Here is a 1,070,000-nt window from a genome sequence, read left to right on the forward strand (position 1 = left end):
AGCAGGAGTCACAGGCAGGAGTCAGTGATAGAGGCAGGAGTCACAGGCAGGAGTCACAGCAGGAGTCACAGGCAGGAGTCAGTGATAGGAAGCAGGAGTCACAGGCAGGAGTCAGTGATACGAAGCAGGAGTAAGTGATAGGAAGCAGGAGTCACAGGCAGGAGTCAGTGATAGGAAGCAGGAGTCACAGGCAGGAGTCAGTGATAGGAAGCAGGAGTCACAGGCAGGAGTCAGTGATAGGAAGCAGGAGTCACAGGCAGGAGTCAGTGATAGGAGCAGGAGTCACAGGCAGGAGTCAGTGATGGGAAGCAGGAGTCACAGGCAGGAGTCAGTGATAGGAAGCAGGAGTCACAGGCAGGACTCAGGAGTCAGTGATAGGAAGCAGGAGTCACAGGCAGGAGTTACAGGCAGGAGTCAGTGATAGGAGGCAGGAGTCACAGGCAGGAGTCAGTGATTGGAAGCAGGAGTCACAGGCAGGAGTCAGTGATAGGAAGCAGGAGTCACAGGCAGGAGTACAGGCAGGAGTCAGTGATAGGAGGCAGGAGTCACAGGCAGGAGTCAGTGATAGGAAGCAGGAGTCACAGGCAGGAGTCAGTGATAGGAAGCAGGAGTCACAGGCAGGACGCAGGAGTCAGTGATAGGAAGCAGGAGTCACAGGCAGGAGTTACAGGCAGGAGTCAGTGATAGGAAGCAGGAGTCACAGGCAGGAGTCAGTGATAGGAAGCAGGAGTCAGTGATAGGAAGCAGGAGTCACAAGCAGGAGTCAGTGATAGGAAGCAGGAGTCACAGGCAGGACGCAGGAGTCAGTGATAGGAAGTAGGAGTCACAGGCAGGAGTCAGTGATAGGAAGCAGGAGTCACAGGCAGGACTCAGGAGTCAGTGATAGGAAGCAGGAGTCACAGGCAGGAGTCAGTGATAGGAAGCAGGAGTCACAGGCAGGAGTCAGTGATAGGAAGCAGGAGTCACAGGCAGGAGTCAGTGATAGGAAGCAGGAGTCACAGGCAGGAGTCAGTGATGGGAAGCAGGAGTCACAGGCAGGAGTCAGTGATAGGAGGCAGGAGTCACAGGCAGGAGTCACAGGCAGGAGTCAGTGATAGGAGGCAGGAGTCACAGGCAGGAGTCAGTGATGGGAAGCAGAAGTCACAGGCAGGACTCAGGAGTCAGTGATAGGAAGCAGGAGTCACAGGCAGGACGCAGGAGTCAGTGATAGGAAGCAGGAGTCACAGGCAGGAGTCAGTGATGGGAAGCAGGAGTCAGGCAGGAGTCAGTGATAGGAGGCAGGAGTCACAGGCAGGAGTCACAGGCAGGAGTCAGTGATAGGAGGCAGGAGTCACAGGCAGGAGTCAGTGATAGGAAGCAGAAGTCACAGGCAGGACTCAGGAGTCAGTGATAGGAAGCAGGAGTCACAGGCAGGAGTCAGTGATGGGAAGCAGGAGTCACAGGCAGGAGTCAGTGATGGGAAGCAGGAGTCACAGGCAGGAGTCAGTGATAGGAGGCAGGAGTCACAGGCAGGAGTCACAGGCAGGAGTCAGTGATAGGAGGCAGGAGTCACAGGCAGGAGTCAGTGATGGGAAGCAGGAGTCACAGGCAGGAGTCAGTGATAGGAAGCAGAAGTCACAGGCAGGACTCAGGAGTCAGTGATAGGAAGCAGGAGTCACAGGCAGGACGCAGGAGTCAGTGATGGGAAGCAGGAGTCACAGGCAGGACACAGGAGTCAGTGACAGGAAGTAGGAGTCACAAGCAGGACGCAGGAGTCAGTGATAGGAATCAGGAGTCACAGGCAGGAGTAAGTGATAGGAAGCAGGAGTCACAGGCAGGAGTCACAGGCAGGAGTCACAGGCAGGAGTCAGTGATAGGAAGCAGGAGTCACAGGCAGGAGTCAGTGATAGGAAGCAGGAGTCACAGGCAGGAGTAAGTGATAGGAAGCAGGAGTCACAGGCAGGAGTAAGTGATAGGAAGCAGGAGTCACAGGCAGGAGTAAGTGATAGGAAGCAGGAGTCACAGGCAGGAGTCAGTGATGGGAAGCAGGAGTCACAAGCAGGAGTTACAGGCAGGAGTCAGTGATAGGAAGCAGGAGTCACAGGCAGGAGTCAGTGATAGGAAGCAGGAGTCACAGGCAGGAGTTACAGGCAGGAGTCAGTGATAGGAAGCAGGAGTCACAGGCAGGAGTCAGTGATAGGAAGCAGGAGTCACAGGCAGGAGTCAGTGATAGGAAGCAGGAGTCACAGGCAGGACGCAGGAGTCAGTGATAGGAAGTAGGAGTCACAGGCAGGAGTCAGTGATAGGAAGCAGGAGTCACAGGCAGGAGTCAGTGATGGGAAGCAGGAGTCACAGGCAGGAGTCAGTGATAGGAGGTAGGAGTCACAGGCAGGAGTCACAGGCAGGAGTCAGTGATAGGAAGCAGGAGTCACAGGCAGGAGTCAGTGATGGGAAGCAGGAGTCACAGGCAGGAGTCAGTGATAGGAGGCAGGAGTCACAGGCAGGAGTCAGTGATAGGAAGCAGGAGTCACAGGCAGGAGTCAGTGATACGAAGCAGGAGTAAGTGATAGGAAGCAGGAGTCACAGGCAGGAGTCAGTGATGGGAAGCAGGAGTCACAGGCAGGAGTCAGTGATAGGAGGCAGGAGTCACAGGCAGGAGTCACAGGCAGGAGTCACAGGCAGGAGTCAGTGATAGGAAGCAGGAGTCACAGGCAGGAGTCAGTGATACGAAGCAGGAGTAAGTGATAGGAAGCAGGAGTCACAGGCAGGAGTCAGTGATAGGAAGCAGGAGTCACAGGCAGGAGTCAGTGATAGGAAGCAGGAGTCACAGGCAGGAGTCAGTGATAGGAAGCAGGAGTCACAGGCAGGAGTTCAGTGATAGGAAGCAGGAGTCACAGGCAGGAGTCAGTGATAGGAAGCAGGAGTCACAGGCAGGAGTCAGTGATGGGAAGCAGGAGTCACAGGCAGGAGTCAGTGATAGGAAGCAGGAGTCACAGGCAGGACTCAGGAGTCAGTGATAGGAAGCAGGAGTCACAGGCAGGAGTTACAGGCAGGAGTCAGTGATAGGAGGCAGGAGTCACAGGCAGGAGTCAGTGATTGGAAGCAGGAGTCACAGGCAGGAGTCAGTGATAGGAAGCAGGAGTCACAGGCAGGAGTTACAGGCAGGAGTCAGTGATAGGAGGCAGGAGTCACAGGCAGGAGTCAGTGATAGGAAGCAGGAGTCACAGGCAGGAGTCAGTGATAGGAAGCAGGAGTCACAGGCAGGACGCAGGAGTCAGTGATAGGAGGCAGGAGTCACAGGCAGGAGTCAGTGATAGGAAGCAGGAGTCACAGGCAGGAGTCAGTGATAGGAGGCAGGAGTCACAGGCAGGACGCAGGAGTCAGTGATAGGAGGCAGGAGTCACAGGCAGGACGCAGGAGTCAGTGATAGGAGGCAGGAGTCACAGGCAGGACGCAGGAGTCAGTGATAGGAGGCAGGAGTCACAGGCAGGACGCAGGAGTCAGTGATAGGAGGCAGGAGTCACAGGCAGGACGCAGGAGTCAGTGATAGGAGGCAGGAGTCACAGGCAGGACGCAGGAGTCAGTGATAGGAGGCAGGAGTCACAGGCAGGACGCAGGAGTCAGTGATAGGAGGCAGGAGTCACAGGCAGGACGCAGGAGTCAGTGATAGGAGGCAGGAGTCACAGGCAGGAGTCAGTGATAGGAAGCAGGAGTCACAGGCAGGAGTAAGTGATAGGAAGCAGGAGTCACAGGCAGGAGTCAGTGATGGGAAGCAGGAGTCACAGGCAGGAGTTACAGGCAGGAGTCAGTGATAGGAAGCAGGAGTCACAGGCAGGAGTCAGTGATAGGAAGCAGGAGTCACAGGCAGGACGCAGGAGTCAGTGATAGGAAGCAGGAGTCACAGGCAGGAGTTACAGGCAGGAGTCAGTGATAGGAAGCAGGAGTCACAGGCAGGAGTCAGTGATAGGAAGCAGGAGTCACAGGCAGGACGCAGGAGTCAGTGATAGGAAGTAGGAGTCACAGGCAGGAGTCAGTGATAGGAAGCAGGAGTCACAGGCAGGAGTCAGTGATGGGAAGCAGGAGTCACAGGCAGGAGTCAGTGATAGGAAGGCAGGAGTCACAGGCAGGAGTCACAGGCAGGAGTCAGTGATAGGAAGCAGGAGTCACAGGCAGGAGTCAGTGATGGGAAGCAGGAGTCACAGGCAGGAGTCAGTGATGGGAAGCAGGAGTCACAGGCAGGAGTCAGTGATAGGAGGCAGGAGTCACAGGCAGGAGTCACAGGCAGGAGTCACAGGCAGGAGTCACAGGCAGGAGTCAGTGATAGGAAGCAGGAGTCACAGGCAGGAGTCAGTGATACGAAGCAGGAGTAAGTGATAGGAAGCAGGAGTCACAGGCAGGAGTCAGTGATAGGAAGCAGGAGTCACAGGCAGGAGTCAGTGATAGGAAGCAGGAGTCACAGGCAGGAGTCAGTGATAGGAAGCAGGAGTCACAGGCAGGAGTCAGTGATAGGAAGCAGGAGTCACAGGCAGGAGTCAGTGATGGGAAGCAGGAGTCACAGGCAGGAGTCAGTGATAGGAAGCAGGAGTCACAGGCAGGACTCAGGAGTCAGTGATAGGAAGCAGGAGTCACAGGCAGGAGTTACAGGCAGGAGTCAGTGATAGGAGCAGGAGTCACAGGCAGGAGTCAGTGATTGGAAGCAGGAGTCACAGGCAGGAGTCAGTGATAGGAAGCAGGAGTCACAGGCAGGAGTTACAGGCAGGAGTCAGTGATAGGAGGCAGGAGTCACAGGCAGGAGTCAGTGATAGGAAGCAGGAGTCACAGGCAGGAGTCAGTGATAGGAAGCAGGAGTCACAGGCAGGACGCAGGAGTCAGTGATAGGAGGCAGGAGTCACAGGCAGGAGTCAGTGATAGGAAGCAGGAGTCACAGGCAGGAGTCAGTGATAGGAGGCAGGAGTCACAGGCAGGACGCAGGAGTCAGTGATAGGAGGCAGGAGTCACAGGCAGGACGCAGGAGTCAGTGATAGGAGGCAGGAGTCACAGGCAGGACGCAGGAGTCAGTGATAGGAGGCAGGAGTCACAGGCAGGACACAGGAGTCAGTGATAGGAGGCAGGAGTCACAGGCAGGACGCAGGAGTCAGTGATAGGAGGCAGGAGTCACAGGCAGGACGCAGGAGTCAGTGATAGGAGGCAGGAGTCACAGGCAGGACGCAGGAGTCAGTGATAGGAGGCAGGAGTCACAGGCAGGACGCAGGAGTCAGTGATAGGAGGCAGGAGTCACAGGCAGGAGTCAGTGATAGGAAGCAGGAGTCACAGGCAGGAGTAAGTGATAGGAAGCAGGAGTCACAGGCAGGAGTCAGTGATGGGAAGCAGGAGTCACAGGCAGGAGTTACAGGCAGGAGTCAGTGATAGGAAGCAGGAGTCACAGGCAGGAGTCAGTGATAGGAAGCAGGAGTCACAGGCAGGACGCAGGAGTCAGTGATAGGAAGCAGGAGTCACAGGCAGGAGTTACAGGCAGGAGTCAGTGATAGGAAGCAGGAGTCACAGGCAGGAGTCAGTGATAGGAAGCAGGAGTCACAGGCAGGACGCAGGAGTCAGTGATAGGAAGTAGGAGTCACAGGCAGGAGTCAGTGATAGGAAGCAGGAGTCACAGGCAGGAGTCAGTGATGGGAAGCAGGAGTCACAGGCAGGAGTCAGTGATAGGAGGCAGGAGTCACAGGCAGGAGTCACAGGCAGGAGTCACAGGCAGGAGTCAGTGATAGGAAGCAGGAGTCACAGGCAGGAGTCAGTGATGGGAAGCAGGAGTCACAGGCAGGAGTCAGTGATGGGAAGCAGGAGTCACAGGCAGGAGTCAGTGATAGGAGGCAGGAGTCACAGGCAGGAGTCACAGGCAGGAGTCACAGGCAGGAGTCAGTGATAGGAAGCAGGAGTCACAGGCAGGAGTCAGTGATACGAAGCAGGAGTAAGTGATAGGAAGCAGGAGTCACAGGCAGGAGTCAGTGATAGGAAGCAGGAGTCACAGGCAGGAGTCAGTGATAGGAAGCAGGAGTCACAGGCAGGAGTCAGTGATAGGAAGCAGGAGTCACAGGCAGGAGTCAGTGATAGGAAGCAGGAGTCACAGGCAGGAGTCAGTGATGGGAAGCAGGAGTCACAGGCAGGAGTCAGTGATAGGAAGCAGGAGTCACAGGCAGGACTCAGGAGTCAGTGATAGGAAGCAGGAGTCACAGGCAGGAGTTACAGGCAGGAGTCAGTGATAGGAGGCAGGAGTCACAGGCAGGAGTCAGTGATTGGAAGCAGGAGTCACAGGCAGGAGTCAGTGATAGGAAGCAGGAGTCACAGGCAGGAGTTACAGGCAGGAGTCAGTGATAGGAGGCAGGAGTCACAGGCAGGAGTCAGTGATAGGAAGCAGGAGTCACAGGCAGGAGTCAGTGATAGGAAGCAGGAGTCACAGGCAGGACGCAGGAGTCAGTGATAGGAAGCAGGAGTCACAGGCAGGAGTTACAGGCAGGAGTCAGTGATAGGAAGCAGGAGTCACAGGCAGGAGTCAGTGATAGGAAGCAGGAGTCAGTGATAGGAAGCAGGAGTCACAAGCAGGAGTCAGTGATAGGAAGCAGGAGTCACAGGCAGGACGCAGGAGTCAGTGATAGGAAGTAGGAGTCACAGGCAGGAGTCAGTGATAGGAAGCAGGAGTCACAGGCAGGACTCAGGAGTCAGTGATAGGAAGCAGGAGTCACAGGCAGGAGTCAGTGATAGGAAGCAGGAGTCACAGGCAGGAGTCAGTGATAGGAAGCAGGAGTCACAGGCAGTAGTCAGTGATAGGAAGCAGGAGTCACAGGCAGGAGTCAGTGATGGGAAGCAGGAGTCACAGGCAGGAGTCAGTGATAGGAGGCAGGAGTCACAGGCAGGAGTCACAGGCAGGAGTCAGTGATAGGAGGCAGGAGTCACAGGCAGGAGTCAGTGATGGGAAGCAGAAGTCACAGGCAGGACTCAGGAGTCAGTGATAGGAAGCAGGAGTCACAGGCAGGACGCAGGAGTCAGTGATAGGAAGCAGGAGTCACAGGCAGGAGTCAGTGATGGGAAGCAGGAGTCAGGCAGGAGTCAGTGATAGGAGGCAGGAGTCACAGGCAGGAGTCACAGGCAGGAGTCAGTGATAGGAGGCAGGAGTCACAGGCAGGAGTCAGTGATAGGAAGCAGAAGTCACAGGCAGGACTCAGGAGTCAGTGATAGGAAGCAGGAGTCACAGGCAGGAGTCAGTGATGGGAAGCAGGAGTCACAGGCAGGAGTCAGTGATGGGAAGCAGGAGTCACAGGCAGGAGTCAGTGATAGGAGGCAGGAGTCACAGGCAGGAGTCACAGGCAGGAGTCAGTGATAGGAGGCAGGAGTCACAGGCAGGAGTCAGTGATGGGAAGCAGGAGTCACAGGCAGGAGTCAGTGATAGGAAGCAGAAGTCACAGGCAGGACTCAGGAGTCAGTGATAGGAAGCAGGAGTCACAGGCAGGACGCAGGAGTCAGTGATGGGAAGCAGGAGTCACAGGCAGGACACAGGAGTCAGTGACAGGAAGTAGGAGTCACAAGCAGGACGCAGGAGTCAGTGATAGGAATCAGGAGTCACAGGCAGGAGTAAGTGATAGGAAGCAGGAGTCACAGGCAGGAGTCACAGGCAGGAGTCACAGGCAGGAGTCAGTGATAGGAAGCAGGAGTCACAGGCAGGAGTCAGTGATAGGAAGCAGGAGTCACAGGCAGGAGTAAGTGATAGGAAGCAGGAGTCACAGGCAGGAGTAAGTGATAGGAAGCAGGAGTCACAGGCAGGAGTAAGTGATAGGAAGCAGGAGTCACAGGCAGGAGTCAGTGATGGGAAGCAGGAGTCACAAGCAGGAGTTACAGGCAGGAGTCAGTGATAGGAAGCAGGAGTCACAGGCAGGAGTCAGTGATAGGAAGCAGGAGTCACAGGCAGGAGTTACAGGCAGGAGTCAGTGATAGGAAGCAGGAGTCACAGGCAGGAGTCAGTGATAGGAAGCAGGAGTCACAGGCAGGAGTCAGTGATAGGAAGCAGGAGTCACAGGCAGGACGCAGGAGTCAGTGATAGGAAGTAGGAGTCACAGGCAGGAGTCAGTGATAGGAAGCAGGAGTCACAGGCAGGAGTCAGTGATGGGAAGCAGGAGTCACAGGCAGGAGTCAGTGATAGGAGGTAGGAGTCACAGGCAGGAGTCACAGGCAGGAGTCAGTGATAGGAAGCAGGAGTCACAGGCAGGAGTCAGTGATGGGAAGCAGGAGTCACAGGCAGGAGTCAGTGATAGGAGGCAGGAGTCACAGGCAGGAGTCAGTGATAGGAAGCAGGAGTCACAGGCAGGAGTCAGTGATACGAAGCAGGAGTAAGTGATAGGAAGCAGGAGTCACAGGCAGGAGTCAGTGATAGGAAGCTGGAGTCACAGGCAGGAGTCAGTGATAGGAAGCAGGAGTCACAGGCAGGAGTCAGTGATAGGAAGCAGGAGTCACAGGCAGGAGTCAGTGATAGGAGGCAGGAGTCACAGGCAGGAGTCACAGGCAGGAGTCAGTGATGGGAAGCAGTAGTCACAGGCAGGAGTCAGTGATAGGAAGCAGAAGTCACAGGCAGGACGCAGGAGTCAGTGATAGGAAGCAGGAGTCACAGGCAGGACGCAGGAGTCAGTGATAGGAGGCAGGAGTCACAGGCAGGACGCAGGAGTCAGTGATAGGAGGCAGGAGTCACAGGCAGGACGCAGGAGTCAGTGATAGGAGGCAGGAGTCACAGGCAGGACGCAGGAGTCAGTGATAGGAGGCAGGAGTCACAGGCAGGACGCAGGAGTCAGTGATAGGAGGCAGGAGTCACAGGCAGGACGCAGAAGTCAGTGATAGGAGGCAGGAGTCACAGGCAGGACGCAGGAGTCAGTGATAGGAGGCAGGAGTCACAGGCAGGACGCAGGAGTCAGTGATAGGAGGCAGGAGTCACAGGCAGGAGTCAGTGATAGGAAGCAGGGAGTCACAGGCAGGAGTAAGTGATAGGAAGCAGGAGTCACAGGCAGGAGTCAGTGATGGGAAGCAGGAGTCACAGGCAGGAGTTACAGGCAGGAGTCAGTGATAGGAAGCAGGAGTCACAGGCAGGAGTCAGTGATAGGAAGCAGGAGTCACAGGCAGGACGCAGGAGTCAGTGATAGGAAGCAGGAGTCACAGGCAGGAGTTACAGGCAGGAGTCAGTGATAGGAAGCAGGAGTCACAGGCAGGAGTCAGTGATAGGAAGCAGGAGTCACAGGCAGGACGCAGGAGTCAGTGATAGGAAGTAGGAGTCACAGGCAGGAGTCAGTGATAGGAAGCAGGAGTCACAGGCAGGAGTCAGTGATGGGAAGCAGGAGTCACAGGCAGGAGTCAGTGATAGGAGGCAGGAGTCACAGGCAGGAGTCACAGGCAGGAGTCAGTGATAGGAAGCAGGAGTCACAGGCAGGAGTCAGTGATGGGAAGCAGGAGTCACAGGCAGGAGTCAGTGATGGGAAGCAGGAGTCACAGGCAGGAGTCAGTGATAGGAGGCAGGAGTCACAGGCAGGAGTCACAGGCAGGAGTCACAGGCAGGAGTCAGTGATAGGAAGCAGGAGTCACAGGCAGGAGTCAGTGATACGAAGCAGGAGTAAGTGATAGGAAGCAGGAGTCACAGGCAGGAGTCAGTGATAGGAAGCAGGAGTCACAGGCAGGAGTCAGTGATAGGAAGCAGGAGTCACAGGCAGGAGTCAGTGATAGGAAGCAGGAGTCACAGGCAGGAGTCAGTGATGGGAAGCAGGAGTCACAGGCAGGAGTCAGTGATAGGAAGCAGGAGTCACAGGCAGGACTCAGGAGTCAGTGATAGGAAGCAGGAGTCACAGGCAGGAGTTACAGGCAGGAGTCAGTGATAGGAGGCAGGAGTCACAGGCAGGAGTCAGTGATTGGAAGCAGGAGTCACAGGCAGGAGTCAGTGATAGGAAGCAGGAGTCACAGGCAGGAGTTACAGGCAGGAGTCAGTGATAGGAGGCAGGAGTCACAGGCAGGAGTCAGTGATAGGAAGCAGGAGTCACAGGCAGGAGTCAGTGATAGGAAGCAGGAGTCACAGGCAGGACGCAGGAGTCAGTGATAGGAAGCAGGAGTCACAGGCAGGAGTTACAGGCAGGAGTCAGTGATAGGAAGCAGGAGTCACAGGCAGGAGTCAGTGATAGGAAGCAGGAGTCAGTGATAGGAAGCAGGAGTCACAAGCAGGAGTCAGTGATAGGAAGCAGGAGTCACAGGCAGGACGCAGGAGTCAGTGATAGGAAGTAGGAGTCACAGGCAGGAGTCAGTGATAGGAAGCAGGAGTCACAGGCAGGACTCAGGAGTCAGTGATAGGAAGCAGGAGTCACAGGCAGGAGTCAGTGATAGGAAGCAGGAGTCACAGGCAGGAGTCAGTGATAGGAAGCAGGAGTCACAGGCAGTAGTCAGTGATAGGAAGCAGGAGTCACAGGCAGGAGTCAGTGATGGGAAGCAGGAGTCACAGGCAGGAGTCAGTGATAGGAGGCAGGAGTCACAGGCAGGAGTCACAGGCAGGAGTCAGTGATAGGAGGCAGGAGTCACAGGCAGGAGTCAGTGATGGGAAGCAGAAGTCACAGGCAGGACTCAGGAGTCAGTGATAGGAAGCAGGAGTCACAGGCAGGACGCAGGAGTCAGTGATAGGAAGCAGGAGTCACAGGCAGGAGTCAGTGATGGGAAGCAGGAGTCAGGCAGGAGTCAGTGATAGGAGGCAGGAGTCACAGGCAGGAGTCACAGGCAGGAGTCAGTGATAGGAGGCAGGAGTCACAGGCAGGAGTCAGTGATAGGAAGCAGAAGTCACAGGCAGGACTCAGGAGTCAGTGATAGGAAGCAGGAGTCACAGGCAGGAGTCAGTGATGGGAAGCAGGAGTCACAGGCAGGAGTCAGTGATGGGAAGCAGGAGTCACAGGCAGGAGTCAGTGATAGGAGGCAGGAGTCACAGGCAGGAGTCACAGGCAGGAGTCAGTGATAGGAGGCAGGAGTCACAGGCAGGAGTCAGTGATGGGAAGCAGGAGTCACAGGCAGGAGTCAGTGATAGGAAGCAGAAGTCACAGGCAGGACTCAGGAGTCAGTGATAGGAAGCAGGAGTCACAGGCAGGACGCAGGAGTCAGTGATGGGAAGCAGGAGTCACAGGCAGGACACAGGAGTCAGTGACAGGAAGTAGGAGTCACAAGCAGGACGCAGGAGTCAGTGATAGGAATCAGGAGTCACAGGCAGGAGTAAGTGATAGGAAGCAGGAGTCACAGGCAGGAGTCACAGGCAGGAGTCACAGGCAGGAGTCAGTGATAGGAAGCAGGAGTCACAGGCAGGAGTCAGTGATAGGAAGCAGGAGTCACAGGCAGGAGTAAGTGATAGGAAGCAGGAGTCACAGGCAGGAGTAAGTGATAGGAAGCAGGAGTCACAGGCAGGAGTAAGTGATAGGAAGCAGGAGTCACAGGCAGGAGTCAGTGATGGGAAGCAGGAGTCACAAGCAGGAGTTACAGGCAGGAGTCAGTGATAGGAAGCAGGAGTCACAGGCAGGAGTCAGTGATAGGAAGCAGGAGTCACAGGCAGGAGTTACAGGCAGGAGTCAGTGATAGGAAGCAGGAGTCACAGGCAGGAGTCAGTGATAGGAAGCAGGAGTCACAGGCAGGAGTCAGTGATAGGAAGCAGGAGTCACAGGCAGGACGCAGGAGTCAGTGATAGGAAGTAGGAGTCACAGGCAGGAGTCAGTGATAGGAAGCAGGAGTCACAGGCAGGAGTCAGTGATGGGAAGCAGGAGTCACAGGCAGGAGTCAGTGATAGGAGGTAGGAGTCACAGGCAGGAGTCACAGGCAGGAGTCAGTGATAGGAAGCAGGAGTCACAGGCAGGAGTCAGTGATGGGAAGCAGGAGTCACAGGCAGGAGTCAGTGATAGGAGGCAGGAGTCACAGGCAGGAGTCAGTGATAGGAAGCAGGAGTCACAGGCAGGAGTCAGTGATACGAAGCAGGAGTAAGTGATAGGAAGCAGGAGTCACAGGCAGGAGTCAGTGATAGGAAGCTGGAGTCACAGGCAGGAGTCAGTGATAGGAAGCAGGAGTCACAGGCAGGAGTCAGTGATAGGAAGCAGGAGTCACAGGCAGGAGTCAGTGATAGGAGGCAGGAGTCACAGGCAGGAGTCACAGGCAGGAGTCAGTGATGGGAAGCAGTAGTCACAGGCAGGAGTCAGTGATAGGAAGCAGAAGTCACAGGCAGGACGCAGGAGTCAGTGATAGGAAGCAGGAGTCACAGGCAGGACGCAGGAGTCAGTGATAGGAGGCAGGAGTCACAGGCAGGACGCAGGAGTCAGTGATAGGAGGCAGGAGTCACAGGCAGGACGCAGGAGTCAGTGATAGGAGGCAGGAGTCACAGGCAGGACGCAGGAGTCAGTGATAGGAGGCAGGAGTCACAGGCAGGACGCAGGAGTCAGTGATAGGAGGCAGGAGTCACAGGCAGGACGCAGAAGTCAGTGATAGGAGGCAGGAGTCACAGGCAGGACGCAGGAGTCAGTGATAGGAGGCAGGAGTCACAGGCAGGACGCAGGAGTCAGTGATAGGAGGCAGGAGTCACAGGCAGGAGTCAGTGATAGGAAGCAGGAGTCACAGGCAGGAGTAAGTGATAGGAAGCAGGAGTCACAGGCAGGAGTCAGTGATGGGAAGCAGGAGTCACAGGCAGGAGTTACAGGCAGGAGTCAGTGATAGGAAGCAGGAGTCACAGGCAGGAGTCAGTGATAGGAAGCAGGAGTCACAGGCAGGACGCAGGAGTCAGTGATAGGAAGCAGGAGTCACAGGCAGGAGTTACAGGCAGGAGTCAGTGATAGGAAGCAGGAGTCACAGGCAGGAGTCAGTGATAGGAAGCAGGAGTCACAGGCAGGACGCAGGAGTCAGTGATAGGAAGTAGGAGTCACAGGCAGGAGTCAGTGATAGGAAGCAGGAGTCACAGGCAGGAGTCAGTGATGGGAAGCAGGAGTCACAGGCAGGAGTCAGTGATAGGAGGCAGGAGTCACAGGCAGGAGTCACAGGCAGGAGTCAGTGATAGGAAGCAGGAGTCACAGGCAGGAGTCAGTGATGGGAAGCAGGAGTCACAGGCAGGAGTCAGTGATGGGAAGCAGGAGTCACAGGCAGGAGTCAGTGATAGGAGGCAGGAGTCACAGGCAGGAGTCACAGGCAGGAGTCACAGGCAGGAGTCAGTGATAGGAAGCAGGAGTCACAGGCAGGAGTCAGTGATACGAAGCAGGAGTAAGTGATAGGAAGCAGGAGTCACAGGCAGGAGTCAGTGATAGGAAGCAGGAGTCACAGGCAGGAGTCAGTGATAGGAAGCAGGAGTCACAGGCAGGAGTCAGTGATAGGAAGCAGGAGTCACAGGCAGGAGTCAGTGATGGGAAGCAGGAGTCACAGGCAGGAGTCAGTGATAGGAAGCAGGAGTCACAGGCAGGACTCAGGAGTCAGTGATAGGAAGCAGGAGTCACAGGCAGGAGTTACAGGCAGGAGTCAGTGATAGGAGGCAGGAGTCACAGGCAGGAGTCAGTGATTGGAAGCAGGAGTCACAGGCAGGAGTCAGTGATAGGAAGCAGGAGTCACAGGCAGGAGTTACAGGCAGGAGTCAGTGATAGGAGGCAGGAGTCACAGGCAGGAGTCAGTGATAGGAAGCAGGAGTCACAGGCAGGAGTCAGTGATAGGAAGCAGGAGTCACAGGCAGGACGCAGGAGTCAGTGATAGGAGGCAGGAGTCACAGGCAGGAGTCAGTGATAGGAAGCAGGAGTCACAGGCAGGAGTCAGTGATAGGAGGCAGGAGTCACAGGCAGGACGCAGGAGTCAGTGATAGGAGGCAGGAGTCACAGGCAGGACGCAGGAGTCAGTGATAGGAGGCAGGAGTCACAGGCAGGACACAGGAGTCAGTGATAGGAGGCAGGAGTCACAGGCAGGACGCAGGAGTCAGTGATAGGAGGCAGGAGTCACAGGCAGGACGCAGGAGTCAGTGATAGGAGGCAGGAGTCACAGGCAGGACGCAGGAGTCAGTGATAGGAGGCAGGAGTCACAGGCAGGACGCAGGAGTCAGTGATAGGAGGCAGGAGTCACAGGCAGGAGTCAGTGATAGGAAGCAGGAGTCACAGGCAGGAGTAAGTGATAGGAAGCAGGAGTCACAGGCAGGAGTCAGTGATGGGAAGCAGGAGTCACAGGCAGGAGTTACAGGCAGGAGTCAGTGATACGAAGCAGGAGTCACAGGCAGGAGTCAGTGATAGGAAGCAGAAGTCACAGGCAGGACGCAGGAGTCAGTGATAGGAAGCAGGAGTCACAGGCAGGACTCAGGAGTCAGTGATAGGAAGCAGGAGTCACAGGCAGGAGTTACAGGCAGGAGTCAGTGATAGGAGGCAGGAGTCACAGGCAGGAGTCAGTGATTGGAAGCAGGAGTCACAGGCAGGAGTCAGTGATAGGAAGCAGGAGTCACAGGCAGGAGTTACAGGCAGGAGTCAGTGATAGGAAGCAGGAGTCACAGGCAGGAGTCAGTGATAGGAAGCAGGAGTCACAGGCAGGACGCAGGAGTCAGTGATAGGAAGTAGGAGTCACAGGCAGGAGTCAGTGATAGGAAGCAGGAGTCACAGGCAGGAGTCAGTGATGGGAAGCAGGAGTCACAGGCAGGAGTCAGTGATAGGAGGCAGGAGTCACAGGCAGGAGTCACAGGCAGGAGTCAGTGATAGGAAGCAGGAGTCACAGGCAGGAGTCAGTGATGGGAAGCAGGAGTCACAGGCAGGAGTCAGTGATGGGAAGCAGGAGTCACAGGCAGGAGTCAGTGATAGGAGGCAGGAGTCACAGGCAGGAGTCACAGGCAGGAGTCACAGGCAGGAGTCAGTGATAGGAAGCAGGAGTCACAGGCAGGAGTCAGTGATACGAAGCAGGAGTAAGTGATAGGAAGCAGGAGTCACAGGCAGGAGTCAGTGATAGGAAGCAGGAGTCACAGGCAGGAGTCAGTGATAGGAAGCAGGAGTCACAGGCAGGAGTCAGTGATAGGAAGCAGGAGTCACAGGCAGGAGTCAGTGATAGGAAGCAGGAGTCACAGGCAGGAGTCAGTGATGGGAAGCAGGAGTCACAGGCAGGAGTCAGTGATAGGAAGCAGGAGTCACAGGCAGGAGTTACAGGCAGGAGTCAGTGATAGGAGGCAGGAGTCACAGGCAGGAGTCAGTGATTGGAAGCAGGAGTCACAGGCAGGAGTCAGTGATAGGAAGCAGGAGTCACAGGCAGGAGTTACAGGCAGGAGTCAGTGATAGGAGGCAGGAGTCACAGGCAGGAGTCAGTGATAGGAAGCAGGAGTCACAGGCAGGAGTCAGTGATAGGAAGCAGGAGTCACAGGCAGGACGCAGGAGTCAGTGATAGGAAGCAGGAGTCACAGGCAGGAGTTACAGGCAGGAGTCAGTGATAGGAAGCAGGAGTCACAGGCAGGAGTCAGTGATAGGAAGCAGGAGTCAGTGATAGGAAGCAGGAGTCACAAGCAGGAGTCAGTGATAGGAAGCAGGAGTCACAGGCAGGACGCAGGAGTCAGTGATAGGAAGTAGGAGTCACAGGCAGGAGTCAGTGATAGGAAGCAGGAGTCACAGGCAGGACTCAGGAGTCAGTGATAGGAAGCAGGAGTCACAGGCAGGAGTCAGTGATAGGAAGCAGGAGTCACAGGCAGGAGTCAGTGATAGGAAGCAGGAGTCACAGGCAGGAGTCAGTGATAGGAAGCAGGAGTCACAGGCAGGAGTCAGTGATGGGAAGCAGGAGTCACAGGCAGGAGTCAGTGATAGGAGGCAGGAGTCACAGGCAGGAGTCACAGGCAGGAGTCAGTGATAGGAGGCAGGAGTCACAGGCAGGAGTCAGTGATGGGAAGCAGAAGTCACAGGCAGGACTCAGGAGTCAGTGATAGGAAGCAGGAGTCACAGGCAGGACGCAGGAGTCAGTGATAGGAAGCAGGAGTCACAGGCAGGAGTCAGTGATGGGAAGCAGGAGTCAGGCAGGAGTCAGTGATAGGAGGCAGGAGTCACAGGCAGGAGTCACAGGCAGGAGTCAGTGATAGGAGGCAGGAGTCACAGGCAGGAGTCAGTGATAGGAAGCAGAAGTCACAGGCAGGACTCAGGAGTCAGTGATAGGAAGCAGGAGTCACAGGCAGGAGTCAGTGATGGGAAGCAGGAGTCACAGGCAGGAGTCAGTGATGGGAAGCAGGAGTCACAGGCAGGAGTCAGTGATAGGAGGCAGGAGTCACAGGCAGGAGTCACAGGCAGGAGTCAGTGATAGGAGGCAGGAGTCACAGGCAGGAGTCAGTGATGGGAAGCAGGAGTCACAGGCAGGAGTCAGTGATAGGAAGCAGAAGTCACAGGCAGGACTCAGGAGTCAGTGATAGGAAGCAGGAGTCACAGGCAGGACGCAGGAGTCAGTGATGGGAAGCAGGAGTCACAGGCAGGACACAGGAGTCAGTGACAGGAAGTAGGAGTCACAGGCAGGACGCAGGAGTCAGTGATAGGAATCAGGAGTCACAGGCAGGAGTAAGTGATAGGAAGCAGGAGTCACAGGCAGGAGTCACAGGCAGGAGTCACAGGCAGGAGTCAGTGATAGGAAGCAGGAGTCACAGGCAGGAGTCAGTGATAGGAAGCAGGAGTCACAGGCAGGAGTAAGTGATAGGAAGCAGGAGTCACAGGCAGGAGTAAGTGATAGGAAGCAGGAGTCACAGGCAGGAGTAAGTGATAGGAAGCAGGAGTCACAGGCAGGAGTCAGTGATGGGAAGCAGGAGTCACAGGCAGGAGTTACAGGCAGGAGTCAGTGATAGGAAGCAGGAGTCACAGGCAGGAGTCAGTGATAGGAAGCAGGAGTCACAGGCAGGAGTTACAGGCAGGAGTCAGTGATAGGAAGCAGGAGTCACAGGCAGGAGTCAGTGATAGGAAGCAGGAGTCACAGGCAGGACGCAGGAGTCAGTGATAGGAAGTAGGAGTCACAGGCAGGAGTCAGTGATAGGAAGCAGGAGTCACAGGCAGGAGTCAGTGATGGGAAGCAGGAGTCACAGGCAGGAGTCAGTGATAGGAGGTAGGAGTCACAGGCAGGAGTCACAGGCAGGAGTCAGTGATAGGAAGCAGGAGTCACAGGCAGGAGTCAGTGATGGGAAGCAGGAGTCACAGGCAGGAGTCAGTGATGGGAAGCAGGAGTCACAGGCAGGAGTCAGTGATAGGAGGCAGGAGTCACAGGCAGGAGTCAGTGATAGGAAGCAGGAGTCACAGGCAGGAGTCAGTGATACGAAGCAGGAGTAAGTGATAGGAAGCAGGAGTCACAGGCAGGAGTCAGTGATAGGAAGCTGGAGTCACAGGCAGGAGTCAGTGATAGGAAGCAGGAGTCACAGGCAGGAGTCAGTGATAGGAAGCAGGAGTCACAGGCAGGAGTCAGTGATAGGAGGCAGGAGTCACAGGCAGGAGTCACAGGCAGGAGTCAGTGATGGGAAGCAGTAGTCACAGGCAGGAGTCAGTGATAGGAAGCAGAAGTCACAGGCAGGACGCAGGAGTCAGTGATAGGAAGCAGGAGTCACAGGCAGGACGCAGGAGTCAGTGATAGGAGGCAGGAGTCACAGGCAGGACGCAGGAGTCAGTGATAGGAGGCAGGAGTCACAGGCAGGACGCAGGAGTCAGTGATAGGAGGCAGGAGTCACAGGCAGGACGCAGGAGTCAGTGATAGGAGGCAGGAGTCACAGGCAGGACGCAGGAGTCAGTGATAGGAGGCAGGAGTCACAGGCAGGACGCAGGAGTCAGTGATAGGAGGCAGGAGTCACAGGCAGGACGCAGGAGTCAGTGATAGGAGGCAGGAGTCACAGGCAGGACGCAGGAGTCAGTGATAGGAGGCAGGAGTCACAGGCAGGAGTCAGTGATAGGAAGCAGGAGTCACAGGCAGGAGTAAGTGATAGGAAGCAGGAGTCACAGGCAGGAGTCAGTGATGGGAAGCAGGAGTCACAGGCAGGAGTTACAGGCAGGAGTCAGTGATAGGAAGCAGGAGTCACAGGCAGGAGTCAGTGATAGGAAGCAGGAGTCACAGGCAGGACGCAGGAGTCAGTGATAGGAAGCAGGAGTCACAGGCAGGAGTTACAGGCAGGAGTCAGTGATAGGAAGCAGGAGTCACAGGCAGGAGTCAGTGATAGGAAGCAGGAGTCACAGGCAGGACGCAGGAGTCAGTGATAGGAAGTAGGAGTCACAGGCAGGAGTCAGTGATAGGAAGCAGGAGTCACAGGCAGGAGTCAGTGATGGGAAGCAGGAGTCACAGGCAGGAGTCAGTGATAGGAGGCAGGAGTCACAGGCAGGAGTCACAGGCAGGAGTCAGTGATAGGAAGCAGGAGTCACAGGCAGGAGTCAGTGATGGGAAGCAGGAGTCACAGGCAGGAGTCAGTGATGGGAAGCAGGAGTCACAGGCAGGAGTCAGTGATAGGAGGCAGGAGTCACAGGCAGGAGTCACAGGCAGGAGTCACAGGCAGGAGTCAGTGATAGGAAGCAGGAGTCACAGGCAGGAGTCAGTGATACGAAGCAGGAGTAAGTGATAGGAAGCAGGAGTCACAGGCAGGAGTCAGTGATAGGAAGCAGGAGTCACAGGCAGGAGTCAGTGATAGGAAGCAGGAGTCACAGGCAGGAGTCAGTGATAGGAAGCAGGAGTCACAGGCAGGAGTCAGTGATAGGAAGCAGGAGTCACAGGCAGGAGTCAGTGATGGGAAGCAGGAGTCACAGGCAGGAGTCAGTGATAGGAAGCAGGAGTCACAGGCAGGACTCAGGAGTCAGTGATAGGAAGCAGGAGTCACAGGCAGGAGTTACAGGCAGGAGTCAGTGATAGGAGGCAGGAGTCACAGGCAGGAGTCAGTGATTGGAAGCAGGAGTCACAGGCAGGAGTCAGTGATAGGAAGCAGGAGTCACAGGCAGGAGTTACAGGCAGGAGTCAGTGATAGGAGGCAGGAGTCACAGGCAGGAGTCAGTGATAGGAAGCAGGAGTCACAGGCAGGAGTCAGTGATAGGAAGCAGGAGTCACAGGCAGGACGCAGGAGTCAGTGATAGGAGGCAGGAGTCACAGGCAGGAGTCAGTGATAGGAAGCAGGAGTTACAGGCAGGAGTCAGTGATAGGAGGCAGGAGTCACAGGCAGGACGCAGGAGTCAGTGATAGGAGGCAGGAGTCACAGGCAGGACGCAGGAGTCAGTGATAGGAGGCAGGAGTCACAGGCAGGACACAGGAGTCAGTGATAGGAGGCAGGAGTCACAGGCAGGACGCAGGAGTCAGTGATAGGAGGCAGGAGTCACAGGCAGGACGCAGGAGTCAGTGATAGGAGGCAGGAGTCACAGGCAGGACGCAGGAGTCAGTGATAGGAGGCAGGAGTCACAGGCAGGACGCAGGAGTCAGTGATAGGAGGCAGGAGTCACAGGCAGGAGTCAGTGATAGGAAGCAGGAGTCACAGGCAGGAGTAAGTGATAGGAAGCAGGAGTCACAGGCAGGAGTCAGTGATGGGAAGCAGGAGTCACAGGCAGGAGTTACAGGCAGGAGTCAGTGATAGGAAGCAGGAGTCACAGGCAGGAGTCAGTGATAGGAAGCAGGAGTCACAGGCAGGACGCAGGAGTCAGTGATAGGAAGCAGGAGTCACAGGCAGGAGTTACAGGCAGGAGTCAGTGATAGGAAGCAGGAGTCACAGGCAGGAGTCAGTGATAGGAAGCAGGAGTCACAGGCAGGACGCAGGAGTCAGTGATAGGAAGTAGGAGTCACAGGCAGGAGTCAGTGATAGGAAGCAGGAGTCACAGGCAGGAGTCAGTGATGGGAAGCAGGAGTCACAGGCAGGAGTCAGTGATAGGAGGCAGGAGTCACAGGCAGGAGTCACAGGCAGGAGTCAGTGATAGGAAGCAGGAGTCACAGGCAGGAGTCAGTGATGGGAAGCAGGAGTCACAGGCAGGAGTCAGTGATGGGAAGCAGGAGTCACAGGCAGGAGTCAGTGATAGGAGGCAGGAGTCACAGGCAGGAGTCACAGGCAGGAGTCACAGGCAGGAGTCAGTGATAGGAAGCAGGAGTCACAGGCAGGAGTCAGTGATACGAAGCAGGAGTAAGTGATAGGAAGCAGGAGTCACAGGCAGGAGTCAGTGATAGGAAGCAGGAGTCACAGGCAGGAGTCAGTGATAGGAAGCAGGAGTCACAGGCAGGAGTCAGTGATAGGAAGCAGGAGTCACAGGCAGGAGTCAGTGATAGGAAGCAGGAGTCACAGGCAGGAGTCAGTGATGGGAAGCAGGAGTCACAGGCAGGAGTCAGTGATAGGAAGCAGGAGTCACAGGCAGGACTCAGGAGTCAGTGATAGGAAGCAGGAGTCACAGGCAGGAGTTACAGGCAGGAGTCAGTGATAGGAGGCAGGAGTCACAGGCAGGAGTCAGTGATTGGAAGCAGGAGTCACAGGCAGGAGTCAGTGATAGGAAGCAGGAGTCACAGGCAGGAGTTACAGGCAGGAGTCAGTGATAGGAGGCAGGAGTCACAGGCAGGAGTCAGTGATAGGAAGCAGGAGTCACAGGCAGGAGTCAGTGATAGGAAGCAGGAGTCACAGGCAGGACGCAGGAGTCAGTGATAGGAAGCAGGAGTCACAGGCAGGAGTTACAGGCAGGAGTCAGTGATAGGAAGCAGGAGTCACAGGCAGGAGTCAGTGATAGGAAGCAGGAGTCAGTGATAGGAAGCAGGAGTCACAAGCAGGAGTCAGTGATAGGAAGCAGGAGTCACAGGCAGGACGCAGGAGTCAGTGATAGGAAGTAGGAGTCACAGGCAGGAGTCAGTGATAGGAAGCAGGAGTCACAGGCAGGACTCAGGAGTCAGTGATAGGAAGCAGGAGTCACAGGCAGGAGTCAGTGATAGGAAGCAGGAGTCACAGGCAGGAGTCAGTGATAGGAAGCAGGAGTCACAGGCAGGAGTCAGTGATAGGAAGCAGGAGTCACAGGCAGGAGTCAGTGATGGGAAGCAGGAGTCACAGGCAGGAGTCAGTGATAGGAGGCAGGAGTCACAGGCAGGAGTCACAGGCAGGAGTCAGTGATAGGAGGCAGGAGTCACAGGCAGGAGTCAGTGATGGGAAGCAGAAGTCACAGGCAGGACGCAGGAGTCAGTGATAGGAAGCAGGAGTCACAGGCAGGAGTCAGTGATGGGAAGCAGGAGTCAGGCAGGAGTCAGTGATAGGAGGCAGGAGTCACAGGCAGGAGTCACAGGCAGGAGTCAGTGATAGGAGGCAGGAGTCACAGGCAGGAGTCAGTGATAGGAAGCAGAAGTCACAGGCAGGACTCAGGAGTCAGTGATAGGAAGCAGGAGTCACAGGCAGGAGTCAGTGATGGGAAGCAGGAGTCACAGGCAGGAGTCAGTGATGGGAAGCAGGAGTCACAGGCAGGAGTCAGTGATAGGAGGCAGGAGTCACAGGCAGGAGTCAGTGATGGGAAGCAGGAGTCACAGGCAGGAGTCAGTGATAGGAAGCAGAAGTCACAGGCAGGACTCAGGAGTCAGTGATAGGAAGCAGGAGTCACAGGCAGGACGCAGGAGTCAGTGATGGGAAGCAGGAGTCACAGGCAGGACACAGGAGTCAGTGACAGGAAGTAGGAGTCACAGGCAGGACGCAGGAGTCAGTGATAGGAATCAGGAGTCACAGGCAGGAGTAAGTGATAGGAAGCAGGAGTCACAGGCAGGAGTCACAGGCAGGAGTCAGTGATAGGAAGCAGGAGTCACAGGCAGGAGTCAGTGATAGGAAGCAGGAGTCACAGGCAGGAGTAAGTGATAGGAAGCAGGAGTCACAGGCAGGAGTAAGTGATAGGAAGCAGGAGTCACAGGCAGGAGTAAGTGATAGGAAGCAGGAGTCACAGGCAGGAGTCAGTGATGGGAAGCAGGAGTCACAGGCAGGAGTTACAGGCAGGAGTCAGTGATAGGAAGCAGGAGTCACAGGCAGGAGTCAGTGATAGGAAGCAGGAGTCACAGGCAGGAGTTACAGGCAGGAGTCAGTGATAGGAAGCAGGAGTCACAGGCAGGAGTCAGTGATAGGAAGCAGGAGTCACAGGCAGGACGCAGGAGTCAGTGATAGGAAGTAGGAGTCACAGGCAGGAGTCAGTGATAGGAAGCAGGAGTCACAGGCAGGAGTCAGTGATGGGAAGCAGGAGTCACAGGCAGGAGTCAGTGATAGGAGGTAGGAGTCACAGGCAGGAGTCACAGGCAGGAGTCAGTGATAGGAAGCAGGAGTCACAGGCAGGAGTCAGTGATGGGAAGCAGGAGTCACAGGCAGGAGTCAGTGATGGGAAGCAGGAGTCACAGGCAGGAGTCAGTGATAGGAGGCAGGAGTCACAGGCAGGAGTCAGTGATAGGAAGCAGGAGTCACAGGCAGGAGTCAGTGATACGAAGCAGGAGTAAGTGATAGGAAGCAGGAGTCACAGGCAGGAGTCAGTGATAGGAAGCTGGAGTCACAGGCAGGAGTCAGTGATAGGAAGCAGGAGTCACAGGCAGGAGTCAGTGATAGGAAGCAGGAGTCACAGGCAAGAGTCAGTGATAGGAGGCAGGAGTCACAGGCAGGAGTCACAGGCAGGAGTCAGTGATGGGAAGCAGTAGTCACAGGCAGGAGTCAGTGATAGGAAGCAGAAGTCACAGGCAGGACGCAGGAGTCAGTGATAGGAAGCAGGAGTCACAGGCAGGACGCAGGAGTCAGTGATGGGAAGCAGGAGTCACAGGCAGGACACAGGAGTCAGTGATAGGAAGTAGGAGTCACAGGCAGGACGCAGGAGTCAGTGATAGGAAGCAGGAGTCACAGGCAGGAGTCAGTGATGGGAAGCAGGAGTCACAGGCAGGAGTCAGTGATGGGAAGCAGGAGTCACAGGCAGGAGTCAGTGATAAGAGGCAGGAGTCACAGGCAGGAGTCACAGGCAGGAGTTAGTGATAGGAAGCAGGAGTCACAGGCAGGAGTCAGTGATGGGAAGCAGGAGTCACAGGCAGGAGTCAGTGATGGGAAGCAGGAGTCACAGGCAGGAGTCAGTGATAGGAGGCAGGAGTCACAGGCAGGAGTCAGTGATGGGAAGCAGGAGTCACAGGCAGGAGTCAGTGATGGGAAGCAGGAGTCACAGGCAGGAGTCAGTGATAGGAGGCAGGAGTCACAGGCAGGAGTCACAGGCAGGAGTCAGTGATAGGAAGCAGGAGTCACAGGCAGGAGTCAGTGATAGGAAGCAGGAGTCACAGGCAGGAGTCAGTGATAGGAAGCAGGAGTCACAGGCAGGACTCAGGAGTCAGTGATAGGAAGTAGGAGTCACAGGCAGGACGCAGGAGTCAGTGATAGGAAGCAGGAGTCACAGGCAGGACGCAGGAGTCAGTGATAGGAAGAAGGAGTCACAGGCAGGACTCAGGAGTCAGTGATAGGAAGCAGGAGTCACAGGCAGGACTCAGGAGTCAGTGCTAGGAGGCAGTAGTCACAGGCAGGACTCAGGAGTCAGTGATGGGAAGCAGGAGTCACAGGCAGGAGTAAGTGATAGGAAGCAGGAGTCACAGGCAGGACGCAGGAGTCAGTGATGGGAAGCAGGAGTCACAGGCAGGACACAGGAGTCAGTGACAGGAAGTAGGAGTCACAGGCAGGACGCAGGAGTCAGTGATAGGAATCAGGAGTCACAGGCAGGAGTAAGTGATAGGAAGCAGGAGTCACAGGCAGGAGTCACAGGCAGGAGTCAGTGATAGGAAGCAGGAGTCACAGGCAGGAGTAAGTGATAGGAAGCAGGAGTCACAGGCAGGAGTAAGTGATAGGAAGCAGGAGTCACAGGCAGGAGTCAGTGATGGGAAGCAGGAGTCACAGGCAGGAGTTACAGGCAGGAGTCAGTGATAGGAAGCAGGAGTCACAGGCAGGAGTCAGTGATAGGAAGCAGGAGTCACAGGCAGGACGCAGGAGTCAGTGATAGGAAGTAGGAGTCACAGGCAGGAGTCAGTGATAGGAAGCAGGAGTCACAGGCAGGAGTCAGTGATGGGAAGCAGGAGTCACAGGCAGGAGTCAGTGATGGGAAGCAGGAGTCACAGGCAGGAGTCAGTGATAGGAGGCAGGAGTCACAGGCAGGAGTCACAGGCAGGAGTTAGTGATAGGAAGCAGGAGTCACAGGCAGGAGTCAGTGATGGGAAGCAGGAGTCACAGGCAGGAGTCAGTGATGGGAAGCAGGAGTCACAGGCAGGAGTCAGTGATAGGAGGCAGGAGTCACAGGCAGGAGTCACAGGCAGGAGTTAGTGATAGGAAGCAGGAGTCACAGGCAGGAGTCAGTGATGGGAAGCAGGAGTCACAGGCAGGAGTCAGTGATGGGAAGCAGGAGTCACAGGCAGGAGTCAGTGATAGGAGGCAGGAGTCACAGGCAGGAGTCAGTGATGGGAAGCAGAAGTCACAGGCAGGAGTCAGTGATAAGAGGCAGGAGTCACAGGCAGGAGTCACAGGCAGGAGTCAGTGATAGGAAGCAGGAGTCACAGGCAGGAGTCAGTGATAGGAAGCAGGAGTCACAGGCAGGAGTCAGTGATAGGAAGCAGGTGTCACAGGCAGGAGTCAGTGATAGGAAGCAGGAGTCACAGGCAGGAGTCAGTGATAGGAAGCAGGAGTCACAGGCAGGAGTCAGTGATAGGAAGCAGGAGTCACAGGCAGGAGTCAGTGATAGGAAGCAGGAGTCACAGGCAGGAGTCAGTGATAGGAAGCAGGAGTCACAGGCAGGAGTTAGTGATAGGAGGCAGGAGTCACAGGCAGGAGTCACAGGCAGGAGTCAGTGATGGGAAGCAGGAGTCACAGGCAGGAGTCAGTGATAGGAAGCAGAAGTCACAGGCAGGACACAGGAGTCAGTGATAGGAAGCAGGAGTCACAGGCAGGACGCAGGAGTCAGTGATGGGAAGCAGGAGTCACAGGCAGGACACAGGAGTCAGTGATAGGAAGTAGGAGTCACAGGCAGGACGCAGGAGTCAGTGATAGGAAGCAGGAGTCACAGGCAGGAGTCAGTGATAGGAGGCAGGAGTCACAGGCAGGAGTCACAGGCAGGAGTCAGTGATAGGAAGCAGGAGTCACAGGCAGGAGTCAGTGATAGGAAGCAGGAGTCACAGGCAGGAGTCAGTGATAGGAAGCAGGAGTCACAGGCAGGAGTCAGTGATAGGAAGCAGGAGTCACAGGCAGGAGTCAGTGATAGGAAGCAGGAGTCACAGGCAGGAGTCAGTGATAGGAAGCAGGAGTCACAGGCAGGAGTTAGTGATAGGAGGCAGGAGTCACAGGCAGGAGTCACAGGCAGGAGTCAGTGATGGGAAGCAGGAGTCACAGGCAGGAGTCAGTGATAGGAAGCAGAAGTCACAGGCAGGACACAGGAGTCAGTGATAGGAAGCAGGAGTCACAGGCAGGACGCAGGAGTCAGTGATGGGAAGCAGGAGTCACAGGCAGGACACAGGAGTCAGTGATAGGAAGTAGGAGTCACAGGCAGGACGCAGGAGTCAGTGATAGGAAGCAGGAGTCACAGGCAGGAGTCAGTGATGGGAAGCAGGAGTTACAGGTAGGAGTCAGTGATGGGAAGCAGGAGTCACAGGCAGGAGTCAGTGATAGGAGGCAGGAGTCACAGGCAGGAGTCAGTGATAGGAAGCAGGAGTCACAGGCAGGAGTCAATGATAGGAAGCAGGAGTCACAGGCAGGAGTCAGTGATGGGAAGCAGGAGTCACAGGCAGGAGTCAGTGATGGGAAGCAGGAGTCACAGGCAGGAGTCACAGGCAGGAGTCAGTGATAGGAAGCAGGAGTCACAGGCAGGAGTAAGTGATAGGAAGCAGGAGTCACAGGCAGGAGTAAGTGATAGGAAGCAGGAGTCACAGGCAGGAGTCAGTGATAGGAAGCAGGAGTCACAGGCAGGAGTCAGTGATGGGAAGCAGGAGTCACAGGCAGGAGTCAGTGATAGGAAGCAGGAGTCACAGGCAGGAGTCAGTGATAGGAGGCAGGAGTCACAGGCAGGACTCAGGAGTCAGTGATAGGAGGCAGGAGTCCGTGAAGGGAGGCAGGAGTCACAGGCAGGAGTCAGTGATGGGAGGCAGTAGTCACAGGCAGGAGTCAGTGATAGGAAGCAGAAGTCACAGGCAGGACGCAGGAGTCAGTGATAGGAAGCAGGAGTCACAGGCAGGACGCAGGAGTCAGTGATGGGAAGCAGGAGTCACAGGCAGGACACAGGAGTCAGTGATGGGAAGCAGGAGTCACAGGCAGGACACAGGAGTCAGTGATAGGAAGTAGGAGTCACAGGCAGGACGCAGGAGTCAGTGATAGGAAGCAGGAGTCACAGGCAGGAGTCAGTGATGGGAAGCAGGAGTCACAGGCAGGAGTCAGTGATAGGAGGCAGGAGTCACAGGCAGGAGTCCCAGGCAGGAGTCAGTGACAGGACGCAGGAGTCACAGGCAGGAGTCAGTGATGGGAAGCAGGAGTCACAGGCAGGAGTCAGTGATGGGAAGCAGGAGTCACAGGCAGGAGTCAGTGATAGGAGGCAGGAGTCACAGGCAGGAGTCACAGGCAGGTGTCAGTGATAGGAAGCAGGAGTCACAGGCAGGAGTCAGTGATGGGAAGCAGGAGTCACAGGCAGGAGTCAGTGATGGGAAGCAGGAGTCACAGGCAGGAGTCAGTGATAGGAGGCAGGAGTCACAGGCAGGAGTCACAGGCAGGAGTCAGTGATAGGAAGCAGGAGTCACAGGCAGGAGTCAGTGATAGGAAGCAGGAGTCACAGGCAGGACTCAGGAGTCAGTGATAGGAAGTAGGAGTCACAGGCAGGACGCAGGGTCAGTGATAGGAAGTAGGAGTCACAGGCAGGAGGCAGGAGTCAGTGATAGGAAGCAGGAGTCGCAGGACTCAGGAGTCAGTGATAGGAAGCAGGAGTCACAGGCAGGACTCAGGAGTCAGTGATAGGAAGCAGGAGTCACAGGCAGGACACAGGAGTCAGTGATAGGAAGCAGGAGTCACAGGCAGGAGTAAGTGATAGGAAGCAGGAGTCACAGGCAGGAGTCACAGGCAGGAGTCAGTGATAGGAAGCAGGAGTCACAGGCAGGAGTCAGTGATAGGAAGCAGGAGTAAGTGATAGGAAGCAGGAGTCACAGGCAGGAGTCAGTGATAGAAAGCAGGAGTCACAGGCAGGAGTCAGTGATGGGAAGCAGGAGTCACAGGCAGGAGTCAGTGATGGGAAGCAGGAGTCACAGGCAGGAGTCAGTGATAGGAGGCAGGAGTCACAGGCAGGAGTCACAGGCAGGAGTCAGTGATGGGAAGCAGGAGTCACAGGCAGGAGTCAGTGATGGGAAGCAGGAGTCACAGGCAGGAGTCAGTGATAGGAGGCAGGAGTCACAGCAGGAGAAAGTGATAGGAAGCAGGAGTCACAGGCAGGAGTCAGTGATAGGAAGCAGGAGTCACAGGCAGGAGTAAGTGATAGGAAGCAGGAGTCACAGGCAGGAGTCACAGGCAGGAGTCACAGCAGGAGTCAGTGATAGGAAGCAGGAGTAAGTGATAGGAAGCAGGAGTCACAGGCAGGAGTCAGTGATAGGAAGCAGGAGTCACAGGCAGGAGTCAGTGATGGGAAGCAGGAGTCACAGGCAGGAGTCAGTGATAGGAGGCAGGAGTCACAGGCAGGAGTCACAGGCAGGACACAGGAGTCAGTGATAGGAAGTAGGAGTCACAGTCAGGACGCAGGAGTCAGTGATAGGAAGCAGGAGTCACAGGCAGGAGTCAGTGATAGGAAGCAGAAGTCACAGGCAGGACGCAGGAGTCAGTGATAGGAAGCAGGAGTCACAGGCAGGAGTTACAGGCAGGAGTCAGTGATAGGAAGCAGGAGTCACAGGCAGGAGTCAGTGATAGGAAGCAGGAGTCAGTGATAGGAAGCAGGAGTCACAGGCAGGAGTCAGTGATAGGAAGCAGGAGTCACAGGCAGGACGCAGGAGTCAGTGATAGGAAGCAGAGTCACAGGCAGGAGTCAGTGATAGGAAGCAGGAGTCACAGGCAGGAGTCAGTGATAGGAAGCAGGAGTCACAGGCAGGAGTCAGTGATAGGAAGCAGGAGTCACAGGCAGGAGTCAGTGATAGGAAGCAGGAGTCACAGGCAGGAGTCAGTGATGGGAAGCAGGAGTCACAGGCAGGAGTCAGGAGTCAGTGATAGGAAGCAGGAGTCACAGGCAGGACTCAGGAGTCAGTGATAGGAAGCAGGAGTCACAGGCAGGAGTTACAGGCAGGAGTCAGTGATAGGAGGCAGGAGTCACAGGCAGGAGTCAGTGATTGGAAGCAGGAGTCACAGGCAGGAGTCAGTGATTGGAAGCAGGAGTCACAGGCAGGAGTCAGTGATAGGAAGCAGGAGTCACAGGCAGGAGTTACAGGCAGGAGTCAGTGATAGGAGGCAGGAGTCACAGGCAGGAGTCAGTGATAGGAAGCAGGAGTCACAGGCAGGAGTCAGTGATAGGAAGCAGGAGTCACAGGCAGACGCAGGAGTCAGTGATAGGAAGCAGGAGTCACAGGCAGGAGTTACAGGCAGGAGTCAGTGATAGGAAGCAGGAGTCACAGGCAGGAGTCAGTGATAGGAAGCAGGAGTCAGTGATAGGAAGCAGGAGTCACAAGCAGGAGTCAGTGATAGGAAGCAGGAGTCACAGGCAGGACGCAGGAGTCAGTGATAGGAAGTAGGAGTCACAGGCAGGAGTCAGTGATAGGAAGCAGGAGTCACAGGCAGGACTCAGGAGTCAGTGATAGGAAGCAGGAGTCACAGGCAGGAGTCAGTGATAGGAAGCAGGAGTCACAGGCAGGAGTCAGTGATAGGAAGCAGGAGTCACAGGCAGGAGTCAGTGATAGGAAGCAGGAGTCACAGGCAGGAGTCAGTGATAGGAAGCAGGAGTCACAGGCAGGAGTCAGTGATGGGAAGCAGGAGTCACAGGCAGGAGTCAGTGATAGGAGGCAGGAGTCACAGGCAGGAGTCACAGGCAGGAGTCAGTGATAGGAGGCAGGAGTCACAGGCAGGAGTCAGTGATGGGAAGCAGAAGTCACAGGCAGGATTCAGGAGTCAGTGATAGGAAGCAGGAGTCACAGGCAGGACGCAGGAGTCAGTGATAGAAAGCAGGAGTCACAGGCAGGAGTCAGTGATGGGAAGCAGGAGTCAGGCAGGAGTCAGTGATAGGAGGCAGGAGTCACAGGCAGGAGTCACAGGCAGGAGTCAGTGATAGGAGGCAGGAGTCACAGGCAGGAGTCAGTGATAAGAAGCAGAAGTCACAGGCAGGACTCAGGAGTCAGTGATAGGAAGCAGGAGTCACAGGCAGGAGTCAGTGATGGGAAGCAGGAGTCACAGGCAGGAGTCAGTGATGGGAAGCAGGAGTCACAGGCAGGAGTCAGTGATAGGAGGCAGGAGTCACAGGCAGGAGTCACAGGCAGGAGTCAGTGATAGGAGGCAGGAGTCACAGGCAGGAGTCAGTGATGGGAAGCAGGAGTCACAGGCAGGAGTCAGTGATAGGAAGCAGAAGTCACAGGCAGGACTCAGGAGTCAGTGATAGGAAGCAGGAGTCACAGGCAGGACGCAGGAGTCAGTGATGGGAAGCAGGAGTCACAGGCAGGACACAGGAGTCAGTGACAGGAAGTAGGAGTCACAGGCAGGACGCAGGAGTCAGTGATAGGAATCAGGAGTCACAGGCAGGAGTAAGTGATAGGAAGCAGGAGTCACAGGCAGGAGTCACAGGCAGGAGTCAGTGATAGGAAGCAGGAGTCACAGGCAGGAGTCAGTGATAGGAAGCAGGAGTCACAGGCAGGAGTAAGTGATAGGAAGCAGGAGTCACAGGCAGGAGTAAGTGATAGGAAGCAGGAGTCACAGGCAGGAGTCAGTGATGGGAAGCAGGAGTCACAGGCAGGAGTTACAGGCAGGAGTCAGTGATAGGAAGCAGGAGTCACAGGCAGGAGTCAGTGATAGGAAGCAGGAGTCACAGGCAGGACGCAGGAGTCAGTGATAGGAAGCAGGAGTCACAGGCAGGAGTTACAGGCAGGAGTCAGTGATAGGAAGCAGGAGTCACAGGCAGGAGTCAGTGATAGGAAGCAGGAGTCACAGGCAGGACGCAGGAGTCAGTGATAGGAAGTAGGAGTCACAGGCAGGAGTCAGTGATAGGAAGCAGGAGTCACAGGCAGGAGTCAGTGATGGGAAGCAGGAGTCACAGGCAGGAGTCAGTGATAGGAGGCAGGAGTCACAGGCAGGAGTCAGTGATAGGAAGCAGGAGTCACAGGCAGGAGTCAGTGATGGGAAGCAGGAGTCACAGGCAGGAGTCAGTGATGGGAAGCAGGAGTCACAGGCAGGAGTCAGTGATAGGAGGCAGGAGTCACAGGCAGGAGTCACAGGCAGGAGTCAGTGATAGGAAGCAGGAGTCACAGGCAGGAGTCAGTGATACAAAGCAGGAGTAAGTGATAGGAAGCAGGAGTCACAGGCAGGAGTCAGTGATAGGAAGCTGGAGTCACAGGCAGGAGTCAGTGATAGGAAGCAGGAGTCACAGGCAGGAGTCAGTGATAGGAAGCAGGAGTCACAGGCAGGAGTCAGTGATAGGAGGCAGGAGTCACAGGCAGGAGTCACAGGCAGGAGTCAGTGATGGGAAGCAGTAGTCACAGGCAGGAGTCAGTGATAGGAAGCAGAAGTCACAGGCAGGACGCAGGAGTCAGTGATAGGAAGCAGGAGTCACAGGCAGGACGCAGGAGTCAGTGATGGGAAGCAGGAGTCACAGGCAGGACACAGGAGTCAGTGATAGGAAGTAGGAGTCACAGGCAGGACGCAGGAGTCAGTGATAGGAAGCAGGAGTCACAGGCAGGAGTCAGTGATGGGAAGCAGGAGTCACAGGCAGGAGTCAGTGATGGGAAGCAGGAGTCACAGGCAGGAGTCAGTGATAGGAGGCAGGAGTCACAGGCAGGAGTCACAGGCAGGAGTCAGTGATGGAAAGCAGGAGTCACAGGCAGGAGTCAGTGATGGAAAGCAGGAGTCACAGGCAGGAGTCAGTGATGGGAAGCAGGAGTCACAGGCAGGAGTCAGTGATAGGAGGCAGGAGTCACAGGCAGGAGTCACAGGCAGGAGTCAGTGATAGGAAGCAGGAGTCACAGGCAGGAGTCAGTGATAGGAAGCAGGAGTCACAGGCAGGAGTCAGTGATAGGAAGCAGGAGTCACAGGCAGGAGTCAGTGATAGGAAGCAGGAGTCACAGGCAGGACTCAGGAGTCAGTGATAGGAAGTAGGAGTCACAGGCAGGACGCAGGAGTCAGTGATAGGAAGCAGGAGTCACAGGCAGGACTCAGGAGTCAGTGATAGGAAGAAGGAGTCACAGGCAGGACTCAGGAGTCAGTGATAGGAAGCAGGAGTCACAGGCAGGACTCAGGAGTCAGTGATAGGAGGCAGTAGTCACAGGCAGGACTCAGGAGTCAGTGATGGGAAGCAGGAGTCACAGGCAGGAGTAAGTGATAGGAAGCAGGAGTCACAGGCAGGACGCAGGAGTCAGTGATGGGAAGCAGGAGTCACAGGCAGGACACAGGAGTCAGTGACAGGAAGTAGGAGTCACAGGCAGGACGCAGGAGTCAGTGATAGGAATCAGGAGTCACAGGCAGGAGTAAGTGATAGGAAGCAGGAGTCACAGGCAGGAGTCACAGGCAGGAGTCAGTGATAGGAAGCAGGAGTCACAGGCAGGAGTCAGTGATAGGAAGCAGGAGTCACAGGCAGGAGTAAGTGATAGGAAGCAGGAGTCACAGGCAGGAGTAAGTGATAGGAAGCAGGAGTCACAGGCAGGAGTAAGTGATAGGAAGCAGGAGTCACAGGCAGGAGTCAGTGATGGGAAGCAGGAGTCACAGGCAGGAGTTACAGGCAGGAGTCAGTGATAGGAAGCAGGAGTCACAGGCAGGAGTCAGTGATAGGAAGCAGGAGTCACAGGCAGGACGCAGGAGTCAGTGATAGGAAGCAGGAGTCACAGGCAGGAGTTACAGGCAGGAGTCAGTGATAGGAAGCAGGAGTCACAGGCAGGAGTCAGTGATAGGAAGCAGGAGTCACAGGCAGGACGCAGGAGTCAGTGATAGGAAGCAGGAGTCACAGGCAGGAGTCAGTGATGGGAAGCAGGAGTCACAGGCAGGAGTCAGTGATGGGAAGCAGGAGTCACAGGCAGGAGTCAGTGATGGGAAGCAGGAGTCACAGGCAGGAGTCAGTAATAGGAGGCAGGAGTCACAGGCAGGAGTCACAGGCAGGAGTTAGTGATAGGAAGCAGGAGTCACAGGCAGGAGTCATTGATGGAAAGCAGGAGTCACAGGCAGGAGTCAGTGATGGGAAGCAGGAGTCACAGGCAGGAGTCAGTGATAGGAGGCAGGAGTCACAGGCAGGAGTCAGTGATGGGAAGCAGAAGTCACAGGCAGGAGTCAGTGATGGGAAGCAGGAGTCACAGGCAGGAGTCAGTGATAGGAGGCAGGAGTCACAGGAAGGAGTCACAGGCAGGAGTCAGTGATAGGAAGCAGGAGTCACAGGCAGGAGTCAGTGATAGGAAGCAGGAGTCACAGGCAGGAGTCAGTGATAGGAAGCAGGAGTCACAGGCAGGAGTCAGTGATAGGAAGCAGGAGTCACAGGCAGGAGTCAGTGATAGGAAGCAGGAGTCACAGGCAGGAGTCAGTGATAGGAAGCAGGAGTCACAGGCAGGAGTCAGTGATAGGAAGCAGGAGTCACAGGCAGGAGTCAGTGATAGGAAGCAGGAGTCACAGGCAGGAGTCAGTGATAGGAAGCAGGAGTCACAGGCAGGAGTCAGTGATAGGAAGCAGGAGTCACAGGCAGGAGTCAGTGATAGGAGGCAGGAGTCACAGGCAGGAGTCACAGGCAGGAGTCAGTGATGGGAAGCAGGAGTCACAGGCAGGAGTCAGTGATAGGAAGCAGAAGTCACAGGCAGGACACAGGAGTCAGTGATAGGAAGCAGGAGTCACAGGCAGGACGCAGGAGTCAGTGATGGGAAGCAGGAGTCACAGGCAGGACACAGGAGTCAGTGATAGGAAGTTGGAGTCACAGGCAGGACGCAGGAGTCAGTGATAGGAAGCAGGAGTCACAGGCAGGAGTCAGTGATGGGAAGCAGGAGTCACAGGTAGGAGTCAGTGATGGGAAGCAGGAGTCACAGGCAGGAGTCAGTGATAGGAGGCAGGAGTCACAGGCAGGAGTCAGTGATAGGAAGCAGGAGTCACAGGCAGGAGTCAATGATAGGAAGCAGGAGTCACAGGCAGGAGTCAGTGATGGGAAGCAGGAGTCACAGGCAGGAGTCAGTGATGGGAAGCAGGAGTCACAGGCAGGAGTCACAGGCAGGAGTCAGTGATAGGAAGCAGGAGTCACAGGCAGGAGTCAGTGATAGGAAGCAGGAGTCACAGGCAGGAGTAAGTGATAGGAAGCAGGAGTCACAGGCAGGAGTCAGTGATAGGAAGCAGGAGTCACAGGCAGGAGTCAGTGATGGGAAGCAGGAGTCACAGGCAGGAGTCAGTGATAGGAAGCAGGAGTCACAGGCAGGAGTCAGTGATAGGAGGCAGGAGTCACAGGCAGGACTCAGGAGTCAGTGATAGGAGGCAGGAGTCCGTGAAGGGAGGCAGGAGTCACAGGCAGGAGTCAGTGATGGGAGGCAGTAGTCACAGGCAGGAGTCAGTGATAGGAAGCAGAAGTCACAGGCAGGACGCAGGAGTCAGTGATAGGAAGCAGGAGTCACAGGCAGGACGCAGGAGTCAGTGATGGGAAGCAGGAGTCACAGGCAGGACACAGGAGTCAGTGATGGGAAGCAGGAGTCACAGGCAGGACACAGGAGTCAGTGATAGGAAGTAGGAGTCACAGGCAGGACGCAGGAGTCAGTGATAGGAAGCAGGAGTCACAGGCAGGAGTCAGTGATGGGAAGCAGGAGTCACAGGCAGGAGTCAGTGATAGGAGGCAGGAGTCACAGGCAGGAGTCCCAGGCAGGAGTCAGTGACAGGACGCAGGAGTCACAGGCAGGAGTCAGTGATGGGAAGCAGGAGTCACAGGCAGGAGTCAGTGATGGGAAGCAGGAGTCACAGGCAGGAGTCAGTGATAGGAGGCAGGAGTCACAGGCAGGAGTCACAGGCAGGTGTCAGTGATAGGAAGCAGGAGTCACAGGCAGGAGTCAGTGATGGGAAGCAGGAGTCACAGGCAGGAGTCAGTGATGGGAAGCAGGAGTCACAGGCAGGAGTCAGTGATAGGAGGCAGGAGTCACAGGCAGGAGTCACAGGCAGGAGTCAGTGATAGGAAGCAGGAGTCACAGGCAGGAGTCAGTGATAGGAAGCAGGAGTCACAGGCAGGACTCAGGAGTCAGTGATAGGAAGTAGGAGTCACAGGCAGGACGCAGGGTCAGTGATAGGAAGTAGGAGTCACAGGCAGGAGGCAGGAGTCAGTGATAGGAAGCAGGAGTCACAAGCAGGACTCAGGAGTCAGTGATAGGAAGCAGGAGTCACAGGCAGGACTCAGGAGTCAGTGATAGGAAGCAGGAGTCACAGGCAGGAGTAAGTGATAGGAGGCAGTAGTCACAGGCAGGACTCAGGAGTCAGTGATAGGAAGCAGGAGTCACAGGCAGGACACAGGAGTCAGTGATAGGAAGCAGGAGTCACAGGCAGGAGTAAGTGATAGGAAGCAGGAGTCACAGGCAGGAGTCACAGGCAGGAGTCAGTGATAGGAAGCAGGAGTCACAGGCAGGAGTCAGTGATAGGAAGCAGGAGTAAGTGATAGGAAGCAGGAGTCACAGGCAGGAGTCAGTGATAGGAAGCAGGAGTCACAGGCAGGAGTCAGTGATGGGAAGCAGGAGTCACAGGCAGGAGTCAGTGATGGGAAGCAGGAGTCACAGGCAGGAGTCAGTGATAGGAGGCAGGAGTCACAGGCAGGAGTCACAGGGAGGAGTCAGTGATGGGAAGCAGGAGTCACAGGCAGGAGTCAGTGATGGGAAGCAGGAGTCACAGGCAGGAGTCAGTGATAGGAGGCAGGAGTCACAGGCAGGAGTCAGTGATAGGAAGCAGGAGTCACAGGCAGGAGTCAGTGATAGGAAGCAGGAGTCACAGGCAGGAGTAAGTGATAGGAAGCAGGAGTCACAGGCAGGAGTCACAGGCAGGAGTCAGTGATAGGAAGCAGGAGTAAGTGATAGGAAGCAGGAGTCACAGGCAGGAGTCAGTGATAGGAAGCAGGAGTCACAGGCAGGAGTCAGTGATGGGAAGCAGGAGTCACAGGCAGGAGTCAGTGATGGGAAGCAGGAGTCACAGGCAGGAGTCAGTGATAGGAGGCAGGAGTCACAGGCAGGAGTCACAGGCAGGACACAGGAGTCAGTGATAGGAAGTAGGAGTCACAGTCAGGACGCAGGAGTCAGTGATAGGAAGCAGGAGTCACAGGCAGGAGTCAGTGATGGGAAGCAGGAGTCACAGGCAGGAGTCAGTGATGGGAAGCAGGAGTCACAGGCAGGAGTCAGTGATAGGAGGCAGGAGTCACAGGCAGGAGTCAGTGATAGGAAGCAGGAGTCACAGGCAGGAGTCAGTGATAGGAAGCAGGAGTCACAGGCAGGAGTAAGTGATAGGAAGCAGGAGTCACAGGCAGGAGTCAGTGATAGGAAGCTGGAGTCACAGGCAGGAGTTAGTGATAGGAAGCAGGAGTGACAGGCAGGAGTTAGTGATAGGAAGCAGGAGTCACTGGCAGGAGTCAGTGATAGGAGGCAGGAGTCACAGGCAGGAGTCACAGGCAGGAGTCACAGGCAGGAGTCACAGGCAGGAGTCACAGGCAGGAGTCAGTGATGGGAAGCAGGAGTCACAGGCAGGAGTCAGTGATAGGAAGCAGAAGTCACAGGCAGGACACAGGAGTCAGTGATAGGAAGCAGGAGTCACAGGCAGGACGCAGGAGTCAGTGATGGGAAGCAGGAGTCACAGGCAGGACACAGGAGTCAGTGATAGGAAGTAGGAGTCACAGGCAGGAGTCAATGATAGGAAGCAGGAGTCACAGGCAGGAGTCAGTGATGGGAAGCAGGAGTCACAGGCAGGAGTCAGTGATGGGAAGCAGGAGTCACAGGCAGGAGTCAGTGATAGGAGGCAGGAGTCACAGGCAGGAGTCACAGGCAGGAGTCAGTGATAGGAAGCAGGAGTCACAGGCAGGAGTCAGTGATAGGAAGCAGGAGTCACAGGCAGGAGTAAGTGATAGTAATCAGGAGTCACAGGCAGGAGTCAGTGATAGGAAGCAGGAGTCAAAGGCAGGAGTCAGTGATGGGAAGCAGGAGTCACAGGCAGGAGTCAGTGATAGGAAGCAGGAGTCACAGGCAGGAGTCAGTGATAGGAAGCAGGAGTCACAGGCAGGAGTCAGTGATAGGAAGCAGGAGTCACAGGCAGGAGTCAGTGATGGGAAGCAGGAGTCACAGGCAGGAGTCAGTGATAGGAAGCAGGAGTCACAGGCAGGAGTCAGTGATAGGAGGCAGGAGTCCGTGAAGGGAGGCAGGAGTCACAGGCAGGAGTCAGTGATGGGAAGCATTAGTCACAGGCAGGAGTCAGTGATAGGAAGCAGATGTCACAGGCAGGACGCAGGAGTCAGTGATAGGAAGCAGGAGTCACAGGCAGGACGCAGGAGTCAGTGATGGGAAGCAGGAGTCACAGGCAGGACACAGGAGTCAGTGATCGGAAGTAGGAGTCACAGTCAGGACGCAGGAGTCAGTGATAGGAAGCAGGAGTCACAGGCAGGAGTCAGTGATGGGAAGCAGGAGTCACAGGCAGGAGTCAGTGATGGGAAGCAGGAGTCACAGGCAGGAGTCAGTGATAGGAGGCAGGAGTCACAGGCAGGAGTCAGTGATAGGAAGCAGGAGTCACAGGCAGGAGTCAGTGATGGGAAGCAGGAGTCACAGGCAGGAGTCAGTGATGGGAAGCAGGAGTCACAGGCAGGAGTCAGTGATAGGAGGCAGGAGTCACAGGCAGGAGTCACAGGCAGGTGTCAGTGATAGGAAGCAGGAGTCACAGGCAGGAGTCAGTGATGGGAAGCAGGAGTCACAGGCAGGAGTCAGTGATGGGAAGCAGGAGTCACAGGCAGGAGTCAGTGATGGGAAGCAGGAGTCACAGGCAGGAGTCAGTGATGGGAAGCAGGAGTCACAGGCAGGAGTCAGTGATAGGAGGCAGGAGTCACAGGCAGGAGTCACAGGCAGGAGTCAGTGATAGGAAGCAGGAGTCACAGGCAGGAGTCAGTGATGGGAAGCAGGAGTCACAGGCAGGAGTCAGTGATGGGAAGCAGGAGTCACAGGCAGGAGTCAGTGATAGGAGGCAGGAGTCACAGGCAGGAGTCACAGGCAGGAGTCAGTGATAGGAAGCAGGAGTCACAGGCAGGAGTCAGTGATAGGAAGCAGGAGTCACAGGCAGGACTCAGGAGTCAGTGATAGGAAGTAGGAGTCACAGGCAGGACGCAGGGTCAGTGATAGGAAGTAGGAGTCACAGGCAGGAGGCAGGAGTCAGTGATAGGAAGCAGGAGTCACAGGCAGGACTCAGGAGTCAGTGATAGGAAGCAGGAGTCACAGGCAGGACTCAGGAGTCAGTGATAGGAAGCAGGAGTCACAGGCAGGACTCAGGAGTCAGTGATAGGAGGCAGTAGTCACAGGCAGGACTCAGGAGTCAGTGATGGGAAGCAGGAGTCACAGGCAGGAGTAAGTGATAGGAAGCAGGAGTCACAGGCAGGACACAGGAGTCAGTGATAGGAAGCAGGAGTCACAGGCAGGAGTAAGTGATAGGAAGCAGGAGTCACAGGCAGGAGTCACAGGCAGGAGTCAGTGATAGGAAGCAGGAGTCACAGGCAGGAGTCAGTGTTAGGAAGCAGGAGTAAGTGATAGGAAGCAGGAGTCACAGGCAGGAGTAAGTGATAGGAAGCAGGAGTCACAGGCAGGAGTCAGTGATAGGAAGCAGGAGTCACAGGCAGGAGTCAGTGATGGGAAGCAGGAGTCACAGGCAGGAGTCAGTGATGGGAAGCAGGAGTCACAGGCAGGAGTCAGTGATGGGAAGCAGGAGTCACAGGCAGGAGTCAGTGATAGGAGGCAGGAGTCACAGGCAGGAGTCACAGGCAGGAGTCAGTGATGGGAAGCAGGAGTCACAGGCAGGAGTCAGTGATGGGAAGCAGGAGTCACATGCAGGAGTCAGTGATAGGAGGCAGGAGTCACAGGCAGGAGTCAGTGATAGGAAGCAGGAGTCACAGGCAGGAGTAAGTGATAGGAAGCAGGAGTCACAGGCAGGAGTCAGTGATAGGAAGCAGGAGTCACAGGCAGGAGTCAGTGATGGGAAGCAGGAGTCACAGGCAGGAGTCAGTGATAGGAGGCAGGAGTCACAGGCAGGACTCAGGAGTCAGTGATAGGAGGCAGGAGTCCGTGAAGGGAGGCAGGAGTCCGTGAAGGGAGGCAGGAGTCCGTGAAGGGAGGCAGGAGTCCGTGAAGGGAGGCAGGAGTCCGTGATGGGAGGCAGGAGTCCGTGAAGGGAGGCAGGAGTCCGTGAAGGGAGGCAGGAGTCCGTGAAGGGAGGCAGGAGTCCGTGAAGGGAGGCAGGAGTCCGTGAAGGGAGGCAGGAGTCCGTGAAGGGAGGCAGGAGTCCGTGAAGGGAGGCAGGAGTCCGTGAAGGGAGGCAGGAGTCCGTGAAGGGAGGCAGGAGTCCGTGATGGGAGGCAGGAGTCCGTGATGGGAGGCAGGAGTCCGTGATGGGAGGCAGGAGTCCGTGATGGGAGGCAGGAGTCACAGGCAGGACTCAGGAGTCAGTGATAGGAGGCAGTAGTCACAGGCAGGACTCAGGAGTCAGTGATGGGAAGCAGGAGTCACAGGCAGGAGTAAGTGATAGGAAGCAGGAGTCACAGGCAGGACTCAGGAGTCAGTGATAGGAAGCAGGAGTCACAGGCAGGACACAGGAGTCAGTGATAGGAAGCAGGAGTCACAGGCAGGAGTAAGTGATAGGAAGCAGGAGTCACAGGCAGGTGTCACAGGCAGGAGTCAGTGATAGGAAGCAGGAGTCACAGGCAGGAGTCAGTGATAGGAAGCAGGAGTAAGTGATAGGAAGCAGGAGTCACAGGCAGGAGTCAGTGATAGGAAGCAGGAGTCACAGGCAGGAGTCAGTGATGGGAAGCAGGAGTCACAGGCAGGAGTCAGTGATGGGAAGCAGGAGTCACAGGCAGGAGTCAGTGATGGGAAGCAGGAGTCACAGGCAGGAGTCAGTGATGGGAAGCAGGAGTCACAGGCAGGAGTCCGTGATAGGAGGCAGGAGTCACAGGCAGGAGTCACAGGCAGGAGTCAGTGATGGGAAGCAGGAGTCACAGGCAGGAGTCAGTGATGGGAAGCAGGAGTCACAGGCAGGAGTCAGTGATAGGAGGCAGGAGTCACAGGCAGGAGTCAGTGATAGGAAGCAGGAGTCACAGGCAGGAGTCAGTGATAGGAAGCAGGAGTCACAGGCAGGAGTAAGTGATAGGAAGCTGGAGTCACAGGCAGGAGTAAGTGATAGGAAGCTGGAGTCACAGGCAGGAGTCAGTGATAGGAAGCAGGAGTCACAGGCAGGAGTCAGTGATAGGAGGCAGGAGTCACAGGCAGGAGTCACAGGCAGGAGTCAGTGATGGGAAGCAGGAGTCACAGGCAGGAGTCAGTGATAGGAGGCAGGAGTCACAGGCAGGAGTCACAGGCAGGTGTCAGTGATAGGAAGCAGGAGTCACAGGCAGGAGTCAGTGATGGGAAGCAGGAGTCACAGGCAGGAGTCAGTGATGGGAAGCAGGAGTCACAGGCAGGAGTCAGTGATGGGAAGCAGGAGTCACAGGCAGGAGTCAGTGATGGGAAGCAGGAGTCACAGGCAGGAGTCAGTGATAGGAGGCAGGAGTCACAGGCAGGAGTCACAGGCAGGAGTCAGTGATAGGAAGCAGGAGTCACAGGCAGGAGTCAGTGATGGGAAGCAGGAGTCACAGGCAGGAGTCAGTGATGGGAAGCAGGAGTCACAGGCAGGAGTCAGTGATAGGAGGCAGGAGTCACAGGCAGGAGTCACAGGCAGGAGTCAGTGATAGGAAGCAGGAGTCACAGGCAGGAGTCAGTGATAGGAAGCAGGAGTCACAGGCAGGACTCAGGAGTCAGTGATAGGAAGTAGGAGTCACAGGCAGGACGCAGGGTCAGTGATAGGAAGTAGGAGTCACAGGCAGGACTCAGGAGTCAGTGATAGGAAGCAGGAGTCACTGGCAGGACTCAGGAGTCAGTGATAGGAAGCAGGAGTCACAGGCAGGAGTAAGTGATAGGAAGCAGGAGTCACAGGCAGGACACAGGAGTCAGTGATAGGAAGCAGGAGTCACAGGCAGGAGTAAGTGATAGGAAGCAGGAGTCACAGGCAGGAGTCACAGGCAGGAGTCAGTGATAGGAAGCAGGAGTCACAGGCAGGAGTAAGTGATAGGAAGCAGGAGTCACAGGCAGGAGTCAGTGATGGGAAGCAGGAGTCACAGGCAGGAGTCAGTGATGGGAAGCAGGAGTCACAGGCAGGAGTCAGTGATGGGAAGCAGGAGTCACAGGCAGGAGTCAGTGATAGGAGGCAGGAGTCACAGGCAGGAGTCACAGGCAGGAGTCAGTGATAGGAAGCAGGAGTCACAGGCAGGAGTCAGTGATGGGAAGCAGGAGTCACAGGCAGGAGTCAGTGATGGGAAGCAGGAGTCACAGGCAGGAGTCAGTGATAGGAGGCAGGAGTCACAGGCAGGAGTCAGTGATAGGAAGCAGGAGTCACAGGCAGGAGTCAGTGATAGGAAGCAGGAGTCACAGGCAGGACTCAGGAGTCAGTGATAGGAAGTAGGAGTCACAGGCAGGACGCAGGGTCAGTGATAGGAAGTAGGAGTCACAGGCAGGACTCAGGAGTCAGTGATAGGAAGCAGGAGTCACTGGCAGGACTCAGGAGTCAGTGATAGGAAGCAGGAGTCACAGGCAGGAGTAAGTGATAGGAAGCAGGAGTCACAGGCAGGACACAGGAGTCAGTGATAGGAAGCAGGAGTCACAGGCAGGAGTAAGTGATAGGAAGCAGGAGTCACAGGCAGGAGTCAGTGATGGGAAGCAGGAGTCACAGGCAGGAGTCAGTGATGGGAAGCAGGAGTCACAGGCAGGAGTCACAGGCAGGAGTCAGTGATAGGAAGCAGGAGTCACAGGCAGGAGTCAGTGATGGGAAGCAGGAGTCACAGGCAGGAGTCATTAAGGAATAACGTTTGGAACTCCATTCTATGTCTGAACTGGGTGCAAAAAACCTAAAAAACATCACTATGGGGAGATAAGGTATGCACACCAGTGACTATGGAAGGGGAATACATGGAATAGCAGAAACTGCTGTGTGAATACTGACATGAAAAATTCAATAGCTATTTGTAAGAATGAAATGTGAAAAATGGAACCTGCATTACTGCCATGAATATATGAATAAAGAGAAATTTAGCTACTGAATTGATCAATGCAGAAGAGCCCCAACACTACGCCAAAGTATTTCTCTACGTTGGGGTCCCTAGCTTGTGTGTGTCCTCTCATGCAGTTAAAATACTTACCGTGTATGGGACGCTGAGACCCAGGCTATATATGCGTATAATGTGGATTGGCAATAGGTGTGTATGGGGAGGGTTCACAAACGAAAAACTACTAACATTAAGGAATAACGTTTGGAACTCCATTCTATGTCTGAACTGGGTGCAAAAAACCTAAAAAACATCACTGGCAGGAGTCAGTGATAGGAAGCAGGAGTCACAGGCAGGAGTCAGTGATAGGAGGCAGGAGTCACAGGCAGGACTCAGGAGTCAGTGATAGGAGGCAGGAGTCCGTGAAGGGAGGCAGGAGTCCGTGAAGGGAGGCAGGAGTCCGTGAAGGGAGGCAGGAGTCCGTGAAGGGAGGCAGGAGTCCGTGATGGGAGGCAGGAGTCCGTGATGGGAGGCAGGAGTCCGTGATGGGAGGCAGGAGTCACAGGCAGGACTCAGGAGTCAGTGATAGGAGGCAGTAGTCACAGGCAGGACTCAGGAGTCAGTGATGGGAAGCAGGAGTCACAGGCAGGAGTAAGTGATAGGAAGCAGGAGTCACAGGCAGGACTCAGGAGTCAGTGATAGGAAGCAGGAGTCACAGGCAGGACACAGGAGTCAGTGATAGGAAGCAGGAGTCACAGGCAGGAGTAAGTGATAGGAAGCAGGAGTCACAGGCAGGAGTCACAGGCAGGAGTCAGTGATAGGAAGCAGGAGTCACAGGCAGGAGTCAGTGATAGGAAGCAGGAGTAGGTGATAGGAAGCAGGAGTCACAGGCAGGAGTCAGTGATAGGAAGCAGGAGTCACAGGCAGGAGTCAGTGATGGGAAGCAGGAGTCACAGGCAGGAGTCAGTGATGGGAAGCAGGAGTCACAGGCAGGAGTCAGTGATGGGAAGCAGGAGTCACAGGCAGGAGTCCGTGATAGGAGGCAGGAGTCACAGGCAGGAGTCACAGGCAGGAGTCAGTGATGGGAAGCAGGAGTCACAGGCAGGAGTCAGTGATGGGAAGCAGGAGTCACAGGCAGGAGTCAGTGATGGGAAGCAGGAGTCACAGGCAGGAGTCCGTGATAGGAGGCAGGAGTCACAGGCAGGAGTCACAGGCAGGAGTCAGTGATGGGAAGCAGGAGTCACAGGCAGGAGTCAGTGATGGGAAGCAGGAGTCACAGGCAGGAGTCAGTGATAGGAGGCAGGAGTCACAGGCAGGAGTCAGTGATAGGAAGCAGGAGTCACAGGCAGGAGTCAGTGATAGGAAGCAGGAGTCACAGGCAGGAGTCAGTGATAGGAAGCAGGAGTCACAGGCAGGACGCAGGAGTCAGTGATGGGAAGCAGGAGTCACAGGCAGGACACAGGAGTCAGTGATAGGAAGTAGGAGTCACAGGCAGGACGCAGGAGTCAGTGATAGGAAGCAGGAGTCACAGGCAGGAGTCAGTGATGGGAAGCAGGAGTCACAGGCAGGAGTCAGTGATGGGAAGCAGGAGTCACAGGCAGGAGTCAGTGATAGGAGGCAGGAGTCACAGGCAGGAGTCACAGGCAGGAGTCAGTGATGGGAAGCAGGAGTCACAGGCAGGAGTCAGTGATGGGAAGCAGGAGTCACAGGCAGGAGTCAGTGATGGGAAGCAGGAGTCACAGGCAGGAGTCAGTGATAGGAGGCAGCAGTCACAGGCAGGAGTCACAGGCAGGAGTCAGTGATAGGAAGCAGGAGTCACAGGCAGGAGTCAGTGATAGGAAGCAGGAGTCACAGGCAGGAGTAAGTGATAGGAAGCAGGAGTCACAGGCAGGAGTCAGTGATAGGAAGCAGGAGTCACAGGCAGGAGTCAGTGATGGGAAGCAGGAGTCACAGGCAGGAGTCAGTGATAGGAAGCAGGAGTCACAGGCAGGAGTCAGTGATAGGAGGCAGGAGTCACAGGCAGGACTCAGGAGTCAGTGATAGGAGGCAGGAGTCAGTGATAGGAGGCAGGAGTCCGTGAAGGGAGGCAGGAGTCCGTGAAGGGAGGCAGGAGTCCGTGAAGGGAGGCAGGAGTCCGTGAAGGGAGGCAGGAGTCCGTGATGGGAGGCAGGAGTCCGTGAAGGGAGGCAGGAGTCCGTGAAGGGAGGCAGGAGTCCGTGATGGGAGGCAGGAGTCCGTGAAGGGAGGCAGGAGTCCGTGACGGGAGGCAGGAGTCCGTGACGGGAGGCAGGAGTCCGTGACGGGAGGCAGGAGTCCGTGACGGGAGGCAGGAGTCCGTGACGGGAGGGAGGAGTCAGTGACGGGAGGCAGGAGTCAGTGACGGGAGGCAGGAGTCAGTGACGGGAGGCAGGAGTCAGTGACGGGAGGCAGGAGTCAGTGACGGGAGGCAGGAGTCTGTGACGGGAGGCAGGAGTCAGTGACGGGAGGCAGGAGTCTGTGACGGGAGGCAGGAGTCAGTGACGGGAGGCAGGAGTCAGTGACGGGAGGCAGGAGTCAGTGACGGGAGGCAGGAGTCAGTGACGGGAGGCAGGAGTCCGTGACGGGAGGCAGGAGAACATACAACTTAGCCTGGGTTCACATGTCCTGTAGTCATCCTTTATCATGGATCCATTAGAGATCAGTTTGCAAGAAAGTTGTGCAAACAACTTTATTTATCCGTTGTTAAATAACGGATGTCAGCCATATCCATTTTTAACATGTGGAATATATGGACAACAGATCCGTTAACAGATTGCTATTTATCATCCATTTGTAATGGATCCATTAAGAAAACAAAATGCAAGTACAACAGATGGCTATATAGCATCCGTTAATGTATCTGTTGTCCATAGACTCCCATGTTAAAAAAACGGATCCGGCAGAAATCAATTTCCCAACGGATCTGTTCTATCAGATGACTACAGGACATGTGAACATAGCCTAAAGGCCCCGTTACACGCTGCGATTTATCTGATGATATGTCGTCGGGGTCACAGATTCCGTGACGCACATCCAGCATCGTTAGCGACGTTGTTGCGTGTGACACCTACGTGCGACTCCGAACGATCGCAAACATAGCGAAAATCGTTGATCGTTGACACGTCATTCAGTTTCAAAATATTGTTCGTCGTTTGGAACGCAGCAGACATATTGGTACGTTTGACACCCTGCAATCGACGAACAACATCCACACGACCGCCTTGGTCAAGCAATATATCGCTGAACGATTTTGCGTCACTTTTGAGATTGTTACGTGTGACCGCTAATAAACGACTTATGTGTGATCTCGGCAAATCGTAACAACGATCTGGGCATGTCACATCGCTAATGAGATCGCCAGATAAATCGTAGCATGTAAAGCAGCCTTAGGCTGTGTTCACACACTGCGTTTTTTACCTGCGTTTTTGGTCCGTTTATGCTGCAGAAATTTCTTGAGAAATTTTTGTAACCTTTCTGCAGACATTCCCCAGCCAAACCTATGGCAAAAAAAATTAGCTGTGCACACACTGCGTTTTTTTCTTAAGAAAATTCTTTCAGTAGATTTTCTTAAGAAAAATAATGAGCATGTCACTTCTTTTCTGCAGCTAACTGCGTTAGTTACCATAGATAATGGTACAATAACGCAGGGAGCAACCAGCGGTAAAAACGCACCGAAAATGCATCAAAAACGCACCAAATCGCGGTAAAAACGCAGGTGCGTTTTTGATGCGTTTAACGTAGGTGCGCTATTCCTTCACTCTCAAGAAATTTCTTAAGAAAAATCCTTTTTCTAGTGTGCACATAGCCTTAGGCTATGTGCGCACTAGACCGTTTTTCCCGCGGATTTACCCGCGGATTTGCCCCGGAAATTTCTTGAGAAATGTCTGCAATCTTTGTGCAGACATTTCCCATGAAATTCAATGAGAAAAAAAAATAGCTGTGCGCACTGTGCGGATTTTTCTCAAGAAAATTTCTTGAGAAAATTTTCTCGAGAAACTTTCTTGAGAAAATGTGCATGTCCATTAATTTCCGCAGGTACCTGCGGTATTCCGGGGGTATTCCGCAGGTAGCAATGATGTGCGGTATACCACCGGAATAGCCGCGATTTACCTGCGGTAATGCCCATCGCTGCCTGTGGTTTTGCAGGAAGCGATGTCATTATGCCAGGAAGAGGAGCAGAGGAAACACACGTCACACTCCCTGGACGCCGCACAGAAGCACTTCCGTGCGACCTCCAGGTGCCCGTGCAGTGTGTGTCCTGCTCCGGCCTCGCGGCTCCCAGCACTGCAGGGTGTCAGTGTCTGCCCGCAGTGTCAGCAGCCTGTCACGCTGCAGCGCAGGCAGACACGGACATCCTGCAGTGCTGGGAGCCGCGGGGATGATGATCGCTGCTGTCAGGAGGTGAGATCATTACCTGCTGTGACGATCTCCTGCCTCCTGACGTCAGCGCTGTCACTGCTGTCTAGGGCCGACTCGCGAGCGGCCCGAGACTGTCACTAGCGGTGACGTCACGGGCTCTCGCGATAAGTCAGTGACAGCGCTGACGTCAGCAGTACAGGAGATGATCACAGAAGGTAATGATCTCATCTATGCTCCTGATGGCAGCGCTCGTCATCCCCTGCAGTGACCTGAGCTGACCTATTGATGTTAGCTCAGGTCACTGCATTGCTCTCCCAGCCAATGGGGAACATTCTGTTCTTCATTGACTGGGACAGCGACTATGGTATGGATCGCCGTGCCCCCCCCCTTATTGGATTACGCCGGACGTGGAATTGATTGTGCTCTTTTCAATAAATTGGTTAAAGAGGGAATGTTTTGGGGAGTGTTTTTTCAAATAAAACTTTTTTTGTTGTCTATTTTTTAATTATTACTGACTGGGTTGGTGATGTCGGGTATCTGATAGACGCCTGACCTCACCAACCCCAGGGCTTGATGCCAGGTGACATTACACATCTGGCATCAACCCCATATATTACCCCGTTTGCCAACGCACCAGGGCGCGGGATGAGCTGGGGCAAAGCGCCAGGATTGGCATGTCTAATGGATGCGCCACTTCTGGGGCGGCTGCGGCCTGCTATTTTTAGGCTGGGGAGTGTCCAATAACAGTGGACCTCCCTAGTCTGAGAATATCAGACCCCAGCTGTCCGCTTTACCTTGGCTGGTGATCCAATATGGGGGGGACCGCACGTTTTTTGTTTTAAATTATTTATATAATTTAAAATAACAGCGTGGGGTGCCCACTGTTTTGGATTATCAGCCAAGGTGAAGCTGCCAGCGGTGGTCTGCAGGCTGCAGCCGTCTGCTTTACCCTAGCTGGCTACAAAAAATGGGGGGACCTCACGTCATTTTTTTTTAATTATTTATTTATTTTATGGCTAAATACAAGGCTAAGCACCCTTTAGGCTACTTTCACACATCCGGCTTGAGCTCTGCGGCTCAATCCGGCTGTGCAAGCTATGCAACGGATGCGGTGAAAACACCGCATCCTTTGCATAGGTTTTTCCTTTGCGGCCAGTCCGGTTTTTGCCGCTTGCGGCATGCTACTGAGCATGCGCAGTGGCAAAAACCGCATGCGGCGGCCGGATGCGGTTATTGCCGCATCGCGCCGCATCCGGCCGCCATAGGCATGTATTGAAAAATGTGCCGCATCGGCCGAATGCGGCGCGATGCGGTTTTTTTTTGCCGCACGAAAAAACGTGCCAGGCAACGTTCCATCCGGCCGCCGCATCGGCTACATCTGCCGCATGCGGCAAAAAACGGACGGAACGCAAGGCCATGCGGCACAATGCGGCACTAATTAAAGTCTATGCAGGAAAATCGCAACCGGCAGCAAAAAAAAATGGTTGCGATTTTCATGCAAAGTGCCGGATTGTGCCGCATAGCAAAAACCGGAGGTGTGAAAGTAGCCTAAGTGCCACATGAAAGTCACTAAAGGGTGCCAGCTTAGAAAATGCAGGGAGGTGGAACATATAGGTTTTTCTCATCTATCTATCTATCTATCTATCTATCTATCTATCTATCCCTCTATCTATCTATCTATCTATCTATCTATCTATCTATCTATCTATCCCTCTATCTATCTATTCATCTATCTATCTATCCCTCTATCTATCTATCTATTCATCTATCCATCTTTCCCTCTATCCATTATCTGTCTATCGATTATCTTTATTATTAAGGCTATGTGCGCACTTACCGGATTTTGCCGCGGATTTTCCGCGGATTTGCTGCTTGTTTCGCTGCAGAAAATGTTCATAACATCTCTCCAGTGAATCACCAGCAAATCCTATGGAGAAAAAAAATCCTGTGCGCACTAGGCAGAATTTGATAGCTGCATGTTTTGCTGCGGAAATCCCGCAGCAAAAACAAGTGCATGTCACTTCTTTTCCGCAGGTAGCTGCGGGTTTTCCCTAATCTAATGTAAAAATCACGCAGGGAACAGCTTGCGGAAAAACCGCACCAAATCCGCACCAATTCCGCACCAAATCCGCAACAAAACGCGACAATCCGCAGGTGATAACATCTTTGAGAGCCTGCGGAATTTACGCAAGGAAATTTCATTTCCCAGTGCGCACATAGCCTTATTGCAGGGACAAACCTGCGGTAAATCCGCGGTAAATCCGCGGCAAATTCGCGGCAAATTCGCGGCAAATACGCATGCGGATTTGGTGCGGATTTTTTCCGCAGGTCCGGAAATCTTTCACTGGCAGAAGTTTCTCAAGAAATTTTCTTGAGAAACTTCACATTTCTAGTGCGCACATAGCCTTAGTGTTAACTCGCTCCTACTTCCTCCTCCCCCTGTGCCTGGCCACCGAGCGCTTCTTATCCAAAGTTTCACTTGTAGTTAAAGATGACCAACCACCAGGATTTTGCAATATGAGCTAAAGGCAGTGCCATACAAGCAGTAAGATGCTGAATCCAGGCATACTTTTTGTAGAAATACGTGATGCTTGGTTGCAGATATATCATTAATCAAAGTTGAAGAAATGCAGAGCACTTTAACAGGTGCAACGAGGGTGTGCCTAAGGCTATGTCCGCACGTTGCGTCGGAGTACCTGCAGTTTATTCTGCACGTTTTCCTTCCCTTGGTTTTTGACCAAATGGCTTTTGACTATTTTTTAGCGCTAAAAACGCATGAGTTTTTACCGTGTTTTTAGTGCGTTTTTAGCGCTTTTTACCTGCGTTTTCACCTGCGTTTTTGCAGATGCTTTTTTGCGATCAAGACACTGAGAAATAAAGTTGAATTAGTCAAAAAGAATGAAAAAAGAGAAAAAAAGTATAAAATTAACTTTTATTAAAATTATATGGGAAATTATCATTTTTAATGTAATAATAGTGGTTATGCACATTTTAACAGAAAAATAGCTAAATTTTATTAAATTTTTACATTTAAATTTTCGGTTATTGTGTGTGTGTAAAGGAACATTAGAACCCATTAATTTTTGCCCAGAAAAGCATGCGTTTTTGGAGCCAAAAACGCAGTTGAAAAGCAGGTAAAAAGCATGAAAAACGCAGGAATTGTGATTTTGGTTGCTTTTTGCCATTTCTCATTGACTCCAATGTTAAGGAAACGCTGCAGAAATGGCAAAAACAGCTGACATGCTGCTTCTTTTTCACCATGGTTTTTGACCACAAATATGCAAATTAAACGCTGCAGAAAAAAAAGCAAAGTGCAGACAGGATTTCTGCTTTTCCCATAGACTTTGCTGGAAATCAAAAACGCATGCGTTTTTGCCCAAAAACGCTGCTGCCAAAAATGCTGCAGAAACGCGGTAAAAAACGCAACGTGCGAACATAGCCTAAAGCGGGCTTTACACGCTACGACATCGCTAATGCGGAGTCGTTGGGGTCACGGAATTCGTGACGCACATCCGGCCGCATTAGCGATGCCGTTGCGTGTGACACCGATAAGCGATTTTGCATCGTTGCAAAAACGTGCAAAATCGCTAATCGGCGACATGGGGGTCCATTCTCAAATCTCGTTACTGCAGCAGTAACGAGGTTGTTCCTCGTTCCTGCGGCAGCACACATCGCTGCGTGTGACGCCGCAGGAACGAGGAAGCTCCCCTTACCTGCCTCCCGGCCGCTATGCGGAAGGAAGGAGGTGGGCGGGATGTTACGTCCCGCTCAGCTCCGCCCCTCCGCTGCTATTGGGCGGCGGTTCAGTGACGTCGCTGTGACGCCGCACGGACCGCCCCCTTAGAAAGGAGGCGGTTCGCCCGTCACAGCGACGTCGCCGGACAGGTATGTATGTGTGACGGCTCTGGGCGATGTTGTGCGGCACGGGCAGCGATTTGCCCGTGTCGCGCAACAGATGGGGGCGGGTACCCACACTAGCGATATCGGGACCGATATCGCAGTGTGTAAAGTAGCCTTAAGGCTAAAGTTGGTAGGTCATGTGCATTGACACAGTAATTCTGTCTTCATTAAAATGGCGCCGGAGTAAGTGTATACGTGAACCCCGATCTTCGGCACCATTTTATTGAAGTCACTGCGGTGAAGACTATTAGAGGCATCAGCACATGCGCAGATGGAAAAAAAATCTGCACATGCGCTGATGCTTCTCATAGTCTGCATCACAATGTGCAGTAAAATGGTACCAGAGATCACTGTTTGAGCATGCGTGACTCAGGTGCGATATTCAAATAGAGAAAAGGGAGCACGTCATAGAGGACGATGGAGGAAGCCTGTACAGTGAGGACCCGACCACAAAGGCACACCCATGTTGCACCCGTGAATCAAAGTGCTGTGCATTTCTGCAACTTTGAATAAAGATATTTCTGCAACCAAGCATCCGATCTTTGTACAACAGGTATGCTGTATCATGTTTGGGTTACAGTCCAGTCCCGAACTGGCCTTTTTTGTTACGTCCTGCTGAACATCTGCAGGTTCACTCATCTCTATTTGTTATTGCTATTCCCTGCAATTTGTGTGAATCCCTTCTCACTTATTTCCTACTAGCTGTAGTACACGGGTGTTGCCCGGGATAGTAACTATCTCTCTGTCTCTCTCCCAGTCTCTGTCTGTGTGTCGCTGTCTGCCTGTCTCTCTGTCTGTCTCTTTCCTTGTCTGTCTGTTTCTATCTCTCTGTATTTGAATCAGTCTTTCTCAATCTCTGTATCTGTCTGTCTCTCTCTCTGTCTCTTTGCCTGTCTGTATCTTTGTGGGGCTGTCTCTTTCCCCGTCTGTCTCTTTCCCCGTCTGTCTCTTTCCCCGTCTGTCTCTTTCCCCGTCTGTCTGTCTCTTTCCAGGTCTGTCTCTTTCCAGGTCTGTCTCTTTCCAGGTCTGTCTCTTTCCAGGTCTGTCTCTGTCTGTCTTTTTTGTCTCTTTTTATTCGTCTCACCACCGACATCTTTTTACCTCACACATAAGATTCTTATACTAACAGTTTATCTTGTTCCAATAGCAACCACTGACAGTTGTTATTTATAGCCTGCAGCTCCCACCTCCATTCAGTTTAATAGCTGCAGGATTTTTGTAGAGTAACTCGAAAGCGCAGGGTTAAATTTTCCCGCCCAAACATAGTCTATGACATTCCCTGAGTCACATGAAGTGTCTGTGCAAAATTTCGTGATTGTAAATGCGACAGTGCGGATTCCTTTAGCGGACATACACACACACACACATACATACACACACACACACACACACACACACACACACACACACACACACACACACTGAGCTTTATACAGTCATGGCCAAAAGTTTTGAGAATGACACCAAAATTATATTTTCACGTGATCTGTTGCCCTCTGGTTTTTAATTGTGTTTGATGTTTACATCACATACAGAAATATAATTGCAATCATATTATGAGTACCAAAAGGTTATATTGACAGTTAGAATGAGTTAATGCAGCAAGTCAATATTTGCAGTGTTGACCTTCTTCTTCAGGACCTCTGCAATTCTCCCTGGCATGCTCTCAATCAACTTCTGGACCAAATCCTGACTGATAGCTGTCCCTTCTTGCATAAGCAATGCTTGCATTTTGACAGTTTTTTTTGATTTGTGTTTGTACACCCGTCTCTTGATGATTGCCCACAAGTTCTCAATGGGATTAAGATCTGGGGAGTTTCCAGGCCATGGACCCAAAATCTCTATGTTTTGTTCCATGAGCCATTTAGTGATCACCTTTGCTTTATGGCAAGGTGCTCCATCATGCTGGAAAAGGCATTGTTGGGCGCCAAACTGCTCTTGGACAGTTGGGAGAAGTTGCTCTTGGAGGACATTCTGGTACCATTCTTTATTCATGGCTGTGTTTTTAGGCAAGACTGTGAGTGAGCCGATTTCATTGGCTGAGAAGCAACCCCACACATGAATCGTTTCAGGATGCTTAACAGTTGGCATGAGACAAGACTGGTGGTAGCGTTCACCTGTTCTTCTAATAAGCTGTTTTCCAGATGTCCCAAACAATCGAAAAGGGGATTCATCTGAGAAAATGACTTTACCCCACTCCTCAGCAGTCCACTCCCTGTACCTTTCGCAGAATATCAGTCGGTCCCTGATGTTTTTTCTGGAGAGAAGTGGCTTCTTTGCTGCCCTCCTTGAAACCAGGCCTTGCTCAAGCAGTCTCCGCCTTACAGTGCGTGCAGAAGCACTCACACCAGCCTGCTGCCATTGCTGAGTTAGCTCGGCACTGCTGGTAGTCCGATCCCGCAGCTGAAACAGTTTTAAGATACGGTCCTGGCGTTTGCTGGTCCTTCTTGGGCGCCCTGGAGCCTTTTTGGCAACAATGGAAGCTCTCTCCTTGAAGTTCTTGATGATGCGATAGATTGTTGACTGAGGTGCAATCTTTGTAGCTGCGATACTCTTCCCTGTTAGGCCATTTATGTGCAGAGCAATGATGGCTGCACGTGTTTCTTTAGAGATAACCATGGTTAACTGAAGAGAAACAATGATACCAAGCACCAGCCTCCTTTTAAAGTGTCCAGTGGTGTCATTCTTACTTAATCATGACTGATTGATCGCCAGCCCTGTCCTCATCAACACCCACACCTGTGTTAATGGAACAATCACTAAAACAATGTTAGCTGCTCCTTTTAAGGCAGGAATGCAATGATGTTGAAATGTGCTTTGGGGGTTAAAGTTCATTTTCTTAGCCAATATTGACTGTTAAGCTGATCACTCTTTATGACATTCGGGAGTATATGCAAATTGCCATTAGAAAAACTTAAGCCGTAGACTTTGTAAAAATTAATATTTGTAGCATTCTCAAAACTTTTGGCCATGACTGTATATTAGATTTTGTTTCACTTAGGTTTTGGTGGGGTTTCCATGTATTCTGTTTGGTTTCTTGCATTCCATCATTCCTGTCTGACTGTGTTTGCATGTTGCTAGCCCTGTGTCTCACCCTCTGCCTGTGTGCACTTCATTTATGTTTATTGTTTTTGTGTTACACTTGGTTTATGGCCTCTTTCACATGTCCTTGTCGCCGGTACGTGTTTGGTCATATTCCTCACGTACCGGAGACACGGGCACACGTAGACCCATTAAAATCAATGGGTCTGCGCTCACGTGCGTGTTCTGCCATGAACCGTGTGTACATGTAGAGCATACGTGTGTCCGTGTGCTCCACACGTCAACATGTCCGCTTTTTCTCTGGCTTCACGGGTGTCACACGGAACGCAAACGGACCACACGAAGGTGTTCCGTCATGACACTCACTGGAGAAAACACACGTGTTTGAGAAAAAAAAAAATTTACTCACCTTCTCCAGCCCTCCTGTCTCTCCGCTGCTGTCACTTGCTTCCGACCGCCGCTCATTGAATATTCACTTCACTGCGTCCGGAAGCTGCAGCAGCGAGGAGTCAGCAGGACCGGAGACCGAAGATCAGCACCACGGACAGCGACGCCAGGGACAGGTGAGCAGAAAGTTCCCGTTCTCCGTGTGTTATCGTGGATAACACACGGAGAGCACATGTAGGCCATAAACACGGCTCACGGAGGGCAAAATTTACCTCTAACACGTCTGTGAAAAATGTGCGTGTGAAAGAGGCCTATAGCACTGTTCACCAACTCCAGTCCTCAGGAGCCACCAACAGTACGTGTTTTCAGGATTTCCTTAGTATTGCACAGGTGTTGGAATTATCACCAGAAGGTGACTAAATTATCATCTGTGCAATACCAAGGAAATCCTGAAAACATGCACTGTTGATGTCTCTTGAGGACTAGAGTTGGGGAATACTGGTTTATAGCTAAGGGTGCAGTTAAGACCACTCATGGTCAGCCGTTGACAAATGGGGGCGCCATTACGTGTTCTTAGGGTGCCAACCTCCGCTGTCAGGCAGGGATAAATCAGGGTGAGGTCTTGGTCAAATACTAGTCTATTTTGGGACCTGTGGATTTCTAGTTTTACATCTTCCCTGATATGTCCACCCGTGAGAGTGTTAGAATTCACTTTGATTTCTGTTTTAGGTTGAGAATACAAATGTTTCAAATTTATCTAGAGTTTGTAGTTTACATTTTTTTTATTTTTTTACTTTATACGGTGACTCATTAGGACCCATTTTTACCAGTCAGTGATTCCCGATCATCAGCCCATCTAAGCAGGCTTGCAAATGCGGGTTTACAAGGTAAGTTTACTGCTTTTATACGCTGGCTGATTGGTGACATGCAAGCTAAGTGGTGGTCGTTTAAATAGTACCTGGCACCAGGGCAAAACCACTTTTTGCGCTTTTTTTTAAATTTTTGCTGCTACACCAAGTATTCCATTTGTTTTGCTTTTCTTTTAATCCGCTTAAAAAAAACCAGAAATACGGTTCTAATTTTTAGAGAGCCCAATCTACTAAATAAAAAGGCCCAGATCTGTGAAAACATATGGCGGCTTTAGGGTCTGTCCGCACATTGCTTTTTTTTCTTGCTTTCTCATCGCGTTTTAACGCTTTAAACTGCACATTGTCAATGACAAAATGCATGCGTTGTGCTTCCCCAGCAAAGTCTATCAGAAATCAGAATTTCCATCTGCACGTCGCCTTGTTTTTTTTTTTTTAGGCAACGTTTTGTTTGACAAATATTTTGTCAAAATCATTGCCAAAAAAAGAAACAAATCACTTCTTCATTGCGTTTTGTAAACATTTTCCACCCATTGACTTCTCAGTCTCAAAAAGCAATGTCCAAAACCCATCCAAAACGCAGTGAGAATGCGGTTTTTTTTGTCAAACTGTTTGGTTTTTAAACCAGAACGCAGTAGGCGGACATATCCTAAAAAGGAAAAAAAAAAACAATTCAGTACTCAGGGCAGCAGCTTGAGCAAATACTGGCCACTTTTGAGATGTCCTCTTTGGCTATGGCTAGACAGGCCGGCCACAGAGAGAACAATAGTTCTGTGTGCATTAAATATTATTTTATTGACAGCTCATCTTCTGTTTACAAAAGGCAAAATGCTGCCGATAATAATGATTTTTAAAGGGAAGGTGTCGTCCAAAAAAAAAAATCAATAACTGAAAAAACTGAAAAATGTAAAGTATTAATGTTTTGTTTAAATATTATTTGTTTTTAATTGAGCAAAAGATAAAAAAAAAAAAAAAAAAGTTTGATATTTTCCACTGTTAAACACTAGGGAGAGCAGCTGCTGAAATCCTACAGAAATCCCACTGTAGGAATAGCCTGGATTACAGCTGCAGTAAAGTGGGCAGAATCTCCTCCCCTGTGTGTGATGTCACCTCCCCTCCCAACCTGGGTGTTTCCAAAAGGATAAGGGAATATGTATTTTAGGATCACAGTGTGGAGCCATTTTGTTAGTGACCAATGTCTAAAGTGTCACTAAGGACAACTGCATAGTGCTTCCCACATAGCGCTCTGCACCCTGCCCGCCCGCAATGCTGTGCATGCACGCACGCCCGCATGCAATGTTCTGCATGCATGCACGCAATGCTCTACATGCACGCATGCATGCCCACACGCAGTGCTCTTCACGCCTGCATGCAATGCTCTGCATGCCCACTCACAATGCTCTGCATGCACGCCCGGACGCAATGCTCTGCATGCATGCATAACCGCACCCAATGCTCCGCACGCCTGCACGTCCATATGCAATGCTCTGCATGCACGCACGCAATGCTCTGCATGCACGCCCGCAGCCAGTGGTGTAACTAGAATTTGATGGGTTCCGGTGCAAAGTTCAGACCTGGGCCCCTCTCCACATACACCGATACTTGGGGTATGGGATTATGACACTGACACTCGGGGTACGGGATAATGACACTGACACTCGGGCTATGGGATAAGGATGCTGACACTTGGCTGTTACCCTCAGCACCCAGATTTCCCATGATCTAAAATCCCTCTATCAGAACATCTATCAGCTTTTGCATGATCTGATATCCATCTTGTCCAAGGTACCCAGCTTCCCCATGTTCTGCTATACATCTTTCCCTCAGCACTCAGCTTTCCCATATCAGAGCATGGGAAAGCTGGGTGCTGAGAGAAGATGTATAGCAGAGCATTGGAAAGCTGGGTGCTGAGAGAGCCTTTTTCCCTCAGCACAAAACATTCCCATCCCTTGCTTGTATCTTTGTCCCTCCTTGTATATAGTTCGCCAAATACTATAATGGCCCCCACATAGCCTTACATATAGTATAAAGGGTCCCACATAACCCTTCATATATAAGAATGCACCTCTATAGTCCTCCATGTATTATAATGCATTTCCCATAGTTCTCCATGTATTATAATTCACCCCATAGTTCTCCATATATTATACTGCACCACATAGTCCTCCATGTTTTATAATGCACCCCCATAGTCTATGTAGAAGGTAGGCTCCATAGTTATCCATATATTATAACGTAGCCCCTATAGTCCTATGTATTATAACCCCATAAAACCTCATATTGTATGAAGTATAATAATGCAGCCAGCCTCCCCAGGCCTCCATGTATAATAATGCAGCCAGCCTCCCCAGGCCTCCATGTATAATAATGCAGCCAGCCTCCCCAGGCCTCCATGTATAATAATGCAGCCAGTGTCCCCAGGCCTCCATGTATAATAATGCAGCCAGCCTCCCCAGGCCTCCATGTATAATAATGCAGCCAGCCTCCACAGGCCTCCATGTATAATAATGCAGCCAGTGTCCCCAGGCCTCCATGTATAATAATGCAGCCAGTGTCCCCAGGCCTCCATGTATAATAATGCAGCCAGCCTCCCCAGGCCTCCATGTATAATAATGCAGCCAGCCTCCCCAGGCCTCCATGTATAATAATGCAGCCAGCCTCCCCAGGCCTCCATGTATAATAATGCAGCCAGCCTCCCCAGGCCTCCATGTATAATAATGCAGCCAGTGTCCCCAGGCCTCCATGTATAATAATGCAGCCAGCCTCCCCAGGCCTCCATGTATAATAATGCAGCCAGTGTCCCCAGGCCTCCATGTATAATAATGCAGCCAGTGTCCCCAGGCCTCCATGTATAATAATGCAGCCAGCCTCCCCAGGCCTCCATGTATAATAATGCAGCCAGCCTCCCCAGGCCTCCATGTATAATAATGCAGCCAGCCTCCCCAGGCCTCCATGTATAATAATGCAGCCAGCCTCCCCAGGCCTCCATGTATAATAATGCAGCCAGCCTCCCCAGGCCTCCATGTATAATAATGCAGCCAGCCTCCCCAGGCCTCCATGTATAATAATGCAGCCAGCCTCCCCAGGCCTCCATGTATAATAATGCAGCCAGCCTCCCCAGGCCTCTATGCATAATAAAGCAGCCAGTCTCCCCAGGCCTCCATGGCGACCTCTGCGACTGACCGTGGTAGTTACGCCCCTGCCCACAGCGGCTATGGCAAGGAGAGTAGAGGGGAGGGTAGCGGCAGCGCAGGGGGGGGTCATTGGAGATGGTAGCAGCGGCGGCGGGGGGAGGAGCGCTGGTACTTACACAGGCCGAACGGGTGACAGGGGGAAAGTCCAGCACACAGCATACGCTGTGAGCTGCACAAAGATGGCGCCAATCTCCTCCCTCTACTGTGATCTGGACAGCCTAGGGGGCGCACTTCAGTAAAACTAGAATTCACATAAAGCTAAATAAACTGAGTTTAATTTTGTATTAAAAATACTTGATTTCATAATCACTATTATTAATACAAAAATTAATAACACGACACCTTCCCTTTAAGTGGGCCTCAAAGTCATTACACCTGAAGGGTGAATGTTTTGCTTATTTGATGGATTTTTGCTGAGCTGTTTAGATGTGCTGATAACTGGGAACAAGCATTGATATCAATGCTCAGTCCCTGATCATCGCACATACAAACGCTCAGTCCCCAATCATCTGTCATGGCTTAAGATCTCTGGACTCGATCCAGTGACCTTTTGCTGCTTGGTCAGTTTCTGTCGCGGGCAGGAAGGGACGCCGCTGCGCTGCGCTCGCTAATGCTCGGGTCCGGCGCTGCTGCGATGGCTGCTCGGTGGCTCGAGCGGTGGGCCGGATCCGAGGAATCTGAGTGTGCTGGATTCACTTCGCTCCCCGGTTCGGTACCGGCGGGCAACCGCCCGTCCCCGGTACTACGGTTCCGCGTTGATCTGCCTCTCCTGCAGACGGCCACCACCGTCTGCCAACCTTGCTCTTAGTGCCCGGGCCACACACCCGGACACGGTCAGTTTGCTCCTCTACTTCTACTTCACTCCCCTCCTTCCCTGACTGATCTGACTTCCTTTCCTGCCTCCAGGACTGTGAACTCCTCAGTGGGTGGGGCCAACCACCTGGCTCCACCCCACCTGGTGTGGACATCAGCCCCTGGAGGGAGGCAACAAGGATTTTGTGTCTGGCTGATGTGCCTGTCTCAGGGTGGGGGTGTGTGTTGTAGTACCTGTGACGACCTGGCTAGTCCAGGGCGCCACATTCCCCCTTGGTTAAATGCAGACCGTCCGTGGGCTGCCCATCCATCACCAGTTTTATTTTGCAAACTGTAAAAGATAAATAACATTTAAAACTTTTCAACATATGCATTTTTAAATCTTCCCTTACGGGAGGCAGGTCACTTGAACGTTGCAAAAACAATCATATTACACTTTTAATAATAACGGACGGCTTCCGCTCTCCCACCCAAGCAACCTAGCCCTGATGCTGCCCCTAAGAAGTAGGCAGCACCCCTTGACCCCAGTCCAGATCCAGGCTGCCCGAGCGGGAACGGGTACGGTGTCTCGCACCTGATTGTCACTTCAGGGGACCCCACGTCCATGGGGGACCCCTGACCCACGGAGGATCGCCACCGGTTGCGGTAGTGGTGGGCCTGGGTCATCTCTTTCCTCCAGGCCCATTCTCCAAATCAGCGTCTCCGGAGGCGGCAACGGAAAACATGCCCCAACATATTTACAATCCCACAAGTTCGGGGGTGCCCTGCGAGTTCTCAGTCATGTCCATGAAGAGTTCCTCATGCAACGGTACAAAAGGGTCCCTACGGGGACTACTTGCCGGCAACGGCCGGATCAATCACGATGTCAATCAGGTGAAACTTCGGTTGGATTATTTTTCATTCACTTGTAACGGTACTGATGATCCCAACGGGGACAACGGGGGACCGCTGCCGCATCCTTTTTCTCCAAGCAGCAGTCTTAGGGCACAGCTGCCATGGCCGCCGCTCCTGGTCAGCAGGTGTGGGGGGAACGGGCCCAGCCGGTGTCCCTCCGTGCCGGCTACGACCGGCACCTCCAGTAGTGAGGGGCCCCGCTGTGACATGGCCTGCTATGCCGCATGGCAGCTACGTCCCCGCGGTGCCTCATCCGAGGCCGGGTGTCTGGAAGTGGTCAGCGTGGCTTGCGGTGCTGGCGTCGGGTCGAGGATCGCCTCTGTTGCGGCCGGGCGGACTGCCGGAGCCGTCGTCATCTCCGTCGCGGCCAGGATGGAAGCCGGGACGGCTGCCAGGGCGGTGGTAAAGGTAAGGCCTGGGGACCGCAGGTCTGGGCCCTCTCCCACAGACGCTACGGGCTCCGCTACCGGTGACAGTGATAACGGGTCGGTCGGGGCGGTGGCCGCGAGCATGGGCAGTAAGGGAGGTGGCGTAGTGGATGGCAGCAGGCCGGGCCCCTCAGACGCAGCGGCCGTTCCCTCAGGGACATAGGGGCGTGGGTCGCTTACCGGCTCCTCGGAAACCACCTCCACTTTGCATGCCCACACGGTTGCAGCCAGGCCCTTCTTCTCCTACGTCCACTCCGCCATCATGGAGTGGACCGTGGCCTGGAGCTCCTGGCACGTCTTGCTGCTAGGTCCAGGAATGTGTTCCGGCAGAGTCCTGGCGTCCCTGCACTTCTGCGGCGCTAATTACATGTGGCCGCTAAGCACTGCCGCTCCTGCGGCCAGCGCTCCTCCGCCAGACACGGACATCTTCTCTCCGTCAGGCGCAGACATCTTGTTTCTGCCCCCCTTTGGTCTTCTCTTGGCACCTCCTCTTCAGGGGCGGGGCTTCGGCTTTCGCGCCTCCACTGCTCGAGAAGACGCTCGAGTGGGAAAATCTTCGCACCCAAGATGGCGGATTCTGAAATTTTTCGTCCGGACACCGCCGGCGGGGCACAAGGCGCACTTCTACCAGCCAGCAGAACGGTAAGATCCCGTTCGTGATGCCAAGTTGTCGCGGGCGGGAAGGGACGCCGCTGCGCTGAGCTCGCTAACGCTCGGGTCCGGCGCTGCTGCGATGGTGGCTCGAGCGGTGGGCCGGATCCGAGGACTCGAGCGGCGCTCCTCGCCCGTGAGTGAAAGGGGGTAGTTTGGTTTGGGAATTTGGTCCATGATGCCACCGACGGGTTGTGGTGAGGTTGGGCACCACCACTGCTGGTGACAGGGATCCCGGGAGCAATGGCAGGGAGCAGCTGGGATGTTGTTTTCCCCCTCTGTGGGTAGGGGTTGGTGGTCCTGGGGCCCGGTGAGATGACGGGGAGGCAGGGTTGGATGGGTGCAGGGTCGCTTGGACTGCGCAGCGCGGTGCCGGACGGCACGGTAGTACTCACTCAGCCACAATTGCACGCAAAGTCTCTGGTAAACCAAACGGCTGGATGGACGGGTCCCGCAGCCGGCTGCTGTGGCTTCTCCTGGACGGTTAGTGGTGGCTGCCTTTCCCTGCACCTCTGTGTATGTTCGGTCCCAATGGATTCCCACCGGTAACCCGCTCCCTAGCGTATATATGTGCCGGAGGAGCCCTTTTGCCCGCAGGCTCTGGCCCTTGGAACTCTAGCTGTGGCGGTAGCTGTATTTCCTTTTGCTGGTAGGACTGTTGCCTTCAATCGGGTCTTGGCTGTTAGGAAACCCCTGGAGTTCCGGTCACTGACGGATTTGACCTCTAATGGCGACTCCAAGCCTGGTTGGGGTCCACAGGCTCTGCCTGAGTGTGCTGGCTTCACTTCGCTCCCCGGTTCGGTACCGGCGGGCCACCGCCCATCCCCGGTCCTACGGTTCCGCGTTGATCTGCCTCTCCTGCAGACGGCCACCACCGTCTGCCAACCTTGCTCTTAGTGCCCGGGCCACACACCCGGACACAGTCAGTTTGCTCCTCTACTTCTACTTCACTCCCCTCCTTCCCTGACTGATCTGACTTCCTTTCCTGCCTCCAGGACTGTGAACTCCTCAGTGGGTGGGGCCAACCACCTGGCTCCACCCCACCTGGTGTGGACATCAGCCCCTGGAGGGAGGCAACAAGGATTTTGTGTCTGGCTGATGTGCCTGTCTCAGGGTGGGGGTGTGTGTTGTAGTACCTGTGATGACCTGGCTAGTCCAGGGCGCCACAAGTTTCCTCCCCTGCTGAGCCACTGCCTGGTCAGTTTTTCTTCCACTGCTAATAGTTCTTTTATGCTTGCGTCACATTTGGTTTGCGGTTAGTAAAGTGTTCTCACTTTTCTATATTGTCTCTGTCCTATGATGTACAATACAAAATTATTTTGTGGTACCGTGTTCGCTAGTTAATTCAGCAAATGTACCAAAGTATGGGTCACACAAATCATACAGGATTATTAGAAAAAAGCAAATGATTAAGAAATAACCTTTAATAGCTATGCATTAAAAGCCCTTTGTGGTCTCATAGGACACCCAAACAACTGAAAAGCTCCTGGGTTGGTACGTGATACTGTGGCGGCCCTGGGGCCTCAGGCGCCACAGGGTATTGCACCTCTTTTAGGAGGCAATATCCATCCTGGGTTAGGAGGGGGTTAACTGCTGGTGCCTTCACAAAACACACACATACAACAATAAGGTGCCTTCCCACAGGGGGGTAGACTAGGGCAGACAGGGTGGTTAGCCATCACGAAGCATGGGACTTCCCCTGTCGCTAAGACAACCACTGGGGGTGGGCACCACTTGGGGTAAAAAGTAGGTGCAACCATCACACTGGAGGGGACTTTCCTGGGCACAGCTTGGGACAACATCTGACACAGACAACGGGAGTTGAGCGTTCGTCTTTCTTCGTGGGCTCTTGGCTTGGAGCTGGAGGCTCGGCCCGTGTTCCGGATAGCAACCGGGGAACACTTCACTAGAAAGACTTTCACGGGCACTGGCGGTGACCGCCGACTATCTGGGATCGGCTGGAGCCCATCGTGGCAGAGACCGGTACTCTGTGGGCAGCACCTGAACTACTAGTTAGTAAAAGACCTGGAACCGCAGCCCCTGCCTCTGCGTCTCATTTGCCGGCGCCGTTGCCCAGCGCTGTGGCACCAACGGGGAATACCACCACCCCATCCGTCCTCCATCATCCTCCCTGGGGTAAGACTGCTCCGCCTGTGAGGAGAGACACCATCCCGGTTGCGACCTTCACCATCAGCCCCGGAGAGCAGCACCCGCAGCGGCGGCCCATCCCTGGCCGCATACCACAGGTGGCGTCACGATCATAAAGAGACTTTCCTCAACGCCAACCCCCCATTATCCACCACCTCCATCCTTCCTACCACCCTCCACCCTCCTTTCTGTAGGCCTCTGGGTCATGAAACCAGGCTAGGCCACCCCGTGACAACGCAGAGTATCTGCACCCCCGGCCCGGCAACGGGACAGGTTAACCCCCTTGACCCCAGGGTGTTACAATACCAAGGAGATGGAATAGGACAATGGTCAATAATATCACAAAGGATCATACATAATGACCATCCCAGGATGCTACTACTGTTTTTACTCCAAAAAGAACACACAAAAAACAAACAAAACATATACAACAAAAAAATAAGTGTTTTTCTTTTTTTTTTGGAAGAGAGAAAAGACAGTGGTCCTTCCACCATAAGAACCACAAAAGAAAAACACAAAATACTCAAACCCAAATTTTTTCAGAATGACAATGGTCAGCATACAATATACAAATTGGGTAGATATATAATGCAATGGTCTCACCAACTCTAAGAAGAGCCCGGGTCCAGAGTGTTTCCACCAGGAAAGGGTCCACAGCTACCATTGGTCCGACTGGCCCTAAAAATTCCTTGGGAAACTAACAGCTGTCCTGCCATCCAAAGACTCCAGTCCTAACAAGGACGGTCCACAGCTAGTATGCTAGACTGAACCCTTAACATGACCCTTCAGACGACGCATTTCGTCATATTGACTCTTCAGGGGACACACTCTAATCTATGAAAAAGGTCCACCAACCCAGCTAACACAAAGTCATACTGCTAAAGATCACGTACCATCTCAGGAGCTTTTAGTTGTTTGGTTGTCCTATGAGACCGCAATAGGCTTTTAATGCATATCTATTAAAGGTTATTTCTTAATCATTTGCTTTTTTCTACAGTGTTACCTAGAAACAAAAATTGATGTCAATACTTTTATGCCTTGGGCTATTTATACTCCCCTTTCACCAGCCTTCTCTGCTGACTATATTCCAACTTTGATGGATGGTTGTCTACAGTCCTAGCTTCTCAGTTAAGGATTCTTACTGAGTTATTGCTATTGCTTTTTGTTCGTTTGTTAATGAATTTCTCTTCCCAGCATTCTTCCCATTCGGTTACTTTTTGCATTTGGAGAATTTTCATGTATTCTGTAAGTCTTGTCAGTTTCTTACATTTTCCCCCATTTTCCCTATATGACTGTGTGAACACGTTCTTAGCACTGTGTCTCACCCTCTGCTTGTTTGCACTTCTTTTATGGTCATTGTTTTGTGTTACACTTTGTGTACTGTTGAGAGTGAAAGTTAAGGATTTTTAGGGGTACTTTGCACGTTGTGACATCGCTACTGCGATATCGTCGGGGTCAAATCGAAATTGATGCACATCCGGCGCCGGTAACGACGTTGCAACGTGTAAAGCCTAGATGCGCCGATAAACGATCGCAAAAGCGTCGTAAATTGGTGAGCTGTGTAGTGTTGGTCATTTTCATAATGTTGCACCAATAGGAGATACGATGTTGTTCCTCGTTCCTGCGGCAGCACACATCGCTTCCACCAGCTATGCGGAAGGAAGGAGGTGGGCGGGATGTTTACGTCCCGCTCCTCTCCGCCCCTCCGCTTCTATTGGCCGCCTGCCGTGTGACGTCGCTGTGGCGCCGCACTACCCGCCCCCTTAGGAAGGAGGCAGGTCGCCGGCCGGAGCGACGTCGCAGGGCAGGTAAGTGCGTGTGAAGCTGCTGTAGCGATAATGTTCACTACGATGTAGCGCCCTGGACTAGCCAGGTCGTCACAGGTACTGCAACACACCCCCCCACCCCGAGACAGGCACATCAGCCAGACACAAAATCCTTGTTGCCTCCCTCCAGGGGCTGATGTCCACACCAGGTGGGGTGGAGCCAGGCAGTTGGCCCCACCCACTGAGGAGTTAACAGTCCTGGAGGCGGGAAAAGGAAGTCAGTTCAGGGGAGTGGAGTTAGGAAAGTGGAGGAGTGAAGCGGTAGTGGAGGAGCAAACTGACCGTGTCCGGGTGTGTGGCCCGGGCACTAAGAGCAAGGTTGGCAGACGGTGGTGGCCGTCTGCAGGAGAGGCGAATCAACGCAGAACCGTAGGACCGGGGACGGGCGGTGGCCCACCGGTACCGAACCGGGGAGCGAAGTGAAGCCAGCACACACAGGCTTGGAGTCGCCATTAGAGGTCAAATCCGTCAGTGACTGGAACCCCAGGGGTTTCCTAACAGTCAAGACCTGATTGAAGGCAACCGTCCGACCAGTAGAAGGAAATACAGCTACCGCCACAGCTAGAGTTCCAAGGGCCAGAGCCTGTGGGCAAAAGGGCTTCTCCTTGGAGCGGGTTACCGGTGGGAATCCATCGGGACCGAACATACACAGAGGTGCAGGGAAAGGCAGCCACCACCAACCGTCCGGGAGAAGAGACAGCAGCCGGCTGCGGGACCTGTCCATCCAGCCGTTTGGTTTACCAGATACTTTGCGTACATTTGTGGCTGAGTGAGTACAACCGTGCCATCCGGCACCGCACTGCGCAGTCCAGGCGACCCTGCACCCTGCCTTCCCATCACCTCACTGGGCCCCGGGACCACCAACCCCTACCCACGGAGGGGGAGAACAACATCCCAGCTGCTCCCTGCCATCGCTCCCGGGATCCCCGTCATCAGCAGCGGTGGTGCCCAACCTCACCACAACCCGTGAGTGGCGTCACGGACCAAATCCCCAAACCAAACAACCCCCCTTTCACTCACGGGCGAGGAGCGCCGCTCGAGCCCCCGGATCTGGCCCACCGCTCAAGCCACCAAGCAGCCATCGCAGCAGCGCCGGACCCGAGCGTTAGTGAACACAGCGGCGGCGTCCTCGCCCGCGACAACTTGGCGTCACGAACAGGATCTTACCACTCTGCCGGCTGGTAGAGGTGCGCCTTGTGTTCTCCCGCCGGCGGTGTCCAGCCGACACACTTCAGAATCCGCCTTCTTGGGTGCGAAGATTTCCCCGCTCGAGCGTCTTCTCGAGCAGTGGAGGCGCGAAAGCCGAAGCCCCGCCTCTGAAGAGGAGGTGCCGAGAAAAGACCAAGGGGGGACGGATGGCGTCCGGCCGCATGTAAACCGAGGCCATAAAAGCAGGGACACCAGGACTCTGCCGCCATTTGGTTCCTGGAAGATACCGCTGCCAGCATGCACCATCCGTCCAGTAGCCCCGCAGTCCCCGAGCCCGCGCTCGGCACCGCAGCGTGGGTAGAAATCCGGACCGTCTGACTGAGCAGCCGTCTGCAGGTGAAAGTGCAGCTCCTCCTGGAGGAGTGGGAGGCCGACATGGCGGATGTGGTGGCGGCTATACGGAGACGCGAGGTGGAGGAAGACTTGGAGGAGTGGGTAAGTGACCCACGCCCCTGTGTCCCTACAGGATCGGTCGCTGCGGCTGAGGGTCTCGGTCTGCGCCTGCTCACCCTGCTGCCTCCCCCGCTACCCGTGTTGGCTGCTGCCGCCCCGCCACTAGGCCCGCTACCCCTACAACCGGTAGCGGAACCCTGCCTGTCCGCCCGAGCGGACCAGCCTGCAGACGAAGTCCGCAGATGACCCGCACCGCTTCCGTGGAAGCTATCGAGGGCAGCGTCAGTCTGCGAAGACACACCGGTGGCATCGAAAGTGATCGCACCCAGTACTGTTCCGGCTCCGGTGATCCGTTCCGTCCAGGAGGAGGCAGAGGCTCAGCAGGTGAGGACCCCTGTACTCCTACCCCATGCCTCGGCTGAGGCTGTGCCGGGTCGCCGCTGTGAGGCAGCACCCCAGGCCATGACACCGCGAGACCTTCCACAGCGGATGCCAGTAGTGGGCAGTGTGGAGGAAGTCCTGCGGGGCCCGACCCGCGCGCAGGGGCAGGCAAATGCCCCTTACTGGGACAGGGAGCCGAGCCAGCTGGGCCGGGAAATTGCAGAAAGGGAGAAGCGGAAGGCTGAGCTGATAGCCCGCACGATCCAGGGGAAAGAAAACCTCCGCAGAAACACCTTCCGGGTACGGGGCCCAATATACGAGGGTCAGGTGCGAAGATTCGACCCCCACCGGGGGTATGGATTTATTTTTGAGCCGGGCCTGGAAGCCGAGGTGTTTGTGGCCCGTCGGGATGTCAATGCCCACCTACCAGAGGGCCACCCGGGCCGTAACTTGCTCCCAGGCGATCTGGTGACATACACGCAGCACTGTGGAGAGAGGGGCTGGTTTGCCCTTGATACCAAGCTGAGAGGAGGCCAGGAGGCCCAAGAACCGGCCCAGTCCCCTCCTCCGGCCTGCGGTGTGGACTTGAAGTAAGGCAGCGGTCCCTCTGTTGCACCGTTGTCCCTGTTGGGACCATCAGTACCGTTACCCTGTTAAGGAAAATGAATGAATCAAACCAACCAAATAACCTGATTGACCCGGCCGTTGCCGGCAAGTTGTCCCCGTAGGGACCCTTTGTTACCGTTGGCATGAGGAACTCTTCATGGACATGCCTGAGAACTTGCAGGGCACCCACGAACTGGTGGGATTGTAAATAAGTTGGGGGCATGTTTTCGTTGCCGCCTCCGGAGAGGCTGATTTGGAGGATGGGCCTGGAGGAAAGTGATGGCCCAGGCCCGTCACTACCGAAACCGGTGGCGATCCTCCGGGGGTCAGGGGTCCCCCATTGACGTGGGGTCCCCTGAAGTGACAGCCGGGTGCGAGGCACCGTACCTGTTCCCGCTTGGGCAGCCTGGATCTGGACTGGGGTCAAGGGGTGCTGCCCACTTCTTAGGGGCAGTATCAGGGCTAGGTTGCTTGGGTGGGAGAGTGGAAGCCGTCCGTCTGTTATTATTAAAAATGTGTATATATATGTGGTTTCCAACGTTTAAGTGACCTGCCTCCCGTAAGGGAAGATTTAAAATGCATAAACTGTTGATGTTTTTATATTTTTGCAGTTAAAAAGCAAAATAAAACCGGTGATGGACGGGCAGCCTGCGGACGGTCTGCATTTAACCAAGGGGGAATGTGGCGCCCTGGACTAGCCAGGTAGTCACAGGTACTGCAACACACACCCCACCCTGAGACAGGCACATCAACCAGACACAAAATCCTTGTTGCCTCCCTCCAGGGGCTGATGTCCACACCAGGTGGGGTGGAGCCAGGCGGTTGGCCCCACCCACTGAGAAGTTCACAGTCCTGGAGGCAGGAAAGAAAGTCAGATCAGGGGAGTGGAGTTAGGAAAGTGGAGGAGTGAAGCGGTAGTGGAGGAGCAAACTGACCGTGTCCGGGTGTGTGGCCCGGGGACTAAGAGCAAGGTTGGCAGACGGTGGTGGCCGTCTGCAGGAGAGGCAGATCAACGCGGAACCGTAGGACCGGGGACGGGCGGTGGCCAGCCGGTACCGAACCGGGGAGCGAAGTAAAGCCAGCACACACAGGCAGGGCCTGCGGACCCCGACCAGGCTTGGAGTCGCCATTAGAGGTCAAATCCGTCAGTGACCGGAACCCCAGGGGTTTCGTAACAGCCAAGACCCGATTGAAGGCAACTGTCCGACCAGTAGAAGGAAATACAGCTACCGCCACAGCTAGAGTTCCAAGGGCCAGAGCCTGCGGGCAAAAGGGCTCCTCCGGCACATATACACGCTGGGGAGCGGGTTACCGGTGGGAATCCATCGGGACCGAACATACACAGAGGTGCAGGGAAAGGCAGCCACCACTAACCGTCTGGGAGAAGACACAGCAGCCAGCTGCGGGACCCGTCCATCCAGCCGTTTGGTTTACCAGAGACTTTGCGTACATTTGTGGCTGAGTAAAACCGTGCCATCCGGCACTGCACTGCGCAGTCCAGGCGACCCTGCCAACCCTACCTCCCCGTCACCTCACCAGGCCCCGGGACCACCAACCCCTACCCACGGAGGGGGAGAACAACAGCCCAGCTGCTCCCTGCCATCGCTCCCGGGATCCCAGTCATCAGCAGCGGTGGTGCCCAACCTCACCACAACCTGTGGGTGGTGTCACGGACCAAATCCCCAAACCAAACTACCCCCCTTTCACTCACGGGCGAGGAGCGACGCTCGAGCCCCCGGATCCGGCCCACCGCTCGAGCAGCCATCGCAGCAGCGCCGGACCTGAGCGTTAGCGAGCGCAGCGGCGTCCTCCCTGCCTGCGACAACGGCAGCTATCACAAGATATCGCATGTGCGACGGGGGCGGGTACTATCACGCTCGGCATAGCTAGCTGATGCTAGCGATGTCGCAGCGTGCAAAGTACCCCTTAGAGTCAGCTGACATTGAGTGGGGGCACCATTGTGTAATCTTAGGGTGCCAACCTCCGCGGTTAGACAGGGACAAATCAGAGTTAAATTTAGGGCTACTCCTAATCCGAATTGTGATCTGTGTATTGCAGTGATAGAGCTCAGTCACAATATTATCATTCACACAAACGCTGAGCCCCTGATCATAGGTCATACAAATACTCATTCCATGATCATTTTTCATACAAAAGCTCAGTCACTGATTATCGTTCATACAGACGCTCAATCCCTGATTATTGTTCATATAGACGCTCAGTCCCTGATCATCATTCGTTCAAATGCTCAGTCCCTGATCATTGGCACATCTATACAGACCCTTTACACAGTGAGCAGAGAAATCAGATTGCTTTGTTTTGTTAGTTATTTGAAGATATATTGCTGCCTAGACAATGATAAGGAGGAAAACAACTCAAGGGAAAAGCTTGCTCAGCAGGTCTCCCACTAGTCACCAGACAGGTTTGTGAAAGGTAACTCTATCTGGCCTGGTGAATATATTTACAAGGTTACAAATCTTTATTATTATGGAACCAGCAGTGGACATATCATTAGTACAACCTGTGCAGCTGCACAGGGCCCAATAATTAAGGGGGCCCACTTCCACTCCTAATGCTGCAAGAAGTTTCTGTCAAAGACAAATTTTTCGACTGCAAAGGGCCAGCTAAAGCCCCCGTCACACACAGCGAGATCAGCGACCTCGCCAGCGATATCGCTGTGTGTGACAAGCAGCAGCAAGCGTGCCCCTGCTGTGAGGTCGCTGATCGTTACAAAGCGATCAGAACCATTTTTTGCACGTTGGTCTCCCGCTGTGCAGCATGCATCAGCATGTTTGATGGCAGGAGACCAACGATCTGAATATGCAGGGAGGCGGCGTCTAGCAGCCTGTAAGTGATGGTACGCTGGTAACCATGGTACACATCGGGTAACTATGCAAAGCCCTTTGCTTAGTTACCCGATGTGTGCCATGGTTACCAGCGTACGCCGGTTACAGGCTGCCAGATTTCATGAAAAAATGAAACCTGTTAAAAACACTGACCATCAAGTTTGTCTTGGAAAAAGATGCTTTGCTGCCTCGAGATACAGTAGATTATGATCTGTAATGACAGTGATAAGTGACATTGTGAATGGCCCCCTCAAAAAAGTGTCACTATTCCTCAAATGCCAAATTGATGGCAAGTAATTCCCGATTACCAATGTCATAATTACGTTCATCCGGCAATAACTTTTAGAAAAGAATGCACATGGGAGAAGTTTACTAACTGACGGACCCTGAGACAAAATGGCTCAATTATAAGAAATACAATTAACAATAATATAAAATAATAATTATGTTTATTTTAATATTGAGTATAATGAAGTTATTTTATTGAGCTTTCCCCAACAGTCATTGTCTCTCATGTGGCCCCTAGGGAAAATTAATTCCCACCCCTGCTCTATTATGTATGTTATGCGTAGCGCTGCACATATGGGGAAAACATTTGCGCATATAGGAGGCTATGTGAGCGCTCATTCTCTATATAGGAGGCTATGAGGGAGGCATACTGTATATAGAAGGCTATATAGGGATTCATGCTGTATATTGGAGGCTTTGAGGGAGCTCATACTGTTATAAATCTCTTTGGGGCAGTCCTACTCTAAAATATTATATATTTAAAATGTGCCATACAGCCTCACATATGAAAAAGTAGAACTGTTATAAAGGAGGCTATGTGGAGGTTCATACTGTATATAGGAGCTATGTAGGGGCTTATGCTGTATATAGGAGGCTATGTTTGGGCTCATCCTGTATAAAGGAGGCTATGTGGAAGCTCATGCTGTATATAGGGAATATATAGAAGCTCATGTATATATGGGCTATGTGGGGGTTTATGCTGTTTATAGGAGGCTATGTCCCCTTTCCTGGTAAATGTACCCCATCCTGATAAATGTTCCCCATCCTGGCATTTTTCCTCATCCTGGCATGTTCATGTACCCCCATTCTTTCATGTTTCCCCCCATCCTTTCATGTTCCCCCCCCATTCTGGTAAATGTATCCCCCCATGCTGGTAAATGTATCCCCCATACTGGTAAATGTACCCCTTCCTGGCAGGTTTCCCTTCCTGCTAAATGTACCCCATCCTGGCATGTTTTCCCCCATCCTTGCATGTTTTCCCCATCCTTGCAGTCATGTTTCCACCCATGCTTACAGTCATGTTTACCCCCATCCTTGCAGTCATGTTTCCCCATCCTTGCATGTTTCCCCCATCCTTGCAGCCATGTTTCCCCCATCTTTGCATGTTTCTCTCCCTCTTTGCACGTTTCTCGCCATCTTTGCACGTTTCCCCCATCCTTGCAGCCATGTTTGCCCCATGCTCTCCATGTTTTCCCCGTGCTCTGTATGCCCCGTGCTCTGTATGCCCCGTGCTCTGTATGCCCCGTGCTCTATATGCCCCGTGCTTTGTATGCCCCGTGCTCTGTATGCCCCGTGCTCTCCATGTATGCCCTGTGCTCTCCATGTATGCCCCGTGCTCTCCATGTTTGCCCCGTGCTCTCCATGTTTGCCCCGTGCTCTCCATGTTTGCCCCGTGCTCTCCATGTTTGCCCCGTGCTCTCCATGTTTGCCCCGTGCTCTCCATGTTTGCCCCGTGCTCTCCATGTTTGCCCCGTGCTCTCCATGTTTGCCCCGTGCTCTCCATGTTTGCCCCGTGCTCCCATGTTTGCCCCGTGCTCTGTATGCCCCGTGCTCTGTATGCCCCGTGCTCCCATGTTTGCCCCGTGCTCTGTTTGTGTTTTCCCCGTGCTCTGTATGCCCCGTGCTCTCCATGTTTACCCCGTGCTCCGTTTACCCCGTACTTTGTTTTCTCCGTACTCCCATGTTTGCCCCGTGCTGGCTCTGTCCCCCCACACCTTGGCACAGCCGCACAGAGCTTAAAAATAAAAAAACCCCTCATCTTCTAGCCCCCACTCCTCCGCTGCTGCGTCCTCAGTCACTTCAGTTCCCGCGCGGCCACAAGACGCCGGCGCCGCCTACTGATGCTTCTCTGTCTCCTAAGCAACAGGCCTGCAGCCCAGGAGAGGAGGTGTGTCAGAGCGAGGAAAAATGTCTCCTCTGCTAAACACCACTTTGAACTGCTGGGGTGATCACACCGGCAGTTCAAAGTGGCGCAGTGTGGCGACAGCACGCATGCCAGCAAAAAGGGCTCTGCGTGCCCTGTCTGGCACGTGTGCCATAGGTTCGCCATCACTGTTCTAGGTTCTTCAAAGTAGCCACCTTTTGCTTTGATTACTACTTTGCACACTCTTGGCATTCTCTTGATGAGCTTCAAGAGGTAGTTACCAGAAATGGTCTTCAAACAGTCTTGAAGGCATTCCCAGAGATGCTTAGTACTTGTTGGCCCTTTTGCCTTCACTCTGCAGTCCAGCTCACCCCAAACCATCTCGACTGGGTTCAGGTCTGGTGACTGTGGAGGCCAGGTCATCTGGCGTAGCACCCCATCACTCTCCTTCTAAGTCAAATAGCCCTTACACAGCCTGGAGGTGTGTTTAGGGTCAATGTCCTGTTGAAAAATAAATAATGGTACAACTAAACGCAAACCGGATGGAATAGCATGCCGCTGCAAGATGCTGTGGTAGGCATGCTGGTTCTGTATGCCTTCCATTTTGAATAAATCCCCAACAGTGTCACCAGCAAAGCACCCCCACACCATCACACCTCCTCCTCTATGCTTCACGGTGGGAACCAGCCATGTAGAGTCCATCCGTTCCCCTTTTCTACAAAGACACGGTGGTTGGATCCACAGATCTCAAATTTGGACTCATCAGACCAAAGCACAGATTTCCACTGGTCTAATGTCCATTCCTTGTGTTCTTTAGCCCAAACAAGTCTCTTCTGCTTGTTGCCTGTCCTTAGCAGTGGTTTCCTAGCAGCTATTTTACCATGAAGGCCTGCTGCACAAAGTCTCCTAACAGTTGTTCTAGAGATGAAAAGGTGTGTCCAAACTTTTTGTCTGTACTGTATGTAACTCACCCACCCCAGGGCTCTGGGACACCCGGTGCCGGGCCGCACTAGTCCGGGGGTAGTCAGCGGTGGCAGGGCCCGGCTCCGTGACCCTGGCGGGGTCAACTAATATGACGACTGCTGGGGATGGTGATTATAATTAAGTTTATGGAAGATTCGTGACGCCACCTGTGGATTGCGGCTATGGAGCCGCCGCTGCTGGATAGGGCCTCCGGGGCTGATGTAATGGCAGCTGGGATGGTTCTGCTCCCCACAGGTGGAGCGGTACCCCGGGGCAACCGTTGGTGCTCATGAAAGTCTGTACAATGGTGGGGGGGGGCTGTGCAGGGCCAATCAGGTAGTATATAGAACCGACACAAATAACAGTTTCTTTACCTTCTTTCCTTTTACTTGGCAACAGTTTAGTTCTGGGAGACCGTCACAGGTGGTAAAGGTGATCCGGTCGGCCTGGAAGTACCTGGGGTGATCTCCTTGGCCAGTCGAGTATTGAGGCTTACTCCCTGCTCTTTCTCTGCTTCTACAGGACCGTGCAATCTTGGTTTAGCAGTGGCCCTCTTGCTGCTGGAACTTGTGGTACATCCCTCTCCCCGTGTGGGACCTGCAGCCCTCCTGCCCGTCGGATTCGGCTACCAGGGAAGGGTTTTACACCCTGGCAACCACAGACTCCGACGTCTGATGTTTTGTTGTGTGCTCTTCTGAGGCGAACAGGTTCCGACCCGTCCTCCTCTAGCGTCTTCTCTACGTGCCTCGCTACGGCTCCTGCTTTCCTGGGTTGAGCTAACCTAGCTCCACACCCCAGCTCACAAGACCGTACTACTCAGCTCCTCTTTCCTTGAACTTCCCTCACAGACTACCTAACTCCTCCCTCAGGTCAGAGCTTAAGGGAGTGCTCCATGGAACTCCAGGTTTAGAGCTCCCTCTGCTGGCCTGAGGGAGAAACGGTGTTGAATGTTGGTACTTACTGGCCAATAGACTTCCCCAATTACCTCCAGGCTCAGTATTAACCCCTTGGAGGGGCAACACTGTTGTGGCAACCAGATGCTGGGGCGCCACATATGTATAACATGTTATGCATAGCACTCTATATAAGGGGAAAAAAATTGCACGCCACTCTTTCTCATTGTTTGTCTGCAGATGTGCAGCTGTGCGTTAATCACGTGATCTATCAAAGGTTGTGACATGTCATACAAAACTACCCATAGCCCTGTTTACTCTTTCTCCGCCCCTGATCACAATGATTCAGCAGACAATTTACTATAATTCATTTTGGGTGACAAACTAACAAAGGTGTGTTTAAATTTTGGGTTGACATTGTTCTTTATATTGCCGCTGCCATATTTTCTGTTAGATTAATAGCAGGTGGTTAAGATTTGTCAATATGTAGCTGACTCTCCTAAACAATACATTATTTGCAAATCCCTCACAATGCTATCCTCTGACCTATCTTATAATTATCTTGTTGGATGCTGGAAAAGTCCATATCTATTGTACCTGAGCCATTTATAGTGCTTATCACTATTTAATCTCGATTTTAAAGCTAACAAGCTACAGATCATTTTGCCCGCAATTTAGCTGATCAGTCTATGATTATGTAAAAATCTGTTGCTTTGCTCTAAAACATTTATCACCTTAATATCGCCTAGGGACAACTACTACAAGTTGGTCAGAGAATCAGTGGGTGAAATACTGTAAGTATTGGACACGTCACCAATTTTCAAAGTAAATATATTTCTAAAGGTGATATCAACATGTATTTCTCACCAGATGTTGGTAACAACCCATCTAATCCACACAAGCTAAAAGAATTAAACACAGAAAGAGGTGCAAAAAGTCATGACACCAGCTTAAATCTTTCAGTAATTAGAAAGCCATCCTGGCACTTAGTGAAAAAGAATATCAGCTGTTTCAATTGACGGCCTAAAAAGGTGTCTAATTACCAAAGTGCCACACAAGAAATATCTCACTATGGGTAAAGCCAGTGAGCTGTCTTAAGATCTTCGCAAGTTTATTGTTACAAAACATATTGATGGCATTGGTTAGAGAGGCATTTTAAACTACAGAAGGTGCCCGTGAGCATTGCCAGAAGTAAAAAGAACTAAATTTCACCATAAATTGGCCAAGAACAGTTCCCTGCAAGATTTCAGACAGAGGAGTGAAAAGAATTATCAGAATAGTTGTCCAAGAGCCAAGAACCACCTGTGGAGAGCTACAGAAGGACCTAGAATCAGTAGGCACAATTTGTTTCAAAGAAAACAGTAAGTAATGCTTTCAACCTCCATGGCTTGTAATAGTGCTCACCATGCAAGACTCCATTGTTGAACATAAAGCACGTTCAAACACCTTTAACCTTTTCACAACCTATGACATACCCATACGACATTGATCAGGAACCCCTTCCCAACCATGACATATGGGTATCTCATGGCGAACGTGCAGGCCACAAGAGGTCTGCTCACGCAATAACCACCAGGAGCCAAGAGCCGTCTCCCACAGCCAGAAGTGGTGGCTGGGTTATTTAATCCTCTACATGCCATGATCAATATTGATCACAATATTTAAAAAGCTGGGAAAGGGAGCTCCTTCTGCTGTCCGATCGGTACCCCGCAATGCCATCGCAAGGGCCCAATGGTTGCCACGGTAACTCAAGGTCATCATGTCAACCTCCAGGTCAGCCAGCTATGGGAAGCCTGTCACAACTTACCAGGAACACGGTCTAACAAGCTTCTGTCAGTGCCTCACTGACAGGTATAATGTATTGCAATACATTATACCAGCAATAAGACTAGTAAAAGTTAATGTCACATATAAGGACTAAGTAAAAAATGTAAAAAAATTGTAAAAATATATTTTTTTTAAAAAAATCAGAAATTATTCAACCCCATTCCTGGATTTCTGATTCCTTTCTTCGTTTGCTCGTCGGCAGTGCTGAATGCATTAGTGATGGGGCTGGTCTGTTCTTCTTTACTGACTGCTCTATTGATCATTGTGTCCTCTCTTTTTGGTGTTTTGACAGTTGGCAAGGAAAGATACTTGTGAGCATGTAATGGTTGTCTATTCCAACACATATTCAATATGTTTTTTCTCATTGCCAATGCTCTGACAGTGTGATCGGGTCTGAAATCTCTTTGAAGGCCAACAGAAAGAGAGAACACACTGAGTATGCGCTTAAAAAATGACACATGCTCGGTATTTTCTCTTTTCTTGAATACTAACATAACATCGGCAAGGAGGGAGGACGCAAAGAAGACATGAGACTATGAGTAGTAGAGCAGTCAGGAGAGCAGAGAAGATCAGCCCTATCACTAATAACATTCTGTTTCAAGGAAGAAATAGCTTGTAATAAGCGGAAAATGGGGGGGGGGTCAACATAAAACAGGAAAAGCCCATGTGAAGAACACAAAAAATAAAAATTCCTGAAGTGAGGCCAGCAAGGGAATGATAGGGAATTTTATACAAGGGTCAATTAGAAAAATGTTTAGTTTTTAAACATATTTAATTAGAGATACAGTTTAAGATATCAGACAGCCCCATTAAGTAGGCCCTTGGAGGTAGAGTACCTGATTTGGCTTCATTTCTTGTTTGTCTACGAAGTGCGAAGGTTTCAGTTTGAATAGGCAGCATACGTAAGGTATAGCTATAGGTATAGATGACCACAGCACTCCATAAAGAAAATCCACAACAAATGCAACGTTTCTACCCCAAATGGGTCTCTGCCTGAATAAACATCCACAATCGATTTTCATTATGGAGGGCTGTGGTCATCTCTTGTATTCGTTTGGAAGTGCCAGTGAGTCATGGATTTTGAACTGGGGTTACCTACAAGTTTTCATTGTAAGTAAAGTCAATATTTTAGCCCACTAACTTACTCTATATGGGAAACTCTCATGAGACCTAAAGGGGTACTATTACAAAACCACATTTGGAGTTGTCGACATGGTTATTAATTATATGTGTTACTTGCTATGGTTAAATTGTTGTTTGTTTTTTTTTAAGGTTTACCTTTTTGTAAGTTTTTATATATGAATGGTATTAAAAAAATCCAAATACATCTTAATGTTAAGATTGTGAGCAAAGTGGTGAATTTCCATCTGGAATGATTCGATATTTGGTAAGATACTCTGCTAGCTGGAGATGATTGGTATGCTAGGTGTGTATGACTGTGCTAAAGGACATGATGTGTGGGGAATTTTAGGCATTTCTGTCAGGCCAGTTTTTTAAGCTTTCTCAATTATTGTCTATTTATGGCCTGTTTGCAGCAGATTCCAAGTTCAGTATATCTGTACATTACACACCAGTGTCAGTGGTTAGCATGTGGTCCTGCTATAACATGTAGTTTTACTGAATTTATAATAGGGGCAGTGGCTGGAAAGGGTTAACTATGATTGAAGCCATTTTCGTTTTACATATATGTATACCGCTATGTACGCATGCCTGTATGAGTCCAAGCTGCCATCCCTTGTATACTTTAACCCTAAGGATATCATGCAATGTTTCACTGCACAGTCCAATGCCTTGTCTATGAGCATCTTGCACCATTATCTTACACCGTGTGCAGAATTATTAGGCAAGTTGTATTTTAGAGGATTTTATTTTATTATTGATCAACAACTATGTTCTCAATCAACCTAAAAGACTCCTAAATATCAAAGCTTAATATTTTTGGAAGTTGGAGTGGTTTTTTTTTAGATTTAGTTATCTTAGGAGGATATCTGTTTGTGCAGGTAACTATTACTGTGCAGAATTATTAGGCAACTTAATAAAAACCAAATATATTCCCATCTCACTTGTTTATTTTCACCAGGTTAACCAACATAACTGCACAAAATTTGGAAATAAACATTTCTGACATGCAAAAACAAAACCCCCAAAAAATTACTGACCTATATAGCCACCTTTCTTTCTGATGACACTCAACAGCCTACCATCCATAGATTGTCAGTTGCTGGATCTGTTTACAGATCAACATTGCATGCAGCAGCCACCACAGCCTCCCAGACACTGTTCCGAGAGGTTTACTGTTTTCCCTCCCTGTAGATCTCACATTTTAGAAGGGACCACAGGTTCTCTATGGGGTTCAGATCAGGTGAACAAGCGGGCCATGTTATTATTTTTTCATCTTTTAGACCTTTACTGGCTAACCACGCTGTGGAGTAGTTGGATGCATGTGATGGAGCATTGTCCTGCATGAAAATCATGTTTTTCTTGAATGATACCGACTTCTTCCTGTACCACTGCTTGAAGAAGTTGTCTTCCAGAAACTGGCAGTAGGTCTGGGAGTTGAGCTTCACTCCATCGTCAGCCCGAAAAAGGTCCCACAAGTTCATATTTGATGATACCAGCCCATACCAGTACCCCACCTTCACCTTGCTGGTGTCTGAGTCGGAGTGGAGCTCTCTGCCCTTTATGATCCAGCCTCTGGTCCATCAAGAGTCACTCTCATTTCATCAGTCCATAAAAATCAGTCTTAAGATATTTCTTGTCTCAGTCTTGATGTTTTATCTTATGTTTCTTGTTCAAAGGTGGTCGTTTTTCAGCCTTCCTTACCTTGTCCATGTCCCTGAGTATGGCACATCTTGTGCTTTTTGATACTCCAGTAACGGTGCAGGTCTGAAATATGGCCAAACTGGCAAATGGCATCTTGGCAGCTTCATGCTTGATTTTCCTCAATTCATGAGCAGTTATGTTGTGCCTTTTTTGCCCAACACGCTTCTTACGACCCTGTTGGCTATTTGTCATGAAACGCTTGATTGTTCGGTGATCGCGCTTCAAAAGTTTGGCGATTTCAAGACTGCTGCATCCCTCTGCAAGACATCTCACAATTTTGGACTTTTCAGAGCCCGTGAAATCACTCTTCTGACCCATTTTGCCAAAGGAAAGGAAGTTGCCTAATAAATAAACACACCTTATATAGGGTGTTGATGTCATTATACCACACCCCTCCTCATTGCAGAGATGCACATTACCTGATTTACTTAATTGGTAGTTGGCTCTCAAGCCTATTCAGCTTGGAGTAGGACAACATGTATAAAAAGTATCATGTGATCAAAATACTCATTTGCCTAATAATTCTGCACACAGTGTACATGAAATCTGACAGGTGTACGTTTTCTCGCACAGTGTGCATAACACTACTTGTCAATGTATATGATGAAAATGTCAAGGACGTAAACATATATCAGTTTTTCGTAGATTACCTTAGGCATCACACAGACTGTACAATACTTAGGACTTGTACCACTCTAGGCCAAAGTTAATCATGAACAAGGCCGGTGAAAGGTCGCTTTGGCTACAGGTCAGGAATACATGTTGTTAACCTGCATAATAAAGATTTGTTTTTACCATGCTGCTAGGTTAGCTTGAAGAGATTCCATTACAAAATATATAAGTACTTTTGTACCAACTGAAACTTCTGTCAACATCTAGTATCCTAACCCGCACTTTCCAGACCACTTCCTTATTTCTCTCCATTAGTTGCTTGGCCAAGGAAATTGTGGTATTTAAAGGGAAGGATCCACTAAACAGAAGTATTGAGTAGTAAAGCAGTAACAGGTAGTCAGCACTAGAAGAGCCATGAGTCAAAGTCCTATCAGGGCATAAGAATTCTAGTTCTGGCCGGCACTTGTAGCTTGCAGATAGTGGTACTCAGTGGTAAGGGTCTTCCCTTCAAACAACAGTACAAGAACCATTGCACTCAGTTGGATGTGTGGTTAAAGGTGATGTCCAATCTAAAATGACAAGTCTGCAGTCACTCTATGTGTTGCTGTATGTGACTGCAGACTTGTGAATACGCACATCATACACACTGTACACTGTGAGGATTCTCCTGTGTCCGATTCTAGATAACTGGTCACGTGGCCTCGAGTATGCGATATATGTAGCCTGCAAGCCAAAATCCGACTACATGGGCATGGCCTCGCTCAGTACTCTTCCACTGAGTGAGGCGCACCTATCTGGTGGGATTCTGGCAGGGATATTTGACTGTCATAGCAACCCACCAGCACGTTGTGGGGCAGCCGATAGTCGCAACGCCTGATGTGCCCCCATGCCGGCTCACTGTTAAATATCGCTCTCAATCTCTGACAGTAGTATTAACAGTTTAACAGTTGTGGGTGAAGCACCGCTCTAACCGTGGCTGTTAGAGGCAGATCCTGGCTGTGTGTCACAGACATTATCTGCCAGGTATGTGGCAGGCTCACCATACACTCGTTCCCAACTTATACAGCGGATGTTGGTAAGGGGTTAACCATAGCTACGTATATACATATGTACTTGTACACATATGAGGCGCTGTCATTTCCTAGGAAGAACTTTTTTTATTCTCAGTTCATCCATGTGACTCCCATGCTTAAATATTACATTAGACAAGCATATAGTTCATAATCTTAAGCCAGCACTCAAAACCACATTAATGTGAGAAAGTAGACAGCCATCAAGTTATTGGCCTAAAGGTGCGCTAGAGTCACAAATATTGGGACACCTACATATTACTAAATAAATGCTAAGCCACAAAAAAGAGGAATTCAATCCCCCAAAAATTCTAGAATTAAATCGAATGCACTAATTAGCAAATCCCCTTAATAAAGATGGATACATCTTTCTTTATACAGGATGCAGCCAAGCCCATTAATTTAGGCCTTGTAAACTAGGGTCTCCATTCCTGTGTGGTGCACTTATATAGTGCTGGGCAACCTGCCTAGTTTAATAGTATGGGCGTCACTAATAGGCTGTAAACCAGACACTGTGCACCTACAAGTGTGAACGGTACCCTATACAAGCCTTTTTGTGTACAATTTTTATACTAAGCACTCACTTCCTCCATGAATTGGTAGGTTGTGAGTGGTTGCTCCATCAGTGTTTTGCACCTATGTTGCCTCTATCTTTGTTAAGGGGATTTGCTGCGTTAGATTCTGTGGCTGGGCAGGTAAACTCTGTTGCCCTTTTTATGCTGTGTTTAACACCTACATATTATACCTACAGTATATTTTATGATATCCCAATCTACATCCACAGTCATTAACATACAATTGATCCCTGCAGCTAAAATATTTTCTTCGCTTCTGGGCATTTTACAAGATTTTGGAGGGTGTCTGTAGGAATTTTTACCAATTTATCCAAAAGAGTATTTGAGCGGTCAGATACTCATGTTGAACGAGAGAGTCTGGCATACAATCTCCATCATCCTAGTTCATCCAGAAGGTGTTTGATGAGGAAGACATCAGGGGACTGTGTGACCACTCAAGTTCTTCCTCAACAAATTCACCAACCACGTCTTTATTGACCTTTCTTTGTGCAGCAGGGACAGTCATGAAATATTTAGGTAGGTAGACATTTCACAAACTGACTTGGCATCTTATTACAGTACCACCTTTAAATATGAGCTCTGTAAGGCCTTGTGTGCACACTGCGTTTTTACCCGTGGTTTTAGGCCTTGTGTGCACACTGCGTTTTTACTCGTGGTTTTAGGCCTTGTGCGCACACTTCGTTTTTACCTGCGGTTTTGCTGCAGAATTTTCTTGATAAATGTTTGTAACCTTTTTGCAGACATTTCCCAGCAATACCTGTGCGCACACTGCGTTTTTTTTCTCAAGAACATTCTTTCTGCAGAATTTCTTGAGAAAATTTCTTGAGAAAATGTGCATGTCACTTCTTTTTCGCAGATACCTGCGGTTTTTGCCATAGATATCATGGTAGAAACCGCGGGGACCAACTTGTGGAAAATCCGCTGTAAATCCGCGGCAAAACCGCGACAAATCGGGGCAAAAACGCGGGTGCGGTTTTACCACGGTTTTTACTGTGGGTGCAGGATTCTTTCAGAGGGTCCGTTTTTTTCTTAAGAAAATGGCACTTTCTAGGGCGCACAGAGCCTTAACCCCTTAACGACCGCGGGCCGTAAAATTACGTCCTAGCGGTCATAACGTTACTGGCCGCGGTCTGCCAGCAGCATCATGCTGCGATCGGCACACATCTCAGCTGATTTTCACAGCTGAGATGTGTGCCTGCTAGGCACGAGCAGAATCGTTATCTGCTCATGCCGTTTAACCCCTTATATGGCGCTGTTGTGGCGCCCCTGAGGCTTCCGTCGCCACAGGTCATTGCACCCCATCCAGCGGTGTGATGCCCCATTCTGAGAGAGGAAGAGAGTGAACTCCGGTCCCCTGGTAAATCCACACTACACCCATTGCTAGGAACACACTGGGACCAGGGAAAGTGGCAGACAACCCTCCCATGCTGCATGCTGGGAGGACCCATCCCTGCTCCTATAGGGTAGAACAGGGCAACTGGGGAGGTGGGAGGAGCCATCTGAGAGCAGACACAGAGCGGAAGGTCAAGTTTAGTTAGTCTACCTCAGAGAGTGAGAGAGTGAGCATGTAGTTGAAGAAGAAGAACGAGAGAAAGGAGGGAGGAGGAGGCCTGCTGGAGGCAGGCAAGGAGGAGAAAAGAAAGAAAGAAAGAAGGAAAGAAAGCTCCAAGTCAGACAGGAGCAGAGAAACAGAAGGAGACGCTTCCTGGTGAAGATCCTGGGACCCAGAGGTCCAGGTGACACCACGCAGAGACAGAAGGAGTCGCAGGGCCACGGGTAGTCCTAGAGGTACCACGGGCAGTCCTAGAGGTACCACGGAGAGGTCCTAGAGGCGCCACGGGTAGTTGTAGGCTACGGTGGCCTGTTCCACAAGAACATCGGTGGAGGGATCAAGCTGCGACAGGGGACGGTCCCTAGAGACTGGAGGAGTGCAAAATCATCTCCAAACAGTAAAAACCGAGGCCCAGGGAAGGTTGTAGACTCCCAGGGCCAGAACCCATAGCAGACTTCCAGAAAAGGGCTAATCAGCCGACAGGTGACCCCCCAGCCTGGAGGCTGTAGTGGAGGCCAAGCCAGGTTCATCCTAACAAAGGCAAGGCTAAGGAAGACAGCAGAAGAAAGAGACACTAAGAGAAGGGTACCGGCTTTTACTCTCTGAATCACCCAGAAACGGCGGAGGTCCCTGACAGTGGTCCCAGCAGTCCAAGGGTTCCTGCCGGCCTTGACAAGAACTGTGAGTAAAGAACTTGAACTGCACCCTTGAAGTGGTCTCTGTTATTTCAGCTGCATAGACATTCACAAGCACCAACTGTGCCCCGGGCATTGCTCCACCTGTGGGGAGCAGTTGCACCATTGCTGCCATAACACCATCCCGGAGGCCTCACATAGCAGCGGCGGCTTAATAGCCGCATACCACAGGTGGCGTCACGAACACAAACTTTATTCATCAAGCCACATACTCTACTGACACCCACCAGGGCCACGGAGCCGGGCCCAGCCACCACTGACTACCACCGGACTAGTCCGGCCCGGCACCGGGTGTCCCATAGCCCTGGGGTGGGCGAGTCACTGTCAATATGTGACAGCGCATTTAAGCGCGATCTCGGTAAACGTTTACTTACCGCCCGATACCGGAAGTCACGTGTTGCGATCACATGACTTCCGATAGTTGTCATGGTAGCACAGGGTCATGTGATGACTCCTGTACTACACCTGACTTGCTTTCACTTTCGCTGTGCCAGCAAAAGAGAGAGAGAGCGTATCTGCTGTTTACAGGCTTGTAGCTGTGATCAGCAGATACTGCAGAGCGATCGGATTGCTGATCGCAACAGCCCCCTAGCGGGACTAGTAAAATAAAAAAAAAGTTTTAAAAAATTAAAAAAAACAAAAAAACCTAAAAGTTCAAATCACCCCCCATTCGCCCCATTGAAAATTAAAGGGTTAAAAAATAAAAAATATACACACATTTGGTATCGCCGCGTTCAGAAACGCCCGCTCTATCAAAATATAAAATCAATTAATCTGATCAGTAAATGGCGTAGCGGCAAAAAAATTCCAAACGCCAAAACGACTTTTTTTGTCGTTACAACTTTTGTGCAAAATGCAATAAGAGGCGATCAAAACGTAGCATCTGCGCAAACATGGGACAGTTAAAAACGTCAGCTCGAGACGCAAAAAATAAGCCGTCACTGAGCCATAGATCCCAAAAAACGAGAACGCTACGGGTCACGGAATATGGTGTAAAACGTGCGCCACTTTTTTCGGACAAACTTCCGATTTTTTTTTAACCCCTTATATAAAATTAAACCTATACATGTTTGGTGTCTACAAACTCGCACTGACCTGAGGCATCACACCCACACATCAGTTTTACCATATAGTGAACACAGTGAATAAAATATCTCAAAAACCATAGTGCTATCGCACTTTTTTTGCAATTTTTCTGCATTTGGAATTTTTTTGCCGTTTTCCAGTACACTATATGGTAAAACTGATGGTTTCATTTAAAAGTACAGCTCGTTCCGCAAAAAATGAGCCCTCACATGACCATATTGACTGAAAAATAAAAAAGTTACGTTTTCAGAAAAAGAATGGCGAAAAAAAAAAACGGAAAGCGAAAAATCGGCTGGTTGTGAAGGGGTTAAACAATCAATTCTTCCACAAATGTTTGTAAAGGCAGACTGCTTGACTAAGTTTCTGGTGGTAATGGGACTTAATGAAATAACTGAATTCACTTATTAAGTGGTGTATCCCTTTATATAGCCCATTCAGTGCTTATTATACTGACCCTAGTGACCTGTCATCAGTAATCATTAAAAGGAAGACAAAATGACCCAGTTTGTCCAAAAAACTAGAGAATATTATTTACATAACTCAGCATTGGAACTGCAATATCAACACAGAAATTCGTGAGAATATGAAAATCCCAAGGTCAATAGACATATTAATGATCTGCAAATGGTGTAAAAATAGAAACATTTTCAAAACATCCCGATTTATGCAGTATGAGCACGTACATAGAATTACGCACTTGCACACCTTAGCATGCTATTGGTCATTATTGGTTGTTTGAGGTATGTTCTTCCATGCTGAATGCACTGTGACACACAAACCATCAAGAGCTGCTGCTGGCAGCTTCCTTTCGAATACAAACCAATGGCATCCCAGATTTTCATGTTTTCATGGGAGACAAATCTAGAGACATTTTATACCATGGTAGCACATTTAGGCCACAAGCTACTCACAACATTATAGCATTGAAAAAATGGCTTCTAGCATTTTTTCCAGTAGCTTATTGCTTTGGAGACCGACCACAGCTGCTAGATAGCAGAACATGCACAGAGCTTACAAGCTTTTTTTGATTGAGCTTGTAAGCACTGTTTTGTAGCTGGCCAGGATTACTGAAGTGCGCTGTTACCTTCTGTTTACAAGTTATACAGCAACAGCTAACTGTCTCCGAGGCAACTGGAAATAAAAAAAGAAGTGTTACTATCTCAAAAATGGCTGTAAATTTTAATAACTAAATTGCAAAAGTTCTTATATTCACAAATAGTATCCAACATATCCATATATGAAGATAAGATTAACTCTTTAATGGAATCTTTACTGAACATATTGCAAAGTCCCATCCAGGTTACAACAAATCCACCCAGAGTTCTCGCTTATCTGCTTTAGAGGACATCAGGCAGGACGTGCTCTTCATATTTGGAGGAGATCCCATAGATAAGATGTTTCTTGGACTCGGTCAGTAAACCGTTAAACCCAATATTGAATTGAGACATACCCATACTGAAAACCATTCTCCTAATAGGAGACAAACCATCACATTTTATATATGTCTCCAAAAGCGCTGCTATATATCCTTTTCACTTGGGGTGATCAGTTGAGTCAATAACAAAATATTCTTGTTATTCTTGTTTTCAAAAGATCATGGATGTCTGATCCTTCATTACAAATTATCACTTACATCCTGGAATTACGGGGTTAAGGCTACATTTTGCTTCATCCTTCAAATAGCTTACCCTTTCTTATTTAGCATATATAATCAAATTTTTATCATGTAAATTGATTTCTCTTGAGTTCATTTATTGTGCAACCAACTGATTATGTTCTAAAGAAGATATTTACCAGTATACGATTGTACTGATAGCCATTCTTTGCTAAACTCTTTTATATTTAGCGCCATCTTGTGGTCCAGTAGACATTGTATCATGTTGAAATATTAATCTTTCAATCACATTTAGATTTATAGTTAAAGAAGGTCTTTAAATTACAAAGAAAAACAACTTTTTAATGAATTAGATGAAAAGATTAGGCCAAAAAACACACAGTGAATAAAAATACTGAGGAGGGTTCATTGATATGTCAGGAGGCTTGAAAAATGGCATACAAATAATCACACATATGGAGACAGCCATATAATAAGTATATGAATATACAAATGACAGGCCGTTAGTGATATAACATGCCAATAATAGCCGGTTCTCATAGATGCATGTAGACACCAAACAATAATTAAAACACCAGTATGTAGATGGTAGGTACTTGATATACTAACAACATGTAAAAGATAAACAACTCAGTGCCGTGGATATACTAACGGCATGCAGTTATTAGACAATTTATATATTAATAACCTCCACAACTGGCCCTAATGAGCCCTGAATGTCCCTACCTAGCAATGGAGGGTATGACGCCTTAACTGTTTTTGGCGCCCCCATTCACCGTCGGGAAGCCCTAGAGCAACCCTATAATGATCCTGCTCATACTATAGCACCTATCGCCAGAATAAAATAAAATTCCGGGTACTTATCTTAAAGGTCATGTTCATTGGCATCCTATTACAGGTACAGGTATTACAGGTGATAGGTAGGGACACGCAGGGCTCATTAGGGCCAATTATGGAGACTATTAATATATGAATTGTCTAGTAACTGCATACCGTTAGTATATCTACTGCACTGAGTTGTTTATCTTTTACATGCTGTTAGTATATCAGGTACCTACCATCTACATACTGGTGTTTTAGTGTCTACATGCATCTATAAGAACCGGCTTCTATAAGAACCGGCTTTTATTGGCATGTTATATCACTAACGGCTTGTCATTTGTATATTGATATACTTATTACTAGAAGGTGGCCCGATTCTAACGTATCGGGTAGTCTAGAATGTGTATGTAGGTTAGCAGATTGAATAATAAGGTAATGAATGGACTGGGTGGGTTAGGTTTAATTTAGTATTCTTATAAATTGTTTATTGGTTTTAAAATGACAAACAACAGAAGGAACAGTTTTAATAGATGAGTCTAATGTTTAATGATGTCCATGGCTTGTAATGAAAGAAGGCCATGAACAGTGTAAAGTTAAGTAAAAATATGCTGATGCTGTGATGTGGCCCAATGCTGGTATGATCCCCCATCGTGGTGCAGCCACCATCCTGACATGTGCCCCCATCCTGCGGGGCAATGTGTGAGGGGGGGTGGAGTGCGGGGGGTGGTGGAGCTGAGCGGGGCCATGGTGCTGAGGACGTCAGTGCCGGGGACTGTATGGCTGGGGACAGGTGACTATCCAGGTGTGTGTGTGTGTGTGTGTGTTCAGTGTATACATGCGGAGGGCGGAGTGCGGGTGGGGACAGAGCCGAGCAGGGTTATGTGTGCGGGGGGCGGAGTGCGAGGGGGTGGAGCCGAGCAGGGCCATGGCGCTGAGGACGTCAGTGCTGGGGACTACATGGCTGGGGACAGGTGACTATTCGTGTGTGTGTGCTCAGTGTATATATGCGGAGAGCGGAGTGCGGGGGGGGGGGGTGTGTGGAGCCGAGTGGGGTAATGTGTGCGGGGAGGCGGAGGCAAGCAGTGGGTATGTGTCGGCTGGGTTGCTGGTGTGGGCTCCCGGGGGTGTAGCACTCACCGTGGAGTCGGGGCTCCATGTGGGTGTGGGGGAAAAGTGTCGGGCATCGTCCTGTCGGCCCATAGTTTGGGCTGTTCAGTTAGCTGAGCCGTTGGTCGCAGGCTCTTTAGCGCGCGGTGTGGCGACAGTTGTCACTGTAATGACGTCATTTTGGAGCATGACAGACAGACAGACATACAGAATAAGGCAATTTTATATATATACCGTGTATATATATATATATATATAGATAGATAGATATGGCCATCTCTATGTGAGTGATTATTTGTATGCCATTTTTGCAGCCTCCTAATCTATTAATGAGCCCTGCTCAGTATTTTTATTCACTTTGTGTGTGTTTTGGGGCCTAATCTTTTAATCTAATTCATTAAAAGTTATTTTATAACAGGGTGTTTGTTCTTTTTGGTTTAAATTGTATACAGTATATACCCTGCCCTATTTTGCTGTGGTTTTGGTTTTTAGTAAAGAAGATCTTTAACCAATTTTTGCCTTTTTGCCTTATAAATAGTGATGGGCGAACCCGACTGTAAAATTCGGGTTCCGTGCCAGAAACGTAGTATCCGTGCACCAACCCTGGACACGGAGGGGAACTCCCTGTATATATACAGATTCGGCAATCCAGGTAATTAAAAAAAAAAAAAAATAATAATAAAGGAAAAAGAAAATAGGGAATAAAGCAGCAGTGTTATACTTAGAGTCTGCGGCATGGCCATAACACTACTTCTGGGGCTGCTACATCTTTACCCCATACATATTCACTGCTTCCCCCGCCCACTGGCAGTCCCAGCATCTCTGATTGGTTGCAGTCAGACCGCACCCCCACCCTGTGTGACAGCGTGTCTGACTGCTTGGAATCATACATGCTGTCTGCGTGTCTTTAGTGGTGTAAAAATTTAATAAATAAATAAATGGCGTTGGGTCCCCCATGTTATGATACCCTTCACAGATAAACCATTCGGCTACAGGCTGCAGCTCCCAGCCATGTGCTTATCTTGGTTGTGTATCAAAATAAGAGGGACCACATGCAGCTTTTTACAAAATTATTTAAATAAATAATTTAAAGTGGTGTGCGGTCCCCCACATGAGGTCAACTCAGTTCACTGCCCGTTGAAGTTTGGTGCTGAAATGTTTGCACCAGATTACTGCACCAAATTTGCATCTCCTTGCAGAAAACTGCACCCAAACAGCGTCAAAATTGTTTTTGTGTAATTTTTTGCCAAGAGATGATGATTTGGTGCTGAAATTTATACACCATATTCCTGCAATAAAGCCGCATCTACTGGCACAAACAATCGCATCATTGCCACATCAAAACCACATTGTGTTTTGATGTGTCTTTTTGCCAGAAAATGCAGATGTGGCGCTGGAATATGGTGTATATATTTCAGCACCAAATCTGCATCTATTGGCAAAAAAAAAGCAGTTTTCTGCCAGGACATGTAGGTCTGTGAAATCAGTCTACTAGAGGTAAGGTCACTGAGTTCAATTTGGTCACTTGAGGTCATTTAACCTGTGGTCACAGGTGGGGTACCGTGGGAACCTCCAGCTGTGACCGCAGATAACTTAAGTGATGTCATCACTCACAGCTGTGGCTTAGTCAATCTCTGCCTTAAGCCACAGCGTGCGAACATGTTCTGTGCCCGTGCACTGTGACTTCAGTATGTAGCAGAGTCAGAATCGTCCTGTGACCTTGTGTGGATCACGTCGGAATTGGGTGTTTGGGGTTAATAAATTGGAGAAACGGTGTTTTTTAATATTATTTCAAATAAAGGAATTTTTCATTGTGCTTATTTCTTTTCACATAGGGGGTCTCATAGACCCATTACTAATCTAGGGTTTAATGGCAGTTGTGAGCTGTCATTAACCCCATATTTTACCCCAATTGCCATCACACCAGGGCGATCTGGATGAGTCGGGTAAAGTAACGGGATTGTCGCATTTATTGGATCTGGGTGGATGCAGGATGCTATTTTTAGGCTGAGGGTGGGGGCCCAAAAACTATGGGCCTCCCCAGCCTGAGAATACCAGGCTGGCTTTCTCATGGCTGGGTATCAAAATTGGTGGAGCACCAGATGTTGTTTTTTAAAAATGTATTTATTTAAATCATTTTTAAAAAAAAAAAAAAAAAAGCCTCATGCAGTTCAACTTCTTTTGCTACACAGCCAAGATAAGTGATAAGTGAATATCTATGAGGCTAATGAGCGGCCCGGAAGTAGAATGAGCGGCTACCGCTGCTCTGGAGACTCATTAAGTATAACACGCTTGCTTAGATTCCCCTATCTCTTCTACCACCATTTTGAAGTGCCAGATTCTGGTCCCCAAAAAACTTATATGGGGACCGGCGTCCAGCCAGATACCCAGATCAATTGCGGGCAAGAACCGTTTTTCTTTTTTAAACCTGGTTAGACCCACCGACCCCAGGTATCTGTGAGTCCGCCCATCACTATTTACTAAAAAAACGCATTGGAGAAAAACGATCAAAAAAGAAGTGAAAAATGCACGACGACGCACATAAAATGTATGCTTTTTTATGCGTTTTCTGGCATAAGGTACATTTTTATGCCAAAGGGTGCGTCTTTCAGTGAAGGCACAAAACTACAGTGTGCACACATACCCTAATAGAGATCCCCATCTAGGCAAGTGAGTGTGTGGGGGCAGAATTTGTGTAATTCGTATTTGATTGCATGGAATAAAGATAATTGAGGGTTTTTTTTTTTAAATTAAAAATATTGTCTTGCGTCCCATTAAAAGCAATCTAAATTTTCTGGAGGGAAATTTAAATTTCACATTTTTATTCTGCTTTTTCTATTCTGTATATTTGATATACACCTGGAGAAATCTACAAAGGAACGTAATTAATATTCAAGTCATAGCAGGTGAGCCAGGGCTGAATTTCAATTGGAGTCCGGCCCTGGCAACTTTTATGCTGGGAGTACCAATGAGTACTGCTTGTGTTCAGAATTTAGGTCTATGTGTATATTTATCTTTGTCTGGCTGTGCTGCTGTTCAAGACTTCGGGTGCTTACATAGCACTGTTCCCCACATTCAGTGGTCCCATACCTCCCAACTTTTCAAGAAAGGAAAGAGGGACAAAGTATGCGGCGCGGCAAATTTTGACCACGCCCCTAGCCACACCCCTAGCCACACCCATTTGGCAGTAAGGGTCATTCAGCAGATGCCCCGGACTGTTCATTCATATTTATAGCAGTCAGAATTTTTTTATATTTCTGTGTCACTATATGACATGTTGCTTATTTGTGCCTATCAATCCGTGTTCACACGCTGCATAAATTCTGTTTCTTTTGTTTCTGTCTGCACCAAACTACACAATAACAATCTTCTCTGTTTTTTCCATTTTTGCTGCATTTTTTCTGCCTTTTCTCCATTATTTAATGCGTTTTTGGTTCAGATGTGAATCTGCATATTTAAGTGTTTTTATTGTACAGAGAAGCTTTTTTCCTGCATTTTTTAAGCGCCACATAGAAACCTCCAGAGAACCCCCCCCCCCCCCCGAAAACCGCAGAATTCAGCGGCGTATTTTCATGGAATCACATCCACTTTACTTGGACAATTAAACACAGCAGAATAAATGTGCAAAGAAACAGCAGAAAAAAATGCAGCATTTACACTACATGTGAACACGGACTAATTGTCCAAGCAAAGTGGATGAGACGTCCTGAAATCTCCGCTCCTGGTGCGTGGAAAGACGCTGCTGAACTGTGCGGATTTGGTGTTTCTTTCTTTATAAGCTTCAGGATTCACATCAGCAACAAACATGTATCAAATAAGGGGGACAATGTATAAAAAATACCGCAAACACGCAATAATCATAGAACATTGTTATTGCACTCGTGGTGCAGACACCTGCAGAAAAAATGCAGCTTTTACGCTATGTGTGAACACGGCCTTAGTGATCCATTTTTATTACATTTTTTATGGGTTTTAATAAAGAAAAATAATAAATTGCGCCTTTTTTTCCCGCCATTTACCGATCCCCATAAATAATCTGATCGCTGTGTTGTTCAGGTCATTACGATTACAGGGACACCAAATATGTCCATGTTATTTGCTGATTTGTGATGTTTATTATTTTATAAAAAAAGTGCAATAAAATTACATTATTCTATTTTTTTTATTATTTTTAGTAACTTTATTAGAAGAAAAAAAATCCTCTTTTCCTCTCCCTCTAGAATACAGGACATAGAGATGCTGCTCTGTACAATGTAGCTGTGTCCTGTGTAATCTGCTGTGTAAGAGGCTGCATTGTAGGTTCATTTATGTGAAATCCTCCCTCTGACATCATCAATCCTAGTGGCTCAACAGCTAGAGCAGCTAGGAAAGCCAGGAGGTTGCTGGACACAAGTTTTGAACGTTGCTGGTTTGAATCCAAGGTGGTGAAGATAAAAAAAAAATTGTATTTGTATTTTTTTCCTCATTTCTTTATAGTAGTTTTATGGGAACAAATGAATCTGACTCTTTCACCAACATTGAGATACAGTATTTATCTATCCCTCTATCTATCTATCTATCTATCTATCTATCTCTATCCCTATATCTATCTATCTATGATTCTATCTCTCTATCTATCTATCTATGATTCTATCTATCTATGATTCTATCTAACTATGATTCTATCTCTCTATCTATGATTCTATCTATCCATCTATCTATGATTCTATCTATGATTCTTTATATGATTCTATCTATCTATGATTCTATCCCTCTATCTATCTATGATTCTATCTCTATCTATCTATTATCTGTCGTGTATCTATATATCCCTCTATCATCCATCCATCCCTCTATCATCCATCCATCCCACTATCATCCATCCATCCCTCCCTCTATCCCTCCCTCTATCTCTCCATTCATCCCTCCATTCATCCCTCCATTCGACCCTCCATTCATCCATTCATCCCTCTATCATCCATGAATCCATCCCTCCCTCTATCCCTCCATTCATCCCTCTATCTCTCCATTCATCCCTCCATTCATCCCTCTATCCCTCCATTCATCCCTCTATCCCTCCATTCATCCCTCTATCCCTCCATTTATCCCTCTATCCCTCCATTTATCCCTCCATTCATCCCTCTATCATCCATCCATCCCTGCCTCTATCCCTCCATTCATCCCTCTATCCCTCCATTCATTAATCCCTCTATCCCTCCAGTCATCCCTCCCTCTATCCCTCCATTCATCCCTCTATTCATCCCTCTATCATCCATCCATCCCTCCCTCTATCCCTCCATTCATCCCTCTATCATCCATGAATCCATCCCTCCCTCTATCCATCCCTCCATTCATCCCTCTATCATCCATCCCTCCCTCTATCCCTCCATTCATCCCTCTATCTCTCCATTCATCCCTCCATTCATCCCTCTATCCCTCCATTCATCCCTCTATCCCTCCATTTATCCCTCTATCCCTCCATTTATCCCTCCATTCATCCCTCTATCATCCATCCCTCCCTCTATCCCTCCATTCATCCCTCCATTCATGCTTCTATCATCCATCCCTCCCTCTATCCCTCCCTCTATCCCTCCATTCATCTCTCCATTCATTCCTCTATCATCCATCCATCCCTCCCTCTATCCCTCCATTCATCCCTCTATCCCTCCATTGATCCCTCCTTCTATCCCTCCATTCTTCCCTCTATCATCCATCCATCCCTCCCTCTATCCCTCCATTCATCCCTCTATTATCCATCCATCCATCCCTGCCTCTATCCCTCCATTCATCCCTCTATCCCTCCATTCATCCCTCCCTCTATCCCTCCATTCATCCCTCCATTCATCCCTCTATCCCTCCATTCATCCCTCCATTCATCCCTCTATCCCTCCATTCATCCCTCCATTCATTCCTCTACCCCTCCATTCATCCCTCCCTCTATCCCTCCATCCATCCCTTCATTCATCCATCTATCATCCATCCATCCCTCCCTCTATCCCTCCTTTCATCCCTCTATCCCTCCATTCATCCCTCCTTCTATCCCTCCATTCATCCCTCCATTCATCCCTCTATCATCCATCCATCCCTCCCTCTATCCCTCCTTTCATCCCTCTATCCCTCCATTCATCCCTCTATTCATCCCTCTATCATCCATCCATCCATCCCTCCCTCTATCCCTTCATTCATCCCTCAATTCATCCCTCTATCATCCATCCATCCCTGCCTCTATCCCTCCATTCATCCCTCCCTCTATCCCTCCATTCATCCCTCAATTCATCCCTCTATCATCCATCCATCCCTGCCTCTATCCCTCCATTCATCCCTCTATCCCTCCATTCATTCATCCCTCTATCCCTCCAGTCATCCCTCCCTCTATCCCTCCATTCATCCCTCTATTCATCCCTCTATCATCCATCCATCCCTCCCTCTATCCCTCCATTCATCCCTCCATTCATCCCTCTATCATCCATCCCTCCATCTATCCCTCCATTCATCCCTCCATTCATCCCTCTATCTCTCCATCCATCCCTCCCTCTATCCCTCCCTCTATCTCTCCATTCATCCCTCCATTCATCCCTCCATTCATCCCTCCATTCATCCCTCTATCATCCATGCATCCATCCCTCCCTCTATCCATCCCTCCATTCATCCCTCTATCATCCATCCCTCCCTCTATCCCTCCATTCATCCCTCTATCTCTCCATTCATCCCTCCATTCATCCCTCTATCCCTCCATTCATCCCTCTATCCCTCCATTTATCCCTCCATTCATCCCTCTATCATCCATCCATCCCTGCCTCTATCCCTCCATTCATCCCTCTATCCCTCCATTCATTAATCCCTCTATCCCTCCAGTCATCCCTCCCTCTATCCCTCCATTCATCCCTCTATTCATCCCTCTATCATCCATCCATCCCTCCCTCTATCCCTCCATTCATCCCTCTATCATCCATGCATCCATCCCTCCCTCTATCCCTCCATTCATCCCTCCATTCATCCCTCTATCATCCATCCCTCCATCTATCCCTCCATTCATCCCTCCATTCATGCCTCTATCATCCATCCATCCCTCCCTCTATCCCTCCATTCATCCCTCCATTCATCCCTCTATCCCTCCATTGATCCCTCCTTCTATCCCTCCATTCTTCCCTCTATCATCCATCCCTCCCTCTATCCCTCCATTCATCCCTCTATTATCCATCCATCCCTGCCTCTATCCCTCCATTCATCCCTCTATCCCTCCATTCATCCCTCCCTCTATCCCTCCATTCATCCCTCCATTCATCCCTCTATCATCCATCCCTCCATTCATCCCTCCATTCATCCCTCTATCCCTCCATTCATCCCTCCATTCATTCCTCTACCCCTCCATTCATCCCTCCCTCTATCCCTCCATCCATCCCTTCATTCATCCATCTATCATCCATCCATCCCTCCCTCTATCCCTCCATTCATCCCTCTATCCCTCCATTGATCCCTCCTTCTATCCCTCCATTCTTCCCTCTATCATCCATCCATCCCTCCCTCTATCCCTCCATTCATCCCTCTATTATCCATCCATCCATCCCTGCCTCTATCCCTCCATTCATCCCTCTATCCCTCCATTCATCCCTCCCTCTATCCCTCCATTCATCCCTCCATTCATCCCTCTATCATCCATCCCTCCATTCATCCCTCCATTCATCACTCTATCCCTCCATTCATCCCTCCATTCATTCCTCTACCCCTCCATTCATCCCTCCCTCTATCCCTCCATCCATCCCTTCATTCATCCATCTATCATCCATCCATCCCTCCCTCTATCCCTCCTTTCATCCCTCTATCCCTCCATTCATCCCTCCTTCTATCCCTCCATTCATCCCTCTATCATCCCTCCATTCATCCATCCATCCCTCCCTCTATCCCTCCATTCATCCCTCCATTCATCCCTCTATTATCCATCCATCCCTGCCTCTATCCCTCCATTCATCCCTCTATCCCTCCATTCATCCCTCCTTCTATCCCTCCATCCATCCCTCCATTCATCCCTCTATCATCCATCCATCCCTCCCTCTATCCCTCCTTTCATCCCTCTATCCCTCCATTCATCCCTCCATTCATCCCTCTATCATCCATCCATCCCTCCCTCTATCCCTCCATTCATCCCTCAATTCCTCCCTCTATCATCCATGCATCCCTGCCTCTATCCCTCCATTCATCCCTCTATCCCTCCATTCATCCCTCCCTCTATCCCTCCATTCATCCCTCTATTCATCCCTCTATTATCAATCCATTCATCCCTCTATCATCCATGCATCCATCCCTCCCTCTATCCCTCCATTCATCCCTCTATCATCCATCCCTCCATCTATCCCTCCATTCATCCCTCCATTCATCCCTCTATCATCCATCCATCCCTCCCTCTATCTCTCCATTCATCCCTCCATTCATCCCTCCATTCATACCTCCATTCATCCTTCTATCCCTCCATTCATCCCTCTATCATCCATCCATCCATCCCGCTATCCCTCCCTCTATCCCTCCATTCACCCCTCCATTCATCCCACTATCATCCGTCCATCCCTCCCTCTATCCCTCCATTCATCCCTCTATCCCTCCATTCATCCCTCCCTCTATCCCTCCATTCATCCCTCCCTCCATCCATCTTTGCAGCTGAATAATCTGCTTCTGGTGTCTCACCTGCAGTATAGAGGTCAAGATAACAAAATCTTCCTATTGCTTTCAATACAGGCAGTAGCTCAGTGGTAAAGCTGCTGCCTTTGAAACAATGAACTCACAGCTCCTCGAGTTCGAGTCCCGGCCGCCCCGAAAATCCAGAGCCGATGATAATTTAATTTATTCACTCCACTGAGGGGAGGAGCCGGGACATCAGCTGTGAGCCGCGGGAGTGCGGGACAGCCCTGATAAATCGTGCAAGTCCCGCAGAATCCGGGACGGTTGGGAGGTATGGTGGTCCTGTCGGGGCTTATGTCCGAGCCCCCCCACAAAACTAGATTCAGACACATGCACCGATGGGGCCATTGACTATAATAGTGCTGACGGAGTTGACTAATAAATATTGTTTGATTTGATCTGAGTGATTTAGTCAAGCTAGGGCTGTAGATGTGACACGCCTGTTTTGAGAAGGTGGAAATTTTCACTATTGCCCCTTAGGGTGTGTGTTGGCTGATGCACAGAACTCTCTGCAGGAGAGTGGAGTTTTTTAGCATTTTTTAATAAAGGTTAAGTTTTAAACCTACTCTGTCATGCACCAATTACTGGAGTCGGACACAACAGATGTAGTCCACTACATCCAGGGGCGTAACTAGAGTTTGATGGGCCCCGGTGCAAAGTTCAGACCTGGGCCCCCCCTCCACGTACATCGACATTTAGGGTACAGGATAATGACACTGACACTCGGGGTACAGGATAATGATGCTGACACTTGTCTCTTACCTCGCACCCAGATTTCCCATGATCTGAAATCCCTCTATCAGCACCCAGCTTTCCTATTTTCTGATATCCATCTTGTCCTCGGCACACTGCTTCCCCATGCTCTGCTATACATCTTTCCCTCAGCACCCAGCTTTCCCATATCAGAGCATGGGAAAGCTGGGTGCTGAGACATGATGTATAGCAGAGCATGGGAAAGCTGGGTGCTGAGAGATGTATAGCAGAGCATGGGAAAGCTGGGTGCTGAGGGAAAAGAGCCTTTTTCCCTCAGCACAAAACGTTCCCATCCCCTGCTTGTATCTTTGTCCCCCCCTTGTATATAGTTCTCCAAATACAATAATGGCACCCACATAGCCTTCCAAATAGTATAAAGGGTCCCACATAACCCTTCATATATTAGAATACACTTCCATAGTCCTCCATGTATTATAATGCATTTCCCATAGTTCTCCATGCATTATAATTCACCCCATAGTACTCAATATATAATACTGCACCACATAGTCCTCCATAAATTATAATGCACCCCCATAATCCTCCATGTATAAAGTAGCCCTTCAATTATTATCTTGAATTTCTCATAGTTCTCTATGTATTATATTTCACCCCATAGTTCTCCATGTATTATACTGCACCACATAGGCCTCCATATATTATAATGCAGCCCTATAGTCCTCCTTGTATAAAGTAGCCCTCCAATTATTATAATGAATTTCTCATAGTTCTCCATATATTATAATTCACCCCATAGTTCTCCATATATTATACTGCACCACATAGTCCCCAATGTTTTATAATGCACCCCCATAGTCCATGTATAAGGTAGCCTCCATAGTCCTCCATATATTATAATGTAGCCCCCATAGTCCTATATGTATTATAACGCAACCCCATAAAACTTCATATTGCATTATGCAGCCCCATACTCCTCCATGCATAAGACACCCCTATATTCCATGTATAAGGTGTCCTTCATTTTGTATTATGCAGCCCCCCCAGACCTCCATATATAATAATGCAGCCAGCCTCTCCAGGCCTCCATGTATAATAATGCAGCCAGCCTCCTCAGGCCTCCATGTATAATGTAGCAGCCAGCTTCTCCAGGCCTCCATGTATAACAATGCACCCAGCCTCCTCAGGCCTCCATGTATAATATAGCACCCAGTCTCTCCAGACCACCTCCATGTATAACAATGCACCCAGCCTCCTCAGGCCTCCATGTATAATATAGCAGCCAGCCTCTCCAGGCCTCCATGTATAACAATGCACCCAGCCTCCTCAGGCCTCCATGTATAATGCAGTATCTCTAGGCCTCCATGTATAAAGCAGCCTCTCCAGGCCTCCATATATAATGCAGCCTCCTCAGATCTCCATGTATAAAGCAGCCTCTCCAGGCCTCCATATATAATGCAGCCTCCTCAGACCTCCATGTATAAAGCAGCCTCTCCAGGCCTCCATGTATAATAATGCAGCTACCCCAGACCTCTACATATAATGCAGCCTCCTCAGACCTCCATGTATAAAGCAGCCTCTCCAGGCTTCCATATACAATAATGCAGCTTCCCCAGAACTGCCTTCCCAAGCCTCTGGCCACCGTTTACTTACTTATATTAAAAAAAACCCCAAGTACTCACCTTCTCTCTTCCTTCCACCGCTGCTGTCTTCCCCGCTGCTCGTTCTCCCGGTGCTGCGGTCGGCGTCCTCCTGTCCTGCACTCTGTGCACTCAGCACAGCAGTCGCTCGGGAGTGACGTCATCGCACAGGGGGAGAATGGTGATGCATAGCGCGGCACCGGCCGCGCTATGCTTCATCATTACTGTGCGCGGTGACGGGGGAGACGCTGCAGCCGCTGACACCAGGCAGGGGGGCCCGGTGCCGCCGCTGACATCAGGCAGGGGGTCCCGGTGTCGGCGGTGGCAGCGGGTCAAATAGCGGCCGCGAGGTCTGTGACAGATCAGCACAGCTCCTCTCACACTGACAGGAGCTGGCTGCTGATCTGCCTGGCGGCCGCCGAGCCCCTAACCTCCCGGGCCCGGTCGCGATCGCGACCGCTGCGACCGCGGTAGTTACGCCACTGAACATCTGAGTGTACGCCTCCAATAGGTGTATATGCTCGAAAATGGTGCACGATAGAGCACACCTTTACTCGGTCAGCACCATTATAGTCAATGGAGCCATTGACGCATATGTCCAAACCCCATTTTATGGTGACAGAATGGTGGTGTTTGTATATAAGCCCCGATGGGATCATCGAACGCTGGGTACAACACTATGTGAAAGCACCCGTAGGCGCCTAGACATATGTATTATACAAGGGCACTTTGCTATCGGTGTGCGTCCTTGGTTAGAGGCCTATGACTGTGCAAATACATAATTGATCTAAATAGAGAATCGCAAGAAATTCTGGTTTATAAGAAAGCATCAAGGAAAGTGTTACATGTAATATGACTCTGGTATTACGGTACAGAGTCTGTGGTATGATTACAGCTATGGCAGATTGTGATTGTGAGGATTAATTCCCAACATTCATCTCATAAACACACTTATTTATGACTTCCAACAACAATGTCCCTAAAGTTTCTACAGTGCCTACAAGTAGTATTCAACCCCCTGCAGATTTAGCAGGTTTACACATTCGGAATTAACTTGGCATTGTGACATTTGGACTTTAGATCAGCCTGGAAGTGTGAAATGCACTGCAGCAAAAAAGAATGTTATTTCTTTTTTTTTTTTTTTTTTTAAATTGTGAAAAGTTTACTCTATTCAGAGGGTCATTTATTATTCAACCCCTCAATCCACCAGAATTGTGTTTGGTTCCCCTAAAGTATTAAGAAGTATTTCAGGCACAAAGAACAATGAGATTCACATGTTTGGATTAATTATCTCTTTTTCCAGCCTTTTCTGACTAATTAAGACCCTCCCCAAACTTGTGAACAGCACTCATACTTGGTCAACATGGGAAAGACAAAGGAACATTCCAAGGCCATCAGGGACAAGATCGTGGAGGGTCACAAGGCTGGCAAGGGGTACAAAACCCTTTCCAAGGAGTTGGGCCTACCTATCTCCACTGTTGGGAGCATCATCCGGAAGTGGAAGGCTTATGGAACTACTGTTAGCCTTCCACGGCCTGGACAGCCTTTGAAAGTTTCCACCCGTGCCGAGGCCAGGCTTGTCCGAAGAGTCAAGGCTAACCCAAGGACAACAAGGAAGGAGCTCCGGGAAGATCTCATGGCAGTGGGGACATTGGTTTCAGTCAATACCATAAGTAACGTACTCCACCGCAATGGTCTCCGTTCCAGACGAGCCCGTAAGGTACCTTTACTTTCAAAGCGTCATGTCAAGGCTCGTCTACAGTTTGCTCATGATCACTTGGAGGACTCTTAGACAGACTGGTTCAAGGTTCTCTGGTCTGATGAGACCAAGATCGAGATCTTTGGTGCCAACCACACACGTGACGTTTGGAGATTGGATGGCACTGCATACGACCCCAAGAATACCATCCCTACAGTCAAGCATGGTGGTGGCAGCATCATGCTGTGGGGCTGTTTCTCAGCCAAGGGGCCTGGCCATCTGGTCCGCATCCATGGGAAGATGGATAGCACGGCCTACCTGGAGATTTTGGCCAAGAACCTCCGCTCCTCCATCAAGGATCTTAAGATGGGTTGTCATTTCATCTTCCAACAAGACAACGACCCAAAGCACACAGCCAAGAAAACCAAGGCCTGGTTCAAGAGGGAAAAAAATCAAGGTGTTGCAGTGGCCTAGTCAGTCTCCTGACCTTAATCCAATTGAAAACTTGTGGAAGGAGCTCAAGATTAAAGTCCACATGAGACACCCAAAGAACCTAGATAACTTGGAGAAGATCTGCATGGAGGAGTGGGCCAAGATAACTCCAGAGACCTGTGCTGGCCTGATCAGGTCTTATAAAAGACGATTATTAGCTGTAATTGCAAACAAGGGTTATTCCACAAAATATGAAACCTAGGGGTTGAATAATAATTGACCCACACTTTTATGTTGAAAATTTATAAAAATTTAACTGAGCAACATAAGTTGTTGGTTTGTAAGATTTATGCCTCTGTTAATAAATCCTGCTCTTGTTTGAAGTTTGCAGGCTCTAACTTATTTGCATCTTATCAAACCTGCTAAATCTGCAGGGGGTTGAATACTACTTGTAGGCACTGTATATTCCTCACTCCTAATGATAGCAATCTGAAAAGAAATACTTCTTGCATCTCCTTCATCCACTCATTGTCTGCATCTCTTCTTTCTAAACTGATAACCTCTTGCTCTCTTTGTGTTCCCATACCGTCTCTACAGTTCTGAAGTCTGATTCTCAGATATTTCTCTGTGTTGAGAATTTCAAAAGATCTTTTAAGGTAGCTATAACTGCAACCATGTACCCATGGGGTTCTTTCTTATCTGATCCTAAAGCTGAAGTTTTGAGTACACCTATCAAAAGGTTATGACTTACAGTTACTGTAGGTCCAGAAATATTTGGACAGTGACTGAATCTTCGTGATTTGGCCTGTGCATGGCGGCATTTTTGGTTTAAAATGAAACAACTGAGATGCAATTGAAGTGTAGATTTTTAGGTTTAATTAAAGGGGTTGAACAAATATATTCTGTGAAAGGTTTAGGAAATCGTTTTTCAAGTAATTGGACAAATTTACGTTACCTTATGTAAAATGTATATTTTTAATTCTTTGTAGAGTATCTTTCGCAGGCAATGACTGCCTGAAAACTGGAATCCATCGACATCACCAAATACTGGGTTTCCTCCTTTGTGATGCTTTGTCGGACCTTTACTGGAGCGGACTTCAGTTGTTGCTTGTTTAATTGGCATTGTTACCACCTAGGAGAAATTATATCTACAGGGCACTAATCATGTTCTAGGGTGGTTGTGGTTGGCACCTGGTGTGCCTATACATTGCTATATAGTGTGTGGTTATTTTATAGATGGGCACTGACACATCCATTGATGTCTAAGGAACCCACAGCTATCTAGAAATGATTGGTAGAAACACACTATATACATTGGTAAAAACACACTATATTCATTACTATAACCCTGGAGTGATTGATTTAATTGAACAAGCATAGTGCCTAAATGTGTATATTCTATCTAGATCTCATCATTCTCTTGCTCTTTGTTGTTTTCTGAGTGGACAGACAATCCGCTCTCTATTTGAAATTGGTAGTGCCGTGTTGATTAATGAATAAAGTGGATGGCCGAACCAATTTCAGGTTTTTGAAAGGGTGTTTGATCACTGTTTGTATTTCTATTTTAGAAGAACCGCAATTAAATGTTACGTTTTAAATAAATCACATGTTGCTTTTTCGGAGCAATAAACAACCACAGAAGAATTAAAAATCCACACAACAGGTTTTCCCAGACAAGTCCAACAAATGGATTCACACCATGCAGTCATTGTCCATACTGTAGAGATTCTTCTTTCCGTAAACTACTCAAACCACTTTCACTACTATCGATGACAGGAGATCATTCTCCATCATTCACCTGATCTACAGCAGGGGTCATCTATATTATTTTATGCCCCTGTAACAAAATGTACTTTGGAAGAACTAAATGCCCGCTTTCCACCTGGATTAAAGAACATTACAGCAACATTAAAAAGGGCTACCAGGGATATCCTCTATCTCAACACTTTTTTGAAAAATCATAATTCATCCTGCAAATATACTCGATTTGTTAGCATCAAAATTAGTTCAAAAATACTGGAGGGGAAGTGATTTTTTTTGAAACCTGTCAAGAATTGAATCCAAATTTTCACACTTAATACCTTGAACTCAAAAGGCCTAAGTCATGAGATGGAATTATATGTGTTTTAACTAGTGATGGGTGAACTCGTTGATATGGCCGGTTTCACACATCCGGCTTTTCGCCGGTTTGTCGGATGCGACGCACGCCAGTACAGTGTATACAGTACAATGGCAGCGCGACAAGCGCCGGTCACATGCTGTCATGTGACCGGAGCATATGACCTGGAAGTTGTGGCGCTGCCATTGTACTGTAACATACTTTACTGGCGTGCTCCGAATCCGTCAAACCGGCGAAAAGCCGGATGTGTGAAACCGGCCTATCCGAGATCAGCAGGACTAACTGGGCTTTAAAAATAAATAAATAAAAAAAAAATTTGGTTCCAGCATGGAATTGATCCAGGATACCTGGCTTGGATGCTGGTCCCCATATAAGTCTATGGGAACCAGAAATCCGCACTTAGAAATGGTGGTAGAAGGGATAGGGGGTTTTAGAGCAAGCACGCTATACTTACTGAGTCTCCGGCATGGCTGTAACTGCTTTTGGGCTGCTCACTCTTCTTCCAGGGCTGATCATTTACCTTCATGCATATTCACTGCTTTCCTTGCCCACCGGCATTCCTGGCATCTGTGATTTGTTGTAGTCAGATGCACCCCCAGCCTGTGTGACAGCATCTGACTGATTGCAATCACAGACCCTGTCTGTGGCTCTATATCGTGGTATAAAAAAAATAAAACATTTGCATAGGGTCCTCACATATTATGATACTCAACACATATAAAGCATACAGCTACAGGCTGCAGGCTCCAGCCACATGCAGTTTTGTTTTTTAGTCATTATTATTTAAATAAATTATTTTAAAAAATGTCGTGTGGTCCCCCTCAATTATGATACCCAGCAACAATAAAGCCCACAGCTGGGGGTGGTTTGCCCAGGATTGTCGCATCCATTAGATGTGATAATCCCGGCACTTTACCCGACTCATCCCGATTGCCCTGGCGCAGTGGCAATCGGGGTAATAAGGGGTTAATATAAGCACTCATCTGCACTAAGCCCTAGATTAGTAATGGGAGGTGTCTATGAGACCCCCCATTACTAATCTGTAAGTGAAAAGAAATAAACACAAACCGAAAAAATATTTAATTTCAAATATTATACAAAAACCCACCCTCTTTCACTAATTTATTAACCCTAAAAACACGTAAGTCCCACGTAATCCACACGAGGTCCCACGACAATTCCAGCTCCCCTACATCTGAAGGCACAGCGCACGGCCATACAATGTGATTGCCTGCTCTGAGCTTCAAGCAGACTGAGTCACGCGATGAGGGTTAACATCACTTAGGTTGTTTGCGGTCACAGCTGGAGGTTCCCATGGCCCCTCACCTGTTATTGCAGGTAAAATGACCTTAGGTGACCTCACCTCAGGTGAGGTCCCTGAGTTCACAGACTTGCATCTCCTGGCAGAAAACCGCTCTTTTTTGCCAAAAGATGCAGATTTGTTGCTCAAATTTTTGTACGATATTCCTGCACCCATTGTACACCTCCTTCCAAGAAGTCGCCAGCTGTCAGGCTTTATTGCTGCTATTGTTAGGCTGGGGGGCCCAATAAGCAAGGATCTCCCCAGCCTGAGAATACTTGCCCCCAGCTGTTGGGCTTTATCATGGCTGGGCATCAAAACTGGAGAGACCGCATGCAGGTTTTTAAATTTATTTGTTTATTTTTTTTTTTTAAAAAAAAGCTGCATGCAGTTCCTCTTATTTTGATACTTAGCTAAGATAAGCGCACAGCTGGGGGCTGCAGCCTGTAGCCGTATATTTTATCTTTGCTGAGTCTCATAATACGGGGGGAACCTACACCAATTTGTTTAGTTATTTTTATAAAACGATAGTGACCCAGAGACAGGGTCTGTGATTTCAAGCAGTCAGACACTGTCACATAGGCTGGGGCACTGTTTGACTGTAACCAGTCACAGACACCAGGACTGCCGGTGGGCGGGGGAAGCAGTGAATATGAGGCTAATAAGCGGCCTCTCAGTGAGCGGCCTAGAAGCAGTTACAGACGTGCCAAAAAATCGGTAAGTTATAGCGGGCTTTATTTTTATTTTTCCTTTATTTTTTTATTTCCCGAATTACCGGACCACGATCTTTAGCCAGAGTTCCTGGAAAACTATATCACCTCTTTATTACTTAACATTAGATTGAAGCATTTATCTACACATTAGCTCTGTGTGTGCTTGTAGTTACTGAATCTCTTAGTAGTGTCCATAACTACTACTCCCATCATCCTCCTCTCTACACTGGTTTTATATTACTACTATAAGGATATAGGGCAATCTCTCAGTTTGCATTTAGCCATTAATTCATTATATGAAGGAAGTGCGGTAGTTCCTTCTGTAGAGGTTATTATTCTCACTTTACCAGATGAAAATAAACAATTGAAATGGGAAAATTTACATTTTTCACTTAAGGTACCGTCACACTAAGCGACACTCCAGCGATCCCACCAGCAACCTGACCTGGCAGGGATCGCTGGAGCGTCGCTACACGGGTTGCTGGTGAGCTGTCACACAGGCAGATCTCACCAGCGACCAGTGACCAGTGACCAGCCCCCAGCCAGCAGCGACGCGTGGAAGCATGGTAACTAAGGTAAATATCGGGTAACCAACCTGATATTTACCTTGGTTACCAGCGCACACTGCTTAGCACTGGCTCCCTGCACACCTAGCCACAGTACACATCGAGTTAATTACCCGATATGTAGTCCGGCTACGTGTGCAGAGTGTAGGGAGCCGGCACTGACAGTGTGAGAGCAGCGGACGCTGGTAACTAAGGTAAATATCGGGTAACCAAGGAAAGGGCTTCTTGGTTACCCGATATTTACATTGGTTACCAGTGTCCGCAGAAGCCGGCTCCTGCTGCCTGCACATTTAGTTGTTGCTGTCTCGCTGTCACACACAGCGATCTGTGCTTCACAGCGGGACAGCAACAACTAAAAAATGGCCCAGGACATTCAGCAACAACCAGCGACCTCACAGCAGGGGCCAGGTTGTTGCTGGATGTCACACACAGCAACATCACTAGCAACATCGCTGCTACGTCACAAAAGTCATGCCTCAGCAGCGATGTTCCTAGCGATGTTGCTTAGCGTGATGTGGCCTTTAGTTCCATAATAATTCTGCACACTAATGGTTGGCCAATAATTATATAGACATAGATATTCTTCTAAGAAAGGCAAAACTTCACTTTTACTTTCTGAAATATTGAGGTTAATTACGTTTTTGGATTGAATGACAGCGCTGTAGTTGATCAATGAATTAATTACTAAAAATGCAAATTGCTCACAGGCCCAATTCATGATTGCCTTTGCACCATTTCTTTATTTAGTTCTGTGTGTTTTGAGACTTTCTTTTGTTTGCACTTAATTCAATATTCTATTTGTGCCTTTTCTGAAGTCTACTTTAGGGCTCATGCGCACGTACCTGCTGAATATTCTGCAGCGATCTGCCAGCACATGTGCGCGTCAAATCACTACAGAAACACTGCATAATGGATGCAGTTTTTCTGTACAAAAAAAGCCGATTTCATGCACTTGTGATGCTGCCCACACCATACACAGAGCGGGAGCTGCATCCAGAACGCACAAATAATTGACATGCTGCTTTTATGAACGCACGGATTTGGGTCAAACTTTTAGCACCCAAATCGCTGCGTTCATAAAAGCAACGTGCGCATATATCATGCACAATCTACATAGACAGATGCAAGTCAGATGTAAATGCAGGACGCATGCATTTACGCTGCAGTGCTATACGCACCGTGCGCATGAGCCCTAACATGTGCTTGCCTGTATTTTTTTTCTTGTTCTGGCTTGGAGGTGTAGTTTAGCTATTTCAGATGTTTTAGCCTCATAAATGAAGACTTTAAAAAAAAAACAAAAAATGCACAAGTTTGCGCAGCTGCACTCCTTTCCCCTGTACTCAATTTGGGTCTGCCAGAAAATTTGCACAAATTTTGCACCTTTTGGAGCCAATGTGCAACGTTTGATGTCAAGAATGGCAAAATCAAGGCAGTATAAAAGCCGTTTTTTTTTTGTTTTTTTTTCTAATCTAAGCCCGATTCATAAATCTCTTGTGCTATTTTGATGAATTTGATGAGAAAAATGGCAACTGATAACACACAAAAGGAAAGTGGTTTAAATCCCCCTCTTGCAAATGATGAATTGGAGCCGTACTGTATGCTATTCTGATGTACCCATGCTATTTAAAGAGTCAGCAGGATTTAGCACTATAAAGTAAAGCCATGGCCATAATAGCACTGTGATGCTGATGGACATAATGGATACCTGCAGTGAAGGAATCTGATCTTTGGTTGCTGAATAATGATGATGACGTCATCCATGTATTGGGGAGGTACTTGCTGATAGACTCTTCTTCTACTTCTCTGCACCTAGGTCTGCCTCCTCTGTTTCTTTTACAGGTCACTGATTATTCAGTGGCCTGCCTCCTTTTTGAAATTCTACATTGCCACCATCATTGTGGTGGGTTATCCATGCTCAGTGTGATTCTATAGCCATCTACAGGTCTTCAATAAAATGGTGCTGGAGGCGGCACATGCGCAGAACGAGATTTCACAAAACTGCACCAGGTTCTCCACAAAACTGCACCAGGTTCTCCACAAAACTGCACCCTGAGGCCACAAAAATGCAGCCAGTGGTCCTAAAACATATCCAAAAATACGTAAGTTTTCCATGCGCTTTTGATATTGATTATTTTTTTATAATTCAATGGGTGAAACTGAAAAAACGCAAAAAGAATTGACATATATATATATATATATATATATACATATATATGGCCTATGTCTATCTTAAAGGTGACCATCTGCAACTATAGTCATTTTGTCAATTTGCAGCCAGACTTACAACAGCAGTAGTTCTAGGTATATCCACAAGATGGCAGTACATGGTGTATTTTACTTTACTTACCTACTTCATAATTCAATACAAATACAAGTTGCTAACAGAATAATGCACCATCTCTCTCTCTCTCTGTCTCTCTCTCTCTCTCTCTCTCTCTGTATATATATATATATATATATATATATATATATATATATATATATAGAATGTGTGTGATCTGTGTGTCTATACAGTATATGCATGTGTGTGTATGTATATACTGTGTGTGTGTGTGTGTGTATATATATATATATATATATATATATATATATATATATATATATATATATATATATATATATATATATATATATATATATATATATATATATATATATATATATATATATATACACTTTATAAAGGTATTTGTGGGATCTACAGGGGCACCTTTATAGAGTGCAGCACAAGCTAATGTGCTAATTTTGATTTAGAACACAAAAATCTGGTGACAGGTTCCCTTTAATGTTACATTTCAAGTATCCCCCAGGTTTGTGATGAAAGTCTGCAGTCACTCTATTTGACTGCAGACTTCTGACTTCTCACTGTGCGAGTGCTACACGTTTTCAGTATTCTCCCGTGCATTTGGTAAAAGTGGACAGACATGTGAGTGCAAGTATGTGATTTGTATATGTTCCAACTAGACGTGTCCAGCCTAGTCCAATTCACTTGAGTGAGGCCATGCATGTCTAGTCGGCATGTGACCGCATGTATACAAATCAGATATGGTTTCATGACCTCCTATTCTCACCGCTGGCACCACCAGAGAATCCTAACATCATGTAATGAGAAATCAGAAGTCTGCAGTTCATAGAGTCAGTGCAGACTTTCATGACAAACTTTACATCTGTGTCCACTCTCACACAGATTCCATACAAAACAGGAGAGACACAACACCTGTGCCCGACAGGTCAATGTTCAGACTAGGATAGTCCCTAATCTGATCATGACTTGTCGTTGCCTGACCATAGCGGTTGGCACCCTAAGAATACGCAATGGCATCCTCACTCAACGTCAACTGACTTGTAATTAGCTATACCCTAGCTCTAATCAATGTGCAACACAAAAACAGGGATAACAGAAAAACAAAATAAAAATAACTAGAGGATAAGGCACAGGGCTAGGAACATTTCCTATAAAAAAACAGGACAGACAGAAGATAATAAGAAGAACCCAGAAACAAATGAAATGTGATAAATCACCCAGACACCCAAACCAAGAGAAGAGGAAGGGGTGCCATGAGGGGAATCACTCTAAAGCCTGCTTTACATGTTGCAATTTAGCATACGATATCGTATGTGATTTGCAACGCCCCCATCGTATGTGTGGCACGTTCAATTTATTGAACGTGCCACACAAACGATTAACCCCCGTCACACGTACTTACCCGTCCATACGACCTCGATGTGGGCGGCGAACGTCCACTTCCTGGAGTGGGAGGGACGTTCGGCGTCACATCGACGTCACGCGGCAGCCGGCCAATAGAAGCGGAGGGGCGGATCTGAGCGGAACGTAAACATCCCGCCCACCTTCTTCCTTCCGCATTGGGGCCGGGAGCCACAGGACGTAGGTAAGAACCTGTTCATCATTCCCGGGGTGTCACACACTGCGATGTGTGCTACCCCTGGGTACGATGAACAATCTGACATGCAATTCTAGCAAAAAGGTACGATGTGTATGCGATGAACGTTTTACCGTTCAATCGTAATCGCACGTACCTGTCACACACTGCAATGTACTTACAATGCCGGATGTGCGTCACTTACGACGTGACCCCGCCGACACATTGTAAGATACATTGCAGCGTGTAAAGCGGGCTTAAGATTCTGTCCATCCTGGATCTGATTCCCTCTCCCCCTCCCCTCATGGAGGCACAGGACAGGGATGTAATGAGAATCACAGATATAGATAGACAAGGGAAAACCAATACTCTGTCACACAGCGTTCATACAAATGGGTAAAGGTAATAAGAAAGATTCAGGAGGAAACACAAGAAATGGAAGGAAGCTACAAAACAACAGGGGTAAACTTACACAACCGCAACAAGCAAATAGCACAATTTTTACCAGCGAATCTGGGACACCACATACTAACATAGAAACTATAGCTGGCCATGAGTAAAAGAATTCATCTAGATTAAATAGAAGGGGAGCAGATGTGATAACTTCCTTTGATCACATGTGGTGGTGAAATGAAACAAGGAAAGTAGCAGAGATTAACTCTTGCTGGCATGCCAATGAATTAGCACACAGCAAATCGATGCCTGAGTCTGTTTGTGTTCATGCCAGACACCAGAGAAACCATTGGGTGGAGTGTCAGAATCTGCAATGTGAACAGAGCCTGACACCGCCATGACAGCCAACAAAGTTTGGGAAAAGCGCTGTGTTACAGATTCTCTGTAGGCACAACAGTGATTTAACATGCAGGATAAATCACTAGCTAAAGAGCTGGAACATCAACTACCTATCCACCTGGAAATATAGCCAGCAAGAAGGTCAAGGCAAGGTGTATAATAGCCCCTCCCAAGACAGAACCAAATAGGGAAGTGGATACAACTGAAATAGAAGCGTACTCAAGAAATGAAAGAAAAGATAAAAGAACCATCAGCCATTGAACAGAAACCAAAACAGACTGTGGCTCAACAGAAAAGGAAACCAAAAACGCAGCAAGAGGTCACCGGATCGATTCCTGAAACCGAGGCAAGACATAAACTTGTAAAACCCCTATAACACTCTAAACAGCACAGGTATACATCACTAGAACCAACCTCACTACACAAACACATCACCAGAACCACCAGCAGTACAGAAATACACTGACAAGCAAAAGAGTAACAATGTTTTATACTTTTGGCTTTCAGGCCCTATTTCTCACCATCGACTACAGATTCAAATGTGAAACTTCCATCATTTTATAGACAATCATCTTGGCTATCTCATGCATAAATTTGACTTGCAACTATGTATCATATGATTAGTTATACAGACTCTTGTCTTGTCATACTGCATTGTTACTTGTTTGGTCCTGGTGGTGGAAAAATCTTTTTCTTCCTGTATACTACAAATTATATTCCCTAATAGCTCAGTGTTGTTAGGTTGCTTCCAAAGTGAAATATCACTGCTTCAAATCGAGGAGCAGCCATGAACAAGATTTCCCAAGAAAAGTGAACTAGCACTATCCAGCTCATTGATAGCGGTCTCTCTGCCAAGAAAATCAACAAATTGCATTATGTGAGTGCCATGACAGTTAAGTCCATTCATCCATTCAAAAGCCAAGTAGTAGACATCCAGGCAAAATATTGGAGTCAACAAGTTGGCTCTTCATAAGGTCTATCATTTCTGGTACGGCACCGGAGGTGGCTTGTATGCTTTGTAATAGTGAGATTAGAAACGTCCATGCAAGTGTGACGCCCTGGCGCCGCCAGGTGGTAACACAGAATAGGCCCCAGCATAACACCTTCCCACACAGGGTTACACCAAGCCAACAAAACCCTAGTCACCCCCCAGGGTAGGAAAGGCACACCAGTGGGCGGGACCAGGCGGATGAAGAACACCCACCTAGGGGTCTGGGGAACCCGGGGTGAGAAAAGAATCAGTCTAAGGCGGGTTTTGCACGTTGCGACATCGCAAGCCGATGCTGCGATGTCGCACGCGATAGTCCCCCGCCCCCGTCGCAGAAGCGATATCCTTGTGATAGCTGCCGTAGCGAACATTATCACTACGGCAGCTTCACATGGACTCACCTGTCCTGCAACCGTCGCTCTGGCCGGTGACCCACCTCCTTATTAAGGGGGCGGGTCATGCGGCGTTACTGCGACGTCACACGGCAGGCGGACAATAGGAGCGGAGGGGCGGAGATGAGCGGGATGTAAACATCCCGCCCACCTCCTTCCTTCCGCATATCCTATGGAAGCCGCGGTGACGCCGGTAGGAGATGTTCCTCGCTCCTGCGACTTCACACACAGTGATGTGTGCTGCCGCAGGAGCGAGGAACAACATCGGACCGTGGCGTCAGCGTAATCATGGATTACGCCGACGCTGCACCGATGATACGATTACGACGCTTTTGCGCTCGTTAATCGTATCATCGAGCCTTTACACACTACGATGTCGCATGCGATGCCGGAAGTACGTCATTTTCAATTTGACCCCACCGACATCGCACCTGCGATGTCGTAGTGTGCAAAGCCCGCCTTAGTCTGTAGTTGAAAGTTGTAGTTCAGGTGAAAAGGTGTCAGACTAGTGGAGTGGATCAGTTGAGAGGAGAAAGTGAAGTGCTGAGTCAGAAAGGAAAGGCAATGGAGTTGGAGCCACGGCGTAATGGCTAGGTGTCTGTCAGGAGACGGGAAGACAGCTGCCGAAGACAGGGTAGGAGCTCGCCGGTACCGACACCGGAGAACCGACCCGGAAACCGTGCACAGAGGGGGTACTTGGACCCTGAAGCCAGGACCGGAACCAACGGCCTAGCTAATTAACCAATTGAGGGCAGGATTATAGGTCCTGTCCCAACCAAAGTCCCAAAAGCAGACAACCACCCACCACGGGGGATAGGGCATCCGCCAGGGCCTGGTAGATTCCAATGGTCAGCGTCAGCGGGCACGGCTCCCAACCAAATTACCGGGAGCGGACTCCCGTGTTTCACACCGGTAAGTCCATCACACCAAAAACACAGTGCAGAGGAAAGTAACACAAACCATCAGCCTGGGTGTGGGACCAGGATACACCCGGCCGCGGCGGCTGGCCACCAGCACATTGGTTTACCATTGCACTTGTGTGATTCATTCCATCGTGAGTAAACTAACATCCCCCGGTCTGACCGGGCATGCCGGCCCCTGCAATCACCACCCTCAGCGCAGAGACACTGGGCCCCGGGGCATCTATTCCTATTAACATCCAGCTGCCATCCCATCGGCCCCGGCTGCCGTATACAGTCTGTGACGCCACCCATGGTGTGTGGTGAAGTGTGGCACAACAGCAGCGGTGGTGCCACACTTCACCACACACTGTGGGTGGCGTCACAGACTGTTTACGGCAAATCCCATACAAATACGTCCCCTTTTATTTGAAGTGTCCGCGCGACCCCCGGGTCCGGTAGAATCCCTCGAGCCACACTGCGGATCCGGATCCAAGCAGCCCGGCTGCTGGCACGGGGGCGGCACACAAGCATCTTGCGATGTACATTACACAAGTCTGGAATGTTGGCCTAAAATGAAGAAGCTTCGACTTCAATATCGTCATAAGATGTGTCGGCTCAACTTTGCAAAAAAGTACAGAAAGGGGACAGTAGAATATTATAAACGGATGATTGGGAATGATGAGACGAAAGTCAATAGACTAGGCTCTGATGGGTACATATGGGTCTAAAAGAAATAAGGGACAAAGGGGCTAATTTATCAAGAGAGGAGCTGTCAAGTCTGGTGCAGAAAGGCTGATGATATGGGGTTGTTTCACAACCAAAGTGATGGATACTTGACTAGGTTCGATGGTAGTCTTAATACTGAACTACAGTATATGTGAGTATCCTACAAGATGAGTTACTTTGTACTCTCGCGTACTATAGCTATGAAAAGGACAATATAGTGTTTCAGCAGGACATTGACCCAAAGTATACGTTGAGATTGGCAAAGAAATGGTTAAATGAAAATAAAGTCCTCAGTCCCCCACTGTCCTCAATCTCAACCCAATCAAACACTTGTGGGTAGAGTTGAAGAAAACACTTTTATACATACACCAGTTAGTTGACCAGTATGCACTAACATTGAGAACGTGTAGAGGAGACCTGGGATCAGATTTTAGTCGACACATGCTTGAAACTGATGTAGAGCACATCTACTGTAGAAGGATTCAGGAAGTGTTGAAAGACAAAGGAGAATTTACAAAATGCTAAAAATTAAAATGTAGATTTCAAGGAGCAAAACACTAGCAATGCAGTGGCATGACAAATATTCTGCATAACTAATCATAAGCTAAATAGTTGCAAGTCAAATTTATGTACAGTATGAGATAGCCAAGATGATTGCCTATAAAATGGAGAAAAGGGGGCTTTACATGCTAATGCGAACTCGTTGGGGTCACGGAATTGGTGACGCACATCCGGCTGCATTAGCGATGCCGTTGTGTGTGACACCGATGAGCGATTTTGCATCGTTGCAAAAACGTGCAAAATCGCTCATTGGTGATTGGTGACATGGGGGTCCATTCTCAAAAATCGTTACTGCAGCAGTAACGAGGTTGTTCCTCGTTCCTGCGGCAGCACACATCGCTCCGTGTGACACCGCAGGAACGAGGAAACTCTCCTTACCTGCCTCCCGGCCGCTATGCGGAAGGAAGGAGGTGGGCGGGATGTTACGTCCCGCTCAGCTCCGCCCCTCCGCTGCTATTGGGCGGCCGCTCAGTGATGTCGCTGTGACGCCGCACGGACCGCCCCCTTAGAAAGGAGGCGGTTCGCCGGTCACAGCGACGTCGCCGGGCAGGTAAGTATGTCGCAGTGTGTAAAGCCCGCTGTAGTCTCACTTTTGAAACTGTAGTGGATGGTAAGATATAGAACCTCAAATTCAAAAATTCATAACATTGTTACCATTTTGCTCATCAGTGTAGACATTGGTTTGTTGATGTGAGCTTAGGTGACAACTTGTTATTTCATGCATTTCTTTTCCAAAATTCTTGTGTTACGGGAGGAACAGCAACAACTGATCTGGCAGGGACAGAGATGTGGTTCCACTGGACCACGGATCGTGGGCTTACCTTGGAGGTGCATGACTAAGCAGCTACCTCATCTTTTCTAGAGCCTGTGGTGGGGAGGTTAGGTTTATGCTGCAGGTAGCCGCAAGGTACCACTTCAAGGTAGTCCCCAGATCCACAGAAGTTGACACTAGCAGAGACAGGCAAGACAGAGCAAAGCCTCTACCAGGACAGGATCAGGATAAGCGGCAAAGTAGAAGCTGGTACAGGTATAGACGGGACTGGAAGCAAAACAGGCTCGTACCAGGACAAGGGCATGAATGCAGGATACAAAAACACAGGCTGGCACCAGGACACGGGCACGTATACAGGATACAGAAACACAGGCTGTCACAAGGACACAGGCTAGGAAACAGGATACAGGAACATAAGCTAGCACCAGGCCATGGGCACGGATCAGGAACCGGAACACAGGCTAGCACCAGGACATGAGCATGGATACAGGATACGGGAGCATAAGCTGCCACCAGAACACTAACATGGATTCAGGATACAGGAACACACAAGCTCAGGAACAGATCAGGAACTCAGGCATCAAGCTGCAACTGGGAATCAGGAAGGGATCAGGAATGGAATTAGTAACTGAGGCATAGGGCTGGAACCAGAAACAGAATCAGTAACTCAGGCATCAGGATGGAACTGGGAACTAGGAATGGAGGAGGAACTGAATCAGGAATTAAGGTATTGGGCTGGATGGAACCAGGAACGGGATCAGTAATGAAAATAAAATCTCAGGCTGGCTGGAACCAGGAATGGATCAGGAACAAAATCAGGAACCCAGGCATCCAGCTCGACCCAGGAACTGATCAGGAACTCGGCAATCAGACTAAAACCAGGAATCGGGCATATGGGCAAGTACCAAATTTGGAGCAGGACCCATGGACCTGGCTACAGGAAAGAATGTTGCACAGGCACCTTCAAATAGGTGAAGGTCTCCTCATTACTGAACCTGAGGTGCATCTCCAAACTCCTATGCCTTCTGAAGCCTAAGTCGGTGTTGTGCATAGGTGGAATGCTTCAGTCTGAACCAGAATGCCTGGTTCCTGATCCCGTAGGAGATACACAATCGGAGAAGATCTCCTTCCTTGGTTTGTATTGTCTGTCTGTCTTTTTTAGGTTTGCCTTGAATCCGTGTGATATTGTTTTTCCAACCTGTCCTGATTTCCGCCTGTCTGCCCGCTACCATTGACTTCAATGTTATTTTGTCCTGCCTGCCTGTCTGCCAGCTACCATTGACTTTGATGTAATTTTGTCTTGCTAGCCTGTCCCGATTTCCGCTTGTATGCCGGTTACCATCAACTTCGTAGAGAGAACCCTTCTTCAGCCCTAAGGAAGTGGGGGCAGGGGGGGGGGGGTACTGTAATGCTGCATCCCTGCCTCTCCCCTCTTGCAGGGACACACTCTGACTCACCGCCATGGCCGGCTCCCTCGCTGCCCAGCGTCCCTGCTCGCTCCTCTACATGGGTTCCTCTACCACTCGCCTCCCGGAGCCTGTGCGCGCGTCACAGGACCGCCAGGAGTGCTCCTAAGGAGTATCCGTGCTTCACTGCTCCTCTCTTAAAGGGCCAGCGTGCCACTCCTAGGAAGTACCTCCCAGCTTATCGCTGAGAGGCACTGGGTATTTAAAGCAATCTCCCACTAGGGGAGTTGCCTGTTCAACATCATAAGTTTAGTCAGTTGTGAGGTCACCCGTACTGTCGCGTTCCAGTCCTGTCCTGCCCGTACCTGGCTACCAGCCCATCCTGGCTGTTGGCACCTGGTTCCAGTCCTGTGCTTCCCGTACCTGGCTACCAGACCAATCTGCCTATTTGGCACCTGGTTCCAGTCCTGTCCAGCCCATACCTGGCTACCAGCCTGTCCTGCCTGTTGGCACCTGGTTCCAGTCCTGTACTGCCCGTACCTGCTACCTGTCCGTCCTGCCTTTTTGGTACTAGTGACTTTGCCTGTCTGTCCTGCCCTGCTGGTGCAAGAGAATCTGCCTGTCCATCCTGCCCTACCATCTGCCTTGCTAGTGATTTTGCCTTTCCGTCCTGCCTTGTTGGTGCTAGAGGCTGTGCCTGTCCATCCTGCCTGATCTACCTGACTTGAGCCACCTTGGTGGTCTCTGTCTGCACTTCAGGCTCTGTCCCGTCTGCTCCTGTGTCCATACCTGTCCTGGGGGTCAGCTGCCACAGTCCCGGTCCTCTAACCCACGTTTGAGTTAACGCGGGGTCTCCCTGTGGTCTAATGGGTCCACTTCAGCTAGCCGCAGTACCATCAACCTGGTGGCAAGCATGACACAATGTCAGGAACCTGTTTTTATAAGATGTTAAGGATAAAAGGGCAATACCAGATATTAGAGTCATTCAGGGACGTAACTACAATAAGTGCAGGGTTTGCAATTGTACCTGGGCACCTGAGCCTAGGGTCCCAAAAAGTTCATTTGACCTATATAAAAAGACCAATGTCTGACGGCACAATCGCCTTCCTAGCTGCTCAGGAGTGGGTGCTCCATACTCAGTCCCTGCCGCTGCCTCCTGGGGTTTGCGTACGCCACACAGGACTCCTGGAAGTGCTCTTAAAGGACCAGTATGCCCTAACCCGGAAGTGTCTCTCAGCCTATCACTTAGAGCAGGGGTGGGGAACCTTTTTTCTGTTGGGGGCCATTTGGAAATTTCTACCAACCTTCGGGGGCCGCACAAAATTATCAATGTTTAAATGACCCTGCTATATTGGGTGAAACAATTAATTAACTGGGGGCATGGGTCTGGGGGCATGCACATCACACGCGGGGCTGGGGGCACAGACACCACACGCGGGGCTGGGGGCACAGACACCACACGCGGGGCTGGGGGCACAGACACCACACGCGGGGCTGGGGGCACAGACACCACACGAAGATTGCACACAGGATTGGGGTGATTCGCTGCACACAGGATTGGGGTGATTCGCTGCACACAGGATTGGGGTGATTCGCTGCACACAGGATTGGGGTGATTCGCTGCACACAGGATCCTGTGTGGGGGTGCACACAGGATTGTGGGGGGCTGCACACAGGACATTGGGGGGCTGCACACAGGATTGTGTGGGGTGCACACAGGACATTGGGGGGCTGCACACAGGACTGGGTGATGGGCAGCACATAGGACTGGGGGAGGGGTGCACATAGGACTGGTTGATGGGCTGCACATAGGACTGGGGGGGCTGCACACAGGATTGTGTGGGGCTGCACACAGGACATTGGGGGGCTGCACACAGGACTAGGTGATGGGCAGCACATAGGACTGGGGGGGCTGCACACAGGATTGTGTGGGGGGTGCACACAGGACATTGGGGGGCTGCACACAGGACATTGGGGGAGGGGTGCACACAGGACATTGGGGGGCTGCACACAGGACACTGGGGGCACACTGCGCTGAGAGTTTCATGCAACTCTGGGGGAGAGGGTTTACAGAACTGGGGTTTAGGCACAAAGCATTGGGCAGGGCACATAGCAGCAGAGGGTCGGCGCTGGACTCACAGCAGCATTGCATTCACATCACCGGAGTGCAGGAGCCGGACACACTGCATCAGAAGGAGAAGGCGGGCACTGATCTCCGTAGGGCAGGGGGCGTGCACACAACGCTGGAAGCTGTGAGGCTGCTGTGGACCCGCCCACAAAGTAAGCACTGGCCGACTGGAGAAAACATTGCAGCACAAACAGCAATGTGTGGATTTAAAGGGCCGGCGGCAGCAAGACCGCGGTGACAGCACGAGCACTGCCTCCCCCGGGAATCTGCCCGGGGGCCACATAAAAGGTCATGGCGGGCCGCATGCGGCCCGCGGGCCAGAGGTTCCCCACCCCTGACTTAGAGCCATCAGTTATTTAAGGCACCTTCCCTTTAAAGGAGGTGCCTAGGTGACATGATCTATACATTGCTAGTTCAAAGGTCCCTAAGTGTTGCTGATGCTGCTGTTTAGTGCGGTTGTAGCACCCAGAGATATGGGGTACTCTGTTCTGGGCAATGTCTCTCTTGGGAATGTCACGATGGTGGCCGTTACCCGGTTCCGTGCCCTGGGCCCTTTTTATAATGGGGATATTTACATTGGATTGGTGAATAAAGTTTATTCGTAACGCCACTTGCGGTATTGCGGCTAAGTGTAGGGAGCCGCAGCTGCAGGTTGTCTCCACTGGGGCTGTTGGTATTAGCAGCTAGTATGGTAGTCCTTCCGCAAATAGGGAATTGCTCCAGCGGGTGTATGGTGCAGTGGGCGTCGGAAGAAGGGAGTCCAGACAGGTATTCAGTGCAACTGGTTTATTCACTTGAGATGTTAACTGGTTGCCCGAGGCTGACTGTTTTCGGCTCTAGGTCTCCCTACCTTCCTCCCCTGCACCTGTCTCTGGTAAGTGGGTCCCCGTGGTATAGAATACTTTCTTTCCCTTTTCTTTGCTGATACTATCACTTTATGCTCTTTATATTGTCCTCTCTGCTTTTACTATAGCTGCAGCGGTCATATACCCATAGCATATGACCCCTGATGTCTTAAACCAGAAGTTATTCTAACCTCCATATCATGATGTTTACATTATAAATACTCATTTGTGAGGTATGTCACATTTCTATTTCATCCTCCATCCCCTACATTATTCTAACTCTAATTCTCCCTCTCTAATATATCATTCTTGTCTCTGGTATCAGCCATGTGCCCCTTGGGGATCGACTCTAAGACTTCTTGAATATTCATGGTAACTATAACATTACACCATTTTACCTCATTTGGGACCTCTGGCACAGTGTGTCTCTCTCTATATATATGAAATAATTTCATTCTTTTACCTCATATAGGATATAACAAATCTTCTTATATAATCACCTACTACATTAATACGGACCCTCAGAGGTTCTTCCTTGCCATATTAGTAACAGTCCAGACCTTTTGGTCTCACCTCTTCTACTCATAAGGTATGCCCACATATGGAGTTCACATTTCATCGGTTTCATATTATTATCTTATGTACTCAGAATTGTATAATTTGGTCTTCTAGACGGACTAGCTCCTTCTCTCCACTTCATCTCATTAACATTTACTAGAGGCCCTGATATTTGGTACCCACCTCTGCAGGTATGCCCGCAATACCCCTCTATCCCCTCTCCCTAAGTAAACCTGATGACATGTACCGATAACATTCATTTACTTTATTTTTTCGCCTTTATAGCATTATTCTGGTATAAGAAATTTCGCATTTACCTGAGATGCCTGGGTGCTTTTTCTGAGAATTTATTCACAATTGACATAGGTATGTCACCCACTGCTGCTCCTTTCTCAAATATGATATAGTATATTGTTTCACCCCCAAGGGGGCTACTACTGTGACCATGGGAATCTTTCACATATATCCCTATGGAAAGCTTTTTTTGTTTTTTTATTTTTTATAACGTGTACATTTCCTTTTCTGTAAAATACACATGTATATTGCATTGTTTGTGACATTGTATATCTTTTCTTTTCCATATAAAAAATCAGTCCTTGAAGAAAACCTTCGGGTTGAAACGTTGGACAACTAAAGAATATAGACAAATAAATAAAAAAAATTTTTGAGCACCATATTGGACTCTTTTCATATTTTTCCTAGTGTGCCGGAGTATATATTTTGTTATATCTACCTTTTCTCCAGAGCACCTACTTGACATAATTGGTTGAGCCAGGTCTATTCTTCAACTATATTGACTATTTTTTGACCCGTGCTCCCTTTTTTTCCCACTTGACTTGATTTTTTTCATCCATGTCATTCACAACCTTTTGATATGGAGCAACTGAAGTGACTGACATCCTGTCTAAGGTCACTATCCCAGATTCATTTTTATCCACACCCTCTGAGGAAATTCGCACCCGCGATTACGAAAAAGAACTCCGGAAATGGACTGCCTTCGAATTACATTGTGCTACTTTGGCACAATATCACAAAGTGCAACGGATACCAAGGGGGTTAAGGGTGTCCCTCAGACCTACACTCTTTTCCAAAAATGTGGATTATTGCTCTAAGTTCGAGAGCATATTAAACAAATGCTCGATGGACATAATCATTTTGACTATAGAATTCCTGCACAAGGAGATTGAAGAACTCGGACCCAGGATTCGATCCATTGAGGACCAATTTGCCAATAGTCTACCCACTGCCGAATGGGATAGGATCCAGCTGAAGACTAAGGAACTCATTGCCGACTTTCAGAAAACCCTACAAGACAGGAAACGCCAAAAATGTATCCGCGACCAGGAGGACTACTCCAAAGACCGAGTTTACAGGTGGCGGTCATCAGACACTTATTCAAGACGACCACTTGGTCCCTCCCGGTATTCAGCCTCCTCGGGTTCAGACAGTGAACTATACTTTTCTCGACTGTCTAATTTTTTAGAACAAAGACAGGCATCAAGAGGGCGACCAGGCGGGGGAAGAGGAAAAACGTTCACACCACACCGAATACAAACCCGCTCACAGGAAAGACAAATCTGGTGTTTAATGTCTCCTCTTATAACCTTTCTTTCATTGAGACACAGGTACTACAGAAAGGCTTAACGTTTTGCCCAACTCCATCATTCGACACTTTCCAGCTAGACCAGGAACTCAGACGCTTCTATAGGACTTTACGACTTAAAGCACATTTTTCAAAAGCTGATACTGACACATTAACTCCTAGTGCCAATAACAACCCCGGCACCTTCTCTCTACATGGTCTCAATCTCAGACACCCCAGCAGGTTTAATCCCCCTAAACACTATCATCCTATAGAGACATACATTTCACTTGTCTCTAAGGATATAGATATGACACTTAGGTCAATTGAAAAAGGAGACTATAGAGTGAAAAGTAATATTACATCGGGGGAACAAAAGGCTATACGCACATTAAAAAATAACACCAAGATCGTCATAAAACCAGCCGATAAGGGGGGAACAATAGTGGTCATGGACAAGACATATTATGTCTCTGAAATCCTCACACAACTAGAGGACAAGACCACATATTTACCCATTTCCAGAGACCCTACCAGAGAGATTTAGGTCAAAATTAAAGACATAGTGGACTACCACTTACAACAAGGTTCCATAGATAAACAAATTAGCAGAGTTCCTGATCAAATCAGATCCAGTCACCCCGGTGTTCTACACCTTACCAAAAATTCACAAGAATCTTTGGGCACCCCCTGGCCGTCCAATTGTCGCATCCACTGAGTCTATATTGTCACCCCTAGCTATCACTATAGACAGGATTCTCACACCACTGATTTCCACCATACCGTCGTATCTTAGAGATACATCAGACTTTCTCGGATACTTGCGCCAACTACCTGCCATTCCAACCAACACTTTACTTGTCACACTCGACGTAAATAGCTTGTATACTAGCATCGAACACACTGACGGGATCCAAGCAGTTGACTGGTTCCTTGATTTCCAGGGTTCTTTCACCATCACCCAGCATTCATTTTGTATGGACCTCCTCCATACAGTATTGGACAATAACTTCTTCATGTTTGAAGATTCATTTTTTCTGCAGCGTAGGGGCACTGCCATGGGGCCCAACATGGCACCCCCGTACGCTAATATCTACATGGCGCACTTTGAGGCCCTTTATATGTATACGAATGCACTATGGAAACAACACTCTGTGTTATGGAAGAGATTCATAGACGATGTTTTTATGATCTGGCGTGGTGATTCTTCCTCTCTCAATATGTTCTTCCAGCAGATCAATACATACAGGATGGGTTTAACCTTTACCATACATCATGACCCACAGTCAATTAGTTTCCTGGACACTTTGGTACAACTCTCCCCAGTGGTTTGATCAGCACTGATCTCTATGTGAAATCAACCGATAGAAACAGTCTCCTCCACTTCACCAGCTGTCATCCCGCCCACACTAAAAAAGCTCTCCCCATATCACAACATAAAAGAGTGGAGAGGATTGTATCTGACCCCGATAAACGTGAATTGAGACTCCAAGAAATGGGTTCTAAATTCATATCGAGGGGCTATCCAGCCCACATAGCCAACAACCGTACATCCCGGTCCGATTCAACACAGACCAATACATCTCGTCTAGCTTGTGTCAACACCTATCACCCCTTTTCGCCATTGATCAAAGGCATCATTGCTAAACATTGGCCACTACTTCATACCTCGTATCCTACTGTGCCCGAGTTCTCTCAACCTCCCTTGTTCTGTTACAAGAGACCCAAGAACTTAAGAGATAATTTAGTCAGAGCCGATATTGGATCCTCCACCAGAATATCACGTCAAACTTTCTTGGGAACCCCTAAGGTTGGCAATTACCCCTGCCTGCATTGCCTACAATGCAATAATTTAACTCGTGGAGATACATTTACCCATCCACATACGGGCAAAATATTTCACATTCGTGACTACTTGACGTGTGACTCCTCATTTGTGATATACCTTATAAAATGTCCTTGCGGTCTCGGGTATGTTGGGGAAACGACCTAACATATCCGAGACCGTATCAATAAACACAAGTCTACCATTCGTTGCCAACAGGTTTTATTACCCATACCTCATCACTTTGTGACACACGGACACACTGTGGCCCAACTTAAGTATCAAATCATTGAACATATACCTATAAGGAGAGGTGGGAATAGAATTAGAATTCTTAAACAACGCGAAGCGTTCTGGATACATGTCACGCTCCCCGGGTCCTCTACTCCGCTCCCCGGGTCCTCTGCTCCGCTCCCCGGCTCACCTGCCACGCTCCCCGCTCTTCAGCCTCCAGTGCCCGCGCTTCCCAGGCCTCCTGGTCCCCGCTCCCGGCGCCCGTCGGCTTCCCAGTCCCTGGCCGGCTCTGCTGCGTCCTCCTTTCAGCTTCCTGCCCTGGCTTCTGGCACCCGGGCCGCGCGCATGCGCATTAGGGCGCGTGCGCGGTCACTGACCCTTTCTTAAAGGGCCAGTGTCCACTGACAGGAAATGATGCACACAGGTACAGGGTATAAAGGGGGTTAATGTCCAAGGGAGCGGGGCCTGTTCTTCGTGTTTTCCCAAGCTAGGAGTCAGGTCTCCTTGTGTTCTGTGAGATACTTACCTCTCTGTCTTCTAGAGCCGATCCTGCATCGCCATCCGGTCCTGCTGTATCTCGAACCCCGAACGCTGCCCATCTGCCATCCTGACAGTCCGTACCATCTCGGTTCCCTGCGGTGACCCGTCATCTCGCTCCAACGGTTCCGGACCCCGCCTGACATCATCACGGCTTCCGAACCTGAGCTCCGTCACCCGGACCACCATCAGTGACCTCGTGGTCCCAGGGACTTCTCCATTGTGTTCCAGTGCACGGACTGTCCTGCTACCTAAAGTGCTCCGGCTACCGGACTCCTTTCCCTCATCGGGGAGTTCGGCCCAGTGGATCCACCTCCCGGGTCTGCCCGTCCATCTGGCCCTAACAGTAAGAACAGGCCATGGATCCCGCCGAAGCACTAGCGGCCTTGCATGAGGAACTCCAACGCCAGCGTGAAGTCCAGACCCGCATGCTGAACTTTATGACTTCCGTGGACGCCCGCCTGACCACGCTACAAGCGGCAGTTACGTCTTCAACATCCCGGGCCTCCACTAGTCAATCCACGGCTCCCGCTCCCGTGGAAGCCTCCTCGGATGCTTCCAGACTGCGTTTGGCCTCACCACCCCGGTACGCCGGAGATCCCAAGACCTGCAGGGGGTTTATAAACCAATGCTCCCTCCATTTCACGCAGCTGCCACATTTGTTTGCCTCCGACCAAGCCAAGGTCGCCTTCATCATGTCTCACCTAGAGGGCGAGGCACTGGCGTGGATGAACCCCTTGTGGGAGAAGGAGGACCCTATGACCAAGAACCTCCAGGAGTTCCTGCAGGCCTTTCGCAGCACCTTTGACGAACCTGGACGCGCCTCCGCGTCTGCTTCATCTCTTCTCCGGTTACGTCAGGGAACTCTGACGGTGGGTCAATACGCCATCCGTTTCCGCACCTTGGCTTCAGAACTCGGGTGGAATAACGAGGCCCTAACCGCCGCCTTCTGGGAAGGACTCTCGGGTCGAATCAAAGATGAGCTGGCTGGACGTGACGTACCGTCCACCCTGGACGCCCTGATTACCCTAGCGACTCGAGTGGACATACGCTTTCAGGAGCGGTCCAAAGAGGTGTCCCGTGAGAGACGTCCGGTAAGGCATTCCTCTCCTCCACAGAAGCCCGCCGTACTTCAGTCAACGGCCTCTGGTGTCTCCGTCCATGAGCCCATGCAGATCGACCGTGTGCGACAGTCTGAACAACGTCGAGCAGAGCGGCTCGCCAAGGGTCTCTGCTTCTACTGCGGAGAGGGCACACACCTGCTACGCGCCTGTCCAGAGTGGCCGGGAAACTTCAAAGCCTAGGGTTGGTAGGAGAGGCCACCCTAGGTGCTGGGACTCTCTCAGACCCAGTTACATGGACTGTGCAAGTGACAACGGGAGAGACGCGGTTTACGGCTGAGGCGTACCTCGATTCAGGGGCAGCAGGCAATTTCATCCAGCAGGCCACGGTGGACAAGTACCAGGTGCCTGTTACTCCACTCGCCAAACCTCTTGTGATTGCCTCTGTGGATGGGAGACCCCTCTCTGACACCATCTCCTGGATCACCAAGCCGCTTGAACTGCGTATCGGTGCTCTGCACACCGAGAACATCGCTCTCTACGTCCTCCCACATATGTCACATCAAATCCTGCTGGGCCTTCCTTGGTTGCGGACACACGAGCCTTCAGTCAGCTGGGGCACTGGTGATATCACTCGATGGGGGTCTTCTTGCCATGAGAACTGTCTGAAGACCATACAACCTATCCGGCGACCTCCGATTCCCGAGTCCCTACCGGGACTGCCATCAGCCTATTGGTCCTTCGTGGACGTCTTTGATAAGAAGGAGTCCGAAGTACTTCCGCCACATCGTCCTTACGATTGTGCCATTGACCTGCTCCCGGGAACTACACCACCTCGAGGACGGATATATCCACTGTCTCCAGCCGAAACAAGGGCCATGTCTACGTACATCACAGAGAGCTTGGCTAAGGGATTCATTCGGAGATCCTCCTCTCCTGCTGGAGCAGGCTTCTTCTTCGTAAAGAAGAAAGAGGGCGACCTACGCCCATGTATAGACTACCGGGGATTGAACCTAATCACCGTAAAAAACAAGTACCCCCTGCCGCTCATCCCCGAATTGTTTGATCGGCTCAGAGGAGCTCGTGTGTTCACCAAGTTGGATCTTCGGGGTGCCTACAACCTGGTCCGTATCCGCTCAGGGGATGAATGGAAGACCGCGTTCAACACTCGCGATGGGCACTATGAATACTGCGTGATGCCCTTCGGCCTGTGTAACGCACCAGCAGTCTTCCAAGAATTAGTGAACGATGTGTTCCGGGACCTTCTCTACGTCTGTGTGGTGGTATATCTGGATGACATCCTTGTCTTCTCTCCGGACCTCCAGACCCACCGAGAGAACGTGCAACTGGTTCTACAAAGACTGAGAGAGAATCGTCTGTACGCCAAGTACGAGAAGTGCGTCTTCGTACAGTCTTCTCTCCCCTTCCTGGGATACCTCATCACCGATACCGGACTGCAGATGGATCCAAAGAAGGTCTCTTCCGTTGTCAACTGGCCTCCTCCTTCTGGACTGAAGGCAATCCAACGCTTTCTGGGATTCGCAAACTATTACCGCCAGTTTATTCCTCACTTCTCGGCCCTGACTGCTCCTCTTTCCGCCTTGACCAAGAAGGGGGCTAATCCAAAGGACTGGTCACCTGCGGCCGACGCCGCGTTTGGCTCTCTAAAGCGAGCCTTTGCCTCCTCTCCTGTACTCCACCGTCCAGAGTTAAACCGCCAGTTCACCTTGGAGGTGGATGCCTCCTCCTCGGGAGCCGGAGCAGTGCTCATGCAGAAGTCCTCCTCCGGGAAGATGGTGACATGCGGTTTCTTCTCCAAGAGCTTCTCAGTGCCTGAACGCAACTACACCATCGGTGACCGAGAGCTATTGGCAGTCAAACTGGCTCTGGAGGAATGGCGCTATCTTCTGGAAGGAGCTGTGTACCCAGTCATTATTTACACGGACCACAAAAACCTGGAATACCTGCGGACTGCTCAGCGACTGAACCCACGGCAAGCCAGGTGGTCCTTGTTCTTTGCCCGGTTCGACTTCCAGCTCCATTTCCGACCCGCGAACAAGAATGTACGCGCTGATGCCTTGTCTAGGTCTTTCATGCCCATGGAGCAGGAGGAAGAGACATCCCAACCCATCATCTGCCCTAGCAAGATCATTCCGGTGGCTCCTGTCACCCTGGCCCAGATACCGCCTGGGAAGACTTATGTCTCTGAGACTGACAGGCAAAAAGTGTTACACTGGGGCCATGCCTCGAAAACAGCCGGTCATGCAGGTCAGAAAAGAACATGGAGTGCGATTGCACGTCATTACTGGTGGCCATCTCTTCGCACGGACGTCGCCTCTTTTGTCTCTGCCTGCTCCTCCTGTGCCAGGAACAAGACTCCCAAACACCTGCCATATGGCCGTCTTCTGCCTCTGCCCATACCCTCAGTTCCCTGGCAACACATAGCGATGGACTTTATTACGGACTTGCCATTGTCCTCCGGACACACAGTCATATGGGTCGTGGTGGATCGGTTCTCTAAAATGGCCCATTTCGTTCCTATGGCTGGACTACCCTCTGCCCAGGAACTCGCGGACGCCTATATACATCACATCTTCCGCTTGCATGGCTTTCCATCACACATAGTGTCCGACAGAGGAACTCAGTTCACCTCCCGCTTCTGGAGGGCTCTCTGCAAACATCTGGGAGTGACTCTGGACTTTTCTTCGGCCTACCATCCTCAGTCGAACGGCCAAGTGGAACGGGTCAATCAGATATTGACCTCTTTCTTACGTCACTACGTCAACGCCCATCATGACGATTGGTCCACGCTTCTTCCTTGGGCTGAATTCTCCCATAATCACCACGTCAGTGAGTCCTCCTCCAGTTCTCCCTTCCATGTCGTCTACGGACTTCAGCCGTCTGTCCCATTGCCTGTATCCTCTTCCTCGGACATCCCTGCTGCTGATGCAGTACTCCGTGACTTTACAACCATTTTGACTCAGTTAAGGCCTCCCTTGCACGTGCATCCCTGCGGATGAAGAGACACGCGGACAAGAGACGTCTGGATCCTCCGTGTTTCTCTCCGGGAGATCTCGTCTGGCTTGCTTCCAAATACATCCGACTGAAGATACCATCCTACAAGCTGGGACCTCGCTACATCGGACCGTTTAAAGTCCTCGGCAAGATCAATGAGGTCTCCTACAAACTACAGCTCCCGGCCACGATGAGGATACCCAACTCCTTCCACGTCTCTCTGCTCAAGCCGGTTGTCCTTGGTCCCTTCTCCGCTGCCGCCAGTCCGGCTCCTCCTCCTATTGCTGAGGACGACATCTATGCGGTAAGGGATATCGTGGCCATGAAGACCGTACGAGGTCGACAGTTCTTCCTGGTGCAATGGGAAGGGTATGGTCCTGAGGATAGGTCCTGGGAGCCCAGGGAGAACGTGGGCACTCCTCTGATCCGTGCCTTCCTGTCCCAGTTGCGGGGAGGGGGGCGTGGGGGGGGTACTGTCACGCTCCCCGGGTCCTCTGCTCCGCTCCCCGGGTCCTCTGCTCCGCTCCCCGGCTCACCTGCCACGCTCCCCGCTCTTCAGCCTCCAGTGCCCGCGCTTCCCAGGCCTCCTGGTCCCCGCTCCCGGCGCCCGTCGGCTTCCCAGTCCCTGGCCGGCTCTGTTGCGTCCTCCTTTCAGCTTCCTGCCCTGGCTTCTGGCACCCGGGCCGCGCGCATGCGCATTAGGGCGCGCGCGCGGTCACTGACCCTTTCTTAAAGGGCCAGTGTCCACTGACAGGAAATGATGCACACAGGTACAGGGTATAAAGGGGGTTAATGTCCAAGGGAGCGGGGCCTGTTCTTCGTGTTTTCCCAAGCTAGGAGTCAGGTCTCCTTGTGTTCTGTGAGATACTTACCTCTCTGTCTTCTAGAGCCGATCCTGCATCGCCATCCGGTCCTGCTGTATCTCGAACCCCGAACGCTGCCCATCTGCCATCCTGACAGTCCGTACCATCTCGGTTCCCTGCGGTGACCCGTCATCTCGCTCCAACGGTTCCGGACCCCGCCTGACATCATCACGGCTTCCGAACCTGAGCTCCGTCACCCGGACCACCATCAGTGACCTCGTGGTCCCAGGGACTTCTCCATTGTGTTCCAGTGCACGGACTGTCCTGCTACCTAAAGTGCTCCGGCTACCGGACTCCTTTCCCTCATCGGGGAGTTCGGCCCAGTGGATCCACCTCCCGGGTCTGCCCGTCCATCTGGCCCTAACAATACATACTTTGAGGACTTTGGAACCCAATGGGTTAAATAGGGAATATGATGTAATTCATTAGGTCCCTGTTGTACATGAATGTTAATCTTCATGGTTGAATCATATTGTTGTAACTCCTATGACTGTCTCCACCGGTATATGAGATATATAGAGTGATGCTTTCTTTTTCTACCTAATATACTTTATTATTCCCCTAACTCTCTTTTTCTTTACTTAGGTCTCACATGCCACCTGATTGCACCTCTTTCCAGCACATCACCCCTTACAGCCTTCACCCTGTAGGTTTGTATAGTGGCACCGGTCCTCACAGCTCCAGTATGTCCACACACTGCGCGTGCGTCGGGTCCCCTGCCCTCCGTGCGCTCACGGGGTGCGGCATCACATAGTGGCGCCCCTCCCCGTTGGGCGCGCGCCGGTCATGTGCCCCGACGCGCGCGCACCTATGCCTCACTATATGCCGGCGTGAGTGCTCTGCCTTCCGCGCATGCGCGGGATCGGAGCGCCGAGCTCTCGGCGTCCTGTATCACCGCGCATGCGCGAGGCATTGCATCATCGCGTCGACGCTCACATGCGGTCCACAGGTGCGTTCCACTTCATTAGGAAGTGGACGCCCCCACTCACACCATATAAAAAGCTCCCTCACGGTTATAGACACACCACCGGACGCTCCATCTGAGGTTCCCCTACCACACAGGTATGTACCAGGTCCTACAGCCCCATTGTCCAGCTTATACAATCGTTAACCCTTTCTCCTTCCTTTTCCACCAGAGCCTTTGGCCAGCTCACATATAGTGCTCCTTGCACATATACCTGCTGGGGAGGTATGTCACACCTTACTTTCTTTCCCTTTTCTTTGCTGATACTATCACTTTATGCTCTTTATATTGTCCTCTCTGCTTTTACTATAGCTGCAGCGGTCATATACCCATAGCATATGACCCCTGATGTCTTAAACCAGAAGTTATTCTAACCTCCATCTCATGATGTTTACATTATAAATACTCATTTGTGAGGTATGTCACATTTCTATTTCATCCTCCATCCCCTACATTATTCTAACTCTAATTCTCCCTCTCTAATATATCATTCTTGTCTCTGGTATCAGCCATGTGCCCCTTGGGGATCGACTCTAAGACTTCTTGAATATTCATGGTAACTATAACATTACACCATTTTACCTCATTTGGGACCTCTGGCACAGTGTGTCTCTCTCTATATATATGAAATAATTTCATTCTTTTACCTCATATAGGATATAACAAATCTTCTTATATAATCACCTACTACCAGGGGCGTAACGACCGCGGTCGCAGAGGTCGCCACTGCGACCGGGCCCGCGGGGTTAAAGGGGCCCGGCAGCCGCTCTGCAGAGCCGGCTGCCGGGCCCCTATGTGTAGTGCCACTATGTAGTGGCCGACTGCGCGACTGTTAGGGGGCCGGCCTGTGAGTCAGGGGAGCCCAGTGTCTGCAGGGGGGCATAGGGGCCCCTGACCTGGAGAGGCCACCAGGCGTTCCTGACCTGCAGCAGAGCAGGACTGCTCCTGCACGGCAGACGGAATCCATCCTGCAGGACCTGCGATGATGTCATGTCCATGTGACTGTGGGAGGAGACACAGGATTGCCGGGGAGAAAGCAGGAGACGATACTTTGGACACATGACTGGTAATGAGAAAAGAGGAAACATGAGGGGGAGGGGGCTGCAGGGTGAGTGCAGACTGCGACAGAAGCATGTGAAGGGGTGCAGAGTGTTTGAGAGGGGTAATTTGGGGTACAGGCAGGGTGAGTTATGTGGGGCAGGGTGTGTGACATATGGGGGTGTAGTGTGTGTGTGAGTGATATGGAGGGATGCAGGCTGTATGGGGAGCAGGGTGTGTGACATATGGGGGCAGGGGCGTAACTACCGCGGTCGCAGGGGTCGGAAGGAGAAGAGAGGTATTGTACTTGTTTTTTGTTATTTTGCTGGCTCCATGACACGTAGAGGCCCCTGGGTAAGCTGGCTGCATGACACATAGAGGCCCTTGGAGGGGGGGGGGGGGGGCTGGGAGGGTGGTTGGCTGCATGACACCTGGTGGGGCTGGCTGCATGACACATAGAGGCCTGGGGGTCTGGCTGCATGACACCTGGTGGGGCTGGCTGCATGACACATAGAGGCCCTGGGGGGGCTGGCTGCATGACACCTGGTGGGGCTGGCTGCATGACACATAGAGGCCTGGGGGTCTGGCTGCATGACACCTGGTGGGGCTGGCTGCATGACACATAGAGGCCCTGGGGGGGCTGGCTGCATGACACCTGGTGGGGCTGGCTGCATGACACATAGAGGCCCTGGGGGGGCTGGCTGCATGACACATGGAGGCCTGGGGGGCTGGCTGCATGACACCTGGTGGGGCTGGCTGCATGACACATAGAGGCCTGTGGGGCTGGCTGCATGACACATGGAGGCCTGGGGGGCTGGCTGCATGACACATGGAGGCCTGGGGGGCTGGCTGCATGACACCTGGTGGGGCTGGCTGCATGACACATAGAGGCCTGTGGGGCTGGCTGCATGACACATGGAGGCCTGGGGGGCTGGCTGCATGACACATGGAGGCCTGGGGGGCTGGCTGCATGACACCTGGTGGGGCTGGCTGCATGACACATAGAGGCCTGGGGGTCTGGCTGCATGACACCTGGTGGGGCTGGCTGCATGACACATAGAGGCCCTGGGGGGGCTGGCTGCATGACACCTGGTGGGGCTGGCTGCATGACACATAGAGGCCCTGGGGGGGCTGGCTGCATGACACATGGAGGCCTGGGGGGCTGGCTGCATGACACATGGAGGCCTGGGGGGCTGGCTGCATGACACCTGGTGGGGCTGGCTGCATGACACATAGAGGCCTGTGGGGCTGGCTGCATGACACATGGAGGCCTGGGGGGCTGGCTGCATGACACATGGAGGCCTGGGGGGCTGGCTGCATGACACCTGGTGGGGCTGGCTGCATGACACATAGAGGCCTGGGGGTCTGGCTGCATGACACCTGGTGGGGCTGGCTGCATGACACATGGAGGCCTGGGGGGCTGGCTGCATGACACCTGGTGGGGCTGGCTGCATGACACATAGAGGCCTGTGGGGCTGGCTGCATGACACATGGAGGCCTGGGGGGCTGGCTGCATGACACATGGAGGCCTGGGGGGCTGGCTGCATGACACCTGGTGGGGCTGGCTGCATGACACATAGAGGCCTGTGGGGCTGGCTGCATGACACCTGGTGGGGCTGGCTGCATGACACCTGGTGGGGCTGGGTGCATGACACCTGGTGGGACTGGCTGCATGACACATGGAGGCCTGGGGGGGCTGGTTGCATGACACATGGAGGCCTGGGGGGCTGGCTGCATGACACCTGGTGGGGCTGGCTGCATGACACATAGAGGCCTGGGGGTCTGGCTGCATGACACCTGGTGGGGCTGGCTGCATGACACATAGAGGCCCTGGGGGGGCTGGCTGCATGACACCTGGTGGGGCTGGCTGCATGACACATAGAGGCCCTGGGGGGGCTGGCTGCATGACACATGGAGGCCTGGGGGGCTGGCTGCATGACACCTGGTGGGGCTGGCTGCATGACACATAGAGGCCTGTGGGGCTGGCTGCATGACACATGGAGGCCTGGGGGGCTGGCTGCATGACACATGGAGGCCTGGGGGGCTGGCTGCATGACACCTGGTGGGGCTGGCTGCATGACACCTGGTGGGGCTGGGGGGCTGGCAGCATGACACTTAGAGGCCCCGGGGCAAGCTGGCTGCATGACACATAGAGGCCCTGGGGGGGCTGGCTGCATGACACCTGGTGGGACTGGCTGCATGACACATAGAGGCCTGGGGGGCTGGCTGCATGACACCTGGTGGGGCTGGCTGCATGACACAGAGGCCTGGGGGTCTGGCTGCATGACACCTGGTGGGGCTGGCTGCATGACACATAGAGGCCTGTGGGGCTGGCTGCATGACACATGGAGGCCTGGGGGGCTGGCTGCATGACACCTGGTGGGGCTGGCTGCATGACACATGGAGGCCTGTTGGGGCTGGCTGCATGACACATAGAGGCCCTGGGGGGGCTGGCTGCATGACACCTGGTGGGGCTGGCTGCATGACACATAGAGGCCTGTGGGGCTGGCTGCATGACACCTGGTGGGGCTGGCTGCATGACACATGGAGGCCTGGGGGGCTGGCTGCATGACACATGGAGGCCTGTGGGGCTGGCTGCATGACACCTGGTGGGGCTGGGGGGCTGGGCTAGCAGCATGACACGTAGAGGCCCCGGGGCAAGCTGGCTGCATGACACGTGGAGGCCTGGGGGGCTGGCTGCATGATACATGGAGGCCTGGGGGTGCTGGCTGCATGATACATGGAGGTCTATGGGACTGCATAATAAACATGAAGGACACCTTATACATGGACTATAGGGGTGCATTATACATGGAGGAGTATGGGGCTGCATAATACAATATGATTCATGGGGCTGCATTATAATACATATAGGACTATGGGGGCTACATTATAATATATGGAGGACTATGGAGGCTAGTTTATACATGGTCTGTGGGGGTGCATTATAAAACAGGGAGGACTATGTTGTGCAGTATAAAATATGGAGAACTATGGAAAATGTATTATAATACATGGAGGACTATGGAAGTGCATTCTAATATATGAACGGTTATGTTGGACCCTTTATACTATATGGAAGGCTATGTGGGGGCCATTATAGTATTTGGAGAACTATGTACGAGGGGGGACAAAGATACAAGTATGGGATGGGAATGTTTTGTGCTGAGGTGTGAAGGCTCTTTCCCTCAGCACCCAGCTTTCCCATGCTCTGCTATACATCTCTCAGCACCCAGCTTTCCCATGCTCTGATATGGGAAAGCTGGGTGCTGAGGGAGAGATGTGTGACAGAGCATGGGAAAGCTGGGTGCTGAGGATAAGATGGATATCAGATCATGGGAAAGCAGAGTGCTGTGGGTAAAAGCCAAGTGTCAGCATCATTATCCCGTACCCTAAGTGTCGGTGTACATGGAGGGGGGCCCTGGTCCAAATTTTGCACCAGGGCCCATCAAACTCTAGTTACGCCACTGCCTACTACATTAATAATACGGACCCTCAGAGGTTCTTCCTTGCCATATTAGTAACAGTCCAGACCTTTTGGTCTCACCTCTTCTACTCATAAGGTATGCCTACATATGGAGTTCACATTTCATCGGTTTCATATTATTATCTTATGTACTCAGAATTGTATAATTTGGTCTTCTAGACGGACTAGCTCCTTCTCTCCACTTCATCTCATTAACATTTACTAGAGGCCCTGATATTTGGTACCCACCTCTGCAGGTATGCCCGCAATACCCCTCTATCCCCTCTCCCTAAGTAAACCTGATGACATGTACCGATAACATTCATTTACTTTATTTTTTCGCCTTTATAGCATTATTCTGGTATAAGAAATTTCGCATTTACCTGAGATGCCTGGGTGCTTTTTCTGAGAATTTATTCACAATTGACATAGGTATGTCACCCACTGCTGCTCCTTTCTCAAATATGATATAGTATATTGTTTCACCCCCTAGGGGGCTACTACTGTGACCATGGGAATCTTTCACATATATCCCTATGGAAAGCTTTTTTTGTTTTTTGTTTTTTATAACGTGTACATTTCCTTTCCTGTAAAATACACATGTATATTGTATTGTTTGTGACATTGTATATCTTTTCTTTTCTATATAAAAAATCAGTTCTTGAAGAAAACCTTCGGGTTGAAACGTTGGACAACTGAAGAATATAGACAAATAAGTGAAAAAAATTTTTGAGCACCATATTGGACTCTTTTCATATTTTCCCTAGTGTGCCGGAGTATATATTTTGTTATATCTACCTTTTCTCCAGAGCACCTACTTGACATAATTGGTTGAGCCAGGTCTATTCTTCAACTATACTCCCATGGTATAGAACACTGAGAGCCCCCGTACTGTGGTTTATTCACTCCAACCCCACAGGGTGCACGCTACCGTCAGGTGGATAGGAGTCTTTGGTCCTGTCCCCGATTCTCCCTTTGCTACTGAGTCTTCGGATTCTTTAGGGTCAGCAAGGTCCCTGATGGTCCCCTTTGCTCTGCAGGTGTTAACAGGTCGGCCTGAAGCTCTTTCCTGTCCTAGGATCCTGTACCCCATCGGTGCGTAGTTTTGGGAGTACTCCACCGTACTCCAACGGCAACCACTTCTCCTGGGTACCAGGTCACCATTAACCCAAGTCAGGATGTCACTTTGCTTCCACCTTCACTCCTCGCCTTGCAGACACTCAACTGACTACTCTCCACAGTCTGCCCCTCCCACCTGGTCAACTAGTGGACTGGAGTGGCTCCACCTCTAGGCGGCCATCCATTGGTCCCACCCTAGCTAAGTACCATTGTGTGGGGGATTTGTTGTGGAAAACTGGGATTACCTGGGTTTTTGGTGTTACCGGCACTGGGGTTCTGGGTCCCTAAGGGGGTAGGCCCTGAATCCTAATGGGGATGCAGAACCTTGTAGCACCCTGATGGCTTTAGGGGTGCTACATTCTCCCTTGGTTAATTCTAGCACGTCCTCGGGCTGCAAGGTTTTTTTTTTTATTTTACATGTAAAACAGACCTGGTCATCCCACGCAGGGGAGGTTCATCACTTTAAAATGTTTCAACCTGGGTATCCCTCCCTGCACCCATCACCCAAAGATCCTGGTCCCAGAACCCTTCTAAGGAGGCAGGTCACCTGTTTCACTAGTGACCAGGTCCAGACCATCTCTGTCCCGGACCTTTCCTGCACCCGACTTCTCCTGGTCGTGGTGCTCACAGCAAACTCCGCTGGATGGGTGCACCCTGGTGGGGCACAACGGGTGCAACTTTTTACTAGACACAAGTTTGTATTGCTGCAGCCAATCCTGCAGCCTGGGTCCATTATTATCAAAGCATTAACTGGTAACTTGGCAATCTGCAAAACAACAAACAATTTTCAGAAGGCAATTTAACTTAATGTTACATCTTTACATATTTACATTTACTTTTGTACAATTTTACTTTTTGTAGCAGAGGTTGGTCTAGGTTGGTACGTGTAGACCTACATAAAGCTGGTGTGTCAATTTGTGGTGCTCTGGTAGGTAGCGTTTGTGTCACGCTAGTGTTACCGAGTGTTTGTCTGTCACTTCTCAATCTTCTAGGTTGAGTGTCTTGAAGTGTACTTTCTGTAGACTCTTCTGGGGTTGCTACAGCGGTTCTTCTGGAGTTGGGATTACTTCTTCACGGATGACTTCTTGATGGATATCTTCCACTTGTTGCGGGAATATAATCATTGGTACAAGGATTGCTCCATTATGTTGAGGCCAGTTTTCAGGAAAATCTCCAAGTATTGTGTGTATCATCTTTTCTTTTGGTTCTTGCACTTCAGGGATACTGGGAAATACTTGTTGAGGTGTTAGTTGTTCTGGACATTTCTTTTAATGGTCCCTGGATACTGTAGATGTAGTTTTTCCTTGATCCTTGGTAATGACATAGGTTATCTTGTTATCTTTGTTAGAAGGTAAAACTGTGTAAGGTTCTGCTTCCCATTGATCATCTAGTTTGGGAACTCTTCTCTTTTTTTTCAGTACTGTTTCTCCTGGTACGAAGGGAGCAGCTTTTGCTTTCTTGTTAAAGTCCTTTTCCTGTTTTTCTTGACTCTGGTTCAAGCTGTTCTCAATGCATTCTTGGATCTTCTTGTACAGCGCTTGACGAATGGTATTCCAGCCATTCTCCAAAGATTCCAGTTCTGGCATGATGACTTCCACCTCTAGATCAACAGGTAGTCTTTCAGGTCTGCCTCTCATGAGGTAAGCTGGCGTACAGCGTGTCGAGCTTACTGGGATGTTATTGTAGATATCCATTAGGTCTGGTAGCTTCTCATTCCACAGGTTTCTTTCCTCTAGTGGGAGAGTTTTCAGTAACTCAATGACAATCTGGTTCATGCGTTCACACATTCCGTTGGTTTGTGAATGCTATGGAGTAGTGCGAATCTTCTTGCATCCGTACAAGTTGCAGAACTCCTGAAAGATCTCAGCTTCAAATGCAGGTCCTTGGTCTGTTAATACCTGTTCAGGGTATCCATGTGGTCTGCAGAAATGCGCTTGAAAGGCTTTTGCTGCTGTTTTTGCTGTTAAGTTTTTAACTGGGATGACCACTAAGGACCTGGAGTAATGATCTACTATTGTTAGGGCATAGGTGTAGCCTGATTTACTTGGTGTCAGCTTCACATGATCCAGGGCTACGAGTTCCAAAAGCTGTTTGGTAACAATTGGCTGCAGTGGTGCCTTTTGACTGTTGCGATCCTTTCTTCTCAGTGTACAGGGACCACAGTTTCTGCACCAGTTTTCTATGGAGTTCCTCATTCCAATCCAATAGTATCTGTCTCGCAGCAATGCTTCCAATTTCTTCTAGCCAAAGTGTCCTGCTTGATCATGGTAAGCTTACAACACCATCTGGATGTGCCTTCTGGGTATCACAACTTGGCACACTCTTTCATGAGTTTTAGGGTTGGTAACACTTCTGCATAGTTTACCTCTATGGATGCATAACCTGCTTCTTTCTTTCCACAATTGTTGGGCTTCAGGTGGAGCATCAGGTCCTAGGTATGCATCTGGTTGAGTGATCAGTTCCTTGACCAACTTCACAGCAGGGTCACCATCCTGAATCTCTTTCCAACCATGATGAGGTAATGGGTTCAATGCAGCCTCTTGATGCTCGTTAAAGACTTGTTGGTACTGGGAGGCAGTAGGACGATGGAAAGCTGGTAACTCGATTTCTTCTAACTCATTCACATCTTCTCCCTCTTCTGGCAGGTGAGGCATCCTGGATAATTCATCTGTGTTGGCATTCTTGCGACCAGCACGATATTTGATGGTGAAATCGTAATTTGCTAGTCGAGCCACCCACAGCTGCTCCAATGCACCCAATTTGCATTCAGGTGGGTCAGTAGGTTGTTATCCGTGAATACGGTAAACTTTAAGGCTGCCAGGTAATGTTTGAACCGCTCTGTGACAGCCCAGACCAACGCCAGGAACTCCAACTTGAAGGAACTGTAATTCTCAAGGTTCCTCTCCGTAGGGCGAAGCTTCCTGCTTGCATAGGCAATCACTGTCTCTTTACCGTTCTGTACCTGGGACAACACAGCTCCTACTCCCACATTGCTAGCATCTGTGTGTAGCACGAATGGTAGATTGTAGTCAGGATATGTCAGAATCTCGTCACCAGTCAGTGCTAACTTCATCTGTATGAAGGACTTTTCTTCTTCCTCACCCCATTCGAATGGAGGACCAGAAGTTTTCCCCTTTTTGGTTTGACCTACCAGGAGTTCCTATAAGGGCGCTGCCATCTTCGTGTAACCTTTGATGAATCTCCGGTAGTATCCCACCAGGCCCAGGAACTGACGGACTTCCTTCACAGCAGTTGGTCATGGCCAATTCTTGATGGCTGTCACTTTTTGTGGGTCTGGTGCCACTCCTTCTGCACTGACAATGTGTCCAAGGTATTGGACCCTGGGTTTCAAAAGGTAACACTTTGATGGTTTCAACTTCATTCCATACCTGGATAGTGCCTCGAATACCTCAGCCAGGTGTTCCAGATGATCTTTGTAGGTCTTCGAGTAGACTATCATGTCATCCAGGTAGAGCAGTACTGTCTCGAAGTTGCGGTGTCCCAGACAACATTCCATCAACCTTTGAAACGTTCCAGGTGCGTTGCAGAGTCCAAAGGGCATGCTGTTAAACTCGCTTAATCACATCGAGGTGGCAAATGCAGTCTTCTCCCGGTCCTCTTCTGTGACGGAGACTTGCCAATAGCCACTGGTGACATCTAAAGTGGAAAAGTAGTTAGCAGCCTTCAATGCAGGTAAGGATTCTTCTATACAGGGTAGTGGATAGGCGTCTTTGTGGGTTATCTGGTTGATCTGCCTATAATCCATGCACATTCTCATGGTGTCATCCTTCTTTTTCACCAGAACCAATGGAGCTGCCCAGGGGCTACAACTGTCTCTGAAAATCCAAGCCTCCTTCATGTTCCTTAGCATTTCTTTGGCACACTGGTAATGTTTAGGTGGTATAGGTCTGTACCTTTCTTTAATGGGAGGGTGATTCCCTGTGGGTATGTGATGGTGTACCCCTTTGAATCTCCCAAAGTCTAGTGGGTGTTTACTAAAGACTTGCTCGTCCTCTTGCACCACCCTGTAAATCCCATGTTTTTGTTGTGTAGGTGTGGAATCAGTTCTTACATGTAACTCTTGACACCAATCCTCTAACCGTTTTCGGGGGTTGTCAACCTCCACTGGCTCTGATGGTACCAGGGATTCCACTGTCTGGATGGAGTCATCTGTGACTGTGAACAATTTGGCATTGGTGGTGTAACTGGGCAATTTGGTTTCCTCCTCCCCAAAATTTAATACTCGCACGGGTACTCTTCCCCGGCGGACATCAACCACTCCCCTGGCTGTCAGAACCGGGGCCCAATTTTCTGAATAGATGAGCTCTACTACCGCCTGGTAGTCCTGCCCCTTTAAAACTAAGGCCGCTCGACACCAGATCATCATTTCACTTCGGGGTGGTATTACAACGGGACCAGGGTCTATTACTCATACATTACCAATTTCTCCACCAGACAGGGTTACCTATTGTCTTTGCAAGAAGGCTCGGATTTCTCTCTGCAGGACCCTCTGTTGCCCAGCACCTGCAGTTTCAGCAATCTGTTGGAGTAAAAAACAACACTTCTCCTAAACAGTTTTTAATCACATTGGTACCTAGAATCACCTGCGGATTCCTGTCATTTACATCAGTTTCCACTACAATTAAGCATTGGCCTTTTAACTCTACCCTCACCACTTTTATGGTGACTTCCTTAAATCCTATTTGAGTTACTGGTAGTCCATTTACAGCATAGATAGTGAGGCCCGAGTCTATGTCCGAGTCCGTGTCCGAGTCCGTGGTAAGTTCAGAGTCTGACCAAAACCTTTTGTACAGTACATATGGTATGGTGGTTATCTGGGAACCAGTATCCAGCAATGCAGAAGTTGGAATTCCCTCCAGGGTTATGGACAGAATCGGACGTCCTCCTACATACCGGTGTCGCCAGTCAGCTGGGCCTTGTCTTCTTAATCCTGGGGGTTGTCTCTTGGCCCCAGGGTTTGCCGGTTTAAAGGACACCTGCGTGCAAAATGTCCGGCTTTGTGGCAACGACGACAGATGGGCTGTCCTTATGAGTCATAGCGATCGCTGCTCCTCCCTCTGGACGATGGGATTCTCCTACCTCACATCCAGGGGACGTCCTCAGGGCAATCAGCTAACTGGCTCTTTTTCAACGGCTTGGATTCCAACTGGATCTGCATTACTTTCAGGATCCTAGCAACGTCTTTGCTCAGCTGCTGTACCTGGGAACACAAGTCAGTTGGAGCATCAGGGGGTGCAGCCTGCTTATTAGCTGCTGCCACAGTTGAGGAAGGGGGTTTCATCCGCATCGGCGAGGTACTGGTCTGCCAGGACTGGGAAACAGAGTGTGTGGTTGCAGGGGACTGCAGGGCTTTTATAGCTCGGTCTTTTAAAACATCAAAGTCCAAGTTTGGATGTTCTAGGGCCCACAGGCGCAGTTGTTTGCAGTCCTCCACGGACTGTAATCCCTACAGGAATTGTTCAACCATCCTTTTTTATCCCCTGCCTGGTTATCAATGGGATCTATGTGTTTCAGAGCCCGTAGTGTAGCTTTCAATTTTAACACATAGTCTCTCATGTTATCCTGGGGCCGCTGCCTGCAATTATAAAAGTCCATCCGCAGCTCTGCTTCTGTGTGTGTTTCAAAAGCAGCCTTTAATTTTTCAAAGATGGTGGGCACAGATTCCCGATCCACATCTGACCAGGTTTCCACCTCCAGTTCTGCTGCACCCGTTCCCAGCACAACAGATCCCCGCTGCGTACCGGTCATTGCATACATGTTCAACACGGTGCATATTTTCTTTTTAAACCAGGGTAAGACGTCTGGTTTGCCATCATATTGGGGCAGCCATGCCGCTCCTGGGACATACGGCAGGGTAATCGGCATGATCAGTACCACCGCTCTGGCTCCCGCTTGATCTACCATCTACTATCTGCTGCGTTCCCGCTATCAGGGGCCTACATCTTTCCATTCCCCCTTAGTGTTTCTCACCACTCTCTCGCGAGACTTGAGCACCTCTGGGAACTTCCGGGTCAGGTTACTGCCTTTTTCCGCCCGCGCTTATGTGACGCCCTGGCAAAACCAGGTAGTCACAGTTAGGCCCCTGCATAACACCTTCCCTCATTAGGAAACACACAGCCAACCAGAAAACCCTAGTCACCCCCCCTTAGGGAAAGATAGACACACCAGTGGGCGTGACCAGGTGGTTGGGACACGCCCACCAAGGGGTCTAGACGACCCAGGGCGGGAAAAACAGGAGATCAGTTAAGATCAGTCGGTAGTTCAGTTTGGAGAGGAGTGTGGGCTGGAGCTAGGGGTAGCTTAAGCAGAAAGTTCAAGTTGAACGGTACCAGGGTAGGAGCCCTGGTGCCACTAGCTAGGAGGGAGACGGTGGTCTCCGTCAGCAGAAGACTAGAAGACGGCTCGGCAGAACCGAGGTGGACCGGGACAGGGTTGTAGCCCGCCGGTACCGACACGGGAAACCGACCCGGAAACCGTAGCACAAAGAGGGGTACTCGGACCCTGAAGCCAGAAACCGGAAACAAGCGAACTGGTTAATTAACCGATTGAGGCCAGGACTAGAGGTCCTGTCCCACCCAAAGTCCCTCATAGAAGATAACAGCCCATCGATTAGGGATAAGAGGTCACCGCCAGGGCCCATAGATCCCACGGGCCAGCGTCTGTGGGCACGGCTCCTTGGGCCACATCCAGATGGGAGCGGACTCCTGTGTTTCACGCCAGGAAAGTCCACCTTACACAAAGAGGTGCATGAAAAGAGATAGAGACCACCAGCCGGGTGGAGCACCCTGAATGCAACCGGCCGCGGCACTGGTCACCACCACCTTGGTTTACCAGAGACAGTGAGTACACCAGCACCCCCTGCGGTCGCTATCCCCTGCACCGAGCCACTGGGTCTCGGGGCCACCATCCCTGGCCACGGAGGTGTTAACAACTTGCTGCACAACATCTCCTCCGGGTGCCCCATAACTGCAGCGGTGGTGTCCCACCTCACCACACACCGTGGGTGGCGTCACGAACTTACTACGGCCTAGTCCGTACATCTACGTCCCCCCATTTATTCAGCGTGTCCACTAGACCCCCGGGTCCGGAGACCCTCAAGCCACCTGCCCTGAAGGCCTGGACCCAAGCAGCGCCGGCTGCTGGCAAGGGGGCGGCACACTTACAGGAGTCGTGGGCGGGGTTTCTTTTCACCCTTTTGGTCTGCTGTGGCACAGTTATTTTTCACAGCAAAAAGGCGGTGGTTTTTCAAACAATAAAGTTCAGTCCATATAACACAGTCTTTAAGGCACATGTCACCCGGTTTAACCGGGTCCAGTTCAACCCTGTTTGTGACGCCAGGAAAAAGGGTTGTAGCACTCAGGGATATGGGGTACTCGGTTCTGGGCAGTGTCTCTCTTGGGAATGTCACGATGTTGGCCGTTACCCGGTTCCGTGCCCTGGGCCCTTTTTGTAATGGGGATATTTATAGTGCATTGGTGAATAAAGCTTATTAATGATGCCACTTGCGGTATTGCGGCTAAGTGTAGGGAGCCGCCGCTGCAGGTTGTCTCCACTGGGGCTGGTGGTATTAGCAGCTAGTATGGTAGTCCCTCCGGAAGTAGGGTATTGCCCCAGCGGGTATATGGTGCTGTGGGCGTCGGAAGAAGGGAGTCCAGAGAGGTATTCAGTTAAACTGGTTTACTCAAGATGTTAACTGGTTGCCCGAGGCCGGCTGGTTTCGCCTCCAGGTCCCCTTCGTCCCAGTGACAGTCTGGTTCTCTGGTACCTTCCCCCCCTGCACCTGTCTCTGGTAAGTGGGTCCCCGTGGTATAGAACACTGGGGGTCCCCAGTTTGTAGTTTGTCCACTTCTGTCCGCCTGATGGTAGCATGAACCCTGTGGGGTTGGAGTCTTTGGTCCTGTCCCTGGTTCTCCCTTTGCTACTGAGTCTTCGGATCCTTTAGGGTCAGCAAGGTCCTTGATGGTTCCCCTTTGCTTTGTAGGTGTTCTCAGATTGGCCTGAAGCTCTTTCCAGTCCTAGGGTCCTGTTCCCCGTCGGTGCGTAGTTCCAGGAGTACTCCACCGGTAACCACTTCTCCTGGGTACCAGGTCACCGTTAACCCAAGTTAGGATGTCACTTTGCTTCCACCTTCACTCCTCGCCTGTCAGACACTCAACTGACTAGTCTCCACAGTCTGCCCCTACCATCTGGTCAACTAGTGGACTGGAGTGACTCCACCTCTAGGCGGCCATCCATTGGTCCCACCCTAGATGAGTACCATTGTGTGGGGGATTTGTTGGGAAAAACTGTGATTACCTGGGTTTACGTGTTACCTGCCCTTGAGTTATGGGTCTCTAAGGGGGTAGGCCCTGCATCCTGATGGGGGTGCAGAACCTTGTAGCACCCTGATGGCTTCAGGGGCGCTACACTCTGTTCCACCTTGCTAAAACCATTCTGTATTCTAGTACCTGAGTTATCCGCTGCATTGTACCCTGTTGGCCAAGTATGCTATACTAGCCACTGCTGCATCGTACCGTATCGGTCAAGCCTACTGTACCAGATGCTGCTGAACTGTTCCATATTGGCTGAGCCTACCGCATCAGCCGTCTGCACCTTTTATATCAGTGACTATCTATACTCCTGGGGCCAGCTGTTGCAGCACCAGTCTACCTGAGTGGCATCTGGTTTCCACCTAACCTCACCTTTAGAGACTCTGGTGGAAACCTGGTGAGATTCCATAGTCAAGCCCCTTCAGGTTTTCAGTGTACTGTAGCCCAGTGGATTCTCACCCTGCTCGCAGTTGTGAGCATTTCACAATGCTACTAAAGACTTGCAATAATTGGGGGCCACTTTGGAGCTTTTGCATTGGGGCTCATGAGCCTCAAGTTACGCCACTGGAGTCAGGGATGTAGTCACTTTCTCCACAGGAAATTACCTGTGTATTTAGTCCTTTAAATTATCACAGTATCTCGAAATCAAGGATATTTTAAATTTCGAGTGGCAGGAATTCTGCCATAGTACTAATACTTGTCATGTAATTGAACTTATAGTCAAATTATACAGTAATCCTTTTACCATATGCGCTTTGAAAATGTTCTTACCGCACTTCTTCAGGTACATAATGTGTACAAAATACAATCCTTTGGCATTTAATTCAGTTATATAAAATCAATACAAGTTTTCCTATTTCAGATGGAAAATTTGTAAAATAGAAATGAAAAATGATAGCAAATGTAACAACGCATTCTGTTTAGTAAAAATCAGATTGTGGGTTTCTAGTACAATGCGTTGCCTACTGTTAGAGACACCGGCAGCACTATAAACACAAGCATTGGGCACAGTGAAAATACTGAGTGCTTTTCTGGCCCTTTGCCACCCTTTAATGACTTAGCAATGAAAACAACATGAACTCATTCATAGGTGAAACTATTTGTATTACATTAGCTTTTCATCTCCCTTTTCTTTTTGAAGGTATATGTTTTATGTGCATTCTATATGAATTAATAGAAGCAAAACTGGAAAAATGCAATAACTGCTCTGCCAACAATCTGCCCAATTCTATACGCTGACTCTACTTTCAAGGTAATAGTAACTCCAAAAGCAAACGATCAATTATTATTTATATGAATATGTACACCAAGTGTGGAAAGTATGAACAGGTGTATACATCCTTGTTTATAGGGGGTTACTTCTAATAACAGATTAAGTGCAATCTGATATTGCACTCATTCTGAAAGGATGTTATCTGGTGGAGACCTATTTTAATGACTTTGAGTTTACTTATTTATCAAGTGCCAGCAAACTATCCGTCAATGGATATCCAGTTGGAGATGAAAGCAAATATATAACAGTCTTAATATAGGTAAAGTATATGAACACAAAATGTAGTGATTTTGTTTATTAAAATGTACAATTTTAGTTGGCATGCTATCGTAGAAACCCATAGAAGCTGGTTATATAAAGCTCAGAATTCAGAGATCTGCTGAATCTTCAGCAGATACAACAGTGATATTATCAAAGCTGTAGCAAGCATCTGAGTCAGTAGCATAGCTACTGACAGGTCAGAGCGAGTGGAGACCTTGGGCCCCTTACTTGCGGAGTCCCAGCCAGAGCTAACACTACGCTTAACTGTATACCGTTCACGTCTGCAGGAGAGCAAGGAAAAATAGTCTCCCTGCACTACCATCTTCCGTTCTTTAGGTGCTGGATGCTTTAGGCCTGCTTCCTGCGCAACGGCAGGTCCTGGTTGAAGCTATGTGATGAAGTTATTGCATTAAGCAGGGGCGTAACTACCGCAGTCGCAGCGGTCGCGATTGCGACCGGGCCCAGGAGGTTAGGGGCCTGCGGCCGCCCGGCAGATCAGCAGCCAGCTCCTTTCTGTGAGAGGAGCTGCGCTGTTCTGCATCAGACCACTCAACGCGGCAGCCACTATATGACCCGGTCACCGCCGCTGACACCAGCCTCCCCTGCCTGGTGTCAGCGGTGGCGTCACCGCGCTCCCATATCTCACCGCGCTCCCGTCTCTCACCGCGCTCCCGTCTCTCACCGCGCTCTGCTTTGATATTGCATAGAGTGGCCGGCGCCGCTCTATGCATCATCAGTCTTCCCCTGTACCTGCGCGGTGACGTCACTCCTGCGCGACTGCTGTGTGTAGTGAGAGCACAGAGTGCAGGAGGACGCCGACCAGAGCCACGGGGAAACGAGGACAGAAGTGAGGACGGGCAGCGGTGAAACAAGTAGAGGTGAGGACAGAACTGCGGTGGAAGGAGAAGAGAGATGAGTACTTGTTTTTTTATTTTGTTTTATAAATCAGTGAGTACATGGGGAGGCTGGCTGCAGGACACATGGAGGCCCTTGGGGGGGCTGGCTGCAGGACACATGGAGTCCTTGGGGGGCCCTAGCTGCAGGACACATGGGGTCCTGGGGGGTCTGGTTGCAGGACACATGAAGTCCTTGGGGGGGCGGCCTGGTTGCCCCAAGTCTATGGGGCTGCATGATACATGGAGGTCTATGGGGCTGCATTATACATGGAGGTCTATGGGGCTGCATAATAAACATGAAGGACACCTTATACATGGACTATATGGGTGCATTATACATGGAGGAGTATGGGGGCTGCATAATACAATATGAAGGTTTATGGGGCTGCATTGTAATACATATAGGACTATGGGGGCTACATTATAATATATGGAGGACTATGGAGGCTACTTTATACATGGAGGACTATGAGGGGGCGTTATAAAACATGGAGGACTGTGGTGCAGTATAATATATAGAGAACTATGGGGTGAATTATAATACATGGAGGACTATAGGAAATGCATTATAATACATGGAGGACTATGGAGGTGCATTCTAATATATGAAGGGTTATGTGGGACCCTTTAAGCGGGCTTTACATGCTACGATATCGTTAACGTATTATCGTCGGGGGTCACAGTGTTTGTGACGCACATCCGGCGACGTTAACGACATCGCAGCATTTTACACGTACGAGCGACCTTAGTCGATCGCAAAAGTGGCCAAAATCGTTCGCCACGGAGAGGTCGTCCTGAATCAAAAAATCGTTAATTAGCGATGTTGTTCGTCGTTCCTGCGGCACCACACATCGCTATGGTCATTTTTTGTGGGGGCTACTAAGGGAGCCCTCATAAATAGTGGGGACTGCTAAGGGGGTCCCTAATACATAGTAGGGGCTATTATGGGGACCTTCATAAATAATGGGGCTACTAAGAGGAACCCTGATTAAATAGTGGGGTCTACTAAAGAGGCCCTTCATACATGAGAGCTACTAAGGGGGCCATGATATGAGGTTCTCCTAATAAGTCTTTAGTTTTGTGATCTGTTTTTGTTTCTATGGTAACAAATATTACATCACATGAAAGCCTTATGTGTCTAATATATGTTTTCAAAATGTTGTGTTTGTTGCTTGTGGCAACAGTGTTCTACACACACGGGAAAACAAAATGGCGGAGTCTAATGTGATATTCAAAGCAACTGAGAGCAGAGGAGTGATAACATTCTTGTTTCTGCAAGGAAAGTCGTTGATGCTCTGCACAACCTCATACTGTGAGAATCGAAGAATTTCAGTTAAAGCAATAGCTGACATCATGGGGATTTCCCATGAATGTGTTTATGTCATTATCCACGAACACTTGGACATGAGAAAGCTATCTGCAAAGTGGGTCAGAGAACCATGCAAATGAAAATTTCCCAGTCCATTTGTCAGCGTTTCTGGACTGATAAGAACTTGCTAGATTTCTAGATCAATTGTTCACTATGGATGAGACCTGGATTTATTTGTATGACCCTGAAAACAAGGAGCAGTCAAAAGAGTGGAGGCACAGTGGTTCTCCTCGTCCAAAGAAGTTCATGGTGCAAATTTCAACCACTAAGGTAGCATCTGTGTTCTGTGATAAGGAGGGCGTGCTGCTAGTGGACTACCTTTAAAAGAGTTCCACAATCAATGCAAGGTATTACATTGAACTTTTGGACCAATTGAAGGTAGCTCTGAAGGCCAAAAGGCGCAGCAAGCTGTCCAAAGGAATCTTGTTCCTGCAAGACAATGCCTCCGCTCATACTGCACAAGTGACCACTTCAAAATTGGCAAAGCTGATCTTCTAGCTGGTTGACCACCCACCTTATTCACCCGAGCTAGCTCCCTCTGACTTTTATCTGTTTCCAAACGTGAAAAAAAAAACAAGTGTACCAAATTTCACACCATTTCTGATGCCATGTCTGCTACGAATGCCTGGTTTGAGGCAAAACCGAAATTCTTCTTTTTGCTAGGCTTACAGAACTTGGAATACCGATGTAAGACGTGTGTATGAGTATGTGGAATAAATGTAAAGTTTCATCATCCTATCTCATTTCTTTCTGGGTAAAGCCAAAGACTTATCAGCAGCCCCTCGTAAAACCATAATAGAACATTATTATAAGTGATACATGTCTACAGCCCATAATTCGGATATAAAGGCATCAGCTGCGTTCATTGTGAACAGTGAAATTATAATTACAGTAAAAATAATTGGAATACGTTTCTTCAGATCCCAAAATAAATCACCAACACCTTAATTTTTTTTCCAAACACGACAAAAAAATGTCCTATTATTACGGACCGTCCTGGAATTTCTGGAATGTTGGCAACCCAACCTCTTTAGCAAGGAGTCAAATGCTCGCACTCTCACAAGTGAATGAAGCTGAAGCTGTGGGCAGCATGCCTCGGTGTAGAGACAAAGCCTCACGAGATTGTGACAGCACAGCGAGATTTCCTGTCTGAGAGCTGGGAGCACAGACAATACAGCAGCTGTGTGATCACTGGGTAAAGCTGTACTTAAGGAAAGGTATTGTTATGTGAGCACTGGGTCTCTGCTCATTAAGCCCAATATGCAGGAGGACCAGCCTCCTCACTTCCATCATCCCATGGTACCTAATCAGTCAGAGCCTGCTGATTAGCCCCATACAGGTATATGTCACTCCTCTAGCTGCTCTGTACGGTGACATACAAGATATTGTCTATGGCTTACATGAAGCAAAGTTTTATCCTTCTTTACAGATAGAAGTACATGAACAGCCGCCCTCATAGCTCAAGATCCAAGAGGAGCAAGGAACCTCACAAACTGGTTGTGGTGTATTCACAAGAGGCATATTTGTTTCAGAAATTTCAGCAACTGACATTTTCATCTGCTTGGGATAAGCACATGGATTTCTGCAAGCCTCATTAGGGTAAGGCTAACGACACACAGTGGCGGGACAGACGGAAAAGCAAGACATTCTTGAGGGGTTTTTTATTGTTTTATACAGGTTTTTAGAGCAAAAGCTCTCCAAGGCTATGTGAACTCAGCTTTTTAAGGAGGATTCCACATAGTATCCACCAGCAAAAGCCCACAAAATCGCCCCAGAAAATGAACCGATGGGGCCTACAAGATGTCATGTGCACACAGCCCTGCTCTCCAATCTACAGTGGTAATTTTTGGTGAGTTTCTGCTCCAGAATCTAAGCCAAAAATCCGAGTATGAGCACATTCTTTACAGAGTGTGCATACAGTTTAAGGCTATGTGCGCACTAGAAAAGTGATTTTTCTCAAGAAAATTTCTTGAGAAACTTCTGGGAGTTGAAGATTACTGCACCTGCGGTAAAAAAACGCAGGAAAAACGCATGCGATTTTTGCCGCGGTTTTGCCGCAGGTTGGTCCCTGCGTTTTTTTTTATGCTGAACTGCAATAAATAATATAGATAATAGATAATCGATAGACAGATAATGGATAGAGGAAAAGATGGATAGATGAATAGATGGATAGATAGATGAGAAAGACCTATATAATGTTCCACCCCCCCTGCATATTCTAAGCTGGCACCCTTTAGTGACTTTCATGTGGCACTAAAGGGTGCCTAGCCTTGTATTTAGCCAAAAAATAAATAAATAATTAAAAAAACAAAAATGACGTGAGGTCCCGCCATCTTTTGTAGCCAGCTAGGGTAAAGCAGACGGCTGCAGCCTGCAGACCACAGCTGGCAGCTTCACCTTGGCTGGTAATCCAAAACAGAGGGCACCCCACGCTGTTATTTTACATTAAATAAATAATTTAAAACAAAAAACATGGGGTCCCCCCAAATTGGATCACCAGCCAAGGTAAAGCGGACAACTGGGGTCTGATATTCTCAGAATAGGGAGGTCCACTGTTATTGGACACTCCCCAGCCTAAAAATAGCAGGCTGCAGCCGCCCCAGAAGTGGCGCATCCATTAGATGTGCCAATCCTGGCGCTTCGCCCCAACTCATCCCGTTGCCCTGGTGCGGTGGCAAACGGGGTAATATATGGGGTTGATGCCAGATGTGTAATGTCACCTGGCATCAGGCCCTGGGGTTAGTGATGTCACGAGTCTATCAGATACCTGACATCACCAACCCAGTCAGTAAGAAATAAAAAATAGACAACAAACAAAGTTTTATTTGAAAAAAACACTCCCCAAAACATTCCCTCTTTCACCAATTTGTTGACAAGAACAATCAAATCCGGGTCCGGCGTAATCCAATAAGGGTGGGGGTCCCACGACGATCCATACCATAGTCACTGTCCCAGTAAGTGAAGAACAGAATGTTCCCCATTGGCTGGGAGAGTAATGCAGTGACCTGAGCTAACATCAATAGGTCAGCCCAGGTCACTGCAGGGGATGACAAGCGCTGCTGTCAGGAGGTTAGATGAGATCATTACCTGCTGTGATGATCTCCTGCAGTCCTGCCATCAGCGCTGTCACTGCCTTCTATGCCCGCCACGTTCTCAGCAGTATCGCAAGAGCCCATGGCGTCACCGCTAGTGACAGTCTCGGGCCGCGGGCATAGATGGCAGTGACAGCGGTGATGTCAGGAGGCAGGAGATCGTCACAGCAGGTAATGATGTCATCTCACCTCCTGACAGCAGCGCCCGTCATCCTGCATGCTGCATGCACTGCTGTGTGTCAGTGTCTGCCTGCGCTGCAGGGTGACAAGCTGCTGATACTGCGGGCAGACACTGACACACTGCAGGGCAGGCAGCCGTGGGGCCGGAGCGGGACACAGACTGCACGGGCACTTGGAGGTCACACGGAAGTGCTTCTCTGCGGCGTCCAGCGAGTGTGACGTGTGTGTTTACTCTGCTCTGCTTCCACTTCCTGGCATAATGACATCACTTCCTGCAAAACCGCAGGCAGCGATGTACATTACCGCAGGTAAATCGCGGCTATACCGGGGGTATACCGCACATCATTTGCTACCTGCGGTATACCACCGGTATTTTGCGATTACATTACAGTGAATGGAGTGAAATACCGGGGGTATTCCACAGGTACCTGCGGAAAAGAAGTGACATGCACATTTTCTCAAGAAATTTTCTCAAGAAAATCTTCACAAAGAATTTTCTTGAGAAAAAACGCAATGTGCGCACAGCTATTTTTTTCCCATAGGTTTTGCTAGGAAATGTCTGCAGGAATATTACAAACATTTCTCAAGAAATTTCTGCAGCAAAACCGCGGGTAAATCTGCGGGTAAAACGGCCTAGTGTGCACATAGCCTAAAACTCCATCGAAGCCACTGCGCTTTACTTGGGTAAAGCCACTTTAGAAAAAAGATTGCAAGCTTTCAACTGAAGTGGCTTCGCCTAAGGCCTGCCTCCTTCCCATCTGTTTCTCCGGTATGTGTGATGTCCGTTTCCGCACGTTCCGGAGACATGGACACACATAAAGGTGTTAAAATCAATAGGTTTGTGCAGACGCCCATGTTTTCACTCAGACTGTGTGTCCGTATGGAGCACACGTGTGTCCATGTGCTCCACACTGTGACATGTCCGTCTTCTGTCACCTAAGCCTCTCAATGTCACTTCAAATGTGATCTGGTCCATAAAAAAATGGTTTTGTAAATTTTGTAGAAAAAATGAGAAATTCCTGATAAACTTTGAAACCTTCTAACTTCCTAACAAAAGAAAAATGATGTTTCAAAAATTGTGCTGATGTAAAGGAAATATTTGGTAAATTATTTATGAACTATTTTGTGTGACATAACTCTCTGGTTTAAGGGTATAAAAATTAAAAATTGCATAATTGCATCATTTTCAAAATTTCCACAAAATTTCTGATATTCTGCATTCTCCTGCGGAGGAGACTCGCAGCCCCGCAGGTCAGGACCCGCTGCGTCCAGGATGCAGTGAGTCCTTATCGTGGGCACATACCCTAACTGTTTAACTCCGTTAAACTTTAGGACCTTTCAGGTAATTCGATCAGTTACATGACTTGTAAGGTTCTAAAGGTAACCTTTGTAGGAGGTCCTTCAGCTGGGGCAGCCTCCATTCAGATCCCCATCAGGAACTTATATTGCATGATATTCAGAAGTTAGTCACTTCAAAGGTGGGCAACTAGATTATTGCAAGAAATGGAAGTGACGCACCCACGGTGTTTGAGGTTACCCATCACCGGGCCACGGTTCTTCTCCTGGGTCGCCGCAGTGGCCTTGCCCGGTTCTGTGACCCCCGGCGGTGTCAATAAAGATGGGAATGGGGATGGGGATGATGGGACTAGTTGTTCGTGATGCCACCTGTGATATGCAGCCAGTTGTTAGCCACCGCTGTGGGAGTCTCTCTTCTGCTGGGGCGGATGGTGATGTAGCTTGTTTGTTACAGCTCTCCACAGGTAGAGCTAGGCCCCAGGGAGGATGATGAAAGTGGTAGTCGCCTATGGCGAAGGGGCACAATGTCGGAAGTGCCGGCAGTAACGGGATGACACAGAGGGTACAGTTCAAGTTCTTTACTCACTGGAAGCACACTGCCGTTGGAGCACCGAGCTATGCTGTGATGGGCTTCAGCCGATTCCGGATACTTCAGAGGTCGAGGCCGGTGTTTCCTTCTGTGTCTCCTTTCGATGGTTTCCCTCCATCCTCAGCTCCTGGGCCATGGAACGGTTCACGGGTGCCTTCTGCGAACCCTGGGATTCCCCTTCTTTCCTAAGAACCTGGGTTGAGTTTCCAGCTCCAGATTACTGGCCCCGAACTGTCCGTGTCTCTGCTAATCTCCTCCTGAGTGCGACATGGCGCTTGCTGCGCCCGGTACAGACTGACTATTGTGTGAGATAGCTCCTAACTACCCCTGTTGATGCCCCACCTCCTGGGTTCCTGAACTAGTGGGCAAGAGGTCCCATAACATGTGATGGCCACCCCAACACCTACCCTAGCCCAGTCCCACTGGAAGAGCTCCCGTGTTTGTGTTGGTTGAGTGTGTTGTTGATTGCTTACCGTTACAAGCAAAGACGAGGAGGATGCACAGCCGCCATAGTAGTGACAATGGATATAAGGGTGCACAATTGTCAAGCAATGGCTTGACACTTACTCCTGATGAAGCCATGATAGGCGACACATGTTGGGTCATGTCTCCTTTGCACCTTATCTTGCTACTCAATGATATTTACATCTCTCATTCATGTACTAGATTTGGCTTATTATCATATGCTAATTTTGATACAAGCTAGGCTTTTTCTATACCCTATCTGGTTATAGTGGGAATTTATATCAGCTATATTATATGCTTGGTGTGCTTCACCTCTATATGTTTATATGGTTGTTTTGTAGACTTTGTCCAACCTTGCATTTTCTGATAGTATTGAGATATTTCCCTATATTTTCTTGTGCTTTATTAGGAGCTTTCTCTGCAATTTGTTTTTGGCAAGATTTATACTATTATATATTTAAGGAACTTAGGTGCATAAGGGACCCTTGGTTTATATGGTGGTGTCAATTTTCATGTATTGCTGTATGGTTTTAATTATGCACTAATAAAACTTTGAAATTTGTATTCATTGAGTGAGTGCCATATTTTGTCAAGCGCTTTTTCTCCCTTGTCTGTTGGTTGTTTACCGGTGACGACCTCCTCTGTATCCTAGATGAATACTGCACCATGGGTGAGATGCAGCATCTTGTGGCACCTGAAGCCGCAGGGGCGCCACAGAAGGCCTCCCATATGATGAGAGGTTGGGACAATTGGATTTGTTTAGCTTATAAAGTAGACATCTTAGAGGAGATCTCATTTATTTTGTATAAATACATGTGTGGTCAATATAAAGGACTGGCACATGACTGACTTGTTCCAAAGACAATACTAAGGACCAGGGGGCATTCACTGCGAGTGGAAAAAAGGAAATTTCAGCAGCATAATAGGAAAGGGTTCTTTACAGTTAGAGCAGTCAGACTGTGGAATGGCCTACCACAAGAGGTAGTAATGGCAGATACTATAACAGCTTTTAAAAAAGGGCTGGATGATTTCCTCAGTACACACAACATTGTTTGTTATAAATGATGTAGTAACAAAATGTATAATTGGTGGAGGAAGGTTGAACTAGAGGGCCTAAGTTTTTTTTTCAATTTATGTAACTACAAGATGTGGTAATGTTTGTTTGTGTGTATGTGTGTGTGTGTATGTATCTATGTATGTAAGTGTATCAGCAAAATATGGTAATGTAAAGTGTGTGTGCATATGTGTATGTAGCAGAGCTGTATTTGTGTCTATATGTGCATACAGCAGAGCTATGTGTGTCTATATGTACATGTATTAGAGCTGTATGTGTCTATATGTGCATGTAGCAGAGTTGTGTTTGTATACATGCATATAGTTTTTATGTTGCAGAGCTGTGTGTCTATATGTTCATGTAATTTGCATGTAGTAGAGCTGTATGTATGTCTATATGTGCATCCAGTTTTCATGTAGTTTATATGTAGGGGAGCTGTATATGTGTCTATATGTACATGTACTTTGCATGTAGCAGAGCTGTGTCTATATGTGCATGTTCAGTAATTTGCATGTAGCAGAGCTGTGTGTATATGTACATGTAGTTTGCATGTAGCTGAGCTGTGCATGTCTATATCTCCATGTAGTTTGCATGTAGCAGAGCTGTGTGCATATAATAAACACTGCAAAGAGACAGGAAAAAATAGATTTTTTTTAAAGTATTCTACGCGAGTACATTACAATTAGTCCTAATGAGTCCTCTATCTTACATCACTAGGGAACTTTTAATTAATAGGAAAAATGTTTTTCCCATTTTCTGCTGTCAACACCTAGAGTGCATCTTATGGTAATGAGCATTTTATAGTCTGAACATTACAGTAATTTTACTTTAAAATAGTCATGCAACTTGAATTCAAAGGAAAGGCGCTGATATGTCATAATTTGTGTTTAACCTTTTGAAGTAACTTTCAGGGTTGTGGAATTGGTAAGCCAAACCTCCGACTCCGACTCCTCAATTTCCCCAATTCGGACTCTGACTTCCTTGTACATGACTCATGTTTGTGATAAATTTACTCTAGTAAAATGGTAACATCACGCTTTTAATCATTATTATGATACAATAATTAAGCTGTTTAGATATAACATAAAATATATTTATTAGAATACAAGTTTAAAACACTAAAACTTTAATAAATTGTAAATATGCAATACACTATGCAGTAAGTGGGAAAACAGTTTTCAACAAAAATGTATGGAATAACATTTATGTACTCTTTGAATTTGTTCTGAGAAATAGTATTGCCTCCATCAGATCCTCCTTCATAGATTACGTCAAATCTGACTTAAGGTGGCTTTACATGCTACGATATAGGTACCGAAATCGCTAGCATGCGACCCGCCCCCATCGTTTGTGCGAAACGGGCATATCGCTGCCCGTCGCGCACAAAATCCGGAACCCCCGTCACACATACTTACCTGCATAGTGACGTTGCTGTGACCGGCGTACCGCTTCCTTGCTAAGGGGGCGGTCCGTTCGGCGTCACAGCGACGTCACTAAGTGGCCGCCCAATGAAAGCAGAGGGGTGGAGATGAGCGGGACGAACATCCCGCCCATTTCCTTCCGTCCGCATTATGGCCGGCGGCAGGTAAGGAGATGTTCCTGGTTCCTACGGGGGTCACACACAGCGATGTGCACTGCCACAGGAACGAGGAACAACTTCGGCGAAGCGATAGCATCGATACTTGGGAGCGGACCCCCATGTCAACGAGGAGCGATTTTGGACGTTTTTGTAACGATACAAAATAACTCCTAGTCGTCACACACAACACGATCGCTACAGCGACCGGATGTGCGTCACAAATTCCGTGACCCCAATGAGATCTCTGTAGCAAAATCGTAGTGCTTAAAGTCCGCTTTAACTATTTTAAGGCTACAGAATAACCTCTCTATACTAACTTAGGTTTGTGGCAAAACTGACTACATGAGCAACATCTCTATGAGTTTCAGGGTATAGAGGAATTTCCTCATGCTCAGACCGTTTTGATGAATGGTTGAACTCTTCTACTTCTTTGACAGCAAGTGAAAAATTTTGGTGAAATATAGTCAATCTGTTTGCTATGGGAGTGGAATCTGTTTCCCCGCAGCAATGCTTTACCTGCTCCATGTCATCCAAATACTTTTCCTGGCTTTATGAAAATGCCAGGAGTTAAATCCTCAGCTTGCAATTTTTTAGTTACTGCAAATGGGTGATGAAGCAATTCCTTCAATTCAGCCACCTGTGTCCATTGACCTTCAATTAGTGTTACCGGAGGGTTGGCCATTTCTACAAGAAAGGGTTTCACCTCAAGCAGTCACTCAATCATTAAATAACTGCTGCCCCACTGAGTGACTTCATTGACAGTTTCCCCTTTCCAGCAGGTCTCTTCAAGATGGAATCAGTTTTAGGGGTTCTGGCAGCAATAACCAATTTCCTCACTTTGCAAATCAGAGTTCCAGCATGTCCCTCTTGCAGACTATCTCTTATTGCCAGCTGAAGTGTGTGCACAACACAGCGCATGTGATAAATAGGAAAAAGATATGAAGCAGCTTTAACAAGATCATATAATTCTAAAGGATCATTTTGCTGTTTATTGAAAGTTTAGACTTGCTTTAAGAAGTACTTAACTTAATCTTACTTTCCTGTTCACGCTAGAGTCTCTAGCAGTTCTTAGATGACTGCAGGCATTCTTTGTGTCTTTGTTTTTACCCTTATTTGTAGAGGAGGAGCTTCTCTATTTATATCATGTATCTGAAGTGCAGCACACATCATCTCAACTAAAAGCCTAGATTCTGTGAACAGGAATAGAAAAGACATTTATAGGAAACTTTCCCAAATTCTTATGAAAAAAATATTCATCACATACTACATTGAACTGCTGTATCGGATTTATTATATATTTTAGGAGTTGGAGTTGGTCCATTTTATATCGACTCCAACTTCACAACCCTGGTAACTTTATTATGGCAAACGTGCAATCTTTTACCTGTAAGGCGGTGTGCACACAGTGCTTTTTTATCAATTTTTTTTATGCGTTTTTGAGTGCAGTCACAAAGCTGCATGCAAATCTTTATTCCAGAAAATGAGAATCTTGAAGTTTTGTGCACAGGTTGCTTTCTTTTCCCTTGCAGATTTGATCCAGAAATAAAATTGCAGCATGTCAATTCTTTCAACGTTTTTGCAGCGTTTTGCACCTCAGAATGCATAGAAAATGCATGGAAAAAACGTAGAGAAGGTAGAACATTTGTTTCTGTTTTCCATGTATGAAAAAAACTGTTCAAAATCGGACCAAACCCTCATGTAACTCAGATGACAGTGAGGAAACTCAGTCTGTTTTTCTCATAAATGAAAGAAGGTCTGAATTAGCGATGAGCAAACCTGAGGTTCAGTTTTCGATTTGAACACCATCTTAAAAAAACAGTGAAAAATTAGTGAAAGAACAGAAGTGATGAAAAAAATCGAGAGATTTTTTCATCACTTTTGTTCTTTCACTAATTTTTATCTTTTCTGAAAACCGCTTTGCATGCACCTACTAATGTGACCAACTATTGGGATGGACTTCCAAATGTTGACATGTGCATGTAATTAAGGTGGGTGTGTGTTACACCTTATAAGAAACCGACACTCTTTCCTTCTCAGAACATGATTAAGACTGTGTCGAAACGCATAGTTCTGTGGGCTCTGGCTTATGTCCTTTATACTTTCCCAGCTGACCGCTTTGTATATCACTCATTTTTAATGGATTTACTTAATAAATGTGACTATTTTTAAATTTCTACTCTGAGGACTGCGCTGGACTTTTTTCCTTTTCGAATGATCACATGTAGTGTGTAACAAAAAAAAAAAATTAAAAAAGCCCTCCCAGCCTCCCCTCGAAGTGATCTGCTTATAACTGGCTGTATGTGGCCGGAAACTCAAGCTGCCAAACAGAGATTCCGAACCTCCTCGAGCCAAGTTCGGACACATGGAGGTTTGGTTCGTTTGCTCCTAGCGAACTGAACCTCCAAAGGTTAACACATCTCTAGTATGAATGAGGCATTACACACATGCATACTTATTGTTCTATTGAATTTCTCCTAAAGTAGCAGGGATCTAAGGGGGAAGTTTTCTTCTTATGGAGACTGACACACCAGGTCTGACATGACAGTATGGGGAGAATTCAAAGTCTTGCATACTCCTCTGGGAAATGTGATATGCAGATTGCCTTTTCAGAGAGAAAGACTTGAACTCTGGTGCCACCTATTGGAAGTAGCAATCCTAAATAGCCACTGCTAGATGTAATTGACAGGTTTCTCCCACAGGGTGAGATCTGTTAACCTCCGAGAGCATCGCTGGCAGAGGCTGACTGCAGAGGGTGTCGGACTAGTCTAATCTCCAGCTGTGGTCCGATGCCGGATCTATAAAGTATATTTTCTGTGAATCACTGCAGTTTGGCCAGGATGAGTCGGATAACAGGTTTCCTTTATCCCCACTATGGGTTTCAAATAATTGTTAGCACAAATGATAGGAAGTAGATGGAGTAGTGTTATAAAACAGACCTCATGTTGTGGAAACTGCTTACACTGGTACTCAGAATTTGTACTCAGAATTTGCAATGATAATCACAGCGCCGCCCATAATCTCGTTGGGGGACGGCGTAAATCGGCAGGATGGACATAACGGACACCAGAGAGCCCGCCCCCATGGACGATTTAGAAAATTAGCATCCCAAAAGGTACACCTTTATAAAGTATTATATTTGGTCTAAAAGGGAGCAAAAAACCAACAGGAACCTTGCTAGAATGCAGCCCAGGAGCTGCAGAGGGGGAAACATTTAGGTTTAAAGCAAAATTTCTGATGACAGGTTCCCTTTTAAAGAAAACCTATAAGCAGTATGCAATCTAAGAGCAGCATAATGCAGGGACAAAGATCCTGATGCCAGCAACATGTCACTTTCTCAACTACGTTTTGCTGTTTCAATAAAATCAGTGTTTATCAGCAGGAGGTTTTCACTAAAGAACAAGTTGCCCTATGCCCCCTAGTCAAAGCAGACCCCCAGCAATGATTAGCAGCTTTCTTTATGTATACAATGTACACAAAAAACTGTCAATTAGTGCTTTGTGTGGGGTTACAGAAAGTTCAACATTTTATGCTCTGTTAAATCTGCATCAGATAAAGCTGTGATTCTATCACAAAAGCAGCACCCAGTAAACAAAGTGATAAACTGCTAAAATATGGGTCTCAGTCAATACGTTATGCTGTTGTCAGATTATATAGTAAAAACCTGCTGACAGATAATATTTAAGCATTAAGGCCACTTTACACACAGAGATAAATCTGCGGCAGATCTGTGGTTGCAGTGAAAGTGTGGACAATCATTGCCAGGTTTGTGGCTGTGTACAAATGGAACAATATGTCCATGATTTCACTGCAACCACAGATCTGCCAAAGATTTATCTCTGTATTGGGCCCTGTGCGCACTTGCCGGTTTTTGCCGTGGATTTGCTGCATGTTTCGCTGCATGTTATGTTCATAACATCTCTGCAGTGGTTCACCAGCAAAACCTATGGGAAAAAAAAATGCTGTGCACACTAGGCGGATTTTGAAAGCTGCATGTTTTGCTGCGGGATTCCCGCAGTAAAAACAATTGCATGTCACTTCTTTTCCGCACGTCGCTGCGGCATTTCACTCCATTGACTGCAATGTAATCGTGAAATCCCGCAGGGAATAACGCAGGTAGCAAATTCTGTGCGGTTCATTGCGTTTTCCTGCGTTATTCCCTCCGGTATTTTGCGGTTTTGGGACATAATGTTCATCACTGCCTGCGGTTTGTAGGGAAGTGATGTCATTATGACAGGAAGAGGAAGCGGAGAAGAGTAAACACACACATCACACTCACAGACATAGAACACACTCACACACAGACACAGACATATAGAATACACATAGAAATCAAACGGACATATATAAATAAAAAAACGTTGCCTCCGCTGTATTTTTACCATGCAGCCGGGTAAACACACAGTGGCGGCCCGGTCTTCTCAGGCTGGGGAGGGCGAGGGCAGGGTTAATGTCCCCCCCTCTCTCGCAGCCGAGAATATCAGCCCGCAGCTGCCTCGGGACTGTCACATCCATTATGCGGCAGTACTGGAGTGTACCCGTCTCTTCCTGTTGCCGTGATGTGGTGGCAATCAGGGTAATATCAGGAGTTAATGGCAGCGATCCGCTGCCATTAAGTCCAGGCTTGATTATGGCAGCGTCTATGAGACAGCTGACATGATTAACCCGTAAGTAAAGTGAAAAAAACACACACCGTAAAATCCTTTATTTTAAATACAACACAAAAAAGCCCCTGTTTCACCCCTTTATTAACCCCTCCCAAACACACAGCTCTGGCGTAGTCCACGTCCTGCGATGCTTGCATCCAGCCGCGACTGACACTGTACTGAATGCAGCCTCGCAACGAGACTGCCGAGGTAACCACAGGTCATTTCCCACGGCCGGTAATATGAACAACACATTACCACTCAGGAGAAATGCAGCGTGTGCTCACAGGGACTCTATCTATCTATTTATCTATCTATTTATCTATCTATCTATCTATCAATCTATCTATCACTCTATCTATCCCTCTATCTATTCTTCTATCTGCCTATTTATCTATCTACTATCTATCTCAGAAGGAAATTACTTTTTTTTTTTTTCTCAATGTGCTTTATTGCATTGAATGCATTAAAACACATGTACCAACCCGCACGCGGCAAAACCGCAACAATACCGCGGTAAAATCGCCGCAAACCGCTCAAACCACATGCGGTTTTCGGGTGCGGTTTGACGCGTTTTTTTACCGCGGGTGCGGTAATCTTTCAGACCCTGCGGAATTTTCTTAAGAAAATTCCATTTTCCAGTGCGCACAGGGCCTAAAGTGGCCTTTAGGCTATTTCCTGATTGCACGTTCCCATTAGGTTTACAAACACTGGTAGAGCCTTAAAGGATTATTCCTATCTCCAGGATCCTATCCCAATATGTAGTAGGTGTAATAATAATTATATTAGCAAATACCTTCTATTAGAAATGTAGTATCGTTCTCCTGAATATTTATATCACTTACCTCTTGTGAAGGGCATTGCAATAGATTAGATATCCATGGTGACGACCATTCGTACAGTGACAATTAGTTGCTTGTGATCATAACCATGGATTTATTTGGGCACTATGTATTGTCTATGGGATTGAGATCTCTGTTTATGTTGCACTTTTGTATTTGCATATTCCTCATTGTTTTTAATGGCAGTGATGTGGACTAGGTGCTCCCCTTTAAAAGGGTGTGCTTCCCGTCTCTCCATGTGGACCTGTCAAAGCGTGATTAGGCGCGAAACGGCTGTCATCCGTGAGGGGCCCTGCACCTAGCTCCTCTCCTGCTTTTTACCTTGCACTGATAATTTAATAGAGAAGATTTTTTGGCATACTCTGGAGAGTGCAGTTTCATCTCTTCTATGGACTATATATCATAACCATGGATACTTTAGCTACTTTAATGTCCTGCATATTAGGTAAGTGACATAGCATACTACATTTATAATTGCAGGTATTTGCTAATATTATTACTATTACACCTACTATAAGAAGAACTATCACAGCCGGTATAATGGATTAGTTCCCGCTAAAAAGCAGCACCATTTTAGAATTTTAAAGAGTACCAATTGAATGTCAGAGCATACATCTCATTCTAAACGTGAAAGCTCAACTCGTGGCTGTTAGAGGCAGATGATGGCTGAATAATTCAGTAGTTACCTGGACAGTGTCCTCATCACCATTTCCGTTATCTGCCATTAATGCTTGTTGTTCTCCTCATTTTCTGTCACATCTGCAAATATTTATCCCTGATTGTGTGTTTTAGTAGTGATGAGCGAGCACTACCATGTTCAGGTGATTGGTACTTGTAACGAGCAAATGGATGCTCGGATAGGCGCGACTCGAGTACCTGAGTATAATGGTAATCAATGGGGAAGTTGAGCATTTTTTGGGGAAATGATCTGGAAAAATGATTGAGTTCCCCATTGACTTCCATTTTACTATGGTTAGTCGAGTCACGCCCATCCAAGCATCCAATGGCTTGTTTCGAGTACCGAGCACCCAAGCATGGTAATGCTTGCTCATCACTACTGTTGAGGAAAAAGGTGTATGCTTGTAGCTGTTGGCTGGTTTTCCAACTAATTTCTCATCTGGTCAAGTTGTTCTTGGGACATTTGCTTCTGTACCACCTTCTGGAGTCGAATGCTTTTCCAGAAATTTTGGCATGCACTCAGGCTTGCCGAAAGATACCCAGCCACTGTTCTTTCTCACCATTATTTCTGCTGCTTTCAGATGCAGGAGAATGTAGGCCACTCCCTCAACTTTTCTTCCAACTCAAAAGTGCTCTGTGTTGTAGATGCCCAGTGCAGGACAATACAAGTTTCTTGGCCCTCTGGGTGATTTGTTTACAGTGATGTTCCACCTCTACTCAGAAAGGTACTAATGAAGCCTCCTTGACTGGGAGGTACATATGTTCCCACTGCCTCACGACAGTTTTGTTTCTTTTTACACCTCTGAAGCCTTCTCAACAGATATGACCCCCATCCCAAACAACCACATTGCACACACTGATGAAGCGACCGGTGGTAGGGCCGCGGGTGTGTGTGTATGCTCTATTCCAACAAAATCCCCATACTCAGATTTTACCGGTAGTAACATTTCTTTACTAGGAAACATATTTATAATACAATCAACCGAACTATCTGCGCACATGAGTATAGTGGAGTCCCTGGATTTTCACTCCTTCCGGGTACGCAGCAAGAAGAAAGGAAAAACAACAACAAAGAAATGGCGGCAACTTTCCCTAACTTTCCCTACAATCACGTACCAGTCTATCCCGGAAGAAGATGCCGCTCCCACGTCGCAGGCCTGGAGTCTCACGATGATGGGTCCCGGTGCAGCGCTGAAGGGATGCAGCTCCTCGGTCTTTTCCTTTGATCTTCCCCCGCTGGTAACGGATTCTAATCAGTCTTTTAGTCCCGGGGCACGCCGAGCAGAAGAAGGGAGGTCACAGCCCCTGCACTTACACTCTGGTTGCGATGCTCTGCAGTCCGGTTAGATCCTTGGTGAAAACAAAGTCCTGCAGACCGGGAATGGCAGAAACCACTTCCACAGGGTGATTTCTCCAAGACTCCGGTGGCAAAAGAGCCCTCTGTTCAGGGAGACCACACGCAGCTCTCCTCTGGCTGAGCTCTGGAGCTGAACAACCTTCCCGCACTTTTTTTTCTTCCTGGTTTTCACACAGAAGCTGCAGTAGGGGATTTCCCAGCTCTGTGTTTGTGATTGCACAGTCTGACACTGCCCCCTTGTGGGCAATTGCTGAAACAGTATTCAAATCCATTTCTACATTAATGATGCAGTCTGAATTGTTGATCCCATTACACTGATATCATTCTATTTGCTCACGCAAGGTAAAGAGCTGCTAGGCGATTTTACAGTTTGAAATAATGAGAGGCAAAAGCCATACTGCAGATGAGTTGCTGTTATACATCTAGTGACAACTTTCATGCTGGCTGACTCCCGGTAATCTGTAGCTGGGAACTGTCGTGAGCAATGTAACTCATGCTTCCTGCATGGCATTAATAACATATACTTATTTGAGGAAGGTGGTGGCTATGGCCAGGAAAATGTCAGTTCATTTCAACTATTCTTATGTGACAAAGCACACCCTCCTGGCTTGGGAAAAACAGAATAGTCTTTGTGACATCGCAACCTGAAGGAATGTAATACTGCATATGTTGGAGCATCTATACTAGCAGTGAAAAGTGATGATGCACTATCTCATGCAGCAGCCAAACTGAAGAGTGGGTTACTTTGAGATATTATTGGCAAATGAAGAGGGTTGTGTGTTGCTTTCTGAAGCCCTTTGTAAAGGTGACAAAATTTGTCACTAGGGACAACTGTGGCATCAACAACGTCAAATTTATCCTGATAAAAAGGTTCACCAGAATGGAAGAAGGGATGGAGGAAAAATAGCAAATTGCACATGTTCATCGCTGCCTGCATATTATGAGGACCCTCAAGATCCATATTACATGCTGCAAAAGTTAGAAGAGAAGGAGGAACAGCAAAAGGTGGATGTGGAGGGCTGCCACAGACTGAAAGTCAAATGGTGACAATGATACTGGCCAGAATAACCAACCATCGCAACAAACTAGCATGGCAAGCAGTAAGCTGGAATGCTTGTGGGATGACAGAAATATTTTTTCATTCTTATAGACCTTATGAAAGCAAAATGGAGGAATTATTTCCTGCTTACTAGAGTAACTCCAAATTGATTTATTATCAAGATAAGCTGTGTTACCTGCTATGCAGAGGTATCACCAAGCAGACTCCTGCTGACCATACTACTGTGATCCCTGCTCCTGCTCCCTAAAAAAGAGAATTTTTGGACAGTTTGATAAAAAGCCTTTAAAAATTTTTTTTTTATCATTTTGACTATAGCAAACCTGTGGCGGATGCCAAATGAGGGATAATAGTAGCCATTACTTCACTTCCAAAATGGCACACCCAATTTTGATTCCTAAATAAAGTATTAATATTTGGACATCTTCTAACAAGCTATCACTTCTCCATTTTGCATTAAAAAATAATCTTGATACTCCCCAAACAGACCCCATTTTTGCACTACCCCAAGTGAAAAAAGTGATGGTGTCTTTAGTTTACACTGCCTTCGTATAACCACCAAAAAGGATAATTTTTGGACCATTTTCACAATTTAAGTAGCCCAAAAATTCTGTTGCTATGTTGCTAAACAAGGTTTTGGTTACCACTAGTTACCATTCATTTTTCCTCAGCCAGATAGGTGGAGGTCACTTGGATATTAATAAGGCTGTTTGTTTCAAAGAGCTTAAAAGGGCCTCAATATACTTCTAGGAGACCCCAGAGTTGCATGCACATATTTTTTTCAGACAATTAGAGACTTTGAAGTATTGAGATTTTTTTGTCAAATTTATTCAATGTGAATACAATTTTGGAGTAATATTCAGTAATGCTAATTTGAAAGTTCACACAATCTGCTTACCTCTTAAGGCCACCTAATATTTATGTTCAATGGCAATATGATTCCTTTTAGTGCAGAATGTAGATATTCCCAAAGTGGAAAAAGGGGCTTTTATCATCACTGAAATGGAATGTGTCACCATGAAATTGCCATCTGATCTGCAGGCTTCATGTTCAAGAGTAGGGGGAGCCGAGTAGATTGAGAAATAGTTTTGTGAGTAAAGTTTAAGTAGAACCTGTATCATAATCATTTAAGCCTCTGCTTTTTATTAGATTTTCAGTCCAGTGGGCAGTCCTATCAGTGATTGACAGCCACCTCTGTATGCACCCTTACATAAAGTAAGCTGTGAGTCACTCAAAGGATGTCCCACTGACCTAACATACCAAAGAGAACAGAGGTTTAAATGATTATACAGAACCTTTTCTCACAAAACTATATATCATTCTGCTTAGCCCCCCTTACTCCATAACATATATATTTTTCATGGTGACATGGTCGCTTGAAAATTGGGCACCTACAGCTAACTTAGACCAATTGAAGGTATTCTTGATCTACGTCCTAGCTATGGCTTTTGATGCTTCATATCTTTCAAACATTTATTCTTCTTTACAAATGTTAGAAAAATATTCACATTTTTTCTTAACCCTTTTGTTCTTTCAATGAAAATTTGCAGACTTATGCAAAGATCTAATATTCACAGTTTCTTCACAAAGGAGTTTGGATTTGGGAATAGAGATGGAATCACGATGTCCTGATTGATGTTTGTGAATGAAGAGACCTTAGGAGTAAAATAAGTCATTATATTCAATTCTACCGTGTCCTGAGAAAAACTACCCTTGAGAGCTATAGAAGACTTTTAGCATAGCCTATTCAGCACAGCACAAAATCCCAGTGTGGAACTGGTTCCCTCTTGCAATCAGATTTCTTTCTATATGAAGTGATATCCAAATGTATAAAGATCAATAATGTGGTTGCGTAAACGTTTACAGTATTGGGAATTAAAGGCCTTATACCTGTCCTGAGCAAAATTCTAGAATGCCAGGCTGCTTTTTTGGTTTCCTTTTAGACTTGCACCAAGTTTGTAAAATTTTCTTAACTCAGCCTATGTTGTGTTGTCTGCTTTGCCTCTTTTACTACTAACTTTGACACACTAGTCTGTTTATTGATAAGAGTCCATCACCATTCAAACCATCATCTAAGGAGTAAGTGGTGGGTCACCAATTGATAAGTGGCTGGTACTTTCACTCAACAACAACACAGGTACCGGAACTCAATAGATGTATAAAACCTCCACAATTAGAATACCAACAAAAGCTAAGGTCCGAAATAGGACCATAGAAATGAGGTCAACCTCATAAACCTTTTTTTTTAAATAAATAATGTTATTAATAGTTCATCTTAAATATTTAGTATTTGACAAAACAGAGAAATACTCCTCCAATAGAACAAAAATGAGACTACGGACACTTAAAATTCAATACTTAAGTAGATACGAAAACATAAAATTGACAGAAAACAGGTATGTCAGCACATTTGCCTAAACTTTTACAGTATCTACATACATAATTTCCAGTTGCGGATGTAACCGTATTCCACAATGCACTGTGGCACTGTCAGTTGTGCAGCCACAGTTCGCGCCCACATCATAGCCATGGTAACCAGGGACAACAGTGCAGGCGGAACCCAAATTGTGGGCTGAGTAAGCACAATTCTATTCCCAGTCTAACATTGTGCTAGCCATACCACATCCAGGTATAATGAGGTGTTGGTGTTTTAAATTACACATTTGTGACAGAGTGGGTATGTCCGCCCTTGCCTGACATCGCCATGCCTTGAGTGATGTTGCGGTGAGTGATGAGACATGGCGGCACTGACGAGATATGATGAGACATGGCGGCACTGACGAGAGAGAGAGAGAAAAAAAAAAATACGTAGACATTATGTTTATGTACAATAAAAATACACACAGCCTTTAACACATTTAATTAGCCCCCAAAAAATATACATGGATAATCCAGAGCAGGCCATGATCTGTAAAAGAAAGAAGCTTTCCCATTATTTTTAACATGTTAATAAATTGTATCCTCTCACTTCCTTTGTGTTTTTTGGTCCACTTTGGGAACGGACAATCATACACACATCAAACTGCAGAAAATAATGTACCACCTCCAATTATAGTCACAACAGCTTACAAGAGACCATATAGTGTAAACACACAAACAGCACACAAGGGAGATACCACATACTAACACAGCTCAAGAAACACAACACCAGATACCAATATACAGCACACAACAAGGAAGAGACAGTGCACAGGGGTGAAAGACGTCAAATAACGCAACACATACAATACACACATGCGGAGGGATGACATACAACAGATATGTTAGAAATCGCAAACAGTGTGACACATGTCCACTGCTCCTGACAGCACCACTAAGCATAGACAGATGTTCATTTCACCGCACTCCCGATGCGATAGCATCAGGCCTATTTCTAGTTGGGAATAAAAGACCTGATCATACCTGTCTTGAGCAAAATTCTAGAATGTAAGGCTGCTCTTTTGGTCTTCCGTTTAGACTTGCACCAAGTTTGCAAAGTATTCTTTACTCTATAGATGCTGTGTTGGCTTCTTTTACTACTAAGTAAAGTGCCTCTTTTACTACTAGGTTTGACTGACTAGTCTGTTTACTGATAAGAGGCCATCACCATTCATGCCATCATCTGAGGAGTAAGTGGTGGGTCACCAATTGATAAATTACTGGTACTTTCACTTGTTTACACTAGCTCCTCAGTAAATCCCCCCCCCCCAAAAAAAAAACCCCCAAAACATGACATTGTGACAAAATTATCTCATGAAAATATATAATGTGTGGGGTAGTTATGGCTTGTTCAAAAATGAAGTGTAAAAGATAATGTAAAAGAGAAATTAATAGCTCCTTTCCATAAATATTTTGTCCATTAAGCCAACTTTTAAAATCTTCTGCCAAAATCATAAGTAAATATTTGACAAAAACAAAACAAAATAAAACAAATAAAAAGCCCAGCAAACAAATTGTATATTTGGGAAGCCAATTGAAAAAAAAATAACAAAATCACTTTACTGGCCTAACACCAGAGGACATTATCTATATATATAATTGCCTTATTCTGTCTGTCTGTCTGTCATGCTCCAAAATTGTGTCACCGTGACATGTCCTTACGGTGACACAAAGCTGATTGGCCGCTGGGCTCGCCATGGCCCCGCCCCCCCACACGGATTGGCCTCTCGCCCCGGCTCTCTGCAGGCCCCGCCCCCCTCACGCAATGCACGCTCGCTCTGGCCCAACTGACACGGAGCCCCGATTCCCAGGTGAGTACACACACACACATCAGATCACACTCACTCTCACACTCACTCTCACACACACCTCACACATCACAACATGCTGGGATATCGCTTGCTTCTACACCGGCTCCGTCAGGATCCCAGCAGCGCCAGACATAACCTTGCGATGCTGGGATCTTCACGGAGGCCGTGAAAGCTGGTAACCATTATACACATCGGGTAACTAAGGTCCCTTAGTTACCCGATGTGTATCATAGTTACCAGTGTACACCGGCTCCCACTCACTCTCATACACACACATCACATCGCATCCACACATCAAGGTCCTGCAGCTGCGGAACATACACACACATAACAGCACACACATACACACACACACAAATCAGATCACACTCACACACACCTCACACATCACATCGCATCCACACACTCACAGCATCCTGGGATATCGCTTGCTTCTCGGCGGCGATACTGTGCAGTTGTGAGCTTCCAGGACCTGCCGGGGGATCACATGGCCAGAAGCATGTGATATCCCCGGATGTTGTGAGTATCAGCGCGTATGTGCAATATCGTCAGTGTGTGTGTCTTTGTGTGTGAGTGTATGCGATCGGGTGTGTGTGAGTGTATGCGATCGGGTGTGTGTGAGTGGATGCGATCGGGTGTGTGTGAGTGGATGCGATCGGGTGTGTGTGAGTGGATGCGATCGGGTGTGTGAGTGTCGGCAGAGGAGCACGGTGTGCTGGAGGAGGCTGGGAGCAGAGAGGCTGATCATGGGGAAGGCTGGGAGGAGAGAGGCTGATGCTGGGGGAGGCTGGGAGGGGGAGGGGGAGGCTGGGACGAGGGAGGCTGATGCTGGTGGAGGCTGATGCTTGGGGAGGCTGATGCTGGGGGAGGCTGGAAGGAGAGAGGCTAATGCTGGTGGAGGCTGATGCTTGGGGAGGCTGATGCTGGGGGAGACTGGGAGGGGAAGGCTGATGCTGAGGGAGGCTGGGAGGAAGGAGGCTGGGAGGAGAGAGGCTGATCCTGGGGAAGGCTGGGAACGGGAGGCTGATGCTGAGGGAGGCTGGAAGGAGAGAGGCTGATGCTGGGGGAGGCTGGAAGGAGAGAGGCTGATGCTGGTGGAGGCTGATGCTTGGGGAGGCTGATGCTGGGGGAGACTGGGAGCGGAAGGCTGATGCTGAGGGAGGCTGGGAGGATGAGGCTGGGAAGAAGGAGGCTGGAAGGAGAGAGGCTAATGCTGGTGGAGGCTGATGCTTGGGGAGGCTGATGCTGGGGGAGACTGGGAGGGGAAGGCTGATGCTGAGGGAGGCTGGGAGGAAGGAGGCTGGGAGGAGAGAGGCTGATCCTGGGGAAGGCTGGGAACGGGAGGCTGATGCTGAGGGAGGCTGGAAGGAGAGAGGCTGATGCTGGGGGAGGCTGGAAGGAGAGAGGCTGATGCTGGTGGAGGCTGATGCTTGGGGAGGCTGATGCTGGGGGAGACTGGGAGCGGAAGGCTGATGCTGAGGGAGGCTGGGAGGATGAGGCTGGGAAGAAGGAGGCTGGGAGGAGAGAGGCTGATCCTGAGGAAGGCTGGTTAGAGGAGGCTGATGCTGAGGGAGGCTGGAAGGAGAGAGGCTGATGCTTAGAGAGGCTGGAAGGAGAGAGGCTGAGGCTGGGAGGAGAGAGGCTGATGCTGGGGAAGGCTGATGCTGAGGGAGGCTGGGAGGGGAAAGCTGATGCTGGGGAAGGCTGGGAGGATGGAGGCTGGGAGGAGAGACGCTGATCCTGGGGAAGGCTGGGAGAGGGAGGCTGATGCTGGAGGAGGCTAGAAGGAGAGAGGCTGATGCTGGCGGAGGCTGATGCTGGGGGAGGCTGGAAGGAGAGAGGCTGATGCTGGTGGAGGCTGATGCTTAGGGAGGCTGGGAGAGGGAAGCTGATGCTGAGGGAGGCTGGGAGGAGAGAGGCTGGGAGAGGTAGGCTGAGAGAAGAGAGCCTGATGCACACACACACACACGCGCGCGCACTGCACAACACACCACACACACACACACACACACTGGGAACCACAAACAACTGCCCTACACAGACACCCACACACACAGACAACGCTGCACACACACAACACCCAACACACAAACACCGCGGCACACACAAATATACGCACATACCGCACAACACACACATTGCACAAAACATACCTCCCCCCAAAACACACCACACACACACAAACCGCGCAACACACACACAACGCTACAGACACACAGCGCTCCACAAACAACGCAACACACGCAACACACATACAACACCGCTCTCACCCCCCGTCACACCCAGACAACACCCAGAACATGTACAGCGCCCTACACAAACACTTGGTAACTACACAAAACAACATCTATATATATATAACAAAAATCATACATGAACTACACAATACGTAAATTCTAGAATACCCGATGCGTAGAATCGGGCCACCTTCTAGTATCTGTTATAACTGTCTGTTCACTAACCCTGGAGTATGTTGGCATTACTGTATATTGTAGTTTTGCCAACCTTTATGCAGATTGACATGCATAAATTATGGAGATGTTACAGATTCTGGTGTCATCTTCAGGAGAGTCAGATATAATAGACAACTGACACTTGACTACAATGACCAGGATAGAAATGAACTCCAATCATCATCTGTTTAATCCCTTAGGTGCCACAGTCAGTAGTGACCTCCCTCTGTTATGATCTCTGGTTGCTGATAGGTTGTCTTGGCAACTGTGGCCTAACAAAGGCCCCATGTCTATCAATTTGTATTTGCCTATTTGGAATAGATGTTTTTCCACATTAATCTCTTTTAACAAATTAAAGAGGCTGTCCCCTACTCTTACATTGATGGCCTATCCTTAGCGGTTCTTGGTGCCTGTGGCAGTATCAGATAGCTGGAAATGCTCAGTTCTGGAGCTGCTTTATCGTCTGATAGTGGCTGCTGCCGGGTTCTGCACGTTCGCCTCCTATTCAGATCAATAGGAGGCGGATGTGCAGTACCCAGCCGCGGCCACTACCAGGAGACGGAGCAGCTCCGGAACTGAACATTAACAGCCGCTTACTGCCGCCGCCGGGATCATTAGCAACTTATCGGTGGAGGTGCGTAGTGCAAGAGAACATTACATTCTGCTGGTGAGAAAGGACAAGCGGGAACTAAAAAGTAGAATGTCTGTTTTTCCTCAAGGGAAGAGATTGAAGGAGATGCTGCTTCAGAGGCTGGTTGTGGAGCAGTTATTAATTATTAAAGACCAGGTTGGCAAAGAGGAGACAGAGTTGGCACCTGAACCTTTACCAGGACGGACATCTGAGTAGTGGAGGGAGCTTACAACCGAGGAAGACTGAAACCAATTCCAGTGCCAGACAAGGATGAGGACCAACCAGATCTGAGAGACGACCCGACCATAGCAGAGGACCGCGTTTCTGACTGTTGCTTACTGTCCAGGCATACAATACCAAGTGGGGACGGCAGGTATGCTTAAGTGCATGTAGGCAGATGGTATGCTAGGTAAAGGAAGTTACCCAATAAATTGGACATGTGGCCTAGTGGGTGGTGTTAAAACCTCCATTGATGCCTGTGTGTTTTGTTTTTTTTTTTAACATTTTTTAGATTGTTATAACACTTACGGAAAGAGAGGTGACACTGCCGCCTTCCCTGTGGAGAGATTAGAATTAAGATAACGTTGACAATACCTGTTTCTTAGGGTAGTTTCACATTTGCGTTGTTTTGACGGAAACGGGACCTGTCACAAATGCAGTACAGTTCATTTATTTACAGTGGAAGCGCGACATCATGTGGACACATGCGGGTACTGCATGAAACACAGAACCCGCATGGTGTTGCGCTTCAACTGTAAATAAATGAACTGTAATACATTAGTGACAGATTCCGTTTGCATCAAAACAACGCAAGTGTGAAACCGGCCTTAGTGATAGACGTGATATTGTGTAAATAATAGAGTGTATAGTATATAGCCTGTATATCTGCATCACTGAATTTCTTATTGTAATATAATATATTTTATTATCCTCACCTGTGCCATTCCATGATCTCTTACTCAAGGCACTAGCTTTCTGAGTAAAATAAATATCCTTTGTTTAAGTTAACAATGAGTCATCCTTTTGCTGTTGCAGCGACATAACCTGTTTACTCTTGGCATTGTCAGCAGGATGCAACATTCAAGCTCAGAAATAGCGGATTAGTCAGTGACCGAGTAAACCAGGGGTAGTCTTCCCCTTGGGGCTATGCTTAGCAGGCTACCAAAGTTTAAAGAAGATAATTAACTGTTGTGGGACTGGGTTCAAAGACTGAAAAGTATGTTATGTATGCAACCTATGTCACTGACCTTACAGGCTGAGAGAGTCCTGCTAGATGGGGAGGCCCAACAGACGTTCACGTTCAGACAATCATGAGACATTGATACAGTAGATAAGGTAATTAAGATCAAAGAGGACATGCATGGAGATACGACTGACTTGAGCAATTTACCTATTCGCTTATTTCATCAGGTTCAGAGAGAGAGAAAGATGGTGAAAGTATGTGAAAGTTTTGCAGGAGCTAACAGCTCACATGACTAATAAAACTGATGGTGAATGCAGGAGGCTAGGACCCTGGATGAGGTGATAAGAAATCATATGGTTGCTGACCTAGGAGATGCCTACTTGAAACAGGCTCTGAAAGAACATCTATGCTATAATCCCAGTATGAGCTTCCTCGAGGTCAGAGTGGAAACTAGATTTTGAGAGCAAGAGACCTCCAATATCGCAGGTATGGTTTGGAGCCATGAAGTAACCGTTTTGGGGTTGACCAATACGGAGCCAGACTGGGCTTGTAAAATACAGTTAGAAATACAAGAAATCATATGTAGTATAAAAAGTACCCCTGCAGCTACCTCAGAACAAAACTTTATACTCTGGTATAATCACCCATCGGATGAACACAGTCAAATGTTGGACCTGTGGAGGAGGGGGACATATATTAAGGCATTGCCCCACTTGAGCATACCAACAATCAGGGCGGTTGTCAAACTGACGCAACCCGCAATCATAGAACACAGTATGGAGCTTGGTTCCCCTAGAGAGGGGGATGAAGGCTCCGAAGACATCGGTTTTAAAAGTCCCTTGACTTGGGCCACAATGGATGGACAGAGGATTTGCAGCCTAAAAGACACATGGTCCCAGGAGACCACAATTCCAGAAGGATATTTCCGTCAGCACTTCCCAACTTCAGCTGATCTAGAGAGGGCACAACCATTTAACTGATGGCCGGCAACCAGTTACTCATCCAAGTAGTAAAAGGGGTACAGATGGAGATCTTAGTATAGAAAAAATCTGGGAAAGAAGAGGATTTGCGCTAGTGAAAGGCCCCATTGTGACCTTGAGGATGGACATCCTGACGGAAATAGGACAGTTTCTGGAAGACAGTTGGCATAGAAGTGACTGGATACGTGCGACTTGCCACCACTCTGGTAGAACAGTATTCCAACAACTGATCTGGGCTAGTCCAATACAGAGGTTGCCAGCTGCTTCCCAACCCCTTGGAAAAGTGGTGGCACCCCTTACTTCTGCCATGACTTTCCAACATGGTGAGACGGTGCTCACTATGTTGGTCTGGGACTGAATGTTCTTAGTTGTAGAGGTACAGGTTGAACCACAGGGGACATCAATGATGCAAGGACTGGCCTCATCTTAGCGACCATATGCTGAGGACGTGTGCTAGTCGGATGCATTAATGTTAGCGGCGAAAGCATTTGGTTGGCTCCCAGAAAGGAAGTGTCAGGTGTCTTCGTAATGCAGGAGAATGTTGTAAGATCAGATGAGGTTGACTCCTGTGTTTGCAGCCCTGTAGATATTATCAGTGTCCATCAAGCAGAAGAAGAACAAGAGACAGCTTTGATATGCTAGAATAGAGCAAATCTGGCCGAGTTCTCTCCCAGATAAGTGTGTGTCACGCTTGACAGACAGTCCTGTGGTGTCTGGCTGTAGAAGGTTGCAGCGTTTGGCTACACAAGCTGCTTCCTGACTTTTCCAAGCAAGGATGCTTGGGGTTCATCCCTTTCTCTGTAGAAGCCTGTGGATTTCCTCACCTTCCAGCTGTTAATCATCGGTACTTCCCTTGTGTCTTTAAATACTGTCATTCTCCCCCTGCTCTTTGCTCGTGATAGACTAAAGGGTGCTTTACACGCTGCTCGTGCACAATAGCACCTGTCCCCGTCATTCGTGCGACATTTGTTGATCGCTGCCGTAGCGAACATTATTGCAGCGGCAGGTCACACGCACATACCTTTTCAGCGACGTCGCTGTGATCGCCGAACAATCCATCCTTCAAGGGGGAGGTGCGTTCGGCGTCATAGCGACGTCACTGCGGCATCACTAAGCGGCCGCCCAATAACAGAGGAGGGGCGGAGATGAGCGGCCGTAACATGTCACCCACCTCCTTCCTTCCTCATTGCCGGTGGACGCAGGTAAGGAGATGTTCGTTGTTCCTGCGGCGTCACACATAGCGATGTGTGACGCCGCAGGAACGACGAACAACCAGCGGCATGCACCACCAACGATATTATGAAAAGGAGCGACGTATCAACGATTTGTGACGTTTTTGTGATTGTTGATCTTCGCTCCTTGGTGTCACACGCTGCGATGTCGCTAACGGCGCCGGATGTGCATCACTAACGACGTGACCCCGACGATATATCGTTAGCAATGTCGCAGCGTGTAAAGCACCCTTTAGGCTGGGGCCACACGGGGATTACTGTGATCCCGTCACATGACACTCAGCTCACGCTGGCAGTACAGCAGAGCCGAGTGCCATGCAAGTGTCCCTGCGACTGAGGTCCGACCGTGTGAGTGGACCTCAGCTACGGGGGGGCGGGCTGGCTCTGAGAAGGGGCAGGCCAGTCCTGAGGAGAGGAGGGCCGGCACTGAGGAGGGGAGTGAGGGATTTATCTCCTTCCCTCCTCCGTTGCCGGCTATTGCCATTCTTGCACTGCACTCACGGTACACCGGTGTACCGTGAGTGCAGTGCGATTTTTCTCTTGCCCCATACACTTGAATGGGTGCGAGAGAAAGAGTCTCGCATTACAATTGCAGCATGCTGCGATTGTTTTCTTGGTCCAGTTAGGGCTGAGAAAATAATCGCTCATGTGTGCTGACACACAGGCTAATATTGGTCCGAGTGGAATGCGATTTTTTTTTTTATCGCACTCCACTTGCACAGATTTTCATGCTGTGTGGCTTAGGCCTTAGACACCTACGCAGGCCTTGGATGCAAGCAGTCGGCTTGCATCCATTTGAAGAAACTTTGTGGTTCATTGCTGCATCTTTCCCTTAGTCTTCCTGGAGATAAGTTGTTTATGTGCTTTCCTCTGTGTGTGCTCTCTGTGTCTTCTTTAGAGCTTAGTGAGGTTTACTAAGCACTCATCCAATCCCTTCCTTACCTAGGGTCAGTAAGGGTCAGGTTTCCTGCTTTGCGCATAGGTACGGAACCTATCTAGGGTGGTCAGGGGAGCCATGTGCTAGTGGAAGGTTTGGTCAGGGGTCACCATCTTCCTCTTCCATAGACACAGGGTTTCCCTTCCCTGTTGCCATACACATGGTACTTCCTCATACCAAGCTTTACAATGGCACAGTTAAAATACCTGTTGGGGCAATATCAGGAACGGTTCACTCGACTTGACAATGACTTTGAGTGCACCAATGCCATCGAGTATGAGATTGCTATTGGAAAAACAGGCCTCATACAATACAAATACCATCAGATTCCACCACAGATGTATCAAGAAGTGAAAGATCTGTTGACACACATTCTACAACTTGGGTTGATATGAGGAAGTCCTAGCCCCTGGGCTGCACCCATTGTATTGGTCCAGAAAAAGGATGGGACTCTGAGATTCTGTGTGGACTATTGGCAGTTGAACGCTTGCGTGGTTCCAGATACATACCCTTTGCCACTGAAAAATAAATCCATGTTGGCATTAAGGAAGGTGAGATGCAGCAGGAAGTTCCAAGAGTTGGCCGATCCAGTGGGAGCCAAGACAAGAAGAAGCCTTCCAAGCACTGCAGCTCGCATGGACTAATGCTCATATCCTGACTTATGCTTACTTTTCTAAACCCTTTGTATTACACACAGATGGAAGTCTGCATGGTCTTGGAGCGGTGCTTGCTCAGGTCCATGAGGGATAGGAACGGGTGATCACCTACACCAGTCGGTCTCTACGAAACTCTGAGAGGAGCACCAAAAGTTACAGTTCATTCAAACTGGATTTGATGGCTCTGGTGTGGATCATGACTGAGAAATTTGCAGAGTACCTACCTGAGTCAGATGTCTGTGTGGACTGACAACAATCTGCTTGCGCACCTGGTGAATGGAAAGTTGGGAGCGTTGGCATATCAATGGTTCACAAGGATGTCCAAGTATCAGTATAAGATATACTACCTGTCTAAGGCTGAGTATACACATGTGGATGCACTATCCAGCGTGACCGACCCTAAATGTGGATGAAAAGTTGGAGGGGGATGGAACCCTGGACTTCCAGTGCTTTGCGATAGCTCATGTGGCCTCTCAAGAGTCAGGAGAAGATTAGCTGCCAAACCAAGTGCTGGGGCGCTCAAAAGATTAATGGGTACAATTACAACAAACTGACCCAGAGCTGGCAGAGCTGCAAAAGTGGGAAACCCAACAGAGGAGAAAGGTTATCCTTGTCAATCTGTGCCTTGTAGACACTAAGCCAATGGGAGCAGCTCTGTATGGGGAATGGTCTGTTATACAGGTGGATACAGTTGCCCAGAGAATTCAGGACTACATGGCAAGTAGTAATTCTAGAAGGGATGTCGAGCCTGGACATGGAGGCTCATGAGAGCGGTGCACATTTGTGGCAGAAAGGACCCTTCAGTAGTTGCAGAGGCTTGTGTATTGGCACAACGACATCAGCTGTTGGAGTAAATCTGTCAAAATTGCCAACAGTGTGAACTGACTAAGCCCCATAGCAGAGGGAGCTCACTCAAGTGATGAGGATTTCTTAAACACTGAAAATGCAAATGCTCAACTACCTCCATGATGGGCCCTTCTCATAACAGTTGTGAATATTGCCTGCTGGTGACAGACTACGTCACCAAGGTTAAAGTCATGACACCGACCTGGGATCACATGGCATGGCATGAGCCAGTGTCCAGAGCCATCTGCTGAGACTTAATCCTTGTATATGGATGCTCGAAGAGAACCCATTCTGATCAGGGAGGCATGCTTCCAGGGGAGAATCATGGAAGAGCTACATTGACTCCACAGCACAAGAAATCCCAAACACTGCCCTATCATCCTCGGGGGACTGGAGCCAGCGAACATTTCAATAGGACATTACTACAGATGCTAAGAACACTAGAACATGATTGGAAGATGTAGGGGCCTGAGTTTATTCCAGAATTGGTGTGAGTGAATAACAACCGAGTGCACACCATGACTGGGTATACGCCGTACACACTGCTGTTTGGCTGTAACAGCCGCAAAATGACCGAATTAGAATTCGGCCCAGAAGAAGAATGCACTTGAATATGTAAGATCATCTGGGTGTTAGAAAACCTGCATTAACTGCAGACACTGAGACGGCTTGTAGAGCAAAAATTCCAGGAGCTTAACTATCCGAACATGATCCCGGTGCAAGTGGTTCCCTTATAACCTGCAGATCAAGTGCTGATACGAGTGAAGTGCCCCAGAGGCAAGTCAGATTATAGATGGGATGCAACTCCACACTGACTAACAGAGAGTTCATCCTGAAAACCTGTTGTAGGAAGTCCAACCTGAAGGAGAAAATGCACCAGGAACATTGCTAAATCATAACATGCTCCACCCCTGTGTGTCTGAAGGGAAGCGAGTGGCTGAACCTCCGAAGGAGCAAAGGAAAGCTGCGTTGAGGAGGGCTGCTGACATTGAAATTGAGTGGTGAGCGGAACCTACAGAGCCCAGAGAAGCAGCTCCTCTGCCCCCTGACTAACTGGAAAATGGGGCAGAGTGTGAACCTACCAGTGACGCTCAAGAAGGTCCAAGTGTGCCAGAGGAGCCCCCATATAAGGGCCTCACAAAACTGAGCTCCCAATTCTGGTGTTCCCCCCTCAAGGTGTGCAGAAGCCAACTTTATTTGGCAGCGCATAATACAGAACACACAAGAATATGTTAGAATACTGAAGACATTGGGCACACCTCTGAAGAATATCAAAGTGCATAATGACTCTTCTTGCCCAAGGACTGGTGAGTTTAAAGAAAGGAATAATGTAAGGGAGTAGGTGAAATGGAGGATGCACTCAGTTAACATCTTACAGTGTCTACAAGAGAACATCACTATCTGCTGATCAGAAATGACAAGAAGGGACTAAAGAGTGAAGTGTTTGTTTCCTCGAAAGAAGAGATTGGATGAGACGCCATATCAGATGACAATTGTGGTGCAGTTATTAATTATAAAAACCCAAGATGGCAGAGAGGGGGAGGAGTGGACATCTGAACCTAAACCAGAACAGATTTGTGAGTGGTGGAGGGGCTTATAGTTGAGGAAGGCTTAAACCAATTCCAGAGGAAGACCAAAACTGATTTTCAAAGGGAGATCGTAACTGATTCCATATAGAGACGAAAACCAATTCCAGACGGAGACCAAAACCAATTCCAGAGGACCACCAAAACCATTTCCAGAGATAAACCGAAACCGATTCCAGAGGGAGACTGAAATCAATTCCAGAGATATGCCAAAACCCATTCCAGTGGTAGACCGAAACCGATTCCAGTGGTAGACTGAAACCGATTCCAATGGTAGACCAAAACAGATTCCAATGGTAGACGGAAACCGATTTCAATGGTAAACCAAAACTGATTCCAGAGGTATACCGAAACCGATTCTAGAGACATACCGAAACTGATTCTAGAGACATACCGAAACCGATTCCAGAGGTAGTCTGAAACCAATCCCAGAGGAAGACTGAAACCAGTGCCGGAGAAGGATTGGGACTAGATCTAAAGGGTGCTTTACACGCTGCGACATCGCTAGCGATAGCTAGCGATGTCGTGCGCGATAGCACCCGCCCCCGTCGTTGGTGCGACATTTGGTGATCGCTGCTGTAGCGAACATTATCGCTACGGCAGCGTTACACGCACATACATTGTCAGCGACGTCGCTGTGACCGCCGAACAATCCCTCCTTCAAGGGGGAGGTGCGTTCGACGTCATAGCGACGTCACTGCGGCATCACTAAGCGGCCGCCCAAAAGCAGAGGAGGGGCGGAGTTGAGCGGCTGGAACATGCTGCCCACCTCCTTCCTTCCTCATTGCCGTTGGACGCAGGTAAGGAGATGTTCGTCATTCCTGCAGCGTCACACATAGCGATGTATGATGCCGCTGGAGCGATGAATAATCAGCGGCATGCACCACCAACGATATTTGTAAAAAGAGCGACGTGTCACAGATCAACAATTTTTGCCGTTTTTGCGATCGTTGCATGTCGCTCCTTGGTGTCACACGCTGCAATTTCGCTAACGGCGCCGGATGTGCGTCACTAACGACGTGACCCCGACGATATATAGTTAGCGATATCGCAGCGTGTAAAGCACCCTTAAGAGACAATCCAGCCGTGGCGGAGGACCATGTTTGTGAGCCATTACTTCCTGTCCAGAAATACAGTATTAAGTGAGGACTGTGGTCAAGCTTCAGTGAACAAAGATGGCCAATGTGCTAAGTGAGGGAAGTTACCCACTAATTTGGACTAGCGGGTGGTGTAATAACCCTGTTGCGGCCTGTGTGCTGTTTTTTTTTTTTTTACATTATTTAGATAGTTATGACAGTGATAAGATTAAGATAACATTGAGCATACCTGTTGTTATTAATCATATAAGTGAAAAAGTGTAAATTATATTGTGTGTATACCCTCTATACCTGCATTGCTGAATTTCTTATTGCAATATGCTGTAATGTTTTATTATCATCAATTGTGCCATTCCCTGATCTCATACCCCAGGTACTACAGTATATCGCTGTTTGAGTGAAATAAATATCAATTTTTTAAATTACCATGGAGTCATCCTATTCTGCGCTGTTGCATTCACATAATCTGTTTACATGTACCAAATCCAAAATTAACCCTATCCACTACTGAAGGTGCAATGGCAGAAAAATGAAGATGATATATCTCTTTGAATGTGAAAAAAATTCTATGGAGAATGCCTAGATGTTGTAAAACCAGCAAAAAAAAAGTTATCCAAAATTATTTACAGTATATCCAGGTCTGTCTCTTTCCAGGTCTGTCTCTTTCCAGGTCTGTCTCTTTCCTCGTCTGTCTCTTTCCCCGGCTGTCTTTTTCCCCGGCTGTCTCTTTCCCCGGCTGTCTTTTTCCAGGGCTGTCTCTTTCCAGGGCTGTCTCTTTCCAGGGCTGTCTCTTTCCCCGTCTGTCTGTCTCTTTCCCTATCTGTCTCTGTCTGTATTTTTCTGTCTGTCTATCCATCTCTCCACCGACATCATATAACCGCACGCATAAGCTTGAACTAATAGTTTATTTTGTTCCTATAGCAACCACTGACAGTTGCTATTAATAACCTATAGCTCCCACCTCCATTCAGTTTAATGGCGGCAGGATTTTAGAGACTAAAGCGGGCTTTACACGCTACAATAAATCTAACAATGTGTCGGCGGGGTCACGTCGTAAGTGACGCACATCCGGCATCGTTAGTGTTGTTGTAGCATGTGACAGCTACGTGCGATTGCGATTGAACGTAAAACCGGTCATCATTAAAAGGCACTTTACACGCTACAATATATCTTACGATGTGTCGGCGGGGTCATGTCGTAAGTGACGCACATCCGGCATCGTAAGTTACATTGTAGCATGTAACAGCTATGTGCGATTGCGATTGAACGGTAAAACGTTCATCGCATGCACGTCGTTTAATTCCTAAAAATTGAACGTCAGGTTGTTCATCGTACCCGGGATAGCACACATCGCAGTGTGTGACACCCCGGGAACGATGAACAGATCTTACCTACATCCTGCGGCTCCCGCCGGCAATGCGGAAGGAAGAAGGTGGGCGGGATGTTTACGTCCCGCTCATCTCCGCCCCTCCGCTTCTATTGGCCGGCTGCCACGTGACGTCGATGTGATGCCGAACGTCCCTCCCACACCAGGAAGTGGATGTTCGCCACCCACATCGAGGTCATATGGACGGGTAAGTACGTGTGACAGGGGGTTATTCGTTTGTGCGACACGTTCAACAAATTGAACGTGCCGCACATACGATGGGGGCGGGTACGATCGCATACGATATCATATGCTGGATCGTATGGTGTAAAGCAGGCTTTACACGTCATTCAAAACCTAAAAATTGAACGTCGGATTGTTCAATGTTCCCGAGACAGCACACATCGCAGTGTGTGACACCCTGGGAATGATAAACAGATCTTACCTGCGTCCTGCGGCTCCCACCGGTAATGCGGAAGGAAGGAGGTGGGCGGGATGTTTACGTCCCGCTCATCTCCGCCCCTCCGCTTCTATTGGCCGGCTGCCGTGTGACGTCGCTGTGACGCCGAACGTGCCTCCCACTCCAGGAAGTGGATGTTCACCGCCCACATCGAGGTCGTATGGAAGGGGGTAAGTACGTGTGACAGCAATTAATCGTTTGTGCGACATGGTCAACAAATTGAACGTGTCGCACATATGATGGGGGCGGGTCACATCGCATACGATATCGTATGCAGAATTGAAAGGTGTAAAGCAGGCTTTACTGTAAAGCACGGGGTTACATTTTTCTGTCAAAACATAGTCTATGACGCTCCCTGGGTCACATGGGGCGTCTGTGCAAAATTTCGTGATTGTAAATGCGACGGTGCGGATTCCTTTAGCGGACATACACACACATACACACAGCTTTATATATTAGATGGATTAAACAGAATAACCTTTAGAATGAATTCAAATGTTATTTATATCTTTCAATGAATGGCTTAAGAAAACAAACAACAATTTCTGTTCCCCAAAAAATAGAAACTAAGAAAGGTTAAACAATGAGTTATGTGTACCCATAAAGTAGAACAGTTAAATTATAGCTTGCAAAAACAATTCCCCAAACAGATACACCATGTTATGGCTGGCTCTTCGAATGCGAACATAAGAAAGGCAAAACAAAAAGCTTAAAGGTCCAAAATAACCCAGTTTGAAGTGGTGATTGCCTAAATATAACTCCCAATGACATTAATAGAATAGCCAAAGTAGTATGTAATATGATGAATGGACACTAGATGGCAGGTAAATTGTACATAATGATTATACAAGTCATACAAAAATTCATTGTATATCTTCTGTTTATATAGGCAAATATGCTTGAATACTGCCTGCACTCATTTCTTACATTACCTTCTTTTTTAAATTAGATTTTTTGTGGCTTTATCAATATTTTTTAGAAATGTTTGCATATTTATTAAAAATAGTAAACTGACATATCAAATTTACATATCTTGGCACTTTTATTATATTCTAGATGTAGTACCCGGCATTTCCTGGTATAGTAACTCACTCTCTCTCCCACTCTCCCTCTCTCCCATTTTCCCACTCTGCCTCTCTCCCACTCTCCCTTTTTCCCACTCTCCCTCTCTCCCACTCTCCCTTTTTCCCACTCTCCCTCTCTCCCACTCTCCCTTTTTCCCACTCTCCCTCTCTCCCACTCTGCCTCTCGCCCACTCTCCCTTTTTCCCATTCTCCTTCTTTCCCTCACTCTCCCTCTAACCACCGAAATCATATTAACTGACACATAAGCTGTCTTATACTAAAGCGGGCTTTACACGCTACAATATCGTTAATGAATTATTGTCGGGGTCACGTTGTTTGTGACGCACATCCGGCGTCATTAACGATATCACAGTGTGTGACCCTTTTGAGCGACCTTAAACGATCGCAAAAGCAGTCAAAATCGTTTGCCATGGAGAGGTCGTCCTGAAATAAAAAATAGTTTTCTGCTTATTAGCGATGTTGTTCGTCGTTCCTGTGGCAGCACACATCGCTATGTGTGACACCGCAGGAGCGAGGAACATCTCCTTACCTGCCTCCACTGGCAATGCGGAAGGAAGGAGGTGGGCGGGATGTTATGTACCGCTCATCTCCGCCCCTCCGCTTCTATTGGACGCCTGCCGTGTGACGTCGCTGTGACGCTTCAGAACCCGTCCCCTTAGAAAGGAGGCGGTTCGCCGGCCAGAGCGACGTCGCAGGGCAGGTAAGTGCGTGTGATGGGTGTTAGCGAGGTTGTGCGGCACGGGCAGCGATTTGCCCGTGTTGCACAACCGACGGGGGCAGGTACGATTGCTTGCAAACTTGCTAGCGAGATCGCAGCGTGTAAAGCCCGCTTAAGAATGCTCCTATTAATGACCTGTATAATTTAAGCAAAGCTGGGATGGGTTGCTATAGGCCATCTGATAAATATCCAGGCTAACTGTCAAAACAGCCAATATATTACCTCACACATCAAAAAAGTAAGAAAGCTGTTTTTTTGACGAATAACTGTGAAATTAAAATTTCCACTCAAAACATAGTCTATGACGTTCCCTGAGTCAAATGAGATGGCTGTGTAAAATTTTGTCATTGTAAAATGCGACGGTGCGGATTCTGGGACGTACACACACACACACACACACACACACACACACACACACACACACTTTGCTAAATACATACCAGGCTTTATGAATATAGGCTCTGTTTAGAGCTAGGGTATCTACTCTCCAATTATATAGGTGCTTTGTCCTCCCCTGATGAGCTACTGAGGCAAAACGCGTATGGAGGCGCCTGGATGAAGTACAAGGGTCAGTCACAACAGGGCTAGTTGTGGACTGCCCTTGTAAGGGCGGGAGCTAAGGGGTTAAGAAAGGGTCAGTATTAGTCACATACAGGGATAGTGACTGGACTCCCATTACCGCCTCACATTGCCGGTATTAGGACTATAGACCATAGGAGAAGCCTAATCTGCCTTATGGGTTACAATGACTTTGGTGAGATCATTCCAATTTTGAGCAAATGTTATGTACATGTGACGCCCTGGCGCCGCCAGGTGGTCACACAGAATAGGCCCCCACATAACACCTTCCAACATAGGTTCACACCAGCCAACAAAACCCTAGTCACCCCCCCAGGGTAGGAAAGGCACACCAGTCTGTGGGACCAGGCGGATGGAGAACGCCCACCTAGGGGTCTGGAGAACCCGGGGTGGGAAAAAGCAGAGTTGTTCGTAGTGAGTTGGAAGTTGGAGTTCAAGTGGAAAGGAGTCAGACTAGTGGAGTGGAGGAGTTGAGAGGAGAAAGTGAAGTGCGGAGTCAGAAAGGAAAGGCGTCGGGGTTGGAGCCCCAGCGTACTGACTAGGTGGTAGACGATGGTCCGTGTCTGTCAGGAGACGGGAAGACGGCTGCCGGAGATCCGAGGTGGACCGGGGCAGGGTTGGAGCCCACCGGTACCGACACCAGAGAACCGACCTGGAAACCGTGCACAGGGGAGGTACTTGGACCCTGAAGCCAGGACCGGAACCAACGGCCTAGCTAATTAACCAATTGAGGGCAGGATTTTAGGTCCTGTCCCAACCAAAGTCCCAAAAGCAGACAACAGCCCACTGCGGGGAATAGGGCATCCGCCAGGGCCCGGTAGATCACAAGGGCCAGCGTCAGCGGGCACGGCTCCCAACCAAAATACCGGGAGCGGACTCCCGTGTTTCACACCGGGAAGTCCACCTCACCAAAAACACAGTGCAGAGGAAAGTGACACAGACCAGGTGTGGGACCAGAATACAACCGACGGTGGCCGCTGGCCACCAGCACCTTGGTTTACCATTGGACTTGTGTGATTCATTCAATCGTGAGTAAACTAACATTCCCTGGTCTGACCGGGCGCGACGACCCCTGCAATCACCACCCTCAGCAAAGAGACACTGGGCCCCGGGGCATCCATCCCTACCCACAGAGGGGTTAACATCCAGTTTCCATCCCATCGCCCCCGGGAGCCCCACAACAGCAGCGGTGGTGCCACACTTCACCACACACCGTGGGTGGCACCACAGACTGTTTACGGCAAATCCCGTACAAATACGTCCCCTTTTATTTGAAGTGTCCGCGTGACCCCCGGGTCCGGTAGCATCCCTCGAGCCACACTGCGGATCCGGATCCAAGCAGCCCGGCTGCTGGCACGGGGGCGGCACATACACACTTGTGACCGTCTGTTTATTCAATTCTGAATAATTCCTCTATTGTCAGTCATGGTTTAAGATCTGTCATCTAAGGGCGGCTTTGCACGTTGCGACATTGCACGTGCGATGTCGATGGGGTCAAATCGAAAGTGACGCACATCCGGCGTCGCAGTCGATATCGCAACGTGTAAATCCTTTTTGATACGATGAACGAGCGCAAAAGCGTCGTTATCGTATCATCGCTGCAGCCTCCGACATTTCCATAATGCCGGTGCAGCGACAGGTGCGATGTTGTTCCTCGCTCCTGCGGCAGCACACATCGCTGTGTATGAAGCCGCAGGAGTGAGGAACTTCACCTTACCTGCCGCCGGCTGCAATGAGAAGGACGGAGGTGGGCGGGATGTTTACATCCTGCTCATCTCCGCCCCTCCACTTCAATTGGCCGCCTGCCGTGTGACGTCGCTGTGACGCCACACGACCCGCCCTCTTAGGAAGGAGGCGGGTCGCCGGCCAGAGGGACGTCGCACGGCAGGTATGTGCGTGTAAAGCTGCCGTAGCGATAATAATCGCTACGGCAGCTTTCACTAGATATTGCACGTGCGAGTAAACAGTGTTTACTAAGTACCCTATGTTTATATGCACTATGCTTTTATTTAGTTACAGCAGGGTATGTTTTCACATTTTTTTTTTCCTTGGTTTCTCTTTGTCTCATGGCCAGTGTGAACATGGTCTCACAAGTTACATGTATACCATCTCATACTCCGGCTCACTTTTTTGTTTTTATGTAGTTTTTTTGTATTCAGTACAAACAGGGAGTGGCCCCCTTCTCAGCGAGCTGGACATTTCATTCTGTGAATCCCCCTGACTGTGTGTGTCCTGTTGGGACCCGGTCGCTCTCAGCCCTTAGCCACATTGAGGCCTATTTTAGACCCATGGTAAGGTTTTAATATTAGAGAGTGTAGGTACTATCCCAACTGGGTACACCTTGACGTTTGGTGGGATAGCTTTATGCTTTTTTTGATCAAAAACAGTGTTTACTAAGTACCCTATGTTTATATGCACTATGCTTTTATTTAGTTACAGCAGGGTATGTTTTCACATTTTTTTTTTTTCCTTGGTTTCTCTTTGTCTCATGGCCAGTGTGAACATGGTCTCACAAGTTCCATGTATACCATCTCATACTCCGGCTCACTTTTTTGTTTTTTTGTTTTTTGTTTTTAAAAAGCGTCGTTATCGTATCATCGCTGCAGCCTCCGACATTTCCATAATGCCGGTGCAGCGACAGGTGCGATGTTGTTCCTCGCTCCTGCGGCAGCACACATCGCTGTGTATGAAGCCGCAGGAGCGAGGAACTTCACCTTTCCTGCCGCCGGCTAAAATGAGAAGGACGGAGGTGGGCGGGATGTTTACATCCTGCTCATCTCCGCCCCTCCACTTCAATTGGCCGCCTGCCGTGTGACGTCGCTGTGACGTCACACGACCCGCCCCCTTAGGAAGGAGGCGGGTCGCCGCCCAGAGGGACGTCGCACGGCAGGTATGTGCGTGTAAAGCTGCCGTAGCGATAATAATCGCTACGGCAGCTTTCACTAGATATTGCATCTACGACGGGGGCGGGACTATCGCTGCAGCATCGGTAACACATTGTTACCGATGTCGCAGCGTGCAAAGCCCGCCTTAGAATCTTGATCCTTTTTTTGGATATAGCTATTTTGGCTATAATAATAACTATGTGGTTGGTTGAAATGACTTGGATCACTATCCTAAATGCACATTGATGCCTTATTCCTTGTACCACATATACATTGAATGCCATATATACCCTTAGGAGATTTGTTGACATGTTAATATGAATGTTTCTCTACTATGGGCAAGATGTGCTGTTCCAATTGACTGACATTATTTATTATTGTTTAATTCTGTGCATTGGGCATATACAGATGCACTTAAATTAATTGCTCTCCTACATAGTAATTTCCTTTGAGGGGAGTTGTCAGCTCCCCTGTTGATTTATTGGTTTTGGCCCCATCTAAATATATCTTTGGGTGGTCAAACCAATTTTTATATAGGTGAAGGATCACTTTTTGTGTATTATATCAATTTTAAGTGGGCTTTACACGCTACAATATATCTAACGAGGTGTCGGCAGGGTCACGTCGTAAGTGACACACATCCGGCATCGTTAGTGACGTAGTTGCGTGTGACACCTACGTGCGACCCTGATTTGTTCGCAAAAACGTTGATCGCATACATGTCGTTCATTTTCTAAATATTGTTCGTCTTGTTGAACAAAACCGGTATATTGTAACGTTTGACACCCTACCAACGACGAGCCTCATCGTTCTTATGTACGTCATATGCGACGTGCGTCACCAGTGTTTGCGCAACTCTGCCACAGATGAAGCCTTTTATAGTCAAGACGTCCAAACGCAAAGATCAGGTGAACAGAAATCTAGAAATTAAGGACGTATGTGCATGGGTAGGGCGAGACTTCACACACGCAAAGGTGTAAACTATGTGCGAAGCTACGCCTCTTTCATTCCCGGAAAAGTGGAGTAATATGCTGGTGTCATCGTAAACACGATCTCCTAGATCTAACAAGATATTGATCGATGTGGCATCGTGTAGAATATGCACGTGTGACGGCTCCTAGATGACCTATGTACGATCTGTGCAGATCTTATATACGACCTGGGCGTGTCACATCGCATACAAGATCGCATATGAAATTGTAGCGTGTAGAGCAGCCTTTAGAGTTTCCTCATTAAAGGTTATGTTTCAGTAACACATGATGCTTCTTTGGTTCTGATTTACATGCGAAATCATTGTTTGGATACCTATAGGTTATCAACACTTGCTTCATTTACGATTTCCCCATGGGTAAGTCAAAATCTGCACCAAAAATGCATGTAAATATTGAGTCAAAAGCACATGTATTTTTCACAGCGTTTTTACTGCCAAGAGATGCAGAAATTTCTGCACTAAATACATATCTTATGGCATAAAATGGAAACTTTTGTGCTCTGTGATCCAATTGTATGGTCTTCCAGACATATTTTAGTACTGTGTAGGTGTGGATTTGAATAGGGGTAAATTGTGAAAGGATCCATATTTGTTAGCGCCTCTTCCTAGATCTGAGAGTAATATTATATTGTATTTGATTGGAGAAGGGTCATAGCAGAACCTTATAGTCAGTCAGGACTTGGCAGTTTAATTTCCAGAGGAACTTGTTCTGCTTATATGACGTTATTGATAAATGAGCCCCATTATGTCCAACAGTTTATTTGCGAACTGAAGGATGACTAATGGGTCATCTTATGTACTTATAGCATATGCAAGCTTTTCCTGTGTCTTTCATTGTCTCCAAAAAGATGTCTCAAGTGCCCTTTACTTTTAGTTAGTGCGATAATGACTAACAACAATTTTAATGATATCTGATGCCATCAGAAAGAATCTGTAATCCCAGAGACTTAGGGTTTAATGCTATATTTCTTTACATGTTGCCATAAATTTCTCAGAAAGTGATGGCATATCAATTGGGGTTGCCCATTTGATGGGGGTCTGACCTCTTGAAGCCACATTTCTTTCGGAGAATGGGTCTGTGGGCAGCTGTTTGACCAGAGTGGTGAAGTTGGACCTTCACTGATTAGAAAGTGGTGCCATATCCTAATGATGACATGGATGGGAAAACCTATAAATGACCCTACAAAGCCAAATGGCAGGTTCTCAGTTTAAAAGGGGTATTTTTGAAGACACTACCTGAACCAACTAATTAGTTGTATGTGCTTTTATTGATTGCGTTTATTACACTGTTGTATTTTTTCATAAGGATGTCATACGTATATTCCAGTAGAATGTGATTTTTAAAGTTGCTTAAAAGATTAATCTTTTATTAGTGAATACCATCCTGGTGCTACACTGAGATACAGTTGAAACCAGAAGTTTACATACACTATCTAAAAAGACACATATGCATGGTTTTCTCACTATCTGACATGAAATCAGAATAAACCTTTCCTGTTTTAGGTCAATTTGGAACTAAAATTATTTATATTTACCAAATGCCAGATAATGAGAGAATGTTTTAAGGCATTTGTGTTAAGGCCACTTTACACACTGCGATATCGGTACCGATATCGCCAGCGTGCATACCCGCCCCCATCGGTTGTGCGACACGGGCAAATCTCTGCCCGTGTCGCACAACATCGCCCGGACCTGTCACACGGACTTACCTTCCCTGTGACGTCGCTGTGACCAGCGAACCGCCTCCTTTCTAAGGGGGCGGTTCATTCAGTGTCACAGCGACGTCACAGCAGCGTCACAGAACCACCGCCCAATAGAAGCGGAGGGGCGGAGATGAGTGGGACGTAACATCCCGCCCACCTCCTTCCTTCCGCATTGTGGCCAGGCCGCAGGTAAGGTGAGGTTCCTGCTGTGTCACACGTACCGATGTGTGCTGCCGCAGGAACGAGGAACAACTTCGTTACTGCTGCAGTAACGATATTTGAGAATGGACCCCCATGTCACCGATGAGCGATTTTGCACGTTTTTGTGTCGATGCAAAATCGCTCATAGGTGTCACACGCAACGGCATCGCTAAAGTGACCGGATGTGCGTCACAAATTCCGTGACCCCAACGAGTTCACTTGAGCGATGTCGTAGCGTGTAAAGCCCGCTTTACTCTCTGCAAAATCAAAAGTTTACCTACATTTCAGTAGTATTTGGTAGCATTGCCCTTACACTGTATGATTTGGGTCAAAGTTTTGGATATCCTTCCACAAGCTTCTCAAAATAGTTGGTAGGAATTTGGACCCATTCCTCCTGACAGAACTGATGTAACTGAGATATTTTGAAGGTTGCTATGCTCGCACCTGCCTTTTCAGCTTTGCCCATAAATTTTCAATAGGATTGAAATCAGGGTTGTGTGACAGCCACTCCAAAACATTGACTTTGTTATCCTTAAGCCACTATGTAACCAGTTTGGCAGTATGTTTCAGGTCATTGTCCATTTGGAAGACTCATTTCCGCCCAAGCGTTAAGTTCCTTGCTGATGTCTTGAGATGTTGTTTCAGTATTGCCACATAATCTTCTTTCCTCATGATGTCATCTATTTTGTCAAGTGCACCAGTCACACCTGCAGCAAAACAACCCTACAACATGATGCTGCCACCCGTGTGATTCACAGGTGGCATGGTGTTCTTAGTTTTCAAAGCTTCTCCCTTTTTCCTCCAAACGTAACGATGCTCATTATGGCCAAACAGTTCAATTTTAGTTTCATCAGACCACAGGACATGTCTCCTAAAATTAAGGTCTGTGTTCCAGTGTGCATTTGCAAACATTAATCTGGCTTTCTTATGTTTCTTTTGGAGTAATGACTTCTTCCTGGCACAGTGGCCTTTCATCCCATGTTGATACAGTGTTCACTGTGAATAATGACACAATCTTACCAGCTTCTGCCAGAATCTTCACAATGTCTTTTGCTTTTGTTCTTGGGTTGATATGCACATGTCTGACCAAAGCACATTCATCTCTGGTACACAGAGCCCGTCTCATTCCTGAACTGTATGATGGCTGGACATTACCATCTTGTTTGTACTTGCGTGTAATTGTTTGTAGAAATGAACAAAGCACCTTCAGGTATCTGGAAATTGCACCCAGGGATGACCAAGACATGTGCAAGTCTGCAATTTTCTTCCTGAGATCTTGGCTGATTTATATTGACTTTCCCATGATGCTGGACAAAGAAGCAGTGTATTTCAGGTGTTCATTAAAATACATCCACAGGTGTGTCTCTTACTCAGATGTTGCCAATAAACCTATCAGAAGCTTCTAAAGACATTACATCATCATATGGGCTGTCCCATATTGTTAAAAGGCATAGTACTCTTAAGGCCCCGTCACACACAGAGATAAATCTTTGGCAGATCTGTGGTTGCAGTGAAATCATGGACATATTGTTCCATTTGTACACAGCCACAAACCTGGCACTGATTTTCCACAATTTCACTGCAACCACAGATCTGCCACAGATTTATCTCTGTGTGTGACAGGGCCTTTAGTGTATGTAAACTTTTGACTTTGCAGAAAGTAATAAAAATGCCTTAAAACATTCTCTCTCTCTCATTATTCTGGCATTTGGCAAATAGAAATCATTTTGGTTCCAAATTGACCTAAAACGGGAAAGGTATATTCTGATTTCATGTCAGATAGTGAGAAAAACATGAATGTGTCTTTTAGATAGTATATGTAAACTTATGGTTTCAACTACTATATATGTTTCAGTCCCAGCTCTGGATAAATGTCATGTGTGGGATGCTACCTATGGGCTGTGACAAAAAAAGGAGTAACTAGTAACTTTATAGAATAATTTCTGAATGCCATAAAAGAACGTCTTTCAAATACTAGTTTAATAGAGCTTATAAATAAATCTTCTTAATGTTAATCCACACATTTTTCTAATCCACTATTTAAGGAACATCACAAATCAAGTTATGAGTATTTTCCCGGAGAGAAGACATGCGAGTGAGATAAATTAATAGTGTTGTTCCATCAGCCTGTACGTATGGTTGATGAGAGTCTGACTGCTGGATCCTCGACTGATCATGGGAACAGGGTCTTAAGCCAGAGGTCAAGCTAGGTTTACATGCGCCTAGGCAAATAATCAGTTTGGCGCTCCATACCACCAATACCAATAATACGAACACCAATGACTATACCAAATATACCAACAATAAAGATAATACATACAATACTACAAGAAGAAACAATGACAAAACACCAAATCTACCATATTTAAAAAAAAAAAAAAAAAATTCAGGAGATAAGAATACCCCTATTAAGACTCTTTTCCACCTGCAATTTGCACGTGCGAGTGCAATCCGATAAAAAAAATCGGATTGCACTCGCACCAGTGATAATCAATGAGCCAGATTCCTCTTTTCTGTTATTTCTCCACACGAATCGTGCTCTCGGTGCAATTGCAGCATGCTGTGTTTTGCAGAGAGTCTCGACTCACGAACCCCAACATCGCACATCACTCGCATGTTATGTGACTGCTGTGCGGTGCACGCAGAGACAGACAGCGGAGAAGATGGGGAGAAAGTGTTGCCTCCATCTTCTCCGCTCCTGTGATGCGATCGCAAGATCGCATCACAGTCGCATGACCCTTGGCTGACACGGCTGATCTCACTCGCCTCTCCGCTGCCATCACCACCTGACGCTAGATTTTTGCTCAGTGCGCATGACCCCGGAGTTTGAGTCATACTATGAAGCCGGGTGTACGCGTCCCGGCTTCAAACTGAAGTAGTGCGCATGACAGAAACTCTGGGGTCATGCGCACTGAGCCGAAATCCATCGTCGGACGTCATGGCAGCGGAGAGGTGAGTGAGATCATCCTCTGACACTGCACATTTATTAGCATGTCAGTACACCCACAGGGACGTACTAACATGCTAATGGGGGCGACTAGCAAGGGAAGCAACACCCAGGGGACTAGTGCCCTCGCTCATTAGCATACAATAAAAGATCTTTAGAAATACGTTTTCTAAAGATCTCTTTATCTATGCTAGTGTATACAGGGACGCTTAGGCAGGGATTAACAATATGCACCTAGAACTGCTCATGGTTCTGAGTGCATATTGGACCTGACAGGTTCCCTTTAAAATTATTGAAAGTGCTTGCTGCACATAAAATCACAGATTAGCGGGCAGATGATGTGGAAGGAGAGAGATGAGAGCACCCTCCCTGGCGCTTTGGGTAAGTGAATGCCATCAATAAAGTAAAGGAAACGTGTGCAGTATACTAATTAAAGGGTGTGTGTGCTGCTGCTCTGATCTCGGTTGTTTGGCTGCAGGTATATCACGTCGACATGTTGACAGTCACTGAGCTCAGTGGCTCTGACAATGTAGATAGCTGAATCCACTGAGCTCTGTAATTGTCTGCAGCACTATGGAGTAAAGGTTAGTTTGTTTGTTTTTTTAATAATAATTGAACCTGTGGGCTGACATTTTTTTTCAAAAGAGGGCAACCCCTTTAGAGGCCTTTTCCAGGTTGCCTCAAATATTCACCAAGAATTATAGCATGCTAAATCTAAAAGGGGGCAACCTTTTTAGAGTCTTTTTCCAGGCTGTTGTAACAGAGTGGCAGGGGTGTTGTAGTTGTGGTCTTTATCGTGTCTAAGTGCAGCCCCCTGGCCCTCCTACAGGCAGACTGTAGGGCCCGTGACCATCTGGGGTTTGTTCACTTACTTGCCTTAGGGGATTTTCTGGTTCCTTCTGCTCAGACAATCCGATCTCAAGAAAGGTGACGACACAATAGGGTTTCTTTAAACACAACTTTACTTTCTTCAACCAGGTTATACTGTCTTCAAATCCTTGCTTTTTCTCTCCCTTCCTGTGCACTCCTGCACTATACTAAAACTTCAATGACTTTTCTCTCATACGGGTCTCAATAAAAGCAAATGTTTCCTTCTCCACTTAAACGCTTTTTGTCTATTCTTCTTTCACTTCTACGGTATTGCCACTTCTTTACGAGCTGCACTTCCTATTCAGCAGACTAGCAAAATCCTGTCCGTTTCCTAGGGTCCCAGCTCTGCCTGTGCCTTTTTTCAGGGTCCGACATTCCCCTATATTCGCCCAGCAGCCCCCCGACAATGGGAACCTGCCAATAGGGGGACCGGTCCGACAGTGGCGCACTTCACTCCTTCTCTCTCAGGCTGCCATCTTCTTCTCCTCTGTCTCAGGGACTTATTCCCTTAAGCTCCGCCCAGGGGCTAATCCTTTCCTTAACCCCTGGAGCACTTGCTGTGGGATGCGGCTGAGATACCCAGCTCTTGCATCCTATTCAGCACTGTTTATCTAACCACATTTCTATCTCTGCTACATCTTCCCTACAAAGCTTTCTTACTATCTATCTTCCTGCTACACTGTAATACTTCACACCTTACATGGTTCAGGAGATACACAAATTTACATTACACATCATGTCCTACCAGGCCTTAGCACTAGGTGGTGCCAGATGCACACCACTTGGACTCTGCTACATTACAAACAGTAGCAACGTTGCTAAATACCCAACAATTAAATATCTTAAAACATTATGGTTGGTGTCTTCAGGGGGAAGTTTTTAGTACGCTGACCACCTTCTTACACTGCCACAAATATTCAACAAGAATTATAGCATGCTAAATCTAAGAGGAAGCAGGTTTTTGCTATGCAATCCGAAGACAGCAGGAGATAGAAGTTCAGTGTGGAGTCATTTATTACTCTGTGTTTATGTTGTTTACTTTATATTGAAGGTTTTATCATCTGGGATTGCTGGACTACACCTAGACTGACTGCACCCCCTAGCCCTCTAATAGCACTTCTATCTATTGACTTTGTACATAAGAGCTTGGTGTGGTACTTTGCTTAATCTAATTAATTAACTAATTACTTAACTAATTAACTGATTAAGTAATTGCTTAATCTACCTTGCTTAATCTAAAAGCTGATTGTGTGACAACTGATGTATCCAGTAAACTAAGGGTACCTTCACACGATGCGATGCAGCAGTGATCCGACCAGCAATCTGACCTGGTCAGGATCGCTGCTGCATCGCTACATGGTCGCTGGTGAGCTGTCAAACAGGCAGATCTCACCAGCGACCAGTGACCAGCCCCCAGCCAGCAGCGACGAGCAAGCAACGCTGCGCTTGCACGGAGCCGGCATCTGGAAGCTGCGGACACTGGTAACTAAGGTAAACATCGGGTATGGTCACCCGATGTTTACCTTAGTTACCAGCGCACACCGCTTAGCTTAGCGTGTGCAGGGAGCAGGAGCCGGCACTGGCAGCGTGAGAGCTGGGGAGGCTGGTAACGAAGGTAAATATCGGGTAACCACCTTGGTTACCCGATGTTTACCTTGGTTACAGCTTACCGCAGGCTGTCAGACGCCGGCTCCTGCTCCCTTCACATTCAGGATTGTTGCTCTCTCGCTGTCACACACGCGATGTGTGCTTATCAGCGGGAGAGCAACAATAAAAAAACGAACCAGGGCTGTTTGTAACGAGAGCGATATCACAGCAGGGGCCAGATCGCTGCTCAGTGTCACACACAGCGAGATCGCTAATGAGGTCACAAAAAACGTGACTCAGCAGCGATCTCAGTAGCGATCTCGCTGTGTGTGAAGTACCCCTAAGTGATACATCGTTGGATTCAGAGTCTCTTTGCCAATATCAAGCTACACATAGATGAGATAGCAAAAACAGTTGATAGGTTCCCTTTAATAGTGTGTAATATACAGACTATTAGGCCGGTGTCACACTTGTGAGTGCCTTGCGTGTGTCTCGTACGAGTCTCGCGGTGCATCACCTGTCCCGGACTCACACTCTCCTCACAGGAGCTGGTCAGTTGCATGCATCTCTATGCAGCTGAGATGCTCCTGTGAGGAGAGTGAGTCCGTGCCGGGTGATGCACCGCAAGACTCGTACAAGATACACGCAAGGCACTCGCAAGTGTGAAACCGGCCTTAGGGTATGTGCGCACGTGTGCGTATTACATGCAGTTACGCTGCGTTCTGCACCACAGCGTAACTGCATGCGTCCTGCGTCCCCTGCACAGTCTATGGAGATTGTGCAGGGGCCGTGCGCACGTGGCATATTAGAACGCAGCGATTCGGCTGCTTGCCGAATCGCTGCGTTCTAAGAAGTGACATGTCACTTCTTTCGTGCGTTCTGCATGCTGTCTATAAGGAGAGGTAGCATGCAGAGCGCACGAATCTGCCGGCACCATGCGCTTCAGAACGCAGCTTTTCAGCTGCGCTCTGAAGCACACATTTTCGGTGCGGTGCAGAGCGCACACGTGCGCACATAGCCTTACGATTTGGCTCTCCTCTCATAAAAGACTACGCTCCGCCATTTGATTGAGAGAAGCTGGAAGATAAACTAGTTGGCACGGGACCAGAAATATGAAAATTAAATATGAACAATCATGTAATGACCATTCTAGCTAAGGAGCTCCTTTTAACCCCTTCACCATCCAGCGATTTTCATTTTTTTCCTGTGCTTCTTAATAGAGCCATAACATTTTTATTTTGCTGTGAACTTAGGCGAAAGGGGGCTTGTTTTCAAAATTCGAGTTATACTTTTGAATGAAACTATTAATTTTACCAATTAGTGTACTAAAAAATTTAAAAAATTTCAAGTGCGGTCAAATTGCAAAAAAAAGTGCAATTTCATAATTGTTGTTTTTTTTTTTAAGTATTATTCTACAGGTCAGTAGGAGTATGTAGATACCAAACACGTAGTTTTTCTTTTATTTAATTGGTGAAAAAATAATCAGAAGTTTGTTAAAAAAAATATTTTTTTTTGCTTTCGACGCCATTTTCTTAGACCCGTAACGTGTTTTTTAATCTGGGGCTATGTGATGGCTTATTTTTTGCACCCTCGAGTTGACGTTTTTACTGATACCATTTCTGGGTAGATGCATTTTATTGTAATGTTTAGGCTGTCCAAAAAATGGGCGCTTTTATTTTTTTATTCCATCATGCCATTTTCCGATTGGATTAATTTATTTTATATTTTGATAGATAGGACATTTCTAAGCTCAGCGGTACTGAATATGTGTATTTTTTTATTGTTTTATTTTCAATGGGGCAAAAGGGGGGTGACTTGAACCTTTGTGATTTTTTTTTTTTTTTTTTAATATCTTTTCATACATCTTTTCAAGTCACCTTAGGGGACTTGAAGCTGCAATCATCCGATCGCTTGTGCTGTACAGGGCAGGGCATCAGCTCTGGTCTGTACAGCAGAAATCATCATCTCCTATGAACACCGGGGCTCAGCCGGCATTCACAGGAAGTTCGTCATGACAGACACAGGGGTCATAAGTTGACCTCCAGCTGTCATGACAACCCATCGACACCCCACGATCACATCACGGGAGCACCAATGGGAGTGGAGAATAACATGCTTCCCGCCTGTACGTGTTAAATCAGATACTGACAGTGGGATTTAACTGGTTAAGATCTCTGATCCACTTGCGGATGTTCTAAGCACTTGTCAGCTGATCAGATCAGCCAACATGTGCAGGGAAAGATGTGAACCCGCATCAAAGTCAGGGACACGACCTATGATGTAAATTGTGAAGGGGTTAATCTACGTGTCCTGGCAAAAATATCTTGAATAAAGGCCACATTTGAACAGAAGCTTACAAGGAATTTTCCAGGTTTTTTTTGTTTATTCTAAAGGTGTGCAAACAAATAAAATAATAATTTGAGCTTTAATCACGATCTTCAGGTCATGTGCTTGCTCTTCATTGCTGTGACAGTATTTGTTGCTGTCTACAGTGGTGACATCCTGACTCCAGCTTAAAACGGCCCTTCACCCGGTCACCAAGCTCTGCCATTTGGGGCTCAAAACCTTGGCAATAATACTGAGCTCAGTGATTGTTTGCAGCGATAACATGAGCTGTATTCGTGATTAGAGAAGAGCGAGTACCGTACTATTCGTAATTGCTATATTCGTAACGAGTACTTTGTAATACTCACTTATTCGCTCTGAGTACCCTCTCCTCTTGTTGAATCTCTTTCCTGGTACATAAATCTGCTTCCTGAAAGGCAATGTCTGCTACCCTCTCCTCAAGAGGCTACCCTCTCCTCCTGTTGAATCTCTTTTCTGGTACATAAGGCCGGTTTCATATTTGCGTCGTTTTGACGGAAACGGAATCCAGCACAGATGCCGTACAGTTCATTTATTTACAGTGGAAGCGCGACACCATGTGGACACATATCATTTGTGTATGAAGCACACGACCGCATGGTGTCGCGCTTCCACTGTAAATAAATGAACTGTACTGCATCCGATTCCGATTCTGTCAAAACAACGCAAATGTGAAACCGGCCTAACTCTGCTTGTTGTGACTTATGCTATGTCAACTTTACATTAGGCTTAATACTCACTGATGTATGACTGTATTTTCATCTTTGTAAATCTTATCTGATAGTGGAAGGTGGGATTTTGTGTAGCCTGGAGTCTAGGTGGGTGTCAAATGTGTCCTTTTTCCTTTGATTCATTAATCATTCCCTGGTGTGATCAGCATTTGTTAATTTCCCTTAACAATCTGAGCACCCACAATCCCCCTTACCTATTCCTCTAGTCTGCCCTATATATTTGTTTGCTTCTTAATGGGTGCACGCGTGTGGGGTGCCTGCATGAGTTCCATGTTATGCAAAGTGCCATCATTGCCAAGTGTTGGGCTGTTATTTCCATGGCAGTAAAGGTGGTGTTACACATAGCGACGACGACAACGACGTCGCTGCTAAGTCACCATTTTCTGTGACGTAGCAGCGACATTCTGTCGCTGTGTGTGACATCCAGCAACGACCTGGCCCCTGCTGTGAGGTCGCCGGTCGTTGCTGAATGTCCTGCTTCATTTTTTGGATGTTGCTCTCCCGCTGTGACGCACACATCGCTGTGTGTGAGAGCGAGAGAGCGACGAACTGAAGCGAGCAGGGAGCCGGCGTCTGGCAGCCTGTGGTAAGCTGTAACCACGGTAAACATCGGGTAACCAAGAAGCCCTTTCCTTGGTTACCCGATATTTACCTTAGTTATTAGCATCCGCCGCTCTCATGGTGCTAGTGCCGCTCCCTGCTCCCTGCATATGTAGCTGGAGTACACATCGGGTAATTAACCCGATGTGTACCCTGGCTAGGAGTGCAGGGAGCCAGCGCTAAGCGGTGTGCTCTCACGCTGCCAGTGCCGGCTCCCTGCTCCCTGCACACGTAGCTGGAGTACACATCGGGTAATTAACCCGATGTGTACTCTGGCTAGGAGTGCAGGGAACAGGGAGCCGGCACTGGCAGCGTGAGAGCGGCGGATGCTAGTAACTAAGGTAAATTTCGGGTAACCAAGTGCCTTCCTTGGTTACCTGATATTTACCTTAGTTACGCTTCCACGCGTCGCTGCTGGCTGGGGGCTGGTCACTGGCCGCTGGTGAGATCTGCCTGTTTGACAGCTCACCAGCGACCATGTAATGACGCAGCAGCGATCATGATAAGGTCAGATCGCTGGTCGTGATCGCTGCTGCGTCGCTATGTGTGACACCACCTTTAGTCTGAGCAGGAGGCAAGTAAACTAATCTTTGACACCTTCTGTTTCAACCATGACCATTATTTCTATCTCTATCATCCTATGTGCTTTTACTGTCCACTTTCACCGCCCTGTCCCCCCTCCATCACCACTCATCCACATCAATCCCTCTCTCCTCCCCTCTCTCCTCCCCTCTCCTATCTATAGCTCCCAGGCTATTTTCACCTATCTGAATAATCTCAGTCTATCATGCTCCAGGGTCTGGCAGAAAAAGCCATGCCATAATTCCAAAAAACATCTGCTCTTTCTCCTTTTACTGCTACTTCTCTCAGGCCATATCTCTTCTAATCCCTGCCCACCCCATGCCAACTTTACCTCCTCCTCCACCTCCCATAGAAACCCTGCTAACTTCATTAGCATTAGTTGTACACCCTCACTTCCCTCTTTTAATTGTCCTCTCTGGAATCCATGGTCTGTGTGTAACAAGCTTCCCTACATCCACAATCTCTTTCTTAATAACTCTCTTAATCTGCTAGCCCTCAATGAAACCTGGATTCAGGATTCTAACACTACTTCCCCTGCTGCTATTTCTCACAGTGGTTTACACTTTTCCCATTCACCAAGACCTGAAAACAGACATGTGGTGGAGTCGGCTTACTCCTGTCCCCACAATGCACTTTCCAGGTCATCCCCCCACCTCCATCACTCATTCCCATCTTTCGAGGTTCACACCATCAGGCTCTTCCATCCCCTCTCCCTCAGAGTAGCTGTCATATACCATCCACCAGGCTCACCCACCCAGTTCCTTGACCATTTTTCAGCCTGGCTGGCGCACTTCATGCCCTCAGAATTACGAACCCTCATTCTAGGAGACTTCAACATCCCCATGAACAACCCCTGCTCCCTATCTGCATCCCAGGTTCTATCTCTAACCACCTTCCTTGGCCTCTCACAGCTAGCATCCTCTGAGACACATGAAGATGGTAACACCCTTGACCTGGTCTTTATCCGCCTCTGCTCTCTCACTTTGACAATGCATCTCTGCCCCTCTCTTACCACAACATCCTCTCCTTCAAGCTCACAAACCCTCGTCCACCCCTGCACACTCCCACCTATCACACATTCAGAAACCTACACGCCATTGACTCTCAGACACTTACAGACTCTGTACACTCATCACTCTCCCCCATCTCCTCCCTTTCCTGTCCTGATTTGGCTGTAAATCACTACAATGACACACTCAGAAGAACCCTAGACCAAGTAGCACCCCTCACCCTCAGAACCTCCAAACACAGAGTAAAACAGCCTTGGCTCACACCCCAAACTCGATTTCTCCAGCGATGCTCTAGGAGTGCCGAATGCCTATGGAGGAAAACCTGCACACCAGAAAACTTCATCCACTACAAGACCTGCAACTCTTCCCTTCACCTTGCCAAACAGACCTACTTCACCACCCTGATCTCCTCACTATCCAACAATCCAAAAAAGCTCTTTAACACTTTTCACTCCGTCCTCAGTCCCAAAGTACAGACCCCTATTACAGACCTTCATGCTGATGACCTGGCCTCGTATTTCACAGAGACAATAGAAAACATCCGCCGAGAGATCAGCTCCCAGCCACCAAGCGTCGTGAATCCCATCCCTTCCCACATCCCATCTAACTCTCTTTCCACATTTGACCCAGTCACAGAGGAGGAAGCCTTCAGCCTCCTCTCTTCTTCTCGTGCTACCATTTGCCCTACTGATGCCTTCCCCTCACACCTACTCCAGTCCCTCTCTCCGGTTGTCACTATTTACCTAACTAAAATTTTCAATCTCTCTCTCTTCTGGTATCTTCCCCTCCTCCCTCAAACACACTATCATTACTCCATTATTAAAAAAAACCCTTCTCTTGATCCATCTTGCACAAGGAACTACAGACCAGTCTCCAATCTCCCCTTCATCTCCAAACTCTTGGAGCGCCTGGTCTATTCTCGCCTCACCCGCTACCTCTCCACTCACTCTCTTCTAAATCCTTTACAGTCTGGCTTCCGCCCTTTACACTCAACAGAAACTGCCCTTGACCAATGACCTATTGACAGCAAAACGTAACAGTGACCACTCTCTGCTTATTCTTCTTGACCTCTCTGCCGCCTTCATCACTGTTGACCACCATCTCCTTCTCTCTATGCTCCATTCTAATGGCCTAAAGGACACTGTGCTTTCCTGGTTCTCTTCCTATCTTTCTGGCCGCGCTTTCAGTGTATCAGTCACTGGCTCCACATCTTCTCCTCTTTCTCTCACTGTTGGGGTCCCTCAAGGTTCAGTCCTTGGCCCTCTTCTTTTCTCCCTCTACACTGCTCCAATTGGAATGACCATCAGCAGATTTGGCTTTCAGTATCATCTTTATGCTGATGACACACAACTATACACCTCATCCACTGAGCTCACCCCCGCTGTTCTATAGAACACCAGTGGCTGCCTGACTGCAGTTTGCAACATCATGTCTGCTCTCTGTCTGAAACTTAACCTTTCCAAAACTGAACTTCTTCTTTTCCCTCCGTCTTCCAACCTTCCTAAACCCAACATCTCCCTCTCTGTGTGTGGCACAACGATAAGTCCTAGGCAACAGGCCCGCTGTCTGGGTGTTATACTTGACAATGATCTCTCCTTCACCTCCCACATACAATCTCTTGACCGCTCCTGCTGCTTGCACCTCAAGAACATCTCTAGAATCCACTTCTTTTTTACAATTGAAATGACAAAAACCCTCACTGTGGCCCTGATCCGTGGCCTTGACTACTGTAACTCTCTATTAATTGGTCTCCCCCTAACTAGACTCTCTCCTCTACAGTCCATCCTTAATGCAGCAGCCAAGGTCACTTATCTGGCTACTTGCTACTCAGATGCCTCTGCTCTGTGGCAGTCATTGCGCTGGCTGCCCAAATATCACAGGATCCAATTCAAACTGCTTGTCCTCACCCATAAAGCTCTCCACAGTTCGGCACCCCCCTACATCTCCGTCCTCATCTCTGTCTATCACCCTACCCGTTCTCTATGCTCTGCAAATGACTTTTGACTAACATCCACACTAATTCGAACCTCCCAATTCCGGATACAAGACTTCTTCCGAGCTGCACCAATCCTCTGGAACGCTCTACCCAAAGAAGCTGGGACAAATCAAAACTTACTCAGCTTCAGACGCACCCTAAAAACGCATCTTTTTAGGGCGGCCTATCACACTCCCTAGCCAAACTAAATTCACATAGTCCCTCCACACCTTCTCAGAACATAATAATAATAATAATTTTATTCATTTATATAGCGCTATTAATTCCATAGCACTTTACATACATTGGCATAACCCCATGTCAAACTCCGTGGCACCAAAATGCATCTCAAGGTTCTGGCCAACTGGTCCAGGCAGCCATTATCTATTCCCCATTTTCTTGAGATGGCTGGATTGTCATTGTAAATAAGCACTTGTACCTTGTCCCACCCCACCATCTCATTGTAGATTGTAAGCTCTCATGAGCAGGGTTATCTTTTTTTCCCCTCACATTATTGTATTTTCTATAACTGTTACTTGTTTGCATATGATCCTCCTGAATTGTAAAGCGCTGCGGAATATGTTGGCACTATAGAAATAAAGATTATTATTATTTACTAGAAGGTGGCCCGATTCTACGCATCGGGTATTCTAGAATTTACGTATTGTGTAGTTAATGTATGATTTTTGTTATATATATATATATATATAGATGTTGTTGTGTGTAATTACCAAGTGTTTGTGTAGGGCGCTGTACATGTTCTGTGTGTTGTCTGGGTGTGGCGGGGGGTGAGAGTGGTGTTGTTTGTGTGTTGCGTGTGTTGCGTTATTTGTGGAGCGCTGTGTGTCTGTAGCGTTGTGTGTGTGTGTTGCGCGGTTTGTGTGGGGTGTGTGTGTGTGTGTTTTGGGGGGAGGTATGTTTTGTGCAATGTGTGTGTTGTGCGGTATGTGCGTATATTTGTGTGTGCGGCGTTGTCTGTGTGTTTGGGTGTCTGTGTAGGGCAGTGTTTGTGGTTCCCAGTGTGTGTGTGGTGTGTTGTGCAGTGCGTGTGTGGCGGTGTGTGTGTGTGTTTTGGGGGGAGGTGTGCACCCCACATCGTGCTCCATCCCCCATGCTGCGCACCCCCCATCGTGCTCCATCCCCCATGCTGCGCACCCCCATCGTGCTCCATCCCCCATGCTGCGCATTCCCCATCGTGCTTCATCCCCCATGCTGCGCACTCCCAAACGTGCTCCATCCCCCATGCTGCGCACTCCCCATCGTGCTCCATCCCCCATGCTGCGCACTCCACATCGTGCTCTATCCCCCATGCTGCGCATTCCCAAATGTGCTCCATCCCCCATGCTGCGCACTCCCCATCGTGCTCCATCCCCCATGCTGCTCACTCCCCATCGTGCTCCATCCCCCATGCTGCTCACTCCCCATCGTGCTCCATCCCCCATGTTGCGCATTCCCCATCGTGCTCCATCCCCCATGCTGCACACTCCCAAACGTGCTCCATCCCCCATGCTGCGCACTCCCAAACGTGCTCCATCCCCCATGCTGCGCACTCCCAAACGTGCTCCATCCCCCATGCTGCGCACTCCCCATCGTGCTCCATCCCCCATGCTGCGCACTCCCCATCGTGCTCCATCCCCCATGCTGCGCACTCCCAAACATGCTCCATCCCCCATGCTGCGCACCTCCCATCGTGCTCCATCCCCCATGCTGCGCACTCCCCATTGTGCTCCATCCCCTATGCTGCGCACTCCCCATCGTGCTCCATCCCCCATGCTGCGCATTCCCCATCGTGCTCCATCCCACATGCTGCGCACTCCCAAATGTGCTCCATCCCCCATGCTGCGCACCCCCCATCGTGCTCCATCCCCATGCTGCGCACCCCCCATCGTGCTCCATCCCCCATGCTGCGCACTCCCCATTGTGCTCCATCCCCCATGCTGCGCACTCCTCATCGTGCTCCATCCCCCATGCTGCGCATTCCCCATCGTGCTCCATCCCCCTATGCTGCGCACTCCCCATCGTGCTCCATCCCCCATGCTGCGCATTCCCCATCGTGCTCCATCCCACATGCTGCGCACTCCCAAATGTGCTCCATCCCCCATGCTGCACACCCCCCATCGTGCTCCATCCCCATGCTGCGCACCCCCCATCGTGCTCCATCCCCCATGTTGCGCACTCCCCATTGTGCTCCATCCCCCATGCTGCGCACTCCTCATCGTGCTCCATCCCCCATGCTGCGCATTCCCCATCGTGCTCCATCCCCCTATGCTGCGCACTCCCCATCGTGCTCCATCCCCCATGCTGCGCATTCCCCATCGTGCTCCATCCCACATGCTGCGCACTCCCAAATGTGCTCCATCCCCCATGCTGCGCACCCCCATCGTGCTCCATCCCCATGCTGCGCACCCCCCATCGTGCTCCATCCCCCATGCTGTGCACTCCCCATTGTGCTCCATCCCCCATGCTGCGCACTCTCCATCGTGCTCCATCCCCCATGCTGCGCATTCCCCATCGTGCTCTATCCCCCATGCTGCGCACTCCCAAACGTGCTCCATCCCCCATGCTGCGCACCCCCCATCGTGCTCCATCCCCATGCTGCGCACCCCCCATCGTGCTCCATCCCCCATGCTGCGCACTCCCCATTGTGCTCCATCCCCCATGCTGCGCACTCCTCATCGTGCTCCATCCCCCATGCTGCGCATTCCCCATCGTGCTCCATCCCCCTATGCTGCGCACTCCCCATCGTGCTCCATCCCCCATGCTGCGCATTCCCCATCGTGCTCCATCCCACATGCTGCGCACTCCCAAATGTGCTCCATCCCCCATGCTGCGCACCCCCCATCGTGCTCCATCCCCATGCTGCGCACCCCCCATCGTGCTCCATCCCCCATGCTGCGCACTCCCCATTGTGCTCCATCCCCCATGCTGCGCACTCTCCATCGTGCTCCATCCCCCATGCTGCGCATTCCCCATCGTGCTCTATCCCCCATGCTGCGCACTCCCAAACGTGCTCCATCCCCCATGCTGCGCACTCCCCATTGTACTCCATCCCCCATGCTGTGCACCCCCCATCGTGCTCCATCCCCCATGCTGCGCACTCCCCATCGTGCTCCATCCCCCATGCTGCGCACCCCCCATCTTGCTCCATCCCCCATGCTGCGCACTCCCCATCGTGCTCCATCCCCCATGCTGCGCACTCCCCATCGTGCTCCATCCCCCATGCTGTGCACCCCCCATCGTGCTCCACAGTCACACATCAGACAGTATACACGCACACATCTGATCGCATACACTCACATACACACCCCACTTCTCCCTGTGCCCACCGGTGGGCGGTCCCAGCAGCTGTGCTGCACGCCGTGCTCCTCTGCCGACACTCACAGATCCGATCGCATACACACACACACACTCACACATCAGAACACACTCACACACATCCGATCGCATACACTCACACACACACACTGACGATATCGCACATACGCGCTCACACAATCACAACATCCAGAGATACCACATGCTTCCGGCCATGTGATCCTTCGGCAGGCCCTGGAAGGCCACTGCACGCACAGTATCACCGCCGAGAAGCAAGCGATATCACGGGATGTTGTGAGTGTGTGGATGCGATCTGATGTGTGTGTGAGGTGTGTGTGTGTCTGTTCTTATGTGTGTGCGTGTGTGTGTGTTCCGCCGCTGCAGGACCTTGATGCGCTCACCTGGGAGTCGGTGTACGCTGGTAACCATGCTACACAATATTACTCGGTGTACCATGGTTATCAGCGTACCCCGCCCCCCTCTCGCACGGGAGCCCACACCAGCGTATGCCGGCAACCCAGACGACACATACCCTCGCATTGCTGGGGTTATGTGTCGGCTGGGTTGGCTGTGTACGCTGATGTGGGCTCCCAGGGGTACAGCACTGACCTTGGAGTCAGGGCTCCGTATCGGTTCGGGGAATGTGTGCGGGGGGCGGGGCCAGAGCGAGCGTGCAATGCGTGAGGGGGGCGGGGCGGGGCCGAGTTGCCAATGCGTGCAGGGGGCCGGGGCGAGAGGCCAATCCGTGTGGAGGGCGAAGCCTGGGCGAGCGGCCAATCCATGCGGGGGGCGGAGCCGAGGCGAGCGGCCAATCCGTGCGGGGGGGCGGAGCCGAGGCGACAGACAGAGACAGAATAAGGCAATTATATATATATAGATTATTATTAATGAGTACCGAGTACAATGCAAGTCAATGTGAAATTCGAGTATTTTTCTGCTGGACCCAACAAAAAAGTTTGGGAGCCTGAGGAAAACGCTGAAATGGATGGGACAGTGATAAAACTGAATGGGGAGAGCCTGGAGAATATGTCTGCATGCATTTCTGACTCACGTGGTTTCTGGGAATAAGGTTGTCACAGTATTATGCCACTTTTACATATGCAAAAAACACCTACCAAACCTAACCTAAATTGCATTTTACAGGGGAAAAAGGTTAAGAAAAAGTTTTTCCTGCATAATCACTTGTATATAAGGCTAAATAAACTGGAGAAAAAAATATCCGCTTTAGCGTTTGTTCACACGTAGTGTTTTGGCTTTTTTTACTTTTACAATTGGGAGGGCCCTGACTTATACATTTTGTAGTTCCCTCTGTCATACATAATTTCTAGTTAGCTATTCCCCAGCACTTCACAAGGGCAGCTAGAATGTGCCTGTTGGTATGTTGATCCTGGACCTGAGGGACCTCAAGTAGTTCTGTAACATACGTTTTGGAGGGACTGCTGTTACTTATACATTTGGACTGTCACTCCCTCAGTGAGACTTAAGCGGGCTTTACACGCTACGAGATCGCTACAGAGATCTTGTTGGGGTCACGGATTTTGTGACGCACATCCGGCCGCTGTAGTGATCTCGTTGTGTGTGACTCCTAGGAGCGATTTTGGATCATTGCAAAAACGTCCAAAATCACTCCTCGTTGACATGGGGGTCCATTCTCAAATATCGCTGCTGTCACGTGGGCGAAGTTTATCCTCGTCCCTGCGGCAGCACACATCGCTACATGTGACGCCGCAGGAACGAGGAACCTCTCCTTACCTGCTACACACCAGCAATGAGGAAGGAAGGAGGTGGGCGGGATGTTCGTCCCGCTCATCTCCGCCCCTCCGCTTTGATTGGCCGGCCGCTTAGTGACGTCGCTGTGATGCCGAACATCCCTCCCCCTTGAGGGAGGGATTGTTTGGCAATCACAGCGACGCCACCGACCAGGTAAGTGCGTGTGACGCTGCCGTAGCGATAATATTCGCTGCGGCAGCAATCACCAAATATCGGCATAACGATAGGGGCAGGTGCTATCACGCTCGCCATCGCTAGCATCGGCTAGCGATGTCGCAGCGTGTAACGCCCGCTTTAGATCATGGAATACGTATTCCATAGCAGTTTAAAATGTGCCCATTGTGGTGGTGGGCTTTACCCTCCTCCTCCTCCTGTGTCATTCTGTGGCCTTCAATTCAAGTTTTCAGAGGGCCTGCAGGTGTCAGGAAAACCTGAGTTTGGTGAGTTCGTGAGCGGTGATCAGGCTATTATCAGCTTAACCATCACGCTGCTGTGTGTGTTGAAACAATCACTGCATAATCTCAAAGATGAAGCTTTGAGTGCCAAAGCATGTGGCTATGGAGCCAGATTTCCCAATCGGGGATACTACCCAGCTCAGCCAATATTCTGAGGCAACATTGGGTGATGATGAGGAGGATGAGGAGGGAGAGGATTTGTTTTCCTGTGCTACCGAGGGGACTCTCAACCCCAGCTTCATGTCTGTCCAGCATGGGTGGGCTGGAGATGAGAAGGTAGACGAGGAGGAGGCGAGTCAGCGTGAGGAGAGGATGGGTATTGTTCCTCCTCATGGGGACGCAGAACCTTTGCCTGTTTGCAGCTTGGCCCACATGGTGCAGTTCATATGTGAGTGTCTGTGGTCACCTTTTTTGACCCACGGTACAAGGAGAAATTTCCTTCTCTCCTTTTGGAGTCACCAAAGGTTGCACAATGGAATCCTTCAATAGGGTCATTGTAGATCAGTTGCTGAAAACATCACCCTCCCTCAGACAACGCTGGTGGCAGAGTTACCGACTCTTTTCAACACCAAAGATTAATGGGGAGAGACACCAACACCAGCTGCAACAGAGGTGGGGGGAAAATGTACCCAAACTAGGCCATTTTCAATAAACCAGCACATCAGCAAGGGCTATCTGTGCCTCTACCAATGCCAAGAAGGGAGACGTTGCACAACATGGTCAAGGGGTACATAAGTGACCATATCTGCGTCCTTTCTGATGCTTCAGTTCCCTTCAATTAATGCGTGTCCAAGCTGAACACTTGGCCCGACCCCCTCCTTATGCATCTTGGAGGTGCTGGCCTACTCGGCTGCTAGTGTGATGTCAAAGTGTGTTTTCAGTTCTGCTGGGGCAATCATCATTGATAGGTGCACCTGCCTCTCCACAGAAAATCTAGAAAGAAATGGGCGCATTGTAAACTGCTATGAAATATGTATTCCACTAACTGAGTCTCAATGAGGGAGAGACCTCCCAAATGTATAAGTAAGAGCAGTCCCTCCCAAACGTATGTTGCTGGGGCCACCTCTGGCCTAGCTGAAAACATGCCCTGACATCACACTAGCGGCCAGACAGGCCAGCACCTCCAAGGCGTATAAGGAGAAGTGCGTTTAGTGTATCAGGCACCACAAAATGTATCTGCAAAGGCCATTAGTAATGTATTAATGTGGCTAATGTGGATGAAACAAGCTAGGCTGTGATCCCCTAAATATTGTAGAAACAGGTCCCAATTCCGTACCTAATCCACAATCTCTCCCTTCCTGCTGTAACCTTGTTCCGTGGTTTCAGCCTTTAAAAGAGCTATTGTATTCTAGACGGAACTATGGAGGTAGTGACATGCTCCTTTAAACTTTTTACTTTTTCCCTGCTCAAAAATCTGTCCCTCCCTACACTACACTGACCTATAAACTGCAGGTAGCCTTAAAAAGGGCTTTTCTGTTATTAAGAGGCCTAACACTCTCCCTAGCAGCTGCTCGCTCTGTCCCTATACTGACACAACGCTTGCTGCAGATGGAATCTGATCAAAATGGTGGCAGAAGGGCTTTTATAGACCTTATGAGACTGCGCGGCCAGCCAATCACAGTAATGTCACAACCAAGATGGCTGCGGTATTACTGTGATTAATTAAGAAGCCCAGCATATTTAGGCTGCTTTCACACATCCGGTTTTTGCAGTGCGCCTCAATCCAGCTCAAAAACCTATGCAACGGATGCGTCGAAAAAGACGGATCCGTTGCATAAGTTTTTCCATGCGGCCCGTCCGTTTTTTGATGTATGCAGCTTGATACTGAGCATGCGCAGTGCAAAAAAACGCATCCGGCCACCGTTGGCCAGGAGCTGGAACCCCGGTCGCAGGGGGTAGTGACAGGAAGTGCAGTACCGCTACTGAGAGCGGGCCGGCTGCCTTGTGCTACAACCGGGCAGGGGCTAGGGCACGACGGGGTATGCGGACCCTAGGTTGGGAAGTAGCTTGACGCAGCCCAGTAATTCACCCGACAGGAACGGAGTCTTCAGGAACCGTTCCCCACTCGCTCCAGAATCTGGGTACTAGTGCAACGAGGGGAATAGGACTTCCCAAAACCGTCCAGAAAATCCCAAGTGTGAACCCTGAGAGCAGGCTCACCTTGCTAGCCACGCAGGTGAGCGGGACCCGAGCAGTCTTAGACGAAAGGGATCCACCCAGTTACACACAGTGCCAAGGGACAAGGCTTCAGACCAACCAGCAACACCAAAGGGGCACGGACCCAGAAAAGCAAAACATCCAAGAGTTTGGTTTACCTGGTGTCAGCATCAGTGACTTTGGACTGTGTGAGTACCCAATACCCCTTCACCCCGACAGGTTCCCCAATCCATCTACCATCGGGCCCCAGGACACCAAGCCTCTAACCACGGAAGGGTTAAACATCCTGCTGCCTCAAGATCGTCACCGGGCTTCCCAACTGCAGCCATAGGTCTTTTAAATTACCTTTCTCTGTGGGTGGCGTCACGAACATTATCCCATTCACCACCCAAACCACCAAAACCCCCTTTTATTTCCGAGGTAGTCGCGCAACCCCGCCTCGGATCCGGAGACCCCTCGAGCCACTGCGGATCCGGGTCCGAGCAGCCCGTCTGCCTACGCGAGGCGGCACAGCACCACTAGCAGAGAGGCAGAAATGGATCTGTGGAAAGGAGAGAATAGCGGAAAACAAAATGCAAAATTCTTATAAGAAGCTGTGCAGACATATATTTACAGACACCCATATTTATGTTTTCATACACACATATACTAATAAATAGCACATGTCACACAGGAAAACCAATTTATACAAACAATGATATATGCACCAACACTATTATGAACCCAAACTGATACACAAACACTTCTGTATATACACACATACAGTGCTGGTGTGCTTGCGTCCTCCACGTCTTTGCCGTTTTTTTTATTTAATACCTTTCTTTGGTTTACTGTAATATAAGATATCACATGAAGAATCTGTATAATTAATATTACTGTCAGACGAATCCTGATCAGATGAGCTAAAACTGACATGACGTGCTGGAGATGATTGATGGCGTTATGACTTACGTTTGAGAATTGATCTGGGAGTCCTAGATGATTTAGTCCAATGACTCCACTCATAGACTTGTTTTGAGGCATAATCTATGGTATCTCACTGAAATATATTCCTTTTTCAATGAGTGATGATCTCCTCCAGTTTACAAACAGAGAGATTTATGCGACCAATTAATTCATCATATTTCTCATTGTTCTTGTATTGTTCCAAGTTTCGTTTATTCATTAAAATTTATTACCGGAAGCAGTAGTGTACTTTGTAGCAAAACCCAACTTGATTTTGCGATGCTTCTTTTTGGCCAAATGTAGAAATGAAACTTTTTCTGTGCTCTACGTCTATTTCCATGCGCATCCTTAATTACATTTACAATATTGAAGTAGACACTCTGTGACACTCAAGCTCAGTGGCCACCTCCGTCTGAGAACATCCTGCTTGAAGCTTCTCCCAGGCGAGGAACTGGTAAACAATTGTTAGGCTGCTTTCACACCTCCGGTTTTAGCAGAGCCGGCCAATGCGGCTCTAAAACCTATGCAACTGATGCGGCGACAATACCGCATCCTTTGCATACGTTTTTGACATGTGACCCGTCCGGTTTTTGCCGCTTGCGGCATGCTACTGAGCATGCGCAGTGGGAAAAAATGCATGCGGTGGCCGGATGCGGTGTTTGCCGCAGGACGCCGCATGCGGCGTCCATAGGCATGCATTGCAAATCGCGCCGCATCGGCCGGATGCGGCGCGATGCGTTTTTTTTTGCCGGACAAAAAAACGTGCCAGGCATTGTTCCATCCGGCCGCCGCATCGGCAAAAACCGGACCGAACGCAAGCGCATGCGGCACAATCCGTCACTAATGAAAGTCTATGCAAAAAAAACGCAACCGGCGGCAAAAAAAAACGGTTGCGGTTTTTCTGCAAAGCGCCGAATTGTGCCGCACAGGAAAAACCGGATGTGTGAAAGCAGCCTTAGGTGTCGTCTTTGTCTCATAATGTCAAAATGTGAACAGCATGATGTGGAGTACTGTAAATGCCAATTAGAATTGAACCCCGAAATTTATTGGGCGATTCATGGATGAAACACCTGTTGTGAATTTTTCCATTAAGCTCCTTGTTGGTGAACAGCAAGTTGTGCAAAAAGTGCTGAAACATTGAACAGTTGGACATGTGCAATCAGACGTTTAGAGAAGGTCACATGAAGGTTACCTGAGAAGGCTAGAGGGCACTTTGGGATCATCCTAAAATTTCATCCAAAAGCCAAATATCCCTAATGTTTTGTGAGTAGTGTATATGCAAAGTGACAGGTCTTTGTTAAAGAAATTCCGAATTCATGTAATTGCTGGTGCTCCTGGAATACCATGTCGGGAAATGATAATTTATAATATAAAGATAAATACGGTTGCAGTCTTATTTTTCAAAACAGTCACATTAATATTTATTTCTGTGCTAATAATAATATTAGCAGATTTTCCTAAATAAAAGATTTTATCTTGTTTGGTAGTTTGTATTACCACATTTTATTGTTTCTTTTTTTGTGTATTTCTTTTAATATTTACTTTTCTAAAGTCACAGTCTCTGTTTGCTATCAGAAGGTCGTTACCCAGAATGTTAATGGGTTTTTCTGCTATTAAGATGCAATGATATAACTTGAGTATTTAACAATAAACTTGAAAAATCTTATTGCGTAATCTCTGAGGAATACTTAGAATGCACTTCTAGTAAATTGGCTCATTTTCTCATAATTTATAAGAAGCACTGTTTTTAGAGCCATGATATTCTAGAACTATACAAAACTTTATTATCCTGAAGGCTATAAAGCAGCTTCAAAATGTGAATTTTTAAAATGAATAATACACTTTAAGTTACTGGAGAACACTTGACTTTATGAAGCAAATATTCATAATTTCAATATATTAGTGTGAAAAGCTCAAAAGAAATTAATAGAAACATGATAAACCAATCACCCATGTTTATACTGCACAATAATTGGATTGCTTTAGTTAGTAGGAGCAAAAATGAGAAAATGGTATTATTACAGGAAGTTGGCCGCTGTGCCTTCCTGTGGGCTGGTGCCCGTATATTTGTTTTACTGCTGCCATTCTCTCCATGGGCAAATCTAATAGTGACTCAGTGGGTGAATGCTCCTGTTCAAGAGTCACAGCTTTCTCAGGCTCACAGGGGTAGTTCCTATGTTATGGGCTCCACTGATGACGAGGTGAATTATTTTAGCAACAAATTTGGGTGAGCAGCATTGATCGAAAGTAATAGTGTAGTAGGGAAGGTCTTTATGAACAGTATGTGGATCAGTGAGGATCAGAACACCAGGGTATGCAGGACTGTAAACAAATAAGCACAGCAGGTAATGCAGAAAAAGCAGAGCCAAGTGTGCGGATACACACAGGAACAAGAACTGCATAGGAAACTGGTATATTCCAGCAGCAACAATGGTTAATCAAAGGAACAACAGAGAAGTTAATGCAGTCTGGTTATTTTCAGCAGGGAAGAGGTTAATAGCAGCAATGTACAGTATGTAAGCTGGGACTTGTAGAGAGAGAGTGGTAAACCGCAAGACAGCTGTGAAATGTAGGCAAACTGTAGACTTGTTGAATATATGCATTACCTTGATTGTAGAGACCAAGTATAATCAGCACTGAAAACAATAATGAAGAGTTGGTATCTTAAAAAAGGAAATAATCAGCTCACCTATGTTTTCAACTTTAGATTTTCGAGAACCTGGAACAGAAGACATTGCATGGTTTAGATCAATTGGAAACAGGAGGTGGGTTTGTCCAGCTTAATCCAAATACATAGAAGAGTGGTGAATGGATACTAATCAGCAATGTGTTTCCAGTGCTATACTCTTAATCATGATAAAATGAGAATGAAATACACTATGGCTATGTGGATGAAAGCTAAGTACTCCCAATAGAAAACTCCACCCCACACAGATGAAAACCCACACATAACCCACATGTTTTATTTCAGAAATATGTGCAAGTAAAGTTCCAGCAATGCACTGCTATTTGATTGACAGGTGCAACAGGGTGGGAATATGTGGGTCGGGTTTTTCTATTTATTCCCACCCCTGCCTGCTTGGCCTTTGTTACTTCTAGACTGTATGGGCTCCTTCCAGGTGTGATGTAATTTCTGTATGGAGAGAAGGTATGCACACCAGTGACTATGCAAGGGCAGAAACTGCTGTGTGAATACTGACATGAAAAATCCAATAGCTATATGTAAGAATGAAATGGGAAAAATGGAACCTGCATTACTGCCATGAACATATGAATAAAGAGAAATTTAGCTACTGAATTGATCAATGCAATAGAGCCCCAACACTACGCCAAAGTATTTCTCTACGTTGGGGTCCCTAGCTACATATAGCTATTGGATTTTTCATGTCAGTATTCACACAGCAGTTTCTGCTATTACATGTATTCCCCTTGCATAGTCACTGGTGTGCATACCTTATCTCCATATAGTGGTGTTTTTTTAGTTTTTTTGCACCCAGTTCAGACTTAGAATGGAGTTCCAAACGTTATTCCTTATTTGATGTAATTTCTGTGACGTGATAGGGGTGTGTACTAAATGCAGCCCATACAGTCTAGCTTCTACCAGGGCGGGAATGAATAGCAAAACCTCTATGTTCTATGCTGAGCATTTACATTGCAGTTTCCATGTAAATCTTTGAATGACGTGAGGTAGTAGAGTTACTCTGGACTCCACCTGGCCTCTGTTTAGCTGTATCCTTTTCAGAAGTACAAAAAAGTGGTTGACCGCGCTTTTATGCACCACTGAAAGATAAACACCTCCAGATCATAGGCAAGCACAGTCCAAAATGACTCCCTTTGCCTCATTATAGGGAATCTTCTGTCGGGTTTCATCTGCATAACGCATTTCAGAGATTCACACATAAACCCCCGTGTAAGTGCTCAGCATAGAGGGCAGGATAAATGTGAGTTGAGCCTTACGGTGATCTTCTGGAGGAAAAATTAATAAACCAACAGCAAGTCAGGACTTGGTTTTATTTATTTTTTACGCTGTTCACTGTTCTAAATAAGTGATTAGATGGCTTTTTTCAATGAGTTGATGTGATTACAGCGATACCCGATTTATATGGGGTTTGTTTTATATTTAGCTGCTATCACAAAAAAGTTTTGCATTACTCTTATTTTGAGAGCTATAATTTTTCTTCATTTCTGCCAACAAAGTCATGTGAAACCTTGTTTTTTGCTGGATGATGATGTTCTTAATGGTACCATTTTTGGGGACATAACATTTTTGAATCATTTTTTATTCCACTTTTTTATTCCACAGGAATTCAGGAATCATTACCTTTACTGTGTAAAAAAAAAGACAGCTTTATGCTTTATGTTAGTAGGATTTCAACGATACCACATTTATATAACTTTTTTATGTTTTGCTGGTTTTACACAATAAAAACAATTTTTAGAAAAAAAGAATTGTTTTTGCAGAGCCATATTCTTAGAGCTAAAGATTTTTTATTTTTCCACTCATGGAGCTGTAAGATGGCTTGTTTTTTTGCAGGACAACTTATTTATTGCATTTCATTCCACTTTTTTGTATCGACAATATGATGAAAAAATTTATATTTTTGCCACATATTTTTTTTTACCTTGTTAAAGAAGTTAAATAGTGTGACCATTTTATAGATTGTGTTGTTCCAGATGCACCAATACCAAATATCTATACTTTTTGTTTGTTTTTAAATAAACGTATTTATTGGTATATTTTTTTCATTTTTTTTTTGCTCTTTATGTTGTGATTTTTTTTAATATTTCTGCAAATTATTTTTAATTTGTTTTTATTTTTTTTCCGTAGTCCCTCTATGGGACTTTAACTTTTACTACACTGATCGCTGGTATAATGTATTGCAATGCACAAGCATTGCAATACATTACACCTGTCAGTTTTACACTGATGGATCGCATGTTAGACCCTTCTTCTGGCTGGGTATAACAGGCCACTATACATTTTAAACCCGGAGGTCATCATTTGACCTCTGGCTGCCATGACAACCCTCGGTTCTCCCATGATCACATCGCAGGGTGCCGGATGGGTGAGAGAAGGAGCACTCTCATTCTCACAAACTTTTATGTGCCATAATCGCTATCGACCATGGCATATGGAAGATAGATAAGGGTTAACCTCATTGGGACCTGATCCATTTAGGTCCCAATGATGTCGCTGGTCAGAACTAGTGTTCTACACTGGAATCCCAGTGCACGACCCTTGTCCATAGAGTAATGTCTGCGCTGCACAAAGCTCAGAAAGTGCTGACGCTTATCTACAGTGGGTGACATAGCCATATTAAGGTTGGTGGGGGTCCCTGGGCGAAAAATCTGGTGGGGGCCCAATAACATCAGAGCTTAGGCAGCCAGCCACATCACACTCACTAGTCATGCGCAGAACGAGGCTCTGAGAGTTGTATTGAGTTGTGACCTCTGGCGCATTCCATGAAACATTGGCACAGCTGGCAGGTCACAAATCACAGGAGACCAACAGGAGCGGCAGCGATAGAAGTCTCCTGAATGTGAGTATAATACAGGGGTCAGGGGACATCAATTTAAAGCATCCCTCCAGCATCATACACCCTCCATATTCCCCCAGCATCATACATCCCACAAATTAAACCACATGATAACCTTCAGCATTGTATGACTAAAACCCCCCCAGCGGGCACCACCTCCAGCATCGTACCCCTTAAATGCTACCCCCCAATATCGTACCCCCTTAAATCCCCACAGCATTTTACACCCCCCAAATCCCACCACATGCACCCCCCCAGCATCATACACCTCCCTAAATCCTCCCAGCTTCATACAGCTCTCAAATCCCATCACAGACAAACCCCCAGTATTGTACATCACTCCAAATCCCACTGCAAGCATCCCCCCCTCAAATGCCACAACAGGAATCCTCCCCAGCATCGTACATTCTGTAAAAATGCCACTACAGGCATCACGATCCACTGCATTGTACCCCCCTCAAATCCCTGCATCCACCAGCGGCACCCCCACAGCATCGTACACCCTCCCCCAAAATCCCACCACAGGCAAACCCACAGAGTCATACACCGCCCAAATAACACCACAGGCATTCCCCCAGCATTGTACACCACCCAAATCATGCCACAGGCATACCCCCAGCATCGTACACCGTCCAAATGCCGCCACAGTCATTCCTGCCAGCGTCATACACCGCCCAAATCCCGCCGCAGGTATCCCCCAGCATCGTACACTGCCCAAATCCCACCACAGGCATTCCCCCCAGCATCGTACACTGCCCAAATTCCGCCTCAAGCATTCCCCCAGCGTCGTACACCTCCCCAAATACTAGTGCAAGCATCCCATCAGCATTGTACACCCCCTGCAAATCTGATCACAGGCAAACCTCCAGCATTGTACACCACTCCAAATCCCACTACAAGCACCCAGCATTGTACACCCATCATATCCCACAAGCATTGTACACCCTCTGCAAATCCCACTAGAGAAACCCCCAGCGGCATCGCATCAGCACCCCACCAGAGTAGCCTCCAGCAGCATTGCATCAGCCCCTCACTCCACCAGAGGAGCCCCCAGCAGCATCGCATCAGCCCCCCACCCCACCAGAGGAGCCCTCAGTGGCATCAGATCAGCCCCCCACCAGAGGAGCCCCCAGCGGCATCAGATTAGCCCTCCACCCGAGGCGTCTTCAGCGTCATCGCATCAGCCCCCACCCAACCAGAGGAGCCCCCAGTGGCATCACATCAGCCCACCACCCCACCAGAGCAGCCCCCAGTGGCATCAGATCAGGCCCCCCCACCCCAGAGAGGAGCCCTCAGCGGCATCAGATCAGCTCCCCACACCCCAGAGAGGAGCCCCCAGTATTAACCCCCTCCCACAAACCGTCCCCCAGCCTAAAACCTCCTTATCCACTGAAAAAAATTAAGAACTCCCATTTTTCATGCTGAGCACGGTAACCACGCTCTGTGCAGGAGACGATGTCACTCATGGCCGCTTTCCTGGGAAATGAGAAAAGAGCGTCCACAAATGGAGAACTGCAGGTAATGGTTTCGCTTCATGCTCCGGTAAATCAGAACATGCTTCCAAAACGTGAGGGAAATTACGTCATGTTGGGAAGGAGCCTGTACATCCTAGCACAGGGGTCTTCAACGTATTTTACCTCAAGACCGCGTTCAACTTTAAAAGTTGGTCGAGAGCCACATTATAGGGCTGAAGACGTAGTCAAAGCCAATTTAGCACTAGAAAACAGGAAACAACAATTGGAAATAAAGAGTCTTCCCTATATTGATGTCAGAGAGAAAAAGTGACCTCCATACACAACAAAATCCACTATACCAAGAGTAATAATACCACATGCAAGGGAGAAATACCGCCACTCCATGACCAGACAACATATTACCACCACATAGTAACCAAATACAGGCACAGACAAGGGAGAAATACCGCCCCACTATGACCAGACAGCATACTGCTATACAAATACAGCTACATACAAGAGAGTAATACCACCACACCATAATTAGGCCACGTAGTAACCGAATATTACCACATACAAGGGAGAAATACCGCAACACTATGACCAAACCATATAATGACCAAATAATACCACACACAAGAGACAAATGCCACCACACTGTGACCAGACCACATGTTACTACCACAGAGGGACGTATAATACTACAATAATGATCATGAATAAAAAACACAATACTAAGAACACTAATATTATCATCAGTGCTATTTTACACAGGAGCTCTGTATATAGTGTACAGGTAATACAGTGATCACCAGTGACATTATACACAGGGGCTCTGTATATAGTGTATAGTGTGTGTGTGTGTACATAGAATACACTGACTTACCAGTGACGTCTCTAGATGAAATTATTCATCACTTTTCCTCTTTATCCGGCGCTGACTGCCATCACTTCTTCCTGCCATGACGCAACTCTGCAGAAAATAACACAGTCGCCTATAGCTGATCACTCACAGAGCACATTCCACATTTGTACCCCAATTTCTATACTACATCAGACTTTTGTTCCCCCATGGAAGACAGTATCCTCAAAATTAAATTATACTTCATCAGTAATAATCTCCCCTATTTTGTCCCTTCAGTAATTATGCTCCACTTGCCACCATAAACCAATTATTGTTGGCCCTCATTCTGGCCCTATATAGTAATTATGTCCCCCATCCTGGCCCCTCTTATTTAATAATGTCTGGGGAAACAAGTGGAATTAGAAGGGGTTGTTAATTGCTTCCTGCACAAAATATCCCCCCACACACTGCTCCTCTCCAAAATAGACCCACAAAGCGCCTCTTTCCATAATGTCCCCCCCAAAACTTGCCCTTTCTATATCATCTCCCCATACTACATCGCTGCATAAATTCCCCCCCCTCCTCATTATACTATGCCGACTTTCACAATCCCCTTCCTAATTGCCTCATAATGACCCTCATTACCCCATAATGTTCCCCATTGCTCCACAATGTCCCAATTTGCTTAATAATTTCCTCATTGCCCTATAATGTCCCAATCAATTTGCTCCATGTTACCATTGCCCCAAATTGACCCATAATGTTCTTATTTGCCTCATAATGTCCCCATTTCTCCAAAATGTCCCAATTTGCTCCATAATGTCCCTCATTGCCCTACAATGTCCCAATTTGCTTCCTAATGTCTCCCATTTTGCCAAAATGTCTTAATTTGCTCCATAATGTCCATCATTGCCCTAAAATGTCCCAATTTACACTGTTTCCCCACTGCTCTATAATGTTCCAATTTGCTTCCTAATGTTCCCCATTTCCCCAAAATGTCCCAATTTGCTCCCTATTGTCCCTCATTGCCCCACAATGTCACAATTTATTCTATAATGTCACCCATTTAACCATAATAGCTCAATACGCTTTAAAATGTCCCTCATTGTCCCATAATGTCACAGTTTTTCATAATGTCCCAATATGCTTCATAATATCTCCCGCTGACCCCCAATGTCCCTCATTGCCCCATAATGTGCCCCAGAAAAGTCCCCCACCGCCCCATAATGTACCTTGTAAAGTAAGACCGCTCCACCCCCACCACGGCCCCCTCATCTAAAATCATTATACATGTCATTTTCGGCTCCTAGTGGAGCGCTTACATGTACCTGCGCATCGTTGTCTCCTCTGTCCTCTGTCCTCCACTGGCCGCACTGTTCAAATGTATGCCCGCCTGAAAGACGCTCATACAATTGAATAGAGGCGGGGTCTCCAGGGTCTTGACACAGAGGCCTAGGCTCTCACAGTGCTGCTTTAGGAACTTTGGTGAGTCACATGACTGTGATATCATCAAAGGTCATCCTGCAACTGCAGAAGCTTCAGCGATAGTACAAATGGTGGTGGGGCACCCCTTAGAAGTTGTTGTGGTGGGGGCCCTGGGGCTGGAGCCCCACCAGCCCCGCCTATAATCCGACCCTGGAGAGTGGTTGTGAAGAGGTTAGTGCACCAAGGTCTTGACATCTAAGTTTCACAATACCATCTCTAGGCCATCAGTTGCTATTAGAGACTATTTTGGAGAGCTCTTTCAGAAAGTCCAAATTCATATGCTCATATGTGGTGTATTTGTAGCACTCTAAGCACACACTCATGTTTATGGCACACTCATATTGTATAATAAGCAATATAACTTAGAAAGGTTTTACAGTTTCTAGTCCTTCTTTTAACTCCTTAGAACCACAGCTGGTTGTAGCAAATATGATGATTTGGTGATTTTTTTTCAGCCACACCTTCCAGTAGCCATACATTTTTAAATTTCCCATCAACTGAGCTATTTGAAGACCAGTTTTTGTTAGTTGTATTCTTCAATGGCACCATTACGTTCCTGTTTCATATGTCAGTATTTTTGGTCACTCTTTCATCACTATCTGTAAGCTAAAACTAAGGGGTACTTTACACGCTGCAACATCGCGAGCGATTACTAGCGATGTCAAGCGCGATAGACCCGCCCCTGTTGCTCGTGCGACATTTGGTGATCACTGCCATAGCGAACATTATTGCTACGGCAGCGTCACACGCACATACCTGGTCAGCTGTGATCGCCGAACAATCCCTCCCTCAAGGGGGAGGTGTGTTCGGCATCATAGCGACGTCACTACGGCGTCATTAAGCGGCCGCCCAATAGAAGCGAAGGGGCGGAGATGAGCGGGACGTAACATCCCACCCACCTCCTTCCTTCCTCATTGCCGGTGGACGCAGGTAAGGAGATGTTCGTCGCTCCCGCGGTGTCACACATAGCGATGTGTGATGCCGCAGGAGCGACGAACAACATCGTACTGGTGGCAGCAGCAATATTAAGGAAATGAATGACGTGTCAACGATCACCGTTTTGAAACGATTTTGCGATCGTTGATCGACGCTCATTAGTGTTACACGCTGCAATGACGCTACCGGCGCCGGATGTGCGTCACCAACGACGTGACCCAGACGATATATCGGTAGCGATGTTGCAGCGTATAAAGTACGCCTAAGAGCTAAAACACAGAACTGAATCTTTCAATATTGAGTTTTTCTTTCTTTAGATTCCAGTCCTGATTTTAGCTTACTGCTAAAACAAAAATGTGTGAATAAGATATTAAGTGAAAATTTAACCTATTAATGCTAGTAATTCTTTCTCTGGGAGGTAGAAAAAATGATTGCAAAATTGATGTTTTATTATAGTTCACTCACTGTGCTGTATAAAGAGTATCACACTCTTATTTTGAGGGTCACTCAGATTACATTTATAAAAAAAAGTGTGTATATATTTATATTTTCTTAAGTTTTAATACTTTTACACAATAAAAACATATACTAATATATCATATCCCAAAAATATTTTCTCAAAAAGGTAAAATGTGTGAATGTGCAGATATCCCATGTATTTATATTTGGCTGACTAGATTCTGTTACATTTATTACAAACTCTGTGTTGACTAATTTAATAATAATGGGTCATTTTTAGGAATGAGTGAATGTATTGGGCGGCACGGTGGCTCAGTGGTTAGCACGGCAGTCTTGCAGCGCTGGGGTCCTGGGTTCAAATCCCACCAATCCCAGACACCATCTGCAAGGAGTTTGTATGTTCTCCCCGTGTTTGCGTGGGTTTCCTCCGGGTTCTCCGGTTTCCTCCCACACTCCAAAGACATACAGATAGGGACTCTAGATTGGGAGCCCCAATGGGGACAATGTTGCCAATGTATGTAAAGTGCTATGGAATTAATAGCGCTATATAAATGAATACAATTATTATTATTATTATGTATTCTCCACTATTCGGTATCTGACAGTTAATGGGGTATTCGAGGTATTCGCTATCCGATGGCTAATATGGTATTCGCTTCGATACTTTCATTTTCATTTCAGACTTCCTGGTGCCTTTTTTCCAGCCAATGAACACATCTGACGTTGCTTGCCCTCACAGTAACGCCACAGCCATCTTTGTTGTGGTGTTACTGTGATTGGCATGGCCGCATAGCGTCATAGAGGCTATATAAGGCTGTCGCCATTTTGTGCACGCATTCATTCCTGAGCTGGCGGTGTAGATACTGTACTGTGTGCAGGAGAGCGTTTATACAGAGAACTAATAATAGTCCTTGTAAGGGCTGAACACAGTGTCCAGTAGCTGCTAGCAGCTGTGTAAATCGTAAAACCAGGTATAGGGCAGTGCAGTGCATTCTATGAGATGGCGTTCCTGCTGGAAAATCCTAAATAGTCCTTGTAATGGCTGAAGATAGTGTGGATTATGTGCTAGCAGCTGATGAAATCGCAGAACCAGCTATAGGGTCAGTGTTAGTGCATTGCTTTGTTAGGTGAAAGCCGTTCTTGTTTTAAACCAGCAAAAAAAAAAAAAATCCTCTTATTAGTGCTGCATATGGTCTGTTACTGCAGTGTGTGATATAGGGAGAGCTTATTCACAGGCAGGGAGAGATTTAAAGCTGTCCTGACATCTGCTACTACTAATAATCAACAATCTCAGCACTGCTACATCCCTTGTGTGTTCTACTAGAAATAGGTATTACAACTTCCTAAAAAAGGACCCAAAATTGACAAAACAACAGGTTCAGGTGTAGTGTAGTGCCTGTCAGCCACCATCTCAATTCATACCAGCACAGTTGCGTCCTTGTGTTGGCTTCACAGCGTACATAAACTCCATAGTACCCTAATGCTAAAAAAAATAGTGTAAGTTTAAAAAAAAATAAATTTGCTGTCACAGCCTGTAGTTCTGCCTGAAACCAAATACCATAATATATAGCATCCTGGTGGTGGCTTCATATCTTACAGAACTTAGATCGTGGCCTGCTGCAACTAACACACAGTGTCAGTGTTCCAAAATTTGAATTAATACTCTCTGTCAGTGGCTCTAATTCTGCCTGAAGGCCAATGCATTACTAGCAGCAACCTAGCATACTTTGGGCGGCTTAATATCTTACAGAACCTACATTGTGTCTTACTCTTACTAAAACACAGTGTCAGTGTTACCAAATTTTAATTAATACTCGGTGTTAGTGGCTCTACTTCTGCCTCAAGGTTAATCAATTACTCATAATGTAGAAAAATAAGAAGGAAAAATGTAAAAAATTAAACGTGTGAACATATGCTAAAGTGTTTTTTGGAGGTCGTGGCTTGATTTGACGTTTTATTACAGTGATTAGGCACTAGAAACTGTTTCTTAGCAATTTGATTTGAGAGCTGTTCTGGCGACTACGTAAACGCCGCGTGCTGCTCTGACCACGTTATTCAAAGACACCAGAAATGCAGTCAGGCACCTTCTACAGGCTGTGCCCATACTGTTTCAGCCTTTTCCCATCGATTTCAGCCTTTTCCTCAGTCCCGACAGGTCACCGTTGGGTCCAACGTAAAATTATTCTGGTTTCCCACAGTTACATTGGGGGTCGAATATTGGCGAGGTATTCGCCGGATATTCGGAGAAGCGAATATTAGGGTATTTGATCATCCCTAGTCATTTTTACTCACTCCTCACAGCCGGTAAAATTATACCATTTTGGTTTCCTGCTGATGCCACTAGGGGAAGCTCAAATCATCTGCATATTTAAGAATAAACTGTCAGCTAGATTTTGCACTTTTAACCACCATCATATTACATTAGGTTTCCATATTCGTTCCTTCTTTTTCTGCTTCAGTTGTCACACCACTCCAACATCGTGAGCGCTGCTGCATTTCGGGTTATTCTGGGATACCAACTAGACTGGGAGCTTGAAGGTTGAATCCTAACTTGTTACCTATTTGCTGCTGTCTGTGACCATGGGCAGGGCTCACACTATTTAATCCCCTGACTTTCACCACTAGATGCCAGTTATATGCTTAGCTTCCTGGTTGTTTGCGTTACAAGCTCTACCCTGCTTATTTGAGTCTTGTGTTTTGACCTTGGCCCATATTTTGCCTGAAGTTTCAGCTCCTGTTTGTGACCTCCTGGTATAGACATGGCCTCCCCAACCATCCTATTTCTTCCTGTTCTGGGTCATAGAAGCCCTTTTTAGATCTGACGGCCTACCACACACATTGGCATTCTTTGAGTGCTGACATAGTTTAGAAAGTCAGAAATCAACAGAGTAGGTAAAGGGAACTGTGTGGCTATTTATATGCACAGTTCTGCTCAAAAGGATAATTCATGGTGAATATATACCATCCTGATTACATTTTTTTTTCAATAGCAAACATGAGTCAGCAGAACTAAAATCTTACTAGTAGAGCCCCATAACAAAAGGGTAGGTTTTAGGCCAATATCCAGCTGACAAGTTCCTATTAAATAAACTTTAAACAATGTAAAGAGATATGTCCTTCATAGTTAGGAGGCAAGAGAGTGCAGATGGGAACAACCCATGGACAGTCCTGGAACTTTATAATAACAATAGTGGGTGCAGTGGTTACAGTCACTCCCAGGCCTTGTTGCTAGGAGGGCCCAAAAGATTTTTTTGGACCATATGAGAAGACCAGTATAATTAAAGACTCTCATCCTCATAGCTGAAGGTGCTCTTGGAGAGTTGGGTTTGAGGCCCACAAACTTCAAGTTATGCAACTTTAAAATACACTATGTTCACACATTGTAGGATTTTACTAATTCTCATTAGTCTAATTTGATAACGAAGTATCACATGAAAAATTTACTAGACTAATAGTTTGAATAGTTTTATCGTTGGAAACCATGAAATTGAAGTGTACAATAATCTTTCCTAAAGTAATTCTGTAGTCTTAGCATTGTATTATTAAAGCATTCTGCAGCTATAAACACCATTTATATTAAGACATCCCATAACTGGCGTTTCTAATGGCGGGAAGAAGTGACACCAATGAAAAACTTTGAAATATATCCTCACCACCCCATACCTTGTACAGATACATTGTCCGTGGTGCTGCCAGGGATTGACTGGCCAAGTAAAGTGATGTGTTAGGTCATTAACTTGATATATGGAGGTATTTTCATGTTAATGTCACGTCCGCTAAAAATGAAAAAAAATTGAAAACATAGTAATAATGACTTCTAGATAAATTATATTGTTCTCTCCTATTTCTGGTGTTAGGAGATTGCAGCGCAGAGATACATACAGACTTGCTTAGCTAAATACTGCTGACTGTGCAGATTCTCCTTTATCTGGTGCTGCTAGGGTTAAGTAGTTTCTCTGGTCTACTTAACGCTGGATGAAAGCTATAACCAGCTGTTCTCTATTGTTAATTACCACTGCTATAAAGATGCCTCTCCCATCCCAGGTAATTGCTGTTTTGCTTGCCTCTTAAGAGAACCTGTGAGATGTGGACCAGGAAGTCATTCAGATATCCATTGCTGGAGTTTGTTGTGTGAAAGCTAAGTGATGTTTTTCCCTTCCTTATGCCTTTTTGGTTTTTCTCACTGTTCCATTCCTCATTACTTTCTCATGTTGTTTGGAGTGTGTTGTATGATTGCTGTTTATTTTACCCTTTTCTGTTTAATCCTCTTTGTCTCTTTAACCTAGAGTGGGGCTAGCGTTCCTGCTGTCCTGCTCACTAGACAGGGTTAAGTCAAGGGAAAGGCAGGGATAGGTATGTGATCAGCAACAAGGTGATGGGTTGTTACAATGTTAGGTAGTGCTGGGATCAGCCTCGGGTGAGTTTAGGAGATGATCCTGTTCCCCTTTGCCTGGCGCCAGGGCCCACCATTGTATCGTATTCCTGGTGTACCCTGTGTGTTGTGGCATTCGCCTGGGGTTTCCATGAACCGTGGTAGTCACTGTGTGACATTAACTCATTACAGTCAGCTGATACTTCCTTGCAAGATGCTGCAAAAGAAAGAATCTTATTACATGGCTGATAAAATAACAAGACTCCGTTTTAGGTAAACTTTATAGTTCTGCTGGCGGTGAGGCAAAATGTATGCCTGATTTTTGTTTCACTGATTTACCTTTTGGGAATTAATATGAAACATAGGTGAATTCATTCCCTCATGATATTGAATGGAGCACAAGTTGACAAAATGGTGAAACAGTCAAAGTTACCAGTTCTGAGCACAAGGCTTCTCTTTACCATTCAGATTGTAGAATCGGCTCCAATGCTCAAATTTAGTACAGCCCAGAGGAGAGAATCTCACCAAATTTTCAGCTCACTTTGTCAAAATGAAAGTACAACCTGCTGAAATACTGAGGGAAGTCTTTGGATTTGCTAAAAACGTATATTTGAAAAAAAAAAAAGTCATCATTTAATCTACTATTATTTTTGGTTTTCTTCCAAACAATAGGCCACTTTAAGTAAAGCCTTTCTATATGTGCAGTTAAAGCTACATTTTTTGTCAATGATCTCATCTGGGCTGCAAACTGTCCAGAATTTCCAGGACAGTCCCTAAAAATAGGACACTTTTTTGCCCTGTCCACCTGGAAAAAATTATGGCATCTGTGAATTTTTTGAGGCTGAAGTAACTTATACAGATTATTTTGACTGTAGTTATCATCATTTTACAGTTTTCAGTGAATGCAGCTGATGCTTTCATATCATAATTATGAGCTGGAGACATGTATCACTTAGAATCATAAAAATTTATTGTGGTTTTCAAATGTATCCGTAAAAAATATAGTCTGTCCGGCATTTTTTGATAAGCTGTTCAGAAACAGTAAAAAGTCCAGTTGGCAACCCTGGATCCCAATTTATGCTAGCTTCCTGCAGAGAAAAGCATGCTTACCTGCAATGTTCAAAGATGGTACTTACCTGTAAAATCATATGTGCGTGGTTTTGGAACACATCCAGCTGCCACAGCTTGGAAACTCTGGTGGTTACTTATGGAACTACCAGTAATTTCTCCTGTTTCTGCCATTAGTGATAGTTACATAGTTACATAGGTTGAAAAAAGACCTAGGTCCATCTAGTTCAACCTTCCTCCACCAATTATACATTTTGTCATTAAGTCATTTATAACCAACAATGTTGTGTGTACTGAGGACATTTTTAAAAGCTGTTATAATATCTGCCATTACTACCTCTTGTGGTAGGACATTCCACAGTCTGGCAGCTCTAACTGTAAAGAACCCTTTCCTGTTTAGTTGCCGGAATCTCTTTTCTTCCATTCGCAGGGAAAGCCCCTTCGTCCTTAGTATTAGCTTTGGAAGGAATAAGTCATGTGCACCAACCCTGTTAGAAGCGAGTCTAAGAAGATGAGATACAACGGTCTGTCAATTACTGAGCTCAATTCCCTCAGTATTCATGGATTAATGCCATCTGGCTTGGGGCATTTGTCAATGTTTAATTTATTCAGATGCAGGTGTACTTCTTCTTGTGTTAAATTAATTACATCAGGTGGTTAACTTTGATTTTTGACTTGTTGAATGATCCCTGGAACAGTCAGTTGCTTTGTGAATACAGATAAAAAATGCATGTTTAATTTCTCAGTCTTTTCTTTGTCCTCTATAACTAACTTGTTATTATATTTTAAGGGGCTGATACTATCCTTTGTTTTCCTTTTGACATTAATGTATTTATAAAAGATTTTGGGATTTATTTTAATGTCCTTGGTGATTTTTGTTTCAGTAGCTAATTTAGCTTGCTTGATTTCTTTTTTACCTTTCCTATTAATGATACTCTTAAAATTAAAAGACTAATCCCACCAACAGCCTTTCATTTGTACTGTTTGTTATATTTTACTGTATTTAATATGTTTTTTATTTTGTTTATGTTACAGAATCTGTCTGTTACTTTCCTGCTGAAACCTTGACTAATTTTTTGCGGCATAAGAATGGCCCAACAGACAGATGACTTACCACTGATGGCTAATACAAGCCACATTCTTGTAAAACATTATGCACTGGACCTTGATGTGTGCTTTGAAAGTCAGACCATATCAGGGAATATTGTATTATTCCTTCAACCCAATACCTGTCATGAAAGCGAAAAAGCTGGAAATCCTTGCCATTCTCAAGTTGGTATAGCCTGCGGTGACTCGGTGCAGGAGTCTGGTATACCACATTCAAGTAAATCCTTATTGCAAAGTAGCATAAAAGACTCTAATTCATGTCCTATAGGTGAAAGAGACACTTCGGAAAAGTATGGTTGCCATGGCAACAAGAAGCAGACTTCTGGGATTACTAGTTCAGAGAACGGCTGTGACAGAGGGAATCATGGGAGTGGGGATTTTGTTCTGGTGCTGGACTGCTGTGATTTATCTGTGTTAAAGGTTGAAGAAGTGGATGTCACCGGGGTCCCTGAAAAATGCATGACTTCTATGCTGCCAAGTTGTGAATCCGAGCAGCAGGTTACTCACAGCCATCAAATCCCACCTGAACTTGTGTCTTTACCTGCGAGCCGATGGAAAGAACAGCTATCTTATTACATGCAGTGCAGCCGAGCATCAGGATGTGGAGAACTCAATTTTTCTACTGACACTTGGAGCCTACAGATCAGCAAATGTGGAGTAAATACACCCTCCAACTTCCCTTCTGTTGTAAGAATATGGTATAAGACCACAGCAAATGGGAGGTCGGTAAAATGGACCAAAGACCAAAGTGGAAGGTCAGTATTCGTAAGATAAGGAATTAACAGCTACTGTCAACTTTCAAATATGACACGACTAGACTCCTCTGCCATTAAAGAACAGTAAATATGCTTGGCATGCCTTTTATGCCTTCCTTCTCATATGGATCGCTGCAGAGAAGGTCAGATTTATAACACGTTGGGCTCTAACAGGATTACACAGCTTAAGCTAGGATCAAAGGCGTCAACTTCCCTCCCTCTCCTTTCAGACATAGCACTTTAAGACAAGTATTGCAGGAGTTCAGCCCAATATACAGCTGTCTGCATGTAGTACTAGATTGGCAGATGACGAGTTGTCTGAAATACTTTCTCGTTTGTGTCTTTCTTTTATTGAACACCTGGGTTTTATATATGCCTGCTTTACAAATTAGAGCGTTGTTACCACAGAATTTCCACTCTTTAATACATAAATTATAATTTCAAAAGTTTAATGTATAAGGAAACAATATTTAGTTACCATAAGTCATTATTAGCCATTAAAATAAGGACAACTGTTCAGTTCATACCAACAGATGGCTCTTATTGTTTCTAGTGTATCAATCATGGTGTCCATCATTTTACAAGCATAAATACTTATATTATTTTTTTAAAGGTGTCTTCAATTCAGATGTGAATGGCGCCTTAGATTTTGTTCAGTTTCATTTTTTCCTTGCTTACTAAAAAGATTTTGATCAGGAAACTGCATCAAAATCAGTCAAGTCTTTGGACATTTGGTCTAGAAAGACATGGACATGTGAACATGGCATTAGACTAAATGATATATGTTCTAACCATGAAAATCACACATAGAAACGTGATTGTGTGCATTGGGCCCCAGACTGAATGCACATGTCTGTATTACGGCAGTGTATCAGTATGTCTTTTGATTTTTGACTTGCAAAGGTTTTAGAGAACAATGTGACAATGATTTTGTACCCAATAAAATTTGAGTCTTAAGTTGGCTATTCACAAAACAATTTTAAGTTGGCTGTTCCAATGAGACTTAAGTTTAAGTCCATGAGAGACTTAAAAATTAGGGACTTCTATTTGATTATTTTTATAGTCATGTACTAAACTATTGGCACCCTTGAAATTGTTCCAGAAAATGAAGTATTTCTCCCAGAAAATTATTGTAATTGCACATGTTTTGTAATACACATGTTTACTTCCTTTGTGTGTATTGGAACAACACAAAAAAGGCATATTAGACATGATTTCACACAAAACTCCAAAAATCTGACGGACAAAATTGTCATCACCCTTAACTCAATATTTGGTTGTACGCCCTTTGGAATAAATAACTGCAATCAATCCCTTCCTATAACCATCAACAAGCTTCTTACACCTCTCAACTGGAATTTTGGACCACTCTTCTTTAGCAAACTGCTCCAGGGCTCTCATATTTGAAGGGTGCCTTCTCCCAACAGCAGTTTTAAGATCTCTCCAAAGATGTTTAGTGGGATTTAGATCCAAACCCAGTACTTCTGAACTTTCCAGCACTTGTCTCCATCCATTTCTAGGTTCTTCTTGAAGTAGGTTTGGGGTCATTGTCCTGCCGGAAGCCCATGACCTAGGATGCAAATTCACCTTTCTGATACTGGGCACTACATTACAACCCAAAATCCTTTGTTAGGCCTTGTGCGCACTAGAAAATGGAATTTTCTTAAGATTTCCGCACCTGCAGAAAAAAAACGCACCAAATCCGCACCAAAATCCGCATTCAGTTTGTTGCGTTTTGGTTTTGATTTGGTGCGTTTTCTCCGCAGGTTGTTCCCTGCGGGATTTCACAATTACATTAGTGAAATCCTGCAGCTATCTGTGGAAAAGAAGTGACATGCAATTATTTTTGCTGCGGGAATCCCACAGCAAAACCTGCAGCTGTCAAAATCAGCCTAGTGCGCACAGCATTTTTTTTCCCATTGGATTTGCTGGTGAATCACTGCAGAAAGGTTAAGAACATTTTCTGCAGCGAAACATGTAGCAAATCCGCGAGAAAATCCGGCTAGTACGCACAGAGCCTTAAACTTCAGATTTCATGATGTCTTGCACACTATCAAGGCACCCAGTACCAGAGACAGCAGAACAACCCCAAAACATCTTTGAACCTCTACCATATATGACTGTAGATATTGTGTTGTTTTCTTTGTAGGTCTCATTCCATTTTCAATAAACAGTAGAATAATGTGCTTTATCTTAGTCTCATCTGTCCACAAGATGCTTTCCCAGAAGAATTTTGGCTTACTCCTGTACATTGTGGCAACTGCAGTTTAGCTTTTTATGACTCTATGTCAGAATTTGGGTCTTTCTGGGTCTCCTGCTATAGCGTTTCATTTCATTCAAATGTCAACGGCTAGCTCACAATGACACTGATGCACCTTGAGCCTGCAGGACAGCTTGAATTTCTTTGGAACATGATTGGAGCTGCTTATCCACCATCTGAACTATCCTGTGTTGCAACCTTTCACCATTTTTATTATTTTTTCTCTGCCGCCTACATCCAAGCAGATTAACTACAGTGCCATAGGTTGCACCTTCATCAATGCAACATTAAGATGGAAATGGGCTTATAACCCTGAAATTGTTGATATTTTTCAACAATTTTGGTTCTCCTCAGACAGTTTTCTTCTCCCCTTTCTGCTCTCCGTGCTTACTGTAGCACAGACAGACACACAATGTAAAAATTGAGTCAACTTCTCTGCTTTTTATCTGGTTTCGGGTGCGATTTTCATATTGTCCAGACCCGTAACTTGCCACATGTTTAACATAAAAATGTTTACTCACAATTTTGGAAAGTTTTCAACAACTTTGTCCTGCCCATTTTTGGGTTTTGTGTGAAATTTGCTCCAATTTGCCTTTTAGTCTCTAGTGTGTTGTTCCAATGCACTCAAAGGAAATAAAGTTGTATCGCAAGACACGTGTAATTTCAATAATCTTCTGGGAGAAATAATTAATTTTCTGGAACAATTCAGGGGTGCCAACACTTTTCACCATGACGGTATGTATGTGTTTATGTGCCGCCCCCGCAACAGCCGATGGGCTGCTCAGGCCCGGATCCGCAGTGGCTCGAGGGGTCTTCGGATCCGAGGCGGGGTCGCGCGGCTACCTCGGAATAAAAAGGGGGGGCATGTTTTGGGCGGTGAATGGGATAATGTTCGTGACGCCACCCACGGTGTGTGGTAATGTGAGGGACCACCACTGCTGTTTGGGGAGAGAGCCCGGGGACGATGGTGCAGCAGCTCGAGATGTTAACCCCTCCGTGGCCAGGGGGAGTGGTGTCCCAGGGCTCGGTGATGGATGGAGTGGGGAACCCATTGCGAGTGAAGGGATATCGGGTACTCACACAGTCCACAGTCACTGAGGCTGACACCAGGTAAACCAAACTCTTGAATGCTCTGTCTCTGTTGGTCGAGCACGCTGGGTCTGTGCCCCCTTGGTGTTGCCTTGTCCCTTGGCACTGTGTGTCACTCTTATGGATCCCTTTCACTTGAAATTACTCGGGTCCCGCTCACCTGCGTGGCTAGCAGGGTGAGCTTGCTCTCAGGGTTCACGCTTGGGATTTTCTGGACGGTTGTGGGAAGCCTTATCTCCTCGTTGCACTAGTACCCCGATTCTGGAGTGGGTGGAGAACAGTTCTTGAAGACTCCGTTCCTGTCGGGTGAATTACTGGACTGTGTGAAGCTTCTTCCCAGCCTAGGGTCCGCGTACCCCGTCGTCCCTCGCCCCTGCTCGGTTGTAGCACAAGGCAGCCGGCCTGCTCTCTGTAGCAGCACCGTACCCCCTGTCACTACACCCTGCGACCGGGGTTCCAGCTCCTTCTGGCCAGGCCAACGTCTGTCACCTAGGACAGGTACAGGAGCCCAGCTCCACAGCGTGACCTGTCCTGTCACCGCTGTCTGACTGATCAACTACTACTCTCTACTGACATCTCTGCCCTCCCTCTTCCATCCCTCCAACTGGGTGGCTCTATTCCCCTCAAGCTGCCCAATGGGTGTTTGGTGGGTGTGGTGCAGAGTGTTCCTCAGGATTTATGTATACCTGTTGGTAGCAACACCAAATTGACAGGATACTATGCAGAAGGGCAGATTGCACGGCACCCTTGTGATGACCTGATAGGCCAGGGCGTCACATTCCCCCTTGGTTAAACGTAGCTCATCCGCGAGCTACAGAACACCAAGCATTTAATTTTTTTTTTTTTTTTAAGAAAAAAGGGTTAACATAAATATTTATTTGAACAGGTTCATCCCACACAGGGGAGGCATTTTCTTAGACCGTTGCTAACTTTAGAGTTCATCTGTCACAGGGGACGCCACCGGTTTTAGTGGCAGTGGGGACCCAACCTTCCACGTTGCGGTCCCTCCCTGCGACAGTCCAGTCCCATCGTCCCGGATCCCAAAACCCTCACCCAAACAACCTGGTTCCCCTGGAAACCTAGATGGGTCCTTGGGCCGGGTTAAGGTCCCAGGGTGTATCAGATGACTCTGGAAGGCACAACAGGTGCAGTCGTTTTACAAGACACAAGTTTGTATTGGTCATGCCAGTCCTGTGACCGTGGTCCATTTATAATTAACTATAAAAACACGGAAGTCCTTGTTAAACATATCAAGAGTCCCTGTACCGAACTGTTGTCAATCTAGAAGAAAATCAGGTTACTTTCCCATGCAATTAGCTTTTCATTAATTCTCTCATTTTCTAACATTTTCTATATGGAGAATAACAGACTGTGAAAAATAACAAACGGAAACACAGATACCTAAAAGTTTTACGATATCACATTTTTGCTATGTTAACATTCTTTTACTGGTCCAGCTCCCTGGGGAACCAGTAGCCAACAGCAGCAGCTGGCAGAATTCGCTAATGCACTACAGTGAACCGTTTCACGTCGAGGGCATACCAGCCCCGCTCGCCCCAGTGCCAGGTGTAGCTGACCATCTTGCCAGGCTCAAGGTTGCGGCCAGAGTGATCTCTTGGGAGGTGCTCTTCCACATCTCTTCTGGTAACAAACACCTCGTCGGCCAAGCCAGCTTTTGACAAGAAACCCCACCCCTTTTAGGGATCATAACAGTGTACCATGCCCCTTCTTATCGGGCCTCGGGTACGGAATGTAGATTTCCTCAGAAAATCTTTCTCTCGCTGGGTGCGGGCAATTATCTCTTGCTGCCATTGCTCTGCCTGGGTCATTGTCTGTTTCAGTGGTTGTTGTTGTCGTTCCCAGCAGGAGGCGTTGGCGTCCGGCCTCGGCTCCCTAACTGGCTCTGGCTTCGAAGGTACTACTGCGACGCCAACAGCCGTCCGGATTCCGCGCGGTAATGGAACCAGAGAATTGGAAGGTTCCACTCCCGCTGCTGGAAGTAGTGGGCCCTACTGCTCCACAGCCGGGGTTGCAGGGTCCGGGTGCTCCGCCTCTAAGGATGGGCCTAGGTGATGCGGCCGGGTCTGGTCTGGCCGGTGTCCGGACGACCGCTGTCATGACCGGAATGATGATGCACCTTGGGGCTGCTGCTGGAGCTTCATAAAAACAGACTGCAGGTTCCACTGCCGGGATGGATAATGGCAGCTCGGCGTCCGCCGAGGACGGGGTAGGTGACAGTGGAGTGGTAGCTGCAAGCGGTGGCGGACCGGATCCCTCAGCCGCCATGGCCGGATTATGGTAATCGATAGGGACTGGGTAACTGCTTACCCTTTCTTCACGTGGGATTTCATTCTCACGGGCTTGCACCGCCACCGCCAGACTCCTCATCTCTTCCCTCCAGTAGTTTAGTATGAACAGGAACTGCATCCGCAGTCTCCTGCACAGCTGCTCGGTTTCTTCTTCAATCCAGGTCGCGGTCCTGGGAACAGCACGTTCCGGTGACCTGCTCCGCTCCGCCATCTTGCCTCTGCGTTGTCTAGGAACAGTAAGGCTGAGTCCTGGCGTCCCTGCTTCTTTTCCGCTTTTGCTACATTCGGGCACGCCCCCTCGGTTTTCTCCCAGCACTCTTTCGCTCACTGTGGCCCTCTGGAAACTACCGGTTCAGGCTGAAGACGAAGGGCGGGGCTGTGGCTTCATGCCCTTTTTCAAGAAGATGGCGTTTTTGGCGCAAAACAGCGGAAAAATGGCGGACGTCGCAGAAAATGGGATTTTGGATTGCGATTTTCACTTCTCAAGACGCACGTCACCCAGGTTAGTGGGTCCTGCTCACATCCTGTTCGTGACACCAAGTTTTCCTAAGGTGTGCCGCCCCCCCCGTGACAGCCAACGGGCTGCTCGGACCCGGATCCGCAGTGGCTTGAGGGGTCTCCGGATCCGAAGCGGGGTTGCGCGGCTACATCGGAATAAAAAGGGGGGAATGTTTGGGGTGGTGAATGGGATAATGTTCATGATGCCACCCTCGGTGTGTGGTAATGTGAGGGACCACCGCTACCGTTTGGCCACAGGGTATAGCATGGCATTGCAAAATGGAGTGATAGCCTTCCTTATTCAAAATCCCTTTTACCTTGTACAAATCTCCCACTTTACCAGCACCAAAGCAACCCCTGACCATCATTACTTCCACCATGCTTGACAGATGGCGTCAGGCACTTTTCCAGTATCTTTTCAATTGTTCTGCATCTCACAAATGTTCTTCTGTGTGATCCAAACACCTGAAACTTCGCTTCGTCTGTCCATAACACTTTTTCCCAATCTTCCTCTGTCCAATGTCTGTGTTATTTTGCCCATATTAATCTTTTACTTTTATTAGCCAGTCTCAGATATGGCTTTTTCTTTGCCACTCTGTCCTGAAGGCCAGCATCCCGGAGTCGCCTCTACACTGTAGACGTTGACACTGGCATTTTGCGGGTACTATTTAATGAAGCTGCCAGTTGAGGACCTGTGAGGCGTCGATTTCTCAAACAAGAAAATCTAATGTACTTGTCTTGTTGCTCAGTTGTGCAGCGGGGCCTCCCACTTCTCTTTCTACTCTGGTTAGAGCCTGTTTGTGCTCTCCTCGGAAGGGAGTAATACACACCATTGTAGGAAATCTTTAGTTTCTTGGCAATTTCTCGCATGGAATATCCTTCATTTCTAAGAACAAGAATAGACTGTTGAGTTTCACATGAAAGTTTTCTTTTTCTGGCCATTTTGAGAATTTAATGGAACCAACAAATGTAATGCTCTAGATTCTCAACTAGCTCAAGGGAGGTCAGTTTTATAGCTTCTCTAATCAGCAAAACTGTTTTCAGCTGTGCTAACATACTTGCACAAGGGTTTTCAAGGGATTTCTAAACATCCATTAGCCTTCTAACACAGTTAGCAAACACAATGTACCATTAGAACACTGGAGTGGTGGTTGTTGGAAATGGGCCTCTATACACCTATGTAGATATTGCATTAAAATCCAAACGTTTGCAGCTACAATAGTCATTTACCACATTAACCATGTATAGGGTGTATTTCTTTTTAATTTAATGTTAGCTTCATTGAAAAAAAATGTGCTTTTTTCAAAAATAAGGAAATATCTAAGTGACCCTAAACTTTTGAATTGTAGTGTATATGTCATGGGCGGAGGAGGGGACGCTGCGCTCTCCCACTGCTCGGGTCCGGCCGCTGGTGCTGCTGCTCGGTGGTAGCTCGAGCGGTGGGCCGGATCCCGAGGACTCGAGCGGCGCTCCTCGCCCGTGAGTGAAAAGGGGGGGATTGGATTGATTGTGGGGATTTATTGTCCGTGACGCCACCCACGGTGAGGTGATTTTGGTGACACCACCGCTGCTCTGGACGGGGATCCCAGGAGCGGTGACAGGGAGCAGCTTTGTTGTTATTTCTCCCCTCCGTGGGTAGGGGGTTGGTTGTCCCGAGGCCCGGTGATGGGGGTAGGGATGGATGACAGGCGGGTTACGGGGCCTGGCGAGGTGCAGGGTCGCAGGAGCAGCGCTGTGCCGCACGGCACGGTGGTACTCACTCAGCCCAAGGATGAAGACACAGTTCTCGGTAAAACACTCGGCTGGATGGACGGGTCCCACAGACGGCTGCGGTGTTGTTTCTCCTGGCAGGTTGATGGTGACTGCCTTTCCCTGCACCTAAGTACAGTTGATGGTTCCGATGGGTTCCCACCGGTAACCCACTCCCCAGCTTGGATATGGGCTGGAGGAGCCCCTCTTTGCCCGCAGGCGCTGGCCCTGAGAAACGGTTGCCTTGGCGGTGGCGGTGTCTCCCTCTGTTGGTTGGACTGTTGCCTTCTGTCGGGACTTGACTGTTTGGAAACCCAGGAGGTCCCCTTCACTGATGGATTCGGCAAATTCACGGCGACTCCTAGCCTTGCCGGGGTCCGAAAAGCCCCTGCCAGATGGTGCTGGCTTCTCTTTGTGTACCGGTCCGGTACCGCCGGGCCACCGCCCGTCCACGGTCCTTACGGTAACTCGGATAGGCCACTCCTGCAGACGGTCACCACCGTCTGCCAACCTTGCTGATCTGTCCGGGTCACACACCCAGACCAACTTCAGGCTGCTCTCTTACTACTTTCCTCCTTCCACTTCAAACTCCACAACTAATCTGCCTGGTTTTCCCGCCTCCAGGACTGTGAACTCCTCGGTGGGCGGGACCAACTGCCTGGCCCACCCCCTGGTGTGATCATCAGCCCCTGGAGGAAGGCAACAAGGGTTTTGTGTCTGACTTCGGTGTGCCTGCTGGGAGTGTGGAGTGTGTGGGTGTTGTGCTCTGTGGCCCCTGGCTTGTCCAGGGCGCCACATTCCCCCTTAGTTAAATGCAGACCGTCCGCGGGCTGCCCGTTCATCACCGGTTTTATTTTCACCAACTGAAAAAGATAGAAAAAACGGTAACACACATACAATTATAATAACTTCTTCCCACATCGGGAGGTACTCTTACTTAAACGTTACGGTTGCAAACGGTCACGGCTTCCGCTCTCTCCCACCCAAGCAACCTGGCCCTGATGCAGCCCCTACGAAAACAGGCAGCACCCCTTGACCCCAGTCCAGCACAAGTTGCCCGAGCGGGTTCTGTTCTTTTCAGGGGACCCACGTCCATGGGGAACCCCTGAAACCCCCAGAGGATTGCCACCGGTTCCGGTGGTGGCTGGGCCCCAACCTACTCCACTGCGGGCCCTTCCTCCAATCTGCCTCTCCGGAGGCGGAAACGGTAAAAGCCACGACAAACATTTTTATTTACATGCCACTAAGTTTGTGGTTGCCCTGCTAGTTCTCAGGCCTGTTCATAAGGAGTCCCTTATGCAACTTTTTGAACGGTCCCCACGGGGACAACGGTGCCGGCAACAACCAGTTTCAAGCAGGCTGACAATCAGGTGCAAATCAGGTGACTTTTCCACGGTAGATAATTCACTTATCATTCATTTTCAAAACTTTTCAAACGGTGAACAGCACTTTGGTGGTCCCAACGGGGACAACTTTTAGGCGGAGGACCGCTGACTTTTACTGTTCAACAGTCCATTCTCAATCGCGGGGCTCTAGTGCCACCTTCACATGGTGCACCGCTGTGGACCCCGATGGTAGCTCGCTGCGGGTGATCTTCCTCCATATTCATGCCGACATGTACATCCGCTCTACACCCCTCTCGGGCATCGATCTCCCTGCGCAGCTGCCGTTGCCGCCCCCCCCAGTATGGAGCACTTTCTGCTTGCTCCGGTTCAGCGTGTGTGGGGGACGGACCCAGCCAGAGTCCCTCCGTGTCGGCTACGACCGGCACCTTCAGTAATGAGGGACCCCACTGTGACATGGCCTGCTCTGCCTCCTGGCAGCTGCATCCCCGCCGTGCCTCCGGTGCATCTTTGCTGACGGCCTCAGCCTTCAGCTTCTTCCATGGAAGCGGATCAGGGCGGTCATGACTAATGAGCTTCTGCTGCAGGTCGGTCCGCCGGGGCGGATTGGCAGGGTACCGCTACCGGTGGTGGTGGTAGCGGGCCTAGTGGTGGGGCAGCAGCAGCCAACATGGGTAGCGGGGGAGGTAGCAGGACGAGCGGGTATGGACCGGGTCCATCAGCCGCGATGACCGACCCACTAGGGGTACAGGGGCGTGGGTCACTTACCCTCCCTTCCAAGACTCCCTCCACCTCGTGTCTCCGTATGGCTGCCACCACCTCCGCCATGTCGGCCTCCCACTCCTCCAGGAGGAGCTGCATGCGGACCTGCAGACGGCTGCTTAGCTGGACGGTCCGGACTTCCACCCATGCTGCAGTGCCAGGCGCGGGGACCACGGTGTTGTCGGTCGGACTCAGCATCCTTAGCAGCGGCCTCTTCCAGGAACCAGTAAATGGCCGCAGGGTCCTGGCGTCCCTGCTTCCATAGCCGCACTCACATGCGGCCAGCCGCCATTTTGTCCCCCTTAGTTTCTTTTCGGCTCCTCCTCTATTGGGGCGGGGTTTTGGCCTTCGCGCCTCTACTACTCGAGGAGACGCTCGAGCGGGAACTCTTCGCGCCCAAGATGGCAGCTTTGGCAAATTTTCAGCCGGACACCTCCGGCAATAACAAGGCGCACCTCTACTCAATGGCAGAGCGGTAAGATCCTGTTCGTGACGCCAAGTTGTCGCGGGCGGAGGAGGGCACGCTGCGCTCTCCCACTGCTCGGGTGGTGGCTCGAGCGGTGGGCCAGATCCCGGGGACTTGAGCGGCGTTCCTCGCCCGTGAGTGAAAAGGGGGGGGATTGGATTGATTCTGGGGATTTATTGTCCGTGACGCCACCCACGGTTGTGGTGATTTTGGTGACACCACCGCTGCTCTGGACGGGGATCCCGGGAGTGGTGACAGGGAGCAGCTTTGTTGTTATTTCTCCCCTCCATGGGTAGGGGGTTGGTTGTCCCTGGGCCCGGTGATGGGGTTAGGGATGGATGACAGGCGGGTTACGGGGCCTGGCGAGGTGCAGGGTCGCAGGGGCAGCGCTGTGCCGCACGGCACGGTGGTACTCACTCAGCCCAAGGATGAAGACACAGTTCTCGGTAAAACACTCGGCTGGATGGACGGGTCCCACAGACGGCTGTGGTGTTGTTTCTCCCGGCAGGTTGATGGTGACTGCCTTTCCCTGCACCTAAGTACAGTTGATGGTTCCGATGGGTTCCCACCGGTAACCCACTCCCCAGCTTGGATATGGGCTGGAGGAGCCCCTCTTTGCCCGCAGGCGCTGGCCCTGAGAAACGGTTGCCTTGGCGGTGGCGGTGTCTCCCTCTGTTGGTTGGACTGTTGCCTTCTGTCGGGACTTGACTGTTTGGAAACCCAGGAGGTCCCCTTCACTGACGGATTCGGCAAATTCACGGCGACTCCTAGCCTTGCCGGGGTCCGAAAAGCCCCTGCCAGATGGTGCTGGCTTCTCTTTGTGTATCGGTCCGGTACCGCCGGGCCACCGCCTGTCCACGGTCCTTACGGTAACTCGGATAGGCCACTCCTGCAGACGGTCACCACCGTCTGCCAACCTTGCTGATCTGTCCGGGTCACACACCCGGATCAACTTCAGGCTGCTCTCTTACTACTTTCCTCCTTCCACTTCAAACTCCACAACTAATCTGCCTGGTTTTCCCGCCTCCAGGACTGTGAACTCCTCGGTGGGCGGGACCAACCGCCTGGCCCACCCCCTGGTGAGATCATCAGCCCCTGGAGGAAGGCAACAAGGGTTTTGTGTCTGACTTCGGTGTGCCTGCTGGGAGTGTGGGGTGTGTGGGTGTTGTGCTTTGTGGCCCCTGGCTTGTCCAGGGCGCCACATATATATACACATTTATATTTATACATGAGTCGCCCGAGGACCAGAGGTACTCAGATCCGGGCCACGGGGTCACTTCTGTGGGTATCACGGTGGCGTGACCCGGTCTGTGATCCCAGGCTCCACAGTAAAAGGGGATTTGGTAAGGGAGGTTGTCCGTGACGCCACCCACGGTTGTGGTGAGGTTGTGACACCACCGCTGCTCTGGACGGGGATCCCGGGAGTGATGGTATGGAGCAGCTAGATGTTAGTTCTCCCCTCTGTGGGTAGGGGGTTGGTTGTCCCGGGGCCCGGTGAGGTAGGTGGATGGGTAGCAGGCGGGTTATGGGGCCTGGCGAGGTGCAGGGGCAGCGCTGTGCCGCACGGCACGGGGTACTCACTCAGCCAGTAATCACGACACAGTCCTTGGTAAAACACTCGGCTGGATGGACGGGTGCCCACAGACAGCTGCGGTTGTTGTTTCTCCCCTGACCCAGTTTGGTGGTGTAAGTCCTTTCTTCCACCTCCGTGCACGCTCCTCCTGCGCTCCGGCTTCCAGCTGGCTCCCCGGTTCGGTACCGGTGGGCCACCGCCCAGCCCCGGCTACCTACGGTTCCACCAACTGTCTCCCCGGCTCCCTGCAGACGGCCACTACCGTCTGCCTGACTCTCTGATGCACGAGGGCCCTAGGCTCCAATCCTAGGCCCCAGTCTGCGTCTGCAGACCTCCTTTCTCTTCCTCTCCTAGGACTTGTCTGGGCTTGTTTCCTGCCTCAGGCCAGCTAACTCCTGGATGGGCGTCTCCATCTCCTGACTCCGCCCACCTGGTGTGTCAGTCTGAGCCCGAGGAAAGGAATCAAGTTTCACTGGGGATGTCTGCTGTGAAACTGCTGGGGGTGGGGGTGTGTGTGTGTTGTTACCTTTGGCCCCTGGCTTGTCCAGGGCGCCACATACATATACTACTAACATAATTATAGATGGGATAATGATGACATCCTGGTATAGTGTAGCTTTAATAAAAATATTAATGTAAGCTACCTGGCTAATAAGTGAAGCCATTGCTGCTGGCATCTATCTTTTAATTTTCGTCTTCATGAATGCTTAGTTGGTATTGTTTATTTAATATAGAAACTTTAAAGTGGTTATTGGGCTCCTATGTAATAAAGTAATTTGTCCATTCCTGACTTATTATATAACTTAAAATGAACCTGAGGCATCTAGTACACAATGATGGCCACATGTGTACCTAGTCCACTTACAATGATGTGGTACATGTAGGTATACCTAATGCTGTAAGGGGCTCTAAGATTTTAAAACTTTGTCCCTACATCAACATTTCAGAAATCATTGGCCAAAGCTATAGCTAAATAAGGTGCCATATAATGCACTACTGGTATTATTAAGTGGACATATAATGTAAAGTAGTAAATTTAGTGCCCTCATCATACCCTGTTGGAGGTTATAATGGTCAGAGGAAGTGTCCATTTAGTAAACTCTGCCCATAAGGTAACAAACAAAGCCTTCACAGTGCCATAAACTGTTCATCATAAATGCCATGGCCAGATGTTATTTCTCGATTAGAGAAAAGGCAAATCAAGTTTTACTGTGCAAAGTTTTTTTCCTGGAATCCAGTCTTGCAGCATGAAAAAATTATATGCTTACAAACATTACAAAACTGCTTATAGTTTCCAAGAAAATTATCATATTTGAGAAAAGGCAAATTCAAATGACTAAGAAAGCTTCTACAGTGAATGGCTTATGCCAAATGTGGACCTGATCCTGCACTGATATCTAAGTATCCAACTCCTTCTGCTTGACTGACATCTTCTATATTATTTGACTTGACTTTAGGGAAAGGAGCCATCAATCAAGCTGTAGAAGGCAGCTCTGGATAGGGAATAGAGCTGGAGTGACAGAGGCTTCAGATCCTCCATAGCCATTTGCATATTGCCTTATTGGTGTGTGGGTTTTGTTTGTTTCCAGCAATTTTGGTATTGCTGGCCATGGGGCTGAAGCTTCACCAACTCATTTTGAGCCAATGCCAACATGATTTTGTTTCACAATCATACCATGAGGCTGCAGCATGAAGAATTGCAGCCATTGAAATATGCAATAAGGGCGCTTATTTTTATATAGTTTCATATTGGATCCCATTTTGGAACTTTTACATTGGATATACGTAAATGAAATAGGCAGAACAGATTTGATTATTAAAACTAGTAAATGAACATAAATGACCACTGACAATAATTTGTATTGTTAAGAAAATGTGTTAAACATGCGCTGTTGTGAAATGATGTGATGATATTGTTTTTTTGTCTAGGCCTTGTGTCTTTACCTTTGGATCACCTATTAACAACAGGGCCCTTTTTCCATGTCAAGAGCCACCAATGGCCATGTCAACCTGGGATGCAACTGTCCGGACTCACAGCAGTTCTATTGTATTAATGAGTGGAGAAAATTTTGCTGCTCCAAATTACTGCTCTCAAGGTGAGGAACCAAATCCAAATGTATCATGATCAAAGTATTTGGTAAAGCTCAGAGAAGAGGATGCTCTTTTTCACATTTCCCTCTAGGACCAAAATAATGAAATTATCTACAAGGGGGGCCATAAGTATGCATACACCCTGATAAAATAGAAGTGGTTGTTGATATCACCTTAGGCGGGCTTTGCACGTTGCGACATCGCAAGCCGATGCTGCGATATCGCACTCGATAGTCCCCGCCCCCGTCGCAGGTACGATATCGTGTGATAGCTGGCGTAGCGAAAATTATCGCTACGCCAGCTTCACACGCACTCACCCGCCCTGCGACCGTCGCTCTGGCCGTCGCCCCGCCTCCTTCCTAAGGGGGCAGGTCATGCGGCGTCATAGCGACGTCACACGGCAGGCGACCAATAGCGGCGGAGGGGCGGAGATGAGCAGGATGTAAACTTCCTGCCCACCTCCTTCCTTCCGCATATCCTACGGAAGCCGCGGTGACGCCGGTAGGAGATGTTCCTCGCTCCTGCGGCTTCACACACAGCGATGTGTGCTGCCGCAGGAACGAGGAACCACATCGGACCGTCGCGTCAGCGTAATTATGGATTACGCCGACGCTGCACCGATGATATGATTATGACGATTTTGCGCTTGTAAATCGTATCATCTAGGCTTTACACACTACAATGTCACATGCGATGCCGGATGTGCGTCACTTTCAATTTGACCCCACCGACATCACACCTGCGATGTCGTAGTGTGCAAAGCCGCCCTTACTGTTTGTGGCATATTAGTACATGGGAGGGGCAAAACATTTGAGGCTTGGTGACTCCCATGGCGGCCATCTGAAAAGCCGCCATTTTGAATTCAACTTTACTCTTTTTTATCAGGGTGTATGCATACTTATGGCCCACTCTGTATATTGGTTCTAATAAATCATTGAGGATTTACCTGCCACTTTCCAATGAAATTTCTAAAGTTCCAGTAGCCTAAGGGCTTTTTCACAAGTCCATGCAATTTGGTTGGATGTCTGATCGCAACGCAATGACTGGCTATAGCACTCTTGACCCGAGAATAACAGCTTCATATATTTATATGAAGTTGTCATGTTCGGGTCGAGAGACGCATAGCCAATGTCACGCTGGGTGCGGGGAATGACACCCAGCAAGTGGACTCCTGGGAATAAGGGAAGCTGAAACACAAAGAGGGGGGGTTAAACAGGGGGCCTTCTGCGTTGCCCTGAAACTGGGGGGGGTCCTGCGCTAGCCCTCAAAACACAAGTACATATAAGGGTTAGGAGGTGCGGCCCACCAACGTGCCCCTGTCTCCTAGCCAGACCCTAGGACTAAATCCCACCACCCACCAATCCACAGAGGAACAAACAAACACAAAAATAAACAGCAAAATGGGAAAAAGGAAAAACAACAACTTATCTTGAGAGGGAATCTTCAGAATATACAGCAACAGTAGTCTGAAGCCACATGTACTTCTGAGCAGCAACTTCTCCAAGTGAAGAGTATAACCCGCACTGAAGGAGTGAGAGGCCCCACGTTATAAAGGCCCTTAATTACCAGCTGGAGGAAAGGCTCCTCCAAACTGGCAATGAAACAGAAAAAAACCCTAAATCAAGCCCTTAAAGGGACAGCGTTCATTAACGTCTGGACGATCGCCGGGCCCTTCTGCACCTGGTCCCAGCAGCAGCACCTGAAGGTCCAGACACATCCGTGACAGCCAGTCAGTGCATTGTGATCAGACATCCAACTGAATTGCATAGACTTGGGAAAGAGCCCTTAGGAGGTAATTCATCAAGACCACAGTTGTATATACCAGTGTCAATTACAAGTCTGCTAGAGTAAGGTGCAGCAAATTCATTAAGACAGTCACACCTATTAATAATAAATTTGGCCACTCTTTTGGGCTGCCAGTCCACTAAAGACGGAAATGTATTTCATGGACTGCAGTACATTTCCTCTTTAAGTTATGCCAGATTCTAAGGTATGTTATAAGGAATTTGTTAGGCCGCACTGGAGCAGTTCCCTGATGCTAAGCTCTGCCCATCTTCGGTAAAGAGGCAAAGCCGTCATAAAAATGCTATAAGATGTAAAACAAATTGTGCAACCACGTATAGAGCCAAAACGTTTTAATTTTATAAGTCAAGTTTGTGCCTTAAAATGTTAACTGAATCCCCCTCCTTGTGTTTTATGCCAGTAAGCCCAAGACTTAAGGGGGCTTTACACGCTACAATATCGTTAATGTTTTATTGTCGGGGTCACGTTGTTAGTGACGCACATCCGGCGTCATTAACGATATCGCAGCGTGTGACACTTATCAGCGACCTTAAGCGACCTCAAAAATGGTGAAAATCGTTCACCATGGAGAGGTCGTCCCAAAAACAAAAATCGGTAATGGTTGATTATCGATGTTGTTCGTCGCTCCTGCGGCAGCACACATCGCTGTGTGTGACACCGCAGGAGAGCCGAACATCTCCTTACCTGACGCCGGCCGTAATGCGGAAGGAAGAAGGTGGGTGGGATGTTACGTCCTGCTCATCTCCGCCCCTCCGCTTTGATTGGCCGGCCGCTTAGTGACGTCGCGGTGACGTCGCTGTGATGCCGAACGTCCCTCCCCCTTGAGGGAGGGATTGTTCGGCAGTCACAGCGACACCGCCGACCAGGTAAGTGCGTGTGACGCTGCCGTAGCGATAATGTTCACTACGGCAGCGAACACACGATATCGCACACACGACGAGGGCGGGTGCTTACACGCTCGATATCGCTAGCAATTGCTAGCCCGCTTTACCCCAAGTCTTCATGTCAAGCCCCCCACTACCCATATATAGCAGTGCAGATAGTTTTTTTTTCTTTTCTGTTTTTGAGCATGCTCCAAATCCTTTACGGACCTGTAGAGAAGTGGATGAAGCTAGAAGACATGCAAGGAAGCTGCTACGTGGGTAAATCAGCTCACCGATGCCTTCTTTATTCCCATGGACTGCGAGACTGCTCTGTCCAGTGGTTATGGTCATATCAATGGGCAGGAGGAATTAAAATTAAGACCTTTAGTAAGTTTAGCGCATCCTAGAATGGGGTATATTGGACATTTAAATTAGATGTGGCCTCCTTTTAATAAATGAATAAATTAAATGCTTTTGTTTCTTTACAGTGTTCTGTACTGACTTATATATATATATATATATATATATATATATATATATACAGTATATATAAATGCTTTTCATGATTCGGGTTTTCAAATTCACTTGCTTTATTTTACCATTCGTATCAGAGGACTCCTTTTTTTCTGTGAGTAAAGCGGACATTAACGATTGTGAACAGCTTAAAAAAATCCCATATATCTAGGGTGTACAAATGTGGATCTTTGCCTTTCAAAATGAAGAAATGAAAAGATGATTTAATCCTCTGACAGGATGTCAAAGTGACAATGATATTCCAAGTTGTTGGCAGGACTGGTCCTAAACTTAGTCATTTGTGCCTAATGGCAGAGATGTTACTTTGAAGGGCAATGATTTTCTATTCATTATTTCTGAATGACTCATGTTAGACTTGAGTAATTATAAGGTAATTTTAGATTTTCCACAGCCCTTTTCCACCTCCAAGTGAGCATAAAAATGGAATGTATTTACTTAAAACAGATTAGCTCATTCAAACTTCAGTTCACATGGTCCCACCCATCCTGTGTACCGCTTTATTCCCTCTCCACAGACACCCGGTATGTGCATTTCTGTGCTCAAACAAATCAAGAGAATGGTGTATTTTTTTTGGTGTGCATGCAGGAGATCAGTCTCACAAACTGAACAAAGGCGACAACATAAGGAATAACACAACTTGTGGTCTCCATGCAAATGATCATATTTGTGAAATGCAAAGTGTAATGTGTAACAAAACTACAATGAATGATTCATGCAAAATGTCGTCCTAATGCTGTAATGATAATAACCTTTATTTTGGACAGTGATATTTGCAGTCAGTTTTCGATTAGGCTTCACTCACATATAGACATGAGGGAACCCAAGGTTCGGTGTTCAATGTTCGTACCAAACACAGACTTTAGAAAAAAAGCAAGTTCTGGTGCTTTACGTATGCTCACCACTCACACGAGTATCGCTGTGCCCGGGTACATTCGGTGCTTGGCTCAGTGTGAGCAGCTTGCAGTGTTTGATCAGCTCACACTGGGGGTAACAACAGCGTTATCGGATGTAGTGTGCCCCAAAAAATAAAATGGAAAACCCTGTCCACCTGCTCTTCTAAGTGTTCTGTTTATGGCTGGCTGCATGTGGGTGGAGGGGCGGTCACGCACGCTAGCGATATCAGTAACGATATTACAGCGTGTAAAGTGGCCTTTAGGCAAGTCAATGGGAAACTTAATTTTTTTTACAGTGGTCCCTCTCAGGATGCCTGGCGAGCTGTAATAATGCTGAAATTGATGAGAAAATGCTGAAACTGAATGGGAACAGCATGGCGAAGATGCCTGGATGCATGTCTAACTCACAGCTGTTTTTTGGGAATAATGTTGCCAGAGCATTATATCACTTTTACAGAGTGACAATAAAAGCTACAAAACCAAATCTAAATTGGATTTTACAGGAAAAAAATGTTAAACAGTCTTTCCTGTATAGTGAGTTGTACATAAGGTAAAATAAAAAAGGGGAAAAAAACTCTTCCCCTTTAACCTATGTTCACACGTAGAACTTTTGCTTTTGTTTTTCTCTTTGCTTTTAATCCTGAAATGTTCACTGGGAAATGTAATTGTAACATTTTACTACGTTATCTGGGTATGAGGTGTGTGTGAAATGGTCAGACACCTCCTGTTTAATTTAAGAAAGAGTTAAGCAGGGTTTACAAGCTGCAACATTGCTAGCAATGTTGAGCGCGATTGCACCCGCCCCGTCATACGTGCGATATTGTGTGATCGCTGCCGTAGCGAACATTATCACTACGGCAGCGTCACATGCACATACCTGCTCTGCAATGTCGCTCTGGCCGGCGAATCGCCTCCTTTCTAAGGGGGTGGTTCATGTGGCGTCACAGCGACGTCACACTGCAGGCGTCCAATAGAAGTGGAGGGGCGGAGATGAGCAGGACGTAACATCCCGCCCACCTCCTTCCTTCTGCATTGCCGGTGGAGACAGGTAAGGAGATGTTCGTTGCTCCTGCGGTGTCACACATAGTGATGTGTGGTGCCGCAGGAACGAGGAACAACATCGCTACAAAAAATAAAACAATATTTTGATTCAGGACGACCTCTCCGCGGCAAACGATTTTGACCGCTTTTGCGATCGCTCATAAGTGTCACACACAGCGATATCGTTAATGTCGCCGGATGTGCCTCACAATTCATTAATGATATCGTAGCGTGTAAACCCCGCTTAAGTCTTAAACTCACAAAGCTTACGCTGTCAATGCAAGGGCTGCCAAAAAATAGAAGGAGGTGCAATAGACCCTGGAAGACACATAGAGGAAATGCTCTGAATACATTTTTCAAATATTTTAATGAAATTTAACAGACAAATCTGTGACTTAATGCATGGAAAGATTTTATCATGTTGTGGATTGTGGAAGAGATGTATGTGACCAGAAAGACTATTCATTTCCATCAGATGATACTGACATTTGACAGCAAGAACTCCAATAAGATGGAACAAAACAAGAACTTGACTTGAATGAACAGAAAGCAGTTTATATGCCTAGTAAAGACTAAGGCGGGCTTTACACGTTGCGACATTGCTAGCAATTGGTAGCAATGTCCAGAGCGATAGCACTTGCCCCCGTCATACATGTGATATCTGATGCTTGCTGCCATAGCTTCACACGCACATACCTGGTCGGCGACAGCGCTGTGACTGCCGAAGAATCCATCCTTCAAGGGGGAGGTGCGTTCGGCACCACAGCGACATCACCGCAACGTCACTAAGCGGCCGGCCAATAGAAGCGGAGGGGCGGAGATGAGCGGGTCATAACATCCCGCCCACCTCCTTCCTTCCGCATTGCTGGTGGACGCAGGTAAGGAGATGTTTGTCGTTCCTGCGGTTTCACACACAGCGATGTATGATGCTGCAGGAACGACAAACCACATCATATCTGCAGCAGTAACGACATTATGGAAATGAACGACGTGACACAGATCAGCGATTTTGTACGCTTTCGCGCTTGTTCATCGTCGCACCTAGGATTTACACATTGCGATGTCGCTACCGGAGCCGGATGTGCGTCACTAACGACAATATATCGGTAGCGATGTTGCAACGTGTAAAGCCCGCCTAAGTGCATAGTAACAATTTTAGCAACACTGTTGTATTAAAATTGTATTCAATTTTTGTTTTTTTCTAAGATGTAATGGTAAGAAAGAGCCTTTATCATGGTAGTCATGCTGGTGTAAAACCAGTGTCAGGAAAATAGAGCTGAGCAGCCACAAAACCAATTTTAACGTTTTTAGGAATAAGTTACAGAACACAATTTTGTGGCAGTATATCGTGGTAGTTGTGTGGGAGTGAAACCTGTGTCATGAAGACAGAGATGACGAAAATATATATCCTTGTTTGGATGAGGAGGGATGTACATTAATACAAATTACAAAACTTAACATTTTGAGTGACATTAGGTTTGTTTTGTGTCATATGGTGAGGTGGCAAAGTCTAGCCCTTGTTCAATTTTACAAGAGTCAGCTTGTCTGTATTTTCCGGTGACAGGATGCGCCTATCTGTTATGGTGGTCTTGGTGGCACTAAAAACCCTCTCAGAAAAGATGCTAGTGGAAGGGCAGTCCAGCACCTCCAAGGTGTACAAGGAGAGTTTTTGTCAATCACATACAATGCTGGTACAGTTGCCTAGGTACTCCTTTACCATCTTCGTCAACTTCTCTCTCCTTGTAAGAGTACCCCGCACAGCCATCCCTTGGTGCTGGGACAGTTGATGAAACTGTCCAATGACTTGGACGTTGTGCTTCTGCCTGTGTTGCACCAGGTTGCATGTCCCTCCTCTCTAATCATTGTTTGTCCAAAGAAGAGGTACCTCTGCCCCCAGCGTTGTCGGATGAGTATTTTTTTAACAACTGTTCAACAATGGCCTTCTGGTATTGTTGCACTTTATTAGCACTTTCTGAAACTGGAAGGAGAAATGGAAATTTTTCCTTGTACCATGGGTCAAGAAAGGTGCATAACCAGAATTTGGTGATGGCCAAAATGTGTATCACGCGAGGGTTTGGGAATGCAGTAGGACATGAACTCTGCCATGTGTGCCAGACTACCAAGAGGCAACCTTTGTGTCCTCGCATCTGTTCTATTAGATGCATAACTCAAGTCACCACGCAATCTCGCTAGAAAAAGACTTTGCCTCACCATGGAATTTAAAGGCTTTACTTCATTGTAGCCAATCTAAGTTACCCTTTCAGGTAAAACTTTCCTCTCTATTTAAAGATACTATTGCGTCCTGGAGGATATAAAGGAAAAATATAAATTGTCTTTTAGAATTTCAAAGTATCTGCCTATATGGAACAACTCTGAATTTAGACAAGGTAATGAGATGAGAATAAACTATTCTGGGAATGAAGGACAAGAGGGATCCACAATGTTGGCCATCTCTTGCATAACTTAGCAACAAATGGTTGCAGGCTGACGTGCGCCCCCCAGCCTGTGACAGTCTATGCTGCAGTCATCGCTCATCACGGCTCAGTAATGGGCTACACTCAGAGCTGGCAATCTTCTCTATGGCTGCTAGCTGTGACATGTAGCAGAGTTCGATGTGTCGTCGTGGGACATCGTGTGGATTACACCGGAGCTGGAGGGCTGTATTGGGGATTAATAAAGTGGTGAAGGAGGGCGCGTTCTGTACTTTATTCCAAATAAAGGATTTTTCTCTGTGTCTTGTTGATTTACATTCATTTACAGGTTTGTCATGCAGGTATCTCATAGACGCCTGTGCCATCACAAACCTAGGGTTTAGTAGCAGCTGTGCACTGCTATTAACCCCTGCTATTACCCCGATTGGCACCGCACATGGGCAACGGGAAGGGTCGGTAATGTACCAGCATTGTCACATCTAATAGATGTGGCAATACCGGGCGGCTGCGGGATCAGAATATACCAGCCCCAAGCCGGCATTATCATGGCTGGGGATGAAAATTGGGGGGGGACCGCACGTCTTTTTTTTTTAATTATTTAACAAAAGAAAAGCCGCATGCATTTACTCTTCTTTTGATACACAGCCAAGATAAGCACAGGGCTGGGGCTGCAGCCTGCTAATCTGTGCTGGGTGTCAGAATACGATTTCAGACGATTTCAGCACCAAATGTGCACCTACTGGCAAAGAAATGTGGCACAAAATGCGTCAAAACACTGCGTTTTTTTTGCTAGGAGGTGTAGATTGGATGCAAGGATACGGTGTAAAAATGTCAGCACCAAATTTGCATCCCTTGGCCCAAAAAAAATCTACCGTCAGGTGGAAATTTGGTGTTGAAATCTGGTCCAGACAATTTCAGCACCAAATGTGCACCTCCTGGCACAAAAACGCGGCAAAAATCGCGGGAAAAAAAACGCGACAAAAAAGTGTCAAAACACCGCGGGGTTTTTTGCCAGAAGGTGTAGATTGGATGCAGGAATATGGTGAAAAAATTGCAACACCAAATTTGCTTCCCTTGGCCCAAAAATGAAGAAAAAAAAAAAAAAAAGAAAAAAAAAAACAGGTGGAAATTTGGTGCTGAAATCTGGTGCAGATGATTTCAGCATCAAATATGCACCTCCTGGCAAAAAAATGCAGCAAAAATCGCGGAAAAACAAAAACGCGGCAAAAAAATTGTGGCAAATAAATGCGTCAAAACACCGCGTTTTTTTGCCAGGAGGTGTAGATTGGATGCAGGAATATGGTGTAAAATTTTCAGCACCAAATTTGCATCTCTTGGCCAAAAAAACTGTGATTTTCTGCTAGGAGATGCAGGTCTGTGAACTCAGTGACCTCCACCTGAGGTCAGGTTACCTGCGATCACAGGTGAAGGACCATGGGAATGTTCAGCTGTGACCGCAAATGACCTGAGTGACATCACCGCTCATTGCGCAGCTCATTCATTCTCTGGAGCTCACAGAGAGTGGTCGTGCTCTATGGCCTCTCTCTGTGATATTCAGATGTGGCAGAGCTGAAGAGGCATGGGACCTCGTTTGGATTACGCCGGACCTGGAGGGCTGTGTTGGGGGTTAATAAAGTGATGAAGGAGGGGGTGTTTGTATTTTATTCCAAATAAAAGGATTTTTCTATGTGTTTATTTACATTAATTTACAGGTTTGTGATGCGGGTATCTGATAGACGCCTGTGCCATCACAATGTGAATGTATAGTGTCGTTTGCTCTACCAAAATCACAATAACAGCCAAGCAAAGGTATAAAAATTGTGGTAACAATTAAAATGTAACCTTTTAATATGTAATAATTAAAAAGCCATAAACCACACAACAATTACGGTTGTATAGCCAACCCAAAAAATGGAGCAGATGTCGGGCTTCTAATATTGCCAACTCAGGACAACCTTCACATGGAGGGGGAACTCCTTCCTCCGTAGTGATGGTAATGAAGACAACACTAAATGAGTTGTCAGATACAATGAACAGTATTGATCAGGGTCAATAAAGGTGGTGTCACACACAGCGATGACGACAACGACGTTGCTGCTACGTCACCATTTTCTGTGACGTTGCAGCGATGTCCCGTCGCTGTCGCTGTGTGTGACATCCAGCAATGAGCTGGCCCCTGCTGTGAGGTCATTGCTCGTTGCTGAATGTCCTGCTTCATTTTTTCGTCGTCGCTCTCCCGCTGTGAAGCACACATCGCTGTGTGTGACAGCGATAGAGCAACGAAATGAAGCGAGCAGGGAGCAGGAACCGGCGTCTGGCAGCTGCGGAAAGCTGTAACCACTGTAAACATCAGGTAACCAAGGGAAGACCTTTCCCTGGTTACCCGATATTTACCTTCGTTACCAGCCTCCGCCGCTCTTGCTGCTAGTGCCGGCTCCTGCTCCCTGTACATGTAGCTGCAGTACGCATCGGGTAATTAACCCTATGTGTACTGTAGCTAGGAGAGCAAGGAGCCAGCGCTAAGCAGTGTGCGCGGCTCCCTGCTCTCTGCACTGTGACATGTAGCTGCAGTACACATCGGGTTAATTAACCCGATGTGTACTGTAGCTAGGAGAGCAAGGAGCCAGCGCTAAGCAGTGTGCGCGGCTCCCTGCTCTCTGCACTGTGACATGTAGCTGCAGTACACATCGGGTTAATTAACCCGATGTGTACTGTAACTAGGAGAGCAAGGAGCCAGCGCTAAGCAGTGTGCGCGGCTCCCTGCTCTCTGCACATGTAGCGACGTTATGATCGCTGCTGCGTCGCTGTGTTTGACAGCTAAGCAGCGATCATAACAGCGACTTACAAGGTCACTGTTACGTCACAGAAAATGGTGACGTAACAGCGATGTCGTCGCTGTCGCTATGTGTGAACCCAGCTTTAGACAAAACTTACTATAATCTCAATCTCAAAAAGAGAAAAAAACACACAAAGTTGTCCAATATATAGAGGGGCGGCGATCGTTACAGCCTCACACTACCCCTCAATTGGCAACCATCTGACCTGATATGCTCCTAGACTTCCCGACGCGTTTTATATTTTGCTTACTCCTCAGAGGACTATGGTCATGAAAGAGCTGTAAAAATGAGCAATAAGTCAGAATAATACCTGAACCTAAACAAAGAATCTAGCGTATATTGCAAAAAACAGATGTTTTTACCTTCAGTAAAATGGACCTCCAGCATGTTGTGTCTGGGCCTGGCATAAAGCACAGGACTTTGAAAAGCCCACCTTTAAATATCCTGTGGGCGTGTGGGGCTAGCTCCACTTGAACCAATGAAGCCAGGTGTACGCCCTGATGTAGTCGTGCTGACGTATGCCGATAAACCGCCCATGTGGCCGAGTCATAGGGTGGTAGGTTAGAGACGTTACCGCCCACCGAGGTGACGTCAGTCCGGCCGCTTGTTGCTGGCGGTGCGCACGATAAACCGTGCATTTTCGGTCGCACGGTAATCATGCACAACGCCAATACAAACAGCCGATCGGACATATGGCTCACTTGTATCCGGTCACGTGGCAATCCGGAAAACCACGCGACCGTACAAGCATTCCAGGACACACGTGGAGCTCTGCCCACCTGCAACGTCACACGCTCAATCACATCCGGTGATACGGCCATCTGGGAGCGCGCACGTGACCCTACAGGAAGCACAGGACACACACGAAGCTCCACCCACCTGCAACGTCACGCGCTCAATCACAGCCAATTGCGCGGCCGTCCAGGAGCTCACACGTGGCCATCAAAGGAGGTGCCAGACGCTAGGGAGATTACACCCATTACAGCGTCACACGTCCAATCAAAATGGACCACCATCAACATATGTATGTCATGCCCATAATTGCGCAATACTTCCATTGCAATAATAAAAGCGCCCCCAGTTATGTAACTATCGTAAATGACACCTTCTGCACGGACTAAAGCTGGGTTTACACACTGCAACATCGCAAAGGACATCGCTGTAATGTCACCGGTTTGGTGACGCAATAGCGACCTCCCTAAGTCTCTGCTAAGTCTCTGGTGAGCGTTCAAACAGGCAAACCTGGTCAACAACTCAACAGTGATCCGGACCTGCAGAGCGACCTAGCTGGTTGTTGGGGACGTTGATAAGCAGCCTTTTGAAAGGGAAGTTGCTAACAAAGTCGCTGCAAAGTCTTCACACACTGAAACTTCATGCTGCACAGCGGGAAACAAAGGACCTAGGAATGGTCCTGAACGATTTGTAACGATTACAACTTCACAGCAGGGGCCGGGTCGCTGATAGGTTTCACACACTGCAACATCGCAAACAACATCGCTATTGCGTCACCAAACCGGTGACGTTACAGCGATGTCGTTTGAGATGTTGCAGTGTGTAAACCCAGCTTTAGTGAGAACATATGTTAAAAGGCAGGATATAGCAATAACTGATCTACATCCATGGTGTTAATTACATTAACAAAGGTGATGATATTTTACAGTAATGATTAATAAATGATCTAGTGAGGCATAATATACTGGGCTTAATTAATAAAGGCGGGGATAAGGTGATTCTTTTATGTGATAAGCTGAGAAAGATACTCAAAGGGATGAATTGCAATACACGCTAGACAAAACTTGTCCTATAATTTAATTCAAATAATGGACACTCATAATTGGAATTAAGGCAGGCATCCCCAAAGGTACCCCAAAGGAGCACAGGGGAAGAGGCAACTGTAAATCCACAATGAATTGAGAATAAGGTCAATACAAAGACAAGAAAAAAATGGAAAAAAGAAAGAAAAAAACGAAAAAGACACTAGATAGGCCAGAGTTCCTATAATGTCCCTATAAGGCCCTAGATTCTTTGTTTAGGTTCAGGTATTATTCTGACTTATTGCTCATTTTTACAGCTCTTTCATGACCATAGTCCCCTGAGGAGTAAGCGAATTATGAAACGCGTCGGGAGGTCTAGGAGCATATCAGGTCAGATGGTTGCCAATTGAGGGGTAGTGTGAGGCTGTAATGATCGCCCCCCCCCCTCTATATATTGGACAACTTTGTGTGTTTTTTTTCTCTTTTTGACATTGAGATTATAGTAAGTTTTGTCTAATTGACCCTGATCAATACTGTTCATTGTATCTGACAACTCATTTAGTGTTGTCTTCATTACCATCACTACGGAGGAAGGAGTTCCCCCTCCATGTGAAGGTTGTCCTGAGTTGGCAATATTAGGAGCCCGACATCTGCTCCATTTTTTGGGTTGGTTGTACAACCGTAATTGTTGTGTGGTTTATGACTTTTTAATTATTACATATTAAGGGTTACATTTTAATTGTTACCACAATTTTTATAGCTTTGCTTGGCTGATCTGTGCCATCACAAACCTAGGGTTTAGTAGCAGCTGTTCTGGATTGTCACATCTTATAGATGCGGCAATACCGGGCAACTGCAGGCTGGAATACCAGCCCCCAGTCGGCGTTATCTTGGCTGGGGATGAAAAGTGGGGGACACCGCACGTCGATTTTTTTTTTTGATTATTATTTATTTAAACAAAAAAAAGCGCATACGGTTTCTCTTAGACCGGAATCACACTTGCGAGGGACTCATGAGAGTCTGCCATGGCAAAGCCTCGCACGTGTGACTGGGGGCACTGGATACACAGCACAGATACAGCCTGACAGCTGGGGCTGCAGTCGTGGGCTATGTCTGTGCTGCCAATTGTTTTATTTGTTTATTTTTTACCACGATACTGACACGCAGCCAGTTCTACTGCTTTCCCCGCCCACTGGCCTTCCTGCCGCCTGTGATTTGTTGCAGTCAGGTGACACGCTGCCACTCAGGGTGGGGGCGTGTCTATCTGCAACCAATTACACGCGCCGTGGGCGGGCAAAGAAGTGAATATTGAATTGTCGGCTCCAGAAGGTAAAAGCGTGACACGGAAGGAGTGTGCCGCCATGACACAGCCTCGGTGAGTACACGGCGCGTGCTCCTGCCCCCCTATCCCCTCCACAGACATTTTTAATCTCAGGATTCTGGTGCCCATTGACGTATAAGGGCACCAGATTCTGGAGGAGATCGAACTTATTTTTAAATCTGTCAGTGATCCGCCGGTCCCGGTTTTTGGGGCGTTCGATCAGCTCTTCTCTTTTTTTTTGTTTTCTTATTGTTTTACTTTGAAAGGAACATAGTGGTTGGCATTAATATGTGGGGTAGTAAGAGGAGCAGTGTTTTTGTGCCACATAACAGGTCCAGTAACACGTACAGCAACAGCGTCTCAGCATTGTAGTATTAGCATAATGAGGCACTTGTGGTTGTTGGGAATAGAGATTAGTGAACCTGTTTGGTTTGCATTCACCAATTTCAGATTCAGTATGAGCCTTAGCCGGTTCATTCGGGTTCGGCTTACTGAACACTTTGCTCAAAAGTTGGCAATGTTCAGTAGTGTTCATATGCAGAAAACCCACTCCCGGCCCAACACAACCATGACAAGTATAGGCATGGCTGTGATTGACCAGGGAAATCACTGTAAAAAAAATAGGAAGTAAAAGTATTAAAGCATGACATACTTACCGAGTCTCCCACCGGCTGTAACAGCTCCCGCAGCTGTACTTCCAGGGCCACTGATTATCCCTCATCCATATTCCCTGCTTTCCCCACCTGCTGGTGTCTCTTACTTGCTGCAGTCAGAACTTGCCCCCAGACAGAATCTGTGATTGGTTGAAATTACAGACCCTGTCTGCGGGTCGATATCATGGTTTATCTTGGCTTTGTATCAAAATAGAAGGAACCACATGCATTTTTTTTTTATTATTATTATTATTTAAAAATACATAAGTAAAAAAAGATGTTCTGTCCCCCCAATTTTGATACCAAGCCAAGATAAAATCTGACAGGCTGGGGAGACCAATGGTTATTGGACCCCTCCAGTCTAAATATGGCAGCCTGAAACTGCTCAGAATTGTTGCATCCATTAGATGCGACAATCCCAACACTTTACCTGGTTCTTTCCAATTGCCCTGGTGCGGTAGTAATCAGGGTAATAATGGGCTAATGGCAGCTCACAGCTGCCACTAAGCCCTAGATTTGTAATAGGAGGTGTCTAATACTTTGAAATAAAATACATGAAATACCCTCTTTCACTACTTTATTAACCCCCAAAAGACCCGGGTCTGACGTAATCTATACAAGGTTTCACGATGATTCCAGCTCTGTTACATCTGAAGGCACAGCGCATGGCCATAGAACATGACCGCACGCTGTGACTTCAGGCAGAGACTGAGCCCCACCTGTGATTGCAAGTAACTTGACCTCTGGGGACCTCAATGAACTCTCACTGAGTTCACAGACCTGCATCTCCTGGCAGAAAACTGCATTTTTTTGCAAGAGATGCAGATTTGGTGCTACACTTTCTACACCATATTGCTGCACCCAATCAATGCCTGCTGACAAAAAAACGCATCACTACTACATGCGGTATGATGCAGTAGCAATGCAATTTGTTTTGCTTGGAGGTGTACATTTGGTGCTGGAATATGAGCCTATAAGAATCAGATTGACTACATATGTGTTCGACAAAGATGGAGGTCATCAATCATTACCATGAAAACAAGGACAGGAGCTGACTGGGGAACTGATCATGAACTTTTGACAGCAAAGATTATAGCCAAGCTGCTCAAAAAAACTAGAAACAGGTCATTTCTAATTTTGATTTCGCCAACATATCTGAAGTATTTGGACAGATTTCACAACCAATTTATATCTCTGGACACGGATGAAAGAAATCCTGGGGAATTATGGACACATATAAAGACTATTGTTACTGAAGCAGCCAGAAAGACAATAAAGAAGAGACAGAAGAGACACCCCACAGCCATGGTTAACAAAAGAGACCTTAAAGATTATCGGAGAAAGATGGATGGCAAAAGGTAACAGGCAGATCACAGACAACATCAGTAAAAGACTAAAGAGAGCCATTTGAGCAGAGAGAGCACTTTATTACCAAAATATATGTACAGAGATAGAAAATTAACATCTGAAGGGTAAGTCCAGGAAGTCATGCCAAAAGATAAAAGAGATATGATGAAAGTTTCAACTAAAAGTGAGAGTGTTGAAAAACGCCAATAGGAAGTAACTAATTGAGCCAGAACAGATCATGGAAAGCTGGAAAGAATTTCACGCAGCTCCTCTCCAAGAATTACACAGTGATACGGGAAGAAACAGAGATCGGAATTAGTAATAAGTAATGAGTTCACACTTCCATTATTTTGTCTCAGTCACAATCCGCCGCTCTGAGAAACAACGCAATCCTTTTGGCGGATTATGTTGTTTCACATAGATTTGTATGAGCGGCGGATTACGACGGATGACTTTGCGTTGCATCCGCCACGCGGGGCATCAGTCGTTTACTGACTGTCCGTCGGGCAGGAGGAACACAGAATGCAATTTTTTTTGTAGTGGCAAAAAAACGCACCCTGCAGGATTCAGTCAGAATGCGTTAGGAGGCATAATGTATGTCTATGGAGCAGGATTCCATCGTCATGCGTCACGCGACGGATTCCAGTGTCGGAGTCCATCCTGTTCTACTGAGCATGCCCAGTATGTCGAACCGTAGGTTTGAAGTTGTCTAACAATCATTCCAGGTCTCTCTCTCTCTCAAAATACTAGTGAAGATCCTACAAAGATGGCTATAGCCGTAGACAAAGTAGACAAAGAGGTGACAGAGGAACAAGCAAGATTCAGAAAAGTCAAAGGACAAAAATGTAATTCCTAACATTAGATGGAAAAGTATATACCAAGGAGCTCTATTTTTGCTTCATCGAATAGAGCAAAGCCTTTGACTGTATTGATCATCAGAAACTTTGGAATACATGAAGGATATGGGTGTGCCAAACCATCTAATCAACCACACCTTTGCATCGACCAAAAAGCAAACGTTTAAATGGAAAACTGTGACATGGCATGGTTCAAAGTAGAACAAGGCATCAGGCAACTATTCTCAATACAATGGATCTCAAAAAGAATAAACAAATCAATTTTGGAACAAATAAAGCCAGACATGTCACTCAATGATCATGTCAAAGCAAGGATCACCAAGGTACGACTTGCCTACTTTGGACACATCATATGAAAAGAACAATCACTGGAGAACGACATCATGGTCGGAAAAATAGAAGGAACATCGACAAAGAGGAACAGCAGCAGCCCGATAGCTTGATACTATCAACATAATAGTGGAGAAGACCCTGGTGGACCTATTCAGGCTTGCACAAGATCGATCTTTCTATAGAGCATTCATCCATCAAGTCATCATGAAGGCCATTAAAAGAAGAAGAATGTTCTACAGGACTGGTATCTACCACCATATGGTCACCATATGGCAGTAATAAAGATTATATTCAGCAACAGGGTGACTATAGAGGGGAGGTGTTGGTACATAATATGGAGATATATATATATATGTATATATATATATATATATATATATATATATATATATATATATATATATATATATATATATATATATACACACCCACACCCACAAGGACATACATAAATCTTTCTATATCCCTTCCACCCCCACCACAAGTGCCGAAGGGGAGGGGTGGACAAAGAGAAGCCAATTTTTACACTTTGTCCTCAGCTAGGATGGGAGGAGTCTTCTCCAACACCTGGCAATACACATACCCCCATTACATCAGTTTTCAACCAATGATAGAGGGGTAATGAATCTTAGCACAGGTGCCGTAAATAAGCCCAAACTTTCTGTGACTTGCTCTCTTTGCCTCTTGCCTCTTTCTTGTTGGACCAATATGAACCATGACCAACGCATGGCTAAGTATCAACCCCCCTGTACTTTACCTGTAACTATATAGGGATAGTGTTAGTGTTGGGTGGGCTGTAATGGTGTGAATGTTTTGGCCAACATGGGTGGTATATTATTTTGGTAATAGTGGTTTTAATGGGTTTAATGGTGTATTAGTGAAGGTACTATTTATTGTTCTTTTAATGTATTGTAATTGGATACAATTTAGTATATGCATTTCATTTTGATTCATATATGTATTGACATGTGCTAGTATTTTATTGTGTATTAAGCGTAGTCATGTTGGCGAATAAAATTGTTATAATTTATTATTATAGCAAAGTGTCCTGAGTCTGCATGTGTTTGGGATACACCAGATAAAGCAAGATAGTAGTAACAGAGAAAATATACTCTTGTGAAGAAATCCTTGCATAGGAAGGTGGCAATAATTATAGAATAAGTAATTTATTCCCCTTACACAGTGGTCATCTGCTGAGGGTCTCCTATAGCCACTGTGCCACCGTAGTTGTAATCAGGGTTTCTTGATTATGGGCCCACTCAGAAGTTTCGCCTCTCCCCTTCCCCCCAAATGAACCCCTAGCTACGCCTCTGTGCAGCGTAAGGGGGTCCTACAAATACTGGCCCTGTTCTGTTACTGACACGGGTTCCATAATCCTTGGGTTCATTGGGGTTTAAGTACTGGATACAAAGTTGTTCTTGGATTAGGAGATTTTAGTCTTCCTCAAATCCCATGAGAATAAATGGTTTAAATGTCTATGTCCTTAAAGACAATGGACATACTGACCTTTAGCAGATCCATTATCTAAAAAATAACCCAGCACCAAGTTGTTGAATACAGAATATTAAAGGGGTTTTCCCACTAAACAAGTTCATTTTAAAGTTAGATTTAATCAACAGTTCTTGGAATAATAATAATTTCCACAATTGAATGTTCTTGTGCTGAGATAATCTTATATATGTGTCCCTGCTATGCCCTGTGTAATGGCCTTGTCTGAGCATACAGGGACATGACTGATCATGCCATAGCTCCTGGATGTATTAAATATTCAAAAAAACCATACCGCTAATCCATATTGGTGATTATTGAGTTTATCAGTGTAGGTAATTATTTAGGAAAGGTTGCACTAGTGTACTTATATATTAATAAGTAATGTTATGTCACCTACACTGAGAGTCCATATATAAATCCCACCAACATATTGGCAAAAGTGAAAGAATATCCACTATTTTTTGTAAAATAAAGGTATATATACCTATGCATCGTTACTTGTGTTTGTTTTATGTATATCTAATATTTGTAGGCATCCTGGTTATAAACCATATATTGACTATTCTCACAGTGTTCCTCAGCTATTTTTTTCTCGGATCATTCCATATACAAATGTGATTGCATTAAAAGTATTTTCAATAAATGTGATTTTGTTTAATATACCTATGTGACTCATAGTTCTCCTTTCTGTTAATATGTGATGTATCATGGTCATCGCAATCCAAAGGAATTCGATGGTTGAGTCCTGAAATGCATCGAATAAGAAGACTTTCATAATCTAGTGTACATGCTGCAGTCAGTCCATAGTCTAAAGTAAACGCCAGCATCAGAGTGCATTCTTTACTTTATACGTAATTGTGCTGATATTTAGGGTTAGTGACCAACAATTAGAATCTGGCACCTTCACTTTTAGACTTGGCAGCCAAACACACCTAAATGATTTTGAAGCCTAGAGCCCTGGAATGGGACTTTCCTTTCACTTAATGTGTATACATTATTAGGTCAAGCTTTGGCTACAATAAGGTCATGTCTAAGCAGCGCTGTGATCATTTGTAGGTGTGAGTCTCAGACCTCATCATTGTAGACAGTAAATCCACTATGTAAAATCCAACAATTAAAAAGGCAGGACTTTGAAAATGTCAATGTAGTCGTTGTTGCTTGGACTAAAGTGTGGGAATTGGGCTAAATAACATCCTCACTTCACTGATTTTTTTGGAGTCTTGCCTTCTTCTGTTTTTTTGGATGATAGAAGATAAGTAAAAATATATCTCACATACCAGACTACACTGGATTAAAATAATTGTAAATTCTACATGTCCCATCTACTTAAGTTTAATTCCATACTCACAGTTTCGTATTGCTAATAGCAGCAGACCTCGCGACCGCTATAGAGTCTGTGAGTTGAGGAAGTGGTGTCAGTAGTGGTATTGCCATTCTCCCTTCCCCACTTGGCAACACAATGTCAATAGTAACTGTGTCCTGAATGCAGATACAGTTGTAAGTAATGATAGAACAGATACCTGACGGTTTCTGTTCCATCATTTACTTTGTCCCTCTTAGCTCTGAGTCCCAGCACAGCCGATGCGATGACATCCCTACATTACGTCTGCTGTATGAACCTTCATATCACATCTTGCAAAGACAAGAGCAGCAGGGTCAAAGGGCTAGATGAGAAGTTTTTTTTTATTGTTCACATTGAGTACTTGTATTGGGTTGTCATTCTGTGTCTGTGAATGTACTGCGTATTTGTGATGTACTGTGGGGCCATCATACTGTGTGCTAAGGATGTAGTGCCATCATAAAGTGTGGAAAGCTTTGGAGGCGTCACCTGTATCTAAACCGATTGTGGGAAGGAGTGTAACGATCACGGTCACAGAAGTGGCAAGTGAGCCTGGGGTTGGAGGGGGCCAGCCGACCCCAGCGCCTTCTTCAGTTGGATGTGTGTCTCTACACCACAATACATGCCGCTAGCCAATCAAAAGCCAACAGCTGATGGAGGTGCCAGACATTGGCATCGCATGGCAGTGAGAACATGCATCCACATAGCGGGCACAACAATGTCAGTTGCCGTACACTGCTCTGGCTACAGAGGTGAACACTGCTGGATGTGGGAAGGTTTTGTTTTTCTTCTGCATTAGAGGCAGAATGGGGAACATCTATATCAGGAAGGAACTCAAGATTTGGTCATACATACCAGAATGGAGGACATATTTATCAGGAAAGGGCCCAGGATGGGGATATATGTACTAGAATGGGTACATATTTACCAGCATGGGGCCCAGGATTTGGAACACATATGGGAGGGGCCCCCTACATAATGAAGTGGGAGGGAAGGACAGGACTTATGTTAGCACATCTGATCAACATTAGAGAACCACAGGTCTAAATTTGCAACGGGGACCCATTGGACTTCAGTTATGCACCTGACTGTGGGGGGTGATCACACTGTGTTGGAGGGGGGTGCTGTGGGAGCCATTATACTATATAGAAGGCTGTGTGGGAGCCATTTTACTGTATGGGGACAATTATACTGTGTAGGGGTTTGTAGCGAGCATTATATTGTGTGGAGAGCTGGGTGGTAGATTGTGGGGGGGGGGCAATTATACAGTGTAGATTGCTGTGTGAAGGTCAACATACTTTGTGGTCTGCTGCGTGTGGGCAATTACACTATGTATAGCGTAGAGTAGAGTGTAGAGCTGTGTAGGGGGCATTATACTGTGTTAGAAGACTGTGTGGGTCATTATACTGTGTTGTTGGACTGTGAGTGCTATTATAATTTGTTGTAGGACTGTAGGGGGCCATTATATTGTATTGTGGAACTGTGGGGGTCATCATACTGTGTAAGAGTAACTGTAAGCCTAATAATATATGTGCTGGAACTATGGGGACATCACTGTGTTGGGGGCAATATGGAGGCATTGTAATGTGTTGGGGGGCACTGTGTGGGCATCATACTGGGTGGGGACGTATACTATGGAGTCAACATATTGTGCCTGTGGAAGGTATTGTAGAGAAATTCACCATGGCTGTATCAACCTATGTTTGGTAGAAGGGACATTTTTATGGGGGTCATGAATGGGGCAGTGTAATAGGTGAGAACACTAAGGGGTTTCAACAGGGGCAAAAATACTTTGTTACTGCTACATACAATACATGTCCCTCTCTGTCTTTAAAAGTTGGGAGAAACACCCTTCTTTTACTATGCCTATGTGCCGTGACCTACTCTGCCTATCATTTTTTTGGGAGGGGGAGGGGACAGGCTCAATTAGAATGTCTACTGTGGGACCCCAAGGTTTCTATGTATGCCTCTGCAAACTCATGCTATAAAAGGTTATTATTATACATTTATAAAGCATACAATTACTTTTGGTAAACATAAATCTTATGTGCAGCTGTATTCTTTGAAGCTCTTGGAACAGTCTTGGTTATTGATTAATAAAAGTGTCTTTGTATACGCATCTCATGTACGTAACATTACACAGAACAAAACAATAAAGTGGCTGCTTGAAATTTATTACATGTACAGTTTACACTCCAGACATTTTCTTCTGCTCACAGAAGCACTACTTGTCTCCTTCTGTCTGAAGAGTGGCAATACATTGTTCCCATGACATTAAAAATAACATACTAAAATAATATACAAACCAACAGCTTTTGTCTGAGCATGTTCTAATTTTAAATTCAGACATTGTTTTCATTGTCTGATGAAAGATTTGACTTTATTTCTTAAGGCCATGTGACTCATGCTGAACTTTCCCTAAGTAATGAAATGGAAAATACGACTAACTAGTCTGCTAGTAACAAAGACTTTCTACTCAATACCGATGTATGGTAGGTGATCAAGCCGCATGAATAGGTCTTCGCAGTAGGGCAGCATACAAATGGCAGCATTAGCTTGTGCTTTTGTTTTGTTTTTAATATACAGTGCCTACAAGTAGTATTCAACCCCCTGCAGATTTAGCAGGTTTGATAAGATGCAAATAAGTTAGAGCCTGCAAACTTCAAACAAGAGCAGGATTTACTAACAGATGCATAAATCTTACAAACCAACAAGTTATGTTGCTCAGTTAAATTTTAATACATTTTAAACATAAAAGTGTGGGTCAATTATTATTCAACCCCTAGGTTTAATATTTTGTGGAATAACCCTTGTTTGCAATTACAGCTAATAATCGTCTTTTATAAGACCTGATCAGGCCGGCACAGGTCTCTGGAGTTATCTTGGCCCACTCCTCCATGCAGATCTTCTCCAAGTTATCTAGGTTCTTTGGGTGTCTCATGTGGACTTTAATCTTGAGCTCCTTCCACAAGTTTTCAATTGGGTTAAGGTCAGGAGACTGACTAGGCCACTGCAACACCTTGATTTTTTTTTCCCTCTTGAACCAGGCCTTGGTTTCCTTGGCTGTGTGTTTTGGGTCGTTGTCTTGTTGGAAGATGAAATGACGACCCATCTTAAGATCCTTGATGGAGGAGCAGAGGTTCTTGGCCAAAATCTCCAGGTAGGCCGAGCTATCCATCTTCCCATGGATGCGGACCAGATGGCCAGGCCCCTTGGCTGAGAAACAGCCCCACAGCATGATGCTGCCAACACCATGCTTGACTGTAGGGATGGTATTCTTGGGGTCGTATGCAGTGCCATCCAGTCTCCAAACATCACGTGTGTGGTTGGCACCAAAGATCTCGATCTTGGTCTCATCAGACCAGAGAACCTTGAACCAGTCTGTCTCAGAGTCCTCCAAGTGATCATGAGCAAACTGTAGACGAGCCTTGACATGACGCTTTGAAAGTAAAGGTACCTTACGGGCTCGTCTGGAACGGAGACCATTGCGGTGGAGTACGTTACTTATGGTATTGACTGAAACCAATGTCCCCACTGCCATGAGATCTTCCCGGAGCTCCTTCCTTGTTGTCCTTGGGTTAGCCTTGACTCTTCGGACAAGCCTGGCCTCGGCACGGGTGGAAACTTTCAAAGGCTGTCCAGGCCGTGGAAGGCTAACAGTAGTTCCATAAGCCTTCCACTTCCGGATGATGCTCCCAACAGTGGAGACAGGTAGGCCCAACTCCTTGGAAAGGGTTTTGTACCCCTTGCCAGCCTTGTGACCCTCCACAATCTTGTCTCTGATGGCCTTGGAATGCTCCTTTGTCTTTCCCATGTTGACCAAGTATGAGTGCTGTTCACAAGTTTGGGGAGGGTCTTAATTAGTCAGAAAATGCTGAAAAAAGAGATAATTAATCCAAACATGTGAAGCTCATTGTTCTTTGTGCCTGAAATACTTCTTAATACTTTAGGGGAACCAAACAGAATTCTTGTGGTTTGAGGGGTTGAATAATAAATGACCCTCTGAATAAACTTTTCACAATTTAAAAAAAAAATAAAAAAAGAAATAACATTCTTTTTTGCTGCAGTGCATTTCACACTTCCAGGCTGATCTACAGTCCAAATGTCACAATGCCAAGTTAATTCCGAATGTGTAAACCTGCTAAATCTGCAGGGGGTTGAATACTACTTGTTGGCACTGTACATATATCTACGTGTGTGTATGTGTATTTATATATATATATATATATATATATATATATATATATATATATATATACATATATATATATATATATATATATATATATATATTTATATATATATATACAGTACAGACCAAACGTTTGGACACACCTTCTCATCTCTAGAACAACTATAAAGAGGAGACTTTGTGCAGCAGGCCTTCATGGTAAAATAGCTGCTAGGAAACCACTGCTAAGGACAGGCAACAAGCAGAAGAGGCTTGATTGGGCTAAAGAACACAAGGAATGGACATTAGACCAGTGGAAATCTGTGCTTTGGTCTGATGAGTCCAAATTTGAAATCTTTGGATCCAACCACTGTGTCTTTGTAGAAAAGGTGAATGGATGGATTCTACATGGCTGGTTCCCACAGTGAAGTATGGAGGAGGAGGTGTGATGGGGTGGGGGTTCTTTGCTGGTGACACTATTGGGGATTTATTCAAAATTGAAGCCATACAGAACCAGCATGGCTACCACAGCATCTTGCAGCGGCGTGCTATTCCATCCGATTTGCGTTTTAATTGGACCATTATTTATTTTTCAACAAGACAATGACCCTAAACACACCTCCAGGCTGTGTAAGGGCTATTTGACTAAGAAGGAGAATGATGGGGTGCTACGCCAGATGACCTGGCCTCCACAGTCACCAGACCTGAACTCAATTGAGATGGTTTGGCGTGAGCTGGACCGCAGAGTGAAGGCAAAAGGGCCAACAAGTGCTAAGCATCTCTGGGAACTCCTTCAAGACTGTTGGAAAACTATTTCCGGTGACTACCTCTTGATGCTCATCAAGAGAATGCCAAGAGTGTGCAAAGTAGCAATGAAAGCAAAAGGTGGCTACTTTCAAGAACCTAGAATATAAGACATATTTTCAGTTGTTTCACACTTTTTTAAGCATTTCATTCCACAAGTGTTAATTCATAGTTTTGATTCCTTCAATGCAAATCTACAATTTTCAGAGTCCTGAAACTCTTTGAATGAGAAGATGTGTCCAAACTTTTAGTCTGTACTGTGTGTATATATATATATATATATATATATATATATATATATATATATATATATATATATATATTATTTTTAAAGGAGTTGTCCGACATAAACTCCAAAAAAAATTAAGTTAATCTGTGCTGCATTGTCATATAAAACACCCCCTACATTATTTTTTTGTTTTCTAACTTTTGTTTCTCTTGATTTTTCACTTTATTCTCTTCAGCTCTTTGTTTACATTCAGCACAACCTAACATGACATGTTTGACTGCCAAACCCACAGTCACAGCTGGCACCGCCTCCGGCCTTACTGTCCAGCCACACCCTCTGCCCGCCCCCTGCACACACATTCCCTCCTGTCAGTATTCTGCCCCAGCACCTGATAGATAAATGAGTACTATGTAATGAAAATTATATATAGCCCCTAATGTGAGTCTATAGGATACACACACACACACACACACACACACACACACTTATATAATATATTATACATAATCCCCCCTCATGCACTCTCTTCTCTCTCACTGCACTGTCTCCTCTGCCCCCCAGCACTCCCGTCTCTCACCCCCATGAGCTCTCGTCTCTGCCCCCCTGCTGTGTCACCCATGAGCTCTCTTCTCTGCCCCCACACTCTGTCAGCCGTGCACGCTCTTCTCTGCCCCCTCTCCCCCCCTGCTTGCTCTCCCTTCTCACCCATGCAGCATGCTGTCTCTTCTCCGTGCTGTGATGATTGCAGTGTCCTATACAGAGCTGAGTACTGTTGTTCGCTGGTGTCAGGTGACATCCCTGCTTCTGACTGTATTCAGAAGCGAGGAGCACGGGAGGCTGCATTCATCATAGAGACAGCGCACGGGGGAGGGGGGGTCACAGTTGCCCGGGCACTATACAACATAATGAGCTGAGGACACTGTTGGGCAAACAGCGCTCACAGTGTCCTAGACAGAGAGGGTAACCCTGTGTTTGTCCAGCACATACAAGGCACAGATAGCAGTGAACAGGGAGGGGGCGGGGCTCATCGCACTGTACCTGCCCAGCAGGGCGGCAACATGCAGTGGCAGATTTACATGTCAACATGGCCCTGCCCATGTTGGCATGAGATGACCTGAAGTAGCAAAATCACAGCAGGAGCGGTCACATGACCACTCTGAGCCGGGGGAGAGGGGCTGACAGCAGGGCAGGTAAGTGCTCACTATCTACTTACCTGCCCCAATGTAGCCCAATAGTGTAAATAATATAAAAAAGCAAAATAAGCCGGATAACCCCTTTAAGCGTATATGGTAATAAACTAAGAATTCACATCCAGGCCTGACATGCTCCAAGTATATGTGGTGGTAATTTGATGCAACTATTTGCGTAGCGTGGAAGCCTAAAATTATTTTCTTGAAAGTAACTGTTTTGTACAAATAGCACATTTGTGTTTGATATAGAGGTTTCATGACTACAGCCCATTAATTGACATCATTTAACATCATGCTCTTATGCTCAATTTTACATTCAGTGTAGATTTGTATTTGAGTCTGTTAATGAGGTTGTCCAGGCTTGGAGTTAAAGTCTGCAGTCACTATATGTTACGTCTGACCTGTGAGTCCTCAGAGTGCGCAGTGTGAGCTCTGTCAGGATTCTCTGGTGCCCACCCTGGGAATGAGGAGACATGTGACCTTAAGTATGCGATTTGTATACATGTGATCATGTGCCAACTAGACGTGCACAGCCTAGCTTAATACAAGTGAATTGAGTGAGGCCGTACATGTCTAGCTGGAATGTGGCTGAAGTAAGCAACTCACAAACTTACCATCGCATCATCGCCCACTAGTGGTTGCCATCACTACAGAATCTTCAAAGCGCGCACTGTGAGGATTCACAAACTTTCAGTTACAAAGAATGACTGGAGACTTGAGGCCCAAGCCTGGACAACCCCTTTAACTAAGAGATTGTCATAAATTTCCAGATTTTTTCAGATCTTGGCATATTTGAAGACGTAACACTTGGTCGCAGCAAATGACTGTATAGTCATATAAAAAAAATAATTTTGCTGACGTGTTGTATTAGAGTTCATGGCCTTACCTTTCCTTTCCTCCCTGTGGGTTCTTTAACTCAGGGGACTCTGATATTTTAATAGCATTTGCCTAGATGCAGTTCAGGCTCCTACCAGCAGCAGCCATAACATCACTGCACAGTGGACCGGTAACACCCCTACCCCAAAAAAAAAAAAAATACAAAAAATCACATTGTATGATTTTTAAATAATTAATTTACATTTTATTTCATTAAATAAGTATTTGATACAATATAAAACCAGAACTTAATATTTGGTTCAGAAACCTTTGTTGCAATCTGAACAGAACCCAATGCTGCCATGACAGTTGGCAAGGTTTGTGTAAAATTCCATGTGACATACAAAGGTCAGATATTTCCTGTAGTTCTTGATCAAGTTTGCACACACTGCAGCAGGGATTTTGGCCCACTCCGCCATACAGATCTTCTCCAGATCTTTCAGGCTTTGAGGCGGCTGCTAGGCAATATTGCTCCTCCACTTCCTTCAAAGATTTCCTATTATTTTCAAGTCTGGAAACTGGCTAGGCCACTCCAGGACCTTAAAACACTTTTTATGTAGCCACTCCTTCATTGCCCTGGCTGCGTGTTTTGGGTTATTGTAACGCTGGAAGACCCATCTTCAATGCTCTTACTGAGAAAAAGAGGTTGTTGGCCAAAATCTTGCAATACATGACCCATTCATTCTCCCTTCAAATACAATGTAGTCGTCCTCTCCTCTTTGCAGAAAAGCACCCTTAAAACATGATGTTTCCACCCCTATGCTTCATGGTTAGGATGGTGTTCTTGGGGTTGTACTCATCCTTCTTCTTCCTCCAAACACGGTGGAGTTGAAATCACAAAAGTTCTATTTTGATCTCATCTGACCACATGACCTTCTCCCATGCCTCCTCTGGATCATCCAGACGGTCATTGGCGAACTTCAAACATGCCTGGACATGTGCTGGTGTCAGAGGGATCTTTCGTGCCCTGCAGGAATTTAGTCCATGACGGCGTAATGTGTTACTAATTGTAATCCCAGCTCTCTTCAGGTCATTAACCATTTCCACCCATATAGTTCTGGGCTGATTCCTGACCTTTCTCAGAATTATCCTTACCCCAGGAGATGAGCTCTTGCATGGAGCCCCAGACTGAGTAAGATTGATAGTTATCTTGTGTTTCTTCCATTTTCTAATAATTGCGCCTTTTCACCAAGCTGCTTGCCTATTGTCCTGTAGCCCATCCCAGCTTTGTGCACGTCTACATTTTTGTCCCTGGTGTCCTTAGACAGCGCTTTGGTCTTGGCCATGGTGTAGAGGTTGGAGAGTGATTGAGTGTGTGGACAGGTGTCTTTTACACAGGTAACGAGATCAAACAGGGGCAATTAATACAGGTAATGAGTGCAGAGTAGAAGGGTTTCTTAAAGAAAAATAACAGGTCTGTGAGAGCAGAATTCTTGCTGGTTGGTAGGTGTTCAAATACTTATTTCATGCAATAAAATGTAAATTAATTATATAAAAATCATATAATGTGATTTTCTGAATTTTTTGGGGGGAATTGTGTCTGTCACAGTTGCAGTGAACCTACAATAAAAATGACAGACCTCTTTATTCTTTGTAGGTGGGAAAACTTGCAAAATCGTCAGTGTATCAAATACTTATTTTCCCTACTGTAGGTATCAACTTAACATTAAGTTAAGAAGTATTTGAAGGAGTGTTATGGTGTTTTTAGGTATAGGTAGATCAGAGAGTGGTTGAGTTTTGCATTTTCAATTTGCTTTTTCAAGTATAGTTTGAATCTGTTTGTTTTCAGTGTTTTTCAATACTTGTTTTTTTTTATTTATTTGATGTGGTATGTTGGATTTATAAGGGGGCTATGCATAGTACTGTGCAAAAGCTTTAGGCATATGTGGAACAAATACATCAAAGTAAGCAAATGTTCACAAAGGGCGTTTGTGATGGTGGGATATGGTGTACTGTGTATCATGTTGTGTAGGTTCGTATTTTATGCTTGTTTCACTGTCCATTATTTGTATTCCTTGTGTGTACATTGTATTGTCTGTAGGTAATCACCCCTTGTAGTGTTCCTGTCCCTAGGTCTGGGGGGACGGGGGCCTGGGATCTACCTGGGGGATTTGTCATTCTGGGTGAGACTCAGGGCGGCGTTACACGAGACAATATATCGTACGATTGCATGAGCGATCGCACCCGCCCCCATCATTTGTGCGTCACGGGCAATTCATTGCCCGTGACGCACAAAGTCGTTAAAACCCCGTCACACGTACTTACCTCCCTAACGATGTCGCTGTGGGCAGCGAACATCCTCTTCCTGAAGGGGGAGGGACGTTCGGCGTCACAGCGACATCACACAGCGACTGCCCAATAGAAGCGGAGGGGCGGAGATGAGCGGGACGTAACATCCCGCCCACCTCCTTCCTTCCTCATAGCCGGCGGGATGCAGGTAAGCTGTTGTTCGTCGTTCCCATGGTGTCACACGTAGCAATGTGTGCTGCCACGGGAACGACGAACAACCAGCGCACAGAAGGAGGAACGACATTATGGAAATGAACGACGTGTCAACGAGCAACGATAAGGTGAGTATTTTTGCTCGTTAACAGTCGTTCGGAGGTGTCACACGGTACGACATCTCTAACGATGCCGGATGTGCGTCACGAATTCCGTGTCCCCGATGACATATCGCACGATATATCGTACCGTGTAACGCTGCCCTTAGAAGAGAGAAGAAGCAGGATTGAACCTCTGAGGGAAAAAGCTGCGGCTCCTCAGAGAGACCTGGACATTTTTGCTATTACTGGACTATATTCGTGTTTCTTTACTATTTTATACTCTGTATGGTGGATTATGTTATGGGCCATTTGATTTGCTTGGAATAAATGCTCTTTGGATTATATAGCCATCTCTCACTCTGTTGATTGTGGGATATGGGAGAAGGACCCCGTCACAGCATTTTTACTGCTTTTCTTGCATATTTTTTTCATTGGGTTTCTGCAAATACATACTAATAAAAAGCTGCTTTTTACAGGAACAGCAAAACCTGAGATTCCTGAGATGTCATGCAGACACAGATATATGTGGCACCCCTGAGGTTTCAGCTGCCACTGGGTACTGCACCTCACTTAAGGTGCAGTGCTTAAACCGGATCCAGAGGAGGTCGGTACCGGTTTTACCACTTACACAACTCGAACACACAACCAGGTGGCCTTCCCCACTGGGAACCGGTCTCGCGTAGGGTCCTAAGGCAGTCTCCAAACATGGGGGGGGTGGCCACCTACTAGTGACAGAGACCTGGGGGAGGAGCTGCCAACAGGGGGAGTTAGGAGCCAACACAATAGTTAGAGATTTCTTGAGCAGGAGAGGAAGAGAGCAGACGGTCTCACCGGTGACTCTGGTGGGACACAGGAGTTGATACGGTTAGCCGAGGGGAAAGCGCCATTGCTCCCTTGGGACCAGCGCCACACAGGGTGCAGGACCCTAGGGAAGATCATTCTCCAAGTTGGTTCTCCAGAATCTGCCAGGATGGGGAGATTGCAGGTCTCCCTGGCCAACACAGAGCCTGAAAGCACAGTGCCATATTGGATCCGCGGCCTTGACCAAAGTCATGCCCCATTGCGGAGCCACGACACCTGCAGCCGGGACAAGAGTTTTCACTCATATACACAAAAATAGAGTTTTCACTCGGGACGGACTGGGGTCCCCAAGTAGCTTTAAGCCACGGGGATCCAACTCACACGGCGCTAGGAGGAAAGGGCCCACCGACCACCTTACCGAACTGATCTCCAAAGAGATCCTGGTTTGATGGGACCCATCACAGCGGTAACCAGTGCTACTGTGGCAGCAACCGAGCTACCTAAAGAACTGTGCGTAAAGACACCTGGAACCTGCAGAGACTACTGTGTCCGTCTGTTCTTGCCGGTGCCGCTGCCCCGCGCCTTGGCAACCGCCATTACTACTCCCCTCATCATCCTCCCTGGGGCCCGCTCGACCTGTGGGGAGTGAAACAATCTTGGCTGCTACTACCATCCACCCCAGAGCACAGCGACAGCAGCGGCGGCTAATCCCTGGCCGCGTACCACCGGTGGCGTCACGACAACAACCCCCATCATCACCTCCTAAACACCCTTTTATTGTGCATACCTCGGGGCACGGAACCGAGCAGGCCACCCGTGACATCCCTGGAACCGACACCACCGACCCGGCTACGAGTAAGGTAAACACCCTGCCCCCTGGGTGCCATACATACACCTTTTTTTTTCTCCTGACTGAAATGGAGAACTGCTGCATTTTTGAAAGAAGCAGCATGTCAGTTCTTTCAGTGTTTTTGCTGCTATTTTCACCATTGAAAGCAATGAGATTGGAAAAAACGTTTTACATTTTGTGTCCCCCTATTTCCTCATAAATTGTAAGCTTATGAGCAGGGCCCTCATTCCTCTTGTAGCTGCTGAACTATGTGCTACTTTGTTTTGTTTTTGTCTGTACAAGCCCCTACTTATTTGTAAAGTGCTGCGGAATATTATTATTATGTTATTATTGCTGCGATTTTGCTGCTTTTTGGTGAATAAAACTAACTTTTTTTAAATGTACTTAGACAAATGACACACCAAAAACACATTAAAAATGAAGCTTTTTTACTGCCAAGAGATCAGGTTTTGCTGCCAATAAAAAAGCAGCAAAAAAGCGCTGTGTGAACATAGTCTAATTAGGCTTTATTATAGGTATTCATAGGCACATCAATATTGTGTTCAGAAACAAGGTTTCTCTCAAATACCTTGTGTTACCAATAGTACCTGTGAGCAGTGCTATTACGGTCTGCTCATTCCCTTTTCGTGATCCCCTGGGCTCTGTGACCTCTGATGTCCGGTGATGTCACGTCAACTTCCAAATGACCTGACATCACCATGACCGGCCTCAGTCTTCCTGAGAGACTGGGCTGTGTGCGGCATTTCACCCCACACAACCCAGCGTCACAGCCCAGCATCTCCCTGCTCCCTCCTTCCCTGCAGAGCGCAGAAAACGGAAGCGATGCTTGACTGTGACGAGCGATGAAATGCCACCCACAGCCCAGGTACTCAAGAAGACTGGGGCTGGCTCCGGTGATGTCAGGTCAACAGGAAGTTGACGTGACATCACTGGACATCAGAGGTCATGGAGCCTGGGGGTTACACGAAGGGGATGATCAGAGCACAATAGCGCCTCTCACAGGCACTATTGGCAACACAAGGTATTTGATAGAAGCCTTGTTTCTCAACATAAAATCGATGTGCCTATGAAAACTAACTAGTGAACCACCTCTTTAAGCTCTTTTGAAGAAGCAATAAGAAATGGGCAATACTAAGGACTATAGGTGCAGTGGTCGGTCAAAGAAACTTAGTGCAACAGATGAAAGAAACATCATGTCTACTTTCCTTCAAAATTTGAAAATATTCAGCAGTGTCATCAACTAAAACCTGGCAGCAACCAGTCAGAAAGAACTACACCATTTAGTGTTCAGCAAAGTCTGGGAAAAATTGGTCTTCATGGAGCAACTTCAGCCAAAAAGCCTATATCTGACATGGAAACAAAGCAACTCAACTATGCACAAAAACAAATTAACTGTGGTATAGAAAAATAGCAGCAGGTTTTCTGGACTGATGAGCTAAAATGTGAAATATTTGGCTGTAACTGTAGGCGACTCATTTACCAAAATGCTGGAGGTCATTATATTTAGTGTCTGTTGGCCATAGTGAAGCATGGTGGTGGTTACTTGCAAGTTTGGAGAGCTTTTCAACAAATGGAGTTAGGGATTTTGACAGAATTAATCGTGCCCTCCATACTGAAACTTACAAGATCTGTTGTTAATTCTCCAATATGTTTGGAACAACCTTCCTGCCAACTTACTTCAATAACTGTGTGCACATTTACCTAGAAAAATAGATGTGGTCTTGAAGGCAAAATTTTGCCACAGCAGCTATTGAATTGTTTTCTTTTTCTTTTTTTTGTTCACTCATTTTGCATTTGTTAATTGACAAAAAAGTAACCTAGCATCACTTCTATTTTTTAAAGCATTCTTACACTGCAGCATATATCCACACCTGCCTAAAACGTTTGTATTCTGAAGGCATTATGGCTTGGACAATTAGAAAACTAAATTTAGGAAAGGTCCACAAATATTTTGTTGTGGAACCACAACTGTTACATTTCAGTCTCAACATACTAAAAACACTCTTCTTTCCTGACCGCATGGCATTCTTCAATAACACAAATACCATATGAGGGTGCACAATACTATATGGGGATTGCATACTGTCACGCTTCCCGGTCCCCGGGCCCCGCTCTCCGGTCCCCGTAATCTGCTCCCCGGTTTCCGCCGGCGTCCCCTGCTCACCACCCCGGTCCCGGTCCCGTCCTCCTCGCCTGCACCCTCCTTGTGTCCTGCTCCCCGCTCCCGTCGCTCCTCTGCGACATGGGACACACAGCCGGGCGCTCCTGCTTCCTCCTCACCGCTTCCTGGACTGGCTTCTGGCACACGGGCCTCGCGCATGCGCATTAGGGCGCGCGCGCGGTCATTGACCCTCTCTTAAAGGGCCAGCACCCAGAAACAGGATATTGCATAGACAGGTACAGGGTATATTAGGGTTCTCTTTCCTGGTGGGCTGGGCCTGTTCTACGTGTTTAGCAAGCTAGTGTTCAGGTCCCCGTATTGCTTTACCCTGTGCTTTGCCCTGTATTAACTCTGTCTGTCTCGCAGAGCCTGTCCTGCCACGCCAGCCGCTCCGAACCAAGTCCATCCCTGGACCCTGACGGTGACTTCGGCGGATGTTCCACCACCTCTGCAGCTCCGCCAGTCTCCAGTCCCTGGCTCCGTTCGGTGACCCGCCCCATCGCTCAGCAGGTTCCAGATTCCGCCTGACCCTACAACCCGGCCTCGGACCCTGAGCCTCGTCACCCGAACTACCATCCAGAACTCCGTGGGTTCAGCAACATACACCTTTCCTGCTCCTCTACGGACTGTCTGGCTACCAATAGTGCTTCGGCTGCCGTGCATCAGGACCCTCTGGCGGGGTGACCGGCCTGGCTGCCTCCTCAGGGGAAACCGGTGTACGGTCCAGAGTTTCCACCACCCGGACGTAACAGCTAGAACAGGCCATGGATCCCGCCGAAGCACTAGCGGCCTTGCAGCAGGAACTCACACGACAGCGCGAGACCCAGACCCGCATGCTGTCCTTCATGTCTTCTGTGGATGCCCGCCTGAACACGCTACAAGCAACGGCCACGTCCTTGGCATCTCAGGTGTCCACTGTGCAATCCACGGCCGCAGCTCCCGTGGCAGCCTCCTCGGATACTTCCAAACTTCGTTTGGCCTCACCACCCCGGTACGCCGGAGATCCCAAGACCTGCAGGGGATTCATAAATCAATGCTCCCTCCATTTTAAGCTGCTGCCGCACCTTTTTGCCTCTGACCAAGCCAAGGTCGCGTTCATGATGTCCCATATAGAGGGAGAGGCACTGGCCTGGATGAACCCCTTGTGGGAGAAGGAGGATCCGGTAACCGCCGACATCCAGGAGTTCCTGCAGGCTTTTCGTGGCACCTTTGACGAGCCCGGACGCGCCTCCGCGTCTGCCTCATCCCTCCTCTGGCTACGTCAGGGGACTCTGACGGTGGGCCAATATGCTATACGTTTTCGCACCTTGGCTTCGGAATTAGGGTGGAACAATGAGGCTCTAACCGCCGCCTTCTGGGAAGGACTCTCGGGTCGTATTAAAGATGAGCTGGCTGGTCGGGACGTGCCTTCCACCCTGGATGCCCTGATTGATCTAGCGACTCGAGTGGATCTTCGCTTTCAGGAACGAACCAAAGAGGTGTCCCGCGAGAGGTGTCCGATAAGGCACTCCTCCCCACCACAGAAGTCCATCGCTCCCCAGTCGGCATCACCTGGCGCGTCTACCATCGAGCCCATGCAGATTGACCGCCTGAGGCAGTCTGAGCAACGCAGAGCAGAACGACTAGCAAAGGGTCTCTGCTTCTACTGCGGTGATGGCACACACCTGCTACGCTCTTGTCCCGAGAAGCCGGGAAACTCCAAAGCCTAGGCTTGGTGGGAGAGGCCACCCTAGGTGCTGGGACTCTCTTAGACTCCGTTACATGGACTGTTCAAGTCACTACAGAAGAGACCCGGTTCACGGCAGAGGCGTATCTCGATTCCGGAGCAGCAGGCAACTTCATCCAGCAGGCCACAGTGGATAAGTACCAGGTGCCTGTTCTCCCACTGGAAAAACCGCTGGTGATCGCCTCTGTAGATGGGAGACCCCTCTCTGACACCGTCTTACTGATCACCAAGCCTGTGGACTTACGGATCGGTGCCCTGCACACCGAGAAGATCACCTTCTACGTCCTCCAGCGCATGTCTCATCAGATCCTGCTGGGACTCCCATGGTTACGGGCACACGAACCGTCGGTCAGCTGGAGTACAGGTGAAATTACCCGATGGGGCTCCTCGTGTCACGAGAGATGCCTGAAATCCATCCAGCCCATCCGACGACCTCCGGTTCCAGAGTCTCTACCAGGACTGCCTTCTGCCTACTGGTCCTTCTCGGACGTGTTTGATAAAAAGGAGTCGGAGGTACTACCGCCTCATCGTCCCTACGACTGTGCCATCGATCTATTGCCAGGAACTACGCCTCCTAGAGGAAGAATATACCCCTTGTCCCCTGCTGAAACACGGGCCATGTCTGCCTATATCACCGAGAGCCTGGCTAAGGGCTTCATTCGGAGATCCTCGTCCCCTGCCGGAGCAGGGTTTTTCTTTGTCAAGAAGAAGGAGGGTGATCTGCGCCCTTGCATTGACTACCGGGGATTAAACCAGATCACCGTAAAAAACAAATACCCTCTGCCTCTCATCCCCGAACTATTCGATCGGCTCCGAGGAGCTCGTGTATTTACCAAGTTGGACCTCCGTGGGGCCTATAACCTGGTTCGCATTCGCTCTGGAGACGAATGGAAGACCGCATTCAACACTCGGGATGGGCACTACGAGTATTGTGTCATGCCCTTTGGTCTGTGTAATGCTCCGGCAGTCTTCCAAGAATTGGTAAACGACGTGTTCAGAGATCTCCTCTATGTCTGTGTCGTGGTGTATCTGGACGACATCCTGGTCTTCTCTCCGGACCTACAGACCCACAGAGAGAACGTGCAGCTAGTACTCCAAAGGCTTAGAGAGAATCGTCTGTACGCCAAATACGAGAAGTGCGTCTTTGAAAAAAAGTTGTCCCTTCCCTTTCTGGGTTATGTAATCTCGGACACCGACCTGCAGATGGACCCCGAGAAAGTGTCTTCCATCCTCAACTGGCCTCCTCCATCCGGACTGAAGGCTATCCAACGCTTCCTTGGCTTTGCGAACTATTATCGGCAATTCATCCCGCACTTCTCTGCCATGACTGCGCCTCTCTCTGCCTTGACCAAGAAGGGAGCTAATCCTAAGGACTGGCCACCGGCGGCCGATGCCGCGTTCTTCTCATTGAAACAGGTGTTTGCTTCCTCCCAAGTTCTTCATCGCCCTGAATTGAACCGACAGTTCACCTTGGAGGTGGATGCCTCCTCCTCAGGGGCCGGGGCAGTGTTGATGCAGAAATCCTGCTCCGGGAAGATGGTTACATGCGGATTCTTCTCCAAGAGCTTCTCGGCACCCGAACGCAACTACACCATCGGTGATCGGGAGCTACTGGCCGTCAAGCTGGCCTTGGAGGAATGGCGCTACCTCTTGGAGGGAGCTGTATATCCTGTGGTTATCTACACGGACCACAAGAATCTGGAGTATCTGCGGTCAGCCCAAAGACTGAACCCACGACAAGCCCGCTGGTCCTTGTTTTTCGCTCGTTTTGATTTCCAACTCCATTTTCGGCCCGCGGACAAGAACGTGTGGGCAGACGCCTTGTCTAGGTCCATCGTGCCCATTGAGCTGGAGGAGGAGACGTTCCAGCCCATCATCAGCCCCAGTAAAGTCATTCCGGTGGCTCCTGTCGCTCTGACTCAGATACCCCCTGGGAAAACCTATGTCTCTGATACTGACAGACACAGAGTCCTGCAATGGGGCCATGCCTCAAAGATCGCCGGCCACGCTGGTCAGAAGAAGACGTGGAGTACGATTGTCCGTCACTACTGGTGGCCGTCTCTCCGTAAAGACGTCGCAACCTTCGTCTCAGCCTGTTCGTCCTGTGCCCGGAACAAGACACCCAAGCACCTACCATATAGACGTCTTCTGCCTCTGCCCATTCCTTCCGTTCCGTGGCAACATATTGCAATGGACTTCATTACGGACTTACCCTTATCCTCCGGACACACAGTCATATGGGTTGTGGTGGACCGTTTCTCAAAAATGGCTCACTTCATTACCATGGCCGGGCTGCCCTCTGCCCAGGAACTAGCTGACTCCTTCATACAACATATATTCCGATTGCATGGCTTTCCCGCACACATTGTGTCCGACAGAGGAACTCAGTTTACCTCGCACTTCTGGAGGGCCCTCTGCAAACATCTGGGAGTATCTCTGGACTTCTCTTCAGCCTACCATCCTCAGTCGAATGGGCAAGTGGAACGGGTCAATTAGATCCTGACCTCCTTCCTGCGCCACTACGTTAATGCCCATCACGATGACTGGTCCACACTTCTTCCTTGGGCTGAGTTCTCCCACAACCTCCACATCAGCGAGTCCACTTCCTGCTCTCCCTTCTGAGTCGTTTACGGACTTCAGCCTTCTGTCCCATTGCCAGCAGATGCTCTGGTCCAAGACTTCTCAGCCATATGGAGCTCTGTCAAGACTTCCCTAGAGCGTGCTTCTTTGCGGATGAAGAGACATGCGGACAAACGGCGCCTGGATCCCCCGTGTTTCTCCCCTGGTGATTTGGTCTGGCTTGCATCCAAATATGTCCGATTGAAGTTGCCATCGTACAAGTTGGGTCCTCGTTACATCGGGCCGTTTAAAGTCATCAGCAAGATCAATGCAGTCTCCTACAAGCTGCAGCTCCCGGCCACGATGCGGATACCCAACTCCTTCCATGTCTCCCTGCTCAAGCCTGTTGTACTTGGTCCCTTCTCCGCTGATGCCGGTACTGCTCCTCCTCCCATCGCTGACGATGACATCTATGCGGTAAGGGATATCGTGGCCATGAAGACCGTGCGAGGTCGGCAATACTTTCTGGTGGACTGGGTGGGGTATGGTCCCGAGGATAGGTCCTGGGAGCCCCGGGAGAATGTTGCCACTCCTCTGATACGTGCCTTCCTGTCCCGGTTGCGGGGAGGGGGGCGTGGGGGAGGGGGTACTGTCACGCTTCCCGGTCCCCGGGCCCCGCTCTCCGGTCCCCGTGCTCCGCTCTCCGGTCCCTGTGGTCCGCTCCCCGGTTCCCGCCGGCGTCCCCTGCTCACCACCCCAGTCCCGGTCCCGTCCTCCTCGCCTGCACCCTCCTTGTGTCCTGCTCCCCGCTCCCGGCGCTCCTCTGCGACATGGGACACACAGCCGGGCGCTCCTGCTTCCTCCTCACCGCTTCCTGGACTGGCTTATGGCACACGGACCTCGCGCATGCGCATTAGGGCGCGCGCGCGCGGTCATTGACCCTCTCTTAAAGGGCCAGCACCCAGAAACAGGATATTGCATAGACAGGTACAGGGTATATTAGGGTTCTCTTTCCTGGTGGGCGGGGCCTGTTCTATGTGTTTAGCAAGCTAGTGTTCAGGTCCCCGTATTGCTTTACCCTGTGCTTTGCCCTGTATTAACTCTGTCTCGCAGAGCCTGTCCTGCCACGCCAGCCGCTCCGAACCAAGTCCATCCCTGGACCCTGACGGTGACTTCGGCGGATGTTCCACCACCTCTGCAGCTCCGCCAGTCTCCAGTCCCTGGCTCCGTTCGGTGACCCGCTCCATCGCTCAGCAGGTTCCGGATTCCGCCTGACCCTACAACCCGGCCTCGGACCCTGAGCCTCGTCACCCGAACTACCGTCCAGAACTCCGTGGGTTCAGCAACATACACCTTTCCTGCTCCTCTACGGACTGTCTGGCTACCAATAGTGCTTCGGCTGCCGTGCATCAGGACCCTCTGGTGGGGTGACCAGCCTGGCTGCCTCCTCAGGGGAAACCGGTGTACGGTCCAGAGTTTCCACCACCCGGACGTAACACATACTAGTATAAAGGGGCTGCATACTACTATATGGAGTAATATAAAAAGTGCCTAATACTATATGGAGGAATATGAGGGGTGCATAATACTATATGGAGGAATATAAGGGGTGCATGATACTATATGGAGGAATATAAGGGGTGCATGATACTATATGGAGAAATATAAGGGGTGCATGATACTATATGGAGAAATATAAGGAGTGCATAATACTATATGGAGGAATATAAAGGGGTGCATAATACTATATGGAAGAACATGGGGCTGCATAATATGTGGAGAAATATAAGGGCTGCATACTACTATATGGGTGTTGCATATGTGGGGGCTGCATAACACTACATGGGACTGCATAATGCTATATGGGGGCCGCATAATACTCTATGGTGGAATATGAGGCTGCATACTACTATATGGAGACATATGAGGTCTGCACAATACTATATGGAGGAATATATGGGCTGCATTATATTATATGGAGGTATATGGGGTGCATTATAATACATGGAGGACTATGAGGAGTGCATTAAACTATATTAAGGACTATGGGGTGCATTATACGATATGAAGGACTATAGGGTGTGCATTACAATATATGGCTAACTATTGGAAGTCCATTATAATATATGAAGGACTATGGGGTGCATTAAACTATATGGAAGACTATGTGGGTGCATTAGAATATATGGAGGACTATGAGGTGCATTAGACAATATGGAGCACTGGGAGGGACCCATTATACTGTATGGAGGACTATGGGGGAGAATATTAAACTATATGGATGACTATGTGGGACCCATTACTCTATGGGGAACTATGTGTGACTCAATATACTATATGGAAGGCTTTGTGGGTCCCATCATATTATTTGGAGAGCTATGAGGGAGCCTTTATATTTCATCTACAGTTATTTGAGGGCCATTATACTGTATACCAGCATATATACTGTACAGTGTGAAGGTTTGTGTGGGGTCTATCATATTGTGCAGAGGGCTGTGTGGGGGCTATTATACTATATGTAGGAATTTACTGTGGTGATCATACAGTGTTTGTGGGGCCCTTTTTGTTGCCATCATACTTTATAGCTGCAATGAAAGGGGAATTTAGGGGCATCAATAGGAGGAAAATTACTTTGTAATAAGGGCTGTAAAGTTGTGAAGTATGCTTCTATGACGCAACCGAATATTATTATTCTTTTTTTGGGGGGGGGCCTCAATTAGAAATTCTGCTATGGGGCCCCATGATTTCTATGTAGGCGTCTGACTAACATACTGTAAATTACAGTTAAGAAAAGAATGCAGACATTTACAGTATAAGAGAGGGAGCAAAGGTGCAACATTCTGGTGAACAGCGACTCACAAAGCAAAAATGCAGGCTGGGGGAACTATTGCACACGAAGCTTATATAGTATAAGGTCCAACTTGCATGGATGCATTTTAGCTAGCACCCTTTTGGTCACTGGAAACAATCTAGCACATTTTATTATGTGTTTGCTTTTATTTTTGAATGTTATCTTGCATTTTTTTCAACTATCAATGGATTGTTACAGACAGGTTTGTACTTATTAGATATGTTTTTTTTTTTATGTGCAGGTATCTGTAGCTGGTTCTACTATGTGACAATGCCTATGCCTGCTTCTACTTTTACCATTGCTGTTGGAAGTTGGACAGAAGTAAAGAATAGTCCATCCACCGCTTTCGAAAGTTGCCAGCTATCTAGAATAATGCCATTAAACATGGATAAAAAAAGGTTTGTATTACCAGTTTGTTTCATATTTTCTATATTTGTGTGTATGTATGAATATATATATATGTATATATGTATATATATATATATATATATATATATATATGTGATATATATATATATATATATATATATATATATATATATATATAAAAATACACACACACACACACACACCACCTCATGGCAGAAATTTGCAGTGCCTATTATAGATATAACATAACAAAATGTGGTTTACTCACAAGTTTTAACCCCCATAGCTCTAGTGCTGGTTTATGATAAGACAGGAATTGATGACATCTCATTCTTTGAACTTGACATAATCTGGTGTGTCTTAGATAATTTCCCATTCCAGTCACCTGAATACTATATCGAATTATAGAATTATAGGCCTCAGAATTCAGGTGACTGAAGAATGGGATATCATCACTTTGTCCCAGCAGAAGACCACCAGGACATCTGGTGCAGACATTTCAGCACCAAATTTGCACCTCCTGGCAAAAAAGCACAACAAAACGGCATCAAAACCGTTATTGTGCATTTTGCACCTTATGGCAAAAAAGTGCATCAAAACCGCATGGTGTTTTGATGCATTTATTTTTTTTTGCCAAAAGGTGTAGAATGGGTGCAGGAATATGGTGTAGAAATTTCAGCACCAAATTTGGATCTCTTGGCAAAAAAGTGTGGTTTTCAGCCATTAGATGCAAGTCTGTGAACTCACTGAGGTGAGGTAACTCAGTTAAATAAGATGACCTGAGGTCAGGTTACCTGTGGTCACAGGTGGAGGACCAAGGGAACCTTCAACTATGACCACAAGTAAACTGAGTGACGTCACTGCTCATCATGCAGCTCAGTCTCTGCTTGAAGATCACAGCGGGAGATCACATTCTGTGGCTGCGCGCTGTCACTTCAGATGTAGCAAAGCTGGAATCATTGTGGTTCTTCATGTGGATTACTGGTCAGACTTGGGTGTTTTGGGGGTTAATAAAGGGTTTTGGGGGTTAATAAAGGGTGAAATAGGGTGTGTGCATTTTATTTAAAAGAAATTATTTTTTAGGGGGTTTGTGTTTATTTCTTTTCACTTACAGATTTGTAATGGGGGTCTCATAAACACCTCCCATTACTAATCAAGGACTTAGTGGCAACTGTGAACTGTTATTAACCCTTTATTAACCCGATTGCCACCATACCAGGGCAATCAAGATGAGGTGGGTAAAGTTCTGGGATATCGTATCTAATGGTTGTAACAATCCTAGGCGGCTGCAAGCTGCTATTTTAAGGCTGGTGGGGTCTCAATAAGAAGGGGTCTTCCCAGCCTGGGAATACCAGCCCCCGGCTGTCAGCTTTATTGTGGCTGGGTATCAAAATTGGGGGGGATTGCATGCCAGTTTTTAAATTTATTTAAATCATTTTAAAAAGCCGCATGTGGTTACTCTTACTTTAATACACAGCCAAGATAAGCACACGGCTTGGGGCTGCAGCCCACAGCCAAATGCTTTATCTGTGTTAGGTATAATAATATGGGGGACCCTACACCAATTTTTTTATTTACAATATTTTTACACCACTAGAGAAGCACAAACAACACCTCTGATTGAAAGCATTTAGACATTTAGATGGGGCACATCTGACTGCAACTAATCAGAGATGTGGGAATTGCTGGTGGGTGGGGAAAGCAGTGCATAAGTATGAGGTTAATAAGCAGCCCCGGAAGTAGTTTAAGCTGCCCTGGAAGCAGTGAACAGCGCTGCAAAATACTTGGTAAGTATAATGCTCACGCTTTCCCCTTTTTTTCTTTATTTTTTCCTTTATTTTTTTACTTACCCTAATTGCCATTCCTGGATCGTTGACAGGAGTTCCCTGAGAGCTCTGGGCTCGGGGATGGTGCTTTGGTACTTTTCAACCAGCATAGATCTGGACTTTTACAGTCCAGGTCTGCACATCAATACTGAGCATAACTCATTCTATGCTTTTATAGCCAGCACTGACATTTTTGGTGGGGAGACAACCTCAGTAAGCTCTTGTGTGGATAAAACATTTTTAAGGAAATTCTAACCAATTTCTCTTTTATTAAAGCACCACTCCAGCGTTGTTTTTAATTTCAGTGCTGGAGTGGCGCTTTAAATGTAAGCCACCTGCCTCATTATATAGTTAAGTAACTTCCGACGTCTTCACCTTTTACCAACCTCACTTCGGTAACCACACCTCAAGGAATTTATTTAGATGTATGGTGTGCATCTTGAACCCCTAGGTGTTTCACAGATCTTTATAATGTTGAGCCGTAAAAATAATCAATTTTTTTCCAGAAAATCATTTTTTCAGCCCCAATTTTTTTATTTTCACAAAGCTACCAGGAGAAATGCTTTTGCATTGCAGAGCATTAGTTCAGTGATTGTCACACAGTCAGGAGGTGTCAGGGCCTGCTCAAGGCCGGAACTTACAGGCCTCCGTACTTGGGTGACACTGCGGACATTATTTAGCTCAGGGTCACCAAGGAGACCATTAGTACAATGCAATTGTAATCGATTGGATCAGAGAGGGAGCCCCATCCCTTTGGTAATCAATGACAACAGCATCAGAGGGGTTAAACATTCGCAATCAGTGCTGGCCTTTGTATATTTCGGAGCATTTCTTGAGTATGAATAATTTTGCCCCATTTTGTGTTAGTAAAAAAAACCTGAAAATACCACGTAAGTAATGTTGTGCTACCAGCTGTCTTTGACAAAATTAAAACTTACTCATTAGCCATGAATGGGGCTTGAAACTTGTCATTTCTGTCACACTGTTTGAGCACAGCTGGAGTGATCTCATTTTAGAATCTGGATGAAAGAATAGATTTGTCTAGGAAAACTTGTGGCAAATAAAATTAGAACATAGACATATTAAAAGGAGTCATCTTAAACACTAAGCTATGAAAGCTAGCAGGGTTTTGCTGCTATATTCTGCTCATATTATCATTATATTCATGTGAAACATTAACAAATAGTTTTAAAGGTATTGTCTGAATTAGGCTCTGTTCAGACCATTCTGAACTTATGAATATTTTGGGCATATAGCTTGGAAATGTAAAACTGTACGCCATCTAATTAACATAGTCTGCTCATATTCTAGGCAGTGGTCCCCAAGCTTTCTTACCTTGAGAGCCACATTAAGTACTAAGAGAGGTTCGCAAGCCAAATACAAAGCCCCCAGAGGAGTTACAGTCATACATTCCCTCTCCTCCCCAAGGTAGTGACACCCAGAGCTCCAATTAATGGTATAATGAGTGTCAAAGCTAGCACACCAAGGCAGTGTATTTATGTGGTGCCCCTGAGGCTTCAGTCGCCACAGGGTACGGCATCTCATTTAAGGTGCAGTACTTATCCCGGGTAATGAAGAGGTTAATCGCTGGTGTTTAGCACTTATACAACATTCACACAAACACCCAGTTTGTGAGCCAGACAGTTACACAACTCAGGAAGTCAGCCAGCCCGGGAAATTCCAGGTTACCAGGGCAACAACCTGGGAGGTGGGGCAGCACTGGGGAAGTTACAGAACACCCTGGAAAATCACTTCAGGATAGACTGGGACACAGAACAACACGGTCACTGGAGAGAGTGCTTAAAAGCTTCTCCATCTAGGACCGGCCAGAGGCAGGAGATGACTAGGTCAGCTGGAGAGACAGAGGAGAAACACGGTTACTGAGGGGAGAGCTTCATTGCTCCCTTGGAACTGGCGCAGAGCAGGGTGCTGAGCCCTAGGGTGGAACATACTCCATGCTGGACTACCAGAATCTGCAGGACAGGGGGATTGTACGTCCCTCTGGCCACCACCAATTCCCAGAACACAGTGGCACATAGGGCCAGGGGTTGGGATTACAGTCAGGCCCATAGCGGACCTGCGTCACCTGCATATGGGACAGTGGCTGAGTTACAAGAATCGGGGTCCCCAAATAGCTTCAGGCCACGGGGATCCAACACCAAGCGCAAGGAGGAAGGTCTCTCAGTTCACAGCACTGGCGTTGACCTTGAACAAACCTGGGATCGGCTGGGGCCCATCACAGCAGAGACCGGTACCATGAGAGCAGCACCAGAACTGTGAGTAAATAGATCTTGACCTACACCTGCTGCCCCAATCTATCATTACCGGCGCCATCGCCCCGCACTCCGGCACCATCATCCCCATCATCCTCCCTGGGGCCCGCTCCACCTGTGGGGAGCAGAACCATCTTAGCTGCTACAACCATCTGCCCTTTGGGACCAGAGACAGCAGTGGCGGCTAATCCCTGGCTGCGTACCGCAGGTGGTGTCATGAGACAAACCTCCATCCACCATCATACCCCCCCTCTTTATTGTACACCTTGAGGCCACGAAGCCGGGCAGGGCAACCTGTGACATTCCCAGACCCGACATCACCAGGCCTGGCGACAAGTAAAGTTAACCTCTTCCCCCGTGGGTGCTACATTTATATCCAGGGGTTCTCACCTTACTCCCATCAAACACTCCTACCACACTATTATGTCCAGTTTTATGCACTTCTCAAGCTGGAGATTGAATGATACTTCCAGTGAACCATCTAGATATGCTCTTCTGTGTAGAGCTACTTTAAAAGTCATCATCTGGAGACCTGCTTCTGATAACTGTTTGCTAGACCTGGTGAGAATGCAAAAAGCTGGTAGAAAGGTGTGGGTGCCATACAGCATAGGCCTCTGAGCCACACACTGCAGGCCTGTGAGCCGCACATCACAGCCCTGTAAGCCACACGTTACAGCCCTGTGAGCCACACGTCGCAGGCCTGCGAGCCACACGTCGCAGGCCTGCGAGCCACACATCGCAGGCCTGCGAGCCACACATCGCAGGCCTGCGAGCCACACATCGCAGGCCTACGAGCCACACATCGCAGGCATGGAAGCCATACAGCACAGGCCTCTGAGCCACACACTGCAGACCTGTGAGCTGCACATCACAGCCCTGTAAGCCACACGTTACAGACCTGCAAGCCACACGTTACAGACATGCTAGCCACACAGCACAGGCATGGAAGCCACACAGCCCAGGCCTGCGAGTCATACATTAAAGGCGTGTGAGCCACACAGCCAAGGTCTGCGAGCCACACAGCCCGGCTGGGGACCCCTGGTCTACGATATACTTTGCAATATTAGTTTCTATTGCTGGATTCTTATTTATTGGGTTTTAATCTAAAGCTGTTATAAAAAGGTATGCTGGCTTATGGGCAATATGTATGCCAAGAGGACACACTTCTGCATAGGTCTATACAAAGGTACAGGTATATTCAGTGTATACCTCAGGAAATGGTTCCATTGTATATGAAGGACAGCAAATAAAGTCTGAGCTAAGATAACCATTCAAGAATTTCCTCACAAATGGCCTCTGTTTATTTCCTGCAACTGATCACGGGCTGTCTGTGCATTTTACCACTGCAGCCAATCGTTAATCCTAAAAGGATCATGCTGGACGCTTGTTTAATCAGTGATCGCCTACTGCTTTCACATTGAATTTCGGCTTGTGGTTAACTGCAGGAAATAAACAGCTGGATTGGAGGGGGATTAAATGGGTGAGTAATTATTGTTTTAATATTATTTTAAATCATTTTTTCACATTACAAAATAATTTTATAGGAGAACTCCTGTATTGTCAAAGCCTTCAAATGAACCAGGATGTCTAAAATATTAGCCCACAGCTAAATTTAAAAAGGGCAGATCTTAAGTAGACAAGAGATAATCCTTAAACAGTCACTCCTCATTCTCAAGAATTTTAAGAGACCACACCTCATAAAAATAATAATATTGAAGAAGAAAGCTGTTCAACTGTACTGGATAGTAAAGTGGAGACTTTCCATCAAGTACTCAAAACAAGTTGACATTATAATCCTATGTCATGCTCTGCCAAAAAATAAAAATGAAAAAATATATATATATTTTTTTCCTCTAATGCGAATGTGTACGCAAGATTTCTGTCCCTGTTTGATAGGAAACTATTGCATTCCTACTTCCCTAAAATCTTTGATCGCATGCCAGAAAGGAAAAACAGATAGAATAGAAAGATTTTTCCAAGTTTATGACATTCAGATTACAGTGCTAGTCATCTCTCATGTTACCCTAACTAGCCAAAGCAACACCCACTGTCTAATGAGAAGTCATCATTTGCCAGTATTAAAGCAATGGATGAGGATGAGGAAAACTATAGGATTGATTGAAGAAAAATATCTGCTTGGAAGTGTCGCCTAAAGGCCCCCATACACATCAGATAGGTGTCGATTAAATGGTCGTTTGGCCAACATCAATCTTCCCCAACATCCTCCCTGACAGAAAAGCTTGGCTCACCTCTTGTATTTTCTATGAGGGAGCTATGCTAGACCACCCTTGATATCCAACAGGTCAGATCCTTCTCTTCCACACCGTAGACATTAGAATGTCAGGCGATCCTATTGGTATCAGGAAGTTTGGCCAAGCTTAGTACAGTACTCGTATAATATGTATGGGAGACTTAAGGCAGATAGAGATGGATTAATTGTGATAGCAGAATGGAGAGCAAAATGTAATGATAAACAAGGACACATTAAAGTGAATTATAAATTAATCATATGCAGAAATGTAATAATTTATTGTTCATAATCATAAGTGATCTGCTAGAATCCATTTCTAATTTAAGTGAACATATGTGGCGCCCCTGAGGCTTCAGTCGCCACAGAGTATTACACCCAAATTTGGGTGTAATGCTAAACCTGGATCCTGAAGAGGTCAGTCCCGGTTCCACCACATTACACACTCAAATACACACCAGGTTGCCCTGTTCCCACTGGGAACTGGGCTAGGGTTGGGTAATAAAGGGTTCGCCGACAGAGTGGCATTTACAGGATGCCCTCAAACAGGGGCCCCAGTCCCACTAGCTTAGGACCTGGGAGGGGGGAGGTGCAGCCAGCAGGGGGAGTCAGGAGCCAACACAACAGTTAGAGTTCTCCAGCAGGAGAGCATCGGAGCAGACGTGCCGCACAGGTGCTCCGATGGGAAGGAGGAAGAGTTCACACGGTTGCCGTGGGGAGAATGCATCTGCTCCCCTCGTAACCAGCGCCACACAGGGTGGCAGGACCCTAGGGAAGATCATACTTCACGTTGGTTTTCCAGAATCTGCCTGGACGGGGAAAGTTTCAAGCTTCCCTGACCACACAGCGCCCGACAGCACAGTGCCAGAGAGGATCCGGGGCCTCGATTTAAGCCGGAACCCATATTGGAACCGTGGCACCTGCAAATAGGGACAAGAGTACTACTCGTAAAACACAGGTCCCCATGTAGCTTCAAGCTAGGGGATCCACAGACAGGCGCTATAAGGAAGGAACCAAAGGAACACCAAACCGGACTGATCTCTAAAGGGATCCAAGTTTGATCGGAGCCCATCATAGCAAGTGACCGGGATTACCTGGGTGAGCAGCACATCACAAAAGTGAGTAAACAACCTAGAACCGCAGCCATTGACTCTGACTCCTTATTACTCGTACTGCCGCTCCGCGCTGCCATTACTACTCCCATCATCATCCTCCCCGGGACCCGCTCCACCTGTGGGGAGCGATACCACCCATAGCTGCTACTACCATCTGCCCTGGAGGACAGCGACAGCAGCGGCAGTTACTTCCCTGGCCGCATACCACAGGTGTTGTCACGACATTCACCTTACTACTACCCCCAACATCTCTCCACTGCCATCTTCTGTACGCCTTGGGGCAACAGAGACAGGCTAGGCCGCCCGTGACAACGACAGTCGACGGCCCGGTGACGAATAGGTTAATGCACCTGCCCCGTGGAGCGCTACACATACACCTCATGGAAAAGCATCCCAAAAGAGTGAAGGTTGGTATAGCCACAAAAGTAGGCCTAACTTCATATTAACGATTGTCCTATGGATGGGATTTCCAAAGAGAATGGTCAGGTGTCCTCATGCTTCTGACCAAATAGTGTACAGTCCAACTTTTTTGGTTTTCTTTAACAAAGTTGATTCAAGAAAAGGAAGGGACAGGGCACTTGTTTCGCTAATTCCATAATCCCTTTCCCACGACAAATATTAAATGGCTGGAAGGGATGTAACTGAATCCAGTGGTTACCTCTAGTTGCATACAAGCAAATATTCTAAACATTTTTATAGTTTGCCAATTATATAATTTTCTAATCTTTTATACATTAATAGGCACAGGAATTAACTTATATACTAAGAATATTTTTGTTTTGTTTTTTTGTTTTTTTAAAATAGAAGTTATATTTTTCATTCCAAGCCTTCATAATTAAATATCTTATATAGAAGTATATTGATAACTTCTCTCTTGTTGCATTTCCCATGAAACAGATCCTCAGAACAGGAATGCAGACATTTGGAGTGTCCTTGCCGCTATAAAAGTCTTGAGGCGTACTCTCAGATTTGCATACCTCATCGTGTTTTTGCTCCAGATGTACTTAAAGACCAATGTAAAGAGATGATGATTTCAGTTCTTTCTCGGTGTCTCGAGGCAGCTTACTCTGTCTTAGGCACCCACCCATTTTCACGGCTTGATATACTTATAGTGCCTTCTAACTTTTCCAGTCTAGGAATGGCAAGGTAAGACCATGACCACTTACGTTCATTTTAATAGTACTGGTATGTTCTTTACTGTTTTAAAAGCTGGTTGAAGCTCTATATATAAAGCCGAATACTCCTTTAAAGTCATTCTAGAGTCCCTGACAGAAGTTCTGTCGCTTATCCACGTTATGTAAATAAAAGCTTATAACCTGACTTTAAATGCATCCATTGGTTTCATAAATTACTCTTTTGAAAGCTGAAACCCTCCCAAATTTGGTTTAAGTTATGAAAATAAAGTTGCTGCAAAGCTGAAATATTGATCATTTATTGAACACAGAAAGGTCAGATTTTGGTAAGACAAAAGTTTTGTAGCCTTGTCATATAATGCACCCAATCTTAGTTTACATCCTCATCTCTGCTCACTAAATGATTGGTTAATTAGTGGGTGTGTATAAAAAGAAACCCAGCACCCCAAACCTTTAGTTGAACTGAAACTTGACCTCTGACAACATGCCAAAAATCCACCTAGCGACAAAAGACCTGATTATCAAGAGACTGAAGAACAGATCCACTGCAGAGGTGGCTGGCACCTTTAATGTGTTTCAGCGTCAAGTACAAAGAATTAAAAAAGGATTTGAAGTGACTGGAGATGTTTTTGACAAACCTAGGTCCAGCAGACCCCGCAAGACAACTGCTCAGGAGGAATGTTTGTTGGTTAGAAAATCCAAAGCCAGCCCCTCTTCCACTGCAGCAGAGCTCCAACAGGCCTGGTCACCTCAAGTCCCTGTGTCAACTAGAACAGTTTGTAGGATTCTGTCTCAAAATGGCCTCCATGGTCGAATCAGTGCCCAGAAGCCAGCACTAAACTAAAGGCAATTAAAAAACCGTGTGGCATTTGCCAAGTCCCACAGCCTGCTAAACAGATGGACGCTTGAAAAGTGGCAGAAGGTGGATCTCTCTGATGAATCTTCAGTTGAATTACACCATAGCCACTGCAAATACTGCAGGAGATCTACTGGAGCCCATATGGATCCAGAAAAACAGTTAAGTTTGGTGGTGGAAAGATCATGCGCTGGGGTTACATTCACTATGGGGGTGTGCAAAACATTTGCAAGGTGGAAGGCAATATCAATAGCCTAAAGTATCAAGAAGTATTAGCTACCTCTTACATTCCCAATCATAAAAGGGGTCAAATTCTGCAGCAGGATGGTGCTCCATCTCATACATCCATCTCTACAACAAAGTTCCTCCTGGCAAAGAAGATCAAGGTGCTCAAGGACTGGCCAGACCAAACACCAGACATGAACATCATTGAGCATGTTTGGGGTAGGATGAAAGAGGAAGCTTGGAAGACAAAACCCAAAGAATCTAGATGAACTCTGAGGGGCATGTAAGACTTCATTCTTTGCTATTCCTGATGACTTCATCAATAAATTGTATGAATCATGTTGAACCGCATAGATGCAGTCCTTCAAGCTCATGGAAATCACAACATATCTTAAATATGGCTCTGATAGCACCACAACTTCATTCACCAATGTTATGCAACATATCTTTGTATTAGAAGTTAATTATTTTTTTTGAATTTCACATTACTTTCTGTGGGCGACAAAACTTTTGTCTTGCCAAAATCAGACCTTTCTGTGTTGTATTAAAGGATCAATATTTCAGCTTTGCAGCAACTTTATTTTCATAACCTAAACCAAATTTGGGAGGGTTTCAGCTTTCAAAAGAGTAATTTATGAAACCAATGGATGAATTTAAAGTCAGGTTATAAGCTTTTATTTACATAACATAGATAAGCAACAGAATTTCTGTCAGGGACTGTACTAGATCAATAGGATTGTGCCCACTAATGCATCAAAAAGTACTCCTGCTTTTCGTTTTATGGCCAATTAGTTTTTCATAGACCGAAAGTAAGCTATAGCTTGTTTTCGTTCTTCATAATATTTGCACTAATCAAAAGCTGAGAACCGTGGATAACCTGACGTAATAACTGATAGCAATAAGTTCTGTGTTTCTCTATTACTTGGGTTCCATCTAGGAATCCTCAAACATGCTACCAGTATCCTTTTTTTGGTGTTTCACAGATCTTCTCTTTATTTCAAACCCCTCAGACATCGGATTTATTCAGATGACAATTTTCAATTTCCATGCTGAAGAATCTTGCATTTTGATATCACAGTATATTGAATGCACTTTTTTATCCATATGCATGTATGTATTTGTTCAGTATGTCTGATATGACTGTTTTTTTAGTCATATCACATTTGTCAAACTTCTTCGTTCAATTTTATGTAGAAGAATAGGTAAACTTGTGAATGAGAGCAATTCTGTATTTGCATGTAGTTGAACAATGGGCCCACAATGTCAATGTTACTGTTGTCGACTTGGCTCTTCAGTCTATTGTGTGTGTGTGTGTGTTTTACATATATATGTTAGCCCGCCTGACCTAGGTTTCTGGTGTCATCTATAGGTTACAGTTCAGACACTGTGCATCACACCTATCTATATGACGGGCTCCCAGTGCAAGCCTTTTTTCTCTTTTGATACAGTTCTATGTGTTTTTTTCATTAATAATTTAGTGTAGGGACTCGCAAGTGTGAGAATCCGTGATGTGGATTGCAAGCTTCCATATTTTGGGCCAAAATATCAACTAATAGCTCACTATTGAGGTATGGCACATTTTATCCATTTTTGTAGGATGTGTGTGGACCATTTGATTTTAGGTGGTATATTGGTCAGCCTGTCATGTGTGATGCACTTTTATAGTGCTAACTGACCCAACTGGCCTAGTGTTGTGCGTCATTTATAGGCCACAAATCAGACACTGTGCATCTCGCTTATCTGTGTGAGATGCACTTATATAGTGCTAATTAGCCCGCCTGACCTAGGTTTCTGGTGTCATCTATAGATTACAATTCAGACAATGTACATCACACCTATCTTTATGACGGGCTCCCAGTGCAAGCCTTATCAGTGTGCAAGTTTTTTCCTATACAGCTGCCCCTCCCCTCTAACATGAAGGTTTGAGTGGCTGTGACATCAGCATTTTGCACCTGGGCTGCAGCCACCTTCAAGAGGAAGGTTTACCACATTCTGTTTGTGCATACATAATCTGGTCTGGCACCTTTGGTAGAGTTGTGTTTCTACCAAGCAGTTCTACTTTGGTTTCATCAGACCATATGACATTTTCCTAATACTCTTCTGGATAATCCAAAGGTTCTCTATCAAACTTCAGATGGGCCTGGACATGTACTGGCTTAAGTAGGGGAACATGTCTGGCACTGCAGGATCTGAGTCCCTGGTAGCGTAGTGTGTTACAGATGTTGACCTTTGTTACGGTGGTCCCAGCTCTATGCAGGTCATTCATTAGGTCCCCCCATGTGGTTCTCAGATTTTTGCTTACCATTCTTGAGATTATTTTGATACCAGTGGGTGAGATCTTGCATGGCGCCCCAGATCGAGGGAGATTATCAGTGGTCTTGTATGTCTGCCATTTTCTTATTATTGCTCCCACAGTTGATTTCATCATACCAAGCTGCTTGCCTATTGCAGATTCAGTCTTCTAGCCTGGTGCAGGGCTACAATTTTGTTTCTGGTGTCCTTTGACAGCTCTTTGGTCTTCACCATAGTGGAGTTTGGAGTGTGACTGTTTGACATTGTGGACAGGTGTCTTTTATACTGATAACAAGTTCAAACAGGTGTCATTACTACAGGTAATGCGTGGAGGACAGAGGAGCCTCTTAAAGAAGAAGTTACAGGTCTGTGAGAGCCAGAAATCTTGCATGTTTTTAGATGACTAAATACTGATTTTACACCATTATTTTCATACTCTTTTACTTTACACTTTGTTCGTGGGACAACCCCATTAACTCTAGCTGTGTGAATCAGATGTTTTACTGGTCTGTATGAGAGACACAAAGCTCAGCCTCTATAAATATATATTGAGACATTAATCCTCTGATTTTTGGCTATTTAGATAAAACAAATGTGCTGCCTTATTTGGAAAAACTGGTATTTATTTTACCCAAGTCACTCCAGTTTCTCCGCTTTTTAAGGACATGGTTTTGGAGCTTGTCTTATGTAAAGATCGTATAATCAGCAGCTGACGTATTTATAAAATGATTTTATCAGGATCTTAGCTGCAGTATTAGTCTGTGAAATTTTGGCAGCGATTGTCTTGAGTCATGCTGTTTTTGAATATAAAGATGAAATTGTACAATATTAACTGCGGTAATTGTGGAGAAACAGAGATTTGAGGGCATAGTGGAGCTTACTTCGGACAATGCTGAATTTTGGCAATTTTAAACTTGTGCCTTCTAGTTTTGACTACTGTCATTATGTAGACTTGAAGAATAATTTTATCCGCATGCTTCGATTCTTCCATCTGTATCTGAGTTTTATAACAATGTTGCTAGTTTTGGACGTCGGTGTGTTTAAGCCTACAGCCCCTGTGCGTACAAAGAAGAGCAGTAGTAATCTTCTCAAGAACCATATACTCGGGTTACACATAATCCTTGATGTTGGCTATATAAGTATTTTCCCATATGCTTGCAATCATTGATGTCAGCTGGAAAGTCTGTTTTGCTGATTAAAGATGAAAATGGCTGGCACATTGTTTATTTACGCCATGTCACATCCTGAATTTTGACCAGTAAGTCTTTTAATTCTATAAATGTCACAAGCATCTCTTGTTTATGGTGGACATTGTGGTAATTTGCTTTTGATCATCTACTTGTGACTTACGGTTCTGCAGCTGTGTTTTACACCCCGTTTCCTGTCTTTTAGCCAACACTAAATTTACAGGTGCTTTTGTGTCACAATGATCTGTTTAGGCTTTATTGAGCATTTTCCTATTTTGTGTGAATATTACTACTACATTTATACTACTTTGCACTAGCTGCATAAAATATCATTGTAAATAATGTCCAGAACCAAGTCTAAAGGGGGCTTTACACGCAACAACATCGCTAACGAGATGTCGTTGGGGTCACGGAATTCGTGACGCACATCCGGCCTCGTTAGCAACGTTGTTGCATGTGAAACTCAACAACGACTGCTAACGATCAAAATTACTCACCTAATTGTTGATCGTTGACACGTCGTTCTAATCCCAAATATTGTTGCTGTTGCAGGACGCAGGTTGTTCGTCGTTCCTGTGGCAGCACACATCACTATGTGTGACCCCGCAGGAACGAGGAACAACATCGTACCTGTGGCCGCCGGCAATGAGGAAGGAAGGAGGTGGGCGATATGTTCCAGTCGCTCATCTTCGCCTATCTACTTCTATTGGGCGGCCGCTTAGTGACGCCGGTGCGACGCCAAACGAACCACCCCCTTAAAGGAGAGATTGTTTGGTGGCCAAAGCGACGTCGGTGAAAAGGTAATTGAAGGATAAGTGAAGAGGTAATTGCGTGTGACGCTGCCGTAGCGATATTGTTCGCTATGGCAGCGATCACCCCGTGACGCGCCACCGACGTGGGCGGGTGCTATTGCTCGCGTGTAAAGCCCGCTTTAGATGTACAGCATCACTTGTAAATAAAAGTTACGGGTGTGCAACTGCTGATACTCAGGCCGGGTTTAGATGAATATATGAAACGTTGTTCAATTGTCAAACACAAAAAGAGTATTTGTATCCGCATGGTAATGCATATTCTAACTGTGTGTCATCCTTATGTTCATTTTTTCGAGTCTCATCCAAATGTAATGTAATCTTGTACAGTATATAAACGAACTGTGGCATTTCAAAGTGAATTACGATTAGCTTAAATTCGACAGGTTCATTGTATTCCTAAAAATTCAACACAAATTCAATTAGCATTGCATAAATTTGCCCATCTCTATAATAAGCAATAATAAGCATTTTCAAGTGTGTAAGAGTGATTCAACAACCTAAGTAGTGGCTCACACTAATGTATAGGATCCAAGGATTCTGTCATGTGAGAGAATTGTATGTGATATGCTTATGATACTCTGCCCAAACTCTGCTGCAAGCTTGAGCCAAGTGTCATTCTAATGTGCTCAAATCCTCTCACATGCAAGAATTGGAGCACAGGTGAGAACATGAGAGCTTAATTTCTCCATTTTCTCCATTGTCTGCGTCATCATAAATTGGACTGCACTTGGATGACATCTGAATGCAGCCCAATCTTTCACATGTACCCATACACTTGTAGGTTTGGCCACCAAGACCGTATAGAAATTTAACTCTATCACCAGAAAACACCAAGTGTATTCACACGCAGGTATTAAAAGGACACAAGGTGTGCTGATGAGGATTAACTGCTGAGATGTAAAAATATCCACAGGGTCCTAAAGGAAAAGGATTAATCACAAACAGAGAAGATATATAGGTTTCGATTTATACCATAGAAGGAAAAATAGAATGCCAGGAAACAGTTTTTATAGCTGAACGCAGCTATCTTCAACAGCCAGACACCACAGGACTGTCTGTCAACCATGACACACCCATTATTATTATTATTTATTATTATAGTGCCATTTATTCCATGGTGCTTTACAAGTGAAAGAGGGTATACGTACCACAATCATTAACAATACAAAACAGACTGGTATAGGAGGAGAGAGGACCCTGCCCGCGAGGGCTCACAGTCTACAGGGAATGGGTGATGGTACAATAGGTTAGGACAGAGCTGGTTGCGCAGTGGTGTACTGGATTGAGGGTTATTGTAGGTTGTAGGCTTGTTGGAAGAGGTGGGTCTTGAGGTTCCTCTTGAAGCTTTCCACGGTAGGGGAAAGTCTGATATGCTGAGGTAGAGCGTTCCAGAGTATGGGGTAGGCAAGGGAGAAATCTTGTACACGATTGTGGGAAGAGGAGATAAGAGAGGAGTAGAGAAGGAGATCTTGTGAGGATCTGAGCTTGCGTGCAGGTACATTACATTCATACAAAATTAACAAAGAAGAGTTTATTTAGAAATTCATGGGCCTGTATTCTTTCTACCTCTAATTTCACACTAGTTGGAAACTGTCTATCATTGACAATATGGAAATGTTTGACTGACAGAAATCAATTCCATTGCTTGGAAATTAATTATACAACAATCCTCAGGTAATTACACTTAAGAATAAATATGGCCTGGGAGTGTAACATGCATAGAGTATACGTGTAATGTTAATGATATTAATTAGGTCTTGGGTTTCTGTTACTAATATAATTAATTATTAAGTTCTTTTAAATTGCAATGCTAAAAGATGATATAATATGGTCCATCATCTGACCAATTGTTCCATGTACTTGGTAACAATATGTCACTTAGGTTTGCTAAAAGATTTACAACACCAACCCATTTTGCTATTGTACACATTTTTCCCCCATGAATGGATAGTGAAAAGACAATCTAAAGCCAAATGGACTGTGTTTTCTCAGCTGTCGCACTTTTCAGTAAAACTGTATTAGCCAGCTATGTTAACACATATATTCAACCACATTGAATGTATTATAAACCATAAACCTGCGCTTTACAAGTCCCATTTTCACTGTTATGGAGGCTTATTTCACTGAGATTAGGGCTGGATAGCTGCCAAAATACCAAGATTGTACAAAACGTTCAAGGAAAATTCGTTTTCTATGTTTTTTTTCCCATGCATTTCTAATCCCTGAACTTGGTTCTCTACTTCACACTACACACGTAATTTACATTGAAAATAAAAGAAAAGCCATTAATGATATTGAGAAGAACTGCATGCACACATTGACTTGACAATACATGTAATTGAGTAGGATGATTTAAAACATTCAAGTGAAAAGGTAATTTGCTAAAAATATAAAGAATCATACATTTTACTTTTAGCAGTATTTCTCAACTTGCAAAATTCTAAAAGAAGTACACACCATGTCCAGGAGGTCCAGCAGGTACCTAATGTTCAGTTAGATTGTTTCCACACATCATAACAGTAGTAAAGATTTGCCTAGATTTTTAAAAAATTGCATCAATAGCACGAAAAATGGCTCCATTCTTCTATACCTTCACCTTGTTTCAACATAAGCAAAAAAACCCAATGAAGAAATGGCTTCCTGCTCCAACATCCATCCCCACAGAAAAAATAATTTCTGGTTTGGCTTATATCCTAAGTCATATGGCAATGTTAGTTAAAGGATCGACATTGACCTTTAGGATTGCTACTTTCAATAGTTTGCACTAGAGATCATATCCTCTTCCTCTCTGAAAAGACAATTTGCATATTTAATTTCCCAGAGGAGCATGCAAGGCATTTAAAGGGCTTGACCACTACATGGACAACCTCTTCTCATTCCTCGTGTTAGCCCCTATAAACTAAAAAGCCTATACTCAGTTCCAATGCTGGAGTGGTTCCAGTGATGTAGGGAACTTGCGTTCCCAGTAGCTCACATGACATTATTAGGACACGTGAGTACAGTGAACCATCAACCATGGCTTCCTTCTTCGCACCTTTGTACTAATAAGTAATTAACAGGAAGTGAGTGGTAGCCGTGGCAATCATTTCCTCATAATTACTTAAATGTCCGAAGGTGGGGTGAAGGAAGAGAGAAGTGATTGGCGGGGCTTGCGTGTCATAACATAGGCATTGGCAATGCAAGTGCTGACACCGATGGAACCGCACCAGCAGTGGAGGTGAGTATAGGCTTTTTATGCTTATGGGGTAAAAAAGAGGAATGAGAAGGGGTTATCCAACTAGTCTCCTGTTATTGGTATGCCAGACCTGGCATGTCACTCTCTATCAGGAAAAACCTTACCCCTTAGATCCCATGTATGTAAATGAGAAAGCCGCGGAGACACCATCACATGTTTCTCAACGCTGGCAGGAAACTAGCCAGGTCTTTCACCGGGAAGGAACAACAACGGGAAGGGCAGTCTACAGTCAAGGAGACCACCTATACCAAACATGGTATCCATCCACACATTGTGTCACGTCGAATTTCGGACTGCCAATATTTTTGTTCTCCCTGAGATAAGTTGCTGCTATCTATGGTTTATGGGGGCTTTAGAATCCATTGATGCCTATTGCATTACATAAGTGAAGCTCAATTAAATAGTCCTTTTGTGCTAGTCCAAAAAAATCAAGATCATTTCCCACTGTGATATGCCACAGTCGAGGAATATCCCATAGAGGAGTGTCATGATATTAAGAGCATACAGAGTAGATCTGTCACAGAGTTTACCGATACAAACTGTTACTTATTAAAGAGATCTCTTATACCATGATTGTTTAATCATATTTGAAAGGTTTCTCATTAGATAATAAAATGAAAACTGTCCCACCTTAAAAAAGTTTAAACAGCCATTGAGATATGGATTTTCAAAGTAAGTATAACAACCTCATAAGTATAGTCTCCATGTTTTTATGTGGGTTTCCTTCCAGTCAACTGGTTTCCTCCTACACTCCAAAGACATACTGATTGGGAATTTAGATTGTGAGCCCAGTGGGGACAGTGATGATGATGTCTCTAAAGCGCTAAGGAATATGATGGCGCTACATAAGCAAAGTATAATAGTAATATTAAGATTTTTTCATTGTGTTGCCATGTGGTCTCATTAGTTCTGAAGAATGCTGCATAGTGATCCATTCTGTACTGTAAGGGTAAGTGGATGTCACATACTTGACAGTGAAGAAATTGAGAGATTTTGAAAATATTGTTTCCATTTTTTAATATCTGCATAATTAACATGTTTATCAATCCGGTAATTTCCATAATTCCACAAATTTCAATGTTGAGATTTGTAGATGCAAATGAACCAAAGAAATGTCCAATATTCCTCAGGGCGATCAAATAAAAAGTTGTACCTTTCCTTTATAGTTGTTACACATGGCTTCTTTCCCACAAACTTCATTTTGAGTCACAGTCACTTGGTGAACCCCAGATCTTAAACAACGTTGATTGTATTGTCTGAGCAGGAAGTTGCCAGAACAAATGAGACAGAAATTAAGGTCTTATTGATAAAGTTGAATACAGTATGGTCTGCCAACAACAGCAATATACTAGAATGTCAGTATCCACAGGTTGAGAGCGTTTTCATTTTTTATTGTGCTGTGTTATCTGCCAGCCAGGTTGTTAATCAATCAATTTGTGATCATAATCAGTGTTATAAATAATTAATAGCAACCGTACAGAGGTCCAGGAGTTATCAATTATGTGGTAAAACAGAGACATAATGAGGTCATACCCCATTGACTTAAGGGGTACTTTGCATGCTGCGACATCGCTAGCCGATGATAGCGATGCCGAGCGCGATAGTACCCGCCCCTGTCGCACATGCGATATCTTGTGATAGCTGCCGTAGCGAACATTATCGCTACGGCAGCTTCACATGCACATACCTGCTCTGCGATGTCGCTCTGGCCAGCGACCCGTCTCCTTCCTAAGGGGGCGGGTCGTGCGGCGTCACAGCGACGTAACACGGCAGGCGGCCAATAGAAGCAGAGGGGCGGAGATGAGCGGGACGTAAACATCCCGCCCACCTCCTTCCTTTTGCATTGGCGGTGGAGGCAGGTAAGGAGATGTTCCTCGCTCCTGCAGCTTCACACACAGCGGTGTGCTGCCACAGAAACGAGGAACTATGGGGAGATAAGGTATGCACACCAGTGACTATGTAAGGGGAATACATGGAATAGCAGAAACTGCTGTGTGAATACTGACATGAAAAATTCAATAGCTGTATGTAAGGATGAAATGTGAAAAATGGAACCTGCATTACTGCCATGAATATATGAATAAAGAGAAATTTAGCTACTGAATTGATCAATGCAATAGAGCCCCAACACTACGCCAAAGTATTTCTCTACGTTGGGGTCCCTAGCTTGTGTGTGTCCTCTCATGCAGTTAAAAAACTTACCGTGTATGGGAAGCTGAGACCCAGGCTATATATACGATGTGGATTGGCAATAGGTGTGTATGGGGAGGGTTCACAAACGAAAAACTACTAACAAATACAAAATAACGTTTGGAACTCCATTCTATGTCTGAACTGGGTGCAAAAACCTAAAAAAACATCACTATGGGGAGATAAGGTATGCACACCAGTGACTATGTAAGGGGAATACATGGAATAGCAGAAACTGCTGTGTGAATACTGACATGAAAAATTCAATAGCTGTATGTAAGGATGAAATGTGAAAAATGGAACCTGCATTACTGCCATGAATATATGAATAAAGAGAAATTTAGCTACTGAATTGATCAATGCAATAGAGCCCCAACACTACGCCAAAGTATTTCTCTACGTTGGGGTCCCTAGCTTGTGTGTGTCCTCTCATGCAGTTAAAAAACTTACCGTGTATGGGAAGCTGAGACCCAGGCTATATATACGATGTGGATTGGCAATAGGTGTGTATGGGGAGGGTTCACAAACGAAAAACTACTAACAAATACAAAATAACGTTTGGAACTCCATTCTATGTCTGAACTGGGTGCAAAAACCTAAAAAAAATCACTATGGGGAGATATATATAGCCTGGGTCTCAGCTTCCCATACACGGTAAGTTTTTTAACTGCATGAGAGGACACACACAAGCTAGGGACCCCAACGTAGAGAAATACTTTGGCGCAGTGTTGGGGCTCTATTGCATTGATCAATTCAGTAGCTAAATTTCTCTTTATTCATATATTCATGGCAGTAATGCAGGTTCCATTTTTCACATTTCATCCTTACATACAGCTATTGAATTTTTCATGTCAGTATTCACACAGCAGTTTCTGCTATTCCATGTATTCCCCTTACATAGTCACTGGTGTGCATACCTTATCTCCCCATAGTGATGTTTTTTTAGGTTTTTGCACCCAGTTCAGACATAGAATGGAGTTCCAAACGTTATTTTGTACAGAAACGAGGAACAACATTGTATCTCCTATTGGCGCGACATTATGAAAATGTCCAACGCTACACAGATCACTGATATATGACACTTTTGTGATCGTTTATCGGCGCATCTAGGCTTTACACGTTGCGACGTCGTTACCGGCGCCGGATGTGCGTCACTTTCGATTTGACCCCGACGATATCGCAGTAGCGATGTCGCAACATGCAAAGTACCCCTAAGGGTGCTTTACACACTGCAACATCGCTAGTGATCTCATTAGCGATTTAACACGCCAGATCGCACATACGATTTGCTGAGATCGCACATGTGACCGGCGCTACAAAAAATTACCTATGTGCGATCTCGGCAAATCTTATCTGCGATCTGGCGTGTCCCATTGCTAACGATATCGCTAGCGATGTCGCAGCGTGTAAAGCACCTTTTAGAGTAGACAAAATAAGTTATTCAATAATCCCTGAAGTCATAATAATTATTGGTTTCAGGCTATTATAGCCCATTTAAAATATTCTAACTTGAGACCGTAAGTCATTAAAAAAACAGTAATTTTTTCAGAATCCTTCAAAATATAATTTTAAAAAGAAAAAAGTAAGATTAAAGAAACAAGTCAAGCAGGAATATGAATAAAACAAGCATTTTCATAAATAGTCAAGATTTCGTAGTGTTTCTAGAAGGTGTAAATCATGTTCTATACTAAGTACCAGAGCTTCTCCAGAGCCCTGTGTACAGTACACACAGGATACTGTAAAAAATCTAGAGTCACCCTCACCTGGTGTAAGAAGGAGCTCCTCCTGACCCATATTGTAGACTAGCTGTTCCCAGCCAGCTACTGCTCGGCACACCCATTCCTATGTAATTAACGCTGCTGGTGATTAATTAAACTAACGTTAATAATGACAACATTCAGTAGCATTGAAGTGGTTGAATTACATGTAAAGGAAGTTGATAATTGTCGATTGGCAACGAAAACGTGACGTGAAAAATGCTGGGAGTTGCACACTCACACATCTTAAGCTGAGCTGATTCAGCCAATGACAAAGGCCGCGTAATGCTAAATTGCAACTCCCAGCAGGATATCAACGAAAACTTGACATGAAAAATGCTGGGAATTGCAATTTAGCATTACGCGGCCTTTGTCTGTCATTGACTGAATCAGCTCAGCTTGAGATGTGTGAGTGTGCAATGTACACAACAGAATTTGTGTCTGTGCTTACAGGACCTGTGACGATGTCACATAGAGGGGAGGAGCCAGGGGGTCACATGATCAGCTCCTCAGTGTATGCAGGACTCTGCTGTTCTGGTTACAGAATTTGTCTCTGTTTATGTGTGGGACGATCGGTTGTGATGATGTCACATGGAGGGGAGGGATTAGCGAGTAACCACGAGTACTCACATCGGCTTTTATATATATATATATATATATATATATATATATATATATATATATATATATATATATATAAACACAGTTCAAAAGTTTGGGGGGGGAGGTCACTTTTATTTATCAATTGAGTTGCATAATGAATAGAAAATATAGTCCAGAAATATGCTAGGTTAGAAAATAATGATTTTTACTTGAAATAATAATTTTCTCCTTCAAACCTTGCTTTTGTCAAAGGAAGCTCCCTTTGCAGCAATTGCAGCTTTGTAGACCGTTGGCATTCTAGCTGTTAATTTGCGGAGGTAATCTAGAAATATTTCACCCCATGCTTCCAGAAGCCCCTCCCATATGTTGGATTGGCTTGATGGGCACTTTTTGCTTACCATATGGTCAAGCTGCTCCCACCACAGCTCAATAGGGTTGAGATCTGGTGACTGGGCTCCCCACTCCATTACAGATAGAATACCAGCTGCCTGCTTCTTCCCTAAATAGTTCATGCATAATTTGGAGGTGTGCTTTTGCTCATTGTCCTGTTGTAGGATGAAATTGGCTCCAATCAAGCGCTGTTCACAGGGTATGGCATGGCGTTGCAAAATGGAGTGATAGCCTTCCTTATTCAAAATCCCTTTTACATTGTACAAATCTCCCACTTTACCAGCACCAAAGCAACCCCAGACCATCACATTACCTCCACCATGCTTGACATATGGCGTTAGGCACTCTTCCAGCATCTTTTCAGTTGTTCTGCATCTCACAAATGTTCTTCTGTGTGATCCAAACACCTCAAACTTCGATTCGTCTGTTCATAACACTTTTTTCCAATCTTCCTCTGTCCAATGTCTGTATTCTTTTGCCCATGTTAATCTTTTCCTTTTATTAGCCAGTCTCAGATATGAGGTTTTCTTTGCAACTCTGCCCTGAAGGCCAGCATCCCAGAGTAGACTCTTTACTTTAGACGTTGACGCAGGCTTTTTGTGGGTACTATTTAATGAAGCTGCCGGTTGAGGACCTGTGAGGCGTCGATTTCTCAAACTAGTGACTCTAATGTCCTTGTCTTGTTGCTGAGTTGTGCAGCGGGGCCTCCCACTTCTCTTTCTACTCTGGTTAGAGCCTGTTTGTGCTTTCCTCTGAAGAGAGTAGTACACACCGTTATAGGAAATCTTCAGCTTTTTGGCAGTTTCTCGCATGGAATATCCTTCATTTCTAAGAATAAAAGTAGACTGTCGAGTTTCACATGAAAGTTCTCTTTCTCTGGCCATTTTGAGAGTTTAATGGAACCAACAAATGTAATGCTCTAGATTCTCAACTACCTCAAAGGAAGGTCAGTTTTATAGCTTCTGTAATCAGCAAAACTGTTTAAGCTGTGCTAACATTCTTGCACAAGGATTTTCAAGGGATTTCTAAATATCCATTAGCCTTCTAACACAATTACCAAACACAATGTACCCTTAGAACACTGGCATGGTGGTTGTTGGTAATGGGCCTCTATACACCTATGTAGATATTGCATTAAAAAACAGACGTTTGAAGCTAGAATAGTCTTTTACCACATTAACAATGTATAGAGTGTATTTCTGTTTAATTTAATGTTAGCTTAATTGAAAAAAATGTGCTTTTCTTTGAAAATTAAAAAAATACCTAAGTGACCCTAAACTTTTGAACTGTAGTGTATATAGATGTAGACGTATACCATTGTGGTGGTGCTAGACTGTCCACTGCATGCACATCAATAAGTATTTTACCAGTGCTGTGCTTCTTCTCGTTGGCTGGACCTTCTAGTATTTCACTTGTGCCACAGATCAGCAATGCCCATGAGAGATTGTATGTAGTAAATATTGTATTGTGAAATCATTGTAACTTTATGAGATAATTAAAAACACAGAATTTTTCAGTTGTGCTGTAGCCGAAGTCTGCAACTTATTTTATTCACCTCTATTTACTTAAACTTCAAGGTTGCTTTCCATGTTTTTTTTTAGATAAATTTAATCATAAAATAGCAGATAGCCTTAAAGAGAATGTGTTACTGGAAAAAGGCCTATTGTATAAATCAGGTTTTTGCGTTGCATAAATTCCTTAAAAATTGTTGATCATTTATTTTACAGAACATGATCCTTATTTAACTCCTTAATGTCAGCCGATACACCTTTTAACAGTAGTTGTTAAGGGTACTTATTCCTCTGCACCGCTTTTAACACTGCAGAGGGAAAAGATTAGTGCTGCCCCGCAGGTGAAATTCTGGTGGCAGCTGTATATGACGGCTGACAACTGTGGGCATCATCCCCAACCGGTTTTGGAACCCATGGAGGCTGATGAACCTTTTAAATACCATTGTCAATAGAGACAATGGCATCTAGGAGGTCCATTGGGGTTTGAAAAGCCTCTTTGGCAGGATCAACTCTAACAATGCCTATTGTTGTCATGGTTCCCTGGTGTTATCTGATGACCCAGGGTACAGCGTCCTGTTAGATCCTACTATAAGCAGAGTCTTAAGGTACTGTCACACATTACGAGATCGCTAGCGAGATCGCAGCTGAGTCACCGTTTTGGTGACGCAGTAGCGATCCCGTTAGCGATCTCGTTATGTGTGACACCTACCAGCGATTAGGCCCCTGCTGTGAGATCGCTAGTCGTTGCTGAATGGTCCAGGTCATTTTCTTCAAAGGCGATGTCCTGCTGGGCAGGACACATCGCTGTGTTTGACACTGTGTGACAGGGTCACAGTGACTGCTGAGATCGTTATACAGGTCGCTACTGCGACCTGTATTGTTCCTGCATCGCTGGTAAGATCTGACTGTGTGACATCTCACCAGCGACCCCCCAGCGACTTACCTGCGATCCCTATCAGGTCGCATTATTTTCGGGATCGCTGGTAAGTCGTTGTGTGTGACTGAGCCTTTAAGGCCCCTTTACACAGTGAGATTTTCTAGCGATCCCACAAGCGATCCCAACCTGGCCGGGATCGCTGGAAAGTCGCTGGTGAGCTGTCAAACAGGCAATTCTGGCCAACGACGCAGTAGCGATACGGACCTGCAGAACGACCTCGCTGGTCGCTGGGGATGTGTCACACAGCAAGGGAAAGGGAACGCTATAGCACGCTGGGTTCTAAGTCGCTAACAATGTCATTGTAACGGTGTCAAACACACCGATACATGCTGCGCAGCGGGAAACAAAGGACCAAAAAATGGTCCTGAAAGATTTGTAGCGATCAGCGACCTCACAGCGGGGGCCAGGTCACTGATGCGTGTCACACACTGCAATGTCGCTGGTGAGGTCGCTAATAGGTCACAAAACCGGTGACGTTACAGCGATATCGCTAGCGATGTTGCAGTGTGTTAAGGTGCCTTTACAGTCAGTCAGTGGGTCACTGACAGGTCTCCTGTACATAAGTGCAGCGGCACATGAGATCAGTGATCAGAGTAAAAAAAAATATTCATGTCCCACAGTGGGACTAAGTGAAAAAGTAAAAAAAGTAAACAAAATGTGTAAAAAAAAAAGGGAAAAAAAACACACGCAAAAGTGCTCACAAATCACAAAAAACGGTTTTGCCACTAAACACGCAGCTTTTGTGTTAAAACAAAAAAAAAAAATAATTGTACACATAATTAGTATGGCCGTGACCGGAATGACCCGATCTATAAAATGTTAGTTATTCCTTATTGTGAATACCTTAAAACAAAAACGGAAAAAAAAATGGCAGTTTTTCATCGTACTTACACACAAACAAGGGAAAAAAAGCAATCAAAATAATATGGATCTATCAGAAAAAATAAAAAAGTTACAGCTCTCAGAATATGGCGATGCAAAAACAAATTAATTTTTGTAAGATATAGACTTTAGTGTGTAAAGATAGAAAAGCATAAAAAGTGATAAGTCTGGTATCACTGTAACTATACTGACCCAAAGAATAAATTGTTCTTATTACTTTTACCACACAGTGAACCACGTCAAAAAATATAGAAAAACAATAAGTGAATTGCTAGTTTTTGTTTATTCTTCATCTGAAAACACAGAATTAAAAGGGATTAAAAAATGTTATGTTCCCCAAAATAATACCAAAAAAATCTCAAACTTGTTATGCAAAAAATAATCCATTTTATAGCCCTGTTTTCCAAAAAATAAAAAACCTACAGCTCTCAGAATTTTGTGACCGAAAAAAACATTTTTCCTGTGTAATAAAATTAAAACAAAAAAACCTATATAAATCTGGTATCGCTGTAAATTCACTGACCTGCAGTAAAATCCATCTTATTACAAATAAAAATAAGGACTATTCTTGTATTTCTGTCTATTGCTTCATTCAATCTCCCAAATATCAACATAAATGGGCTCTCCGCTAAGCATTTATATTGAGGTTTCCATTTAAATCCCAAAATTGCAAATCAGACAAAACCCCTATGGAGCCACTCACTAAAATAAGGCAGATGGTGACACTTTGGACTCCATTTAGTCCCTGTTTCAGCAACATCCCATTATTTTAGGCTTCTTTTTAGCTCACAAATATGAATGACGGATGACAATAGTTCTGTGTTCACCTAAAAAGATGGAGACCACCAGAACAGATTCCACATAGAATCCAATAAAATCCCTATATTATCCCACAGAAACCCAACCCCCACCCAGGTCCGTCATCTGTCTCTGGAAATATAGGTGGCGCCTACGTTAATGGTAGAACAAAGACTCTGGAAAAGCGATATGGCTCTAACACCTGACATAAAATCCTCCTGAGCCCTGTGTGCCAAAACCGCAGTAAACGGCCACGTGTGTGGCATTATTGTAGTGGAAAGAGGGCAATAAACTATATACAGGGTGCGTATCCAGAAGCACAAGCTGGGCACAATTCTCCAGAAAAAGATCATTGCGTGGATGCTACAAAATAGTTACTGTAGACATAAATAAATTAATTGAGGAGTGCAATTTCAAATTTTGATTTTTTTTTTTCTGCGGTTGTGGCTCCTTAGCGGGTCTACAAATGTCGTCCGCAAACTATACTAGGAAAATCAAAAATATAACTTTTTGACTACATGTGAATTATCACCATGCTCATATGAAACTGGGTAACAAGCTGAACTTTTTGGTGTTACCTCTTGTAAAAGTGAAAAATTTGGTCCTTAAGTAACATTTTTGCAAAATAAATCAAAATTTTCAATATGATGACCTAATGTTATTCAATTCTGCTAAGTACATGTGGGTGCAAAATGCTCGGTACACCCCTGAGTAAACTCCTTTAGAAGTCTAGGTTCCAAAATTGGGTCACTTCAGGGGTTTCTGCTGTTTAGGTACCTTAGGGTAGCAGAAACTGGTTAACACATTTTGGGGTCCACCTTGTCCTGCTATTCCTTGTTGAATAAATTGGGGCTAGAGCAACATTTTTAGGTAAATTTGTAAAGAAAAAAACACTTTGAGGGGTGTTTAGAATGGTGTAACATTTTGGTATTTCCTGTCACATAGGCCTCTCAAAGTTACTTCAAATGTGATTAGAAATTGCTGAAAAACTTTTAACCCTCCCAACTCCCTAACAATAAAAAAATATGTCTCAAAAATGATGCTGATATAAAGTAACTATTTTGTGGGACATAACTCTCTAGTTTTAGGGCATAACGTTTGAAAATTGCTAAATTTTAAAAATTTTCACCAAATTTACGTTTTTTTTCACAAATAAATACAAAAAATATCGTCCTAAATTTACCCCTTCCAAGAAGTACAATGTCACAAAAACAGTCTCAGAATCACTGGGATCCGTTGAAGCGTTCCAGAGTTATAACCTCATAAAGTGACAACAATCAGATTTCTAAAATTTGGCCTGGTCGTTAAGGTCAATATTGGCTTACATCACTATGGAGGTAAAATGGTATTTAGCTTACAATTTTCCCATCAGTCACTTGGCCTATTTTGGAGTTATACTTCTTGTTTCTTTAGGATGGGTTTACAGCAGTTTCCTTTTCCTCAGAAGCAGGAATACAATGATTAATAACACATGTATTCCATCTGATAACACAGGATCTACCATTCACTATAGGCAATGTCACAGCTGACCCTGTCCCCTCTCTTTTCACAATGACCTTTGCACATGCTCCTTAAATGCTTCAATGCAAGATTGTCTGAGTCTGATTTCTGCTTTTTACACTCTACAGAATCTGCACTTACTAAAGTCTCTAATGATCTACTAACTAGCTATCTCTAATAGTAACTTCTCTTTTCCAATTATTTTGGATCTTTTTTAAGTTTTTGACACCCTAGATCACAAACTCCTACTTACACTGCTCTGCTCTTTGGTCCTAATGATAACGCACTCTCTTGCTTCTCCTCTGACTCTTCTCTTACTGCTCCTTCCATGAATCATTTGCTGGGTTATAGTGGTTAATAAGGTTGAAAAGATTTACCTGTCCAACTAATCCAACCGAGGGATGGGGAAGAATAAGGGAAAGGGTTATATGTATAATCATACTGCATAATCCAGTCTTCGCTAATATAGCTTATATTTCTCTCATTATCCCAATTAGCGATCCACTGGACCAAACTTTCAGAAAAGAACTTGACTCATTTACATATACGGTTATATTATATTCCTATTCACTACCCTTTACTGTCGGTTTCTCAGGGCCGAGTCCTCGGTACTCTATTTTCTCTAAAACCATCAGCAGATTTGGCTTTTTGCACCATCTCTATTTTCTCCTGACACAACCCCCATACTATTACAAAATACTAGTGATTGTCTGCTGTGTTTAACATCATGGCCTTCCTCTACCTGAAACTGAATCATTCCAAAACTGAACCATCTACTAACCTACCTAAACCTGATCTTTCCATTTTTACGTGTGGTTGTACCATAACTCTCAAGTAGTATACCCACTGTGTTGGGGTTATATTTGTCTCTCATATTTCCTTCACTCCTTACATTCAGTCATTCACTTGCTCATGTCACCTGCTTCTTGAAAAATTCTCCAGAATCCAACAATTTTCTCTTTGAAACTGCAAAAGCAAAAACTCTTAGGGATACTTTACACGCTGCGACATTGCTACCGATATATATCGTCAGGGTCACGTCGTTAGTGACGCACATCCGGCGCCGGTAGCAACATCACAGCGTGTAACACTAATGAGCAATGATCAATGATCGCAAAATCGTTCCAAAACGGTGATTGTTGACACGTCGTTCAATTCCTTAATATCGCTGCAGCCATTGGTATGATGTTGTTCGTCGTTCCTGCGGCATCACACATTACTATGTATGACACTGCGGGAGCGACAAACATTTCCTTACTTGCGTTCACCAGCAATGCGGAAGAAAGGAGGTGGGCGGCATGTTACGTCCCGCTCATCTCCGCCCCTCTGCTTCTATTGGCCGGCCGCTTAGTGATGCCGCAGTGACGTCGCTATGACACTGAACACACCTCCCCCTTGAGGGAGGGATTATTCGGCGGTCAGAGTGATGTCGCTGACCAGGTATGTGCGTGTGACGCTGCCGTAGTGATAATGTTCGCTACGGCAGCGAGCACCAAATGTCGCACGAGCGACAGGGGCAGGTGCCATCGCGCTTGACATCGCTAGCAATCGCTAGCGATGTCGCAGCGTGTAAAGTACCCCTGACTCTCACTCTTATTCATTCTGGTGTAAACTACGAATTACTCTTCCTCTTACTAAACTCTCCTCTCTCCAAAATATACTAAATGCAGCAGCCAAACTCATTTTTTTGTCCAGCCCATGAAAAGATGCCATCACCCTGTGCCAGTCTTTGCAATGATTGCCTATCTGAGCTGACACAGAATACAATATAAACTCATCTCAATTCTGTGCCAAAGTACATATCCTCCCTCATCTATGTCTCTCAACCTACCTGTGCTCGCCACTTGATGAGGATCTAAGATTAACATCCTGCATAATTTGTTGCTCCCACTCCTGTGTCCAAGGGCCACTTTACACGCTGCGACATCGCTAGCATTTGCTGGCGATGTCGAGCGCGATGGCACCCGCGCCCGTCGTACGGTCGATATCTGGTGATCGCTGCCATAGCGAACATTATCGCTACGGCAGCATCACACGCACATACCTGTTCAGCGACATCGCTGTGACTGCCGAACAATCCCTCCCTCAAGGGGGAGGTGCGTTCGGCGTCACCGCAACATCACTGCAACGTAACTAAGCGGCCAGCCAATAGAAGCGGAGGGGCGAAGATGAGCGGGACGTAACATCCCGCCCACATCCTTCCTTCCTCATTGCCGGCGGACGCAGGTAAGGTGAGGTTCCTCATTCCTGCGGTGTCACACATAGCGATGTATGCTGCCTCAGGAACAACGAACAACATCGTACCTGCAGCTGCAACGATAATTGGGAATGGACCCCCATGTCACCGATTAGCGATTTTGAGCGTTTTTGCAACGATTCAAAATCGCTCATAGGTGTCACACGCAATGACATCGCTAATGCGGCCGGATGTGCGTCACAAATTCCGTGACCCCAACGACATCGCTTTAGCAATGTCGTAGCGTGTAAAGCGGCTCCAAGACTTTTCCCATGCTAAGCAAGGTCTCTTGAATATATTACCCCAGACAATTAGCTTAATTCCCAGTGTTTACAATTTTAAAGAGAACCTGTCGTCAAGATCATTCTTATTAAAATAATGGTTTGGGAATTATGGAGCTCTTCTACATCAATAGGTACCTTGAGTGTACAAAGTCACTCTCTGGTTGTTGTTTAATTTATATTAGAATTTTTGATTTTTTTAAGTTCTTCGTGCACCGGGCCTGGACTGTGGGGTAAGACTGTGGATAGGGTCTTTGGTTCTTCCCCGACTCTTCCACTGCCTCTGGTCTCCTTATCTTCTTATTATTTAAAATTTCATGACGATACCTGCACACAATGATCTCCTGAAAGGCTTCAGGAAAATTGTGCTGCTTAGCAGCGCATGCGCACACTGACCCCCTCATCGGGCTTCAGGAAAATGGTGCCATGGTGGTGCATTAGCATCTTCATCCTGAAAAACCTTGTGCACAGGGAAAAGTTTAGAAAGCTAATATAGGGGTAAGGTATTCTTTTTGATCCCTTCTGCATACTGTTGAATGCCTGAAAACAAGACCTATTCATGAAAATATATAGACAGAATCTAATAATGCTTAACATGTTTTACTACTTATTATTGTAATAGAGTAAATAGAGCATATACAGCACTAGAATATTCACAATTAAACCATAACATTTAAACCTCTGACAAGTGTTGAGATTAATAGAATCTCATTACAATAGAATATTTTTTATTTTTGTCAAGGGTGGGATATCTTAGCAATTGAGCAGTCAGTTCTTGTACATGATGTACTATAAGGTGGAAAAATGGACAAGCTTTAAGGCTATGATTGATTCTGACAAGGATCAAATTGTGATGGATGAATAACTGGGTCAAAGTAACTCTTAAAATGCAGGTATTACAAGGTGATGACACACAGGCTAGGTCTACTCGTCACAGTGAACCATCTTTGCTACTGACACCTAATGTTTCTGGTACTCGTTTCACTTTGTACCCAATGAAAAAGCTGGGGCACCGTCCATCAGAAACTCACTTGTGATTAACAAAGAGATAAGTGACCTTCATGTGGATATTATGACTAGAGATGAGCGAACCGGTCCCGGTTCGGCTCGAGGTCGGTTCGCCGAACGGAGCTCCCGTTCGAGTTCGGCTCGTCGAACGTTCGACGAACCGAACTCGAACTGCATAGGAAACAATGGCAGGCAATCACAAACACAGAAAAACACCTAGAAAACACCCTCAAAGGTGTCCAAAAGGTGACAAACAACTCACAACACATGGGAAAGTGACAAGGACATATACTCATGTGAAAACAAAAGAGCTGGACAAGGAAAAAGAGGAGGACACACAGATATATGAGTATATGCAAGGAAATATCGATTCCATTATTGTGCAACTTGAGCCCTGCTCATTTTAGGCTTCCAATCTGGATAAATTGCCTGAGCTCGCCACGTACGCCTTGGGGATCTTGTCATGTCCTGCAGCCAGCGTTCTCTCGGAACCTGTCTTCAGTGCTGCTGGTGGTCTGCTGGCAGATAAGCACACGCGTCTGTCCACTGACAATGTGGACATGGCTCTCAGAGGACTTTTCTTCCCCTGGGTCAGCCAGGGGACGGGAAAGGCACGCGTATTTTTGAGAGTGCTTCATGCAAAGCATCTTTTTCTTTTTCAAAAGGGGGCTCAACCGATGCCAGTCAAGTGGGGTGTGTGTGGCCCAGTTAGTGGAAACGAGGGAGACTGTGGTTGGAGTCCCCTCGCTGTGTCTCTAAAAGAACCAAGATGAACAAGTCATGGCTCTCAGAGGACTTTTCTTCCCCTGGGTCAGCCAGGGGATGGGAAAGGCACGCGTATTTTTGAGAGTGCTTCATGCAAAGCATCTTTTTCTTTTTCAAAAGGGGGCTCAACCGATGCCTGTCAAGTGGGGTGTGTGTGGCCCAGTTAGTGGAAACGAGGGAGACTGTGGTTGGAGTCCCCTCGCTGTGTTTCTAAAAGACCCAAAATGAACAAATCATGGCTCTCAGAGGACTTTTCTTCCCCTGGGTCAGCCAGGGGACGGGAAAGGCACGCGTATTTTTGAGAGTGCTTCATGCAAAGCATCTTTTTCTTTTTCAAAAGGGGGCTCAACCGATGCCAGTCAAGTGGGGTGTGTGTGGCCCAGTTAGTGGAAACGAGGGAGACTGTGGTTGGAGTCCCCTCGCTGTGTCTCTAAAAGAACCAAGATGAACAAGTCATGGCTCTCAGAGGACTTTTCTTCCCCTGGGTCAGCCAGGGGACGGGAAAGGCACGCGTATTTTTGAGAGTGCTTCATGCAAAGCATCTTTTTCTTTTTCAAAAGGGGGCTCAACCGATGCCAGTCAAGTGGGGTGTGTGTGGCCCAGTTAGTGGAAACGAGGGAGACTGTGGTTGGAGTCCCCTCGCTGTGTTTCTAAAAGACCCAAAATGAACAAATCATGGCTCTCAGAGGACTTTTCTTCCCCTGGGTCAGCCAGGGGACGGGAAAGGCACGCGTATTTTTGAGAGTGCTTCATGCAAAGCATCTTTTTCTTTTTCAAAAGGGGGCTCAACCGATGCCAGTCAAGTGGGGTGTGTGTGGCCCAGTTAGTGGAAACGAGGGAGACTGTGGTTGGAGTCCCCTCGCTGTGTTTCTAAAAGACCCAAAATGAACAAATCATGGCTCTCAGAGGACTTTTCTTCCCCTGGGTCAGCCAGGGGACGGGAAAGGCACGCGTATTTTTGAGAGTGCTTCATGCAAAGCATCTTTTTCTTTTTCAAAAGGGGGCTCAACCGATGCCAGTCAAGTGGGGTGTGTGTGGCCCAGTTAGTGGAAACGAGGGAGACTGTGGTTGGAGTCCCCTCGCTGTGTCTCTAAAAGAACCAAGATGAACAAGTCATGGCTCTCAGAGGACTTTTCTTCCCCTGGGTCAGCCAGGGGACGGGAAAGGAACGCGTATTTTTGAGAGTGCTTCATGCAAAGCATCTTTTTCTTTTTCAAAAGGGGGCTCAACCGATGCCAGTCAAGTGGGGTGTGTGTGGCCCAGTTAGTGGAAACGAGGGAGACTGTGGTTGGAGTCCCCTCGCTGTGTTTCTAAAAGACCCAAAATGAACAAATCATGGCTCTCAGAGGACTTTTCTTCCCCTGGGTCAGCCAGGGGACGGGAAAGGCACGCGTATTTTTGAGAGTGCTTCATGTAAAGCATCTTTTTTTTTTTCAAAAGGGGGCTCAACTGATGCCAGTCAAGTGGGGTGTGTGTGGCCCAGTTAGTGGAAACGAGGGAGACTGTGGTTGGAGTCCCCTCGCTGTGTTTTACATGCTTTTAGAAGGGCATGACATGGCTTGGAGGTTGACTTTCATCATCTGCAAACTGTTGGCTACCAAAATGCTGCCTTTCCAACAAATGTGGTTATAGACAATGAGGAACATACTGATGAAGATGAGACGCAGATACCCGATTGGGATGACAACTTAAATATTCGGTCAGGGCAAGAAGAGGCTCTGTCTGAGGGGGAGGGGAGTGCAAACACAACAATTGATGATGAAGTCCTAGATCCCACCTACTGTCAACCCACAGTCAGACACACGAGGAGGTCAACAGAGGCGGTGGAGGAGGATGCAACCGACGTCGAAGTAACCTTGCGCCTTCCTGGACACAGTCGGAGCACTGGTAGCACGTCTACAACTGCATCCTCAGCCAACACTCTGCCTCTGAGCATTATTCGGGGTGGATCAACAGGTCGCATGGCCTCTAAGCCTTGCCTAGCCTGGTCCTTTTTTGACATAAAAAAAGATCGCCCTAATTATGTGATCTGTAACATTTGGCATGGTTATCTTAGTAGAGGTCAAAACCTCAGCAGTTTGACAACTTCTTCCATGAATCGTCACATGAATAAATATCATATGGCCTGGTGGGAAGCTCACCGTGCTGCAATGCGGCCTAGCGGAGCCAACCATCCACCGCCTGCCCCTTCCAGTGCATCCGCGCGCTCGTCATCTTCTAGGACTGTGGGGACAGCTGTCACACCTGTTTTTCCACCCACAACTTCCACCACTGTAACCGCAACAGGCAGTTTGCTTGGTAGGTCGTCAGTTGGTTTGGAAGGGGAAACAAGTGATTGTGTACAGCTCTCTCAAACATCGATAGCACCAACGTTGGATGAAGGCAACATCATGTCTCCGCCTGCACTTTCCTCACAAACCTGCATTTTTCCAGGGACACCCTACTCAACACCGTCTACATACAGCAGCCAGATCTCTGTCCCTCAGATGTGGACAAATAAAAGGCCACTTCCTGCGACCCATGACAAAGCTAAGAGGTTGACTCTATCCCTCTGTAAGCTGTTGGCTACCGAAATGCTGCCTTTCCGCCTAGTGGACACACAGGATTTTAGAGACCTTATGTCTGTCGCTGTGCCCCAGTACCAGATGCCTAGTCGCCACTACTTCTCTAAGAAAGGTGTGCCCGCGCTACACCAGCATGTCACACACAACATCACCGCTTCCTTGAGAAACTCTGTGTGTGAACGGGTGCATTTCACCACCGATACTTGGACCAGTAAGCATGGACAGGGACGTTACATGTCGCTGACTGGCCACTGGGTAACTATGGTGATAGATGGTGAAGGGTCTGCTGCACAAGTCTTGCCGTCCACACGACTTGTGTGTCAATCCTCTGTCTGTCCAAGTTCCGCCACTGCTTCTGCATCCTCCACCTCATCTGGGTCCTCCACCTCCGCCCCAAGCCTTCCTGGTCAGGCCACCAGCGTTCTCACTGCGCAGAAGGAATCACGCAACCCTCATTACTATGCTGGCAGCAGAGCGCAACGGCATCAGGCGGTCTTTAGCTTGACATGTCTTGGGAATAAGAGTCACACAGCTGAGGAGTTGTGGTCAGCTCTGCGGTCCGAGTTTCATAAATGGTTGTCTCCACTCAACCTGCAGCCTGGTAAGGCCGTGTGCGACAATGCTGCAAACCTGGGTGCGGCACTTCGCCTGGGCAAGGTGACACACGTACCTTGTATGGCTCACGTGTTGAACCTTGTCGTCCAGCAATTTTTAACACACTATCCCGGCCTAGATGGCCTTCTGAACAGGGCACGAAAACTGTCTGCTCACTTCCGCCGTTCAAGCGCCGCAGCTGAGCGACTTGCATCGCTCCAGAAGTCTTTCGGCCTGCCGGTTCATCGCCTGAAATGCGATGTGGCGACATGCTGGAATTCAACTCTTCACATGTTACAGCGACTGTGGCAGCACCGCAGAGCCATGGTGCAATTAGTCATGACGTATAGCCTGGGCCAACGAGATGCAGAGGTGGGGCAGATCACCCTGATGGAGTGATCTCAGATCAAGGACCTATGCACCCTTCTGCACAGTTTCGACATGGCGACGAATATGTTTAGCGCTGACAATGCCATTATCATCATGACGATTCCAGTCATTTACATGCTGGAGCACACGCTAAACACTATTCGGAGTCAGGGTGTGGGACAACAGGAAGGGGAGGAACTACAGGAGGATTCATATGCGCAAGACACAACAACATCACCAAGGTCCAGACGTTCATCATCACCAACGCGGCAGGCATGGGACCATGGGGGACAGGGATCAACAAGGGCGCATGGTAGCAGGAGAGATGTTGAGGAAGGTGCAGGAGGACATGAAGATATGGAGGACGAACTGTCCATGGACATGGAAGACTCAGCAGATGAGGGGGAGCTTGGTCAAATTTCAGTTGAAAGAGGTTGGGGGGAGATGTCAGAGGAAGAAAGAACGGTTAGCACCTCTATGCCACAAACACAGCGTGGACTTGGTCCGCATGGCTGCGCAAGACACATGAGTGCCTTCTTGTTGCACTACCTCCAACATGACCCTCGTATTGTCAAAATTAGAAGTGATGATGACTACTAGCTTGCCACACTATTAGATCCCCGGTACAAGTCCAAATTTTGTGACATAATTCCACCCATAGAAAGGGACGCACGTATGCAGGAGTATCAGCAGAAGCTGTTACTCGATCTTAGCTCGGCTTTTCCACCAAACAACCGTGCAGGTGAAGGGAGTGATTCTTCCAGTTGGAACTTGACAAACATGGGACGGCCTCGTCATCTTCAACAGTCTACCCGTACCAGTAGGACCGGATCTGGTGCTGGTAACAGCAATTTTATGGAATCTTTTAATAATTTTTTTAGACCCTCCTTTGCAAGGCCACCAGAGACAACAAGTCTGACACATAGTCAACGGATGGAGAGGATGATACAGGAGTATCTCCAAATGAACATCGATGCAATGACTTTTCAAATGGAGCCTTGCTCCTTTTGGGCTTCAAATCTAGAAAAATGTCCAGAGCTCTCCAGTTACGCCTTGAAGATTTTGTCGTGTCCAGCTGCCAGCGTTGTCTCTGAACGTGTCTTCAGTGCTGCTGGGTGTGTGCTGACAGATAAGCGCACGCGTCTGTCCAGTGACAATGTGGACAGACTGACGTTCATCAAAATGAACAAGTCATGGATCCAGAATGAATTTACTACCCCTGTGTCATCCTGGGGAGAGTAAATGCTTGTGGATTTGGAATGTGCTTGATGCAAATCAAAACATCCTGTTTGCAACTAGGGCACAAGTGCTGCCACTGAATGGGTGGGTGTGTGTGGGGCACAATTTTTGGAAAAAAGGGAGGCTCCGCTTGGAGTAACCCTTGCTTACATTGTTTTTAAAAGGAGACAAGATGACCAAGTCATGGTTCAGCAAAGACTTTATCTACCTACCCCGGTGTCATGCTGGGGACGGTTAATTATGGCGTATTTTTGAATGTGCTTGATGCAAATCAAAACATCCTGTTTGCAGCTATGGCACAAGTGCTGCCACTGATGGGGTGTCTGTGTGCCCAATTTTTGGAAAAAAGGTAGACTCCGCTTGGAGTAACCCTTGCTTGCTGTGTTTTTTAAAAATGATACAAGATGAACAGATCTGAAGGCAAGATGAAGGCAACATCATGTCTCCGCCTGCACTTTCCTCACAAACCTGCATTTTTCCAGGGACACCCTACTCAACACCGTCTACACACAGCAGCCAGATCTCTGTCCCTCAGATGTGGTCAAATAAAAGGCCACTTCCTGCGACCCATGACAAAGCTAAGAGGTTGACTCTATCCCTCTGTAAGCTGTTGGCTACCGAAATGCTGCCTTTCCGCATGGTGGACACACAGGATTTTAGAGACCTTATGTCTGTCACTGTGCCCCAGTACCAGATGCCCAGTCGCCACTACTTCTCTAAGAAAGGTGTGCCTGCGCTACACCAGCATGTCGCACACAACATCACCGCTTCCTTGAGAAACTCTGTGTGTGAACAGGTGCATTTCACCACCGATACTTGGACCAGTAAGCATGGATAGGGACGTTACATGTCGCTGACTGGGCACTGGCAAACTATGGTGAGAGATGGAGAAGGGTCTGCTGTACAAGTCTTGCCGTCCCCACGAGTTGTTTCAATCCTTGTTCTGTATGTAGAAGTTAATACACTGCTTCTGCCTCTTCAACCTCGTGTGGGTCCTCCACCTTGGCGCAAACCCTGTGTGGTCAGGCCACCCTTCCTTGCAACTGCGCACAAGGACTACCACACACCTCCTTACTATGCTGGCAGCAGAGCTCAATGCCATCAGGCGGTCAAAGTTTTACTTTGAAATGTATGGAAAATGTGAGTCACACCGCTATTACAGAGAATAGTAGTCAGGCAGGGTCAAAACATTAATTGAGGAACAGGAACAGAATGGGACGGCCATGACTTAATCAGAAAACAAGCAGAGGTGAAATGCGGATCGGCCAACAAGGTACATAAACAGCAAGCAGGAAAAGTAGTCAGGTAACAAGCACACAAAATCATAAAACTGAACTGGGGGTAAAATTAACCAGAGGTTCATAGCTATGTCTGGCAGTGGTCTGCAGACAGGATGGGCATAAAAAAGGGTGTGGTGTCTTCACATTGGTTGTAGCTGAATGATGGTATTTCATCTGTGAGATACCCACCAGCTACATTCAGCCAGAGATTCTGCATCTGTCAAGGTAATGCAGCCCAGTGGGTGAGCATAACCTGCGTCCACCTGCGCCGCTGGCATCGACTCCTCTCCCATCATCAGCACTATGCATGAAAGGAACACGTTGTCACCTGGCGACTGGAGTACAAATTGCCGGAGCGGACTCCGTTGGTGACTTAACAGCCGTGTGCGGCAATGATGCAAACCTGGCTGCGGGCCATCCTCAGGGCAATGTGACACACGTGCCTTGTATGGCTCACGTGTTGAATCTGATTCTCCAGCAATTTTTAAAACACCATCACGGCCTACATGGCCTTGTGCAGCGTGCACGCTCGCTATGTGCTCACTTCCATCGTGCGCACACAGCAGCTCCACAACTTTCATCACTCCGGAAGTCTTAGGGTCTGGCAGTTAAACGCCGGAAATGCGATGTTCCGACACGCAGGAATTGGAATCTGCACATGTTGCAGCGTGTGTGGCAGCACCGCAGAGCCCTGCTGAAATACGGTATGACATATAGCCTGGGATAACTTGATCAAGAGGTGGTGCAGATCACGCTGCTGGAGTGGTGTCAGATCAAGGACCTATGCACCCTGCTACACAGTTCACAAATGTCGACGAAGATGTTTAGCACTGGCAATGTCATTCTCAGCGTGACAATTCTGGTCATCTACATGATGGAGCACACTGTAATTATTATTCGGAGTCAGGTGTTGGGACAAGAGGAAGGGGAGGAAGTACAGGAGGAGTCATATGCGGAAGGGATAACAAGATCTACGAAGTCCAGATGGTCAGCGGCACCTATGCGGCAGTCATGGTGAGGGAGAGGGATTAACAAGGGCGCATAGTATCAGCAAAAAGTGTTGATGAAAGTGCAGGAGCCCATGAAGAAATGGAGGACGAACTGGCGATGGGCATGGAAGACTCAGCAGATGAGTGAGAGCTTGCTCACATTTCGGTTGTGCGAGGTTGTGGGTAGAGGGTAGAGGAAGGATGCACGATTCTCACCTCTCTGCCACCAACACACCAAGGACTTGGTCCTCCTGGATGCACAAGACACATGAGCGCCTTCTTGCTGCACTACCTACATAACCCTCGGATTGTATGAATTTGAAGTAATCCTGAATACTGGGTTGCCACACTGTTAGATCCCCGGTACAAGACAAAATTTGGCGAACTAATTCCTGCCATAGAAATAGACGCACGTATACAGGAGTATCTGCAGAATGTGGTACGCAATCTTAGATCTACTTTTCCACTAAACACCAGTGCTGCACAGAGTGAATCTCAACGCTTTGTCATGGATAGGAGGAAATGGTCTTTTACTTGTCCACATCTGAGGGACCGAGGGCTGGCTGCTGTGCTGAGATGGCGTTGAGTACGGTGTCCCTGCAGAGTTGCACTTTTGGTCATATACCAAAATGAGTTGAAAAAGGACAGATGCTGGTGGAAAGGGGAACAGGTGTGTTGGAAAGGGGAAAAAAGTTTTGGTCCGTGGATTTGGTGGTTAAGCAACAGTAACATTTGCTGAAGAAACAACATCTATTACAGTGGGACTGGCAGATTTGGATAAAGTGGTATATAATCTGTGACCGCTATATAACGAAAATTAATAAGAAAAGAAAGAGAAAGGTATATATCCCCATCAGCAGTCAGTGTCCACCGTGCTCCCAGTTGGAAAAGGAGAGGTTGGCAACTGGAAGGTTTGGTGGAGGATACAGAGCTGTGTGGCTATGAAACTAATAGTAGCCTGAACCGAGTTAGACGCCATTCGGATCTGGAGACTGTGAGCCCTGTTAGCGTCACAGGGTCCACATGCCCACCCAGCCCAGGAACTCCCTGTTAACAACACAGGGGCCATTGAGTACGCGGACTGTGTGCGTAGGGGCCACACCTGTGGACAGCAGGCGCATCAGCAGCAGCAGGCCTGTTAATGCCACTGGGCTGCACAAGCAGGACTGTTAGGACAGGAGCTGGTCTTAACCGTTCTGCGTTACCAACTGTGGTGGTGGCCTGCATCCACCACCCTATCCCTGCCTACCTCTGGCCTAAAGCCGCAATGGGTTCAACACATGGAGGTGTGCTCTTTCGGAGCATAATAGAAGACTGCGCACCTCCTTGTTGGCTCCAGCCCCTTTTATAACCTGGGTCCGCCCCAAACCAGGGTGAACCACAATGCACCTGCAAAAGTAGAGTGACACGTCATCAGTGGCATAACTAGCGTCCTATTTGAAAACGCAACTTCAATTATGACCTCATGGCTGCCATGACCCAAACACCTCACCAGTCATCGTCTGAGCATCAATAATGCAGTGACAAGTCATAGGTGTGGGCCTCTGCAAGCCATTTGGGAGGACACCTGATGCCCTGTGGTCTATATGGGACCCCCACATCAGGGCCAGGGCCAAAGAGTTCATTACCGGACCTAGTCTCTGATGCAGGAAGTGCCTGAGCATGCTCAGTAGCATGAAATACAGTCTCTGAAAAAAGACTATCAGCTTTAGCATGGTGTCTAGGCACAAAACAGGACTTAGACCCGGCACGGAATGCAAGCACCTGTGCAAAGAGGCTTTTCACACTTAGTGTGGGAGCATGCGCTGTATCCCGAAAAGAAGACTTAGCGTCAGGAATAACACAGTCAGGCTGAGCATACTCACTACGCGAAACACTGTAATTATTCTGCAGCTGGGGTACATCGGCACACGCATGCGCACTAGCTGACTCTCCACACTTAGACGTGGAGGGGAAATTTGTCTTGGAGATGCTGTCTATGAACAGAAGGAAAAGCTAAAGGAAGCCTGACTTTCTATCCCTCCGAATTATGAAATGCAGCAATGAATTCCATGAGTTTGCTATAACATTAGCGTATCAAAATGTGCATGAGGGTGTGATGTAGAGGTGCTAGAAATAGCTTGTCACCAGTGGGGCACTAATGGAATACAACAGCCAGTTCTATGATGCCACTAAATGGCAGTATTTTGTGCTATCATTATAGCTTATTAAAAACAGAGCAGGAGGTTGTCATGCAGAGGTGCTGCACATAGATTTGCAGTAGTGTGAATAGACAAAAGTACAATAGCCACGTTTAGGATACAACTAGGTACAGTGAGTGTTTGCTAGTATAATGGCTGAGTTTAAAAAAGTTTGAGTGTGCAATGCAGGCAGACGTGCTGCAAATAACGTTCCAATACTGTTAATAGACAAAAGTACAATAGCCACGTTTAGGATACAACTAGGTACACTGACTGTTTGCTAGTATAATGGCTGAGTTTAAAAAAGTTAGAGTGTGCAATGCAGGCAGACGTGCTGCAAATAACGTTCCAATACTGTGAATTCACAAAAGTACAATAGCCACGTTTAGGATACAACTAGGTACACTGAGTGTTTGCTAGTATAATGGCTGAGTTTAAAAAAGTTTGAGTGTGCAATGCAGGCAGACATGCTGCAAATATGTTTACAATAGTGTGAATAGACAAAAGTACAATAGCCACGTTTAGGATGCCAGTAGGTACACTGAGTGTTTGCTAGTATAATGGCTGAGTTTAAAAAAGTTTGAGTGTGCAATGCAGGCAGACGTGCTGCAAATAACGTTCCAATACTGTGAATAGACAAAAGTACAATAGCCACGTTTAGGATACAACTAGGTACAGTGAGTGTTTGCTAGTATAATGGCTCAGTTTAAAAAAGTTAGAGTGTGCAATGCAGGCAGACGTGCTGCAAATATCGTTCCAATACTGTGAATTGACAAAAGTACAATAGCCACGTTTAGGATGCCACTAGGTACAGTGAGTGTTTGCTAATATAATGGCTGAGTTTAAAAAAGTTTGAGTGTGCAATGCAGGCAGACGTGCTGCAAATATCGTTCCAATACTGTGAATAGACAAAAGTACAATAGCCACGTTTAGGATGCCACTAGGTACACTGAGTGTTTGCTAGTATAATGGCTGAGTTTAAAAAAGTTTGAGTGTGCAATGCAGGCAGACATGCTGCAAATATGTTTACAATAGTGTGAATAGACAAAAGTCCAATAGCCACGTTTAGGATGCCAATAGGTACACTGAGTGTTTGCTAGTATAATGGCTGAGTTTAAAAAAGTTTGAGTGTGCAATGCAGGCAGACATGCTGCAAATATCGTTACAATAGTGTGAATTGACAAAAGTACAATAGCCACGTTTAGGATACAACTAGGTACAGTGAGTGTTTGCTAGTATAATGGCTGAGTTTAAAAAAGTTTGAGTGTGCAATGCAGGCAGACGTGCTGCAAATATCGTTCCAATACTGTGAATAGACAAAAGTACAATAGCCATGTTAAGGATACAATTAGGTACACTGAGTGTTTGCTAGTATAATGGCTGAGTTTAAAAAAGTTTGAGTGTGCAATGCAGGCAGACGTGCTGCAAATATGTTTACAATAGTGTGAATAGACAAAAGTACAATAGCCACGTTTAGGATGCCACTAGGTACACTGAGTGTTTGCTAGTATAATGGCTGAGTTTAAAAAAGTTTGAGTGTGCAATGCAGGCAGACATGCTGCAAATAACGTTCCAATACTGTGAATAGACAAAAGTACAATAGCCACGTTTAGGATACAACTAGGTACAGTGAGTGTTTGCTAGTATAATGGCTGAGTTTAAAAAAGTTAGAGTGTGCAATGCAGGCAGACGTGCTGCAAATATCGTTCCAATACTGTGAATTGACAAAAGTACAATAGCCACGTTTAGGCTACAACTAGGTACAGTGAGTGTTTGCTAGTATAATGGCTGAGTTTAAAAAAGTTTGAGTGTGCAATGCAGGCAGACGTGCTGCAAATATCGTTCCAATACTGTGAATTGACAAAAGTACAATAGCCACGTTTAGGATACAACTAGGTACACTGAGTGTTTGCTAGTATAATGGCTGAGTTTAAAAAAGTTGGAGTGTGCAATGCAGGCAGACGTGCTGCAAATATCGTTCCAATACTGTGAATAGACAAAAGTACAATAGCCACGTATAGGATGCCACTAGGTACACTGAGTGTTTGCTAGTATAATGGCTGAGTTTAAAAAAGTTGGAGTGTGCAATGCAGGCAGACGTGCTCTGCAAATGTCTTTGCACTAGTGGGACTATAGCAAAGTCCAATAGCCACGTATAGGATGCCACTAGGTACACTGAGTGTTTGCTAGTATAATGGCTTAGGTATAATGAGTTGGAGTGTGCAGAGGACAAGAGGGTACAGTGGCAGGATTGTGGTGCTCTGGGTAGAGGAATGGAAGCCTGCCTTTCTATTCCCTCCTAATGGTGAAATGCAGGGAGGAAATCCCTGACCTTGGCTACACAGACGCTGTTGCTGTTTGCAGGACCTGTCACCTATGGCTCTCTGACCCTGCCGGTTTGAGCCCTTAAAAGGACTGCTATAAAGTGCTCTCCCTAAGCTGTCTAACGCTGTGTATGCAGCGCCTACAGCTGTATCGGCTATAGGACTCAGGAGGACGGAGCTGCGACAGTGATGTCTGACACCAAAGACGCAGAAGGCAGATAATGACGTCCTGGAAAAAAATGTCCGGTTTTATAATGCAGGGACATGTGACATGGACATCCTATCACACATGCCGTTGCTTCTCTGGCTCAAAGTCCACTTAGCTGTGTGTGTGCCTGGGATTGGCTGACATGCTGGCCCGCCCCACAAGAAGCGCGCGCTTAGGGAAGGAAGACAAGAAAAAAAAATGGCGATCGCCATTATATAAACAGCAGTCATCTGAAGGCGCTGTTCACGCACACTATACACTGAAATGTCATAATAGTGTGATTCACAGAGTGACTTACACTATTACAGCAGAAACCAAGCTATGATTTAGCTTGTTTTTTGCTGCTAGAACCGTTCTCGAACGTTTCTAGAACTATCGAGCTTTTGCAAAAAGCTCGAGTTCTAGTTCGATCTAGAACATGCCCCAAAATCACTCGAGCCTAGAACTGGAGAACCACGAACCACGAACCGCGCTCAACTCTAATTATGACCGTTCTCTGACCAATATTTGTATTGATTGTATTCACCAATGGATTTTGGGCAAAAGAATCAAGTAGATTAGGGAACGTTTAGAGGATGTCTATGTTGGAGACTTGCTTTAGGCCAGTGTATCGGATACACTCAGAGGGGAGATTACAATTAAATACCACAGTATAGTAGATTATCTTAAATGTGAGATATGATAATAAACCTGACTTATTGGTGAGTACTATGAATTTCCCCTGTGGCATATGTATTCTCTGTCTTGGCCCCTATTCTGTATTTCCATAGTACATTTGTGCTTTTATCGATGTCATTATGGATTAGGCATTCAATACTTTTTATATGTTTGGAATAAAAGTTATGTTTTAGGAGACATATTTTTCGGCATTGAATATAATTTGCCCTTGCCCATTATAAAACTTTTAACTAGTGTGACCTTGTGATACTCTGCCTAAAAAACCCCCCAAAAACAGTCTAAATGAGAGGTCATGGGCGCCCAAGCCTCACTAATGCTTATGAAATGAATATCCAACAATGGGCACATGAGTATTCGAATTGGAACAAAGTAATAGAAGAAAGTGGCCTTTGTAAGTTGCTGACCAAGTCTTATGTTTCAGACCAAGTTTTGTGGAGTTTATGCCAGAACTGTTTTGGCAGCAAGAGCGAGGCAGAACAGTATTAGGCAATTGGTTTTATTGTATAATTCATAATATGTGTCTTTTCTGTGGAGGCTCTCATTGACATTAGTAGCAAGTGTGAAGCCAATATAAAGCTGATTAGCTTGCTATTATTGCTAATCTCCTAATCATTTCTTCTGTGACTTTATAGTTGGTTTGCAATGTAGGTGTATTTCCACTGTTTGATTTAACGGGATTGTTCACTACAAGGACACAGTAAAGGGGGCTTTACACACTGCGATATCAGTAACGATATATCGTCGGGGTCACGCCGTTAGTGACGCACATCCGGCACTGTTTCCGACATCGCAGCATGTAACACAAATGAGCGACGATCAACAAGCACAAAAACGTGAAAAATCGTTGCTTGTTGACACGTCGTTCATTTCCTTAATATCGTTGCTGCTGCCGGTACAATGTTGTTCATCGTTCCTGCGGCACCACGCATCGCTATGTGTGACGCCGCAGGAACGACGAACATCTCCTTACCTGCCTCCACCGGAAATGTGGAAGGAAGGAGGTGGGCGGGATATTACGTCCCGCTCATCTCTGCCCTTCTGCTTCTATTGGCCGGCCGCTTAGTGACGTCGTGGTGACGTCGCTGTGACGCCGAACGCACCTCCCCCTTGAAGGAGGGATTGTTTGGCCGTCACAGCGACGTTGCTGACCATCCATGTGCGTGTGACGCTGCCGTAGCGATAATGTTCGCTACGGCAGCGATCACCACATATCGTGCTACTGATGGGGGCGGGTGCTATCGCATGCGACATTGCTAGCAATCGCTAGCAATGTCGCAGCATGTAAAGCACCCTTAAGTGTTGAAGAGACAATACATGGGGTGGTAACTATCAGAAATACTATTTGTATCATAGTTTGTCCGCAATCATTGGCTGGTGATCCAATGTCAAATGAAAATTAGTTCAACTGTTATTGATCACATCTTTTGTGATAAGACATAAAAATTATGTCAGCAGCGTTCTCCTGTGTACTCAGGGCATGCGTTGCGATCAGTAATGTACATTGTGTGGGAAAAGGGGGAAAGAAATGATTATTCTGGCCTAAAAACTTATGATGATTACAACAGGCTACATTCTCATTACTGATAAAAGCAGACGACTTCCATGTGCCATCAATTTTAATTGTAGCTCCATACAGGGGAATACATAGAAATAATTGGGACCCTTAGCAGAAATTCTAATTGGGCTCCCCCCTCAAAAAAAAAAATCGTCTGGGTCACAGAAGAGCATATCTCACAATTTTGCGGCCCCTACAAAGTAATTTTCCTTGTACTGGAGCCCTTAGAACCCCCTTCCATTGCAGCCATTAAGTCTGATGCCAACCAAAGTGCCCCACAAACACTGTATGATACCTCCACACTGAATTCCTCCATAGTACCCTGCACACACAGTATGATAACCCCACTGTACCTTCCTCAACTACCATGGCAAAATATGGTGACTACAACACAGTATGATCCCCCAACTGTGACCGCCACACAGCCTTCCTGTATGTAATCCTGAAATTACATACAGTAAAATAGCCCCCACACCTCTTCACACTGTATAATGGCCCCACTAGCCCTTGATACAGTATAATGGACTCCACACCAGTATCCACATAGTATGATGGACCCCACACAAAACTTCATACTGTATAATAGCATACGTATAATGCTTGCATACATATAATGGCCTTCAAATAACCCTCCATAAAGTATAAAGGCTCTCTCTAACCCTCCAAATAGTATAATGGCCTCCATATAGCCCTCCATGCAGAATAATGTACATTCAATAGTTCTCCATATATTGTAATGCAGCCCGATATTCCTGCATATAAAATAACACACACCCCATAGTTATCCTTATAGAATAATCCACACCTCACAGTCCCTAATAAATGATAATGCACCCCCCATAGTTCTTCATATAGAATAATTCCCCCCCCATAGTTCTCCATTTCATATAATGCACCCCATAGTCCTCTGTATAGTATAATGTTCACTCCATAGTCCTCCATATTTTGGCAGTAACCAATTTTATTTATCAAAGTTCCTCACACAGGGGGCTAAAAACAATCAAAATGTCCCATGCTGATGTTTGTTTGTGCAGTAAGGTGGTACACTGTCGAGCAAAAGGATAACAATGTTTTGAACTTTTGCAATTGGGGCTCCATACCTTACCATCCAGTACATCTCCGAATGTAAGACTACTATCATTTTATCAACAATCATCTTGGCTATCTCATACATAAATTTGACTTGCAACCATTTAGTATATGATTAGTTATGCAGATTCTTTTCATGTCACTGCATTGTTACTATTTTGCTCCTTGTGGTGGAAAAATCTTTTTCTTCCTGTATACTACAAATTACAACCTGCTCTCACATTCCTGAATAGCTCAGTGTGGTATTGGGTTGAGTTCCAAGCGAAAGGGCACTGCTTCAAATCGAGGAGCAGCCATGAAGAAGATTTTCCAAGAAAATAGAAACAACATCAGCCACCTCATCGATGGTAGTCTGTAGGCCAAGAAAATTGCCAAACTGCATCATGTGAGAGCCACGACAGTTGGAAGAATATGAAATGAAGTCCATCCATTCATTCAAAAGCCAAGAGGTGCATTTCCAGACAAAATATCACAGTAAACAACTCAGCTCATCACAAGGTTTATCAGTTCTGGTGCGACAAACATGGCAGTGGAGGTGGCTCATATGCTTTGTAATAGTGAAATCAAATGTTCATACAAGCACCATGTGACTCACATTACAAAAAGTCTGGAAATGGTGGTCCAAAAAAAGGTGAAAAAGCATTGACTCCAATATCATCATAAAAAGTGTTGGCTTGAGCTTGCAAATAAGTACAAAAAGTGGATAGTAGAAGATTGGAAACTAGTGATTTGAAGTGATAAGATGAAAGTCAAGAAACCAGGCTCTGATGGGTGCAAATGAGTCTGGAAGAAACAAGGGAAAAAGAGGCTAATGGATCAAGAAATTAAAGGAACTGTCACGTTTGCTCGAGGAAGCCTGATGATATGGGGTTGTTTCACAGTCAAAGGCATTGGTTACTTGACCAAGATCGATACTAGTCTCAAAGCTGACCTATATGTGAGTATTCATACACTCGAGCTCTATGGGTATGAAAAGGAGGACATAGTTTTCCAGCATGACAAAGACCCAAAAGTATAGGTTGGGATTCGCGAAGAAATGAAGTAGAGGTGCTAGATTGGCCCTCGCAGTCTACAGACCTCAACACTATTGAACACTTGTGGGTAGAGATGGAGAAAAAGCTGTATACTTACCCAAGTGAGTCGACCAGCATACACCAACATTGGGACAGTATAGAAGAGACCTAGTGTTACAGTTGCTGTGGCTCTGGAGACTATGTCCGGATTTCTTGCTACTGCACATGTGCAAGCGCTGGAGACTAAGTCCTATCTTGGAGCCATTGCACATGTGCGGGTGACATCATCGCTGACACGAGGTCACATGTCTCTGACACCTTCTAAGCTGATTGGCCACTGGTCATGTGCTTGTGACACGTGGTCACATGTCTCTGACACCTTATATACCGATTGGTCGCTGGTCATGTGCTTGTGACGCTTTGCTCGGTGATAGGCCAGCGTGACGTCATTGCTGTCATTCTGGCAGCGGATTGGCTCTGGTGTCCTCCATCTTGGATGAGACACAGAGTCTATATAAGACCCTGACGCACGCCACCCGGCGCTCAGTCCTCTTGGTTCATGCATGAGGGTGGACGCCCTGTGCACGTCCCTCTAGGCATCTCTCTGTCTATGTTAGGTGAGCGCTACCGGCAGGGTAGCGTTCTTATACCTTACAGCTTCGGCTGCAGTCCGTATCCTTACCTCTTAGTGGAGCGGACATAGGCAGGTGCCTGAGGCACATGGTCCGGATGGGCCTTGTGATTCTACTCGTAGGTGGACGTTGCCGTTAGGGTAACGTTCCTTATACTGTGTCTGGCAGTGTTTCGTATCCTCGCACACTAGGGGAGCGAACAGAGGTAGGAGCTTTGTGCGGCTTATGCTGCTGTCCGTCTCTTTTGCACCACTAGAAGAGCGGACCTAGGCAGGTGCCATATCTAGTGGTTTGTGTCCTCGCACACTAGTGGAGCGAACGCAGGTAGGAGCTTTGTGTGGCTTATGTTGCTGTCCGTCTCTTTTGCACCACTAGAAGAGCGGACCTAGGCAGGTGCCATATCTAGTGGTTCGTGTCCTCGCACACTAGTGGAGCGAAAGCAGGTAGGAGCTTTGTGCGGCTTGCGCTGCTGTCCATCTCCTGGCACCACTAGAGGAACGGACCTAGGTAGGTGCCATTTCACACTCATTGCTTTTGTCTCTGTGATCTTTAACAGAGACCATTCCACATACCCTCCAAGTAAGGGAGGAATTGCTTTATTTTCTAAATTATATTCCTCTGTGAGTTTAACAGAGGTATTGCACTCTGCACTTGTGCTATTATTTTTTACAGTGGCACACTTATATACCCCTTATCCTCTGCCATAGTCTGCAGCAGAGTCTTTGCACGGTGGACCCTGACTGTCTGACATTCCTTTAGGTTTATTATCAGACAGCCCCCCACCTAGGATCAGATTTCAGTGGTGACATGTTTGAATCTGATTGAGAGCATGCCCAGAAGGTTTCCTTTTCTTGTTGGATTTACAAATTACTAACAAAATAAAAAAAATTAAAATGTAGATTTTTAGTAGCAAAACAGTAACCGTGAAATGACAAGAATCTGCATAACTAATGATGTGCTAAATAGTTGCAAGTCATATTCCTGTAGGAGATAGCCAAGATGATTGTCTATAAAAAGAAGCTAGTCTCACGCTCAAAGCTGTAGTGGATAGTGAGATATGGAGCCTGAAAGTCAAAAGATCAAAACATTGTTACCCTTTTGCATGCATGAGTACGTTGAGTTGCCCCTGTTTACCGCGGATCTGTGCTTAGCGTAGAGACTATATTTAAAGCCTATAAAATTGGCTTTTTGTTCTTCACACTCTGTATAGTTTGTACAATATACAGCATTTTGTACTATATACAGATATACAGTATATATATACTATAGTATATTACATATAATACAGTATAATATATATATTATTTTTTTTTTTATTTTGTAGCATGGTAAGGAAGTGTTGATAGTGACACAGTTCCTGAATTATAAATTAAAAAAAATATAAAATTCTTGTGGATATGGATTAAAATATAGCAAGTAATTAATTTCTCATCTCAGTACAATGCTTCAACTATGGCAGGTTCCTTTACACTTGACCTAGGGCAGCAATTCACTGGCTTCGGAGGTGATATAATATGTTGATCTTACTGAATCACTGCAGCCAGTGATTGCAGTGTTGTGAACACAGAGCACCAGAGACCTTCTAATAACAGTCAACCAGGGAGTACAGGAGGATATGAGGGGTGAGAAAACTATAATTATTTGTTATTTTAACCCATATACAGCTTAATTGGACTTTTTTTTCCAAGTTTTGATATTGAAAATGTAATATATAAACAGAGTCGTGACAGGTTTATTTCAGTGGTAAATTCAAAGAATAAAGATTATTACTACAGTTACATGAATCATGAAATAGGAGCAACTGGAAAAAGCACAAAAAGCTAATTTTAAAGTAAGACATCAAAACTAGTTAATTATGTTATTCTCTTTCTCTCCTATTAGGTTACAAGGTTTTATTAACACGTTTGCCTTGTGCAAATTTTTACTGTAGAAATACAGTTAGGTCCAGAAATATTTGGACAGTGACACATGTTTTGTTATTTTAGCTGTTTACAAAAACATGTTCAGAAATACAATTATATATATAATATGGGCTGAAAGTGCACACTCCCAGCTGCAATATGAGAGTTTTCACATCCAAATCGGAGAAAGGGTTTAGGAATCATAGCTCTGTAATGCATAGCCTCCTCTTTTTCAAGGGACCAAAAGTAATTGGACAAGGGACTCTAAGGGCTGCAATTAACTCTGAAGGCGTCTCCCTCGTTAACCTGTAATCAATGAAGTAGTTAAAAGGTCTGGGGTTGATTACAGGTGCGTGGTTTTGCATTTGGAAGCTGTTGCTGTGACCAAACAACATGCGGTCTAAGGAACTCTCAATTGAGGTGAAGCAGAACATCCTGAGGCTGAAAAAAAAGAAAAAATCCATCAGAGAGATAGCAGACATGCTTGGAGTAGCAAAATCAACAGTCGGGTACATTCTGAGAAAAAAGGAATTGACTGGTGAGCTTGGGAACTCAAAAAGGCCTGGGCGTCCACGGATGACAACAGTGGTGGATGATCGCCGCAAACTTTCTTTGGTGAAGAAGAACCCGTTTACAACATCAACTGAAGTCCAGAACACTCTCAGTGAAGTAGGTGTATCTGTCTCTAAGTCAACTGTAAAGAGAAGACTCCATGAAAGTAAATACAAAGGGTTCACATCTAGATACAAACCATTCATCAATTCCAAAAATAGACAGGCCAGAGTTAAATTTGCTGAAAAACACCTCATGAAGCCAGCTCAGTTCTGGAAAAATATTCTATGGACAGATGAGACAAAGATCAACCTGTACCAGAATGATGGGAAGAAAAAAGTTTGGAGAAGAAAGGGAACGGCACATGATCCAAGGCACACAACATCCTCTGTAAAACATGGTGGAGGCAACGTGATGGCATGGGCATGCATGGCTTTCAATGGCACTGGGTCACTTGTGTTTATTGATGACATAACAGCAGACAAGAGTAGCCGGATGAATTCTGAAGTGTACCGGGATATACTTTCAGCCCAGATTCAGCCAAATGCCGCAAAGTTGATCGGACGGCGCTTCATAGTACAGATGGACAATGACCCCAAGCATACAGCCAAAGCTACCCAGGAGTTCATGAGTGCAAAAAAGTGGAACATTCTGCAATGGCCAAGTCAATCACCAGATCTTAATCCAATTGAGCATGCATTTCACTTGCTCAAATCCAGACTTAAGACGGAAAGACCCACAAACAAGCAAAACCTGAAGGCTGCGGCTGTAAAGGCCTGGCAAAGCATTAAGAAGGAGGAAACCCAGCGTTTGGTGATGTCCATGGGTTCCAGACTTAAGGCAGTGATTGCCTCCAAGGGATTTGCAACAAAATATTGAAAATAAAAATATTTTGCTTGGGTTTGGTTTATTTGTCCAATTACTTTTGACCTCCTAAAATGTGGAGTGTTTGTAAAGAAATGTGTACAATTCCTACAATTTCTATCAGATATTTTTGTTCAAACCTTCAAATTAAACGTTACAAACTGCACTTGAATTCTGTTGTAGAGGTTTCATTTCGAATCCAATGTGGTGGCATGCAGAGCCCAACTCGCGAAAATTGTGTCACTCTCCAAATATTTCTGGACCTAACTGTATATAGTTTCTTACCCATAGAGAAGTCTTTCTTTTTGTTTTCTGAGTAAGATGTAAGCAGAAATTTTGAAGCTGTCAGCAAGTTGAGATATTCCGTACAATGGGTTTAGTCAAGTTTAGATGTTATTAGCTGTCAAAAAGGGGATAATTTCCCAATCTCTAAGGGCCCACACATATCCCGAGAATCAGTGCTCTGAACTGCCAAATGTTAATGGAGCACTGATCAATCAGGTGCACTGCCACACCATTCATTCTTTTTGTTGTCCCAAAGACCAGCCACTGCAGCACTCGGCTATCTCTAGTGGTCTCATCAGCAATGGATGGAGAGGCAGTGCACATGATTGCCGACTGCTCTATTCACTCTTCAGAGCCCCAGGTTACAGATTTTTGATGGTCCCAGCAGGTGGACTCCACAGCAGTTGGGAAGTTATCAGCTATCCTATGAATAGGAAGTAACTTTAAGACTTGAGAATACCTCTTTAAGTAATATTGTGGGCACAATGTATCCAGACACTTATTGTGGAGAATGGATTACTGTGTTTCCCTGAAAATAAGGCACTATGTTTATATTATTTCTTGCCCTGAAAAATGCCCTAGGGTTTATTTTCGTGATAGAGCTTATTTTTGGGGAAACACGGGTTGGCATAAGTTTACCCCCAAATAACAAAGTCAGCCCCCAGGAGAATCATATTTATCAAACCCCAGACATCTGCATCACTCCCAAGTCCTCCTGTAATTCACAGCGGGTGCTCTAAGCAGGTCATCCTCCCCTGCTTCCGGCTGGCACTCACACACACAAACACATCAAATCCCAGTAACTTCATACACACTCCCACACAAACATCCTGTGATGTCGTATTGTCTCTTGCTGGCATGCGGACCTGGGACTTGGTGGAACGCGAGGACCTGCTGTTGAACGCATTGAGGACCTGCGGTGGAATGCATCGATGCGTTTCACCAGAGGTTCTTGTGTCTCAGGTCCACATAGCAATACGGATGTGTGTGTGCACGTTCCACCACAGGTCCTCGATGCGTTCCATCACAGGTTCTCGCTTTTCATTTTTCACAGCATTCCATTTGGGGACCGATGAGTACGATTGCGGGGTCTGTCTTCTCTCTTTTGCGGGTGTCTGCGTTCTTTAATAAAGTGTCCTGCAGTATTCCTTAACTTTTTTAGCTGCTTGGACACTTCATTATTGGACCACAACTAGGGCTTATTTTCGGGGCATGTCTTATATTTAAGTCTAAGGGCCGCTTTACACGCTGCGATATCGTTACCGATATCGCTAGCGTGCGTACCCGCCCCATCGGTTGTGCGACACAGGCAAATCGCTGCCCGTGGCGCACAACATCGCTAGGAACAGTCACACTACTTACCTGTCTAGCGACGTCGCTGTGACCGGCGAACCGCCTTCTTTCTAAGGGGGCAGTTCATTGGCGTCACAGCGACGTCACTAAGCGGGCGCCCAATCAAAGCGGAGGGGCGGAGATGAGTGGGACGAACATCCCGCCCACCTCCTTCCTTCCTCATTGGTGGCGGGACGCAGGTAAGGAGAGGTTCCTCGTTCCTGCGGTGTCACACGTAGCGATGTGTGCTGCCGCAGGAACGACGAACAACGTCGTTACTGCAGCAGCAATGATAATTGAGCTTAGGGGGGGATGTCATCGATTAGCGATTTTGAACGTTTTTGCAATGATTCAAAATCGCTAAATAGGTGTCACACGCAACGACATCGCTAACGCGGCCGGATGTGCGTCACAAAATCCGTGACCCCAACGAGATCACTTTAGCGATGTCGTAGCGTGTAAAGCCACCTTTACTCTGAGAAGGCCGAAAATTCCAGCTAGACCTTATTTTCAGGGAAACACAGTAGTAGACTTGAAGCTGAAGCTCAAGAATGGCTTCATGTAGTCTCACTATAAACATAAACTACTGAAAAGTTTTTTGATGGGCATCCTAATAGAAAAATTATGTTTTTAAAAAATTAAATGAACCGCTGTTACATAATTGAGTGCAGATTCAGGTGGGATTTTAAGAAAGCCTTATTGTCTGGTAGGAGCTCTAAATTTTTTACAACCCCTTTAACATATTTTATACATATTTATTAACCAAATCTGGAGGAAAAAAAATTCACACATGTTACATATTACAAATACTACGAATTTAGGGAAAAAAAAGACACACTTTGAAATTACTAGAAGTTTCTGAAAGATCAACTTCAATGTCACATTCCATTTCCATAACAGTAACTTTACAGCTGCTGTTGTAAAATAGAGAAAAATGTCATATGAGAATAAAGCAATAAATGGCCGATGTAATTCTCTAAATCCAGCAGCATTGAATTACGGGCAGGAATCAACTAAACTTGTTTGTGGGGACTTGATACATTCAGTCCTCAACCACATTTAGAAATAAGTGGATCTTGGCATGAAGTGTCTATTTGACATGCATTTTTACAGGTTTATGGCTGGTCACCTTTTTAGGGTACTGAGTAGAGTTGAGCGCGGTTCGTGGTTCGAGGTTCTCCAGTTCTAGGCTCGAGTGATTTTGGGGCCTGTTCTTGATCGAACTAGAACTCGAGCTTTTTCCAAAAGCTCGATAGTTCTAGAAACGTTCGAGAACGGTTCTAGCAGCAAAAAAAACAGCTAATTCCTAGCTGGCTTTCCGCTGTAATAGTGTAAGTCACTCTGTGACTCACACTATTATGACATTTCAGTGTATAGTGTGCGTGAACAGCGCCTTCAGATCACTGCTGTTTCTATAATGGCGATCGCCATTTTTTTTTTTTTTCCCTTGTCTTCCTTCCCTAAGCGCGCGCGTCTTGTGTGGCGGGCCAGCATGTCAGCCAATCCCAGACACACACACAGCTAAGTGGACTTTTAGCCAGAGAAGCAACGGAATGTGTGATAGGATGTCCATGTCAAATGTCCCTGCATTATAAAACCGGACATTTTCCTCCAGGACGCCATTATCTCTTCTGCGTCTTTGGTGTCAGACATCACTGTCGCAGCTCCGTCCTTTGTCCTATCGCTGATACAGCTGTATGCGCTCCATACACAGCGCTGGACAGCATATGGATAGCACTTTCTATCAGTCCTTTTAAGGGCTCAAACCGGTAGGGTCAGAGCCATAGGTGACAGGTCCTGAAAACAGCGACAGCGTCTGTGTAGCAAAGGTCAGGGATTTCCTCCCTGCATTTCCCTATTAGGAGGGAATAGAAAGGCAGGCTTCCATTCCTCTACCCAGAGCCCCACAATCCTGGCACTGTACCCTCCTGTACTCTGCACACTCCAACTCATTATAACTAAGCCATTATACTAGCAAACACTCAGTGTACCTAGTGGCATCCTAAACGTGGCTATTGGACTTTGCTATAGTCCCACTAGTGCAAAGACATTTGCAGAGCACGTCTGCCTGCATTGCACACTCCAACTCATTATAACTAAGCCATTATACTAGCAAACACTCAGTGTACCTAGTGGCATCCTAAACGTGGCTATTGGACTTTGCTATAGTCACACTAGTGGAAAGACATTTGCAGAGCACGTCTGCCTGCATTGCACACTCCAACTCATTATAACTAAGCCATTATACTAGCAAACACTCAGTGTACCTAGTGGCATCCTAAACGTGGCTATTGGACATTTGTCTAGTCACACTAGTGCAAAGACATTTGCAGAGCACATCTGCCTGCATTGCACACTCCAACTCATTATAACTAAGCCATTATACTAGCAAACACTCAGTGTACCTAGTGGCATTCTAAACGTGGCTATTGGACTTTGCTATAGTCACACTAGTGCAAAGACATTTGCAGAGCACGTCTGCCTGCATTGCACACTCCAACTCATTATAACTAAGCCATTATACTAGCAAACACTCAGTGTACCTAGTGGCATCCTAAACGTGGCTATTGGACTTTGCTATAGTCACACTAGTGCAAAGACATTTGCAGAGCACGTCTGCCTGCATTGCACACTCCAACTCATTATAACTAAGCCATTATACTAGCAAACACTCAGTGTACCTAGTGGCATCCTAAACGTGGCTATTGGACATTTGTCTAGTCACACTAGTGCAAAGACATTTGCAGAGCACGTCTGCCTGCATTGCACACTCCAACTCATTATAACTAAGCCATTATACTAGCAAACACTCAGTGTACCTAGTGGCATCCTAAACGTGGCTATTGGACTTTGCTATAGTCACACTAGTGCAAAGACATTTGCAGAGCACGTCTGCCTGCATTGCACACTCCAACTCATTATAACTAAGCCATTATACTAGCAAACACTCAGTGTACCTAGTGGCAGCCTAAACGTGGCTATTGGACATTTGTCTAGTCACACTAGTGCAAAGACATTTGCAGAGCACGTCTGCCTGCATTGCACACTCCAACTCATTATAACTAAGCCATTATACTAGCAAACACTCAGTGTACCTAGTGGCATCCTAAACGTGGCTATTGGACATTTGTCTAGTCACACTAGTGCAAAGACATTTGCAGAGCACGTCTGCCTGCATTGCACACTCCAACTCATTATAACTAAGCCATTATACTAGCAAACACTCAGTGTACCTAGTGGCATCCTAAACGTGGCTATTGGACTTTGCTATAGTCACACTAGTGCAAAGACATTTGCAGAGCACGTCTGCCTGCATTGCACACTCCAACTCATTATAACTAAGCCATTATACTAGCAAACACTCAGTGTACCTAGTGGCATCCTAAACGTGGCTATTGGACTTTTGTCTAGTCACACTAGTGCAAAGACATTTGCAGCACCTCTGCCTGCATTGCACACTCCAACTCATTATAACTAAGCCATTATACTAGCAATTTTTGCTGCCAGTTTAAGGGCTGTAGTTGCATTGTCAGGGATATTTATTCTTTATTATTCTGCTGTTAATAAAGCTAGACCACCACTGCAATCTACACCACCTCTCAATTTTTACTACCACATTTTCAGTCCACAATCTTGTCGCAATCAACATGAGTGGCAAAATGACAGATGCTGGTGGAAAGGGGAAGAGGCGTGGTGGAAAAGGCAAAAAAGGTTTTGTCCGTGGGGAAGGTGGCAAAGCTCCATTATCATCTGCTGAAGATAGACCATCTACCAGCAAAAGTAAGATGTCTACTACTTACCGTGGACAATCCGATGTGCTCCCTTTTTTACGGACACGAACAACAGGAACAAAGCTAGATGATGGGCAAAAAAGGAAAATGCTTGAATGGATCTCAAGTGGTCCAACAAGTGCCCTCTCAGCCACTTCAAGTACCGCATCCAAAAAACACCAGTCCTCTGAGTTGTCATCCCAATCAAACTTGATTTCTCCCAGCTCTGAAGTCTCCATCAGCCCTGCACAGTATGGTGGAACTGAGATGGCTGAGTCTGCAGAGCTGTTCAGTCACACTATAGCCTGGGAATCAGAGGTCTGCTCCCAAGCTACAGTGAGTACAGAACAGGAAATGGTCTGCAGTGATGCCCAGAACCTTTGTGACTCTGATTCAGGCCGTGAGGACCAAGTTTCGGAGCATAATGTTGACCCTTTGTCACAAAGTGTAACACCTGTGGTTATAGACAATGAGGAACATACTGATGAAGATGAGACTCAGATACCCGATTGGGATGACAACTTAAATATTAGGTCAGGGCAAGAAGAGGCTTGGTCTGAGGGGGAGGGGAGTGCAAACACAACAATTGATGATGAAGTTCTAGATCCCACCTACTGTCAACCCACAGTCAGGCACTCGAGGAGGTCAACAGAGGTGGTGGAGGAGGATGCAACTGATGACGAAGATACCTTGCGCCTTCCTGGACACAGTCGGAGTACTGGTAGCACGTCTACAACTGCATCCTCAGCCACCACTCTGCCTCTGAGCATTATTCGGGGTGGATCAACAGGTCGCATGGCCTCTAAGCCTTGCCTAGCCTGGTCCTTTTTTGACATAGAAAAAGATCGCCCAAATTATGTGATCTGTAAAATTTGTCATGGTTCTCTTAGTAGAGGTCAAAACCTCAGCAGTTTGACAACTTCTTCCATGAATCGTCACATGAATAAATATCATATGGCCCGGTGGGAAGCTCACCGTGCTGCAATGCGGCCTAGCGGAGCGAACCATCCACCGCCTGCCCCTTCCAGTGCATCCGCGCGCTCGTCATCTTCTAGGACTGTGGGGACAGCTGTCACACCTGTTTTTCCACCCACAACTTCCACCACTGTAACCGCAACAGGCAGTTTGCTTGGTAGGTCGTCAGTTGTTTTGGAAGGGGAAACAAGTGAGTGTGTACAGCTCTCTCACACATCGATAGCACCAACTTTGGATGAAGGCAACATCATGTCTCCGCCTGCACTTTCCTCACAAACCTGCATTTTTCCAGGGACACCCTACTCAACACCGTCTACACACAGCAGCCAGATCTCTGTCCCTCAGATGTGGACAAATAAAAGGCCATTTCCTGCGACCCATGACAAAGCTAAGAGGTTGACTCTATCCCTCTGTAAGCTGTTGGCTACAGAAATGCTGCCTTTCCGCCTAGTGGACACACAGGATTTTAGAGACCTTATGTCTGTCGCTGTGCCCCAGTACCAGATGCCTAGTCGCCACTACTTCTCTAAGAAAGGTGTGCCCGCGCTACACCAGCATGTCGCACACAACATCACAGCTTCCTTGAGAAACTCTGTGTGTGAACGGGTGCATTTCACCACCGATACTTGGACCAGTAAGCATGGACAGGGACGTTACATGTCGCTCACTGGGCACTGGGTAACTATGGTGATAGATGGTGAAGGGTCTGCTGCACAAGTCTTGCCGTCCCCACGACTTGTGTGTCAATCCTCTGTCTGTCCAAGTTCCGCCACTGCTTCTGCATCCTCCACCTCATCTGGGTCCTCCACCTCCGCCCCAAGCCTGCCTGGTCAGGCCACCAGCGTTCTCACTGCGCAGAAGGAATCACGCACCCCTCATTACTATGCTGGCAGCAGAGCGCAACGGCATCAGGCGGTCTTTAGCTTGACATGTCTTGGGAATAAGAGTCACACAGCTGAGGAGTTGTGGTCAGCTCTGCGGTCCGAGTTTAAAAAATGGTTGTCTCCACTCAACCTGCAGCCTGGTAAGGCCGTGTGCGACAATGCTGCAAACCTGGGTGCGGCCCTTCGCCTGGGCAAGGTGACACACGTACCTTGTATGGCTCACATGTTGAACCTTGTCGTGCAGCAATTTTTAACACAGTATCCCGGCCTAGATGGCCTTCTGAACAGGGCACGAAAACTGTCTGCTCACTTCCGCCGTTCAAGCGCCGCAGCTGAGCGACTTGCATCGCTCCAGAAGTCTTTCGGCCTGCCGGTTCATCGCCTGAAATGCGATGTGGCGACACGCTGGAATTCAACTCTCCACATGTTACAGCGACTGTGGCAGCACCGGCGAGCCCTGGTGCAATACGTCATGATGTATAGCCTGGGCCAACGAGATGCAGAAGTGGGGCAGATCACCCTGATGGAGTGATCTCAGATCAAGGACCTATGCACCGTTCTGCACAGTTTCGACATGGCGACGAATATGTTTAGCGCTGACAATGCCATTATCAGCATGACGATTCCAGTCATTTACATGCTGGAGCACACGCTAAACACTATTCGGAGTCAGGGGGTGGGACAACAGGAAGGGGAGGAACTACAGGAGGATTCATATGCGCAAGACACAACAACATCACCAAGGTCCAGACGTTCATCATCACCAACGCGGCAGGCATGGGACCATGGGGGACAGGGATCAACAAGGGCGCATGGTAGCAGGCGAGAGGTTGAGGAAGGTGCAGGAGGACATGAAGAAATGGAGGACGAACTGTCCATGGACATGGAAGACTCAGCAGATGAGGGAGACCTTGGTCAAATTTCAGTTGAAAGAGGTTGGGGGGAGATGTCAGAGGAAGAAAGAACGGTTAGCACCTCTATACCACAAACACAGCGTGGACTTGGTCTGCATGGCTGCGCAAGACACATGAGTGCCTTCTTGTTGCACTACCTCCAACATGACCCTCGTATTGTCAAAATTAGAAGTGATGATGACTACTGGCTTGCCACACTATTAGATCCCCGGTACAAGTCCAAATTTTGTGACATAATTCCAGCCATAGAAAGGGACGCACGTATGCAGGAGTATCAGCAGAAGCTGTTACTCGATCTTAGATCCGCTTTTCCACCAAACAACCGTGCAGGTGCAGGGAGTGAATCTCCCAGTTGTAACTTGACAAACATGGGACGGTCTCGTCATCTTCAACAGTCTACACGTACCAGTAGGACCGTATCTGGTGCTGGTAACAGCAATTTTATGGAATCTTTTCATAATTTTTTTAGACCCTCCTTTGCAAGGCCACCAGAGACAACAAGTCTGACACATAGTCAACGGCTGGAGAGGATGATACAGGAGTATCTCCAAATGAACATCGATGCCATGACTTTGCAAATGGAGCCTTGCTCCTTTTGGGCTTCAAACCTAGAAAAATGACCAGAGCTCTCAACTTACGCCTTGGAGATTTTGTCATGTCCAGCTGCCAGCGTTGTCTCTGAACGTGTCTTCAGTGCTGCTGGGTGTGTGCTGACAGATAAGCGCACGCGTCTGTCCAGTGACAATGTGGACAGACTGACGTTCATCAAAATGAACAAGTCATGGATCCAGAAGGAATTTACAACCCCTGTGTCATCCTGGGGAGAGTAAATGCTTGTGGATTTGGAATGTGCTTGATGCAAATCTAGCTGTGAAGTGTACAACTAGGGCACAAGTGCTGCCACTGAATGGGTGGGTGTGTGTGGGGCACAATTTTTGGAAAAAAAGGGAGACTCCGCTTGGAGTAACCCTTGCTTACATTGTTTTTAAAAGAAGCCAAGATGAACAAGTCATGGTTCAGCAAAGACTTTATCTACCTACCCCGGTGTCATGCTGGGGACGGTTAATTATGGCGTATTTTTGAATGTGCTTGATGCAAATCAAAACATCCTGTTTGCAACTAGGGCCCAAGTGCTGCCACTGATGGGGTGGGTGTCTGTGTGGCCCAATTTTTGGAAAAAAGGGAGACTCCGCTTGGAGTAACCCTTGCTTGCTGTGTTTTTAAAAGAAGCCAAGATGAACAGAGCTGGGATCAGGAAAGACTTTGCTACCTACCCCGGTGTCATCCTGGGGACGGATAAGAATGGCGTATTTTTGAATGTGCTTGATGCAAATCTAGCTGTGAAGTGTACAACTAGGGCACAAGTGCTGCCACTGAATGGGTGGGTGTGTGTGGGGCACAATTTTTGGAAAAAAAGGGAGACTCCGCTTGGAGTAACCCTTGCTTACATTGTTTTTAAAAGAAGCCAAGATGAACAAGTCATGGTTCAGCAAAGACTTTATCTACCTACCCCGGTGTCATGCTGGGGACGGTTAATTATGGCGTATTTTTGAATGTGCTTGATGCAAATCAAAACATCCTGTTTGCAACTAGGGCCCAAGTGCTGCCACTGATGGGGTGGGTGTCTGTGTGGCCCAATTTTTGGAAAAAAGGGAGACTCCGCTTGGAGTAACCCTTGCTTGCTGTGTTTTTAAAAGAAGCCAAGATGAACAGAGCTGGGATCAGGAAAGACTTTGCTACCTACCCCGGTGTCATCCTGAGGACGGATAAGAATGGCGTATTTTTGAATGTGCTTGATGTAAATCTAGCTGTGAAGTGTACAACTAGGGCACAAGTGCTGCCACTGAATGGGTGGGTGTGTGTGGGGCACAATTTTTGGAAAAAAAGGGAGACTCCGCTTGGAGTAACCCTTGCTTACATTGTTTTTAAAAGAAGCCAAGATGAACAAGTCATAGTTCAGCAAAGACTTTATCTACCTACCCCGGTGTCATGCTGGGGACGGTTAATTATGGCGTATTTTTGAATGTGCTTGATGCAAATCAAAACATCCTGTTTGCAACTAGGGCCCAAGTGCTGCCACTGATGGGGTGGGTGTCTGTGTGGCCCAATTTTTGGAAAAAAGGGAGACTCCGCTTGGAGTAACCCTTGCTTGCTGTGTTTTTAAAAGAAGCCAAGATGAACAGAGCTGGGATCAGGAAAGACTTTGCTACCTACCCCGGTGTCATCCTGGGGACGGATAAGAATGGCGTATTTTTGAATGTGCTTGATGCAAATCTAGCTGTGAAGTGTACAACTAGGGCACAAGTGCTGCCACTGAATGGGTGGGTGTGTGTGGGGCACAATTTTTGGAAAAAAAAGGGAGACTCCGCTTGGAGTAACCCTTGCTTACATTGTTTTTAAAAGAAGCCAAGATGAACAAGTCATGGTTCAGCAAAGACTTTATCTACCTACCCCGGTGTCATGCTGGGGACGGTTAATTATGGCGTATTTTTGAATGTGCTTGATGCAAATCAAAACATCCTGTTTGCAACTATGGCCCAAGTGCTGCCACTGATGGGGTGGGTGTCTGTGTGGCCCAATTTTTGGAAAAAAAGGGAGACTCCGCTTGGAGTAACCCTTGCTTGCTGTGTTTTTAAAAGAAGCCAAGATGAACAGAGCTGGGATCAGGAAAGACTTTGCTACCTACCCCGGTGTCATCCTGGGGACGGATAAGAATGGCATATTTTTGAATGTGCTTGATGCAAATCTAGCTGTGAAGTGTACAACTAGGGCCCAAGTGCTGCCACTGATGGGGTGGGTGTCTGTGTGCCCAATTTTTGGAAAAAAGGGAGACTCCGCTTGGAGTAACCCTTGCTTGCTGTGTTTTTAAAAGAAGCCAAGATGAACAGAGCTGGGATCAGGAAAGACTTTGCTACCTACCCCGGTGTCATCCTGGGGACGGATAAGAATGGCGTATTTTTGAATGTGCTTAATGCAAATCTAGCTGTGAAGTGTACAACTAGGGCACAAGTGCTGCCACTGAATGGGTGGGTGTGTGTGGGGCACAATTTTTGGAAAAAAGGGAGACTCCGCTTTGAGTCACCTTGCGGTGTTTTACATGACTTTAGAAGGGCGTGCCATGCCTATATCTGTGTCTCCTCCTCTTTTTCCTTGTCCAGCTCTTTTGTTTTTGCATAAGTATATGTCCTTGTCACTTTCCCATGTGTTTGTGTTGTGTTGTGAGTTGTTTGTGACCTTTTGGACACCTTTGAGGGTGTTTTCTAGGTGTTTTTATGTGTTTGTGATTGCCTGCCATTGTTTCCTATGCAGTTCGAGTTCGGTTCGTCGAACATTCGACGAGCCGAACTCGAACGGGACCTCCGTTCGGCGAACCGACCTTGAGCCGAACCGGGACCGGTTCGCTCATCTCTAGTACTGAGTAATATAGGCTATTACATTTTTGAGAAGCACAATATCTATGATTAAAGGTATTTTTTCATATAATAGAAGTAAAAAGCAAAAAATATTCCCACGTATGTGAATATTTATTTGCATGTGCTTTTACGTTGTATACGTTTGGATACATCAGACTTATGTTTGTATATGCACATGTAGTATATCACAAAAGTGAGTTCAGCTCTCATATTTTTGAAAATATGTCATTTTATCTTTTTATGGGACAACACTGAAGATATGACTAGAGTTGAGCGCGGTTCATGGTTCGAGGTTCTCCAGTTCGCGGCTCGAGTGATTTTGGGGGCTGTTCTAGATCGAACTAGAACTCGAGCTTTTTGCTAAAGCTCGATAGTTCTAGATACGTTCGAGAATGGTTCTAGCAGCAAAAAAAACAGCTAATTCCTAACTGGCTTTCCGCTGTAATAGTGTAAGTCCCTCTGTGACTCACACTATTATGACATTTCAGTGTATAGTGTGCGGGAGCAGCGCATTCAGATCACTGCTGTATGTATAATGGCGATCGCCATTTTTTTTTTTCCTTGTCTTCCTTCCCTAAGCGCGCGCGTGTAGTGGGGCGGGCCAGCATGTCAGCCAATTCAGACACACACACAGCTAAGTGGACTTTTAGCCAGAGAAGCAACGGCATGTGTGATAGGATGTCCATGTCACATGTCCCTGCATTATAAAACCGGACATTTTCCTCCAGCACGCCATTATCTGCCTTCTGCGTCCTTGGTGTCAGACATCACTGGCGCAGCTCCTATCGCCGATACCGCTGTATACGCTCCATACACAGCGCTGGACAGCATAGGGATAGCACTTTCTATCAGTCCTTTTAAGGGCTCATACCGGCAGGGTCAGAGCCATAGGTGACAGGTCCGTGAAAACAGAGTTTAACAGCTACACAAGATGACAGCGTCTGTGTAGCTAAGGTCAGGGATTTCCTCGCTGCATTTCCCCATTAGGAGGGATAGAAAAGCAGGCTTCCTTTCCTCTACCCAGAGACCCACAACCCTGCCACTGTACCCTCCTGCCCTTTGCACACTCCAACTCATTGTTACTAAGCCATTATACTAGCAAACACTGAGTGAACGTAGTGGCATCCTAAACGTGGCTGTTGGACTTCTGTATTGCCCCAGTAGTGCAAAGATATTTTCAGCACGTCTGCCTGCATTGCACACTCCAACTCATTGTTACTAAGCCATTATACTAGCAAACACTGAGTGAACTTAGTGGCATCCTAAACGTGGCTGTTGGACTTCTGTATCCTCCCACTAGTGCAAAGATATTTGCACCACGTCTGCCTGCATTGCACACTCAAACTCATTGTTACTAAGCCATTATACTAGCAAACACTGAGTGAACTTAGTGGCATCCTAAACGTGGCTATTGGACTTCTGTATCATACCAGTAGTGCAAAGATATTTGCAGCACGTCTGCCTGCATTGCACACTCCAACTCATTGTTACTAAGCCATTATACTAGCAAACGCTGAGTGAACTTAGTGGCATCCTAAACGTGGCTGTTGGACTTCTGTATCGTCCCACTAGTGCAAAGATATTTGCAGCACGTCTGCCTGCATTGCACACTCAAACTCATTGTTACTTATTAAGACATTATAATACCAAAAATTGAGTAAACTTAGTGGCATACAAGAAGTGGCTGTTGTACTCCATTAGTGCCCCACTGGTGCAAATCTATGTGCAGCACCTGTGCAGGACACCCTCCTGCTCTGTTTTTAATAAGCTATAATGATAGCAAAAAATACTGCCATTTAGTGGCATCATAGAACTGGATGTTGTATTTCATTATCGTCCCACTGGTGCCAAGCTATTTCTAGCACCTGTGCAGACTTCAAAGTGGAGAGGGAGAAGGGGTTAAACCCACGCAATCGGCCAGTAATCCAGAAGGAGATGTTGATAAATTAAACAATCTTTTATTCCATGGGTCTACGCGTTTCAAGGTCTAAGACCTCTTCTTCAGGACCAGTAAATCAACACCAGTTGATTTACTGGTCCTGAAGAAGAGGTCTTAGACCTTGAAACGCGTAGACCCATGGAATAAAAGATTGTTTAATTTATCAACATCTCCTTCTGGATTACTGGCGGATTGCGCGGGTTTAACCCCTTCTCCCTCTCCACTTTGAAGTCTGAAACACGTGGGGCCGCTGCAGCTGCCATTATCTCATGCTATCTGTGGTGGTTGTGACCTCTCACAACCTCAATCGGTGAGTGCATTTACCATTTGCTAACCGTGTGTTTTATCTGGTAAAACCCTATCAGCGCTTCTCTTTTCTAGTTTAGCACCTGTGCAGGACACCCTCATGCACATTTTGCTACGCTAATGTTATAGCAAACTCAGGGAATTCATTGCTGCATTTGATAATTCGGAGGGATAGAAAGTGAGGCTTCCTTTAGCTTTTCCTTCTGTTCATAGACAGCATCTCCAAGTCCACACCCGAAGAGCAATTTCTCCTCCACGTGTAAGTGTGGAGAGGCAGCTAGTGCGCATGCGTGTGCCGATTTACCCCAGCTGCAGCCTAACTACAGTGTTTCGCCTAGTGAGTATGCTCAGCCTGACTCTGCCATTCCTGAGGCTAAGTCTTCATTTCGGGATACCTTGCATGCTCCCACACTTAGTGTGAAAAGCCTCTTTGCACAGGTATTTGCATTCCGTGCCGGGTCTAAGTCCTGTTTTGTGCCGAGACACCATGTTAAAGCTGATAGTCTTTTTTCAGAGACTCTATTTCATGCAACTGACCATGCTGAGGCACTTACTGCAACAGAAACTAGGTCCGGTAATGAACTCTTTGGCCCTGCCCCTGATGTGGCGGGGCCCATATAGACCACAGGGCATCAGGTGTCCTGACGATATGTCCAGGCAACTCCCAAATGGCTTGCAGAGGCCCGCCCCTATGACTTGTCACCTCATTATTGATGGTCAGACGATGACTGGTGAGGTGTTTGTGTCGTGGCAGCCATGAGGTCATTATTGAAGTTGCGGTTATGACGTCAAATATGACGCTAGTTATGCCACTCATGACGTGTGATATAGAAGGGTTAAATGGTTTCTCTATTTCTTTATTAAAGATATTTTATTTCATTAGTAAGTATATCTGGTGGTAGTTCATAGTCATTATAGAGCCTTCGGAATAAGAGACAAGATCAAGGATTATTATTGTCTCTAAATGTTCTTCTTATCTTCTTCTTATCTCATATGCATGACTCTACATTTTTGTTTTGCTAAAACTTAAAGGTCATATGAGCAACTTGTAAAGTCCAGCTAGAAGCTTCATTTGCAATATCACATTGATCTGTAAATGGTATAAATAAAGTGTACTTTGGTTAAATAAACAGAAAATTGATCATGCCCACATGGATGCAGATCTTTTTCTCCGAGCGCTCGATCTTGATTAGGTCTGAAGAGGCCTAATTCAGAGGACCTCACTGGTGATCCCATAAGCTGACTTGTGACAAAACAGAACAGCTACAACACGTGTCACTCTGCTTTTGTCTCCAGGAGGTGCATTGTGGTCCACCCTGGTTTGGGGCGGACCCAGGTTATAAAACGGGCTGGAGCCAACAAGGAGGTGTGCAGTCTTCTATTATGCTCCGAAAGAGCACACCTCCATGTGTTGAAGCCATTGCGGCTTTAGGCCAGAGGTAGGCAGGGATAGGGCGTCGATGCAGGCTGCCACCACAGTTGGTAACGCAGAACGGTTAAGACCAGCTCCTGTCCTACCAGTCCTGCTTGTGCAGCCCAGTGGCATTAACAGGCCTGCTGCTGCTGATGCGCCTGCTGTCCACAGGTGTGGCCCCAATGCACACGGTCAGCGTACTGAATGGCCCCTGTGATGTTAACAGGGAGTTCCTGGGCTGGGTGGGCGTGTGGACCCTGTGACGCTAACAGGGCTCCCAGTCTCAAGATCCGAGTGGCGTCTAACTCGGTTCAGGCAACTATTAGTTTCATAGCCACACAGATCTGTATCCTCCACCTAACCTTCCATTTGCCAACCTCTCCTTTTCCATCTGGGAGCACGGTGGACATTGACTGCTGATGGGGATATATACCTTTCTCTTTCTTTTCTTATTAATTTTCGTTATATACCGGTAACATAGTATATACCACCTTATCCAAATCTGCCAGTCCCACCGTAACAGATGGTGTTTCTTCATCAAATGTTACTTTTGCTTAACCACCAAACCCACGGACAAAAACTCTTTTCCCCTTTCCAACACACCTGTTCCCCTTTCCACCAGCATTTGTCCTTTTTCAACTCATTTGGTATATGACCAAAAGTGCAACTCTGCAGGGACACCGTACTCAATGCCATCTCAGCCCAGCAGCCAGCCCTCGGTCCCTCAGATGTGGACAAGTAAATGCCCATTTCCTCCTATCCATGTCAAAGTGTTGAGATTCACTCTGTGCAGCACTGGTGTTTACTGGAAAAGCAGATCTAAGAATCCGTACCACCTTCTGCAGATACTCCTGTATACGTGCGTCCCTTTCTATGGCTGGAATTATTTCGCCAAATTTTGTCTTGTACCGGGGATCTAACAGTGTGGCAACCCAGTAGTTAGCATTACTTCAAATTCGTACAATCCGAGGGTCATGTTGTAGGTAGTGCAGCAAGAAGGCGCTCATGTGTCTTGTGCATCCAGGAGGACCAAGTCCTTGGTGTGTTGGTGGCAGAGAGGTGAGAATCGTGCCTCCTTCCTCTGCCCTCTCCCCCCAACCTTGCACAACCGAAATGTGAGCAAGCTCTCACTCATCTGCTGAGTCTTCCATGCCCATCGCCAGTTCGTCCTCCATTTCTTTATGGGCTCCTGCACCTTCCTCAACAATTTTTGCTGATACTATGCGCCCTTGTTAATCCCTCTCCCCCACCGTCCCTTGACTTCTGCCTAGGTGCCGCTCACCGTCTGGACCTTGTAGATCTTATTATCCCTTCTGCATATGACTCCTCCTGTACTTCCTCCCCTTCCTCTTGGACCAACACCTGACTCCGAATAATGCATACAGTGTGCTCCATCTTGTAGATGACCAGAATTGTCACGCTGAGAATGGCATCGCCAGTGCTAAAGATCTTCGTCGATATTTGTAAACTGTGCAGAAGGGTGCATAGGTCCTTGATCTGACACCACTCCAGCAGCGTGATCTGCACCACCTCTGGATCAAGTTAGCCCAGGGTATACGTCATACCGTATTTCAGCAGGGCTCTGCGGTGCTGCCACAGACGCTGAAACATGTGCAGGTTCAAATTCCTGCTTGTCGGAACATCGCATTTCAGGCGTTTAACCGCCAGACCCTAAGACTTCAGGAGCGATGAAAGTTGTTGAGCTGCTGGGTGCGAAGGATGAAAGTGAGTACATAGCAGCGTGCCCGCTGCGCAAGGCCATGTAGTCCGGGATGGTATTTTAAAAATTGCTGGAGAATCAGATTCAACACGTGAGTCATACAAGGCACGTGTGTCACATTGCCCTGACGAAGGGCCGCAGACAGGTTTGCATCATTGCTGCACACGGCTGTTAAGTCACCAACGTAGTCCACTCAATCAATTTGTACTCCGGTCGCCAGGTGACAACGTGTTCCTTTCGTGCATAGTGCTGATGATAGGAAAGGAGTCGATGCCTGCGGCGCAGGTGGACGCAGGTTATGGTCACCCATTGGGTTGCGTTACCTTGACAGATACAGAACCACAGGCTGAATGTAGGTGGTGGGTATCTCACAGATGAAGTACCATCATTCAGCTACAACCAATGGGAATACACCACACCCTTTTTTAGGCCCCTCCTGTCTGCAGACCACTGCCAGACAAAGCTATGAACCTCTTGTTACTGTTACCCCCAGTTCAGTTTTAGGAGTTTGTGTGCTTGTTACCTGACTACTTTTCCTGCTTGCTGTTTATGTACCTCGTTGGCCGATCCGCATTTCACCTCTGCTTGTTTTCTGATTAAGTCCTGGCCATCCCATTCTGTTCCTCTTCCTCAATTAATGTTTTTGAACCTGCATGACTACTATTCTCTGGAACTGCAGCCTTCCACAGGTATTGATCAACTTGGGCCCTGTGTAATTCCAAATCACTGTATAGGGGTTAAAGGGTTTCAGGGTTCTGGGTGTCCAGCTTGGTGAGTGGCTTTCCTCTAGCCTATCCTTTACAGCCCATCTGAGTGTGTCGATCCAGGCAGGCATTACACCGTGCCCTCTGCAGAAGGCCATGTAGACCGGGATAGTGTTTTAAAAATTGCTGGACAACCAGGTTCAACACGTGAGCCATACAAGGCACGTGTGTCACATTGCCCTGAAGAAGGGTCGCAGACTGGTTTGCATCATTGTCGCACCCGACCTTCCCTGGCTGTTGGTTGAGTGGAGACAACCATTGCTGAAACTCGGTCTCACTCTCCAGAGCTAACCGTCCACAATTCCTCAGCGGTGTCTCACATTTCCCCTACATTTCAAAGTAAACATTTGACCGCCTGATGGCCTTGAGCTCTGCTGCCAGCATAGTAAGGAGGTGTGTGGAATTCCTTGGGCGCAGTTACAAGGAAGGGTGGCCTGACCACACAGGGTTTGTGCCGAGGTGGAGGACCCACACGAGGTTAAGGAGGCAGAAGCAGTGGAGGAACTTGTACATACAGAGGAAGGATTGACACACAAGTCGTGGGGACGGCAAGACTTGTACAGCAAACCCTTCTCCATCTCTCACCATAGTTACCCAGTGCCCAGTCAGCAACATGTAACTCTCCTGTCCATGCTTACTGGTCCAAGTATCTGTGGTGAAATGCACCCTGTCACACACAGAGTTTCTCAAGGAATCGGTGAGGTTGTGTGCGACCTGCTGTGGTAGCGCGGGCACACCTTTCTTGGAGAAGGAGTGACGACTGGTCACCGGCTCTTGGGGCACTGCAATGGGCATAAGGTCTCGAAAATCCTCGGTCTCAAAAGGGTGTAAAGGCAGTCTTTCTGTTGCCAACAAGTTGCAGATGATGAAACTCAATCTCTTAGGCATGTCATGCCCTTCGAAAATCATGTAAAACACAGCGAGGGGACTCCAACCACAGTCTCCCTTGTTTCCACTAATTGGGCCAAACACACCCCACTTGACTGGCATCACTTGATCCCCCTTTTCAAAATGAAACAGATGGTTTGCATGAAGCACTCTCAAAAATATGCATGCCTTTCCCGTCCCCTGGATGACCCAGGGGAAGAAAAGTCCTCTGAGAGCCATGACTTGTTCATCTTGGTTCTTTTTTCAAAAGCGAGGAGACTCCAACCACAGTCTCCCTCATTTCCACTAATTGGGCCACACACACCCCAGTTGACTGGCATCACTTGATCCCCCTTTTCAAAATGAAACAGATGCTTTGCATGAAGCACTCTCAAAAATACGCGTGCCTTTCGCCTCCCCTGGCTGACCCAGGGGAAGAAAAGTCCTCTGAGAGCCATTTCCACATTGTCAGTGGACAGACACGTGTGCTTATCTTCCAGCAGACCCCCAGCAGCACTGAAGACAGGTTCCGAGAGAAGGCTGGCTGCAGGACACGACAAGATCCCCAAGGCGTACGTGGCAAGCTCAGGCAATTTATCCAGATTGGAAGCCTAAAATGAGCAGGGCTCAAGTTGCACAGTAATGGCATCGATGTTTCCTTGCATATACTCATATATCTGTGTCTCCTCCTCTTTTTCCTTGTCCAGCTCTTTTGTTTACGCATGAGTATATGTCCTTGTCACTTTCCCATGTGTTTGTGTTGTGTTGTGAGTTATTTGTCACCTTTTGGACACCTTTGAGGGTGTTTTCTAGGTGTTTTTATGTGTTTGTGATTGCCTGCCATAGTTTTCTATGCGGTTCGAGTTCGGTTCGTCGAACGTTCGACGAACCGAACTCGAACGGGAACTCCTTTTGGCGAACCGACCTCGAGCCGAACCGCGACCGGTTCGCTCATCTCTAGATATGACACATTGATTCAATGTAAAGTGGTCAGTGTACTGCTTGTATAACAGTGTAAATTTTGTGTACCTTCTAAATAACTCAACATACAGCCATTAATGTCTAAACCACTGGCCACAAAGTGTGACACCCCAAAGTGAAAATGGGCAGATTGTGCTCAAAGTGTGAATAGTTTGTGTGGTCACCATTATTTTCAAACACTGCCTTAACTGTCTCGGGAATGGAGTTCACTAGAGCTTCACAAGTGGTCTCTTGAATCCTCTTTCACTTCTCCATGATGACATCATGGAGCTGGTGGATGTTAGAGACCTTACGTGACTTCCTCTTCCATTTGAGGATGCCCCACAGGCACTAAATAGGGTTTAGGTATGGAGACATGCTTGGCCAATCCAGCAACTTTACCCTCCGTTTCTTTTGTAGGCAGTAGTTGCCTTTAAGGTGTGTTTGAGGTCCTTATCATGATGGAATACTGCCCTGAGGTCAGGTTTCTGAAGGAATGGGGTCATGCTTTGCTTCAGTATGTCACAGTACATGTTGTCATTCATAATTCCCTTAATGAACTGTCGCTCCCCACAGCTGGAAGCACTCATGCAGCCTCAAACCATGACACTTCTACCATCATGCTTAACTGTAGGCAGGACACACTTGTCTTTGGTTACCACCATACACGCTTGACTCCATCTGATCCAAATAAGTTTGTCTCGATCGCGCAGACTACAAGTCATGGTTCCAGTAATCCATGTCCTTGGTCTGCTTGTCTTCAGCAAACTGGGCTTTCTTGGTCATCATCATTAGGAGAGGCTTTCTGGGACTGACAGATCAACCCCCCCAACCCTTTAACCTCAACGCTAGCAGCACTCATACATCTAATTTGAAAAGACAACCTTGATATGACGTTGAACATGTGTACTCAACTTCTTTAGTCGATCATGGTGAGACCTGTTTTGAGTCAGGTTCCGTCTTGTTAAACTGCCTCCATGCTGCAGCTCAATTTCAGGGTGTTGGCAATCTTCTTATACTCTATGCTATCTTTTTTCCATATCCTCAAAGAATTCTTTGTCATGATGTGCAATGTTGAATTTCCAGTGACCAGTATGACAGTAAAGGCCCCGTCACACAGAGATAAATCTTTGGCAGATCTGTGGTTGCAGTGAAATCATGGACATATTGTTCCATTTGTACACAGCCACAAACCTGGCACTGATTGTCCACAATTTCACTGCAACCACAGATCTGCCGCAGATTTATCTCTGTGTGTGACAGGGCCTTTAGAGTGATAACACCAAATTTAATACACCTGCTCCCCATTCACACCGGAGACCTTGTAACACTAATGAGTGACATAACACCGGGGAGGGAAAATGGCTAATTAGGCACAATTTGGCCATTTTCACATAGGGGTGTACTTGTAACACCCTGGGGTCGAAGGGTTTAATCCGACTCATCGCCGGGCCAGGGGTCGCAGATCCTCTGTGTCATCACGGGGTGGCCTGACCCGGTTTCGTGACCCCGAGGCATACAGGTGGGAGGGAAGGCGGTGGACGGGAGAAAGGATGGAAGATGGGGGTAGTAGTGACAGTGAGGAAAGTCTTTTTAGATTGTGACGCCATCTGTGGTCCGCAGCCAGAGATGAGCTGCCGCTGCGGGTGCTGCTTTCCAGGGCTGATGGTGAAGGTTGCAGCCGGGATGGTGTTGCTCCCCACAAGCGGAGCAGAGTTACCTCGGTGAAGATGACGGAGGATGGATGGGGTGGTGGTAGTCCAAATTGGTGCCGCAGCGCTGGGCAACGGCGATGGTAAACAAGAGGCAGAGACAGGGGCTGCGGTTCCAGGTCTTTTACTCACTGGTAGTTCAGGCGTGGCCCCCAGAGTACCGGTCTCCACCATGATGGGCTCCAGCCGATCCCAAATCCGTTGAAGGTCAGTTCCGGTGAGTCAGCCTATGGGCCCTTCCTCATTTGATGTGCTAAGTGTCGCATCCCCATGGCGTGAAGCACTTGGGGATCCCAGTGTCAGTAAAGTGTCCTGTCCTGTATGCTGATAGCGCGGTTCCGCTGTGGGGCTGGTCGAAGACCCCAGCCCCGAATCCTATATGTTTGGCTCTAGGTATAGTGGGACATGTCCAGTGACTTTTCTAGCCTGTTCCCGTGACCCTTGCAGAGTTGGTAGACCACTTGAGGTATGTCTTCCCTAGGGTTCTGTACCCCAACAGCGCCAGTCCTGTGCAAACAGCCTCCTGCTTCTCCCCAGCGACCGTGTTGAAACGCCTTGGCCCACAGAGCTGTCCGCTCTGTTCGGCGTCTTTAGCTGTCCTCTTTGTCCTGAGCTGTCCTGAGTTGTGTGTTGGAAGCTGTTGCCTCCAACGGCTGCCACTGACTGGTTCACTACTCTCACTAGGTCAACCTGCTTTTCCCATTTGTGTTCTCCTAACTCCCCCTGGTAGTTGCTTCTCTCCAACCACTTTGGTGACCCCCTTCTGTGTCCCGACCCTGGCCCTGTCCCCATTGGGCAGGGCAACCCACTGTTTATGTATGTTTATATTGGTGGAACCGGCACCGACCTTCCCTGGACCCGCGATAAGTACTACAGCCTAAAGGAGGTGCAGTACCCTGTGGCACCTGAAGCCACAGGGGTGCCACATACTCACTTTTTTTGCCAGTCGTTTTGACATTAATGGCCGTGTGTTGAGTTATTTAGAGGGCACATTTAATTTACACTGTTATACAAGATGTACACTGGCTAATTTACATTGTATCAACATGTCACATCTACAGTGTTGTCCCATGAAAAAATATAATAAAATATTTACAATACATGTGAGAGGTGTAATCATACTGATAACTGGTTTAGACTATAGATTGGACTGTAGAGTTAAAAAAATAGGTTTAGGTGAGGGTAAAGAGCTAGCCGGTAAACTTTACCAGGAGGCTACCAGGGAATGGATACTCCATTTTCTACAATAGGATCTTTTAGGGCATTGATTCTTTCTTTATGCATCTTTTAACCTGGAAGCCAAGTTAAAACAAATGAGTGAGGCTACCTACAATGATGTCATACCACTCCTATCAGTGAAGGTGGCCCCCCCCTTTTTTTTTTTTTTTTAATGAGAGCATATAGTATTACATTTGCTACTATCTCTATGAAGTTGCGGCTATCACAATGTGTTGGTACCTGGATAACTGTTCAGAAGAAGAGGCTCTGAGAGGTCTATGTTTTAATTTCATTCCTGATCAAGCAAATTAACTTTGGATTTTAGAAATAAACCCAAGGCCATATATAAAGGGGTTGTCAACTGCTTGGACAACCTCTTCACATTCCTCATGTTTTCCTCTTTAAAATAAAAAAGCTTATACTTACCTACTGTACAGATGCAGTTCCGCAGATGCTGGCACTCGCTCTCCCTGGGCTCATGTGAGGTTATGTCATGTGAGCCTTGTGCCCAATCACCACTGGCTTTTCTCTCCCCACCTTCGGATGCATTGGTAATCAACAGTAAGGCTCGGTGCGCACTGGGAAATGGAATTTTCTTGAGAAAATTCCGCATGCTCTCAAAGATTACCGCACCCGCGGTAAAAAACCGCGGGAAAACGCACCTGAAAACTGCATGCGGTTTGCCGCGGTTTGCTGCGGTTTTACCGCGGTATTGTTCGCGGTATTGCCGCGGTTTTGCCGCGTGCGGGTTGGGATGTGCTTTATTGCATTCAATGCAATAAAGCACATTGAAAAAAAAAAAAAAAAAAAGTCATTTAATTCTGAGATAGTAGATAGACAGAAGAATAGATAGACAGACAGATAGAGGGATAGATAGATAGATAGATAGATAGAGGACAGATCGCTGCATTTCCCACGGTCGGCAGTGAGTTCACATTACCGGCCGTGGGAAATGACCGGTAATTACCTCTGCTGTCTGCTGCTTTCATTCAGCGCTGTGTCTGTGACAGTCGCGGCTGGATGTAAGCAGCGCAGGACCTGTGGATTACGCCGGAGCGATGGATTACGCCGGAGCTTTGGTGCGGGAGGGGTTAATAAAATGGTGAACGAGGCTTGTTTGTTTTATTTAAAATAAAGGATTTTTCTGTGTGTGTGTTTTATTCACTTTACTTATGGGTTGATCATGTCAGCTGTCACATAGACGCTGCCATGATCAAGCCTGGAGTTAATGGCGGTGGTCCCCCACCATCATTAACCCCTTGTATTACCTTGCTGCCACTGCTACACGGCAGCAAGAAGAGCCGAGGACACGCCGGTGCTGCCGCATAATGCATGCGACAGTGCCGGGGCAGCTGCGGCTGATATTCTCGGCTGCGGGAGGGGGAGTGAGGTGGTGGACATTATCCCTGCCCCTCTCCCTCCCCAGCCTGAGAATACCGGGCCGCCGCTGTGTGCTTACCTCGGCTGGATGGTAAATATGCAGCGGAGCCCACGTTCTTTGTTTTCTATATTTCCGTTTTCTTTCTATGTGTGTTCTATGTGTCTGTGTCTGTGTTCTGTGTCTGTGATCTGTGTGTTTACTCTCTGCACGGCTTCCTCTTCCTGTAATGACATCACTTCCCTGCAAAACCGCAGACAAGCGATGTACATTACCGGAGGTAAACCGGGAAATACCGCAGGGAATAACGCAGGAAAACGCAGTGAACCGCACAGAATTTGCTGCCTGCGTTATTCCCTGCGGGATTTCATGATTAACATTGGAGTCAATGGAGTGAAATCCCGCAGCGATGTGCGGAAAATAATTGACATGCACTTGTTTTTGCTGCGGGATTCCAAAACATGCAGCTGTCAAATTCCGCATAGTGCGCACAGGATTTTTTTTCTCCATAGGATTTGCTGGTGATTCACTGCAGAGATGTTATGAACATTTTCTGCAGCGAAACATGCAGCAAATCCGCGGGAATTCCGCGGCAAAATCCGGTAAGTGCGCACATAGCCTAAGTGAGTGACCAGCCTCAGCTCCCACTTCCTCTGGATTTCTTATACGTCTGAAGAGAAGCCGACAGTGATTGGGTGCAGGGCTCACATGACATAACAACATAACAACCTCACGTGGACCAAGGGAGAGCGAGTGCCGACACTGCTGGAAGTCTGTTGGCATAAGAGGTGAGTATAAGCTTTTTTATATAATGGGGCAAATATGGGAAATGAAAAAGGGTTATCCAAGTAGTGGACAACCCTTTAAAGAGTAACAACCATTTTCTTTATGTTTGTAATAAATCAATAATATGCAGGCAGATAAAAAAACTTTGTAATATTGTTTTATTGTTTTATCCTCCTAGACTGATCTTTCATTCTCAAAAATCCCAATTCCCAGATAAAACCTGTCTTCAGATAACACAGATTTTTATATTCCTGATATAGGAGATGGCAGTTGGTGCTAAAAAAAATGTTCTATTGTGAAATGTAACTGACGTTTCAGGAGAACTTGCAGCAGAATGTCTGTGTCTGCCTCTATCTCTTCCTCCGCTCCTCTGTATAGAACTTAAAGTGCCAGCTCCCATCTGCTATCTCAGTAATGCGAAAGTCTTCACTGAACACAGATTTTACCGCATAATTCAGAATTTGATAATGACTGATCAATTCTGGGTGAGAAAAAAGCAAATTTCTCTGATAAGATATATTACAAAGCTGCTTATTTTCATGTATGCTGTTGATTTAAGAAATGAAATGTCAGTTACTTTTTAAAACATACACCTTTGTCAGCAACGAATTTCAATGTGTATTATTGGGACCTTTGTATGTCCAGTTTACTAACCCCTTCATGACCAAGGACGTACTTGTATGTTTTTGGCTGTGTCTATCCCATCACTGCCATGACCCCTGTCACTTCCATGATTTCTGTGAATATTGGTAGAGCACTGGCATTAACAGGAACACAGCATTTTTGCTGATCAGAGCGATGCTGAAGCATCGCTCTGGTCAGCAGAAGTGATTAGATAGTGTAACCATAAAGTCCCTTAGGGGGACTAGTAAAATCAGTAAAAAAAAGTGAAACGAGTTTAAAAAAATTAAAAAAAATGAAAAACCCTTAAAGTTTTGCCCCATTGAAAATAAAACAATTAAAAAAATACACATATTTGGAATAATTGCAGTCAAAATGCCCGGTCTATCAAAATATAAAGTCAATTATTCTGATTGATGCACGGCGTAGCAAGAAAAAAATTCTAAGAGGCCAAATTAAGTTTTTTTTGCCTCTGTAACATTGCATTAAAATGCAATAACAGGCAATCAAACATCACATCTACCAAAAAATTGTATAATTAAAAATGCCAGCTCAAGACACATAAAATAGGCTGTCACTGAGCTCCAGATCCCGAAAAATGAGAACATAGCGGGTCTTGGAAAATGACGACAAAAGCACAATTTATTTTTTACAAACTTTTGAATTTATTTTCACCACTTAGATAAAAATAAACCTATATATGTTTGGTATCTACAAACTTGTACTGACCTGTGGAATCATACTGCCGGGTCAGCTTATTAAAATAGTGAACACGGTAAAGAAAAAGCGCAAAAATCAATTGTGCAATTGCACTTTTTTTTGCAATTTCACCACACTTGGATTTTTTCCCCACTTTCCAGTACAATATGGGGCAGAATGAATGGTGTTGTTCAAAAGTACAACTTGTCTCTCAATAAACAAGCCCTAATGTGGCAATATTGACGGAAAAATAAAGTTATGGCTCTTGGAAGAAGGGGAGGGAAAAACAAAAATGAAAAATGAAAAATCGCCCAGGGGTGAAGGGGTCAAAGGGAACCTGTCACCAGTTTTTGAGCCTATGAACAAATTCCACCACCTTTAACTTTTCCTTTCCTACATTCCACAAATGTGTCTATCAGCTCCTGACACCCTCCTGTATACTCCCCAAAATAACCAAACTGTATGTAAATTAGGGAGGTCCAGTCCAATGGGCATCTATCACTGTTATCTGTTGCTACCCGCGTCCTGCTTTGATTGACATGGATGACGTCTCCTGCATCATTCACATAGTGAACCGAGAACTTGCACCTGCGCAGTACCCTCGCAGGCCCATTCTGCTCTGCCCTACTGTGGGCTGAGCATAGAACACCACAGCGCAAGCACCAGAATGACATTGCAATGACATCGCTCTTTTCTTGCGCAATGATATTCAATGCTCTGTCCGCAGTAGGGCAGATGAAAGTGTGCATGCGCAGGCCTACGCGAGTTACTGCAGAGGCGCGATATCTCACTTCACTATGTGGATGACACATCATCCTTGTAAATCAAAGCAGCAGAGAGGAGGGACAGCAGCCGCAGCGAGGATGCCCATCGGATTGGATCATCCTCATTTACATATTGCGAGTGAGCATATCAAATAGTATTTTGAAGTATACAGGCGGAATCATGAGCTGACACTTTGGTGAAATGCCGCAAAGAAACAGTTAAAGCTGGTAGCATTGATTCATAGGTTCAAAAACTAGTGACAGGTTCCCTTTAAGAACTACAATAAATATTTCTGGACAATCTGGATTATTCCATGACTTTATTTTTCAAAAATTAACCAAATTGCTGGCCCTTACGTATAAATGTATTATCTCTTTCTTTACATCATACTCTTTAGTTATGGTGTCACCTTATAATATTGTCTATATTGCCAGTTTCCAACCATTCACTACATATCAGATATTCTCTCACTGATGGAAAAGAACTAAATAAGAGGTTTTTCCTTTATTTACTACAGAAAGATGTTGACTTTTGGTGCGAAAAAAACAACAAATTGAGTAAGATGGCAAATCAATTTATGTATTCATATTCTGTTTCTAAGCGTCTGGAAAATGTTTCTCGCAGCTCACGTCTGCTCTGATGTAAAGCTAGGAAACAGCTGGGGAATTAGGGAACGACTCGGGAGGCAATGCACCTTAAATCATGCTTTATGTTTTTACAGCAAATGACTTGCAAATGAGAGTAGATACTAGTCTTGAAGATTAGATCCTGCTCTGTTTTCATTCTGCCATTTGAATTCATAGATGTCAGCTTCCAAGGATCCAAATAAGTGGAATTTGAACATTCTTGATAAAAGAATGACATTTTAATGTAAAAGCGCTAAGTTGAAAGAGAGAGACATGGCTGTGATATATGAAAGGGCTCAGACTAAAATTGAATCGGTTTTGCCTTTACACTTTGTAAGTGGAGGTGATGGAAAATGAATTTGATTGAAGACATTTTATTTTAACTAGAAGCAAATTAATGGTTCTTTTATGGGTATGATGAAGATCTTTCTTGTAAAACAGCAAAGTGTTTTAATATGATCAGGACAAAAAAAGTATACATTTAAAACCGTTCTACCAAAAATGTATTATTTCACCATATTGGAATCCTAAGTGTTAAGTATAAAGTTCACTAAGTGAGATAGAGGTCCAAGACTTGCTTTACCTAAAGGGGTATTCCAATCACCAAGATCCTATCCCAATATGTAGTAGGTGTAATAATAATAATATTAGCAAATACCTCCAATTAGAAATGTAGTATAGTTCTTCTGATTCACTATGTTATTACCTCATGTTCAGGTCATTAGACAAAAAAAACCCATCTTCCCATGAATAAGCTGCTGTAACCCACACGAAACGCACGTCGGGTCCTGTACACGGAGATTCATCTCCAACCTGCACCTTTTTCAGCACTGGCACTTTAGCAGGTATTAACCTTTTCCTCTGGGTTCTAAATAATACTATAGCCAATATAGCGAAGAAAACTCCAGCATCCAGTCCAGATAGTAAAATTGAGTTCTTTTCTTTATTAAATTTTCATTAAAAAAGCCATCAATATGGTGTGGTGCCAACCATACAGGAGAAGACGCGTTTCGGACGTCGCAGCGTCCTTGCGATGTCCGAAATGCATCTTCTCCTGTATGGTTGGCACCACGCCATATTGATGACGTTTTTAATGAAAATGTAATAAAGAAAAGAACTATATTTTACTATCTGGACTGGATGCTGGAGTTTTCTTCACTTGGATCTAGGAGTGGCCTCCCTTCCGTGCACCGTCTGGGATTATCTCCACTGGGTGAGCTGGTTTTCCTGTATACATGGACTGTTATAGCCAATATAGCGTATGAGTCTTTATGGCTTCCAGCTTTGGAATATATACTTATAATGGATATCCCATTTGAGGTATAGTGTATCTTAAGTGCTGGCAAAGTGCACCATCCCCTGTGCTTTCTCTGCTTGTGTCTCCTTGTTTTAAGGCTTTTCACTATTATATGTAATGTGATCTGTAACACTTTTGTACAATTTATGTTGTAGTTGTTGTGCTTTTATGTCTATTTTGTCTCATTTTTAATAATAAAGCATTAGCCACAATTTCTACCCATTAAAACTCCTTTTTCTCTTTCTTGTATGTTCAGGGCATTGCAGGATCTTTGGTATCCCATAGTTACGACTACACATATAGTCACAGCCAGTTAGTTGCTAGTGGTCATAACCATGGATACTTAAGGTCCTGCAATGCCCTGAACATGAGGTAAGTGACAGTGAATCAGAAAAACTATACTATATTTCTAATTGGAGGTATTTGCTAATATTATTATTATTATTATTATTATTATTATTACACCTACTACATATTAGGATAGAATCTTGGAGATGGGAATACCCTTTAATGTACTGTATATAAAGTTTATAGGGCACATTTTTATGCATGTTTAGTACTTGGGACTTTTTACCCGTGCTGTAATACCATAGCAATAATTTATTTTATTTCTTTTACTCACTTATATAGCGCTTATTATTAATTCCACAGCACTTTACAGATGTGATCATCACTGTCCCCATCTGGACTCACAATCTTTATTCCCTATTAGTACGTCTTTGGAGTATGGGAGGAAACTGGAGAACCCGGAGAAAACCCACACCAACAAAATCAAGCATACTGTATGGAGCATGCCTGCCCACCTAAGTAATGCAGACTACAACAGGATCTTTTGCTTATACCTTTCATTTAAAAGGAATCTGCAACCAGATTATTGTTACCCCAGAAGAATGATTTAGGGTCTGATGCCAAATATAGATCACTTACTAGGCAGAGTGTTGTATATTTGATAAAAATCTTTTAATGCTGAGCTTTGTATAACCATGCCCGCACTACTGATTGACAGCTTTCTGTGTACACTGTGTATAGGCAGAAAGCTGTCAATCAGTGTTGATGGCGGGGTTATACAGAGCTCATAAATATGCAGGACTACATTGCAGCATGTTTACTAGTCCTCTAGTGATAATATCTTGTTGATAAAACAATGATTTTATAAAAAGTCCAACAAGCAGCCTAGTAAGTGACACATCACTGGAATCAGGATCTGTGTCTCTGCATTATGCTGCTCTCAGATTCCAAAAACCTGGTTACAGATTCCCTATAAGTAGCATGTTCTCGTCTTGTTTCACCAGATAGTATTAACTCGACAATACCAATAAAACCTCATTATGGGTTCTCATTACTGGTCATAATTTGAGTGTTAGATCCTCGCTGTATTTTCTTTTGGATTGAAGTTTCCATTATTTATGATGCAGTGGGTACTAGGCTTATAGCAGCAGTATAGTTATCTGAACCGTATAGTAATCTCCAGTTGTTGTCTGCTACCTCACGCTGACAGATTTATCAGTAGTCAAGAATGACATCCTGCGGAGTAATTTAAGTGGCAAGAAGAAATAGATGAGTCCTAAAGTACAAGCGCTTCTAGAGCTATAACTTCCAAGGTCAGCCGTTGTTCTTGCTCACCCATTGCTCAGTAATGTAAGTAGGGCAGCATCTGCCATAATGTCCCTCTCGAAATGATTGGCCTAAATTGTTTTCAAGACTATACAGTACATTTACTACTGTGTGAATCTGCCTCCATTGTTACCTGCATACATATGAGAAAACACAGGTCCTCTATGATTATGGATATGTGCTTTTCCGAAGGTCAGAGGGATTCCAGGGGTTATGTCCTAGTCTTGCTGCTATTCCTGCATGTTAATACGGTGACATGTTGTGTGTCCCACTCCCATCAATGATGGACAGATGATGAATATATTTAAGACAAGTACAAATCAAATCTCTTTTAGAAATTTTGCCATTTTTCTGGCAAAAATAAGATGTAGATTTTGATACAAAAATGTATGATTTTCTCCATTTCGATATCAGTTTTCAAAAACTGGTCTGAAAAGAATTAATACAATAAATAAAAAAGGAGAGGACGAAGCATTATATAAAACAATGGCACATTCCAATACAGTGACCATATAAAAAATAACTAGGATAAACAGAAAAGACACACGCCTCAACATTGAAAATGAAAAATGAAGCACCAAGAAGGAAAAGTTATGGAATTATGGAAATCACAGAATCGATAGAAAAAGTTAACAATATTCAATGATGAAAAAATGGAAAAAAATGTTTTTTCATGAGTCCCTCTTCATGGATTTGACATGTGGTTTTCAGACCAATCCAGGTATCATTGCATACCAAACAAAAGTGTGACTTATCCCTGGACATGATAGACCTCCATTACCATCTTGCTCTGCACTTTGAGAGCCTTTGAGAGCGGTGGAGTTCAGTGGCACACATTCCCAAAAAAACATTCTACCAGTCCTACTTCCAGAATCATTGTATGGTATGACATAATGTATGGTAGCCGCAAACCTCTAGTCTTAAGTCAAAGTATACTAAGAACTTGGCGTTATATTGATTTGGTCATGAAGCCAGTGCATGGACATTTCTCCAAAATATTCCAGGGACCATTTCTTTTAGAACCCCATGAGCATGAGTATGTCAGAAATCCATTGGTGAAACAGGTGTTTATTGTTCTGTGGAAATGTTTGAAGGTTTTACAAAACATTTTGTGAACTGGATTTGTTTTTCTTTTTGGTATTGCTGGGGGACCTAGTGGCTGGAATAGCATTCAACTGTGAAAAATTGCTTATAGACACATGTTAGTATTATGACATTGATCACTTCTTTTATATTGTTTTTGCTGTGTGGTACTTTCCCCTTCATATGGTAGGGAGCATGGAAGCCTCCTGGTAGTTAACATGGAATAGAGGAGAATTGGGCAACATGGTTTTTGGAAGTAGAGTAACTGAGGCCTCTGTCCAGAAGGGATGTTACACCATTACCATTGTCCCCAGATTGTGCTGCCCCCCGGCCCCAGCAGCAACACTGGAATACTCACCCTCCGGGGCGCTCAGCAGTGGTTGCTCTGTCCCCAGTCCTTGCCGCTGGCTTCCAGAACCTGCACACGCTGCACAGATCTCCTGGGAGCCAACTTAGGGCACGCTCTAACCTTTTCTTAAAAGGCTAGCCCGCTCTAACCTGGGAGTGCCTCTCAGCCTCTGGGAGATGCCAGAGCAATGTGGTCTATCCTTTAAAAACACATTGCCAGTTGTCAGTTCCCTTCTGCTGCTGCTATTATATTACTGTGTGCTGTATTCCTAATACCCGTCGTTGTTCCAGTACATGACATATCCGCTGCTACACCTATCTGTATCAGCTGTATCTACCATACCTGCTGCTGCACCTATCCATACCAGCTGTGTCTGGCATACCCGATGCTGCTTCTATCCGTACCAGCCGTATTTGCTGCTGCATCTATCTATACTTGTCATGCCTGCCACATTAACCATCTCGGCTCTATCTGCCTATCAAAGATTGTCATTGTACATACCCCTGGGGTCACCTGTCGCCCCACCGAGCGGCACCTGGTGGCTACCGGCAGCACAGTTCATCCTCACCATTAAAGGTTCTGGCCAATACCCAGTGTGCACCTAAGTTACACCACTCAGGTGTATCATCTGCTGCAGCCCAGAGGCTGCAGTCCTGCTCTCACCCATAAGCAGTACAAAGTGCCTGCATGACAGAAATGTGAGATGTATTATTGTGAACACAGCATGTAAGAAGGCATTCTAATTGGGGGTGAATTTATGGTGTGCTAAAGTGAAAAGCAAGAACAGTGAGAGATGACCTCTGTTCTAAGATAAGATTGTCCACTAAGAACAAAGCTGCAGAATTGGTTCTGGTTTATTTATGAAGAACCTGAACAGAAGGATTGCCAAGCTGTGCATTTGTCAAGGTTAAGTAGGGGGAGAGTAGTGTCTCCTTGGGAAGAAGTTGGATGATGTAATTTTCAATGGGGAAAAGTCTTGAGGAGAGGATGAAACATTAGGTCTCGTGAACAGATAAGCTAGAGAGTTGACTGAACTTGTTAAAATTGGCATACTATATACAGAAACTGAGAAGAAAAAAAAGTGGTATGAGTCCTACCATGTATATTTACCCACTTGAGATTAAAAGGGGAAAGATTTTAGCAAAAACACTATGTGTCCATTGGAAGTTACAAAGTTGACCTGCAAAAATTGTTTGAAATATGCAGTAGCCTCCCTTGTAGCCTGGCATTACCTGTCTGGGCCTTTTGCTTCTAATTCATTAAGATAACACTGTACATATAGCCCTAATAGGATTTTCAGACCCAATGGGTTGATCCTTATTCTTATATCACCTCTGCTGCCGTTTCTCAGTTCTCTCTCATTATAACTGTACAGTAAAAAGATGGCAATACCTCTTTTAACACTAGAAGTCCCAGAGAGGGGTCATTTAGCATTTCTACCTTTGAAACCCTATGGAGCTCGAAATTCCTGGGACTCCTAGTGTTAAGGAGCAAATAGTAGCAACATGCAACATTGTAGGTGTCACTATGAGATTTTTTAATTGAAATAGTCATGCCATTTTCAGTAATAATTACTCATCCATAATAATGCATATCTGTTTACTGATGTATAACCCGTAGGTTGTTACAGACTGGCTTCAAATAAGAAGTTCAATATAACGAGAAATGAGGTGCCGTCACTGAATGTGACTTTTGTTCTGTATTTAACACATTAGTATGTTGACATTTGTCACTGGTGGATTTCATTATATGCTGAAAGGGTATTAGAGGGCTTGACAGCGTGAATGGCTTGTCCTACGGTCTTTGAGAATTGATAAAGGCATCTTTGTTCTGAAAGCAAAAGCATAACAGACATCTTATTGATGGATACAAACACACATACATACATAGTGAAACTTTGTGTCTCATACATACACATGCTTCGAAAGATTATGCAAACGTCATCTATTGAATATATTTTTAAGTCTGATCAAAATTATTAACCGTAGTTTATCTTAGTGATATAACAATTTAGGAAGGTTATTTGAAACATATTTATAAATTATATGTTTTTAAATATATTGTTCTTAGCAACAACTATTATGATTACAATAACCTTTTTTTTCAATAGGGTTCAAAAATTACTTTACAAAAAATGAATGCCTTTGGGTATTCTAGTATGATTGTATAATTTCTAAGCCTTAATTCACACTTATATTATTCATATTTTGACAGGAAGAATAGCAAAGTCTGGTGCTCCTTTTGTGCAAGTCAAAATTCCAGGCTCAACCCCAATTCTAAAAAAGTTGGGATGCCGTGTAAAGTAAACAAAAATGCAATTATTTGAAAATCTCTTATCACCATGTTTTATTCACAACAGAACTTAAAACACATATCTGACGATGAAAGTTAGACATTTTTCCATTTAGTATGAAAAATGTACCCCATTTAGAAATTGATGGCAACAACACGTCTCAAAAAAGTTGAGACAGGATTAATGAAAGGCAGGAAATGTAAATGGTACTAATGAAAAACAGCTGGTAGGACAATTTTAAACTAAATCACGTGACTGTATTGAAAGAGCATGTTAGAGAGGCAAAGTCTCTAAGAAGAAAAGATGGTCAGAGATTCACCAATCTGTGAACAACTGCATCTAACAACTGTGAAACAATTTCAGAAAAATGTTTCTGAAAAAGGTCTCTTTTTTGGGGTTTATTTTGTCTCCATCTTCTATTGAGATGGAGATGGATCCGGTCAAGGTTCAGGCCATTCATGATTGTGTACAGACTACTTCTTTGAAAAGCCTTCAGAGGTTTTTGGGTTTTGCTAATTTCTATCGTAAATTCATAGGAAATTTTTCCAGTATTGTCAAGCCATTGACTGATTTGACTAAGAAGGGAGATGATGTTGTGAATTGGTCCTCAGAGGCAGAATTGGCTTTTCAGGAGCTAAAAAGGAGGTTTACTTCTGCTCCGGTCTTGCGGCAGCCTGATGTGTCTATTCCTTTTCAGGTGGAGATCGATGCCTTGGAGATTGGGGCCGGGACTGTCTTGTCTCAAAGGGACCCTGCGACTTCTAAAATTAGACCCTGTGCTTTTTTTTTCCAGGAAATTTTCACCACCAGATCGAAATTATGATGTGTGGAATCGGGATTTATTGGCTATGAAGTGGGCTTTTGAAGAATGGCGACGTTGGCTGGAGGGGGCGAGACATCAAATTGTAGTACTTACTGATCATAAGAATTTGATCTATCTTTAATCTGCCAGGGGGTTGAATCCTAGGCAGGCTAGATGGGCCTTGTTTTTCACGCGCTTTAATTTTGTGGTCTCTTATATTCCTGGTACTAAGAATATTAAGGTGGATGCTCTTTCTAGGAGTTTCTTTGCTGATTCTCTGGATGTGACTGAGCCTGTTCCCATCCTGCATGAGGGAATAATTCTCTCTGCGATTTCAACCAATTTGAGACTTGCTCTTGAGGAATTTCAGGAGAAAAAACCTGAAAGATGTCCTGGAGGGAAATTGTATGTTCCTGACCAATGGAGGCGTAGAGTGATGTCTGAAGTTCATTGTTCTGTGTTGGCTGGTCATCCTGGGATTTTTGGCACCAGTGATTTGGTGAGTAGGTCCTTTTGGTGGCCTTCTATTTCTCGTGATGTGAGGAGTTTTGTGCAGTCCTGTGAGATCTGTTCTAGATCCAAGTCTTCTTGTTCTTGTTCTAGTGGACTATTATTGCCATTGCCGGTGCCTACGAGACCATGGACTCACATCTCTATGGATTTTATTTTTAATCACCCTGTTTCTCAGGGGATGACAGTTATTTGGGTAATCTGCGATAGATTTTCCAAAATGATTCATTTGGTGCCACTGCCTAAGTTGCCATCAGCTTCGGTGTCGGTACCTTTGTTTCTTCATCAGGTGTATAGTTTGCATGGTATTCCTGAGAATGTTGTGTCCGATAGGGGAGTCCAGTTTGTGTCTAGATTTTAGAGAGCTTTCTATTTTAGGCTGGGAGTTGAGTTGTCCTTCTCCTCTGTGTTTCATCCTCAGAGCAATGGACAGACGGAAAGGACAAATCAGACTTTGGAAACCTACAATATTTGCGCTATTTTGTGTCGGCTGATCAGGACGACTGGGTTTCTTTTTTGTCCTTGGCAAAGTTTGCTCTTATTAATAGAGCTAGTTCGGTCCACTTTGATGTCTCCTTTTTTTTGCAATTTCGGGTTTCATCCTCGGTTTTCTTTGGGGCAGATGGAGGCTTCCGGCTGCCTGGGTGTTGATTCAGCAGTGGAGAGAATTCAGTACATTTGGGATCAAGTGGTGGATAAATTGTCCCACTCCCAGGAAAATGCCCAACGGTTTGCCAACCGATGTAGGACTGTGGGTCCCCGGTTTAAGGTAGGTGACTTGGTCTGGTTGTCTTGCAGACATATTCCTGTGAAAGTTTCTTCCCCGAAATTTAAGCCAAGGTTTTTTGGACCATATAAAATTTTGAGGGTAATTAATCCTGTTTCTTTCCATTTGGCTCTTCCAGAGACTTTCAAAATTCACAATGTCTTTCATAAGTCTTTGTTGAAAAAATATGTTGAACCGGTAGTGCCCATGGCTGCGCTTCCTGATCCTGTGTTGCTGGAGGGGGATCTGGAATATGTAGTGGAAAAAATTTTGTATTCCCGTATTGCTAGACAGAAGCTCCAGTATCTCGTCAAGTGGAAAGGTTACGGTCAAGAGGATAATTCTTGGGTGGTTGCTTCCGACATACATGCTGATTGCTTGATCCGTGCTTTTCATCGAGCCCATCCTGACAAACCCGGGGGTTCCGGTGAGGGTTCGGTGAACCCTCCTCAAGGGGGGGTACTGTTGTGAATACGTTTTCCAGTTTGGGGCTCCCTCTTGTGGTCAGTGCTGGTGGTGCAGTTGATGTGTGGAATGAAAGCGACACACCTGCAGAGGACTGGCAATCAGGGTCAGATTGGGCTATTTAACTTAGTAGCTTTCTCTTGTTACTTGCCGGTGGTCAATTCCTCTTGTGTGTTAAGGACATTCTGTAACCAGCTCTGCTCACTTCCAGAACTATTCTCAGATAAGTGATCTTTGTACCTCTGCTGTTTTGTTTTCCACTTTCTTGTTGCTTTTTCTGCTTTGATACTAATGCATGATTCCTATTTTGTATGTGTGGAGTTCGTGGTGGAATGGGATCATTCCTTGCTAGGAGTGTCTGTATACTTATGCGGGTGTCACACGATACGATCTATCGTGCGATCGCACCCGCCCTCGTCGTTTGTGCGTCATGGGCAATTAGTTGCCCGTGGCACACAAAGTTGTTAAACCCCCGTCACACGCACTTACCTGCTGAGCGACGTCGCTGTGGGCGAAGGGGGAGGGACGTTCGGTGTCACAGCGACGTCACACAGCCGTCAGCCAATAGAAGCGGAGGGGCGGAGATGAGCGGGACATAAACATCCCGCCCACCTTCTTGCTTCAGCATTGCCAGCGGCCGCAGGTAAGCTGCAGTTCATCGTTCCCGGGGTGTCACACGGAGCGATGTATGCTACCCCGGGTATGATGAACAACCGGCGCAAAGAAGAATAAACGATTTTTTAAAAATAAACGATGTGTAATGATACACGATTTGTAACTGATTTGCGATCGTTCTGAGATGTTCGTAGGTGTCACACGAAACAACGTCACAAACGATGCCGGATGTGCGTCACGAAAACCATGACCCTGACGACATATCGCACGATAGATCGTCTCGTGTGACACCCATATTAGCTCCATCAGTCTGCAAGGTTTGTGTTTGTCATGCTTGGTATTAATTCAGTCCCTCATCTGTATTAGTGTTTTTGGATCCCAGTAACATCTGAGTCCTGGTACAGTGGGGGGAGAGGTTGTGTGACCTCAGGATTTTTCCATATCAGTAGTGCTGGTATATATTAGGGTTTTTATGGCTGCAGACAGTTGCTCTTTCCTATCCTTTCCTATAAAGATAGTGTGGGCCTCACCTTTGCTGAATCTGCCTTTTCTGGCTTTGTATTGTATTTTTCTATATCACCATAGCCTTTACATGTGGGGAGCTATCTATCTTTGGGGACTACTCCAAGGCAGATTAGCTTTCTTATATTTCTATCTGTGAGATTATTTAGTTCTCCGGCTTTGTCGAGGCATCCAGGTCATCGTAGGCACACCCCACGGCTACTCTTAGTTGTGTGTCAGGATTAGGTCTGCAGTCCGTTATATTTCCAGCCATTCTGTTACCTTTTTGGGGATTCCGCATTTTTTTATCCTCCTCAGTCCCTGAGTCATAACAGCTGCCATCCTCTTTGGGCCAAAGTTACCATATTTTTCGTTTTATAAGACGTACTAGATTATAAGACACACGCCAAATTTAGAGAAGGGAAATAGGAAAAAATAATTTTTAATGTTCAAATGAGGGTCCATCTTATAATCCTAGTGCGTCTTATATTAGCTCACCGGGGGGGAGCTTCAGGAGGGTCACGGAAGGTATGGTTGGTGATGCTGTGGGCTTTGAGAAGGGGGTGTTGCGGCTCTGGAGGGTCAATGAATGGAGGATTGTGATGCTGTGGGCTCAGAGGAGGGGGTGTCCTGGCTCAGGAGAGTCAGTGGACACTGCGGGCTCCGGGGAATCGTGGCAGTGAGTGCCATTGATCTGGTGGTGGGCTGCGGGCGCCGGGCTCCATTACACTGTTGGCAGTTGATGCAATGGACTTCAAGAAAATGGCCACAGAGGGGGCACATGCGCAGATTGGCTTCCGCAGCTATTTTCTTAAAGTCCATTGTGTCAACTCCTGGCAGTATATTGGAGCCCACAGCCCGCCGGCAGATCAATGGTGCCTGCAGTATCGCCGACTCTCTATCCTGTGACCGTCCTGAGCCACTCCATTACAGTGATACCCCCCTCCTCCGAGTCCTCAGTATCACTGACCCTCACGCCTGTGATCCCGCTCCACCACCGCTGTCCCAGTAACCAACATCCAGATTATAAGACGTACCCCCATTTTCCCCCCAGTTTAGGGGGGAAAAAAGTACATTTTATAATCTGGAAAATATGGTAATTTAAAGTGGACTGAGGCAAAATAGAAAACTGTTCTGTGGTCAGATAAATGTGGAATTCTTTATGGAAACCACAGACACCATATCCTGTGGACTCAAGAAGAGAAAGAATATCCAGCATGTTATCAACAAACAGTTCAAAAACCTGCATATCTGATGGGATGGGGTCGCATTAGTGCCTATGGAAGGGGCAGCTTACATATCTTGAAGGGACGATCAATGCATTATCTTAAGGTTTTAGAACAACATATGCTCCCATTCAGACAACATCTGTTTCAGGGAAGACCTTGCATATTTCAGCAAGACAATGTTAAACCACATGCTGCATCCATTACAACAGCTTGGCTACACAGGAATAGTTTGGGTGATGTACTTGCTGCCTGCAACCCAGAACTTTCACCAATAGAAAACATTTAGCGCATTATGAAATGAAAAATCTGGGAAATACCCAGAACTGTTGTGCAGTTAAGGCCCATTTACACACAACGATATCGCTAACGAGATATCACGGTGTTGGTGACGCACATCCGGCCTCGTTAGCAATGTCGTTGTGTGTGACACCTTTTTGCGATCGGCAAAGATCTCAAAAAGGTGTCAAATCATTCGTCGTGTACACGTCGTTCATTTTTAAAAAATCGTTCCTTATTTGGAACGCAGGTTGTTTGTCGTTTCTGCAACAGAACACACACCGCTATGTGTGACACTGCAGGAACGAGGAACAACAGCGTACCTGCGACCGCCGCCAATGAGGAAAGAAGGAGGTGGGCAGGATGTTCCGGCCCTCATCTCTGTCCCTCCGCTTCTATTGGGCGGCCGCTTAGTGACGCCGCTGTGATGCCGAACAAACTTCCCCCTTAAAGGAGAGATTGTTCGGCGGCCACAGAGACGTCGGTGAACAGGTGTGTGCGTGTTACGCTGCCATAGCAGTATTGTCCGCTACGGGAGCGATCACAACGTGACGCGCCACCGACGTCGGCGGGTGCTATTGCTAGTGACATCGCTAGCAATGTCGCAGCGTGTAAACCCTGCTTTAGAATCCTACATAAGGCCATGTGTCCACGCTGCGGAAAATGCGCGGATTTTGCCGCGGATTTCTCGCAGAAAAGCCGCGGATTTTCCGAAAATCTGCAGCAGCGGCACTTCCAAGCCATTTCAATGGCATTTTGGAAATGCTGTGTCCATGCTGCGGATTTTTCCGCGGTGGATTTGCCACGGATTTTGATCCGGAAAAATCTGCAACATGTCAATTATTGTTGCGGATTTTGATCCGGATTTTGGCTATAGAATTGGAAAAAAAAAAAAATCCGCACCAAAATCCGCGGCAATTCCGCGGTAAATCCGCGGTAAATCCGCGGCAAATCCGCACCTTTGAAAAGGTGCGGATTTGCCGGGAAAGTCGCGGATTTTCATGCAGAAAAATCCGCAGCAACATTCTACCGTGGACACATAGCCTAAGACAGGAATGGTACAACATTCCTCTCTCAAACCTCCAGCAGTTGGTCTCCTCACTTCTCAGATCTTTACAGACTGTTTTAAAAAGAAGAGCTAATTCTACAAAATGGCAAACATGGCCCTGACCCAACTTTTTTGTGTTGTTGCCATCAATTTCTAAATTAGAGTTTTGTTTTTTGTTTCTTTTTCAAATGAAACATAAAAATGTCTTTCACCTCCTGTGTTCTATGGTCTGTTGTGACTAATATCTGGCTGTAAGAGATGTACAAATCATTGTATGCTTGCTTTTTTAAATTCTACACAACGTCCCATTTTTTTGGAGCATTTAAGTTATAAATAGGATCACCAGGATTTGTTGATGGGATTTGTTTGAATATTCATCTATCTTAGATCCTTCTTTTATGAATGGAATTTATTCTTCATGTTTACATGTTTTAGGAAGAATGTGAAATTCCATTTACCCCTTCCCATGGACACTAGATGATTTTAGTGATACAAATAATTAATAATTTGTCCAGTTCACAGAACATTTATGCTAATTCTTGAAGGATCTTTCACTTGAAGATTTTGGTTTACCAAAACTATGACTAGTTTATGGAAATCATTTTCCAATTGTTAATTTTTATGTAATGGATTTAATCATAGATTGAATTGAAAAGTCAAATGTAATTACTAAAAAATAATAAGAGACTATTGCTGCACAATGACGGCAATCATATGAAAGACAGGAAAATGTGGCATTTCAGGTTGCCATTCCTAGTAAATAGCTCCCACAACAGACTGTTCCTGTCATGTAACTGCTGAGCTTTGTCATCCTTGAGTGTGTTGCCAAGAAGGTTTGTGACGCCCTAGCAAATCCAGGTAGTCACAGATGACTGTACCCCCCACCAAGGGTACAGGAGTCGCCTCCTCCTTGGGAAGTAACACCACTTCCACACTCAGGAACACCAGCCACAAAGCCTAGTTGCCCCCCCTATGACAGCCGGGACACACTAGTGGACGGGACCAGGCAGATGGGAATGCCCACCTAGGGGTCTTGGGATGACAAGAGGTGGGAACCAGTCAGTTCAGTGCAGTCAGTGTTCAGTCAGTGTTAAGTGGAGTGGAGCTGAAGTGCAGCGTGGTCAGGGTTGGAGCCCTTGGACCACGGGAGAGCCGACTAAGTGGAAGACAGAAGAGTAGGGCCACAGGCAACAGAGAGCCGGTCGCAGGAGACCTGAAGTGGACTGGGGCATGGTTGTAGCCTGCCGGTACCAACAACGGGAATCCGGTCCGGAGGCCGTTCACAGGTGGGGTACCTGGACCCTAGGATGAGGCAAGCTTCAAGCCCCTTGTTAATTGACCAGCAGTACAAGGTTCCAGGCCTTATTTCCAGAGAGAGAAGCCCAGAGAGAGCAAAACGGCAGCCCAACGCGGGGGATAGGGTGTCCGCCAAGAATCCATTAAAATCCCACGGGTCAGATTTTGCAGGCACGGCTCCCCCTGTATACAAAACTGCGGGGGAGCGGATTTCTCCCGTTCCAGGCAGGTTAAATCAACACACAGCAAGACACAAGTGCAGGAGGAAGGGTCCCTAGCTTGCTAGCCCGTGTGCGGGACCAGCACACCTCACCAAAGGCAACCGGCATCCGGCCTTGGTTTACAGTACAGTCTCTGTGTGGATTATTCCTAATCGTGAGTACACCAGTGTCATCCGGTCAACCTGCCGATGGCGCCCCAGCACTGCTCCCCACCTACACCTGGGCCCCGAGACTACACCTCCCCTACCCGTGGAGGGGATACCACCTTGCTGCCCAGCACCATCGGTCCCGGGCGCTTGCACCAGAGGCAGCGGCGGTGCCGCCATCCCATCACCGCAACCCACGGGTGGCGTCACAGACAAAAACTATCTCCCTTGTAAATACCCCCCTTTTCACGGGCGGTTGCACGAGCCCCGGGTCTGGTCACCACTTGAGCCCCAGACACAATCCCGGACCTGAGCGCCCCCGAGCAGCCCCTCTGCCGCCGTGCGGCACCCGTCCGCGACAAGTTCACATATGTAAAACTGACCCTCTTACAAGCTTATTTTTGGCCCATTAAAGAGGTTGGACACTACTTCACGCCGAATCCCCGCCTATCAGTCAATCCTGGTAATAGTGGTGGCAGCAGGCAGTGATCAGTAGAGTGGAGTCAACTGATAGCAGTGGCAGCCGGGTGCTGCATATCTGCCTCCCCTTTCAAATGAATAGGAGGCAGATGTGCAGTACCTGGTCACTGTCTTTATCAGTTGGTGGGGCAGCTCTGAAAGTGAGCTGCCGGCACTGAGAAAAGCTGCTAGGCAGGAGTGCCGGGTGTTGGTCCTCAGCCGATCAGATATTCATGACCTATCCTAAGCACTGGCCATCAATGTTAAAGTGGTGGCCAACCTCTTTAAAGGGAATCTGTGAGCAGGTTTTTGCTATGTAAGCCTGAAGCCAGCATGCTGCAAGGATTAACACAAAGTTTAGGAATGCCTGTCTTGTCACAGTCCGATCTTTTGTTGTTTTGCTATGCTTGTTTAAGTAGAACGTTCAGGGATGTCTGTCTTGTCACAGTCCGATCTTTTGTTTATTTATCATGCTTGTATAAGTCGTAGGACCCTTATCATTATAGGACTAGACACTCACGTGCACATCACTCCGATATACCCCCTGCTGTGTGGATGGGGATAGCCCTCTAGACTCTTCTATATGATTAAAGCTAAAAAATTCTGATTGTGTCAGAACGCCTTCAGCCAGCAATCAAAGCGATACACTGTTGGATTCAGAGTCTCTTTGCCTAAATCATGCTGCTCTCTGAAGAGTTACTATCTGTTGATATATCTTTTTTACCTTATATATGATTGGATACTCATATCTAAACTGTACAGAATGTTCACTTATTTCTATCAAGCTTTCGTGACTCATCAAAGATTAGCTTCATAAGTGTTTAACCACTAATGTGTTGACTTTGTGCAACTTTTAGGCGGGCTTTGCACACTGTGACATCGCTGGTGCGATATCGGTGGGGTCAAATCGAAAGTGATGCACATCCGGCGTCGCAGTCGATATCGTAGTGTGTAAATCCTTTTTGATACGATTAACGAGCGTCGATATCGTATCATCGGTATAGGGTCCGACATTTCCATAGTTTGGCAGCAGTGACAGGTACGATGTTGTTCCTCGTTCCTGCGGCAGCACACATCGCTGTGTGAGAAGCCGCAGGAGCGAGGAACATCTCCTACCTGCGTCACCGCATCTAACGCCGGCTCTGCGGAAGGAAGGAGGCCGGCGGGATGTTTACGTCCCACTCATCTCCGCCCCTCCGCTTCTATTGGCCACCTGCCGTGTGATGTCGCTATGACGCCGCACAACCCGCCCCCTTAATAAGGAGGCGGGTCGCCGGCCAGAGCGACGTCGCAGGGCAGGTAAGTGCGTGTGAAGCTGCCGTAGCGATAATGTTCGCTATGGCAGCAATCACAAGATATCGCTGCTGCGACGGGGGTGTGGACTATCACGCTCGACATCGCAGCATCGGCTTGCGATGTCGCAGCGTGCAAAGTACCCCTTAGACCTAATAAAACAATTCTCATTTCCTGGTAATAACTGCATCTGCTCCTGTGAATTGTTTCTACAATGAAAGGTTCGTTTGCACTGGAAGATTATCATGCAGTTAAATAGGCTGGTAATCCCCCATCGAACGATGAAAATACTCAGTTGTCCGGTGAAATGATCTTTTGCGTTGCACTGTTTTTAGCAGCGCATTTTCTTGTTAACAGAACCTGCATGGCCAAGAATAATGGCAGGCTATGGGTTCTGAATGATCTGTTACAGATCGCTCAGTGCACATCTGGAGAGTGGTCTGCCTGTTTAAACAGGCTATTCAGTATCTGTTGAGCAGCAAGCAATTAATTTATTATTGCTTGTCGATTTCTTGCAGATAGATCCTGACTCTTGCCATGTAATAAGCAATTTCTCTATAACCAATGTTAGGCCTCTGCCACACTCACTTGAAAATCACGCACATGCCGCGAGACACATATTTTCCTTGTGTGTTGCATTTGGTAAGTATGTGTCTCCGGTATGTGTGGCCTACGTGTGTTCTATGTGTGCTATCCGCGATAACACACGGAGAACCGGTAATTTGCATACTCACGTGGTCCTTGCTGCTGTTCAGGGTACTGATCTTCGGCTCCAGCCCCGCCCACTCCCCGCTGATACTGCTTCCGGCCGAGCGGAGGGGCGGAGATTAGCGCCCGTGACATCACGCCACCTCTTCTTAACACGCTCATAATGAGCGGCGGTCGGCAGCAGCTGGTTGCAGCGGAAGATTCTGCAGGACTTATGAAGGTGAGAATGTGTTTTTTTGTATTTTAAAATAATGACACGTGTTTCTCCGGCGCGTGTCACACGGGACTGCATCCACACTACATCCGTGTGGTACGGGTGCGGGCCGTGTGACACCCGTGATGCCGGAGAAAACCGGACATGTCGGCGTGAGTAACACACGGACACACGTAAGTACGGAACGGACACACGTTCCATTCCAAAATACTTACGTGTGTCCAAACCATTAGGAATACATAGGTCCACGTATGCACGTGTCTCTGGTATGTGAGAAAACTGTCAAACACGTACCGGAGGCACGAACGTGTGACAGAGGCCTTACTAGGATATTTCTGGATGTTTTGAAGATCATCCACAATTTGGTTAAAACTTGGAACAAATCCTTGTTGACAGTGCCTTCAGTTATCTTGGCAGTAAACTAGAATTTTATAATAGCAATGATACAAGAGGAACCTGAAGACCCACCTCTTGCAACAAGCCTACAACCTACAATAACCCTCAGTCCAGTACACCACTACGCAACCAGCTCTGTCCTCATCTATTGTACCCTCCCCCATTCCCTGTAGACTGTGAGCCCTCGCGGGCAGGGTCCTCTCTCCTCCTGTACCAGTCTGTTTTATACTGTTAATGATTGTTGTACTAGTTTTTATGTATACCCTTTTTCACTTATAAAGCACCATGGAATTAATGGCGCTATAATAATAACTAATAATAATTAATAATAATGCAGTAAACATTTTAATATCCACATTTGATTTCTAGACATAAATTTCATGATAAAGTATGTATCTTATTAGAAACATAATTGACAAGTAGGTAATGCAAACGAAATGGTCTATACTACAGTAATGGCCAAAAGTTTTGAGAATGCTACAAATATTAATTTTTACAAAGTCTACTGCTTACGTTTTTCTAATGGCAATTTGCATATACTCCAGAATGTCATAAAGAGGGATCAGCTTAACAGCAATTACTTGCAAAGTCAATATTGGCTAAGAAAATGAACTTTAACCCCCAAAACACATTTCAACATCATTGCATTCTTGCCTTAAAAGGAGCAGCTAACATTGTTTTAGTGATTGTTCCATTAACACAGGTGTGGGTGTTGATGAGGACAGGGCTGGCGATCAATCAGTCATGATTAAGTAAGAATGACACCACTGGACACTTTAAAAGGAGGCTGGTGCTTGGTATCATTGTTTCTCTTCAGTTAACCATGGTTATCTCTAAAGAAACACATGCAGCCATCATTGCTCTGCACAAAAATGGCCTAACTGGGAAGAGTATCGCAGCTACAAAGATTGCACCTCAGTCAACAATCTATTGCATCATCAAGAACTTCAAGGAAAGAGCTTCCATTGTTGCCAAAAGGCTCCAAGGCACCCAAGAAGGACCAGCAAACGCCAGGACCATATCTTAAAACTGTTTCAGCTGCGGGATCGGACTACCAGCAGTGCCGAGCTAGCTCAGCACAGGCAGCAGGCTGGTGTGAGTGCTTCTGCACGCACTGTGAGGCGGAGACTCTTTGAGCAAGGCCTGGTTTCAAGGAGGGCAGCAAAGAAGCCACTTCTCTCCAGAAAAAACATCAGGGACCGACTGATATTCTGCAAAGGTACAGGGAGTGGACTGCTGAGGACTGGGGTAAAGTCATTTTCTCAGATGAATCCCCTTTTCGATTGTTTGGGACATCTGGAAAACAGCTTATTAGGAGAAGAAGAGGTGAGCGCTACCACCAGTCTTGTCTCATGCCAACTGTTAAGCATCCTGAAACGATTCATGTGTGGGGTTGCTTCTCAGCCAAGGGAATCAGCTCACTGACAGTCTTGCCTAAAAACACAGCCATGAATAAAGACTGGTACCAGAATGTCCTCCAAGAGAAACTTCTCCCAACTGTCCAAGAGCAGTTTGGCGCCCAACAATGCCTTTTCCAGCATGATGTAGCACCTTGCCATAAAGCAAAGGTGATCACTAAATGGCTCATGGAACAAAACATAGAGATTTTGGGTCCATGGCCTGGAAACTCCCCAGATCTTAATCCCATTGAGAACTTGTGGGCAATCATCAAGAGACGGGTGGACAAACAAAAAACAACAAATTCTGGCAAAATGCAAGCATTGCTTATGCAAGAATGGACAGCTATCAGTCAGGATTTGGTCCAGAAGTTGATTGAGAGCATGCCAGGGAGAATTGTAGAGGTCCTGAAGAAGGGTCAACACTGCAAATATTGACTTGGCTGTATTAACTCATTCTGTCAATATAACCTTTTGGTACTCATAATATGATTGCAATTATATTTCTGTATGTGATGTAAACATCAGACAAACACAATTAAAAACCAGAGGGCAACAGATCATGTGAAAATATAATTTTGGTGTCATTCTCAAAACTTTTGGCCATGACTATCAGATAAAATATGTACAAAACAATTAGGCTCTGATCACACTAGAAAAAGGATTTTTCTCAAAAATTTCGAGAGTCTGAAAGATTAGCGCACTTGCGATCAAAAAACGCACCAATAACGCACCGAAAAAACGAATGCGTTTTTACCTCGTTTTTGTGCGTTTGTTATGCGTTTTTTCCGCAAGTTGGTCCATGCGTTTTTTTAACATTTTCTATGGCAAAAACCGCAGGTACCTGCAGAAAAGAAGTGACATGCACATTCTTTTTCTCAATAAATTCTGCAGTGTGCGCACAGCTATTTGTTTTTCCATAGGTTTTGCTGGGGAATGTCTGCAGAAAGGTTACAACCACTTTCTCAAGAAATTTCTGCAGCAAAAACAGACAAAAAAACGCAGGTAAAAACGCAGTGTGTGAACAAAGCCTTATGTAGCATATGATCTAGGACGAAAAGCTATATGGATAAAATTTAGATAAAGAATTTGACCTTTCCATCAACAATTGGTATGTATAATTTTCTGTGTAAATTGTCTTCACTCACTCCTATGTCTTCTATTTGTGCATATAATAATGGGAACATTTTTGCACTGTAAATATGCATGTTTGCACATGGGTGCTTAGAAACCTCATGGGAATGCTTACATAAAAAGGAAAAACAACAGAGAAAAGGGAAAATCACAGAAATGTGGAATTGATAGACAGAGGTTTGTGTACGTGAGAATTAACTTGTCTGTCACTATGTTTATCGACGATCCTGTCTAAATGTTTATGGGAAGCTCTGTGGTGAATCCATCAACACTTCCACAAACTTGTAACCATTACATAGAAGAGAAAAAACCGTGCACCAACAAAGCAACCGTGCAGCGGTCTGTTACTAATTTCTCATAGACATTTCTTATATGAAAGAAATAAGAAGTTGATTCAAAAATGCAGATGCTTAAGCTTCAGGTTACATTGCGTTTGGTCTCGCAAGCTCTTCCAGAAAACAGCCATGAACATTTATAGGCAGGAAATAGGACGGACGAATGTGCAAGACAGTACTGATACCAAGGTGGCAGGGATACCCTCAGGGATGTCTCCTACTGAGTTATAGACTCTAAGTACAATGTAGAAATCCAACACTGCTATAATTATACCTCTAGTAAAGATTAAATAGAAATTCCTTCCTCCATATAGAAAAACATTATGGCAACATCAAGCAATTTGAAGAACATTGGAATATAAAAACCAGATTAAAAGTAGCTGGGAAGGCAGCAGTTCCTTTTGGATAAAAAGGCAGCTATTTCTTATTACATTACTAACTATGGGCCTAATTAAGAGTATGTACATTCTTTAGCTTCCCAAACTACATAAATACGAGCTGCCCAAATTGCTACAGCATTATTGTGGCTTTCACTGGAAGCCCAAATTTACTCCTCTTTATCCAAGAATATGAACCCCGGGATTTTGTTTTTCACTTCCAATCATTCATCAAAAACCCAATAATTAAACATTCTCTACTATTTTGGTGTGAGATGGTGAAAAGTATTCTTCACTAACAACTTTCCTACCTACCGCATGCATTGCTAACGGGAAACCAACTATTCTGCCCCAAGTCATTGATTCTCTGATACAGTATGAGATCTTGGAGATCCACGTTAAGGTACCGTCACACTAAGCGACGCTCCAGCGATCCCACCAGCAACCTGACCTGGCAGGGATCACTGGAGTGTCGCTACACGGGTTGCTGGTGAGCTGTCAAACAGGCAGATCTCACCAGCAACCAGTGACCAGCCCCCAGCCAGCAGCGACGCGTGGAAGTGATGCTGCGCTTGGTAACTAAGGTAAATATCGGGTAACCAACCCGATATTTACCTTGGTTACCAGCGCACACCGCTTAGCGCTGGCTCCCTGCACTCCTAGCCAGAGTACACATCGGGTTAATTACCCGATGTGTAGTCTGGCTATGTGTGCAGGGAGCAGGGAGCCGGCACTGACAGCGTGAGAGCGGCGGACGCTGGTAACGAAGGTAAATATCGGGTAACCAAGGATAGGGCTCCTTGGTTACCCGATATTTACATTGGTTACCAGCGTCCGCAGAAGCCCTCTCCCTGCTCACTGCACATTCAGTTGTTGCTCTGTCGCTGTCACACACAGCGATGTGTGCTTCACAGCGGGAGAGCAACAGCTAAAAAATGGTCCAGGACATTCAGCAACAACCAGGGACCTCACAGCAGGGGCCAGGTTGTTGCTGGATGACACACACAGCAACATCGCTAGCAAGTCGTGCCTCAGCAGCGCTGTTGCTAGCGATGTTGCTTAGTGTGACGGTACCTTTAGGTTCGGGCAGTTAAAGAGACGGTCCGGTCCTAAGATGTCCTTTCTAAATACCTATCCTTAAGGCCCAGTCACACACAATGACTTACCAGCGATCCCGAAAACGATGCGACCTGATAGGGATTGCAGGTAAGTCGCAGGGAGGTCGCTGGTGAGATATCACACAGTCAGACCTTACCAGCGACACAGGAACAATACAGGTTGCAGTAGCGACCTGTATAACGATCTCAGCAGTCACTGTGACCCTGTCACACAGTGTCAAACACAGCGATGGGTCCTGCCCAGCAGGACATTGCCTTTGAAGAAAATGGCCTGGACCATTCTGCAACGACTAGAGATCTCACAGCAGGGCCTGATCGCTGGTAGGTGTCACGCATAACAAGATCGCTAACGGGATCGCTACTGCGTCACGGAAACCGTGACTCAGCTGTGATCTCGCTAGCGATCTCGTTATGTGTGACGGTACCTTAACACTCTAATCACTTTTGTAATTAGCTTTATTATACAATATCCTATACCTGTCTATTTTGCTAATCCCTAAGTCTAAGTGAGTGCCACGGAGCATTCCCCTGTGCACACACATTTACCTTGCGATATACCCGTGAGGGACTTCTCCCTTTGCTCCCATACTGTTTGACCCGACCTCACCTCAGGTATCCCATGACCTTTAATCATAGGGCTGTATCCCTACTATATACCTACCAGTAGCCCTACAGGTGCCTGGTACCTACAGCCATAACGAGACTGCCTTGATTAACTGACTGACACAATGACTTTATGAAGCAATTTCTCTTTGATGTCAAGACGTTTAGTGCCTAAATTCCTTATTGAGTCTCCTTTGGCAATACAGGACAGGGTCTACTTAGACCTTCTGCATGGTGTTGCATGTTCAATGAGCACGACTAAAACAAATAGTCGAGCCTTACACAGTAGATCCGCATGGGAAGGATCCTTGTTTAGTACTGCATCTCCATACGTATACTGGGTAATCACACAATTCTATGAGATAAGTCCCATCAGAAGAAGACCAAATTAGGTCGAAACGTTTTGTTTGTGTGGACCTTTTTCCTTTGAAATAAATATTCCAAATTGATTACTACATACTTTTGACTTCCTTTATTGGGGTAGTGTGCCGGAGTTCTGTTTTTTGCTGCATCCGTCGCATCAGTTTTGCCACAATCTGCGACGGATCCGTCACATCAGGCACAGACCGGATTGTGCCTGATGGCAAAAAAAATGATGTGTGAAAGGGGCCATATCTAACCTGAGTCCTTTTCTTTCTATTAATTTTGGCCACCGAGTGAACTATGGAAGCTTCCAAGGAAAGTAAAGAAACTGGACTTCAGAAAAGTTAAACACCCCTCAATTATCGGACAACCTTTTTTTCCCCAAGTTTTTTCTTCCAAAGAGTAGTGCAACCACTTGTTAACTGTAAATCAATAGCGGAGAGCAGAATATAAAAATCACTACAAATCGTCTTCCAAAGCCTGAGCATCCATCTAGCTGGCCCTTGTGATTGCAGTTTATCATTCCAATGAACGTTTGTGATTAGTCAGGCCACCCAATAATGAGATGAAATGGTGTGTCAACTAAAGCTGTGGCCTATTTGGTCCTACCCTACCAGAAGCACTATAACCTGCAGATATGGGGTTAATCTGAAAGTTATTAGCATTCTGAAACTGCCCGGCGCCCAATCTGAGATCTCCACTGTCATGAGGAACTTCCATTCATTCTGACAGCCTTGGGCTTTCAATCATAGGATTGGGCCAGAGCGACTTAAGTCACCACTCATTGGATAGTGAGAGGCAGCAGCTGTGGCTGTAATTATTATTATTATTATTATTATTATTAATAATACTGATAATATCAGGCAATATCCTATTTGATGGTAATGCTGGAAATTCAATATAATATATTTATTTTAGCAACAATAAAGATTTACTGTTACTGCACAAAGAAAATGTTGATTGCAAAACTTAAAACACTGCAGATTGGGAAGATAAGGATGCTTTTTTGTTTGCTTTTTAGAAAGAGGTGCTATTTCTGTAGAAAATTTATTACAGATTATTTTTTTCTGCTCTTCTAATAGGAAGTAAATTAAAAGAAATGATTTTGGAATGCGCAATATTGTTGCTTGGTTTATACAAATACTGTACAACATTTTATGACATTATTTATTTGTTTATAATTAAAACTGCACATTCATTAATTTGACTCCCATAATACTAAAATATCAAATGGTTAAATATTAATACATTAAGTATTAAGTAAAATAATGTCATGAAGCTCAATAAAAAAATAAATGCACTTCCAAATATTATTGATATATTTAGATTTGCGGAGCAATAAGCATAAGACCACAGAGAAGTGTTGTCAGAAGCTGTAACGGGAGAGGGATGAAGATTACATAGAGCTGTGTTAGAAGGAAAATTAGTACAGGAATGCAGCACAGCTATTACAAGAGAAAGGAAGGCAACACCATTTTGTATTCCACTTGTGTTGTATTACTGGGATACATAAGCAAAGTTTCAATTTGGGAGAGCCTGAAGATGGACCTGAGAATGAATATATAAATGAAAATTAGCAGCTGAAACTTTTCAACTCTCATATACTTTTTGATTGACCAAAAGCACATTTAAGAGTCATGGACTTCTACTCCTCCTAGTATGCATTATAGTGATCATATATATGATGTTACTTAACTGTCCCTTTCTATTTCAGTATTGTTTGCTATTAGTGATTGGTGAGCATGCTCGCCATTGCTCAATACTTATTCAAGCATCAAGGTGCTCTGGCACGCTTGATACTCAATCGAGTATCCCTAGTGCTAGAGTACCATGCTCGAGTCCCCATCCGCATGCTTCGCGGCTGTTTTCTAGCCACTAAACATATGGGAATTGCCTGCCAATGACAGTAATGCTGTAGCCATGTTGGTTACTGGCATTACTGTGATTGGCCAGCCAAGTTGTGTCATCAGGTCATTCTACCTTGGAAACAGTTTAGGGAGAGCTGCTGCAGAAGGGATAGTGTATTAGAATGATTATTGATGTGCAGGTTTTGCTGCTGAAACTAAAAAAAAAATCTATTGTATTCTCTAATAATACCACTGTTAGCTGCATTTATTGTAGGGCTAGCCGCTGTAAAAGGGATAGTGTATTAGAGGCATCTACGCAGGGATTATAGCCTTGCAGTCCTTGCTGCTGCAATGTAAAGCCAAAAGTCCTTTTCAGAGCTAAATCTAATCTATTCTATTCTCTAATAATACCTCTCTAAAGGTACTGTCACACTAAGCGACGCTCCAGCGATCCCACCAGCAACCTGACCTGGCAGGGATCGCTGGAGCATCGCTACACGGGTTGCTGGTGAGCTGTCACACAGGCAGATCTCACCAGCAACCAGTGACCAGCCCCCAGCCAGCAGCGACGCGTGGAAATGATGCTGCACTTGGTAACTAAGGTAAATATTGGGTAACCAACCCGATATTTACCTTGGTTACCAGCGCGCACCACTTAGCGCTGGCTCCCTGCACTCCTAGCCAGAGTACACATCGGGTTAATTACCCAATGTGTACTCTGGCTATGTGTGCAGGGAGCAGGGAGCCGGTACTGATAGCGTGAGAGCACCGGACGCTGGTAACGAAGGTAAATATCGGGTAACCAAGGAAAGGGATTCTTGGTTACCAGATGTTTACCGTGGTTACCAGCGTCCGCAGAAGCCGGCTCCCTGCTCACTGCACATTCAGTTGTTGCTTTCTCGCTGTCACACACAGCGATGTGTGCTTCACAGCGGGAGAGCAACAGCTAAAAAATGGTCCAGGACATTCAGCAACAACCAGGGACCTCACAGCAGGGGCCAGGTTGTTGCTGGATGACACACACAGCAACATCGCTAGCAAGTCGTGCCTCAGCAGCGCTGTTGCTAGCGATGTTGCTTAGTGTGACGGTACCTTTAGGTTCGGGCAGTTAAAGAGACGGTCCGGTCCTAAGATGTCCTTTCTAAATACCTATCCTTAAGGCCCAGTCACACACAATGACTTACCAGCGATCCCGAAAACGATGCGACCTGATAGGGATTGCAGGTAAGTCGCAGGGAGGTCGCTGGTGAGATATCACACAGTCAGACCTTACCAGCGACACAGGAACAATACAGGTTGCAGTAGCGACCTGTATAACGATCTCAGCAGTCACTGTGACCCTGTCACACAGTGTCAAACACAGCGATGGGTCCTGCCCAGCAGGACATTGCCTTTGAAGAAAATGGCCTGGACCATTCTGCAACGACTAGAGATCTCACAGCAGGGCCTGATCGCTGGTAGGTGTCACGCATAACAAGATCGCTAACGGGATCGCTACTGCGTCACGGAAACCGTGACTCAGCTGTGATCTCGCTAGCGATCTCGTTATGTGTGACGGTACCTTAACACTCTAATCACTTTTGTAATTAGCTTTATTATACAATATCCTATACCTGTCTATTTTGCTAATCCCTAAGTCTAAGTGAGTGCCACGGAGCATTCCCCTGTGCACACACATTTACCTTGCGATATACCCGTGAGGGACTTCTCCCTTTGCTCCCATACTGTTTGACCCGACCTCACCTCAGGTATCCCATGACCTTTAATCATAGGGCTGTATCCCTACTATATACCTACCAGTAGCCCTACAGGTGCCTGGTACCTACAGCCATAACGAGACTGCCTTGATTAACTGACTGACACAATGACTTTATGAAGCAATTTCTCTTTGATGTCAAGACGTTTAGTGCCTAAATTCCTTATTGAGTCTCCTTTGGCAATACAGGACAGGGTCTACTTAGACCTTCTGCATGGTGTTGCATGTTCAATGAGCACGACTAAAACAAATAGTCGAGCCTTACACAGTAGATCCGCATGGGAAGGATCCTTGTTTAGTACTGCATCTCCATACGTATACTGGGTAATCACACAATTCTATGAGATAAGTCCCATCAGAAGAAGACCAAATTAGGTCGAAACGTTTTGTTTGTGTGGACCTTTTTCCTTTGAAATAAATATTCCAAATTGATTACTACATACTTTTGACTTCCTTTATTGGGGTAGTGTGCCGGAGTTCTGTTTTTTGCTGCATCCGTCGCATCAGTTTTGCCACAATCTGCGACGGATCCGTCACATCAGGCACAGACCGGATTGTGCCTGATGGCAAAAAAAATGATGTGTGAAAGGGGCCATATCTAACCTGAGTCCTTTTCTTTCTATTAATTTTGGCCACCGAGTGAACTATGGAAGCTTCCATGGAAAGTAAAGAAACTGGACTTCAGAAAAGTTAAACACCCCTCAATTATCGGACAACCTTTTTTTCCCCAAGTTTTTTCTTCCAAAGAGTAGTGCAACCACTTGTTAACTGTAAATCAATAGCGGAGAGCAGAATATAAAAATCACTACAAATCGTCTTCCAAAGCCTGAGCATCCATCTAGCTGGCCCTTGTGATTGCAGTTTATCATTCCAATGAACGTTTGTGATTAGTCAGGCCACCCAATAATGAGATGAAATGGTGTGTCAACTAAAGCTGTGGCCTATTTGGTCCTACCCTACCAGAAGCACTATAACCTGCAGATATGGGGTTAATCTGAAAGTTATTAGCATTCTGAAACTGCCCGGCGCCCAATCTGAGATCTCCACTGTCATGAGGAACTTCCATTCATTCTGACAGCCTTGGGCTTTCAATCATAGGATTGGGCCAGAGCGACTTAAGTCACCACTCATTGGATAGTGAGAGGCAGCAGCTGTGGCTGTAATTATTATTATTATTATTATTATTATTATTAATAATACTGATAATATCAGGCAATATCCTATTTGATGGTAATGCTGGAAATTCAATATAATATATTTATTTTAGCAACAATAAAGATTTACTGTTACTGCACAAAGAAAATGTTGATTGCAAAACTTAAAACACTGCAGATTGGGAAGATAAGGATGCTTTTTTGTTTGCTTTTTAGAAAGAGGTGCTATTTCTGTAGAAAATTTATTACAGATTATTTTTTTCTGCTCTTCTAATAGGAAGTAAATTAAAAGAAATGATTTTGGAATGCGCAATATTGTTGCTTGGTTTATACAAATACTGTACAACATTTTATGACATTATTTATTTGTTTATAATTAAAACTGCACATTCATTAATTTGACTCCCATAATACTAAAATATCAAATGGTTAAATATTAATACATTAAGTATTAAGTAAAATAATGTCATGAAGCTCAATAAAAAAATAAATGCACTTCCAAATATTATTGATATATTTAGATTTGCGGAGCAATAAGCATAAGACCACAGAGAAGTGTTGTCAGAAGCTGTAACGGGAGAGGGATGAAGATTACATAGAGCTGTGTTAGAAGGAAAATTAGTACAGGAATGCAGCACAGCTATTACAAGAGAAAGGAAGGCAACACCATTTTGTATTCCACTTGTGTTGTATTACTGGGATACATAAGCAAAGTTTCAATTTGGGAGAGCCTGAAGATGGACCTGAGAATGAATATATAAATGAAAATTAGCAGCTGAAACTTTTCAACTCTCATATACTTTTTGATTGACCAAAAGCACATTTAAGAGTCATGGACTTCTATTCCTCCTAGTATGCATTATAGTGATCATATATATGATGTTACTTAACTGTCCCTTTCTATTTCAGTATTGTTTGCTATTAGTGATTGGTGAGCATGCTCGCCATTGCTCAATACTTATTCAAGCATCAAGGTGCTCTGGCACGCTTGATACTCAATCGAGTATCCCTAGTGCTAGAGTACCATGCTCGAGTCCCCATCCGCATGCTTCGCGGCTGTTTTCTAGCCACTAAACATATGGGAATTGCCTGCCAATGACAGTAATGCTGTAGCCATGTTGGTTACTGGCATTACTGTGATTGGCCAGCCAAGTTGTGTCATCAGGTCATTCTACCTTGGAAACAGTTTAGGGAGAGCTGCTGCAGAAGGGATAGTGTATTAGAATGATTATTGATGTGCAGGTTTTGCTGCTGAAACTAAAAAAAAAATCTATTGTATTCTCTAATAATACCACTGTTAGCTGCATTTATTGTAGGGCTAGCCGCTGTAAAAGGGATAGTGTATTAGAGGCATCTACGCAGGGATTATAGCCTTGCAGTCCTTGCTGCTGCAATGTAAAGCCAAAAGTCCTTTTCAGAGCTAAATCTAATCTATTCTATTCTCTAATAATACCTCTCTAAAGGTACTGTCACACTAAGCGACGCTCCAGCGATCCCACCAGCAACCTGACCTGGCAGGGATCGCTGGAGCATCGCTACACGGGTTGCTGGTGAGCTGTCACACAGGCAGATCTCACCAGCAACCAGTGACCAGCCCCCAGCCAGCAGCGACGCGTGGAAATGATGCTGCACTTGGTAACTAAGGTAAATATTGGGTAACCAACCCGATATTTACCTTGGTTACCAGCGCGCACCACTTAGCGCTGGCTCCCTGCACTCCTAGCCAGAGTACACATCGGGTTAATTACCCAATGTGTACTCTGGCTATGTGTGCAGGGAGCAGGGAGCCGGTACTGATAGCGTGAGAGCACCGGACGCTGGTAACGAAGGTAAATATCGGGTAACCAAGGAAAGGGATTCTTGGTTACCAGATGTTTACCGTGGTTACCAGCGTCCGCAGAAGCCGGCTCCCTGCTCACTGCACATTCAGTTGTTGCTTTCTCGCTGTCACACACAGCGATGTGTGCTTCACAGCGGGAGAGCAACAACTAAAAAATGGTCCAGGACATTCAGCAACAACCAGCGACCTCACAGCAGGGGCCAGGTTGTTGCTTGATGTCACACACAGCAACATCTCTAGCAAGTCGTGCCTCAGCATTGATGTTGCTAGCGATGTTGCTTAGTGAGACGTGGCCTTTAGCTGCATCTTGGTAGGGATTATAGCCTTACAGTCCTTGCTACTGCAACGTAAAAAAAATCTTTTTTCTAATAATAGAACTTTTAGCTGCATTTAGTGTAGGGCTAGTTGCTGGAGATGGGATAGTGTATTAGAGGCATGTAGGCACGGATTTTAGCTATACAGTCCTTGCTGCTGCAACGTGAACCAAAAAAATGTTTACAGGGCTAAGTGTAATCTTTTCTAATCTCTAATAATACCTCAATTAGCTGTAATTAGTGTAATTAGTGTAGTGACAGTTACTGGAAAAGGACTAGTTTAGTATTAGAAGCATCTAGGCAGGGGTTGAAGCATTACAGTCATTGCTGCTGCAACATATAACCATAAGCACTATCTATTCTATTGTAGTTCCTATTAATACTGACTTACCTGCATACCTAATTTAATCTGAGCCACCTGCTGATGGTAGTAAATGCAGAGGTCATGGGCCAGGGCAAATTGTGCCTGCTGCAGATGCACAACCAAGATGCTCATCCATGAAACCTAACTTCCTGCACCACTTTGCAATGGGGAGCAGAACACCACTGTTGAATCCAGTACAGGGCGAACAGTTGGTGGGCTGAATTGCAGATAATGCTTCCAGTCTGTTTCCCAGAACCACTCTGTATTCACACTGTCTATTCTCACTAGCTAAGTGTCAGGACCCCATAATCCTCCGCCTTCCTCCGACTATGGCAAGTCTCAGGAGACAAGTGATCCCACACTGGGACACTACGAAGAGCTCTTTACACTTACATGTATTGATTCTGTCCAGTCTCTCCCAGCACGTTTAAAGAGTGACATGAGGAGTTAGTGTGCAGTTATGCCCAAATATCTGAGTAGCCATAGTCAAAAGAAGATGGTGGTGAGGAACAGAAATTAGTGTCTCAAGAGATGGAGGATGATGAGACATTGTTGTCAGCAAGTCATGTTTTAAAGTCAAGTCAGGAGGAGGACCAGAGTGTGGACGTGGAATATGAGGTGGTGGACAATGAAGTCACTGACCCAACCTGGAAAGGTGGCATGCAGATTGAGGACAGCAGTGCAGAGGGGTAGGGATCCACAGCACTGCAACAGGCAAGAAGAGGCAGTGGGGTGACCAGGCAGAGTAGGTGTTATACTGTTCCCCATAGCACACACACTCAGCAAGTTTGCATGCCAAGGGTTAGGGGTTCCCCAGTCTGGCACTATTTTAAAGAAAGTTTGGACGATAAAAATAAGTCATTTGCAATCTGTGCCATACCAACATGAGCAGGGGCCTGATCACTACCAGCCTGACCACCACAGCAAGCTCAGGCACATGTCACTCAAGCACTTAACTAGGTGGGCCAAACACCTGGGTTCACAATCTGTGTCTGTGGGTGACACAACTGCCTCTTTCGCTGTCCTTCATGCTTGTCAATACGCTGTCCAGGGCACAGGAAAGGATGCCTCCCGCCCTGCACCTGTCATTAATTATTCCCAAGCACCATCAGCAACCATGTCCGATTTCTATACCAGCGCATCGTGCAGCTGTAGCTACCCAAGTCTTGGGATTCAAGTGGAGATACGCAGTATCCCACCCACAGGCACAAACACTAAACAATTGCACTTAGTACATAGGCTTTACCACTGTAGGATTCACTCTCTTTTTAAAATTGTCCAAAAATGTATACTGAGGCCATCCTCTACATGTCTTACATTGTATATTACAATCCCTCTCTGAGAGGGGCCCGGCCGCTTCCTCCTTTTGCTCAGGCCGAGCCGCTCAAGGTCCGAGCTCGGGTTCTCAGTGGCGCAAGCGCCTCCGGACCGGGGGCCACGTCGCTCTTGTTAAGGGAAGGCGGTTGGGAGGGGTTGGTGGTCGTGTAACGAGTTGTGATGCCACCCACGGGTCGTGGTGACGGGGGAATGCACCACCGCTGCGGCTGAAGTGATGGCGGGCTCGTCCGGGATCGGTGTTGCGGCCGCAGCTGAGATGTTAGCCCCTCCGTGAGTAGGGGCGGTGTGTCCCAGGGCCCGGTGGGGGACTGTAAGGGCTGATGTTGTCGCCGGGGTGCAGGGTGCCATGCTGCGGTGTAGCGTCGAGCCCGGATGACACTGGTGTACTCACGATTGATTCACACTCATAGATATTTGTGTCTTGGCCCCCCCTGCCTAAGCAGTGGTGGCCCGCTCCCCGGCGTTGAGCTGCCGGAGGAGCCCTCGGTTGCCCGCAGGCGCTAGCCCGTCGGGTGTTTGGCCCTTGGCGGTGGCACTCACCCGGTCTCGGTGGGCTTTTGCCTTCTTTCGGGACTTTGGTTGTGGATGAACCCGTGAGGTCTTGCCAGCAATCAGTCAATTTGCCTATACTCAGTGGCTTCTAAGCTAGGATGGGGTCTGAGTACCCTCCTGTTTGTGCTCCGGTACATGGTTGACTCCCCGGTTCGGGACCGGCGGGCTCCAACCCAGGCCCGGTCCGTAAGGCTCCACTGGTTGCTGTACCGGTACTCCTGCAGACGGCCACCACCGTCTGCCTGCCTGACGTTCTCCAAGGGGGCCCAGGCTCCTACCCGGGTCCCTGACAGCTGCTCCTCTACCGCTCACTGTCCACTCCAAACCTCCTCTCTAAACTCACTCCTTGAACTTCCTGCCCCAGGACAGTAGTCTCCTCGGTGGGCATGCCTTTCCGTCTGACTCCGCCCACCTGGTGTGCTCCACTGGCCCTAGGGGAGGCATAGGGTCTCCCTTTCGGGTGACATGTATGTGACCTCACAGGGGATGGGGGGTGTGTGTGTATGTGGTAGATGTTATTACCTGTGGCCCCTGGGGTCCAGGGCGTCACACCTCCTTTAAAGTTTTTCTAGTCTTTGCACTTAGTGCACAGCCTTTACTAGTTTAGAAATCTCAATCTTTTAAAATTATCCAAAAATTTATTCGGAGGCCCTCCTCTGCATCTCTTCCAGGGTGACAAAAAAAGGAGAACTTGAGCAAAAATTGCTAAAGAAATATCACAAGTTTATTATACAGAATTTCAAAGTGCAAAGTGCAATTCATGGGTCACATAAATAATGATATATTGGAAAAGCAGAGGATGGGGGCAGGTGGTATAAGCAGAACAGTAGCCTGGTACAGACAACAGGAAAAAGATGTTCCCAAAGAGAAAGGTAGGGGCTCCTATATCCTTGACATGCACTAAGTTTTATGAGTGAAGGAAGTTAATATATAGACTGGATAAAATGGCCTGAGGTCGTGTAAGAGGTAGATCTGTATGAAATTGATCTACCAGGAAAGTGGAACAATGTATATGATAAATACAAAGTTATCAGAAAAGCCAGGGTGGGGGGGCGGGTTTGGAGATCATAAATATTGATAACCCTGATGAGGGGCTAAAATGCATGCAAGTGCAAGCTGTGTGGAGACACTGAAGTGACAGTCATCTGGTATGCACTTATTAGCAATGAGGGGCAATGCTGAAAACAGTTTGAAGGCAAGAGTTATCCAGAAAAATATATTAGAAACGTATTAGAACAAAATCAAATGTCAGCGAAAGAGCTGGGCAAAGTTGCCCATAGGGGGAACATAATTACCGTAGTCCGGTGGTGAAGAGAGGCCCGATGTACGATTCGCGGTTAACAGCACGTCGCTTACCGCTTCATCATGGGGGAAAGTGATAGGTCATCGATTTTGTTCTAATACGTTTCTAATATATTTTTCTGGATAACTCTTGCCTTCAAACTATTTTCAGCATTGCCCCTCATTGCTAATAAGTGCATACCAGACGACTGTCACTTCAGTGTCTCCACACAGCTTGCACTTGCATGCATTCTAGCCCCTCATCAGGATTATCAATATTTATGATCTCCATAATCCCCCCCCCCGGCTTTCCTGATAACTTTGTATTTATCATATACATTGTTCCACTTTCCTGGTAGAGCAATCTCATACAGATCTGGATAACTCTTGCCTTTAAGCTATTTTCAGCATTGCCCCTCATTGCTAATAAGTGCATACCAGACGACTGTCACTTCAGTGTCTCCACACAGCTTGCACTTGCATGCATTCTAGCCCCTCATCAGGGTTATCAATATTTATGATCTCCAAACCCCCCCTGGCTTTCCTGATAACTTTGTATTTATCATATACATTGATCCACTTTCCTGGTAGATCAATTTCATACAGATCTACCTCTTACACGACCTCAGGCCTTTTTATCCAGTCTATATATTAACTTCCTTCACTCATAAAACTTAGTGCATGTCAAGGATATAGGAGCCCCTACCTTTCTCTTTGGGAACATCTTTTTCCTGTTGTCTGTACCAGGCTACTGTTCTGCTTATACCACCTGCCCCCCATCCTCTCCTTTTCCAATATATCATTATTTATGTGACCCATGAATTGCACTTTGCACTTTGAAATTCTGTATAATAAACTTGCGATATTTCTTCAGCAATTTTTGCTCAAGTTCTCATTTTTTGTCATTATGTGCTCTGAGCTGCTGTGAATCCGTTGTGGCTTCTCCACCGGGTTCATTCTTTTTCTGAGTTTGTGTTTCCAATGGAATGTAAAAGTCTCATCTCTTCCAGGGTGTATTGCAATCCCTCCTTTAAAATTTCACTAGGCTTTGCACTCTTTAAAATTATCTAAAAAAATTTTTTTATCCAAACAACCCTCCTCTACGTGTCTTCCATTTTGTATTGCAATCCCTTCATTAAACGTTTGCTAGGCCTTGCACTTAGTGCATAAGTTTTACCACTGTAGGATTCCCACTCTTTTTAAAAAAAGAAAAAAAAATATTCTGAGGCCCTCCTTTACATGTCTTCCATTGTGTATTGCAATTCCTCCTTTAAATTTTTTCCAGGCCTTGCACTTAGTGCATAAGCTTTACCACTGTAGGAGTCACACTCTTTAAAATTGTCCAAAAATGTATTCTGAGGACCCCTATACTTGTTTTCCCAAGGTGTTTTGTAATTCCTCCTTAAAATTTGGCTCAAATTAACTGTTTGCCCTGAAAATATTGCCACTTAGACTTGTGAACACTGAGGCATTCAGCAACCTCATGACAGCTGCCGTTCTTCGGTTCTTGTTCCCACGTTTACACCTGGTGTGCCGTCACCACTTTACACAAACACGTGTCCCATAACATCACCCATGCCCTAACAAATGCAGTTACTTGGAAGGTCCAACTAACCACCATTAGGGATTCTACATTTTCCTTAGGGCACACTAGGTAAACCTTGTGGAGGTCGGTACCGAGTTGGACCTGGGAACAGCTCGCATGCTATTGATTGCAGGTCCTAGTTCCATCAAGACTTTCCCCACTTCCTACTCTTGATTCTGCACCCCCAGATTGGGTGATAATGAGGAGGAGAAACAACAGAAGATGGTTGCCTGTGCTACAGATGGTACTACCCACACCAGTTTTATGCTGTCTGTTCAGTGTGTATGGCCTGAAGAGGAGGAGGAAAGAAGGAGGAGATGGAGCATTGTTCTCCTGGTGGGGACAGAAAAGTCTTGCTTGTTGGTAGTCTGGCACACATGTCTGACTTTATTTTCCGCTGCCTTTCCCGCGACCCTTGCATTACAGTATACACATTTTGGCCAACAATGATTACTAGCTGTTGATGCTTCTCAACCCACACTTCATGGAGAACTTTCCATCTCTCCTTCCTGCAGTGGAGCAGCTAGTAAAATTGGACAATACCAGAAGGTCCTAGTTGAACAAATATTCAAAAAATTTCCATTTGACAATGTTTGCAGCAAAGGTCATAGTTCCTTGGGCAGCCAATGAGGAGAGACAAGGGAGACACACACCAGGTCCAACAGAGGCAAGGGAACACTATCAAAGGTCTGGGACAGTTTCATTAGACCCTCACAGCACCCAAGCCCAGATGCGTCGGGTACACTGACAAAGAGTGAAAAGTTTTGGAAGATGGTGAAGGAGTACCTAGCCGACCGTACCAGGGTCATCCTTGATTTCTCTGTTCTGTACAACTATTGGGTATCCAAGCTAGACCTAATACATGAACTGTCCCTCACCACCTTGGAGGTGCTGGCCTGCCCTGCCACTAGGGTTTTGTCAGAGCTGGTTTCTAGTGCTACTGGAAGCATAATAACTAATAGGCATAGGTGGATACCTGTCAACTGAAATTGCTGACAGGCTGACTCTTATTAAAATGAACAAGGCCTAGGCTGTCCCAGACTTCTCAAACCCACTTGATGACAGCAGCAGAACATAAAGGCAATTAAAATGTTCCTTTTTTTCTGGGGTATTCCCTTGCACCCCTTCCAACCAAAACAAGTGTATACAGTGTATGATTTCTTCTTTTCATGTCCTCCTCGTCCACCATATGAACAGGGTGATCATGCAAACCTCATTCTTACTTTTTCAAAATTGTGTATAATGCTCTCCATAATTTTTAAAGACCTACCGAAGGTTGAACTAGATGGACCTAGGTCTTTTTTCAACCTAAGTAACTATATAACCTTGAAAATTTTCTTATACATACGTATGCCTTCCATGGTTAAAAGTTTTTCATCCCTTTCACCATTAAGTGCAGAGGCTTTCCCAGTCTATGGGTCCCGCTTCTTAATAATGGGAAAAAATGGTTTTCTGAGGCTCTCCTCTACGTTTCTATCAGGGTGCATTGGAGTACCTCCTTTTTGTTTTTTGACAGCCCTTGTACAAAGTGCATGGACTTTATTAGTGTAGATGTCCCACTCTTAATAATGGAGAAAAAAAAATCTAAGGCCTTTCTGTACGTGTATTCCAGGGTGTTTTAGAGAATGTTCTTCTAATTTTTGTCAGTCCTTGCATATGCATAGACTTTGCTAGTGTAGGAGTCCCACTCTTAATAATGGGAAAAAAATGGTTTTCTGCGGTCCTCTTCTACATGTCTTCCAGGGTATATTGCAAACCCTCCTTTAAATTTAGCTCAAATTGACTGCTTGCCCTGGATATGTGGCCCAAATGGTTTTCTGAGGCCCTCCTCTACTTGTCTGTTAGGCTGTATTGGAATATCTCCTTGTAATGTTTGGCAGCCCTTGCATATTGCTCGAAGGATTTACTAGTCTAGGAGTTCCACTTATAATAATGGGAAAAAAAAATTCTGATGCCTTCCTTTACATGTCTTCCAGGGTGTAATGGAGTGACTTCTAATTTTTGGCAGGCTTTGCACTTGGTGCATAGGCTTTAGGAATTTAGGAGTTCCACTGCCTAACAATTCTAACAGAATGTGTATCAGGCCCTCCTTTATGTCTTATGTCAGGGTATGTTGAATTCCCACTTCCTTCTAAATTTTGGCAGTTATTGTATAGGCTTTGTGATATTCAGAGTCCTTGTTCATAAATTAACAACATGTGTTTTACCATGTCACACACACCCCATGCCCAGATAAGATGGTAAAATGTTATCAATTCATTTACTGGTGACTAGTGGCAGGTGTAGTTTTTTTCCCCCTCTACTATGTCAACTACTGTAGTCTTAGGCGACAATGAAATACGGTGAGAGATGACCCAGCTATTAACGCTATGTTCACACGTTACATTTTTGTTTCATTTTTTTTTTGCAGCGTTTTTCATGAGTTTTATGCAAATTAAAAGCTAATTTTTACAGTACCTGCAAAAGCTGTGAGATTTCACAAATCTTTTTTGAAAGAAGCAGCATGTCGGTTCTTTCAGCATTTTTGCACCTTTTTTGCTGTGTTTCTTTCAACATTGAATTTGAAGATAAACCTTGAAGGGTTTGATATGAAAAAGGGACACAGGCGGTGCCACTCTAAATGTAGTAATACAATTACATAAATATTGGTTAAAAAATGTGCATGAATTGCACTCCCCTTATTTCAAGCTAGATCAAACCCATAGATCCCTGAGGATCAATCTCCACAATCTCTGTCCAGATCTGCCGCTCACCAGGATTCGATACACTGTAAAGGCTGCTTTACACGGTACGACCGATTGTGCGATTTCACAATCGATCGTACCCGCCCCCGTCCTTTTTGCGTCACGGGCAAATCGCTGCCCGTGTCGCACAAAGTTAGTAACCCCCGTCACACATACTTACCTCTCGTGCGACCTTGCTGTGGGCGGCGAACGTCCACTTCCTGGAGTGGGAGGGACGTTCGGCGTCACAGCGACGTCACACGGCCGCTGGCCAATAGAAGCGGAGGGGCGGAGATGAGCGGGACGTAAACATCCCGCCCACCTCCTTCCTTCCACATAGAGCCGGCGGCGGCCGCGGGAGGCAGGTGAGCTGCTCATCGTTCCCGTGGTGTCACACGGAGCAGCGTGTGCTACCACGGAAACGATGGTCAACTAAATTAAACAATATTATGGAACCTAGCGAGCAGTACCCGACTCACGATTTGTGAGCGATACTGCGTCGCTAGGAGGTGTCACACAGGCCGGCATCGCCAGCGATGCCAGATGTGCGTCACAAAAACCGTGACCCCGACGATCTATCGCACGATAGATTGTCTGGTGTAAAGCAGCCTTGAGTCATCTCCTTCCAAGGACCACAGGAAACCGGTAAATTAAGGTGCTTGAAAATCCTTCAAATCCAAAAAGGTGGCGCTGATCTCCCAATGTGTTGTAACAAGAAAAATGTATTTGGCTGCTATAAAATATTATGTGTTTTGGCTAAAAATCTTAAAAAATACAGGAAAGAATGTTTGTTTACATTTTTTCCAGTAAAATCCTTATTATCTTTTTTTTATATTTTATTGTCAGTCTGTAAAAGTGGTATAATACTCTGACATCATTGTTTCCAGCAGTAACCTGGGAGTCAAATATGTGTACAGGCATCTTCCCAATGCTGTTACCATTTCATTTTAGTACTGTTTCTGACTCGCCCACCCCAGGGCTGTGGGACACCCGGTGCCGGGCCGGACTAGTCCGGTGGTAGTCAGTGGTGGCTGGGCCCGGCTCCGTGGCCCTGGTGGGTGTCAGTGGAATATGTGGCTTGCTGAATAAAGGTTGTGTTCGTGACGCCACCTGTGGTATGCGGCTATTAGGCCGCCGCTGCTATGTGAGGCCTCCGGGATGATGTTATGGCAGCAATGGTGGTACTGCTCACCACAGGTGGAGCAATGCCCGGGGCACAGTTGGTGCTTGTGAATGTCTATGCAGCTGAAATAACAGAGACCACTTCAAGGGTGCAGTTCAAGTTCTTTACTCACACTTCTTGTCACAGCTGTAGGGACCCTTGGACTGCTGGGACCACTGTCAGGGACCTCCGCCGTTTCTAGGTGATTCAGAGAGTAAAAGCCGGTGCCCTTCTCTTAGTGTCTCTTTCTTCTGCTGTCTTCCTTAGCCTTGCCTTTGTTAGGATGGACCTGGCTTGGCCTCCACTACAGCCTCCAGGCTGGGGGGTCACCTGTCGGCTGATTACCCCTTTTCTGGAAGTCTGCTATGGGTTCTGGCCCTGGGAGTCTACAACCTTCCCTGGGCCTTGGTTTTTACTGTTTGGAGATGATTTTGCACTCCTCCAGTCTCTAGGGACCGTCCCCTGTCGCAGCTTGATCCCTCCACCGATGTTACTGTGGAACAGGCCACCGTAGCCTACAACTACCCGTGGCGCCTCTAGGACCTCTCCGTGGTACCTCTAGGACTGCCCGTGGTACCTCTAGGACTACCCGTGGCCCTGCGACTCCTTCTGTCTCCTACGTGGTGTCACCTGGACCTCTGGGTCCCAGGATCTTCACCAGGAAGCGTCTCCTTCTGTTTCTCTGCTCCTGTCTGACTTGGAGCTTTCTTTCCTTCTTTCTTTCTTTCTTTTCTCCTCCTTGCCTGCCTCCAGCAGGCCTCCTCCTCCCTCCTTTCTCTCGTTCTTCTTCTCCAACTACATGCTCACTCTCTCACTCCCTGAGGTAGACTGACTAAACTTGACCTTCCTCTCTGTGTCTGCTCTCAGATGGCTCCTCCCACCTCCCCAGTTGCTAAGCTACCACCCTATGGGAGCAGGGATGGGTCTTACAGCCCCTCTCAGCATGCAGCATGGGAGGGTTGCCTGCCACTTTCCCTGGTCCCAGTATGTACCTAACAATGGGTGTAGTGTGGATTTACCAGGGGACCGGAGTTCACTCTCTTCCTCTCCCAGAATGGGGCATCACACCACTGGATGGGGTGCAATGACCTGTGGCGACGGAAGCCTCAGGGGCGCCACATTTCCATCCATTTCAGTGATGTAAGGCCTCCACAGACCTCATAGGAAGGAGTCTTCAGAAAAAATGCTTGAGATTTGTATTGCCTTCCATTATACTCATTACTTGAATCTAGCCTGTCTGAGCATCTGACTTGCTCGATTCGAGTATTGAGCACTCGAGCATTCTGTGTGCTCACTCATCACTATTTGTTTGAGAACTTATGTTCTCATCTTATTTGTTACTTATCTTTTATATAGTATATAGTTTATAGTACAAACACTGTGAAGTGTGAAACATAGTACAACTCTTTAATCTTAGTCATTAGCAAACAGTATGCAGGGTTGCCACCAGAAATTTCAGGGCCTCATACTGGCAAAATTTTCAGGCCCCCTTGAGACTCCACCCAGGCTCTACCCCAGCTCCACCTCTACCCCTCAAACCTTCTACAATCTAACCGCCATGCTTAGAAAAACTCCACTTCTGCACTACATCCTCACCAATCACTCATTAACAGTTCTCATCAAACACCATCTGCTGGCATACAAAGTCATGACCAAAGTGTTGGCACCCTTGAAGTTTGTTCCAGAAAATGGAGTATTTCCCTCAAAATCTTATTATTATTGTTATTATTATTAATAATAATAATAATAACAATAATAATAACAATACACCCTCTACTCCGCCCCTCTGTATGATATCCTGCCATGCACACTACCCCTCTGTATAATATCCCACACACACTGCCCTTCTGTATAATATTCCCCACACACTGCCCCTCAGTATAATTTCCCTACACACACACACACACACACACACACACACACACACACACACTACCCCTCTGTATAATATCCCACACACTTCCCCATTATATAATATCCCCCCACACACTGCCTCTTTGTATAATATCACCCAACACACTGCCCCTCTGTATGATATCTGCCCATACACTACCCCTCAGTATAATATCTCTCCCACACTGACCCTCTGTATAATATCCAAACACACATACGTCTATCAGTATCATATCCCCCTCCACACACTACCCCTCTGTATAGTATCTCCCCCACACATTGCTTCTTGCAATACTGTGTCCCCTTTCACAATTTTGCCTATTGCCCTATAATGCGCCCTTGTAGTAACACTTTGGTAAGAAAGAAGAAGTAGTGGGCACCACATGGTAATAAATATAAAGAAATGGAGGGGTGTTAACAAAAGCTATGCAAAAAAAATTAATTGTAACATGAGAGGAAAAAAGCTGAATAGTAAAAAGAAGTGCACACCCAGCTATTTATATACATTAAACATGGCTTTTACTGATACAAAACATGTAAGGCTGAGAGAAACAAAGGTTAAAAACATGATTTACAAGAGAGAAAAAAATGGATGAAATGGGGTTTGAACATAATACAATCCTGTACTTATCACCAATAAAGTATCATGGCACTGATAATAGAATGCACAGTAAGTATATAAACAAGACAGTGTCTGCAGATAAATAAAATAATCCCAAAACAAACCATATATGGCTGTAGATTCTCATCTTAAAGGTAAGGTGGTGGTAAGTCAATAGAGGGTATAAGAAAATGAATAATAAGACTTAAGGTACCGTCACACTAAGCGACGCTCCAGCAATCCCACCATCGATCTGACCTGGCAGGGATCGCTGGAGCATCGCTACATGGTCGCTGGTGAGCTGTCAAACAGGCAGATCTGTCCACAGAGATCAGCCACCAGCCACCAGCGACCCGTGTAACGACGCTGTGCTTCGTAACAATGGTACACATCGGGTTACTAAGTAAAGCGCTTTGCTTATAGTTACCCGATGTGTACCTTGGTTACGTGTGCAGGGAGCAGGGAGCCGGCTTCAAAAAGCTGTGGACGCTGGTAACCAAGGTAAATATCGGGTAATCAAGCAGAGCGCTTTGCTTGGTTACCCGATATTTACCTTGCTTACCAGCGTCTGCAGAAGCCGGCTCCCTGCTCCCTGCACATTCAGATCGTTGCTCTCTCGCTGTCACACACAGCAATGTGTGCTTCGCAGCGGGAGAGCAACAACCAAAAAATGGTCCAGGACATTCAGCAACGACCGGCGACCTCACGGCAGGGGCCAGGTCGTTGCTGAATGTGACAAAGAGCGACATCGCTAGCAAGATCGCTGTTGCGTCACAAAAACCGTGACTCAGCAGCGATGTTGCTAGCGATGTCGCTTAGTGAGACGTGGCTTTTACGTACTAAATACAACACAGACCTTGTAAAGATGTCCCCTATCCCGGTATGTATGTTTCCATCCTGATATATATGTCGCCCATCCTAGGTCAAATCCTGGTATATTTGCCCTATCCTGGTAAAAATGGCCTCCATTCTGGTATATATGTCCACTATCCTATGCCACATTCTGGTATATATGACTCTCATTCTCAAAAAAATATCCCCAATCCTGGTATATATGTCCCCCTCCTGGTATATTTTCCCCATCCTGTGCCAATCCTTGTACATATGTCCCCCTTCTGGTACATATGTCCCCAAACTGGGCCCCTCCTGGTATTTATGCCCCCCTCTTTGTATACATGTACTCCTCCTTCAGCTACTCCATGGAGTGCTTACCAGTCCCATCCGATCCTCACCACCTCTGGGTCTTTGCGTTGCCTTCAGCAGTGTTGTGGGGTCGTGGTGTGATAACATCTTCATGTTGCTTCATGCTAGACCGTGGGATTACGTGCACTGCTTTTCCCCACTGCCCCGGCACCACCACATGGCTAATTTGCGTGCAACCTATCTGAAGCACCTCACATGCAAATTAGCCAAGCGGTGGAGTGCACTTAGCAAAAAGTGGCCGAATCAACACGGCGGGCTCCCTCTGCTGCAGCCCTACTTTCTGCATTCTATGGCTATGATGGGGCCCACCCCAAGTCTTAAGAAAGTGAAGTTAATACTCGGGGCTCAGGCCCCCTTCTTCACCAGGTTCCATACACCAGTAAGGTAATGCCCTGATGGCGGCCCTGAAACTATGCAAAAAGCATCTATTTCCCCTTGAGTGTTCTTTCCTTTAGACTGAGTTCACATAAAGTCATAATTTCTCGAGTCAGTCTGGTTCACAGATTGCATTCATGGACAGCATTCCAACAGAAAATATGGTTTTGTGACTGTAGCCTAAGGGAAATGCTGTTCTTGTGCCATCACGTGCGGGTGTCAGCTGTAATTTCAGCCAGCATTACGCTGCAATAGCTATAATTGTAGACAACTCCTATCTCGGCCTCAAAACCTCTTACATTCTGCAATCATAGTGTCTGTGTGGCACCTAACCCAAAAATTAAACCGTCCACATATATGTACACATATGTTAAAAAAAAAAAATGTTTTTATATTTTCACATGACATTAGTTATGCAAATATATGGATATTATAGTTACACTCGGGGTAATATATTTAAAAATGTCCTTTTGGATTGCATTAGAAAAGACATCTCTCAAAGATAGGCTAAAAAAGAGTGACCTTGGCCTGTCTTCACTAGATACATTTATTTTTAATCCCAAATCAATAGTGAGGAGTTGTATGGAAACTAAACCTAGTACTTCTTTTAAACATTTATATAGGAAAGTTCACCGCTTGTAAGGCAGTTCTGAATCCACTACAGAGAATCTGTAGCCGTTTTGACCCTACAAAACTACTGACAGTACGAGATCGGAGACCTGTGTGAAGTCATACATATGGGTAGGGGATTAGCAGCAGCATCACTGAGAAAGTAAAGTTTAAAGCTGACCAGCCAAGTGCTATCTGGTTGAAGATATTTTCTTTTCTATTCTATCCTTTGTACATCACTGTTATGTCGATTACTAGATCGGACACTTAAAGGGAATCTGTGACCAGATTTTTGCTCTCCCACCTGAGAGCAGCATAATGTAGAGACAGAGACCCTGATTCTAGCGATGTGTCACTTACTGAGCTGTTTGCTGGCACTTTGATAAAATCAATGTTTTCTGATGCAGATCAAGCAATTAGACAGAGCTCATAAATATGCTGGACTACCAAGTAATGACAATCTACTGCTGATTAATCAGTGATTTTATCAAAATTACACTAAGCAGCCCAGTAAGGCCTAAAACACACTTCCGCAAAAAAAACGTACGTGTCTTACGGTCCGTTTTTCGGGTCCGTGTTCCTTTTTTTGGGGCGTTTCTCCGGTACGTATGGCATCCGTGTGATGGCGTATGCGAGCCGTGTGTACGTGTAAAATGTCCGTGTTTGTGTGTAAAATGCCCGTGTATGTGTACGTGGAATGTCCGTGTGGAATGTCCGTTTGTGTGTTGCACAATGTCGTTGATACATGTCGGCTGACAGCAGACAGAGTTGCGCGATGAGAATGAACTCGGGTGAACTTCACCCAACTTCATTGTCATGCCGCGGCTCTGTCTGTGTGCCGCGTACTGATTAGCGGTCACCTGTGAAGGATTCACCAGTGACCACTAATCCCCCGAGTGAATGAAGTTTGCAGCCCTCTCTCATACTTACCGCTCCCCGATCACCAGTGCGGCGAGGAACAGCTGTGCAGAGAATACGCGGCGACAATTACTTTGAATATGCCGGCCGCTCATTAATCAATCTCAAATTCCCTGCTTTCCCCACCCACAGACGCCTGTGATTGGTTGCAGTCATACACGCCCCCCACGCTGAGTGACAGCTGTCTCACTGCACCCAATCACAGCAGCCGGTGGGCGTGTCTATACTGTGCAGTAAAATAAATAAATAAATAATTAAAAAAAGCGGTGTGCGGTCCCCCCCCATTTTAATACCAGCCAGATAAAGCCATACGGCTAAAGGCTGGTATTCTCAGGATGGGGAGCCACATGTTATGGGGAGCCCCCAGCCTAACAATATCAGTGAGCAGCCACCCAGAATTGCCGCATACATTATATGCAACAGTTCTGGAACTGTACTCGGCTCTTCCCGATTTGCCCTGTTGCGTTGGCAAATCGGGGTAATAAGGAGTTATTGGCAGCCCATAGCTGACAATAAGTCCTAGATTAATCATGTCAGGCGTCTCCCCGAGATACCTGCCATGATTAATCTGTAAATTACTGTAAATAAACACACACACCCGAACAATCCTTTATTAGAAAAAAAAACACTTACAAATTACCTGGTTCACCAATTTTATAAGCCCGAAAAAGCCCTCCATGTCCGGCGTAATCCACGGACCTCCAGCGTCGCATCCAGCTGTGCTGCATGAAGGTGACCAGAGCTGCAGAAGACACCGCCGCTCCTGTCAGCTCCACGCAGCTAATGAAGGCAATAGCTCGATCAGCTGTATTCAGCGTTGGCCGCGAGTAACCTCAGTGACAGCTCAGCTGATCGTGCTATTCCCTTCATTAGCTGCGTGGAGCTGACAGGAGCGGCGGTGTCTTCTGCAGCTCCGGTCACCTTCATGCAGCACAGCTGGATGCGACGCTGGAGGTCCGTGGATTACGCCGGACATGGAGGGCTTTTTCGGGCTTATAAAATTGGTGAACCAGGCAATTTGTTAGTGTTTTTTTTTCTAATAAAGGATTGTTCGGGTGTGTGTGTTTATTTACAGTAATTTACAGATTAATCATGGCAGGTATCTCGGGGAGACGCCTGACATGATTAATCTAGGACTTATTGTCAGCTATGGGCTGCCAATAACTCCTTATTACCCCGATTTGCCAACGCACCAGGGCAAATCGGGAAGAGCCGAGTACAATTCCAGAACTGTCGCATATAATGTATGCAGCAATTCTGGGCGGCTGCTGACTGATATTGTTAGGCTGGGGGGCTCCCCATAACGTGGGGCTCCCCATCCTGAGAATACCAGCCTTCAGCCGTATGGCTTTATCTGGCTGGTATTAAAATGGGGGGGGACCGCACGCCGTTTTTTTAAATTATTTATTTATTTATTTTACTGCACAGTATAGACACGCCCACCGGCTGCTGTGATTGGGTGCAGTGAGACAGCTGTCACTCAGCGTGGGGGGCGTGTATGACTGCAACCAATCACAGGCGTCTGTGGGTGGGGAAAGCAGGGAATACGAGATTGATTAATGAGCGGCCGGCATATTCAAAGTAATTGTTGCCGCGTATTCTCTGCACAGCTGTTCCTCGCAGTGCTGGTGATCGGGGAGCGGTATGAGCCGGGGGAAGAAAAAAACCGAGCGCCAATGTAAGTATGACTGATAACAGCAGAAAAAAAGGTAAGTATACTGAATTTAATTAAAAAAAAATAAAAATAAGATCGCTAGTGTAAAAATGCACACGCACGAAACGTGCTGAACACGGACATACTCCGTGTGCGGTACGTGCAGGCACGGACCCACAGACTAAAGCGGATCCGTGCCTGCGTGCTGCCAGCCAAAAACGGACATGTTGTCCGTGTAGAAAAGCGCACACACGTACTTACCTCACGGACACACGTTCCGTGCGATTTTACGTGTGTGTGCCATCTACCATTGATTAACATGGGTCTCCGTGTCTACGTGTCTCCGGTACGTGCAAATACGTACCGCACACGTACAAATTACACGGATGTGTGTTGCGGGTCTAAGTGACACATCGCTGGACTCAGGATCCCTGCCCCTACGTTATGATGCTCTCAGATTAGGTGGTAAAAACCTGCTAACAGATTTTCTTTAAATACAGTCCTAATCAAAAAATAATAATTAACCCCATTGCAAATTAGGTTTATTAGCAAAATGCTCCAATTTTCTGCTATTTGCAATAAACCAATGAAACAAAAAAATGAAATATCTCAATACAACTAATATTAGAATTGGTTTCTGTAATTTCAACACAAAACGCCACTTTTAATCACTACTGCAGTTTTAGAATTATTCAACTCTTTAATGATATTGATCTTTAGTACATAGTAGAGCACATTTGGCTGTAATGACCCGCTACAAACATGATGTATAGCCAGATACTAGCTTCTGGATGTTCCTAAAGCGGGCTTTACACGCAACAACATCGCTAACGAGATGTCGTTGGGGTCACGGAATTCGTGACGCACATCCGGCCTCGTTAGCGACGTTGTTGCGTGTGAAACGCACGAACGACCATTAACGATCAAAATTACTTACCTAATCGTTGATCGTTGACACGTCATTCTAATCCCAATTATTGTTGCTGTTGCAGGACGCAGGTTGTTCGTCGTTCCTGCGGCAGCACACATTGCTATGAGTGACACCGCAGGAACAAGGAACATCACCGTACCTGCGGCCGCCCGCAATGAGGAAAGAAGTAGGTGGGTGGGATGTTCGGCCCGCTCATCTCTGCCCCTCTGCTTCTATTGGGTGGCCGCTTAGTGACGCCGCTGTGACGCCGAACAAACCGCCCCCTTAGAAAGGAGGCGGTTCGCCGGCCACAGCGACGTTACTAGGCAGGTAAGTATGTGTGATGGGTGTTAGCGATGTTGTGCGCCACGGGCAGCGATTTGTTCGTGACGCACAACCGACGGGGTCGGGTGCTTTCTTAGCAATGTCGCAGTGTGTAAAGCCCGCTTTAGGAATCATCCCATTCCTTAAGGGAAATAGTCTAAAATTGAAATATATTCTTGGCTTTGCAATTTGCAATCACTTTATTTAACCGCATGCCATGGCCATTTTCCATATTTTTGTTTTTCCCTCTCCTTCTTCCAAGGGCCATAACATTTTTATTTTTTGATCAACATAGCTGTATGAGGGCTTATATTTTGCGGGACAAGTTGTACTTTTGAATGACTCCACTCATTTTACCATACAGTGTACTAGAAAATGGGATATATGTCCAAGTGTGGTGAAATTGTAAAAAAAAAAGTGCAACTCAACAATTATTTTTTTTTTTTTTTACCATGTTCACTGTATGGTTAAACTGACCTGGCAGTATAAGGCCTAGTGCCCACGGACAAAAGATCTTGTGGATTTTTCTGCAGCAAAATCTGCAGCATCCCCCAGAAAACCGCACCAAAACTTTGGTGCATTTTTTTTTGTGTTTTTTGAGCATTTTTGATGCGGATTTTGATGCGGAATTTGGTGCGGATTTACACCATTGGATTTGGTGGGAAAATATGCACCACAAATGCAGGAAAACAACCCTGTGGGAACAGACCTGCGGATTTGTTGCAGATTTATTGCGGATTTTTGACATCACATTCACTTGCGTTGGAAAAATCTGCAGGGAAATCCGCAGTAGTAATTGACATGCTGCATATGTTTTCACATGGAAAGCCTCACTATTTCTGCTGCCGAAAAAAATGCAGCATGGACACAAGACTTCCAAAATGCCATAGAAATGGCTGGGGACTCACTGTACTGCCGATGTTTTAGAAATCCGTGGCAAATCCGCAAAAAAACGGCGGCAAATAATGTGATACATCCGTAGCGTGGGCACAGGGCCTTATTCTCCAGGCCAGTATAAGTGCAAAGATACGTTTTATTTTTCCGGATCTAGGACTATGTGATAGCTTATTTTTGTGCCCTGAGCTGATGTTTTTACTGATGCCATTTTTGGGTAGATAGAATGTTTTAATTATTATATTATATTATACGCTGTTTCTCGATAGGATTACTTTATTTTATATTTTGATTGACTGGATATTTCCGAACACAGCAATGCCAAATGTTTATTTTTATTTTTTCATAGTTTTATTTTCATTGTGGGGTGATTTGAACTATTATATTTGTGTGGGTTTTTTTTTCATCCCTTCACCTCTGGGCAACTTTCCATTTTTAGTTTTTAGTTTGTGCTCCCCTTCTTCCAGAAGCAGTAACGTTTTTATTTTTCCATAAATATTGCCATATGAGGGATTATTTTTGTGGGACGAGTTGCACTTTTAAATGAAACCATGAGTTTTACTATATAGTGTACTAGAAAACAGCAAAAAAATTCCAAGTGCGTAAAATTTACAAAATGTGCGATTGCACGATTGTTTTTGAGATCTTTTATTCACAGTGTTCACTAAAAGGTAAAACAGATGTGTCGGTGTGATGCCTCAGGTCGGCATGAGTTCATGGATACCAAACATGTTTTGGTTTACTTTTATCTAAAATGTTAAAAAAAAAATCAGAAGTTTGTCCAAAAAATGGCACACTTTTTGCGCCATTTTCTGCGACCCATAGCGTTCTCATTTTTTGGGATATGAGGCTCATTGATGGTGTATTTTTTGTGTCTCGAGCTGACGTTTTTAATGGTACCATTTTTGCACAGATGCTGTTTTCATCGCCTGTTATTGCATTTTGCGTAAAATTTGCGACAACCAAAAAATAAATTTTGGCGTTCGGAATTTTTTTTTACACTACGCCATTTACTGATCAGATGAATTGATTTAATATTTCTGAAGGTGACGATACCAAATATGTGTATATTTTTTTATTTTTTTTTTAACCATTCAATTTTCAATTGGGCGAATAGAGGGGTGATTTGAACTTTTAGGGGTTTTTTTGTTTTTTTTTTAAAACTTTTCTTTTTACTTTTTTTTTAATTTTACTAGTCCCCCTAGGGGACTATAAGGATCAGCAGTCTGATCAACCGAAATGCTGTGTTCCTGTTAGTTACTGTTACAGCTGACAGAGCAACGGCTCTACATCATGATTGCGACAGGGGTCATCACAAGACCCATTGCTACCATGGCAACCATCGGCTCCCCGTGATCGCGTCATGGGGCCTCCGATGGTGGCGGGGAAAGATGATTTCCCCGCCGCGGCCATTAAAATCGCACTATCACATTTTGACAGCACGATCTAAGGAGTTAACAGGCGCGGGTGGATTATGGATCCACCCCTGCCTGTTAGCTGCATATGCCTGCTGTTCAAATCAGGGGACATGTGCAGGGATCGCCGCCGGCTCATCACAGCAGCCAGCGGTGATTACCCTTTCATGATTTAGGATGTACTAGTACGTCCATAGTCGTGAAGGGGTTAATATTTTTAAAAAACTTTATTTTTTTATTTTTTGCTGAATTTAATAGCCTCTTAGGCTATGTTCGCACGTTGCGTTTTTTTCCGCGTTTCTGCAGCGTTTTTAGCAGCAGCGTTTTTGCGCTAAAACGCATGCGTTTTTGATTGCCAGCAAACTCTATGGGAAAAGCAGAAATCCTGTCTGCACTTTGCTTTTTTTTCTGCAGCGTTTAATTTGCATATTTGTGGTCAAAAACCATGCTGAAAAAGAAGCAGCATGTCAGTTGTTTTTGCCATTTCTGCAGCGTTTCCTTAACATTGGAGTCGATGAGAAATGGCAAAACGCAACCAAAAGCACAATTCCTGCGTTTTTCATGCTTTTTACCTGCTTTTCCACTGCGTTTTTGGCTCCAAAAACGCATGCTTTTCTGGACAAAAATTAATGGGTTCTAATGTTCCTTTACACACACACAATAACCGAAAATTTAAATGTTAAAAAATTATAAACTTCACCTATTTTTCTGATAAAATGTGCATAACCACTATTTTTTAATTAAAGATGATAATTTCCCATATATTTTTATATAAAGTTAATTTTATACTTTTTTTCTCTTTTTTCATTCTTTTTGTCTATTTCAACTTTATTTCTCAGAGTCTTGATCTACAAAACGCATCTGCAGAAACGCAGGTGAAAACGCAGGTAAAAAGCGCTAAAAACGCACTAAAAACGCGGTAAAAACGCATGCGTTTTTAGCGCTAAAAAATGGTCAAAAGTCATTTGGTCAAAAACAAAGGGAAGGAAAACGTGCAAAATAAACTGCAGGTACTCCGACGCAACGTGCGAACATAGCCTTAGGGGACTTGAAGCTCCAATCGGTCGCTTGTTCTGTACAGAGCAGTGCTTTAGAACTGTTCTGTATATCAGAAATCCCGATCGCCTGTTAACGCCAGCTTGAGTGCATGTGCCCAGTCTCATATTTAGAGGAAGTGGATAAGCATAGCACCTGTGTCGGAGGTGCCCAAGTAAGATCCAGTTCTGTTAATGCCAAAGGGTTATACTTGCCATTTAAATTGGTGAAAAAATGTATTATTTATTGAGAAAATCCAGACATGAAAAGCACAGATGTTTCAGTCCAACATGGACCTTCATCAGTGTTTAGTATTAAAGTCTGTTGAAGCCCCAGCTCTATAGTGTGAGCGTTCCATGTTGGAGCGAAATGTCTTTCCAGTTTCAAGTCTGGATTTTCTCAAGAAGAAATCAGGTCTTTCACCAATTTGAGTGCTAAGTATTACTTTTATCATATCCAGAGGTCGAGTTTTCAAAATAAATGTATGAATGCTGCCAGCATTGTTGCAGAGGTTTTAGGCTGAGGAGTCAGCCTGTCAGCGCTCAGACCATACGCAGCATACTGCATCAAATTGGTCTGCATGGCTGTCATCTCAGAAGGAAGCCTCTTCTAAAGATGATGTACAAGAAAGGCTGCAAATTGTTTACTGAAGACAAGCAGACGAAGAACGCAGATTACTGGAACCAAAATAAACTTATTTGGTTCAGGTGGTGCCAAGCATGTGTGATGACAACAAGATGAGGAGTACAAAGAAAGTCAAGCATGGAGATGGGATTATCATGGTTTGGGGCTGCATAAATGCTGCTGGCTGTGGGAAGCTACAGTTCATTGAGTGAACCATGAATATCAACATGTACTATGACATACTGTAGCAGTGCATAATACTCTCCCTTTGGAAACTTAGCCGCATGGCAGAACTCTGGCTTAACGACCCCAAACACAACTCCAAGACAACTACTGCCTTGCTAAAGAAACTGAGGGTAAGGCTATGTGCGCACTTTGCGTTTTTTCATGCGTTTCCGCAGTGTTTTCAACTGCAGCGTTTTAATGCAAAAATGCATGCGTTTTGATTTTCAAGTAAAGTCTATGGGAAATACGGAATGCTGTTAAAAAAGCTGCGTTTTTGATGCTGAAAATTTGTCAAAATCTCTGCATTTAAAGAAGCAACATGTCAATTGCTTTTGCCATTTTGGCAGCGTTTTGCTAACATTGAAGTCAATAAGAACTTTCAAAACGCATCCTAAATCAAAATCCTAGCGTTTTACATGCTTTTTTGATGCTGAAAGCTTGCGTTTTTGACATTATATTAAGAGCATGATATGTCCCTTTACACACACACATAGTCCGACAATTAAATTAATGAAAATCAATAAATTAACGTAATTTTATACATAAATATTAGAACACAGTTATCAATTTAATAAAATTTAGCTATTTTGTATATGATTTTAATCATGATATTTGTAATAATTTTTTTTTTTTTTTTCCATAATGTTTGAATGTTTAAACTTTATTAAGTAATGTATTTGTATTCAAAACGCATCTGACTTTAAGCAATGAAAAAGCATGTAAATCGCGATAAAAACGCGGCCAAAATGCGGTAAAAACGCGAGCGTATTTTTAGCATTTTTGTGATCAAAACCAAATTTCACAAAGACAATTTCTGCCAGAGGATGCGTTTTGAAATGCAACTAACTCCACGCAAAGTGCGCACATAGCCTAAAGGAGTTGAACTGGCCAAGCATGACTCCAGACCTAAACCGTATTGAGCAACAGTGAGGCATCCTGAATCGGAAGATGGAGGAGCACAAGGTCCCTAACATCCACCAGCTCTGTGATGACGTCATGGAGGAGTAGAAAAGGATTGCACTGGCTTCTGTGAAGCTCTAGTGACCTCCATGCCCAAGAGAGTTAAAACAGTGCTTGAAAATAATGGTGACCACACAAAATATTCACACTTTGGGCGCAATTTGTCCATTTTCATTTAGGGGTGTAATCCGTTTTGTTGCCAGTAAAAAGAAAGAATAATTCAGCTCACCGAGTTGCTGCAATCCGCTGTCTGTCAAGGCCTGCGCACGGAAGGCTGGGCTGCCAAATAGCGATCAGAAAAAAGAAATTCCAGCGCAGTCCAAATTGTCCGGATAAAATTCATTTTTATTGAGTAAATCCATAAAAAATTGGGAAAATACAAGGCGGTCAGCAGGATATAGTATAGATGGTGTACAGACCCCAGTGGTTTAGACATTAGTGGCTGTGTGTTTAGATATTTAGAGGGCACACCAATTTTACATTGTTATACAAGCTGTACACTGACTACTTTACATTGTATCAAAGTGATATCTCTTCAGTCATTGTTCCCATTAAAAGAAAGAAAATCTTAACAAAAATGTGAAGGGTGTACTCACTTTTGTCATATACTGTACATATAATTTAGCTCCAGGTTATCACATATAGTCCTAACACTGACATTATTTAGACTTTAACAGAAATCTATGGAGAGCATTTGCAACATAGTGCAACGTTTCTGCTGCTTAGTGCTTAGTAGCACCAGAAAATAAAAAAGAATAAAGCAATGAAATATACACAGAATATATTTTTTTTTTTTGTCCAGATCACTGAAAATGTGATTTAGGACATTTGAAATGTAAAACGAGACAGCAGGTAAACCGGATTATTGTTAGAAACAGCCAGTGTTGACTGCCAGTTCAAATGTGCTGCTTGTATCCAGATAACATCGTACACACCCTGTCCTGGCACCCAAGTATTAGTCACTTAACCACTGAAATAGTAGAACATGTAATAGTGTAATAGTGTTTGCCTTGGAACCCTGTCACAATTTACCTGTACCTTTACGTGTTCTTTGTGGAACGTTCTCATGTGGGTGTTAGTTTATTAGGTATCAAGTGCCTTATTAATACACTGCCAAGAGGCGACAATTGAGCCAGCAGTATGCATGGAATGTTTTTTACAAGGTGCATGTCTGCGGTTGTCTTTCTATGTTTCTACTTGTATGTTTCTAGGTACACTCCTGCGCTGGTCATATATGTTACTGAGAAAAAGAAATAATCTCACACCTACATTTTCCCTCGCCTTTCCACTATGTCTCTTTTTTTTGCAAATCTACTGTAAGGCCCTGTGCGCACTGGAAAATGGAATTTTCTCAAGAAAATTCCGCAGGTATTCAAAGATTACCGCACCCGCGGTAAAAAACCGCGGCAAACCGCACCCGAAAACTGCATGCGGTTTGCTGCGGTTTTACCGCGGTATTGTTCGCGGTATTGCCGCGGTTTTGCCGCGTGCGGGTTGGTATGTGCTTTATTGCATTCAATGCAATAAAGCACATTGAAAAAAAAACGAAAAAAAAAACAGAGGGATAGATAGAAGGATAGATAGACAGGGATAGATAGATTCCCTGTGAGCACACTCTGCATTTCTCACGGTCGGTAGTGAGTTCACATTACCAGCCGTGGGAAATGCCCTGTGGTTACCTCTGCTGTCTCGCTGCGAGGCTGCATTCAGCAGTATCTGTGTCAGTCGCGGCTGGATGCAAGCCTCGCAGGATGCCGGAGCTGTGGATTACGCCGGAGCTGTGGATTACACCGGAGCTTTGTTTCGGGAGGGGTTAATAAAAGGGTTAACGAGGCTTTTTTGTGTTTTATTTAAAATAAAGGATTTTTCTGTGTGTTTTTTCACTTTACTTACGGGGTAGATCATGTCAGCTGTCTCATAGACGCTGCCATGATCAAGCCTGGAGTTAATGGCGGTGATCCGCCACCATTAACTCCTTACATTACCTTGATTGCCACTGCATCACGGCGACAAGAAGAGCCGGGGACACTCCGGTACTGCCGCATAATGCATGCGACAGTGCCGGGGCAGCTGCGGCTGATATTCTCGGCGGGAGGGGGGAGGGAGGCGGGGGACATTAACCCTGCCCCTCGCCCACCCCAGCCTGAGAATACCGGGCAGATGCTGTGTGCTTACCTCGGCTGGACGGTAAATATACAGCGGAGCCCACGTGTTTTGTTTTCTATATTTCCATTTGATTTCTATGTGTATTCTATGTGTCTGTGTCTGTGTTCTATGTCTGGGATGTCTGTGTGTGTCTGTGATCTGTGATCTGTGTGTGTTTATTTTCTGCTCCGCTTCCTCTTCCTGTCAATGACATCACTTCCCTGCAAAAACGCAGGCAAGCGATGTACATTACCGCAGGTAAACCGCGAAATAACGCAGGGAATAACGCAGGAAAACGCAGTGAACCGCACAGAATTTGCTGCCTGCGTTATTCCCTGCGGAATTTCACGATTACATTACAGTCAATGGAGTGAAATCCCGCAGCGACATGCGGAAAAGAATTGACATGCAATTGTTTTTGCTGCGGGAATCCCGCAGCAAAACATGCAGCTGTCAAAATCCGTGCACACAGGATTTTTTTTTCTCATAGGTTTTGCTGGTGATTCACTGCAGAGATGTTATGAACATTTTCTGCAGTGAAACATGCAGCAAATCCGCAGAATATCCGCGGCAAAATCCGGTAAGTGCGCACATAGCCTAAATCTAAAGACTGGATCGGACAAGTTAAAACTCAGACAGCACACTGAGCAATGTAAACCAATAGTGCTGTTCACATGACAGTTTTTCAAATTTCAACATTCATTATTGATTTCTTCAGATTGGAGGATACTTACCTATTTTAGTCTATGGTTGCGTAAAGAAAATCGGATCCCATACAGAACATACATATTGCATTTGATGTTTACGGATACATTACAATTATTGACATAGAGTTGCAAGTGTGTCACCAGTCACGACCTGATGTAATCTCGAGGCGATCTGGGATGAGAAGGTCACAGCACATTGTGGACCGCAGATGCGCTTTAATGCCTGATCGTCATTTACGGAGTTGGAGAGTATTTAATCCCATCCGGTACAGAAGGAGTTACGGTGCATTTCTATCCTGCAGTGTTCTAAAAGGTAGTTGTAACCTCAGTTGCAACCATTCCCTTCTGCTAGAAATATCCACTCCTCAGTCCTCCCTATGCCATCTATAGCTCATTCCTATGATGCAAATGTGAAGGAGCTCGTCGTGGCATAGCTGTGGTGTCGTTACTATTGCAGCTGTGAAGTTTCCTATGGAAGAATCCAAGAAGTTTTTTTTGCTGTGTCCTGCTCCACACGTTTGTCTTACCTTCCTAGTGTTGTCTTATTGTAGTTAAAGAACTAGTGTCTCGCTGCCCATCACTAGTCAGGGTTTAAGCATACGAAGGAGGACCCATCTAGGGATGTTAGGGAGAGCATGGATCAGCCTCAGGTGAGTGTTAGGAGGTAACCCCACTCCCTTCTACCTAGCACCAGGGCATACCATTGTATCGTTTCACTGGTATACCATTTGTGTTGCGTTGCTAACCGGGGGTCCTCACCTCCCCAGGTGAGACATTACATTACCCTGGTGTTCCCACTGTGTTGTGCTGCTCATTGGGAGTCCCTTTATCCCTTACTTCTCATATTGTTACAGTGGGGCTCCAGTCACCTTTCAGAGAGCAATGGATCAGGTCTTGGCCCCTCACAAAAAATACGCAGTGGCTTACTTTAATGACATTGTCATATTTAGCCAGGATTAGGGAAGTCACTTAAACAAAGTCCAGGCAGTACTTGACGCTTGGAGGAAGACGGACTTTACCATAAACCCAAAGAAATGTCCCTTTGGAATGGAAGAAGCAAAATATTTGGGCTATGTGATAGGCAGGGGTGTGATCAAACCTCAGATAAATAAGATAGAGGCAATACAAAGCTGGCCACAACCCATATCCAAGAGGCAGGTCAGAGCGTTCCTCAGCATGGTAGATTATTACCAGAGGTTTGTCCCCAATTTCACCCTGGTAGCTGTCCCTCTTATGGGTCTCCTGAAGGGTACAAAGTCAGCCATGGCGAAGTGCTCACCGGAGGCCGAGGGGTCATTTCAGGCATTTAAGTTGATGCTTTGTAGACAGCCAGTATTGGTTGCACCGGACTGTCCGAAAGAATTCTTATCCCATATTGATGCATCAGACACCGGGTTGGGTGCTGTCATATCACAAGAGATAAATGGCGAAGAGCACCTGGTCATCTACCTGAGTAGGAACTTGTCCTCCTGTGAGCGTAACTACTCTATTGCTGAAAGAAAGGATTTGGCCATCAAGTGGCACTCTTAGCCTTAAGGTATTACATACTGGGCTAGAAATAAGCTACTCTCTGATCATGCCCCATTGAGATGGATGCAGGAGAAAAAAAGGAACAATGCATGACACAGTGGTTCCTGGTTCTTCAAGAGTTTACTTTTGACGTCACTCATAGACCCAGGAAGCAACACAGGGATGTGGATGCCGTGTCAAGGGTACATTGTTTGTTGGCTGAAGGTGCCAAGCCCTCCGACTTTGGAAAGAGCAAGGTGGTATGTAAGGTGGCAGCAGGACAGGTCCTGAATGGGAGATATGTGTTACCAAGGTGGCAAGCCTTAGTGATGTAAGACCTGGAGATGTAGGTCCCAGCACGTACAGTGCTGAGACATGTTTTTTAATGCACCCAGATTTTATGTCCAGGTTTTAGGCCCAACAGCTAGAGTTGGGTGGATCTAGTTGTTCCCCTTCTCCAGTTCCAGGATTTGGAACGAGCGATAAAAAGGCAGTTCACCTGCTTCATTTATTGGCTGGAACTAGAGGTGGAAGCACTTCTGTTAATTGTGCCTGGAAGCAAGTAGTGAGAGCTCTTTTGGAGATGAACTCTTTGTCCGGAGTTGAGAGATAACTGGACATTTAAGCTGTTTTGTTTTTCCTTTTCCTGATTTGTATGCTGGAGAAAAACTGTTTTTTTTATTTTATTTTGTTGGGGATTTATGGACGTTAATAAATCTGCCTTTTTTGCACCAAACAACTTCATGCCTGTGCCTACCTTGAGCCACTACCAGAGAATGATCTCTTACAATGTACAGACTAATAGTACTTCTCTATGTCCTGTATTATTCTTTTCATGAGTTCATTGGATACTCAGATACTCCTGACATCACTGCACACACACTGGTGGATACTCCACTGTCCCCGGCGATGCTGTTTCTGGTGATGCTGCTGCATCCAGGTCCTTGGTGCAGTGAATATGCAATGAGCATAATGAGCAGGGTCGGAAGCAAGTGACAGAAGGCCAAAGACAGCAGGGCTGGAGACAGGTGAGTATAGAAAATAATTTTATTTCAAAGACACTTTTTCTCCGGTACATGTCACACTGATGTCACATGGATCACGTCAGTGTGCGATTCATGTGACACCCGTGCTGCTGGAGAAAAACGGACATGTTTCCATGTGTACGTGTGGGGCCACATGGTCCGTGTGAAAATGGGCATTGGGCATGTGGGGTATACGGTATATGAGTGATGCCAGGTAAACAGACAGGAGTACATCTGCTGGGTGAACTCTGCTTTCTTTAGTATTCCTTCCTTTAATTGTCATTTTAGGGAATAAATGAATATTAAAAAGAAACTTAAATAGCCTTTAAATCACTAAGTTTTCGTGTATTCGATTGTTTATAACATAATATCTCGTAAAATTGCCAAAATGCTGCAACAAGAGCTGTTCTAAGTGTCTGGTGTTCGCCTAACAATGTTGCTATGTTAAAACTGTGCACAACAATGAGTCAATTAGAACAACATAGAAGGCGTTAGTAGACGAGAACATTTTCATGGTTGTTAATAGTGCAGATAATTTACTTGTCATGGTGGAGCTGATGTGGGCTGACTTTTTTCATTTTCTCATTTACGTTTAGGACGGATTTAACCATGTTTTAACTTTAAATTTACTGAGATTTTTTTTTTATTTTGTTTTAATGTCATGATCAAGAAGACACACCAACAAGAGGTAGCCTTAAGGCCACTTTACACACAGAGATAAATCTGCGACAGATCTGTGGTTGCAGTGAAATTGTGGACAATCAGTGCCAGGTTTGTGGCTGTGTACAAATGGAACAATATGTCCATGATTTCACTGCAAGCACAGATCTGCCAAAGATTTATCTTTGTGTGTTAAGTGGCCTTTAGATTTTGCTCACAGATCCAGGGTTTAAGGTCTAGGGATTTTCTTAAAGGAAACCTGTCATGCTGACCTGGAGGCTACCAGGAGGAATAAAGTTTATTTCCTCCCAGTAGCTGTGCTTTCAATGTGGTGACTATTCGGCTTTAGAACTCTATAAACCTGCAAAATAAATCACTGGCGGATACAGACAGTAGAAGCCCCCTGTGCAAGAACAATATGTGGGTCCTTTACAGTCCAATAACTCATCAAAATGCAAAATTCCACCTTCTTTTGGAGGTATAAATGGGCCCCTTAGCTCTTGGGTCCCTGTGTAGCATATGTTGCACCAGTGGTATGTCTGCCACTAGATTAACCCCTTATCTTCCAGTTAATAGCATTTTTTGACATGACAGATTCTATTGACCTCTCAGTCCCTGTGAGGATGTAAGGACTATGCCTTCCAATTTTGGCCTGTTTTGCCCAGAATAGTCACCTAACACCTTTGTGGATCTGACTGGAAGCTAGGATGGAGAATAAAAACGGTTTCTCCTACACATGTATTTTTGTCAACTACTCTATTATAGTTAGGTTGAAGATTGGTAAGGTTTAAGGTTTAAAAAAACTAATCTGAAACGATAAGGCAATACGAATACATTGAGTATTTCATTAATTTGTTACCTCAGGAAGCAGGAGTGGGACAATCAGAGGAAACGTGTAATAGACACATGGGCACCACTTCTGTATTTATTACCCATTCCTGGATTTGGCTACAGGTACTGAGGTAAAAACTCAACAAATACTCAACATATGCACGTGGCCTGCGCTACATTCCCACAATGATTCTTTGGTGATTTTTTTCTTTTTTTGCTGTTGTTGAATTTCTGCACTTCTTATGTAAATTGGGTTACTTTATATATTTTTTCATTTTTTTTTAGTTCATTTTTTTACATACGTTTTCATTGTTGTTAATCCCGCAGTTTTTGTCTCTTTTTAATATGTCATGCTTTTTTTTTGGATTTGACAAAACTTTCTTGATACTCCCGTTGTTTTGCATCAGTCACAATCCGTTTTGTGACTGATTTGATGGATGCGTTGGAGATTGTGGTACAACTGATGGGACGGATCTGTTAAAAAAAACTGATCCGCTGTAGCAGTTTGTACCAGAATCCATCATGTTTGACAGTGCGGCCCCTCTTGGCTGTGCTACATCCCCATTGCTGCGAGACAGAGCCGCGCGATCGGAATGAACTCGGATGAACTTCACCCGACTTCACTGTCATCGCGCGGCTCTGTCTGTGTGCCGCGGCCTGATTTGCAAATCTCCTGAATGACTGAAGTGAGCCGCGAGTGAGGGCACCGCTGATCACTTCAGTCACTCGGGTGACTTGCTGTCACAGTTGGAGGATCCAGAGGTGGCCGCGGGTTACCTGAGAGACATCACCGCTGACAGCGCGACTCACTTCAGTTGTCTGTGGAGCTCACAGTGAGCGGTCGTTCTCTATGGCCGCTTCTGTCAGCTTCCGATGTAGCAGAGCTGAAAGCGTCGTGGGACCTCGTGTGGATTACGCCGGACCTGGAGGGGCATTTGGGGATTAAGAAAGTGGTGAAAGAGGCAGTTTTTATGTCTTTTATTTCAAATAAAGGATTTTTCGATGTTTGTGTTTATTTACTTTTACTATATTAATCATGGGGGGTGTCTCATAGACGCCTGCCATGATTAACCTAGGACTAAAGGCCCCATTACACGTTACGATTTATCTGACGATATGTCGTCGGGGTCATGGTGTTCGTGACGCACTTCCATCATCGTTAGCGCCGTCGTTGCATGTGACACCTACGAGCAACTCCGAACAATCTTAAAAATAGCAAAAATTGTTGATCGTTGACACGTCGTTCAGTTTCAAAATATTGTTCGTCGTTTCGAACACAACAGACATATTGCTACATTTGACACCCTGCTAACGACAAACAACATCGTTAGGGCGTCCGTCATCAGCGACGCGGGCGTGTCGTTACGAGCAATGCTCCACTCCTCCTCCGCTCTGATTGGTGTCACGCCAGGGTGTATGCTATGGGGAATTATACGCCTCTGTCGTTGCCGAAATTGTTGGGAGGAATGCTGTGTGACGGTGTCCACACGACTGCCTTGGTCAAACAATATATCGCTGAACGATGTAGCGTCATTTGTGAGATGGGTACGTGTGACCGCTACAAAATGACCTATGAGCGATCTCGGCAAATTGTAACAACGATCTGGGCATGTCACATCGCTAACGAGATTGCTACCGATATTGTTGTGTGTAAAGTGGCCTTTAGTGGCATCTTTGGGCTGCCATTAAGGCGGGCTTTACACGCTGCGACATCGCTAGCAATTGCTAGCAATGTCGAGCTCGATAGCACCCGCCCCCGTCGTACATGCGATATCTGGTGCTTGCTGCCGTAGCGAACATTATCGCTATGGCAGCTTCACCCGCACATAACTGGTCGGCGTCACTAAGCGGCCGGCCAATACAAGCGGAGGGGCGGAGATGAGAGGGACATAACATGCCGCCCACCTTCTCCCTTCTGCATTGTCGGTGGACGCAGGTAAGGAGACGTTTGTCGTTCCTGCGGTTTCACACAAAGCAACAACATCGTATCTGCAGCAGTAACGACATTATGGAAATGAACGACGTGACACAGATCAGCAATTTTTTACGCTTTTGCGCTCGTTCATCGTCGCACCTAGAATTATCACATTGCGATGTCGCTACCGACACCGGATGTGCGTCACTAACGATGTGACCCCGACGATATATCAGTAGCGATGTTGCAATGTGTAAAGCCCGCCTAACCAAACGGTCCCCCTCCAGACAGTCACCACCGTTGCTGACCTTGCTGACCTGTCCTGCACACAGCTGGACTACTTCAGGCTTCTGCACACTCTTACTGTTCTGTCGCCACTCTTGCTTTCCTCCTTTACTACTTGTCTTCCTTCACTTTCACTTAGCTTATCTGCTCCTCACTCAAGCCCTGCCTGGGCTAATCTTGCTGTTTACTCTTTCATGTCCCTCACTGGACTGCCTGGTTTCTCCCGCCTCCAGAGCTGTGATCTCCTCGGTGGGCGGAGCCAACCGCCTGGCCCACCCCCTGGTGTGAATCATCAGCCTCTGGAGGAAGGCAACAAGGATTTATGGTTAGCTTAGATGTTCCTACCTAGGATGTAGGGTGTGGTGGTGTGTGACCTGTGTCCCCTGGCTTGCCCAGGGCGACACATTCCCCCTTAGCAAAATGCAGACCGTCCGCGGGCTGCCGTCCAACACCGGTTTTATTTTTCTGTAAAAGATAACATGGTAAATCAACATATATACATTTTTAATAACTCTTCCCAAAACGGGAGGCACATTTTTTTAACGTTGCAACGGTTTACGGTTACGGTTTCCGTTCTCTCCCACCCAAGCAACCTGGCCCTGATGCTGCCCCTACAGCCCAGGCAGCACCCCTTGACCCACAGTCCAGCACACGGTACCCGAGCGGGATCTGTCCTTCCCTCCAGAGGGTAGCCACCGGTTCCTTTGGTGGCTGGGCCCCAGCCTGCTCTGCTGAGGGCCCTCCCTCCAACCTGCCTCTCCGGGGGCAGCATTGCAGAAACGGTAACGGCAAACAACATATTTACAAGCCACTTAACGTTTGTGGTTGCCCTGCAAGTTCACGGGCTTGTCCATGGATAGTTCCCATGCAAAATAACTTTTTAAACGGTCCCCACGGGGACAACGGTGCCGGCTCCAGCCGGTTCAATCAAACAGAAAATCAGGTAACTTCTTCGGTAATTTCACTTATCATTCTCTTTTAAACAAACAAGCTGTTGGTCCCAACGGGGACGGTGCTGCGAGCATCCGCTGCCCTACTCCGGTTGCTCAAGCTCTGGTGCCGCTGCCAAGGAAGGGAGGTCTGCGCTCGCTCGGGCCTCCGGGCCCCTCCTGAGTTTGGCGTCCAGCGCAAACCACCCCCGCTCCCCGAAGTACCGGGTGTATTGTACGAGGTCGCCCGGCATCAGATTGCGGCCGGGATGTTCCTCAGGCAGGTGGGTATTCACATCCCGCCGGGCTATGAACACTTCGGCCTCCAGGCCTGGTTCGTAGATGAACCCGTAGCCCCGGCGGACATCAAACCGCCTCACCTGCCCCTCGTACAACGGTCCCCGGACACGGGCAGTTGCTTGCCGGAGGTTCTCTTTCTCCCGGATAGCTCTGGCCACCAGCTTGGCCTTCTTCCGCTCCCTCTCGGTGATCTCCAGGCCCAGCGGTACCGGCTCCCTATCCCAATACGGCGCTGACGCCAGCACCAGCGCACGGGGCGGGCCCCGCGGGACATCCTGGACATTGCCCACTGTCAGGAATCTGGGCGGCATGTCCCGCGGTGTCTTGGCCTTGGGCGCTGCCTTGCAGCAGCAACCCGGCGCTACCTCAGCCGAGGTGTGGGGGATGGGCATAGGGGCTTTCCGCTGCTGGGCCTTCGGCTCGGAACGGGCTATCGGCTCCGGCTCGGGGAACTTCTCAAGAGATGCCTCCGGTTCAACCTTCGGGATCTTCCACGGCAACACCTCCGGTTTACTACGGGCTCCGACTACAGGTTGGCCCGCCTGGGCGGGGACGCTGGGTACTGCTACCGGTTGCGGTGGTAGCAGGCCTAGTGGCGGGGTCACGGCCTCCGGGACGGGTGGCGAGGGAGGCGACAGGGGGAGAGGGCTTGGACCGGGCCCCACAGCCGCGATGACCGGCCCTTCAAGGGCATCGGGACATGGGTCACTCACCCTCCCTTTCTCCGCCTCCTCCTCGCGTCTCCGCACGGTGGCTATAACGTCCGCCATGTCGGCCTCCCACTCCTCCATGAGGAGCTGCATCTTCACCTGCAGCCTTGGGTAGAGCTGCGCAGTTCGGATTTCCACCCACGCCGCGGTTCCAGGCGCGGGGGCTACGGTGTCGCGGGACGGCATCCACATGATGGCTTCTTTTTCTTTCCAGGAACGGTATGTCTGCAGAGTCCTGGCGTCCCTGCTTTTATAGCTGCAGCTACATCCGTCCAGCCGCCATCGCGTCCCCCTTAGCTCTTTCCGGCCCCTCCTCTCTCGGGGCGGGGTTTTGGCCTTCGCGCCTCTACTGCTCGAGAAGACGCTCGAGCGGGAACTTTTCGCGCCAAAGATGGCGGCTTCTGAAATTTTTCTGCCGGATATCTCCGGCGGTAACAAGGCGCACCTCTACCAAACGGCAGAGCGGTAAGATCCTGTTCGTGACGCCAAGTTGTCGCGGGCGGGGAGGAGGGTGTCAGCACACTACGCTCACCCCTTCTGCTCGGGTCCGGCGGCTGCTGCTCAGTGGTGGCTCGAGCGGTGGGCCGGATCCCGGGGGTTTCTCGAGCGGCACTCCTCGCCCGTGAGTGAAAGGGGGTTGTTGGGTGTGGGGATTGTTTGTCTGTGACGCCACCCACGGTTGTGGTGATTTCACCACCGCTGCTCTATACGGGGGTCCCGGGGATGGTGATGCGGAGCAGCCAGGTGTTGTGTTGCCCCTCCGTGGGTAGGGGTTGGTGATCCCGGGGCCCGGTGATGGCTTGGGAGGTGCAGGGCCTGGTGGGCGCAGGGACGCGGGGGCAGCGCTGTGCCTTGTGGCACTGTGGTACTCACTCAGCCTGAGACGTTGACACAGTTTTTACGGTTAACCAAACGGCTGGTAAGACGGTCCCACGGACGGCTGCAATTGCTCTCCCAGTAGGTGACGGTGATGTCCCTCTTCCTTGCACCTTTGTGTACTTGTTGGTTGCGATGGGTCCCCACCGGTAACCCGCTCCCCGGCTTCAAGCTGGGCCGGAGGAGCTCTACTCTTTGCCCGCAGGCGCTGGCCCTCAGAAACTGGTGCCCTGGCGGTGGCGGTGTCTCTGTTGCCCAGGTTGGGCTGTTGCCTTCACCCGGGTCTTGGTTGTTGGGGGATCTACGTCCCCTTCACTGGCGGATTCGGCAAATTACGGCGACTCCAAGCCTTGCCGGGGTCCGAGAGGCCCCTGCCCTGGTGCTGACTGTCCTTCGGAACACTGCTCCAGACCACCGGGCACACAGCCTACGGGGTCCTTCCAGGAACTTCCAAACGGTCCCCCTCCAGACAGTCACCACCGTTGCTGACCTTGCTGACCTGTCCTGCACACAGCTGGACTACTTCAGGCTTCTGCACACTCTTTCTGTTCTGTCGCCACTCTTGCTTTCCTCCTTTACTACTTGTCTTCCTTCACTTTCACTTAGTTTATCTGCTCCTCACTCAAGCCCTGCCTGGGCTAATCTTGCTGTTTACTCTTTCATGTCCCTCACTGGACTGCCTGGTTTCTCCCGCCTCCAGAGTTGTGATCTCCTCGGTGGGCGGAGCCAACCGCCTGGCCCACCCCCTGGTGTGAATCATCAGCCTCTGGAGGAAGGCAACAAGGATTTATGGTTAGCTTAGATGTTCCTACCTGGGATGTAGGGTGTGGTGGTGTGTGACCTGTGTCCCCTGGCTTGCCCAGGGCGACACACATTTAACACCCTGCAGCCACTTTTACTACACAAAAAGATGACTGATATGAAGGTGGAGGAGGGGATGAGAAATTGGACAACTGACTACCTATCAGATCGGCCACAGTTTGTACAGATGGGAGCAGTTGTGTCTAGCAGATTATTGAGCAGTGTAGGTGCCCCTCAGGGAACGGTGCTAGCGCCCTTCCTATTCACACTGTATACATCAGACTTTCAGTATAAATCTGATTTTTGCCACCTTCAAAAATTCTCGGATGACTCCGTGGTTGTTGGATGTATTAGGGGGGACCAGGATGATGAGGAATATAGAAGGGTGATGTCGAATTTTGTGGATTGGTGCCATGGTAACTATCTACAGCTAAATGATAAGAAAACTAAAGAGTTGGTGGTTAACTATAGCAAGAGAAAGATGGAATGTTTACCGATCACTATTGCTGGTCAGGAGGTGGAGCAGGTGGAGAGTTAGAAATATTTGGGGGTCCAGCTGGATAGCAAACTGGACTGGAGATGCCACTCAGAGATGGTCTACAAGAAAGGGATGAGCAGATTGTATTTCCTAAGGAAACTGAGGTCTTTTAATGTGTGCAGCAAAATGTTAGAAATGTTCTACCAGTCTGTAGTGGCAAGTGCCATCTTTTTTGCACTAATATGCTGGGGTGGTAGTGTGCGTGTCTCTGATGCTAATAAGCTGAATAAGCTTATCAAGAAGGCAAGCTCCGCTGTTGGCTGTAATCTGGACTCTTTTGAGGAGGTCGTGGAGAGAAGAACTCTGAAAAAGTGTATGGCGATTATGAATAATAATGCACATCCATTATATGAGCTATTCATGAGACAGAAGAGCACCTTCAGTAACCGGCTAATCCTTCTGAGGTGTAAGAAGGAAAAATATAGGAAATCATTTGTGCCAACTACTATGGGAATGTACAACAATAACATTAGTGTTAATTCATCAAGGTGAATTTCTACTTTTTTATTTCTTCTACTTTTCTGTTTACCCGCTGTGTATGACCTAATCTAATGTATAATGTTCTTCTGTCAACTCTACTGTCTTGATTAAGTAATTCATGTTATGATTTAAGTTGTGCTACTGTGATACACTTTATTGATCCCGTGGGAAATTATGGTATCGTATCGTATCGTAAGTCTGCAAGTAAAGGGCGCTTTACACGCTACAATATATCTTACGATGTGTCAGCGGGGTCATGTCGTAAGTGACGCACATCCGGCATCGTAAGTTACATTGTAGCATGTAACAGCTACGTGCGATTGCGATTGAACGGTAAAACGTTCATCGCATGCACGTCGTTCAATTCCTAAAAATTGAACGTCAGGTTGTTCATCGTACCCGGGGTAGCACACATCGCAGTGTGTGACACCCCGGGAACGATAAACAGATCTTACCTGCGTCCTGCGGCTCCCGCCGGCAATGCGTAAGGAAGGAGGTGGGCGGGATGTTTACGTCCCGCTCATCTCCGCCCCTCCGCTTCTATTGGCCGGCTGCCGCGTTACGTCGATGTGATGCCGAACGTCCCTCCCACTCCAGGAAGTGGATGTTCGCCGCCCACATCGAGGTCATATGGACGGGTAAGTACGTGTGATTACTCGTGTGTGCGACACGTTCAACAAATTGAACGTGCCGCACATACGATGGGAGCGGTTACGATCGCATACGATATCGTATGCTGGATCATAACATGTAAAGCAGGCTTACAACAAATCATTCTATTGATTGTCTATTTTCTATGTGTGTGTCTCTTTCTTTCGTGCTCTCTCTCTGTATGTATATATATATATATATATATATATGTATGTATGTATGTATGTATGTATGTATGTATGTATGTATGTATGTATGTGAGATAGCGGGGCCATTGATATGTGACGGACGGTACGTATCTCCCAGAATGCGCACAGAAACATATTAGAGCCCTACATAGTGGTCAGTCCGGAAACCTCCAGGCCGGGTTATGCAGGTGGCTCATGTCCACAGTTCTCATTTAAAAGCTCTTTGTAAAGGCCTGGGTGGGGCAGAGCCTGTTGTGTAAGCTGCAGAGCAGGAAGCTGAGGAGAGTTCAGGCCTGTGTGGAACTATAACACAGGTCTGTGGACCCCCGGGAATAGCAAAGCGGAGTATAGTAAGACCGTCTCCTACGGCAAGCTGTGCCTGTGTGACGGGGAACCGTATGGACTGTGAGTAACCCGGCTGTGTTCCGGATGACTTTTCCTGTACAGCAAGGACAATAAAACTGTTTGGATCAGACTGTTTTGGGTCACTGCCTCATTGTCGTCCTCGGGGACCCCCACCCCGCTACATTATGGTGGAGAATGCGGGCATGGAGCATTGAGGCATACCCCACCGCTGCACCAGCTGAAGTCTGTGACGGCTCTGCATGTCCATAATTAGGCCGGCTACGCTACAGTATAAACCGGCTAATAACATGGAGGAGCTTCTGCGGCAGTTGGTAACAATTCAGCAAAAGCAACAGGAGCAATTGGGTCTGTTCCAGCAGCAGCACCAGGAGTCCCAGCGGCAGCATCAGGAATCCCGGCGGCAGCATCAGGAGACCCAGCGACAACAACAAGAGGCGAATGCATTGCTACGGCAGCAGATTGCGGCTCTGCGTGAGACACCGGCGGCAACTGACTCCGACCGACGGGTGCCCCGGGACAGGGTTCGCTCTGCCCTGCGGAAACTAAGCCTGGAGGATGACGTGGAGGTTTTTCTCACGGTTTTTGAGCGCACAGCGGAGCAGGAAAAACTGCCGGCAGACCAGTGGGCGGAAGTGGTGGCTCCGCTCCTGATAGGGGACGCCCAGAAAGCCTATTTCGACCTCAGCCGGGAGGATGCCCTGGACTACAAGAAATTGAAAGGTGAGATCCTTGCACGTCTGGGGGTCAATACCTACGTGAGGGCTCAGCGAGTGTTTTCATGGGCCTATATGGAGACCTGTCCAGCCAGGTCTCAGGCATATGACTTACTACAACTGGTTAAAAAGTGGTTACAGCCGGAGGTGTTGTCTCCAGCCCAGATGGTGGAAAGGGTGGTGGTCGACCGGTTGGTGCGGACTTTGCCAGTCGCTATTCAACGTTGGGTGGGGCAAGGAGACCCGGGTAACCTGGACCAGGTGGTGAGTTTAGTTGAGCGATATACCGCCACACAGGACTTTATACGAGACTCTGCCCCAGTGCGTCAAGCCCGGCGGCCACAGGACCCTGGCCGAGAGACACGTACGGCACTGGTGAACAACAAAAACAAAGCCCATACTGAGGGGGCAACCCACACTGAGAGCGGCAAAAGACTAGTTCCCCCAGGAATAGTAACAAAAACTGGTGGGGCCACCGCTATGAAGTGCTGGAGATGTCAAGGGCCCGGCCATATCGCCGCTTATTGCCCGTTGATTACGGAGTCCATGGATTGTGGGTACACCCGCCGAATGTCTATGTATGCTAATACGGTGTATGCTGCACGCCCTATTCTTGAACCTCCTCTCTGTCATGTGTATGTAAATGGACATCGGGCAGAGGCCCTTTTGGACTCAGGCAGTATAGTGACCCTCGTTCATGGGTCGCTGATCTCGGGGTCGGAGTCCACGGAGAGGGAGGTTGGGATTGTGTGTATACATGGTGAACTCCGCAAATATCCAACAGCAGAGGTATGCCTCTCCACTTCGTGCGGGGACGTGACGCATGTGGTAGGAGTGGTGAAAACCCTACCATATGGGGTAGTAATGGGAAGGGATTTTCCGTTGTTTTGGTACCTGTGGGATAGAAATAATACCTTTTCCCAGGCAAAAATGAATCTGGGTGCGGAGCCCGATGATCCCGAGTCGGTGATACCTGCTGTAGGGATTGCCGACCTTGGGACAGGGGGAGATCCTGACAGGGGTCCACTAGAGGTGTTGGCAGGGGAAAGTGAAGAGACTGTAGCGATCCCGGAGCTGGAAACATCCCGGGAGGACTTCGGGACGGCCCAGCTAAGGGATCCTACTCTCTCCCAGGCGTGGGAGAATGTAAAAGAGGTGAATGGGGTGGCCCAACAACCAGGGGCAGAAGTTGTCTTTCCCCGCATGGCGGTTTATAATGATTTACTCTACCAAATAGACAAAAGCAGGGAAGAGATAGTAGAGCAACTGGTAGTGCCACAATCCCATCGTCAGGCAGTGCTTAACATGGCTCACACACACCCCCTGGGGGGACACTTAGGGGCTACCAAGACACAAGAGCGTATTTTACGGAGGTTCTTTTGGCCAGGAGTGTACGCAGATGTACGGAAATTCTGTGAATCCTGCCCGGACTGCCAACTGACCTCGCCCATTGCGAGTTTCCGGAGTCCATTGGTGCCTCTTCCAATTATAGAGGAACCTTTTGAACGGATCGCAATGGATCTGGTAGGGCCCCTGGTAAAATCCGCACGCGGTCACCAACACATATTGGTGGTTGTGGATTACGCCACACGCTATCCAGAGGCCATTCCGCTGCGCCATACCTCCGCGAAGCTTATTGCTCGGGAATTATTTGCCATATTTTGTCGTCTTGGGTTACCAAAGGAGATCCTTACTGACCAGGGGACCCCGTTTATGTCCAAGGTGACAAAAGAATTATGTAAACTGTTGAAAATAAAGCACCTGCGCACATCGGTGTACCATCCGCAAACCGATGGGCTGGTCGAGCGGTGCAACAAAACCCTTAAGTCCATGCTTAAAAAAGTGGTTGCCAAGGATGGGAGGGACTGGGACATGCTGTTGCCCTATCTTATGTTTGCGCTCCGAGAGGTGCCGCAGGCATCCACGGGTTTTTCACCATTCGAGTTGCTTTATGGCAGACACCTTAGGGGCTTGCTGGACGTAGCCAAGGAAACATGGGAACAGGAGCCCACCCCATATAAAAGTGTGATTGAACATGTGGCTCTAATGCAGGACCGCATCGCAGCGGTTTTGCCTATTGTAAAAGAACATTTAACAAGGGCACAAGGGGCACAAAGGCGCACTTATAACACACGAGCCACCATCAGATCTTTTGATGTAGGGGATCGGGTCTTGGTTTTGGTGCCCACGGCCGAGAGTAAACTGTTGGCCAAATGGCAGGGGCCGTATGAGGTTCGGGAAAAGGTGGGGGAGGTGAACTACCGAATATACCAGCCGGGGAGGAGGAAGCCGGAACAACTGTATCATGTTAACTTGCTTAAAGCCTGGAAAGACCGTGACTGTATGGTGACGGGAGTAACACCGGTGGGGCCCTGGGGGGAACCTGTAGTGCCACCCATCCTGGGAACAGAAGGGAGTGTACACTTAGGCGACACCCTCACTAAACTGCAGCGTCGGGAGGTTCGGAAGTTGGTACAGCAGAACTCGGATGTGTTTTCCGAGATACCCGGCCGTACTTCGGTTATCCAACATGACATTGTCACCGAGCCTCGGGTAAAGGTGCGTATGAAACCGTACCGGGTGCCCGAGGCCCGGAGACAAGCCATTGCAGCAGAGGTGAAACAGATGCTTACCCTAGGGGTGATCGAGGAATCAAAGAGTGACTGGGCTAGTCCCATTGTGCTGATTCCAAAACCCGACGGGTCGCTACGTTTCTGCAATGACTTCCGGAGATTGAATGAGGTTTCCAAGTTCGACCTTTACCCTATGCCCCGGGTGGACGAACTTATTGAACGGTTGGGAAAGGCTCAATATTTCACGACGCATGACCTTACCAAAGGCTATTGGCAGGTGCCGCTGACAGAGTCAGCCAAGGAAAAAACGGCCTTTATTACACCAGAGGGGCTCTATCACTATGTTGTCTTGCCTTTTGGTTTACATGGAGCCCCGGCTACTTTCCAAAGACTGATGGACATAGTGTTGGAACCCCATCAGAAGTACGCATCCGCCTATCTAGACGACATCATCATCTTCAGTTCCGATTGGCAGACCCACTTGTCCCAGGTCCAGGCCGTCGTTAACTCCCTGCGGGCGGCAGGGTTGACCGCAAACCCAAAGAAATGTGCAATCGGTCAGGAGGAAGCCCGCTATTTGGGGTACGTGATTGGCCGCGGGGTGATCAAACCTCAAGTAAATAAAATAGAGGCCATCCAAAAGTGGCCCAGACCAGTGTCCACTAAACAGGTGAGAGCGTTCCTCGGCATTGTCGGGTATTACCGGCGGTTTATACCGGACTTTGCCGGGAGAACAGCAGCTTTGACCGATCTGCTGAAGGGGAAAAAGGCGGCTATGGTACGCTGGACTCCTCAGGCTGAGGAAGCATTTCAGTCCATGAAGACTGCCTTGTGTGGTCAACCGGTCCTCATTAGCCCCGATTTCGGTAACACCTTTCTGGTACATACAGATGCCTCCGAGGTGGGTCTGGGTGCCGTACTCTCGCAAGAGGTGAACGGAACTGAGCATCCGGTTACCTATTTGAGCCGGAAACTTGCCCCGGCAGAAAATAATTATAGCGTAGTGGAGAAGGAGTGCTTGGCTATTAAATAGGCTTGGAGTCCCTGCGCTATTATTTGCTCGGGCGACAGTTTCGGTTGGTAACGGACCACGCGCCCCTCGTCTGGATGAGAAATGCGAAGGAACGGAATGCCCGGGTCACCCGCTGGTTCCTGTCCCTTCAGAATTTCAGTTTTACGGTAGAACATCGGGCCGGTTCATCCCAGGGCAATGCCGATGCCCTGTCTCGGGCGGCCTGTTTGGGTGCGTCCGTTCATCCCCTCGGGTTTGAACGGAGGGGGGGGGTATGTGAGATAGCGGGGCCATTGATATGTGACGGACGGTACGTATCTCCCAGAATGCGCACAGAAACATATTAGAGCCCTACATAGTGGTCAGTCCGGAAACCTCCAGGCCGGGTTATGCAGGTGGCTCATGTCCACAGTTCTCATTTAAAAGCTCTTTGTAAAGGCCTGGGTGGGGCAGAGCCTGTTGTGTAAGTTGCAGAGCAGGAAGCTGAGGAGAGTTCAGGCCTGTTTGGAACTATAACACAGGTCTGTGGACCCCCGGGAATAGCAAAGCAGAGTATAGTAAGACCGTCTCCTACGGCAAGCCGTGCCTGTGTGACGGGGAACCGTATGGACTGTGAGTAACCCGGCTGTGTTCCGGATGACTTTTCCTGTACAGCAAGGACAATAAAACTGTTTGGATCAGACTGTTTTGTGTCACTGCCTCATTGTCGTCCTGGGGGACACCCACCCCGCTACAATATATATATATATATATATATATATATATATATATATATATATATATATATATATATATATCAGTTAGGTCCAGAAATATTTGGACAGTGACACAATTTTCGCGAGTTGGGCTCTGCATGCCACCACATTGGTTTTGAAATGAAACCTCTACAACAGAATTCAAGTGCAGATTGTAACGTTTAATTTGAAGGTTTGAACAAAAATATCTGATATAGATTGTAGGAATTGTACACATTTCTTTACAAACACTCCACATTTTAGGAGGTCAAAAGTAATTGGACAAATAAATCAAACCCAAAAAAAAAATATTTTATTTTCAATATTTTGTTGTAAGATCTGGTGATTGACTTGGCCATTGCAGAATGTTCCACTTTTTTGCACTCATGAACTCCTGGGTAGCTTTGGCTGTATGGTTGGGGTCATTGTCCATCTGTACTATGAAGCGCCGTCCGATCAACTTTGCGGCATTTGGCTGAATCTGGGCTGAAAGTATATCCCGGTACACTTCAGAATTCATCCGGCTACTCTTGTCTGCTGTTATGTCATCAATAAACACAAGTGACCCAGTGCCATTGAAAGCCATGCATGCCCATGCCATCACGTTGCCTCCACCATGTTTTACAGAGGATGTGGTGTGCCTTGGATCATGTGCCGTTCCCTTTCTTCTCCAAACTTTTTTCTTCCCATCATTCTGGTACAGTTTGATCTTGGTCTCATCTGTCCATAGAATACTTTTCCAGAACTGAGCTGGCTTCATGAGTTGTGTTTTTCAGCAAATTTAACTCTGGCCTGTCTATTTTTGGAATTGATGAATGGTTTGCATCTAGATGTGAACCCTTTGTATTTTCTTTCATGGAGTCTTCTCTTTACTGTTGACTTAGAGACAGATACACCTACTTCACTGAGAGTGTTCTGGACTTCAGTTGATGTTGTGAACGGGTTCTTCTTCACCAAAGAAAGTATGCGGCGATCATCCACCACTGTTGTCATCCTTGGACGCCCAGGCCTTTTTGAGTTCCCAAGCTCACCAGTCAATTCCTTTTTTCTCAGAATGTACCCGACTGTTGATTTTGCTACTCCAAGCATGTCTGCTATCTCTCTGATGGATTTTTTCTTTTTTTTCAGCCTCAGGATGTTCTGCTTCACCTCAATTGAGAGTTCCTTAGACCGCATGTTGTCTGGTCACAGCAACAGCTTCCAAATGCAAAACCACACACCTGTAATCAACCCCAGACCTTTTAACTACTTCATTGATTACAGGTTAACGAGGGAGATGCCTTCAGAGTTAATTGCAACCCTTAGAGTCCCTTGTCCAATTACTTTTGGTCCCTTGAAAAAGAGGAGGCTATGCATTACAGAGCTATGATTCCTAAACCCTTTCTCCGATTTGGATGTGAAAACTCTCATATTGCAGCTGGGAGTGTGCACTTTCAGCCCATATTATATATGTAATTGTATTTCTGAACATGTTTTTGTAAACAGCTAAAATAACAAAACTTGTGTCACTGTCCAAATATTTCTGGACCTAACTGTACATACAGCTCTGATAAAAATTAAGAGACCACTTCCAGATTTTCAGTTTTTCTGATTTTTCTCTTTATAGGTATATTTTTGATTGAAATGTAAATTGTTCTTTTATTCTATAAACTACTGACAACATGTCTCCGAATTTCCAAGCAATAAACTTTGTATTTATTTTCTGAAAATAAGGAATGGTCAAAATAACAAAAAAATGCATTGCTTTCAGACACCTCAAATAGTGCAAGGAAAACAAGTTCATAATAATTTAGAAACAACAATACTAATGTTTTAACTCAGGAAGAGTTCAGAAATCAATATTTTGTGGAATAACCATAATTTTTAATCACGGCTTTCATGCATCTTGGCATGCTTTCCACCAGTCTTTCACACTGCTTTTGGGTGATCTTATGCCACTCCTGGTGCAAAAATGTAAGCAGTTCTTCTTTGTTTGATGGCTTGTGACTACCCATCTTCTCCTTGATTACATTCCAGAGGTTTTCAATGGGGTTCAGGTCTGGAAACTGGGCCGGCCATGACAAGGTTTTGATGTGGTGGTCCTTCATCCACACATTGATTGACCTAGCTGTGTGGCATGGCGCATTGTCCTGCTGGAAAAACTAGTCCTCAGAGTTGGGGAACATTGCCTGAGCAGAAGGAAGCAACTGTTTTTCCAGGATAACCTTGTATGTGGCTTGATTCATACGTCCTTCGCAAAGTTTAATCTGCCCAATACTTGCCTTGCTGAAGCATCCCCAGATCATCACCAATCCTCCACCAAATTTCACAATGGGTGCAAGACACTATGGCTTGTACGCCTCTCCAGGTTTCCGTCTAACCATTAGATGACCAGGTGTTGGGCAAAGCTGAAAATTAGACTCATCAGAGAAGATTACCTTACTCCAGTCCTCTATGGTCCAATTTGGCAGATTAAACTTTGCGAAGGACGTATGAATCAAGCTGCAATGCTTGGAAATTCGGAGACATGTTGTCAGTAGTTTATAGAATAAAAGAACAATTTACATTTTACTCAAAAAAAAATATACCTATAAAGAGAAGAATCAGAAAAACTGAAAATTTTCCAGTGGTCTCTTAATTTTTGCCAGAGCTGTATATACACACAGTATATCACAAAAGTGATTACCCCCTTTGCATTTTTGTACATGCTAATATCTTTTCATAGCACAATGATGATATCACACTTTGAACAATGTAATCAGTGTTCAACTTTTATAACAGTGTAAATTTGTTGTGCCCTCTAAAGGTGGTGTCACACACAGCGACGACGACAACGACGTCGCTGCTACGTCACCATTTTCTGTGAAGTTGCAGCGACGTCCCGTCGCTGTTGCTGTGTGTGACATCCAGCAACGAGCTGGCCCCTGCTGTGAGGTCGTTGCTCGTTGCTGAATGTCCTGCTTCATTGTTTCGTCGTCGCTCTCCAGCTGTGAAGCACAGATCGCTGTGTGCGACAGCGAGAGAGCGACGAAATGAAGCGAGCAGGGAGCAGGAGTCGGCGTCTAGCAGCTGCGGAAAGCTGTAACCACTGTAAACATCGGGTAACCAAGGGAAGACCTTTCCCTGGTTACCCGATATTTACCTTCGTTACCAGCCTCCGCCGCTCTTGCTGCTAGTGCCGGCTCCTGCTCTGTGCACATGTAGCTGCAGTACGCATCGGGTAATTAACCCTATGTGTACTGTAGCTAGGAGAGCAAGGAGCCAGCGCTAAGCAGTGTGCGCAGCTCCCTGCTCTCTGCACTGTGACATGTAGCTGCAGTACACATCGGGTTAAGTTACCCGATGTGTACTGTAGCTAGGAGAGCAAGGAGCCAGCGCTAAGCAGTGTGCGTGGCTTCCTGCTCTCTGCACTGTGACATGTAGCTGCAGTACACATCGGGTTAATTAACCCGATGTGTACTGTAGCTAGGAGAGCAAGGAGCCAGCGCTAAGCAGTGTGCGCGGCTCCCTGCTCTCTGCACTGTGACATGTAGCTGCAGTACACATCGGGTTAAGTTACCCGATGTGTACTGTAGCTAGGAGAGCAAGGAGCCAGCGCTAAGCAGTGTGCGTGGCTTCCTGCTCTCTGCACTGTGACATGTAGCTGCAGTACACATCGGGTTAATTAACCCGATGTGTACTGTAGCTAGGAGAGCAAGGAGCCAGCGCTAAGCAGTGTGCGCGGCTCCCTGCTCTCTGCACATGTAGCGACGTTATGATCACTGCTGCATCGCTGTGTTTGACAGCTAAGCAGCGATTATAACAGCGACTTACAAGGTCGCTGTTACGTCACAGAAAATGGTGACGTAACAGCGATGTCGTTGTCGCTGTCGCTATGTGTGAACCCAGCTTAACTCAGCACACAGCCAAGTGGCCACTGCACAATCCAGAGAAACTCCACCTGGTGGACTACCATCACGGTTGAATGATATTTTTGAACATTTCTAATGAATATTTCTCTTTTTTTTAGCCTTACAAACTATATCACTATGTTACAATGATCAAGGAGATTTTGGCTGTTGAGACCCCACTGATAAAATATACAGTTAGGTCCAGAAATATTTGGACAGTGACACAAGTTTTGTTATTTTAGCTGTTTACAAAAACATGTTCAGAAATACAATTATATATATAATATGGGCTGAAAGTGCACACTCCCAGCTGCAATATGAGAGTTTTCACATCCAAAGCGGAGAAAGGGTTTAGGAATCATAGCTCTGTAATGCATAGCCTCCTCTTTTTCAAGGGACCAAAAGTAATTGGACAAGGGACTCTAAGGGCTGCAATTAACTCTGAAGGCGTCTCCCTCGTTAACCTGTAATCAATGAAGTAGTTAAAAGGTCTGGGGTTGATTACAGGTGTGTGGTTTTGCATTTGGAAGCTGTTGCTGTGACCAGACAACATGCGGTCTAAGGAACTCTCAATTAAGGTGAAGCAGAACACCCTGAGGCTGAAAGAAAAGAAAAAATCCATCAGAGAGATAGCAGACATGCTTGGAGTAGCAAAATCAACAGTCCGGTACATTCTGAGCAAAAAGGAATTGACTGGTGAGCTTGGGAACTCAAAAAGGCCTGGGCGTCCACGGATGACAACAGTGGTGGATGATCGCCGCATACTTTCTTTGGTGAAGAAGAACTCGTTCACAACATCAACTGAAGTCCAGAACACTCTCAGTGAAGTAGGTGTATCTGTCTCTAAGTCAACTGTAAAGAGAAGACTTCATGAAAGTAAATACAAAGTGTTCACATCTAGATGCAAACCATTCATCAATTCCAAAAATAGACAGGCCAGAGTTAAATTTGCTGAAAAACACAACTCATGAAGCCAGCTCAGTTCTGGAAAAGTATTCTATGGACAGATGAGACCAAGATCAACCTGTACCAGAATGATGGGAAGAAAAAAGTTTGGAGAGGAAAGGGAACGGCACATGATCCAAGGCACACCACATCCTCTGTAAAACATGGTGGAGGCAATGTGATGGCATGGGCATGCATGGCTTTCAATGGCACTGGGTCACTTGTGTTTATTGATGACATAACAGCAGACAAGAGTAGCCGGATGAATTCTGAAGTGTACCGGGATATACTTTCAGCCCAGATTCAGCCAAATGCCGCAAAGTTGATCGGACGGCGCTTCATAGTACAGATGGACAATGACCCCAAGCATACAGCCAAAGCTACCCAGGAGTTCATGAGTGCAAAAAAGTGGAACATTCTGCAATGGCCAAGTCAATCACCAGATCTTAACCCAATTGAGCATGCATTTCACTTGCTCAAATCCAGACTTAAGACGGAAAGACCCACAAACAAGCAAGACCTGAAGGCTGCGGCTGTAAAGGCCTGGCAAAGCATTAAGAAGGAGGAAACCCAGCGTTTGGTGATGTCCATGGGTTCCAGACTTAAGGCAGTGATTGCCTCCAAAGGATTCGCAACAAAATATTGAAAATAAAAATATTTTGTTTGGGTTTGGTTTATTTGTCCAATTACTTTTGACCTCCTAAAATGTGGAGTGTTTGTAAAGAAATGTGTACAATTCCTACAATTTCTATCAGATATTTTTGTTCAAACCTTCAAATTAAACGTTACAATCTGCACTTGAATTCTGTTGTAGAGGTTTCATTTCAAATCCAATGTGGTGGCATGCAGAGCCCAACTCGCGAAAATTGTGTCACTGTCCAAATATTTCTGGACCTAACTGTAAATGACCCATCCTAGAGATAGCCCATCAATATCAGTCACAGAAAACCCCTTTAGTTTACAAAACATTAATCTCCACACAATCTGTTTTATCCTAGCTAAAAGAAGTCTTAATGAATGTTCATTTTAGGTTTTAGACATAATAATAATTAATAATAATAAAGAGATGGAGATGATGAAACTATGGTGCAAAAGAAAATAGATAAATGAGGGATACATTTTGAAGAGGATAAAGCAATGTATACAAAACAGTCTGGGACTGTATATTTCCGCCTTCCTGACATATTATTATTAGCATAGATTCTTTTATCCCACCAAAGCAATGAAAGAGAGATAAACAAGGATTAGAGGGGAAGTTCTGTAATTTTATTCTGCGCATCTTTTACAAAATTGTGTAGTTGATTTTTGTGACATAATAATTTAGTTTCTTCGACTACCTGTCTGAGCTATTAGCACCGCAATGAGGATATCGCTTTACATCTTGGTCAAAGGGAGGAGGCATGGATACTTCCAAAACTAGAGCACCTCCCCTCCTCCAGGAACTGTAAACTTTTGGTAAATAAGTTTTGGCATAATGTAAATTATAATATGTAATTTGCTTTCTTACATTACTAATTTAGTGCACTCTATAGTAGCTATGCTCCCTGTGTATGAAACAGAATTCCCCTGAGGAGCAATATCTATGATCACTGCTGACATATGATCACGGCAGCTCATATCATACTGTTAAACTGTAACCCAGTTTTTCCGATACTCAAATGAACATGGCATTCCACACAACACTACTTAGCCATAACACAGCTTTCTGAGACACTGATCTGATATTATTGATGGATAGAGGAATGCAGGGTTCCTCTGCGCTGCCATGAATAACGAGATGAAATGAGTCCAACAAGTCTTGAGAAGAATGTATGGTCTATTTCTATTTGATTCAAGGAACAATTGCCTCTTCATCAAGTTATAACCTGGTCATCAGGTTATATCCAGATGGAGAGGTAACTATGCCTTGAAAGTTCAGGGTTTGTAACGAACATCCGGTGTCCATGTCTTGGACTTGAACACAAAAAGTCTGAGTTCGGGTCATGTTCGTATGTTAATAATGTTTGTTGAAAGGCTGCAGTGCAACATGCTTTATTGCATGTGGAAGTTGCCTGTCTGCTGCTCTGAAGAGTAGCAATAAAAAAAAAAAATGAAGTGGGCTCTCACCTATTTTTGGTAAACAGTGGAGGTATAACAGACAACTGCGAGCTGCCATCCTCAGCTGTCAGCTTTAACTTGGCTGGTTATCAAAAAAAGAGGGGATCCCACACCATTTCTATTTAAATAAAAAACATTTAAAAAATGTTGTGGGGTCCCCCCTATTTTTGATAACCAGCCAATGAAAAGCAGACATTTGGCGGCTGGTAGTATCAGTGTGGGAAGGCCCATGGCTATTTGGCCTTTGCAGCCTAAACCATAAGTGGTGCATCCATTAGAATCGCCAATTCTGGCACTTTACCAGGCTCTTCCTGGTCATCATGATCCAGTGGCAATCAAGGTAATACTTTTTGCGTTGATATCAGCTGTTATTTTACAGCTGTCATCAAGCCCAGGGGTTAGTAATGGAGAGGTGTCTTTTAGACATCCCTATTACTAACCCAGTAAGAATAGAGTTAAAAAGCACAGACACAGGAAAAAAAAGTTTATTTGAATAAAGACTCCCCCACACTCCCTCATTCACTAATTTATTATTTCAAAATAAATCCTGGATGTTCCGACGTAATCCAAAGAGTAATGTCCCACGATATCCATCGATTCCTATGAGACATCATTCTGACAACTTTTTCAGAACAACGCTCCATAGGTTACTGCCGGTGAGCGGCAGCTTGGAATTTATCATGAGTGGCAACGTCAATAACTCAGTGACATCACCACTCTTGAGAAATTTCGGACTGCCACTAAACAGCAGTGATCTATGCAGCCTCGTTCTGAGAAAGTTCCCAGAGCACAACTTCATAGGAATCGATGAACATCGTGGGACATTACACTTTTGATTACATCGGAACTTCCAGGATTTATTTTGAAGTAATAAATTGGTGAATGAGGGAGTGTTAGGAGAAGTCTTTATTTACCAATTGGATTAGCTCGGAACATTTAGGATTTTTTTATTAATAACTTGGTAAAAGAGGAAGTGTGTGGGAGTGTTTATTTACACAAACTTTTTTTTCCCTGTGTCTGTGTTATTTTTACCACACCACTTGTTGGGTTAGTAATGGGGATATCTGGTAGATGGCTCTCCATTCCTAATTCCTGACATCAACCCCTAAAGTATTACTCTGATTGTCACTGAAGCAGGGCAATCCGGACAAGCCGGGCACAGTTACAGATTTGGGGCATCTAATGTTTGCACCCCTTCTGGGGTGGCAGCGGGATGCTATTTTCAGGCTGGAAGGGGCTAAATAACCATGGGCCCACTTACCCTGATGGTACCAGTTCCCAGCTGTCTTCTTTACCTTGGCTAGTTATCAAAAATAGGGCGGAGCTCACACAGTTTATTAATAACTTAAAAAAAAAATTGAGTTTTGATAACCAGTCAAAGTAAAGTTGATAGCTGAGGGTTATAATCACAGTGGTCTGCTTTACCTGTGCTGGTTATCAGAAAGCCCATGGTTTCTTTTTTTTATTATTTATTCCCTATTCACATTTGTTTGCAAATAAATTCCCCCCGTTTTGTTTCCTTTTGCATCCCCCTAGCCCCTACTATGACCATTTTATAGCCATTTTACAGGACACAAGTTTGGGTCTTTTTTGACTGATATGGGTTTGGCATCCAGGGTCCAGTTCGGGTTCCGAACCAAACTTTTTTTTAAAGTCCGTCCAAACCTGGCATACCCTAACATCCACAGGTCCCCTTATCGCTAATGATGATACATTCTGAAACTGTAGTTAATGAAAGGAACCTGGTTCACAAGTTAGTTATACGTTTGAGGTAGGTATTGATGCTGGAAAAGCTGAGTTATAGCTCAGCAATGTAACATTGGCGTACCTGCAGCAGGGATGCTGACATACTTACTTCTGTGGCTGACTGCGCTCTTCCCCACCTCTCCACTGCTGTCCACGTGTGCTCCTGCTGACTCCTGCTCCTGGGGCCTGTGCATGCCACAGAGGTCATCCTAGAGTGGCCTTAGGGGGCTTATGTGTGCGCACACCTTCCCTATGGCTGAGAGGCACTAGGTAGGTAAGGCTAGCGAAGGTGCCTGAGCAACGTGGTGAGTTAGTTAGAGTCTGCTTAGCTAACTAGTTGTCAAGTACCATTTGTCCTGTACACATTACCTATGCTGCTGCCCATTACTTGTCCCTGTTCCCACCTTCCCATAGCTCTCAGTATTTGCTGTGCCCTCAATGTCTGCATCAGCCATCCCGCCTGCACTACAGAGTGTACCTACCTGTTCCTGAGCCCGTCCCTGCCCTAGAGATCTGCGGCCCTGGGAGTGGCACCTGGTGATTACCGGCAGCCAAGCCCATCCTCACCATCTGGGGTTCTGGCATACAACCGGTATGCGCTCAATTAAGCCCCTCCCACGTCAGATTAAGCTCGGGTCCTCCTGTTGTCCAGTGGGTCCACTGCCACTTTCCACTTCAAAACTGGCAAGGGTCACAGTTTGCTCCGGCCTTGATGACTTCAACACCTTTTCGCTCCTAGCACTCTACCGGGAAATGTTGCACATGCGGGAACAGCAGGATCAGATTCTGTAATTTCTATTATCCACGAATGCCCATTTTAATGACCTTGGACTGGCTGTCTCATCTGCATCAATCCAGCCTGCAGCTTCAGCACTGACAGCATCTGTACCTCGCCTATATGCTCCACCTCGTTTTGATTACAACCCTAAGCTGTGCTGAGCATTCATCAATCAGTGCACCCTGCACTTTGAACTGTTGGCCCACCCGTTTTCTTTGGACTGGGCCAAAGTGGCATTTCCTAATGTTGCACCTCAGTGGGGAGGCTCTCGCTTGGGTCAAACCCCTGTAGGAGAGAAGAGACCCTGTTGCATCCAATGTCTCAGACTTCCTGTAAACCTTCCGGAGAGTTTTTGATGACCTGGGTCATATCACCCCTGCTGTGTCCTCTCTTCTGCAACTGCATCAAGGTATTCAGCCTGTCACACAGTAGGCGGTTCAATTCTGTACCCTTTCCTCTGAACTGGGTTGGAATAATCAGGTACTGACGCCTGCCTTTTGGGAATGTTTATCTGGGAGATTTTAGAACGAACCGGCAGGCTGTGATATTCCCAGTACGCTGGATGACCTGATTTCCTTGGCTACACAGGTCAACCTCAGGTTCCAGAAGTGATCCATGGAGGTAACACATGACAAGGAACACGTGAGAAGGAATCTCACTCCATCCCTCCAGAGGCCACTGGAGTCCCAGTTTCAACTTGTTGCTCCTGTCTCTGAACCTATGCAAGTGGACTATATCAAGATGTCTGAGCAACATAGAGAACATCGTCGTGCCGAGGGTCTGTGTTTCTACTGCTGAGTTGCTGAATACTTCATCCATGCATGCCCTGTGAGGCTGGGACTTTGTTCCCTGGGGTCAGTAAGAGGCGCCACCCTAGGTGAAAAAATATCCCATATGACCCTGCCTGTATCTGTATGATATGGAGGTATTCAGTTCTCTGAGATTGCCCACCTTGATTTTGGATCTGCTGGAAACTTCATTCAACAAGCTGTGGTGGATTGGTATCAGATTCTCATCCGACGCCTCCAAAGTCCGTTGATGACCACTCTGGACTAGAGATGAGCAAACCTTTCAAGGTTTGGTTTACCGACTTTCCCAGTTATTAAATTTGGGGTTAATCAGTTTGGAAATATGAAGGCATGGAGGCAATCTTATTACAATGTACAAATATATGAAGGGACAGTACAGATATCTTTTTAATGATCATTTTACTCCTAGGCCTGCAACAGGGACAAGGGGGCATCCACTACGGTTAGAGGAAAGAAGGTTTAATCATAAGCACAGATGCAGATTCTTTACTGTAAGAGCAGTGAGACTATGGAACTCTCTGCCACATGATACTGTAATGATTGATTCACTACTAAAATTTAAGACAGGCCTGGATACCTTTCTTAAAAATACGATATTACTATTTACGTGCACTGGATTCTATGATGAGGCATTGATCCAGGGAACTAGTTTGATTGCCGTATGTGGAGTTGGAAAGGAATTTTTCCCCTAATGTGGCCCTCACTAACTGTTGCATGGGTTTTTTGCATTCCTCTGGATCAACATGTTAGGTTAAGTCATGCGTTAAACTCGATGGACTTAAGTCTACCTTCAAACTTACACAATATGAAGCTATGAACATATCCAAACCCCATTGAATTCAATGGAAAGCAAAGCAAAAGCCATAGACAACACCTTCAGGGGGGCTAAAAAGCTGCCAAAGCAACTCAAAGCACAGCCATTATCTTCCTAGACTATTAATCCCTTTACGAGCAAGGACGTGTTGGTAGGTCCTTGGTCGCCTCCCTCTGGTTACCGCGAGCTCCAGCGGCAAGCCCGTGGTATTCCCCACACATGTCTGCTGATGTGATCAGCTGACATGTGTGGCTAGCAGGTGGAGTTGGATCGGAGATCCACCCACCCCTGTTAATCCCATTGATCGCGCTGTCAAACATTGACAGTGTGATTTAAAGGGGATCATGTTGTTCCTTGCCGCCATCGGCATCCCCATGATGTGATCACTAGGTGACAATGTGTTGTCATGGTGGTGCAGGGTCAGCTGATGACCCCTGATGCTTCCATGCCTCACTTCCTGTAAGAGCCAACATAGCGTTGGCACTCACAGGAGATGAGCATTTCTGCTGATCAGAGCGATGCTGCTCTGATCAGCAGAAATGCATGGGCGATCAGACAGTGCAGTGATAAAGATTTTTTTTGTTTGTTTTTGTTTTTAAATACACATATGTGGTATCGCCGCTTTGGATGCATGGGACAGAGCCTGGAACAAGGCCTGGTGCAGCATTTCTAGCTAAAACATTGATCAGTAAGGGGTGAATGAGGTGACAGGTGTAGACCTTGTGGTCTGAGACCCCTGCTAGAGATGAGCAATTCTTTGGAGGTTTAGTTGGCTGACAGCAAATGAACTGAACCTCCATTGGGCCGAACTTGGCCTGAGGAGGTTCCGAATCATTGATTGTCAGTTTGAGTCTCCGCCCAAATAAGCAGATCACTTACAAGGGAGGGTGGGCGAGTTTTTCAATTTTTTTTTTTACACACTACATTCAATGATGCTGTTGTTACCCCCAGTGTGAGCCATTCAAGCACGGCAAGCGGATCGTACAGGGCCAAATATCCCTGAGCAGAGTGTTGCTCGCATGAGTTAAGTTCGCATGTAAAGCATCAGAACTTTTTTAAGTTGGTGTTCGTTTCGAAAACCGAATCTTGGGTTCGCTCATCCCTAGCCACTGCCACTATTGACAACATCAACATGGAGACGCAACTGGGAGTCTTCACATTTAAAAAAATTAGAAGCAGACACTACTAAAGTGTCATCAATTGCCCCAGAGTACAAGTAGTATAATGGCACAGCATGGATGCATGGGACAGAGCCTGGAACAAGCCCAGCATGTCTAGCTTAAACACCGATCAGTAACAGGTGGATGAGTCACAGGTGTAGGCCTGGTGCTCTGAGATCCCTGCCACTACAGGCAACATACAACAAGGAGACCCGAATTAGAGTCTCCATTTACAAAAAATTGGCTTTTTATGACTCAGGAGGAAGTAAATGGAGGAGGAATAGGAGGAATATTAGGGGCTTCAGACATACAAAAAAAGCCAAATTGTAAAAGCAACAGTGGTGGACATACCTTTTGATTGATTGTTGTGCCCTTGTTAGTAACATCAGCAGCAGTAGTAGGAGCAGCCACAAAAGCCACGACAAAGGTGTCACAGACTGCAATAATGCGATATGAATGCAGCCCACTATGTTAACCACTTAGCATTTTTGTAAACCTAAAAGATGCTCAAAGTCTGAACATATGAACAAGTTTTCTTTACATAGACATAAATATGTTTATTCTTTGGAGCATTTAATTAGTGCTTTTATCAGATGGGTTTCAGAGCAGATAGGCTGCAAACACACCTGAAAATAGGCTGTGTGAACATACCCTTAAGAGATCTATGCAGATCCGTGCTTAAGCAACATTCTAGAGAAGAATGGTCCAAAATTCCTCCAGAACGATGTGAGAAACTGATATATTCATTCAGAAAACAATTACTTCACTACTGATAAAAGTGTTTCTACAAGTTATTGATTCATAGGGTGTACTTAATTTTTCACATACTGCTTCTGCATTTTATCCCTGTTTTTGTTAAATAATGGCAGGGTGTAATATGCCATGTGTTGTTGTTCATTTGAGGTTGTATTCAACTAATTGTAATATCTTCTAAGGACCAGATGTTCTTTTTTATTATGTCCTAATACAAAAAAACATTCAATGTAGTATATATCATAACTGTGTATATATATTGTGTATAATAAGTTTGTTTCTGTGTTGCAAATTTACTTGTGAGAGCCTGGCATTCTTATGTGAATGATGATATGACAACGCTAATAAAGAGGATATAATAGATGAGATGTTCAAGCTGCAACAAGTTAATGCCCAATATGTAATTTGCTCTTTATTTTTCTGACCCAGCCCACATATTATTTATCTAACACAAAGTGTGCTGTCTGGAAGAAATCAGCTCTGCATTTCACGTGTCTGCCATGAAATCGCACATGCTTGGTTTGGGTTGGCCATTGGTGCACATGATTGGACAGAAGAATGGATAAGTGAAGGATTTGCCACGCATCTAGAAGATGTTTTCTTAGCGAACGTCCTGAAGGTAATCATTAGCAGCAAATCTGATGGTTATGTGTAACAAAGCATACTATAATAAAATCCTGCCAAAAGGAATTTGTCAGCAGGTTTTTGCTACCCTATTTCAGTACATCATGATTCCAGCAATGTGTCACTTACTCGGCTTCTTTCTGTAGTTTTGGTAAAATCACATGTATATATGTGTGTATACACATGTGTATATGTGTGAATCGGTAAAAAGCTGGCAGTCGATGGTGGGGGTGGGGTTGTGGTGGTGGAATGGGGCGGTAGTTGTGGGCGAGGAGCTTAGTTATTCAGTGGTCCTTGCATCGGCCACCTCCACAAAGCAAGGGGGAAGGGAAAGGTTGTGGTGATCCTTACTTGGTATGTGGACCTGTGATTAGGCCATTATATAGGCCAGGATTTTTCCGCTGGCGAGTCACAGACACAGATACTGGTTTCTTTCTGAACAGTCTTTTACTTAGCACTGCACAATCCTGTGAACACTTTGCCACTGAGTGTACAACACATGAACAAGTTCTTGACAGCACATTTAGCTTTAAAGCACAAGTTTCCTTCAGACTGTGCCATCATTCCTGGTGCTACAGTGGCTGTTCTTCCATCCTCCTCCTTACTGTTTGGCACCACAGTCCCGCACATTAAAGTCATATAGTCCTCCCTGGCCAGGGTCTTGTCCCACCCACAGGAACCAATTCTCTGCAATGGTGTCGACAACTGTCGGACTCGCCTTGTCTAATGTAGGTTTCTGTGCTGACATGTTTGCCCAGGTCTATGCCAAGTCTCCACTTGAGGACTCATACTGCTGGAATCAGTCCACTGACAGGAACCTTGGTAGAGTTCAGGCTGGAGCTCCCGACTGCAGGACAGTAGTGACCTACTGCACGTCCCTGACTGTAGTCCTGCTCCATTCCTGCTGTGACCCGAGGATCGTGTGACAGGTGCTATAAACACCCACTTGCTACCGCCTAAGGTATCTATGTAGCTTGCACACTGCTTTTACTTGCTATACTACCCACTAGTACAGCTTTCTACTAACTACTTATTACTGACTAGAACAAGATGTAGTCTATATCATGCAGCTATCTCCTCCTCCTGTGGGCCACCCACCAAGCTTAACTGTTTCCTGCCTATAGTCTTCCTGTTGCTTGGCAGAATTTATTCTTTACACCAAGGAGCATTACCTAAAACCGGACACTAGATGGCCACACTTATAATCTATGTATGAACACATTACGTACACAATAGATACATGGACACAGTTCACACTACTATAATACATTGTGATAGGTGTATTGAGAGCAGGAGCAAAGGGCCTAGTCCAACCCTCACAGGGTTATACAGAGCTCATGAATGTGGAGGACTATATGGCAGCAGGCTTATCAGTCCTCTAGTGATAATCTCCTTCTGATAAAAGTGATTTTATCAAAACTAAAGCAAGCAGCCCAGTTAAGGTGGTGTCACACATAGCGACGCAGCAGCAATCACGACCAGCGATCTGACCTTATCAGGATCGCTGCTGCGTTGTTACATGGTCAATGATGAGCTGTCAAACTGGCAGATCTCACCAGCGACCAGTGACCAGCCCCCAGCCAGCAGCGACGCGTGGAAGCGTAACTAAGGTAAATATCGGGTAACCAAGGAAAGCACTTCTCTTGGTTACCCGATATTTACCTTAGTTACTAGCGTCCGCCGCTCTCACGCTGCCAGTGCCGGCTCCCTGTTCCCTGCACTCCTAGCCAGAGTACACATCTGGTTAATTACCCGATGTGTACTCCAGCTACGTATGCAGGAAGCAGGGAGCCGACACTGGCAGCGTGAGTGCGGCGGACGCTAGTAACTAAGGTAAATATCGGGTAACCAAGGAAAGGGCTTCTTGGTTACCCGATGTTTAACGTGGTTACAGCTTACCGCAGGCTGCCAGACGCCGGCTCCCTGCTCGCGTCAGTTCGTCGCTCTCTCGCTGTCACACACAGCGATGTGTGCTTCACAGCGGGAGAGCAGCGTCCAAAAAATGAAGCAGGACATTCAGCAACGACCGGCGACCTCGCAGCAGGGGCCAGGTCGTTGCTGGATGTCACACACAGCGACAGCGATGGGACGTAGCTGCTACGTCACAGAAAATGGTGACTTAGCAGCAACGTCGTTGTCGTCGTCGCTATGTGTGACACCATCTTTAGTGATGTATCGCTGTAATCAGGGTCTTTGTCTCTACATCATGCTACTTTCAGGTTAAATAGCAAATATCTGGTGATAGATTCTCTTTAAAACAACGTATGGATAAATGTTCATGCAATAAAACAGTTGTCTCTCTGGTATTAAGCAATTAAGGACTATTATTATATTTATCCTTGCATGTTTTATGATTAATTTAATTTTAATTTAAGGAATTAAATCAGTTTAATATATGCAGCATTATTTTCATACAAATATATTTAAACATAATGGTGGCTGGTACATAGATATAGGAACAGAACCAATATTACTACATAGATACAGGAACAGAAAGAAACTACAGCACAGGTAGGGGAACAGAATCAACATTACTACATCAATATGGGAACAGAAACTACATTACTGCATAGACACAGTAACATAAATAAACTACAACATAGATACAGAAACAGAACCAAGCCTAATACATAGCTATAGAAACAGAAATGCACTTACTGCATAAATATGGTACCAGAACTGAGGTTACTATATAAGTACAAGAACAGAAAGGAACTTAATGCAGAGATATGGGAGTAGAATGAAGTTTACTATATAGATATGGGAACAAAACAACTTACTACACAGATATGAGTGTAATGTGGCTCGGGCAGTAGCCACAGGTGAGTGCTGCATGTTCTGTATCCAAAAAAACCAAAACTGAAAATAATATAAACATGTACCCTACTGTAACTAATTAAAAGCATAATGCATATAAATAAACATAGGGTAAATAGGAAACACTATTTTTGATCGAAAAAGTGTAAAGTCAACCCACCAACGACAAGGTGTACCCAATCGGCACAGTACCTAAACTTTCTAATATTAAAACCTCACCATGTGTCAACAGACATCAATCTGAATAAGGGCAGAGAGTGGCTGGGTCCTAACTAGACACATAGCCATGGGAAGCAATATAGATGAAATGCCCTGCTCACTAAGAAGGGGGCTGCACTGTTACATAGTTACATAGTTACATAGTTACATAGTTACTTAGGTTGAAAAAAGACCTAGGTCCATCTAGTTCAACCTTCCTCCACCAGTTCTACATTTAGTCACTAAGTCATTTATAACCAACAATGTTTTGTGTACTGAGGAAATCATCCAGCCCTTTTTTAAAAGCTGTTATAGTATCTGCCATTACTACCTCTTGTGGTAGGGTATTCCACAGCCTGACCGCTCTAACTGTAAAGAACCCTTTCCTATTTAGGTTTCGGAATCGCTTTTCTTCCACTCGCAGTGAGTGCCCCCTAGTCCTTAGTACTGTCTTTGGAAGGAATAAGTCATGTGCCAGTCCTTTATATTGACCACACATGTATTTATACATATAAATGAGATCTCCTCTGAGACGTCTTTTTTCTAAGCTAAACATATCTAACTTTTTCAACCTGTCATCATATGGGAGGCCTTCCATTCCTTGTAATAGTCTAGTTGCCCGCCTTTGAACTGACTCTAACTTCTGAATGTCCTTTTTAAAATGTGGAGCCCAAAACTGGATCCCGTATTCCAGATGTGGCCTTACAAGTGATTTATAGAGGGGTAACAATACGTTGGGATCACGGGATCTAATCTCTCTTTTTATACACCCTAAAATCTTGTTTGCTTTAGCAGCTGCTGCTTGACATTGAGTGCTGCTGCTCAGCTTATTTGTAATGAGAATACCCAAGTCCTTCTCCTGTTCTGTAGTCCCGAGTTTACTTCCATTTAATGTATACGCAGCTATAGGATTACTCATGCCTAGGTGCATTACTTTACATTTATCAACATTAAATCTCATTTGCCAAGTATCTTCCCATTCTGACATCTTATCCAGATCTTTTTGTAATATTGTACTATCCAGGTCAGTTTTTAATATCCTACATAGTTTGGTGTCATCGGCAAAGACTGACACTGTACTATCAATCCCATCCACAAGGTCATTAATAAAGAGAGTAAAAAGAATCGGTCCAAGCACAGATCCCTGCGGCACCCCACTGCTGACTATAGCCCATTTAGAGAATGTACCATTTATGACTACTCTTTGTTTCCTATCTTTTAGCCAATTCCTTACCCAGTTGCATATTGTGTCCCCTAGTCCTTGCTTCTGGAGCTTTAGTATAAGGCTATTATGTGGTACAGTATCAAATGCCTTTGCAAAGTCCAAATAAATCACATCAGCTGCATTACCAATATCCAGGTTTGAACTTACCCCCTCATAGAACCCCAACAGGTTGGTTAGACACGACTTATCTTTCATGAATCCATGCTGTTTGTCAGTTATCATATTATTTTCTGCAATATATTTTTGCATGTCATCCCTTAAAATGCCCTCAAAAACTTTGCATACTACTGATGTCAGGCTTACTGGACGGTAGTTGCCTGGATCTACCCTCTTGAGTACAAAAGACTACCTTCTTAGTGAGCAGGGCATTTAATCTATATTGCTTCCCATGGGTGAGTGTCTAGTCAGGACCCAGCCACTCTCTGCCCTTATTCAGATTGATGTCTGTTGACACATGGTGAGGGTTTAATATTAGAGAGTGTAGGTACTGTCTGTCCCGATTGGGTACACCTTGGCGTGGTGGGATGGCTTTACGCTTTTTTGATCAAAAATAGTGTTACTAATTACCCTATGTTTGTTTACAGTATATGCATTATGCTTTTAATTAGTTACAGCAGGGTATATGTTAATATTATTTTCAGTTTTGTTTTTTTATGTCTTATGAACATGAGCTTACAAGCTGCATCACACTAAAGGCCGCTTTACACGCTGCGACATCGCTCAAGCGATCTCGTTGGGGTCACGGAATTTGTGACGCACATCCGGTCGCTTTAGCGATGACGTTGCGTGTTACACCTTTGAGCGATTTTGCATCGTTGCAAAAACGTGCAAAATCGCTCGTCGGTGACATGGAGGTCCATTCTCTAATATCGTTGCTGCAGCAGTAATGAAGTTGTTCCTCGTTCCTGCGGCAGCACACATCGGTCTGTGTGACACCGCAGGAACGAGGAACCTCTCCTTACCTGCCTCCCGCCCGCAATGCGGAAGGAAGGAGGTGGGCGGGATTTTCTTCCCACTCATCTCCGCCCCTCCGCTTCTATTGGGCGGCGGTTCAGTGACGCAGCTGTGACGTCGCTATGACGCTGAATGAACCGCCCCCTTAGAAAGGAGGCGGTTCACCGGTCACAGCGACGTTGCAAGGCAGGTAAGTAGTGTGACGGGTCTGGGCGATGTTGTGCGCCATGGGCAGCGATTTGCCCATGTCGCACAACCGATGGGGGCGGGTAGCCATGCTAGCGATATTGGTCACGATATCGCAGCGTGTAAAGCGGCCTTAACTCATACTCTGGCTCACTTTTTTGTTTTCTTATGTTCTGTATCCAGCACGTTACAGTAAAAAGGAGTTGGTGTGTGTGTGTGTGTGTGTGTGACCTTCAGGCCTGCTATGCTCTGTCCATCTGGTTAACACTAGACTCACTTCCCTTCCAAGTCTCTCTCTAGCTGGTTATACCCATTTGCTGTGTACTGAATCTCTGTTGCTACTTATGGCTTCCTTTTGCTGATCTTGCCCTCTTGAACTTATCTGCTCTCTAAATGTCTCCACAACACACTAAAGCGGCCTTTACACACTACGATATATCTAACGATATGTTGTCGGGGTCACGTCGTTAGTGACACACATCGGCATCGTTTGACATATCATAGCGTGTAACACAAATGAGCGACTGTGAACGAGAAAAAATACCTTATCGTTGCTCGTTGACACGTCACTCATTTTCAAAAAATCGAATGTCCTTCTGTGCGTCGGATGTTCATCGTTCCCGAGGCAGCACACATCGCTCCGTGTGACACCCTGGGAACGATGAACTGCAGCTTACCCGTGGCCGCCGGAAATGCGGAAGGAAGGAGGTGGGCGGGATGTTTACGTCCCGCTCATCTCCGCCCCTCTGCTTCTATTGGGTGGCCGCTGTGTGACGTCGCTGTGACGCCACACGAACCAACCCCTTAGAAAGGAGGCGGTTTGCCAGCCAGAGCGACGTAGCAGTGAAGGTAAGTGCGTGTGATGGGGGTAAGCGATGTTGTGCGGCACGGGCAGCGATTTGCCCGTGTCGCACAACCAACGGGGACGGGTACGATCGCTTGCAATCTTGCTAACGAGATCGCAGCGTGTAAAGCCCGCTAAACTGGAAAAACAGTCTCATTCTCTGCACTCATGCTCCTCCCACTGTTGGCTAATCCCAGATATAAAGATAGAGGGAAACCAAGCACGTGGGAAAGAGCACTTAAATATTTGACCATGTCATGATATACCGAGCACCTGTATTTAACTTGAACAATCATTCTGTGCTGACAGTCCCTTTAAAGCCCCCACACAAATTACACTAAAGTTGCCTGAATCCGATGATTTCAGCAGGATCGATTGACAGTCTAATGAATATGATGGCCTCCAAACTTTCCTTTAAAGGGAACTTGACACCAAGTTTTTATCCATATAAACTGCAGCTACCACTTTTAATCCCTTATATACAGCATTCTAGAATGCTGTATACAAGTCACCAAGTTGATCTGTATAACATAAAGAAGATTTTTTTATTATAGTCATCCATGGTGTAGTCCAGTCTGATGGATGTCGCTGATCTGCTTTGTGTGGATGACGCATCCTACGTCATCCACACAGTGTCCTCCATTGTGCTCCTGCTTAGCGCACCTCTGTCTGCATTGCTGAATTGTGGTTTTCTAGCGCAGCATTTAACCCGTTTTTCTCTCAGCCATCTTGTTATCCACTATTTCTGCATCGGGGCTGCTGCTGACCACTGCTATTGTGGTTTTCTAGCGCAGCATTTAACCCGTTTTTCTCTCAGCCATCTTGTATTGCTGAGGGAAGAGCAAAGTACTGTAATCCACAGGTGCTGGGAAAGGTCACAGAAAGTCTGTGCATGCGCACTACAATACCTTGCTCTGCCCTTAACAGGACAGAGAGAAGCGCGCAGAAGCGCAGTGGTGGACACTGTGTGGATGACGTAGGACGCGTCATGCACATGAAGCAGGAAAAGAGGACGGCGATCGCAAGCAGAGAACAGGCACCAGATCAAGATTAGCGATGACCATTGGACCGGACCACCTCTCAGAAAAGTATAATAAAAGGTCTTTTTTATGTTATTCAGATCGGCTTGGGGACTTATATACAGTATACTAGAATACTGTATATAAGGGCTTACTGGTGGTGGTGGCAGCTTAGAAGGTAAAATCCTGTTAACAGTTTCCCTTTTATAGATGATGTCAAAGGAATAAAGGATATGACCTGTTGGATTTCCAACTCCCACTCTTTTTGTTTGATAGAGACCTGTAAAATACACAAATCTGCTCTCCCCAGCACTGCAGATTATACAAAATCCAGCCCATTTTAAGAACGATAAGTATGATATTGAGAACACTTGGTGCAGGGATGGAATATAATGTGATGAATTTGGATCTGTTTAGTTGTGACTCAAAGGCACTTTTTATGTTGTTAGATGTTTGCCAGAAAACACAAGCCTTGTCGTTTTGTAATGGAATTTCATTTGTCTGTGGGAATACAGAATAACAAATATATTTTTAAAATAACATGTTTTGATGTTTCATGGTCTATATTTCCACTTGGAAGCACTGATATCTGACTCACTTATGGTTCCCTCACACACTGTAAATAAGTTTAGATCTATGGCAGATTTATCTTTTTGTCTTCCCACTGTTTTGGCATTGGAAACAAAGGTATTTGGTTCTTTTGGAATTAAAATTAATATATCTTTAACAATGCCCATTTTTTATGAAATACTAACTTTTCAGTTTTTTTATACTGTTTGTATGAATTAAGATATAACTGTTGTTGCAACTTTCTAAATATGCCACTCATGATAAAACTTTGTAATATATCTTATGATAGAAAAATGCTTCTATAGTACCGGTCACTTTTTCTCATCCTTTACTAATCATGCAGTCTTAAAAATTGCTCAAATATGTCTACAGATCTGTGCTCAGAGAGGAATCGAATTACACTGCCTATAAAAGTCTATGGTGAGGGAAAAGGTAGGAGCTGGGTGGAAATAGAAACAACAAGATACAAAGAGAAACTGCTAAAGCTTTTAGTAACCAAGACATGCAGAGGTGAAAACTGCTAAAATCATGTAAATAAATGACAGTTTATTCTGAGATGTCACCATAAAGTGCATTTACACTTTCTCTCAGATCTAATACATATATGCCTTAGCGTGTCCTGTCTTGGTAACCAAAATACTGCCTCATGTAGTTGGATGACTATATGACGTGCTAAGGCACTTAGAGTTAAGCGGGCTTTACACGCTACGATACCGTTAATGAATTATCGTCACGGTGTCGGGGTCATGGTGTTTGTGACGCACATCCGGCTTCATTAACGATATCGCAGTGTGTGACACTTATGAGCGACCTTGAACGATCGCAAAAGCAGTCAAAATCGTTTGCCGCGGAGAGGTCGTCCTGAAACAAAAAATCGTTTTCTGCTTATTAGCGATGTTGTTTGACGTTCCTGCGGCACCACACATTGCTATGTGTGAAACCGCAGGAGCGACGAACATCTCCTTACCTGCCTCCACCGGCAATGCGGAAGGAAGGAGGTGGCCGGGATGTTACGTCCCGCTCATCTCCGCCCCTCTGCTTCTATTGGACGCCTGCCGTGTAACGTCACTGTGACGCCGCACAAACCACCCCCTTAGAAAGGAGGCGGTTCGCCAGCCAGAGCGACGTTGCAGAACAGGTAAGTGCGTGTGACACTGCCGAAGCGATAATGTTCGCTATGGCAGTGATCACCACATATCGGCCGTACGACGGGGGCGGGTGCTATCGCGCTCGACATCGCCAGCAAATGCTAGTGACTTTGCAGCATGTAAAGCCTGCTTTCGGTCAAGAAATATTTGTACAGTGACACAAGTTTTGGCATTTTACCTGTTTACCAAAAACATATTCAAGATACAGTTGTAGAATCAATATGGGCCTCCAGTACAGACTCTCAGATTTAATTTGAGGGTATTCACATCCGAATTGGAGTAAAGCTTTAGAAATTACAGCTCTTTAATATGTAGCTGCCTCTTTTTCAAAAGACCAAAAGTATTTGGATAATTATCTAAAATGCTCTTTAATGGACTGCATGGGCTATTTCCTCGTTAATAGATCGTTCATGAAGCAGGTTAAAGGCCTGGAGCTGGTTCCATGTGTGACATTTTCATTTTCAATCTGTTACTGTGTACCCAGAATATGCAGTCAAAGGAGCGCTCAATGGCAGAGAAACAGACGATCATTAGGCTGGAAAAAAATGAAGAAATACATCAGAGAGATAGAGAAGCCAAATCAACAGTTTGGTACATTCTGCAAAAAAATAGAGCGCACTCGTGAGCTTGGAAATTTAAAAAGGCCTGGACGTCCATGGATGACAACAGCGGTGATTGATCGCAGAACCCTCTCTATGGTAGAGAAAAACCCCTTTTGAACATATAACCAAATGAAGAACACTCTCTAGAAAGGAGGTGTTTTCAGGACCTAAATCTGCCATAAAGAGAAGACTTCATGAGAGCAAATGCAGAGGGTTCATCACAAGGTGCAAACCACTAACCAGCCTTAAATATAAGAAGGCCAGATTATATTTTTCCCCAAAAAAATATCATCTAGTGAAGCCACCAGCCCAGTTCTAGAAAAACATTCTTTTGACAGGTGAAAGTAAGATCAACCTGTATCAGAATGATGGGAAGACAAAAGTATGGAGAAGGTTTGGAATGACTCATGGCTGAAAGCACACTGCATGCTCTATAAAACATGGTGGAGGCAGAGTGATGGCATGGGTTTGCATGGCTTCCAATGGCACCGGGTCACAAGTGTTTTTTGATGATGTGACTGAATAGAGAAGTAGCAGGATAAATTCTGAAGTGTACAGATTTTCTGCTCAGATTTAACTGAATGCTGCAAGGTTTATTGGATGATAGTGAAAGTACAGATGGATTCAAAACTGATAACCCAAAACATACTGTGAAAACAACCAATAAGTTTTTAAGTAAAAAAGTGGAATATTTTGCAATGGCCGGGTCAATCCCCAGATTTCAACCCCATTGAGCATGCGTTTCACACGTTTGATACAAAACTAAATGCAGGAAGGTCCACAAACAAGCAACAACTAAAGTCAGCTGCAGTAAAGGCCTGGTAAAGCATCACAAAGGTGGAAACTTAGTGTTTGGGGACGTCCATGGCTTCCAGACGTCAGGCATAAATTACAAAGCTGATAATAGTTACACAGTTCAAAAGTTGATAAAAGGCGCAAGTTTATCATATCCGACCTATAACTCTACAGAGTTGATCCATAGGAAGGTAAAGACCCATTTGAAATGAATGACAATTACTCCACCATATTAGGAGGCAAAACGCCTTCCCAACTCGAAATACCCATTCAGAAGAAATGTATAGATTAAATATTTATGGCAGTGTAGCACATTTAAGTTGTCATATTAAATTTACCATCACAACTTTGGCTGGCAGAGACTTAAGGCCCCTTTAAACACTGAGTCTTTCTAGCGATCCCACCACCGATCCCGACCTGGCAGGGGTCGCTGGAAATTCTCTTGTGAGCTGTCAAACAGGCAGACCTGACAAACGACGCAGCAGCGATACGGACCTGCAGAACGACCTAGCTGGTCGTTGGGGACGTGTCAATGCAGCTATTTGAAGGAAAGTCGTTAACTAAGTCGTTGTAACGGTGTCAAACACACCAATGCATGCTGCGCAGCAGGAAACAAGACCAAAAAATGGTCCTGAAAGATTTGTAGCGATCAGCGACCTCACAGCAGGGGCCAGGTCGCTGATGCGTTTCACACACTGCAATGTCGCGGGGGAGGTCGCTATTACGTCACAAAACCGATGACGTTACAGCGATGTCGCTAGCGATGTTGCAGTGTGTAAAGGGGCCTTTAAGCTCCATCTACACAAGCCAATCAGCATCTCTAAACACTCATCAATTGGCTACTTGTTTGCAGTCATTTAATAGCCTGATACCACAGACTGATCCTGCTTTGGGTGTGCATTGAACGATCTGTAGAAGATCGTTCTCTGAGTATAGGCTATCAATGTTCTCGGCAGAGCAGGCTCAGTTTACTGAGGATTATTTACTGCTGAGAGCAATGATCTTTTTGGGCAAACCAAAATATAATTTCAGCCAGTGCAACTCTCGTTTGCATCCTAAAATGATACCAATAAATAATACAGCTCATCATGGAAAACTCAAGTTCTCATACAGCTTCATTAGCAGAAAAATAAAAATAAAAGTTACGGGGGTTGGAAAATGGTGACACTAAAAAAATCTGAACTTTGTGCCATAAATGTCTTTAAGCCATGAAAAAACTATATAAGGTTTATTATTGCTTTAATTAAAGGGAATCTGTCAAGTGAGTTTGTGGTACAATACTAATAATGTTATCTTTAAATAGGGCTAAAGGCCCAGTCACACACAACGACTTACCAGCGATCCCGAAAATGATGCGACCTGATAGGGATCACAGGTAAGTCGCTGGGAGGTCGCAGGTGAGATGTCACACAGTCAGATCTTACCAGCGATGCAGGAACAATACAGGTCGCAGTAGCGACCTGTATAACGATCTCAGCAGTCACTGTGACCCTGTCACACAGTGTCAAACACAGTGATGCATCCTGCCCAGCAGGACATCACCTTTGAAGAAAATGGCCTGGACCATTCTGCAATGACTAGAGATCTCATATCAGGGGCCTGATCGCTGGTAGGTGTCACACATAACAAGATCGCTAACGATACTCTGCTGCGATCTCGCTAGCGATCTCGTTATGTGTGACAGTACCTTAAAGGAGACCTTTCAGAGTCAGTAACTTTTATATCTTTCCCTTTTCCTATTTTCTTGTGTTAAGCTCAGTAGAATTCAGGGGGAAGTAGTAGCTAGACAAGCATAAGTAAATACAAACTGCATATTCACTGCTCCCACCTCTCAGTGCTGGCATCAGTGAAAGTAAATCTGAACTGAATTTGCACTGCTGTCCCCATCCATACTCCCTCACACCTCTCAGCAGTGATAGTGAATGCACTGAGAGGTGGGAAGGGGAGCAATGAATATGCAGTTTGTATGTACATATGCTTGACTAGGTACTAGTCACACTGAATTCAGCAGAGCTTAAAACAAGATAACAGAATAATGTACAGCTATAAAACTTACCGATCCTGAAACGTCTCTTAAAGCCCTATTTAAAGATAACATTAGTATTGTACTATAAAATCACTTGACAGATTCCCTTTAAACCAGCCTTAAAGGAAATCTGTCAGCAGGCTCTCAACCCCCCTGCCCTTAAACTTTTAATATTCACATGTAGCTCTTGTGAAGTTAAACGGGTATTTCCATCTTCATGATCCTATCCGAATATGTAGTAGGCATAATAATAATAATAATATTAGAAAATACCTCCAATTAGAAATGTAGTATAGTTCTAATATAGCCTTGTCTCTTACCTCATGTGCAGGCCATTGCAGCTTAGGTATCCATGGTTACGGCCATGAGTAACTAATTAACTAACTGTCACTACACGAGTGGATGTAACCATGGATGCATATACTGTAATGCCCTGCACATGAGGTAAGAGATATAGCTATATCAGGAGAACTATATTACATTTCTAATTGGAAGTATTTGCTAATATTAATATTACTACACCTTCTACATATTGGGATAGGATATTGGAGATGGGAATAACCCTTAAGTCCAGCCATATATCTTTGCTATACATTCCATTTCTTCATTACTGGGAAATCTGTATTTGAATCAATATGGAATTTCACATTGCATGTAAACACAAAGGTTAAGACAAGAAAAGATATAGAAGGAAACCCAAAAGCAGGACGGAGCTACAAAACACCAGGGGTAAACTCAACAACTGCACCAAGCAATAAGCACAACTATCTCCAGAAATGGGGATCAATATGTATTACAAGAGACATGGCACACTCAAGAGGAGGAAGAGTTTCATACATTACCAACGCCTTCTTTACCCTCTTGGACACACTGTAGGAAAACTGGCTTTTGAGCGCAGGGTCATTCCACTGAGTGTCCATGGACCAGCGCCGTAATTCAGCACAATAATCCTCTGCAGACTGAATACCTTGTTGCAGCGAACATTTGTTATACTCAGCTAAAGATATTTTGTCTGGATTATCATAGATGAGTACATCTGCAGAGAAAAACTCGTACACCGACAAAAATATGGTGACTCAGGGGGCAAGCAAAAAGCCCATGCTTGTGGGACCCCACTCAAGAGTGAGACCACAATTCCCACCTGCTGTACCTCACTACCAGAGGAGTGGAGACATAGACAGGAGTATAATGTCTCTAAAGGATTCGCTCCGCCCAAAAATGTTTCCGGGAGGGGCAGTGTGTGCTCAGATGATCCAGCGACCAGAACAGATTGCGCTAGTGTGGTGGACTTTGCTTGTTGGTGTACTGCTCCCGTTAATTCAGCCCCCTGGAGAGACAGTGTCTGCAATTGCCTCAATAGCACAGCAAATGGGTTCATGAAGAACTATAATGTACAACCAGATATAATGTCACAATCACTATGGAAAAGTGGGGAACTGGGGCTCCTAAGCTGTCTCTCAAGCTAGGGGGCCCTATCCTATCCCTAATCTCAGGGATTCTCCTGAAGGTGATGCCTGAGTCTCCTTCCGAGCCCTGCTGATTAACAGTCCTGATCTGATTGCCCCCACCCCTCCCCCCAGGGAGGGATAGGACAAGAGTGTGATGAAACAACAGATAAAGACAGACAAGGTAAAACTAAAACTATGTCACACCACACGAACACACAAAGGTTAAGACAATAAGAGCTTCAGGAGGAAAACAAGAGCCTGAGGGAAGCTACAAAAGGCTAGGTTCACACACTGCGTTTTTTTGACGCTGCGTTTTTGTGCATTTATTGCGGCAAAAAACGCACAAAAACGCACCCGCGGCAAAAAAACGCGGCAAAAACGCACGTGTTTTTGCCGCGATTTGGTGCGTTTTTTGCAGCGTTTTGCTGCGCTTTTTGCTCACTGCGTCTTTATGCGTTTTTTATCAGTGAACAAAAAAAAAAGGTCTGATGTCATTTCCTTCTTCAATATGTTCTTCATTCTCCACTAGTGTATGCAGGAGAGCAGACAGCTGCAGAACTACAAGGCTCAGCATACTCCATCCAATAGTGTATGCAGGAGAGCAGACGGCAGCTGTCGAACTACAAGGCTCAGCATCCTCCATCCAATAGTGTATGCAGGAGAGCAGACAGCAGCTGTCGAACTACAAGGCTCAGCATCCTCCATCCAATAGTGTATGCAGGAGAGCAGACAGCAGCTGTCGAACTACAAGGCTCAGCATCCTCCTTCCAGGACTGTATGCAGGATTTCTTTGCCCCCCCAAACAAAAAAAATGACGTGGGCTTCGCCATATTTTTGTATGCTAGTCGGGTACAGCAGGCAAGTACGGGCTGCCCCCAACCCCCAGCTGCCTATTTGTACCCGGCTGGGAACCAAAAATATAGAGAAGCCCTTTTTTTTAAATTATTTCATGAATTTCATTAAATAATTAAAAATAAAAAATGACGTGAACTTCGCCTAATTTTTGTGTCCAGCCGGGTACAACTAGGCAGCTGGGGATTGGAATCCACAGTGCAGGGTGCCCATGCTTTCCGGGCACCCCTGCTGCGAATTGCAGTCCGCAGCCACCCCAGAAAATGGCTCTTTCATAGAAGCGTCATCTGCTGGTGCTGTATCCAACTCTTCCAGCTGCCCTGATGCCGGGTGGCTCACTGGGTAATAATGGGGTTAGGGCTAGCTGTATATTATCAGCTGGCCCTAAGCCCGAAATTCATGGTGTCACGCCAATATTAGACATGGCCACCATGAATTTCTAGTAAAGATAAAAAAAACACAACACACAGAAAAATATTTTTATTAGAAATAAAACACAACACAATTAGTGACTCCATCTTTATTGAAATAAAGAACCCCCCCTCCGCAGTAATCCTGGGTCAAGGGTCCCGCGCCGTCCAATCCGGATCCAATATCATCTGATCGGTTTGCTGGAAGGTAAAGCGATCAGATGATGTGTCAGGATCAAGTGCCTGAATCACATCACACATCAGCTGATTGTATAAAAGTCGTTTATACAATTAGCAGATGCATCGGTGCAAAAGAAAAAAAAAAAATACTCACTTATGTGCTGATTACCGGCAGCTCCTAGAGCGAGTCTGATCCCGTCCGATCGCTGCAGAAGCTGCCGGTAATCAGGGATGAAGTCTCCTGACGCATCCGCTGATAGGTTAAACCGGCCGGCCGCTGGCGTCACCCCGAGACTTACGATCAGCTGATGCGTCAGGTGACTGCATCAGGTGATCCATCGCCAGGTCCTGCATCCTGCAGGCATATGTACCCGGGGAGACTGCACACACCCGGAGCGGCAGTACCGGGAGGAGATGGGAGCGGGCATGGCACCGGGAGTCTGCAGACAGGTGAGTATGACTTTTTTTTTTCTACTGTTCACTTTTGATTTCGCAGCCGCTTCCACCTCCTGCCCGTACATGACGCCGCACGGCAGCATACATGCACAGGACTGGAGGTGGAAGCGGCGGTGACGGTACCGGGAGGATTCACGCTTCTGTGTTTACTGACGGAAGGAATCCTCTTCCTGTACATGTCACTTTACTACCCACCTCCTGCATTTATAGCTGCGTTTTTGGTCTTAGAAACGCACTAAAACGCACCAAAACGCACCTATTTGCGTTTCTCATTGCGTCTTTCAACATCCCATTGCACTCAATGAATGAAAAGCGCAGTGAAAAACGCGGGAATAATTGACATGCTGCATTTTTGTGGCACAACAAAAACGCAGCTGAAAAAAAACGCTGTGTGCAGACAGCAAAAATGAAAACTCATAGATTTTGCTGGGGAAGCAAAGTCATGCAGTTTTCTGAGCAAAAACGCACCCGAAAACTGCGCAAAAACGCGCTGTGTGAACTTACCCAAAACACTCAACAACCACACCAAGCAAATAAGTACAACTATCTCTAGAAAGTCTGGGACACCACACCTCACAAACCAACAAAGAACAAACTACATCTGACATAGATGGAAGGATTCAACCACCATAAATAGAAGGGGAGCAGATGTGATAGGCCTCCCTAAAACATGTGATCAAAGGAACAAGCAGACTAGCAGAGATTAATGCCTGCTAGCCTGCCTAAGAAACAGCACACCACACAGTTCGAACGCCTGAGTCTGCCTGTATTGATCCCAGACATCAGAGAAACAATCGCGCAAAGTGTCAGAATCTGCAATCTGAACAGAGCCCAATGCCTCTATAAAATCAGTGAAGTTTGTGCCAAACTCTGTTTGACATTAATGGGGAAATGGAGTGTGTAGCTAAAAGTAACGTCACAAGAGCTACATGTGCATATTAATAGTTTATAGCGTGAAATCTTGCTGACAGTTTCCCTTTAATATAGGAAAATACAATAAAAAAAACAATGGCTTTATGAAAGGGGCAGTGCCCTTACACTATACAAGGGCCAGCACATCTGCCTGTTGTCCCCATCTTCAAACTCAAGAGATATCTGAGAGTCCGTCACAACACTAACCCATGTAATAAAAATATGGAATCTCTCCATTCTTTCTCCCTTTTAACTTACAAATTGTTTTGTCTCTACTCTGCCATGGTATTGTGCTCTATAGATACAAGATGTATTTTTGTCTCTGGTTTTAATTACAATAGCAGGAAATGTAGATTTAAGTGATTATATTTCAACAGAGGGAAGACATATAATTCTTTATTTTGCAAAGAATATGAAAGAAAGCTTTTTTTTTTACTCCTTTTTTTAATTAAATTTAGAGTATGTAACTTAACTGTTGTCAAGTTATCAATTAACAACCAGCTGAAATAACTTTCAATTCTTAAAGTAATATTATAATATCAATTGAGAGAAATGATATTACTTGTAATCTGCACATATTATAATTCATAATCAGCATTTTAGCAGCTGTCAATTAATTTTAGTAGAAATACTTTGTAGAACAGCACTTAAAGTGCCATGCAAAAGTATTCACACCCTGGTTTTTCTGTTTTTATGCATTCCAATGTTGAGTTAAATTAAAAAGTAAGATTGGGCTGCCAGACTTGAGAAGATATCATTTGGCGGGACACCTTACTAGAATGATTGATTGGTGCTGGAACGGGTCACAGAAGAAGTGGATACAAATTGAGCAGTCCTTCTCCCCAATACCCCTTAATAAATTGCCATGGGTGCTCTCGGAAGTCCCTGCAGGATTGAAAACACATCCAACCATCGGCCCAACCGTGACATATTGCAACATCGGGAGAGTACAGTCAGAAATGATTCTCAGGAACTCCAGCCTAATGCCTATCTTGAGCCATCCCGCCTTTGAACCTGGTAGGGTGGATCCAATCTTCCGGATATGGATCAGAGGCTGGGTGGATCGAGTGGAGGAGTTTGGAGACTGGGGATCCTGGCCTTCGGCAGCTAGTTTGGCAGTTAGACAAGATCCTACCCCGGTTGGCCAGTGGAGATGCCTACAATTGGCGCACTTTTTCAGTAGTCTTCCAACCAGGTCCCACTTTCAGCGACCTACGACACAGTTTGAATAATTATGTATGGGATCAGGCATAATGCGTCACTCACTGTCGACGGTATATTCGCTTTTATCTTCACCTTCAGATCAACAACTACCCCCCTTCGCTACACAGTGGGAAAGGGATTTGGGAATTCAGTTGACACCAGCACAATGGAAAAGGATCTTCAGATTGGCCCACACGTCTTCCATTAGTTCCAGGTTCCAGGAGGCTAGCTACAAACTTTTATCTATTCCCTCCAAGCTACATGTCATGTTTCCGTCAATAGACCCTATATGTTGGAGGTGTGGTAAGGCAGAGAGCAACATTCTACATGTGTTCTGGGGGTGGGAAATGATCCAGCCCTTCTGGAAGGGAGTGTCCGACACTATTCGACGGGTTACTGACAAAGATGAGGAATTGGGGCCGGCGGAGGCCCTGTTGCATCACTGCAGGATTCCCGAAAAAAGATATAAGAATTCCCTGAGGAAATTCCTCATTACGGCAGCGAGAGTATGCATACCAGAAAAATGTAGGAGTACGTCACCTCCCACGTTAATTCAATGGATTAACAAGGTCAATGACCTCATGCTAATGGAGGATTTAACTTCATCACTGCACGATTCATATGAGAAATTCTGGGCTACGTGGCGGGAATGGCTGGATTTCCAGCATTCCGAGGACTATGATGTTCTAGTGGGGGGCGCAATGGGCGCTTAGGGAACCGCAGAAGGCAACACATAGGCGCAACCCCTACCTCCCTCCCCACCCCATACCTCCCCCCCACCCCCCTTCACTTCCCCCACCCCCCTTCACTTCCCCTACTCCCCCCCCACTCCCACCCTTTTCCCCTGGTATTCATTCCTCTCTATTCTTTCTAACTAGCTTGTTCCTTCTTCCTCTGCTCTCTTTCCCTTCCTCTTACTAAGCACTCTTGCTGATTACTTAGGGTTATTTGTTTAATATGTACTTATTTATGAAACAGTTCAGTGGAACCCGAAGTCTTGGACGCCTAAGTGAGGGTATTTGCAGGAATACTGCCTGATAATATATGAATATGTAAATTTTGCTTTATACCCAATCCGAGGCATATGGAATGTATTTGCAAAAAGGCCAATATGGTCCTAACAAATGTACTTAGTTATGATGCTGGTTCCCTTTGAAAAATTTGGAAAATTTGGAAAATTAAAGAATTTAAAAAAAAAAATAAAAAATTAAAAAGTAAAAGAAAACTAAAAACTGAAAAGGGCTCTGAAGCTCCAAGTCCCCATGTGTGAATGTATCAATTGATCGGTGACATTATGTCCTGAGTTATGACAACACCAATAAGCAAGAAACATGAACATCGAAAGAGTTCTCCAAATAGGTCCGACCCAAACTCGAAGAGGTAGAGAACATGTTTGGGTTATAAAAATAACCAGCATTATTAAATCAATTATAACAAAATGGAAAGAGTATGGCACAATTATAAAGCTAACAATAAAAGTTAGTACACGAAAACCTTACAGAGAGAGCAAAGAAGGCATTTTTCTGAAATTCTGCAAAAATACCAACAAAACACTGAAGGGGTTTCAGTGATCCACAGCAGAGATAGAACCATTATAGCATGCACTCCACAGAATGAGACTTTATGGAAGACTGGCCAGAAAATTGCCACTTGTTGGCATGAAGTTTTTCTGTAGTTTCGGTTCAAATTTCAATATTTCAAAGTTTTTTAGCTATGTTATTCATTATTTAAAGTAGGTTTCTCTTAGACAGCCAATAAACATGCAGGGATTGCCTGCTATATATGGTAATGACGTAGCCATGTTGTCTACTGGCATTACTGTGAGTGGTCTGCCATAGCATGTCATTGGGTCCTATATTAGTCCCGGGGACGTGAGGCTCAGCACACTGCCCTCTAGAAGCAGTTCAGGGAGAGGTGATGTAGGATCGATGTAGGAACTTAGATTAGAGCATAGTTTAAACATTTCATGTGGCACGAAAGGGTGTTTTTATCCTTGTGTACCTGAATGAATAAATAAATAATTACAAAAATGGGAAGTCTCCCTTATTTTTGAACAACAGTCAAGGCAAAGCAGACAGCTGGGGGCTGGAATTATCGTGCTGGAAAGGTCCATGGTTATTTGGCCTTTCCCAGCCTATAAATACTAGCTCCCAGCCATCCCAGAATCGTCACATCAAAATGTTGCTTCCTGGTATCAGCTTTGTTGGCTGAGGCCCCACCCCTTCTGGTTACATGGATATGACCTCACCACAGGTCCTGCAAGGAAAAAGAGTAAATCGATGGTATAATACTTATGCTATTTCTAACAGAAGGAGGGGATAACTATGAATACATCCCCCCAGATATTATCTGATCCTCAGCTGCTGTCACTCAAGAAGCTGCTTATTTTATAAACTTTACTATCTTGGATTTTAAAATTTAGACATCTGCGCTGACCACTAAATGTATGTAAAGAATCAGCCTAATAGTGTTAGCAAAGAACCGGCTCTAGGTTATATACGAAAAATCCTGGTGATTGTTTCGCTTTAATAGGAACTGTAAGCTGATACTTCAGTGAGCTACAAGTCTGTATTACTTTTAACAAGGCATTTACCTGTTTTTTTTTAGTATTTGATGATGTGGTCAGAAGGAATCGGATGAGAAAAAGAAATGGGTCATGAAGGGAGAAAAAAAGCACATTTCTCTAATTGGAAGGATTACAAAGTTTCTTCTATTGACTTGTATATTGATTTATGCAAAATTTAGGCCCCATTACACGCTACGATTTATCTGACGATATGTCAGATTCCGTGACGCACATCTGGCATCGTTAGCGACGTCGTTGTGTGTGACACCTAAGTGCGACTCCGAACGATCGCAAATAGCTTGAAAATCGTTGATCGTTGACACGTCATTCAGTTTCAAAATATTGTTCATCGTTTGGAACGCAGCAGACATATTGGTACGTTTGAAACCCTGCAAACGACGAACAACATCCACACAACCGCCTTGGTCAAGCAATATATCGCTGAACGATTTTGCGTCGCTTTTGAGATTGTTACTTGTGACCGCTACTAAACGACCTATGTGCGCTCTCGGCAAATCGTAACAACGATCTGGGAGTGTCACATCGCTAATGAGATCGTCAGATAAATTGTAGCGTGTAAAGCAGCCTTTTGTTGAGTCTTTGTGAACATTTACCAATATAGTCTACACTTTGTAGACAAAAAAAACTGGAGGGTTGTTTAAATGTTACTCTTTTCACTGTTGAATTGTAAGAAGTATAATCGGGAATTGCATTAATGGAAATACATGTTAAACATCAAACGTCCATATATGTACTATCATTTACTCTTATTCTCTCACTAAACAGTTATCAGAGGAAGAGTCTAAAGAACATCAAGATTTAAAAGCACTTTTGCGATGGCGTCGTCTTAATGATGAGATCAGCAATTCTCAGGAGGAACTGCAAATACTAAGGTGAAAACTTTATATTTCTTTCTCACATGTACCTTATATGTAATTGTAAATGTTTTGATTGGAATATATAGAGCATACCATATAAGTACTCTAAATTGCTCCAGACAAAATTCCTGTGCTTTGTAATACTGTGTTATGTCTGGCAGTAGAATGTTAGAGAGTGATGCATGATTCTAGAATTTAAATACAACTTAAAGAAAAGTCATACAATGCTCCCTCAGACAATGCTCCAGACAAAATCTGGGGTATCAGATTTGCCTGCCATAAACATTTAAAGGGGCTAATTAGTGGGAGCCTTGCTCAATACACTTGTATGGAGCGAGGCCATGCCCACTAGTTGAATTGTAGGTGGGAACATGTAAGTCACACAATTGCGGTCACGTGAATGCCGTCCTGGCTCAGAAACTGGCTAATCTTTTGCAGAGCACAGTGTCTGCATTGGGAGGAGTCATAAGTCTGCAGTCACATACATTGACTTCAGACCTATCATTTTAGACTGGACAACCCCTTTAACAGCTGTTTGAGATAACACATTTAAGCAATAGATATGGTTGCCATCCTTCTTTGTAATCCCAGTATGCACATAATATGACTACTGGCCAAACGAGACTTCGGCCAATCGTTCTGATGGCAGCCTTCTAAGTTGGCTCTTCCACACACAGCTGCTTTTTTCTTGCCATAATACAAATTCTTACAGTCTATTCAGTAGGATTATCAGCTGTGTATCCACCAGACTTCTGCACAACCCAACTGATAGTCCCAACCCCATTTATAAGGCAAGAAATCCCACTTATTAAACCTGACAGGGCACATCTGTGAAGTGAAAACCATTTCTGGTGACTACCTCTTGAAGCTCATCAAGAGAATGGCAAGAGTGTGCAAAGCAGTAATGAAAGCAAAAGGTGGCTACTTTGAAGAACCTAGAACATAAGACATATTTTCAGTTGTTTCACACTTTTTTGTTACGTATTTCATTCCACATGTGTTAATTAATAGTTTTGATGCCTTCAATGTGAATCTACAATTTTCAGAGTAATGAAGATAAAGAAAACTCTTTGAATGAGAAGGTGTGTCCAAACTTTTGGTCTGCACTGTACACTGCTCAAAAAATTAAAGAGAACACTTAACCAACTGAATATAACTCCAAGTTAATCAAACTTCTGTGAAATCAAACTGTCCACTTAGGAAGCAATGCTCATGGCAATCAATTTCACATGCTGTTGTGTAAATAGAATGGACATCAGATTTAAATTATTGGCAATTACTGTATCAAGACACACTCAATAAAGGAGAGTTTCTGCAGGTGAGGACCACAGACCACATCTGGTTGATGTTTTGGTCACTTTTGAATGTTGGTTGTGCTGTCACACTCATGACAGCATGAGATGGACTCTACCACCCACACAAGTGGCACAGGTAGTGCAGCTCATCCAGGATGGCACATCAATGCGAGCTGTGTCCAGATGATGGAGGTGCTACCAGGAGACAGCCCAGTACACCAGGAGATGTGGAGGGGGTCGTATGAGGTCAACAAACCAGCAGCAGGACCACTACTTCAACCTTTGTGCAAGGAAGAACAGGAGGAGCACTGCCAGAGCCCTGCAAAATAACCTCCAGCAGGCCACAAATGTGCATGTGTCTGCACAAACGGTTAGAACCCGACTCCATGAGGATGGCATGAAGGCCTGACATCCACTGATGGGGGTTGTGCTCGCTTCCCAACAACGTGCAGGGTGCTTGACATTTGCCACAGAACAACAGGATTGGCAAATTCGCCACTGGCGCCCTGTGCTCTTCACAGATGAAAGCAGGTTCACACTGAGCGCATGTGACAGACATGACAAAGTCTGAAGATGCCGTGTAGAGTAAAATCTGCTGTCTGAAACATCCTTCAGCATGACCTGTTTGGCAGTGGGTCAGTAATGGTGTGGGGTGGCATTTCTTTGGAGGACCGCACAGCCCTCCATGTGCTCGCCATAGGTAGCCTGACTGCCATTAGGTACCAAGATGAGCTCCTCAGACCCCTTGTGAGACCATATGCTGGTGCGGTTGGCCCTGGGTTCCTCCTAATGCAGGACAATGCCAGACCTCATGTGGCTGTAGTGTGTCAGCAGTTCTTGCAAGATGAGGGCATTGAAGCTATGGACTGGCCCGCCTGTTCCCCAGATCTGAATCCGATTGAGCACATCTGGGACATCATGTCTTGCTCTATCCACCAACGTCATGTTGCACCACAGACTGTCCAGGAGTTGGCGGATGCTTTAGTCCAGGTCTGGGAGGAGATACCTCAGTAGACCATCCGCAACCTCATCAGGAGCATGCCCAGGCATTGTGGGGAGGTCATACAGGCATGTGGAGGCCAAGCACAATACTGAGCCTCATTTTGACTTGTTTCCACTTTAATTTTGTCTTGTTTTGTCTTGTTTTGATTTTCATTTTGACTTGTTTCCACTTTCCTTTTGTGTGCGTCTTCAAATCCAGGCCTCCATTGCTTAAAACATTTGATTTCCAATGATGATTTTTGTGTGATTTTGTTTTCAGCACATTCAACTTTCTACAGAACAAAGTATTCAATGAGAATATTTCATTCATTCAGATCAGGATGTGTTATTTGAGTGTTCCATTTTTTGAGCAGGGTAGTAAATAATTGGCCAAACCCATCGATATCAGTGTGTTTAGACGTCATTATACAAATGTGTATGGGGGGCTTTGGTCTGCAGTATTTTTGCATGATCCTGAAACCGTTTTCTAGAAATGTTGGAGAGAACATCAAGATTAATCTTTTTCTTATCAGTTTGATAATTGTCTGGGGTCTGCCTGAAGCAGCACCTTTTCCAAGTAAAGCTGGGTTCACACTAAGCGACAGCGACAACGACGTCGCTGTTACGTCACCATTTTCTGTGACGTAACAGCGACCTTGTAAGTCGCTGTTATGATCGCTGCTTAGCTGTCAAACACAGCAGAAGCAGCGATCATAACGTCGCTGTGCTACATGTGCAGAGAGCAGGGAGCCGCGCTTAGCGCTGGCTCCTTGCTCTCCTAGGTACAGTACACATCGGGTTAATTAACCCGATGTGTACTGCAGCTACATGTCACAGTGCAGAGAGCAGGGAGCCGCGCGCACTGCTTAGCGCTGGCTCCTTGCTCTCCTTGCTACAGTATACATCGGGTTAATTACCCGATGTGTACTGCAGCTACATGTGCACAGAGCAGGAGCCGGCACTGGCAGCAAGGGCGGAGGCTGGTAACGAAGGTAAATATCGGGTAACCAGGGAAAGGCCTTCCCTTGGTTACCCGATGTTTACGCTGGTTACAGCTTACCGCAGCTGCCAGACGCCGGCTCCTGCTCCCTGCTCGCTTCATTTCGTCGCTCTCTCGCTGTCACACACAGCGATGTGTGTGTCACAGCGGGAGAGTGACGACCAAAAAATGAAGCTGGACATTCAGCAACGACCGGCGACCTCACAGCAGGGGCCAGGTCGTTGCTGGATGTCACACACAGCGACAGGACGTCGCTGCAACGTCACAGAAAATGGTGACGTAGCAGCGACGTCGTTGTCATTGTCGCTGTGTGTGACACCAGCTTTAGTGATCTTTTGTCTTATTACTTAGCACAGGGCACAGCATGGTGGCTCCTGCCTCAACTGCTTGTCTTACAACCAAAAGACAGTGGGGGGGAGGAGGGGGGCATGGATGAGCTCCTGACACCGACAACAATATATTTACATATTTCTTCATTTTTAACTTTGATATGAAACAAAATAGAATAAAAAGAGAAGGAAAGAAAGGGATGAAGTGCTGAGAAGGTTTTTTTCTTTTTGTATAAAATCACTGTGTAAAGTGTACCTCAGTGGAATTCTCCTTCACTGTGATTATACATAAAACAGCTTTGATTATAAATAAATGTGATAAGTCTTTGCTGTAAGTTTCTATGTGTCACTTCAGGTGTTGAGTCATAAGCAAATTGTATAACTTTGTTTTGAAAATAGAACTTCTATTTCTCTTTCCTGATTTTTAATGCCACCCATGTGGCAGCTGTTCCCGTTATTGTTATTACTCAGTGATGCTTGAATATGTCAACCTTAATATAAAATAAGATATAGGGAAAGTGAGTCTATATTTACAGCAGTGCTTTCCTGGGCACTGCAAGTTAATATGGCCTTAACTAGTTTTGCCTCCCATGTGCTCTTGTCTTATTACACCCCATTATGGGCGACCATATTATTGGTGTACCCTGTGCAGCAGGAGCCCAAGAATGAAAAGGTCCACTTACACCTCCAAGGAAGCAAACAGCTTCTGTCATAGACACATTATTAGGCTGATAAGGGCCAATTGTCACGAGTGTCTCCCGTCCTTAGGAGACTTGTGACTGCTCTGGTATTTGAATCTCACATTGCCTTGTGAGACTCAGGATATTAAACTCATTTGCTTTCTTTTAGTGCAGCAAGGGTTAAGCACTTTTCCCTTGCTGGTAGTTTCTTGCTAGTTCATCTCATATGTAACCAATGTGTGACCACTCCGATTCCCTTTAAATAGTCACATGTCCCATCACCTGATGCTGGTTATAGAGATTCATTCTGAACTGACCACCTTAGAAGAAGGAAGCTTCTTGTAGCTGCTGGAGTCCTGTTGCCTGTAGCCTTGGTGTCTGGCTGCAGCTTTGAAGTTTTTGTATATCCTTTTTGCCTATGTTTCCCTGTCAGTCTAACTTCCCCTGTGTCAAACTATTGAGAAAAAAAAAAGGGACCCCCCTATTGAGATTTGCCGTGACGTTGGCAGGGGTGGCTCAAAAAATTGATCAATTATTTGCTAAAAATCTCATTTTTTTATTGTAGTACAGTTGGAATAAATCTGTGAATTTTCACTTTTTATATGATGCATGCCAATTTCAGATCGTGCTGGCTCCCCTCTCTCTCTGTTTGGTCGTAGTTATGCTACAAATTCTGGTGGCCGGTCACCACCATGCCATGCACGCCTGATTTTGGTTTGCTTTGTATTCCTCCTGTTGGTAGCTGTTCAGATTCAGTTACCTCACCCCTTTCCACAGGCAATGCTAATTAAGCACCATCTTGGATCTGGTCCGCCTTTATCAATGGTTGCTGTTTGGCACTGGGAGAATCAGTTCTGATATAGTCCTGGTATGGTGCAGAGCTTGCTCCACATGCTGGGACCTGGGCTGGTCTCTATCCACAAGTGCCTTTTTTGCAACATAGAAGCGGTTATATACAGGTTACAGGTATGTGTGCTCTATTATGGTTCTGCTTTTAACTTTATCTAGGAGGCCGCATGGCACATGAAATACAGAATGTAGAGTAGGACCCCCCTATTGAGATTTGCCGTGACGTTGGCAGGGGTGGCTCAAAAAATTGATCAATTATTTGCTAAAAATCTCATTTTTTTATTGTAGTACAGTTGGAATAAATCTGTGAATTTTCACTTTTTATATGATGCATGCCAATTTCAGATCGTGCTGGCTCCCCTCTCTCTCTGTGTCAAACTATTGTAGAGGTGCCATCTAGTGCACTGATCAGCCTTTGCACTAGCCAGGGTGACTGGAAGGACAGATAGTTACTAGGCACATGACAGCAATGAGGGGAAAGACTCATATCGGGACGTTAGGGTATCTCAGGGTTCAGACACAGGTTAGTGTCAAGAAGTGTCCTGACCCCTGCTCCATATCATCAGGGCCTTCCTCTCCCTTTCAATCCCCATTAAAATCAATGTGTTACTCTGTGCACCGGATGTCCGCTAGTCCATGAATGACACCAATATATTGTTCTTACACAGCAACCCTCTTCTCTTTGTGTCCGTCCCTGCACCATATATAAGGCTTATTTTACTAAAATCATTGCTAAATGGGAATTATAAAAAAAGAGGAAATTAATAATACACTGTATGCACATTTATTAATCCAGTGAGTATTTTGACCATATCATCACTTTTATGCATGTTTTCCAACTCCAATCTGTATAAAGGCACAGAACTCCACTGCGGCTCAGACATCAGCAAAGTGGATGTAGAGTACTGCTATGGGTTGATATAATTAATGAGGAGCTAATTGGACCTTTTTGGGTTGAAAAATGGACTTAAAGACTTTAAAAGCTATGTCACCAAAATTAACAATACCAACTGCATATAATATTAAAGAGGTCTTATAGACCTGAGGAGGCTGACATAGTTAGTCAACTTCTGGCTGTAGTTAAAAAATGCTCATTTTAATTTGACTACCTTGCTATTGATTTTTAAAGCAAGAACACCTACCTCATCAGGTCTAAACAAGCTATTTAATAATGTTTACAGTTGGTATTGTGACATCTGGTGACAAATCCCCTTTAATGTTGAAAGAATTGTGTTAATGTATCCAAAGACAAAGCTTACTTACTGTACACGCAAATTAAATCTACACTCATTGTTTAATGGTAATAACAATGACCAAAACCAATTTTTGGGTTGTGTTTCCCATAGGCCCACTCATTTAAACTCAAAGTGGGATATATACTAACTATTTTTATTAGGTGGATATCGTAAACCTAGACTAGACAGTCTTCAGATGCACTAAATGTATCACAGCGGCTCATGCTGGTTGATAAATTTGGTGCATGTTTTAGACTTTTTAGTCTAAAGGGGGCTTTACACGCAGCGATATCGCTAGCGAGCGTACCCGCCCCCGTCGTTTGTGCGTCACGGGCAAATCGCTGCCTGTGGCGCACAATATCGTTGGGAGCCGTCACACGGACTTACCTGCCTAGCGATGTCGCTGTGGCCGCCGAACCACCTGCTTTCTAAGGGGGCGGTTCGTGCGGCGTCACAGCGGCGTTACTAAGCGGCCACCCAATAGAAGCGGAGGGGCGAAGATGAGCGGCCGTAACATCCCGCCCACCTCCTTCCTTCCTCATGCCAGCGGCTGCAGGTAAGCTGTAGTTCGTCGTTCCCGAGGTGTCACACGTAGCGATGTGTGCTGCATTGGGAACGACGAACAACTTGCATCCTCAGCAATCAACGATTTTTTGAAAATGAACGACATGTCAACGATGGACAATTTGGTGAGTATTTTCCATCAATAACACTCGTTCGTTGGTGTCACACGCAACGACGTCGCTAACGATGCCGGATGTGTGTCACGGAATCCGTGACCCCAGCGATATATTGTTAGATACGTCGTTACGTGTAACGGGGCCTTAAGTTGGTACCATCTATTAGTTGGCCTACTTTCATACTATCTATCTATCTATCTATTCTTTAGAGTCTAGGCTTTTAGAGTTCTCAAATAATACATCTATGGTATAGTTTGCTTTCATGTGTCTGAACTTGACTGGTAAATTGCCTTTAGGCATGTGCCCATATAATGACATTATACAGTATAAATGAGTAATAACACAATTATACAATATTCCCTCTTAGTACAGGGCTCTCAGAATAAAGTTCTGGAGCTGCTCTTTAAATGTCATGGTCTATTTTGATGTCATCACACAGTTTCTTCAGATATCTCATGCAATTACCCAACAATTGGATTATAAAAATATTACACTTTCGTTTTCATTACTTTCAAAGATAAATCTTGAATACTTTATTGACCTAAAAAGGTGTTCCACAATACATTAACTAGAAAGCACCCATTTATTACTTTCAGGTAAGATAAGTTGTCAAAGCTTCTAATGAATAAATGAATAGTTAGTTATACATTCATTGACAGTTTAAGTACCAGCAGCCCTATTATGAAATAGGGAAATTTCCGTGCACGTTCCTACTTGAATATTAGACACCTAAACCATGACCCATATCATACAGTGACCAACAAAAATATGCATGTGAATTCCATTACCCATAGTGTTGTGGAATACAACCACAAGGCCTAATTCCCACTATTGCTATAGTTAAAGGATAGCCACTAATTTTACTTACTTTGAGTACCTATCTTTCCAGAGATTGAAAGATCCCTACCCTACTGTGCAACGCTCCAGAGTGGAGGACATGAGTTGAATAGGAGATTATGCGTGTTGGTCTCTTTATAATCGTATATGTGAGTTGGATAGAAGGATAGAAGTCCCAAACGTTTAAGCCCCATCTGTCAGACATTCATGCCATATATTGTACCCAAAATAATATTGGGGAACAGGAGTAAGCAGGCACAATTATGATTATGGCAGCATTTCTAACGAAGGTTCCCAAGACCTTAGAGTGTCTTGAGCCCTAATCAAGTGTTACCCAAAACACTGCAACAACAACAGTGATGACAAACTGATTTCAACTTGCTCCTTCTCTAAGCCATTTTGTAGTCTTGCATATAAGTCATATAAGTCTTTACTCTCCCTTACAACAAGCTTTTCTTTACACTATGATTAGCATTAGGGATTTACCAGGACTCCATTTTTAATGTGTGCCCCATTAATAAAGTTGGAAATCAGTACCAGTAGCAGTGAACAGAAATCTACAGCCAAGAGTTAAACCCCCATACACACTTGATTAAAGTGGGCAGGACCATCTAATGTGAATTGGGGCCTCCCAACCTTTGCACAGTAGATAGTGTTTGGTTAGAGAAGGATGAGGCATTACGAATGTAAATGCTTAATTCAATTGTTCTTTTAGAATATTTTCCCTGTTGAATAGGCATAAACATTAAGCCAAGCATTCATATGTACGGGTCATGTAGTAGAGACAGGGCACCTTAAAAAAATGAATAAATAAAGAAAAAAAAAAATATATATATATATATATATATATATATATATATATATATATATGTATATATGTATGTATATATGTATATATATGTATATATATATATATATATATATATATATATATATATGCATGTATATGTGTATGTATGTATATATATATTATATATTTTATTTTTATTTTTTTCTTACTTACACCCATAACTGAACAATGACATCACTAAAATGTATGTGAAGCCCTGATTAAGGTTTGTAGCTAGAGGCTTATGGGGCCCTGCTGGAGACAGTTTATTCTGGGTTGGCCATAGGCTCAACACCTTACAACTCTGTCAGTCTTAGGCCATTAATGTTCAATTTGTAGCTCAGTGTCCACTTATCAGGTCTCACTACGCAACATAGCCAAACTGTCTTCTGCTTGAGGTGTATACTTCGCATTGTTCTCTGTCTCACTTCAGGGGAACCAGTTAGCAGATCAACTACACTGCAGATCTAACACCCTATGTGGTAAACCGCACACTCAACCAAATGGTGCTAAACCTCTTTGATTAGTGAACTTTCTTTAATACCCTCCTAAAAGCAGGGTAACATAACCAATTGTCGTCACCATGAGTACTGGTGCTATACATTAGCTTTTTGTTTGTTTGGGGTTTTTTTGCAGTCTTTGGGAATGGTACTGTAAGGGTATGCAGGGATAAGAGACCCACTCAGCAGTGATGAGACACACTCAGTAGTGCTCAAACCTAGGGTCTGCAATAAATGTTGCCATCTGTTGACCAAAGAAGGTAAAAGTCTACAAAGAAAGAAGAATAACAACAATACGAACTGCAAATATAAAACCCTGGGACTTCAGAGAAGGGGCGGAGTTGGCACTTGAACCTGTACCAGGACAGACGTGGGAGTAGCAGAGTAGTCTTACAGGCAGAAGAAGACCGAATGCTGATTCCTGAAGAAGACAGCGTATTAATTCCAGAAGGAGACTGAATAATAATTCCAGAAGATCAAATACTGACTCCTGAAGAAGACCAAATGTCAATTCTTTGAGAAGACACCATGATGCTCTATCCAGAAAGAGAATCGAGTAAGCTGTGCCATTGCTTCCTGTCCAGACATATGGTACCGAATGAGGACTGGGCCGCGCTTCTGTAAGCGAAGGTAGATAGTGTACTAAGGGAGAAAGTTACCCACTAAATTGGAATGGCAGCCTAGCGGATTATGTTGTAATTCCTATTGTGGCCTGCATGCTGAGTGTACATTGCTCAGGTATTAAGTGACAGTAACACAGTAACGGAAAGAGAGTAACTGTAACAGCAACTGACACTTCCCTGACAGAGAGGTTAGGATTGGGACATTGACGATATTTGTTATTTTATGAAAGAGGTGATAATGTGTCAATAATATTGTGTTTGTATCTTGTATATCTGCATTGCCGAATTTCTTCTTGTAATATACCTTGCTTTAATGACCACTGCCGGTGCGATTTCCTATCGCAGACTCAAGGCACTGTCTTCATATTTGTGTAACATAAATACTTGTTGTTTAAGTTACTACTCAGTTGTTCTTCTCTGCGCCATTGCATAATTGAATCTTGTTTACACTTGGCATATTCAGCAGGATGCAGCATTCAAGCACAGAAATGATAGATCAGTCAGTGACTAAGTCCACAAGGAGAAATGTTCCCCTTTGACATGCTTAGCTACACAGCAAAATTTTCAGGGGACAATTTACCTTTGTGGGATTGCGTTGAACAGAAAGGTATGTTACATATGCATTCTAGCTCTGCTGACTTTGCATGGAATGGCTCGACAGACAGCCATGTTTAGACAACCACAAAACCTTGATGCTGTAGACCATGTGATTGAGATCCTAGAAGACATGCACGGCAAAACGACCGACTTGGGCAATTTACATATTCGCTTATTTCCTTGAGTTCAGAAAGTGGGAAACACGATGGCTCAAAACATGAATGGTCTGCAGGAGGTACCAGCTCACATCACTAAGTAGACTGAATATAGTGGACTAGGACCCCTGGAGGAGATGCTAAGGAGTCAGCTGGTTGCGGGCCTAAGAGATACCTGCCTCATACAGGCCCTGAAGAAATATTTATGATAAAATTCTAATATGAGCTTTCTTGAGCTCAGACAGGAACTAGAGTCCAAAAGCAAGAAGCCCTGACTGTGGATGGTAAGGTCCAGAGCCATGAAGTGACAACTTTGTGGTTGCCAAATGCTGAGCCAGACTGGTCTCATGAATTATGGCAGGGGCTGTGAGAAATCAGAGGGGAACTATGTAGTATAAGAAGAACCCCTCAGATCTGGAATCTGTAACTCAGCACAAAGAGAGATTAGACCAGCAGTACTGGCAGAGCCACTCACCTGACATGTGTAGTGTTGAATGTTAGGCCTGTGGAGGCAGAGGATACATATCGAGGAATTGCCCCACTTGAGAATACCAACAGCAAAAGCAGTCATTAAGCTGACATTCCCCTCATAATGGAGCACACCATAGGGCTCAGTTTCCCTATAGAGGGGGATGAAGGTCTCCGAAGATGACATTTCTGAATGTCCCGCTACATGGACTGAGTTAGATTGGCAGATAATTTGCTTCTTAATGAACATAGGTCCCAAGTGACCACAATGCCAGAAGCATATGTTCGTCAGCACTTCCCAAATGTTGCCCAATCCAGAAGGCTCATAACCATTCAACTGATGGCTGCCAACTAGTTGCCTATCCCAGTAGCGGGAGTAGTATGGATGGAGATACATGTCTGTGGAAAGAAGGGGATTGTGCTAATGAACCATCATGGACCCATTGTGAACTTGGAGATGAACGTCTTAAAGGTGGTGAGACAGTTTCTGTCAGACACTCAACAGGAAAGTGACTGGAGATGTGCAACTTGGCATCATGTGAATAAAAGTATTTCAACAGCTGATCCAGGCTAATCAAACGTCTAACGTCTAAGAAAAGTAGTGGTACCCCTTAATACCATGCTAACTTGATCACATGCTCACTATCCTGCCCTGTGCCCGGATGTCCTTCGAGGGATTGGAGGTGCAGGACGTACCCCTGAGGATGGGAGAAGTTAATGCCAGGACTACTGGTCGTCCACACCTTAGTAACCATGTGTCAAGGAAATGTGCTGGTGAAACGCATTAACGTAATGGGGTGAGCCTATGCTCTGCTCCCAGGAAAGAAGTCACAGGAGTCAACATGATGTAAGAGGTATTGTATTGGTCCAAAAGAAGGACTTGACACTGAAGTTCTGCATGGACTATCGGTGGTTGAATGCCTGCAAGGTTCGAGATTTATACCCTATGCCTAGGATAGAAGAACCCCTGTCCCACTTGGGAAGGTAAGATCCTTCTGCTCCCTTGACTTGGCCAGCATTTACTGGCAAGGCTCTATGGCCAAAGATAGCTGTTATCCTCCCTATGGGACTGTTTGACTTCAATCGGATGCCATTCAGGCTAACTAACTGAACTTTTTACTCAACGCTGTTGTAAATCGACGACATCACAATCTATTCCACCCCATTTGAAGAGCATCTTGCTAGATCCGAGCAGGTGCTAGAGCGGCTTCAGAAGAATGGACTAAAGATATAATCTAGAAAGTCTCATCTGTTCCAGAAGGAAATTGAGTGCCTGGTACATAAAGTCTCTAGCAAAGGTATGTACCTGGTAAAAAAGAAGGTGGCTGCCATGCAAAAGTGTCCTACACCTACAACATTAAGAGAACTAAGAGCATTCCTGGGCCTATCGGGGTATTATAACAGATTCATTAAAGACTTTGCAAGATCTGTGGCACCATTTCATAAGCTGACGGATATGGCAGGAGGTTCTAAAAGTCGGCCAATTCAGTGGGGGCCAAGAAAAAAAGAGGCCTTCCAGGCACTGAAGATCACATTGACCAATACTCCTATCCTGGCCTACGCTGATTTCTCTCAATCCTCTGTATTATATATGAATGGGAGCCTGTAAGGTCTTGGAGTGGTCCAGGAGCGGGTGATTGCCTAAGCCAGTCGGTCCTTATTCCTTCAGAGAATTACAGGTAGTTCAAACTGGAGTTCCTAGCCCTGGTGTGGGCCATGATGGGGAAGTTTGTGAAGTACCTGTCAGGGTCAGAAGTTTATGAGCAGACTGACAACAACCCACTTGCCCTCCTAGAGAATGTGAAGTTGAGAGTGTTGGAACAATGATGGTTCACAAGAATTTCCAAGTACCAGTATAAGATATCCTAACGGTCAAAGGCTGAATATAAGCATGCAGATGTACTATCCAGAGTGATTCATGAGCAACCAAGCCAGGATGTGGATGAAGAGATGGAGGGGTTGAAACTTCGGACTTCAGGAGCTTTGAAACAGCTTTGTGGCCTCTCAAGAGTCTGAAGAAGAGCATCAATCAAAATGAGTGCAGGGGTGTTCAAGAGATGAATGGGTACAATTGCAACACTGAATCAGAGCTGGCAGAGCTGTGAATCTGAGTGACCCTAGGCCTAACAGAGAGGAAAGGGGGCCTTGTTGATCAGTGCCTTACAGGCAATCGGAACAACTATATATGAAGAACATCCTGTTGTGATGGTGAATACAGTTGCCCAGAGAATCCTGGACAACATCTCAAGTAATGATTCCATATGGGATGGTGTTGATCTTGGTGAAGGAGCCTCATAAGAAGGGCATGCACTTCTAGTGGTTGCAGTGACTTGGGTACTGGCCTCAGCTACGATGGATGGTGGAAGAAGTCTGCTGGCAATGTGAGTTAACTAAGCTTCCAGAACAGAGGGTGCTCACTCAAGTTGTACGGGTGTCTGAGCTGCTGGAAGTGTTAATGGTCAACTACCTCGGCCCATCTCATAACAGTTGCAAATATTGCCTAATGACGACAGACCACTTTACAAAGTTTGCAGTAGGGACCAGTCGGCCAAGTCAGTCAATGTGGTCCATAGACCCAAAAAGGTTGTGCAGCTTGGCTATGCACAATCTGTATTCTTTGCTGTCAGCTGATTTGATTTATTATTTTCTCTCTGCAGTATTTATTTTTGTATGATCATTACTAAAAGATAATTCAGCTACTTATATGAAAAAAAAATCATTTTCAGATTGTTGTTTCTTAAACAACAGTTTGAAGTCTTTCATAGTCGCCTTATTTTGTAACCGCAGACAAAGGAGAAACATGAGTACAGAACTGGCAGCCTAGAAGAAATGAATGGGATGTAAAGCAAAATCCCATGCAATCTTTGAAAAAGCAGATGCTGTCTGTCCTTGCTTTAAAGGTAAAAACAGGCAAGAGAGGTGCCAGAAACCCGAGAAGAAAGGGCCTACCATCCACCCTGATACCCAAAACAAGATTACACATAAGGGAGGGGATGGAGAAATGGGAATGCACCTCCCAAGCACAGAGATTAATTCCGGAATGCCGCCTTCCCCTTTGTTCTGTTCAGTAACCACTAACATACCCTGTCAGACACACAGGCCAGGGAAACATGCCTGCAGGCCAGTTTCCCCTCTCAGGTTACTCACTCTTTGGATTAGCCAAGAAGAAAATACATATTGTTCCGTATACCGCACCCTGCCCTCTCTGTCTTTTTGTCTCTATTCTGCTATGATGGACAAATTTAGGGGGTTGAATCCAACTGAGAAGCAAGTGTAACCTGTTGAAATGAAAGGTGTTATGTAACTTATGCCAGTTGTCATGAATAGTACAGGATAGACAGGGCACAATGTGTGAACTGCATGTGCAGTGACTGATAGTTGAGAATCACAAAGGGAAAAGCTTATCACTTGCTAACATACAACAGTGACTAATGGTCACCCATTGTCCCTAATATAAGGCCTAAAGAATAACAATCACCTCTCAGAGACATGACTTATCTGGACATTGATTTCCTAGTTTTCCTTCTGTTGAGTGAATTTGTGAATGAAATAGGTGTTTGAGCCTTATGAACTAAAGACCTGTAAGAAGCCAATGTATCCTTTCTGCACTATATATGTTGCTGAGCTCTGTATCCACCTTCCCCCACTTGTCTGTGTTTTTTATTGTTCTGTCATGATAACTGGTAATTTTCACAAGAAGTTATTGGGGGATTTCTCGAAGAAAATCCTGGGAGTGGTTGACGACAGGAAGTCTGCCAACAATAAATTCTGCAGTGCCTGAGGCTCAAGCTGTTTTGTGAGACTCGTATTTTACAGCTTTTGATTTCCTGATAATGCTGCAAAGAAATACAAGCTCACGTGAGACAAAGCCGACATAGCTGTGGCATTTGAAGAAAAAACAATAGCGTATTGATGGCTCTAATAGTTGTGTAATCTTTGCTATAAAATAGAACTTAACAGATATATGTCTTCCTGCCAGATTATTTCACCAAGGGACATCTGAGGTCACAATAACACATCCAGTATGCTATAAATGATTCTTGTAGCGTGCCTCTACATTGCTACTGAGAATTTAAAAAATTGAAATTAACAGGTAAATCTTACAGTTTGCTACAAAAGTGCTTTACTATCTTGTTTATCTGTTGTAGTCAAAAGTTAATGGTGTTCTCCAAACGTAACTGTCATAAATGGACCATAACTAGTCCCCCTGCTGAAACTTCTAGTCATTCGTTCTAGTCTGTGCGTAAAAATTACAGTACAATTCATCTTCAGTTCTATCTTTGAAAATTAGCTTTATAGAGTTTCCATTTAAGCCTGTTGGCAATTTTACACCCTCAAACTACTGGCAATGATACATAGTATAATTGAGTGAAAACATTCTCAAGACCCTGGTCGTGAGGCCACACTCTTACCTATATGGCTTCTGCAAATAGTTTTGCTTAATCATTATACTAGATAGGTAAAGAAATTTGTACGTATTTAGGTTTATTTGTTATACTTGGTGCATGATTGGGAAAAACAAGTTTTCATCATCATCCTCCACCCTCTAGATTTGCAATGAAATGTGTCCCATGGGTATGGGTCCCATACCTTTTATAAGCAGCATATGCAGTGTACTGAGTTGTCTGATGGAACACTTTACAACTCCTTCATTCTACTTTAATAGATGACCCTAGCAGTCTTCTAACTGATCTTTGAGTAATTCAGGACAGCTCATTCAGATTTAACGAAGTTCTTTCTTACCACTGTCCAGTTTGGTAAAGAGATAAGAATCCTGAAGAAAGTACCCCAGGCTAGTCAGCCCACCTAGCATGTTATCACGCCCCTGTGGGTATGATAACATGAGTTACAAGAGCTGTTGTCATCGCCAGCACTATACAAAGCTTGCGCATGCTCGTGGTTTTGTTTTCTCAGATCATTGAGCTTCTAAAGCCGGGTGTACATGCTCAAGCTTCAGAGAGGCGCACAGCGCATGACCCAAAGTCTTCGAAAGACTTCTGGTCATGCGCAGTGCTCTTCTCTGAAGCCAAAACATGTGGGGGGTTCCCTTTAAAGGGAATTTGCCAGCACAAATTCAGATCACAAACTGCAGGTACATGTAGGTTATTCTGGCTCCATAACTAAGCGGCAAGTTTAGTGCACTTAAGACACTGGTTCTGAGGCTCTATCTTATACAATTACTCATAAGGAAAGACTTTGTCAGATAGTTTGACTCAACTGCAGAGGCATGTATGAAGATTCCAGATGAAGGGGTTTACTTTCCAGCTGAATTCTTATATTTATGCACAATTCCTGTAGGTAAAAGGACTAATATGAACCAGGGATGTGTGACGCCCCTGGACTAGTCAGGGTGTCATAGGGTACTGCACTTTCTATTCTTTCGCGCAGTGCTCAACCCCCCATGGTTCTGGGTTCCCATCCTATGGTACTGCCTCCATCAGCATCCAAATCCCCAACCACAACTCATACCACACCCTGTCGGACATACCAGTGGGCTGCTGAGCTGGAATAGGGCTGCCCACCTAGGGGTCAGGCAGACTGGTGGGAGGGAAGTAGAAGAGAACAGTAGTATCTCCCAGAGAGTGAGGAGCTGGGAGTAGCAGCTCCCGAGAAGAGTGGTAGCCCTTGAGTAGTGAGGAGCTGGGGGAGTGTATGGCTCCATGGGTGTTAGAGGTTGGGTCGCAGATGGTGGTCTGGGCCTGGAGGAGTCGGAGACCCGGTCGCAGGGTATTGAGGCTGGGTGCCTAGACTTGGTCTTGGAGGACGGTCAGCAGCTCGAGTCTAATAACTGGTCATGGACCGAAAGCACAGCAGGGTACTGGACCCTAGGTCAGGGAGTAGCTTCAGGCAACCCGGCAATTAACCTGCGGAGGATAGTGACTTTATGGACTGTCCCCAAGAAGCTCAGAGATCAGGGGCACTAGCGCAACGAGGGGGATAGGGTTTCCCACCCACACATCCCACAGAAATCCTAAGCGTGAGCCCTTGAGAGCACAGCTCCACTACCAACAAGTAGGGAGCGGGGCCCGGACAGTTTTACGCCAATGGGCCACCAGAACACTTCTAATTTGTGCACGGACACAGGCTCCGGACCATCCGGCAGTACTATAGGGAAAAGATACCCGGACGGGCTCCCACAAGAGGGCAGCGGCACCAAGAGACTTGTTTTACCTTGTTGTCAGAGTCTGCTTTGCGGTTGCATCATCACCAAAACTGCCTGAGTGAGTACATGGTCCTCACCTGCTTCCAACTAGCCCTGCACTGCCCTAAACCAGCATTCCCACCATCCAGAGTCCCGAGGCCTCCCCCGCACGTTGAGGGAACGTCATCTGTCTGCCCCGCTCCATCTTCCCTGGGTACTCCCATTGGTAGCGGCGGTACTCCCCTTACCGCGAACCACGGGTGGCGTCACAAACTCTTATCCCTTGTAAATACATGACTTCTGTCTGCGGACTCCTGGATTTTTTCTGTTTTCCTGCGGCTTCAAGTATCTCTGCTACCTGTCTGCAGTCTCTAGGACATTTCCTGTTTGCCTGCAGCTTCCGGAATCTCTGCTACCTGTCTGCAGGCTCCAGGATGTCTCCTGTCTGCCTGCAACTTACAGTACCTGTTGCGACTGAACTCCTACACACTCACGGGTATGGATAAACCAGGGGAGATGTAAAAACGTAAATCCAGAGTTCCCAAAACAGTCTAACACTTGCCCTAGACCTGACTCTGATTTGTCCCTGCCTGGCAGCAGAGGTTTGCAACCTAAGATCACATAATGGCATTCCCACTCATTGAAGACTGATCCTGACTATTCTTAACTGCACCCTAAGCTATAACCTGTGTAACACAAAAACATCAAAAATCATAAATGAAGTACAGATGGTGAGACCCAAAGCTAGGAACATGCAATCGCAATCAGGCTGGAACGGTGGATTAAAATAAACCAAAATGAGAACACAATATGTAGAAACCCTCCCAAACCTATATGAAACAAAATAGGACATAACTGGGAAGGGATTCACGCAAACAAACTGCAGTTAATAGCAATGTCTCAGTAAGAAAATCTTTATAGAGGAGCTTAAACTCCATCCATCCAGAAAAATAGCCAGCACTAAGGCATTAGAGTAGTGAGTATAAATAGCCTCTACCAATACGTCATTGGGCAAATCAAGCGAGAAAGTGCACACACCTGAATAGAAATGAAAGAGGTAAACAGAGAATAAGAAAGAAAGACAAGAGATCTTTCAGCAGTTGGACCAACACAAAGCAGGCTGAGGTCCAACCAAGAGGGAAATCGAACAGCAACCAGAGGTCACCAGTTCAAACCCTGGAATGGAGCTATGATAGTACCTCTGCTTCTGGTCTACTGTCTTCCTGTGGCTTCCAGTATCTGATAGTGGCTTCCTTTATGCATGTGACTTGCAATTACCTCTATTACCATCATCCTGTCTGCATGTGGCCTCCAATACCTTTGCGTTTGGCTTTATGTTTGCCTGCAGCTTCCATTACCACTGCTTCCAGCCTCCTGTCTGCAGTTTCAAGTTCCTTTGCTTCCAGCCTCCTCTCTGCCTTTAATTTCTTGTACTTGACTCCTGTCTGCTTGCAGAATCCAGTACCTCTGCTACCAGTCTCCAATCTGTCTGAGGCCTCCAGCACCTGTGCTACCCATTTGTGCATGCATAACCTGTCTGCTGCACAGACGCTCATGTGCCCACCCAGACCTTAGATTTGGAGGATCCACCTCACCAGGTGAGCCAAACATCAATCAAGAAGGAGGAAGTGGTGCTGATCAGGGAATAGAGCTGAAGTGACAAAGGCTTCAGATCTACAGTCTAATTTGCATATGAATTTAAATGCTGATTTATCAGTAACGAAATTACATACAGGCCATGTAAAGCTGTTGCTAGAATTGTCTTTGAAAGAGCTACATGCACATATAAATAGTTTGAAGGGTGAACTCATGCTGACAGATTCCCTTTAAGTGTATTTTAATGTCCAAAATTGGCAAACAGGTGAAAATATTATATACTGTATATTTGATCAACTAAGTAACACCTATTTTTATAACTATGTAGTAGTAAATAAAAAAAAAATGTACAATTAAATTAGATACATATGTTCTCCAGGTTCTAATACATAAAGAGACTGAAATCATAATAATACAAATCTTGGAAAGATTACGTTGTGTACCAGATCTGCAATATTGTTTTACTTCCTAAATAGGGTTCTTTCCTGAAGTTAACCCCTTCTCTTGCAATTAGCTGACCTCTCCTGGTCCAGCTCTCTGGAGAAGAACTGTTATTGCTGAGGGAAGTTGTATGAATTTTGTATATTACAACAAATCATGTGTATGTTCTTAAAATGTAGTTATTTTTGCCATTCATGTTGCTAAATATTGTTCTAAGAAACTTTTTCAATGCTTTTCTTTTTTCTAATCTATTGCTCCCTTATCAGCTGCATAGAGTAGGAAAGAAAAGAGCCAATCTTTCTGACAACATTTAAATCAATACTTGTAATGGAATAGCTGGGCCCTGAGCTTTAGTCATTGTCGTGATTTGGGATTCATCCAGGTTAGACATCTTGTATCCTGCTGCAGCATTACATTTTAGAACAAGACGTTTTTGAAGTATTAATTTAAATTTATAATAGTTTAAATATTAGGTTTTTTAATATTAAATTTTTCTTGATAAGAGTTTTGGGAGTATTGTAAACCAGCATTGTGTTTTTTCAAATACAAATCCACTAACGGCCTTTAGGGTATGTACACGTTTAGTATTTGTCGCAATTTTGCCATCAGTTGGATGAAAATGAAATTCAGAAACAGGTGCAGAAATTTTAAATTAACATTCAATGCAATACTAAGCACTGGATGATAATAGTAGATTTCATGGGTTTTTTTTTAGTATTTGACAGTTTTTTTATATTTTACATTGATCATTGTGTTTATATTTGTCACATTGTTAGACCACAAGGAGAATCGACTGGTGAAGTCAGTGAGTCAGGATCTACCATGGTACGACACGGATTAAATGCAGATAAAACTTTCATGCAGGTGCATTACCTAAAGGTTAGTAGTTAAATATTTATTTTTATTAATATGTGTAAATCTTCTACATACACAATTTGGCCAAATTTATATGGACACTTGAACATCACATTTATTTGAGCTCATAGGACATTACAGTCCAAAAATCATAGATGGCATTGTAGATTGCGCTTTTTGTCAGCAGAAAGTAATCAAAACATATATTTTTGGCCCCTTTTTTTTAACAAAAGGAATCAGTCAAGCTCAAACAGGAAAAAGCCATTTTAAAACTGTCTCCACAAAGTTTTGAAATGTCTAAAATGTGTTGTAAATCTAAAATTTGCTGTCACTGGAAATAAAGTGCCTAGGACAAACCCTGAAAACTAGTGATGATCGAGCAATACGAGCTTTCTGTGACATGGGAATTTGACAGTATCCCTTCGTTAGATTCAAAGTGGTAATATACCATACCGGCCCAAGCCTCTCGATTTCTTCATTGATATGAGGCATCAGATATGCTTTGAAGACCCATTCTCCATCCGGTTTCAGTACAAGGACTATCACGCTGGACCCGCCACTCTTGGATTCCTCAATGACTTCTAGATTCAGCGTTTGCTTCATCTTGTTGTAGATCAACTCTTGCCGGATCTCAGGAATCCTGTAGGGCTTAAAGTTCACCTGCACATGGAGCCCCATCAGAACCTCGTGTTCTATAATCCTGGGCACACTTAGACAATTCCAAGAACAGGTCACTGTTCTACTGAAGCAACTCTTGGCACTGCTGTTTTTGGGCCTTCAACAGCAATTCCGCCACTGTGACATCTTCAATGTCAGCTTCCGGCTTTACCACCAAACATGAAGTTTCCAAGAGTACTTTGTCTTTCCATGGCTTGATAAGATTGATGTAGTAGACTTGCTAGGTCGTCCGTCTTCTGGATGATGAACATTGTAGTTCTCCTCTACAAGTTTCTCTAACACTGCATAAGGGCCCTGCCAATTTGCTAGAAACTTACTCTAAACTGTCAGAATTAGCATGAGCACTCTGTCCCCAGGGCTGAATTACGTTACACTGGCTCACTTGCATGAGCCTCTTGCACCTGGAGGAGATGTTCCGTTATGATGGGCATTACCTTCGCCATCCTCTCCTGCATCTGGGCGATGTGCTCAATGACACTCCGGAGAGGGTGTAACTTTGGCATCCCAGGTCTCCTTTGCGATATATAAGAGAACTCGAGGATGTTGGCTGTACAAGAGTTCAAATGGAGAGAAGCCAGTAGAGGTTTGTGGAAGCTCCTGAATAGAAAACAGTAGATATGGGAGCAGAGAGTCCCAATCTGGCCATCGTTTTCAATGAGCCTCTTAATCATACTTTTTAAAGTCTTGTTAAATCTCTCCACAAGGGTGTCTGTCTGCAGGTGGTAAACAGATGTCTTATCTGGAGGGCCTTATACAATTCCCTCATCAGCTTGCTCATAAATGGTGTCCTTTGGTTGTTTAGGATCTCATTTGGTAGTCCTGTCAAAGATGTGTTCCAATTCATGGACTATACTTCTTGTGCATGAGTTTCTCAGGGGGACCACTTCTGGGTACAATGTTGCATAATCGAAGACAACCAATATATACTGATGCTTATTAGTAGACTTTACTAGTGTACCCTCTAAGTCCATGGCAGTTTGATAAAATGAGACTTCTATTATGGGTATCGGCACTAGGGGACTGTGGAAGTGAGAAGTTGGAGCGGTTAGCTGGCAGGTAGGACAAGACCTACAATTATTCAAAATCTTGCAGTGGCATCCGGGCCAATAGAACTTCCAAATGATTTACTGTTGAGTTTTCTCCAACCCAAGATGGCCACCCAAGTCATGTGAATGGGCCAAGTCCAGCACCCTTTGACTGTAGGGCCCTGGTAGTAACAGCTGCTTAACTGTTTCTTCTCTTACCTTGGTAACCCAGTACAATAAGTCCCCACTCATCATAAAATGATGAAGACAGCAATCAGCTGTTGAAACACATAGTGGCCATTAGAGGGTTTTTAAACTAAATAAAAGGTTTGTAATTTAAATTCCTCCCTGTCTTCCTGTTCCCTAGCACTCCTATCTAACCGCTACTAAGTTATTTTCACATACATTATCCCCTTGAGGGATTAACGGCAGGAGCAGCTCTGGGAGCGGTGAGTTTTTACAACAATTACCAGGACCCACGGTTGCTGTGACATCGGGTTGCTCTGACTGCATAGGACCTGCGGTGACACACTTCCAGGTGCTCACGGTCACGTGACCAACCCGGAAGGACTCGCTCCACTCTGTTCCCTGGGATTTCAGACAGCTCCAGGCATCAGCGGGACCCCGTGGATGCTTTACTGCAACAACCAGGGTTGTGTACGGGTGCACAACCATTTGAGGTGAGCAGCCTCTGGGCAATACCATAATCCCCCTCCCCACTGGGTGATACTCAGCGCACCTCCCTTCTCCTTTGTTACTTAATCATGTAGGGAGTAGACAAACATTGGTATGGGAACCCAAAGTCATCATGATGATGTCTGGGTTACCAAGCTGTACGAAGCCTTTTAGACCAATCTAGAAGCAAGGTCTAAATATCCAAATGCAGTTCCGAAGAATTAGAACACATACCACCTTATATGTATACTTTATGCTTTCCTATTTTCTTTTGTCCGAAATGCCAATAGCAATGCCACTATTTGATAATGTTTCTTTTTTGCATGTTCTTGTACTAGTAATTAGTAATATATCAATGTGCACCCTGTGTATGACTGAATGTTCGTTCAGATTACCATCCATTTGTTTTGTTGCCTACATTATACCCTATTATTCATTTATGCATCCTGCATTACTTTCTGGAATAACAACTTTATTTGCATTTTCATTTATAGGGTTATTTTCTACTACGATATCTTGCAAATACAATAGGTGCAGATACTTATTTTTCATTTCTGAGAAGATTCGTAAATCAATTTCATGGACAATTGATACTTTCCCAAGTAAGTTTAAAAAGTAATGCAATCTTTAATATGAAGGTACAACTTAACTGCTAAATCAATCAATCAATCAAGATATGGGACAGCTTGAAAAGTAGGAAGAGAAAAAAGGGTTCAGCACTCTTCATAGAATAGAAGAAAGCTAATATTACAATTTCAAAACATTTTTTATCACTACATAATGGTGTTGTTTTCTATTGTTCTTCCTTTCTAGATATAAAAAAAAAATCATTGTTGTCCAAATGGAAACGTTGGTTAATTTGGTGGCTTTTTGGAGGGTATTTTTTTATAAACACTTCCCAGTTTGTTTCAAGTTCTATCATGTATATTTATTATTTCCAGTAATTTATTTGCTCCTTCTATTTTTAAATTACCGTTATAATTTGTGAACAGTGTTGATAAATGGGTCATTCCACATCAAGTGGACCAGTTTTAAAAATCGTCCCCACTCGACCTTCTCCGATTTTGTTGAAAATTTATAAGGATGTACATGTATGTTTGAAAAGAGGTTCTGTAAATTTTTAGGGCCAGATCTCAAATACATTGGGCACTGTTGACCTTTCACTGGAGGTTCCACCAAGCCTGCGGCTTCAGCTAACAGGATTTTGCAAACTTTGGCACATAGCCATTAGAGTTCTATACTGGCTATGATACTGAAATTTGGCATACTAGCTCAACTTCTGCTGCTAAACAAGATAAAATTATTACCGGCTATGACAAAACAATATTTCGGCCGCAATTTTGTGTCAAAGTAGCTTGTAAAACGCCTCGCATAAAATTTATGCCTAACTTTGCCCATATATAACTCAAGACCAAAAAACAATAGTAACTGGTGCTTTGCTCTGTACACCAAACATCTACATGACTTTGCATTGCTGCAATATCACGGTCAAAGCATATGTATTTGTGGAAATATTCACACCCACATATGATGACAAACTTTAAAAAACCGAATTTTACCTATTTTTAGGTCAAATTTCTCAAAAAGGGTACCCCTAAAATATATTAATTTTGATATCATTAGAAAGAGCACATTTTTCTCTACAAGGATCATTGTTTTTTTTTTTTGGAGTCTCTCAGTTTAAGAAAAGAAAAATGCCACTGAACTTGGTGTTATTTATTAATACGCAATGAATGGTAACTGCACTATTCAAACCCTTGCGTTGGTCCATGGTGGTTATACCACAACCAATTCCCTAAGAATTGGTATTATAATCCTATTAAGAATTGTAATAATGCTGTCTTTCGAGAATTTGCAGCCCTATCGCCTAGGAGCCATGGCCGATAGCCGTGCAAGGCCAGCCGCAGGTGGTCTCTTTATCGCAGGTTCCGAAGCCTGAGGGTGGGTGTCTTTGCCTAGGATCCCAAGCCTAATATTGGGTATCTTTTGTTGGTTCCCAAGCCATAATGTTCAGTATAAGTGGTCTGGAATGGTTGCTGAATTTGCAACATAATCGGTTCAGAGAAGCTGTATTGTCGGCCCATTGCTGTTGCAGCTGGTGCAGGAATTATTGCAATGATTGACTGCTCGGGAATCCAGCATATATGATTTCTCACAGGCCAGTGAAAGAAGCTAGCTGGTCCATGAGGATACATAAAATGTATTAATGCATCATGGTCGTCGACTGAAATTTCAGAAATATTTCCAATCCACCAGTTCCTATCGTAAATGCAGGCAATGTATTGCCCTGGCGGCAGGTTTGCAATTGGCACAAAAGGCATTTCTGATCTGACAGATCTATCTACATGGGCAATGAAAGATGATGGGTCATTTGATACCCTTGAATGCGAATCTTTTTGTCATCAAGTGGCACAAACTGGTGATTTTCTCTTGTTCCAGAAATTGTATGTCCATCTTTGAGCCTTTCCTCTTGAACTACCCCTATTTCGTCATTTTTTTCTTTTGGAACAAAAAAAAACAACCTGATTCCATGCAGTTGCTCGTTGCAAAAGTTCAATAAATCCACCGGGGTCAGTATTTGGTTTTCAGTTGGGCGTTGAAGACTGGCACGAGCTGCCAACCTCTTCGCTGTCCCTCCAATCCCATCACAGGGCGACTTTCCATGACTGGTACCAAAAAAATTCCATTCAGCGCTGATATTGAAATCAGCATTGGGGTGGCACAAGTTGAGAACATTTTTGAAATTTTTGTACTGGGCTGCAGATCCATCGCTGAAGTAGTGGATATGACGAATCCCATAGATGAGAGTCTTGAGATACTTCACAATTACTGTTTAGGCCTCTGCCACACTCACGTGAAAATCACGCACGTGCCGAGAGACATGTATTTCCCCTGTGTGTTGCGTGCAGGTAAGTACGTGTCTCTGGTACGTGCGGGCCACATGTGTTCTACATGTGCTATCCACGATAGCACACGTAGAACCGGTAATTTACATACTCACGTGGTCCTTCCTGCTGTCTGCACTCCTGTCCGTGGTGCTGATCTTCGGTCTCCAGCCCTCCCGTCTCTGCCGCTGCTACCGCTGCCAGACAGTGAAGTGAATATTAAATGAGAATAATGAGCGGCGGTCGGCAGCAAGAGGCAGCAGCGGCAGAGACAGGAGGGCTGGAGAAGGTGAGTAAATGTTTTTTTTTTTTTTAACTGACACGTGTGTTTTCTCTGGCGCGTGTCACACGGGACCGCATCCACACTACACCCGTGTGATACGGGTGCGGGCCGTGTGACACCCGTGCTGCCGGAGAAAACACAGACATGTCAGCGCTTAGAAAAACGCATACACGTACAAACGCACACGGACACACGTTCCGTGTGGTTTTACGTGTGTGTGCCTGTTACAATAGGTTAGCATTGCTGAACGTGTCTCCATGCCGCCGGTACGTGCAAAAAATGACAAACACGTGCCGGCGGCACGGATGTGTGTCGCAGGCCTAAGAAAGTGTGGACTGCAACTGTGTCATGTTGTGAGCAATCACTGATTAGTTATTATTAGTTATTATTATTATTCAATAACTTTCCATAAATAAAAAGGTTTATAGGTTTTTGATTATAATAGACATTGCTAGCAACAATACAACTCTGTAACGTGATAAGAATCTGAAAATGAAAAACAAAATCAATGCATTACGCGCATAAATAAGACCATGTTCAGTGGCATTTTTCTTTGTTTTGGGTAAAACAGTAAAATACTTTCATAAAACACTATTTATGGTATTTATGAAATCCTAATGACTTACAGTACAGACCAAAGGTTTGGACACACCTTCTCATCTCTAGAACAACTGTTAAGAGGAGACTTTGTGCAGCAGGCCTTCATGGTAAAATAGCTGCTAGGAAGCCACTGCTAAGGACAGGCAACAAGCAGAAGAGACTTGTTTGGGCGAAAGAACACAAGGAATGGACATTAGACCAGTGGAAATCTGTGCTTTGGTCTGATGAGTCCAAATTTGAGATCTTTGGATCCAACCACCATGTCTTTGTAGAAAAGGTGAATGGATAGACTCTACATGCCTGGTTCCCATCGTGAAACATGGAGGAGGAGGTGTGATGGTGTGGGGGTGCGTTGCTGGTGACACTGTTGGGGATTTATTCAAAATTGAAGGCATACAGAACCAGCATGCCTACCACAGCATCTTGCAGCAGCGTTATATTCCATCCAGTTTGGATCATCAGTTATTTTTCAACAGGACAATGACCCCAAACACACCTCCAGGCTGTGTAAGGGCTATTTGACTAAGAAGGAGAGTGATGGGGTGCTATGCCAGATGACCTGGTCTCCACAGTCACCAGACCTGAACCCAATCGAGATGGTTTGGGGTGAGCTGGACCGCAGAGTGAAGACAAAAGGGCCAACAAGTGCTAAGCATCTCTGGGAACTCCTTCAAGACTGTTGGAAAAACATTTCCGGTGACTACCTCTTGAAGCTCATCAAGAGAATGCCAAGAGTGTGCAAAGTAGTAATGAAAGCAAAAGGTGGCTACTTTGAAGAACCTAGAATATAAGACATATTTTCATTTGTTTCACACTTTTTTAAGTATTTCATTCCACATGTTTTAATTCATAGTTTTGATGCCTTCAATATGAATCTACAATTTTCAGAGTCCTGAAAATAAAGAAAAAACTTTGAATGAGAAGGTGTGTCCAAACTTTTGGTCTGTACTGTATATAATAGAGTTAACAAAATTTAAGCCAAAAGATGAACAATATAATAAAAAAACACAAAAAAAAAGAAACTGTAGAATTGCTTTTTACGTTTATCCCTACAAAAAAAACAAAACAAACAATGGTTTTATTATTAATACCAAAATAATTTTTTTACAAAATAGAAGTTAGCGCAGAAAAAAAACCCCAAGTCTACATCAATGGGAAAGTGAGATGCTTATAGAACTTAAAATGGTCTAAATTTTTTTACTATAGATTAGGCTATGATGCAAAGATAATAAAACAATACAAATTATCTCTAAATACTTAGCATTGCCATAATCCTACCAACCCATAAAAGAGGGTGACTTCTCGATTAAGGGGTGCTTCACACATAGCGAGATCGCTACCGAAATCGCTGCTACGGCACGGTTTTTGTGACGCAGCAGTGACCTCATTAGCGATCTCGCTGTGTGTGACACTGAGCAGCGATCTGGCCCCTGCTGCGAGATCGCTGCTCGTTACACACAGCCCTGGTTCGTTTTCTTCAAAGGCGCTCTCCCGCTGTGACACACAGATCGCTGTGTGTGACAGAGAGAGAGCGACGAAATGAAGCGAGCAGTTAGCAGGAGTCGGCATCTGGCAGCTGCGGTAAGCTGTAACCAGGGTAAACATCGGGTAACCAAGGTGGTTACCCGATATTTACCTTAGTTACCAGCCTCCGCAGCTCTCACGCTGCCTGTGCTGCCGGCTCCGGCTCTCTGCACATGTAGCTGCTGTACACATCGGGTTAATTAACCTGATGTGTACTGTAGCTAGGAGAGCAAGGAGTCAGCGCTAAGCAGTGTGCGCGGCTCCCTGCTCTCTGCACATGTAGCGATGTTATGATCGCTGCTGCGTTGCTGTGTTTGACAGCTAAGCAGCGATCATAACAGTGACTTACCAGGTCGCTGTTACGTCACAGAAAATAGTGACGTAACAGCGACGTCGTTGTCGCTGTCGCTTAGTGTGAAGCACCCCTAACTCCTAAATGACTTATGACGTTCTATGCACATCATGAGTCGTCTCCCTCCCATTTTATGCTGGCTCGGCATGTGAGCCTGCATCTTTTCCCTATAGATGAAGGCGGAATTATTCAGCTTTCATCCACATCTACAGACTGCCGGTGGAGCCACATTCTGCCCGTGGGTGTTCACCTGTTAAATACTGCAGTTAATCTCTGTCTGATAGCAGCATTTATGCTCGCTGGCAGGGTGGCTTCAGAACATCGTTTAAATGTCTCAGGTTTGCAAAGATAGGCTATCTGCACAGTCTTTTTGCAGCGTTTTTGGAGCAGAAAACAGAAGATATGAAAAGGATGTGTATGTAGCATTTCTATTTAGTTTCTGGTGCGTTTCTACTCCAAAAACTACTTGAAAACGTCCTTTGCACGTAGCCAAACAGTGGTTAAAAGAAGTGACCTTATAATTCTTTAGGTGTTTTCCGCTCTGTAATGCTCTATATTTTACAATACCAGTCAGTGGGAAGGCCCAAAAGAAGCCTGGAAGATGCTCAGGTGCTTCTGAGGATACTAGAGTCTTTACTTTAAAAACTGCTATCAGTTTCTTTTTTGTTGGAGGGAGTTAAAAAAAAAAAAAAAAAAAAAAAAGTCTGGAAAACGCTAGTAATAAAAACAACACAAAAAATGAAAAAAAAAAAAAAACCACTAAAAAATGGTGAATAAGAGTTTTGGAAATATTTAAGAAGCACTTATGTAAAAGACGCTTCGCATGTCTACTTAAAAAATAAATAAATAAAAATACATTTAACATTAAAACCTGATTTAAATAACAGGTCATTACGTGATGACATTCTGTTTAAAGAACCGAGTTATTGTTTTAAGCGTTTTCTCTTGAACTCCATGTATGGGGATTTTCTTCCATAAGGACTGCTTTTCGGACAGGTCATATATACACTGTAGTATTGGATGCAGTATGCCACCTGTACAAAATCCAAGGCACTATAGGTACTGTAGGGTATATGCACTTCTATGGCAGCCCTATTAGAGCTCTTTACAAAATAGAGCCACAGTAACACGTGTTTGGAGTCTAAGAGATTTTCAAACAAGGTTTTCATTGACGTGGCTGCATTTTGCGAACTCTCCTTTTATCAATGTTGTCTGAACATGCAGTAGGATGTGTACTCATGTTTTTAGTATGTCATCAAAAATGTCTTTATCCCTAAATAAACACTTCTCAGTTATCACATCTTTTCTTCTGTACGCTTGCACCTGGAATATCTCATCTTTTAATTTCAGTCCACAGCAAGTGTGAAATGAAGACATTTTTATTGTTTTTTATACAATTATGGAGGCAGATGTTTTGTCTGAGCAGCAAACAACAATTTCAAGATTTTCTTTACAGCAGCAACATAGACATAAGAACACTAATTTACAGTTCATAAAATGACTTATTGATTGCAAAGGGACAGTGTTGTAGGCATGCTCTGTGACATGTTGAGGTGACTGTGCACGGCGGGGAAAGGGGTGAACTATGACATATTGTCCATAATGTGATTGTCTGTCATCTATCTCCATCTTTAAAAAAATTGTAGGGTCTTAGGGGCAGCATTTCTCCTTCTCGAGAGTACCAAGCTTGTGTAAGGAAACTTGTAAGCCATGCAATGTTGCTCTGGGAATTTATTTATGCCTATATCATCTTCAGAAATGAAGAGGACTGGCACTTTAGTATCACCTGTTGGAAGTAGCAATCCTAAATGTTAATATTAACCTATTAAAGATCCTTTCTAAGTGACAAGATAAAAAGCCAAACCAGACACTCCATATGCAGACACGGGTTTTGGGATGTTTCCCCTCATCAGTGCAAAACAGGAAATCTGATATGTCTAGGTGAGACGCCTAAGGAATAGAGTTGAGCGCGGTTCTAGGTTCGAGGTTCTCCAGTTCTAGGCTCGAGTGATTTTGGGGGCTGTTCGAGATCGAACTAGAACTCGAGCTTTTTGCAAAAGCTCGATAGTTCTAGATACGTTCGAGAACGGTTCTAGCAGCAAAAAGCAGGGCTTTTTACAGCTATAGTGTGCAGGAGCCATCGCTGGCAGCCTGCCAGAAGCTGGTAACCAAGATAAACATCGGGTATCCAAGCAAAGCGCTTTGGTTAGTAACCCGATGTTTATCTTAGTTACGTGCAGGAAGCCCACACTTCCCGCTCAGCTCACTCCGCCCCCTCCTGCCCGCGGCATGTACACATACATACATACACACACACACACACACACACGGTCCCGCTCGGCTTACCTGCGGTGATGAAGTCCCGCCATCCCGACCTCAGCGCTGTCACTGTCCTCCATGGCCGCCGCTTGTCACATCACCTCTCGCTTCCGACCCGAGACTGACTAGCGGTGACGTCACGGGCCTCTCGCGGTACTTGGTGTGAAGGCGCCGGTCATTGAACTCAGTGACAGGGGCTGTCAGTGTGCTGGAGATCAGCGCAGGTAATGTACCTCGCTGACAGCAGCACTTGTCATCCCCTGCAGTGACCTGGGCTGACCCATTGATGTTAGCTCAGGTCACTGCACTGCTCTCCCAGCCAATGGGGAACATCCTGCTCTTCATTGACTGGGACAGTGTGGATCGTCATGGCAACCCCTTGGATTACACCAGACCTGGATTTGTTTTTCTTTCTAATAAATTGGTTAAAGAGGGAATGTTTTGGGGAGTGTTTTTTCAAATAAAAATGTGTTTGTCGTCTATTTTTTTTTATTACTGACTGGGTTGGTGATGTCAGGTATCTGATAGACGCCTGACCTCAACAACCCCAGGGCTTGATGCCAGGTGACATTACACATCTGGTATTAACCCCATATATTACCCCGTTTGCCACCGCACCAGGGCGCGGGATGAGCTGGGGCGAAGCACCAGGATTGGCGCATCTAATGGATGCGCCACTTCTGGGGCGGCTGCGGCCTGCTATTTTTCGGCTTGGGAGAGTCCAATAACCATGGACCTCCTTAGTCTGAGAATATCAGACCCCAGCTGTCTGCTTTACCTTGGCTGGGGATCCAATTTTGGGGGGACCCCTATGTGGTTTTTTTTTTTAAATTATTTATTTAATTTAAAATAACAGCGTGGGGTGCCCTCAGTTTTGGATTACCAGCCAAGGTGAGGTTGCCAGCTGTGGCCTGCAGGCTGCAGCCGTCTGCTTTACCCTAGCTGGCTACAAAAATAGGGGGAACCCTACGTCATTTTTTTTCATTTTTTTGGCTAAATACAAAGCTAAGCACCCCTTAGTGCCACATGAAAGGCACAAAAGGGTGCAAAATTACAAAATGCAGGAGAGTGGGACATTATGTGTCTTTCTGCCATTATAATGACAAAAAAAACTGATATGAAGTGCACAAGCACAAGAAAATCACCAGAGCGCTCTACGCTGTGAAAAGCAGTAGAAAATGGCACTGGAGTGAACATGTGACCGCCTCATGTAGGATGAAGCTATGGATCCTGGGTAAATTTATGCATTTACCCTCATTCAGTTTTTTTGCAGTACACAAAAAAAACGGAAGGCACACGGATGACAAACAGATGACATACGGACCGTCTACGGAACGGAAACGGATGCCACACGGATGCACCCGTGAAAAAAAACGGACTGTTTTTTGCAGACCACAAAAATGGATCGGTCGTGTTAATGTAGCCTTATTCTGATCTGCCGTTTATAAACAGCAGGCAGAAATAAGTGAATAATGCCCCCCAGCGTCAGAAAATCTCCGGGGTTTCAGGGCTAGCTGAGAACCTGGAGATCATGATTCAGGACGGTTTTTCCGGTCCCCGCTCACGTGATCACAGGTATACACCGTACACCGATGATCACGTTACAGTAAATGACAGCGCCGGTAAAATCTCCCATCTGGCATGAACAAACACTTCACTTCTCCACTTTTTCTCCACTTTTTCTCCACTTTTTCTCACTTTTTCTCCACTTTTTCTCCACTTTTTCTCCACTTTTTCTACATTTTTTCTACACTTTCTCCACTTTTTCTCCACTTTTTCTCCACTTTTTCTCCACTTTTTCTCCACTTTTTCTCCATTTTTTCTCCACTTTTTCTCCACTTTTTCTCCACTTTTTCTACATTTTTTCTCCACTTTTTCTCCACTTTTTCTACATTTTTTCTACATTTTTTCTCCATTTTTTCTCCACTTTTTCTCCATTTTTTCTCCACTTTTTCTCAATTTTTCTCCACTTTTTCTCCATTTTTTCTCCACTTTTTCTCCACCTTTTCTCCACCTTTTCTCCACTTTTTCTCCACTTTTTCTCCACTTTTTCTCCACTTTTTCTCCATTTTTTCTCCATTTTTTCTCCACCTTTTCTCCACTTTTTCTCCACTTTTTCTCCACTTTTTCTCCACTTTTTCTCCACTTTTTCTCCATTTTTTCTCCATTTTTTCTCCACTTTTTCTCCACTTTTTCTCCACTTTTTCTCCACTTTTTCTCCGTTCTTTTTCTCCGTTCTTTTTCTATGGTCGGTCTACCCATTAGCTCTGCCATGCATAGTGTAGCTCTACACCTACTGCACATGTTACTTTATTATTGACATCTCTTTCGTACCAGAGCTGTCTAAGCCTACTCTGACCCCATATTTGTCATTACTATATTGTCCTTGTACTGTATTATGACATTTGTATCATGTGTTTCATTTCTTGCTGTGTTGCAATTTTTTTGCTGCATCCCAATTGTACCTCTACATTGTTCGAGTTTATGTTATTGTTCTCTCACTCTTATGTGATACTGATTATTGTCATTTTTCATGATTACATGCAGATAAGTCCAATCTGATGAAGGATCAGGCCGAAACGTCATTTGTAACTTGTTTTGGACAAAAACATATATGCTTATGAAAAATTTTTTTTTCTTAATACGGACCAATAAAGAGTGATTTTGCATTACTATCCGTTGTGACTTACTGACTTAGTCTGGGAGATTTAGAGTGCCGAGGTTACTCACTAATTTTATCTATTATTACCTCTGAGCACCTATATACCAGTGAGCAGAGCTTCCTCTACAGTAGTTCTCCTGATTAGGCATGCCCTTACCTCATGAGCAGGGCATTGCAGCTTTGGTAGCAACCATTACGACATGGACTCTGCTGCTGTGGACCCGGGGAGAGTGAGTGCAGATTCATTGCACCCACACTCCTCACATGAAGGGTCCGCACTCCTAGAAAATGGGGGATATGTTCCCCGAGTGTCTCCCCCCCATATTCTAGACGGTCCAGAGTCGTCGTGGGACCCCTTTATTTTTTTTCTTACAATAAATTGGTGAAAGAGGAAATGTTTTGGGGACTGTTTTTTCAAATAAATTTCTTTTGTCGATTTTTTGTTTTTGTTAGTACTGACAGTTTATGATGTTGGGTATCTAATAGACGCCATGACTTCACAAACTGCTGGGCTTGATCTCAGGTGACTTTACAGCTAGTATCAACCCGATTTATTACCCCGTTTGCCACTGCACCAGGGCACGGGATGAGCTGGGGTGAAGCGCCAGGATTGGCGCATCTAGTGGATGCGCCACGTCTGGGGTGCCTGCGGCCTGCTATTTTTAGGCTGTGAAGGCCCAATAACTATGGACCTTCCCACCCTGAGAATACCAGACCACAGCTGTCCGCTTTACCTTGGCTGGTGATCCAATTTGTAGGGGACCCTACTTTTTTTGTGTAATTATTAATATTTATAAAATAATTATAAAAAAAGAGCCTGGGGGGACCTCCACATTGGATCCCCAACCACGGTAAAGCTGCCAGCTGTGGTTTTCAGGCTACAGACGTCTGCTTTACCCTAGCTGGCTATCAAAAATGGGGGGACCCAACGTCATTTTTTTTTTAACTATTTTTTAAATAGTGATGTCCAGCAATCAAAATACAGGGAAGCCCATTTTGTTTTTAGTTATTTAAATAAATAATTAAAAAAAATATATGGGCTCCCGCTGCATTTTTTGTATTGCTAGCTAAGGGTAATCTAAGCAGCTACTGGCTGCTAACCCCCACTGCTTGGTGTTACCTTCACTGGCAATGGAAAATCCAGGGAAGCATTTTTTAATTTTTTGGCCAAAAAACTACAAAAAAAGGACGTGAGCTTCGCCATATTTTTGTATGCTAGCCAGGTATAGCAGGCAGGTGCTGGAAGAGTTGGATACAGCGCCAGAAGATGGCGCTTCTATGAAAGTGCCATTTTCTGAGGCGGCTGCAGACTGCAATTCACAGCAGTGGGGCCCAGAAAGCTCAGGCCAACCTGTGCTGCGTATTCCAATCCCCAGCTGCCTAGATGTACCTGGCTGGACACAAAAATGGAGCGAAGCCTACGTCATTTGTTTTCTAATTATTTCATGAAATTCATGAAATAATAAAAAAAGGGCTTCCCTTTATTTTTGGTTCCCAGCCGGGTACAAATAGGCAACTGGGGGTTGGGGGCAGCCGTACCTGCCTGCTGTACCTGGCTAGCATACAAAAATATGGCGAAGCCCACATAATTTTTTCAGCAAAAAACTTCTGCATACAGTCCTGGATGGAAAAAGGAGGGGAGCCAGCACTGCTTATGAATGGCTTGCAACAATGAAGAAATAAAAAGTGTAATATTCACAAATTCGTTCCTACTGTAAAAATTCAATGAGATTTTTTGCAAATGATTGATCAATGATTTGAGCCCCCCTGCCCCGTCACGGCAAATCTCTATAGGGGGGTCCCTAACGCTATATTATAAATTATTATGTACCATAAGGTCTCATATAATGAGCAGGACCATATGAAGACACCACTTACCTGAGACATGTCTGAACCGCTCCCATGCTGCCAGGACTGACAACCACGAATAAAGGCATCCCAGGTGCCAGTGTGTGTGGCAGAACCACACACACCAGCACAATGTCAATACTAGCCCTCACAGTGCCAGACCAGCAAACATGGATGAGGGCGGAACAAGGTTCAGGCAGGTGGTGTTTAAATAATGATGCCTTGGAGCAGGAGGCGGTGGCTGTGTGTGAACAAGCACCAAACTGAATTTTGATGGCTACAGAAGGAATTTGCAAACCACACTGGGCGTGCACGGCATGGTGGCGGTCGACCACCTGACCAGTAAACGAAAAAGGAGGGGAGCCAGCACTGCTTATGAATGGCTTGCAACAATGAAGAAATAAAAAGTGTAATATTCACAAATTCGTTCCTACTGTAAAAATTCAATGAGATTTTTTGCAAATGATTGATCAATGATTTGAGCCCCCCTGCCCCGTCACGGCAAATCTCTATAGGGGGGTCCCTAACGCTATATTATAAGTTATTATGTACCATAAGGTCTCATATAATGAGCAGGACCATATGAAGACACCACTTACCTGAGATATGTCTGAACCGCTCCCATGCTGCCAGGACTGACAACCACGAATACTGGTCAGGTGGTCGACCGCCACCATGCCGTGCACGCCCAGTGTGGTTTTGCAAATTCCTTCTGTCGCCATCAAAATTCAGTCTGGTGCTTGTTCACACACAGTCACCGCCTCCTGCTCCAAGGCATCATTATTTAAACACCACCTGCCTGAACCTTGTTCCGCCTTCATCCATGTTTGCTGGTCTGGCACTGTGAGGGCCAGTCCTGACATTGTGCTGGTGTGTGTGGTTCTGCCACACACGCTGGCACCTGGGTTGCCTTTATTCGCGGTTGTCAGTCCTAGTAGCATGGGAGCGGTTCAGACATGTCTCAGGTAAGTGGTGTTTTCATATGGTCCTGCTCATTATATGAGACCTTATGGTACATAATAATTTATAATATAGCGTTAGGGACCCCCCTATAGAGATTTGCCGTGACGGGGCAGGGGGGCTCAAATCATTGATCAATCATTTGCAAAAAATCTCATTGAATTGTTACAGTAGGAATGAATTTGTGAATATTACACTTTTTATTTCTTCATTGTTGCAAGCCATTCATAAGCAGTGCTGGCTCCCCTCCTTTTTCGTAGTCCTGGATGGAGTATGCTGAGTATGCTGAGCCTTGTAGTTCTGCAGCTGCTGTGTGTCTGTATGGAGAAGAGCAGACAGCAGCTGCAGAACTACAAGGCTCAGCATACTCCATCCAGGACTGTATGCAGAAGTTTTTTGCCCACCAAAAAAATGACGTGGGCTTCGCCATATTTTTGTATGCTAGCCAGGTACAGCATGCAGCTACGGGCTGCCTCCAACCCCCAGTTGCCTATTTGTACCCGGCTGGGAACCAAAAATATAGGGAAGCCCTTTTTTTTTTAATTATTTCACTTATTTCATGAAATAATTAAAAAACAAATGACGTGGGCTTCGCCCCATTTTTGTGTCCAGCCGGGTACAACTAGGCAGCTGGGGATTGGAATCCGCAGCACAGGTTGGCCTGAGCTTTCTGGGCCCCACTGCTGTGAATTGCAGTCCGCAGCCGTCCCAGAAAATGGCGCTCTCATAGAAGCGCCATCATCTGGCGCTGTATCCAACTCTTCCAACAGCCCTGGAGCCGGGTGGCTTGTTGGGTAATCATGAGTTAATACTGGCTTTGTTTTACTAGCCAGTATTAAGCCAGAGATTCTTAATGTCAGGCACGTTTGACCCGGCCATTAAGAATCTCCAATAAAGGGTTAAAAAAAAGACACCACACAGAGAAAAAATACTTTAATAGAAATAAATACACAGACACATTAGAGACTCCATCTTTATTACCCCCTGTCAGCCCAATAAATCCCCAATAAACCAGCGCTGATAAGAGGTTTTTAATAGAGGCTTAAATTATAAGCAGCAATTTCAGCGTTCCAAGTGCCTTTAAATGAATTTGAAGAAACTGCACTTCAGGATTGTAGTGAGGATTGTAGTGAGGATGAGGTGCCCCAGCCCATTACTTGATGGGCTGGGGCACCTCATCCTCACTACAATCCTCACTAGTGTAGTAGTAGTGACGATTGAAGTGAGGATGAGGTGCACCAGCCCATCATGGGCTGGGGCACCTCATCCTCACTACAATCCTCACTAGTGTAGTAGTAGTGACGATTGTAGTGAGGATGAGGTGCACCAGCCCATCATGGGCTGGGGCACCTCATCCTCACTACAATCCTCACTAGTGTAGTAGTAGTGACGATTGTAGTGAGGATGAGGTGCACCAGCCCATCATGGGCTGGGGCACCTCATCCTCACTACAATCCTCACTAGTGTAGTAGTAGTGACGATTGTAGTGAGGATGAGGTGCACCAGCCCATCATGGGCTGGGGCACCTCATCCTCACTACAATCCTCACTAGTGTAGTAGTAGTGACGATTGTAGTGAGGATGAGGTGCACCAGCCCATCATGGGCTGGGGCACCTCATCCTCACTACAATCTTCACTACAATCGGGAAGCAGCATGCAGCCTTCACTCCGTGAGTGATCAGTGCTGCTAGCGGTAACAGCGGTAACGCTGACAGACGCGTTACCATTGCAATGGTGCTCCCGGAGCCGCGGTTAGCGGTGACGTCACCGCTAACTGCGTTGCTATGGCAACGGTGATCTCCGTTAATGACCGGCTGTGTCAGCCGGTCCCTAACGGAACGGGGAGTCGACCGTGTGCTAGAGCATATCGCCGGTACACGGCGATACACAAATGTGCACCGTGTACCGGAGAGATGCACTCGCAGGTCCTACATGACGTGTCATAGTCATGTGACCAGTCTGTAGCCAATGAGATAATAGCCACGTGACTGGTCACATGGCTATTTTGACGTCACGATAGGTCCTGCTTCTCTGCTGGCAGTGCCGGTCACCGGGAGGATTCAGCGATCATCGGATGGAATAGCGGCAGGAGACAGAGTGCAGGAGGGATCGCGGGGACCGGTAAGTGTTATGGCAATGTTTATTAACTGTTTGTGTACATTTATCATGCATTTTTATGTGTTTGTGATTGCCTCCCATTATAGCCTATTGGTTCTAGTTCGGTTCGTCGAACGTTCGACGAACCGAACTCGAACGGGACCCCCGTTCGGCGAACCGACCTCGAGCCGAACCGCGACCGGTTCGCTCATCTCTACTAAGGAAGAAAGCTTATCGTTGAGGAGAATGCCAAGTTAGCAGGAGACTGGACCTCGGGTTAATTTAGGAGTGAGCACCTTGCATATTAAAAGCCCTGTTTCTTCCAAACAACCATCCCCTCTTCCTATAGTGAACAGAAAATGTCAATCCTGGCCACAAAGGATCAACTATTCAGGCTTTGAAGCTCAGAGTCCCAGGAACTGATGCGTTGAAAAGCCTATGATCCAATATTAATCAGAAGAAGCTTTGGCCTGGCCTGTGTCAGTGGTGCGGTGTGGCCTGGAGTCATGGGGCTCAGCATTGCAGCATGGGTGTGATGAGACACCAGGTCACCTACCCTGCCGGTGCACCATCACTATGGCGGTGGTTGGCACACGATGCCGCACTTTTAAGGCTTTAAATAGGTTAGGGACCCACTCAGAGGTTCGCCGTGACATGTCAAGGGCTCCATATTGCCTAGCGGCATTAGATCGAACTATGATTTTTGGATGTGCGGGTCATGTCTTTTTCTCCAGCTATGTTGAGATGCATTGAGCATCTGTGATGTAACTTCTGACTTCCAGACAGTCAGAATATGGGCACAAGATGGCGTCATGGGACCGAAGGGGCATCGGTAGAGTATGAAAACATAGGAAGGTGAATATAAGAAATGGAGCGAAGGGCTTACATTTAAAGTGCCACTACAGAGGTGAGAAAAACCAAAATGCTGTAGTGGTGCTTTAGCTTTCTTAGGCATGACCAGTATTCTTAGCAGTCAGAACTGCACCAATCAGATAATGAAGACATATCTTATGGTTGGCTGAAGGGGTTTTCCAGTTTAGACAAATTATCACCTACCAAATGCTGGGACATCATGTATGTCTACGAGCTGAGATCCCCTGTCACCTTCCTAGCACAAGGCTTCTTTATAGTGCCCTCTAAGACCCAGATACAACTGCTGCCTCCGCTCTATGGACTAAAGACTGCTTTCCACGCAGCGACATCATTAGCGATGTCGCTTGTGAAAGCACCCGCCCCCGTCGTTTGTGTGTCACGGGCAAATCGCTGCCCGTGGCGAACAATATTGCTAGACCCCGTCACACGGACTTACCTTCCCAGCGACTTCACTGTGGCCGGCGAACTGCCTCTTTTCTAAGGAGGCGGTTCGTGCGGCGTCACAGCGACGTCACACGGCAGGCGTCCAATAGGAGCAGAGAGGCGGAGAGCAGCCGCATGAAAAACACGCCCACCTCGTTACCAGAGGACGCAGGTACGGTGTTATTTGTCGTTCCTGGGGTGTCACACATAGCGATGGATGCTGCCTCAGGAACAACAAACAACCTGCGTCCACAACGACCAACGAGATTTTGAAAATGAACGATGTTTCAACGATCAACGATTAAATGAGTTTTTTTGATCGTTACACTCGCTCGTAGGTGTTACACGCAATGACGTCACTAACAAGGCCGGATGTGTGTCACAAATTCCGTAACCCCAACGACATCTCGTTAGCGATGTCGTTGCATGTAAATGGGCCTTAAGAGTACTTGGTTTTACCCATTGTTGGGCTATTCAATCCAGTCCAGCTCTAATAATATATTTAGTTACTCTACTCATATGCAAATCAAGTAATACTCTTTTTAGTTTCAAGAATGATTTGGGAGTAATAAAGTATGAAAAACTTGTTTTTACTAAGACATTCTATTTTTATTCTAACGTTAAGCACTTGTTATTCTGCCAAGGGGTTAATGCCGGGTCCAAATGTTTCTGTTTATAGGCTTTGGCTTGAAAAGTAAGAGACTTTCTTCATTTTTTGCCTTGGCTCAGTAAGAAAGGCTTAGCACACGTGATTACCTGGCAGCGCTGTTCATTTTCCAACATTTAAAATAGTTTGAAAAAATAAAACTTTGTGAGAATAGAGGCAGGAACCAAACTAGTGTGCAGAGCTTCTACCTCTATCTCCAGCTTTTCTTTGGCTTTGCTTTTTATTGTAAAGGCAGGGCCGCGGCTTTCAGTTTAATAAGTTGGCAGGAAGAATCCTGATATTTTAAGACACCGAGTCTCTCAAGTCTCCAACACCTTGTTAAAACATCTTACCGCATAAAACCAGACCCTCTGATATAGATAACATCCTTATTATGTGATGCCACATTTTAACAAAAACCAACTTCAAATAATGATGCCGGACAAAGCTAATCTTACTAAGGGAATGTATTATATTCACCTAAAATATGTATGATCTGGCTTTTGGATGTGGGATTAACATCATCATCCATGTATATAATTGTTAAAGGGAATGTCCAATCACAAAATATTGATTGCCTGTCTTGCTTCTATCAGAATAATAAGAGCTGTTCTGCAGTACCCGGCAGAAGCCACTAAATATTGAAAGCTGAGCTAATCTGTCATTAAGTTTTGCATCCTCATGTAAGAGCAGCATAATGAAGAGGCAGAGATCCTGATTCCAGGGATGTCACTTACTGAGCTGTTTGCTGTTATTTTCATAAGATCAATGTTTTCTCTGCTGCAGATATACAGAGCTCATGAATATGCTGGACTGCCTGGTAGCACGCCAAGTAGTCCTCTAATGATGATCTACTGCTGACTAAAGAGATCCTGTCAGGTCCAATATGCAGCCAGAACCACGAGCAGTTCTGGGTGTATATTGCTAATCCCTGCCTAACCATCCCTGTATACACTAGCAGAGATAAAGGGATTTTTAGAAGTATTTCTAAAGATCTTTTATCGTATGCTAATGGGCGAGGGGACTAGTCCCAAGCGTCTTGCTTCCCTGACTAGTCGGCCCCATTAGCATGTTAGTATGTCCTTGTGGGTGTCCTATCATGCTAATGAATGTGCAGCGTCAGAGGATGATCTCACTCACTTCACCGCCGCCATTGCTGCCCGACGCTGGATTTCGTCTAAATGCGCATGACCCCAGACTTTCGGTCATGCGCACTACTTTAGTTTGAAGCCAGTACGCATACACCCGGCTTCATAGTGCGCATGACTCAAACTCCAGAGTCATGCGCACTGAGCCGAAATCCAGTGTCGGGCGGCGGAGAGGTGAGTGAGATCATTCTCTGACGCTGCGCATTCATTAGCATGATGGGGCATACTAACATACTAATGGGGCCAACTAGCAAGAGAAGCAACTCCCTTGGGACTAGTCCCTGCACTCATTCGCATGCAATAAAAGCTCTTTAGATCCCTTTAGCTATGCTACCAGATGCAGGGACGGTTAGGCAGGGATTCGCAATATGCACCCAGAACTGCTCGTGGATCTGGGTGCATATTGGACCTGACAGGTTCACTTTAAAGGGGTGATTTTATAAAAACTACACTAAGAAACCCAGCAAGTGACACATCACTGGAGTCAGGATCTCTGTCCCTAGGTTCTGCTGCTCTCAGATTAGATGGCAAAAACCTGCTGACAGATTCCCTTTAATTCAATAAAAATTTCACCATATGCCATCCAGATCCTTTGCAGTTAATAGATTTTTATTCCTTTTTTATATGTATTCATTATATAGTATTATTCCCTTTTTCCCTATGACATGCACAAATATTTAATAAGAACCTGTCACCGTTCCTGACATTTTTGTTTTAGAACGTGTGTTAAATAAAAATTCTTAAAAATCTTTTCTAGGATCTCTGCATTGTGTTTTTTTTCTCTGTTACTCCTCCTAAAAATTTGTGAATAAATTGCAACTGGGCGGCAGCATTTTTATATTTACAAAGGGGCGTGTCTCCATACATCATTACTCATTGGACACTGTCATAGTAGGTGGAGACACACCCTCAACATAGTAACACTCAGTTGTTAATTTACTTAAGGTCCCGTTACACGCAACGACATATCTAACGATATATCGCCGGGGTCACGGATCCGGTATCGTTAGCGACGTCGTTGCGTGTGACACCAACGAGCGACTGTTAACGATGGAAAATACTCAACAAATCGTCCATCGTTGACATGTTGTTCATTTTGAAAAAATCGTTGATTGTTGAGGTCGCAGATTGTTCGTCGTTCCCGAGGCAGCACACATCGCTACTAGTGACACCTCGGGAATGACGAACTACAGCTTGCCTGCGGCCACCGGCAATGAGGAAGGAGGTGGGCAGGATGTTACGGACGCTCATCTCTGCCCCTCCGCTTCTATTGGGTGGCCGCTTAGTGATGCCGTTGTGACGCCGCACAAACCGCCCCCTTAGAAAGAAGGCGGTTCGCTGGCCACAGCGACGTCGCTAGGCAGGTAAGTCCGTGTGACGGCTCTGAACGATATTGTGCGCCATGGGCAGCGATTTGCCCCTGACGCACAAACGACGGGGGCGGGTATGCTCACTAGCGATATTACAGCATGTGACGGGGCCTTTATACATTTCTAGGAAGAATAAGATGAATGACACACAACAAACTTCAAAAACAAAAGAAAACATGCTCCAGAATTGTTGCATTACGGGCTAAAAAGATATTTAAAAAGAACAGCAAGTCACCTTTAAGGGAGGCTGATAAACATGTCTGTGTATTTTTTGGTGTAGGAGGAAGCCCACCTCAATGTGGGGAGAACATGCGGAATTTATGCAGATATTGCTTTATTTTCCAAACCATGAACACAAAGAAGCAAGGTTTTAACGAGTGCTACCACCTATGTATACATCAGACACATGACGATGGTTGGAAAGGAGGATATTAATATTTAACTGGAAAGCATTTTGATTCGCAGCAGATTTTTGGAATTTATTAAAAATTGTATTTGCATTGAAATATACCAAGCTGAAGGATTACAAGCTGAGCTTTTCTTCTCATTTGGAATAGACTTTGTATTTTGTTTGAGAAGATGCAATATAAGGGAGTGGTTACATATTATAGTGCATTTGTGTGGATGGAACGTAGAATCTTCCCACTCTGTGTATATACTGGGTTTTAAGTGGTGCTTTGGTTTTTCTCTAGATGTGACCTGCAGGTGCAAAGGAAATGACTTCAGATGTAATACATTAATCAATTGCATTTATTTTTTTCATTTAAATTGTATGGCATGTTTCTAATTTTAGGTCCTGCTTGTATGGTATAAATTCTACTCTGGGGCCACAAGCGGGAGGCTTCAAAAACACACATGCTCCATTCTCTGCCCTCTCAATAGTTTCTTTGTTGCTTCTTTTTCAGGTTTATAATAAGTAGAATTAATTATCTGATTATATGTGAAATACAAATAAGTGTCAATGGTTTATTTCAGTAGTGAACCCAGTTTATGTTTTTGTAGGGTTTGTGGAAAATAATGGAACCCATGGGAGGATTTAACTTGGCTATAGACTTCCATAAGATTTGAGATGTGGTATTCATAAATATCACCTTTTTATGTTTTTATAATGAAAACTAATAATAATTGCCACCTAAAGAAAATAGAGTGGAAAAGCAGTTTGTCTATATTGCTTGAGTATTATATGGAAGTTTAACCTCTTATATACCACTATATCTACAGCATTCACATACAGTACATACACCATACATATGTGTATATTACATTTGTTAATAAACAGAAAATAAAAAAATTTAGACTACTTTCCTACTTTTCAATTTCTCTGTTTTTGAAGATACAAAAGAATGGGTGATTTAAACTTATATATATATGTACAGTTAGGTCCAGAAATATTTGGACAGTGACACAATTTTCGCGAGTTGGGCTCTGCATGCCACCACATTGGATTTGAAATGAAACCTCTACAACAGAATTCAAGTGCAGATTGTAACGTTTAATTTGAAGGTTTGAACAAAAATATCGGATAGAAATTGTAGGAATTGTACACATTTCTTTACAAACACTCCACATTTTAGGAGGTCAAAAGTAATTGGACAAATAAACCAAACCCAAACAAAATATTTTTATTTTCAATATTTTGTTGCAAATCCTTTGGAGGCAATCACTGCCTTAAGTCTGGAACCCATGAACATCACCAAATGCTGGGTTTCCTCCTTCTTAATGCTTTGCCAGGCCTTTACAGCCGCAGCCTTCAGGTCTTGCTTGTTTGTGGGTCTTTCCGTCTTAAGTCTGGATTTGAGCAAGGGAAATGCATGCTCAATTGGGTTAAGATCTGGTGATTGACTTGGCCCTTGCAGAATGTTCCACTTTTTTTGCACTCATGAACTCCTGGGTAGCTTTGGTTGTATGCTTGGGGTCATTGTCCATCTGTACTATGAAGCGCCGTCCGATCAACTTTGCGGCATTTGGCTGAATCTGGGCTGAAAGTATATCCCGGTACACTTCAGAATTCATCCGGCTACTCTTGTCTGCTGTTATGTCATCAATAAACACAAGTGACCCAGTGCCATTGAAAGCCATGCATGCCCATGCCATCACGTTGCCTCCACCATGTTTTACAGAGGATGTGGTGTGCCTTGGATCATGTGCCGTTCCCTTTCTTCTCCAAACTTTTTTCTTCCCATCATTCTGGTACAGGTTGATCTTTGTCTCATCTGTCCATAGAATACTTTTCCAGAACTGAGCTGGCTTCATGAGGTGTTTTTCAGCAAATGTAACTCTGGCCTGTCTATTTTTGGAATTGATGAATGGTTTGCATCTAGATGTGAACCCTTTGTATTTACTTTCATGGAGTCTTCTCTTTACTGTTGACTTAGAGACAGATACACCTACTTCACTGAGAGTGTTCTGGACTTCAGTTGATGTTGTGAACGGGTTCTTCTTCCCCAAAGAAAGTATGCGGCGATCATCCACCACTGTTGTCATCCGTGGACGCCCAGGCCTTTTTGAGTTCCCAAGCTCACCAGTCAATTCCTTTTTCCTCAGAATGTACCCGACTGTTGATTTTGCTACTCCAAGCATGTCTGCTATCTCTCTGATGGATTTTTTCTTTTTTTTCAGCCTCAGGATGTTCTGCGTCACCTCAATTGAGAGTTCCTTAGACCGCATGTTGTCTGGTCACAGCAACAGCTTCCAAATGCAAAACCACACACCTGTAATCAACCCCAGACCTTTTAACTACTTCATTGATTACAGGTTAACGAGGGAGACGCCTTCAGAGTTAATTGCAGCCCTTAGAGTCCCTTGTCCAATTACTTTTGGTCCCTTTAAAAAGAGGAGGCTATGCATTACAGAGCTATGATTCCTAATCCCTTTCTCCGATTTGGATGGGAAAGCTCTCATATTGCAGCTGGGAGTGTGCACTTTCAGCCCATATTATATATAGAATTGTATTTCTGAACATGTTTTTGGAAACAGCTAAAATAACAAAACTTGTGTCACTGTCCAAATATTTCTGGACCTAACTGTATATATATCCTATTTCTGTGTTCATATATATGTTGTGTGTATACTGTATGTGTGTGTATGTATATATATAAGCATGTGTTTATTTAATGTGTGAATATATTGTATGTCTGACTAATAAATATACACACATATTTGTACGTACAGTATATAGTGTGCACTTATTCTGTTTATGTAGTATGTGTGTGTGTATTTATGCAGTGTGCAAATATATTTCTTTCAAGTATTTTTCTCGAGTATTTTAGAGTGGCTTTTTATTGTGGCCAACCTAAGGGCACATCTGTGCAATTATTCTGCTGTCTAATCAGCATCTTGATACGCCACATCTGTGAGAAGAATGGAATATCTTGACAAAGGAGAAAGACTCACGAATGGTGGGTCCAGCTGGGTTTAAAAAAAAAACCAGTTCGGGCCTAGAAATGATCCCAGATATCGGATTGGATGCCAGTCTCCATATAAGTCTATAAGTCTATGGAGACATGAATCAGGTCTCCATAGACTTAAAAATGATGGTAGAAGGGGTAGGGGGATTGGAGCAAGCACTTTATACTTACCAGTCTTCTTGCGGCTGTAACGCTACTTCTGGGGCCACTTATCCTTCATGCATATGCATAAATAAAAAAATGACATAGGGTCCCCCCAAATTATTATACTCAGCACAGATAAATCATATGGCTACAGGCTGCAGCCCCCAGCTGTGTGATTATTTTGGTTGTGTATAAAAATAAAAGGGACCACATGCCTTTGTTTTTTTTAAATTATTTAATTAAATCACTTAAAAAAACAGCATGCAGTTCCCCCCTCCCCATTTTTGATACCCGGCCATAATAAAGCCAACAGCTTGTATTCTCAGGCTGGGGAGACGCGTGCTTATTGTACCCCCCAGCCTAAAAATAACAGCCTGAAGCTGCTCAGGTTTGTCATGTCCATTATGCAACAATCCCAGAATTTTACCCTCATCCTAATTTTTTTTAGTTATTTCTTTTTATACCAAAGACAGAGAGCGTCTCTAATTGAGAGACACACAGAGAGCGTCTCTAATTGAAAGCAGTCACATAGGGTGGGGGCACTGTCTGACTGCATCCAATCAGAGATGCAAGGACTGCTGCTACCGCTTTCCCCTTTTTTCCATTTATTTTTCCTTTATTTGTTTTAATTATGAGGGAAAAGGACTTTTGTGTACATAGAAAAAGTCTTGTTTGCTTTTAGCTTATGAAAAATTCGAGCAAAAACAAAAGTGTGTCTATATTTTTCTTTTTTATATATATATATAATATATATATACATACATACGGTACATACATGCAGAGTACATATTTGTACACTGTGTATGTATATGTTTATGTTTATATTTTTGTTCAGCGTATATACAATAGATATATAAACATTTTACATCAGAAATCAGTACATTCTTTATTTATTTACATTTTAGGCTTTAATCAATATCTCACTGAACACAAGAACAATTTCCAAATATTTCCAAATATTTTACTTTTTTACCCTTATCATAAAAGTTAGGCTAATAATACAGCTTTTAAAAGATCTTCAGTTTTACTCAAATTAGTTGATGCAAAAATAAATAAAGTGAAACATGTTGGTGCAGTGTGTGACGCCCTGGACCCCAGGGGTCACAGGTCACTACACAACACCTTACACCCCCTTCCCTGGACAGGTCACACCAGTCAAACATTAAATCCTTGTTGCCACCCTCCAGGGTTGATGTCCACACCAGGTGGGGCGGAGCCAGGCAGTTGGCCCCGCCCACCGAGGAGTTCACAGGCTGGAGGCGGGAAAACACAGCAGTCAGTCAGTTCAGTGGTGGTCAAAGAGTCCAGTTCTGGGCGGGAGTGAGTGAGGAGTAAAAACTGTGTGTGTCTGGGTCAGAACCCAGGCACTTCCAGCAAGGTCGGCAGACGGTGGTGGCCGTCTGCAGGAGTTGGCGAAGGTCAGCGGAACCGTAGGACCGGGGTCGGGCGGAAGCCGATTGGAGCCAAGCACCAGGCAGGGTACTCAGACCCCGACTAGGCTTAAAGCCAACCTCTAGTTAAATTCTCTGATTGCGGTCTGGACCTCAGGGGTTCATTCCCAACCAATTCCCGATTGAAGGCAACAGCCCAACCGTTTCGGATAAGTGCCACCGCCAAGGGCCAGAGATCCAAAGGACCAGCATCTGCGGGCAAAGGGGCTCCTCCGGCATGTATACGTTGGGGAGCGTACTACCGGTGCCCAGGCATTGGAGTCAACATACAAACACAGGTGCAGGGAAACGACAGCCACCATCAACCCATCCAGGGAGAACACTGCAGCCAGCTGCAGGCCCCGTTTATCCAGCAGTTTGGTTTACCAGAGACTCTGTCCATCTGTCTGAGTGAGTACACCAGTGCCAACCAGCACCGCGCCGTGCTGCACCGCAATTCTGCACCCTGCGAACCCCATCCTACGGGAATCCAACCAGTCACCGGGCCCCGGGACTAACAGCCCCTACCCACTGGGTGGTCAACACTGAGCTGCTCCCCGCCATCGCTCCCGGGAACCCCGTCACCAGCAACGGTGGTGCCCACCATCACCACAACCCGTGGGTGGCGTCACAAACTTTATCCATCCAAAAACAAATTCAATTCCTCACTCGTGGGCGAGGAGCGCTGCTCGAGCCCTGGGTCCGGCCCACTCGAGCCACCGAGGAGAAGGCACCGGATCTGAGCGCGATCTCCCCGAGCAGCCCCCACGATGGGGAACTGGCCCCCGCCCTCGACACAGTGTCCCCCATATCAAAAACTACTACATATATTATTTTGTATGACCATCGTGATTTTTATGGGCAGCACAAAGTTTTCTAGGCAGGGATTGAACAAATTGGTGGCATAATGAAGCCTCTATCTTTTTCCATTCAAGAATGAGCTGCTTGATGGTGAGTGATGCTCAACTTGTTTCTTTAGATGTCCCCATAGGTGTTCAGTTGGGTTCAGATCAGGAGACATATATCGCCACTGAAATAATTGCACCCTTTTCTTTATCAGAAATGCAATAAATATGTGTTTTAGATCATTATCATGTTGGAAAAGCCTACCAAGGGCACAGAGTGATGGTAACACCTTGTCTTTCAATATGAGTCAACACATCTGTGAATTCATACCATCAATCAACTGTAGCTCCCAGACATCAGGCGCACTAATGCATCCTCACATAAGGACACTGCCACCATCATGTTCACTGTATTAATTTTTGCATCTAACTAATTTGAGTAAAACTGAAGATCTTGTGTAATAAAAGTTTTCTTATTAACCTTACTTCATGTTATCGGTTAAAAAAAAATTCTATGAAACTCAGTTTTGCTAAATTTTGTTTACAAGAACTGAAGTCCTCAGTGGTTGATACCTTTTAATGGCTAACTGAAAAGATGGTAATAGCAAGCTTTCGAGACTACTCAGGTCTCTTCATCAGGCATGGTATAACACAAAATCTGAAGAGTCAAATATTTATACACAACAGAACTTAAAATAGTGCAGTAAAAAAAAAAATTTTTTTATCTCTACTGGCTAACACGCTACAAAGATATATTTTACCTGGTAAATTTTGGAAATTGGTTGTCAGTCAGTGAGATGTTGATTAACATCTTACTTTTCAGAGGATATGCTCATTTATGCCTCTCTCTCTCATATATATATACGAGGTGGCATGCAGAGCCCAACTCGCGAAAATTGTGTCACTGTCCAAATTTTTCTGGACCTAACTGTATATATATATATATATATATACAGTTAGGTCCAGAAAAATTTGGACAGTGACACAATTTTCGCGAGTTGGGCTCTGCATGCCACCACTAGAGATGAGCGAACCGGTCGCGGTTCGGCTCAAGGTCGGTTCGCCGAACGGGGGTCCCGTTCGAGTTCGGTTCGTCGAACGTTCGACGAACCGAACTCGAACGTATAGGCTATAATGGGAGGCAATCACAAACACATAAAAATGCATTATAAATGTACACAAACAGTTAATAAACATTGCCATAACACTTACCGATCCCCGCGATCCCTTCTGCACTCTGTCTCCTGCCGCTATTCCATCCGATGATCGCTAAATCCTCCCGGTGACGGCACTGCCAGCAGAGATACAGGACCTATCGTGACGTCAAAATAGCCATGTGACCAGTCACGTGGCTATTATCTCATTGGCTACAGACTGGTCACATGACTATGACACGTCATTTAGGACCTGCGAGTGCATCTTTCCGGTACACAGTGCACATATGTGTATCGCCGTGTACCGGCGACATGCTCTAGCACACGGTCGACTCCCCGTTCCGTTAGGGACCGGCTGACACAGCCGGTCATTAACGGAGATCACCGTTGCCATAGCAACGCAGTTAGCGGTGACGTCACCGCTAACCGCGGCTCCGAGAGCACCGTTGCTATGGTAACGCGTCTGTCAGCGTTACCGCTGTTACCGCTGACAGCCAGCACTGATCACTCACGGAGTGAAGGCTGCACGCTGCTTCCCGATTGTAGTGAGGATTGTAGTGAGGATGAGGTTCCCCAGCCCCAAGTGATGAGCTGGTGAATCTCATCCTCACTACAATCGTCACTACTACTACACTAGTGAGGATTGTAGTGAGGATGAGGTTCCCCAGCCCCAAGTGATGAGCTGGGGAACCTCATCCTCACTACAATCGTCACTACTACTACACTAGAAAGAAAGAAGACAGAAGAGCAGGATCGTGGAGGGCTGACAGGGGGTAATAAAGATGGAGTCTCTAATGTGTCTGTGTATTTATTTCTATTAAAGTATTTTTTCTCTGAGTGGTGTTTTTTTTAACCCTTTATTAGAGATTCTTAATGGCCGGGTCAAACGTGCCTGACATTAAGAATCTCTGGCTTAATACTGGCTAGTAAAACAAAGCCAGTATTAACTCATGATTACCCAACAAGCCACCCGGCTCCAGGGCTGTTGGAAGAGTTGGATACAGCGCCAGATGATGGCGCTTCTATGAGAGCGTCATTTTCTGGGATGGCTGCGGATTGAAATCCGCAGTAGAGGCGCCCAGAAACCTCGGGCTAACCTGTGCTGCGGATTCCAATCCCCAGCTGCCTAGTTGTACCCGTCTGGACACAAAAATGGGGCGAAGCCCACGTCATTTGTTTTTTAATTATTTCATGAAATAAGTGAAATAATTAAAAAAAAAACGGGCTTCCCTATATTTTTGGTTCCCAGCCGGGTACAAATAGGCAACTGGGGGTTGGAGGCAGCCCGTGGCTGCCAGCTGTACCTGGCTAGCATACAAAAATATGGCGAAGCCCACGTCATTTTTTTGGTGGGCAAAAAACTTCTGCATACAGTCCTGGATGGAGTATGCTGAGCCTTGTAGTTCTGCAGCTGCTGTCTGCTCTTCTCCATACAGACAGACAGCAGCTGCAGAACTACAAGGCTCAGCATACTCCATCCAGGACTGTATGCAGAAGTTTTTTGCCCCCTGAAAAAATTATGTGGGCTTCGCCATATTTTTGTATGCTAGCCAGGTACAGCAGGCAGGTACGGCTGCCCCCAACCCCCAGTTGCCTATTTGTACCCGGCTGGGAACCAAAAATAAAGGGAAGCCCTTTTTTTATTATTTCAGGAATTTCATGAAATAATTAGAAAACAAATGACGTAGGCTTCGCCCCATTTTTGTGTCCAGCCAGGTACAACTAGGCAGCTGGGGATTGGAATCCGCACCACAGGTTGGCCTGAGCTTTCTGGGCCCCACTGCTGCGAATTGCAGTCTGCAGCCGCCTCAGAAAATGGCATTTTCATAGAAGCGCCATCTTCTGGCGCTGTATCCAACTCTTCCAGCACCTGCCTGCTATACCTGGCTAGCATACAAAAATATGGCGAAGCTCACGTCCTTTTTTTGTAGTTTTTTGGCAAAAAAAATAAAAAATGCTTCCCTGGATTTTCCATTGCCAGTGAAGGTAACACCAAGCAGTGGGGGTTAGCAGCCAGTAGCTGCTTGGATTACCCTTAGCTAGCAATACAAAAAATGCAGCGGGAGCCCATATATATTTTTTTTAATTATTTATTTAAATAACTAAAAATAAAATGGGCTTCCCTGTATTTTGATTGCTGGACATCACAGTGCTGTAAAAATAAATCTTTAAAAAAATGACGTAGCGCTCCGCGGTATTTTTGATTCTCAGCGCAGATAAAGCAGACAGCTATGGGTTGCCACCCCCATCTGCCTGCCGTTACCTTGGTTGGCAATCAAAATACAGGGAAGCCCATTAATTTTTTCTATTTAAAAAATAGTTAAAAGAAAAAATGACGTTGGGTCCCCCCATTTTTGATAGGGTAAAGCAGACGGCTGTAGCCTGAAAACCACAGCTGGCAGCTTTACCGTGGTTGGGGATCCAATGTGGAGGTCCCCTCAGGCTCTTTTTTATAATTATTTTATAAATATTAATAATTACACAATAAAAGTAGGGTCCCCCCCAAATTGGATCACCAGCCAAGGTAAAGCGGACAGCTGTGGTCTGGTATTCTCAGGGTGGGAAGGTCCATAGTTATTGGGCCTTCACAGCCTAAAAATAGCAGGCCGCAGGCACCCCAGACGTGGCGCATCCACTAGATGCGCCAATCCTGGCGCTTCACCCCAGCTCATCCCGTGCCCTGGTGCAGTGGCAAACGGGGTAATAAATCGGGTTGATACTAGCTGTAAAGTCACCTGAGATCAAGCCCAGCAGTTTGTGATGTCATGGCGTCTATTAGATACCCAACATCATAAACTGTCAGTGCTAACAAAAACAAAAAATCGACAAAAGAAATTTATTTGAAAAAACAGTCCCCAAAACATTTCCTCTTTCACCAATTTATTGTAAGAAAAAAAATAAAGGGGTCCCACGACGACTCTGTACCGTCTAGAATATTGGGGGGAGACACTCAGGGAACGTATCCCCCATTTTCTAGGAGTGCGGACCCTTCATGTGAGGAGTGTGGGTGCAATGAATCTGCACTCACTCTCCCCGGGTCCACAGCAGCAGAGTCCATGTCATAATGGTTGCTACCAAAGCTGCAATGCCCTGCTCATGAGGTAAGGGCATGCCTAATCAGGAGAACTACTGTAGAGGAAGCTCTGCTCACTGGTATATAGGTGCTCAGAGGTAATAATAGATAAAATTAGTGAGTAACCTCGGCACTCTAAATCTCCCAGACTAAGTCAGTAAGTCACAACGGATAGTAATGCAAAATCACTCTTTATTGGTCCGTATTAAGAAAAAAAATTTTTTCATAAGCATATATGTTTTTGTCCAAAACAAGTTACAAATGACGTTTCGGCCTGAGCCTTCGTCAGATTGGACTTATCTGCATGTAATCATGAAAAATGACAATAATCAGTATCACATAAGAGTGAGAGAACAATAACATAAACTCGAACAATGTAGAGGTACAATTGGGATGCAGCAAAAAAATTGCAACACAGCAAGAAATGAAACACATGATACAAATGTCATAATACAGTACAAGGACAATATAGTAATGACAAATATGGGGTCAGAGTAGACTTAGACAGCTCTGGTACGAAAGAGATGTCAATCATAAAGTAACATGTGCAGTAGGTGTAGAGCTACAGTATGCATGGCAGAGCTAATGGGTAGACCGAACATAGAAAAAGAACGGAGAAAAAGTGGAGAAAAAGTGGAGAAAAAGTGGAGAAAAAAGTGGAGAAAAAGTGGAGAAAAAGTGGAGAAAAAGTGGAGAAAAAGTGGAGCACCCTTTGGTGCCTTTCATGTGGCACTAAGGGGTGCTTATCTTTGTATTTAGCCAAAAAAAATGAAAAAAAAATGACGTAGGGTTTCCCCTAGTTTTGTAGCCAGCTAGGGTAAAGCAGACGGCTGCAGCCTGCAGACCACAGCTGGCAACCTCACCTTGGCTGGTAATCCAAAACTGAGGGCACCCCACGCTGTTATTTTCAATTAAATAAATAATTAAAAAAAAAAACACGTAGGGGTCCCCCAAAATTGGATCACCAGCCAAGGTAAAGCAGACAGCTGGGGCCTGATATTCTCAGACTAGGGAGGTCCATGGTTATTGGACTCTCCCCAGCCTAAAAATAGCAGGCCGCAGCCGCCCCAGAAGTGGCGCATCCATTAGATGCGCCAATCCTGGTGCTTCGCCCCAGCTCATCCCGTGCCCTGGTGCGGTGGCAAACGGGGTAATATATGGGGTTAATACCAGATGTGTAATGTCACCTGGCATCAAGCCCTGGGGTTGGTGAAGTCAGGCGTCTATCAGATACCCGACACCACCAACCCAGTCAGTAATAAAAAAAAATAGACAACAAACACATTTTTATTTGAAAAAACACTCCCCAATACATTCCCTCTTTAACCAATTTATTAGAATGAAAAACAAATCCAGGTCTGGTGTAATCCAAGGGGTTGCCATGACGATCCACACTGTCCCAGTCAATGAAGAGCAGAATGTTCCCCATTGGCTGGGAGAGCAGTGCAGTGACCTGAGCTAACATCAATGGGTCAGCCCAGGTCACTGCAGGGGATGACAAGTGCTGCTGTCAGCGAGGTACATTACCTGCGCTGATCTCCTGCACACTGACAGCCCCTGTCACTGAGTTCAATGACCAGCGCCTTCACACCAAGGATCGCGAGAGGCCCGTGACGTCACCGCTAGTCAGTCTCGGGTCGGAAGCGAGAGGTGATGTGACAAGCGGCGGCCATGGAGGACAGTGACAGCGCTGAGGTCGGGATGGCGGGACTTCATCACCGCAGGTAAGCCGAGTGGGACCATGTGTGTGTGTGTGTGTTTGTGTGTGTGTGTGTGTACATGCCGTGGGCAGGAGGGGGTGGAGCGAGCTGAGCGGGGAAGTGTGGGCTTCCTGCACGTAACTAAGATAAACATCGGGTTACTAACCAAAGCGCTTTGCTTGGATACCAGATGTTTATCTTGGTTACCAGCTTCTGGCAGGCTTCCAGCGATGGCTCCTGCACACTGTAGCTGTAAAAAGCCCTGCTTTTTGCTGCTAGAACCGTTCTTGAACGTATCTAGAACTATCGAGCTTTTGCAAAAAGCTCGAGTTCTAGTTCGATCTCGAACAGCCCCCAAAATCACTCGAGCCTAGAACTGGAGAACCGCGAACCGCGCTCAACTCTAGCCACCACATTGGATTTGAAATGAAATCTCTACAACAGAATTCAAGTGCAGATTGTAACGTTTAATTTGAAGGTTTGAACAAAAATATCTGATAGAAATTGTAGGAATTGTACACATTTCTTTATAAACACTCCACATTTTAGGAGGTCAAAAGTAATTGGACAAATAAACCAAACCCAAACAAAATATTTTTATTTTCAATATTTTGTTGCGAATCCTTTGGAGGCAATCACTGCCTTAAGTCTGGAACCCATGGACATCACCAAACGCTGGGTTTCCTCCTTCTTAATGCTTTGCCAGGCCTTTACAGCCGCAGCCTTCAGGTCTTGCTTGTTTGTGGGTCTTTCCGTCTTAAGTCTGGATTTGAGCAAGTGAAATGCATGCTCAATTGGGTTAAGATCTGGTGATTGACTTGGCCATTGCAGAATGTTCCACTTTTTAGCACTCATGAACTCCTGGGTAGCTTTGGCTGTATGCTTGGGGTCATTGTCCATCTGTACTATGAAGCGCCGTCCGATCAACTTTGCGGCATTTGGCTGAATCTGGGCTGAAAGTATATCTCGGTACACTTCAGAATTCATCTGGCTACTCTTGTCTGCTGTTATGTCATCAATAAACACAAGTGACCCAGTGCCATTGAAAGCCATGCATGCCCATGCCATCACGTTGCCTCCACCATGTTTTACAGAGGATGTGGTGTGCCTTGGATCATGTGCCGTTCCCTTTCTTCTCCAAACTTTTTTCTTCCCATCATTCTGGTACAGGTTTATCTTTGTCTCATCTGTCCATAGAATAGTTTTCCAGAACTGAGCTGGCTTCATGAGGTGTTTTTCAGCAAATGTAACTCTGGCCTGTCTATTTTTGGAATTGATGAATGGTTTGCATCTAGATGTGAACCCTTTGTATTTACTTTCATGGAGTCTTCTCTTTACTGTTGACTTAGAGATAGATACACCTACTTCACTGAGAGTGTTCTGGACTTCAGTTGATGTTGTGAACGGGTTCTTCTTCACCAAAGAAAGTATGCGGCGATCATCCACCACTGTTGTCATCCGTGGACGCCCAGGCCTTTTTGAGTTCCCAAGCTCACCAGTCAATTCCTTTTTTCTCAGAATGTACCCGACTGTTGATTTTGCTACTCCAAGCATGTCTGCTATCTCTCTGATGGATTTTTTCTTTTTTTTCAGCCTCAGGATGTTCTGCTTCACCTCAATTGAGAGTTCCTTAGACCGCATGTTGTCTGGTCACAGCAACAGCTTCCAAATGCAAAACCACACACCTGTAATCAACCCCAGACCTTTTAACTACTTCATTGATTACAGGTTAACGAGGGAGACGCCTTCAGAGATAATTGCAGCCCTTAGAGTCCCTTGTCCAATTACTTTTGGTCCCTTGAAAAAGAGGAGGCTATGCATTACAGAGCTATGATTCCTAAACCCTTTCTCCGATTTGGATGTGAAAACTCTCATATTGCAGCTGGGAGTGTGCACTTTCAGCACATATTATATATATAATTGTATTTCTGAACATGTTTTTGTAAACAGCTAAAATAACAAAACTTGTGTCACTGTCCAAATATTTTTGGACCTAACTGTATACCGTATTTTTCGGACCATAAGATGCACTTTTTTTCCCCCAAATGTTGGGGGAAAGTGGGGGGTGCGTCTAATGATCTGAATGTAGGGCATGGCTGCGGGGAATGAGGGTGCTGCAGTGGAGCGGGGCATCGTGGGCCCGCTCATTACATATGCATGCCCATCCTCCCACCCATCTCTCAGCGCTGAAGCCGGGGCTGATAGGTGGGCGGGATGATGGGCGGGGACGCGCGCATAATTAACAGCCGGCCGTGATCACCCCTGGTAAACTACAGCCTGGAGTGATCATGCTCGGCTGTATTCACTGCACCCCGCGCATCATCATCAGCGCAGGGTGCAGTGAATCAATGTACTCACCGTTCCCCTGCAGCATCGCAATGTCCTCCAGTCTGCCTGCCGCGCTGTGTGGACTAGAGACAAGCGGTGCTCACAGCGATGACGTCATCTCTGTGCGCACGTGTGTCTTAACAGCCGCGCTGGCAGACTAGAGGACACTACATCGCAGTGCTGCAGGGAACGTGGCCGGCTCAACACAGCACTGCCGGCACAGTCGGAAGGAGGAGCGACGCTGCGTGGAATGAGGAAAGGTGAGTGTAAACGTTTATTTTTTTGTGTGTGCCGCAGGATGGGGGTATATGAACAGGATGATGGGGGTATATGAACAGGATGATGGCATATAGCAGGATGATGGGGGTATATGAGCAGGATGGGGCCATATACCAGGATGATGGGAGTATATGAACAGGATGATGGCATATAGCAGGATGATGGGGGAAATGAGCAGATGGGGGTATATGAGCAGGATGATGGGGCCATATACCAGGATGATGGGAGTATATGAACAGGATGATGGCATATAGCAGGATGATGATGGCATATAGCAGGATGATGGGGGTATATGAGCAGGATGATGGGGGTATATGAGCAGGATGATGGCGTATATAGCAGGATGGGAGCACATACCAGGATGCAGTATATAGCAAGATGGGGCTATACCAGGATGAGGGACATAAATATATACACAAGGCAGGAGGATCATTACCAGGATGGGGTACCTTAGTAGAGAATTTGGGGACATTACCCCCATAATAGTGTCAGCAGCCCCATAACAGTGTGTCATGACCACATTTTTTGCTTAAAATTTTATTTTCCTAGTTTCCTTCTCTAAAACAAGGGTGTGTCCTATGGTCCGGTGCGCCCTATAGTCCGAAAAATACGGTGTGTGTGTGTGTATATATATATATATATATATATATATATACAGTACAGACCAAAAGTTTGAACACACCTTCTCATCTTCTCTAGTAGAACTGTTAGGAGGAGACTTTGTGCAGCAGGCCTTCATGGTAAAATAGCTGCTAGGAAATCACTGCTAAGCACAGGCAACAAGCAGAAGTGACTTGTTTGGGCTAAAGAACACAAGGAATGGACATTAGACCAGTGGAAATCTGTGCTTTGGTCTGATGAGTCCAAATTTGAGATCTTTGGATCCAACAACCGTGTCTTTGTAGAAAAGGTGAACGGATAGACTATACATGCCTGGTTCCCACTGTGAAGCATGGAGAAGGAGGTGTGATGGTGTGGGGGTGCTTTGCTGGTTACACTGTTGGGGATTTAGTCAAAACTGAAGGCATACAGAACCAGCATGGCTACCACAGCATCTTGCTGCGGCATGCTATTCCATCAGGTTTGCGTTTAGTGGGACGATCATTTATTTTTCAACAGGACAATGACCCCAAACACACCTCCAGGCTGTGTAAGGGCTATTTGACCAAGAAGCAGAGTGATGGGGTGCTACGCCAGATGACCTGGCTTCCACAGTCACCAGACCTGAACTCAATCGAGATGGTTTGGGGTGAGCTGGACCGCAGAGTGAAGGCAAAAGGGCCAACAAGTGCTAACCATCTCTGGGAACTCCTTCAAGACTGTTGGAAAACCATTTCCAGTGAGTACCTATTGAAGCTCATCAAGAGAATGCCAAGAGTGTGCAAAGCAGTAGTGAAAGCAAAAGGTGGCTACTTTGAAGAACTTAGAATATAAGACATATTTTCAGTTGTTTCACACTTTTTTAAGTATTTAATTCCACATGTTTTAATTTATAGTTTTGATGCCTTCAATGTGAATCTACAATTTTCAGAGTCCTGAAAATAAAGAAAACTCTTTGAATGAGAAGGTGTGTCCAAACTTTTGGTCTGTACTGTATATATACATACACTGGCGACTAAAATTTTTTCATCTTTTTTAAAAAGTGTGATTATTTCTGTTGATTCTAGTAAACCGAAAGCAAATGGTTGTGAGCTCTAAGGATGAAAATTGTTTGACATTGTTTTATCCCTCATATTTGCTGTGCCAAATGTTCTGGATATTTTGTCATGAGTAGTCTAATTTTGCCTAAATTTATTTTTTTTGTGTGTGTGTTTTATGGATAAAACATGGCAAAGCAAAGCCAAATTTATCACCAGATGTCAGGAAGCTTAGTATTCTGAGAGTGAAGTCAGGCAAAAGCCAAAAAGAGGTAGCTATGGAATTCAACTGTTCTCAGAGTAAAGTGTCAGGTATTAGAAAGAAAGAAAGCTATGGAAGAGCTGACAAACCTAGAAGTGGACAACCATGGAAAACTTCCTCCAAAGTTGATAACATTATTAAGAAAAAATCTGTATCTGATGTCCATAAAAGTGCTTTAGCGATATAGCACGAAATGAACAAAGAATGAGTCACCAAACTGTGGTGCAATAGGCTTTAATGCATGAGTTGCAGTCAAGAAGCCTTTGCCAAAGAACACCGCCAATGAAAAGAGACAGATTGGTGTAAGTTGTTGTGGTCGGAAGAATCTTAAGGCCGCTTTACAAAGCGGCCTTAAGATTCTTATTTCTTGAAATGTTTGCATCTCTCAAGAAAACCATGATTTTTCTGCAGAAAAATGCTCCATCGCATGCAAGTACTCCACTAATTGGCTAGCCAGTAAAAGCCTGTAAGATGAAAGAATAAGACATGGCCCCCTTCTTCACCTGACCCAAACCCTATTGAGAACTTGTGAACCCTTCATAAAGATTTATAGTGGAGGAAACAGTACACCTCTTTGAACACTGTCTGGGAGGCTATGGTTGGTGCTGCCCAAAAAGTTGATTAACAGATTATGAATTTGACAAACTCCATAGGTGAAGCTCATATACATAAAGAACACGTAAATTCTCAGGAACTGTTCATCGAATGGTAACTGACATTTTATGCGGTTTATGACAGATTAGAAGCTATGATCACTCTAACAGATTCCCTTTAAATATTATGTTTAGGTGTATTATTGATTACTATTTCACAGCTCTGTAGTTGCTCAATAATAAAATTAATCATCAAACATACAAATTGCCTGATAATTGTGTACACAGTGTATAACCAGCTGTTGGGAGCCTGTTGATTCACTAAGCTAGATTTGATGGGACATATACAGTGGTGTGAAAAAGTGTTTGCCCCCTTCCTAATTTCTTTTTTTTTTTTGCATGGTTGTCATACTTAAATGTTTCAGATCACCACACAAATTTTAATATTAGACAAAGATAATGTAAGTAAATACAGAATGCAGTTTATAAATGAAGGTCTTTATTTTTAAGGAAAAAATAAATCCAAATATACAGGGCCCTGTATGAAAAAGTGATTGATCCCCCCAGGATAAAACATAAATAAACTGTGGTTTATCATATCTTTGGTAAGCTGAGTTCAATTTTCCTAGTCACACCCAGGACTGATTATTGCCACCTGTTCTCAATCGAGAAATCACTTAATTAGGACCTGCCTGACCAAGTGAAGTAGACCAAAAGATCCTCAAAAGTTAGACATCATACCGCGATTCAAAGAAATTCAGGAGCAAATGAGAAAGTAATTGAGCTCTATCAGTCTGGCAAAGGTTATAAAGCTATTTCTAAAGCTTTGGGGCTCCAGCAAACCACAGTGAAAGCTATTAGAAAACATGGAACAGTGCTGAACCTTCCCAGGAGTGGCTGGCCAACCAAAATTACCCCAAGAGCACTGTGACAACTCATCAGAGGTCATAAATGGCCCCACAACAACATACAAAGAACTGCAGTTCTTACATGCCTCAGTTAAAATCAGTATTCATGACTAACCATAAGAAAGTGACTGGGAAAAATTGGCCTGCAAGGCAGAGTTCCAGGACGAAAACTACTGCTGAGCAAAAAGAACATAAAGGCTCCGTTTTGCCAGAAAGCATCTTGAAGGTCCCCAAAACCTTTGAGAAAATACTCCGTGGACTGAAGATACAAAAGTTAAACTTTTTGGAAGGTCTATGTCCCATTACATCTGGTGTAGAAGTAGCATAGCATGTCTCAAAAGGAACATCAAATCAACAGTAATATATGATGGTGATAGTGTAATGGTCTGGGGCTGTTTTGCTGCTTCATGATCTGGAAGACTTGCTGTGGGAAATGAAATCATGAATTCTGTTGTCTACCAAAAAATCGTGAAGACGAATGTACGGCCATCTGTTTGTGACCTCAAGCTGAAGTGCACTTGAGTTATGCAGCAGGACAATGATCCAAACGACACCAACAAATCCACCTCTGAATGGCTTAAGAAAAACAAAATTAAGATTTTGGAGTGGCCTTAAAAAGGCGATTCATGCTCGGAAACCCTCCAATATGGCAGAATTACAACAATTCTGCATATATAAGTGGGCAAATATTCCTCAAGAGCGTTGTAAAAGACTCATTGTCAGTTATTGCAAACACTTGATTGCAGTTGCTGCTCCTAAGGCTGGGTTCACACATAGCGACAGCGACAACGACGTCGCTGTTACGTCACCATTTTCTGTGACGTAGCAGCGACCTTGTATGTCGCTGTTATGATCGCTGCTTAGCTGTCAAACACAGCGATGCAGCAGCGATCATAACGTCGCTACATGTGCAGAGAGCAGGGAGCCACGCACACTGCTTAGCACTGGCTCCCTGCACACCTATCTACAGTACACATCGGGTTAATTAACCCGATGTGTACTGCAGCTACATGTGCAGAGAGCAGCACACACTGCTTAGCGCTGGCTCCTTACACTCCTAGCTACAGTACACATCGGGTTAATTAACCCGATGTGTACTGCAGCTACATGTGCAGAGAGCAGGAGCCGGCACTGGCAGTGTGAGAGCGGCGGAGGCTGGTAACGAAGGTAAATATCGGGTAACCACCTTGGTTACCCGATGTTTACCCTGGTTACAGCTTACCGCAGCTGCCAGATGCCGGCTCCTGCTCTCTGCTCGCTTCATTTCGTCTCTCTCTCGCTGTCACACACAGCGATCTGCGTGTCACAGCGGGAGAGCAACAATAAAATAAACGAACCAGGGCTGTGTGTAATGAGCAGCAATCTCACAGCAGGGGCCAGATCGCTGCTCAGTGTCACACACAGCGAGATCGCTAATGAGGTCACTGTTGCGTCACCAAAACCGTGACTCAGCAGCGATCTCAGCAGCGATCTCGCTGTGTGTGAAGCACCCCTAAGGGTTGCCCAACCAGTTATTAGGTTTAGGAGACAATCACTTTTTCACACAGGACCCTGTAGGTTTGGATTTCTTTTTCCCTTAATAATAAAGATCTTCATTTATAAACTGCATTGTGATTACTTGTGGTGTAATCGTTGTCTAATATTTAAATTTCTTTGGTGATCTGAAACATTTAAATGTTACAAGCATGCAAAAGAATAAGAAATCAAAAAGGGGGCTAACACTTTTTCACACCACTCTATCTTGATTAGAGTTAAACAAGGGGATGAGTAGAAGGGAATGAGTAGTGTGCACTATAAATGTCTCATGATGACTTTCGAGGTAAGTAATGCCGAGCTGTTTTTCAAAATTTTGCTAATCTACTGATGGGTGAATAGTGAAATATTTAGGTTCAGATTATTAGTTTAGAATACTTCTTACTATTCATGTATGCGTGACAAATAATACATCTAATGCAAGTCAATGGGAAACTTGAATAACTCCAGGAACCTTAAAGTCTCACTTAAAGGCTCCTATATGGTTCTGGGCCTCAGAGCTACCGGACTGTTGAACTGCTGTGCCACTGTGTCCTGTAATCGGACAGTCTGGCAATCTGATAGTCATGACACCAAAGTTTACACACCCCTGCTGCTCTCAGTAAAATCAGTTGAAAACTCTGCTGGACTGTTGGATTGAGGGCACAGCCGTAGAGCAATCCAGCAATCTGGCAGCTGGTTCAACTGAGTTTACTGACGGTAGCAGGGGTGTGTGAACTCCAGTGACCAGACTGCCCGATTGCTGGACTGCTTTGCTGCTGTCTCCTATGCTGCTGTGTCCTGCAATCTGGCAGTCCAGCAATCCGGCAGCGGATTCACGGGTGGTCACACTTGGAACCCGGCTGTGAACGCTGGTGACCTGACTGATGTCACCGCTTCTCACAACTGGGTTCTTCACTGCCCTCAGTTTGTCCCAGGAGCTGCAGTGATCAGTCTCATTTTCTATCACTGCAGCTTCTGGATATAGTAGAGCCAGGATCATTACATGGGTTACATCGGACCTGCGGGTGAAAGTTTGGGAGTTAATAAATTGGTGCGTGAGGGTATTTTTTCATTATTATTTTAAATAAATGAATTTTGTGTGGTTTTGTATTTTTTTGTTTTTACTTACAGGGTTGGTAATGGGGGATCTCAGAGACACCTCTTCATTACCAACCCAGCATTGATAACAGCTGTGATTTTTGACAAATTTCTCTGATTGCCACTGCACCTAGGGCAATCAAGATGAGCCAGATAAAGCACCACATTTGGTGCATCTAATGGATGAGCCAATTGTGGGGAGGCTGCAGGCTGCTATTTTTAGACTGGGGAGGGCCCAATAACCATGGACCTTGCCAGCCTTAGAATACCAGTCCCCAGCTGTCTCCTTTACCTGGGCTGGTTATCACAAATAGGTGGTGGACCACAATTCAGTTTTCTTTTTTTTTTTTTTTCTCCACTGTGCCTGCTAATCACAGTAATGCCAGTAGAAGATGGCTACAACATTACTGTGATTGGCAGGCAATCCCTGCATGTTTAGTGGCTGAAAATCAGGTGCCAAATATGTGTGGAATGGACTCTAAACTCATGAGGAGCATACCAAATTACTCAACGAGTAATAAATATCTTAATATTTGTGAGTAATGAATAGTGCCGAATATATTTGCCAACACTATTAATAACATATTCATAGATACTTGTATAAGTGCTCCATATGCGGTTGACTATTTTGATAACAATTGATTATGACATCGATTTTACCCACTGCACTTCAAATAATCAGAGACAATGCTTTGTTTGTTAAATTGGAAAAATTAGTTTTCCTGGTTCAAGATCTAAACTTCTTGAGGTATATCTTGTCCATCAAAGGATTCGAAATGGATCCTTCTAAAGTTTAAATTGTTAAGCATTGGGTACAACCCAAGTCTTTAAATGCTTTGCAGAACTTTTTTGAGTTGTCTAATTACTATTAGAAATTTCTAAAAAAAAAATGTTTATACAAGATTTTTAGGGGTCAGCTCTTTTAGAGGATTAAATTGCTCTGTAACTAAGAGAAAATGCTCCCCTCCCGTCTTTGTGTTCTAGAACTAGCCAAACGCCCCTACAGTGTGTGTGTGTGTGTGTGTGTGTGTGTGTTAGTTTAGGCAGGGTGCTAGTGATGTGAGAAGAGTGGGAAAGCAAGGACAGAGCCAGAAGTGAAAAGGACACATTGCCAGGTGGTGAGAGAGCTGGACTCGGAGGTGCATCATACCTGGAAAAATCATCCGGATCAGCAGGCTAGAGAGTGAGTGCAGTGCCTGGCTGTGAGAGTACTTCGTGCAGGACTATTAGAGAGTGCAAGGGACCGCAAAGATGAGGCAAAATGGTTTGCTTCGAACACCTGTGGGCTGCAGGGAGAAAAAGCGACGCCACACAGTTGAATCAGTGACCCCCTTAGCCCGGAGAAGAGAAGGGAAACCCAGCCTTGAAAAGTTTACCCTAACAAGTGAATGTGACCATCTCGGTACCAAGCTGAAGTTAACTGACTTTTCTCCTTGCTGCGGCACAATGAATGCCATAATGGTCTAGTGCAGGCCTCTGTAGTCAGTGCGCAGTAACAGCACAGCTCGGTTAGCCGAGGCCACTTAGGTACTAGAATAGAGTAGTTGATAGTATTTGTCTTTTTTGTATATATTAAACTTTCTACTGTGATAGCCAGGAGTTGGGACACCACTGGTTGAGTGCATCTCCGCTAACCATTTGGATAACCGTTACCGCTGTTACCAATATGCAGATTGTTGATTATATTCTCTGGCAAAAATATCAATAGCAATAAAAGCCTGGCAAAGCATCCCAAAGGAGGACACTCAGAATTGTGAGTTAAGATAACCAACTCCTGAGCAACTAAAAATGATAGTAGCGTATTTTATATTAGCCTTTTACGCTTAGTTTTTTACTCTTATAATTTTTAGGTCTCTTTTTAATGACCACATGTTAATAATTAATATTATTCATCTGGCCTTCATCAGTTTCCTTATAGAGTACCCACTAATTAAATTTTTATTTTAAATCCATAAAACGCATGAAAATAGGCAACTTTGTAACATATTTTACATGATAAATTTGCTTCCTTCACTTACTGGACTGGTCTTTTAGTGAAGACGCATTTTCTTATTCGTGAGATAGGAGATGACAGTTGGCGGAGGAAGGAGCTAAAGGCAGACGCAGACAGATGTTCTGTTTTAAGTTCCTTAAGATTTGATATTTATTAGCACCAACTGCCATCTCCTATATCAGTAATGGGAAAGTTTTCACTGAAGACAGATTTTAACTATGAATTGAGAATTTTGAGAATGAAAAATCAGTTCAGGATAAGAAAGATGTGGTTCTCTCTTAAGATATATGATGAAGCTCCTCATTTGGGTGGCTCAAGGGTTAGCACGTTTGATTTGCAGACAATATCTGTAAAGAGTTTGTATGTTCCCGGTGTTTATGTGGGTTTCCTCCAGGTTCTCTGGTTTCCTCCCACACTACAAAAACGTACTGATAGGAACTTTAGATTGTGAACCCTAATGGGGACATTGTTGATCACAACTGTAAAGCACTGTGGAATTAATAGCGCTATAAAAGTGCATACAATAAATACATAAAATATTTGCAGGTGTCCTATTATTGATTTATAAAACAGAAATTAACCCGATCGTTACTATTTAAACAACATCAAATTATTTTATCTGATCCATTTTAAACAGATTGCGAATTTTGTATGCATTTTTTAATCAACACCCTCCCTCCTAGTCTTAGGGTGTGATGGTTGTAGATGTCAGTTTTACATTTTATAGGGCTTCGAAAACCATCAATTTGTTTCAGCTCGCACGGTTTTATAACCTTAACCTGGAATTATGCAATAAATTAGAATGTTGATGAGAGCTGTTGGTTGATATAAATCCATGCCATGCCTGTTCCCTGAACAGACTTCTACATGTTAGGAAAAAGCTGTTGAAAATCATCCTATCTTATTCATCCAGTTTACTCAATATGCTTTTTATACAATGTTGTACATAGACTGCCCCAAAAAAAGAAAATTGGTGTTCAAGCAAGTATACAGGGAAGCCAAGCTGTGAGAGGGATTGCAGGACTTTCTTGTTTAGGGTCTATCTTAATGTTACCTTGTCATGCTGGGTAAGTGTACAGCTGTAAGAGTGTGGTGGAAGAAGACATGCCTTCTGAAGATGTTACTAGTGCTGTGATAAGCCAAGTTGATGAATTCTTTTTATGTTGATTTTTAATGCAATTGTTTATTGTTGATAGGCTTCAAAAATTTGATGGTATTAGGAAAGTAAAAGTAATATTTCAAATACATGGCATTGAGGTGTTAACACTTGGCCAGACCCCTTAAAGGGAACCTGTCAGGGGCAATATGCACGCAGACCCACGGGCAGTACTGGGTGTATATTACTGATCCATGCCCAACCGTCCCTGTATACACTAGCATAGATAAAGAGATCTTTCGAAAAAGTGTATCTAAAGATCTTTTATCTTATGCTAATGAGTGTGGGGACTAGTCCCAAGGACATTATATCCACCGAGTAGTCCGCCCTTTTAGTATGTTAGCACGCCCACAGGGGTGTACTAACTTTCTATTCAATACACCATCACCAGTGGTGAAGCGCGTACCTGTGTTCACTGTGACCGCGCTTCTGTATGCCTGGCACTTCCAGTCATGCGCAGTAGACCTCACTGAAGTCGGAACGCGTACATCCGGCTTCATACTGCGCATGACCGGAAGTGCCCGGCATTCAGAAGTGCAGTCACAGTGAACACAGGTACGTGCGACACCACTGGTAATGCTGCATTGAATAGCATGTTAGTACACCCTTGTGGTCGTGCTAACATTCTAAGAGGGCGGACTAGTTGGGGTATATAACGCCTTTGGGACTAGTCCCTGAGCTCATTAGCATAAGATTAAAGATCTTTAGAAATACTTTTTCTAAAGATCTCTATCTATGCTAGTGTATACAGGGACGGTTAGGCAGGGATTAGCACTATGCACCCAGAACTACTCGTGATTCTGGGTGTATATTGCACCTGACAGATTGCCTGTAACTGGAGGTGGTTTAGGAAGCATAAATAATAGAATTAGTGAATTCAGGTATGTGAAGTGAGAGAAGCCAGTACATGTATTTTTGCAAACTAGGCCACATTAGGATGTGTGATAAGAAAAATCGGTGAGAGCCAGTGGCGTAACTAGAGTTTGATGGGCCCTGGTGCAAAATTTGGACCGGGCCCCCCCCCTCCACGTACACCGACACTTAGGGTAGGGATAATGACACTGACACATGGCTTTTACCCACAGCACCCAAGTTTCCCATGATCTGAAATCCCTCTATCAGCACCCAGCTTTCCCATGATCTGATATCCATCTTGTCCTTGGCACCCAGCTTTCCCATGCTCTGCCATACATCTTTCGCTCAGCACCCAGCTTTCCCATATCAGAGAATGGGAAAGCTGGGTGTTGAGAGATGTATAGCAGAGCATGGGAAAGCTGGGTGCTGAGAGATGTATAGCAGAGCATGGGAAAGCTGGGTGCTGAGGCAAGATGTATTGGATGATATTTCTATTCCTGGTGGTCCTGATGAAGGGGGCAGATGCTCCAGAAACGCGTCGACCTGAATGACAATAAAGTGACATTGATCTGAACATCTGCTGAAGTGATCTATTGGCGTGGCATTTGAACACCTCTCTCCTTTGCTCTCTGTTAGAGACAAGATGTATAGCAGAGCATGGGAAAGCTGGGTGCTGAGGGAAAACCCCTTTTTCCCTCAGCACAAAACTTTCCCATCCCATGCTTGTATCTTTGTCCCCCCTAGTATACAGTTCTCCAAATACTATAATGGCCCCCACATAGCCTTCCATATAGTATAAAGGGTCCCACATAACCCTTCATATATTAGAATGCATCCCCATAGTCCTCCATGTATTATAATGCATTTCCCATAGTGCTCCATATATTATAATTCACCCCATAGTTCTCCCTATTTTATACTGCACCACAGTCCGCCATGTTTTATAATGCACCCCCATAGTCCATGTATAAGGTAGCCTACATAGTCCTCCATATATTATAATGTAGCCCCCATAGTCCTATATGTATTATAACGCAATCCCATAAAACTTCATATTGTATTATGCAGCCCCATAAATCATCATATTGTATTATGCAGCTCAATACTCCTCCATGTATAATGCACCCATATATTCCATGTATAATGCACCCATATATTCCATGTATAATGCACCCATATATTCCATGTATAAGGTGTCCTTCATTTGTATAATGTAGCTCCCTAGACCTCCATGTATAATGCACCCCTAGTCCATGTATAACCCCTTAGTGACGGAGCTAATTTTCACCTTAATGACCAGACCAAATTTTGCAATTCTGACCAGTGTCACTTTATGAGGTTATAACTCTAGAACGCTTCAACGGATCCCGGTGATTCTGAGATTGTTTTTTCGTCACATATTGGACTTCGTGTTAGTACCAAATTTAGGACAATATTTTTTGCGTTTATTTATGAAAAAAATTGAATATTGGCAAAAATTTTGAAAATTTTGCAATTTTCAACTTTTGAATTTTTATACCGTTAAACCAGAGATTTCTGTGACACAAAATAGTTAATAAATAACATTTCCCACTTATCTACTTTACATCAGACCAATTTTGGAAACAAAATTTTTTTTTGTTAGGAAGTTAGAGGGGTTCAAAGTTTATCAGCGATTTCTCATTTTTACATCAAAATTTACAAAACCATTTTTTTAGGGACCACATCACATTTGAAGTGACTTTGAGAGGCCTAGATGATAGAAAATACCCAAAAGTGACACCATTCTAAAAACTGCACCCCCCAAAGTACTCAAAACCACGTTCAAGAAGTTTATTAACCCTTCAGGTGCTTCACATGAACAAAAGCAATGTGGAATGAAAAAAAAGCAAAAATTAAATTTTACCTAAAAATGTTGCTCTAACCCAAATTTATTCACTTTTATAAGAAATAACACAACAAAATGGACCCCAAAACTTGTTCCCCACTTTCTTATGAACGCGCCAATACCCCACATGTGATCAGAAACCTCTGTTTGGACAAATGGGAGGGCTCGGAACAGAAGGAGCAATATTTGAATTTTGGAAAGCAAATTTGGCTGAAATAGATTGCGGGCACCATGTTGCATTTACAGGTCCGCTAAGGTACCTAAACAGAAGAAATCCCTCACAAGTGACACCATTTTGGAAACTAGACCCCTCAAGGATTCTATCTAGGGGTATAGTGAGCATTTTAGATCCACAGGTACTTCACAGATTTTGTTAACGTTACGTTGTCATATTGAAAATTTTAATAATTTTCTCAAAAATGTTGCTTTAGCATCAATTTTCTCACTTTTTCAAGAGGTAATTCCAAAAATTTGACCTCAAGGTTTGTTAACCACTTTTTTATGAGCGCGGTGATACCTCACATGTGGTCTGAAACCTTTGTTTGGACAAATGGGAGGGCTTGGAACGAAAGGGGCAATATTTGAATTTTGGAAAGGAAATTTGGCTGAAAAAAATTGCGGGCACCATGTCACATTTGGAGGACCCCTAAGGTACCTAAACAGCAGAAACCCCGCACAAGTGACCCCATTTTGGAAACTAGGCCCCTCAAGGAATTTATCTAGATGTTTGGTGAGTACCCTGAACCCCCAGGTGCTTCACAGAATTTTATAACGTTGAGCCATGAAAAAAAAAAAATAAAATTTTACCACAAAATTGTTATTTCAACCAGGTAGCTTTTTTTTTTACAAGAGTAAAAGGAAAATATTCAGCATAACATTTATTGTGCAATTTCTCCTGAGTTTGGGGATACCTTATATGTGGTGGAAATCAACTGTTTGGGTGCACAGCAGGGCTCGGAAGGGAAGGAGTGCCATTTGACTGCAAAATTGGCTGGAATCAATAGCGGACGCCAGGTTGCATTTGGAGAGCCCCTGAGGTGCCTAAACAGTGGCTGTCCCCCACAAGTGACTCCTTTCTGGAAACAAGACACCTCAAGGCTTTTATCTAGGTGTATAGTGAGCAGTTTGAATCCACGAATACTTCACAGATTTTGATAAGCTTAGGTTGCCATATTGAAAATTTTCATTTTTTTCACAAAAATGTTGCTTCAGCATCAAATTTCTCACTTTTTCAAGAGACAACAACAAACCGTGGACCCAACAGGTTGTTATCCAATGTCTTATGAGCACAGGGATACCCCACATGTGGCCAAAAACCTCTGTTTGGATAAATGGGAGGGCTTGGAATGGAGGGAGCACCATTTGAATTCTGGAAAAGTTGAGATAAATTGCGGGCACCATGTCACATTTGCAGGGCCCCTTGGGTACCTATACATTCGAAACCCCCCACAAGTGACTCCATTTTGGAAACTGGATTTTATTCAGGAGTATAGTAGCATTTTGAATCCACAGGTACTTCACAAAAATGTTGCTGTAGCAACAAATGTCTCACTTTTAGGCTATGTGGCCATGATCCAGCGACACGGCGTCTAGTACACAGTGTCAGCCTCCTGCAGAGATGTGAGTGTTGTCCACGGGAGAACGCAGCTGCCCATGCCCACGATTTGGGTTCAGGCCGCTGTGGAGCTCTATGCTACCTGCAGAGAACACTCATCTCCGCAGCATAAATTGACATGCTGAGGCTCGGGAAGCTGCGCCACAGGTCGGTTTATGCTGCGGAGAAGAGAAGTACATTGGGCATGAGATTTCTAAAAATCCTTCCACTGTGCTTCTACTGCACAATGCAGCGTTATGGACGCAGGGAAAACACTCTGCGCCCAAAACGCTGCAAATCCCGATTGTGGGCGCACAGCCTAAAATGCTACAATGGATGAATGGATAGATGTCAAACAAATATAACGTCCCACCCCCTGCATATTCTAAGCTGGCGCCCTTTAGTGCCTTTCATGTGGCACTAAAGGGTGCCTAGCCTTGTATTTAGCCCCCCAAAAAATTAATTAAAATAAACGACGTGGGGTCCCCCCTATTTTTGATAGCCAGCTAGGGTAAAGCAGACAGCTGTAGCCTGCAAACCACAGCTGACAGCTTCACCTTGGCTGGTGATCAATTTGGAGGGCTCCCCAGGCGTTTTTTAAAAAAAAACAAAAAACGTGGGGTCCCCCCAAATTAGATCACCAGCCAAGGTGAAGCAGACAGCTGGGGTCTGGTATTCTCAGGGTGGGAAGAGCCATGGTTATTGGACTCTTCCCAGCCTAAAAATAGCAGGCCGCAGCCGCCCCAGAAGTGGCGCATCCATTAGATGCGCCAATCCTGGCGCTTCGCTCCAGCTCATCCCGCGCCCTGGTGCGGTGGCAGACGGGGTAATATATGGGGTTGATACCAGCTGTAATGTCACCTGGCATCAAGCCCTGGGGTTAGTGATGTCACGGCATCTGAACAGATACCCGACATCACTAACCCAGTCAAGAAATAGAAAAAAATAAAGACAAAAAAAAAATTTATTTGAAAAAAAACTCCCCGAAACATTCCTCTTTTACCAATTTATTGTAAATAAATAAATTTCGGTCGCTGTAATCCATTTTTGAGGTCCCACGCCGTCTCTGGATCTTCTAGAATATGGGGGGCATGTTCAGGGAACGTATCCCCCATTTTCTGGAAGAGCAAGCTCTCCATGAGCAGTGTGGGTGCAGTAATCTGAGAATACTGCACTCACACTGCCCCGGTCCAACCTAGGGCAGAGTGACCTGCAGTAACCTCATTCCAGAATATGAGGGGCACGCTCACAGAACGTACCCCCCATTTTCTGGAACAGCAGCCTCTCCATGTGAGGAGTGTGGCTGCAGATCACTGCACTCACCCTCCCCCGGTCCACAGTGGAGCCTGTGCATCAGCGACGTCAGCAGGATCCCTGCTTGCAGGGATCCAGCTGACAGCCGCTGTCTGCGCATGCGCCGCCAGCATTCAAGAGAAGGAGGCGGCGTGATCGCGGGGCCGGAGCACCAGCAGACAGGTAACGTATGACCGGGGGCTGGGGGGGGGTGACGGAGGGTGACGGGGGTACCTGGGGACAACTTTCTGCCGCATGTGACGTGTCACATGCGGCAGAAAGAGTAGGATGAATGCGGCCGCCATTTTCCACGCTCCGGAGGGCGGAGGGGGGAGGCGGCTCTGGAGAACCGGAGGGGGCTCCGGGGACCAGAGATCTCCGGTGTACCGGAGGAGGGGTCAGGGGGAGGACATTTCCCTCCGATCTGAAATGTTTGACCATTTCAGATCGGAGGGAAATGAATGCAGAGCCGGCGGCGGCGGCAGTTTTCAGCGCGCGTCGGCGCCATCTTGGATTTTCCGGAGGGGGGGTAGGGGTGGTGGGGGGACTCTCCGGTACCGGGGGCTTTGGGGGCACTAGAGGATTATATTTATTTCTCATCTGACATGTTTGATCACGTCAGATGAGAAATAAATCAATTTTACCGGCCATTTTTTTTTTTTTAATGTTGTCGCCGGTATACGGTGTATACCGGCGATCGCATTAACGGGGTCCAAAAAAAACACCCCGATTCATAATCTTGGGGGTCTCAGCTACCTCCGGTAGCTGAAACCCCCGAGATTTTTCGTCACTGGGGGGCGCTACAAGCTTTTTCCGGCCTGACGTCTCAAGACGTCGGAACAGAATAAGTACCCTGTTTTTCCGACGTCTTGAGACGTTAGGCCGTCGCTATGGGGATAAGGTGTCCTTCATGTTTATTATGAAGTCCCATAGACCTCCATGTATCATGCAGCCAGCCCCCCCCCCAGGGCCTCCATGTGTCATGCAGCCAGCCCCCCAGGGCCTCCATGTGTCATGCAGCCAGCCCCCCCCCAGGGCCTCCATGTGTCATGCAGCCAGCCCCCCCAGGGCCTCCATGTGTCATGCAGCCAGCCCCCCCAGGGCCTCCATGTGTCATGCAGCCAGCCCCCCCAGGGCCTCCATGTGTCATGCAGCCAGCCCCCCCAGGGCCTCCATGTGTCATGCAGCCAGCCACCCCAGGGCCTCCATGTGTCATTCAGCCAGCCACCCCAGGGCCTCCATGTGTCATGCAGCCAGCCCCTCCAGGGCCTCCATGTGTCATGCAGCCAGCTCCTCCAGGGCCTCTATGTGTCATGCAGCCAGCCCCTCCAGGCCTCTATGTGTCATGTAGCCAGCAAAATAAAAAAAACAAGTACCTCATTTCTCCTTCTGACCCCTGCGACCACGGTAATTACCAGGGCTGTGCAGTCGGAGTCGTGGAGTCGCAGTCGGAGCTCATTTTGGTGGAGTCGGAGTCTGTATAAAATGCACCGACTCCGACTCCTAAAATATATAATAAATTGGGGACAGTAGTGCAATGCAGAATGTGCTGAATATTTTACTAAATAATATTTGGTATAATGCTTATATTTAAGTGAAAAATGTATTGTAGTACAATGTGAACGTCAGACATTTAATCATTTTTATGATACAATAATCAAGATATTTAGATAGAACATAAAATATGTTTATTGGAATACAACTTTAGAACACAAAAAACTAAAATTGCAAATATGTAATACAATATGTAATTATATATATATACATACACAAGATATATATGTAATCTACTGTATATTACATAGTGTATTACATATTTACAATTTATTACAGTTTGTGTTCTAAAGTTGTATTCCAATAAATATATTTTATGTTCTATCCAAATATCTTGATTATTGTATCATAAAAATTATTAAATGTCTGATGTTCACATACACATGTTCATGTATTACAATAAATTTTTCACCTAACTATAAGCAATATATGTAGGAGTCGGAGTCGGTGCGAGAGAAATTGAGGAGTCAGAGTCGAAGGTTTGGTTTACCGACTCCACAGCCCTGGTAATTACACCCCTGCCCCCATATGTCACACACCCTGCTCCCTATACAGCCTGCACCCCCCCATATCACACACTACACCCCCATATGTCACACACCCTGCTCCCCATACTGCCTGCATTCCCCATATCACACACACTACACCCCCATATGTCACACACCCTGCTCCCCATACAGCCTGCGCCCCTCATATTACACACACTACACCCCCATATGTCACACACCCTGCTCCCCACACAGCCTGCACCCCCATATTACACACACTACACCCCCATATGTCACACACCCTGCTCCCCATACAGCCTGCACCCCCCATATCACACACACTACACCCCCATATCCAACACACCCTGCTCCCCATACAGCCTGCACCCCCCATATCACACACACTGCACCCCCATATGTCACACACCCTGCCCCACATATCTCACACAGCCTGTACCCCAACTTACCCCTCTCTGGAACACTCTGCACCCTTTCACATCCTTCTGTCACAGTCTGCAGCCCCCCATGTCCTGTCTGTTCTCATTACCAGCCATGTGTCCAAATCTCCTTCAGCAATCACTATCTTCTGATGCTTTCTGCCCGGCAATCCTGTGTCTCCTCCCACACAGTCACATGGGCACATGACATCATCGCAGGTTCTGGAAGGATGGATTCTGTCTGCTGTGCAGGAGCGCTTCTGCTCTGCCGCAGGTCAGACATGCCTGGTGGGCTTCTCCAGGTCAGAGGCCCCTCTGCCCCCTGCTGACACCGGGCCCCCCTGACTCACAGGCCGGCCCCCTGGCGGTCGCGTGGTCGGCCACTGAGCAGCGCATCTCCTCTCTGAGAGGAGCCGGCTCTGCAGAGCAGCTGCCGGGCCCCTATAACCCTGCGGGCCCGGTCGCAGTGGCGACCTCTGCGACAGCGGTCGTTACGCCCCTGGTGAGAGCATACTTTTAAATTGACCTCGTTATTGATACCTGGTGAGAAGCTGGAGTAAGACCTGGCACCAGAACAGAGTTCTGGGTAACTTCAGTGATTCTTAGATAAAGGTCCAGAGAGATAGCCATAGATGTATGGGGATCCTGAGACACCAAGACATCATAGCCAGGCTTGGAATGTAGAGAAAGAAGTCTACATAGATAGTCAAGCCGGAGCCCAGATTGTACACAGAGTATGGGCTGCAAGCAGAAGGAATGTATTATCAGTAGGGCTTAGTGGACCTATACTGTAAAAGTCCGGATCTACGCGGTTTCAAAGATGCCTGGGTGCGAGACCTGGGCCCAGGAATCTGGGTGTACGATCCAGATTCGGCACTGGGGAAATTAAAGGAAAAATAAAGAAAGCAAGAATTAAGCAAGCATTTCATACTAACGGAGACTTGGTGTCATGGCGGCAAACTGCTTTCAGGTCGTGCATTCACTTCCTGTACTGCACATTAGGCTTAGCGCAGACACACAGCTTTGCATGCTTTCCCCGCCCACTGGCCATCCTGTCATCTGTGATTGGTTGCAGGTCCCTCGCATGTGTGATTCTGGGCTTATTTTGATACACAGCACAGATAAAGCCCGACAGCTGGAGGCTGCAGCCATGGGCTGTATCTGTGCTGGCACCAGAATATGGGGGACCCTATGCTGAATAGTTTTATTTATTCATTTATTTTTATACCACCATACTGACCCGCAGATACTTGCACTGCTTTCCCCGCCCACCCACTGTCCTGGCGCCTGTGATTGGTTGCAGTCAGCTGACACGCTGCCACTCAGGGTGGGGGCGCATCTAACTGCAACCAATTACACGCACCGGTGAGCGGGCAAACCAATGAATATTCAAAAAACTGCTCTGCAAGAGAAAGTGTGACCGGGAAGGAGTGTGACGCCATGACACAGCCTCAGTGAGTACACAGCATGCGCTTCTACCCCCCTATCCCTTCCACTAATGTTTTATAATCTCTGGATTCTGGTCCACATAGACTTATATGGGTACTGAATTCTGGAGCGAATCCAGTTTGTTTTTTTAAATTTAGCAGGGACCCACTGGTCTCGTTTTTTTGAGAGTTCGACCAGCTCAAATGATCAGGAAAGATGGAGGGACAGCAACTAAGTGTATCTGCTGGATACTTTGTAGGATATATGTCAGCACACATAATCGTTAATTCTGTGCCTCTGTTCAACACAAATGATGTTATTTACAAGTCATATACCTGTTGTTCTTTGCATACATGTTATATCAAGTTCTTAAATAAAATAGTTAATTTTTGTAATATGGACTGAATCCTTCCATTTCCATAGTGTACATCTGGGGTTACATAACCATCTAACAAAATGCGGCTTAACACTAGAAGTCCCAGAAATTTCGAGCTCCCCCCTGAAGTCCCGAAAGAGGATTAAATGACCCTTAGTCCAAACTGAATAGAACTAACTAGAAACTAAATGGCTAAACTCAATGGAAAACAACAACCTCCTGTGGTGCGACAGTAATGGCCTTAATTACAGAACAAAAGACGGTGATTATAGGATGTTAGCTAAAATCCTTCAGGTCATTCGACCCGTCTCTGGGTTCCAAACGTAGAAATGTTAAATGACCCCTCTCTGGATCTTCTACTGTTAAGGAGAAAACATCTGCTGAGGTTAACATGTAGCACACACTGAGGAACATTGCTGTCTAGGGTTGCAAAAGAAACCTGTGACTGCTGTAGCCAATCTGTAGACCTTTCAGATTGTGCCATCGATAGCGGCACTGAGCCGAACAATACATAGCTGCAGATTGCATGGGTTATTTGTTTTTTTCAGGACATACAAATATAATATAGGGTAATCCCCTTGTCAGGCATATAAAAGCATCAGTTACACTTGTTACCTAAGGTGGTCTAAAACCCCCACTTATTAATATACTGTAAGTTCTGCTCTCAGACCCCTGGGATCCTGTCTTTTCAAAAAATGATGTTCCTCTTGACTCTTTTTGCTTAGCCCCTTGACCTCCCCTACAGCTTATTTAAATAATAATAGTATTCCGTATTTTTAGAATTTTTGAAATTTATTTGAGATTTCCATTAAAATTCCCCAATTAGGCATGGGGTAAACTTATTTATCTAATATAGCATTCACTTGAGAGATTATGGTTAGAATTGTGTTGACTGCTTTTGCAAGACCATTTTTTTTCCAGGGGTCTTTATTATAAGGTCCAAAACTTAATTTGCTAAGAACTACATATTTACAATAATAAATTAATTTTAATTTTATACTGTACTTACAAGTGATGTTTAGATTTCTTTGATGTACTAAAAAAATGAAGTTTTCAAGCCGAAAGAAACGTTCTCTCAGAAAAAAAACTTTGAAGTATTAGTTTTTATTTCATTTACAATATATCCTGATGGCTGCCTTGGCATCAAATGTATACTAATATTTTTCTTTCCATGAGTATGACGCAGTATGGTCAAAGGATGTGGTAATGCTTAGATGTGCAGTTTTGGATGTGTTAAACGTTAAGTCAGGAAAATCTCACTCTTTGATAGATGTAAATTTTGAAAACGGCAGGAGCAACCTAGTCATTGGCAATCTATAAATCTATATTTATCATCAAAATTATTTTGACTCCTTAAGAAATTGAACACAATCACATATTTCTCCAAAATATTAACTAGAAATATTTGTATACCCTTCATCTTTCCTACTAATGCATTGCTATATTGTAAGTAACAGTATACTCTCTCAAAAATGTAAACATTTAAACTTATTGGTACTCCTAGAGACAATTTTAAAGGGAACCTGTCACCAGATTTGGCGACTTTAAGCTGCAGCCACCACCATTGAGCCCTTATATACACCATTCTAGAATACTGTATATAAGAGCCCAGTGCGCGCTGGACAACGTAAAAAACAATTTTTTTATACTCACCTTGGGGGCAGTCTGGTCTGATAGGTGTCACTGCTCTCTGGTCCGGCGCCTCCTCTCTCCTGCGATTGCCGTCCTCCTTCTTCCCAGCACAGTGTGGATGACGTGTCCTACATCATCCACACAGGCCAGCATTGCAGTCCTCCGCTTGAGCACTTTGATCTGCCCTGCTGAGGGCAGATCAAAGTACTGTAATGTGCAGGCACAAGGAAAGGTTAAAGACCGCCCGCGCATGCGCACTACAATACTGTGATCTGCCCTCAGCAGGGCAGATCAGAGTGCACCTGCGCAGGACTGCAATACCAGCTTGTGTGGATGACGTAGGATGTGTCATCCACATGGGCCTGCGAAGAAGGAGGATGGCAATCACAGCATAGAGGAGGTGCCAGACCGAAGAGCAACAACACCCATTGGACCGAACATTCCCCTAGATAAGTATAATAATGGTGTTTTTTACGTTCTACAGCGCAACCTGGGCTCTTACATACAGCATTCTAGAATGCTGTATACAAGGGCTTACTAGAGGTGGCCATAGCTTATAGTCACCAAATCTTATGACTGTTTCCCTTTAACTAATATCAAATAAATGAACATCTTTGGGCAAGCAAAACAATTTATTGTTATTGCTTTCTGGAAAAACAATTTTTTTTTAAATCCATGACCTGTTTCTTTGGAGTAAAAATACAAGGATATTTTTTTGAAAAATGTATTTGACGTCCTTCAGCATGTGTTACACAAAAGATCTCTGAATGTAAATGAGACACATTTATGGACCTGTACAGAGCTGGGAAGAAGGGAATAGTTATGAAAAAAAATAGATTCAGTTGAAATTAACATTAATCCCAATCAAAGCAAAACAAAAGAACTTTAGAAAAGTATATAATAGTTGAAAACTGGATGTATGAAAGTATTATCACCAGAAAAGGTGATGAGAATGTTAATGGACAAGGACAGATCAAAAATTCCACAAAAGGTACTATTCCTAACAATAGCCCATAAAATGCAGCTCTTGAAATAACATTGAAACTGTAAAAGGAATTGCTTGATGAGATCAGATGAAATGTATCTTTAACTCTTAGCACACTATTGTCAGATTTGGTAACCAAAAACCTGCATGCAAAGACAAACTCTTGTGTCAAAAATGGTGCTGATCGAAAAATGCTTTTATATCTATTTTTGTGACTAGAGGTCCAAAACCTGTGAGAATTAATTAAATTAAAGGAATAATCAATTTCACTACCAACTACCAATACGTTTTAGCATTTTGTAAAAATAACTTCATTAATTAAAAAAAATCTTAGGAAGTTGCAAATTACATTTGGAGTATTACGTTACCAATTCCTTCCTGCGCCAATCCTGCTTCTGTCTCCTCCACTGATCCCCAGAGTTGCTTGATCAATACAACATGCAGCCAGTCACATACTTACAAAATGGCCTTAAATATCTTAACATTCACACAAATATTGTTGCTAGTGCACATTAGCCCTGAGTGGTGTAAAACAATTTAAAATGGGTGTGGCTTGGGAGGAGCAGGGATTGGGTATGGCTATGCCCGCCCATTACATTGTGGCATTTCATACATCAGAAATGTAACTCTAGTCTCTGAGTACAGTAACATTCCTAGTGAGGAGCATGGAGATGCACACTTCTGAGAAGATGTGCCAAAGTCATTCAAAGGAAGCTGTTACTAGGTTCTTCCCCTATAAACTGTGGCTACCACCAGTGAGGTCTTATATACAGCGAGGTCTTGTATACAGCATTCTAGAATATATATATGTGTGTATATATATATATATATATATATATATATATATATATATATATATATATACTGTAAATATACATATATATATCTATATATATCTATGTACAGTATATATACATATATATATGTATGTGTATATATATATATATATATATATATATATATGCATATATTTATTCCCCTGGTGATGCTAGTTTAGCGAAACTTCTTAGGAAGGCTATGGATAGTTGAATACATCTATTTTTAAGTTAGCAAATGAGATTTTGTGAGCGCTATTATGCCATTTAATATACTGATGGACTGCAGCCTAACTATGTTTAGCATATAGATAAGTGATATTAATATCGTTGCTGGGAAATATCTAGAAATTTGATCATCTTTAAATGAGAGAGTATACAATCTTCGCAAGCTTTCACAAGAAATCGCCTTTGTGTTTTTAATATACGGTAGATTTAATATATTCCTATAAGTACTTAATATAGAATAAAATGTATAATGTGTAATATATATATTTTTATATATATATATATATATATATATATATATATATATATAATATATACATTTTTAATCTAAGTTATTAGTATAGTGTTTATTTGCCTTTGGCAATTAGTAAATCTATTTAAAATAGCCCCCATGGACAGTATGAAAATTGCAAGATTTTTTAGTTTTGATTTAATACATATTGAAGTAAATATAAAATAAAACCTCTTTGCCTAAATTCTTTGAAAAATTCAGTTAGCACAAAAAAAATTACAAATAGGTAATTTTCCTGATAGAAAGGATATTGTCACGGCCGGGCGGTCGGGCCGACCCAGGAGGTGGATCCACTGGACCGAACTCTTAAGATGGTGGTAGGGAGTCCGGCAGCTGAAGCACTGATGGGCAGCAGAACAGTCCGTGCAAGTGAAGGCAGCGGAGGAGTCCCTGGGACCACGGTGTCACAGATGGTAGTCCTGGTGACGTAGCTCAGGTTCGGAAGCCGAGATGATATCAGGCGGGGTCCGGAACCTCAGGAGCGAGATGACGGGTCACCGCAGGGATCCGAGATGGTACGGACTGTCAGATGGCAGACGGACAGTGTGCGGGGTTCAGGATACGGCAGACGGGATGGCGAGGCAGGTACGGCTCTACAAAGAGAGATAGGTGAGTACAGGCACATAAACACCAGGAGACCTGACTCCTAGCTCAGGGAACACGAAGATCAGGCCCCGCCCCCTTGGACACTAACCCCCTTTATACCCAGTACCTGTTCAACCTCATTTCCTGTTCATGGACGCTGGCCCTTTAAGAAAGGGTCAGTGACCGCGCGCGCGCCCTAACGCGCATGCGCGCCGCCCGGGTGCCAGAAGCCAGGGAAGGAGGCTGAGGGGAGGACGCAGGGGAGCCGGCCAGGTCCTGGGAAGCCGTCGGGCGCCGGGATCGGGGACCAGGGGGCCTGGGACGGACGGAATCCGGGGGCTGAGGAGCGGGCAGCGTGGCAGGTGAGCCGGGGAGCGGGGGTGAGGACCCGGGGAGCGTGACAGTACCCCCCCCCCCACGCCCCCCACCCCGCAACCGGGACATGAAGGCACGGATAAGAGGAGTGCCCACGTTCTCCCTGGGCTCCCAAGACCTATCCTCAGGACCATACCCCTCCCAGTCCACCAGGAAGAACTGCCGACCTCGTACGGTCTTCATGGCCACGATATCCCTTACCGCATAGATGTCGTCATCGGCAATAGGTGGAGGGGCCGGACTGGCAGCATTGGAGAAGGGACCAAGGACAACCGGCTTGAGCAGGGAGACGTGGAATGAGTTGGGTATCCTCATCGTGGCCGGGAGCTGTAGCTTGTAGGAAACCTCATTGATCTTGCTGAGGACTTTAAACGGCCCAATGTAGCGAGGACCCAGCTTGTATGACGGTATCTTCAGGCGGACGTACTGGGAAGCAAGCCAGACGAGGTCTCCAGGAGAGAAACACGGAGGGTCTAGACGCCTTTTGTCAGCGTGTTTCTTCATCTGCTGGGAAGCGCGTCCAAGGGACGCCTTGACAGAGTCCCAAATGGTAGCGAAGTCACGGGCTACAGTATCAGCCGCAGGGACATCCGAAGAAGGGGATATAGGCAATGGAACGGAGGGCTGAAGTCCGTAAACGACATGGAAGGGAGATTTGGAGGACGACTCACTGATGTGGTGGTTATGTGAGAACTCAGCCCAAGGCAGAAGCGTGGACCAGTCGTCGTGATGGGTGTTGACATAGTGACGTAAGAAGGATGTCAAGATTTGATTGACCCTCTCCACTTGGCCATTAGACTGAGGATGGTATGCGGAAGAAAAGTCCAGAGTTACTCCCAGGTGTTTGCAGAGCGCCCTCCAGAAGCGGGAGGTGAACTGAGTTCCTCTGTCGGACACGATGTGGGATGGAAAGCCATGCAAGCGGAAGATGTGATGGATATAGGCTTCCGCGAGTTCCTGAGCAGAGGGCAGTCCAGCCATGGGGATGAAGTGGGCCATTTTGGAGAACCGGTCCACCACGACCCATATGACTGTGTGTCCAGAGGATAATGGCAAGTCCGTAATAAAGTCCATCGCAATGTGTTGCCAGGGAACTGAGGGTATCGGTAGAGGCAGAAGACGGCCATAGGGCAGGTGTTTGGGCGTCTTGTTCCTGGCACAAGAGGAGCAGGCAGAGACAAAGGCGGCGACGTCAGTGCGAAGGGATGGCCACCAGTAATGGCGTACAATCGCACCCCATGTTCTCTTCTGGCCTGCATGGCCGGCTGTTTTTGAGGCATGACCCCAGTGTAACACTTTTTGCCTGTCGGTCTCCGAGACATAGGTCTTCCCGGGTGGTATTTGGGCCAGAGTGACGGGAGCCACCGGAACAATCTTGCTAGGAGGGATGATAGGTTGGGTAGTCTCTTCCTCCTGCTCCATGGACATGAGGGACCTAGACAAGGCATCGGCGCGTACATTCTTGTCCGCGGGTCGGAAGTGGAGCTGGAAGTCAAACCTGGCAAAGAATAAGGACCACCTGGCTTGCCGCGGGTTCAGTCGCTGAGCGGACCGCAGGTATTCCAGGTTCTTGTGGTCCGTGTAGATGGTCACGGGGTACACTGCTCCTTCCAGGAGGTAGCGCCACTCCTCCAGAGCTAGTTTGACCGCCAATAATTCTCGGTCACCGATGGTGTAATTCCGTTCTGGTGCTGAGAAGCTCTTAGAAAAGAAACCGCAAGTCACCATCTTCCCGGAGGAGGATTTTTGCATGAGCACTGCTCCGGCTCCTGAGGAGGAGGCATCCACCTCCAAGGTGAACTGGCGGTTTAACTCCGGTCGGTGGAGTACAGGAGAGGAGGCGAAAGCTCGCTTCAAAGAGCAAAACGCGGCGTCGGCCGCAGGTGACCAGTCCTTTGGTTTAGCCTCCTTTTTGGTCAAAGCGGAGAGAGGGGCAGTCAGGGCGGAGAAGTGCGGGATAAACTGGCGGTAGTAGTTGGCGAATCCCAGGAACCGTTGGATTGCCTTCAGTCCCGAAGGAGGAGGCCAGTTGAGTATGGAGGAGACCTTCTTTGGATCCATCTGCAACCCAGTACCCGAGATGATGTATCCCAGGAAAGGGAGAGAAGACTGCTCAAAGACGCACTTCTCATATTTGGCGTAGAGACGATTCTCTCTCAGTCTTTGTAGGACCAGCTTTACGTTCTCTCTGTGGGTCTGGAGGTCCGGAGAGAAGACAAGGATGTCATCCAGATAAACTACTACACAGAGGTAGAGGAGGTCCCGGAATATGTCGTTCACCAGTTCTTGGAATACGGCAGGAGCGTTACACAGACCGAAGGGCATCACGCAGTATTCGTAGTGCCCGTCGCGAGTATTAAATGCGGTCTTCCATTCGTCCCCAGAGCGGATACGAACTAGGTTGTAGGCACCCCGAAGATCCAGTTTGGTGAACACACGGGCTCCTCTGAGCCGGTCGAACAATTCGGGGATGAGCGGTAAGGGGTACTTGTTTTTTATGGTGATCTGATTCAAGCCCCGGTAGTCAATGCATGGGCGTAGGTCACCCTCTTTCTTCTTAACGAAGAAGAAGCCTGCTCCCGCAGGAGAGGAGGATCTCCGGATGAATCCCTTTGCCAGGCTTTCCGTGATGTATGTGGACATGGCCCTGGTTTCCGCTGGAGACAACGGATATATCCGTCCTCGAGGTGGTGTTGTTCCTGGGAGCAGGTCGATGGCGCAATCGTAGGGACGGTGTGGCGGAAGTACCTCAGACTCCTTCTTGTCAAAAACGTCCGCGAAGGACCAATAGGCCGAGGGCAGTTCCGGTAGGTTCTCTGGAGCCGGGGGACGTCGGATTGGTTGTAGGGACTTTAGACATCTCTCATGACAGGCAGAGCCCCAACGAGTGATTTCGCCAGTACCCCAGCTGACTGATGGTTCGTGTGTCCGCAACCAAGGAAGTCCCAGCAGGATTTGATGGGACATGTGTGGAAGGACGTAGAGAGCGATGTTCTCGGTGTGCAGAGCACCTATACGCAATTCCACCGGCTTGGTGATCCAGGAGATGGTATCAGAGAGGGGTCTCCCATCCACCGAGGCAATCATTAGGGGCTTATCGAGTGGAGTAACAGGCAGCTGGTACTTGTCCACCGTGGCCTGCTGGATAAAATTGCCTGCTGCTCCGGAGTCGAGGTATGCCTCAGCCGTGAAGCGCGTCTCTCCTGTTGACACTTGTACCGTCCACATAACTGGGTCTGAGAGAGTCCCAGCACCTAGGGTGGCCTCTCCTACCAACCCTAGGCTTTGGAGTTTCCCGGCCTTTCCGGACAGGAGCGTAAGAGATGTGTGCCCTCTCCGCAGTAAAAGCAGAGGCCTTTGGCGAGCCGCTCTGCTCTACGTTGGTCAGACTGTCGTACTCGGTCAACCTGCATGGGCTCGTGGACAGGAATCCCAGCTGTTGAAGAGTGAGGCACAGAGGACTTCTGTGGAGGAGGGGAGTGCCGTACTGCACGTCTCTCACGATACAGCTCTTTGGAGCGTTCCTGGAAACGAATGTCCACTCGAGTGGCTAGGGCAATCAGGGCATCTAGGGTGGAGGGCACGTCACGACCCGCCAACTCATCCTTGATGCGACTCGAGAGTCCTTCCCAGAAGGCGGCTGTCAGGGCCTCATTATTCCACCCGAGTTCAGAAGCCAAAGTACGGAAACGGATGGCATATTGACCCACCGTCAGTGTTCCTTGACGTAGGCGGAGGAGGGATGAAGCAGACGCAGAGGCGCGTCCCGGCTCGTCGAAGGTGCTGCGAAAGGCCTGCAGGAACTCTTGAAGGTTCTTGGTCATGGGGTCCTCCTTCTCCCACAAGGGGTTCATCCATGCCAGCGCCTCGCCCTCCAGATGAGACATTATAAAGGCGACCTTGGCTTGGTCAGAGGCGAACAGATGTGGCAGCTGCGTGAAATGAAGGGAACACTGGTTTATGAAGCCCCTGCAGGTCTTGGGATCTCCAGCATAACGAGGTGGTGACGCCAAACGGAGACGGGAAGCATCTGAAGAGGCTGCCACTGGTGCGGGAGCCATGGCTTGCATAGCTGGGGACCTGGGTGCCGCAGGCGTCATTGATGCTTGTAACGTGTACAGGCGGGTGTCCACGGAGGTCATAAATTGCAACATGCGGGTCTGGACTTCATGCTGACGTCGGAGTTCCTCTTGCAAGGCCGCTAGTGCTGCAGCGGGATCCATGGCCTGATCTTACTGTCACGGCCGGGCGGTCGGGCCGACCCAGGAGGTGGATCCACTGGACCGAACTCTTAAGATGGTGGTAGGGAGTCCGGCAGCTGAAGCACTGATGGGCAGCAGAACAGTCCGTGCAAGTGAAGGCAGCGGAGGAGTCCCTGGGACCACGGTGTCACAGATGGTAGTCCTGGTGACGTAGCTCAGGTTCGGAAGCCGAGATGATATCAGGCGGGGTCCGGAACCTCAGGAGCGAGATGACGGGTCACCGCAGGGATCCGAGATGGTACGGACTGTCAGATGGCAGACGGACAGTGTGCGGGGTTCAGGATACGGCAGACGGGATGGCGAGGCAGGTACGGCTCTACAAAGAGAGATAGGTGAGTACAGGCACATAAACACCAGGAGACCTGACTCCTAGCTCAGGGAACACGAAGATCAGGCCCCGCCCCCTTGGACACTAACCCCCTTTATACCCAGTACCTGTTCAACCTCATTTCCTGTTCATGGACGCTGGCCCTTTAAGAAAGGGTCAGTGACCGCGCGCGCGCCCTAACGCGCATGCGCGCCGCCCGGGTGCCAGAAGCCAGGGAAGGAGGCTGAGGGGAGGACGCAGGGGAGCCGGCCAGGTCCTGGGAAGCCGTCGGGCGCCGGGATCGGGGACCAGGGGGCCTGGGACGGACGGAATCCGGGGGCTGAGGAGCGGGCAGCGTGGCAGGTGAGCCGGGGAGCGGGGGTGAGGACCCGGGGAGCGTGACAGATATATACTCATCTCTCTATATATATATGTTAAGAATATACATTTTAGAGAACTATATTTGCATTCCGTAAACCAGTTGTAGACGTGTTCCTAAACCCTTTATTATATGTTCTTTTTCAGGATTTTCTCCATATGCTATTGGAAACTGTTCCTGAACACTTAAAGTAAGTGATTTTATATAAACTTACTATATTTGTTCATTTCATGAGACTTACACTATATTGCTAAAAGTATATAGACACCTGATCATCACACCTGTATGCGCTTGGGGAACATCCCACTCCAAAACCATGGACGTCAACAATTTGTTAAACTCACTTTTGTGACTATAAAAGACAATTCCCTTCTCCCAAGACTTTCCACAAGATTTTGCAGTGTGTGTAGGAATTTGTGCCTGTTCAGCCAGTAGAACATTTGTGAAGACAGACACTGAAGTTGGACGCAAAGGTCTGTCTTGCATTCCTCATTTAATTTCATCCTAAAGCTGTTTGAAAGAGTTGAAGTCAAGTCTAAAAATTCTACTTAAGACAAGCACTTAGAGTGGAATTAAGAAAATTGACAAGATCCCTTCAGGTGCAAAATTCCTGATGTTTTAAGTCACCCTTGTAACATACAGTTGATGTGTCAAAACTCACAAACGTCTTAGCCAAGCATTCATTCTTGTGTTGAGGACACAGCTTGGGACTCTATAGTCAGTGATGCAATGCAATAGAAAATAAGTGATAAGATTTGACATGTGTTATACACACTTTTCGGATTTCAATGAGTGTGTCACTCCCAAATCTTAAACTTTTTTACATTACATTCATATGTGGCTATTAGCTACTATAAAAATCATACCTGTAGTGGAGATTTTACTTAGTGCCTTTTATGTAAAAGCAACATTTTATTAGATATGTGAATGAAAGGTCCTTGGTGCATTCTTAAGGGGGCTTTACACGCTACGACATCGCTAATGCGAACTCGTTGGGGTCACGGATTTGGTGACGCACATCCGGCCGCATTAGCGATGCCGTTGCGTGTGACACCGATGAGCGATTTTGCATCGTTGCAAAAACGTGCAAAATCGCTCATCGGTGACATGGGGGTCCATTCTCAAAAATCGTTACTGCGGCAGTAACGAGGTTGTTCCTCATTCCTGCGGCAGCACACATCGCTCCGTGTGACACCGCAGGAACGAGGAAGCTCTCCTTACCTGCCTCCCGGCCGCTATGCGGAAGGAAGTAGGTGGGCGGGATGTTACGTCCTGTTCATCTCCGCCCCTCCGCTTCTATTGGGCGGCCGCTCAGCGACGTCGCTGTGACGCCGCATGGACCGCCCCCTTAGAAAGGAGGCGGTTCGCCGGTCATAGCGAGGTCGCCGGGCAGGTAAGTATGTGTGACGGCTCTGGGCGATGTTGTGCGCCACGGGCAGCGATTTGCCCGTGTCGCGCAACAGATGGGGGCGGGTACCCACACTAGCGATATCGGGACCGATATCGCAGTGTGTAAAGCCCGCTTTAGTGTGGCCAAGCGCTCACTGCACCGTTTCATTCCCTCAATAAAAATCCACCACACCTCCCCTTACGATGATGGACAGTACTTGCTTTGGAGCGCTGCTGGAATTAAATACTCAATCCTGTACACACTGACATTGGTGAAGTTGAAAGCAAACAGTGTTAGGGGTACTTTGCACACTACGACATCGCAGGTGCGATGTCGGTGGGGTCAAATCGAAAGTGACGCACATCCGGCATCGCTGTCGACATCGTGGTGTGTAAATCGTTTTTGATACGATTAACGAGCGCAAAAGCATCGAAATCGTATAATCGGTGTAGCGTCGGTCATTTCCATAATTTCAGAAAGACCGATGTTACGATGTTGTTCCTCATTCCTGCGGCAGCACGCATCGCTGTGTGTGAAGCCGCAGGAGCTAGGAACATCTCCTTACCTGCGTCCTGGCTGCAATGAGGAAGGAAGGAGGTGGGCGGGATGTTTACGTCCCGCTCAACTCTGCCCCTCTGCTTCTATTGGCCGTCTGCCGTGTGACGTCGCTGTGACGCCGCACGACCCGCCCCCTTAGGAAGGAGGCAGTTCGCCGGCCAGAGCGACATCGCAGGGCAGGTAAGTGCATGTGAAGCTGCCGTAGCGATAATGTTCGCTACAGCAGCTATCACAAGATATCGCATCTGCGACGGGGGCGGGGACTATCGCACTCGGCATCGCTACCATCGGCTTGCGATGTCGTAGTGTGCAAAGTACCCCTTAGTGTGTGCAGCTGCTTTCTCATTCCTCTCCTGTCTGCAGTGACCTCCAGCTACACACAGAATTATACAGCAGATGGAAGATGCTGGAAAGAGATGAAAATGAGAAAGTGTACACATTTACACTGTTTGCACTCTTGCTCAGTTCCTGCAATATCAGTGTGTGCAAGACTGTGAATTCAATTCAAATAGCCAATCTTTCAACAAAAGGGGAGGTGCAGTGGATAGTTTTTGAGGGGGTAGAATGGTCAATTGACCTCTTCATCATTCCAAGGGTGCACCAAAGACCCCTTTTTTACATATCTAATAAATTTAAATTAAACACTAAAAGTAAAATCTACGCTACAGGTATGATTTTTGTAGGGGCTAAGTACCCTATGTGAATCTGTAAATGGTTTAATTCCAGTTTTGGGACTTTAAGAGAAGTCCTAAAATGAAACAGTCTTATTATTAGCACCAACTTTGTAATAGAACATGCACCACTATGATAAATTTGGTGCAGCTTCTGGCTGCCTAATGTATTTTTAAGATCAGGTTGCATTAATGAATGTCCCCTCTATGTTAGGTGTTTATACCAGATTTTCATTCCGATATTTTGTGTTGTATGTAACGCAAATTGTGATTTTCATTTGAAGTGTGATCAAGTTTGACTATAGTAATTTCCACCTTCTATTTTCTGATAGAATATTTGGCTTTCTTTAACTTTACAGCCTGTTCTAGATTCTAGTCTACTTTTTGCTCCTAGTTATGGTGTAGGACTTTAACTTATGATGTAGAACCTCAACTTATGGTGTAGGACCTCAACTTATGGTGTAGGATCTCAACTGCTATAAAAGCCAAAAGTTGCCAGTTGTGTTACATTTGCTATGGTTTTAAAGGGAACCTGTCATCAGAAATTTTGCACTAAACCTAAAAGATTCCCCCTCTACAGCTCCTGGGCTGTATTCTAGCAATGTTCCTGTTGTTTATGTGCCCCCTTTCTGACCAAAATAAAGACTTTGTAAAGTGGTACCTTTTTGTATTCAGATCTTGATAATGGTACACGGGGGCAGGCTCTCTGGTGTCCGTTAGTCTGCCTCCCTGTCGCTTTAGGCCGTCCCCCATCGCGCTATTTCAAAGAGGTGACGTGAGGTAAGCTGGCCAGCGCTTGCACAGAACGGTGGAGGCGGCGGTGAAAGCGCGATCACGAGATTATGGGCGGGTACTTGCTGTTGAAAATCACAGTGCCGCCCATAATCTCGTGCATGCGCAACACGTCACCAGCGGTCACACTGTACATTGCAGTCCCGCGAGAGTGGCACGGCGCATGTGCAAGATTATGGCTGCCCATAATCTCGCGCATGTGCCGTGCCACTCTCGTGGGACTGTGCAATGTGCACAGTGTGACCGCTGGTGACGTGTTGCGCATGCGCGAGATTATGGGCAGCGCTGTGACTTTCATCAGCAAGTACCCGCCCATAATCTCGTGGTCGCGCTTTCACCGCCGCCTCCACCGCCGCCTCCACCGTTCTGCGCAAGCGCTGGCCAGCTTACCTCATGTCACCTCTTTGAAATTGAGCGATGGGGGACGGCCTAAAGCGACAGGGAGGCAGACTAATGGACACCAGAGAGCCCACCCCCGTGTACCATTATCAAGATCTGAATACAAAAAGATACCACTTTACAAAGTCTTTATTTTGGTCAGAAAGGGGGCACATAAACAACAGGAACATGGCTAGAATGCAGCCCAAGAGCTGCAGAGGGGGAATCTTTTAGGTTTAGTGCAAAATTTCTGATGACAGGTTCCCTTTAAAAACTTCTCTATGATGTTCTCACAACACGTCTAACCTAAACACCACACAATAAACATATTTTTGTCTAAGGCCCAAAATAACCCTTTTTGTCAACTTTAAATGTATATATCAAGAGAGTTCACGTAACTTAAAAAGTCTCATAACTTGCAAAAAACAATTTTTTACAATGTATGGCTGCTAAAAATCCAAATAAAAAGTTACATTTCATTTCTCAAAATGTCGAAAAGCAATATTGAGTGGGGTTTTGCTTGGCACAAGTCTTTGCTTTCTCTGAGGAAGATGATGTCTTACAGATGTGCACCACTGTCTTGCTCATTCATGACCGGATACTGCAAGAGAAACAGTTGACATGAGTTGTTAATTTTATGACTGCAGCTGAAAATAAAAGTGCTCTTAATTTCCAGTGGGATTGGAAAACATGAATTATTTGTTTCAAAGAGTCAATTTAGTCACTGCGCTGACAGATTCTGGTAGCACTTGTTAGGTTGCCGCAAATGTTCTGTATTTGTAAATAACAATTCCATTCAAAATTAAAAATGAAATTCGTCCAAAAAAAATCCCTGCAAAAGTTTAGTTTTCTATCAGGCAGTACCATCTATGCTGAGTTATGACATCTGGCACTGCCTGATCTAAACTCTAAAACATGAACTTTTATTTAGACATAAAATTAGCTTTTTAGTTTTGCAAATGTTGTTTTTACTAATTATATAACTAGTTTAACAAATTATTTGGACATACACTGTTTTATCTTTATTTTAGATAGTAAGCTTTTTATCTTTTCTTATTTTTTTTTTTAACCCCTATTTTTAAAAATGATTTTATGTAATTTTTTGTCCCTTTTTTAATTTGTTTTATATTTAGTTATTAAACTTTTTAGGTTTTCTTATTTGTTTTATAAACCTTATTTTTTTTTTAAAAACATTCTGTAAATTTTTCTCCTTTTTTTAAATTTGTTTTATTGGTTTAGATTATATAAAGGTAGTGTTATAGAGTTTTACAATACTTTACCAAAGTTTTGGGCTTTATTTTATTTCTCCCCTCGCCATCCTAGGATCATTTTTGTCTTGGTTGTCTGCATAGTTTCCTGTTATCAATGTTAGTTTTATTTTTCGGGTTAGCATTTTCTTTTATGATTTGTGATTTCAGAGTGAGTAGTTGGCCTTGTTCTTTATATATAATCTTGTATCAATTAAAAATTATTGCCAAGGTCAATCAAGCCGGAGGTTAAGCAAAAAAAGGAAATAAACTATATTGTGGAAAAGGTCAGAGGTTATGACCGGATGCAGGCCAACATTTTTAAAGTCAAGCCGAGTGTCATGGCTACAATTAGAAACAATAACAATAGAGTCAATGCGTTACCAAAGTCAAGTATATTGTCAAGTGAATTTAGCATTGAATTAGGACCATGCATGCAATATATCAGAAGGCACCTGCAAAAAGTAATTAAAAATCTTATGTTTAGGTACTTATTGTCTATTCCATCTAATAGATAACTTCACCAAGCGTGGCATAGTTACTCTGCATGATATACTTTTCTTATTTTCTTAGTTAAGCTTGCATAAATCTGTAATGTGCACTGTACACATTATATCGTGTACAGTAAGATCCACTCACATCTGGAGCATTTATTGAAAATAATAAATTATTCTTCAATGAATCATTCTTTGATTATAATTAGTACTGCCATTTGTAGTAGCAAAAACACATACGCAGAATTAAAAGGCTATAGTTGTGTTTTTGAAATTTGATATAGCTATTAGCAGTAAATTGTGCCATCTGCTCAACTGAAATACTTTATTCTTTCATTTACGGAGCTCCTGGTTTTCATTTTGTCCGCCTCTGCTTTAATACTATTATATTTACACTCTGTGCTCTGTAACCACTTACCAAGAGCCATGATTGGCTAGAGCCATTTTCCGATATTATGTTGCCAAGCTATGTGTAGTCTGTTGCCAGCTTTAGGAATTTGTGGTTTGAATTTCAATGCTAGCTCTTTGTGGCAATTCTATTTCCATAATATTCAGACATCGAATAAATGATCATTTCCTGAAAAAGAGAGAATGTTTCTGATTCAGTGGAAATAAAGCATTTTTTTTACTTGCTTTGATCATGTTATGATAGTAAATGTATAGCAACTCCTCTGTTGTTTACTGGTAAACTCAGACTTACTCATAGGTCTCAAGTGCAGAAACTCTAGTTGTAATGTGGTCTACAATTAACCCCTTCATTGCCAGCTTGAAAACACCTTTCCTGACCAGGCCATTTTTTTTGCAATTCTGACCAGTGTCACTCACCTTGACAGGTAATAACGCTAGAACGCTTCAACGGACACTGGTAATTCTAACACTGTTTTTTGTGACATATTGTATGTCATAATAGTTGTAAATTTAGGCCAATTTTTTTTTTTGTGTTTATTTGTGGAAAATTTGGCAAAACCTTTGCAATTTTCAAACTTTGAAATTCTATGCCCATAAATCTGAGAGTTATGTCATACAAAATAGTTACTAAATAACATTTTCCACATATCTACTTGACATCTGCGCAATTTTTGAAACATAATGTTTGGGGGTTAGGAAGTTAGAAGTTTATCAGCAGTTTCTCATTTTTCCAACAAAATTTGCAAAACTATTTTTTTAAGGACAACATCACATTTGAAGTGGCTTTGAGAGGCCGAGGTGACAGAAAATACCCTAAAGTTACACCATTCTAAAAACTGCACATTTCACACTGCTCAAAACCACATCTAAGAAGTTTATTAACCCTTTAGGTGCTTCACAGGAACCAAAGCAATGTGGAAGGAAAAAATGAAAATTTTACTTTTTCTCACAATAATGTTACTTTAGTGTCAAATTTTGCAATGTCACAAGGGTAACAAGGGAAAATTCACCATACAGTATGTTATGCAATTCCATCTGAGTTAACCGTTACCTCAAATGTGGTAGACATTAACTGTTTGGGTGCATAGCAGGGATTGGAAGGGAAGGAGCGCCATTTTAATTTTTGAAAGAAAAATTATCTGGAATCATTAGTGGATGCCATGTCGTGTTTGGAGACCGCCTGAGGTGCCTAAACAGTGGAGCTCCTACAAAAGTGACACCATTTTGGAAACTAGACCCCTCAAGAAATGTATCTAGATGTTTGGTGAGCACCTTGAACCCCCAGGGGCTGCACAGAATTTTATTACATTGAGCTGTAAAAATAAAAAAAATACATTTTTACCACAAAATTGTTACTTCAACCAGATAGCTTTTTTTCACAAGAGTATCAGGAAAAAATGCACCCTAATATTTATTGTGCAATTTCTCCTGAGTACGCTGATACCTCATATTAAATCAACTGTTTGGGCGCATGACAGGGCTCAGAAGGGAAGGAGCGCCATTTGACTGCAAAATTGGCTGGAATCATTAGGGGAAGCCATGTCGTGTTTGGAGCGCACCTGATATACCTAAACAGTGGCACTTTCCCACAAATGACCCCATTTTGGAAACTAAATTCCTTAAAGAATTAATCTAGATGGTTGGTGAGCACCTGTAATGCTCAGGGGCTTCACAGAATTTTATAACGTTGAGCCGTGAAAATAAAAAAATACATTTTTAACCTCAAAAATGTTGCGTTAACCCCAGATTTTTCAAATTCACTTGGGTAACAGGAAATAATGAACAATGCAATTTGTTCCGTAATTTCTCCTGAATACAGCAGTACCCCATATGTGGATCAAAACTACTTTTGAGGCACAGTACAAAGTGAAGAAGGGAAGGAGCGCCATATTGGAGTGCAGATTTAGGTGGAATGCTTTGCGGTTGCCATGTCACATTGGCAGAGCCCCTGGGATGCCAGAACAGCAGAAACCTCCCCACAAGTGACTCCATTTTACAAACTCCACCCTTCAATTAATTCATCAAGGAGTGCGGTGAGCATATTGCACTATAGGTGTGTGACAAAATTTTATTTTATTGGGCGGTGAACAATAATAATTACTACTAAAATGTTGTTTTAATCCCTGATTTCCAATTTTCACAAGGGGAATAGGTAAAGAAAGGCCCTGTAATGTGTTACACAATTGCTCCTGAATGTGGCAGTACCCCACATGTGACTGTACAGTACTGTTTGGTTGGAACACAGGGCTCTGGAGGGAAGATGCACCATTTGATGTTTAGAGCACAGATTTTCCTAGAATAGTTTGTGGACTTCATTTGCAGAGCCCATAAGTGCCAGAACAGAGGAAATCCCTCACAAATGACCACATTTTGAAAATTGTAACCCTCTGGGATTTCATCTATGGTTGTAGTGATGATTTACTCTCTGGAAAACACCCATGGTATCAAACACACTGAATGTTGCAGAATTAAAAATTGTGAATAAGTCCTTGTTGTGCCCAGTACATTGTAGTGCCTGTACATTATGCCTAGCTCATGCTTCTGGAAACCTACACCCTGTAAATTTAGTCGGACTTTGAATTTTCCATTGGGAATTTTGTCTGAATCACGTTTTTCAGAGATGTAGGATATGTACACAATCCGTACATTATGTGTCCTGGACGCAGCTTGTCTTCTCCTGTGGAGATGCAAGTGTTCTCTGCAGGAGATCACAGCTGCCCATGCTCACTAAAAGGGTTCGGGGTGCTGTGGACTTTCGCTCTTTTTTCCAAGCTGAGGACACTCGTGTCTCCTCAAGGATAAATGTTGATGGGATGGGTCACAGTGGGCATGGAATTTCTTTAAATCCCATCCATTGTACTTGTACTGCACAATGCAGAAGTTTGGATGCATCGAAAAGAAGCTGCTATTCCTGATTGTGGGCACGCACTCTTACACGTAATCCTTGAAGTAGTGTAAGATAAATATGAGCCGCGCAGTATTGTGATCTTTTAGAGGCAGAGTGAACAAATCAATAGCGGTTGGAGAATTGGCATTACGTATTTATTTTTTATGCCGTTCACCATGTAATAAACGTGATTAGGCGGCTTTATTCCTCAGGTCAATCCGATTACAGTGATACCAGATTTATATAGTTTTTTAGGTTTGGCAACTATCACATGAAAAATGCTTTTTTTTTACATATAAAAGCTTTTTGCATCACTGAATTTTGAAGGCTATAGTTTTTTTATTTTTCTGCCGACAGACTCATGTAGAAGCATGGTTTTTGTGGGATGAGTTGGAGTTTTTATTGGTACCATATTGAGCCACATAATATTTTTTGATCGCATTCTATTCTACTTTTTGTGAGGCTGAATCATGAAGAAACAGATATTCAGAAATAGTTTTTGTTTGTTTTTTTTACGCTGTTTACCGTGCCGAGAAGACAGCTTTATTTTTCTAGTCACTACAATTACAGCTATAACATATTTCTGTAGATTTTTTTATGTTTTGCCACTTTTACACCATAAAAACAATTTTATAGGAAAAAAAACAGGTTTTTTGCATTGCTGTATTCTAAGAGCTATAACTTTTTATTTTTCTGATTATGGAGATGTATGGTAGCTTGTTTTTTGTGGGACAAGATGACGTTTTCAGTGGTTGTTGCAACATTTTTTTATTTTTTTTTTTACCGTGTTCACTAAAGGAGTTAACTAGTGTGACAGTTTTATTATATTGTTACGGGTGCAACAATACCAAATATGTGTAAATTTTGGTTTGGGGATTTTTTTTTACATACAATAACATTTATTGGAATTTTTTTGTTCTTTATTTTCAGATTTTTAAAAAATAGTTTTACTAATTTTTAAAACTTTTTATTTTTTTTACTTAGTCCTTCTATGGGATACTAACTTTCAGTGATCTGATCACTGATATAATCCACTGCAGTGCTCAATTACTGCAGAGGATTATATGTGTCAGCGCTGCACTCACAGCTTTGACACTTTGCCTCACATACCATGCATCTGGCATGGTCTGTGAGGTGATCTGTAGCTCAGTAACCCGCGTTCATCATAGTGACGACCCTGGGTTACCATGGCAGCAATTGGGTCCCTGTGATAACATTACATGGACCCAATCTCCAGAGAGAGGTAAGCGATTCCTCTCCCTGCCTCCTGAATGCTGCAATCGCATTGATTGCAGCACTTAGGTGGTTAATCTGCTGGGAGCGGTGCAGGGACTGCTCCTGACAGTGAGAGCCGGGTCTGAGCTATATGATCAGCCTGTGACCTGATGGCAATCATGGGGATACAGCGCAGAAACCCCCGAATCGCCATGACGTAATTTTATGTCATAAGTTGGGAATGCACTCATTTGCATGGCATACAGTTATGTCACGATTTGGGAGGGGTTAAAGGGAATCTGTTAGCAGGTTTTTGATACATAATCTGAGAACAGCATAACATAGGCCTAAAATCACTTTCTGGGCTGCTTGGTGTAGTTTCCATATAATACCTCTTTCGTCTGATGGCTTTGTACCAGAGCTGAAAGCCCACAGCCCTGACTGGCAGCTTTCTGTGTACACTGTATATTGTGAGCAAACAGCTAATCAGTGGTGGGGGAGGAGCTACACAGCTTAGCCTAACTGCCTGTCCAGTGACCTGTAGTCCGGCAGTGTTAATCCCCTGCTAGGGAAATGCTGATTGCATTGAAACTACAACACACAGTCTAATAAGTGACACATCTCTGGAATTTGGGCCTCATGTCCTATATGCTGCTGCTCTCAAACTACACAGCAAAAACCTGCTGACAAATTCCCTTTAATGTGACAGAATATAACTTATGGAACCACTTATTTTATATACAACTTGTCATGATCCAAGACCGGTATTCTCCGCTTTAGAGTTTCTCAGACCCGTCCTGGTCATGTCAGGGGTTAACTCCCATCAGCCTCGTTCTGATTTCAGGAGACACTATATCTGGTCCCTGAACCTGCGTTCCTGTGCTGGTTATAGTTTTGCTCTGCAGCCTGTAACTGGCTCTGGTGAGATCTCCTGTTTGATCTGACTCCTTGTTATCGTGCCCTGACCTGTACCCTCCCCCGTTTGTCAGTCTGTCCCTTTCCCAGACTTCCTGCTCCTGTCAGTTGTTTACTCATTCTGGTTCATCATTGCTCCCGTGTTTTTGTCTCCTCACCCTCCGATATTGTGTTGTCTTCCATATGCCCTTTGTGTTTCCCTCTCCATACCTGATCTTCCGGCATCTGACTTCGATTTTGTTTTCTAACCTGATCTTGATCCTCCCTTTGCAGTGACTTGACTTTCCTGGCTTGACCCTGCCTGCTTGACTACTCTATTGCCCCCTGGTGGTTCGCCTGTGATCTTCTTGCTGTAGTTACTCTACTGTACTTCAGCTGTCTTTCTTTTACAGTGTTACTTTGACTCTTCTTCACTACTCTGCTGCCACCTAGTGGGGAATACGCTGTACTACATCTTACTAGCCCTTTATACAATGTGACACAACTGTTATAAATCTCATATAGAAAATTTCCAATAGTGAGGGTACATTAGACTTAAAAGGAGTCTGTCATGTCAAAAACACTATTAACCTGCAGATATAGGGTTAGTTTACAGGTTAACAGTTTTTTGAAGATACCTGGCCATAGTATTGAACTTTATTTCTCATGTAAGCTGCCAGCTTTCAGTCTTACAGTCATTCCCGGAGCAATTGTGGTTACTGCTCACATCACTGAGAGTAGCAGTTGTAAGCACGCCTTGGTACTGACTGACTACCAGCTTTGCACTGATGAACTTCAGAGCTGACTGTCAATAGTGTTATCAGACCTCACAGGTTCCCTTTAAATATTGCTTAATTTTTCAATCCCTTCATTGTAACAGAGATTTTCATTTTATTTTTATCATCTGTATCCTACCACAATATCCTACCACTGTCCTCCTTCACTCCAAGACACAGACAGTGTCACTATTTTCTACAACACTACTCTCACATCAGCTATTGATTCAGTCGCTCTCCTTGTGCATGGCAGTGTGACACGAATCAATAGACAACCCTGGCACAACAACGTAACTAAAAACCTTTGGCAAGTGTCTAGAGCTGTTGAGCAGTGGTGGAAGAAAACGCACCCCGAGGAAGATTTCACCACATTCAAAAATGCAATTCATACATTTTGTGTGGCCCTCACCTCTGCTAAACAGGATTACTTCAGAACCCTCATATCCTCTTTAACACACAACCCCAAAGAGTTATTAAATACTTTCAACTCCCTCCTTTGCCCACCACTGCCCCCTCCAACTTCCCTCATTTCCACAGAAGACTTTGCCACATATTTCAAAGAAAAGATCGACCAAACCAGGCAAGTCTTTCCTGCTCAACCACCACAACCCCTTCATATAACAGACCACTGCCCCTCCTCCATAAACTTCCTCCCCACCATCACCGAAGTAGAGCTTGCACGTCTTTTCTCGAAAGCGCACCTCACCACCTGCGCACTTGACCCGATCCCATCCTACCTCTTCCCCAATCTCACTACTATCCTTTTTCCAGCCTTAACCCATCTTTTCAACCTACAGTATCTTTAATGACTGGTACCTTCCCTTCTGCCTTTAAACACGCAACAGTCACACCCATCCTAAAGAAACCTTCACTCGATCCAACCTCTACTACCAGCTATCGCCCCATATCACTACTCCCGTTCGCTTTGAAACTCCTCAAACAGCTAGTCCATGCTGAACTTTTCTCCCACCTCTCATCTAACTTTCTCTTTGACGACCTACAGTCCAGCTTTCGTCCACATCATTCTACTGAAACTGCCCTGACTAAAATCACAAATGACTTACTGCTAGAGTTGAGCGCGGTTCGAGGTTCTCCAGTTCGCGGTTCGAGTGATTTTTGGGGGTGTTCTAGATAGAACTAGAACTCGAGCTTTTTGCTAAAGCTCGATAGTTCTAGATACGTTCGAGAACGGTTCTAGCAGCAAAAAGCAGGGCTTTTTACAACTACAGTGTGCAGGAGCCATCGCTGGCAGCCTGCCAGAAGCTGGTAACCAAGATAAACATCGGGTATCCAAGCAAAGCGTTTTGGTTAGTAACCCGATGTTTATCCTAGTTACGTGCAGGAAGCCCACACTTCCCCGCTCAGCTCACTCCGCCCCCTCCTGCACGTGGCATGTACACATACATACACACACACACGTCCCCAGCCATGCAGTCCACGACACTGACGTCCTCCTGTCACTCTGCACACATGGTCCCGCTCAGCTTACCTGCGGTGATGAAGTCCCGACCTCAGCGCTGTCACTGTCCTCCATGGCCGCCGCTTGTCACATCACCTTCTCTCGCTTCCGACCCAAGACTGACTAGCGGTGACGTCACGGGCCTCTCGCGATACTTGGCTGTGAAGGCGGTGGTCATTGAACTCAGTGACAGGTGCTGTCGGCAGTGCAGGAGATCAGCGCAGGTAATATACCTCGCTGACAGCAGCACTTGTCATGCCCTGCAGTGACCTGGGCTGACCCATTGATGTTAGCTCAGGTCACTGCACTGCTCTCCCAGCCAATGGGGAACATCCTGCTCTTCATTGACTGGGACAGTGTGGATCGTCATGGCAACCCCTTGGATTACACCAGACCTGGATTTGTTTTTCTTTCTAATAAATTGGTTAAAGAGGGAATGTATTGGGGAGTGTTTTTTCAAATAAAAATGTGTTTGTCGTCTATTTTTTTTTATTACTGACTGGGTTGGTGATGTCGGGTATCTGATAGACGCCTCACCTCACCAACCCCAGGGCTTGATGCCAGGTGACATTACACATCTGGTATTAAACCTATATATTACCCTGTTTGCCACCGGGCCAGGGCGCGGGATGAGCTGGGGCGAAGCACCAGGATTGGCACATCTAATGGATGCGCCACTTCTGGGGCGGCTGCGGCCTGCTATTTTTAGGCTGGGGAGAGTCCAATAACCATGGACCTCTCTAGTCTGAGAATATCAGACCACAGCTGTCTGCTTTACCTTGGCTGGTGATCCAATTTTGGGGGGACCCCTACGTGTTTTTTTTTTTAATTATTTATTTAATTTAAAATAACAGCGTTGGGTGCCCTCAGTTTTGGATTACCAGCCAAGGTGAGGTTGCCAGCTGTGGTCTGCAGGCTGCAGCCGTCTGCTTTACCCTAGCTGGCTACAAAACTAGGGGGAACCCTACGTCATTTTTTTTTTCATTTTTTTGGCTAAATACAAAGCTAAGCACCCCTTAGTGCCACATGAAAGGCACCAAAGGGTGCAAAATTACAAAATGCAGGAGAGTGGGACATTATGTGTCTTTCTGCCATTATAATGACAGAAAAGACTGATATGAAGTGCACAAGCACAAGAAAATCACCAGAGCGCTCTACGCTGTGAAAAGCAGTAGAAAATGGCACTGGAGTGAACATGTGACCGCCTCATGTAGGATGAAGCTATGGATCCTGGGTAAATTTATGCATTTACCCTCCTTCAGTTTTTTTGCAGTACACAAAAAAAACGGAAGGCACACGGATGACAAACAGATGACATACGGACCGTCTACGGAACGGAAATGGATGCCACACGGATGCACCTGTGAAAAAAATGGACTGTTTTTTGCAGACCGCAAAAATGGATCGGTCGTGTTAATGTAGCCTTATTCTGATCTGCCGTTTATAAACAGCAGGCAGAAATAAGTGAATAACGCCCCCCGGCGTCAGAAAATCTCCGGGGTTTCAGGGCTAGCTGAGACCCTGGAGATCATGATTCAGGACGGTTTTTCCGGTCCCCGCTCACGTGATCACAGGTATACACCGTACACCGATGATCACGTTACAGTAAATGACAGCGCCGGTAAAAAATTATTTATCTCCCATCTGGCATGAACAAACATGATAAATCTCCTCCCCGGTCCCCTCCGGTCCCCCGGTGTCGCCCAAGTGCCCCCCCTGATGCCCTCCCAGAAATCCAAGATGGCCGCGCGCACAGCAGCGCGCCGGCCGCATTCACCCTACTCCTCTGATTTCTGTCGCATGTGCCATGACACATGCGACAGAAAACTCCTCCCCAGGCCCTGCCAGGTCACCCCCTATAACCCCACCGGTGTTCCCCGGTGTCCCACGGTACCTGTGCAGCGTTGATCCCCCCACGGCCCTCTCCTTCACAATAGACGCTGCCGCATGCACAGAGCGGCTGTCAGCTCAGCTTCCTGTGTTCAGACACAGTGAGTGGTGGTTATGCATCTGTAAGCTAAATGGGCGGCACGATGGGTCAGTGGTTAGCACTGCAGTCCTGCAGCGCTGAGGTCCTGGGTTAAATTCTCACCAAGGACACCATCTGCAAGGAGTTTGTATGTTCTCCCCGTGTTTGCGTGGGTTTCCTCCGGGTACTCCGGTTTCCTTCCACACTCCAAAGACATACAGCGCTATGGAATTAATAACGCTATATAAATGAATAAATTATTATTATTAATGCAATGCCCTGCTCATGAGGTAAGGAACATAATTGATCAGGAGAGCTATATACTACATTTCCAAATGGAGGGATTTGATTTATAGTTTCCCTGCTGAACGACTACCAAACATGAGAGTCCGTTATACGCCACAAGAAAACACATCTAAATAGCGAGCTCTGTTGTTAAGTATTCATTCAGCTGGATAACTGGACTTAAAGGGGTATTCCATCTCCAAGATCCTATCCCCAATATATAGTAGGTGGAATAGCAATAATATCAGCAAATACCAATATTTGGAAATGTAGAATAGTTCTCCTGATTAGGCATGCCCTTACCTCATGAGCAGGGCATTGCAGCTTTGGTAGCAACCATTACGACATGGACTCTGTTGCTGTGGACCCGGGGAGAGTGAGTGCAGATTCATTGCACCCGCACTCCTCACATGAAGGGTCCGCACTCCTAGAAAATGGGGGATACGTTCCCTGAGTGTCTCCCCCCCATATTCTAGACGGTCCAGAGTCGTCATGGGACCCCTTTATTTTTTTTCTTACAATAAATTGGTGAAAGAGGAAATGTTTTGGGGACTGTTTTTTCAACTAAATTTCTTTTGTCGATTTTTTTTTTTTGTTAGTACTGACAGTTTATGATGTTGGGTATCTAATAGACGCCATGACATCACAAACTGCTGGGCTTGATCTCAGGTGACTTTACAGCTAGTATCAACCCGATTTATTACCCCGTTTGCCACTGCACCAGGGCACGGGATGAGCTGGGGTGAAGCGCCAGGATTGGCGCATCTAGTGGATGCGCCACGTCTGGGGGCCTGCAGCCTGCTATTTTTAGGCTGTGAAGGCCCAATAAGTATGGACCTTCCCACCCTGAGAATACCAGACCACAGCTGTCCGCTTTACCTTGGCTGGTGATCCAATTTGGGGGGGACCCTACTTTTATTGTGTAATTATTAATATTTATAAAATAATTATAAAAAAAGAGCCTGAGGGGACCTCCACATTGGATCCCCAACCACGGTAAAGCTGCCAGCTGTGGTTTTCAGGCTACAGCCATCTGCTTTACCCTAGCTGGCTATCAAAAATGGGGGGACCCAACGTCATTTTTTTTTTAACTATTTTTTAAATAGAAAAAATTAATGGGCTTCCCTGTATTTTGATTGCCATCCAAGGTAACGGCAGGCAGATGGGGGTGGCAACCCATAGCTGTCTGCTTTATCTGCGCTGAGAATCAAAAATACCGCGGAGCACTACGTCATTTTTTTTAAAGATTTATTTTTACAGCACTGTGATGTCCAGCAATCAAAATACAGGGAAGCCCATTTTGTTTTTAGTTATTTAAATAAATAATTAAAAAAAATATATATGGGCTCCCGCTGCATTTTTTGTATTGCTAGCTAAGGGTAATCCAAGCAGCTTACTGGCTGCTAACCCCCACTGCTTGGTGTTACCTTCACTGGCAATGTAAAATTCAGGGAAGCATTTTTTATTTTTTTTGCCAAAAAACTACAAAAAAAGGACGTGAGCTTCGCCATATTTTTGTATGCTAGCCAGGTATAGCAGGCAGGTGCTGGAAGAGTTGGATACAGCGCCAGAAGATGGCGCTTCTATGAAAATGCCATTTTCTGAGGCGGCTGCAGACTGCAATTCGCAGCAGTGGGGCCCAGAAAGTTCAGGCCAACCTGTGCTGCGGATTCCAATCCCCAGCTGCCTAGTTGTACCTGGCTGGACACAAAAATGGGGCGAAGCCTACGTCATTTGTTTTCTAATTATTTCATGAAATTCATGAAATAATAAAAAAAGGGCTTCCCTTTATTTTTGGTTCCCAGCCGGGTACAAATAGGCAACTGGGGGTTGGGGGCAGCCGTACCTGCCTGCTGTACCTGGCTAGCATACAAAAATATGGCGAAGCCCACATAATTTTTTCAGGGGGCAAAAAACTTCTGCATACAGTCCTGGATGGAGTATGCTGAGCCTTGTAGTTCTGCAGCTGCTGTCTGTCTGTATGGAGAAGAGCAGACAGCAGCTGCAGAACTAAAGGCTCAGCATACTCCATCCAGGACTGTATGCAGAAGTTTTTTGCCCACCAAAAAAATGACGTGGGCTTCGCCATATTTTTGTATGCTAGCCAGGTACAGCATGCAGCTACGGGCTGCCTCCAACCCCCAGTTGCCTATTTGTACCCGGCTGGGAACCAAAAATATAGGGAAGCCCGTTTTTTTAATTATTTCACTTATTTCATGAAATAATTAAAAAACAAATGACATGGCTTCGCCCCATTTTTGTGTCCAGCCAGGTACAACTAGGCAGCTGGGAATTGGAATCCGCAGCACAGGTTAGCCCGAGGTTTCTGGGCGCCTCTGCTGCGACTTTCAGTCCGCAGCCGTCCCAGAAAATGGCGCTCTCATAGAAGCGCCATCATCTGACGCTGTATCCAACTCTTCCAACAGCCCTGGAGCCGGGTGGCTTGTTGGGTAATAATAAGTTAATACTGGCTTTGTTTTACTAGCAAGTATTAAGCCAGAGATTCTTAATGTCAGGCATGTTTGACCCGGCCATTAAGAATCTCCAATAAAGGGTTAAAAAAAAGACACCACACAGAGAAAAAATACTTTAATAGAAATAAATACACAGACACATTAGAGACTCCATCTTTATTACCCCCTGTCAGACCTCCACGATCCATGGTCTTCTGTCTTTCTCATTCAACAAATGCAGCTCTGCTACATCACTGCTGCATGGGGGAAGACGCTGCTTCCCGTGGAGCCTTCACTCCGTGAACAGTCAAACAGTCTGGAGCACAGTCAACAGATTGGTAAATCCTATACAACACAGGAGATTCTAGGGGCACATACATCACAGGAGGGGATGGAGGCATAGACATCACAGTAGGGGCTGGGTCACATATATACATCTCTGGAGGGGCTGGGACGCATATACACATGACAGGAGGGGCTGAAGACATATACACATCACAGGATACAGGAAGGACAGGGACTCAGAAATCACTGGGGGGGCACGGACAGCACTGGCAGTGGCACGAACAACACTGGAGGGGCACAAACAGAACTGGGGTCATGTACAGGACTGAGGGAGCACAGACATCACCAAGGGTGCACAGACAGCACTGGGAGGTGGCCCACAGCAGTGGGGGTGTGGCACATAGGACTGGGAGGGGGGCACATAGGACAGGGAGGGGGGCACACAGGACATGGAGGGGGGCACACAGCGCTGGTGGGCATACACAGTACTAGGGCTGGTACACAGCACCTCTGGAGGCAGGAGTCTCACAGCAGTGCAGGTGGCAGGAGGCTCACAGCACCGCAGGAGGCTCAAAGCACCATGGAAGGCAGGAAGCTCAAACCACCACAGGAGGCAGGAGGCTCACAGCACCGCCAGAGGCAGGAGGCTCACAGCACTGCCAGAGGCAGGAGGCTCACAGCACCGAGGGAGGCAGGAGTTACACAGAGGCAGGAGGCTCACAGCACTGTGAGGCATGTACAGGGAGGTCGGTAAGCCTGCTGCTCCTCTTCTTTTGTAGGATGGGAGCGCAGCGCATCTCACGCTTACCCCTCCCAGAAAGTACATCCTCAGCAAGCTGGCACAGGCCAGCGGGCTGAGGACATAATAGTATGCGCCCCACTTATTGGGATTTAAAGGGCCGGCAACCAAGACCGCGGCTGCCGCCCGAGTACTGCGGTCCCCTGGAATGGGCCCAGGGGCCGCATAAAAAGTCATCGGGGGCCGCATACGGCCGTGGGCCTTAGGTTCCCCACCCCTGCACTAACTGATCAATAAGGCAATAGTATTCTTAAATCCATGAAATGAAACAATTATTTTAACTAGAAGATTAATTAATTGTAATATTTTAAAAGTAACACCATATTTTTTGTTGAATATAGCCGAAATATAACTGGCAAAATATACTTTTCTGAAGTTTTTTGTAGCCTAATGTCCACTATCTTTAAAAAAAACTTGACATGCATACATCTTACTGTGCATATACTGTATATGCTTACTGTGCAGGTCAGAGACTCGTCTAACAGCAGTTCACAGCTGTCATTAACCGCTTATATTAGCCAGGTAAAGTGCCGGAATTATCGTATCTATTGGATGTGACAATTCTGGGGCAGCTGTTATTTTTAGGCTAGAGAGGGTCTAATAACCTTGGCCTTCGTCAGCCTGAGAATACCAGCCCCCAGCTATCCACTTTATCTTGGCTTGCTATCAAAATTTCGGGGGGGACCTCACAGCATTTTTTAAATTGTTTATTTAAATAATTAAAAAAAAACAACGCATAGAATCCCTTGTATTTTGATACAAGATAATGCACATAGCTGGGGGCTGCAGCCTGTCTGATTTATCAAAATACGGGGGGTCCTGCAACATTAATTTCCAATTATTTATTTCTTTTTACACTCCTCTTCCTGATCCACACAGCTAGTGTGAGGGCAAAAAACCACAGATGACAGCACAGAGGGTGGGCAGGGGGAGGAGGACTGCAACCAATCACAGACACTATATATACGAATAATGGAAATTATTTGGCATGAAGAATCCGAACCCGAATATTTGACTATTCACCGATCTCTAATGGTAATGTATTTATTTCCACGAGTAAGGGTAGTAACTTTTTGTTTTTTTTGGTAACTAATCTTTAGTGTGTTTTACCTTCCCATACAGATTAATATCTTTATACCTTAGGTACATCCTTCTAGTATATCGGGTATGATCTTTTGAGAGTATTCAGACTATTAAGCGACACTAGCTCTTGTTTTTATCATAAAAGTGTATCCATCAACCACTTATTTTAAGCAAGACATTTTCCCTCCATCTCCTCTCCCTCCGATGAAAACAGAACACACCACACTGCTCACAATGATGAAGCACTGTAAAACCACTACCATGAAGACTATCTCCAAAGATGTGGACTTGCAGTGGTACGCTATTGCAGATTGTGTGGTGTGTTCCCTTCACCAAAAAAGTAGGAGGAAGAAATACTGTAAAAGTGCCTTGGTTGGAGGTATCACAAAGCACGTCCATGTAAAACCAGTATACAATGATATTTCATCTAATGATCAGTCAATCTTAGTTAAGTAATGTGTACACAATTTTGAAAAACCAGACAACCCCTTCAACATATAACAATGCCACCTACTGTATATACAATCAATCGTAGTGAAAAATGCTGAGTTATCTTTTTTCCTCTCTTATAGACATGACTTGTCTCTTGATGCAATCTACCAAATCTGGCTTGATCCTCCAGGGATGCCACAGGTGAATATCCAAATCTATCATTTATTCTTGAGTTAAAATCATTTACTGGTTCATGAAAAATAAATAGTGAAATTGTAAATATTTGTATGGTATGACACTAAAAAAAAAATAGATGGCCTGAATGTAAAGATCTGTGAATGTAACTTGATAAGCCTAAAAGAATAAATAAGGTTGTTTTGGTGCTATAGAAAAAAATTGTTTAAAAAAACTTAAGCCCCTTTTACACGCAACGACATCGCTACTGAGATGTCATTGGGGTCATGGAATTCGTGACGCACATCCGGCCTCATTAGCGACGTCGTTGCGTGTAACACCTACGAGCGAGTGTTAACGATCAAAAATACTCACCTAATCGTTGATTGTTGACACGTCATTCATTTTCAAAATCTCGGTCGTTGTGGACGTAGGTTGTTCGTCGTTCCTGAGGCAGCACACATCGCTACGTGTGACACCGCAGGAACGACGAACAACACCATACCTGCGTCCTCCGGCAACGAGGTGGGCGTGTCTTTCATGCGGCTGCTTTCTGCCCCTCCGCTTCTATTGGACGCCTGCCATGTGACGTCGCTGTGACTCTACACGAACCGCCCCCTTAGAAAAGAGGCTGTTTGCCGGCCAGAGCGACGTCGCTAGGAAGGTAAGTCCGTGTGACGGGGCCTAGCGATATTGTGCGCCACGGGCAGCGATTTTCCCGTGATGCACAAACGACGGGGACGGGTGCTTTCACGAGCAACATTGCTAACGATGTTGCTGCGTGTAAAGCGGCCTTTAGCGTTTGCTCTTTGCTTCTTTTTTTACCACATTTAAAAACAATCCTTCAGGGCTAATCATATCGTAGTGATTTCTTTTTTTTCATATATAAACATGAGGATAAGAGATGGCAAAGTGACCTTCCACTCTTTAGTACAGCCTAAAATCCATTTTCTTTGATAATTTTCTCAAGTTTGACATCCTGATTTAGAATAGGTAAGTATTTGCGTAGAATGGATTTTATTTGTTGATTTGTTACTATAAGGTGTGCTGAAAAATAGTTCCTTAAAAATTGTTCACTTTTTGTCATTAAACAGGAACAAGCTTCTGTCCATATTTATGATTTTTTTTTTCTCTTCTGATGTTTTGAGGATTTTTTTATTGTAACCTCTAGCTAATAGTCTGCTTAAAATTATCAATTTTCCTAACAAAACGCCTGTTTTAGCTGAATATATGCATTTGGTCACATAATTTCACAATCGTGAATTGACTCTAAAGTGTGGGTGGGATGATTACTAATTGCTTGCACTGTGGTATTTCATCCCACCTTTTTTTCCCATGCACAGAGGTGTGAACTTCGTTCGATATAGTGTCACCAGATAAAACTAAATCCAAGTATTCCATTATTGAATTTGGATTGGAATTAGTGAAACATAAATTACACTGATTACCATTGAGGTAATTAATGAAACTTAGCACAGTCGCTACCTTAGCAGACCACATTAATTATATTGTGGCTTTGCGGTCATTATAATGTATGGAGAAATGCAGTGGGCATCATACTGTGTGGGAGTCTATAGTGGCCATCATACTATTTGTTGGGCTATCGAGCCATCATACTGTATATTGGGCCATCATTTTGTGAAGGGGTGTGTAGTGCCATCAAGCTATGTAAGAGACTGGGGTCCATACTTTGTAGAGAACTGTGAGCCATTACTGTGTGGGGCTGTAAGGTCCTCTTATTGTGTGGGTGGACTGTGGGGCCATCATTCTGTATGGGGAAATGTGAGGGCCATAATATCGTGTGTTGGTCATCATATTGTATGTGGGGATATGGGGGCATCATACTGTGTAGGGGACTGTGCTTACCCCCATATTGTAAGGGTGGATGGGAGGTCATCATACTGTGTGAATGTCTGTGGGAGAAATGCTACTGTGTTAGGCCTCCTTCACACGTGCGCACAAAAAACGCATGTGTGGCACATTCTGATTTGTCCATCTGTGTGACCATCTGTGTGTACTTCTGTGTGATCTGTGTGCTATCCATTTGTACAGGTGCCATCCATGTGACATCTGTGTGACACATACAAAAAAAACACGACACTGAAATTAATGGTTTTACTGCGTTAAAAATGTGCAAAGCTAGAGAGGTAGATGTTAGCTAATAGATACAAGTAAAATATATCTTTGTACCGTGTTAGCCAGTAGAGATAAAAAAATTGTTTAAAAGAACAGAGAGTCCTCAGTGGTTGATACCTTTTAATGGCTAACTGAAAAGATGGTAATAATTGCAAGCTTTCGAGACTACTCAGGTCTCTTCATCAGGCATGGTAGCCATGCCTGATGAAGAGACCTGAGTAGTCTCGAAAGCTTGCAATTATTACCATCTTTTCAGTTAGCCATTAAAAGGTATCAACCACTGAGGACTCTCTGTTCTTTTAAACAATTTTTTTAGCTAATAGATAGCAAGATAGAGTTTACAGCTTTCCACCAAATAGATAATTAATTGAAAAAAAACTTTGTGGGGCATCCCCTATTTTTGACACTGTGCAGAGGTAAAGCAGACAGCTGTGAGCTGATACTATCAGGCTGGGAAGGCCAATGCTTATTTGGTGTTTCCCAGTCTAAAAATACCAGCCCACAGCCGCCCTAGAAGTGATGAATCACATTAGATTAACAAATCCTAGCGCTTGCCTCTGCTTTTCCCGACTACCCTGGTGTACAAGCAATCGCGGTAATGGTAGTTGGTGTTAATGTCAGCTGTGTAGTGTCAGCTCTCATCAAGCTGTCTATCAGACATCCCCATTACTAACGCACTAAGTAAAATGAAAATACACACATAAAAATATCTTCTTTAAATCCCTTCATGACCTTGTAATTTTCCGTTTTTGTGCTTTTGTTTTTTCCCCCTTCTTCCAAGAGCCATAACTTTTTTATTTTTCCATCAATTTAGCCACATGTCGGCATGTTTTTTGAGGACGAGTTGTACTTTGAATGACACCAATCATTTTAGTGTGCTTGAATATGCGAAAAAAAATTCCAAGTGCTGTGAAATTGGAAAAAAAGTGCAATTCCACAATTGTTATTTCATATTTTTTATTTACCATGTTCATTATATGGTAAAATTGATCTGGTACAATTCTCCAAGTCTGTATGAGTAAGTACATACCAAACATGTCTATATATTTTTTTTTTATTTAACTGGTGAAAAAAAATCAGGAGTTTGTCTTCAAAGATTTTCACTCGGCTCCATTTTCGGAGAACCGTAACATATATTTTTTTTTGGGGGGGGGGGGGGATCTGGGGATAATTGATGGATTATGTTTTGTGCCCTGAGCTAATGTTTTACTGATACCATTTTTGTGTAGATATAATGTTTTGATTGCCTCTTAATTGTATGTTATTGTAATGTTGAGGCAACCCAAAAACCGTAATTCCGGCAGTTTGAATTTTTTTTTTCCTTACAATGTTTACCAATCGGGTTAACTTATTTTATAATTTGATAAATCGGACATTTGTGAAAGCAAGGATACCAAAGATGTGGGTTGTTTTTTATTGTTTTATTTTCAGTTGGGCAAAAGGGTGGTGTCTTTTTTTTAATTTTTTCATATTTTTAAAACTATTTTTAAACTTTTTATTGTATTTACTAGCCTTCTTATGAGACTTGAAGCTTCAATCACTTCTGCTATACATAGTAGTGCATCAACACTGCTCTGTACAGCAGAAATCACGGTCTCCTATGAATGCCAGCTCGCAGTTGGCGTTCACAGGAAATGCTTCAAGACGTACACAGGGGTCATCAGCTGAGTCCTGGCTGTCATGACTATCCATTGGTACACAGCGATAACATCATGGGAGTGCCTATGGAAGCAAGGAATGGCGTGTTCTCTGCTGACACGTACTAAATCTCGCTTTCAGAAACTGAAAGTGGAATTTAATTGGTTAACAGCCACTTGTGGATCTCCAATCCACCTGGAGCTGTTAGAGGCACATGTCGGCTGTGGATCCATTATACTGTATGTGGGACTGAGGGGACTATCATAGTACGTGAGAAGACAGGGGGCTATCATACTCTTTGGAGGTGATTGTGGGGGCCATCACGTTGTGGGTCATTCTACATCGGCCTTAATATTGTATACATACCGTATTTACAAAGTTTTATACCATAAATACATTTCCTCTAGAGGACTATGCACTGTATTATGTTAGCATAATACATTGTCACACAGAGCACCTATAGATCTATAATATGAAACTGTAGAGACAGCATGACTTACCATACAGGATCTGTGCAAATAGTATGGTCATAGCCATAAGTTCTTAGACTCATTCCGATCTATGTGAAGACTCATGTTTCAGTATATTGCTTCCACTTTACCTTTCCCATGACCTGATGGGGTACACTCTGCCACTATATGATATTCAGCACTGCTCCTTAACAAAGTGACCTAGCAGCCACATTTATCTAATGCTAAAATGTTATAGTTTGGCATTAAGACACGGCAGGTTTAAAATGTCTGTGATGCATTGTTTGTAAACCATGTTTTTTAGTGACTGATGAATACAAAAGCTGTGTTATTTGCGAAAGACACTGCTTATCCCTACTTGAGCCGAGTTATGTGTGGTATCTAAAGAACAATGAGGGTTTGCTGCCTCACTGATCAGTGTTGGATCAAGTTCACATTCCCGAGCTCCCACTCTCCCACCTACATATGTTAGGCTGGAAACTTTTGCAATGTGATGGGAGGTTGGGTACTTTATACACAGTGATTTGAGGCTTTCCAAATACGGCCTTGGCTTTGCCCACCGTAGCATAAACAGCAGTCAGTGCTAATGTAAGAAAAGCCTTTCATAACAACCTCTCAATGCTCTGATAGCACGGATATCTCTACGCCTCTAGATTTATGTAGGATTCATTAATATTTGCATTTAAAGCCTTTCTTAGGAACTGTATGGATAAATCTGCTGCCCTGATGATCAAGAAGTATATTCACTGGAGATGATGGTGAAGAATATGAGCAGTTTTATTAATCTACACATTTAAGAGTTAAATCTCAGTCTTCACATACAATATTTTGAATATTCCCATTCAGATACAATAAAAAAGAAAATATCCAATTTGGTTAAAAGGAAATTAATAATATTAATAACAGGGGCTTTGGCTAGTTACTGGTAGCAATAAATAATGAAGAAATTAATAATTGAATAAAGCCCCATTATAAGTGTTGTGATGACTCTGAGATTGTAGGGAACTGGGGTCCCTAAGCCATCCCTCAAGCTAGGGGGCCCTATGCTATCCCTATTCTCAGGGATACCCCTAATGGTGGGGATGCCTGAATCTCCTTTCTGGCCCTGCCTTTAACCAGTCATGATCTGTTTCCCCCTCCCCCCAAGGAGGAATGGGACAGAAGTGTAATGAAAGTCACAGATTTAGACAGAAAAAGGAAAAATCAAAACTCTGTCACGCAGTGTGCACACATATAGGTAAAGACAATACGAGATTCAGGAGGAAACACAAGAGAAGGAACGAAGCTACAAAACAGGGGGTAAACATCCACAACAAGAAAATAGCACAATTTCACTAGAGAATCTGGGACACCACACCACACAGACCAACATAGAATCTATAGCTGGCGTAAGTAGAATATTTCATTCAGCTTAAATAGAAGGGGAGCAGATGTGATTGACCTTCTCACTAGAGTTGAGCGCGGTTCTAGGTTCGTGGTTCTCCAGTTCGCGGCTCGAGTGATTATGGGGGCTGTTCTAGATCGAACTAGAACTCGAGCTTTTTGCAAAAGCTCGATAGTTCTAGATACGTTCGAGAACGGTTCTAGCAGCAAAAAAAACAGCTAATTACTAGCTGGCTTTCCGCTGTAATAGTGTAAGTCACTCTGTGACTCACACTATTATGAAATTTCAGTGTATAGTGTGCGGGAACAGCGCCTTCAGATCACTCCTGTATGGATAATGGCGATCGCCATTTTTTTTTTTTTTCCTTGTCTTCCTTCCCTAAGCGCGCGCGTGTAGTGGGGAGGGCCAGCATGTCAGCCAATCCCAGACACACACACAGCTAAGTGGACTTTTAGCCAGAGAAGCAACGGCATGTGTGATAGGATGTCCATGTCACATGTCCCTGCATTAAAAAACCGGACATTTTCCTCCAGCACGCCATTATCTGCCTTCTGCGTCCTTGGTGTCAGACATCACTGGCGCAGCTCCGTCCTGAGTCCTATCGTCGATACCGCTGTATGCGCTCCATACACAGCGCTGGACAGCTTAGGGAGAGCACTATCTATCAGTCCTTTTAAGGGCTTGTACCGGCAGGGTCAGAGCCATAGGGGACAGGTCCTGAAAACAGAGTTTGACAGCTACACAAGATGACAGCGTCTGTGTAGCTAAGGTCAGGGATTTCCTCGCTGCATTTCCCCGTTAGGAGGGAATAGAAAGGCAGGCTTCCATTCCTCTACCCAGAGCCCCACAACCCTGGCACTGTACCCTCCTGTCCTCTGCACACTCCAACTCATTATAACTAAGCCATTATACTAGCAAACACTGAGTGTACCTAGTGTCATCCTAAACGTGGCTATTGGACTTCTGTATAGTCCCAGTAGTGCACAGATATTTGCAGCACCTCTGCCTGCATTGCACACTCAAACTGATAGTTACTAAGCCATTATACTAGCAAACACTGAGTGAACTTAGTGGCATCCTAAACGTGGCTGTTGGACTTCTGTATAGTCCCAGTAGTGCACAGATATTTGCAGCACGTCTGCCTGCATTGCACAATCAAACTCATTATAACTAAGCCATTATACTAGCAAACACTGAGTGAACTTAGTGGCATCCTAAACGTGGCTGTTGGACTTCTGTATAGTCCCAGTAGTGCACAGATATTTGCAGCACGTCTGCCTGCGTTGCACACTCAAACTCATTATAACTAAGCCATTATACTAGCAAACACTGAGTGAACCTAGTGGCATCCTAAACGTGGCTATTGGACTTCTGTATAGTCCCAGTAGTGCAAAGATATTTGCAGCACGTCTGCCTGCATTGCACAATCAAACTCATTATAACTAAGCCATTATACTAGCAAACACTGAGTGAACCTAGTGGCACCCTAAACGTGGCTATTGGACTTCTGTATAGTCCCAGTAGTGCACAGATATTTGCAGCACCTCTGCCTGCATTACACACTCAAACTCATTGTTACTAAGCCATTATACTAGCAAACACTCAGTGAACCTAGTGGCATCCTAAACGTGGCTATTGGACTTCTGTATAGTCCCACTAGTGCACAGATATTTGCAGCACGTCTGCCTGCATTGCACACTCAAACTCATTGTTACTAAGCCATTATACTAGCAAACACTCAGTGAACCTAGTGGCATCCTAAACGTGGCTGTTAGACTTCTGTATAGTCCCAGTAGTGCACAGATATTTGCAGCACGTCTGCCTGCATTGCACACTCAAACTCATTATAACTAAGCCATTATACTAGCAAACACTGAGTGAACTTAGTGTCATCCTAAACGTGGCTGTTGGACTTCTGTATCGTCCCACTAGTGCAAAGATATTTGCAGCACGTCTGCCTGCATTGCACACTCCAACTCATTGTTACTAAGCCATTATACTAGCAAACACTGAGTGAACTTAGTGTCATCCTAAACGTGGCTGTTGGACTTCTGTATCGTCCCACTAGTGCAAAGATATTTGCAGCACATCTGCCTGCATTGCACACTCAAACTGATTGTTACTAAGCCATTATACTAGCAAACACTCAGTGAACCTAGTGGCATCCTAAACGTGGCTATTGGACTTCTGTATAGTCCCACTAGTGCAAAGATATTTGCAGCACGTCTGCATGCATTGCACACTCAAACTCATTATAACTAAGCCATTATACTAGCAAACACTGAGTGAACCTAGTGGCATCCTAAACAAGGCTATTGGACTTCTGTATAGTCCCAGTAGTGCACAGATATTTGCAGCACCTCTGCCTGCATTGCACACTCAAACTCATTGTTACTAAGCCATTATACTAGCAAACACTCAGTGAACCTAGTGGCATCCTAAACGTGGCTATTGGACTTCTGTATAGTCCCACTAGTGCACAGATATTTGCAGCATGTCTGCCTGCATTGCACACTCAACCTCATTATAACTAAGCCATTATACTAGCAAACACTGAGTGAACTTAGTGTCATCTTAAACGTGGCTATTGGACTTCTGTATTGTCCCACTAGTGCAAAGATATTTGCAGCACGTCTGCCTGCATTGCACACTCAAACTCATTGTTACTAAGCCATTATACTAGCAAACACTCAGTGAACCTAGTGGCATTCTAAACGTGGCTGTTGGACTTCTGTATAGTCCCAGTAGTGCACAGATATTTGCAGCACGTCTGCCTGCATTGCACACTCAAACTCATTATAACTAAGCCATTATACTAGCAAACACTCAGTGAACCTAGTGGCATTCTAAACGTGGCTGTTGGACTTCTGTATAGTCCCAGTAGTGCACAGATATTTGCAGCACGTCTGCCTGCATTGCACACTCAAACTCATTATAACTAAGCCATTATACTAGCAAACACTGAGTGAACTTAGTGTCATCCTAAACGTGGCTGTTGAACCTCTGTATCGTCCCACTAGTGCAATGATATTTGCAGCACATCTGCCTGCATTGCACACTCAAACTCATTGTTACTAAGCCATTATACTAGCAAACACTCAGTGAACCTAGTGGCATCCTAAACGTGGCTATTGGACTTCTGTATAGTCCCACTAGTGCAAAAATATTTGCAGCACGTCTGCCTGCATTGCACACTCAAACTCATTGTTACTTACTAAGACATTATAATACCAAAAATTGAGTAAACTTAGTGGCATACAAGAAGTGGCTGTTGTATTCCATTAGTGCCCCACTGGTGCCAAGCTATTTCTAGCACCTGTGCAGGACACTCTCCTGCTCTGTTTTTAATAAGCTATAATGATAGCAAAAAATACTGCCATTTAGTGGCATCATAGAACTGGCTGTTGGACTCCTTTATTGTGACACTTGTGCCAAGCAATCTCAAGCACCTCTGCATTCTACCCTCATGCACATTTAGCTATGCTAATTTTATAGCAAACTCAGGGAATTCCTTGCTGCATTTGATCATTAGGAGGGATAGAAAGTGAGGCTTCTTTTACTGTCCTGGTACCCACAGAACACGGCCCCTGTACCCATCTGTCCACTTTTGCCACGCTATTTAATTTGCCCAAAGAGCTGACTCTTTTTCTGCCATCCTAAAATTGTCTGGAATACGAAGTTAGTGTTCCTTTGCTGCCAAGCAAGGTACAACACATGTGCATTCTACACTCCTTTCCATTTCTGGAATGCAATTATTAACTGCAGGTAGTCCAGCCAATCTGTGACGAAGGTGCAGGCGTGGATATAATGTAGCCTGCATCCAATGATGGTTCTCTCGATGTCTGACAGCTCAACAATACCTTCTGTTTCCACTTCCAAAACAAGTGATGACCTGCCAATCACACTCCCTGTTGTGGGTAAAGGAGTGGAAGTTCAGTGTGAAAAACCATGTGTGGCTGCTGTCCCCACAGTCACAGAGGATGAAGAGCACGCAGATGCACTTGATGGGGCAGGCGGTGGTTGCACAGGCACGCTAGGCCGCATTGTAGCACAGTGAAATTCACATTGCGACTTATGCTTCATTTTAAGTCGTGTACAGGGTGGGCTCCCCAGTATGCAGCAAAACCAGGCAACAGGAAAAGGACTCTAGGCAGTTGGGTTGATAAATGATTGTTTAACTTTACCAAAACAAACAATAAGAACCATGCATACAATTTAAATAATTGAACAATCTATTCTGTTGCCTACTACCTGCTAATCCCTCTATGTAGCAGTAATTGTGTGTTTGTGCGTGTGTGTGTGTGTGTGTGTGTGTGAACACGACTTACCAGTGGTGCATCACAAGAGCTTCCAAGTTACCTACCTAAACATAGACAAAACACATTACCCCCCCCCCTGAATACCCTTGTTAGCTGAAGCCTCACAGATAATGCAGATGATAACAGTGTGAATGCAAACCACACAGCTCTGCAACACAGTCATGGAAATCTTGAAAAGCAACAGTCAATGCAAACATGTGTTGCTGTCCCTCTATGATTTAAACTGTATGTGACAATTTGACAGTGCAGAGGCAGCAAGTCTTATTGTCTATAAATAGTCGGCCTACCCAGAACAGATATGTGTTTTGCTAATAAAACAAAGTGTTGCGTGCCCGCATTATTGTCTGGGCACAGCCTACCGTACCCGGGTACTCTGATGTCCAGTTGCCAGAAATACAGACTTTACGCTCCTCTCACGGTAAACAGTATAGACAGCACTGTAAGAATGTTGGTCTGTGGCACACTGGCATTACGGGGCTCATCATCAAAGTATAACATGACTCCCCTCACAATTGAACGAAGTGTTTCCGCGGTGGCTCCTTGCTGTAACACACACCTTTTAGCTTTTCCTTCTGTTCATAGACAGCATCTCCAAGTCCACACCCGAAGAACAATTTGATAGTGCTATAGTGACCAAACAAAGGCAGATCCAAAATAACAGCAGCCCCTTGTGTGTAGTCTGCAACAATGCATGCAATGGCAAATTAGCATGTTGCATTGACAGTGGCTAAAGCTGAGCAATACACCTTCACGCTATCAATTCATATCCATGTGACACTTCATGGAGGAACTACTCAAAGGTGTGAGTTTTTGCCTTCTACTTACAGATTGTTGACAAATCTTACAGATTCCATGAGTTGGGTGATCCTTTGCGATGTCCAAAAATTCACAGGCTAGGCAAGGCTTACAGCCCATGCGACCTGCATAGCCAACACGACTTCTGCTCAGAGTCAAAGTTGTGGTCCAGGATTCAGTTGTTGACGTGCTTCCAGTACTTTGTCTCTGACCAGGAAGACACAACGTAACCTCGTCGTCAGTAGCATCCTCCTCCACCTCCTCTGCTGACCTCATCGACTGGCTGACTTTGGTTTGACAGTAAGTGTGGTCTCCAACCTCATCAATAACCCTGTGTGTTTTCATTCCCCTCGTCCTGAGTCCTCCGAGACAACCTCTTCCTGCCCTGACCGAATAGTAAAGTTGTCATTCCAATCAGGTATCTGTGCTCCTCATCATGTTCCCCATTGTCTCCACCAGGAGGATTTACTTTTTGGAAATGAGGGTGTAGATTAGGCTCAGCACCTTCTTCATCGGGGCCTGGATCCCACTCACAAAGCTTCTGGCCATCTGCGCAGATCATTTCCCCTGTCTCATGCAACTCGCTACCTCAACACGTCAGATTATCTGCTACACCCGCAAGCTTCAAACTGAATCTGAAAACTCATCTGTTCAGAAATGACTATAACCTTCAATGACACCACCACCATACGTACTTGACGCTCAACCTAAACCACTCCTACTGTCTCCTCCCAAAAATTCTTTAGAATGTAATCCTGCAAGGGCAGGGCCCTCTTCCCTCTGTACCAGTCTGTCTATAGTTACTTGTATATGTATTCTGTATGTAACCCCCTTCTCATGTACAGCACCATGGAATCAATGGTGCTCTATAAATCAATAATAATAAAAATAATAATAACTTCCTTGTCTGTACTCATTGCAGCTTTGGAGCAGACCTCTGATTCCCAGGCTATAGTGCGACTGAACAGCTATGCAAACTCAACCATCTCTGTTACCTCATACTCAGCAGGGCTGGTGGAAACTTGAGAGCTGTTAGGAAGCAAGTGCGATTGGATTGACACCACAGAGGAATGGAGTATTTGGGATCTTGAAATTGGGGTGGAGGAGAGGCCACTTTATGGAGCACTGGAGATCCATTGAAGCAGCTGCTGTTTTGGCCTCATCTACATTTGTTAGCGATGGTTGTGTCCGTGACAAAAAGGATCATATCAGATTATCCATGGGAAGAAGTACACCTGTTCTTTTGGATGGTATTTGTTGTTACAAAACCTGTAACCTGAAGCCTGCTGCGGTTTCATTTGCGCCCAGGCGTCAGCTGCCATTTAGGGCTGTGCCTTGGGTTGTCCAGCTGGCTACTTTCTCCTCCACGTCTAAGTGTGGAGAGGCAGCTAGTGCGCATGCGTGTGCCGATTTACCCCAGCCGCAGCCTAACTACAGTGTTTCGCCTAGTGAGTATGCTCTGCCTGACTGTGCCATTGCTGAGGCTAAGTCTTCATTTCGGGATACAGCGCATGCTCCCACACTTAGTGCGAAAAGCCTCTTTGCACAGGTACTTGCATTCCGTGCCGGGTCTAAGTCCTGTTTTGTGCCTAGACACCATGCTAAAGCTGATAGTCTTTTTTCAGAGACTGTATTTCATGCTACTGAGCATGCTCAGGTACTTACTGCATCAGAGACTAGGTTCGGTAATGAACTCTTTGGCCCTGCCCCTGATGTGGGGGTCCCATACAGACCACAGGGCATCAGGTGTCCTGACGATGTGGCCAGGCCACTCCCAAATGGCTTGCAGAGGCCCGCCCCTATGACTTGTCACCGCATTATTGATGGTCAGACGATGACTGGTGAGGTGTTTGGGTCATTGCAGCCATGAGGTCATCATTGAAGTTGCGGTTCCAAATAGGATGCTAGTTATGCCACTCATGACGTGTCACTCTGCTTTTGTCTCCAGGAGGTGCATTGTGGTTCACCCTGGTTTGGGGCGGACCCAGGTTATAAAAGGGGCTGAAGCCAACAAGGAGCTGCACAGTCTTCTATAATGCTCCGAAAGAGCACACCTCCATGTGTTGAACCCATTGCGGCTTTAGGCCAGAGGTAGGCAGGGATAGGGTGTCGATGCAGGCCACCACCACAGTTGGTAACGCAGAATGGTTAAGACCAGCTCCTGTCCTACAAGTCCTGCTTGTGCAGCCCAGTGGCATTAACAGGCCTGCTGCTGCTGATGCGCCTGCTGTCCACAGGTGTGGCCCCTACGCACACGGTCAGCGTACTCAATGGCCCCTGTGTTGTTAACAGGGAGTTCTTGGGCTGGGTGGGCATCTGGACCCTGTGACGCTAACAGGGCTCCCAGTCTCCAGATCCGAATGGTGTCTAACTCGGTTCAGGCTACTATTAGTTTCATAGCCACACAGCTCTGTATCCTCCACCAAACCTTCCAGTTGCCAACCTCTCCTTTTCCATCTGGGAGCACAGTGGACACTGACTGCTGATGGGGATATATACCTTTCTCTTTCTTTTCTTATTAATTTTCGTTATATAGCGGTAACATAGTATATACCACCTTATCCAAATCTGCCAGTCCCACTGTAACAGATGGTGTTTCTTCAGCAAATGTTACTGTTGCTTAACCACCAAATCCACGGACCAAAACGTTTTTCCCCTTTCCAACACACCTGTTCCTTTTTCCACCAGCATCTGTCCTTTTTCAACTCATTTTGGTATATGACCAAAAGTGCAACTCTGCAGGGACACCGTACTCAACGCCATCTCAGCACAGCAGCCAGCCCTCGGTCCCTCAGATGTGGACAAGTAAAAGACCATTTCCTCCTATCCATGACAAAGCGTTGAGATTCACTCTGTGCAGCACTGGTGTTTAGTGGAAAAGCAGATCTAAGATTGCGTACCACCTTCTGCAGATACTCCTGTATACGTGCATCCATTTCTATGGCAGGAATTATTTCGCCAAATTTTGTCTTGTACCGAGGATCTAACAGTGTGGCAACCCAGTAGTCAGGATTACTTCGAATTCGTACAATCCGAGGGTCATGTTGTAGGTAGTGCAGCAAGAAGGCGCTCATGTGTCTTGTGCATCCAGGAGGACCAAGTACTTGGTGTGTTGGTGGCAGAGAGGTGAGAATCGTGCCTCCTTCCTCTGCCCTCTCCCCACAACCTCGCACAACCGAAATGTGAGCAAGCTCTCACTCATCTGCTGAGTCTTCCATGCCCATCGCCAGTTCGTCCTCCATTTCTTCATGGGCTCCTGCACCTTCCTCAACACTTTTTGCTGATACTATGCGCCCTTGTTAATCCCTCTCCCTCACCATGACTGCTGCCTAGGTGCCACTGACCATCTGGACCTCGTAGATCTTGTTATCCCTTCCGCATATGACTCCTCCTGTACTTCCTCCCCTTCCTCTTGTCCCAACACCTGACTCCGAATAATAATTACAGTGTGCTCCATCATGTAGATGACCAGAATTGTCATGCTGAGAATGGCATTGCCAGTGCTAAACATCTTCGTCGACATTTGTAAACTGTGTAGAAGGGTGCATAGGTCCTTGATCTGACACCACTCCAGCAGCGTGATCTGCACCACCTCTGGATCAAGTTATCCCAGGCTATATGTCATAACGTATTGCAGCAGGGTTCGGCGGTGCTGCCACAAACGCTGCAACATGTGCAGATTCAAATTCCTGCGTGTCGGCACATCGCATTTCAGGCGTTTAACCACCAGACCTAAAGACTTCTGTAGCGACGAAAGTTGTTGAGCTGCTGTGTGCGCACGATGGAAGTGAGCACATAGCAAGCGTGCCCGCTGCACAAGGCCATGTAGGCCGGGATGGTGTTTTAAAAATTGCTGGAGAATTAGGTTCAACACGTGAGCCATACAAGGCACGTGTGTCACATTGCCCTGACGATGGCCCGCAGCCAGGTTTGCATCATTGCCGCACACGGCTGTTAAGTCACCAACGGAGTCCGCTCCGTCAATTTGTACTCCGGTCGCCAGGTGACAACGTGTTCCTTTCATGCATAGTGCTGATGATGGGAGAGGAGTCGATGCCAGCGGCGCAGGTGGACGCAGGTTATGCTCACCCACTGGGCTGCATTACCTTGACAGATGCAGAATCTCTGGCTGAATGTAGCTGGTGGGTATCTCACAGATGAAGTACCATCATTCAGCTACAACCAATGGGAAGACACCACACCCTTTTTTATGCCCATCCTGTCTGCAGACCACTGCCAGACATAGCTATGAACCTCTGGTTACTTTTACCCCCAGTTCAGTTTTATGATTTTGTGTGCTTGTTACCTGACTACTTTTCCTGCTTGCTGTTTATGTACCTTGTTGGCCGATCCGCATTTCACCTCTGCTTGTTTTCTGATTAAGTCCTGGCCGTCCCATTCTGTTCCTGTTCCTCAATTAATGTTTTGACCCTGCCTGACTACTATTCTCTGGAACTGCAGCCTTCCACAGGTATTGATCACCTTGGGCCCTGTGTAATTCCTAATCCCTGTATAGGGGTTAAAGGGTTTCAGGGTTCTAGGGGTCCTGCTTGGTGAGTGGCTTCCCTCTAGCCTATCATTTACAGCCCATCTGAGTGTGTGGATCAAGGAAGGCGTTACACCGTGCTCTTTGCAGAAGGCCATGTGGTCCAGGATAGTGCTTTAAAAATTGCTGGACAACCAGGTTCAACACGTGAACCACACAAGGCACGTGTGTCACATTTTCACAGCGAAGGGCCGCACCCATGTTTGCATCATTGTCGCACCCGGCCTTCCCTGGCTGCTGGTTGAGTGGAGACAACCATTGATGAAACTCGGTCTCCAGAGCTAACCGTCCACAACTTCTCAGCGGTGTGACTCACATTTCCCATACATTTCAAAGTAAAACTTTGACCGCCTGATGGCATTGAGCTCTGCTGCCAGCATAGTAAGGAGGTGTGTGGTATTCCTTGTGCGCAGTTACAAGGAAGGGTGGCCTGACCACACAGGGTTTGGGCCAAGGTGGAGGACCCACACGAGGTTGAAGAGGCAGAAGCAGTGTATTAACTTCTACATACAGAAGAAGGATTGACACAACTCGTGGGGATGGCAAGACTTGTACAGCAGACCCTTCTCCATCTCTCCCCACAGTAACCCATTGCCCAGTCAGCGACATGTAACGCCCCTGTCCATGCTTACTGGGCCAATTATCTGTGGTGAAATGCACCCTGTCACACAGAGTTTCTCAAGGAATCAGTGATGTTTAGTGCGACATGCTGGTGTAGCGCGTGCACGCCTTTGTTGGAGAAGGAGTGGCGCCTGGGCATCGGCTCTTGGGGCACTGCGATGGGCATAAGGTCTCGAAAATCCTCGGTTAAAAAGGTTGGAAAGGCAGCATTTTGGTAGCAAACAGTTTGCAGATGCTGAAAGTCAACCTCCAAGCCATGTCATGCCCTTCTAAAAGCATGTAAAGCACAGCGAGGGGACTCCAACCACAGTCTCCCTCGTTTCCACTAACTGGGCCACACACACCCCACTTGACTGGCATCAGTTGACCCAATTTTCAAGATGAAAAAGATGCTTTGCATGAAGCACTCTCAAAAATACGCGTGCCTTTCCCGTCCCCTGGCTGACCCAGGGGAAGAAAAGTCCTCTGAGAGCCATAACTTGTTCATCTTGGTTCTTTTAGAAACACAGCGAGGGGACTCCAACCACAGTCTCCCTCGTTTCCACTAACTGGGCCACACACACCCCACTTGACTGGCATCAGTTGACCCAATTTTCAAGATGAAAAAGATGCTTTGCATGAAGCACTCTCAAAAATACGCGTGCCTTTCCCATCCCCTGGCTGACCCAGGGGAAGAAACGTCCTCTGAGAGCCATGACTTGTTCATCTTGGTTCTTTTAGAAACACAGCGAGGGGACTCCAACCACAGTCTCCCTCGTTGCCACTAATTGGGCCACACACACCCCACTTGACTGGCATCAGTTGACCCCCCTTTTGAAAAAGAAAACGATGCTTTGCATGAAGCACTCTCAAAAATACGTGTGCCTTTCCCATCCCCTGGCTGACCCAGGGGAAGAAAAGTCCTCTGAGAGCCATGACTTGTTCATCTTGGTTCTTTTTTCAAAAGCGAGGGGACTCCAACCACAGTCTCCCTTGTTTCCACTAATTGGGCCATACACACCCCACTTGACTGGCATCACTTGATCCCCCTTTTCAAAATGAAACAGATGCTTTGCATGAAGCACTCTCAAAAATACGCGTGCCTTTCCCGTCCCCTGGCTGACCCAGGGGAAGAAAAGTCCTCTGAGAGCCATGTCCACATTGTCAGTGGACAGACACGTGTGCTTATCTGCCAGCAGACCCCCAGCAGCACTGAAGACAGGTTCCGACAGAACGCTGGCTACAGGACACGACAAGATCCCCAAGGCGTACGTGTCGAGCTCAGGCAATTTATCCAGATTGGAAGCCTAAAATGAGCAGGGCTCAAGTTGCACAGTAATGGCATCGATGTTTCCTTGCATATACTCATATATCTGTGTCTCCTCCTCTTTTTCCTTGTCCAGGTCTCTTGTTTTCGCATGAGTATATGTCCTTGTCACTTTCCCATGTGTTTGTGTTGTATTGTGAGTTGTTTATCACCTTTTGGACACCTTTGAGGGTGTTTTCTAGGTGTTTTTATGTGTTTGTGATTGCCTGCCATTGTTTCCTATGCAGTTCGAGTTCGGTTCGTCGAACGTTCGACGAACCGAACTCGAACGGGTGCTCCGTTCGGCGAACCGACCTCGAGCCGAACCGCGACTGGTTCGCTCATCTCTACTTCCCACCACAAGTGATCAAAGGAGCCTAACAAGCAGGATAGAAAAGGGTAAGTCTTGCTAGCCTGCCTATGATTCAGCACACAGCATGTTAACGCCTGAGTCTGTCTGTGTTGATTACAGACTACAAAGAAACCATCGAGCGGCGTTTCAGAATCTGCAATGTGAACAGAGCCCAATGCCGCCATGACAGTCAGCAACATTTGTGCAAAACTCCATTTGACAATAAGCTGTGCTTGTTTTGAGTTGCATTATTTTTCCCTTGTGCTGCATATTACCTCACTTTTCTGAAATAGTATTATTTTGTTGATTATACTTTTGTGGTGACACCATTCCAGTGCTTAGAAGTATTCCCCTGCATTATCACTTTAGTTTGACATCACAATGCACATGTTCCCTGTAGTGTTACATTGGACAAAAACGTGGTTTTAGATTAGAATTCTGGTTTCAAGTAAGCTAAACAGCAGTCCTCAATGTCAGGCAGCAGCTGCAAAAGCAAATATGCATTTAGACTGTATAAAAAGAGAAATAAAAATCCAAGCTCCAAATGTAATATCTCTTTATAAGTCCCCTGTACAGCGACATCATGAATATCACATTTACTTTTTTTGGCTCTGCACCGTAAAAGGATATAGGAATGCTGAAATGGGTTCAAAGGTGAGCAACTAGATTATTAAATAGGATGGGAGGGTTCTCTAAGGACAGTTTCACATGGCAGTATTTTGTTCAGTATTTTACATCAGTATTTGCAAGCTAAAATCAAGAATGAATCCAGAAATAGAGGCGGTACATTTCTTTATATTTTACTTTTTGTCTACAATACTTTTTCTGTTGTATACTAAAAAAATTGCACATCTTGTTTTTCAAGAAATTTAATGAAGACCAGGGGACATATTTTATATGTAGAGGAATAACTATTTAGACATCTAAACAGTAAAGGGTTGCCCTACCCTAAAATGTAGTAATTCCAGATATTATATCAACATTTAAAAAGGAATATATATTATTAGTTATACACATAAATTTTCATCTTATTGTGTGAGCCCACCTGCCAAGACAGGGCAATCTCGAACAGATGGATCTCGACACTAAATAAACTCACCTCTTTCTTGCACCTACAGTATGCCGGGTGATGCAACTCAATTCTCACTCGAGTCGCTTGAAAGTGTGACACAGGCCTGAAAGAGAGACTAAATTGTCAGAATGTGGGTCACAACCATGACCTGTAATCTGACAATCCAGTCTCCCTTTCACTGGGAACAGCAGGGAAGCCTGGATATGACCTCTGGTGAACTAAGTAACATCACCTGCTCACATTAGAGTCCCCAATTGGCTGGTGATGTTATTTAGTTCAGCGAAGGTCACACCCTGGCTCAACCCGCTGCTGTCAGTGTTTCCCAGAGCTTGTGGAGAGCGGATGTGTTTCCCCTCTTTCCAAGCTCCTGTTGTAGCAGGGCTAAAGATCATCACGGGAGTTCGTATGGATTACGTTTGATCTTCAAGAGTGTTTTGAAGGTTAATAAAGGGGTGAAAGAGGGTATGTGTATTTTACTTCAAAAAAAGGATTTTTTTCGGTGATTATTTTTTATTTTCACTTGTATGATTAGTAATGGGAGTGTCTCATAGCATCGCATTACTAATCTAGGGCTTAGTGGCAGCTGTGAGCTGTCATTGACCCCTTATATTGCCCAAACTGCCACTGCACCAGGGCAATCGGGATGAGCCAGGTAAAGCCCGGAATTGTCGCATCACTTTTGGTGACTGCAAAGGGATACTGACATGTGGACAGCGACATGAAAGATAGCTAGCAGCACTGGTTGTTAGTTGGTGCTGCTTGCTGTGTCACATGTTGTGATTAGATATGCAGACACGTTGAGGTTAGATACATAGATCAGTGTAGTGTATCACACAATATGGGATTAGATGTGTAGCTCTGCTCCATCCACTTCAATGGGAGCAGTAGTGTAATGTGTGACTCCACACCATCTATTTGTAAGAGAGCAGTGGTGTGATGTGTGACACCACACCATATGTTTCTATTGCAGAAGTCATGTAATATGACCCCTATGCAAGCAGTAGTCAATGTGTAAGAGTTGTATCACAGATGATGGATTAGATACATGGCTGAGGGGGGGACTTGTACAGCTGGGCAAGCACAGGTCACAGCTGGGCATTCACAAGTCACAGCTGGGTCTACTTTTTGTGTGTTGCCAGTACTGGAAGGGATCTCAGAGCACCAGGGGTACACCCGCTAACTGATGCACCACTTACTGATCAATGTTTAAGGTAGAAATGCTGGCCCAGGCCCTGTACCATGCATGCATGGTGCACCATTATACTATTTGTACTTTGAGACATTTAATGCCGCTTTAGTGGTGTGTGCCCCTAATTTTTTGAAATGTGGAGACTCCAAGTTGGGTCTCCATGTTGTGTGTTGCCTGTAGTGGCAGGGGTCTCAGAGCACCAGGCCTACACCTGTCACTTATCCACCTCTTCATTTTAAATTAATTTGAAAGCTGTATTTGCTGGACCAGACCTCTGTCTCATGTATGACCCATACCTGACTATTGTGCCAGGACAATATGGGTGCTCTGGGGCAATTGATGCCACTTTCCTGGTGTCTGCCTCTAATTTTTGAAAATGGGCATACAGTTATCAATTAGTATTTATCTCTTGTGGTATATATGAGTTGGAGGCCCACTAAAGTATTCAAATCTTTTTATCTCTGCTGAGATACTGTAGCAGGTGCATAGAATTATAAATCAGCATTTAAATGCTGAAATGTCTATTTGTGGCTGGTCGCAGGCCCACAAATTTAGCTATCAGAATGTAGATGCTGAAATTTCAATCGCTGGTAGGACCACAGATTTTGCAATCTCTGTTTAGATGATGAAATGGCAATTTGTGCCTGAACCCAGTAGCAATCTCCATTTAGTTGATGAAATGGCAATTTGGGGCTGGCCGACATAATTTGCAATCACTGATGAAAAGCCGATTTGTAGCACACAACTTTGCCTACACTGCATGCCCCTGCACTTCCCTATTCTACACTATCGCTCTCCTATCAATCTGAACTAGCTAAAATTACACCACCTAGAAAAGCTATCTGTCTATCAGGAGCAGCAGCACCATCTCTAGCCTGTAGCAATCTCAAAGTGGCGCCGACGTTGCATATACACTTTTTATATGCAGAGGGACATGTGACTTAGGCAGCCAATAACATAAGCCCTTGTGTCTGAATGTTGTGGATGTTTTCTGCCCTGATTGGTTGCCGGAACATCCACACATAAAGTAAAGAAAAAAAAGAACAGTCCGCTGCTCCTTTGATCTCTCCCTACCTGCTTCCCTCATCAAACACATCCCCCTGGCCATCATACAGCACCACTATCCTAGCCAAAGTGATACGGTAGAAGAAAATCATTAGTACAACTGCGAACAGTAACCGAACAAAAACGATCTTTGCTGTTTTTTGAGAAGTGTTCTAGAATCCAATCCCCACCCAAATGAGCCAGGGCTCATGCTGGGGGGGACCCCACACTTTTTTTTAATTATTTTTTTTTTCTCAAATGATTAAAAAAAATCAATGTGGGATTTCCTCTATTTTTCAAAACTAGATGAAGGCATGGCTGATAACTGAGGGTGGCAGCCCACAGCTGCTGATGCTCTTGTGATGGTTATGAAAATTACGTGGGATCCCATGTCATTTTTTTCTTACATTTTTTATTAATTCTGCTAAACTGCTGTACAAGCTATCTATCAATCTCTCTATTATCTACCTGTCATCAATATATCTATAATGTTTTTGGCTTTGCACATCTTTTGCACATGAAAAACAGTTCATTTCAGTATCATGCGGTTTTTTTCTGCTACCAGTCACATGGATGTCCCACGGATGGTTCACACGAACAGGACAGCACACAAATGACACACAGATGGCCACATGGGTGTACAAAACGGTCCGTGCAACACGTGTTTTTTTACATGGACGTGTGAAGGAGGCCTTAAAGATAGCAGCTATTAGGGGAGGGATTGTATGCAGCTCTCCACAATGTGGAGAGGACATAAAGCATTTACAGATTTAGGCTATGTGCACACGCTGCGTTTTTATGACGCTGCGTTTTTGTGCGTTTTTGGCCGCTAAAAACGCACCCGCGGCAAAAAACGCATGCGTTTTTACCGCAATTTGGTGCATTTTTGGCTCCGTTTTGCTGCGTTTTTGATCTCTGCATTTTTATGCGTTTTTCCAATGCATTGCATGGGGGGAAAACACAGAAAAACGCAAGAAAGAATTGACATGTCCATTTTTTTTTTAAGCTAAAAAACGCAGCTTAAATAAAAAGTTGTGTGCGGACAGCAAAAATGAAAACTCATAGACTTTGCTGGGGAAGCAAAGTCATGCAGTTTTGAGGCCAAAAATGCACTCGAAAAACTCGCAAAAAAGCCGTGAAAACTGCAGAGTGTGCACATAGCTTTAGGAAGTGCCAAGATAGGCTATAGAAAAACAGGCAACTACATTAAGGGGCAACTCGTGCAGCATAGTTGCATGTGCTGTTTAGTGATGAGCTGGCACTACTATGCTTGGGTGCTCAGTGGTCATTAAAAGCAGTTGGATGCGTGGATGGGCGCGACTCGAGCACCTGAATATAATGGAAATCAATGGGGAATCTTCAGGGAAAAATGCTAAAGTCTCTCATTGACTTTCATTATACTCGGGTCGTCAAATTGCGCCCATCGGAGCATCCAACTGCTCTTAATGAGTACTGAGCGCCCGAGCATGGTAATGCTCGCTCATCACTAGTGCTGATAAATGAGCTAATGAAGACAGTGGTACCCTGAATACACAGATCTAACCTATATTACCTGGATGGACACTTCCACTTGGATCAGGCTGCTAACTGTATATCAGGTGGTCTGAAAATGGATGAAAGAATGAAGATTGCAGACTGAAACTTAGTGCAATTTTATAAGTAGAGGTAACCACTCATTTTTCAACATCAAACGTGCATAACTTTTAAAATATTATGATTTCAGGTAATTCTTTATTCTATACCCTTTCACATTCCAAGAGCAAAGTAGCTATTAACAAAAATATGATAAAAACACCAATAATCTTTGTGGAGCTCAATAATTCAATATATATGTATGCTGCTCTAGACTATATTGCGTGTACGCACAATTTAGTATCTGAATGCAAGATAAATGACAAATTTAAATTCAATATATTAGGGTAGTTTGTTAGAATGAATAGATGGGAAGGGCAGATTAAAAATAAGGGAGAGATATTTTCATATAACCACAGCTCAGTAAACAACACAAAATTAATAATGAGAGTCTCACTGGATAATTTAGACATTGCAATATCAATACAGGAAGAACACCATGGCACATCTTATTAAGACTATTTCAAATCATCTGCAGAGACAGAAAGTCTGGATCTATTGATTGTAAAGTTCCATAACGGCTGTTCTTTATAAGAGACGATATCTGTCTCCAATGTGCATTCCAAATGCGCCTTCCATCTAGCAGCATTTAAGTACTTGAAATTTCCAAGAATTTTGTTAAAGGAATATTTCACCTGTATATGAAGAAATACTTATTAGGCCCAAGTCACACTCAGAAAGCCATGTGCGCTAAATCTAAACTTCCCATGCAGATTCTGCTGTAAAGTACTCTATTAGACCTCATTCAGACATCTGTGATTTTTCTGGAAGGTAAAAACACACACTGTTGATAATTAATATTTTGGATCTGAATATCATCAGTGTTTATCAGTGTTTTACGAATATACAAAAATTCTAGATTGTAATGTTAATCACAAACAGCTCATGCACTGCACACTGATGACATTATTCATCATCATTCATTGGTTCATGGATCCATAGACTTGTAATGGTAATTTTAATCCATTATGAGGTTTTAAAGGGAATATGTCAGCAGTTTGCTATGTAAACTAAAGCCAGCATGCTGCAAGGGTGAACACAGATAAGTCAGGGATGCCTGTCTTGTCACAATCCGATCTCGTGGTTTATTTGCTGATTGTTCAATCAACAGGACATTCATCAACACAGGACTAGAAACTCATGTGCATGCCCATCCGACACTGTTGAGGAGAGCCATAAGATGAAATACTTGATCAACCTCTGGACATAGAGCACTGAAAGAAGTGTGTTCAATTAAATCAATTCTCTATACATAAGCCAGTCAGTTTTCAGAGGAACCCAAGATGGCCCCCGATGACATCAAAGACCCTACCATCAGCATGGATCCACCAGATGACGTCCCTCCCATCACCATGGATTCATCCACTGAAGTCAGACCCGCCCATCAACAGCAACACAGATCTCCCCATTGGCTAGCCCATGAACTGTCCCACTAAATGGGCATATCTGAACTTGTGTACGCCCCTAACCTATATCAAGAGGACGCATGCTTGTACTCGCTCTGTTCTGTGCCATTTTTACTGTGATCAAGAAGAGATTTCACATCCGACTGTGTCTGGTGTGAATTCTTTACGCATGCACTTGGTCCACACCAATTAGGCCAGGCAGTAGGCAATAAGTGATCTCTGGTTAAGAGTTCACCCTAACAACATGCCCCCTGCTGTGATTGACACCTTACTATCAATGTACAATCTCTATAAAGAGCCTGTTGTGGGTGGGCGCAGCCCTCTCGACACTGCTCCATGACTAAAGATTCTGATTGTGTCAAAACAGCTGCACCCAGTAATCTAAGTGACAAATTGTTGGATTCAGAGTATCTATGCCTACATCATGCTGCTTTCACATTAGGTTGCAAAAACATGCTGACAGATTCCCTTTAAGATGGATATGTCTTTGTGATGGTTTGCAGACACACAGTCTGCAAAAAAACAGACACGTGAACAGGACCATAAATTATAATGGGCTCGTGTATTTTCTGTGAAAATTATAGAGTGAACACGTACTTGAAAAATGGACGTCTGAATGAGGCTTTATTAAATTGGTTATCCCCCCTACCACTAATCTACAGGGTGGCTGATAAATATATGACTAGTTGGGGTGTGATAATTAGGGATCCCCAATCATAAGAACAAGCTTTCATGTTCTGTCCAAATGGAGTAGTACTGCATGATCACCTCTCCATTAATTTCTATGGGTTTAATGGACTAGCAGTGCACATCAGTACTCCCTTAGACAGTGAATAGATATGTAGTCATACATGTGCAATAACGCTGTACTTAGTGTACCCTGTGGATACACTACAGTTCAAAAGGTTGAGGTCACCCAGACAATTTTATCTTTTCCATGAAAAATCATACTTTTATTTATCAAATGAGTTGCATAATGAATAGTAAATATAGTCCAGACATTGACTAGGTTAGAAATAAGGATTTTTACTTGAAATAATAATTTTCTCCTTCAAACCTTGCTTTCGTCACAGAATGCTCCTTTGCAGCAATTCCAGCTTTGCAGATCTTTGGCATTCTAGCTGTTAATTTGCTGATGTAATCTGGAGATATTTCACACCATGCTTACAGAAGCCCCTCACACAAGTTGGATTGCCTTGATGGGCACTTTTTGCGCACCATGCGGTCAAGCAGCTCCCACAACAGCTCAATAGGGTTGAGATCTGGTGACTGGGCTGGCCACTCCATTACAGATAGCATACCAGCTTCCTGCTTCTTCCCTAAATAGTTCATGCATAATTTGGAGGTGTGCTTTGGGTCATTGTCCTGTTGTAGGATGAAATTGGCTCCAATCAAGCGCTGTCCACAGGGTATGGTATGGCGTTGCAAAATGGAGTGATAGCCTTCCTTATTCAAAATCCCTTTTCCCTTGTACAAATCTCCCACTTTACCAGCACCAAAGCAACCCAGACCATCGCATTACCTCCACCATGCTTGACACAGATGGCATCAGGCACTCTTCCAGCATCTTTTCAGTTGTTCTGAATCTCACAAATGTTCTTCTGTGTGATCCAAACACCTCAAACTTCGATTCGTCTATCCATAACACTTTTTTCCATACTTCCTCTGTCCAATGTCTGTGTTCTTTTGCCCATATTAATCTTTTCCTTTTATTAGCCAGTCTCAGATATGGCTTTTTCTTTGCCACTCTGCCCTGAAGGCCAGAGTTGCCTCTTCACTGTAGACGTTGACACTGGCGTTTTGTGGGTACTATTTAATGAAGCTGCCAGTTGAGGACCTGTGAGGCATCGATTTCTCAAACTAAAGACTCTAATGTACTTGTCTTGTTGCTCAGTTGTGCAGCGGGGCCTCCCACTTCTCTTTCTTATCTGGTTAAAGTCTGTTTGTGCTCTCCTCTGAAGGAAGTAGTACACACCGTTGTAGGAAATCTTCAGTTTCTTGGCAATTTCTCACATGGAATATCCTTCCATTTTAAGAACAAGAATAGACTGTCAATTTTCACATGAAAGTTTTCTTTTTCTGGCCATTTTGATAGTTTAATAGAACCAACAAATGTAATGCTGCAGATTCTCAACTAGCTCAAAGAAAGGTCAGTTTTATAGCTTCTCTAATCAGCAAAACTGTGTTCAGCTGTGCTAACATACTTGCACACAGGGTTTTCAAGGGATTTCCAAACATCCATTAGCCTTCTAACATAGTTAGAAAACACAATGTACCATTAGAACACTGGCATGGTGGTTGTTGGTAATGGGCCTCTATACACCTATGGAGATACTGCATTAAAAACCAGATGTTTGAAGCTAGAATAGTCATTTACCACATTAACAATGTATAAAGTTTATATCTGTTTAATTTAATATTAGCTTCATTGAAAAAAAAATGTGCTTTCCTTTCAAAAATAAGGAAATATCTAAGTGACCCTAAACTTTTGAAATGTAGTGTAGGTTAGAAATTACACTAGAGAAGAGATAATTGACTTCAACTTGAACTTCACAAAAGTCTGCATTTAACAAAATTTGCATCTTCTTAACATTACTGCAAGTGCTGAAATCTTGGACCTTTCCATGAAAGACTGACTTCAGGAACCGATGAGGCACAGGACAATTCTGCTCCTACACATAATTCCAAAGGGAATGGAAAAGTAAGTGGTAAGGTGAGTATAAAAATGTTCTCATTTTTTACATACTATATTTATTATGCTCTGGGTTCTGTTGAAACCCCAGACCATAATGAGGGACATTCAATTTGTGGAGAATAACTTTGCTACAAGTCAAATTTCCCGGGAAAATCCACACAATTTGGCAAATTCTTTCTTGACGGATCTGCTCATATCTAGTGAGAACTGCTGTTCATGATATAAGCCCATTAAAAAGAGGTTGCTAACACTATTATCAGCCTGATTTTCCTGATGTTACAGGGCCCTAAGATATTTAACATTTTGAAAAAACTATAACCCATAAATAAATAAGCCATAAATGCACAATGATATGAGACTGGAATATAGGTAGAAGCAGATGTTGGATGACATAATCAGTATCTTCCAAGCAGATATGGGAAAGCCGGGATACCAAAGAAGCGTCTTTAAGACCTAGGACAATAAAAGTGACCAAATTGTGGTCTTGTTAGTAAGTGGGCTTGCAGGAGTTAATTTCTGCTAGCTTGTTGATTACTGCTTAAGTCGCATGTTGCAAGAGACCTATCACAGTCGCTTCCATCCTTTTTAAGATGGTGGAGCCTGTTCTCCCATCCCGATAATAGCTCTATGCGATTCCGATCCTTGTGCTTTGTTATCCTATTACTGGGTTGCTCTTTGGTGTGCTGTCTCTACCTCTATGAGTGATTCTTGTGAGTTTGAGTTTTGGTTCCCTCCTTCTGTTTATTTGTGTGGGATTAACCATTCATGTCTCGGGCCTTTCCTGGCTGGAGGGAGGGCAGGCCACTAGACCAGGGTTGTTCAGGAGCTAGGGCAAGGAAGGTTGCCCAAACATCATCGCCTTTAAATGTACCACTAGGATCAGGGTCAGCTAGGGTTCCCCTAGCTTGAGGGACAGTTTAGGCTCCCCTGTTCTTAGTTATACTGTCACACCGCGTGACAATAACCCCTACAAAATTTGATGGGATGTCTACCTTTGTTAGAAGTAATAGGGTTATTTGGCCCTTCTCAGCCTAAAAATAGCAGCCTGCAGCTGCTCCAGAATTGTCGCATCCATTATTTCTTTAATTAATTTATAAAAAAACATTGTGGGACAGCCTCTATTTTTGATAACCAGCCAAGATAAAGCATACAGCTGAGGGCTACAGCCCACAACTGTCTACTTTACCTGCACTGGTTATCACAAATAGGTGGGGAACTGCACGTCAAAGTGGTGTAATACTTTGTCAACATTGTTCCTAGAAGTGACCTCTGTTTCAGACATGCATCCAAGCATCTTTCCCATGCTGTTGCCATTAAAGTTCAGCACTATTCCATCTATTTCAGCATTTTTACAGCCCCACCAGGCATCCTGAGAGGGTTTGCTGGAAAATGATTCAAGTATCCCATTGACTTGCATTAGATTTGTTATTAGTGACGAATACATGAGCACGATATATTCAAGATGAATACTCAAAACCCGAATATTTCACAGCTCGCCCATCACTACTCGTGAAGTAAATCCTGAATATATTACCATTTTATTGTTCCTCAATACTAGGATTAACTTTATTCCATAGCCACATAAGAGTGGCATGTGATATGGCTTACCTTGTTTTTCTAGCTTTTTTGCTTGTACTTATGATATGGTCTGATGTTGTGCAATTAAAAAGTCATTTATATGACTATGCATGCCTCTGACATTTAATTTACCTTATTCATGCTTGTCATTTCAAATCTTTATTAAGACACATTGAATTTGTATCTTGTATGGAGTCAGTACACTGAAGGAGTTTGCCATATAGTAAGGTTTATTCAGTTACACAAGAAGATTCCTACTTCAGTGGAGACTGTAGAGGGAAGTGTCCCATTAAGCATGCACATAACCACAAGTGTAATATATTTCATCATTTTCTAAATATCTTTGAATACGTTAGAAATAAACAGATTTTAATTACATTGTCATGTACAAGACTACTGATTAGCATTAACATGCCATAGCAGATTGTAATATTGGCAGATTTAGTGGCTAACTGAGCCCCGATTTTTCCAAGAAGACTGTCTGCATACATTATATTAACGATACAGAGAAAAGTAGATAGATTGGTAAAATAAACAACAATCATACAAAGCACGCCAACCGAAAAGAGGTAATAATGAGGAATAGACCAGAGGGGAAAAAACAAAAAGGACTAAGGGAGGGAAAAATGCAACACAGCTTTCACACAGCAAATGTTTTCTGAATGGTTTCCTGTTTCTCAGCTTACCAGTTCTCTTTAGAGGCAAGCAAAGCAGAAACTATCACCAGTAATTACCTGGGCTAGGAGGGAATTCTTTATAGCAGAGGTAATTAGTAATAGAGAACAGCTGGTTATAGCTTTCATTCCGAGTTCAGGAGACCAGAGGATCTACTTAACCCTAGTAGCGCTGGATAAAGAGAAATCTGCACAGCCAGCAGTATTAACCTAAGCAAGAGTGTATGAAGCCCTGTGCTGTGATCTGCTGACACCAGAAATAGGAGGGACCACTATCCATCATGGTACTCTTGTGACACATACAGAGAAGACTGTAAATCACTAAAGACACACGTGTTTACAAACAACAGGGAGTTCAATAAATAAACTGCAAACTTTACTGAAACGTTTCCCTCAAAAATGTATAGTAATTTGATCAGATCCTCCTGTTGTATAACATACTGCCTGCAGATCAAATACCATTTCCAACAAGACAGATTCCCTTTAAGGCAGTGAGGGAACAGGAAAAAGGCCTTTCTTTCCCTGCTTTTTGCAGGTACAGTACGTGAGTGCACCCCTCATAGTTTTGAAAATATTTTATTATCTCTTTTCATGGGGCAATACTGAAGATATGACACTTTGATACAATGTAAAGTAGTCAGTGTACAGCTTGTATAGGAGTGTAAGTTTGGTGTGTCCGCTAAACAACTGAACTGTCTCGCTAGGAATGGTGAAGTACCATGTGCACGGTGAAAAGGAAGGGAAGGGAAACCCTGTGTCTAGATAGAGGAAAGATAGTAACCCCTAACCGAACCTACTGCTGCAATTTCTCTTAACAAAATCAGTTTTCAATATGTGCAGATCGCTAAAGGAAAAAAAAACCCCTGTGGCATGTCACACATTTCCGAAGATTGCATCAGACTGGCTTACATTATGTCAGGGTTAGACTGAGCAGCAAAAATGATCGGATCAGGCAAAATTCTAATTTGCCTTTTTACGCGTTTTTTCCTGAGGAATAGGAATCATGGATAATTTATTCTCCTGCAAATTTAATGTCTATTTTATGCTCTGGGGTCACTCCAAACCTCTTCGAATAATAAAAGTAATATGTAAAAAAAAAGTAGAAAAATCCTTAAATTCTCCTTACATCTCACCTCTCCAGCCCCTACGCTCTCACCTCTACCTGTCCAGTCCTGAATGCATCTTCTGATCCCCCACCGCTTGCTCTGGATTTCCTGTATCTGTTAGGGTTCTGCACAAGTCTTTGGAAGGTCACAGAGTAATGACAGTCACAATGTTGTTTCTTAACCTTTTGATAGCCCTTTGTGGTTCAAGAAAATGGTGGCCAGTGGTCTCCATTTTGCTGGCTCCATGCAGAAACGAATTACAAAAATTGGAATTTGGTGAATGTGGATCTTTTTAAAATTCAAGTAGAATTCAATTAATTTCAATGGATTGGCTCATATCTATTGAGTAGGCTTCCCCTTTTGTGCCTTGTAGATATTATATCACAGGGTCGAGTACAGCCAATCAAGGAGAACTATCATAGTCACTATAAAAGATAAAGCTGGATACCCATTGGCAGTTTTAGCCTTTTAACAAAAAAGTGGCTTTGGGAATGGACATGGTAGTGTGAGAGAAAAAAAAAACACCATGCAAAATAACCAATGCCACAGCTTAAAATTGTTGGAGCCACTTACCACAGCAGCAGCACCCCATACTGTTCACACAAGCTGACTTGGCAGTAGTAGCAACAAACACTGGTCCAAAATGGCTTCCTTTGCCTCTGGCAAGTGTATTAATGGGGAGGAAGTGGAGAAATCTACATCTCAGAAAATACAGGATGTGTTTCCTCTGACAGTGACACTGTCAGCTTGAGTCAGTGTTCTCCTCAGTACACTTCTGCTGCTGACATAACATTTTAGATAGCATGCTATGGATTAAGGATTATAATTCACCAAAACAACTTCTTATAGCTGATCTCCTGGCAGTGATAGTCAACATTTGAAAGGGAAAGAGAGTAGACAATTCAAACACCTAGTGGTGTTTGCTCTGCAAACTGTGGTAAGGGCACTGATAGTGGTAGTTGCACTCTGAGCCAGGGCAAATCTAAAGGTGGTAATCACTTGTGGAGTTGGGAGCCCAAGGAATTCAGGACATTTTAATTGTAAAGCGCTGCGGAATATGTTGGCGCTATAGAAATAAAGATTATTATCATTTTATCACAAAGGCAACTGTCACCCACATTGGAAATGTTGCTGTTGAGTCTGTGGTGAACAAAACCTGGGAACCAGATAAGAAAGCCAAGGATATGATGTCATCAGATGAGTAAGAGGTTTCCCTCACCAAAACACAGCTGAGGTAATGTGTGGCTAAAACATCATGCAAGGCAAAAGCTGGTAAATCACTGATGGGCATGAGAGCTGGTGCTTCTGCACTTTCTGTTGGTAAAGGAGGCTGAACAGTGAAAAGAAAGCAATAGTCACAGTCCTGGCAAGAAATATGGGTGGGCATCTTAGGTGTGTAAATTCCTTTTACACTCTTCAGGAGGACAAAAAGATGAAGAAGTCCACACTTACAGTTAGGTCCAGAAATATTTGGACAGTGACACAATTTTCGCGAGTTGGGCTCTGCATGCCACCACATTGGATTTGAAATGAAACCTCTACAACAGAATTCAAGTGCAGATTGTAACGTTTAATTTGAAGGTTTGAACAAAAATATCTGATAGAAATTGTAGGAATTGTACACATTTCTTTACAAACACTCCACATTTTAGGAGGTCAAAAGTAATTGGACAAATAAACCAAACCCAAACAAAATATTTTTATTTTCAATATTTTGTTGCGAATCCTTTGGAGGCAATCACTGCCTTAAGTCTGGAACCCATGGACATCACCAAAAGCTGGGTTTCCTCCTTCTTAATGCTTTGCCAGGCCTTTACAGCCGCAGCCTTCAGGTCTTGCTTGTTTGTGGGTCTTTCCGTCTTAAGTCTGGATTTGAGCAAGTGAAATGCATGCTCAATTGGGTTTAGATCTGGTGATTGACTTGGCCATTGCAGAATGTTCCACTTTTTTGCACTCATGAACTCCTGGGTAGCTTTGGCTATATGCTTGGGGTCATTGTCCATCTGTACTATGAAGCGCCGTCCGATCAACTTTGCGGCATTTGGCTGAATCTGGGCTGAAAGTATATCCCGGTACACTTCAGAATTCATCCGGCTACTCTTGTCTGCTGTTATGTCATCAATAAACACAAGTGACCCAGTGCCATTGAAAGCCATGCATGCCCATGCCATCACGTTGCCTCCACCATGTTTTACAGAGGATGTGGTGTGCCTTGGATCATGTGCCGTTCCCTTTCTTCTCCAAACTTTTTGCTTGCCATCATTCTGGTACAGGTTGATCTTTGTCTCATCTGTCCATAGAATACTTTTCCAGAACTGAGCTGGCTTCATGAGGTGTTTTTCAGCAAATTTAACTCTGGCCTGTCTATTTTTGGAATTGATGAATGGTTTGCATCTAGATGTGAACCCTTTGTATTTACTTTCATGGAGTCTTCTCTTTACTGTTGACTTAGAGACAGATACACTTACTTCACTGAGAGTGTTCTGGACTTCAGTTGATGTTGTGAACGGGTTCTTCTTCACCAAAGAAAGTATGCGGCGATCATCCACCACTGTTGTCATCCGTGGACGCCCAGGCCTTTTTGAGTTCCCAAGCTCACCAGTCAATTCCTTTTTTCTCAGAATGTACCCGACTGTTGATTTTGCTACTCCAAGCATGTCTGCTATCTCTCTGATGGATTTTTTCTTTTTTTTCAGCCTCAGGATGTTCTGCTTCACCTCAATTGAGAGTTCCTTAGACCGCATGTTGTCTGGTCACAGCAACAGCTTCCAAATGCAAAACCACACACCTGTAATCAACCCCAGACCTTTTAACTACTTCATTGATTACAGGTTAACGAGGGAGACGCCTTCAGAGTTAATTGCAGCCCTTAGAGTCCCTTGTCCAATTACTTTTGGTCCCTTGAAAAAGAGGAGGCTATGCATTACAGAGCTATGATTCCTAAACCCTTTCTCCGATTTGGATGTGAAAACTCTCATATTGCAGCTGGGAGTGTGCACTTTCAGCCCATATTATATATATATAATTGTATTTCTGAACATGTTTTTGTAAACAGCTAAAATAACAAAACTTGTGTCACTGTCCAAATATTTCTGGCCCTGACTGTACATAGACCATTGAACATCAAGTCTCCATTAGCACATGAAATAACATCATCTGCTCATTTGGGAAAAAAAAAATCCAACCAGCAATAAGAGTAAAGGCCCCGTCACACGCAGCGATATGATATCGATAACGATATCGCTAGCGAGCGTACTTGCCCCCATCGTTTGTGTGTCAAGGGCAAATTGCTGCCCGTGGCGCACAATATTGTTAGGAGCCGTCACACATACTTATCTGCCTAGCGATGTCGCTGTTGCCAGTGAACCGCCTCCTTTCTAAGGGGGCGGTTCGTGCGGCGTCGCAGCGGCGTCGCTAAGCAGCCGCCCAATTGAAGCGGAGGGGCGGAGATGAGCGGCCGTAACATTCCGCACACCTCCCTCCTTCCTTATTGCCAGCAGCCGCAGGTAAGCTGTAGTTCATCGTTCCCGTGGTGTCACACGTAGCTGCCTCGGGAACGACGAACAACCTGCGACCTCAACAATCAACGATATTTTGAAAATGAACGACGTGTCAACGATGGACGATTTAGTATTTCCCATCGTTAACGGACGCTCGTTGGTGTCACACGCAACGACGTCGCTAACGATGCCGGATGTGCGTCACGGAATCCGTGACCCCGACTATATATCGTTGATAAGTCGTTGCGTGTGACGGGGCCTTAAGCCTCAAATTGTTCAACTACTCCTTTTCACCATGATTGTCTTTCTGTCATTCAGGTCACATCGTCAAGTAGTATTTGGTGCGTGTCATGATAATCATGATCGTTATCCACCACAACCACTTCTGTTACTCCAAGTACTCCTCCTTTGCCTTCTTACTACCAGATATATATATCCCTAATTGTGTGTCAAGGAAACTGGAGTACACTCTCTATCATCTGCTTGTCTGACAACTAAACTCTCACCTGGTCAGGTTGCTGATGTTGCAGTCACTACCATACCACCTAGTGAAATCAACTGCTTTTTAAGAAATGATGGCATGCCCTCTGCCTCACTGGCAGATACCCAGCTACCATTATTGCTCATGAAAAGGGGTGTTTGATCTGTGCACTCACATATAGGAGAACATGGGCCACTATCTTAACTTGTCATTAAGCTCCAAATTGCACTATACTGAAGACACCTGGGTTCAGTAAACTATGGACAGGGACAGTACATGAGTTTAATGGACACCTTAGTTAATGTTTCGAGAGACGGCTTTGCACCACTGCAAGCTGGACAGGTGGTAAATTTTCTACATCTCCGATTTACATCTGCTTTAACTACCAAGTGGCAGTTATCTGTCTCCTCCTTCACATCTTCTGTATTCTCTTCAACAGACATGACCATATACCTGACAGCCACTGGTTATAGTATTCAACACACCGACGGCCCTCATTATTTTGATTCATTCAAGTTAACGCACTGCCAAGTGGTTTAACATCTTGAAAGCCTGGGGGGAGGGGCAAAAGCAATTCTGCAGATCAATTGCTGCCGGGAATCTAGCAGCAAATCTGTCACTGGATGGCTCTTCAACTATAAGTGGGCATTGTTGTGAGGGACAATGTTCAGAACATTCTGGCTGCCTAATGTTTTGGCAAAGAAACACAAGGTCTTCTGCATGGCACATTACCTGATTTTAATTGAACAGAGCTTGTAAATAAATACACCCACTTTAGGTTGTGACTATAGCCACAAACGTAACAAAAAAGACAGTTGCACTCTGAAATGCTAAAACATGCAAACAATGAATGCAAGAACATGGATATGCATTACTGGTAAGGAAATGTAGGAAAAATTGAGATATTTAGCATACAAAATGGCCATTTCTATATCTGCCCAGTAGCCACATCAAGGCATATCTCATATACTAGGAACCTACACTGAACTGAAGCATGTAAAGTTTTGCACCTGTTCACACTGCATGTTGGGAGTGCAGTCAGTCTTTTGGGGGGTTTTTTAGCAACAAAAGTGTCTGCTTATTTCCACCATTCTTACGTGGCGAAACATGCCTTTCTGTCCAATATAGAGTAAAAATAATTGGGCACAATTAGAATTCCAGAAATACAATGATTAACCCCTTTACAACATTTGCCGTACATGTACGGTGCATGATGGAAGCTGGTGTATGGAGCATGCTAACAGGGTGAGCTTGCTCCATACCCAAGAGGTAATGGCTGTTTGTTAAAGCCAGGACCTACTGCTAATAATCGCGGGTCAAGCTGAGCTCTGCCCATGATTGTTAACCTGTTCAATCCTACTGTCAAACAGTGGGATTTAACATACATCGGCATGGGGGCGCACCAATTAAAGCGTCCATCTGTGCACCTGTGAAGTGATAGCGGTCGCCATTGGATTCCTTTGACAGCAGGTTAGCCTGATAAAGACCTTGGTTCTTTTCATAGCAGCGCTCCTTTGAAACCCTGCCTGTGGTCGTGCTTCAAGTGAGACTGTGATTTCTTCTGTATACAGCAATGCTATGGCATGGCTGTATAAAGTACAAGCAAACAAATGATTGCATGTTATAGTCCCCTAAGGGATCTATTAAACACAGTGAAAAATAAATAAAAATTAAAAAAAAATCTAAAAAAAACCACCATAAGTTTCAAATCATGCCCCTTTTGCCCCATTAAAAATAAAGATATTTAAAAAATACACATGGTATTCACAAGTTTAGAAAAATACTATCAAAATATAAAAATAATTAACATGATCCGTAAACACTGTACACCAAAAAAAAATCAAGAATGCCAAAATTACATTTTCTGGGTTGCTGCAATACCACAAAAAATTCTGTAACTGAGAAGGAAATGGGGGTGGGGGGGAGCTGGAAAGTCTTTGTATATGTTCTATTGCATGGAATGTTTATGCTCATGGTTGTGTTGTACAAGTAATTTTTAAAAAATTATAAAAAGAAGCTTAACAAAATGCTGTAACAAGCAATCAAAAAGACATCTATTCCAAAATGGTATCAATAAAATGTCTTGCTCTGCAAAAAAAAGCAATCTTACAGGTCCATCAACCAAAAAATGAAAACTTTACGGGTCTTGCCCTTATTTCGTTGTTAAAGGTTTGGAGTTTTGGCCTAAATTGTTCCATGAAGACCACTTCTGGATAGATTTCTATGAACAGTAGATGGGTGCCGCTGGTTTCCACTAGTAGCTGCCCGTTCGCAGCTGATGACACTGCTGGACATCTTCCAATTTTGCGGGGAAGGATGATGTATCATCATCTCTGATTTTGTGCAAGTGTACAGTGGGTACGGAAAGTATTCAGACCCCTTTAAATTTTTTACTCTTTGTTTCATTGCAGCCATTTGGTAAATCCAAAAAAGTTCATTTTTCTTCTCAATAATGTACACTCTGCACCCCAACCTAACAGAAATGTAGAAATGTTTGCAAATTTATTAAACAAGAAAAACTAAAATATCACATGGTCATAAGTATTCAGACCCTTTGCTCAGAAACTAGTTAAGGCACATACTGTCCATTTCCTTGTGATCCTCCATGGGATGGTTCTGCTCCTCTCTTGAAGTCCAGCTGTTTTTAATAGGAACTGCCCAAGGAGCTCAGAGACAGAATGTGGCAAGGCTCAGATCTGGCCAAGGTTACAAAAGACTTTCTGCTTATTGCTTATTCATTTTTTTTTTTTAAATTGATAGAACTATGCTGTTAACAATTATATTTTAAAACATTCTTCCTTTACAGCATTTTCCACACCTGTCTTAAGCTTTTGCACAGTGCTGCAAATTTTTCACAGTATTGAACCAACAAACCTTATGCTATTGTTCCTTGCATTATTTCTGCAACCCTGGTTCCATTGCAAGCTTTGTTACCCTAGAGAGGCCACCTTATCATAGCTGTAACTCATTTTTAATTGGGACATGAATTTACTTATTAAAGCTTGCTACATTTCTAACTAGAGAAAACCCACTGAATGGGGGAAAAAAACTTGATAACTGGCCTGGAATAAAAAAAAAACACAATTAAGGCATGAAAATGAATACAATACATCTATTTTTAAATTGTATCTTTGGAATCTTTAGGGCTCCAATGAGAGATTTAACAAAAATATTAGCATCGTGTTCTCAAAGTTACTGGTGGTCAGGAGTGTACATAGAAACCCAACTGTGCATAGGTTCCATCACACAGGGCATACCTTCCCAAAAATTAAACACAGATGGAGCGACATTGAAGCAGGAACACTGTAATTGTTCCCCATTTGAAGCACTTCAGTATTCTCACAAAGTACAATACTCTTTTCATGGTCCATACACACATTATAAGGCCCCCACACAATATTATGTCTCCACTACTCCTCAACACAGTATGATGTCCCCACAGCTCCCACACAGTTTAATGGCCTTCACATACAGTATAGGGTACCCATATAGCCCAGACACTCAGACTCACATAAATTCTGATTCTACTGACCCCCACAAACTTCGTGATTTCCAAGGAACCCCACACAGTATCATAGCCCCCCATACACAGACAAAAATACACAGTATGATAGTTCTTTCAGGCCCCCCCCCCCAAAAAATAGTAATATTTTAAAAAAATAAAAAACTACTCACCTAGCCCCATTTCCCCCATGTGCTATTATGGGCTTTGTACTTTCTAACACTGTATAGCTAGCACAATTTACTAACATCACCCAACCTACTGCGCTGAGACCCAGATGATGTCAGGAGGGGGTTCGTGCCAGTGCCCCCTTTTCTCACTGGCCGTATAGGGGTTGTGTAGTCTGCCACTGTTAGTGGTACTTCAAAGCTTGTGGGTATGGTCTTCCTAGGCATAGGAGGATATGGGTTTCTAAAAGTTAATTTTTGTGAATTATTACATGTATATTTCAGACAAGGTTGACTCTTTTACTAGTACATAAATAGGATATCGTCTTTATTCAAATTTACAAGACACCACTTTGATTCATACTCATTTTATGGATCACTAATTCTCTTAATTTGTGAAGGAGTGAAAATAGAGTGATTAATGCTGTATAATGTAAGCCTTCTACAAAAGATCTGTGGTTGACTTTGCTGTTATATTTCTTGAAAATGTATAGAAAATAATCTGATTGGGATCAATAGGTAATCAACATTTTTCAGAAAAGTACAAAACACATGTAAATAGAAAAATATTCCCCCACGCACAGAAGTTATCTATGTAATATGAAGAACAAAACAACTGCACTTCACAATAGTTTAGATGCAAAAAGAGTGTGTCTCAATTTGAGCACAGGGTAAATCCATGATATTAGGACATATGCAACATTAATTATTGACAAATCGACCTGTCCCATATAGCTGCTGGAGAAAAACAAAGAGAGAACATAAGTTAGGTGCTGTACAACATGAGGACAAACACAATATATACACTATACACAAAGATTATATACAAATTTCCAGGGACTATCAAGGGAAGAAAATGCCACTGTCTTGGACAGTCAGGGGGTCAGTCCAATAAAAAAAAGGGTGAAAAATGGAAGAAAAAGAAAAGAAAAGAGTTTTCGACTACGTCACTTGCGGTGTGCGGCAAGGTTATTGAAGCCACCGCTGCAGGGTCCTGCTGGGGCTGATGGAGTAGTGCAGCTTAGGTGTTTTGAGCCCTCTGCAAGCAGGGCTAGGCCCCAATGTGACGCCCTGGGCAAGCCAGGGGTCACAGGTCATAACACCACCACACCCTACACCCCAGTTAGGAACACCAAGGCTAACCAAAAATCCTTGTTGCCTTCCTCCAGGGGCTGATGTCCACACCAGGGGGTGGGCCAGGCGGTTGGCTCCGCTCACCGAGGAGTTCACAGCCCTGGAGGTGGGAGAAACCAGGCAGTCAAGCTAGGGAGGAGGAAGGAGAAGGAAGTGAAGTAGTAGAGGAGCTTGAGAGAGGAGTTAAAGTGGAAGACTAAGTGAGAGTAGTGACAGAAAAAGGAACAGTTAAGCAAGCCTGAAGTTGGTCCGGGTGTGTGCCCCGGACTGAGACAGCAAGGTCAGCAGACGGCGGTGACTGTCTGCAGGGGAGACTGCTCGGAGGTTGCTGGAAGGACCGCGGACGGGTGGTGGCCCGGCGGTACCGGAGCGGTATACGAAGAGCAGTCAGCACCAGTGGCAGGGGTCTTTCGGATCCCGGCAAGGCTAGGAGTCACCGTGAATTTGCCAAATCCGTTAGTGAAGGGGACCTCTGGGTCTCCCAACAACCAAGTCCCGATTGAAGGCAACAGTCCAACCGTTGGAGAGAGACACCGCCAGGGCACCAGTTTCTCAGGGCCAGCGCCTGCGGGCAAAGTAGGGCTCCTCCGGCCCACATCCAAGCCGGGGAGCGGGTTACCGGTGGGAACCCATCGCAACCATCATCATCTTAGGTGCAGGAAAAGGGACCGTCACCGTCAACTACTGGGGAAAAGCAAGTGCAGCCATCCGTGGAAACCGTCTTTCCAGCCGTGTGTTTTACCGAGAACTGTGTCATCGTCTCAGGCTGAGTGAGTACCACAGTGCCGCAAGGCACAGCGCTGCCCCCGCGTCCCTGCACCCCACCAAGCCCTGCATCACCCACCTCATCACTGGGCCCCGGGACAACAACCCCCTACCCACGGAGGGGAGAACCAACAACTTTGCTGCTCCCTGTCATCAGTCCCCGAGATCCCCATACAGAGCAGCGGTGGTGTCAACAAATCACCACAACCGTGGGTGGCGTCACGGACAATAAACTATCCCAAAAACCAATCCCCTTTCACTCACGGGCGAGGAGCGCCGCTCGAGTCCCCGGGATCCGGCCCATCGCTCGAGCCACCGAGCAGCAGCAGCAGGCCGCAGCAGCCGCAGCGGCAGCTGGACCCGAGCAATGGGAGAGCGCGGCGTCCCCTCCTCCGCCCACGACAACTTGGCGTTACGAACAGGATCTTACCGCTCTTCCGTTGGGTAGAGGTGCGCCTTGTGACCGCCGGAGGTGTCCGGCCAGAAAATTTCAGACGTCGCATCTTTGGCGCGAAAAGTTCCCGCTCGAGCGTCTTCTCGAGTAGTGGAGGCGCGAAGGCCAAGACCCCGCCCCGATAGAGGAGGGGCCGGAAAGAGGCTAAGGGGGACGGAAACAAGATGTCTGCGCCCGACGGAGCCGCTGGAGGAGCGGTGGTCGCAGCCGCAGTGGCACCCGTAGATGGGAATGGGCCTGCCCAGGTCCCGGCCGTGCTGGCAGGAGGTGCCGCGGCCCCCGCTCTCGCTCAGGTGATGCCGTTCTCCTTGCCCTATGCGCCCGGAGCTACCTAGCTACCGCAGTATGACGGGAAACCTGATGCTTTACAGGTCTTCCGGAAAAAGCTTAATCCGTTGCTAGAACTGTACACCCTGACTGATAAGCAACGTGCAGCGGTAGTGCTGGGCCAGTTAACCGGCGCGGCTGAGCAGGAGGCGGAGACCTGGGCCGAGGGGGACCGGCTCTCTGTAGCCACCATCTTTGAGAAGCTACAGACTGCCTTTGAGACCCGTACCGAAGCTGAGCTGAGGATGCAGTTTTACCAGTGCCGGCAACGGTCTGTGGATAGCATTCGGGACTACGCTTTACGTCTGCAAACCGCCCTCCGCACGCTCAAGCAGGTGAACGCTATCAGTGAGGCGGACAGCAACAAGATGCTAGTAGAGCAATTTGTGCAGGGGATGAGGTCCCCTGAGGATTGCAAACAACTCCGGCTGTGGGCCCTGGAACACCCTGATGTGGACTTTGCTGTGTTAAAGGAATGGGCCATTAAAGCACTGCAACCCCCGGCTTCAGAAACCTTGGAGCCCGCCCCGTGGCCTGTTGAGACGGCTCCCGTCGTGGTGGCCCCTGCCCTACCAACCTCTCCAATCCCTACAGCCCCAAGCAGCACGATGGAAGAACTGGCAGCCCAGGTCCGTCGCATGGACGGAGACCTTGCCAAGATCCTTGCTGCACTCCAACCCTTGACCAGATCCCAGCCTCCAGCACAGATACAGCTTGCCGACAGCCCTGAGGATGTCCCCTGGATGCAGCGGAGAAGTGCTAACAATTTGCGAAACAGACTTCCAACCTGTTACAAGTGCCGTAAGCCTGGGCATTACTCCCGACAGTGCCCGTTAAACGAGCAACCCCTGGTGCCGCGGGCCAGTCCTCAGGAGTAGAACCCCGTGGCCCCCCAGACTGGCAGGACCGGTATATCGGGGCCCGGCCCATCATCCCCGTGGCTGTGGACGGCATACCGGTGATGGCTCTCTTGGACACTGGATCACAGGTAACCACCATACCATACACATTGTACCAGCGGTATTGGGGGATAGACGAGTTGGCACCCCCAGATACTAGTATAACACTGATTGCTGCTAATGGACTCCCATTGACCCAAGTGGGGTATAAGCAGGTGGCTATGACAGTGGGGCAAGCTGAACTGCAACACCAGGGTATGATTGTGATCATGAATGAACCCAGTGATCATAACCCGAAGATAGTGCTAGGAACCAATGTGATGGAGCACTGTATGGGTGATGTGTTGGCCCTACTGCAACAGCTGGCCGCCACGGCGGCAGGGAGCCAACAGAGAGCTGTGCAGCATGAGATCCGAGCCTTGATGTACCGCCAGCATGTAAACTCAACAGGAGGAGAGATTGGTGGAGTGAGAGTGATGGATGTTGCTCCGTTGATTGTGCCCCCTATGAGTGAGATGATGATTTGGTGTAGGGCAGCAGTAGGGCCTCAGGGGCGTGACTACCCTGCCATGATGGAGCCCTTACCCTCCGAGCACTGGCCCATGGTAATGGCCGCCCGAGGGGTGGTAGACGTAAAGAAGGGGAGAGTGCCCGTGAGGGTACTGAACTGTGGGGAGGAAGAAGTCAGGCTTCCCCGGTATGCCACCCTTGCCAAGCTGCTCACCCTAGATCCCCACACCATCCACGAGGCCACTCCCTCAGTTTCCCCACCTACTACCAGCACGCCCCCGCTCCAAGGGGAGGTGAACGAGTGGCACCAACAGCTACACGTGGGCACTGACGATACCCCCACACATCACAAAGCAGCGGTATACAGGGTGGTGCGGGAGTATGAGCAAGTTTTCAGCAAACATCCACTAGACTTTGGGCAGATCAAAGGGGTCCAACACCACATCCCCACCGGTGAGCACCCCCCTATCAAAGAGAGGTACAGGCCTATTCCCCCTGCACATTACCAGTGTGCCAAGGATATGTTGAGGAATATGAAGGAGGCAGGGGTTTTTCGGGATAGCTGTAGTCCCTGGGCCGCTCCGTTGGTACTGGTCAAGAAGAAGGATGGCACCATGCGGATGTGTGTGGACTACCGGAAAATTAATCAGATAACGCATAAAGATGCCTACCCATTGCCCCGTATTGAAGAGTCTTTGGCCGCACTGAGAACCGCAGACTACTTCTCTACCCTTGACCTCACCAGTGGGTACTGGCAAGTGGCAGTGGCCCCGGAGGACCGGGAGAAAACCACCTTCACCACCCCAATGGGGCTCTGTGAATTCAATAGTATGCCGTTTGGGCTGTGCAATGCCCCTGGAACCTTCCAACGGCTGATGGAGTGCTGTCTGGGACATCTAGACTTCGAGACCGTCCTGTTATACCTGGATGATGTGATCGTGTACTCTCAGACGTATGAAGCCCATCTGGAGCACCTAGCCGAGGTGTTCGCGTCCCTTGCCAAATACGGGATGAAGTTGAAGCCCTCTAAGTGCCACCTGCTGAAACCCAGAGTGCAGTACCTGGGGCATGTGGTGAGTGCGGAAGGTGTCGCCCCCGACCCTGAGAAGATCACTGCCATCCAGGACTGGCCAAGACCAACCACCGTGAGGGAAGTAAGGCAGTTTTTGGGTCTGGTGGGGTACTACCGGCGCTTCATCAAGGGGTACACGAAGATGGCTGCCCCCATGCAAGACCTCCTCGTGGGACAGACCAAAGGTGGTTGACCCATCGGAGCCCCACTGGTGTGGGAGGACAGGCATGAGGAATCCTTCCATTAGCTGAAAGTGGCCTTGACTGGAGAAGAGGTCCTAGCGTACCCTGACTACGGCTGCCCATTCATCCTCTACACAGACGCCAGCAATGTGGGTTTGGGGGCAGTCCTGTCCCAGGTCCAGGAGGGAAAGGAGAAGGTGATTGCCTATGCTAGCCGAAAACTCCGGCCGACTGAAAGGAACCCTGAGAACTACAGCTCCTTCAAGCTCGAGCTCCTGGCACTGGTGTGGGCTATCACCGAGCGGTTCCGCCACTACTTGGCTGCAGCAAAATTCACCGCTTTCACGGATAACAATCCGTTGACTCACCTGGACATGGCCAAGCTGGGCGCGTTGGAGCAGCGGTGGGTGGCCAGACTAGCCAACTATGACTTCACAATCAAATATAAGGCCGGTCGTGTCAACATTAATGCTGATGCACTCTCTCGGCTGCCCCACTTGTCAGAAGGAGGGTGCGAGGATGATGACCTCGAAGAGATCGAGTTGCCTGCATTTCACCGGCCACCAACTGAGAAGGTACATGTCCACCAACAACGGGTGAACCTGGATCCGCTGCCCAGTCAGGAGTGGCAGGAAGCTCAAAATCAGGCGCCCGCTGTCCGCCTAGTCAAGACCCTGGTGGAGCAAGGCGCTGCTGGGATGGACCCTGCCGCCCCAGCTGAAGCCCAACGCTTGTGGAAGGAACGGACCCGGCTGTGTCTACATCAGGGGAGGTTGTACCGTGAGCTGATCAACCCGAAGACCCATGAGAAGATCCGCCAGTTGGTTATTCCCCAAGTTGATGTACCCACTGTTCTGCAGGCGTACCATGATGGTGCTGGCCACTTCGGATGGAAGAAGCTGGAGATGCTGTTGAGGGAGCAGTTCTATTGGAGTGGGATGCGGGAGTCTGTGGAGGCCTGGTGTCGAGAGTGCGGTCCTTGTACGTTGAGGAGGAAGGATGAAGCCAGCCAGAAGGCTCCCCTATGCCCGATCATTACACACCAACCGCTGGAGCTGGTCGCCTTGGACCATGTAAAGCTCACCCCCAGCTGAAGTGGGTACACTTACGCTCTGACCATAGTAGATCATTACTCCCTGTTCATGGTGGTTGTCCCGGTCAAGGACCTAACCGGCCGTACCGCCGCTAGAGCGTTCCAAGCTTACTTCTGTCGACCCCATGGATACCCTAAGAAGGTGCTTACCGACCAAGGTCCAGCCTTTGAGGTGGAGGTGTTCCATGAGTTCTGTCAGCTGTACGGCTGCAAGAAGATCCGGACCACACTTTACCATGCCCAGACCAACGGCATGTGTGAGAAGATGAACCATCTGGTCCTTGGCCTCCTCAAAACGTTGCCGTTGGAGGAGCGGAACCTGTGGCCGGAGAAGCTGCCTGACTTGGTCGATATGTACAACAATATCCCGTCTAGCTCAACGAAGTGCACCCCAGCGTATCCGATGAGGGCTCGGCCCGGCCGACTGCCGGTGGACCTGGAAATGGGACTGGAAGCCCCAGAGACACTCCCCTCAATGGCTGAATGGGACACCCGGCGGAGGGTGCAGTACCGACAAATTCAGGAGTATGTGGAGAAGAATCTAAGTCGCAGTCGAGAACAACAGGAGCGGCGCTTCAATCAGAAAGCGTCTGCGGGCCCTTTCCAGCCTGGAGATGTGGTGTCAAAGCGGAAGAGAAAGACCCACAAGCTGGATGATCAATGGGAACAAACCCCATACGTCATACAGCCCACAGGATGGGAGGATGGGAAGGCCTACCAGATCAGTCGTGACCAAGGGGGCACTTTGGCCACGGTTTCTCGAGACCATCTGAAAAGATGCCCACCAGCATTGAGGGCAACGCCTGAAGTACCGGTTCCTCCACCAGCAGAGAAGGCAAAAGAGGTGATCCACACTGTGATGGGTGACTTCCCAGCAGATTGGCCTACACAGAACGGCGCGGTGATTCTTCCAGTGATACTGTTCCCACAACCTGTGGATGAAGAAGTGATGGAGGCGGTCAACCGTGAGCCAGAACCAGTGCCAGTGCCCAGGGATGAACCTGTACCCAGCTCCCCTATGCCTCCGCCTGCCCCACACGATAGCAGGGAGGAGGAACTGATTGTTCCCTCTGCCCCACTGCCTAGCCCCACTTACACCGGACCCCGGAGGTCCACCCGTCCCAACCTAGGTAGACCCCCACTTAGGTACAGGGAAACCGTCCTTTAAAAGGGGGCGGAAGTCTGAGTGCGTTTGAAAGTTTTAAAAAGTATTTGCAAAAATGATAAAATGATTACCGTGAAAGTAACCTGATTGTCTACCGTGATTGGAACCGGCCGTTGCCGGCACCGTTGTCCCCGTGGGGACCATCTAGCTGCATAGGAACTCCTATGGACAAGCCCGTGAACTTGCAGGGCAACCACAAACGTTAAGTGGGTTGTAAATAAAAATCTGTTGTTGCAGCTAACCGTTACCACCTCCGGAGAGGCAGGTTGGAGGGAGGGCCCGCAGTGGAGCAGGCTGGGGCCCAGCCACCACAGGAACCGGTGGCTACCCTCTGGAGGGGAAGGACAGATCCCGCTCGGGTAACTTGTGCAGGACTGGGGTCAAGGGGTGCTGCCTGTGTTTTAGGGGCAGCATCAGGGCCAGGTTACTTGGGTGGGAGAGAGCGGCAGCCGCAACCGTTTAAAATGTTTGCAACGTTTAAGTACCGAACCTCCCGATGTGGGATGATGTCATAAATTGTATTGTGTTTACCTTTTATATATTTTCAGAAAATAAAACCGGTGTTGGACGGGCAGCCCGCGGATGGTCTGCATTTTGCTAAGGGGGAATGTGACGCCCTGGGCAAGCCAGGGGTCACAGGTCATAACACCACCACACCCTACACCCCAGTTAGGAACACCAAGGCTAACCAAAAATCCTTGTTGCCTTCCTCCAGGGGCTGATGTCCACACCAGGGGGTGGGCCAGGCGGTTGGCTCCGCCCACCGAGGAGTTCACAGCCCTGGAGGCGGGAGAAACCAGGCAGTCAAGCTAGGGAGGAGGAAGGAGAAGGAAGTGAAGTAGTAGTGGAGCTTGACAGAGGAGTTAAAGTGCGAAGACTAAGTGAGAGTAGTGACAGAAAAAGGAACAGTTAAGCAAGCCTGAAGTTGGTCCGGGTGTGTGCCCCGGACTGAGACAGCAAGGTCAGCAGACGGCAGTGACTGTCTGCAGGGGAGACTGCTTGGAGGTTGCTGGAAGGACCGCGGACGGGTGGTGGCCCGGCTGTACCGGAGCGGTATACGAAGAGCAGTCAGCACCAGTGGCAGGGGCCTTTCGGATCCCGGCAAGGCTAGGAGTCGCCGTGAATTTGCCAAATCCGTTAGTGAAGGGGACCTCTGGGTCTCCCAACAACCAAGTCCCGATTGAAGGCAACAGTCCAACCGTTGGAGAGAGACACCGCCACCGCCAGGGCACCAGTTTCTCAGGGCCAGCGCCTGCGGGCAAAGTAGGGCTCCTCCGGCCCACATCCAAGCCGGGGAGCGGGTTACCGGTGGGAACCCATCGCAACCATCATCATCTTAGGTGCAGGAAAAGGGACCGTCACCGTCAACTACTGGGGAAAAGCAAGTGCAGCCGTCCGTGGGAACCGTCTTTCCAGCCGTGTGTTTTACCGAGAACTGTGTCATCGTCTCAGGCTGAGTGAGTACCACAGTGCCGCAAGGCACAGCGCTGCCCCCGCGTCCCTGCACCCCACCCAGCCCTGCATCACCCACCTCATCACTGGGCCCCGGGACAATAACCCCCTACCCACGGAGGGGAGAACCAACAACTTTGCTGCTCCCTGTCATCAGTCCCCGAGATCCCCATACAGAGCAGCGGTGGTGTCAACAAATCACCACAACCGTGGGTTGCGTCACGGACAATAAACTATCCCAAAAACCAATCCCCTTTCACTCACGGGCGAGGAGCGCCGCTCGAGTCCCCGGGATCCGGCCCATCACTCGAGCCACCGAGCAGCAGCAGCAGGCCGCAGCAGCCGCAGCGGCAGCTGGACCCGAGCAGTGGGAGAGCGCGGCGTCCCCTCCTCCGCCCACGACACCAGCAGTGGATGAGGAGGGGACAATAGTATGGGACAGTCAATGTATGTGTACTTAGGCGAGAAGGAAACAGTCCACATCGGTATTGCAGTTTCAACTTGCTTTTTTACTTGTGGCTTAGAAACTGGACCTGCTAATGCCAGTTTCAGATGTTCCCACTCCCCTTGTTCTCCGTGCCAGCTATGACCTAGGGTAGCTGTCCTCCGTGCACACTGGTTTGTATTGGGCTCCCGTAGCTTAGAGCTTCTGGGGGAGCCCTTCCGTTTCAGTCTTGGTCCTATTGCAGGCAGCTTGGACTATTTAATGGGTGGACTTCTGTCTCTGGTCCCAGGTCCCCTCTTTGCTGCTGATGCTTCAGACTCTTTGGTTGGTAAGGGACCCTGGAGATCCCCTCACCTGGTATATTTAACAGTTGACCATAAAGTGTCCCGCTGTCCTAGGGTCTGCAACCCGCCTTGTGCTGAGTCCTGTGAGCATTTGTTCTGGACTTCCACAGGTGACCCACAGTCCCTGGAGTATTACACTTCCACAGGTAACCCACTGTTCCTGGAGTCCTGGTTCCTTACTCCACAGTACTTGTCTCCTTTATAGTGTCCCATTCTTACTTTAGGTCTTTACACCTTTCCTTCTCTACTTCACTCCTCACTCTCTCAGTCCTCACTCCTCACTCCTTCACTTCCAACTCTTTCCTTCATTTCCTCCCGCCAACTTCCCAACTGACCACTGGCCCCTCCCCTCGCTGGGTCTTTCCCTACAGATTGGGTGGGAATTAGCGAATAAGTGCCCATCCCTTTTACCTGTTGCTGGGCAGTCTCCCAGTCTGGAATTGGGGTTATGTATGTTGCCTGAGGGTGCTGGTGTGTTGACTGGTATGGATATTCCAGGGTTTGGGTTTCCACAGGTTACATTTTGTGGCACCTGATGCTTCAGGGGTGCTACAAATTGGTAAGTAGCATAAGCATATTAACAAATACATTCCTTAGGTATATTAAATAAAATAATTCAGCCAAAATTACAGCTGGACGTCGTATGAGGATATGTAGGCCCTGGTCAGGAGTGACTTACATACATTACATTGGTACATAATAAAAGCCCTATCAAGCTGCTAAATAATGTGCAAGATACTGTATATAACAAGAAAACAACAGTTGAATAATGAGCAAAAAGGCAACAATTGAATACTGACACCAGTTAGCAGAATATTCAGCATACAAACGGTAACATACGGTTGTTTTATTCTTCATAGTGAATCTTGGGTTTTACCCAGTACAACCTGCACCACCAGTAACTACACTGAGTGCACACCAACATTTTCGCACAAGTTATCGACGTTTATAACACCAAAAAATGTTAAGTGAAAAGTAAATCAAAATAGAACGACCCCTTTTAAAGGGAATCTGTCACCAGGTGTTGACGCCCTTATCTAAGAGCAACATAATATAAGGACAGAGACCCTGATTCCAGTGATATATCACTTAGTTTACTGGGTGCTACAGTTGTGGTACAAATAAAGTTTTCTCTGCTTTAGATGTAGCACAGCTCAGAAAGCTAACCCTGCCCACACCAATGATTAGCAGTTGTATACATTTGTATATTCACAGTAAGCAGATAATCACTGCTGGGGCTGTAAGGGGTACTTCTCACATAGCGAGATTGCTAGCGAGATCACTGCTGAGTCACGGTTTTTGTGACGCACCAGTGACCTCATTAGCGACCTCGCTGTGTGTGACACTGAGCAGCAATCTGGCCCTTGCTGTGAAATCGCTGCTCGTTACACACAGCGCTGGTTCATTTTTTGGACGTTGCTCTCCCGCTGTGAAGCACACATCGCTGTGTTTGACAGCGAGAGAGCAATGATCTGAATGTGCAGGAAGCAGGGAGCCGGCTTCTGGCAGCCTGCGGTAAGCTGTAACCAAGGTAAATATCGGGTAACCAAGCGAAGCCCTTTGCTTAGTTACCCAATATTTACCTTGGTTACTAGCGTCCGCCACTCTCAGGCTGCCAGTGCCGGCTCCCTGCTCCCTGCACACGTAGCCAGAGTACACATCAGGTAAATAAGCAAAGCGGTTTGCTTATTAACCCGATGTGTACTCTGGCTAGGAGTGCAGGGAGCCAGCGCTAAGCGGTGTGCGCTGGTAACCAAGGTAAATATCGGGTAACCAAGCGAAGTGCTTTGCTTGGTTACCCGATATTTACCTTAGTTACCAAGCGCAGCATCGCTTCCACGCATCGCTGCTGGCTGGGGGCTGGTCACTGGTCGCTGGTGAGAGCTGCCTGATTGACAGTTCACCAGCGACCATGTAGCGATGCACCAGCGATCCTGACCAGGTCAGATCGCTGGTGGGATCGCTGGAGCGTCGCTAAAGTGTGACGATACCCTTAGGCCAGGAGGCAATTGGGTAGCTAGTCTGGCAATGAGAAACTCCCGCCAATAAAACACATTTTATTGAAACAATAGGAAACAGTTCCCTAAGGGATGAATCGCTGTAATCAGTATCTAAACCCCTACCTCATGTGGCCTTCGGATTACATAGCAAAAACCTGCCGAGAGATCGTCTTTAAACATGGCTACACATTACCAAATTTGCATATGGATGTGCTAGAACAAACATAATATTTCTGCCATGCCAGCTCCAGAACAAGAACAATATCTACATGATTAAAGCAGTTAAGACAGTTATTCAGTATTGTACATGTTAAATAGTGAAAATGTTTTAAATGTAAGATTTGTTATTACATCTTAGGCGCTGTTGGCGCTGTTCACACTGCATTTCTGTATTTTGCTTTTAGGGCTATTCAGATGGACCTTTGATGGAGCCATAGACTGTAATGTTATACACAGAGTTCAAATCATTTTTATGGGGGGTTTTAAGGTGTCCATTTGTTCAAAAAGACAGAGAAGTGTAGCAGACCATGTTTCTCTGCCTGTTTTAATAAAAGAACCACTCTGAAAAAAATGCATAGTTCAAATGAACTCTCTTCGTGTCATTACAGTCTATGACCCTTTCTGAAGCAGACAGCATCTGAATCCCAATTGCACCAATTACCAGTTGTGCAAAGCAAACCACTAAAATGAGCAAATTTTTCCCCACTTAATAAAGATATTTATTGACAATTAACAATAGAAACATAATAACCAAAACAATATATTACAAGTATATCAATTCAGTCCAAAGCCAGTGCTTTAAGTTTACATAGGGAGGACACCTCAGCGTTCACTCACACCATTCCCAACAGATAGCTGATGTACCAAGAATTGTATGTCAGTTTCAATGGCTAAAATACGAGCCCAAAGATATTGAATATAGCATAAGAGATATCAGTCATTCTTTTGACAGTAAGTATGTATACCTGGCTGATGGTCCTCTGCGTGTCCCCCTCACCCCAACGCATGTTTTGCCCTTTTTTCGTCAGGGAACAATTGTTTATAAAGCCCTGTGTAGCCTGCACGTAATTTGATAAGTGATAAATTTTTCTGGTGTATGACAGCTTCCGAGATTTTGATACACGTCCTGCCAACATCACCCTCTTGACATTGGCGACCAAATTACCTGCCCATCCTCAACACACGCCCCCTGACGAAGAAGGGCAAATTGTGTGTTGGGGCAAGGGGGACATGCGGAGCAGCGGAGCACTCTCAGCCAGGTATGCATACTTTCTTTCAAAGGGTTGTCTGATATCTCTTATGCTATATTCAATATCTTTTTTTATACCTTTGGGCTCATATTTTAGCTATTCGAACTGACATACAATTCTTGGTACATCAGCTACCTGTTGGGAATGGTGTGACAGTACATGCTGTGATGTCCTCCATATGTAAACTGAAAGCACTGGCTTTGGACTAAATGGATACACTTGTAATATTTTTTTGGGTAACTATGTTACTATTATTAAATGACAAGAAATATCATTATTAAAGGGAACGGGTCACCACTTTTTAGGCCTATAAGCTGCGGCCACCACCACCGGTGGCCGAAAGAGGCAGCGCCGGCACCGGACAATGGAGACGCCAATCTGACCCAACTCCACCACAGCGCGACTGTTAGGTGAGTATTATAAAGTGTTTTTTTATTTTCTACACAGCGGCCTGGGCTCTTATATACAGTATGTTAGAATGCTGTATATAAGAGCCCAGTGGTGGTGACTGCAACTTATAGGCCGAAAAAGTGGTGACAGGTTCCTTTAAGTGGGCAAAAATTACTTGTTTTGATGGTTTTCTTTGCACAAGTGGTAATTGTTGGAATTAATATTTGTGGAGTTGATTGCTCTAAAAAGAATGTGTAAACAATTTGTAAGATAACATCTGAATCCTGTCTGAGTCTTGTTTTATGGATTTTAGGATTCAGACAAAACCCATGAATGCACTGCAGAAATGCAGTGTGAACAGGTCTTACACAACACGCTGCGACATCGCTACCGATATATCGTCGGGGTCACGTCGTTAGTGACGCACATCCAGCGCCGGTAGCGACATCGCAGCGTGTGACACCAAGGAGCGACGATCAACGATCGAAAAATCCTTCAAAAACGGTGATCGTTGACACGTCGTTCCTTTCCTTAATATCGCTGCAGCCACCGGTACGATGTTGTTCGTCGTTCCAGTGGCAGCACACATCGCTGTGTGTGACACCGCAGGAACGACAAACATCTCCTACCTGCATCCACCGGCAATGCGGAAGGAAGGAGGTGGGCGGGATGTTACGTCCCGCTCATCTCCGCCCCTCCGCTTCTATTGGCCGGCCGCTTAGTAACGCCGCATTGACGTCGCTATGACGCCGAACGCACCTCCCTCTTGAAGGAGGGATTGTTCAGCGGTCACAGCAACGTCGCTGTACAGGTATGTGCGTGTGACGCTGCCGTAGCGATAATGTTCGCTACGGCAGCGAGCACCAAATATCGCACGAGCGACGGGGGCAGGTGCTATCGCGCTTGACATCGCTAGCTATCGCTAGCGATGTCGCAGCGTGTAAAGTACCCTAACCACTTTAACAATAAAATATGTTTCTGTAAAGCAACATTTTAGTCATGGCCAAACTGACCAAAATATATACTGGTATTCTGCAACTCATCAGTATTAAAATATGCTACATTAGAATTTATATATGCGTATTTTAATGCAATAACATTTAATTAGGACTTTAAAATGTACCAAATTACAATTCTTTGGAACAAGAAACAACTAATGTAGTAACATTATACTGTAGGAAAAGGACTGTCAGGCCAGAGTATAAAAGATTTTCATTATTGTTAAGAGACTATCCAGTGATGCAAACTACTTACTATAAACTTCCCTTCAATGCATAAGACACCAGGAACATCTAATAAAAATGTTTTTGGTGTTTTTCTAGTTACTACTGTGTAATACAATTGCATTGCTTGGTGATAATACATCTCTAGACTATTTAAAGCCATGTTAGAATCTCTTGCTAGAACATAGATGTCACATTTACAGTAGAGTTTCAAGGCAAATCTTAGAACTCTTAGTGTCCTATACATTTTTTAGATTACTAGTTCTCTATCATTAATTTTTTTCTTTTACTCTCAAAGAGGCTGCAATTACTGAAGAATTCAGAAAAGGAGAAAGTCACTTTCCATCAGATTGATCAAAGATGATCCCTAAGCTACAAGCTTTATCTACAAGCCTAGGCATAATCCTATTAATCTATAGGTCTCCAACCACTATGTCAACACAAAGTGTCAAACCACTTTTTCTCCCCTAGACAAGAACTTCCTTCTTATCCAGATTATCCATGGCCCAGTTAGCAGACATTCCACTGATGACTTTAGACACATGTTATCCTTCTGTGATAGACATTTTGTCAAGAGTACTATATATAAATGCATTCCTTGACATTATCAGCAGCTTTGAAATGTCTAGACTCACACATCCTTTTTTTCTATGCATGGTTTTAAAGATTGGGTGTATAAAGATATACACAAGGACAAGCATTCTGAAGGCTTCTGTTCTCATATATTGTTAAATAATCTTTTTTTTCAAACTTTTTTTAAATTTGTCTAAAATTTGTACTTTGTGCAAAAATGTTAATAAAAACAATAAAAAGCATTATATAACACTGTATAATATAATAACTGGCAAACAATCATATCAATTATTGTAATAACTGTATCACATTGACTTCCAATTCAACATAGCTCAGTCCTCTTTTACACAAGAGAACAAATATATACGGTACTTCTGGTCACCACTGTTTTACCCATTGGAGTAAAAATCTTGCTTTGAAATTCAGGGTCTTGTCCTGCTTTTGATCTTTTTTTTTTTAATACTTTAAGGCTATGTGCGCACGTTGCGTACAGTCACTGCAGAAATTTCTGCAGCGATCTGAAGACCACATGTGCGCTTCAAATCGCTGCAGAAAATGTCCATAGTGAAAAAAAAAAAAAGCCAATTCCATGCGCTCTGCCTGCAGCTCCTGCCATAGAGAGAGCAGGAGCTGCCGGCAAAGCGCACGGAAGAAGTGACATGTCACTTCTTAGAACGCGCGCTCCGGGCAGCAGCCGAAGCGCTGCGCTCTAAGACGCCACGTGCGCACGGCCCCTGCACAATCTCCATAGATTGTGCAGGGGATGCAGGACGCATGCAGTTACGCTGCGCTGAAGAGCGCAGCGTAACTGCATGAATTACGCACACGTGCGCACATAGCCTAAAAGGGTTTTATTTTAATGAAATATTTAACCCCACAGCAGGGATGTCAAAGTGAAATACACATAGGGCCATAGTTAAAATCTTGGACAAAGTCGTGGGCCAACCTAGAAGCGGGCCCTCATAGTCCTCCATACAGAATAATGGGTCCCACATAGTCCTCCATACAGAATAATGGGTCCCACATAGCCCTCTATACAGAATAATGGGTCCCACATAGTCCTCCATACAGAATAATGGCCCCACATAGTCCTCCATACAGATTAAATGGCCCCACATAGTCCTCCATACAGAATAATGGGTCCCACATAGCCCTCCATACAGAATAATCTGCCCCATATAGTCCACCATACAGAATAATGGCCCCACATAGTCCTCCATACAGATTAAATGGCCCCACATAGTCCTCCATACAGAATAAAGGGCCCCACATAGTCTTCCATACATAATAATGGCCCCACATAGTCCTCCATACAGATTAAATGGCCTCACATAGTCCGCTATACAGAATAATGGACCCACATAGCCCTCCATACAGAATAATGTGCCCCACATAGTCCTCCATACAGAATCATGGGCCCCACATAGCCCTCCATACAGAATAATGGGCCCCACATAGCCCTCCATACAGAATAATGGGTCCCACATAGCCCTCCATACAGAATAATGGGTCCCACATAGTCCTCCATACAGAATAATGGGTCCCACATAGTCCTCCATACAGAATAATGGGCCCCACATAGCCCTCTATACAGAATAATGGGTCCCACATAGTCCTCCATACAGAATAATGGGCGCCACATAGTCCTCCATACACAATTATGGATCCCACATAGTCCTCTATACAGAATAATCTACCTCACATAGTCCTTCATAGAGAATAAAGGACACCTGGCATCGTGAGCCAAATAAATTCAGCCTGCTGACGGGACAGAGTGTTACATACAGTGCCTTGCAAAAGTATTCGCCTCCCTTGAATTTTTCAACCTTTTCCCACATTTCAGGCTTCAATCATAAAGATAAAAATTTTAATGTTATGCTGAAGAATCACCAACAAGTGGGACACAATTGTGAAGTGGAACGAAATTTATTGCTTATTTTAAACTTTATTAAAAAATAAACTGAAAATTGGGGCGTTTAATATTATTCTTCCCCTTTAAGTTAATACTTTGTAGCGCCACCTTTTCCTGCGGTTACCGCTTGGGGTATGTGTCTATCAGTTTTGCACATTGAGAGACTGAAATTCTTGCCCATTTTTCCTTTGCAAACAGCTCCAGCTGAGTGAGGTTGGATGGAGAATGTTTGTGAACAGCAGTTTTCAGCTCTTTCCACAGATTCTCGATTGGGTTCAGGTCTGGACTTTGACTTGGCCATTCTAACACGTGGATACACTTATTTGTAAACCATTCCATTGTAGATTTTGCTTCATGTTTTGGATCATTGTCTTGTTGGAAGACAAATCTCTGTCCCAGTCTCAGGTTTTTTGCAGACTCCAACAGGTTTTCTTCAAGAATGGTCCTGTATTTGGCTCCATCCATCTTCCCATCAATTTTAACCATCTTCCCTGTCCCTGCTGAAGAAAAGCAGGCCCAAACCATGATGCTGCCGCCACCATGTTTCACAGTGGAGATGGTGTGTTCAGGGTGATGAGCTGTGTTGCTTTTATGCCAAACATATTGTTTGGCATTGTGCCAAAATAGATTGATTTTGGTTTAATCTGACCAGAGCACCTTCTTCCACATGTTTGGTGTGTAAAGTAAAAGGGCCGAATAATATTGCACACCCCACTTTTCAGTTATTTTTAAAAAAAAGTTTAAAATAAGCAATAAATTTCGTTCAACTTCACAATTGTGTCCCACTTGTTGTTGATTCTTCACCATAACATAAGCATTATTATCTTTATGTTTGAAGCCTGAAATGTGGGTAAAGGTTGAAAAATTAAAGGGAGCCGAATACTTTCGCAAGGCACTGTATGTACCCTATAGGTTCTGAATATTTACAAATAACTCATGGAGCCTTCCTTACTATCCCCTGAAACATTTCCAACTCTTCACTGCTTCCTCCTGTTTTTGTTAACCCAACGGTGACATCATTACTGCAGTGCACGAGAGAACAGGAGCCAATCAATGACCTCAGTGGTTTGTGACATCTATGTTGGCATACCTTCAGCATCTCTGTTTGTTATTTTAAAAGTGGGGCTAAAACATTTCAATTGTAAAAAATCACAAAAGTAGTTCCAGTTTGGACTGATGAAACAGACTAAAGGGGCATTTACACTGGAATATAATCATGGTAATGGGTTGTTAAAAACGCTCTTTTCATGATTATCTAGTTATGTGGTCAGGCTGCTGATCACCCTATGATCACGAAAAATGTTTATTCATTTGATGAAATGATCTTTTGTGCAAAAAAAAATATCTGTTCTTGGCAGTGCTTTGACCTTTGTAAATAAGGCTCATATTTCCTAAGTACACTAAGTGATCTACTATAGATTACTCAGTGTGCATCTGTTATGTGCACTGACATGCCCATGTGGAAAATAACATGAAATAAGGTCTAACTTAAAACTACCACACCTGACCCACCCAGTTCTTGTATAGACTAGAGGCCCTTAAAGGCTCCTGTGCAAACCTAAACAACCCTAAGGGCTGCTTCTCACTTGCGAGTTTCTCGCAGTAGAGCAATGCGAGAAAAACTCGCATTGGAATCGGACACATGTTAGTGAATGATTCAGCTCTCATCTGCGATTTTTTTCTCAGTCCAAATCGGACCGAGAAAAAAATCGCAGCATGCTGCTTTTTTGCGAGTTTCTACTGCGAGTTTCTCCAATGCAAGTCTATGGGAGCGTGTAAAAAATCGGATGTCACGGGACGGCGCTCACACCATCCTAGTGACATCCGATTTTCTAAATACATTTCTCGCATGTTTCCTAAAACACTGGAAACGAGCGATGTCTCCCAATGTCTGTCAATCACTATTCTCTGTCAGTCGGTCTCTCCCTCTCGGTCTCTATTCTATCTCTGTCGGTCCGTCACTATCTCTGTCCCTCTCTCACAGTCTGTCGGTCAGTTTCCACCCCTCTCTCATACTCACCGTTCCCCGATCCCCCGGTGCGGCGCTGCACGGCTTTCTCACTGCTCCGGCGGCTTTTACTGTTTTGAAAAAGCCGGCCGCCCATTAAACAATCTCGTATTCCCTGCTTTCCCCGCCCACAGGCGCCTATGATTGGTTACAGTGAGACACGCCCCCACTCTGAGTGACAGGTGTCACACTGCACCCAATCACAGCAGCCGGTGGGCGTGTCTATACTGTGCAGTGAAATAAATAAATAAATAATTTAAAAAAATGGCGTGCGGTCCCCCCCAATTTTAATACCAGCCAGATAAAGCCATACGGCTGAAGGCTGGTATTCTCAGGATGGGGAGCTCCACGTTATGGGGAGCCCCCCACCCTAACAATATCAGTCAGCAGCCGCCCAGAATTGCCGCATACATTATATGCGACAGTTCTGGGACTGTACCCGGCTCTTCCCGATTTGCCCTGGTGCGTTGGCAAATCGGGGTAATAAGGAGTTAATGGCAGCCCATAGCTGCCACTAAATCCTAGATTAATCATGTCAGGCGTCTATGAGACACCCTCCATGATTAATCTGTAAGTTACAGTAAATAAACACACACACATGAAAAAACCCTTTATTGGAAATAAAAAACACAAACACATTCCCTCATTACCAATTTATTAACCCCGACAAACCCTCCATGTCCGGCGTACTCCACGGACCTCCAGCGTCGCTTCCAGCATGAAGGTGACAGGAGCTGCAGAAGACACCGCCGCTCCGGTCACCTCCAAGCAGCAACTGAGGTGAGTAGCGCGATCAGCTGAGCTGTCACTGAGGTTACCCGCTGTCACTGGATCCAGCGGTGACAGCGGGTAACCTCAGTGACACCTCAGCAGATCGCGCTACTCACCTCAGTTGCTGCTTGGAGGTGACCGGAGCGGCGGTGTCTTCTGCAGCTCCTGTCACCTTCATGCTGGAAGCGACGCTGGAGGTCCGTGGAGTACGCCGGACATGGAGGGCTTTGTCGGGGTTAATAAATTGGTAATGAGGGAATGTGTTTGTGTTTTTTATTTCCAATAAAGGATTTTTTCTGGTGTGTGTGTTTATTTACTGTAACTTACAGATTAATCATGGAGGGTGTCTCATAGACGCCTGACATGATTAATCTAGGATTTAGTGGCAGCTATGGGCTGCCATTAACTCCTTATTACCCCGATTTGCCAACGCACCAGGGTAAATCGGGAAGAGCCGGGTACAGTCCCAGAACTGTCGCATATAATGTATGCGGCAATTCTGGGCGGCTGTTGGCTGATATTGTTAGGGTGGGGGGCTCCCCATAACGTGGAGCTCCCCATCCTGAGAATACCAGCCTTCAGCCGTATGGCTTTATCTGGCTGGTATTAAAATTGGGGGGGACCGCACGCCATTTTTTTTAATTATTTATTTATTTATTTCACTGCACAGTATAGACACGCCCACCGGCTGCTGTGATTGGGTGCAGTGTGACACCTGTCACTCAGAGTGGGGGCGTGTCTCACTGTAACCAATCATAGGCGCCTGTGGGCGGGGAAAGCAGGGAATACGAAATTGTTTAATGGGCGGACGGCTTTTTCAAAACAGTAAAAGCCGCCGGAGCAGTGAGAAAGCCGTGCAGCGCCGGGGATCGGGGATCGGTGAGTATGAGAGAGGGCTGCTAACTTCAGTTACTCAGGAGATTAGCGGTGACCGGTGAGTCTTCACGGGTGACCGCTAATCAGGGCGCGACACAGACAGAGCCGCAGCATCACAATGAAGTCGGGTGAGGTTCACCCGAGTTCATTCTGACAGTGCGGCTCTGTCTGTGTCTGCTGTCATCTGCCATTCAGCTCTGCTACATGGCTGTCTGTGTCTGCTGTCAGCGGCCATGTAGCAGCGCTGAATGGCAGATGACATAGTAAAAAATACGCATTACACACGCATTACACACGCATTACACACGCTAGTAAAATCTCAGAAATAGCATCGCACTTGCGTTGCACTCGCACCTAACGTGAACTAAAATCAGCCGAGTTTTTTTCAGCCCAGTCGGACCGATTTTACTCGCATAGATGTGTTTCCACCCTAACTGAGATGACCACTCGAACCTTCACTTCCAAAGCAGCCATCGAGGGTTCCATGTAACTCTTAAAGAATCCAGGGGAAGCTGCAAAGCTAAAACAAGGTAAACTAAAAGCAATAAACTGCCAATAGAAACACTAGGCAGACAGGCTGTAGTTACAAGCAGGGTCCACTTCAGAAATATCACCAGCGGTAAATGGATGCCCGGGGATTTTTTAAGTAAGTATATCCTCCGGGTGATAGGGCAGACTAAATTAAAGCATTGGAAACACTTGTTGGCTGAAAGGCAATGAACATACAAAGTACCCGCACAGAGACAAAGTATCCAGAACCAGTAAAAAAAAACAACTGACTATGGCTCAGTGTAGGGTGGAAACGGACCACAGCCCAGGAGGCTGCTGGATTAAATCTGAAGCATAACAACATCATTTGCTTTGGTCTGCCTGTGTAAAAGAGGCATTTAAATGACCACTGGTTGGTAAAACTTTACCAGTCAGTGGTCATATTGTGCCACTGGTTGGTCTGTATAAATCGACTTTGATTGCTTATTTCCTTTGGTGCCAATGTATCTATATACCATTTTTTTTAACATTTTGAATGCAAGTCTCATGCCAACTATACAAACTATTTTTGCTTATGAACGGATATTTCTAGAAAGCAAATATACATTTATAAATAAACCTTCATGTTTTGACCTATTATAACTTGCAGATATTTATCTATCTTATTTTTGATCCTCTTATCATATTTGTATTTCCAAAACATGGATAGATTTCTGATGCAATTGAATTCTAAAATCACTGCATTTTCTCTAAGCTACCGGTTTATGAAAGAGCATAAATATGTATGCAGTAGTAAAGCACAGTGAGAGTATATTTAGAATGCAATATGCTGAGATTGAGCAATATGTTTTACTCAATGGTGCGTACCATGCCGAAAAACAGCTGTATGAAAATAGTTTGATTAGAATAAAAACTGCCTGGTTATTGTAACATTTCTTTCCTCAAGAATGACTTTTCATATAAGAATAGAATTTGGCTTTCACTTTGATCACAGTCTTTTGATCCTGAACACGGATAATACAAATGGATTGAACAGATACATTAAGTATACCATTTCAAAGTTAATTTAATCATATGGCTACATTTGAGAAGATATAATCAAAATTGTAAAATAGGTCAAAGCAAATGAACAATGAGTAGTTTTTTTGTACTAGTCTCAGACAAGAACAGCTACAAGTATATGTACTAAATTATATGTGCTACTGCAAGGGTGGGCAAGTAAAGTACTATAAGCAGAAGGTGAATCAGTCAAGATGGAAGCAAAAAATATTGACTGACATTCCCATCAATTTGTGCTTATAAGGAATGTGCCCCTTATGGTTTTAACTAATTAAAATCTTACTCTAAAACATTTTTTTTTTATATTTTTATTTTCTGGTAATCAGTGATGAGCGAGCACTACCTATCACGTTTCCTCCAGAGTCAGCTCCAGGGACTCCTGCTTCGATCACCAGGTGGCGCTGTGTTCCCGCTGTGGATAGTGCTGGTAATAGGAGAGGAGTCAGTGCCAGTGGCTCTGGTGGGCGCAGGCTCTGCTCACCCGCTAAGCTGGGTTTCCCTGGGATCTGCAGTACCACTGGCTGACTGTAGGTGGCGTGTGTCTTCCAGCTGAAGTCACCACCAGTCAGCTACAGCCAATGGGAAGACACCACACCTTTCTAATTCCCCCTCCGGTCTGCTGCTTACTGCCAGAGATAGTTCTGAATACCTGCTTCCTGGTTCCTGCTCTGTTCTCTATAGTGATCCCTGTGTTTTGACCTCTGCCTGTTCTCTGACTACTCTCCTGCCTGCAGTTTTTGTACCTCACTACCCTATCCGGTTTTGACCTGCCTGGTTTCCTGATTCCGTCCTTGTCTGCCTGATTTTGTCCCTATTCTGCATTTCCTGGTTTGACCCTGCCTGAGTACTACTTTCATCGAACTGCTGCCTACCACAGGTAGTGATCTGCAGGGCCCTGTGTAATTCCAAATTCCTGTATAGGGGTTAAAGGGTTCTCGGGGTCCTGCTTTGTGAGTGGCTTTCCTCTAGCCTGTCCCTTACAGCTAGTCTGAGTCTGTGGTTCCAGGCAGGCATTACACTACCATGCTTGGGAGCTCAGTACTCATAATGAGCAGTTGGATGATTGGATGGGTTTGACTCGAGTACCCAAGTATAATGGAATTCAATGGGGGAGTCAAGCATTTTTCCCGAAGAGTTCCCCATTGACTTCCATTATATATACTCAGGTACACAAGTTGCATCCATCCAAGCACCCATGTATATTGATGAGGGCTGCCATCTTACCTGAGCTGTTGTTTTGCTCTATTAACAGCAGCTACAAGATTTGCTTTACAGCGGCCACATCAGCATGTGGTATCTGGAGATAACCTGGTGGTGAAAGTGTTTTAATAGCCGAAAATAAATATGCCTTATGAAAGCTGAACTGTACAATGGAGTGTACCCTTGTTGGACAAACTCACGATCCGAAAATAAGTCCCTCGCATCCGATAACCAGTTATTGGTGTCCAATCCTGTTGTCAAAAAACCTGCCATACCACAGTATAGTCAATAATAAACATAAATGGAATACCAAACATGGGTAGTGTATAGCAATTGGCATTAAAATGTAACTTTTAATAATAATATTTAAAAGGACAGAAAGGTCAAATAGAAACAAAATTCACCCTTAGTGAGATACAACACACACAAAACCTATAAGGCTGCTTGCTGGGCAGCCGATACTGTGCATACAGCACTAACAAGAGGTGATCCAATATAAGTAACACACCAAAAAATTGGATTGTTACTACATTAATTGAGTGTACTTGCGATATCAATTATCAGCAGGAATGTTACACAAGGTGCTAATATGTTACATATTCTTGTACCATACCTCATATACTGTAACCCCATATAATGCCTAACAGGTTTGCAGTGTTTTGAAAGTGTTTTAGGCATGCTCTATGACTTGTGAAAAAGTCATTGTACAGGGAGGGGTAGAAGATGGGTTGACCACCATTTGTGGGTGGTGAATCCTGGGTTTTCTGCCTCTATTTTCATAATAGAAATGTATCTTTTATTGTAACGCAAATGAGTTGGCTGCTGATTGGTTATTGCTGCAGACTAGAGTTAGCTAATTACGAGGTTCATTTGACAGTATGAAGAGTACAAGACTGTGGAAGTGTTTTTCAATTATAGAAAGTAACATGAAAATTTTGAAAAATTATGACCAAAATAAAAAATAATAGTTAAAAACTTAATAAAAACAATAAGTTTATTTTACCGATACAGGTAGGTCTATAAATATTTGGACAGTGACACAAGTTTTGGCATTTTAGCTGTTCACCCAAAGATATTCAAGATACAGTTATATAACCAATATTTGCTTAAAGTGCAGACTGAGCTCTAGTTTGAGGGTATTCACATCCTAATTGGAGTAAGGGTTTAGGAATTACAGCTCTTTAATATGTAGCTGCCTCTTTTTCAAGGGATCATAATTAATTGGACAATTATCTCAAAATCTCTTTAATGGACTGCATGGGCTACTCCCTCATTAATCCATCATCAATTAAGCACTTAGAAGGGAAGCTGTGAACCCATAGCATGCTGTTAAAGGAGCTCTCAATGGAAAAGAAACAGACCATGATTAGACTGAAAAAAAAGAAATCCACCAGAGAGATAGCCGAAATGTAAAAGAGTAGCCAAATCAACAGCTTGGTACATTATGCATGAAAAAGAGCCTACTGGTAAGCTTGGGAACTCAAAAAAGGCCTGGACGTCCATGAAAGACAAAAGAGGTGGATGATCGCACAATCCTTTCCATGATGAAGAAAAACCCCATCACAACATCCACCCAAGTGAAGAACACTCTCCAGGAAGTAGGTTTTTCAGTATTTAAGTCTACCATAAAGAGGAAACTTCATGAGAGAAAATACAGAGGGTTCACCACAACCATTAATGCAAACCATTAATCAGCATTAAAAATAGAAAGGCCAGATTAGACTTTGCCAAACAAAATCTGAAGAAGCCGCCCAGTTCTAGGAAAGCATTCTATGGATAGATGAAACGAAGATTAACCTGTAACAGAATGATGGGAAGCATGGAAAAGGCCTGGAACATTCCACAATCCAAAGCACACCACGTCCTCTGTAAAACATGGTGAAAGCATGGCTTCCAATGGTCCTGGGTCACTAGTGTTTATTGATGATGTGACGGAAGACAGAAGCTGCCGGGTGAATACTGAAGTGTACAGGGCTATTGTTTCTGCTCATATTCAACCAATTGCAGCAAGGCTGATTGAATGATGCTTCACAGAACAGATGGACAATGACCCTAAACATACTGTGAAGACAACCCATGAGTTTTTAAAGCCAAGAAGTGGAATTTTCTGCAATGGCTGAGTCAATCACAAGATCTCAACTCCATTGAGAATGTGTTTCACATACTTAAAACAAAATTTAAGGCAGAAAGACCAACAACGGAGCAACAACTGAATTCAGCTGCAGTAAAGGCCGGCAAAGCATCGCAAAAAAGGAAACCCAGCGTTTGCTAATGGTCATGGCTTCCAGGCTTCAGATTGTCATAGCATGTAAAGGATTATGTACAAAGTATTTTAACTGAACATTTTGTTTATGGGAAAGTAAATTTGTTCAAATGAAAAAGTAAGGTAGATTAGCTGACATTAATAGCACACCCTCCAGAGATGTATTGAAGCAGATATTACTAGCGGATTGCCAGATATAGTGTTTCTCCGCTTAAGATAAAGCAATACAATATTTGAGCAAAAACAGCATGAATAAAATGGCAATCACAACTGGTTCATGAGCAAGACAGCACGTCATTGTAGTCATGTCGTATCAGGAGAGGAGACAAAAACAGCTGTTTTACATAAACTACTCTTCTTCTGGAAGAAGGATTTATAAGCTCTACTTTTCCTATGCTAATTAGGACCTTTACTAGTCGATGGGGCATTATTTCCCCAGGCTAGCTGGCCTGCTTTCCATTTTATAATGTGCAGTCATTTCATCAGTGCCACTGCACTTCTGAAGACTGGTATATGCGTCCCATCATCAGAGAGGCACAGTGAGCATGATCGGAAGAACAGCTTCTGCACTTCCTTTCATGTGCAGTGAACCTCTCTGAAGCCGGTTGGCCTACTCCAGGCTACAGAGGTGCAATGACACTGCTGAAATGAGCCGCACGCATGCACAGGATTTCCAGGAGCTAGTGATACACCAGCTCATGGAAGTCATGTTATTATGCCCATAGTAAGCGTGATAACATGTAAAGAGGGCCGACTAGTCTGGAAAACTAACGCCCCATCAACTAGTCAAGGCCATAATTACCATAGGAGAAGCAGAGCTTCTAGATACCTTTTTTAAACATTGAATTAAGTGAATAACATTATACAGGACTGGTTAGGCAGGGAATTTAGCCATGAAGATGTGAATGCTGCTAGGTTGGTGGGCATAGGGGACCTGACAGGTTCCTTTTATTTGGAGAGATCATTGTCATAGATAAGGATCGTTTGAACTGGAAGCCATATGATATAGCTTTCTTATAATGCACTTTTATGGTAATTCTTTTCATTTTAATGTTCTATTTTCAGAAGTTTTACTTCAAAGAGAAATCTGGTCCCTTAGCTCCTTCTAGTCCTAAAAAGCCACTGTGCTGTAGTGTGTCTGCTCAATTCAATACTTTGAGTTATGACATACACCAGCAGTCACATTTTCCTTAGGAGAAACATTTTGCCATAAACCTCCAAGAAAGTCTGGTTACTGTACAAAAAAGTGTGAATATAAAGAAATTACATCAATGGAATAATGTGGAGCAGCATTATCTTTACTTTTATAATGGTTAAAAGTGTTAAAGAAAACATGTAGGAAATATACATACCTAAAATTTATGAATGGAAACAACTTTGGGATTGAAGAGTATGCTAAAACTCATCAATGTCTGACAGCTCTCTCTGTAACACTGTATATATACTATATATGTATATATATATATATATATATATATATATAATATATATTCTCTTGAGCTATCTTCTATACTGATTTATGAAAAAATCAGAGTGGAACTCTGATTTGGTCATGGGTCTGCTTAAAAGTAGTACCAATCGTTTTCTTCGCAGATGCTTGCCAAAAGAATGTCCTTTGGGCATAAATCTGGCAGGATTATATCTAGATATATTTTGCTTAAATGTGTAGAATAAATGCTGGTTACAGATGTTTTTTAGCATATCAGAAAAAGTTTACATTTTGTTCTAATGGAAGTAAACAGCAAACATATCTAAGCATACTGTCTGTGCTTACGGTAGCTTTCCATACCTGTCACCCCATACATCTCTGACCTCCTTTCCAATCCTTATAATACCTCCTTCTCTGCTTTCCTCTTTTCTACTCCTCACATAGTTGTCTCCGAGATTTCACCCATGTGTCCCCTATACCCTCAAACTCGCTACTATAGCTGGTCAAACACTGCATCACCTAATAAATCATTGAAATTAACCTAAAATCTCACCTTTTCAAAGCTTACAACCCAAGGGTATGTGCACAGGGTATCTTTTACAGGCAGTTACTGCTTGGAATCAACTTGAAAAAGCGCTAAAAAATGCCAAAAAGAATAAACTTATGCACAGCAATATCAAAACGAGTTAATGTGCATATGTTCAGTCTTTGGTAACTTATTTTAACTGCTTTTGGCTTTCAAAGCCATGAAGAAGCAAGAAGAAGGAACTGGTTCATGCTTCTGGTAGCTTCCGCATGGAAGCCTCCACTATGTTGTATAGAAACTCCGGCGTCTACCTGAAGCATCCTCTATTTCAAAAATGATGTGCGTATGCCAGCATCTAAAAAGACACCATGTGCCCATACAGTAAAATAGCCTTCTGCTACTATACTGCCATCTGAGTTGCTTCCACTCCCCCTTTTATCTCCATCCCTTGTCCATTCTAGACTGTAAGTCCTCATGGGAAGGGCCCTTTCTCCCTGTGTACTAGTTTGACACTAACTTAGGGTATGTTTCTCGTACTTGTTTTTGTCTTATGCACATGTAACGTGATCTGGAATTAATGATTTTTCTAAATAATAATAATACTTTGATTTATCCAACGAAAAAGAGGCCACGGCAATGCTCAATTTCCATTTTTTAAAAAGCACATGCATGTAGCAGATGTTAAAAATGCACAAGTTTGTCTCTTTTGACAGTGATTATAATTATCTAACAATCTTGTATGAACTGGAGACATTTTACGTTTTTTATTATTATAGAACAGCAAGATTGGAAAAAAAGACTGGTCAGGTGAACAAGAATGAGGGAAATCTGAAACAATGAAAAATAGTAGTGCCAAAATACATTTTGGAAAATCAAATACTCTTCTTAAGGCCTCCGACACACTCACGTGAAAATCACGCACGTGCCGAGAGACACGTATTTCCCCTGCGTGTTGCGTGCGGGTAAGTACGTGTCTCTGGTACGTGCGGGCCACATGTGTTCTACGTCTGATATCGCAGATAGCAGACGTAGAACCCGTAATTTGCATACTCACGTGGTCCTTCCCGCTGTCCGTGGTGCTGATCTTCGGCTCCAGCCCTGCCGTCTCCCTGCTGCTGCTGCCGGCCGCAGTGAAGTGAATATTAAATGAGCATAATGAGCGGCTGTCGGCAGCAAGTGACAGCAGCGGCAGAGACAGGAGGGCTGGAGAAGGTGAGTTAAGGTTTTGTTTTTTTTTCTCTGACACGTGTGTTTTCTCCGGCGCGTGTCACACGGGACCACATCCACACTACACTTTGTGGTACGGGTGCGGGCCGTGTGACACCCGTGCTGCCGGAGAAAACACTGACATGTCAGCGGTCAGCGTTTAGAAAAACGCACACACGTACAAACGCATATGGACACACGTGTGGTTTTACGTGTATGTACCTGCTACAATAGGGTAGCATTGCTGAACGTGTCTCCGTGCCGCCGGTACATGCGAAAAATGGCAAACACGTACTGGCGGCACGGATGTGTGTCGCAGGCCTAAAAGATTTTTCTTCTTTTTGTATTACTTAACATGGCACCTCTTACAAGATAGCCTTCTGCCTTTTCTTGTGACCTCGTGCTTTTCAGCTGATTCCGGAGAGGCAGTGGAATCAATTGAGTAAAATCAATTGAGAGAAAATGTAACTCCCAATGTTATCTCACTGCTATTGTCAGCCACAGGTAGAAAAAGACAAAGCTACTACAGAAGATAGAAAAGAAAACAAATTTAAAGTTTATTGAAAAGTCATTGCATATACTGAAGATTAAAAAAGGACAGATGACATCCAGGGAGCATAAAGGTACACACACACACACACACACACACACACACACACACACACACATAGTGAGTTTGGGTTATCAGAATTCAGTTCACTAATGTCTTAAAGTAAAATTATAATATTATGAATGACTAGTTAAATATAGTGAGTAAAAGTTTTGCATTGCTAATACTACTACTTTACTGATCTATCTAACCATGAGTGGGCAATTCATTTTCCCAAAGGGCTACTTGAAAGACCATGTCTAGTGTGGAGGCCGAACCAATAGGCTGAAATTAATTCTGCTCAATATTAATATTAACATATTAATTATAATTATTATTTTAGATTAATATTAATTGTATCACTTAATATTGCGCAGAATTAAGTATGTTGACATCCCCCTATATACAGTAGGAGCACAAAAACAGCCCCCTACATACAGTATGAGCTTCCACACAACCCTTTACATAAAGTATGAGCTCCCCGCCCATCGTCTGTGACAGCGTCTGTGATTGGTTGCAGTCAGACTGCCGTCATGTTGGCGTCACTGATTGGTTGCCTTGATAATAGCTGTCTGTTTGCCTGAGTGAAGTGTAAAAATAAAGCAATTTTAAAAATGGCACGCGGTCCCCCATATATTGATACCCAGCGCAGATAAAGCCAATGGCTACAGGCTGCAGCTCCAAGCTGTGCATGTTATCTTGGCTGTGTATCAAAATACCAGGGACTCAATGATGCTTTTTTAAATTATTTAAATAAATAATTCTTAAAAGAACGGAGTGCGGTTCCCCAAATTTTGATATTCAGTCAAGATAAAGCAGACAGCAGTGGTTTGGTATTCTTAGGCTTGGGAGGCCCATGGTTATAAAAATAGCAGCGTGCAGCAACCCAGAATTTTTGCATCCATTAGATGCGACAATTCCAGCACTTTACCTGGCTCATCCCCATTGCCCTGGTGTGGTGTCATTGGAATAATGTAAGGGGTTAATGAATGCTGGGATTTGTCAGCTGTCATCAAACCCTGAAGTAGTAATGGGGAGGGGTCTATTAGACACCCCCCATTACTAATCCTGTAAGTCAAAAGAAATAAACATAAAACAGAATGAGAAAATTCCTTATTAAAACCCCCCCACCCGCTTTCACCAATTTATTAACCCCCAAAACACCCCTGCAGGTCTGATGTAATCCACTTGAGGTCCCATAGCGATCCTGGCTCTGCTACATCTGAGGTTACAATGCGCGGTTACAATAGGAAAAGTAACTACTCATTGCGGCCATCAGGAATACACTGACTGAGCCACAGCTGGGGGCAGTGGTGTCATTGAGGTCACAGCTGGAGGTTCCCACGGTAGCCCAACTGTGACCTTAGATGAACTGAACTCAGTGATCTCACCTCAGGTGAAGTCATTGAACTAGATTCTGGATTATCAGATTAAACAATGTGTACACATTGAGTATTTGGTTGCAGACATTCCTGCACCAAATCTGAATCTCTTGTCAAAAAATGCATGAAAATCACTTAGCGTTTTGATGCGTTTTTTGCCAGAAGATGCAGTTTGGCGCAGGAATTTGTTGTATAAATTTCACCACCAAATCTGCATCTACTGGCAAAAAAATGCAGATTAGGTTTGCACCAGATTTCTGTACCAAATTTGCATCTTTTAGCATCAAAACCATGTTCTTTTCTGCAATTTTCTGCCAGGAGATGCAGATTCAGTGCTGGAATTTATACACCACTTTTCTGCAACAAATCTGCATCTCCTGGCAAAAAAAATGAATCAATAGCTCTTCAAAACCGTATCGCGTTTTGATGCGGTTTTTCTGCTAGAAGATTCAGACTTGTTTGCAGGAATTTGATGTATAAATTTCAGCACCATATTTGCATTTCTTTGCAAAAAATTGTGGTTTTCTGCCAGAAGATGCAGGTCTCAATGAGGTCAATGAGTTCACTTGATTTGAGGTCACTAAATTCAATGACTTCACCTGAGGTGAGTTAACCTGTCGTCACAGGTGGGAGACTCTGGGAACCTACAGCTGTGACTGCAGGTAAAACTCAGTGACATCACCGCTCACAGCTGCGGCTCAGTCAGTGTCTGCCTGAAGCCGCAGTGGGCGGTCACGTTTTCTAATGTGCCCGCAAGCTGCGACTTCAGTATGTAGCAGAGCTGGGATTGTCGTGTGATGTTGTGTGGATTACATTGGATTTGCAAAGATGTTTTGGGTGTTAATAAAGGAGTGAAAGACTGCGTGTGTATTTTATTTCAAATAAAAGATTTTTTGGGTGTTTATGTTTTATTTCTTTTCACTTACAGGGTTAGTAATAATAATAATAATAATAATATTTATTCATTTTTATAGCGCTATTAATTCCACAGCGCTTTACATACATTGGCAACACTGTCCCCATTGGGGCTCACAATCTAAGGTCCCTATCAGTATGTTTTTGGATTGTGAGAAAAAACCGGAGTACCCGGAGGAAACCTACGCAAACACAGGGAGAACATACAAACTCCTTGCAGATGTTGTCCTTGGTGGGAATTGAACCCAGAATTCCAGCACTGCAAAGCTGCAGTGCTAACCACTGAGCCACCGTGCCACTCATAGACCGCTCCCCATTACTAATCTAGGGCTTAATAGCAGCTGACAAATCACAGCTGTCATTAACCCCTTATATTACCCCAATTGCCACAACACCAGGGCAATTGGGATGAGCTGGGTGAAGCCTTGAATTATCGCATCTAATTGATGCGACAATTTTGGACGGCTGTGAGTTGCTATTTTTAGGTTGGGGGGGTCTGCACTGTGCTATATGTGGGCTGTATACTACATGAAGGTGCCTAATGCTATCTGGGTCTGCATTGTGCTATATGCGGGCTGTATACTACATGAGGGTGCCTAATGCTATTTGGGTCTGCATTGTGCTATATGGGGCTGCTTAATGTTATATGAGGGTTGCATAGTGCCATATGGGGGCTGCATAGTGCCATAGCACAGTGCAGACCCAGATAGCATTAGGCACCTTCATGTAGTATACAGCCCCCATATAGCCCAATGCATACCCATATATCATCTTGCTGTCCTAACACAACAGCAACTGATGGCAGCAAGAAGTGTGTTGTGGAAGTGTGAACTTGCTGCAGAGTTCGACTAGCTTTTTCTTAGCATATTGCAATAGCTGAGTGTATCAATGAGTGTGCGAAGTGAATTACCCATTTAGTGATCACTTGCACTGGCATATAATATGAAGGACAAAAAGGGGGCTCCATACATTAGAGTACTCCAAGACAATCCAGCTACAATTCCTCTGCCTTACACTTTGACTACACAACAACATAGGGAGGGAGGGGAGGAAAGAGGAGGACTTCATTCAAAATATGGGGCAACAAGAAGAAAGGGGGAGGGAAAGAAGGAAGGGTTGGGGAGGGTGGGAGGGGGGTTACTAAGGTTAAAGGGTTAGATGTCTGTGTGCATTACCAACCCTATCCCACTAGTCGGGGCCATCAACTCCTCCTAGACCTCTCTCATAACCTGCTGCCTCAGTCAGGGTCTCAACGCTTTAGCCCCCTGGCAAGCCGAGCCAGGGCTGATTCAATCAGCTCTATCTCAACTAGGTGCTTTTTGCCCGGGGAATAGTTGCGTAATAGGTGTTGCATTGCTAGATGACAGCCAGGGTTCCCATATTTTAAGGATTCTAGTTTTTTGTTTTAGAGAGTGGGCAAGGCAGTATTCATATTAGCATTGTTGGTCGATCCTACTATATAACTCCGCTCCAGAGGGAGTCTCAGTGGCCTTCCATGAATGGCTTAGACACTGTCTGGCAGCTATTAGAATTTGCACAATTAGTCCCCTAAAATTCTGCGGGTATGAGTCTATGCCCAAGTTCAGAACTGCCAGCCCTTGTTTGGGGTTGGCATGCACACCTATCACTTCACTAATGAGTCAGAAAACTGCTAACCAAAAAGGTTGGATTCACGGATAGTAACACCAACAGTGTCTCAGTGATCCCCTCTGGAGGCAGCCCTTCCAACAGAGCGGTGAGTAGTTGGGGACGTAATGCACCAATTTTGCCAGCGTAAGGTACCAACGTAGATGCACCTTTTTCAGCTGTTCCAAATAGTAAATGCATTTGGAGGATCTTTGAACCCGCTGTGTCACAGTATGCCATGCTGAGGGGGAGGTGTTAATCTCTAAATTTGATTCCCATTTAGTCATGTATGGGAGCTTTTGCTTGTTAAAGAGGTTGTTCATCAATTTGTAGGTTGAAGAGATTTCCAGTTGCCTCAATAGTTTTTCAAACAATAGCGCCTTAACAGTGGGTAAGGTCGGGTTTGATCCTCGGGGGAATTTCGTGCTTAGAAAATAGCAAATCTGCAGGGGTTGCTAAAACACCACTTTAGGGAAGGGTGCTCCCGAAGTATATTGTTGAAGGGCCTAATCTCTGCACCATCGTAAAAGTCTGCTAAAACTCCAAAACCCGCCGCCTCCCATCTACTCAAATTTGTATATGGAATGTGGGATTCTAATGCTCTGAGTGAAATTTCTGACAGCGGGACCTGGATCTTAGAGATCATCTCACTACACCATATGGCTATCGATGCTGTCATAGTAGGGAAACACAGGGTGGACCTAGACCGTTTTAGATATTCCACCTCCATCAGTTTCCTCGTCGAACCCTGGTCTGTCAGAGAGTTCTCAAGTTGAACCAGAACCAACCTATGGGGGCTCTCCGTGTTCCACCATTCTTAGGCGGGCTTTGCACGTTGTGACATCGCAAGCCGATGCTGCGATGTCGCACGCGATAGTCCCCGCCCCAGTCGCAGGTACAATATCTTGTGATAGCTGGTGTAGCGAAAATTATCGCTACGCCAGCTTCACATGCACTCACCTGCCCTGCGACCGTTGCTCTGGCCGGCGACCCGCCTCCTTCCTAAGGGGGCGGGTCGTGCGGCGGCATAGCGACGTCACACGGCAGGCGGCCAATAGCGGCGGAGGGGCGGAGATGAGCAGGATGTAAACATCCCGCCCACCTCCTTCCGTCCGTATAGCCGCCGGCGGCAGGTAAGGAGATGTTCCTCGCTCTTGCGGCTTTACACACAGCAATGTGTGCTGCCGCAGGAACGAGGAACAGCATCGTACCTGTCGCGGCAGCGTAATTATGAAAAAGTCGGAGCCTGCAACGATGATACGATAACGACGCTTTTGCGCTTGTTAATCGTATCATCTAGGATTTACACACAACGATGTCGAAAGTGACGTCACTTTCGATTTGACCCCACCGACATCGCACGTGCGATGTTGCAACGTACAAAGCCGCCCTTAGGCGGGCTTTGCACGCTGCGACATCAGTAACAATGTGTTACCGATGCTGCAGCGATAGTCCCGCCCCCGTCGCACGTTCGATATATAGTGAAAGCTGCCGTAGTGATTATTATCGCTACGGCAGCTTTACACACACATACCTGCCGTGCGACGTCCCTCTGGCCGGTGGCCCGCCTCCTTCCTTAGGGGGCGGGTCGTGCGGCGTCACAGTGACGTCACACGGCAGGCGGCCAATTGAAGCGGAGGGGCGGAGATGAGCAGGATGTAAACATCCCGCCCACCTCCGTCCTTCTCATTGCAGCCGGCGGCAGGTAAGGTGAAGTTCCTCGCTCCTGCGGCTTCATACACAGCGATGTGTGCTGCCGCAGGAGCGAGGAACAACATCGCACCTGTCGCAGCACCGGCATTATGGAAATGTCGGAGGCTGCAGCGATGATACGATAACGACACTTTTGCGCTCGTTCATCGTATCAAAAAGGATTTGCACGTTGCGATATCGACTGCGACGCCGGATGTGCGTCACTTTCGATTTGACCCCACCGACATCGCACGTGCAATGTCGCAACGTGCAAAGCCCGCCTTAGAGTGATTCTATAAGAGAAGCTTTATAATAAGCCATCATTTTAGGGGTACCCAGACCTCCCATTCCATATGGCAGATGCATAATCTTACTAGCAACTCTAGCTCTTTTGTTACCCCAAATAAACTTATTAGTGATCGACTGCAGTTTTATCAAATATCTATATGGAATTTTAAGCGAAAGACACCTAAACATATACAGCAGTTTAGGGAGGAACGTCGTCTTAAAGGATTGAATTCTCGCCATCCAAGATAGCGACAACTTCTCATACCTGCCTAGATCCTGACCCAAGTTTTTGAGTAGGTGATCGAGATTGGATCTGATGAGGGAATGGGTTGGTGTCAAACGGATACCTAGATAAGGGATGCTGTCTTCGCACCACTGGAAAGGAAAGGCTGCCTCCAAAGTCCTTCTGGACCTTGCAGGTATGTTAAATGGTAGTACTAAGGACTTAGTGGCATTTAGTTTGTAATAAGACACCTCAGAAAAGGTCGACAGGGTGGACATCACTGCTGGAAAAGAAGATTCAAGGTTAGTACATTACATCATCCGCGTATAGACCCAATTTATGTTCATGCTCCTCTACCATGATACCAGTTATGTTCGGGTTCACCCGAATCTCCTCCGCCAGAGGTTCCACCACCAGAGCAAAAACAATACGGGACAGTGGGCACCCCTGACGGGTGCCATTGGTTATAGAAAATTTTGATGAACGAAAACTCGAGGGTTGAACTGAAGCGTTTGGGTGAGAATACAAGGACAAAATGGATGAGTTAATTCTTCCTTCAAACTCAAATTTTGTGAGCACTCTTTCCAGATATCCCCAGTGCACCCTATCAAAGGCCTTTTCAGCATCGAGTGACAATAATACACCAGGGACACCCGACTGCTCCGTCACCCCAATTAAATCCAGCATCTGCCTGGTGCCATCTTTGGATTGCCTGCCCACCACAAAACCCACCTGATACGGGGCTACCAAGGAGGGGATTATTTTATGGAGTCTGGTGGATACCATTTTTGAGTAAATTTTTTAAATCACAGTTGAGCAATGAAATTTCCAGGGGTATCCGCTGGTTTTCCCGGTTTCTCTGGGGAAATAGTCCCGGTTGTTTGCCACAAATTAATGGTCTTTAGTAAAGAGCTAGAATAGAGGCAAATTTGCTGATAATATTCATAGGGAAGCCTATACGGGCCTGGGGATGAGTTTTGTTTAGAAGCTCTAATGGTATCCAAAATTTCCTGTATAGTAAATGGAAGATTTAAAGATTCTAACTGTCGGTCTGAGACCCGAGGCAATTCCAGACTGTCCAAAAACTCCTGAATTTTTTCTGGTGTTGGCTGAGGGGTTTGCGACTCATCCCTTAAATTGTACAGGGCAGTATAATACTTGGCAAATGCGTCTGCTATCCCATTAGGGTGCCTTATCAGTGATCCGTCTGGGTCCTTCAAAAATTCAATTTTAGATTTAATTTTCCGTTTGTTCTTCTGGCTTTATCCCCCATCGCATAAAAAGTTGATTTACACTTTTTAAGATTATGTTCATATTTATGCAACAAGAGGGATCGCAGTTGAAACCTGCAAGTAAGAATTTCCCTGGACAGTGTAGACGACGGGGAGGCCTTGTTAATAGTTTCTAAGTATTGAATATGGTCTATAACTTCTTTAATTTCTGCTTCTCTTAAAGCACAACCATATGGAAGCAACACATATACCTGTAACATTTCAGAAATTGCTTCCATGTTTTCAAGGAAAGGCAACTGCGAATTAATTCACCACAGTTGGAATAATATGTGAATTTTCACTTTTAATTGTTTGCATGCCATTCCCAAGCAGTGCTGGCTTCCCCCTTTTTCTGTAATATAATACGAAGGAGTATGCTGTATATACTCACAGATCTGCGATTTGTTTTTTCTCATTCAAATTTGGCATTTGAGCAAAAAAATCGGTGCATGCTGCAATTGGCAGCGTGTCTCGGATCACGTGCACCCAAACAAATCTAAGGGTGCGTATGAAACATTGCAATGCACTCGGATGTCAAACACAAAGACAAGCAAGGGAGAAAATGGAGAAATTATTCTCTCCATCTTCTCCACACCTGTGATCCAACTGTCACATGTGAGAGAATAGGAGCACAGTTGAATGACACTCAGCTTACACTCACAGCAGAGTGATGCTATACACTAGAGTGAGCCCGGCCTTAAGCTGGCTTTACACGCTATGATATCGTTAATGAATTATTGTCGGGGTCACAGTGTTTGTGATGCACATCGAGCGTCATTAACGATATCGCAGTGTGTGACACTTATGAGCAACCTTAAACGATTGCAAAAGCGGTCAAAATCGTTTGCCTTGGAGAGGTCGTCCTGAAACAAAAAATCGTTTTCTGCTTATTAGCGATGTTGTTCGTTGCTCCTGCGACAGCACACATTGCTGTGTGTGACACCACAGGAGCGACGAACATCTCCTTACTTGCCTCCACCAGCAATGCGGAAGGAAGGAGGTGGGCGAGATGTTACATCCCGCTCATCTCCACCCCTCCGCTTCTATTGGACGCCTGCCATGTGACGTCGCTGTGACGCTGCACGAACTGCCCCCTTAGAAAGGAGGCGGTTTGCCGGCCAGAGCGACGTCGCAGGGCAGGTATGTGCGTGTGAACCTGCCGTAGCGATAATGTTCGCTACGGCAGCGATCACCACATATCGGCCGTACGATGGGGGCGGGTGTTATCGCGCTCGACATCGCCAGCAAATGCTAGCGATGTCGCAGCGTGTAAAGCCCGCTTTACAGTCCCATCTTTGTTATATGTGCAATGAGTGGGTGATTGAATCGTGAGGTATATTTTTGGTTTGGAAAATTTATGTACGCATCAATACCAAATATGTATATTTGTAATTGTATTTTTTTAGATTTTGTTATTTAGATTCTTGGTAAAAGAAAGGTGATTTAACCCCTTAACGACCGCGGGCCGTAAAATTACGTCCTAAATGACATAATCTTACTGCCCGCGGTCCTCCGGCGGCAGCATGCCGCGATCGGCACACATCTCAGCTGATTTTCACAGCTGAGATGTGTGCCTGCTAGGCACGAGCAGAATCATTATCTGCTCGTGCCGATTAACCCCTTATATGGCGCTGTCAATACATGACAGCGCCATTATAAGCGCGATTGCGGTAAGCATTTACTTACCGCCCGAAACCGGAAGTCACGTGACGCGATCACGTGACTCCCGATAGTTGTCATGGTAGCACAGGGTCATGTGATGACTCCTGTACTACACATGACTTGGTTTCACTTTCGCTGTGCCCGGGGCACAGCAAAAGAGAAAGACAGCGTATCTGCTGTTTACAGCCTTCCAGCTGTGATCAGCAGATACTGCAGAGCGATCGGAATGCTGATCGCAATAGCCCCCTAGGGGGACTAGTAAAATAAAAAAAAAAAGTTAAAAAATAAGTTTTAAAAAATTAAAAAAAAACAAAAAAACCTAAAAGTTCAAATCACCCCCCATTCGCCCCATTGAAAATTAAAGGGTTAAAAAAATAAAAAATATACACACATTTGGTATCGCCGCGTTCAGAAACGCCCGATCTATCAAAATATAAAATCAATTAATCTGATCAGTAAACGGCGTAGCGGCAAAAAAATTCCAAACGCCAAAACGACGTTTTTTTGTCGCCACAACTTTTGCGCAAAATGCAATAAGAGGCGATCAAAACGTAGCATCTGCGCAAAAATGGTACCGTTAAAAACGTCAGCTCGAGACGCAAAAAATAAGCCGTCATTGAGCCTAAGATCCCGAAAAATGAGAACGCTACGGGTCACGGAATATGGCGTAAAACGTGCGCCACTTTTTTCGGACAAACTTCCGATTTTTTTTTAACCCCTTATATAAAAGTAAACCTATACATGTTTGGTGTCTACGAACTCGCACTGACCTGAGGCATCACACCCACACATCAGTTTTACCATATAGTGAACACAGTGAATAAAATATCTCAAAAACCATAGTGCTATCGCACTTTTTTTGCAATTTTTCAGCATTTGGAATTTTTTTGCCATTTTCTAGTACACAATATGGTAAAACTGATGGTTTCATTTAAAAGTACAGCTCGTTCCACAAAAAATGAGCCCTCACATGACCATATTGACTGAAAAATAAAAAAGTTACGTCTCTCAGAAAAAGAATGGCAAAAAAAAAAACGGAAAGCGAAAAATCGGCCGGTCGTGAAGGGGTTAATCTTAAAAATAAATAAAAAAATGTTAAAATTATTTTTAATTGCTGTGTAGATTTGTTATTAGTCCCCCCAGGATCTTGATCCTGCAGTTAGCAGTTAGGGTACCTTCACACTTTAGCAATGCAGCAGCGATCCGACCAGCGATCTGACCTGGTCAGGATCGCTGCTGCATCGCTACATGGTCGCTGGTGAGCTGTCAAACAGGCAGATCTCACCAGCGACTAGTGACCAGCCCCCAGCCAGCAGCGACATGCAAGCGACGCTGCGCTTGCACGGAGCCGGCGTCTGGAAGCTGCGGACACTGGTAACTAAGGTAAACATCGGGTATGGTTATCCGATGTTTACCTTAGTTACCAGCTCACACCGCTTAACTTAGCGTGTGCAGGGAGCAGGAGCCGGCACTGGCAGCGTGAGAGCTGCGGAGGCTGGTAACGAAGGTAAATATCGGGTAACCACCTTGGCTACCCGATGTTTACCTTGGTTACAGCTTACCGCAGGCTGTCAGACGCCGGCTCCTGCTCCCTGCACATTCAGGATTGTTGCTCTCTCGCTGTCACACACAGCGATGTGTGCTTATCAGCGGGAGAGCAACAATAAAAAAACGAACCAGCACTGTGTGTAACGAGCAGCGATCTCACAGCAGGGGCCAGATCGCTGCTCAGTGTCACACACAGCAAGATCGCTAATGAGGTCACAAAAAACGTGACTCAGCAGCGATCTCAGTAGCGATCTCGCTGTGTGTGAAGTACCCCTAACTGGATTGTTAGCAATTCAATTACACTTAACAGTCACCTAGGCTGCAGCCACTGTCCTGAATGAGCAGCCATATACTTTACAATAAGTATAAACCAGATCTAGGCAAAGTTTGGCCCACAGGCCACATCTGGACATCTGACTGTTCCAGTGTGGCCATGGACCGAGACTTCCAAAGGACTGAAAACAGAGACACACAGGCCGCAAAATGTCCTGCCCCCACCACCCTCCCTATTTGTCCTGATATCATCGCTATCTGCAATGGCTCCTTCCTCCACCAATCAGCGCATGCGCTGGAGACTGCTGGAACTGGGGGAATGGCAGTGATATGAGCATGTGCTGTTTTATTTTATATATATATATATATATATATATATATATATATATATATATATATATATATATATATATAAATAAATAAAACCGCACATGCTCATATCACTGCCATTCCCCCAGTTCCAGCAGTCTCCAGTGCATGCGCTGACTGGTGCCTATATAATATATATATATAGGCATTTTGATTGACAGCTTGCTTTCCAGTGTATATGTGCACAGCAAGCTGTCAATCAATGTGCAGGGAGTGATTAAACTTACAATACGGTGAGTGTTGACTGTAATGGCTCCTCCGTGCAAACCTATATGACTGAAAGCAAGTGGCTCCAGGGACCATAAAAGTGAATTTTCTGCCAGTACCTGTATCTTCAGTAGGGAGGCCAGACAGAATTTCAGTGCTATTTAGTTGCTAGTTGATTCTGTGTCTGCAGGTAAATAGTGTTTTTGTGCACAAGTTCCATTTAAGTAATTTTTTTTATTGAATAATTTTAGTTTTTTTTAGTAAGATTTGCTGGTTCAAAATGATTATGGATGGTGCTCGATGGAGAGCAAAATGCAGCAACTCTCTACAGGGAATTTCTTTTTGTAACAATGTTTACTACAATTTGCGGCTTCTCTTTAACAAAATTTAATGTACCATAGAGAAACACATGAAGCATCTTATTTAAGGGCTCAGTATATCAAAGTGGTTTTATGTAAGTGTTCCAGCTCCCAGTTGGGTCCACAATACTTTCCAAAAACACTGACGCCACAGTTAAGTACACGAAGTTCTGTACTTAGTGCAATAAAACAGAAGCAGGACTAATAAAACTTTACACCTGCACTCTAGCTGTATTTTCTTTCTTAACATTACGCAACTCATTATTTCCATTATTTCAATATTTTTCTTTGCTCTTTTACACAAGTTTTCACATATGGGATCTACACATTTTGCAGACTGCCCCAAAACCTGCCAAATTAGCAATATTGTCCCGAGCTTCAACATTTGGATTTTAAGACGTTCTCAAGAACTATGAAAATGTACAAAGTTAACCTCTTCATAATAGGCTACAAATGATCTGGATGAATTTAGTTTGAATATTTGGTATCTAATCTCAGGCAGATTACTGTCATGTGCTGTCATCTTGCTATGTCTATGATGGATCAGACTGGATCAGAGCCAAATTGTCTATCCATGTGTTTTAGACACTGATCCTGTCACTTAAGGTTACGACTGCGTGGCAGGATTGCTTCACGTTTGATCAGCAGAATGTAGTATTTCAAGTAAAGAACCCCTGCAGGCCTTGCTCTAGTATTGTACATACTCATACATTATGCATGATACATGTACAAACATTGCTGAAGAATCATGAGTTGTTGTACTGATGTTATACAACAAAAAGTGACAGAGAACTGAACAAGCTGTGAAAAATGGGGGAAGATTATCTAAAACCCGTGAGATCTAAAATACATAACTGTTATTGAAAGCAGAAAAGAAGTGATGAACGTCAGGATGCAATAAAGGTGAAAATGAATCGATAATGGCTTTTTAGCGGAACTATTTTTCACCATGTCTACACAAATATAACTTGACAGCAAAAAGCACAAGGTTGTGCTCTACAATTAAAATTAACTCACAAACACATTATCTGTAATATAAATTATGAATTAAAAAAAAATGGAAAATGTTCATCATTGATTGTCAATACAGAAGGATAAAACCGAAATCTGAAATCCTTCACTTTCCCCTTTTCTCTCATTTGAAACATACAGTGTCTACAAGTAGTATTCAATCCCCTGCAGATTTAGCAGGTTTACACATTCGGAATGAACTTGGCATTGTGACTAGAGATGAGCGAACCGGTCCCGGTTCGGCTCAAGGTCGGTTCGCCGAACGGAGGCCCCATTCGAGTTCGGTTCGTCGAACGTTCGACGAACCGAACTCGAACCGCATAGGAAACAATGGCAGGCAATCACAAACACATAAAAACACCTAGAAAACACCCTCAAAGGTGTCCAAAAGGTGACAAACAACTCACAACACAACACAAACACATGGGAAAGTGACAAGGACATATACTCATGCGAAAACAAAAGAGCAGGACAAGGAAAAAGAGGAGACACAGATATAGGCATGGCACGCCCTTCTAAAATCATGTAAAACACCGCAAGGTGACTCCAAGCGGAGTCTCCCTTTTTTCCAAAAATTGGGCCACACAGACACTCACCCCTTCAGTGGCAGCACTTGTGCCCCAGTTGTACACTTCACAGCTAGATTTGCATCAAGCACATTCAAAAATACGCCATAATTAACCGTCCCCAGGATGACACCGGGGTAGGTAGCAAAGTCTTTCCTGATCCCAGCTCTGTTCATCTTGGCTCCTTTTAAAAAACACAGCAAGCAAGGGTTACTCCAAGCGGAGTCTCCCTTTTTTCCAAAAATTGGGCCCCACACACACCCACCCCTTCAGTGGCAGCAGTTGTGCCCCAGTTGTACACTTCACAGCTAGATTTGCATCAAGCACATTCAAAAATACGCCATAATTAACCGTCCCCAGGATGACACCGGGGTAGGTAGCAAAGTCTTTCCTGATCCCAGCTCTGTTCATCTTGGCTCCTTTTAAAAAACACAGCAAGCAAGGGTTACTCCAAGCGGAGTCTCCCTTTTTTCCAAAAATTGGGCCCCACACACACACCCACCCCTTCAGTGGCAGCAGTTGTGCCCCAGTTGTACACTTCACAGCTAGATTTGCATCAAGCACATTCAAAAATACGCCATAATTAACCGTCCCCAGGATGACACCGGGGTAGGTAGCAAAGTCTTTCCTGATCCCAGCTCTGTTCATCTTGGCTCCTTTTAAAAAACACAGCAAGCAAGGGTTACTCCAAGCGGAGTCTCCCTTTTTTCCAAAAATTGGGCCCCACACACACCCACCCCTTCAGTGGCAGCAGTTGTGCCCCAGTTGTACACTTCACAGCTAGATTTGCATCAAGCACATTCAAAAATACGCCATAATTAACCGTCCCCAGGATGACACCGGGGTAGGTAGCAAAGTCTTTCCTGATCCCAGCTCTGTTCATCTTGGCTCCTTTTAAAAAACACAGCAAGCAAGGGTTACTCCAAGCGGAGTCTCCCTTTTTTCCAAAAATTGGGCCCCACACACACCCACCCCTTCAGTGGCAGCAGTTGTGCCCCAGTTGTACACTTCACAGCTAGATTTGCATCAAGCACATTCAAAAATACGCCATAATTAACCGTCCCCAGGATGACACCGGGGTAGGTAGCAAAGTCTTTCCTGATCCCAGCTCTGTTCATCTTGGCTCCTTTTAAAAAACACAGCAAGCAAGGGTTACTCCAAGCGGAGTCTCCCTTTTTTCCAAAAATTGGGCCCCACACACACCCACCCCTTCAGTGGCAGCAGTTGTGCCCCAGTTGTACACTTCACAGCTAGATTTGCATCAAGCACATTCAAAAATACGCCATAATTAACCGTCCCCAGGATGACACCGGGGTAGGTAGCAAAGTCTTTCCTGATCCCAGCTCTGTTCATCTTGGCTCCTTTTAAAAAACACAGGAAGCAAGGGTTACTCCAAGCGGAGTCTCCCTTTTTTCCAAAAATTGGGTCCCACACACACCCACCCCTTCAGTGGCAGCAGTTGTGCCCCAGTTGTACACTTCACAGCTAGATTTGCATCAAGCACATTCAAAAATACGCCATAATTAACCGTCCCCAGGATGACACCGGGGTAGGTAGCAAAGTCTTTCCTGATCCCAGCTCTGTTCATCTTGGCTCCTTTTAAAAAACACAGCAAGCAAGGGTTACTCCAAGCGGAGTCTCCCTTTTTTCCAAAAATTGGGCCCCACACACACCCACCCCTTCAGTGGCAGCAGTTGTGCCCCAGTTGTACACTTCACAGCTAGATTTGCATCAAGCACATTCAAAAATACGCCATAATTAACCGTCCCCAGGATGACACCGGGGTAGGTAGCAAAGTCTTTCCTGATCCCAGCTCTGTTCATCTTGGCTCCTTTTAAAAAACACAGGAAGCAAGGGTTACTCCAAGCGGAGTCTCCCTTTTTTCCAAAAATTGGGTCCCACACACACCCACCCCTTCAGTGGCAGCAGTTGTGCCCCAGTTGTACACTTCACAGCTAGATTTGCATCAAGCACATTCAAAAATACGCCATAATTAACCGTCCCCAGAATGACACCGGGGTAGGTAGATAAAGTCTTTGCTGAACCATGACTTGTTCATCTTGGATCATTTTTAAAAACAATGTAAGCAAGGGTTACTCCAAGCGGAGTCTAACTTTTTTCCAAAAATTGGGCCCCACACACACCCACCCCTTCAGTGGCAGCACTTGTGCCCCAGTTGTACACTTCACAGCTAGATTTGCATCAAGCACATTCAAAAATACGCCATAATTATCCATCCCCAGGATGACCTCGGGGTAGGTAGCAAAGTCTTTCCTGATCCCAGCTCTGTTCATCTAGGATCATTTTTAAAAACAATGTAAGCAAGGGTTACTCCAAGCGGAGTCTCCCTTTTTTCAAAAAATTGGGCCCCACACACACCCACCCCTTCAGTGGCAGCACTTGTGCCCCAGTTGTACACTTCACAGCTAGATTTGCATCAAGCACATTCAAAAATACGCCATAATTAACCGTCCCCAGGATGACCCCGAGTTAGGTAGCAAAGTCTTTCCTGATCCCAGCTCTGTTCATCTAGGATCATTTTTAAAAACAATGTAAGCAAGGGTTACTCCAAGCGGAGTCTCCCTTTTTTCAAAAAATTGGGCCCCACACACACCCACCCCTTTCAGTGGCAGCACTTGTGCCCTAGTTGCAAACAGGATGTTTTGATTTGCATCAAGCACATTCCAAATCCACAAGCATTTACTCTCCCCAGGATGACACAGGGGTAGTAAATTCCTTCTGGATCCATGACTTTTTCATTTTGATGAACGTCTGTCTGTCCACATTGTCACTGGACAGACGCGTGCGCTTATCTGTCAGCACACACCCAGCAGCACTGAAGACTCGTTCAGAGACAACGCTGGCAGCTGGACACGACAAAATCTCCAAGGCGTAACTGGATAGCTCTGGCCATTTTTCTAGATTTGAAGCCCAAAATGAGCAAGGCTCCATTTGCAAAGTCATGGCATCGATGTTCATTTGGAGATACTCCTGTATCATCCTCTCCAGCCGTTGACTATGTGTCAGACTTGTTGTCTCTGGTGGCCTTGCAAAGGAGGGTCTAAAAAAAATTATGAAAAGATTCCATAAAATTGCTGTTACCAGCACCAGATACGGTCCTACTGGTACGGGTAGACTGTTGAAGATGACGAGACCGTCCCATGTTTGTCAAGTTACAACTGGGAGAATCACTCCCTGCACCTGCACGGTTGTTTGGTGGAAAAGCCGAGCTAAGATCGAGTAACAGCTTCTGCTGATACTCCTGCATACGTGCGTCCCTTTCTATGGCTAGAATTATGTCACAAAATTTGGACTTGTACCGGGGATCTAATAGTGTGGCAATCCAGTAGTCATCATCACTTCTAATTTTGACAATACGAGGGTCATGTTGGAGGTAGTGCAACAAGAAGGCACTCATGTGTCTTGCGCAGCCATGCGGACCAAGTCCACGCTGTGTTTGTGGCATAGAGGTGCTAACCGTTCTTTCTTCCTCTGACATCTCCCCCCAACCTCTTTCAACTGAAATTTGACCAAGGTCTCCCTCATCCGCTGAGTCTTCCATGTCCATGGACAGTTCGTCCTCCATTTCTTCATGTTCTCCTGCACCTTCCTCAACATTTAGCCTGCTACCATGCGCCCTTGTTGATCCCTGTCCCCCATGGTCCCATGCCTGCCGCGTTGGTGATGATGAACGTCTGGACCTTGGTGGTGTTGTTGTCCCTTGCGCATATGAATCCTCCTGTAGTTCCTCCCCTTCCTGTTGTCCCACCCCCTGACTCCGAATAGTGTTTAGCGTGTGCTCCAGCATGTAAATGACTGGAATTGTCATGCTGATAATGGCATTGTCAGCGCTAAACATATTCGTCGCCATGTCGAAACTGTGCAGAAGGGTGCATAGGTCCTTGATCTGAGACCACTCCATCAGGATGATCTGCCCCACCTCTGCATCTCGTTGGCCCAGGCTTTACGTCATGACGTATTGCACCAGGGCTCGGCGGTGCTGCCACAGTCGCTGTAACATGTGGAGACTTGAATTCCAGCGTGTCGCCACATCGCATTTCAGGCGATGAACCGGCAGGCCGAAAGACTTCTGGAGCGATGCAAGTCGCTCAGCTGCGGCGCTTTAACGGCGGAAGTGAGCAGACAGTTTTCGTGCCCTGTTCAGAAGGCCATCTAAGCCGGGATAGTGTGTTAAAAATTGCTGGACAACAAGGTTCAACACGTGAGCCATACAAGGCACGTGTGTCACCTTGCCCAGGCGAAGGGCTGCACCCAGGTTTGCAGCATTGTCGCACACGGCCTTACCAGGCTGCAGATTGAGCGGAGACAACCATTTATTAAACTCGGACCTCAGAGCTGACCACAACTCCTCAGCTGTGTGACTCTTATTCCCAAGACATGTCAAGCTAAAGACCGCCTGATGCCGTTGCGCTCTGCTGCCAGCATAGTAATGAGGCGTGCGTGATTCCTTCTGCGCAGTGAGAACGCTGGTGGCCTGACCAGGCAGGCTTGGGGCGGAGGTGGAGGACCCAGATGAGGTGGAGGAGGCAGAAGCAGTGGCGGAACTTGGACAGACAGAGGATTGACACACAAGTCGTGGGGACGGCAAGACTTGTGCAGCAGACCCTTCAACATCTATCACCATAGTTACCCAGTGCCCAGTCAGCGACATGTAACGTCCCTGTCCATGCTTACTGGTCCAAGTATCGGTGGTGAAATGCACCCGTTCACACACAGTTTCTCAAGGAAGCGGTGATGTTGTGTGCGACATGCTGGTGTAGCGCGGGCACACCTTTCTTAGAGAAGTAGTGGCGACTAGGCATCTGGTACTGGGGCACAGCGACAGACATAAGGTCTCTAAAATCCTGTGTGTCCACTAGGCGGAAAGGCAGCATTTCGGTAGCCAAGAGCTTACAGAGGGATAGAGTCAACCTCTTAGCTTTGTCATGGGTCGCAGGAAGTGGCCTTTTATTTGACCACATCTGAGGGACAGAGATCTGGCTGCTGTGTGTAGACGGTGTTGAGTAGGGTGTCCCTGGAAAAATGCAGGTTTGTGAGGAAAGTGCAGGCGGAGACATGATGTTGCCTTCATCCAACGTTGGGGCTATCGATGTCTGAGAGAGCTGTACACACTCACTTGTTTCCCCTTCCAAACCAACTGACGACCTACCAAGCAAAGTGCCTGTTGCGGTTACAGTGGTGGAAGTTGTGAGTGGAAAAACAGGTGTGACAGCTGCCCCCACAGTCCTAGAAGATGAAGAGCGCGCGGATGCACTGGAAGGGGCAGGTGGTGGATGGTTCGCTCCGCTAGGCCGCATTGCAGCAAGGTGAGCTTCCCACCGGGACATATGATATTTATTCATGTGACGATTCATGGAAGAAGTTGTCAAACTGCTGAGGTTTTGACCTCTACTAATAGAACCATGACAAATTTTACAGATCACATAATTTGGGCGATCTTTTGCTATGTCAAAAAAGGACCAGGCTAGGCAAGGCTTAGAGGGCATGCAACCTGTTGATCCACCCCGACTAGTGCTCAGAGGCAGAGTGGTGGCTGAGGATGCAGTTGTAGACGTGCTACCAGTACTCCGACTCTGTCCAGGAAGGCGCAAGGTAACTTCGTCATCAGTTGCATCCTCCTCCACCACCTCTGTTGACCTCCTCGAGTGCCTGACTGTGGGTTGACAGTAGGTGGGATCTAGAACGTCATCGTCAATTGTTGTGTTTGCACTCCCCTCCCCCTCAGACCGAGCCTCTTCTTGCCCTGACCGAATATTTAAGTTGTCATCCCAATCGGGTATCTGCGTCTCATCTTCATCAGTATGTTCCTCATTGTCTATAACCCACAGGTGTTACAGTTTGGTGACAAAGGGTCAACATTATGCTCAGAAACTTGGTCCTCACGGCCTGAATCAGAGTCACAAAGGTTCTGGGCATCACTGCAGACCATTTCATGTTCTGTACTCACTGTAGCTTGGGAGCAGACCTCTGATTCCCAGGCTATAGTGTGACTGAACAGCTCTGCAGACTCAGCCATCTCAGTTCCACCATACTGTGCAGGGCTGATGGAGATACTTCAGAGCAGGGAGAAAGCAAGTTTGATTGGGATGACAACTCAGAGGACTGCTGTTTTTTGGATGCGTGTACTTGAAGTGGCTGAGAGGGCACTTGTTGGACCACTTGAGATCCATTCAAGCATTTTCCTTTTTTGGCCATCATCTACCTTTGTTCCTGTTGTTCGTGTCCGTAAAAAAGGGAGCACATCGGATTGTCCACGGTAAGTAGTAGACATCTTACTTTTGCTGGTAGATGGTCTATCTTCAGCAGATGATAATGGAGCTTTGCACACCTTCCCCACGGACAAAACCTTATATTCCTTTTCCACCACGCCTCTTCCCCTTTCCACCAGCATCTGTCATTTTGCCACTCATGTTGATTGCGACAAGATTGTGCACTGAAAATGTGGTAGTAAAAATTGAGAGGTGGTGTAGATTGCAGCGGTGGTCTAGCTTTATTAACAGCAGAATAATAAAGAATAAATATCCCTGACAATGCAACTACGGCCCTTAAACTGGCAGCATAAATTGCTAGTATAATGGATTAGTAACTATGAGTTGGAGTGTGCAATGCAGGCAGACGTACTGCAAATGACTTTGCACTAGTGGGACTAGACAAAAGTCCAATAGCCACGTTTAGGATGCCACTAGGTACACTGAGTGTTTGCTAGTATAATGGCTTAGTTATAATGAGTTGGAGTGTGCAATGCAGGCAGACGTGCTGCAAATGTCTTTGCACTAGTGGGACTAGACACAAGTCCAATAGCCACGTTTAGGATGCCACTAGGTACACTGAGTGTTTGCTAGTATAATGGCTTAGTTACAATGAGTTGGAGTGTGCAATGCAGGCAGACGTGCTGCAATCATCTTTGCACTAGTGTGACTAGACAAAAGTCCAATAGCCACGTTTAGGATGCCACTAGGTACACTGAGTGTTTGCTAGTATAATAGCTTAGTTATAATGAGTTGGAGTGTGCAATGCAGGCAGACGTACTGCAAATATCTTTGCACTAGTGTGACTAGACAAAAGTCCAATAGCCACGTTTAGGATGCCACTAGGTACACTGAGTGTTTGCTAGTATAATGGCTTAGTTATAATGAGTTGGAGTGTGCAATGCAGGCAGACGTGCTGCAAATGTCTTTGCACTAGTGGGACTAGACAAAAGTCCAATAGCCACGTTTAGGATGCCACTAGGTACACTGAGTGTTTGCTAGTATAATGGCTTAGATATAATGAGTTGGAGTGTGCAATGCAGGCAGACGTGCTGCAAATGTCTTTGCACTAGTGGGACTAGACAAAAGTCCAATAGCCACGTTTAGGATGCCACTAGGTACACTGAGTGTTTGCTAGTATAATGGCTTAGCTATAATGAGTTGGAGTGTGCAATGCAGGCAGACGTGCTGCAAATGTCTTTGCACTAGTGGGACTAGACACAAGTCCAATAGCCACGTTTAGGATGCCACTAGGTACACTGAGTGTTTGCTAGTATAATGGCTTAGTTATAATGAGTTGGAGTGTGCAATGCAGGCAGACGTGCTGCAAATGTCTTTGCACTAGTGGGACTAGACAAAAGTCCAATAGCCACGTTTAGGATGCCACTAGGTACACTGACTGTTTGCTAATATAATGGCTTAGATATAATGAGTTGGAGTGTGCAATGCAGGCAGACGTGCTGCAAATATCTTTGCACTAGTGGGACTAGACAAAAGTCCAATAGCCACGTTTAGGATGCCACTAGGTACACTGAGTGTTTGCTAGTATAATGGCTTAGTTATAATGAGTTGGAGTGTGCAGAGGACAGGAGGGTACAGTGCCAGGGTTGTGGGGCTCTGGGTAGAGGAAAGGAAGCCTGCCTTTCTATTCCCTCCTAATGGGGAAATGCAGCGACGAAATCCCTGACCTTAGCTACACAGACGCTGTCTCTGTTTTCAGGACCTGTCACCTATGGCTCTGACCCTGCCGGTACGAGCCCATAAAAGGACTTATAGAAAGTGCTATCCCTAAGCTGTCCAGCGCTGTGTATGGAGCGCATACAGCAGTATCGGCGAACAAACAAAGGACAAAGGACGGAGCTGCGCCAGTGATGTCTGACACCAAGGACGCAGAAGGCAGATAATGGCGTGCTGGAGGAAAATGTCCGGTTTTATAATGCAGGGACATGTGACATGGACATCCTATCACACATGCCGTTGCTTCTCTGGCTAAAAGTCCACTTAGCTGTGTGTGTGTCTGGGATTGGCTGACATGCTGGCCCGCCCCACAAGACGCGCGCGCTTAGGGAAGGAAGACAAGGAAAAAAAAAAAAAAATGGCGATCGCCATTATACAAACAGCAGTGATCTGAAGGCGCTGTTCACGCACACTATTCTAGTTCGATCTAGAACAGGCCCCAAAATCACTCGAGCCTAGAACTGGAGAACCTCGAACCTAGAACCGCGCTCAACTCTAATTGTGACATTTGGACTGTAGATCATCCTGGAAGTGTGAAATGCACTGCAGCAAAAAAGAATGTTTTTTCTTTTTTTCTTTTTTTTTTAAATTGTGAAAAGTTTATTCAGAGGGTCATTTATTATTCAACCCCTCAAACCATAAGTATTCTGTTTGGTTCCCCTAAAGTATTAAGAAGTATTTCAGGCACAAAGAACAATGAGCTTCACATGTTTGGATTAATTATCTCTTTTTCCAGCCTTTTCTGACTAATTAAGACCCTCCCCAAACTTGTCACTGAGGTCACCCGCGGCCACCTCTGTATCTATGTAGCGGGTAACCTCAGTGACAGCTCAGCTGATCGCGCGGCTGTCTTCAGTTGCTGTGTGGTGGTGACAGGAGCGGCTGTGTCTGCTGCAGCTCCAGTCACCTCCATGCAGCAGCGCTGGAAGCGATGCTGGAGCATCCTGGATTACGCCGGACATGGAGGGCTTTTTGGGGCTGATTAAAGTGGTTAACCAGGGTATATGTTTGTGTTTTTTATTTTTAATAAAGGATTTTTCAGTTGTGTGTTTATTTACTGTCACTTACAGTTTAATCATGGAAGGTATCTCGGGGAGACGCCTGACATGATTAATCTAGGATTTAGTGGCAGCTATCGGCTGCCAATAACTCCTTATTACCCCGATTTGCCAACGCACCAGGGCAAATCGGGAAGAGCCGGGTACAGTCCCAGAACTGTCGCATATAATGTATGCGGCAATTCTGGGCGGCTGTTGGCTGATATTGTTAGGCTGGGGGGCTCCCCATAACGTGGAGCTCCCCATCCTGAGAATACCAGCCTTCAGCCGTATGGCTTTATCTGGCTGGTTTTAAAATTGGGGGGGACAGCACGTCGTTTTTTTTAATTATTTAATTATTTATTTCACTACACAGTATAGACACGCCCACCGGCTGCTGTGATTGGGTGCAGTGTGACACCTGTCACTCAGCGTGGGGGCGTGTCTCACTGTAACCAATCATAGGCGCCGGTGGGCGGGGAAAGCAGGGAATACGAGATTGTTTAATGGGCGGCCGGCTTTTTCAAAACAGTAAAAGCCGCCGGAGCAGTGTGAATGCCGTGAAGCGCCGGGGATCGGTGAGTATGAGAGAGGGGGATAGCCTGACATGGACAGAGAGTGAGGGACAGAGATAGTGACCGACTGACAGAGATTAGTGAATGACAGACATTGTGAGGCGCTTCAGAACGCAGCTTTTCAGCTGCGCTCTGAAGCGGACCTTTTTTAAGCTGCGGTGCAGAGCGCACACCTGCGCACATAGCATCAGACACCAAAATCATATGAGGGATGTCACACGTTACAATTGACTAGATTCGTGCAACAAAACGCTCAATTCTAGACAAAGATACGATGTGTTTGCGATCAACGGTTTTGCGTTCAATCCTGATCGCACATAGATGTCACACGCAGATACCTCACAAACGATGCCGGATGTGCGTCACTTACAACTTGACCCCAACGACGGATTGTGAGATATATTGAAGCGTGTGTAGCGGGCTTAACTTATTTGCATCTTATCAAACCTGCTAAATCTGCAGGGGGTTGAATACTACTTGTAGGCACTGTATGTATACAGTAAATTTAAGGTCCTAGTGATCATGCTGACACTTTAGTTATGCCAACATAATCCTCTGCAATCAGATCTAACAATTACTATAAGGCCGAATCACCTTGATAGGAAAAACCTTTTGTCAATTTCAGCAACATGATAGATGGGGTCTAATGGTGAGCAATGCCTACTGTTCATCCATAGGGCACACATGCATAATGTCTCAAGGTTATACTGTATATGTATTGGAGACAGCCCATCTAAAGTACAAATAAATGTTTTCATTCCTAACACATTTATTGGGATTTTTTGAGACTTTAGGTTTATTCCCAACAAGATATTAAGCTCTGAGCTTCAACAGTTTGGATGCCAAGAGATCCCAAGAAAGGGGCTCTGGAACCCTCATATTGGGGCTTTTGAACCTTGAGAAAAGGGCACTGTAGCCCCTTGAATGGAGCCAGGTGCACATACTCAGCCTCTACTCTCCATTCATTGTTAATTTGACTGTAGGCAATAGCTGATTAAATGGCTTGGCTTTCTCAGGCAGTCACATCAACATTGAATGGGGAAGACATTGAGAACCTGCACAACATTTAAGACAGGAGTAAAAGCCCTGTTTTTGGGGTTCCAGTGCCCTATTCTCAGGATCACTGGGACTTCCAAAAATCCGTAAGTTATTGCCTATCCTGTGGATAGGGGTAACTTGTTTTTTTGTTTTTTTGTTTTTTTTTGTTTTGGGTGACATTAGCAAAAAAAGTTCTCCCTACTACCATATCTGTTTCATCATGTACTCTAAATTTAGCTTCCATGACTAGCAATTACTAGTGACCCAGTACCCTGGAAAGCCATGAAAAGTGCTGGTTATGTCTATCTCATTGTTGTGTTATTTTAGATTGCTGGCTCGTCAGTTTAAAGTGCATAATTTGAAGGGGGAAGGGGTTGGAACAGTGTGTCATCATAGTTTGCCTCCATGGACTCTAATGTAATTGGGCCTGTAGTAGAATTATTTGTCCTGCATTTAGTGGGGGGGCTAGGCATTTTTTTTCCCTGTCTGCAGGGGGATTCTCTAATACACAATCCTGTAGACAGGGCCACAGACTGGGCATTTGAAAACTTCATACTTTGAACTTCATGTAGAAAATATCTAAGCGAGGTATCAAAAGTACTTCTGCCCATCCAAGGGGCTGATCCCAGGAGAGGAACAACAATTAGCCACATGTTTGGTTAGTAAGGACGTTGGTGCTGTGACATGAAGGATGAGGATCTGTTGCTGTAGCCAGGTCCTGATGGCAATGAATGTACTATGGGGATTGAAGCTGGATACATGTGCTATGGTCGTGATATACGTCATCTGGATTTGAGGAACTATATGTTGTTGCCTGCTGGAGCTGATACATGCGCTATCGTCATGATATCCATCTTTTAAAGAAGCATAAGGACTATGATTGCTGTAAGACCGTGTATAGAAGAAAGAAACATTTTTGCATTGTTAACCTGCCTAGGTGAAAAATACAACTCACAACCTCAGCTCTTCACAAGATGACTAGCATATCATTGTCAGTAAGTTAGCAGTTCGAAGCAAGAAGACTATATAGTGTTGTTGCACAGGACCTTTCTGCTGTATGTAAAGCATAAGTTGTCCCAGCCCATTCTAACACTTTTTAAAGAGTGCTTCAAATGAGTAGGGTCTTCATTAGAGCTCTGCTATCTATAAGAGCTGTGCTGGATGTATCTGCCTTATGACGGTTGTCAGTATTATACCTATTTATGTCCAAATTGTCTCTCCAGTAAAGGAGACAAACTCTAGCACAGCGCCACCTATTGGAAGTAGCGATCCTAAAAGTCACAAGTGGATTTTCGACAATCCTTTGCAATATGACTCAGGATATATAAGCCAGATCAGAATCCCAATTTGGGATTCATATTGCATATTGCAAAGGATTGTCGAAAATCCACTTGTGACTTTTAGGATCGCTACTTCCAATAGGTGGCGCTGTGCTAGAGTTTGTCTCCTTTACTGGAGAGACAATTTGAATATTTCCCAGAGGGGCATTGCAGCTATAAGTCCCCTTACCTGGCAGCCAGACTGGCTTGCAAAGTCTCCTTAAGGAGAATAGTGTTCCCCCGTGGAATTTTAGGGGCATTGCAGCTATAAGTCCCCTTACCTGGCAGCCAGACTGGCTTGCAAAGTCTCCTTAAGGAGAATAGTATTCCCCCGTGGTCCCCACATAGCTTTCTCATGAGCCAGATCAGACACCCCCATACTTTGCACTGACGAGGGGCAAGCACCCCGAAACACCGTGTGCAAATTGGGATTCTGATCTGGCTTATATATCCTGAGTCATATTGCAAAGGATTGTCGAAAATCCACTTGTGACTTTTAGGATCGCTACTTCCAATAGGTGGCGCTGTGCTAGAGTTTGTCTCCTTTACTGGAGAGACAATTTGAATATTTCCCAGAGGGGCATTGCAGCTATAAGTCCCCTTACCTGGCAGCCAGACTGGCTTGCAAAGTCTCCTTAAGGAGAATAGTGTTCCCCCGTGGAATTTTAGGGGCATTGCAGCTATAAGTCCCCTTACCTGGCAGCCAGACTGGCTTGCAAAGTCTCCTTAAGGAGAATAGTATTCCCCCGTGGTCCCCACCTATTTATGTGGCATCCCAACCCCCATTACAATCAGCTGGCTCTCTGTCCTTATTCTCCGCAGATGCACTCGCTATGTCATTTATTGTAATCTGCTTACTGTCTTTTAGAAGCTCTTTGATGAAATGATACGTGCATCAATTCAGTCTTGGAGTCTTGTCTTTGCAGCTTATTTACCATATACAGAGGAAATCATGGAATATCAAAGTAACAAATCGCCTATGATTAACATGAGTTTTGTAGTTGGCAAAAGTAAAATCTAGAATCAGAATCTTCATGATATATACTAATTTGGATACTTACACCTATTTTCCTTCATTTTTCCTATGTGCAGTATAGTAAAGAAATCTGCTTCTACCTGGAAACTAGACAGCAAGTCAACTAACTGCTGCCGACAGATTTGTTTTTGTAAGTGGATATTTATTAGAGGTGTGGGTTTTTTATAAGTCCAATTGCTGAAGGACGTGATTTGCACTAAATTTTCAAAGGGCCACTCAATATATGATAAATTTAGTGTATCTTTATATACAGTGCCTACAAGTAGTATTCAACCCCCTGCAGATTTAGCAGGTTTACACATTCGGAATGAACTTGGCATTGTGACATTTGGACTGTAGATCAGCCTGGAAGTGTGAAATGCACTGCAGCAAAAAAGAATGTTATTTATTTATTTGGTTTTTTTTTTAAATTGTGAAAAGTTTATTCAGAGGGTCATTTATTATTCAACCCCTCAAACCACCAGAATTCTGTTTGGTTCCCCTAAAGTATTAAGAAGTATTTCAGGCACAAAGAACAATGAGCTTCACATGTTTGGATTAATTATCTCTTTTTCCAGCCTTTTCTGACTAATTAAGACCCTCCCCAAACTTGTGAACAGCTCTCATACTTGGTCAACATGGGAAAGACAAAGGAGCATTCCAAGGCCATCAGAGACAAGATCGTGGAGGGTCACAAGGCTGGCAAGGGGTACAAAACCCTTTTCAAGGAGTTGGGCCTACCTGTCTCCAATGTTGGGAGCATCATCCGGAAGTGGAAGGCTTATGGAACTACTGTTAGCCTTCCACGGCCTGGACAGCCTTTGAAAGTTTCCACCCGTGCCAAGGCCAGGCTTGTCCGAAGTGTCAAGGCTAACCCAAGGACAACAAGGAAGGAGCTCCGGGAAGATCTCATGGCAGTGGGGACATTGGTTTCAGTCAATACCATAAGTAACGTACTCCACCGCAATGGTCTCCGTTCCAGACGACCCCGTAAGGTACCTTTACTTTCAAAGCGTCATGTCAAGGCTCGTCTACAGTTTGCTCATGATCACTAGGAGGACTCTGAGAAAGACTGGTTCAAGGTTCTCTGGTCTGATGAGACCAAGATCGAGATCTTTGGTGCCAACCACACACGTGACGTTTGGAGACTGGATGGCACTGCATACGACCCCAAGAATACCATCCCTACAGTCAAGCATGGTGGTTGCAGCATCATGCTGTGGGGCTGTTTCTCAGCCAAGGGGCCTGGCCATCTGGTCCGCATCCATGGGAAGATGGATAGCACGGCCTACCTGGAGATTTTGGCCAAGAACCTCCGCTCCTCCATCAAGGATCTTAAGATGGGTCGTCATTTCATCTTCCAACAAGACAACGACCCAAAGCACACAGCCAAGAAAACCAAGGCCTGGTTCAAGAGGGAAAAAAATCAAGGTGTTGCAGTGGCCTAGTCAGTCTCCTGACCTTAACCCAATTGAAAACTTGTGGAAGGAGCTCAAGATTAAAGTCCACATGAGACACCCAAAGAACTTAGATAACTTGGAGAAGATCTGCATGGAGGAGTGGGCCAAAATAACTCCAGAGACCTGTGCCGGCCTGATCAGGTCTTATAAAAGACGATTATTAGCTGTAATTGCAAACAAGGGTTATTCCACAAAATATTAAACCTAGGGGTTGAATAATAATTGACCCACACTTTTATGTTGAAAATTTATTAAAATTTAACTGAGCAACATAACTTGTTGGTTTGTAAGATTTATGCATCTGTTAATAAATCCTGCTCTTGTTTGAAGTTTGCAGGCTCTAACTTATTTGCATCTTATCAAACCTGCTAAATCTGCAGGGGGTTGAATACTACCTGTAGGCACTGTGTATATATATATATATATATATATATATATATATATATATATATATATTCACACTCAGTACAGACCAAAAGTTTTGACACACCTTCTCATCTCTATAACAACTGTAAAGAGGAGACTTTGTGCAGCAGGCCTTCATGGTAAAATAGCTGCTAGGAAACCACTGCTAAGGACAGGCAACAAGCAGAAGAGACTTGTTTGGGCTAAAGAACACAAGCAATGGACATTAGACCAGTGGAAATCTGTGCTTTGGTCTGATGAGTCCAAATTTGAGATCTTTGGATCCAACCACCATGTCTTTGCAGAAAAGGTGAATGGATGGACTCTACTGCCTGGTTCCCACCGTGAAGCATGGAGGAGGAGGTGTGATGATGTGGGGGTGCTTTGCTGGTAACACTGTTGGGGATTTATTCAAAATTGAAGGCATACTGAACCAGCATGCCTACCACAGCATCTTGCAGCGGTGTGCTATTCCATCCAGTTTGCGTTTAGTTGGACCATCATTTATTTTTCAACAGGACAATGACCCCAAACACACCTCCAGGCTGAGTAAGGGCTATTTGACTAAGAAGGAGAGTGATGGGGTGCTACGCCAGATGACCTGGTCTCCACAGTCACCAGACCTGAACCCAATCGAGATGGTTTGGGGTGAGCTGGACCGCAGAGGGAAGGCAAAAGGGCCAACAAGTGCTAAGCATCTCTGGGAACTCCTTCAAGACTGTTGGAAAACCATTTCTGGTGACTACCTCTTGAAGCTCATCAAGAGACTGCCAAGAGTGTGCAAAGTAATAATGAAAGCAAAAGGTGGCTACTTTGAAGAACCTAGAATATAAGACATATTTTCAGTTGTGTCACACTTTTTTATGTATTTAATTCCACATGTTTTAATTCATAGTTTTGATGCCTTCAATGTGAATCTACAATTTTCAGAGTCCTGTTTATTATGTTGTATTTTATTACATGTTATATTTTATCATATTCTGTACTTTTTAACAGTGACCCACACACAAAAGTTTAGTAGCAGCAGGCAGCCATATTTCTCCTTAGAATAAATGATTCCACAGTTTTCCTTTTAGCCACTTCGGCAGAATATTGTTTCATCTATAGAGTTGAGCGCGGTTCGTGGTTCGTGGTTCTCCAGTTCGCGGCTCGAGTGATTTTGGGGCATGTTCTAGATCGAACTAGAACTCGAGCTTTTTGCAAAAGCTCGGTAGTTCTAGAAACGTTCGAGAACGGTTCTAGCAGCCAAAAAACAGCTAAATCATAGCTTGGTTTCTGCTGTAATAGTGTAAGTCACTCTGTGAATCAAACTATTATCACATTTCAGTGTATAGTGTGCGTGAACAGCGCCTTCAGATCACTGCTGTTTCTATAATGGCGATCGCCATTTTTTTTTTTTTTTTTTCTTGTCTTCCTTCCCTAAGCGCGCGCGTCTTGTGGGGCGGGCCAGCATGTCAGCCAATCCCAGACACACACACAGCTAAGTGGACTTTGAGCCAGAGAAGCAACGGCATGTGTGATAGGATCTGCATGTCACATGTCCCTGCATTATAAAACCGGACATTTTCTTCACGGACGCCATTATCTGCCTTCTGCGTCTTTGGTGTCAGACATCACTGTCGCAGCTCCGTCTTCCTGAGTCCTATAGCCGATACAGCTGTATGCGCTGCATACACAGCGTTAGACAGCTTAGGGAGAGCACTTTATAGCAGTCCTTTTAAGGGCTCCAACCGGCAGGGTCAGAGAGCCATAGGTGACAGGTCCTGCAAACAGCAACAGCGTCTGTGTAGCCCAGGTCAGGGATTTCCTACCTGCATTTCACCATTAGGAGGGAATAGAAAGGCAGTCTTCCATTCCTCTACCCAGAGCACCACAATCCTGCCACTGTACCCTCTTGTCCTCTGCACACTCCAACTGATAACTAAGCCATTATACTAGCAAACACTCAGTGTACCTAGTGGCATCCTATACGTGGCTATTGGACTTTGCTATAGTCCCACTAGTGCAAAGACATTTGCAGAGCGCGTCTGCCTGCGTTGCACACTACAACTCATTCTAACCAAGCCATTATACTAGCAAACACTCAGTGTACCTAGTGGCATCCTATACGTGGCTATTGGACTTTGCTATAGTCCCACTAGTGCAAAGACATTTGCAGAGCGCGTCTGCCTGCGTTGCACACTACAACTCATTCTAACCAAGCCATTATACTAGCAAACACTCAGTGTACCTAGTGGCATCCTATACGTGGCTATTGGACTTTGCTATAGTCCCACTAGTGCAAAGACATTTGCAGAGCGCGTCTGCCTGCGTTGCACACTACAACTCATTCTAACCAAGCCATTATACTAGCAAACACTCAGTGTACCTAGTGGCATCCTATACGTGGCTATTGGACTTTGCTATAGTCCCACTAGTGCAAAGACATTTGCAGAGCGCGTCTGCCTGCGTTGCACACTACAACTCATTCTAACCAAGCCATTATACTAGCAAACACTCAGTGTACCTAGTGGCATCCTATACGTGGCTATTGGACTTTGCTATAGTCCCACTAGTGCAAAGACATTTGCAGAGCGCGTCTGCCTGCGTTGCACACTACAACTCATTCTAACCAAGCCATTATACTAGCAAACACTCAGTGTACCTAGTGGCATCCTATACGTGGCTATTGGACTTTGCTATAGTCCCACTAGTGCAAAGACATTTGCAGAGCGCGTCTGCCTGCGTTGCACACTACAACTCATTCTAACCAAGCCATTATACTAGCAAACACTCAGTGTACCTAGTGGCATCCTATACGTGGCTATTGGACTTTGCTATAGTCCCACTAGTGCAAAGACATTTGCAGAGCGCGTCTGCCTGCGTTGCACACTACAACTCATTCTAACCAAGCCATTATACTAGCAAACACTCAGTGTACCTAGTGGCATCCTATACGTGGCTATTGGACTTTGCTATAGTCCCACTAGTGCAAAGACATTTGCAGAGCGCGTCTGCCTGCGTTGCACACTACAACTCATTCTAACCAAGCCATTATACTAGCAAACACTCAGTGTACCTAGTGGCATCCTATACGTGGCTATTGGACTTTGCTATAGTCCCACTAGTGCAAAGACATTTGCAGAGCGCGTCTGCCTGCGTTGCACACTACAACTCATTCTAACCAAGCCATTATACTAGCAAACACTCAGTGTACCTAGTGGCATCCTATACGTGGCTATTGGACTTTGCTATAGTCCCACTAGTGCAAAGACATTTGCAGAGCGCGTCTGCCTGCGTTGCACACTACAACTCATTCTAACCAAGCCATTATACTAGCAAACACTCAGTGTACCTAGTGGCATCCTATACGTGGCTATTGGACTTTGCTATAGTCCCACTAGTGCAAAGACATTTGCAGAGCGCGTCTGCCTGCGTTGCACACTACAACTCATTCTAACCAAGCCATTATACTAGCAAACACTCAGTGTACCTAGTGGCATCCTATACGTGGCTATTGGACTTTGCTATAGTCCCACTAGTGCAAAGACATTTGCAGAGCGCGTCTGCCTGCGTTGCACACTACAACTCATTCTAACCAAGCCATTATACTAGCAAACACTCAGTGTACCTAGTGGCATCCTATACGTGGCTATTGGACTTTGCTATAGTCCCACTAGTGCAAAGACATTTGCAGAGCGCGTCTGCCTGCGTTGCACACTACAACTCATTCTAACCAAGCCATTATACTAGCAAACACTCAGTGTACCTAGTGGCATCCTATACGTGGCTATTGGACTTTGCTATAGTCCCACTAGTGCAAAGACATTTGCAGAGCGCGTCTGCCTGCGTTGCACACTACAACTCATTCTAACCAAGCCATTATACTAGCAAACACTCAGTGTACCTAGTGGCATCCTATACGTGGCTATTGGACTTTGCTATAGTCCCACTAGTGCAAAGACATTTGCAGAGCGCGTCTGCCTGCGTTGCACACTACAACTCATTCTAACCAAGCCATTATACTAGCAAACACTCAGTGTACCTAGTGGCATCCTATACGTGGCTATTGGACTTTGCTATAGTCCCACTAGTGCAAAGACATTTGCAGAGCGCGTCTGCCTGCGTTGCACACTACAACTCATTCTAACCAAGCCATTATACTAGCAAACACTCAGTGTACCTAGTGGCATCCTATACGTGGCTATTGGACTTTGCTATAGTCCCACTAGTGCAAAGACATTTGCAGAGCGCGTCTGCCTGCGTTGCACACTACAACTCATTCTAACCAAGCCATTATACTAGCAAACACTCAGTGTACCTAGTGGCATCCTATACGTGGCTATTGGACTTTGCTATAGTCCCACTAGTGCAAAGACATTTGCAGAGCGCGTCTGCCTGCGTTGCACACTACAACTCATTCTAACCAAGCCATTATACTAGCAAACACTCAGTGTACCTAGTGGCATCCTATACGTGGCTATTGGACTTTGCTATAGTCCCACTAGTGCAAAGACATTTGCAGAGCGCGTCTGCCTGCGTTGCACACTACAACTCATTCTAACCAAGCCATTATACTAGCAAACACTCAGTGTACCTAGTGGCATCCTATACGTGGCTATTGGACTTTGCTATAGTCCCACTAGTGCAAAGACATTTGCAGAGCGCGTCTGCCTGCGTTGCACACTACAACTCATTCTAACCAAGCCATTATACTAGCAAACACTCAGTGTACCTAGTGGCATCCTATACGTGGCTATTGGACTTTGCTATAGTCCCACTAGTGCAAAGACATTTGCAGAGCGCGTCTGCCTGCGTTGCACACTACAACTCATTCTAACCAAGCCATTATACTAGCAAACACTCAGTGTACCTAGTGGCATCCTATACGTGGCTATTGGACTTTGCTATAGTCCCACTAGTGCAAAGACATTTGCAGAGCGCGTCTGCCTGCGTTGCACACTACAACTCATTCTAACCAAGCCATTATACTAGCAAACACTCAGTGTACCTAGTGGCATCCTATACGTGGCTATTGGACTTTGCTATAGTCCCACTAGTGCAAAGACATTTGCAGAGCGCGTCTGCCTGCGTTGCACACTACAACTCATTCTAACCAAGCCATTATACTAGCAAACACTCAGTGTACCTAGTGGCATCCTATACGTGGCTATTGGACTTTGCTATAGTCCCACTAGTGCAAAGACATTTGCAGAGCGCGTCTGCCTGCGTTGCACACTACAACTCATTCTAACCAAGCCATTATACTAGCAAACACTCAGTGTACCTAGTGGCATCCTATACGTGGCTATTGGACTTTGCTATAGTCCCACTAGTGCAAAGACATTTGCAGAGCGCGTCTGCCTGCGTTGCACACTACAACTCATTCTAACCAAGCCATTATACTAGCAAACACTCAGTGTACCTAGTGGCATCCTATACGTGGCTATTGGACTTTGCTATAGTCCCACTAGTGCAAAGACATTTGCAGAGCGCGTCTGCCTGCGTTGCACACTACAACTCATTCTAACCAAGCCATTATACTAGCAAACACTCAGTGTACCTAGTGGCATCCTATACGTGGCTATTGGACTTTGCTATAGTCCCACTAGTGCAAAGACATTTGCAGAGCGCGTCTGCCTGCGTTGCACACTACAACTCATTCTAACCAAGCCATTATACTAGCAAACACTCAGTGTACCTAGTGGCATCCTATACGTGGCTATTGGACTTTGCTATAGTCCCACTAGTGCAAAGACATTTGCAGAGCGCGTCTGCCTGCGTTGCACACTACAACTCATTCTAACCAAGCCATTATACTAGCAAACACTCAGTGTACCTAGTGGCATCCTATACGTGGCTATTGGACTTTGCTATAGTCCCACTAGTGCAAAGACATTTGCAGAGCGCGTCTGCCTGCGTTGCACACTACAACTCATTCTAACCAAGCCATTATACTAGCAAACACTCAGTGTACCTAGTGGCATCCTATACGTGGCTATTGGACTTTGCTATAGTCCCACTAGTGCAAAGACATTTGCAGAGCGCGTCTGCCTGCGTTGCACACTACAACTCATTCTAACCAAGCCATTATACTAGCAAACACTCAGTGTACCTAGTGGCATCCTATACGTGGCTATTGGACTTTGCTATAGTCCCACTAGTGCAAAGACATTTGCAGAGCGCGTCTGCCTGCGTTGCACACTACAACTCATTCTAACCAAGCCATTATACTAGCAAACACTCAGTGTACCTAGTGGCATCCTATACGTGGCTATTGGACTTTGCTATAGTCCCACTAGTGCAAAGACATTTGCAGAGCGCGTCTGCCTGCGTTGCACACTACAACTCATTCTAACCAAGCCATTATACTAGCAAACACTCAGTGTACCTAGTGGCATCCTATACGTGGCTATTGGACTTTGCTATAGTCCCACTAGTGCAAAGACATTTGCAGAGCGCGTCTGCCTGCGTTGCACACTACAACTCATTCTAACCAAGCCATTATACTAGCAAACACTCAGTGTACCTAGTGGCATCCTATACGTGGCTATTGGACTTTGCTATAGTCCCACTAGTGCAAAGACATTTGCAGAGCGCGTCTGCCTGCGTTGCACACTACAACTCATTCTAACCAAGCCATTATACTAGCAAACACTCAGTGTACCTAGTGGCATCCTATACGTGGCTATTGGACTTTGCTATAGTCCCACTAGTGCAAAGACATTTGCAGAGCGCGTCTGCCTGCGTTGCACACTACAACTCATTCTAACCAAGCCATTATACTAGCAAACACTCAGTGTACCTAGTGGCATCCTATACGTGGCTATTGGACTTTGCTATAGTCCCACTAGTGCAAAGACATTTGCAGAGCGCGTCTGCCTGCGTTGCACACTACAACTCATTCTAACCAAGCCATTATACTAGCAAACACTCAGTGTACCTAGTGGCATCCTATACGTGGCTATTGGACTTTGCTATAGTCCCACTAGTGCAAAGACATTTGCAGAGCGCGTCTGCCTGCGTTGCACACTACAACTCATTCTAACCAAGCCATTATACTAGCAAACACTCAGTGTACCTAGTGGCATCCTATACGTGGCTATTGGACTTTGCTATAGTCCCACTAGTGCAAAGACATTTGCAGAGCGCGTCTGCCTGCGTTGCACACTACAACTCATTCTAACCAAGCCATTATACTAGCAAACACTCAGTGTACCTAGTGGCATCCTATACGTGGCTATTGGACTTTGCTATAGTCCCACTAGTGCAAAGACATTTGCAGAGCGCGTCTGCCTGCGTTGCACACTACAACTCATTCTAACCAAGCCATTATACTAGCAAACACTCAGTGTACCTAGTGGCATCCTATACGTGGCTATTGGACTTTGCTATAGTCCCACTAGTGCAAAGACATTTGCAGAGCGCGTCTGCCTGCGTTGCACACTACAACTCATTCTAACCAAGCCATTATACTAGCAAACACTCAGTGTACCTAGTGGCATCCTATACCTGGCTATTGGACTTTGCTATAGTCCCACTAGTGCAAAGACATTTGCAGAGCGCGTCTGCCTGCGTTGCACACTACAACTCATTCTAACCAAGCCATTATACTAGCAAACACTCAGTGTACCTAGTGGCATCCTATACGTGGCTATTGGACTTTGCTATAGTCCCACTAGTGCAAAGACATTTGCAGAGCGCGTCTGCCTGCGTTGCACACTACAACTCATTCTAACCAAGCCATTATACTAGCAAACACTCAGTGTACCTAGTGGCATCCTATACGTGGCTATTGGACTTTGCTATAGTCCCACTAGTGCAAAGACATTTGCAGAGCGCGTCTGCCTGCGTTGCACACTACAACTCATTCTAACCAAGCCATTATACTAGCAAACACTCAGTGTACCTAGTGGCATCCTATACGTGGCTATTGGACTTTGCTATAGTCCCACTAGTGCAAAGACATTTGCAGAGCGCGTCTGCCTGCGTTGCACACTACAACTCATTCTAACCAAGCCATTATACTAGCAAACACTCAGTGTACCTAGTGGCATCCTATACGTGGCTATTGGACTTTGCTATAGTCCCACTAGTGCAAAGACATTTGCAGCACGTCTGCCTGCGTTGCACACTCCAACTAATTATAACTAAGTTGCATTGTCAGGGATATTTATTCTTTATTATTCTGCTGTTAATAAAGCTAGACCACCACTGCAATCTTCACCACCTCTCAATTTTTACTACCACATTTTCAGTCCACAATCTTGTCGCAATCAACATGAGTGGCAAAATGACAGATGCTGGTGGAAAGGGGAAGAGGCGTGGTGGAAAAGGCAAAAAAGGTTTTGTCCGTGGGGAAGGTGGCAAAGCTCCATTATCATCTGCTGAAGATAGACCATCTACCAGCAAAAGTAAGATGTCTACTACTTACCGTGGACAATCCGATGTGCTCCCTTTTTTACGGACACGAACAACAGGAAGAAAGGTAGATGATGGGCAAAAAAGGAAAATGCTTGAATGGATCTCAAGTGGTCCAACAAGTGCCCTCTCAGCCACTTCAAGTACCGCATCCAAAAAACACCAGTCCTCTGAGTTGTCATCCCAATCACACTTGATTTCTCCCAGCTCTGAAGTCTCCATCAGCCCTGCACAGTATGGTGGAACTGAGATGGCTGAGTCTGCAGAGCTGTTCAGTCACACTATAGCCTGGGAATCAGAGGTCTGCTCCCAAGCTACAGTGAGTACAGAACAGGAAATGGTCTGCAGTGATGCCCAGAACCTTTGTGACTCAGATTCAGGCCGTGAGGACCAAGTTTCTGAGCATAATGTTGACCCTTTGTCACAAACTGTAACACCTGTGGTTATAGACAATGAGGAACATACTGATGAAGATGAGACGCAGATACCCGATTGGGATGACAACTTAAATATTCCGTCAGGGCAAGAAGAGGCTCGGTCTGAGGGGGAGGGGAGTGCAAACACAACAATTGATGATGACGTTCTAGATCCCACCTACTGTCAACCCCCAGTCAGGCACTCGAGGAGGTCAACAGAGGCGGTGGAGGAGGATGCAACCGACGACGAAGTTACCTTGCGCCTTCCTGGACAGAGTCGGAGCACTGGTAGCACGTCTACAACTGCATCCTCAGCCACCACTCTGCCTATGAGCATTATTCGGGGTGGATCAACAGGTCGCATGGCCTCTAAGCCTTGCCTAGCCTGGTCCTTTTTTCACATCGAAAAAGATCGCCCAACTCATGTGATATGTAACATTTGTCATGATTCTCTTAGTAGAGGTCAAAAGCTCAGCAGTTTGACAACTTCTTCCATGAATCGTCACATGAATAAATATCATAAGTCCCGGTGGGAAGCTCACCGTGCTGCAATGCGGCCTAGCGGAGCGAACCATCCACCGCCCGCCCCTTCCACTGCATCCGCGCGCTCTTCATCTTCTAGGACTGTGGGGACAGCTGCCACACCTGTTTTTCCACGCAAAACTTCCACCACTGTAACCGCAACAGGCAGTTTGCTTGTAAGGTCGTCAGTTGGTTTGGAAGGGGAAACAAGTGAGTGTGTACAGCTCTCTCAGACATCGATAGCACCAACGTTGGATGAAGGCAACATCATGTCTCCGCCTGCACTTTCCTCACAAACCTGCATTTTTCCAGGGACACCCTACTCAACACCGTCTACACACAGCAGCCAGATCTCTGTCCCTCAGATGTGGTCAAATAAAAGGCCACTTCCTCCGACCCATGACAAAGCTAAGAGGTTGACTCTATCCCTCTGTAAGCTGTTGGCTACCGAAATGCTGCCTTTCCGCCTAGTGGACACACAGGATTTTAGAGACCTTATGTCTGTCGCTGTGCCCCAGTACCAGATGCCTAGTCGCCACTACTTCTCTAAGAAAGGTGTGCCCGCGCTACACCAGCATGTCGCACACAACATCACCGCTTCCTTGAGAAACTCTGTGTGTGAACGGGTGCATTTCACCACCGATACTTGGACCAGTAAGCATGGACAGGGACGTTACATGTCGCTGACTGGGCACTGGGTAACTATGGTGATAGATGGTGAAGGGTCTGCTGCACAAGTCTTGCCGTCCCCACGACTTGTGTGTCAATCCTCTGTCTGTCCAAGTTCCGCCACTGCTTCTGCATCCTCCACCTCATCTGGGTCCTCCACCTCCGCCCCAAGCCTGCCTGGTCAGGCCACCAGCGTTCTCACTGCGCAGAAGGAATCACGCACCCCTCATTACTATGCTGGCAGCAGAGCGCAACGGCATCAGGCGGTCTTTAGCTTGACATGTCTTGGTAATAAGAGTCACACAGCTGAGGAGTTGTGGTCAGCTTTGCGGTCCGAGTTTAATAAATGGTTGTCTCCACTCAAACTGCAGCCTGGTAAGGCCGTGTGCGACAATGCTGCAAACCTGGGTGCGGCACTTCGCCTGGGCAAGGTGACACACGTACCTTGTATGGCTCACGTGTTGAACCTTGTCGTGCAGCAATTTTTAACACACTATCCCGGCCTAGATGGCCTTCTGAACAGGGCACGAAAACTGTCAGCTCACTTCCGCCGTTCAAGCGCCGCAGCAGAGCGACTTGCATCGCTCCAGAAGTCTTTCGGCCTGCCGGTTCATCGCCTGAAATGCGATGTGGCGACACGCTGGAATTCAACTCTCCACATGTTACAGCGACTGTGGCAGCACCGCAGAGCCCTGGTGCAATACGTCATGACGTATAGCCTGGGCCAACGAGATGCAGAGGTGGGGCAGATCACCCTGATGGAGTGGTCTCAGATCAAGGACCTATGCACCCTTCTGCACAGTTTCGACATGGCGACGAATATGTTTAGCTCTGACAATGCCATTATCAGCATGACGATTCCAGTCATTTACATGCTGGAGCACACGCTAAACACTATTCGGAGTCAGGGGGTGGGACAACATGAAGGGGAGGAACTACAGGAGGATTCATATGCGCAAGGGACAACAACATCACGAAGGTCCAGACGTTCATCATCACCAACGCAGCAGGCATGGGACCATGGGGGACAGGGATCGACAAGGGCGCATAGTAGCAGGCGAAATGTTGAGCAAGGTGCAGGAGAACATGAAGAAATGGAGGACGAACTGTCCATGGACATGGAAGACTCAGCGGATGAGGGAGACCTTGGTCAAATTTCAGTTGAAAGAGGTTGGGGTCAGATGTCAGAGGAAGAAAGAACGGGTAGCACCTCTATGCCACAAACACAGCATGGACTTGGTCCGCATGGCTGCGCAAGACACATGAGTGCCTTTTTGTTGCACTACCTCCAACATGACAGTCGTATTGTCAAAATTAGAAGTGATGATGACTACTGGATTGCCACACTATTAGATCCCCGGTACAAGTCCAAATTTTGTGACATAATTCCAGCCATAGAAAGGGACGCACGTATGCAGGAGTATCAGCAGAAGCTGTTACTAGATCTTAGCTCGGCTTTTCCACCAAACAACCGTGCAGGTGCAGGGAGTGAATCTCCCAGTTGTAACTTGACAAACATGGGACGGTCTCGTCATCTTCAACAGTCTACCCGTACCAGTAGGACCTTTTCTGGTGCCGGTAACAGCAATTTTATGGAATCTTTTCATAATTTTTTTAGACCCTCTTTTGCAAGGCCACCAGAGACAACAAGTCTGACACATAGTCAACGGCTGGAGAGGATGATACAGGAGTATCTCCAAATGAACATCGATGCCATGACTGTGCAACTGGAGCCTTGCTCCTTTTGGGCTTCAAACCTACAAAAATGGCCAGAGCTCGCAACTTACGCCTTGGAGATTTTGTCGTGTCCAGCTGCCAGCGTTGTCTCTGAACGTGTATTCAGTGCTGCTGGGTGTGTGCTGACAGATAAGCGCACGCGTCTGTCCAGTGACAATGTGGACAGACTGACGTTCATCAAAATGAACAAGTCATGGATCCAGAAGGAATTTACTACCCCTGTGTCATCCTGGGGAGAGTAAATGCTTGTGGATTTGGAATGTGCTTGATGCAAATCAAAACATCCTGTTTGCAACTAGGGCCCAAGTGCTGCCACTGATGGGGTGGGTGTCTGTGTGGCCCAATTTTTGGAAAAAAGGGAGACTCCGCTTGGAGTAACCCTTGCTTACATTGTTTTTAAAAGAAGCCAAGATGAACAAGTCATGGGTCAGCAAAGACTTTGCTACCTACCCCGGTGTCATCCTGGGGACGGCTAAGAATAGCGTATTTTTGAATGTGCTTGATGCAAATCAAAACATCCTGTTTGCAACTAGGGCCCAAGTGCTGCCACTGATGGGGTGGGTGTCTGTGTGGCCCAATTTTTGGAAAAAAGGGAGACTCCGCTTGGAGTAACCCTTGCTTGCTGTGTTTTTAAAAGAAGCCAAGATGAACAGAGCTGGGATCAGGAAAGACTTTGCTACCTACCCCGGTGTCATCCTGGGGACGGCTAAGAATAGCGTATTTTTGAATGTGCTTGATGCAAATCAAAACATCCTGTTTGCAACTAGGGCCCAAGTGCTGCCACTGATGGGGTGGGTGTCTGTGTGGCCCAATTTTTGGAAAAAAGGGAGACTCCGCTTGGAGTAACCCTTGCTTGCTGTGTTTTTAAAAGAAGCCAAGATGAACAGAGCTGGGATCAGGAAAGACTTTGCTACCTACCCCGGTGTCATCCTGGGGACGGCTAAGAATAGCGTATTTTTGAATGTGCTTGATGCAAATCAAAACATCCTGTTTGCAACTAGGGCCCAAGTGCTGCCACTGATGGGGTGGGTGTCTGTGTGGCCCAATTTTTGGAAAAAAGGGAGACTCCGCTTGGAGTAACCCTTGCTTGCTGTGTTTTTAAAAGAAGCCAAGATGAACAGAGCTGGGATCAGGAAAGACTTTGCTACCTACCCCGGTGTCATCCTGTGGACGGCTAAGAATAGCGTATTTTTGAATGTGCTTGATGCAAATCAAAACATCCTGTTTGCAACTAGGGCCCAAGTGCTGCCACTGATGGGGTGGGTGTCTGTGTGGCCCAATTTTTGGAAAAAAGGGAGACTCCGCTTGGAGTAACCCTTGCTTGCTGTGTTTTTAAAAGAAGCCAAGATGAACAGAGCTGGGATCAGGAAAGACTTTGCTACCTACCCCGGTGTCATCCTGGGGACGGCTAAGAATAGCGTATTTTTGAATGTGCTTGATGCAAATCAAAACATCCTGTTTGCAACTAGGGCCCAAGTGCTGCCACTGATGGGGTGGGTGTCTGTGTGGCCCAATTTTTGGAAAAAAGGGAGACTCCGCTTGGAGTAACCCTTGCTTGCTGTGTTTTTAAAAGAAGCCAAGATGAACAGAGCTGGGATCAGGAAAGACTTTGCTACCTACCCCGGTGTCATCCTGTGGACGGCTAAGAATAGCGTATTTTTGAATGTGCTTGATGCAAATCAAAACATCCTGTTTGCAACTAGGGCCCAAGTGCTGCCACTGATGGGGTGGGTGTCTGTGTGGCCCAATTTTTGGAAAAAAGGGAGACTCCGCTTGGAGTAACCCTTGCTTGCTGTGTTTTTAAAAGAAGCCAAGATGAACAGAGCTGGGATCAGGAAAGACTTTGCTACCTACCCCGGTGTCATCCTGGGGACGGCTAAGAATAGCGTATTTTTGAATGTGCTTGATGCAAATCAAAACATCCTGTTTGCAACTAGGGCCCAAGTGCTGCCACTGATGGGGTGGGTGTCTGTGTGGCCCAATTTTTGGAAAAAAGGGAGACTCCGCTTGGAGTAACCCTTGCTTGCTGTGTTTTTAAAAGAAGCCAAGATGAACAGAGCTGGGATCAGGAAAGACTTTGCTACCTACCCCGGTGTCATCCTGGGGACGGCTAAGAATAGCGTATTTTTGAATGTGCTTGATGCAAATCAAAACATCCTGTTTGCAACTAGGGCCCAAGTGCTGCCACTGATGGGGTGGGTGTCTGTGTGGCCCAATTTTTGGAAAAAAGGGAGACTCCGCTTGGAGTAACCCTTGCTTGCTGTGTTTTTAAAAGAAGCCAAGATGAACAGAGCTGGGATCAGGAAAGACTTTGCTACCTACCCCGGTGTCATCCTGGGGACGGCTAAGAATAGCGTATTTTTGAATGTGCTTGATGCAAATCAAAACATCCTGTTTGCAACTAGGGCCCAAGTGCTGCCACTGATGGGGTGGGTGTCTGTGTGGCCCAATTTTTGGAAAAAAGGGAGACTCCGCTTGGAGTAACCCTTGCTTACATTGTTTTTAAAAGAAGCCAAGATGAACAAGTCATGGGTCAGCAAAGACTTTGCTACCTACCCCGGTGTCATCCTGGGGACGGCTAAGAATAGCGTATTTTTGAATGTGCTTGATGCAAATCAAAACATCCTGTTTGCAACTAGGGCCCAAGTGCTGCCACTGATGTGGTGGGTGTCTGTGTGGCCCAATTTTTGGAAAAAAGGGAGACTCCGCTTGGAGTAACCCTTGCTTGCTGTGTTTTTAAAAGAAGCCAAGATGAACAGAGCTGGGATCAGGAAAGACTTTGCTACCTACCCCGGTGTCATCCTGGGGACGGATAAGAATGGCGTATTTTTGAATGTGCTTGATGCAAATCTAGCTGTGAAGTGTACAACTGGGGCACAACTGCTGCCACTGAATGGGTGGGTGTGTGTGGGGCCCAATTTTTGGAAAAAAGGGGAGACTCCGCTTGGAGTAACCCTTGCTTACATTGTTTTTAAAAGAAGCCAAGATGAACAAGTCATGGGTCAGCAAAGACTTTGCTACCTACCCCAGTGTCATCCTGGGGACGGCTAAGAATAGCGTATTTTTGAATGTGCTTGATGCAAATCAAAACATCCTGTTTGCAACTAGGGCCCAAGTGCTGCCACTGATGGGGTGGGTGTCTGTGTGGCCCAATTTTTGGAAAAAAGGGAGACTCCGCTTGGAGTAACCCTTGCTTGCTGTGTTTTTAAAAGAAGCCAAGATGAACAGAGCTGGGATCAGGAAAGAATTTGCTACCTACCCCGGTGTCATCCTGTGGACGGCTAAGAATAGCGTATTTTTGAATGTGCTTGATGCAAATCAAAACATCCTGTTTGCAACTAGGGCCCAAGTGCTGCCACTGATGGGGTGGGTGTCTGTGTGGCCCAATTTTTGGAAAAAAGGGAGACTCCGCTTGGAGTAACCCTTGCTTGCTGTGTTTTTAAAAGAAGCCAAGATGAACAGAGCTGGGATCAGGAAAGACTTTGCTACCTACCCCGGTGTCATCCTGGGGACGGTTAAGAATAGCGTATTTTTGAATGTGCTTGATGCAAATCTAGCTGTGAAGTGTACAACTGGGGCACAACTGCTGCCACTGAAGGGGTGGGTGTGTGTGGGGCCCAATTTTTGGAAAAAAGGGAGACTCCGCTTGGAGTAACCCTTGCTTGCTGTGTTTTTAAAAGAAGCCAAGATGAACAGAGCTGGGATCAGGAAAGACTTTGCTACCTACCCCGGTGTCATCCTGGGGACGGATAAGAATGGCGTATTTTTGAATGTGCTTGATGCAAATCTAGCTGTGAAGTGTACAACTGGGGCACAACTGCTGCCACTGAAGGGGTGGGTGTGTGGGGCCCAATTTTTGGAAAAAAGGGAGACTCCGCTTGGAGTCACCTTGCGGTGTTTTACATGACTTTAGAAGGGCGTGCCATGCCTATATCTGTGTGTCCTCCTCTTTTTCCTTGTCCAGCTGTTTTGTTTTCGCATGAGTACATGTCCTTGTCACTTTCCCATGTGTTTGTGTTGTGTTGTGAGTTGTTTGTCACCTTTTGGACACCTTTGAGGGTGTTTTCTAGGTGTTTTACTGTGTTTGTGATTGCCTGCCATTGTTTCCTATGGGCTCGAGTTCGGTTCGTCGAACGTTCGACGAGCCGAACTCGAGCCAGACCCCCCGTTCGGCGAACCGCCTCGAGCCGAACCGGGACCGGTTCGCTCATCTCTATTCATCTACGCAGCCTGTATTCCTGTATTGGAGTAGAACTAGATTCCATAGCATTTAGCATCCTGTTAAAATGTCAATTTTTTTAAATATAGCCGTTAAAGGATCCATATGTTTTCAGTGAGGCTTTCGTCATGGTTAAAAGTGCCCATTTGTCCCTGTAGTTTCTGTCAAGATCCATTTTTTCAGTAACACAAACAAACAGAGCATTCTCATTTTTTTGTCCTGTTGAACAGGATTCCGACGGATTAATGTTAATTACAATGCAAGTCTATAGCAGCAGAATGCTGTAGGCTAGGCATCCTATTGCCCCATCCTGTCTGATGCTCATTTTTTTGTTTTATATGCTAAAAAAAGAAACTAAGAAACATCTGCATTTTACATTTCATGCTTCTTTTACATTTCATTTCTTCAGCAAGAAAACAGGTAAAAAAAAATAAATAAAAAAAAACTTGTGCTCGTCACATTTCTTTATATACTGTATATCAGAAAAGTGATTACTCCCATCACATTTTTGTAAATATTTTATTATATCTTTTCATAGGACAACTATACAGCTTGTATAACAGTGTACATTTGGTGTGCCCTCTAAATAACTCACCACACAGCCATTAGTGTCTAAACCACTGGGAACAAAAGTGAGTACACCCTTAAGTTGAAAATGGCCAAATTTTGCCCAATTAGCTATTTTTCCACCCCAGTGTCATGTGACTCATTAGTGTTACAATGTCAAAGACGTGATTGTGGAGTAGGTGTGATAAATTTGGTAATATCGCTTACACAATCTCTTATACTGGTCACTGGAAATCCAATATGGCACCCCATATCAAATAATTCACTAAGGATCTGAAAATTAAAATCGTTGCTCTACATAAAGATGGCCTAAGATATAAAAAGATTGCCAACACCTTGAAACTGAGCTGCAGCAGACCATAGAGCAGTGTAACAAGACAGGTTGTAATCCAAGGTTGACCAAAGGTGTTGAGTGCACATGCTCAGCGTCATATACAGAAGTTGTCTTTACAAAATAGACCTATGAGTGCTGTCAGCATTGCTGCAGAGATTAAAGGTGTGGGGGTCAGCTTGTCAGTGCTGAAACCATACGCCGCACACTGCATTAAATTGGTTGGCATGGCTGTCATCTTATATGGAAGCCTCTTCTAAAGATGATGCACTTGAATGTCCACAAACAGTTTGCTAAAGACAAACAGACTGAGGACATGGATTACTGGAACCATGTTCTGTGGTCTGATGAGACCAAGATAGACGTATTTGGTTCAGATGGCGTCAAGTGTGTGTGGTAGCAACCAGGTGAGTAGTATAAAGACAAGCATGTCTTGCCTACAGTCGAGCATGGTGGTGGAAGTGTCAGGGTTTGGAGCTGCCGGCTGTGAGGAACTACAGTTCATTGAGGAAACCATGAACACTGCATGTACTGTGATAGACTGAAGAAGAGCATGATCCCCTCCCATTGGAAACTGAGCAGCAGAGCAGTATTCAACACAATAGCGACCCAAAACATAGCTCCAAGATGACCACTGCCTTGCTAAAGAAACTGAGGGTAAAGATGCTAGGCTGGCCAAGCATATCTCCAGACCTAAACCCTATTAAGCATTGGTGGCGCATTCTCAAAAGGAAGGTGGAGAAGCGCAAGCTCCATAACATCCACCAGCTTTCTAGTGTTGTCATGGAGTTGTGGAAGAGTATTCCAGTGGCAACCAGTCAAGCTCTATTGAAGTCCATGCCCAATAGAGTTAAGGCAGTGCTTGAATTATGGGCACACAAAATATTGATGCTTTGGGCATAATTTGTCCATTTTAACTTAAGTAGGTGACTCGCCCACCCCAGGGCTATGGGACACCCGGTGCCGGGCCGGACTAGTCCGGTGGTAGTCAGTGGTGGCTGGGCCCGGCTCCGTGGCCCTGGTGGGTGTCAGTACTATATGTGGCTTGTTGAATAAAGTTTGTGTTCGTGACGCCACCTGTGGTATGCGGCTATTAAGCCGCCGCTGCTGTGATGCCTCCGGGATGATGATATGGCAGCAATGGTAGTACTGCTCCCCACAGGTGGAGCAGTGCCCGGGGCACAGTTGGTGCTTGTGAGTGTCTATGCAGATGGAATAACAGAGGCAACTCCAAGGGTGCAGTTCAAGTTCTTTACTCACAGTTCTTGTCACAGTTGTAGGGACCCTCAGACTGCTGAGACCACTGTCAGGGACCTCCGCCGTTTCTGGATGATTCAGAGCGTGAAATCCGGTACCCTCCTCTTAGTGTCTCTTTCTCTGCTGTCTTCACTAGCCTTGCCTTAGTTAGATGGACTTGGCTTGGCCTCCATTACAGCCTCCAGGCTGGGGGGTCACCTGTCGGCTGATTACCCCTTTTCTGAAGGTCTGCTCTGGGTTCTGGCCCTGGGAGCTTGCAATTCCCTGGGCCTCGGTTTTTACTGTTTGGAGATTGTCTTTTCACTCCTCCAGTCTCTAGGGACCGTCCCCTGTCGCAGCTAATCACTCCACCGATGTCACTGTGGACCAGGCCACCGCAGCCTGCAGCTACCCGTAGCGCCTCTGGGCCCTCGGCTTCGGTACCCAACAAGGACTGCTCGTGGTACCTTACAGGACTACCCGCGGCCCTGCGACCCTTTATTTCCTTCTCTTCTTCCTCCTCCTTGCCTGCCTCCAGCAGTCTTCCTCCTCCCTCCTTGCTCTCGTTCTTCTCCTCTCACTACATGCTCACTCCTCACTCTCTCACTCCCTGAGCGAACTAACTAAACTTGACCTTCCCTATCTCTATCTGCTGTCCGTGCTCCTCCCACCTCCCCAGTTGCTAAGCTGTAACCTATGGGAGCAGGGATGGGTCTTACAGCCCCTCTCAGCATGCAGCATGGGAGGGTTGCCTGCCACTTTCCCTGGTCCTGTGTGTCCCTAGCAATGGGTGTAGTGTGAATTTACCAGGGGACCGAAGTTCACTCTCTTCCTCTCCCAGAATGGGGCATCACACCGCAGATGGGGTGCAATGACCTGTGGCGACGGAAGCCTCAGGGGCGCCACATGGGCTTTACACGCTACGACATCGCTAACGAGATGTCGTTGGGGTCACATCGTTAGCGATGTCGTTGAAACACATTAGCGATATTGTGGGAAACACATGAACGACCGTTAATGATCAAAATTACTCACCTAATCGTTGATCGTTGACCGGTCGTTCTAATCCCAATTATCGTTGCTGGTGCAGGATGCAGATTGTTCGTCGTTCCTGTGGCAGCACACATCGCTATGTGTGACACCGCAGGAACGAGGAACATCTCCGTCCCTGCGGCCGCCCGCAATGAGGAAGGAAGGAGGTGGGCGGGATGTTCGGCTCGCTCATCTCCGCCCCTCCACTTCTATTGGGCGGCCGCTTAGTGACGCTGCTGTGACGCCGAATGAACCGCCCCCTTAGAAAGGAAGCGGTTTGCCGGCCACAGCGACGTCGCTAGGCAGGTAAGTATGTGTGATGGGTGTTAGCGATGTTGTGCGCCACGGGCAGCGATTTGCCCGTGACGCACAACCGACGGGGCGGCTGCTTTCACCAGCGACATCGCTAGCGATGTCGCTGTGTATAAAGCCCACTTTAGTGGTGTGCCCAGTTTTGTTGACAGAGGTTTTGACATTAATGGTTGTGTATTGAGTAATTTAGAGAGCACACTAAATTTACATTGTTATACAAGCTGTACATTGACTACTTTACATTGTATCAAAGTGTCATATCTTCAGTGGTGCCCCATGAAGAGATATATTAACATTTTTACCAAAATGTGAGTGGTGGACTCAGTTTAGATATACATGTATATACAGTATGTGGGTATCAGATAGATAGATAGCTACATGTAGTGGATCATGTTGTGACACATACTGCTATTTATAAATGTATTCCTTTTTTTATCAGCAATCGCTCCTAAAGCTTGTTTGTGTTTTTGCCATGCACTTAAGTTTTCTTCTGAACTTCGAAAATGTATTGGTAGGTTAATTCAACAATTGTAAAATACATCCCCTGTATGTTACACTTTAAATGGTAGAATATTCTGATATTAGCATGGCATGGTTTTAGTGTATACTCACAGGAGTATGACTGATTTATAATGGTAGTTTTATACTCTCTTTGTGCTATTTTTTCTATTTTTCTAGATTTCTTCCTGCTTTTTTTAAATAAAAATTTGTGGGCAGATGTTAGCTGTAAGAGAATAGGAAATCATGAAGTACGCTATAGAACAATTTTTTTCTTGAGGGATGGGAGGGCGGTTACAAATTTGGAGCATTTTTCCAAATGTAGAATGCATGGTAGGCTTTAGGTGTGGCATTTTTCGTGCATTTTCCCAATGGGCTTTTTAACAGAAAAAAATGGGTAAATAAAAAAATGACACTAAAAATCTTGTTAAATAAAACACATAAAAATAATGATATCACAAAAAAGCCTGAAAATCACCAATTGTGAATAAATCATAGGGGTACATTCTTATACCACAGATTTGTAGCAGTAATTTCTGTGACTGAAGATCAATTCCTTACAAATGAGACAGTAGTGGACAAAAGGGGTTCCCTGCACAGCAATATTATATGGGCTCATTGAAGCCCAAAAGTTAATGATAATGCAGTCCTTCATGGGTATGTGACAAAGGCTGCTTGATGCTGGAAATGGACCCCCTATCCTCTTGGGTCCAGCTGGCTGCACAGGTTGCACCCATGGTATGACCGCCCTAAAATGAGGTTATTTTGCTGGCAAACAAATTAATTTACTTAAACCTTATACAAATGAATGAGACTGCGCCATATATGTATGCAACAAATTTATCACATGTGAATTTTAAAAGTTAAAGTAAAACTGTATTGACTTTATCAGTCTTTTTTCACACATTAAGACCTAAATTTATCAAGACTGACATTTTGCATGCTAGCCCAGATGAGGGGTCTGCTGCAAAATGAATTATAATATGTGCCTATTAGTGAGGTTGGTGCATCTTTCAGCTGCCTTGTGCCAAGATAAGAAATGTACGCCAGTCAGGGACTGGACTGCAGTGCTCTTGTAATTGTATCACCTCTGTGTCTTAAATTACAATCAACATGTCATCCATATTGATCCAAACCCCTTTCACTAAGTTCTGGCCACTTTTCATAAAGTTACCCAAGCTTGCCTAAACTTGCAAAAGTTCCAATTGTTTTGTGTAACTACAAAAATATTCTCATATTTTAAACATTTTTACTCAGCATTCTAATAGAATATATTTTATGATCTCGCTTATGACTTTTCTTCCAAAGGTTTGACCTTATAATTATAGAGCTTATATTTACAGTATTTGATAGGATAGGTGCGCAAAACCACGAAAACCATCACCATTTCATTTTTTTTTTTCATTTCATTCTCCAACTTCATATTCATGAAAAACAAATTATGTGGAAATATTAATACATATTGGGGCACATTTGCCAAAATTTAGGAACTTTTTAAACAGTTTCACACTAGAATAATGGCAAAAAGTGTTTGTCAATTTGTCAAAGTTTCTCAAAGCAGCATGATATCTTCCAGACACACTTGCACACTGTCTTTGGGAAAAAATGCTGAGGTTGTTACAAACATCTTGGAGAACTAACCACAGATCTTTGTGTATGTAGACTTGCACAATTTCTTCTGTCACTTCATGAAATTAAAGATAGACTCGATGATGTTAAGATCAGAGCTCTGTGGGGCCATATCATCACTTCCAGGACTCCTCATTCTTGTTTACACTGTAGATAGATCTTAATGAATGGTTTGGAATCATTATCTAAATAAAAACAAATTAGAGTTAATCAAATGCCTCCCTGATGGAAGTGCTTGATGGATATGAATCTGTCTGCATTTCTCAGCATTGAGGACACTATTAACCTTTTCATGACCTTCGATGTATCCAGTACGTCATAATCGGATAGTTCGGATAGGAGATAGGAGTGATGGCGGGGCTCTGGAGAAATTGTGTAATATATTATGGGGCCTTTTTTATCTATTCCCCTGTGAAATCTGTAAATTGGAAATCTAGAGTTAAAACAACATTTTGTGGGTAAAAAAATGTGATTATTCTTTCTTCATCGCCCAATAATATAACATTTTGTTGCACACCTGTAGTACCAATATGCTGAAAGTGCACCCCTAGATTAATTTATTGAGGGGTGCCGTGTTAAAATGGGGTCACTTGTGGGGAATTTCTGCTGTTCTAGCACCAGAGGGACTCTGCCAATGTGACATGGCACCCCCAAACCATTCCAACTAAATTTTAACTCAAATATGATGCTTCTTCCTTCTTCACTTTGTAATGTGCCTCAAAAGTTATTTTCGACCATATATGGGGTATTAGCATACTCCAGAGTAATTGCACAACAAATTGCACAACACATTTTCATGTCCATTATGGCCTCTTACCCTAGTGAAAATGAAAAATTTTGCATTAAATTTTTTTTTTTCATTTTTACGGCTCACTTATAAAAATTCTGTTAAGCACCTGAGTATTCAAGGTGCTCACCAAACCTCCAGATAAATTCCTTGAGCGGTCTAATTTCCAAAATGGGATCCCTCGTGGGGGTGTTTCCACTGTTTAGGCTCCTCAGGGGCTTTGCCAATGTGACATGGCACCAGCAAACCATTCCAACTAAATCAAAACTGAAAAATGTGCTGTGCTCCTTCTTCACTTTGTACAGAGCCCTGCCGTGCACCCAAACAGTAATTTTCCACAATATATGGGGTATTGGCGTACACAGGAGAAATTTCACAACAACTTGAATCGGGCATTATCTCCTGCTACCCTTGGGAAAATGAAAGATTTGTGGTAAAAGTTAATTTTTTTCATTTTCATGGCTCAGGGTTATAAAATTCTGTGAAGCACCTGGAGATTCAAGGTGCTCACCATACATCTAGGTAAATTCCTTGAGGGGTCTAGTTTCCAAAATGGGGTCACTTCTGGAAGTTTCCACTGTTTAGGCACATCAAGGGCTCTGCAAACGCAACATGGCAACCACTAACGATTCAAGTCAATTTTGCGTTAAAAAAGTCAACTAGCGCTCCTTCCTTTATGATCCCTGCTGTGTGTCCAAACAGTCGTTTTCCATCATATATGGGGTACTGGCTTACTTAGGAGAAATTTCACAACAAATTGTATTGTGCATTTTCTCCTTTTACCCTTGTGAAAATGTTTGTGGTAAAAATGTATTTTCGTTATAACATTCTGTGAAGCACCTATTGGTTCAAGGTGCTTATCAAACATCTAGATAAATTCCTTAAGGGGTGTAGTTTCCAAAATGGGGTCACCGGTAGGGGCTTACCACTGTTTAGGCACATCAGGGGCTCTACAAATGCGACATGGCGTCTGCTATCTATTCCAATTTTGTGCTCTAAAATCCAAATTGCGCACCTTCTTTTCTGAGCCCTGTCATGCGTCCAAACAGTGGATTTCCCCCACACATGGTGTATCGGTGTACGCAGGAGAAATTACACAACAAATTTTATGGTGCATTTTCTCATGTTATCCTTGTGAAAATGCTAAGTTTAGAGCTAAAGTAACATTTTTGAGCGAAGAAGTAAACTTTTAATTTTTTCCTTCTACATTGCTTTAGTTCCTATGAAGCACCTAATGGGTTAATAAATGTATTGGATATGGTTTTGAGCAGTTTTCAGAATGGTGTCATTTTTGGGCATTTTCTATCACCTAGGTCTCTCAAAGTCACTTCAAATGTGATGTGGTTTCTAAAAAAAATCTTTAAAAAAAATTCTGTTGGAAAAATGAGAAATCGCTGATCAATTTTGAACCCTTCTAACTTCATAACAAAAAGAAAAGATGTTTCAAAAATTGCACTAATGTAAAGTAGACATGTGGTAATGTTAGTTATTAGGGATGATCGAATACCTCAAATATTCGGCAACGCCCATATTCACCGAATTAGTCGCCTCTATTCATCTATTTGCAAATATTCGATGGGCAATGTAAGTCTATGGGAAACCCGAATAGTTGCCGAATAGTAACTATTCGTTCTTCCCATGGACTTACATTGGGCATCGAATATTCGCATAGCGGCGACCTATTCGTCGGATATTCTTGAAGCCGAATATTGCCAAATATTTGTGATATTCGATCATCCCTATTAGTTATCACTATTTTGTGTGACACAAATCTCTGGTTTAAGGGCATAAAAATTAAAAGTTTGAAAATTGCTAAATTTTCAACATTTTCTCCATATTTTTGATATGTTTACAAATAAATGCAAAAATATCATCCTAAATTTACCACTATCATAAAGTACAATATATCACGAAAAAACATTCTCAGAATCACTGGGATCTGTTGAAGTGTTTCAGAGTTATTACATCATAAAATGATACTGGTCAGAATTGAAAAAATAGGCTTTGTCATGCAGGTGAAAACAGGCTTGTGGTTAAAGGGGTTAATCCAGACCAAATCCACAACTTCATTCAATTGAAATGCAGCCCTATCCTTGCAAGAAATGTCCTCCATGCTTCACTGTTGTCTGCAGATTAGCGTTATTGTACGACTTTGTATTCTGTTAATCAAATATTTCACATTTTCATGCATTAGTCCAGAGCACCTACTGCCATTTTTCTGCTACTTAGTCCCTTAGTTGTTGTTCATCGTTCAGCTGATTGGCCATGTTGAAGAACTTGCATTTTGGCAGTAATTTTTTCACAAAGATCACTTCTGACTATAAGTCTTTGAACAGCAGATGGGTGTACCTGGATCCTGCTAAACATGGTCCAATTTTAAAGGAAAGTAAGCATGATGTGTCTTAAATCTGCTGTAGTAAGCTTCCTTGGCCGATCACAGTATTTATGGTTCTCAACATTGCCTATTTTTAGTGCTTCTTCAAAAGGGCTTGAACAGCATATATTGAAACTGCAATCTGCTTCTCAATAATTTGCTGACATTGTATAACTACCTTGTGTTTTGGGTTTTTTTGCGCAGTCTTGTTGTAACGGGGTGCCGGGGGTGCCTCAGGGATTGTAGTCGTGGCCCCTTCTGTTAGGCTTACCCCTGGTGCCGCCGTCACTTTTGGGACAGGAGATGACTTGATGGGGCAGAGTGTGGTGGTGCAGACGCCGTCGTCAGTTGTACAGAGACTCTGCAGACATGGATCAATTGAACCAGCAGGCATCTTTATTACGCACTTTTTCTTCACAGAGGCACAACACTTCAGGTGACTTCACACTTTTGCTAGGGGAAAAACCTGTTCCTGACGTCTCCTCCAGTGGGGATGTGCCCGGCTAATCCACTTCACCTGGCTCCCACTACGGCTATCACAGACCGGACCCACACCAGTACTGCTTCACACTTGAGGTTCCGCCTTCTCCTCTTCTCTCCGGCTTTCCTATTCACCCAGCTCCCACACTCTGCCCCTTCTCTGCTTCTTCTCTCCCGTCCCGGACTCAACTGCCTCCTGGTTCTAACTTTTTCCTCAACAACTCAACTTCTCCCTCCCCTTTCTGCTGCCGGCTCCTCCTTTCCTCTGCCCTGTTTCTGTGGAGACAGCCGTCCCACCCGGCCACTAGGGGAACCCCTAAAAACAGTGCATATAACAATAAAACATTTTTATTAATGAACAACAACATTCCGGGGAATCTGTACCTCATTGTAAGGGGTCTGCCCACCCCTTACATACCTCCCCTCTTTAAGCCTAAGCCTCCCGGCAAGGCATAAACCTAAAAACACAGTTATGTAATACAGTCATTATAATAAAACTATAAACATGTCCACCTTAGGGCACACGCAAGAGGCGCACCAGTCCAGCGCTTGGAGTCTCTCCTGGGAGCTCACGGTCTTAGTAGTAGTGTGCCCGGAGGCCTTCAGTAAGCTCTCCCGGTCTTTGTAGATTTTCTGCCCGGAGGCTTTTGTAGCACTCCCGGTCTTAGACGGCAGGAACACAAAAGAGCAAAGTTTCCTTTAACTACACGGAGGAACCCCTGGCTCAGTCCAGCGTCAGGCTCCTTCCGGGCTTAGCAGCTTGAACCGGTTGCAAACAGCAGAACTTTTCCGGCTCTGAACAATGCCGGTATTTAACATAAACAGGTCCACTATCTTCCGTTCTTACGGTTCACTCAGGGTGATAAGCCCGTTGCCATTCAGCACGTTGAGCCCTCACGTAGTCAGACAAGGACTGGCCAGGCAACCGGCGCAGCCTCCGGAAGGGTTCATAGTTGACATTTTGCTCCGGTGTCTCGGTCTCCTCAACCCCCGACGGGGGTGATGGGGTCGCTGCATGGGACGGCTGGGGGCTGCCCATGACGATTACCAGGTGAGTAACCAGGCTCTGTTGTATAGCCAGCACCGCCGGGGTCCCCTTCTCTGGGTCAGCGCTCGGTCCGGGCATGACTTCCGGGGCTACGGCCAGTGTACTTCTCGAGTGGGAGATCTCAGCTAATACCGGTCTTTGCTGTGCACGCCGCTGGTATTGGCATTCCTCCCACTCGATTTCTTGCTGCCATTGGGCAGCCTCTTGGGTAGTGGGCATCCGGGTCACTCCTACCGCGAATAGGCCTCTGCATCCCACCTCTCTCATGAACCGCACCTTCTCTCCCGGGTATAAAGTATGCAGGCGTTGTGGTAGGCCTTCAGTGTTCAGGTTCACCCGGTTATAAAAGTAATGGTCACCGGTCTCTTCATCCTCGATGAAACCATAACCCTCTTTCTGGTTGAACTTTACCACAGTTCCGACGGTACACTGTCGCTCGAATTCATCACTCCGGGGACCGGCCATCATTTCACGGGCCACGGTCTCGGCCAGCAAGCGCTCCTGTACCGGGTCGGGTTCTGGTGATGGAGACTTCCGCCGAATCTGGGACAACGGCTGCACTGGATCCCAGAAGAAACCCCACTCGTCCTTTTCTAGCTCCCGGGCGTGTGGTTCTTCCGGGGCCGGAACTGTTGCGGGGGTGGAAGATCCCACCGCGACTGGCCGGGGTATCTCCGGGCATGGGTATGGGGTTCCCAGGAATCTGTTTCCCGACGGCAGCTGTGCGGTGTACGTAGCTCGGACCTCGGTCGTGGTCTCTCCGGTCGCGGCGTCCCAGGTCGTAACCCAGGTAACTTTCGTGGGCCGCTCCGGTCCTCCGGGTACAGCCGGTAGGTTGAGAGGAAGTCCTTCCGCAGCTGCAGCCTGCTTCGGGCGTCCCCTGCCCAGATTAGTTGCTGCTAGCGCGGCCACCACATCTTGCTGCTTTCCTGCGGTCTCCATCTTGCTTGCAGTCAGCATCTCTGGTAATGGCGGCGGGGTCAGTGGAGATGCTGGAGGAAGTGGAGGCGGGCCTACTTTTCCCGCTCTTGGATATACTCCACCCCCAGTCTCCCACATCAGATCGACCCCTCCACGGCGGTTCTTCTTTTTTTTCTGGAACACCGCCCACTTCACATGTTTTTCTCAGCATCCTGGGGCCAGCACCTCCCCTCTTTGGGCGGAGTACTCCGTACTTCTTTTTCTTCACCGGCCAGCCCCAGGCTCTTCTTTTGGCGCCAATTCTTCGCGCGCTTACTGTGTCCTTGAGGACGATGGTCATCTTGCCGCCATCTTGTGCCCGGTCCAACGCCTCAGGCACTACTTCTTCCTCCCACCAAGGGATCGGGACTCTTCGCCAATAATCCGGATCCTGTGCCCTAGGCACCACTTGGTCTCCATCTTCTTGAGTCGGGACCCCTTGCATATAATCCGGATCCTGCCGACTACGCCACATGTAACGGGGTGCCGGGGGTGCCTCAGGGATTGTAGTCGTGGCCCCTTCTGTTAGGCTTACCCCTGGTGCCGCCGTCACTTTTGGGACAGGAGATGACTTGGTGGGGCAGAGTGTGGTGGTGCAGACGCCGTCGTCAGTTGTACAGAGACTCTGCAGACATGGATCAATTGAACCAGCAGGCATCTTTATTACGCGCTTTTTCTTCACAGAGGCACAACACTTCAGGTGACTTCACACTTTTGCTAGGGGAAAAACCTGTTCCTGACGTCTCCTCCAGTGGGGATGTGCCCGGCTAATCCACTTCACCTGGCTCCCACTACGGCTATCACAGACCGGACCCACACCAGTACTGCTTCACACTTGAGGTTCCGCCTTCTCCTCTTCTCTCCGGCTTTCCTATTCACCCAGCTCCCACACTCTGCCCCTTCTCTGCTTCTTCTCTCCCGTCCCGGACTCAACTGCCTCCTGGTTCTAACTTTTTCCTCAACAACTCAACTTCTCCCTCCCCTTTCTGCTGCCGGCTCCTCCTTTCCTCTGCCCTGTTTCTGTGGAGACAGCCGTCCCACCCGGCCACTAGGGGAACCCCTAAAAACAGTGCATATAACAATAAAACATTTTTATTAATGAACAACAACATTCCGGGGAATCTGTACCTCATTGTAAGGGGTCTGCCCACCCCTTACATAGTCATAGTGTATAACCTGGGACAGGAAACTATTTTCCCTTTGTAGTAGAATGTGGCTGTTCCTCAACCAGTTTTAGGCCTCCAACACAACTCTGTCTGTTTCAGTTAGGCGGGCTTTACACGTTGCGACATCGCTACCGATATATCGTCGGGGTCACGTCGTTAGTGACGCACATCCGGCGCCGGTAGTGACATCACAGTGTGTAAATACTAGGTGCGACGATGAACGAGCGCAAAAGCATAAAAAATTGCTGATCTGTGTCACGTCGTTCATTTCCATAATGTCATTACTGCTGCAGATACGATGTTGTTTGTCGTTCCTGCGGCAGCAGACATCTCTGTGTGTGAAACCGCAGGAATGACAAACATCTCCTTACCTGCGTCCACCGCCAATGCGGAAGGAAGAAGGTGGGCGGGATGTTATGTCCCGCTCCTCTCCGCCCCTCCGCTTCTATTGGCCAGCCGCTTAGTGACGTCGCTGTGACACCGAACGCACCTCCCCCTTGAAGGGAGGAATTGTTCGGCAATTACAGTGACGTCGCCGACCAGGTATGTGCGTGTGAAGCTGCCGTAGCAATAATGTTTGCTACGGCAGCAAGCACCAGATATCGCATGTACGATGGGGCGGGTGCTATCGCGCTCGACATCGCTAGCAATTGCTAGCGATGTCGCAGCGTGTAAAGCCCGCCTTAATGACTGTGTTACAACCTATATATGAAAATGTTGACCCTTATCACCTATTTGGTATAATTGGATACTCATACACCTGATTATAATCCTACAAAATCCCTGACGTTGTGCATGCGTACTTAGATCTTTGAAGAATTGATGCCGTTTTGAAGGCAAATGGTGGTCACCCCGAATATTGATTTGATTTATATTTCTCTTTTTCATTTCTTTAATTGATTAAAATAAAATGTTAACAGCCTTTTTTCCACACCTGTGTAAAACATTTGCACAGAACAATATTTAAATAGATGGTTTACCTTTACATCATAGTTTGTTTTTTAAAATTACGAAAAACCATCGAGATTTAACTCCTCTAATTTGAGTATTATTATAATGACGGTTTATTTTGCACTAAAATTGTTTATTTTAAGATGACAATATTTTTAATTTTTTTGCGTAAAGTACGATGATGTCTACTTACGACGGGTCATCATTTGGTATCTTTGGATAAGATTGTGTAAAAAACCCGCTACAGAGAATTAGTGTAAATAATATGAAATGTGATATTAAAATCCGAGAAGACGAGACATCGTAGAACTTCGTGTGGGAAAATTCTGGAATTACAAAAAGTATTTAGAAATATAATTGCAATACATACAATCCAACGATCTTAAAAAAAAAAAAAAAAAAACTTATAATGTATGAATCGTGCTAAGAGCAGGCGGCCTTACTCGGCTTCCATCCCGAATTGTTGCACGCTTTGCATAACTCAGTGTCTGGACTATCGCTGTGAGGCAGGGTGTTGTTGCACAAGGTGTATTCCTCTAGGTATTCGGCAGCTTGAGGTGTGTGTGAACTGAGAAGAGCTTGCTGATTTTTTAATAGCCAATATTCTAAACATTGCCGCCCTTTGCATTCCATAAGTAATCCGTCAATGTAGTTCTGCGAAGAAGAGAGGGAATAAAAAAAAAAAAAACTTTGCATGTGTGAGCGTAATCATGCAAGCGAAGTATTTGAGGCTGACGCTGAACAAATATTGCCGGGAAAGTCTCTACCTCCAGCCCAATGTAATGTGCAGGCTCCTCCCCAGTAGACAGCATAAGCTGGAGGTGTTTCATTTCCTAACAAGACACGTTTGTACACTCTCCTCACCATTCTTCCCTGCAGACAGGCAGCTGAGGGAAGGAAGAAGGGAGGGAGGCCGCATCTCCCTCACCACTGCTGGGATGCACAGCCTACAGCAGCCTGCCAGCTATGAGGGAAGATGGGACTGCTGGCCCTGTAGACACAAGATAAATCACAGCCTTATGACATTATTTGTGCTGCTGATTGGCTGACCTCATGACCAAAAGATTGCTCTTCTTTACTTGTGTCTCCTTATGTAGCCCTTGCTGGAGGAAAGCCAGACATGGACAGGAAATGGACTAGTGCAGCAAGTCAAACAAGAGGTAAGGACTGCCTGAGGAGGATGCCTTCTCCCTCCACTCCTGTATCTTTTGTCCTGTACCTGTTGCTGTTCACACTGCAGGGGAAGCACGTCTTGTAAATCTCAGTAGTCAGACTTCAGCAGTCTATCAAGTCCACCTGGAGCTCACTCACTTGGCGACATCCTTTGTTGGAATGTTAGTGACCTGAAGTGTACTTTATTGGAACTGGGAAAGAGAAGATGTCGGGGGCCTTTACACTAGTCACCACCACTTGTAAACAGTTTATAGGGAGATCATAGCTTGTAATGAGAATGAGGAGAAAGGAAACGTTAGCACAGGCTTAGTGCCAGGGTAGAGGAGCGTCATCCTTTGTGGCAATGTTAGTGACATGAAGTATACTTTATTGGAACTGGGAAAGAGAAGATGTCGGGGGGCCCTTTACTTTGGTCCCTGCCACATGTAAACAGGCTATAACACGACTTAGGGTGACCATGGATTGTAATGGAAACGAGGAGAAATAAACGTTAACACAGACTTAGTGCCAGGGTAGGGGAGCGACATCCTTTGTAGGAATGTTAGTGACATGAAGTGTACTTTATTGGAACTGAGAAAGAGTAGACATCGGGGGGGGGGGGGGGGGGGGGCTTTACTCTGGTCACCACCACTTGTAAACAGGTTATAGGGTGATCATAACTTGAAATGGGAACGAGGAGAAGGAAACGTTACCTTAGACTTAGTGCCAGGTTACAATAGAAATATCGTTTGTTTTCCAGAAGAATGAAGGTAATTTCTTCCCTGCCTCCAAGTCCTCTCCAAACTCTGGAAAACATGGTACAGAATTATTTTTTTTAATAGTTTAGAACCACGGATAAAAATATCCCTCCTGAGCAATAGAGTATATTAACTCGTAAAAGTCAGTAAAGTCAAAAAGCAAAGAAATTTAGCGATACATAAATTAATGGTGTAACTGTTGGGGTGTTACTTCGTTGTGTATTTTATATATACACTCACTAGAATCAATGTTTATTCTTACAACACAAGAGAAAAAGTTTTTAGCTGCTACCTGTCTCTTTATTCCCCATAGAGAAAGAGTACTACACTTTAGAGAGCAGGAGGGGGACAGAGAACACATTCTGATCTCATATGTTGTGAATGATTTCTCCAAAAAATGCTAAATTTACTGAGATTCCTGTCATCTTTATTCAGACCAGCCTTTCCCAGAGATAAGGCTCCATTCTCTCACTTATCAAGTATATGAACTATGCATATTTTAGGAACGTAATTTCAGGCTGAAGAGGATAAGGAGGGTTTTTTTCCACCCAGTGAAGCAATGGAAAAATGTGTGTAGCGTCTGTTTATAGTTTCTTACGCACATGGGCCATCTGCACACAAGTAGAGTATCTCTAAACAAACTCTGTAATCTCCAACCCAGGTCTCAAAGTGGATTCGATTAAACCAAAGAAACAAGCGAGGAGGTACAGGACGGAAACGAAAGCGCGGTGAAGAATTTGATGAAAAGGTAAAAATTGCTTACTATTTACTGTATTTTCCAATTATTTTCCCCCCTCTATCTTCAATTTTTTTGTATAGTTTATATTGGTTTTAGAGACATTTTTCATACAAAGACGTATTTTCCTTTTATGCTTTTTGCAGTCTGAGGTTACATTCTTTCAGTTTGTGTATATAATTTAAATATGTATTGTGCTGTCTGTGTCCTGAAATGAATATCTGGTACATTAAATTCCCATTAGAGTGGTAAAGATGGAGATATGAAAAATAAAAATTATTGATGTGGCCAAAATGTGGTTAAATCTACAGTGGTGAAATGATTACAACTGTGGTAGATAGCAATGTGATGACTAATTGTTCATAGTGACGAAACATATATATATACCGGTCTATATATATATATATATATATATATATATATCAAAATTAGCCTAAAATGTGATCTAATTCTAGAATGGGGCTTATGCTATTCTCATAGGTTCTTCTCTCCTTATATAATATCTAAGATGAGTGTATACAGGGGCCCCAGAATTGGCAAAGTTTTTCTGCAGAAACCAAATCTTCTGCATTTGGATTGAGCAAGAAAATCTAAAGACGTTCGCTTTTCTTCTAGTGAGCTGAGTAACTGTTAAGATTTGCCTTTCTGTGAGTCTTTAGGCTTCTCTGTAGATTGCAGACATATTTTTTTGAACAATACTGCTTCTTCCTGAAGTTTTGCCTGGTGTGATTTAGTGGCTGTTGGATAATGCATGTGACAGAGAACGATAATATATCACTTAAAGCTTCAGCTTTTCTGACAAGTATGAAGTGGATTTATTTTCTGCATCCAGACTTTGATATAATGGGGCTACCTTAGAAGGCACTTTGAAGTTACAAATAATATTGCAACTCTTTAAAGCAAACTTGCCTTTTTTCCACCCCCTACACCACATATGTAACAGGATAAAGTATCATATCACACAGGAGTATCTGACCCTATAAATCAGGATTAGGAAATTATTCCTTAGTATCTGCTATCCATGGTTTTCATTTTTGTATACATATTTTGTATGATGAAACTATCTGTACATTAGTTATCATCCTATAACAGATATTGTCCATTTTTCTTCTTCTTCTGCTTTCTATAACATAAAATTGAATTCTGAATATATGGTAATAATAAGCCATGAGGCGTACCGTGTGCAGCTTAATTTACGAGCGTATGTAACCTTGCTTCTAGGGCGCCAAAATCTATACCGACCACTAAAGCTGCTGCTTTACCACTTATTCTGTACTTTATGGGGTTTATATGATATTTTTTCTGTTTTCTTACCATCCTTATCTACAGTAATAAATATTTTTTTTTGCTTTTTCATGAAAAGAGAGTAAAAGTGAGTTAGGCTTGGTGATTTGTTTGAGTATCTCTAAGCCTTTCCGTGTCACATACTATTTCACACACTTTAGACACCGTCAGACTGGATTTTTAGCTGTATCAAAGCATCCGAGTAATCATATATAGTATCTGAGCTCCGTCCCTTGCTTACACAAGCTGGCGCAGGGCAGTGAAGGTGTTAACGCTCCTTCCAGTCATCCAGTGCCATCTGTAGTTGGTCAGTTTGCTGTGGAATCAAAAACAACAGGGAGTTTGGTGTGCTGCCCCGAGCCCCAGAACAGAGCACCGCAGATTAAAGCAACATAATGAAGTGCTTTGGGTCCAACACAGACTCAAAGATGGGCAATTAAAAGTTTAAAACATCCATTACTTACTCCCTGTCTAAGTCATTTCCTCTGCTGCAATAATTAGATCTGTCTTGGTTTTAGTTGTTATCACTCTCTAACATCCCTCCTTCAGTCAGGCACCTCTCATGATTCCCAGTAACGACTTTTCCCCTCTTTAAGACGGACTGGTGCACGACACATGGCCGAGCGAAAGGTTCATCTGTGCACACTTTTTACCTAAATTGGGAAATCACAGCTTTTAGGGCATTTGTGAGATTCTCCTCAACAATTGACCATTGTGCAGACCGTGACTAAAATGTGTTAGAAATACAAAATAATGTTTATTTAAAAAAAATATCTATCTATACCTCTATCTATCTATTTATTTATCTTAAGAAATATCAAGTATCTATTATCTAATCTTGTCTTGAAAAAGGTTCAATAGAACCAAAATGTTACCACTGATTAGCCACACTAGTAAAGTCCACTTTTTCACTTTATTTTGGAGTCTCTTTTTTTTGGTTATTCATTTATCTATCTATCCATCTATCCATCTATCCATCTATCTATCTATCTATCTATCTATCTATCTATCTATCATCTAATCATATATCTATTGATCTATCAATCTATATTTTACCTATTATTGAATTATCTATGAGCTATCTATCATCTATCTATTATCTATCTTTCTATCTATTATCTATATATCTCTATTATCTAGCTATCTATTCATCTATGAATCATCTAGCTAATATCTATCTATCTATTATATATCTATGTATTATCTATCACCTATCATCTATCTGTTATCTATCTATCTATCTATCTATCTAGCCCTCTATCTATCTATCCATCTGTCTATCATCTATCTATCATCTATCTATTCTATCTATCACTCTATCTATTATATAGCTATCTTTCACTCTATCCCCAATCATCTATCTATTATCTATCTATCAATCTATTTCCTATCTATCTATCATCTATTGTATTTATCTATTATCTATCCATCTGTCCCTCTATCTATCTATCATCTATCTATCTATCCATCACCTATCTATATCTATCTATATCTATCTATATCTATCTAGCTAACATCTATTCTACCTATATATCTGACTATTATCTATCACCTATCCTCTGTCTATTCTATTGATCAATTATCTATCTGTCAATTATCTATCTATCTCTCACCTATCTATCGATCTAGCTATCATCTATCTATCTATCCATCTATCTATCTATCTATCTATCTATCACCTATCTATCTATCTAGCTATCATCTACCTATCTATCCATCTATCTATCTATCTATCTATCTATCTATCACCTATCTATCTATCTAGCTATCATCTATCTATCTATCTATCTATCTCATCTATTGATCTATCTTTCTATTGTAAATTTTTTTCATGTCTGATCATTTTATTAGCTCGTCCTTTAGGTGTTCCTTACAATATATATATATATATATATATATATATATATATATATATATATAAAGAAGATGGTTATCTCAGTAATGAAACCAAATCTATCCTGTTTGTTCTAGTAAGATGATGTGAGCTGCACATGATCATTTACCTACTCTCATTGCTCTGTGTGTTCATCACATGTTAAGTAACCCTGTCCTTTATCTTGAAAGTATTTGTATCCCTTAATAAAGCATGTGGTGCGTGTTTCCATGTCTGGCTAGGGGTCTACTTTCCATAGTGCTCAAGTACAGAAGGAACACCATGCAGTCCCACAATGATCTGGACAATGTTGTCTTTGTTTAACCAGTTGGTAAAGTTTTAATGGATTACTGTATGTTCGGTGTTATTTTAGGTATGCGCTCTCAGACTTCATGGCAATCATGTAATGGAGATATTTGGCTGTAGATTTAAAGAACTTGTCTCATTATTTTTAAGGGAGTCTAGAAGGTATTAAGAAGATTTAAGATCATATTTGTGAGGGCTCCAAGACGTTTTTAAGTACACAGACAAAAGAGTGTCTAGCGCAACAAACAGCCAGTGTATCGTGCATGTCAAGAAGATGGTTTACTGGTATTTTAGTGTATGAAAACAATATTTACTGTCAGGTTTTCATTTGTTCTGTAAAATAAAAGAAGATAGAGTTTGGTGTGTAAAATCCACTTTACGTTTGACAGTATGATACACTATGGACGGACTGATTTAATCCAAGAGCTGTTAGTCGTGTGTATTTGGACAATCTTGCTTCAGTTTCCTGATTTTAAGATACAAAAAAAGGGTAAAAGTTATTACAATTAATAATTTGTGCCAAATGACCATATTCTTGAGACTATATTTACAATTTTGTTATAACTCTTTCCTTGTATATTCCTATCTTTGGAATCTCCTTTTAAGAAAGGAATCTTTCCTTTTTACAATCTATTAATGAAGGGTGGTGGCCTAATAATGAAGGGTGGTAGCCTATGTAAAAGCACCCAGAGCCATAAGATAGCCTGTACTTATCAGAATACAGGCTGGTCCTCTTACCAACTGACTGGGTAATGGAAGGAAACTGTTTTTTCCTTCCATCTTGTTCTCTAATAATAGTATACAGTTTGTGCATAGGTATATGTTTTTTAAAGGGAAGCTATCATCAGAAAATTACATATTGTTTAAATCAGGTTTTTGTAATAAATGTATATTTTGTAAAATGTTAGCATTTTTATTTCCATAATACAACTTGTATTACTGATAAAAAAAATAGATATCGTATTAATTTTCACACTTCTGGCTTGTTTAGAGTCCAACTTCTTGTTGTTGCAGGAAACAACATATGTACATTAGCGGCAATGAACAGACTTTGACCATATCTTTTGTATTGAGGCATCCAATCAGGATGTACAAAGGTCATTTATGTTGTGAAGGGAAAGGGAGCAAAGTCAGCTATCATTGTGTATTGTAAAAATCTTGTTTTCAGCTGTGTATAGGGGTATTACCTGTCTTTATAATCCTGCCTCTGCTGATAATGCACCTGCTGAAAGCTCTTCCTCATATGACAGGAAGTATGAGTCTAAAAAAAAACAGCTAATGACTAGTGTGAAAATTTCAAGATTACTAATTTTGTTTTTAAATATAGTGGTAAAAAAAAAGTGGTACAGAAAAAACTATTAGCAGAAAAATCTGATCTAAAGGGAACCTATCAGCTTATTCAAACTGTCCGAATCACAGCAACATTAATCAGATCCTGGATTCATTATTTCATACAGGTAAATATTTATCTGAAATGCTCCGATGTTTAACACAACATATACTTCAAAAATACATCTGAGAGCCATAACTGGAGATGAGGCTACTCTGGCTTTGCGCCCGACCAGCTCTTTTCATTGGGCTGGTAGAGGTGATTGACAGCTGAATAATGTGTACATAGGGAGAGACCTGTCAATCACCTGCAGAAGCGTTGAGAGAAGCCGCCAATGGTGGCACTGGAATAGTCTCAACTCCGGCTATGGTGCCCAGCTGGATGTTTAAAGTATATTTTCTCTTAAATGCTGGAGTGTTACAGAGAATAATATGCCTGGCTGCAATTGTTAATCTAACATGTGATTCATGCTGCCCGCGGATCGAGCTGAATGAATAAGGTGAAAGGTTTCATTTAAATAATTAGTCCCGTAGTCTGCCATGCCTCTCGTAGTCTGCCATGCCTCTCGTAGTCTGCCATGCCTCCCGTAGTCTGCCATGCCTCTCATAGTCTGCCATGCCTCTCGTAGTCTGCCATGCCTCTCGTAGTCTGCCAGGCCTCTTGTAGTCTGCCATGCCTCCCGTAGTCTGCCATGCCTCTCATAGTCTGCCATGCCTCTCATAGTCTGCCATGCCTCTCATAGTCTGCCATGCCTCCCGTAGTCTGCCATGCCTCCCGTAGTCTGCCATGCCTTTCATAGTCTGCCATGCCTCTCATAGTCCATGCCTCCCATAGTCTGCCATGCCTCCCATAGTCTGCCATGCCTCTCATAGTATGCCATTCCTCCCATAGTGTGCCATGCCTCTCATAGTCTGCCATGCCTCTCATAGTCTGCCATGCCTCTCATAGTCTGCCATGCCTTTCGTAGTCTGCCATGCCTTTCGTAGTCTGCCATGCCTCTCGTAGTCTGCCATGCCTCCCGTAGTCTGCCATGCCTCTCATAGTCTGCCATGCCTCCCATAGTCTGCCATGCCTCTCGTAGTCTGCCATGCCTCTCGTAGTCTGCCATGCCTCTCGTAGTCTGCCATGCCTCCCGTAGTCTGCCATGCCTCTCATAGTCCATGCCTCCCATAGTCTGCCATGCCTTTCATAGTCTGCCATGCCTCCTGTAGTCTGCCATGCCTCTCATAGTCTGCCATGCCTCTCGTAGTCTGCCATGCCTCACATAGTCTGCCATGCCTCCCATAGTCTGCCATGCCTTCCATAGTCTGCCATGCCGCTAATAGTCTGCCATGCCTCTCATAGTCTGCCATGCCTCTCATAGTCTGCCATGCCCCACGTAATCTGCCATGCCTCCCGTAGTCTGCCATGCCTCTCATAGTCTGCCATGCCTCTCATAGTCTGCCATGCCTCTCGTAGTCTGCCATGCCTCTCGTAGTCTGCAATGCCTCCCGTAGTCTGCCATGCCTCTCATAGTCTGCCATGCCTCCCGTAGTCTGCCATGCCTCTCATAGTCTTCCATGCCTCCCATAGTCTGCCATGCCTCTCATAGTCTGCCATGCCTCCCGTAGTCTGCCATGCCTCTCATAGTCCATGCCTCCCATAGTCTGCCATGCCTCTCATAGTCTGCCATGCCTCCCGTAGTCTGCCATGCCTCTCATAGTCTGCCATGCCTCTCGTAGTCTGCCATGCCTCCCATAGTCTGCTATGCCTCTCATAGTCTGCCATGCCTCCCATAGTCTGCCATGCCTTCCATAGTCTGCCATGCCTCTAATAGTCTGCCATGCCTCACGTAATCTGCCATGCCTCACGTAATCTGCCATGCCTCACGTAATCTGCCATGCCTCCCGTAGTCTGCCATGCCTCCCATAGTCTGACATGCCTCTCATAGTCTGCCATGCCTCCCTTAGTCTGCCATGCCTCTCATAGCCTGCCATGTCTCTCATAGTCTGCCATGCCTCACATAGTAAGCCACGTCTCCCATAGTCTGCCATGCCTCCCATAGTCTGCCATGCCTCCCACAGTCTGCCATGCCTCCCTGGGAATTTTATTTTACCTTCTACTTTCCCCTTTTGATTTAATTCTTTGGACTCTTAGGACTTGCACCTGATTGCTTTGGGGCAAAATAGTCCATGGTCTGCCATGGAAATTTTTGATATGTTATTTCCTTGTAGAGAACACTTGGTTATGAGCATCAATAAGTTTTATTAGATCATACTTTTATACTTTATTATTATTATGTTATTTTTTAGCTTTCTCGATCATTTTAATTCTTTGATCTCCTCGTGTTTACGTGGGTTTAATCCTGGTTCTCTGATTTCTTCCCACACTCAAAAAGACATACGGATAGGAATGTAGATTGTCAGCCCCAACTGGGACAGTGATGATGATACATGTAAACCGCCGGGGAATTAATAGCGCTATATAAGTGAGCAGAATAAAAAAACAAAAACATTTGTCATGCTTTCAGTAATAAAACACAAACAATAATTGCAGTCTGTTGTGTTAGCGTTCACCCTGTATGGCATTTATACAATAATATATCATAAGAATTTTGTTTAGACAAATATTAATATGTAGACTACAATGTCAAAATGCGCTATCACTGGCAATCACAGTGATTGTAAATTGGCATTCCCTTTGAGGATGGTACTACTATTGTTACACCCAAGTACCCCTCTAACTAATGCCAGATTGCCACAATCCTTTTATGATGATATCGATATGACAGGAAGAGGTTGAATAGTTATTGTATTTGGAGATCAATTTTTTAGTTAGATTCCACATTAACATGCATCATGATGTGCGGAGAAGGAGCATTGAAGGTTTTGACGAGTGAACTCGCAGTAGTATAATGTATCCTTTTGCCGTTAAATGGATTGTATTATTTATTTATGCAAAGGGACCATTCAAGACATGATTTAGATTACAGTTTAGAAGCTATCTAAGCAGGACAGAAGCAGGAACATTTGCCTAAGTGATTTCAGAATAGAATGAGGTTACATTCTACAAGGAAACAACAGTCTTGGCTACTATTCAGCCTCGGAGGATTGTATATAAAGGCCCTTTTCATGGCTGTGATTTATATGGATTGGCCCATGCCTTTATCTGGTCATATAAAACACCTAGATATGCTGAAAGAGCTGAGTCATGTCCCCTCGGGTGAAGATTGGGTTATTTTATTAATTTATTTGTATTTTCTTTATTTTCATACCAGTTTAGTTAAATAATAATCTTTTTCAAAAGTTATAATGTTCTGTTACTTTGGAGTGGGTATGCTTTAGTCCTTGGTATGGATATGAGGTCACTTAGATATCATAAAATATGGGATCACAAAAAACAGGTGAAAAAACACCATCGGATAATTTTTGGGGCTAAAATTATTTTTGGATTTTCTTTTTTAAGTTTTTGGCAGTTGAGCAAAAGATGATGGTGAAGTGTATGCTGTGATCTCTTACTAAGTACGAAGTGAAACCAGCAAGACAGATTGACCTTTTACTGTTATCACTGTGCTGTATAAAAAGGACTTACAGACTAAAAATAGAAGAAGTAAAGTCAAGTACTGTACCTAGCACCGGAACTATTGTTATGTCACAGGAGGTTAGGTACTAAATAAAATGTGCTCGAGGAAGAGTTACTGTAAAGGTGGGCTTACGTTGACTTATTTGTGACTTTAAAAAAACGCCCATTGGTTGTTTTTAACGATGCACATCAATGATCTGTAATAGTGCCAATGTTCTCGGCAGCGCAAGTCTTGTTTACGTAGGATGATGTGCTGCTGAGAACGGTGATCATTTGAGCAGAACTAAAGATCATTTCATCCTATCAATGAGTGCTTTTCTTGTTTATCAGGTAATTGACAGCCTACATTGTGAAATTAGTGTTCGTAGGTACTCTCATTCACAATAATCTGTATGTAAAATTGCAGCTTAAGAGCACTAGTCTCATAGATGGAGAATAGTTTCCATGTGCTCGCCAATAAAGATAACTCTACTTAAAGTTAAATGTATAGGTGCAGCTACCCGACAGTCCTACAAGGGCGGATTTTGGGAAAATCAAAAGTGTCAAAGTTGTTATTCTCCCGGAGGCAGGCGAGGACATACCATTTGTACAACCTTTCTAGCCTCACAGGGGCCCATGAAGTAAGAAGGCCCACATCCATTGCAAAAGCAGATTGAATTGTATAATATGATGTGCTATTCGAGTATAAAGAGCCCATATGTTGTTCTTGCACAGGGGCCAAGAGCTAAGGGGGCCACTGACACCTCCTAAGCAGGTGGAATTGTGCATTATGAAGAGCTATTGTACTGTAAGGGCTCAAATACTGTCCCTGCACAGGGGGCCAAGAGGTAATGAGGCCACTGACACCTCCTAATCAGGTGGAATTGTACATTATGAGAAGTTATTGGACTGTAAGGGTCCATATACTGTCCCTGCACAGGGGCCAAGAGGTAATGAGGCCACTGACACCTCCTAAGCAGATGGTATTGTGCATATGATGAGTTATTGGATTGTAAGGGCCCAAATACTGTCCCTGCACAGAGGCCCATGAGCAATTGAACTGCAAACGGCCCATACTTAATTCTTGCACAGGGGCCCTCTTTTGTCTATATCTGCCAATGCCAGAAGGTAAGTGGTGCACTGCTAACGATATCTAGAAGCTGCTTACACATTTCTCTTTATATAGCAACAGATGTGCATACTTGGCCAATCTGAAGTGCATGTTTACAGGCTCGAACTGGCCCATATTGGAACCGGGGAATTCCCCGGTGGGCCCCAGTGCTGTAGTGAGCCACTAAGCCCCCAGTATGACCAGTCTTTGTCCCCATGACATTATTCACTATGTACAGGATCTCATCATGCACTGAACAAACTACCCAGTGTATTATTACATAGAAGTACAGCTAAATGTGTGAATGAGGCGAGCTGGTCAGAGGGCCAGGGTTAATAGTGGGCACATGGCAGCTCAGTCTGACACTGAATGTTTATGAGGAAGGGCAGATGTATGTGTAGGGGACTGTTGGGCACATAAATGTTTATGCTCAACAGCTTAAAGCTGTTTGGGGTCACGGAATACATCTATGATAAGCTATGAATGTATTTTGTCTATACACCAGATGGAGCGATGCATGTGAATAAATAATAGCCTGTGATATATGCCACTTGTTCCTTCTTTATTAAAACAAGTAGACCCCCTTAATTGTATTTTCCATTCTATCGTCAACAGTTAGTAAGGCCGGGGCTGTATTATGATATTTCAGATTTTTGTTTCAGATCTTACATGCAACATCTTTATGAATGGTGACCCTATCATCTCACTTAATGTTTTTCTTCACTCCACCTCTTCTTTATAGCTTAATAGTCACAGGAAAATGTTAGTGAAAGTTGCCCACAGTAGTCCACATTTGTTAAGCAGTTAATTCCAGTCTTTGTCAAAATGTCATAAATTGTGCAAAAATGTGAAAATTCAAATACTTTACAAAAAGTTGCAAATTGTGGGAAATCTTTTTTCTTTGCACCACACTCATCAAAGTTTGAAAAAGTATGTAAGCATGGAGTAACAGGAGGTGGCATGGTCAACAACTGTTAGAAAGATTTATTATTTTATCCCAAACTGTGGTGCAAATTTGCAACATGCTCAAAATAATGGGGTTATCTTTTCTGTCTTTAGGACAGTCAAAAACAGCACCGATATTTTAAGTGATATGTTCCTCTTAATACATTTTCCTTTGACAATAATAGATTGAGCATGCTGAAATTCAACATGCATAATCTTTTTTTTTTGTCTGGCATCGTGAATAATTGTCCAAAATCACTGACAGTGTACTGATAAAAAAAACAACACACCGTCAGTGATCACTCATCAATTTAAAGGCCCCATTACACGTAACGACGGATCTAACGATATGTCGCCGGGTTCACGGATTCTGTGACGCACATCCGGCATCGTTAGTGACGTTGTTGCGTGTGACAGCAAGGAACGACCGTTAACGATGGAAAATACTCACCTTATCGTCCATCGTTGACACGTCGTTCCTTTTTAAAAAATTATTGATTGTTGAGCACGCAGATTGTTCGTCGTTCCCGAGGCAGCACACATCACTACGTGTGACACCGCAGGAACAACGAACTGCAGCTTACCTGCGACCGCCGGCAATGCGGAAGGAAGGAGGTGGGCGGGATGTTACGGCCGCTCATCTCCGCCCCTCCGCTTCTATTGGTCGGCCGCTTAGTGACATCGCTGTGACGCCGCACGAACCGCCCCCTTAGAAAGAAGGCGGTTCACTGGCAACAGCGATGTCGCTAGGCAGGTAAGTACGTGTGATGGCTCCAAACGATTTTGTGTGCCACGGGCAGCGATTTGCCCGTGACGCACAAACGACGGGGGCGGGTGCTTTCACCAGCGATATCGCTGTGTGTAACACCCCCTTAAGTTTCTGAAGTTTTGATCATCCCCATAAACTTGAACATATTTTTAGTGACTAATCACTAAAGTGATCACTATGTATACTCTTTATTTTACAGAAATTCAGGGACTGAATAAAAATAATTAAAAAGAAAAAAAATCTTGCTCCTATACTTGTTCCTTTGAATTTTCTTCCTAGTCATGATGTTGGCTTTGAAAAGAAAGATTTTTATATATACACTAACCTTTATGTAGTATAAATTTTTAGTATTTTGACTTACACATTTACAACATAGCTAGGTATATAGGGAATCTGTCAGATTAAAAAAAACCTCTATTAACCTGCAGATATAGGGTTAATCTGTAGGTAAAGAGCATTTTGTAGCAGGCCGGCATGACCACTGAGAAACCAGCTGCCTGAAGGAAATTAACTTTATTACTCCCAGCAGCTACCGGCTTTCATCCATCAGGCTTGCGCTGGTGCGGCTTTAGTCACCGATCTGGGCATACTGGGCGGCGGCTGTAACCATGCCCACCACACTGATTGACAGCTGGCTCTAATGCTGAACCGACTGTAAATCAGTGGTGGGCTGATGCCCAGAGCAGTGTCTGAAGTCGCATCAGCTACACCCCGATGACTGAAAGTCTGAACCTGCCAGGAGGAATAAAATTAATTTCCTCCCGGCAGCTCGACTCGGTGCCAGCGCTGGGCAGCATCAAGATGCTATTAACCTGCTGATTAACACCATATCTGCAGTTTAATAGTGACTGGTTCCCTTTAATATGTTAGTCTTGTAAAACTATGTATATTTACATAAGCAGTAATTGGCTTTATGATTAGGCAAATAATCTATATGATATGCTAAACTGTTGTATGTGTAAAATGACCATCTGAAATTAATTACTAATATTGGCAGCCTGTGATGTGGAGGTCATGGAATAAAGGCTGAGGACTGGTAAAGGTATATGACTATATATACCTAGTGTTTGAAAGAAAACATTCTTCCTGTTTAGTATGAGATTCTCTTTAATTGTTTCCCTTGGGCTGCTTCAGTAAATGCATATTCTAGGCCTGGTTAGTGTCATGGACCCTTCTCAGGACTAAGTGGCTTTGACTGAAGCTGTGTGGTCCTTATGTTTTAAGGTCAGAATGATTCCATTAAAAGGCCAGAATGCTTCTGTAAAGCGACAAACAAAGCACATTTCAGAAAAGTCTTTTCAGCTGTAATCTTCTGATGCCCTTTTCACAGTCACAAGTCCTCTTCATCCTTCAGAAACCACGTTATCAAAGCTTCTTAAGTTAGCGTTAAAACCCAAATGGAATATCTATTCCATCTTCATTGTATATACCATGAATCGGGAGTATTGTTAGATTTATTTCCAATATTCGTTATTACATCAGGCCTGGTCATGATTTCTACGGGGTGAAGGAGAGCTCCATTACGTATTATTTTTGTCTAGATGAAGTATGATCACAACCACTGTGGTCACAATCACATATATAAGGCCTTTGTCCCTATTTGATAGCTTATCCTACTTTTTATTTTGCAACCTGAATATTTTTACTTATTCTTTTATGTTTAGTCTGTTTTGTTCTCACAATCACCAAAGTAAGGGGATTATTCAGCTTTCCCCAATCAAATAACAGGATTCGGGAATGGTAACCAGCATTGCTAAGCTTATCTTAGCCATTTTTACCTACACGGATTTATCGGTGCCAGATGTCTCTACCTATACAGTAAAAACTTCCAAAAATTAATGCTTTAGAGAGAAAAGATAATTTATGTAGTATTGGACATTCGCTGTAATTGCTTTATATTCTGTATCTGTCAATTGTTTATGATCCAATATGTGTCCTCCTGTCATTTGTCCTGGTGATATGTGTTGGCCTACATTTTTTGGAAGATTTTTTAAAAGCGGTTGTCCACCCCTGATGACATTTTTGGCAAGTGCTACATCTTCCTGAATCCTAAAGTTGTGTAACGCAAACACGATTACGAATCGACTCCGCTTGCTGGTTTCAGCGGTCATCATGTGACCCAATGTGTGTGTTTTGCATAATTGCGGAAACACTGTTTAGAGTCTCAATTGCGCCACTTAATAGAACTTTGTGAGACGGGTAACCACAAGTATGCATCTCATATACTTGTGATCACTGCAAAAACTGTCAAGCATAGCAAAATCCTAAAGGTGTGCACACTACATACTGTTAGGATTCACAAAACTAGAGCACTTGCCAGAGATTTTACCTGGGGTGGATAATCCCCTTAGTGTACATAAAAAGAATATGTTATACAGCAGAACTATATATTTGATGTAAAAAAAATTACCTTCATATATGTAGAATGTGCGCACACTATAAGTCCTCATTTAGATATACGTGCTTTACATATGTGTTCTAAACATCTTTTTTATTATAGTCTATGGAGCAATTGACATGGGTGCTTTTTAGGTGGACTGATGTCTCCACCACCTCCCAAAAAGGATGCGTCTGCTTTTGATCCAACTTTCGGATCAAATTGGCCCATTCATGTGAATGTGTCCATCTTGTTTTTACTGTTTAAGGGGAACCAGAAGGGTGACAATTCTAAATAAAGCTAAAGCGAGTACAATCCTAAATTTATAAGTGCAGCTATGAAGAGATTGGCAGTGGAATTATCGGAATACATTGATTTTTGGGGTGAGTGTAATTTTTTTGTAGTTTCCTACATATTGGTATCTTGCATTAGTATTGATGCAATGTATTAAGAGAAATATACATTCATTTCATGTACTTTTATGCAATAAAACCTTCTCTGGTTCCAAATGTAAAATTGCTAATGTCCCGGATGCCGTAAAGATCTATTGTGCAGTCTTCAATAAGATAAGGTTTAGTTGTTAGGTCGCTGCATTTAGCTATTGTACATAATAGGCGTTTATCTATATTATTACATCTTTTTCTGTCTTATTTAGCACTTTTCCATGTCGGCACATGTAAGATTTTAGCTGACTGTTGTAGCAGTAGTGGTCACTGGACATTTATCTGACTCCCTAAGATCAGCGGTTGTCTCATAGTCTAGTCATTTAGCGTACATTATTAGATTATGTCAGTCCATGAAGTAAACTGAGATGAAGGGAGCGGTGCTATGAGCTCCGATTTCTTTGCTTGCTAGATAATCCTATTGTGTTTATGCTTACGATTTTGTTGCTTTCTCAAAGGCACAAGTCTTTAGCTCCTAAACTCACAACAATTGTGCCTAACATCATGGATTGACGCGATTTACATGTACGAACTTCACTTTCTAATGTCCCTTCTGTGTTGTTCTGATAAAACTGTAAATGATTTAATCACGCACAAAAAATAATTGGTGGAAATCCTCCCATTACATCCAAGGTATTTCGTAAGTGTTTCCATTCAATGATTGCTAAAGCAAACAATGGAGCAAACATTTTTGGTATGAGTCCGTCTTCTTAAAGGGGTTGTCCCACAAACAAAGTACATTTTACAATAGATATTGGAATAATAATAAGTTCCACAATGGGATGTGAGAAAAAGAAAAAGAAAATTGTTCCTGCGCTGAGATAATCTTATATATGTGCCCCTGCTATGTACTGTGTAATGGCCGTGTCATACGGTGACATGGTCTGATCATTTCACAGCTCCTGGGCTGAGATAATCTTATATATAATATATATATATATATATATATATATATATATATATATATATATACCCCTGCTATGTACTGTGTAATGGCCGTGTCTGACCGTACAGCGACATGGTCTGATCATATCACCTCTCCTGGGCTGAGATAATCTTATATATATATATATATATATATATATATATATATATATATATATATATATGTATATATATATATATATATATATATACCCTTGCTATGTACTGTGTAATGGCCGTGTCTGACCATACAGGGACATGGTTTGATCATATCACATCTCCTGGGCTGAGATAATCTTATATATATATATATGCCCCTGCTATGTACTGTGTAATGGCCGTGTCTGACCATACAGGGACATGGTCTGATCATATCGCAGCTCCTGTGCCAGTGAGGAAGTAAAAAAGTATACAGACAGGATACCTCAGGATCCTTTTTATGATGTAAAACATTTCCGTGCCTGATTTTAAACATGCTTTACCTCACAGAAACCAACATTGCAATACTATTCTGTAATGTAGGTATTCTTTATTTTACCCAGGAGATGTGGTATGGTCAAAACATGTTCCTGTACGGTCAGACACGGCCATTACACAGTACATAACATGGGCACATATATAAGATTATCTCAGCACATGAAGATTTTTTTAGCACATTCAATTTTATAACTTATTATTTAAAGATCTATTAATTAAAATGTACTTTGTGGGGAAAACCCCATAAACTAATTTTCTTTTCAAATACAGTTAATATGGCAGGAAGTAAAACTCCCAATCATAGAGTGCATTTACATTACACATCACAACCATTAAAGGCCATTTGTCAGCTGATTGTGTAGTTCGCCTGTTTAGACAGGCTAAACTCACTTTCATGCATAGGTACTATAGTTAGTTAATATGCACATAAACGGTCATTGTTGTCAAAAACACATGTCCTGTTTACACAGGATGATGTGCTGCCAAGGACAATGACTTTTAAGCAAGGTTATAAATCATTTCACCAAACAAATAAGATTTTTTTTCTAATTTGTTGGGTGATTGACAGATTTTGTACCATACCTCACATCATCTGTGACAGTCCCTACTTTTTGGAGCTGTGCCAGGAGGTTGAGGGTATGTCGCAAGTTAAACTGCTTTTGTATCCACCGGACATAGATACAATTGAACACAATGGTGAGCAGTGAGCTGTCAGATCCTTGCTTCACTATTCTGTATATGTAGAGATTGCAGTTCCCTCCAGGACCAAGATGAGCTTAGTCATCAGAGCAGATATACTGGGAAGTGTGATGCTTGTGTGGAGGCATCATACTGTGTGTGAGGGCTGTTAGGCGTGAAACACTGTGTAAGGGTAAATTAACTGTGGAGATGTAATGAGGTGCCAGGGAGGCCTCCGGCCTTGTAGTCGTGGCCTTTGCAGATTCAAGGCTCTCCCCTGGCGCCATCACTACTTCAAGGTCGGGAACTAACTTGGTGGGGCAGAGTGTGGTGATGTCATCGTCGGTCGTTGTACAAACAGTCTTCAGCCAGGATGTGGTGAAAACAAAAGACATCTTTATTTACACACGAAGTCACAATCCGGCTGTTGCAGACAAAACACTTTCTGGGGCTGGGGGACAACCTGCCCTGACGTACCCTCACGTGGGGATGTGCCCTGGTTATTCCACTTCGCCGGGCTCCCACTGGCGGTTACACACACACCGGACCCACACCGGTTGCTTCACTCTCCGAGGTTCCGTACACTCCTGTTCTCTCCGGCGTCCCCTCTTAATTCAGCCCCCACACTCTGCCCCTTGATCTTCACTCTCTCACGTCCCGGATCCAACTGCCTTTCTCACACACACACATACACTTCTCCTTCCTCCCCCTGATTTCTGCCGGCTCCTCCTTCCACTGTGGTGACAGCCGTCCCACCCGGCCACTAGGGGTGCCCTAACACAACACAAATAAAACACTTTTATTAATGGCATCTACGGTCAACTAAGCTCCCTTTGTAGGGGGTATGCTCACCCACTACACACCTCCCCTCTTAAAACCCGAGCCTCCCGGCAAGGCTCCATCATAAAATAACACACATATTTAAAACTAGGCACAGCATGATGAACAAACTACGAACCAGTCCACAACAGGCGGCCCGGAAGAAGGGGCACCAGTCCAGCGCCCGGTCTTGGTAATGCCCGGAGGCTTAGCAGCGCTCCCGGTCTTTGGTGGTGCCCGGAGGCTTAGCAGCGCTCCCGGTCTTGGTTGTGAGCAACAGGAACACAAAACTTTTTCTCCATGACGCGGAGGAGCCCCTGGCCCAGTCCGGCAGCAGACTCTCTCCGGGCTCAGTCACTTAAACGTTGCTGAACTTCAACTGTAAACGAAAACCCGGTCTTCCAATAAACCGGTCAAAATGTTCTATTCTGGGTGCAGCACCCGCTTCCACTCGGCTCTCTGAGCCCTGATGTAATCTGACAGAGATTGTCCGGGCTGTCGGCGCAGCCGCTGAAAAGGCTCGTAGGCAACGGCAGGCTTCGGTGCCATGGTCTCCTCAGTCACCGATGGAGGCAATGGGGTCGCTACCCTAGGCGGTGGTGGTATATCCAAGACGATAACCGGATTGCTGTTAAGACTCTGGCTGATAGCCAGCACCGCCGGGGTTCCCCTCTCCGAGTCGGTAGGCGGTCCGGGCTTCACTTCTGGAGCGACGGCTAGAGTGCGTCTTGACTGAGAGGATTCACCCAGCACCGGTCTTGACTGCGCCCGCCGCCGGCATTGGTGTTCCTCCCACTCTAACTCCTGCTGCCACTGAACCGCTTCTTGGGAGGTGGGCATACGGGAGACGCTGACCGCAAAGAGGCCGCGGCACCCCACTTCAGGTATAAACCGGACTTTCTCTCCTGGGTAGAGCGTGTGTAGACGCTGAGGTAAGCCCTCGACATCCAAATGTACCCGGTTATAAAAACAATCGTCACCGGTCGTTTCCTCCCGGATAAAACCGTAGCCCCCTTGCTGGTTAAATTTCACCACTATACCCGTGGTAAACTGTAACTCCAGCTCTTCACCCCGGGGACCGGTCATCATCTCCCGGGCGACAGTTTCCGCGAGCAGTCTCTCCTGGACGGGGTCCGGCTCTGGGGACGGCGACTTCCTGTAAGGTATGGAAGACGGCTCCACCGGGTCCCAGAAAAAGCCCCAATTATCCTGTTCTAGCTTCCGGGTAGGTGAGTCCTCCGGGGCTTGCACAGGAGCAGGGGTCGGCAGTTCCACCGCGACGGGCGGAGGTGTCTCTGAGTCTGGAAGGATTCCCGGAGGCCGATTCCCCACCGGCAGCGGATTGTCATAGGTCGCCCGGACCTCCGTTGTGGTTCCCCCGGTCACGGCGTCCCACGTGGTGATCCAGGTAACCTTAGACGGGCATCCTTGGCCCACAGGAGCGGCCGGTAACGCAAGCGGTGACACATTCGCAGCTGCAGCCGCAGACTGCTTGGGGCGTCCTCTGCCCAGGTGGGTGAGTGCCATCGCGGTCTCTATCTCCTGTTGCTGCCTGGAGGTCTCCATCGTGCAAACGCTTGGTAGCTCTGGCAATGGCGGCGAGGTCAGTGGAGATGCTGGAGGAAGTGGAGGCGGGCCTAATTTTCCCGCTCTTGGGCATACTCCACCCCCAGTCTCCCACATCATATCGACCCCTCCGCGGCGGTTCTTCTTTTCCTTCAAAACACCGCCCACTTCGCATGTTTTTCTGTGTGCCCTGGGACCGGCACCTCCCCTCTTTGGGCGGAGTACTCCGAACTTCTTCTTCGGCACCGGCCAGCCCCAGGCTCTTCTTTTGGCGCCAACTTTTCGCGCGCTTTCTTCATCTTCACAGACGACGGCCAACTTGCCGCCATCTTGTGCCCGGTCCAACGCTGCAGGCACTGTTTCTTCTTCCCACCATGGGACGGGAAATCTTCTCTCATAGTCCGGATCCTGTGCCCTAGGCACCACTTGATCTCCGGCTTCTTGGGTCCCTGGCAGGGAATTCGCATCCTGCCGACTACGCCACATGTAATGAGGTGCCAGGGAGGCCTCCGGCCTTGTAGTCGTGGCCTTTGCAGATTCAAGGCTTTCCCCTGGCGCCATCACTACTTCAAGGTCGGGAACTAACTTGGTGGGGCAGAGTGTGGTGATGTCATCGTCGGTCGTTGTACAAACAGTCTTCAGGCAGGATGTGGTGAAAACAAAAGACATCTTTATTTACACACGAAGTCACAATCCGGCTGTTGCAGACAAAACACTTTCTGGGGCTGGGGGACAACCTGCCCTGACGTACCCTCACGTGGGGATGTGCCCTGGTTATTCCACTTCGCCGGGCTCCCACTGGCGGTTACACACACACCGGACCCACACCGGTTGCTTCACTCTCCGAGGTTCCGTACACTCCTGTTCTCTCCGGCGTCCCCTCTTAATTCAGCCCCCACACTCTGCCCCTTGATCTTCACTCTCTCACGTCCCGGATCCAACTGCCTCTCTCACACACACACATACACTTCTCCTTCCTCCCCCTGATTTCTGCCGGCTCCTCCTTCCACTGTGGTGACAGCCGTCCTACCCGGCCACTAGGGGTGCCCTAACACAACACAAATAAAACACTTTTATTAATGGCATCTCCGGTCAACTAAGCTCCCTTTGTAGGGGGTATGCTCACCCACTACAGAGACACACTGTGTGTGGTGGGCTGTGGGACATCTTACTGTGTGTTGGGGTCATGATACTTTGAAGGGGGCTATGTGGACATCATACTGGGTGAAGGAGCTATGAAAACATCATACTGTTTGTGGGGTACTGTTGGTCCATCATACTGTATGGGTGAAGGTGCTGTTGTGACGCCCTGGGCAAGCCAGGGGTCACAGGTCACAGCACCACACGCACCCCACATTCCCTGCAGGTACACACAAGGTCAAAACTAAAATCCTTGTTGCCTTCCTCCAGGGGCTGGTGTCCACACCAGGGGGTGGGCCAGGCGGTTGGCTCCGCCCACCGAGGAGTTCACAGCCCTGGAGGCGGGAGAACCAGGCAGAACAGAGTTGAGCTAGGGAAGTGAAGGAGTAAGAGTGCAGTTTAGGAGGAAGAGGTAGAAGGAAGTGAAGTGGTAGTGGAGCAAAGGAGAGGAGCTTGTAAGAGGAGTAAAGAAGTAAAAAGAAACAGTTAAGCAAGCCTGAAGTTGGTCCGGGTGTGTGCCCCGGACTGAGACAGCAAGGTTGGCAGACGGCGGTGACCGTCTGCAGGCGAGACTGATTGGAGGTTGCCGAAAGGATCGTGGACGGGTGGTGACCCGGCGGTACCGGAGTAGTATACGAAGAACAGTCAGCACCAGGGCAGGGGCCTTTCGGATCCCGGCAAGGCTAGGAGTCGCCATAATTTGCCAAATCCGTCAGTGAAGGGGACGTCTGTCTCCTAACAACCAAGTCCCGATTGAAGGCAACAGCCCGACCGTGAAGGGGAGACACCGCCACCGCCAGGGCACCAGTTTCCCAGGGCCAGCGCCTGCGGGCAAGAGTGGAGCTCCTCCGGCTCATATCCAAGCTGGGGAGCGGGTTACCGGTGGGAACCCATCGCTACCAAAGAGACTTTCATAGGTGCAGGGAAGAGACCGTCACCGCTAACTGCAGGGAACATCAGCACCGTGAACCATCCGAGGGACCCGTCCAACCAGCCGTTTGTTTACCGAGAACTGTGTCGTGTTTACTGGCTGAGTGAGTACCTCCGTGCCGTGCGGCACAGTGCTGCCCCTGAACCCCTGCACCTCCACAGGCCCCATCCCCGCCTGTACACCATTCCAATCCCATCACCGGGCCCCGGGAGCACCAAGACCCCTACCCACGGAGGGGCAAATCAACAACTGGCTGCTCCGTACCATCACTCCCGGGCTCCCCCAAACAGAGCAGCGGTGGTGTCCACTCCATCACCACAACCGTGGGTGGCGTCACGGACAATCAACTATCCCAAAACACCAATTCCCCTTTTCACTCACGGGCGAGGAGCGCCGCTCGAGTCCCCGGGATCCGGCCCATCGCTCGAGCCACCGAGCAGCGGCAGACCGCAGCAGCCGCGGCAGCCGGACCCGAGCAGCAGTGGGAGAGCGCGGTGTCCCCTCCTCCGCCCGCGACACTGTGGTGGCACCATACTGTGTGTGAGGCATCATACTGTGTGGATGGCTGTAGAGGAATCATACTTCATACTGTGTGGAAGGCTGTGTGAAAGGATTGTGAGGTCATTATACTGCGTGTGTCTACTGGCTGTGAGGGCATTAAACTGTGTGGAGGAATAGTCAGGGGCATCATACTGCGTGTGAGGGTGAGGCATCATACTATGTGGAGGGTTGTAGAGGCATCATACTTCATACTATGTGGAGGAGCTGTGTGAAAGGATTGTGAGGGCATGATACAGTGTGAGTGTGTGGGCTGTGAGGGCATCATACTGCATGAGTGAGCGGGCTGTGAGGGCATCGTACTGCGTGAGTGGGCGGGCTGTGAGGGCATCATACTGCGTGAGTGGGCGGGCTGTGAGGGCATCAAACTGCGTGTATCTACTGGCTGTGAGGGCATTAAACTGTGTAGACGAATAGTGAGGGGCATCATACTGCGTGTGAGGATGAGGCATCATACTATGTGGAGGGTTGTAGAGGCATCATACTTCATACTTTGTGGAGGAGCTGTGTGAAAGGATTGTGAGGGCATCATACTGCGTGAGTGGGCGGGCTGTGAGGGCTTCATACTTAATCCTCTGTGGAGGAGCTGTGTGACAGCATTGTTAGGGTATCATGTGTTGGGGGTCTATCGGGTCATCAAACTGTGTGAAGGAATAGTGGGACCATGCTGTTATTGGTGGTCACTGGGGGTTTATGGGAGCATCATACTGTGTAGAAACACTAATGGATTTCACTAGGAGCAATAGCTTGTGCACAATAGTGTTGTAGGCGAGGTTAGGGAAGTGGCTTAGTGTAAAATAAAAATGGCTACAGTGCCTAAACAGTATGTATCCGTCTTCCTAACCTTCAAGGTTGGATGCTATGTTGTTTACACTGCCTGATTATGGGCAAACATGCATTTCAGGTAACACTTCTTTCAGTATTTGCAGAGTGTATATTTTCCTTATTTTGCCTTTTATAAGGCTTAATTTAAAGCTCCTAAGTGCAAAATCTGTATCAGAGATCAGTATCACATGAGATTCATAATCATAATACTGAACTCATATGAGAAAAAGGGAACTCTTCGTGCTATCAGCCTCCAGGATGACCACAGTCTTTGTACTCCAATTAGTTATATCCTTATTTCCCACTCTCTGCTGTAAGTTACGTACGTATTTCACCTATGAGACAGACAGGATGATAGTTACTGCCTGGCTGCCATTAGTAAAGACTGTGTGCCGCCCCCACGTCAGCAGCCAGACTGCTCGGATCTGGATCCGCAGTGGCTCGAGGGGTCTCCGGACCCGCGAGTCGTGCGGACACTCAAATAAAAAGGGGCGTAAGGTGTACAGGGGAATGTCGTAGATACTTCGTGATGCCACCCACGGTGTTTGGTAAGATTGAGTACCACCGCTGCTGTTGGGGAGCACCCGGGGGCGATGGAGCAGCAGCTGGGTGTTTAACCCCTCCGTGGGTAGGGGTGAATGCCCCGGAGCATAGTGTCCAGAACACAGGAGGTGATAGCGGCCAGTGGTGGTGCGCCGGACCGGAGGGTGTTGGTGTACTCACGATTAAATGATTGCACACAAGTCCGCTAGTAAACCAAGGCGTCAGTGGCCGGCTGCCACTTCCGGGTGTATACGGTTCCCACACCCGGCTGGTGTATCAATGTCCCTTCCTCTGGCACTGTGTATTGTTTTCCTTCCATGGACAACCTCGTGTGGAACGGGGAAGTCCTCTCCCGGTTCTGCTTTGGTTGGGAGATGTGCCGCGAAAACTGACCCATGGGATCTCAGTGGGTTGTTGCGGATATTCTATCCCCCGCGTTGGGCTGCCGTTTCACTCTATCTGGGCTAACACTCTGGAACAACGTCTGGAACCTTGTCCCGGCCTGGTTAGGCTTGCAACCGTCTTCTAACTAGGGTCCAGGTACCCCGCTTGTGCACGGTTTCCGGACCGGATCTCCGCTCTCGGGTGGGCGGGCTCCAACCCTGCCCCGGTCCACTTTGGATTTCCCACGACCGGACTCCCGTCAGTCCACTGCTTGCCACCTAGCCAGTAGACCAGGGCCACTACCCTGGCTACCCTTCACTAGGCTCAGACTTCCACTTCCACTTCACTGTCAACTTGAACTCCTTCCCAAACTTAAACTGACTGGTTTCCTCCCCGGATCCTCAAGACCCCTAGGTGGGTGCTCCCAATCCACCTGGTCCCGCCCACTGGTGTGTCCTTCCTACCCTGACGGAGGTGGCTAGGATTTTGTGACAGATGGTACCTGATGTGGGACGGTGTTGTGTGGGGTGTAGCGTTTTTCTGTGACCACCTGGTGGCGCCAGGGCGTCACAAATGTAGTTGGTAGGTTCTTAGAAACCAATAATTATAGTGAATTAATTATTGAATAACTAGATGGTGAACAGCATAAATAGCTGAAAAGACAGGTGTGCTTACTTTGAAAATCCAAGTCACAATGACTGTATAATCTTGATAAAAAAAATGAGCATTTTTAGTTCAGCTAAAAAGTCATAAATCCAAGTGTCTTCATCTCTGCAGAAACTAATGCGGGCGTCACACGGTACGATCTATCGTGCGATCGCACGAGCGATCATACCTGCCCCTGTCGTTTGTGCGTCATGGGCAATTAGTTGCCCGTGGCGCACAAAGTCGTTAAACCGTCGTCACACATACTTACCTGCTGAGCGACCTCGCTGTGGGCGGCGAACATCCTCTTCCTGAAGGGGGCGTCACAGCGACGTCACACAGCGGCCACCCAATAGAAGCGGAGGGGCGGAGTTGACCGGGACGTAAGCATCCCGCCCGCCTCCTTCCTTCCGCATAGCCGGCGGGTGCCGCGGGACACAGGTAAGCTGTGTTCATCGTTCCCGGGGTGTCACATGGAGCCATGTGTGCTGCCCCGGGTACGATGAACAACCGGCGCCATTAAAATTAAAAGATTTTTTTAAATTAAACGACGAGTACACGACTCACGATTTGTGAACGAGTCAGCGTCGCTTGGAGGTGTCACACGAGACGACGTCGCAAGCGATGCCGGATGTGCGTCATGAAAACCGTGACCCCCGACGATGCATCGCACGATAGATCATCTCGTGTGACGCCCACATAAGTTGTGGGAACTCGACAGAGGGGAAACGTTGAGAAGCTGTCAATAAAGATAGGTGCGGAAAATAAAACTGTGGAAAGAGAGCGCAATAGGGTCTTACCCCAAAAACATATAGGGTGAAATGCACGTGGGTTACTCACCAAGTGGAGTTGTGAAAGTCACAACTACTGTAAGGGCATAGATCGGTCAGCGGCAGCAGTCACCCCTCAATGGTAGTAGAAATAGGTAGGAAAAGGGTAATTTCAATACCGCGCCAACGACCACTCATGAAGATGATGAAATTAATGTTACTTTATTTCATGCTCAGGTCTGGTCTACGCGTTTCAGGAGGCTCTGCTCCCTTCCTCAGGACAATACAGGCACAAGAAACATCAAAATCTCCACCTGCAGCGCCACACACTAGATATATGGCTGCTCTGTGCTTACAGGAAACGCGTAGACCAGACCTGAGCATGAAATAAAGTAACATTAATTTCATTATCTTCATGAGTGGTCGTTGGCGCGGTATTGAAATTACCCTTTCCCTACCTATTTCTACTAATAAAGATAGGTGGGCGGAGATTGAGTAAAATTTTTGTATTGACTATACAGACATTCTGAAGGGGTTTTTCAAAGTAAGTACACCAGCCTCATCAGGTCTGAGGGAGCAATTTAATGTGTATTGTGAAATCTGTTGACAGACCCACTTTATGGGTGAAGTCACATCTGTGTACAAAATATAGCTCCATTGTTGCTCCTGAAGTGTCTTGGGTTGAGATGCGAGTGAGATGCAATGGTCATTATGTATTTCATGTAAGTGCATTTTTCCCTCTTGCCTAGTCTCTGTGTGTTGTCCATGTGTTGTCTGTGTGTAAGTGCGTGTGACATGCGTTTTTAACAGATAGATAGAGGGATAGATAGATACTGTAGATAGATAGATACTGTAGATAGATATAGATAGATAGATACTGTAGATAGCTAGATAGATAGATAGATAGATACTGTAGATAGATACTGTAGATAGATAGATACTGTACATAGATACTGTAGATAGCTAGATAGATAGATACTGTAGATAGATACTGTAGATAGATAGATACTGTACATAGATACTGTAGATAGATAGATACTGTACATAGATACTGTAGATAGCTAGATAGATAGATACTGTACATAGATACTGTAGATAGCTAGATAGATACTGTAGATAGATACTGTACATAGATACTGTACATAGATACTGTACATAGATACTGTAGATAGATAGATACTGTACATAGATACTGTAGATAGATACTGTACATAGATACTGTAGATAGCTAGATAGATAGATACTGTAGATAGATAGATACTGTACATAGATACTGTAGATAGCTAGATAGATACTGTAGATAGATACTGTACATAGATACTGTACATAGATACTGTACATAGATACTGTAGATAGATAGATACTGTACATAGATACTGTAGATAGCTAGATGGATACTGTAGATAGATAGATACTGTAGATAGATGCATAGATACTTTAGATAGATACTGTAGATAGATACTGTAGATAGCTAGATAGATAGATACTGTACATAGATACTGTAGATAGCTAGATAGATACTGTAGATAGATAGATGCATAGATACTGTAGATAGATACTATAGATAGATACTGTAGATAGATAGATAGATAGATACTGTACATAGATACTGTAGATAGCTAGATAGATACTGTAGATAGCTAGATAGATACTGTAGATAGATAGATGCATAGATACTGTAGATAGATACTATAGATAGATACTGTAGATAGATAGATAGATACTGTAGATAGATACTGTACATAGATACTGTAGATACTGTACATAGATACTGTACATAGATACTGTAGATAGATACTGTACATAGATACTGTAGATAGATAGATACTGTAGATAGATACTGTACATAGATACTGTACATAGATACTGTAGATAGATAGATACTGTACATAGATAATGTAGATAGCTAGATAGATACTGTAGATAGATAGATACTGTAGATAGATGCATAGATACTGTAGATACTATAGATAGATACTGTAGATAGATAGCTAGATACTGTAGATAGATAGATAGATAGATACTGTAGATAGATAGATACTGTAGATAGATAGATAGATACTGTAGATAGATAGATAGATAGATACTGTAGATAGATAGATAGATACTGTAGATAGATACTGTAGATAGATAGATAGATACTGTAGATAGATAGATACTGTAGATAGATGCATAGATACTGTAGATAGATAGATACTGTAGATAGATACTGTAGATAGATAGATACTGTACATAGATACTGTAGATAGATACTGTACATAGATACTGTAGATAGCTAGATAGATAGATACTGTAGATAGATAGATACTGTACATAGATACTGTAGATAGCTAGATAGATAGATACTGTAGATAGATAGATACTGTACATAGATACTGTAGATAGCTAGATAGATACTGTAGATAGATACTGTACATAGATACTGTACATAGATACTGTACATAGATACTGTAGATAGATAGATACTGTACATAGATACTGTAGATAGCTAGATGGATACTGTAGATAGATAGATACTGTAGATAGATGCATAGATACTTTAGATAGATACTGTAGATAGATACTGTAGATAGCTAGATAGATAGATACTGTACATAGATACTGTAGATAGCTAGATAGATACTGTAGATAGATAGATGCATAGATACTGTAGATAGATACTATAGATAGATACTGTAGATAGATAGATAGATACTGTAGATAGATAGATAGATACTGTAGATAGATACTGTACATAGATACTGTAGATACTGTACATAGATACTGTACATAGATACTGTAGATAGATAGATACTGTAGATAGATACTGTACATAGATACTGTACATAGATACTGTAGATAGATAGATACTGTACATAGATACTGTAGATAGCTAGATAGATACTGTAGATAGATAGATACTGTAGATAGATGCATAGATACTGTAGATACTATAGATAGATACTGTAGATAGATAGCTAGATACTGTAGATAGATAGCTAGATACTGTAGATAGATAGATAGATACTGTAGATAGATAGATACTGTAGATAGATAGATAGATACTGTAGATAGATAGATAGATAGATACTGTAGATAGATAGATAGATACTGTAGATAGATACTGTAGATAGATAGATACTGTAGATAGATAGATAGATACTGTAGATAGATGCATAGATACTGTAGATAGATAGATACTGTAGATAGATACTGTAGATAGATAGATAGATAGATACTGTAGATAGATAGATACTGTAGATAGATAGACACTGTAGATAGATAGACACTGTAGATAGATACTGTAGATAGATAGATAGATAGATAGATACTGTAGATAGATACTGTAGATAGATAGATACTGTAGATAGATAGATACTGTAGATAGATACTGTAGATAGATAGATACTGTAGATAGATAGATACTGTAGATAGATAGATACTGTAGATAGATAGACACTGTAGATAGATAGATAGATACTGTAGATAGATAGATAGATACTGTAGATAGATAGATACTGTAGATAGATAGATACTGTAGATAGATAGATAGATAGATACTGTAGATAGATAGATAGATAGATAGATACTGTAGATAGATAGATACTGTAGATAGATAGATAGATACAATGTCATTGTGATGTATCTACTGTGAAGTTTTCTGCCACGTTTGGCCACTCATATGGATTTTTACTATCGATCTCGCTGGGTTACTGACTGTATTGGGCCCTCTTCAGGATTTTCATCAAAAGCAACACTGAACATTTCCCTTTCGATAACCCCCTGTTACTTCTTGTTCCAGAAAGCCTGCTTCTCATTTACCTTGCTCTTACATTAAGCAACTGTCATCAGTAACCTTCTGAAACCTCTTAGAGGCTGATTTATCCCGATGACTCCAGTTGGTTATTTCACTAGTGCATATTGCCAATACATTACATAGCTCTCCGCTGCTATATACGGTATCCATGTGATCATCTTCAGATCTGTACACTGGTATATAGAAGGCTACTTGTAAAACCACGCTTAATGCAGTGTTAGGGATTTTTAAGATTATAGATCTTAGAATAGTCATTCCTCTGTATGCTTGGATGATGATGTTCTCCTACATCTTTACACCTATATGTTACACAACCATTTATATTTAATTTCAGTTTTGTCTCATATTTTAAGAGCAGAAAACTTGTTTAAATCATAAAAGCATTTATCAGCTGTTTAATTTTCCACCATTCCAGAGGGGTCTTTACAGATCCTGCAATGATGGCGTCATGCCCATCATCACGTCACAGGCTGTACATATAAGCATCAATGCTGAGGCCAACAATTGGAGGTAGCCAAATGATGGACACAACGTCATCTCTGCAATATCGATGGGACCAGTATAGTGATGGCAGTGAAATATTTATTTTGCAATAAAATAAATAGGGTACATTTATGGGTTTGACAAGTTGGAGGTATGGCTTTTTTCAATATGATCAATTAACATGCAATGATCCCACAGTCCAATTAAAGGTAATCTGTCACCTGGAAAACATTATTAATCTGCAGATCTGGGGTTAATCTGCAGGTTAATAGCATTCTGAACCTGCTCAGCACCTGCACATTAAACCTCGCTGCTGGGAGGAAATTAACTTTCATCCTCCCGGCAGCTTCTGATTTCAGTCATGGGGGAGGCGCCTGATTCAGTCATTGCTCTGTTTAAGGAGAATGGAGAATGAGAATAGCTGTAACCACGCCCCCCACACTGACTGACAGCCACTCATCATTAGAGGAGGCTTTCAGTCAGTGCAGAGGATGTGGTTACAGCCATCGTTCACTATGCACAGAGCGGTGATTGAATTCACGCCACTGCCTCCATGATTGAAACCAAAATGCTACCAGGAGGATTTAACTTCTTTTCCTCCCTGCATCTAGATTTAATGTGCAATTGCCGGGCAGGTTCAGAATGCTATTACCCTGCAGATTAACTCCATATCTGCAGGTTAATAGCATATTTCCATGTGTCAGGTTCCCTTTAATATGTAGTTTGTGCCCTATGTGTGTATATCTGAAAAAAATATAATAGAGCAATATCATCTGTTCTCTTGCAAAAAAATGTGGAGTATTTGTGATCTTAAATATGCAGTAAAAGACTGTAGCGTTTGCTTGCACACCTGCATCAGGACGCCGCCTCATGCCCCAAGGATAAAAAAATATTGACACTAAATATCAGAAGAAATATTTTGACGTCTTGGCCTTCTAACATAAATCATGACAAAACCCCAGACAATAACAGAGACAGGTGTAAAATCTTACAGCTGGACTTGGTATGCTGAATATGCTGAGTATGGAAAAATAAATTCATAACTTAGATTTACCTATAGAATGTCCATCATATAATAATGCTTACAAAATGCCCTACATTTATTTAATGTGTCAGAATATAGTAATCTGCTTCATAGTAAAAGAATATACTTATATATATATATATATATATATATGGACCCTAACAGTCAAAAAATAGCTCATTATAATGCACAATTCCACCTGCTTAGGAGGTGTCAGTGGCCTCATTACCTATTGGACCCTTTGCAAGGACAGTATATGGGCCCTTAAGGTCCAGTCACACTAAGCAACTTACCAGCGATCCCAACAACGATAGGGATCGCTGGTAAGTTGCTAGGAGGTTGCTGGTGAGATGTCACACTGCAACGCTCCAGCGATCCCACCAGCAACCTGACCTGGCAGGGATCGCTGGAGCGTCGCTACACGAGTTACTGGTGAGCTCACCAGCAACCAGTGACCAGCCCCCAGCGCCGCGTGGAAGATGCTGCGCTTGGTAACTAAGGTAAATATCGGGTAACCAACCCGATATTTACCTTGGTTACCAGCTCACGCAGCTACACGTGCAGAGAGCAGGGAGCAGCGCACACTGAGCGCTGGCTCCTTGCTCTCCTAGTACAGCACACATCGGGTTAATTACCTGATGTGTGCTGCAGCTACATGTGCACAGAGCAGGGAGCAGCACACAATGCTTAGCGCTGGCTCCCTGCTTTCCTAGCTACATCACACATCGGGTTAATTAACCCGATGTGTCCTGCAGCTACATGTGCACAGAGCAGGAGCCGGCACTGACAGTGAGAGCAGCGGAGGCTGGTAACAAAGGTAAATATCGGGTAACCAAGGACAGGGCTTCTTGGTTACCCGATGTTTACATTGGTTACCAGCCTCCGCAGAAGCCGGCTCCTGCTGCCTGCACATTTAGTTGTTGCTGTCTTGCTGTCACACACAGCGATCTGTGCTTCACAGCGGGACAGCAACAACTAAAAAATGGCCCAGGACATTCAGCAACAACCAACGACCTCACAGCAGGGGCCAGGTTGTTGCTGGATGTCACACACAGCAACATCGCTAGCAACGTCACAAAAGTTGTTCGTTAGCAGCGATGTTGCTAGCGATGTTGCTTAGTGTAACGGGGCCTTTACAGTCCAAGTTCATCATAAACTCCTGATTAGGAGTTGTCAGTGGCCTCATTACCTCTTGGCCCCTGTGCAGGGACGGTATATGGCCCCTTACAGTCCAATGACTCATTATAATGTACAATTCCACCTGATTAGGAGGTGTCAGTGGCCTCATTACCTCTTGGCCCCTGTGCAGGGATGGTATATGGGCCCCTTACAGTCCAATAACTCATCATAATGTACAATTCCACCCGATTAGGAGATGTTAGTGGCCTCATTACCTCTTGGCCCCTCAGCAAGGACATGATATGGGTCCCTTACAGTCAAATAGCACATTATAATGTATAATTCTACCTTCTTTGCAGGTAGAGTTGGCCCCCCTTAGCTCATGGGTCAGATGGCATCAACAGTATGTCCACCCCTGATGTGTATGACATATTTATACTTTAGAATTTAGGGTCAATTCCCCTATCCCTCCTCGAGATCAAAATGGAAATTCCCTCCCAGTCTCAAAATATTGGCATGGAGTAAAGCAATTGGATCAGGTGGCATGTCGGGTGCCAAAATGTGTATTTTGAGATGTTGGGACTGTCCCTGAATACTTTGGTCATATTTCCAAACCCATTTGATCATACTCTCAAGACCTTACTGACAATATTCACATTAGTGCTCGTAGTGTTAACCTCAAAGTGGTCCTCATAGTATCTCATTCATTGTAATCCCTATTATTTTGCTAACTAATAATCCTTAAAATCCGTTCCATGTTGCTGTCACCATTAATCTCAGGGAGTAGGTATATACATACAAGCCTCCTAACTGCATATGTTGCAAAAAAACCTTCCTCCTTATAGGGCCAAAGCATAAAAATTTTGGAAAAATGTTTAAAGCGCTGCTGATAAAAAAAAAAAAAATCAATATAGTAATGGTGGAAAATACATCCAAGGAAATAGTTTATTTATAAGTACACACTTCATTGCTTAATTAGCGCCTTCTTAGTTTCTTCCAGGGGCCGACCTCAGAGATCCACAAATGAACAGGATATTTTTTTTTTAACAGAAGGACTATATTTCTAATTTCTACTAATGAGACAGTTCTGGATTATGTCTTAGGGCAGATACTTTATCATTATCTGCCAAAAGGTTTCCCGTTAAGGAAAGACATGAGGATCAATTCATCATTTGCGTTATGTGTTATTTGTTAACGGGTTTTTGTGCATCAAACCGTTCAAACACATGCTTCATGAATTTTGTGCAAAATCAAAAAATGCTCTTCATATTTTTCATATTTATGTGCCTTTGGAGCAAAATGTCAGAAGTCAATAAACTAATGCTGGGGGGGCTGGAGTACATTTGTATAAAAATGTTGCTAATTCTTAAAAAACTTAACATAATTCAACCAAAAACTATTGGAAACTTGAAACATCACCCATGAAACTGAATATAAATAAAACAGCTATAGATATAGAAAATACCCAATTACCTATAGGGCCCATACCATGAGGGACATACCTCAAATATGGCAGGGAATGGTATTGGTTTTACTAATTTTGGTATTATTTTTATGTTGAGACATTGATATTTGGGCAAAAATGTTGCCTATTTCCAATGTATCTTTATGTTGCTTTATATATTGGAACATTTCCTGTTCAGCCAAAGGAGAATTTCTTGATATGATTCTAAGTAATATTACTCTGTGGGAAAGATAGAAATCTATCTGTGATGAGTATTTTTTTCATATGATAAATCTTATAAGTTAAAAAAGACTTAGGTCCAACATGTTCAACCTTTCTCCACCTATATTTTCTATCGCTAGATTATATTATAACTTACAATGATTGATCTAATTAAATAGTAGAATTATAATCATTGGATTATTCCTATTTGAAAGTCATAAGGCAAACTTTTTGACTTGATGTTTTGAGTCCATGACCACCGATTCCAGGAATCAAGTACGGAAACCCAATTTCCATTTAACAATTGTATGTACTAGTAACCAGTGCTACAGTTTCCAGTCAGAGTGTAATACAGTTGTACAGTTGTCTTCCCCAGTAGTAAAGGCCACCATGCAATGTCCCTTCATTGAACTTATGGGGCCTACAAGAGGTTCTGCTATACTTTGGTCCAGGATGTTATTTCACTTAACAGACCTGCTCGGTCTTGTATGAAGTGGCTTGTATTTTCCAATGGTAAGCTCTTTCTGATCTCTTATACAGAAGCACCAGTCCATGTAATGCCGGCATGTAACTGAGTGCTGCACTGCCAAAAACCATCTTACTTGTTAGGTTTTTTTAGAATTTTAAAGTGTAAATATAATTTAATGAAGAAAACAACAAGCCAATGATGGGAACTCTTGAATGGCAAAGATAGGGTGACAATCAAGGTGTATTTTTGTGTGTGTGTATGTGTGCGCGTGTGTGTGTTAGTGCGTGTGTGTGCATGCGTGTGTGTGTGTATATGTATATATATATATATATATATGTGTATATATATATATATATATATATATAAAATATATATTGAATTTATTACATTTGAAAGGAAAGAAAACACACCTCACAGTTTTCATTGAGCATTTTGATGACCGATCGGCTGTTTGGCACATACGGGACCATTTCTGTGTCTCCTATAAAAATAACAGTTCAGAATACTTTCCAATTATAGCAGACTCTATAAGATCCAAATGAAATACTACTCATATTTGCATGAAAATAACAATGTTTTGTAGATATGCATGAAAAATTGCACTCACCATGTCGACTATCTCTGTGTTGACAATTTGCATTGATAACGATAAGAGCCCCATAGAACCGAAAGCTCCAACATATTTGCATTGTGAGATTCATCCATGTAACACTTTATATTCAAAAGGAGGAAGTGTGTTTTGCTTCATATTCACAAGAACTATATCATATATATTTTAAGAGGACAGCCAACATCTTGCACCCCCGCTGATCAGCCGTTCCCGGTGTCGGCGGCAGCAGCAGCAGAAATGCTCTGTTCTATAGATGCTCTGTCTTCTGATAGTGTCTGATGCCAGGTATTACACATCCGCCTGCTATTAGTTCGAATAGGAGGCGGATGTGCAGTACCCAGCCATGGCCACTATCAGAAGACGGAGCTGCTCCGGAACTGAGCATTTCTGGGTGCCACTGCCGACACCGAGAATAGCTTATTGCCGAGGGTGCGGGGTACCTGGCCAATCAGACATTGATGTCCTATCGTAAGCATAGGCGATCAATGTTTAAGTAGTGGACAACTCCTTTAAGTCCTTAGTGATATCAAGTGTATATCTTGTATACAAGATCTGCAAAATACTAAAATCTAAAATGAAATGTTGGACTTGATTTTCGACCTTATCACTAAACACATCGCCACGTATCTTGTGCCCATGTTATACATTCTGAATCCACATGCCAGGATTAAACATCACTTGATTTTGTGCCCTTGACCCAGGAGCAGTCAGAAAAACTTAGAACAAATACTTTAGGTGAAACATTTATAATTGGAATTATCATTGACTAAGGGAAAAAGATCCATTTACCGTGTTTCCTGAAATTTCACATTTTAAAGGTTGCATTGTGGGATTGATCTGAAGAGTGATGAAAATTTGGGAAATGGTGGGATGAAAGGAAGTCATATTTTTGTTCTGTCAGTGTGTAACTTAACTCTGTTCCATTTATAGGCTCTTTGATCTTGCAACTGTTCATGTACATTCATCACCACATTAATATGTTCTCCTCCCCTCGCTTGTCAGTGTTGGAAGTGCACTCATTGTCGTATGCTCGGTGTGTAGGACAATCATCAAGTTCATGCAAGCTGTAGATCGAGAGTATCAGGCGCATTTGATGTACTGTGGCTAAGAAAGGCTTGCAACATAATCATCTGAATCTATGAACCAGAAGCAATTTTATCTTTTCTGTAAATATACTTTATAATGTCCCCATCAATAGCTATGTGTTGTTTTGTTGATACTATTTCAAAGCACATTGGCAGAGATTTTTCAAACTAATGCAAATTATGTGTTCTAGAAGCTATTTGAAATTCTCTCCATTATGTAAGTCTTAATAGGCACAGCAGTGGTGCTTGTTGGCCGTGGCACACTTCTCTAGGAGGATGGTACACTTACCAAAACACAATATTTCAGTGTCTTAATATTTTAGTTCATCTTAATAAACATATTCTGCTTATAATTAGAGGAGAACTGTATTTGTCACCATCAATGGCTTTGATAGCGGAAATAAGAAGAAAATATCTTAAGGCCCCCATACTCATTAGATCTTTGCACTCTGAATGATCCTTTAGCAGACAGCTATTCCTTCTGTTTCCCGCATATACATGAATGCTTGTATGACGCCCTGGACCCCAGGGGTCACAGAATAACATCACATACACACACACCCCCTCCCCTGGTCAGGAACACCAGTCAAACAAAACTCTTGTTGCCTCCCTCCTGGGTCTGATGTCCACACCAGGTGGGGCGGAGCCAGGCGGTTGGCCCCACCCACCGAGGAGTTCACAGGCCTGGAGGCGGGAAAAGTAGTCAAGTTCAGGAGTTAAAGTTGAGAGGTGGAAGTGAGAGGAGTAAAGACTGTGTGTGTCTGGGTTGGAGCCTAGGCACAATCAGCAAGGTCGGCAGATGGTGGTGGCCGTCTGCAGGAGTTGGTGGAGGTCAGCGGAACCGTAGGACCGCGGTCGGGCGGTGCCCGCTGGTACCGAACCGGGGAGCAGATTGAAGCCAAGCACCAAGGCAGGGTACTCAGACCCCGACTAGGCTGGGAGCCGCCGTAAAGGTCAAATTCTCTGATTGCGGTCTGGACCTCAGGTGTTCATTCCCAAACAAGTCCCGTCAGGAGGCAACAGCCCAACCCGTCAGGATAAGAGCCACTGCCAAGAGCCAGAGATCCAAGGGCCAGCGCCTGCGGGTAAAACGGGCTCTCCCGATACGTACACACCGGGGAGCGGACTACCCGTGGGAATCCATAGGAGTCAAACACACATACAGGTGCAGGAATCGACAGCCACCATCAACCCGTCCAGGGAGAGTGAGAACACCGCAGCCGGCTGCGGGCCCCGTCCATCCAGCCATTTGGTTTACCAGAGACTCTGTCCTTCTGTGTCTGAGTGAGTACAACAGTGCCATCCGGCACCGCGCTGCACCGCAACGTTGCACCCGCACCCACGCTGCCTCCCCACATCGGCACCTGCACCTATACCTCTTCCCTACTCCCCAACCGGGGCCCCGGGACCAACAGCCCCTACCCACGGAGGGGTCAACACCTTAGCTGCTCTCCGCCATCGCTCCCAGGATCCCCCGTCACCAGCAGCGGTGGTGCCCACCATCACCACAACCCCATGGGTGGCGTCACGACCGACATCCCACCACAAACCTTCCCCTTTTCCCTCGTGGGCGAGGAGGCGCTGCTCGAGCCCCCGGGTCCGGCCTCGTGCTCGAGCCACCGATGAGCAGAAGCATCGGACCCGAGCGCCAGCGATTCCCAGGCGAGCAGCGTTCCCAACCCCTCCGCCCACAACACTTAGTTCAGCTGAACATTCATGTTCTTTCAAAGGGTATAGTGAAAAAGCTCCTGCTAAATGCTTCTCAGTCCAGCTTACCTCCTGCATAACAAACTGCCCAACCCAAATCTCCCTGCATATGATCTATCAGAAGAAAGTAAGAAGGTCCCAGCCCATATACAAGTAGACTGCCATATGATCTGACTGATATCAGCACATTTGGATAAGTTAACTTTAGTCTAACAGGTATAAGGGCCTTACATTGTACCTATTGTTTCAGGAGAACTTGCAGCAGAATGTCTGTATCTGCACTACCTTCTCTCTCCATAGAGCACAACCCAAACCTCCCTCCATATGATCTATCAGAAGAAAGTAAGTAGGCCCCAACCCATACACAGTAGACGGACAGATGATCTGACTGATATCAGTGAATTTGGATAACTTTAGTCTAACAGAGATGAGGACCTTACATTGTACCTATTGTTTCAGGAGGACTTGCAGCAGATTGACTGTCTCTGCACTGCTTCCTCTCTCCATAAAGCCCAACCCAAATATCCCTCCATATTATCTATCAGAAGAAAGTCGGAAGGCCCCAGCCCAAACACTGCAGACTACCAGATGATCTGGCTGATAGCTGATATGGATAACTTTAGTCTAAAATGTATGAGGGCCTTACATTGTACCTATTCTTTTAGGAGAGCTTGTAGCAGAATATGTGTGTCTGCACTGCTTCCTCTCTCCATAGAGCCCACCCCAAATGTCCCTCCATATGATCTATCAGAAGAAAGTCGGAAGGCCGCAGCCCATACACATTAAACTGCCAGATGATCTGGCTGATAGCGGATTTGGATAATTTTAGTCTAACACGTATGATGGCCTTACATTGTACCTATTCTTTCAGGAGAACTTGCAGCAGAATGTCTGTATTTGCACTACTTCCTCTCGAGCCCACCCCAAATGTCCCTCCATATGATCTATCAAAAGAAAGTCGACAGGCCCCAGTCCAAACACTGCAGACTGCCAGATGTTCTGGCTGATAGCGGATTTGGATAACTTTAGTCTAACGTATGAGGGCCTTACATTGTACCTATTCTTTCAGGAGAATTTTCAGCAGAATGTCTGTGTCTGCATGACCTCCTCTCTCCATAGAACTTCATGAGCACCAACTGTCATCTCCTATCTCAGTAATAGGAAAATCTGTATGCACTTTCAGACAGATTTTACCCTTAAATTGAGAGAGAAAGATCAATCCAGGAGGAGAAAGAAGCAAATTTCTCTGATAATATTACAAGGTTGCTTCTTTCTATGTGTACTATTGATTTGTGAAGTAAAAATTCAAATGATCTCTCTTAAGTGTCTTTACTAAACTGTTCTACGCACTCTAATGCATTATGTTTTCTGCATTATTCATTATATGAAGTTCAACTGGTATGCACTTGCACATCACATCACGGAAACTCTGTCTCCTTTAAGAATAAAAAAAGTAAATTGACATTTTGCAGGTCACATTAATTTTGTTTTAAGCAACGTCTCTCTGCACTTCACTGTCTTCATGAGATTCTCTTTGGTTGCCAATTGCTAAGCATGTGTTTGAGTGTGTATGTAACATTGGAAGGTCAGCAGTTGTATTACAGCATAGAAATGACCCTTGTAACGTGTCTGTGGGCCACCAATAGTTCAGTTACAACTCTGAGTCACCGCTCCCAGGAATAGTTCACAGCGGTGCGCTGTCAGTTTTAATCCCTAGTCGAAATGTTACATAAAATCACTTTCTACCCATCCCAGGAATGCGTGCTTTCAATAAATATAGCCGATTGATGCTTTTTATAGTTCTTGTGCTCCTTGAGTACACACATATACAACTATTTTCCACAGATTACTTTACAGACGTTAGCTAATACAACCTTTTTCCGCTCGCCGCATCGTCTTCTGTGAAAGGTTTGAAGTAAGACATTTCTAAACATTTTACTGCGCTGTTAGGAAGCAGAGGCGCTCCACGTCTCCAACTTTTTTTTCTTGGTAATCGTTGTTTAAACCGTTACAGAGTATTTCTGCCTTAGACCTATTTATATAGTAAGGCAAGCAGCATCCTTGTTCAAATACCGCATTAGAGGTGATGAAAAACCGGATAGATTTAGTATTCTGAAAGAGCACCATACTCAAACATTGCAAAGCCTAAGATGATTTCTACACAGCTCAAATTTCTGCTTTTGTATGGAGTAAGACTCCTATCCAGGGGAGAGGAGTAATGCCCCTATGAGCCCCATAGCCACCTGGATGTCCATGACCCAGATTGAGTGGTTTTTCTGTGGAGCCACCCAATCTGGGTCATGGACATCTAGGCTATCCTACCAACATCTTTTATTCAGTACTCCTGATGAAGCTTGATTTAGGTGAAACACATCAAAAGATGACGTGGGGCTCCGATAAGTAAACCAAACTCATGTTATTTTGTTATCCAATTATACTTATTTCCATGATGGACGCAATCATTATCAGATGCTCATTGCTAAGTCCTGGTAAAGCTAATATTATGCTAGTATGATATCCATATCTTACAGGTGTCATGTGTATTTATACCCGGTGGGTTCAAAAACCAAGCACAGAAACAATTTTCTTTCTCTATTTCTTTAGTCCTGGTTGTCTGTATGGTCTCGTGGGCAGCATCCTGGACAATTTTTTTCATCTAAACCCTCGGGCACATTATAATACATTATAATACAGTATCCCTATACATATTCAAGCCCTATTAGGGTCTCTGGGGGAGAGAGAGGGAAAGCCGCCTTGGAGCGGGGGTGCCACTATGTATCTTTAGGGAGCCAACCTCTGCTGCAAGGTAGGGTGAGGATCAGGATAAAGAAGGAATATTTTGCACCTAGCATTACATTACGACGAGTCCACATGCAATATAAGTGAATCAGCAAAATTAATGTATTGTCTTAACCTGATGTCTATTTTTACATACTTTACTATGTCTGGTCACCTTACGTGGAGTATTTTTAAGTATATTTAAATACATTTTAAAGGTTTAATTTTTGTTAGCCTCTAATTTCCCCTTCAATCAAGTGGGTGTTAGAAGAGAATTGTCTCTGGGAAAGGGTAATTTCTCACTGCTTGACATTAACTTAATGAAAGCGTAATAAATAAAGAACGTGCTCCTAGTGAAGTTTAGAGCCTGCTTTCTCTTGTGAGGCATGTTATCACACACAGCCCTGCTCCTCTCTGTTATCTGACTGCTGGCTGCTACTGTCTAGACCAGTGATTCCCAAACTCCAGTCCTCATGGCTCCCAACAAGTCATGTTTTCAGGATTTCCTTACTATTGAACAGGTGATGGAATCATTATCAAGGCATCACCTGTGCTATATTAAGGAAATCCTGAAAACATGACCTGTTGGGGGTCGTGAGGACTGGACTTTGGGAACCACTGGTCTAGACTAAACCAGAGCTGAGTGTCATTACAAACACCTCCTGCAGCTTTTATCTCACAGCAGTCAGTATGGGGGGAGGAGAGAGGGAGTACAGCAGAGCTGACAGTACCCTGAGCTGAAAGCTACAAAAGATGTTTGTAACGACTTATAGCTCTGCTCTACAGTTAAAGCAGAGATCACAGAGGGTACCAGGACTTTGTGTCATTACATATCTCACACAGAAAAGTCCTGATCTAAACTTCTCTGGGGGTGAGTTCTTTTTTCCTTTTTTCAATCACAATCAGGAGCAGTCATGCAGGGAAAAAAGTACACCCGAAGAGAAGACTCTCTGGTAATGCCCTCTTGATGAAGGGGAAATTGTTAATTAAAATTCACAAACTACCGTAATATGTCAGCCACTGGGATCTGAAATATAAAAAAAAATATGTTTTTCTCTGCTCTGCAGCCATTATGGCCAGTTTAACATGCTAAAACTCATGAAAGGTAGACAGTTTTTGGGCTTATTTGATTTCTTACTGCCCCTCTAAATAATGTTTTTGTTTTTTTACTTTTTCTTTGTTTTTAAATTCACCAGAGATATGGACCTTTTCATGCTATTTTTTTCTGCTTTTAACCAACGTGGCGTTACTCACAGGATTCTATGTGGGCATGTCTTTAGGCTACACTACCTAATTATCTTGTTAGTACGGTGGAACTGTAAGGTGGATTTAAAATAGAAAATAGGGGAATACTCGGGAGCAGTGGGAGTAATACAGGAACAAATATTGTGTGTTTTTCAATACTATATTTAATATCTTGTAATATATTTTATGATTTAATAATTTAAGCCTTGGAATTAGTAAAGCAAGATCAGTTTCTAAAAATGAGAGTGTTACCGTAAACCTGATTTTTGGTAGTGATAAGACTTTTTGTATGCAGATGAAGGTGCGCCTAAATTAAGAGCATCTGTTATAAAGAAATGTTTCACAATCAAACCATTTTAATACTTAGATGTATTTGTACTTTTCCATAGAACTCAACTGTTTGATTTCCTGGCAAACTGCTATGGTATTACCACAGGGAAAAGGTGGGGCAGCCATGCATTTTCCCCACAGCAGAAAATGTAGTGGTCCAAAACACTCATTTAAATTATTGAGCAATCAAATGAGAAAATGCCCTTACAATTTTTTTATTTCTGGGAATCTCCACTATTGGTACTAGAATGAGTAAGATCTACTCCGTAATGCGTTGTAGTAATAAATTGGCAGTTTTTTATAGTTACTGTCTGGAATCATCCTTGTCAGTGGCAGTGCCCGGGATCCACCGCATTGTTTTTTTCTTAATTTTTTATGTCTTCCATCTTTTCGGTGTGAGTATAGTGACCAGAGCAGCAGCTACAGGTGGAACACACAACATATGTCCCGAGCACAGCCTGTCCAGGTGAGCGAGTAGACCTCCTATACATGTCCACCTGATCCACGGTGTCACACAGGGAGGACCTCTTGTTTTTCCTTTACACAGTCACGTTTGGGACTATCTAGATCTGTTGGGGTTTCAACAGTCGAACCCCCATTAATAATAAACAATAATAATAATCCCAGATTTAGTGGGAAAACTTCTACAAGTATAGTAAGAAGGGAAATAAACTGTTTGTGACTTGCCCGACTCCGTCTCATGCAGTGGTCACTCCAATCATCTCATCATGCAGATATAGAGTAATCCTTATACTAAAGAATTACAGTATATGTATTACTATCTGTTACAAGGCTTTAAATATGATAGACATGTAACATTTGGCCCATATTTTTACATGGAGTGATTACTACCAGTGTTCCCTATTGGAGCTGTAGTGTAAATGTATCTCTTTAAGGACATAAGGACAGAATAGCATAAATCAGGTTGTGGGATTCCTGGCATGTGGGATCTTGTGTGCTTTCAGTCTGGCTTGAGTAATCCCAGAAGGGACAGGTACAAATCACACTAATGAGCTTCATCATAAATATAAATTATGCTTCTGTCTCCCCCTCAGCTCAGAGAATTTCCTAACTACATCTGTTCTGTATGATGTGTATTTGGTATTGCTACATCAGAACATCAGCACTAACAGTTATTATAATATGGAATACACATTGCTCTTGTTTGTGGTCATTTCACAAATTATTTAAAATCTGTTAGGAAATAAGAAAACTGTGTCATTCTAAATGTACTTAGAGGATCCGTCACCACGGCAAAAATGGATGTTTTTTGCTTTTATTTCATTCCTGCAGCTCCCCTGAATATGCATTTTTTTTGTTGTTTTTCAATTTTATTTGAATCCGGCAGGTACAGTAGTTACAGAGATATGGTCCTATTTATTTAGTGCGACTTATTATGATTTTTAGGGTACATCACTCACATGCTTCTCTGGGGCATGTCTTTAGGCTTCTCTGTATAATTACTCAAGGGGTGTGACTCACATGCTTCTCTGGGGCATGTCTTTAGGCTTCTCTGTATAATTACTCAAGGGGTGTGATTCACAGGCTTCTCTGGGGCATGTCTTTAGGCTTCTCTGCCTAATTACTCAAGGTACATGGCTCACAGGCTTCTCTGGGGCGTGTTTTTAGGCTTCTCTGCATAATTACTCAGGGTGTGTGGCTCACAGGCTTCTCTGGGGTGTGTCCTTAGGCTTCTCTGCATAATTATTCAGCGGTGTGACACACAGGCTTCTCTGCATAAACTATTCAGGCGGCATAACTCACAATCTTCTTTGGGGCATGTCTTTAGGCTTATCTACATAATTCCTTAGGGGGTGTGACTCACAGGCTTCTCTGGGGCATGTATTTAAGCTTCTCTGTATAATTACTCAGTGCACGTGACTCACAGGCTTCTCTGGGGCGTTTCTTTAGACTTCTTTGCATAATTACTTAGGGGGTATGACTCACAGGCTTTGTACTGGTCAATGTGAAGAGTGGGACTGCAGTACTGTGATTCATAGCCATAGTCTATGTTCTGATGCACGATCCTTTGCTGGCAGAACATAGTGCTATAAGGATTTTAAAACTTTGCAAATTATTAAAGGGGGTTGTTGACAATATTTATTTTAATATCTGTGTTAGGGATTTGGTATTGTAAAAGTTACTGATTTATAAGTATTACTGGTTCTCCTGATGCTTGTTTGTGCAGCCTTCCTCATAGACTGCTATCGCTTTTTGGTTCTCATAATGATAGATGTTGCAGGAGTGGAGGAGCATGTGACCAGATCTGCTTCAGCAATCACAATAGCGCCCTCCGCAGTCCAGTAAACAAAGACTGACAGAAGCACTGTAACAGTGGTGGAGGTGGATATATTCGGTGACTATTTGTCTTTTAGGTACTTTGTCACATTGCCTGCCTTTTAGGCAATTTGTTTATCATCTAGGTAAACCCTTGCAAGAGTCCTCTTCCAAAGCACCCTAAATTATACTCACTCATGTTATTGGTTCTTTTTGCGCTAAAGGAGTATTCCCACCCATCCACTGATGGGACATGTATCCTGAGAACATGAGACTACAGTCTATCAATTAATATACTGCAGTATCATAATTTTTAAGATCATATTATCAATGGTTCTCTACACTCTGCAGTTGTAGAGGTAAAGAGGATTTACTCATGATAGATATATATATATATATATATATATATATATATATATATATAGCAATTTAATCTTAATTTTGCTCAAAAATGTTTCTTCAATACAATTTTTTCATTCATTCAGTCCATTCATCATTGCATTGGATGAATGGATAAGGCTAATCTTTTTTTCATGCGCTATCTCTAAGTGATAATTGCTGCGATTTAGACCCGCAACACACATCCGTTTAATTTGTACGTGTGCGGTACGTATTTGCACATACTGGAGACACGTACACACGGAGACCCATGTTATTCAATGGTAGATGGCACACGTACGTAAAATCACACGGAACGTGTGACCGTGTGGTAAGTACGTGTGTGCGCTTTTCTACACGGACGACATGTCCGTTTTTGGCCGGCAGCAAGCAGGCACGGACCCGCTTTAGTCTATGGGTCCGTGCCTGCACGTACCGCACATGGAGTATGTCCGTGTTCAGCACGTTTTGTGCGTGTGCGTTTTTACACTAGCGATCTTATTTTTTGTTTTTTTTAAATTAAAGTCAGTATACTTACCTTTTTTCTGCTGTTCTCAGTTATACTTACATTGGCGCTCGTTTTTTTTCTTCCCCCGGCTCATACCGCTCCCCGATCACCAGTGCGGCGAGGAAAAGCTGTGCAGAGAATACGCGGCAACAATTACTTTGAATATGCCGGCCGCTCATTAATCAATCTCGTATTCCCTGCTTTCCCCACCCACAGACGCCTGTGATTGGTTGCAGTCAGACACGCCCCCCCCCACGCTGAGTGACAGCTGTCTCACTGCACCCAATCACAGCAGCCGGTGGGCGTGTCTATACTGTGCAGGAAAATAAATAAATAAATAATTTTAAAAAAACCGGTGTGCGGTCCCCCCCAATTTTAATACCAGCCAGATAAAGCCATACGGCTGAAGGCTGGTATTCTCAGGATGGGGAGCCGCACGTTATGGGGAGCCCCCCAGCCTAACAATATCAGTCAGCAGCCGCCCAGAATTGCCGCATACATTATATGTGACAGTTCTGGGACTGTACCCGGCTCTTCCTGATTTGCCCTGATGCGTTGGCAAATCGGGGTAATAAGGAGTTTTTGGCAGCCCATAGCTGCCAATAAGTCCTAGATTAATCATGTCAGGCGTCTCCCCGAGATACCCTCCATGATTAATCTGTAAATTACAGTAAATAAACACACACACCCGAACAATCCTCTATTAGAAAAAAAAAAAAAACTAACAAATTGCCTTGTTCACCAATTTAATAAGCCCGAAAAAGCCCTCCATGTCCGGCGTACTCCAGGATGGTCCAGCGTCGCATCCAGCTGTGCTGCATGAAGGTGACCAGAGCTGCAGAAGACATTAATTATTTATTTATTTATTTTCCTGCACAATATAGACACGCCCACCGGCTGCTGTGATTGGGTGCAGTGAGACAGCTGTCACTCAGCGTGGGGGGCGTGTCTGACTGCAACCAATCACAGGCGTCTGTGGGTGGGGAAAGCAGAGAATACGAGATTGATTAATGAGCGGCCGGCATATTCAAAGTAATTGTTGCCGCGTATTCTCTGCACAGTTGTTCCTCGCCGCGCTGGTGATCGGGGAGCGGTAAGTATGAAAGAGGGCCGCTCACTTCTGTCACTCGGGGGATTAGCGGTCACTGGTAAATCCTTCACAGGTGGCCGCTAATCAGTATGCGGCACACAGACCGAGCCGCGGCATGACAATGAAGTCGGGTGAAGTTCACCCGAGTTCATTCTCATCGCGCAACTCTGTCTGCTGTCAGCCGACATGTATCAACGATATTGTGCAACACACAAACGGACATTCCACACGGACATTCCACGTACACATACACGGGCATTTTACACACAAACACGGACATTTTACACGTACACACGGCTCGCATACGCCATCACACGGATGCCATATGTAACGGAGAAACGCCCCAAAAAACGGAACACGGACCCGAAAAACGGACCGTGTCACACGGACTTTTTTTTGCGGAAGTGTGTTTTAGGCCTTAGAAGTATAAATCACGTTTCCAATAATTCCTTATGTATGGTTAGATGTTACGAACAAGAGAATCCACCTTGTATTGTATTAATGAGGCTAAGCAAAAGTTTGCAGTCACTGAATTATTTTGCAGTCGCACAAATATATATACAATTATTAGTTCTTCATTTTAAAAGGAAAGCTGAAATTCACCTTTATTTAGAGGGAAAGATAGCAAAGGCGTGGCTGTGGCATAAGTCAGGATAAAATTGGCTTACTTATCAGAACAGAATTTTGCAACAATGATTAAGGAATTGGATTTGGCATGATGAATGTTGTATGTGCAAGTCTGTGTTGTGAGGTAGAGGTCACCGAGGAAGGCAGCTTTATGTGGCTATGTCTGGCTGCGTCCTTGCAGATGCACATTTTGAAGAGTTCAGGTTACGATTTAATAAATTATTCAACAAATTGTTAAAAAAAAGATCATTTCCTTGTTTGCAAAAAAATGAATAAATAAAAATCAAACTTGAGATTTTTTTATAAGTTTCAGACTGGCAAAAGCTTCCTGTACTACTACCATTTCTGTCAGCTAATGCTTTTTTTTGATGCTCAAATTCATATTTTTACATTTTTTTAAACCCTTTTATGTAACACAGATTTTACAAAATGAAATAAATAAAAAAATTGTTTTTCATTTCTCGTTCTCCAAGAATCTTGTCTATATACCTTCCATGAGCCGCAATCTTTGTCCTTTTGTTTGTGTTTTCATTGCTCCAGTTATTACCTACGTAAACCAAATAATAGCATTTAAAGAATTGTATAGGTTCTAAGTGTGTCCCATATATGTATCTGATACTATACACAAGGCGGTTTTCTCTTAGGTGATTCTGTTGAAGGTTTTGCTTCTAAAAGTGGCCATACATTTTTAGAAATTTGGGTCAGTGGGTCAGCAGTTGTTCGTCTGTCCCTTACATACATGCTCACCTTGGTCAAGTGTGTATTTATTCTCAATGGTGAAAATGGGGTTAAAGGCGGCGTTACACGCTACGATTTATCTGACGATATGTCGTTGGGGTCACGGATTCCGTGACGCACATCCGGCATCGTTAGCTACGTCGTCGCGTGTAACACCTACGTGCGACTCCGAACTATCGCAAATAGGTTGATCGTTCACACATCGTTCACTTTCAAAATGTTGTTCATCGTTTGGAACGCAGCAGACATATTGGTATGTTTAACACCGTGCCAACGACGAACAACATCCACACGACCGCCTTGGTCAAACAATATATTGCTGAACAATTTTGCGTCGCTTGTGCGATCGTTAAGTGTGACCGCTAATAAACGACCTACGTGCGATCTCGGCAAATCGTAACTATGATCTGGGCATGTCACGTCACTCATGAGATCGTCAGATAAATCGTGGTGTGTAACGGGGCCTTAATGCTTTTTATATGAGGCAATAATGGCAACATCAATGAAATTGTAACACCAAAATGGAAAAGTCATGGCATTATGGAAATCGTAGAATTTGAGAGTTTGAATGGATTTCCAGGGTCATCGTGTCAAAATCACATGATCAAAAGGCATCTTATTATATGCAAATGATGAAAAAATGGAAACAAACTTTTCAAATCATCTCAATTTATCCAGTATCGAATATTAGCGCCACATGCAGAAATACATGCACTTATATGCCTTGGCTGACATCAGTGAGGGTATTAATGGTTGCCTGAGGAATGCTCTTCCACGCTGAATGCACTTGGGTACACAAATCATCAAGATCTGCTCCTGGCAGCTCTCTTTGCAATTGCCACCAAATGACGTCCAGATGTGCTGGATGGTAGACAAGTCTGAGATGCTGTAGGTCATGGTAGCACGAGGAACGAATAACATGTGGCCTGTTATTCTGAAAACTGGCCACTGGTTCCACATTTAACCTGCAAATTAAATTAGTCACCACATGCCAAGCCTAAGGAGTCAGTCACCGTTATCAAAAAAGTATAGTACAAAATTGCAGTGAAGGTTGGAATGGAGGTGTATGCTTTTCAGCGTTGGAACCCACTTTTGTATTGGATGCTGGAGATAGGTCTGGAGACCAAATGCGTAACGTCATGCCAAGACATCTAAGCACGTGTATTTCTGGCACTCATATATTTTATACTGAATATATTTAAATGTTTTGAAAATTTGTATAGATTTTTTCATCAATTGCTTATCATTAAGTTGTTTGTCAATCCTGTGATTTCCATAACTCCAAAACTTTTCCTTCTTGGTGTTGCATTTTTGAGGTGTGCATAAAGGCATTCATCAATTTGCATTACTTGAAAGAACAAAAAGGAACGCCATGTTGATATCCAGCAAGCACCACTCAACTTTACACTGATATCTGTCATTAGTGGGAAGGTAGGACTATCCTCATGCACATTAGATCCTAACAAAATTGAGATGGCTAACATTTATCTTAGGTATATGAGTTCCTTAAGGGAGAAAAAATGAATCACGTGGAGCACACAGAGTGATTTGGGGACCATAATGCTGACCTGTAGGGGTCTCTGTCTGTCACTAAGCAGAAGGTATCGCTGTGTGCATGGGACATTAAGGAATAAGCAACCATAAAACTGCACTACATCTATAGACAATACTTATAAATTTGAAGTTCTAGTACACATTATTATCAAATTGTTTGAGACCATTTACAAGTGACAAAGTGAATTCCTCAGATGTAAACCTACACCAACCCACACTTGTACATTTATTGGTTGTGCACTCTTCCCATCTTTCCAAAGCTATTTTTAATTAGAGCGGGATCCTACCGGAGGATTACTGTTGTAATCCTGGGATCAGGAGTAGAGATGAGCCGACCCATGGAAGTTCAGTTCGGCGGGTGCAGTTGGACTTTGTAAAAGGCTTGGTTTGGGACGTGGACTTGATCTGAACCCCAATTGAAGTCACTAATTGGGCAGTTCGTGTCTCTGCCCCCATGCAGACATCCATAAACTTCTGGGGGTGGGGTGGGCGGGTGTTTCCTAGTTTTTTTTTGCAGGTGAACACTACATCCGATCATGCTGTTGTCTCCCCAGTGCGAGCCGATCAAAGACTGCAAGCGACTTGCACTAGGCTGAGTACCGAGCGTACCTGAGCACAGCGATGCTCGCGTGAGTGGTTTGCATATGTAAAGCATTAGAACTCAACCCCTGTTTTTTTTAGTAAAGTCTGTATTCAGCAAGAACAACAAACCTCGGGTTCACTCAACTCTACTCAAGAGAGGTAAGTCTGCTAGTGTAAGGTCCCATCTGAAGAGGTTGCTTTTTTGCTGGTAGATAGGTACACACTACTTGATCAAACATATAATCATAGTCTATATAGCAGTATATATTGAATTTTCAGATATAACGTAGATTGCTGAGAGTACACTTTTATTGTAAGCTATTGTGATGTAGTCACAGCACTATGCACCTGTATATCAGTTTAATTTTGCTAGGAGGTACTTATCAATTTATTTGCTACAGATGGATACATACATAGATTAAAGTACTGTTTGGAAAAATAGAGTTTAACCCTTAGTCTTACAAACCTTTTTTTCTGATATATTAGCTATTTTTTTTTTAGAACAAAGCCAGAACATATCAGTTAAACTGTTCAATATATACAGTCTTGTATATAGTTGTCAGTAAACTGTTTATGAGGGTTGGTAACGCTAATCCGTTATCCATTTCATTTTAATTTTGGTGCCTGAAGCTGAAGGAGCCTAAAAACTTGTAGCACCAGGCTCTTAGCATGTTCTGCTACTGACTGAGCTACTCCCTTCCTATTATCCCCCTTGGGGTGCAAAGTCCTGTAAAAGGCAACATTTGCTGATTGAGAACAACTGGCAAGAAGAAGAATGAGGTGAAATGAGAACGTACAGCCTTGAGATTTCGCTAGGAGGGCGTGTTTTAAAATGTTTGAGGGAGAAAATGAGTCATACAGTATATGAGTCATGGAGATTCAAATCTGTTTTTAGCATATTTTCATTTCTGTGAAGAAAGACTAAATTGCTAAATAAAACTGACAAATGAACGTTTTGATCTCAGTGACAAAGAAGTATGCATAAAAGGTAATAAATAACCAAGTAAGAAGGAAAAAAAAGTCTCATAGGCCAAAATAATGCACTAACCACAAGATGGCCTACTAAACCATTAAGAAAATAAGATTGCTTGAATGTCTTCTTTAAAGCACGTTTTTAAGGTTCCCAATACTCAGAATATTTCTTGTTTATTAGTTTCCAAAACACCAAGGTACAAATATAGTTTTTTCTGTTTAAAGAAATTAACTTTTTTTTCCATCCTTAAAAGCCCAAAGCAACAGGTTTATACGTTACTAGCTCCTTTTAACCAGAATTCAAAGATGGAATACAGCCTAAAACAAAAGGGTTAAACTCTTCCCGGCACTATGTGAGTCATATATCAAAGGCTTTCTAGCATGTATCCAACAATATGTGTAACACGCGCTTCTTAACAAGTCATCTTACACTCAGGTGAGTCCTCAACACAACGATAGAAGAATATCCATAAACCTGGGGAAGAATATTGCAGCAATTTGCCTTGGGCATGCCCTTTTATTTCAATGAAATATCAAATTGCACTGTGTAGATGGCGCTCCCATAGACCAACGTCAATTAGATGGACCAAATTTTCCTTCATTATTTTATCTGTAAATTCTGGCTTGAAAATGGCCAGTAAAGGATGAAACGTTGGCATGCATATTTGTTCCTATGAATTCTTAAGGAAGGAATAAAAGTTATATTTTTATACAAATAAAACTATCCCAGTGCTTTGGTCTTTTGGAGATTATTTGGCTGTTTGGCTTGGTGGGAGACCATATGGAGGAAGCACAGAAATATGCGATTGTTGCATGAAACTTTTTTTATTCTAATATTTCTTGTTGAGCCATACAAAATCCTAGGTATGGATCAGTTTTGACTAGATAACATCTACCATTTCATTTTTACACATTATGCATATGGTTATGTAGAAAGTGTTCTGTAGAAGGCAGTCTGTACGCCTTTACATTCACTTGGAAGAGAAAGGAGTTTTCTGTATCTTGGATTTATTTCACTCAGGGTCAGAGGTGGTTAGAAATCAAGCAGCCGCATAAGCCACAATATAAAATAGCAGTATGAAAACGATGGATATATACTACCTGATATAGTGGCCATTTTTCCAATGCCAATCTTACAGTGAATCTTCTACTGTCAACACTGTAGATTATCCAGGTTTGGGGAATCAATAGTGTCTCCAGTGGTCTTCTAGCTGTGATGTATTCTGGTTATTCTTAGTGAAACCTACAATACTAACTTTTGACCAAATGTATTTTTATGTAAAGCACAGATCCACTATGCATCATAAATCTTCTTGAAACTTAAAGTTTTGGAAGTATAATAAAATTTACTGTTCAAATTCCCCCTTCCATTTGACATCCATTTCCTTAGTCACCCATCAATACTGTTACATTATTTTTGCTGTACATGCTGACTATCTGTGTGTTTGATAGGCACAGTTTCTATGTTTATCACCAGTAGATATTCTGATTAAGCTCTGAACGCCATTGCCAGAATGTAGCAGAAGAAATTGATAAGATGGCATCAAATTTGGCATAGTTAATGACTTTTGCTTTATTTAGTATTCAAGTCTAGGTTTCTGGATCATTATATCTTTCTGTAGAGCATATAGTTAATGCGTATTGTGTTACATGTCCTATCTGTATGAATATGAATATCAGAGACATTCTGATTCCATGTAGCATCCATATCTATAGGCCACAATAAACACAATAGCTGGGATCTTTAAGTAGAGAGAGGCTCATTTCTTGACCATTGTTCATTGACTTTAGGTTCTGTTCCTATGTCCAATTGTCAATGGATCTTTTACAGAATGAACAGAAATGGATGCATAAATTGGATTCCATTTTGCCTCCATTATTGTCCGTTGCTACAGATCTGTTTTTGCTAAAGGTGTCCCGGAATCTTTTTAGGGTTTTGGTTACATATTGCTTAAAGAACTGAACTGTATATGGATGACATAACAAAAATAACATTCGTTATGGTTCGTTTCCCATAGATGTCAATCTTTAATAAATAAATCCAGTTGTTATCCATTTTTGGACTAAACAAAAATGTTGTGGGATTATTTTTTTTGATCCAGCTAAAAAATAGCAGTTGGAAAGAAGCCAAACACTGGACATTTTAGGACATTTTCTTCCCCAAATGAATGAATAATCCTGTACTGGATCATTATATTTCCTTTTTTTGCCATCTCAAAATGGATCTAAAAGCTAAAATAACTACTAACCATGACAATATACTCTTTGTATTTGTGTAGACTCCACAAAGCCAGGATTGGAAGAAAAGAGCAAATTTTTGACTCCATTGAGTTTCTAAACTTATTGCTTCTTAACATAGGATACTGTTATTTTTTTACAATTTGCTTGACAATCAAGGCAAATCTCATTTTTTATTCACTTTGTTAGAGATTCAAAGTTTTAATATATTAACATTAATTTAAAAATACACCCAACTAGAATTAAAACAATATTTCTTTTTCTCCGAACCTGCAGTGTATTTGCCACAAGCACTGATGTTTTGCAGCTGCGGCTTCTAAATTCTGGATATGATTACTTTAAAAAACAGGAAAAAGCAACTTTATTTGCCTTTCTGATAAGGTACTTGGTGCCATGTAATTATAAACTGAAGTTTCGTGTCACGGTTTTAGCTTATACAGTCCCTAATAAACTGCAGGCTTTTACTTGGCAAAGGATCTAAAGGACGCAACATGTTTTTCCCCTGTGGGTATAAGGGGATAGCCTTCAAAATCAAAATATACTAAGGCTTTAGCCAGTATTGATGTGGTACAGCATTAATCCTTTGTTGCGGAAATTCTTCTGAGGTTACAGACGTCCAGATATAGCAGGACATTATATCGGAGCTGCATATCATTTTTTTTTACTTGTAGGACTTCTGTGCTGTGAACGGCTGCTTGAGCTTTTGGGCGCACTAGGGTTAACACAAGAACGAAATCTTTTCATTAATGTAATTACATGGTGAGAGTTGATGGCTCAGAGAACAAAGTCTTTAGACACTGTTATAATAATGGGAACTATAGGGTGGAAAATTTAAACCTGTGAAGGCTTTTTTTTTAAGGTGGGGCAGGTTCAAAGCTACTAAACGATTGGTCTGATGTAAAGGGAGTGGACACCTGGTCTGACAGCGCAATATTGTGCCGACATGAAAGGTATACCTAGGTGAGAGCACTCCAGGTGAGAACAGACGCAGACAGGAATTCCAGGCTTGTCCACATCTAAGCTGAATTTTCAGTCTGTCTTCTCTCTACGGAACCAGGTAACATTGATTCTGCTCTCTTAACTTGCTATTCCTAATTATGTGATGTTTTAGATTATTACTAGATTTAAGCTTTTACGTGCATGTGACAATATAATCTATTGCTCACGCTACTTGTGTAGGCTCATAGTGCAGTCTATGAAGCAAGTGACCTTTGTAGTTCTAAGAAATCATAATTACACATGGATGGCTCAGAAAATGGAACTAGTTTACGTCATTCTTTTGGTTTAGCGATTTTCCATTGTTTGTTTATGAAACCTTTTTATGTACTTTTTTGAATTACCGTAAAGGCATAAAAACAACCAACTACTGATATTTTCAGAACTTGATTATCTATGTGTTGATATCAGTTCCTAGATTTAAAGGTAATGGTTTGAAAAATTGTCATCAGATGCAAAGAAAGAGCGTGTGATAGACAAATAGAGTATTAGTATAAAAATGTGCATCAAATACTGGTTTCATTGACTTTAGCAATAACATCCTATTTAACATTAGAAAAATACTTGTTGAGTCTGCCATAACTTTCTTATCTGTGTGCTGTGCTACTTCTGTGGTTACAAATATGAGAATGAAAGAAGAAAATGCTAAATTCTCCAGAATCCAATATCCTTTATTTGCAAATACTTATCTTGAATATGTTCCCTTTATATTAAAAAAAATGAACCGTTCAGGACCAGACCTCTAACCTTCCCAGTACAATAGTGTAATGCTAATTCATGTTCAGAATGACGTTTTAATAGGCTGTCTCACACAACATGTTTTTGCAGAAATGACCAGTATTTTTTTTTATATTCTTTTGCCACATTGTTTATAGCAAAAAAAACAATGCTATGGAAAGATGTCACCACTGAGTCAAAGGAAAATATAAAACGCTGCATAAACTGTGTGTTATTTTTTTTTTGCATTGTAGGGATCCCTGGTGTTTTCCTGGATGATGTATGTGTGCTATTTTTCAGGTGCTTTCACATATAGGAAAAAATACGGTGTGGTTTGAGAAAATAGCCACAAAAAAAAAAATATATCAATCTGTAAAAACCTTTTTTTAAAGGAAACCAGTGGTGAATTACTTAGTCTAGTACTGGATGTGTATGTATATATATATATGTATATATATAACACAGTTAATAAATGTGTGTATATATATATATATATATATATATATATATATATATATATATATATATATATATATATATATATTAACTGTGTAATGATGTCACAATAGGGTTAGTGTAGGGAGATGGTCACTGATGTTCCTTAGCTTTGGAAATATTCTTACATTTGTTGTATTGTTGTAGCACAAACTTTGATTAAGTGTTTCTAATATATTTACAATTTAGTAGGAAAATGAAAAGTTTGGTGTAGTCTTCAGACAAAGATGAAATCATTAGATATCATGTCCCAGAAGGAATGACACAAGTGGTCAAACATCATTGTAGTCCTTGTAGACTCACTGATGGGGAGTATTTAGTAGAATGTGTGAACTCGGAGTGTTCAGAATATTGAGGGGGTGTAACATGGTCTGTAACGGAGATAAATCATAAAATAACTCCCAGAAAATTGCTACCCTTATGCGTCTTCCCTGAAATGTTAGACGGTAAAGTGGTGTGACTATATGTGATTTAAGCTTCACCTGCGGCATCAGCCCCCGTTATGCCCTCACTGATTGGATGTCCTCTGTAGACCACACACATACTGCGGCGCAAAGAATTCTCTATTGTTGAAAGATGGGATTAACAAATATGATGACTGAAGTGTTTCCCATAGTATTATGTTATTCTTTGCCGAGGAAGAGGCCTTTCCCATTTTAGAAAGTGTGCATGCAGAGGCCATTGGTACTCTTAACTAGACTTTCAGTATTTCTGTATTATCACCCTGATGTAATTAAATACACCCTGGTCTAAATACAAAATACAAGTTTTTTATTTCTATTGTCTGTATACGTTCTGTAATCAAAGCAGTAATTGGTGGAATCAATACCATAAAACCATAAAAATGGCAAGGGGCACGTAACACCGTACGCATTTCGAACACTAGGTCCTTATTCATAGGTATCCAAGCATCGAGGATATATTTCCTGAATCCATGGACAATTCTACTTACTATTGAGCTGATTACTTTTTTCTTCTTTGATACGTTCTACAATGGTTGCTTATAAATGTATATATAACATACAGTATATGTCCTTCCTCAACTTTCTTCTTGGATCGATCAACAAATCTCGACACATTGTTGTAGTTTTGATGTGGATTGCAGCTCATTGAGGCTGATGCTAGTATGTTGCGTTGCGTGTTTGTTACGAATTTGTATAGTAATAAATCAAAGCGAATTTTGCAGGAAAAGTAAAGGAGAGTGACGTGAAACTCAAAAATTGTTATCTTAGAATTGATTTATTGTGAGTAAAGCCATCAAAAATGGTTACAGGATTCTAGCCACTTCTTTCTCGCATTTGTGTGAAGGTTGCTGGGTACTGCGTCGTCTTCCCACATCACAAAAACATGATGGCTGGTTCCGATAACCCTGAGTGTTTGTGGTAAGGAAATTGCAAGCTCCATTATGGGCAGGGAATGACCTGAATGAATAAATTATACAGCACAGCCCTTTACGTCTTTGCCAAATAAAGTGGAAGAAAATAATATACCAATAGATATAAATGACTAAATGTTATGTACACGGAAATAATATCTGACATTTAGATCTTAGGGTAATCTAGTAATCAAAAGTGATTTGGGGTCATATCACACATGTAGAATAGCGCATAAATGTATGGTAGACATATATAATAGTACATTTTGACAACATTTAGTGGTTTAACACTAGTAACTGGATGTTGGCAATAGCGTAAAGCCAGGGAAATGCAAACAAGCAGCCAACACCTTAAAGTCTTGACGTCAGGGCCTTTCCATACAGCCAGGACAAAGGTCTGGAGGTCTCTCCTCTCGTCATAGTGAGAGCAGGTGCTGCGTCTGATTGGGACTCATTTAGTTGATAAATGAAGTTGAGAAGTCAGTTATAATCATGATCCGATTCCTCTAAGGACCCCATCCATATTAGAAAAAAGTCTGGCTGAGCTTTCTGACTACCTTATATTTATGTTACATTAAGATTCGGCTTATTCACCTCGCCCCAGTGAAAACACATGAACACCTGTCTAGGCAAGGTATACATGTATATGAGGGAGTAGAGAGAGATAGCTGTTGGCCAAGCAAACATTCAATCAACAGTTATTGAAGGTGTTCAGGCACCTTTAGAGAGGATTGTTATGGCTGCTTGTTTTATTTCTACTACAAATATTTATTAAGATGCACACTTTTTATTACTATTTCTGTCATATGCTCACCTTCAGGTTGAAAGTCAAATATCTTACAGCCATGGCATATAATGAAATGGTTTGGGCTGTATTAAAAAATAAATGAAAAAAAAAATTGTAAGTGCTATGTATTACTATGAACAAATGTTATTTATAGGGTTTGTCTACGTGTCGATGTATTTTGGGATAAAAAAATATATCATTATTTTTATCAATTTGGATTCATGAACAATTTTCCACCGGCTTTTTTTTCCTTATACATTCAACTTTGATGTGGACTGTAGTCATAAATTAGCTGAAAAGAGAGAGGTGTTACAACCCCTCTCATTGGACGAGCTCACTGATGAATTCTCAATTAACCCCGCAAGGGCAGGTCCTTATCCTTTCAGTACCAGTCTGTCATTATTCCATCTGTACTTTGTATGGCATCCCTTTTCCTGTAAAGCACCAGGGGATCAATGGTGCTCTATAAATAAATAAATAAATAAATAATAATAATAATAACTCATTCTCCAGCCAGCAATAGATACTGTAAGGCTATGTTCACACTGCATCTTTTCTTAACCACAAACATGCAGCGATTTTGGCCCTAAAAAAGGCACCCGCGGAAAAAACGCATCAAAATACGCAAGTGTTTATAACGCGTTTTACTGCATTTTGTCCAATTCGTTTTTTATGTCAAATCTATTGACTGGATGGGCTCAAAAACGTTGGAAAAACGGAAAAAGAATTCATATGCTGCATCTTGACTGCATTATCAAAAACGCAGCAAAAAAGAAAAACGAACTGTATAGAGAGCAAAATAGAAATCTCTTTTTGCTAGGAGAAGATAATTCATGCATTTAGGTGCATCTTTGTGACCTCAAAAACACACCAAAATGGCAGTAAAAGATGCAGTGTGTGAACATAGCCTAACACAGATGCTATAGAAGGCAAAGAGGGCAAAATTTTGAATTAATCCTATTCTGTGTTGAATTGGGGTGCCAGGGCCACTCCAGTAACGTTAGAGGTTTTCCACTACTCTATCATTAATGTCCAATCCTTAGGATAGGTCATCAATGTCGGGTCGGTCGGGGTCCGACACCAAGCAGTCCTGCTGATTAGCCGATGGAGGTCTCAGCGGCGGCAGTAAGTGGCCGGAAATGCTCAGTTCCGGAGCTGCCCCATCAACTGATTTCGACCGCAGCTGGGTACTGTACATCCACTTTCATTCAAATCAATAGGAGGCACATGTGCAGTACCCTGCTGTCGCTACTATCAAAAGACAGGGTAGCTCTACAACTGAGCATTTATGGCCACCTGCTGCCGCCGGCAGCACTGATAACATCTTATCGCCAGAGGTGGTAGGTGTTGGACCCCGGTCAATCATACATAGACCATCAACGTAAAAGTATTGGCAGACCTCTTTAATATCAGAGGCTAGTGTTTAGCTGCATGTAATATTACCTGATCCTCATTAAAAAAAACTCTCCTATGCTTTTATATAATACTGTAAACTGGCTAGTTAGTTAAATCACTTATGAGACGCGGCTTCAGCCTCTATGCATTAAGTGTACTGTGCCAAGCGCTGCTCATATGGAAGACCCACTCCTGCACAGGGGCCCACCAGAGAATTCACCTGCTCCCCTACTGGCCAGGCCATAATTGGACCAAATTCCAAATTTGATTAATACTCCCAAACTATATGCATTCAAATAATTAAAAAAATCTCCAAAGGAAGACAACCCCTGTGTTTTATAGCTCAGTGTGTTTCCCTTAGACATGATATACAAGACCTCTTAGCCTGTGGGTCGGCAGCAGCTTTCAGGACCTCCTCTGGATTGAGCTGACTGCTCTATTATTGGTCTGGTCTTGCACGACAATGATTTTTATGATTTAATTGGCATCTGAAAGGGATTTCAGAACAGATCTATAACCAGGTGACAACTGTTACCAGTCTACAAAGGTAAATTATTAGTACTGAACTGAAAAGAAACCTTAAAATATCTGTACTGGCATAGTCTGCCTCGTTTAGGGTTAGCTGGATTTATTCCTTGAGGTAGGAAATGGAAAATATTTTCTGGCTGCGTCTTAAAATGATATGACCTTCAGACATCAGCCTGGATCTGTTGCCTTAGTGTTCCGACCCCTTCTGGACACACACATAGCTCTTTCCTATGGGTAAAGCATACTATGTCATTAGTCTTAAGGGTACTTTACACACTGCGACATCGCTATCGATCTCATTAGCGATGTGAAATTCTAGATTGCAACTGCGATCTTTCGGGATCGCACATGCGTTAAATGACCTATGTACGATCCGAGAGATCGCACATGCGATCTAGAATTTCACATCGCTAATGAGATCGCTAGCGATGTCGCAGTGTGTAAAGTACCCTTTAGTATTAGAATTAGGAGACAATATAAAATATATTATGATTTTTCTTCTACTTGCTGTGTCTTCTCTACACATAGGAATGATTTTACATATTGTTACTGTATATCCCCCAAAAAATTACATTTGCAATTGTGAAAATCTATTTGATGGAATAGTAACTAGAGCTAATTGCGAAACACAAAGGTCAGTAGGTGTTATGTGGATTAGTCGTTATTTTTTCTAGAGTTTTCATTTTTAATTCTTTGACTGTAAAGTTTCATATAAATTTTATACTTTGCTGGACTTTACCTTTCCTTTTTACAAACTATTGATGGAATCTTGACTTGTGTCTGAGCGTATTTACCATGCACAGTTTAACAAGTATACCGTGATCTGGGAAGCTGCCTCTCCTTTCCCTTATTGTGTCCTAGTAAATAGAAGGGTTTAAAGGATCATAATATGATTTATCATAGAAAAATGTAGACGTCAGTGATTGAAGGGGATGCCCTTAACTTACAAGAGTGCCCCCTGGACTCCATGTAGGACAGTCTTTCGACAGGGATGGCCTGTCCATGTAGATCTTGACGTTGATTCTTCATATATTATGTAAATCACAATGGTAATATAGGATTGAGATTAATGCGTATTTAAAGAATAGTTTAACTTTGTAGTCAGCGAACCATAAGATGAAATTTGGTATCTGCCTAAGGGATCTTGTGTATTTAACATTCCTACCCAGACCCTCCTAGAATCTCTAGAGCTTCTACTTGTCTTCCTCCAGACATGCCTTGTCCTGGAATGCACCCCAAATTATTTTCAAGTGACTGAAAAACAAAAAAATTATTATTTTTCTTTCATCCTTAGGAAAGAAAACTCAGCTGCTGATATTTAAAAGTATGATCTATGTATGCTTGAAAGCCATATATGTATAGTCACCTCATCTTGTATGGATTAGGTTCGTCCATTATCCATGTTTTTGATGAAGATTGCTATCTCTGCCGTCACCTCAGTTTTTGCAGTACAAGAAGGCTGACCTTCAGGTATATTTTTGTTTTTAGCTTGGGCCATTACTGTAGTAGCGAGTGACAAGTCCCATGTAATGCCCCTTACCTGCAATTATACAAGATTACAAGACCCTTAATTATTGTGCCCTGGGGATTGCGGGTTCTTTGAGTTAATTTTCTTAGAAAATAGCTGGAAATGTTACTTTTTTCAAAGTTTAATGGGAAGAATGGATAAAAAAAATCTTGGTGTAGTAAATGGTGCAATAGTACATACACGAGCAAGTGGTGGGGAATACGCCTGTTTGAAAATAGTATTGGTCGCCATTCCGGACTGCCCTATTTAGTTATTTCCAGTATGTAGAATCAAATTACTGTAGAGATCCCACTTAAAATAGTACAATTAGAAAGGAAATACAACTTCTCACGAAGCAGCAAATGAGATTTTATAGGTATGAAGTGTAGCAAATGCCGTACTACAGCCGAGTGAATGTGATGGCTTGTAGGCACAATGCTTGTCTGAGCTCTGACTTTTCTTCTGTTTTTCTTGCCCTTAGTAGGTGTATATAATGTGGAATGAGGATATATGGTGGTTATACAACTGCATTACCGCTGGCACTGTTGAATAGATTCACATGACTGCTCCATTTAGTGCAATGTCATCATTAGCTAAACGAAATGGAGCCACTGATGTTGTTACAGGACACGAAACCTAAGCTTTTGTTGTGTAATATTTCAATGTCTTAGCAATTGGAAAGAAATAGCTTTATGAACCAAATCTTTGCAGATAAGACCTATTAAAAGTATATATATATATACTTTATTTTCAAGATCACAGTGGCAAAGTGCTAGAAATATTCAGTACACTGAGCTTCAGAAAATGTGCTGAGTGGTAAATATGATGTATGGTACTGTGCAATGGAGGTGAACACAGACACTTGCCTATAATAATGATAAAATTGGAGCACAGTATCATCAGCGTGGCATGGAGTAAATGTTATCTGCTTCATGGTCAGGGTAGCTTGGCACTTTGAGAATTCTTCTATTGCTACAACTTTGTATACATTAGGCTATACGCATGATTTTTATGTCTTTATTGTAGCACTGAATTTCTTTTTCTTCCAGTGTTCTATATATAGTCTTTCTTTTCTTTCTTTTTTTAGATTTCAGGGTTTGTATGAATGAAAATAGGAAAAATATACATAGAAATGTATACACACCTGACCTCCATAACATGGTTTAACCGCTGAGTGCGAATACTATGTGAGTTTTCAGGCTATAGGGTTCATGCTAAGACTGCGAGTACGGACTGTGTACTGACATAGGAAGGTGGTTGTTTATGTGTTCATGTATTATTAGAGAGGGTGCTTGTTTATGTGTTTATGTATTATTAGGGGAGGTGCTTGTTTATGTGTTTATGTATTATTAGGGGAGGTGCTTGTTTATGTGTTTATGTATTATTAGGGGAGGTGCTTGTTTATGTATTATTAGGGAGGGTGCTTGTTTATATATTATTAGGGAGGGTGCTTGTTTATGTGTTTATGTATTATTAGGGGAGGTGCTTGTTTATGTGTTAATGTATTATTAGGGAGGGAAATTTTTTATGTATTACTGGGTAGGTACTTGTTTATTTGTTTATGTATTATTGGGGAAGGTGCTTGTTTATGTATTATTAGGGTAGGTACTTGTTTATGCGTTTATGTATTACTAGGGGAGATGCTTGTTTATGTATTTTTTATGATTATTGTACTTGTCCCTATTAAGTACACCCCTTTCACATGTAAAGCGCCATGGAATTGATGGCGCTATAATAATGAATAATTATAATAATAATGTATTATTAGGTGAGGTGCTTGTTTGTATTTATGTATTATTAGGGGAGGTGCTTGTTTATGTATTATCAGGGAGGGTGCTTGTTTGTGTTTATGTATTATTAGGGGGGGTGCTTGTTTATGTATTATTAGGGGAGATGCTTGTTTATGTATTATTAGGGAGGATGCTTGTTTATGTATTATTAGGGGAGATGCTTGTTTATGTATTATTAGGGAGGATGCTTGTTTATGTGTTTATGTATTATTAGGGGAGGTGCTTGTTCATGTGTTTATGTATTATTAGGGGAGGTGCTTGTTCATGTGTTTATGTATTATTAGGGGAGGTACTTGTTAATGTGTTTATGTATTATTATGGAGGGTGCTTGTTCATGTGTTTATGTATTATTAGGGGAGGTGCTTCTTTATGTGTTTATGTATTATTAGGGGAGGTGCTTGTTTATGTGTTTATGTATTATTATGGAGGGTGCTTGTTTATGAATTATTAGGGGAGGTGCTTATTTGTGTTTATGTATTATTAGGTGAAGTGCTTGTTTATGTGTTTATGTATTATTAGGGAGGGTGCTTGTTTGCATGTTTATATATTATTAGGGAGGGTGCTTGTTTATGTATTATTAGTGGAGGTGCTTGTTTATGTGTTTATGTATTATTAGTGGAGGTGCTTGTTTATGTATTATTAGGGAGGGTGCTTGTTTACATGTTTATATATTATTAGGGAGGGTGCTTGTTTATGTATTATTAGTGGAGGTGCTTGTTTATGTTTATGTATTATTAGGGGAAGTGCTTGTTTATGTGTTTATGTATTATTAGGGAGGGTGCTTGTTTACATGTTTATATATTATTAGGGAGGGTGCTTGTTTATGTATTAGGGGAAGTGTTTGTTTGTGTTAATGTATTATTAGGGAGGGAACTTGTTTATGTATTATTAGGGGAGGTACTTGTTTATGTGTTAATTGTTTATCTGTTTATATATTATTAGTGGAGGTGCTTGTTTATGTGTTTATATATTATTAGGGAGGGTGCTTGTTTATGTATTAGGGGAAGTGCTTGTTTATGTGTTTATGTGTTATTAGAGGAGAGTGCTTGTTTATGTATTATTAGGGGAGGTGCTTGTTTATGTGTTACTGTATTATTAGGTAAGGTGCTTGTTTATCTGTTTATGTATTATTAGCAAGGGTGCGTGTTTATGTATTATTCGGGATGATGCTTGTTTATGTATTATTAGGGAGGGAACTTGTTTGTGTATTATTGGGGGAGGTGCTTGTTTCTGCAATTGTTTCTCCCATTTGAATAGCGCTTGCAGAATTCTATGTTCTCACTGCCAAAGCTTCTCCATTCAATTGTACATAGCGGAGTTTCAGTTGCAGAACTTTTTGCAGATTTGTCATGTGGGAGCCTACCCTCACATTTAAAGCTTATCTATATTGTGACAGGCTATAAGGGGGTCTTGTTAGATTCAGCTGTCAGAAAAGAGTCCCAGTCATGTGACATTTCACATGAACGGTATGGGAAATACAGAGCGTGGAACTTTCCCTTTTTGAATAGCATTAAGGGAGGGCTCTGCTTTGTATAAAACTATCCATATAGCAGAAGTTCTCTGGGATGGCAACAGATAGTTCAGGCAACATTTTGTAGTTGCAGTTGGAAAGCAGACATGATTTCTGTGTGTGTGTGTGTGTGTGTGTGTGTGTGTGTGTATGTGTGTGTCTGTATATATATATATATATTTATATATATATATATGAAAAAAATGTTCATTCTTGCAGTTATGAGTGATGCATATAGCCTATTAGTGGTATGCAGGCAATTCTGGCTTATTCTGCGTGATTGTACTGCTGGAGAATACGCCGTTTTCATGCTTCCATGTTCGTTTTTTTCTCTTTAATTCTGTATAAACAGTTCTTGCAGTAGTACGCTGGATAAATATAGAAGAGAACCCTTTTCTGGTAGAAGAGGATCCGTAAGCATTTCTTAACCATTTTTGGGAAGAATTGATCTATCTGAACTATGAGAAAGAGGGAGGCAGTGTCTGTAAATTGAAGTGACATCATATGTATTACTCCCATTGATCCACTTTTAGACTACAGGCAGGAGGATAAAAGGAAATGGCATCAGGGAGGAAGTATGCCTCATTTAGGCACAGATCCCAGCGTGATAATGGAGTAATAATAGAAAACACGCCACTATCAATCGCTCGCTGCATTAGTCCACAGCACATTTTCTCTCTGAGGAGGATTTCAATACCCTCATTGAAGTGCAGCCTGAACCCAATGGGATATTCAGCATGCCAGCTGTGGAGCGATGTGTATGAGCTCCACTCCTGGGCTTGAGCGGGGGATGTATAAGTGCAGAATTATGTCACATTTCATGCCTGTGGAAAGGTCAGTATTCAACTGTCTGTAGTGCAGACCTTGAACCTGCCATTGATTGTACTGCTGTAATGTATGGATTGACAGATCATGCCTGGGACTTTTGGGTGGTCTTGCTTTTTTTTTTCTGCTGTGAGACAGATGGGCTGTGTCCGGCAACCACAAGGTTTTTTTTTCCTCCTTGAATAACTGCAGGGAGGTTTCTTCTTCAACTTTCTTATTTTTTCGATTCTCTGCACAAATGCCAGGTGGAATTTCCTGTCTGATAACGTCATACATTTGCATGCCGAAAGATGAAGTCGGAATATTACGAATGCTTCAGATCTTAGGGAATTCTTTAAGGTTTTGAGTTCTGTGATGGGGCAATTTAATATTACCCAATATTGTTGTAGATTTTTTTGCATTTCTTTGTTATGCGACACGCGCTCAGTAAATGTATTCTTTGTACTTTAGTTATTCATATGAATGCTTTTTGGTTTTGTTGCTCAATTTATTACTGAAATACTTTAGAAAAACTTTGGTTTCACAAGATACTTTTTTCATGTAATATGGAAGTATATTAGTGCTATTTATACCATCCATCCATTGTTTACACTTCTTATTACAATATGGACAGTATATATATTTTTATTATTATTATTATTATTATTTATTGTGCATTGTTTAGATAGCGCTATTAATTCCACAGCACTTTACAGACATGATATTTACTGTCCCCATCGGGATTCACAAACTCACACTCTAAATTCTCTATCAGTATGTCTTTGGACTGTGGGGGAAACCGGAGGGCTTCCCACACCAACACGGGGAGAAAATACAGACTCATTGTAGATGGTGTCCTTGGTGGACCCTAACACTCAAAGGAACAGTGCTAACCACTGAGCCACTGTGCTTCCTTACACGATGGATAGATAGATAGATAGATAGATAGATAGATAGATAGATAGATAGAGAGATAGATAGAGGGATAGATAGATAGAAAGATAGATAGATAGATAGATAGATAGAGAGATAGATAGATAGATAGAAAATAAGCAGCACAGTCCTCAGTAGTATATGCAAAAAAATCTTACAAGGAATTGCCAAAAATTCACCAATTGAATGGAAAAAGGAAATTGAGGCAACAATCAAGGAGATGAAGGTGAAAAAAAGAGGATTTATTCACCCCAAGAAAACTTTTTAGTGTGAGTAAATCCAGCTTTTTTCCAGCTATATCTCTTGGAGTGCCTTGACTTTTCTGACAGATAGATAGATAGATAGATAGATAGATAGATAGATAGATAGATAACTAGCTAGAAAGATAACTAGCTAGAAAGAGAGATGGATGGATGGATGGATAGATGGATGGATAGATAGATAACTATAAAGATAGATGATAGATAGAAAGAGAGATAACTAGATAAATAGATAGAGATGATAGAGGGATAGATAGATATAGATAGATAGATAACTAAAAAGAGAGATAGTGAGATAGATAACTAGATAGATAGATGATAGATAACTATAAAGATAGATGATAGATAACTAGATAGATAGATGATAGATAGCTATAAAGATAGATGATAGATAACTAGATAGATAGATGATAGATAGCTATAAAGATAGATGATAGATAACTAGATAGATAGATGATAGATAACTATAAAGATAGATGATAGATAACTAGATAGATAGATGATAGATAACTATAAAGATAGATGATAGATAGACAGTGGTGCCGTTGGATTCAGTGGGATATCAAAAGATAAAAATCAAAACTCAAAAAATGAGTTACCGTTTGATAATGTATATAATTCCGATTTATTTCTCGTCTTTTGGTATCATTATAATCTGTATCGCTGTTGGTTATAGTAACCATCACTATTTATATCCTTCAATTTTACTATATTTTTCATAGTGTGATTCTGCAGTTTTCTGCATGCCTGTTCACGCTGTATTTGCCGATTTTATTTATGAAGAATGGGTATATAACGCAGTTGTATAACTTTATATGTTGCCAATGTAAAACTTCCACCTCACCCGATTTACTCAGATCTAGAAAAGAAAAAAAAAAGATATTTAATTCAAATGATTACTTTACGTGCACCTCATTCTTCTTCAATAAAAGACATTTTTTAATAATATTTCTAAATAATTTAGCATAATATTATTTTTTTGGAGATTGTATCAATCGCAAATTACTATGTATATTTTTCTTTTTGAATTTCTTAACCTTTTTTTTGTTTTAATTTGTACATTCATTTCAAATTTTTATACATTCACGATAATATGATGCGTGCCAACTAACAAAAAAAAAGGCAGGTTTCACAGACATTGGTGATGTGACAGGTATTATTTACATGGTATCCAGACTAATCTGTAGATATCCGATCCCTTCGGATACCCTGGGTACATCTGGCCTCAACTGTACAACAATAACTTTGCTCCTTGATAACTTATATCTACGTTTTAAGAGATAAAAAGGCTTTGTTGCTGGAGGGCCGAAATTTGACGACGGGTTTGCAAACTGAAACGAATTCAGTAAAATGCAAATGGTGTATAATTTAAATGTCAGTTGTGGCGGTAAGATAAGATATAGGAGGCCTGAGGGCAGCCATTGTTGTTCTGAAAGTTTGAGCTGTCATAAGCTGTCTGGCAACTGGGTAATTTATATGGGGCTCTAACACCTGGTCTTTAGAAATATAGAACATGCAATTGTATGAGATTTACAAGGGGAGAGCGTGACACCCAACTGCCAGACTTGTAATGGATCAAATAAGACCACTATGAAGGAACGTGTATTTTTGGGGGCAGCTGACGATTCTCTCATGTGTCGTCTTTAAAAGAATTGCATATTGTGTATCTCCCACTTCCTTTCTTTCTGTTTGTGAGGCATTTCCTTCGTGTAACATTTCAAAGTCTTCCTCGTAGAAACGTGTCACTGCTTTCTGTAAAGTTCTGGCATAAAAGGAATGCTCTATGTGCACGGAAAGTCTGGTGGCTTTTTTTATTTTGTAGTTCATCCTAGGTGAGGCTGAGACGAGTCTGAATGGAAAAAAGTCAGAAAGTTCCGCAAATGAAGTCTTAGAACTATATATCTTTATTTTAATCTATGTGTTTATTTTATGGTATAGTATTCTTGTTTACAGAGAGCTGTCTCGACTAGGCTGAGGACTTGCAGATGTACCATACCTATAATTATAAAGGCCTAGTCTCTCCAATCCTAGAAACGAATGGCAAGACGTTGAGCAGTCTACGTCTGGGTTTTGACCCAAGCACTTCTCTAACTTTCCACTTTTCCCCCAATCTATTACACATTCAACAGTTCATTGGCAGATGTAAAATATGGCTTTTTAATCACACAGGACAACCAGCGCGCAGCTTGTTATAGTGGTGACGAGTGATTTTTATTATATGATGAATTATATTGTAGGAACGTTGTATTCCCTATTTCTCCTTAATCCCTTTCAACCTATTTGATTGATTTGTTTTACATAGTACAAACTTTAAATGAAGTAGTAAACGGATGACTTTCATGAATAGAAACTGTCGTTAACAGCAAGTATATTAACATTTATTATTTCTTCACAGATTGTTCCAGATCAGCTGGTTTTACTTTTGGATTTGCTGTTGGAGGAGAAGACATTATGCGCAAAGACTCTGCAATGCTTAAAGAAGACCTACAGTTTGCAAGAGCAGGATGCGGAGGTGAGATCCAAACGTCCTCTGGATGGATATCACTTGTGTGTTCCGATGTGGGGACCTATCTTTTAAAAAGCAAAATGATTATTGAATGACAAATTGTAGGAAAATATTTTGTCATAAAGTCCATACTTATCAGCAGTTTCTTCTTTAGGTACAAACAGCACTAGACTGTATATTGGAAGAAAGGTTTAGAACAAAAGATTTTACGCAATTTAGTTTCTGATATGACATGATACTGTCCGTACAAAAATATGATGTTTTCCGTAATGTGTTAATAATGCCTCTTGTCTAGATCTTGGAGCTTGTCATAAAAAGTCACTCTCTTTGTGGCAACCCTAAAAATGGCGCACAGATTAGTATCGAAAAATAGTGGTAAACTTTTATGGCAAGTAAAACTTGGTAACGTAGGTTATTCTAGGGTGGTTAAATAAGTGGCTACTTTTTGGAAGTGAACTTGGCTTTGAAAATTCTGGAAGGAAAGCAGCTTAAAAAAAAAAATATCCTTTAGCACTCCTAATCTGTCTGACCATGTCTCAATAAACTCTGCTTCCGGTTGCAGCAGTGCCATCCTGTGATGACATCATCAATGTCTGATGGAGGATCAGGAAGAGTTAGAATTGGGGATTTTTTTTAATCCGACTACAGCATTTTTTAAAAATAAATTGACTCTTGAGACAACCCCTTTAAAAACCTTTTTCTTATTAACCACACAATGTGGAACTTTAGTAGTCAATATAATTTCTTTGTTATATCTTTACAAGATACATTTGCAAACTGTAAAACTATTTATACAGTCTATAGAAGTAAAGGCCAGTAGTGTAGTGTTGTATCAGTAAAGATCTACAAAGGTGAAATATAGGGTGTCTAAGTGCTTAAAGTTCCATATTATCTCTTCTATAGGATAAATATCATTCTACAGGTAATGATGAGCTACAGAAGCAGGTCTATAGGTCTCCTATGTAATATCAATGTGCTGAAGGACCTTTTCTCTACAGCACAGACCTCGAATACTGTACATAGACATTGTCATAAGTTGTGGCTCATGATCGTAAGATGTGAAATGGCCGTAGGCTCCCCACGCCGTGCTCACCGCATGGTCTCACAATCTACATAATTACTGTTAATAACTGCTTTCCATCTTCCACTAGCTTGGAGGTGTACTTGAACTTCAAAATTCTTTCAAATTGACAAATGGGAACAAACTGCAGGTCTGGAAAATGTAAAATGACGTTTATATTAATGGTATATTACACAACACTGGCAGAGCTTGCAATTGAAAGCGTTAACATCTTGATGGTGAAGGCTCCCAATGGTGCTCCTCTAGTGATCAACTTGACTTTGGGGTAGCCACATGTTTGGCCAAACCTGATAACCCTTGTAATTCATTTGGACAAATGAGCTGATTTTCAAGCTGTTAATGATAACCAGGGAAACAATATGCATATATTGTCTCAATTTTTTTTATTAATTATTGTTATTAACAAATACAACTGATTTTTATAAGAGAGGCATTGACTTTACATATCACTTTGAATTTCCACATCAGAGTCAAGTAATGCTTCCTAGCTGTGGACAAAAAAACCCACATGAATGATCATGTGGTTATCAGCCAAGACTTTTCTACGTACGATGGAAAGAGCTTGTAATGTAGAAGACCGGTGAGAACTAAGTTAGGCAGCTCAGAGGGAGAAGCAGGAGTTAAGCGTCTGCATGGAGAATGAAGAACAAATAAGGCAAGGAGAGAATTTTGAGTAACTGCTTTGGAATTTACAGATATTCACAGACAGTGAGTTTAGAACTTTCTTGAGTTCTGGTTTTAACGTGAATATGTTCTTTAAGTCCTGTAGCTAATTTAACTGGAATAATATTAGCGGATTTAAAGTACAGCAAAGTTTAAGAAATGTTTCCCGTTTTCTGTCCCGTTCAGACAGCTTTCTATGTAATGTTCTGATGCAGATGACTAGTTTATTGTGATACTGGTGGAATATATTCATACATACAGTAGCTCCTGAAAACTGAGAACAATATAAGTTGATTCAGGCAACCTGCTCATTATGTACATCATTTTCCATCATCTATTCATTGATAATTGTGTAAACGGTTAGGAAAGATAATCAATCCTTATTTTATCACCTGCTACATCCTCTGCTATCTCTCATCTAATTGTGCATTTACACTGGCCAAATTATTGGGAACAAGCATTCCAATGGACGCTCGTTTCCTGATAATTAGCCAATGTAAACAGGCTGCCAATCACCTTATCAACTATCAAAATGTTCATTGTCATATTAAATTTATTTGTAAGCTTGTTTATAAATCATTGTTCTTGGAAGCACATCATCTTGTGTGAACAAGACTTGAGCTGCCGAGAACAGAATGATCATATTACCGGTTGCTCTGTGCACATGGAAAGTAGTCGCCCTATCTAAACAGGTTATTAAATAACCGCCGATTGGCTTCTATGCATCTATATATTTAATGGCTGGCATTGACCATTATAAATTCAGCAAAAGGTGAACTCTTCCAAAATGTAAACCATGCTTCAGGCCAGTCATGTATGTTGGGTGCAGACAAGGATCAGCGGACACTACCATAGCTTACCATCGTTCCTAAAAAATATTGTATGATAATAAATATCACATAGTGCATTTACACCCTGCAATGATTGTCTTCTATGTATATATCTATGTAATGGCTGCCATTGGTCATTGTAAATTCACCATAAGCTGAACCCTTCTAAAATGTAAACCATGCTTCAGGCCAAGCATGTATGTTAGGTTTACACAAAGTTCAGCGGACACTACCATAGCTTGCCATTATTGCTAAACATATTGTATGATCAAAGTCACATAGTGCATTTACACCCTGCAACGATTGGCTTCTATGTATGTATCTATCTATTTAATGGCTGCCATTGTAAATTCACCATAAAGCTGAACCCTTCTAAAATGTAAACCATGCTTCAGGCCAATCATGTGTGTTGGGTGCAGACAAGGATCAGTGGACCCTACCATAGCTTGCCATTATTCCTAAAAATATTGTATGCTAATAAATGTCACATAGTGCATTTACACCCTGCAACTAGACACCATATTTGTGTGAATGTGCACATCTTTGAGCCAAAAAGCTCTTCCTCTAGGACGCTGTCTTTCTAATGGATGACTTTGTATTGACTCTCGTGCATTTCCTATGGAGTATACCCCACTATAGTATCATAGTCTGTGTAATAACCTGCTTCTCACCCTTGTGCTGAGTACATCACTATTGTAATAGTCTGCTGATGTAGACACGTAGGAATGTGTTTATTTACGCAAGTAGGTATTTTCACTCCCTTTCCGCAGGAGCTTTTCTTTTTCATAGCTTTTCATATCCTGCGATACTTAAAAAGGGTGAAAGAACAAATATGGTAGAGTTAAGAACTGAGCACTAAATATCCTTATAGGGCAATAGAGATTTGTCTCATTTTATTCCAGCCGTTTTGACATTGTTTATACACATTTACAGTTGCCAGACTGTTATTTTTAATTAGTATGCAAACATACTTTCACTATATATAGTAATTAGAATGTATTTTCATCGGAGCTGAATACCAGTGAAATGTCAGTTCTATAACAGGGAGAAGAGAGGCTCTGAAGTTTAGAGTAAAGCAGGACAGATCTCATTCTGGAGCGTCAGGCCAGTGAAGTAAGACTTACAAATCACCGTGGTTTCATTACCTACACAAAAAAAAAAATCTCAGACACAGAGAGAAAAGATCAGTCTTAACTGTCAATAAAGTAGGTATTTGCCCCCAAAGGATAGGGCACTATGACCTTTGCAAAGTCTGTATCTTCCACTCTCATCTTATCAGTCAAGGTGATATCAAGGACTCTAAAGACTTCTCCAAGATAGAGATAACATTGTTAGCTCGGTGTTTTAGCTATAACTGACAGGTCTTTTAAGGCCCCGTCACACTAAGCAACATCACTAGCAACATCGCTGCTAACAAACAACTTTTGTTACGTTGCTAGCGATGTTGCTGTGTGTGACATCCAGCAACAACCTGGCCCCTGCTGTGAGGTCGTTGGTTGTTGCTGAATGTTCTGGGCCATTTTTTAGTTGTTGCTCTCCCGCTGTGAAGCACAGATCGCTGTGTGTGACAGCGACAGAGCAACAACTAAATGTGCAGGCAGCAGGAGTCGGCTTCTGCGGACGCTGGTAACCACGGTAAACATCGGGTAACCAAGAAGCCCTGTCCTTGGTTACCCGATATTTACCTTTGTTACCAGCCTCCGCCGCTCTCACTGTCAGTGCCGGCTCCTGCTCTGTGCACATTTAGCTGCAGCACACATCGGGTTAATTAACCCGATGTGTGCTGTAACTAGGAGAGCAGGGAGCCAGCGCTAAGCGGTGTGCGCTGCTCCCTGCTCTGTGCACATGTAGCTGCAGCACACATCGGGTAATTAACCCGATGTGTGCTGTAACTAGGAGAGCAAGGAGCCAGCGCTCAATGTGCGCTGCTCCCTGCTCTCTGCACGTGTAGCTCCGTGCGCTGGTAACCAAGGTAAATATCGGGTTGGTTACCCGATATTTACCTTAGTTACCAAGCGCAGCATCTTCCACGCGGCGCTGGGGGCTGGTCACTGGTTGCTGGTGAGCTCACCAGCAACTCGTGTAGCGACGCTCCAGCGATCCCTGCCAGGTCAGGTTGCTGGTGGGATCGCTGGAGCGTCGCAGTGTGACATCTCACCAGCAACCTCCTAGCAACTTACTAGCGATTCCTATCGTTGTTGGGATCGCTGGTAAGTTGCTTAGTGTGACTGGACCTTTAGTCTACCAACATGAACCCCTCTACCCCCCCCAGTCTACTTTATAGTACTGTATATATCCCGAGATTGTACTGACTTTCCGCTCAGAAAGATTTTGATGAGCTTCACCACATGTTCGGTATCTCTGATAATGTGCTTGATCCCTGTGTAGTCATTTACTGGTATATATTTATGTAGTAGGAATTAACAGTAATATTTGTTAGTGATTCTCATGGTTCACCATTACTGGTGGATTGCAATAGGTATAAGGGCGGCTTTGCACGTTGCAACATCACACTTGCAATGTTGGTGGGGTCAAATCGAAAGTGACGCACATCCGGCGTCACTTTTGACATCGTAGTGTGTAAATCCTAGATGATACGATTAATGAGCGCAAAAGCGTTGTTATCGTATCATCGGTGTAGGCTCCGACTTTTTCAAAATTACGCTGCCACGACAGGTACGATGTTGTTCCTCGTTCCTGCAGCAGCACACATTGCTGTGTGTGAAGCCGCAGGAGCGAGGAACATCACCTTACCTGCCTCCACCGGCAATGCGGAAGGAAGGAGGTGGGCGGGATGTTTACATCCTGCTCATCTCCGCCCCTCCGCTTTGATTGGCCACCTGCCGTGTGACGTCGCTCTGACGTTGTACATCCCGCCCCCTTAGGAAGGAGGCGGGACGCTAGCCAGAGCGACGTCGCAGGATAGGTGAGTGCATGTGAAGCTGGCGTAGCGATAATGTTCACTACACCAGGAATCACAAGATATCGCTGCTGTGACGGGGCGGGGACTATCGTGTGCGACATCGCAGCATCGGCTTGCGATGTCGCAACGTGCAAAGCCCGCCTAAGAGTCAAATTATAAATGAACGATCACTATAAGGGAAACTTCATCGTCATCAGCTTGACAGGAGAGCCACAAATTTAGATTTTCTGTGGGTTCACTACTGTCCAACCCTGGTCTATGCCTAACTCCACCAGTTATGGTTATATTAACTATGGCAATCTTTAAAAATTATTTTAAACTTTGCGGAATATCATTACCAGCAATTTATTGTCTATATTATATGCATTATTTACAGGGAAGCCATGTCTACAAAATGGCCTATTGTTTATAGATAAGACAAAAAACAAACTGTATTTTTAAAAAAATATTTTGAATTTTTTTCATCCATTTTTACCACAATCTTTATTAAAAAGGAAAAATAGAAACCTTAAAATTTTCATACTGGCCACTGGGGTTTCCTTAGACTCTAATTTCCTGTTATTTTGGGAAATCCACATGTACATTGAGAGCCAAACACTGGTGGCTCAGTCAGGTCATTCATATTGACGTTATTGGTGTCATTGTGATGTTAGGGGGAACTGTGATACTATCCATTGTGATTGGTGGATCCTGTGTTATCAGCTGTGTATAGAGGGGTTACTTGTCATTGTAATCCTGCCTCTGATGATATGAGCCTACTGAAAACTTTTCCTGAAAATATAGCACATATAAGTCTAAAAAAAAATCCCCAGTGGCCAGTGTAGCAATGGCAAGATTACTGATTTTGGTCTTCTTTAATAAATATCATCACATGTTAAAAATAAATTGCCAACTTATATAAAAAATACATGTAATATAAAACCTGATTTAAACAATATGTCATTTTCTGATGCTAGGTTCCTTGTAGGGAATTGGAGACAATTTTAGTAAACTGAGTAGAGTAGTATATGCATATGGTGTCTAGATAATTGTCTTTACTGGGCTTTGATAAATGAAGATCATAGAAAGATACTGTACAGCTCACACAGCTGCACGGCTCGGATAGACTGCTTTAATAAGTTTATCTGATTACGGCTCCTTTAGTCTGCACACTAATGCTGTTATTCTGGGAGGATAATACTACATGCTATATATTACACATGAGAAAATGAGAAAATGTTGTTTGTCTTAAAGGGAAACTACTGTACATCTAGAGTTTGTCTTGTGTTTGTTGGTTATGTATTAGTACTAGATATTCGTAAGCCTTGGGTTAGTAGAGGCAGGCTGCAGTCATCCCAAATAAGACTTTATATTAGTATTTAAGAAAGATGCCTGTCTCTATGACTACGGTAGTTCTCCAAGCAATTCAGGCCCAGGGTATTTTAGAAATTCAGTACCATACACACGTAAGTCATATTGAGTATGCATTAGTTTAACAGCTGTAACTTTTGATTTTGGGTTTGTGATTTGTGAAAATGTGTGATTTTTTTTTTTTTTACCCATATAACTTTTTTCTTTATCTTTCTACACATAATTAAAATTATTTTTATTACTTAATAAATTTATAGTTTGAATTTGCATCTTCTAGTTAGTTTTCCTATTATGTAGTGTTAGGCTATGTCCACACGTAGTGTTTTTAGAGAGTTTATTCCGCAGAAAAGAAGTGGCATTTAACAGTCCCAGCAAAAGCTGTGAGATTTCAGAAATGTCCGGACTAGTGTTAGCCCTTTTATTTGTGGTCATCATGGAATACTTATAATTTTAATATATTAAATTTCTATTTTAAAGTAATTGAGCCAGGCCTATAGTTCCAATGATTGGTGGTGTTCCTGTTTAATTTTTTTTATGAGAGGTTGGATTTATGTGGATTTTTTATTCCTTTATTTCTTTATTTTTATTTTATGGCCTGAAGCTCAAATGACAAAAAATGTAAATTAGAAAACTGTTATATTATATATTTTTTTTTCATTGAAACTAATAGAAACTATCAATCTCAGCAGATTGAGGTATCTCAGAACATAGAAGCTAGGAGCAGTGAAAAATTATTGTGTTTTCTCTCCAGCATCTAACAATTGACTGCCTCAATGCTAATCCAGCGAACAACACTTTGATAAGTTACAATTTTGCGCAACATAGAGCTGCGAAAAAATTTTGCAACTTTCAAGTGTTTTCACTCCAGTTTTACTAAAATGGGCAGACCCGCGTCGGAATAAGGGGCTCGTTGGGGCTTAGTGACACCTACTCGATTGATTCATGATGAGCTGTGGCATGCCTTACGCCATAAATCTTCATCCCATCCCTGAAGTAATAATTGTAGTGAGGCACCCGCTACGTTTCAGACACATCTCTGACTCCAGCATGCCCCCTCATCAATGAACAATGCCGATCTTCATGAATCGGGGCCAAATATCCCAACATCTATGTATACTGTGTGTCAATCTGTATTTTAACACTTGGCAAAAATAACATAAAAACAACACAAAATACTATAAAAGTATACTGTAATATTGTGCTCTAGCAAAAGAATATGTGTAAGAAGGCAGGCGGCAGCAGTTGTGGGGTGAAAGCCAGCTGGAAAATTTTTGATCAAACATGTAATTCACACAAGTCATTGTGAGACCTTCACTTGTTTCCTGGTGTGGAAAGGAACTGTTGCAAGAAGGGATTGTGCAGGAAGTCTAGGACCGTATTGCCACCGAGATTATCCAGTATCCACCCAAAACTCGAGATCTTAACTCATTTTCTAAATAACTTATATTGGCTGACCTGACACAGGCAGACGTCAGTGTGCTTATTTCAGAACCTGTATATTTGAGAAGTAAAACAAGCACATTCTTCATGACTTCAGAATGTGCTGAACATTACAGTCTTTTATTAAATTAATTTAGTAAGGTTAAGCACCCCAAGTGATAATGTAAAAGTCACATTGCACAATTCACAAGACAAGCAGGTCAATATTTACTGTAGAGATTATTTCTTTTTGCAGCTGCCTGTTATCACTCACCGATACAGCATGTTCTGTCTGCATCTCATTGTATGTAGCTTATGCCATGGGATCGCTGGATCTGCCTATGAAGTGTAAACTGAAACTTTATCTATGTAGAATCCCTCCACCAATTTTAATTCCTATTTAAAGAAGATCTGTCATCTCTCTTGAAATTAGTTTAAAGATGTTGTCCACTACTTTTCCATTGATGGCCTATAGTTAGGATAGACAATCAATGTCTGACCAGCTGGGTCTGACACCCAGAACCCCGCCGATCACTTGTTTTCAGTGCCAGCAGGATGCAGCAGGCAGCCAGAATTTCTCAGTGCCGAAGCTGCCCAGTCCTCTGATAGCAGCCCAGTCCGAGTACTGCACATCCATCTCACATTCAAATCAATAGGAGGTGGATGTGCAGTTCGTAGCCGCTATCAGAGGACGGGCCAGCTCTGGCACAGATCATTTCCGGCTGCTTGGAGCTGCCATCGACACAGAGAAAAGCTGATCGGTAGGGTGTCAGATCCCGGCAAATCAGCCATTGATGACCTATCCTAATGATAGGCCATCAATGTAACAGTACTAGACAACCTCTTTAATAATCATATTCCACAATTAGTACTTTAAATTGTACTGTCCTTCTGTTATTCTGCCTATAGGAATAAATTGCCATCTGTGTGTTACAAGGGGTCCATAGAAACTTTCACACTATACAATCCAAGCTCCAAGTGTCAAATTATGTATGGAATTGCTCCTTTGAGAGTGAAAATTGGTAAATTAATTTATGAATTAAAGTAAAAACAGGAGGAAATGCAGAGTTGAAGATGATTGTTATGGGGTCTACAACTACTTTGTTAATTAGACATGTCAGGCGAGGTGACTAGAGCACTTTAAGCACATTTTGTTAATAAACATAGTTATTGCATGTACGTAAATTTTCAGCCTCATTGTGTAGGCCTGTGATACACCATAAAATGTATTTGATGGAAAAAGTCTACTTATTTTCTGTTGTCTCCAGAAGTCACTTGGTCATAATGCATAAAACGTACTTGTTTCTGCATTTTCTCCCTGGTCTTGCTTTTTTTATTGGAGGTATCATGTTTCCTTACATCTGGATTCATATCTGCAAGTTTTTGTGGCAGTTTTCTAGAAACACAGTCTTGGAGAGAAGAAAGGAGAACTATCATTCTTTCCTTTGTATTTTCAGACCTTCTACATTCACTTCTGGTTGTACTTAAATCAAAATGGTATCAAAACTGTAAATCCAACCTTATAGAAGAGGCCAGTGTACATTTTTTTGCCTTGAAGAAGCTGTGTATTTCTGGGACTACTGCTGTACATGTGTTGAAATGTAGGGTCAACCAGAGTGGAAACTGCCATGTTCAGAATGGAAGTTTATTAGCATTCGATACAATGGACTCTCTTCGATAGCATCGCAGTAGTAGTGCGACATACCATGGAGAAACTATTGTTGTTACATTTGCTGGTTTCGTTAATAGATTGTATGTAAGGTTCTTTTCCCATTAGTGTTGTGACTTCCTTCTACAATGGGGCGTACTCCTCTGTTCCAGAGCTTTCACACGTCAGACATTAATGGAGTCTATGGACTCTATTGACTTATGAGAGTCATCTTTTTGAAACCGCTCCATGCAGTGCCTGTTTTTACATCAAATGTGACAGAATATGTGGTATAGATTCCTCTGACACAGATGTGATCACAGCCTTTTATCAATAATTTATTTGTAGTTCTTTGGTTACACTCCACTTTATGTAGAAATGGGCCATTTATGTACGAGGAGCAGATTTCCAGTGCTAATCTGTATGTATGTGTAGTCTGCTCGAGGGCAGTGCACAATGTATACCAGACTGTGTGACTTACACAATGGTGTGGGTGGAATGGAGCCATGCACACAAATATCTCATTGTGCCTGTAGTCCTCCTATAAAAAAGAGCTGCACTATAAAACAGTGGCATTGTATTTCACAGCTGTAATTTACAAGAACTCATAAAACTATACAAAAATGGCATATGAAAGAAACTTGTTCTTTACACCAACCTAGACCATTGTATTTTCCTTTATCTTGCTAAGAATTAACAATGTTGCAGACCACTACTGATTGTGCCTCTTATTTTGGCCTTGCCTCCTGCCTCTTCTGTAAACTTCATATATGTATTTATCCAAGCCTACCGTAAGAGGTATCTCCTGTAATAATATTCACGGAACGGTTATTTTCTATGCCATTCATGCACAGCTTGTTTCTTAGGAATAACCTGTGTTGAGGCCGATGATGTTCTACTAGTTATATGTTTGTCGGCTACATAATAGAGAGTTCTTTCCCAGCAAAGCAATGACCCCAAACGTAAGGCCAAAGCTGAGCACATTATGTCCTGGAGTGGCCATAAGAGAATTTATAACATATTATTCGAGAAGCTTGAAATCCCTTAAACTACTCTGTCGGCACAGAATGACTGCTCAAATCAAACATTTCATGGCCAAACATTTCAAGTACAAGTGCTCAGTGCATCATGGCGTGGCCAAATATTTCAAGTACAGGCGCTCGGTGCATCATGGTGTGGCAACACATTGCAGGTACATGCACTGAGTGCATCATGGCGTGGCCAAATACTTCAAGTATAGGTGCTTGGTGCATACTGGAGTGGCTAAACATTTAAAATATAGGGGCTCGGTGCATCATGGTGTGGCCAAACATTTCAAATATGAGCTCTAGGTGCATCATGGCATGGTTACACATTTCAAGTACAGGGGCTCGGTGCATCATGGTGTGGCCACACAGTTCAACTACAGGTGCTAGGTGTATCATGGCATGGTTATATATTTCAAGTACAGGTGCTCGGCGCATAATGGCATGGCAAAATGACACGCCCGCCCCAGGGCCGGGGGCACTCGGAACCGGGCCGGACAAGTCTGGGAACGTCAGTGGTGGCGGGGGTCTGGCTCCGTGACCCTGGCGGTATCACAATATTAAAGGGAGGATGAGGATGATGATGGGAGTTGTATTTATTATTAAGTAAAGTTCGTGACGCCACCTGTGGATTGCGGCTTTGGAGCCGCAGCTGCTGGACGGCACTCCCAAGGCTGGTGTTGTGGCAGCTGAGGTGTTTCTGCTCCCCACAGGTGGAAAGGATACCCCGGGGCAACCATTAGGAAGGTTTCTGATGGAAATGGATGGGGTGCAGGAAGAAGCAGATGACACAAGGCGTTGCAGTCAAGATGTTTACTCACAGTTTGTTCCAAAACTGTAGCTGACCAGTTTCCCTGTGGTGTGCCAGGATTCACTGTTGTGGGCCTCCGCCGATCCTGAATAGGTGAAGGGTCAGTACCAGTGCCACCCTTCCATGTCACTCTGGAACCCCTTCTCTCGGTGTCACCTGGGTCAAGCCGGACCCCAGGGTCTCCACCTTGAACTACAGTCTCCTACTCCTTCTGATTGGACTCCTGTCAACTGTCACTCACTCTGACTGAAAACTCCCTTTGATTAGACCTGGCTGGTTCTAACCAGTTCTCCAACTACCCCACTGACTTCTTCCACACTCCCTCTGCCAGACTCCACCCCTCCAGGACAGTGAATGGGACTTAAGTCTCCATAACCAGGTATAGTGGTCGCTGCTTCTCAGCATTAATGGATTACTTGCCTTAAACCCTTACCCGGTGTGTGACTTAACAATTGGTGTGTGCAGGTTTTGTCTGTGAACCGGTAGATGACCCCCTTCCTACCCAGGATGGGATACCACACCTCTGGCTGAGGTGAAGTACCTCTGTGGCGACGGAAGCCTCAGGGGCACCACATAAACATTTCAAGTACAGGTGCTTGGTGCATCATGGCGTGGCCAGACATTTAAGTGCATCTTCCCAATTACTAGCTTCCCTTTAATCTCCACCAATCCTCTTCTTTGATTGACAACTGTGGCTTCATAGAGGCAGAGAAGGGCAGATATAGATGGAAAATAAGAAGACAAGAAGATGCACTTAAATGATTGGCCCTGCCATGATGCACCGTGCACCTGCAGTTGATTTGAACAGTCATCCTTTGCTGACACCCTTTAAAGGGAATGTGTCAGCTCATTTTACTTTCATGCCTATTACATGTGTGTGTGTGTGTGTGTGTGTGTGTGTGTGTGTGTCTGTGTAGAACAGAATCGAATATCTTTATTAAACTAAAACTAAATGAGGCTGGAAATGCCATGGAGGGGATAGAGCACTGTCACTGCCTTGTGTCTTAGCGTCTTTCTCAGCCTAACTCCTCCCACTACAAGGTGATTGGGTGTGGAAGTAGTCCGACCTGCCCAGAGCACTTCCAGACACATTTTAATATGACTTCTAAATTGGAGTTCTTTGCAACATCGCAACATTTGTGTTTAACAATGAATCCACGTCTATCCTTATAACCTACACACGTAATTGGTTTGGGAATGAAATGACTTGTTCCCTTTTAGCAATTCTCCTAAGGCGTGAGCAATATTTTGTTATCAGTGTTTGTATGCCAAAGCAAAGAGTGGAACCTACAGAGAAAACTATAGTTAAAGGACTGACACCTGTTCCGTGCTTTGGAGACCCTCCTGGTTTTGGCATCAAATACTGATGGAATACTGATCTAAAATACTGACGTGCGAATGAGGCCCTAGAGGAACACATCAGTGTCCATAGGTGTAAGGCTGATAAACACCTATCCACATTATGCTCTGATCGCTGTCAATGCAAAAAGAGTGAATAGTTATACCTACAATTCTTTTGGAATTAATAACTTTGATTTGATTAACATTTTCTAGTATGACTTAATGCAGTTACACAATACTTTACTAAGTCAAAAGGCTCTATTAAAGGGGATGGGAATCATCAGAACAAATATCCATATACTCATTCCCAATCAAGGCAAACACGTCCATAATAGCGATCAACTGACAAACAAGCAGTCAAGCATTTTTGGCTGATCACATCTTTCATGTGGGCCTAAAAATCATTGATTGTCAGCAGTTCATCTTTCCATGTAAACAGGGAATGTGCTGCCAGCAATAATGCAAACAATATGAAGCAAGTGATAGCAGCAAAGATCAGCCGTACAGTTTGCACATTCATGAAGGATGATGGATGCAGATGAGAACCAGTTTGTTTATCTGCTAGGTTCTGCATCAAACACCGCGTGGCCACCATTCCATATACTTTATGGAGAATTCAGTGGCTGTGTCACTATTTGATAATTCATTTGTTGCATAACATAAAGTCTATTATAGCAGATCACAATAGAACTGGACAATACTGTACACTTAAGGCGGCGTTACACGTTACGATTTATCTGATGATATGTCGTCGGGGTCACGGATTCCATGACGCACATCTGGCATCATTAGCGACGTCGTTGTGTGTGACACCTACGTGCGACTCCGAACGATCGCAAATAGGTTGAAAATCGTTGATCGTTGACACGTCGTTCAGGTTCAAAATATTGTTCATCGTTTGGAACGCAGCAGACATATTGGTACGTTTGACACCCTGCAAATGACAAACAACATCCACACAGCTGCCTTGGTCAAGCAATATATCGCTGAACGATTTTGCGTCGCTTGTGAGATCGCTACTTGTGACCGCTACTAAACGACCTATGTGCAATCTCGGCAAATCGTAACAACGATCTGGGCGTGTCACGACGCTAATGAGATCGGAAGATAAATCGTAGCATGTAACGGGGCCTTTAGGGCATGTGATTGAGGTTTGCATTAAATTTTAGTCGTCTTTCCTACTACATTTACCTATATTATCATGTTGCTTCGCCGTCCATAAGTATCTCAGGCAATATGCTTCTTAACTGTAGGTTTTAAACTGCATTTCTGATGATTTTCATTTCCTTGACTTATTTACTTGCAGTGAAGTAGTAAAAACCCTCCGTATTTTTAATGCCATTCATTTCCAGTAAAATGGCTGGTGATGGACCCCAGTATAAAGACATTTCATCTGGAATGAAAAATGAATCCAGTTACACTTTTATGATACACACAGGCATATTGGTCTGCTATGTAACAATAATGGCAGATAATATTATCCATCAAATATGTCTATCCCCCTTCATAGAAAAGAAATGTACTCAACTATGAAGATATACAACCAGAAATATACAGTACATCGTTTTTTATGGTTTCCTTCTAGGTATCACTGAAGTAGTATTTATAGATGTCTGTGCGTGTTTCTACATTATTTTTATCACAGGATGTGTGTATCCTGTAGAAATGATTCTTATTTTTTCCTTTACAAGCCTTTTTTGGGTAGGATTGGCATTTCCAGACCCCAACTCTTCTACAGGGTGAATAGGTATCTAAATAATGAATAGTCTGCATGAGCTACATTAATAAATGCAAATATTTTGTTATTAGAGGAATATGTGAGTACATTGCAGAATATCGAACTGCTTGCGATTCCTCACTGTTGTATCAATAGATGAAACGTTTTCCAAGCAGATGAGACACTGATCTGAACTGATAGATCATTTTGACTACATAGAGATATAGAACATATTACATTTTGGTTATATGGGAAAATTATTATTATTATTATTATTGTTTATTTATAGAGCACCATTGATTCCATGGTGCTGTACATGAGGGGGTTACATAAAGAATACATGTACACGTTACAATAGACAGACTAGCACAGGGGGAAGAGGGCCCTGCCCTTGCGGGCTTACATCCTAAAGGATTTTGGGGAGGAGACAGTAGGTGGGGTGTAGGTTGGGCGGCAGCTCCGCACGGTGGTGGGGCGGCAGCTCCGCACGGTGGTGGGGCGGCAGCTCCGCACGGTGGTGGGGCGGCAGCTCCGCACGGTGGTGGGGCGGCAGCTCCGCACGGTGGTGGGGCGGCAGCTCCGCACGGTGGTGGGGCGGCAGCTCCGCACGGTGGTGGGGCGGTGAGGTCATTGTAGATTATAGGCATTTCTGAACAGATGAGTTTTCAGGGTCCGTTTGAAGTTTGGAAGTGTAGTAGATAGTCTGATGTGTTGAGGCAGTGAGTTCCAGGAGACTGGGGATGCTCGGGAGAAGTCTTGGAGTCGGTTGCATGAGGAGCGAATGAGAGAGGAGGATAGAAGGAGATCTTGGGAGGACCGGAGGTTACGTTTTGGAGTGTAGCGAGAGATTAGTTCAGAGATATATGGAGGAGACAGATTATGGATAGCTTTGTAGGTCAGTGTTAGTAATTTGAATTGGATACGGTGGAAGATTGGGAGCCAGTGGAGGGACTTGCAGAGAGGAGAAGCGGGGTGGTATTGAGGAGAGAGGTGGATCAGTCGGGCAGCAGAGTTAAGGATGGACTGGAGAGGGGCGAGTGTGTTAGCAGGGAGACCACAGAGGAGGATGTTGCAGTAGTCGATGCGGGAGATTATGAGGGCGTGCACTAGAATTTTTGTAGATTGGGGATTGAGGAAAGGGCGGATTCTGGAGATATTTTTGAGTTGAAAACGGCAGGAGGTGGTGAGGGATTGGATGTGCGGTATGAAGGACAGGGCAGAGTCAAAGGTCACTCCGAGGCACCGAACTTTGGGTGCTGGGGAGAGCGTGATGTTATTAATTGTAATGGATAGATCAGGTGGAGAGTGCAGGGGAGATGGAGGAAAGATGATCAGTTCAGTTTTGGCCATATTGAGCTTTAGGAAGCGAGAGGAAAAGAAGGAAGATATAGCAGATAGGCACTCTGGGATTCTGGACAGCAGAGAAGTGACGTCTGGGCCAGAGAGGTAGATCTGAGTGTCATCGGCGTATAGGTGGTACTGGAAACCATGGGACTTTATGAGTTGTCCCAGGCCAAATGTATAGATAGAAAAAAGTAAGGGTCCCAGGACAGAGCCTTGAGGGACACCAACAAAGAGAGAACGGGATGAAGAGGTTGTGTGGGAATGGGAGACACTAAAAGTGCGGTTGGAGAGGTATGAAGAGATCCAAGAGAGAGCGAGGTCTCTGACACCAAGGGAAGAGAGGATCTGTAGTAGCAGGGAGTGGTCAACAGTGTCAAAGGCTGAGGATAGGTCTAGGAGTAGGAGTACAGAGAAGTGGTTGTTAGCTTTGGCGGTAAGTAAGTCATTTGTGATTTTAGTCAGGGCAGTTTCAGTGGAATGATGTGGACGGAAGCCGGACTGTAGGTTGTCAAAGAGAGAGTTAGAGGAGAGGTGGGAGGAAAGTTCAGCATGGACGTGCTGTTCCAGGAGTTTTGAGGCAAGTGGGAGTAGCGATATGGGTCGATAGCTGGTAGTAGAGGTTGGGTCGAGGGAAGGTTTCTTTAGGATAGGTGTGACTGTTGCATGCTTAAAGGCAGAAGGGAAGGTACCAGTTGTTAGAGATAGGTTGAAGAGATGGGATAAGGCGGGAATAAGGATAGTGGTGAGGTTGGGGAGGAGGTGGGATGGGATGGGGTCAAGTGCGCATGTAGTGAGGTGCGCTTTTGAGAGAAGATGTGCAAGCTCTCCTTCGGTGATAGTGGGGAGGAAGTTTTTGGGGGAGGGGCAGTGGTCTGTTATATAAAGGGGTTGTGGTGGTTCAGCAGAAAAGACTTGTCTGGTTTGGTCGATCTTTTCTTTGAAATATGTGGCAAATTCTTCTGCGGAGATGAGGGAGGTTGGAGGGGGCAGCGGTGGGCGAAGGAGGGAGGTAAAAGTATTAAATAGCTGTTTGGGGTTGTGTGTTAAAGAGGATATGAGGTTTTTGAAGTAATTCTGTTTAGCCGAGGTAAGGGCCAAGCGAAATGTGTGAATTGCATTTTTGAATGTGGTGAAGTCTTCCTGGGAGTGCGTTTTCTTCCAGCGCCGCTCTGCGGCTCTAGACACTTGCCGTAGTCTTTTAGTGAGGCTGTTGTGCCAGGGTTGTCTATTGATTTGTCTTGCTCTGCCGTTCACAAGAGGAGCGACTGAATCAATAGCTGATGTGAGAGTGGCGTTGTAGAAAATGGTGGCACTGTTTGTGTCGTGGAGTGAAGATATGGAGGACAGCGGTAGGATAGAGTCAGAAAGGGTGTGTATGTTGATTGTTTCCATTATTTCTAAGGTAATTACGACTTTCCTGAAATGGAGAATGTAAATATCGACTAACAAGACTGATAAACGCTGTGGCTTTGTATGGTAACTTTCATGGAAACAATAGCAGATTGGTCAAAGCAAATTGTCTAATGAAAAATAATAAACGTCTTTTTAAGATATTTTAATTGAATTATGCAGCCCCTATTTTCAGTGGGTAGATATCTCCTTAATTGTTCTGTGTTTCTGGTGCCAAGTTCTTTTTCTCATAGATTTTTCAGATTCTGGGAATGTGTTTCATATATTGAAGGCTTAAAGACCAAAGGATCAAGCCTGTTTATTTAGCTCAGGGCCAAAGATATGGCTCATGAAGTCTAATAGTTATAAAGCATTCATAATCTGCTATTTAGTGAAGTAACGTGCATTATCCAATTCCTTTTTTCCCTCTTGCTTTAATTTATTGTAATTGTTTGTTGTTTGTCTACAATATGAGATCATATGTGCAGGTATTATTGTACATTCTCATCCTTTTGTTGCTATGATTTATTCTCATATGGACTATTGCAACTTTCTACTAATCGCTCTTTCTTTTTCTAAACCCTCCAAAATCCATTTTGAATGCAGCAGCCAGGTTCATATTTTTCTCCAACTGCTACACTGATGCTTCTACCCTGTGCCAGTCATTGCACTGGTTGCCCATCTGCTACAGAGTACAATATAAACTTATCACTCTCACCCTGAAAGCTCTCCACAGTTCTGCACCTCTCTACATCTCCTCTCTCATCTCTGTTTACCATGTACCCGAGCTCTTCATTCTGAAAACAAACTAAGACTAACATCCTCAATAATCCAAACATCCTTCTCCTGTTTCCAAGACTCCTCTCGTGCTGTGCCAGCATTACACCAAAAAATTCAATGAATTCCCAGTATCAGAAATTAAAGTGCTGCGGAATATGATAGCGGTATAACCATATAATTATTATTATTATCTTGATACAAAAGAAAAATCTAGTAAAACTCAACCTATTGACCATGAGTAGCAATTGTACAGTTAATAGTGAATCAGGATATCCAGCACTGATACAGAGGTTACAAATCGACAATCATTTTTTTTCTTAAAGTTGTATTATAAAGAAAGAGGTATCTTCAAGGAAGACCTGAGTGCCAAATTCTATGGGCTACAGACGGTTGCCCCTCCCCCACTGATCATCTAGGAGGAGCAGCAGTAAGCATCACATCTTCATGGTCCAGCAACCGAAATGTCATAAGCTGAGCGATATGTTATGTGCACTGCTTATGTGCTGCACTCTATAAGATATTGATATTTTGGGAGAAAACATATAGAGAGCTACTGGGAGACCTGTCCAAGATTTAAAAAAATTGTCTCCTGTAAATAAAAAAAACTACCCCCCCCCCATAATAATTTAACACCATAAATATTTTCTTAAAATACATGCTTGAGGGAAAGGAGACTCCATACCGGACTGGTGGAAGGGACACAGTGACTGAGAAACAGTCTGTGGCTTAGGAGTTGCGAAATAGTTACCTTACCCTAGCGGAGGCAACACAGGCTACACTACTGGTCGACAGTACATTGAAGTCTCTAGTGATTACTGGTATTTTCTAACATTTTTTTAGTGGTATGGCAGATGGTTACCCAGCTGCCTATATGATGCTTGGTTATCTAGCGTATACCATAGCAAGGTCATTTTTATCAATATGATATAACACTCTTTTTCCATCTTTACGTCGTTTCTCTACCCTAGATATAGTAATGTCCTGTCTACTTCATTTCCACTACTTGTGTGAGCTCCAGAAATATTCTCTGGCACAGTATGCTATTCACGCCAATTGTAGGTAATGTTATTTATTTATATTTGATTTTCCGCTCTATTGGTGTAATACCTCAGAGTTGGGGATTACATTAATGTGCCTTTTATTTATATACTGTAAGTGATTTTAATACCTGAAGTTTGCACTGTTTTATATGAGATATGCAGCATATACAGACACTAAATAGTTAACACCCCTCACTTAGCTGGTAGCTTAGGAACACACTTGGTGGTGGTGTTTTGGGTACAAGTGGCTGCAGCCATTATAGTTTCTTCAGAGTACAATTAGAGCTCAGCCAGTACACATTGCCAGGAGCATGTAGGAGAACTGTAATCCCTGTTCCAGCGGAGCGTGTAGGGATGGACTGACCTGAAGCCACATGTAGGATCTCTGAGGACTTGCACCCCATTAGGAAGATGGAATGCTCTAGTCGGTACAGCATCCTAAGCTACCAGAAACGTAAAGCTGTGGACATAGATGTTCAGGCCTGGAGGGTGGCCCCGCATAAAGAAGATGGGTACACAGGAGAAGGGTAAAGAGAACTGAAACTTGGTTTCTGCTGGAGAATGCCACTCCAGTGATATAGAGAAAGCCAACTCTATTGTGTCTGCTTGGTCAGGAGGATAGGCTCTGACTGCACTTGCTGTCATCATGGCTCACATGTCACTGTTTTCCTGAATCTGTTGCTATCTGCCTGTCTTGGTGCCATGTCCACATGAGCATGTTATTCCCATCATGGCTGTGTATCCTTTTTGGCTGCTAATCAAGTAAAGTTCATCTGGTTTACTGTTAAAGTGTCTACTAGCGCTCCTGTCTCCCTCCATCACATTAACACCATGGGGTAACGCCGCTGATCATCACAACATAGATGAGACAGTAACAATGCAGCGTTAATCAGTACATATCCACAGCCATGAACCCTTCACTGTCACCAGAGCGTCTGGTGCTGGACACGGCTACCACTACCCGTGACACATGCTACAGAATCTGACCCATGCCCAGTATCCTGGGTACACTATGTTCTAGATGTCACATTGGTTAGATAGCTTTAGCCTAAAGATGCTCTTAAATAGGCAAATTTCTGACCATAAACTATATATATATAAGTCAATCATTGACCATTTAATTCCTGATTAATATGGGCTGACAGAAACTGTATTAGATCAGGCATGTAGAACCTGTGGACAAGTAGTGCAAAAGGGTTTTACCAGATTAGAAACTTGAGAATATAAAATAGGTACACTCACCTATAGGGGTTGTGTCAGTCACAAAACCTAAATTCACGTAATCACAAGGTGGAGACAGCTGTAGCCCCAAAGTGTTCAGATGAGTAGGAAAAAAAGGAAACCGGGTGTCACACCGTGCTTGTCACCATTCACAATCGAATAAAATTAATCCATGACTTTACTGAGGTGGCTAAATACAGGTCAACATGTTTCGGAGGACGCAGCCCCCTTCCTCAGGACATATAGCAATGACAAGATTCTTGTCGGTTTCTTTTATAAACTGTATTAGGACAAAACTATTATTTATACAATTATGTCCCCATACACTATGCATGGTGTTGGCAGCACATCCCTTTTTAATGGGTCAATGTGCTGCTGACAACGATTATTTTATAGCCGCATGAATGATCTAATCAGCCCACAAGGTGTCTTGTTTATTCAATGGCTGATTGAGGGCATGTTTACACTTGGGAATGGTCATAAATGACTGTTCTAATGAACCCTGTGTAATTGGCCTTGAAGGAGGCTTAAAGGCAGTGCTATCATTTCTTTGAAGCGACAACCAATTATAGCATTCCTGATCGCTGTAATGTATCTTCTTCCATGCCTAAAGTGACATATTACAATCATTATGGCTAGTAAGAGGTGATTTGTACTTTATATAAGTGATACCGTAGATACAAAGACAGACAGAATACAAACATTAGTAATGTTGCATCAGTTTATTCTGGGCAGTACGTTCACAGACATTTCCTATAAAATCAAATATTCTTCGTGTCGTTCTTTAGTGGTAATTGAAACTAATTCCAGAATTTCGGAACAAATGCAGCATGAAATCAGGATTGGGCGGGTGAGACAGGGCAAATGGTTTACAATCTGGCCTGCATTGCCTTAACAGGTGGTTTGAACGTGTCCTATGGTTTAACCTAAATGATATTGACTAGATTTTCACAGAATTTGTCACTTATTTCTCTTATTTTAGAGCGCCGTCAAAGGGAATGTCTTCTGAGAAGGCCTAGTTCTTCATACTGCACTTTTTGACATTTAAGGTGGCTTTACACGCTATGACATTGCTAAAGCGATCTCGTTGGGGTCATAGAATTTGTGATGCACATCCGGCCGCTTTAGCGATGTCATTGTGTGTGACACCTATGAGGGATTTTGAATCGTCGCAAAAACGTTCAAAATCGCTCATCGGTGACATGGGGGTCCCTTCCCAATTATCGTTGCTGCTGCAGTAACGATGTTGTTTGTCGTTCCTGCAGCAGCACACATTGCTATGTGTAACGCCGCTGCAACGACAAACATTCCTTACCTGCGTCCACCGGAAAAGGAGGAAGGAAGGAGGTGGACAGCATGTTCCGGCCGCTCATCTCCTCCCCTCCTTTTCTATTGGGCGGCGGTTCAGTGACGCTGCTGTGATGTCGCTATGACGCTGAACGAACCGCCCCCTTAGAAAGGAGGCGGTTCGCCAGTCACAGCGACATCGCTGCACAGGTATGTGCGTGTGACGCTGCCGTAGCGATAATGGTCGCTACGGCAGCGATCACCACATATCCTTACAACGACGGGGGCGGGTGCTATCACGCTCGACATCGCTAGCAATTGCTAGCGATGTCGTAGCGTGTAAAGCGGCCCTTACTGCATCAATGGTCATTATCGGTGTCCCTTTATTTTATGGCAATGAGATAATATGAGTCAATGAACATCTAAATGGACTTAAAAAGAAGCAGGACCTATCTTGGTGGTTCGTTCGCTGAGATGGCGGCATTTGTTTGAGTGCGTGTTTTTCGTGTATTGTGACTGTAGTGATGGAGAATCACGAGTAGTTGGAAATATTGATGTGTATCCTGTCACGCTGTCTGGCATTTTAATGCATTAAATATTTTGGCAGCTCGATCGGATTTTATATGCTGGCTTGTTGGCAAAGCTAAACTGTGTGACAGGAAAGTTCTAGAAAGAAAAAGCTGTGAGATATTTTAATCTTTAGTTGTTGCTGCTGCTTTTTTAATGAATATTCAGGTAGAATATTGTCTCAAAGAACCATACCTCTCCTCAAGTTTTAAAGCCTGACAATGTATATGATAATGGAAGATAGAGCCATCTTCCAACCAATTAGTCTCATCCATGTGGCCAGTATCTGGGCCTTTTTTTAATCTCCTTTTTCCAAAATGCCTTCTTGTGGATTGTGGATTCTTGGAGGCTCTCATGAGTTGTTTGCTCTGTAGTATGACAGCTTTATCATGTTCATGGAGACTGGAAGATCAAATGGGACAGCTGAGAGAAGGAAATGGTCATTAGATAATTACACCATCTCAAAGACGGGGTCCAAACTCTTAGAGAATTCCGCATCAGTTCATTTAAAGGGAATCTGTCTGCAGGTGTTTGTTTCTTTATCTGAGAACAGAATTATTTAGGCAAACAGACCCTGAATCCATCAATGTATTACTTAGTTTACTGGGTGTAGCAGTTCTGATACAATCAGAGTATATAGTTTTAGCATGCAACAGGGCTGAGAAAGCTAACCACGCCCACCCCAGGCTCTCTATGTACACTTCTATAGACAGTGAGCTGCTAATCACAGAAGGAGGTGTAGCTGACCTAATCCGGTAATTATAATCTCCCAAAGCTAAAACAAACATTGCAGGTAAACAACATCATGGGCCTTGATAAGAGATGCATCACTGAATTCTCTGTTTTAACCCCTACAGCATGCTGTCTTCAGATGACATCGCAAAAGCCTACGGACAGATTCCTGTTAAGCTGGATTTGTATTATTGTCACTCTAAGAAAAAAATGTATATACTGTATAATGTATATGTTGTTTCTCTCACCGTTCACAAAACATTTTGATTTCCTTTAAGGGGTTTGACCCTTCACAGCATTTGTGATGACCTATATATACTATAGGACATCAATATAAGATTGTTGGGAGTCCAACACCTGGCAGCCCCTCAGTTTGGATGTTATTTTCTCCAGCAGTTATTGAATGTAAATACTTTGATCAGGTGCAATGCACAGCTCCATTCAATGCATAATGGCAACTACCAGGTATTGCAGAACAAATATTGCCAGATTCGGTACTAACAGGCAATGGCCGCTTTGCAGCTACATTCCGTCTTTATATCCGGTGGCCGCCAGAGCAAATAACAGCCTGGTGATGCAGAATTCCCACCTATCTGACAGTCATGTCTTATGCTATGGTTAAGGCGGGCTTTACACGTTGCAACATCGGTAACGATATATCTTCGGGGTCACGTCATTAGTGACGCACATCCGGAGCCGTTACCGACATCGCAGCGTGTAAACCCTAGGAGCGACGATCACCGATCGCAAAAACGTCAAAAATCGTTGATCGGTGACATGGCACGCCTTTTCATAATATTGCTGCTGCTGCAGGTACAATGTTGTTTGTCGTTCCTTCAGCACCACACATCGCTGTGTGTGACACCGCCGGAACGACAAACATCTCCTTACCTGTGTCCACCAACAATGCGGAAGGAAGGAGGTGGGCGGGATGTTATGTCCCACTCATCTCCGCCCCTCCGCTTCTATTGGCTGGCCGCTTAGTGACGTCGCGGTGACGTCGCTGTGACGCCGAACGCACCTCCCCAATGAAGGAGATATTGTTCGGCGGTCACAGCGACGTCGCCGACCAGGTGTGTGCGTGTGAAGCTGCCGTAGCGATAATGTTTGCTACGGCAGCAATCACCACATATCACATGTGCGACGGGGCGGGTGCTATCGCGCTCGACATCGCTAGCAATTGCTAGCGATGTCGCAGCGTATAAAGCCCGCCTAAGTCTTCAATATGTTATGGCCGAGCAACCCATTTCAATTCACGAGGGAGTGTAAAGCGTGTGCAGTGCTGAGGAACATGTCACCACTAGATTATGGTAATACAGTTTTATGGGGGACATTTTCAAATCCTGAACTATAAGTTGGACGCACAATTTTTTTGTTGTGAAAAGTTGCTGTCAATGGCTGGTTTAGTTTAATTGAATTTCCCAGCTGCCAGATGAGAGGACATTCTCATCATTTCTTGTCAACCCCTCAAGTGTGGGACAGAGGAAATAGCTTGCATTAACTGAAGGCCTAATTCCAGCAGCATACATCCGTTCAGTACCAGTGTGCACTGTCTGATAACAGTGGAAGAATTATGTATGATGTAACCAATAGATCTGCCCAGTAGTCTAAGGCCAAACTAATTGCACTGACTTTTACAGTGTGGAACTGCCTGATAGAGTTAACCTTTTGTCTGCCAATTATGATTGCCTTTCCTGTCTACAAACACTATTATGGATCTGTTGAGCTGAACTTATTCAATGCGAGTTTTGTGGAACTTCCATATTAATTGTACATTTTTCTAAGCAAGTGTGGCTTGGCTTCCGCTTTATCCTATTCAGGACTGTCTCCCAGTTTCCAAATTACAAGTTAAATGAGAACATGAAAATTCAGCTCTTAACAATGAACATAATCTGCGATATGAACAGACTCTGTGCATGTGGTTTGGAGCGTAGAAGTAAAATATATTTTAAGTGTTGTTCCTCAAAAATCTTTATATGTCCCATTTAATGACATGTGTAATCTCATCTTTGTACATGGCACATGTACAAGAAATGTCCAAAGGGAGTCTGTCAGCAGATTTTTGCTATGTGATCTGAGGACATCATGCTTTAGGGGTTAAAAACAAAAATCAACTATGCCTCTCATCAGGCTGTGTGCTACTGTTTACTTAAACTAAAGATTTTATCACCTAGTGATTATAATTGCTGGACTACAATGTCACACACAGAGCAGTCTGGCATGCCCGCTCCTGTGACTGACACCTCACTTTCAATGTGCAATCTCTATAGAGATATTAATCAAAATTCCGTATAAGATCACCATTAAGTGTCAATAAATATCAAAAAACCTTTAGAGAAAAATCCATAAGGATTCAATAAATAAAGGAAATGATGATGAAATTGATATTAAAATTAATATTTTTATTCAATGATTAAAATAAATATTAATTCCAAATCCATATAAGTACAAGGCAGGAAAAAGTCCCATAAATTATAGCAGCGGTTTACCAGGAAAATAAAGTGCTTAGTGCAAAGACCACTATAAAATAAATATCCATTTATCCTATATAGCAAAGTGCACAGTGCAAAATTAAATATCCAAGTGATATGTTATATATGATAGAGATAATAGTATAATTACCTAAATATCAAAAAAACAAAGTGTAAAGATGTATTGATTTGTAAAGGAAATTATACCTTCAATGTGGTCTGTAAATGATCCAAAGTGTGCCGCTATGCCCCAACGTGCGTTTCAGTGATCCTTTCCTCAGGGGGTGCTGGGTGCTATCAATTTCATCATCATTTCCTTTATTTATTGAATCCTTATGGATTTTTATCTAAAGGTTTTTTAATATTTATTAATCTCTATATAGAGCCTGGTGTGGGCCGGGGCAGCTCCTCAGCTCTGCTATATGCCTAAATATAAAAGTTCTGTTTGTGTCAAAACAGCTGCAACCAGTAATCTACGTGCTACATCGTTGAATTCAGAGTCTCTTTTGCCTACCTTATGTCACTCTCAGTTGAGGTAGCAAAAACCTGCTGACAGATTCTCTTTAATGGTGCTGGTCATATTAATGGGATCAACAGCTATATTAAGAACAGGACCCTAATGCTCACCCCTGTTAGTGGAGAAGTGGTCGTAATTAATTTGTATTAGAAATCCAGCCACCTTCCTACAACAGCAGTGCGTGATGTGGCCCTAGTCTCATGACAGGTGGGTTTCATCGGTGGAACTGACATCTACTATACCAGGGGTCTCAACCTGTAGTTTGGGAGCCACATGTGGCTCGCAGGCCTATGATGTGTGACTGATGGCTGTTTGCCAGCTTGATGCATTAGCACCTGGCCTATCAAACAACTATGAAGAGAAGGTCTCCAGATGGTGACTTTTGTGAGGAACCCCTTGATTTTGGTATACTGCTTCGGTGTGACTTCTGTGAAAAAGCTTTGGCTGTCATTATACTGGTAATGGGGGTGCTCATTGTCACTACTGTGAGGGTGCAGAAGTTGAATGTGACTCGTGACCCTCTCTCTTAGCTGAATGTGGCTCATGACCCTCTCTCAGAGCTGAATGTGGCTCTCAAGGTCTGTTACATTTATGACATATCCTGTGAATAAATGTACGAGATGGAAATACCTCTAACAGTCTGTAACTTAGTAGGACATAAACCAGTCTAGTCTGACATTTTCCATGCACACTACTTGTCAGGTTACCATTTCGGCAGATGTTCACCTGGGTGTTGTCAGTAATGGGGAGGTGTGAAACTTTAAAATGTCCACCGCTCAGTCCTCCAGCCATTTCCTGTCATTCCCTAACATGACTCTGTGAAGACAGCCACCTGCGTCTTTATATCCTTTATATCCATGTTAATATAGACAGACAAAGGAGGCATCTTCTTGGAATAAAGCTGGGTTTACACACTGCAACATCGCAAAGGACATCGCTGTAACGTCACCGGTTTTGTGACGTAACAGCGACCTCCCTAAGTCTCTGCTAAGTCGCTGGTGAGCAGTCAAACAGGCAAACCTGGCCAACAACGCAACAGCGATCCGGACCTGCAGAGCGACCTAGCTGGTTGTTGGGGACATTGATAAGCAGCCTTTTGAAAGGGAAGTTGCTAACAAAGTCGCTGCAAAGTCTTTCACACACTGAAACTTTCCAGCGATGCATGCTGCACAGCGGGAAACAAAGGACCTAGGAATGGTCCTCAACGATTTGTAATGATTACAACTTCACAGCAGGGGCCGGGTCGCTGATAGGTTTCACACACTGCAACATCGCAAACAACATCGCTATTGCGTCACAAAACCGGTGACGTTACAGCGATGTCGTTTGAGATGTTGCAGTGTGTAAACCCAGCTTAACTGTGAGATGGGATATCTTCTAGCAAGATATATATGTTTACACATCCCAGGTGGATGGCTTTTACTAAGCCTGTCCCTGAAGTAGGAAAATTCAGAATATTGATAGAGTAACAATGCCAGTCTTCACATGACATCCATGATTTACGATCCCTGCGTCTATTAGGAGCAGAAAAAGGCAAATGTATATTTTATGGCACTTTCATTTCCTGTGTTGTTACAGAGATTATGGCATCGACCATTTTACAAAAAGTGCCTTTGTATTTGAAAAAAAAAAAACGTTCCTTGAAACCACAGGGAGATTTCTGGAAATCTTGTTTTAATGCATCGTTTTCAGCATCTGAATTTCCAATATTTGTTTTAAGCTCTTGAAATATAAAGTATAATTGCTTAAGGGGAAAAAAAGGAATTTCTAAAACAGATTTTACATATGCTAGATGCCTTTATATGTATTGAATATGGCAATATCTAAGCCTTCATCCTGTGCACATACTACTGTTGTATTGTGTGCATTATGCCTATTGTATATAAAGAAAATGCAACATAATTCTGGAAAACTATTTCACGGGGGAGTGGAACAGCTCAATAAATAAAGCAATCATGTACCGCTAAGCCTAAAGTTGTAGACACATGCCTCGGATCAGTTTTTAGCACAGATCATGACATCATCCCTATCAGATCCCTTTTCTTTGGCTTCCACAAGTTAAAGAGACATATCCAACATTTTTAACGACTCATTCAATTCATTAACATGCCTTGCATTGGACGTAATGTACATTTTACAGAGGAATAAAATAAGGCATCAATTAGAAGGCACTCTTAAATCTTCAGATTTCCGGACAGGATTGGCCAAACTTGCAATCTTCACGTCATTGTGATTGATCCAATTTCATCCATTTTTGGTCTGTGCATCCGTTTTAACTATCAATTTGTCATTTGTTTTCTTTGTATGAAAGAAAAAAAATTACATTCTTCACCTTCCCATTAAACAGTAAAAAAGTGAATATCATAGACCACAACCGGATGGCATCTGTGAGCTACCTTTTATTTTTTTTTCCAAAATTCATTGACTTGCACACTCAATCAATAAAAAAATATGAATTTATGAACAGCAACTATAATGAGCATATGGATAGAAAAACATGGATAAAACATATAGGGGAAATTCTGACCTCTGAATGAGGCCAAAGATTTGGGTTTAGATGAAAAATCCGGAAAACTGTATTGTCATCTCCATGTCTTTTGTATGATTATATATTATATCCATAAGGCCTCTTTCACACGTCCGTGAAAATCACGCACGTTTTTTCACAGATGTGTTAAAGGTGCGTATTGCCCTCCGTGTGCCGTGTTTATAGCGCACGTGTGTTCTCCGTATGCTATCCGTGATAACACATGGAGAATGGGAACTTTCTGCTCACCTGTCCCTGGCGTTGCTGTCCGTGGTGCTGATCTATGGTCTCTGGCCCTGCCGCCTCCCCGCTGCTGCTGCTTCCGGCCCACAGTGGAGTGAATATGCAATGAGCATAATGAGCAGGGGTTGGAAGCAAGTGACAGCAGTGGCAGAGACAGCAGCGCTGGAGAAGGTGAGTATAAAAAATCCTTTTAATTCACAGACACGTGTGTTTTGTCCGGTGCGTGTCTCACGGATCACATCCGTGCAGTCCATGTGCAGTCCGTGTGACACCCTTGATTTCGGAGAAAAACGGACATGTCTACATGTGGAGCACACATGCACACGTATGCTCCACATGGACACACAGTCCATAGCAAAACACGCACGTGAGCGCAGACCCATTGATTTTAATGGGTCTACGTGTGCCCGTGTCTCCGGAACGTGAAGAAACAGACCAAACCGGAGACTTGGGCATGTGAAGGAGGCCTAAGGCATATGTTTTATATATCAATAGCAATGAATACAATTTCACAGGGGGTTGGATCTAATGGCCCTGGAGGTCCCTCCCAACTCTACCATTCTATGATTCAAGTTATAGGATCAATGTCAATGTTAATAATTAAAATGTATCAATAAAAATGAGATGCCATATGGTTGATCCATATGGGATCCGATGTTTTTTTTATACCCATAGACTTATCTAAATGAGTCTCATCCAAGAGTATTAGGCCAGGTTCCGACGAACGTATTTTATGTACGTGTGCTGTCCTTCGTAAAATCTAATAGCACGTGGACATCACATTGAGAAATGTTATTGACTAGAGCTTTTCTGATAATTTTTTTGACATGAACCGAGTGTCCGTGTGAAAAAATCCCAGCAAGCACTAGTCTCTTCCATTTTTCAGATGCGAACTGTCCATTCAAGTCTATAGGTGCACAAAAAAAAAGGGTCTCACACGAATCACCGAGGAATTACCGTTTTCAGGTAAATATTATAATTATTCACATAGGAAAAATTATTTGTTAAAAACGGACATACAGATGCCACTAGGATGGCATACGGACGGCATAAAGAAAAACCAGACGATTTTTCATATTATTTGTATTAACCCTGCCAAAAACACAGCTGACTTGACACAGAGTTTACTCTACAGATATCTAATATAGAGGAAACATTTTTTCCAAAGCGATTCATTATGTTTAATAGTCAGTAAACATTTTAATGAGGATCTGAAAGGAGCGGAGAGCTATCAGCTAACTATGTTAGCAGAGTATCCTGTCTGCCTAGCTCAACTATCCAGGTACTGGCCATGCAAAGCCTCCGAGAAGCTCCTCTATTCAGACATGATGAATGGTTGGAAGAACGCTAAGCAGCCAACATACATTAGGAAAAACTCTGGATGCTGACATTATGTTTATGTTAGATGCTTACTTAATCTTGTTTATCCTTTATAACCGTCTCCGTAGCCCTTTATGGAAGATTAATGGCTTGCACTATTTACTTTACACATCACATAATAGCAAACACACCGATGCAGCTTCTTTTCTAATTCCAGAGCCATATTCATTGAAAATGCTCTGTCATGGTAGATCATGTAACCTACCGAGCTTGAGGATACACACCCTGGTATCCCGACATTAGTATACCATATATAAATATATGCGTAACATAAATGAAATTGGCTGAAGTCATTGGTGTCACCAGATTGTGTAGATTGTGTGCAGTCAGGTAATATATGACCCTTTCCAGGAGCGCTGTGGATATTACAAACTTTTCTATGGTCAGTGACCCATTTTATATTCTAACATATAGAGTATATAAATCACAGATATAGGTAATCAATAAAAGCTTGACCTGAAGCTTTATGGATGTCATTTGGTCATGCACAATGGGGCATATCTATCAGGGCTGTAGAACTAAACGGTGCACACTGAGGTTGAAGTGTTAAAATGTACCAGATTTATACCTCTCACATACATTTGTGTACGTTTACACGTTGAATATTTGCTGCAGATTTTCTGCTGAGCGTTGGTGTGTCGCCCTGGGCAAGCCAGGGGACACAGATAACAACACACACGCACCCCACATTCCCTGTAGGTACACCAGCTAACCCATAAATCCTTGTTGCCTTCCTCCAGAGGTTGATGATGCACACCAGGGGGTGGGCCAGGCGGTTGGCTCCGCCCACCGAGGAGCTCACAACTCTGGAGGCAGGAAGTAACCAGGCAGTTAGCCCAGGGAGGGCAAGTGTGAGGAGCTAAGTGGAGGAGTTAAGAAAGTGAAAGTGAAAGTAGTAAAGGAGACAAGCAAGTAAAGTGACAGAAAGCCTGAAGTTGGTCTGTGGCTGTGTGCCCAGACGGAGTCAGCAAGGTCAGCAGACAGCGGTGAAGATCTGCAGTGGGACTGTCTGGAGGTTGCTGGAAGGGCCGCGGAGGCTGTGTGTATCCAGGGCCTGGAGCAGTATACAAAGGGCAGTCAGTACCAGAGCAGGGGCTTTCGGATCCCAGCAAGGCTTGGAGTCGCTGTAAATTGCTAAATCCGTTAGTGAAGGGGACGTAGATCTCCCAACAAGCAAGTCCTGATTGAGGGCAAAGGTCCAACCACAACGGGGAAACACCGCCACCGCCAAGGCACCAGTTTCCCAGGGCCGGCGCCTGCGGGCAAAGTGTGGAGCTCCTCCGGCACAGATTGCAGTCGGGGAGCGGGTAACCGGTGGGAATCCACCGCTACCAAACAGACATTTCGAAGGTGCAGGGAAGAGACCGTCACCGCTAACTGCAGGGAACCGCAGCACCGTGAACCGTCCGAGGGACCCGTCCAACCAGCCGTTTGTTTACCGAGAACTGTGTCGTGTTTACTGGCTGAGTGAGTACCTCAGTGCCGCAAGGCACAGCGCTGCCCCTGCGCCCCTGCACCCCACTGGGCCCCGGGATCACCAACCCCTACCCACGGAGGGGTAACACAACACCTGGCTGCTCCCATCACCATCCCCGGGATCCCCATCCAAAGCAGCGGTGGTGCAATCACCACAACCGTGGGTGGCGTCACGAACTATAACCCCAACAGACATCCCCTTTTCACTCACGGGCGAGGAGTGTCGCTCGAGACACCCCGGGATCCGGCCTGCAGCTCGAGCCACCAGGAGCAACTGCCGGACCCGAGCAGAAGGGGTGAGCGCGGTGTGCTGACACCCTCCTCCCCGCCCGCGACAACTTGGCGTCACGAACAGGATCTTACCGCTCTGCCGTCAGGTAGAGGTGCGCCTTGTTACCGCCGGAGGCATCCGGCAGAAAAATTTCAGAAGCCGCCATCTTTGGCGCGAAAAGTTCCCGCTCGAGCGTCTTCTCGAGCAGTAGAGGCGCGAAGGCCAAAACCCCGCCCCGAGAGAGGAGGGGCCGGAAAGAGCTAAGGGGGACGGAAACAAGATGTCTGCGCCCGACGGAGCCGCTGGAGGAGCGGTGGTCGCAGCCGCAGCGGCACCCGCGGATGGGAATGGGCCTGCCCAGGTCCCGGCCGTACTGGCGGGAGGTGCCGCGGCCCCCGCGCTTGCTCAGGTCATGCCGTTTTCCTTGCCCTATGCGCCCGGAGCTGCCTGGCTACCGCAGTATGACGGGAAACCGAATGCCTTGCAGGCCTTCCGGAAAAAGCTTAACCCGTTGCTAGAGCTGTACCCCCTGACTGATAAGCAACGTGCAGCGATAGTGCTAGGCCAGTTAACCGGTGCGGCGGAGCAGGAAGCGGAGACCTGGGCCGAGGGGGACCGGCTCTCTGTAGCCACCATCTTCGAGAAGCTACAGACTGCCTTCGAGACCCGGACTGAAGCTGAGCTGAGGATGCAGTTTTACCAGTGCCGGCAACGAGCTGGGGATAGCATTCGGGACTATGCTCTACGTCTGCAGACCGCCCTCCGCACGCTGAAGCGGGTGAACTCTATTAATGAGGCGGATAGCAACAAGATGTTGGTGGAGCAATTTGCGCAGGGGATGAGGTCCCCTGAGGATCGTAAACAACTCCGGCTGTGGGCCCTGGAACACCCTGATGTGGACTTTGCTGTATTAAAGGAGCGCGCTATCAAAGCACTACAGCCCCCAGCTGCTGAAATTCTGGAACCCGTCCCGTGGCCCGTCGAGACAGCTCCCGTTGTGGCGGCTCCAGCCAAACCAACCTCCTTACTACCTGCAGCCTCAAGCAGCACAGTGGAAGAACTGGCAGCCCAGGTCCGTCGCCTGGACGGAGACCTTGCCAAAATCCTTGCTGCACTACAACCCCTGACCAGATCTCAGCCCCCAGCGCAGATACAGCTTGCTGACAGTCCTGAAGATGTTCCCTGGATGCAGCGGAGAAGCGCTAACAACCCGCGGAGCAGACCTCCAATCTGCTACAAGTGCCGTAAGCCGGGCCATGTTTACCGACAGTGCCCGTTAAACGAGCAACCCCTGGGGCCCCGGGCCAATCCTCAGGAGTAGAACACCGCGGCCCCCCGGACTGGCGAGACCGATATGTCGGGGCCCGCCCTATCATCCCTGTGGCTGTGGACGGCATACCCGTGATGGCTCTCTTGGACACTGGATCACAGGTAACTACCATACCGTACACATTGTATCAGCAATATTGGGCCACAGACGAGCTGGCGCCTCCAGACAATAGTATAAATTTGATTGCCGCTAATGGACTTCCATTGACCCAGGTGGGGTATAAAGAGGTGGCTATGACAGTGGGGCAAGCTGAACTGCAACACCAGGGTATGATTGTGATCATGAATGAGCCTAGTGATCATAACCCGAAAATAGTGTTGGGAACCAATGTGATGGAACACTGCATGGCTGATGTGTTGAACCTTTTGCAGCAGCTAGCCGCCACGGCGGCGGGGAGCCGGCAGAGGGCTGTGCAGTGTGAGATCCGCGCCCTGATGTACCGCCAGCATGTAAGCTCAACCGGAGGGGAGATTGGTGGAGTGCGAGTGATGGATGTTGCTCCATTGACTGTGCCCCCTAGGAGTGAGATGATGATCTGGTGTAGGGCAGCGGTAGGGCCTCAGGGGCGTGACTACCCTGCGATGATGGAGCCCATGCCTTCCGAACACTGGCCCACTGTAGTGGCCGCCCGAGGGGTGGTAGATGTGAAGAAAGGGAGAGTGCCTGTGAGAGTGTTAAACTGTGGGGAGGAAGAAGTCAGGCTCCCCCGGTATGCCACAATTGCCAAACTGCTCACCCTGGACCCTCACACTATCCAGGAAGCCCGTCCATCCACACTCCCACCTACCACCAGCACTTCCCCATCCCAGGGGGACACCAAGGAGTGGCACCAACAGCTACATGTGGGCACTGATGATACCCCTACACATCACAGGGCAGGGGTACACAGGGTAGTGCAGGAGTACGAACAGGTTTTCAGTAAGCACCCCCTAGACTTCGGGCAGATCAAGGGGGTCCAACACCACATTCCCACGGGTGAACATCCCCCTATCAAAGAGAGGTATAGACCTATTCCCCCTGCACATTACCAGTGTGCCAAAGATATGTTGAAGAATATGAAGGAGGCAGGGGTTATTCGGAACAGTTGTAGTCCCTGGGCCGCTCCGTTGGTACTGGTCAAGAAGAAGGATGGTACCATGCGGATGTGTGTGGACTACCGGAAGATCAACCAGATAACCCATAAAGATGCCTATCCATTGCCTCGTATTGAAGAATCTTTGGCTGCACTGAGAACTGCAAACTACTTCTCGACCCTTGACCTCACCAGCGGATACTGGCAAGTGGCCGTGGCCCCCGAGGACCGGGAGAAGACCGCCTTCACCACCCCGATGGGGCTCTGCGAATTCAATAGCATGCCGTTTGGGCTGTGCAATGCCCCCGGGACCTTCCAACGGTTGATGGAGTGCTGTCTGGGACATTTAAACTTCGAGACCGTCCTGCTGTATTTGGATGATGTGATTGTTTATTCCCAGACGTATGAAGCCCATCTGGAGCACCTGGCCGAGGTGTTCGCGTCCCTTGCCAAGTTCGGGATGAAGTTGAAGCCCTCGAAGTGCCATCTGCTGAAACCCAGGGTGCAGTATCTAGGACATGTGGTGAGTGCGGATGGTGTTGCCCCCGACCCTGAGAAGATCACTGCCATCCAGAGCTGGCCGAGACCAACCACAGTGAGGGAAGTAAGGCAGTTCCTGGGTCTGGTAGGGTACTATCGGCGCTTTATAAAGGGGTACACGAAGATGGCTGCCCCCATGCAAGATCTCCTCTTGGGACAGACCAAAGGTGGTAGACCCATTGGAGCCCCACTGTTGTGGGAGGACAAGCATGAGGAGTCCTTTGGCCAGTTGAAGGCGGCCTTGACCGGAGAAGAGGTCTTGGCGTACCCTGACTATGGGCGCCCGTTCATTCTCCACACGGACGCCAGTAACGTGGGGCTAGGAGCGGTCTTGTCCCAGGTCCAGGATGGAAAGGAGAAGGTGATTGCCTACGCCAGCCGAAAACTCCGGCCGACCGAAAGGAACCCTGAGAACTATAGCTCCTTCAAGCTCGAGCTATTGGCGTTGGTGTGGGCTATCACAGAGCGGTTCCGCCACTACCTGGCGGCAGCAAAATTCACCGCGTTTACGGACAACAATCCGTTAACTCACCTGAACACGGCCAAGTTGGGCGCGCTGGAGCAGCGGTGGGTAGCCCGGTTAGCCAACTATGATTTCACCATAAAGTACCGAGCTGGCCGTGTCAAAATCAATGCAGATGCACTCTCCCGGATGCCCCATTTGTCAGAAGAGGGGTGTGAGGACGACGACCTCGAGGAGATTGAGTTGCCTGCGTTTCACCAGCCGCCTACTGAGAAGGTACAGGTATGTCAGCAAAGGGTGGATCTGGACACGCGGCCCAGTCGAGAGTGGCAGGACGCCCAGGACCAAGCGCCGGCTGTCCGCCTTGTCAAGACTCTGGTGGAACAAGGCGCCATGGGAATGGACCCCAGCGCTCCAGCCGAAGCCCAACGCTTGTGGAAAGAACGGAAACGGCTTTACCTACACCAAGGGAGGCTGTACCGTGAGCTGATCAACCCGAAGACCCATGAGAAAATATGCCAGTTAATCGTTCCTCAGGCTGATGTCGCTACTGTACTGCGGGCATACCATGATGGTGCTGGCCACTTCGGGTGGAAGAAGCTGGAGATGCTGTTGAGGGAGCGGTTCTATTGGAGTGGGATGCGTGAATCGGTGGAAGCCTGGTGCCGAGAGTGCGGTCCTTGTACGCTGAGGAGAAAGGATGAGACTAGCCAGAGGGCACCGTTACATCCCATAGTCACCCATCAGCCGCTGGAACTGGTCGCCCTAGACCATGTTAAGCTCACCCCTAGCCGAAGTGGGTACGCCTACGCATTGACCATGGTAGACCACTACTCAAGATTTATGGTGGTAGTCCCCGTCAAGGACCTGACTGGTCGAACTGCTGCTCGTGCGTTCCAGGCTTATTTCTGCCGACCTCATGGGTACCCCGAGAAGGTGCTGACTGACCAAGGCCCGGCTTTTGAAGCAGAGGTGTTTCACGAATTCTGCCAGTTGTACGGCTGCAAGAAGATCCGGACCACTCCGTACCACGCCCAAACCAACGGCATGTGCGAGAAGATGAATCACTTGGTCCTGGGGCTCCTCAAGACGCTACCGCTGGAAGAACGGAACATGTGGCCGGAAAAGTTACCCGACTTGGTCGACATGTACAATAATATCCCAACCAGCTCGACGAAGTGCACCCCAGCGTATCTGATGAGGGCTCGGCCTGGCCGCCTGCCGGTGGATCTGGAGATGGGGTTGGAAGCTCCGGAAGCACTCCCTTCAACGGCAGAGTGGGAGAGTCGGAGGAGGGCCCAGTACCGGCAAATCCAGGAGTATGTGGAGAAAAACCTCAGTCGAAGTCGAGAACAGCAAGAGCACCGGTTCAACCAGAAGGCGCCTGCAGGTCCTTTCCAGCCAGGAGATGTGGTGCTGAAACGGAGGAGAAAAGCCCACAAACTGGATGACCAGTGGGAGCAAGTCCCTTACGTCGTACAACCCACCGAGTGGGACAATGGGAAGACCTACCAGATCAGTCGTGACCAAGGGGGCACCCTGGCCACAGTTTCTCGGGACCATCTAAAAAAATGCCCCCCAGCGTTGAAAGCAGAGGCTGAAGTACCGGTCCCTCCACCAGTGGAAAAGGCAGCAGAGGTAATCCACACTGTGATGGGTGACTTCCCAGCAAACTGGCCTACACAGAACGGCGCGGTGATACTTCCAGTGATACTGTTCCCACAACCCGTGGATGAAGAAGTAGTGGAAGTGGTCAACCGTGAGCCAGAACTAGTGCCAGTGCCCAGGGATGAACCTGTACCCAGCTCCCCTGCACCTCCGCCTGCCCCACACTGTAGCAGGGAGGAGGAACTGATTGTTCCCTCTACCCCACTGTCTAGTACCACTGACACCGGGCCCCGAAGGTCCACCCGTTCCAACCTAGGTAGACCCCCACTTAGGTACAGGGAGACCGTTCTATGAGTAACAGGGGCCCGCAGATGTAAAAGAGTGTTATTTGTATGTTTGAAAGTTTTGAAAATGAAAAATGATTTACCGAAGTTTACCTGATTGTCTGCTTGATTGAACCGGCTGGAGCTGGCACCGTTGTCCCCGTGGGGACCGTTTAAAATGCATGGGAACTATCCATGGACAAGCCCGTGAACTCTGCAGGGCAACCACAAACGTTAAGTGGCATGTAAATATGTTGGGTACCGTTACCGTTTCCGCAATGCCGCCTCCGGAGAGGCAGGTTGGAGGGAGGGCCCTGAGCAGAGCAGGCCAGGGCCCAGCCACCAAAGGAACCGGTGGCCACCCTCTGGAGGGGAAGGACAGATCCCGCTCGGGTAACTTGTGCTGGACTGTGGGTCAAGGGGTGCTGCCTGGGTTTTAGGGGCAGCATCAGGGCCAGGTTGCTTGGGTGGGAGAGAGCGGAAACCGTGACCGTACACTGTTGCAACGTTAAAGTAAATGTGCCTCCCGTCTTGGGAAGAGTTTTTGATTAAAAATGTATATTATTTACCGTTAATAATGTTATACCGTTTTACATTTTCAGAAAACAAAAAGGAAAATAAAACCGGTGTTGGACGGGCAGCCCGAGGACGGTCTGCGTTTTGCTAAGGGGGAATGTGTCGCCCTGGGCAAGCCAGGGGACACAGATAACAACACACACGCACCCCACATTCCCTGTAGGTACACCAGCTAACCCATAAATCCTTGTTGCCTTCCTCCAGAGGTTGATGATGCACACCAGGGGGTGGGCCAGGCGGTTGGCTCCGCCCACCGAGGAGCTCACAACTCTGGAGGCAGGAAGTAACCAGGCAGTTAGCCCAGGGAGGGCAAGTGTGAGGAGCTAAGTGGAGGAGTTAAGAAAGTGAAAGTGAAAGTAGTAAAGGAGACAAGCAAGTAAAGTGACAGAAAGCCTGAAGTTGGTCTGTGGCTGTGTGCCCAGACGGAGTCAGCAAGGTCAGCAGACAGCGGTGAAGATCTGCAGTGGGACTGTCTGGAGGTTGCTGGAAGGGCCGCGGAGGCTGTGTGTATCCAGGGCCTGGAGCAGTATACAAAGGGCAGTCAGTACCAGAGCAGGGGCTTTCGGATCCCAGCAAGGCTTGGAGTCGCTGTAAATTGCTAAATCCGTTAGTGAAGGGGACGTAGATCTCCCAACAAGCAAGTCCTGATTGAGGGCAAAGGTCCAACCACAACGGGGAAACACCGCCACCGCCAAGGCACCAGTTTCCCAGGGCCGGCGCCTGCGGGCAAAGTGTGGAGCTCCTCCGGCACAGATTGCAGTCGGGGAGCGGGTAACCGGTGGGAATCCACCGCTACCAAACAGACATTTCGAAGGTGCAGGGAAGAGACCGTCACCGCTAACTGCAGGGAACCGCAGCACCGTGAACCGTCCGAGGGACCCGTCCAACCAGCCGTTTGTTTACCGAGAACTGTGTCGTGTTTACTGGCTGAGTGAGTACCTCAGTGCCGCAAGGCACAGCGCTGCCCCTGCGCCCCTGCACCCCACTGGGCCCCGGGATCACCAACCCCTACCCACGGAGGGGTAACACAACACCTGGCTGCTCCCATCACCATCCCCGGGATCCCCATCCAAAGCAGCGGTGGTGCAATCACCACAACCGTGGGTGGCGTCACGAACTATAACCCCAACAGACATCCCCTTTTCACTCACGGGCGAGGAGTGTCGCTCGAGACACCCCGGGATCCGGCCTGCAGCTCGAGCCACCAGGAGCAACTGCCGGACCCGAGCAGAAGGGGTGAGCGCGGTGTGCTGACACCCTCCTCCCCGCCCGCGACATTGGCAAGAAAAATGCTGCTAAAAATGCGGACACTTATGACTCGTTTCACTTGATTTATTTTTTTTTAACATTCATTTGAATGAGTTAAAAACATTAAAAGAATTGACATGCTGTGGATTTGAAAAGACTTCCAGTGATTTCAGAAATCATAAGGGTGCTTTACACGCTGCGACATCACTAACGATATATCGTCGGGGTCACAGTGTTTGTGACGCACATGCGGCACCGCTAGTGACATCGCAGCGTGTGACAGCTAGGAGCAACGATCTACGATCGCAAAAATGTCAAAAATCGTTGACACGTTGCTCCTTTTCATAATATCGTTGGTGGTGCATGCCGCTGGTTGTTCGTCGTTCCTGCGGCATCACACATCGCTGTGTGTGACACCGCAGGAACGATGAACATCTCCTTACCTGCGTCCACCGGAAATGAGGAAGGAAGGAGGTGGACGGCATGTTCCGGCCGTTCATCTCCGCCCCTCCTCTGCTATTGGGCGGCCGCTTAGTGACGCCGCAGTGATGTCGCTATGACGCCGAACGCACCTCCCCCTTGAAGGAGGGATTTTTCAGCGGTCACAGCGACGTCGCTGAACAGGTATGTGCGTGTGACGCTGCCGTAGCGATATTGTTCGCTACGGCAGCGATCACCAAATGTCACACGAACGACGGGGGCGGGTGCTATCGCTCGCAACATCGCTAGCAATTGCTAGCGATATCGCATCGTGTAACGCACCCTTTATTTATTTTCTTGGTGCTGTCACAGCGTTTCTTCCATGGAAAAACGCAGAGTGTGAACAAGCCTTTAGACTCTATAGTCTAAGGGGTACTCTGCACACTACGACATCGCAAGCCGATGCTTGCGATTCCGAGCGTGATAGTCCCCGCCCCCGTCGCAGCAGCAATATCTTGTGATTGCTGCCGTAGCGAACATTATCGCTACGGCAGCTTCACATGCACTCACCTGCCCTGCGATGTCGCTCTGGCCGGCGAACTGCCTCCTTACTAAGGGGGCGGGTCGTGCGGCGTCACAGCGACATCACACGGCAGGTGGCCAATAGAAGCGGAGGTGCGGAGATGAGCGGGACATAAACATCCCCCCCACCTCCGTCCTTCCGCATAGCCAGTGTGAGCAGCAGTGATGCAGGTAGGAGATGTTCCTCGCTCCTGCGGCTTCATACACAGCGATGTGTGCTGCCCCAGGGGAACGAGGAACAACATCGTACCGCCGCTGCTGCTACATTATAGAAATGTCGGACACTACACCGATGATACGATTAACGAGCGCAAAAGCGTCGTAATTGTATCATAAAGGATTTACACACTACGATATCGACAGCGACGCCGGATGTGCGTCACTTTCGATTTAACCCCACCGACATCGCATCTGCGATATCATAGTGTGCAAAGTACCCCTAAGGGTGAAGTTAGGTGGCTGAGTATGGGGAGCCCTCATTTCCATGTGATTGTCCTGTGTAAACAGGCTGCTGATCACCCAATGAACAAACAAAACGCTTGACAGTTGGGTGAAATTGTTTTTAGGCTTGTGTTATCAGAACCTGTGCTGCCGAGAACTGTGGCACTCTATGCACAAAGACTGATCTATTACTCATCATTTTGTGTGCCTGGAAATTCGTCTGTCCTATGTAAACATGCTATTATATGACCACCAATTGGCTTCTATGTAGTTTAATGGCAGCCTTCATGCTGGGTAAACATGCTTTACGTTTTCACCACCTATTATTTGGCCTACTTTGTACCATTAATGTGCACCATAGTTTTAGCACAATTTTTGGTGCGTGATGTCACACATTAGACCACACGCTTTTCCAGCTAGGCCACTCTTATTTTCAACTATTCTATGGTTACTTGTGAGGCAAAGCACAGAAGTTGCCATAAAAGACAGTAGCTTGGTACAAATTCTTCCTGAAATACATTTAACTTGCTAAATACAAACTATTATATTCAAATACATTAAGATTATTCAGTCTACCAATTGCAAATCTTCTTAAGCACCATAAACTTTATATAGCTGTTGTCTGGCTCTCTATGTGAGCACTGGTGGCAGATTACTCCTTTAGGCCACGTGCACACTGTGAGTATTTGGTGAAATTTTGACCTCGGTATTTGTAGCCAAGACCAGGAGTGAGTGATAAATCCAGAAGTGGTGCCCATGTGCTATTACACTTTTTCTCTGATTGTCCCACTCCTGGCTTTCCCTTACAAATACTGAGGTAAAAACTCACCAAATGTATAACATGTGAATGTGGCCTTAGAGAACAAAAGCATCTGCAGTCACAAATGGGACATGTCTCTACATACAATTTTCTGTCAGGGACCTCATACGTTTTAGATTGTCAGGCAAAACCCATCAAACTCATCTAGTTCAGACAATGGTGGCCTTTAGGTTTGTGTAGTTTATACATACCCACCAAAGATGGTGCTTGTTTCTAAATTGAGTACAGAGTATTCCTTAGGCCGGAGTCACATTTGTGAGAGACTTGCACGAGTCTCGCATCGCATCAGCTTGCATGGCTGCACACTCTGCTGACAGGGGCACTTCAGCTGCATATATTTCTATGCAGCTGAGACCCTCCTGTCAGGAGAGTGTGCGGCCGTGTTGAGTGACGCGAGACTCTCGCAAGTGTGACTCTGGCCTTAGGCTGCAATAATGAATTGGTTTTCAGAAAGTTAGGAGTCAGTTAGTCCACACCGTGGAGCAGATGCCACCTGTATGCATCAGTCATTCCTACACCTTAGTTATCTGTATGATACCAAACATGCAAACATACATGTAGACAGTATTCTTGTTTGTCAGAATCCAATACGTGATAATTCTGCTACCAATTCATGGAATGTGGGCATCAACTGTTCAATACAGATTATTTTAGGAAATCTTAGTTTTTCTCCTAATTGTTTTCTCTGCTTCATTAGTTTTTGTGAGATTTTACCACAGACTGTGACATTAATTCTCTTGTATTACACTTTTTTGCATGTGCTCATATCCCAAGTTGACAATTGAATTAGTCTTAAAGCACCACTCCAACACTTTTTTTTTTTCAGCTTGGAGTGGCACCTTTAACCTAAGGTCCCTGCACCCACTCTTATACTCACCCTCCGGTGTCTTCACCTTTTACTGACACCATTGCAATCCCATGGCGTCATCTTGTGACCACAACTTCTCAGTGTCTGGAAGTCAGAAGTTATGTCACAAACGCTCTATGAGAGCCAGAACAAGGCTCTCATAGACTTGTATTGAGTTGTAACCTCCGGCATGCTTCATGAAACCCTGGAACAACCGGCAGGTCACAAACTGCCGAAGACCGAAGGGAGCGGCGGTCATACAAGATGAAGATAGCGGCGAAGAAATATAGGAGTAAAATCAGGGAACTCCAGCCGTGAAATAAAAAAAACAACTTTACCAAATCCTCATTGTACTAATGCTTGTTAAAAACAAAACTTGCATTATATAAATTGAGCTGAATATCCAACTTCACGTTTTGTCAATTTTATTTCTGTAATTATGTTCTGCTAAATGTATCATTTAGATTTATAGTGATGATAACAGTTTGGTGTTCCTTATGCACCACTCCAAATTGTTACATCATTCTTGTCGACAGACACTAAAAGGGGACCAATAATAAGGGATACTCCAACCTCATTAATGCGATATTATAAAAAATACTACGTACTACTACATTGTGACGCCAATACTTGATGCTTTATGTAAACATGTTTGTGGTTATTATAGCTATGTGCCTAAATTATTGTATACACTTAACAAGAAAATTGTACATTGCCTGCGCATAATTAATTTACATTTTCTCTTACAGATCCGACATAGATGGTGTGAGCTGGTTATAAAACATAAGTATATTGCATCTTACAAGGATGTGGAGACATTTTTACTCCAGGACCAGGTGTGTAAACCACTTCTTTAGTTTTATTTTTCATCTTTCCTAAATGTTCTACTACTTCCCTTGATAGCGTACCAGTAAGTTTCCAGTAAATAAATGTTCCCATAGGATCTCCAAGTGTTATTACGTTAGGAAACAATACGTAACACACTAATGTCTCGTCTTTTATAGTTGAAATATAGTAATTATTTAAATTATGTATAGACACTTGCCCTTTCGATATACAACTGTATTTAGGTTTTTGAAGAAAGCCTCCACATGATACATTTAGTTGACCTGAAGTCAGAAAAAATGAAATATCCTCTACAACTGATCACTGACTTTCATAAGGTACAGTTTATATTTGCTTCATGTCACAATTCCCTTCTCATATTAATAATATAGCAACTGAATTGATCCTTGGGTCAAATACTTCAAGGTTAAAATGCGTTAGTGGAATTAGAAATGCTGGGCTAAGATTTTACGTTCCACATTTATTACAGTTGGGTACTGGGATTTATTCACATGAAACCTAAACATCGACTTAAAGGGAATGTTCCATCTCAGACATTTATGGCATGTCCACAGATATGCCATAATGCAGGGTAAACAGGCCCACTACTGATAAACCTATCAATGTTGAGAAAGGGTGTCTGGAATGCCAAGCAGAATAGTGTAGTGTACGCTCACGGGCACCATTGCACCATGCATTGACCTTAGGGCTGCCGGACTTTAGAATGCATTGCAGTGGTGTCTACCCTATTGTTTTCCAATCTATCTTAAAGGATTGTCCCCGTTCAAAAAAAATTGTTCCTGATTGCAGTTTGCTACTAAACCTCACCATCCCCATGTTCAGCGCTGAGTCTCTGGCAATGCTCCCGGTGTCCATGATTGGCTGTGGCAGCCAATTAGTTAGCGCACCAGCTCCAAAAGGTGGATGTCCAACTACACAGGCAGAGTTGCTGAACCCACTCACTGGCTACCGCGCTGTTAACTCACCATCAATGCCGCAGCAAATAGCGGACACCGATATCAGCACCAGAGACTCTTGACCCAGGTACAATGAGTAAAGAGGGGTTTATTTTTTCTTTATAACAAACTGTATCCAGGAACAAAGATTTTCTGAAAGGGGACAACCCCCTTTTATTACTTGTCATAATAGCCTAAGTAGAGGGACTGGCAGTTCTTTGGTTGCCCCCTGGATAAGTTAGGATTTATGAATTGTCTTTGAAGCCCTTACAGTAATGTTCACGCCCTCCATATGGAGATAATCACTTGTTTTGTGGTCTGAAGGGGTCCAAGATTTTTGGGCTGGGGTCACACATTCCAGCCACAGGATGGTAGTATGCTGCATGGCCAATAACACACACACAGTCTACTGTGAATTGTTCAGTGGTTCTGTACACACAGGAGGAGCACAAACAACTACTGCCCTGCAGTCAGTATATGAGGACCCATCTTTTGTCTTCCTAGACTAATATTTCAGAGTTACTTGTTTTCTTATTTCTTCTGAACGTGGTTTGGATTGGTTCATGCAGAAAAAAACCTTATGAATATTTTATGAGTCAGTTCTGCTAATTGCACTTTACATAAAATATATCATATCAAATTATCCTGCAACTTGTAATATTGTACTGTTTTAGGGTGCCATTACACCTTCAATAGCTGTCAGTCAAATGATTGATTCTTGGACTCTGCTAAACCCTTTCACATATACACATGCACACAGAGTGTGGCAAAGTTTGCATGATTTTTTTTTTGTTTAGGAAGTTAGGAAGAACGACAAGTTCAACTTGCTCCATCTTTCTTTCTTTTAAAAGTGTTACCTTGTTTTTTTGACAATAGTCTGAAGTCACTCTATGTGACTCCTTACATTGTATGGATCTAGAAGTCTACGATTAGATGTACTTGACCTCGCTCAATAAAAGTGATTTGAGAACATGAAGCCGGAATCTGGTCAGAAGTATGCAAATTGCATACATGACTGCCTAATCTCTCCTGCAATACCGGAGAATCCTGATGGTGTGTGGTGCGCACACTGTAAGAATTTAGAGTGACTGCAGACTATTATCAGCAGACCAGACAACCCCTTTAAAATCCCTGAAATCAGCAGATTCAGCCAAATTTGTTCTAATGTCTAAGAGCAAGCACCTTCACTCTTTGTCTAAGGGGCATGTTTTGGGAATAGGCTAGCATTCTTGCCTTTGGTGCCAAATCACCTCTTTCCACCACATCAATTGTAGTTTTCATGGTAGCTGCTATCCGAAGAATCTTGTAGCTATCCTTTCAATTTTTGAAGGTCTAAACTGAAGAAATTACAGTACTTTTCTTTTCTTGATCAATGCATTTTAAATGATCTTGGAAACGTTACTGAGCAGATATATTCCCTTGTATAATAGTCATAACGTCATATAGTCATAAAGATATTGGCATAACAAAAAACCTGGAACTGAGCTTAATAAGCCTATTTTTACTACTTATGTGGTATTTCTGCCTCCGTACAAATTCCCAACATGACCGGTTGTATACAAGAAGTGTACTGTACATATTCCAAGCTTTGTTTGGATTTTTATACCCTATACATCATGGCGTAGTATTTGGATTTCTTTATGGAATCCTATAAAAGTCTTGGCTATTTTGTAACCATAGTGAGTAATAAAGGGTGTAGTCTTAATGGGGTGTGAATGGGATGGGAACTGTATAAGCGTGTTTGACTACAGAATCTTCTCTTTTACTGAAGTGTTTACTTGTTCTTTTCTTCTTAACAGGCCATGGGTGTGTATCTCTATGGAGAATTAATGGTGAACGAGGATGCCAGACAGCAAGAACTTGCACACAGATGCTTTGCTGCTGTCAGAGATCAAATGGATGTATCCTGTGTAAAAGTGGTGGGAGAAATGTTGTTTTAATGGATTGACTTCCATAGAACAATGCCGTGACTGAAAACGGCCAAACTCTCAGTGTGGTCATGTTAATGCAAGTTAAACTGGATAGGATTAAGTTGTGAACTATGGGTGGATTACTTGTTCTAGAACAAGGCCGTACTAGGAGCCTGGCCTCCAGCACATTACCTCAATGTTAGGAGCTAAGTCTGTGTGGTATGTTTCAAGTGCAAGTTGAAAGATAGTAGGTAATCCTAGTCTCAGACTGTCTGTAATGTCTCATCCAGCATTTTCACATTTCTATGCAGTAGTTAAAAATAAAATCCTTTTACTACTTTCTAAAAATGCAACACGTGCCGCCTACATATCTGTGTGTCTCCAAGTGATTCCCATCCTTCATAGTAAAACCTAAGTTATGAAAGTGCACAACCACAGTATTAGGGATTTCTTTATAAATGGATATTGTAGACTAGACTTGTAGCGATGTCAGATCAAGGTTTTATTCACAATTATGTGTTTCGTAAGGGATACCTTAGTACACAAACAAGTTCTTACCTATTTATTTCTCTTGGCTCTACATAGTTCAACATAAGTGACCACCAGTATAAAGCTAGGTTCACACATGCATATTTCACGGACGCAATATCGAGAGACCCATGATCGATTTGAACATTGTAGTCGGCTTGCACACCCGTGAAATTCACTCGTATGAACCCAACCTAAACATCATTCTCTTGATACTATGGTGGGAGATGTTTATGCTGTATGTGCCTATTTAGACACCTAATGGTTGGGATGTGAATAAAAACCTGTAGAGAGTTTTACTAGCATGTCTGAATAGTGTATTCACTCTCATCGTAAGAAAGTAGAGTCGTTGATGAAATTTACATAAAGGTGGACACATTTGTCCAAAAACTGGGCCAGGTCTCATCATTCAAAAGCGGGATAGCATATTTTACATATATCTTTTATTTTTTATATATATATATATATATATATATATATATATATATATATATATATATATATATATATAATGTACGCCCGCACATAGGCATTACACAACTGAGTGAATAAGGCAATAAAACACTCTTTGAAAGGATTTTCTATGAAGTTTTAGTGTCAGGCTTTGCTGGAGCAATATTTGAATACCCCGAGGTAACCTCAGTGCTGTTTGCACATGCAAGTTTAACACATATTCATTTGGTTTGGTATGAAGGTCTTCTGTAGTGCAGCATACTTCAGATATTTGTCTAATGAAATAACACAATCAATCGTTGTCCTCGTGTCGTTCTGGAGGTTTCCCCTTATCTGGAGGTTTTGACTTTGGACACAGAAAATAACATGTGATGTAGACATATGGAAGGACAGAGATCCAAAGCATTGTTTGAACCAATTATAGAGACTAATATTATTTCACTTAGAGTTCAAGTAAGTTCTTAACTCTACATTACTGGGTAAAGCCATTTCTTAATTTTCAGTGCTACCTATGGAGATTATGCAAGTGAGACAGCCCACAATTCATTCCTGTAATGGCTACAGGCCAAAGGTTTATCATGCACCAAAAATGGGCATGTTTTTTAAGTGCTTTTATGTCCATTTTTTTCTACATATAGGAACATTTGCCATTAAGGTGATGAAAAACTTTTTTATTTGAATATTAGAACACTCTTGAGTGTTCAGAACTTCAAAAAAGAAGCTTTTAATCACCTTGTGCTAGGTCTGTTTTGGAGTTTAGTTGGGAACTACCCACAAGCACATATAATACATTATTATTTTCCTAATGGCGCTTTTGCCCTCACCTAGCTGTAGACTAAAGGGTACTTTACACGCTGCAATCTCGCTAGCACCCCCGTCGGTTGTGCGTCACGGGCAAATCGCTGCCCATGGCGCACAACATTGCTAGGAACAGTCACACATACTTACCTGCCTAGCGACGTCACTGTGACCGGCGAACCGCCTCTTTTCTAAGGGGGCAGTTCATTCGGCGTCATAGCGACGTCACTAAGCGGCCGCGGAATAGAAGCGAAGTGGTGGAGATGAGCGGGCCGAACATCCCGCCCACCTCCTTCCCTCCTCATTGCCAGCGGCCGCAGGTACGGTGATGTTCTTCGTTCCTGTGGTGTCACATATAGAGATGTGTGCTGCCGCAGGAACGACGAACAACCTCGCTACTGACCAGATGATTTTTGGTAAATGAACGACGTCTCACAGACCAACGATTTTTACCTCTTTTACGATCGTTTAAGGTCGCTCATAGGTGTTACATGCTACGACATCGCTAACTACGCTGGATGTGCATCACAAACACTGTGACCCCGATGATATATCGTTAGCAATGTCGCAGTGTGTAAATGGCCCTTAAGACGAGACAGTGATCTGACTTTGTGATTCCATCTGAAAAAGCTGTCAAGTAATAATATATGAAGCGCCATCTGTCATTAGGTCTAAAGTTGCCAGTTTTTGCTCTTATCTTATTCCCACTGCTCCTCTGGCTATTCCTCCCATGGTTTGTTTTGTTTTTTTTGTGGATTTAAAAAAATGTATGCCCAATAAAATATCATGAATAAAATGATAGCAAGAAACGGACCACTTTTCACTTGGGCACAGATCTTCTTTAATTCCTTTACAACATCTGCCAAACATGTACGGCGCATGTCAGAAGTGGGTAAGGGTTGCCTCATAAAATCACAGTGCAACAGACATACGTCCATGATTGTTAACCTGTTAAATTCCACTATCAAACTATGACAGCAGGACTTAACACACACCAGCATAGGAGTGCACAGTTTTCAGCTCACATTTGATGTGATTGCTGGTCGTCAATGGGCTGCTATGCCAGCAGGGGGTCTGATGAATATCTTTGTGTTTGTCATAGCAGCGGTGCTCCTTTAACACCCTGCCTGTGACTGAGTTTCAAAGGAGACAGTGATTTTACTATATACAGCAATGTTATGGCATTGCTGTATATAGCACAACCAATCAGATGATCAGACCCTAAGGGTACTATTAAAAGCAGTGAAAAGTTAAAAAAAAGTTTAAAGTTTAAAAATATGAAAAAACATAAAAGTTCAAATCATCTCCTTTTGCCAAATTAAATATAAAGGTAAAAAAAAGTGTTAAAAAAACACATATATGGTATTGCCATGTTCAAAAAAAGTCAGATCCATCAAAATATAAAAATAATTAACACAATAAGTAAACACTGAAAACAACAAAATTTCAAGAAATTATGGTTTTTTTGGTCTCTGCAATACCACAAAAAAATGCTGTAACAAACAATCAAAAAGTCATATCCGTCCCAAAATGTTGTCTTGCTCCACAAGAAAATAAGACACCAAACGTCTCCATTAACCTAAAAATGAAAACATTCTAGGTCTTAGAAGATGGCGACACAACCCCCAATTTTTTTTGTAAACTTCTGATTTTTTTTCTACTACTAAAATAATACAAGTAAAAAAAACCCTCAACTTGTTTGGTATTAATTGTATTAATGAGGAGAATCATATAATGATGTCATTTTTACCGCATCGTGTACACTGTAAAAATAAATACCAAAAAACATCAGAATTCTGTTTTTTCCCAATTTCTCCACATTTGGAATTTATTCCCCATTTTACAGTACGCTATATGACAAAATCAATGGTGTCATTCAAAAGTACGACAAGTCCAAGCAAAAAACAAGCCCTCATATGTCTATGTTAAAAGAAAAAGAAAAAAAGTTATGGCTCTAGGAAGAAGGGGGGGGGGAAGGAAAACTCAAAAATGAAAATTGGCTGAGTCGCGAAGGGCTTAGAATGTTTGTCTCTTGAGAGACATTTATGGCCTATACCATAAATCTCCGACAGATGCGGGTCCCACCCAGTGAGTGGACTGGTGGTGGAGCATATGCCAACTTTTTCCATTCACTGTTATGGGAGTTCCCAAATACAGCTGAGCAAATATTTCTGCTGTATTGAGAACTCATATAACAATGAATGGAGAGAGCTGGTGTAAGTGTGGCCAACTCTACACTCACTAGTGGTGGTATATCGTCTGGATCAGGGAACCCTAGTTCTGAAGATAGTCCCATAGATATGCCATAAATGTCCATTGTGATATAACTCCTTTAACACAAATGTACATGAATTGTACCCCAGTAAATAAGTTACAGCCCCTACCAGATGACGTACCTGGTGTTCTAATTCTGCTGTTTTTGAGCCAATATCTGCAATTATATGCTGTCTGCACGTATCACTGTAGATGTTGTGCTATTGGGTCATATTGCTTTAGGACTTAAGAAATGCAAGTAAGGGTTTACAACTGGAACAGCACTGAGAAAACGTAGGAAAACTGCAGAATGAGCTTTGTATGTGTCTAACATGTTTTTTCTTTTTAGCAGACCCATGAACAGTTAACAGCATAACTTTCCCTCTATACAGATCACATCGGTTTTGCATCCCTGTAGTTGACACAAAATAGCAGCCGCTTCCAAGTTTCTTTCTCATGATTACATGTAGTGTGTGGAATTATGGCCATGGAAGATGAAAGGAAATAGTTTGTGTAATTTGCTGTTTTGTAGTAGTGATGTGGTTGTTTGGGTTCCTGGCATGCTGATTTGTGAGTTAAGATTAAAATCACATTGCCAGGGATTACCACACAGCCATGTCCTTGGCTGCTGCAATGGAAACACCAGCTCTCTTCACAAATTGGGACCATAAATGTAGATATACGGAAGAAAGAAAAGCAGTGTTCCAAGTCTTCCAGGCAGAGAATGAGATGGCGCGTTACACTCTTGACGTTGGCCTTTCTAGCAAGGTGCAGAGCTTAGCTGATTGGTGAACAGTGATTAATTTCCTCTTTGTTCACAGTGGCTAAGTTCTGCACCTGAAGAGAGGGAGAGATGGAGCCGGCACAAGAGGATGGTGCTATGGACATATCTGTAAGATGGACATCTGCCAAAAAAAGGAGGCAAAGAATGTAGCAAAATAATCTTTTTATTCTTGTATTATATCATGTCATTGGATATAGAGTCTATTGTTACAGGATGAATCGAAGTGTGACCAAGCTGTGTCATCCAGATTATTCCAGCAACTTTGTGAGATCTTGGATCAGTCGTGGCACATTTGTAGCTGTACAACATTTTCCACTTCCCGCTGTTCTACACATACGATGGACTCGTCCTCTTGTGCCTACTGAACTGATATCAGTTCTAACCTACACACTGGCTCAGTTCAGCAGGAACAGGAGTCGGGCCCCTGAGCAATGAGACAACTGTTCCAATGTGCCGAAAATGTCCACCAGGAAAAACAACGTTATGTGTGATGAATTAACTATTTTCATTGGTGTATTAACTTTATTATTACTATGTTATATGATATTGGCATTTCTTCTTAGGTTTGTATGTGTAATAATATTTGACAAAATCTTTATTGTAGACTTTTTGAATATATTACAGTAAAAAAAATGTGATGGATCCATGTAGTGTCTTAGTGATAAAAATCTACTGATTATTAATATATAATGGGAATTTGGCTCTACAAATGAATGTTAATTGTAAACTTCACTGATGAATTATACTTTTTTGCTCATTTAAATTTTTATAAATTCTATTAAATGCTTTGTTTAATTTAAAAATGGATTGCTATTTTTTTTATTCGCTGTAAAAGCCTATCAATATTTTTATTTATTTAGATCATGTTGTCTGGTATTGGTTTTTCCTGATAGTTTTACCAGAAACAAAGTTCATTTTCATCAATAGATCTTGGGATAATGATAAATTCCACAATTGAATGTGATTAAAAAAAATATTCCTGTGAGGAGATAATCTAATATATGTTCCCCTACTATGTACTGTGTAATGGCCGTGTCTGACCATACAGGAGCATAGTCTGATCATCTTCTGGGCTGGGGAGGAAGTAAAGGTATACTGACATTATAACATGGGATCACACATAATTCTTTTTTTTGAGGTAAAACATTTTTAAAAAACAGACAGGGGAAATGTTTTACCTTACAAAAAAATCGGCTGTGGTCCTGTGCTGTATTGTCTATATATTGCTTCCTCCCCTGCCCAGGAGATGTGGTATGATCAGTACACATTAGGGACACATATATAAGATTATATAATTTAAACAGTTTTAGAAATTATTATTATTTCAATATCAATAGATTAAAATGAACTTTAAAATTATCTATGTTCTTGGAACTCTTTTTAAAGAAACCTTTGCATTAAGTTTTTTAAAATTTATTTGTATGTGTATGTAGTGTCAGCATATTAATACTACCACCACCTTCTCCAGGATCCAGCGACATTCTGCTCTCCTAATCTGTGATGTCACCACTGTGTAGACTCTCCGGCTACTACCATGCTTTGTGGGTGAGCCGTAAGTCTCTCTTATATTGTAATCTTATGGAGCCTCGTCTGATTTACACTGTAAAAGCTACTTCCGGGTCACGCAGAGCACAGTGTGACCTGGATAGTCTGCAGAGTGGTGACGTCAATTGTGAAGAGGAGTGGAACAGTGTTGGAAATTGAAGGAGGTGGCGGTAGATAAGGATAGTAACATGCTGATGCTACATAGACATATACACAGATTTAGTTAAAAATACAAACTTCATGGGAGTGCTTCTGTAAATGTCTAGCTTTGCAATGTTCAAATTAAATGTATGAACACTGGACACAACCTATATGATATTCTACAGTCTAGCCTGGAACTCCATTTCTACTTTACCTCTGCTATTATTTATGAGTTTTCAAAGACTCCTTAAATCAGAAATAACATCTTTCTTAACTTTTATTGATACCAAAAATTCAATACATAATAATTCATTCATTCCTCAGAAAAAACAGCGTGAAAGACTATTTTCTCCAGTTTCTAGAACATGATCGGAGCTCATTGTGTTTTGACCCTCCATTAAAGTAACATTGGTATACTGTTGTATCTGTTGACTTAATTCCAGAAGAAATTTAGAGAAATCTGTACTATATATTTGCATCAGTTATTTGAAATGCGACCAAACAATACTGGATCATTCTTCTGTGGATAATTAAATTACCATTATCAGCTTTCTTACTAATGGACCAAGCCTTGGTAGTATTGCTTCTGGAAAACGACACTGCTGGTAATTATTTGGAACTAGACTCTAAACCTATAATACAAGCTGGATTACAAACTTTTGCCTCCAATAACATCAATAGCACGAAAGGGAAGAAGTAAGAAATCAAAATCTCATCAAGCATTTTCTAAGCTTCCGGTTAGCTGTCTCATTGATGAACTTTATAGTCTACAGTCTAGAATGGAAGAATGGATGTAGACCAACAAAGGACTGACTTTTTCATTTTGGTGAAATAAGACCTGCCTGGCTGAGTTCTTTATGTTAGCCCAAAGTTTTTTAAAATGTTTTTGACACATGGAAGTCATCAAACACTTCAGATTCAGTTTTCTTTAGTGAAAAATTTGGTATTATAAGTCCATTTGCAATGACCCCCGATGTATTTAATTAGCGCAGAAGCATCAAACCTTTCATATTTTGTAATGTTTCTTAAAATAAATGTATTAGCCCGTTTTTTGTATCTTTAAATATAATGTAAGCTTGTCTGACACAGGCCTCATAAACACAGAAAAGCCATACTATGGAGCCATATCACACTGTATTGGGTATTTTTAATTAAGGAAAAATAGGGGGAAATTCACTGCTGTTTTATACACCAGCTTTGATCAAAATCTCTGTTTAGTAAGACATACCACATTTTTGGTGTAACTTATGGTAAATGTGTCAGTCCTGGCTCTTCCTGCTAATCTCCCTTCACCTTTTACTTCTAAAGCTGGTGTCACACATAACGACGACGACAACGACGTCGCTGGTACGTCACCATTTTCTGTGACGTTGCAGCGACGTCCCGTCGCTGTCGCTGTGTGTGACATCCAGCAACGACCTGGCCCCTGCTGTGAGGTCGCCGGTCGTTGCTGAATGTCCAGCTTCATTTTTTGGTCGTCACTCTCCCGCTGTGACACACACATCGCTGTGTGTGACAGCGAGAGAGCGACGAAATGAAGCGATCAGGAGCCGGCACTGGCAGCTGCGGTAAGCTGTAACCAGCGTAAACATCGGGTAACCAAGGGAAGACCTTTCCCTGGTTACCCGATGTTTACGCTGGTTACCAGCCTCCGCTCTTGCTGCCAGTGCCGGCTCCTGCACTGTGACATGTGGCTGCAGCACGCATCGGGTAATTAACCCGATGTGTGCTGCAGGAGAGCAAGGAGCCAGCGCTAAGCGCGGCTCCCTGCTCTCTGAACTGTGACATGTAGCTGCAGCACACATCGGGTTAATTAACCCGATGTGTGCTGCAGGAGAGCAAGGAGCCAGCGCTAAGCGCGGCTCCCTGCTCTCTGAACTGTGACATGTAGCTGCAGCACACATCGGGTTAATTAACCCGATGTGTGCTGCAAGAGAGCAAGGAGCCAGCGCTAAGCGCGGCTCCCTGCTCTCTGAACATGTAGCACAGCGACCTTATGATCGCTGCTTCTGCTGTGTTTGACAGCTAAGCAGCGATCATAACAGCGACTTACAAGGTCGCTGTTACGTCACCGAAAATGGTGACGTAACAGCGACGTCGTTGTCGCTGTCGTTTAGTGTGACACCAGCTTAAGAAAAAGCCAAGGTTGACATATCACCACTGAAAATAGTTTGATACTAGAGATGAGCAAAAAAGTTTGAGCTTCCCTGGTCCGACGTCCAGTTTGGTTCAGGGCATTCTACACTTCTGTGGCTGGAATTCTTGGCTTCTCTTGTGGTTACTAACCTTTGCAACATCGTGATATCCGGTGAGGCCTGATGGCAAGGCCTCAGGTGATGCCAAATTGTGGAGCTTATTAATTCCAAGGCTAAGGCACAATAACAGGCTGAGGTTGTTGGCCCCAGAAGTGAAACCTTCCTTGGTTAGATTGCCATGGTGGACAAGACTGGATGCCGTACTAGGGCAGCCTGAATAATTTTGCTCAACTCAATTCCCTGTCTGACTGTGCTTATTGTGGGAGCAAGTACATGCATATATCGAACAATTGGGCTATTCCTGCATTTTTACAACAAAATTTACCAAGTGTGTATCCACCCTTTCTTAATCTAAACAAAATTCCTACTTTTTTTTGCCATTTTCTGCACTTTAGTTATCACCACATCTAACTGATACTTTAGCGAAAGGCTACAATAAACTCAGTAAGGCAAGAATTTCTAAAATCATCCATAAATGCACTTTTATAAAAATGTTGCGTGAATGAAACATATCTTTCCTTTCATATAAATCTAACATCTGCTTGTTATACCCTTTTCCATTCAAAATGCACAAAAAACACAGACCAAAAATTACCGCATATATGACGTAACTCCGATTTTACAGTCATCTCTGTATTTTCATATGTATTTTGAGCATATTGTTCCTGGATACTACAACACATTTTATTCTATAAAAGAATAAAGAAACAATAAAGTAGAGCTAAGAGAAAAATGATAGAATTTGTATCTTTCTCCAGGGCGTAGCCTGTCTGCACGCAATCCGTGTCATAAATTGTACAATTTCCCCTTCCAGGAAAGACTACATAGAATTTCTTTATTTTTATTGCGTTGAACTTCTATTACAGCCTTTAGCTAGTAGCGTTTCATTGACCTGCCCATCAAAGAGAGGATTATGTGATTGTTAAACAATCGGCTGACAACAGCATTAACCTGGGGACAATTAACGATTGTAGAACGCCGCAGCCACGCACATTAAAATTAGACGAGGACAAACAATGATTTCTAGTTAAATAATGTTGTGTGGACGTCATCCTATTGTGTGCAGGAAGGATGTGTTATAGCGCAAGACATAAGAGGGTTAACTGGTTATAATGGCGCGCTGCATATGCTGCGCTCTGTCTGCTTTGTTTTATGTACAACTCTTATCCGTCTAATGGACAACAATTGACTTATTTTCTGGAAGTGCAGACTGAATCCGGTATACAGTTTGGACATGTCTGCTAATAGCACAAATCAGATTATAACATTTTACTCCATGCAATTTAAGATCATTTCCTGAGTGTACTGAAAGCCTCAGCCGACAACAGATCTTGGCAAGAATCCAAAAGTTAATTTCCGATTAACCCCTCCCGTATAAAGCTGCTCACTGTACGGCTTTCAATCCATCCGATAAACAGTTTACATTTGCCATACTTTGTGTTTCTCTTCTCGATGATGATGCAGGAAACAAAGTTTAAACTCCAAAAAAAAGCTTTGGATTTGTACTAAGCTTTATTAATATTAACTAATATAATATAATCTTGAATATGATCTAATTCTACCTTATCGCGTTTTCTGCTACTATTTAGATTTATGTTCCAGCACTAGAATTTGTTCACAGAAGCATTTTTTATTACCTATAGGAAAATGATTGGCAATTATTAAGAAAAAAAAACATTCAGTATTTGGAAAAACATTAAGGGTTACGTTCCTATGATGAGTATTTTTGAGTTTTTGGTGCATCAATCAGAAATTACGTAAACTGCATTTTTCATTGCACTTTTGAGTACATTTTTTCCATGCGCTTTTATTGCATTTTTATCTTTTTTTGGTATTTTATGTTTTAAATATTAAAATGTTTTAATATTAAATGTTTAATATAAATGTTTTTTCATAGGTCCTGGTATTTCTCTTTGACATTAATACAGTCATGTGCGGATTATGTGTGTTTTTAATGCCTTTTCACAGCGGAAATGTACTGAAAATACATATTTTTTTTTTACCTGATGATCTTCCTCATCTAATGTAATTCTATGGGAAAAATCTGCACATAAAACTTTTTGTATTCACAAAAGAAATGGATATGCTGTGAATTTCACAAATGCTCCGACGGTTAGCTTATGCTGAGTGAAAAGGAATCACAGTGGGCACGAGATTTCTATAAATTCCATCCACTATGTTGGAACTGAAGGGCCCTGTGCACACGCTGTGGTTTTTGACAGTTTTTTTTAAATTTGCATCAAAAGCTGCATGTCTCTCCTGAAGACAGCAAAGTCTATGGGATTTTAGATTTGCTCTGCACATGGTGTGTTTTTTTCCTGTGCAATTTTGGTGCAGATTTTGATGCAGAAAAAAATCTGCACCTGTCAGTTATTGGTTAGGTTTAGCAGCGTTTTTTCCACCCACTGACTTCAATTCATTGACTTTGTTGATGACCTAAAAAACCCCATCAAAACAGCACCAAAACGGCGTTAAAACCGCATCCAGTTTTGACACTTTTTTTGCCACGGCGTGCAGATCTGGTGCAGAAAATGTCTGCACCACATGTGCAACGTGTACACATATCTTAAGATACAGAGAAAATACACAGCGTCAAAAACTCACCAAAAACTCATCTTGAACACACAGCCTAAAAGCCATGAAAAAAAAGGCAAAAAAGCCACCAATATACTGTATTTCCCTTTTGACCACAAGCTAACCTTTAGTGACAGCCAGGCTAATACAGCAATGTTTTTCTGATAAAGAAAATCAATGTAAAACCACCCTAGTAAAGAAATCTGGTTTATGATCCAGTACTTTTTTATTACATTAATATATAATTTATTGAAATACGCACTATTATCTTCATAGTGTATCCGTACTTCAGTTGCAATTATTCTTTATTTTGTACTGAATCCTTTGGGATTTACTGTGCTCTCGTACCAATTATGTTGTATTTACTGCATTAATTATGAATGACTGGATGTCAAAGCCCTTCCTGCGTTTCCATCATCATTGGGGAGTAGTATAATCCTGCTCACCATAAAACAAGCCTGTTGAGCTCTCATCCCACTATTGCTTCTGCTTGTACTCAATCACAATGTTGTTGTACATTATAATGGTTAAAAATGCTGGAAGAAACCGTAAGCGCAGATAGGGTCTTATCCTAAAACACTCTCAGCAATAGTGTTGTAAGAGTAGACTCACCTGGTGTGGTTGTGAGAGTTACAACCACTGTAATGGCGTAAATACGGCTGCAGCAGAACCAACTGGGAGATGCAGTTTAAATTTGGAGAGAAAAGGGTTAATAGACCGCGCTGACGTAGAAAAAAGGATCCACGAAGAAAAAATGATTTTATTTTTAAACGTTTTGTATATGATTTGTCCTGAGGAAAAAGCCATAAGGCTTTGAAACGCATAGACAAATATCATTTCTTTTACATGGATCCTTTTTTTGTATGGCAGTGCGGTCTATTAACCCTTTTCTCTCCAAATTTGAACTGCATTGTACATTATAGGGCATGGTAGTGGGTTCAATTACATTTTGTCGCCCACTTCCAAGAGGCGTATATGGCCGAAGATCACACAGTGTCAGCAATATTGTGGTCAATGGCTTCATCAGTGCATATGCCTGGATCCCATTTTTGTGCGGGTTTGGAGTAAGCCCCAATGGAGCCACTGGATGTTGTGGCACTGGCAAACACAATGTGAACCCAGCCTAAGTTTTACAGATTTTACCTCAGTTCCCTTTCCTTGCAAGTAAATAAGAAATACATGAGAGTTTACTCTTGCTCCAGTTGCTTTGGATTTCCTTTTTGCATTTTGTAAATTCTCAACCATGTGTCTTAGTAAAATAGACATGGGGGCTATCATGTGCAACTGAGCCTAAACTTACACCATGGTGTACTGTCCGTATTTATACCAACTGGCCCACAGACATCAATGGGCACCCATATGTCAAAAGGGTTTCCTTTTACCATATGTTAAGGCAGATTTACACATGTACCATGTTAATTCTATCGTGTAATAACTCACCATCAGATAGAGGTGCCAAGTGATTGCCAAAATGAAGGAGTCGAAGTGCAGCCTCGGAGAACAGAAATTCGGGTGCATGTTATTGATATCTCATTTTAGGGATCAGTGATGTTCTCAACACCAACTATTAAAACGTCTGACGTGACTCAATGACATATCAAAAGTTTTCTCAAAGAAAAGTTAGACTTTGGTTTCAGAGTTTTATTTCTTATAAAAAAAAATTTTTTACTGTACACTCTCTTACCAACAATGCAAAAAATGAAAAAAATCACTCCCAGGCATTGAACAGAAAAATGATTACTGCAACAAAAAAGTAGTGAAGTACTATGGTAGATTTTCTTGTTTGTCACTTTTTCAAGTGTGGAAGAATGTATTAAAATCACACACCCCAAGACTACTCTTAGTTCTAATCTTCCTCACAGTTGTACAGCCCGCTAAAGAGTAATGTGATGTTCATTTTCTTTTTTTTTTTTAAAGTAACTTTTTCCAGCATGAAACTATGCAAATCACTTTTTTTAGGAAATATCTTCAGTCCTGTAAAAAAAAAAAAAAAAAAAAAAAAATTGCATGCTTCTGAACCCCTGCTTTTTCCCCAGACTATTTGCCTGCTTTAGGCTGCATTAGGCCTAAGCCACACGGCATGAAAATTGGTGCGAGTAGTGTGCAATGAAAAATCGCATTCCACTCGGACCAATATTAGCCTGTGTCCTAGCTCCCATGAGCGATTATTTTCTCATCCCTAATCGGACCGAGAAAACAATCGCAGCATGCTGCGGGTGGAATGCGATCCTTGTTTCTCTCGCACCCATTCAAGTCTATGGGGCGAGAGAAAAATCGCTTTGTACTTGCGGTACACAGGTGTACCGCGAGTGCAGTGCGACAATGGCAATATCCGGCTACAGAGATGAGAGGGAGATAAATCCCTCCCCTCCTCAGTGCCGACCCACCCCTCACAGCTGAGGTCCGCTCGCACGATCAGACCTCAGTCGCAGGGACACTCGCATGACACTCGGCTCTGCTGTACTGCCAGCATGAGCCGACTGTTATGTGAGGGGATCGCAGTAGTCCTCGTGTGGCCCCAGCCTTAATATCACAATATACTCACTTGAAATACAGATTATGGCAGTGAAGGGTCCGCTCAGCACCTATGTCTCACTATCTCAGGGAATAAACTGCTACAGAAAATTACTCTGATAAGCACTACACATCAGAATGGTAGCTGACCCTTTCACTGCCATGAGCAGTACTCCAAATGAATATGTTCTGATATCAATGCTGCTGAAGTTAGACTAATAGACCGCCAGAATCCAGGGATTTGTAAGCTACTTTTATGCTACTTTTATAGGAATAAGGACAAATTACCTAATAAAGGGATTTACAAAGTTTTATGATGGACAAACTTATAAAAAAATGAAAATGTAGTTATTCTATAAGAGGAGAGCACAAATGTGTGGAAAAGTAGAACTTGGTGTGACCAACCGATAATGGCCTCGGTGTTTGTAATTCTGATGCAAACGCCTTATATTTTATAGTATGCGCAGTTGCATGATATAATTAGTTAGCTCAAAGGGTTCCAAGATGGCTAGTAAGATGTAGTTTCATAGTTTTAAGACAAAGAGGACATAAATCCATTGGGTTTCAGCTACGGTGTAAACCAAAGTGTTGATCCAGAGGAAGGTAAAAACCCCATGAGTTATATGTTAATTGCCCCATATTAGAGGACATGTTATTTCCCGACACTTAATACAGAAATTAGACAAGTTCTCTTAATCCATGTCCCATCAAAAAATCTAAAACTCTTAACCAGTAATGTTATATTTTTCAAGAAAGTCATCCAGGCCATCCTGACATTGTCTGTTCCTCAAAGAAATTCAGTTACAAATGTTTACAGTGTTCCTTTGATCTTTTGTCTCCATGGTTTTATTTTTGTCTGGAGGCCAACTTGGAAGTAGTTGGAACCTCCAGATACTTCCAACACTTCCATCATAAGGCTGTCAAGCACCAAAAATCAGTAATGTAGTCCCTGCTTTACCTTTGCCTTACATAGAATATATGACAGTAGTAAAGCGTATTAGTTTTTTTCTTTTCTAAAAAGGAGAAGTACTGGTTCTTCTTAAAGAGACCATCTGAGTATGTAGTCTTATAGGCTGTGCTCCCAGAAAAAAACTCTCTCCAGAAATTCCAATATTATCCATGAACACTGTATTGTAGCTCAGCCTCATTAATTTAAATGGGATTGAGAGGGAAAAGTAGAAACAGCTAATGAACAAGACACTTTTCCCTAATTTTAAACATTCCAGTTTAGTTAGCCATAGATCGTGAATATATTTCCCATCGCACAATATAGAAAGTATCCCGATATTTGTCTTTGGAACACTTGTCACAAAAAGGACACATATGAGTAAATAACCACAATATTGATCTGTATGATTTATATTGTAAAAAATATCAAACCTTTGCATTCCCCTTAAATGAAAAATTTAGAAAAAAGCATGGTGCCTACAGTGAAACATGGTAGAAGCAGTAATGTTTATGTGGAGCTGCATGAGTTTTTATATAGTGTGGGGAGCTACATTTCTTTGATGGTATCATGAACTCACAGATTTACTGCTCTATATTGAAAGAGAATATGCTACCATCACTCCGTGCTCTTGGTAGACATGCACTTTTTCAACATAACAATGTTCAAAAGCACACATCTGTTGTATTTTTGAAGAAGAACAGATTGAAAGAGATTCAGTGGCCAAGTAATGTCTCCTGATCTGAACCCAATGGAAAAACTTATGGAGAATTCTGAAGCGACTAATTGAGCATCACTGTCCATCCACCATCAAGTCTCTAAAAGAGGAGAAAGATAAATGTGGTAATATGTCACCAACTTCTTCATTCCATGCCTAGAAGACTTGGTGCGGTAGTTGTGTTAGTTTTTGATATAGAGTGCATTATTTTTTATTTTTATATACCCTATGTTTCTATCAAATGATGTAAGTAAAATTGATGCTACTGGAATAAATATTATATTATTAAACTTACTTTTAGGTTATGGGTTACAAAATGCTCTAAGAATCTCAGTTTTGTCAAAATACTGGAAGTAGTTTTATCAAAATTTTGGAAGTAGTTGTTGTGGTTAGTGACATATTGATTAAAATACTCATTTTCAAAGGGACTGTACTCATTTATGATAAGTATTGTATACATATATATTTAGACACTGCACTTTACAATACATTTATGGAGGTCTGGATATTAAAATCTGGTAAGAAAGATTTTAAAAATACAAGTGTTAATAATTTATTTTATCAATTAACAAAATGCAAAGCAAATAAACAAAAGAAAAATGTAAATTAATTCACTATTTGCTGTGAACACACTTTGAATTTATAATACCAGCAAAGTATCCAGTCTTACCGGTACACTTGCACACTGTTTTTGAAGTATCTAAGCAGGAAGGTTCTTACAAACATCTTGGAGAACTAACCACATATGTTCTGTGGATGCAGACTTGAACAAATCCCTCTGTCTCCTTATGAACCCCAAATAGACTTGATGATTTTGAGACCAATGCACTATGGGGCCATATCACTTCCAGGACTCATTGTTCTTCTATACACTGAAGATAATCTCTAATGTTATTAGCTGTATATTTGGGGTTGTGGTCTTGCTGCAGAATATATTTGGAGCCAATCAGATTCCTCCTCCTGTTGGTATTACACGATGGATAAGTATCTGCTGGTATTTCTTAGCATGCGGTAAATGTGCATTTCTTCGATGTTTTTTGAAGTTGCAGGATGACCACTCCAGATTTTGATTTGGTTTAGAATTCCCTTTTGATCATTCACTTTTTATTTTAATTGGTAATAAACTGCACTTTAACTTTTGATAGCATTCTCACTTTACAGCATTGCTTTCACAACTGTATAAAACTTTTCCACAGTAGCACCACACCAGATATACAGTGCCTTGCAAAAGTATTCATACCATGTCAAGTTTTCCACATTTTTTATGTTACACCCACAAACTTAAATATATTTTCTTGGGATTTAAATGGGTGTGATATACCAACACCGGGGAAGCAAGTATTTGCGAATTGTAAAGTAAATGATACATGGTTTTCTGATTATGTTAAAAATATAAATCTGAAAATTATGACATCCATTTGTATTCAACTTCCCTTTCGTCTGATGCTTTGTAAGACCACCTTTCGCTGAAATTACTGCTCCAAGTCTTTTGGGGTATATCTCTACCAGCTTTTCACATTGACATTTTTGCTCATCCTTCTTTGCAAAATAGCTCTATCTCAGTGAGATTGGATGGAGAGAGTCTGTGAACAGCAATTTTGAAGTCTTGCCTCAAATTCTCAAAAGGATTTAGGTCTGGAATTTGATGTGGCCATTCAAACACATGAATATGCTTTGCTCTTAACCATTATATTGTAGCTCTGGCAGTAGGTTTAGGGTCGTTGTCCTGCTGTAAGGTGAGCCTACACCCCAGTCTCATATATTGTGCAGCCTCTAACAGGTTTTCCTCCAGGACTGCAGCATATTTAGCTCCACTCATCCATCCATCTATCCATCTTCTTATCAACTCTGATTAGCTTACTTATCCCTGCTGAAGAAAACCATCCCCACAACATAATGCTGCCACCACCATGTTTGACGGTAGGGATGGAGTTTTCAGAGTGATGTGCAGTGTTAGTTTACTGTCACAAATAGCGTTTTGCATGGAGCCCAAAATATGCAACTTTGGTCCCATAAGACTAGAGTACCTTCTTCCACCTGGTAGCTGTCTTCTCTATATGGCTTTTTTTCAGATTTCAAACAGGACTTCGTAAAGCTTACTTTCAAAAAATGGCTTTTTCTTGACACTCCTCCAGATTTGTGAATTATATGTCTAATATTTGTCTTGTAAACAGATTCTCCCACCTTAGCTGTGGATCTCTGATCTCTGAGGCTCCTCTAGAGTGACCATGGGCCTCTTGCCTTCTTCTCTAATTATTGCTTTTCTTGCTTGGTATGTCAGTTTAGCTGGATGGCCATGTTTTGGTAGGTTTCCAGTTGCGTCATACTCTTTCCATTTTTGGATGATGGCTTGAACAGTGAGAATTCAGAGATTGGGCTATATTTTTTTTTAATAACTAACCCTACTTTACTCCTCTCTACAAGTTTATCCCTGACCTGTCTGGTGTGTTCCTTGTTTTTTATGATGCTGTTTATTCCTAATGTTCTCCAACAATCCCCTGAGGTTTTCACAGAATAGCTGTGGTTATACTGAGAATAAATCACACACATATGACCATTTTTTGAAGTGACTTTGTATGTCTATATATATATATATATATATATATATATATATATATATATACACAGTATACAGTACAGACCAAATGTTTGGACACACCTTCTCATTCATAGAGTTTTCTTTATTTTGATGACTCTGAAAATTGTAGATTCACATTGAAGGCATCAAAACTATGAATTAACACATGTGGAATGAAATACTTAACAAAAAAGTGTGAAACTGAAAATATGTCTTATATTCTAGGTTCTTCTAAGTAGCCACCTTTTGCTTTGATTACTGCTTTGCACACTCTTGGCATTCTCTTAATGAGCTTCAAGAGGTAGTCACCGGAAATGGTGTTAACTTCACAGGTGTGCCCTGTCAGGTTTAATAAGTGGGGTTGGGACCATCAGTTTTGTTGTGCAGAAGTCTGGTGGATACACAGCTGATAGTCCTACTGAATAGACAGTTAGAATTTGTATTATGGCAAGAAAAAAGCAGCTAAGTAAAGAAAAATGAGTGGCCATCATTACCTTAAGAAATGAAGGTCAGTCAGTGCGAAAATTTGGGAAAACTTTGAAAGTGTCCCCAAGTGCAGTGGCAAAATCCATCAAACGCTACAAAGAAACTGGCTCACATGAGGACCAGCCCAGGAAAGGAAGACCAAGAGTCACTTCTGCTTCGGAGGATAAGTTTATCCGAGTCACCAGCCTCAGAAATCGCAGGTTAACAGCAGCTCAGATTAGAGACTAGGTCCATGCCACACAGAGTTCTAGCAGCAGACACATCTCTAGAACAACTGTTAAGAGGAGACTTTGTGCAGCAGGCCTTCATGGTAAAAAAGCTGCTAGAAAACCACTGCTAAGGACAGGCAACAAGCAGAAGAGACTTGTTTGGGCTAAAGAACACAAGGAATGGACATTAGACCAGTGGAAATCTGTTCTTTGGTCTGATGAGTCCAAATTTGAGATCTTTAGGTCCAACCACCGTGTCTTTGTGCGACGCAGAAAAGGTAAACGGATAGACTCTACATGCCTGGTTCCCACCGTGAAGCATGGAGGAGGAGGTGTGATGGTGTGGGAGTGCTTTGCTGTTGGGGACTTATTCAAAATTGAAGGCATACTGAACTAGCATGGCTACCACAGCATCTTGCAGCGGCATGTTATTCCATCCGGTTTGCGTTTAGTTGGACCATCATTTATTTTTCAACAGGACAATGACCCCAAACACACCTCAAGGCTATTTGACTAAGAAGGAGAGTGATGGGGTGCTATGCCAGATGCCCTAGCCTCCACAGTCACCAGACCTGAACTCAATCGAGATGGTTTGGGGTGAGCTGGACCACAGAGTGAAGGTAAAAGGGCCAGCATCTCTGGGAACTCCTTTAAGACTGTTGGAAGACCATTTCCGGTGACTACCTCTTGAAGCTCATCAAGAGAATGAAAGAGTATGCAAAGCATTAATCAAAGCAAAAGGTGGCTACTTTGAAGAACCTAGAATATAAGACATATTTTCAGTTGTTTCACACTTCTTTGCTAAGTATTTCATACCACATATGTTAATTCATAGTTTTGATGCTTTCAATGTGAATCTACAATTTTCAGAGTCATGAAAATAAGAAAACTCTTTGAATGAGAAGGTGTGTCCAAACTTTTGGTCTGTACTGTGTATATATATATATATATATATATATATATATATATATATATATATATATATATATATACACACACACACTCTCACACACACACACAGTCACGGTTGAAAGGGTTGTTATACACGTTTATTTCTTTAGTTTATATTGGAGCAACACAAAAAATAGAGGGAAAGGGCAAATTGGACATAATTTCACTCAAAATCCCAAAAATGGGCAGGACAAAATTGTTGGCATCTTTCCAACATTGAAGGTAAATAACTTTGTTTCAAGCATGTGACGCTTATTCAAACTCGCCTGTGGCAAGTAGCAGGTGTGGGCAATATGAAAATCACAACCTTGAACCAGATAAAAAAGGGGAAGTTGACTCAATCTTTGCATTCTGTGTCTGAGGACCAAAATTGTTGAAAATATCAACAATCTCAAGGTTACAAGTACATCTCGTGTTCCTTTGTCCAAGGAGTGAAGCATAATCAAGATGTTTACAGCCCATGGCACTGTAGCTAATATTCAAATTAAAATTATAATATTGTCACACTGCACAATGAGGACAGGGCAGCTGAAGCTACAAGCAATGTAGCCTCAGAGTGCAGTTAGCAGGCAGACCACTGGAGGGCAGTAGAGTAGTCAGTAATCCGAGTTGGCAGCAGGAGGTCTAAACAGTAGTATAGGGATCAAAAAATTACGTTTTTTGGTCGCCACGAATTTTGCGCAAAATACAATAACAGGCGATCAAAACGTAGCATCTGCACAAAAATGGTAGCATTAAAAACATCAGCTAGAGACGAATAAAATAAGGTATCACTGACCTATACATCCCGAAAGATGCAAACGCTACAGGTCGCGGAAAATGGCGCAAAATGTGCCCCACTTTTTTGGACAAACTTCAGATTTTTTTTAACTCCGTAGATAAAAGTACACCTTTTACATGTTTAGTATCTATGAACTCACACCGAGCTGAGGCATCACACTAATAGATCAGTTTTACTATATAGTGAACACAGTGAATAAAATATCTCAAAAACAAACATTGAATCACACTTTCTTTGCAATTTTTCCGCATTTGGAATTTTTTGGCCATTTTCCAGTACAGTATATGGTAAAACTCGTTGTTGCATTTAAAAGTCCAACTCGTTCTGCAAAAAACAAGCCCTCACATGGCTATATTGATGGAAAAATAAAAAAGTTACGGCTCTTGGAAGAAGGGTGTCGAAAAATAAACGGAAAGCGCAAAATCGTCTGGTCGTGAAGGGGTTAAGCATCATCAGCCTTCTTCAGCTATAGGTCAGAAAATTGTGAAAGGCCAAACTCCCACAAATAGATCAAGAAAAATATGGGAGGGGAAGGGTATTTTCTTAAGCTAGGGTCACACGTAGCGACGCAGCAGCGATCACGACGACGACCTGACCTTATCAGGATCGCTGCTGCGTCGTTACATGGTCGCTGGTGAGCTGTCAAACAGACAGATCTCATCAGTGACCAGCCCCCAGCCAGCAGCGACGCGTTGAAGCAATGCTGCGCTTGGTAACTAAGATAAATATCAGGTAAGCCTTCGCTGGTTATCCGATATTTACCTTGGTTACCAGCGCACACCGCTTAGCGCTGGCTCCCTGCACTCCTAGCCAGAGTGCACATCGGGTTAATAAGCAAACCTTTGCTTATTTACCTGATGTGTACTCCGGCTACGTGTGCAGGGAGCAGGGAGCCGGCACTGGCAGCCTGAGAGCGGCGGACGCTAGTAACTAAGGTAAATATTGGGTAACCAGCGAAGCATTTCGCTTGGTTACCCAATGTTTACCTTGGTTACAGCTTACCGCAGGCTGCCAGAAGCCGGCTCCCTGCTCGCTTCAGTTCGTCGCTCTCACACACAACGATGTGTGCTTCACGGCGGGAGAGCAACGTCCAAAAAATGAAGCAGGACATTGCAACAACCGGTGACCTCACAGCAGGGACCAGGTCGTTGCTGGATGTCACACACAGCGACAGCGACAGTACGTCGCTGCTACGTCACAGAAAATGGTGACTTAGCAGCGACGTCATTGTCACCGTCGCTGTGTGTGACACCACCTTTACCCTCATTGTCTCTGCCTAACCAAAGGCACAATCAACAGCCATAAACATATCAGGTCATAGGGAAAAAAGGGTTACTTATCTAAATATAAGCATCTAAAGCCTCATCCCCCTATCTATAGTTCCTTTCCTATGATCAAGTCAAGGGGTTCATTAGGGGATTATTCACACTGGAAGGTAGAGAGCAGAGCTACAATGAGCCTTCTGCCTGCCTGACTGCATGCATAATACAAGACAATATGGCTGTATTTGTGCCTTTGGTCTTTAGGTCTATGTCATGTATATCAAAATTCCAGTTGAGATGTATAAGAAGCTTGTTGATGGTTATAGGAAGTGATCAATTGCAGTTAGTTATTCCAAAGAGTGTGCAACTATATATTAAATAGAGGGTGCCAACAATTTTGTCTGGTGCTTTTTTGGTGTCTTGCATGAAATTATGTCCAATTTGCCTTTTTCAGTCTTTTTTTGTGTTGTTCAAATTCACACAAGGGAAATAAACGTGTGTATGATAAAATGCGTAATTGCAATCATTTTCTTACAGACAATTCTGGAGGTGTCTGATTTATCTCAATATGACATGTAAAAATCCATGCAGATGATGCAATACGTCATTATTCAGATGTTGAGAAAGTCCCGGAAATTTCACAAATTGGTGGTTTGTGAACATACCCCTAGATTCATTATGAGACTGCTGTAGAATTCGATATATGTGAAACTGGTAATATTCTAAGGATCGAATAACATAAATCATTTGGGGGATTCTCCACTGTCACCCTCAAAGTCTAACATTAAAACCATCCTCTTTGTTTATGGACATTCATTTACATTGTTGTGAAGCTACGCATTCATGTCTGTATGGATAATGTAAACCATTACTAGCTAATATAGTTAAGTAATTTAATTATTCTCATTCTTGGAGGAAAAAAACCTCCAGCCAGAGCCTTTATTACATTGTCTTTATGTCTATTATGTTTGTGTTCTTCTAACAATGGACATTTGCTCAGGAAATCATCCATTTATGTATGCTGAAGTAAGTGCACATTCCAGAAAGGGTTGAAAAGGATGTTCTGTAAATCAATGCAAAGTGCAGGTAAAAAGACAGAAATTGACTTATTTATACATTTACTAAGACCTGTTCCTATTAAACGTGACCCCTATTCTTCATCATGTTGTCAGAAGAATGTGTTGTACTTGCCTGTAATCTTATCCATTCCCAGCACTCAGGAAGATGTAAGAATGTTGATTTTACATGTAGTTATATATTTAAACAACATGGATACCTTCGGGGGCAATTTCTTTTTTACTTAAATGCATGTTTTTTGAGAAAAAAAATAATTACTTTTGAAATTGTTGTCAAAAAATGTTCACTATTTGGTTTTCACAGGTTTCCTTTCACATTGCTGGCTTAAAAAATGGAATTAGCTGATAATCTACCATTGAGGTAGTTTTGAGTTTGTAGGAAGAGGGCTAAGAAAGATAAAAAAAAGCGCACAATAGGATGACCCTAATAGAGGAGAAAAAAAGAAATAGAAATGTTTTTTCTCACCTAGGGGGCTATGTTGACTTCTTCAAAACCCTTAGGGGGCTAGGTAAACCTCTACATAACTCCATTTCAGTAGAAAATACAATAGAAAATGAAGAAAAAAATCCTCTCTCCCAAGTGGTGAAAAATGCTTTATTGTGCGAACACACAATTAAAATCATAGTGGGGGAATGATCCTCTCTCTGCAACGCCTTACGCGTTTCCCCCACTATGATTTTAATTGTGTGTTAGCACAATAAAGCATTTTTCACCACTTGGGAGAGAGGATTTTTTTTCCATTTTTTATTGTATACTGGTGGAGGTCAGCTACCGCCTCTCACCCTTCATTTGGATCCTGAGGAAAGTGTATGTTTTTTTGTTATTTATGCCAAAATAAGCCAAGCACAATGAGTGAGCAATCTGTAATAGATCACTATGCGTATAGTTTCTCAGCAGTGGGAATTCTGAATACACAGAATGATGAACCACTGAGAACGTTGATTTTTTGAGCTGTGCATAAAATCATTTCACCTGATTGCTGATGGTCTGTCTGTTTACACTGAAAGAATATTGGGATAATCTTTCACTGTAAAAGTAGCTTTGGACTACTCTGCAGCCATCAATGAGCAGGGAAACAAACAGCCTTAAAAGCAAAACAACGCAATGAAATCCAATTGCAAAACTGACATTTTGTTCACCAGTTTTGATAAAGTGTCTGGTAGAATGAGCAATGTCCAATTAATTAAGAGGTGTGCTCCAACACATCCCCTCTTGGCCAAGATCCACCCACTTATTAATAAGTGGTTCAAGCTGGCTGGGATTAGAGTAAAATCGTATAAAATTGCAATTAGTAGTTGTGCAAAAACGTTGCAACATTTCAAACAGTTTTCGGTTCAAATTCTGAGAAAAACTATTTTATAGATCAGTACCTTGGTAACAGTCAAGAGAATACATCTGAACATCACAAAGCCATCTACTAGAAGCATGTGGACATAGAACCTTCCTCTCACATTGACCGTGTACCTATATTAGATTCTGTATCTGAATGGCTAAAAATATTGAGCTTCCTACAAGTATAAATGAGTTGAACTGTGAAAATGAGATCCTAATTCTGGTAACAAAAATAGTTTTGTTGGTTTTCACATGTAGACAAAACAAATAATTCCAAGCTTGATTGATGGTGGAGTAGCTGCCCAGTCTGCAATGCTTTTACTGTGGCCATTAATGTGCTGTAGCTCTAACCACAAATACTCTCTCAGACACATGCTATTCATCAAAGATTTATGCACCATTGCACAATCTCTTGGCTTGAGTGAAGTAGCGACTACAGAAGGCAATCAGGTGCATTTCTCTATTCAGTCATAAAATAAGATTCTGAATTCCTGTTGTAAGATCAAAAAATGATGTATTCACGTAAGCTTTAATAGCCATGTTCTCACGTGGGATTACGTAACTAAAGTGGAAAGACAAATTATTTTATGTAAACATTTTCATTGTAAAACGAATACATCATATCACAATGCTGCTATATGTGATAACAACGTATAGTTTCGAATAAAAAAAATTGTCACCGTAGATCCCATAGAACATTACAACTTGAAAAAAATCACTCCACATTTGTTCTAGAAGATGAACCTTAGTCAAACAACATTTGTGAGTTCACAGTAAATGATAATGAAAAAGCAACAGTATTAAATAAAATATTAACCTTCCCTCATCTTTTTCCAAAAGTGTCACTGGTTGATCAGAAGGTTGTAGCCAAATTTTACTGGATTATGGTCATAGCTCCATTTTCACTCGCACCTTCTCACACACCATTGAGTGAATTTGAGCGTATTGGATGATCCCTTTGGACATTAAGAATCAGAGTTCTGGGAAAATTACAAATATTGCCACAATTTAAGGAGCTTGCTACGCATACTTTTAAGTGAAACAGTGAGGTTCAGCCATAAAGAAATTGATAGGGTATGTCTATGGAATACTGAATGCTGTGTTGACCAAAGGAGCACCAAATATCTTGAATAAATGTTTTTTTTCCACCTACTTGTAAAAATATACTTACCTATAGGGTTAATTCTTAAAGGAGTTATCCGACATACACTCCAAAAAAAATTGTAAGCTAATCTGTGCTGTATTGTCATATAAATCACCCCTACATTGTTATTTTTAGTTTTCTAACTTTTGTTCCTCTTGAATTCACCCTTTATTCTCTGCAGCACATTGTTTACATTCAGCTCCAACAAACATGACAATTTCCTGTATTCTTGGTTGCCAAACCTCAGTCAGAGCTGGCACCACCTAGCCTCAGTGTACAGGAACGCCCCCTGCCCGGCCTCAGTGTACAGGAACGCCCCCTGCCCGGCCTCAGTGTACAGGAACGCCCCCTGCCCGGCCTCAGTGTACAGGAACGCCCCCTGCCCGGCCTCAGTGTACAGGAACGCCCCCTGCCCGGCCTCAGTGTACAGGAATGCCCCCTGCCCGGCCTCAGTGTCCAGAAACGCCCCCTGCCCTCCCTCTGCACATTCAATGGCTGTCAGTATTCTGCCCAGCACCTGACCTCTCAGCATGTGACAGAGCAGAGATCCAGCTTCTCTCATCTGTGACACAGCAATAAGCTCACATCCCATCCACAATGGTAACAGAAAGAGTTGTTACATGTTCCTCACCCCTTATAGATAAATGAATACTGTGTAAGGCCCCTTTCACACGTCAGTGATTCTGGTACGTTTGTGCTTTTTTTTAAACGTACCAGAATCACGGACATACGCAGACCCATTATAATGAATGGGTCTGCTCACACGTCAGTGATTTTTCACTGCATGTGTCTCCATGCGGCGTACCCGCGTGTGCGTGTTTGCCGCACGGAGACATGTCCATTTTTTTCTGGCATCACTGATGTTCCACAGACCACGCAGTGGTGTGGTCCGTGAAACATGTGCCAGAAAAAAACGTGCTTTTAAAATAAAAAACATTTTAACTCACCCGGCGTCCAGCGATGTCCTCTGCAGCCCGTGCAGCCTGCTGCTTCTGAGCCGGCTCATTATTGTCGCGCATATTCATGATGCGCGACACAGCCGACCTGGAAGCAGCTGCTGCGGGGGTCAGCGCCGGCCGGATGCTGCACCGCGGGAGCGATCAGCACCATGGAGAGCGGGAGCGGGCGCAGGTGAGTTGATTACTAAGTGCAATCACGGGCCACGGAGAATGGAGCCCGGATTGCACTTAGACAACCCATGTGTGCCGTGAATCACGGCACACGCAGGGACATGTGCGTGTTTTACACACCAGTGAAAAACGTCACTATTTTTCACTGACGTGTGAAACGGGCCTAAGGCAGACTATATATAGCCCCCAATGTGAGTCTATAGTAGATATATACGCCATATATGTATGGTACATGTGTGTGTGTGCGTGGTTTGTGTCATATAGTTATGTGTATACATATATATATATATATATATATATATATATATATATATATATATGCACATAGATTCTCCAGGCTTATCCCTCTATGTGTCACTATATGAATTGACACATTGGGCTCCGAATGTAGAGTGTGCAGATTGCATATGAGTGGTCACATGACCATTCATTCTGACTGTTGACAACTGTGTCTGCTGCATGTAATGTGAGGATTCACATATCTACACTGTGTGGCAGCAAGCAAGAAATAGTGCGATAATAATAATAATAATCATCATCTACAATAAAATATAGTTACTGCAGATTTTTGTGAAAAATCTTGACCCCTATTTTTTCCTTGGGCTGCATGATATTTTGGTCATGCTGTCATACATCACAGCATGGCTATGTCACTACTAGCATGATGCAGGTCTGTGAGGTGGCTTTCATTTCCGCACTGTCTCGTTCACCGTCTGTCTCGTTCACCGTCTGTCTCTGTCTGTCTCTAGCTTTCCGTCTCTTTTCTTTCCCTGTCTGTCTCTCTCTATCCGTCTCCCCACTGACATCTTATTACCTCTTATACTAACACTGTCCTTTGTTACTATAGTAACCAATCACAGCTGAGATTAATAAACTGTAGTTCCAGGCTCCATTCACTTTAATGGAGTCATGTTTTTTGGAGAGTAACTGTAAAGCGCAGGGTTAAATTTTCCTGTGAAACCGTAGTCTACGACATTCCCTGGGTCACATGGGTCATCTGTGCAAAAAAACGTTATTGTAAATGAGATAGTGCGGATTCCTTTAGCGGACTCACACACACACACACACACACAGCTTTATATATTAGATTATATATATATATATATATATAATTTTTATTTAAAATTGAAAGATATATACAGTTGTGTACCGCTCATGGCGGCAGACCACGTTGCTACTAAGGGACCTGTGAGTCAGGGGCCCAGTTCCAGGGCCTGCACTGGACCCTCCTCTGTCCTGTATTGCACGTTCAACTGAACGATAAATGCCAATATAATTGAAAACAATGATCTGACGGCTCCCTCCTCCATTATTCTCCCTGTGCTTATGAGCTTTGATGTCTCAGTGCAGAGGGCACAATGATGTCACTTCAACGCACCCTCTGCAGACCAGTGCCAAACATTCAGGACACCTGCTGCGAAGATTGGAGCAGCGGGAGAATGGGGAGAGATGAGTAATTTTTTTAATCATTAGGTGGGGCAGCCATTATACTGTTTTGATCTGTGTAGGGGCCAAAATATAGTTTGCTGGGCTGTATGAGGGGGACATTATAGTATTTGGATGTCTATGTGAAGCACATTATACTGTGTGTGAGCCATTATAAAATGTGGTGGGTTGTGTGGGGGCTATCATACTGTGTTGATGAAACTGTACTTTGTGGGTTGTTGAAAATAGAGGTTCACGAAACTTTGCGTCATCTTTTCAGAGTAGCTACTGAAAAAACTCGTTCTATCAGTCAGTGTAGGGGTAAACAGCCCTCTTTTCAGAGTATCAGAGGCTATTGTTGGGCAGCACCAGGACTTGGATTCCGGATGTGTGATCAGGATCAGGCACTTGTGAAATTAAAAATTAATAGTAACGTAAAAAAAAAAAAAAAAGAAGAAAGCGCTTCATACTGACCGAGGCTCCGTTGCAGCTGTACACTGCTCCCGTGGCTTCTCCTTCACTTGCTGGGCCGCTAATTACTGCTCATTCATATGCACTGCTTTCCCCGTCCTCCGGCTATCCTGTCTCCTGTGTTTGGTTGCAGTCAGACGCACCCTTAGCGTATGTGACAGCATCTGCCTACAACCAATCACGGGCGCCAAGACGGTTGATGAGCGGGAAAGCAATTCAACTCTGCGGATCATTATTGTGGTATAAAACGCATAAAATTTTTCACTGTGTTTTTCTCCCATATTATGACACCAAGAACAGAAAAAGCATATGGCTACAGTATGCAGCCCCAAGCCGTGCGCTTATCTTGGCTGTGTATCCAAATAAGAGGAACTGCATGCGGCTTTTTTCTTGATTTACAAAAATAATTTAAAAATAAACGAAATTCAGTTCCCCCGAATTTTGGTACCCAGGCATGATAAACCACAAAAGCTGGGGGCTGGTATTGTCAGGCTGGGGAGACCCCTATTTATTGAGCCGCCCCGTGCCTAAAAATAGCAGCCTGCAGCCACTCAGGATTGTCACATCCATTAGATGTGACAATCCCAGCACTTTACCTGGCTCTTCCTGGTTGCTCTGGGGCGGTGGCAATCAGGCTAATATGAAGTTAATCACAGCCCACAGCTGCCTCTAAGCCAGATATTAATCGTCAGGGTCTATGAGACACCCCCCCCCTTAGTAATCTGTAAGTGACAGTAAATAAACACATACACCAAAAAAAAACAGTTTTTTGTAATTAAATACATCACCCTCATAAGCCTCTTGATTAGGCTACATTCACAGGACTGCCCCGTTTTTGCGGTCTGCAAAAAAATGGTCATGTTTTTTCACGGATGTAACTGTGTGGCATCCGTTCCGTTCTGTATATGGTCCGTGTGTCATCTGCGTACCTTCCTATTTTTTTCATACTGCAAAAAAACGGAAGCAGCTAGATAGATAGAGGGATAGATAGATACAGATAGCTAGAGGGATAAATAGAGGGATGGATGAATGAATCAAGGGATAGATAGAGGGATAGATAATAGATGAGAAAGACCAATATAATGTCCTACCCCCCCGCATAGTCTAAGCTGGCACCCTTTAGTGCCTTTCATGTGGCACTAAAGGGTGCTTAGCCTTGTATTTAGCCAATAAATAAATAAATAATTAAAAAAAAAACGACGTGAGGTCCCCCCTATCTTTTGTAGCCAGCTAGGCTAAAGCAGATGGCTGCAGCCTGCAGACCACAGCTGGCAGCTTCACCTTGGCTGGTAATCCAAAACAGAGGTCACCCCACGCTATTTAAAATTAAATAAATAATTTAAAACAAAAAACGTGGGGTCCCCCCCAAATTGCATCACCAGCCAAGGTAAAGCGGACAGCTGTGGTCTGGTATTCTCAGACTAGGGAGGTCCACCGTTATTGGACACTCCCCAGCCTAAAAATAGCAGGCTACAGCTGCCCCAGTAGTGGCGCATCCATTAGATGCGCCAATCCTGGTGCTTCGCCCCAGCTCATCCCGCACCCTGGTGCGTTGGCAAACGGGGTAATATATGGGGTTGATGCCAGATGTGTAATGTCACCTGGCATCAAGCCCTGGGGTTGGTGAGGTCAGGCGTCTATCAGATACCCGACATCACCAACCCAGTCAGTAAGAAATAAAAAATAGACAACAAAAAGTTTTATTTGAAAAAACACTCCCCACATTCCCTCTTTCAACAATTTATTGACAAGAACAATCCAATCCGGGTCCGGCGTAATCCAATAAGGGAGTCGCACGGCGATCCATACCATAGTCAATGAGACTCCCAGTCAATGAAGAACAAAATGTTCCCCATTGGCTGGGAGAGCCGTGCAGTGACCTGAGCTAACATCAATAGGTCAGCCCAGGTCACTGCAGGGGATGCCGAGTGCTGCCATCAGGAGGTTAGATGAGATCATTACCTGCAGTAACGATCTCCTGCTCTCCTGACGTCAGCGCTGTCACTGACTTCTATGCCCGCCGCGTTCTATGCAGTATTGCGAGAGCCCGTGACGTCACTGCTAGTGACAGTCTCGGGCCGCCCGCGAGACGGGCAGAGAAGGCAGTGACCGCGGTGACGTCAGGAGGCAGGAGATCGTCACAGCAGGTAATTATCTCATCTAATCTAACCTGCAGCTAGATGTGCAGAGAGCAGGGAGCCGCGCACACTGAGCACTGGCTCCCTGCTCTCCTAGCTACAGTACACATCGGGTTAATTAACCCGATGTGTACTGCAGCTACATGTCACAATGCAGAGAGCAGGGAGCCGCGCACACTGCTTAGCGCTGGCTCCTTGCTCTCCTAGCTACAGTACACATTGGGTTAATTACACGATGTGTACTGCAGCTACATGTCACAGTGCAGAGAGCAGGGAGCCGCGCACACTGCTTAGCGCTGGCTCCCTGCTCTCCTAGTTACAGTACACATCGGGTTAATTAACCCGATGTGTACTGCAGCTACATGTCACAGTGCAGAGAGCAGGGAGCCGCGCACACTGCTTAGCGCTGGCTCCTTGCTCTCCTAGCTACAGTACACATCGGGTTAATTACACGATGTGTACTGCAGCTACATGTGCAGACAGCAGGAGCCGGCGCTGGCAGCGTGAGAGCGGCGGAGGCTGGTAACGAAGGTAAATATCGTCAGTGCTGGTTACCCGATGTTTACCTTGGTTACAGCTTACCACAGCTGCCGGCTCCTGCTCCCTGCTCGCTTCATTTCGTCGCTCTCTCGCTGTCACACACAGCGATCTGTGTGTCACAACGGGAGAGCGACGACCAAAAAATGAAGCTGGACATTCAGCAACGAGCGGCGACCTCACAGCAGGGGCCAGCTCGTTGCTGGATGTCACACACAGCGACAGCGACGGGACGTCGCTGCAACGTCACAGAAAATGGTGACGTAGCAGCGACGTCGTTGTCGCTGTGTGTGATACCACCTTTAGCAGTCAGTGTCCCGCTCCCTGCCAGCCCCGCGGCGTGAGAAGTGCGGGCATCCGCGGGGCTGGCGCGGGACACAGACTGATGCACATACACAGATGACCCATGATGACACAGACAGCGCGCACGGGGGGTGGGGGGGGGACAGTTCCCAGGGCGTCAGGCAGTAAACATGATACAGCGCTGGGGACACAGCGCTGACAGTGTATCTGACAGCAAGTGTTCCTTGCCTTATTGAACTGGACACTGAATCGGCTGGAATTCAGGGCGCACATAGCTGGGCACAGGAGGCGGGGGAGGGAGACTACGGAGTGTGTGGGAGGTTGTGGGCAGAGTACGGGGTGCAGGGGAATGTGTGGGAGGGTGCAGGGAATGGGGGCGGTTACTCCACGCACTGTACAGCCCAGCAGGGAGGCGACATGCTGTTCCAGATTTGCATGTCAACATGGCCCTGCCCATGTAGACATGAAATGACCGGAAGCAGCAAAATTGCGGCAGGAGCGGTCACATGACCACTCTGAGCCGGGGGAGAGGGGCTGACAGCAGGGCAGGTAAGTGGTCTCTATCTACTTACCTGCCCCAATGTAGCCCAATAGTGTAATAATGAAAAAAAGTCAAAAGAAGCCGGATAACCCCTTTAAACATGTATGTAAATAATAGGGATAGATAATTCATTTCATGCTGCCCTCATCCAGCATCGAATCCAGTTCTCTATGACAGACTTAAGGCCCAGTCTCACTAAACAACATCGCTAGCAACATCGCTAGCAACATCGCTGCTAACGAACAACTTTTGTGACGTAACAGCGATGTTGCTAGCGATGTTGCTGTGTGTGACATCCAGCAACAACCCGGCCCCTGCTGTGAGGTCGTTGGTTGTTGCTGAATGTCCTGGGCCATTTTTTAGTTGTTGCTCTCCCGCTGTGAAGCACACATCGCTGTGTGTGACAGCGACAGAGCAACAACTAAATGTGCAGGCAGCAGGAGCCGGCTTCTGCGGACTCTGGTAACCACAGTAAACATCGGGTAACCAAGGAGCCCTTACCTTGGTTACCCGATATTTACCTTCGTTACCAGCCTCCGCCGCTCTCAGCTGTCAGTGCCGGCTCCTGCTCTGTGCACATGTAGCTGCAGTACACATCAGGTAATTAACCCCATGTGTACTGTAGCTAGGAGAGCAGGGAGCCAGCGCTAAGCAGTGTGTGCGGCTCACTGCTCTCTGCACATGTAGCTGCAGTACACATCGGGTAATTAACCCCATGTGTACTGTAGCTAGGAGAGCAGGGAGCCAGCGCTAAGCAGTGTGTGCGGCTCCTGCTCTCTGCACATGTAGCTGCAGTACACATCGGGTAATTAACCCCATGTGTACTGTAGCTAGGAGAGCAGGGAGCCAGCGCTAAGCAGTGTGCGCGGCTCCCTGCTCTCTGCACATGTAGCTGAAGTACACATTGGGCAATTAACCCCATGTGTACTGTAGCTAGGAGAGCAGGGAGCCAGCGCTAAGCGGTGTGCGCTGGTAACCAAGGTAAATATTGGGTTGGTTACCCGATATTTACCTTAGTTACCAAGCGCAGCATCGCTTCCACGCGGCGCTGCTGGCTGGGGGCTGGTCACTGGTTGCTGGTGAGCTCACCAGCAACTCGTGTAGCCACGCTCCAGCGATCCCTGCCAGGTCAGGTTGCTGGTGGGATCGCTGGAGCGTCGCAGTGTGACATCTCACGAGCAACCTCCTAGCAACTTATCAGCGATCCCTATCAGGTTGGATCGTTGTTGGGATCGCTGGTAAGTTGTTTAGTGTGACTGGGCCTTTACTTGACTTCTGCACTGTGCATCTTCAGCCCAGAATCCTTGGTATCTCTTGGGCCTAAAAGACCCCATAATATCATGATGTCACATGAGGTCTTTTCCCTAAGCCTCCCACAACGTCATGACGTGCAGCATCATAGGGTGTCATGACTTCAAGGGCGTATTACGAGACAGATGATTCTCAAATACCGAGTACAAAAGTGAAGACCAGCTACCACAAAGGACAGATGCCAAAGCAGCAGGTATCAAATTGCTCTCTAATAAAGAATACTTGTACCATGTATGGATGTTTTGAATGCACCCATTATACAGGGAAGCAGTGCACAGTTCTAGTTCGCTCCTCTCAGGTGAGTCTTCATCCAATGTAATGAGCTCTGTCATAGGAAGCAAGTACTGATTTTATTTTGGAAGTTTATGGCTGGTTCTACAGTATATCTGCATTGTAGATAGTACTGGGGAGGACATCTAAAGGCCGCTTTACACGCTACGACATCGCTCAAGCGATCTCGTTGGAGTCACGGAATTTGTGATGCACATCTGGCAGCTTTAGCGATGTTGTTGTGTGTGACACCTATGAGCAATTTTGCATTGTCGCAAAAATGTGCAAAATCGCTAATCGGTGACATGCCCCCCTATTCCCAATTATGGTTGCTGCTGCAGGTACGATGTTGTTCGTCATTCCTGAGGCAGCACACATCGCTACGTGTGACACCGCAGGAACAATGAACATCTCCTTACCTGCGGCCACCGGCAATGCGGAAGGAAGGAGGTGGGCGGGATGTTTCATCCCGCTCATCTCCACCCCTCCGCTTCTATTGGGCGCCCGCTTAGTGACGTCGCTGTGATGCCGAACGAACAAACCGCCCCCTTAGAAAGGAGGCGGTTTGCCGGTCACGCTAGGCAGGTAAGTAGTGTGACGGGTGTTAGCGATGTTGTGTGCCACGGGCAGCGATTTGCCCGTGTCGCACAACCGATGGGGGCGGGTACGCACGCTAGCGATATCGGTAACGATATCGCAGCATGTAAAGTGGCCTTAAGACTATGGGTATACTGGGCTTACATTGTAATGCACACTTTAACTATTGCAGTCCACACTATGTGGCATTTTAGTAACCAGTCCAATTTAGTCCATCAGTGAGCGAATTACAAGTAGATTTTATTTCAAGATATATTCTATGGCAACTTTAAACTGCTCATACACCTTGTATTTATTGATTAGTAATCACTTGAATTCCTGTTTACACCGGCAGACCAAAGCTAATGATGCATAGTTCTCAGCAGAGGATGATGCACCACTAAAAACGATGATCTTTTCTGCTGTGTTGCCTGTTTACACGATGAGAGCATCATAAAACAAGCGTTTTTTTACAACTTTCATTCAAGATTATCTTGCAGTGTAAATGCCCCTTTAGTCTTCCGATTTAGGAACTTCTATCCTGTATATAATAGTAGTAGCCATTGATGACTGAGCACTAAATGCTCGGGTGCTCAGTAATTAAATCGAGCCAATCAAACTGCTCAGGTGCTCCTCTTGAGTAATGAGTGTTATACTGTAGAAGTCAATGAGAAACTCAAGCATTTTTCCAGAAGACCCTCCCAGGATATCTAAGGTAGCATGAAAATCACTGAAATGGTTGGAAACAATGTTCAAATGGAATGGGAACTGTTGCTGGGAACAATGTTGTCAGAGTATTATTACATTTACGGACTGACAATAAAACATACAAAATCGAGCATGAAATGGATTTTACGGGAAAAAAATGTTAGGAAACATCCTTTCCTATATAATGTCTTGTATGTAATGTAAATTTAATACGAGGGAAAAAAAATAAAAAATGACTCCTACCCTTTTGCTATTGTCAGAGGTAGCGTTTTTGCTGCAGTTTTGTACTTTCTCATTATTTTCAATAGTGAGAAAAACATTTACTGGTAAATGTAATTTTTACTTTTTACTACCTTACATTGGCATATGGTGTGTGTGATGTCAGACACATCTTGTTTATTTTTTGAAGGAGGAACTCTAAAACCCACAAAATCTATGTGGTCAATGCAAGAACTGGCAAAAATTCAAAGGAAGAGGGATTCCGATACCCCATGCATTAGACATAAATTAGGGCCTCACACACATTCTGTTAAAAATGTTATGGAGTGGGACTTATAGACTCAAAGTCTATGCACTAAGCTAAAGGATGGTCAAAAAATTGCAAGGAGGGACTACAATACTCTTATTCAATTATGGCAAAATATTAAAAAGATTTTGATTACAAAACTTGAAATGCCTATGCACTCAGTGTGAATCTTAGCTAATATTATAAGTGGCTTTGCAGTACACACTGGAACAGACATAGAGGAGGGACTGTAATTCAATTCTGGTACAATTTTAAAAACATTCTGACTCCAGAGCTAGGAAAACCTATGCATTCAGTGCAAGACCTAGTTAAAAAGAAGCATTGCAGTACACCATGGAAGAGATGTAGAAGAATGGCTCTAATTCAATTCTGCCACAATTTTAAAAATGTTCTGACTTCCGAACTGTAAAAGCCTATGCACTTAGTGTGACGCCTAGCTAGAATTACAAGGAGGCATTGCAGTAGACCGTGAAAGAACCGTAGAGGAGGGATTATGATTCAATTCTGGTACAATTTTAAAATATTCTGTCTCTGAAACTGTGAAAGCCTATGGACTGAGTGTGAGGCCTAGCTAAAATTACAAGGAGTCATTACAATAGATTGAGAAAGAGACGTAGAAAAGTGACTGTGAATAAATTCTGGTACAATTTAAAAAACACTCTCCCTCTGAAACTGGGAAAGGCTATGCACTCAGTGCAAGACCTAGCAAAAATTAAAAAGAAGCATTGCAGTACACCCTGGAAGAGAAGTAGAGGGGGACTGTGATGCAATTCTGGTACAATTTTGCACTCACTGTGAGACCAAGTTTAAATTACAAGGAGGCATTCCAGTAAATTCTGGAAGAGAAACAGAGGAGGGACTGTGATTCAAATTTGGCAAAAAATGACAGTTTCACTCTATAATGCTAAAGCATGAAAACCATGAATGTAAGAATATAGACATGCATTACTACTAAGTAAAATCTAAGAAGAAAATTAGATATTTAGCATACAAAAATGGCCATTTCTATATCTAACCAGTAGCCATGTCAAGGCAATCTCATATTACTGGGTACCTACTCTGAACTCTCTGGGTTAAAAAACCTCCATGTGTATGGGCAACTAGAAACCTGCTACTAAAGAGTAAAATCACCTGTGGATAATGGGGGAAAGGTGCACAGTCAGAAAGAATGACCCCATAATCTAGACAAAAAAACTGATGACAGTCCCTAACATGCAGTGTGAACAGGTACATAATTGAACATGACATGCAATGGCAAAAAAAGACAGTTGCACGCTGTAATGCTAAAGCATGCAAACCATGAATGTAAGAATATAGACATGCATTACTGCTAAAGGAGATGTCTGAATAAAAATTAGATATTTAGCATACAAAAATGGCCATTTCTATATCTTCCCAGTAGCCACGTCAAGGCACTCTTATAATGCCCAGTATTATGAGGGTGCACGAGGGTGTACAACCAATAATCTTTTTTGATCAAAATGCGTTTAACGCGAGGGTCACGGAAAAGACAGCGGGACATAAAGTCTGCCATGTGTGTCAGACTCCTAACAGGCAAGACTTCCTTTTCCCCACCAGAAGGATGCCTTTCCAACTCTTCCTCCTCATCCATTTCCTCCTGCTGCTATTCATTTTCAGGTCATCCTCACTGAACAAGCGAGAAGCTGGTGTTGGTAGTACCCTCTGTAGTGTAGGCAACCATCTCCTGTTCCTTCTCTCCTTTCTGCTTCTCAGCCTCCCCTTCCTCATCTTCCACTCTCTGAGAAGATGAGAAGAGGATGGGTAGTATCCCCTTGTGTACTTTTTTCTTCCATCTCCACCTGGTCAGCACTTAAAGCTTTCTCTTTAATTGTGAGCAGTGAGCATTTGAAAAGACACAGAAGCAGGATGGTTACGCTAATTATGACCGCTCACAAACTTGGTTGATTCTTCAAACTTTTGGAAAACTGCACATATGTCATACATCCTTAGCCACTTGGCGGTTCTTATTTGAACAGGCTGACCAAAGTACCAACGGGCATGTTGTAGCTGGTATGTAACTACTGCCCTTCTGCTGCTCACAAAGCCTGGACAACATATGTAATTGCCAGTGCGTCGCCATGCCACACAACAGTCCGTGAGCTGGCACTTGCAAGTGATGCTGCAGCACTGCCAAACCAGCAGCAGCTGTAGGAGACTTGACAAGTAGCTCAGGCATATCTGGGTACGTTTTTAGAAAGCACTGAACCATTAAGTTGAGCATGTGGACCAGTCATGGTACATGTGGCAGCTTGTGAAGCTTCAGAGCTGCCACCATGTTACGGGCATTACCACACACGACCACGCCTAATTGGAGATTCAGTGGCGAGAGCTACAGATCTGTCTTATTTGTTGGACCATTCAAAAACTCTGCTGGTGTGCTGTTTATGACCTAAAATATGAGTTTCAGCAGAGGCTCTTGCGACTTCACGGAGGCAGTGCTGCAGTGCTTCCAGCTTGCAATTGATAGGATTCACAATTGGGAGGTGGTGATGAGGAAGAGTAGGGAGCGCAGGAACTGGTATAGGAAGTGAGGTGAAGGAAACCCTGATAGAACTTGGACTCACAATTTTAGGTGTTGGTAGCATGTTTTCCGTCCCAGGGTCCGACTTGGTTCTGGCCTCCACAAGGTTCACCCAGTGTGCTGTCAGAGAAATGTAGCATCCCAGGCCATAAGCAATTGTCTACGCATCGATGGTTAAGTGCACCTTCCCAGTAACTGATTTGGTCAGTGCACCGGTGATGTTATGGGACACGTGCTTGTGTAAGATAGGGATGGCACACCGGGATAAATAATGGTGGCCTAGAATTGTGTACTAAGAGACGGCCACCGCCATCAATTTGCAGAAAGCCTTAGTGCCCAGTAGCCTAAAACACAACATTTGCAGAGCAAGCAGTTGGGAAATATGCCTTTTTAGTGTTTGGGCCTGTGGGTGGGTAACTGGGTATTTATACCTGCTTGCATCCCAAGATCTAGGATAGAGACAGCTGCATGCTGCACTAGGACAAGGAAGTGGACATGGTTGCTGATGCTGGTTGCGAATGTACAGAATCATCCTTGCCTGCGTCCGGGATAGGATTTGAAAGGACGTAGCACAGGGAAAGAGGTAGGGGTTTCACCTGCAGACACTGATTGTGGACCAAGGCATTTGGCCCACCTAGTTGGGTGCTTGGATGACATGTGCCTAAGCACGCTGGTATTGGTCAGGCTGGTAGTGGTCAGGCCCCTGCTGAGCTTGGTACGCCACAGGACGCAAATGACTGTTTTCTTGTCTTTTACACTTTCTATAAAAAAGTGCCACACTGAGGAATACCTAACCTTTGGCCTGGGATCTGGTCACTTGTCGGTGCTCTGGGGAACAGTTGCCCACCTTCTCCCTCTTGCCACCCTACTGTTTCTACCTGCCTGTTGCGATGCTGTTAATTCATACCACTCTGCACTGCTCTGCTCACTCTGCATGCCATCTTGCCAGGGTGCGTCAGTGGCTTCATCATCTACCACCTCATCTTCCACTTCCTCACTCTGGTCCACCTCCTGACTTGACTTAAAATTACTTTTTGTCAACTATGTCACAGCATTATCCACCTCCTTGAGACAGTAATTGCCACTCCCCACAGTCTGCTTCTTCTGACCATGGCTGCTCAAAGATTTGGGCTTCACCTCACACAATCTCCTCATGTCCCTCTTGAAACATGCATGTTAAGAGGCTAGACAAAGCCATAAATGGAAAGGTAAAGAGGTTCTCGGAGTGCCCAAGTGTGAAGTCACTTGTCTCCTAGTACTTGCCATTGTGGGAGGAAGGATCAAAGTGAGGATTATGTGGTCAAAACTCTTGGCTAGTGATGCTAGACCTTATGGAAGACAGGGTGGGCTGGTAAACAGGCTGGAAGCATTATCTGCCATCCAACCCACAACCTGCACACTCCATTCTGGCTTCAACAGTGGTGCCCTGTGCCCCCCTGAGAAGTTTGACAGGAAGTTAGGTCTAGATGTTGCATGGGTTTGGTGAGCTCCTGCAGCAAGTCCAGTTTGCCCTGGCCTATGGCCACGGCCTCTGTGTGCACCATCGTCAGCGGGACATCCACTTCCCCATCCCTTACTTCACACCTTGCACATTTTAAATTATGTATGCGGCTAAGATAGATATTATCATAGAATAAAATCTATTTGAATTAGCCATGAAAAGGACTGTTGGTTGAACATGGCAGCACCAAGGACGGTAACTCAATTAACCCTGCTTAAATGCCTCTTTTACACTAACCCTACTCCAGAAGCTAACCCTACACTAATTTCAAACTAAGAGCGGTATTATAAGCCCTGAAAAGAACTGTTGGTTTAATGTTGCACCAGAAGTTAATATAACTAAATGAACCCTGAATAAATGCCTCTAATACACTATCCCTACTCCAGAAGCTAATATTGCACTAATTGCAGACAAAGAGATGTATTATTATAGAATATAATCTATTTGAATTAGTTCTGAAATAGACTGCGGGTTTTACATGGCAGTACCAAGGACTGTAACACAATGAACCCTGCTTAAATGCCTATAATAAACCTTCCCTACTCTTGCAGAAAATCCAACACTAATTGCAGCTAAGAGCAGTATTATTAGAGTATAGAATTGTCATGGTGAATGGGGTGAGCGTAGGTGAGAGGGGCTTCTAGACTGGCCCTCAGGCTAGGGGTACCTAACTATCCCTTACTCAGCGTTACCTCAGAAGGTGAGGATATCGGAGACATCACCTTGGCCCTGCTCCTGACAAGCTCTGATCTTTTGCCCCACTCACCCAACCCCAGGGGAGGCCGGAACAGGAGTGTGATAACACCAACAGAGATAGACAAATAGGAGAAACCAAAACACTGTCTTTCAGCACACTCACACAGAAGTATAAGGCAATTATGGGGGTAGGAGGAAAATAAGACCAGGGAGGAAACAAGACAACAAAATCAGCAGCAGGACTGGTTCACAACAGCACACAGACGAACACAGCATACAACTATAGTCGGCATGGGAAGACAGATTCCACCATCCTAAAAATGCAGGGAGTAACTGTGATAAGTTTCCAACAACATGTGATCCCAGAGATAACCAGCAGGCTAGCAGAGTTTAACTTTGCTAGCCTGACCATTAATGAGCACACAGCTGGTCGATGCCTGAGCCTGCCTGTGGAACTCAGAAAACCATAGTGTGGAGTGTAATAATCTGTAGTGTGAACAGTGTCTAATGCTGCCATGACACTCGGTGGATTTTGAACAAAACTCTGTGTGACAAGAATCCACAAGTGCATCTCAATAAATTAGAATATCCTCATAAAGTTAATTCATTTCAGTAATTCAATACATAAAGGAAAACATATATTATATAAAGTCTTTACAAACAGAGTGATCTATTTCAAGTGTTTATTTCTGTTAATGTTGATGATTATGGCTTACAGCCAATGAAAACCCAAATGTCATTATCTCAGAAAATTAGAATAATTACCACAAAACACCTGCAAGGGCTTCCTAAGCTTCTAAAATGGTCCCTTAGTCTGTATTTGAATTATTCCTGAAAAAAACTGTTGATTTAATGTTGCACAAAGTGATACTGTTATGCTATAACACATTGTCCTTTCTACAGCAGAATTTCTCCCTACACTATTTCCGGTACAGTTCGCCTAGCATAGAGTCACCGGGTCTTATATAGGCTTAATAATGTGATAATGGCGCCCAGTCACAATAACCCCATTAGCCAATATGGTTACGGCATCATCACGATTGGCAGGCAATCCAAGCGTTTTTAGTGGCTGAAAATCAGCCGAGAAACATGCAGGGTGGGGACTCAAGCATGGTGCCTGAGTACCAGATTACTCTATCGAGTATTGAGTGTCTCGAGCATTTCAAGGCTCGATTGAGTACCAAGCAGTGCCGAACACATATCTTTCACAGTGAAACCCTCAAAAGATAAAGCTAGATGATATTATCTCCCAATGGTCCATCTTTACATATCAATATTGTGTTTTCTTTGGCATTTTTCTTGAACATTACAGTTAGTGATGAGCGAGTACTAAAAAGCTCGGGTGCTCGAAGCTCGGGCCGAGCCTCCCAAGATACTCGTGTACTCGGCCCGAGCACCGAGCCCAATGTTATCCTATGGGAGACCCGAGTATTTTTGTGAAATGACCCCCCGGCAGCATGGAGAAACCCTAAAAATGTCACAAAAGTCTCAGAAGAGTGCTCAAATGACATGGCATCAGCATGGGGAAGACCCCTTGAAGCATTTATCACTCAAAAGTCACAGATGTGAACAATTTTGTCCGAGTTTTACGCCATTTTTACGGACTCACCAGAAAACCTTCCAAAATGACACCAAAATGAATTTTCATGGCGGAAATGTTAAGGGCACATACCCAATAGTGAGATAGAGCTGGTGTATGTTACTTTTTGAGATTAATACATGAAAGATTTTACATGAAAACCTTGTGTGGCACTCCGATGTCCAAAACGCACGTTTTGTGCTTTTTACTAGCGATGTCGGTCATTTTTTTTTTTTTATTCTATCTCCCTCAGTCCGTCGGTCTGTCTCTCTCTGTCTTGTCTGTCCCCCTCTCACAGTCTGTCGGTCAGTTCCCCCCCCTCTCTCTTACTTACCGTTCCCCGATCACTGCCGCGGCGCTGCACAGCTGTTCAAACTCCGGTGGCTTTTCCTCTTTTGAAAAAGCCGGCCGCTCATTAATCAATCTCCTATTCCCTGCTGTCCTGCTTTTCGGCGCCTATGATTGGTTGCAGTGAGACACGCTCCCACACTGAGTGACAGCTGTCTCACTGCACCCAATCACAGCAGCCGGTGTGTGTATACTGTGCAGTGAAATAAATAATTAAATAATTAAAAAAAACGGCATGCGGTCCCCCCAATTTTAATACCAGCCAGATAAAGCCATACGGCTGAAGGCTGGTATTCTCAGGATGGGGAGCTCCACGTTATGGGGAGCCCCCCACCCTAACAATATCAGTCAGCAGCCGCCCAGAATTGCCGCATACATTAGATGCGACAGTTCTGGGGCTGTACCCGGCTCTTCCCGATTTACCCTGGTGCGTTGGCAAATCGGGGTAATAAGGAGTTAATGGCAGCCCATAGCTGCCACTAAATCCTAGATTAATCATGTCAGGCGTCTCCCCGAGATTCCTTCCATGATTAATCTGTAAATTACAGTTAAAAAACACACACACCCGAAAAATCCTTTATTAGAAATAAAAAACACTAACAAAGTCCCTCATTACCAATTTATTAACCCCGACAAACCCTCCATGTCCGGCGTACTCCACAGTCCTCCAGCGTCGCGTCCAGCTCTGCTGCATGGAAGTGACAGGAGCTGCAGAAGACACCGCCGCTCCGGTCACCTCCACGCAGCTAATGAGATGAGTATAGCGATCAGCTGAGCTGTCACTGAGGTTACCTGGATCCAGCGGTGGATGCAGCGGTGGCCGCGGGTAACCTCAGTGACAGCTCAGCTGATCGCTATACTCACCGCCGCTCCAGTCAGCTCCATGCACCAACTGAGGTGAGTATAGCGATCAGCTGCTGTCACTGAGGTTAATCGCGGCACCGCTGGATCCAGCGGTGGCCGGGAGTTACCTGACTGACAGCAGCTGATCGCGCTATTCCCTTCATTAGCTGCGTGGAGGTGACCGGCGGCTTTTACTATTTTGAAAAAGCCGGCCGCTCATTAAACAATCTCCTATTCCCTGCTTTCCCCGCCCACCGGTGCCTATGATTGGTTGCAGTGAGACACGCCCCCACGCTGAGTGACAGGTGTCACACTGCACCCAATCACAGCAGCCGGTGGGCGTGTCTATACTGTGCAGTAAAATAAATTAATAAATAATTAAAAAAAAACGGCGTGCGGTTCCCCCCCATTTTAATGCCAGCCAGATAAAGCCATACGGCTGAAGGCTGGTATTCTCAGGATGGGGAGCTCCACGTTATGGGGAGCCCCCCAGCCTAACAATATCAGTCAGCAGCCGCCCAGAATTGCCGCATACATTATATGCGACAGTTCTGGGGCTGTACCCGGCTCTTCCCGATTTGCCCTGGTGCTTTGGCAAATCGGGGTAATAAGGAGTTAATGGCAGCCCATAGCTGCCAATAAGTCCTAGATTAATCATGTCAGGCGTCTATGAGACACCCTCCATGATTAATCTGTAAGTTACAGTAAATAAACACACACACCCGAAAAATCCTTTATTAGAAATAAAAAACACACACATATACCCTGGTTCACCACTTTAATCAGCCCCAAAAAGCCCTCCATGTCCGGCGTCATCCAGGATGTTCCAGCGTCGCATCCTGCGCTGCTGCATGGAGGTGACCGGAGCTGCAGAAGACACCGCCGCTCCGGTCACTTCCACCCAGCAAATGAGGTGAGTAGCGCGATCAGCTGAGCTGTCACTGAGGTTACCCGCCGTCACTGGATCCAGTGACAGCGGGTAACCTCAGTGACAGCTCAGCTGATCGCACGGCTGTCTTCATTAGCTGCGTGGAGGTGACCGGAGCGGCGGTGTCTTCTGCAGCTCCTGTCACTTCCATGCAGCAGAGCTGGACGCGACGCCGGAGTCCGTGGAGTACGCCGGACATGGAGGGTTTGTCGGGGTTAATAAATTGGTGATGAGGGACTTTGTTAGTGTTTTTTATTTCTAATAAAGGATTTTTCGGATGTGTGTGTTTTTTAACTGTAATTTACAGATTAATCATGGAAGGAATCTCGGGGAGACGCCTGACATGATTAATCTAGGATTTAGTGGCAGCTATGGGCTGCCATTAACTCCTTATTACCCCGATTTGCCAACGCACCAGGGTAAATCGGGAAGAGCCGGGTACAGTCCCAGAACTGTCGCATATAATGTATGCGGCAATTCTGGGCAGCTGTTGGCTGATATTGTTAGGGTGGGGGGCTCCCCATAACGTGGAGCTCCCCATCCTGAGAATACCAGCCTTCAGCCGTATGGCTTTATCTGGCTGGTTTTAAAAATGGGGGGAACCGCACGCCGTTTTTTTTAATTATTTAATAAATAATTAAAATTAATAATTAAAATTAATAAATAATTAAAAAAAACGGCGTGCGGTTCCCCCCATTTTTAAAACCAGCCAGATAAAGCCATACGGCTGAAGGCTGGTATTCTCAGGATGGGGAGCTCCACGTTATGGGGAGCCCCCCAGCCTAACAATATCAGTCAGCAGCCGCCCAGAATTGCCGCATACATTATATGCGACAGTTCTGGGGCTGTACCCGGCTCTTCCCGATTTGCCCTGGTGCTTTGGCAAATCGGGGTAATAAGGAGTTAATGGCAGCCCATAGCTGCCACTAAATCCTAGATTAATCATGTCAGGCGTCTATGAGACACCCTCCATGATTAATCTGTAAGTTACAGTAAATAAACACACACACCAGAAAAAATCCTTTATTAGAAATAAAAACACACACATATACCCTGGTTCACCACTTTAATCAGCCCGAAAAAGCCCTCCATGTCCGGCGTAATCCAGGATGATCCAGCGTCGCATCCAGCGCTGCTGCATGGAGGTGACCGGAGCTGCAGCACACACAGCCGCTCCGGTCACCTCCACACAGCAAATGAACACAGCCGCGCGATCAGCTGCTGTCACTGAGGTTACCCGCGGCCACCGGTGGATGCAGCGGTGACAGCGGGTAACCTCAGTGACAGCAGCTGATCGCGCGGCTGTGTTCATTTGCTGTGTGGAGCTGACAGGAGCGGCGGTGTCTGCTGCAGCTCCGGTCACCTCCATGCAGCAGCGCTGGATGCGACGCTGGATCATCCTGGAGTACGCCGGACAAGGAGGGCTTTTTCGGGCTGATTAAAGTGGTGAACCAGGGTATATGTGTGTGTTTTTTATTTCTAATAAAGGATTTTTCTGGTGTGTGTGTTTATTTACTGTAACTTACAGATTAATCATGGAGGGTGTCTCATAGACGCCTGACATGATTAATCTAGGACTTATTGGCAGCTATGGGCTTCCAATAACTCCTTATTACCCCGATTTGCCAACGCACCAGGGTAAATCGGGAAGAGCCGGGTACAGCCCCAGAATTGTCGCATATAATGTATGCGGCAATTCTGGCCAGCTGCTGACTGATATTGTTAGGGTGGGGGGCTCCCCATAATGTGGGGCTCCCCATCCTGAGAATACCAGCCTGCAGCCGTATGGCTTTATCTGGCTGGTATTAAAATTGGGGGGAACCGCACGCCGTTTTTTTAATTATTTATTTATTTATTTTACTGCACAGTATAGACACGCCCACCGGCTGCTGTGATTGGGTGCAGTGTGACACCTGTCACTCAGCGTGGGGGCGTGTCTCACTGCAACCAATCATAGGCGCCTGTGGGCGTGGAAAGCAGGGAATATGAGATGGCTGTGTACAGAGCACAGCGCGCCGGCCGGTATAAAGGCTCGGTCACGCTGTGCAGGCCGGCCAATCACTGCAATTCCACAACTAACAGGGCTGTGGCATTGCAGTGGTCTGCCAGCCAATCCCTGCATGAGGGCTGGCTCTCAAAAGAGCGCCAACATGCAGGGATGAAGACCACGAGTAAAGCACGAGTATTGCAAAATTACTCGGTACCCGCCGAGCAGCCCGAGTACAGTGATACTCGTGCGAGTACCGAGTAGTTACAAGCATGCTCGCTCATCACTAATTACAGTGTCTATCACAACAATCTTTATTAGAGGGAGAATTGGCCTTGTATTTTCACCATTGTCAGAATTCACCTGGTTAATCAGACTAGCATACACCCTGTTATCGAGCAATCAGTCATGTAACTAGCATGCACCTGATGAGTCTAGTAAATCTTTGCTCACTGGAAATTGGAATGTCCTCCTGGTAATTGTAAAAAACATACAGTCATATGAAAAAGTTTGGGCACCCCTATTAATGTTAACCTTTTTTCTTTATAACAATTTGGGTTTTTGCAACAGCTATTTCAGTTTCATATATCTAATAACTAATATTTCTGGATTGAATTGAGGTTTATTGTACTAACAGAAAATGTGCAATCCGCATTTAAACAAAATTTGACCGGTGCAAAAGTATGGGCACCCTTATCAATTTCTTGATTTGAACACTCCTAACTACTTTTTACTGACTTACTAAAGCACTAGATTGGTTTTGTAACCTCATTGAGCTTTGAACTTCATAGGCAGGTGTATCCAATCATGAGAAAAGGTATTTAAGGTGGCCACTTGCAAGTTGTTCTCCTATTTGAATCTCCTATGAAGAGTATATTATTCAGAAATATTACTCAGTCCATCAGTTATTAGATATATGAAACTGAAATAGCTGTTGCAAAAACCCAATTTGTTATAAAGAAAAAAGGTTAACATTAATAGGGGTGCCCAAACTTTTTCATATGACTGTAAATACATTAATATAAGTTTTCTTATGACAATTATGTGCAGAGCACCCGAAAATGTGAAGCACAACCAATGGACTTGTGGTAGCTTTCTGCAATAAATAATTGATTAACCTGTTTAGGTTTCTTTGTAGAATAATAAAATATATAGCCATTCCCAGAAAACCTCTTCTCTAAAATGATAAGATATATTGTAAAGTCCTTGCGTTAAAACATTTACAGGAAAGGCTGATAAATAGATGAATACACAACCAAACCCACAAGCTCAACAGGAACTGATACGACTGTAATGTATGAGATAGTCTTTGGCTTTCTGATTTAGAACTCACTACTGCTTTGTTCCAGATAGATAAGTTGCAATTTCTGAGAAGACCTTTGTTGCCAAAGCTTTCTGCTTTGAATTAATTGAAAATTAATCACATGGGTGGGTACAATAGACTTACTGATAGAAAACTGCAAGCAGCTCTGCTGGATATGCACATTTCCCTAATACTGTGACACTAATGTGATATGTGACACAACAGCTTGTACGGAAAGTTAGACTGTCAAAGTGTGCGATATAGTTAGTGAGTAAAGTCCTTCATACACCGTTGATTAAAGCAGTCTCCACATTTATTATTTTATTGCACAGGCATTGTTCGTCTAAAATTAACAAAATTAGCTTTACTTACCACCTACCATTCCAGCATGGCCTCTCTGCCACTGCCCCAGATCTTTGTTCACACAACTGTAGTGGTGACAGCCGATCACTAGGGTCAACAATTATGCCATGCCAAGGTTGCTCGAACAACACCACTGAGCCCATAGCAGACGTACTGTATTTGTGATAACACTGCTGCAGCATCTGTCATGGCAGCAAAAGTACTGTCAAAGAGACCGCTCTGGAGTTGTAGCGGTAAGTGTGGCTAATTTTGTTATTAGACAGAAAAATCACTAAGCAAATGTAAACACATAAAACCCCTTTAATGGTTGCCAATTTCTGGGGCCCAGATCTCCCTTAACAGATCTTGTCACTAGAGAGAGGCTGGGGTTAAGGCCCCCGCACACAATATATTAATAGTAGCCGAACATGGCGGAATTGACCATCAGTCAAACTTGCATGTTGGTCTACCGACTGTCTTCGAACAGATGATTTCGGGTGAGACAAGGATCTAGTGCAACAAATTTTCCATGGCCGAACCTTTTGCTCTGTGTAAGATAAGCAACTGCAATAAAGGCCTGGCACTAGCTCTCTTTTAGATAATACAGAGCTTTCCATTGTATACGAGACTCAAGAGGAATAACTGTCAACCAAATGATTACCCTAAATGTATTTGCTGTATATGGGGGGCTTTAGATGTCAATGCAAAATGTTATGTTTCCCAAAGCACTCACCAGTTAATACTGTGATGTGAGAGCTAAAATGATATTTTGGCTCCTCTCATAGCCCAGTTATTACAGATATCAAAACCTGTGGGCACTTCTGGAATCATCACAGCCATGTCAAGTATTGTCATGGCTGTGATTGGCAAGGGAAATCACTGTAAAAAAACCAAAACAAAAAACGAAGTACCACGATGATCCTTAGCTCTGCTACGTCTGCTCTCTGCAGGCTCTGGGAATCACTGACAGCCAAGGTGGACCGGCTGTGAGCGGGTGACATCACTTAGGTCACTGGAGGTCACACTCATAGTCTGACAATTTGGCAGCACTTTCACTGAGGTCAGCCGCTAGTTTGTCCTCAGGTGACCTGACTGCAAGACTGTCAGATTGCGGGTCACAGCCAAGTCCCGCTGTCCAACAGACTGGCAGTTCCGGGTGGGAACTCGAGTATGACCTCCCGTGAACTCAGGGACATTACCTGCTCACAGCCGGGTTTCCCCTCAATGGTCAAGTGATTCCCAGAGCCTTCAGAAAGCAGACATGCTTTCCCTCTCTGGATATAGCAGAGCTGAGAAATCGTCAAATGACTTTGTATGGATTACATTGGATCTGCAAGTGTGTTTTGGTGGTTAATTAAGGGGTTACAGAGGTTGTGTATATTTTATTTCAACTAAAGGATTTTTTCAGTGTTGGTGTTTTCTTTCTTTTCACATACAGGATAAGTAATGAGGGTGTCTCATAGATGCCTCCCATTACTAATCTAGGGCTTGATGGCAGCTGTGTTTTTTCGACAAATCAAATCTCTCATTAACCAATTCTCTCATTAACCAATCTCTCGTTAACCAAAAACTAGATTGCTACCGCACCAGGGCAATTGGGATGAGCTCCAGGATTGGCACAACTAATGTAATGTGTCAATTCTGGGTAGCTACGAGCTTATATTATTAGGCTGGGGGAGGCCAATTTCCATGGCTTATCTCATCCTGAAAATACCAGCCTCCAACTGTGTGCTTTACTGTTGCTGGTTATCAAAAATGGGAGGGACTCTACCACTTTTTAAATTATTTATTTAAATAAATTAAAAAAAAAGCAGTAGGATCCCCTCTATTTTGATATCCAGCCACAGTAAAGTTCACAGGTGGGGACTGCAGACCATAGCTGTTGTTTTACCCGATCTGGCTATCAAATTATGGCTGGAGCCCACGTCATTTTTTAAATTATTTATTTTTACACTACGATGCAGCAAACTGATTACATCCAAGTTAGGGGCAGGTATAGCAGTCTGTAACCAATCACAGACACTGGCACAGAGGGTCGGCCAGGGAAGCAGTGAAAATTGATGGCTCCACCTACAACAGTGAACTGGGCATACCAAGTATATGTTACGTCACCACCGGAGTTCGCTCCAGCGACTTCTGCTCCGATCGCCAGGCGACGCCATGTTCCTGCCGTGGATGGTGCTGGTGATGGGAGAGGAGTCGATGCCAGCGGCACCGGTGGGTGCAGGCTCCGATCATCCACTGGTCTGGGTTATCTTGGGATCTGCAGTACCATTGGCTGACTGTGGGTGGTGTGTGTCTTCCAGCTGAAGTTGCCAGCGTTCAGCTACAGCCAATGGGAAGACACCACACCCTCCTTACTTCCCCTCCTGTCTGATGACCTCTGCCAGAGATAGTTCTGATTTCCTGGCTCCTGATCCACCCTATTCTGTTTTGTGATTCCTGTGTGCTGACTTCTGCATGTTTTCTGACTACCCTTCTGCCTGCTGTTTTTGTACCTCGCTGCCCGATCCGGATTTAACCTCTGCTACGTTTTCTGATTACGTCCGTGCCTGCCGATTCTGTCCCTGTTCTGCTATTCCTGGTTTGACCCTGCCTGACGACTACTCTATCGGACTGCAGCCTTCCACAGGTAGTGATCTCCAGGGCGCTGTGTAATTCCAAATCCCTGTATAGGGGTTAAAAGGGTTTCAGGGTTCTGGGGGTCCTGCTTGGTGAGTGGCTTTCCTCTAGCCTGTCCATTACATCCCATCTGAGTCTGTTGATCCAGGCAGGCGTTACAGTATAGGAGATAGGGTTGGATGCAGTGGTGGCATACATAAAAATCATGGGGTCCCATAGCATAATTTCTAATTGGGTCCCTGACAAAAAAAAAATAATAATATTCGGCTGGGTCTCTCAATATAGTAGAAAGTTTTGCACCCTATAGTCTACTTCAGTGGAGTATATATTAAATATGTTAAATGTACTAATAAAAAAATAATTTAAAATATATATTTTTTCCACTTTCCAAGTGTTAATCTCAAGGTTTGTGGGAGAAATCCAGCCTGCCACGTCACTTCATGTGGTCCATGAGTTCAGGACACAAAAGAAGTGGCATTCTACTTTCCCCAAATAGGGAGCCAATTGGGGCAGTGTGGAAGTTTGTGCTGGAGCTCAAAATCTAATATGGGATATGCTAGGAAACAATTTGGAGCACATAGGGTCTTATCCCGTGGTATAGGAAAGGATTGAAAATTTGGTGAGCTCACCTGGTAGAAATGATAATACCCATGTAATACATAACTGCTGAAGGTCCAAAGGAAAAGGAGTTAAGTGTTGTAAGGACCTTTTATGCGCTGCCTGCATAGATCACTCTGTAATGACTATATAATATATGTGTTTCCCTTTTTGTATTGAATTACTAAAAATAAAGTAACTTTTTGATAAAATTCTAATTTATTGAGATGCACTTGTATATGAAAAACATATATTCCATCAGTTTTGCATATAGCATGATATTAACCAGAGTGGAATAAGTATCAAAATTTTCCTGATATGGTATGAAAAGCACATATTCCCAATTGCAATTATTTGAAATATCGGGAAAAAAACGTGGACAAAGTGTGCTGTATAAAATATAACTTTTAGTGTACTTGATTAAAATCTGGACATACAAAAGCCCATAAATGAACAAGGACAACAACAATGATGCAAAGTGCAGGTATTGTAAAGGTGAGATCACACGCAATAATTAATGGCACAAAAATATTTGTAGCGCTATATGTGTCCCACAAGAAAATCAAAGGTTTATGTACAAAAGAATATTGTTGGCAAACATGCCTAAACAGTTAAAAAATTGATATCCAAAAATCAGGGACCAGGTACAGGAGGGCAAGCTGGAAAGAGATGAGGCAGCAAATCAGTCAGTAATGGAGATGTCATGGGTGTGTCCCACTCTGGGGAGACCTCTGGTGAGTCTGAGGACAGAAGGTCAAAACGCCTTTTATTATGTGCAGGTCTGCAGCTTGTGTTTGAGTGAACCTACTTTTTATTAGTGCTGTTAGGGGTTAAGGACTCTTTCCTAGTTGGCTAACATTTGTAGCCTTATGTTCACACATCAGGTTTTTGCTGTGCGGCACAATCCGGCGCTTTGCGGGAAAAACACATCCGTTTTTTTTTTGCCGTCGGGTGCGGGTTTTCCTCATAGACTTTTATTAGCGCCGGATTGTGCCGCATGTACTTGCGTTTGATCCGTTTTTTGCCAGATGCAGCAAAAATTGTTACTCCGGCGGCCGCACAGGACGCAGAGAGGAATGTTTTTTGCCAGCGGCAAAAAACTGCATAGCGCCGGGTGTGGCGCTGTGCGGCATGGTGCATAATGAAAGTCTATGCGCGCCGAATCCGGTGGCATGCATGAAACGCAGGAAGCATGTACCGGTTCCAGTTTTTACTTTTGAGCATGCCCAGAAGCGATATAAATTTATTGCTTGTCAGAAAATCAATTAATCACTCACTCACTCACTCTCTCTCAAACTCTCTCACTCAGTGACTCACACACTCACTCACTGACTCATTCACTCACTCTCACCCACTCACGGATCACCGACACGGTGCTGCACGGCTGTCAGACTGCTTTGTCGGCTTCTCCTGATTTGAAAATGCCGGCCGCCCATTATTCAATCTCGTATTCCCTGCTTCCTCTGCCCACCGGCGCCTATGATTGGTTGCAGTCAGACACGCCCCCACACTGAGTGACAGCTGTCTCAATGCAACCAATCACAGCCGCCGGTGGGCGGGTCTATATCTTGCAGTAAAATAAATAAATAATTAAAAAAAAACGGCGTGCGGTCCCCCTAATTTTGATACCAGCCAAGATAAAGCCACACGGCTGAAGGCTGGTATTCTCAGGATGGGGAGCTCCACGTTATGGGGAGCCCGCCAGCCTAACAATATCGGCCAGCAGCCGCCTGGAATTGCCGCATCCATTAGATGCGACAGTCCCGGGACTCTACCCGGCTCATCCCGCATTGCCCTGGTGTGGTGGCAATCGGGTTAATAAGGGGTTAATCATAGCAGGCGGCTATGAAAAACCCCCAATGATTAACCTGTAAGTGAAAGTAAATAAACACATACACCCAAAAAAATACTTTATTTGGAATAAAAGACAAAAAAACACCCTCTTTCACCATTTTATTAAAATCCCCAAACACCCCTCCAGGTCCGACGTAATCCACAGTGGTCCCACGACGATTTCAGCTCTGCTACATGAAGCTGACAGGAACGGCAGTAGAACACTCCTGGTAGATCCACGCAGCAACTGAAGAGAGTTGCGCTGTCAGCGGTGACGTCACTAAAGTAATGCCTGTATGTGTGCCATGATGATGTGTGTGGTAGTGCTGGTGTATGTGCGGTGATGATGCGTGCGGTAGTGCCTGCGTGTGCGGTGATGATGCGTGCGGTAGTGCTGGTGTATGTGCAGAGATGATGCGTGCGGTAGTGCTGGTGTATGTGCGGTGATGATGCGTGCGGTAGTGCCTGCGTGTGCGGTGATGATGCATGCGGTAGTGCCTGCGTGTGCGGTGATGGTGGGGGCGATAGTGCTGGTGTATGTGCAATGATGATTTATGCGGTAGTGCCGAGGTGTGTGCGGTGATGATGCGTGTGGTAGTGCCGGGGTGTGTGCGGTGATGATGCGTGCGGTAGTGCCTGCGTGTGCGGTGATAATGCGTGCGGTAGTACCTGCGTGTGCGGTGATGGTGAAGGCGGTAGTGCTGGTGTATGTGTGGTGATGATGCGTGCGGTAGTGCCTTCATGTGCGGTGATGATGCGTGTAGTAGTGCCTGCATGAGCGGTGATGATGCGTGCGGTAGTGCCTGCATGTGCGGTGATGATGCGTGCGGTAGTGCCGGGGTGTGTGCGGTGATGATGCGTGCGGTAGTGCCGGTTCATGTGCGGAGATGATGCGTGCGGTAGTGCCTGCATGTGCGGTGATGATGCGTGCGGTAGTGCCGGGGTGTGTGCGGTGATGATGCGTGCGGTAGTGCCGGTTCATGTGCGGAGATGATGCGTGTGGTAGTGCCTGCGTGTGCGGTGATGATGCGTGCGGTAGTGCCTGCATGTGTGGTGATGGTGGGGGCGGCAGTGTCGGTGTTTGTGCAGTGATGATGGGGGTCTCTCTCTCTCTCTCAGCATAAAAATAATAAAAAACTGATCCATTTTTTTACCGGATCTGTCGCATCAGTTTTTACACAATCTGAGACGGATCCGTTGCATCAGGCACAAACTAGATTGTAACCAAGAAAGAGAAGAAACGACCAAAACGCCCAATTGCTGAATGTGAAAAACTTTGTTAAGGGAAATGGTGAGCGGCACAATCACAAGAGACACCAGAGTCAGAAATTCCCGGTGGGTGAATAGATAATTACTCAAGAATCATATAGATAATTATCATATACATAGTATAGATGATGATATTAATATACATAGTATAGAAGGCAAAATTGCCACAGGTAACAGGCATAAATATTTATGAGAGCAGACTGTGGATCACGTGTGAATACCAATCACTACGTGAACATGCTTGCTATAATTTGCACGAAGGGCCCTATAAACCACAGAGGAAGCTCAAAAGGATCAGTGTCCAAAAAATATAAAGTAAGAAATGGCATACACAGATTCTGCATAACGATAATAAACAATTATCACACTATAGTATAATGTGCAGAATGAGGACTACAATAGCAGGACCAAATCGCTATTACAATACAAGAAAAGCAAGAGACAAGAGGCGATCAAAATAGGTCCAAATATATTTTATTAATAAAGAGTGCGGACAAGTGAAGGGGGTCGAACCCGGTATACATCACTGCAGCTAGCATATGCAACAATTGTGCAAGACAATATACAATGTCAAGGTTGTGAATATATATGCACAGTCAACCAATACAATCTGCACTGAATATAGAGAATTTTAATATATTCAAAAAGGGGACATCAATATCCCTTAGTTGTATACATAGCTCAATTATCCTCAATGCACACAAAAGGAATTAGATGTTATATATAGTGCGAAAACCACATAAATTGCTCCAGACTCAAAACATGGAGCACATTGTAATCCGTGGACATAGTCACACAAAGTATCTATCAATTACTCATAGAGTGCACAGAGGATGAGACTTAAGGCCCCGTCACACTAAGCAACATCGCTAGCAACATCGCTGCTAAGGAACAACTTTTGTGACGTTGCTAGCGATGTTGCTGTGTGTGACATCCAGCAACAACCTGGCCCCTGCTGTGAGGTTGTTGGTTGTTGCTGAATGTCCTGGGCCATTTTTTAGTTGTTGCTGTCCCGCTGTGAAGCACAGATCGCTGTGTGTGACAGCGAGACAGCAACAACTGAATGTGCAGGCAGCAGGAGCCGGCTTCTGCGGAGGCTGGTAACCAATGTAAACATCGGGTAACCAAGAAGCCCTGTCCTTGGTTACCCGATATTTACCTTTGTTACCAGCCTCCTCCGCTCTCACTGTCAGTGCCGGCTCCTGCTCTGTGCACATGTAGCTGCAGCACACATCGGGTTAATTAACCCGATGTGTGCTGTAACTAGGAGAGCAGGGAGCCAGCGCTAAGCATTGTGCGCTGCTCCCTGCTCTGTGCACATTTAGCTGCAGCACACATCGGGTTAATTAACCCGATGTGTGCTGTAACTAGGAGAGCAAGGAGCCAGCGCTCAGTGTGCGCTGCTCCCTGCTCTCTGCACTTGTAGCTCCGTGCGGTGGTAACCAAGGTAAATATCGGGTTGGTTACCCGATATTTACCTTAGTTACCAAGCGCAGCATCTTCCACGCGGCGCTGGGGCTTGTCACTGGTTGCTGGTGAGCTCACCAGCAACTTGTGTAGCGACGCTCCAGCGATCCCTGCCAGGTCAGGTTGCTGGTGGGATCGCTGGAGCGTCGCAGTGTGACATCTCACCAACAACCTCCTAGCAACTTACCAGCGATCCCTATCGTTGTTGGGATCGCTGGTAAGTTGCTTAGTGTGACTGGACTTTTAAGGGATATGAACATTGTCCACAAATCAGTAAGCAGATAAATAAAGGCACTTGTTGAAAGGCAATTCAAGACTTACATATTTACCTAAGGATATGAGTAACTGCAGTGGACAGTCCACTGCAGCTACTCATATCCTTAGGTAAATATGTAAGTCTTGAATTGCCTTTCAACAAGTGCCTTTATTTATCTGCTTACTGATTTGTGGACAATGTTCATATCCCTTAAGTCTCATCCTCTGTGCACTCTATGAGTAATTGATAGATACTTTGTGTGACTATGTCCACGGATTACAATGTGCTCCATGTTTTGAGTCTGGAGCAATTTATGTGGTTTTCGCACTATATATAACATCTAATTCCTTTTGTGTGCATTGAGGATAATTGAGCTATGTATACAACTAAGGGATATTGATGTCCCCTTTTTGAATATATTAAAATTCTCTATATTCAGTGCAGATTGTATTGGTTGACTGTGCATATATATTCACAACCTTGACATTGTATATTGTCTTGCACAATTGTTGCATATGCTAGCTGCAGTGATGTATACCGGGTTTGACCCCCTTCACTTGTCCACACTCTTTATTAATAAAATATATTTGGACCTATTTTGATCGCCTCTTGTCTCTTGCTTTTCTTGTCCAAAAAATATAAGCATACCTGTTTGGGAACCGGGGAGACCTGGGACTGGCGTCCACCCGACGGCCGTTTCGGCAGGAAAAGCCTTCGTCAGGGAGAGTGGTTTGGGTGAGGGAAGTGCACGGCTAAAAAGAGGACATCATCCAATCAAAAAGTGGGCGGTTATATGACGCATGAGTTGCTGCGGCAATCCAGGATGCCACTCGCCCACCGCGTCAAACGTCACCCGACGTCGCGGTCACATGACAGCCCACCGCGGCATCGGGTGACGTTTGACGCGGTGGGCGAGTGGTATCCTGGATTGCCGCGGCAACTCATGCGTCATATAACCGCCCACTTTTTGATTGGATAATGCCCTCTTTTTAGCCGTGCACTTCCCTCACCCAAACCACTCCCCCTGACGAAGGCGTTTCCTGCCGAAACGGCCATCGGGTGGACGCCAGTCCCAGGTCTCCCCGGTTCCCAAACAGGTATGCTTATGTTTTTTGGACACTGATCCTTTTGAGCTTCCTCTGTGGTTTATAGGTCCCTTCATGCGAATTATAGCAAGCATGTTCACGTAGTGATTGGTATTCACACGTGATCCACAGTCTGCTCTCATATATATTTATGCCTGTTACCTGTGGCAATTTTGCATTCTATTCTATGTATATTAATATCATCATCTATACTATGTATATGATAATTATCTATATGATTCTTGAGTAATTATCTATTCACCCACCGGGAATTTCTGACTCTGGTGTCTCTTGTGATTGTGCCGCTCACCATTTCCCTTAATAAAGTTTTTCACATTCAGCAATTGGGCGTTTTGGTCGTTTCTTCTCTTTCTTGGTTCTTATGTTAATCGCGACTTGCCCTAGTCCTCTCCAAATCTATACATTATGAATTCTTTCAGTATAATATGTACTAATTATTGGTGATATGGATTGGTTGAGAGCCGTTCTTATTACAAACCGGATTGTGCCTGATTGGAAAAAACGGATGTGTGAACTTAGCCTAAATCTCAGATGCAGCTTTTATGACAACTCCCCTTCACTCTAAAAAGTAATGTGTCTTACCATCTAATGCCGGTTATAGAATTTTCATTTTTATAATGGTTTTGGTTTTTGCTCAATCATCCTTATTTAAAAAGCACTTTACACGCAGCGACATTGCTAGCGATGTCGCTCGTGAAAGCATCCGCCCCTGTCATTTGTGCATCACGGGCAAATCGCTGCCTGTGGCGCACAATATCGCTAGGAGTCGTCACACAGACTTACCTTCCTAGCGTCGTCGCTGTGGCCGGTGAACAGCCTCTTTTTTAAGGGGGCGGTTCGTGCGGCGTCACAGCGACATCACACGGCAGGCGTCCAATAGAAGCGGAGGGGCGGAGAGTAGCCGCATGGAAGTCGCGCCCACATTGTTGCCGGAGGACGCAGGTACGGTGTTGTTCATCGTTCCTGGGGTATCACACGTAACGATGTGTGCTGCCTCAGGAACGACGAACAACCTGCGTCCAGCACAAGCAACGACATCTGGGAAATGAACGATGTGTCAACGATCAGCGATTTTGTGACGATTTTGCATCGTTAGCGGTCGCTCCTACGTGTCACATGCAACAACGTCGCTAACGAGGCCGGATGTGCATCATCGTGACCCCAACGACATCTCGTTAGCGATGTCGTTGCGTGTACAGCCCCCTTTAGGTCTTATCGTATAATATAAGGTTATTGTGTTTAGAAAGTTTAACCAAGTTCCTCTAACTTTTGTTCAGTGTTAATATCTTTTGCTGACATGTTTTGTAATGCTTATACTATTTAGTAGCCCTTTTTTTTGTAACCGGGCTTTCTTCTGATTATCATTTATGGGCTGGGATTTAACGTGTTTCCCTGGTTAATATCTCTATGTGCTGGAATGGCATCTAGCGGGGACTATGTTGAAGCATGATTGTATGCGCATGCCCAATATAAGATTCTTGATGTGGTGTCCTTGTGCGGTCTCTTCGTGTGTTACTTCCTGCTTGCGCTCCCGGCTGAAACGCTCTTTATGCGCATGTGCCGCCCCCGGCGCAGACTGGGGTGCTCGGATCTGAGGTGGTCGTGGCTCGAGGCGTTCGGACCCGGGCTCGGCACTCATTCCGATCCTTGAAAGGGGGATTATTTACAGGGGAGAATTTCGTGATGCCACCTGCGGGTTGCGGTAATGGGAGTACCACCATTGCTGGAAGGAGTATCGGGGCAGATGGTGAGGAGCAGCAAGGTGTCAGTCCCTCCGCAGGTAGCTAAGACCCCGGCCTCTGGTGTTTTGGTGGGTATATTTGAGAGTGCAGGGTGCAGGGGACCAGAGTATTCACTGTGGGTAGTGTGGTGCTGGATGAGGATTATAAAGTAGATACTCACACTGAAGATAAACCAAAGTCTCTGTGCATCACAGTCACTACGAGGAGCCCGTCCAGGTGTCCGCTCCCACCAGTGTCACTTGGTAATCTGGAGCCGCCTCCTTGCACAATTTAGTTCTCTGTTGTGGCCCCTCGGCTTGAAGCTGTTAGGGCCCCCGCTCACTATATTTTAGTGTAGCTGTGCTCTTGATAGCTGGCACGTGGGATTTTAGCTGGCCACTTTACTGGAAAGCCCCATCCCCCGCGGTGTGCTGTTGCCTTCAATCTCTGAGCTCTTAGGGGAGTTCATAAAGATACTCTCCCTCCCAGGTTAATTATCAGGATGTTGAATCGGTTCCTGACCTTAGGCTCTTGTACCCCATCATGCTCGATACCGGTCAGTTCTTTTGGGTTTTTGATGCCGACAGTCCTCCTAGACTATGCCCATCACACCCTTTCAATGTCTCTGCCACGGGTCCCCGACTCCTCTGGTCCCAGACCAGCGTCTGCGACACAACCTCGGTCTAGCTCCCTGGGTGCTACCACTCCGGCTCCTCACTCCTTGAGGGCTCTCACTACTCTCTTGCTTCTTCCCTCCCACCAGTCTGACTGACCCCTAGGTGGGTGGCCCTATTCCGCTTAACCAACCCACTGGTGTGTCTGACAAGTCATGATGTGAGGTGTGATTGGAATTTGTGGTGCTGATGGTAGTGACAGGAACCTGAAACCATGGGGGGTAGGTCCTGCACTCTGGGTAAGGATTGCAGTACCCTGTGGCACCCTGATATACTCAGGGGCGCCACACGCATGCCCAAGGTGACCTCACTTATTGACGGGGCGGGGATTCCAAACCTGTTGCTGGATGACGTTATTACTGACAACATGAGCGTGAGTGTCATGCTGGAATGCATGACGCTGCGGAATAATCTGATAGCGTCTAAAACTTCCCAGGTGAGACTAATTATTGAACACCTATTTAGGTGTGGGTTCAACCGGGGTTTGTTTCCTTAGGATCCACTTCTATTACAGGGCCGCATACAGGCTGGGAACGATTGTTGTTCCAATCTTATGGGGATTTTATCAGCAGCAACACTGATGGTTTGAGGGACTGGTTAACTCCCAGGGAACCCTGTGGAATACCTGTGACTGGGAATCCTGTGTTTTATGAGATAAGTGCTATAATTTATGAACCTCGTATCTGCCACTACTATCGTTATTGGTTGCATATGGTTTTGGGATTTGAACTGTCCCTTATGAGAACAATGTCTATAGAGGGATACTCCCTTTATTTGATACAGGTAAGCACTTTTGTTATCAGCATATATGTACTCCTACACAGGATAAAATACTTTTTTTCACAGTGTTTTTCACATTTTTTTTTACCAGAATTTGCACTTGATGATTATTCCATTCCTGAGGAACTTCCAACAATGAGGGGAAACGCGTTGGGGGGTCTTTTGACCACTTGTTATTTCAGTGGTTATTTGGGTTATTTTCCTTCCAAGATTTTTTTGGTTGGGTATGAATTAGATAATTTTGAGATTCATCCTAGTTCTTGCTGGTATTTTTCCAGATTGATGTATTGTTACCCGGTCCATCGGGGCAGAGCTTCATAGGGCCCACAGGGCTAGTCGATGGTGAGCGGGATTGCCATCAGCACAGAATTTAGGATGCCAACCTCTGCGGCAAGGTAGTGGCGAGGTTAGGGTGTACCAGGGACAGCCCCCTTGCGTCTCTATTCTAATATTTTAATTTATATGGCGGTTTTTTGGGAGGCTCTCCCATTTAATATACATTTAATAAAGAACATTTTAGGAGTTTTTTTGTTTGTTTTTTGCACCATGTACTTCTAAACTCATCTAGAAATTGTTACTAATAGGCTGGGGAACACTTTCAGAGTGCACACGCTGCCTCCTTAAGTGATGGTAGCATGCCCTAGGGACATTGCCAGGACACCTGAGCAATGTGCGCAAACCCTGGAGCATGGAGACCGGAGAAGAAGTAGGGAAACAAGCAATGCAGCTGCAGCGGTGATAGTCGGTGTCCTGACAGATGGCCGGTTTTAAAGTTTGACTCCTCTGGTTTAATATATCCCTCTGTATTACGAATAGAGTGTAAAAGATGATTCAACAGAGGAGAGCTATAAAGAAACTGAAACACACTCCCTCATGTAGTGTTATCCACATTACTACTAGTATATGATAATATGAAAGGTCAATATATCAATCTGTACTCATGTAATCAAATGATTCTAACAATTTATTAGTGGCACTAGTATATTATATGGCACATATATTGTAATAATTTCAAGATAATTGCCTATTAGTATTATACCAATACCATGTTATAATGCACATCTATCATTGGTCAGAGTGCCTCAATGTGTTTATATCTGGCTACATCAGGATGCTATTACAAGCTAATTACCATTGATAGGATAAAGGCCGATTTACACACTGCGATATCGGTACCGATATCGCCATCATACGTACCCGCCCCTATCTGTTGTGCGACACGGGCAAATCGCTGCCCGTGTCGCACAACATCGCCCGGACCCGTCACACTACTTACCTTCCCTGCGATGTTGCTGTGACCGGGGAACCGCCTCCTTTCTAAGAGGGCGGTCCGTTCAGCGTCACAGCAACGTCACTGCAGCGTCACTGAACCGCCGCCCAATAGAAGCGGAGGGGTGGAGATGAGCAGGACGAACATCCCGCCCACCTCCTTCCTTCCACATTGTGGCCGGGAGGCAGGTAAGGAGAGCATCCTCGTTCCTGCGGTGTCACACGGATCGATGTGTGCTGCCGCAGGAACGAGGAACAACTTCGTTACTGCTGCAGTAATGATATTTGAGAATGGACCCCCATGTCGCCGATGAGCGATTTTGCACATTTTTGCGACGATGCAAAATCGCTCATAGGTGTCACATGCAACGGCATCGCTACAGCGGCCGGATGTGCGTCACAAAATCCGTGACCCCAACGAGATCGCTGTAGTGATCTCGTAGCGTGTAAAGCCCGCTTAAGGGTGCAGTAGTGCCACTCAAGTCTTCATATAAATATATGGTAACTAACATATATGGATCTATAGGCTAAGCTTGAGTCTAAGGCTGGCTTTGCACACTACGACATCTCAGGTGCGATGTCGGTGGGGTCAAATCGAAAGTGACGCACATCCGGCGTCGCATTCGATATCGTAGTGTGCAAATCCTTTTTGATACGATTAACGAGCGCAAAAGCGTCGTTATCATATCATCGGTGTAGGGTCCGACATTTCCATAATGCCGGTGCAGCGACAGGTACGATGTAGTTCCTCGCTCCTGCGGCAGCACACATCGCTGTGTGTGAAGCCGCAGAAGTGAGGAACATCTACCTGCGTCCCGGCTGCAATGAGAAGGAAGAAGATGGGCGGGATGTTTACATCCCGCTCATCTCCGCCCCTCTGCTCCTATTGGCCGCCTGCCGTGTGACGTCGCTGTGACGCCGCACAAACCACCCCCTTAAAAAAGAGGTTGTTTGCCGGCCACAGCGACGTTGTTTGGACGGTAAGTTTGTGTGATGCATACCTGCGATATTGTTCGCCATGGGCAGCGATTTGCCCATGACGCACGAACGACGGGGGTGGGAGCTATTGCTAGCGACATCGCTAGCGATGTCACCGCGTGTAAAGCGACCTTTAGTCTGGTTCAGTAGGCTACACAATCATGGGGAAGACTGCTGACTTGACAGATGTCCAGAAGGCAGTCACTGACACACTCCACAAGGAGGGTAAGCAACGAAAGGTCATTGCTAAAGAAGCTGGCTGTTCACAGAGTGCTGTTTCCAAGCATATTAATGGAAAGTTGAGTTGAAGGAAAAAGTGTGGTAGACAAAGGTGCACAAGCAATCGGGACAACTGCAGCCTTGATAGAATTGTTAAGAAAAGGCTATTAAAAAATTTGGGGGAGATTCACAAAGAGTGGACTGCTGCTGGTGTCAGTGTTTCAAGAGCCACCACGCACAGACATATACAGGACATGGGCTACAACTGTTGCATTCCTTGTGTCAAGCCTCTGATGACCAATAGACAATGCCAGAAGCATCTTACCAAGGAGAAAAAGAACTGGACTGTTGCTCAGTGGTTCAAGTGTTATTTTCAGATGAAAGTAAATATTGCATTTCATTTGGAAATCAAGGTCCCAGAGTCTGGAGGAAGAGTGGGGGGGGCACAATCCAAGCTGCTTGAAGTATAGTGTGAAGTTTCCACAATCATTGATGGTTTGAGGAACCAATTCATCTGCTGGTGTAGGTCCACTGTGTTTTATCAAGACCAAAGTCAGTGCAGCCGTCTACCGGGAAATTTTAGAGCATTTCATGCTTCCCTCTGTCGACAGGCTTTTTGAAGATGGGAAATTTATTTTTCCAGCAGGACTTGGCACCTGTCCACACTGCCAAAAGTACCAATACCTGGTTTAATAATCACAGTATCACTGTGCTTGATTGCTCAACAAACTTGCCTGACCTAAACCCTATAGTTAATCTATGGGTATTGTCAAGAGGAAGATGAGAGACACCAGACCCAACAATGCAGATGAGCTGAAGGCTGCTACCAAAGCAACCTGAACTTCCATAACACCTCAGCAGTGCCACAGGCTGATCGCCTCAATGCCACGCTGCATTGATGTAGTAATGCATGCAAAAGGGGCCCTCACTAAGTATTGAGTGCATTTACTGTACATACTTATTAGTAGACCAACATTTCTAAGTTGAAAATAATTTTTTCAGTTGGTCTTATATAATAGTGTAATTTTTGGAGATAATGACTTTTGAGCTTTCATTGGCTGTAAGTCATAATCATCAACATCAATAAAAATAAACACTTGAAATAGATCAATCTGTGTGTAATGACTATATAATATATGCACTTACCTTTTTGTATTGAATTACTGAAATAAAATAACTTTTTGATGATATTCTAATTTATTGAGATGCGCTTGTGTATATGTGGCAATATACGTGTTGTTGAGAAAGTGACTTTTACAGAGATAGGAGATGACAGTTGTTACTGATGAGCTTGTACAGAGATAGAAAAAAAGAGGAGGGGTGGAGCTCTGTCGCTAGCTCCTCCCACTGTCTATACCGCCTCCCTCCTCGTGTCTACATAGAATCTCATCAGTAACAGCTGCCGTCTTCTATCTTAGTATCTCAGTATCTCAGTAATGGGAAAATCTTCACTGAATACAGATTTTACCTCAGAATTGAGAATTTTGATAAAAACTGATCAATTCTGTCACAGAAAGAAGCAAATTTGTCAGATACCAAATATTACAAAGTTGTTTATTTTCATACGTACTATAGATTTATTAAATAAAAATGAAAATGACAGTTACCCTTTAAAGAAGTTAAAACAATCTGTACCAAAGTTTCCATCTCTGAATACCAAGAATTTTTTTCGGAAACTTACAGTAATGTAAAATTCCGACCCTTACTTAGTATATTGTTCTGTTCCAATCTGTGCCCTAGAGTGCCTGACTTTGCGCTAACAAAAAAGTACCTTTGGTCCCCAGCGACAATGTGCTCTCACATTGCATAATAGTCAACATCTACCTCACCATTGCTTCTGCACCAAGAAAAGACATATTTCATCGTACAAGTAAGATTTTCTGCCCTCCATTAGCAGTGTATGATAAATCTAGTAATTTATTAACATTCTAGCCTTTTACACATGATGATTACAAGTCCAAAAATTCATCCCAGATATCAGGAGCAGTAAGACAGTACCCAAAATGTATGACTGTACCTCTGTCTCCAGCTAATTTTTGTTATTAACCTGACAATTTATTGTATGTTTTTTTACTTTATGTATATACTACCTGTAGTTTTCGGTGTTGCCGAGGATAGTACCTAAGTGTCTTTCTGTCTCTCTCCCACTTTCCCTCTATCACTGTCTGTCTCTCTCTCTGTCTGTCTCTATCTGCTTGTCTGTCTTTGTCTGTCTGTCTGTCTGTCTCCCTGTCTGTCTCTCTCTCTGTCTGCTTGTCTGTCTTTGTCTGTCTGTCTGTCTGTCTCTCTGTCTGTCTGTCTCTATCTGCTTGTCTGTCTTTGTCTGTCTGTCTGTCTCCCTGTCTGTCTCTCTGTCTGTTTGTCTCTGTCTGTGTTTGTTTGTATCTCTCTGTCTGTCTGTATCTCTCTGTCTGTTTGTATCTCTCTGTCTCTGTCTGCCTGTCTCTGTCTGTCCCTATCTTTCTCTGTCTGTCTTTTTTTGTCTGTTTGTCTCTCTCTCTTTCTCTCTCTACCCGTCTCTCCACCAAAATCATAATAATTGAAACATAAGCTTCTTATAGTAAGAATGTCCTTTGTTGCCTATAGCAACCAATCACAGCTCCTATTAATGACCTGTAGCTTCCAGCTCCATTGACTTTAATTTAAGCAGGTTTTTTGGCAAATAACTGTAAAGCGAGGGGTTACATTTTCCCCTCAAAACATAGTCTATGACGTTCTCTGAGTCAAATGAGACAGCTGTGCAAAATTTCGTGATTGTAAATGTGGCAGTGTGGATTCCTTTAGCGGACATACACATATACACACATACATACATACATACATACATACATACACTCAGCTTTATATATTAGATGTACTTCATTTGTCAAAATATCTAATTAATTAATAGTTGTAGCATCTAATCTTCAAGTCTAGGCTTTCTGATATTAATAGTCGATTTAATGATCTTGCGAGGCATAAAATCACACAGCACCATCCTTTATTAGACGTCACCAGCAGCTGCCACCTTGGAAGTCTCCCCGTATCCCAATAATACTGAGGGTGTCAGCGTGGGTGATGATTTCTTCATCATAGATGTTTACCAGATAGATGACATATCTAGCAAAATAACACATTTCTCATTGACCATGATATTTGGCAGAGTATAAGTGATAATGCGCCTAGACATTAATGATAAATATACATCAAGAAGACAAACAATTAACTGTAATGAAAGAAGTAAAAAACCTATGTATCTCTTTCTAATAGTATTTCAAGGTTCAGCAATGGCTCTGAACCATGGGTTTAACATGTTAATTAACAAACATACAGTATTAGATGCAATGTTTTGCTTTAAAGGGGTGGTCCGAAGCTAATATTCATTTTAATCTATTGTAATAATCTAATCATTCTTCTAATACATTTTAATTAAAAAGTCTGTACTGTAGTCTCTTTCTACTGTATCTAACTTATTTTTTTTTACCTATTTCTATTTTGAGAACATTTCTTTTGAGAATCCCAGTGCATGCTGGCGTGCTCAAACAGAACATCATCAAAGGGAAGAGGCTGCGATCAGTGCAGCTGGGTTAGTCCCTGGTCTACTGAGTATGCGTCAGTTGTCAATTCCAATATATGCTCAGTCAGTACAACCTCCATTGTCACTGTGCAGCATTCTTTTTGATACACAGTTAAGCCCCCGTCACAGATAGCGAGATCGCTGAAACGTCACAGGTTTTGTGACGTATCAGCAACCTCGCTAACGATATCGCTGTGTGCAAAAAGCAGCAGCGAGTGGGCCCCTGCAGCAAGGTTGCTGATTGTGACAAAACAATCAGGACTATTTTTTGCTCGTTGGTCTCCCGCTGTACAGCACGCATCGGTATGTTTGACGGCAGGAGACCAACAAGCGCGGGGCGGATTCAGTTACCTGCATTGCACTCCAGAGCTCTCACCTGACCTTTGGAGTGCAGCCTAGACTGCACCACGAGCACCGAGTAATTGATTCCCCGGCGATTGCGGTTCAGTTCATGACCGCTGAAGACATGCCGGGCTGATCTCCGGTGCTCTCCCCTGAACTGCGGATTGCAGCACTGCCTAGCCGCACCTGTTATGAACTGAATTGCAATCGCCGGGGAATCAATCACTAGGCGCTCGCGGTAGCCAGTCCGACGCTCGGAGCGCCCGTTCTGAGTAAGGAGCCATCGTTACACGGGTCGCTGGTGGCTGATCCCTGATCACTGTGGAGATCTGCCTGATTGACAGCACACCAGCCACCATGTAGCGACGTTCCAACGATCCCTTCCAGGTCGGATCGCTGGTGCGTCACTACATGTAACGGGACCCTAACAGTGCGCTCCTTCCCCAACTCTAATTATAAGTAATGAGCCAGGAAGAGATTGCATTATCAGTGCAAATTGTAAGCAAAGGACCAGTCCCACTCCCTAAAGTGACATCTGTTTTGGTTGTGAGACTGATCTTTGCTTTGTGCGTTCTTTCCTTACTATGCACACTGACAGTGCGCTCTCTTACCAGCTCATGACTTCTAATTAGAACTGGCTAGGAAGCGCAATGTCTCTCTGCATTGAAAAAAAATATCATAGTGACAAGGAATTTAGTTTTGAGAATATGCCAGAAATGACAACCAATGGATGCTCAATGTAAGAGGAGCGGGGACTAGCCTAGCCCTTGAAATAGACATCACTGATAACACTTCATTTCAGATTGGTGACAGAGGCTGCAGCAGTGATGTCCCATTCCAGTATCCTAGAAAAGAAAAAAGGGGAGACAAGTGCACCTAGGGTAATAATGTATTTTAAAAGAGAAATCGGGGGGTGAGTCGGTTGCTCACCTGATTGGGTTGTGTTTGTCGTAACTCCAATAAATGACCATAGATTATTCAGTTGCTGCAGTCATGTCTGCAGATAAAAGAAGATCTTCTACATGTTGCTTAGGAGAAGTAGGAGATAGATGTTCTGGTAGACCACGCTGCTCTGAAAAAGAAGTAGTTCCAAATGTTTTAATGCCTCAAGTAGCTTTTATTTACGTCTTTCAGGTTTGTACATAACACTTTTTCAAAACTTAACTACATTGAGATTTGAGAAAGGGTTCGGTACGAACCTCAAACGCTTTAGTTTGAGTATAGTAGCATGCACTGGCAATTCTCAAATGAAACGTCATCAGAACGGAAGTAGGTAAGCAAACAAAATAAAGCAGTTAAATTAGAGAATCAACAGTAGGCACTTTGTAATGAAAGTTTATTAGAAAAATGATTAGATTATTACAATGGACAGACATTTAGGATTAAAATCAATATTAATATCCGACCACACCTTTAGCAATAAACTTTAACCAATGTGTAATTTGTAGCAAAATTATGCCACAGTATTGACTCCAATCAAGGTTAAAGCCCTATAGACTGCTGCATACAAGTATGATAAAAGACATCTTTAAAGTATTAAACGTACTGTGTGTCAGAAATACACATTTTACATAGGTTTTTAGGTTTGGACTATTGAAAACTGTTTCAGAATCAGGAAAATTTTTAAAATCAAAAATACTTTAAGAAAAAATATGAGTTGTGAACAAATCTGACAAATAATGAAGATAACTAGGGCTGAATTCATTAAACGGAATCTATCAGCAGATCTTTGCAGTGTAATGTGAGAGCAGCATGATGTAGAGGCAAAGACCCTGATTTCAACAATGTGGCTGTGTGATATGATGTGACTGTAGGAAAGCAAGAGACAGGGGCACTTATCCTAGGGGTCCCTAGGATATCCCTAATCTCAGGATTACCCCTAATGGAGGAGATGGTTGAGTCAAGTCATGTGCCTTGCTATGTTTCTGGTCAGAACTAATCTGATCCCCCCTCCCATCAGTGAAGTAAGGGGCAGGAGTAAGATGGAAACACAGATAAAGATAGAGAGGATAAAACAAAACCTCTGACACACTGAAAACAGACAGAAACAAACAATGAAAGACTCAGGAGAAAAGTAAGAGCAAGAAGATAGCAACAAAAGACAACAAGGGTTAACCCCACAAACGCACTCAGCAACAAGTACTACAACCATCAGTTAGTCTGGATCACAACACCTCATCAGACCAGCTAAGATAAACTACAGTTAGGTCCAGAAATATTTGGACAGTGACACAATTTTCGCGAGTTGGCCTCTGCATGCCACCACATTGGATTTGAAATGAAACCTCTACAACAGAATTCAAGTGCAGATTGTAATGTTTAATTTGAAGGTTTGAACAAAAATATCTCTAATAGCACCACGACTTCATTCACCAATGTTATGCAACATATCTTTGTATTAGAAGTTAATTATTTGTTTGAATTTCACATTACTTTCTGTGTGCGACAAAACTTTTGCCTTGCCAAAATCTGACCTTTCTGTGTTTTAAATGATCAATATTTCAGCTTTGCAGCAACTTTATTTTCATAACCTAAACCAAATTTGGGAGCGTTTCAGCTTTCAAAAGAGTAATTTATAAAACAAATGGATGAATTTAAAGTCAGGATATAAGCTTTTATTTACATAACATGGATAAGCGACAGAAGGTCTGTCAGGGACTGTATATAATATGGAGGCTGGGGGCTGTATATAGTGTATACACAGCACTATACTGTACACACACATCCACACTATATACATATAGTATATAAAGACGTAATACAGGCTGTAGTGTGCACCTGTATATACAGTATACAGTTTAGTGCTGTGTATGATCCGGAAGATAGACACACACAGATTATACTCAACAGCCGCAGGCGGCTCTGACGCTGAAAACAAAAGGTTCTTATGGACCCCTGGTACTCGGCGGTGATCGGAGGATTCTCTGTCTTCATGGTGACATCCTTCATCTTCCAGGATACAGTTAGGTCCAGAAATATTTGGACAGTGACACAATTTTCACGAGTAGGGCTCTGCATGCCACCACATTGGATTTGAAATGAAACCTCTACAACAGAATTCAAGTGCAGATTGTAACGTTTAATTTGAAGGTTTGAACAAAAATATCTGATCGAAATTGTAGGAATTGTACACATTTCTTTACAAACACTCCACATTTTAGGAGGTCAAAAGTAATTGGACAAATAAACCAAACCCAAACAAAATATTTTTATTTTCAATATTTTGTTGCGAATCCTTTGGAGGCAATCACTGCCTTAAGTCGGGAACCCATGGACATCACCAAACGCTGGGTTTCCTCCTTCTTAATGCTTTGCCAGGCCTTTACAGCCGCAGCCTTCAGGTCTTGCTTGTTTGTGGGTCTTTCCGTCTTAAGTCTGGATTTGAGCAAGTGAAATGCATGCTCAATTGGGTTAAGATCTGGTGATTGACTTGGCCATTGCAGAATGTTCCACTTTTTAGCACTCATGAACTCCTGGGTAGCTTTGGCTGTATGCTTGGGGTCATTGTCCATCTGTACTATGAAGCGCCGTCTGATCAACTTTGTGGCATTTGGCTGAATCTGGGCTGAAAGTATATCCCGGTACACTTCAGAATTCATCCAGCTACTCTTGTCTGCTGTTATGTCATCAATAAACACAAGTGACCCAGTGCCATTGAAAGCCATGCATGCCCATGCTATCACGTTGCCTCCACCATGTTTTACAGAGGATGTGGTGTGCCTTGGATCATGTGCCGTTCCCTTTCTTCTCCAAACTTTTTTCTTCCCATCATTCTGGTACAGGTTGATCTTTGTCTCATCTGTCCATAGAATACTTTTCCAGAACTGAGCTGGCTTCATGAGGTGTTTTTCAGCAAATTTAACTCTGGCCTGTCTATTTTTGGAATTGATGAATGGTTTGCATCTAGATGTGAACCCTTTGTATTTACTTTCATGGAGTCTTCTCTTTACAGTTGACTTAGAGACAGATACACCTAATTCACTGAGAGTGTTCTGGACTGCAGTTGATGTTGTGAACGGGTTCTTCTTCACCAAAGAAAGTATGCGGCGATCATCCACCACTGTTGTCATCTGTGGACGCCCAGGCCTTTTTGAGTTCCCAAGCTCACCAGTCAATTCCTTTTTTCTCAGAATGTACCCGACTGTTGATTTTGCTACTCCAAGCATGTCTGCTATCTCTCTGATGGATTTTTTCTTTTTTTTCAGCCTCAGGGTGTTCTGCTTCACCTCAATTGAGAGTTCCTTAGACCGCATGTTGTCTGGTCACAGCAACAGCTTCCAAATGCAAAACCACACACCTGTAATCAACCACAGACCTTTTAACTACTTCATTGATTACAGGTTAACGAGGGAGACACCTTCAGAGTTAATTGCAGCCTTTAGAGTCCCTTGTCCAATTACTTTTGGTCCCTTGAAAAAGAGGAGGCTATGCATTACAGAGCTATGATTCCTAAACCCTTTCTCCGATTTGGATGTGAAAACTCTCATATTGCAGCTGGGAGTGTGCACTTTCAGCCCATATTATATATATAATTGTATTTCTGAACATGTTTTTGTAAACAGCTAAAATAACAAAACTTGTGTCACTGTCCAAATATTTCTGGACCTAACTGTATAGCTGGCATAGAAGGAAGGATCTAGCCAGCCTATATAGGAGGGGAGCAAATATGATTGGCTCCTCCACAACATGTGATCAGACCAGCAGTGATTAAAGGGAAGGTGTCGCGGTTTTTTATTTTTGTATTAAAAATAGTGATTATGAAATCAAGTATTTCTAATACAAAATGAAAATCGCAGCTTATTTAGTTTTTATGTAATTCTTATTTTACTGTAGGCACTGGGGGCTGCCATGCTGGATTTGCTGTCTGTGTAACGACAGTAACGCCTTCCTTTATGGCAGCCCCTGTGCATAGACTCTGATAGTCGGGCTCCGACCACATGAAGTACGTTACAGTGGGCGTGTGCTGTGACCTGGATGTGCCCCCTGGGCTGTCCAGGACACAGCAGAGGGAGGAGTTCAGCGCCATTATTGTGGAGCTCACAGCGTGTGCTGTTTGCTCCACTTTACCCCTGTCACCCGCCGGGATGTGTGAGTACGGGCCGCCTCCCCTCCCCTTCCCTCCCCTCCCCTCGTTACTGTCTCCGATGACATCCCATCCCTCCGTTCTCACCAGCCCCTGCTCTGCCCCAGCTACTGACGCCGCCGCTCCCCCCCGCCGTTACCGTCTCCAATGACACCCCCCTCCCTCCGTTCTCCCAAGTCCCCGCTCTGCCCGCCGCCGCTGCTGTGTGTGTGTATGTGTGTGTGTGTGTGTGTGTGTCTCACAAGGTCCCCATCAGGGGTGATTGTGAGTGTGTGTCGGCGCTTGCGATGCTGTGCAGTGAGCTTCCAGGACCTGCGAGAGGATCACATGGGAAGCATGTGATATCTCCGGATATTGTGAGTGTGTGCGCGCGATTGTACAGGTATGTGCGATATCGTGAGTGTGTGTGAGTGTATGCGATCGGATGTGTGAGTGTATGCGATCGGATGTGTGAGTGTATGTATGCGATCGGATGTGTGAGTGTATGCGATCGGATGTGTGAGTGTATGCGATCGGATGTGTGAAATGTCGGCCGGACGCAGGGGAGAATGGCATGCAGCACAGCTGCCTGGAGCGCCCACCGGAGGTCACAGGGAGGAATGATGTGAAAGGTGTGTGTGTGTGGCACAAGGTCCCCATCAGGGGTGATTGTGTGTGTGTGTGTGTGTGTGTGTGTGTGGCACAAGGTCCCCATCAGGGGTGATTGTGTGTGTGTGTGTGTGTGTGTGTGCGTGTGTGTGTGTATAGCACAAGGTCCCCATCAGGGGTGATTGTGAGTATGTGTGTGTGTGTGTGTGTGTGTGTAGCACAAGATCCCCATCGGGGGTGATTGTGTGTGTGTGGCACAAGGTCCCCATCGGGGTGATTGTGTGTGTGTGTGTGTGTGTGTGTGTAGCACAAGGTCCCCATCAGGGGTGATTGTGTGTGTGTGTGTGTGTGTGTAGCACAAGGTCCCCATCAGGGGTGATTGTGTGTGTGTGTGTGTGTGTGTGTGTGTTTGTGGCACAAGGTCCCCATCAGGGGTGATTGTGTGTGTGTGCGCACGCGTGCCACTGCATGTGAGTACCTGTGTGTGTACCGGTGATACTGTCTGCAGGGTTGTGTATCTAATCCTCTCCTGTGTGATACGGTCTGTACGGCTGTGTATCTAATCCTGTCGTGTGATACTGTCTGCTGAGCTGTGTATCTAATCCTGTCATGTGATACTGTCTGCTGAGCCGTGTATCTAATCCTATGTTGTCTGATACTGTCTGCAGGGCTGTGTATCTAATCCTCATCTGTGTGATACTGTCTGCTGAGCTGTGTATCTAATCCTCTCCTGTGTGATACTGTCTGCTGAGCTGTGTATCCAATCCTATAGTGTCATACTGTCTGCTGAGCTGTGTATCTAATCATGTCCGGTGTGATACTGTCTGCTTAGCCGTGTATTTAATACTCCTGTGTTATACTATCTGCTGAGCCGTGTATCTAATCCTATCCTGTGATACTGTCTGCACAGCTGTGTATCTAATCCTCTCCTGTGTGATACTGTCTGCACAGCTGTGTATCTAATCCTATCCTGTGTGATACTGTCTGCAGGGCTGTGTATCTAATCCTATCCTGTGTGATACTGTCTGCTGAGCTGTGTATCTAATCCTATCCTTTATGATTCTGTCTGCTGAGCTGTGTATCTAATCCTATCCTGTGTGATACTGTCTGCTGAGCTGTGTATCTAATCCTATCCTGTGTGATACTGTCTGCTGAGCTGTGTATCTAATCCTCTCCTGTGTGATACTGTCTGCTGAGCTGTGTATCTAATCCTATCCTGTGTGATACTGTCTGCTGTGTTGTGCATCTAATCCTCTCCTGTGTGATACTGTCTGCAGAGCTGTGTATCTAATCCTATCCTGTGTGATACTGTCTGCAGAGCCGTGTATCCAATCCTATCCTGTGTGATACTCCTGCTGTTCTTGGTGACACTTTAGACATTTCTGGTCACCAGGAAAATGGCTGTGCATTGTGTCCTTACATGTCATTCTCTGTTATCTGTTGTAATCACTCAGGTTAGGAGAGGGGAGGCGACATCACACACAGGAGAGCAGACTCCGCCCACTTTATGGCAGGATGTAATCTGAGCTTTTTATACAGTGGAAATTCAGTAGGATTTCAGAAGCTGCTCCCCCTAGTGTTTAACAGTGGAAAACATCAAACTTTTTAATTTTTTTTTTATATTTTGCACAATTAAAAAAAAAAATAATATTTAAACAAAACATTTAAACATTATTACTTTACATTTTTTCAGTTATTATTTTTTTTTTTTGATGATACCTTCCCTTTAACTATTGCTAACCTGCCTATGAATTACCAATCTGTTGGTCGACATCCTAGTCACCTGTGCTGATTACAGACATCAGAGAAGTTATCAGGCAGAGTGTCAAAATCTGTTGTCTGAACAGATCCCAACACCGCAATGACAGTTGTCGATGTTTGTAAAAACCTATGTGTGACACTTTGTTTTGCTGCTTTCGGTATTTTAACAGTGCCAGTCTTCATGAAGGGCTGTTTTGGAGTATGATACTATAAATTTATTAAGAGATACACACCACCTCATGAATTTGGCACATCTTCTCAGTGATGTACACCTCCTTATGCATTGCCAAGTAATGGAGTAATATTTGTGGTGAAAAAAATGCCACCTCTATTTTAATTTGATCGGTGGGCGTTGCCATAACCCACCCAACCTCGACTCGTCCCTAGTCCTGCTCATTGTGGTGGAGCTGCCAGAAACCGCACCAAAACTTTTCATAGTGTTTTACACCAGAAATAGTATAAACACTTTGATGAATAAGGCCTTTATGTGAATTTTCTTTAGTACCTCTGCTCTCCAACAAGTCATAAAAACGGCAGTGGTAGAGAGAATTGATGAATCTAGGATTCTTTTTCTACTGAATACCCTAACATTGGAAAAGATAGCTCCATTTAGGGTTTGTGGCCTCAGAATCTGTTAGATGTCGCCATATCAAACAAAGTTTCCCAAAGTGAAGACACTTCAGAAAACCACTGGCGGTGTTTTCATGAAGCGCCTTTGCTGACATCTTTCCTGCAGTTTTTGCAGCAGCTCCAGCATTTTTTTTGTTACCTAGATTTTAAAAAATGATTGGCAATCAAGCAGAAGTCATTCAATAATGAACATGCTACTACTTTGAACTGCTTCCTAGCTTTTGAAGCCTGAAGTGGTTGACAGAAGGGACAAAAAATGCAATGTATTCATATCAAGTCATTCTTAGATATGCTATGTATTATATTTATTTATTTAAGCCCTTTTTAGTGTTTTTGCAAGCAGGTTCCAGGTAGAATCCATTTGGAAAAGATGTTGTTTGTAGAGATGAGTGAATAGTAACTATTCATGTTCGGACAATGCTTACTGAATGCCGAGTACTATTCCAGTATTCGTCACGGCAAGAAAAATGCTCAGGTTCCCCATTGACTTGCGTTAGGTTCCTTATTCTTGACAAATACAGGAATATCACTTTGGCATTCATTGTGAATAGAATAATCCAAACAGACCATCACTAGTTGTGTGCGCATATCTTTATGGGTGGTTTTCTCAGAATCGATTCTTATCATCTATTCATGGTAAAGGTGTTAATTATCTGATTATTGGGTGTCCCACCAAGCATATCATGGGTCCTGTGTCCTCAATTTCAATGAAGTGGCAGTCAAGAATGCTCATTGCCGATCTATTCAAGTCTACCTAGCACTCTCCATTATTCCGACTGACATTAAATAGATTGGTAGCCTGCTTGATCGACTGATTCTACATTGACCTGTCATTCTGGTGAAAAGTTGGGGTCCAAGGGATCAAACACCTCATCTTTTTGGTGCTAACAGTCAGTTCTGGTAAAACCCATTTAAGAATTGCTCCCTTATAGAAAGCAGTGCAATATTGATACTGTGGCTGGCGTATCAGTCTGGAAATTGCTCTAACTTTCATATGAGAACAATTGTAGCAGCAATTATGCTGTTGACAATGGTAAAAGATTGGCAAAGTTTTGTGTAGTTAACATCTTGTTATGAGCAACTCTATGCAGACAACATATCTGTGCTGACAACAATTGTTTGGTTATCACTACAGTATGGGCACAACAGTGGGGAAAACCCTGTATGGTCTTATCTCTGTATACGAGGGGCTGCTGATAAGTCTTTGGCTTTGTGATTTTTTTGTTTCTATGGTAAGGAATGTAACATCACATGAAAGCCTTATATGTCTAATATACGTTTTCAAAATTTTGTGTTTGTTGCTTATGGCAACAGTGTTCTATGCACGTGGGAAAACAAAATGGTGGTGTCTAATGCGATATTCACAGCAACTGAGAGCAGAGGAGGGATAAAATTCTTGTTTCTGCAAGGAAAGTTCAAGAAGGATATTCATGGTGATATATCGCAGACATTGGGGGATCAATACTCTTCATATTCCATAGTTGAGAACTGGGCTGCCAAATTTAAAACGGGCCACTTCAGCACCAATGATGAGGAACGTCCAGGACGACCAAGAGTGGTTGTTGTTCAGGAGATCGTCGATGTGCACAACCTCATACTGTAGAATCAACGAATTTCAGCTAAAGCAATCTCAGACCTCATGGGGATTTCCCATGAACGTGTTTGTGTCATTATCCATGAACATTTGGACAAAGTGGGTCCCCAAATGTTTGCAACAGATCAGAGAAGCATGCAAGTGAAAACTTCCTGGTCCATTTGTCAGCATTTCTGGACTGATAAGAGCTTCCTGGATCGACTGGTCACTGTGGATGAGACCTGGATTTATTTGTATGACCCTGAAAACAAGGAGCAGTCAACAGAGTGGAGGAACAGTGGTTCTCTTCATCCAAAGAACTTCAAAGTGTATAAATCAGCCACTAAGATGATGGCATCTGTGTTCTGGGATAAGGAGGGTGTGCTGCTAGTGGACTACCTTCAAAAGGGTTCCACCATCAATGCAAGGTATTATATTGAACTGTTGGGCCAATTGAAGGCAGCTCTGAGGGTCAAAAGGCATGGCAAGCTGTCTAAAGGAATCTTGTTCCTGCAAGACAACGCCTCTGCTCACACTGCACAAGCGACTACGGAAAACTGGCAGGGTCGAGCTTCTAGCTGGTTGACCACCCACCTTATTCACCAGATCTAGCTCCCTCCGACTATCTTTTGTTTCCAAACTTGAAGAAACACCTCAAGGGTACCATATTTCACACCATTTCTGATGCCATGGCTGCTACAGATGCCTGGTTTGAGGCACAACCGAAATCCTTCTTGTTGCTAGGCTTACAGAACTTGGAATACCGATGTAAGAAGTGTGTTGACATCAGTGGAGAGTATGTGGAATAAAAGTAAAGTTTCATCACCCTATCTCGTTTCTTGCTGGGTAAAGCCAAAGACTTAGCAGCCCCTCGTAGGCATTGTGGGATTCTAGTGATTACTGTCACTAATTCTGGATAAATTATCAAAAATATAACTAAGCTAAGCTTTGGAAGAATGTCCAAGACATGAAAGGGCCATACATATCAACAGGATTTGTGGTATATGCACACGTGCTACAAAGATTGATGCTTCCAAAAAGGATCAAGTAGATAGCTGAATACCTGTTGGCGATATAACGAATATTAATGTGGGTTGAATAGTTGTTCAAGTCTTAATTAATCACTACACACATTGCAGTAAAAGATATTAGCAAATAAGGTCTCTCAATGCAAGTATATAAAGGTGTGATTCTTTTCCCAGGTGTATGGGAAGTGCAGCCAGATTATATGACCACATATAGCTCTTCTCTTATCAAGGTTCAATGTGCACATAATACCTCATTTTTACAGATGACATCCTCTATATAATAAATTGAACCATACTAATGCTGAGGCTACATGTTACAATCCAAGGAGCAAGCTTTGTAAAATTGTATTTGTAATGTTATTTCACTTGTTTCCTTTAAGGAAGCACAGTTACAAAATGTTGCAAGTGGAAAGTGTCAACCATCACCTTGAAGTACAATTCTGCATTACATCAAAGTGGCTTACATGTCTAATGCCAGCGTCCAAAATACATGAGTGAATGGAAAAACACGCGCAGATTCAGTATTAATCCAAGGATTCTGCTAAAATGCCTGGAATCTCACTCTCCTATATTAGCCCCCAATAAATATGGGCAAAGAGGTGAAATAGCAAGGCTCTACTTAGTCATATAGTAAGTATCTATCTATATATATAATTGCCTTATTCTGTCTGTCTGTCTTGCTCCAAAATTGTGTCCCGGGACATGTCCTTACGGTGACAAACAGCGGATTGGCTGCTGGCCTCGCCATGTCCCCGCCCCCCTGCACGGATTGTCCGCTTGCCTCGCCTTGGCTCCTCCCCCCCCGCACGGATTGGCAGCTCGCCTCGCCTCGGGTCCGCCCCCCCTCGCACGGATTGGCCATGTCGTTACGGTGACAAACAGCGGATTGGCCGCTGGGCTCGCCATGGCCCCGCCCCCCCCCCGCACGGATTGGCCACTCGGCTTCACGGATTCGCCGGATTTTAAATATTAGGGGGTAAAAGAGAAAGTGGTGTATAACAGGGCGTTGCAGACCATAAATGAAGGAATAATAATTTATTTTATTGTACTACGCGATTCAATGGACTGTGCTGTCCTCTTCCTCAGGTGCTCTTACACTGTGGTGAACAAAGATAATCTCTCTCTCTCTATATATATATATAGTGAGACTGTGACCGGGGTTATCTATGACGGCTGGTATGTCTCGCCCCGGCTGTGCTCCCTCCATGATAGAAAGTAAATCCACTCCAGGGTTAATGCTGTTTCCCTACAGGCTGAAGGAAGGGTTAAATGGAAACAGGAACGAGAGCAGGTGTGCCGGGTGTGAGGGAGTGAACAGAACTCCCTGAGTTTTCTGCTGGAGAGGCACATGTATATTGTTGTGGACTTTTGTTTTGGATTAAACCGTGTGCTGTGAACCTTAATGCCTGGATCCCGTGTCTTCTGCTGCGCAGCCGACCACGCTGCCTCACATATGGTGGAGAATGCGGGCATGACAGCCGGTGAGGTGTAGCATCCATCCCTGGTGACCCAGCAGCACATGTCCTGGATTCAAGCGGCTATACTACAGCCCAAACCCGGCGACGCCATGGAGGACATACTAAGGCAGCAGCAACAGACTAATGCACAGCTGCAAGAGGCTAATGCACGGCAACAAGAGGCTAATGCACAGCAGCAAGAGGCTAATGCACAGCAGCAACAGACCAAAGAGCTATGCCGGCTACTCCAGATCAAGCAGTTGCGTACGTCTGTGTATCATCCTCAAACGGACGGTTTAGTGGAGCGATTCAATAAAACCCTGAAAACCATGCTCAAAAGGGTAATCTCCAAAGACGGGAAAGACTGGGATATGATGCTTCCCTATTTGATGTTTGCCATCCGAGAGGTGCCACAGGCATCCACGGGGTTTTCGCCTTTTGAGTTGTTATACGGGCGACATCCCCGGAGATTGTTGGACCTGGCAAAGGAAACATGGGAGCAAGAGCCCACCCCCCATAAAAGTGTGATTGAACACATTTTGGGTATGCAGAACCGCATAAGCGCGGTCATGCCAATTGTGAAGGAGCATTTACAGGAGGCTCAGGCCGCGCAAAGCGGCCGCTACAATAGACAAGCCACCGTGCGGACCTTTAACCCCGGGGATCGGGTGTTGGTATTAATCCCCACGGCGGAGAGTAAATTCCTGGCTCAGTGGCAAGGCCCCTACGAGATAAAGGAAAGAGTAGGGGTGGTTAACTATAAAGTATTGCAGCCCGGTAGGCGGAAACCTGAACAAATATACCATGTCAACCTATTAAAACCTTGGCAGGAACGGGAAAGCCTGATGGCTGTTTTTTCCCCATCTCCCTCTTCGGGTCGTTCACCTCCGGCTCTAGCGACCTCCGGAGAGGATGAACCGGAAGTAAAGATTGGAGAAGCCCTCACCAAGACTCAGAGGCGAGAGGCCAGACGGTTGGTTCACCAGAACCCCGATGTCTTCTCCGAGCTGCCCGGTAGGACCAGTCTGATACGACATGATATTGTCACCGAGCCCCACCTGAAGGTACGCCTGAAGTCATACCGGGTACCGGAGGCTCGACGACAAGCCATATCGGAGGAAGTAAAGACAATGTTACGCCTGGGGGTCATCGAAAAATCCCGGAGTGAATGGGCTAGTCCGATTGTCCTAATACCAAAACCCGATGGCTCCTTAAGGTTCTGCAATGACTTTAGGAGATTGAACGAAATATCCAAGTTCGATCTCTACCCCATGCCCCGGGTGGATGAGCTGATTGATAGGTTGGGACAGGCGCGATATTTTACCACGCTCGACCTGACCAAGGGGTACTGGCAGGTGCCACTGACGGAGTCCGCCAAGGAGAAAACCGCTTTTGTTACGCCGGAGGGTCTCTTCCACTATGTTGTCTTGCCTTTTGGGTTACATGGCGCTCCGGCCACGTTCCAGAGGTTGATGGACTTAGTGCTGGAACCCCACCAGGCGTATGCATCAGCGTACCTTGATGACATCATTATTTACAGCTCCGATTGGCAGACCCACTTGGAACAGGTACAAGCGGTGGTGGACGCGCTTCGAACAGCCGGATTGACAGCCAATCCCAAGAAATGTGCGTTGGGACTCACGGAAGCCCGCTACTTGGGGTACGTGATAGGCCAAGGAGTGATTAAGCCCCAAATTAACAAGGTTGAGGCGATCCAGAAGTGGCCTAGACCCCTGACCACGAAGCAGGTTAGGGCCTTCCTGGGTATCGTGGGGTACTACAGGAGGTTTGTAAAGGATTTTGTGGGACTATCAGCCCCCTTGACGGACCTTCTCAAAGGCAAGAAGTCCGTCATGGTGCGCTGGACTCCGCAGGCCGAGGACTCCTTCCGGGCCCTGAAGGGGGTCCTGTGCGTACAGCCCGTTCTTGTACACCCTGATTTCCGGAAGGAGTTCATAGTACAGACTGACGCCTCAGAGGTCGGCCTGGGGGCAGTGCTGTCTCAGGTGGTTCAGGGGGAGGAACACCCCGTCACCTTCTTGAGTAGGAAGCTCACCCCTCCCGAGCGGAATTATAGCGTAGTGGAGAAGGAGTGCCTGGCGATCAAGTGGGCCTTGGAGTCCCTACGCTATTACCTGCTGGGACGGCAGTTTCGCTTGGTGACGGATCACTCTCCACTGGTCTGGATGAGGTCCACCAAGGAACGGAATGCCCGGGTTACCCGGTGGTTCCTTTCTCTGCAGAACTTCCGGTTTACGGTTGAACATAGGGCCGGTGGGTTGCAGGGCAACGCCGATGCCTTGTCCCGCGGCCCGTGTTTAATGGCGGGAGTTCAACCCCGCACGCTTGAACTGAGGGGGGGGGTTATGTGAGACTGTGACCGGGGTTATCTATGACGGCTGGTATGTCTCGCCCCGGCTGTGCTCCCTCCATGATAGAAAGTAAATCCACTCCAGGGTTAATGCTGTTTCCCTACAGGCTGAAGGAAGGGTTAAATGGAAACAGGAACGAGAGCAGGTGTGCCGGGTGTGAGGGAGTGAACACAACTCCCTGAGTTTTCTGCTGGAGAGGCACATGTATATTGTTGTGGACTTTTGTTTTGGATCAAACCGTGTGCTGTGAACCTTAATGCCTGGATCCCGTGTCTTCTGCTGCGCAGCCGACCACGCTACCTCACAATATATATATATATATATATATATAAATACACTGCATATTTTATATATATATATATATATATATATATATATATATATATATATATATATATATATATATATATATATATATATAAAAAGCAAAACAGGCTTGATCTGCATTGGAGACAGTCAACCGACAAGCAAATTATACTGGTACATAGAGATGCATCTGTACATAACAGTGTATTTCTATGTCCCTCTATTCTAAACGTGAAGAAACTCAATTTTTTTTGTTCCTATAAAACTACTACAAACTAATGAAAAACAATTACTGCTTGAGATCTGGTCTCCCCGGGGATCAAACCTATAATGTACATCACTATGAGCCACATGCTGTGCTGATATCAGTGAGAGAATATTGCCTACTTGAAGCTGCAGTGCAGGCCCTGTTTCCACAGTCAGATTATACTGCTACATAGAGATGCATTGTATATAGCAGTGCATTTCTATGTCCCTGTATTCTAAAGGGAAAATAAAATAAATATATTTTTCTTTTTAGAAAATAACTAAAAAATAACAAAAAACAATTACAATAATGCAATTTTGAATGCACTTTAAAAAAAAAAATATAATAATAAATAATAAAATAAAGATCCTAGATCACAGACATATTTGTGTGCCTGTGACCATAAGAAACTGCACAACACAGCCATCAGATTATTTATGATGATCAGTAAATGGCGTAAAAATAATGGCATGATTGATTTATTTCTATTTTAAACCCATAAAACATGTAATAAAAATGGAGTAAGGGTTATCACCTGTATGTTGATAACTTTTACACCAGTATCCCACTCTTAAAATCCATCTCTGCCAGAGCTATCGCAGCATGCGGTACTGTGCAAAGAAACCAGAGGGGCTTCCCTACGTCGCTAACCGGGCATCTGCTCTGAAAGGACAAGAGCAGAGCACAATGTAGCGACAACATGCTTGTGGTCAAGTTCAAAGACAAGAGGGACGTTCTTCTCTTGACCACAATCCTTGGTCCTGGCACCGCTGTTCTAGGTACCTCTGCACAAGTACACAAACCAGACTGTGTCCTGGAGTACCACAAAAACATGGGGAGAGTTGATCTCTCTGATCAAGTCCCCCAGCCCTACAGTGCAATTTGAAAGGCTAAGATGTGGTACAAGAAGCTGGCCATGCACCTCATATAGATTGGACTGTACAACGTGTTCACGCCATCACGATGTGCAAACTGCACAGACTCCTTCCTTCAGTTCAAGGAGGTAGTGGTCAAGGCCCTGATGTTTGAAGGCCAGAAAGGAACGGGCCCTTGTACCTCTGCAACTGAATGTTGTACTAAGGCAACAATTCCCACATGAGGTCCCTCAAACAGCCAGAACAGGTAGGTCACAAAAAAAGTGCTCAGTGTACTACAGGAGAGGGATTAGGAAGGACACCAAATGGCAATACGACATATGCCCTGGTAAACCCGCACTATGTATGAAAGACTGCTTAAGACTGTACCATACATCCATGGATTAAACTACGTACTTTATACAACTCACACATAACACAAACAAAAAGAAAAAAAAAATCAGCACTCACACATGCCAACCTGACGTACTCTACAAAACTCACACATAACAAAAAAAAAGCAGCACTCACACATGTTACTCTACACAACTCAAGCATGTTACCAAATAAAATGTCACTCCTTCCCTTCCTAGTCTTGCCAAACATTGTCTTCCCACCACATATGGGGTATCAGGATACTCAGAAAAAATTGCTCAACAAATTTTGGGGTCCATTTTATCCTGTTGCCCTTGTGAAAATGAAAAACAAAAATAATTTGCACAGCGCAACATAGATTCTGTGATGGGGCGTTGATCTAGGGAACAAGTCAGATTGGTGTACGTTGAGTCAGGAAGGAATTTTTTCCCCTAATGTGGAGTTTCTCTCACACATGGGGTTTTGTCTTTCTCTGGATCAAAATGCTCCCTTGAAGGACATTTGGGTTCAAAATGCTCATCGCACATATAGATAAGTTCTTTGGGGGTCTAGTTTCTAAACTGGGCTTACTTATTAGGGGTTCCACTGTTTAGGTATATCAAGGACTTTCCATATGTAACATGACACCAGCAGATAATTTCATCAAATCTCCACTCCAAAATATCACTTCTTGCTGTTTGAGCCCTGATATGTGCCCTTGCACTGGTTTACCCCCACATATAGGGTATCTTGATACTCAGAAGAAATTTCCAAACATATTTTGGGGTCCATTTTATCCTGTTACCCTTGTGAAAATGAAAAAATAGAGAACAAAAGAATATTTTTGTGGTAAAAAAAAAGTTTTCATTTTCATGGCACAACATTATAAAATTTCCTGAAGCACCTAGGGGTTTAAAATGCTCACCACACATCTAGATAGGTTCCTTGGGGGATGTCTAGTTTCTAAAATAGGGTCACTGGTGGGTGGTTTCCATTGTTTAGGCACATCAGGGGCTCCTCAAATGTAACATGGCATCCGCTAATGATTCCAGACAATTTTGCATTTGAAAAGTCAAATGGCTCTCTTTGCCTTATGACCTCTGTCTTGCGAATAAACAGTGGTTTTCCACCACATATGTGGTATCGGTGTACTCAGGAGAAATTGAAAAGAAAATTTTACAGTGCAAGTTTTTCTCTTACCCATGAGAAAATTAAATATTTTGAGCTGAAAGAACATTTTTTTTGAGAAAATGTTACTTTTTTATTTTCTTGGCACAATGTTCTAAAGATCTGTGAAACACGTGGCAGATAAAGATGCTCACCACACATTAGATAGGTTCCTTGGGGGGGGGGGGGGTCTAATTTTCAAAATTGGGTCACATGTGTGGGGTTTCCTTTGTTTAGGCACCTCAGAGCTCTTCAAATGCAACATGGATTCCCCTAATGAATCCAGAAAATTTTGCGTTTGAAAAGGCAAATGGGGCTCCTTGCCTTCCGAACACTGCTGTGTGCCTAAACAGTGGTTTCCCACCACATATGGGGTATCGGTGTACTCAAGAGAACTTGTACAACAAATAAATTTTATGTTGCATTTTGTTGGTTACCCTTGAGAAAATTAAAAATGTTGAACTCAAAAAACATTTTTGTGGACAAAATGTGATTTTTTTTATTTTCTCGGCTCAATGTTCTAAAACTCTGTGAAGCATCTGGGGGTTCAAGGTGCTCACCAAATATCTAGATAGGTTCCCTGAGGGGTATAGATTATAAAAAGGGGTCATTGTGGGGGGATTTCATTATTTAGGCACACTAGGGGCTTTCCAAACGCAACATGACATCTGATAATGACTCCAGACAATTCTCTGTTTGAAAAGTCAATGGCGCTCCTTCCCTTCTGAGCCCTGCTATGCACCCAAACAACAGTTTTCTACCATATATAGAGTATCTGCATACTCATATATATATATATATATATATATATATACAGTGCCTACAAGTAGTATTCAACCCCCTGCAGATTTAGCAGGTTTACACATTCGGAATTAACTTGGCATTGTGACATTTGGACTGTAGATCAGCCTGGAAGTGTGAAATGCACTGCAGCAAAAAAGAATGTTATTTCTTTTTTTAAATTGTGAAAAGTTTATTCAGAGGGTCATTTATTATTCAACCCCTCAAACCACCAGAATTCTGTTTGGTTCCCCTAAAGTATTAAGAAGTATTTCAGGCACAAAGAACAATGAGCTTCACATGTTTGGATTAATTATCTCTTTTTCCAGCCTTTTCTGACTAATTAAGACCCTCCCCAAACTTGTGAACAGCACTCATACTTGGTCAACATGGGAAAGACAAAGGAGCATTCCAAGGCCATCAGAGACAAGATCGTGGAGGGTCACAAGGCTGGCAAGGGGAACAAAACCCTTTCCAAGGAGTTGGGCCTACCTGTCTCCACTGTTGGCAGCATCATCCGGAAGTGGAAGGCTTATGTTAGCCTTTCACGGCCTGGACAGCCTTTGAAAGTTTCCACCCGTGCCGAGGCCAGGCTTGTCCGAAGAGTCAAGGCTAACCCAAGGACAACAAGGAAGGAGCTCCGGGAAGATCTCATGGCAGTGGGGACATTGGTTTCATTCAATACCATAAGTAATGTACTCCACCGCAATGGTCTCCGTTCCAGACGAGCCCGTAAGGTACCTTTACTTTCAAAGCATCATGTCAAGGCTCATCTACAGTTTGCTCATGATCACTTGGAGGACTCTGAGACAGACTGGTTCAAGGTTCTCTGGTCTGATGAGACCAAGATCGAGATCTTTGGTGCCAACCACACACGTGACGTTTGGAGACTGGATGGCACTGCATATGACCCCAAGAATACCATCCCTACAGTCAAGCATGGTGGTGGCAGCATCATGCTGTGGGGCTGTTTCTCAGCCAAGGGGCCTGGCCATCTGGTCCGCATCCATGGGAAGATGGATAGCACGGCCTACCTGGAGATTTTGGCCAAGAACCTCCGCTCCTCCATCAAGGATCTTAAGATGGGTCGTCATTTCATCTTCCAACAAGACAACGACCCAAAGCACACAGCCAAGAAAACCAAGGCCTGGTTCAAGAGGGAAAAAAATCAAGGTGTTGCAGTGGCCTAGTCAGTCTCCTGACCTTAACCCAATTGAAAACTTGTGGAAGGAGCTCAAGATTAAAGTCCACATGAGACACCCAAAGAACCTAGATACAGTGCCTACAAGTAGTATTCAACCCCCTGCAGATTTAGCAGGTTTGATAAGATGCAAATATGTTGGAGCCTGCAAACTTCAAACAAGAGCAGGATTTATTAACAGATGCATAAATCTTACAATCCAACAAGTTATGTTGCTCAGTTAAATTTTAATAAATTTTCAACATAAAAGTGTGGGTCAATTATTATTCAACCCCTAGGTTTAATATTTTGTGGAATAACCCTTGTTTGCAATTACAGCTAATAATCATCTTTTATAAGACCTGATCAGGCCGGCACAGGTCTCTGGAGTTATCTTGGCCCACTCCTCCATGCAGATCTTCTCCAAGTTATCTAGGTTCTTTGGGTGTCTCATGTGGACTTTAATCTTGAGCTCCTTCCACAAGTTTTCAATTGGGTTACGGTCAGGAGACTGACTAGGCCACTGCAACACCTTGATTTTTTTCCCTCTTGAACCAGGCCTTGGTTTTCTTGGCTGTGTGCTTTGGGTCGTTGTCTTGTTGGAAGATGAAATGACGACCCATCTTAAGATCCTTGATGGAGGAGCGGAGGTTCTTGGCCAAAATCTGCTGGTAGGCCGTGCTATCCATCTTCCCATGGATGCGGACCAGATGGCCAGGCCCCTTGGCTGAGAAACAGCCCCACAGCATGATGCTGCCACCACCATGCTTGACTGTAGGGATGGTATTCTTGGGGTCGGTTGCAATGCAGTAGTTCCATAAGCCTTCCACTTCCGGATGATGCTCCCAACAGTGGAGCCAGGTAGGCCCAACTCCTTGGAAACGGTTTTGTACCCCTTGCCAGCCTTGTGACCCTCCACGATCTTGTCTCTGATGGCCTTGGAATGCTCCTTTGTCTTTCCCATGTTGACCAAGTATGAGTGCTGTTCACAAGTTTGGGGAGGGTCTTAATTAGTCAGAAAAGGCTGGAAAAAGAGATAATTAATCCAAACATGTGAAGCTCATTTTTCTTTGTGCCTGAAATACTTCTTAATACTTTAGGGGAACCAAACAGAATTCTTGTGCTTTGAGGGGTTGAATAATAAATGACCCTCTGAATAAACTTTTCACAATTAAAAAAAAAAAATAAAAAAAGAAATAACATTCTTTTTTGCTGCAGTGCATTTCACACTTCCAGGCTGATCTACAGTCCAAATGTCACAATGCCAAGTTAATTCCGAATGTGTAAACCTGCTAAATCTGCAGGGGGTTGAATACTACTTGTAGGCACTGTAACTTGGAGAAGATCTGCATGGAGGAGTGGGCCAAGATAACGCCAGAGACCTGTGCCGGCCTGATCAGGTCTTATAAAAGACGATTATTAGCTGTAATTGCAAACAAGGGTTATTCCACAAAATATTAAACCTAGGGGTTGAATAATAATTGACCCACACTTTTATGTTGAAAATTTATTAAAATTTAACTGAGCAACATAACTTGTTGGTTTGTAAGATTTATGCATCTGTTAATAAATCCTGCTCTTGTTTGAAGTTTGCAGGCTCTAACTTATTTGCATCTTATCAAACCTGCTAAATCTGCAGGGGGTTGAAGACTACTTGTAGGCACTGTGTATATATATATATTATATATATATATATATATATATATATATGTTGTATGTGCATGGAGAAATTGCACAACAAATTTTGACATCCATTTTTCCTGTTACCCTTGTGAAAATGCAAAATTTGGGGCTAAAGTAACATTTTTAAAGAAAAAAAGTAAAATTTTCATTTCTTTCCCTTCCACATTGCTTTAGCTCCTGTGAAGCACCTGAAAGGTTAATAACCTTCTTGGATGTGGTTTTGAGCAGTTTGAGGGGTGTAATTTTCAGATTTGTGTCACTTTTGGGTATTTTCTATCACCTAGAAAACTAGGTGATAGAAAATACCTTGTTATGTGGTCCCTAAAACAAGTGGCTTTGTAAATTTGTTGTAAAATTGAGAAATTGCTGATAAACTTTGAACCCTTTTAACTTCTTAATTGAAAAAAATTGTTTCAATAATTGCGCTTATGTAAAGTAGACATGTGGGAAATGTTATTTATTAGCTATTTTGTGTGACACAACTCTTTGGTTTAAGGGCATAAAACTCAGTTTGAAAGTTAGAAAAATGTGAAATTTTGGAAATTTTCAACATGTTTCCAATTTTTTCACAAATAAACACAAAATATATCATCCTAAGTTTACCACTAACATGAAATACAATATGTCATGAAAAAACAATGTCAGAAACACTGGGATCCATTGAAGCGCTCTAGAGTTATAACGTCAAAGTGACACTTGTCAGAATTGCAAAAAGTGGCCTGGTCATTAAGGTGAAAACGGACTCTGGGATAAAGGGGTTAAATAATGTGGCACTGGCAATGTTCTCTTTTTTTCTTCTCTTGCTCCAGCCCCTTCATCAAACAGCCTTCCTCTCTTCTTCTGGCCCTGAGCAGCCCAGAATCGCATCCCCACCATCAATACAGGATACTGGGCTAAGAATCCACCCCTAATACCCCTGCATTAACCCCTCTATTAACCCCCCATAACACCAAATATACCATACCCTTACTTTACCTATGTAACTTAACCCCTTGTTGCAATATATTTTGTTGCACTGCTATTACCCCTTGTACACTCTTATTGCGGCACTGATATTAACCCCTTGAATTCTATCTGGGGACAGTTAAGGGGGCTTTACACGCTGCGATATCGCTAATGATTTATCGTCGGGGTCACGTCGTTAATGACGCACATCCGGCGTCCTTAGCGACATCGCCGCGTGTGACACGTATGAGCGATCTTAAACGATCACAAAACAGGCAAAAATCGTTGGTTTTGGAGAGGTCGTCCTAAAACCAATTATCGTTGCCTGCTTATTAGCGATGTTGTTCCTCATTCCTGCGGCATCACACATCGCTGTGTGTGACACCGCTGGAATGACGAACATCTCCTTACCTCCGTCCACCGGCAATGCGGAAGGAAGGAGGTGGGCGGCCTGTTACGGCTGCTCATCTCCACCCCTCCTTTGCTATTGGACGGCTGCCATGTGACATCACTGTGATGCCGCACGACCCGCCCCCTTAGAAAGGAGGCGGATCGGCGGCCAGAGCGACATCGCTGACCAGGTATGTGCATGTGACGCTGCCGTAGCGATAATGTTTGCTACGGCAGCGATCACACAATATCGCACGTACGACGGGGGCGGGTGCTATCGCGCGCCGATGCTAGCGATGTCGCAGCGTGTAAAGCCCGCTTTAGTGTTAGGGGTACTTTACACGTTGCGACATCGCACATGCGATATCTTGTGATTGCTGCCGTAGCGAACATTATCGCTATGGCAGCATCACATGCACATACCTGGTCATCGACGTCAAGGTGACTGACGAACAATCCCTCCTTCAAGGGGGAGGTGCGTTCGGCGTCACCGCGACGTCACTAAGTGGCCGGCCAATAGAAGCGGAGGGGCGGAGATGAGTGGGACGTAACATCCTGCCCACCTTCTTCCTTCCGCATTGACGGTGGACGCAGGTAAGGAGATGTTTGTCGTTCCTGCGGCTTCACACACAGCGATGTGTGGTGCCGCAGGAACGACAAACAACATCGTACCTGCAGCTGGAGTGATATTATGAGAATGAACGACATGACACAGATCAGCGATTTTTGACTGTTTTGCGCTCGTTCATCGTCGCTCCTAGGATTTACACATTGCGATGTCGCTACCGGCGCCGGATGTGCGTCACAACAACCGTGACCCCGACGATATTTCGGTAGCGATGTCGCAACGTGTAAAGTACCCCTTAGTTTTAGATGAGTGAGCTGTAATTGTGAGTGCTTTTTAGGTAATGTGGGTGGGTTGTACGGTATTACTATGTAACTGTGGGTTTATTATTAGAATTAGGTTGCTATTACTGTATCCTATATTAATTTAGTAGTTATTTTTGGTGTGTATAATAAATATTCTTTATTAGTGCAAGGATTCATCTCATTTAGGCACCATTCATATACATATAACAATAGCAACTGGAAAGCATTAAAGTGTAATTTAATAGTTCGATATTAATTATTAGTAGTCAATTTTGACATCAATAATTAATATTCAGAGCTCCCCTTTAACAGTTGGCAGAGTAATCCTTTATTACAGTCTATTTAAAAAGTTGCTTAATTTTGTATTTGTAAGTAAAGATTAAAAAGAATGCACTATTTTCCACAGATTGTAACAGATATTGTGTCTCCTACTGTTAGGTCCTCTATCTCTGTAAATTCATTCTGTCCTATTAAAATTGTATTTAAAATGTTTTTGTTACAGCATTGTTCATGTAATGATCAGTCTTCTTAGGATATATTTCCATATCCATTGCAGTTTATATATTCATAACATAACTCCCACGACTTCCTGAAAAAGGTTTTACTGTTATTTCTTCCATACAGTTTCCCGGCAGAGTTTTACTGGAAAAATCTTAAAATTTCAAGTTTAATTTAAGCTGAACAGAATGTTTATTTTATATTTAAGAAATTATACTTCTCCACCCAATCTAGTACTGTATTTGTCTCTGAAACTTTCCAGTTGCTTGTTTTCAATTACCACGAAAAACCAAGGTTAAATGATCTCTGTGGATGGATCAAGTATTGTTAGTAACAGGATTTTTTTTTTTTTAAATATTAGGACTCCAAATCATTGTCATATATGTAAATAGCAAAAATGGGAGGTTAATTTAATTAAATAAAAAGAAAACAAAAATTGACACACGCTATAGTGTCCATCAGGGCCGGCGTCAGCACCCCACACACCCGGGCAAGTGCTGGGGCCCTGAACAGCCAGGGGGCCCCACTCACCGTAGTCATTGGTGGTGATCAGTTCTGCGGTACCTGGGCCAAGTTCCGGGGATGCAGTTCTCAGGGCAGTAGCCGCACTTTCCTGGCTGCCAGCTGTCTAAACCCCGTGTCAGCAGTGGGGCATCCGGACCCGGGGGTCGTGCGGCCACTGAAATGAAGGGGGGTATTTACTGGGGGTTATGTTTAGATTTTTTGACGCCACCCGTGTTGTGTGGTAATGTGGAGTACCACTGCTGTCATTGGGAGTGCCCGGTGGTGATGGAGTGGGGCAGCCGGATGTTAGAACCCTCCACGGGTAGGGGGAATGTCTGTGGGGAGCCAAGAGGGACACTTTCGTACTCACACAGTCCATTAAGCTGACACCGACAACTGGATAAACCAAAGTTCTGGACACCGCTGCCACTGAGGGGAGCTAGTTTGGATCCCGTCTCCGATGGTGTTGCCTGGTGATCTGTGACCTTCCTCTTGGCACTTATTTCACTTCTTCGTTGGTTCCGGTAGCATAAAACTAGTCGGGTCCCGCTCCCCAGTGTGGCTAACTGTGGAAGCTTGCTCCCAGGGTTCACGCTTGGGATTTTCTGGGCTGTTTTAGTGGAAAGTCCTATCCCCCTTTGGGGGATAGGATTTTGGAGCGGATGGAAAGTGGATCTTTAAGGCTCCGTTCTCGTTGGGTAAATTGTCAGGTTGCCTGAAACTACTCCCTGACCTAGGGTCCACGTACCCCGTCATACCCTGGTCCCAGCCTGGTGATGGTACAAGGCCTCCGGCTGTCCTCCTTGACAGTTCCGTGCCCTTTGTCACAATCCCCTGCGACTGGGGGTCCAGTACCTAATAGGCCCAGACCACCATCTGCCACCTAGTTACTTCCAAGGAGCCTGGCTCCTGACCTCCTCTCTCCTTCACTTTCTCCACTCCAACTTCAAGTAACTGACACTCCTGACCTTCCCAACCAACCCCCCAAGTGGGCGACCCTATTCCACTCAGGCCATTCACTGGTGTGTCTCGAGGGTGTGGTGCAGAGTGTACCTAGGATTTTAATTGGCTGGTGTAGGCAACACCATGTAGTTAGGGACCCATAACCAAGAAGGAGGTGGATATTGCACAGAAGGGCAGATTGCACAATACCCTGTGATGACCTGATAGTCCAGGGCGTCACACCTGCAGCCCAGAGGTCACTGCTGATTGCTGGGATGCTTGTGTACGGAAGCTGTGGGCAGAGCTACCACATGACATGCTGCGCTCCTGTCTCAGAGATGAAGAGACTGGAGAGAGAGGATTCGCAGCGCTAGGCAACGTCATCCAGGCCCAACGCTGTATGTGGCCCCTCGCCTCCCCCCACCTACCCAGAGCTGTATGGGCTCACTAGACCAGAGCAGTATGCCCCCAGCCCCCCTCATCAGAGTAGCATGGGTCCCCTAGAGAAGTATGGCTTCACCAGAGCAGAGCAGTATGCCCCAGCCCCCTCACCAGAGCAGTATGCCCACAGCAACCCCCACCAGAGCTGTATAGGGCCCCCCACTAGAACTGTATGGTTCCACCCTTCAGAGCTGTATGGGGCTCCCCACCAGAGCTGTATGGGAGCCCCCCTCTCCGACCAGCATGAGCCCCAACACCAGAGCAGTATGCCCCCTTCCCCACTCATGTGTATGCCCCCCAGTAAATCTGCACCCCCAGTTACAACTATGCCCTAAGTAACATGTATGCCCCCTAGTAATGGGTATACATGCCTAGTATTGTGTTTACCCCCCAGTATTGTCTATGCCCCAAGCCTTTCCTGTGAAGCATATACTGTAACCCCAGCTCCTCCTGTGATGCATATATTGTAGGTCCCAGCCCCTCCTGTGATGTATATACTGTAGCCACAACCCCTCCTGTGATGTATATACTGTAGCCCCCAGCTCCTCCTGTGATGTATATACTGTAGCCCCCAGCCCCTCCTGTGATGTACAGTGCCTTGTGAATGTATTCGGCTTCATTGAATTTTTCAACCTTTTCCCACATTTCAGGCTTCAATCATAAAGATAAAAATCGTAATGTTATGGTGAAGAATCAACAACAAGTGGGACACAATTGTGAAGTTGAACTAAATGTATTGCTTATTTTAAACTTTTTTAAAAAAAGAATAAACTGAAAAGTAGGGCGTGCAATATTATTCGGCCCCTTTACTTTCAGTGCAGCAAACTCACTCCAGAAGTTCATTGAGGATCTCTGAATGATCCAATGTTGTCCTAAATGACTGATGATGTAATCAAGTCTCCGTATAAATGCACCTGCTCTGTGATAGTCTCAGTGTTCTGTTTAAAGTGCGATAACATCATGTTTATATGTATTTTAGGGAATTTGTTGTCAAATATGTATATATACGTATGGCTGTATACTTACATATCTGCTTATGTGCGTTTCTGTGTGTGCATGGGGACCATAAAAACCTATATCCAGCCCTGTTGCCCATAGCATCCATTCTGACCAGACCACCCTTATCGTGCTGACCGGCTGGGCTAGTATGGGCACCACTATGTTTTTACTTTTTATAAAGTCCTTTTGCATATCATAACAAAAACCCTCATAGAAATTAGATGACTATAGCATTTGCCATCAACAAGGATTTAGAAAATGATAAAACTATAACTTGAATTAAATAACATAGCAGTCTTTCATTTACCATAATATCGAAAGACGGTTTAGCTGTTTTTTAATGACAATAAAAATCCTGTAAAATACATGAATCTCAATTTAGCTTTCCGAAAATAAGAATTGATTTTAATGGAGTAATCGTTCCATTATGCCAAAGATATGATCTGTAATTGCAACTTAGTTGGAGAACCTTTTGGGAGTCTGAATCTCCTGTATTATCACTTCTGCCTGTTTAGAATCTTTATTCTCAAAGGCTTTGTGCAAATTGGTGTTAAAAGTGTCCAATGGGAATTTTGTCATTTCTCATGAAAACAGCACAGAGAGCTATTTTTTTTTTCCATCAATATGATATAATGGGCTCCGTGGAGATTTATGAGTCAATTAAGTCGGTTGCTGCTTGGATTCTCCTTGTCTTGAATCTGTCACTGCATCACAGAAACTGAGGTATAACCAACAATGGAAACATAGCCAAAACCTACCAGATTCCTCATTTTAAAATGTGATGTCATCAGTTGTCTTTAAAAATACAGTTTTTATTATACAGTTAAAATGTAGATACAATGTTTTAAAATGGAATCTGATTTTATTGATGTGTCACTAATTAGGATGTGTGTTGTAGTTTCACTACAAGCAGTGTTTTTTTAGCAGGAGATTATCACTGCTGGACTAAGAATTGCATGCAAGCCGGACCACCAAATTTGTGTGACACATTGGCCACCACCGATTAGCAGCTTTCTGATAGTGTATCCAGGAATCTGCCAATCAGGGGTATGGATGGAGTTATACGCAGCTTAACATTCTGAGCACTGCTACATCTACAGCCACAAAAAACAAGAATGCTATTAAAATTGCACCATTCGTCCAGTAAGTGATACAGTGCTGGAATCTGCCCTTACATCATGCTGCTCAGATTACAAAGCAAAAACCTGATATCAGATTCATTATAAGGGAGTTATATGATGGTTAAGCTGCATTTCAGCAATTTAAATTCCAATTGAAATAATTCCAGTGTTATTTAGTAAAAACTGGCCTAAAATTTGCATCAAATCGATACACTGACAGCCCATTGGTACCAGTCAAGACATCCCCAGTGCCTCAAGTAAAGGAGTTGGTTTTATTGCATGCTATGGGTATTTGTAGTGGAAAAGATTATTTTATGAATTCATCAGAGCCAGGTGATGAGCTTTTGTTTCCAATATCAGAAGAATGATGGGGCTTCTCTGAGGTAAAACTATGATAAGTAAAGTTTAGACAGTTTATATAGTTTTGATTGAAATAAATCAAGATACACTCCAGCAGCAGTGGTTTGTCCATAAAATGAAGTACCAAAGGCTTTAAACACAGACATAGGAGTTCTTAGGGATCAGCTATTTGATGTTTTCAACCTATGCAATGAGTAGAAGGCCTGTATTGCTTAGTGTATATATTCAACTGACCACTATTAATGCATCTCTAACACCAGGGGTGTATCTAGGGTGGGGCATGATGGAATTTGCTGCAGCCGGTAAGGGAGCACCGTTAGGCCATTTGACACAGTTGTCTAAGGTGTCTACCCAGTGGCTGCACATTACTGTCCCCAGGAGTCAATTGTCCATCATCTTCCAGTACTTTAGGGTCAGGGCAAAGTCAGCAGAGTGATTAGGTTATCCAATCACACTGCTGACATCACTCTGCTGCTTCACATAAGTGTGGTGAATGATGATGAAGTAATGTAATTTATTGTGAAGGGGTAGTATGGGAAATGGGGAGGGTGCCTGAGGAGACAGTATGGGGAAGGAATGTCTCGTGGGAGAAAAGTGTGAGGAGACATGTTGGGAGAAAAGTATATAGGATACACATTTTAGAGACTGGGTAGTGTGGGGGTCAGGATAGAGAAGCAAATATTTTTATTCAGGTGTCGGGTGTGCTGCAGAAGACTGGAGAAAAATCATCATGGTGTCTAAACCAGATAAAGAAGAAATGAAGGAAAACGACTCCAATCTGAAAAGATGATACCTATAAGATACCTGGATGTAAATATTTATTTGTGATAATGACTAAATCTGATCAGTACTGTGGTTCCTGTATGGTCTTTAATCTGATGATGACTGCTAATAACTCCTAGTATCTTCTTAACATTATTAAGCACACAGTGGGAATTGTAGGTTCATATGATACAATTGTTTATGGGACTAACCTGACATTACAATTGATCGCTGTGCTGCATTCATGTACTGATGGTGATTCTGGTGATGTATTCATTTACTGATAATTGTTCTCATGATCTATTTCTTTACTTATGGTGGTTTTGATTATGTATTTTTGTACTGATGGTAGTTCTGGTTATCTATATCTGTACCGATGGAGCTTCTAGTGATGTATTCATGTACTGATGGTGGTTTTGGTCATGTATTAATTTACTAATGGTGGTTCTGGTGATGTATTTCTGCACTGATAGCAGTTGTGATCCTGCATCTCTGTATTGAAGAGGGTTTTAGGTTTGTATTTTGTACTGCTGGTGTTTATTGTGATGTATTCCTGTACTGATGGAGCTTCTGGTGATGTATTTCTGTATTGATGGAGCTTCTAGTAATGCACATTTTCAAAATTCTCCAGACAGCGAGAGGTCAGGTAACCTTAAGTATGTGCTTTGCATGCATGCTGTCACCTGCTGACTAGATGTGCACTGCCTTGCTCAATTCACTTGCATTGAGCAAGACCACACACATCTAGTTAGAATGTGGCCAGATGAATGTACATCTCATACTTGCGGTCACACCTGCTACCCACACCGGCACATCCTGATAGCATGCGGTACACAAGCTGTGAAGATTCAGACGTTTACAGTCACGTAGAGTGATTGCAGACTTTTATCACAAACCTGGACATCCCTTTTATTTATAAAATTAGGCACTGTAGCATGTCCAAATTTAACAGAATTTAATATGCTTACTAGAGATGACTGAACCCGATGTTCAGTGTTGTTTTTTAAACTGAAGGGATCACATATAAAGGACGCCGGACTCTAGAAGTCATACAGCTTCAATAAAGCACAAGAACTGTCTGAAACGCGTTGCTGGTTTCTATGATCATCTGCCGCCTTGAGGTTTTTTATATTACCTTTGTAAGTCTGCCTTCTTGGATTTTATTGATTTTTGTAATAATGCCTTGGAAATTTTACTGAGCACATGGAGCTGGATCCTTTCTGGTTTTTCTACTGATGCTCACATGGACAGGGTGTTTTCCATGCTCCAAGGAGGTGGGGGTCCAGGCACAGGTGAGCTGGCTTTTTCTCTGTTACTACTAGGATTCAGCTTTGCTTGCCAGTTCCAGTGGCCATTATGTGACCACTTATATGTGATTTTCAAGCTTACAGTCATGCACCAATCAGCTTCTCCACTGAAGCAGGAGCTGCAATCTTTCACTGAACATTGAGAGAATTAAGAGGAGCAGCTAGTTGGCATGCGATTGTAATTATGCAAATTTGAGCAGTCACATAAGGACTACTAAAACTGATTAGGTGGATTAGTAGGGGATGCGAAACGAAATTCTTGCAACATATCTGTAGGCAAAGTCATAGACCGCTCATCCAAAAATCATAAGTCGATCTAATGCCGCTAGGCAAAAAGTTATACACCTGAACATGAGGTTCTTGGTTTAACATTCTGATCAGACTGTATGCAGCCCACTGTCACGTTAAGGTGAAAGTCTGAGTGGGTCCCTCAGTGGCCGCGCACCAATCACCACCGCAGCGACAGTGCACCAGCAGGGCAGGTGACCTGCTGCCTCACAACAATCAAGCTGCAAGGCTGAGTCCCCTTGACTCCAGGCCTCACCGCCCCATAAAACAACCACATGAATAGCTGGCACACAGTACAAACACCATGTGAAAGGAGTTGGACAACTCACCTTCCACAAGCTCCTAATCTGTGAACTGAGAGCAAAAAAAAGAGGAAACCCCTCTTGTAGCCTCTTGCTAATTAAAAACGCCTGTGCCAAATGGGAGGAGTGCTTGTCCAAGTAAAACAAAAACAGAGGGGGACAGACTATGCAAAGCGACATAAATGTAGAGATAGACATGGACCATATCTAAAAATCATAAGCAGGTCTAATGACACTAGGCAAACATTTATACTCTTGAACATGTGGTTCTTAGTTTAACATTCTGATCAGACTGTATGAAGACTACTGCCCTGTCATCCTGTCAGGGTGCTGCGCTCCAACCAGCACCACAGCAACAGTGCACCAGCAGGGCAGGTGACCTGCTGCCTCACAAGACCCATGCTGCAAAGCAGCCATTGTTGTGGTGGTTTTGTGTCTGTGGGGCGGCGTGGCCTGGAATCTTGGAGACTCAGCATTGCAGCACAGGCATTGTGAGGCACCATGTCACTTGCCCTGTTGATGCATTGTCACTGCGGCAGTGGTTGGCGCACAGCGCTGCACGTATTATGACAGATAATTTAGGGATCCACTCAGAGGTTCGCTGTGACATGGCAGTGGGCTTCATACAGTCTGATCAGAATGTTATACCAAGAACCTCCTGTTCAGGTCCATAAATTTTTGCCTAGCAACACTAGCTCAACTTATAATTTTTGGATGTGCGGTTCATGTCTTTTTCTGCAGCTATGATGTGATACCAAACTGAATTCTTGCCCAAGGTGACGAGAAACCTAGATCTGCACCTGCTAACATTTGTCATGTAAATAAAACTATTAATGTATTTTATCTGAATACGCATATTTATATCATATTTTCTTAATGCTATATTATCATTACTGAATGCACTCACTGACCAGAATAGGTCATGTAATGTATAGAAAGATTCTGATAGAGGATGTTGCATGGAACACATGCATCTGTATGCAGTTAATACCAGATGAATGGAACAGAGCAGCAGATGTGTACTCTGCTGGATTTCTTTTTTAAATTAATAGTAGATATATCAAAGTGGAGATAAGATGTTTATTAATAATTTGAAACAGGTTGACTGTTGAAATGCCTATTCATTAAATATATAGGTCAGTAAGCATCAGCTGTAAGAGGCTGAATTCACACTACATTTGCATTGTTCATTTATAGTTGTAAAGTAGCCATAGGCCTCTTTTTACCCAAAAGAGAGCAAAAAGTGTACATTTGGAATCCATTAGGCTGTTATATCTTCATATACAGCGGATGAAAGAAGTATTGAACATGTCATCAATTTTCTAAGTAAATATATTTCTAAAGGTGCAGAGTGGGGAAAAATTCCTAGAAAGGAAAGGAGACAGGCGGCGCCTTTCTGGGTGCATTATTTTGTGATCACAAGGAGTGCTTCAGTGGGATATTTTACCCTTACCTGGGGTAAAATGAATTGTGTGTGTAATCCGGGGAACCAGTCTATCCAGCGGCAGCTGGTTGGCCCACTGAATCTGAGTCCTTCCCTGGGCTGCAAGCAGAAACCAATAAGACAAAAGGAGGAGGCCAGTCTGCGCTCAGTCCGGTTGCTTGAATGTTTAGGTGAGAAATTACCAGATCCACTAGTGGTTGCTAGTAGTAATCAAAATTATCACTGGAATTGTTTTATCAGCCACCATAATTATGATTGCAATTGTTTTGTCACCAACTGGAATGAGCGCGGACCACTCTCCTCCTTTTGTCTTAATATTTCCAGAGGTGCTATTTCCATGAATTTCTAACCAATTGTTGATAACAACCCATCCAATCCACACAGGCAAAGAAATAAAACCACAGATATCCATAAATTGTTATGTGTAATAATGAGAAATGACACAGGGAAAAAGCATTGAAAATATGAAGAGAGTGAGGTGCAAAAAGCCATGGGAAGTCAAGACAACTTCTAAAATCTATCAGTAATTAGAAAGAAATCCTGCCACTTAAGTGAAATATATCAGCTGGTTCAACTGATGGTCTATAAAAAGTGTCTCATTACCAAGGTGCTACACAAAAAACATCTAATGATGGTAAAACCAGTGAGCTGTTTTAAGAACTTTGCAACCTTATGATTGCATTGGCACTGGCAAAACAGAAGAATTTTTAAACTACTGAAGGGTCCATTGAGCACTGTTGGGGTCATAATCCAGAAGTGGGAAGAACATAATTTTATCATAAACTAGCCATGACCAGGTGCTCAATGCAGTCTTTCAGACAGAAACGTGAAAAAAATTATCAGAAAAATTATCTAACAGCAAAGAACCACCTGTGTACGGCTTCACAAAGATCCTGAATCAGCAGGTACAATTGTTTCAAAGAAAATAATAAGTAATGCACTCAACCTTCATAGCCTGTATGCATTCTCACCACGCAAGATTCCATTGCTGAACAAAACGCATGTTCAAGCACGTTTAAAGTTTGCTGAACAACAGGTAGACAAGTCTGTGACATTCTCTGAGAATATGTCTGTTCATATGAGATCAAAGTTAAAACTCTTTGGATGCCACAATACACACTATGTTTGGAGACCAAAAGGCACTGCATATCACCTGAAACCCACCATACAAACAGTGAAGTTTGGAGGTGGGAACATCATGGTGTAGGGCTGTTTCTCAGCACTTTTGGCACTGGCAAACTTCATATAATTAAAGAAAGGATAAATAAACGAATGGACACATTTTTGTTAAAAATCTGTTGCCATCTTCCAGGATGATGAAGATGAAATAAGGGTGGACATTTCAGCAAGACAATGACTCCAAACACACAGCCAAGGAAACTCTCAATTAGTTTCAGAGAAAGAAAGAAATCTGCTAGAATGGCCCACCCAAACACCTGACCTGAATGCAATAGAAAATTTATGGAAGGAACTAAAGTTCAGGGTTCATAGAAGGAGCCCATGGAACCTTCAGGGTGTAAAGTGTTTGTCTGGAATAATGGGCCAAAATCACACCTGAGTAATGCATGCAACGAGTTCTCCATATAGGAGGTGTTTTGAAGCTGTCATCACCAACAAAGGCCTTTGTATGAAGTATTAAATAAATTTCAAAAAGCGTGTTCAATTCTTTTTCCCTGTGTTATTTCTCATTATTACAAATAACTAAATTTTATGGACAGCAATGATTTGATTGTGGATTCGATAGGTTGTTACTGATATCTGGTGAGAAATTAATCTCATTATCACCTTCTGAAATATATCTACTTAAAAAATTGGTATGTGTACAATACTTATTTCACCTGCTGTACCTTTATTGAATCTGTTTGGGATATTGTAGTCTGCTGCGCTAAGCCTTACAGAGTCATCCTGCAAATAAATGTATGCATCTGTATGTATTATTCAGACTTTGGCTTGGTGGTTCAATTCTATATGTAACAAAAAAAATCATAAATTTAAATTTATAAATTAATAAATTTAAAGGGAACCTGTTATCAGGATTTTATACCCCAAACAATGCTGCCTGCCTCTTAGAGCAGGTAGGGAATAGGGGAAGAAGCAGAAGAGCTGTAAGTGAAGTGCTCACCTCACTGTACTTGCAATTAGAGATGAGTGAATCCAATGATCGGCGTTCGTACGAAGCTTAGACTTTACAAAAAAAAACAGAGTTCGAGTGATTTACATATGGAAACCACTTGTGCGAGCATCGCTGTGCTCGGGGACACTCGGTGCTCAGCAAAGTGCAAGCTGTTTGAACGGCTCGCACTGGGGGTAACAACAGCATCATTGGATGTAGTGTGATCCAAACATGGAATAATCCCGTCTACCTGCCCCACGAAGTGTTCTGTTTATGACTGGCTGCATGTGGACGGAGACCTAAAGTCCGGCTGAACCCGCCGCACTGAACTTCCATGGCTCTGCCCATCTCTACGTCTAACTCAATAGCTTACTATTTCAACTATAGATTTTCTCTAAAACAGAAAAACTAATTTCTACAACCAAGGTAAGGATTTACAAATTTCAAAAATAGGGAACAAAGAAGCCTACACTTACACTGATTGATTGCAGAGATTGCATTGTATAACAAAGTCACGCAATCTCCGATAGAGCCAGTGCCTATACTACTGGAACGGCACCAGCACCGTAGGTGAGTATAGGTGTTATTACTTTACTATGGGGAAACATAGAGAAGGGGTTGTCTGAGTAGTTTCTTTAAGAACTATCAGCATAAAGATGAACAAGGAGTTCTGGAAGTGCAGATATGGCCTCCACAAAGCCTTAATCTCAACATCATCAAGTCTGTCTGGGATTACATTAAGGCTATGTTCACACACTGCGTTTTTTACCTGCATTTTTGGTCCGTTTTTGCTGCAGAAATTTCTTGAGAGATTCTTGTAACCCTTCTGCAGACATTCCCCAGCAAAACCTATGGGGAAAAAAATTAGCTGTGCACACACATTCTTTCAGTAGATTTTCTTAAGAAAAAGAATGAGCATGTCACTTCTTTTCTGCAGCTAACTGCGTTAGTTACCATAGATAATGGCACAATAACGCAGGGAGCAACCAGCGGTAAAAACGCACCAAAAACGCACCAAATCGCGGTAAAAACGCAGGTGCGTTTTTGGTGCGTTTTTTAACGCAAGTGCGCTAATCCTTCACTCTCAAGAAATTTTCTTAAGAAATTTCTTAAGAAAAATAATTTTTCTAGTGTGCACATAGCCTAAGAGACAGAAGGATTTGTGCAAGTTTACATCCACAGAAGATCTGTGGTTAGTTATCTAAGATGTTTGAGAAGTTTCTTAAAAACTGTGTACAATATTACGTAGAAGAATTTATGAAGTTAAGAAGGCAATAGATGGTTAAACCAAATATTGATTTGCATTTCTTTTGTATTCATTTACTTTGCATTTTATCTGATAACAATTAACTAATACAAAGTCTTAATTTGCAGCATTTTCTACACCTGCCCGAAACATTTGCCCGTTACTATACAGATTAGGAAAATTCAAAAAGGAAAGACTGCTAGGAATAGACCCTGATGACAATTATGCAAGATCCCTTTCCTACCTACAAACCCACCCTGCTACATAAATATCATGCAATGCTACATTTTGCTGCAGGAAAATGTATGTCTGGCTGCATCTTTCCTATCCGCTGACTTTCAGAGGTATCAGAAGCCAGAAACAGTGCCCAGCTTTCATTTTAGAAGTTGTCACAGTGAGAGAAACTCCATAGAATGCATTACTTATCAACAGCCAAAATGAGGTCAAGGAGTTAAAAGTTAATTACAAATTAAAGAAAAATGCAAAGATTGCTCTTCACCAGCGGAAAGCCCCTTTCTGCAGTGTTTATTCTCCTGTGCAGCAGGCGAACTGACTTGAAATTCCTTGGACAGAGTAAGGCATTCCTCACTTATGTTCCCACTAGATGGAACAATTCGTTTTGAAGCACGCAGACAGCATCCTCATTTAGACTCCATTGGAATGCTAAACTCACATGATTGCATTTCCACTTCTGTTACAGTCTGGCACATGTTTCAGCAGCCAGGCAGCAATTTAAATATTTTTGTGGAAAAAAAAATGGTATGTTTCAAAATGTAGCTAAAATCATCTAGCCATATGGATGACAGACACGTGGTGAAAGACAATAAACAGCACATCACTTCTAATCACCCAGTCACCACTGATATGGAGTACAACTGCTGATCAGAATGATACATTACTAGGCGCAAATAGAGCTGAGGATATGCAGATTTGTTATTTCACCAAGCCATTCAGAAATACAACCCCTGGCAAAAATTATGGACTCACCTGGCCCTGAGGATGTTCATTCAATTGTTTACTTTTGTTTAAAAAAAGCAGATCACAGGCATGGCACCAAACTAAAAAGTCATCTCAAATGTCAACTTTCTGTATTTAAGAAACAGTAAAAAAAATAATGAAAACATAATGTGCTAGCCAGTAACGGTTACTTTTCAAGACCAAGCAGGGGGAAAAATTATGGAATCACTCAATTGTGAGGAAAAACATTATGGAATCACCCTGAATCACCCTTTTTTTTATCTCTACTGGCTAACACGGTACAAAGATATATTTTACTGGAATCACCCTGTAAATTTTAATTCCCAAAACTAACACCTGCATCAAATAAGATCTGCATGTTGGTCTGCATCTAAAAAGGAGTGATCACACCTTGGAGAGCTGTTGCACCAAGTGAACTGACATGAATCATGGCTCCAACATGAGAGATGTCAATTGAAACAAAGGAGAGGATTATTAAACTCTTAAAAGAGGGTAATGCACCATGCAATGTTGCAAAAGATGATGGTTGTTCACAGTCAGCTGTCTAAAATCTGGACCAAATACAAACAACATGGGATGTTAAAGGCAAGCATACTGGTAGACCAAGGAAGACATCAAAGCGTCAAGACAGGAAACTTAAAGCAATATGTCTCCAAAATAGGAAATGCACAACAAAACAAATGAGGAACGAATGGGAGGAAACTAAAGTTAATGTCTGTGACCGAACTTAAGAAACTGCCTAAAGGAAATGGTATTTAGATACAGAAAAGCTAAACAATAAAAAGATAACTGCCTGAAAAGAACATGTAAACTTCCACAGTCATTGATGACATGGGGCTGCATGTCAGGTAAAGGCACTGGGGAGATGGCTGTCATTACATCCTCAATAAATGTCCAAGTTTACATTGAAATTTTGGACTCTTTTCTTATCCCATCAATTGAAAGGATGTTTGGGGTTGATGAAATCATTTATCAAGATGATAATGCTTTCTGCCATAGAGCAAAAATAGTGAAAACATTCCTTGAAAGAAGACACATAAGGTGAATGACATGGCCTGCAAATAGTCTGGATCTCAATCCAATTGAAAATATTTGGTGGAAGTTGAAGAAAATGGTCCATGACAAGACTCCAACCAGCAAAGCTGATCTGGCAACAGCAATCAGAGAAAGTTTGAGCCAGATTGATGAAGAGTACTGTTTGTCACTCATTAAGTCCACGCCTCAGAGACTGCAAGCTGTTTTAAAAGCCAGAGGTGGTACAACAAAATACTAGTGATGTATTGGAGTGTTCTTTTGTTTGTTTTTTCATGATTCCATAATTTTTTTCCTCATAATTGAGTGATTCCATAATTTTTCCCCCTATTTGGCCTTGAAAAATAATAGTTACTGGCTAGCACATGTTTTCATTATTTTTTTTAGTGTTTCTTAAAGCCAGAAAGTTGCCATTTGAAATGACTTTAGTTTTGTGCCATGTCTGTGATCTGCTTTTTTTAAACAAAAGTAAACAACTGAATGAACATCCTCAAAGCCAGGTGAGGCCATCATTTTTGCCAGGGCTTGTAGTATGGTTGTTTCAGGTCTTCCCCTGGCATGCCTTGATTTTGTAGTAAAAAAAATTAAAATATTAGTTCTTCACCAATGTATGTAAAGCGCTGTGGAATTAATAGCGCTATATAAATGAATAAATATTATTATTATTCATGACTTGTGATTACCTAATTAACCCTTTAACAACAGCTGGTATGCCTTTTTTTTCAAGTCATGAAGGAGCATTAGTTTTCAGCACCATTTTTTTTAGGAATCTGAGAAGTAAGTGAATAAAACTTCTGACGGGAAAAAATGCAGCAGGTGTGAGTTGAATATTAAAGCTGACACCCTGCTGCATTTGCCAAGAGTGTTTTGTTTGCACTGATCAAATGAGACAGCAGCTTCGAGATAGCTAAGCGAGGGAGGGGGCTCCTGCTTTAACCCACCCTTTTGGGAGCTGTGATTGTTGCAATGGCATCCCCAGGCCAAGTAATGGGTATAGCAACCTGCTGATGGCATGACCTAACAGGCTGTGTCAGTATTAGCCCAGAGTCACACTTGTGACTCGCGCGAGTCTTGCATCGGCATTACCTGACATTGCTGCACACACTCGTAACAGGAGCTTCTCAGCTGCATACAAATACATACAGTTGCTCTTGTCAGCAGTGTGCGGTTGTGTTGGGTGATGCCGATGCGAGACTCACACGAGTCACACACAAGTGTGACTCTGGCCTTAAGGCCCCTTTACACGCAACGACGTATCTAACGATATATCGCCGGGGTCACGGATTCTGTGACGCACATCCGGCATCGTTAACGAAGTCGCTGCGTGTGACACCAACGAGCGACTGTTAACGATGGAAAATACTCACCAAATCGTCCATCGTTGACACGTTGTTCCTTTTCAAAAAATCGTTGCTTGCTTGTTGAGGATGCAGGTTGTTTGTCGTTCCCGAGGCAGCACACATCGCTATATGTGACACCTCGGGAACGACAAACTACAGCTTACCTGCGGCCGCCGGCAATGAGGAAGGAAGGAGATGGGCGGGATGTAACGGCCGCTCATCTCCGCCCCTCCGCTTCTATTGGGCGGCCGCTTAGTGACGCCGCTGTGATGCCGCACGGTCCGCCCCCTTAGAAAGGAGGCGGTTTGCCAGCCACAGCGACGTCGCTAGGCAGGTAAGTCCGTGTGATAGGTCCTACCAATATTGTGCGCCACGGGCAGTGATTTGCCCGTGACGCACAACCGACGGGGCGGGTGCTTTCACCAGCGACATCGCTAGCAATGTCACTGCGTGTAAAGCCCCCTATAGGCTGAGTTCATATGTTAAGTAATCATCCATTAGAACAGATTCTGCAGAGATCTGTTGGGGAAAAAGTTCTGCAAACACAACTCTTCGTCCGTTGTTAAATAACTGATGTCTGCTGGAAACCGTTTTTTTTTAACATGGGAGTCCATAGAGAACAGATCTGTTAATGGACTGCTATTTAGTCATCTATTATTCTAGCATTTGTAATGGAACTGTTTTTTGTTCTTACAGGATCCGTTTCAAGTGAAAGATAAATAGCAATCCGTTCTTCATGGACTCCCATGTTAAAAAAACGGATCTGGCAGACATTTTGCAAACGGATCTCTGTTGAATCCATTCTAAAGGATGATTACTTGACATGTGAACTCAGCCTAAAACTGACAGGTCTCCTGCAGTGCAGTATTGGAGTATTGTAATGCATGAGACCAGTGATCAAAGTGAAAAAAATTGTACAGAAAAAGTATAAAAAAAAAAGCACGAAAAGATTAAAAATAAAAACTAGTTTTGACACGAATAACAAGCTTTTGTTTAGAAACAAAATAAACAAAAAAAATGTACACATAATTGGTATTGCTGTTGCGGAATGATCCGAACTATGAAACAAGAAAAGTAAAAAAGCTACAGTTCTCAAAATATGGTTATGTAAAAACAAATTATATTTTGTAAAATATTTTTAGTGTCTAACAGTAATAAAACATAAAAAACCTATAGAATTTTGGTATCACTGTAATTGTATTGACCTGAGCAATAAAGCCATTTTATCACTTTTACCGCACAGTGAACAGCATGAACAAAAAGTGATAAAAATAGTTCCTGATATGCCTGTCTTGTTCATTCTATATTCCAAATATCAATTCTAAATAAAACGACATTTTAAAATCTTACGAACCAGAAAATACTATCAATATAAACTTTAAGTCATCCTTTAAAAACAATACAGCCTTGTTAACAAAAATTATGCTCTGAGAATATGGCAAAGAAAAAAAACAATTTTTGATAAAAAAAAGTTCATATATATATATATATATATATATATATATATATATATATATGTATATATATGTAGCTCTGGCAAAAATTAAGAGACCACTGCACATTTTTATAAAAACAGTTTCTCTACATGTCTGACAGCCATTCCATTCCAGTGTCAGTTGAATTCCAACCAGAGTACAGACTGACAGAGGGCGAAGGTGACTCTCCACTGATGACAGTCATCTTATTCAAATGTCACTCAGCAACCGCAGGATGACATCAAGTGACCTACAAAAGGAATGGCAAACGGCAGCTGGGGTGAAGTGCATGACAAGAAACGTTCGTAACAGACTCCTAGAGGAAGGGCTCAAGTAATGTAAAGCTAGAAAAAAAGCCTTTCATCAATGAGAAGCAAAGGAGAGCTAGGCTGAAGTTTGCCAAAGACCATGACGATTGGACCATAGAGGTCTGGTAATATTCTCTGATGAGTCTAATTTTCAGCTTTGCCCAACACCTGGTCGTCTAATGGTTAGACGGAGACCTGGAGAGGCGTACAAGCCACAGTGTCTTGCACCCACTGTGAAATTTGGTAGAGGATCGGTGATGATCTGGGGATGCTTCAGCAAGGTTGGAATTGGGCAGATTAAACTTTGAAAGGACACATGAATCAAGCCACATACAAGGTTATCCTGGAAAAACAGTTGCTTCCTTCTGCTCAGACAATGTTCCCCAACTCTGAGGACTGGTGTTTCCAGCTAGGTCAATCAATGTGTAGATGAAGAACCACCACATCAAAACCCTGTCACGGCCAGTCCAATCTCAAGATCTGAACCCCATTGAAAACCTCTGGAATGTAATCAAGAGAAAGATGGATAGTCACAAGCCATCAAACAAAGAAGAAATGCTTACATTTTTGCATCAGGAGTGGCATAAGGTCACCCAATAGCAATGTGAAAGACTGGTGGAAAGCATGCCAAGACGCATGAAAGCTGGGATTAACAATCATGGTTATTCCACAACATATTGATTTTTGAACTCTTCCTAAGTTAAAACATTCTTAGTATTGTTGTTTCTAAAGGATTATAAACTTGTTTTCCTTGCACTATTTGAGGTGTCTGAAAGCAATACACTTATTTGTTGTTTTGACCATTTCACATTTTCAGAAAATAAAAACAAAATTTATTGCTTGGAAACTCTGAGCCATGTTGTCACTAGTTTATAGAATAAAAGAACAATTTACATTTTACTTAAAAATATACCTATAAAAAGAAAAATCAGAAAAACTGAAAATTTTGCAGTGGTCTCTTAATTTTTCAAGCTGTATATAGCTGTATATGGTATTGTTTTAACACTAGAGCTACTGAGGTAGTCATTTTGACTATTTTGCACCATGTATTTCTATATAGGGGTCACGAGTCCAGTAGTTCTAGTGTTAATCATTCCAAAAAATAAAATCGTCTTTATCAATTATACTGCACAATGAATAGTGTAAAAAAAAATAAATAAAAATAATTCTTGAAATGCTATTTGTTCATTTTGCATCCATATAGGGCTTGGTTTATATTTGTCCTGTGCTCTATGATGAGCAATTACTTTGGGGTTACAAAATTCTCAAAAATGCAATTCTGACAAAAACCCTGATGAAACTATTCATTATAATGAGGCAGATTAAGTCACTTTGGATCCTAGCCTCTGCTCCTGTCTGATTTGAAAAATGGAACTATTTAAGTAAGGTCAAAATGGTTTTCCTGCACAAAAAGATTACTGATTCTGGTTAACCCCTTTACTGTTCTGCGATTTTCTGATTTTTGTTTTTTCTTCCCCTTTTTTCAAGAACCATGCATTGTTTTGTCACTATAGCCATATTATGGCTTGTTTTTTACAGGGCCAGTTGTACTTTTGAATGAAATAATTAGTTTTACCATATATTGTACTGAGAAACAGGAAACAAATTACAAGTGTGGTGAAATTGCAAATAAAAGTGCAATTGCACATTTTTTTTTATTATTCTTTATTTACCATGTTCACTACATGGTAAAACTGACCTGGCAATATCATTCACCAGGTCAGTATGCGTTCGTAGATACCAAACATGAATGGTTTTAAAAAATATTGAGACGTTTGATCAAAAAATGAGTAGCACTTTTGTTGCCATTTTTTCAAGACCCGTAGCCTTCTCAGTTTTCGATACCTGGGGCTCAGTGATGGCTTATTTTTTAGCCTTGAGTGGGTGTTTTTTCTCATTTTTACTGATTCAATTTTCGTGTAGTTTTGATCGCCTGTCAATGCATTTTAATGTAATGTTGCAGCGAAAAAAATGAAAAATGTTGGCGTTTGGAATTTTTTTCTCGCTACGCCGTGTACCGATTAGATTAGATTTTTTTTTCAATGAAACTCATTGATGGTATTGTGTCTCAGGGTTCTTTGGATCACTGAAATCAATCTCAGATACCTGTCATAATTAGTTTGCCAGGTGAGCCCAATAAAAGGAAAACTGCATGTTCCACAATATTAAGCAAGCCACAGTTTTCAAGTAACATGGGAAAGAAAAAGGATCTCTCTGCTGCTGAAAAGCATCAAATATTGCAATGCCTTGGACAAGGGATGAAAACATTAGATATTTCACGAAACCTTAAGCGTGATCATCGTACTGTGAAGAGATTTGTGGCTAATTCTGAGCACATACGTGTTCGTGCTGATAAAGGCAGAATGAGGAAGATATCTGCCAGGCAAGACCATCGGATTAAGAGAGCAGCTGCTAAAAAGCCATTACAAACCAGCAAACAGATATTGAAGCTGCTGGTGCCTCTGGAGTCCCTCGAACTTTAAGGTGTAGGATCCTTCAAAGGCTTGCTGTGGTGCATAAACCTACTATTCGGCCACCCTTAACCAGTGCTCACAAGTCACAAGCAGAAACGGTTGCAGTGGGCCCAGACATACAGTACAGACCAAAGGTTTGGACACACCTTCTCATCTCTAGAACAACTATTAAGAGGAGACTTTGTGCAGTAGGCCTTCACAGTGAAATAGCTGCTAGGAAACCACTGCTAAGGACAGGCAACAAGCAGAAGAGACTTGTTTGGGCTAAAGAACACAAGGAATGGACATTAGACCAGTGGAAATCTGTGCTTTGGTCTGATGAGTCCAAATTTGAGATCTTTGGATCCAACCACTGTGTCTTTGTAGAAAAGGTGAACGGATGGACTCTACATGCCTGGTTCCCCCGTGAAGCATGGAGGAGGAGGTGTGATCATGCTTTGCTGGTGACACTGTTGTGGATTTTTTCAAAATTGAAGGCATACAGAACCAGCATGCCTACCACAGCATCTTGCAGTGGCAAGCAATTCCATCCGGCTTGCGTTTAGATGGACCATCATTTATTTTTCAACAGGAAAATGACCCCAAACACACCTCCAGTATGTGTAAGGGTTATTTGACTAAGAAGGAGAGTGATGGGGTGCTACACCAGATGACCTGTTCTCCACAGTCACCAGACCTGAACCCAATCGAGATGGTTTGGGGTGAGCTGGACCGCAGAGTGAAGGCAAAAGGGCCAACAAGTGCTAAGCATCTCTGGGAACTCCTTCAAGACTGTTGGAAGACCATTTCTGGTGACTACCTCTTGAAGCTCATCAAGAGAATGCCAAGAGTGTGCAAAGTAGTAATCAAAGCAAAAGGTGGCTACTTTGAAGAACCTAGAATATAAGACATATTTTCAGTTGTTTCATACTTTAAGTATTTTATTCCACGTTTTAATTCATAGTTTTGATGCCTTCAATGTGAATCTACAATTTTTAGAGTCATGAAAATAAAAAAAACTCTTTGAATGAGATGTGTCCAAACGTTTGGTCTGTACTGTACATGAAGCCTAATTTTCCAACTGTCTTGTAAACTGACGAGTGTTGAAGAACCCTGGATGGTCCAGATGGATGGAGTAATGGATGGTTGGTGGATGGCCACCGTGTCCCAACAAGGCTGCAACGTCAGCAAGGAGGTGGAGGTGTCATGTTTTGGGCCGGAATCATGGGGAGACATCTGGTAGGCTCCTTTAGGGTTCCTGTGTGAAAATGACCTCTGCAAAGTATATAGAGTTTCTGACTTACAACTTTCTTCCATGGTAGAAAAAGCAAAAATGTGCCTTCAGGAGCAAAATCATCTTCATGCATCGCAATGTACCATCTCATGCTGCAAAGAATACCTCTGTATCATTGGCTGCTATGGGCATAAAAGGAGATAAACTCATGGTGTGGCCACCATCTTCCCCTGGCCTCCGCTCTATAGAGAACTTTGGAAAAAGAAAGAAAAAGATCTATGAGGGTGGGAGGCTGTTCACATCAAAACAGCAGTTCTGGGAGGCTATTCTGACATAATGCAAAGAAATTCAAGCAGAAACTTTCCAAAAACTCAGAAGTTCAATGGATGCAAGAACCATGAAGGTGATATCAAAGAAGGGTTCCTTTGTTAACATGTAACTTGGCCTGTTAGGATGTTTGGAGTTAAATAGCTTTTTATTTCAGTGAATGTGACCTCCTAATGCTGCAAATTCCACAAATGAGCATTTTCAGTTCTTTAAAACATATAAAATGTTTAGAAACTCTACTTTACCTAATAACTTGGAACAGTGCATTTTGAGTTCTTTTTAATTTTGGAGATTATACTGTTATCATTGGGAGGTTTCTTCAATAAAATTAGATGTATACTCTAACGGGTGATGACTTTTATTAAATTGACTGTCATTTGCACCTACCATTTAGGAAAATCAGAGAAAAATATAATTTGCATAATAATTTGGAACATGGTGTAATTGATGTTACATTTTGATAGATCAGACATTTCTGAACGTGGCAATACCAAATATGTCTATTTTTATATTACTGTTTAATTCTTAAGAGGGAAAACGGGGGTGATTTTAACTTTTATTTTTGTATCTATTTAATATTTTTTTAAAACTCTTGTTTACTGATTTTACTAGTCCCCTTAGGGGACTTTATGCCTGCACACTCCGATTCCTTCACCTGATCAAAGCGATGCTTCAGGGGAACAGCGCAATTCCCGCCGGAGAGCATTATAAGACTTTGACAGTGCGAATGTGACGCCCTGGCCTATCAGGTCGTCACAGGGTATTGTGCAATCTGCCCTTCAGCACAGTATCCACCCTCCTTGGTTACGGGTCCTGATCCTTTGGTGTTGCTAACAGCTGAGCCAATCAAAATCCTTCTCACCATACCCACCAGACACACCATTGGGGGGCCTGAAGGGAATAGGGCTACCCAATTGGGGGGTTGGTAAGGGGAGGTGAGAAGTGTCAAAAGCAGAGCAGTGTGTAGTGACTCTTGAGAGGAGAGGTCATGGAGCAGAGCTCTTGAGTCCTGGGTGGCAGACGTTGGTCTGGGCCCGGTAGGAGCTGGAACCCTGGTCGCAGGGGATGATGTCAGGGGGCATGGACTGCCGAGGAGGGCAGCCGGCGGCCTTGAGCTATCACCGGGCAGGGGCCAGGGCACGACGGGGTATGTGGACCCTAGGCCAGGAAGTAGCTTCAGGCGTCCTGGCAATTTACCCGACGGGGGTGAAGACTTCAGGTGTCATCCCCAACCCGCTTCAAAATTAGGCTACTAGCGAACCGATAGGACATTCCCAATACAGTCCAAAGAAATCCTACGCGTGAACCCTGAGAGCAAGCTCACTTCGTTAGCCACACGGGTGAGTGGGACCCAAAAAGTTTCAGGCTTGAAGGTCCAAAGAAGAAAACACAGGTGCCAAGGGAAGGGTCACAGACTAACCACAAAACCAAGGGCACGGACCCAAGCGTGCTCCCTCCCAGCCTCAGTGGTGCTCAGAACTCTGGTTTACAAGCGGTCGGTGTGATTGTTTTGGGATGGCGTTAGTACACTGAAAGAACCCTTTCCCTACCCCAACGGCACCCTTGTATCACCATCACCGGGCTCCCGGGGCAAACACCTCCTACCCACGGATGGGTTAAAACACCTTGCTCCCATACCATCGCCACCGGGCATCCCCAACAGCAGCGGTGTTACTCTAATTTACCACGCACTGTCGGTGGCGTCACGAACTTTCCTAATCCCATGTATATACTCCCCTACTCCTTTTTAATTCGAGTGTCCGCGTGGACCCCTCAAGCCACCGTGGCTCCAGATCCGAGCGGCTCGGCTGCTGCTACGGGGGCGGTACACGATCTAAGGGGTTAACAGGTGCATGACTGCTGATCAGATCAGCAGACATGTGCGGGAATGACTGCTAGCTCCATGCAGACACAACCTAGAACGTACATATATGAACTAGGTCGTGAAGGGATTAATACCAAAAATTGGAAACAGATGGAGAGTCCAACTAAATACGTGGCAGTACATTTTTTGACTACTCATGCTGTTTGGCTCTTTGAGGTTTGTGTACTGCAGGTATGCAAAACAGGTAGCATACTGATCAATGCTAGTCAATGTGGTAGTTTTCATGAGCATTTTTACACATGGACTGATGGTATGTGGGTTAAATATTACAGCATTCACTACTGTGATCAATATTTCAGATCAGGTGCGCCCATTATATGTCACTGTGTGCACAAAGAACAGATGACAGGGGGTTACAGCTGTATTATGCTTTTTTACAGATCCACTGAAATGATTAACTCCTTCATGGTTGGGAAGGGGTTACTGACCTATGACATATGGGTACATCATTTCGATCAAGCGGCATACAATGACTGCAGTGATGGTGATCGCATGAAGGTGACATGTTTTTGTCAGCAGGGCACTGGGACTCAAGGTCACAGCTAATCATTAGCAATTCCAATGTTTTAGGCAAATTAAATTGCCTGGAACACTGACATCCAGCTATGATCAGTGCAATAACAGCTCTGATCAAAGGCTGGAGCTAGACAGCGGTGGCAAAACCAGCCCCAGCGCTGGAGTTATTGAACGATGATGCACAATCAGTGAGCAGAGATGCTGTTTGACCTCACAGTGACCGCTTTGCCTCCTTCCTGTTTGGTAACGTTAGGAGAGTGGTCACTGTGATGTTCTGCTGACTGATCTGATTTGTGGTGTTACATATTTTTAGCCTATGCCATCACTTTTGTGCTAATGCTGTCTGAACATTTTTTTTTCCTCCTCCAGACCTTTTCCTGTCAATTACTCTTTTCCAGCCGATCCCAATCCCTCTATCTCCCTAACCCTTTCTCTACCCCCTCCTCCTTTTGGCCTCCAACGCTAATCAGTACTTGATTGCTCATTTTTTGGCAGTTTTTTTGTACCACCTCCATATGCGTCATGCTCGCTTTTAGTCGGGAATCTCGAGCCGGTCTGGCTCTCATCTGTCGGCTTACATCATAGCTAATTATAACTTGGTAGACTGTTTACATTGATGGCTAAACTTCTGTAATTCCTTATTTTTGTTGTACCAAATGCTCTTGCACTTTATGTAATATTCACTGCTATAGTTGGTTTTCTTTGACACCTTCAAATCTAATCTATTGTTATACATTTTTTAATGTTCGATTATGTGTATTTGCACTATGCACTTTATTTCATGTGATCAATCTACACACCTGCTTCAGGGTATATGTCTTTCAAGGTATATGTTTAGATGGTGAATTTACTAATCATACTAAACTATCACCTTTATAGTATTACGTGAACAGAACCAATTTTTACAAGTTTATAGTCCATCATGACCTCATATTACAGACTGCAATGCTGTGATATGGCAATAGCAATTGATATATTATTTTTCAAACTGCACATTAACTATTTTTGACCCATTACATTATTATTATATGCCACAGATAGAATTTTTCTGTCCTTTGTATGTTACATACCCCTTTTCATTTGTGTTATATGTCTTTTTATTGATGCATAATAAATTATATTGTGATTATTCAGAGTGTCTAAAGCTGGGTTTACACACTGCAACATCTCAAACGACATCGCTGTAACGTCACCGGTTTTGTGACGCAATAGCGATGTTGTTTGCGATGTTGCAGTGTGTGAATCACATCAGCGACCTGGCCCCTGCTGTGAAGTTGCTGATCGCTACAAATCGTTCAGGACCATTCCTAGGTCCTTTGTTTCCCGCTGTGCAGCATGCATCGCTACAAAGTTTCAGTGTGTGAAGACTTTGCAGCGACTTTGTTAGCAACTTCCCTTTCAAAAAGCTGCTTATCAACGTCCCCAACAACCAGCTAGGTCGCTCTGCAGGTCCGGATCGCTGTTGCGTTGTTGGCCAGGTTTGCCTGTTTGACAGCTCACCAGCGACTCACCAGAGACTTAGGGAGGTCGCTGTTACGTCACAAAACCGGTGACGTAACAGCGATGTCCTTTGCGATGTTGCAGCGTGTAAACCCAGCTTAAGTCTACTTCCTCATTTTTTTTTAAAATTGTAGACCCCCAATACTTTTGTAGGACCCTTTTTTAGTCTAATGGTGCTGGAAAAGGATATTATCAATACCATGGATGGCAAGAAAAACAAACAAATCAATTTTGGAACAAATAGCAATGATCACCAAGCTATGACGTGCCTACTTTGGGCACATCATATGAAGAGAATACTCACTGGAAAAGGACATAATGGTCAGAAGAATAGAAGGAAGAAGGCAAAAAGGAAGACCACCAACCTGATGCCTTGATACAATTAAAATAAGGGTTGAGAAGTCCTTGGTTGACCTATGTACACTTGCTCAACATTGATATTCCTAGAGATCATTCCTCTACCAAGTCAACATGACTCGGGATCAAGCCGAAGGTTGTTAAAAAACAAAAAAACAAAACAGATGTTGAGGTGGTGGTGGCAATTTCTAAAAAGTGTCTCAGGAGCCATTTTTCCGCACTACAAGCCAGGCCATGCAACTGTAAGCAGGTTGTGTTGCCTAAATGTGCTAAACCATTATAGAAAGAAACACTAAATAGTTATGTGTATTAAATATCCAAGCGCACATATCTAAATTTAAATACATTATTGAAAAACAATTTTTCCCCATATTCACTCACAGTGTGCAGCAATCCAGGGCAAAGGTATAGAATGAGTTTCTATAATATAGATCTTCACATCTGCAGGACCCTGAGACGCTGCAAGGTGACTTGGACTGATCAGCAATAATTAAAGATGATTATATTGTTCATGCTTCTCAAGAAAATGCAGTAATACTAAAATTGCTATGCATCATGGATTATTGGTGAAAATTATTTTTGAATAAGGTTTTTACCTATAGATGTGTGCAATTTGATATTTTATAAACTAAAATATTTGATATTCAATGAATAAAAGTAGCGTTGTGTTGCTTTTCATAATATATGGCTAGTCTGGAAGAACCATGTTTTGAAGATGTTTGGTCATAATGTGCTACAATGTCCTGCAAACAATGATGGGCGAGCGTGCTTGCCACTGCTTATTACTTGATCAAGTATCGGGTTTCTCCAACACGACTAGTATACTGAGTACAATTGAAGTCAATAGGAAACGCGAAGATTTTAAAACTCAGATGCTCGAGGCACATCACTACCTGCAATGTCTCTGGGCTTGTATTCCTCTCCTCAAGGTCATTTGTGATGTACTTGGTCAGCAATAGAGATGAGCGGTTCCATCAAGGCTCACTGGTAGCAAACGGGCCTAGCTCCACAGGCTCGAGCTTGACCCGAACCCCAGATCAAGTCACTGATTGGCAGTTTGAGTCTCCGCCCACATACAGCCAGCCATAAGCAGATCACTTCTAGGGGAGAGTGTGCAGGCTTTTTCAAACTTTTTTTGTTGCAAACTACATGTGATCACACTGTTGTTACTGTATGTGCCTTTCAAACACTGCAAGCGGCTCACATAGGGCTCAGCATCAAGTGTACCTGAAAACAGGTTTGCACGCACGAGTTTTGTTAACAAGTAAAGCCTCTGAACCTTGATTTTTAAATTTGGTGTTCGGTTCGAAAACCAAACCTCAGGTTCGCTCATCTCTAGTGAACAATAGCAAGAAAGCTGCCAGCAGATCTTGATGATTTACGTGTCCGAGTGCATTCAATGCGTCAGGACATTCCTCAGACATCCGTAATATGTTAAGGTATATTAGTGAGATTTCTGTGTGTATTCTCTGTAAATATAGATGTTTGAAAAATGCTGTTTGCAGTTTTTGATCATTTTCATATCATTAATGGGCCTATCATTCCTGTGACCCATAATTCTATGATCATCCTTCTTGGAATTCAATGTCAATGTTGTAGAGTGCATTTTCTTATACAGAATGATTCACATTTTTATTATTACAAACCACACTCTATTTGCAAATAGATTTTATTTAGTAAGAAGCCACTACAACATCACATTTACTATATTTCCAAATAGATATATAAGAGATGAATACAGAACAAATCATCATTCACAAAAATGCTGAAATGCAGAATCACTCATTAATATTAAACTGCTCACAAGCAACTTCCTGACATCTGCATTCTAAATAAGCAATTCTCTTGAGTCAAAGCTGTGAATAAATAGCTCCATTTTCGTACAGGAAAAAGCGACATGAACAAATCAGTGCCAACATCATCCATTTCCTCTGGCCACTAGAGAGTGATACACCTGTATACAGTGATGCTGTATAGCACATTAAGTCTTGTTTTTTTGCTTCACATTATAAGTCTTGCAGCAGTTCGTGCACTATTGTGATTATCTTCTGACTTTCCATTCCTGGAATATCAAGTCTGCTTAAAGTACGAGCCAGTACGTCAGAAACTTCACTGGCAGCTTCCTGTGTCTGAGTCATCTGAGAGAAAGGAAACAAGTAACATTATCCTCAAATGCCTTTCAATATTCCACAAACAAATATGCAGTGTGCGTTCCCAAATGCTAATAGGCGAAAATATGACCACAACACAAACAGTTTTCATGTTTCCAATTAATCTTCACAAAATAAGAACTGGCACCCTACAATTTGATCAGAATGTGACCTTCACTTGGGGTCCACAAATCAAAGACTTTGAAGCCAAAATTGGAAGATAAATATATCCTAAGGAACAAGCAAACACATTTTCCAAATGGTGGATTCTCATATCAGCCTAAGCAGTTAGTTTTCTCTTTATTTTATATTGTCATGTAAGTTCATTTTATTGTTTCCTCTATGAAAACAGAGACCAATATGGCATCGAGAAGCACTACAAAATCAAACAAATTAAAGTAATCTCAACAAGATTCTGAATGTGTAGAAATTGATAAAGATTTCCAGCAACTGAAAAACAAATGGTAGAATTAAAGGGAAGCTGTCACATTCATTCAGATCTGTGCCCAGCATGGAAGCAGCTGAGCAGAATGATATATAGATGGTTGGAAAAGATTCAGTATAACTTATAATTTATTTACTAAAATTCTAGGTGTTTCTATGTATATAAGTCCAGTGATTGACAGCTAGGTCTGTATGCACAATCCTACAGAAAAGACTGTGAATCAACAAATAGGATCACCCACTAGACTCATATGTATGCAAACACCAGGGAATTCAATGAATAAAATGCAAAGTTTTACTAAACCGCTTCCCACAAAAATGCAAATCAATCTGATTTAGTTCCTCCTGCTCTATGACATAATGCCTGCAGTTCAGATGCTATTTTTAACATGACAGATTCCCTTAAAAATACAAATTTGTGAATACACAACTATGTCTGTCACCAAAGTCAAAAGTGGCCACTTTTACTTTCATTTTATTCCTCCTCCTGCCAAGTATTTTTTTTTTATATACTTTTTGCTTTTGAAAAATCTGGCATACAGTTCCAGAGATTACGTCATTTTTAGTTAGTGTGCCCAATATGCAACCAATTGGTGTTGCTATCTGAATTCTCAGGAGGCATGTCTTTAGACTGCTCAATATAATTACCATGTGAGGAGCACTCCCTTGCTAAAACCATAAAAAATTGCATATTGGGCATTTTAAATAAAAAGGCCCATATCTATGGAAACGTATAGAGGATTTTTAAAAATAAAATATTTAAGTGACTAGTAGGAATAAATTAAAGAAAAATTTGGCCACTTTTCACCTGGTGGCAAGTGCTTATTAAATAAGTATTCAGGAGAGGTTATTAGAATTAGTCCAGAACTAATTTTTAAATACTCATATACAACAATATAGGTATACAGCTTGCAAAATAAATAAAGTAAATATATTTCAAAAGGTGCTATTAACATGAATTTCTCCAACGGATGTTGGTAACAACCCATCCAATCCACACAGGCAAAGAATTTAAACCGTAGATTAAAGAAGTAATGTGTAATAATGCAGAAAGAGGTGCAAAAAGCAATGGAAAGTCATGACACCAGCTGAAATCTATCAGTAATTAGAAAGCAACACTGCCACTAAGTGAAAAATAATATCAGCTAGTTCAACTGATGGCATATAAAAAGGTGTCTCGGTGCCACACAAAAAACGTCTCATGATGTGTAAAACCCGTGAGTTGTCTCAAGACCTTTGCAACTTTTTTGTTGCAAAACATACTGATGGCATTGGTTACAGAATTTGTAAACTTCTGAAAGCTCCAGTGAGCACTGTTGGGGCCATATTCAGGAAGTGGAAAAAACATAACTTCATTTAAAACTAGCCATGACCAGGTGATATCCCCAAGATTTCAGACAGAAGATTGAAAATAATTATCAGAAGAGTTGTCCAAGAGCCAATAACCACCTGTAGAGAGCTACAGAAAAATCTGGAATCAGTATGTAGAATTGTTTCAAAGTTAACAATGAGTAACGCACTTAATGCCTTTCAAATATTTGACATACCTATACGTCATGGTTGGCTAGGGGTTCCCGATCAACGATGTATAGGTACGTTATGACGATCACAGGAACTGTGCCCACATGTTCGTTATTGGTAGCTCAGTGTGATAGCCAAGCTCCAGCTGTCCCAGCCAGGTGCGATGCTTGCACCGCCACTGGCTGTTTAATCCACTAAATGCAGCATTTAAGAGACTCCCTCTCCAACACGATTAGCACCCTCGCAATGTAACTGTGGGCTGCCGATCGTAGCCATGGAAACCAAGATCAAATAATGACCTCCAGGTTTTCTGGCTATGGTGGCCTGTTACACCATGGGTCTAAAAGGCGGTCTGTTAGTGTCACACTGACAGGTATAATATATTGCATTGAGGAGTGTAGTTTGTATAGTAGGGTCCCTTATTGGGGGATTCTACTTTTCTGACACTTCAAGGGATCTTCCAATGGGACATGGCACCCCAAACAATTTCAGCGAAATCTGCACTTCAGTATGGCGCTCCTTCCCTTCTTAACCTTGTACTGTGCCTCAAAAGTATTTTTCGACCACATATGGGGCATCTGTAAATACTGGAGAAAGTGCACAACGAATTGTATGGTCCGTTGTCTCCTTTAACACTTGGGAAAATGCAAAATTTGCCGCTAAAGCAATATTTTTTGTTATAAAATGAAATATATAATACTGTGAAGCACTTGTGGATTCAACGCGCTGACCATACTTCTAGATAAATTCCATCAGGGGTGTGGTTTTCAAAATGGGGTGACTTGTTGCCAATGTATGTAAAGCGCTATGAAATTAATAGCGGTATATAAATTAATACATATTATTATTATTACTTGTGGAGTCTTCATTGTTTTCGCACATCCGGGGGTCTGCAAATACAACATCGTGTACGCTACCAATTCCAGCTAATTTAGCGATCCAAAAGTCAAATGGTGCTCCTTCACTTCTGAGCCCTGCTGTGCACCCAAACAGTAGTTTTCCACCATATGTGAGGTATCGGCGTACTCAGGAGAAATTGCACACCAAATTTTAAGGTCCATTTTCTCTTGTTACCCTTAAGAAAATGAAAAAATTGGGGCAAAACCAAAAGATTTGTGGGAAAAATGTGATTTCTTATTTTCACACTTCAACATTAAAAAAATACTGTGAAGTACCTGCAAATTCAAGGTGCTCACTACACCTCTAGTTAAATTCTATGAGGGGTGTAATTTCCAAAATGTGGTCACTTGTGGGGGTTTCCACTGTTTAGGCACATCAAGGGTTCTGCAAACGCAACGTGGCGTCTGCTATCTATTCGAGCCAATTTTGAGTTCTAAAGTCCCTTTCGAGCCCTGCTGTGCACCCAAACATAAATATGGGATATTGGCGTACTCAGGAGAAATTGCACAACAAATTGTATGATCCACTTTCTCCTTCTACACTTGTGAAAATGCAATATTTGGTGCTAAAGCAATATTTTTGTGCAAAAAAAAGTAACATTTTCATTTTTTTCACATTGCTTAAATTCCTGTAAAGCGCCTACACTGTTAATACATTTCTTGAATGTGGTTTTGAGCACTCTGAGGAGTGCAGTTTTTAAAATGGGTATTTTCTGTCACACAGGCTCCTCAAAGTCACTTTAAATGTGATGTGGTACTTTAAAAAATAGTTTTGTAAATTTTGTTTGAAAAATGAGAAATTGCTGATAAACTTAACTCTTAACTTGTTTACAAGAAAAAAAATATATTTAAAAAATTATGCTAATGTAAAGTAGAATTGTGGCAAATGTTAATTAAATCACACAAAATAGTTGATAAATATCTGGTTTAAGGGCAAAAAAATTCAAAGTTTGAACATTACAAAATGTTTTAATTTTTTATCAAAACACAACTCACATTGACCAAACTTTACCACTAGCATGAAGTACAATGTCTCCCAAAAAATAATCTCACAATCCTTGAAATATAGGTCACCTGAAATTTCGCTATTAAACTAAAAGAATTCCCTTCTGCAGCTCATGGGCTGCATTCTAGAAAGGTTTATCTTGCTACTGGCCCCCCTTTCAGACCTAAATAAACACTTTTTAAAATCTTACCTTTCGGTATGCTAATGAGCTTTGCGGCCACGGGTGCGGGCTGTATTGTGTCTATTATTTCCCCCCTCTTGCCGCTGTTCACCATCCCCTAGTGTTGATTGACAGATGACGCCGCCACTCTCATGTTACTCAGTGCTCCTGAAGTCTCGCGCATGCCCAGTGGCAGTATTGCGGGACTGAGCACAGTTCAAATTGCGAGTGCCGGTGATCATATTGCGCAGGCGCAAGATTATGGACGGGTACTTGAATGACGCTGGTGATGACATTGCCATCACCAGCGTCATTCAAGTACCCGCTCATAATCTCACACATGCCTAGTGGCACTATCGCGGGACTGAGCACAGTTCAAATTGCGAGCGCCGGTGATCGTATTGCGCAGGAGCGAGATTATGGGCGGCTACTTGAATAACGCTGGTGATGACATTGTCATCACCAGCGTCATTCAAGTACCCGCTCATAATCTCACGCCTGCGCAATATGATCACCGGCGCTCGCAATTTGAACTGTACTCAGTCCCGCGATACTGCACTGGGCATGCGCGAGACTTCAGGAGCACTGAGTAACATGAGAGCGGCAACGTCATCTGTCAATCAACACTGGGGGACGGCAAACAGCGGCAAGAGGGGGGAATATCGGACGCAATACAGCCCGTCCCCGTGGTCGCAAAGCTCATTAGAATACCAAAAGGTAATATTTTATAAAGTGTTTATTTAGGTCTGAAAGGGGGGCCAGTAGCAAGAGGAACCTTTCTAGAATGTAGCCCAGGAGCTGCAGAAGAGGATTATTTTAGTTTAATAGCAAAATTTCAAGTGACAGGTTCCCTTTAAAGTTTTCCAGAGTTATTACCACTTAAAGTGACACTTCTAAGAATTGAAAAAATTGGCCTGGTCAGGAAAGTGAAAACAGGCTCGGGAATGATGGGTTTAAAGCCTGTGATAAAATAATGGGAGAATATAGTCTGGTTAGATGAGACCAAAATTGATCTCTTTGGATGCCATAATACACGCCAAGTTTGGAGGCCTTTAACACCATATCAACAGTGATGTTTGGATGTGGGAACATCAGAGTTTGGGGCTATTATTGAGCATATGGCACTGACAACCTTAATGTAATTGAAGGGAAGATGAATGGACAAATGTATTGAGACATTCTTGAAAAAACCTGCTGCCATCTACGAGGATGATGAAGATGAAACAAGGATGGACATTTCGGCAAGACAATGATCCCAGCCACACAGCCAACTCTTAATTGTTTTCAGAGATAGAAAATTGCTAGAATGGCCCAGCCAATCACCTGACCTGAATCCAATAGAAAATTTATAGAAGGAACTAAAGCTCAGAGTTCATAGCAGGCGCCCACAGAACCTTCAAAATTTGAAGAATTTTTGTGTGGGAGAATGAACCAAAATTAAACCTGAGCAAGGCTTGTGACTAGTTTTTTCATACAGGAGTTGTCTTGAAGCTGTCATCACCAACAAAGGCTTTTTTTTATGAAGTATTAATTATATTTCAGAAATAGTGTTCAATACGTTTTCCAGGTGTGATTTCTCATTATTACACTTAATTTATGGATGTTTATAGTTTAATTTTTTTTTTTTACCTGTATGGATAGGATGAGTTGTTAGTTACCTACATTAGTAAAGAATTTTATGTCAATTGGCTTTTTTAAAAGAAGGATTTTTGTGTACTAACCGTAAAATCTCTTTCTCTGAGTCTTCATTGGGGGACACAGGACCGTGGGGTGTATGCTGCTGTGACTAGGAGGCTGACACTAAGTAGACAAAAAAGGTTAGCTCCTCCCTAGCAGTGTACACCCTGAGCCGGAGGCGGACTTAAATCAGTTTAGTGCACAAGCAGTAGGAGGAGAACAAAAACACAACCATACATAAGACAAGGTAATAACCTCAACAAAGTAGCCGTGCAACCCGAGTCCAGGCAACACGGGCCACTGTGATAGACAGTCAATATGTAACAAAACAAGCAGGGTGGGTGCTGTGTCCCCCAATGAAGACTCAGAGAAAGAGATTTTACGGTTAGTACACAAAATTCCTTCTTTCTCTTTCGTTTCATTGGGGGACACAGGACCGTGGAACTTCCAAAAGCAGTCCCTGGGTGGGGAGCGGCAAGCCCCGCGGCTAGGAAGGAAAACGGCCTCCCTCGGCGGGCTTGCCTAAGAAGTGAATGTACCCGCCTTGTACAGGTGTGCTACTGCCACCTGCAAAAGCTATTTCCCAAGACTGGCCTCTGCCGATACTTGGGTGTGAACCTGGTAGAAGTTGTTAAAGGAATGCAGACTAGACCAGGCGGCGGTGCTATGGACCTGGTCAGCCGACGTCTAACGCGTAATCGGCAAAAAAGGTTCCCACTGCACTAGTAGAGTGCGCCTTTACTGCCCGTGTTGGAGATCTGTCCTTTATCCAAGAGGCCTCGGAAATGGCGGAACGGATCCATCTGGCAATTGAGGCCCTGGGTATCAGCATGTCCCTTTTGGGTCCGGATGGGATGATGAACAGCACGACCGTTTTACGGGAAGGTGCGGTCCTGTAGGCACAGAGTGTGAGGGTTCACACCAGGTCCAGAGTATGGAAGACCTTCTTGAGGCTTTGAGAAGGACCAGGACCGAAGGACAGAGAAAAACTCATTTGACTGGAATGGCGAGACTGCCCTAGGCAGAAGGGAGGGAGCCGGCCCGAGCACGACCTTGTCCTGGAGACAAATCCGAAAAGGGATAAACCCTTTAGCTTTGACGTTCTTCGCAGAGAAGTGATGGCAACGAGGAACACCACTCTTCCACAACCGGCGAGAAGGAAGAAATCTCGAACGGTGCAAACGGCGAACCTTGAAGCAAATCCAGCCCTAGCATAAGATCCCACAGTTCTAGTGGCCGACGATACGGCGGAGCTGGATGGACAAATCCCTGAATGAAGGCCTTGATCCGTGGACGAGAAGCGAGAGACTTCTGAAAACAGGATTGACAGAGCCGACACTTGGCTTTTTAAGTGTGGAGAATGTGAGACTCGCATCTAGACCTGCCTTGATGGGAGGGAGAAGACATGCTGTGTTCTTCAGACCACCGAAGGAAGAACGCTCCCCGTGCGGTAGTGGATTCTCGCAGAAGATAGAAACCTGACTGTAATCATTGTCTGTATTAACTCTGTCGAAAAGCCTGCCTGAGGTATTACCCAGGATACAGTTGCCAGACTGTCAAATTCTAGGACCTCCGGGTTCTCGTAGGAGAGAAAGAGGGAGAGAAAGCTCTGCCAACAAGGAGCTGGACGGTCTGGGTCCTGAAGAAGTTCCGCGAACCATGCTAGTCTGGGCCCCTCTGGAGCCATTAGAATGGCTGGAAATCCTTCCGCCCTGATGTTCTTAAGAACCTTCGGGATCAGGGGCCGCAGTGGGAGAAAGTACGGGGGCCTGCACTGGGTCCACACATCGACCCCTAGCGGCAGGTGGTCGTGGTAGCCCGCGATGAACCATGGAACCTGCCAGTCGAATCGGGAGGTCATTAGGACCACCTTGGAGTCTTTTATCTGCCGCCGATCTGGTTGAGGCTTTCCCTGTTGAGGGACCATTTGCTTGAAGCGAGGACTTCCTGCTAGGTAGGCGTCTTGAATGTCCTGATACGTCAGAACCTCACCGACTTCAATGGAGGTGAACACGGAGCGGAGGAGCTCCATGCAAAATGCTCGAGGTCTCACGGACCTGCTAGAAAAACTCCGGGTCGAGGAGGGGGCGGACAGAGCCGACCCTCTTGGGGACCACAAGAGACTGCAATAAAAACCGCTGGAAAAGTTCTGATGGCGGGACTGTTGCCACAAGTCCAGAGTGGAGGAAAGACCCCATGGAGGGGAGGAACACGCGCCCACGCACGGGAGACTCAGGAGGGCGAGAACGGAAACGTCTTGTGGCAATGAATCGAATCTATTTCGTAGTCTGAGACTGATCTCTCTGACCTAGGATCTGCCTCTAATGGGAGGTAGATCTGCTGAAGGGGGACAGAAGCCCCCCACTAGACTGGCGCAGCTGTCCGCATACCACAAGTCATTTGGAGAAGCGGCGCTGAGACCTGGAAGTGGACTTCGTGGACTAGTGGGGACGCGAACGCCAGGAGGGATTGGTCATAAAAGACAGGGCCCCCTTGACCCTCCGAGGGGAGGATGTTTTTGAGGATGAGGAGTTCCGGACGGCTTGGACCGAAAATAGGGAGGAAAAGTACTCTCTTCTCCCGTAGCCTCAGAGATCAGTTGGACTAGCCTAGGTCCTAAAAGGCGCTCCCCTAAGACGGAGGGGAAGCCAGCTACCCTCAGAAGCCAGATCCGCATTCCAGGTCCTGAGCCTGAGGGCTCGGCGGATAGCTACACTGTTGCAGGGACCTGGGCCGCTCCATTGGCAGGCACCAGGGCTGCTTAGCGAAGGTACCCTCCCGCGAGTGTGATCTGCGAAGAGATGTTAGCCAGTTCCGGAACGGCAGAGAAGGCACAGAGTCCCTGCGCAGCATGTCCGTCCAGGACATAGCGGCTTCGCAACCCAAACCAAGGCAAGGACCGGGGAAAGGGAAGTTCCTGATGGCTCGAAGGCAGAGCGGGCCCACCTGTGAATAGTACGGTCTGTGGAGTCCTTGAGAGACGCACTGTTAGGAGTGAAAAGTCAGGCGGGAGCTGGCGGTCTGACCACCGGGGAGTCTGCCCATTCTTCTCGGAGCCCTTCAGAGAAAGGATAATGTAAAATAATGGACTTACCGCCGGTACAGACCATGACTGGCTGTTGCCTGTGGCTGCTTCGTAACTCAGCGAACTCATGATGGCCACTGAATGCGTTATGGACCCGCCTCATCTGCTGAAAGGGGACATGGGTGCTCTGAAAAGAGACGGGATCTACCTGTATCCTCAGAGACCGATTCACCGCTTCTACCAGGCTATCCACCATGCGCCGAACATCAGCCGCTTGTACGGAATCCAGCAAAGGTGCTGCATCTTAATCACCCGGGAGGTCGGAGGACTCCAGGAAAGAGTGGTAGTCTGGACCTGGGGATGAGAGTGAAGCCTGGGAAGGCGCTGAAGACGAGACCTGGCGGGTCCGCTTCCGAGTAGCAGAGCACCGTGGGCCGGAGCTCACTTCCTACTGAGGAGACTGCGCTAGGCCTGTGGAGGGCTGAACGCGCGACGGCAGGCGACGCAGCTTGCGCGATGGTCCGAGAGACCTCAGAGAGGGAACCTACGGACTGCGACAGGGACGCCAACTAGTCGGGAGGGAGTGGAACGCAGGGCCCTGCAGGATTGGAGACTGCGCGGCGGCATATGAGGCGTCGGGAGAGGAGTCCTGTGGATGCTACGGGTCTGCAGAGCAGCCAGAACATAGCTGGACATCCTGACCTAGGAGAACTACACCAAGGCACGGGAAACTGTTTGGGTCGGGCGGAGCAGGATTATGCAAAGGTACTCTCGCTGGGACTGCTAGGCCAGAGACAGGAGAACGACTAAACTCTTGCTCATACATGAGGGCTATCTCTGTAGGAGCAAATCATACCCAGATCCTGTGTGCTGCCTACCAGTCGAGAGAGGGATCCCGGTCACGCCGGAGCCAGGGAAATCAGAGCGCTGCTGCGTCATTGTTAGGAAAAGACAGGGTTGAGGCCCCACAGATATATGATCTAAAGGGGTTGTCTGGTACTAAGCATATCTACTTGTTTGCTAGAAGCAGTAGCCTTCCCCTGAGGGCGTTCCTGGTAATACCGTTCCTGTCAGATTCTGCTATTAAAAAATATGAGAGAATCAAGACACCAACATTAGGGCAATTAAATCCTAATTATACCCAGAGACCTGCAGAATCCAATAGGAGGCGGCATCTTGGGAGACGCACCGCAGAACGGTGCTATAGACGTGCTGAAAATGAATCATGAATCTGGAAATAAATCTTTTTTTTTTTTTTTAACTAAATTGTAGAAAAAACTTCTGGGGTTAAAAACCACATAAAACTGAGATTTTTCACCTAATTTGTGAATTCTACATGTATTATATCGTGAGTTGTCATACATCAGCAGTCCATTCACATGAAATTGATCCTGTGTGATTAGAGATCTTTACACTCTGCTTACAACCACATAGCTGACAGATTACAGCTAATCTGCCTGTGTGAGCAAAATGGCGATGGGAAGCTGGAGTTGGCTGTGGGAGGGGCCGTGTGAGGGTGGGAAACAGGGCATCCACCGCCCACACTGTGATGCCTGGAGGCTGAGCAGTGGGTGGAGTCGGGGGCAGAACGGCCGGCCAGCCAATAGCGCTGCAGCAAGGGGCGTGGCTGGGACGCAGGGAGACTAGGCCGAGACCGGGGCCTAAATTTTGGGGCTGCCGGAGCGAGGGAAGGTAGAGACAAGCGGTCCTACCTGAGATCAGTGGCGGCGCAGCAGCGATGTCCGGTGTGCCGGGAGGGAGCTCTGCGCGTGTGCCGGTGCGCTCCGCCGACTGATGGGACATGGCTGGGACGCAGGGCGTCTAGGCCGAGACCGGGGCCTAAATTTTGCAGCTGCCCGAGGAGAAGGTAGGAGAGGGGCGCCGCACCAGCGTTGTCCGGTGTGCAGGCAGAGAACTCTGCACATGTGCATGTGTGCTCCGCACACCGATGGAATGGCTGCGGGCTCCAGGGAAGTAGAGTGGGGAAGGCAGGGAGGTGGACGCCGGTGGGGGGTGGGAGCCCCTCTGCGAATATAGACAGCGCTGCTGGCCCCATTATAAAATCCAGATGCGCTGCGGAGGTCCAGTCCCTATTGCCGAGCCCCGTGCACCCTTTGGGGTGATACCGCAGGGTGGAACAGGGGTGCCCATGCAGTTCTGCCCCACGTGCAAACCCGGGAGTGGTACCACGGGAATGGACGGGGGAGAGGGCCCGAAGTCTCAAGCCTCTGCGACCCTGGGGAGTGGTAACCACAGGGCTGCAAAGGATGAGGGAAGAAAAATAAATGACACCTGCAGAAACAGAGAAGACAACAGGGATGAGAGCGATGAGCGTCGCCGAGAAAAAAATGAAAAAAATACGCAAGAAATCAAGTGGCTGAAGGGGGCTGAGAGAGCCCACATCAGCCTCCTATGGCACTAAGCAAAAACTGATTTAAGTCCGCCTCCGGCTCAGGGTGTACACTGCTAGGGAGGAGCTAACCTTTTTTGTCTACTTAGTGTCAGCCTCCTAGTCACAGCAGCATACACCCCACGGTCCTGTGTCCCCCAATGAAACGAAAGAGAAAATATATTTACCAAAAAAATTGGTGGCGTGTTTAATACATTCACCAGCTGTATATCTTAATAATTCCAATGTCTCTGTTCAGAAATGGATTATAATCCTGGGAAAGCAATCGAGTTAGGATTAAATAAATGATCAAAATTGGTAAATCAAATACCAACTTATCAGACTTATATATTGAAAAGTGGGGGGAGAAAGAGGGTTGTGGTTGGCCACGTTGCTGTAGGAAAGCAGTAGTTCCATGCTGTGGTTTTGCTTGAAGTGGTTTTTATTTTACATGTTTCACGTTCGTACTGAACCCTTGCTCACATCTATACTACATGCGGAGATCAATACTACAGAAAGGAAATTAAATATTAAGAAAAAAAAATGCCATTATTCATAGAAACTCCCTTTTGGGAATGAGGTGAGCCATGTATAAAAGCCGGTGATAACACTGAATAACATAAAAAATAATAATAATAAAATACAAGACCTATAACATACACTGTAACAAGAAACACAATGTATCTTAAATTAGTATTTATAGAATAAGGGCTCGCTCACACGAGCGTATAAATCGGATTAATGCAATTCGATAAAAAAAAAAAAAAAATTGCACTCCAACATATGTTAATCAATGAAGCAGTGCATTCTGTATTTTTTTTCTCAGCTGTATTTGGCATGAGAAAAAAAATTTGCATGCTGCAATTTGAAATCTGTACAGTGCGAGAAATAAATCGGATGCCATATGCTTCCATTTTTTATGGATACATTACAATTCTGTAAGATGGGAAACTGTAAATGGTCCTGTGAAAGATTAATAGCTGCAGAGTAAAAAAAAATGGAATGCAATCGGACAAGTGAGAAAAAAACTAAATAGTCCCCACTTTTGTGAATGCAAGACAGAACAATCACTGATCTCGGGGAGACCAGCCAGAGAAAACACTGCCGGCAGCCAGCAAAGGTGCTCAACACAGTGAAATTCTAGGTGCATTGCCCCCTGGGAAGTATACAAATCAAAAAAGGTCCGTGGACCCTCTGTTAGGAGTCTTGACATAGAAAATAGCCAGATATCCCTCCAGGAAGGACCTAGCCAAGGAGTGGCTCTTTTTAAGGAAACCACTATAACAACCATATGAAGTGGCCCTTTTAGTCAATATCCAACTCTTTAACGAGTTTAAAGATATGACAAGGGAAATACCAAGGCCAGGTATCCATCCACAGACAGCTATTTCGGGGTATTGCCCCTCATGAGTGTGGAGTAGGATTCTGGCTAGGTGGGGGCAATGACTAGTAGACTAGCAAAACAAAACAATCACTGATCTCGGGGAGACCAGCCAGAGAAAACACTGCCGGCAGCCAGCAAAGCCGCTCAACACAGTGAGATCCTAGCTGCATTGCTCCCTGGGAAGTATGCAAATCAAAAAAGGTCCATGGACCCTCTGTTAGGAGTCTTGACATAGAAAATAGCCAGATATCCCTCCAGGAAGGACCTAGCCAAGGAGTGGCTCTTTTTAAGGAAACCACTATAACAACCATATGAAGTGGCCCTTTTAGTCAATATCCAACTCTTTAATTGTGAATGAGAATGGGATTGATTTTTTATATATATATATATATATATATATATATATATATATATATATATATATATATATATATATATATATATATATATATATATATATATATATATATATATATATATATATATATGTTTGTATCACTCCAGCCTAAAAGATAAAACAAACCATTTAAAGAATTATTAATAGATGCCTTTAAAGAAAAAAGAAAAGCAGAATTAGTGTTTGAACTCTGAGTGGCAGTATTGTCAGGAGACCACATCATTGGGGAACACAGACAGAAAAGGGCCCTTTACAGTCCAACTCATCATAATCCACAATTCCACCTGATTTGGAGGTAAAAATGGGTTCTCTTACTCCTTGGGTCCCTGTGCAGCTGCACAACTTACACCAATGGTGAACCACATAGGCAATAGGGAATTACTTGTGATTGTGTCTTAGTGTGACTACCTCCAAGGATAAAACAAAAAGAATAAAAAGAATTGTAATGGGGAGTGATTATCTGTGTGAAGGCCACGTCTCACTAAGCAAGATCGCTAGCAACATCGCTGCTGAGGCACGACTTTTGTGATGTAACAGCGATGTTGCTAGCGATGTTGTGTGTCACATCCAGCAACAACCTGGCCCCTGCTGTGAGGTCGCTGGTTGTTGCTGAATGTCCTGGACCATTTTTTAGTTGTTGCTCTCCCGCTGTGAAGCACAGATCGCTGTGTGTGACAGCGAGAGAGCAACAACTGAATGTGCAGTGAGCAGGGAGCCGGCTTCTGCGGACGCTGGTAACCAATGTAAATATCGGGTAACCAAGAAGCCCTTTCCTTGGTTACCCGATATTTACCTTCATTACCAGCGTCCGCCGCTCTCACGCTGCCAGTGCTGGCTCCCTGCACATATAGCCAGACTACACATCGGGTAATTAACCCGATGTGTACTCTGGCTAGGAGTGCAGGGAGCCAGCGCTAAGCGGTGTGCGCTGGTAACCAAGGCAAATATCGGGTTGGTTACCCGATATTTACCTTAGTTACCAAGCGCAGCATCGCTTCCACGCGTCGCTGCTGGCTGGGGGCTGGTCACTGGTTGCTGGTGAGATCTGCCTGTTTGACAGCTCACCAGCAACCAGTGTAGCGACGCTCCAGCGATCCCTGCCAGGTCAGGTTGCTGGTGGGATCGCTGGAGCGTCGCTTAGTGTGACGGTAGAGACTTTAGAGAAGTGAGACAATAGTATAAGAATATAGCGGCTGGCGGCATGCAGTGTTGATATTAGTTTGACAATTTCAATATATAGACATTTAACTTTGCTAAAGGACTCTGATTACAATTACATATACATTTACTATTCACAGGTTTACAGCTCTGCAATGTTTCCAAACAGTTTTTCTCTTCTGGATTGGCAGGCTGAAATAGTATCTTGATACTCCATACCGCCAGCCACTATGCTCTAATACTAATCCCTCGAGTAATACAGGAATTAGAGCACAAGCAGTGATTATTTGTCTTTTAAATTTTATTTATTTTATTCAATGTTACCACCGGCTTTTATACATGCCAAACCTCACCTATGCCCGGAAGGCAATCTTTACATATTGTCGCTCTGTTTTCCTACAGTAGTGAGGCCAACCACAAGTGTCCTTCTCCCTCTACTTTTCAATATACATACATGTGAAGATATTCTTCTATCCGTGGACGTGACTGCAGCGGTATGTTAAAGGCAATCATTGAGGATGAGGCATACACAACCCAAACAGGTGAGCACCCGTTCACCATCCCCATGACCTACTCACACTCTACGGTATCACCCTTTGTGCACTTATCGGTTTCTTTTTTTTAACCTATCAGACATGGCATCATTACACATTTAAAAAATGAATAAAATAATTAATTAAAAACATGCATAAGCCATGTTAATTATATAGTATTATCACTGCTCATTCATTCCGTAATCCTTTATATTTTTATTTTATCCTCCCAGTCTTCCAAGAGTTACTTACAGCAAGATGGGCTGCAGTGTGTACATCGCCCTGGCCAAAAACTAGTACTCTAGCAGGATACAGCTAAACCCCCACTAAAGTGGAAGCGTCACAGGTGCAGGAGGAGCAAATCACACACACACCTCCATTGAATGGAGGGGGGCGATTGCTAGATGATAAAACTGCACACTAGTGGCTTACATAGAGCGCTGTTCACATATGCAGATAACACAGTCACAAACCCGCAGCCTATTAGGTGACGCCCATACTATTCGATCAGGCGGGCTGCCAAGCCGTACCCCACCTGTGTATCATGCACAGACACTCTACAGTGCAAGGCCCAACAGAAAGGGGCCTGGCTGTATCCTGTCCAAAAAAAAATATAAATGAGGTTTTTGTTAGTATTTATGGCCATAAAAACGTAAGCCTACAACCCGCGTCACGGAACCTCATGCTTGTAGGTCCCTACACTAAATATAAACATAACAACAAAAAGAGGAAAATGAAGTATTACTTACAGCAAGAAAAAAAATGACCTGAAACATGATTAGTCAGTTCGATTACAGTGATACTAAACATACATTCAATTTTTTTTTTTGCTTTATGTTGCCATTTTCCGAGACCCTGTAACATTTTTATTTTTCTGTTGATGGGGGTGAGTGACTGAGTGATAATTCAGTTGACATTTTATCTATACTAATTTTGTGTACAAAAGATGCTTGGGTTTCTTCTTATTATATTTTTAAGGTGGGTGAGGTGACAAATAATTTTTGGTGTAAATCGGATAGGGTTATTAAATACCATTTTAAATTTTATAGATGCAGCCATACTAAATGGTTTGTTTTTTTGGGGGCAGAAAAGAGGGCGATTTGAAATGAATTTTAAATATTTTTAATAAAATCATTTTTTATTCCCATTTAGAGGGCTTACACCTGTGATCATTCAATTGCTTATCTATCTATATATATAATTGCCTTATTCTGTCTGTCTGTCTGTCTTGCTCCAAAATTGTGTCCTTACGGTGACACAAAGCTGATTGGCCGCTGGGCTTGCCATGGCCCCGCCCCCCCGCACGGATTGGTCGCTCACCCAGGCAACTCGCCCACGCCCCGCCCCCCTCACGCAATGCACGCTCGCTCTGGCCCCGCCCCCCGCACGCATTCCCCGAACCGACCGACACGGAGCCACGACTCCCAGGTGAGTACTGTACCCCCGGGAGCCCACATCAGCGTACGCCGCCAACCCAGCCGACACATACCCATACCCTCGCATTGCTGGGGTTGCCGCCGTATGCTGGTGTGGGCTCCCGTGCGAGCGGGGGACGGGATACGCTGGTAACCATGGTAGCATACTTACCAGCGCATCAAGGTCCTGCAGCGGCGGAACATACACACACGCACGCACACACACACACACATCAGATCACACTCACTCTCACACACACCTCACACACACATCACATCGCATCCACACACTCACAACATCCTGGGATATCGCTTGCTTCTCGGCGGCGATACTGTGCAGTGAACTTCCAGGACCTGCCGGAGGATCACATGGCCAGAAGCATGTGGTATCTCCGGATGTTGTGAGTGTGAGCGCGTATGTGCAATATCGTCAATGTGTGTGTGTGTGCGTGAGTGTATGCGATCGGGTGTGTGTGAGTGTATAAGATCGGGTGTGTGTGTGTGTATGCGATCGGATCTGTGTCGGAAGGGGAAGGCTGGGAGGGGGAGGCTGAGAGAAGAGAGGCTGATGCTGGGGGAGGCTGAGGCTGGGGTAGGCTGGGAGGAGAGAGGCTGATGCTAGGGACAGAAAAGGCTGATGCTGGGAGGAGAGAGGCTGATGCTGGGAGGAGAGAGACTGATGCTGGGAGGAGAGAGGCTGATGCTGGGGGCAGAGAGGCTGATGCTGGGGGCAGAGAGGCTGATGCTGGGAGGAGAGAGGCTGATGCTGGGAGGAGAGAGGCTGATGCTGCGGGCAGAGAGGCTGATGCTGCGGGCAGAGAGGCTGATGCTGCGGGCAGAGAGGCTGATGCTGCGGGCAGAGAGGCTGATGCTGCGGGCAGAGAGGCTGATGCTGCGGGCAGAGAGGCTGATGCTGCGGGCAGAGAGGCTGATGCTGCGGGCAGAGAGGCTGATGCTGGTGCAGCATGGGGGATGGAGCATGATGGGGGGTGCGCAGCATGGGGGATGGAGCACGATGGGGAGTGCGCAGCATGGGGGATGGAGCACGTTTGGGAGTGCGCAGCATGGCGGATGGACCACGTTTGGGAGTGCGCAGCATGGGGGATGGAGCACGTTTGGGAGTGCGCAGCATGGCGGATGGACCACGTTTGGGAGTGCGCAGCATGGCGGATGGAGCACGTTTGAGAGTGCGCAGTATGGCGGATGGACCACATTTGGGAGTGCGCAGCATGGCGGATGGACCACGTTTGGGAGTGCGCAGCATGGCGGATGGAGCACGATGGGGAGTGCGCAGCATGGGGGATGGAGCACGATGGGGGGTGCACAGCATGGGGGATGGAGCACGATGGGAGGTGCACACCTCCCCCCAACACACACGCGCGCACTGCACAACACACACACTGGGAACCACAAACACCGCCCTACACAGACACCCACACACACAGACAACGCTGCACACACACAACACACAAACACCGCGGCATACATAAATATACGCACATACCGCACAACACACACATTGCACAAAACATACCTCCCCCCAAAACACACCACACACACACACACACACCGCAACACACACACACACACACAACGCTACAGACACACAGCGCTCCACAAACAACGCAACACACATACAACACCGCTCTCACCCCCCCGCCACACCCAGACAACACCCAGAACATGTACAGCGCCCTACACAAACACTTGGTAAGTACACACAACAACATCTATATATATAACAAAAATCATACATGAACTACACAATACGTAAATTCTAGAATACCCGATGCGTAGAATCGGGCCACCTTCTAGTATTACATAAAATCTCCAGTCTGCCAAGGAGCTCTGCCTATGGCTGAACTGCATAGGTGGACTGAGATGACAGCGACCGGGGTCTTCAGCAGGTGCCTGTTATAGTAAACATACCCAGCGATCACACCATTTAAACAACAGCGGTTTCAAAGATTTCGGGGTGCCGGATCTGGAATTCCGGGCGCACGATCCGGCACTGGGGAAAATGATTGAAAAATATAGAAAAACAGAAATAAAACAGCGTTTCATAATTACAGAGACTTGGTGTCATAGCGGCACACTACTTCCGGGTCGCGCATTCATTTCCTGTACTGTGCATCGTATACACACAGCTTTCCGTGTTTTCCCCGCCCACCGGCCGACCTCTCGTCTATGATTGGTTGCAGGCACACACCCCCCCTGCCTGTGACAGTATCTTCCTGCCGTGCAGTCATCGCGGCCGTCATTGTCTGCACAGCCAGCGGTCGTTCTCTAAGGCCGCTGGCTGTGTTATGTAGCAGAGCTGAAGCGGCGTGGGACCTTGTGTGGATTACGCCAGACCTGCAGGGTGTTGGGGGTTAATAAAGAGGTGAAGGAGGGTGTGTGTTTTGTATTTTATTACAAATAAAGGATTTTTCTCTGTGTCTGTGTTTATTTACATTCACTTACAGGTTAGTGTGATGCAGGTATCTCATAGACGCCTGTGCCATCAATAACATAGAGCTTAGTAGCAGCTGTGCACTGCTATTAACCCCTTATTACCCAGATTGCCACTGCACAAGGGCAATCGATAAGAGCCAGTATTGCACCAGGATTGTCACATCTAATAGATGCGGCAATACCGGGAGGCTGCGGACAGAGACTACCAGCCCCCAGCCAGCTTTATCATGGATGTGTTTCTGTGTACATACATGCTCATGTTAAGAGAGCAGCAGGCTGTGCAGACTCGTGTAAAACTTGTGTAAAACACGTATAGGAGACTCATTCAAGTTGTAAAATATAACATTTTATTAAATATTAGCCAAAAGGGATAAAATTCATTTTCCATAAATGTGAATATGAGGTAGGTGGATTCTATACTCACCCACCCATCAATAAACCACCCAGGTCAGCCCATCATAATCTCAAGAGGATATATAAACAGCCAGTGCAAATACAATGAAGGAACACCATGTGATCAAATAGTCACATCAAAAAACAACAGTTTTTAGACTTACCCATGGTGTAAGAATGGAGAGCCTGACAGTGGCGGTTCAGAGGTGGGTAGGTGAGTATCCTTCAACCCGGACGCGCGTGTCGCCAAAGCTTCATTCGCCTGCACCCCGCTGATGAGATTATCCTCTTGAGATTATGATGGGCTGACCTGGGTGGTTTATTGATGGGTGGGTGAGTATAGAATCCACCTACCTCATATTCACATTTATGGAAAATGAATTTTATCCCTTTTGGCTAATATTTAATAAAATTTAATATTTTACAACTTGAATGAGTCTCCTATACGTGTTTTACACGAGTTTCAGAGTTGAATTTTGGAGTATATTCTATGACATCTGTTTATTGGGGTTTGTGATATAATCCACTAGGATGAAACTACAATATGGTATCTTCCCCTGTTTGTCTGTGCTATATATTTTAGGCTGTGCAGACTGATGTCATGTCAAACTTGTATGAGTCTGACAGTGCATCACCGACACAGCCGCACACTTCTGACAGGAGCATGCATGTCTTTCTGTGTAAATGCACGCTCATGTTCAGAGAGCGTCAGGCTGTGCCAACTGATGTCATGTCAAACTTGAACGAGTCTGACCGCACATCACTGGCACAGCCGCACACTCCTGACAGGAGCGTGCATGTACACAGAAACACATGCACGCTCATGCTCAGCTGCACACTTCTGACAGGAGCGTGCATTTGTTTCTAGGTACATGCACGCTCATTTTCAGAGAGCGCAGGCTGTGCCAGCTATTGTCATGTCAACTTGTACGAGTCTGACAGCGCATCACCGACACAGTCGCACACACTGACAGGAACGTGCATGTGTTTCTGAAAGCACTGCTTTCCCCGCCCACCGGCCGTCCTGACGTCTGTGATTGGCTGCAGTCAGTTGACATGCTGCCACTCAGGGTGGGGGCACGTCTAGCTGCAACCAATCACATGCGCCGGTGGGCAAGCAAAACAATGAATATTGAATTGTCGACTCCGGAAGGGAACAGCATGAAGGAGTTTGCTGCCATGACACAGCCTCGGGTGAGTATACCGCACGCTCTCCTACCCCTGTATTTCTTCCACAAACTTTTTTAATCTCCGGATTCTGGTCCCTAAAGATTTATATGCCTACTGGAATCCGGAGCTGATCCGGATTTTTTTTTCAATCTGGTAGGGATCCGCCAGTCCCGGATTTTGTGGAAAAACCATCAAGATTTGCAATACACACAAAGATCCATATCTCTGGAACTATATGTCAAATTTAAAAACAAAAAAAAAATTACATACTTAGGGGAATAGCAGGAATAAAAGAAGAGTGAAAACAACTGCCCACTTGATTTGGTGATAGAACGTCTTCTAAGGGTAACTCCACTTGAAAACAAATGTGACAGATCTTTCTTTCTTAATTCAATAACAGAAAGTCATAAATACTTTCTGCCATGTTAGATATAGTGAAGCGAAAGACTGTTCCAGTCCTTTCTGCCAATCAGTCTGCTAGATAATATTACATTTGTCACCCTCTCATCACATCTCAGGGGTGTAACTAGCTAGTTCCATTTACAGACATAGTAAAAATGTACAGTGAGTACGGAAAGTATTAAGACCCCTTTAAATTTTCCACTCTTTGTTTCATTGCTGCCATTTGGCAAATTCAAAAAAGTTAATTGTTTTCTCATTAAAGTACACTCTGTCCCTCATCTTGACAGAAAAAAACCCCATAAAATGTAGAAATTTTTACAAATTTATTAAACAAGAAAAACTGAACTATCACATGGTCGTAAGTATTCAGACCCTTTGCTCAGATATTGATATTTAAGTCACATGCTGTTTATTTCCTTCTGATCCTCCTTGAGATGGTTCTACTCCTTCATTTGAGTAATATGCAAATCCTCATCACCATCTATAATAATGAGGTCTACAGATGCCCTAAGTAGGGACAATCCATAGCTAGCACCTACTCCATAGCAATGATGAAATACAGGAGAATGGGAGTACAGAATAGTGCAAAATTCTCACAAATATTTATTAAACAAATGACAGTGAAGACATACACAAGGAAAAATGGCCATGATTAAAAGAACAGCATGGAAGGGGAAAAACCGCTGGATGTGGGGAAACACACAGCAATGACAGCGGTTGCGTCAGTAAGTGGGAGGGCCCAGCCACACCGCGCGGCACACCCGGAAGTAAGGAAATGAGCGGGCACTTTAAAAAATCTCCGTTTTGGACGTATATTGTCCCACTTAGGGGTTTTCGTACTAATCTTGTCTTTATATGTATTTATATACACTAATGCTATATCTATTGCATATGGGTGCCTGCATATTGTCAACATCAGTGTTTCCCCACATCCAGGGGTTTTTCCCCTTCCATGCTGTTTTTAACATCCTTTTAATCATGGCCATTTTTCACGATCATTTGTTTAATAAATATTTGTGAGAATTTTGCACTATTCTGTACTCCCGTTCTCCTGTATTTCATCCTTCATTTGAGTCCAGCTGTATTTAATTAAACTGATAAGACTTGATTTGGAAAGGCACACAGCTGTCTATATAAGACCTCACAGCTCACAGTGCATGTCAGACCAAATGAGAATCATGAGCTCAAAAGAACTGCCCAAGTAGCTCAAATACAGAATTGTGGCAAGGCACAGATCTGGCCAAGGTTACAAAAGAATTTCTGCAGTACTCGAGGTTCCTAAGAGCACAGTGGCCTCCATAATTCTTAAATGGAAGAAGTTTGGGACCACCAAAACTCTTCCTAGACCTGGCTTTCCAGCCAAACTGAGAAATCATGGGAGAAGAGCCTTGGTGAGAGAATTAAAGAAGAACTCCAAGATCACTGTGGCTGAGCTCCAGAGATGCAGTAGTGAGATGGGAGACAGCTCCACAAAGTCAACTATCACTGCAGCCTTCCACCAGTCGGGCCTTTATGCCAGAGTGGCCCGATGGAAGCCTCTCCTCAGTACAAGACATATGAAAGGCCACATAGAGTTTGCAAAAAAACACATGAAGGACTCCCAGACTGAGAAATAAGATTCTCTGGTCTGATGAGACGAAGATAGAACTTTTTAGTAATAATTCTAAACGGTATGTGTGTAGAAAACCAGGCACTGCTCATCACCTGCCCAATACAATCCCAACAGTGAAACATGGTGGTGGCAGCATCATACTTTGGGGATGTTTTTCAGCTGCAGGGACAGGACAACTGGTTGCAAATGAAGGAACGATGAATGCGGCCAAGTACAGAGATATCCTGGAAGAAAACCGCTTCCAGAGTGCTCTGGACCACAGACTTGGCCGAAGGTTCACCTTCCAACAAGAAAATGACCCCAAGCACACAGCTAAAATAACAAAGGAGTGGCTTCAGAACAACTCTTTGACTGTTCTTGACTGGCCCACCCAGAACCCGGACCTAAACCCAATTGAGCATCACTGGAGAGACCTGAAAATGGCTGTCTATCAATGTTCACCATCCACCTGACAGAACTGGAGAGGATCTGCAAGGAAGAATGGCAGAGGATTCCCAAATCAAGGTGTGAAAAACGTTTGGCATCATTTCCAAAAATACTCATGGCTGTACTAGCTCAAAAGGGTGCTTCTACTCAATCATGAGCAAAGGGTCTGAATACTTATGACCATGTCAAATTTCAGCTTTTCTTGTTTAATAAATTTGCAACAATGTCTATATTTCTGAGTTTTTTTCTGTCAAGACAATCCAAGACATGACACATTTTACTATGAAGCATCATACTCCCGTAGGCTTTTTGTTTGGGCTACAGGATAATGAGCATAGCCAAATTCATCCACGGCCGATCGAATAAAGCTCTATTAGCCACAGCCTACCTCTCGGCATGCCTAGCTCCTTTTTTAATTAACTGGCCTCACGCAATTTCATGCATCAAAAGAGGAAATGGGGATCTGGGCTGGTAGGAGGTGGTTGACAGAGCTTTCATTGATTGACCATGGTCTGGATGGATTAGGGTATGTATTGCCTCCCGTTGATCAACCAGAAAATACCTACCTCGCCACTGGTCACGCACATTGATTCTCTCATTTGTACTAGCATTACTTACATTCTGTTACATATATGGCAATAACATAAAATATTTTATGAGCCACCAGGCCACAACTAGTGATGGCTTCTGGCAGCATGAATACTTATTACACATTGAGACTCACATGAGAAATACAGTCCTTAGCGACAGTGTGACACTCGGGATAGAATACAATGAAAGTGACGCAGAGATGTCTAATCAATTGCAGAGTACATGGATGCCACGTATTTGATTTAGTTTCATCAGCAAACAATTTGTGAAATGACATGGAACAAATGGATGAACTTCTTCGGAGTGACATCAAGCATTCATAAACAGCTTTAGCTTCAATCTAAAAAAGATAATACATTACAATTATTAATTTGTGAAGAGGAAAAATTGTGGGTCTTAGTGATAGCAGGACTTGAAATATGTAGACTTTTCTTGAAGAAACTTCTGTAACTAGCTCATGCCAAATGAGGGATTAGTGACTGCTGAAATCCATGTTAGAAAGTCAGTAGACCATTCACTTCTAGAAGGAAAGGCAGATTTTAGGCATTAGTGACATTTAACTGAAAAGGCAAAATGTGAAGGCTAGGCATTTCTTTAGTGTCTACAATTAAGCTGTCAGGGCGCTTAGCCAGAATGTTTTTTTTTCTAACCCAAAATACTGATGAAAGAGTCATTATGGATTGCAAGGTTGTAACCTGAAAATAGGAATGTTTCGAAATAGAAAATTCTGGGCTGAGTACAAGGCATACAAAAGCCCGATTTGGATAAACTATATAACAAGATAATATTACATCATTACATTGAAATTTCACAATTTTAAGAAATGTGTGCTGCTAACTCTCAATGCGGTACTAGCCTAGATTTTTATAACAGCATGAAAAAAATGCAACAGTTTAATCGAGGAGCAAAATCAAATTAAGTAGCAATTGTGAGAGATGTACTCAAATATATATACAGGCATTAGAAACCTGCAGCAGCTTGTGGAGGGCAAGGTGGATTATGTCAGATATCAAATAATACTAAGACAATGCATCCTGCCTTCTGTGAGAAAGCCGACACCTAGATGGCATTGGACCTTCCAACAGGACAATGATACTAAGCATTCATCAATAACCATCAGGATTGATTTCAAAAGAAGTCCTGGAAGATTCTGGAGTGGTCAGCATGGTTGTTTGAATTGGACACCATCGAAAAACTGAGTGAACTGAAGATTTTTCTTTGCCCGTGAGGAATAGGATAGAGCAGAACAGCGAAAGGATGCACTGCTAGTTAATAAAGACAATTGTCATAAACAGGTTGAATAATTCTGAGCCTGCAGTAATCATTAAAAGTTTTATTTTGTGTTGAATTTGTAGAAATCACTTTTTGTTAGGTGTAGAGGTATTTCAATTTTTCTTGTTTGATTTTTTGCAAAAAGCGGAAATGGTTGTTACAGACTGCAAAACAAAATACAGTGGTATTACAAATGTATTGTAAAATTTGAAGCACACCGGCTGAAGTAAATGCTTGTATTCCCTAACAACAATTCAAGATTATCTTTTCTTATAATGCTATACTGTGTTAGTTCTGGGTAGATTAATGAATTTACTAATGAGCATAACTCTTCCCCTGGTTTATCCCTACAAATTCTATCTTTGATTGTATAGTGTCAGATTGTACATAAACACATCGCCAATTGATAACGCCTAGTTGTCAGTCTCTGATATTATTTAGCTTTTAAACTCTTAAGATCCGTTTTCACTACAAAGTAATAGTGGACAGGCGTTGGAATAAAAACATTTGTTTCACAATCATCTTGCCATGTGAACAATTTGCCGATCACCCGGTGATGAAGAAAAACCCCTCGTTCATCGGGTGAAATGCTCTTCTGAACAGCGAAACAAATCATTATTCTTGTTGATGCAAACAGGACTCGTGCTGCCGAAAACTATGGTGGTCTATACTTGTTGAGCGATCTAGATTGCACATTTCTTTGGTCTGCCTGTGTAAACAGGCATTTAAACAACTGCCAATAGGTAAAAGTTTCCTATTGTGCTGCTGGTGAGACCTTAGTGTGAGACCAAGAAGAAATTACATTACAACACTCACCCTTAGGATGCATAGAGCTACATGGCCTTGATCGGTTTCCTTTAAATATAATTTACTTACATATTAAGGAAAAAAGGAAATCATGTTTACCAAATACTGTACTTACTAAATTAAAAGACATTATCACGGGTGGTCTGTAGATTTAACAGATTTAAATCAGTGCAAAAGCTAGCAGCTATAACTACATGCACGGATAACAAAGCTCCCATACACACATTCTCACTATCCTCAGAATGAATGCAACTATTTCATTTTTCGAGTTTAGCTTGGAAGAAATTTCTGGATAGAGCTACTTTCTATAGCCATGAAAATGTCTCCATCACTTCCTAATAGCAGTATTAGCTTTAAAGCCTAAATAACACCTTTGTACTACTTTTGAGAAATTGGTAATTTTGACAAGGCTATAAGAATAAAAGTGGTGCCCTACTGCTTATATACCGTATGTAATTTAGACTCCTCAACTTTACTACTCTATTGTATAAAACTTGGTTATTTTCTATATTTTAAGTTCACCCTTAAAGAAATTCTATGACTTGTAAATATATTATATACTATTGTAATAGTGAAATGTGAATTACATTGTGAGGATCCTCACATTTTTTGTGCCAAACACAGGCTTGCTTTCGAGCACAACCTACCATTGTTCTACCTCTGCTTTGGCTCTCATTGCATGGATTGTAGTAAAATGCCAGAAGCCACAGCAGGTCGTCTGAAATTTCAGGGTCTGACGTCAACAGCTGCTCTGCTGCTATGTCCACCCATCCTCCTAAACGGATTAGCAAAAACCAGGATTGAAAGACATTCTCGTGAGATCTGGAAAAGAATCAAATGAGTCACTACAGAATGGAAAAGCAAAACCAAAAAAATATTGGGAAAAACATCTATTCTTGATCTCATATTCTCTACAAGGCACAGGCAAAACATAAAATCTGTTTCCAGCTAAAATCAAGTAGTAAAGCATATATCATATTATTAACCAGAATAACACAGTAATACAAGGGCAAATAAACATAAAAATACAGCCTAAAATTGATTTCTGTATTCAACATCCTAAATTGTGTCATCCAATTATTTCTCCATTTCTTTTCTGTTAATGCATTCTCTTTTTTCATGCATCCGACAGGTCAATGGTATCTTAACCGCTTAAGTACCAAGGACCTTTCCATTTTTCTGCACTTTAGATGTTTCATCACTTGTTTAAATGGAAATAACTTTTCTATTTTTGTGTTGATACAGCCGTATGATAGCTTGTTTTTCTTTTAAGCTGGTTGAAGTTTTGAATGACACCATTCCTTTTACTATAGACAATGTATTGGAAAACAGGAAAAAAAATTCCAAGTGTGTTGAAATTATGAAAAAAAACCACAAATCTGCTATTGATTCTTGGATTTGGTTTTTACAATTTTCATTGGTTGTTAAAAATGACCTGACAAATTACAATTACAACCAATATTTATTATTATTTTAGTGGGTAAAAAAATACTGAAATTTGTAATTTATAAATGTAATTTGTCGCCATTTTCTGAGACCTGTTATTTTTTTATTTTTTAATCAATGATGTTGACTGAGGGCTTGGTTTTTCGCACCCTGAGCTGACATTTTATTGAAACAATTTTGGGGGACATATGACATATTGATTGTTCATTATTGCCGCAATTGAAAAATGGCAATTCTAACATTTAGATCTTTTTCTTTTTGGGGTTTAACATACTTTTTAAATAATTTTACATTTTGAAAGATGTCACTTTTTAGGACACAAAAATACCAAATCTTTATTTTTTAAATTGGCTTATTTCTTTATGCTTGAAGCAGGAAAAAAAGTGGGATTAAAACTTTTATATATTTTTTAAACTTTTTTTTTTCATTTTCAGTTTACTTTATTAGCCTTCTTAGGGTTCTTGAACCTGCAATCATTTGATTGCTTATCTATGTATTGCAATACATTTTTATTACAGTGAATATTGTGAATTTGTGATTCTCCTATAAAACTCAACTTATGCCTGAATCTCATAGACAAGCTAAGATGGCTATTGCAGGGGCATTCATTAAGTTCCCAGGTGTCAAGTTCATGGAGTACCATTGGGAGCCAGTGCGCATGTGCAATGGCAATGTTTAAATGCTACTGTTCAGAGATTGAGAGTAACATTGAAATGGTTAAACTGCAGGAATCAAAGTTAAGTCTGGTTACTGCAGACACAGGCAGACAATAATAATATTTAATTCCACAGTGCTTTACATACATTGGCAACACTGTCCCCATTGGGGCTCACAATCTAGAGACGCTATCAGTATGTCTTTGGTGTGTGGGAGGAAACCGGAGAACCCGGAGGAAACCCACAAAACATGAGGAGAACATACAACCCCTGGCAAAAATTATGGACTCACTTGGCTCTGAGGATGCTCATTCAGTTTACTTTTGTTTAAAAAAAGCAGATCACAAACATGGCACAAAACTAAATGGCAACTTTCTGGCTTTAAGAAACACTAAAAAAAATTCATGAAAGCATAATGTGCTAGCCAGTAATGGTTACTTTTCAAAACCAAACAGGGGGACAAATTATGGAATCACTCAATAATGAGGTAAAAATAATGGAATCACCCTGTAAATTTTCATTCCCAAAACTAAAGGGTGCTTTACACACTGCGACATTGCTAGCAATTGCAAGCGATGTCGCATGCGATAGCACCTGCCCCCGTCGTTGTAACGATATGTGGTGATCGCTGCCGTAGCGAACATTATCGCTACTGCAGCGTCACACGAACATACCTGTGCAGCGACGTCGCTGTGACTGCCGAACAATCAATCCTTCAAGGGGGAGGTGCGTTCGGCGTCATAGCAACTTCACTGTGGCGTCACTAAGCGGCCGGCCAATAGAAGCGGAGGGGCGGAGATAAGCGAGACGTAACGTCCCGCCCACCTCCTTCCTTCCGCATTGCCGGTGGAGGCAGGTAAGGAGATGTTCGTCGCTCCCGCGATGTCACACATAGCGATGTGTGATGCCGCAGGAGCGACGAACACCACCGTACCAACAGCAGCAATGATATTAAGGAAATGAGCGACGTGTCAACAAGCAACGATTTTTCATGTTTTTGTGCTCGTTGATTGTCGCTTATTAGTATTACACGCTGCGATGTCGGTAACGGCGCCAGATGTGCGTCACTACCGGCGTGACCCCGACGATATATCGCAGCATGTAAACCACCCTTCACACCTGCATCAAATAAGATCTGCTCGTTCGTCTGCATCTAAAATGGAGTGATCACACCTTGGAGAGCTGTTGCACCAAGTGGACTAACATGAATCATGGCTCCAAGACTGCAGTGCTAACCACTTGAGCCACCGTGCCACTCACCAACTATGTTATCTATTTGGCATCTGCCTTGTATTAAACAAGGCTTCATACTATCTTTATGAAAATATACGTCATAGGTCAATGTGAATGAATTAAAGTGGCATAAATATCAAATTGCAGCCCACTAGTTAGAGATTAACTTATTTATTCAACAGGTTAAACTACGAAGCCTATTAATTGGCATGCACTAAATCGACAACAGGTATCTATTAGAGTTGAGCGAATACCTAAGTATTCGTACTTGCTATACTCATAACGAGTACTATTTACTACTTGCGTATTCATTCCGAATAGCATGTTACTATTCTCTTCTCGCACGAACAGTATGGCATTTGGGTTACTCGTTACTTTGCAAGTTTTTCCCCACTGACTTGCATTGCACACACTATTCGGAATGAATACGTGAGTAGTAGACAGTACTCGTTATGAGTATAGCGAGTACGAATAGTTATGTACTCGCTCAACTCTAGTATCTATACCAAACACATTTTAAAGCTTTCATCATCTTGAGACTAGTGATGGGCAGACATGGACTGTAAATATCAAAAGAACCTAAGCACTGACCCCGGAGTACTCAGGGAACTCTGTGTAACGATCTGGTTCCAGTCACCTGGGTAATAAAAAATTTAAAAAAAATAATCAAAGAAAATAAGAATAAAGCAAGTGCTTCATACATACCGGTTTCTGTGCCCCTGTACACTGCTCCTAGGATGCTCACTCTACTTTTAGGGTCGCTCACTAGCTGTCATACATATTCACCGCTTCCCCCAACCACCCGCAGTCCTGGCGTCTCTGATTGCAGTCAGACAGTGTCCCTAGCCTGTGTGACAGCGTGTCTGACTGCAACCAATCAGAGGCGCTGTGTCTGCATCTAGATTGGTGATAAAATAAATTAATAACCAGCACAGATAAAGCATACAGCTACATCCCCCAGCCGTGCACTTATCTTGGCTGTGTATCAAAATAAGAGGAGCCGCATGCTTTTTTTTTTTTGTTATTTAAATAAATTATTTAAACAAAAAAAAAAAATGGCATGAGGTCCCCCCAATTTTGATACCCAGGCACGATACAGCAGACAGCTTGTATTCTCAGGCTGGGGAGGCCCATGGTTATTGGGGCCTTGCTATCCTAAAAATAGCAGCCTGCAGCCGCCCAGGATCCATTATATACAACAATCCCCGAACTTAATCTGGCTCTTCCCAATTGCCCTGGTGCAGTGGCAATTGGGGTGATAAAGGGTTAATAACAGCTCACAGCAGCCACTAAGACCTAAATTAGTAATGAGTGGTGTCTATGAGATCCCCCCCCCTATTACTAATGTGTAAGTGAAAAGAAATAAACACAAAACACCAAACAAATCCTTTATATGAAATAAAATAGAAAAAAAACACCCTCTATCACCCCTTGGTTAACCTCCAAAACACCCAGGTCCCACGTAATCCATGAGGTCCCACAACAATTCCAGCTCTGCTACATCTGAAGTGACAGCACGCGGCGACAGAACAGGACCACCCGCTTGGAGCTTCAGGCAGAGAATGACTGAGCCACACCGATCAGTGGTGACGTCATTCAGATTTTTACAGTCACAGCTAGAGGTTCCCACAGTCCTACACCTGTGATTGCAGGTAACCTGAACTCAGGTGACCTCATTTAACTGTAAGGTTACCTGTGATTACAGGTGGAGGAACATGGGAACCTCCAGCTGTGACCACAAATAACCTGATTCTCTGCCTGAAGCTTACAGCAAGTGGTCATGTTCTATAGCCGTACACTGTAAATTAAGATGTAGCAAAGTTGGAATCGTCGTGGGACCTCGTGTGGATTTTGTTGGACCTGGGTGTTTTTGGTGTTAATAAAAGGGTGAAAGAGGGTGTTTTTTTGTATTTTATTCAAATTAAAGGATTTTTTCGGTGTTAGCGTTTATTTCTTTTCACTTACAGATTAGTAATGGGGTGGGGTCTCATAGATGCCTCCATTACTTCATCTAGGGTTTAGTGGCAGAAGTGAGCTGTTATTAACCCCTCTATTACCCTGAGTGCCACAGCACCAGGCCAATTGGGATGAGCTAGGTAAAGCTCCAGGATTCAAAAGTTCAAACTAGAAACGTCCAGCACATCCATCAATGATTTTAATAAAATCTATCCTTTATTATTCCATTATAAAATCAGACAAAAGACATAACCATATAACCATCCAAAGTATCCATACATGTCCCAGATACACGGTTTATGTGTTTCGGGAATATACCCCTTATTCATAACCTGAATTCTAATGCAAGTAACACAGTCTTAAAAGCAGATGGAAGTCTCTGCCTCCAACATCATACAGGTGAAGCTCTTTTTTTTTTATTTTCTCTCTCGTCTTTTCTTTTTTCCTCTCTCTCTCTCTCTTCTTTTTTTTCTCTTTTCTTTCAAAGGTATACAGATAGATATAAAAAAGAGGGAAAAAAAAAAGAAGTAAAGAGATGGGGAAAAAAGAAAACAAGAGAGAGAAAAGAAAAGTAAAAAAAAAAAAAAGAGAAAAATGTGAACATTGTGATGCATTGATCTAATTGTATTTATCTGTATGATGTTGGAGGCGGAGACTTTCCTCTGCTTTTAAGACTGTTACTTGGTTTAGAATCAGACACGCGGGGACTGCCGGTGGGCAGGGGGAAGCAGTGAATATGTATGACTGCTCATGAGTAGCATTAAAACCGTGTGGAGACTCCGGCCTAACCCTTCTACCACCATTTCAAAGCGGCAGATTAATTTCAAAGTGGCATAGACTTATATGGGGACCGGCGTCCAGCCAGATATCTGGGATCAATTTCGGGCCTGAACCGCTTTTTTCTTTTTAAACCCGCTTGGACCTGCCGATCCCAGGTATCTGCGAGTCCGCCCTTCAGTATTTAAGACTTTTGGATCTTCATTTCTAAAAGGTAAATAATCTTTTGTGTTTCTTAATCTGCCATGATATTATGTAATATAACTAATGAGTTTAAAAGAAAATTAATTCTTATATATGTAGCAAATGATGTGCATCTTGTAATCTGATATTACTTTAACTCCTGAGAACAAATGTTGCCATTTTAGCTTTAATTTTATTCTATTTTTTGCAAGCATTGCGTTTTTGGTGCATTTTTGAAGCTGCATATTTTTTCTAGACAAGGAATGCAGTGTCTTATAGTTCCAGGAAAATGGATGGAATTTACATACCGTATTTTTTGCTTTATAAGACGCACCTGATTATAAGACGCACCCCTAAATTTGGTGAAGGAATAGAGAATTTTTTAATAAATGGGATCAGTCTTATAATGCCAGTGTCTGTCTAACAAATCATATAGGGTATATGTCCCTCATAGCCCCCCCATCCTAAAATTAGCCCCCTTAATCTGGATATGGCCACCTTATATTGAATATAGCCCCCTTGTGCTGGCACACGTCCCCCAGTGATGCCACATGTCCACTATGGCTGGCACACGGCCCACTGTGGCTGGCACACGGCCCACTATTGCTGCACACGGTCCCCTGTGGCTGGCACACATCACCCTGTGTTAGATATCGCCCTCAGGCTGCTGCTTTTAGTAAAATAAAACTCTTTCCTTACATTCTCAGTGCTGTTCCTCCTCGTGTCTCCCTCCATGCTTGTGAGCTCCGGCTTCCTCCACTTCCTGGTTCTCGGCGCCGGTCATGTGATCGGCACAGCAGAGTGATATCATCTCGGCGTGCCTGATCACAGACAGCAGCAGAGACACCGGGAGATAAGCGCTGGAGGAGGTGAGTAAAGAATGTTTTATTTTACTATGAGCTGCAGCATGGGGGCCGTATCTAACACAGGGGGGGCATGAGTCATCAAAGGAGGGAGCAGGCAGATATAATATGCGCTGCTCCCCCAGCCCATCGCCGCGGTGCGGTTTCAGCACCATGGTGATGGACAGCGGCAGTGCATATTATATGAGCGAAAGCAGAAGATCAAAGGCTCCCTCCCGCAGCTTCACCAGCCCCCAGAACTGCTCCAGAGCGGACCCTGCAGTATTATATATATATATATATATATCCCACGTATATTCGGATTATAAGACGCACCCCCTACTTTCCCCCAAAATGTGGAGGAACAAAAGTGCATCTTAGAAAGCGAAAAATACGGTAAATCTCATGATCACAGTGCTTTTTATTACATAGAGTAAACTGACCTGCGGTGCGTTTTTGAAAACTGCAACCTGTCAACTTCTCTTGCAAGTATGCTGAGGTCTCTGTGTAGATTTATCCTCATATAATTACATTAGATTCAGAAAATATGCAGGTAATAAAATGTATATGCATGTTTAGTGCTTTCTGCTGCAGAAATGCACTAAAAATGCATGTAGTCAACACCTGACTGTAACAAAAAAGTTTTGTCAAAGCCAAATACTGAGAAGTATGAAAAATAAAGCAGATTTATTTACAACATGACAAACCAAAAAGAGACAATAATGTAATAAAATGCAAGAATAAAAAATACAAATAACCGTATATACATATAAAGTGCAGAAATACCGTAGAAAATCTGCTACGTCAAAAACTCAATAAATAATCATAATGGGAAAGTAGCCGAACAAAAATAAATAAAAAATACTTGAAACTTTGTTGTTAAATTCCTCACCAGTTTCAAGACATATGTTTGCTTTCAGTGAATAAAACTATAAAGCCATAAAAACCCATACAGATCCAGGCCTTCTAACAGATAAATCTAACTTTACACTGTCCTATTGCTGTCTTCCTTCTTTATAATCACATTTTAGTAATGTATTTTGATGCCATACTATTTCAGGGATATGGGACATTTTATTGAGGGCTAATTTTATTGCCTTCACCATAGAGGCATGGTTTTAAAAAGGTCTATAGAGGCATGTCCTTAGGCTTTGCATAATTACCATGTGAGAAACGCCCCTTGATAAAAACTATAAGAATTAGTACTTAAGATAATGGCCAGATTTCTAAAACAGTATTTAAAAAAAAAAAATTAATACTCAGTCAAGCAGTGGGAATAAAATAAGAGCAAATAGAGGACCTGTCACCAGGTCAAAAGAGGCCACTAACTTCCCATCTGGGTCAGGTTTCCTCAAGGTTCAGTGTAGCCCTACTTCCTCCTTGCATTTGCTGGACAGAATATCAGAAGGTTTTTAGTATCATCTTTATGTTAATGTTACTCAACTTTACAGATTCTTCTAGAACATTTGTCCTGCTTTCCTCAAAGCACTAGTGTCAGGGAAGGGGGGGGGGGGAGAAGGAACACCCCCCTTTCCACCAACCGAGCTCGTGACTTGCTCTCTAGCACTCCTCTTATAGTAAGGCCAATTGTGGAATTGCTAGACAATAAACAAGTAGGCCGATATTCTACTATGCCGATGATTGAAGGGTTCCTGGTGAGAGTAAGGTATATATTTCACCCAACTCCTGAGAGCGGAATATATCTAATCCTCCCCTGATCTCACTGGTCGGCCCACAATCATCCTTGGCATAAATTTGCTGCCACCAGTCAATTATGATAACAATTAAGCCGAGCTCACAGACATGGAATTCAGGATCGAGATAACAGAACAGCCCAAGATTAAATTATATATATTTGATCGCCTTAAGGGCACACTAGATACTACAATATATACAAGATGGAATTTACAGAAAATATATGTCAGAATGCAAGTACAAGATACATGGAATACACACAGAGTTACAGATGCATGTGATCAGTTACCGTAGTGCTGGTGGCGCCACAACGGACTGCATGGAGCCACCCAGTTTTAGGGTATACGCTGGCTGTGATGAAATTATGTCCTTCAGACGAATACCAATAGGCAGAAGAGATGGGACATTTTTATACAGTACGAGGTCTGTCCCTGTTCTGCCCATCACCTGCCCCTGGGATTTCTATAGTTCCCACCTCCCTGAGTTGAGATATGAGATGTCCGAAGTTATTATTGGCCATAACTTTGCCTGTGATTGTCGTAGGTGAACGAAAATGCTTTCATATTTTCAGTTATGATTTTATCTTCACAATGATAGGACACATGATTAGTCTGCTGGTATCCCACTGGCCAATCTCAAGTTTGGGATACCTACAGATGTCCCACACCTATATAAAATATGTGCTAGAATCATCTGAATGTCTGGATGCGATATTAAGATTTATTCCCGGAACCTCTCAGGCTAGGTTGTAAGTGACTTCTCTAATTAGTTTGTCACTTCTCTGCAGCGTCACAGAGGGGGGTCTTCCTCTGCCTGACTATTCTCAGGCCTACCACCTCACCTAATCTCCATTTCAGAAGTGTTTACCTTTGTCACAACCACTGGCTAAAAGACAATATCCTCAAGTTAATTAGTATACTGATTGAAGCCACTTTAATCCTTAAGGTGGGGGCTTTTCCTAGGAGAGAAATGTGGTCATACCTTGACAAGATGGCGGCTATAGGATTATGGCTTGATAGATCAGAATATATCTCTATTTCCTCACAACTAGTTTTTGCCAGCTGTCAATCCAGTCACGTTATTTATATTTAAAGCTATTTTTCTTAAACCCTGTCTTCCTCACCCAAGTTTTATTTAATACCATCATCCTCTATTGGCATCAGGCCCATTGTAGGTTGAACTTTCATACAAGATGCATGCATACAGCTAGGCATTTCCAAAGGTAATTTTCACCAAATTATTCATGTTGAACTGGACACACAACGTATTCGTTGCAGCAGAGCAGAATAATCTTAATTACTCACCGGTAATGGGATTTTCAATAGCCCATGACAGCACCACATGAGAGATAGGTTCCGCCCACATCAGGACAGGAAACCCACTGATAAAAAGGCGGTACCTCTCCTCCACATCAGTAGGTTTTCAGAGCCAGAGAGGACCAACAAAACAAAAGAAACAGATTAATCATACCACCACCCAAGGAAAAACACCCATAACTAACACTCCCCGAAGGGTGCCCACAACCAGTGAATAGGGGGGGGAACTAAGGGTGCTGTCATGGGCTATTGAAAATCCCATTACCGGTGAGTAATTAAGATTTTTCCCTGCCGCCCATGACAGCACCACATGAGAGATTTAAATAGACCATCCACCTTAGGGAGGGACCACCGCCTGCAAGACCCGTCTCCCAAAGGAAAGGTCAGTTGTGGAGGACAAGTCCAGCCTATAGTGCCGAAAGAAAGTCCCAGGAGACGACCAAGTAGCCGCCCGACAGATCTGGTCAAGAGAGGCATCCGCCCTCTCCGCCCAAGACGTAGACACCGCTCTAGTGGAGTGCGCCCTTATGCCCGGAGGAGGAGTGGCGTCTTTAGCCGAGTACGCCAAATCGATGGCATCCCGGACCCATCTGGCCAAGGTAGCCTTAGAAGCCCCATGCCCCCTGGACTGCCCTTGAAAAGTGACAAACAGGACCTGAGACTTCCTCCATTCCCTAGTCCTATCTAGGTACGTGACTAAGGCCCTCCGGACATCCAACGTGTGTAACCTAGCCTCCTCCTCGTTCCGAGGGGGGTCACAGAGGGAAGGGAGCACGATCTCTTGGGACCTATGAAAAGGTGTAGAAACCTTGGGCAAGTAGAAGGGATCAGTCCGCAACACTACCCTATCATCCAGAATCTGGGTATAAGGGTGAACCACAGACAAGGCTTGGAGATCCCCCACCCGCCTGGCCGAGGTGAGTGCGACGAGGAGAAAAACCTTAAGGGACAGCAGTTTGAGAGGGACTTCCCCTAAGGGCTCAAACGGAGGCCCTGTGAGGGCATCCAACACTAAATTAAGGTCCCATGGGGGAACCCTGGGAGCCTGAACAGGTACAGACCTGGACTTAGATTTAATGAACCGGCAAATCCATTCATTCTGCGCCAGACTACAATGAAACAGTGCCCCTAAGGCCGATACCTGCACCTTGAGCGTACTGGTGGAGAGCCCCAATTCCAACCCCCTCTGGAGGAATTCTAGAATAGCCGAGATAGGAGGGGGGCCCTCCGCCCGAGCCCCCGACTGAAGGAGAAAACGCTTCCAGACCCTACCGTAAATGGCCGTGGTGACCGCTTTCCTACTGCGAAGAAGAGTATCGATTAGGCAAGAGGAAAACCCCCGTCGAGCTAGCAGCCGCCGCTCAAACGCCAAGCCGTCAAATGGAGAGCCGGGTCGGGGGGGTGACGGACTGGGCCCTGGGACAGGAGATGAGGGGCGTCCGGGAGAACCCAAGGATCCACCAGAGACAGTGTCCGCAGCCAGTAAAACCACGCCCGTTTCGGCCAGAAGGGGGCGATGAGAACAACCTCTGCTCTGTCGGTCCGGATTTTCCGGAGAACCGAAGGCAACAGGATCAGGGGAGGAAACGCGTACAGGAGGCCGTGAGACCAAGACATCTGGAAGGCATCGAGGGCAACAGGATCGTCTCGGGGGTTGAGAGAGCAGAACCTGTCCACTTTCCGATTCGCCTTGGTAGCGAACAGGTCTAGAACAGGGACACCCCATAGAAGCGTGATCTTGCGAAAGACCTCCGGGTCCAAGGACCACTCCCCCTGACGGAGACAGTGCCGGCTGAGGAAGTCTGCCTCCTCGTTGTCCGTCCCCTTGATATGAAGAGCAGTCAAGGAGGAGAGATGTTGTTCGGCCAGCTGGAAGATGTGCATAGTCAGAGTCAGAAGAGAAGGGGATCTGGTGCCGCCCTGATGGTTGACGTACGCCACCGTCACCCTGTTGTCCGAAAGGATCCGAACATGGCGACCTCTCAAGAAGGGGAGGAACCCCTCTAGTGCCTTGAGAACCGCCATGAGCTCCCTGTAGTTGGAGGACTGGCTGACCAACCGAGCGTCCCAGGGACCCTGGAGCACCCGTTGGCGTAGATGGGCACCCCACCCCCAATGGCTGGCATCTGTGACTATTGTGTCCGTGACCGGGGAAAGCCAAGGAACCCCCATCCTGAGGTGAGAGGGGTCCTGCCACCAACCCAGGGAGTGCAAGGTGTCCGCAGACAGGGTCAATTGTTTCTCCAAACAGCCTCCAAACAGTCTCTGAAACTGAAGGACCTCCATCTGGAGGATTCTGGAACGCAGTTGGGCCCACCACACTCCTGGGATGCAAGAGGTAAGAGTCCCGACCAGCGACATAGCCTGCCGTAAGGACATGCTTGGGCAACTCCTTACGGAAGAGAGAAAGGACAAGATCCTGGCGACCTTGTCCTCTGGCAGGTGGCACAACTGTCTGGTAGAGTCCAAGACGAGACCCAGGAAGACTTGACACTGGAGAGGCTGGAGTCTGGACTTCTGCTGATTCACCACCCACCCCAGGCTTTCCAGGATGGTGATGACCCTGGTCACGTGAGCCGCACATAGAGACTCCGACTGACTCACTATCAGGAGGTCGTCCAGATACGGAATGATCAATATGTCCTGTTCCCTGACATGTGCCATGACCTCCGCGAGGACTTTGGTGAAGATCCGTGGGGCCATGGAAAGCCCGAATGGCAGCGCTGCGAATTGGAAGTGTCTCAGCCTCCCGGAGACGTGTAGTGCGAACCTGAGAAACCGCCGGTGAGACGGAAAAATAGGGATGTGATAATAGGCGTCCTTTAAGTCGAGGACCGCCATAAAACACTCTGGATACAACAGCCTGACAGTTGACTTCATGGTCTCCATTTTGAAGGCTCGCTGCACCAGATGCAAATTCAAGTTCCTCAGGTTGAAGATGGTGCGGAAGGTGGAGTCCGGCTTCCGAACCAGAAAGAGAGTGGAGTAAAAGCCGTCCCCTTCTTGTTCTATGGGGACCTCCTGAACGACTTTCCTCGAGAGGAGAGTTAGCACTTCCACTTCCAAGGCCATCTGCCTCTCTGGGGACCGCAAGGAGGTTATCATGAGAGACCCCCGAGGGGGTGAACGGAAGTCCAATTTTAACCCTTCCTCCACAATCTGAAGGAGCCACCTGTTGGAGGAGATTGCCTGCCATGCATGGAGGAAGAGGGACAGCCGACCCCCTACCTGATGACAGGCGTCATTGAGAGGGCTTGGGCTTATTATCGGAGTGCTTGCCAAAGAGAAAGCCCGAGGTAGTCTTTCTACGGTCCTTCCACTGATCTTGCGGTTTTTGAGACTTCTTTGCGAAAAATTGACGTCTCCGAAAGGGCCGGCTGCGAGAGGACGCCACCGGAAAAACTGGAAACCCCTGTTTCTTATCGGATGCCTTAGTGAGGAGGTCGTCCAGGCCAGAGCCAAAAAGATAGGCACCTTCACAAGGCATGCTGCATAGTCGCCCCTTGGATTGGACATCACCCTTCCAAGTTTTCAGCCAGAGGGCCCGACGCGCGGAATTGGAAAGCGCCGCCGACCTGGCAAATAGTCTTAAAGAATCAACCGAGGCATCAGCCATAAATGCAGCAGCACCCTGTATTAAGGGCAAGGACGAGATAATATCTTTCCTAGGAGTGTCATTGCGCAACTGGTCTTCTAACTGCTGAAGCCACACCATTAAAGACCGGGCAACACAGGCGCTGGTCACGGCCGGGCGCAAGCCACCTGCCGTAGACTCCCATGTCCCTCTCAGAAAACCATCAGCCTTCCTATCCAGCTGATCCTTAAGGGACCCAAAGTCCTCAAACGGCAAGGTAGTGGAACGAGACGCCTTGGCAATAGCGACATCAATTTTTGGGGTTCTATCCCAAGAGGTAGATGCTTCCTCATCCACGGGGTACTTCCTTTTAAGGGAAGAGCTAAGATTCAACCTTTTGTCCACTTTTTTCCACTGGTCAGTAATGAGACTTTGAACCTTCTGGGGAATGGGAAACCCCTTACGCTTCCTGGAATCCAAGCCCCCAAACATGACATCCTGGGTAGATTCGGGCCCCCTGGGGTCCACTATACCCATGGTCGAACGTACTGCCTTCACCAAAGGTCCGACGTCTGCTGTAGGGAAACAAGGGCGACCACCTTCATCGGAAGAGGAAGAGGAGCCAGAATCGGAGGGGGAGGATCCCGAGGATCCCGACGACCGAGAGCCCTGAGCCGAACCCGCCGAGGTATCGGGAGTAGACAGCTTATGATGACGGGACTTCTTGCGCCTCTTGCCCCCCTTAAGGGATTTAAGGGACTCCTGTACTTCCGCTCTGATAATGGAACGTAATTCAGAGGAGAACCCCGGCCCCTCTTTGAGTAGGGTCTGTTGGATACAGCCTGCACACAGGGCCTTGGTGTAATCCGAAGACAGGGAGGATTGGCATATGGCACATTCCTTGTGACGCTGCTTGGAGGCACATTTTTTCGGTACCTAACAAGAGAGGGGACACGGAAACGGGGACTTAGAAACATGGAAGACCACGAAGTCCACTCACCCCCACGACTCCAGGCAATACCGGATCAGGAGGCGGATTCTTATCTCCCTTGGACCTCTTGGGACCCACCGACCGAACGCTGCCCGGACTGGATACAGCCTTCCGGGAATGATCCGCAGAGCCGCGTTCCGAGCCCCGCTGTGGCGACTCCTTGCGCTGCTCCTTGCTGCGGGGTGAATCTCCTGCCATAATGGAAACAATGGAGGAGAAAAAACTCACCAGTCCCAAGCGCCGGTCACATTTGTCTCGTTACATGGGCGCCGCCATCTTGGATCCTAGTGCGCATGCGCACACCAGTCACTTCCTGGTCGCATTGCGCACGTCACCCTGGAATCGCGTCACTTCCGGTCGGAGCTCCAGCTTCACTCCAGCGTGCTGCACAGCAGGGACAAGCCTTCCAGCGGCCGCCGTGAGTGCGCACATCCCTGGAGCGACGCCGGGCCGAGCTCCCGCTCCAGGCCCGCGCCTCACCGCCGCAGAGGTCTGAGACCGAGGGGGGGTGCATCCAGGCCCGAGCACCGGCTTCAGGTAAGTACCAGGCTTCCACACCGGGTCGGACCTGGGACAGCAATGGGTTGTCCATACCAGGACAGGAAACCAAAACTGATGTGGAGGAGAGGTACCGCCTTTTTATCAGTGCTTTTCCTGTCCTGATGTGGGCGGAACCTCTCTCTCATGTGGTGCTGTCATGGGCGGCAGGGAAAATAACTTATTGGGTTTTTTTTCCAATTTCACCCTCCTTTGGGGAGATATTACCAATCAAATTACTTGGCAGCTAAAGAGTTAACTTTTATAGAGTCCAAGTGGGTGTTATGAAATAGTTTTCACTAGGGACGTGTACTTTTCCTTGTAGGAGTTTCTATCTGATAACACCCACTTGTACTTAACAAAACCCATTAGATGGCAAAAACCTGTCAGCTTTGAAATGCAGTGTGATTTGCCAAGAGCATGTTATAGAGCAAGAGGAGCTGAGCTTATTGATATTTAATCTTATGGGGAGAAATTCAGTATAACTTGTCTTTAGTGAAATTAAATCCCTGCTCTTTCTAGGCACACAAGTCCAGTGGGTGGTACCAGTCAGAGATTGACAGTTTTCTCTTCTTAAGTGTGCATCCAGAGATAGTTGTCACTTACTGATTAAAACTGCTGACTGGAATGGAGTGCACAGAAAGAGAGGTTTTACTGTGTCTTCTTCCCCAAAAACTGTATACAGTTTGGTCCAGAAAGTTTTGACATTTTAATTCTTTATAAAAACATATTCAAGATCCAATTACATAATCAAGATGCAGACTCTCAGATTTAATTTGAGGGTATTCACATTCTAATTAAAGTAAGGGTTTAGGAGTAACAGCTCTTTAATAAGAAGCTGCCTTTTTAAAAGGAGCAAAGGTAATTGCAAAGGTAATTGGGCAATTATCTCAAAAGCTCTTTAATCAGCTACATGGGCTATTCTCTCGTTAATCATCAATTAGGAAGGTAAAAGGTCTGGAGCTGATACAAGGTGTAGTATTTGCATTTGGAAGCTGTTGCTGTGAACTCACAACATTTGGTCAGAGGAGATCTCAATGCAAGAGAAACAGACTGGAAAAAAAAAAAGAAATCCATCACAGAGATAGAAGAAATGCTAGAAGTGGCCAAATCAACAGGTTAGTACCTACTGCAGAAAAAAAAAAAAAAAAGCTCTGGTCAGCGTGGGAACTCAAAAAGGCCTGGGTGTCCACAGAAGACCACAGTGGTGTATGATTGTAGAATCCTTTCAATGTTGAAGAAAAAGCCTATCACTACATCCACCCAAAGTCTACTATAAAAGGAAGACTTTATGAGAGAAAATACAAGCCCAAGGTACAAACCATTACACAGCCTTAAAAATAGAAAGGCTAGATTAGACTTTGCCAAAAAAGAAATCTAGAAAAGCCAGCCCAGTTTTGCAAAAGCATTCTTTGGACACATGAAATGAATATCAACCTGTGCCAAAATGATGGAATGAAAGTATGACGAAGGCCTGGAATGGCTTATGATCCAAAGCACGGCACATCCTCTGTAGCACATGGTGGAGGCAGTGTGATGATATGGGCATGCATGGCTTCCAATGTCACTGGGTCACTAGTGTTTATTGATGATATGACTGAAGAGAGAAGCAGCAGGATGAATTCTTAAGTGTACAGGGCTATACGTTCTGCTCCGCTTCAACCAAACGCAGCAAGGATGAATGGACGGTGCTTCACAGTACAGATTAACAATCACCCAAAACATACTGTGAAAGCAACCCAGGAAATTTTTAAGACAAAGGAGTATAATATTCTGCAATAACCAAGTCAATCACCAACCAACGAGTCAACCCCACTGAACATGAATTTCACATGCTTAATACAAAACTTAATGCAGAAAGACCACAAACAAGCAACAACTGAAGTCAGCTGCCGTAAAGGCTGGCATAGCATTGCAAAAGGAAGAACCCCAGTGTTTTATGACATTCATGGCTTCCCGACTATATCACCTAAACTTTTTTCACCTAGAGCATATTATAAACTGGCTTGGTGACCAAAAAATCTCTGAGCTACTACATCTTCCACCAGCTACCCTTGTCACTTTGCATTTTGGTTTACATACTGTTTGAATCATGAATCATTATTTATATTACCTTTCTCAGTAGAATAGGCTTTCTTCCTGGACAATATTAACATCATGTACCGTACGTCACTATTTCATTTAGATTGTCTCAATCTATCATCTCAAAATTCCTATCACCACAAAGCTAGGAAAGCTAAATAACATAAATCAGTAAACATATGCTGTGTTACATGCAAAGTGTATTGGGAAATTATGGATTTTTTTTTTTACACTGAGAAGTCTTTATTTTGTCGAGAAAATGACATGTAATTGTAGGAAATCCTGAAAAGCAAACTGATTTAAGTATGTTCCTTCTTAAGCCTCTCCTTAAAAGGTAAGGTATTCAAGATTTTTCCAAAGCACACCTACAACCTTCTCCAAAATCTGCAATAAAACAAAATGAATTACCTTTCATTGCTTTCCTCATGTTTTAACATTTTCACGATAGTCTGTAAATGTTGAATGCAGGTACTAGATAACAGACCTAAAAAACAAAACTAAACATTAAAAATATAAAGTAAAGTATGTTTTAATTTTTATTTCATAAATCAACAGTACACATGACAATAAGCAACTTTGTAATATATCTTATCAGACTAATCTGCTTTTTTCTCTGCCAGAATTGATCAGTCATCATCAAACGTAACATCGCATCCGCTAATGATTCCAGCCAATTTAACTTTCAAAAATTCAAATGACGCTCCTTCCCTTTCGAGCCCTGCCGTGCCCCCTCCACCACATATTAGGTATCAGCGTACTCAGGAGAAATTGCACAATACATTTTATGGTGTATTTTCTTCTGTTACCCTTGTGAAAATGCAAAATGTGAGGCTAAAGTAACATTTTTGTGGGAAAAAGTAACATTTTCATTTTTTCCTTCCACATTACTTTGGTTCCTGTAAAGAACCTAAAGGGTTAAATGGGTGGCTCACCCATATTTTTTATTCTGTAGATCGATATTATGTTGAGAAACAATGTTTCTCTCAAATACCTTATGTTGGTAATAGTGCCTGCGAGAGGCGCTATTGCGGACTTCTGTTCCCTATGCCTGACCCCCGGGCTCCGTGACCTCGGGGATCGGGTGATGTCACATCAAGTTCCTGTTAACCTGACATCACGGCGGCCGGCCGCAGTGTCTGCGAGTGATGGGCTGTGGGCGGTGTTTCACCGCTTGTCAAAGCCCATCAGCTCCCTCCTCCCTCACAGCAGATCGCTGAAAGCAGGAGACATGCTGGGCTGTGACGAGCAGTGAAACAGCAGTTATAGCCCAGTGAGTCAGGAAAACTGCGGCCATGCAGTGATGTCAGGTCAACAGGAACTTGACGTGACATCACCGGATCCCCAAGGTCATGGAGCCACGGGAGTCAGGCATGAGGAACAGCGTTCCGCAATAGCGCCTCTCACAGGCACTATTGCCAACATAAGGTATTTGAGAGAAACATTGTTTCTCGACATAATATCGATCTGGAAAATAAAAAATATGGGTGACCCACCCTTTTAATAAACTTGGATGTGGTTTTGAGCACCGTGAGGGGTGTAGTTTACAGAATGGTGTCACTTTGGGGTATTTTCTGTCAACTAGGCCTCTCAAAGTCACTTCAAATGTGATGTGACCCTTACAAAATGGTTTTGTAAATTTGTTGGAAAAATGAGAAATTGCTGATGAACTTTGAATCCTTCTAACTTCCTAAAAAGAAAAATTATGTTTCAGAAATTGCACTGATGTAAAGTAGACATGTGGGAAATGTTATTTAGTAATTATTTTTTTGTAGCATAACTTTCTGGTTTAATGTCATAAAAATTAAAAGTTTCAAAATTGCAAAATTTTCGCCATATTTCCGATATTTTCATAAATAAATGCAAAAGATATCGTCTTAATTTTACCCCTATACTGAAGTACAATATGTCACGAAAAAACAATCTCAGAGTCACCAAGATCCATTGAAGTGTTCCAGAGTTATAACCTGTCAAAGTGACACTGGTCAGAAATCAAAAAATTGGCCCGGTCACGAAGGCAAAAACAGGCTCTGGTGCAAAAAGGTTAAGTCCCAGTCAGCTCAAGGTCAGCATCCCACCCACGGGGATTCATGTAGGACCTTCAATCAGAGTGCACAGACTATTCAGCTGGTCTAACGTCTGTTACTGTGGCGGCCAGTTCACCCAGGCCTATGCTAAGCATGCTCCAGTAGACCTTTCTGTAGTAGGGATCACCCGTTCCTGCCACAAACCGGCTTCAGGCACCACCCAAACTTGTGGCTGGCCGCTCCTCTAGGGTTCACGCTGCCTGTAGATTACTTTTTGAGACAACTTGAACCCATAACTACAGTCCAAGGTATTGAACAACCTGCATGTCCGATCTAATCATTAAATCAGTCCCGAAGTAAATGTCTAAGATGGAGTCAGCCTGTTCCCTGTGATTAGCTCCTTCCTCACTGGGATGATCTTACACTTAAAGGGGTATTCCCATCTCCAAGATCCTACCTCAAATACAGTATGTAGTAGATGTAAGAATAATAATATTAGCAAATACCTCCAATTAGAAATGTAGTATAATTCTTCTCATTCACTATGTCGCTTACCTCATGTTCAGGGCATTGCAGGACCTTAAGTACACATGGTTATGACCACAAGCAACAAACTAATTGTGACTATATGCATGGTCGTATCCATGGATACTTACGGTCCTGCAATGCAGTGAACATGAGGTAAGCGACATAGTGAATCTAAAGAGAACTATATTACATTTCAAATTGGAGGTATTTGCTAATATTATTACTAATTATTACTACTACACCTACTAGATTTTAGAATAGGGTCTTGGAGATAGAAATAATCCTTTAACTACTGTTTATCCTATTTAACACCTATGAGCACTACCTACAACTGCCACTAGATGGCCACACTTACACTCTATGCATAAACACATTCACACACAATATATACATAGACACAGTTAACACTATTATAATACAACACGGTCGGTGTCTCATGGTACGGGCATACAGGCATAGTCCACTACCTTACATAGTCCTGAGCAATCTGCAGGCATGGCGCTTTGGGTTTGCTCTTTGCTTCTACATTTTGCATGGCTTACCTTACCTGGCATAACCTTAGAAAATGTTATGCTAGACTCTGCACCGCACTTAAAATAGGACAATGTAATTTCGACAGTAAGCACTTTCTCAGATTCCTTGGTTTTCGTGTGTGACTTTTATGAGATCACAAAATATTGATACAACAGGGTTTTTCAATTTTAATTAAAAATGAAAACAACTTACAACACAACTAACAAATGCTTGTTCATACATGATATACTAAATAGGACATGGTCAAACATTGCAGTGAGTGTTCTACTGTTTCAAAATCCCTTTCAAATGTTAATACTGCTTCTGTTAGGACTAAATGTTGTAAGAATCCATCTCAGTAAGCAAAATATTCTGATTAAAAAAGAAAATTCCCAAAAAATGTTAGAGGGGAATACATTTACTGTTTTTGTATATATTTCAAGTTATATGTCCTTTTTTTATATATTGACAGAGGGTGAAATACGTATTGAACGCGTCACCAATTTTCTAAGAGAATATATTTCTAAAGGTGCTATTGACATAAATTTCTCACCAGATGTCAGTAACAATCCATCCAATCCACAGAGGCAAGATGGCCATAAATTAAGTTATGTGTAGTAATGAGAACTGACACAGGGAATACTATTGAACAAATGAAGAAATATAGGTGCAAAAAGCCATGGAAAATCATGACACCAGCTGAAATCTATCAGTAATAAGAAAGCAACCCTGCCACATAGTGAAAATTAATATCAGCTAGTTCAACTGATGGCCTAAAAAGACGTCTTAAAAACAAGGTTCAGCACAAGAAACATCTCATGATGACTAAAACCAGTGAACTGTTTCAAGACCTTCGCAACCTTATTGTTGCAAAACATACTGATGGCATTACAGAAAAATTTCTAAACTACTGAAGCTTCCAGTGATTACTGTTGGAATCATAATTCGAAAGTGGAAAGAACATAATTTCATCATATACCGTTCGTGACTAGATTTCAAACAGATGAGTGAAAATAATTATCAGGAGAGTTTTCCAAGATCTAAGAACCTGCAGTACAATTGTTTCAAAGAAAACAATAAATAATGCACTCAACATCCATGGCCTGTATGTACGCTCACCACACAACTCCATTGCTGAACAAAAAACACGTTCAAGCACATTTACAGTTTGCTCAACAAAATTTAGACAGGCTTGTGAAATAAAGGGAGAATATAGTCTGGTCATATCATACCAATATTGAACTCTTTGGACGACATAATACACAATGTTTGGAGGCTCAAATCACCATGCCAACAGTGAAGTTTGGAGGTGGGAACATCATAATGTGGAGCTGTTTTTCAGCATACAGCACTGGCAACCTTCAAATACAGTGGAACCTTGCTTAACCCCTTCACCCCTGGCCACTAAAACACCCTAATGACCGGGCCATTTTTTGCAATTCTGACCAGTGTCACTTTGACAGGTTATAACTCTGGAACGCTTCAACGGATCCTGGCGATTCTGAGATTGTTTGTTCGTGACATATTGTACTTCATGTCAGTGGTAAATTTAAACCGATAATTTTTGCGTTTATTTGTGAAAATTTAGGAAATTTTGCAAAAAGTTTGAAAATTTCGCAATTTTCAAACTTTGAAAATTTATGCCCATAAATCTGAGAGATATGTCACACATAATAGTTACTAAATAAACTTTCCCACTTGTCTACTTTACATCAGCGCAATTTTCGAAACAAATTTTTTTTCCGTTAGGAAGTTAGAAGGGGTCAAAGGTCATCAGCGATTTCTCATTTTTCCAACAAAATTTAGAAAATAATTTTTTTTAGGGACCACATCACATTTGAAGTGACTTTGAGAGACCTAGGTGACAGAAAATACCCAAAAGTGACCCCATTCTAAAAACTGCACCCCTCACTCTGCTCAAAACCACATCCAAGAAGTTTATTAACCCTTTAGGTGCTTCACAGGAACCAAAGCAATGTGGAAGGAAAAAATGAAAATTTTACTTTTTAACACAAAAATGTTACTTTAGCCATAAAATTTTCATTTTCACAAGGGAGAAAAGAGAAAGTGCACCCTACAATTTATTGTGCATTTTCTCCTGAGTACGCTGATACCTCATATGTGGTAAAAATCAATTGTTTGGGCGCACAGCGGAGCTCAGAAGGGAAGGAGCGCCATTTGAATTTTTGAACGCAAAATTAGCTGCACTCATTAGCGGACGCCATGTCGGGTTTGAAGACCCCCTGAGGTGCCTAAACAATGGAGCTCGCCCACAAGTGACCCCATTTTGGAAACTAGAACCCTCAAATAATTTTTCTAGATGTTTGGTGAGCACTTTGAATACCTGGGGGCTTCACAAAAGTTTAGAACGTTGAGCCGTGAAAAGAAAAACATTTTTTTTTACCACAAAACGGTTGCTTCAACTAGGTAGTTTTTTTTTCCACAAGGGTATCAGGAAAAAATGCACCATAAAATGTATTGTGCATTTTCTCCTGAGTACGCAGATACCTCATATGTGGTGGAAATCAAATGTTTGGACACACAGCAGTGCTCGGAAGGCAAGGAGCGCCATTTGAATTTTTGAGTGCAAAATTAGCTGCACTCATTAGCGGACGCCATGTCGGGTTTGAAGACCCCCTGAGGTGCCTAAACAAAGGAGCTCCCCCACAAATGACCCCATTTTGGAAACTAGAGCCCTCAAATATTTTTTCTACATGTTTGGTGAGCACTTTGAACACCTGGGGGCTTCACAGAAGTTTATAACGTTGAGCTATGAAAAGAAAAAAATTTTTTTTACCACAAAACTGTTGCTTCAACTAGGTAGCTTTTTTTTCACAAGGGTATCAGCAAAAAATTCACCATAAAATTTATAGTGCATTTTTTCCTGATACGCAGATACCTCATATGTGGTGGAAAGTAATTGTTTGGGCGCATGGCGGGGCTCAGAAGAGAAGGAGCGCCATTTGACAGAAAAATTGGTTGGAATCATTAGCGGACGCCATGTCACGTTTTGGAGACCCACTATGGTGCCTAAACAGTGGAGCTCCCCCACAAGTGACCCCATTTTGGAAACTAGACCAAGGAGTTTATCTAGATGTTTAGCGAGCCCCAAAGGGCTCCACAGAAGTTGATAATGTTGAGCCATGAATACAATTTTTTTTTTCACCACAAAACTGTCACTTGAACCAGGTAGCTTTTTCTTCCAGAAGGGTATCTGGAAAAAATGCACCATAAAACGTATTGTGCAATTTCTCCTGAGTACGCAGATACCTCATATTTGGTGGAAAGTAATTGTTTGGGCGCATGGTGGGGCTCAGAAGAGAAGGAGCGCCATTTGACAGCAAAATTGGTTGGAATCATTAGCGGACGCCATGTCACGTTTGGAGGCCCCCTATGGTGCCTAAACAGTGGAGCTCCCCCACAAATTACCCCATTTCGGAACTAGACCCCTCAAGGAATTTATCTAGATGTTTGGTGAGCCCCTTATACCCCCAGGGGCTCCACAGAAGTTGATAACGTTGAACCGTGAAAATTATAATTTTTTTTTAACCACAAAATTTTTGTATCAACCAGGTAGCTTTTTTTTTTTACAACGGTACCAGGAAAAAATGTACCATAAAACATATTGTGCAATTTTTCCTGAGTACGCAGATACCTCATATGTGGTGGAAAGTAATTGTTTGGGCACATGGTGGGTTCAGAAGAGAAGGAACGCCATTTGACTTTTCAAACGCACAGACGCAGTGCACTGATCGGCTGCTGCAGGACGCACGGTCGGATGAGATACAAAAAGCGTCGTGAATACGGAAAAAAGTCACGCCAAAAATTGAGCAGGGATGCCGATCCGTTATGTGCATCCCTGATCAGCGCTCGGCGGGACGCACGGACGGATGCGATACAAAAAGCGTCGCGAATACGGAAAAAAGTCACGCCAAAAACTGACCATGGATGCAGATCCGTTATGTGCATCCCTGATCAGCGCTTGGCGGGACGCACGGACGGATGCGATACAAAAAGCGTTGCGAATACGGAAAAAAGTCACGCCAAAAACTGACCACGGATGCAGATCCGTTATCTGCATCCCTGATCAGCGCTTGGCGGGACGCACGGATGGATGAAGTGTAAAAATGGACAGGATACAAGAAAAAAAAACAAAAAAAACAGTTATACTCACAGTACCAAGAGGACTGACCAGAAGAGCTGCAGAGGAACAAGAAGGCAGTGAGATAGACAGCTTTACACCAGCAGCAGGCAGGACGTTGGACAGATCAGCAGAAGGACCCAGCGATGGAGGCAGATGTGATCGGGGCCAGTGAAGACCTCGGACGACCCGTGAAGGCAGGTAAGAGGACGTCGGGAGGGGGAAGGGGGGGATGGGGAGAGGATGGGGGCAGATGGGGGGGGGGGCAGAGGGGGCGGAGAAGCAAAGGCAGAAGGAAGGAACCTTGGAAGCAGAATAGAGATGACAGAGGAGGCAGGCAGATCGCGTGGGGAGCAGATCGGGGTGCCGGGGGGCAGATCGGGGCGTAGGGGGGCAGATCAGGGGGGGCACGGGCAGGGGCCTTCACGGGAGCGCGCAGGGGCCTTCACGGGAGCGCGCAGGGAGCGGAATACTTACGATTAGAGCAGCAGCGGCGGTGACATCAGAGGCGGCGGCGGCAGCAGCAGCGGTGGCATGGTACCAAAAGTACCAGCCACTCCACGCTGCAGACATGTTGGGAGAGGGTCCCCAGACCAGGACAGGCCTGGGGAGGGCGGCCACCCGCAGATCAGACCACCCCACTGAACACTGATTGGAGCGATTGCGCGTCATAGCACGATCGCTCCAATCAGTGCTGCAGGGGCTGGGGGCGACATGTTAGAGATCCGGCTATGATCTGCTGTAGCTGCTACAATAGATCATAGCAGGATCTCACAGTATCGCACTAATTCGGGCATTATTTTTGCCGAAATTAGTGCGAACGATGTGGTTGGCGGTTCAGATTTGAACAGCCAATCACATCGATCGCCTATGGGGGGTGGCGATGCCACCCCCCCTGGGGTCAGGCAAAGGTCCCCTGCTGTAAGAAACAGCAGGGGACATCATTTGAAAGCCGTTGCTATGGCCACGGCAATCAAATGAAGTTTAGGCAGTAAAATTACGTCCCTGGTCGTTAAGTCACGTTAAAATAGGACGTAATTTTACTGCCCGCGGTCGTGAAGGGGTTAACGAGAACAATCCGTTCTGGGACTGTGCTTGTTAATCAAGGTACTCGTTCAGCAGAGCAAGGTTTACCATAGGAAATCATTGCAATGCTGACGATCTGTTCCACAATGTGTTAAATGTCCCATCCTGGTCCCCTATTCTATCATTCCACACATGCACAAACGCACACAAACATGTACAAACTCACACAAACACACACAAACACACATGCACACGCACATATTATATGCTCACCTTACCTTCCGTTCCACCGCTAGTCTCCTGGGACTTGCTGTTCTCCGGTGCGGGCCGTGTATCAGGTGACCATAACAACGAGGGCGGAACTTCCTGCCAGAGCGCTGACGTCAAAGGCAGAGCCGCTTGCCTCTGATTGGCCAGCGCGCTGTCTTTGACAAGTGGTGACAGGAACCAGGAAGTTCCTGCTTCGTTGCTATGGATGCCGATGCCTGTAGCGGAGCGGCGCACTACAGGACCCAGGAGGCCGTCGATGAAACGGAAGGTACAGATATAGGTATGTTCACCTTACCTTCCGTTCCACCGCCGGCCTCATGGTACTTGTAGTTCGCCGCGATGTACCCGGAGCTACAAGAACCATGAGGCCGGCGGTGGAACGGAAGGTAAGGTGAGCATAATACAGTACTGTATGTGTGTGTGTGTGTGTGCGTGTGTGTTTGTGTGGGTTTGTGCGTACATGTGTGTTTGTGTGGACAGTGCAAGTGCGGGTCAGAGCGCGGTGAATGGACGGAACCGGAAGTGTGTGAGGTGAGAATTTTGCTCGTACAGCAAAGCTTTCTCGTAAAGCGGGTTACAAATTTACAGAAAGCGGGCCAAAATCACACCTGAGCAATGCATGCGACTAGTTTGTCCGTACAGGAAATGTCTTGAAGCTATCATCACCAACAAAAGCTTTTGTACGAAGTATTAAATAAATTTCAGCAAGCGTGTTCAATACTTTTTCCCTGTGTTAGTTCTCATTATTACAAATTACTAAATGTACTGTGTGGATTGGATGGCTAGTTACCAACATCTGGTGAAAAATTCATGTCAATAGCATCTTAAGAAATATATTTTACTTTGAATTGGTGAAGTGGTCAATACTTATGACACTCGCTGTCTATATATAGATATATACAGTGCCTACAAGTAGTATTCAACCCCCTGCAGATTTAGCAGGTTTGATAAGATGCAAATAAGTTAGAGCCTGCAAACTTCAAACAAGAGCAGGATTTATTAACAGATGCATAAATCTTTCAAACCAACAAGTTATGTTGCTCAGTTAAATTTTAATAAATTTTCAACATAAAAGTGTGGGTCAATTATTATTCAACCCCTAGGTTTAATATTTTGTGGAATAACCCTTGTTTGCAATTACAGCTAATAATCGTCTTTTATAAGACCTGATCAGGCCGGCACAGGTCTCTGGAGTTATCTTGGCCCACTCCTCCATGCAGGTCTTCTCAAAGTTATCTAGGTTCTTTGGGTGTCTCATGTGGACTTTAATCTTGAGCTCCTTCCACAAGTTTTCAATTAGGTTAAGGTCAGGAGACTGACTAGGCCACTGCAACACCTTGATTTTTTCCCTCTTGAACTAGGCCTTGGTTTTCTTGGCTGTGTGCTTTGGGTCGTTGTCTTGTTGGAAGATGAAATGACGACCCATCTTAAGATCCTTGATGGAGGAGCGGAGGTTCTTGGCCAAAATCTCCAGGTAGGCCGTGCTATCCATCTTCCCATGCATGCGGACCAGATGGCCAGGCCCCTTGGCTGAGAAACAGCCCCACAGCATGATGCTGCCACCACCATGCTTGACTGTAGGGATGGTATTCTTGGGGTCGTATGCAGTGCCATCCAGTCTCCAAACGTCACGTGTGTGGTTGGCACCAAAGATCTCGATCTTGGTCTCATCAGACCAGAGAACCTTGAACCAGTCTGTCTCAGAGTCCTCCAAGTGATCATGAGCAAACTGTAGACGAGCCTTGACATGACGCTTTGAAAGTAAAGGTACCTTACGGGCTCGTCTGGAACGGAGACCATTGCGGTGGAGTATGTTACTTATGGTATTGATTGAAACCAATGTCCCCACTGCCATGAGATCTTCCCGGAGCTCCTTCCTTGTTGTCCTTGGGTTAGCCTTGACTCTTCGGACAAGCCTGGCCTCGGCACGGGTGGAAACTTTCAAAGGCTGTCCAGGCCGTGGAAGGCTAACAGTAGTTCCATAAGCCTTCCACTTCCGGATGATGCTCCCAACAGTGGAGACAGGTAGGCCCAACTCCTTGGAAAGGGTTTTGTACCCCTTGCCAGCCTTGTGACCCTCCACGATCTTGTCTCTGATGGCCTTGGAATGCTCCTTTGTCTTTCCCATGTTGACAAAGTATGAGTACTGTTCACAAGTTTGGGGAGGGTCTTAATTAGTCAGAAAAGGCTGGAAAAAGAGATAATTAATCCAAACATGTGAAGCTCATTGTTCTTTGTGCCTGAAATACTTCTTAATACTTTAGGGGAACCAAACAGAATTCTGGTGGTTTGAGGGGTTGAATAATAAATGACCCTCTGAATAAACTTTTCACAATTTAAAAAAAAAAAAAAAAAAAAAAAAAAGAAATAACATTCTTTTTTGCTGCAGTGCATTTCACACTTCCAGGCTGATCTACAATCCAAATGTCACAATGCCAAGTTAATTCCGAATGTGTAAACCTGCTAAATCTGCAGGGGGTTGAATACTACTTGTAGGCACTGTAAGTATATATTTTAGTCAGCTTTTGGGACGTACAGGGTTCAATTTTTAGCTACTTTTGGCACTATGCTAAAAAGTTATCAGAGCTCCTTATTGCCAAGACATCACATAGTACACCACTATATTGTTCTGTGTGGGAAAAAGAAATGGGAAAATCATTGGATGACCATCAATGGGCAAAGTGTTTTCAATTAGCCTATAAGAGTTCGGTTGGAACCATAGCCCAAGAAAACCATTTCAAGATCATGTCTATATGGTATCGCGTGCCAACATTGTTACGCACGTGGTACTTTTCAGTATCTGACAGATGTTAGAGGTGTGCGGTAGTAGAGGGGATGATGACACACATTTGACAGAGTTGTCCTTTAATTAAAAACTTCTGGACCCAGGTAGTCCTACTTATCAAAAAAGATAACAGATTTTTCTGTTCCCAATTCTCCTGAGGCTCCTTTGCTTTACACTTACTACTTGTCTCAACAAATATAAACAATCCCTAATAAGCTACCTCATACAGGTGTCTAAAAAGGTTATTCCTCGTCAGTGGAAGAACCAGTCTTCCCCAACCCTGGAGAATTGGTTTTTCGAAATCTCCATCATACATAGGATGGAACATTTAATTGCCTTGTCTCCTGCCCATATAGATAGATATTGTGTGACATGGAGGGATTGAATTGAGTTCCAAGAATTGGATGCTTATCGTCTCACCCCAAATTGACATAGTGTGCTCTCTTCCCCGGGACGACTTCTGCTGGTTTTGCTTAGTGCTGGTCCACTCCCTTTGCATTGAGGAATGGTCATAAATTGCTCATTTATTTCTTCCATTAGAAAATATGTGTCAATGTAATATTTTGCATGTATTCCCCTACTGCCCTTTCTTTTTATTTTGTAACAATACTTTATAGTATATTGATAACAGGTTTTCTACTTTGCTTCTTGGAATACAAAAATCCTATAAAAATTAAATTTGAAACAAGTTAGCCGAGCTTAATGGAAGTAGGTGGGGCCTCTACCACCCAACTATTGTACTATAATTTATGGCAAAAAGTGGTGTAATTTACAGCATAAGTCTTCAGCAGGCCATGGTTGGCATAAATTTGGTTTTCTTCACATAGACCTTCTCGACAGATTTATTGAGAAGTATGCAAAATGTATATCATAATAAAATTCTCCCACAGTCTATGAACAACAGTGGTCAATAATTTTTTTTCCACCAACTGACAAGAACTTAAACCCTTAATGACCTGTGTTGTACATTTTTGTCAAAGCTTGTGGCAGGGTGTAAGGAGTGGGTTTAGGATCTGAGTCCACTTTATAACAAGTATTACACAACCTGCATCTTCCTCTAATGGCAGCGTTTGGAGAGAGCTTTGATAGTTGCTGTTAGAGATTTAGGCGCACTTTGCACACTACGACTTCGCAAGCAGATGCTTGCGATGCCGAGCGCGATAGTCCCCGCCCCCGTCGCAGCTGCGATATCATGGTGATAGCTGCCGTAGCGAACATTATCGCTACGGCAGCTTCACATGCACTCACCTGCCCTGCGACATCGCTCTGGCCGGCGAACCGCGTCCTTATTAAGGGGGCGTGTCGTGCGGCGTCATAGCGACGTCACACGGCAGGCGGCCAATAGAAGCGGAGGGGCGGAGCTGAGCAGGACGTAAACATCCCACCCACCTCCGTCCTTCCGCATTGCCGGCAAGAGCCGCAGGACGCAGGTAAGGTGATGTTCCTCGCTCCTGCGGCTTCACACACAGCGATGTGTGCTGCCGCAGGAACAAGGAACAACATCGTAACATCGGTCCTTCCGAAATTTTGGAAATGACCGACGCTACACCGATGATACGATTTGGACATTTTTGCGCTCCTTAAATCGTATCAAAAAGGATTTACACACTACGATATCGACTGCGACGCCGGATGTGCGTCACTTTCGATTTGACCCTACCGACATCGCAGCTGCGATGTCGTAGTGTGCAAAGTGCCCCTTAGATGCCTCTATCAATCATGAGAGCGCCATGTTCCTTCAGTCAACTTGTCACTTAATCTCAGAGAGCCAATGGTTTACCAATCATGCCAGCCAGGGAACAGCAAAAGCCCCTCGTGGCTGCCATCTTAGTTCTTCTTTGAAGTTCAGCCAATGTTGCTTTATAGAACCACAATCATAGTATATACTGCAATACACCAATATTGCAGAAAATAACATAATAGATCAATAGATAGCAGTTTCAAGTCCCAAAGTGGGATTTAAAAAAGTGAAAAATTTAACATGAAAATGTGTGTGCTTCTTTGTAGCAAAGCTGTGTGCATGTAGCAGAGATGTGTATATGTGGTAGAACAGTTTGTGTGCATGTAGCAGACCTGTGTGTGCATTTAAAAAAGCTGTGTGCGTATGTACAAGAGCTGTATATGTGCATGCAGCAGAAATGTGTGTTTCCATGTTAAAGAGTTATGTGCAAGTGGATGTGGCAGAACTGTGCATGTATGTAGGAGAGCTGTGTGTGTGTCTATGTAGGAGAGGTGTGTGTGTAAGTAGGAGAGCGTTTGTGTATGTAGAGAAGATGTGCATATATGTAAAAGAGTGGTATGCAATAGAGCTGGGTGTGCAGCAGAGATGTGTGTATATGGCAGAGCTGAGTTTGCATGTACATGCGGTAGTGTATTGCAACTCTGTGTATTGCAGAGAGTGTGCTCTAAAGCTACATTTGTATAATACACATGCTAGAAAGAAACACTAACAGGAGGATTATTACCTCCCTATTCTACCTGCCCATTAGAATTAGGGATATTGACCCCTCCAGTTCTTTGTACCAGTAGGGAAGTTTTAATTAGTAGGAAATGCGTGTCTTCTATTTTCTGCTATATAATTCTGGGGTGACTCTTATAATAAAGTATAAAAAATATGGTCAATTATATGGTAAATGGTCTTTCAAAGCATCTACTTATCCAGTAAAAATCAAGTCCATAGAAGAAAAAACAAAAGCACAAAAAAAAAAGTTCAGGTCCCTAAAAGGTTAAATCTTCTGTCAACAATCGAATTAAAAAAAACATGTGGAGGAAGGGTGAAAGATAACTGGGGGACAACATTTTTGTTGCATCCAGAAAAACACTTGTTCTTACTTAATTCGAGTGTGCTGATCTCAAATATGAGGTTAGTTTTTCTATAAATTTAGAAAAAGAAACCAGGTATCTTGCTGCGCTATCATCAAACCAATTGATGAAAATTAATTATTCCATATCTTTATTCTTTTGCACAGGTCAACACGTTTCGGAGATCGCAGTCTCCTACATCAGGACATCAAGCAAAAGACATAAATAAGATATTATGACTTGTTAATAGGGCTGAGCGGATCCAGATTATAAAAATCCGGATCTGTGCAGTTTCAACGCTCTCTGGGTGCCAGATCCGTGCGCAGGATTCTGGGTGCACGATCCGGATTCGGCAATTAAAGTAAAAATAAAGAAAAGAAGAAATAAGTGAGAGTTTCATTCTTACCGAGACTCGATGTTATGGCGGCACACTGCTTCCGGGTCGCGCATTCACTTCCTGTACTGTCCATTGCATACACACACCTTTCTGTGTTTTCCTCGCCCACCGGCCGTCCTCTCATCTGTGATTGGTTCCAGGCTGACGCGCCCTCCCCAACCTGTGACAGTCAGCGCTCATCGCGGCTCAGTAATAGGCTACACTCATAGCTGGCAGTCTTCTCTATGGCTGCTAGCTGTGACATGTAGCAGAGCTGGATGTGTCGTCGTGGGACTTCGTTTGGATTACGCCGTAGCTGCAGGTGCTGGGGGTTAATAAAGTGGTGAAGGAGGGTGCGTTTTGTACTTTATTCCAAATAAAGGATTTTTCCCTGTGTGTGTTTATTTACAGGTTAGTGTGATGCAGATATCTGAGAGATGCCTGTGCCATCACAAACCTAGGGCTTAGTAGCAGCTGTGAGCTGCTATTAACCCCTTATTACCCCGATTGGCACCGCATCAGGCCAACGGGAAGGGCCGGTATCGCACCAAGATTATCACATCTAATCGAAGCGGCAATACCGGGCAGCTGCGGGCTGAGAATACCAGCCCCCAGCCAGTGTTATCATGGCTGGGGATGAAAATTGGGGGGGCCGCACATCGTTTTTTTTAAATTATTTATTTAAATAAAATAAAAAAAGCTGCATATGGTTTTTCTTAGACCGTAGTCACACTTGCGAGGGACTCCCGCGAGTCTTACATCGCAGCACAGCTGCACACTTCTGACAGGAGCGTGCATGTGTTTCTAGGTACATGCATGCTCATGATCAGACAGCAGCAGGCTGTGTCGGGTGATGTGATCACAGATCCGCAAAAGTCTGACATCACCGGCACAGTTGCACATTTCTGACAGAAGCATGCATGTGTTTCTAGGTACATGCCCGCGCATGTTCAGACAGCGGCAGGCTGTGCAGGGTGATGTCATCGCAGACCCGCACGAGTCTGACATCACCGGTACAGCAGCACTCTTCTGACAGGAGTGCAGACACTTGCACTGCTTTCCCCGCCCACCAGCCGTCCTCTTGTCTGTGATTGGTTACAGGCGCCCCCCAGCCTGTGACAGTCATTGTTCATCGCGGCTAAGTAATAGGCTACACTCAGAGCTGGCAGTCTTCTCTATGGCTAAGATGTAGCAGAGCCAGCTGGATGTGTCGTCATGGGACCTCGTGTGGATTATGCCGGAGCTTCAGGGTGTTAGGGGTTAATAAAGTGGTGAAGGAGGGTGTGTGTTTTGTACTTTATTCCAAATAAAGGATTTTTCTTTGTGTGTGATTATTTACATTAACTTACACATTTGGGATGCAGGTATCTGATAGGCGCCTGTGCCATCACAAACCTAGGGTTTAGTAGCAGCTGTGCGCTGCTATTAACCTCTTACTACCCTGATTGGCATGGCACCAGGCCAACGGGAAGGGCCAGTATCGCACCCAGATTGTCACATCTAATAGATGCGGCAGTACTGGGCGGCTGCGGGCTGGAATATACCAGCCCCCAGCCAGCGCTATCTTGGCTGGGGATGAAAATTGGGGGGGGGGGCGGCACTTTTTTTTTTAATTTAAAAAAAAAAAAAAAACAAAGCCGGAGTCACACTTGCGAGGGATACACTGCTTTCACCGCCCACCGGCCATCCTGGCACCTGTGATTTGTTGCACTCAGCTGACAGGCTGCTACTCAGGATGGGGGCGCGTCTAACTGCAACCAATTACACGGTCCGGTGGGCGGGCAAAGTAGTGAATATTGAATTGTCGGCTCTGGAATGGAAAAGCGTGACCCGGAATTAGTGTGCCGCAATGACAGCACCTCGGTGAGTATTCCGTGCACGCTCCTACCCCCTTATCCCCTCCACAAATGTTTTTAATCTCTGGATTCCGGTACCCATTGACTTATATGGGCACCAGATTCCGGAGCGGATCGGACTCTTTTTAAAATCTGGCTGTGATCCGCCGGTCCCGTTTTTTAGGTAGTTCGATCAGCTCTACTTGTTAAGTGTATTTCTGATGGATATTATTGCATGCATACAAATGTAATTGTATTACTGCTTTGTCTGACTGGGGTGATATTTACTGGGACACAAAGATAAATGGAAATGTCTATATTGATCTATTATGGGTCTGCTTTGATTTGAATAGTATAATACGCCCCACTAGTATATGGATCTGATACACTGTAGAGTGGGTGAACTATTATCACTGTGCAAACCCATTGAGATATTGTGAGCTGGTGGGGATAAGAACGGGCATTGCCATATCATTCACTGTAATTTTTATAGGCCCTTCATTTAGGCCAGCAGCACTTATAGTGTCTTGAGTGTAGGGTTTTAAGGGCAAGCCGTCGTTGAGTGGGGTCGTGATAACATTATATTAGGGGGCCGACCTCCGTGGTCAGGAAGGGAAATTTTAGGGACTTGCCCGAAGCCCCTTTAACTGACCTGTATGTGTAGCAACATTGTTTTTAAGATATGTACTTGTGTGTCATTTTGGAGTTTATAATAAAGTTGATTATTTTATAGGAGTTTATTTTTTTCGGTGGTTGTGTCCAGCAGTAGTCTGCCATTATATTTTTGTCCCAATGTCCCTGATAACGCTCTTTCATCGTCTTCAGATCTTGATGAAAGCGTTCTTCCTGCTCATCATAACAGCTCCAAGATTTGGGGAAACATATCAAGGTGACTGTTCAAGAAGTGAATCTCACCAACGACATCCTTTGAACCAGAAGCTCATAGTTTTCTACTTTTTTGTTGCTAAGGAACTGCCACAAAAGATTGCCATGCTGCTTTCTCCTCCTTATTCATCTTCTTGGCAAATTCTTCATCATGTATGAGGGTTCAAATTTGAGGTCCATCAAATACACCTGCTTTTATCTTCTCGAATGACAAGGCAGGAAAAGCAGAAATAATATGTTGAAAGCATTCACCTTCTCTATTCAAAACCTGAACAAACTGTTTTATTAAACCAAGTTTGATGTGAAGTGGAAGAAAAATGATCCTGTCTCGATCAACTTAACAAAAGTTTGCATCCCTCCTTTAAGAGCCTCATGTTTTGGCCACTCTTATTTCCAGTGTTTCTCCCGAGCTCGGCTGTCCCACAAACACAGAAAACAAGAATACCTCGTGAAACCTCTATGTTGTGCTAGCAGGAGATTTACCATTTTAAGAGCTACACAAATGATTCAGTTATGCTCTTCATACTTCAGTAAGTCGAGGACAATTTTCATGTCATTATAATCTTCTTGCAGATGAGTTGAATGACCAATTAAAACCACTGCATAAACATTACCGATATGCAGGAGAACATATTACAGACTCCGTTTAAAGCTGTCAAGAAATAGCCACCATTCTATTGGACTGTAAGTGGTAACACCAAGCTGGCTGAGAAGACTACTGATATCATGACAGAAAACAAACTGTTAGTCTTCGGAAAAAAAGTCCACAAAAATTTGTTCACGCTTCCTGAAATGGGATATTTTAGGTGACCGCTAAAGTACATTCTTTTCTTGAAGCCTGGAGGATAATAGCTCAGCTGCTTTTTTTGATAGGCCCATATCTCTTACTAAATCATTCAATTCAGGTTGGGTAAACTGCTGTGGGGTTAATGACTGCTTGGCATCAGAAAAAGACCCTTCAAATTCTAGATTCATTTCCTCATGCTGCTTATTAAAATACATTTGATCATCATGTTAATTTTCTTCGTCCTTACAAGGAGTTGTAATAATTAGTGATGAGCAGTGTGCTCGCCAAAGCTCGTTATTCCATTGAGCATTTGAGTTTGAAAATGTTTGAGTTTCCAATTGACTTAAATTATGCTCGCTACTCAAGTCACGTTGGAGAAACCCAATGCTAGATTATCTAACGAGCAATGGTAAGCCCACTTGCTCATCACTAGTAATAATGCATAACACTGTTCAGGTGTGTCTCTGCACAGCAGCTGCAGTAGCTGCAAAGTTATGTACCATTACAAACCTCTCTAGATCTTATTTGACAGGGCTGTTAGCTTACACCCTCACTCCACATTAACTGCAGTGAATTAAGATCTGAGAAGGTTTCATAGATGCTTAAGTCAGCTTTTCAATACCTCTAAGCAGTAGCTGCAGAGACCAGTGTGGAGCTTAGGGTGTGTTTTTTTCGCCCCTACATGATACTGCCTGCTTATGAATGGTCAACCTCATGCAGAGAAAGAAGTACACCCCCCCAGAGATAAACCTCCAGTAGTGCCCAGTTAAACTTTATACATACATATATATTATACATATATATAATATGCTAAACTTCACAGGCCAATATACAAATAGAAAATCGAGCACCAGCTGTCATAAAATCTTAATAGTCTATTATATATTCATTAATGTACTTGTGACAAAGACAAAAAAAGTTCATCATCTAATGCGTTTTGGATCGCAAATGATCCTTAGCTATGACTAAGCATCATTTGCGATCCAAAACTAGTCAGATGATGTAACTTTTTTTTCTTCTAAGTAGGTTTGTGGATTTATAATAAAGCCAATTAAAATTTTATGACAGCTGGTTCTCAATTTTCTATGGATCCATTACCATGCACCTGTGGATGGCGAGTGAGCTGGACTTTGCTTTTTCTCATACAAGCTAATATTTCTACAATAGTGATGAGGAATTAAAAAATAAAAACTATTTTATTCAAGTATGCAGTCACTATTCCATGATGTGGCCAGTTTAACATGCTGAAACTGGTGAAAAGTCCTCTATAAGAAAATAACCATTCCTATGCAATCTATGTATACCCATCTATGAATCAGTGGAAATATAAGGATGAAATAACAGGGAAATTCCCACCGTAAGCGTTCCAATAAAATACAGCACACGGAATTCTGCAGGACAGAAAGATTTATTTTCTTGCCTGACCTCAGATCCTATAACATGTTGAAATGAGATGTGAGCACATTCAGCTGCAGACTGATGCCCAAGCATCTGATATCCTTGAGAATCAGATCATTACATGCATAGCTTGTTAACATGACAATACAGCACATGATAGACGAGATGAGAAATTGTTTCCTTTGCAAGGAAGCAAAAAGGAGACTCCTAATTGTCCACTATAAAACTTATGAACAGTATTCTTCATAAAATGGGAATAGATGAAAAGGATGTAGAAATTGTCTTATCTACAATATACAATAGCTGATCCAAAAAATGTTGTTAGTGAGTACATACCTTCAACTTTTCTTAGTAGAGCCAATACTAATGGAGTATTCTTGTGTGAAAAGTAAGCTCTTAACGGCAACCTTGCCTACAATTAAGAGAAAAAAAAAAGAAATTACTTCTTGTTTTATAGACGTTTCTAGAATGGAACTCACTTGTCAGAAAACATAAGGGCCCCGATTCATCATAGTTTTTGTAACTTTTTTCAGCAGTAAAAATACTTCTAATAGAGACTTTTATATGTACACATTATTCATGATTTAATTTGTATGCATTTCCTTATTAAGATGTTTTAGTCTAATTCTTAAATTTTTACTTTTCAAAACGTCAGAAAATGTTAGCGCAATTGTACTTCGGTAGCCTACTGGAGTACAAAATCTTTCTAATTTAATTTATGAGCAGTTGAATAGTAAAGTGCAACATTTTAAATGATCAAGTGGCTTTTTGCTTTAAAAAAGCAACAAAAAAAAGTAAAAGACAAAAAGATGAAGCAACTATATATAAGTGGCAAAAAACTAATCAATGCACATGAGCCATTTTGAAGAATTTTGTGCAAATAATGGCAATGAGAACCACAAGAAAGAAAAAAAAAAAAAAAAAAAAAAAGAACAGTCACTTTAAGGGAATCTGTCAGTAAGATTAACCCTCCTAAGCTGTGTATATGGACATGCAGGTCAAAGAAAGGTGAAAAAAATTGATACCTTAATATCTGCAATTCAACATCTTATTCCACAGAAATACACGTTTTTCTTACGGTAATATGTAAATGAGTTGTTACAATCTATGGGCGGGACACAGATCTCTATGAGAATCTTCCTCAAGAACTTATTTTATATGAATGAGTAAGTCATATTGATCAGGAGATTATAAGTCTCATGCTGGTTACATCCCTTTTTATTCAAAATAAGCTCTGGTGACAGAATCTCAAGGAGAGCGAAGTCTAGCCCATAGATCATAACACCTCATTTACATATTAATAAAAAATTGGATTCCTCTAAAATAAGTTGAATCACAGATCTCAAGAGATCAGTTTATTCAACTTTCTATGACTTGTGTGACCATATATACGAAGGTTGATCCTATTAACAGATTCCTTTTAAAAAAACGCATATGAGGATTCTGTTCCAAGGAGTTTATGTTTAGATTGGAAACATTTCTATTAGTGACAAGATCCATTTAGCAACTAATCTACAGGATTGCCTTCAGACCATTCATATAACAGTTATTCTCATTTTCTGCAGGAGCACACTGCTCTCATGCCTTCTGTCTTCTTGCTTGCTGGGGGATGGTGCATGCTTGCTTGGGCTGACAGTTTGAATTGAACTGTGATGCTGCAAGTAGATGCATCTTTGCTTCTGCAGCACTTGAACACAGTGGCACTGAAACAGGTCAGATCAGGAGCTAACAATATGCTTTAGCATTTCAGGCAGCTTCAAAGCTGTGCTTACAAGCACCAAAGCAAAGAGCTTGTAAACAGACCTGAGCAAATCTGAAAAGTGAAGTTTGGTGTTCATACCGAACACGGATTTTATGTTGGGTGCACTACGTATGCAAACCACTTGAGTGAGAATCGCTGTGCTCGGATACGCTCAGTGCTCAACCCAGTGTGACCCACTTGTACTGTTTGAATGGCTCGCACTGGGGGTAACAGCAGCGTTATCAGATGTAGTGTACACCCAAAAATGAAAAAAAATGTAAAAACCTCACCCCCCTGCCCTGGAAGTGTTCTCCTTATGGCTGGCAGCATGTGAGCGAAGTCCTGAAGTGCCCAATCAGTGACTTCCAATGGGATTCACGTCAAGTCCGGGTCCCAAACTGAACTTTATCTAAAGTCCGGTTGAACCCGCTGAACCAAACTTCCACGGGTCCGCTCATCTAAGAACCGCTCATTCTTGGCCACTGCTGATAGACTGCAGCAGTGGTTGCTAGCCCATGCAAAGAGGAATAAACAATGCATTAAAATATCCCTCCATACTTTAGAATAGAAAGGATATATAATAATAAGTACATTGAAAAGTTGCCTATATTTTTATGCACTTTGCAATTTTGCACACCATAGCAAAACCCTTTACCTAAGAGGCAAATTCATTTACACAAGTTCTTGGAATATGCTTTGGCCATTCTGTATCGTATTGACCGGCCATAATCATGTTAAATAAGCTGAGCAATGAATCCCACAGAAAGTGTGTTTAAACATGGAAACATTTTTTATTTCTAAACCATTTTAGAGAAACAGGATGAATCCAAATTATAATTTTAGAACTGTAGTAGTCTACATTTATCCGAGAGTAATTCAGCAATGGTTTTAAATATCCTAATAATTCTGCCAAGGTTTTTTCGCCACATATCGTACTTTCTCTTGATGATAAATTTAGGCTGATACAGTTAACATTTAAGTATAAAAAGGTAAAATACGTAAAAAACAAACCCTTTTTTTAGCTACCTTACTTTTTTTTTTATCTTTGGAACTTGTGTATACAGTAACTATATAAATATGCTACTAAACATGTTTTATCAGTTGATTATTTCATTTTTACCAAGTTTTTTGTTAATCCTTTTTTAACTTAATGAGCATATCACAGCAAAAAAATATTGCAATTTTGAAAATATTTAATAAGAATTTAGCTTCGTACACTAAAGCCCGCTTTACACTCTCCAATATATCTCACAATCCATCGTTGGGGTCAAGTTATAAGTGACGCACATCCGGCATCGTTTGTGAGGTATCTGCGTGTGACATCTACGTGCGATCAGGATTGAACGCAAAACCGTTAATCGCAAACACATCGTATCTTTGTCTAGAATTGAACGTTTTGTTGCACGAACCTAGTCAATTGAAACGTGTGACATCCCTCAAACGATTTTGATGTCTGTGGCTATGTGCGCAGGAGTGCGCTCTGCACCGCAGCTTAAAAAAGGTCCGCTTCAGAGCGCAGCTGAAAAGCTGCGTTCTGAAGCGCCTCACAATGTCTGTCATTCTCTAATCTCTGTCAGTCGGTCACTATCTCTGTCCCTCTCTCTCTGTCCATGTCAGTCTATCCCTCTTACCCCCTCTCTCATACTCACCGATCCCCGATCACCGGCGCGGCGCTGCACGGCGTTCACACTGCTCCGGCGGCTTTTACTATTTTGAAAAAGCCGGCCGCTCATTAAACAATCTCTTATTCCCTGCTTTCCCCACCCACCGGCGCCTATGATTGGTTGCAGTGAGACACGCCCCCACGCTGAGTGACAGGTGTCTCACTACACCCAATCACAGCAGCCGGTGGGCATGTCTATACTGTGCAGTGAAATAAATAAATAATTTTAAAAAAAAGGCGTGCGGTCCCCCCCAATTTTAAAACCAGCCAGATAAAGCCATACGGCTGAAGGCTGGTATTCTCAGGATGGGGAGCTCCACGTTATGGGGAGCCCCCCAGCCTAACAATATCAACCAACAGCCGCCCAGAATTGCCGCATACATTAGATGCGACAGTTCTGGGACTGTACCCGGCTCTTCCCGATTTGCCCAGGTGCGTTGGCAAATCGGGGTAATAAGGAGTTAGTGGCAGCCCATAGCTACCACTAAATCCTAGATTAATCATGTCAGGCGTCTCCCCGAGATACCTTCCATGATTAATCTGTAAGTGACAGTAAATAAACACACACACACGAAAAAATCCTTTATTAGAAATAAAAAACACAAACATATACCCTGGCTCACCACTTTAATAAGCCCGAAAAAGCCCTCCATATCCGGCGTAATCCACGGACCTCCAGCGTTGCTTCCAGCTCTGCTGCATGTAGGTGACCGGAGCTGATGAAGACACCGTCGCTCCTGTCACCTCCAAGCAGCAACTGAAGACAGCCGCGCGATCAGCTGAGCTGTCACTGAGGTTACCCGCTGTCACTGGATACAGCGGCGGCCGCGGGTAACCTCAGTGACAGCTCAGCTGATCGCGCTACTCACCTCAGTTGCTGCGTGGAGCTGACAGGAGCGGCGGTGTCTGCTGCAGGACGCGACACAGACAGAGCTGCAGCATGACAATGAAGTCGGGTGAAGTTAACCCGAGTTCATTCTGATCGTGCGGCTCTTTCTGTGTCTGCTGTCATCTGCCATTCAGCTCTGCTACATGGCTGTCTGTGTCTGCTGTCAGCGGCCATGTAGCAGAGCTGAATGGCAGATGACATAGTAAAAACGCATCCCTACACATTACACACGCTTGGCAAGTCAATAAATAAAAAAAAAAAAAAAATGGTGCCCAATGCATACGTCACAGAACACATGATCTAAAGGATCGCACACAAAATTGATCAACTTAACATAGACTACTAACGCTCGTGTGACAGCAAATGAACGACCTACGTGCGATCTCATAAGATCCCGTATGCAACCTGGGCGTGTCACATCGCAAATGCGATTGTACAACTAATTGCAACGTGTAAAGCAGGCTTTAGCCACATTGGAAGAGCAATGTCGATGCCAAAATATTAAAATACCATTTAAAATACTACTCATCTTAAGGAATTTATTTTGGGGCTTGATCAGTTTTTACCCCGCAGTTTTTTTATGCCGGATTTAATGTAATTTTGGAGAGAAACATTTTTTTTTTTCTTTTTTTTAACAATTTTTCACATATTTTACAGACAAAGAGCAAGTAAATGGAGACTAAGCCCTCAACATTCATTGAGCTACCGTATTTTCTAGCATTCAAAAATTCTCTTACAATGATATAAATCTACTGCCTGGATGAATAGTAGGGCCTCGCTGGAAGTAAAAGTGTGACACTGGGATTTTGAGGCTTACAAGACAATTTCAAAATTTGTTTTTCATGCCAAAATGTAGTTCACATAAGTTATGAATTGCCAGAATACTAAAACACCCCTTACAATAACTCCAATTTGAGTACTATGACACTTAAGAACATTTTATATAAGTATGATGCATTGAATTAGGCCCGAATTGGGCCAGAAGGGACAGGAAGGTAACTGGACACATAGAATCTGTAAGCAATATTTGTTTTTCTCTTCACTTTCACCCCTATAACACTTCATTTTTTACTCACCCCTCTGATCCCTAAACCCAATAATGACCTGGTCATCTCTCCCTCACTCCTCCCCACCCATCTCACCTTCTCCTCAGATATTTTCCTCCACATAACACCCTGTGTCACAAGACAGACACGTCCACCTCATGGTCTCTCCTACTCCTTCTTACTAACACTATCTCTGCTTCTCCTCACTGCTGCAGATATCTTCACTAATCCTGGCCCTCCTCACCGCATCCCCATTGTCACTTCGAACCCTCAGCCACGATCTATGACAAATTTTCGCAACCTTTCTAACCTCATACCCATTAATCCAACCCCTGCTCCTCCAGTCCCTCTAACAGGAGCTCTATGGAACGCTCGCTGTGTCTGCAACAATCTGTCCTACATCCACGATATTTTCATCAGTAATAAATTTTCCTTCCTCGGCATCACAGAAACCTGGCTCACCCCTTCTGACACAACTTCTGCTGCACTTTCTTATGGTGGTCTCCATCTCTCTCACACCCTCCGCCCCAGTAACAAGCATGGTGGAGGAGTTGGTTTGCTCCTGTCCGACCAATGCTCCTTTACACCAATTCCACTGCCACCCTCTGTTACTTTCATCGCTTTTGAGGTGCACTCTGTCCGCATCTAGTCCCCCTCCAACTGGCTGTCATTTATCACCCTCCAGGGCCAGCCACTGCCTTTTTTTGACCATTTCACCACCTGGCTACTACACTTCCTTTCCAGCAATATCCCCACTATCATCATGGGTGACTTTAACATCCCCATTGACACTTTTCACTCATCTGTCTCTAAACGTTTAACACTCATTTCCTCCTTCGGCCTTACTCAATGGTCTTCTTCAGCTACTCACAAAGATGGCCACATGCTGGACCTCATCTTCACTTGTCTCTGTTCCCTATCTAACTTCTCTAATTCACCTCTCCCCATGTCTGACCACAACCACCTACCATTCTCTTCTCCAAATACACAACCCCCTTCACAAATTTTCACACCATCGCAGAAATCTCAATCACATTGATTTACACTCCCTTTCTCAGTCCCTTATCCCACTCGCAGCATTGCTTCCTTACACGACGCAGATGCTGCAACCACTTTATATAACACTACAATCTCTGCAGCTCTTGAATCGGCCACCCCCTTAACACATAGCAAAACTCGCACAATCAACAGGCAACCTTGGCACAAGAACTGAGACGGGCTTCCAGAATTGCTGAGCGCAGATGGAAGAGATTTCATTCCACTGTGCGTGTCATTGCATATAGAGAGTCCTTCACCACTTTTAAGTCCACACTCACTGCTGCAAAACAAGCCTACTTCTCATTCTTCATATCCTCTCTATCTCACAACCGTGAACAGCTATTCAACTCTTTCAATTCTCTCCTCTGTCACCCACCACCAGCTCCCTCTCCTCTCAGCTGAAGACTTTGCCTCTTTCTTCAAGCAGAAGATTGATAACAGAGCAAGCCTTGGCCCACAATCCACACCGCCCATCATCATAGCTACTCAGCCCTCCTCCTCCAAATCCAGCTTCTCCACCATGACAGAAGATCATCTTTCCTCTCTTCTCTCCAGATCGCATCTCACCACCTGTGTACTTGACCCGCTCCCGTCGCACCTCATCCCCAACATCACCGCAGTCCTCATCCCAGCACTAACCCATCTCTTTAACCTATCACTATCAACTGGTGTATTCCCTTCATGCTTTAAACATGCTTCAAATCACACCCATCCTCAAAAAGCCCTCCCTTGACCCATCGTCTGTGTCTAGCTACTGCCCCATATCACTTCTCCCCTATGCCTCAAAACTACTGGAACAGCATATCCATCTTGAACTGTCCTCATACCTCTCCTCCTGCTCCCTCTTTGACCAGCTACAATCTGGCTTTCGACCGCATGACTTTACTGAAACTGCCCTAACTAAAGTCCCCAATGACCTACTAACCGCCAAAGCCAGGCAACACTACTCTGCACTCCTCCTCCTGGACCTGTTCTCTGCCTTTGACACAGTAGACCACTCCCTCGTATTACAGATTCTCTCCTCTCTTGTCAAAACAGACTTTGCTCTATCTTGGATCTCTTCACACCTAACTGATCGAATTTTCAGCCTCTCCCACTCTCACACCACCTCCTCATCTCACCCTCTATCCGTTGGTGTCCCCCAAGGTTCGGTTCTTGGACCCCTGCTGTTCTCTATCTACACCTTCGGCCTGGGACAGCTCATAGAGTCTCACGTCTTTCAGTATCACCTCTACGCTGATGATACACAGATCTACCTCTCTGGACCTGACATTACCTCCTTACTAACCAAAATCCCACAATGTCTGTCTGCTTTTTCATCCTTCTTCTCTGCACGATTCCTAAAACTTAACATGGACAAAATAGAATTCATTGTCTTTCCTCCTCCTCATTCAATTCCTCCACCAAGCTTATCCATCAAAACTAATGGCTGCTAACTCTCCCCAGTCTCACAAGCTCGTTGCCTTGGAGTAACCCTTGACTCTGCTCTATCTTTCAAGCTGCACATCCAAGCCCTCTTCACCTCATGCCGGCCACAACTCAAAAATATCTCTCGAACCTGTACTTTCCTTAACCAAGAATCAGCAAAAACATACCCTCATCATCTCCCGCCTTGACTACTGCAACCTACTGCTCTCTGGCCTACCTTCCAACAGTATTGTACCCCTCCAATCTATCTTAAACTCTGCAGCCAGCTTAATCCACCTCTCCCCTTGCTTTTCCCCACCCATGCCACTCTGCCAAGCCCTTCACTGGCTTCCCATTGCCCAAAGACTCCAGTTCAAAACATTAACCATGACATACAAAGCCAACTACAACCTGTCTCCTCCTTATATCTGTGACCTAGTCTCCCGATACCTACCTGCACACAACCTCAGATACTCACAAGATCTCCTTCTCCATTCCTCTCTTATCTCCTCTTCCCACAATCGCATACAAGATTTCTGCCGTGTCTCCCCCATGCTCTGAAACGCTCTACCTCAGCATATCAGACTCTCTCCTACTGTGGAAAGCTTCAAGAGGAACCTGAAGACCCACCTCTTCTGACAAGCCTATAACCTACAATAACTCGCAGTCCAGTACACCACTGCGTAACCAGCTCTGTCCTCACCTACTGTATCCTCACCCATCTAGACTGTGAGCCCTCTCGGTCAGGGTCCTCTCTCCTCCTATACCAGTCTGTTTTGAATTGTTAATGATTGTTGTACTAGTTTTTATTATACCCTTTTCACTTGTAAAGCGCCATGGAATAAATAATAATAAATAATAATTTTATAAGGGTTTGGCAAGTTTAATAATATGTGTCTTATTTTTAACAAATTAAGCACCAGACCTAATTTAGCCATAATATTCACACATTTTTTTTAGCATTGTTGTAATTTAAGAGCCATAATTTGATTTTTTTTGTCTTCAACATAAAAACACCAGTGAAAAGTTTGAACACAACTGTTCATGCAATGGTTATACCTCATTAAGAGTTAATTTTGGGAATCACCAGCATTCAGAAAGTGTTTCTATCATGGGTCTGTTTGGCAGAAGCAGTTTGCTTTACAACCCATACAATGCTGGGTCCTATTCGACAACAGTTTTAAGCAAGCATATGGCAAGAACCATTAAACCCAGTAGAAAGAAACCCTAATGTCCATCAATACTTGAAGGCACGATGGTCAGTAGATGTAGAAAATTGCTAGAACTTTGAAGTATCATCATGGGTGGTCATAAAAGTCATCAATCGCTATGATGAAATTGTTTCTCATGAGGATTGTCCAATGAAAGAAAGAGCAAGAATTACATCTGCTGCAGAGGATATGTTCATCTGAGTTATCACCCTCAGAAATCACAGTGACAGCACCTTAGATAACAGCCCTCATAAATAATGCACAGAAATTCTTGTGGAAAAAAGCACCACAATATTTATTGGGCTGTTTCTTCTGTGCTGCTTGCATACATGCCATGTCCTATAGCACTGTTATATACACCGTGTTTTTAAAAGTTGTCAGGTTCAGTTAGGAAATGAACCATTTCTTAATGACTTTGACCTCCTGAATTCAAATCTTACAATATGGACTCGTCGCTCACTCAGCCCTCTCCTCTTGTGATCGGCATCCTCCTTGCTTCATGTGGATGACGCGTTCTACATAATCCACACAGAGTCCTATATTGCGTTCTTGCTCATTTTTCTCTGCCCTTCTGTGGGCAGAGCAAAGTACTAGGACAAGGGGAAAGGTCAAAAAACGCCTGCACATGTGCTCAATACTTTAATCTGCCGTCAGCAGAGCAGATATAGGGGCGTGTACACAGGAGTGCAATGGAGGATTCCGTGCGGATGACATAGGAAGCGCCATCCACACGGAGTAGGGAACGAGGACAGCGATAGCAAGAAGATGGGAAGCACTGGACCGAAACAGCAATGTTTATCGGACCCGACCGCCCAACAGTGGAGGATAATAAAAGCGTTTTTTTTTATTTTATACAGATCAGCTTGGCTGCCATAACAGTCAGAGAAGTTTGTAAAAAACTCTATGTGCCAGAAACTAAAGGTTTTGTGACAAATCGTTTGGGGTGTACTTACCCATATTGAGAACTGTATGTATAAAGTGGTTCAATAACATGTATACACTGTTCAACATAAAAATGATCCATATCAAAGCTTTATTGACATATGTATATAGACAACAAACGGCAGCTGTAAGTCATGTTTGAGTTCTGCAATCATATTAGGTGCTCAAAGTGATCACATTAACATCCATGTCTGATTTTTGAAAACTTCTGCACAAACAACTTTAGTTATAGTGTCCACAGGAATTGCTCTGAATGACATTTCAATTTCCTTCACTCTCCTAAAGGGGGCTTAACACGCAGCAACATCGCTAGCGATATCGCTGGTGAAAGCACCCGCCCCCGACAGTTGTGCGTCACGGGCAAATCACTGCCCGTGGCGCACAACATCGTTAGGACCTGTCACATGGGACTTACCTGCCTAGCGACATCGCTGTTACCGGCGAACCGCCTTTCTAAGGGGCGGTTCGTGCGGTGTCACAGCGGCGTCACTAAGCGGCCGCCCAATAAAAGCGGAGGGGCGGAGATGAGTGGGCCGAACATCTCGCCCACCTCCTTCCTTCCGCATTGCCGGCGGTCGCAGGTAAGCTGTAGTTCGTCGTTCCCGAGGTGTCACACATAGCGATGTGTGCTGCCTCGGGAACGATGAACAACCTGCGTCCTGCAACAACCAGCGATTTTTTGAAAAGGAACGACGTGTCAACGATGGGCGATTAGGTGAGTATTTTCCACTGTTAACGGTCGCTCGTTGGTGTCACACGCAACGACGTCGCTAACGATGCTGGATGTGCGTCACGGAATCCGTGACCCCGGCGATATATCGTTAGATACGTCGTTGCGTGTAACGGGGCCTTAACAGCAAGACAGTGGATCTAGCAATCATATGACTACATACAGTGATGAGCAAAAAGATAACATTATTTTGAACTTTTGACTTTCAGGCTCCAGATCTCACCATCCATTACAGTTTTAAATGAGAGACTACATTCAGTTTATAGATAATAATCTTGGCTATCGCATACAAAAATTTGACTTGCAACTATTTAGTATACGATTAGTTATACAGATTTATGTCATATCACTTCATTGTTACTGTTTTGCTACTAAAATCTAAATCTAAAATCTATCTAAATTTACATTTTTCTTATTTTGTTAGCATTTTGTAATTCTCCCATTGGTTTTCAATACTGCCTGATCCTTCTGGGCATGGTCTCGATCAGATTCAAGCATGTTTCAACCACAATCCGATCCCAGGTCTCTTCTACACATTTCCAATATTGGTGCATACTGGTCGACTCACTTGGGTGAGTTTTTTCCTCAATTCTACCCAGATTCAGTTGATGTCTGGGGACTGTGGGGGCCAAACCAACACCTCTACTTCATTGTGCTGGAACACTGTCGTACTTTTCATACTCAGTACTCAAGTGTACGAAATAACTCATTTTATAGGATACTATTACTCACATATAGCTCAACATTGAGTCCACCATCGATCCTGGTCAAGTATCCAACACGATGGCGGTGTGATGCTGGAAGACCCGCCACGACCCATCGTCAATGCCCTTACTTCTTACTGAGCAAGAAGGTTATTGACAAAAATCTTGCGATACAAGACCACATCCATCCTCCCTTCAAAACGGTGCAGTAGTCATGTCCCCTTTACAGAAAAGTACCCTTAAAGTATGTATTTCCACCCTCATGCATCACAGTTGGGACAGTGTTCTAGGGGTTGTACTCATCCTTCTTCCTGAAAATACGGTGAGTGAAGTTGATACTAAAATGTTCTATTTTGGTATCATCTGACTACAAGACCTTCTGGATCAGTCAGATGGTTATTGGAGAACTTCAAATGCCCCTGAAAATGTGCTAGCATGAGCAGGGGGACCTTGCGTGCAGGATTTTAATCCATGAAGGTGTAATCTGTTACCAATTACCAATGGTAATCTTTGAGAATGTGGTCCCAGATCTCTTCAGGTCATTGACCCGGTCCTTCCAAGTAGTTCTTGGCTGTTTTTTGACCTTTCTCAGAATCATTTTTACCCCACGAGGCGAGATCTTGCATGGAACACCAGACCGAGTAGGCTCGACAGTCATCTTCTGTTTCTTCCAGTTTAGAATATTTGTGCCAATAGTTGTTGCCTTCTCTCCAAACTGCTTGCCTATTGTCCTGTAGCCCATCCCCAGCCTTGTGCAGGTCTACAATTTTGTCCCTGGTGTCCTTAGACAGCTCATTGGTCTTTGCCATGGTGGTTAGGTTGGAGTGTGGTGTCTTTTATATAGGTAGAGTGTTCTAACAGGTGCAATTTAGGACTGAAATTTGACTAGGACATTCAAACACATGAATATGCTTTGGTATGAACCATTCCATTGTAGCTCTAGCAGTATGTTTAGGGTCATTGTCCTACCAAAAGATGAAACATACGCCCTAGTCTCAAGTTGTTTACTGTCTCTAACATGATTGCACTGTATTTAGCTTCATCCATCTTCCAATCAGCTCTGACCAGCTTCGCTGTAACTGCTGAAGAAAAGTATCCCCACAGCATGATGCTGCTCCACCATGTTTGACAGTGGGGATGGAGTTTTCAGGATGATACAGTGTTAGTTTTATGCCACACATCGCATTTTGTATTTAACCTGAAAGGTTCTACTTTGGTCTCATCTGACCAAAGCACCTTTTTCCACATGCTAGATGTATCCTCTACATGGCTTTTTGCAACTCTTATGGCTTGCTTTAAAAAAAAAAAAAATGGCTTTCTTCTTGCCATTCAAGGCCAGATTTGTGGAGTATATGACTTAAGCTGCTGTCACACTTGCGTCGTTTTAAATCAGTTGCAATTTGTCGGCTTGAGGAAATACAGTATATTCCATTTTTTTCCCCATAAACTTGTATGGACGACGGATTGCGACTGATGGCCTTCCGTTGCATCCGCTGCACGATGGATCAGTCGTGGAATGACTGACCGTCAGGCAGCAGCAACGAAGCATATAGCATTTTTCGGAGCGTCGAAAAAACGCAATGTGCAGGATTCCGTCGGCGTCTGTCATTTTTATAATGGAAGCCTATAGGAGCAGAATCCGTTGGAATGCGTCACTGGACGGATTTCTGTGATTTACCAATCATTTACCAATTAAGCATGGTCAGATGAGTAAATTCCAAGAAAAAAAATCTGCAACGGATCAGTTTTTTTTGCAGCATTAGTCACATCAGTTGTGGCACTATCTACAACGCATCCGTTGCATTAGTCACACGACGTATTGCAACTGATGCAAAATGACGCAAGTGTGAAAGCAATCTAATAGTTGTGTGGATAGATTCTCTCACCTGAGCTGTTGATATCTACAGCTCCTTTAGAGCGACCATGGGCCTCTTGCCTGCTTCTCTAATTAGCGCTCTCCTTGATAAGGATGTCAGTTTAAATGCACGGCCATGTCTTGATCGGTTTGCAGTTGTGTCACATTTTCATTTTTGTATGATGGATTGAACAGTGCTCTGTGAGATGTTCAGAGCTTGGGCTTTTTTTTTTTTTTTTTTTTAAAACCAAACCCTGCTTTACTTTTCTCCAGAACCTAATGCTTAATCTGTTGGTGGGTTCTTTGGTGTTCATGATGCAGTTTGATCCCCAACTTTCTCAAACAAACGTTTGATGCTTTCACAGAACAGCTAAAGTTATATTACAAATAAATTACACACAGGTGGACCTGACTGACTAATTAGGTGACTTCTGGAGGCAATTGGTCACTCAGGATTTTATTTACGGTTATCAGTGTAATGTCCCTACCACAGAGGAGTACGGAACTGGTCACTGAGTGGTGCAGTAACAGGTAGTAAGCTACGTGGCAGTGAGGACATCAGAGATGGATGGAAGTCAGGCAGGCCAGGGTCAGAACCGAGACGACGCAACAAAACTCAGGGAGTGGTAATAAGGAGAATAAGGAGCAGACAATAGGCACTCAACTCACCAAGACGACAACACAGAAAATATATAATCAAGAAAATATATTGAAAAAACACACACTGATTAAAAACATCTAAAAGGTAAAAAACCGGACAATGGGAAAAATTTCAATAGACATGGTAGTATATTATAGTTAGAAAACAACCAGCAAAGTCCATATTCATAAGAATCTATCAAGAAAATTCATCAATATGAAAGTAGTAACTGAACAATGGCACAGCTGGAGGGAAATATAAACAAAGCCTACGAACCTCAAATCTCTCCTGATGAAGCTCACTTGATGAGCGACACGTGTTGGGTTTGGGGGGTTATCGGGCACAGGCTGTATACATGTGTACCTTGATTGGCTATTGGTAGGCTTATTTTGTTTATATTTCCCTCCAGCTGTGTCATTGCTCAGTTACTACTTTCATATTGATGAATTTTCTTGATAGATTCTTATGAATATGGACTTTGCTGGTTATGTTCTAACTATAAATATACTACCATGTCTATTGAAATTTTTCCCATTGTCCGTTTTTTTACCTTTTAGATGTTTTTAATCAGCGTGTGTTTTTTCAATAAATTTTCTTGATTATATATTATATGTGTTGTCATATTGGTGAGTTGAGTGCCTATTGTCTGCTCCTTTTTCTCCTTATTACCATTGGCCTTTTCGCAGACAGTGCACCCTCACGTATTCATTACTTCGTGGGCTGTGCGTTCCCATCTTTCTTTTTTCTAAGACTCAGGGAGTGTCACATCCAGGGTCAGTCTGGCCCGCAGGGGTAGCGGGGAATCCCCCGGTAGGCCCCGGGCCCTCAGTGGGCCCCTGTGCCTTATATAGTGCGGGGCAGTGTATAGCGCCGTGGGGCCGCCGGTTTTTCAGTGCCGGTGTTATGTGCAGGCAGACTGGGCAGGGCCCCCACGCTCTGATGTGCCTCCCTCCCACGCTCTGAGGGCCCCCAGCCTTTCAATCACAAACTGCAACGATAGCACAAGTTCCGTACTATCGCTGCAGGTTCCGCTGCTGCAGAAGGACCTGTGGTGACATCACAGTCCCACTGCACAAGCATGAGGGGCCCATTCACACAGTTCACAAGGATGGGGGGCCCATTCATGCAGTGCACAAGAATGGTGGGCCCATTCATACAGTGCACAAGGATGGGGGGCCCATTCATACAGTGCACAAGGATGGGGGCCCATTCATACAGAGCACAAGGATGGGGGCGCATTCATACAGTGCACAAGGATGGGGGCCCATTCATACAGTGCACAAGGATGGGGGCCCATTCATACACGGCACAAGGATGGGGGAGACAATTGCTACACGGCACAAGGATGGGGGACTCGTTCCTACATGGCACAAGGATGTGGCTACACTGCAAAAGGATGGGGGGGCCCATTCATACACTGCACAAGGATGGGGGGGACCATTGCTACACTGCACAAGGATGGGGGGGACCATTGCTACACTGCACAAGGATGGGGGGACCATTGCTAAACTGCACAAGGATGGGGGGGACCATGGCTAAACTGCACAAGGATGTGGGGACCATTGCTACACTGCACAAGGATGGGCACATTACTACAAGGGGGCACATTATATTTTATTGGGGTCTATTTTTATTTCTGAAATTTACCTGTAGCTGCTGCATTTCCCACCCTAGGCTTATACTTGAGCCAATAAGTTTTCAGTTTTTTTGTGGTTATATTAGGGGCCTCGGCTTATACTCGAGTATATACGGTAATTTGAGATGAGGGGGCCTTGGTGAGGGAGGAGCGGTATTACTTTACAAGTGACATTATGGGGCAGTGGGGACTTTATGTGGAAATGAGGGTCATTATGAGGCAATTAGGAAGGGAATTGTGACAGGCAGCGTAGTATAATGAGGAGCGGGGGGAATTTATGCAGAGAGATATTATAGAAAGGGCAAGTTTTGGGGGTACATTAGTGGCCCTATTTTGGAAAGGAGCAGTGTGTGGGGGGATATTTTGTGCAGGAAGCAATTAACAACCCTTCTGATTCCACTTGTTCCCCCAGATATTATTAAATAAAGGGGGCCAGAATGAGGGACATGCATTATTGGTGTATGGTGGGGTGTAATTACTGTAGGGGCAAATTAGGGGAGATTATTACTGATGAAATATAGGTTAATTTTGAGGATATTGTCTTCCATGGGGCAACAAAATTCTGATGTAGTGTAGAAATTGGGGAAAATGTGTGGAACGTTCTCTGTGAGACAGTGATCGGCTATAGGCGACTGTGTTATTTTCTGCAGAGTTGTGCCAGGGCAGGAAGAAGTGATGGCAGTCAGCACTGGATGAAAAGGAAAAGCGAAGATGAATAACCTCAGCTAGAGACGTCACTGGTAAGTGTATTACATGTACACACACTATACACTGTATACAGAGCTCCTGTGTATAATGTCATCGGTGATCACTGTATTACCTGTACACTGACACTATATACAGAGCTCCTGTGTATAATGGCATTGATGGTAATATTAGTGTTATTAGTATTGTGGTTTGTATTCATGATCATTTATTGTAGTAGTTGTCATTGTGTAGTAGTAATATGTGGTCTTGTTATGGTTTGGTATTTATCTCTTGTATGTAGTATTATTTGGTAGTCGGGTCATAGTGTTGTGGTATTTCTCCCTTGTATGTGGTAATATTTGTTTACTATGTGGTCTAATTATGGTGTGGCGGTATTACTCTCTTGTATGTGGTTATGTTTGATCACCATGTAATGGTAATGTTATCTGGTCTTGGTGTGGAGGTATTTCTCTCTTGTATGTGAATGTATTCGGTAACTATGTGGTGGTAATATGTTGTCTGGTCATGGTGTGGCGGTATTTCCCCCTTGTATGTGGTATTATTGGTCTTGGTATAGTGGATTGTGTTGTGTATGGAGGTCACTTTTTCGCTCTATCAATAAAGGGAAGATTCTTTATTTCCAATAGTTTAAATATTTGAATGTTTAACCCCTCCCTGTCCTGTGACTATTGCACTGTAGCACATATGCACTAAAGCCCCCGTCACATTTAACAACTTACCAGCGATCCTGAAAACGATGCAACCTGATAAAGATCGCTGGTAAGTCGCTGGGAGGTTGCTGGTGAGATGTCACACAGTCAGATCTTACCAACAATGCAGTAACGATCAGCGACCTGTATAACGATCTCGGCAGGCGTTGGGACTGTGTTAGGAGGTCGTTGGTAGGCGTCAAACACAGTGATGCGTCCTGCCCAGCAGGACATCGCCTTTGAAGAAAATGGTCCCAACCATTCAGCAACGACTAGCGATCTCACAGCAGGGGCCTGATCGCTGGTAGGTGTCACACATAACGAGATTGTTGTGTGTGACGGGGCCTTTACAGAGGTTCTCCAGTGAAAACAAGTAATCACCTCTTCTAAGGCCACATGCACACAGTATTTGGTGAGTTTTTTACCTCAGTATTTGAAGCCAAAACCAAGAATTGTAAAATCAGTAAAATGAGAGGACAAGTATAATAGAAAGATGGGCACCGCTTCTGCATTTTTAACCCACTACTGATTTTGGCTACAAATACTGATGTAAGATACTGACCAAATACTGAAAGTGTGAACGTGGCCTAAGCATGTGATAACTTATTCATCTATTGGGGTCTGATTGCTGGGACCTGCACTGATCTGCAAAATGTGCAACTTTTATCCCCATTACACTGGAGCTGATGTCCGGCTCGACCCCTGACCCATTCATTTCCTCAGTGGCTGTGAGCGCTGCACTAGATTTTATCTGACCTCCCAAAAGAGGATGAATGGAGCTGCGGTCACACACCCCACCTGCCGCTGCATTGTATAATGGGCATATAAGTGCCCTGTCAGGGATAAAAGTTCCTCATTCTTCCGATTGGTGCGGTTTCCACTGGTTTGGTTCCATCGATCAATAAGTTATCACGTACCGAACCTGTGGATTGGTGATCACTTATCACCAAAGATCCCATTGCTGCAAACTACTGTAATTGTACATTAGTTATTGTGTGTGCACAGGAGATGTGCAGGAACCACCTGCGGTTTACAGTCAGCGCTCCACTATAACGGGCATAGCAGCTAATAGTTATTTGCATGTAGCTGTAGGGTGGGCCCCTAGAGTTATTTCCCCTGGTGGGCCCCAGACACCCCAGTCCGACCCTGGTCACATCCCCACTGGAGTCCGCTCCTGCGACTTCTGCTTCAATCACCAAGCGACGCCGTGTTCCCGCCGTGGATAGTGCTGGTGATGGGAGAGGAGTCGGTGCCAGTGACTCTGGTGAGCGCAGACTCCTGGGTTTCCCTGGGATCTCCAGTACCACTGGCTGACTGCAAGTGGCGTGCGTCTTCCAGCTGAAGTCACCATCATTCAGCCTTAGCCAATAGGAAGACACCACACCCTTTTAATTCCCCCTCCTGTCTGCTGACTACTGCTAGAGATAGTTCTGTTTTCCTGTTGTTACCTGGCTCCCTCTCTGTTTTGCTTAGTAACCCCCTGTGTTTGGACTTCTGCTTCTTTTCTAACTACCCTTCTGCCTGCCGTTTCTGTGCCTCGCCGCCAGTCCTGGATTTGACCTCTGCTTGATTTCCTTATTACGTCCTTGCCTGCCTAATTCTGTTCCTGTTCTGCAATTCCTGGTTTGACTCTGCCTTAGTACTCTCATCGGACTGCAGCCTTCCACAGGTAGTGATCACCGGGGCCCTGTGTCATTCCAAGTCCCTGCATAGGGGTTGAAGGGTTTCAGGGTTCTCGGTGTCTTGCTTGGCGAGTGGCTTCCCTCTAGCCTGTCCATTACAGCCAGTATGAGTCTGTCGTTACAGGAAAGGCGTTATAGGGAGCAGGCAGGAGCGAGGTCGTAAAACAAGCCGGGGTTCAGGTAACCAGGAGAGTACGTACAAACACAAGGGACAGGCAAAGGTGTAGTCAGAAGGGGAGCCAAAGTCAGGAGCCAGAGAGGAGTTCAATCCTGGGTCGAGTACTACGATCAATTTGCTGAACAACCAGGAGCCAGGCACTTACCACAACTAACCAGAGAATACAACTGGTGCCGCTCCGGGCGTGAACACTCCCAGATAAAGCAGAGAAGTAACCCAGAAGCGGCACGTGAGTAAGCCCCTCCCACAAACAGCAAACAACCAAGTGCAGGGAACGACCCGTCACAGAGTAAATAATAATATTAATACAGCACGCAAGACGCGGCCCAAATGTGGATATGGGCTCCGCAGGAGAGCACAGCAGAAGACCACGGCACAGGAGCAAGTCAGGGCCATGAAAATCAGACTACAAAAGACTAAACACAAATATATATCCCAATTTTCAGATTTATATTGTTAAAATATGTAAAAGAAAAACAAGTCTAATTTCCGAGAGAGAAAGGGTGCAGAAGAGCTTTCATTCTTTTTTCTTTTTAACACAGAACACTAAAATTTTTAAAATTGAGAGAAATGTTTTTGGGTTTTTTTTTTACAATAGAAACTTACTAACACTAACAACATGACAATTGGGTCTTGGATTGAAGTGTTTGATTGTGTGTGTGATGAGTTCGCAACACTAGATAAGAAGCTCCGATATTTTCCCGTTACACACACTAAATAAATAAAAAATAAATCTTTATTTTTATATAGCGCTAACATATTCCGCAGCGCTTTACATACATCAGGAACACTGTCCCCCATTGGGGCTCACAATCTAAATTCCTTATCTGTATGTCTTTGGAGTGTGGGAGGAAACCGGAGGAAACCCACGCAAACACTGTGAGAACATACAAACTCCTTGCAGATGTTGTTGTTGGGAACCCAGGACCTCAGCGCTGCAAGACTGTAGTGCTAACCACTGGGCCACCGTGCCGCTAAATGAAAATATCAGCACTTTTAGCTATGAGGACTGTGGGTCCATATGTCCATAAAAGTCCAATCAATCAAAATATAAATGAATTAACTTGATACGCTAACAGCAGAAAACTATGTAAGTTTGGATCGCTGTAAGTGTACTGACCTGGAGAATTATACAGTATATACAGTATTTCCATGTAATTTTTACTACACAATCAATGCAACAAGAACAAACCCAAAATGCAGAATTGCATTGTGTGTGTGTGTGTGTGTGTGTGTGTGTGTGTGTGTGTGTGTGTGTGTGTGTGTGTGTAAGGGGGAGTTCTCGCTACTGCAGCTCACTTTTCTTCTCCTGTTTGCCAGTACATTATATGGTAAAGTGAATTGTGTAAAAAAGCAACGGTGGGTAGAAAAGCAACTGTGGGTAGAAATATATATATAAAAAAAGCTATGGCTCTTGGAAGAAGTAATGGAAAAAAAATAAAACATCAAAAACTAAAAATCACCTGGTCCAGAGGTTAAAACATTCCACTGGAATTATACATTGGGAGGTAAAAAAAACAAAACAAAAAACAGCATATGGTAAATTTAAAACAAGAGCATAGTTTTAAGTGGCTGCTTTGGAATAAAAAAAAAAGTAAGTTACTGTTTTTTTACAAAGAGTATGTAGGCTGTTCTGACACAAAAGTCAAATGTGTTAATAAAAATTTCATATGAAAAACATACTTCGATATTTTTATTGTTTTACAATTCTACAAACAAAAATAAAAATGTTTTGTGCCCATAGTTTTCCAAAGTAAACTATTTAAAAATATAAAAAACATGAAAAGCAAAGAAAAACAAGAATTCTTTCTTTTAATAAAATAAAATTTGTGACTCGAGGATACATAACTAAATCTGTTTGCGTGGCATAAATGTATTATCTGTCTACTGTACTTGTAGACACTGTAATTTTTGTGTAAGAATCAATGCACCTTGGGCTACAGCAATCAAACTTTCAATTGACTTGACAGAAAACATATTTAGCTCATGTGCCAAAAGTTCTAAAGTTAATATAGCCAAAAACAGAAAAAAACGAAATGCCTGAGGAATAAAACACATGTCCATATCACTGTAACTCTGTGCTTGTTATTTCAGCAATGAAAAAAATAAGAGGTTAAAAGAATGAGTGTTGCTATCAAGCCAAAGGACATACACTTAACCATACCAAGCATTATATTTAGCATGTATTTTAAGTATAACTGCTCTTAGATTTTGGAGCAGTTCTTGAATGACTCTATTAATCACATTTTATTGGTATTTCAAAGTCATAAAATCAGTAACCCGTACAGTCATGGATGAAAGTGTTGGCACCCTTAAAATTGTTCCAGAAAATGAAGTACTTTTCCCAGAAAATGATTCCACTTACACATGTTTTGTTATACACCAGTTTATTTATTTTATGTTTATAGGAACAACACAAAAAAACAGAAAAAATGCAAATTGGACATAATTTCACACAAAACGCCAAACATGGGTTGGACAAAATTTTTGGCACCTTTCCACAATTGTGGGTACACAAGTTTGCTTCAACAATGTGAAGCTCATTCAGACTCACATGTGACAAGTATCAGGTGTGGGCAATATGCAAATCACACATGAAACTAGGTAAAAAGAGAAGTTTACTCAATCCATGCATTGTTAAGACTGTATGTGCCACATTAAGCATGGATAACAAATAGAATAGAGCTGTCTGGGGACTGGAGAACCAAAAATGTAAAAAGAATATCAATAATCTCAAGGTTACAAGTCCACCTCCAGAGATCTTGATATTTCTAAGTCCACGATGTACAACATAATCAAGAAGTTTACAACCTATGGGACTGTAGCAAATCTCCCTCGATGTGGCCGGCAGAGAAAAATTGATGAACGGTTGCAATGCAGGATAGTCCGGATAGTGGATAAGCAGCCCCAATCAAGTTTCAAAGAAATTTAAACAGTCTTGAAGGCTCTGAGTGCATCAGTGTCAGTGCGAGCTGTTGACATTTGAATGCAATGAAACGCTTGGCAGGAAACCCAGGAGGACGCCACTGCTGACACAAAGACATAAAAAAGCTGGACTGCAGTTTGCCAAAATGTACATGAGTAAGCCAAAAACCTTCTAGGAGAGCATCCTGTGGACAAAGGAGACCAAAATAGAGCTTTTTTGTAAAGCACATCACTCTACTTACCGAAAATGAAATGAGGCTTACAAAGTAAAAAAAAAAAAAACACAATACCCAGAGTCAAATATGGTGGAGGTTCAAAGATGTTTTCTGTATGTTTTGCTGCCTCTGGCACTGGATACCTTGACTGTGTACAAGGCATCATGAAATCTGAAGATTAACAAAGGATTTTGGGTTGCAATGTAGTGCCCAATGTCAGAAACCTGGGTTTGCCTCCTAAGTCATGGGTCTTCCAGCAGGACAATGACCCCAACATACTTCAGGCAGCACCGAGAAATGGATGGAAACAAAGCGCTGTAGAGTTCTGAAGCTGCCAGCAACGAGTCCGGATCTAAATCTCATTGAACACCTGTAGAGAAATCTTAAAATTGCTGTTGGGAAAAAACACTCTTCAAATATGAGAGACCTGGAGCAGTTTACAAAAGAAGAGTGGTCCAAAATTCCAGTTGAGAGGTGTAAGACTTATGTTGATGCTTATAGGTAGCAACTGATTCACGTTATTTATTCCAACAGGTGCCAAAAATTTTGTTCAGCCCATTTTTTTGAGTTTTGTGTGACATTCTGTACAATTTTCCTTTTTTTCTACATTTTATTTGTGTTGTTCAAATACACACAAAGGAAATAAACGTATATAAGAAAACAATTTCGGCTATGCCCCAACTCACACTCTTGGGATACACATTAAATGAGATTTGGTTGATTTGGGAAAAGTGAAACATTAGATTACATCTGATCTCATTACAAAAGATGTCTTACGTAACATTTTAGTAGGTATGTTTAAACTTCCGGAATATGATTAAACAAACTGAGCTACAACGTGGAATTTTTTTTTTTTCTAAATATAAGTCTAATTTTCGTTCATCAATATTGTTACTTCATATTATGAAATTCCAAGTTTGTTTAGGTGGAACAAAAACACAAATGTTTCGGTCAGACAGTGAGGTAAATAATATCAGTCAATGTAATAAATAATGAACGGGTACAGTTTTGAGAAATGAACATTGGCAGTGTATAATATACAGCAACATTTTAACATTACCTTTGTGTTGTCCTTATAATATTCATGGATAAAACAATTGGTAAATAATCGTATAATGGTTATTATTTTATGGTTTCCTTCACTTTCCAAAATGGCACTCCTAGAACGAAATAAACTTAGTAGTAGAAATGAACCTCATAACTGATGTTAAGAGAGACAAGATTGGCTGTCTGATGTAATAAATCAACCAATCCAGCACAATAAATCTGCTAGAATATTATTAAAACATTACCTTGCCTCAGTGACATCAATATGAATAAGGGCCAATGTAAGTGCCCAACTGCAGCCACCGGTCCATGGGAAGCTATATAGATCAGTATTTGTGAGCCAAAACCAGGAGTGGGTAAAAAAATACAGAAATGGTGCCCATGTGTCTATTATACTTTTACTCTGATGTTCCACTTCTGGCTTACAAATACTGATGCAAAATACTGACCTAAATACTGGGGTCGGAAAATAGCCACAAAGAGCAAACATATAAGGCACTGTTTAAACAGAAGATTTTCTTCCTCTGAGGAAGTAGGTAATACGAAACGGACGTTAGGGGGTCACCTGTGGCAGGGACACACAGCTATAATGTATTTGTGTGTACAGTAAATGTGTGGCTGTGAGGCTTTTATTTGGAGTGCTCACTGACATGGTAGGGTGGAACACAGCAATTATATCATGATGGGATTATCCTTAATCTCTGCATACGAATTGTTCTTGCTGTGTTCATCCCTGTTCATTGTCTCAGAGACTCGTGATTACACATGTAGATATGGTGGTTGGTAACCATGAGAGGAGTGGAATGAACTGATAATTTGTACACACAAGTAGTAGTTTGGTGCCACTTTGGAAATTCCTGGAACACAATAATCTTTTCACATTAATAAAATTTGATGTTACTTATTTATTTATATATATTCACTTGGTGCACTGTGATATGTTTATAATATATATATATATATATATTATATATATATATATATATACACATATATATGTGTATATCACACATATATATACACACACACACACACACACACACACACACACATATATATATATATATATACATATACACACACACACACACACACATACATATTGTATATATATTCACTTTTTATTATTGTATTCTGGGTTATTTTTGTGAGTGGTACCTTTACAGTTCTTGGCAGTATATAACTTGATTCTCATTGTTATGTTTATTTATGATCTTTTACTCCTCTAGTTTGCATTGGGTTTTAGGCTCTTCCTTTTGTGTATTACGGTATTAAATGAGTGTACATCATTTTTATATAAATTAATATATTTATTTGCATTTGCACTCTCCTACATATACTATTTTCAGCGTAAAAAAACTGGGGATAACGGGTTTTATGCCGCGCTAAGAGACCACAAGCATAAATATAATAATTTGTTCTTTTATTTAGGTCATTCCAACGCGTTTCGGAGACTCATCTGCCTCCTTCCTCAGGGAAAAGAAGTGAGATTCTTTTTTTCCCTGAGGAAGGAGGCAGATGAGTCTCCGAAACGCGTTGGAATGACCTAAATAAATGAACAAATAATTATATTTATGCTTGTGGTCTCTTAGCGTGGCATAAAACCAGTTTTCCCCAGTTTTTTTACGCTGAAAATTTGCTCTGTAACGGGGCCGCTGCAGAACCACCTAAGCGCTCATCCACGTCTGCAAAGGGGTTGTGACTGGCACAACCCTGCCAGGTGAGTGCATTGCCTTTTTCTTTTTTCCCCCTGTAAACCGGGTAAGACCCTATTGCGCCTTTTAATCTCCTATCACAGCACATATACTATTTAACAGATTTATACGAAGTGCAATTTCTATGGACTTATACTTGTGTATTTATATGTGCATTCTTTTGTATTTTGAATAACAGGAGACCACCCACAAAAAATCTTTGTGTTGTTTTTGTACAATTGAGAGATCCAATAATTTATTAATTTCCGCTCATATTTTTGTACATTTTTTCAGCCTGTGATTTTTATATCTACTGCGGATTTGCTCTCAGGATGACTCTTTCCATGATCAGGCAGATGATTTGAGGATGAGATTTAGAGCGCGGGGATATAGTGGCCGATGTGTAAAGAGGGCCTATCAGAGGGCTAATTCAGCCCCTCAGAGTGAGTTATTGCAGGGAAGAGGTGGACATTCAAAAAGGGCACTGCAGAATGAACCAAAGAATGTACGGTTCATCTCTACATTTAATGAGAAATGGTATGATATGAGGCGAATTTTTAATAAATACTGGCATGTTCTCCAGTCAGATCCCTCTATCAAATCTTTTCTACCAGCAGTGCCCTTGATGACTGCGAGACGCAGCAGAAACTTGAAGGATCTCTTAGTCAAAAGTCATCACGTTGCCCCACAGCAAGACTTCATGTTTGGTTCACGTGGTCCGATTAAGGGCTATTTTCCATGCGGTCGCTGTCTCTCCTGCCCGAATGTCTCTCGATGCTCGGATTTTACGACTAGTGATGGTATGAAGACCTTTTCTATTAGGGAACACATCTCATGTGACACAAGTAATGTGATCTACTATGCAACATGTGGCTGTAATACGATCTATATCGGCCTTACATCTAGAGAGCTAAGAGTCAGAATCCGAGAGCATGTGAGGGACATCGTGGCGACAGGGACAGCGACTGACACGACCGAACTCAAAACTATCCCTCGCCATTTTAACCCCTTAGTGACGGAGCGAATTTTCACCTTAATGACCAGACCAAATTTTGCAATTCTGACCAGTGTCACTTCATGAGGTTATAACTCTGGAACGCTTCAACGGATCCCGGTGATTCTGAGATTGTTTTTTCGTCACATATTGGACTTCATGTTAGTACCAAATTTAGGACAATATTTTTTGCGTTTATCAAAAATATTGAATTTTGGCAAAAATTTAGAAAACTTAGCAATTTTCTACTTTTGAATTTTTATACCGTTAAACCAGAGATTTCTGTGACACAAAATAGTTAATAAATAACATTTCCCACTTGTCTACTTTACATAAGCACAATTTTGGAAACAAAATTTTTTTTTGTTAGGAAGTTAGAAGAGTTCAAAGTTTATCAGCGATTTCTCATTTTTACATCAAAATTTACAAAACCATTTTTTTAGGGACCACATCACATTTGAAGTGACTTTGAGGGGCCTAGATGACAGAAAATACCCAAAAGTGACACCATTCTAAAAACTGCACCCCCCAAAGTACTCAAAACCACATTCAAGAAGTTTATTAACCCTTCAGGTGCTTCACATGAACAAAAGCAATGTGGAATGAAAAAAAGCAAAAATTAAATTTTACCTAAAAATGTTGCTCTAACCCAAATTTATTCACTTTTAGAAGAAATAACACAACAAAATGGACCCCAAAACTTGTTCCCCACTTTCTTATGAACGCACCGATACCCCACATGTGGTCAGAAACCTCTTTTGGACAAATGGGAGGGCTCGGAACAGAAGGAGCAATATTTGAATTTTGGAATGCAAATTTGGCTGAAATGGATTGCGGGCACCATGTTGCATTTACAAGTCCGCTAAGGTACCTAAACAGAAGAAACCCCTCACAAGTGACGCCATTTTGGAAACTAGACCCCTCAAGGCTTCTATCTAGGGGTATAGTGAGCATTTTGGATCCACAGGTACTTCACAGATTTTGTTAACGTTACGTTGTTATATTGAAAATTTTAATAATTTTCTCAAAAATGTTGCTTGAGCATCAATTTTTTCACTTTTTCAAGAGGTAATTCCTTGACCTCAAGGTTTGTTACCCACTTTTTTATGAGCGCGGTGATACCTCACATGTGGTCTGAAACCTTTGTTTGGACAAATGGGAGGGCTTGGAACAGAAGGAACAATATTTGAATTTTGGAAAGGAAATTTGGCTGAAAAAGATTGCGGGCACCATGTCGCATTTGGAGGTCCCCTAAGGTACCTAAACAGCAGAAACCCCGCACAAGTGACCCCATTTTGGAAACTAGGCCCCTCAAGGAATTTATCTAGAACTTTGGTGAGTACCCTGAACCCCCAGGTGCTTCACAGAATTTTATAACGTTGAGCCATGAAAATAAAAAAATAAAATTTTACCACAAAATTGTTATTTCAACCAGGTAGCTTTTTTTTTACAAGAGTAAAAGGAAAAAATTCAGCATAACATTTGTTGTGCAATTTCTCCTGAGTTTGGCGATACCTTATATGTGGTGGAAATCAACTGTTTGGGCGCATGACAGGGCTCGGAAGGGAGGAGTGCCATTTGACTGCAAAATTGTCTGGAATCAATAGCGGATGCCATGTTGCATTTGGAGAGCCCCTGAGGTGCCTAAACAGTGGAGGTCCCCCACAAATGACCCCATTCTAGAAACAAGACACCTCAAGGCTTTTATCTAGGTGAATACTGAGCAGTTTGAATCCAAGAGTACTTCCCAGAATTTGATAAGCTTAGGTTGCCATATTAAACATTTTCATTTTTTTCACAAAAATGTTGCTTCAGCATAAATTTCTTACTTTTTCAAGAGGCAACAACAAACAGTGGACCCAACAGGTTGTTATCCAATGTCTTATGAGCACAGGGATACCCCACATGTGGCCAAAAACCTCTGTTTGGATAAATGGGAGGGCTTGGAATGGAAGGAGCACCATTTGAATTCTGGAAAAGTTGAAATAAATTGCGGGCACCATGTCACATTTGCAGGGCCCCTTGGGTACCTATACAGCAGAAACCCCCCCACAAGTGACCCCATTTTGGAAACTGGATTTTATTCAGGAGTATAGTAAGCATTTTGAATCCACAGGTAGTTCACAAAAATGTTGCTGTAGCAACAAATGTCTCACTTTTAGGCTATGTGGCCATGATCCAGCGACACGGCGTCTAGTACACAGTGTCAGCCTTCCTGCAGAGATGTGAGTGTTGTCCACGGGAGAACGCAGCTGCCCATGCCCACGATTTGGGTTCAGGCCGCTGTGGAGCTCTATGCTACCTGCAGAGAACACTCATCTCCGCAGCATAAATTGACATGCTGAGGCTCGGGAAGCTGCACCACAGGTCAGTTTATGCTGCGGAGAAAAGAAGCACAGTGGGCACGGGATTTCTAAAAATCCTTCCACTGTGCTTCTACTGCACAACGCAGCGTTATGGACGCAGGGAAAACACTCTGCGCCCAAAACGTTGCAAACCCCGATTGTGGGCGCACAGCCTAAAATGCTACAATGGATGAATGGATAGATGTCAAACATATATAACGTCCCACCCCCTGCATATTCTAAGCTGGCGCACTTTAGTGCCTTTCATGTGGCACTAACGGATGCCTAGCTTTGTATTTAGCCCCCCAAAAAATTAATTAAAATAAACGACGTGGGGTCCCCCCTATTTTTGATAGCCAGCTAGGGTAAAGCAGACAGCTGTAGCCTGCAAACCACAGCTGACAGCTTCACCTTGGCTGGTGATCAATTTGGAGGGCTCCCCAGGCGTTTTTTAAAAAAAAAAAAAAAAAAAAACGTGGGGTCTCCCCCAAATTAGATCACCAGCCAAGGTGAAGCGGACAGCTGGGGTCTGGTATTCTCAGGGTGGGAAGAGCCATGGTTATTGGACTCTTCCCAGCCTAAAAATAGCAGGCCGCAGCCGCCCCAGAAGTGGCGCATCCATTAGATGCGCCAATCCTGGCGCTTCACCCCAGCTCATCCCGCGCCCTGGTGCGGTGGCAAACGGGGTAATATACGGGGTTGATACCAGCTGTAATGTCATCTGGCATCAAGCCTTGGGGTTAGTGATGTCACGGCATCTGAACAGATACCCGACATCACTAACCAAGTCAGTAATAGAAAAAAATAAAGACAAAAAAAAAGTTTTTGAAAAAACACTCCCCGAAACATTCCTCTTTCACCAATTTATTGAAAATAAACAAATTCCGGTCGCTGCAATCCATTTTGGAGGTCCCTCGGCGACTCTGGACCTTCTAGAATATGGGGGGCACGTTCAGGGAATGTATCCCCCATTTTCTGGAAGAGCAAGCTCTCCATGAGCAGTGTGGGTGCAGTAATCTGAAAATACTGCACTCACACTGCCCCGGTCCAACCTAGGGCAGAGGGACCTGCAGTAACCTCATTCCAGAATATGAGGGGCACGCTCACAGAACATATCCCGCATTTTCTAGAACAGCAGGCTATCCATGTGAGGAGTGTGGCTGCAGATTACTGCACTCACTCTCCCCCGGTCCACAGTGCAGCATCATGTGCAGCAGCGAGGTCAGCGTCCCTGCTTGCAGGGATCCAGCTGACAGCCGCTGTCTGCGCATGCGCCGCCAGCTTTCAAGAAGGAGGCGGCGTGATCGCGGGGACGGAGCAGCAGCCAGGTAACTGGGAAGACCGGGGGCGGACGCGGGGGGACGGCGGGAGACCTAGTGGGACCTGGGGACATCTTTCTGTCACATGTGACGTGTCACATGCGGCAGAAAGAGCAGGATGAATGCGGCCGCGCGCTACTGTGGGCTGCGCGCCATCTTGCACGCTCCGGAGGGGGGAAGGGGGAGTGCTCTGGAGAACCGGAGGGTGCTCCGGGGGACCAGGCAGCTCCGGTGTACCGGAGGAGGGGTCAGGGGGAGGAGATTTCCCTGCGATCTGAAATGTTTGATCATTTCAGATCGGAGGGAAATGAATGCAGAGCCGGCGGCAGTTTTCTGTGCGCTTCGGCGCCATTTTGACTGTTCCGGAGGGGGGGTGGGGGACTCTCCAGTACCGGGGGCCTTGGGGGCACTAGGGGTTTATATTTCTTTCTCATCTGACATGTTTGATCATGTCAGATGAAAAAGAAATCAGTTTTACCGGCCATTTCTTTTTTTTTTATGTGACCGTCGGTATACGGTGTATACCGACCATCACATTAATCGGGGTCCAAAACAAACACCCAGATTCATAATCTGGGGGGTCTCAGCTACCCCCGGTAGCTGAAACCCCCGAGATTTTCGGTCGTTGGGGGGCGCTACAGTGTTTTTTGGGGCCGCCGCTTTAAAGCGGCGGAACAGAATAAGTACCCTGTTTTGCAGCCGCTTTAAGTCGTACGGCCATCGTTATGAGGTTAAGCAATTTCATTCTTGTAACCCCAAGACATTTATGGCGAGAGGGATAGATGTGATTCATCTTGGGATAAGAGGGGGTAATGTTAAACTTTTGGCACAAAAAGAAATGAAATGGATTATTATATTGAATACGGTTGCCCCTTTGGGCCTAAATGAAGCGGCAAATTTTACGCCTTTCCTATAAAGTCCTTATGAGGGTCCTTCTATTTTGAAACCTTCTATTCCGAACTCCTTATTTGCTATCACGTGTTTTATGGTTTTTGCCAGTTTTTAGATTATTAATTGGTGTTATAATTATGCTTTAGTCTAAAACCTATACTCTTGATCCCAATCCTTAGGATCCGTAACATGGTTCAACTATGGAGGAGTGATAAAAGCCATGGGGAATATAAGAGATATACATAATTATCATCTATGAATATAACCTGAATTTCTGGAGGAGAACAAAGGAGACTGATTTGTTGAACTACTTCTTGTGATATGCATCTTTGATATAATGTGCTAGTTACTTGACCCTTTTGTCATGGTTTCTATGATGTCACTAATTTTGATGTGATTTCCTCATTATTTGGATTTTGATTCCATTTATTATGTTAATTCTTGTCTTACTATATAAATGTGGTGGGTGAATAGTGACGCACTAATGTCCTGTGTTCCCTTCTAGGACATTAATTCAGGGTTAATATTTCTCCATATTTGGATTATCACGCTGTGCGCGTGCTTATCGCATGTATGACGTGTCCCTCTGACCCGCCCGACGCATGTGCGATGTGATTAGTGACGCACTTGCGTCTTTGGCTACCAGGATTTCCGGTGCCTTTTCATCTGTGCAATGCCGGATGGAGCGGAAGTGGTCATCTCGCATGCGATGTGCACGCGCCGCTATTGTGTTTTATCCAAAGGTCTCCTTTGACCCGCCCGGTGCATGCGCGATGAGGTTGGCAACGCACTTGCGTCCTTGATTACATAGATTTACGGCGCCTCCTCTTTGTGCATTGCCGATCAGAAGTGGTCATCTTATGTGCGATGCGCATGCGTCACAATTATTTTCCATCCAATCGTATCACTTTGGGTCCTATATAAGATCTGTTTTTGAGATCATGAGTCAAACCCGCCCTGAGGAAGCGGAGATATATGACGCGAAACGCGCGTTGGAGGAAGGGTTCTGTGACCTGTGGGACGCATTAGCGACGCATTAGTGACGCTCTTTTAACAATGGGTGAGTAATTAAATTTTAGGCCTATTACATGATTGTATTCTATAATCTATTGAGGCCTGACCTATATACCCATGTTTTTTTATATTTATATGAGCGTGTTTCTCTGTCCCACGCGTCTTTGGGTGTTTTCCCCTTTATAGCACTAATTTAATCTTCATGTATTTTCTTATATGTGTGCATTTTTGTATCAATAAAAATTGTCTATTTTTGCCTGTAAAAACTCCTGGTCTTTCTGGTTCTTACTTTTTTTTTATTGTATTCTGGGTTATTTTTGTGAACTTTACAGTTCATGGCAGTATATAACTTGATTCTCATTGTTATGTTTATTTATGATCTTTTACTCCTCTAGTTTGCATTGGGTTTTAGGTTCTTCCTTTTGTGTATTACGGTATTAAATGAGTGTACATCATTTTTATATAAATTAATATATTTATTTGCATTTGCACTCTCCTACATATACTATTTAACAGATTTATACGAAGTGCAATTTCTATGGACTTATACTTGTGTATTTATATGTGCATTCTTTTGTATTTTGAATAACAGGAGACCACCCACAAAAAATCTTTGTGTTGTTTTTGTACAATTGAGAGATCCAATAATTTATTAATTTCCGCTCATATTTTTGTACATTTGTACATGCAGGCGGGGAGAGAGTCAGGCGGGGAGAGAGACAGGCGGGGAGAGACAGGCGGGGAGAGAGACAGGCGGGGAGAGAGACAGGCGGGGAGAGAGACAGGCGGGGAGAGAGACAGGCGGGGAGAGAGACAGGCGGGGAGAGAGACAGGCGGGGAGAGAGACAGGCGGGGAGAGAGACAGGCGGGGAGAGAGACAGGCGGGGAGAGAGACAGGCGGGGAGAGAGACAGGCGGGGAAAGAGACTGACAGACAGAAACAGAGATAGAGACAGACAAACAGAGAGAGACAGACACAGAGACAGACAAAGAGACAGACAGAGATAGACAGAGAGATAAACAAAGACAGACAGACATGGATAGAGACAGAGACACACATGGATAGACAGACAGAGGCAAACAAACAAAACAAAGAGAAAGACACACAGAGAAAGACACAGACACACACAGAGACAGACAGACACAAACAGACAGAGACATACAGACAGAGACATACAGACAGAGACTGGAAGAGAGACAGAAAGACAGTTACTATCCTGGGCAACGCCCGGGTACTCCAGCTAGTACATCATAAAGGTGCCTGCAGACGTCTACTTTCTGATTTTTAATCGGACTGCACACGGTTTCATGTTATTCAATAGTGCTGTGCAGATTAATGATTTTTTTCTCGGTCCAATTGCTAGTGAGAAACAAATCACAGCATGCACTACTTTCATCCGAGTCTTGGATGAGACTTACCCATTCAAGACTATGGGTGAAAGAAAAAAAAAAAAAAAAAAAATCGGATCTCACATGGACCATAAGAGTGGCATCCGATTTTTATAGATATATTTCTATTATAAACCTAGGAAACTATTTGAACATGTACATTGGTATGCGAGGCGGATGTGCAGTACCCAGTTTCGGCCGCTATGATTTGATGGGGCAGCTCTGGAACTGAGCATTTCCGGCCACAGGCTGCCACCGCCGGGACAGGGAGCAGCTGATCGGCAAGTATGCAGTGTGTTAGATAATGGCCAATTAGACATGTTAAAGTAGTGGACAACCGCTTTAAATCGAACATGTCACCATGTCAAAAAAGGTCAGCTATCACTCATTTTATTTCTGCTGAAAATTCCACTTCTTTTTTTTTAATTTGAAATATGTTCTCAGAGATAGATTTACCAAGGAATATTTATAAGTTCTTGAAGCTTCAGTACATGAAACATGGACCATTAGTGGGATTGATGGATGTGAAAACATTTTTACTGCACAATCACCTGTAGGGATTTTTAGGCCACTTTTACACCATTTGCGGGAAATAGTTTCTTAGTACAAAAATAGACACCAGAAAAACCATTGACAATCTGTCTAAATAAAATCTATTGTACATTAGTTGTTTCGACATCGCTTTCAAGAAAGTTTTTAATACACTTACTGTATATACTGTAAACTGTGCAGACAGGTAAGTGCTGTTTATACTTTTTGTGAGCCAACTAATGTCAAGATATTTGCAGCTTTTATAGTAGTTAGTTTTAAAAAAGACATTGATCCATCAAGTTAAACCTTTCATGATGAAATATATATTATTAATCATGAGATTATAACTCTGGATTATCTACAGTGGGTGAAATACATATTGAACATGTCACCAATTTTCTAAGTAAATATATTTCTAAATGTGCTAATGGCATAAAATTCTCACTTGATGTCAGTAACAACCCATCCAATCCACAAAGGCAACAAAATCAAACCGTAGATGTCCATAAATTGTGTTATAATGAGAAATAACACAGAAAAAAAAGTATTGAACACACTTCTGAAATTTAATTAATACATCATACACAAGACTTTAATAGTGATGACTGATTCAAGACCCCTCTTACTGTATGTGGAGAAACAAGTCCCATGCATTGCTCAGGTGAGATTTTGGCCCATTCTTCCACAAAAACACCGTTCAAATCCTGAAGGTTGAGTGGGCTCTTTCTATGAACTCTGAGCTACTGTAGTTCCTTTCATAGATTTTTAATAGATTCAGGTCAGGTGGTTGGTTGGGCCATTCTAGCAGCTTTATTTTCTTTCTCTGAAACCAATTAATTGAGCATTTCCTTGCTGTGTGTTTGGGATCATTGTCTTGCTGAAATGTCCACCCTTGTTTCATCTTCAGCATCCTGGTTGATGGCAGCAGAATTTTATCAAGAATGTCTCCATACATTTGTTCATTCATCCTTCCATTAAGTATATTAAGTGTCCAAGTGCCGTATTTTGAAAAACAGCCCCGCACCATGATGTTTCCACCTCATTGTTGGTATGGTGTTTTTGGGGTGACATGCAGTGCCTTTTTCCTCCAAATATGGTGTGTATTATGACATCCAAAGCAATTTTGGTCTCATCTGACCAGACTATATTCTTCCAGTATTTCACAGGCTTGTCTAAATATTGTTGAGCACACTTTAAATGCGCTTGAACATTAGAGTATTGCGTGGTGAGCGGAGATACAGGCCATGGAGGTTGAGTGTATTACTTATTGTTTTCTTAGAAACAATTGTACCTGCTGATTTTGGGTCTTTCTGTAGCTCTGCACAGGTGGTTATTGGCTTTTGGACAATTCTTCTGATAATTATTTTCACTTCTCAGTCTGAAATCTTGCGGACAGCCCTGGTCATGGCTGGTTTATTATGAAATAATGTTCTTTCCACTTCTGTACTATAGCCCTAACATTACTCACAGGAACCTGGAATTGTTTAGAAATTCTTCTGTAAACAATGCTATCATTATGTTTTAGAACAATAAGTTTGCAAAGGTCTCAAGACAGGTCACTGATTTTATGCATCATGAGAGGTTTCTTGTGTGCCACCTTGGTAATGAGACACATTATTAGAGGCCATCAATGAACAAGCTGATTTTTTTTTTTACTAAATGACAGCATTATTTTCTAATTACTGATAGATTTCAGCTGGTGTTATGAGTTTCCATAACTTTTTACACCTCTCTTTCTTCATGTCTTCAATACGTTTTCCCTGTCATTTCTCATTTTTATACATTATGGAAATCTAAGGTTTTATTTCTTTGCCTGTGTGGATTGGATGGGTTGTTACCGAAATCTAGAGAGAATTTCCCTTCAAAAGCACCTTTAGAAATATATTTAACCCCTTAAAAACTGCTTTAGTTTTTTTTCCCTTCTTTTATATTCTAAGAGCCGTAATTTTTTAATTTTTCTGTCGATAAAGCCGTGTGAGGGCTAGTTTATTGTGGGATCAGTAATACTTTTGAATGACACCATCCATGTCATCATAATATGTAATTGTAAGCAGGAAAAAATTCCAAGTGTGGCTAAATAGCAATAAAAAAGTGAAATTTTGCAATTCTTTTTTTTATTTCCAGAGTTTATTTCACCATAAAACTGACCTGGCAGCATAACTCTGCAGGTCAGTATGATTACCAAACATGTATAGTTTTTATTTTAGTTAGGTGGTGAAAAAAAATCAAAAATTAAAAAAAAAAAATCTTGCTTGTGTCGCGACTTTCCGAGAGCAGTAACATTTTCAAATTTTAGGATATGGAGCTTTGTGAGGGCTTACTGTTTGTATAGGAGTTGACGTTTTTATTGATGTTATTTAGGGGTATATATGATGTTTTGATCGTCTGTTCTTACGGTACATTTGTTCTGTTGTTGCGAAGGCCTAAAAACTGCCATTCTAGGGTTTCAATTATTTTATCATTACGCTGTTTACCGATCTAATTAATTTATTTTATATTTTGATAGATCAGACTTTTATGAATGCAGCAACAACAAATGTGTATTTTTTATTTCTTAATTTTGAAAGTGCTAACTTATTTTTTCAATTTTTATTTCTACTCTGTACTGTATTTACTAGTTTACTGATCACTTGTTCTATATACAGCAATGCTATAACATTGCTGTAAATAGAAGAAATCACAGTCTCTGATGAATACCAGCCATGGACTGGCTTTCATAAAAGTACTGAGATGACAGATACAGGGGTCATCAGATGACCTCTGGCCTTCATAACAACTCATCGGTGTCCTGTGATTATGTTGCTGGAGTACTGATGTGGGGGTCACAACTGCATGTCCCAATGCACAGCAGCATTAAACAGGTTAACAGCTGAGGGTGGAGCTCCGCTCCACCTGCGGCTGTTAGAGGCAGATGTCGGCAAATTAAATCAGCAGACACGTGCAGAGAAAGATGCGGGCTCGGCAACCCCGCATCAAAGGCAGGCAGATGACTCATGATGTACAGTACATAGCACGTCATGGGTTGTTAATGGGTTAACTAGAAAATTGGTTAAGTCTTCAATACTTATTTTACCCATCTATATATATAATTGCCTTATTCTGTCTGTCTGTCTGTCATGCTCCAAAATTGTGTCCTTACGGTGACACAAAGCTGATTGGCCGCTGGGCTCGCCATGGCCCCGCCCCCCACACCGATTGGCCGCTCGCCCAGGCTGCGCCCCCACACGGATTGGCCAGCCGCTCGCCCAGGCTGCGCCCCCCCCACAGATTGGCCTCTTGCCCCGGCACCCTGCAGGCATTGGCAATTCGGCCACGCCATGCCCCGCCCCCCTCACGCAATGCACGCTAGCTCTGGCCCCACCCCCTCCCTCCCCCCGCGCATTCCCCGAACTGACACGGCTGTCACCGAGGTGAGTACTGTACTTCCCCCCCCCCCCCCCCCCCGTGCACTCCCCGAACTGACACGGCTGTCACGGAGGTGAGTACACCTCACACACACCTCACACACACCTCACACACACCTCACACACACCTCACACACACCTCACACACACCTCACATCGCATCCACACACTCACAGCATCCGGCGATATCGCTTGCTTCTCGGCCTCGATACTGTGCTGTTGTGACCTTCCAGGACCTGACGGAGGATCACATGGCCAGAGGCATGTGGTATCTCCGGATGTTGTGAGTGTGAGCGCGTATGTGCGATATCGTCAGTGTCTGTGTGTGTGAGTGTATGCGATCGGGTGTGTGTGAGTGTATGCGATCGGGTGTGTGTGAGTGGATGCGATCGGGTGTGTGTGAGTGGATGCGATCGGGTGTGTGTGAGTGGATGCGATCGGGTGTGTGTGAGTGGATGCGATCGGGTGTGTGTCGGCAGAGGAGCACGGCGTGCTGGAGGAGGCTGGGAGCAGAGAGGCTGATCATGGGGAAGGCTGGGAGGGGGAGGCTGATGCTAGGGGAGACTGGGAGGGGAAGGCTGATGCTGAAGGAGGCTGGGAGGGGGAGGCTGGGAGGAAGGAGGCTGGGAGGAGAGAGGCTGATCCTGGGGAAGGCTGGGAAGGGGAGGCTGATGCTGAGGGAGGCTGGAAGGAGAGAGGCTGATGCTGGGGGAGGCTGGAAGGAGAGAGGCTGAGGCTGGGAGGAGAGAGGCTGATGCTGGGGAAGGCTGATGCTGAGGGAGGCTGGGAGGGGAAAGCTGATGCTGGGGAAGGCTGGGAGGACGGAGGCTGGGAGGAGAGAGGCTGATCCTGGGGAAGGCTGGGAGAGGGAGGCTGATGCTGGGGGAGGCTGGAAGGAGAGAGGCTGATGCTGGGGGAGGCTGGAAGAAGAGAGGCTGATGCTGGGGGAGGCTGGGAGGAGAGAGGCTGATGCTGGGGAAGGCTGGGAGGAGAGAGGCTGATGCTGGGGACAGAGAGGAGAGGCTGATGCTGGGAGGAGAGAGGCTGATGCTGGGATGAGAGAGGCTGATGCTGGGAGGAGAGAGGCTGATGCTGGGAGGAGAGAGGCTGATGCTGGGGGAGGCTGGGAGGGGGAGGCTGATGCTGGGGGAGGCTGGGACGAGGGAGGCTGATGCTGGTGGAGGCTGATGCTTGGGGAGGCTGATGCTGGGGGAGGCTGGAAGGAGAGAGGCTAATGCTGGTGGAGGCTGATGCTTGGGGAGGCTGATGCTGGGGGAGACTGGGAGGGGAAGGCTGATGCTGAGGGAGGCTGGGAGGGGGAGGCTGGGAGGAAGGAGGCTGGGAGGAGAGAGGCTGATCCTGGGGAAGGCTGGGAACGGGAGGCTGATGCTGAGGGAGGCTGGAAGGAGAGAGGCTGATGCTGGGGGAGGCTGGAAGGAGAGAGGCTGATGCTGGTGGAGGCTGATGCTTGGGGAGGCTGATGCTGGGGGAGACTGGGAGCGGAAGGCTGATGCTGAGGGAGGCTGGGAGGGGGAGGCTGGGAGGAAGGAGGCTGGGAGGAGAGAGGCTGATCCTGGGGAAGGCTGGGAAGGGGAGGCTGATGCTGAGGGAGGCTGGAAGGAGAGAGGCTGATGCTGGGGGAGGCTGGAAGGAGAGAGGCTGAGGCTGGGAGGAGAGAGGCTGATGCTGGGGAAGGCTGATGCTGAGGGAGGCTGGGAGGGGAAAGATGATGCTGGGGAAGGCTGGGAGGACGGAGGCAGGGAGGAGAGAGGCTGATCCTGGGGAAGGCTGGGAGAGGGAGGCTGATGCTGGAGGAGGCTGGAAGGAGAGAGGCTGATGCTGGCGGAGGCTGATGCTGGGGGAGGCTGGAAGGAGAGAGGCTGATGCTGGTGGAGGCTGATGCTTGGGGAGGCTGGGAGAGGGAGGCTGATGCTGAGGGAGGCTGGGAGGAGGGAGGCTGGGAGAGGTAGGCTGAGAGAAGAGAGGCTGATGCACACACACACACACACACACACACACGCGCGCGCTGCACAACACACCACACACCACACACACACACACTGGGAACCACAAACAACTGCCCTACACAGACACCCACACACACAGACAACGCTGCACACACACACAACACCCAACACACAAACACCGCGGCACACACAAATATACGCACATACCGCACAACACACACATTGCACAAAACATACCTCCCCCCAAAACACACCACACACACACAAACCGCGCAACACACACACAACGCTACAGACACACAGCGCTCCACAAAGAACGCAACACACGCAACACACATACAACACCGCTCTCACCCCCCGTCACACCCAGACAACACCCAGAACATGTACAGCGCCTACACAAACACTTGGTAACTACACACAACAACATCTATATATATATATATATATATATATATATATATATATATATATATATATAACAAAAATCATACATGAACTACACAATACGTAAATTCTAGAATACCCGATGCGTAGAATCGGGCCACCTTCTAGTTGTATATAACTAGTTAAGAATAAAGCATGCAGCCCTTTTTACAATGCTCTTATAATGTCTGCCATTAGAGTACTCCACCAGTAAATAATTGGTCCTACTTACCTGTCAGAATCACCTTTCTTCCACACATAATAAACAGCCACTGGTCCTTTGGAAGGTGTTTGGAAGGAATAAGTCATGTCCTTTGTATTAACCAGAGATGTATTTACACATATAAATGTGATCGCCCCTGAGGTGTATTTTTTTCGAAGCTAAACAAGCTCAACATTTTTAACCATTCGTTATAGGAGAGGCATTAAATCCCATGTAATATTCTAGCTGCCACCTTTGACCCGACTCTAGCTTTCCAATATCAGTTTTACATTTTGGAGACCAAAACAGGATCCAATATACTAGATGTGACATTACAAGTTATAAAGTGGTAATAATACGTTAGGATCATGGGATTTTATCTCTTTTTACACACTCTAAAATCTTGTTTGCTTTAGCAACTGCAGTCTGAGATTGAGTATTGCTACTTAGCTTACTTGTGACAAAATACCCAAGTCCTTCTCCTGTTCTTTAGCTCTGGGTACATTTCCATTTAATGTATATGCAGCAACAGGATTACTCCAGCTGCAGTGCATTTCTTTACATCAATCAACATTAACCTTCACCTGCCATCTGTTGCTCATGCAGACATCTCATTATTGAGACATACAGATCATTCTGTAATTTTATACAGTTTAACTGAGTTTTTATTATCCTGCATTTTACTATCAATCCCATCCATAAGTAAAAATCCGTATACTTCTGAAATTCTGGTAATAAACACAAATGGTTACCAATGCTTTGAAAAATGTGCCCTAATGTGAAATCAAACAATTTGCAGTCCTCAACAAAAAAAAAATCTAATGAAGAAGATGAAAGTTCAAATCTTGGAGGGTATATTCAACATTGTGACAATGCCAGAAACTGGTGTAAAAAATCCCAAATTACTCCACATTCACATTTGTTGGCCACAGCACTTTAAGAAGAAAATTGTGTGGAGGTTAAAAGGAAGGCCCAAATTCAACCCGACAAACAGGAGTTATCTATGTTTTGACACAATCAGGCTATGTGCGCACAGTGCGTTTTTCGGGAGCGTTTTTGGCCTCAAAACTGCAGGACTTTGCTTCCCCAGCAAAGCCTATGAGTTTTCATTTTTGCTGTCCGCACACAACTGTTTTTTTTACCTGCGTTTTTGAGTAAAAAAAAAAAAATGGACATGTCAGTTCTTTCCTGCGTTTTTCTGCGTTTTTCACCCATGCAATGCATTTGAAAAACGCAGCAAAACGCAGAGATCAAAAATGCGGCAAAACGCAGCCAAAAACGCACCAAGTCGCGGCAAAAATGCATGCGTTTTTTCGACGCATGTGCGTTTTTGTGCATTTTTAGCGGCCAAAAACACACAAAAACGCAGCGTCAAAAAGACGCAGTGTGCGAACCTAGCCACAAAGCTTTTAGATGTAGCAAAGCAGCAGAGCTGCCCCCACCCACACTGTAGAGATTGTACATTGACAGGGATGTATGAATCAGAGGTGGGGGCATGCCGGACTGCAGTGCGCGTGACATTGTAGGCCAGCAATGATAATCACTATGTGATAAAGCCTTTATTTTAAGTAAACAACAACACAGCTCAAAAAGAGAGGCACAATTGATTTTTGTTTTTTAACCCTAAAGCATGGTGTCCCCAGATTACATAGGAAAAACCTGCTGACAGACTCTCTTTAATAAATGTCTCCAGGATATTAATTATTTTGTTGTGCGTTAACCTACAGAGCATCCATCAGATATGATGAAAATTATAAAATAATTATATAAATGATATTTACAAAGAGTGTTAAAGGGGTGGTTCACCCATATTTTTTATTGTCTAGTTCGATATTATATTGAGAAACAATGTTTTTCTCAAATACCTTGTGTTGGCAATAGTGCCTGTGAGAGGCGCTATTGCAGACCGCTGTTCCCTGTCCAGTGACATCCCCGTCAAGTGCTGCACACGTCACATCCGTGCAGCCGGCTACAGTCATCCAGACTCTGAGCTGTGAGCGGAGTTTCACCGCTGTCACAGCCCATCTCCTCCCCGTCCCGCCTCCCTCCTTGCAGAACGCTGCAAGCAAGAGACGCGCTGTGCTGTGAGGGAGGAGGGAGCAGATGGGCTGTGACAGCGGAACACAAGAATACAGCCGGCTGCACGGATGTGACGTGTGCAGCACGTGACGGGGATGTCACTGGAGTGGGAACAGCGGTCTGCAATAGCCCCTCTCACAGGCACTATTGCCAACACAAGGTATTTGAGAGAAACATTGTTTCTCAATATAATATCGATCTAGACAATAACAAATATGGGTGAACCACCCTTGTAATACTTTCAGTTCAGAAATGAAAAGACCTAGGCATTTTTCCATATAATTAAGGGGCTTGATTTATTCATTATGGGGCCTGTGATTAGTCCAAACATTAATACAAACATGTACAAGCTTTCCATTTGTCATAAATGGAATTTCTATTCCACAATATAAAACCATTAAATTTTAGACCCCCATACATATGAGAAAGCTGTGGACTGAGCGCTATATCACCTGACCCCCCACCCCCCCTTCATACACAGGAATGCTCAGCTTGGTCGAGTGTTCGATTGACAATCCAACAGGACAGATCTTTCGTTAACGGCAATCCTCTGTCGGTGGGGACGGGGGACTACTTAGAAGAATATCCTTTGATCCCATTGATATTTGGAGTTCAGCAAACTTTAGTTTAATACGTATAGAGACCTATAATACACATCCACTTTACATCATAGACTGCATTCATTTGAAGAAATGTATTCTCTTTGTCTCCCCATCACAAAGTCTTACCTGAAAAAGTCCTCAGTTACTCTGAATATGCACAGGTGACAAGCAGCTGCAGGCTAGGGAGCAAATGACAAGAAAATCAAATAAAACAGTGTTTTTTTTTATCCTTTGTGGCTTTAGTAAATGCAAACAAAGTATAATAACTTTCCTGGAAAAAAATAAATGATCATATATATTAGTAAGTCCTTATCTGCCACGCTTACATTATTTGGATGCCTTCAGGGTTTTTTTGTTGTTGTTTTTTTCATATATTGTGACTGCTGTTTCAACATACTTTCCATAAATCAAAAAGAACACGAATATAAGAAACTATGTAATACAGTGGGTACGGAAAATATTCTGACCTCTTTAAATTTTTCACTCTTTGTTTCATTGCAACCATTTTGGTAAATTGAAAAAAGTTATTTTTTTTCTCATTAATGTTCACTCTGCACCCCATCTTGACAGAAAAAAACAGAAAAAATGTCATTTTTGTGTACTCACCGTAAAATGTCTTCCTTGGAGCCTTTCATTGGGGGACACAGACAGTGGGTATTATGATGTCTCCAGGGGAGGCATGATACTAGATTGAAAAAGTGTTAGCTCCTCCCCCCACAGCATATACCCTAACTAGGCAGGAAACTAGCTCAGTTTGGTGTAAAAGCAGTAGAAGGACAACCAAAACCACAAGGGTGGGAGCTGTGTCCCCCAATGAATGAAAGGCTCCAAGGAAGACATTTTACGGTGAGTACACAAAAATGTCATTTCCTTTCTCGCCTTTTCATTGGGGGACACAGACAGTGGGACGTCCCAAAGCAGTCCCTGGGTGAGAACTGAACTATTAACAGTGTATAACATCAGACTAAGAGCTGACTAACGACTGCAACTGCAGTGAACACATATCAAAACACTGTCAAAAAACGAGCAGTCGCCACTTATAAATGGGCCACTGCTGCCTGAAGGACTTGTCTTCCAAGAGCAGCCTCCGCGGAAGCATGCGTATGCACTCTGTACAATTTTGTAAACGTGTGCACACTGGACCAGGTAGCGGCCTTGCAAAGTTGGGCCGCCAAAGCCTGATGGCGGATAGCCCAGGAAGCACCCATTGCTCGCGTAGAGTGGGCCCGCACAGATTGAGGGGGAACAGAACCTCGTGCTTTGTATGCCTCACAGATGGCAGTCCTGATCCATCGTGAAATCGTGGATTTAGAAGCCTGATTGCCCTTTTTGTGTCCTTCTGAGAGGACGAAGAGGGCATCGGACTTGCGCAACAGCGCTGTTCTGGAGATGTAGATCCGCAGAGCCCTGACGAGATCTAGAGTTTGAAGGGCTTTTTCAAAAGAGTGGACCGGGATCAGGCAGAATGATGGCAACACAATGTCCTCGTTTAAGTGGAAAGAAGATACGACCTTCGGGAGAAAGGCGGCGGAAGGCCAAAGAACCACCTTATCATGATGGAATATCAGGTAAGGTAAGCGACAGGAAAGAGCCGCTAGTTCGGACACTCGCCTGATAGAGGTAATGGCAACTAAAAAGGCAACCTTCCAGGACAGCCGTTGAAGAGAGATTTCTCTCAGAGGTTCGAAGAGAGGAAGCTGAAGAGCTCCGAGAACCAGATTCAGATCCCAGGGATCTAAGGGGTGGCGATAAGGAGGGTCCAAATGCGCTACCCCTTGAAGAAAGCTACGGACCTGAGGGCGAGAAGCCAGCTGCTTCTGGAAAAATATTGACAAGGCAGAAACTTGTCCTTTAAGAGTACTAAGAGCCAGTCCCGAGTCCAGACCGTCTTGCAGAAAGGCAAGAACATTAGGGATTAAAAAGGTAAGGGGCGACCGATTATGACGGTCACACCAGGAAAGATAGGTCTTCCAGGTCCTGTGATAGATACTGGCGGAGAAGGGCTTCCGAGCATTAAGCATGGTATGAACTACCATAGAAGAAAAACCTGATTTGGCTAGAATCAAGGATTCACGCGCCACGCCATCAAATGCAGCTGTGCTGTATTCTGGTGGAATATTGGACCTTGCGACAGAAGATCCGGGCGGTCGGTAAGACGCCAGGGAGTGTCGCCGAGCAGTTGGAGAAGCTCTGGGTACCAGGCTCTCCTGGGCAAGTCTGGGGTCATGAGGATCACCGGGATTCCCTCCGCTTTGATTTTCTTGATTACTCTCGAAATGAGAGGAAATGGAGGGAAGATGTAGGGTAGGCGGAACTGCGCCCACGGAAAGACTAGAGCGTCGGAGCCGATCGCTAGCGGGTCTCTCGACCGGGACATAAGGGACGTATTTTGGCGTTCATCCGAGACGCCATGAGGTCTACATCTGGGAGTCCCCAATGAAGAGTGATCTGATGGAACACTTCGTCGTGGAGGGACCATTCCCCTGCCGCTAGACCTTGCCTGCTGACAAAGTCTGCGGCCCAGTTGTCTACCCCTGGCATATGGACAGCTGAAATAATGGGGATGTGCTCTCTGCCCAAACAAGAATCCTGGATACTTCCTTCATCGCTGCCATGCTGCGAGTTCCTCCCTGACGGTTGATGTAAGCCATGGCCGTGGCATTGTCTGACTGAATCCGAACAGGGAGGTCCAATAGTAAGGGTTGAAAGATCTGAAGGGCCAAAAATATGGCTCTGATCTCCAGAACATCGATGTGCAGGGAGCGCTCGGAAGGAGACCAGCGTCCGTGAACAGTGTGGTGGAGAAACACCGCCCCCCAGCAATTAGGCTGGCATCCGTCGTGACTACTTACCAGTGGACCGGACGGAAGGACTTCCCTTGAGATAGGGATGAGGCTTGAGTCCCCCAGACGAGGGAGCTGAGCGCAGACCGAGATAGGCGGACTGACCGGTCTAGGGAAGCTGGATTCTTGTCCCAGGAGGATAGAAGATCCAGTTGTAGAGGACGCAGATGGAATTGGGCAAAGGACACGGCTTCTATGACCGCCACCATCTTGCCTAACACTCTCATTCCATTGCAAAGGGATGTGTGACGGCGAGAGCGGAGGGATTGGGCGGCCCGGATCAGGAAAGACCTCTTGTCTTCTGGAAGAAAAACCCGGGACTGAGCCGTGTCTATCAGCATACCTAAAAAGGTGATGCGCTGATGAGGAATGAGGGATGACTTGTTGAAGTTGATAAGCCACCCTAGCCTTGACAGCGTGTCTAGGCAAATCTGCACGCTTTCTGAGCAAACTTGAAGAGAGCTCCCTTTGACAAGAAGGTCGTCCAAATGGGGAACGACCAGGATGCCTCTGGGGTGTAAAATGGAATGACGGCCGCCATGACCTTTGTGAAGACCCGAGGTGCAGTGGCCAGCCCAAAGGGGAGGGCCCTGAATTGGAAATGACGGTGTCCTACGGCAAAACGAAGGAACCGTTGATGAGAGACACATATGGGAATGTATAAATAAGCATCTAGAACTTCTATGGAAGCTGGGAATTCTCCAGATTCCATGGCGGCTAGCACTGCTCTCAATGATTCCATTCGGAAAGTTAGAAACCGCACAAATTTGTTCAGCCGTTTGAGGTCCAAGATAGGGCGGACAGAGCCATCTTTTTTGGGAACGACAAAAAGGTTTGCATATAAACCTTTGCCGCGCTGTTCCAGGGGCACTGGAATGATAACGTTTGCTTTCTGTAAAGAGGCTATGGCCTGAAATAAGGCCTGGCTTTGCGTTTTGGACTTTGGAAGACGAGAACGCAGGAACCTGTTGGCCGGCAGGGAAATCGATCTTGTAACCTGAGGTGACGATTTCTCGAACCCAAGCATAGTGAGTGTGGTCTAGCCAGATATCCCGAAAAAGCAGAAGCCGCCCTCCAACAGGAGTCGGATCTGAGGGATACCTGGCGTCATGCTGAGGGGGCCTGTACAGAGCGAGATCCTTTGGGTTTAGGTTGCTTGGAGTGGGAACGCCAGGAAGAGCCCCTTGAGGGACCGGATCCTCGATCTGAGCGTTGGGACGATCCTTGGGCTGATGGTTTTTGGGGGGCAGGCCAAAAGGTCTGCCTTCGCCAAGAAGATTTTTTAAAATTCCTGGATACAGGCCGCTTTTGAGGTAGAATGGTACTTTTACCACCCGTCGTCTCAGAGATGAGTTTGTCCAAGGATTCTCCGCAGACGGAGGCCATGGAAGGGGAGTGTGGACAGGGATTTCTTGGAGGCACTGTCCGCATTCCATATTTCTAGCCAAAGGACTCTGCGGGCAAAGAAAGCATTGGCCGCCGTTAGGGCTGACAAACTAGCTGCATCTAGGGAGCCGTGAAGAAACTAATTAGAGGCTAGAGAGAACAAATCAAGGATCTCAAAAGCCGCCGGGGGAACATTACAAGAGCGAAGCATCCTGCGTAGGTTCTTGCTCCACACACCCATAGCTCTCGCGACCCATGTTAAGGCAAACAGGGGGCGAAGAGAGGAGCTCGAAGCCTGGAAAATAGATTTGACCGCAGCGTCAACTGCGCGGTTGGATGAGTCCTTGAGAGACGCGTTGTCTGAAACAGACATGACCGTGTGTTTAGCCAGTCTGGATACTGGCGGATCCACAACGGGGGGTACTGACCAGGGCTTAACCATTTCAGAGGGAAAGGATAAGCGAATGAAGAAAAGGTTTTTTTTATTAAACTTTCTATCAGGGTGATCCCACCATTTAGATATAATTTGCCGAAAAACCGGATCCTGGGCAAAGGACTTAGGAGGCTTCTTGGGCCGCTTGATTGCCGACTGAGAAGTCGGGTCATGAGGCTGATCAGAGATCGACAGAGTGATTGACAGCCGAAATTAGTGTGTCTTCTATATGCCTAGACTCAGAAAGGACATCTGAATCAGAGTCAGAGTCTTGAGAATCGTGACTACTAAAAGTCACGAAACCTCGGTCAGACTAACTATCATCCGAGTCGGATGAGGCGTAGAGGTCGCAATGGCGCCTTTTGGAAACAGCCTTTTTACGTTCTGGGGAAGAGGGACCAGACGAAGCAGGCGGGCTCCTCTGAGGGAGCTGGGCCGTGGGAAGGCTGTGGGAGCCTGAGGACGGCTGGGATATCTGAGCGGCAAGGTCATCTAACATTTTAGACATTAGAAGAGCCCATGCAGGCATTACGTCATTAGACGAGGGTGCTGCCTGGCCGGTTGCCGGGGCAAAATCCAAAACCTGCGCGGCCTCCTGGTCCGGCAACTGGGTCTGTTGTGACACGGTAGTAGGGGCATCGCAGCCCCGGCATAGTGGATAGCTTCGGCCATTAGAAAACGAGCGTCCACAGGTGGTACAAGCATAGTACAGGTCCGTAGAGGACGCCTGGGAAGGTTTATCACCCTTGCGGTTACGCATGTCAGCAACAGAGTCCCACAGCCCTATAGGTGATAGGGATACTGTTACTATGAGTGAGGAGGCACTAGCAGTATTATAAAGTGACTGCTATGCACAGCCGGTATATACCGATAGCAAAATGGCATATACAGTCAAACAGTCGGCATATACCTGCAGGCAGAGCCAGTATACACCGCTAATAGCTGATATACACCGCTAGCCAGCAGGCGCACACCGCTAGAGAGACAGCAATATACCGCTGAGCAGAGCGGTATATAGTGCTGCAGAAGTGCAGAGCCAAGGAGTCGATCTAACCCGAGTCTGCTCCCCACGTGGAAAATGGCGTCCAGTGTTCCTGGCAGCATGGAGGAGAGAGACGGCCTCCGGAGACTGACTGGTCTCAAGGCTGGGACTAAGCGTGACGGCCAATCGGAAAGGAGCTGCTCCTGAGTGAGGGAGCGGCTTTCAGAGCAGTGAGAGGGGGCGTTGCTAGAATGCAGGCCGAAGCCGGGGGCTAAATTAATGATGCTCCCTGGGATCACGGCCTGCATCGGCCCACCGGCGCCTTTCCAGGCGGCGGTTTGGATGCAGGGGACAGATGACTTGCCGTCTCCCTACCTGCTCCTGGCTCCGTCTGAAGACGCGTCGGTGATGGATGCGGGGATCTCAGGGACACATCTTCGGCTCAAGGATGAAGCAGGTCCTCGGCTCTGGTGTGAGGTGCTTCCAGGGAGCCTGGAGGGGTACGCAGACCCGACCACTTGGGCGCGAGGGAAGACTGACGGCTTGTGCACGCCAGGTTTCCTCTGCCCATACACGGGGGGAACAGGGGTGGCAAGGCACCCTGGTATTGCCCCATATCAAAAATAGAATGAATAGAAACAAAATAAAAAGTAAAATAAAAACAAAATAAGCTGGCCTAAGGCACATGTAGAGCTCAGGCCAGACATGTCAGCCTCCCTGCTGACACTAGAAAAAAACTGAGCTAGTTTCCTGCCTAGCTAGGATATATGCTGTGGGGGGAGGAGCTAACACTTTTTCAATCAAGTGACACGCCTCCCCTGGAGACATCATAATACCCACTGTCTGTGTCCCCCAATGAAAAGGTGAGAAAGGAATAGAAATTTTTGCAAATTTATTAAATGAGAAAAACTGAAATATCACATGGTCATAAATAGTGATGGGCGAACCCGAACTATAAAGTTCGGGGTCCATACCGAACACATAGTTTTTGTGCACACAATCCTGAACATGAGCATTCCTGGGAAGCTTGTGTTACAGTTCGTGTCCAGGGGCTGTAAAAAAAAAAAAAAAAAAAAAAAAAAAAAAAAGCACATGATTAAAACATTATGATTATACTTACAAGTCCCGCGACGCGTCCTGCAGACTCTGTCTCTCGGTCGTTTCTGCTTCCGCGTCCGATCATTGCTGTGCCCCCGAGTAACCTCCACTGACTAAAGGACCTTCCATGACATCATAGCCATTGACCAGTCTGGTGTAAATGTTGTACAGACATTGGCTTACAGACTTGTCACATGGCTATAACATCATGGCAGGTCCTGTAAACTTCCGGGGGTATTCATTGCACAGTTCATCAATCGTCAGTTTTCGGCCGTATTTGCAGTGACATCAGGGTTCACCCGAGTCCATGGCTCATAGACTTGACTGTCACTGTGCGATTCTCGCATCACAGCACCCGGTATGAAGCACTCTTCTGACAGGAGCGGGTCGGCTGCTTGTATTAACTTGCAGTTGAGGCGCTCCTGTCAGGAGAGTGTCAGGCTGCTCGGGGTATTGCAATGCAAGACTTGCACGAGTCATAAGCAAATTGGAATCATACCCTCAGTATCAGCCTGCTTCTCTCTTTGTAGACACACTTGTCTGTACAGAGTGATGAAGTAGAGCTGACATTGCTCTACGTGTGGACTAAGGATTTTTTTTATAAGAAAGATAAAGTCTAAATGTTTTTTTTTGCTTTATTTCTAATAAAAAAAAAATTCTATGAGTTGTTCAAAAAAGCTCAAAAAAGAAAAGAACAATACCACACTTTCTGTCTTCTTTTTTGGTCATCCCATGTACACCAACTTCAAAAAACAAGCCCTCATATTCCGTTGATGGAAAAAAGGTTATGGCTTTCAAAATATGTTGGCAGAAAAATAATCTTTAAAATGTTTTTTTGTCATGCAAAAGTAGTAAAATAAACTATAAAAATCTGGTATCGTTATAATCATTTTGACACACAAAATAAAGCCACTCTACTACAACAGATGCAGAGAACATCAACCATGGTTATTAAAGAACGGGTGAGCTGAAATACCAAGAAAGGTTATAAATAGGGATGATCGAATACCAAAAGATCCGCTTTGACGAATATCCGACGAATAGGTTGGCACTATTCGCGAATATTCGATGCGCAATGTAAGTCTATGGGAAACTCGAATAATTTCACGTTGGACCTAACGGACGAGCTGTGGTGACTGAGGAAAAGGCTGAAATGTATGGGAAAAGGCAGAAACAGTATGGGCACAGCCTGTAGAAAATGCAGGACTGCATTTCTGGTGTCTTTGAATAACGTACTCAGAGCAGCACGCAGCGTTTACGTAGTCGCCAGAACAGCTCTCAAACCAAAGTAATCGCTTTTTTGACAAACAGAACGCAGGTCTTTCGGTCACTCTGTCTGTCGGTCTCTCCGTCTCCCGTCCTCTATCATACTCACCGATCACTGACCGATCACCGGCACGGCGCTGCACAGCTGTCACACTGCTCCGGCGACTTCTCCAGCTTTTGAAAATGCCGGCCGCTCATTATTCCACCTCGTATTCCCTGCTTCCCCAGCCCACCGGCGCCTATGATTGGTTGCAGTCAGACGCGCCCCCACGCTGAGTGACAGCTGTCTCACTGCAACTAATCACAGCCGCTGGTGGGCAGGTATATGTAGTGCAGTAAAAATAAATAATTTAAAAAAGCGGCGTGCGGTCCCCCCAAATTTTGATACCAGCTAAGATAACGCCACACGACTGAAGGCTGGTATTCTTAGGATGGGGAGCCCCACGTTATGGGGAGTATCTCAGCCTAAAAATATCAGCCATCAGCCGCCCGGAATTGCTGCATTCATTGGATGCAAGAGTCCCGGGACTTTACCCGGCTCATCCCGAATTGCCCTGGTGCGGTGGCAATCGGGGTAATAAGGAGTTAATGGCAGCCCATAGCTGCCAGTAAGTCCTAGGTTAATCATGGCAGGCGTCTATTAGACACCCTCAATGATTAACCTATAAGTGAAAGTAAATAAACACATACACCCGAAAAAATCCTTTATTTGGAAAAAAAAAAAACAAAAAAACCCACCTTTTTTTTACCACTTTATTAAAATCCCCAAATACCCCCCCAGGTCCGGCGTAATTCTCACTAGGTCCTGCGACGCATCCAGCTCTGCTACATGAAGCTGACTGTAGCGGCTGTGGAACACTGTCACCGCTCTCTGTCAGCTCCACGCAGCAACTGAAGTGAGCTGCGCAATTAGCGGTGATGTCACTCAGGTGACCCGTGGCCACCGCTCTCAGGTGGAGGACTGCAGCTGGCCGCGGGTCACCTGAGTGACGGCACTGCTGATCGCGTGGCTCACTTCAGTCACTCAGGGGATTTGCGGTCACCAGTTAGTCCTTCACCTGTGATCACAAATCAGGCCGCGGCGCACAGACAGAGCAGCGCGATGACAATGAAGTCAAGTGAAGTTCATCCAAGTTCATTCTGATCGCGCGGCTCTGTCTCGCAGCTAGCCATACTCTATGCTTCGCTTGCTGTCAATAAATAGAAATATTCCCCATCATCTTTGCTTGCTGTCATTGAATGGAAAGATTCCCCAACACGTCTACTTGCTGTCATTGAATGTAAATATTCCCCAACACGTCAGCTTGCTATCAGTGAATGAAAATGTACCCCACCATCTCTGCTTGCTGTCACTGAGTGGAAACATTCCCCATCATCTCTGCTTGCTTTCATTGAATGGAAACATTCCCTAACACGTCTCCTTGCTGTCAGTGAATGGAAACATTGCCCACCATCTCTGCTTGCTGTCATTGAATGGTAACATTCCCCAACACGTCTGCTTGATGTCATTGAATGTAAATATTCCCCAACACATCAGCTTGCTATCAGTGAATGAAAATGTACCCCACCATCTCTGCTTGCTGTCACTGAGTGGAAACATTCCCCATCATCTCTGCTTGCTTTCATTGAATGGAAACATTCCCCAACACGTCTCCTTGCTGTCAGTGAATGGATACATTCCCCACCATCTCTGCTTGCGGTCATTGAATGTTTGATCCAGATTCAGCACTCGAGAAATTAAAAAAAAATAATGGAAAAACAAAGAAAATAGGAATGAAGCGAGCGCTTCATACTTACTGAGGCTACGTCGCGGCTGTACACTGCTCTTACGACCTCTCCTTCGCTTCTTGGACTGCTCATCATTGCTCCTCCACATGCACTGCTTTCCCCGCCCACCGGCCGTCCTGGCATCTGTGATTGGTTGCAGTCAGACGCGCCCCCAGCCTGTATAACAGCATCTGCCTGCAACCAATCACATGCGCTGTCTGCAGGTCAGTATCATGAAAGATATTGCAAAACTGTGATTTAAACTTAACCTTTAATTAAACCCATAAAAGTCATTGCGATTAATATGCAAATAACTCATACAGTGATTTCAAATTACACTTAATATGTCAAATACACAATAAAGTGATATTCCCGCACTGATTATACGACAGGAACATCAACAATTGCATATGGTGGACATATCATGTGAATGTGATCCTAGGATATATGATGAAAACATGGATGCACCATTTTTCATACCCATCGGGGAGAAAAAAAACAAATAGCAGTGGGACTAGTATCCAACTATACATTCATACACTGACGCACCTGCTACTCCAAGGAGGCACAGAGACACCATATTCCACATAAAACTTAAGATATCGATAAATCTCACCCGTTCAGACATACAGGTCCATGTTGCCACAGTCCCATCTATTCCAGTCCAAGAAGGGGAGAAGATAAAAAGGACAAGGCTACTATCCCTAAAAGGATGACACTATCCCTTCATCAATAGCTCCCGCCCTAAAAAGGGCAGTCCACATCTAGCCCTAGCCCCTGACTGCCCCTAATAGATGTCCTGGTGTCTCCCATCCACCTACGCGTTTCACCACATCTGGATCATCAGGGGAGATACATGCACCACATAAGGGAGATAAAATATTAGGGCTAATTTCCTCCAGCTAAAAGAAGCTCTGCCTAGCCTCACAATCAGGGCCGTATTTACCATTAGGCACCCGTGGTCCGGTGCCTAGGGCGGCAGATTGTGAGGGGCGGCACCTTCTGGCAGCAAAAAAAAAAAAAAAAAAAAAATTTTTTTTTTTTTTTTTTACATTTTTTTTTTTTTGTGGCTGCCGAGCACAGGGAGCTGATTGACCCCGGAACTGCCGGCGCCTGCACTTCCGGGGTCACAGGCGCGCGTCAATCAGCTCCTTCCTCTGTGCTGCGTCCACTGCTGTGTGGACGTCACATGCAGAGCTCACAGCAGGACGCCGCGGATGACGCCGTGATGGAAGCTGGTGTCAGAAGAGGATACTCACGTGAGCCAGGAAGATGGCGGCGGGCACTGGAGCAGATAAGTGGATTCATAAGGAGCGTGGGAGTGTCTCTAATGCAGACCGGAGATCTGCGCATGCGGGGGGGAGGCGGCAAAGGCTGATACTGGAGGGAGGCAGAGGCTGAGACTGGGGGGAGGCTGGAGGGAGGCAGAGGCTGAGACTGGGGAGAGGCTGGAGGGAGGCAGAGGCTGAGACTGGAGGGAGGCTGGAGGGAGGCAGAGGCTGAGACTGGGGGGAGGCTGGAGTAAGGCAGAGGCTGAGACTCGGGGGAGGCTGGAGGGAGGCAGAGGCTGAGACTGGAGAGAGGCAGAGGCTGAGACTGGGGGGAGGCTGGAGGGAGGTAGAGGCTGAGACTGGGGGGAGGCTGGAGGGAGGCAGAGGCTGAGACTGGGGGGAGGCTGGAGGGAGGCAGAGGCTGAGACTGGAGGGAGGCAGAGGCTGAGACTGGGGGGAGGCTGGAGGGAGGCAGAGGCTGAGACTGGAGAGAGGCAGAGGCTGAGACTGGGGGGAGGCTGGAGGGAGGCAGAGGCTGAGACTGGAGGGAGGCAGAGGCTGAGACTGTGGGGAGGCTGGAGGGAGGCAGAGGCTGAGACTGGGGGAGGCTGGAGGGAGGCAGAGGCAGAGACTGGGGGGAGGCTGGAGGGAGGCAGAGGCTGAGACTGGGGGGAGGCTGGAGGGAGGCAGAGGCTGAGACTGGGGGGAGGCTGGAGGGAGGCAGAGGCTGAGACTGTGGGGAGGCTGGAGGGAGGCAGAGGCAGAGACTGGGGGGCGGCTGGAGTGAGGCAGAGGCAGAGACTGGGGGGAGGCTGGAGGGAGGCAGAGACTGGGGGGAGGCTGGAGGGAGGCAGAGGCAGAGACTGGGGGAGGCTGGAGGGAGGCAGAGGCAGAGACTGGGGGGAGTCTGGAGGGAGGCAGAGGCTGAGACTTGGGGGAGGCTGGAGGGAGGCAGAGGCTGGGACTGAGGGGAGGCTGGAGGGAGGCTGAGACTGGAGGGAGGCTGGAGGGAGGCTGAGGCTGGGGGGAGGCTGGAGGGAGGCTGAGACTCGGGGGAGGCTGGAGGGAGGCAGAGGCTGAGACTGGAGGGAGGCAGAGGCTGAGACTGGAGGGAGGCTGGAGGGAGGCAGAGGCTGAGACTGGAGAGAGGCAGAGGCTGAGACTGGGGGGAGGCTGGAGGGAGGTAGAGGCTGAGACTGGGGGGAGGCTGGAGGGAGGCAGAGGCTGAGACTGGGGGGAGGCTGGAGGGAGGCAGAGGCTGAGACTGGAGGGAGGCAGAGGCTGAGACTGGGGGGAGGCTGGAGGGAGGCAGAGGCTGAGACTGGAGAGAGGCAGAGGCTGAGACTGGGGGGAGGCTGGAGGGAGGTAGAGGCTGAGACTGGGGGGAGGCTGGAGGGAGGCAGAGGCAGAGACTGGGGGGAGGCTGGAGGGAGGCAGAGGCTGAGACTGGGGGGAGGCTGGAGGGAGGCAGAGGCTGAGACTGGAGGGAGGCAGAGGCTGAGACTGTGGGGAGGCTGGAGGGAGGCAGAGGCTGAGACTGGGGGAGGCTGGAGGGAGGCAGAGGCAGAGACTGGGGGGAGGCTGGAGGGAGGCAGAGGCTGAGACTGGGGGGAGGCTGGAGGGAGGCAGAGGCTGAGACTGGGGGGAGGCTGGAGGGAGGCAGAGGCTGAGACTGGGGGGAGGCTGGAGGGAGGCAGAGGCAGAGACTGGGGGAGGCTGGAGGGAGGCAGAGGCAGAGACTGGGGGGAGTCTGGAGGGAGGCAGAGGCTGAGACTTGGGGGAGGCTGGAGGGAGGCAGAGGCTGGGACTGAGGGGAGGCTGGAGGGAGGCTGAGACTGGAGGGAGGCTGGAGGGAGGCTGAGGCTGGGGGGAGGCTGGAGGGAGGCTGAGACTGGGGGGAGGCTGGAGGGAGGCAGAAGCTGAGACTGGAGGGAGGCTGAGACTGGGGGGAGGCTGGAGGGAGGCAGAGGCTGAGACGGGGGAGGCTGGAGGGAGGCAGAGGCTGAGACTGGAGGGAGGCAGAGGCTGAGACTGGGGGGAGGCTGGAGGGAGGCAGAGGCTGAGACTGGAGAGAGGCAGAGGCTGAGACTGGGGGGAGGCTGGAGGGAGGCAGAGGCAGAGACTGGGGGGAGGCTGGAGGGAGGCAGAGGCAGAGACTGGCGGGAGGCTGGAGGGAGGCAGAGACTGGGGGGAGGCTGGAGGGAGGCAGAAGCAGAGACTGGGGGAGGCTGGAGGGAGGCAGAGGCAGAGACTGGGGGGAGGCTGGAGGGAGGCAGAGGCAGAGACTGGGGGGAGTCTGGAGGGAGGCAGAGGCTGAGACTTGGGGGAGGCTGGAGGGAGGCAGAGGCTGGGACTGAGGGGAGGCTGGAGGGAGGCTGAGACTGGGGTGAGGCTGGAGGGAGGCTGAGACTGGGGTGAGGCTGGAGGGAGGCTGAGACTGGGGTGAGGCTGGAGGGAGGCTGAGACTGGAGGGAGGCTGGAGGGAGGCTGAGACTGGGGGGAGGCTGGAGGGAGGCTGAGACTGGGGGGAGGCTGGAGGGAGGCTGAGACTGGGGGGAGGCTGGAGGGAGGCAGAAGCTGAGACTGGAGGGAGGCTGAGACTGGGGGGAGGCTGGAGGGAGACTGAGGCCGAGACTGGGGGAGGCTGTAGGGAGGCTGAGGCTGAGACTGGAGGGAGGCTGAGGCTGAGACTTGAGGGAGACTGAGGCTGAGACTGGAGGGAGGCTGGAGGGAGGTTGAGGCTGGGGGGAGGCAAAGGCTGAGACTGGGGGAGAGAGGCTGATGCTGAGGGAAGATAGAGGCTGATGCTGGGGGAGAGAGGCTGATGCTGGGGGAGTGGGAGAGAGGGGCTAATGCTAGAGACAGAGGACAAGGGATGAGGGATAGTGTAGGGGAGTCAATATCAAGAGTGGGGTAGTGTGTGTGGGGGGGGTCTCAGCATAAGCGTTAGTGTGGTGGTCTTAGCATGAGTGGGGCAACATGAAGGTCTCATTATGGAAAAGAGGAAGGCAGCATTAGGAGCTCATGGAGAGGGACAGCATGCATGGGACATTGTGAGAAGGGGGCAGCATGCATGGGACACTGAGGAGGGGGCAGCATGCATGGGACATTGTGAGAAGGGGGCAGCATGCATGGGACACTGAGGAGGGGGCAGCATGCATGGGACATTGTGAGAAGGGAGCAGCATGCATGGGACACTGAGGAGGGGACAGCAAGCATGGGACACTGTGAGGAGGGGGCAGCATGCATGGGACACTGTGAGGAGGGGGCAGCATGCATGGGACACTGTGAGGAGGGGGCAGCATGCATGGGACATTGTGAGGAGGGAGCAGCATGCATGAGACATTGTGAGGAGGGAGCAGCATGCATGGGACATTGTGAGGAGGGAGCAGCATGCATGGGACATTGTGAGGCGGGAACAGCATGCATGAGACATTGTGAGGAGGGAGCGGCATGCATGAGACATTGTGAGGAGGGAGCGGCATGCATGAGACATTGTGAGGAGGGAGCAGCATGCATGGGACATTGTGAGGAGGGGGCAGCATGCATGGGACATTGTGAGGAGGGGGCAGCATGCATGGGACTTTGTGAGGAGGGGGCAGCATGCATGGGACATTGTGAGGAGGGGGCAGCCTGCATGGGACATTGTGAGGAGGGGGCAGCATGCATGGGACATTGTGAGGAGGGGGCAGCATGCATGGGACATTGTCCTCACATCATGCTGCTCCCTCCTCACAATGTACAGATCATATTTCATAATCGAGGAAGGTGTGGTGGATATACAGTAGTTTATAAGGGAGGGCAGAGTGGTGTTTTAGTTTATTAGGGGCAGTGTGACAGTCACAGTATATAACTGGGGATGGTGGGAATATTTTATACTCATGCTATGTTTTGATGTGCCTGTGGTGATTCCCATTGGGGGGGTTAGTTTCTTATTGATACTTTTTAAAGTGTGCTACAGAGTAGATCTGCCTTAAACAGATGTCGTGTGCGAAAACGCAGTTTTACGTTGTCACTAAGGGGCGCGACCACTTAAAGTGCCTAGGGCAGCACGAAGGCAAAATACAGCCCTGCTCACAATAGATTGGTAAATAAACCGAACTATCAACAGACCGGGTTCAAATAGTCCCATACGATCTCTCTACTCCAAACCCAGTAACCGGGAGGCGGGGCAAAATATATTCAAAGTTAACCCCTTCACCTCTTATCCGCAAACATCCCGAGATCATTAGTGGGCTAGCTCCCTCGTTATAGCCTTTATGTGTCCTTTGGCACACCTGGTTAACTTATATGGAAGAAAGGAAAACTACAGGCTATAATTCACATGTACCGGAGTTTGCCACATCTCAGATGGAATGCACGCTCAGGTCACGTGGAGGACCAGTGGAACGCACTTCCAGTTTGCTATCAGAGCGTCATATCCTGGTCGAGTTCACTGCATCTCAGGTGGAACGCACGCTATGATCACGTGAACACCAGTGGAATGCAACACACTTCCGGTTTGCTCTTCAGAACGTCATTTCCTGAACACGGTATGCCAGCCTGTCGTATGACAGACGGTCACATGACCCCACCAAGATATGGTATGTCAAAAAAGGGGGAGTCTTAAGCTTGTACAACCCTGTATGATACATTACGGTTCCTCCCCCATTAAAGCCCAACAAACGCTAGTGAAGCGACATATGCACTGCACATCTGCTATTATGGACGTATTCAAATTTTGGGGTGTATCCTACAGGGAAAAACAACACAATTCCACATATTAACCCCTTTACGACCGCCGATACGCCTTTTAACGGCGGTAAATAAGGGTACTTTTTCCGATCCGCCGCTTTTTAACGGCGGTCGGAAAAAAGGGTCTAGCGCCCCCCAGAGTCAGAAAATTTCCGGGGTCTCAGCTGCCGGGGGTAGCTGAGACCCTGGAGATCATGATTCGGGCCGGTTTTTCCGGTCCCCGCTCACCTGATGACCGGTATACACCGTATACCGATCATCAAGTTATAGTAAATGACCGCGCCGGTAAAAAATGATTTATCTCCCATCTGGCATGTTCAAACATGCCAGATGGGAGATAAATCTTTTTCCCGGTTCCCTCCGGTCCCCCGGTGTCCCCAAAGTGCCCCCCCCGACCCCCAACCCCCTCCCGAAAATCCAAGATGGCCGCGCGCACCGGCGATCACAGCAGCGCGCCGGCCGCATTTCCACTGTTCCTATGGTTTCTGTCGCATGTGCCATCACACATGCGACAGAAACCTGCTCCCTAGGCCCTGCCGGGATCCCCCCTACCCTCCCCCTGGTGTCCCCCGGTGTCCCCCGGTGTCATACATACCGGAGCGATGATCCCCCGCGGCCCCCTCCTCCGGCTCCTTCTCTGCAGACTCCGGTCACATGTGCCGAGCAGATGACAGCTTCCTGTGTTCAGGACGCTGGCTGCTGCTGCACAGAGTCTGCAGCTGTGACCCAGGGAGGGTGGGTGCAGATTCTTTGCACCCACTCTCCTCAAATGGAGGGTCTGCCCTCCTAGAAAATGGGGGATACGTTCCCTGAACGTGTCCCCCATATTCTAGAAGGTCCAGAGGCGACGTGGGACATCCAAATGGATTATTGTGGATTTTTTTTTTTTCTTTTCAATAAATTGGTCAATCAGGGAATGTTTTGGGGAGTGTTTTTTCAAATAAATTTTTTTTTGTTGTCAATTTTTTTTTTATTACTGTCAATTAGTTATGTCGGGTATCTGATAGACGCCGTGACATAACTAATTGCTGGGCTTGATGCCAGGTGACATTACACACCTGGTATCAACCCCATTCATTACCCCGTTAGCCAACGCACCAGGGCGCGGGATGAGCTGGGGCGAAGCGCCAGAATTGGCGCATCTAATGGATGCGCCACTTCTGGGGCGGCTGCGGCCTGCTATTTTTAGGCTGGGAAGAGTCCAATAACCGTGGCTCTTCCCATCCTGAGAATACCAGACCCCAGCTGTCAGCTTCACCTTGGCTGGTGATCTAATTTGGGGGGACCCCACGTTTGTTTTTTTTTTTTAATTATTTATTTATAAATAATTAAAAAAAAAAAACAGCTTGGGGAGCCCTCCAAATTGATCACCAGACAAGGTGAAGCTGTCAGCTGTGGTTTGCAGGCTACAGCTGTCTGCTTTACCCTAGCTGGCTATCAAAAATAGGGGGGACCCCACGTCATTTATTTTAATTATTTTTTTTTTTTTTGGGCTAAATACAAGGCTAGGCATCCTTTAGTGTCACATGAAAGGCACTAAAGGGCGCCAGCTTAGAATATGCAGGGGGGTGGGACGTTATATATGTTTGACATCTATCCATTCATCCATTGTAGCATTTTACGCTGTGTGCCCACAATCAGGGTTTGCAACATTTTGGGCGCAGAGTGTTTTCCCTGCGTCCATAACGCTGCGTTGTGCAGTAGAAGCACAGTGGCAGGATTTTTAGAAATCCCGTGCCCACTGTGTTTCTTTTCTCCGCAGCATAAATCGACCTGTGGCGCAGCTTCCCGAGCCTCAGGATGTCAATTTATGCTGCGGAGATGAGTGTTCTTTGCAGGTAGAATAGAACTAAAGTCCACAGCAGCCTGAACCCAAATCGTGGGCATGGGCAGCTGCGTTCTCCCGTGGACAACACTCACATTTCTGCAGGAGGCTGACACTGGGTACTAGACGCCGTGACGCTGGATCATGGCCACATAGCCTAAAGGCTACTTTACACGCTGCGATATCGGTCCCGATATCGCTAGCGTGGGTACCCGCCCCCATCTGTTGTGCGACACGGGCAATCGCTGCCCATGCCGCACAACATCGCGCACATGCGTCACACATACCTGCCCGGCGACGTCGCTGTGACCGGCAAACCGCCTCCTTTCTAAGGGGGCGGTCCGTGTGGCGTCACAGTGACGTCACTGAGCGGCCGCCCAATAGAAGCGGAGGGGCGGAGATGAGTGGCCGGAACATCCCGCCCACCTCCTTCCTTCCTCATAGCGGCCGGGAGGCAGGTAAGGGGAGCTTCCTCGTTCCTGCGGCGTCACACATAGCGATGTGTGCTGCCGCAGGAGCGACGAACTACATCGTTACTGCTGCAGTAACGATAATCGAGAATGGACCCCCATGTCACCGATGAGCGATTTTGCACGTTTTTGCAACGATGCAAAATCGCTCATCGGTGTCACGCGCAGCAACATCGCTAATGCGGCCGGATGTGCGTCACCAATTCCGTGACCCTAACGACTCCGCATTAGCGATGTCGCAGCGTGTAAAGCCCCCTTAACAGTGAGAAATTTTTTGCTACAGCAACAGTTTTGTGAAGTACCTGTGGATTCAAAATGTTTACTATACTCCTGAATAAAATCCTTGAGGGGTCCAGTTTCCAAAATGAGGTCACTTGTGGGGGGTTTCTGATGTATAGGTGCCCAAGGGGCCCTGCTAATGTGACATGGTGCGCGCAATTTACTTCAACTTTTCCAAAATTCAAATGGTGCTCCTTCCATTCCAAGCCCTCCCATTTATCCAAACAAAGGTTTTTGGCCACATGTGTGGTATCCCTGCGCTCACAAGAAATTAGATAACAACCTGTGGGGTACACGTTTTGTTGTTGCCTCTTGAAAAAGTGAAAAATGTGTCGCTAAATCAACATTTTTGTGAAAAAAATGAAAATTTCAATATGGCAACCTAAGCTTATCAAATTCTGTGAAGTATTCGTGTATTCAAAATGCTCAATATACACCTAGATTAAAGCCTTGAGGGGTCTTATTTCCAGAATGGGGTCACTTGTGGGGGACCTCCACTGCTTAGGCACCTCAGGGGTTCTCCTAATGCAACATGGCGTCCGCTATTGATTCCAGCCAATTTTGCAGTCAAATTGCACTCCTTCTCTTCTGAGCCCTGTAGTGTGCCCAAACAGTTGATTTCCACCACATACAAGATATCAACAAACTCAGGAGAAATTGCGCAATAAATTTCATGGTGATTTTTTTCCTGTTACCCTTGTGAAAAAAAAAGCTACCTGGTTGAAGTAACAATTTTGTGGTAAAATTTTATTTTTTTATTTTCATGGCTCAACGTTATAAACTTCTGTAAAGCACCTGGGGGTTCAGGGTACTCACCAAACATCAAGATAAATTCCTTGAGGGGCCTAGTTTCCAATATGGGGTCACTTGTGGTGTTTTTTTGCTGTTTACGTACCTTAGGGGTCCTCCAAATGCGACATGGTGCCCGCAATCTTTTTCAGCCAAATTTCCTTTCCAAAATTCAAATATTGCTCCTTCCGTTCCAAGCCCTCCCATTTCTCCAAACAAAGGTTTCAGACCACATGTGAGGTATCACCGCGCTCATAAAAAAGTGGGTAACAAACATTGGGGTCACATTTTTGGAATTACCTCTTGAAAAAGTGAAAAAATTGATGCTAAAGCAACATTTTTGAGAAAAAAATGAAAATTTTCAATGTGACAACGTAACGTTATCAAAATCTGTGAAGTACCTGTGTATCCAAAATGCTCACTATACCCCTAGATAGAAGCCTTAAGGGGTCTAGTTTCCAAAATGGTGTCACTTGTGAGGGGTTTCTGCTGTTTAGGTACCTTGGCGGACATGTAAATGCAACATGGTGCCCGCAATCTATTTCAGCCAAATTTGCTTTCCAAAATTCAAATATTGCTCCTTCTGTTCCGAGCCCTCCCATTTGTCCAAACAAAGGTTTCTGACCACATGTGGGGTATTGGCGCGTTCATAAGAAAGTGGGTAACAAGTTTTGGGGTTCATTTTGTTGTGTTATTTCTTCTAAAAGTGAATAAATTTGGGGTAGAGCAACATTTTAGGTAAAATTTTATTTTTTGCTTTTTTTCATTCCACTTTGCTTTAGTTCCTGTGAAGCACCTGAAGGGTTAATAAACTTCTTGGATGTGGTTTTGAGTACTTTGAGGCGTGCTGTTTTGAGAATGGTGTCACTTTTAGGTATTTTCTGTCACTTAGGCCTCTCAAAGTCACTTCAAATGTGATGTGGTCCCTAAAAAAATGGTTTTGTGAATTTTGTTGAAAAAATGGGAAATTGCTGATGAACTTTGACCCCTTCTAACTTCCTAACCCCAAAACATTTTGTTTCAGAAATTGCGCTAATGTAAAGTAGACATGTGGGAAATGTTATTTATTAACTGTTTTGTGTGACATAACTCTCTGGGTTAAGGGCATAAAAATTAAAAGTTTGAAAATTGCAAAATTTTCAAAATTTTCATCAAATTTCCGATTTTTTCACAAATAAAAGCAAAAAATATCGTTCTAAATTTATAACTATCATGAAGTACAATATGTCACGAAAAAACAATGTCAGAATCACCGGGATCCGTTGAAGCGTTCCAGAGTTATGACCTCATAAAGTGACACTGGTCAGAATTGCAAAAAATGGCCTGGTCATTAAGTACAAAACTGGCTTCGTCCTAAAGGGGTTAAAGTAACCAAATGATTACAACAACATAAATAGGGGCCTAATTCATTACAATTATCCAATACAAAAAAGCAAGCCAGTATCCCCCTACAAGAAAAGTATCCAGAGTAGTGCAACGGATGTTAACTAGAACCAGATAGGCGGAAATAGATACAATCAGCAAATTATTCTGAAAAACTGCATATCTCACAGGTTACTATTCCCAAACAGATCACTCAATATTAATGGGAAAATAAGGGGACATAAGAATGGGGGAAAAAGTTATAAAAATGATAAATGATATTTAAGCAGTGTACCTGGGGAAAACCCCCAAACCAATCGTACTATATAAAGCAGCCAAAAATCACCTGTGTTCCGCCAGAGTATCCACCTTGCTTCCTTCAGCAAAATCCAGCATGTCTGACTGCTTGCAATCACAGACCCTATCTGCGGGTCAGTATCATGGTATAAAATAAATAAATAAAACAATTGACGTAGGGTACCCCTATATTATGATACCCAGCCATGAGCTTATCTAGGCTGTGTAAAAAATAAGAGGCATGAGCTTTGTTTTTTTTTTCTTTTTTTAACTATTTAAAGGGAACCTGTCAGCAGAAATTTCCCCTAAAACCTAACAGATTCCCCCTCTGCAGCTCCTGGTCTGCATTCTAGAAAGGTCCCTGTTATTATTGTGCCCCCTTTCTGACCAAAAAAAAGAGTTTATAAAGTGGTACCTTTTTGGCTTCGGATTCTATAAATGTGACACGGGGGCGGGCTGCCTGATGGCCGTTATTCTGCCCCCTGGTCCTGTATGCCGCCCCCATCGCTGATTTCCATACTTGTGGACGCCGCCCACTGCTCCAGCCATCCCCGCGCATGCCCAGTGCCCATCTCTCGTGGATGAGCACTGTGCCCAGTGTCACCGCTGGTGACGTGCGCGCAGGGTTTAGATTATGGGCGGTGCTGTGATGTTTATTACCAAGCAACCGCCCATAATCGCGGGACCGCGCTTTCCCCTATAATAACAGGGATCTTTCTAGAATGCAGCCCAGGAGCTGCAGAGGGGGAATCTGTTAGGTTTTAGGGGAAATTTCTGCTGACAGGTTCCCTTTAAATAATTTAAAAAACTAGCGTGTGGTCCCCCCCAATTTTGATACCCAGCCAAGATGAAGCCCGACAACTGTGGCTGGTATTCTCAGACAGGGGAGGATTATGGTTATTAGGCTGCCTCCCCCAGCCTAAAAATAGCAACTGTAGCTGCCCGAGATTGTTAAATGAGACAAGCTTGCCACTTTACCCAGCTCTTCACAATTGCCCTGCTGCGGTGGCAATCGGGGTAATGAGGGGTTAATAATAGCACACAATTATCATCAAGCCCAAAATTAGTGATGAAAAAGGGTCTGAGACCACGCCATCACTAATCCTATAAGTAAAAAGAAATAAACAAAAACCTAGAAAAATCCTTTATTTGGAATAAAATACAAAACCATCCTCTTTCACCACTTTATTAACCCCCAAAACACCTTTGCAGGTCCGACATAATTCACACCAGGTCCCACAACAGTCCTGGCTCTGCTACATCCAAGCCTGGAGAGACCAAAAACATATCTAATCTCTCCCGACTCCGGGAAATACTGACAAGAAGGACCATTCTAGCAGCAGTGACGTCACTCAGTTCATCAGAGGTCATATCCGGGTTCCCACGGTATGACCACTGCTGAATTGAAGCACTCTGGCTTAATGTGCGGGGACCCGCCAGCACTTTAACAGTGACAATGCCGGCAGGGCCAGACACGGTCAGCGATGACATCACTCAGGGAAGGAGGGCCATGGGAACCTTTCTGCAGGGCCGCAACTTACCTGAGTGACGTCACCGCTGATCGCGGCTCATTCTCTACCTGCAGTTACAGCGTTCGGTCATGTTCCATGATCGTGCTCTGTGACTTCAGATATGTAGCAGAGCTGAATCGCCGTGGGCCTTTGTGTGGATTACGTCAGACCTGTTGGGGTGTTTTGTGGTTAATGAAGTGGTGAAAGAGGGTGTTTTTTGTATTTAATTGCAATTAAAAGAATTTTTCGGTGTTTGTGTTTATTTACTTTCACTTACAGATTAGTGATGGGGGTGTCTCATAGACCCCTTCCAATCAGTAATCTAGGGCTTAGTAGCAGCTGTGGGCTATTATTAACCCCTGTTATTACTCCGATTGCCACCGCATAAGGGCAATCAGAAAGGGCTGGGTAAAGTGCCGAGCTTGTCGTATCTAATGAATGTTACAATCTCGGACAGCTACAGGTTGCTATTTTTAGGCTGGAGGGCGGCCTACTAACCATAGGCCTCCACAGTCCGAGACTACCAGCCCCAGCTCCCGGGCTTTATCACAGTTGGGTATCAAAATTGGGAGGGACCAAACACAGTTTTTTAAAAATATTTATTCAAATAGTATAAAAAAAAAAAAAAAAAAAAAAAAGAGGCATACGGTTCCTCTTATTTTGATACACGGCCAAGATAACCACATAGCTGGGCACTGCAGCCTGTAGTCGTGGGCTTTATTTGTATTGGGTATCATAATATGGGGGAACACTATTCTAATTGTTTTGTTTAAAATACTGCACGATCTAGATGCACACAGTGCCTGTGAGTGGGAGCTGTGGAGACACGGGGCTCAGTGGGTGCTCTCGTCCACTAAAACACGCCGCCTTTAGAAAGATAGCGTGGCTCAGGGCTCATCCCAACTGAACGCCGGCCTCCTTAACCGTGGGAGTAACACTACTCAGACAACACAGGGTGAGGGAACCACAATAATTAGACTTTATTGGATCCCCAAACAATTAACAGCACATAACACATAACCAGCAAAACACAAATGTAACAGGCAACAGAGTCTCACCAGGGATTTAGAATGTCCATGCCTCAGAGGTTCCAGGGCTATTTACTCCAATCCAGCAGCACCCCGCTTTTGGCGGGCACCCACCGAGAAAGGAATAATGCCAGATTTAGGAAGCTGTCTGAGGTCTGCAAAGTCTGTAACAGGTGACTGAACTGTCCCAACTTGAGTGTCCTCCTTAGGTAGTCCTGGTATGATGTTACAATCCTGGCAGTCGGAGTCGAAATCCCTAGGCTGTGGATATGGTCTCCAACCGGAACCAGAGTCCCTAGATTGAAGCCATAAGATATCCTGATCCTCTAGTCAGCTCCTAAGAGCTTAGACTGGATCCATCACCATCCATCAACAACCACCTGGTGGCTTAAAGAAATCCCTTTTATAGCCACAGCCTTCCACTTGAATACACTGCGTCCTCATCGATTGGTTGGACAAGATCGCCTCTCCCATTGGATGAATCTCAAGCTGCATGGACAATGGTCATCCAAATGATGTCTACAGAAAGACTGAGGGTATACATATAGTCTGGAAGTCACCGACTAGACAATGGCTACTAAGGTAATTACATTAGCAATACACAACTACAATACAGTGATTACTGGAAGAGTCTGGAGAAACAATACGTCTGGCTTTCCTGTGGCCAACACAATTACATGAGTCAACAAAAGTCTTGTAAAAAGAATGAGGGACTTATCCCCCGTCTATAAACAATCTATCATCCTGTCTGGCTGAATGTTAAGAAACTTTAACCCATGAGAGTCCATGTCGTCACAGGAGCGTCAGACAAGCTATCACTCAGCGTGGGGGCGCATCTGACTGTAACCAATCATAGGCACCGATGGACGGGGAGTACAGTGCATATTCAATTATCGGCTCCGAAAGTGAATGCGTGACCTGGAAGGAGTATACAGTCATGACACAGAGTCCCAAGGAGTACAACGCCCGCGCTGCCCCTCATCCCATCCACCACCGTTTATAATTGCCGGATTCTGGTTCCCATAAACTTAGATTCCAGACCAGAACCAGATTTTAAAAAAAAAATTAACAGGTACCCACCAGTCCCAGTTATCTGAGAGTCCGCTTAATCCGCTCATCTCTAACCACAAGTAAAAAAAAATCTAAAAACAAAAATAATGCAGAACTGCTATTTTCAGCCCTCCTAAAAAAAAAAAACCAAAAAAAAAACAAACAATTGTTTTTCAATACATATATGTACATCAAAATCTTCCCAACATAGGATGTAGTAGTACGTCCTACATCTGGTGCAGGTGTATGGAGTAGTCTCAGGAGCTTAACTGAAACCATAGCAACATCGGAACGGATTACTGCGGTAAATTAAACACTATCTTAATCTGAAAAAGGACTACATTGCCTGCATCTTAGTGCTTCTCTGAAGCCCAGCCATCACAGGAGACCAGTACATTTGTTATACACTTCAACACTGTAGTATTCCAGTATATAGAAAGAGTGCTCGAAAGAAAGCAGATTCCAAGTTTAAGTCACCTATGTAGACTAAAGAATAAAATAAAAATTAACAAAATAATGTTTTAAAAAAGTATGATATACACTGTGTGCAGAGTTGTAGTTTAGTGGATTTTGTTTCATTATTGTTCAACAACTATGTTCTCAATCAACCCAAAAGACTCATAAATATCAAAGCTTAAAATTTTTGGAAGTTGGAGTGGGTTTTTTTTTAGATTTGGCAATCTTAGGAGGATATCTGTGCAGGTAACTAGTACTGTGCACAATTATTAGGCAACTTAATAAAAACCAAATATATTCCCATCTCACTTGTTTATTTTCACCAGGTAAACCAATATATAACTAAACAAAATTTAGAAACAAACATTTCTGACATGCAAATACAAAACCCCAAAAAATAAGTGACCAATATAGCCACCTTTATTTATGATGACAATCATCCATAGATTCTGTCATTTGCTTGATTCTGTTTACGATTAACATTGCGTGCAGCAGCCGCTACAGCCTCCCAGACACTGTTCCAAGAGGTGTACTGTTTTCCCTCCCTGTAGATCTTACATTTTATGAGGGGCCACAGGTTCTCTATGGGGTTCAGATCAGGTGAAAAAGCGGACCATGTCATTATTTTTTCATCTTTTAGATCTTTAGTGGCCAGCCACGCTGTGGAGTAGTTGGATGCATGTGATGGAGCATTGTCCTGCATGAAAATCATGTTTTTCTTGCACGATACTGACTTCTTCCTGTACAACTGCTTGAAGAAGTTGTCTTCCAGAAACTGTCAGTTGGTCTGGGAGTTGAGCTTCACTCCATCCTCACCCCTAAAAGGTGCCACAAGTTCATCTTTGATGATTCCAGCCAATACCAGTACCCCACCTCCCCCTTGCTGGTGGTCTGAGTCGGAGTGGAGCTCTCTGCCCTTTGCTGATCCAGCCTCTGGCCCATCCATCTGGCCCATCAAGAGACACTCTCATTTCATCAGTCTATAAAACCTTTGAAAAATCAGTCTTAAGATATTTCTTGGCTCAGTCTTGACGTTTTGTCTTATGTTTCTTGTTCAAAGGTGGTCGTTTTTCAGCCTTCCTTACCTTGGCCATGTCACTGAGTATGTCACACCTTGTGCTTTTTGATACTCCAATAACGTTGCAGCTGTGAAATATGGCCAAATTGGTGGCAAATGGCATCTTGTCAGCTTCACGCTTGATTTTCCTCAATTCATGGGCAGTTATTTTGTGCCTTTTTGCCCAACACGCTTCTTGCGACCCTGTTGGCTATTTGCTATGAAAAGCTTGATTGTTCGGTGATCATGCTTCAAAAATTTGGCAATTTTAAGACTGCTGCATCCCTCTGCAAGACATCTCACAATTTTGGACTTTTCAGAGCCTGTCAAATCTCTCTTCTGACCTACTTTGCCAAAGGAAAGAAAGTTGCCTAATAATTAAGCACACCTTATATAGGGTGTTGATGTCATTACACCACAACCCTTCTAATTAAAGAGATGCACATCACCTGATTTACTTAATTGGTAGTTTGGCTCTCAAGCCTATACAGCTTAGAGTAGGACAACATGTATAAAAATTATCATGTGATCAAAATACTCATTTGCCTAATAATTCTGCACACAGTGTAGAGTCATGGCTGAAAATGTTGGCAACCTTGAAATTGTTACAGAAAATGAAGTACCGTATTTTTCGGATTATAAGACGCACTTGTTCCCCCCAAATGTTGCGGGAAAGGGGGGAGTGTGTCTTATAGTCTGAATGTAAAGAATGGCTGCAGGGAATGAGGGTGCTGCAGTGGAGCAGGTCATCGGCGGCATGAGCAGGCTGTAGCAGAGCCTGCCGTGACCACGTGGGCCCGCTCATTTCATATGGATGCATCCTCCTGCCCATCATCTCTCAGCTCTGAAGCTGGCGCTGAGAGGTAGGCGGGACGATGTGCGTGGGAGCCGGCCCACGTGATCACCCCTGGCAACTACAGCCTGGAGTGATCATGTGCGGCTATTTTTACTGCCCCCCCGCGCATCATCAGCTCGGGGGGCAGTGAATAAGTGCGGTATACTCACCGTTCCCTGCAGCATCGCGATGTCTTCCTGTCTGCTGGCCCGCTGATCTGTGTAGAGAGCAGCGAGAGATGGCTGTACAATCCAAAGAACATTTATTACAAGCAAATCAAATGGTCCATAACATAATCCACAAAACAGAGGGTAAAATTAGTACAGAAATATGAATATAATCCAATAAGCGATAAATGTCCAGGTCTCTCTGAGAAGTCTCAGCTTCTCGCAGAGGATCAATCCTTCTCACTTCAAGTTCTCCAAACAGACTGCCTGAATCTACCAGGTAAGCAGAAAGTTTACATTAGGTGGACCCTAGGCCCACCTCCCCCCACACCCAGGGACGGAAGCGCCTCCAGAGGCTATAACCTTGCACTATAGGGGGTGATTACTTACAAACAAAACAATGTACACAGAAGCAGTACAAAATATGGACAGTGAGCCAAGCTTAAGGGGCACTTTGCACACTACGACATCGCAAGCCGTTGCTTGCGATGCCGTGCGCAACAGTCCCTGCCCCCATCGCAGCTGCGATATCATGGTGATAGCTGGTGTAGCGAACATTATCGCTATGCCAGCTTCACATGCACTCACCTGCCCTCCGACGTCGCTCTGGCCGGCGACCCGCCTCCTTATTAAGGGGGCAGGTCGTGCAGCGTCATAGCAACGTCACACGGCATGCGGCCATTAGAAGCGGAGGGGCGGAGATGAGCGGGACGTAAACATCCCGCCCACCTCCTTCCTTCCGCATAGCTGGCGTGAGCCGCAGGATGCAGGTAGATGTTCTTCGCTCCTGCGGCTTCACACACAGCGATGTGTGATGCCGCTAGAACGAGGAACAACATCGTAACATCGGTCATTTCCAAATTATGGAAATGACCGACGCTACACCGATGATACGATTACGACGAGTTTGCGCTCGTTAATCGTATCAAAAAGGCTTTACACACTAAGATATCGCCTGCGACGCCGGATGTGCGTCACTTTCATTTGACCCCACCGATATCGCACCTGCGATGTCGTAGTATGCAAAAGTGCCCCTTAAATCGGAATCTGTACAGCAAGACACATCTCTCCCATATCCCACCATCACAACCTCTCCCGCCTTCTGAATAAGTAAGTATATCATGAGGTCTACACAGACCTCTGGCCATCTCACTTAGGTCCATGTTGCTCAGCTGTGGATAGACCCTTGTACAGCAGTAGGATTGGAAGGACAATATTCCCTTTGTGTCCTCCTCCACTCAAACTGTGTTTCCTGCACCCAGAAATCGACATTGTAGATCTCCCACATCATTTCCTAGGAGAATATCTGCAGGCAGGCCACTCATCACTCCAACTACACATTGCTTGACCCCAAAGCCAAAGTCCAGATCTACAGTCACCTTTGGGATATTCCTCCTTTGTCCTCCAGCCAATTCAATAACAATTCCTGGTCCATGATGTATCGCCTCTGGCCGAACCACTCGGGGATTAGCTATTGTGAGAAATGCCTCGGAGTCACAAAATCCAATGACTCTCTGTCCATCCAGCACAACCTCCTGTAAGTGCTTACTTTGATGGTAAGAGGAACTCGGGGCTGTGGCTCGCACCCCATAAATCCCTAGTGGTCGACCACGAGTGTTTGAGTCATTAGGCAACTCAACTTGAAGGGGTGAGAACTCTTAGCCCATTGTATTTGGCTGTAGAAAACAAACAGGTCGATATGGTGCAAAGTCATTCCTCAATCAGCCAGCAGGGCAAGTGTTTTGCATATGCCCAGGCTGCCCACTTCGATAACATCTGCGCAGTGTCGTACTCCTTCCAATGTGCATTCTGGAGAAGGCAGTAGGAGAACCTGGTGACAAAGGCCGGAGGCCATACACGCCAACAGGGGCATCTATGGGGCAGGGGTCAGCGTTACAGTCTGGTGGAGGTGGTGGTAACTTTTCCTCAGGCGGGATGGAGTGCACAAAATGTACCGGACGAGATGGAGGTGCGTTGGGGGTCTCTCCGAGTCCCTGCGAGACAACTGGATTGCAGGTGCCCAGGTTGCCCGCACCCATAACATCTCCTCTCTGTGATTTCCTCAGGGCGTGGTCGGAGCTGTTGGGGCCCAGAATTGTGAGCCGTGGATGTCATTGGCCTGCAGATGGGTGGAGGGGCAGATATAACTGGAGATGGCCGAGGCGCAGGAGGATCAGAATGTGACTTATTGTCCAGAAGCGTCCTCCATTCCGGTCAGATAGTAAGGGCCTCATCAGCCAGTGCTGCAGCTATATCCAAGGTGCGCGGCGTGCGCTCTCTGACCCATTCCCGTATTTCTGAAGGACACTTGTAAAGAAATTGTTCTATAAGAAATACCTGTATAATGTCTTCCACAGTGAAGGCGTCTTCCGCTTCCAGCCATCTCTGACATGCCTGGGACATCTTATGGGCATACATCCTAAACGATCTGCCCGTGGTGCATGGGAAGTCTCGGAACTGTGCCCTATGTGAGTCCGGGGTGATAGCATGGTATTCCAGGATAGTCTGCTTTACAATGTTGTAATCCCGGTTCTGCTGTGAGTCAATAGTGCGATAAGCCTCTGCCAGGCTTCCGTTCAGGAGTCCCACTAACAAACACATCCAGCCAGAGTGGGGCACCTCCATCACGGCACACTGCTGCTCAAAGTCATTGAAGAAGCCTTCCACATCTCCAGAAGCCTCATCAAATGGCTTGAAATCCATCCGGGTGATCCGTACAGGCTTAAACTCCTGAGATATACCGGGGCCAAGAGCTGCCATTTTTTCTTTGAACCACACCACCCACTGGCTTTTTGGTGCAGGGATCCCCCATCCCCAGTGCTTGTCCCTCAGACATCTGGGAGGTGGACTGGCTCGCACCCACCAGTAGATCAATTAAGGCTTCTTTACTCAGTCCCTGGTAGCTCAGGCCCAGATCTCTGGCTATCTCCTTTAGGGGTACTTTGCACGTTGTGACATCGCTAGCATCAGCTAGCGATGCCGAGCGCGATAGTACCCGCCCCCGTCGCACATGCGATATCTTGTGATAGCTGCCGTAGCGAACATTATTGCTACGGCAGCTTCACATGCACTTACCTGCCCACGGCAGGCGGCCAATAGAAGCGTAGGGGCGGAGATGAGCGGGACGTAAACATCCCGCCCACCTCCTTCCTTCCGCATAGCCGGTGGAGGCAGGTAAGGAAATGTTCCTCGCTCCTGCGGCTTCACACACAGCGATGTGTGCTGCCACAGGAACGAGGAACAACATCGTATCTCCTATTGGTGCGACATTATGAAAATGACCGACGCTACACAGATCACCGATTTTCGATGCTTTTGCAATCGTTTATCGGCGCATCTAGGCTTTACACGTTGTGACGTTGTTACCAGCGCCGGATGTGCGTCACTTTTGATTTGACCCCGACGATATCGCAGTAGCGATGTCGCATCGTGCAAAGTACCCCTTAGACTTGATGCAGTCCAGTTTCTGTACTCACTCTGTGGGTTGATCTCAATTAAGCTGTGCTCTGTTGATCCCACCGCTGCCACCAGTTGTGACGGGGTCCTTCTCCCATATCACACAATCAGCAGAGCGAGAGATGGCTGTACAATCCAAAGAGCATTTATTCCAAGCAAATCAAATGGTCCATGACATAATCCACAAAACAGAGGGTAAAATTAGTACAGAAATATGAATATAACCCAATAAGCGATAAATGTCCAGGTCTCTCTGAGAAGTCCCAGCTTCTCCCAGAGGTTCAATCCTTCTCACTTCAAGTTCTCCAAACAGGCTGCCTGAATCTCCCAGGTAAGCAGAGAGTTTACAGTAGTGGACTCTAGGCCCACCTCCCTCATACCCAGGGACGGAAGCGCCTCAAGAGGCTATAACCTTGCACTATAGGGGGTGATTACTTACAAACAATACTGGACAGTGAACCAAGCTTAAAATAAGAATCTGTACAGCAAGATACACTTCCCCCATATGCCACCATCACAGCATCAGAGGCTTGTTTGAGACCATTAGGGATCAAAAAGCATCATGAAAACCAAGGATTAAACCAAGCAGGTCAGGGATAAAGTTATGGAGCAGTGTCAAGCATGTTTAGGATTAAAAAAAAAATAGACTAAGCTCTGAACATCTCACGGAGTCTGTTCAGTTCCAATGGGAAGGAGTATGGCACAACTCCAAAACTCCAAAGACATGGCTGTCCTCCTAAATAGATATCTCACGCAGGGAGAACACAAATTGGAGAAGCCAATGGTAATTCTGGAGGAGCTGCAGAGATTCAGAGCTCAGGTAAGAGAATCTGTCTACAGGAAAACTATTAGTACTCCACAAATGTGGTCTTTATGGAAGAGTGGCAAGGAAAAAAAAAACCAAAAAACAGTTTTCCAAAAATTCATGTAGGGGACGCAACTAGCATGGGGAAGAAGGTCCTATGATCACATTAGATCAAAGTTGAACTTTTTGGGCTAAATGCAAGACGATTTGTGTGATAGAAAACTAAACACTGAAACACCCTGAAACCACCATCCCCACTGTCAAACATGGTGGTGGCAGCATAATATTGTGGAAACGTTTTTCTTTAGCAGGGACAGGGAAGCTGGTCCGAGTTGATGGGACGATAGATGGAGGGCAATCCTGGAGGAAAACCTGTTAGAGGTGGTAAAAGACTTGAGATTGGGGTGTAAGTTCTCTTCCAGTAGCATAACTACCCTACATATACTGCCAGAGCTATTGCCTTAACAAAGTTCAGGCCTAAATCCCATTGAGAATCTGTAGTAAGACTTGAAAATTGCAGTTCACAGACACTCTGCATCCAATATCAGTGAGCTAGAGGTATTTTGCAAAGAAGAATGGGCAAAAATTTCAGCCCCTAGATGTGCAATGTTGGTAGAAATATATCCCAAAAACTTGCAGCAGTAATTGCAGCGAAAGATGGTCCTAAAAAGTAATGACTGATGAGGGGGTTGAATACAAATGGACGTCATAAGTTTCAGAATTATATTTTTAAATATTTTTTTAAAAAACATGCATTATTTCTTTTACACTTCACAAATACTTGCTAATTAGTGTTGATACATCACATAAAATACGAACAAAATACATTTAAATTTGTGGGTGTAACGTACAAAAATGTGGAAAAGTTCACAGGGTACAAAAACTTACTGTAAATAAATATTTAAGCTCCCTACAT

The 1,070,000-nt window shown here is 45.0% G+C and overlaps 2 protein-coding genes across 9 annotated transcripts in view; one reads left to right on the plus strand and one right to left on the minus strand.

The window, feature by feature from the left end:
- Nucleotides 1-147,888: 147,888 nt before the first annotated feature.
- AOPEP (aminopeptidase O (putative)) lies at nt 147,889-818,108 on the plus strand. Of its 5 annotated transcripts, none has more exons than XM_075318588.1 (18): nt 147,889-148,071; nt 148,144-148,331; nt 227,881-228,707; nt 242,686-242,852; nt 283,348-283,504; nt 291,835-292,083; nt 448,727-448,916; nt 470,119-470,225; nt 490,224-490,326; nt 493,175-493,282; nt 556,091-556,134; nt 576,560-576,620; nt 702,470-702,532; nt 703,944-704,030; nt 771,025-771,141; nt 814,208-814,294; nt 814,529-814,621; nt 817,039-818,108. In XM_075318588.1, the coding sequence occupies exons 3-18, from the start codon at nt 227,935-227,937 to the stop codon at nt 817,177-817,179; spliced, it is 2,547 nt and encodes an 848-aa protein (XP_075174703.1). In that variant the 5' UTR covers nt 147,889-148,071; nt 148,144-148,331; nt 227,881-227,934; the 3' UTR covers nt 817,180-818,108. The 5 variants fall into 5 exon arrangements, 4 of the variants coding, with proteins under 4 accessions (XP_075174703.1, XP_075174693.1, XP_075174721.1 ...); XM_075318578.1 differs by having other exon boundaries at nt 148,162-148,331; XR_012724789.1 differs by lacking the exons at nt 814,529-814,621; nt 817,039-818,108 and adding an exon at nt 772,685-772,871 and having other exon boundaries at nt 148,162-148,331; nt 814,208-814,293.
- A 115,751-nt stretch (nt 818,109-933,859) lies between these two features.
- FANCC (FA complementation group C) overlaps nt 933,860-1,070,000 on the minus strand; it is a 412,246-nt gene continuing 276,105 nt past the window's right edge. For 3 of the 4 annotated variants that reach the window (XM_075318636.1, XM_075318643.1, XM_075318651.1), the window contains exons 9-15: nt 1,038,044-1,038,096; nt 1,019,075-1,019,174; nt 996,452-996,527; nt 977,154-977,229; nt 960,105-960,279; nt 957,512-957,718; nt 933,860-934,310 (exon numbers count right to left, since the gene is read on the minus strand). In XM_075318636.1, coding sequence (XP_075174751.1) covers nt 934,179-934,310; nt 957,512-957,718; nt 960,105-960,279; nt 977,154-977,229; nt 996,452-996,527; nt 1,019,075-1,019,174; nt 1,038,044-1,038,096 — 819 coding nt within the window. In that variant the 3' untranslated portion in view covers nt 933,860-934,178. The remainder of the gene's footprint in view (nt 934,311-957,511; nt 957,719-960,104; nt 960,280-977,153; nt 977,230-996,451; nt 996,528-1,019,074; nt 1,019,175-1,038,043; nt 1,038,097-1,070,000) is intronic. The other variant, XM_075318657.1, reaches the window with a different exon arrangement.

The sequence above is a fragment of the Anomaloglossus baeobatrachus genome, chromosome 1, assembly GCF_048569485.1.
Source record: "Anomaloglossus baeobatrachus isolate aAnoBae1 chromosome 1, aAnoBae1.hap1, whole genome shotgun sequence".
Classification (NCBI taxonomy): Eukaryota; Metazoa; Chordata; class Amphibia; order Anura; family Aromobatidae; genus Anomaloglossus; species Anomaloglossus baeobatrachus.

Bases quoted from the DNA above. Each gene is read 5' to 3' on its own strand.
- AOPEP (XM_075318588.1), top strand. From the start codon at position 227,935: ATGGCCCAACAGACAGATGACTTACCACTGATGGCTAATACAAGCCAC. The intron at 493,283-556,090 runs GTAAGTTTAAAA...GTTCTTTTTCAG, and splicing joins GACAATTGATACTTTCCCAA to GATTTTCTCCATATGCTATT. The intron at 814,622-817,038 runs GTACAGTTTATA...TCTTCTTAACAG, and splicing joins TGATCACTGACTTTCATAAG to GCCATGGGTGTGTATCTCTA.